This window comes from Aedes aegypti, chromosome 3 (genome assembly GCF_002204515.2).
Source record: "Aedes aegypti strain LVP_AGWG chromosome 3, AaegL5.0 Primary Assembly, whole genome shotgun sequence".
Taxonomy (NCBI): Eukaryota; Metazoa; Arthropoda; class Insecta; order Diptera; family Culicidae; genus Aedes; species Aedes aegypti.
Window position 1 is genome coordinate 56,686,709 of NC_035109.1, and position 1,153,433 is coordinate 57,840,141.

Sequence of the window (1,153,433 nt, forward strand, 5' to 3'; positions counted from 1 at the left end):
GCATTTAGCCGCAGCTCATTTTTCCCTGTCATCCATCCAACATTCTACCGTTCGTTTGTCGATGGTTTTACGAAATGGTCGGAGTTGGAATGAAGCGATGCATTCATGAAAAATTTACTCTAGTTTTTCCTACCCAGAATTGGGCTAAAAAAAGAGAGGACGAAGTATTCATCAGTATTTGGGACGCAAAATGGAAAATCAGCCTCTTTATTAGGAGAGATTTGCCATGCAAATGGATGACTCATTTATGCAAACAAGTTTTTCCGCTTGCAATCTGCAGCTGTGTACCGAACGCACTTACCATGGAAGATGAATTATTAAACGAACGAATTGCACCCAAACAACATCATCAAGCCGGCTAAGCTAACTGAAATTCGTCTAATATTGCGCTCGAATCCAACTTCTTGCCTTATCCTCTTATGCAGATCCTTCCTACATATATAGTGGCCACAAAGTATTAACAAAATTTAATTGAACGATTTTCGAAACAAGCTAAATGAAAGATCCCCGGCAGTCGACCACTCATCCGGAAGCTGATGCTCTCTGGAAACAACTATCGTTTTAATTATAGCCACAAAGGAAGCACATCCACGTCCACGTGCACCTCGCCGTCTGGCTTTGGAGTGCTCGGACTCTCGTTAGAGTGGCTCGAGCTTCAGGCATTTTGTTTTGTCTATTTACGGAAAAATTGTGTATCAAAATGATAAAACATTGATTTTTTCGATTATCATCATTTGAAAACTAAATTTGTTTTTAACAATGTTTTTAATGTCAAATAGTGACATTTATTTTGGTCTTTCATAGTTTTTATTAGGAAATGGCTCACCCTTGTGCACATGGTTGCATCCTTCACCGTCCACAGCATATACCTTAGAAATATATTAAAAACCCAAGAGTGTGAGCGAAAGAGGCAGAAGATTTGCATCCACACTACATGGCAGAGCTATGCATGTGGCCAGCAGGATTCTTCTGAAATTTAACTTTCGATTTATGCTCCCGCACGCCACAGTCCACTCTCGTTCTGTGGAACTTAATTGAAAACTTTTTCCGAAAAGCAGCTGCAATGTAACCATCCAGGGATTGCACTTTCCCAAAGTTTTGGACGATCGTTTGGTGGTTTAGTGCACTGAAGAGGAACTAGACCATATCCTGGAAGAGGGTGGTTTGTAGACAAGACCAAAGTGATCAATTATTGCTAAACTTCTTTTGCAACTTGGGAGATTTCGGGAGAACTTTAGAAGAAAGTGTTTTGCGAATGATTTAATTAGTTTCAACATATTGAGAATAAAATGGGTCTTCCTTAGCCGAGACGTTAGAGCCCGCGGCTACAAAGCAAAGCCATACTGAAGGTGTCTGGGTTCGATTCCCGGTCGGTCCAGGATCTTTTCGTAATCGAAGAGACTGCGTTAGTAGATGACTTCTAAAATTGAGATTACATGAATTGCATCGGATATTTATGTGTTCCCAGATTGTGTAGCTTCTGAATCCTTCCCACTTACAAACACTTCTTCTCGTGACGATCATGACAATAATAATAAATAGCAATTCTCAAAATTATACACTGAAGGTGGTAAGCTTATCCCGAGCTCCATCTGTAGGGTCCATGTGCAATTTTGCAAGAAATACATTCGTTCTGATAAAGGTTGTCATTGTTTTGCATTTAAATTTAATGATTTTTATGGAGTGTTAGTTCATTTCGAGAAACTTGACGTTTTTATAATATACCGGTAAACGATAAATGACGAACTTTGTCAAATTTCGATTTTAATTCCGGGTTGTACACTCTGGTTTTTAATGAATTTTCAACAATTTCGATACCTCGAGCCAAATACATAGAAGCATTCGTTTCTGTAAATGTTCCAATGCACTCGAGATTTGTTTGTGTCTATATTTACTTTCAATATCAAAGAGTTTATCTTCCCCCAATGTAATGTATACCTACATAACTTTTCGAAGCATGCAAAAACACTCACGGCGGTTTCGAGCATAGAAATTACAAAATGAAAACACCGAATTTCAATAAACGTACTTTTATCGATAGCTGTTTTCATTGAGTCGGCTCCCAAAGCTCCACCGACCACACAGTGCGGTATCTGTACCTGCAGTATCATTCGTAGGTCTATCCTGGTCAAAGCAGTATCTAGTGATAAAATTTATCTACTTTTCCTTCCGATCGGCTCCCAGTATAGGGGAACATGTCCCAATACGCATGGGGTATGGCCTGATTAGTTGAATCATTCCTAGAATAGAAGGATACAAGCTTTGAAGGAAAGTAAATAGATTTTCCTTGAACTTCTCAGTGGAACACAACAATCTTTTACAACTTTGCGTAAGCCGTAGTCTTTTACGATGATGGTATTGAAGAATAAGCGTTTCCATGCAACGGAGCAAACTCATGGAGGCGCATGGTTGCTGACGTTAAGTTCCCCATACTGTATGGCTTTCTATGCAATGCATTGGGTCAGTTTTTACCACCACTGTTTTTCTACCAACTTTTTGTTACGATTTAAAACGATGAAAAAGCTCGTGGTGGTAGCTATCAAATATTATAAAGTTATCGTTAGCACTTTGATTGGCCTAAAAATGTGAATCTCTACACGATAAAACTTCACAAATTCTTAAAGTGACGTTTTGGATCACTTTACCCTGCATTGCTAGATAGACTTTGGACCATCCGAAGCAGTTTAAGTTGGTGCTAGAATCCAACTACCACACCATCACCGCAATCACCCCATCATCATCATCATCACTGGCTGTGGTTTCCGGTCGATATTTCAATTGGAATTTTCGACAAGCTTTCGGCTTTTCCTTAATTGATTTCGTTCGATCCGTCCCCCAAAACTGTGAGACGCAAACGGTGTGGTAAGAAGGGGCTGCTGGGTTGACCTTTTCCCCACAACTGCAGACGGAATTTCCGTGTTCGTTATCGAGCATTATCCTACGCAATTACGATGGGCGCTTTGCAGTCGAGTGGGTTTTGCTGGGTCGGCTACGAATGTACGTAGCTAATGTGGTAGATTTTCGATGCGAACCGATAAGTGTAGTGTCCGAAAGGAGAAACTAATTTAGGGGATGAATTTTTTTTTTCTTCATTCTAGGGATTGAGATAGCTTCATGCTATAATAATCAGACATGTATTACAGTACACCCGATTAATTTACATAAGCTTTTTTTATTTTGTGTGGCATTATAATTTCAATGGATATAATGATTGTAACCATTGATTGGACTGAAACACTTTGCTTCTTCATACGACACACGTCCTTTCGGGATAAACCTTAAGGTAACATCATGACAGGATCTGGGAGTATTCACAATAGCACAATTGGTAACATGTAGTCTTTAAAAAAATAAAATAGTGAAAAAAAATTTTCAAAAACAGAACAGAGTTCATTCCGTCCACTCCTAAAACTTGGAACGAAACTTTGCTCCAAAAATCGAAGTTTTCATAACGATTTATCGATTTCTTGAATCGATGTGTGGAAATCAGATCGGGTAAATCGATTTTCTTCATTAGAATTGTTGATTTGATTGAGTTTGTTAAAGTCGTTAAATATTTCTTAGTAAGTTGGTGAAAAAGAAACCAAATATACTAGCCTTGAAGTATAAAATCTGTATTATCGAATTTCAAGACTGATTAAATGGGAAGATGTTCAAATCGAAGGCAAATGCATTTGGTCTCTTTTCAAATCTCATGAATTTTATTTTGAATTCGATTGAAATAGGTTCAAAAACACCGATTGAAAGGATCCGATTAAATCGGTGAATCAATTCGGCAGCTCAAATGTGAATGAATTCAGTAACATCTATGTTATAGAATAAATTAACCAACGCTAATGTGCGCAATGAATCAAATTTGTGCTTGCGATACTGCAAGCCGAATCCTGACTTTTAACTGCTTAAATATATATTCAATTTACAAGAGTTAAGTGGACACCTCTATAGAAGTTAGTTTGAAAATCATTTAAAAATTCTTCGGCATATAATCGCCGTTAGGCAAACGATTTCCAGTTGCTATGCACATTTTGGAATCACAGGTCCTCATCCAACGGCCTTCCATGTAGTTCTCTGTTGATCATAATTTAAGACGGATTTCACGCCAACTCGACACGCGTTGGCAGCACCCCTTCAGAATTCAATGAAACTTTCTGGATGTCAAAAGTATGTGAAAAAAAGATACTTTGCATATTTTGTATTTTCAAAATCAATCTAGACTAAAATTTGAAAAGGGTCAAAGTTTTTTTTACTTTTTTTATAAACCCGTATAACTCGAAAACGGTAAGACTTACAAAAAAGTGTTGTATGGGGGACTGTGGTGAAATTTCCTGAAGTTTTAGAAAAAAATATTGAAAAAATAAAAAACATTTTCTACACCGAAAAAATAATGATTCAAAACTTTAAAGTCGATTTAAAAAAAACGGCCATTTTAGATTTTGATCATCCTTAAGCATATTATCCTTGGGCATATTTTAGGGAAAAAAGTTTTTCTAACAACGAATTTTTTAAGTCCAAAATTTTTTTTTTGATTTTTTTTTATTTCGCTTCAAATAGTCTAGTATGCTCATATATTGAAGTGATAAATGAGTTTTAATCACAAAATAGATTATATTTGTTTTATTGGGAGTAGTTAAAAGAAATGAAACGGAATTATACAGAGTTTTTTTTTTAATTAAATTCAATTGATCTCGCACCAAACCGCTTCTGAGAAAATGAACTCCGTCTAACAATCCGATGGGTTTTTAATGGTTGGAAATATATCACAATAAAATTTAAATTCTTATTTGGTCAAAGCCAATCTTAACAGGTGTCTGGAAAGGGTCAATATTATGCCTATAAAAAAAGTCGTGGTTTTTTTTTATCTTGCATCATTATTTTTATTATTGCTATATATCCTAAAACGTAGAATCTGCACATGAATATTTACATTATTTTTGGGCTTTACTGAATAAATTGAATATTTTTGGTTCCTCCTCTGAATTGGTATACCGTTTGGCTGCAATTTGTGTATCACTAATAGGCATAAAACAATGACATTTTTGGGAACCAGGGACAGTTTTAATCTTATCAAACAATTCCATCAATTCCTCTGACATTTTAACATACTGTTCATTAGGTATATAACAGAAATTTAATTTGGTGATACATGTATCAGTTTGTTTCACTGCCCAGTCGAATAGTTCTCGCGGAGTTGCGATTGTGTTTCCATAGTCTTTTGCAAGACTTGCTCTTTTTGCCATTCGCTTGAGAGTGCCACCAATAGCGTCACAGGGGCCTTTGCCGTGGGATGTGACAAAAAAGTGCCATTCTGCTTCCAATCCATATATTTTCTTGAAATTACATAAGCTGGCAATTTTTTTTTTATTTTTATAATGAGCTGCAGCTCCATCTGACAAAAAAATAACTTTTGAGAAATTTATTTTTTGTTTAACAAAATTTATCAATTTTGAAATAAATAGCTGAACTGCTACTGTATCATGGGTCAACACTTCTGATATTATAATAAAACTAACGTTTTCCAATTTATTATCTTTTTTATGGTAAATCTCGAATGGGTGTATCGTTGCTTGAGAATTATTCCAGTGATATCCTTGAGCAGCGTTTTGTATGATAAAACTATAATTTTCAGAAAAGTCGCTAATTACCAGTATTTCACTTTGTTTTAAGGAGTTTTTTTTTTGTTTCGTAGAAAAGAAGACTGTTCTTTGCAAATAAAATCATGAGTTATTAGCTTATCAACTTTCTCCACGAAATACGTAACAAATTCTTCAACAGGCTTTATTATAGTTTCTAAATTACAGCGATCGGTGGTGAGCCATTGCTGAAAAACTACATCTTCTTTGTCGCTTTCCTCTAAAAGCGAGATCAGTTCTCCTGTAATATTTTCTTTGGAATTACACTTTTTACATTCTCGAAAAAAACAATCAGTCGTTCTTACTAAAACATCGCATAACAGTTTTTCATAAATTTCTGCCTGAGAGACAATTCCTAAACTGTTAAGCATTAATTTAACATTTTCGTGGTATGTGCACACACATACATTGTGAATTCCTGTGCTATCGAGAAGCCTGCAATGTTTAGGCCTTAACATAGTAAACAAAGTAAAACCAATTTCTACATTTTAGCATCTTTCTTCAAAAATCATGTACGCCTCTTTAAGAGACATCATCAATAGACGCTTTTGAACTTGTTCTTTACTACCATTTCGGTACTCAGAAACGAAGTCATTGGCTCCTGGCATAGGCCTACTAATATCATCACTATCAAAGAAATCAATAACAACCTGCTTATCTGTTTCACTAATTCCATGCCCACTTCGAGCCCTTGTGGTACATAGAATGCTCTGTTCATTCACAAATTGTTTCACTTGTCTTACCATGTAAATTGGTGCCTCGAACTCCTCGACAATTTTGTTGATCGACCACGACTTAGGAAGAACCGATAATATTTTCAACTGGTCATTTCTCTCAATACCAATTGAGTTGAATTTTTCTTTCAACTGATTGATGATTTCCTCGAATGCCTCCACCTTGTCGACGTCCATTGCATCCATGCCTGGTATGTCATGACGTACACTTTGGTGATCTCCACTGACTTTTTAATTCGATAGTCCAAGCTCCTCATGTTTCTCGACGAGATTGGGGATAAATTCAAAGTTTCAATAATACTGTTGAATTTTTCCACGTTGTAGGGGCCTAGTAATTCATCCGCTGATGGGACGGATGGCAAAGATGAACAGGACGGGACTGCTTCTGAAATATACAATAATGTCGAATTAAACAATCATTGTCGTTTAATGTGCTGCAAAGTAAATTTATCTTACCTAGCATTTCATTGGAGGCCTGACCGCTTGTTGGTGGTTGTGGATTTTGATTCACTTCGCCTCCACCCGAACGTCGTTTTTTCTTAGGCGGACTTCTGTGGAGCCTGAGCACTAAGCGACATGACTCACAAATATGCATAGTTTCATCAAGCTGACGACTATATCCCATAGCACGTATGTGTTCGATCATTGTTGGTGACAAGTTTCGCAACTGGCTACGCCTGCACTTAGGATTGTTTATACCGGCGCAACATTTCGAAATTTTAATGCGCGATAAATCTTGTTGATCCATCTTTAACTTCTTTTCACAAATGACTTAGATAGAATGAAAAGAGTTTTATTGACATTAAGCTTAAATAGTTATATGCATAGGTAGAACGACAATTATAAGTTAAATACCTATCTTTCTATACACTCACGCGGTGATTGTTGAGTAACTCAGGTCGTTAACGGACATTTAAGGTAGATAACAATACAAACATTATTTCTTATTCATCCGGCTTGTAACGCAGGTACGTTTAATAGTATTTTCAAGAAGAAAATTTGATGGGGTATGGATCAGGTTGTTCCTTTTCAATGTTTGCAATCTTTCGAACCATAAAAATCCGTCGGATTGTTAGACGGAGTTGATTTTCTCATAGGCAGAGGCGAAATCCATAGATTGCCTTCATTTAAAAAACATAATCACTGCATAATTACGTTTTTTAACTATTCTCAATAAAAATACAATTAATTTCTGATTCAAACTCATTTATCACTTGAAAACACGATCATATTTGACGGTTGACAACAAAATCTTTGAAAAAAAAATTCAGTTTTGGACTTGAAAAATTCGTTGTTAGAAAAACTTTTTTTTCTTAGATATGCCCAATTTGCAATGTACGGACGACTTTTAGTAAATTTAATTACGAAACTTTTTGCTTAAGGATGATCAAAATCTGAAATGGCTATTTTTTTTTAATCGCCTCTTAAGTTTTGAATCATCTTATTTTTTCAGTGTAGAAAATGTGTTTTTTATTTTTTCAACATTTTTTTTCTAAAACGTCAGGAAATTTCACGACAGCCCCCCATACAACACTTTTTTGTAGGTCTTACCGTTTTCGAGTTATACGGGTTTATAAAAAAAAGTAGAAAAAAAACTTTGGGACTTAAAAAATTCGATGTTAGAAAAACTTTTTTCCCTAAAATATGCCCAATTTGCAATGTATGGACGACTTTTAGTAAATTTAATTACGAAACTTTTTGCTTAAGGATGATCAAAATCTGAAATGGCCGTTTTTTAAAATCGACTTTAAAGTTTTGAATATTTTTTTTTCAGTGTAGAAAATGTGTTTTTATTTTTTCAATATTTTTCTCTAAAACGTCAGGAAATTTCGCGACAGTCCCGCATACAACACTTTTTTGTAGGTCTTACCGTTTTAGAGTTATACGGGTTTATAAAAAAAGTAAAAAAAAAACTTTGACCCTTTCCAAATGTTAGTCTAGATCGATTTTGGAAAAACAAAGTATGTAAAGTATCTTAGTTTCACATAGTCTTCACACCCTGAAAGTTTCATTGAATTCTGAAGGGGTGCTGCCAATCCCTTTGTCGAGTTGGCGTGAAATCCGTCTTTAGCAAACTTTTCTTCTGATATTCACACTATAATATAGAGTAAGGTGGGGCAAAAGTTCGACCTTAGTGGTATAATCAAAGTTTCCAGGAAAACAATAGCAGTTGAAACAGAACAAATACCATACAGTGAACCTTCAACATATTAGCTATAATTTCGCTGAACAAACTTGTGTCAAAATATTTACCCATTTTTAGTAATAACAGTTTCAAAATTGATTGTCTTATTCGAACTTTTGCCCCACCGGTGGGGCAAGAGTTCGAATCTAGTGTGGGGCAAAAGTTCGTTGGCTGAAACACAAAATATCGATCCTTTTATGACAGGCATACTTTACACCAGCCGTAAACTTGAGTTTGACGAAAAATACACACTAAATTTTCATCAAAAAATTGCCCAAAACCGGGTAAATTGTAATGTATTCAAAAATAGCAGTTTTTCACAAAACTGAGTGGAAATGTAAAGTTTTGGTGACAATTTTCACACGATCAGACAAATTTAGCTTAATTTGAAGATAATATGTGGATTTAAGGCAATTTGCAAATTTTTCCTTGATTTTATACATGGGTCGAACTTTTGCCCCGCTGATTCGAACTTTTGCCCCACTATGGGCCAAAAATTGTTTTCAAGTATTTATGCAACAACTAATACGCCTCAAAGCAACCTTATGATAGGCTTAGAAACGCCCTTACATAAAATATTGAAAAAGATTTTATCTTCAATTGGTTCCATGGAACGAAAGTTTGACCAAAAATTACAATATTCACGTCGAAAAACAACAAATAGCCATAACTTTTCCAAATCTCAATCGATTTTTATGATATTTGGATTAAAAGTCTCTTACAGGAATAGCATTCGAACCTCCATGACATTTATAAGTTTTGTTTTGAATTGAGCTGGAAATCTTAAAAAGAAACTCTGACTCCACTCGAACATTTGCCCCACTTTACTCTACGCTTCTTCATTCACTTGATGTTAGATTTTCATCAAAGTTAGCCCATTTCTTCTAATGGAAACGTACGCAGCCTTGAAATCAATAAACAAATCATGCATCTGTAAGTTAGGCAGCGTCCGTTTATTACGTAACGTAGAAATTAAAAAATTTCGACTCCTCTAAATAATGTTTTTTTGTATGAAAATTTTTAATTTTTTAAAGTTTTAGCTCACCCCTCTCCCCTTTTAACGTTGCGTAATTTGTGGACGGCACCTTATAGCATAAGTCCACATTTATGGACAAGTAAGTGTAAAATGCAACGTATCAAAATCAAACCAAAGTGGCGCTCTTATCAGTAACATATGTTGTGTGAAATATTTACCTAGAAACGAACAAAAATTAAAAATCCTTTCAGTTACTGAAAACACTATTATGAATCATTTTCTACATTACACTGCGGAACACATTTTTGTCTCAAACACCAAAATACCTCTATTCATTCAATTAAGGGTTGCTGAATCCATTGCCGTTTTCAAAAATACCATGGCTCGTCTAGTTTTTGGAAATGCAAAAATTGGCAATATCAGCCAACTTGCATGCAACTTTGGCAGCTTGTAAGGTAATTTATTTGCTTAATATGTCACAGAATTCAAACTTTATGTGTACTTATCAAAAAAGTTTATGAAAGATGCAGAGAATTTATTTTTGGTGGTTTGAAAACGTGTTGTATTTTCCCATATTAGAGAAACGAAGAATTTTGTATGGAGACAACAAGCATGTTAAAGAAATTGGTTTTATTTAAATTTAATAAGGTGATTTCAACCAAATTATATCTAAAATGAAAGTTTAAGTCCAATTATGCACACTTGGTGGATTAGATCGCAAAAAAGTTTGATAATAAACACCTTAAATTTTAGGTAAACATCAATAAAACCAGAGTTTTATATAACTTTGACGAACTGTAGCTAAAAATAGTGACGTGCTGGAACATTTTTGAGAATGGCATCAGATTCAGCAACCCCAAATCTGCTAGAGACACATAATTTGATCCTTGAAACACGCAAAAGTGTCATTTTTGTTACGCTGTGTTATGCAACAAATTGTCACATATTTTGGATCAGTGCGCAACTTCAAGCAAATTCATGTGTACAACAATTAAATGGTGGTTGCGTCACAATTTAAAGCAGTGATTCCCAAAGTGGGCGAATACGCCCCCTGGGGGCGATTTTCAGGCTCAAAGGGGCGAAAATTTGTAAAAAAGAATTTGGGGGGCGAAAAATCCAGAAAGGGGGCGAAAAAGCAAACATGGAAGCATTTGAAAATAATTACTCAAAACCTTTGGAGGACACACATCTGATAGTTAATCAATTCCAAACTTAACTATTTCCAGGACAATTTTACCTTTGATCGTTATATATCTAATCATGGTCATTTCAAAATTATGATAGACAATATTATATGATTGTCAAACACAAAATATTTGTGTCATGCATTGAGGTTTTAAAATATCATGTGAGTTTTAAGAATGGTCAGCATTTGAAATTTTCACAAGATTTTGCAGATGCCCAATATTTTATATAAGGAGTAGTGCCCAATATTTTATAAAAGGAGGATTTTTTGTATGTGAACTTTAAGGTTTGGAAGTTAATATTTCTGGCATCCATCTTTTCAGAAACAAAAATCTACAGTTTCATTTTTGATGTTTGTTTTTATCATTTTATAAACAAATTTTGGAAATTTAGCAGATAATCGGGTTCTAACGATGCCAAAGACAAAAAACACTATTTATTGATATATTTGAAGAAATTTCACATATGCGTTATATATGAACCTCCAAAACGTCCGAAAAAATCGATTTCTTTCTTTGTGTTACAAAAAACACCCTTTTAAAAAATTGAATTGAAAAAACGAGTTGTAAAACATTTTGGATTTTCATGTATTTTTCAGGGTTTTTAGCATAAAGAAAAGCGTTCTCAGAAACGTCAGACATTTTTTACTCACAATTTCGGAAAAGTATTGCAGTAATTTTATTTAGTAATTTTAAATAGCAGATAAATCAATATGAAATCACAATTCACGGGGTGAGATCTTCCAAAAACGAACAATGGCGAACAAAATCAAAGTAGTTCACCTAAAGATGACATATTCATGGAAAAATAAATCGTTTCCTTGGAAAACATTGCATTTGATTCAGTGTTGGAGAACTTCAATTTGAGTTGAAACTGGACCGAACGTTTACCGACTGATTCAATAACCTGTAATGCACGTAAAATATTGTTAAGATTGATATTGTAACATTCCAGGTTATTGATATTTAAGAAAATATTTTTAAATGTACATAATAGTTATTGTATTATGATTCTTATTATTATTATTATTGTCTTTATTAACGAGGCTTTCAGCCCGTGGCTGGTTCACCTCGACTTATTATGATTCTTTGGATATTCCAGTCGAGGACATTTATTGAAATATTTGAATCACATATCAGGGGGGCGATTCCAGATAAATATTGGCCTCAAGGGGGCGAAAGTTGAAAGTTTGGGAAGCACTGATTTAAAGCAATGAATTGTAGAATTGGCACTGAAAATAAGGGTAAACGATCTATTACTAATATGTATGGAAATCAGTCAGAAATGAATCAAGGGGCCGTCCATAAATGACGTAGCATTTTTTCCATTATTTTTTACATCCCCCTCCCCCCTCGTAGGATTTAGTCACAAGTACTGATACTCCCCCTCCCCCTTGGTAAATACGTAGCATATCTAACTACCCCCCATCATTTTTTTTTTGTTTTCCTGTTGAGGTTACATGATTTTGGTTTCTTATTTGAGCAGATTCAAATAAATTTGTAGTATTTTGCTGTTGTAACTATGCAAAGCTGGAAAAGTATAAAAAAAGTTAAGATCTTTGTCCGGATTGATAAAGCCAGCTGTTCCGCTCAAGAAATGTAAAAATTTCTGCCCAAGAAATGGTCAAGAAATTTCCTACAGTGAGCTTCATTTGAATTGACATTTCTTTTCAACTGCGTACTGCGATCAAAGAAAAATACTTTTTTTGAGCATTTCTTGCAAGAAATTTCCCACGCATCGAGATAGGCGATTACTTTTCTGTTTAAGTGCATACTTCGCTTAATGGTGCAAAATATTTAAAAAAACAATTGAGCAGAAGTTTCGTTACATTGTTTTTTTTTATTATCAATGCTTTAGAAGCAGATTCCAGTGAATATTATCAACATAACGACTCTATGACACTACCCCGAACACCACTACCTAGAATGCCATTACCCCGAATGCCATTACCCCGAACGCCACTACTTCGGATTGGTCACTGCTCCGAACGCTATTACTCCGAATGCATAATATTTTGAGACTAATTCTGATTAGAAAGTAGGGAGAAAATGTACGATTCCTTATGAGTATGATTTTAGATTAACAATGTAAAATATTAGGAGATAAAAAAGGAGCAAGCTTTTCGGCAAACCATTTTTCCATACTAAGTTTCGTTTGGGTTTGTCTTCTAATATTGGCAACCCACAGCCACACTGTAATACGTTGAAGAACAGCCTAATTCGAAAAGAAGGGTGAATTAATTATGAAAAGGATAGCTATATATATGCACAAAATTAGGATGTACTAAAGTCTCCTTTTGAACGATGCTACGCATATCCTTCGCTAATATTTTTTAGATGTCGGTCCACTAGCATTAGGATCTTCCAGAAGAATTGTAAATTGAAGATCACCCTGAAATAGTCACTGCAAGAGTTGTTCTATGGAACCCACTATAAGACCAACTTAATAGACAATCTTTCCGCTGTTATATAGAAACGCTAATATACATGTAAATGTTTAAAAACAGCATCCTCTGATCACCGCTACAATTAAATTAAATTTATAGTTGGATTAACTTCATTGAATGTCTTAAGGATATCCTGCTTTCAAAAAACTTAACTGTTCCATATGAAAATATCAGTGGCTAGTTTATCCAACGAAAACTTGAAAGACCAGCCTTTTAAAGAAAGAAGGACAAATTTCTGATAAAATGCTTGCAGCTATAACCAGGATTACCACCTTAAAATCTGTATTTTTGCTTGAATCATCTGTATTTCTGTATCATGGAGCAAAACATCTGTATTTTAATTGTGTTTCACTAAAACTTGGGATAGTCATGATAATTACACAAGAAATTCAAGGAAATACCAATCCTTTGCAAAGCTTTACAACAACAATGCTGAATTTTCACATCTCAGCTTGAATGTTCAGGTTAAGGTTTTCAAAAGTACAGCCAAACTTATTTTTACGCCCCTAACTGGAGGAGTGCAAAAAGAATCGGAGCGCAAAACGAGAAAGCGTAAGTTGGAATTTGGAGCGTAAAAAGAGGGAGCGTAAGTTCGAAATTAGAGCGTAAAAAGAATTAGAGGCGTAATATAGCTTTTCGTTTTATCTCGAGAAGCTTAGCAAAGAGGTGGGGTTTATCCGTGATACTTCTCAAGGGTATTATTAGGGATGACGTAAACCATAGTCTGACGTCATTTTAAAATCCAAGATGTCGACTTCCGGTTTATGAAAATCACTTGAAACCCACTAAATATGGGTATTTTTGGAACGGGACCGATGGGTAGATGACGAAAATCGATGTTTGATGGCATTTTGAATCCAAGATCCCTCTTTTTACGTTCGAAATACCAAATAACGCTCCCCCTTTTTACGCTCCAATAATTCCATTTACGCTCCTGCCTGATAACGACCCACGAGATCCAATTTAGTAGCGTATTTTTGGAAATGGACCGATGAATAGATGACGGAAACCGATGTCTGATACCATATTAAAATCCAAGATGTCCATTTCCGGTTTGGGAAAATCACTTGAAACTCAATAAATTTGGATATTTTGGAACGGGACCGACGAGTAGATGCCAGAAATCGAAATCTCACGCCATTCTAGAATCCAAGATGGTGACTTCCGATTTGGTTTTGGAACGGGGAAAATCGACTTCGATTTCCGTCATCCATCCATCGGTCCGGTTCCAAAAATACCCATATTTCGTGGGTTTCAATTCAATTTAATTTCAATTTCAATTCAATTCAATTTTAAATCGACGGGTTCCCAAACCGGAAGTCGCCATCTTGGATTTTAATATGGTATCAGACATCGGTTTCCGTCATCTTTTCATCGGTCCCGTTCCAAAAATACGCTACTAAATTGGATCTAGTGGGTCGTTATCAGGCAGGAGAGTAAATGGAATTATTGGAGCGTAAAAAGAGGGAGCGTTATTTGGTATTTTGAGCGTAAAAAGAGGGAGCGTAAGTTGGACTTTGGAGCGTAAATGAAGGGGACAAAAAAAAGAAGCGTAAAAAAAAGTGAGCGCAAAAAGAGGTTTGGCTGTATACATTATTATTTCTGTTCAGAAATCTGTGTAATTTTAGGAAACTTTTGAAAACAGAATCTGTACATCTGTATTTTTTTAAATCTGTAATCTATATATTCAGCCATTCCATGAAAAACCGATCTAGTGGGTCACCGAATTCCGTAAAAAAAGATTGGAAATCGGTTGAGCTGATGTGGTAGATTTTCGATGCGAACCGATAAGTGTTGTGTCCGAAAGGAGAAACTAATTTAGGGGATGAATTTTTTTTCTTCATTCTAGAGATTGACATTGCTTCATGCTTTAATAATCAGACATGTATTACAGTACACCCGATTAATTTACATAAGCTTTTTTTATTTTGAGCGGCATTACAATTTCAATGGATATAATGATTGTAACCATTGATTGGACTGAAACACTTAGCTTCTTCATACGACACACGTCCTTTCGGAATAAACCTTAAGGTAACATCATGACAGGATCTGGGTGGTCTGTTCAAAAGTTATGATTTTTTTTTAAACATTACAAATCTAATGCGCTGAGATCTACAGTGCGTGCCGATGAAAAATGATTTTTTATTTTCAAAAAAATATATCTCAAAAACTAAAAAACATACATCGCTGAAAATTTGACAGTATACGTAAAATTTTCTGAACTTTCAAGAAAAAATGAGAACAGCGATAGCCCCTTTGGTCCCAAGGCTTTCAAAACACGAAAAAACGGAAACTATTGAGTTTTTTCATGTAAAAAAACACATTTTTTGTGAAATTTTATATTTTTCCTTAAAAGTCAAAATCTTTAGCCTTCATTTCGTTCAAAAAGATTGAAAATCGGTCGAACGGTTCAAAGTTATAATTTTTTTATAAATAAAAATTTTGCAAAATCGCGATTTTTTTGGTCACCCTATTTCTGAAATGGTCACCCTAATCAAAAAATCCAAAAATACGTGTATCCTTGTTTCGGATAAGGAACAAAATAGCAAATTTTCACGGAATTCGGAGACCCACTCGATCGGTTTTTCATGGGATGGCTGTATTTGTATACAGATTCTTGGTCTTGGTAAAATATTCGAAAAAATCTGCAAATTACAGATAAATCTCTATATGTGGCAAACCTGGATATAACATGAATAATCACTTTGGCAAATTGAAGGAATAACTTATAAAAACAGCCTTTTTTAATATTTAAACAATATTTTTGGCATTAAACTTGATATAATTTGAAAATGGCTACTTCTAGAGAAACTATTGATATTATCATTATGGCTTAGAATCATTTAAAAATGCTTACTTTATCATCAGAACATATTTATTTTGACAAAAAAACAAAATTTTGAAAATCGACCAAAAGTTGTTCTTAGCAAAACTTTTTTATAAAAAATTTCTCCAACATGAAACTTTGTCAAAAACATCTGTTTACTTTTAAGATTAAGATGGTGAAAATTTAAAAAATAATAAAAATGCGGTTTTTGTGTAATTTAAAATTTAAGTTTTATTTTTGATTTTTTTATAAAATTCAATAAAATATTTTTCCAGTGTATATTTTTTTCTTATAGTCCAAACGGTTCACTACAACTTCTTCATAGAACACTTTTCTCTAAAATCAACAGTTTCGGAGTTAGAATTTTTCAAATAAGTTGCATACAAAAATATATAGGCCATTTTCAAAAGTTACACTTGAGTAAAAATGATCATTTTTTCTATGAAAAACACTTATTCCACCAAACCAAAAACATGTGCAAAATTTAATCCAAATCGAAGATGGTCGAGTTCTGTGATTGACCGATTTGACATGGAATCCGTTAGCACGTACAAGATTTGTAGAATTTCCATACAAAAGTGTTTCAATAGGGTGGGTGGGTATCGAAAAATCTCCCATGCCATAGTGAATCATTTAAGTGTCCAAGTACCCTGCATCCTACAAACGTTTATAACAGTATGGTCAACAATTTTTGCCCGCATAACAAGAAACTGCACTGTATTCTGAACTATTGAGGGTAATGACCCATTCGGGGTAGTGGCGTTCGGGGTAATGGCGGTCTCCGTAATGGGATGGAGCCGCTGTAATATCTTAAGGACACCCACCGACCCCCTTTAGCGTTATGAAATTTGTGAATGGGACTTAAGGATAGCTCTGACCATAAATTCTACCAAAACGAAGTGCATGATTGCAGATAGAGTTAGAGTTTAGACTAGTGGGGATAGTTTTGAGCTAGTTTTTGATGGGAATGTGTTTGAAGGTGTTAAACAATTTGATTATTTTGGAATGTGGAATTCTAAAATGTGACGATGACGTTTATAGTGAAGTGGGGAGACGTGTTATGGTTGTAAATAGGACCTTCTACCAACTACGTAATCAGCTTAGGTCCCTCGACTTGCAAACGAAAACAAGATTTGCCCTGCATATGACATTGGTACTCCCTGTAGCACTCTTCGTGGGCGTTGAATGAGGCAGACCAGAAACCATTCGGTGTTTTCAAGCGTAGAAGGCTATATATAGAGTAGCAAATATTTATAAGCGTGTGAAATACGGCTGACTTCAGTAGGCTGGTCAATTTGTTCGAATGTCAGAAAAAAACATTTGAAAAAATAATATTTAGAACATCAGGTAGACCTTGGAGACTTCATGGAAGGCCTCGAATACGCTGCGCTGGCTGCACGCAGAGGAAGACCTTTACAATACGCCCGGCAATGACGTGATTCTACGCTGTAGCGATCATGGTATCAGATACGTTATTTGATTTGGAGTTTCCTGAGCGTTATTTTTCTTGATGTCAAAACATCGTTTCATAAGTGTCTTATAACAAACACCACAAGTAATTTTCAATTGTGTACCCGTTTCGTTTTGCTGAATACGCATCGATTCAGCAAAACTGATCCCATTGTCCGACCAGTGCATCGCCTCAGCAACAACACAGTTGCCAGTACGAAGGGCATTGTGCTCGAGTGTAGATAAGAAAGAAAATGCAAAAATGTAATTCACCTGCTTTTTCCTTCCACCCACAGACTTTCCAGTTCCAGAGTAGGTAGATGGCTTCTACCGCACACGGATTCAGAGTCCGTATGGAGCCAAACACTTTGTAATGCTCTAGCCTGGCCGGATGGGTGTCGCACTGTTCCAGCTGTTGGGACTCGTTGCGTTGTTGGTAGTAGCCTGGTAACAGCCTCGAGAGTGTCGAGCAGAACGAATGGCGTGTCACGTTTTTGCATTATTTAGAATATTTTTTTCTCTTCTCGGGGCTGAAGTGCATCAACTACACAGAGAAGCAGACCCTGTAGAAACTACAAAAGTTCACCGTTGCTCAGCCGTGTTGTAGCACAATCTAAAGCTGACGGGTTTACCTTGGCTTTGTGACACGTGCTGATTACCTTGCTTCGTACTATGGGCCTGAAAATAAAATACCGCGACGAAAGCTCTTTTTTTTTCAAAGTCGTTATAGGAAATGAATTCCTAATTATTTATTTCACGTGTGATTGTGTGATGTGGCTTTACATAACCGTAATAAAACAGGGATACCACCATAGGAAAGCCAAACTGATGTCGGCTATTTGATCGCAAAAGTGTGAAGAGAATTGTTTCGTGAAATTTTGATTTCTAGCCCATAGTGCCTGTCGTCGTCACTGGCTCTGATGGAACTGCTGCGCACACTGTTCTGCAACGACCATCACGCGTCATTCGCTGAGTGGTTTAATGGAATGGGAACCAGTTGTTTTGTTGGGACAGAAATAATAATTTAATGTAATTTAAAATCCTTGTTATGCTCGTTTTTCAAAGTAGGAATAACTTTTCCGGTGCACAAAACAATCAAATGATTCGCATCTACCTTGTCGTCGTCGTCGTCGTCGGGAAAAAATGAATATTTCATTTCGCTGCTTATTATTTCGCACTCCATCGTGCCTAGAAGTGGCAAAACAAAAAGAGTTCTATTTCAGGACAAAACTTTCTCTTTGATAAAAAATTTCAGTGCACGCCAGAGAAGCATCCTCAGGCCGACCACGAACTGCATTCAAGCAGGAGAAGATGATTCAAAGTTGACATAAGCTCAATCGCATTTTACAAAGATAAAAAGGATTCATTGGATGATAATTTTACCTAACACAGAACACCATGATGAAAGAAATAAAAGTTTTTTTAAAATAATAATACTAGTTTTTGATTCATTACTCTTAATATTATAAATTTCATTTAAATGTAAACTGGGCCATTTTTCCATATGGTTGCATTTTGAACCACTTAGCCCTATGATATGCTGACCACCAACCGAGAGATACAGCAAACTGAAGAAACGCTTCCAAAGAATCTACCTTGGAGCGGTCGATCCTTTCAGTCGACCACCCACTTCTGGTTCTGGTTGCTGCAGCCATTCGTTCCGGTCATTTTGGCCTTTGATTGTAATATAAGGCGCATATTTTCCCGCTTGGCTAACGGCAAAATGAGTAGATAATAAACTATTGTTTTAATTTGCTATCCGCACTCCACCGCCCTGTTTCTGTTCTGAAGGTTGAATCCACCAACTCAAAACTCCAGAAGCGACCAATTTTTTGACCGTTGAAACGTTCCGTCTTTTGTGTTTCCTTTGCAGAGCTGCAACTGAACACAGTATTTTATAATATTTATCTTGCTTGTTCTGGGGGCCGGCTCATCTTGCGAGGTGGCCGTTTGGTTGGTTCGGTTGTGGACCGAGGTCTGCCCGATTGCGCCACCTCTTGGCGAAAGTTGTAACAATGGATAGCACCATAAGCCGTTTCAACAGCATGCTTTCGGGATATAAATTTCAATATAAATTTAAATTATTTTGACTTACTGGCGTGCATGGGGATGGTGGTTAAGTTTGTGCTTAATTTTTTCTTACAAGACGTTCAAATGGGAAAGTTCGAAGAAAAATCAATACAGTAACGTAATTAATGAAAGTTCTATTCAAGTTTTAAAAATCTATTGAAATTAATAATGAAAAGGAGATACAGATAGGGAAGGGGATAAAGATAAAGATAAAGATAAGATATAGAGATGCAGAAACAGAGATCTATAGATACTGATGGAGAGATAGAGTTTGGAGATTAGGTCGAAGAGATGTAGATGTAGGAATATAGAAATGTAGAGATAGAGATAAAGAAATAGAGTTTACAAAACAGAGATAAAAAAGACGTGAAGAGAAAAAAAAAAGAAATCGAGATGAAGAGAGCGAGTGATGAAGAATGATAAAATGCGATTATTTTGCGAGATAGAAACAAAAAAAAAAAATGATAACAAGATATATAAAAAGCAATATGAAGACTATTAGATAAAATGATTAGATAGAAATGAACGAGTAGAGATATAGAATGGAAATATAGAAGGAAGAATAGAAAACTTCAAGATAATGAAATAGATGTAAATAACAATAGAGATGAAGGTTAAAAATAAAGCTATGAAGGTATAGAGATGAAAAGAAAGAGATGAAGAGGAACATGTAAACAGTGACAAGTAAAAGAATAGCTATTAAGGAACAAAGTTTGACAGACAAAGATAAAGAGATGCAAATTATTCAGATTAGAGACATCTCTATCTCTAATCTGAATCTGAGAAAGAGAAATAACAAAGTAGCAATGAATAAATAGACATGAAGGATAGAGATTAGGATAGTAAGTTAAAGATAAAACGATAGATATTATCAGTTTCAAGTGAGGAAATTTCAGTTTAAGCAACAGAAATGAAAGAATAAAGATGGATAATGACACACACGAAGAAAAAAAAAAAAAAAACGATGAAAACATGGAAACGAAGAGATGGAGAGAAAGAGATCAATGATAGAAATGTAAACAATGTGAAGGAAAGATAGAGATTAAAATTTGGAAATTAGGAAATTGAATTGAAAGCTGAAGAAATAGATACTGAGAAATACAGTTGGCTAATAAGGGTAGCATTGAAGACATAAATATAAGAAAAAGATTTGAATACTTTGGAAAATTGGCTTCGAGTCATGATTCCAATGATAATTAATGATTTAAATGGCAAATTCGACCATCATTTTAACTTCAAATTGCTATTTCTCTAGATTGGATCAAACCACTGTACCCATGTATTATTTAGATTCTTCTAACGATTTTATTTAAAAAATGAGGTCATCCGAAGATCATTTAAGTTTGGACGTAATCGGTGAATGTCGATTACACGTTTTACCTTTTGCGTGTACAGTGCGTGAAGAGATAGAGACGGAAAAATAGAGATGCAGGGATAAATGATAAGGGATAAAAATGAAAAACTAGAGATCAAGAAGTTTAAATTGCGACATGAACATAAAGCGAAAGAGAATAGAGGTAGATAGAGGTAATTATAGAGAAATGTCCAGAAATGATTGAATAAATAAGAAGAAAAGAAAATGAAGAGGCATACAGGAAAAAACTAGGATAAAGAAATAGTGACGCAGATATAGAAAGGAAAAAATAAAAATATAAAAATAAAAACATTCTATGATATATATAAACGACTAACAATATCAAAAAGCCCCGTTTGTGATAAAATGTAAAACAATTAGATGAAATCAGCATAAGAACATAAGAACATAAGAACATAAGAACATAAGAACATAAGAACATAAGAACATAAGAACATAAGAACATAAGAACATAAGAACATAAGAACATAAGAACATAAGAACATAAGAACATAAGAACATAAGAACATAAGAACATAAGAACATAAGAACATAAGAACATAAGAACATAAGAACATAAGAACATAAGAACATAAGAACATAAGAACATAAGAACATAAGAACATAAGAACATAAGAACATAAGAACATAAGAACATAAGAACATAAGAACATAAGAACATAAGAACATAAGAACATAAGAACATAAGAACATAAGAACATAAGAACATAAGAACATAAGAACATAAGAACATAAGAACATAAGAACATGAGAATTAAGGAACTCTTAATCTGCATCCTAAATTTGAATCCTGAATCTAAATCCTCAATCTGAATCCTGAATCTGAATTCTTAATGTGAATCCTAAATATGAATCCTAAACTTGTGTCTTGATTCTGAGCTTTGAATCTAAATCCTGATTCTGAATCCTAAATCTGATTCTCGAATCTGAATTCTGAACTCTGAATGTGAATCCTGAGTCTGAATCCTGAATCTGAATCCTGAATCCTGAATCTGATTCCTGAATCTGAATGCTGAATCTGAATCCTGAATCTGAATCCTGAATCTGAATCCTGAATCTGAATCCTGAATCTGAATCCTGAATCTGAATCCTGAATCTGAATCCTGAATCTGAATCCTGAATCTGAATCCTGAATCTGAATCCTGAATCTGAATCTGAATCCTGAATCTGAATCCTGAATCTGAATCCTGAATCTGAATCCTGAATCTGAATCCTGAATCTGAATCCTGAATCTGAATCCTGAATCTGAATCCTGAATCTGAATCCTGAATCTGAATCCTGAATCTGAATCCTGAATCTGAATCCTGAATCTGAATCCTGAATCTGAATCCTGAATCTGAATCCTGAATCTGAATCCTGAATCTGAATCCTGAATCTGAATCCTGAATCTGAATCCTGAATCTGAATCCTGAATCTGAATCCTGAATCTGAATCCTGAATCTGAATCCTGAATCTGAATCCTGAATCTGAATCCTGAATCTGAATCCTGAATCTGAATCCTGAATCTGAATCCTGAATCTGAATCCTGAATCTGAATCCTGAATCTGAATCCTGAATCTGAATCCTGAATCTGAATCCTGAATCTGAATCCTGAATCTGAATCCTGAATCCTGAATCTGAATCCTGAATCTGAATCCTGAATCTGAATCCTGAATCTGAATCCTGAATCTGAATCTGAATCCTGAATCTGAATCCTGAATCTGAATCCTGAATCTGAGTCCTGAATCTGAATCCTGAATCTGAATCCTGAATCTGAATCCTGAATCTGAATCCTGAATCTGAATCCTGAATCTGAATCCTGAATCTGAATCCTGAATCTGAATCCTGAATCTGAATCCTGAATCTGAATCCTGAATCTGAATCCTGAATCTGAATCCTGAATCCTGAATCTGAATCCTGAATCTGAATCCTGAATCTGAATCCTGAATCTGAATCCTGAATCTGAATCCTGAATCTGAATCCTGAATCTGAATCCTGAATCTGAATCCTTAATCTGAATCCTGAATCTAAATCCTGAATCTGAATCCTGAATCTGAATCCTGAATCTGTATCCTGAATCTGAATCCTGAATCTGAATCCTGAATCTGAATCCTGAATCTGAATCCTGAATCTGAATCCTGAATCTGAATCCTTAATCTGAATCCTGAATCTAAATCCTGAATCTGAATCCTGAATCTGAATCCGGAATCTGAATCCTGAATCTGAATCCTGAATCTGAATCCTGAATCTGAATCCTGAATCTGAATCCTGAATCTGAATCCTGAATCTGAATCCTGAATCTGAATCCTGAATCTGAATCCTGAATCTGAATCCTGAGTCTGAATCCTGTATCTGAATCCTGAATCTGAATCCTGAATTCTGAATCTGAATTCTGAATCTGAATCCAGCATCGGAATCCTGAATCTTAATTCTTCATATGAATCCTAGATTTGAGGGGCCTTCCTTATTCGAGTGGTTAGAGTCTGCGGCTACAAAGCAAAGCCATGCTGAAGGTATCTGGGTTCAATTCCCGATTGGTCCAGGATCTTTTTGTAATGGAAATTTCCTTGATTTCCCTGGGCATAGAGTATCAACGTACCTGCCACACGATATCTTCTTCTTCTTTCTGGCGTTACGTCCCCACTGGGACAGAGCCTACTTCTCAGCTTAGTGTTCTTATGAGCACTTCCACAGTTATTAACTGAGAGCTTACTTTTCCAATGACCATTTGTGCATGCGTATATCGTGTGGCAGGTACGATGATACTCTATGCCCTGTGAGTCGAGAAAGTTTCCAACCCGAAAACATCCTCGACTGGTGGGATTCGAACCCACGACCCTCAGCTTGGTCTTGCTGAATAGCTGCACGTTTACCGCTACGGCTATCTGGGCCACACGATATACGAATGCGAAAATGGCAACTTAGGCAAAGAAAGCTCTCAGTTAACCCCTCTACCGACAGTTTCATTTTTTACCGCTAAGAAAATATTCAAAACGCGAACTTTTTTGTTTCCAGGTATTTTGCACCATTTCTTCATAAGCTCTCAAAAAAATCTTCAAGTTTAAGAATATGTGTCGATAATTGATCATCTGGATCCGCAGATATTCCAAAATTCTTTGTAGGACCGACGCGTAGTCACAACCCATGTAAATATCTACAGAATGTTTAACATTAAAAATGAAGCAGTTTGGTGCAGCCGTCTTTGAGTAATGAGCATTTATGTTTCTGGTACCACACTGGACAAAAGAAACTTGAAATCTCTAAAAAACCTCATATCATAATTTTCAGATTTCACCAAGAATACTGAACCGTTTTGTAAGATTTTTTCAGAGTAGCTTCTTATTACCTGGCTTTGTATAGCAAACGTTTTACTTTTTTGATAAATTGGCCAAAAAAAAAATGGCCACCAAATGCATATTATATGGAGAATATCGGTCCCCCAAGGAACATTGGAATATTTTCAAAACTAGATAACCAATGATTAATATCAACACGGATTCTTAAACTAGAAGAGTTTTTTGAGACCTTTTGAAAAAATGGTGCAAAAATATCGAGGAACAAAAAAGATATCGCGATTTGAATACTTTTTAGCGGTAAAAAATTAATCTGCCGGTAGTTAAAAACTGTGGAAGTATTCATAAGAACACTACGCCGCGAAGCAGGCTCTGTCCCAATGAGGACGTTAATGCCTTGAAGAAGAAGAAGAAGAAAAAAAGAAGAAGAAGAAGGATTCAGGACTCAGATTCAGATTCAGGACTCAGATTCAGATTCAGGACTCAGATTCAGCAGATTGAGATTGAGATTGACATTGTGGCTTAAGCTTTTTATAGGTTAAGTTGCAAAGATCGTCTTATATGTTTACATTTAAAAGCCTCTGAAATTTGCACAGTGCTTTTAATTTTATCCGACAAAAAACAACTTAATCGCAATCAACGAGCTAAACAATTTGCCAATTTCAACTCTTCGCAATCGACACTGAAAACGGAGGAAACAAACAACCGTCAGACGTTGGTAAAGTCGCAGGCTGCCTCCATAATGTCGCACCAGGAATGTCATAAATTTCCATTATTTCTGAGCAGACTTCTGCTGCTGCATTCTTTCCATAGCGTCTCCAACTTTCCCATGCTCGGTCCTCAGGGATTAACCCAACTGCTTTTAAACAAATGGATTCAATCGAGATGGCATTCCCTGGAATGTTTGGCACTTTCTTGGCGTGGTTTTGCGGTTGCATTCTAGTTAGAGCACAGGTGCTGAAGGAGAATTAATGCACGTATTTGAAATAACGTTAGTCAAGGTAAACTTCTTCGTTCATTAGTGCCTTTGGGTTGGAATGACGGCAATGTAGACGGTTAGAATTCAGCACGAACTGTCATTGTGGCCAAATGTTAATTGAAGGTGAATGACGGAGAATTTTTCGAATTTTAATATATGTTTTATACAATATTCAAATCAACTTTAGGCTTAATATCATTGTTGAGGTACAACTTGGAAAGTTGCTCTGAAAAATCATTCGTATTTGAAAGCAATCAGCAGTGCTAATGTCATTATTTGAAATAAAAACCAAAGATTGATCAAGATAAACCCAACTGCATTTGACACTATCACAGAAATAAGCAAATTGATATGGAGAACTCCTTGTTTGATTTTAATCAATGTTTGTTCAATACTCTGAATGTCAACACTCACTCCCACGATTCGCTCACTTTCCATCAATTAGATGACTCCACAAACAAGCCCACGGTACAAAACCTAGTGTCAATCCATTTCCCCTCTCGGCTCCGTTGTACAATCTATCAGTTAATTACATGTCAATTACCGCGACATACCTCGGGCTACATGACTACCGAAGGGAATGTAAATTATGTTTCCACTGCAGGCGAATATACGAGTGGGGGTCCTATCGTTCTCCAGGTATACGAGTTGTTTATAAACATCGATCTAGAAAATGGCTCTTGCTGAAATGTGTCAATGTCAATTTCACACCACATGGACCATCTAGCCATTTCGAGTGGGGATGTCTCCTGCAAGAATCGCAATTGGACGAAGATCCGCAAACACATTCGGAAGCACCCCTAATATCCTCGGTTTTCATTCGAAACCCTTTGCCCTGGATGCGAGATTCTCGTTGAAGGGGAGGAAGGTTTCTATAATTATTATTTCACGCCTCACCGGTGAAGCGTGGCGAATGGATTGATGAGCCAGCTCGTTTGCAGATTTTATCAAGGAAATCTACAAACACGTGGGACGGGGTGTGGCATGGAGTTGGGAAACTTTGTCACGGTAAAGGTAAGTAGGGGTTGCACTAGGGATGTTCCGATACCACAGAATACGGATATTTGATTTGACATGAATATCATGGCAAATTAATGATGTCTTACGAATTTTTCGAGTTTTAAACAATTATGGTCCTAAGAATATTACCATTGTCATCAACTTGATAATTAAGTCTTTCGAGTAGTGTCGACATTGAATAAAAAATACCGAATATTTGAGAACAAAATTTATACTTGAACCTATCGGAAATATTGAGACGTCCCTATGTAAAACTACTCACAATGCTAATCAATACATTTAATCAACTGTAGATAAGCAACAAACAGGTGGAAAAGGACAGGTGATTCGGTTTTGATGCTGTAAATTTGAAAACTGTTGCCCTGTCCGTCAAGTAATTGGATATTCAAGTATTGATGACCAGAAAACATGGAGAGGACTAATAAAAGGAGACTGTTGCAACGAACTGACTTCGGTTACTACTTATGGAAATTACTGCAAGATTAGTGACTTGCATCACTTATATTTTTCTTTCATATTTCTTGGCATTTTTGGCAAGTTCAAAGTTACCCGAGCGGAAGAAAAATGCTGAAGAACACCAATCCAAGATATTCCATACCCAATAATTTTCGATACTTATCGTCTGAATGAGGTATAATGTCTGCATAATAAGAAAAATACTAAATAATATTTCATGAGTTTTCTACAAACACCACATCGATAGTTGGCTCAGGTATTGCGATCCCTAAATAATACATGATGAATATATATGTGGAGTTTTCCAATAGATGGACAATAGCTCAAGTAGTCTTAAATAGAGTTCGAATACCTCAATGAGGCATTATTAACTTTTTTTTTTCAAAAAATTGTTAATACCATAATACAGGTCGTACTCGATTATTCGGGATCAAATTTTCCGGAGTTTTAGACTTGATTATCCAGAGTATTACTATCTGCGATTTTTTTTTAAGTTTTTTTTTATGCAGAAATTGGTTGCGATTTAGCATTATAATATACCATATGATTGTTCAGGAGTATTGGACGTATTGGACAAGGATGAGAGAAGGGGGTTAGGAGTAGGTTTGTGCCACTCAATAAAACATGATTTTACATAGTGTATGTATTCAAATTGGGGGCCTTCCTTGGCCGAGTAGTAAGATTCCTCGGCTGCAAAGCCATGCTGAAGATGTCTGGTTTCGATTCCCGATCGGTCCAGGATTATTTCGTAAAGGAAATTTCCTTAACTTTCTTGGGCATAGAGTATCTGCCTCAAAATATACGAATGCGAAAGTGGTAATTTTAGCAAAGAAAGCTCTCAGTTAATAACTGTGGAAGTGCTGACACTAGTAGGAAGCAGGCTATGTCCCAGTGAAGACGTAATGCCAAGAAGATGTGGATTCTTACAGAAATTCATCAAGGAATTTATTCAAGAATTCCTCAACGTGTTTCTCTAGGGACTTCAGCAATTTCTCTATCAACTCCATCTTGGAACGTTTCAGAGATTCTTCAGGCATTAATCCTGGAATACCTACACGGATTTCTCATTGCACTCTTTCAAAGTTACCTTCAGATATTACTTCAGAATACCTAATACTGGTCTTGATTACTCTAGGAATACTTACTGAGATTCCTTCAGGTGAAGATGAATCGAAGCCAAACTTCAAATTTTCAAGAGCACGAATCTAGAGAACCAAACATCCGTTTGAGCTGAAAACCTAATCGATTGGTCGCCACCAGCTGGTGACCAATCGATTAAGTTTTCAGCTTAAATGGATGTTTGGTTCTCCAGATCCGTGCTCTTGAAAATTTGAAGTTTGGCTTCGATTAATCTCCACCTTCAGTAAACACTCTATGGGACTCAAAAGCTTCCTCGATAAAAATCAATTGAGATTTTTCCAAGAGTTCCTGCAAGACACTACCAGGGAATCTTCATAGGAGTTCCCTCATATATTTCTCAACAAATTGTTGCAAGAGAATGCCCAGGAGTTATTGCCAAATAAGTTTTTTCAAAGTTTTCTCTTATATGTTTATTTAAGAAATCCTTCAATAATTTCTTTGTGAATAATTTACATAGATTTCGAAGATTGCTCTGGCGTTTTTTAAGGAACTCATTTGAGATTTTTTTTTCCAGGCCCTCCCGAATATTATCAAATTACTTTCCAGGAATATGTAGGAATTCAAAATATTCTCTCATTTATTACATCAGAGTTTTTCCCAGCAGTCGATTTTGAAATCAATCGTGTTATAAAAGAAACTTTCGAGTTCCTTCAACCATTAATCTGACAAATTCTTCAAAAATTCCATTGGTAACTACTGCGAACATTGTTATAGCGATTCATATATTAGAATTATCGCAAGGATTCCTTCAAAAGTTCTGGCAGCGTTTTTTTTTGAATTTTTCAAAGAAATATATGTATATAGGATACCTTTATTTATTCGACGGATTAACGAATAGATAATCCGCTTAGAATATCTCTTGAATTCAGAATATTCTCAATCGAATGTTTTAGAGTTTCTTCGGAAATTTAAACATCGATCTCCTCTATCGACTTCTCCCGGAATTCCATTGAAGATATTTCTTCGACTTTCGTCAATTGTTTGAACATCCAAATTGTTTCCTTAAAGGGTTGTTCAAGAATTTTCTGACAAAATTCTCTATAAATTCATCATGATACCCCAAATTTTACTTTCATAAATTCCTTTGGTGATTTCGACAAGAACTCTTTCAATAAATCTCGCAAGGATTTAAAAAAAAAAAAAAAATATATATATATATATATATATATATATATATATATATATATATATATATATATATATATTGATATATAATTTTTCATGATGGCTATGGAAATTTGTACGAGCGCACCTGTATTTCCAATTGTATTTGTTCCTGCATTGATAAACTAAATAAATAACCATTGCTTAAGGTGAAGATGAATCGAAGCCGAACTTCAAATTTTCAAGAGCACAGATCAAATGAATCAAATACCCGTTTGAGCTGAAACCCTAATAGATTGGTTATCACCAGCTAGTGACCAATCGATTAAGTTTTCAGCTTAAACGGATGTTTGGTTCAGACCCTGCTCATCAGCTTAGTGTTCTTATGAGCACTTTCACAGTTATTAACTTAGAGCTTACTATGCCGATGACCATTTTTGCATGCGTATATCGTGTGGCAGGTACGAAGATACTCTATGCCCTGGGAAGTCGAGAAAATTTTCAACCCGAAAAGATCCTCGACCGGTGGGATTCGAACCCACGACCCTCAGCTTGGTCTTGCTGAATAGCTGCGCGTTTACCGCTACGGCTATCTGGGCTCCCCTACCCTTCGATTCATCTTCACCTTAAGAAAGTCATTCACCAAACACACTGCTTGTTTTTCCATCATAACAAAATGTTACTATTTTTAATGGTTTCGTAAGCAAAAATTATCAAATTTTATACCAAAAAAATACGTTTTGCACATTTTTTATCGTTCTTTCCGAGTGTATGGATGAGAGATTTCTAAACTTGTTATTGACCGAACAACTTTATTTGAATTAGGAATATTACAGAAAGTAATAACAACAATTTGCTTATAAAATAACATGATAACCAAGTGGGGCCCAGATAGCCGTAGCGGAAAACGCGCAGCTATTCAGCAAGACCAAGCTGAGGGTCGTGGGTTCGAATCCCACCGGTCGAGGATCTTTTCGGGTTGGAATTTTTTTCGACCTCCCAGGGCATATAGTATAATCGTACCTGCCACACGATATACATATGTAAAAATGGTCATCGGCATAGTAAGCTCTCAGTTAATAACTGTGGAAGTGCTCATAAGAACACTAAGCTGAGAAGCAGGCTCTGACCCAATGAGGACGTAACGCCAGAAAGAAGAAGAAGGAACCAAGTCAATAACAGGTGCAGATTTTCATTCATTCATTCGAGTTTCGGTTTCGCCTTATGACACATCATGGTGCACTACTTCATGAATTTATCCACATTATTTTTTCCAGAAAAAGTTAAAGCTCGTAGATTTCTCTAAAAGTTTTCTCAAGCATCCTTCAATTTTTTTTTTCAGTAAATTTAATTCAAAATCGTGTTTGTGTTTAATTAGAACTAAAACCAAGATTCGTCAAAGAGCCACTCTAAGAACTCCTCAAAAATTTTTTTCGGTGTACTTCTTTAGGTAATTCTCCAGGAGTTCTTCCAGAAAACGCTCAATGCGTTTCTTAGGGAATGGGTAAAAAAAACTCTCTTGGAATTCCGCAACGATTTCCTCTAAGATATGCTCTTAAGATTTATCCTAGAACTCCTGGACTAACTTACACTTACTATAATGCTCACAAGATTTTTTCTTGTATTTCTGAAGGTGCATACCCAAAGTTTTCTGCAGAACATCTTAAAAGCAAGTCTTTATAAGCACATATATTGCTACTAGAATTTTGAAAAAGTTCTTGATTTTTTTTTTCAGGATAACTTTGAGAATTTATTCAAATATTCTTACATTTATTTTCCGAAGAGTTCTCCTAAAGTCCAGCAAAAAAATCCAAAGATTGTTCTTACACAACAATTAATCATTATAAAATATTATTACCATAATAAAATTTTCATCTCAATATACCTGCGAGTTCCTTTCTGGTTCTTTGATTATTTTTCCTGATTATTATTTATTTTTCCCAAGGGTTCGTCCAGAAACTATTTAGAAATTGAGTCCAGTGACTAAAAATAATGAATATATTTTTCTTTGAAGGTTTGTTGTAAATATTTCTTTAGAGATTTCTCAAGGTTTTCAAGATCCTTCAAAAATTATTCAAGATAAGCAACAATTTAAAACGCTGTTTTATTTGAATTATTGTGATGGTGCATCACTTTTATTGTAATTTATATTCATGCGACCAAATTTCCCAAGCGTTCAAGGCGAAAATATTCAGCATGATCATGGGAATGTGTGTGCGAAATAGAATGAAGTGCACGTAGAGCTCTAGTAGTGACGCGAAATGCTTTTTTAACGCGTAAGATCAATCAGTTAAATCCCTACAAGCTGTGCGATATTCAGAGAATGTTGTAGCCTAATCGTTATCGGTATTGTTGATACAATTGGCAACGTAATTAATCCCTAAAATCAACTTTTGCTGCTGCCAAATTGAGCAGTGACTAGAGGACGCCATTTGTATGAGAAACGCTACAATCAGTGAGATAGCATTACTTACGTGAATCTCGCTCTTCGCTGGACATGGAGATCAATGATCTGGCTGACCTGCTGCACTCTCGGATAAGTGAATATCAACGGTGCACAAGAGGCGATATTGCACACATGGAATCCAGTTTGGGTCTACAAATTAGATCATTTTACTCCGATCTAACTACAGATGTGCACAGGCTTAGAAATGAAAACTCGCGAACCACAGATGTGTTAAAAGCAGCCATCGATGATATTGAGAGAAGCATTCGTAATTCTGTGGAGAGGTTGAATCGTCAAAACAACCTCGTACTCACTGGAGTGCCTTACGTGAGAGGGGAGTGCTTGATGAGTTACTACTATGCCTGGTGCGATACTCTCGGCTATACGAGGTGCTGTGTTCCTTTGACCACGATAAAACGGTTGTCTAGAAGAAATGCTCGGTCATCGGTTATAAGGTTGAGTTTCGCATTGAGATCTCAGAGGAACGATTTTTTCTCCCGTTATCTACGAACGTGTACGCTATCTCTGAAGAGCATCGGGTTTCCATCGGATAAACGGATTTATGTGAATGAGGACCTTGGACCAAACGATAGAAAACTGCGAACGAGAGCGCTCAAGCTGAGGAGAAACGGGAACATTCACAGCGTATTCACTCGCAAAGGTGTCGTCTATGTCAGACCCACATCAACTCACTGCGGAATTGCTGTGACGTCATCTGATACGCTGGATCGATAGTCGAAAAACAGATCACCCTTTCCTTAAAAGCTACTCACTTATCCCTCCATTTCATTCCCAAGCTTTCCCATGTCTCCTTCCTAAAAGTTCTGAAATATCTAATACCTATCCTTGTACAAGCTCTTTTTCCTTCCAATCCTATCATTGACTCCTATGTATCCGCTCCTGAAAGTTACACATCATCACTAGCCTCGCTGGCTGGGACTGTTTGCTGCAAAGTTGTTGCTGTTGGGTTAGGAAGCTTGGGACTGATTTTGTTGCTGTTGCTGTTACGCTGCTGTTGGGCCCGGAAAGCTTTGCTGCTTGCTGCCGCTGTATTAGCTGTACTACGTATGAGGATAAGTCCGCATTGATCTTTAAACTTTTTGCTTTGTCTATATTTCGCGTCATTAGTAAAGTTATGATGAGAGACATTATGTATGTTAGGGATGGGATAGTGCTCTTATGTTTCTTTCGACAAGCTGCCTTCGAAAATGTAGATAATGGCTAGCAATTCCAACCATAACACCTCTGCGAATTGGTGTTTACCGGGAGTGGTTATGAAGTCAGCTCTAATACCTGGAAAAATTTCCTTATCCTGCATTAACAGTCAGAGCATTTGTGCTAGGAAGCTGACAAAACTAGATGAGTTAAGAGATATTTTATCTGTGTCTGATGTGGATGTTATTAGCATTAGCGAAACATGGCTAAGTGATACAATATGTGATAGTGTCTTGTCTGTAGAAGGTTATCAAATAATTAGACATGACCGAATTGGTAGATTGGGTGGCGGAATAGCAATATTCATAAAAAAAGATATGAAGTTCAACATCCTTCGCGTTTCTGAAAACGAGTCAGGAGCTATCAATACTGAATATATAATCCTGGAAATAACAATTCATGGTCGCAAATTACTAGTCTGTGCATTTTACAATCCACCTGATGTCGACTGCTCTGCTCTGTTGGATTCTTTACTTGGGGACTATGGGGTTGCATATAGCCACACATATTTAATGGGAGATTTTAATACGAATCCTTTGAATAATACATCGACAAAAACAAGAAAGTTTGTAAGTGTTCTTGAGGCACATGGTTTTTGCAGTGTAGGTAGTGAACCAACTTTTTTCCATGGAAATGGACAATCACAGTTGGATCTCATTCTGACGAATGACCAATCAAATGTTCTTCGTTTCAATCAGATTGATGCACCCACGTTTTCTAATCATGATGTTTTATTTGCGTCGCTGAATTTTTCAAAATGCCAGTCTACGGATTCTTTCCAATATCGTAACTATAATGAAATAAACGCGTATAATTTAAATGAGGTGTTCCACACGATTGATTGGGATAATTTTTATCGTGTTAATGATCCTGATTTGTTGATTGAGTATTTCAAAACAAAATTATTAGTTTACATGATTATTTGGTACCCTTAAAAACAGTTCGTTATAAACGTAAGTTTAATCCTTGGTTCACCGATACGATAGCTAGAGCTATAGTTAACCGTGATTTGGCTTTTAAACAGTGGAAATCAACTAAAAATACTGAACATTACAACTTATACAAGAGGTTTAGGAACAGAGCTAACGTAATCATTCGCAATGCCAAAGAAAGCTATTATTCCGAATATTTTAATCCACATTTGTCACCGAAGGACCTATGGAAACGACTCAAGTCTACAGGGGTTAATGAATCTGCAGGGTGTCCAAATATCACTGCAACTTCTAATGAAATCAATGAATCCTTCTCTAAAAATTTCACAGATTCCACTGCTAGCTACACCTCTCATATAGATCCACTTTGGAACTCATTCAATTTTCGAGCAGTTGAAGAATTCGAAGTGATAAATGCGTTTTTCGAGATTAAATCAAATGCTGTCGGTGTAGATAAAATTCCTTTGAAATTTTTGAAAATTATTCTGCTTCACATTATCACTCCAATCTGCCATATTTTTAATTGTATAATTGGTTCTGGTACATTTCCACAGTCATGGAAAATGGCAAAAATAATTCCAGTCCAGAAAAAACCTAGAGAAAACTCGCTTGAAAATTTGCGTCCTATAAATATTTTGCCTAGTCTATCCAAAGTGTTCGAGAAAATTTTAAAAAAACAAATTTGTTTTTACGTCAACGAAAATAATCTCCTAACCCCTTTTCAGTCTGGATATAGAACTAATCATAGCACGAAGACTGTCATTTTGAAAGTAGTAGATGATATTGGTTTGGTTCTTGATAAAGGTAACGCAACTGTTTTATTGTTGCTTGATTTTTCGAAAGCCTTCGATAGGATATCACATAGTATTTTATGCAAAAAACTGCAGATAAATTTTGGGTTTTCCAACCATTCTGTTTCACTGATTCAATCATATCTCCGAGGACGTGTTTAAACTGTTTTTTACAACGGCGAATATTCTGATTACCTACCCATATCTTCTGGGGTTCCACAAGGGTCAATATTAGGTCCAATTCTTTTTTCGCTTTATATAAATGACCTGCCAAATGTTGTTAAATATTGTAAAATTCAAATATTCGCAGATGATGTACAGTTGTATATTGAATGTGGTCATATAGATGCTGATAATATTGCCATTAAAATTAATGCTGATTTAAAATATGTGTTTGATTGGGCAAGGAAAAATAATTTAACGCTGAATGTCAGTAAAACTCACGCCATGTTCATTTCCAACAGGAATGACACAAATAAACCAACGATATTGATTAATAATAATGTAGTAAATTATGTTCAATCGGCAACCAGCTTAGGGTTTAAAATTCAATCCAATTTAGACTGGGACAGTTTTGTGTTACAACAATGTGGAAAAATCTATGGGAAACTTCGAACGTTACAACTATCAGCTTCACTACTGCCCGTAGCTACGAAACTTAAACTATTCAAAACTCTCGTTTTGCCTTATTTTATGAATTGTGATTTCTTATTAATGCAAATTTCGGCAGATACTTTAAACCGTTTGAGGGTTGCACTGAACGCTTGTGTGAGGAATGTTTTCAAACTATCGCGTTTTTCTCATGTTTCGCACTTACAACATCTACTGTTAGGCTGTTCTTTTGAAAATTTTTGTAAACTACGATGCTGTCAACTAGTGTTTAAGCTAACTAGCACAAAAAAGCCTGATTATTTATATGCCAAACTAAATAGTTTACGAAGCGCAAGATCAAAAAAATTTGCTATAGCAAGGCATTATACTGCCAAATACGGTAATAGCTTTTTCGTTAGAGGTGTTTCTATTTGGAATTCTTTACCAAACGATTTAACGCTAATAAATTCGGGGTCAGTTTTTAGAAAGAAATGTATAGAGCACTTTAGGTAGTTGAAGATAAATTAAAGGCAAGTTAAAGTACAATGAAACACGAAATAGCGCACTTCTTCTATAGAATTTACACTGTAACACTCGAAAAGACGGTTGTCTTAAATTACTTATTGATAAATAAATGAATGAATGAATGAATGAATGAATGGGTGATGGGTTGTGAGTTCGAATCCCACCGCTCGAGGTTTTTTTTTCGTAATTTTCCCGGCCTTTCAGGGCACAGCAGTCTTCCCATGAACGGAACTGATGTTCAACTTTGGTTTGAGCCTTGCGACTTGTGTTGAGCCGCAAACGTGCTTCGTCTCGGAACCAGTGTACCACGCTAAACTTTGGATTCTACACATTACCTTTTGTTTGTGCTTTTGAAGATATTCATAGATAAATTAAATATTTTTGTTTAGAGAGACTTTACTCAGAAGAAGCATTCGACTCTGATAAATTATAACTATTGATGTAAAACCCAAAAGAAGCATTGAATGAAGTCCTGAAAATAAAAATATATTTTTCCAAGAATTCCTGAATTATTTATTCAGAAATTTCTTTAGATTTCATTACTAGAAATTCTTTCAGGAAGTCCTTGTTTTATGTCAATATTTGGAGGAGTTTTGATAAAAAAATATGTACTAGGGAAATCGCTGGAACAATTATTGGAGAAACCAATTCAATTTGTTACATGTGAATTTTGGCATATTATCTGGAGGAAACCAAAACATTATAATTTAGGTACCTATCTCAAATAATCCCAGTGAGAATTCCTATATAAAATTCTTGGCAAAATCACTGACGGACCCCTAGAGAAATTCATGGGGAAATTCTTGCAAGAATCGGTACAAGATTTTTATAAGTAGTACCTGGAACAATAGCCAGCATAATCCTAGAAATAATGCTTGCAAAAATAGAAATGAAAATTGTTTAACCAATTTCCAATTATCTGAAGAATTTGGCAAACTTCGTTAAAGAATCACAATCAGCATTCCTATAGAAATTGCTAGGATATTTTTAAACTACTAAAGGCAAATTATTGGGAAACAAAATGGATTATTTATTCAACAATTCCAGCTTAAGAGTATGTTGGACGAAGTTCGCTGCGAAATTCTTGTTTCTTTTTTTGTGAAAATTTTGTATTTATTTCAAAAATAGTTGGCATTTCTGGAAGGATTTCGTAAAGAGTTCTCACATATGACTCTGAACAATATTTTTGATTGATCGCAGGATGCATTTCATCAAAGATTTCCAGCGAAAACAGATTTTTTAGGACTTTTTAAGGCCATTGAAGGCAAGGTTCCGAGAGAGTTATAAGAATCAATTTTGAAGGAATATCTTGAGGGATTACTTAGGACATCTGAAGAAGAAAATAAAACAAATAATTGTAAAAAACAAACAAATAAATTTAGAAGTGTTCCTCAAAACACATAATACCTTAAACGTGACTATGGACATCGTTATTAATTAAATTCGAGTAAGAAATAACGATGCAATTTCCTTAAAATATGGAGAAGACTTCCCGTGTACGGGATCTTAGATTGATTCTTGGAGGAATCCCTACAATCTTCACAGTATGTATTTTTGCTAGACTTACTGTAATTCCTTACAATATGAAAAATAAAATTTTGTCAGAATTCCATGGCTGAGTTCTTGGAAATGTCTAAAAAGAAGTTCCATGTGAAAAATTTTTAGAGATTCTATAGTAATTCTTGGATGAAATCATATAAACTTCTAGAAACAAATTCAGTAGCAGAAAAAATCTTAACTTAACCCACTAATACCCAAATTTTTATTTTCGATCAAAATATAATTTTTAGGTATCTAAAATCGTTCTAAACACATTTTGGGCAATGTTTTATTTTTATTCGCAAATCGATGAGTTTTGGTTTTTGATTTTTATAATTTTTATTTTTGAACATCCCTATCCTTTTTCTTTTTTTTGAAGCCTCTTCTAGTTACTAATTTTTGGCAATAATAAAAATTCAAGTTTTTGCAATACTCAAAAACATATTCTGGATTTTTTTTTATTTTCCGTGTAACTAACGGAAAAAACAGGTTTGAAATTATTTGAATATCACTAAGCTCATCTTCTGTGATAGGTTCATCGTAGGAAAAAAGGTACGATTTTTTATATTACACGTTAAATGAACCCCAGATATGTGTAGGTTATATAAGAAAACAATTTTTCAAACAATTTTAAAAAATACAAAAATGTTTTAAAAGCCACAAAAAACTTTTCTTATATGCGTGTTATGAGTCAAGGTTAGAGCCAAAAAATAAAATCAATATAATTTCCTAGCTACGAAAAAATACACAAAATTCCAAAGTGTACCCCGTCTAAAGGCGGGGTTGGCTATTAGAGGGTTAAGATATTGCTGAGGGTTCGATATAGAATATCGAGTTATTCCCAAGAACGATTTCTGGATAAAAATATTGACATGGATAATGAACGAATTTCTTGAACAATCTTAAGAAAAAAAAAGGGGTAAACAAAAAGGAATCTCAGAAATAATTCCAGCCGAATATTTGGAGTAATCTTCTATCGAATTCCTTGACTATTATTTTTAAAGGAATTCCAGAATTATTTCATTGCAAGAAAACTTAACATATGCTTGAAAAAAAAAACATCCGCACAATCCATTGCGGATTTTCCATAATACGTTCAAATGGTGTTGGGTAAGATCTTCGACAGAAGTCTGATTTTTAATCAAATTTCTAGAGTCATTCAAAAAGCAATTTTACGTTAAATATTTCTTTTAAAAATTCGAAAAATATATTCACCTATGTAGCAAGTTTGTTTATTTTGATTTTTTGCCGTAAGGGGGACTTTGGCTACGCCCATGGATAGATTGGTAAAACTGCTTATATGCGGGCTTGAAAAGCTTAATCGAGATCTCGTCCTTTCCAGCAATCTAACAGTTCTTTAGATTGCCCTTTATGCCTCTCCTGTAGTCAGTGACTCCACAGCTCCACGGTTATCATCTATGTTCACTCTGTTTCTCGCTACATTTTAACAACTGCTGAAAGTGCTCCTTCTACCCAGCAGCCATCGCCATTTTATCGGTCAACAAATTTCCTTTTCGATCATTGCACATGGTGGGCACTTATACGGTATTGTGTCGCGTGCCATCGACCGTTGCTTAAAATCTCCTTATATCGTTCCGGTTCATGGTATCTTGAGCCTTCAGTTACCACACCTTTCTTCGTGCTGCCTTTCCATTCTACGGTGGATTCGCTTTTCTTCGGCTCTCGCTGCCCTGTTTTGCTCTCGTTCGGCTGGGCACCAGCCATAAGCATATGGCTTCTGGCAGCATCACGTCTGTCACTCTCTGGCACTATTCGTCGAACCAGACATTTCGTCTTCGTCGGCACTAAGCTAAAATGCGCACTATGGCCCTCCGAACATTTAGGGGGATGGTCCTCCGGAAATCTGGTGGTTGGAGTCAGGCCTTGCAAGCCAACCGTAAGAACACATCAGCATAGGAACGTCAACAAGAGAATACGGACCGGAACAATCGGCAAAGACCACAGTGGCGGAAATGGACTAGCGATTGGAAACTCGGTACGTGGAACTGCAAATTTCTCAACTTCATCAGAAGCACACGCATACTCTCCGATGTACTGAAGAACCGCGGTTTTGGCATCGTAGCGCGTAGGAGGTGTGCTGGAAAGGGTCAACGGTACATACATATAGGGATGGTTATACTATCTACCAGAGCTGCGGCAACAAACATGAGCTGGGAACAGCTTTCATAGTGATGGGTGATATGCAAAGGCGCGTGATTGGGTGGTGGACAATCAACGAAAGAATGAGCAAGCTGAGGCTCAAAGGCCGGTTCTTCGACTTCAGAATAATTAACGTGCGTAGCCTTTACTCGAACGCGAGTACGACCGCTGCCCAAGCCACGACGTCAAGATCATCATAAAAGATTTGAACGCTCAGGTTGGCCAGGAGAAGGAATACAGACCGACAATTGGAAAGTTCAGCGCCCACCTGCTGAAGAACGAAAACGGCCTACGACTAGAGTTACTGTGCACGTGCTGTAGCCTTAGGAGCAGGAGCCTCATTGCTTGCAAGCGCACGGGCTCGCTGTACATTGTGAGACCTTTTTTGGTACGCCTCATTTTTCTTGAGATGTGTCTCATTGCGGTCTCATGCGCTCCGTCACATGTGCTGTTCAAAATTTAGCGCAATAATTGAAGTGATTACAAAAGTTTTCAACGAGGATCAGAATTGTAACTCTTGGATCGCGAGTCTTTGACCATATCATGTAAGCCATCTAGACACCTGCATAATGAGGCGAAAATAGTTGTAGAGGTTCTTCGTTACTAAGCAGTTGTTCCACAACTTGGATACCGATGGCGAGCCGTAGCGCCGAGCTGCGCATGAGACGAGTCTCCCCGAGAGCACATCACTTAACGCTCGCTTATAGAATTTTCGTGAGCCTCCATTCAGCGCAGCACACTAGGATTCCGATGAGCTGAGAGACAGTTTGGTGGGAGGATCGTCAGTACATTTATGTGCTCATGAGAAATATGTAACTCTACCTACGACTGATAGATTTTGCCGCCTCCAAGAATATGGCCACTCATAGCACCTATTTCCAGCACAGCCTCTCGTATCTGGAGATCACCACAGCAGATAGAATCGCAAATCGACCACGTTTTGATCGACGAACGGCACTTCTCCGACATAACCGACGTCAGAACCTGCCGTAGCGATAACATTGACTCCGACCACTACCTGGTGATCGTGAACTGCGCCCAAAACTATCTGTCATCAACGATGTACGGTACCGACGCCCACCTCGGTACAATCTAGGGCGGCTGAAACAACCGGATGTCGCCAATGCGTACGCGCAGCATCTTGAGGCAGCGTTGCCGGATGAGGGCGAGCTCGATAGGGCCCCTCTTGAGGACTGCGGGAGGACAGTCAAAGCAGCCATTGACGATGCTGCCGAAAGCTTTGTCGGATATGTGGAACGGAGCTCAAGAAACGATTGGTTCGACGAGGAGTGCCAGGAGGTTTAGAGGAGATGAATGCAGCGTGGGCTGCAATGCTGCAGCATGGTACGCGGCACAACGTGGGACGATACAGAATGAAGCGCAAACCCGCCTATGAGAGATGAGAAATGGAGTTGCTGTACCGTTCTCAAGCAACGCGGAAGTTCTATCAGAAGCTCAACACATTACCCTGCAAAGGCTTCGTGCCGCGAGCTGAAATATGCCGGGATAAGGACGCGAGGTGATCGAAAGGTGGAAGCAGCTCTATGCTGAACACCTGAATGGCGCAGAGAACACAGGCACAGAAGGTCAGGACAGTGTAAGCGATGGCTACGTCAGCACAGAGAACAGTGGAAACCAACCATCTCCCACGATGGGGGAAGTTAAGGAAGTCATTCAGCAGCTCAAGAACAACAAGGCCGCTGGCAAGGATGGTATCAGAGCCGAACTCATCAAGATGGGCCCGGACAGGTTGGTCACTTGTCTGCATCGGCTGATAGTCAGAATCTGGGAAACGAAACAGCTACCGAAGGAGTGGAAGCAAGGCATTATATACCCTATCTACAAAAAGGGTGACAAACTGGAGTGGGAAAATTATCGTGCAATCACCATCCTAAACGCCGCCTACAAAGTGCTATCCCAGATTCTTTTCCGTCGTCTATCACCTATAGCAAACGAGCTCGTGGGAAGTTATCAAGCAGGTTTCATCGACGGCCACTCGACAACGGACCAGATATATTTCGTGCGGCAAATCTTTCAGAAATGCCGTGAGTACCAGGTTTTTACGCACGATTTGTTCATCGATTTCTAGGCGGCATACGACAGAATTGACCGTTCAGTGCTATGGAAGATCATGGACGAGAACAGCTTTCCCGGGAAGCTCACAAGATTGATTAGAGCAACGATGGACGGCGTACAAAACTGCGTGAAGATCTCGGGCGAACACTCAAGTTTGTTCGAGATTTGGCAGGGACTACGACAGGGTGATGAACTTTCGTGCCTGTTGTTCAATATTGCGCTTCAAGGTGTCATGCGGATGACCGGACTTAACCGTCGAGGCACGATTTTCAGGAGATCTGGACAATTTGTTTGCTTCGCGGACGACATGGATATTATTGGGAGAAAATTTGAAACGGTGGCAGATTTGTTCGCCCCCTTTAAACGCGAAGCAGACGGATTTCACGCCAACTCGACACGCGATTGGAAGCACCCCTTCAGAATTCAATGAAACTTTCTGGGTGTGAAGACTATGTGAAACTAAGATACTTTGCATACTTTGTTTTTTTTCAAAATCGATCTAGACTAACGTTTGGAAAGGGTCAAAGTTTTTTCTTACTTTTTTTATAAACCCGTATAACTCAAAAACGGTAAGACCTACAAAAAAGTGTTGTATGAGGGACTGTCGTGAAATTTCCTGACCTTTTAGAGAAAAATATTAAAAAAATAAAAACACATATTTTACACTGAAAAAAAAATTATTCAAAACTTTAAAGTCGATTTAAAAAAAACGGCCACTTCAGATTTTGATCATCCTTAAGTAAAAAGTTTCGTAATTAAATTTACTAAAAGTCGCCCATACATTGCAAATTGGTCATATTTTAGAGAAAAAAGTTTTTCTAACTTCAAATTTTTTTATGTCCAAAACTGAATTTTTTTTTCAAAGATTTTGTTTTAAACCGTCAAATATGATCGTGTTTTCAAGTGATAAATGAGTTTGAATCAGAAAATAGATTGTATTTTTTATTGAGAATAGTTAAAAAACGGAATTATACAGTGATTATGTTTTTTAAATGAAGGCAATCAATGGACTTCGCCTCTGCCTATGAGGAAATCAACTCCGTCTAACAATCCGACGGATTTTTATGGTTCTAAAGGTATCACAACAGTATTGCAAACATTGAAAAGTTACAACCTTATTCATATCCCATTAAATTCTCTTCTAGAAAAAGTTTTGTGAAAAATAACTTACTAAACGTACCTGCGTTAAACGCCAGATGAATAAGAAAAAATGAATATGTTTGTATTGTTATCTACCTAAAAAAAGTTGATAAGCTCATAACTCATGATTTTATTTGCAAATAACAGTCTTCTTTTTCACGAAACAAAAAAGACTCCTTAAAACAAGGTTAAATACTGGTAATTAGCGACTTTTCTGAAAATTATAACGCTGCTCAAGGATATCACTGGAATAATTCCCAATTCTAAATTTATCATAAAAAAGATAAAAATGTTAGTTTTATTATAATATCAGACCCATGACATAGTAGCAGTTCAGCTATTTATTTCAAAATTGATAAATTTTATTAAACAAATCAAAAGTTATTTTTAAGTCAGATGGAGCTGCAGCTCATTATAAAAATAGAAAAAAAATTGCCAGCTTATGTAATTTCAAGAAAATACATGGATTGGAAGCAGAGTGGCACTTTTTTGCCACATCCCACGGCAAAGGCCCCTGTGACGCTATTGGTGGCACTCTCAAGCGAATGGCAAAAAGAGCAAGTCTTGCAAAATACTATGGAAACACAATCGCAACTCCGCGAGAATTATTCGACTGGGCAGTGAAACAAACTGATACATGTATCACCAAATTAAATTTCTGTTATATATCTAATGAACAATATGTTAAAATGTCAGAGGAATTGGTGGAATTGTTTGATAAGGTTAAAACTGTCCCTGGTACCCAAAAATATCATTGTTTTATGCCTACTAGTGATACACAAATTGCAGCCAAACAATATTCAATTTATTCAGTAAAGCCCAAAAATAATGTAAATATTCATGTACAGATACTACGTTTTAGGATATATAGCAAAAATAAAAATAAAAACAAACCACGACTTTTTTCATAAGCATAATATTAACCCTTTCCAGACACCTGTTAAGATTGGCTTTGACCAAATAAGAAATTAAATATTATTGTGATATCTTTCCAACCATAAACAAACCCATCGGATTGTTAGAAGGAGTTGATTTTCTCATAAGCGGTATGGTGCGAGATCAATTGAATTTAATTAAAAAAAAAACTGTATAATTCCGTTTTATTTCTTTTAACTACTCCCAATGAAACAAATATAATCTTTTTTGTGATTAAAACTCATTTATCACTTGAAAATATGATCATACTAGACGATTTGAAACGAAATAAAAATTAAATAAAAAGTTCATTTTGGACTTAAAAACTTCGATGTTAGAAAAACTTTTTTCTCTAAAATATGCCCAATTTGCATTGTATGGACGACTTTTAGTAAATTTAATTACGAAACTTTTTGCTTAAGGATGATCAAAATCTGAAATGGCCGTTTTTTTTTTAAATCGACTTTAAAGTTTTGAATATTTTTTTTTCAGTGTAGAAAATGTGTTTTTATTTTTTTAATATTTTTTTCTAAAACGTCATGAAATTTCACGACAGTCCCCCATACAACACTTTTTTGTAGGTCTTAACGTTTTCGAGTTATACGGATTTATAAAAAAAAGTAAAAAAAATCTTTGGGACTTTAAAATTTCGATGTTTGAAAAACTTTTTTCTCTAAAATATGCCCAATTTGCAATGTATGGACGACTTTTAGTAAATTTAATTACGAAACTTTTTGCTTAAGGATGATCAAAATCTGAGTTGGCCGTTTTCTTTAAATCGACTTTGAAGTTTTGAATATTTTTTTTTCAGTGTAGAAAATGTGTTTTTATTTTTCTAATATTTTTTACTGAAACGTCACGAAATTTCACGACAGTCCCTCATACAACACTTTTTTGTAGGTCTTAACGTTTTCGAGTTATACGGGCTTATAAAAAAAAGTTAAAAAAAACTTTGACCCTTTCCAAATGTTAGTCTAGATCTATTTTGAAAAAACAAAGTATGCAAAGTATCTTAGTTTCACATAGTCACCCAGAAAGTTTCATTGAATTCTGAAGGGGTGCTGCCAATCCCTTTATCGAGTTGGCGTGAAATCCTTCAGCAAGAAGAGTCGGGCTAATGGTGAATACATCGAAAACAAAGGATCCTGCTAAGAAACATTGTTAAACAATTATTTATAATATATTTTATGTTGAAAATTATTTAGGTCATTTTTACTTTAACTTCAGTGGAACACTTGGAAAATAAATAAATAATCTTTACTGGCAACCTGGAAATAATATCATGCCAGGAATTTATGATTATGAAGTACCTAGGGTGCAGAGCTACTTGGGCACTTCCATGATTCACTTTGGCATGGGGGGTTTTTCTCGGCTGAATAGTCTGAAGCTTGGCAAAAAGAAGCATTTCAATACGATGCATATTGGGACCAAATATGAGCTTAGTAGCCTTTAAAAAAACTCATTGCTGAAGTGAATCAAAAGTGCCAAGAATAGGATCCGACTCCCTACTGTACAACAGCATTCATTCAACTTTTTTTTTACTGTGCAGATTCACCCTATTTCCACCAGCTGACCACCTGTAGTTGCCCAACATTGTCCATATGTTGTCTCCGGTATCCGACTTTCGCTTTGGGAATGGTGGTCTGCTTTGAATGGAATTTTATCGTGTGTATGACCTTCCAGCACTTGAGCTAGGATTTTCTTCCATTCCTTTCCACCCCTAACGGTCGCATCTGCAATCCACCCGCTCACATGCGTTGAGTAGCTAACTACCGAGAGCGGGCCGAGAAGCTCGAAAGGTTGGTAGATAGTAAACTGGGGAACCCTTCTCCAGAGGCAACACTTTAGCTTGGCTTACAAATGCTTTATTGTTTTCGCACTTTCCCTCCGTATATTCTGATTTCTATGGGCGTACGAGTGGCTTCTGTTGGTTGAAGGTGCTGCAGATGAGTACCATTACGGAGTGATGAGGATTATACCCAGTGATATTTCTGTGTGCAGCATTGACCCACACTGACTTTTGCCATTGACTGCACGTAAATGGTTGACTCTGGACGGACATGCAGCAGAAATCAAGGAACAACAACCGTTGGACTCAGCAGCAGACTTGGTTTGGTTCATTATGCGGAAAGTTTACGAGTTCAGCCACCGCATAAATAGTTTTAAATAAATTACGATTAGAGCAGTGAAAGGGAGTAAATTTATTCGAAAAGTTTCTCCCACCTCAAGTGGAAAGTATGCTTACTCAGTAAACAAGTGTGGTGGTTTACTGAACTATCTGCACATTATGGAAGCATCTTGAGACAAGAACACCAAAAACAGCTGTGATGAACGCTCTCTGTGGATACGGTGTAATGGTGCGAGGTGCGAGAGTGTTCTTGGTCAACGGCAAACTCCATGCAAAGTGGCTCAGTTGCATCGTATCCGCATAAAGTTTTACTAAAGGGTGATTATTTTTTTCTTTCTTCAGTCTACACATTCTCCCGCACATCCAAAATAGAAAAGTTCAGACTGCAATTAGTCTTCATTCATTATTCAGAGCGCTCATTTCTCATTTATGTAAAAAATGGGCAAAGGGTGTTGCGTATGTAAGAGAACCAAGTGATTGAAGCGTAAGCGTGACGTGAAAAGTAACCGAACTTCAGACTTCTTTGTTTAGCTTACAAAATGCAGCTTGCGGTCAATATTGATTGTTTGTGGTGTGGTTTATGAGGAGAAAGAATTTCTTTGACGTTACCTGGTCGTTTCATTGAATAAATTTCCAAAGAACTTCTCTAGTTTATGATACAAATTATTTGGTAGTGTAATCCAAATAGTTCCGGTGTAGGTCTTATCCCCAAGAACACATGGGCAAAAACTATGACAAGCTGAATGAATTGCTTGCTTTTCCAATAGTAACTCCCATATAAACTTTAAAGTGCATGTGCAGTCTCAGTTTTCATCCGAGAGAGCTCAAATTTTGGGAGGATACTAAGTCTTACAAGGGAAGGTCACGATGGTGTTACACGGGGTTTTCAACCGGACTATTTTTGTAAGATTCTAAATGTCGAAATATGAAAAACCCCAAAGCCTTTCGGGTAATGGACCAGTGGTGTAGTCAGGAGGGGCTCTGAAAGGGGCAATTTTGTACGTATATTATATTATTGAGCTAATTGGAAATTTGCAAAAATATTTATTTTAGTAATTATTGTGATGATAGTGAACAGAATTGACATTGATGTTTGTTTAAAATGTATTTTTTCCATGACATAGGCGCAATCAGGATGGGTTCCTTGTTGGTATACTATTTCAATAAAACCAAATTTGTTTTGGTATCCATATTCCATGTTAGATACGCCAATGGCATAAAAATACATTACAAACATACAATAATGACAATTGTGTTCTTTACTATCGTAATAAATACTGAGATAAATCTTTTTGACAAATTTTCAATTGACTCAATAATGTTATATTCGTACAAAATCGACCCTTTCTGAGCCCCTCCTGGTTACACCACTGGTCCATCACCCGAAAGGCTTTAGGGTTTTTCATATTTCGACATGTAGAATCTAACAAAAATAGTCCGGTTGAAAACCCCGTGTAACACCATCGTGACCTTCCCTTGTTAGAATTCGAAGACACTCAGAAAATCGAATGAGCGGTGTGGGCAAAACCGATTCCTTGAACCACTCTAATGGGCCATATCATAACTTCAACGGATTATGATGAGATAGAAGGTTGGTGTTTTCGGTTAATTTGTTCAACGGATCAAGGGCTATCTGGGAGTGAAATATCTAATGAGAATTAATCCGCTAAGTGGTAGTTGTAGCAAATTTTCATTAATCTCGTGTGTTTTAAGATCCTGATAATGTTAGTATCTTCGGCAAAGTTTTACAATACATCTTCAGATTGAAAATCAATTCGTTAGATGACGATAACCACCTTGGCATCTGAACCGTTTCGAATCGATGGCGTCAAGGAGATAGTACCTACGGCTGTCGAAGTTGGGTTTTCATATCGAGTAATTTGTTCTGGTTACTCCGCTTAGCCCGATTGCGCGGTTACACAGAACTCGATACTAATTCAAAGTTTCCATCCGTTAGTCTTAAGGTTTAATGTTTTGAATAAGATTCAACCAAAATAAGTTGTAGTGTGTTGTTTAAGTACAATTAAATTGATATATTCAATTATATTTCGTCCGTATAGGCTACGAGCACTGGTTTTGGCCATACGCCAGTAGTTGCCATAGTGGATTATACCCCGCTTTATATAGCCAAACAGCATCAAAAATTGTGTGTTCAATTCCTTACATTCACGTGATAGAGCTATGTTCATTTACTTTTACTTGTCTGAATCGATTAAAAAAAAAAACAAATGAATATAATTCATTTTCCTTATACTTTTATTTCCCATACAACTTATTTTGCCAGGATAATCCTAATTTGTACTCTCTCATAAGAAATCAATGTGATTGGCCAATTTGAGAACTGAAGCTAAATCTTTAGCCGCAACTGGTTATTGTGGCCCATACTGACAAACGAGATTTTCAAAGCGAAAAAATGGTTTTAGATGAGTTTTGATATATTTCATACATGATATGGATTGGAAGCATGGATTTGACGTATTTGCAGTATATATTGAGCTTCCCATTTATTTTTTAAAGACATTTCTTCTTCGGCTGACCGAAGCCGGTGCTTCTACCTTAGTTGATTTCTGGCAGTTGTTTTTTTTTTGCGTATTTCAGGGCTCAAGCAAGCGGTTCTGTTTTAGGCGGAGCCGGGGCGTTTTTTTTTGCTATCGAGTTTTTCAGAAAAGCTGATTGTTAGTCAAGAATGGAATATCAACTGGTGAGGTCGTTTCATGCTCCAGTTTCAAATGAGTTTAAATTGATGGTTTTATTATCAAGAGAGCGAAAGTGATTCTAACAACTTGGACTCACCTTTTCCGGATCTGATTTCCAGGCTATATTTTTCCCGACCTTCCTCTCTCGAGTATTTTACCTGGCTTCACTTTTTCGTCCTTGATGTCTTTGAACCCTCCAGAGATCTGTTTGATCCTTTGACCTTGACACTTGCTCCTGTAGGGCGAGCGACGAACACTAGTTCGGCGTTCAATGCTTTTACCGAGTTATATCACGAATCCGGTTAGGTGCATTAGTTTGAAATTATATATTTATCGTTTGAAAAAACGAATCCTTTACCCAAACCTTTCCCATATCCAAACTCCCAGTGTCTACTTATGGAAGTGCAGAGGACTCCTCGGCTTCCATAAAGCAAGTAGCACGTCAGCATTTCCCTCCCATCCCTAAATTGACCTGCATGTGGACGCGGCTGGCGCCGTGGTTGTTTGTTATAATAATGAGAGCATCAGTACTTACACATTACACATTGCGGGCGGTCAATCATGCTCATGCTCATGCTCAAGACAGTGAAAGAGATTCTACGTATTTGTATCTGGTCAGCAAACACTGAATAGTCGAACTAACCTTACATAAATTTTTGCATAATATTTAAACGAACATGCTATCTTAAGTATTTTTTTTAGAATATGATAAATTTCTTCCCCATCAATCAGCGTACTAATATGTATGAATATTATTGATTGTAGTACTATTAATCCACGCTTGCCAATCTGTGCACCGCGAAAGTCTTTTCTTGGGGGGGGGGGGCGGTGGGAGGTTACGCTTTCGCTTCATAAGCGGAAGGTCATGGGTTCGATTCCCAGCCCCTCCACAAAAAACCCGTCAAGCCACCAGAAGACGCCTCACGGAGGACCGTGCGTGCTTTGGGTAACACATCCATCCTCCGTCAGTACCGTAATTTCGGGTGAAATTGATCATTTTTCACGGTTTTTCTAGTCTGTTTTCTATAATGTTAACAATGCCAAACAACTAAATGCAGGATATCAAGTACGAAGGTGAGCCTCATCGACTTATGTACCGAAATTTTGTAACAAATGTCATTTTAGTGTTAACAAATTCCTCTAAAATAAAAAATCAGAGATCCTCATTTCGGAGTGAAGTTGATCACTTGTCAATGCCATTATTGTTAGTTTCCAAAACAACTCTATGTGATAAATTTGAGCTCCCTAAATCCGAATATGCTTGTAAAATTATTAACAATGCAATATTTATATAAACAACGAATAGTTAAATTTTAAGAATTACGCCGAAAACGCCTAAATGTATGCAATTTCCTAAGGAATTCAATGATATCTAACAGAAATTCAATTATTTCAACCATATGAGCTAATTGGTACGAGTTTTGGTGATGAAATCTGGTTTAGGGATATATCTTAAGCATCTTCACAAACTTTCAGGTTTACACCATGTTCAAATCCTTGCTTATAAATAGAAGTTCATAGGTGTTTGTCAATACTGCATCGTGCATGATTTTGAAATTTTACGTTATTTTCATAGTAATAAACATTCTTTAACGCAAAAAACTTCACAACACACAAATCGACAATAGTTACGACAAGCAACGTTCATTTACTGCAGCTTACATTGATATTTGTGCTCCCTTACGAATAAATAAAATCGTGTGATACGATGATCAATTTCACCCTTCTGATCACCCGATTTTACGGTATTTTACGGTATCAGATGGTGACTGAGACAAACTGACCCTCTTCGCAGCTAGCCTCACTACTAACAGCAGAGCTCTCTCCTACCTGCTTTGTGTGAGAGTATAAATGTAAATATATAGATAAGTGAAAAATAGATCTGTATCGGTTAAGAAGCTACAGATCAACTCACGGTGCTCCAATTACCGTTATTATCAAATAAAATATACCATTCAAACGGTAGTCAGCAGTTGATTCCTGACGTTGTTCTGCACCTCTGGGCCGATTTTTAAAAAAATCCTTAGTTAGAATTTTGAGTTACGCCCTTTTGAAGTTTATATGATAGAAATCACACGAAATATACCACTTCACCTTGTTTAAACAAAAAGATTAAAATAAATTTTTGTAGTTTTAATTTTTTATATAGTTTTAGATATTAAAAAATACATTTTTCTAAAAATTTTCTCGACCGACATTTGAAAAGGGCCAATGCTATGTTTAGTTATTACTAATAAGCCAATACACGAAAAATGATATCTAACAAATTAACGCCTGTTAGTAATTTTAGAAAATTGTCCAAAGCATTCAAATTTGTATGAAAAATTCTTGGACAGGATATGCAGATACGCCCTTTTGAAATGTATGGAAAGAATATGGAATATGGGATGTGGTGGATTCTGCTCCATCTGTAATCAACGGTTAGCTAGGTGCATACATAATCATTACACTTTTGCGGTTGTTCTTTTTTCATTCAATTTAGCAAGTTGCATAAAAGGAATGATTCAAATTGTATTCAAATGTAACGCAGAATTTTCCAATTTGAGACCCCCTTTCCTCCCCCACGTTACAGCTTTTGTATGGAAAATGTATGAACCGTAACATTACCGAACCTCCTCGTTACGTAATATTTGAACGATTCCAAATTTACACGTACACATGTTGTCTATACTGACATTGAAAAAGGACCAAAGTATAATGGAAATATACACATTTCAATATAGCTGAACAATGACTGTATCAAAGTTGATCGAAACACTCGAACATCACTTATCTTTATCTATATTATATATTCATACATACATACTTTTATTCTAATCTGTTCTATTCTATTCAATTATACTCTACTTAAATTTATTCTACTCTGATCAACCCTACTTGTTCTTATACATATTTTTACAAATGGACACTGTAAAAATTAACAACTGCGCGCAAAAGATTTGAACGGTTTTCTTTCGATATTTGTAAGGCTTTTTAGCGCTCCCAGCTCTGTAAAAAATTGCTATGCACAGATTCTGACTCCTGATGCGTGCTTCTCATATGATCCATAAAAATGAAGATTTGAATTATTATTTCTCAGTAAGTCCAAATAAGGGTTTCAACTTATATATGACAGTTTTTATGTATTTTTAGGAACTTAAGCATTTTGTATTAAATGCTTTTCATTTGAGCTGGATCCTCGTTTTAAAGGTAATTGGACAAGTTTGTCGAGAGCTGGGAAGAGCAGAGTCTGACAAATCTTCGAAATATCATATGTTTAATATAAAAGACTTCTGCAATGCAACTGGTCTAGGACTAGGCTGACATAATGAGCTGGCGTCGGAGTCTGTGCATAGCGCTGTTTCACAGACCTGTCAGCGCTATATAGTCGAACAAACATCGAAAGTGTATCGTTCAATTCTTTTGCGCGCAGTTGTTGATTACAACATTGGCATTTGTACACATATGTTTAAGAACAAGTAGGGTGGATCAGAATAGAATAAATTTAAGTAGAGTAGAATTGAATAGAATAGAACAGATTAGAATAGAAAAGAATTAAATAGAATTGAATAGAATATAGAATATAGAATTATGTAGATACAGATATGTTATGTTTGAATGTTGTGATCAACTTTGATGTTCAGCTATATTGATGTGTATATAATTCAATTATACTTTGGCCCTTTTAAAATGTTAATCTAGACAATATGTGTACGTGTATATTTTGTGCAACTTGCTAAATTGAATGAAATAAGAACAACCGCAGAGGTGTAATGATTATGTATTGATTATAGATGAAACGGCATTCACCATGCAATATTCTTTCCATACACTTCAAAAGGGCGTATCTGCATATCCTGTCCAAGAATTTTTCTTTCATATTTGAATGCTTTGGACAATTTCCTAAAATCACTATCAGGCGTTAGATTGTTAGATATAATTGTTCGTGTATTGGTTGATAAGTAATAACTAAACATAGCATGGGCCCTTTTCAAATGTCGGTCTAGAATTATATTTATGAAAATGTTTTTCAATATCAAAAACCAGATAAAAAATCAAAACTACTTTTTTTGTATAATCTCTTTGTTTAAACAAGTAAAAATGGCTTATTTTAAGTGATTCCTATCATATAAACTTCAAAAGGGCGTAACTCAAAATTCTGTCTAAGGATTTTTTTCAAAATCGGCCCAGAGGTGCAGAACAACGTTAGGAATCAACTGCTGACTGCCGTTTGAATGGTATATTTTATTTGATAATAACGGTAATTGGAGCTCCGTGCAACTGATTCCGGCACAGTAGTGGCCACGAGCACAGAGTGCCTAAAAAAGAAAAAAAAAGTTTACGGTGTACAACTTACAGATAATGCAAACGTTCAGTTCCAGTGGTGTTCTTTCTCTTGACTGTTATGTATAAGCGGAACTTAACCACTTAATATCCTCCCTGCAAGGAAGTGTGTTTCTGGTGGATTAGTCCGATTACATTCACAACCCTACATCTGGGCTTTATTACGATGTTCACAAAAGCTGGAAATACCTAACTTTAGTAATTCTGCAGCATCAAAATCCATGCGGTTATAAATATGCAAACACTTTTCTCCAAAAGCAAAAAAAAATGTAAATAAACAAACGTCAAATTGAGCTCCTCTTGAATATATCTTATCACGTTATTTAACAAGATCAATTTGTCTTCATCAAGATAGCCCCGAGTCTAAGAACTCTCAAGTGATGGTATGCTTACTAAATTCGGTATAATACTAAATTCGGTTTTTTCATCTACTTATAGGTATTCTACTAAACAGCTCGAAGGTTTATTATTATTATCTCAAGTGATACTTGTTACACTTGCCCGAGTTCAGCTAAATTTATTATGGGTCTCTAATGGCTTTTGAGTAAAACTACAGCCATGATTGGTGATTGTCGATGCTATGGGATCGAGGCCATGATAGGAAAGCCCATGTATGCTGCAATGTTCAATATTGTCAGACCCTAAATTGATGAAATTGTTTTCATAATACTACAAAATTATCGAAGCGCATCGCGAGTTTCGGGTGTTTCATGCACTATATACTCGATATAAGCGTCTCAATCGAAAACCTGTGTTTTCGAAAAACGCAAAGTTATAATCACAGATACCTATTATGAAACAGTATTGATTACTTCGTTAACCGAACCAACATGATGAACATATTGAGTGATATAAAAAAAAACGTTGAACTCTACTACATGTAGCATCTACTCAAAAACAAAACAAACAAAGTTTACTACACTTTTGGTATGAATAAAAAACTTTTCGAACATTTAGTACTTACTACTTTCGAACATGAGCAGTGACTGAAGCTGCACGTTAAGCAATTTCCATTCAGAGTGCATAGTGATTCTGCACGTAAAGAACAATCTATTCAGAGTGACGCTTAAAATTAATACAATCATGCATATGAAGGAAATGCATGGAATCTAATCGATTACGCGACAATTTGCACAAAATCATGAAAGTACTGTAATTTGACAAGATTTGTAGTGTAATTTTGAGATTAGTCTGGTATTCTCCTTATGTCTATGATTTTATGATGATGGTACATCAAAGAATTTTCTGAGTGGTTTTCGGTCTTCGCCAACGCCAGTGATTGATGATTTTTTTTAAATATTAGTTTAACATCTATGAAGAGATCTTGCGACTACAGCTATCAAATTAGGAACCACATATTTTCTAGCACCAGTACTGAGATTTTGGTGAAATTGCGGTAGAATTTTGATGCTCCTTGTACGTTTTCTTAACAGCATGTTGAATTCCGGAAGTTCCAAGTGTTTCTATGATATTCTCGTTATTTTGGTGGGGTTTCTGATAGTATCCTTGGAATTTCTAAGTTCTGAATGTAGAGATTTTTATGGGAATTGTAGTGATTCCATTAGTAGTCGTTAGAATTCAATGAGGATCTCTCCTAAAATACCAGAGTTCCCATTGAAATTATTAAAATTCTTTCCGATTTCACAAAAAATCCCATTGAAATCAATAAAATATTTTCCGACATTCAAAAGGTTTATATTAAACCTTTGCTTTGAAATTCCACTGGAACTGGAGATCAACGGAATCTTAAAGGTTTTTACAATAATTACAAAGATTGATTTTCAGAATTACAATAATTCGCAGGAATCCCACCGCAATCTCATAGATTCTTACAGAAAAACCGTCTCAAAGATACCCACAGAATTTTAAGAGATTAATATCCGGAATCTCATTCCCACCCCAATTCTAGAGTTTTCACCAAATTTCTAATATTCCTAGAATGATATTTAAACTTCCAGAATTATCATAAAAAAAAATTCGACATTCCAATCGGAATCTTAAAGTTCCTACAGGAATTCAGGAATTCCAAAGGAAATCTGAGAATCTGAGATGTCAGAATTTGCGCGTAAAATTACTTTATAAATATCTGAATTCTTACCAACATCCTTAAATTCCTAGAAAATAAGATAATTATCGTAATGCCAGAATTCACACGGATATTACAAATAGCTACTGCCGGTAATTTAACCGGAATCTCAGAATTTCGGGGCGAATGTTTTCGTAACCTCAGAATTCCTTAGCAAAACTCAAAATACCTTCCGAAATATCAAAACTCATATCGTTTTCCCATGATTTTTACTCAAAAGTAAATTACTCCATTCAGTTCCGCAATCTCAAAGCATGTGTAGCAACCTCTGAAGCTACCTTTATTCATAGCAATGCGTTGTTTGTAGTATGTTCGAAAGGTGTAGAAAGGAAAATGTCACAAACATGTTCCACTCGTGTTCCACATATAGCGTTTACTACCGAGAATGTAGTAAACTCAACTTTACTACATTTTATTCATACGGTCCATTGTTAGTTCACCTTGTCTGGAGAACTACTTGTAGAAGATTTATTGAGTATTGACATAAATGCATGATTTGAAGAATGACTAGTTTTATTCCTGGTTTTCGAGTTAGAGAACACTTCAAGAATAGCATAAAATTAACTTTGCTACTTGGGTATGTTTTGGGGTCTGTGTAACCAGTAAAAATGAAAAGTTATTTCTTGATGACTCCTGAAGCAATTGTACGCGTGTCGTTTGCCAAGAAGAGTTGTGCAATTCAGCCCTTTCCCATTTCACAAACTCCTAGTGTTTTTTGGAGAAGTGCAGAGGACTCAACGGCTTCCTCAAAGTTGGTAACCTTTAATTGTAATTGACCTGCATTCGGATGCAGCTACTATATTTACTACATTCAAAGAATGGTAACTCCAATACTTGCACATTGCGGTTTCCAAATACGTTGGTTCCTTGTGTTACTTGCACAATAAGTCTATTTGAATAAGTTTTCGAGAAATATTGAGTTATTGCAAAAAAAAAATGTAGAGATAATAATGAAAACCTCGATTTATGAAAGGTTTCAACATAACATGCTGCAAGTATCTCAAAAGATGTTTTGAGAATGGACTTTTTATGATTGCACATAAATATAGCTGGTGAAACAGAGATTTTTATCTCTATCGCTAGTTTCAAAGCGAATCCTGACCTTTAACCTCCTCCAATAGGGTAGGGCTTATATTCCAATACCTCTCTAAGTCAAAATTTACAAGGTGGAAAATGAACAACGACATCAGGATAACATCCTGTGGAAAAATGAGCATTTTTGGAAAAGGTTTAGAGGTGGCGCAAAGGGCGTAAGTGCATTTTTTTGATTTTAGCGTGTTTTCAACATATTTGGTATACTTTTTAAGTTGTTTGGATAATTTTAGAACCCTTAAGGGCAAAATAACATCTTCAAATTGCGATATCTTCACATTATAAAAAGAACACTGACAAAAATCCTCCAAGAATCCCATTTTTGGTCCTTTTGTTTGTTTCGTTGAATGACTGCTTTGAACCTGCTTTGATAACGGAATACGGATGAATGGAGAGCATTCCCATAATTACGAAAGAACGGAAGAGAGAAAAGAAGAGAAAGAGTGAGTGTTGATTGTGTCAACATTAGGGCGGTTCCAAATTTAAAAAAAGTTTGATAATCCAATCTCCCATATCTTCCTTACCATCCTTACCATAGTGTTCTGTGAAATTTTCATAGTGAAAACTCATTCTTCAAACCGTAACACATAAATTTTCAGAAGAGAGCTATTCAATTCGACGGATATAAGAAGAGATATTCATGAGTTTGTTTGCTATTATTTTGCTACAAATGAGATTAAAGTCCTGCAAACATCGACAAAAATCGTGAAAAAAATTAGCTCAAAAGGGTTTTGTTTCTTCAGCAACATCCTCCATTGAGATTCGAAGAATGAGTTTGAACTATGGAATTATAATTTTGTACTTATATTCCAGTACTAACGTGTTTGGAACATTTCTCAATATATCTCTATATTAATTTCCATATAAACCTTCATCGTCTTTGGGCCACCTTCTAATCACCACCTAGAAAACTGAAAATTTTACAGAACGCTATTTTTATGGTATGGATGGTAAGGAAGATATGGGAGATTGGGTATACAAACTTTTTTTTTTAATTTTGAATTGCTCTAGTCAACATAAGTACAAGCGTTATAGTTAGTGTTGACGGTTTTACGCGGGCATTTTTTTCCTCTAGAAATGGCAAGGAAGCTCTCTAAAATATTGCGTAAAGATACATCGGTGTAGAAAACTCAGAGTTAGTGGGAGTAAGTTTCCCGAAAGTGCGTGAAGTTTTGGTTTTTCTTCTACCAACACTGTACGCTCAAACATACCGTCAGAAAAAAAAAATTAAAGAATTGCAGTACAGAATGTCAAAACTAAATTCTGGAAGAAACTTGTACTCCGTTGCAGCAGGAAATACGATCCATTGATAATAATTATATTCGCAGTGGAAAAGTCTTCTCAAATCGAATGGGCGAGATAACTCCATCCAAGTCAAGAAGCTTTCTTTTCGATTAGACGGTATATTCGGTTTGGCACCGAAAAATGTTACCTTCAACGAAAAATACTGGTTCGAGCGAAGAAAAACACAAAAAAATATCGAGAGGCTTTGAAGGTGATTGCAGATAGACCAGCAGAACAAGGTGACCTGTTTTATCCATTGATATTTTTCTTAAATAATACATATTTCAATTGATAAATACAAACATTCTCGTACATTCTAAAAGCAAATTCCGTATCTGAAAATTACGTTTTTGTATGATGACAATGACGTAGAAAATGTAGAGGAAGTCAGTGTACCGAAACCGCGGCGTGGAAATACTAATATGATTTCTGACGAATTGGCTTTAGTTGTTTCGAAAGTTAGTAACAAGAATGCAACGATTATTTTGGCTGCTGCTGCATAAGCTTTCGGTGCTTACATTCGAAACTCCAACATCAACGTAATATCGAAAAAAAAACGAAAGTGAAATGCAGCACGCGAGACATTGGCAGCAAATGTGATCGAGACATTTAAACCCGACGATGTCCTTATCGTGCATTGCACAATGGTCGAAAAAAAGTGAAGTTTGGCCAAAACTATTTTTATCGCCTTAATCGATGGAATATATAATCTGAATATGTTATTTGGCGTTTTTGTTGTTTCAGAAAGGGTTATTCACAAATTACGTAACTTTGAAAAACAGATTTTTTTAAATTAAAATTGTTATCAAACTGGGCTGAAAGCACAAATTTTGTTTATATTTGATTGAGTTTGATCAAAATATGTATGAATAGTGGTTAAATAAATTTAAAATAAACTTTGTATGAAAAATATCATCAAAATATATGTAAAATATTGAATTATTCAAATAGCTCTAACTTGCAAATCAGTAAATTTCTGCAAAAATTTTAAAGGTTTTTTGTAAGATCTAAGGATGCTTTTTGATGTGCAATATTCAAAATGGCGGCGACATGACGCGACAAGAGTTGTTTTTCATTTTCAAATTTACCAAAATTACTAAAGTGTAATATTGAATAGTATTAAAACTTAAACCAAATATTTTTTTCCATCCTCATGCTCGATAAAAGTGTTGAACCATAAGCTTTCAGATAGTGGGTAACTTTGGGGAAATATTGTATTACTAAATTATAAATTTTGTGCTTTATTTTTTTGTTACATTTTTTAATTTTTTGACTTCAGCTGGTTTGCCGTCATAAAAATCATAGAAATTAAAATTTAAGTTCAATTTCAGTTAAGGATCATAATAATATAACACATGAGGTATATTTTAAAACTAAAAAAATCATAAAAATCTCAAAAAAGTTTTTGGTAGTTTTGGCCGCCCCTTCATATGGAGCCCGACCATTGTGCATTGGGTTGGGAAATCATGAAAACGCTCATGGGTAATGAAAAAGTAGATCGATAGGCAATAGTTGTTACTGGTGTTACAACAAATCAGCTATTGGGAGCTCCAGCTTTGAATCATGGTGCTGGTAATGCGATCGCAAAATGTGTTTTTCAACACTTGATCACTTGGAATGCTAAAGATAAAGTTATGTTTTTCGATAAAACGTCCGTCAATACTGGTAGTTCATATTTGAAAATTATTAATAAATTTTGTTTTTATTAAATATCTAACTTTATCGGATTGAAAAATGGAGCAGTAACACTGCTGGAAAGTATGGTGCAGAGACATTTGCTATGGCTGCCCTGTCGTCATCATATTTTGGAACTTACCCTCGAGACTGTTTACCATTCAGTCATGGGACTATCGAAGAGCCCTGACACCAAAATTTTCAAGTAGTTCCAACAGCAATGGTCCTATATTAATCAGTTGAAAGTCACCCTCCCAACGTCTTACTCTTATGTGTTGAATCCTGAACGTAGATCAGATATTATTGGTTTTGCTGTAAATGAAATTGTGGTAAATGACTTTATATAATCATTTGATCAGCTTGTTAATAATTATCCCTTTATAGCCTAAGCAGCCTAGTGACGATTACTTAGAGCTACTCGAACTAACGGTGATTTTTCTTAGGGGTGGCAATGATAAAAACTTCCAGTTCAGGAAGCCTGGACCAATGCATGCTGCAAGAAGAATGTCAAAAGCTATCTACAGCATACAAGTTTTCTTGTTCGATTACAGTTTAAACCGAATTACAAAAAAATCGCAGGGCTTTATGATTTATGCACATTTGTTGTTATTGCATACATTGAATCATGGTTTTCAGCTACTCGTCCAGCTGCTGCTCCACAATTGGACCTTCTTACTGCTACCAGGCTACACGAGTTTAAATCTGTTAACTTGGCGACAGATGTGGTACATCAGTGAGGAGTTGGATGGGCTTACTATATTTGATGAGAGTCTTAGCGATATGGAACACTATGAGTTAGCACAATCCATTCAATTGCAGAAGGCTGAAATCAACACAAAAATGACTCGGAAGCGTGAAATATCTATCGATAAAATGGTGAAAACTACAATGTCGCAGTTGGGAACCTCCAACACCTCATCATTTTTCGATACTCTTGGAATCGATAAAAGCTTCCTCAACATTCCTGTTGCTGCGTGGAAAATAAACGCAAATTATATTAACGGAAAACGTATCGTGAACATTTTGAAGGTCGTGAATGATCACGCTGAAAGATTGATTAAACTCACCCAAGACTACAATGGATACGTAACTGAAAACGAAGTTAGCTTTCAACGTCTGCTTATTTATACATCTGCCCATAAGCAAACTTGCCCCAGTTTGAAAAAATCCATAATTGTTGGAAAGTACTCTTTATGATTTGTTTCTCATATAAAATCAGAAGCTCAATAAATAGAAAGCGGTAAATATGAAAACTTTTTTCTAGCAAAATATTTTTTTTTTAATATACTTAATTACAAATAAAACCTCCTCCGTCCCTCTATTTTTTCTCTCTTCATCTTGTTTCTGCTCCTTTTATTATTCTACTAGAATAAAAATCTTATCTATTTACTGATTTTAAGGCTATAATAATAATAGTCATTCAACGAAACAAACACAAGAACAAAAAATAGAATACTCAGAAGATGTTTTGTCAAATATCTTATTATAGAGAGGAGATATCGCAATTTTGAGGTGATCAAAACAAGCTAAAAAGTATATCAAATATGTTCAAAGGCTCGCTAAAATCAAAAAATTGCACTTACGCCTTTTGCGCCACCTCTAAACCTTTTCCAAATATGCTTATTTTTAAGTTACGAGAAATTGTGAGATAATTTGGAGCAAGGATGTAAGTGTCTTAATTTACCAGAAGTGGAAAAAATGAAAAGTGCGTAGATCTACTCCAGTAAATCCATTACCCATAAACAGTAAGAGCAAGAAATAGATCATTCGAAGAATGATGTGTAGTTGAGTAAATATTTTTGATATATTTAGATTATTTGGATTACAGGCAAGAGTGCATATTATAAGATATCATTCTAGCTGTTTTGGATTTGTAAGAAAAGGATATCAATTTTGTTTTTTAACCAATGTTTTTAGCAAAAATTGGATACATAATTGAGATAAATCCTACAAGACAGATGACCTCCCTATCTCTAATGTGAACGAAGCTTTCACGATATAAAGTAATTTTAAATTACGACTCAATTTTATGTCATCTCTGTCAGTCATCTTGCATCGATTTGATCCAAAAACCCCATTCAACGACAAAAGATCTTGTCCCCGAATGTTCTCCCTCGTAAAAGTTTCGGTATGGAACATTACTACAATGGAACGGCATCGATTCAGCTCGCGTATAGAACGTACAGATTCCAAAGAAATTGTAGTTGCATAAAAGAGCAGGCCAATAAAATATGCAACAGCTCGTTTCATATTCATGCACGTCAATATATGGATATTACGAAAAGTTCCAACGTATACATAAATAGATTATTAGTCCCTCCATCCATGGTCGGGCTCCATCCCACTTTCGATGAGAGTTTTATGTGAAGAAAAAAAAAGTCCAATGACTCTCCCTTTCAAACCCTCTGTGAGCACTGTTCCGTGGCGAACAGTCTTTGCGCTCTACGCCTCGCTCCATCAGCTAGCTAGCTGTTGCTGTTTCACATGGGGTAATGGATGCCCGATTTTCAACGCGAGAAAAACCAAAACGAGAAAATCACCACCCTGTTACATGTTTTGCTATGTTGGAAATTGTGTTCAACAATTTCGGCTTAATTCAGAGCATTTTTCGGCGTCGAACAACACATGTTCGGCTTATGTGGGGGTGTTTAGAGTTTTTATTCTTGATGTAGGAAAAAATAGGGATGTAGCAGTTTGCTTTGGTGTATTTTTGAAAAAAAAAAAATGTTGTTTGTTTTGGGTATTGGAAATGTAAAAAAACGTGAAATTCATGTTCCTTTAAAAGAATAAAGAAAAATGTTGCTCTTGGGGTACAAATCAGGATTGCGAAAAACACAGTCTATCAACCAACAGTGGTATTATCCTTCTTAATGTAAAATAATGTCCACTCTGGCATGACGTCTCAGCTGGTACACAGCCTGCCTCTCAGCTAAGTTTTCTCGTGAAAAGTTTCTTAGCCAAGTATTAAGAGCCCGCGGCTACAAAGCAAAGCCATGCTGAAGGAGTCTGGGTTCGATTCAAGGTCGGTCCAGGATCTTTACGTAATGGGAATTTTTCTTGACTTTCCTGGGCAAAGAGTATCATAGTACTTGCCACACGATCAACAATTTTGAAAATGGTAACTTTGGCAAAGAAAACTATCAAGTAAGTTTTGGGCTCTAGTGTCATAGCCCTGTTGAACTTCTACTGGACGCTCATGTGCACTTCGTTGCTCTACAACGACTCGTTTTCCGCTGCTGCTGTTCGAGCACTCCTGGTTGACCAGTTGGATGCCAAGGTCGGTTCAGCAATTTCGGTTGGAAGCGGTTCATTGGTACACTACGTACTACTCAGAGTAGTCTTTGGCGGTGAATCTATCATACTCCGACGAAGATTTCCCCGGCGGCGGAAGATCCTCCCGACCGATGTTATCCGGGCAGATGCCGGGCTCGTCCCTGCGATTCCGACGGTGGGAAGCTTCCGGTTCACAAGCACCCCGACGACCATTTGTCGGTGCTGCTTCGTGAATTTCTCAGCTAGACCCCGGTGGTGGACTCCGACTCGACGTTGGTCGGCCAAGTGCCAGGGTCGGTTCTGCAATTCCGGTTGGAGGATGACTTCCGGTTTGCAGGCGCTCAGACGACTTATTATCGACACTACGCTACACGCGCTCTACTCGATCTAGTCCCCGACGAAGGATCTATCCTACTCCGTTATCAACCTGTTCCCCGCTTTCCAAAGTGCTGTCATGTTGGCACATGTTCTGCACGGTCTTGTCCGAATTCAGGACGCTTGCGGGTTCGTATACCCTTGAATCGAGGGCAGTATAATATAACATGCTCCGAAGCCTCCTCGATATTTGGACAGGCCGGACAATGTGGTTAATGAGAGTATGAACATGAGCATAGGGAAGGAATATAAGTTAGACAACCGTTGTTACTAGAGACCGAGATCACCTCTGCATCTCAACAGTTGTCATGGAAAGGATATTGGGTTGATGGGATAAGGTAGAGATCTGGGAGTCACCAATGTTTGGTGATGTGATCCATGATATAATTACGCCTTATCGATTTCGCGATATTATTCGATACTCGCATGTACGCCAAACAAGTGTTCATCACTCGCCCCCGCAAGAGCAAGCAACGTGATCAATAGATCAAACACTACTAACGATCCGTGGCGCTTTTTCATTTCCCTACGCGAACGACGCGCGACATGTTTGATCATGCCCTCGTTGTTTTCCCCCGCAGGAGCAAGCAACAAGGTCGAAGGATCAAATACTACTCCAGGCCGGATCATGTGGTTAATGACTGAGGAAGTGCTCATTGATCTCTCAGCTAAGAAGCAGCCTCTGTCTTAGTGAGGACGTAATGCCAAGAAGAAGATGGAAATCCAAAGAAATTCCCGGGAGGAATTTTGGAGGAAATGCTGAATAAAATCAAGCAGATTTTCTTAAAAACACCGAACTAATTTCTGGAGGAACTCAGGGAAATTTCTGTAGGAACTGAGGAGAAATTCCCGGAGGAACTCTGAAAGGAATTTTCCGACGATTTCCTGGACGAAGTCTGAATAAAATCCTAGAAAAACTTTAAAGGATTTCTTCGACGAACACTGGACCCATTCCTAGAGAAACTCCAGAGGCGTTTTTGGAGAAACATAAGATGCGTTTCTGAAGGGACTCCAGAGGTGTTTCGAAGAAATTCCCTATGGAGCTCCGGAGGAACTTTTCAGGAATTTCTGGATGAAATGCAGCGGAATTACTAGAAGAACTCTGGACGAATTCCCGGCTATCGGAATGACCATCCTTGTATGAAACTTGAATCGTTATTTTTCGATCAAATATTTTCAATGCAGAAATGGTGCTTCTCATTCTTATAATAGGAAGTTTAAAAAATGTATATTTTGTGAAAATTGAGAAGAAAAATGCTGTTATTACTGAAAATGATATCTCTGAATACGATACCTTTGTCATAGGTGTATTCAATCCAGCAGAATTGATGAATAACTATAAAGAAAGTGAAATTTCTTTAACAAATTGCCTACCTTAACCCGTATAGGCCTGAGTGGAAGCAGAAATTCTAAAACCGTAACCACTCAGCAAATTCTTAAGGGATTCAAATGATATTTTGTCGGTATACTGGTACACATTTCTAGTTTCTAAAAGTGGACAGAGCAACGCGGAAATATTCTTGTGGCCGGAGTTATTCCGGTGGATCACTGGGTCAGGTCGGGTGAGAAGGATACTGTGCCTTTGTGCCCCTGAAAGTAGGCAAATTTCAAGTCACAGATAGTCGGACGGAATTTTAAGAAAATTGCATCAGTGTATACCTTTTGAGCAACGATTGAATTGGATAACTATGAGTTTTGCTTTTGATTTATTCTAAAAATGGCCTTTTTCGGGTCCCGGGACGCCTCAAACTTATGATAAATAGGCCAATTTGTATCTGAACAACTGTGCCAAACTTATGGGAACGCATTCTAGTGCACAATTATGTTTGATTTCTACTTTTCGACATTTGAAACGGTTTAGTATCCAACAAATCTACAGTCGGTTCTTCAGGGCATAACGTCAGAATGGCCACATCCAGTATATTTCCAACGTTGCAAAACTCTTCATTTATAATGTTGAATATCAGATCTTAATGATTTATGCAAATTCAAATGATTGTCATTGAAAATAAATAAAGCTAACTTGGCATGTCCCAAAAAATAGCCCATTTTTACCCGACTTGACCCAGTGACCCACCGGAATAACTCCGGCCACAGGAATATTTTCTAGTTCCTCTGGCCACTTCCAGAAACTATATATGTGGGCCATTGAACTGACAAAAAATCATTTGAATCCGTTAAGAATTCGCTGAGCTGTGAGGGTGTCAGTATTTTTACTTTCACTCAGGCCTATACGGGTTAAAGGGTTTCTTTAACAAATTATCTACCTTAAAGGGTCCAATTTTAGTTGTTTAATGTCAAAAATAACTTGAAGAGTAGATGACTTGTAAAATTTTGAACTGCATTTTTAGCTTCAGGAAGCATGATTATGGTAGGAAACGACATTTTCAATATAACTAACATAGTTGATCAATGTTACCCCGTAACAGCCAATTCAAAATATCGTATGTAATATTTTTTAAACAAGCCTAAAACATTCAGAAAACAAAATATAGTATATAGTCACGGGCGATGGGTGCCAGTACTTATTTTATAAATATTAAACTTGCAACATAAGAATTTTGGAATGAAATTATTAGGATATTTATATAAAAAATATATAAATTCTCCTCCGGATTATGGTAATTGAAAAACATCATAGAGGAGCTCCGGAGGAATTACACGAGGGACCCTGGGGAAAAACCCGGATAAAGTCTGAGAGAATTCCCAGAGAAACTTTTGAGAAATTTCCTAGTGATTTTTTTTTTGAAAAATCTATTAAATTTTTGAGCTAACACCAGAAGAATTCCTGAAGGGTTTCCGGGATATTACTAAAGGAATCTTGAAGAATTCCTAGAGGAAAACCACAAAAAAGGAGGAACTATGGAGGGAATTTGAACGGTAAGGTAGAGCTCTAAAAAATCCAGAACTATCTGAAGGAATTCCCGGAGGAGCTCCAAATAAATTCCATAAAGAACTCCAAAGGAATTTCATGAGAAACTCTGAAAAGTTTTTTGAAGAGCCTCCAAAGAAGGAAAGAATTCCTGAAGGAGGAACTCTGAAGCAAATCCTGAAGGAGCTCCAAGGAATTTCTGAAGGAACTTTGAAAGAATTCCCGGAGAATTCATGGAGGAAATTTGCAAAAATTCCCATCGTAACTTCGACAGAATTCTTGGAGAATTTTAAGGAATTCCCGGTGGAGCTCCCAAATCTACGAATCTAATGCTAGAGGAATTCGGATATGATTCATGGAAGTGTATACCTGGGATACCAGGTCCTAGAGTAAATCTGAAGTATTCGTTGAAAAACTTCTCGGAGAAATTTCTGAAGACAATCCCCGGAGAAATTCGTAATGCAAACCATAAGAAGAGTTCCTGGGACAAATCACCGGAAGAATTCCTGGAGCCAAAACTCGGAAAAATTTCTGGACAGAATAATCCCCGGAGGAATTGCTATTGGAATTCCCTGAGGAATCCCTGAAGAAAATCCCCAGAGAAACTACTTTTTAAAACATTAAGAGGAGTTCTTGGGGGAAATCCCCGGACAAAAACTTGGAAAAAATCTCCGGAGAAATTTTTGAACAAAATACCCGGAAGAATTCCTGAAGAGAGAGGAGTTTCTGGAGAAAATTCTCGGATGAATTTCTGGATGAAATATTCGGAGAAATTGCTATTGAAGATCTCCAGAGGAGTTTCTGCAGGAGATCTTAAAGTGATATCCCCGGAGACTCCGAAACTAATTCTAGAAGAACTCGGATATGATCCATGGAGGAATACCCGAAGTCAATCTGAAGAAATCTCCAGGAACACTGGAAGAAATCTCTGGAGGAAATCTTTTAAAACTTCCCGAAGGAATTCGTTGTGAAAACTTTAGAAGGGTTCCTGGGAGAAATTACCGGAGGAATTCCTGGAACAAATCCCCGGAAAAAGAAATTTTCGGAGCAATTTCTGGAGGAAATCATCGAAGCCTTTCTTGAAGGAAAGCCCGGAGGAATTTCTGGATGAAATCCTCCGAGGAATTTATATTGGAATTCCTTGAGGAATCCCTGAAGGAAATCCCTGGAGGAATTCCTTGTGAGAACATAAAGATTTCCGGAGGAGTTTCTGGAGAAAATACCTGCAGGAATTCCTGAAGGAACTACCAGGATTAATCACGCAACTAGGGTTGTGTGAAGGTGTTGCCGAAGGTGTTTAGAAAAAAAAAAACACCTGAACTAATTGAAATGTAAAATTGTGAAAAATAATGGGATCGTTCAGGTTGGCTTCGATCCCACGACTTCAATGCGCTAGATTGGGTGCGTTAACCAACTACACCACAAAACGGGTAGAAACAATGGCCGTCACGACCCCACATTCTTCTTCACAACTCTACAACTCTTTCGGATCTCTTAAATGCCTAATTTGGATCTCCTAAGTGTGTCTACGATCATCAGTGGACTAATTCTTGGAGCAAATTGCCGGAGGAGTTTCTGGAAGAAATTTTCGGATGAATTTCTGGATGAAATATCTGGAGAAATTGCTAATGAAAATCTTCTGAGGAATTTCCGAAGGAGTTGTTTTGTGATACTCCCGAAACATTCCTTAAAATCCCCGGAGGAATTTCTCAATGAAATGCCGGAGGAATTCCTGGTGGAAATCCCCAAAGAAATTCATGGAGAAAATCTTCGGATGAATTCTCTGAAAAAAAATCCTCGGTTGAGTTTCTCAATGAAATACTATTGGAAATCCCCTGAAAAACTTGGAAGACCTTTGAAATTCCGGAAAAATCCCTGGAAGAAATTCTCGCATGAATCCCTGTAGGAAATCTCCAAAAGAGCCCCTGAAATCCCCGAAGGAGAATCTGGGGAAATTCCTGGCGCAAATTCTCAGAGAAATTCCTGGATCCTCCGGAAAATTCACTGCGATAATCTCCGGAGGAATTCCTGTAGAAAATTCGTGGAGGATTTTTAAATGAATTTCTGGATGAAATCCCAAGAGGAATTCTTGGATGAAATCCCCGGAGGGATTCCAGTAGGAATCCACGAAGGAAATTCTGGTGGAAATCCTGAAAGGGTTTTATGGGGTTTTTTTCGATGGAAATACCCGTAGGGTTTCCTTAAGGACATTTCTGGAGAAAACACTTTAAGACTGCGGAAGAATTCCTGGGAGAACTCCTGGAGATTCCTGTAGGAGGATATTATTGAAGAATATTCAGAAGTATTCCCGTAGAAATTCGTGGTGGAATCCATGGACTGTTTCCTGCAGTAATTTCTAATGGATTTCTCGGTGAAATAACCTCTACGGTACCTCCAAAAATTTTAAAATTGGGGAAATATGCGCAGGTTTTCATGAAAGATGTTGGTCTTTTAAGGGATTTGTTCAGGAATTGATTCGTCCAGTCATTTTTGTGGTGATGTGTTCCTCCATGCATGTCTTTGGGAAATGTTTCAGAAACACCTCCACTGATTCATTCCTAATTTATTGCTGGGATTTATTCAGTGATTTTTGCAAGATGTTTTCCAAGTGAGGATACTAGAATTCTTGCCTTTTAAGAAAAAAACTTATATGGGTTTTGGAAATTCACTAAGAAATTCTTATTGTTTAGAAGTGGAACAAATCCTTCAGTGTTTTTCGCCAACATCTCTAATGTTTTCTCCATGAATTTTGTCAAGATTCTAGCAAGAATATTTCCAAAGTTCATCAAAAAAACTCCTTTAGGGATTCTTTAATGAATTCTTTCTAAGATGCCTGTAGAAATTTCTTCCTGAAATTCTCCATTAATTTATACTTCATTTTACTGTATATAATTTCCCCTAAATCCTCTCTTCCTCTCTAGAGCGTGGCGTTGTTTATGATTGACTCCTAGAGAAATTTTAAAGAAAATATGTAAATAAAATTCTAGGGGGATCCTGAAAGTATTTGAGATATTTTTGGAGGAAGTCAAAGTAGAATGCCTGAGTAAATCTCGAAGAAGCCTTGGGTGGAAATTCTGAAAAGTTCTTGGAGGTACACCGAGTACAATTTCAGGATAAATCCCTGAAAAAAAAAAACTCTATAGGTCAGAGAGGTGCCCTCGGATTAAATTTCTGAAGGATTTTTATGATTTTTTCAAAGTATTTTTTTTTTCTCTGAATGAATTTTTCGACGAATTCATGAGAAAACCCTGAAATTCCTTAAGGAATTCTGAGGTTTTATCAAGGTTATTTATGTAGAACAAAATAATCAAATAAATAATATTCGTCATTAAACTTACCGTGTGAAGATTTAGTATCCTTAAGCTATCAGTTATTGAGCAGTAAAATTCACACTACTTCTGCATTGACTAAAAGAAGACAAAATAAAGTATAAGTCCTTCGACGGGGGAATTTACTCCCCCATTTTTTGTGATAGCATGAGAAAGGCATCCATATTAAAGCGAAAGTCGGCAAGATGGTATTCTAATAAATTCGAAACAGTCTCAATCTCCAGGGGGCGTCGACTTCCCCACCACCATCGATGAAGCGTGACCGGGATCTAGAGGAAAATGAATTTTCAGAAAAGCGATACCGATACTCCATGGCAGCAACGAAAAGTATGATGAATTGAATGCCAAGTTCGACAGAAGCACGTTCCCCGGGAGATAGGTGCTTGGGGACTGAGTTGAACAGTAAGTAAATCGGCTTTGGCTAATCAAAACGAATACGCCGGGGGAAAGACAACGGTCGTTGTGCTCCACGATTGGAGACCATTTCGCTTGAAAATTAATATCATTATTGGAATGTCTGTACCGGGAAAGCCAACGTTCGATAGACTGGTCGGTCTCAGGGGTGGAGTGATGGAATGGTGACAAGAAAAAATCTCTTCGGCGCTTAGAGTTTTCCGATACTTTTAGTAATGGTTATCGATGGGTTCTATTGAAAGCTGAGTAGTAGGCCGTCCCTTATTTTTCAAAAAGGCGAAATGTTAAAAATTCGTCATCGTAAAGTGCTCGTTTTGGTAAGAAAAAAGTCAGGTAAAAATTTGAAGTCCGTACGTGGACGCTAAGTGGTCCCCCAACGACCCTAAAGGTATTGAGTGTAGATGACCCCGTGCGCCAAATTGAGCTCGCTGCTCTAGTGTACGCAACATGAGTACGAAAAGCCACTAGTAACAAATTGATAATCAGCATATAAAATGAGGTAAAATAATATTTTATACTGTGGATATCTTCATAACACTGCACGCTGGTATAAAATTCATAACTTCAAAGGGATCGTTCAAATATTACGTAACGCAACAGGGGGAGGGAGAGAGTCTTCCGTAGTGTTACGGTCCACACAAAAATTTTAATTTTTTCACAAAAAGTTGTTATGTGGGAGAGGGAGAGGGTCTAAAATTGGCAAAGTTTGCGTTACGTAATATTTGAATCACCACAAGAAAACAAACTTTTATGCAGATTATCAACGCGCGCAGAACAATTTGTTATTGGTGGCATTTCATGCTCATGCTGCGTGCACTGGGGCTGCGAGCTCGCTTTTGCGCACGGGGTCTTCTACTCCTAATACCTTCAGGTCCGTTGGGGGGACCACTTAGCGTCTATGTACGGACTTCAAATGTTAACCTAATTTTTTTTTTACCAAAACGAGCACTTTACAATGACGAACTTATAACATTTCGCATTTTTGAAAAATGAGGGACGGCCTACTGGGTAGTTGCGGAGGTATATTTTAAATTAAACTTAAAATGTGTAATTGGGTAAGGACTGTTCATTTTATAAAGTGGACACTTTGGACATGCAATATATTTTTAATTTATCAATGAAATTGAAATCGGTTTTCTGTACATCGTTCAACTAATATTGTACAATGCTGTGGTAATGAAAAAGTTACCAAAATAATATGATTTCACACTAATAAGGCACAACGTTTAGAACGGTCGATTTTTGGAGGTTATCAAAATCAAGGATTATTAAAAATCGGCAGGAAAATTCGACAATTTATATTTTTTATTTTCAAAAAATGGTTGTACTTAGAAAGCATCATCAATTAGAAGCTAAAAAATATCAAGTTATTTTTGGAGAAGCAATTTTGCAGATATCATAAAATCATTTTTTATCATTTTTTTTTAAAGAAAAACATCTTAAATTGAAATGGAACTGATATGAGTAGAATTTTAAGGTTTAAAGTACGTCCGGACGGAAGTAATAATATAGTATTTATAATAAAAATAACTGACGCCTTCATAGAGTTGCTGATTTAGTCCCACGTCATATTTTAAGCACAATAGAAAAACAAATAATTTATTTTCAGAAGACCACTCAAAGCACAATGACAATCATCAAGATTGGGAACACTGCTTGAATTTAATCAAATTTATTTTGCATGTATTATTTTCAGAATGTGTTATTCTGAGACTACCTATCAAAATATTTTTAGAAAAACGCTTACAGTTTGCTCTAGATCGATAAACATGCGTATATAATTTTAAAAGTATGGGATTTTTCAATAAAATGACCATAAAGAGTAAATTTGGTACCCAAGAATGCGGTTAAAACTCAAGATTTTGCTTATTTTTTATACATATATAGTTTCTTTAGTAATCTAAACCAGTTTTGAACACGCTTATTACTTTACTTTTTGCTGGTAGTAAAAAGATGGTGTATCAGCAAATTTGACTATAAGGAATAGATCACTAAAGTGACTCAGCGTCAGAAACTGATGGCATATTATTGATGTTTTTAAAAGCTCTACCTTAAGTTGAATAGTAAAGGATACCAACATACAATTTGTTCATTATATTTAGGATGTTTTTCATGCGAAAAATAATGCTTAAACTTGACGAACAGTTTTTCTTAGGAGTTTTTGCAAAAACTATTTAGTTCTTCTACCGAAAGCATTTTGTAAGTTTCTGTATTTTCATAACATTGTAGAATAATAGTTGAACGATACACAGAAAACCGTTTACGATTTCATCAATAAATAAAAAAGATATAGCATAAACAAGGTGTCCACTTTGTAAAATGAACACTCCTTATTATTTGAAAGCTTTACTTCTATCGATGGACGAAAGGCAGAATTTTGTGAACATATCGGGCAAACACTCCAGATTGTCTAAGTGATTTGACCAAGTGGAACAGAATGTCAGAAGTATAGGACGATCCAGAGTCAGAAGGCAAGCAGCTATGGACCTAGTTCATTGACGTAACATTATGGCGCAGATCATGTTTTAAAGGACGTATTGCCAATAAAAGTAAGTAAGTGCGCGGTTAAATTTCAAGTGGAACAGACTTAAATACTTCAAGTTTTCGAATTTTTAGAATAAATACGTTTTTGCGGGGGCCTTCCTTAGCCGAGTGGCTAGAGTCCGCTGCTACAAAGCAAAGCCAAGCTGAAGGTGTTTGGGTTCGATTCCCGGTCGATCCAGGATCTTTTCGTAATGAAATTTTCCTTGACTTCCCTGAGCATAGAGTATCATCGTACCTGCCACACGATATACAAATACGAAAATGACAACTTTGGCATAGAAAGCTCAGTTAATAACTGTGGAAGTTCTCTTAAGAACACTAAGCTGAGAAGCAGACTCTGTTCCAGTTAGGACGTAATGCCAAGAAGAAGAAGAAGAAGAAGACGTTTTTGCAGAAACTGGGATATGGATTTAATTATTTTGCATATAGTTAGGCTGAAGCTATAGTATTCACTGTTTCCCAAAACAGTTACCATTACAGAGTCTTTATCTCTTTCCCACTCTTACACCCCTTCCATTGCGCTCTAAACATTCCGGGAATCATTAAGCCTGGTGGCATCTGTTTGCAGAAACACTGTTCCACTCCAGTGCGCAATGCTGCGCACAGGATCTGAACGACTCTGCCGGAATCAATTGAGACGTTTTTCGCCACCTGAAAACAATGAACCCAGCCATTGAACGCGCGTTCTTCTTCGGTGGCAGCGAGGTAATAATCACACTCAATAACAGTTCAAATTTAGCACCAAACGACCTAAGCGAGTGCGTCCTCGATTTACTACTGATGGTAGGAAGGGCACGCGCGGTGTTTCTCAGATCGCTATTATCAGAGAAAAACCTCCATCAATTCTGTGCTTACCAGTAATTTTAAATGGCAAGTTTGACAAAATTTAAAATTCAATTCAAACTTCCTTCATGTTCCTTTTCTTTCTACGGTGGATTCGCTTATATTTGGCTCTCGTTGCCATGTACCGCTCTTTGTTCTGTTGGGTACCGGCCACAAGCATACTGACGACTTTCTCCACGTCTGTCACTCTCTGGCACTCTTCATCGAACCAGTCGTTTTGGCTTCGTCGTTGACCAGTGCCAATCACATCTCGTTGTGGTCACAGCTTCATGGATAGGGTTCCATAGTCTGTTGACATCTCCAGAAACTTTGATTCTTTCCAACTGCTCGCCTAGCTACTGTCAACAAGCGTAGAATATTGAAGCGAAGCGATTCTGAATCTCGTGATACTGGATAACCGCGCTCGAATTTTAGATACAAAGAGATAATAATCCGAGTCGATATTAGGGCCTTGGAAGGTCCTGACATCCATGACATCTTGGAAATGTCGCCCATCAACCCGCACGTGGTCTATTTGGGGCAGGCATCGCCACTTGAGTGTCACCGCTGTAGTAGATGTGGTACTTAAATAAAGTGTTGGTGATGGGATCCACTGCTCGGAATTCACGTTCTCCGGTTGTCGGCCAGCGTATTTCCTGGATAGCTACCACATTCACGCCGGTATTCCGCAGTTCTCGAGCCAGGAGCTTAACTCGTTTGAAAGTTCTCACGTTTTAAGATACGACTTTCCTATCGTTGTCCTTTATTCGTTGCCGGGTCTGTTGCCGTAAAATCAATCCGTTTGCTCTACTTTTGTCTTTCTTTGTTGATGAAGATTCTTCGATAGGCCACCTAACCGGGGTCACGCTACCTACATTGTGCTAGAGGGGCTGCCTCCTCGGTGCTGACACGATACAGCATTGTCCGTTTGTTCTTTACATGATGACCATGGTCATAGCCATCACAAACATCTATCTTTATCAGGGCTTTGGACCTGTAGCTCTGATTCTCAATAATTTCAAGTTCTTTTGGACATACTAGTTTGATGAGCCGTCATAGGCTAGCATACATCCCATCATTTTTATTTGGAATAACCAGCTTTTCATTGGCCATAAGCACTACGGAGCTAATTTAATCATGTAATTAAATAAGTTTTTGTAGCAAAATGATCTGAAATGTTTAGTTAGTCACGTACTTTTTTTTACACGGTCCCCCGTGCCGTGCAAAAAAAAAACCGTGCCAATTCTGGAATTTGTGTAAAAATAAACCGTGATAATTCTGGAATCCGTGGAAAAAATACCGTGTTAATTCCGAATTCCGTGCAAAAAAGTACCGTGTTGATTCCGAAAGGCGTGTAAAAAAAGCCGTGTAAAACTGAAGCGTTGCAAAAAAAAAAAAACCGTGTAAAAAAGACTTTAGTATACAAGTATAACACTGGAATACTCAACAAGGGTTGTCATGTCTATCACGGCTTAAACCAGCCGACGGTGTTTTGAAAATACCTGAAGGTCGTAGACACAAAATTCAATTTGGACAAATTGAGATGTAAAATTGTGAAAAATATTAGACTCATTCTGGTGGGCTTCGATCCCACGATTCCCAATACGCTAGACTGGGCGCGTTAACCTACTACGCCACAGAACGGGTAACGATCCTGCAGCGCAATCAGCCAACCTAAAACCAAAATCCGTCACGACCCCATATTCTCCTTCACAACTAGCGTTGGGCGATTTTGAATCGATTTTCCGAAAATCGATGTTTTTGTTTCAATTAATCGATTTTTTGAATCGATGTTTGGGGTATCTGAAATCGGGTGAATCGATTTTCTCCATTCGATTTTTTGATTCGATTTACTTTGTTGAACTTGATGAATGTTTCTCAATGAACTGATGGAAATGAATCCATATTTTGATCTATCTTGCAGTAGTAAAACTGTTCAATTGAAATTCAAGACTGATTTCATTTATGGGTGTTCGAATCAAATAAAAATGCATTTAATATCATTTCAAACTAAAAAAATGAATTCGAGTTCGATTCGAATCGATTCAAAAACATCGATTCAAAGGATTCGATTAAATCGGTGAATCGATTCGACAGTTCAAATGTGAATCGATTCAGTAACATCGATGTTGTAGACGAATTCGCCCAACGCTATTCACAACCCTACACCTCTTTCGGATTTCTGAGATGCCCAATTCGACTCTCCTAAGCGTGCCTACGAACAACAGTGAGAAATTTTATTTTTAGCGTCGCACAGTTGCCTACCCGAGCAAAGGCGGATAACTGGATAATATCAAAATGATAACAACTTTCATTATCACTGTTATCAATTAGATATTCTGTTATCAATGATAACCGATTGATAACAAATTTTTTTATCATTGTATGCGTGTCAGACATTATTGATAACAGGTTGATAACAAAATTTGTTATCATTGTTTGCATGACAGACATTATTGATAACAGGTTGATAACAAAATATGTTATCACACATCTTTCACATAACATTTTTACAAAATGTGTGTTGATAAACAAAGTTGACTTTTTGTCATTCAAACTTTTGTAAAATTTTTTGAAGCGTAGCGTTTAATCCAAAATTCTCAAATCCCAAAATTTTCTCGTGAATTATGACCATAAAATTAAAAAAAATATGATTTTGTAAATTTAGTTATCAACTTGAACTCAGTGATAACATAATTTACTATTACTTTGTTATTCGACAAACAAATTTGAGTTTTCATTCTGTTATGTTGGCTATTAATTCAGCCAAGATTATAGCAATATCAGTTATCAAATGATGATAAGCAGGTAATAAGATTTATTATCAATTTGCTATTCAACTTTGCTCGGGTAACGCGCCCAGTCTAGCGTATTGGGAGTCGTGGGATCGAAGCCCACCAGAACGATTCTATTATGTTTCACAATTTTACATCTCAACTTGTCCAAATTGACTTTTGTGTCTACAACCTCCATGTACTGAAATACTTTCGTGCTCAGTGAAAAGTTTACTTACTTCTATTTTTCGATGGAAGACAGCTTCACAGTGTCAATTATTTCTTTTCATATTTTGATTTTTCGATCGAGTTCTGCTAAGTTTAGCAATGAAACTGTTGCTTTTGTTGAACAAACTTATGTGAGAATATTGACTTTTTCTCATTTTAACAGTTTCAAAATTAATTGTCTTAAACTGAGCAAGAGTTCTAAACTAGTGTTGGGCAGAAGAAAGTATCGATTATTTTATGTCCAGACGTAAAATGATGATTGCAGGAAAATGCACTCTAATTTTTATTAGAAATTTGCCTAAAACAGAGTTAGTTGTAATGCACCCAAAATAACCGGATTTCACTAAATTAGGGGAAAGCTTACAATACATTAATGAATGATTTCCCTTTACTTACGTTTACCAGATTTGCTGGTATGCCCGAGATATTCTATTGAAAATTTATAATCGAAAGCCACAGTGTATGTTTGACAAACTGTGACATGAATTTGCGAAAAAAATCGCGTTCTAGTGAGACTCGAACTCACGACTACGTGTACGCTAGACCGACGCTCCAACCAGCTGAGCTACAGAACATCTTATGATAATGCGGAATAGAAAGCCAAACTGAATTCGAGTATTAACCATTAGAATACGTCTCTTCTCATAAATCCATGTCTTTTTCAACTTAGATGTCAAACCCCCAAGACTCTCGCAATTGTACCTCCCGATTATGTGTATGTGGCTGTAGGAAGTTCTACGTTAGTTAATAATACTTTGAGTGAAAGCGATTCCGAGCGGTGGTAGGTCATTTGGCATAAAGTCGTTTGGCATAACAGTCATTTGGTATAAACTCATTTGGCATAATGGTCCTTTGGCATAATAGTCGTTTGGCATAATGAGTATGAAACCAAGGATTTCGTAAGGTGGAATTAGTTTTTCCGTTTTTTTTTTAATTCCAATGACGACATCAGGTTTATTTTGGAAATAATTGGTACAAAACGAAATGTTGCTTAAGCAACATAAATAGTTAAATAGTTATTTACCCAGACATTGCCCTTCTTTGAAATATAAATTGTTCCTTTGAGTTGCGCTATCGAAATAAATTTTGGCACCGAAGCTTTTGATATAATTATCATAAATATACCCTTCTTTCAAAAATTGGTTGTTCTTTCGAAATATTATGTGTTAACCAGTGTTGATAAACTCACACTTAAATCTCAACCAATACGCTCTCCCGTGAGAACAAACTCATTGGAGATCTGCTTCGCAAATCTCACGCTTGAGATTTTGATGCAAAACCACTCAGTCAACTCAATGAGTTGTGTTTGATTCTTCGACCTTGACGCTTGCTCCTGCGGGGGCCGGCGGTGAGGGCAGGATCAAACATGTCGCGCGTCTATCGAGTAAAGTGAAAAAGTGCCGCTTTCGATTAGTTCTTTTTGATCTTCCGACGTTGACGCTTGCTCCTGGGCAGTGCGTCAAGAAAGCCCGAGCAGTCGTCAGTTGTTTTCCCTCACGGGTCGCGCGCCTATTTTCTTTGAGTGCTTTTATATAGCCGAGCAAACGAGTGAAGCTGAAAGAGGATTGTTGCTGCTCAAGGATGACGGATCAATTGGTGAGCTCGTTTCATGCTACTGTTTCTAATCTATAAAATATGTGTGACTGCACCTTTAATCGTTACAACGGTGAGAGGTAAATATGATTTTTCAAAAAAATATGAATGGTTCGTCACTGTGAGTGTCGACATAAACTCTGATTCATAAATTATTTACGTCTATTTTTTTTATTCAAAACACCTTCTTCTTTTTACCTTTATTTTTGTAATTAAAAAAAAAACTTTGAATGGTTCGACACTTCAAGTGTAGACTTCCGAAAGGTACACTTTATTCAACAAACTTTGAAAGGTTCGTCACCTCAAGTGTCGGCATAATTTTTCTCTACATAGATATTGTTCATATCAAATGAAAATATTATATTTACATATAAGCATGTTTATATCTCACAAATAATTATTTATCATGGTCTAATCGCTTATCAAAGTGAATCCTGTGACCCAACGATCCTCCGCATTAACAAACATCCCTCTCAGTAACCTTTGTGGAGATGCAGAGGCAAACACGGTCTCCAAATAGAAAAGGTTACACACTAACATTCCTTCCCCCAATCCCACCTCACTGCAAGGACGTGGCCGGCGCCGTTATTGACCATGTATAAATAGAAGCACTGAATTAAGCACACTGAAGAAGATTATGGCCAATCCCAGCCGAACTTCTAGTTGATTATTTGTGCATTTTCACTGACTTCGGTCAATCACGGAATAGCAACCATTGATATGTGTAGTCAGTCTATGCTAAGCTAAGCTAAGCAAAATCACTCAGTCAACTCAAACCGTAAAAAATGATTCAATCGCAAAACCCGTCGAAAACTCGTGAAACCCGATTGTTGTTGTTTACGTTAGAAAGGATTACTATTATTTCACTAGACTAACATGAAATTATTGCCGTGTGTGAGAAAACTGTGGGAATGTGAGACAATGAGTCAAAAAGGTGAGCCAAATCATCCATGATTTTTTGACAGCTGAGTTGCGTGATTGACAACTCACGCATGAAAAATCTCAAGCGTGAGTTATGAGAAATTGTGTTTTTCAATTTTATACATTGCAGCTGTCAATTTAGATTTAAATAAATTTCACCTTCTTTTAAACACAGGCTATTCTTTGAAGCTATATTGTTCCGTTTATTCTTGGTTTGAAGCTGATAATGAACTCCTTACTGAAATAAAAGTGACAAACGAATACATATATCTGCCCAATTGATCAGCTTTAAGAAAAATCAATAAAGCGAAATCGATAGCTTCATTTACTCCGATGATCTTAAAGAAATATTTACTATTCTTTTGTTTTTTTTCTGTTGCAATTGTTTTTGGCGTCCAATATTCAATTGTTTTGTTAATTAACGTTGCTTTCTTTCTGTTCCTTAGATCTTTATTGATAAAAGACAATATTTTGTGAAGCCATTTTTTTTAAATTTTGCTGTTTGAATCATATTTTCAAGCATTGCTGTTAGAATTATCATGCTAATATTTCAACACGCATTTATTTATTATATTCATAAGCATATCTTGAAAACTGACTATTTCAGTAACAAATGTCTCTTTTCCAAAAATAGACGGCTCTTTTGAATAACACGTTCAAAATCAAATAAAAATTGAATCGGTCAAAAATGTTGATTGTAATATTTAAGTAGATGAAAAAACCGAATTTAGTACTATACCATTTAATTCCACTAGAGATTGTATCGTTTGACAGATACGCGTATTGCGACCTCAACTGTAAGGCCGTCTTCAGTGCCGTGTACTAGACTTACAGTTGAGGTCGCAATACGCGTATCTGTCAAAGGATACAAACTCTAGTGGAATTAAATGGTATAGTACTAAATTCGGTTTTTTCATCTACTTATAGCTATTCTACTAAACAGCTCGAAGATTTATTATGTAATATTTACTTTTAAAAATTTGTTGTTCGTTCAAATAACTCTAGGTAAAGATTTCTTTGCTTTTAAGCTTCAAAAACAAAATCTGTTTTCACATAAAGGCTGCCACAATTGATCTTTGGATTAAAGCTTTATGCAGATTTTTTTTTCCTTCTTTGACCAAGTTTGTCTTCATCAAATGTTATGTGAATTCGAAGTGAGAAGTGTTTGATCCTTCGACCTTGCCGCTTGATCCTGCGGGGGCGGGCGACGAGGGCAGGATCAAACACGTCGCGCGTCGTTCGCGTCGTAGTGGAAAAGTGCCGCGATTCGTTAGTAGTGGTTGATATATTGATCGCGTCGCTTGCTTTTGCGTGGGCGAGTGATGAGCACTTGTTCGGCGTACAATGCGATTATCGAATTATTTCGTGAATTCGGTTAGACGTGATTATATCAAGGATCGCATAACCAAACGTTGGACTCCCAGATCTATACCTAATCTCACTAACCCAATATCCTTTCCATGACAACTGTGGAGATGCAGAGGTATACTCGGTCCATAGTAACAACGGTTGTCTAACTAATATTCCTTCTCTTCCCCGATGACCGTAAGGACGTGGCCGGCGCCGTTATTGACTTTTAAAATTTGAGCTCTCGATTTGTACACATTGAAGAATGACTTGCTAATCCCAAGCCCCATTCATTAATTCCCTGTGCAAATTCGATTGTTCTGGTCAATCAGGGAGTAACAAATACGAAATACGAATACTACAGTCGTCTATGCTCATGCACATCAAGTGTTATGTGCATTCGAAGCTTGTTATAACGTTATATTTCTCGCATACTCTGAGATAACGCCTTAAAAGCCATAAGTAGCCGCGTGTGTAGCTCGTTATTTCTGAGCAAATGAAAGAATAAGGGTCCATTCACAAATTTCATAACGCTGAAGGGGGTGGGTGGGTGGCCTTAAGATGTTACAGCTCATACAAAATTTAAAACATACTCATACAAAATGCGTTACGAAGGGGTGGGTGGGTGTCAAAAATGACCATTTTTGGAATTATGAAATTTGTGAATAAACCCTAAGCATCCAAACCAACATCACGGGCAGGTAGATAATTATCCTTTCTTCCCCATTGCGTTGTTAAATAACATGAAAATCCAATCAAATGCTCAGAACCAACGAGCTACACACATGGTTATCATCGCTTTTAGGGCGAGATCAGAAGTTATGCGAGATTTGGTATTTGATATTTGATATTTGATATTTGATATTTGATATTTGATATTTGATATTTGATATTTGATATTTGATATTTGATATTTGATATTTGATATTTGATATTTGATATTTGATATTGAATTTGATATTTGATATTTGATATTTGATATGATATTTGATATTTGATATTTGATATTTGATATTTGATATTTGATATTTGATATTTGATATTTGATATTTGATATTTGATATTTGATATTTGATATTTGATATTTGATATTTGATATTTGAATATTTGATATTTGATATTTGATATTTGATATTTGATATTTGATATTTGATATTTGATATTTGATATTTGATATTTGATATTTGATATTTGATATTTGATATTTGATATTTGATATTTGATATTTGATATTTGATATTTGATATTTGATATTTGATATTGATATTTGATATTTGATATTTGATATTTGATATTTGATATTTGATATTTGATATTTGATATTTGATATTTGATATTTGATATTTGATATTTGATATTTGATATTTGATATTTGATATTTGATATTTGATATTTGATATTTGATATTTGATATTTGATATTTGATATTTGATATTTGATATTTGATATTTGATATTTGATATTTGATATTTGATATTTGATATTTGATATTTGATATTTGATATTTGATATTTGATATTTGATATTTGATATTTGATATTTGATATTTGATATTTGATATTTGATATTTGATATTTGATATTTGATATTTGATATTTGATATTTGATATTTGATATTTGATATTTGATATTTGATATTTGATATTTGATATTTGATATTTGATATTTGATATTTGATATTTGATATTTGATATTTGATATTTGATATTTGATATTTGATATTTGATATTGATATTTGATATTTGATATTTGATATTTGATATTTGATATTTGATATTTGATATTTGATATTTGATATTGATATTGATACAGTGCCTTCCCGATTTTGGCAACACCCGATTTTGTCTACCCCCGATTTTAGCAACACCCGTTTTTGGCAACAATTTCTTCCCGATTTTGGCAACACATTTAAAAATATTTTTATTTGCTTATTAGGTACTGGAACCTCGCATTCTAAGATAAAGCAAAACTAAAATAAATCAAAATGAAAATGATGGTGAACATTAAGACCTTGCCTGTGGAACATACTTATGAATAGAACTTATATTTATAAAAGTTATTGCTTAACATAGAGGAGAAGTTATGGGCCCAGATAGTCGTAGCGACGAACGCGCAGCTATTCAGCTAGATCCAGCTAAATGTCGTAGAAGCTAATCACACCCGTCGAAGGTCTTTTCGAGGTGGGAATTTTCCCCACTTCTCAAGGCATAAAGTACCTTGTATCTGCCATACGCTCAATACATGCACAAATGGTCATTCAGCAAAGAAAGCGCTAAGTTAATAACTGTGGGACGTAATGCATTTCAGTAAGAGTTTTAAAAGAAAACATCGAGAAACTTCGTGATAAATCTAGATTGCAATTTTGACAGAATTTTATGATTCTTTTCGAAAAACTCCTTGGAGGATAAATAGAGGAATCATAAGAGTGATTCATAGAAGAATCCTTGTTAAAAATCTATTGACATTATTGAAATCTTTGAGATTTCCGCATTCTCGTCGCAGTACTTAGCTACTTAAGAAATTTGCTGGCACAATTCAGGAATTTCACCGAATAGGTTCATTCCACGCATACATAAACGTTAATTCTTAACATAATTTTGCACCAAGAAGAAAAACATTGCTACAATTGTCTTCACAAATTTCGCAAAAATCTGTTGCATTTTCTTTAGAAGTTCGTTTTTTTATATAAATGTCACAGATGCGAAATACGGTCGAAAATTTTTCAAAGATTTATACGAGAATTTCCATAAACAATTCTTTTGAAAACATTTCTTATGTTGCTTCAACGGTTCCACAGGACATTTCTTAGAAATTCATCAACTAATTTGTAAGTACACCTTCTGAAACAATGCTGAATATTTCACAAGGCAAGATGACATACTTTCATAAGGATGCTTTACAAGAAGTTGCTTCTAAAAATTTATCGAAAATTCATCATAAAATAAAGCTAGAGTTGAGTAGAAGTTTGTGTTGCGGCAAAAAACATACATTTCTTCTAGCTTTACCTCTTAAATCTTCTACCAAAACAAAAAAACACTCAGTAAGTTTTTCAAGGAAATTTTCAAGAAATATACTCATGGAATCTATTGGACATTCTTTCTGAAGTTTTTAGTCTATGAAGCTGTCATATAATGCATCCAGTTATTCTATCTGCCACGTAAAGTCTACAAATTGTGCTTAAAAAATCCAATGATCTTAGGATTGAACGGTACAATTCAATTCTCCGATTAATCCTACACAACAAACATAAACTCTTACTGTAAAACATTTCAATTCCTCTTAGCTAGTTCACTTACATATTAATTGGAGCTCAACAATTGCCGGCAACACCATGTGTTCGGAAGTTTGAACTGAATCCTTGTAAAAAAATACTTTTATTAGCTTTACCCTCAGTAAAACATTTCCTGATGTCATCAACAAACAAAATGTTAGATGAGATCTGGTCATAAAATCTTATGGACATTAATTTTGCATTGATCGAGCTCTCTTCGTATTAGTTCAAAATTGGTTAAATATTTTAGTTTTGTACGAAACAGAATCACCGAATCTGGCTTCGTGAGCAAGAAACATTGCAAATGTATTTGTATTGGCGAAGTGTTTAGCGAAAGAGAGAATCGATGAAGAGTAATCATTAAAGTCAGATAAGCCCTTATGAAGCAATAGTGTCGATATATTCATGATGGTACCAGTCTTGACAAAAATCATTGAAAAGGCAAGGATCCATAACTATAAAAGGTATGTAATTTTTTAAGGAGACTTATGGTATTTATTTGATAGGAATAGTTTTATTTTATTTTATTTTTTGAATCTTATTATTCCTGACATTACATTCCAACTTGGGCAGCACTGAATTCAGTGCAGTAATATATGAGAACTTCCATTATTTTCAATTGAGAACGTGGTTCCCTATTTTTGCATAAGGGTAAAGTGTGGTAGCCACAATTATACTGTATGTTCATAAAAGTCGGGAAAATGTCCACCCAAAAAGACAATAGACCAAACCAGCAACATTCAATGAGGTCTTGCTTTAAAGCAGCACATTTCCACTCTAGAAGAGTTTATACTGTGTATTACAAGTTTACTTTACAGATTGTGGTGACTCAGTATGGTGTCTTTACTCATGAGTTAAAAGGTAAACTAGATATGTCTCCTAGACATTCTCCACACCATTCGTGGTAGTTTTGATTTGATATTTGATATTTGATATTTGATATTTGATATTTGATATTTGATATTTGATATTTGATATTTGATATTTGATATTTGATATTTGATATTTGATATTTGATATTTGATATTTTGATATTTGATATTTGATATTTGATATTTGATATTTGATATTTGATATTTGATATTTGATATTTGATATTTGATATTTGATATTTGATATTTGATATTTGATATTTTGATATTTGATATTTGATATTTGATATTTGATATTTGATATTTGATATTTGATATTTGATATTTGATATTTGATATTTGATATTTGATATTTGATATTTGATATTTGATATTTGATATTGATATTTGATATTTGATATTTGATATTTGATATTTGATATTTGATATTTGATATTTGATATTTGATATTTGATATTTGATATTTGATATTTGATATTTGATATTTGATATTTGATATTTGATATTTGATATTTGATATTTGATATTTGATATTTGATATTTGATATTTGATATTTGATATTTGATATTTGATATTTGATATTTGATATTTGATATTGATATTTGATATTTGATATTTGATATTTGATATTTGATATTTGATATTTGATATTTGATATTTGATATTTGATATTTGATATTTGATATTTGATATTTGATATTTGATATTTGATATTTGATATTTGATATTTGATATTTGATATTTGATATTTGATATTTGATATTTGATATTTGATATTTGATATTTGATATTTGATATTTGATATTTGATATTTGATATTTGATATTTGATATTTGATATTTGATATTTGATATTTGATATTTGATATTTGATATTTGATATTTGATATTTGATATTTGATATTGATATTTGATATTTGATATTTGATATTTGATATTTGATATTTGATATTTGATATTTGATATTTGATATTTTGATATTTGATATTTGATATTTGATATTTGATATTTGATATTTGATATTTGATATTTGATATTTGATATTTGATATTTTGATATTTGATATTTGAATATTTGATATTTGATATTTGATATTTGATATTTGATATTTGATATTTGATATTTGATATTTGATATTTGATATTTGATATTTGATATTTGATATTTGATCACGTCAATATATGTTTCAAGGAACCACAAAATGTAGCCAACAGCCATTCCATGAAAAACCGATCTAATGGGTCACCGAATTCCGTGAAAATTTGCTTTTTGTTCCATTCTATCTTTTTAATGGAATGAAAGCTTAATTTTTCAACTTTTCAGAAAACATTTAAAACTCTGAAAAAAAAATAACATGGAAATATACAAAAACTTCTAGTTTTTTTAGGAAATCTTAAAATAAACGGCCGGATTGGTAGCAGAAACAAAAAAATTGCATTACTCCAAAATTGTTGCACCAATTTGCTTCATTTTTCACAGACTCTCATTGAAGTATTGTTTCGAGAAGCGAATGATCGAACATGAGAAAAAATGTTTAACCTTATTACATTAATGTTAGTTATGGCAAAACGTCGGTCACCCAATGAATTTCAGAATATCTTCGTTTCCAGACCAACGATCAATATCGACACAGATTCCCAAAATAGAAGAGTTTTTTGAGGTCAAAAGCACAAAAATGGTGCAAAAACATCAAAAAACAAAAAAAGATATCGCTGTTTGAATCTGTTTTGTTGTAAAAAAATGAAGCTGCTCTACAAGGTTTAATTAGGTGAACAGCGGTATTTTGGTACTAGAGACAAAAACGTGTTCCACAGTGTAATCATAGCAACATAAAATTTCTTTTTTAATTGTTTTATCTCAATTAAATAACTTCGTGGAAAACAAGTAACGTGAATTGAATTTACGTTTTATTGTAAGAGAATCTATTTCAAACTGATACCTTTGGCAGTAACGCCTCAAAGAGGACGTCCCTAACATTCTGTTTGTATGCATTTTTTTGATTCTTCATTTAGATGTTAAAAACAACCGTAGGAACCTAGTTTTATGGTGTTTTCCTTCTGATATTCGTACACACCAAATTTTCATTTCTCCTTCCAGCAAAATAAATTGCTGAAACGGCTTCAGCAAATAACATTTTACTGTTAATCCAGTAACATCAATATTGTTTGCTGGATTGTCCAGTAAGTGATAGAATTGCTGAAACAATCAGCAAAGGAAATGTTAAACACTTATATTTTCTCTCGATTAATATTTATCGTTAGTGGCGTCCGTGAACATAAAGTTATTTATTCTCTTTAAAAATATGTTATTATTCCCAAATTTAAAAGTTTTCAACGTCAGGTGAGTTGTAAAACACATTTCGTTGAAAATATCGACACGATCGTGACACATTTGCTTTCAGATAGCTGAATCCAGTAGAATTCCTGCGTTATTGTGTGCAACTAGGAGTCAACATTTTATGAACAAATAAATTGTAATCTATGCCGCAAATGAGTACAATTCAAATATAAAGTCTCGTGTAAAGTGTAATAGGTCTGCTGTAGTTTTATTTCAAGATTTTGTTCGAAAAATAGTTTAAACGGAACAGAAAAATCGACCTTATACACTTGCTGATTAATCAGCAATAGCCGAGCATCGCGTGATAAAGAAATTGCTGATTAATCAGCAAACGAACTGTCAAATTACATTGCTGTAAGTTCCAGCAATATTGTGATTGCTGAATAAATTGCTGGGTTTACAGCACAAAAAAATCAGCAAAATTTTGCTGGCTTCCAGCAATAAAAATTTGGTGTGTACGTATCAAAAACCCGCCTAAACACCTTTGATTTCCTTTGAATTTGGGACTTAACACAGAATTCATGGGAATTTTTCTGATAACAACGATCTGTGGAGCCCCGTGCTGCAGTTAAGAGAAAGGTTAAGTTGGGCGCGAGAGGAAAATTTTACGCCGTTTTAATCAATTTATACCTAGTGGCAAGGTTCCCCATAGCTGTGTGCCTGCGGTGATAATTAAATTCCATCAGTGCAGTGACATCATGGTGGTGGATGGTGAGAAAAACTGGGAAATGGGTGGGGAGCCATCTGGTGTCACGGAGGTCGTTGTCGTAATGGTGCAAAGTGTGATATTATCGAAAGACACGATGAATCGTTAAATGTGCTTCCGATGGGACTGTGGGCGGGACGACGGCGGTGACCCAGGTGTGGTGTTTCGTATGAACCCAATAAAGCCATTTCGTGAAACGATCGGCTATTTTCGAAATTTTAAGAGCGTGTCAATTTACAGCCACGGCATTCCCCCGATGCACAGTGGTTCCATTTGCTCTTTGAAGAGGTCATACATCATTTTATTTAATATCTGATTAAAGTTATAGCATTGTAAGTTTAAAAATTAATTTGGTATTGACTATCAAAAGTACTCTCGAAGTTGATATTAAAGGTACCACTTCAAGATTGTTTGAACGTAAGCATGAGCATGAGCATGTTGCTTTGCTACTCCATTATTGCAAGAAGGCTACACTGGATCAGTAACATCTTCAATGTGTAAGTACTGGTGCTCTCATTAACAATATTGTCGCCAGCTGCGTCCGAATGCAGGTTAATTTGGTGATGGAAGGAAAATGTTGACGTGTTACTTGCTTTAAGTAAGTACAATTAAACACCGAGAGTTAGGATATGGGAAAGCATTATGTTTGGTTAACGATAAAGATATAATTTGAAATGAAAACGTAATCATATACACGAATGACCGATACCGATAGTGCAGTTACTACGGAAACCAGACACGATCCTGATTTCGATGCTCGCTCAACAGGAGCATGCAAGAGATTCAACGGATCAAAAACTACTGACGCACTTGGTTTTTTATGTTTTTACATTTTTGAGATCATTTTTTTTTTGTTTTTTGGCCAATCCGCGGTATCACTGTGCAACGCAGGCCAACCGGGGGAATGAAGTGACTGCAGTAAAAAATGACTCTCGCGTTTCGCACAAGTCCACGTGGCATGGGAGGAGGAGGAGGGGGGTAGCAATGTTTACACGGCCAGCTCAAAATGGACGAATTGAATGTGATTTATATCCTGGCATTGGTTGGTTGGTTGCTAGCGCGTGGTGTGGAGCCGTGGGCAGTTTCGACGAGCAATCAGAGCTCACCAATTTTCATGACCGGCGCAATAAATTTCACAATCGATAAAAGCCATACGGAAAATGAGCTGACGATTTTTCTCCCACGCGTTTTCCGTCGCGTCGGTTGTCGGCCCTCGTGATGGTCCATTATTGTGGCGATGATTTATTAGAGTTGGTAGCTTTCTGGCACGTTAAGGGCAAACAATGTCGAATAATGAATGGCGCACACAATTTTCGGGGAATGCGGACAGGACACTTCATTAAGGGCTGAGGAAGTGGTGCGGAGGGCAAGGGCGGAACGATAATAGAAATTCGGGGACATTATTTGCTGGGCAGCTTTCGAACAGTGCCAAAGCTTTCTTTGGTAGTTTAACTTCGTAATAGTATGGAATGCAAATATCACGGGTACTGATTCCATCTTCTACTTACCTCGTCCCTTTAGCCAGCTATGATTTAGAGCTTCATCTTCGTCAGATTGGGCGCAATATAGATTGTTTTGGACTTCCCCTGGACATTAGGGCTTCCCAAATAACTGTACCCCGTTTGGCATAAGATCGTTTGGCATAAGATCGTTTGGCATAATGGCCGTTTTGCATAATGAGTAACTTAGAATGAATATCGGAATTTTTGAAGGTTATATGTCAAGATCAGCACCACCGAGCCCATAGCAAAAATTTTTGGTAGGTTATCAACAAGGGTGGTGTTCGTTCAGAGATTTTCCAAGCTATGAATGTCAAAAATTGTTGTGACATGAGAGAGCATTACTAAATAAAACTTGTAACGGGTCTGGTGGAAGATCTTTTCAGAATAATATTTTTCTCTTATCATAGAGTATCATAAAACATAGAGTATCTTTGAGATTGTTGCGATATACATATTAAAAAATACTGGCCAATTGGCAAAGAAAGTTCGTCGTTATTAATAAAGGGAACGCTCACAGAATATTTCGCTGCAGATCAAGCTCTGTCCCAGTTTGTACGAAATCCTTGATGAAAATTATTGGATAAAGGAGGGAAAATATGTTTGCAAAATATGTAAAGCTCTAATCCGAAGATCTATTACTGCAGCATAATACAAAAATAGCCTATATACGAGAGCAGATTATTTTTCGTTTAAAATGTTAAGGGCTCTAACGCAAAGAAATCTTCTCACAGCATAACTCAAATGAACAACACATTTTCAAATAAAATTATTTGTGGAAAACTTTTCAACTAGTGTACATCCAAAACACCGTCTATAATCAAAAAATTGTGATTGAGATAATATTTTTTCCAGCATATCTCCAAAGAAGATCATGTGTTTTCAAAAAAAAAAAAAAAAAAATATGTTGAATTTTGGCAGGTTTCAAAATAATTATCACTCTAAAAGCACGCCTTGCAAGAATTGATAAAACAGCAATATATAAAAATGGTTAACATTTAGCTTTACTAAATAATAAAATTTAAAACTGTTTAAATATAAAGAACAGCCTAAGAAAGAAACTTAGGCAGAATTTTAAGAAGGCAACATTTATGATTAAATCAATAGAAGATTGGACGCCAAAAAATGTTACGGCATAATAAAATGAAAAGACATCAACAATTGTGTTCAGAATTATCGAAGTGATTGTGCTACTTTTCCCCAAATCTCGGTTTTCCGAATGCCAGTTCCTTGAATTACCCTTTTCCCCGAAGGCCATTTCCCCGAATGACCGGTTTCCCCGAAAACTGGTGCGGTTTAAACAGGTGCCATAATATTCTTCAGTGGCTGGATAGTGAATGAGAAAGAACGATAAGAAGTCGTTCATAAATTACGTAGCATTTTAGGGGGGAGGGGGGTCTTCACGGATTTGTGACGAGGGGGAGGGAGGCGTCCCAACTAGTGGACGAAGCTTTTTGAATAATTTCGGTAAAAAGAGTAGCACTGAAAAAATTGACAAACAGTTTTTTTTATATAAATCTTCTTTGTCTAACTTATCAAACTGCATATTATATTGTATTCGTGTCTAAACTATTTTATTTACAAACAAACAAATTAGAAGCTAGGAAAAAATTAAAAGTCTAGGAAAATATTTTTTCACCATTTACAAGACATAGAATCAAGCGTTTTTGGTTTTATTCATATTTTCTGTTAAAGCTTTGATTCTTCAAAAGAATATAATATATGTACATCTTTAGGCATATACTAACGTTATAATAGTGAAACACGTAAAACAAGAATTTTAATCAGAGCGTTAAATGTTGCAGGAGATCTTCACTCACTCAGTCAAAACATCGATTTGCTTTGATATATCAATGCTCTTGATGGAACAGCCTGGATAATAATGAGGACATCAAATTCGAGTTTTATCAAACTGTCGAAACTGTGCGAAAAAATCGAGCTATTGCACCGCACCCAAGAAACACGAAAGTTCCATCAAAAACTCACAGCATCCAGCAAAAGAATCGTGCCGCGAGCCAAAATGTGCAGGGATAAAGATGAGAACATTTTGTCGGACGGACGCGAGATGATCGAAAGGTGGAAGCAGCACTACGACGAACACTTGAATGGCGCTGAGAGCACAAGCACGGAGATTCAACGCAGCGGAAGAAATGACTACGTCGGGATGTTGGACAATAGTAACAAATCAGCTCCCACTTTGAGGGAAGCTGCCGTTCAACAGCTCAAAAATAACAAGGCAGCTGAGAGGGATGGTATCGGAGCGGAACTCATTAAAATGGGCCCGGAGAAGTTGGTCGCTTGTCTGTATCGGCTGATAGTGATGACAGTAGACAGAACAGCTGCCGAAGAAGTCGAAGCAAGGGGTTATATGTCCTATCTACAAAAAGGGCGACAAGCCAGGAAGTGCGAACTATCGAACGATCTCTATTCTAAAAGCCGCCTTCAAATTATTATCCCTGATCGTCTTCCGTCGTCTACCACCTATAGAAAATGAGTTCGTGGGAAGTTGTCAAGCTGCTTTCGGGAATTCCAGGTCCCTACGCACCTCCTTTTCATTGATTTTAAAGCGGTATACAACAGTATCGACCGTTAGAGCTAGGAAAGATCATGGACGAGAACAGTTTTCCCGGAAAGCTCACAAGACTGATAAGAGCGACGATGGACGGTGTGCAGAACTGCGTAAAGATTTCGGGTCAACTCTCCAGTTCGTTCGCATCCCGCCGGGGGCTAAGACAAGGTGATGGACTTTCATGCCTGTTGTTCAACATTCCGCTAGAAGGGTTCAAGCGGAGAGCCGGGTTTAGCAACCGAGGCACGATTTTCACACGACGCTGTCATTTTTTTGCTTTGCTAAATACATGGATATAATCGGAAGAACATCTGAAAAGGTGGCAGAAATATACCCCCGCCTGAAACGCGAAGCAACAAGAGTTGGACTGGTGGTGAATGCGTCGTAAACAAAGTACATGCTAGTGGGCAGAACCGAACGTGACAGGGCTCGCCTAGGAATCAGCGTTACGATTGACGGGGATACCTTCGAGGTGGTAGATAAATATATTTACCTTGGATCCTTGCTGACGGCGAACAACTATATTTGCCGTAAAATACGGAGACGCATCATCTGTGGAATTCGTGCCTACTACGGGCTCCAGAAGAACCTGCGGTAAAAAAAGATTCACACCCGCACCAAATGTAACTTGTACAAAACGCTGATTAGACCGGTGTCCTTTACGGGCATGCAACGTGGATGATGCTCGAGGAGGACCTGCAAGCTCTCAGAGTCTTCGAACGATCTTTTGCACACCGCATCAAAACGGTTTGTGGCGGCGACGGATGAATAACGAGCTCGCTGTACTTTACGCTACCTTCAGGATGCTAAGGTAGCGAAGCTGGAAAAATGCGTGGGCAGGGCATTTTGTAAGAATGCAGGAAAACAATCCTGCAAAAATGGTGTTCGCTTCCGATTCAGCAGGTACAAGAAGGCGTGGAGCGCAGCGGGCACGGTGAGCTGACCAGGTGTTGCAAGATCTGGCGAGTGTGTGCTGCAGTGTAGCTAAGGATGGAGGGAGACAGCTGCGAACCGAGTTGTATGGCGTGGAATTGTTGACGCGGTTTGATTGTTATTACAATGTGATACCAATAAATATATATATATATATATATATATATATATATATATATATATATATATATATATATATATATATAAAAAAAAAAAATGAACTTTAACTTGTGTATTTTGAATCACACGCTTATGAGCTGTAGGTATTTTACAGATCTAATTAATAAAAATGTTTTGGCATATTGAAGTCAAAAATTTCAAATTTCGAGTTATCTAGTTGTAGCATCAAGGGGACGATATATATATATATATATATATATATATATATATATATATATATATATATATATATATATATATATATATATATATATTCATTAATTGTATTTAATATCGCTTGAGATATTATAGAAACACATGTCTATAGTAGTACTATTTATGATTTCCAATGAATAATAGACCAAAATCTCATCAAAGAATACAATTTAAACAAAACCAAGAAAAAAAATCTTCGATTCTAATGAAAATGAACATTGAGCTACTTTATTTCGAAGTAATTGTTAATTACAAACCGGTTTCATCTCCGTCAAAAACAAAAAAAAAACAAACACGAGAATTTGTTGATCGCTTTTTTCTATAGACATGCCAGCCACTGATATACGTACACTAGAGTAGAGTAAAGTGGGGCATGAGATTTCTTTTTAAGACTTCTATCTCAATTCCAAACAAATGTTATAAATGCCACGGTAGTTCAAATGCTACTCAGGTTATAGATTGCTTCTCCAAATATCATAGCAATGATTGAAATTTGAAAAAGTTATGACTGTTTGCTGTTTTAAGGCGTGAAAATATTAATTTTTGGTTGAACTTCCATTGCAAGGAACAAATTATCAAGACAATTTCATCAGATTTTCAAAAAAGTTCAAAAATCCAAAAGTTTGAATCAGCGGAGCAAAATTCCGATCCATATACAGCCAAACCTCTATCTGCGCCCCTAACTGGGGGAGCGCAAAAAGAATCGGAGCGCAAAACGAGGGAGCTTAATGTGGAATTTGGAGCGTAAAAAGAGGGAGCATAAGTTCGAATTTTTAGCGTAAAAAGAATTAGAGGCGTAATAAAGCTTTTCGTTTTTTCTCGAGAAGTTTTGCGAAGAGGTGGAGTTTATTCGTGGTACTTCTCAAGGGTATCAATAGGAATGACGTAAACCATAGTCTGACGCCATTTTGAAATCCAAGATGACGACTTCCGGTTTGTGAAAATCACTGAAACCCATGCAACATGGGTATTTTTGGAACGGGACAGAAGAGTATATGCCGGAAATCGATGTCTCACGCCATTCTGGAATCCGAGATTGTGACTTCCGGTTTGGTTTGGGAACGGGAAAAGTCCTTTAAAACCCAGGAAGTCGCCATCTTGGATTTCAAAATGGCGTTAGATATCGATTTCCGTCATCTATGCATCGGTCACGTACCAAAAATACCCATATTGCATGGGTTTCAAGTGATTTTCTCAAACCGGAAGTCTCCATCTTGGATTCAAAATGGCGTCAGACATCGATTTCCGTCATCTACCCATCGGTCCCGTTCCAATAATACGTTATCAAGCAGGAGCGTAAATGGAATTTTCGGAGCGTTAAAAGAGGGAGCGTTATATGGAATTTCGAACGTAAAAAGAGGGAGCGTAAGTTGGAATTTGGAGTGTAAATGGAGGGGGCGCAAAAAGAGGGAGCCTAAAAAAAGTGAGCGCAAAAAGAGGTCTGGCTGTACTATCTCGCGGAAAATTATGCAAATTACTTAAGATCCACATCTTTCAATTTAGCGATTTTTTTTAACGTGCGTAGAAAGATTTCACTAAGTTTGACAAAAAACTGATATTTTTTTGCATCGCGATATGTCTTGTTTTTAACATTGGTTTGAGCAGCTTTAAGATAAAAAGTGCATGTTTTCTTGGAAACATAAGTTTATGGCTGGTTTATAGTATGCCTGTCATAAAAGTATTGATATTGTGTGATTCGGTCAGCGAACCTTTGCCCCACACAAGTTTCGAACACTTGCCCTACTGGTAGGGCAAAAACTCGTTTAGGACAATCAATTTTAAAACTGTTATAATTACAAAATGGATAAATAGTTTGACACAATTTTGTTTTGCAAATTGTAGCTAATATTTGGAAGGTTCACTGTGTGGTATTTGTTTCTTTTAGTTTTAGTTTTTTTCTGGAAATATTGAATATTTTACCAAGCTCGAATTATTGCCCCACCTTATCCTATATGAAGATAAATCCGGTAAAAACTTGCACATCGCCCGAAGGACGATCCTCTCAATGATGTTGTTTGCGAACAAGTTGCAAGTTAATTTACAGAGGATTCAATTTGGCGCAGCAAACCACTATCAGTAAACCGGAGCAAGATGGGAGTTATGTTGCACTGAATATGCTTTAGATGGGAACCGTGTTAATAACTTTCGAGCAAATGATAATTAACTTTCACTCTGATGAAAAACTTATCTGGATGCGGTTGGTGGGATGCATCTGATTGCTGGTACAACGGAAGGGGAATGTGTTGTTTTGGTACCTCAGTAAAATAGAACTTTTTCGTTACTTTGCTTCCTAGCGTAGCTGAAAGGCAACTCACTTAAATCATTCGAGAAATTAGGCTTCGAAAAAATGTTGATTCATTCAGAAGATTAACTATTCGAACAGGATAAATCTTCCGGATTAGAATTTACAAGTTTCATGGCCATTGCAGAGTTTACTAAACATAGGGGTACCGGGGGCAGTATGGACGCCCGGGGCAGAATGGACACCCCCTGTATTTTTGCATAGGCGAATACTTTTACACTTTCAATGCAAACAATATTTCAGTTGCCTATCGGAAGAGTAAACTATCCACTAAAATTTCAGAAAAAATGTTCGATACATTGATTTTAAATCGAAAAATTGAGCATGATTTTATTTGGTTCAAAAATTATAACATTCACACCTCACTAAATATGGTTTCAGAAGCAAATTACTGCAAGTTGACCGATAATGTAGCTCTTGATTGAATCTTCAATTAATTATGCTATATTCAAAAATATAGTAGATTTTTTTCTGGTACTTTAAGACATTGAAAAACTTATATGGGAATTTCTTATACTTTTGGGGCAATATGGACACCGGGTGGCAAAGTAGAGCTGGCACTTCAAAGAGGAAGAAATATAACTTCAAACACAAAATTATCCAAAAATATTTAGCATTCAATGCAATAATTATGAAGTGGAACCACAAATCGATTGAAAATCGTCAATTCTTGATTAAAACTAACCTGGAGGCAATATTGAAAGCATCATTACGAAAAATGCCGTAAATTGATTTTAATCATATTTTCAGTGGCACCACTATGGTTTCCTGAATATGTACTTCATTATCCGAGGTTTTGAAAACGATCGCAGCACAATTTTCCTATAAACATTGAGGTGTCCATACTGCCCCATTTGGGTGTCCATTTTGCCCCGCTAGCTTGATGGCGACTACCAAATATAAACTTTTTTTGAACCTTTTTTTGAAAACAAAATATTTTTTTCCTGATTATGTTACCATGTTTAACAAATGCTCAAGAACTTTAAAAAGCAGACTGCACATAAAAAACAGTATAATATTCATGTTTTTACAGTCAAAATAGGCAAATTCCTTAGGGTGTCCATACTGCCCCGTGTCCCCCTAATCACGTTACAGTTCGTTTATCTATATCGAATTGTGTGCAATTTATCAAAATTAAGATTTTTTTCTCAGATGGATCAGGTAAAAAAAAAGATTTTGGTGTTACTTCAGAGTGGAATTTTTTCGCTACGTGTCATGGCAATGAACCATGCGATGCGTTAGGTGGAGTTTTAAAACGGAATGCCAAAAAAGCGAGCCTGCAGGGTCAGCATATTAGAACAGCCAATGAACTTTATTTATGGGCTAGTTCCAAGAAAGATTCAAAAATGTACTATGAGTTTTATTCATAAAAAGCTTACAATGCAGTGGAAAAAACTAATACACTAGATTTTTTTACTTTTTTTCATGTGGAAAAATGTTTTTTTTTTAGATATATATATTTTTTTTGTAAAGTTGAAATCTTAAGCTTTCATTCCATAAAAAAAGGATTGGATAGCTGAGCTGTTCAAAAGTTATGATATTTTAAAAATAAAAAATCCAATGTGCTGAGACCTACAGTATGCGCCGGTAAAAAATTACTGATTTTTTATTTTCAAAAAAGTATATACCATAAACTGAAAAACATACATCGCTGAAAATTTGACAGTAAACGTAATTTTTTGAACTTTCAAAGAAAAATGAGAACAGCAACAGCCCATTTGGTCCCGAGGTCTTCAAAACATGAAAAAATGAGTTTTTTTTATTTATTTTACACGTAAAAAAACAATTTTATGAATTTTTTTCTTTGAAAGTTTAAAATCTTTAGCTTTGATTTTGTCCAGGAAATTTGAAAATGATTTTTTTTTTAATAAAAATTTTGCTTTGCCACGATTTTTATTTATTTATTTATTCATTATCGTCAATCAAAGTAGACTACATGTTAGCACTTAAATCTATATACTGCTATATCTTACAGAGTTAAAGTATATTCTTAGGTTACTACGCGACATTGTTAAGTCTATTGTTTCGCAATGTTGATTATATAAACTCATCATTCGGTTTAGAGGAGAAAATTTTGCATAATTAGTACGACGGTGATTAATAAAAAACAAGTTACGATTCCTCAATTGCCGGGAAGGAGTATAAAAATTTAAACTGTTTAATAGGTTAGGAGAATCAATACGATGCGAAACAATATCGTTCACGAATGAAACCATAGCGAATTCGCGGCGCTTTTTCAATGTCTGAATATCAATGAGCATGCATCTTGATTCATAAGATGGAAGAGGGAAGGATGTCCAGCCCAATTTACGAAGAGCATATAACAGAAATTGCTTTTGAACTGATTCAAGACGTTCTTCATGCGTCTGCATAAAAGGAGACCATACAATACTAAAATACTCTAATATAGACCTCACGTAAGCGACGTACAAAGTTTTAATAGTGTATGGATCATTAAAGTTAGAACCAAAGCGTTTGATAAAACCAAGCATATTTGTTGCTTTATGTATAATGGTGTTGTAATGATCGATAAAAGTGAGTTTTGAGTCTAAAATTACGCCTAAATCTCTGACCCTATCGCATTTTTCAACGATTTGATTTCCTAAAACTACAGTTGTTTCTTCTGTGTTTCGCTTTCTGCTAAAAGTAATTAAATTACATTTTTTAACATTTAACTGAAGTAGGCTTTTACTACACCATTCATCAAAAATAGATATTTCACTCAGATAGATGTCAATGTCGTTAGCATACTTGATTTCCATGAATAACTTCATATCGTCGGCATAGATAAGAATATTTATATGCTTAAGAATGTAGGAAATATCATTATCATATTGATTATCATATTGAGGTCACCCTATTTCGGAAATGGTCTCCCTAATCAATAAATCCAAAAACACGTGTATCTATATTTCGGAATTCGGATCACGAACAAAACAATAAATTTTCAGCGGCAAACACATTTTAGCCAAAGACTGGCGGATTTATGAAATGAGAGAGTTGGAATCATTCCTTCTGTTCTTGCCCGTTTGCCTGTTACAGCCGTTGTCAATTTATTTGGCTCTTTCAAATCATTATTCGCAAATCTATAGTGTATACTCGCTATTTGCATTGAGCTCGGCGTTAGCCATACGTGCGTACGCATGCGCAATCATGATTGCATATACGTTGCATACATAAGGGCGTTTTATCAGATGTTATTGTTCAATTATAGGGGTTCAATCATATATTCCATAACGCTCATAGGAATGGGTGGGTGTCCTGGGGATGTTACAGTTTATAGAAAAAACTGAAAACTATCCATACAAAATGCGTTAGGAGGGGGTGCATGGCACTATGGGCGGATTCAATACAGACTGTTTCTATCTCATGTCGTATTTATGAGTTTTATGATACAAATTTGATGTTTTATTTTCAAAAACAAATTTTCGAAATGGCGAACAAGATTTGAAATTTGGGGCACATCTTTTTTTTGATTATTAGCAACCTGATAAGCCATAATGCATGGGTGTCAAAAATGGTCATTTTTGACGTTATGGAATTTATGAATTAACCGATAGTATACATGCTGATTCGAAAAATGTGCATTTGTAAGGCTCAAATTGGCACGTAACTACAGCGTGGCATTACGTTTGCCGGAATTTGAATCCAAACGACTGTTTTGGTGTCATGAAATCGGAGTGGCCATTGTGCCCCACGACTAGATTAAAGTTTCAGTCCTTCAATACGCTTTTCAAGGATAAGTTCGACACTTTTTTTTCGCATGGAATACAAACTATAGAAGTGCACCAGGCGATTCTCCGAGATAGTTTCAATTGTTTTGTTGTTTATCGATCTGAAAAATGAGCTAGAAAATAACACAAAATTACAACTAAAACAGCAAAAAAACTTTTCGAGTTTTTCACGATTTTCGCCAGGACACACTAAAAAAAATATATAGAGAAGCACTTTATTGCATTTTCTATTATCTCGGGTGAAAAACAGCGTCTCAAAGGACGTCGTTCGTTCAAAACGAGGGTGGCGCGTTTTACCCCAATGGCACATATTACACCCAGTTTCCCTACTCTGTAAAGCATTTATTCCTGTGAATATCAATAATTTGCAACATGTTTGTTCTTGGTCAATCAGATTAGATTATATTCTCAGAAATTCAATAGATACAGATACAAAAGTGCTAGTTTTAGTTGAACCATTAAATATATATGAAAACCAAATTGTCTCTGAAAATAGAGGAACTGTTTGAACACACCGAAAAATACTAAGATTTGTTCTGCACTTTTGGTGACCCTTAATATAAATACTGGGAAAATTTGAGTAACATAAGACCGTCTGAGAATAGTGGGATTTTCTGTGTTGTTTTCCGAATTAAAGGTAAATGCTCAGGAGTACTGAACGAATGATTCTGGCTGTGACGTATATATTTTTGCAAATTTGGAGAAAAACTGGAATAGTTTATTGATGAATGTTTATCACGCAATGAATAATATGTGCAACATGGGAATATTTTAGATTCACTGCGATTTTTTCAATCATTGTCAAACTATTCGTAATTGTCTCGAGCTGCTGGAATAATATTTAGGTAAACGAACTGCTGAAAGATAGTTCTGACATCATTTTTCAAATGGTGTAATGAAGTATAATATTTTCAAATTATTTGTGCACCAATAAACATTTTACAGTATTATTGAGCGAAATGGATATGGAAGTGTTGAGATGCTCTCAAAGTTGTGCGATTAATAGGGGATTATTTTTATTTTTTATGTGATCAAAATTGTAGTTATGGTAGGGTTAGGCTTATGAAAATTGTTTGAATAATTATATGAGTTTGAGTTGTTTGAGAATAAGTCTTAAATTAGCTCAGAAGTATTTTACGAATTTCTCGTTATACATTAACATTCTAAATTCGTCACTCCCCCCTTCGGATAAACTCCCAGGAATCCAAGGCAGCACTGAAAATTCATTAATAATTTAATAATATACCGGAATCTTTCACTAATTCTGAATATCCAGAATACTAGAAATCTTTCAATAAATAATGTAATGTTTGTTTGTAGGGGGAAGTCCTCTATGGCGGGACAGCCTCTATGGCCGGACAGTTTGAATTTTCAAAAAACGAATAATGATATTAAGATTTTAGTATTTCAGGATTATACCAAAGCCCATTTTTGCAGTGTATACAAACTATGACGTTCTAATGTCCAAACGTAAACAAACAGTAGCTGTTAAAAGTTTCACTCTGATACAATCTACCAAAAAATGTGAAACGATAAAATTTCATACAAGTGTAGCTACAAATGTTTCTTATAATTTAAGCTGAATTGTCTCCGTACGTTGACTTCAGTAAGTTTTGCATCAATCACAATGCAAAATTTATTAGAAAATGTAGAATTTCAAAGAAAAGCATAAAAAGTCCTTTATGACCGGACAGTGAAAATGTTAACCTAATAATTTATAATTCGCTTTTTCATAAATGTAGGGTACAAAAAACAAACAGCAACAAAATAAAAACATAAACAACAAAGCTTTCGGTCTTTGAAGTGCTGTAAACATGATGCTTTTAAGGCAAATGAGCGCACGAGAAGCAGCCACAAGATATGATGTACAGTCATCTCTCCATAATTCGTTAATGAAGGTACCATCGAGTTAGGGAGAATTACATAAAACTAAAACAGTACAAATATGCGATTCAAGGGACCTTCGAGGTAGCCATGAACACTAAATTTTATTATGGTTCTCTAACTAGACACATATATAGAGATAAGGAGATCGAGTAGGGGAGCTAAGAGCACACTTCAATCTTCGAGCTGACAAAGAAATTGTGAAATACTATTGTTGAAGAATAGCTGCGAAGGTCGCCAGAATTAAACGAATTTATCAACACTTTATTGATGATGTGTGAGAGAGAGTTATAAATTCCTAGATGTGACATATAAATTAGTTCACGAAGCATACTTTTTATAATTTTACTTACTTCCAGTAATTCGCTACACTTCTACATCAAGTTCTTCTTGAGCATCCCTATCGGTCATACACTTGCAGCTGTTATGTTGTTGCATAATAAAATGCAATTAGCGAATGGTAAATAGAATTTTGAGTGTATGTTTCTTACCAGCTACGTAGGCAAACAATAGGGTAATTGCAAATCGAGAATTTCGACGTTATTTCAACTATTTCCTAAACGTATTTACTATTGCATGAAGAAATCGTAAGGTCACAGGTTATTAACAATTTCTAAACAAATATTGATTTTTTCTCACCTTATGAGCGGTTATAGATTATAAGTTCATTAAAATTCAACCACTTTGGATAATTTAGGTATTAAGTGACAATTTAGTTTCAGTTCACAATAGTTTAAGCACTAATTTTAAGAGATCTAATTCAGTCTATTGTGGTACTAGGCATTGCATGGATGTTTTTGCTGTATCATCTCTTCATGACAGATTACGATCGTAGATCGTTGACTGGTCGTGTCAAGTATTGGTAGCATTTTTAGGTATCATGGTGGAAGGCTACACACAATGGGCTCGCTGGTCGACGGGCGCGCTTACAACTATAAACGCGATGAATTGTCGAATCATGAATCAATCGACATTTCTACTTTAAGAAATATCCAAACTTTTTTTTAAATTTGCTGAAAAACATGTTGCCATGTGACAAGTCCTCCAAAAGGGACTTGAATTTGAACTAATTAAATCGGTTGAACTGGGGAGAGTGCACTGTTGGGTTTCTTTAACAAAGGGAAAATAAAGTCGACTGTTTCCAGCTAGGTGTCAGAATCGAATGACTCTTATGATTTATTTTTGTTCTCAAAAGACCTTCGTCGGCCTCCGATGCTTCTTTGTATTGGTGTATATTTTATGTACAAATGTAATTGTATTTTACACTCTAAATCTAGCTCACGTATAATAAGGTAATAATCAGAATTGTTATAGCAAACACGCTTATAACAAACATCTCGCCATGCTGGAGGTAACTCAGGTTAATCAGATTTGAAAATATTGTTCAAAATTCGACCCAGAATGCTGCCTTACGAAACATCACCTCTTGCAAAAATTGAACTTGAAGTTCTTATAGATAATCTGGAGGGTACGATTTGATAAATATTTATCATGTTAACTTCAATTATATCTCATGTAATCCTGCAGGATCCTGAGAGATTACGTGACATGGAACACATTACTACATGATTTCAGGCTCAAATTTACATGACTTAATATTTACATCGTATAACTGAAGTTTACATGTCCTGTAATCTTAATTATTTTAAACAGTGTATCGTAATCCGGGGTAACATTGATCAGCTTTTAGGATATTTCTTAAATATTTAATTCAAAAATGCAAATGTTCTGAGTTTTATATTTTTAAAACAAGTACTGCCACCCATAGCTCGTGATTTTATACTGTATTTTGTTTTTGGAAAGATTTAAGCATGTTTACAAAAATGTGTTATGCGATTTTTTCATTTAGCTGATATGGGGTAACATTGATCATCCATGTAAACAACGTTCGGTAATATTCAAAATGTCGTTGCTTACATAAATCATGGCCCCTGAAGCCTAATATGATGTCAAAACGCTTACATCTCATTTACTTTTTGAGTTATTTTAAAATAAAAAACACCTCGAACAGCGGAATACGCCTAAAGGTAGGCAATTTCCTAAGGGAATTCTACATTCTTAACAGTAATACGTAAATGTTGCCTAATTAAACATACTTATAAAAGTTTTGACAGCGGAATCGTTTTCGGCGATGCCATTTTTAGTGAGAACCGCATTTTCCTTGCTCATATCACTTGCAGAACTTATGTGAGACATGGATCTTCGGTAGTGTCATCCTTAACCATTGAAATCATTGTTTCGCAAACTTGACAAATTTACGCATAAAGTTAACGCAATTTTTGCAAAAATCTCAATTTTTAATTGCTCATAAGTATTAAAAAGAGAAGCAACATTCATGCTTTGGAAATGTTTCATCGATAAATGATGATACCAACTTATTACGAGATGAGTCATTCCGATCAATGTTACCCCGCTGATCAATGATACCCCGGATTACGGTACCATAAAAACGGCGGGTTAGTATGTTTTTCTATCATCAGAAACTTGCAATCACCCTATTTCTTAATAAAATATGCAATGACAAACAATTTAAACTTATTACAAGCCAATTTTTGGAAGTCAGTTTCTTAACTTTCTATTCAGTTCATTGAAAAGACAGAAAGACAACTGAGGAAATGAATTTGCTGCTAATCGATGTTTCAATTTATATATCCGCCGCTTCAAAAATTTTGGTTTGAATGACGAAAAATTAAATTTAAATGTGAATGACAGATAACAGCAACTCCACAACATGCTCGTGGTCTTTTGTCTACATACGCATTTGAAAATTCGACACCTTCTTTCCCCCTATAGACGTTCTCGTAGTTTATAGATAGCCCTTAAGGTACTTGCCTATTGCCGTAAATATAGCAAATGCTACGTAGTATCCGCTAAGACTGTCGAAATATGTACGTAAATTCCCTCAGTTATTGAAAGACCAAACGCCAATGACCAAATGACGCTCATCACAACCAACGATTCCCGAGAATTTAACTCAATCATTTTAATGCAAAATCATTACGCACGGGTCAATCATACCGAAACCATTCGTCTGCAGGCATCATCATCATCATTTAGCAACTCAACGGCCAGTCTCCGCCAAATGACATGCCAAACTATTAGGCAGAACTGTTTCTCAGAAGCGTACTCTGTACTGATGTGCGTCGTTGTAATAATGTCCTCACATCATTTCATTCACGCGTTCAGCTCATCAACCTCAAACCGGCAGCAAAGAAGCCCTCGCTTTGAACGGTAACTCATTTCGATTAGGCAGCCAAATAAACAAGCATTTAGAAAAGGGGAACACACTTTGTATTATTGAGAAGTAGCCAGTTGACATAAGGAACTATTTGAATATTTTTAGCAATAAAAAATAAAAAGCTTTCAAAATATATTATTATCGGTAGATTAAAAAAAAAAGAAATGATAAATTGAAAACTCATAAGAAAAATCAATAGCGATTCTTTCAAACGATTGCAAAACTAAAAAAAAAATCTATTTAAAAATGTTTAAAAAAAAGGAAACTTATTACCAAAAAACAAACCAAATGAAAAATTGAAACTAATCACATAAACATTTTAAATACACCAATGTAAATTTAAAAAAAAAAAACAACAAAAGATGTCAAATTTGGTTCCAAATTTTGCGGTTTTAAGTGCTAGTTTTGATTTTTCTGTAGAAGCTTCTTAATATTGTCTTCTTCTTCTTCTTCTTTCTGGCGTTACGTCCCCACTGGGACAGAGCCTGCTTCTCAGCTTAGTGTTCTTATGAGCACTTCCACAGTTATTAACTGAGAGCTTACTATGCCAATGACCATTTTTGCATGTGTATATCGTGTGGCAGGTACGAAGATACTCTATGCCCTGGGAAGTCGAGAAAATTTCCAACCCGAAAAGATCCTCGACCGGTGGGATTCGAGCCCACGACCCTCAGCTTGGTCATGCTGAATAGCTGCGCGTTTACCGCTACGGCTATCTGGGCCCCTCTTAATATTGTAATGCTGATAAATAGTTTTCTCTTGAAAAATATTTCTTTATCATATCCTGTTTTTGCAATTCTTTCGGGGAAAAGGATAATCGTATTTTGTTTGTCAATTCACACCAAATAAAAGCTTCTTTTCAATTATTGTACTGATCGTTTTCGTATAACCTAGTGATGGTTACTCTTCTACTAGGGCATAATATCAATTTTCCCAATTTGGTTAGCTCCATGCTCCCTTGAAGGGAGGACGACGGTCGGACACAACACACGAAGCACTGACCGGACAATGTTTTCAGCCCTTTCCCAGCAGCTGTGTGACACTAAACGGTGAACAACTTTCGCTACAAATAGCCATTCGGCATGCAATATCAGCATTATCATTTCAGTTATTTAATCATCCTTATCAGTCATAGAGCACAACCAACGCAATGGCTGCTTCCGTCGGACACTGCTGAATGTTGCCACCTACAAAATGTATCAGTATAGGGTGTCCCGCAATTTCACTTTGTAAGAAAGCTCGGTATAAATGGGAGAAAATGATGTTACGAACAAACTGTTACGAACAAGAGGAATAAAATTCAAAGGATGTCTCGTTGACATATATAAACAAAATACTGTTTTATTTCCCGTAATCCGAGCTCAGATCACTATTTCGCTTTTTTATGTATATCATTCTTAGGAATATATATTTATATATATATATATAAATATATATATATATATATATATATATATATATATATATATATATATATATATATATATATATATATATATAAATATATATATATATATATATATATATATATATATATATATATATATATATATATATATATATATATAAATATATATATATATATATATATATATATATATATTTATATATATATATATATATATATATATATATATATATATATATATATATATATATTGTCAACTTTATTTCGGTAAAACCAGCATTTTGTTGATATCTATCAATGTACGTTATTTATTTCTTTGAAATTACATTAAACGTATCATGAAACTAACTTGAACATTAAAAGTTTATATTAAAATTTATTTGAATATAATGTGCATCTTGTGCTCTTTTCATACTGCATTTGGGGATGGCGTCACGCCAGAGCCATGTTTCTGTGATTGCTACGCGTCGTTGCTCTGCTGAGACGCGTTTGGAGCTGGCATCTCGCCAGAGTCTTGTGCAACTTTTGCGCCTGCTGCTAATCCACTGCTTCTCGTGCTCTCCAGGTTGAACCAGTTGGATGCCGAGGTTGGTCCAGCGATTCCGGTTGGAGGGTAGCTTCCGGCTGACTGGCACCATGACGACCCAAAACTGGTGGTTTGTCACGATCACTACTCGGCATAGTCCCCGACGGTGGAGGTAACCTACTCCAGCGGAGAGTTCCCGAAGTTAGAATAACTCCCGAAACCGTTAACGTAACGCGTTTGTTTCCGATACTTAGCTTTGCCCGTTTATTACCGATTCTAAGCTATGCCCGCTCTGCTCGGTCTAATCCCCGACGGAGGATCTAGCTTACTCCGGTCGCACCCGTGGGTCTCCTTCATATGCTCGCTTCAACAGACTGACTTGTCCTGTGCCGAGGTCGGTCCGTCGATTCCGGATGCCCCAACGGTTCGGAGCCATGTGCGTGAAGTGCCGCTACTTTTCTCGCCACCTTCGTTGTAACAGAGAGATCAGCTAGACGTCCTGTTTACCGCATCCAATTTTTTTTCGTCAGCACACATTCGTTGGCCAACGTTGAGTACATTAACGTTATTACCAACGACGAATCTCATCTCGGCTCGATCATGTAGCTACAAAACGCGAACATTCAAACGCCACGCGCTCAGGGGTTTCATCAGAATCGCCGCACCTGGTGCATAACGGCGACCTTGCGTGTCCAAACCTATTCAGGTATTTCTTGAAGCAGCCATGACCAGACAAAAACTGCGTCAAGTGGAAATTCACTTCTTCGTGTTTTCTGTTCATCCACATCGACAGGCACGGAATTAGTCTGTAGGTAGTTCTCAGCGCTATCCCACTGTTGTTGTCATTTCCTCATGGTATCATCTCTTGCTCTTCTCCAAATTCCTCGCGTGCCTCGGTCCCTGTAGCACTCGCTGTCCTCTTTGAGTTGAAGTCTTATAGGGATCAATCCCATAGACTGCCTTCGATGATATCATACGATACGCACTCGACACACGCATGGCCATCAGTCTGAACGTACTGTTCTGCCGGGAGCGGTTTCTCTTCGTCTGCAGTGCTGTCACTCACACGGGGCCAGCGTATCTGAGTATCGATGTAGACACGTTCGCTAGTAGTCGCTTCTTGCTGCTGCTGAGAGCTGATTGTTGGGCATAATCCAGGATAGAGCTGATATCACCTTCACGGCCCTCTCACATGTATAACCGACATGGCTGTTGAAGCTCAGCCGATCATCGATTATCACTTCCAGGTGTCTGACTTCCCGCTTTGAATCGATGGTACACTGTTTAACCAAGATTCTCGCATGCTGCACAGCCTTTCGGTTGCTTATCACCAGTACTTTGGTTTTTTGATGACACAAGCTTCTTCCCTTGCATCCATTTTTCCACGGAATCTACTGCCTCAGTAGTAAGTATCTCTACCTCCTCTAGTGATTCACCGATGACTACGAGCACCACGTCATGCGCGAAGCCACTCCCCGGGGAATGCTTTGCTTCAACACTCCGTCATACATTGCGTTTCAGAGAGAAGGGCCAAGAACAGAACCCTGTGGGACGCCCGCCGTGATTGTTGTGCACCTTATCCAAGCGTCTGTTTCGTAAATCAGTGTACGATTCTCTCCTCTTCTCTTCTCTATTGCTTCCGCGCTGTCTTCATAGCTTCCACGACCGTATGGATGGGATCAACGGTGAATCTACCTTTCTGAAATTCGAAATGCATGTCGCACAAGCCGTTTTGTACCTCCGTGTGTATAGTAAGCCTTTTCAGGATTCAACTGTATCCAGCAGACATATCGGTTCAGCATATAGGAGGGACTCCAGGAGGCTTGCTTGGTTTCGGCAACAGCATCCGTTTTTGTCGCTTTAAATCACTTGTCCGATCCTGATATACCATCTGGTCCTGGAGTCTTCTTGGTTTTAAGGCTTTTGCCAACGCAATCAACTCATCGTTCTTTTCCTGGACTTCTTCTTCATCATCCTGAGCTCCGTACGGTGTGGATGGCCAGCTCGTAGGTTCGTGCCGCGCTTCAATGATGGTCTTTATCTTCTCCAAACACCTATCGGGTGGTAAGCTGGGCCCCTAACTTTGCCTTTGCAACTCTGTGGGTGTCACACCACGGGTTTAAACATGCGTTGTGACAGAGCTCCTCCACACAGGCTTTCTTACTGAGCCTGATTTCCCTGCTGAAAGCGGGTTTTGCCGCCTTGTACGCAGGTCTTCGATCTGCTCTTTCAGCATCGTTGCGGGCTCTCTGCATCCTTCTCCTAGTTCGAATGCAGTTTGCACGCAGATCGGCAACCGTCGAATTCCGCCAGTAGACTGGGCGGCGACTATGTCGTGGTTTACCCTCCATCGGCTTGGTTGCATCGCACGCTCGTGCTAATGCCGCTGTCAAATCATTCGCAATAAAGTGCTAAGCATTGCGCTCCAACCTCAACGCCTCAACAAACCACCTTCTTGTCAAACTGCGACGTTTTTCACCTCCGTTCCTTTGATACAGTCGCACGCGCTTCCAACTGCCGTCCGCTACCAATATCCTTTGAGATTTGCAGCATTCACATAAGTAACTTAGCTTGCAATACGTACATTCCAAAATCTCTTCTGATATGATGATAAACTGTACAATTTTTATTGATTTCAAGCACCTCTATGTTAATTCAAGGATATGTTAGACAACGCAAATCTTGCTCTCTACAATAGTATCCTTTACTTCAAATAAACCATCTTGAATAGATGATTCCTAAATTTTCCGAAGATGTCCAGTAATGGGTGCAACAAGCTACACCCTTGAGGGGCCCAGATAGCCGTAGCGGTAAACGCGCAGCTATTCAGCATGACCAAGCTGAGGGTCGTGGGTTCGAATCCCACCGGTCGAGGATCTTTTCGGGTTGGAAATTTTCTCGACTTCCCAGGGCATAGAGTATCTTCGTACCCGCCACACGATATACACATGCAAAAATGGTCATTGGCATAGTAAGCTCTCAGTTAATAACTGTGGAAGTGCTCATAAGAACACTAAGCTGAGAAGCAGGCTCTGTCCCAGTGGGGACGTAACGCCAGAAAGAAGAAGAAGAAGAAGCTACACCCTTTCTCTGATATTAGTAACAAAAAAACGGACTTAAAAAAATCTAACCTCACATGAAAATTTGTATGCTACATCATTGGCAAAGTGAAATTTTGGAAAACCCTAACCAGTTGTGTACGCTACGGGGAACCTGAGGCAAGAAGAGCAACGTACGGCATCTATCGCGTGTGTGTGTGTTGTTGATTGCCGGACATACCGCTTCCAAACCGGACATGTTTGCAGCTCGGGATGCATAACTATTATCTGGCGAGCCATGGTTCTGCGAAGGGTGTATTTCATCAACTAAATCCTCCGAGTGATGCTTCACTTGATGGGGGACTGCGACATTGATGTTAAACAAGCGTTTTATTAATTCATCAGATGCAGGGATGCAACATGTGCCAGATGCACCCGAAACTGCTCCGGACATATCCGGTGAATATAAACACTAGCACGCAGGGCATGTTAGAATTTGATGGAGTTCACAGGATGAGTGAAATGCTCTTCACAATTGTAATTAAATGGCCATCAGAATCGTTTGAATTTTGGAAAATGGTAGCCATATTAGGGAATATTTGATCAACTCTCGCATATCATCTCGGCCTAAACTCCATTGGTAAACGTATGTGCTGCTCGTTGTTTTAAGCAAATGAATGAACCAAGATAACAAATATCACCACTGGTAAATACATCTCCATGCAAGTAAATTGTTGTCATCTCTTTTGTTTCAAAAGTTATTGAAGTTTATGTGACAACAAAATTTTAAGGCATTTTATTGAAGTTACAAAAATAACACATCTGTTGTTCTTTTTTAATAATATACATTTTTTTTTTGCCTATTGAATGCCGTCAAAATATGCTTTTTTTATATTTGATGTTTGTAATCAGAGATATTTACAATCAAAGTAGGCTTGTTTTGGTAAGAAAAACAACAATAACTCCCAAACGGAAAGAGATAATAAGTTCTTTCACCCACAAAATAAGGTACCGCGGGGCAAGTGGGAACGAACCCATTGAACCCTTCCAAAACAATTCCTGCAACGCTGCGATGCCGAATCAGTGGCGTAGCTAGAGTTTTTGAGGCCCGGTGCGGAGTTCGATTGAGAGGCCCTCAAAGTTAAGGTGAATACCGTCTAAATGTAAGGCGCTTATATGAAATCGACTGTTGAAACAAAAGATGAACAATTTGCGTTTGAAGAATTATGACCAAAGTGATGAAACTTACCTTGATATGTTGTTTTAGTAGTTGATTGGCGAAAATGTCAATTAGGTCCTAAAATTTTTAATGAAAGAGCATGTTCTTGGAACTACTTTAGCATTTTTTCCAACTACAATCCTATGCTAGATAATTTGGCCGAAAAAAACTCCCCATGCTAAAGTGAATCTTGGAAGTGACCAAGTGGCTCTGCACCCTATTTAAACTTTAATTTTAAAAATGATTCGAAACATGAATCTTGACACATTCGAAGTTCACTTTCTCGACAAAAATGCCACAGGAGTTTTGGTTTTTACACTGGGGTTGTTCATAATTAAAATTTTGGAAGGGACTCGGAAAACAAAATATGCCCAAAATATGAGTTTAACCCGTATAGGTCCGAGTGAAAGAAAAAGAGTTGTGTTTGATCTTCCGACCTTGACGCTTGCTCCTGCGGGGGCCGGCGATGAGGGCAGGATCAAACATGTCGCGCGTCGATCGAGTAAAGCGAAAAAGTGCCGCTTTCGATTAGTTCTTTATGATCTTCCAACATTGACGCTTGATCCTGGGCAGTGCTTCAAGAAAGCCCGAGTAGTCGTCAGTTGTTTTCCATCACGGGTCGCGCGCCTATTTTCTCTGAGTGCTTTTATATAGCCGAGCAAACGACTGAAGCTGAAAGTGGATTGTTGCTGCTCAATGATGACGGATCAATTGGTGAGCTCATTTCATGCTACTGTTCCTATTCTATAAAATATGTATGACTGAACCGTTAATCGTTACAACGGTGAGATGTAAATATGATGTTTCAAAAAAATACGAATGGTTCGTCACTGTGAGTGTTGACATAAACTCTGATTCATAAATTATTTATGTCTAAATTTTTTTTATTCAATACACCTTCTTCTTTTTACCTTTATTTTTGTAATCAAAAATAAAACTTTGAATGGTTCGACACTTCAAGTGTAGACTTCCGAAAGGTTCACTTTATTCAACAAACTTTGAAAGGTTCGTCACCTCAAGTGTCGGCATAATTTTTCTCTACATAGATATTGTTCATATCAAATGAAAATATTATATTTACATATAAGCATGTTTATATCTCACAAAAAAATATTTATTATGGTCAAATCGCTTATCAAAGTGAATCCTGTGACCCAACGATCCTTCCCATTAACAAACATCCCTCCCAGTAACCTTTGTGGAGATGCAGAGGCAAACACGGTCTCCAAATAGCAAAGGTTACATACTAACATTCCTTCCCCTAATCCCACCTGACTGCAAGGACGTGGCCGGCGCCGTTATTGACCCTGTATAAATAGAGGCACTGAATTATGCACACTGAAGAAGATTATGGCCAATCCCAGCCGAACTTCTAGTTGATTCTTTGTGCATTTTCACTGACTTCGGTCAATCACGGAATAGCAACCATTGATATGTGTAGTCAGTCTAAGCTAAGCTAAGCTAAGCTATAGGTCCGAGTGAAAGAAAAACAATTAAAACTCTCACCGCTCAGCGAACACTTAACGGATTTCAATAATTTTTTGTGGTATACTCGTACACATATCTAGTTACGAAAAGTGGCCAGAGATTCTCGGAAATGTTTATGTGGCTGGAGTTATTTCGGTGGGTCACTGGGTCAAGTCAGGTAAAAAGGGTACTGTGCGTTTGTGCTCCTGGTGGTAGACGAATTTCATGTCATAGATATTTTACAGAATCGGCTATAATGTAGCCACTATATCAAGGAATTTTAAGTAAATCTCATCAGTGAATACCTTTTAAGAAACGGTTGAATTGTATAACTATGAGTCCTGCATTTAACTGATCCTACAAATTACCATTTTCGGGTCTCAGGGAGGCCTTAAATTTACGATAAAATGGCTAATTTGTGTCCAAACATCTGTGCAAGGCTTATAGGAACGCACTTTAGTGAACTATTATGTTTGATCTCTACTTCCCGAGAATTGATCGGTCCAATAAATCTATATCCGGTTCTTCCGGGTATAAGGTCAAGTGGTCACATCCGGCACATTCTAAACGGTCTCAAACTCATTATTTATAATGTTGAATGTCAGATCTTAATGATTTAAACCAATTTTAATGGATGTCGTTGCAAATAAATAAAGATAACTTGGCATGTCGCAAAAAATAGCCGTTTTTTACCCGACTTGACCCAGTAACCCACCGGAATAAATCCGGCCACAGGTATATTTCCGAGTTCTTCTAGCCATTTCCAGAAACTAGATATGTATGTGTGCCAGTGCCATTGCAGTGATGCCACATACACAGATTTATCTGTAATTACACAGGTTTTTTCCTTTTCTTTCTTACAGATATCTGTGATCACAGATCACAGATTTTTAAGATAAAAAAGATTTTGAGGATTTTAGAATAATTCACGAGTTAAGGAAACGGCTTTGGAAGATATAAATCAGAAATGCCATTACTCTGTATAGTTTTTTCTCAAAAACTTAAGTATTTTAATATTTTAGAAACTATTATGTACTTTCCACTTACTTTTAGAAGAAAAGTTCAAATAAAAAATTATTGACATGCCAAAAACAGTCATGATAACAGTCATCATGCAAACATTCTTTTTGATCTTGAAATAATAAAAACTATTTTCGCGGTATTTTTGCGACACAGATTTTATCAAGATTTTTGTAGGTTGGATTTAGAATAAAAAATATTTTTTCACCCGAACACAGATGAGAGTCGGAAAAAATGTGGTAACACTGATGTGTGCCAGTATACTGACAACAAATCATTCGAATCCGTTAAGAATTCGCTGAGCGGTGAAGGTTTTAGTATTATCACTTTCACTCATGCCTATACGGGTTAAACCAAGTTAAATTAAGTGGGACAACATCTAAAAAAAACCGTAAAAATTGTTTTTGGGACTTCAATTAATAAAAATTATTAAAAAATTGAGTATATATGTGTTTTTGGCCTAAACTTAAGCGTTTGGTACCAAATTTGGGACAGAGCTTTAGGACCCTATTGATGAGCCTTCATTTCTTCTTTTCTAAATTCTTTGTTCAGAAATATATAAGTTTACTAAGAATTATGGGGAGGACTTCTTAAATTGACATGAAAATTGAAATATTAGCTGGCGAAGTAGCTCTAGAAAGCAATGATATACAGCTTTGATTGAGAGCTTTGATTCTAGGAAAATTTAGACATGGAAAAGCCTTAATTACAAAACGAACATCCAAGATTTCGCCACCTTCAAAAATTAAACGTAGAAATTTTCTAAAGATAATCATAGAAGTTACCCCAAAGATTCCATTATAACTTATTACAGATATTTTTCAAAGTAACTCCAAGAATATTTCGATTTATTTCACTATCGTTTTCTTTAAACTTGTATCAAGTAGAGCTGTGCGCCGCCGCGCCACGCCGCCGCCGCCGTATCATTTTACGTCACGCTGACGCCGAATGAGCTATCGGCGGCGCGCCATACGCCGATCAGCACAACGCCGCTGATATTGTTTTTTCACGCCGATAGATAATTCGGCACATAACAATAAAAATGCTCTACAAAATAATTCAATATAGCTTAAGGAATTCCTATAGGGATTCTTACAATAGTTCATCAAGGAATATATCAAAGAATTCCTCTATGTATTTCTCTAGGGACTTTCTCCATCAACTCCATCTTGATACATTCCAGAGATTTTTTAGTGATTCATCCTGGTACTCCAGGACGGATTTCTCCTTGAACTCTTTCAGTGTTTCCTGTAGAAATTCATTCAGATATTACTTCAGAATGACTATAAGACCAGCATTTACTTTAATAATGCTTAAAGAGATTCCATTAGTAACCGCTCCACAGATCTCAAAATATTCCTCGATAAAAATCAATTGAAATTTCTCCAGGAGTTCCTCCAAAACACTACCAAGGAATCTTTATAGGAGTTCCATCATATATTTTTCGATGAATTTTAGCAAGTTTATGCCCAGGAATTATTATTACCAAAGAAGTTTTTTCATATGTTTGTATTAAGCGAACCTCCAGTGATTTCTTTATTAATTATTTCTCAGATATTTCAAAGATTCCTCTGGTGTTTCTAAAGGAACTTATTTAACTTTCTTCTCTGATATTTTAAGTATTTTCCAGGGAATCTGTAGGATTTATTCAAAATATTCTCTCGTAAATCATTTTAGAGATTCTCCCTGCAGTCTCTTTTGAAAACAATTGAGTTATAAAAGATAATCCAGGGATTTCTTTAAAATGAACCTGAAGGAATTCTTCTATAAACCTAAACCCTTCCGGGTTTGTAATACTAATTCCTCCAATCATTAATCTAAAAAACGCTTAAAAGTATTCTGCATAAATTACTCCGAATGTTGTTATAGGGATTCATCGACAAATTATTGCAAGGATTCCTTGCAGAATTCTGAAACCGGTTTTATTCTGGAATCTCTCAAAGGATTACGTGGTATAGGATACCTATATTTCTTCAACGAGTTTATGAGTAGGTAATCCGCTAAGGATGACTCTTGAAATTAATTCAAAGCAACCTCAATAAAATCTCCAAGAGATTCTCCAGAAATGTTAACATAGATCTCCAACATCGACGTCTCTAGAAATACTACCAAAGATACTTCTTCGACTTCTGTCATTTGTACATCTAAACTTTTACTCAGGATTCTCTAATAAATTCTTTACGATTTCCCATATCCCATATCCAATGTTAATATGCTTCAAGAATTTGTTGCCAAGAATATTTCTATAAGTTTTCTTGCAAGGATTTCACAATAAATTCCTCCATATTTTTCCAGAGTTCGTTGCAAATATTAAGGAGATTTTCAAGGTATTCTAGACCCTTCGAAGATTTTCCCAGATAAACGAAAATGGGACAACAATTTCAAGCGCTGTACGATTTTAATTGTGATGGTGCATTAACTGTTCCATAGTTTTAATTGCAGTAACGCCGAAAAAAAAGACAATTTTCAAACATTTCGATATCCAATTTTCTCCACGCCGATGTACGCCGCCGTCGCCGCCGCCGAAAGTTGTCAACGGCGTGACGCCGATCACGCCGCCGCCGCCGGTACATAAATGCTCTCACGCCGCCGCTGATTCAAAATATTTCGGCGCACAGGTCTAGTATCAAGATCCCGATTACCCGATAAATCACGATCCTGATAAAATATTTTCAAGATTTCACCTAGTATTTTCTCCATGGACTTAGCTTCCTTCAAAATTGTCGTTCAGATTTCATCCTGAAAAATCCTTCAGAAATTATTCCAGAGATGGTTTCAAAGATTCCTTCAGGAATTATTCTAGAAGTTCTTAGAGAGTTTCCCACAGACGTCTTCAAAGAATTTCCTCACACATTCCCCCAGGAATATCTCCAAAAAGAGCAACAACCTTTTTCAGAAATTTTTGGAGAAATTTTTCAAAAATCTGGGAGATACTTCAGAAGGAAACTGCATAGTAACATCTAATGAATCTTGATTAAAGTTTGCAAGTAACTCTTGATGAATTCTCACAATGTTCTCTTAACAAACTCTTGGGCTCTTGAGGAAGTCTTGAAGGATTTCGTAGAGATATTGCTTAGATAATTGGAATTACTAGAACATTTACTGTAGTATTAGCAGGTGTGAAACCTCTGATGAACGTTTGTAGAAGCCATGAAGATTTTACTGGAAAAAATAAACAAGACATTATTTGAATGAACTGCAGGAGTAATTTCGCATGAAATGAAGGATCTGCATGACGAATTTAGATCGAATTTGAAGAGACATTTTTGGAAGATATTAAATTCATTTCCTCGGATAATCTCTGGAGAAATTTTAGGAGGGATTCGTAGGGTAAATGTGGATTAATCCTTGAAGGAATCTACATAAAAAATCCTGGAAGGATAACTGAATAAACTGGCATAGGAATTCTCGTATATCTTCCTGGAAAATCCGCTGTAGAATGAATTTGGTTTTCTTGAAAGAACTCCTGTAGGAAATTTTTAAAGATCTTCTAAAGTTTCAACTGGGGAAATCAAAATAGTCAAGAAAAGCGTTGGACTGCGCATAGATTTTTTGTAGAAAATTACGGCGAAATTCCTTTAACCATTTTTGGGAGACTTGGCGGTGGAATCAATAGAGACATTTCTGAAGGAGATCCCAGAAGTATACCTGAAGAGATTTGTAGAAGTAACTAGAAGAATTTCTGAAGTTTTTCTTGAGGAATCTGAAAAGAAATTCTTGAAGACCCTGTAAAACTCTCTTGATGTCTCTCGGGAACCTCTTGAAGCAGGAATCACTACAAGCAGAATAAAGAAAAAGTGACTTTGAAGACCTTCCGTTAAAAATAGAGACTAAGTCTCTAAAAAGAGATCTGCTACCAAATTTGAATATGTGCAAACCATGAAAATTGATTTTTTTTTTCAATTATAATTGAAATGAAAATGTTTAAGAATATGATCTGTAACATACCTCCAAATCAATTCCAGATACGATTGTGGGCCCCGCATATTTAGATTCCGTCTGATTAACAAAATGAAAACAAGCTATCGAGTACGAATTTTGAATAGGTATTTAAGTTCATGTAATCACTAATATCATTGATTATGGCGCCCCTACACTGTGCCAATCTGATGTGCCAAACTGATTTTTTATGTGCTTGCTAACGTGTTATAACAAGTTAACTAGGGGCCCGGACCGCACCAACCGCACCCCCCTAGCTACGCTACTGTGCCGAATCCACAGTCTTTCAGCACATCGGCAAGTATGCGTGTGCTCCCGATTAAGTTGAGAGATTTACAGTTCCATGTACCGAGCTTCCAATTGCTAGTCCCTTTACGTCGCTGTGTTCGACAATTGTCTCGGTTCACATTCTCTCATTGATTATTTGACGCTTGATTTTTTTAACTGCTGGCTTGCAGCCCCATAGATTTCCGGAAGACCATTCCCCTAAATGTTTGGAGGATCATAGTGCGCAGTTTAGCTTAGCCGCCCCTGACATGGGAAAGAGACGCTGTTTCGAGCCGCTCCTAACATGGAGTACAGATGCTCCAGGTTTGCAGAAGCAAAAGCAAACCCCCTCTTCCCTGTCAGCGTTCGACCAAAGTTCCCGCCGTGGTTGGTTACCCGATCTTTCCTAAGGTTACTCGTACCCCGGCCAGTACCGCGTGTTGGAAGGGATAGGAGTTGCTGGGCAAGAGGCTAAGGACCACACAAAGGGGTCTATTTTATTCCTGTAGGTACGCGAGGTACCAATGGTACGCCATGCCCAGCCACTTACCAACCATCACCAGTTTCGAATATTATTAAAAGTCATTACTGGTCACCAGTGGCGCGGGAAGTGGGTAGGACAGGTAGGACATGTACTACGCACAAAAATGCCTGGGTAGGACAGTCAAAGGATTGTCCTACCCACGATTCTACAAAAAAATCAAGATTAGCACAAGAGCACAACTATTCCATATTGATTTGCGAGCCACCTCTTTTTTATTGAAACATTCATGTTTTGATAAATATTTTACTATGCACATAAAAATTACCACACCTTGTTTGAACATGTTGTGGAAAATATGAAATTAGTGTAGTCCCATATTGAAAAATTGAAGGCATAATAGTCTCTAACTCTCTACAAGTCCTTGGCTAATTCCATAGAAATTTATGGAAGTAGTTCGTAGTAAATTCATGAAAAATGATTTGATTAAATTCCTAAACATGTTTAGAGCAGATATGACGATTTTTTGAAATTTTGTTTTGAGTATTGTTGAAGAAATTCCTGCGTAATGACTCGATGAAACATTTTCCTAGCATCTTTAGTTTCTCCTGAATCTTTTTGCGGTTAGACGAGTTATTTTTGTGCAAAGACGAAAAATAAACTATACAAATTCACAGAATATTTGCTGTTTATCCATGTTAGAAATAGATGAGAAAATTAGAACAACCTCACTGGTTATTAAATAAAAGCAGTTTGATCTGTTTTTGTCAAATTTGTTTAATAAAATTGATTTAAAAGGGATTTGAATATTTTTTAATATGAAGGATAACGAAAGTTGATCCAATGAATCCTAAAGACAGGACTGGTAGTAGGATTCTTTATAGAGACTTGGTCTCTATTTGAATGCAAGTTCCAATTTTTAGTCGAAGGTCTCTAAAGTATATATTGTAATCAAAATGGTATCTAAAGTCTCTTATTTACTTATCCTGCTTGCATTGAATTGTACAGGCTATCAAGAAACCTTGAGAGACTATAACTGGTTCAACAAGCTCTTGAAGAATTTTGTCTCAGATTCTCAGAGGAAAAACTTCATGTATTATCATAGTGATTTAATTTAGAACACTTTCAGGGTCTCCTACAAGGATTTTAATAGAAATTTTTCTAGAGTTTTCTCTACCAATTCTACCAGAAATTCTTCAAGCGATTTGTCAAAAGGATGCTTAGAAGAATTTCTATAGAATTTGCTTAAGGGAATCCTTGAGCACTCTAAAGCTACTACCTCCAGTAACTTCCTCAAGTATTACTTTGATTGTTTTTCCAAATTTATTATAGAACTTCCTCCAGATATTTTTTCGCTAATCCATCTATCGAATTCTCTAGGAGATCGTTTAAAGATTTCTACAGAATTCCTTCCGAGGAAAAGGTTTTTTTTTTAGAATTCCTCTGTCTGTTCATGTGGATTCCTTCAAAATTTCATCTACGTTTCCACCCAGAAATCTGTAATTCCTTGAGGGGTTTGAACATTTTTTTCCAGCATTTATCTAAGGTAGTACTCCTGCAGTTTTAGCAAACATTACTTCAATACGAAACATTCTCATGCACTCTTCAAAATTATTTAAATTTTCACACCAGTTTATACTACAGAAATTTTTCCAATTATTCCTTCGATCATTCCTACACAAATGTCTAAGACTTTCTGTCCATTGGTTTTCGAGAAATTTCTTCACAAAATCCTGCTGAATACTATCCCGAGATTCGATTGATTGTTTTTTTTTAGATTTTCTAGGAAGTTATTTCTAGGGAGTTATTTCATGATCCTTGCTCATTAATGGTGACTTTGAAACTTACCCAAGTTTTATCAGAGATAATCTCACGGATTTATATTTTCGGAAAATTTCCTTGGCATTTTCCTGGAGACATTCCTAGAAGAATTCGACTTACTTGAGAAAAACTCAAAGAATTACTGGAAGAATTTCTGTAGAAATATAACAAGTAATATCTGGAACAATTGCTGAAGGTATCTTAAGGGAAATCCCTACTTGCAGTCTTATATAAATTGTAAGAGACAACTTTAAAGGAAATTGGTAGAAATTTCTGGAGAAGTTATTGATTGAATTTTAGGAGATGTTTTAACTAGGAATCTTGTAGGATGTCCCACAGAAATCTATGGATGGTTCACTAGCTAAAATGTTGGAGCAGTTGGGACTTCCTTGAAAAATTTATCAAATAATTTTTGGAGGAATGATTTCTGAAGCCTTTCAACAACACTCCTCAGATGATATCTGAAATAATCGTTGGGAAAATTCCATTTCTGTGGTTGTCATTGGGAAAATCAGGATTGAATTCTTGTGGGATCTTGAACAATTTTTTTGTACAGTAACAGTAGAATTTCATCAACTCAACTCAAAATCGACCAAAATGTCACCTACACCCTTTTGCGTTTGAGCTCCTCAAACATAGAAACTTTGAATTTACAGTCCAGAGTTGAAATTATTGTTAGTTTCATTGTGCACAAAATATTTGCTAACGTTTGTCCTACCAATGGATTCGAACGTGGACGCGCCTCTGCTGGTCACTGAGAATGTCGGAAGAAAGAACTGCGAAATAATATCTAGCATGGAGACCACGAATACGCTGGATGTATGCATTGGAAGAGAACCTGGTGTCCCTAAACGTTCGGGACAACTGTAGAAGTATCGCTCAAGACCGACGAAGATGAAGCTCTACAATTCGCCAGGCAATGGCGTAACGCTACGCTGTAGGCATCAAGATCAAGATCAGAGCACGCTATGCCTAATTCAGCAGATTATAAAAATTGAATATACCTCGGATTTTTTTTTCCGCTACCCGCATAAATAAGAACCGTATTAGTACTGTTCCCCAAATTGTCTACAACCATTTGCAACCGTATCTGAATAATTTCTCCTACCATGCCAAGTAACAATAAACCAACCCTACGGCGAACGATTTTGACAGTTTGAGAAACAGTAAATTGGAAAATAACAATGTGCGAAATAGGCGGTTAAGTTATGTAACAATATAAAAACGATGATTTTCTCGAACAAAATTTTTGGTTTCCTGTTTATCAAATGGTGAATATACTGTGCATTTCTTGCCAAATTCAGTGTAAGTCAAACAGTTCAAAAACAATTAAACCATACAATTCGAATGCAAACAAATAACGTATGGGTAATTATTGGTTTATGGTATTTTGTGGTATTTTAACCATACACTAGACTGTTATGTTATGTTTATACTATATACATATATGGGGGAAATATTTTAGCGAAAACAATGAAACAAGTAAAATGTGTGGGAAAATCACTCCAAATAAAAGCTGTTACATCTTAATCAAAAGGTTTTGAAAATGATTGAATGATTGAAGGTGAAACCGTCTTTAGTCTGAAGATAATTGGGACCTCACATTATTCTTGTTACATTGCTTGCTATTCAGAATAAGCTTTCAAATTTAACGTAAATTAATGATTATTTAAAATTTGTCCTTTGCACAATATATTTTGTTCATTTGTATGAAATATTCTTCAAGTTACGTTTGTTGTAAACAAAAATTAAATACACAATTCACAACGCAAAATTTGATGAAAAATCCGGCAGCTTCGAGATGACCTGGCACCATGTCAACCCCTTCCTGGGAATCGTCCGGCTGCTAGTCCCAACGAAACATACCAGTAGGGCTAAGCAGAAACGTCAATTCGAATTTCCGTCCTTTTTTTCACCACACTCCAATGCTGGTTTACACGGCAGATCCAGCAGGCACGGCTAATGCTTTCTCATCCATTTTCCTGTGTTGGTTGTAGTTGAAAACCCGGTGGCGAATGTTTGGTTGCGTTTTTGGCTGTTTTTTCAGCGGCAGCATCGCGAATCCTTTAGAAAAAGAGAATTAGTTGCTATCAAAATCGATTTGATCATTATACTCACCAGTTGTTCGTGATCCGGTACTGGATAATGCCGTATAATAACAAGGAACTGGCAAGACAATTCAGATGAAAAACTTCTCTCCAGGTTTTATTTTTGTTTGTTTTTTTTTTTGCAAACACGCTCAGAGAAACACTACTCAGGATTCACTTTAATTCGTCGAAAAATATTCTTTTGTCATCCATGATCGAAACAGTTTAAAACCACAAATATTGTGTTATTTCACATATTATGCAAAAAGAAAAGAGAATTATACACCAGCTTATGAAAATTACACATAGCCACCTTTACCACCTTGTTAACTTTCTAGCGTGTATAATACAAACGTGTAAACTATTCTAGAAATTGTTAGAAAAATGTAATGTATTGTAAATTGCTCTTGTGTATATGTGTTGCTTGGATAGAGGCAAAAACTATTTGTTAGAGGATTTTTATACATTGCCACTATTTCTAACGAGTTTGCATCCCATATAATTGAACAATTTCCCAACACTTTGTAATACTGTTACAGTTTGGTATGGGTTACTGATTTTGTTTTTTATGATTTGAGGCTTTTGGTTTCTTATTGTTCAACAAAAACAAAACTGTTTGTGATACATTAACCTTAATGGTTAGAGGAAACTTACTGTTATAAGAGTAAGACAAAGTGTATTTTTCTATGCGGGTAGAGTTCAGTATTTGGGTTATATTTTCATAATCGGAATGTTTTAAAATATTTCATCGGTGAATTTTTTTTTCCGCTTTGTAGCTATTTTTCATATACAGCCCATGAAAATTACGTTTTCCTACGCATTTCAGCCCATACAAAATGTATGGAAAAAAAAAATCCCGATAGAATATTTTAAAACCTTTATATTATGACATACTGATCCCTAGCCGGGAAAAATCCGAGATACATTCGAACTTGGTTCAGACATAGCGTGCAGAGATATTGAGGTTCAAATAATGTTATAAAGATGTTACGTGGACGGATCTGTTGCTATACTTCAACACAAAACAAAAAAAAACTTAACACTTCTTACCATTCTCCTACAAGCGAATGCAATTTAGTTTGAAACTTAAACAATACCTCTTCATTAAACATCATTAGTACACAGCAACCGCAAAAATTTCAAGCAGCACCATATGAAGTTCTTTCCCTCTCCCCAGGCAGCAGCGGTACAAAACTCTTCCTGCATGTTAAAATTGACATTCTGCGTCTTGCGGTTATAAATAATGCAATTTGAAATTAATTTCCTCCTTCAGTATGTTCACCATCTGAGCCACGTATCGTGTTGCCGTCTTCGTCATGTCGGGAAGGTTCCAATCTGATCCTGGTTAAACCACGTCTCGGTAAGCGATGCTTCCCATATTTCTGACTCCTGGCTCAAAATAACACCCACTATAAAAAAAATGGGAGAGCATACTCTCAACCGCACCACACTTACTCGCTTACTCAATCACCGGTGTACTGATGGTGGGACGGCAATGCATGGAACGCTAAGTACTTTGGCCAAAGACACAACCGTACAGTTAATGCATGCAGTGCACGTGTGGCGCGCGATCCCCGCTTGAACATTGTAGGTTGGCTACCAGGATATCGGATATCGCTTTTACACCGGCGGTGGTGGTGCAGTTTGGATGGCACTTAAGGGTGTGCGATATTTGAAATCAATCCGGCGAATGTCATTTGAAATTAAAAAAAACCGCAAGAATCCGTTTTATCATGAGCAATGTAAAAAACATCCGTGTATCGACATGGAAATATCGCATACCCTTAACGGCACTCTCTCAAACGCCGCGGTGCGGCACTTGAAGGTGGCCGGCTGGAAGCGTTGGATTGCGGCAGCTCGGTTAAGCTTCGGTAATATATTCATGGAATTTAAATTAATTTCTTGCTGATGCCCCGAATCTGGCGGTGCTGCTGCCGCTGCTTGTGTCACCCACTGCCAGGCACTTCCACCACCGCGGAAAGGAGGAGACTGTGGGAAAATAGTTTTACACGGACCATTGGGTTATGAGAGGCTATTTCGGAATTTAGGTTTTGGCTGCAGGCGGTAAGTGGTCGGATTTGTTATCGGGAAAATGAATGCTTAATTATGGAGGCGGGGAGAAGTTTGCGCTTATTGAGATGTTTTAGTGTTAGGAATAGGATCAGAAAGAAGGGATAATCGGTTCAATAAAAATCGGGGAAAAAGGTGATCGATTCTCATAATTTTAAACGTTTGGAAAATAGTTATGTATTACAATATTATTCGATTTTTTTCCAAGAATCTCAGATTTTTGTAACCTTTTTAAGAAATTGACTGTTATTGCAATCTACTACAGATAACACGCAGGCTTCGTCCTTTGGCGGAGAGGTTTACGTCATCCGCAAACATAGATTTTTGACATACGTGAGGTAAGTTAGGTAAGTCAGATTTATTGTACAATATTTGTCCCAAAAATCTGCCTTGAGGAACACCATCTCTTACAGGAAGTCTTTCAGACTTGAAGTTCTCATAATTAACCTGAAGTTTACGGATTTACAGATAACTTTGGATTATTCTAACAATGTTTGTTGGAAAATTAAGTTTTTTTTTAATTTTACGATCATGTCTTCATGCCAAACACTGTCAAAAGCTTTTTCTATGTCTATAAGAGCAAGACTAGTAGAAAAGCCTTAAGATTTGTTGGAACTAATCAAATCCAGCCCTGTCGTCCTGCTTAGTCGCGCTTAGTCGACGACTAAGAAGCTTTTCTTAGATTTTTTTTCTTAACGCCCTTTGGGACATCAGTTGAAAATTCAAGCTGTATCATCGACTTGAATTAATTTAACTTTGTTGCATGTAGATCAGGTGCAACTACACGCCCTGTGTAACATCAATCGAAATTATCAAGCTGTATCAACGCCCTAGAGTATATTGATCTTGTCTCAATTAGATCAGTTGCATTTAACGCCCTGTAGGATATCATTTAGTAATTACAAGCTATATTAACGCCCTGGAGTGGTTTGACTTTATTCTATGTAGATCAGGTGCATCTTAACGGTCTGAAGACATCAATTCCTAGTTGTATCAACGCCCTGGAGTATTTTAACTTTGTTCTATGTAGATCAGGTTCAACTTAACGCCCTGTATGGCATAAATCGATCCATCGGTGTCGACGCCCTGAAGTAGCTTGACTTTATTTCACATAGATCTTTGCGAGATCTAGAGCATCTCAACGCCCGAAATTTTCATGCTGTATCAACGTCCTGGAGTAAGAGTCCACAAAGATTTTGGCGAGATCTGAAGCATCTTTACGCCCTATAGCAAGTGTTGCTTGTATAAAACCCCTGCAGTTATTTGACTTTATCCTATGCAGATCATGCGCACCTCATAGCCCTGTATAACATCAATCGAGATATTCAACGCTCTGGAGTTATTTGATTTTGCCTCAAATAGATGAGCTGTATCTTAACGCCCTGTGGGACACCATTTAATGAATTCGTTGCTGTATCAATGCCCTGGAGTAATTTGTCCTTATCCTTTGTCGATTAGGTGCATCTTAACGTGTATAACGTCAATTGACCCAGGAGAAATTTGACAGTATTCCAAATAGATCAGGTGTATTGAACGTCCTGTTTCAAATTAAAATTGGTCCTACATCAATTAAAATTGGTAAGCTATATCAACGCCCTGGAGTTATTTGACTTTATTTCACCTATATCTTTGCAAGATCTGGAGGATCTAAAAACCGCTTTGGAGAATTAATCGAAATTTACATGCTGCTTCAAAACACTGAAATTATTTGACCTTGCATTATGTGGATTAGCTGCATCTTAACGCCCTGATTAAGATCAATTGCAAACTCTGAGTGGTACCTACGATAAATTTGACCCTATCCTATGTAGATAAAGTGCGCCTTAACGCCCCAAATCAATTCAAAATTCCAAGCTGTATCGACGTTCCTTAGTAATTTGATCTTATTTCAAGAAAATTAGGTGCATCTTAACGCCCTGAAGGATGTCAATTGTAAAATACAAGCTTCTGAAATGCATTAGAGTAATCTGACATTGTCTTATGTAGATCATTTGCATATAAACAGACTGTATCATTTGAAAACTTCAAGCTGTATCATGGCCCTGGAGTAATGTGACCTTATCCTACATAGATCAGCTGCATATTAACGCCCTTTATGGCATCAATCAATGGGGGCCTTCCTTAGCCGAGTGGTTAGCGTCCGCGGCTACAAAGCAAAGCCTTGACTTCCCTGGGCATAGAGTATCATCGTACCTGCCACACGATATACGAATGCAAAAATGGCAATCTAGGCAAAGAAAGCTCTCAGTTAATAACTGTGGAAGTGATCCTAGAACACTACGCTGAGTAGCCGGCTCTGTCCCAGTGGGGACGTCAATGCCAAGAAGAAGAAGATGGCATCAATCAAAATTGTTAAGCTTCATTAACGTCATGGAGTTTGACCATGTCTCATTTAGTTCAGACCTGCTGAAAATTCCAAGCAGTATCAACGTTTTGGAGTAATTTGACTTTATAATACGTAGATCGGCTGCATATCATCGTCCTGTAGGGCATCAATTAAAAATTTCAAACTTGTTCAATGCTCTGAAGTATGTTTACCTAATTCACAAAGATCATATGCATATTAACGCCCTGTATGGTATTAATCAAAACTGCCAAGCTGTATAAATGCCTTGGAGTAAATTTTAGTTCAGCTGCATCTTAACGCCCTCTATGGCATCAATCGAAATTAACCCGAGCTGTATTAACGCACTGGAGTAATTTGATATTGTCTCAGATAGCTCATCTTAATTCCCTGTAGAACAATAATTTTAAATTCAAAGCTTCATCAACGCCCTGCAGAAATTTGACCTTAATTCACATAGATCAGGCACAACTTTACACTCTGTAGGACACTAATCGAAATTGTCAAGCTGTATAAACACTCTGGAGTAATCAGGAGCAAATTAACGCCCTGTAGAAAATCAATTGAAATTTCCGAGCTGTACGACCCCTTGTCACCACTGAATTGTGAAATTCTGATATTCCTTTGGTGTGAAAAGAAAAATGTTTTTCGTGTGAAAAGAAAAATTATGTTGATATATTATATCAATCGAATCATCTCTAGTAACTCTTAAAGTTTGATGAGATACATGGAATTTTGGGCCAATAGTTTTCATGCGATAGTGACGAAAATTTATTATCAAGTACTCATCAAAAACGGTATTTGCTGAAATGAGTTTGAAAACCTGTTGTAATGAATAATTAACAATTCTAAAATCCACTAATAGATCCAACGCCAAACTATTATAATAAACAATAGCGTAATATTTTGAAATCCAGGGCAATTGTCAATATTTTTGCACTTTGGTATCATTTCTATCAGCGATATATTTGGCTGAAGTTCGAACGTTTTGTTCAATCCAAAAATAAGGTCCAAACTTTTAAGATGCTTTAAAACAGCTTGAGCATTTGTTCGTGAACCAAATTTTTCGATTTTTGTTTTTATATAAAGTAATATAAGGGAATTTACGATTCGACAATAAAAAATTAAGGCATGAACGGGTGTGTTTAAAATTGTTCTGTCTCGTTTTTATCATCTCCGCAAATAGTTTCGGCTGGTGTTGTTTTCGAAAAAAGTGTCTTCTCTGAAATATTTGAGCATAGGTAGAGGTGCATCGTGATTTTCTCGTGATCGCGGTAATTCTAATTTTCAAAGGAGAAAAAAAGAAAAAGCTGGTGGTACTGCTCCAAAAAAAGGACGTGAAAATTTCTAACCCGTGTTTTATTTTTGTCTCGTGTTGTTTATTTGCGGTTTGGTGAAATTCGGCTGATGGTTCCTAAACTTTCCAGTCCAGAATTTTAATATTTGAGTAAGTAGTGATCGACACAAATTTGAATGGATAGAGCAAAACGGATCCTAAATTTTGAGACAACCGTGGTGGGCATTGCATTTGTGAATCGCAAAGTTTAAGGAAGAGACCGTGAATCATTCTGTGTAGCTTGAGGAAGTTTTTGTAACATGTGTGGAACGAGGAATTTGAAAAATCTTCTCCAATCTGTTATGAGTTTAATCTCGAAATTCTAAAAAAATGAATATCAGCGTTTAGTGTTAACAAAAGTGATATTCCATGAGCAAAAGGAAATCGTTGCTTTGTTTTCAAATATCAAAGGCCTACTACGATTGAAAATGTGTTCCAAACAACCATGACGCATGGATAAAAGTAATATGCTGCTAAATGTGTGTAATATTCAACCAAAATTAAATTGGACACTTAACACTGGAGCGAGTTATGAATAATTACGGAAACGGGTAGTCTCTTGAGTGAAGAGATCATTTGAGACTAAAGCTGACTGAAATAGGTGAGATTGTTCCGTGTCATTTTATGTTTCCATTGTATTATTATTACATCACGTCATAGATTGCTGTAAAATATGAGGGAGGTCAGAATTAGTTTTCTTATCGTATCAGCGAGCGAGTAAGGGCGCTTAAGCCTAGGCTCTAGAGCCAGTACATTCGGGAGAAATACCTATGTCCCATCTCAGAAAAGGATTACAAACAACAACGGAGTGCGCATTAACTTTCCTAGCAACGCCACTCCCACCGGTTTTGCCTGTCTCCCTAAATGGAACGGTTGGTACGGTTGTCCCCGTTTCTTGCTTTAAAATATTTCAAAATTATCCTTCTATCATGTTATTCATTCGTGAATAATCCGATCGCCATTTATTTTTGAATTACCTTCAAACCACAAGTCTGCACAGTGGGCCTGGCCGTTTTAATATTTGTATCATATTATTGATATGCTGCAAATATTAATGCTGACAAGAGAATACCGGAAGAAATTTTGGTATTTCCAGGATGCTTTTCAATATTGGCTGTGCAGGCGCTTAGAGTAGAATAGAATAGAATAGAACAGAAAGTAATATAAGGGAGTTTACGTATTTTCAGCAGTCTAAGCCGATGCCGCGATTCATTTGTAATTTTTTGACATACGCAGACAAACTAAATGTTTGTTATTTTTATGCGCTGCTCAATCCTGTCTTATATCACACAAGCAGGCTTGTTGAAAACTTTTGAGAAACGTTTTAACAATATTTCAAATATCTCATGTACTTGTGATTATTGCCTGCATCCTCGTTTTCTTCGCCAGCCTTTCCCATAAGAACTGCAGGCAAATCTGTTCGGCAATTTCACATAAGCCACATTTTGAGGCGTATTACTTATATTACGTATACTTATTTATTTCAATCAATGACATCTCTGGCGAAATTGTTTGTTCGGAAATCTCGTCAGGAGGGAAGCAGGCATATAAGTGGACTCTCTCACGCTAGCTAGAAGTTTGAAAAGATGCTCATTTTTGGATATATTTCTGGTATTTCTTCACTTATCTTTCTTTTCGGATATCGTAAAATACAAATCAAAGTGAGAAAGTATGTAGCTTTCATATGCAATAATTTTGGTAACTTTAAATTTGGTCATCTTGTATTTCGTCAGAAAAAAAAAATCACCATTTTTGTGGTCACCACCAAAAAGCTTACTAGGGAGTCACCTAAAAATGACATCCATCATTTGAGGGAAAGGGGTGGTCTACGAAAGTGTGACAGAGCATGTATTAGGTATTGGAAAAAGCGTGACACAGAGGGTGGGGGTCTAGAAATCCTGAAAAATTATGGACGTCATATTTGAAACTTTCCTAAGAAAACACTGAGTTAGAACAGCTGCAAAAACTAGGTTGCTCAACTGTATTAGCCGTTGGAAATGAAAGATTTTCTAAATTTATGAAAACAACATATTTCGTACAACAAAGTAATCAGTAATCTTAATCAATCGCTAGTTCTTTCCTCGAGTAATCTGTAAAATGGGATTAAATTTTGGGTAAAAAATCTGGTGGTTATATTGTATATGACGCCATCTTGAGTTAAAGCAAAAGTATGAGTTATCAATATGACGATACTTATCATGTTGAAATGAAATAAAATCTGATTGAGCAAATACTCTACATTTTGAGAATCTGTGTGAACTTTGATCATTAGTCCCTGGTTTTAAAGATATTCAGATATATCTAGAGGGCTCAACATTATCCATATATTTTTTAAAAATTTATAGTTGTTTCTCCGTCTCACATTTTAAATTAGTTCTCATATGTTTGGAATATATATTAATTTGATACAATTTTCATGTGAGACTCCCTCATTTACGCTTGGAAGTACAACCGCCCTCTGGGCTATAGCAACGCCCCTCTCAAAAGGGGATGACTAAGAAGCTAAAATTTTACGACGACAGGGCTGTTCAAATCAAAAGTTGATGAATGGTCGGATGTCCATGTCAGAATCTCAACTATTTATAGGAAAAAAAATGAGTTTTCGTCTGAAATGGCCTTAACAAAAAGTTTACTGATGGTGGAAAGCAAGCTAACTTGATGATAACCAAAAGCCTCAGTAGGTTTTTTTTCAGTTTTAGAATTTGTCCCATTTGTCAAGAACAACTGAATATTCCCCTTGTTGCCTTCGCGTAGTCAGTGAAATCAGATAAAAACGTTCTACATTTCGACAACTTCTGTCATGATATTTCCGGAAAAGTTCTCATTTAACTAACAGTTCATAAGATCTCTTAAGTAGTTTCACGGAGTCTGACACCATAATTGTTATTCCATGGCTAATGACTAATCCTACCACAACCTTCAAAGTTTGCGGCATTAGACTCACTTCTGCATACGTATGTAGCTCTCTCCGAAACGTAGTTAGCGAAATTGTCCGACCATGACTTTGATGCAATGCAAGGTAAACTAATTTCCATCTCTCAGCTTTCTAGTTACACCTAACGCTGCTGCTTAGAAAACTCAAGACTAACAATTCAAAAGGCCTCATCTCCAAAAAGTAAACAATGAGAAAAATGCAATCTCGTTTTGTCAAACAATAAATCAAATTTTAATTATGAATTTTAGCTTTTTATGTTATTTTATCGTCCAGAAAGTCGATGGATAAACTGATTTATAGCTATGAATATTCATTACTATCATTTTGGCAAAAAATCCTGCTAAAAAAACGAGTCAAAGGAAATGAGGCTTTTATTTCACCACAAGCTGTGCAGCTCTTTTCATTTGTGCCCATAGACGCCGGCCGACGCTGATGAGGCCTGTGAGTTGACGCTTTTGTTTACTCTAAAATGTGATGAGGCCTTCTAGTTGTGGCTTGTTTTTTCATTATCTTCAGATGTGGCCTTTTGAAAATCATTCAAAATTGATGATAAAATACGATAATTGAAGTGTAGAAGAGTTTACGTGGTAAAGCAAGGTACATGGGATCTCTGCAGCAAGAGGAGATTCGTGCGGTCGATTAAATATGTGATTTATTCAATCATCGTCATCGATAAACATGATGTATGTGCTAAGCGAGAGTGTCGTCGAGCAATTATATGGACATATTTGTTCAATTGAAGTAATATTTCAATTGAACGTTATGTTTCATGCAATTGTAACGAAATCGTGTTGTTATTAATAAGTCGTGATGTACAGACATGCTGACACAGGTATTATTAGGTAGTATGATACAAAATACATCACTTCACAGGAACCCGACGGAAAATTTGATTATGTTCGCCGTTGAGACTATCGCTGTGTAAAATAATACAGGGAGCGGAGCGGCTGAAGTATAACTTGTATCTGCTAAGTAAATTTGAAACATTTTTTCGTAATTTTAGTTGCAATTTTGATGTTTGTTTAATAGGCCTCAACTCGGTTTCAAGTAAATATAGAAATGGGGCCTTTTTGGGAAAAGGCCGCATTTACGATTAATATCCTAATTATCGGGAAATGAGATGGGGCCTTTTAGAAAAATGATATTTTTTCAACTTTCATGCATATTTTTGCATGACTATTGTATGTTACAGTAAGAATAGGCTCTTATACACTTAAATCAGCAGAAACCCGATTTGTTTACATTTTGGATTTGAGGCCTTTTCAATTGTTGGTCTTGAACTTTCCTTTTAAGGGCGCTGCTGGTTGTTGTGCACACAACCTTTCAAACACGATGATCATTAGGCAAACTCTCGAAAGCTATCTTCGGTGGTGGGTTGGATACCGCACTAGTTTGGTACAGGACCATGACCAGGTATAGGTGTATGCACAACAGCTAATGCCTTCCTGTGAAGTGGACCGGCGATGCAAAGTTGGGAACGAAATTTAATTTTCTGCATTTATTGCCCTCGCTTAAGAAGATTATCTGCCCTGGTGCCGCTCATGAGCGTGACCAGGAACGATGGGGGATTTGCCTCCCTGTCCAACGAGAAATAAAATCATAATCATGCATTTTTTAAATCATTATTGAATTGTGTTCTTATTTTTCTATAACATTTCGTCATAATCAACTTCCAAAATATCTAACTAAAAACGAGGCTTCTGCTCAAGATCTTCCATAAAATTATTCAGAGATTTTGGTGTTACCCTTCCTATTGACCTGCGGGAACACATTTTGAATGAAAATAATACTTCTAATCTAACTTTCCAAAGATGGTCTCCAGCATTCATATTGTAACGTTGTTACATAGTTGTAACCGTTTTCCTAAATTTTCCTTCCTGTTCGAATTAGACAGAAAACCAACCCTGGGACGCCTCAATTCACTAATGGTCTCCCTTGCAACTTCGGTGGGATTTTCTCTTAAAACCGCCAAAGATGCGGTTCCATCCTCTGCAGAGTTTGGAAGTGGAAATTCAAGTGCTGGATCTCTGGGAATTGCTCCAGTACTTCGCTGTTTAGTTCCTCGTTCGTTCAACGTTGAAGTCATCATTGGTGTTTTATCCTCAGGGTGACCAAATGTATCGAACAGGAATTCAATCTCGTCAAGCAGTTCCTCCTTCAAATTGGTTTGTCTCTCGTTAACTGCGTTCAACCGAATCACTCTCAATCGAATGTGACGTAACCGAGAAATTAACCTTTCCCTTCCCCCATGGGCTTCAAAGTCCTGTCTGATCATGACCAACTTAACCTGGATGACCGAAAGTTCATCTTCGATGGTCTTATTGGTCTTCAATACTTGTGGACTTCGTAGCTCATCCAACTGCAAGCTCCTTAATGTTTCTCTCTGTTCTTCAAGGGGAGCATGAGTCATACTTATGTTTCGTAATTCCAATTCATATAAAACTTCATCGGGAAGCAGATCATTCGGATTAATATACGACCCGCGGCCGATTTGATTCGAGGCATACGCCATTATATGCAAAATTCAAAAATTCAAGAAGAAAAAAAAAACACTCTTCGAGGCACACTATCAAACTCCAACGTCGAGATGTCGGTTCAATGTTTCCTCCGTTGTCGAGAACATAAACACATACACGAACAAGTACTTTCATAGATTGCTCGGAGGTCTAAACCAAAGCAAAACACTACGTGATCCAGCTATGACGGTGTGCCGTGCTTCTACGGTACACATAAACAAACTATTAAGCAAACACTCTATGAGGTATATAACTCCAACGTCGAGATGTCACAAAGTTGTTGTCTCCGTTGTCGAGAAATCAGATTCCAGACTCAGACTAAGGTCAGGAGAGACCTTGAAAAATTGTACATACAGCTGTACATAGAACACTAACACAGTATGGATTCGGTAGAGAGATCATTCGATTATCAATACATGTATATAAATTCACTTTCGGTTTCGTTGAAATTGGTAAATAACGTTGTACATATTATTAAGATAAGGATAGCACTGAATTCATAATTAAATTTCACTACATTTTCTAGTAAATTGTTAGAATTTAGACACTTACTTCATTATATAGCAATAATTTTCCAGCTTCCAGTGCCATTTTTCATCCTTCCAAATTCACTAAAATAAAAACAAATACACACAAAGAAAAACCAATGTAGGCCCAACTTTTTCAAAAAAATACAGCTCTTTCCATGACCTTTTTCGAAGCCATTCCATAATACACTAAAGCCACATAAATTTTCACGATCACTTCTCGTATGCAAGCCCACCCAATTCACATTTCACTAACTATTTCACGCGATTTTCGGAACATTCACGACGGACTTCAACACGCCATATTGGCTCGCGACGTAGAACAGACTGACAGCATAAAGTTAGTTCGGATATTGTAGGAGAGAGGAGATTGTAGTGGTAAAGCTGGCATTAAAGATACTACCGTCGCGGTTAGATTACCGGATCATTACTAAGAATTTGTACATGGGGGAAAGCGTAGGAGTAATTTATGGACGTCACGTAGCAAATTTTTTCGGATGGTTATCTGAAAGTAGAAGCAATAGTCTTCAGTTGCAGTGCGTTCGTCGCGGTATTCAATCGAGTAGATACTTGACATCGAAGTTATAATTCGGTATTCGGTTTAGTGCTTTATGCTCAGATTGATATCTGAGTAGGCCGTTGAAGGCGAAGAAAGGAATTAGTGGGTATAATGAAAAGGAAGAAGGGGTGATGATCCGCAAAAAAAAGGAAAGGGAAGAGTTCCGTGAATAATCGAAGATCAATATGGAGTAGAAGATTTCATAAGTCGAAGATATAAATACAGCAATTCTGAAGAAAAAAGATACTAAAAGTGTTTGAAGTGGAATAGTTGTAGTCATTTAGTGTTTTGCTCAAAAAAAAAAAAATTGTAGTTATCGTTGGAATTGTAATCATCATCACGTTCGGGAATTGCATGCATTGAAGCCGTTGGATTACGCAGATGAGATACTTGAGGAGATAAGGTAAGATGGAAGACATCTTGAATTTGATCGGTTCTATAATTTTGTATATATCCTATATTTTCGCATGAACCATAATTAAAACAATTGAATTTTGCCCAAAAATTGAAGAAAAAAATATATTTTCTGCGTAAATATATTTTTTTGGTCAGAATGGGTGTAGTGTAACGTTGTTACATAGTTGTAACCGTTTTCTTTATTTTCGATTGGTTCACTTTTCGTCTCGAAAAGTTGAGTGAAATCGTTTTATAGCCGTAAGCAATAAGATTGAATTATCCCTTTTGCATCGGTAGCGCCTCAAGTGGTCGGTTTTAGAATCACTCCAAAACCCCTTTCAAGCGCAATTTTAAGTCACTCGCCGTTTTTCTTAAAAAACTGATGAGTAGATGAGAGAAATTTGACCAATCTTTTATTTAAAATAATTGCGTAAGAATTATAAAAGAAAAAGAAACGCCAATCAATAGCTCTTTTCCGAGTTGAACGACTTACAAAGAGGACGTTGTCCCTAAGCAGTGGAAGTTTTGTATAGAATTGTTAGAAAATCGTTCAACCACGTTATAGTTAGTTTTAATAGTCGAATGATTGTTCTTTAAATGTTATATAGAATGTTTTAAAACTACTTACAGTTATCGGAGATATATAGGAGAAATCAGTGGAATAGCTAATAGGCCCATGTGTATGGAAACACGAATTTCCATTGTGAGTTGTTTGTACTAGTTGTTTGTAGAACGTGGTGTAATGTTGCATTTTTTTGTTATAGTCTTTCGTTAGAATCTGTGACTTAGATTATTAACAAATTTAAGAAGTGGCTGCTCGAGGCTCAGGTAAGACTGGAGGAACATCTTCTGTGGTGTGCTGTCAAATGTCGAGGTTTCTGGTGAAGTGATTTTAATGGACATGTCTGTGGTTTTTGTCTTTTTCTTTCGTGAAGGAACTTAAGTCCTTCACGCGAAGGTGTTTCTGCCGGGTCTAGAACCGGACAGTAGGTCGCCAGAGGATTCGAACGCTCCGGATTCTTTTAGCGGATCCAGAAGCTTGGCGGTTTGTAGGCTATAGGCCTCATCGTCCGGCCAGTGATACGCCAGTGCACCTACGGGCCAGGGAGAACCCCCACGACTCCCGGGAATTGTCACCAGCAGCCAATTACTGGACAAATTCCCCCAAACTCAATTGGCCTCGAGTAAGCTGGCGAATCGAGCCAACATCAACTGCTCGAATCGCATCGCAGCGCAGATCGTCATCAGCGCAGCCGAGACTCAATCCAGCTGACAGCATAGGTTGGATTCGTGCGTACCACACCACTACACTGAGAACAGCGTCGCGGTTGAAAATACTATATCAGAGGGTTAAATTAAATACACAACGCCACTTGATTTGTGCAGACTAAATTCGCATTTATTTAGAATATTTTGTGCATTCAATTTTACCATGGCACCATTTGTATAGTAAAAATGACTATATCATGGTTAAAAACTTGCAGCAGATCAGAATCGAACCGAGGATCTGGCGATTGCCAAGCGCGAACGCTAGCCGCTCGACTATCGACGCGGTTGGATCGAGAGGGAACAAAACGCAAATAAAAAGCGTTCATGATAGCTCAATCGTGGTTGGAATAGTAAATTTAAAAACACGTTCATGGTTCTCATTACTGCAACGCTTGTTTCAGTGTACCATCACGACTATCGCCACATCAACCACCACTACTACCGTCACCATTGAGCATCTTACCACCATCATCGCAACCGCCGTTGGATCGCCTGAGCTCGAGCCGGAGCCGCACACACAAGGTTAGATCCACCCTTATTCTTCTATGTATAATTCGGCTAAAAATAGAACGTTTAGAGTAGAGTCAGTTTGGAGATTGTTTATGTACCAGCTGGCAAAGGGACAAAACGAAGCACGGCCGTGCGTTTAAAAAAACGAATAGTAGGAGCATAGGAGATGTTGTTTTGATCAATACATTCGCCACTAAATAGCGGTCTCGGAGTTGTTTTTTGATGAAGAAGGAGAAATTGATTGGTTCGGGATTGGATAAGCTTTCCGAATTGTATCGGACGAAATAAGGTTGTTTGAATTTCAATTATTGCGTTTGAAGTGGGTCGGTTCGGTCAGGAATTTCGAGACTTTGAAGGACTCGCCCTGAGTCTCGCCGGGTAATAGAACTTGCTGCTTCGCATGCAAGCGACTTCGTCGGCTTGCTTGGCGCTTAAGTGAAGCCAGTTAATCGAAATCCAAGATCGGTTCCAACACCAAAATTCGAACTGTTACAATATTTATAAAATAATTACCTCACGGTAAATTTCTAGAAGGATTTATGGGTTACTATAAATCTTGTTAATGTTAATGTTGAGCAGTTCATGCAAATTTCTAGCAGGCAATAATGGAACTTCAAGAGTTTTATTATGATTAAATCATGGTGAAATTCCTAAAACAAATCCTTTGTAATTTCTTGGAAGGGTTTTTGAATATATTTCCCAAGAGTTTTTTATACAATGTTTAAGAGAATTTATGAAATTACTACAAAACTTATGTCTGAAATTTCTGAACGAATACCTGTTGGTTCTTCTTCTTCTTCTTCTTCTTCTGGCATTACGTCCTCACTGGGACAGAGCCTGCTTCTCAGCTTAGTGATCTTATGAGCACTTCAACAGTTATTAATTGAGAGCTTACTGTGCCAATGACCATTTTTGCATGCGTATATCGTGTGGCAGGTACGAAGATACTCTATGCCCTGGGAAGTCGAGAAAATTCCCAACCCGAAAAGATCCTTGACCGGTGGGATTCGAACCCACGACCCTCAGCTTGGTCTTGCTGAATAGCTGCGCGTTTACCGCTACGGCTATCTGGGCCCCAATACCTGTTATTATTATTAGCGATACCCACTACCTGTTGGTATTATTAGCGATTTTCTGGGATCGCGCTACCTGAACTCTTTTTGGAGGAATCTCTGATTAACTTTTTGTTATGGATAAATGCGTAGAAAAATCTCTAGACGAATTTGTGAAGAATTACCAGGAGAACTCACTGAAAAAATTAAGAGAACTTTCTTAAGAAATTTCTGATACAATCAAAGAAGAGATAATTAAATTGCTGGAATATAATATGCATGGACAAAAACACCTGCATAAACTCCGACAAAAATGAAGGTGTCGTAGGCTGACTGTTTTGAAGAATTCATATTAGAATTCACTTTACATTCTGGACAAATTACTTGGTGAATAACTTGATCGAAGGCACAGCAGAATTAAAAGATATATAAAAAAAAAACTATTGCTGAATTTCAAAAGTCCTAGCATTCAAAATTCATTACAAATAGTTCTTGGACATTTGTAATCCCAAATATTTTTATAAATTATTTATCTCATAATTTAGATTTGTCAATAAATTTCTTAAAATATTCGAGTTTAATATTTTTTCTGAATATTCTTCAAAACAATTTCTTTATATATTTCCTCTCGAACTTCAAAGGAATTACGCTTTAAAAACTATATTTACTAGGAATCACTTAAAAAATTTTTTGTTTTGTAAATTTATCCAGTCTTCAGATGTTTTAAGTAATTCCCGAAGATATTCCTTTGAGACATCGTTCCTGATACCTTCCTTGAGATTTACTTTTATGACTTCAAAAACTCCTTCAGAAAATCATTATCCTAAAATTTTCTCTCAGTTCAACCATAGCGATGGTACACAAATCATGTCACGCTAAATTTCAACTTTTCCGACCTCCTTCCCCTTTTATCACACTTTTTGTATGAGTGCTCCAAACATTTTGTAAGAGTTATCACGCTTGGCTCGACCCCCTCCCTCCTTGGAGCGTGACGTAATTTGTGCATGACCCCATAGACTATTCAAGGAAGTTTGCTCAGGGATACCTCTGAAATTTGCTGCCAGAACAGTTTGAGAGATTCTTCCAGAAATCCCACTAATTTCCATGCTAGAATTTCACAGAATTTGAGTTTCTTATTTTACTGATCAATTCCATCCAATTTTTGCAGTTGGTTTTCAAAAATATACTACAGAAGTCATCCCAGCATTGCTCTAGACGAGGATTCCTCAATAAAGTATTCCAGGGACTCTTCAAAGTAATTTTCCAGAAGTAGTATTCAGCAATCTTTCCAAGAATATTTCTTGGGTTCCAAGAAAATTTGAGAAATTTGCAGTTAGATGGAATTTGCTTAGGAATTTTACCCAATTATAAAGTCATGCATTCTGTTCCAGGTTTCATTTATTTTTGTTGACGAACTAGGTATCTGCCCTGAACGAACGCAGCAATGCAAGGGAATCTGTCGGACAAGGCGAGATCCGTATCCCATATGAGTTTTCAGGCTGCTTGGGCACGTCAGGAGTTAATCATCAATATTAACCTCCTTTTCCCGAGCAGCCTAGATAGCCGCGTAGTGTCGGTAGCGGTTGTTTCAACTGGCTAAGAATTAACACTACGGACTGCCTGTTCCGGTGGTAAAAGTCCACCTCACAGGTGACCCCTAATTTATGGTGTGATGCGTACCGTGCCTAAGAATGAATGGTTAGGGGGTCTAAATAAAACCTAACCGCAAACGGAGCCTGTGGGGTACCAGGGCGCCCTCCACAGTATTGAGTCCCTCCTGTGCTACCCGGAGCAATGGTGCAGGTGACCTTGTGTTTCTCCGAGATAATCGGCTGCCCTTCTTCAGTCTCTATCTTGAGGCTTAATAAGGGTGGGATTATGAATATGTTGACATTTAATTTAAATTATCACCTATATGGATTCGCATTATGCGTTTTACACAGTGTATTCTGTGCTCTTTCGCCTTTGGCGACTTTAAATAGATACCGATCTGGTTTTTTCGTTGCTGGTCTTTTTCGTGCTGAGATTGCAAAAAGCTTAATCCTGCCTAGTTTGGGTAGTGGCTACGGTTAGGTTAGCTCAGATCAATCTTCAGCATAAAAGAACAGCAACGATCAATCTTTGCAGACTCATGCAAAATGGTGCAGCCCAAGTGGCGCTAGTTCAAGAACCCTACTTTCGTAGAGGGAACTTCTATCTAGGTAACCTTGTGGACCCAGTTTTTGCTACTTTTAGCAAGCTTGAAATTGCAAACTCGCGCTCCATGCCCCGCGCATGCGTGCTCGTAAATAAAGCAATCGTTGCTACACTCATTTCTGAGTTGACGACCAGAGATGTATGTGCTGTCACAATTGATGTTTCTGTTGGTGACCTCAACAGGAAATACGTCTATTGTTCGGTATACTTACCACATGATGAACCATCCCCAACGGATGACTTCAAACGAGTTGTCGTACACTGCGTAACAAAAGGCCTTCCGCTGATTGTGGGCAGTGATGCCAATGCTCATCACATCATCTGGGGCAGCTCGGATATCAATTTGAGAGGCTCCAGTCTGATGGAATACTTAAGTAGTACAGACCTTGGATTACTTAACATAGGCAATCGCCCAACCTTCATGGTTTCTAATAGAGAAGAAGTGTTAGACATAACGCTCTGCTCGAATAGAATCAGTCACGAGTTGACGAATTGACATGTATCAGATGAGGAATCATTATCTGATCATCGCTACATCTTCTTTGAACATTCAAATGTAACTGCGCAGTCTTTGCGTTTTAGGAATCCCCGATCAACAAACTGGGAACTCTATATTGAATTGGTTGCGACCAAATTTCATGGATATTCTCCGTCCATTGAAAATCCAAGTGATCTGGATGATGCCGTTGATACTACAACATCCTACATTATGGAAGCTTTTGAAGAAGCATGTCCTCTGCGGTCTGTAAAGACTACAAGAGGGACCCCATGGTGGAATTCCGATCTGACTAGACTCAGGAAACAATGTAGAAGGAGTTGGAACAGACGCCGTTCAGCTGGATCAGAGTCGTTCAAGTCAGCTCGCAAGGCTTACAAGAAGGCTCTTCGTTCTGCTGAACGATCCGGCTGGAAAAACCTTTGTACAAATGTTTCCAGTTTGAGTGAAGTCAGTCGGTTGAACAAAATTCTTGCAAAATCTAAGGATTTCCAAGTGAACGAAATTCGCTTACCTAATGGTGACTTTACTTCTTCCGATGAAGAAGTTTTAGAATGTTTATTCAATACACACTTCCCCGGATGTGTGGACATAGCATCTACGGATGAACCAAATGTCTTTTCATGTAGTTACGAGTCTCTGGCCTCGGCTCGCAGTATCGTAACTACTGAATCGATTCAATGGGCACTTAATAGTTTTGCTCCTTTCAAATCTCCAGGAGCGGATGGGATTTATCCTGTTCTGCTCCAAAAGGGATTTGAGTCTATCAAACATGTTTTGAAAAAGCTACTTGTAAGCAGTTTTGCTACCGGGTACATTCCCAAATCCTGGCGTGATATTACTGTAAAGTTAATCCCAAAAGGAAGACGTGCGTCGTATGAGGAAGCGAAGAGTTTTAGACCAATCAGTCTGACCTCTTTTCTTCTGAAATGTCTGGAACGCATTATCGATCATCACATCCGTGATGTTTATTTGGCAAACATGCCTCTTCATGTGAATCAACATGCTTACCAATCTGGAAAGTCCACTGTGACTCTTTTACACAAAGTTGTATACGATATCGAGAAAGCATTCGCTCAGAAGCAATCGTGCTTGGGTGTTTTCTTGGATATTGAGGGTGCCTTTGATAACGTGTCTTTCGATGCCATATTGGAAGCCGCACGAAACCATGGGCTACCTACAATGATTACCAATTGGATTCATCAAATGCTCAAAAACCGACATCTCTTCTCGACATTGCGTCAAGCAGCGATTCGAAAATTGAGTGTTTGCGGATGCCCCCAAGGGGAGTCTTGTCACCACTTTTGTGGAATCTCGTAGCAGATACGCTATTGAGGCAACTCAATAATAGCGGTTTTCCAACATATGGATTTGCCGACGACTATCTAGCTCTGATAGTTGGTATGTGCATAAGCACCCTATTCGACCTGATGCAAAGTGCTCTTCAGGTAGTCGAGAGTTGGTGTCGCCAATATGGCCTTTCGGTTAACCCGAATAAAACATCTATTGTTCTTTTTACGGAAAGACGAAACCGCGATGGAATTCGACCTTTACGTCTTTTTGGCACTGAGATTAATGTGACTGATTAAGTAAAGTATGTCGGAGTCATTCTAGATTCCAAACTTTCATGGACACCTCACATTGATTTCAGAGTCAAAAAAGCTTGCATGGCCTTCGGTCAATGCCGGCGAACCTTTGGTAAAACTTGGGGCCTCAAACCCAAATATATCAAATGGATTTACACAACAGTTGTTCGACCAATATTGGCATATGGATGTCTTGTGTGGTGGCAAAAGGGCGAAGTGAGAACAATCCAATCAAAATTGGGCCATCTCCAAAGGATGTGCTTGATGGCGATGTCTGGTGCGTTCTCTACAACTCCCACAGCAGCGCTCGAGGCCCTTTTCGACGTTGCGCCACTACACATATATCTTAAACAAGAAGCACTTTCTTGCTCTTACCGTTTATGGGTACTGGATCTACTGGAGAAAAATCCAGTAAATCGTAGATCTACACACACTTCGTTGTTTCCACTTTTGGTGAATTGGGACAAAATTGTCCTTGCTCCAAGTGATCTCACAATTGCTTGTAACTTTCCTTACAGGACATTTACCACACAATTCCCTTCACGGGAAGAGTGGACGTCTGGCTATTTGGAAAGAAGTATATCAAACAATATAGTATGTTACACTGATAGCTCCCTTCTTGAAGGTAGAGCTGGTGCAGGAGTATATTCTCGTGAGCTAAGGCTGAATCAGTTTTACTCACTTGGTAGAAACTGCACCGTTTTTCAGGTGGAAATATTTGCTCTTATGTGTGGAGTGCAATCAGCACTTCAACAGCGCGTAATGGGTAAAGTCATATACTTCTGTTCAGATAGTCAGGCTGCTATAAAAGCTCTCGCTTCGGCCAACTCAAGGTCGAAGCTTGTTATCGCATGTCGAACTCAAATTGAGGAACTGAATTCAGTCAACTCTGTAAACCTTGTATGGGTACCTGGCCATTCTTCCATCGCTGGAAATGAATTGGCTGATGAGCTAGCTCGCGATGGAGCATCGCATGACTTCATTGGCCCTGAGCCGGCTATTCCAATTTCGAAGTGCTGGGTGAAGCTTCAGATAAACTCTTGGGCGGCAACTCAGCACAAGCAATATTGGAATAGTTTGGAGTCATGTCGTCAAACAAAATTGTATATTACTGAGCCATCTCCAAAGGTGGCGAAGTATTTAACAAATCTGTCAAAGCAGAATTGCAGTCTCTTGGACAGAGCATTGACAGGCCACTGCCGACTCAACTATCACATGGCAAATATTCAGCGTGCTGACTCATTTGTGTGTGATAGTTGTGACTCCGATTATGGAACTTCGTATCACCTGATATGTAACTGTCCAGTTTTTGCGCAAATGCGATTCCAATTACTTGGTAAACACTTATTAAGTGAAACTGAATACAGAAGCCTGAATCTTCAGGACATCCTGTTATTCTTAACCCGCTGTGGTAATGAGCTATAGGCTCTCTTTACGCTCATGCGTTTTGCAGTGCCCTTTTTAGGGCGCTGTTCGAACCCATTGTGGTATGGAGCTACATGCTCTCATTTCGCTTATGCGATCTTCCCTCTTCAAGGGACCCTACTCCTATTTCCTCCCATCTTTCCCTTCCCTTTCCTCTCCCATCGGGTAGATGATGAAATAGGCTCAAATATGGCGATGGCACAAATCTCCCAACTGGTGGGGAACGTGCCTTTGGAGCCGGCCTTCTGATACCTGGGTTCCAAGAAAATTTGAGAAATTTGCAGTTAGATGGAATTTGCTTAGGAATTTTACCCAATTATAAAGTCATGCATTCTGTTCCAGGTTTCATTTATTTTTGTTGACGAACTAGGTATCTGCCCTGAACGAACGCAGCAATGCAAGGGAATCTGTCGGACAAGGCGAGATCCGTATCCCATATGAGCAATGGCTGGGACATAAACGTAGCGGAGAAATCGAGAGAAGTCAGTTGTCCACTACCACTGCTCGCGATCGGTCATCGGAGGGCGAACCTCCGCACGAATTTCCGTTTAGTGTTTTTATGTTACGAATAAATGTTAATTTAAGTTTAATAAGCTGTAATAAGTAAATGCCAAATAAATATAGTGTAATTTTGTGTAATCTGTGTTGTGTAAACTGCGTTGAAGAAGAAACCCACTTGGAACGTTGTCATCGACGAATTCCTCCCCAAGTAATTTGGCTGACGATTCCTACCAGCAAGACGAAGGTCATTTGAAGGGCAGCCAAGCCAGACGAGAGGACAAATTTTGAAGGTATCCCAACATTTTTTTATTTTATTTTTATTTCTTTATCAGTATAATTTTTAACTTAACATTAATTTGTTATACCTATGTGTTAACTTCATCCTGATTCAGTAAACACTGTATAGATTTGAAAATTCTGCCAATCTGCTTAAACTAAAATAAACTTTTATTAACATTCTGTTAACAACATAGAACATTTCATTTGCGGTAGCAGTTCGGAATGTTTACAGTTGAGTTGATTTCACCAGCTTATAAGCAAAAAAACGCTTTCAATTAATTTAACCTTAATATATAACGAATCAACCGTGGCAATAGAAGATTGCAACGATTTTTGTCTAAAATTATTATAAATTTTCCATGTAGATTTTTTATTCAGCTATGTAGCTCATTAAAGGTAGTACAAGGAGGGAGCTTCAGAATCATTTCCAATTTGATTTTTATTTATCCCCTGCAGAGTATTCTTCCTGGTATTACATACAATAGCTGAAAAATTGTTTGAAGATCAAAAGCTTGTTCTTAGGGCAAAATGTTAAGAAATGGATGCATTTCTTTCTCATTTTTTTTGAGGAATTATTCCAGGTAATTCTTAAGGCTAAGTAGTCCGTCATTCGTTTTGGCAACAATGATGATTTTTCAACTTACATTTCAAGGTGATAAAACTCAGTCTTGATATTTTATATTGACTTGAAAAAGTATCACTGTACGCGCTAATATGCACAGAGTATGCTGATACTTTTTCAGCTATGTCAGTGCAAAACCAACTGATTTTCTTTGATTCGAAATCGTGAGATGAATTAGCAACAATCATCAAATTTAAATGACTTCCTACTTCGCCTTAAATATGGTTATTCGTTGACTTCTCAGTAATTTGACCTCCATCATCTTTGGAACACCATCAAAGATTTTTCCAAGATTTGTTTTCAAGAAATCTTTGTCGATTTCTCTTGTGCACCTCTCAAAACGCTCCTTAAAGATTATCATACATATTTTGTCATTTGATTTTCTCGATGAGTTAAACATAAACATCTCGTTTTCATTTTTCCAGGAATAGATCCTCTGATTTTCATAAGAAGTTTGAAATATTTTTTCCTGGATTCTTCATAGTAATCAATGGGAATTATTTTAGTGATTTTTCCACTTTTCTATTCAATGTTTTCTTCAATTTACTGTCATAAATTTATGAATATCTTTAAGATTGCCAGCATAAATTGATCTATGGAGTCTATAAGGTTGTCCTTGAATAATCCTTGAAAAAAAAAGTATGAATTTTTAAGAAGCTCTTCTTGTGATACCACCAAGCAAAATTTAAAAAAATCCTCTAATTATTACTCTGATTTCATAAATTTCCACAAGGGATATTCTCAAAAAAACTTGATGTGCAAATCCATTGAAAAGTTTGTGTGAGTATATCTGGAATATTTCTAGAGTTCATCCAGGAGAACTTTCAAAACAACCCGTGGATTAAATTGTGAAGGAATTTTTGAAATTTTGCAAAAATTTCTAAGGGAACCTGGTCCAATTCAGACCCTGTTCTAATTCGGACCATCAAGCATTTCTCAATACTGGCGCTACTGTAAAGATCGTATGAACCGTTTTTCTACCCACCTTCCGGCTCGGATCTAACACAAAAAAATTGACGCCTTTCAGTTATTTCGTTTGATTGTCATACAAGTTTGTTGTTTTGAAGTGCTCTAGTGTACCAACTGTTAGCATTATTTCCAAGCTTCTGTAAACGACAATAATTCTCCAATCTTTCTGTGCTATTTTGTATTGGAATCCTCAAAACCGAAGCTTTCATCTGACCATATGGTTTTAATATGTCTATGCACTGATTGTACCCCGTTTGGCATAAAGTCGTTTGGCAGAATGGCCGTTTGGCATAATGATTGAGTTAGAATGAATATCGGCATTTTCGAAGCTTTTACCGAGATCAGCACCACTGAGCCCATAGCAAAAAGAACATAAAGTATCGTTGAGTTGTTGCGATATACATATTTGAAAAAAGTAAATTGTTAAAGAAAGTTCGCAGTAATTAATGAAGGGAACGCACATATTTTGCTGCAGATCAAGCGCTGTCCCAGTTTGTACGTAACACTTGATGAAAATTACTTGGTAGAAGAAGGAAAAATTTATTTGCAAAATATTAAAAGCTCTTATCCAAAGCTCTATTATTGCAGCATAATGCAAAAATAGCCTATATACGAGAGCAGATTATTTTTCGTTTAAAATGTTTAAGGTTCTAACACTGAATATCTTCTCACAACATAACTCAAACGAACAACACATTTTTGGAAGAAAATATATGTGGCAAAACTTTTGAACGATTCAATATAAAGTTTGATTTTAGAAGGTATACATCAAAAACGCTGTCTATTATCGAAAGGAGGAAAAATTTGTGATTGAAATAATATTTTTCCAGCATATGTTGAAAGAAGATCTTGTGTTTGCAAAAATATTTACAGGTTCAAAAGTAATTATTATTTTAACAGCACATCTTGCAAGAATTGCGAAATATATAATTTGACTAATTTAAAACAGTATAAATATAAAGAACAGCCTATTTTTAGAAGACGGCAAAATTTATGATTAAATCAATAGAAGATTGGACGCCAAAAACTATTGCGGCATAGTAAAACGAAAAGACATCAAAAAATTGCGTTCAGAATCATAGTTCTTGTTTTACTTTTTTCCCAAATGGCGTTTCTCTGAATGTTGGTTCCCCGAATGCTAGTTCCTACAATGACTCGTTTCCCCGAAAAGTGATGCAGTTTAAATAGATGCTATAATAGTCTTTAGTGGGTGGAAGGTGAACGAGCTAGAACGATAAGCAATCAAAAGAAACTGGTATTCTGTCATTCTTGGCTATACTTATATTGGCAAAGATATTGAGGACGGTAAAACTCGAAAGAACCGCCAATTAAATAAAGAAGGGTGCATATCAGATGGTCAGTTCGCTCACCACCCTGAAATGTTTAAAGTTACGACAAGTATGAGTACCACAAACTTTTCGGGGAAGTGGACTTTTTGTTGAAGCGGGATATTCGGGACACTGGCGTTCGGGGTAATGACATTTGGGGAACCGACATTACGGGAAAAGTAGCACAACCCATCAAGGTAACTGCAGTAATCGATTTCTCTTTTAGCTGATAACTTGAGCAGATCAATGTTATCAATTGCCGCCATTTTGTCAGTTGGGAACAACAAAATATCTAAAAAATAAAGAAATCTTAAAAGAACAGCTCATGTATTAAAGAAGGTGAAATTTGATTCAATTTCAAATGAACAGTGTTTATGCCTTTAATTGGTTATATCATATTTAAAAAAAATCCAATGTTCGAAAGAAGGGTAAATTTGTGCTAAATATATCAAAATCTTCAGTGCAAAAAAATATTCCAATAGCGGAACTCAAAAGAAGAATTAATATTTGAAGGAAGAGAGATTTCTGCACAAATTATAAAATATTATTGACAATAACTTTCCTAATATGCTTAAATTTATTCAAGAGCAAATGTTTGTAGAATAAAATGACATTTTGTATCAATTATTGTCAATTATTGACGCCAAAACAAGCCCGGATCTCATCTTAAGAAATTCTTGGTTTCAGACTCATTATGCCAAATGACTATTATGCCAAACGACCATTATGCCAAACGACCGTTATGCCAAACGACTTTATGCCAAATGACTATTATGCCAAACGACTTTATGCCAAACGGCTTTATGCCAAATGACTTTATGCCAAACGGCTTTATGCCAAACGACCTTATGCCAAACGACGTTATGCCAAACGGCTAGTCGGGAAAACGGGATATTCGGGCTACTGGCGTTTTGGGAAACGACATTCGGAGAACTGACATTTGGGGAAAAGTAGCACAACCCATCGAAATAACTGCAGTAATCGATTTCTCTTTTCGCTCATAATTTGAGCAGATCAATGTTATTGATTGCCGCCCATTTGCCATTTGGAAACAAACAAAATACTTAAAAAATATAGCTCCAATGAACAGCCTGTGAATAAAAGAAGAAGAAATTTATTGAAATTCAAATCAACAGTTATCATACCTATAATTATGGTTATAACATATATAGAAAAAAAAAAAAACAAATAAAATAAGGGTAAATTTGTGCTAAATATATAAAAATCTTCAGTTCGAAAATTTGTTCCAATAACGAAACTCAAAAGAAGTATTCATATTTGAAAGACGTATAATTTCTTGATAAAAATTTAAATACTATTGGTAATAACTTTCCCTATATGCTTAAATTTATTCAAGAGCGAATGATTGTTGAATAAAGTGTCATTTTGTATCATTTGACTCCAAAACAAGCCTGATGTCATCAGAAAAATTCAATAAAAACGTAAACAATAAAAATTGAGAAATTCTTGGTTTCAGACTCATTATGCCAAACGACCATTATACCAAACGACTTTATGCCAAATGACCATTATGCCAAACGACTTTATGCCAAACGGCTTTATGCCAAACAACATTATGCCAAATGACCTACCACCGTCCTGAACCATCATGTATGTTTCAGTGCCCCACATAAGTTCACCTAAGCTTAACTTTACATTAACCCGATATTTTCATGCACAGTTTCAGAGTGTTGACATTTTACTATATTCAAAGTTAAAATGACCCTTTCTAATGTAATTTTGTCAAAATAACAAAAAGCTCCGAAGTTTAAAAAAGGTGTGTTCTATATCTCGATATCTTCCATACGCTACGGTTCATTCAAAATCGAGTTAGAAAGACTTGACTGTACCTAGTTTCGAAGAAGCTTCATAAGAGGATTGCACTTATGTTTTTTTTTCAAATGAAATTCACATTTTACTTGACCTAGTTCTAAATCGAAATAAATTAACTTATCACGCATTGAGTTTAATTTTTATGTTTGTGCTTACAGAAGAAGTTCAAAAGACTTCGATACCTAACAAATCGGAGTTATATTTTTTATTACTATCATAGCAAAAACGATAATATATAGGGTGGTCAGTCGATTGAAAAAAGTTTCAGAGGGTAGTTTAAAGACAAAAATAGGTAACCGAGAGATTTTTTGATTTAATTAAAAAATGATAAGTTGTAAGTTATTTCTCCATTCTTCATTTTTCGTGGTAGGTAAGAAATTTGATATGCTACCTTACCAGGGTCGCGATACCTACATCACGATGGTGGGGCTGCCACCTACTCAGCTTAGTGTTCTTATGACCACTTCCATAGTTATTAACTGAGAGTTTTCTTTGATTATTTTTTGCATGTAAATGTATATCGTGTGGCTAGTATAAAAAAAAAACTTTATGCAAAATTTCTAACCCTACAAGATCCTCGTCCGGTTCGATTCGAACCATGACTCTCAGTTTGGTTTTGCTGAATAGCTGTGCTTTTACCGGAACGACTATCTGGGTCTCACTCTTCCTTCTGATATTAATCCTGGCTACACCCATGTGCTGGTCGCTGGTAGTGCACACTCGAAACTTTCTCTGCGGTGGATAGAGATGCAGCAATGTCGAAACAAAGGATCCGTTTTTGTCTTTGAGAAAACCGCGACGAAACTTTCGATGCAAAAAATGTGATTTGTTACTATTGCCATGCTTCCGAAAGGATATAACGATTGTTTGAGCATCACAGTGAACCTTAACACCACTATGCTGTTAAAATTGTTAAGAAAAGCAATAACTCACTTGAACCTGAATGATTCATAACTCTGCACGATTCTGAATATTCCAAGTATAAAAGTCGTCATACCCATCCCCGAAAAGGAACTCCGTAACTCGATCGCAGCCCGAAAGTTTTCCCGCTGGTCGGTTGAACTAAAACTAATATTAACTCCCCGAGGTATAATAAATAAAAGTTAATAATAATGAAGTGTGTAAGGTTCGGAACCTCTCAAGCGCTCGTATCATCGTTCATCGTACAACCAAACAGATCTGCTGCTAGTTGGAGCCGGCAGCGCCGTTCCAGCAGATATCAGCTGAGCTACGTTCGGAGGGTCTAAGTGCAGCAACAAGAACACTACCGTGAAAATGTGTGATAGCAAATTTTGAAGAGCATAAGATTATGATTCTAATGCCGTATTTTGCTCGACCCAATGATTAGAAAAAAGCTATGTTGTTTTTTAATGTGACAACTTCAAGTAAGAATGGATATAAATTCAAATATTTTTTGATCCGAATAAGATAGATCAACTCATTGCCTTTCGTATGAATAGATAGTTTAAATTAGACGCGTTATCACAAAGATATTGATAAAACTCCTTTAGTATGTTTTTATGAGGGTGAACCCAAACTTTTGCACGGGAGTGTACCTACAGTACAGAGAACGTGTCGGGTGAAGTTTGCCAAAATAAATGCATTCATGATTCCGAGCGAAGAAGCGTTGTGATACGCCGAGAGCGATAAACTTCACTGTATACAGCTCAGCTTTCGCCGGTTTAGGGTTGATGTGGAAAATAAACGGTTTCTGTTATTGAATTTGATACTAGGTGCAAGGGTTGGTGCAATTGCTAGTTCAAAGTGTAAACCGGTATCTGGATACTAACTGGGATTCATCCAAGAAATATTATAACGATTACTTCAGGGATATCACAAGGAATTCTTCCAGAGATTTTCCTGAAATTTCTCCAGAAATTCCTTAAGGATTTTATTCTTGTTAATCAGGAATTCATCAAGATATTACTCCAAAATTTTCTCCACCAATATCTCCAAGAATTTGTTTCAGAATTTTTTTCCAAGGGATTTCTTTACAAACTCCTGGAGGATTTTTTTTGCAGAAAAACTTCCATTACTTTTTTAGGAGTTCCTCCATGGATTTCTCCAAAAATTGTTCAAGGGATTCCTCCATAAATTCCCGTACGAATTCTGTCACCCATATAATAACGATTCCTCATTGGTTCAACCAGTACATCCTGCAGGGATTCCAACAAGATCTCTTCCAAATATTCCGCCAGAAATTCCACTAAAGCATCCCCCAAAATGTCTCAGGAGTTTGACGAGGGATTTCCTCTGGCGTTTTCTCACGACTATCTCCAGATATTTTGCCAAAAGTTTTCTAAAAAATTCTCAAGCAATTAATCCAAAAAAATATCTTCAAAGAATTCTCCCATGATTTTCACCTGATACTCTTCCAAGGAACTCATCAGAAAGTCTGTCAAGGATTCCTCCTGAGGTTCCTACAAAAAATGCTTTAAGAATTTCTCCATGAAATCGTCCAAAGAAATCTTTAAAATTCTTCAGGTTTTCCTCTAGGAATTGTTCTGGAGAATAATTTTGGAATTCCTCCAAAAATTTGTCATGGCTTTTTTTCAGAAAATTTTAAAGAATTTTTTTTAGAAGTTTTCCTAGAAAAATTTCTAAAAAAAATTCTGGAAAGTTTTTTAGAAAATTCTTTATGAAGTTCTTAAAAATTCTAGATTGAAATTCTTTTATTTCTCCAGGAATTTATCCTGAACTTCCTCTAGAAATTTCTCCAAAGGTCCTTTAAAAAAATAATTTATGAAAATTCCTCCGGAAATTTCTCCTGAAATTCCTCTGCCAATCTCTTCAGGGTTTCTTCCATAAATTACCAAATGTTAAATGTTAAATGCTCCAAAACTTATTCTAGGACAGATTTTTTTTTTGTCGAAAATTCCTCAATATTTTCTTTAGGACTTCATGATTTCTCTCAAGAATTCCTAGAGGGATTCATCTCTACTAGGGATTCACGCAGAGATTCAACCAGGAAATGTTTCACGAATTTCTCAATAGATTCCACCATATATTCTTCCAGGAATTCAACCGGAAGTACCTCCAGGGATTACACCAGTTTTACAACTGCAATAAGTGTAGCTACACAGAATAAAATAAGTAACAGTTTAGAGGCTTAGTGAGGTAAGAAAGCAATTTTCAGTTTTTAAAACAAATAAGAAGAAGATACCTAAGATTTTCCTACAAATTCTCAAATCTAGATTTCTCATATCCAGCTCATTCTGATCCACCCCATAGTGTTAATCCTCGTAGTTGGAGCGAATCCAGTGAAAGCACCATTCATAATTCAAGCTTTCATTACGCTATAAGTAATGCAAATTCCGTTTGGCTGGCTCTCGACGACTATCGTTTCCCTCCATGCACAAACACACGGGCGGCGGAGCGCTGAAACTATCTGAAACAGTATTTTCCCCATATTTTAGCACGTAATAAGTTCGGTAGTGCATTACGGTTACAGAGGTAGGCACATTTCCACACCTTTACCTACTGTGGATGCAGCAACTAAGAGACCGTGGTTTCCCATGACAACCTATGCTATCCGATCCGACGGTGGAGAGCCTGCAAAACGGGAAAAACTTTGTCCTGCGCCTCCACAGAATCCACCGACTGCTGTTGCACATATTGAAGAGGGTAATATTTTTCACACTTCCATGCCTCTTCCCGTCTCCCTCCTCCATCCATGAATGGGACGCGTCGAAGTGTTGAGCCCACTGGAAACATTGAACTTTTCACGTACCAAGAGATACCTACTCATTTATAACTGCACCATTGCCGCACTATGGGCCAGAAATGAAAATTTCCCGATAAAAGTCAAAATATTTTTTTCGTGTTGCTCTTATTGAATGTTCATGTGTAATAAACTTATTTTCTTCCTATCTTAGCATTACAGTTTCTACAGCAAAGTCACTGGAAAAGGGATACATGTAGTGATACTAAAATGAATAAGTTATATCAGAATGGACTCTCAGAGACATAAATGGAAGGTATCTCAATTTCAACATAGTGAATCCTTTCACGGACACCATAATTGCACTAGTTGATGAAGCAATTCATCTCAATGACTCACACTTGCAGATCCACCACCTGTTTATTGATTTTAAGTCGGGGCGTACGATTCAGTAAAAATAAAGAAGCTGTGGAAGATAATGTCTGCACATGGTTTTCTGGCGAAACTAATAAGGCTGATGCGTGCTACGCTGGATGGTTCGAAATCTAATGTTTGGATTGCAGATGTGGTGTCAACCTCGTTTCTGTAGTTAAATGAAAGGGCTTTGCGGACGATATCGACCTTATTGGAATCAATCGCAGGTCACTGGAAGAGGCATTCGTGCCTCTGAAGAGGGAGACAGCGAGGATAGACTTCTCCTTCTTTTTCTTGGCATTACGTACTCACTGGGACAGAACCTGCTTCTCAGCTTAGTGTTCAATGAGTACTTCCACAGTTATTAACTGAGAGCTTTCTTTGCCAAAGTTACCATTTTTGCATTCGTACACCGTGTGGCAAGTACGATGATACTCTATGCCCAGGGAAGTGAAGGAAATTTCCATTATGAAAAGATTGTGATTTCTGGCCCATTGCAAGCGCCACACAGAAAAGTTAAGGCCGGAGACGCGCCAACCAAGGCGTACATTAAAGCCACTTGCTCTGGAGCAGCAGAGCTACAACTTTTGAGATGCACACACTAGGCCGAAGAAGACGCGTTTTAGCTGTAGGTAAAGTTTGTGAGCTGTTTGCAAGTGAAGGTGGTGTTTTTGCTGCAGCGGAAACCATGACATTACACGTCGAAGACAACAGGAAGGAAATGTCACAAATGTAGATGATATGTCACATACATAAGTTTCCGGAGAAAAGTGGATTAGTTTTGAGATTTCGAGCACGAAATGGATGACTCAGTCTACATTTTGGTTGGTATAATTTTTGTTATACATCATTCTATATGAACCAATTTAATCGTATAGAATGCATGAACAGGCTATATACCTACCAAAGTAGAGGCTTTATGCGTACTTGGCACGACTTTTTCAGACTTTCTGCGATCAGAGATACGACGTCAAAAAAAAAAATTGGATAAAAATAAAAAAAGTTTCCACGTGCCTCGAACGCGAGACCTATGCATTAGGAACCGAACACTTTACCTCTATACCACCAAGGGTTACATATCAAAGAGGTGATTATTTGTCAATATGAATGCATGTTTCATGTACAGCGACACTTGCTTAGTTGTTCTTTGAGGCCAATCCTCAGCAGATACCAAGTTTGGGTGGAAATTTTTGCTAAGTTATTGCGATTTCATATGATGCTTTCTGGATCTGCCAGTTCATACAACTCAACGCGATTCTATGTTGCACTATTTATGACATGTTTTGCTGTCAACACAAATTGTCGTTTATGAGTCGAATTGGGGATTTATTTACAACTTGTGTTTACATTAATAAAGTTTAATTTGGCTTCTTGTGCGATTCTGATTTTTGACCCACGAATATGTGAATTTCGATGCATCTGGGGATTAAATTCTGTACCATTTGCCCACAATTAGCAATTTATAGGGGGAGATCCCCCAGTACCGGACACTTAAGCCACTAAATTCATAATTCGAAAAATATTGATTTTATGGGCTCGTGTTACCTATTTATGATAAATATTATCATTTTTATAGTGGACAAAGATAAATTTGAAAATATAAATATGAATTTTGACATTGTGTTTTGATGATGTATTTTAGAACCACATTGATCGATCTTGAAAGGTGCCACCCAATACCGGACACGATCTGGAAATGACTCGAATTCTGTAAATTTGAACATCATTGAATGTGTACACTATAGAAATAGTTTATAATTACCAATTCAATGCAATTGCAACGTTTACAAAAATAATTTGAGTTTTTCTTAGTATGCAAGATGCCTACCAAAAACCTCTTTCATAGATGATGAAAAATAGCACATTTCACGATGTTGGTATGAATGTTCATTCTTCTTAATTTTATTGCATGTTTGATACCATGGTCGACGAACACCATGAAAAATGAAAGTATTTTGAGACACTGATGCAATAATTACAAAGATATCATATAACAAATCAAGCTGTCCGAAACTGAGGGACAGGAGGTGCTTAACCAAAATTGTAATTTGTCCAAATTTACTTCAATTATGGTACAAAATACATTCATACTATCAAATAAGGATTATGTTCGATCATGCTTGCGGGATCCAAAGTATTTTTTTCACATTCAAAACAATTACCATATAGGCTCAAAATTAAGAAGATACGTCAATTTTTTAAAGATTTTCAAACTTTTCTACTTTTTTGAAAAGTGATGCATATTTCAAGGATGTGCTATTCTACGCAAACATTAGTCTACATAATAGCTTTCTTTTCTACTAATACACCATCTTTATTGGACCATGATTTCGACTTAGTCCGGTATTGGGTGCTGTCCGGCACTGGGGGATCTCCCCCTAATCTTTGGCAGATAAGCTTTCAACTGTAAGGTTGTCTACAGTGTCTTAAACAACATCAATCCAGTAGGACAGAACCAGTTTGAAAATATCTCCACGAATCTTCAGAGTAATTTCTACTGCAATTTTTTCAGAGTTTTCTCTCAGAGTTGGTTGAGAATCTTCTATAGGGATTCTATCAAAATAGGATTCGAGGACTTTTCAGGTTATTGCTATAGAGTTATCACTAGGATTAATTCTGCCTTCCGGAACACGGATAAAAATCTGATTCCCTCACCATGATTTACAAGTCATGAAATTCATAAATTGGTTAGGCCATGATATCAAGACGACAAGAATCATGGTTCCTAGAGCCACACGGGTAGAAATCAGAATCCAAAAACAAGATTATGACTCATGATATCATGATTCCAGCGTGTTTTCGTCTTGTGAAAATGATATCATGAGTCAGATTGCCGTAACGCAATACACGCGTTAGGTTTTTGTAGCTGGTTGCTCGGAATCATGATTCAAATGCCAAAAACGCATCCGTTTATGATCGACAAAATAAAAAAAAAAGTTAACAATAGCACACATTGAAATTCGAGCCAAGAACCTTCCGATTGTGAGCCGCGTACTCTACCACTCAACCACTTCGTCATCTTGACTTAAATAGATCGATGCGAATGACATGAAGCAAAGTGCGCCGCTTAGTGTTATGGTTCCTGGAGCCATAATCATGATTCTTCATAAACGTAACAACCAGAGCGACAACGCAAAGCGGTGCACTTTGCTTCAAGTCATTCGCATCGATCATCCAACATTCATCACGATAGATTGGTACTGTGGTTAAGTACGTGGCTCTCAATCAGAAGGTTCTTGGTTCAAATCTTGCTCTAACAAATTTTATTTTTTTTTGTATTCATTTTTTTGGGTTGACTGACAGAAATATAAATAGATCCGAAATGGATGCGCGAATCATGATTTTCGAGCATTCGATGCATGATTTCGAGCACTCAGCTGCAACGTCAAGCTGCGTTACGACGATCTGACTCATGATATCGTGAGTCAAAATCATGGTGTATTTTCATAAGATGAAAACACACTGGAATCATGATATCCGGGTGCATAATCATGATTTTGGATTCTGATTTCTACCCGTGAAGTAAATCATTTTGAACTTTTGAAGACACCTATAGTTTTTTTTTATCGTAGGAGGATGCCCAAATGTTTCTATTTGAAGACTGTCATACATATCTCTGCAGATACCCTTTTTTGGTGCTGAAAAACAGTTTATTCAGCTGTAAAGAGGCTGCATAAACAGCATTTTAGTTGAATAAGCTGTTATTCTGCAACTAATGTTACTTGGGATTTCTTTAATTCACAGTTTACACGTGAACACGATGCTCATGCTAAACCACGGTGCTCATCTTAGCACATTTCAGGCTGGCTGGGATAATTTCTGTATCCTGGAACGAAATATCTGTATTTTAAATCTGAAACCTGAAAATTGAAATAGTAATAAAAATTTTACAACGAATTCAAAGAAACACCAATAAATAGTAACCACAATGCAAAATTGTCACATCTCAGTTTAAATTTAAGGTACCGTGGGGCAAGTGGGAACGAAAAAAACGATAGTTCAAACAAAGTGTTCAATAAAATTTTCAAATGTCAGTATTTTCCAAGTCCAACAACACAATCACATTTTGGCAACATATTTGCTGGTGTGTGCATGAAATTGATCGAATAATTTTGAAATTGTGAAAACCTTGGAAGAAAGTTTTAGAATGAGCCATTTGACGCAGTTACCTCGCTAAACGGGGCAAGTGGGACACATCCAGTTTCATGCGTCAATCCACATCAGTAAGTCAACCATTACAATAATAGGATTGAGAAATCATAGATTTTTTATTTTAAGTACATATATGATGTACATAAGGGATCAACCATAAAATACGTAACGTATTAGGAAGAAAACCTTTTGACATACTACCTCACATTAAATATTTACTGAAAATTCCTCAATAAAAACTTAAAAAGGAATTAAACATGTTCAAAATATATCATTTATAAGTTGTTAATTAAAATGTAGCACATAAACGATCAATATATGACGAAATTATAAATATGTTTTGTAATTATTTATATGCATGGCAGAAAACCACTTAATGGGGTGGAATTGTTTTCCATCACTACTTAATTTGGTAGAAATAACAAATAAAGTTCAAATAAAATAGAAAAGTAATCGTTCTCATGATGCATTTCAAATTTCATCTTTGTGTTTGTTCAATTTTGAAATCGTGTTTCAAAAATAAAAAAAATTATAAAAAAAATAAAGAATAATTACATTTTTCTGCTCCCTCTTATGCAATTATGTAATTTGAGATTGATCTTTTTTGATGGAAATCATTTGTTTGAATGTTTTAGTGTTACTCTCTAGGAAAATGCATGAAACGTATACGAAAAGTTTTGATTCTGGTTTTTGTTTTAATAGGTCCCACTTACCCCGGGTACAAACATATTTTGGGGTAAGATAGACCACCGAAAATTTCATATGAAATGAAAACAAAATACTGGTTTACCGTTAGCAGCTTGTAATAATACTTAAAATTGTAGCTTACAGATGGAAATTCGATTTATAACACATTTATTTTTTATGAGTCAATGCAAGGCGTGAAACGTGTCACAATTTAGTATGCAAGTTGAAAATGGCGCTGAACTGACAACTGTTACATGAACCACATGGTAATAAAAATAACAATATGTTTAGTACTAAATACATTCCTTGTAATTGTATCTTCGACTTTCTAGAAGAATATTGTCGCGCGCCCACCAAATCGGAACGCGCGTGTGGGACACGCGACGTGTGACTCATTCCCGACATAACTGTCATAATGATATGTGTGGCGCTGCATTCTTACGGTTTTTATGAACACAGTGCACTATTCAAATATTAGTCGCGACGCTTGGAGATTGAGAAAAAATATATTTAAAAAAAATGTTTGTCCTTATATCTGTCGGATCTATAATACCCCCATGAAAAACTTTACCTAAGTGAGCTATGACGAAACGCCCCACTTACCCCGGATTCTCACTTGCCCCGGGGTACCTTAATGGTTTTGAAAACATCTACAGTCATCTCTTCCTTACTCGATATTGAAGGAACCATCGAGTTAGGGAGGTATCGAGTTACAGAATACAAAAGCAGTGCAACTGCGTTCCAAGGGACCATCGAGTTAGCCATGAAAACCAACTTTTACTATGGTTCTCTAACTCAATATCGAGATACGGAATATCGAGTAAGGGAAAGTTAGCTGTATTTTCATTTTTGGTTAAAAAAATCTGTATAAATCTGTATAGTTTTGACAAAATTCTGTATACAGACTCTGTAAATCTGTATTTTTCCTAATATACTGTAATCTATATATACAGATTCTTGGTCACAACATATTCAAGAAAATCTGTAAAATACAGATAAATCTGTATATGTGGCAACCCTGTGTTTGACTTTGTTACATACAAGAATATTTGATTCATACAACCAACTTCTTACATAGTTTCCTGTATCAATACAAACAGGCGAAATCGGACATCGAAAATATCGTCGTCAAGACTGATAATGCAGATTAGACTACTTGGTTATATCAAAATTGCGCCAAAAACGTTGTTAACAACGTACAGGATTGACGCTCGCCACGATATGACCACAGACAAACAGACGTCACACTCTCATCATTGTCCATCGACCACCTTTTTGACGGTCGATTCAAACTCCGTGCTCGTGGCCACTACTGTGTCGGAATCAGTTCATCTGTATCTACTATACCGATACAGATCTATTTTTAACTAATCTATATTTACATATGCTTTCACTCTCTTCTACTCTTTTATTCTCACACCGATCAGGTAGGAGAGAGCTCCGCTGTTCAAGTCCAATCGATTTCCATAAGCCATAGTCCTTTGCTCTTGCGGTGGTTCATTTTGCCGTGTTCCTAAGTCATTTGAGGCTAGCTGCCTACGAAGAGGGTCAGTTTGTCTCAGTCACCATCTGATACTGACGGAGGATGGATGTGCTCCCCTAAGCACGGTCCTCCGTGCGGCGTCTTCTGGTGGCTGGACGGTTTTTTTTTTTGTGGAGGGGCTGGGAATTGAATCCATGACCTTCCGCTTATGAAGCGAAAGCGTAACCTCAAGGCTACGGACCCCCCCTAAACACACCGCTTTTAGCATTCACAATTATTGGTTGACCCGACGATTGATTCACTGCCGACGATGACGGTGGTAGAAAACACGGACTTTCGCGTTGTCAAAGCCACGCGAAACAATTTTCTAAAGCACAGATGAAGACTGACAGCGTGTCAGCCGCACGAATCGGAACACAAACTTGAAATTTTCGCGTTATCAAAGTTTGTTGCGCAGTGGGCCACGCAAACGGAACACTAACGAAGTAAATTAGTAGCAGTACTCCTGTCCAGATTCGACTCGAAGGACCAATGTTTGGGCTTGGCCGTGAACCCAACGTTTTTAGGCGGAGCGATGAACTGGTGGAATGGGAAAACCAGGACCAATTCCAGGGCAGGGTAAACATGAACAACTCACTGTACTGCTACAGTAAACCCTCCATGAGTCGATAATGAAGGGACCATCGACTCATGGAAATATCGAGTCATGGAACAGCAATGCTATGGAAAACCGTTTGAGGGGACCATCGTAGGAACCATGAAATTTGATTTTTAATATGGTTCCATGAGTCGATATCGAGTATCGACTCATGGAGGTTTAACTGTAATACTAAGTTTTATTAGTAACGGCTTATTTATAACTTGGGTGTTCACTTCACTATTTCTTGTTAACTTCCGACTGACTCGCTCGAGCTGGTTGCCCTCCTTTTATAGTGCTCCGGCTTCTATCCAGAAACTTCGGGGCCCATCTGTCGCGTGGCTGTTGCTAACGTGGATGTTGATTTTGATCGCGATTTGTTCTAAGTGTTACGTCTGTTTGTCTGTGGTATGACCTTCAGTGGCTGAAACAAGAGTAAATCAAGACTCTAGGAGGCAGAGTGATTCTGGAAGAGAAGAAAGCAGTGCCGACAGTCGCGCTATAGCAAGGTACAGTATTGGACAAAACATTTGCAATTTTTTCGATTTTCCATACAAAACGCCCAACTTTGATAAACCATATCTCAGTTATTTATGGACCGATTTGAATGAAATTTTCACAGAATATCAGACATAACTTGAATTTTAACATATATTTTTGAGTGATTTTTCCAATCACAAGTTGAAAAGCAGTAACGGTTTGACTAAAGTGAATTTTTTGACGATTTTTTATATTTGACATAACTAAACATATTGAAGGAATAGCTTCATGGTATCTTCAGCAAAGTTGTAGATTTTGACGAGATGAATAAGTTTGCTGAAGACAGTTTTTGTGTAGGGTTATCAGATCTTGAGATAAAAAGTTTTGAATTTTTTGTCGAAAATTACACTTTAGTCAAATCGTTATTACTTATAAACTCGTGATTGTAAAAATTATTCCAAAATATATGTTAAAATTCAAGTTATATCTGATGTTCTGTGAAAGTTTCGTTCGAATCGGTCCATAAATAACTGAGATCTAGCTTTCCGAAGTTGGTCATTTTGTATGGAAAATCGAGAAAGTTGCAAATGTTTTGTCCAATACTGTAGGTACTCGGCAAAACGTGAAACGGTATAGACAGAACTGGAAACAGCAGATGCACCTGTTTCAGGAGAAAAATCAACGTCTGAAGGAATCGGAGTGTGATCAAATGGAGCTGCTGAACCGTACAAAACGCGGACGTTTTAAACTAAGAGCTCAACGCATGCCGCAAAGGCGCGAACCACAAGCCGTAGAATGCAGGGATAAAGAAGCAACTTGTTTTTCCCTACTAGTTTTATCACCAGAACCAGAATCTAGAATCGAGTAGCATAAATGTCGGAAGTCGTCGAAAACTGGAATTCGAACCGGTTGTCCTCATCGTCAAATTGTCAAATTTTGCTATGAACAGTCATTGTTCCGTATTTTGAAGCTATTGTAGTTGGTGGCAGAATATTGTATATTGTAGAATAAGTTTTAGACAAGCTAAATCAGCAGAAAGTGCAAATTAATTGGTCCAAATCAAAAATTTACAGCATTTTTGTTTGGTGTGTCAAAACTCCATAAGTACGGAATTTACTCTTGTGACCGATAGCTCCGCGTTGAAACAAATTTTCAATCCCAAATAAAGGCTCCCCCAGATCTAAGCGAATTTTTACGGCGACAGCGACAACAAATCGTCGCGATTTCGTTGTTGTGTCGCTGCAAGCACTCTTCTATGGAACCATCTTGACTGACACGACGCGAATCGCTGCGAAATCGCGCCGCTGTGGCTTAGACGCGCTCATCAAGCAGTGCATGTAACGAAACATCAGCGAAATCGCGGCGATTGTTTGTCGCTGTCGTCGTAAAAAGTCGATTAGATAGGAGGGAGCCTTAAAGGTTCGTCGACGGTTGCGGTGTCTCGACTACACCGTTGGGCAGTAACACTATCGAATTATTCGTATCGCGTTGTACATCTTCCGGTAAAAGTATTTGCAATGCCGATGCGTTGCAAATACTTTTACTTTTCGTCTATTCTTACCCGTTGCACATCGAATTGAGTAGAGTAAGGTGGGGCAAAAGTTCACTAAGGTCGTAATCAAAGTTTCCAAGAAAACAATAGCAGTTGAAACAAAACAAATACCATACATATTGGCTATAATTTTGTGAACAAACTTGTGTCAAAATATTTACCCATTTTTAAATACAACACTCTCAAAATTGATTGTCTTATTCGAACTTTTGCCCCACCGGTGGGGCAAGAGTTCGAATCTAGTGTGGCGCAAAAGTTCGCTGGCTAAAACACAAAATATCGATACTTTTATGACAGGCATACTTTATCCCAGCCGTAAAATTAAGTTTGCCGAAAAATACACACTAAATTTTTATCAAAAAATTGCCCAAAGCAGGGTTAATTGTAATATATTCAAAAATAGCAGTTTTTCGCAAAACAACTGGATATGTAAAACTTTGGGGACATTTTTCGCACAATCGGGCAAATTTAGCTAAATTTGAAGATAATGTGTGGATTTTAGGCAATTTGTTATTTTTCCCGTGAGTTTATACATGGGTCGAACTTTTGCCCCGCTGATTCGAACTTTTGCCCCACTATGGACCAAAAATTGTTTCCAAGCATTTATGCAAAAACTAATACATCTCAAAGCATACTTATGATAGGCCTAGAAACGCCCTTACATAAAATATTGAAAAAGATTTTATCTTCATTTGGTTCCATGCAACGAAAGTTTGACCGAAAATTACAATATTTACGTGGAAAAACAACAAACAGCCATAACTTTTTCAAATCTCAATCAATTTTCATGATATTTGGAAAGAATGTCTCTTACTTGAATAAAATTCGAACCACCATGACATTTATAAGTTTGGGATTGAATTGAGATAGAAATCTTAAAAAGAAACTTTTGCCCCACTCGAACTTTTGCCCCACTTTACTCTACATGTCGGAAGGTGAACATAACCTACAAAACTACGTCGGTATCGATGATATTAGAACATAGCAGCATAGTAATCCTATCCTCGGTAAGGTTAAACGTTTTGTTAAAAATAGATGGCCCCGGTTTATTGAAACCGATTTGAAACCGTACGCGCAGATGAACACAAATTTCAAAATGGTGGACAATTGCCTTCACTTCGAAGACTGCGTATAGTGATTCCAAAGTCCCTCCAGCGGCGCGTGCACGAAAAGCTCCGTGAGAACCATGATGAATGAAAACTATCGGTTGGTCTTATTTCTGGTGGAAGGGATTCGAGGAAAATGTCGCGGATTTTGTAAAGTCGTGTGTCACGTGACAGAAAACTCAAAAGGTGCCCAGAGAAGTAGTTGAGTCTAATTGGCCTCCAGCAAATCATGCTTTTGAACGCCTTCATCTGGATTTGTTCCATTTTGAAGGTCAAACGTTTTCAATTGTTGTCGATGCATATTCGAAATTTATTGATGTTAAACTTCTACAAAGAACGGATGTCATCAGTGTATTGGAGAAGCTGAATGAAATATACACATACTTCGGTCTTCCAACTGAAGTGTGTTCGAACAATGGTCCATCATTTAATTCGTCTTTGTTTGTTGAAGCTTGCAAAGCAAATCATATCAGTGTGTTGAAATCTCCCCCATACCATCCGCAGCCGAATAGGTTACCGGAGAGAGGAGTATAGACTATCATGACTGTATTGAAGTAGTATCTGTCGGACGAGAAATTCAAACCGATGCCAATTCAGCGAAAGCTTAACCACACTCTGTTTAACTACAGAAATACTTCGTCTACCACTACCGGTAGAACGCCCTCGTCAATGATGTTCTCTTACGTGCCTCGCACACTTTCGAATTCAAGTGAGCTGGTCAAGTTGGATATTCAAAATGAACAGAAGAATGTGATTAAACCTTCGTTGCGTCCCGAAAAATGCAGTAATCGTCCCCTTGTATGTTCCAAAACGTATTCTCGTGGTGATAAGGTTATGTATCGAAACCACATGGATGATTATGTCCGATGGGTTCCAGTGATTGTTCTAGATATAATTAGTCCTCACACTTACTTTATAGGGGCCTTCCTTAGCCGAGTGGTACGAGTCCGCGGGCATAAAGTATCATTGTACCTGTCACACGATATACGAATGCAAAAATGGCAATTCAGGCAAAGAAAACTCTCAGTTAATAACTGTGGTAGTGCTCTTAGAACACTGAGCTGAGTAGCCGGCTCTGTCCCAGTGGGGACGTTAATGCCAAGAAGAAGAACTTACTTCATAAACTTCAACGGGAATGTACGTATGGTTTATGCCAATCAGATCCGTGTGAATGATCTGTCGGACAAATTCAACCCTTCCATACCCTATCCCTGAGTACGAGCAGTCAACGACAGAGGTGGAGGTGCCTGGTCCCTCGACCGTGGTCCAACAACCATTGAACAAAAAGAAATCTACGAGAAAAAATAACTAGGAAAAAATAAAACGCAGCAATTCTACATCACCGAAACTCCGTTGTTCCAAACATATTCACGATTAAACTTTTTTGCAAATTTTCATCGTAATAGGCTGTTTTTCATGAAACGGCCTACTTTCCTGCACTGAAGTATGCAGTGCGGGAATAGTAATTACGCAACTGAAACCAGTGCTGCAATGATTCATTACGCAACGCTTTATCATTGCGCAACTGTTTCGAGTTGCGTAATGAATCATAACACAACAATTTTTCAGCATTATAAAATAATGGTGAATGCATTCCGATATAATTTCTGATACTCGACAAGCCTCGTAGGATAAATTTTTTTTTTTTTCGTGCTGTAAAAATCATCATTCTGCAACTTGTTCCGTAAACTACTATTAAACGCTTTGTCCCTTCGTGAATCGAAAGTATTTGAAAGTTAGGAATTACAGTTTTTTTTTTAAATTCGATAATTGTTTCGCGTTTTTGATATCGTTGGATAACAGTTTTTAGTACAGTAGAATTAGCTCTAAAGTCATATTTAAAGCTAGGAGAAGTGTTGTGAATCCTATTAGCATTGCAAAATCCATCAACTATACTCTGTGGTAATTTAGCAATTTAGTGATGACCTTGAACGTAGATTTTTCCCGCACACCTTCTCCGAGCTCAATAGATTGTGAAACAATGCCTTTTTATCTGCACCCTATAAAAGACCATGCGTCCCCATGATCGATCTCTTTCTTTTACCGATCGACCGTGCTGTAAGTATAACAAAGCCATCGGGTTAAAATAAGTCAATAGTGAAGTCCGGTGTTTTTTACGACATTACAGGTACTATACCATTTAATTCCACTACAAAATAAATTTGTCTAATGTTAGAAGTCATAATGCTCAAAACACCGAACCTTCAAAACAGTTTGATAACGATGTTTTTCACGGAAGACTGACAAACGTTACATTTCTCTATGTATAAGTGGATTAGGAACGCCCTCGATTCCCGACGGCAGCACGACTTGATAAATCTCATGGGTAGCCGAGATAATCCACCAATTAATCAAATAAACAGCGACTGGATGCTCATTATTTTTTTCTGCGTTTGATAAAAGATCAGTTATTTAATTGCATCATAGCAAATAAATTCTGCATAATCATCTACAAAGTAAAAAACGCGAGAAACGAACCATCACCGTTAAGGTGAAGAAGAATCGAAGCCAAAGTTCAAATTTTCAAGAGCACGGATATGGAGAACCAAACATCTGTTTTAGCTGAAAACCTAATCGATTGGTCACCACCAGCTAGTGACCAATCGATTGAGTTTTCAGCTTAAACGAATGTTTGGTTCTCCAGATCCATGTTCTTGAAAATTTGAACTTTGGCTTCGATGCATCTTCGCCTTAAACTGAATATATTAAAAGGCGCTTGGAGTCTTGAAACAAATACTTCAGTAATAAGCCATGAGTTTCAACTCCTAAAACTATTTGTTTGAGTTCATATATAAGAAGTCGATGAGTCGTGAAATGAAAAAAAAAAAACAAGTTAAGCTATTTAGTGATTTTTTTTTGTGGAAAAATAGAACGTTACCGTGCTGCATCAATAACCGGACACTCAAGCTGACACAAAAGTTCAATTTACGGTTTGAATAGGTTTCAATCAAAATTATTGAAAGTCTTTTTATATAACGAACACTTTTATGTTAGAATTTAGTGAAAATGACGAGTTTTCCAATAAAATTGAAGATTTCACCATGGAAATAAATAAAACAATGCCACTCATCTTGTTCTTAAATCCGGACACCAGCATTAAATCATGTCTACAAATCCGGACACTTACGAATCAAAATCCGGACAGCTTGCAATACATGTAATTATGAAAAGAAAAAATCAATTTTTTAAATCAACTCGATTTATCGTGCTCTTAGGAACATGTGCGTGTTCTGTAATTAATGAATCGTTCGAATGTAAGCGAAAAAAGGCGTAATATGCTCCCCCTTAAGGAAAAACTGCTCGATCGCAGTAGCAAATGCATCACTTCTACTGTTTTGTCAAGGTGTTGCTTATTTAGTTGGAAATGCTCTGCATTGAACTTTCTCTTTCCAGGTTGCTTCAAAAAAGTCTACAAGATGTTTTTTGTAAACGGTCCCAATGTTCACATTTCAAAACAATCCGGGCAATATGCCCCTCCCATAGAAAAAAAAGGTCCACATTGTCGTAGAAATGTTTCCAAGGAGAATTCTACCATTCGCTAAGCCTAAAAGGGTCTGTTGCAAACGAGAACAAAAACGAACTGTATCTTCCACTGATATTGATAGCCGTTTATTTTATGCTTCAAACTAGAAAAAAGATTAACAAATTAGTTCATGGTAATTTTATCCATAGTAGTATAACCTACAATTCAGTGAGACCATACATGCATGATCTTGCGTTACTGTTGTTCAATAGCCCGTTCGCAACTAAAATTCTGTGTAAAGCGACATTCTAGTTATACATATTTGGCATACATTTAATTTAATACAATTTGGATATATTTCACCTGCCAATAATAATCCCGTATCTACCGCGATCCACAAATTCAATACGCTCAGCGAGTATTTAGTTCCTGCAAATGAAATCAGCTCTAATATACCATAACCCACAGACTTATGCTGCATACCTTTGATAGCACTAACGTAGCCTTACTTCTAGTAATTCGGTAATAAAGGGAAATTGAAATAATAAAAAATTCTTCATAAATCCAATAAATTCAATGGGTTAACTTCTGTCACAAAGTACTTCAAAATTGCAAGTAATCTATTTTGACATCATTCAAATCCTTTAGTCACACACTACTGCATTCGATGGCAGGAATGCCATCTCTCCGACTGATGTGGCAATAGGGTCCTTTAGCATTTGTCTTCCAGTTAACGTATTTGTAATAAGTACAAGTGAGGCATGCTTATTAGAAGCAAAATGTTAAACCAAAATTCTTTTTTAGATATTTTTAGAATTTCTGTTTATTGTTATTGTATCGTGACCCAATCAGGAGATGATGTTCTATTTCCCATATGTTTGAGCTGAAAATCCCATATTTACTTCAATTCAAGTGCGCCAGCTCATGGAACGACCAAATGAGCTAACATTTACAGGAAGTCTTAAAAATAAGAAAAAAAAAAAAGACACGGACACCGTCTTCAGCCATTTAGCTGCACGGACTGTAACTCAACACTAGACAACGGACAAGCATGCTCCAGTGACACAGCCGTGAAACATTCCAGACGAAAAGTTTCGATGGCTGAAGCGGGAATCGAACCCACACCCTATGACACGATGTGCTTATATGCCTGACGACATTAACCGCACGGTCACGAGTCTTCCTGTAACCCTAAGTAATATTCCTGGGAGGTGCCCCGTGGAATTAAACAACTTTATTTTTCTCCCATACTGAGCTGGGCCAGTCTAATCGATTTGATCACGAGCTCAGTCAGTAGTCTTCGGTTGAAAGTATAGTCTGTTTTTTTGTAGTTTTATTTATTAACAGGTTATGGGCCCAGGAACCCCTGGAAGACGCTGAGGCATCTGGAGGAGCACTTGGAACGATGAGACAGGACCTGGACGATTAGGCACAACCTCCATGAGGGTAGTGCCTGGACTGAAGGTGGCTGTAGCGGAGTCAGGAGGAGTTTGAAGAATGGCGCAGTTGACCAAGAGGAGGATGGTACAGCTGAAGAAGCTCGAGACTAGCTAGCAGGAGCGCGATGCCAAAAGGAGCTGATGGCGATGGATGGCGACAGACATGAAGCTTGACAGACATGACGTCATTTTCGGCAACTTTGTGAACTTTCATCTCGCCGAAGTTGGCATTGAACAACTGCTACTTCCGAACTGAATTTATTGCAAATATTAATTTAATGATTCAGCCACACCTCTTCCCACATCTTCTCCCACATCGAGTTTAGAGGACAGAAAGGACATGTGGTTCGGTGGTTGTGTGATGAGGAGAAGTGTTGGAGAACAGGTACATCACACATCCTGCAGTGTAAATGACTATGGATAAGAATTGTAGAGGTAGTTCTGTTAGCTAGTAAGATTGCAAATATAAATACCCAAATACACTCCAACCTATTTTTAAGACCATTTTTTACTGACGGTTCTTTTTACGACCGAAATTCAGATTATCGACAGTTTTTATATATGATCATTATCTTAACCCGTTAACGCCCAAGGTATCTCACAATTGGAATTCAGCTCCGTTTTTGTTATTCATAGTCGTATTCCCATAAATTAAACCTTATTTCACCAAAACAATTCAAGTCTATGGTGGGGATCCAAAAAAATTCTTGAAAGTGTGTCGTCCATATCTAGCTGTTCTATAAGTTTATTTTCGAGATTAATCATATATATTTTCATGCAGTTCGACCCATTACAATGTAAACAAGTTGGAAAAACTGCTGGTGAGGGATAATTCATAAATTACGTCACGTACAGAAGAGGAAGGAGGGGGTTACAATGAAACGTGACAACCCGTATAAAAATTGGAATCCATACAAAAAATGTGAAACAGAGGAAAATTGAGGAGAATGAATATGGCAAAACTTTGCGTGACGTAATTTATGGACGTACCCTGATAAAGAAATTGCAACATAAAGAATAAAAATTGCAGAGGCTAAAGGTTCATGCCAGAACTAAATCATTTAGTGACTTCAATTCAATTTTCTAATATACCACGTAAGAAAGATAGAGACATACATACATTTCCATACATGTACATTTACAATTATGCACACTCAAACCATTTATACAAAAACAAAATAAAATCTTATATCAAATATTTTGATTTAGAAAAAAACCTAAAGATGTTTCAGAATAGTCTTCAAAAAGATTATATAAAACTTGCCAGCTGATAATGGAAACATAACTATCAAAATATTTTTTTCTGGGTCAAGTTATTAGTATATGTGGCTCGGATCTGACAGCGATCGAAATATATATTTGCAATATCAGAATTTCATTAGTGATGATCAAAAGTTAGTTCTTCAGTCCAATGACAGTCAAATATTGGACTCCAACTATTACATGCTTTACAGATGTGAATACTTGAAGCCAACATTATTCGGCTATAACGTTGAAGTTACTGCATCATTGATGCATATAGTCTTATTCACCGATAGAACCGAATCCACGCGGTCCAAGATTTTTGACACTAGAGCTGGCCAGAATACCTGGGGAGCATACTGAAACGTGCCCGCTCAAATGTCACAATTCTTGGTCTTAATGAGTTCAGCAAGGAAGGCTCTTTACTGCTACCTCAACGCGTCGCTGGTTCTAAAAAGTAAACAACCATACAAAATTACGACCAAACAATGGTGAAGGCGTAATAAATTTTCTCGAAAACATTCATTTTGGGAATTAAGCTATTCAATTTTACTCTCATTTGACAGCCGCCCTTCACCCTTGGAGTTCAGTTCATGGATGGATAAATCAATTTGTCGGTTTTTTCGTTCTTTACTCCCTTCAAAAGATCAAAAGATCTAAATGGTGTAATAAAAATAAGCGATTGTTGCTCGGATCGATAGTAAGTATCCATTGTTTTGATCTAGGCTGACCAATTTCTTATTGGTTGTTTCCTTGATGTTTCGCACATAATAACAATTCCCAGCTAATATGCTTTTTTTTGCGAAAATATCTCCTTTACCTAGTTGATCATCGTTTTCGAAGATACCAAATTTTTCATCACTGGACTTCAATCATGAGAATGACTTCCGAACTAAGAAGGGTTTAGGCGAATAGTTTTTTTTTTTGATTTAATCAGTGGACTGATATATAAACGAATAAAATGTGTTCCCAGTAGTGCCATTTAGGTGATTTCCGAAGTAATAAGTTTCCAGGCGAATAGTTCTCATTCAGTTCTCCAATTTTGTCAAAAACACTAACTTCGTATCCAATCTCTAGATTGAGATAAAAGCAAATAATATGTTTGTCTACTAGCACCACCTTGGGAGAATTTTCCAAACTACTATGTTTCTGGACGAATAGTTCCCATTTAGTTGAATACTTTTGTCGAAGATATCAATTTCGAGAGTTCGATTTTTTTTCAGTCTCATCGCTGGACTGATATGAAAAAAATAAAATATTTGACCATGAGCGCCACCTTGTGAGTGTTTTCCGAACTAATATGGTTTTAGGCGAATAGGATTCTCAAGACACCATTTTTTGTATCTCATAACCGGGCTAAGATATAAGCAAATAAAGCTTTGGCTCACTAGCGCCATCTTGGGAGTGTTTTCCGAATTTGTAAGGTTTTAAGCGAATAGGTATTATTTAGTTGTTCAACTTTGTCGAAGACACCATTTTTGTATCTCATAACCGGGCTAAGATATAAGCAAATGAAGCTTTGGCTCACTAGCCATCTTGGAAGTGTTTTCCGAATTTGTAAGGTTCTATACGAATAGGTATTATTTAGTTGTTCAACTTTGTCGAAGACACCATTTTTGTATCTCGTAACTGGGCTAAGATATAAGCAAATAAAGTTTTGGCTCACTAGCGCCATCTTGGAAGTGTTTTCCGAATTTTTAAGGTTCTATGCGAATAGGTATTATTTAGTTGTTCAACTTTGTCGAAGACACCAATTTTGTATCTCATCGCTGGACTGAGATATAAACGAAGCAAATATTTGTACGCTGGAAAGTTGTTTCATATGTTGCTTATAAATGCGACATTTGTTGACGTCTGTGCGCCACCTGGTGAGTTAATTCTGAATTAAAATAGTTACCAAGTGGAAGCCAGCAGTCCTGTGATCAACTTTGCAGAAGACAGTTTTCTCCTAAACCTCTTTATTTTCAAGATATTTGCACTACAAGTACTGTCCTATTTATAGGACGCTGGGCGTTCGGGGCTTCTGTCCTATTTTTAGGACGCTGGGCGAATATGGGTTAAAAAGTATTCAAAATAGAGGATCATGGTGTTCAGCAAAATTGTTCAGCAGTTCAAGGGCTAACATATGGTGGTCATTGAATTGCGGAATTCAGCCACTAGGTGGCGCTAGTGAGCATCTAAATTTTGTTTTGTGAAGATCTCAGGATCCTGACCACTTAGAAAGATGGCGCCTTCGGCAAAGTTGTTCAGTAGCTCAAGCGCTATCATTATAAAAGCTATGAGATTCAAAACTTTGCCACCAGACGGCACTAGTGAGCATGCATTTTTTTGCGAATATCTCAGGATCCCGGCCATTTAGAAAGATGGCGTCTTCAGAAAAGTTGTCCAGTAGTTCAAGTGCTATCATTATAAAAGCCATGAGATTCAAAATCTTGCCACCAGATAGCGCTAGAGAGCATGAAACTGAACTGAGCTGATGAACAACTTTGCCGAAGACGCTACCTTTCTGAATGATCATAATCCAGAGCTATCCGCAAAAAAATCTATGCTCACTAGCGCTGCCTGGTGGCAGAATTTTGAATCTCATAGCTTCTATAATGATAGCCCTTGAGCTACTGAACAACTTTGTCGAAGATGCCATCTTTCTAAGTGGTCAGGGTCCTGAGCTACTCGCAAAACAAAAGTTCTTTGCTCACTAGCGCCGTCTGGTGGCGGAATTTTGAATCTCACAGCTTTTAAAATGATAGTCATTGAGCTACTGAACAACTCTGCCGAAGACGCTATCTTTCTAAGTGGTCAGGATCCCGAGCTATCCGCAAAACAAAAGTTCTATGCTCACTAGCGCCGCCTGGTGGCAAAATCTCGAATCTCTTGGCTAGAATAATGATAGTCCTTGAGCTACTGACCAACTTTGTCGAAGATGCCATCTTTCTAAGCGGTCAGGGTCCTGAGCTATCCGCAAAACAAAAGTTCTATGCTCACTAGCGCCGCGAAATACGCGTATCTGTCAAAGATAAGCATTTAGGAGCGGAATTAAAAGGCACACGGTACTCCATCTACTTTTGAGTTTCTTTATTGAGATTCTGCTCAGAGGATTCGAACATTAATAACAATTCCACTTCAATTAATCCTTTTAATTCAGTTGCAAAGTATATGCCATATGTAAGATTTTGATTCGGTTAAATATGTCCATTCAATAAGCACTATGGGGACTTGATTTCAAACATCTGGTTGATGTGGCTAGATGTACTAAATTATTGGGGCCCAGATAGCCGTAGCGGTAAACGCGCAGCTATTCAGCATGACCATGCTGAGGGTTGTGGGTTCAAATCCCGCTGGTCGAGGATCTTTTCGTAAAGGAAATTTTCTCGATTCCCATGGCATAGAGTATCTTCGTACCTGCCACACGATATACACATGCAAAAATGGTCAATTGACAAAGAAAGCTCTCAGTTAATAACTGTGGAAGTGCTCATAAGAACACTAATCTGAGCAGCAAGCTTTGTTCCAGTTGGGACGTAACGCCAGAAAGAAGAAGATGTACTGAATTTATCCGCAATTTCCCAACTGTCTTTGAGCACATTACAATCAAACAGAGTTATTTCCACGCCCTCCATTTTATACAAATAGTCTCTTAATACCAGCGTGATATGCCCATCTCCAACAGAATTAGAAACATTTTACGATGACATGATTAAATATCTTCCCCGGAAAAGTTCTTTTTCCCCATTGAGCCATTTCACTCGAACCAATCCAGCGCATTAATTTCGGGCTGGCCAATCTTTCCCGGGCCCTTGTTTTCGCAGAGTCCCAAACAAATATGATAAAATCGAACCCAAGGCGACAGTCAAAGTCACCGATTCCGCTTGGCTCTATTTCTCCCACCCATGACGGCGACCTCCACAAAAAGGCAAAAATCATCCAACAGAGCAACTTTATTATTGCCAACCAGCCAGCTATCGGAACAACGAGGCTGCCATTCGATCGACCATTTGCTCCACACTGCGCGCCGCTAGCCGAATTCCATTTTGTGCTCTTCACAGTTTGACATTTTCATTCAAATGGACCATGAAGCCTTCGCCTCCATCGCCCGTCCGTCCATTTGAAGAACTTTTCCTGCCAGGACGGGGAAAACTTTTTTTTTTCTTTTACAGTGAAACTCATCCCCGGGGCAGCCAACGATTGATAAGCGGACCATTTTCGGTCGTTTGCTTATTGCGAGGCGTGCTATCAAGGGCGTACGGAGCTTTCGATTTCGGCAGTGTTTTCTTCGGTCTAAGTTCACTTCTGGGAGGGGATGTTCCCGGGATGGAGTTCTCATCGAGTCGCGATTTAGCCCCGAATGGACCAAAAGGCCCGGGCTAGCGCTCGTCATAATCGTAATAATTTAATGAATGTTTTCATTAACTTAATGGAATTTGTGCGGGGGGAATTGGCACGATTCCGGACATGATTGCTGATTGCGAAACGGTGGTGAGTGGATGGGATGGGGTTGGGGAAGGATTTTGAACTAACTGTACTGTCCACGATGCTGAAGTGAAGTTAATTAGAATGTTTTGAAAATTGGAACGAAATCGTACAGTTAATTAGGCGAGAGAAATAATTGACTTGTATAGAATTTAAAGACATTGTTGAATATGATACGATAATAATCCCATCTTATCCTCTTAGATAGACTAAGAACTATTCAACGGGGTCTACTTTATTTCTTCAGGCACACAAGTACCAAAAGTTTGGAATGACCAGCATTTTCCGACCAAGTCCAACATTCTGATTATGTATAAGCATTGTTTGCGCTTTCAGATATCAGACCAGAACCAAAAATAGTGCATTGCAAAAAAAAAAAGCTTTTACGGGATACCGATTTCACTGGTTCGCCGTTGGTCATCCCTACCAGACCCTTAACAAATAACCTTCCACTTACCATTTAGCACAAGCTACATAATTGCCAAAATCGAATTCATTACTTTTCGGTTGAAATACATCAAAAAACACTTAACCTACTTCCGATGAAACTAATCGGCCAAAAGCGCAAACAAACCCGCTACTCCTCCGGAAAGCTCTCGAGCCACATCAAACAGCCGCAGACTGTCGGGGATGTAAACGGATAGCCAAAGCGAGCATACAACAACCGCCCCATCAGGTTGCAAGCATGAAAGAACATCTAATTAAATTACATATATCGGTGACGATGAACTGGTCTCCACCGACTGACCGATGAGTTCGATAGATACCTACTAACCACTACCGCAGATCGGTTTCGGGGTGCTCCTTTCTGCCTCTCCCAGGATGAACAGTCCGATTCCGAGAATCCCGAGTTCGAAATTCAATTAATAGTAGTGAACGGAATCGAAGTTGGGCAACCGAAACCAGCCAGCGCTTTCACAATCTGGTAATTGATGGGTCCATTTATTGCACATTCTGGACCAGAGCAAGTTTAAATCGTTGGCTGATTGGCAGTGTACGTGGCTTATAGGGCTGGTCTGATATATTATGTTTGTGAAACAGATCTCTGTTCGAAGAATAATATGTGCTCTCTGTCAAATTCTGTGATATTACACACCCATACTAGCAAAATCAGTTCAAAATTAGGAAATACGCCCTTTTTTATTTTTTTAGCTAGATTTAATATACGCTAAATCTCAAACTTTTGGAAATTGCTCAATGCAATCTTCGTACGAAATGTTCTAAACACCAAAAAGCACATCTTTTGTGAACATGTTGTGGCAGTATTCTTTTTTTTCGTAGTGTTTTAGTGCAGTTTCTCAGAATCACAAAATATAAACCTTTTATATATTAGCATGACTGTCGTCCACAAAAATATGCTTCTAATCAGGCTTGATAACACTCAACATCATCAAAGTTCGGGGACATACTCTTGGCAGCGTACTGTCTTTACCTCTTTGCAAGGGAGCGATAAAATGCTAAGCAGAGAGGCAACGAAAAATGAGCGAGAAAGATGCAGCACAAAACACAACACAGTGGAATTCCATCAACAAAAAATGTGCCATGACAACTGCCCGAGGCCTATCTTGATCAGGCGGGACACTAAAGAGTTCTTTTGAAGCAACATAGCAACAAGAGAGAGTACCAGAAAAAAAACCTTGAATTTTTTGCACTCTCACTCGAATTTTTTGAGGATCTTTGTTGAAAATTTTGAGTTAATTTCTTATTTCTCAGTAAAACGTCCAAATCACCTCTTTTTTTCATCGCAGAGGAGCTCAAACCTTCTCCTAACCAACAAAAGCAACTTTGCAGAACAAGTTGATAACCTACAATCGATCTTTTTCTTTGTTGTAGTCATATTACAACTTCATTGTTCGTGTTGTTTTATTTCGTGCACAAACAGATTTCTCATCAACATCATTAGAGTTCGGTGCAATACTCTACAGCAGCGTGCTCTTTGCGAGGGAGCGAAAAAAAGGTAAGCAGAGAGACAACAAAAAAATGAGCGAGGAAGATGCAGCACAAAACACAACAGAGTTAAATTCCATCAAAAAAGGGTGCTTTCACAACTCCCCGAGGACTGCTTTGTTCGGGTGGCAGACTCAAGAGTCCTTTTGTAGTGTGAGTGAAGGTGAGCATCGCAACAAGAAAGACAAAGTACAAAAAAGCATTTTTTTTGCACTCTCACTCGAGTCGCTTGAGGATCTGTGTTGAACATTTTGAGTTCAGTTTTTTCTCTTCAGAAAAACGGCAAAATCACCTCCTTATTGCATCGCAGAGGAGTTTCTATCAAGCCTGCCTATATGCAATATTATAACTTTTTAATGATTCGACAGCGGCAAGCATGAATTTATTGACTTCTGGTACATGCTCCTGTGGGGTAAGTGGCGGAATCAAGATCAATCGTAAACGGTTTGCGTTGTGCAAATGCGAAAAGATAGTCAAGTTCTGTCGAGGATTGATTGCCAACTGGTGAGCTCGTTTTATGCTTATGATAACACATTTTCATGGCGGCTATGTTCCTTTTTTGTTATTTTCAAACAAACTATGGATGATTCGTCACTACAAGTGCCAATATAAACCCTAACTATCGTATTTCATATACATAACTTCTTTCGTCATTTTTTAAATAACCTCTGAATAGTTCGACACGAAGTACTTTTTTAATCTTCTATCAATATCTTTTTATCAGGAGACAAAAATGTAAAACTATGTTTAAGTAAACATTTTTTCGAAACATTTCGAACTTACTAAAATTTAGATCAACAAGAGTTTCTGCAAACATATCTGGGCAGTTCTAGACATGTTATCAATTTTATTGCAAACTTATTCTAAAAAGTAAGTCTATGTTGAATAATTGTTTCTTAAATTTAGAATATCTCAGGTTTTAAAACAACTCAACAGATTTGGGGTACTTTGGTTTTGAACTAGAATCAACTAGAAGTTCGGCTGGGATTGGCCATAATCTTCTTCAATGTGCATAATTCAGTGCCTCTATTTGAACAAGGTCAATAACGGCGCCGGCCACGTCCTTGCAGTCAGGTGGGATTGGGGGAAGGAATGTTAGTGTGTAACCTTTGCTATTTGGAGACCGTGTTTGCCTCTGCATCTCCACAAAGATTACTGGGAGGGATGTTTGTTAATGGGAAGGATCGTTGGGTCACAGGATTCACTTTGATAAGTGATTAGAACATGATAAACAATGATTTGTGAGATATATACATGCTTATTTGTAAATGTAATATTTTCATTTGATATGAACAATTTCTATGTAGAGGAAAATTATGCCGACACTTGAGGTGACGAACCATTCAAAGCTTGCTGAACGAATACCCAAATGTAACATTCCCACAGCTGTCAGGACGAAAGCATGTGTTATTATATTTTACTCATTTGAAAAGAAACAAAAAACTCGATTGGTTGGGACATCATAGAACACTCTTATTCTTATGCCGACACTTACAGTGGCGAACCATCCAAAGTTTGTTGAATAAAGTGAACCTTTCGCAAGTCTACACTTGTAGTGTCGAACCATTCGAAGTTTTTTAATTACAAAAATAAAGGTATATAAGAGGTGTTCTGAAAAAAAAATGTTAAACATAAATAAATCATGAATCAGAGTTTGTGTCGACGCTCACAGTGACGAACCATTCATAGTTTGTTGAAAAATCACATCTACATCCCACCATTGTAACGATTAAATGTGCAGTCACACATATTTTACAGATTAGAAATAGTAGCATAAACGAGCTCACCAATTGATCCGTTATCCTTGACTGAGCAGCCACAATCCACTTTCAGCTTCAAAAATAGGCGCGCCTCCCGAAAAAAACGGGCTTTCTTGACGCACTGCCCAGGAGCAAGCGTCAAGGACGAAGGATCAAAAAGAACGAACCGATCGCGGAACTTTTTCACTTACTAGACCGACGCGCGACATGTTTGATCCTGCCCTCGTCGCTCGCCCCATAAAAAAAAAACTGACACAGAAAAAAACAATGAGAAACTGAAAATACCGCGGCGAATTGTTTACAATAGTTCTGTTTTTGTGTGAAGATTATTTCGTCAAAAGATAGCATTGATAAATTACCAAGAGGTTGTGAGATACAGCCGTATTAAGGTAAAATCAAGCTGAATGATTGATAACGTCGTACCGTAATCCAAAGGAATATTGATGAGTTTTTGTTCAATATTTCAAAAAGTTTCATCCAAAGCACCCAAAAGCTCATTATTATCTCAAAATACATTGAATATGTTTGAGCAGAATATGTTATTTTCAACTTTTTTTTGTGTAGAATCACATAAATTAAAGCACAGTGCAACCTTTTTAATGTCATCGAACGCAAACAAATTCTGTTTCCAGTTTGAAAGTACAGACTTTTACTAGAATAATACATTTAAGTCGTTATTACCGTAAATATTATCTTTTGTTTATATGAGTTATGTAGTTCAATATTGAACTCATGATACACCCTAATCATGTGTTGCCGAAAACTAACAAAGGACAAAGGAGCACTATTGACCGCCTGCAGTTATTAATCTGTTATTGCAAGAACATCTGTACTTACACAGGGAACCAACAGACGCTACTCAGGATCAAATGCATTCTCAAATTGACCTTGCTTTTCGGAAGCCGAGAAGTCCTCTGCACTTCCACAAGAAAACACTGGTAGTTTGGATATGGGAAAGGATTCGTTTTGGTAAACAATAAAAATATAACTTAAACTCTATATGGAAGCATATACAAGGATGCACGGTACCGATAGAGCGGTTACTACGCGAACCGGATCGAGATTCTGTCGCTCGCCCACAAAGGAGCATGCACCAGATTCAACGGATCAACATCAACTCACAAAGGACTAACACGCACAAAGTATAAACGTCATATTTTTTGTTGTTGTGTCTGCAGTGTAATTAGAATCCATTAGTACAGTTTTTGTACCATTGTTTTTTTTTTAATATTTGTTCAACAGGAAAACCTTACACGATGGGTAGTATCCATAAGTCGATGATCGAGATAGCTTAAACGATTAATCGTGAAAGAAACTAACGACGTCTCCGTGTTCCCTGTATACCTGATGATTATTACATCCACATTCCCCAGGGCACCTGGAACCTACTATAAAGTGGTCATGGCAGCCGGTGATGCTGGAAATGCTTCGGAAAGCACACGGTGTCTTTGTGGAGTAACTTTATTACAAAAAAATAGGTAAGTCTGAAATTTCGAACTAAAAACAATTAGACTTTGCTCTTTCATTTGCGACCAAAATCAAAATAATCGGTCGGGGGGTCCAGAACATTTTTTTTTATTTTGTGTGAAGTATTCATGTGTATGTGTTTTTTGTACCGACACACATTGCGTTGAACATAGATACGGGACAAACTGCAAGATCAAACCATTTGAACACCTTGGCTTGGAAGGTAAAGTTGTTCTTGCTCAAAAAAGCTGTAATAAGCATATATGACATATGATATACGCATAATTGCAAAACTGTCTCAAACGTCATTTTAGTTATTGTCCACGAAAAACCTTGAAAATCGTACTTAAATTGGTCATAATGATGTAAGAAGTTATTAGGAAATATTTTTATTAGGTGAAGATGCATCGATATCAAACCTCAAATTTTCAAGAGCTTGTTTATAGATTTGTATCTTGAGAACCTGACAACCTTTTGGGTTGAACATTTTATTGATTAGTCGCCACCAGTGAGTTACCGATTGTCTGCTTCTCTAGACTTGTGCTTTTGAAAATTCGAGGTTTGGCTTGTATGTATATTCACCCTTAAAACCATTGATAACCGAGTGTGTAGCTCGTTGTTATTAAGCAGATAAACGGACCAAAATAAAAACTGTCACCGCTGGGAGACAGAGGAGGATCCTCTCTTCGTCGTAGCATTGTGAAATGAAGTATAAATCCATTCGTTTGCTCAGTAATAACAAGCTATGGCTTTTAGGACGAGATCATATATTATGCGAGATTTCTCTTTTTACTCGTAGGGGATGGTACACAAATTATGTCACGCTTAATTATTTAATTTTTTCGACCCCCTCCCCTCCCCTTTGTCACACTTTCTGTATGAATCCTCCGATAATTTTGTAAGGCTTGTCACGCATGGCTTAACCACCTCCCCCCCCCCTTGGAGCGTGACGTAATTTGTGCATGATCCCTAGATACAAAAGTGACTTATCCGCCTTTCAAACAACACAATTTCAGTTATTCGGATTAACTAGTAGAGGACTTCGCATGTGATAAACCTTGTTATAAGGCATGTAATATACTTGCCCCATGGTGCTGAAAAATACGCTAATTTGGATGGTATTTGAGAAGTTTCAAATCTTATAGTTTTTATGTTATTTTCTTAATGGCACAGTGCTTATGAAAAGATCAGAAACTAACATCATGAGGCTAAAATGGGTTTGGGATTTTTGTACTTGTTTGCAGTACTATAACCCCATATTAACCCCTCTACCGGCAGCTTCATTTTTTTTTAAATATTCAAATCGCAATAACTTTTTTGTTTCTCAATATTTTTGAAAAAAAATTTCACAACTTCTCAAAAAACTCTCTTATTTTCAGAATCTGTATCGGTTTTGAGCATTAGTCATCTATATTCGGAGATATTCCAAAATTCCTTGGGGGACCGACGCATAGCCATAACTCTCGTCATTATCTATGGCTACAGTTTTTTTTCTCATATTCGGTTATTCGCTTTTCAAAACTAAACTTTGATGAAAGTCTATTGTGAAGAAATTAAACAAATCGGTGTACCTGTTTTTGAGCAATGAGCTTTTATGTTTTTTGGTACCACTCTAGCCGTAACGAGATCTTGAAAACTTCTTAAAACATCATATTGAAATTTCATATGGGAAGTGTCGGTCCCGCAAGGAACACCGAAACATTTTTAAAACCAGCTGACCAATGGTCAATACCGACATAGATTCCAAAAGTAGAAGAGTTTTTTGAGAAGTTGTGAAAAAATTGTGGAAAAATATAAAGAAACAAAAAAGTTATCGCGATTCAAATATATGTTTGTGCTGAAAAAATGAAGCTAACGGTAGAGGGGTTAAGCTAAATAATAGCAAACAAACTCATGAATATCTCTTCTGCTATCTGTCGAATTGAATTTCTCTCTTCAGCAAATTTCTTAATTATGGTTTGAAGAATGAGCTTTTACAATGGGATAATAAGTTTGTACTCAAAATTTCTTCATAGTAATTTCCATATAAACTTACATTGTCTTTGGGCCACCTTAAATCACCACCTAGAAAGCTGCGAATTTCACAGAACACTATTTTTATAGTAAGGATAGTAAGGAACATATGTGAGATTGAATTCTCAAACATTTTTTAATTTTGAACCGCGAAAATGTACATAAACACATAGATAGGCAAATTCAAACATATGTGCAAGTCTCTCGAAATCAAACAAAAAAAATTACTCTGGACCCCCCGACCGATTATTTTGGTTTTAGCAGCAAATGAACGCGAGAAACCTAGACTTTATTGTGGAGAAGTTTCAGACTTACCTATTTTTTTGTAATAAACTTGTTCTACGAAACACACCGTGAGCATAACCTTTGAAAATCATGAAGTTTGATGCCCATATTGATATGGTTCCGGATATGTTCCTAATTAACCACTTCCCCCGGGGTACTTGGAACCTTCTATAGAGTGGTCTGTGCATCTAATGGTTCTGAATACGCTGCAGGAAACATCATTTTTAAGGTTGCTGTCCGCTTGGATATAGCTCCGGATAATATTTACATGATTTGAAATACAAACATGACTGACCATGCTTTCCGGAACCAGTTTTACGGAAATGGTCATATTTCTGAAGATTTCCAACCAATCTTAATGCGTCCAGTGGCATTCAACTTCCTATTAGTTCTAGTTTCTAGGAAAATTGCAAACATCTATCTAACTTTACACCGCACAAAAATACAAGCGACAGAAAAAATGACATTTGGACATGACCTCAGAAAATCCGGAACATCTCCGGTGTCCAGTGGCAAATATGCATGGCCCAGAAAGTTCCTAAAACTGGACCAAATTTGCCGTCGACTGCTTCCAGATGTATCCAATTTCATCCATTTTTCATAAAGTTATAAGCATTTGAATTTGGGCAAAATTTTGCCTATCTCAATCATTTTGCCTATCCCCTGTATATCCAAAATCACCAACGTTGACCACCGTTAGAACCACCACGCTGCTGTTGTGATCGATAAGCGAGGTTTTTTCACCAGTGTTGTACAAACTACTACAGCGTGACGACTGAAGTGTTAAGATATAGCTATGGTGCCTTTCATGGCATGGGGAGAGGAAAGACTATCTACACCGTCTTCAGCCAAAGGCTGCACAGACTGAACAATAACTAACATTAGGCAACGGACAACACGAAACACCCAGTAGTCTAGTGATGAATTTTTCGTTTGACGAAAAATTTCCACCGATTGGAGCGGAAATCGAACCCACGCTACGTGGCATTCACAATACACCTAAACGACTGTCGCCGCTAACCGCACGGCCACGAAGCCCACTGTAACTCAAAGAACGATCAGTTTGACAAGGTTTTTTGTGTTTTCAGGATACTTTACACCAGAAGAGTGTATTTGTGTCGGGCAAAAGTGGTTTTAATTTAAAAAATCTTTTTTCATTGCAATTTTTGTAAAGCAGTAGTTTTTTTTTCGTTGCGTCTTCTACATTCGCTAGAATGTCTTTCAAGCTTGTCGTACACACATTGTTCTCTTGCCTTTGTCTTTCATATTTTCTGCATTTCAGAATTAAATGTCGCATCCACCGTTGTTCATTGTTGTTTCATTCGCAGATTGGTGGGGGCACCCTTTCTAACAAAAATGTGTGGGTAAGCCACAGATGGCCGATGCTTGGTCGTGTATTCACACGCTGGCTGGTCGGCTGCGCTTTTGTATTCCGTCCACCGAAGCGTATCTGGCTTCACTTACCGAAGCTTTGAATCACGAGTGTTGAACCACCGGTCATTCCATTCGCACCGTATTAGCTGCTTGACAGCTCTTAGCGCATCCTCTCCTGGTATGGAGGACCCATGTCTCCTATTAGGTCTCATTGGCTAGTTGTTGCCGCTGATCCCTGCATGTCCAGTAGGGCGATTCAAAATTTAAAAATTTTCCGTCTCCCATATAGGGACGTTACGATACTTCCGATATATCGAAGTATCGATATTTTGCTTTCGATATTCGATATTTCTTCCGATATATCGTACACAAATGTAAGGAAAACAATTTTAGGGTTTTCTCAATAGTTCATTTTATGTACCTATTTCAAAAAGCAGTTACCATTCGAATTGTACTACCTATAATATATTTCCACAGAAGATGTTTATGTCCATATCGGCCAAAACACCAATAATCTTGAGCATCCAAAGATTTTTTTTTTTCGAATCACAGGAAACTTAACGGCGATTTATGAATTTCGCTTCATTCAAATATATCATATGATATTCCGATGTATCGATAATTTGATTCAATATAGGGGAACTGGGGGTAAAATGAACACCTTAAGCAATTTTCATGTTTTCTCGCTCATGAAGCTGTCGAATTCTTTCTCAGTTGCTCAGAATTGAAGAAGAATGTTTATGCAATGTAACAAGTTGAAATACTGTGATGGAATTAGAATTTTATCAACTTTATTATAATTTTGAAAATTTCTTTCCATAGAGTCAATGTTTCAAACATGTGGGTAAAATAAACATGTAACGGGGGTAATATGAACATATACTGTGGGTAAAATGAACACATGATGGGGGTAAAATGCACACCATTCAAATTGAACGGGTTGTGGCATGTTTCTCAGCATCTGGTACATGATCAATGCATATCTCACAGACATTCCGGAATCGATGGAGCATTAAGCCGCGACCATTTGGATGGCTGTCTATGTCTGTCTTTGTATTTTCTCCGAAAAACTCTCGGCATCTGGAATAAAATCTGGTAGTATTCGCCCTGTCATGGTGTTCGTATTACCCCCATCTCGAGTGGTTCATTTTACCCCCAAAGAATCAACATCTTCAAATCATTTGTTCTAAGAATTTAGATGAAAGAAATACTTTAAATTTCCGTCTACTTACCATAAATACTTTAAAGATATGATGTGCAACGCAGTTCAATCGATTTTTGACGGTTTTAGTCGTAAAAACCTTAAATTCCAGTAGTGAAAATTTACATCATCTGAGAAAACGGAAAGGCGTACTTTGTTTTTGTTTACTTTTTTAGCTTTTGAAATTTCTAGATCGCGTTAGATTTATAGCATACAGGGTGATTACTAATTCCTGTCAGTAAAGTAAATGATCGTAGAAAAAAGATGTATGCATGAATTTTGACTTCCAGTGTACATCCTGTTTTGTACATCTATAAAGTTCGTTCTGACAATGTAAAGATCAAATCTTTTTTCATTTCTCTGGTTTTTAGTCATATATGTTGTTTTAAAGGCATTGCACCTGTCACGCATGTTTTCCACAGATATTTATTTTTGACTAAACTCCGCTGAAAAGTTTGCCTGATTGAAACAGCATGTTACCACAATCTTTTAGACTTACTAAGGAATAGCACAAGAGTGTTTATTGAAAATTTTAGCGAAAAAAATATATCTTTTTTGGTTAAAATATATGCTTCTGAATAACGTGCGTATTAACTGTAATGCTTCTGAAACAACGCATGTGGCTGGAAATTAAGGTAAATAAATAAATCTGTTATCTATGTATAGTAAAGGCAAATGTTCAAGATGTCCAGAACTGGATATGCACTGGTAATAAAAATTCATACAACCATCTTTTTTCTATGATTACTTATTTTACTGACAGGAAATAGTTATCACCCTGTAATTACCGTAAAACACAAACCTGTTCATTTTAACCACAGTTCCCCTATCGGTGGTATCGATAATTTGATTCGATAATCGTATCGAATCAAATATCGATACTTTGCAATATCGGAACGTCCCACCGCGGGACAAATGTGCATAGAACGGCAATTGATTGATTCTCAAAAGTTTAACAGAGGATTAGTTGCATCTCCAAATGCATTCACACAAATTTGAATAACGGTGGCCAATCCGGATACACGGTCGGAAATGTGGTATACCAACACCACTTATTCCAACAATAATTCTTGGTCTACTTTCAATATAATACGAATGTATTAATGTGAAAGTTCTTGAAACCATCAAGTATCCATCAAGTCCGGCGAGCTTATGTGGATCATGTTTGATCCTCTATTCTCACATAGCTCAGGCTTGATAGAATCTTCTCTGCGATGCAAAAATGAGGCAATTTTGCAGTTTCTGAGGAATAAAAATTGCACTCGAAATTTTCGACACAGATACTCAAACGATTCGAGTGTAAAACAATAAGAGGTTTGTGTCTGGTACTCTTTCTCTCTTGTTGCTATGCTCGGGGGTGATCCATTTCGCATAAAGACGTTTCGCATAAGGACGTTTCGCATACGGACTTTTGGCATAATGGACGTTTCGCATAAAGCAGTTTCATACAAGAACAGGAAGCATTTTAAAGAAGGCATATAATTCTGATTATGCCAAACGTCTGTATGCGAAACGTTCTTATGCGAAACGTCTTTATGCGAAATGTCCCACCCCCGCAATGCTCAGCTTTACTCACACTTTAAAAGAACTTTTGAGTGTCCCGCCCGATAATAAACAGCCCTCGCGGAGTCGTGATGGCAATCTTTTTTTAAGGAATTTTGCTCTGTTGTGTTTGGTGCTGCATCTTCCTCGCACATTTTTCGTTGCCACTCTGCTCAATATTTTTTGCCCTCTCAAAAACGGGCAAAGGCAGCATGCAAACTGTGATGATGTTGAGGAGTATTATCGAGTCTGATATGGCCATTTAACATGTCAGATACATGAAGCCGGAAGTCTTAGTAAGCGATCCCTGACAACCAATCCAAAACATAACCATCGGAAGAGTTTCTGGCCATTTTTAAAAACAGGTGATCATATTAGGTCCAATTTCGGAACCCCGTTTTTGGTTAAAAAAAAAAACAAATTGTATCGTTGGAAAACAGCCATTATACGAAACATCAAATAACAATAGTTTAAAAAACTTAAATTTTATAAGGTAAGGTTGGGACATTTTAAACGTAAACGGGCCATTTCGGGTTTTATTCTGTAGCCACGGTATTTGATACCATAATTCTCCAACTATTTCATGAAAATAAAACTATGGAAAGCTAAAATTAGGCATTTTGGATATACAGTCATCTCTCCCTTACTCGATATTGAAGGGACCATCGAGTTAGGGAGGTATCGAGTTTCAGAACACAAAAGCAGGGACCATCGAGTTAGCCATGAAAACCAACTTTTACTATGGTTCTCTAACTTGATATCGAGATACGGAATATCGAGTAAGGGAGAATTAACTGTACTACGTCATGAGTTTCATCAGCCTTAGTAACAAAATTGGAACGATTTATTTTTGAAATAAAAATTCTACTGATAGTTTTGTAAAAAAAGGTTGATGATACTATAAAATTTCTGATCTCTTAGAATCCCCCCCCATTTTTTTTCAGTATCCTCTCAGGATACCCATTGAAATCGCCGCAGGAGTAAAATAAGTTTCTTCGCAGAAATTTATCTCCAGGGTATTCTTTACAGGATTCTAATCACACGTATTTTGAGCTTCTCTACAGAATGGTGGATTCTCCATAGAATTCTTACAGGCTTCTCTACAGGGTCTTTTAAGAATTATCAACAGAATCATTCCAAAATATTTATCAGAATTTATACAGGATTTTTATCCAAATCCTTACAAGATTTGCATCAAAATCGAGGATTCTAATCTACATCCTTCAAGGATATTAATCGAAAACCTTTTAGGATTTTTACCTAAATCAACCCGATTTTCTTATTAAAATCATTGCTGGATACTCATTAGAAATATTTGAGGATTTTCATCAGCCTTCTTCCAGGATTCACTTTTTTAATATTTTTTTTCTTATCTAAACTTTTAAAGATTTTCATCAGAAGCATTGCAAAGATCTCAACTGGAATCAAGATTTTTATCACGATTCTTCCAAGGTTCTCAAAGAGATTCTGCCAGGATTATCAGTAGAATATTTACAGGATTCTTATCAGAATTCTACCAGGATTTTCCTTCCAGTATTGTCATCAGAAACCTTCTAGGATTTATATTGGAAACCTTTAAGGGAATTTATTATGAACATTCCAAAGAACTCATCAGAAACCTTCCATGTATTTTGTTAGAAGCCTTCTAAGGATCTTATCAGAATACATTCAGGATTTTCATTTCTAAGATTCTCTCAGAATTTTCATTATAATCCCTTCAAGATTTCACGATTGTCATCATTTAAGGCATCCCACAAGGATCCTCCCGCAATAAGAGACATTTCAAAAATAGAGCTTTGATCCTTTGAAATCAAATGAGCCGATATCGAATCGAATGATTGTTTGAAGCTTGTACTTTTGAAAGAACACCTTCAGGAATTTTCCGAAGTGGCTCAATTTGAGGAAAGTCTTAAAAGAAATTCTTGAAAAAGCTGTGAGAAATTCAAAGATGAATGTCTAAAGAAAATCTAAGATAATTATTGGATAAGCTGAGAAGGTATCGACCGTGATTGTTATGTGACTTTTTGTTATGTCTATATCGGTCTTGTCATGTTGATTTCATGAGCTCATGCGTAGAGAAAGAATCTGAACAACTTCCTGAAAGTTTTCTATAAGAACTGGCGTGGAGAAAAATCTCAGCATAAATAAGCATGTAGAAAGTCCTGGATGGGTTCTATGAATTCATAGATGGATTCATTGTAAGACATTTTTAATGTCGAGATCCTTAGCAGAAACAAAGTAGAAATGCCTTGTAGAATGCCAGAGTAGAAAAAAAACTATTAATATAATTATAAATAATTTCAGATCAGGAGCACCTTCCTTGTTTGAAAAGAGCTTTTCCATGTAATAAATACTAATTTAAATCCACTTAGCCGGATTCGCATCATGACCCTGCATTGTGCTATGAATATTTATTTATTTTCAGACCAATAACTTGCTCACAGCCCAAACCACCGATGGGTTCCCCATGGTTACAATCAATGAAGCAATAAAATTCCCCTGAACAAATACCAGATGATACCCTACCCTTACCGGTGCGGTGGTGCCAAGCATTTTCCAAGGATCTCCATGAAGGAATGCAGCAGGTATCCACCGTGGAAGGGAAGCGGCCACGTGAAAAGACCGTAACAAATAAAACTTCAATGCGTGTCTCGGTAATTTGATTATCCATCCCGACTATGGGCCCTCGATTCGAATCCAGTTGATTGGTTGGTCCGGTCGGTCGGTCGGTCGCTCGCTCCAATGGCCGCTCCTTTCTAATGGATAAATTATTAGCGCAAACCCAACATTTGATCGCCCCCGCATCCCAACGTTCGGAAAGAGTTCTGGAAAAAGGTTCTTGCGACTATATGAAAATGGTCCATACAAAATTGATAAAAAAAAACTCCATGATTAATAAAGCTATTCACCGTTACAAATCCTAAATATGAAGTTCCATAAATACACTAAATTGGTTCATTAATTACATTAGTGACACAAGTTTTCTAAATGAAAGTGACAAATTGTACCACCATCAATAGTTAAGTATGCTCCATCAGGGACGGGCCTGGTGTAGTAATTAAAACTCACGCCTCTCACGCCGAGGACCTGAGATCGAATCCGATAACCGAGATAGTCACTTATGACCTAAAAAAGGTTATAGTGACGACTTCCTTCGGAAAGCAAGTAAAGCCTTTGGTCCGAGATGAATTTGATTTGCTGGTATGTTGGAGTAAATTGATTTTACTCCGAAACAACTATTTTTGCCTTATCATAGATTAATCTCGACATAAACAAATTCTTTTCTGTCAATTCTTCTACAAAAGTATCAATTTTTCACCACCCACTTCCATCTCACCGTGAATTGTCATCTGCTTTCGATCGGATGAAGCTAATTTTGTTTGTTAATTAGGCAAAGTATGAACTTATTGCCTACCAAAATTTCCTCGAATCAATTGGATGACAGCTTAGTGATTGTGGTGGGCGTTAAGTGGGTTGCAGCGTGTAGTAGGAGATCTGACTGTATTCTTTTTGCAAATGTTCCTTTGCTTATGATGCTTATGCACCATTCGCATCATTTCAAATTTCATATTGGTGCATCAAATCGGCTGCCTTTCTGAACCCTGATGGTACGCAATATGATGCGAATCGAAATCGTGTGAAAAAAAAGCCGACCAACAAGGGTAGGTATCGTAATTTTCGACGCCTCCAGTAAGCAAGGCAACAGTCGACGCGCGTTCAGGTCATAAAATATCCCCCGATGCCAACTGATGGTTGTTGGGTCTGAGCTTTGTGCAGAGAAGCCAGAAACCAGAAAGGCGCCATTAATTTTTCATTGATTTTAGATTACAACAAATGGCGAATGCCAATATTTGATTTAGGCCCGGTGCACGCTTAAGATGTCTTACTCAAAACTGCTTTTCAACAGAAAAAAAAGATGATTGTTGTGATCATTGATTGGTGGACACTGCAACGGCACACACCTAGATATAAGAAATGTAATGTTTGAAATGATACCAATGAAGAATTAATAAAAAGTGTGCGGTTTAAAATGATACTAACAAAGGAATCAAAGAAAAATAACCCGTGTAGATCTTACTCAGTGCAGTCTAACTTTATGACTGATCCAGCGTCTGAAAAATTTGTAGTTGAAATCAAAATTTAGGTTGTCATAAGTTAACTCTCAGTTTTATCAACGTCAACCAATATCATCAGTTTAACCAGTAGGTATATTTTCTTCATTCTAAAAAAATCTTTCTCTCCTGTCACTTCAAGTTAACCCAATGCATCCAGTTGGAAAACTCAAATCTGCAGTTTTCCATCCTTCATCGAAACCTGAACCGCACTCACTGTCCTTCCCAAATCCCGATCTGCCACATCCGGTCTTCCTCCGGTCGACCCGGGTCATGGCAATCCATAGCTAAATCTCAGATTATAACCAAATCTCTGCTCAAAATCGTTTTCTCGTCTGGTTCTTACCAATTGCTGAGTTCACCTCTCGGGAAACCCGCATCGTTTCCTTTTTATTTTTTTCTTCTCCATTCTACGCCTCTGCTGGAAAACCGCACAGCTTTTAAAGAAATCGAATGATTAATGCCTTCTTTCCATATACTTTGAGCCGTCTGGATTATGTCCCACTCGGATCCAATATGTTCCGGTGAGCCACAACCGATCATAGCCGACGTCGTCACTTTCAGTTACCCGTTGTTGGGTTGCGAAGATATGGCAAGGAAATGGTAAGAAGGGTTCTGCTCCAAACCGTGACAAAGTCGAAAGGAAAATATTTGTCAACTATGATTGCTACCGTTGCGGCGTTGTTGATTGGTGGTTAGGTAAACACACGTGAAAGAAGATTTGACTGCTTTCGAGCAAGCGGAGAACATTTTCAGGCTACGGGTATTTGCGACCCACATAAGAGGTCGGAAAATTTAAGACATGGTGCATTTCGAAAAGGTTCGATCGTTTAACAATAAGTTAAAATTGTGGATTTTATCATAGCTTAACCGTTTTGGGACAATTTTTAACACACATTTTACGAACAGATGTAAAAGTTTTTGTTCAGATGTAACTAATAATCAGATAAAAAAGGAATATAATAGAATAGATTTTTTGGGATGTCCTAGGCTATCCGGAAAATTCCAGAATATCAATTCCAGTATACAAATTAAATTATTAAATTTCTTATTTTAAATTTTAATCTACCCCTCGTCTACCTTCAATTAAACCCCATTGAGTTTCAAAAACATCACATTAATTTCAGAGTCATAAACAGTAATCAAGACATATGAGGTCTTTCAAATTGTTACGGATTTGAATCCTTCAACCTACCAGAACATACAAGACTAAATTGTTTTTTTCTGTTAATAAAGCCTTGCAACAAAATTTTGCCAAACCATGACCTCTGATACTGTATGAAGGGAAAAAAAACTTGTTTCTCCAATCTGACCAAAATTTTAATTGCTTCTATCTACCAGCGCAACTAAGACCTTGAATATTTCCCATTGAATCAACACATATCCAAATCAGTTCATTTCATCTAAAAACAAGTGCTCCAATTTATACTGCATCATGAACGAAATCAGTCAAGTCCTTGCAGTCTGATGAATCTAAATAAAGGAATGTGAATTCGTGACCAATGCTGTTTATAAACCTTGTTTACAATATGCTACACAATATTTTTACAAATCCGGGGCTTTTCTTATCCTAGAAGTTAGCATTTTCCATATTTTTTTTTTCAATTTTACGTAAAATTTACCTGAAGGTACTTTTAGCAACTTCAATCATATCCCCATCAAACACTACCTCAGCACCTACACCACCATGCTTGACTCCACCTCTACCTGCAACCATGTACTTCGTTTTCGTCAGGCCTATCCTCCCTGTCTCCCTCTTCAGAGTCACGAAGGTCTCTGACCTGCGATCAATTCCAATTAGGTCTATATCGTCCGCAAAGCCAAGGAGCATGTGCGACCTTGTGATAATAGTGCCATTTCTCTGCACGCAGATCTCCTAATAGCACCCTCGAGTGCAATGTTGAACAGTCAATTCGAAAGTGCGTCTCCCTGCTTCAACCCGTCACTTCGTCTGCGATCCGAACACTTGATTTCGAACCATCCAGCGTAGCACGTATCAGCCTAATTAGTTTCACTGGAAAACCATGTTCAGACATTATCTGCCAAAGCTCATTTCTTTTCACTGAGTCGTACGCCGCCTTGAAATCAATAAACAGATGTTTAGTCTGCAAGTTATACTCCCAGAATTTATCTAGGATCATTCACAAGCTACACATCTTGTCCATTTTTGAACGGCCCTCACGAAAACCAGCTTGGTATTCGCTGACGAAGGAGTCCTTGAGTGGTCTCAGTCTGTTAAACAGGATGCGCGTCATAATTTTGTACGCCGAATTCAGCAGGGTATTTCCTCTGTAATTGGCACACTCCAGTCTGTGCCCTTTCCTGTAGATTAGGTGTTTGAGGCCATCCAACCAGCCGGTGGAAAATTCTTCGTCCTCCCATACCTTCAGAAGTACTCGGTGGGTCGACGGATAAAGCTGCTCACTTCCGTGCTTGAGAAGCTCGACAAAGATCTCATCCTTCCCAGCAGCCTTACAGTTCTTCAGCTCGCTGCTAGCCTTTTTAACCTTTCCTATGGTCGGTGCTTAGTTCAATTAATGTCACTTTAACCTGATTGCCGTAGCAAGGGAAGGTCATTCGTGACAGATATGGTCGGTGGGTCCACAGCTTGATCGTCATCATTAATGTTCATCCTGTTCCTCACTACATTTCATTTTCACCTTCCAGCTGGCAGCCACCGCCGTTTTATCGGTCAGCAAATTCCCTTCTCGATCATTGCACATGGCGGGCACTGGTGCCGCGCACCATTGACCGTTGCATAGAATCTCTGCATATCATTCCGATTCATGTTTGTATCTGTCAGGTACCGGCCACAAGCATAGAGTAAAGTGGGGCAAAAGTTCGAGTGGGGTAAGAGTTTCTTTTTAAGATTTCTAGCTCAATTCAAAACAAATCTTATAAATGTCATTGTGATTCGAATGCTATTCAAGTAAGAGACTTTTACTCCAAATATCATAAAAATCGATTGAGATTTGGAAAAGTTATGGCTATTTGTTGTTTTTCGACGTGAATATTGTAATTTTTGGTCAAACTTTCGTTGCATGGAACCAATTGAAGATAAAATCTTTTTTAATATTTTATGTAAGGGCGTTTCTAGGCCTATCATAAGGTTGCTTTGAAGTGTATTAGATTTTACATAAATGCTTGAAAACAATTTTTGGCCCATAGTGGGGCAAAAGTTCGAATCAGCGGGACAAAAGTTCGACTCATGTATAAAATCACGGAAAAATTTTCAAATTGCCTTAAATCCACATACAGGGTGTCCGCAAATTATCCGAACAGCAAAATATTAGAAAGATGATCTCACATTGAAAACAATGAAAAATCAATGTCCATGTACCTTTTATAATACATCTATATGTTAACACAAAATACAACTTTAAAAATTTTCAAAATGATGAATGAAAGCCAGGTCTTCAAAGTTTGTACGGATAATTTGCGGACACCCTGTATTATCTTCAAATTTGGTTAAATTTGTCTGATCGTGTGAAAACTGTCACCAAAATTTTACATTTCCACTTAGTTTTGCGAAAAACACCTTTTTTTGAGTACATTACTATTAACCTGTTTTTGGGCAATTTTTCCATGAAAATTTAGTGTGTATTTTTCGGCGAACTTAAGTTTACGGCTGGTGTAAAGTATGCCTGTCATAAAAGGATCGATATTTTGTGTTTTAGCCAGCGAACATTTGCCCCACACTAGATTCGAACTCTTGCCCCACCGGTGGGGCAAAAGTTCGAATAAGACAATAAATTTTAAAACTGTTATTACTAAAAATGGGTAAATATTTGGACACAAGTTTGTTCAGCAAAATATGTTGAAGGTTCACTGTACGGTATTTGTTTTGTTTTAACTGCTATTGTTTTCCTGGAAACTTTGATTATACCACTAAGGTCGAACTTTTGCCCCACCTTACTCTACGGCTTCTGTTAACATTCTTCTTGTCTGTCACTCTCTGGCACTCTTCATCGACCCAGTCGACGAAGACGACGTCGTTGATCAGTGCCTATCACTTCCCGCGCCGTTGTTGTCACAGCTTCGTGGATAGGGTCCCACAGGCTGTCGACATCTCCAGCAACGTTGAAGATTTTGTTTACCTTGGAATACTTTTGACATGTGACAACGACGTTTCCCGCGAAATGAAAAGACGTGTTTCGGCTGCGAATAGGTTCTTTTACGGACTACGTAGCCAGCTTAGGTCCCGCAGCTTGCAAACGGAAACAAAATTCGCCCTGAATAAAAAATAGATTCTTCCTGTGGCTCTCTACGGGCACGAAGCGTGGAAAGAGTCAGACCGAAAAGCTCTCGGTGTTTTCGAGCGATAAGTGCTGCGGATAATACTCGGTGGGAAACTCGAAAATGGCGTGTGGCGCAGGTGCATGAATCACGAGTTGTATCAAGTGTACAAAGATGCGAATATTATCAAGCGTATTAAATACGGCAGACTTCAGTGGGCTGGTAACTTAGTGCGAATTTCGGAAGAAAGAATTGCGAAAATAATATTCAGCAGGGAACCAGATAGAGGTCGGCAGCTTCGGGGAAGATCACGAATACGCTGGCTGCACGTAGTGGAAGAGGACCAGGCGACCCTAAACGTTCGGGGCAACTGGAGAAGTTTCGCCCATGACCGACGAAGTTGGAGCTCTACCATACGCCCGGTAATGGCGTGACGCTACGCTGTAGCCATCAAGATAAGTACTTTAAGCATATTTGAAAATAGAAAAAAAATCAGAATTCGTAATAAAATTCCATTAAATTTTTGAAGTGTACAGTAAATTTTGTTGCGTTTTTTTGTAATTTAAGTGAAAACTATTGTAGCTCGAGGTATATCTTTAGGATAACTGTGGTTACCCCTCCCTTTCAGATTTAGATTAGATGTGATATACAGTCCCTAATATGGCTTGTGACGTCATTCCACAAAAGGATGGTTCAAGACTTTTAAGGTGAGTTAATTACATACCGATGTGTTACGGACACCAGGTTTTCACGGGCGATTTTATAACTATATTGACGGTTCTAGAACGTAGCATGTGACATATCACACTTGCAAACCAAGTCTTAGAAGTTTAGACAAACAGTGGATACCAACAGCATTGTTACATAATTTGTTACTCAGATGAAACGTGTTTTATAACAAAATATGTAATGATAAGTATTAAAATAACAAAAATTATAACATAATTTCCTTCCAAATTAAACAAAGTTAAACAAAAGGTGTAATAATTTGAAGAAAAAAAAACATTTGTTTTAAATTGAATAAAATTATAGCTCGATGCGTTTTTTTTTCATAGCTGCATAATAACAAAAAAAATATCAAACCCAACTTTTTAGGGATTCTTCCAAGAATTGCTTCAGAAACTAATAAGAACTATTTCCGGTATTACTTGAAAGTTTTTTTTGACGTTGGATAACGTCTTACGGCAACATATGGGGGTACAATTCAGAAAAACGAAAAATTGAGCATGTAACGAAAAATGGTCAGGTTTTGACCGCTAATAACTCAGTCATTTATCGATAGATTTTCAATATTTATCCATGAATCGATTGGAAATTTATCTACGCGTCGATTCAAATGGAGGACACTATTGATTATTAGCAACAAACTATTGAAATATCGTAAAACGTTGACCCCTTTCTTATCTAACCAATCACGTTCAAGCACATTTTTCGGTTCCGCTTCCCACTATAAAAGCGCACCGCACCCTGCTTCTTCCCTCATTCTTCTTTTTGCCGTCAGACTGTGAACACGGTCGGCAAGCAAATTTCGAGAGTCATTCGCGTCCTCAGTTCAGTTTTCAATAGGACAATGTTTGTAATATTATCCAGTTGTCCATTATGAACTTGTTTAGAATTTTCTGAAATTATCGAGGATTTCTCCAAGAAATAATATATGAAATTCTAGGATTCTAACCAAAACTGTCTTCAAGATCATCAACTCCTGAGAGTTCACCAAAAGGTTTTACAACTTTGCCATTGAGGTTCTTCCTAAAATTTCTCTTCAGGTTTCTCCAACGAACCAACAAACAGAAAAAATCTCGAATATTCATCAATGATCATCAAAATCATCAAATTCATCAAATCTCAGTGAAAATTATACAGGGCTTTCTGCAGAAGCAGTAAATGATTGTTCCACGTGTTAATCTAAGGATTCCTTCAAAATTTTCATAAGCAGTTCAACAGGATTCAATTAGGAAAATGTGCTTGGCGATTTCTTAGAGAAATTCTTTGCAGATCATGTTTGTTTTTTCACGGGAAGTTATCTAATTGTTCCTCTACATTTCTTCATAACTCAGTTTAATGTATTTCCCCACTACAAAATAAAATAAATAAAAACAGATCAAACCATCATACACAGTTTAAGTGCAATGCGCAATCAACTCTTTCGTGGAAAAACTAAAAAAATTACGAAATTGTTCTGAGATTTCTCCGAAGAATAACATTTTTTTCCTATTGTATGCCGTCGTAGGTTCCTTCCGAAAAAATCACTAGACATTCATCCAAGTATTTTCCAGAGATTTTTTTTATTTTTACAACTCCAGTAATTCCTTTGGGGATTTGAAGAAAAACAAACAGGTTTACTGAACGGTTTTGCAATTCATTCTTGAATTTCTAAAAATAAATCTCCAGATATCTACTACAAAGAATCTTCCTAAGTTTTCTTCGTCTTTTATAGTGGCTTGGCTTTAAACCCGATGACCTTTTAACTGAAGGTATTTATATCTCACATCTCAAGAAACGTTTTGCATGAACTCCAAAGGTTTATGATACTGTGACGAACAGATTGGTTTCTAAACCAATGTTTTCCAACTTCCACGAATTCTGAACAAACATTTTTGGAGAGACTATTTACAATTTTTGTGCTATAACTGTAGAAGTTAAACCAGTTAATGCCCAAGGTATCCCATAATTGTGCTTGAATCCCGAAATTGTTATCGATAGTTACGTCCCCAGAAAATAAACACAGTTTGAACAAAAAAATAAGTCTATGATGAGGATCCAAGCAAATCTCAAAAGTGTGTCGTCGATATTCAATAGTTCACTAGAATTAATTTTGTACTTATTAAGACAAAATTAATGCTATTTGATCCTATAGAAACAATGAGCGTCGTGAAAAAATATTTTCGGATTGAAACGTTCAACTCTTTCACTACCACGAGTGAGAAAACTTACGTTTAAAACAAATGGTTAAGAAAAAAGTTAAAAGTCCAAATTTGACAATGCATATCTTTATCGTTTTCTAAGCGATTTTCATTTTTTTTCAGCAATAAAATTATACACTGTTCGAGATCAACTTCCATTGAAAATTCATTAAAAAATATGTATATCAGAAGTTTTTCAACAAAAGATACTTCTTTGTGTCATTTGATAAGGATTTGTGACACAAATTAAGCAATGTTACAATATTTAAGGTGATTAATTATGGTTTTCTTGGTAACAAAAATCACATGTTTGGGTTGAAATATAAATTTTTGATTATACTCAATTTTTTTTTACTTAGGAAACCTCAAAATACCTATAAATCAAAATTCAACCCGGCGACAAGTTGTTTTTATTTTAATATGCATTTTATTGTAGAAACCCAGCAAACATTTTTGTCAAAAAATCAAAATTTGATGCGAGGACATCTTGTTTCTTATATCAATCAGCCACTCCTTGTCCATTGAAAATTTATGGTTTTAATTAGAAAGTTTAGATTATAATTAAATTTATTTTACTAGAATAACGAAAAAAGTATTTTTGTAACTGTTCGTTTTAAACCAAAATTGAATGCGAAGATTCGACGTCTTATGCGAACATACTTAGGTCGCAAAAGCAGCATGTCACCAATTTGAGTTTTGTTTTAAAGCAAAAAAAATTAAATAATCGGATAATTCTTATTAATAATTAAAAAAAAAATTGAGTGTTATATAAAATTTGATTCCTGTTCAAGCATGTTCACTATACAAAGCACATCATTGTCAAAATTCCATATATCAATGCTTTGCATTTTGATTTACAGACTTAAAAGCAAAAACCATGAGTTTATAGTAGCTCTTTAGGAAAAAACAAAATAAGTGTAAACAAAAAGCTATATTTAGGTTTTAGCGCATTGCCTAGACTTCAAAAATCAATGCATTGTCGAAAAAATACATGTTATAACCATGAATTTTGATTAACAGGCCAACAGTTTTAAATATAAAAGATTTGAAGTAGTTTTTGCGTAAATTTCGATTTTGGCTAATAAGTTCAAAACTTGAACTTCTAGTAGTTATTTAAGCAAAATAAATTTTTGGTGTATTCAACTTTTTTTTTTTCTACAAAAATATAATCAATGCTCTTGTACAATCAAATTTATAACTTAGAACGACATGTCATTGCTCTGCAACTTATGGGCGTACAGTTATACAAGATATGTTTTTTTAGTTATTATTTTTGGTGAAATAAATTTTGAATGTTTTCATAACTTACTATTTCTTCCCAAAGATGGACACAAAATTTCTACAAGTAAATTCAGGCCGAAAAGATATAAGCCATTGCTTAATACCGTTTTGTCTCAAATTCCGAACAGACTCATATTCCGAACACTCGGTTTTTGTATGGCGATGAGGTTGAAATGTTTCGCTGAAACATATCATTAAATTATCAGGGAATGACAGTCGATTACAATTCAATTTAATCATCTTCCAAAATATTTTATACCTCGGAATAGTGGTGATTCTCTAGCTCGAGACAAGTGAAACTAGGTCAGTTGAATTTATTTGCCGAAAATATTCATTTAAATACGATGTATTCGTGCTGTTTGGAATTTAATTCAAGGTGTTCGGAATATCAGACTGAATGAACACAGTGTTCGGCATTTGAATCAAATTTATGTTCCATACACACTTTAAAAAATTCGCAGTATCCTGTGAAACAAATAACCGAAACTGAACTATAAATAACAAAAATACAGATTTTCCTGCGAAATCTACTATTTTACCGACAAAATCCGTGAAATCAACTATTTTACCGGAGAAAATCCGTGAAATCTATTATTTTACCGGAAAAAATCCGCGAAATAAACAATTTTACTGTAATCCTGTGAAATACTAACGAACAGTTCGGTAACAGCATTATTTTCACCGAACTTCTGTGAAATCGTGTGTCAGCCACTCTGGCAGGCATGAGCTTCCTTTTGTTTCAGTTTTTGCACACCACTAACAAGCAGTGAAATTTCACCGTAATCCGTAATTTTTTTAAGTGTGTACTTTTAAAAACAGTACTAAACAAGTTTAAATAAATATTTTTATCAGTACACCCAACAGCTAACATTTAAAAATTGCGTAGAAACAAACATTTTCAGGTGCAATTGAAGTCACTATTGGCCTTAAGTGTTCGGAATATGAGTCAAACGGTATATTGGTCTTAAGACAAAGAGGTTGAAAATCTAGGGTTTCTCGTAAATATTTGGTAAAAGATTGGAAACCTGAAGTATCTCATATTTTTTTGAGTGAAACTAATATGGGTGTAATGAATAATTAATATTTCTACCCAAAAATGTTCACTGGACTACTTTAGTTACATGTCATCGCTTTGAATTTTGTTTTATGAGCAAACAGTTCCAAATAAAGAGCATGAATTATTATTTTTTTAGTAAAGTGATTTTTGAGTGTACCAAAAAAACTAACTTATAAAACGATTTCAGTGCACTACCCCAATAACATTTATGTCGAAAAACCTAGAAGATGACCGTCACAATGACCGACTTGTGACCCTACTCGCGTTTTCGAGGGCACTAATCTGGAGAAGTAGTAGGCGAACGTTTCTGATCTTCTTATTTTAATCTTTCTGATAGCGCACAAATCCGAAATATAAAGTTCTCTCTTGTTGAATGCTTCCTTCGCGAGATTAGTGGCTTTGAAGTTTTAGTGCAATCTTTGAAGTTAGATTCCAAACTGTTCCACCTTAAAATGGACGATGATCAGTGTGTCCATGACGCTAGAAATTAGAAGAAGATTTGCGAAGAAAATCGTTCGAATATTGCCATGTTGCAATTTTAGTCAACTTGTAGGAACGTTTTTATATCAATGTCGCCCAATTTATTCTTCAGCAGTATGTCACATTTTTCAACCCCACTACCATCCTGTGTGACGCTTGAGTGGACGAGCAGGAGCTTTTTTTCGTAGAAAAGACCCACTGTTAACCTGTGAACGCTCACACACGCCCTGTGGATCTTTTGTCTTGTTGGCTGCTCTTCCATGGAATTGTGTCCCCACCACAGAATTAGCGTGCTGTTGACAGTGTTGTTGATTGGAAAAAAAGATTTCGACGGCTTTATCGTTTGACGACTTATCTGTCCGTCTACGTCCCACAGGAGAAAGCTGTCCGCTGGTTAATAATGGAGTTAACCCTTTTTTCGAATAACCTTAGAGCACACTTTGATGCAAGGAAAAGGCTTTGAGGTAACTTGAAAATTAGTTTCTGACGATAAGTTAATTGGGTCAACTTTTCTTGTTTATGTATTATATTCTGTATGTCCGGAAAAGGACAAAACCAAACAGTGCTCTGCTCACCTGTTTTCTAATGGAATTTACAATCCCTTTACAATCTACCATTATAATGTATCAAGCAAGCTCATTATGTATTGAACTTATAATGTTGTAATGTAGGTAAAATTGTAATGTAGTTGAGCGAATCCTCTAAACTTGCAAATTTTTGAAAATAAAAGTGATATTTAATGAGTCCAGCATCTAGTAAAACAATGGAATACAAAGCATTTTCCACTGCAATTTAATGTTCCTACGCCTACCTTTTGTTTGCTAACTTGCGCATTAGTTGATAATCTACCGAATGTTCATCATACGAATGCTCAGGAAAATTCCCAACCCGCTGAATCGTGTCTAATGAAATTTCATCGTAATTGTTTTGCCATCAGCCCGAACCCAGACAGCCGATGACAATGCCCTGGCTCTCTGTCTCTCTCGCTCGTCGGTCGCGTTTCTCAACCGTGTGACAGAAAGTCTTCCCTCATTATTCCGGTGCCGTGGTTATTCATTGTTGGTCCTTCATTTGCTAAAGCTTATTTGGGGCTTCCTCATGGTCCTGGTCCTGGTCCTGGCGACGACGCGGCAGTTGCTTTCGGGAGAAATTCTGTCAAAAGTGATCCCTGTTTTCACACGCGTATAATTGGGTCGGCGAAGTCCCTATTGTATTTTCTGCGCAGTCCAATCATAGTTGTTGGCGTAGGGCTTTTGGAGCCGAGCTGGGACATTGTTGTTGCGGGGAAAATTATGATGAGAACGATATTACTTCGTCGTTGGTGAAATAATGGAAGCCATGCTAATAAAGAGCCAGACTCGAAGCCTTGGTTCGTTTGGCGAATTCTAATTTATGATAAAGTCCAATCATTACGTAATGGCGGCTACTGTTTATTCGCAAATTGAATTTATTCATCATAAAATTTCATTCAGCTGCCATTCCCAAGAGCAGAGCTGGGATTCTAAATTTATGAGTTTGCGGTTTTAGCTTTCACCGGGTGTTTATACGGAAGTAAAAGTTTTATTGCACTAAGTAGTGCGGCGCACGTGCTGAATAGAGAGATCATTTTGCTATTTACACTACCGGTCATAATTACGCATTCGCTTGAATAAGTATCGCAACACTCAGTTAAACATTGAATCACTCCCCCAAAAAGTGTATCGACAATTCAAAACAGATGAATTCACATTGCTACACCTCGAGACAGCATTTCCAACATCTCAAAATCCCATATCTCACGCTTGAGTTGCAGCTCACGCAATTCTACAACCATAAAATAATTTATGAGTTGGCTCATCCGTTCGACACGTTGAATATCATTTACACAGTTTTTTTTTTTATTTTCTCATAACAATCTCACGCATTTCATTACCAGGTTTATGAACTTTAAGAAGTCCTTTAATTCTTGGTAATGAAGGGTTAGATTCTTTCAAAGAGTTTACAACACTACCCAATACCGGTTTTGCTTCTTTTAATGCTTTGTTAGCACGCCTTACCATTCCTGGAAGAGGATTTGTTCGTTGTTGTCCATGTTGGATTTTATTTTGTATTATTTCTTCGTATTTTGATTTACCAAAAATTACTGTAGAATTACCTTGCTCTTGAATAGAATTTACAATGAACAAAATTTCCTAAATACAAAAATATTAAACTCTCACGACATATTTCGAATCCTTGGAAGCTTGATGTAGCGGAAAGCATATAAGTTTTCAAACAAAACAACAATAAATTACTAAACAAAGATCAAGGAAATGGGTACTCTTGGCTGTGAAAACTTCTACCTAACCGTCACACACACAATACACAAACACATCAATTTGTATATTTGACAATTTCATTTGATTTGGTACACAAATAAAAAATGACCCCCTGTATATGATTACAGGCAAAATCTAGCTCTAACATACCCACACATACCTACACATTTTTCTAGTATAAATACTAGATCCAAACAATGTTCTCTTCAAGTCGAGCACTCGACACTGAAGAAGTCTGTAAATCGCAGACGGAATAGGCCTATTTGTCAAGATAAGCAATATATTAGAGTTATGTGGCTATTTGCTCACATTATTAGTGATTTTAATTTTTTTTTCTGCGAAAAGTGAAGTTTAATAAAAAACGGTTGATTTTTTATTGTTGTCAAACTAGAATTCATCTGTTCAAACATTCGGCCATTGAGTTGACTTTTTTTTTAATTTAATGGCACTCTGTGCTCGTGGCCACTACTGTGCCGGAATCAGTTGATCTGTATCTTCTGTACCGATACAGATTAATTTTTAACTAATCTATATTTACATCTACTTTCACTCTCTTCTACTCTTTCTGCTCTCACACCGAGCAGGTAGGAGAGTGCTCTGCTGCTAGTACAATCGATTTCCATAAGCCATAGTCCATTGCTCTTGCGGTGGTTCGTTTTGCCGTGTTCCTGAGTCGTTTTGAGGCTAGCTGCCTGCGAAGTGGCTCAGTTTGTCTCAGTCACCATCTGATACTGACGGAGGATGGATGTGCTCCCTAAAGCATGGTCCTCCGTGCGGCGTTTTCTGGTGGCTGGACGGGTTTTTTTTGTGGAGGGGCTGGGAATTGAATCCATGACCTTCCGCTTATGAAGCGAAAGCGTAACCTCAAGGCTACGGACCCCCCTACTGAGTTGATTTATACCTTTATTCGTAAGAATAATGTACGACGAAATATGTTTCTTCATTCAAGTGAAAAACAAAATGTTAATTGCAAGGTGAAAATGGATAATTCTAAGTTTGATTTGGTAAGAAGTCTCTTGTTTAACCATCACAGCCGTTTGATTTGGTAGGAAGTCTCTTGTGTAACATTTATGGTCTTAACATGCCAAGACACAAGCAAAGAAATTTCACTCAACTGGTAATTGACAAGTACAATTGACGGATTTCACGCCAACTCGACACGCGATTGGCAGCACCCCTTCAGAATTCAATGAAACTTTCTGGGTGTGAAGACTATGTGAAACTAAGATACTTTACATACTTTGTTTTTTCAAAATCGATCTAGACTAACATTTGGAAAGGGTCAAAGTTTTTTTTTACTTTTTTTATAAACCCGTATAACTCGAAAACGGTAAGACCTACAAAAAAGTGTTGTATGGGGGACTGTCGTGAAATTTGTTGACGTTTTAGAGAAAAATATTGAAAAAATAAAAAAACATTTTCTACACTGAAAAATATATGATTCAAAACTTAAGAGTCGATTTAAAAAACGGCCATTTCAGATTTTGATCATCCTTAAGCAAAAAGATTCGTAATTAAATTTACTAAAAGTCGTCCATACATTGCAAATTGGGCATATTTTAGGGAAAAAGTTTTTCTAACAACGAATTTTTTAAGTCCAAATTTTTTTTTTGATTTTTTTTATTTCGCTTTAATTTTATGCTGCTCATATTTTGAAGTGATAAATGAGTTTTAATCACAAAATAGATTATATTTGTTTTATTGGGAGTAGTTAAAAGAAATTAAACGGAATTATACAGTTTTTTGTTTAATTAAATACAATTGATCTCGCACTAAACCGCTTATGAGAAAATGAACTCCGTCTAACAATCCGATGGGTTTTTAATGGTTGGAAAGATATCACAATAATATTTTATTTCTTATTTGGTCAAAGCCAATCTTAACAGGTGTCTGGAAAGGGTCAATATTATGCTTATAAAAAAAAGTCGTGGTTTTTTTTATCATGCATCATTATTTTTATTATTGCTATATATCCTAAAACGTAGTATCTGCACATGAATATTTACATTATTTGTGGGCTTTACTGAATAAATTGAATATTTTTATGTTCATCCTCTGAATTGGTATACCGTTTGGCTGCAATTTGTGTATAACTAATAGGCATAAAACAATTATATTTTTGGGTACCAGGGACAGTTTTAACCTTATCAAACAATTCCATCAATCCCTCTGACATTTTAACATACTGTTCATTAGATATATAACAGAAATTTAATTTGGTGATACATGTATCAGTTTGTTTCACTGCCCAGTCGAATAGTTCTCGCGGAGTTGCGATTGTGTTTCCATAGTCTTTTGCAAGACTTGCTCTTTTTGCCATTTGCTTGAGAGTGCCACCAATATCGTCACAGGGGCCTTTGCCGTCGTTTTTTTTTTTAGGCGGACTTCTGTGGAGCCTGATCACTAAGCGACATGACTCACAAATATACATAGTTTCATCAAGCTGGTGACTATATCCCATAGCACGTATGTGTTCGATCATTGTTGGTGACAAGTTTCGCAACTGGCTACGCCTGCACTTATGATTGTTTATACCGGCACAACATCTCGAAATTTTAATGCGCGATAAATCTTGTTGATCCATCTTTAACTTCTTTTCACAAATGACTTAGATAAAATGAAAAGAGTTTTATTGACATCAAGCTTAAATAGTTATATGCATAGGTAGAACGACAATTATAGGTTAAATACCTATCTTTCTATACACTCACGCGGTGATTGTTGAGTAACTCAGGTCGTTAACGGACATTTTGGGTATTTCTTATTCATCTGACTTGTAACGCAGGTACGTTTAGTAGTATTTTCTAGAAGAAAATTTAATGGGATATGGACCAGGTTGTTCCTTTTCAATGTTTGCAATCTTTCGAACCATAAAAATCCGTCGGATTGTTAGACGGAGTTGATTTTCTCATAGGCAGAGGCGAAATCCACAGATTGCCTTCATTTAAAAAACATAATCACTGCATAATTCCGTTTTTTAACTATTCTCAATAAAAAATACAATTTATTTCTGATTCAAACTCATTTATCACTTGAAAACACGATCATATTTGACGGTTTAGAACAAAATCTTTGAAAAAAAAAATCAGTTTTGGACTTGAAAAATTCGTTGTTAGAAAAAAATTTTTCCCTTAGATATGCCCAATTTGCAATATATGGACGACTTTTAGTAAATTTAATTACGAAACTTTTTGCTTAAGGATGATCAAAATCTGAAATGGCCATTTTTTTAAATCGACTCTTAAGTTTTGAATCATATATTTTTCAGTGTAGAAAATGTGTTTATATTTTTTCAACATTTTTTTCTAAAACGTCAGGAAATTTCACGACAGCCCCCCATACAACACTTTTTTGTAGGTCTTACCGTTTTCGAGTTATACGGGTTTATAAAAAAAGTAAAAAAAAAAACTTTGACCCTTTCCAAATGTTAGTCTAGATCGATTTTGAAAAAACAAAGTATGTAAAGTATCTTAGTTTCACATAGTCTTCACACCCAGAAAGTTTCATTGAATTCTGAAGGGGTTCTGCCAATCGAGTGTCGAGTTGGCGTGAAATCCGTCAATTAGTACTTTAGAAGGGAACCACAAATCAACGAGAATTTTTTTTCCAAATCATCTTTGTGTTTGCTGCCATTCAATACTGCTCCAGAGGGAACATCGGTCAATACTTGCAGTGCCTATGATACGGTCAGCTCCTGATGTGGCTCATATGCATTGTAATTCGTGTCCAATGCCCTCAATGGTGGGTAAAAAATTGTGCCAAAGAAATGAAATTCAATATCCAAAAAGGTCGTCGTGCACTCTTCCATATAATGTCTTACCATCTGATGCTGAGGAAGAGGAAACTTCTTGTCCTGATAACCACGAAGATGACTTACCGCTAATAGACTCGACGCCAACAATAGCAACAAGTTCATCATATCATCCACAATCTACCTCGCCGGGTCATGTAATAATCCCGACTTGGTTGATCAATCAAGCTTTGTTGATTTGACCCGGGATCTAAATTTGCCTTCAAAGGAGTAAGGATCCAGATTAAGGGAGAAAAAACTGTTCAAAACAGGCACAAGAACCGTAAATAGATCGAAGTTCATTGATTTCCACTCAATGAGCATGACTGACCGTCCGCAGTTGCTACTCCGTTATTGCAAGAACAGCTGTACTTACACAGGGAACCAACAAACACTACTCAGGATCAGTAGCATCTTCAATGTGTAAGTACTGGTGCTCTCATTATTATAACAAACAATACCGGCGCCGGTGGCGTCCGAATGCAGGGCAATTTGGGAATGGGAGGGAAATGTTAACGTTTTACTTCCTTTATGGAAGCCGAGGAGTCCTCTGCACTTCCACAAAAAAACACTAGGAGTTTGGATATGGGAAAGGATTCGTTTTGGAAAACGATAAATATATAATTAGATTGCGGATGATCAAATGCAAATCGGATTCCCGTATCTACACACTGTAGAGTGATTTATTTCTCAGTTAGTCTGTATACGTTAAGTGAAGCTGAAAGTGGATTGTCGTTGCTCAGTCAAAGACGAAGGATCAATTGTTGAGCTCGTATCATGCTTTTGTTTCGAGTCTGATAAATATGTATGACTACACATTTTATCTTTACTACGGTGGGGCGTAAATATGATTTTTTAACGAACTACGAATGGTTCATCACTGTGGACATAAGCTCTTATTTAATAATTATTTATGTTTTACATATTTTATTTAGCACTCCTATTCTTTTACTCCTGTTTTGTGATTAAAGAACATTTTGAATAATGCGGAACTATAAGTGTTTGGGAGCTGGTCCTTTCCTTCCGATTGAGTGGACTGTATTTAGGTTACTTCGAGTAGCCGTTCCTTGGTATGGCTGAAGTGGACTGTTCGGCGGTTGAATCTTGGCCGTCGGCGGACCTTCTAGTGCATTTGGGTTTTCTTCGGGTTTGTTCACAAACTCAACTCATTACATTAACACTTCACAATTTATTACAACAGCTCATTACACATTTAAACACTTTATTCAACAACAACTACATTTATTTAACTATACTACATATATTTGGGGTTTAGTGGAAATTGGTTCCTCGGCTCCGTCCGAGCCCTTTGCCGACGTATTCTTGACTACTTGGTAGTTAGATAACGAAGTCACTCGTCACTCACCATCCTTGTAGACGAAAACGCTTATGCTGCATCGAGGGGATCTGCAATGCGGTTCTACTCTCGAACAATAGGTGTTGACATGCAAAAGGTTTAATTTGTTCATCCAACTTTAAATGCTTCGTCATCGTAAGTGTCGGCATAAGAGTGTTAAAAAATCAATGTTTCATACAAACTAGTGCCACCTGGTGGCAATATATCCAATCTCCCGGCTTCAAAAATAGAAGCGACTGGACAACTTTGCAGAAAACACAATATTTTTCAGTGGTCAGGCTCCAGAGCTATCCGCAAAACAAAAGTAGCACGCTCACCAGCACCGCCTAATGGAAAAATCTCTGAACTTTTGTCTCAAATAACTTTAGCCCTAGCTAGCTACTGAATAACTTTGCCAAAGACGCCATCTTTCTAAGTGGTCAGGATACTGAGCTATCCACAAAACAAAAGTTGTTTGCGCTTTATCGCCGCCTGGTAGCGTGATTTCGTATCAGAATGACCACCGCATGACAGCCTTTGAGCTACTGAACAAATCTTCCGAAGACACCAACCTTCCAAAACATCAGGATTCAGAGATATCATATGTTACAGGGTTTGCATTCCTATCCCTCAACGTTCATATAGTGTAAGTCAGAAAAAGCGCCCCTACTGGCCAAGTTCTCAACTAAAATGATGATCCTCAACTCCTAAAGGAAAATCGTACTGAGTGTTGGACTCCACTGAAGACAATACTGTGCTATCTCTAAACCCATACGAGATATTCAACAACACCCCCAAATTGATGAAATCCCATAAGCTCTGAGTTTCCTACAACGCGCTAGTGTGTCTTATAGGAGTGCACGTAATAGGAATGCGCGTTTTTAGAATGCGTGTAATAGGAGACCCGACTGTATCTCAAAATATAGAAATAAATTATATGACGCGTAAGAAATCTCAATAAGCTGACCCCCGCCCCCTTACCATAGCCTTTTGCGTAATTAATGAATGGCCCCCCAACAAACCTTTTGCCCTGATAAATCAAGAGAATTTACTTTACGAAGAGATCTTAGACCGGTGAGATTCAAACCCACGACCCTCAGCTTGATCTTGCTTAAAAACTGCGCGTTTACCGCTACGGCTACCTGGGTCCCAGGTGATGCCCAACTTTTCCAAACAAACGACTCAAGATTCAGCTGAGTGTTGCAATACTTTCTCAAGCGAGTCCGTACCCATGGCGGGTAGTGTAATCCCCTGTCAATCTTGTCAGTCCAAAGCTGCGAACTAATTATAACCTGATTAAAAGTAAATTTGAATTGGCGAATCTCGACTTGTTCATCGCAGTTAGCCCGAGGGTTGTTTCCATCTGCTTGCTTACATTGTCACCATCATTGCCTATTTTACTGAGTGTCCTGCCGCCGAGCCTAGGCTAGTCCTGTCGATCGCTTGGGGCGCTCCGAGCACTCCAGTGGAAAAGTATTCTCTCTAGGTGGATGAAGAGAAACACTAATTACGGAATAAATGAATTTTTAATGAGCTACGGAGCTTTCTTCACGGTCAAGACGACTCCGGCCCCAACGCCTATCGTCGTCCCGTGTGGAATGGCTGAATAGAAAAAAAAGGAAATCTGCGAATCTACGAAAACCCGATACAGTGGGATTCCGTTTTAAGCATCCTGCGCTTTTGGTGTACTCCATTTTTGACAATCTACCACCTGTTTTGCAAATGAATTGGATCCTATTTCGGCAACATTTATAAATACTATAGACAATTGTTTTTTTTTTCTTTCTTTATTAACGAGATTTTTAGCCCTGGGCTAGTTCATCTCGGGACCAACGGCTTTACTTCCCTTCCGAAGGAAGTCGTCACTACAACTTTTTTGTCAGTAACTATCTCGGGGATGGGATTCGATCCCAGGTCCTCGGCGTGAGATAGACATTTGTATTGTATTGTTAATATCATCTAGTTTTTTTTTTGGCTTTCGTCATTTGTAAAACAGCAGCTCTGATTTACGCCAAAAGTATCCACACCTATCTTCTTCTTTTTGGGTTAAAGTGCTCACTGGGACAAAACCTGCTTCTCAGCTTTGTGTTGAATGAGCACATCCACAGTTTTTAACTAAGAGCTTTCTTCGCAAAGTTGCCATTTTCGCATTCGTATATCGTGTGGCAGGTACGATGATACTATGAGCCCAAAGAAATCAAGGAAATTTCAATTACGGAACGATCCAGGCCCGACCGAGAATCGAACCCAGACACCTTCAGCAAGGCTTTGCTTTGTAACCGCGGACTCTAACCACTCGACTAAGGAAGGCCCCATCCCCACCTAGCTATACAAATCATAAATGTTGGTATTATACTAAATAAGGTATTATTTTATAATCCAGGAATTGTTCATACCACCCTTTGGTATTATTATGCTTATTGAAAATATTGTTGAAAACAAGTAAAACTACTTCCTTGCGGTAATCGTATGCTATTTAGGACTGCTTGAGAAATCGATTTACTATTGACATATTTTACGTCTGAATCAAATTCATCATGTGAATATTTTTAAGGGATGGTAATATACGAATACCACTTTGGTACTTGCAGAATTTGCATGCGATATTTCTTGAGGTGTTTCATCTCTCCTGCAGGTCTCTTTCATACATTATCTAAGTGGTAAGTGTGGTTATTTTCTTCTGATCGGGAATTTATCAGTTTTCTCCCCAATCCTTTAGATTATCAGAGTTTTCAACGTATTTTTTACTGCAGGATGGTCTTTACGACATTACGGAATTATGTTTCGAAGAGGCGATTAAAAAGTCTGTTTATCACATGGTTCCATGAATATATCGTAAAGATATCCTATATAGATGCTTAAAACCAACTGTTGCAAAATAATATGAAAAAAAAAATCCAATTTTAGTACAGCTTGTGATTTAAGCAGATAGAAATTTCGACAGTGATGTCAAAAACGGAATTCCACTGTAGCATGAACACAGAAGCTCAAGTTCAAAACAGGCACGTGTGTGGGAGGCAGGCTATAACACTTCAATTTGCTACAAAACACAGCCGGCTCTAGAGAGAAAAAAAGTGTGCAGTAGAACAAACAATTGAGAAAGAGAACAATCGTGGCGCAAAAAAATAGTTACCTAAAAATGGCGTCTGGAAAGATTGTTTAGGCTGCGTTTCCGTGTTAAAAAGGCTATTATTTAAAATAAACTTTGAAAAATATTACTAAAATCATGTCCAAGAATTCGGTTTCAATTAAATCATAACTTTCATATTGATCTGAAGAGTGAAATCCTTACAATGAATTAAGTTGAATGAGAAAACTTTAAGTGATCATTTTGCACCGTCACCCCCTCTGACCTTTATTTGTTGCGCAGCCTTTAATAGGCCAGGGGAAGTGGTTCATCTAGAGTGAATTTCTGTCAAAGAAAAAGTAGATTTTGTATGAGATTTGACAGAAAAATGAATGACAAGTTCATCCACTTCTCCTGGCCTATGTTGTTTCGGCTCCCGTTGGAATAATTGGCTGACGGTTTTGTGTGTCAGAAACAAAAGCTTTTCCAGCGTTTTCACATATAATTTTTCTCTCGTTTTCTCTATTGTTCACTCCTCCGTAGACTGTTACACATTTAAATTCATGTAAATGCAAATCAAACTCGTTGCTGGTTCCGGCAGTGAAAGCTGGAAACGAGCGAAAGTTGGCTGCGTAAATGAGCTGTAAAATCGAAACATAACCGCATCGGGGTATTTTTTCGGGTCGAATGCGGCTTGCTACTTATTTTTGAAAGCTGATGGAGGCAAGGCTGGTGCAAGAGAAAGGCTTAATTTTTGGTGCGGAAAACATGATGACATGGGTGAATCGACGGTTGGGTTGGAGTTGTAAAGGTGTAATTATTAACAGTTAGGTAACGGAATGAATTTTTCTGCGAAATTTGTAGGAAAGTTCAAATCATAAAAATATGTTTAAAGCCCGATACGGATGTACCGTGTTGAGCAACACTCGTTTTTTTGTACCGTTTTGACTTATATTCCGAACACTTAAAATCAACAGTGAATTCAAATGCATCTGATGATAATAAGTAAGCTGATATTTGTGAAAATTTTAATTTCTCCGCAAAGTCTTACTGTTTTATTTTGCTGACTTTCCGAGTGATGTTGGCGTTAATTCTATAAATGTTCAAGACATTTTGTTTGGTCTTAAAAATTTGGACGCCACTAAAGGATCAGGGAAAGATGAAATTCCACCCGGATTCATTAAAAACTTAGCAACTGAACTCACAACTCCATTATTTTGGTTACTCAATATGTCTCTTCAAACTGGTCAACTTCCAAAGGTATGGAAAAAATCATTCCTTATACCTATATATAAGTCAGGTAAGAAATCGGACATTCGAAATTATCGCGGTATTGCTATTATGTCATGTATTCCAAAACTTTTCGAGTCAATTGTAAACAAAAATATGTTTGCCCAAATAAAAAATCGTATAACAAACGCTCAACACGGCTTTTTCAAAGGTCGTTCGAACACTACGAACCTTCTGGAATTTGTAAGTTACTCACTGAGTGCAATGGATAAAGGTTACTTCGTAGAAGCTCTTTACACTGACTTTAGTAAAGCATTTGATAAACTTGACATTCCAATGTTGACTTTCAAGCTTGAAAAAATGGGAATCGAAATGAGTCTCCTAAAGTGGATCAAGTCCTATTTAAACGACCGTCAGCAAATAGTAAAATTCAATGGGAAAAGATCAAATCCAATACATGTTACATCTGGAGTACCTCAAGGCTCACACTTAGGCCCTCTTCTTTTTATTTTATATGTTAATGACGTTTCTTATATTCTAAACAAACTGAGGGTCCTTATATATGCTGACGACATGAAGCTATTTTTAGAAATAAAGAATGATGACGATCATAATGTTTTTAAGAATGAGATACAGATTTTCTACACGTGGTGCTGCAAAAGTTTATTGGAATTGAATATAAAAAAATGTAACCTCATAAGTTATAGCAGAAAACGAACCACACCAAATATGTCTATTGTTTTAGGAAACGAACATGTAAAAAAATGTGATAAAATAAGAGACTTAGGAGTTATCTTAGACTCAAAACTATCATTTGTAGATCACTATAATGCAATAACTCATAGAGCAGAAAATATGCTCAATTTCATAAAACGATTTGGCCAACACTTCCGTGATCCTTACACATTAAAAATGCTTTATGTTGCATATGTAAGATCAATATAAGAATATTGTAGTATTGTTTGGTCACCTTACACAAAAAAACATGAAGAACGTATAGAATCGATACAAAAGCAGTTTTTATTATACGCACTACGTAATTTAGGCTGGTCAGTACTTCCTCTACCATCATATGAATCACGATGCATGCTTATCAATATGAAATCACTGAAAGTGCGTCGTGATTATGCTATGGTTTCTTTTGTTAACGATATTGTTTCACAGCGCATTGATTCTGCTGATATACTTTCAAAACTGAATTTTTATACTCCAACTCGTCACTTGCGCAATCGTTACTTGTTCACAGTAGGTCATCATCGCACGAACTACGCTAAATTTAGTCCGTTGAATCAGATGATGACTATATATAATCAGCATTGTGAAATGATTGATGTTAACATGTCTCGAACAAAACTGAAAAAATACTTTTTTGATATACAAAACAATAGTAACTGAGGAATGTATTATGAATCGAGTATACTCAACAAATTTATAGTATATAAACAAATAGATATGAGGAACACAATGTAATTTACATTGGTCTACAAAATGCTTGACGTCAAATAAATAAATAAATAAATAAAGTTAACTGCTGGGTGTGCCGATACAAATGTTTGATTAAACTTGTTTAGTATTGTTTTTACGTAAAAGTATGGAAAAACATATTGAGCTTTTCGGTAATCCAATCCGCATGGTTTTAAATTAAATAACTCATTACGCGTGGTAAAGATGGATAAATTATGGGTGAAATTATGAAAAAATCCGTGTCTCACATTTTGTTACAGTTTGATCACTTTAACATTATTTTATATTCAAGAACTTGTTCTTTTATACACACTTAATTTTATCTTCATCTTTATAGCTCATGTTTCGTGGCCTTGCGGTTAGCGGCGTCAGTCGTTTAGGCGTATTGTGCCACGGGGTGTGGGTTCGATTCCCGCTCCAGTCGGTGAAAACTTTTCGTCGAACGAAAAATTCATCGCTGGGCTACTGGGTGTTTCGTGTTGTCCGTTGCCTAATGTTAGTGATCGTTCAGTCTGTGCAACCTATGTGCTGAAGACGGTGTAAATTGTCTTTTTTTATGTTTAGTAACAAGTATGTAAAACGTGCTCAAAAATACTACAATAACAGCAATAGTTTGTTTGTTTCAAACTCAGTGAGATACCGTATTCTGCAAAGTCTTTTATTTTAACGATATATAAAAGTTCCAAGAGCTCTAAAACTTTAAAATCAAAAAAGCAAAAGTTATGTCGATAAAACCTCTTATTAGAGGTTTTTCATTAGAAATTAATTATACTTTTCAGAGTAATGAGCCTATGAAGTTGGTATCGTGAACTTTCGTGAAGACACTAACCTTGTATATTGAGGAGATCGAAAAATTTTATTTTATATACAGTGGAATTCCATTTTGGCAACAAATTTGAAACTTTCAGTTGCCAAACACGGAACCCATTCAAGAATATCATAAAGATTTCATTACGTCATTATCTAGGGGGTGCGGAATCAAAGATTTAGGTTGTTCAAATTGAACACAATCTTTTCCATGAGTGCTAACCATTGTGTGCTTGCTTGTCTCGTAGGAAACCACATTCAAAATGCACACTTAAAATACTTCACACAAAGCTCCAATAGTTCATTGCAGGAAATGAACCCAATGAATAGACTTAGTCAGAAAGTGTCTGGCCGCATGTTAGTTAGAAACTTATTTTGAGCAGTTGTACAAGACTTATGCTTAATTTGGACCAAGCACAAAATTTTTTTAACAGTTGGCGGTCTTTGTGTTACATAAATTGTATAACAATTTTAGACGTGTCGAAATCACAACCATACAATTCTAGGCGTACTCTAATAATTTTTATGAAAATTTTAGTTTGACTGGTACACATTGAATACAATGTACTGCATAATTGTAATATTTTACAATGTTGAGGATCATTCAAACATTACGTAACGCAAAATTTGTCAATTTTAGATCCCCTCCCACCCCCATGCAACAGCTTTTGTATGGAAAATTATAAATTTTTTTATGGATCGTAACACTTTGCAAGACCCCCTCCCTCCCCCTGTTGCGTTACGTAATATTTGAACGGCCCCTTGCTGAAAAGCGATCGGAAACACGAAGCACGATGAATTTTCCTAGCCATCAAAACAGAATCTGCGAATGAAACCGAACATTCTTTCGGGTACTTCATTCGTTCGTGTTTCATTTTCGGATCGCTGTTTCTCCCGACGCTGTCATCGGGTTATTATCGCTTGGTAATGTGAACGGTACGATCCACGTTGCCTGCTCTTCGCGAAACTGCTAATGGTAGCCACAATGCTGAAAAGACGTGGAAACGTGTATAAGGAACAGAACAGCCGAAGAGTTGTTGAACGCTATCACGCCAATGCACAACGGTCGGGCTCCATATAAAGGAGCGGCCAAAACTACCAAAAGACTTTTTTGAGATTTTTATAATTTTTATCATTTTAAAATATACCTCATGTATTATATTATTATGATTCTTTATTGAAATTGAACTAAAATTTGAATTTCTTTGACTTTTATGACGTCAAACTGACTGAAGTCAAAATATCGAAAAATGTAACAATAAAATATAGTACAAAATTCATACTTAAAGAATGCAATATTTTCCCAAAGTTACACACTATCTGAAAGCTTATGATTCAACACTTTTATCGAGCATGAGGATGGAAAAAAATATTTGGTTGAAGTTTTTATACCGTTCAATATTACACTTTGGTAATTTTAATGATTTTGAACCTGAAAAACAACTCTTGTCGCGTCATATCGCCGCCATTTCGAATATTGCACTTTAAAATGCATCCTTAGATCTTACAAAAAACGTTTAAATTTCTTGCAGAAATTTGCTGATTTGCAAGTTAGAACTATTTGAATAATGCAATATTTTCATACATTTTGACGATATTTTTCATACAAAAATTATATAAAATATGTTTAACCACTCTTCATACATATTTTGATCAAACTCGTTAAAATACAAACAAAATGTGTGCTGTCAGCCAAATTTGATTGCACTTCTAATAAAAATAAACTTTTAAAATAAGTTACGTTATATGTGAATAACCCCTTCTGAAACAATAAAAATGCCAAATAACATATTCAGATTACATATTTCATCGATTAAAGCGATAAAACTAGTTTTGGCCAAACTTCATTTTTTTCCGACCATTGTGCAATGTAAGTACGTACATCCAAATGTAGCGTGGATAAACTTTCGAACAAACTACGAAAAATATATACTTAAATTGTACCAGAATAGTAGCCAATCATATTCAAAGAGTAGAATCTAAGACAATGTTTGTAGAGAACAATATGTTCTTTGGAACCCGAAATTTTTTTCCATGTCCAGCGAACACATTTCGGAAAACTTCAGGAAAATTTCATCAGATAGAATCTTTTGAGTAGCGTTGTAAACTTATATAAACATGTATGTCCAGGCTGGATGAGAACAGCTTAATTTTGCATATGGATTTACGTTTTTTCTTCAATATCGTGTCGATTAAAAGTGTCCGGATTGTTAGAATACCGGACATCAGCTTTAAATCACTCATAAATTTAATGTTTTTTCGACAGTTTTTATGCATGGAGAATATAGAAGACGTCATAATTATGGGTTATAGGCGAAAAAGCACCGTGAAAAAGACCAGCTTCCAGCTTTCGAAGCGTTCGGCAATTCGATGCAGCACGGTACATTTTCTGTTTGAAACTTTTTAAACAATTCTAAATATCCCAAAAACACATTATCTTCAATTTCACAACCCCCCCTAGAGCCAAATTCTGGTTGCGCTACTGCCAAGGGTACTTAAACAATGTGAACTAAAGGATCGTGAAGAATTTAGCTGCACAAATCTGCACTTTTTAAATTAAGGGTTTTTTTTTTATTTTTTCCAATATTTTTAACCATTTTCTATTAAAAACAGCTAAGAACCAATTCAAAGAATAACTGAATATCGCTAAATGATTCCCCAGTCAACATTTTGGTTGGTATAACTTCTGTAATACATCATTCTATATGAACCAATTCAATCGTATAGAATGCACGAAAAGGCTATATACCTACCAAAGTACTTGGCACGACTTTTTTAGACTTTCTGCGATCAGATATACGCTGAGACGAGACTCGCGAAGTCGGTCTTCTTTTTCTGTGATTGTTGAGTTTTTTTCTTATTCCACTTTGTGTTTGTACCAATCATGCGCAAGCCGTTCAAACTCTCACATGAACCTCCCAGCAAAAAATGATTGCGTTTGCATCAAATAGCCTTTTGAGTGAAATTTCATGTCAGCAAATATAGCAGACATTGAAAATAACTAATCTTGTGTTTAGTTTTATCAGCAATTTTGGTAAAAACGGTTCCACCGACTGAGGTTATTAATAACAGTTTATTTTGAATACAATACTTTTCACTATTTCAGCCATAAAAACGGTGGGCTGCATTTGACGTTTCGTGACAGCGGAATCTTGGCTGCATATGACGTTGATATTTTTCGTCTTCGCGAGTCTCTCTCAGGATATACGATGCCGCTAAATTGGGATGAAAATAAAAATAAAGTTCGCACCACGCCTCGAAAGCGAGACCTTCGGATTAGTAATCGGGCACCTTACCACTGTACCACCAAGGGTTACATGAAAGATAAGTGATTATTTGCCAATATTAATTCGTGTTTTATGTTCAGCGACATTTTCTATGTTATTCTTTGAGCACCGTCGTCAGCAGGTGGCAAGTTTTGCTAAGTTATTGCGATTTCATATGATGCTTTCTGGATTGATATATGATCTGTCAGTTTATACAACTTAACGCGATTTTATGTTGCACTATTAATGACATGTATTACTGTCAACACAGATTGTCGTTTATGAATCGCATTGGGGATTTATATACAACTCGTGTTAACATTGATAACGCTTAATCTGGCATGTTGTGCGATTCGGATTTCGGACATACGAATATGTGATTTTGGATGCACATTCTTATACGATACGTGGTTCACTGGGTCATATCATCATTTCTATGTAAGTTCTAACATTTATAATGTTTTGCACAACGTTAATCGTATAAATGGCTTATATGCATCATTAGTAACAAAACTTATTATTTCGCTATAGGCCCTTTTCAAAAGTTAGTCTCGAAAACTTGTATTTGAAAATAAAACATCAAATTTGTATCACAAAATTCATAAATACGACATGAGATGGAAAAAAAAAAATTTTTTTGGCCGCCAGTCTGTATGGAAACCGCCCATAGTGGAGATGAAATTAATGCAAAAAAAGCCACATTGAATTTAAAAAGAGACCTCCCAGTCAACATTTTGGTTGGTGTAACTTTTGTTATACATCATTCTATATGAATCAATTCAATCGTATAGAATGCATGAAAAGGCTATATACCTACCAAAGTGGAAGCCATGTGCATACTTGGCACGACTTTTTCAGACTTTCTGCGATCAGAAATACGATGCCTCAAAATATGGATGACAATAAAAAAAATGTTTCCAGAAAGCCTCGAAACGCGGGACCTCTAGATTAGCTAATCGGACACCTTACCACTGTACCACCAAGGGTTACCTAACAGGTTTGTGATTATTTGCCAATATTAATGCATGTTTTTGTAGCCACACTTGCTTTGTTGTACTTTGAGGCACATCGTCAGCAGATACCAAGTTTGAGTGGCAATTTTTGCTAAGTTATTGCGATTTCATATGATGCTTTCTGAATTGATATATGATCTATCAGTTTTACAACTTGACGCGATTTACGACATGGTTTTCTGTGAACACTGATTGTCATTCATGAATTGCATTGAAGATTTATATACAACTTGTGTTCACATTGATAACGCTCAATCTGGCATGTTCAGCGATTCTGATTTTTGACGTACGAAAATGTGATTTTGGATGCACATCTTATACGATATGTGGTTCACTGGGCTATGATACAAGCCCCTCGGTTCTTGAATTAATGACGAGGTTGATAAAAAGCGACGTCGATTTGTTAAAGCGAAAAATAAAAACATGAAACTGAATCGATTGCGTTGCACGCGTTTCACCGAAGCCGGTGCTGATCGGACGTGATTTTGTATCTTTTAAAGAGTTTGCCACGCCATATTGTGAGAGCAATTGGATCTTGAGTTCGAAAGATAAATTTTCATAATTCGGGGAAGGATTTACGACACTTGATTGCATCCTTTTTTAGGGTTTATTAAAATATTTAATAAAAGAATAAACTCAGTAACATGCAACGTGGTTTAATGTTTTGTTCTTCTGTTTGATATTCTGAATTAAAGAGCAGTTTTCCTTGCTTATTAAGTGACACATTATTAAAACATATTCCAGCGAATCCCCTGGAAAAATATTTGCAGTGATAAGCATTCTATCCACCATATTTTCAGTAAGAGAGCGAGGTTAAGGGATGGGCTTGATTTTGTATTTTATCGAGAATTTTCTAGGATAGGATTTTTCCCAGACTGTTTTAAGGACCAAATAATCTCATGTCATGTTATTCTGGTGGTCTATATTTTCTATATTTTCATTAAATAATTGCCCTTCTCTTAAACCTCGGCTGTTCTTTCAAGTTATGCAATAAGAACAATGTTTGAACTGATAAACAAATCCATCAATATGAATTGCAGCTATAGCTACTGCAATTTCCATAGAAAATCTCTCTATTTTGAACGGGCACGACGAGGGGATGACAAGATTCGATATTCGACGCCATTTTGAAATTCAAGATCCCTTGCCGTGCCGTTCCGAAAATATCTATGTTTCATGGACTATCAACGATTTCTCCAAACCGGTGGTCGCCATCTTGGTATTCAAAATGGCGTCGGGCATCGATTTTCGTCATCCCCTTGTCGTGCCCGTTCCAAAAATACCCATGTTTCATGGGTGATGAATTTTCCATACTGGAGGTCGCTATCTTGAATTGCTTAGTTTGAAATTTTGTTATTTTTCTATGCCAGTATTTATTTTAAGATGATTCGACTTTTTCTTCTATCGCATCAACTTAAATATCGAAAAATTAAATTTGATAGAAAGTTTGCTGAGAATCTGGGTTGGACTTTGTTGTATTTATGACAATTAGACAATTGGAAAATGATGATCAGAGTAGGATTTTGCATAGAATTGGAGGAGTAAATACTGGGGAAAAGTAACATATATATTAAACTAATTAACTCTCAAACCCCCAACGTCTGACTTTTCATTAAAAATGAACTTTAAAAAATCATAACTTGGCCAATTATTAATCAATTTTGGATCTTTTGGTCTCAAACAAACCGCATAGATTTATTGTGTTCCGGAAGAAATGGGATTGGCCACTTGGTTCCGGAGTTATTCAGGATTCAAATAGGGTATATTCATTCCGGAAGTGATAGTTTCCTTAAATTTTTCAAGATTTGCGGTAAGAAAATTATTCATTTTGTACTTTCTATAAGTAAAAAGCTGCCAGAAGGTCGAATGACATTGGTTCTCATTGATTCTGGCCATTTCGGATACCCGGTCACCTGGCACCGGTTCCTGAATGTACCCAGAGAGGACATTTTCTGAAACTCAAAGAATACTACCGTGCGACGGCTCAAAATTCCTGTTTTATTATCCGGAACAATGAATTTTGAGGAATATGAGGTTCTGGCCACATCCGGATACGCCGGAATCGGTTCCGGGAGAGCCTCACTAGGACACTTTTGTAATCCTACTCACTCATATCGTGCGACGGCTCAAATATCATGATTTTTTATCCGGAACATCATAGATATAATGCCAAAGACCAATATGAGGTTCTGGCCACATCCGGATACCCCGGAATCGGTTCCGGCAAGGCTTCAGTGGGAAACTTTTGTAATCTTACTCACTCATATCGTGCGACGGCTCAAAATTCATGATTTTTTATCCGGAACATCGTAGATATAATGCCAAAGTCCAATATGAGGTTCTGGCCACATCCGGATACCCCGGAATCGGTTCCGGCAAGGCTTCAGTGGGACACTTTTGTAATCTTATTCACTCATATCGTGCGACGGCTCAAAATTCATGATTTTTTATCCGGAACATCATAGATATAATGCCAAAGACGAATATGAGGTTCTGGCCACATCCGGATACGCCGGAATCGGTTCCGGGAGGGTCTCAGTAGGACACTTTCGTAATCCTACTCACTCATATCGTGCGAAGGCTCAAAATTTATGAATTGTCATCATGAACATCATAGCTATTTTACCGTGGACCAATATGAGGTTCTGGTTACATCCGGATACCCCGAATTGTTTATCCAACAGCATCACTCTATAAATCAATATAAAGGTTCTGACTAGATACTTGAAATCTTAGCGAAATGCTGAGGCTGGTTCGAAGGAAACAGAACCTGGACTAAGACACAGAGCCTGGACGCGGATGCAGAACCTCTTCGTGGAGATATAGCCTGGAGGCTAAGCTGTAGTTTGGAGGAAGAGTTAGCATGGACGAAAATCTAATATAGATTTGAAGGTCAATACGCGTTGAACATATTCAGCGTGATGCGAATGCTGACTCATCTAAGGAACTGGTCAACAGTGTTGGAAGGAACTTGGTAGTCTGGAAGACTTTCTTTGGTTGATGATAGGTGAATTTGGTTGGGAGGAGCTCACGGAAGAGCTTGGCAACTAATTTCAATACTGTCGTTAGCAACTATGATAAGGGATACAAGGTGTAAAAAAATGGCTTCATTTTAAGGACGAATACAAATTCATAAAATGATGTAGTTTATGAACCAGCATCAAAGCTTAACAAATGATATAGAATTTCATCATATGACTTTCAAAGACATTTTCAAATTTCTATATTATTTAAATTTGAAGCACTTCTGCCACAAGATTAACTGATATTCTAAAAATAAAATCATACTTTTCTCTAGTCCATTGCATCAAGGTTAACAATAAATTGTATAAGAATGTATTTAGCATTGCGAATTTGTAGCGAACATGTCTTAGAATTTTCTCTAAATATTTATTTTTTTCAACAACATTTATGAAAGGGACTCTATAAATTTTGATAAGGTATAGTGCCGTTTGATTTTGGCAGAAAAAATCATGTTGCCAATATATAACCGTGTCAAAATCAAACAGTTGTTTTTAATCATACTTTTGAATTTATAAACACGGATTAAATTTAACTATTTTGAAAAAAAAAACACACACAAAGAAACATTAAGATATCCAAGATCGGGGACTAACCCATGATGTATTTTTTTTTGTATACAAATTTCAGTACAAGTCGGACTCGATTATCCGGGATTCGATTATCCTGAATTTTAGACTCGATTATCCGGAGTACGATATTTGATATTCTTGATTTTCAGTATTTGTGCATAAATTTGAGATAATTTAGTATTGCACTGTACAATATGAATGGTTTAGCAGTTTTGGACGTAGGTAAGAAAAGGAGGTTTGAAAAAGTTTTTTTTTTGTGTACGTTGGTCAAAAAATGTTTTTTCTTTTCAAGACCCCCAAATGTTCCTAGAAATAATATCTTGCTACGCCACTGCATCATATAAATATTATAATGAATGAAAAATATTTGAGTTATTTATTCGCAGATTTCAACTTCTTTTAGTGTTTCGATTATCCGGAGTGAAAAACAATAGAATATCGAGTCCGATCTGTAGTACCAAAAGATTATTTAGTTGCATTGTGTAATGAAAAACAAACTAATCTAAATATGTTTGTAGATTCAAATACAGGTCGGACTCGATAATCGAATCGCTAAAACAACATTTAAATCCGCAATAAAGGAAATAAAATAAAAACACGGTTCTTATCGTGTTGCTTTTTATGTTGACAAAAACGGTTAGCCAGAAATGTCTCATGGACTTATCGATATGGATCCAAAGCTATCTCAACGGATTCAACGAAGATTACACAGAGTGCATATGAGTCTTATCAGAAGAATTCTGGAGTAATCGCATGTTACCAGAAAATTATATTGATCCATGGCATAATAGCTATGATGTTCCGGATAAAACATCAGGAATTTTGAGCTGTCGCACGATATAAGTGAGTAAGATTACAAAAGTGTCCCACTGAGGTCCCACCGGAACCGATTCTGGGGTATTCGGATGTGGCCAGAACCTCATATTGGTCTTTGGCATTATATCTATGATGTTCCGGATAAAAAAACAGGAATTTTGAGCCGTCGCACGGTAGTATTCTTTGAGTTTCAGAAAATGTCCTCTCTGGGTACATTCAGGAACCGGTGCCAGGTGACCGGGTATCCGAAATGGCCAGAATCAATGAGAACCAATGTCATTCGACCTTCTGGCAGCTTTTTACTTATAGAAAGTACACAATGAATAATTTCCTTACCGCTAATCTTGAAAAATCTAAGGGAACTATCACTTCCGGAACGAATATACCCCATTTGAATCCGGAATAACTCCGGAACCAAGTGGCCAATCCCATTTCTTCCGGAACACAATAAATCTTGAGGAGTATGCGGTTTGTTTGAGACCAAAAGATCCAAAATTGATTAATAATTGGTCAAGTTATGATTTTTTAAAGTTAATTTTTAATGAAAAGTCAGACGTTGGGGGTTTGAGAGTTAACTCATTTCGCGTGGTAAAGATGGGCAAAATCCACGTGCTCGGCTGGGATTTGAACCCAGAACTCTTGTCTGCTAGACGAGCGGTTTACCACTAAGCTACCGAGCCACTTGGTGACCCAATAACTGAGTTGGTTACAAGTTTAGAATTCAAATCCCCACAGATCACGCACACTCTTTTCATAACCCATATCCATCCATCTCATGTTACTACACACGCAGGCAGAGCGAATGCGATTTGTTTAGTGTTGAAACTGGTTGCCTATCAAACCTACGTCGCTTCCACAACAACTGTATTGTGGAAGAGTATGGATTATGAAAGGGGTCTGCGTGGGGATTTGGATTCTAAACTTGTAACCAACTCAGTTATTGAGTCACCAAGTGGCTCGGTAGCTTAGTGGTAGAGCGCTCGTCTAGCATACAAGAGTACTGGGCTCAAATCCCAGCCGAGCACGTGTATTTTTTCATAATTTCACCCATAATTTATCTTTACCACACGTAATGAGTTAATTAGTTTAATAACCATGCGGATCGGATTACCGAACAGCTTAATATAAGCGTCAATTTAACATATTTTATGTTAGCAATGAATATGATCGTGGAACGAATAGTCTTAAATGAAAAAGTTACAGATAATTTTCCATTATTTGAATGGCTACAGTGAGGAATGAAAGATACCATTCGGTGGCAAAATGTCGTGTCTGGGTTTAGGCAATAAATATATAGAGTCTTGATCGCACTGAACACAACGATTGTTATTATTTGCCATCAACATTTGTTCTAGTCAGTAAAGGCATTCTGCATTTGACTAGCTGAGAGTTCGAAACCGCGTTGATTTAGATTCTGGAAAAACACGATTTTCCACTTGGGATCACTTAAATGATTGCGAGTAGTAAGCAAAAAGCAGCCGTAACCATGTTGACGATAATAAGGGGAGTTATTGTAGCATCAGATCAGTTCGTTGACCTTCGGAGACGATCTGAAAAGAATTCTGGAAGGAAACAGTCGAACTGACTTCCACCATGGTGAACCCTTTACTGAAATGAAGCAAATTAAAGATCGTAACTCAAACATGCAAGCGAACTTTTGACATGTCTGGTATTTTTACTTATTGGGTAACTAGGATATAAACTTCTTAATTTTTACCGCTGAAGTCAGGAAAAGAATATTTCATTTCAAATGTTTCATCACAAATAACACATTTTACGCTACTTTAAGTGAATACCCCTAATAATAATAATAATATTTTGATAAGTGTTTTTGCAACAATTTACGAAGTTAATCATTAAAAGTCTTATCCAATTAATCCAATAAATTCCTCGTCCGACCAGATGTTCGCTTTAATATACGGCAAAAGTTTCTTTTTAACTGCAATAAACTAGACTTATTCCCATTAAAGCTACCGTCAGCTAAATGATTTAATTCGCCAGCCCAATTTATGACTCACATTTTCTGGATGTCACAACGTTGTTCGATTCTAAAAGCACCGCCCCGGAGTGGAGGGCACTCGGTTAAGCAGATCTTATTACTCCTTAGTCGACTTCATAAAGCTTCCAAGCTCACAAACGCGACAGAACGCAGTCGGGGATGCTCTGACTAAGGGTCTGCGATGTGGATTTTATCATGTTAATACGAAACGTAGATTTTTTCTGTACGAATAATGACGAAACGAAGCAAAATGTTAAAATATTTCGTAAAACTCGATGCAAAATCCAATGCGGAATGGAATTTTACGATCCCAGTTCTCTAAAAGTAATTGAATTATTTTTTTTTTAATGAGAGCCCATCGCATCTCCCATCTTTGATTGAACTCATGGCTTTTTGATAAAATTTTGTTTTATGTTAGTACCGTTTGTTATCAAAAAATTCCGAAGATTTTTTTTCAATACAGCGATTTTTGAGAAATTTTGATTCGAATAGTATTTGAAGGAATCATTCGGAATACCACGTCCCCTTACTTCTGACTGGGACTCACCTCTCGCCGCTGCCCGCCGCGTGAAAAGTAATTGAATCTAAATCGTCCCTAATGAAGCATGAAATTAAATGGATAAAAATGGCTAAGAACGCACAAATCATGGACCATCTGTTGGCGTGGCTGCGGTGAAAACTTTCACCAGGTGAACGATAATTTTCAATCTCGTTGCTTTCGCCGTTGACCCAACCAGTCAGCAGTAGTGTGAAAACGACGACGACGCATGGCTTCAACTGTTGGAGCGCGATTTATATGGTTGAACGCCGCCATCTCATTGCCAGGCGCTTCTGTTGCTTTCGTGTTGTGTCGTCCGAGGAAAATGCGTGCTTTTCGAGCTTTTAGCGGACTAATTGGCTGTCGTTTGCACTGTGATTAGCCCTCCGGGGAAATAGACGTGGACGCGTTAGGATGCATTCCGTTTACACAGGATGCTTGCTGAGAGCACTGGGCGACAAAATTAAAACTTTGTTCTGCTCTTCTAGACATAGACGAAGCATTCGATAGTGTTTAGTATGAAGGCTTGATTGTAAAATTAAAAAAAAAAACATCAGTTTTCCAACATACATTAATAAAATAATCCAAAGTTATCTGTCGAATCGTACACTTCAGATTTATTAACAGAAATCAAAGCTTGAAAGACTCCCTGTGATAGGGACCAATATTATACAATATTTTACATCTGACTTACCTAAGTTACCTCAGGGATGTCAAAAATCTTTGTTTGCGTATGACACAGGCCTCTCCGGGTTGGTAAATGGCTGGGCACGGCGTACCATTGGTACGTCGCGTACCTGAAGGAATAAAATAGACCCCTCTCTGCGGTCCCTAGCCTCCTGCCCAGCAAATCCTATTGCTACCTCTTCGCGGTACTGGCCAGGGTACAAATAATCTTAGGAAAGATCGGATAACCAACTCAGGTGGGAACTCTGACGTATGCTGACAGGGAAGGGGTAGTTTGCTTTTGATTTTGCTTCTACAAACCTGGAACGTCTGTACTCCAAGTTATGAGCAGCTGATCATCCCGAGTGCCAGAAGAGGACTCTAATCTAAACTGTGCACTACGGCCCTCCGAACATTTAGGGGGAATAGTCCTCAGGAAATCTAGGGGGTTGATGTCAGACCGTGCAAGCCAGCCGTATAAAAAAGCAAGCAGCGAATAATCAACGGGAGAATACGATCCGGGACAATCGGCGAAGTCCACAGCGACGTAAAGGGTCTAGCGATTGGAAGCTTGGTATGTGGAACTGTAATTCTCTCAACTTCATCGGGAGCACACGCATACTCGCCGACGTGCTGAAGGACCGCGCATCGTAGCGTTGCAGGACGAGTGTTGGAAGGGATCAATGGTGCGAACGTTTAGAGGTAACCATACCATCTACCAGAGCTGCGGCATTCATGAGCTGGGAACAGCTTTTATAGTGATGGGTGATATGCAGAGGCGCGTGCGGCGTGACCAATTGCTGATCAATGAGATAATGGGCAACTTGAGGATTAAAAGCAGGTTTTTCATCTTCAGCATAATAAACGTGCACTACGCACTCCGGGAACACTCTTGATGATTAAGACAGTTTTGACGCGCAGCTCCAACACGAGTACAACAGATGCCCAAGCCACGACGTCAAAACCGTCATGGGAGAACTAAAGGCTCAGGCCTTCTAAACCGATGCATCATTACACCAACCGACATAATCACAAATCGACCACGTTCTGATTGATGGACAGCACTTGTCTGACATTATCGACGTTTATTACAGTAGAACCTATCGTGGCACGAACATCGACTCCCACCACTATCTGGTGATGGTAAAACTGCGCCCAAAACTCTCCGTCGTTAACAACGTACGGTACCGACGGCCACCCCAGTATGACCTAGAGCGGCTGAAGTAACCGGATGTCGCAGCGGCATACGCGCAGCACCTCGAGGCTGCATTACCGGAAAAGGGTGAGCTGGATGAAGCCCCTCTTGAATACTGCTGGAGAACAATGAGAGCAACGTTGGATACGTGGAGCGGAGTCGACGGAACGATCGGATTGACGTGGAATGTAGGCAGATTCTGAAGGAGAAGTATGCAGCGCGGGCGGTCATGCTGCAGCAAGGGATCCGGCAGAACGTGGAACGTTAAAGACGAAAACGGCAACAGCTGATCCGCCTCTTTCGGAAGAAAAAACGCTGCCTGGAGGAGACGGAGTGCGAGGAGAAGGAACAGCTGTGCCAGTCTCAAGAATCACGTAAGTTCTATCAGAAGCTCAACGCAACCCGCAACGACTTTGTGCGTCAAGCCGAGATGTGCTGGGATAAGGATGGGAGCATCGTGATGGACGAGCGTGAGGTGATCGAAAGATGGAAGCAGCACTTCGACGAACACCTGAATGGCGCTGAGAGCACAGGCAATGAAGGACGGGACAACGGAGGAATTGCCTTCGTCAGTATTGCGGGCGATGGAAACCAACCAGTCTCCACTTTAAGGGTGAGGGACGAATGACCTTCGGGTTAAAGTCCCTCTCAAACAACAACAACAACAACAACTTTGAGGGTGCCTAAGGATGCCATTTATCAGATCAAGAACAATAAAGCTGCTGGCAAGGATGGTATCGGAGCTGAACTCATAAAGATTGGCCCGGAGAGGCTGGCCATTTGTTTGCATCGAACGATAGGCACAATCTGGGAAACAGAACAGCTACCGAGATCCGCACAGCCAATAAGTCGGCAAACAAACTTCCTGGGATCTCAGTAAATAAAAGCCGAGTATCAGTAAATTGTACTTCGTTGCTAAGCAACCGGACAAAGTGTTAGCTGAGTCTCGGTTAAAATCGGAAAACCGAGATTCGCACAGCCGAGCACATGAAAAAAAATCTGAGTGTGAAGGGGTAATATGACCCATCTACAAGAAAAGCGACAAGTTAGATTGTGAGAACTTTCGAGCGATCATCATTCTAAATGCGGCGTACAAAGTATTATCCCAGATCATCCTCCGTCGTCTGTCACTTGTAGTAAACGAGTTCGTGGGAAGTTATTAACAGCCGGGCTACGAATTTTACGAGATCCAGTCAATTTGTCTGCTTCGCGGATGATAAGGACATTGTCGGCCGAACATTTGAAAAAGTGGCAGACGCGAGGCAGCAAAAGTTGGACTGGTGGTGAATGCGACCAAGACAAAGTACATGCTAGCGGTTCGGGCCGAGCGCGACAGGTTAGCAGTGCACATGGTCTAGGAAGCTAATGTAAGCGGACATGAGGTTGTCGTCAAGATTTATTGATTTTAGAGTTTCTTCTGAGAATATGTTCAGAATTTTCAGTACTACAAAATGTACGGATCAAAAAATTGTTTACGGTGATCGCAAGAGTGACGTATACACCAACTTTTTTATTTCAACGAATCGTAAGTTGGTATGTTCAGCAAAGCTGTAGCAAACGATCATGGAAACAACTTTGCCGAACAAACTTTTTCTCGATTTTGCTTAAGAGCCGAAATTATAAAGTAGTTTTAATAAAAAAATCGTGTTTTGCTCTTAAGTGTTTTATTTTTTAGTTTTATCGGCCTACTATGTTTTACAAAGTTTTTAAACTTATCATGTGCTACAACTTTGCTCAACATACCAAAGTTGTATTTCTTATGGTTTTCATGTTATTTGAGTTTTTCATCTTAAAATTAGCTATTTTGTATGCCTTGTATCTCAATTATGAGCACCTCAATGAAATATATTCCCCCCATGGTTTTGCAGTTTTTAAATTACCGGTAAGCAAAATTTAGAGAAGATGATATATTTTCACCTCGTAAAAAATTGATTTTACTAATAGTCTATATGAGATAAATCCATATTTATAGAATATCAATACATGTTAAACTCACAAAAGTCATGGCTACCTAAGCACATCAAGCCAAAATATCACTTGTATGTATGTGGAAAGATAAAGTACATCGTTTTCAGATGTTTTCGACTAACTTGAAAGCTTCTGCAAGAAATTCATCCCATTTTCCTCTACCAGTATTTAATCTATTCCTTTGCAAGATCACCAGGTTGAAAGTTAACAAAAACTAGAAATTTTTATTATATTTTCAAGCAAAAAAAAATAACAGAGTTTTATAGTTGAAATCTTAATGTTTCATTCCATAAACAAAGATTGAAAACCTGAACACGAGAAAAACGGAAATTTTTGATTTATTTTTCATATTAAAATAAAACTTTTTTTTGTGAAATTTTATATTTTTCTTGAAAATTAAAAATCTTTAGCTTTCGTTTCGACCAAGAAAATTGAAAATCGGTCAAGCGGTTCGAAAGTTATGTTTTTTATAAAATAAAAATTTGGTAACGCCGCGATTTTTCTGGTCACCCTATTTCGGAAATGGTCACCCTAACTAAAAAATAAAAAAAACACGTGTACCCTTATTTCTAATGAGGAACAAAATAGCAAATTTTCACGGAATTCGGTGACCCACTAAATCGGTTTTTCATGGAATGGCTGAATACTTCCCTGAAGCTTTACTCCGACAACTGGTAGTTGAGAGACGATATTCAGGAAGATGAACTTTAGGGCCCCTAGGGCGACAGAACAGCGAATGTTACCTTCTCGTTTCAAAGTCCACACGTATTTGCCACCGAGAGCACGATTGAGTTTCCCTATTGTTACACGTCGTTGCTCACCAGAAGTTCAAGAATTGCTATGTTGTTCAAGAAGCCGTTCATGTTCCACTGTAGGCAGAACTTGACCGATTTTGGCAATGTCGGAATGGAGTAGCTTCTACACGCAAACCAGCAGAAAATGCAAATTGAATGTACCTCGGATTTTTTCCCGCTAGAGTTCAGTATTTGGGTTATGTTTTCATAATCTAATTTTTAATTTTACACGATTTGACGTATAATGCCCTTAATGTGCATGCAAATTGCAGGATGATTTGGGCTGTTATCCGAGAGTTCGGACTGTGCCGAACAGAAGTTCAAACAGCAATCTACCAAGCAGACGGCTGATAATTCAATTCCTCCACCGGCGACCAGCGGCGCTGATTTGGACTGTAATACACACCAAACAGTCCTATTCTGCTACCTTCCAGTAGTTCTATCAAGACCGGAAAAGACAATAGGGTCCTAAAGCCCTGTCCCAATTTTAGTGCCAAACGCTTAAGTTCAAGCCAAAAATACATGTTTACTCAATTTTTTAATGTTTTCCGTTGGTTTAAGTCCAAAAAACATTTTTCATGTTTCTTTAGATTTTGTCACACCCCTTTGCTTAAACTCAAATTTTGGGTATATTTTGTTTTCCGTGTCCCTTCCGAAATGTCAGACAGGAACATCCCCAGTGCTAAAACTAAAACCCCTGTGGTGTTTTTGTCGACTAAGCGATCGTCAAACATGATCAAAAGTGTCAAGGTTGAACCCAATTTTCAAATTGAAGTTTAAACATGATATAGCCGTTATTTGAGTGGGAAAAAAATGCTAAAGTAGTTGCAGTAAGGGATGGTACACAAATTATGTCACGCTAAATTTCAACTTTTTTGACCCCCTCCCCCACCTTTGTCACGTTTTTTCTCAAAAGTTCTCAAAACTTTTTGTAAGGCTTGTCACGCTTGGCTTGACCTGCTCCCCCCCTCGGAGCGTGACGTAATTTGTGCATGACCCCTAACATGCTCTTTCGTGTTATTAAATAAAAACAAGATTTCATTGAAAGTTTTAGGACCCAATTCATACCTTTGCGTTCCTCGATGAAAAATCGCAAGCAACACTATTGGACCAATGTTTGGCTGATGAGCTTGAACTAGGTGGAACTCCCAGTCCAATATGCCTACGCTGGACAGGCGTTACAGAGCGATGCGAGAAGGATTCGTGCATCGTTCGTTTTCAAGTCGCCGGCCAGCATAAAGGTGCAGAGAAGTTTACTCTAGATGATGTTCATACCGTTTCCGAGCTACGGCTATCACGACAGACTCTAGATTTCGATGGAATGAAACAAGCGTACCGCTATTTAGAAGGATTGCCAGTTTCTTCGTACCGTGATGCACGTTCCCGCTTCCTGATTGGAACAATGCATGCGAAGCTGGGTTTAATCCTAAAGAGTCGAGAAGTAGAATTCGGAGAAACAATTGCCACAAAGACGCGTCTAGGCTGGACCATTTGCGGTAATCTGGGATCCGGAGGTGCACCAGGCATGTCAACCGACGACCAGCGAGCTGAAATCCTTAACATGCTTCGCAGGAGACCGGTACGAAACCGGCCTACTCTGACGCTACGACAATGGCGCTGTATCGACACCAATGCCTGGAAAAACGCATGGCGAATAATCCCCATCTCTCAATCAGCAAGCAGCAACCTTGCAACAGAAGATAGCCGATTACATCACTAAGGGTTATATCCATAAAGTCTCTCATGACGAATTTCAACAGCAATCTGCAAATGCCTGGTTTTTGCCCGTCTTTCCGGTGATCAACCCGAACAAACCCGGAAAGATTCTAATAGTGTGGGACGCAGCTGCTAAAGCTCACGGGGTCTCGCTGAATTCGGTTCTCCTGAAAGGCCCAGACCTGCTGTGTTCTCTCTCGACATTTTGCTACGCTTCCGATTGCGGTGACCGGGGACATCCGTGAGTTGTTGCACCAGGTGAACATCCGTCCAGAAGATCAATACCAATTGTTTTAATGGACGGATAAAAATGGCGAACGGTGATGACGTTTGGAGTATGCTGTTATCCTACTAGCGCTCAGTACGTTAAGAACGTCAACGACGATCGGTTTATCAGAAGCCATCCGGAGGCATGCGAGGCAATCACTAAATCGCACTATGTTGACGACATGCTGATTAGTGTCGCCACAGAGGAAGAAGCTATCCAAATATCCCAGGATGTTCGGCACGTTCATGCTCAGGGTGGCTCTGAGATCCGTAACTGGATAAGCAATTCTAAAAAGATTATGGAGGCACTAGTGGAGAAGAACGTGGAAGAGGAAAAAAGTTTGAATCTCTCAACGGATCTGGCTACCGAGAAGGTTCTAAGCATGTAGTGGAATACAGCAGCCGATGCTTTCACCTATAAGATCGGCTGGAATCACTGCGATTTAGATTTACTAAAAAACGGCTGACGTCTCACAAATCGAGAAATGCAACGAGTGCGGATGACCATATTGGATCCGCTCGAACTCATCGCTCATTTCCTTGCTTATTTGAAAGTCCTGCTTCAAGATGTTGGTGATCGGGTGTCACTTGGGACAAAAAAATTGACGATGATGCGTTCGAGAAATGGCAGCATTGGCTAAGCGTGTTACCCCGTTCTTTATGGCCCAACCACCTCATCAATGCAGCCGATGAAATACAGCTTCATACATTTGTAGACGCTGGAGGGATGGAATGGCGACCGCATGCTTTCTGCGGTTACTGAGGAACGGAGAAATCCATTGTTCCTTCGTCACGGCTAAATCCAGAGTCGCTCCTCTCAAACTCTGAGCACGGCTGTCACGGACCGTGCTAGATACGCTAGCCATCAGTATCGCCCAAAGGTTCTACTGGACGGATTATCTAGACGTATTATGCTCCGACCACAGATGAAATAGTCAATTTGTTGGTTTCCGTGTTACCGAAATCCTGAAGACTAGGGTAATCAAAGTAATTAGACAGACTGTTACGCGTATATAATTTGGCCATTTACGGTAAAATCAAATGGAGGTGGCCAAATAATATACGTGCAACGCTCTGTCCAAAATACATAAAACACCCTACTGATCGTCGAGAATGGCGATACGTATCAAGCAAGCTCAACGTTGCTGACGATGCTACTAAGTGGGACGGCCTGCCGGATCTGTCCACCGGGAGTAGATGGTTCTGTGGCCCAGGTTTTCTGTGGGAGCATCCTGAAACCTGGCCGTTCTTTCCAGTCCGTAATAAGTCGACGAACACCAAGCTACTGACAAGTTTACTTGCTGTTATAAGGTTTTAACGTTTTGAAGTTTACATGTACACTACGAAACACGTGTGACATGTACAAATTGAAATTGAAGCTGCGAAAAGAAACCACGTGCTCTGCTGGGGATCAAACCCACGACTCCCTATTCGCTAGATGGGCGCTTCAACCTACAAGCTGCGGAGCCCCTTGAGAGACCCCGACGCTCGAAGGCGAACTGAACTCGATTACCCCAAAGCTCATGGGATCATCATTTCGCAGTCTTAACTTCGTTCGAATATATGAGTTACATAAGTTTAATTGTCCATTATACGCCACCGGAGCCGGTCATTGAAGTACAAAATTTCTCCAACTGGAATCGTTTACAGCGTGTCATGGCACAAGCACTACGCTTTGTCTCAAACTGTCGCCTCCAATTCCAACAAAATCCCACTCACTGTGGCCCTCTCACCAAAGCCGAACTCAGTTCAGCCGAAGCCTTACTCATACGGATTGCTCAGCAAGACGAGTACTTGAAAGTGCTTCACACTTTAAAGAACGCTAAACTGCTTCCTAAAAACAGTGCGCTATACAAACTCCTGTCGTGGATTGACGGTCGCGGCATTATGCGAATGAAAACACGCACGGTGCTCCCCTGATCGTTATAATCAGAAAAAAATCTCCATCTAATCTGTGCTCACCAGTCGATTTCCATAGCCAAGCTGCATGTCTGGGCAAAATTTTAAAAATATCGTAGGGCCCGTTTTGAAGTGATGCCCTTTTGAATGTGTAAGTCCACTAATTTTAAGAAAATCTGAGATATTTAAATGAGTTTTTATTGACCGTGATTATCAGAATTGATATAACATTAAAATTTGAATCAAAGTTGGTTTATATAGTTATTTGTAACTACTGAGAGTAGTTTTGAATGAGAAGATAGACGAAATTTGGAGTTACGTCTTTTTGGAAGTGTAACCATAGAAAGCACTTATTTCCAATAGATTAATTAGGTATTCTTTTAGGCAGGCTTTCCGTTAAGCATGTTCAAATGTTTTCAATGCAACATTGCACTCATATGTCGCCAAAGTATTTCACAATTGATTATTTTTTCAAAGGCTTGAGCACTAATTTTGTACTGCCCAGAACATAAACTTCAATTGCTGAGTAATGCACAATTGTCAAACTATAGAACCAAAGACACATTAAAGACCTCCATGTCCCTTGCAGTTGCCCAACATTTTATGGCTCATGAGGTAATCTAGAATGCCATGAAAAGTGTACTGCGATCTGTCAAACTTGGGTACCTTCTGCACTACCGAGGGACCAAATGCAGTACTAGAAGTTATACCCAATCTGAGGCCGAGTGTAACGGACCTGATAGAACTCTAGACCACTGTCAATAGTTTTGTGATCAGTTGTAGCATACATTACTACATTTATATTTTTCAAAAATCTACAATTTTATCATTGGGTTTCTCGGTCTTCTCGATTTCACAAACACGTAAAGGATCTGTATAAATACAATAGTGAAAGAATTGTATAAATCAAACAGTCCATTCTCATGGTACGTCGTGAAACAAAGTCTCAGTACTTTAAATATGCTTAAGAAAAGTAAGAAACATTCGTTATTATTTGGTTTTATTGAATTTAAAATCATAGCACTTTCAGAGTTTTATGTTATATGTCATCCTTGAAAATCAAACTCTCTTGAGAAGATTCTATACCTTAACTCCGAATTTCATTAACCCAAGTGTCATAACCCTGAACGCACTATTACACTGAATGCTATTGTCCCGGATATATAATTACCTTGTATGACATTGTCCCGTGATAATGGAATTCGAAATAATGCCATTCTAGAAACTGGAACTTGCGAAGATGGTCTTCGGGTATTCCGGGTAATGGAATTCAAAGTCAAGGGGTATAAATTTGAGAAGATATATAGAATATGGTTATAATAGAGTTGATCATGGATTTAACGTAAATTCCAGTTATGATTACCGGAAAATCGTAAATTGTTCTGTGACCCTGTTGATAAACTGCTGGATTATACACCAGAATATGGTTTCAATCCTACACAATCTAAAGATTCCATGTACACTTTTATTTGTTTTCGATCGCAGACTGTGCTTGTGAAGTAAAGAGCTGCTATGACTCATCACAAACGAAAAAAAGCACACTTTGGAAGCCTCACAAAGTTTTCCAAATTGACAAAGACAAACATTTAAGCTCTGTAAATGCTACAATTTTGAACTCCATTAAACAAAATAATAACGGATGCTCTAAACTTTACATTGTTTTCTTCTATTTTGTATCGCTGCTTTCTATGTTGTTAATTTTATTTTATTCCATACACTGCTGTCCATAACCGTAAACTTAACTCGTAAAGTATTCCTTGACGTATACTTCGCTTCGATGTACAACAGGTAACAATAATTCCATGTAAAATAAACTGAATCGTGAGTACATGGGTTCACCAAGCTATCCAGAATATTGTGCTACAAGAACTAATTTGGTTACATGATGAAATTAGCTCCGTAATGCCTTAAAACACTTGAGCCTATAGAAAATCAGTTGATTGTGAAATACTTTGGCGGCATATAAGTGCAATGTGCCATTAAAAACATTTGAACATGCTCAAAGGTATAAGAATACCTAATTGATCTATTGGAAATAAGTGTTTTCAATGGTTACGCTTCCAAAAGGACGTAACTCCAAATTATGTCTATCTTCTCATTCAAAACTCTCTCCAGAATTCAAAAGTAACTATATAATCCAACTTTGATTCAAATTTTAATATTATATCTATCTTGATAATCACGGCCAATGAAAACTCCTTCGATTATCTCGGATTTCTTTAGAATAAGTGGACTTACACATTCAAAAGGGCGTAACTCCAAAACGGGCCCTACGATATTTTCAAAATTTTGCCCAGACATGCAGCTTGGCTTTAGAAATCGACTGGTGAGCACAGATTTGATGGAGATTTTTTTCTGATAATAACGGTCAGGGGAGCACCGTGAAACACGGATTGTGGCTTGCGACTACACCACCGAAGACAACGACATTTTTATATTATGTTGGATAAAGTCCAACACAATATAATTTTGGTTTAGTTCCCTTCTGATGGCTGTCGTATCAATTGGGCAATAATCGAGTGCAACGGGAGATAGGGTATAGTTCACAATTCAGGTTTCCAATTCGTTTGCATATAGTAGCCAGTAGTATATCCTAAAGTTCACTAAATTTCAACTCAAATCTAGCAAATTACTGGTATTACAATTAGTATTTCATTATAAGGTCACATTTGCATGCTATTCTTTTTAACCGTATTTCTAAAATTTTTGCTTTTTCACTCACCCAGTGACAGATCGAGTACCTATCACTCCACTGACATCTGCACTGTCGTAGGGTTTTCAGTCTGCGATAGATGTAGACGTCCAAATGATAGATGCGCGCATTGGCCTAATGGGTGAACACTGAGAATTTTTGCTAAAAATCTGTATCATATGAAGAGACCTAAAGATTACAGCAACATAAAATTATGAAATTACTAGATTATTTTGGATTCCAGTACTGAGATTTTGATGTAAAATCCGAAAATCTCAGAAATACTTTCTCATAGATACCAAAATAATTTCACCAAATCAAATGCCGGATTTTCAATATTGCCACGAGAATCCAATAAAAGCTTACATTATCTAAGAATTATTATAGCAAAGGAGATTGGGCCCGGGATGTACACAGATGACTCATATCCCAAGTAACACAGAAAAAAAACATCTTCTCGGTCAGTTATTTGAAAATGATGCTATATTTAGGTGTTAAAGATGAAATTCAATACATCTTCTGTTTAAATACAGTTCTGGTGATGCTTTAGAAAAACATATCTATTCGGCAAACACAGAAACCGCATTTGTGTTATACTCCTGATTGATAAATGCATATATTACTTAATTAAAGCACTCCCAATAACTAAACTTCAGGCGATGTAAATTAAGTTATAAAGTTGCTTTTGAATACATATTCCGAACATATCTGTTTGATTGTTTTGATAGAGATGTTATGATTATGTTTTCCTCTGTCAATTGAAAAACATATTTAGCATTTGTCTCTTTGAAATCTCAATTTGTCTTCGAAGATGGATGCAGCGTAATCGATGTAGTGAAAGTGAAACAAAATCCGAAGCGAACTATTAAGCAAAATGGTAATTAATGCAAGCGGAGAGAAAATGATCTAAACATACCTACTCGAAAATTGTGCGCAAATGATAATTCACCAGATGTGATTTTTTCATTGTGAACGAGCAATTCATCTTATTGACGATATTGACAGCATTTATATTTGTTGTTTAAAACACGTACTTAATACGCATTTAAAACTTCATTCAAACGCAAAATTGCTTCCAACACCCGTGTTTTCTATCCCTTCCAAAGCAATGTTACAGCTATGTTACAAGTAATGTTACAGCACCGGTCATAAAAATCAATAAATGTTGAACTTTCATTTCAAGCGACTGACATGTAGCTGAATTACGATTTTCAGCACGGCAGGTCAAGAATGTGTGCAGCCCAGTTAACAAGTTTGATTGGTTTTGAATTTTATGATCTCTTGATTCAAAACATACCAACCAATTGAATTATCGAATAACTATTTCAAAGATTTTTTACCTGCCATGTATGCATTTGATTGAATCCACCATGTTTCTCGCTTGTTCCTTCAGATTAAAATTTCTCACAATCTGATAAATTTCATGGAACGCAAGTTACAATTGCGCATCTAATAAATAGCGCATCAATAAACACGGAGTACAACACTCAGTTTCACCGAAAATCTTACGCGGCACCTACAAAACAGTACACCATACATGCACAATCGTTGCATTATATTTTGAAACTCGTAAACTGATAAAAAAATCGTAGCTAAATTTCCTGCAGCAAGATATTCGTTTTTCATTCCGTTTGTTGAACCACTTGAAGTCAATGATTATTTGTTATATATAAATTTTGTTTTTACTTTTCTGAGCTGTCAAACATTTCAAGCAATACACAATTTGCACTTGTATTCAAACACGACAAATTACGTCTTGATAACTTAATTATAACTAATTGGTCATAATGATGTGTGATATAACTTAGATATAACAATCAGAATGCTATGAGAAGTATGAAATAGGTATTGTAGAACATCTGATTGAACTATGTAAGATGTTTTAAAACATTCAATTTCTGCGCTTTTTCGGTTATAAAGATGTATGAAATTTAGTGTTGTACATTCGAACCAAAACAGCGGCGATGTATTAATGGTGCATTTTGACCTTATTTATGACAAATTGTGTTACTTGGGATGTCATTTGAAAGATCTAAGTGAGACAAGAAAAAGTTGGTATGGGGTCAAAAATATCCGTCGTGGGAGAAAAAAGTTATTTCGCGTAGTTTGAGATGGATTTTCTATGTATTTTACTATTATTTTGCTATATTTTTTATTGATTAAAAATGAAAACACAGATTTTTTTCTGCACTTATATGATGACAAGCAGCTCTTTGTTTTGAAGAAGTGAATGAGTACTTTGATTCAGAAATGAAAACATTACATGGTGATGTTAGACTGTAATAACATTAAAAATCGTTATAAAGTAAACATGCATATTCAGTTAAGTATTCTACCAGACCCTGCTGCCCACATTATACTAATCACAATTCCTAACGGTTTTTAACATACTTATGTGATATGTTTTGTTCACAATAAGGTAATATTCTCAGACAACCAAAAGTCGCATAAAAGTTCACGTAATAACTCGTTTATTCATATAAATTACATCAAACTCGCAAAAAACGGTGGATAAAATCATCAGATTGATGAGTTTACTCGCATAAAACGCCTTTTCTCTGAGTTCATTTGTACATTTTGTTTCGTTCTGTATACTCGTACAAAGTTAGTCGAATCAATCCGTAGCAGCTGTCAAATCAACATTTGTTATCATAAGTAAAGTCGCATAAGCTTTCAGATTAGTTCGGTAGAAATTTTGTACACTCACATTGTGTACTATTATTCATATTCGTACATCGCCTCCACTTTTGTACGTAGAAGGCCTTTTCGCGACATCTTATAAGTGAAATGTTGCACGTACAAAGCCTCCACTTGATTTCGTTATACGTACATTTTGGTTGTCTGGGTTACGACATACATTCAAATAAAAAAGTCAGACTTATTCGATTAAAAACAATTGGGAAACAGTGGTTAAAGAAAGGTGTGTGGTATCTTAAAAGAGAACTGTCTGTAATTGTTTTTGCTAAAGTACATATTTATCCAGAACGGATATTGCAAAAATATTAATAAAACCATCAGCTCTACCTCAATGAACGACATCATCAGCATAAAAAAACATGAAATGTGGGTTGAAATGCTCATTTAAACTTATCAGTAACAAATGCGTAGTTTTAGGATTTCATGTGTTTAAATCAATGACGATCTAGCTCGCTAGTATAAACCATCTCGCGCTGTATTTTGCATACCTGGATGTTCAGTTTCACATGTACTCCTACATTATCCAACCAGTCTTAAGTTAGAATGTCAATCATTTTCGTTTTACGAGTTAGTATACGAAAGCTGAGGAGCCTAATGACATTATTTTTTTTTCTAATGAGTATACTATATCATATATCATCTCCAATCTCTCTCTCTCTCTCTCCGTCTATTACTCTCCAGTAACTTGTGTGCAAGCTCCTGATAACCTATGCAAGTATTATAGATAGAGGAAAAGGACGGACAGATAGACTCTTATGTTTTCCGTAGATAGGGTATTTAATGCCTTGGCTATACTCTTCTTGCAGCTGTTATGTCTTCCAGATGCTTTCTGTCAGCCGATCTTTTCCGGGCTCATCTTGAGGAGTTCCATTCATATACCATCCTTAGCTACTGCTGTGTTGTTCTTGAGTTATTGAACGGCATCCTTAAATACTCTCAAAGTGGGATCTGGTTGGCTACTATTATCCAACATTCTGACGAAGAAATGCTCCCCATTGCCTTGAACCTCCTTGCATGTGCCATCAAAGCTTCCCCTTCTGTGTATGGCGTTTCATTCTCCTCTAGAATAATTCTACACCCTTCGTCAAAACAATCGTACCATAGACTACGTTCGACGCACAATGATTCACCTATGAGTTGGTGGCTTCTTTTACTGTAGTACAACAGCCAAGAAGGGTTTTAACAAGCAAAACCTATTCCGGTTACACTTGCTCGAGATGCGGAGCGATGCTGTGGTGACATCCGTCTACTTCAGTCTCTGAAGGTCATGCTGCGGCGGGCGTCAGTACTGTTCGTCGTTAACGACAGGAAGTTTTAAGCGCAATTTAATAATTATCGGATAGTGGGCAGAGTAAATGTTAGCATACGATAGATTCTGCCGTTGATTATGTCGGAGATGTGCAAGCTATCAATCAATACCTGATCGGTTCGAGATTCCGTTTGCGGTGGGGAACGCCAGTTATAATGCTAAGAGAGGTTATCTTGGAAGAAGGTTCTACGAATTAACAAATTCTTGGAGGCGGCAAAACAATCAAGCATAGGACATTCATGTTCGCCAGTCGGAGAGTACTGATCTTCCCAATCGTCCATTTCAATTCCTCATCTTGGCGTTCTAAACCCTATAATGATCTTGACGCGGAAGCTTGGGTAGCGGTCCTACTTGCGTTCCAGCTGCGTCTTTGCCATCATCAGTGCCGTTGATCGACCGTTGATCCTCAACCTGTACATTCTTTTGTTGATCGACCACCATTTGATCTCATGTTTTTGCATGTCGTTCATCACAATGAAAGCTGTTCCCAGTTCAAGTGTGACATGTAACTCTGGAATGATTATTATTACTTCTGAACATTCACATTATTGATATCCTCATGAGTATTTAGCGTTCTTAGCGATGCATTTGTGGAGGCACATGTGCTCAGGCGTCGCCAATGTCTATTGATAGCAAACTGAAATGGTTCTGCTCGGATTATTAGCAGTTTGTTGGCAGCAAACAGTCAACCACTTTAGTTACTTCCAGTTCAAATGATCTCCTTCTCTGAGTAGCAATAGCACGATAGTATGATTTATTGATATCAAAGATAGAAGTGTGGTAACAGTCACGTGGATTTCTTCTTCTAAAATAAGCACGATACAGCTGTGCACGACAAGCGAGGTATTTCTACAAATGTAGTGCAGAATACAACAACGCAACCACTGGAATGTTAAATCGGATATAGTCTGCAAATTCCTTCCTGAGTAAACTGCCGGTTTATACAAACATATTGCTGAAAAAAGGATAACACGATTTGATACTTGTATTCTGTTACCTAAAATGACGTGTTTCTCAAACGCACATTCCTATATCTTTATTTTTTATCTTCGTATGTTTACATTACAGCAACTCAAAACCTCCAGGAGTCTGAGTCAAATCACTACATTTTTGATATATTGCCATTTAAAATGAAAACATACATAAGCACTTACGTACGCACGAACTCGATAACATTTGCGCAAGAAAATATCTCCGATTAATGAAAAACTGTCTAAAACATACCCCTTTGTACATCATTCCAGCACACATAACTTTTTTCTCCCACGACGAATATTTTTGGCCCCATATCAACTTTTTCTTGTCTCATTTAGATCTTTCAAATGATATATGAGTCATTCGTGTACATTCCGGGACCAAACTCCATACATTTTTGCCCAATCTCCTTTAAAATGTTTATCGAAATACCAGAATTTCCTCCAAAATTCCTTGAATTTCAAAGGAAATCCAAGAAGCTTGGATGTCTCAATTCTCACGAAAAGTACTACAGTACAGTATTGCTTTATGAATACCTGAAAAGCCAAAATTCAAGCGAAAATTCATAATTCCTACGGTAATCTTACCGGAATCTCAAAACTCTTTTTGAAATCTCAGATTTTTTACGGAAATCTTAAAATATCTTTCGAATTATCAAAGCTGACATTATTTTTACATGATTTTTACTCACATTTTATTTATTACATTCAATTCAACAATCTCAAAGCATGAGTAGCTTCCTCTGAAGCTAACTACCAGTAGCTTTGTAGTAAATGTTACTTTTATTCATACCAACGCGTTGTTTGTAGCATGTTCGAAAGGTGTTGAGAAGTAAAATGACACAAACATGTTCCACTCGTGTTCCACTACCAAGAATGTAGTAAACTCAACTTTACTACATTTTATTCATACCGCCCAATATTTTCTCCGTGCGAGGCGAGAAAAAAAAGTCCTAGTTTATACTGAGTTCCGCAGGGGGACTGTCGGAATCAATAGCAACAAAAGCGATACCAGCGCCACGAGTGAGTCGTTGGCCAACTTACCAAATATTTCAGTTGTTTTTTATTTGGCGGAATTTGGGGCAAGTGTGCCACCTTAAGCAAATTGTTCTCTAACTTTGTCTAAAGCTCATAGAATCCACCAATTTATCCTCATGATGTTAGTTTTACATCTTTTCATAACCACTGTGCCATTTAAAAAGAAAATAATTTCAAAAAGTATTAGTTTTGGAGCTTCTCAAATATCATCCAAAATAACCTATTTTTCGACACTATGGGGCAAGTGTGCCACCCATATGGGGCAAGACGGCCACCATATGAAAATCCTATATAATTCCACTTGTAATGAAATTTTCTTTATTTCCTATTAATAATACTTACAAAGCAGACGCTAATCGATAATTAAAACAAGAATGCTTTATAACAGGATTCAAAACTCCCTATTACTCAATCCGAATAACTAAAATGGTTATTTTTGTCTCCATTCCATACAATATATGTATTACCCTTATATTGCGGCGAATATGTATAATATTAGTCTAGATCAGCACTAAATAACGGTAAAATATTGATGTAGATATGTAAAACTGTACTTAATAAGCCGAAAAACGTATTGAATATTGCATATTCTGAGAAAAAATCACTTTAGGGGGCAAACATGTCAGTTATTCCCCTACTATACTTCAGAAATTACTACTGGTGCCTCATTTTGGTTTATTATTATGATTCTGTTGAAGATGTTTACATTTTTATAAATTTCACTCCAACAATTTTTGTTTACCAAATAGGTGGCACACTTGCCCCAATAGGTATACATTTCAACCAAACTGGATTTCGTTGGTAAAACTAAATACTTTTTTGATTAAAATGCCACAATAACTTACACATTCGAATAGTTTCACGATGTACAGTACGTTAGAAAAATCTGGTAATAATTGACCTTTCACCATGCTATTTAGAAACAACAAAATCTTATAAAATTCCACTCAAATTTGGTTGTCCTAGCACAAGTCGCTGTAAATACGTGAAAAATAGAGCAATTTTCATCATATTTTGATCATTGTATTGTGAACTATAAGGGAACATATTGTTAAGCTCAAAAAGAAAATATATATTGTAGTTTTTATAAAAAGCAGGGGTGACACACTTGCCCCAAAGTCCGCTATCATATTTCAATCACTAAATAAGATTACATATTGTACGATAGAAACAAAACTAGTATTTGATCTGTTTGTCTGAGGTCTGTGTTACAAAAACTCTGAAAGCAAACCCGATGTCAGTGAGCTAAAATCTATAGAATAGATTCAAAAGGGTCACAGTGCGTAAGTGTTGCCTAGTGTAGTTTACTGCTCAGCTCGGTGCATCATTTTCGACAGGTTGACCACACGCGTATCGATAGAACCAACGTTGCACTGAATCAAAACCCGGCTCACAATGGCGAAGCGTACGGAACGAACGAACGAACGAACGAACGATGGGTGTGTTTATTGGCCACGGGGCAGACTGACCGATACACGCGCAAAACGTTCCATTATGCCTAAACAATTGGGTTTCCAATATGTAGAACAACATCCAAAAAGTCAGCCAGTAGGGATAATTTTCCGCTGACTAACATTCGATGTTCGGATATGCGCTGCAGTTTCATGTTTATTTTGAAATCCATCCGAAGAACTATGAGCTCAGCTGCCTGGTAATGACAGTCCCGAAGGTTGTTAAAGAGTCGACCATTGTACAAACGGTGTTTTATGATTTTAACGTTCATGCAGGAAAGTTGTGGCTTGCAGCAGTTTGAATATGATGATTCCTCTTGCAAAGTGATGAAACTGTGAAACAAAAGATGGATTCATGCTTCGAACACATACTGCCATTGCTTTCCTGGAATTCTAGAGAATTCTCAGTTAAGCTCAACTTTAGACTGATTTTTTTCCTATGTCGACATTCTCCAATTTTGAGAATACATAATTTCATGATTAAATAATAATTTCAACATTTTTGCATATGTCAAAGTTTTGTATGCACATAATATAAGAAAATAAACCATAATAAACTGCAAATGATTGTTATCTGAGGAGCAAATTACTAAGAATCATATTATTCTACTTGAAAATGTAAATACAAGCAATACCTAATCCAAATCTAGCATTACAATTTCCATGAAAAATCACTTTCAGCTTAGAGAGCCCTCGGGAAGCTCATTAATATTCCCATCGCTAGTGCTTAGTGCCAGCAGCTTCCAGCGCGTGGGTCGACAGTTATCTTCCTCTTCTCCATTTTTGCCAGAAGATGGATCGTCTTGCATAACAATCGCCGCTAATCAAATTGCTGTCACTGACAAGCAAAGCATCGACGAAAGTTCCAACCGTAAGCGGGCGGGAACGAACACGGTTGCCGTTTTTCTACCGAACAAGAAAAGTGTAGATAATTTGTTTTCCCCCTGGAGCGAGTTTTATTTTCTACTCGAGTAGATTCCCATCGGAGACAAACCAGATTCTCAATCCGCACCCGATGTGATTGCTCTTCTGCAATTCTTCGGAAAACACATTAGTTGATGACGGTTCTTCGGTAACCCAATCCCGCGCCCCTGACTGTAAGTTAAGCACAAAAAAGACTCACACAAAAACCCCTGCAGTCAATGGCATCGAATGACGGTGCTCCCCGATTGGAATTCTATTTAACATTGGTCCTTTATGCTACTTCACCCATTGCACAACACGTGGCGGTCGGTCCGATCATCGCTTGTGTTTGTGTTTTGCCGCTTTTCCCAGCTGATTTTGCGAGATAAATTCGCCCAAAAGGATAATGGTAATATGATTCAAAATGCACTGCATGGGTAAAATGGTCTAGTTTTCACTTTAATGAAATTTATAGTATATTCACTGCTTGGGGTGGATAAATGGCAAAATGGACACACTAAGCGAATCGAATTTTTCTAAAACCATGAATAGCCATCTTTTCTGCTGCCCTCAGTTTAATTCTAAGTTGTATATGAGAACTATGCATTGTGAAAAAATCATATCAAATGAAAATTAACATTGCATGAGTATGGGCATGAGCATAGATGACCGTACAATTCGTAGTTGCTACTCCGTGATTGACCAGAACAATCGCAGTTGCACAGGGAATTAATGGATGGGGCTTGGGATTAGCTTACCATTCTTCAATGTGCACAAATCGAGAGCTTAATTATTAAAAATCAATAACGATGTCGGCCACGTCCTTACGGTCATCGGGGAAGGGAAGGAATGTTAGTTAGACAACCGTTGTTACTAGAGACCGAGTATACCTATGCATCTCCACATTTGTCATGGATAGGATATTGGGATCCTTTTAAATAAAAATTAACATTGCTGATAAAAACATATTGTGAAAATGGCCACTCAGAAAATTGTGTAAATAAATGATATATACTGAAAGTTTTTTTTCTATTCTTTATTAACAAGATGGCTAAAAATGGGCTAGATCATTTCAGGACCAACGGCTTTACTTCTCGGGGATGGGATTCGATCCCAGGTCCTCGGCGTGAAAAGCATGAATTCAAACCACTACACCAGGCCCATCCCCAGTGGCGTAGCTAGGGTTTTCGGGGCCCGGTGTAGAGTTCAAATTAGGCCCCAAAAATAGATTTGTTTGTTTTAGGTCATTAATTGTGACAACAGAAATTCGCGGTAAAATTCTTGAAATTTCTCGGCTGGATAATGCGTATAAACCAAAATGTCGCGGCTTCATCGTGGTATCATACTTTTGATTGATATGTTATACAAACTATAAGTTTTAAGTACATACAAATATCCCGTAAGGTTTGAAAATTAGTGGTATTGTATTCACGTTAAGTCATTTTTCATAATTTAAGATGATACATTCAGTACTTTATTGGCAATCAAAAATTTTTAACGGAACGAGAGAATCAGCTGAATAAATCATGATTCAACATTGGTAGTTGAATCATGATTTATTCAGCTGAAGTACGCTTAAAAGTGATTTGTTCAACTCTCATTCTGCGAAAATGTTTGTTGGGTGGTTTGAAAAAAAAACATCGGAAAAATTGCTGGCTGAATCTAAAACCCAAAATTAATAACTGGGGCAAATGCTTTCTTAGTGGAGGTAGCCCCAATAGTGGAGATAGTGTGTAAATAAATAAAAGTATGCATAAATAAATTAATGACTGTGTGATATTGTTCTATGATGTACGATGCGTAAATGACACAAAGAATCGAATAATTTTCATAAAATTTAATCGTATAACATTTAAAAACAATTGTTTTGCTCCAAATTGTTGATCCTTTGTACACATAGTGGTGGTCCCAAAAGAAATCAATGGTTTGCGCCTCTAAAGGAACTATTCTTAAAACATACCTCCACTAAAGGAACAGTGTTCCTATTATTGGTGCAAGGCTTTTTGCAGGAAAATTTTAAATAAATCTCAATTTTTATGAAATTGAATGATAGAAGGATTTGAAATCTATTGGCTGAAATCACAAATTTCATGATTTTATCACTATGTTTTAGCCGCTTTCCCTTAGGTGCACCACTAAAGGTACATTAGTCGTATTTTCATATACAAAATACTAAAATTTATATTGATTGCCTTATAAATTCTCATGATTTTGATTTCGCGGTATTTCCTTAATTTCGCGGTAAAGGCCAAATTTCACGGAATTCGTGGCTTCCGCGAAATCATGAATTTCCATTGTCCCTAGTCATTAAGGTTTTCGTTAAAAGAATGTAACTTGTGACCATATATCTATGTTGCCGTGTAATGGTTAAATGACAATCAATGAAGTGATATATCCATCAGGGCCGAAATTCCACCCCCGGAGCAGTTTATGGTTATGTAATGTCAGGTTAAATTATTCATAACTAAATTCGAGATAATTTTGTTTGTCGAGGTGAACCAGTCGAGGGCTAAAAGCCTCGTAATTAAATACAATAATAATTTTGTTCGAAATATGTAGCATTTTTGAGTCCAACAGAAAAAAAATAATCATAAATCATGGAAAATTGACAAGTTTTGTTATTTTCATGAAATTTGTAACTACTGAAAAAACTTTAAATACATTTTTTCTCAAAAGAATGTTGTTAGCACTTACACCCGTTTACTTCCAGACCTCAAATCGTATGTTGATTAAATGATATTAAATTTAATTAATTGAATATACAGTGATATAACACAGTCTAACACAGTCAGTGAATCAATTGTCAACCAATACGCAGCAACAAAGACATTGTCCTTCCTATTCTTGTTGCAATAATTCTATTCCGCAATAAAAGTTTACCTCCACTTGAATTGATCGCTCATCGCATACACGGCGATTTTCTAGGCTTTGCATTGCACATTTCGAAAACTTCCTCCGTGTGGGCAAGCATTGTCAAGTTATCAAACAGCATCCATAAACAAATTTGATTTTATGTTTAAAATAACTGATTTACCGTTTTGTCTCATATTCCGAACACTTAAGGCCAACAGTGACTTCAAATTCATCTGATTGGCATAAATTGGCTGATATTTGTGTAAATTTTAATTTCTTCGCAAAGTCTAACTGTAAGCTGTTGAGAGTACCAATAATAATGTTGATTTAATTAGTTTTAGTATTGTTTTTACTTAAAAGTATGGAACAACATTTTGATTCAAATACCGAACACTGTGTTTATTCTGTCTCATATTCCGAACACCTTGATTCAAATTCCGAACAGCACGAATAAATCGTATTCAAATGAATAATTCTGCAAATACATTTATCTGAACTTGTTCTATAAGTCACAAACTAGAGAATCATAACTACTCCCGCGGTAAAAATTATATTGGAAACGTTGAAATTGAATTGCAATTGACTGCCATTTTCTTGTTATTTGGTGACATATTTCAGCAAAACATTTCAACTAAATCGCCATACAAAAACCGAGTGTTCGGAATATGAGTCTGTTCGGAATTTGAGACAAAACGGTATCACGAGTTGAAAAAGTTGCAACATTATTGCCTCCTATGATTGCCATGACAATTTGTTTTTGATTGTATCCCGTTTTGCACATGTTACGATAAACGGTTGTGAGCTTGCACGCTTTGTTGTTCGTTTTTGACAATTTCTGTGATTCACTGATCACAGTTTATTGCATTTGATAGAACACGAGACGGACAAAAAAAAACATTTCCCTACGCTTCCATTCTTCCATCATTATAGTACGCCTTTCCTTACGCCTGATAGAGAGTAGTGTGGGACAAAATCAAGATTCTCGTTCCAGTCCACTTTTTGGATTTCATTTAGGTCCCATAACAACTGTGCAAAATTTCTGCTCGATCGGAGAAACTATATTTTAGCGCCAGCCGTGCAAAGTTTGTATGGGATTTACTATGGGTAACTTACTTTTTCAAAGAAAAACCGCCAGAAGTCGCCGATTGACCTCTATAAAAATAACAAAATTGGGCAAAACTTCTGAATAGTATAAGTTTAAAACTTTTTTCACAAGCATCGGATTGCTTTGCGGTCTTCGAAAATACATTCATTGTAGATACCTATCGAAATCTGAAAAAAAAAAACGAATTTAGTACTATACCATTTAATACCACTAGAGTTTGTATCCTTTGACAGATACGCGTATTTCGACCTCAAATGTAAGGCCATCTTCAGTGTCGTGTACTAGACTCGACGTGTACTATAAGGCGAGTCTAGTACACGAAACTGAAGACGGACTTACAGTTGAGGTCGAAATACGCGTATCTGTCAAAGGATACAAACTCTAGTGGAATTAAATGGTATAGTACTAAATTCGGTTTTTTCATCTACTTATAGGTATTCTACTAAACAGCTCGAAGATTTATTATTATCGAAATCTGTTTTCAGAATTATCATAGATGACAATGGACGACCTCTGGCGATTTTTCTTTGCAAAAGTGATTTTTCCCATAGTAAATTCCATACAAACTTTGAACGGATGGCGCGTAAATATAGTTTCATCGATAGAGCTGAAATTTTGCACACCAAAAAGTGGACTGGAGCCTTAAAGACTTAAAGTTTTCGTCGTTTTAAGCCATTTTAAGCCGTTGTTTGCCGTTTTAAGCCGTTTTTCGCCATTTCAAATCATTTTTCGCCTTTTCAAGCCGTTTTTCGGCGTTATAAGCATTTTAAAGTTTTGAGCCGTTTTACGCCGTTTTTGGCCGTTTTAAGCCGTTTTTGGACGTTTTAAGCCATTTCAAGCCGTTCTTCGCCGTTTCAAGCCTTTTTTTCGACGTTTAAAGCAACTGTAATACGTTTTAGCCGTTTTAACATGTATTAGTCAGTTTAAGCCGTTTTTCGCCATATTAAGCCGTTTTTGCCGTTTTAAGCCGTTTTTTGCCATATTAAATCGTTTTTCGCTTTTTTAAGCCGTTTTTAGCCGTTTCAAACCGTTTCAAGTCGTCCAAAGCCTTTTCCCCCGTTTTAAGCCGTTTTTCGCCATTTGAATTTATTTCAAGCCATTTTAAGCCGTTTTTCTAAGGGTATGCGAAATACCGAATGATTCCGTCAAATACGCTTCGAAACGAAATTCCGCGGAATTCCACAGGCGAAATTTGTATTTTGCTATTTCGTTTCGCCAAATTGTTAAAATATTTCCACGGAAAATTGAAAACAAACGGAATAAAACGGAATTTCACGAAATTCGAGTTTATTTTCGAACAAAAAAAAAGGCAAATCGTTCGCTTCTACTCCTAGCTATAAGTCAAAATATGGGTCCGTATTATGGATCAAATCGACTCATATCATGGATCAGGACACTATAACAGCAAATTATCTGCGAGGTAAACGAATGGTGTGCTAGTGAAAGCATACGTTTTGGCGTTTCTTTAGGAATCGTCTTATCTTAGATTCATAACTGTGGTATGGCGACGGCGACGAAAAATCGCCGCGATTTCGTTGTTGTGTTAAATAAAACTCTACATGTAACAGCGAAATCGCAGCGATTGTTTGTCGCTGTGGCCGTAAAAAATCGCGTTGATTTAGGTGATCCAAAGCCACACCTCAAATCTTCAAGAGCACAAATCTAAAGAACCAGACGTCCATTCAAGCTGAAAACTCTATCGATTGGTTACTCGATGGCCAATCGATCAAGTGTTCAGCTTGAACCGCTGTCGGGTTCGTTAGATGTGTGCTCTTGAAATTCTGAGGTATGCCTTCGATTTATATTCACCTTAAACAAGGAAGATGCATACATTATTTTCTATCGAAAAATGAATCTAGGTTTTTTCACGCTGTTCCACACCACCAACTCCTCTCTCCTCTAATAACGTGACATAATTTCCTCACAACCCCCAATTAAAAGAAAAAATGCGAATATTGATTATATCAAGCGTGTGCTAGAATAAGGGCGTAATTCGCATGATCGATTTCTCTTCATCGATCCTCTCTTCTGCGAACAAAAGTGACAAGATACAATTTTTTTTTGCAGTTTCTCACTTCAGGGTGCTAGGCAGCAATGCAATCTTGCATCCTGAGAAGAAAAATTGCCAACAAACTGTCTTGTCAGGTTCATTTACATAAGAGAGGATCGATGAAGAGAAATCGATCAGACGACTTACGCCTTTATTCTAGCACACGCTTGATATATCATTACAAGTATTGGAAGCCAAATGACGCAAGGCAAAGGTCTTAGAGTAAAGTGGGGCAAAAGTTCGAGTGGGGTAAAAGTTTCTTTTTAAGATTTCTAGCTCAACTCAAAACAAATCTTATAAATTTCATGGTGGTTCGAATGCTATTCAAGTAAGAGACTTTCTCTCCAAATATCATAAAAATCGATTGAGATTTGGAAAAGTTATGGCTATTTGTTGTTTTTCGACGTGAATATTGTAATTTTTGGTCAAACTTTCGTTGCATGGAACCAATTGAAGATGAAATCTTTTTCAATATTTTATGTAAGGGCGTTTCTAGGCCTATCATAGGGTTGCTTTGAAGTGTATTAGTTTTTGCATAAATGCTTGAAAAAAAATTTTGGCCCATAGTGGGGCAAAAGTTCGAATCAGCGGGGCAAAAGTTCGACCCATGTATAAAATCACGGACAAATTTGCAAATTGTCTAAAATCCACATATTATCTTCAAATTTAGTTGAATTTGTCTGATCAAGTGAAAATTGTCAGCAAAATTTTACATTTTCACTTAGTTTTGCAAAAAAAACTGCTATTTTTGAGTATATTACAATTAACTCGGTTTTGCGCAATTTTTTTGTTGAAAATTTAGTGTGTATTTTTCGTTAAACTTAAGTTTACGGCTGGTGTAAGGTATGTCTGTCATAAAAGGATCGATATTTTGTGTTTTAGCCAGCAAACTTTTGCCCCACACTAGATTCGAACTCTTGCCCCACCGGTGGGGCAAAAGTTCGAATAAGACAATCAATTTTGAAACTGTTATAACTAAAAATGAGTAAATAGTTTGACACAAGTTTGTTCATCAAAATTATAGCCAATATGTTGAAGGTTCACTGTATGGTATTTGTTTTGTTTTAACTGCTATTGTTTTTCTGGAAACTTTGATTATACCACTAAGGTCGAACTTTTGCCCCACCTTACTCTAACCTTTTCAATACCGACATCAAGTTTCAAAATTCTCTAGTTTCGCCATCTTTCGATCGATTTTGATGATTTGTTTTAGGAAAAATCACAAATTAGTTATAAATTTGATTCGTGCATTGCATGCACCATCAAAATTGGTTCCGGATTCAGATTCAAGTTCGATGGGGTACCTAGGGTATTTCACAATGGAAAAGCGCAACCTTTTTTTTTGGATTTTCGTATATTTAAATCTCGAAAAAAAAAACAAGCCAAACATTAAATTTAACTCATTGAAAGACGGATTGGCTGAACGAACATGGGTGAACTTGTCAACCTTATTTGCGGTTCCTCTATGCTATGTAGTCCAGGCTCAAAACTTTTTTTTTTCGAAATTTTCAAATATTTTTTAAAATACTCTCGAGGCTCAAAATTTAGTGTAAATGTGATTTTGTAGAACAAAAAATCTGAAAATGAGATAATATCAACAATCCTTAATTCTTCCAGATATCGTCCAGAATTTCCTTCACAGATTTTGGAATAGGATCATTTCTCCAGTATTTGCTCTACAAAATAATAGAAAAACTTTCAGTATTTTCTACAAGGTTTACTCTAAAAGTTTGTATTCCTCCCGATTTGATCCCTCCAAGAAATAATTCACAGTTTATGCAAGGCTTTTCCAGAAAATTTATTATGAACTTCTAAATTAACCCCAACAGGCAATCCTGGTTAAGTTGCTGCCGCAATATCTCATGGAGCTTATTACTTTTTTAGTCCTTTTAAATTTATCTTGATTGATTAGGTATGTGTTGATGGATTCTTTTAAATTTAATTTAATTCAATACTCCAGCAAATACTAAAGCAAATATTCCAGTGATTCCTCTGTTCTACTTATTTTTCTTCTTCTTTCTGGCGCTATGTTCCAACTGGGACAGAGTCTGCTTCTCAGTTTAGTATTTTCATGATCACTTATCGACTTGTGTCCCTAATCACAGCCACAAAGCCACAAAGCATAAAGTACAGCAAAAAAAAAAATGAATATCATTATTCCATGTTTTATGGTATGTATTAGCATAACATCACATCCACATGATTAAAAAAAACTGTAAGGTATTTCTAAAAATCATATGAATTTTGGGCTTCGCTGAGCAACACTAAGGTTTCCATATGGTAGAGGATTTAAAAAGACATTTTTTATGCCCATTGTCAAATTTCCAGCTTTTGACAAGAAAAAAAAACTTAAACGTGTATTCCGCGAAACAAATTCAAAAATTTCGTTTCGTTTCGAAAAATTCCGTGAAATATTTGATTTTGTATCGAGTTACGCGAAACATTTTTAAATTTTGTTTCGTTTCGTCATTATCAGCGCAAGATATTCCGCGTATCGTTTCGTTTCGTATCGACATGGAAAAAATCCATATCGCATACCCTTACGTTTTTCACCGTTTTAGCCGTTTTGAGTCGTTCGTCGCCATTTTAAGCCGTTTTGAGCCATAAAAAGCCATAATAAACCATAGTAGTTTAAGTCTTTTTAAGGCGTTTCAAGCCATTTAAAGCCGTTTTTAGCCTTCAAAGCCGTTTTTCACCATTTTAAGCTGTTTTTTTTTTTGCCGTTTTCAGCCGTTTGTCGCCATTTTAAGCATGTTAAAGCCGTTTTGAGCCGTTTTAAGCCATTTTGAGCCGTTTCAATCCGTTTTTCCGCCACTTCAGGCCATTTTTCGCCTTTCTAATCCGTTTTAAGCCATTTTAAGCCATTTTAAGCCGTTTTTCGCCAATTTAAGCCGCCTTGAGCTGTTTTTAGCCGTTTTTAGCTGTTTTAAGCCATTTAAAGCCATATTTAACTATTTTAAGCCATAATAGTTTCTAGTCGTTTTAAGCCGTATCAAGACATAGTGGTTTCTGCGCTCGTGTACATAGACGTCACATGTCACCAACACTATTTAAAACAAATATAAACAAAGATCAGCTGTTTCCACCAAAATCAAACGGCAGTATTTTCCACCAGCAAATTTGCGGATGTGCTCGTGACACCGCTCGGAGAAAGCTCAATTTAAAGCCAATTTAAGCCATTTTAAGCCGTTTTGAGCTGTTTTGGCCGTTTTTCCAGATGCGTCCCACTCGGGTTCAGATTTGGTACCACTTCTAGTACAGGTTGGACTCGATTATCTGGAGACTCGATTACCCTGAATTTTAGGCTCGATTATCCAGAAAATGTTTTTTGGTGTTCTTGTTTTTTTATTTTTAAGCATAAATCTTAGATAATTTGGTATTGCAATATACAGTATGAATGGTTTTACAGTTGTGAACGGATTTGGGTTTAAAACATTTGTTTTTTTGTGTTTGCTGATCATTTTTTTAATCTTGTATGAACCTTTACTGTTCCTAGAAATAATTTCTGGCTACGCCACCGCAACATTTAAATAAAACAACGAAAAGAGGTAATAATAAAGTTCTTTTATCGAAGATTTCAATTTTTTCTTAGTGATTCGATTATCCGGAGTGATAAAAAAAATCGATACTCCGGATAATCGAGTCCAACCTGTACTGCATTTGGTCCCATGGTACTGCAAAAGGTACCCAAGTTTGACAGAACGCTGTACACTTTTCACGGCATTCTGGATTTTATTCTATTACCTTATGTGCCATAAAATTTTGGACAACTACAAGGGACTTGGGGGTCTTTATTTTGTCATTGGTTTTTCGTCATTTTAAGCCGTTTTTTCGCCGTTTTAAGCCATTTTTAACCGTTTGAAGCCGTTTTTAGCCAATTTAAACTATTTCAAGCCGATATAAGCTTTTTTTAGCCGTTTTTCGCTCTTATAAGCCATTTCAAGCCATAAAAGTTTTTAGCCGTTTTAAGCCATTTTAAGCCAATACAGTAATGACCCAATTTTGTCGGCCCCGGTTTTGCCTACCCCCGATTTTATCTACCACCGATTTTGGCACCCTTTTTGACCCGATTTTGTCTATCCCTGATTTTAGCATCCTGTTTTGGCCGATTTTGTTTACCTTAAATTGATTTTCATTTTAATCAGAGTAAGCACGTCTATACTGGCAATATTTGGTACATAAAGTCAATTATGACCTTGGCCACGTCTATACAATTATCTAAAAACCGAAATTTTGATAAAAGACATTTGTAATTATCCAAGAAACTTGTTAATGTTACCTTGGATTACGGTACATTGAATCTGGAAGTAAAAAAAAAAAACATTATTTCTATTAACAAAATCATCGGCAACCAGCCGAATTTTTTTCCCCGGTTTTAGCTCTTTCCCAATTTTGTCAACCCTTAATGCTGCGTGGGGCTGACAAAATCGGAACATAACTGTATAGTTTTTAGCCGTTTTTAGCCATGTAAAATCAATGTAAGCCATTTTAAGCCGTTATAATCCGTTTTTCGCCATTTTAAGCCGTTCAATCCGTTTCTTGCCGTTTTAAGCCTTTTAAATTTAAGCCGTTTTAGCCTTTTTAAGCCGTTTTTAAACGTTTTAAGCCGTTTTCAACCCGTTTTTCATCGTTGTTAAGTCATTTTATGCCGATTTTCGCCGTTTTTCACCGTTTCAAGCCTTTTTTCGCCGTTATAAGCAATTTATTGCAGTTTTAAGTCGTTATAGCTGCTTTAAGCCTTATTAGCCGTTCAAGCCGTTTTTAGCCGTTTTTCGCCATTTCAAGCCGTTTTTAGCCGTTTTAAACCGTTTTTAGCCATTTTAAGCCGTTTGTCGCCGTTTTTCGCTGTTCTTAGCCGTTTTTCGCCATTTCAAGCCGTTTTTCGCCTTTTTAAGCCGTTTTTTTGTCGTTTTAAGCCATTTTAAGCCTTTTTTAACCGTTTTAGAGCCGTTTTTCGCCATTGTAAGTTATTTGAAGCCGTGTTTTAGCAAATACTTGACGGATTTCAATTATTTTTCGTCGGTATACACTAGTACACATATCTAGTTTCTAAAAGTGGCCAAGGAGTGACAAGAAAGATGCAGCACAAAACACGATAGAGTAAAATTGCATTAAAAAAGAGTGGCATCCAATGTCACTCTACACAGTGCGCCTTGCACACCTCGGGCGCACATCAGTACGCTTAGCGGCACATGTTTACCATACAAAACTGAACTGAAAATTGAAGGAAATATTCCTAGCTTGCTATGGCTTTCGAATATTTTGTTTGCTGTGACTCTAAGATTTTTCATCACGAGGACCCGGAGAGAACTTAGTACAGGTCGGACTCGATTATCCGGAGTATCGATTTTTTTTCACTCCGGATTATCGAATCCTCCGGATAACCAAATCACTAAGAAAAAAATTGAAATCTCCGATAAAAGAACTTAAATATTATCTTTTTTCGTTGTTTTATTTATATGATGCGGTGGCGTAGCAAGAAATTATTTCAAGGAACAGTAGGGGTCTTAACAAGAAAAAAAAATTTAATCAGCATACACAAAAAAAAAAACACTTTTTCAAACCCCCTTTTTCTTAAATACGTTCAAAACTGCAAAACCATTCGCATTGTATATTGCAATGCCAAATTATCTCAGATTTATGCATACAAATTGAAAAACAAGAAAATCAAAAAACAAATTCCGGATAATCGAGTCTCCGGATGATCGAGTCCGACCTGTATTTAAAATATTATTAATTCAACATTATTTTATTTCAGGTTCATAAAATAAATTGATTTTAGGAAAGGACATGAAAATACACTTTGAATAATAGTAGTTCCGATGTGGATGGGGTCTTTGATTCCATAAGTCATAACGATAATATAGAAAGATGAAGTTTTCTAATGATCCGATATATCCATTACGGTAGGTTAGAAGTGGAAACTGACGGTAATACCCTAAAATCACGATGGCGGTTGCAAAGTTCAACGTCAACAATGAAAACTTTTCGTAGTCGATTCTGGAACTAGGCGTGCAGACGTTTTAGGTTTTTTTCCATTAATTAGTAAATAGTAGTTTACGCAACAAGTTGCAGAATGATTATTTTTACAGCACGAGTCGTAAAATTATCCTACGAGGCTTGTCGAGTAGGATAATTAAGACGAGTGCTGTAAAAATCGAGTTGTGCAACGAGTTACAGGGGATAGGCAAAATGATAGAGATAGGCAAAATTTTGCCCAAATTCAAATGCTTATAACTTTATGAAAAATGGATGAAATTGGATGCATCTGGAAGCAGTCGACGGCAAATTTGGTCCAGTTTTAGGAACTTCCTTGGCCATGCATATTGGCCACTGGACACCGGAGATGTTCCGGATTTTCTGAGGTCATGTCCAAATGTCATTTTTTCTGTCGCTTGTATTTTTGTGCGGTGTAAAGTTAGATAGATGTTTGCAATTTTCCTAGAAAATAGAACTAATAGGAAGTTGAATGCCACCGGACGCATTAAGATTGGTTGAAAATCTTCAGATATATGACCATTTCCGTAAAACTGGTTCCGGAAAGCATGGTCAGTCATGTTTGTATTTCCAATCATGTAAATATTATCCGGAGCTATATCCAAGCGGACACCAACCTTAAAAATGATGTTTCCTGCAGCGTATTCAGAACTATTAGATGCACAGACCACTCTATAGAACGTTCCAGGTGCCCTGGGGGAAGTGGTCAATTAGGAACATATCCGGAACCATATCAATATGGGCATCAAACTTCATTATTTTCAAAGGTTATGCTTTCCGAAGCATTTCCAGCATCACCGGCTGCCATAACCACTTTATAGTAGGTTCCAGGTGCCCCGGGGGATGTGGCCAATTCGGAACATGTCCGTTCATCTGTTTAGAATCACATTCTACCATAAACAGTAAGATCCATGTGACTTGGAAAATGGCGAGCATTTTCAGAACCACAATATATAATAATCACTCTATAGTATATTCCAGGGGCTCCTAGAGATGTGGCCAACTCGAAACGTGACCTGATCCCCCAGGGCCCATGAAACCTACAATACAGTGGTCATATAAATAAGTTATACTTCTATAAGCATCACCTTCAAAAATCTTGATGTTTTTACCCATATTGATGTGTTTTCGGGCATGTTTTGATTTGGCCACATCCTCGGGGCACCTGGAATCTACTATAAAGTGGTCATGGCAGCCGGTGGTGCTGGAAATGATTCGGAAAGCATAACCTTTGAAAATCATGAAGTTTGATGCCCATATTGATATGGTTCCAGATATGTTCCTAATTGACCACTTCCCCCAGGGCACCTGGAACGTTCTATAGAGTGGTCTGTGCATCTTATGGTTCTGAATACGCTGCAGGAAACATCATTTTTAAGGTTGATGTCCACTTGGATATAGCTCCGGATAATATTTACATGATTGGAAATACAAACATGACTGACCATGCTTTCCGGAACCAGTTTTACGGAAATGGTCATATTTCTGAAGATTTTCAACCAATCTTAATGCGTCCGGTGGCATTCAACTTCCTATTAGTTCTAGTTTCTAGGAAAATTGCAAACATCTATCTAACTTTACACCGCACAAAAATACAAGCGACAGAAAAAATGACATTTGGACATGACCTCAGAAAATCCGGAACATCTCCGGTGTCCAGTGGCCAATATGCATGGCCAAGGAAGTTCCTAAAACTGGACCAAATTTGCCGTCGACTGCTTCCAGATGCATCCAATTTCATCCATTTTTCATAAAGTTATAAGCATTTGAATTTGGCCAAAATTTTGCCTATCTCAATCATTTTGCCTATCCCCTGTACATACAACATTTTTTACAATTTCGTAGAATACCACTTGAGAGTATCAGAAATTATATCGGCCTGCATTCATCATTATTTTGAAATTTTGATGACGGACTGGCATGATGAAAAACAGACTATTATGATGAGAAATTGTAAAAATTATTTTGCAATTTCTGATCGTAATAGGCTGATTTTCATCACGACAATCTGTCATAAAACGGCCTACTTTCCTGCACTGAAGTATGCAGTGCAGGAATAGTCATTACGAAACTGAAACCAGTGCTGTAATGATTCATTGCGCAACGTTTTCTCATTGCGCAACTGATTTGAGTTGCGTAATGAATCAGTACACAACCACTTTTCAGAAATTGTAAAATGATGGTGAATGCATTCCGATATTATTTCTGATACCATCAAGTGGTCTTCTACGAAATTGCAAAAAATGTTGTACGTAACTCGTTGCAGAACTCGATTTTTACAGCACTAGTCGTAATTATCCTACTCGGCAAGCCTCGTAGGATAAACTTACAACTCGTGCTGTAAAAATCATCATTCTGTAACTTGTTCCGTAAACTACTATTATATATATATTCCGTTGGGGTAGTATGAAAAGTATGAAAAGTATGAACATATTTCTAGTTACAAAAATGCGATTCTTGGGTGTGATTTCTTTAGCCACCTTAAACTCAGAATGTGCCTTCAAACTTACAAGATTATAAATAATCCTCCGCAATATTTGCAACACTTCTTCAATTTTGCTAGATCTTCACGAACATCTTTGCTGAATGTGCCTCGATGCTCTACAAACTATCTGAAAGAATCGTTTCGACATCGAGCCATAAGATACTGGAATGAATTGCCAAGAAGTTGCAGAAATGAAAGGAACTTTTTTTCTTTTAAAAGTGAAGTTACTATTTTCTTTTCTAATGAACAGAATGTACATTGGTCTTAGGTATAACTTATTTTAAATCATCATGGTAGCATATGCTTTGAAAATCAGTATGTGATTATTTATGCTGTTATTGTATTGATAAATAAATAAAATAAATAAAAATAAAAATAAAAAAATAAATAGTTATACGAAAACATCATTGAACATTTTTGTCTACAATATAATATGAATGTTGGTCCGTGGTTTATAGTTTTATTCCATCAATCAACAATAACTATCTTAATTTACAGTCCTATGCGTATCTCGCAAAGCCGTGTACAAATATTTTATCTGATTAACAGACAAGCCTTAGACGACAGATTTAAAACGTTTTTTCTTGAAAATTATTGAAAAACTGCAAACGAGAAAAAAATCAGTTGTCAATGTTTGCTGAGACCCTTTGCCCATAATTTTAGTTCATTTCGCTTGGCTTTCATAGCATATTGTATTAGAACATTCCTGGCGCACTTGGCGCACATTTGAGAGCGGCCAAAGCGCCAACTGAGGTGTGTAGAGTGACCACCCCATTGGTGGTATAACAACTTCCCGAGCCCTCATTGTCATTTGGCGTAAAGTCCCTCATACTCAATATATAACAATCAGAAGAATCGAAACAAATAACGATATGAAGTATTCTAATCCCTCATTTGTTATTTACAAAAAAAGATGAATTTTCATTATTTACGTTAGCTGCACATAAAAATGTAGTTAGCTATTGATTTTCCTAAATTCTTGTAATATATTGTAACTCCTCTGTAAAATGCGACCCAGAGATGCATTCGGAAGTGATATTCACTAGTTGTCGTATTGACATCCTGGACAAATGCTGAAAAATCACGTTTTATTCACATACAATCAGAATTGCTTGCTGTCACTATCAACGCTTGAAATTTTCTGATTTGTACAGGCCGACTGCGATACAATTCGGATCAATCTTTATCACATCAACATCATGCTGTCTACTCCATCACAAGTGCATTGATGGCGATAGACTTTGGATATCACTGATGGGTTAAGTTTAGCCTTAAAGTAAGCAGATAAAATGGCAATTTATCAGTACGATATTTTGTCAGTGTTGCAGATAGATTGAAACTATTTGTTGGTCACTGAAAAATAGGATTAGCATGGATAATTACCACGTGGTCACTCATTCCGTAGTGATTATGATCTAGAGTGCGATGTCGCATCACTGCTGTTGGTTGTCAAATCAAAGTGATATTGATAGCTCGCAAGTGATAGTGATAGTTTTAGACCATCAGCCATCATCTGATATGATTGATATTTAGCAACTCTGCATACAATGAACTTGTGCCCATCGACGAATGTTGCCAAAAATCGGATGGCAATTTTACGACCAAACCTTACATGGATAATTCGCAATCTATAAGCCTAATTCGGATGGAAGTCAATCGGTAACAGGGCAAATCAACATTCGAATAGTAGTAGTACACCATTTGAAATATCATGAATGTTGACTGTGTTGAAATTTGAATCATATTGAATAGTCATAAAATAATAAATAATAATAATCGACAAAATGAGCATTGTTAAACATTTTTCGCATAGTATTTATTTTAGAAAATATATATTGAAATAATCTGAAGATTGAAAAATGCCACCATATTTTTTGAGAACTTTAAGGAGACAACGAATAATAATCGAAATCATCAGGCGAATATGGGTCTAGGGTTAGCCACATTTGTTGCGGAGGTTTGCAGGAACGTTTATTTTCTATAGACTTAAGATTCTGAATCATAAATATTGTAAGAAAATCCATACATTTATGCATTAAGATACAAACCATAATCAATTGCCAAATTTCTCTGTGACTGTAACACCCATTAGAGAAAACAATGAATGCAACGGTTTCCATGAGATAAATAGTGCACTGTGATCAAACGACGCTAATTGTTTCGTACAAGCTTTGAACAGAACGCGTTCAAATGCATCTCTGAATGTGACTGAGCTTAAGTTGGTGTTTTAGACCATCTTGCCCTATATTTGTTCGATATGATGGTGGTTGCTTTCGTCATTTTCGTCGCCATCGGTCAACCTTATTCGTTTAGTGGAATGTTCGATACACTATGAATCATTTATTAGGTGCATCGATTTTCTTCGTTACTTTGTTTAGCTTTGTTTGCGTCGAGGAAATACAGTTTTCACCATAATTTTAATCTATGTAGAGCAACAGTAGAAAATGGGAAATCAATCCTTCATTCAAATTAAATTCATATAGAACAAGACATGCAAGCTGGAAATTTTCCTAATTATCATCCGGAATAGTAAACTGTTTTTTTCGGTCGAAAACATCTGATCTTCTCAATAAACACGCCTTTCGTTTGTACATCTATTTGCGAATTTTCCACTTGGACACGCGCCCCATTAGAAAGTCAACCTCCATCGCGGGACCTACCCTGGGCCGAAAACTCTTGCTCGAACCAAAAACGCGTATAGAAAATCACTCAAATTAGCATAATTCCAATTTAAAATAAAACTTTCGCCGGCGGCACAACAAATTATTCAAATTGAATTAATCTCGACAAACAGCAAAAATTCGTAAAATTTGTGCACAATATCGGTTCGGATTAAGTTAATTTTCCTGCTTGTTGTACGCCATTGTTCGCCATTGCCTTCTTCCGCATCTTCCACTGGTCTGCAATGATGGAATTTCCTCGGCCTCGAAATGTCCTGAACCACCGCAAATGGACAAACAAATGTGCGCAGGAAAAAAAAATGAAAGGAAAAACTTTCAGGTGCCATCCAACTTTTCTCCGATTTCCGTTACATTAACATACAAATGGGAAGGGCGCCCGCGAGAAGGAGATCCGCCAGTGAATTCAGACAACGTCCCAATAATGCAGTGGATGGAAGTTCTTCGTTTGGCAGGGGAAAGCGCATCGAGTCTTATGGATATGATGGATTTTCTTCGGTATTTCTTTTTCTTGAAAAGAAGAAGGAACAGGGGAAAATGCACCACCCTGCGTTGCTTGGATATTAGATGTCATGGTAATGGCCAGGTGGACTGCACTAGATGTCCAAATGTTTGATGTTTTGTTTTGTGCTACAAATGAAATATGTTCAATCTGGAAACTATGATAACATTTCTGAAGCGATGTTTACCACATATTGAAGAAACGCTCTCCAAATTGAAATAAAAATGAGAAAAAGTATTTTTTTCATGAGAAAAACGAATTTAGATGATAGCAGGGACATATGCATTCCGTTTTTGGGTCATTTCCGACTTACACAGATCGCGCTCTAAATACGATCCTCCTAAGAAATAACAGCTTGTTTCGTGCCTCTATTTTAAATGAGTTAAATGTGATGTTTCACTTTATTGTCGGGATAGCAAATGGGATACTATGTTTTTGTATTTGTTCAACAAACAGTGAAATGTTGCTGACGAAATAAAAGTAGTTTACGCAACAAGGTGCACAATGAATATTTTTACAGCACGAGTCGTACGAGTCGACGAGTGCTGTAAAACTCGATTTCTGCATCGAGTTGCGTACAACATTTTTTGCAATTTCATGAAAGGTTACTTGAGGGATAATTTTTAAACTTTTTTTCATAAATCTGCACATGCCCGTCCGTAGCCATGTTTGAAAAATTCTGATTATAGTAGGTTGTTCTTAGCAATTGTCACAATTTTTCAAACCATCGTTCGGATAGTATTATTCCAAACAATGAGCGCTTCTGATTCTGATGTTCCAAGTCGGCAACGGAAGTGGCCCTGGGTGGTCTCCTACCGGAGAACTCTAATATAAAATTTCTGGAACTACTACCGTCACCAGCAGATTACACAGGACACTGCTCTCGCAGAACGTTTGCATCTCTACTGCCAGATTCTGGGTTAAACATTTCTGTTGTGAAGAGGCATCCTCCATGTACCTCGGCTGCAAGATCGTCTGTTCTAAGTCCAGTGCAAATATCGGAGGGAAAATCATGAAATTTCCATCTGAGCGGAAGAGGTAGGTGTGGAAAATATTCCACAGCTCCAAGTACTAATAATGATAATTACACAATTCCTGAACAAACATCAATAGGCGTCTATATAATTATTTTTGCAATTTCTCATCGTAATAGGCTGTTTTACATCATGCCAATCTGTCATGAAACGGTTTGTTTTCCCGCACTGAAGTATGCAGTGTGGGAATAGTCATTACCTAACTGAAATCAGTGCTGTAATGGTTCATTACGCAACGCTTTCTGTTTGAGTTTTGAGTTGCGTAATGAATCATAACACTACAATTTTTCAGAAATTGTAAAAAAATGGTGAATGCATTCCGATACAATTTCTGATGCCTTCAAGTGGTCTTCTCCGAAATTGCAAAAAATGTTGTACGTAACTCGTTGCAGAACTCGATTTTTACAGCACTCATCGTAGTTATCCTACTCGGCAAGCTTCGTAGAATAAATTTACGACTCGTGCTGTAAAAATCATCATTCTGCAACTTGTTCCGTAAACTACTAATAAATCACATGTGCTTCATTACGTTACTGAAAAGCTTTGCGTATTGAACCATTACGCAACTTAAATGCGTTGCGTAATGTGTCATTACTAAACGCTTTTCAGTTAGGTAAAAGATTCATACGACAATGCGGGAAAGAAGGCCATTCTATGACGGGTCGGCGTAACGAAACACCCTATTACGATGAGAAATTTCAAAAACATTATTTTAAGTTTGTTTTTCATACTGTTTAAACGCAACATGAAAAATGTATGTAACCAGCTTAAATGATGCGGTATTTCTGGATGGCCCCTAGAGTTTTTTTTATAATAAAGCGTGTCGTTCACCAAGACAAATCCTGCAATTCCCCATTTTCCACGCTCTCAGTGACTTCTTGTGAAAATGCAGAGGACCCAACGGCATCCTTAAAGCGAGTAACAAGTCAACATTTTAGGGGCCTTCCTTAGCCGGGTGGTTAAAGCCCGCGGCTACAAAGCAAAACCATGCTGAAGGTATCTGGGTTCGATTCCTGGTCGGTCCAGGATCGTTTCGTAATGGAAATTTCCTTGACTTGCCTGGGCATAGAGTATCATCGTACCTGCCAAACAAAATACAAATGCGAAAACGGCTACTTTGGCAAAGAAAGCTCTCAGTTAATAACTGTGGAAGTGCTCTTAGAACACTACGCTGAGAAGCTGCCTCTGTCCCTGTGAGGACGTTAATGCCAAGAAGACGAAGAACGTCAACTTTTTCTCCCCATTTCAAATTGACCTGCATTCGAACGTAGTCGTCGCCAGTGTTGTTTAGTACAAAGAATGGGAACTCCAATACTTGCACAATGAAGGTTCAACTAATCCCAAGTAGCAACCGTTCCCAGTTAACACAAACTCGTATACGATAGCTCGTAAGGGTACAACTGTGGAGGCGATATACGTACATGCGCCATGAGGCTGCATGCAAAATGTACGTATTAGAGTGGTTCAAAAAATCGTTTTTGCTCCACACCGCTCATTCGATTCTAGATCAAATTCTGAGTGTCATCCCAAAATTTGAGCTCATTCGGATGAAAACTGAGACTGCCCAAGCCGTTTATAGTTTATATGGGAATAACTATGGGAAAACCAAGCAATTCATCAATCGGTCATAGTGTTTGTCCATGTGCTCTTGGAGATTAGAACTACGTTGATACTGTGAGATACATTCATCAGCTACAACTTTGCCGAAGACCGTTTTTAAATTGGACGCCCCAGTAATTAGTTATTGATTTTTGAATGAGTTGTAAAACTTTGGCTATAATTATTGGACTGTTCTGCAGGCATCACTGGATATATGCAGTAAAACATAGTAGCCATGATTTGTGCGTGCTATCTTTCGCGCCAGATGCAGCAATGTTGCCTGTTAAGAAGTTAAACGAGCACTGCTGAAGAATTTGTGACTGGATATAAATCAATAACTAATTACCGAGGCGTCCGATTTGAAAACGGTCTTCGGCAAAGTTGTAGCTGATGAATGTATCTCACAGTATCAACGTAGTTCTAGTCCCCAAGAGCACATGGGCAAATACTATGACCGATTGAATGAATTGCTTGCTTTTCCCATAGTAATTCCCATATAAACTTTGAAAGGCTTGTGCAGTCTCAGTTTTCGTCCAAATGAGCTCAAATTTAGGGAGGACACCCAGAATTTGATCTAGAATCGAATGAGCGGTGTGGAGCAAAAACGATTTTTTGAACCACTCTAGTACGTACATCATATACGATGGTGTGTTTACTGGGTTGGCTCATCGTGCAAGAATAATTGCCGCCCGGTGAGACGTGACCCGTGAGCGACAGATGACAGCGAGAGGTGAGATGGAAAGAGAAGGAGGAATGACAGATGTCGTATAACTGTCATCGGTAAAGATAGATGTAAATAAAAACATAAAAAGAGTTAGAAGTAGTGGCAGCAAAAAAGGTGCGAAAAGTTTTGTGTGTAGGGATTAAAATTTGTGTGAAATTCTTATCAGGAGGACTATTCAATTAGTTTTTTTCGAGAATTCTTACAATTATTTCAACTGAAAGATTCAAGCACATCTGTGAGTAAAATACGTAAAGAAACAGAACATACAAACAAAACCAAATTTGCCTACCCCTGGTTTAATGAGACGTCGTATTTGGGGGTTAGAGTTTCGAACGTTAGGAAAATAGCACAATACGAGACAACCTACAAACCACGGAACAAACAGGTAACATATAGAACCAAAATGAATGAATAAAGTTAGTAAGATTGTAAATTAAGTGAAAGACAACGGACAGAATCAGAATTGGTTAACGCAGTTTGAAATACCAGTGGAAGAATTGTAAATTTAAGACAATTGACTATGATATTCTAAGTATTTTACACAACATAACATTAAAAGGAATCAGTGCAAAGGAGCTTGGAAGAAAAAGAGAGCCAAAAGTAACGAAGCCAAACATAAATTGTAAGTTGAAGCGTATTTGCAAACATGTAACACCCTATATCTTTGCGTACACTCAAACACAAAACTTTTTATTTCAATAACAGTTTGATCAACCCGTAAAAACGTTGATTTACAAAATCGTTTGCATTACAATTTTTTTAATCCGAAAAAAAAAACAAAAAAATTCAATCCGGTTCTTTGAGGTGGCTTCCCCACCTTCCAAGAACGAGCTATGTTTGTTCTGCTCGATGTCCGAGTTAACGTCTGAGGACGTCGACTGGGTCCAATGTGGGAAGTGTACACACTGGGCCCATTTTTCGTGCGCTGATGTTGACCAAGGGGTTGTCAATAGTGATTGGCAGTGTGTCCCGAGTAGTGTTCAACAGCTTAAAGTTCCTGATGCGACCAACAAGAAGAGGAGAAAGAAGTCCGGCAGGAAAAGCAATGGAGGGGCCGATCAGAGAGTTGGTTCTGACACTCCACTCCACACTGATCCAATTGAGACGCAGTTGTAAGGGGAACAACTATGGAGGCATGGAAGGAAAATCAGTTGAAGCGAGAACGGGAGATGCATGAGCTGGAACTCCAGGTTGCACGCGAGATTGAGGAGCAGCAGTTGCAGCACGAGCAAGAAATGTTGGATGCTCAACTGACTGCTGAGAGGGATTTTGTGAAGATGTGGGATGCGATCCGGAAGCAGTTTGCTAGCAGTGTCAGTAGAGTCAACGCTTTGAAGGACCAAGAAGGCGAGTCAAGGAAATTATCAAAATACCCTCGGCTATCGATTTTCTTGGAGCGTTTCCGAAGGGAAGTTCGCTGCGAGCGGAGTCAAAGAGAGCTGATGAAGGTAGTGCAGGAAGTGGTCGCGACCAAGTCGAAATCAAGCGAAGAAGACGAAAGTAGCGATTTGTCGGAGGATCGAGCGAGAAGCAGCTGCCATAGCAAGAAAGCGGACGACGGATTCGGGGCGAAGTGTTGATCGATGTTCGAGGTGTAGCGAAGTTGGCGATAGGTCGGAGTGAACCGTCGGCCGAGTTACAAGACAGCAACTGGCTGCTCGGAAGGCGGTGTCGAAGCACCTTCCAAAGTTTCGCGGAGAAACGGAAGTTTGGCCGCTATTCATTAGCAGCTTTGAACATACCACAGCGGCGTGGGGATTCAAGAATTTGGAGAATCTGAAGTGCAGGGCTGTCTACAAGGAGACGCGCCCGAGGCAGTCAGGAGCCGATTAATTCTTTCTCATTCAGTTCCGGATGTTATTCGGGACCTTTAAGACCTGTTCGGGAAGCCCGAGAAGCTATTGAAGACGCTGCTGTCGAGTGCGATTACTGGGAAGCCGCATGACTGAACGACCACCTCAATATTCCGATGCTGGTACAGGAGTTAGTCGACACGGCAGCTAACTACAAGCTACAAGCTGGACTGGGTCCGGTACAAACAGGGTAGAGTGGACAATCCACTGAGTATATTCACGAACTTCACGACCGACATAGTTTCCGACGTCTCCGAAGTGGCGGAAATCACCAAGCTGTCGATGAACGATCGGGTGTGGCCTGGGAGGGAGAATAATCGGTAGAAGGAGTTCGTGCATGTGCACGAGTCCGCGCCGAAGCGAAGTGAAGTTAATTGTAGCGAGGTGACCAGCCATGCTGAATTTTCAGGCGAACGGATCATCTCACTCGTAACTGCGAGGAATTCATGTTCATACATCGTAGAGCGTCTATGAGAAGTCGAGAGGCAGAAACTCTGCGGAGTCTGCCTGAACAAACACAATAGAAATCAGTGTCTTTCAAAAATTCGCTGTGTGATACCGCTGCACCCGGTAGAAGAATCAGTGCAGCTGCAAAAAGCGAAATCGGATTACACGATTACATCGGATTTTCCGGATGGTGCCGACGGATGGCGACGCTCTTCGTCGGCAAGCGACAGTACGATACCATCGCATTCCTTGACGAAGGATCGTCGGTGACTTTGGTGGTTGTAAAACGGCTGAAGGCAGGGAAGGACACTCGAGCCGTTGATCGTTACGTGGACCGAAAACATCAGCCGGTTTGATAACGAGTCTCGGAGTGTCGAAATGATGATGTTGGCGAAGGGTTCGAAGGAAAAGTTTCCGCTGTTCAACACGCAAACGGTGTCTGAGCTGCAGCTTCCGAAGCAAAATATTCGGTAGGCAGAACTACAAGCATCTCGAAGGGGTGCCAACAAGGGACTTTCCATCTGATGTGCCAACGATTCTCAAGTAACCATGGCGCATTATATCATTGCTTATATAAAGCAGCTGCATTGCCGTATGCCCACCATTAAAGTAGTTTGCAAGTCGAAAAGGGCCTTTATATAGTCGGACTAATGCAAGAATGGTAATAATGCAATCAAGCAATTCATGAAGTAATATTAGTGCATTGATACATTTGTAATGTAGCGTTAAGGCCTTTTGGTGCGTCATCACAAAATGGCTTCTTCCAAAATCATTAACATATTGTTATGATAGTATTGGTATTTGCAACATCGATGAAATATAACTGCTTATCACCTAATTTAATGGATAATTTATGCGAAGAAAAATGCTTCAGGTGGTATTTCAATATTTAATCAACACTTTCAGGTACAGAATTATCAATTTAGCGGCAATATACATGAGATTTATATGCTCAAAAAAAATCTCCGATTTTTTGCCGCATTTTATTGCCTCACACAACTACACTTGTAAATAGAAAGTGCTTACCTTTTCCATTGTAATTCTGCAGCAAACATTTGTGTTTTGGATTTCATATTGCGTTCACTACACTTCCACTAAACAAATCTTTCATTCACTTCCCTTAAAGGAACACATTTCAAACGGGAATCAAATATTTATAAAGTTTTATCAACCGCAACACTCAAAACTATTATGGCGGTGGTTTTCACTTGCTGCGAATCGACACCGCCACCGCACACTGAGACATGCCTGTGTTTATAGTCTAAAATATCCAACTGTTTTTCTGTTGTATTAATTTTCAGTGCGGATAGGTTGGGCAAAGCATAGAAACTTGAAATTCATACGTTGTTTGTTTTTCAATTCTCTCAAATTACAAAAACCATCTCTACGAAGCATAAAATCATAGCAAGAGTTTATCAATTTGGACCACCCAAAATAATAGAAAAGCTCCACAGTGCGATGCGTCGGGACGCGTCTATCGTGTGTGCACAATCATCGCGATCGTTGAGCGCAGTGATATCAGAGTTGCTATCTGTAAAATCATAGCATTTAATGTGAATTGATCACAAAAATCATTAAAATTTTATTAAATCAGTGATCTTGTGATGGAAAACTATTTGCAAAATGATAAGTTTTCATGATATGCAGCAAATGTTCCGAAAACAAGCATATAACAATTGCTAGAAAAATCTGTCACCAATCACCTGGCAACACCGTCATCCCTTGCAAACATAAACCGCACCGATGCATTACAAAAATATGCGATAAATCCAATTAAAAACAGAGAAATTCCGTTGCCCTTCATTAAATTGTAATGTTTTCTTTTGATATGTACGATTGAAGAGTTGATTTTGATTTCCAATACTTGTCAATCTATTAAATTTCCCATGTGTTTACATAAAAATATGCTTAGCACAAATGTTATATTTTTTGTTTGTTTGTTTTGAAAATATACATGGAAAGGTGACACTACTACTATTACATCAATGATGATTCTAATGATTCTTTGACTTACACGCCGCTTCACCTCAATGCTCTAATGCTTGACGGCTCTTGAAATTTGTCGAATAAAAGCAATGTCGCATCAATATTGTAGATATGCAGTAGAATACGTGCAATGTTATAATGCTCATCTGATTCGACAATCTTCATTTGTTCGCGTTGTTGGAGTCACGTGTCGGGGAAACCTAACAAACCAATCGCTGTATGATCGAATATGGGCTGGGCGATCTACAGTTCCGAGAAGCAAAAGCCCACGGTGCAGACGTGTTTAGATCTGTACCCCGTCACACCGGTGAGCTTCCTGGAACTTCACAACAGAATACAGAGTGTTTGTCGTTTGCCGTAGCAGAACCGGCGGAGGAGAACCGGGCTCGAGAAATCCTTGAGATGACAACAAAGCAGATAGGCAGCAGACCAGACGATCGTTTTGAAACGGGATTGCTGTGACGCCAGGACGAGAGAAGATTTCCGACAGCTACCCAATGCCCATTCAACGGATGAAAGCCCTCGACCGTAAACTGGAACGCAGCACTGAAAGAGAACGTGTGTTGGCACATTGAGGAGTACCAGATGAAGGGATACGCACACAAAGCAATCAACGCCAAGTTAACGGAGAAACCACAAGCATCTGTGTGGTATCTGCCGCTGAAGGTTGTGGTTAATCAATGGAAACCGGACAAGTTACGCCTGGTCTGGTACGCTGCAGCGTCGGTGAATGGGATCTCCCTGAATTCGGAGGTGCTTGTTTCACTCCCACGAGTAATCTGCCATTTCAGAGAGCGTCCGGTCACCTTTCATGGGGACATACAGAAGATGTACCACCAAATTCGCATCAGAACGGAGCGTGCGGCGCTGCGATTCGTTTTCCGAGGCAATAGTGACGATGCTCCACAGGTGTACTTTATAGACGTAGCGACTTTTGGTGACCTTGGAGTAATAGTGAACGACAAGCTAAACTTTAACAGCCACGTAGACTATGCCTGCTAAAAAACAACGAAAGCAGCTAACACTGTAGCTCGGATCATGCCCAACATTGGAGGACCCAGAAACAGTACGAGGCGTCTTTTGACGACCAAATCATCGTCCATACCAAGATACGGAGTCTTGGCTTGGACTGCAGCGTTGACAACCAAATGCAATCGAAAGAAGCATAAGCTGTTTCGTTGTCAAAGCACAAGAAGAAATTGGAGGTACCTATGAAGACAAATACTATTGCAGGGATCTAGCCTCATGAGATCAGAACCAGAAGAATTTATTTATTCTTGTCTAAGAAACATGAACCGAGCTGGTTAAGACCATATTATCAAACTGTGAGGATTTTTTTATAATCAAACCATTAAACAGTTAGGGCCCTATTGTATAAGTCGAGTCGATCAAAAACGACTCGACTGGAGTCACTGTCGACCAAAAACTTCGCTAGACTTGGTTCTGTCACTCGAATTTATCGACAGTTGTCACTCTATGTGACTGGATTACTATGGGAGTCGACGGGTGACATCTGAAATATGCATGTGTAGAACGGAATAAGGACTCTATTTCAATGACGGGTACTTCTATCCCGATCTGCGCATTTGATTCACCGATAGCTGTAATGACACTTTGTTTTGGGCACTCTTTGTAGTCCTTATAGAGGTTCTCACATAAAATAATATATTTATTATTATCCATATAAAATACCATAGGTTGAAGACAAAAATAGGTAGCCGAGTGATTTTTCGATTTAATTTCAAACAGCATGGGACCACGGTGAGAGCGGCGGAAAGGGCAGCAAGCGCTTCTGCAAGCATTCCTCACGATAAATCTGCCCGTTTATGGTGCCAGTTGTAACGAACGGAATGCTGTACCGTCAGCACTCGTAGATCGCCTGCCACAACAGGTACTTCTTCACGAATCTTTCTATTCGGAAACTTTTCCGCAACCTCCATGCGGGACGTAACGACAAAAAACTCGAAGCCTGGGATTTGTTTGGTGTCCGCCTTGATGTATGTCTCGTCATCCATGACAAACCAGCCTGGCTTGACCAGCTACTAACGCTACAGATCCCGCGTATGCAATTTGGCCACCGTGCTTTGCTTGTCAATCCGGTTTGGCGCCTTCCAGACCTTAAAAACACGTAGCCCACCCCGATTCTGTTTTCAGCCGCTTCCAGCGCGCCGCTCGATGGTCTTCGTCTCCTGGAATATCTTCACAATGCGGGCCACTGTGGAATGGTAGGTTCTAAGCCTTTTGCCGATCCATTTGTGCGACTGACCAGGATTATCGATCACTGCACCCAAGATTTGCTGGTGTAGCTGTTCTTGTTTCGAATGCAGCTTGAAAACTACTTGACAGATAGAATTTTGCACACATAAACATAACACTCTGAGCTAGTATTACGGAAAATTTCATTAATTTTTACCCACACGATAAAAAGTTACACCTAAAACAATGTGTCGCATTTTTTCGAGTCCAATCTATTCTAGTAGTACAATTCTATTCTTGCTCATTTCTAATGGCATTAGAAATGCCATGACCAATGATGATCAATGAGTGAGTACAAGATTAACTGAATTGATGTATTCAAGCTCGTATACAATCTGGCGGTTTTAGGTGTTAGACACCCGTGGCCAAATTCCCCAAACCATTTATTTTTTATTTTTCTGTGTATGGTTATCCTATCAACCTAAACAAATCTTTTCTGCATCTACAAATAGCGGCAAATATGAACTTTGACATAAAATAACCAGACCGGGCTTGGCTGCAGCAGACAGGACGTTAGTTTGATTATTAATAAATCTGTTCATTTGTTGGGGCGGGGTCAACCACAAGCTGACGAGTCTATAAAAGCAATTCCACATACCTCACTCGCGTGTGTGTGTTCATAGAGAATGCTGGCGGTTAACAAATTACCGCAATTTATTTGCGTACATATGTGTCGTGGTTTTAACTTAGTCACAATTCCGACATATTAGTGCTAATGAATGTGATTCATTGTAGTGGAATGTTTGGATAGTTGATGATCCAGGTCACTGATATTTATTGTGTCAAAGTTGAAGGTATATTCTGAAAGTAGCAGATATAAATTGACTTGCACAGAGCTGGAATGAATATTAAGCATTGCAATATGTACTCTCAAGTGCTCCATACAGCTTCAAGTGTGTCTCCAATTTAGAACATAAAAGACATTACTCACCCATTTTATCTCCACTATCTCCGTCGTTGCCAGATGAGGAAAACGCTCAACCAACGTGACTTCCACCGAGATAGCTCATAACTCACCGAGCCTCTTCTGCACCCACCCAAAGCCACCGTCACTCAATGACAACAAAATGTGGTTAGCAGAAATATTATCATAAAATATATTAAATTTCATTTCACTCGGACGTGTCGAGCTCGCTTGTCTCGTTAATAATTCTTTTCAGTCCGCGTCCGGCCTAGATTGAGGACCCCTCCGCACAGTCACATGGCTTAAACAGCAAACACAAGTCCTGGACCAGTGCACCTCTACCTAGCAACACTCTGCGAAATCTAAGTAACACCACCTTGTTTAATAAATACTATTTAACTTCTTTTTGGTGCGCTTTTGATTTTGGAACCTTCTTTAGCCGATTGGTTGGAATTCGCGGCTACAAAGCAAAACCATGCTGAAGGAGTCTGGGTTCGGTTCCCGGTCGGTCCAGGAACTTTTCGTAAAGGAAATTTCCTTGACTTCCCTGGGCATAGAGTATCCTCGAACCTGCTACACGATATACGAATGCGAAAATGGAAACTTTTGCATAAAAAGCTGTGAAAGTGCTCATAAGAACACTAAGCTGAAAAGCAGGCTCTGTCCCAGTGAGGACGTAATGCCAAACTCTTTGACCGAATCCTCCAGGGATTCTTCCAAATATTACCCAGGGATTGCGGAGTTCTTCCATAAGAAATTCATTAATAAATTGTTCTAAAGCGTTCTCCAATATTTCCTCCCGGGCTTTCGCTCGAAAGTCCAACTGTTCTTCAGCCAAATATTCTTCCAGAATTTCCATCTGGATTCCATCAAAATCTCCTCCAATCATTTCCTCAGAGATTCCTTAAGAAATTCAATTTTACGGATTCCTCCACAATTTTTTCCACAGATTCTTTAAAAAATTCTTCAGGAAAATTCCATCAGAAATTCTCTGAAAATGTCTTGAAAAATTATTCAGAGTTTCATCAAGGATTCCTCCAAAAAGAATCCAGAAGAAATTCCCGCAGGAATCCCGGAGGAATTCCCGGGGAATCTCAGAGATATCTCGGAGGAATCCCTGAGGAATTCCCGGAGGAATCCCGGAGAAATTCCCGGAAGAATCCCGGAAAAATTCCTGCAGAAATTCCTGGAAAAGTTCCGTAGGAATCCTGAGAAGATTCCCTGAGAAATCCCGGTTTAATTCCCGGAAGAATCCCTAAGGAATTTCCGTAGGAATTGCGGAGGAATCCCGGAGGAATCCCGAAGGAATACCGGAGGAATTCCGGGAGTAAATCCTGGAGGAATTCCGGGAGGAATCCCGTAGGAATTCTGAGAGGATTTCTGGGAGGAATCCCGTAGGAATTCTGAGAGGAATCCCGTAGGAATTCCGGGAGGGATCTCGTGGGAATTCCGGGAGGAATCCCGTGGGAATTCCGGGAGGAATCCCGTTGGAATTCCTGGGAGGATCCAGTAGGAATTCCGGGAGAAACCACGTAGGAATTCTGGGAGGAATCCCGGAGGAGTCCCGGAGGAGTCCCGGAGGAATTCCGGGAGGAATCCCTTAGGAATCCCTGAGGAATTCCCGGAGGTATCCCTGAGGAATTCCAAAAGGAATCCCGGAGGAATTCTTGGAAGAATCCCGGAAAAATTCCTGGAGGAATTCCGGTGGAATTTCCGGAGGAATCCCTGAGGAAATCCTTGAGGAATTCCTAGAAGCATCCTGGAGGAATCTCGGAAGAATTCTCGTAGGAATCCTGGGAAGATTTCCTGAGAAATCCCGGAGGAATCCTGGTTTGATTCCCGGAAGAATCCCGAAAGAATTTCCGTAGGAATTGCGGAGGAATCCCGAAGGAATTCCGGCAGTAAATCCCGTAGGAATTCCGGGAGGAACCCCGTAGGAATTCTGAAAGGAATCCCGTAGGAATTCTGAAAGGAATCCCGTAGGAATTCTGAAAGGAATCCCGTAGGAATTCTGAAAGGAATCCCGTAGGAATTCCGGGAGGGATCCCGTGAGAATACCGGGAGGAATCCCGTATGAATTCCGGGGAGAATACAGCAGGAATTCCGGGGAGAATCCCGTAGGAATTCCGCGAGAAACCGCGTAGGAATTCCCGGAGGAATTCCGGGAGGAATCCCGGAGGAATTCCGGGAGGAATCCCGGAGGAATTCCGGGAGGAATCTCGGAGGAATTCCGGAAGGAATCCCGGAGGAATTCCGGAAGGAATCCCGGAGGAATTCCGGGAGGAATCCCGGAGGAATTCCAGGAGGAATCCCGGAGGAATTCCAGGAGGAATCCCGGAGGAATTCCGGAAGGAATCTCGGAGGAATTCCGGGAGGAATCCCGGAGGAATTCCGGGAGGAATTCCGAGAGGAATCCCGGAGGAATTCCAGGAGGAATCCCGAAGGAATCCCGGAGGAATCCCGGAGGAATTGCAGGAGGAATCCCGGAGGAATTCCAGGAGGAATCCCGGGGGAACTCCGGGAGGAATCCCGGAGGAATTCCAGGAGGAATCCCGGAGGAATCCCGAAGGAATCCCGGAGGAATTCCAGGAGGAATCCCGGAGGAATTCCAGGAGGAATCCCGGAGGAATTCCAGGAGGAATCCCGGAGGAATTCCAGGAGGAATCCCGGAGGAATTCCAGGAGGAATCCCGGAGGAATTCCAGGAGGAATCCCGGAGGAATTCCAGGAGGAATCCCGGAGGAATTCCAGGAGGAATCCCGGAGGAATTCCTGGAGGAATCCCGGAGGAATTCCTGGAGGAATCCCGGAGGAATTCCTGGAGGAATCCCGGAGGAATTCCAGGAGGAATCCCGGAGGAATTCCAGGAGGAATCCCGGAGGAATTCCAGGAGGAATCCCGGAGGAATTCCGGGAAGAATCCCGGAGGAATTCCGGGAGGAATCCCGGAGAAATTCCGGAAGGAAACCCAGAGGAATTCTGGGCATAATCCCGGAGGAATTCCGAGAGGAATCCCGGAGGAATTCATGAGGAATTCTGGAGGAAAACTTCAAGGAATTTTTACTGAGATTTATCCAGGTTTATCAGGAAATGCTCCAAGAATGTAGTTGGATATTTCCCTAAAAAGACAACTACAAATTTCTTTAGGAAAACCATAAATATTTCCGTAGGGGTCGACCAAGTATTCTTCGAAGAATTAAGACCAAAAATTCTTTGTGGAACCCCTGATAGAGCCCCGTAAGGAATTCCTTTTATAATCTGTGCATAAATTTCTGACGAGATCTCTGTAGAAATTTTGGGTGCTGGAATTTTTGATGAAATCTCTAGAGAAACTCCTGATGTAATTTTTGAAGGCAATATTGGATAAATTACTGAAAGAATTTCTGGAAGAATCTGCGAAGAAATTGCTGTAGAAATCCTTGGAGCAATAACTAGAGAAATCATTAGGTTTTTTAGAATCTCAACAGGGAGTTCGGTGTATTTTTCCAGAAATCACTGGAGAAACTTATGGAGCAATCTTCGTAGGAATTTTTAAGACAGATTAATTGAGGAGCATCTTCAGGAATTTCCAGAGAAATTATTTTTTTCGAAAAAAAAGATCTTTTGTATTTTTTAAATTTTTACTGGTGAAGTTCTTGGTGGAATTCTTGAAGGAAATATTTGAAGATTTTTCAAAGAAGTTCCTTGAGAAAATTTTTTATCAATCCCTGGAAAAAGTTATGAAGGAATCTCTGGAAATATTCCAAAAGGAATCACTGGAAAAATTTCTAGAGAAATATCTGAGAGAATCTCTTGAGAAATTTTTGGAAGAATCCATGAAATAATTCCTGTAGGTATGCGTGGAGTAGTTTTTAAACCAATTCTTAGGTTGATCCTTCAAGAAATCTGTAGGGACGTTACTAGAAGGAATTCTAGGAGGAATTCTTGTTTCAACTCTTGGAAAAAGATCTGGATAAATACAAAAAAGAATTTCTTCTGATATTCCTGGAGTAATTTCTTGAGGAATACCTGGAGAAGTTTTTGGAGGAATCCTTGGTGAAATCTTTGGAAAAAGTCCTGGAGGTCTTCCTGAAGGCATTCTCGCAGCAATTTGCGGAGGAATTCCTGGAACAGTCCCTGAAAAAAACTTGAAGGGATTTCTTTAGGAATACTTGCAAAAATCCGTGAAGGAAATCCTGTAAAATTTCTAGAGGATTTTTTGCAGAGTTCCTGAAGAGATCTGCGAAGAAATGTCAGCAGGAATTCCTGAAAGTATACGAAGTGGGATTTATGTATTATTACTGAATGAAATTTTGGAGCAATATTCGAACCAATTTCTAGAGGCCCCTAAAAAAATTCCTGGTGAAATTTCTGCTGGAACACCTGGAGAAATCCTTGGAGAATGTCCTGGCTTAATTCCAGGTGAAATCACTAAAAGGCGTTGATTGAGAAGAATTCCTGGGGCAATCTCTGAAGAAAATTCTAGAGGGATTTCTGTTGTAATTCCAATGGAAATAATATCTCAGATGAATTTCTGAAAGAATTTTTTTGAGGAATTGCCTAAACAATCTCTCAATAAATTCTTGTAGGAATCTATGTACAAATTTTTAAAGAAAGTCTTGGAGGAAGCCATTGAAGAGCTACTGAAGAAATTTAACGACGATTTTTTCATTGGCTTTTGGATGGATGGAAATCCACATTTCTAAAGGAAATATTTGGACGAATGTCTGTAATAATCCCTTAAAAAAAGAAATATTTGGAAGAATGCCTGGTTGAATTCCTGAAAGTATCCCTAGAGGAAAATTAGGTTTAATTCTTATTAGCAGGCTTCCAGATTCTCACTCACTCTCACGATAATGGATTTATCCCTCACAGCAATTTTAAGCGATAAGCTGCCTTGCGATATTATCCGTCCACAAAACAAAGCAAAAATAAATAATTGCACATTTCCGCAGCTGTGAGAAGTTTGTTTTCTCTTTCTCCGATCCACGGAGAACTTTTCCTGTATCCATGGCCACGAACAGCAGTTGCTTTTATGCACAAAATTCACTATCACTTTCGTCAAGTTGATGCGGTAGCATGGTTAGCGTGCACGCATCGCGGTAGTTTTTAGCAATGTTCTAGGTTCGAATCCCGTCGCCTGCACCATTTTTCGTTTATCCACATAGTGATAATCTTCGGGAGCAGTTGGTGAGCAAAAATATGATGGACTGAAAAATAAATTATCCCCAGAGCGGGAGTGATTTTCGCTTATCCTCCATCGTAGCTCCAGGGAAAATTATGTCGTTTTCGTTTTTAGGAACTGGGTCGGTGATCAACATAAAAACAAACCAACGTCAAGCAAATTGTAGTTCGGTCGAACCTGAACCGGGTTGGGGTTGAAACTGTGATTCAGAACGGGTCGCGCCAGTTCCAACCTAGGTTCAAAAACGAATTCGCCATTAGTGTGAGCGATAAAAGACGTTAACGTGAGTAAGCGAAAAAAGCATTCTCCTTACGTGCGAAAAATCGTAGATTTCGCATCATTGATATGAAAATTCAGAACCCTGCTTATTAGGCATTCCAAGAACAATTTGTGAATGAATTTCTGGAGCAATATTTTGCTGTTTTCCATGAATCTGAATAGTTCATATTCTTCTCAATACAATTTAATATTGCTCTAAAATATGTGAACATTATTTGTACTCCCTTAATGGAGGACATTAAAATGATATGCAAAGGGGCGGTCCATTAATTACGTAAGGGTTTATAGGGGAGGGGGGTCTGAGATTTCTTACGCGCCATACAATTTATTTTTAATTTTCTAACAAAAAATCTTATCATGGGGGGAGGGGGGGTGGTCTTTGAAAAACTCCGAAAAATTTCTTACGTAATGAATGGATAGCCCCCAAATAGTTATTACTCTGCAGTGAAAACAACAGCTAGTTCTATTTTGATTTCCCTGGGTATATCTACTTAGCGGTTCGAAGGTATGATAAAAATGAAAATTCTTCGAAACGAACGAACCGTTGTCGTCGTCGTCGTCGCTTCGTCAGGCACGGAAAGGTTGTTTGTTGGCTTGAAGTTGTTTTCTTTTTTGTTCTGCTGTCTTCGTCATTGTCGTGGACTCATCGCCCGAGATGATGATGATGAGACGCTGGAGATGCTGTGGAAAGCAAAACGAGCTGGGACGACCGGTCGACATAATGAAAAAGGATAATAACGACCAAGATATGACAGGATGGCAAAACAAAGACCCCCATTAGACGACAGAATGTTCCGATTCACCTGCCAAGTCCGTCATCTTGTATCCATTTCGGCACTGACTTTTCATGGGGACCGAACGGTTGAAATTCAAAATCTGAACTAAATCTGAACTTATTCATTATTGAATTAGGTTAAATTCTTCTTTTAGGTGAAATTATTTAAGTTTTTCATAAATCGCGATTTACGAAATAGTCAAAATACTTCTAGGCGTTTTATGTTAGGCAAAACTTTGATCCTAATTTGGAAGAAGTAATTTGAGCTTTGCTTGACATTTCAATAACAACTTATTGAATTTCAATTGCTTCAGTTCAGAATTTTTACAGATGAGTTGATATCACCTGCCAATGAGAAAAATGCTTTGAAATAACTTAACCTAACTGTAACGCATTTATCGCATTTCTAAGATTTGAATATAAATAGAATTATTTTTATAATTTTAGTCGACATTTGTTCCAAAGTTTCAACTTTGAATATTCTATGTAACACAAAATTTCAGTACATGATTTTCTTAATGGGAAATTTTTCCTCCACCGAAATTTGTTTTCGACCTTTTGTGTTTTTTTCTTTCAACTTTTTGTCTTTTGACGTATGGCAAGTTAAAATATCAAAAAAATCGTTACGCCATTTCGGAATCTTCCCGCTGAATTATTGTTTCGTCTCACTGCGTTTGTCGTGTTATTCTTCATGTTTTTCTTCACTTTAGTAGAGGCATCTTTGATTAAGGAACGCGCGGATCACGCGGGGGTGGAACGATTCCGTTTGAGGTTGGCATCGTAGAAGCAATAATGTCACTTCCGAGGGATGGGATCTCCCACTAGGTGAAGGCACTGTGTGCAATTTCTGAGAACAATAGCAGCTGGCAACGATTGGGGCGATGATCGTGCTGATGATTAGAGATGTTGCGTTTCTCTGAGGAGGATTTCTGATGTCAGATAGCTTAAATTTAATTTTCAAGAAAGTCAGTGAAATGGAATGGAAAGCGGAAACGTGGATGTTGTTGTTTCATTATCGGGCGGATGACGCAGAATGAGTGATTCAAAGCTGTGGATAATTTAATTTCGTTTAATTTATTTCTGTTAATTAACTGAATGCGTCGTTTCAGCATAACACCAATCCCTCCATTAGTAATGAATATAAAACGTACTATGAAATACATTATGTAACGTGCTAGAACAAAATCCAGAAACAAATATTATTGAGTGAACTGAACATATTAGAAAAGCGTAATAAAGAAATTAATGTCACTTGCAGTAGCTCAAAATTTTTAGGCGGGTGAAGTAATAATGCAAAATCTGGAATGCTGGGCAAATTGTACAGATCGATGTCAAATCGAGTGTAGTTCCGAGGACCCGAATATAGTTCAAGAACTGGTACTCATGCCGAGCTTGCTTGAGTTTTTAACAAAAACAGATTATCAAAAATAACAAATTTCAAAAACAGTTTCCACTTATCTCCTATCTGCCATTAGATGGCCGCTGAATGTTGTAAACAAGATTAGATATTTCATTGCTGATGTTTCAACTTAAAACAGCTTGATTTAGTAGAGCATAGAGCGGCTCTTCAAATGGGACGACACACTTTCGCACACTTGGGGGCCCAAATAGCCGTAGCGGTAAACGCGCAGCTATTCAGCATGACCAAGCTGAGGGTCGTGGGTTCGAATCCCACCGGTCGAGGATCTTTTCGGGTTGGAAATTTTCTCGACTTCCCAGGGCATAGAGTATCTTCGTACCTGCCACACGATATACACATGCAAAAATGGTCATTGGCATAGTAAGCTCTCAGTGAATAACTGTGGAAGTGCTCATAAGAACACTAAGCTGAGAAGCAGGCTCTGTCCCAGTGGGGACGTAACGCCAGAAAGAAGAAGACACTTTCGCAGCAGAAGAAACACCTTGAGAGGGAAGCCAGGAAAATGCAGATTTCAGTAAGTAGTATCATCCACAAATCTCATCGATGGAGACGGGGTGCACAGAAGCAAAGAGGAAGTTGCTTCGGAGGCAGTATCATCTTCAAAGCTGGAGGCTGTCAATCCCTGTCCATAGGCAGATGGGGAAGTAATGGCAGTCCGGGTTAGTCCCAATTGAGTAGCTCTGTTTGATTTAATTCTAATTCTTCTTTATTTTAGAATTTAAAAGAATGATAACACCCAGGTAACCGATAAGCACTTAAATAAGCCGCGTAACAGACAGCTTTCAGCATTTGAATTACTTGCAGCTATATTAAAGCAGTATGATTGCTTAGCAGCCTTGAATCAGCAGAATCATTGCAGTTTAAAATCAATATGCAGTTAAAAAGCATTTCCACTGCATTGATTGTTCTCGGTTCGTGGCAATTGAAATGCTTTTCAGTTACTGTACGAATGCAACAAAGGAAGAGTGCAGATAATATGTTACGCTTGGACTGCCCCACGCTCGCCAAATCGATACGCATATGATCCGCCTCGCTGCGCTCCACGCCTTCTTGTACCAACCGGATCCAAAGCGAACACCATCTTTGCAGGGTTGCTGTCCGGCATTCTTGCAACATGCCCTGCCCATCGTATCCTTCCAGCTTTGGCCACCTTCTGGGTAATGGGTTCGCCTTAGAGTTGGGCGAGCTCGTGGTTCATACTTCGCCGCCACACACCGTTCTCCTGCACACCGCCGAAGATCGTCCTAAGCACCCAACGTTCGAAGACTCCAAGTGCTTGCAGGTCCTCCTCGAGCATCGTCCACGTTTCATGCCCGTAGAGAACTACCGGCCTTATGAGCGTTTTGTACATGGTACATTTGGTGCGGGAGTGAATCTTTTTTGACCGCAGCTTCCTCTGGAGGCCATAGTAGGCCAGACTTCCACTGATGATGCGCCTCCGTATTTCACGGCTAACGCTATTTTCAGCCATCAGCAAGGATCCAAAGCAGACGAACTCGCCGACCACCTCGAACGTATACCCGTCTATGGTAACACTGCTACCTAGGCGAGCCCTGTCGCGCTCGGCCCCACCAACTAGCATGACAAAGTACTTGGCCGCATTCACCACCAGTCCAACTTTTGCTACCTCGCGTTTCAGGCGAGTGTACAGGTCTGCCACCTTTTCAAATGTTCGGCCGACGATGTCCATATCATCCGCAAAGCAAACAAATTGACTGGATCTCGTAAAAATCGTACCCCGGCTGTTAAGCCCGGCTCTCCGCATAACACCTTCTAGCGCAATATTGAACAACAGGCACGAGAGTCCATCACCTTGTCGTAGTCCCCGGTGGGAACCGAACGAACTGGAGTGTTCGCCTGAAACCTTCACACAATTTTGCACACCTTCCATCGTCGCTCTTATCAGTCTCGTGAGCTTCCCGGGAAAGCTGTTCTCGTCCATGATTTTCCATAGCTCTACGCGGTCGATACTGTCGTATGCCACCTTGAAATCGATGAAAAGGTGATGCGTTGGGACCTGGTATTCACGACATTTTTGGAGGATTTGTCGTACAGTAAAGATCTGGTCAGTTGTCGATCGGCTGTCAACGAAGCCGGCTTAATTACTTCCCACGAACTCGTTTACTACAGGTGACAGACGACGGAAGATGATATTAGTTATGTATACACAGTTTATTTTTCTGCTTATTTTGGTTTTTGATTGTGTTGCGGCGTGCAACGGGGTTTGCTCTGTTGAGCTTGAACGGAACGATCTGTTGATCGTCCGCTAACCTGTTGCTTGGTGCAACAGGGCACAGGACCGATAGCTCAACTGGAAATGGATAACAAACGACTCAAGCCTTCACGGAAGGCTGGTTTGGCTTCCACTGATGGAGAAGGAAAAGATGATTTGCTTCATTTGACTACTGAACTACTGTATATTCTCTCTACTTGATAACGCTACAATGATTGAACTGATTTGGAAACTGATGATGTTCTTGCGCATGCAAGCTGCTTATATAGGCTACAGGTAAACGAAGTCTTGCATGCGCAGCGGTGTGGGGAATGATGGAAATTTCCACTGCCTGGAAGATGCTGTAGTGGGTTCGATGATGATGATGATGGTTGTGCTGGTGGTGGTGCAATCTGTTTGGTTGATGCGTTCACGCTATACATAGCTGGCTAGATGGATGGCAATTGAATGAACAGAAAAGGGACGCAAATTGTCCTTTAGGGTATTTTCCGCTCCCTATTTTGATGCTGCAAACCGGGTAGCACAATGCAAGGATGTTGATGATGGAATATTCCGCTGCTGCCTGCTGCCAGCGTTTCTCGAACTGAATTTTGTGACGTCGGGACGGAACATTCTCCCCCCGGTTGAGACCTCGTATCAACAATTTCTTGCAGCGAAAGGTTGATGTTGTCCTCGATGGGAAGGATGGAATCTTGTTGATTGAATGATGAAGTGTTGAACTGCTGGCTGATTCTTGGATGAATTTCTGCTGATGACTTGATGGTGGCGGAATGCTTGGAGGATTGACTCGCATCTGATGGCTGGTGTTGCTTGACTTGATGACTGTTTCTGTAGGTTGATGTAGCTTGTGGGTGGTGAGGTTGGTTTCACGCCCACAATCGGTTGATCGTGGTTTGCGGCAATGTTGGATGAAACGTAGCTCATGACGCGTGGGTTGAACTGAGGTGATGGACGAATCGTTGAGTGATACTTGCTGCTCACGATCCTCGGTTGTTATGCTGTGGATGAACTGTTGCTTGGGTGGATGCGTACGGAATACGCACTCCGGGATGGCTTTGCTGACTCGACATTGAATGATGGCTTCATCTGATGATTTCTCCTGCCTTGAGTTGGTATGAAGCTGCTTGGAACCACCAGTCGGATTGACAGGTGGCATCATCTCGATCGATCTCTGGTACGGAGCTTCTCTCAATACCGGACTGTATTCGTTGGGCATCAGGATTGTTTCCCTCACCGGACGGATTCCGGCTGTCGTCGGGATTGACATCGAGATCGGTGGAATTGTGGTTGAACGCTGAAACCACTTGGATACCGGATGGCTTCCGGTTGCCTCTGAACACGACTTCTTCGCTGGATGCATCTCGTTCTTCTTCGGGGTTGGCTTGATCATCTGAGGGATGCCTGCTGACATCCGATTTGGCTTGAGACTCGCAGGAGCTAGCTTGGGTACCGGAGGAATTCTGGTCAAATCTGGAGGCTTCTCTGGAAATCGCTGGACCACTAGCTGGTGTCTGGTCTCACTGGATGGCTGCTTCAGTACCGGAATGAATCCTGCTACATTCAGGTGCTGGTCCAAGTTCACACCGAACTCGGTTACAAAGCTGGGATGCTTCGACACTGGTTGGAATCTTTCCACACGCTGGAAAGGTTGCACTACCGAATTGGATCCGGTCAGGCTGGATGAAAACTTCAGTGCCGGAATGGATCCGGCCACACATGGGAATCGCTGTGGTGTTCGACGAGATCCGGTCAAACGGGATGATTGCTTCGACGCTGGACGGAATCTGGTCCTACGTGGGAATCGCTTCGTGCCCAGACGCAATCCGATCGCTCTCGGGAACTCTTTGTTGATTGAGCGGAATCCAGTCACACAAGGAATTCGCTGGAGCACCGGATGAGAACCGGTAGCACACTGGTACGTACTTACTGTTGGATGCTGGAGTGGCTTGGGCACTGGAAGTACTTCTGTTGGCATCGGTGCCAACCTGGGCGTTGGATGGAAACCGGGTGGCACGAGGAATGTCTTCGGCAACGCACCAAATCCGGTAACCCTCTCGAATGTTGTCGGCCTCGGATGGATTCCAACCTGGCTGATTGGAATTGGAAACGTGTTCGTCGCTTGATGATCTGCTGCTGAATCATCATCGTATGGTTGATTGATTTCACATGATGGAATGTTGCGCTCGCTGTCGACAAACTTGGTTGTCTCATTGCCGACGTTGAAATCCGCTGCTAGTGTCGGATTTGCTGGATTAGCTTGATGCTCACTCTGCTTGCTTGGAGGGTTGGACTTGTGTTGGTAGGCAACTGTTGTCACCTCTACACATCTCCTTGGCACTTTTCCACGGTGGGTGAAATCTTCATGGGTTGGTAGCTTTGGTAGCTCACATTGGGTTAGCACCTCTCCTTGTTGGACTGGCACACCTGCTCGTTGGGTTGATGCTTTATCTCGTTGTGTTGCTTCTTCTTCTCGATGGCACTTCTGAACTATTGAAGCAACAGAAGGCGGGACAATCGGCGTTGGTGCCGACTTGCACTTGATGACCTCGGCGAGATCACCCTCGGAACGGACCAGGGCTGCTCCACACACAGGATTTAACTTCATGGATGAAGTTTCAGTGCTTGATGGCTGCATGGAATGGATTGGGTTGATGGCAAACTGGCTCACCTTCAACTCGTTGGCTTGGGCTGGAAACAGCTGCTCTGGGAACATCTCTCTCGGTGGCGACGTGTTTGGCTTCTCCATCACGTCTGGAATCGGAACGGACTGTTCCGTCGGTGGACTCGGTGATCGGCTTTGAATCAGTGGGGTGCGCCAAGGTGGCGCAGTGGTTGCAGCGAAATAATTGGATGATGGTGAATGATACATCTGATACCTGTCACTGGTGCTCGGGAATGAATGCAACAAGGTTTCCACCAGTAAGCAGGCATCGTCGTGGAGGTCATCGAAGCGCTCATAATCCTCGTCCACATCCGAGTACCTGTCGACTGGGACTGCGGACAAGATCTCACCGTTCACTCGTTGGTATTGCTTGTAGAGGAACTGCAGCTCTCTTTGATACAGCTTTACACGTGCCAAACTCGGTTGAGCGGTACTGTCTCTCACCAACTGCTGCTGGAGCTTGTTCACTTTGGCCTCAATGAGGCTGCGTTCGGCGAAAAGCCTTTTCACGTTGGCCATTTTGGAACCACTTCACACGCGCGCGACTTACTTTCGGGGTGGAAATGATTCGGACTTTTTCACTTGCACTCACTACCACTTTGCTTTCGTTTCCTCTCCGCCAATGGAAACCTGGAATGTGTTCTCTATGCTCTTGTGTCGAGCTACCGGGCAGGAACAACAGCAATCCTCTTGGTAGGAAAGCTGATTGCTATCGGCGATAGCAATTGGATGAAATTGTCTCAATCTGTTGATTGACGACACACTCTGCTGCTGTTGCAGCCTTCAAGGAACTGGCTCCTCTATCCGGCTCGATTGGACCATATGTTGCGGCGTGCAACGGGGTTTGCTCTGTTGAGCTTGAACGGAACGATCTGTTGATCGTCCGCTAACCTGTTGCTTGGTGCAACAGGGCACAGGACCGATAGCTCAACTGGAAATGGATAACAAACGACTCAAGCCTTCACGGAAGGCTGGTTTGGCTTCCACTGATGGAGAAGGAAAAGATGATTTGCTTCATTTGACTACTGAACTACTGTATATTCTCTCTACTTGATAACGCTACAATGATTGAACTGATTTGGAAACTGATGATGTTCTTGCGCATGCAAGCTGCTTATATAGGCTACAGGTAAACGAAGTCTTGCATGCGCAGCGGTGTGGGGAATGATGGAAATTTCCACTGCCTGGAAGATGCTGTAGTGGGTTCGATGATGATGATGATGGTTGTGCTGGTGGTGGTGCAATCTGTTTGGTTGATGCGTTCACGCTATACATAGCTGGCTAGATGGATGGCAATTGAATGAACAGAAAAGGGACGCAAATTGTCCTTTAGGGTATTTTCCGCTCCCTATTTTGATGCTGCAAACCGGGTAGCACAATGCAAGGATGTTGATGATGGAATATTCCGCTGCTGCCTGCTGCCAGCGTTTCTCGAACTGAATTTTGTGACGTCGGGACGGAACAGATTGTTTTATTGAATGAGACACTAATTTTGACGTAGGACTACGTCTTTGTTTTCTATATTGGGATGCACTTTAAAAGTACGGAAAATGAGGCATGTAACGAAATTAGGGGAGATATTGAACGTTAATAACTCAGTTGTTTATGAACCAATTATTACGATTTTAGTATCATTCGATCAGAATTGTATCTACGCATCGTAAGTAATATATCCGATAAGTGAATTTTGTTGTTAAACTATTGAAAATTTGATAAATGTTGACCCCTTTCTTATCCAACCAATCACGTTCGAGCATTTTTCGACGGTATCGCTTCCCACTATAAGAGCAAACAGGTCCCTGCTTCGTCCCTCAGTCTTCTTTTTGCGGTCGGACTGTGAACACGATCGGGCGAGTCATTCTCGCTTTGCGTTTGCACCCGCGTCACAGTCCAATTTGTGTCGTCGGAAGAGGAAGACACGGTGCCCCGACAGACCGTTATTATGCAAAAAAATTGTCCATCAAATCTGAGCACAGGGCTCGATTCCTAGGGTCATTCTGCACCCCTGGACCAATTTTTAAAAAAATCCCTAGGAGGAATCTCGAGAAATCTAGATTTGAAGTTTTTGACTAAAATTTTCAATATAATCCATAGCACTGAAAAAACCTACAAAAACGCTAAAAAAGTTGGCCAAACTGTTCTCAACTAGTATAACATTGTTACCGTTGCAATAATTAGAAATATTTACGACTTTTCCGGCATTCGCACTAAATGACCAGCTCACTGAAGTTTGCCTATTTTATTCGCTCAATAGTTTTCGTTCCTATTCTTAAATAAATGTGCTTAGAGAGCCAATAATAAGCGTTTTATACAGGGCAAATTGACAATGATGTGTCATTTAGGTAAGCTTGTATTAATCGTTGCTCTTTTTGCATTATTATTAAAAAACTGCTTAAGCTTTCGAAACACTTTTCAGTGCTGCACGATAAAGGATCGCGAGGTGTTTTGGCGAAGTTGTTAACGAAATAATGGATCTTTGAAGTCAGATAAGCCTTTATCAAGTGTAGAAATGTCATCTCCATTTGCAAGTTGCGGGTCCCTAAGCTGATTACGTAATCCATAAAAGGAGATATTCGCAGCTAGAACACGTGTTTTTACTACAAGGGAAACATTATTATCATACATCACACGTATATGGCTCTTCAACAACTTTAATTAGATCTCCATCAAGAACTGCCTCAGCATCAACACATCTGAACCTGTTTTTTTCTCTATATGCGATCTTATACGTTTGGGTAGAGTAAATGGCATCACAAGCTTATCTTAGTTGTCTATCTTCAAAATGGTATAACCCTGCTTTACTGCACTGTGATCGATTCCAATAAAGTCATCGTCTGCAAAATCAAGAAGTATAAGCAGGGCAGACAATCGTCAGATTCGTCACCGACGAAATAAAAAAACAACGTCATCCAGTATAATAACTCTGGCGTCGTCTCGTCATCGACGAAAGAATGCATGACTAACTTCAACCCAAAATCGTCAACGAGCAAATATTTCTTCATTCCGCTTGCTACCCTTACATACATAAAGAAAGCGTTTACTGTATTTTCGGTTCATATTTTCAGTCGGTTTGGTGCTCCCGAACGGAGATTCGCCCATAACGAAGGAATCGTATTTGATCGTCATCATGACGCCGAGCCTATGTGAATGGATCTCTGCGGCAAATCGTCATCCGACGCTGGTTGAGTGACGATGACAACGCTTCTTTTAGTTTCGTCGCCGACTTTTTCCAGTTGACGGCGACGATTGTCTACCTTGAGTGTAAGCAACAAAACGCAATATTGAACAGTACATTCGGAAACACATCTCTTTTCATTCCATGTAATTTTACAAAAAAAGGCTCCTCGTCTACAATCCTTGCACTTGATTAAATTTGTCTGCATAATCAACTTTTAGTCTCATTTTTAAGTCTTTGACATTACCTGCAACAGCTAGATTTTTGTTACTGAGCCGAACTACTAGAAATCAATAAACAGATTGACGATGAATCCCGAAAAAAAATAAAACGAAGTAAATGATTGAAGGTATATAGAGTGGAAGTCCTAGTAAAGTTGATACTTAAGTAGTACTTAATGGGGATTTGTTTAAAATTGTTAATGACTTTGTTAATCTTCGAACACTTGTGACATATGACAGACATGTTTCCCATGTAGTTATAATCCTGTTGAGGCTGAGAATGTTGAACAGGATATTTTTAACGTAAAGTGCTGAGGGCAATACTCGGTGGAAAACTAGACGTAAACATCAAGAGTAGTACCAGATGAACAAAGAAGAAAATTTGATTAAGCAAATAAATACGGCAGACTTTGGTGGGCTGGTCACATAGTGTGGAAGTCAAAAAATAATCTGTTAATTAATAATATTCAGCAGTTGTAAATATTTATAATTGTAATAACGGTAACAGTTATATAGTAGTTGAGAACAGTTTGGCTAACTTTTTGTGCGTTTTTGTAGGTTTTTTCTATGCTATTGAAAAATTTTAATATGGATTATATTGAATTTTTAAGTCAAAAGCTTCAAATCGAGATTTCTCGAGATTGCTCCTAAGGATTTTTTTAAAAATTGGCTCAGAGGTGCAAAATGATCCCAGGAATCGAGCCCTGTGCTCAGATTTGATGGACAATTTTTTTGCATAATAACGGTCTGTCGGGGCACCGTGGAAGACGCAAGATTGATTTGCGGCGGCGATGACGATGGCTTGGGCGCAGTAGTTCGCCGCTCGGAGAAGCGTCCAAGCCATCGTCATCGCCGCCGCAAATTTATCCGCGCTCCCAGATTTCGACTCGTGATCGGTGGTCAAGAAGCAAGCCCGTTAGGAACCAGAAGCCCTCAGAGTTGCTGATCCGAGGAGATGCTGCTAATCGAGCGTCGGACTGGTGAAATCGCTCAAGATTTCAAGAGTGAGCATCGTTTCCGGATTTCGACTTGTTCCAAGGAATCCACAACCTGTTGCTGTTGTGCGCCATCCACGTCACGAACCATTCAGCTGGTTCGTCGTATAAGCAAATTCCCCGTTTGACCATGGCAATCAACTGATAACATCCCGTAGTGCTATTTATCTGTGACCGTATCGAGGCTAAGAAAGCCATCGGCCCTTGTCAGGGCCATCAAATTTGTGGAAAACAGTTGAAGGAATAATATTTCCGACTTATTATATCTTATACTAGTGGTCCCGGCAAACTTCGTCTTGCCATCAAGTAGGCTATTGAAAACGCTATGCAAGTTTGTTTTCTCCCGTTTTCCACACTATTCCGAAGACTTCCTTAATTTTATTCTACGTACAAACACGTTGGAGCTCTGGACGAATTCAACAGTGAAAGAATCGTGTAAGTCCAAACACTTGTTCTCAAGCCATTTCGTGACATACAAACATCATTCCATTTTTATTTATATAGATTCCTCAATTAATCTCGCAGCTTCGTACAAAATTTAATTTGTTATGAATAATTAGTGGCACGACTATTTGAGACTATTCGTGGACGCTGCTGCAGTGCCGTCGGGGTGAGTGCTCAACATTTCACAACGATTGTAAACTAGAGTGGAATTTCCGACAGTGTCTTTGATTTGCCATATTTTATGAGAATACTTCGATTACGTAAATGATCACATGTAACAAAATTGCGACATGTTTAGAATGCTTTTGAAAAGAAATTCCTATTGAACAATTTTCATTATTTTGGCACCCATGGATAAGAAATTTACCTTCATATTAAAGAAAACTACTGATTATCAATAGCGAACTATTGAATATTTAGTAAATGCCAACCCTTTCATTCATGTTCGACCAATTCCTCACGCATTATCATTTTCCGCAATTATCAAGTAATTCTAAGTCCAACTCATTATTGGCACATATGCATTTCCCAGATTGGTCGATTAGAAAGAGAAGAGCACGAATGGGAGGAGCATTATCTGCTAATCTAAGGTTATATAGCATGCTTTCTTCGTTGGATTCGGTTTCATTCCGTTTCGACTTCCGAGCTGGCAAGAGCTCCTCCGATCCTGTGCAGCGACGTCCGCACCTGCTGACCTCCAAGCTAGCGATCCAGCGTCTGGTGATCGGTGGTCATAAGCAAGCCCGTTAGGAGCAAAATACCAGAAGCCCTCAGAGCTGCTGATCCGAAGAGAAAAGAGCAGCGAATCGAGCGTCGGACTTATGAAATCGCTCAAGATTTCAAGAGTGAGCATCGTTTCCAGATTTTGCCTTGTGCCCGGTGGTCCACTACCCGTTGCTGTTGTGCGCCATCCACGGACCATGGCAATCAACTGATCAATCCCGCAGTGCTATTTATATGTGACCGCATCGAGGCTAAGAAAGCCATCGGCCCTTGTCAGGGCCATAAAATTTGTGGAAAAGAGTTGAAAGAATAATATGTCCGATCTTATTACATCTTATATTTCTCAATCAATCTCACAGTTTCGTACAAAATTTAATTTGTCATGAATAATTGATGGCACGACAATTTGAGACTATTCTTGGACGCTGCTGCTGTGCCTTCGGGGTGAGTGCTCAACATTTCACAACGATTATAAACTAGAGTGGCATTTCCAACAGTGTCTTTGATTTGCCATATTTTATGGGAGCACTTCGATTATGAAAATAATCACATGTAACAAAACCGCGACATATTTAAAATGGTTTTGTAGAGAAATTCTGATAGAACAATTTTCATCATTTTGGCACCCATTAATCAGAAATTCACCTTCATACTAAGGAAAACTATTGATTATCAATAGCTAACTAGAGAATATTTAGTAAATGTCAAGCATTCCAACTTTCATGTTTGATCAATTTCTCACGCATAATCATTTTTCGCAATTTTCAAGTAATTTTAAGCCCAACACATTATTGGCACATACCCATTTTCCAGATTGGTCGACTAGAAAAAAAGAGCACGAATGGGAGGATCATCATCTGCTAATCTAAGGGTTTAAAGCATGCTTCCTTCGCCGGATTCGGTTTCATTCCATTTTCGCTTTCGAGATGGTAAGAGCTCCTCCGAACCTGCTTAGCGAAGAGCACCTCGTAGCCAGAAACCTGCTGAGCTGTTGATCAGCATCTGGTTTATGAGATTTCGGCTCGTGATAAACTCATCTGTGGTGCAGTCAAGAATCAAGCCCGTTAGGCATCATAACTACTATTATTAGACAAATCGAGCGTCCGGCTTGTGGTATCGCTCAAGATTTCAATCTTAAGCTACGTTTTCAGATTTCGACTTCAGCCGTTTGATCTAATACCTGTTGCTGATGTGTGCCATCCACACCACGAAACATATAACTGGTTCGTCTTATAAGCAGAGAACTTATACAAATTTATACACTTGCGTTGGGGATTCTTCGTTTAACCATGGCAATCAACTGATATCATCCTGTAGTGCGATTCATTTATGACAGCATCCGAGCTAACAAAGCCTTTGGCTCTTTTCAGGGCCACCAAATGTGTGTAAGAGAGTTAACAGAGTAATATTTCCGACTTATTTTATCACATTGCCAAGCAATGAATAATATTTCTCTCAAACCATAAGATCTACAAAGCGATGACAAGCTTTCATTATAATCCTCGAATAACTTCCTATAGATACATTGTTGTTAAATATTCTTTAATTAGAATTACTTAGATTATGCTACAGCATGCTGAACAAGCCACAGTCACTACTGTTCTTTCAAATGCTACCATATATTTCATATGAGGTGGCTATTATAATTTCAAAATGATCATACAACCTGAAGTGAAATCTCACATTTTCATAGATAAATATGACGAATTCATCGGATAAACATAATGTATATTTGGGACATGATTGAACGTAGACTTGGCTGCAAATCGTTATATGCATAAATATTTACGAAAGTTTCGAGCACTGAAAACAATATGAAGTCAAAACGAGCAACAAGAACGACATCAAATTCAGGTAAATTAACCATCGTGGTGCTACGTCACCAGTTCGTACAACCCCATAGGGATGTACCCTTATAGTTTTTTACAAACTGTGTATTAGTTATGTATGGGCCTTCCTTAGCCGAGTGGTTAGAGTCCACGGCTACAAAGAAAAGCCATGCTGAAGATGTCTGGGTTCGATTCCCGGTCGGTCCAGGATCTTTTCGTAATAGAAATTTTCTTGACTTCCCTGGGCATAGAGTATAATCGTACCTGCCACACGGTATACGAATGCGAAAATGGCAACTTTGGCAAAGAAAGCTCTCAGTTAATAACTGTGGAAGTGCTCATAAGAACACTAAGCTGATAAGCAGGCTCAGTGGGGATGTTAATGGCAAGAAGAATCAGTTGACAATCAGACTTCATGGTGCGAGGACGTGTTAATACTCTCTGTGATCGCATTGTCTATAATCTCAATTATCGTTGCCCGATCACGTGGCTGTCGGTTTGTGCTTTCTATCCGTTCTAATCATGGAAGACGGGCTTGTGAAAAACACGCTGGCTTTTCGGTTCCCGCCGGATGCGCCGGCGCCGACGCTGGTGGAAGTAGCAAGATTTGTGAAAAATCTGGATCAGATCTTGATTCAATGGAAACCGGTTACAAGTTGTCGGAAGAAAAATGTGTTTGTGTGAAATTCAAATCGCTCGAAGCGATGAAAGAGGCGCAGGCTCAAATCCCTGAAATCTGTGTTTTCCGTTATTCGAATGGAGACAAAGTGGAGGTCAAAACGACCATTGCGGGATGCTGTACAAGATACGTGCGAATCTTCGATTTGCCCCCGGAGGTTCCGGATTCCGAAATCGCAGCGGTACTTGGTAGGTACGGAGTTGTAAAACGAATGGTCAGAGAAAAATTCCCATCAGATCTCGGTTTGAATATGTTTACCGGCGTACGAGGAGCGTACGTGGATGTCAAGAAGGTTATTCCAGCGTCCTTGTACTTCCTCAACCGTAAGGGGCGGATCTTTTACGAAGGCTTGAAACAGAAGTGTTATTTCTGCAAAGAGGAAGGGCATTTGAAGGCCGATTGCCGTCAGCGAATTTGTATCAAAAAGGCTACGAGCGAGAAAGTGTTCCGGGCGATCGACATGGTGGATGTTGCGAAGAGTTCTGAGGCGGCCACGCTGGCGGAGAAGATTGGCAAAGAGGATATACAACAATCGGGTCAACCCTGTGTTGCAAACCAACCAAGCTATTCGGGAGTGTTGAACGGCAAAAAGCAGAACAAATCGAAAGAAATCATTGTGCCCAAAATGGTGACTCTTGTTTCAGATCGAAACAAAAGCCCATTGTCAAGGTCACCGAAAGAACAAGGCCATTTGGAGGAAATAATGGAAACGGAGGATGGTGCGGGGAAAGCCGCGGTAAAACGACAACATTCAGCTGGAGGATCATCCGGGGATACTGACGAAGAAGTTCATTCGGGTTTCACAAAGGTAGAGGGGAACCGAAGATCTACTCGTTCGGCGAAAAAAGTGATGACGCCACTTGAAACCATTTCGAATGGGTCGTTGGAAACAGCTAACAAGCGTAGCGCAAGCAAATAGTTGATGTGTTGAAGTGAGGTTAGGTTCGAATCACGTGTTGATCCATTGGCTAACGGTACATTTTCTAGTGTTGGTGCTATTAATAAAGAGAGTGAGTGATGAATTACGTGAGAAAAATTGTGACGATTAATATCAACGCGATTGCGGTTCAAGCGAAAAAAATGCTTCTAAAAGAGTTTTTAGTGAAGAATGACGTGGATATAGCGTTTTTACAAGAAGTCCAGTTTGAAGACTTTTCGTTTATTCAAAGCCATGTAGCGTTCGTGAATATTGGTGTTACTAATAAAGGAACGGCCATTCTGATTCGTAAAACGTTGGAACATTCCTACTTACTCATGGATCCGGAAGGAAGACTTATGTCGATTTCGGTAGACGGTTTAAACCTCGTGAATGTATATGGGCATTCCGGTGCACATTACAAGACTGAAAGAGATGTGTTGTTTTCGGATACGATAGCTGTGCATTTCAATAAGCCGGGAATCAAAGTCAATATCCTGGCGGGGGACTTCAATTGTGTCCTTGATGCTAAGGATTGCAAAGGAAAAATGTACAATTTTTCAAGTGGGTCGAAGTCTGCCGTAGATCTGCTTGAGCTTTAAGATGTTGCGGTTGTGCTTAAAAGTGCAATAAGAGATTTTACGTTCTTCCGGGGAGAATCTGCCTCAAGGCTTGATCGTGTTTATGTGTCCAAAAGCTTTATTTCGGAAGTGAGAAACTGTGTTACAGTGCCAGTCGTGTTCTCAGATCACCATGCGGTTATGGTAGATTACAAAATCTCACCCGATCAGCAATCCGACGTGAACGGTAAAAGTGGTTACTGGAAGATTAATGACTATTTGTTGAGTGATGCTTGTGTTCAAGAAGAGTTTCGAAACAACAGTTCCGGATTTACAATGCCAATCACTGTTTATTAGGAATTTACTGTATAAAAATGAAAAGAAAAGAAATCATCCTCTAGTGAAAAGTAGTTTCAAAAACGTTACGAATAATACAAAAAAAATGTTCAATCTTGCTCAGTCCATACTTCCATTAGACTATTTGGTAACGAATAAGCAAATTTACAACTACTTTCTAGCAAAAAAGAAATTTGAAGTTAAGGTTGTGCAGAAACATCCAAGTCTCCCTTGGGAAATAATATGGGATAATATAGCGAAATCGTATGTTTCTAGCTTTGCACAATCAATTTTTCCCACGTTGATAATAATCTCTGTGAAATCTGTAAAAAGCCAGATACTAATATACATAGAATAAAACAATAGGGGTATTCACTTAAAAGCGTAAATTTCTGCATATATCATGCTAAACTGTGTATTTGAAATATTTCATGACTTTCCTTAAACGTATGAATGGAACATTTCAAATGATTGGAATGAGAAAATTTCCAATCAAAGAATGCGAAGCTTATTCTAGTAACTGTCATGGTAAAGAACCCAAACAAACGAATTTCAACGTTTGATTTTTTATTTTCAGAAAATTGTTTCCTCAACGTGATAATTGCGGAAGGAACATGAAGAAAAGCAATTGTTTGTGCAAAAGATTCAGCAGAAAATGTGTCTTGAACATTGTACATAATAGTGTGGCATTATTTGGACTAAAGAGAAGTTTCATTCTAGGATTCGTAGATGAAGAAAGCAGCCGGAGAAAAGATGAATGTGCGTTGCATAGAATGGTCTTCCACGGTTTTCACAGGCTAGCTTAACGTTGTTCCTCAGTAACGTTATGAATTCCCGAAAAAAATAAATAACGTCTTATCTTATTGAACCTCAAATTGTCTGTTTTATTTTATAATAATGAAATGCATATAAAAAGTGTTTATAAATATCAAGTTATGCGCTGAACAATACTGAAAGGTTGACTTGTAGCATAAATTTACCTAAATAAATTATGATTCCGGGAATAGTATTGGATTTCTAGTCTGGAATAAGTGCAAGATCGAAAATAAACAACCATATGCTCAAACGAAAACACATTTTTCGGGCCCTGAGAACTAGGGTAACTAGATTTGTTTTTCATTTCTCATCGCGCCAGAAGAGGAATATTTCATTTGAAACAATTCATTGCTTGCTTTACGCAGGCTCTCATTTACGCAGCTTTTAGTGAATACCCCTATTGTGATTGTATTAAACAATAATACAAAAATGTATGCAACCCTAGGTTAAGTTTGTAAAAATGTAGTAAAATAAATGAAAAAAAAAAGATGAGAAGCAGGCTCTGTCCCAGTGAGGACGTTAATGCCAAGAAGAAGAAGATTAGTTATGTATTTATCGGCTCCTATAAATGTTTTTCATTTTTGAAAGAAAAGTTTCAAAGGATTATTTGGCCGAAAGAGTCAGAAGACCGAATGAGTTAAACGACGATGGTAGATATCTGCTTTAGATATTGATGGTGCATTGTTTCATTATTATCTTGAAATAAAAAAAGGGTGTTAGATTGAGCTTTACTGCATAATGCAAAAAAAAATCCAATTTTATAACTTGAGAAGTGTCAAAAATGAATGTAATGATATAATTTGAAAACACATTATATATTTTAAAGGAAGAAAATTTTCCGATAAAGGTACAATATCTCTGACGCCAAAAACTATTCATTGAAGCAACATTTCTTGACAGAACAGTCAATTTTTATAAGAAGACAAAATCTCTTACTCTTACTCCAAAAGTAACTATGAGCATAAAGCTCAAGAGTTTATGTACATAAGAATGAAAAATACTAATGAATGTAGAAGTAATATCTTTTTGATAAAGCGCTCTGATAGGAAAACTAGATATAATAGACTTGTTAACAAAAGAGACAAAGAGAGAACAAAGAGAGGTGCATCTACCCAATGGGGTTACTTTGTCCCAATCAGTCAAATTTGGGTACATGCATGTTTTCTTTAGGTTAGATTGAAAGAACTTAATTTTGCGTTAAATCAACCAAAAATTTAGTACAGTCGGATCTTCTATTAAACGCATTTCTATAACGCGCACTCCTATAAGACACAGTGACTAGAGTATTACATGAGACCCAGGGCTTATGGGATATCATCAATTTGGGAGTGTTGTTTAGTATCTCGTATGTCATAAGAGATAGCACAGTACTGTCCTCGGCGAAGTTTCAGTGCAAAGTACGATCTACCTTTAGGAGTTGAGGATAATCATTTTAGTTGAGAACTTAGCCAGAAGGGACGCTTTTTCTGATTTGTACTTTATGAACTATGAGGGATAATATGTAACATGTGATGTCTCTAGAACCTGATGTTTTGGAAGGTTGGTGTCTTCGGAAGAGTTGTTTAGAAGCTCAAAGGCTGACATGCGGTAGTCATTCAAATACGGAACCGGGCCACCAGGCTATTGAGCATCGAATTTTTGTTTTGGAATAGCTCAATAGCCTGACCACTTAGATAGATGGCGTCTTCGCAAAGTTATTCAGTAGCACAAAGGCTAACATTATTTGAGCCAAACTTTTCGAGATTGTGCCACCTGGCGGCGCTAGTGAGCATTGAACTTTTGTATTGCGAATAGCACTATTGAACAACTTTGTCGAAGACGCCAACTTTCTAAGTGATCAGTCTGGTGAGACCTTGGTAATTTAGTCAAAATTAAGTAATTGACGTCACCGTGTAGTGTAAACAGAAAACCTTCTCAATTTAAGGTGTAGATGAATCGAAGCCAAACCTCAAATTTTCAAGAGCACGAATCTGATGAACCAAATATCCGTTTAAGCTGAAAACTTAATCGATTGGTCACTAGCTGGGTATGACCAATCGATTAAGTTTTCAGCTCAAATGGGTGTTCGGTTCTCCAGATTCGTGCTATTGAAAAAATGAGGATTGGCTTCGATTCATCTTCACCTTAAATAGAAAAAAACGGAGAGTTTGTGACGAAAAAAAGCAACGCTGATCTATCATGATGAGCAAACACGGCTGTCCAATTTTTGGCAATAAGCCACCGCTTTGGCAACAAGCTTGAATGAAGTTGCACCGCACCAGTGAACACAGCATTCTTCAGCATGCTGCCGGCCACAAAAACGCAAAATCCGTCTTACTAGCAACACTGGATACTTACCTGATCATCATTCCAATAATTTGTCATTCTTGCATACCCAACAATAACAATAATTAGTAACAAAACGTTAAATACTTTCATATTATCTTACCTATCGGTCTCTTCAGAACGTCAACCCCGTTCGTTTATTTAAATATAAATCTTTTAATTGTCTGACAGTTCCAGAATATTCAATCCATCCATTGCATGACAGTTACTACTCAACACAATATTGTATACAACAATACACTTCTAGAAAATTCCTTGCAAGAGTATAGGGAAGTATGCAATATAAATGTCAGTAGTACGAAATCAGTCTGAAATAAACTTTTTTCGTGTAGTATTTAGTGTTTCAAGCTCGGTATTTTTTAATTTCAAATTCCAAAATATTAAATATTGTAATTATAATGATAGACTCGATTGTCAAAGAGTATATGTATTATTGAATACTTTTTCGGCGTTTAAATTGCTAATTTATACCAAATTATTGTTTATTAAAAAAAATCGTTATCATTTTGCTAGAACGATTCTACCCCATTACCCCGAAAGCCATTTCCCAGAATGACATCACCCCGAATTCCATTACCCCGAGTGTACCATTACCCCGAATTCCATCACCCCGAATGCTATTTCCCGGAATTAACAATGTTGGTACTGACAACATTTCCCCATGATATTGGAATTCGGGGTAATGTCATTCGGGGTGATGGGTCGTTCGGGGTTTTGGAATTCGGGGTAATGGCGTTCGGGTTAATGGCATTCGGGGTAATGGGATTCGGGGTAATGGGGTAGAACCGCTAGAACATGGTAATATCCTATTTGAAGGTATGTTGCTCTTTGTTCATTTTGGCGCCCTAAATGCTAATAAAGTATCTTCTTTTAATTGCCAGACGCTAAAACAGTTCATTCTGCAAACGGTCAAATTTCGATTTTATCAAACAATAATAATTATAATCAATATTTAAATCCAGAATGAAAAAGTCATCGGTAGAGTTAATTATTAACTTCTAGCACTTTTTAGTTTCATTCTGGTATTTCATCTAGATACCGTTTTGATTCATATTACGGAAACTTAAGGCCTCAGTGAAGTAAAACTGATTGAAAAGCATATCAAATAAACCAGTTTGTATGATTCCTCTTCGTTATCGAATCATCAGGGCTGGTAGCAAAAAGTAGCGCCGAAAAAAGTTATATTAGTGACCAGATTTGAGAAATAAGTGACTAAATAGTGACTTCCGATTCTCAAAAAAGTGACTAAAAGTGACTTGAAAATTAAAACGTAATTAGTTTTATTTCAGTTCTACTACACTGTTTTACGATGAAGAAGAGAATATCAATTATGATCTACTTACAGGTAGCAGGGGCTAGTTAAGTACCAACTGTGGAAATTTTTATCGTACTTCCAAAATTTTAAGTTTTTCAACAGAAAAGTTAGCATTTACGCAAATAGAAGATTTTAGAAAGATGCTTGACACCGTTTTTGTCTTTTATATCAACAAAGTATTTAATTTTGTAATGTCAATTTAAAAAATAGCATATGAATTTTTTTGTCATTTCACATTTCCATCCAAACTCACAAAAAATGACTTCTGAAATTGAATTCATTGTAAACTGTGTAGATCCCAATTTTTTCATAAGAATTCAAGATATAGTCTAGAAAAATTATTAGCGTATAGATAAAGATGAAAAAAATATAATATTCACAGGAGGCTACTTTCTATTATTTTTATTTTGTGTAACTAGATCAAGATTACGGAAAATGTACCATTAATCCATCAATCAATATTACAAATTAATAATTATGTAAGATGATAGAAGATCGAATATGATTCTTAAGACCAATGTATCATGTATGTCGTTCTTTGAATGCCGACTGAGGAAGAACAAATAGTTGAATCAAGCCTGAGTGAAATTAAAATTTTCCATCAGCATGTTAATTGGGAGGTACGTTTGGCCGAATGGACATTTAGCATAAAGACGATTGGCTTAAGGATACAGGATCCGTCATCAATTTCGGAATTTTTAAAAACAGGTTTTTCGTTCAAAATCAAGAAAATTTATAGGAAAATGTGTTCACTGTATTCTGTTCTCCAACCGAAACACAGTGAAAACATTTTCATCGAATAATTTTTAGTTTTGAACAAAAAACTGCTTTTCAAGTTTCGATAATGATGATGATTACGTTGACGGAGTGTTGATCGTAAATGGGCCGTTCATCTGAGTTATGCTTTTAAAGTAGTTATTAGCACTTAGCTTTTAATATTTAAATCAAAATTACTAGTACATCTGGCGGGAGTTCAACTATTACTCTTAATCGTTTTGATTTGATTTAACGGCTACGCAGTCTTTGAGGGAATAACACGAGGTTTATTACTTGCCCAACGTTTCGACACGGGGTTGGTGTCTTCTTCAGGGGGAAACAAATTTTGTCGTAACTGTCTTGTAAATTGGTTATCGGTACATGATTTGGATGGTTTCTATTAACTTCTAACGGACTATCGGCAAATAATATTCCCTCAAAGACGGCGTAGCCGTTAAATCGGAACGATTACTAGGACACATTCATGATTCACTTGGTATTGGAGGTTATAGTCGGTTGAATTGTCATCTTCTTCTTTCTGGCATTACGTCCCCACTGGGACAGAGCCTGCGTTCAGCTTAGTGTTCTTATGAGCACTTCCACAGTTATTAACTGAGAGCTTACTATGCCAAATGACCATTTTTGCATGTGTATATCGTGTGGCAGGTACGAAGATACTCTATGCCCTGGGAAGTCGAGAAAATGTCCAACCCGAAAAGATCCTCGACCGGTGGGATTCGAACCCACGACCCTCAGCTTGGTCTTGCTGAATAGCTGCGCGTTTACTGCTACGGTCGAATTGTCATAAAGTATGTGATTGAAAATATTTTAATACCGCGCATATTTTTGCCAAATATAAACTGCGGGGTTTTCCAAAAACCTCCTGCCGAAGTGAATCAAAAGTTCCAAGAAGATGATCCCACTCCCCACATTTTTATGAAGAAAGCATGCATGATATCATGAGCGAAAACGTCAAATTGTCTGAAGCATCTTCTTCTTCTCTCTGGCGTTACGTCCCAGCTGGGACAAAGCCTGCTTCTCAGATTAGTGTTCTCATGAGCACTTCCACAGTTATTAACTGAGAGCTTTCTTTGCCGATAGACCATTTTTACATGTGTATATAGTGTGGCAGGTACGAAGATACTCTACACACTCAGCTCAAATCACCGAAGTCGGTAATTCGTTTACCGAAATCTCAACAGCTGAACGTTCGGTAATGCGTTCGGTAAACGAATAGATTAACGATTAGTCGGTAATTCAAATATTCCTGCTCAGCTGTCAAAACAACCGAATCATCGGTAATCGTTTACCGAAGAACGGTAGTTTGGTGTTTTCGTTTTTTTACGGGAATCTCACATTTTCAAGGAAAAAAAACAAAGTTTGCAAATCATACCGTACACAAATCTTTATTTCATCAAACCTGCTTCTTATAAACATAAAAATCAGAATCCAAAAAGAGGAGAGGGACACAGCCGATGAACTTCACTTGATGACCGATACGGCAGCGCAATCGGAATAAATGGAATCAATCGCACACAAAAACTGCCGTCGATGATATCTGGAATGTGAATAATATTGATGATTGATACTTAAAACATACAAAGACTAGATTGACTTACCTCTATCGTTACAATATGCGCACTAGTATCCAATTTAGTTAATTTATGTTGAATTAACATGAACATGTACACCAGAAATAATCCCACGGCAATAGAAAAAAAATCTATGATGGTTCCACGCTGTCAACATGCCAACTACCGAAGTCGGTAATCTAAGAGTACGATTACCGAAAATTCTGTTAAATATTTTACAGTTTTCGGTAACACTGAAGATTCACAGACCTGTCGGTAAAAAAAATGACAGATTCGCTATGTTTCACCGAAACTCAGTAATTTCAACGATAGCGATCTGTCAAAAAGTGGTCGTTTACCGAAACATCGGCATTTTTAGAAATTACCGATCAGTTTCAGTAATTTTATTTACCGAACACTCACAGTCTGATTAAGTGTGTATGCCCTGGGAATCGAGAAAATTTCCTTTAAGAAAAGATCCTCGACCAACGGGATTCGAACCCACGACCCTCAGCATGGTCATGCTGAATAGCTGCGCGTTTACCGCTACGGCTATCTGAAGCATCTGTATTATGGATTAATGCATAAATATATGCATTCTCAGAAAGCTTTGAAAAAGATTCTTTCAAAATTTATTCTCAGAAACAATTGATAATATACATTCTTAGAAGTTGCTTAAATACATGCATAAGAAAAAAGGAAGTATACTCAAGGTCTATTTGGTCATTTTTAAAGGTTTGGTTTGTAAATAGAGACTGTCCTAAGAAGTATGATAATTATTAATTCTCAAATAGAACATTAAATAATCATTCTTTGTTTTGCGTTTTGGTGTTAAATACTTATATGACAGATTTTGTACAATTTTAAAGAGCTAATGTGCTTCATACTAGTATGGTTTGGATAATAAAACGAAATTCGAAGACAAAGAGAATGATAAGGATGCATATTTTAAAACGTAGTGTTCGAGCATAGAAGACAAACATCTAATAACACACCACAAGATATAAAAATCCTATTAAATTAGAATGCACGAGATTTTCAAAAGAATACTAAACATTTGAACCTTTAGTTTAGCAACAATGAACTTACACCATACTAATAATAACTTACATACTATCACAAATAGAATGACACTCTATGAAAGATTAACTTTCTTTCCAAAAAAAAACACGAACCACAGTTTTGATACTGACATGAAGTTAAATTAAAATTCAGCCTCAATTAAAAGAAGGCCAATTCGTTATTTTATCTAGAAAATTTAGCTCAAAATAGTTGAAAAAGTGACTTTTTGACGAAAAAAGTGACTTTAGTTGAAATGGCTTCAAAAAAGAGACTTTAAAGTGACTGGCTTAAAATAAGTGACCAAGTCACTAAAAAGTGACTCGCTACCAGCCTTGCGAATCATGAAAATAGCTAGCTTTCGAATTGTGGGTTGAGATTTTGATTACGCAACGTGAATAATTTAAAAAAATACAAATGAGTGGACTTCCCATGATTCTTATTCCGGACGCTTCCTTACTTTTGCCTTGAATTCCGGGCACTTTTATTCAAACTCCGGACAGCTCATCAAAATCAAAAATCGAGAAGTCAAATCATCAATTGAAATCGCTTAATCACAAAACTGACGTCTTATGCAGTTGGGCATTGTTAATTTTCATAGATGTCGATGAATACTGCTTATTAAAATAAGCCACTAAACGGCGAAATTTTGAAGGGCAAAAACTAAGTGGAAATGTAAAAATTTGGTGACATTTTTTGCACGATCAGGCATATTTTGCTAAATTTGAAGATAATATGTGGATTTTTGAGAATTTGTAAATTTTTCTATGAGTTTATACACGCGTCGAACTTTTGCCCCGCTGATTCTAACTCTTGCCCCACTATGGGCCAAAAATTGTTAACAAGCATTTATGCAAAAAGCTAATACACCATTCTTATGATAGGCCTAGAAATGCCATTACAAAAAATATAGATTTGGTTCCATGCATTGAAAGTTTGATCAAAAACTACAATATTCAAGTTGAAGAACAACAAATCGTCATAACTTTTCCAAATCTCAATCGATTTTTATGATATTTGGAGTGAAAGTCTTCTACTTGAATAGCATTCGAACCACCATGACATTTATAAGTTTTGTTTTGAATTGATCTAGAAATTATTAAAATAAACTTTTACCCCACTCGAACTTTTGCCCCACTTTACTCTATGCCCTGGGAAGTTTGGCGGCGGAATTCAAATCCATGTCCCTCAGCTTGGTCTTATTGAATAGCTACACGTTCAACTATTAGGGCTCCCCGTTTATCAATATTGTCAGAAAACAATCTCTTAAAATTATAAATGGTGGAAACAAAAATTATCAACAGTTACAGTTAATCCAATAACCAAAAAGTTGATAAGACATCGAATGAATTTATCCTCTAATAAATGTGAACATTCTTGAAGGTAAATTAAGCCTTGAATATTCCAGATTTTAAAGTATCTCTGCACCATGAGCAGTTCTCATACTGGGCTTAAAGTCATGCTTTTACTTGCTACCGAGCTCGAGTTGAGTATGTGTGGGAATTCTTTTGTACTAATATTCCTTGAAGCATACTCCTATCCAGTATCATTAAATTCACATACATACTCCGTTTTCTTCTTACGGCAAACATGGTGATGCAAAGCAAAGAGGGTGCCAACAGGCAAACAGCACCGAGAAAAATCCAGATCAACTCTGCTTGCATTCGTCGAGAGTTTTCTTTCCCATCCAAACATTTTGATCGTTAATCGCAAGGAGTTTGCTCTCACCATATTCTGAATCTTTTCTATCTTCGTTTTTCTTTGAGAATACAATTAGAGTTTTTTCCCGGTATTTACATATTTTTCACGAATAAGGAAATTGTGCTATTTTATTCCCAAAAGATATCTGAATATATGCAAGTTATTCGAATTACTCTTTTCTCCAAATACAATTTCTGTAAATGGTTGGGTGACAAACAGTGGAATACCAAAACATCAAAACGAAAAAAACGTCGAAAAACGAAATGTCGAAAAGAGACAACTGGAAAGTAATGGAAATTGCTTGGAAAAATAATTCTCTTTTGAAAGAATAAACAATTCACTACGTGCAAAACGTTATTGATAGTACATTAAATCGAGCAGGATGTAGAAAAATAAATCCTAAAATCGATGTTAAAAATTGATTGCTTCCAACGTTTTGTCCTTTCGTCGTTTTGTCACTTGACGTTTTATTTTTCAACATTTTGTCCCTAAACCTTTAACTATCGAGTTTCTAAATGTTTGGTCGAGATTCATTCCTACGTTGTGATTTCACAGTAAAACAGTAGAGCTTTTGGACTTACATCCTGCCATGGCAGTTATAGAGTTGCAACTGATTTATTTCTATTCAAGTGGTCAGAATACATACAAAAGGACATACGTATATGGTGATACAAGTAATATTCATGAATACAACACGCGAACAGATTAAACACATTTCAAGCAGAATGCACTCTTGTAAGTTTTCTACACCCTCAGTGCAATATAAGAAAAGTATAATCACATCCTTGGTTGTACCCTGCAGGGTTAAATGAACCAATTGTTATAATATTCCTGAGAAGTGTCGTTTTTCTGCTCCTGCAAGCAACCAGCACAGGTGGAGATTTCATGTTTTTTTTTCTCGCCATTCACCATCATTACCACCACCGGAATGGTCTCTGAAAACACGTGTGAGCGTTAGAAACCGACAATTTGCTTGGAAAAGTGTGAACCGCTCCGAAGGTGTGAAAGGTGAGCTCCCAAGTGTCAGACAGTGCACCGCCGAAAGACAATGGCCCCCTGCCACCCATTTTCCGCATCTTCGTCCAAAACCTAATGGCAAATGGTTCGTAGTGGGTTGGAAATGTTCGCAAAAAGTGGTGTAAAACGGCACTAAATTATGTGATGATCGGATACATTGCTGGTTGGGGTTTTCTTACATTTCTAAGCTAAGGTGAAATGTTTTGGAAGATTTTGCACGTTTGTATATACATAAGGGTGCGGCTAATTTCTCGAATGTTTTCAAACAAAAAGATTTGTTTTCTCTGTATTAACTGCAGCCACTACCCAAACTAGGCAGGATTAGGCTTTTTGCAATCTCAGCATGAAAAAGACCAGCAGCGAAAAAAAAACAAAACGGTATCTATTGAAAGTCGCTAAAGGCGAAAAAGCACACACAGTGTAAAACGCTTAACCATAGAGGTGACAATTTTAATTAAATAACAACATATTCATAATGCGATGTTTAATTAGCCTCAGGCTAGATATTGGAGAAGAGCAGCCGATGATAGGCTCCCCCAAATCGCCGCGATTTTGCTGATGTTTTATTGATCACACCATGAAATAGGGGTCACCTGTGAGGTGGACTTTTACCACTGGAACAGTCAGTTTGTAGTAATAATTATTAGCCAATTGAAAGAACCGCTACCGACACTACGCGGCTATCTGAGTTGCTCTGGAAGGAAGGATATAATTTATGATTAAATCCTGACGTGCCCAAGCAGCTGGCAAAAATGTCTCAACCGACCGAGTTTTGCATTTGTGCAGTTGATCTAATAATTTTGAAATTCATCTTCAAATCAAGGTTTTTCTTTTTATGTGCATTGAATTCAGAAGATCTTTTAGTTTCGAGAACATTCGATTAGTAAGCTACACCCTAGTATGCATTTATGGTGAGGATGTGCTTTTAGTGTTCGAATTGAACTTCATAGCGAGGGCAAAGTCGTTGGGTAATTTTTGGCAGCTCCGAACTCTTTCTCTGTCCAAGTTTTACGATTTATTTTTAGTTCTCTGACCTGGAACGACTTCTGCATAACAAAATCACGTACAAACTCCACCTATCATCACAACGAAAACCGTACGCAACGAACTCCGGTCTCCCAAGTTAACTCAAGCTCATGTAAAGGAAAATAAGCCCATTAGCCAAACGCACCTCACCCACAAACCTTGGGGCTTTCATCGCTTTCATCCGACTCACCTCCGCCATCAGTCCCATCAACCGTCAGACAGCAACAAACGAATGGTTCGGGGTGACTGATGTTCATTATGATAGGGGTGCCTTTGCCATTCTGACCCCAGTTTGCTGCTGCTAGTCAGGAACTACAAAGTCGAAGCAGCAATGATCTTGTTTGCCTCTTTTGTATTGTTCCTTTCCTCATGACATGACCCAACTAGACCAGATGAATATCGTCGTAACCCACGGGCCGCTTCCTGATGGCGCAGAGTAGTTCAGATTTAGAAAATTGTGGCAAAAATTACACATCCTTAATATTTAATAAGTTCTGATCATAACAAGCGGCGTCGAACCCATGTACGTAGCCAGAGGGAACAGAAAGGGTCCTATCTCTGCCCGATGGGAAAAATAAAAATCAAATTCAACTTGTTAGCTACGAAAGTTAATAGACTGGTAACACTATCATGGTTCATCTACTATTTATGCGTTAATTCCATTTGAATTGCATGTTAAATAGTGTAACTAATAATCGTGATAAGATGGCCCATCACTGTGTAGGCAGCGTATATTGTTTGAATTTCCCACAGATTTTCAGCATTCATATCGTCATTTTTTGAACAATTATCCTAATTATGGAATAGTATCGCGGATCGCGCTAATAGTGTTTGATCCTTTGATCTTGTCGCTTGCTCCTGTGGGGTGTACGACAAACACTTGTTCGGCGTTCAATGCTTTTATCGAGTAATATCGCGAATCGGGTACGGCGCATTCGTTTCGAATTATATATTTATCGTTTACTAAAACGAATCCTTTACCCAAACCTTTCCCATATCTAAACTCCCAGTGGCTACTTGTGGAAGTGCAGAGGACTCCTCGGCTTCCATAAAGCAAGTAACACATCAATATTTCCCTCCCATCCCCAAATTGACCTGCCTTCGGACGCAGCCGGCGCCGTTATTGTCTGTTGGTTCCATGTGTAAGTACAGCTGTTCTTGCAATAACGGAGTAGCATCTGCGGGCGGTCAATCATGCTCATGCTCATGCTCAACACAAAAAATGGCTGCTTGAATTGTTTCAAGAGTTCTAACATATAACCTACAGGGAAGTTTGTAGGAATTCTTCCAAGTATTCATCTAAGAAGGCACTATCGGGAATTCTACTGCATATTTGTTAAAGCAATTTTCTTATGTATTCATCCAAACTCGGTTAAGATGTCGATTAGTTTCTTTTAATTTATTCATAGTAAAACTCGTCAAGTTTGTTTTTTCATTCACATACTTTTGTTAATTCCTCGCAAAATGTTTTTAAAAACTGCTCCTGATAACACTCTTGGGATTCATGAATAACATCATAGGGGAAGACGGGGTAAGACCGCCCGCCTAAGCAATTAAATTCATATGTCAAAATCAAGAATCAATAAATACTTTTTCGACGCAGCATGTCGTTTTTTGAAGCCTTGGGCATGATCAAAAAATATCACAGGTGTTGTATTCGTTAAAATTTATTTATTTTATAAAGCTTAAGAAAGTGATTTCTTATCACGATTTTTTCTAGCGACGGGGTAAAACCGCCCACCCACGGGGTAAAAGCGACCACCTCGATTTTCGTTCAAAATTTTGCGAAAAAATATATCAGTTCCCTGTTTTTCTAAAAAGTATATTGTATATGATTTCTATATTGATTAACGTGGATATTGAATAATTTTTAAGGTTAATTCGATCAAAAAACTGAGATATATACTTATCATTACCTTAAGATACCCATATTTTGGAAAAATATGCTGATTTGGTTTGTATTTTTTACAAAATTGGTTTTATTTTACTTAAATAGTAATGTACAACGTAGTTACAACTTTTAAAATGGTTCCGACATTTTATTTAGTATAAATTAGGGGTGGCGGTCTTACCCCATCAACAGTGGTCGGTTTTACCCCGCTTGCGCAATTTTCACAAGTAGGGCCTTATTTCAAAGCTAAATATTTAAAATTCATATTTCACTTCACTGAAGCATATTACACATTTATGTTAAAGCGTGGAAGGGTAATTTGATATGTTTTGACAAAAAATCCCTTCCGAAATCCTTAAGTCAGCATCTGTTAAAATAAGATCAAATTCAGTATCTACGAGCAACAATTTTGATTTTGATATTTGTCATTGAAAAAATAATGTTGGTATCACCCTAAATGCTTTGAAATGTCAATAATCATGTGTTTATGCAAAGTGCTTGGTGAACTTTCCATAAAACCACCATTTCCATGCCAAACTGGAGGTGGTCCGTCTTACCCCGGCGGGCGCTCTTACCCCGTCTTCCCCTACACAATTTTAGGGCTCCGTCCAATAATCCTTTTTCCAGTTTATATCTCTTAAAAATATTTATAAAATTCAACATTAAGTATACGAAGATTTTTTTTGGTATATCTGCAAACTCCTCCTGAGACACTTCCAGAGATTCTTTTAAAAAATGTAGTAAGTTTCTTTCTGTTTTTTTTTTTACATAATATACACCAATTTCAATTCTTTATGATCAAGCTAAGCGATCCACACTATGATCGATCAGGTGGCCAATAAATGACTTGTTCTGATAAGTTTTTCTTGTACCGTAATCCGGGGTATCATTGATCAGCGGGGTAACATTGATCGGAATGACTCACCTCATCAAAAGTTCGTATCATCATTTATTGATGAAACATTTTCAAATCATGAATGGTGCTTCTCTTTCTTATATTCCTAAGCTAATAAAAGTTAATATTCTTGTGAAAATTGTGTTTACCTTATGCGCGAATTTGTCAACTTTTCGAAATAATAATTTTAACTGTTAAGGATGACACTACCAAAGATTCATGTCTCACATAAGTTCTGCAAACGATATAAGCAAGCAAAATGTGGTTCTTACTAAAAATGACATCGCCGAAAACGATTCCGTTATCAAAACTCTTATAAGTATGCTCAATTAGGCAACATTACTGAACTACTGTTAGGAATGTAAAATTCACTTAGGAAATTGCCTACCTTTAGGCGTATTCCGTGGTTCGAGGTGTTTTTAATTTTAAAATAACTCAAAAAGTAATTGACTTGTAAGCGTTTGGTCTTCATATTCGGCTTCAGGGGCCATGGTTTAAGTAAGTAACAACATTTTCAATATCACCGATTGTTGTTTATATAGGTGATCAATGTTACCCCATATCAACTAAATCAAAAAATCGCCTAAAACATTTTTTTCAACATGTTTAAATCTTTCAATAAACAAAATACAGTATATAGTCTCGAGCTATGGGTGGCAGTACTTGTTTTAAAAATATAAAACCTGCAACAATTGCATTTTCAAACGAAATATTGAAGAAACATTCAGAAAAATGATCAATGTTACCCCGGATTACGGTACATAATTCCTCGTAAACACTTCTATTAAGATACTCCTCTAATATCAAAGCAAGATCTTTGTTTAGTATATCAAAGTTATAGTTTTCAGAAAAATTAGGAATTCAACGCAACGTATTTGTTAAATGGAATATATCACATAATTGTAATATTTTAACGTTAAACGCAAAGTCATCGTAATCATCGTCATCATCACAACTTCAAAAGCAGTTTTTCTGTTCAAAACTAAAAATTATTCGATGAAAATGCGTTCACTCTGTTTCGGTTGGAGAATAGAATACAGTGAACACATTTTCCTGTAAATGTTCTTAATTTTGAACAATAACCGATCCTTTCCACTTAAACAGATCTTTTCACATTATTCAAAAGCTTACTCAAAAATATTTCTAAGAAAAAAAATAAAAACAAAGTTTTTTATCAAATATTTACATATCTTTTCCTTTTTTGTCCCAAGTTTTCCTAGGTTAAAATGTACTTCCAAGGGTAGCTTAAGATTAAAATAAATGGATCGTAAGTATTTGGCTGCACAAAAGCATCCGCACTTTTGTTCATTTAGTTTAGAGTTTTTTTAATTTCCTTTAACTCTCTTTTAATAACAGCTTAAGATTGCGTCATGGGATAATTTAATATCGTAAACTGATTTCTATCATCATTGCAATGTAAGTTTCAAAATTCGTAATGGTTTTCGCAACGTTAATTGCATAACTGGCCTATATGCATCATTATTTATAAAGCTAATTATTTCGCCATAGGGCCTATATATTTGCAAAAAAAAAACATCAAACTTCTATCGAAAAACTCTTAAATATCACATGAGATGACAACAATATTTTTGCTGTCTATATGGAAACTGCTCATAGTGAATTCCACTAGAAGAATCCACAGGAATAACGCCAGAAATTCGTCAAGGATTCGAAATGAAATTTCATTAGGAACATCTCCTAGCACTGCATAGTTTTAGGTAGGAATACACAAGATATTGACCCATTTTGTGCCAAGTCACATTCCGAGCTGGAAGCACCCTCTTAGATTTGATTGAAACTTTCTGGATGTGAACATGACTAACTAAGCCACTATGCAAAATTGATTTGAACTACCATTTGAAAAGAGCTTTTTTACTCGATAATTTTCTCAAAATTACGTGATCGAAAAATTGCATTCCTACAAAAAAAGTGTTGTATGGATAGTGGTTAACTGTTTTAATTTTTCCATCAACAAAATTACGGAAAAAATATTATTTGTGGTCAACACTGAAAAAAATTGTATTTTTTTGTTTTCAATTCGATTTAAAAAAGTGATCACTTTTATTTTAATGAAATATGCCTCAAGATAAATTACCTTGTTTACTACCAATCATCCATACACCGCGAGATGGGCACTTTTAAGAAAAAAAAATAATTCTGAAAAAAATCTTTTTTTGTCTTAAATAAAAAAATTTAGCGTGTCATTTTCATACAAAACTAAACAAGTGATGGTCACAATTATCTAAAAATTAAATGAAGGTCGAAAAGCGAGACAATTTGGTCTTAAGCGCCGCCTACAAATTAAGTAACGCCCTGGGGGAGGGGGTGGAGTAGGCCCAAGCGTTACGACTCAAACAACATTAAAATTTTCATACAAAATGCGTTACGATGGGAGGCGAAGGCGGTCAAAAATTGTCAACTTTAGCGTTACGTAATAAATGGACGCTGCTTTAACAGTTAACTCAGAATAATCATGAATTTCATAAGACAGACTGTCTCATTCGTGGTCTACACTGAAAAAGAAAATATTTTCGCCATTACGTTGCATATAAGCCTACTTTATATCAAGGAAATGAACCACATAACGGCCTACTTTTCATGACAACAAAAACAGAACTGAAAAGTGCTACTTTTCAGCACTCTTTTCGGTGCTGAAAAATAGCACTTTTCAGTTCTGTTTTGGGAGTCACCAACTAAGTGACTCTTCAAACGCCATTTATTGAACTGCCCTGTGAATCTCAATGACTAGTTAGACAATGCTTCAGCTTCCGCAAACGTTTGGCGATTCGTATCCGCCTAAAGGGAGTCTAGGGAACCATTCTGATTCAGAATCAGGTCACCCAGTGTTTACGAAGTTTGCTGTAGAGTAAATTCCAAAATGTCCGAAGCCTAACTCCATATCTCTTCACAGTTCGTGCAGGCAGGTTGACACACGAGGAATAATTTAAATAATTCAAAAATTGCATCCGGCGTCTTACCTGGTCCGTCGTCGAAATCAGATCAATAGAATATGGATTGAAGCGTGAAAATTTCTGATTGTCATACGCAAGATCAGGTTGCTGTGTCACAGCCTACCTGATTGAAAACTACTGAGACTATGCATCGCATGGAAGGCCATGTGGATACTCTTGAAATATGTTTGGGCTGTAAGAAATAATTCAATTAAACGGCATTTTCGTAATAGAAAAAAATGTTGTATGCAACTCGTTGCAGAACTCGATTTTTTCTGCACTCGTTGTATTTATACAACTCGGCAAGCCTCGTTCGATAAATGTACAACTCGTGCTGAAAAAATCATCATTTTGCAAGTTGTTGCTTAAATAAATATTTCAAAATTATAGTCGATTTGAAATAAAAATGGCCGTTTTTTTTATTGGAATGATTTTATTCTGCAAGATAGGTAATAATAATTACTACTAATCATCCATACATTACGAGATACAAAGGGTTTTCTAACGACATTTTAAGCGTGTTAGTTTCAAGCAACACTAAACAACTGAGGGTCACAATCATATCCGAATTCATTGAAGCTTAATAAGTAAACCAATCATGACGAATTAGTTTACTTTAAAATCATGTTTTTTCCTCTCACATGTTATCGGTACAAAGGAGTAATATTTTCGATAAGCTTCCATATCATTTTTTTTGTATTCTAAGAGAGTGCTGTCAACTCCGGATAAAATGTAGCGTGTTTCTCTCGTTATGAACCCTTCTTATATGGTTTTCTCGATTATTAAAACTAACAAGACAAAATTGACTCACTTATTGAACTTCGTTAAATTCTGAGATAATTGTGACTTTCTCTCGTTTAGCTTTGTTTGAAAAAGACAGGCAACAAAAATGTTTAAGACAAGAAAAAGTTTTGGTTAGGTAAAAGTGCCCATCTCGTAATACATAGACGTTTGGTAGTTTACGCAATTACACGTCTTGAGAAACTTTACATCACAAATGGACATTTTTTTAAAACGACTTTTAATTTTTAATATCAATATTTCCATTGTAGGTCACAAATGAGACAAATCATATATGAAATTCTTGATAACTAAAGTAAACTGATTATACCAAAATGACTCGTTTATTGTTTCTGAAGTCTGAGAAAATTGTGACCTTGACTTCTTAAGTTTTGTTTGAAAATGACACTCTAAAAAATTAATTATTCACGACAAGAAAATGTTTTTGTTAGATAAGTGTTTTCCTTAACCTTCTGTCCTTGCGATGGGGTCAAATTGGCCCCAAATTTAAATCAAAATAATTTTCCGGTTTTTCAATCAATATTAGATTTTCCTGCTGTCTTGAAAAGAAAAATTGATTCAACTTAACTTGAAAATATAAGCAGGGGGTGGTTCTCGTCGGTGTGGGGTTACTGTTTATTTCCACAATAAACTTGAAATTTTGGAAACTTCTAGGTCCCAACGGAGATTTTTTCCAGTATTTTTATTCAAAAATTTAGATGCATAGTTATTTTTCGATTAATACGACATTTTCTCATAAAAACGACTTGAGAAGTTTAAAAAATACATCGATAATGATAATTTGTGTATGAATTTCAAGTGTAAATGGTTAAGAGCTTACCTTTTCGGGTTGTTCTATGAATAAATCCAAATGTTGCATATCAATATTCTATATCGATTCCTTCTAAATTTACTTCAGCCTTTCCATTCTTTCAAATGCGAAAAAAATCAGGAATTCTACCTACAGTTCTTCTTGAAGTTTCCATGAAATTCTCATGGAAATTTTTGAAAATCTCAATAGTTCCTTTGAAAAAAATAATTCGATAATTGAACCGGAAGTTACTCAAATGGTATAATTTGATTTTATATCTCAATTTGATTTGAAACGTAGCACGTAGCAACGTAGATGGGGTTGGTGGTCTAATGGCTACCGCTTCTGCTTCATAAGCAGAAGGTCATGGGTTCAATCTTAGGCCTTTCCTCGTACTTTGTAGTTGTATCTTTCACTTGCTTCTATCTACCACTCTTAATATATCACAGTTGATGTATCTATCACAGTTCATAGCATTTGCTAGAACCCGAGACGGACATAAATAAACTCGTTTCCCTACGCTTCTATTCGTTCGTCAATATAGCATAACTAAACCAGCAAGCCTCTCTGCCATAAAAATTACCTCACCCTTTCACCTTTCACGCATGAACTGGCGTTGACGCAGTGGTATATACGGTCAACCGTGGGAGCCAGTTGAATGCATCATCAATACCTTCCCCTTGTCCTCATTGGTCAGCATGCTGACGTGGCAGGCACCATTGTTGCCTAAAAATAGAAAATCACCAGCACTTATACACTTAGGGTGCCTGTTAATCCCAAGCAGTTATCTGGTTGGTTCCTTGTGTAAGTGCAGCTGATCTGGCGATGCTGGAGTAGCAACTACGGGTGGCCGATCAAGCTCAAGCTCAAGCTCAATTTGATTTAGAACGTAGCAAAATTATATATTGAAAAATCAATCCTGTTTTTTCCCTTTAAAAGTATAATGACTATTCTTAGGATTCCTTCAAATTTTCAAAAAGTGGCTCTTACAAACCTGCATTAGGATTTATTTAGAGATTTCAGGAGTTCATCGAGTGCCTCCTTCTAATTTTACTATTATTTCTCTATGAATACTTTTAAAACAAAAATTCATCTAGAGAAACAGAAAGAAATTTCTCAGAATATTGATCTTTGAATTCAAAAGAAAGATTCTTAGAGAAAATATCGGATAAATCCTTGGAGGTGTTCCTGAAACAATTTCTGGAGTATTTCTAAACAGAAGCCCATAAAAAATTCTGGTTGAGATTTCATTACTAGCAAAATGTATGTAGAAATCTCTCAATGAATTTGTAAAAAAATATATCAATTTATACGTAAAAACATTTCAATAAAGAATTGCCGAGTCATTTATTTCTACTATTTTTTTGATTTTTTAAATAAATATTTTGTTTAATTAGGGATGTAATTTTATGCGTTTATTATAGAAGTATTCTAGAATGCAAGTCATTAAGAGTTTCCATATGATATACTTAAACAAATTTCGAGAATATTTTTCGAAGATGTTCCTGGAAGAACGAACGATTTATTCCTTGTTTGAATGTAGCTGAAAATCTTTAGATAAATTCCTTACAAATAAATTCAATTAAATGTTCTTTAATGGAAAACATGAAATTTATGAAGGACTGCGAGAAAAATACTACGATTAATGTCTATTTTGAGATTTTCTTAAAAAATATAGAGAAATACTGAAGAAAATCCTTAAAAAAATCTCGATTAAATTCCAAGAAGAATTATCCATGTAATCCATGGATTTTAGTCAGATTCCATGGAAGAATAGCTGCGAGATGCCTGGAATAAATGTGGGGGAATTGATGGAGAAATTGTATGATATCATTATATCTCATTTCAATAAATAGCCAGGGTGCCGTTCAATTCGAAAGTGCGTCTCCCTGCTTCAACTCGTCTAACGTCTGCGATCCGAACACTTGATTTTGAACCATCCAGCGTAGCATGTACCAGCCTAATTAGTTTTGCCGGAAAACCATGTTCAGACATTATCTGCCAAAGCTCATTTCTTTTCACTGAGTCGTACGCCACCTTGAAATCAATAAACAGATGGTGAGTCTGCAAGATTTACTCCCGGTATTTATCTAGAATCATACGCAAGGTAAAAAACATCTGGTTCATTGTCAAGCGGCCCTCATGAAAACCAGCTTGGTATTCGCCGAAGAAGCACTCCCCCAATGGTCTCAGTCTGTTAACAGGATGCGTGACAGTATTTTGTACGCAAGCTTTAACAGGTTATATCCTTTGTAATTGACACACTCCAGTCTTTGCCTTTTCTTGAATATTGGTCGTATAATGCTATCAAACCAGCCGGTTGGTATTTCTTCATCCTCCCATACCTTCAGAAGTACTCAGTGGATCGACTGGTAAAGCTTCTTACTTCCGTGCTTGAGAAGCTCGACCAATATCTCGTCCTTCTCAGCAGCCTTACAGTTCTTCAGCTCGATAGGGTGTGTCCACAGCTAGATTGTCGTCATCAATGTCCATCCTGTTCTTCGCTCCATTTCCATTTTCACCGTTCCAAACTGTTGTGCTATGAAAATCAAAATGTTCCATCATGAACGTAACCAAGATTTTCATCAGTGGAGGATGGAACGAGCGAGTTTAAAAATGTACCTATGATTCTCACGCGAACGATCAATTTATACAACCTTTGCACCCCTTTTGCATGGCACGTAATACTCTGAAGGCCATAAAAAGTGAGCAAAGTGGAAAATAAAACGCATCTTTATTCAATTTTTGGAACGAGTAATGGGTGCATCAACACCTTGGAAAATTTCGGATTGTATTAAGTCTGAAGATTCGATTGGTAACGATTCCATTGAACGGCACCCTGGCTATTTATTGAAATGAGATATAATGATATCATACAATTTCTCCATCAATTCCCCCACATTTATTCCAGGCATCTTGCAGCTATTCTTCCATTGACCTAATTTCAATCGATCGCAGGTCAGTGGAAGAGCTCTCGGTGTTTTCGAGCGTAAAGTGCTGCGGACAATACTCGGTGGGAAACTCGAAAATGGTATGTGGCGCAGACGCATGAATCACGAGTTGTATCAAGTGTACAAAGATGCGAATATTATCAAGCGTGTAAAATACGGCAGACTTCAGTGGGCTGGTCACTTGGTGCGAATGTCGGAAGAAAGAATTCCGAAAATCATATTAAGCAGGGAACCAGGTAGAGGTCGGCGGCTTCAGGGAAGACCACGAGTACGCTGGTTGCATGAAGAGGACGTTCGGGGCAACTGGAGAAGTTTCGCCCAAGACCGACGAAAATGGAGCTCTACAATACGCCCGGCAATGGCGTTATGCTACGCTGTAGCCATCAAGGTTAGGTAGGTAGCACAAAAGTTTGAACAAAAATGCGGTTTTCCATACATTTTAAGGCAAACTTAGACAGAAATATTCTTCTCTAATCGATTTCTTATGTATAAAAATATTTGCATTTGAGCTAGATATTTCCACGTGGAGAGATATGATGTTTATTTAGCAGTGCTAATGACAGATGTAATTAAATTCGTATCAGGGAAAGTTGAATTTATGTGAAAATGAGCTACCGATCAGAAAAACATATACTATGAACTAAATTGGCAAGAGTTATGGTGAAGATGGAAAAGTAGGGTTTTAAAACATGAACAAAACACGAAGAAAAACAAATTTATTTTGTATATGTCGTTTGTGTTCTTAATTATCTAATATTGAGGATAAACGTTAGACTTCGTTTTTCAATTGAAACTATATTCAAAAATTGAGTTTTGGTTAACTTTTTTGATAACCGGACCTCTGTGTACCACTAAGGTTGAACTCATTAGGCCTATACGGTTACGGTGTAGGAACACCCACAATATCCACACACGTTTTCCATTCTTCCAGCATGATCCGACCATCTCCAAAGCAGCATGGAGGATGTTTCAAGCAAATTATGATTAGTAACCTACCCAACCTTGCCCATGAAGATGGTCGGTGGTCGAAGGTGGTACTGCAACTACGGTGGGGGTTAATTGTGGTTTCTTTATGTCAGTGCGTGCCTCCTGGTCGTCATGCAGGTCGTCATATGGCTTGACACGTGAGCTGAACGGTAACCAGAACAGTTCTGAAACGAGACACATTTATGTGCGAAACGTGCGTGCTAGTGAGAACGAAAACAAAAATGCTTGGTGAGTGAGAAAATATGGAATCAGAATGGTGTCCCCCGTGCGTCGTTGAGTTCACTGGATTATTTCTGAGTTTACTTTGAAAACGCTGTAATCATTTGAATAAGACAAGCATCCAAAGATGATGATGATGGTGATGGTTGTATAGAGGGTTATTACGGTTTAGAGGTTTTTGAGTTATTAACTATAAGAAGGTGTTTTGAGTTCCCTACGATCTGCCCGCGTTTTGAAGAAAAAAAAACGGAATGAATTCTTCTTATTGGGGCGGAAATGAACCGAGTATTGTGGCGTGAAATTGTTGATTCAGTGTTATCTGTTGAGTTGTTTACTCAATAAATAAAATGAAAAATGATGTACAACACTCGCTACGAAATAATCTATGAATATATCGTAGAATTAATCCCCATTTTGTTACATAACATGCATAACATGTAAGAAAAGACGCGTTTAACGCAATAATCATGAAGCGAGTGATGATCATGGAAAACAAATTGATATTTTTTTTTCTTGTGTACACTGCTGCAACAACAATAATCCATGTTTTCAACCACATCAACTCGCACTCAAGAGAAAGACTAATCTCTCCGGCTATCAACGAGACGTAATTTGACTGTAATAAATTATCTACCATTCTGCTAGAGACTGACCCACAGACCTTGAATTCCTAGTTGCGTACCCAGGCAGAAACGGTCGTCAGATCTGCGGTGCGTAAGTAAAATGTGAATAATTGCCAAATTTACAACCTTTGTCACTTTTTGGAGTGTGTCTACATCCGACGCATCTCGGACTAAATAGGATGGTAATGTCGGGTAGTAGTAAAAATTTCATTTGCTGCTCGCAGCAACAAATCATCCACGCACCGAGTAAACGAGCGGTCCAATCTGCGCAATTAACAAAATTAACGAGCCCAGCAAAAAGGATTCGATGTGGGATGGTTTTTCATCAACGCGGCTTTTACTGGGAATGATTCGGGTCTATTTCGGTTTGACGGTGCTGGGAAGATATTTCAAAATTACTGAGCGAGAGTACTTGGAAGCGCCTGAAGGTAGGGCTGGCTGACTATCTGTCTGGGTTGAAGGTAAATTCTGATGTAGAAAGGTTCATTAATCGGAGTGGTAATGAAGTTGGATTTATTAGGAGATTCGTTTCTCTTCTAAGTTTGTTAGGGCACCCATGTTTCAGAGAACGCCTTGTTATTAACAGCTTACTTTATCGAACTTCACACAATTCACTTCCTTAAAATTAATTCCGATTAACCCTTCTTCTTTTATTTTTCTCTTTGACATTTCATCTTCTCTGGAGCCGAGTGGTTAGAGTCCGCGGCTACAAAGCAAAGCCATGCTGAAGGTGTCTGGGTTCAATTCCCGGTCGGTCCAGGATCTTTTCGTAATGGAAATTTCATTGACTTTCCTGAGAATAAGGGTCATCGTACCTGCCACACGATATACGAATGCGAAAATTGCAAATTTGGCAAAGCAAGCTCTCAGTTAATAACTGCGGAAAAGCTCATAAGAACACTAAGCTGAGAAGCAGGCTCTGTCCCAGTGAGGACGTTAATGCCAAGAAGAAGAAGACTACATCTTCTCTGAAACAGAGGCTGCTCCTCAGTTTTGTTTCAATGAAAACTTCTACAGATACCAACTGAAAGCATTGTTTTCCTAAGTTGTCATTTTTGCATTCGTATATCGTGTGGGACGTTTCTTGGCCTAGTTATAACTTCCATTCCCGCTCGGTCCAGAATCTTTTCGAAATAAAATTACCTGAACTGCACTATTATTGTATACATTAACACACGATATACGAGTGCGTTAATGGTAAATTAATTGAGAGATTAGCTAAAACAGTTTCTTAGGCCAATAGAATATTTGACGAGAAATAAGGCCAAACCTAGGGCCTAACTCATAACAGAACTTTTCATTGAATTTCAACCTGGCTAAGTCTTCAAATGGATGGAAAAAATTCAATCTGGGTTGACAAAGCTCAACGAAATCGACCATTGATTGGTGTTCCACGCAGAAAAAAATCCGTTCTCGTATACGTGAACAGCAGACGCGAACTCGTCAATAAGCAAAAATACACCGTGAGCTAGATCATGTTTATGTGACCATTAGTGGAAGTTCATAGTGTATTTTTGACAGTTCACGTTTTCCAGAAATTTTCTTTGAGCGTGCAGGAAAAAAAAAAATCTTTCTTCGATTTTGCTTCATTTTTTTTAGTAATTTCGCATGAATAAACTTTTTGCTTAAACTCTAAACTATATTTTTCCATGAAAAAATTATGTTCTATATTTATAAAAAATCCTAAAACTATTTCACTAATTTCCAACAGATATGAAGTAAAGTTTTTGATACCACCCTTCGATATTCCTTGAAGCGTTCTAGTATAATTGAAGTCCTCAATGAATATTGAAGGGTGGTTTCAAAACATTTGCCACAAATTTTCTAGAATTAGTTAAATGATGTTGCTAATGTTGTTAATGAAATTTGCTTCATATTTCAATGTGAATTCTTTCTGGAGGACAACCATTCCTTTCTGTCTACTTTATATCCTCAAAGCATTGATTCCGGAATATGTTCCCGTATTTTACTAAAAATAGTGTTTGAAATTTTCGAAAGTTCAAAATATTCCCTTGAGTTCCCTTTGAGTTGAGATCTCGCCGAAAGATGTACTAGAAATTCCTCTGAATTCACAAAGGATATCGTTTTCTCAAAAACTTTATAACAAACACTTAAATGCTTAAAAAGTGCACAAATCGCGTCAGAAATTCTTCTATAGTTTTTGTTTCAGAAATTCTGCTTCAAATCGCCCGATTATACAAGAATTATCTAAGAAAAGTTTTTGAAACGTCTCTTGCCTTTGAATCTTCTGGAGAAATTTGTTGAAAAGCTCAATTTTTTTTTGAAATCCTCCTTTTGCTTTCGAAATTAGCATATCGGTAGAGGAATCAGTGGAGAAACATTTAGCAAAATATCCGGGAAAGAGAAGGGATTTATCAAGGCATTCATAGAGAAATTAGTGAGAATCTTCCTTATAATTATTGGCAGAAACCATATACTAAGATTGAATTCCTGTGCAATTCCAGAGCGGAACTCCTAGACACTTTCTGGCAGAATTCTGGGAAATCCAGAAGTCTAGAAAGGAATTCTGCTAGATTTCAAGGATAATTTCTAAGGAATATCCTGATTTAACTTGAGATTCTGATCTACTTGAGATTATTATAATTTATTGCATAGGTTATAATTGTACTATAACCTTTTACCTCTATGAATAAGATTATGATTAATCATTTTATTTGATGTTCCGTTGACCATCTGTTATTTCTAGCTGCTTTAATAGTTTGTTAATGCTCCTTCCATTACTTTTTATTGAGAAACTTCGTACAAAAATCTGTCCATACTCCAAAAAGCAATCAAAAAATTTGATTTCTATAGAAAAATAATATCTATATAATATATCTAAATATAATCTTTTATAAAAGTCCAACAGGAATTCTTTAACATGTTTTCTAAGTAAATTTCATCTAGATTTAAATTCAGTAAAATCTTACGTTAGCAATTTACCATAAGACATATTTCTTTCTGGCGTTACGTCCCCACTGGGACAGAGCCTGCTTCTCAGCTTAGTGTTCTTATGAGCACTTCCACAGTTATTATCTGAGAGCTTTATTATGCCAATGACCATTTTTGCATGCGTATTTCGTGTGGCAGGTACGAAGATACTCTATGCCCTGGGGAGTCGAGAAAATTTCCAACCCGAAAAGATCCTCGACTGGTGGGATTCGAACCCACGACCCTCAGCTTGGTCTTGCTGAATAGCTGCGCGTTTATAAGACTATTTATCAATGTTCAATACCGTAATATTTTTATGTGTTAAACATATATAATTCAACCATAATAACCAAAAATATTTCGTCCAAAAAATTGTTTATATCAATCTGTTCGTCATAGCATAATGAAGCTAAGGAACTAATTCAAAACATCTTCCAAGATGGTATGCACACATACATTCAGTAAAAAATTCATCCGTTTTGTTGAAAATCATTTTACATTATAAGAGACAAAGAAAAGAAACAATAACTTTTAGAGTAAACACTACAAAAAAACACTTAGGCTTTTTTATGAGGTATAACGTCAAGAATTTCGTAAAAATATAAGGAATTCCACGGTTTATCTTTAAATTTTGGAAACTAGGTAAAATTTTCAAATTTGATAAAAGCTGAATTTTCCAACAATTTTTTTAGAAGTTCTTCCTTAACATTTTATGTTTGTGTAACTCTAGAAATCTGATATAATTTGGATATGTATCAGCCATTTCATGAAAAAATCGTCACCGGGTCACCTAATTCCGTGAAAATTTGCTATTTTGTTCCATATCCAAAATAATCTGAAATAAACACATGTTTCTAGATTTTTTGATTAGGGTGACCATTTCCGAAATAGGGTGACCAAAAAAATCACGACGTTGCAAAATTTTTATTTTTCTAAAAATTATAACTTTTGAACCGCCTGACCGATATTCAAATTTTTTTTTTTGGATGAAACGAAAGCTAAAGATTTAGACTTTTCAAGAAAAATATAAAATTTCACAAAACATAGAAACACAGAAATAATAAAATATTTCCGTTTTTCATGTTTTGAAGGCCCCGCGACCAAAAGGGCTATTGCCATTCTCATTTTTTCTTGAAAGTTCAGAAATTTTACGTTTACTGTCAAATTTTCAGCGCTGTATGTTTTTTAGTTTTTAAAATATATTATTTGAAAATCAGTCACTTTAAATTTCAAAAAAATGTATCTCAAAAACTAAAAAATTGGAGGGATTGTGTGCAAGACACGACCGCAGTGTTGACGTTGGATAACCTCAGGCTGGTTGAAAATGGTCTGGTTATGGACCTGCTCTTGAAAATGATTTCGGTAAACGGCCAATTGTTTCGGAGCAGTTGTACACATAGTTTAGTTTCACGTACCATACTTCGATTATGCCCAAATTGATTAGAGTAAAATAGTGATATTTATTATAAGATATATTATTCAAAACAACTTTTAAGAAAACTCTTAGTACCCCTGAAAAGGGCCAATTATTTCATATGCTAAATTTCACTTGTACTGATTTCACAAATCACTGCACGTGCAGAAACTTTTAAAATGTTCAAAAGCAATCTTTTGACTTGGAATAAACAGAGAGAAATTTTTGTGTGATCAGTTCGTAATATGAACATGATGTATGTAATAATGAACGCATTACAATACATGCAATAATTTACCATATATGTTTTGAATCAAAATTTTTAGGGACTCTTTCAAACTAAGGCTGTTCTCTATTATCAAATCCAATGATTATTTATTTTCATGCAAAAATCAGAGAGGGCTGTGTACAAGACACGATTGCATGACGTTAACTACTCTGCGTTCTCGAAAACATTCTCAAATTGCCGTATTGTCAATTATTCGTAATAAATCAGTTATTGTGTGATGCTATGAATTAAGAGATTATAGCAAGTATGTGGTGAACACATTAGGAAATATTACCCAAATAACTCTTTAGTACACATTTGTTTGCCCTGAAAAGGACCGATTGAATTGTTGATTTAACGTAACCCGGCACACTGGTTGGAATCCTCCTCGCCCGATAAGGTTTCCGGTGGCGATGACGAAGAGCGCTTCAACAAGCAGCTTTGGTCAATTTTCTTTAGCCATCTCGTACAAATTAGGAAAACGTTGACAAACGGGCAATCTGTACATCATCGGTGGATCAGGTTGCAGGAAGTTCGAAAACAACAACAACTGAGGAATTACTAGATGCACCGACAACAACTGAGGAGTTACCAGAAGTACCAAGTGCAGATAGTCTTGCCACGGTACCATCAGCGACATCTGTTTCAACAAATCAATCAGAAGATGAGTGCATCCAGAAGGTCAACATCGAACGCTTCAACGAAGGGATAGCTGGAATAAAAGTGACTCCGATTAAATGGACGAAGATGGGTTACGTCAATTATCCCAAGAAAAAATACCGTGAAATCAACGAAGCTGTACGTGAAGCTGTATGTGAAAATTGTGAAATATTTGAAATGTCATAACTTTTTTGTTTATTGGCTTACCATCACCATCAATTTTTATGGTAGATAGCTAATATAATGGACCGTTTTCCCTCAAAAAATTACGTTGGTATTCCGATAGGGTTTTGAGATATTTGAGTTTTTGTGACAAAAATAATGTTTTTTAATGCAAAAAAAATTTTTTTTACTGTGTGTATTTTTTTTGGAAACTTTATTTAGTTGTCTAACTTTGTTTCTTTAGTTGTCTAACAATCGAACGAACCGTTTTTGCTGTGCAGCTTTTTGAATATTTTTGAACCATTTTCACATACACCCTTTTGAAAAGTTAGTCGTGACTCAACTTGAAGATTTGATATCGGAAAATGACGATTTAGATGGAACTGAAAAACTGTGCAAAGTTTCAGATATTTTTGAAATGGTCGATCAGAATCGACTTGCATGCCTCCGTGGAATCCCTCAGGTGCATATTAACGCCCTGTAGGACATTAATTGAAAATTCCATGCTGTATCAATTTGGACTCGTGTCATGTAAATCAACTTTATATTAACGCCCTGTTCGATATCTATATTACTTGTCTTACGTAGATCAGGTGCAACTTATTACCCTGTATCCATTGAAAGTTCCAAGCCGTATCAACGCCCTGGAGTAATTTGACCTCATTCCTTGTAGATCAGGTACATCTCAACGCCCTATAGGACATCAATTAAAAATTCCAAGCTTTAGCGACGCCCTGGCCTTATGTCACGTAGTTCAGAAACAACTCTACGCTTATACAACCGATCAAGCTAGATTAACGCTCTGAAGTAATTTGAGTTTATTCCATATTGATCTTTGCGAGATCAGGAGCATATTTACGCCTTGTTGAAAATCAATAGAAATTTCTTAGCAGAATCAACACCCGGGAGTAACTTGAATTTATCTTTTGAAGATCAGGTGCATCTTAACGCTCTGATTGATGTCATCAAAATTGTCAAAATATATCAACGCCCTGGATTATGTTGTTCCTTTCTCACGTATATTAGGTAAATCTTAACGTCCTCTAGGACATCAATAGAAAATTCTAGCCTTTTCAACGCCCTGAAATAATTTAAGCTTATCTTATGTAGGTCAGGTGCATTTTACGCCCTTCAGGGAATATTCCAAACTGTGTTACCTCTCTGGAGTAATTTGACCCAATTCTATGTAGATTAGGTACAATTTTACGATAGTAGGGCATGAATCGAAAATTCCGAGATGTATCAATGCCCTGGAGTAATTTGACCGTATTTCACATTGAGCAAGTGCATCTTAATGCCCTGTATGGCATCAATCGAAATTGTCAAGCTATATAGTAATTGATATTGTCTCATGTAGATCATATTAACGCTTTGTTAAACATCAATTGCATGCTAAAATGTGCATGCATTCTGAACAATATCAACACCCTGGATTAATTTGACCTTATCGTATGAATATTTTTTAATCTGTATCAACGCCCTGAAGTGATTATACTTTGTTTCATGTAGATCAGCTGCATCTTAACGCCCAATTTAATTAATTTGCTTTATGTTCTTAACTAACGCATATCAAGTGAAAAGTAGTAGTAGTTTGGCCCTTTAGTTGCGTCGTCTGCTCTTGTGGGAACGAGCGATGCAATAAGGATCAATGTTGATTAGCGTATTGTGTATGTCAACAATTCATTTATTATTTTGGTGAGTTCTTTCCGTTCTATATGTTGTTTATAATATCTATATTTTGTCTCATGTTATTTTTTCATACCATTTATCAAAATATTGTGCTAATTTTCCTCGAATGTCGTTTCCGCGAATGAAAGTTCCCCGAATAGCCCTTTTCCTCGAATCTCATTTTTCCGAATGAAGTGTCACTTCGAGAAGTGATGCAGTCCATGAAGGTGCAAAAATAGTTCTCAGAAACAGGATGCGTACCAGATGACTGATCCATTCACTACTCTGAAATGTAGAAAGTCGTGAAACGGGATATTCGGAGAATAGACATTCAAGGGACTGACGTTCGAGGAAACGACGAGGAAACAATGTTTAGGGCAAACTAGCACAATCCCTTGATTAAATGGATACTACGATATAAAAGCATTTGCCTACAGGGCTGTATGCACTTGTTCCCTAATTTTAGGTATTATTAAAGAAATTATTGGTTAAATTATCTCGAGAGATCCTTCGATAAAAGCACGTGATCATTAGTGGGCCCAAGACCACTCTCGAAGTTTGATAAAATATCTAAAAGTTTAAAGCTGAAAAATTATATATACTTATATAATATATGTTCTATAGACAGTCAGTTCATACCCTTTTTTATTTTAAACAAATAATTTTCATGTGATAGCGATAAACTTTCGTATTCAAGTATACACCAAGAACAGTATATTGGTGTTTTAAATTTGATGCAATTAGTTTGAAACCCTTCTGTAACTGCTACTTGGCAATTACAAGAATCGCTAATATATCTAACGTAAAACTACAACATATAAAACCATAGCGAAATACATTGAAATCCCGAGAAATTGTTGACTTTTTTCATTTTTATATCACCTCGAGAGCGATATTTCATTTTTACTTTAAGCCTTAATTTGGCTGAAAATCGAACACCTCTTCTTTAAGAAAAAAAAAACAGTTCAAACGTTCTAGATGTCCTGCCTTTTTTTCTATCTTTATTAACGAGATTTTTAGCCCTAGGCTAGTTCATCTCGGGACCAACGGCTTTACTTCCCTTCCGAAGGAAATCGTCACTGAATTTTTTAGTGACTATCTCGGGGATGGGTTTCGATCCCAGGTCCTCGGCGTGAGAGGCGTTGTCCTGCTTTTAGAAAACTCAAAAAAAAAATCTTTGTAAACTTAATTATTTGATTATTTTCTTTTAATGAAAAATATCATATATTTCTATATGTATGCTTCATATATTACTAAACGTTCAAACATAATCAAACATTCGAAACATCAAGTCTTAAGTATTAATTTATTTACGTCTTACTTTAAAACTTTTCTTTGCATTCTAGTCAAGTCTACAAATTTTCCTAGTCTTACATGACTGAGCCTACGCATAATATTTCTTTAAAACAATGTTTCGAGCTATGGTTGAGTAATTATCGCTGAAACGCGGTTACCATAGGCATATATTATTATAATTAAGGTTTGCATCGTAGTTTGCTTGAACTCTATAAAACTACAGGAGAAGCGTTTTGGTAAACTCAAATTGCTGGACACTAGCTTGACAGTTTACAAAAAGTTTTTTTAATAAATTCTATGTATTTCTTCACGTATCTTTCTTCTTATATATTCGTTGAAACACAAATCAATCTTAGGGGCATCGCATGGAGGAAAGATATGGTCTAAATTAAAATAATGTTGGCAACCATTTTGAATTTGGCACTATCTTGATTTTTTTTTTTCAGAAAAACGTGTTTCACCGTTTGCGCTTCATTTTGAATTCTGAGATCAGCATCAAAAAGCTGCCCTGGGTTCAAGCAGCTGCAAAACTGTTTTATAATATTTATCGAATGAACGGATTCCTAATTAAATGCGAACATCATATTCTGTACAATGCCATTTTGTTCTTAGTCAATTTATCAAACAAAAATAAATAAAATATCAAGTAATAAAAAAATCAGAAAATTCAGTTGAATTGTCAAAATTATGCTTTTGACTTTGAGCTTACGGACAGAATGGTTCCAGAAACATATATGGTCGTTACTCGTAAAATGTTGCATCAATTTACTTAAATTTTTAACAATTTTGTTTGAAAAGCGAAATGCAATGACCATATATTGTTTTAAAAGCGAAATGCCGAACATTAGAAAAATTTTGAAATATGAGGCAGACACAAAAATGTTTACAATTAAACGGTGAATTGGATTAGCATTAGATGATCCGTTTTACACTGAGTGATAGGTTCTACAAGACTGAGTTTATTTCATGGATTAAGATTTATTTTTAAAGGGCACATCGTGATAGTCTTAGTTGTTAGACTCTAGGAAATAGTCACATAGCATATACAGTAGTATAAAAGGTATTGTTATAGTAGATTCAATTGATACAAGGACAAAATAACTATCACTTTTTTTATTAGCAAATTATTCAACTAAATAATGTTTAAGCCCTTGTACTTGATCTCTTGATTCCAAATTTTAATATAAATGGCACACAAACTAAATACGTGCAAATGAATATTGGTTTTCATTTGTTAGGAATGTATATTGAAGTATTGTGATATTTGTAATTTTTGTATTATGTATGTATGTATCTATGTATTGAAATAGTTGTGACATTTCTTATGCGAAGGCATCATTAACGCCTGGGAGTACGCCCCCCTTAAAAAGGGACGACTAAGAAGCTCAAATTTTACGACGACAGGGCTGGCTATTATAGAGGGAAACGAAATCCAAAAATGTGCTTGGACGTGAATGGTTAGATAAGAAAGGGGTTAACGACTAACGATTTTTCAATAGTTTGTTGCTAATAATCAATAGTGTCCTCCATTTGAATCGACGCGTAGATAAATTTCCAATTGATTCATGGATAAATATTGAAAATCTATCGATAAATGACTGAATTAGTTAGCAGTCAAAACCTGACCATTTTTTGTTACATGCTCAATTTTTCGTTTTTCTGAATTGTACCCCCATATGTTGCCGAAAGACGTTATCCAACGTCAAAAACATACATCGCTGAACATTCGAGGGTATATGTAAAATTTTCTGAACTTTCTAGAAAAAATGAGAACAGTAATACCCTCTTTGGTCTCAGAATAAAAAAACCCAAAAACTAAAAAAAACCTAACAAATTAGACATTTTTATACTTTTTCATAAGATTTTTTTTTAGGGTTTTATATTTTTTCTGAAAAGTTGAAATCTTAAGCTTTCCTTTCATAATAAAATATTGGAAATCCCGTGAGCTGATCAAAAGTTATGGTTTTTTAATAATACACAATCTAATGCGCTGAAACCTACAGTGTGTGACGATAAAAAATGACTGATTTTTGTTTAAAAAAAATATCTCAAAAACTTAAAAACATACATCGCTGCAAATTTGACAGTGAACGTAAAATTTTCTGAGTTTTCAAGAAAAAATGAGTATAGCAATAGCCCCTTTGGTCCCGAGAACACGAAAAAATAGGTAATTTTTATTTGCTTTGAAATTTTCTTAAAAATCGGTCAAGCGGTTCAAAAGTTATAATCTTTTTTTAAATAAAAATTTTGCAACGTCGCGGAAACCCTAATCACAAAATCCAAAAACACGTGTATTTTTATTTCAGATATGGAACAAAATAGCAAATTTCCACAAAATACGGTTACCAACTATATCGTTTTTTCATGGAATGGCTGTATGTTAGTGTGGGACAAAATTTAGAATATCGCTCCACCCCACTTTTTGGATTTCATTTAGGTCCAATAACAACTGTGTAAAATTTCAGCTTGATCGGAAAACTATATTTTAGCGCCAGCCGTTAAAAGTTTGTATGGGATTTACTATGGGAAAACTTACTTTTGCACATTGACCTCTATGAAAATTCTGAATACAGACCTTGAAAGGTATTTTTACGAAGAAGAATATTGCCGAAGATCGCGCATCAATCAGACACTTGTGAAAAAAGTTATTCAGTGAAAAACTATTGGCAAGGCGACGTTGATTGACACGTAAAGGAATAGCAACAATAACAAAATCGGGAAAATTTACCGAATAGTCTATGGTTAATATTTTTTTCACAAGCATCGGATTGCTTTGCGGTTTTCGGCAATTTTGTTCATCGTAGAAATATCTATCGAGATCTGCGTTCAGAATTTTTATAGAGGTCAATGGGTGACGTTAGTGGCGATTTTTCTTCCCATAGTAAATCCCATTCAAACTTTGTACGGCTGGCGCTAAAATATAGTTTCTCCGATCGAGCTAAAATTTTGCACAGTTGTTATAGGACCGAAATGCAATCCAAAAAAATAAAGGCCCAAACGCAATGATAGCCGTACGGCAACGGAAAGCGGAACCGGTTCGCCAGCATGAACTACAACATGCTTGTGGATTTGGTGTTGGTTCACTTTCATTCGTTGATGGGTCAGTCGAGATGGTTTGATTCATGCTGGCGAACCGGTTCCGCTTTCCGTTGCCGTTCCGCTATCATTGCATTTGGGCCTTAACTGCAGAGAGTATCTATTTTTTTTTTCTAATAACCGTGTCCTAGGCTAATGTATATAGAGTGATTCGTAAAATAATTTTTAAAGAAAATCCTAAAACCTAATGAAATTTTTTGGGAAGTTCAAGAATAATTGAAGAAACTTTTTAGAAAATCCGTTGAAAATTTAATTAAATTACCCCCAGAAGAATCGGTAGAGCTATTAAAAAAGTTAGAGCTCTAGAAAATACTTGGAAGAATCCTAGGACGACATTCTAGGGTGAAAATTAATGTAATTCTCTAAAGACATTAAGGAACAAATCGCTCTGGAAATTTTTGAGTATTCGACCAACAGTTTTTGGAAGAACAGTTGAGCGTTTTCCTCTAGATATTTTCTAGAAATGCTAGATTTTTTAAATATGTTGTGATAGACATGTTTTAAGAAATTCTCAAATATTGTTTTCAAGACATTTTTGAAGAAATACGGTGAGCAACATCAAATTGATTTTTATATCTAAAGAAGTATCTAGAAAATTTTCTGTAAAAATGCAGATAGATCTGAGAAGAAGATCTCTGTGAAATCATTAAGTGCATTCTTCCAATTGAATGCAGTTTAATTGCTTATGAATATCTTGTAATATATTGAAAGGAATCTTTAGAATAATACCTGGCGTATCATTAAATGCAAAAAAGTCGGAAAACAAAAAGTTTTGTTTGACTTAATTTATTTTTGTGGTGAATGGTGGTGTGGAGATACTGCTTGTAAAGAGGTCAAACAAAAATAATTGTTTTGCGAAAAACAAACTGTAAAAATAGTTATATAAACGGATTAGCCAACTCATACATGATAATTTAACTGTGATTTTCAACTCAAGTGTAAACATTTCAACCATAAAGTATTGAGATTTTTGTATCGCTGGAAATGTTTCAACCCGTATAAAGCCATTCTTTGAAAAACCGATCTAGTAGGTCACCGAATTCCGCGAAAATTTGCTGGTTTGTTCCATATCCGAAATAAGGATACACGTGTTTTTGGATTTTTTGATTAGGGTGACCATTTCCGAAATAGAGTGACCAGAAAAATCACGATATCGCTAAAAAAAATTTTTAATCGATTTTCAATTTTCTTGGATGAAATGAAAGTTAAAAATTTTGACTTTTCAAGAAAAATATAAAATTTCACAAAAATATTTTTTACATGATAAAACAATCAATAATTTCCGTTTTTTCGTATTTTGAAGGCCTCGGGACAAAAAGGGTTATTGCTGTTATCATTTTTTCTTGAAAGTTCAGAACATTTTACGTTTACTGTCAAATTTTTAGCGATGCATGTTTTTTAGTTTTCAAGATATATTTTTTTGAAAAAAAAATTAGTCATTTTTTATCGGCACAAACTGTAGGTCTCAGCGCATTAAATTTTTTTTATCTTTAAAATATCATAACTTTTGAACAGCTCATCCGATTTCCAATCTAGAAACTAGAATTTTTTATATTTTTTCATGTCAAAAAGCTGTTAAAAAGTTATGATAATTTAAAAATAACTGATTTTTTATTTTCGAAAAAAAATATCTCAAAAGCTGAAAGACATACATCGCTGAAAATTTGACAGTTAATGTAAAGCCCCTTTTGTCTCGAGGCCTTCAAAATACGAAAAAATGGAAATTATTGATTTTTTTGCATGTAAAAAACATTTTTTGTGAAATTGGTCAAGCGGTTCAAAATAAAATGTTTGCAAAGTCGCGATTTTTTTGGTTACCCTTTTGCGGAAATGGTCATCCTTATAAGAAAAAGAACAAAAGCATGTGTATACTTATTTCGGATAAGGAACAAAATAGAAAATTTTCACGGAATTCGGTGACCCACTAGATTGGTTTTTCATGGAATGGCTGTATAAATCTCCGGCAGGTGGGATTCAAACCCTCGACCCTCAACTGGATGGTGCTGAATAGTTGCACGTTTCCCGCTACGGCTATCTGGAACACCTTTGCAGTCACAAAGTAATATATTTGCAAAAAGGATGTCATCATCTACGAACATAGAACTCACGACCTTTTTCCTTTTTAATTTCTCTTTATTCGAGTGCACTGAAAATCCGTGTTTTCCATCCTGATGCTTCATAGATTCATTTCATACGATAAGGTTTTTGCGATTGAAATATTTTTTTCTTTTAATGAAGTAGATTTTTGCAGTTTTTTTTTCTTTCTTTCTTTTTGAGTGGGTGTGGTTTCTTCTATGTACAAAAGTGCGTCTATTTATCTTTGTTTCTCCTGGTATGCTCATTACGTTTAGTCTTTGTTTGCTTCTTCTTTTGTTTTTTTTTGTCAATATCATAATAATATCATAAAAAGTATATCATTTTTTCATATAAAGGATTTTTCTGCTTTTTATGTAAATTCCCGCTTTTTCGGTTTTGTTCACCACTATTCGCTTCTTATATCTTTTTCTTTGTTCTAGTTTTGCTATTTTTCTTCAATCCGATAATTTTACACATTTGTCACTTACCTAGTACGATTTTAGCTTCGGTATCTTACACTGACTTATGAATACATTGAGGACTCTTAAAAGTACTGCTTGTGATTTTACCCATTTTTTCTCAGTTTAAATCGCCAACGTGTGCAGAGTCTGTTCTGTATGGGTGCAAGTGTGAAAGTATGAAAAGTGAGCTGATTGTTTGGTTTGGTTCAGTGTTATCTTGCTACGCTGCTGGAAACTGTCATCTGAGATTGAGTTTTGATGGTATAGAAAAAATTCTCTTTGCTCTACGAATGTGGCAATCGGAAATAATCGGTAACATTCTGATTTCGCTAAATTTATCTAATAGAGTGTTCTGATTTCTTACATTTGCTAGATTTGTTCTCTTCAATATACACTATGATCTGCGTAAACAGTGATTTAAACTACACAATCAGCTTTCTTCGGCTTTTTATCTGCTTCTACTGCTCGAGTCAATTTTAATAAAACAAAAAGTCTGCGATGGTGACAATCAATAACGAAGAAAAAGCAACGAGCCAACAACTTTGCACGCACGTTAACAGTTGTTCAAACAAAGCGATCCCTCTAATTTCCCCTTTGCTTTGCGATGCGGAGAATTTCCCAATTTATAAGAATTACCGAAACAAGGCTGCGCTGCCTTTCCTGGAAGCACGGTGAGCTACAGCAACGTTATTCGTTAGGAGATTGTGGTGAGAATTTTACGGATCCCGTTTCTTACTGGCCAAAGTTTGGCTTCCGAAAGGCGATGCGCCTTCTACGAAATGAGGTCAACCCGGAAGTTGGGAAACAACCAAGCGGAAGCGGAGGCCAAAATGTGAAAACCGACCGGCTGGTCTACCGGTAGACGGTTGAACAGTTTCGGGTGCTGCATCTGTTGCTTGGGCGAAACTCAAAGGCTAACCTAGAGAGTGGTCGTTTGGAGAAAACTCATCTCAAGTCTGGTTCTCAGCTCAGTGCAGTGGCAGCTGGTCCCTCTTAAGGGTTATCTTCGGATTTGTTTGGGCGGTGGTGTGATTAGGACGAGAAGACATGAGGGATTGATCGATTTTTGGATACACTGAAATGGGTCGTGGACATGAATATGAAATTTTCATAAATGGAATAATGATTCGCAAATATAATTGTTGTTACGTTAATGGAATTCTCACACTTTGAATGAAGTTGACTAAATTTCGTAGATTTTTATCAAATGATAAATAATAAGACTTGTTTGACAATGCTTGTTTAAATCATTATCAGCTTTATGCTTGTTTGCCTAACTCTGTGGGAAACAAGTCTTCAGGTCTACATACAAAACCAGAGATCTCTGAAAAGTTTATGAACAACATACAGGCCCACGCAAACATATTCTGTAATGTTTGGAATTCAAGGACTGAATTAGGTTATTGAAAAACTTCTGAGAGTATAGGGCCTTCAGATCCACTAGCGCAGCCAATGATTTTTGAAGGATTACAAAAAGGTTTATACTCATTGAGGCTAATTCAATCATTTTATACAAAGTTCTGTTGTATCTACACTATTTATGGTAATCCAAGAACTACTTAGAGTGTAGGTCATCATATCCACGAGCCTAACGGGTGATGTTTCAGAGCCAAAGAATCGAAGCCATTTGAAAGATCCAGATTATTCAAAAGAACGAGTGATCCTTGGCCTTTTCTGGCGAGAGACGGTTTATTTGATCAGCACGGATCAGACAAAAAGTGACCCAGAAAAAAAACGAACCTATTCTTTTTTCTATTCTGCTTCGTTCGTTTCTCGGCTATGTGTTATAACGCTTGACACGTGCTCTGCTTTGCACGCCACGGCACACATGTAAACTTAGTTTGTTGCAGCTCCGCCTTCTCAGCATACTCAGCCACGTTCAATTCCATACACACTGAAATGAATTTTATTGGAGAAACTACTGAATCCATGTTAAAATTGAGAACTGCACCAACGAATTTCAACCGACTACATTAATCTGTTAACTCTAGCAAAATATAGTCAACATAACTACACAAGAAAATTTCTTCCAGAGTTGTAGTATTTTTGACTAGGAACATTCTAGATTTGAGAAGTTTAGCATTATACTTTTGACCACACTGTGTTGTACGGTGGGTGTCACGGATTGAAATTCAATGCTTTAAAGTGGATGCTACTATGGACAAAGTCAAATTTACTGCACTGCTCAGTGATTTTCACCAGATTATAGTAAACTTAACAGATTTTTATTGGTCGGTTGGTGCAGTTCTTAATTCTACCATGGATTCGGTAGATTATACAACACAATGTGTTTGCGTGCATGAAGATGAAAAATAGAGTAGAGTGAAAGCCTCTGTGGTCACCAAGAGATTTTTACTTCTTTCTCTCGGTCGGCTTGCAGAAATTGCCCGAGTAATCGTGAGTTGGAGAAATAATGTACGCAGAATGAGAGAGCGAAAGATATGAAAGGTACGACGCATGTCGCGCAATAGGGAGCGAACCGCTCTTTTTTCCGTTCGCTCTTCCTTTGCAAGCCGCTGAACCGTTCTAAAGATCTGGTTCACTAAAATGAGTGTCAGTCAAGAATCTCATGAATTATCTCGCTAGGAATCTGCTTAAAATCTCAAAAAAGCCCATATCAAATGTTTCCAAAAATTCATGAGATGTCGTGAAATTTAGCTTTCAATAGTATATCAAGAATCTAACAACGTGAACATCTGATTCACAAGTAACCACTAGCCAAAATGTCACTTAAACTCCTTTGATACATTATCACAACTGAAACACAAGTGCAAAAAGAATTAGAAGTATGACAACAAACTATTTAGTTCAGATCTCCGTTTTTCGTTTCCGCCATTATTTTGTTTCCACCATAATTAACACCACAAACCTATGACGGCTCACCGTAGTAGCATATTTGAAAGAACTTGAAACTATTTATAACCAGAGCTACAGGTCCAAAGCCCAGATAAAGGTGGATGGTTGTGATAACTATGAACGTAGTCATTATGTACAGGACAAAAGGACAATGTTGTACTGTGTCAGCATCCCCGAGGAGGAAGCCCCTCTAGCACGATGTAGATAGCACAACCCTGGTTTGGTGACCTGTTGTAGACTTTTCCCCAACCAAAAAAGGCAAAAGTAGAACAAGCGAATTGATTTAACGGTAACATACCGTATAGGAATGGAGGACATCGTTTGGAAAATTGGGTCTTGGATCCATTCCGTTACCAATGATGATGGCCTGCGGCTAGTAACCTTCGCTGCTGCTAGAGGGATGGCAATCAGTAGCCCCTACTTCGCACGAAAGAATATCCGCAAACACACCTGGCGACACTTGAGTGGCGATGCCTGCTTTTAAATAGACCACGTGCTAGTTGATGAGCGACATTTCTCAGAAGTCATGGATGTCAGGACCTTCCGAGGCCCTTATATCGACTCGGATCATTATCTCATTGCAGTTAAAATAAGGGCGTCACGAGTTCTAGAACTAACAGGACGCTGCGCTTCAATATTCAACGCTTGTCGACTGCAGCTAGACGAGCAGTTGGAAAGAATCAACGTTTCTGGAGACGTCGACAGCCTGTAGGACCAAGCCACGAAGCTGTGACAACAACGGCGTGCGAAGGTCAATGCCGAAGTCGAATCAAATGGTTCGATGAAGATAGCCAGAGCCGAAGAAAAGCGGATCTACCGCAGAAAAAAGCAGCAAGAAGAAAGTGTGGTAGCTGAAGTTCAAGACGGTGATATCGAGGATATCAACGCCATCGAGCTAACACGAAGAAGGTAACGGCTTGTGATGCAACGAACAAACGAAGAACATACGTCGACCAGTTTACTGGTGGAATGAGCAGGAATCCGCACGCTTCGTGCTGTTTGTCTCAGAGCCAGAAAGCGGGCTCAGAAAGAAGGACGGAAATGGAGAGAAGGGAGCGACTTTTCGAGAAGCTAGGGCTGCACTCAAACAGGAGATCAAGCTTATTGAATCTAATTGCTACAAGGAGCTGTGCCGAGATGCACCACACCAATCCGTTGGGTGATGCGCGTCGAGTCGTAATGGCAAAAATCAAGGGCCCTTCGACACTTGCTGAGATGTGCCCCGACAAGCTGAAGTTCATCGTGGAGGATCTCTCACCGAAGCATGATAAAACGTCCTGGCCATCAACGCCGTAAATTCAATTGTGCTGGAAGATGAAGATTGTTGGGACTGCGTGGAAAATGGAAGTTGGCTCACCGGCTCATTCCAAACCTGTCGATTTGGATGAATGGGAAACATGATGAACTTCTACCTGACATAGTTCGTATCAGGTCAAGGGTGTTTCAGAAAGCATCTCCATATATTCGGGCACACAGAGTCACCACACTGCTCGGACTGCCCAAATATCGAGAAGACACCGCAACTTCTAGTTTTTGATTGCCTAAGATACGTGGAGTCGCGGAACGAAATGCTCGGGAGCAGCTACGAAGATTTAAACCCCGACAACATCGTGCAGAAAATGTGTCAACACGTAAGTATGTAGCACGCGGTGGACAGAGCGATAACGCATACCATGTCGTCGCTGTAACATAAATGGCGAGAAGCCCAAACGGTGTCGGACCGCGATCGGAGTAGTCTAGATTCTCCGTTGGGGACAAGGCCGAGATGTTCGAGCGTCACAAAGTATCGTCGATGGGGGTAGTTGGGGCACCTGCATACCGGAAAAACTCGGCACCAATCCGACCACCTTCGATTCGGAGTAGGGTAGATCATCCGCTGGGGGAGTAGGCTAGCTGAGTAGATCGCGAAACAGTAACGGGAAATGGTCGTGTGAACTGGAAGTTTCTGCCGGAATCATAGGACCTCCACCAGAATCGCATGACCGACCTCGGCATTTGCCCGGATAGCATCGGTCCGGGAAATCTACCGCCGTCGGGAAAATCTTCGTCGGGCTAGGTAAGATCCACCGTCGGGGACTATTCTGAGTAATCCGTAGCGAGTCACTGGCTTGAGTCGTCGAAGCACCTACTGGAATCGATGGGCAGACTTCGGCATTCAACCGGTTAACATCAGAAAGAGAACAACGCATAACGATACCGGTTTCGGGAGACTTTCCTCCGTCGAGAAACTCTCCATCGGAGTAAGCTAGCTTCACCGTCGGGAACTACGCTGAGCCGAATCGCGGGATTTGGTTCGTCGGGGCGCTTGCGTACTGGAAGTCACACCTCAACCAGAATCGCAAGACCATTTTCGGCATCCAACCGGTCCACCCGAAGAGCATGACGAGCAGCGTTAAATTGCTGAGAACCAACAAGCACAGGACCATAGAAAATCTCACATGGCCCAGGCGTGTGGCACGGTAAATGGCTAGGCATGGCGTACCATTGGTATCTCGCGTACCTGCAGGAATATGTGGTCCTTAGACTCTTGCCCAGCAACTCTTATCCCTACCTCCTCGTGGTACTGGCCGAGGTATGAGTAACCCCCGGTGGGAACTTTGGTCGTATGCTGACAGGGAAGGAGTGGTTTGCTTCTGCTGTTCCTCATGTCAGGGGGCCACACTCCAGGAAGCACTGATAATGACAAGGACGCATTTTGCACGCAGCTCGAACGCGAGTAGGACCGCTGCCCAAGCCTCGACGTCAGGATCATCATAGGAGATTTGAACGCTCAGGTTGGCCAGGAGGAGGAGATCAGACCGATGATTGGAAAGTTCAGCACCCACCAGCTGACGAACGAGAACGGTCTACGACTGATAGGTTTTGCCGCCTCCCAGAATATGGCCATTCGTAGCACCTATTTCCAGTACAGCCTCCCGTATCGGTACACCTGGAGATCATCTCAGCAGACAGAAACGCAAATCGATTAAGTTTTGATCGATGGAGGGCACTTCTCCGACATAACCGACGTCAGAACCTATCGTGGCGCTAACATTGATTCCGACCACTATCTGGTGATGGTGAAGTTGCGCCCAAAACTCTCCGTCATCAACGATGTACGGTACCGACGCTCGCCTCGGTACAATCTAGCGCTACTGAAACAACCGCATCTTGAGCCAGCGTTGATGATTGAGGGCGAGCTCGATAAGGCCCCTCTTGAGGACTGATAGTCTGGAGAACAGTCAAAGTAGTCATTAACGACGCTGCCGAAAGCATTGTCGGATATGTAGAACGGAGTTCAAGAAACGATTGGTTCGACGAGGAGTACGTGGCAAAACGTGGAACGATACAGGCTAAAGCGGAAACAGCAAACCCGCCAATTCCGGGACGACTGTACGAGGTGGTATGCTAAAAGATTGAGTTGCTGTACCGATATTTCAAGAAACGCGGAAGTTCTATCAGTAGCTCAACACGTCCCGCAAAGGCTTCGTGCCGCGATCTGGAATGTGCCGGTATAACGATGGGAGCATCTTAACGGGCGGATGCGAGGTGATCGAAAGGTGGAAGCAGCACTAAGATGAAACCCTTGAATGGCACAGAGAACACAGGCACAAATGGTTAGGACAGCGAAGGCGACGGCTACGTCAGCACAGCGGACAGTGGAAACCAACCAGCTCCCACGAAGGGGGAAGTTAAGGATGCCATTCAACAGCTCAAGAACAACAAGGCCGCTGGCAAGGATGGTATCGGAGCCGAACTCATCAAGATGGGGCCGGACAGGTTGGCCGCTTGTCTGCATCGGCTGATAGTCAGAATCTGGGAAACGGAACAACTACCGGAGAAGTGGAAGCAAGGCGTTATATGCCCTATCTACAAAAAGGGTGACAAACTGGAGTGTGAAATTTATCGTGCAATCACTATCCTAAACGTCGCCTACAAAGTGACGTGGAAGAATATCTGGTAACCTTAAACTTTCGGGGCAACTAGAGAAGTATCGTAGTAAACCTATCTCATTAACGTCAGAAAGGGCACTGATTACGCGTGTAGATCTGATTCGCTCATAGAAATTAGTACCCGGTAGCTTTAGATAGGCCTTGAACTCAAAACATAGTAGATTACCGCTGTTTGCTCCTGCAAGAACATGAATTGCAGTGACAAAATGTTGTATGAGTTTTCAATTTTCCCGGGATTTGACTTCCCGGGAAACGGGAAATAAAATTGTAATTTCTCGGGAATTCCCTCGGGAAATTTTTAAGAACGTGAAAATCATGCTAATTTGATGAAGTTTTTTGAAATTATCCATATTTTTGTGCATATTATATACAAGACCAGTAAGATTGTGCGGTAATTTCTCTTCTTTGTGAGTAATTTATTTTTATTTTTCTGAAAGCATCTGTTGGTTTCGTTTTTGCTAGGCTTTAAAACATAAAAAAAATGTAAAATTAGGTCATTATAGATGAATCGTATGGAGTTCAAATAATATTTGCCAACATATAATCAACCCTTACAAACACTAGAAGTAAACAAACTAGCCTTTCGTTGAAAATTGTCACTTGAACAGAAATTGTGAAAATTGTATAACCCCCCCCCCTATTCAAAAGATATTCGAAAATTTTATAAAGCTCATCGCTTTAGCTCAACATCTGAAAATATGTAAACAAGATCAAAATTAGTTCTTTGACAGAAAACAAAACACATTCAACAGCAAAACGGTGAGACTGTACTGATGCTCTTATTTCCTTAATTTGACATCTGTAAGGCATAGCCGAATGGTTAGGATCTCTGTGTATAAATCTGAAGGTCAAGGGTTCTGGCCTCTTTGATTTTTTTATTCTACGCCATCTGTCAGATCATATTTTGATATTTATTTGTTGGTCAATCAATTAACTTACCAGATAGTGTTTTGAATTTATAATATCTTAACAAGATATTGTTCAATACTTCTCCATATTAATTTTTGATACTATTTTTGACCTTTATCTCTTATCTCCAACAAACCAATAGCTGATTATGATCGCCAGTAATTACTTTAGGACAGCAAGTTATGTTCTTGGTCAGCTTTTTCCTCCTGCTCGGGTACTCACATCATGGAATGGATACCTCGAAAATTACTTTATATTGTATTGCATACAAATTTTATTGAAAAAACATATCGTCAAAGAGATATGCATTTATCAATAACTATTTGATTACAAAAAAATATCAATAAACATCAAAATATAATTAGTGGTCTAGTGAGAACATTGGTTGGTATGATATGAATAGTAAAATGATGGTTTTATTTGAATTTAGGTGGTCAATTCTTTAATGAAATAGAGCGTCCCGGGAAAAATGGGAATCCCGGGAAACAGAAAATCATTTCCCGGAAAATATTCCCGGGATTGCAAACTCTAATGATCACTGATTTAAAATCCTATGCTTCAAGAAGCTCGTGAGTTCAAGAAGACATGTATCTTCGATCACCACGGAAGACACAGTTACCTACCTCTAATAAAGGGCGAACACGAAATTATTGCGACACCGAAAATGTCATGCCAATTTTCTTATAATGTTTAGAATCAAACCAAAATTTTAGGGTAGTTTTATACATATATTTACTTCAAAAATCAAAAGAAAAGTTATAGATGGTCGATGGAGCCTTGAGTGTTAAATTGAAGGCATTTTCGCTTGATGCCCTCCATCAAAGTCTTTCTAGTGTCATCCGGTACCAGTTTCTCAGTTTTTTTTTTTTTTCATTTTCTTAACATGTCCTTCTCGTCTTTGACTGTCTCCTTGCTCTTCCGAAGCTCCCGCTTCATTATTGCCCAGTACTGCTCCACCGGGCGCAGCTCCGGACAGTTTGGCGGATTCATGTCTTTTGGAACAAAATGGACAGAATTGGCCTCATATCACTCCAGGACACTTTCAGAATAGTGGCATGATGCCAAATCTGGCCAAAATGGCGAAACTTCGTTGTGCTGCTGCAAGAACGGCAAAATGCGCTTCTCAAGGCACTCAGATTTGTAGTTCTCACCATTTACTGTGCCCTTTGTCACGAAAGGCTCACTCCTCAGTCCGCAAGGGCAGATGGCCTGCCAAATGAGATATTTGGAGGCGAAATTCGACATTTTCTCCTTTTTAAATTTGTCGTCCACATCGAACTTGCTCTTGCCGGTGAAAAACTCCAACTCCGGAATTTGCTTGAAATCGGCTTTTATATACGTTTCGTCGTCCATCACACAGCAGCCATATTTTGTCAGCATCTTCTCGTAGAGCTTCCGTGCCCGAGTTTGGCCGTCGATTGTTGCCGCTCATCGTGGTTTGGGAAGTTCTGTACCTTGTATGTATGTAGTCCAGCTCTCTTCTTTGCATTCTAGACGTAGCTCTGCGACATGCCGATCTTTTTAGCCAAATCACGGCTTGAGACGTTGGGATTTGCTTTTATCATCCGCTTCACCTTTCCCTCCGTCTTTTTGTTCTCCGGTCCCGGTTTTCTTCCAGCTCCTTTGCCGTGGTCTAACGTCAACCGCTCCTGGAACCGCTTCAACACTCTGGAGACGGTTGAATGGTTCACCTCCATTTTCGTTGAATCGAAAAATGAAAAATACGATTTTGAGTTTTACAGCATGTAAACAATACACATCAATGAGAAAGTGTGCAAAATTTGGTTGATTTTTACCCAATGGTAGAAAAGTTATGCCCTGTTGAATGTGTCGCAATAATTTCGTGTTCGCCCTTTATGTTCCCTTGGTTTAGCACAAGCATCAATGGCCCAAGTTTACAAAATGTTCATAGGTTTGTGCTAAATTAATTATTTTTACGTAATAATACGTTGATTGAGGTTCTAGTGTATCATAATTTTCGAGGTCTCATTTCGTATTTCTTCAAAACGCCAAACAGTTCTAACGATCTCTATCTATTCCATTCCTCCATCTCATTGCATCCCTCAGCACATCACTGGCACACCCTCTCAGGAGTCTTCGTCCAATACCAGGAAAACTTTTTGCCGGTATCTAAATTTCTGACCTAACCATTTCAAGTTTCCCACCTGCTCCCCATCCGGTGCCCGCAGAATAATACAACCGGACCGCATCTAAATCGATGAACCGTACGTTCCAACTCGACCTGTTCCCCAAACTTTAAGAGAGAGAGAGTGAGGCGCAAGGCATCAGACATGTGGTAAACCTGAAAACGAACTTTTCCTTATTGCTGCCACTGCAGTAGAGCGAAAACTTTCGTCGACTGTTGCTCAAAACCGTAAAGAATTTCCACTCGAAACAACGCGGTTAGCCTAAGGGCCCGAAAGAAATAATTAAGATGTTTGCCGGAATTTCGTATTGTGTTTCGTCGGAGACGAGGCTGGTCGGTCGGTTGGTCGGTGTTGATATTGGTCTGGTTGTGTTTAGCTATCATTCCGGGCCAGAGAGAAAACACCTGGAATGGGAAAAAGTTTCCACATTCCGGCCAACCGACCATCGCATAACTAACGAACCAACAAAGACCGGGGACCGGAGACGATGAAGAAGAAGCAGCCGACGACGACGTGAGGTGAGAGAATGATTGACCTGGTAAGCTCTCGGGTCAACAACGGGTAATTTTCCAGAGGTGAAACTTGATTGGACAGCATCGAAAGGATTTGGAAAGTTCTGCTCCGGACAACAGGATAATGAGTTGGCTTCGGACGAAATGTGGAAAATAGTAATGAGTTTTCTTTTGTTTTTCGGGATGGCTCTGCAGTTTACGACGGAGGTTTAATGACCTAACAGGTAACGAGGTGGTCATTTTATGTTGGTGATAATTGTTATTAGGTAAGTTTCGTAGATTGACATGTTCATTTTGGAGAAGGTTTTTCGTTGGGAAGAAGAATTTCTGTGACATAATAAATTTATGTCAAAATGGAAGCACCCTTTGAAATAACTAATAATAACTAGGAATAAGCTTATTTCTTAGGGTTCCACTTTTTGAAAATGAAATTACCACTTGAATCCAAGAGTAGTGGTCTCTAGATTGATAGTTTCATTGTTGATTGTATCATTACGCAAATTAGATTTGAAAAACTGATTCAAAGATATACTTACTTGATACTTGATACTTGATGGGCTACATTTCGCTAAGATGAATCTGCGCCGAATGGATGAGTCTTCTCCACTGGGCTCGGTCGTGGGCCAATCGCTTCCAGTCGCCCTGAACGTTAAGTGCCCTTAAGTCCTCCTCAACCGCAAAAAGCCATCGTGTGCGTGGCCTGCCACGAAGTCGGCGGCCTCGTCCGGGTTCACTGTTGAATATTATCTTTGCTTGTCGTTCTTCCGGCATACGGGCAACGTGACCAGCCCAACGCAGCCTGCCGTGTTTTATGCGCTTGACAATATCCACCTCTTTATACACTTGGTACAACTCGTTATTCATGCGACGCCGCCAGATGCCGTTTTCTAGTTTACCGCCGAGTATTGTTCGCAGCTTTTTACGTTCAAACACCCCGAAAGCTCTCCGGTCGACTTCCTTCAATGTCCATGATTCATGGCCATATAGGACAACCGGAAGGATCAGTGTCTTGTATAACGCGAGTTTTGTTTTCGTTTGCAGGCTACGGGACTTCAGCTGGTTACGGAGCCCGTAGAAAGCCCGACTCGCAGCTGCAATACGTCTTTTCACCTCGCGGGTAACATCATTATCGCATGTCACTAGTGTTCCAAGATACTCAAATTCTTCCACCACTTCAAACTTTTCACCACCTAGCACCATTTCGTTACCACTAACACGTCCGGACCCACGTTGACCACCAGCTATCATGTACTTCGTTTTTGTGGTGTTGATCGTGAGCCCAATCCTCGCTGTCTCCCTCTTGAAAGGCACGAACGCCTCTTCCACTGCCCGACGGTCAATCCCGATGATGTCGATATCGTCCGCAAAGCCAAGGAGCATATGAGAACGTGTGATAATGGTACCGCTTCTCTGCACACCGGCTCTCCTGATAGCACCTTCGAGCGCTATGTTAAACAGCAAGTTAGAAAGAGCGTCACCCTGTTTCAATCCATCTAAGGTTACGAACGATGACGAAATCTCGTCCACCACCCCCACACTTGATTTCGATCCATCAAGCGTTGCATGAATCAGTCTAATCAGCTTCGCCGGAAAGCCATGTTCGGACATAATTTGCCACAACTCGTTTCTCTTCACTGAATCGTACGCTGCTTTGAAATTTACAAACAGATGATGAGTCTGCAAGTTGTACTCCCGGAATTTATCTAGGATTTGACGCAGAGTAAACATTTGATCCGTCGTTGATCGGCCCTCTCGAAAACCAGCTTGGTATTCGCCGACAAAGGACTCCTCACACGGTCTCAATCTGTTGAACAGAATTCCAGACATGATTTTGTACGCCGAATTAAGGAGTGTTATTCCTCGGTAATTGGCGCACTCCAGTCGATGCCCTTTCTTGTACAGAGGGGAAATGAGATCTTCCAACCAACTAGTAGGCATTTGTTCTTCCTCCCATATCCTCAATATGATACGGTGGAGGAGTTCGTGCAGCTGCTCACTTCCGTGTTTGAGAAGTTCGGCCGGGAGCTCGTCCTTCCCAGCAGCCTTGTTGTTCTTCAGCCCATTGATAGCTTTTTTACCTCATCTAGCGTGGGAGGTTCCACAGCCTGTCCATCGTCATCGATTTGAATTCTGCTACCAGATCCACTTCCATTATCTCTGTTTAACAATGACTCGAAGTACTCTTTCCACCTGGCGGCCACCATTGTTTTATCCGTCAGCAAGTTTCCTTCGTGGTCGTTGCACATGGCGGGAGACGGCGCTGTTTTTCTCCGCACACCATTTACGGACTCGTAGAACCGTCGCATGTTGTTCTGTTCCATAGCTTCTTGCGCCTGAGCAATTACTGCCTCTTCATGCTCCTTTTTCTTTCTGCTATGGATCCGTTTTTCGGCTGCTCTTGCTTCCTTGTACCGCTCTCTGCTCTGACGGGTACCAGACACCAGCATCCGGCTTCTAGCCAAGTTCTTCTCGTTCGTCATTCTCTGGCACTCCTCGTCGAACCAACCGTTCTTTGGTCTCCGTTGAGCAGTACCTACCACTTCTCGTGCTATTGTGCTCACCGCTCCGTGGACTGACTCCCACAGATCGCTGAGGTTGACGCCTTCGTCGATTTCGCTAATCCACTCGTCGAGCTTTTGATGGTAGTCCGCTGCTACGCCATCTGCTGACAGGCGTTGGATATTGAAACGCAACGATTGTCGATTTCTAGAGCTCGAAACGGTTGATAATCGCCCTCGAATTTTGCTTACAACGAGATAGTGATCTGAGTCGATATTAGGACCCCTGAAAGTTCTAACATCGATGACATCGGAAAAATGTCGGCCGTCTACCAGAACAATGTCGATTTGGTTGCAAAGTTCACCATTTTGGTGTTGCCAGGTGTGCTTGCGGATATCCTTGCGTGCAAAGTAAGTGCTACTGATGGCCATCCCCCTGGTGGTACGGACAACGTAGGCCATTGTCGTTGGTAACAGAGTGAAGGCTCTCTTTACCAATGATAGGGCGGAAGAAGTCCTCTTTTCCGACCTGCGCATTAGCGTCGCCGATGACAATTTTCACGTCGTGTTTTGGGCATTCTCCATAGGTCTTGTCGAGACATTCGTAAAACGCGTCCTTCACGTCATCGGGTTTGTCGTTAGTCGGTGCATATACGTTGATCAGACTGTAGTTGAAGAACTTGCCCCGAATCCTCAATACGCAGATCCGCTCGTTGATCGGCTTCCACCTAATAACGCGCTTCATCTGCTTCCCGATCACTATGAAACCGACTCCGTGTTCAGCTTTATCGCCACCGCTGTGGTAGATGTTGTATTTGAAAGCGGTGTTAGCGATGGGGTCTACCGCTCTGAATTCACGTTCTCCAGATCTTATCCAACGCACTTCCTGAATTGCAGCCACGCACACGCCAACTTTTCGCAATTCACAAGCCAAAAGGTTCACTCGTCCAGGTTCATTTAAGGTCCTGACGTTCCAGGTACCGAGTTTCCAATCATAGTCCTTATTTCGTTGCCAGGTCGGTTGCCGAAAATAACGTTCGTTTCTTCTTCTTTCTCCATTTTTCGTGGTGGACAATGAATTCGGTATGCTACTTTACCGGGGTCGCGCTACCTACATCTCGTTGATGGGACTGCCATCTTAGGTGTAGCTGACGTGATACAGCGTTTCATACTCAGCCGCTGGATGCCAGAACAGACGCTGTTTGAGCCGCACCTCCTGGTGTACAGACGCTCAAAACGCACCTCCTCACTCTAGCTGATGTCAGAAGGACAACAGTGCCCAGGCTGCACTACCAGCTAAGTACGCAACCCTTAGCTGGCGGTCTTTGTCATCATTTGACCCGTGGAAGCGCGAGGTAGGAACTTGTGAGGACCAGAGCTGTGTTGGTGGCTCCTTCCTGATTGTCGACTCACCATTTTGCAGCCCTAAGATATATTCGACTCAAATGTCTTCCTATAAAACACCAAAGAGCAACCCAAGATAACCCAAGGATCTACAAAGAATATTGATAGTAGCCTTCGAATCTTTAAGCGTGGAATCATTCCCTCTAGAGATGACTTCAACATAATTTACAAACAAATGCACAACCAAGTGACAATCTAATGTTCTGTTTAATAACTACATATTTTAAACAATCCGTGTTAGCGCCGAATAATTGATTGTTCATTTGAAAAAAAAGCAGCAACCATTAATCAGTTGTTCCGAACAATGAGCAATAACACATTTCCCGAACAAATTCCAGTAAATTCCACTCAAGGGCTATAATGAGGATGTATTAAAAAAAAGGAGTCGCCCTTCGCCGAGGCTTCGATAATCCCGCACTCGATAGAGGCTCATCGGATACAACAAACCGCAAAATCCTCTTCGGAAAAATGCTACCGCCCAATAATCCCGACACGTCCGTGATCTTTTGGGAATTGACCGACCAGCAGCAGCAGCAGCGGTGAATGGTAGGAAAATTGAAACCATTTTCATTTTTCCCAAGCCTCTTTGACCAACGCACAGTGGTGATTTTTTAAACATAAGCTGGACAAAATGTTGGAAGTGTCCAAAATTGATTGAACACGATAATTTACATTTGAAGCAAACAATAAATCAATTTATTCGTTTCAAAATCGTAAAAAAAAAACAAACATTTGATATGAATTTTTTTACTTTTTCTACTTCTTGCCATTAACGTCCCCACTGAGACAGAGCCTGCTTATCAGCTTAGTGTTCTTATGAGCACTTCCACAGTTATTAACTGAGAGCTTTCTTTGTCTAAGCTGCCATTTTCGCATTCGTTTATCGTGTGGCAGGTATGATGATACTCTATGCCCTGGGAAGTCAAGGAAATTTCCATTACGGAAAGATCCTGGACCGACCGGGAATCGAACCCAGACACCTTCAGCATGGCTTTGTTTGTAGCCGCGGACTCTAACTACTCGGCTAGTGAAGGGAAATTTTATCCTCTTGGAATTAAAAGGGGAAAAATCGAAAAGCGCTAAGAATCGAAAAAACTTTTATAAAACTTGGTGAGCAGTTTGGGAAGACGTTCATCAATATCTGTAGAAAAAAAATAGCAAAAACTAGCACTTTTAGGAACTTTGCAATATTTTGATACCTTTGAGTTCTTGCATTCCCAAGCACCACTGTTCAACAATGCAATGCAAATGGCTCTTCACGCTCATCAGAGGAATCGAAAGAGTGAGAGAGACCCATCACCAATCGGACAATGAAGTCCAAATTGAATTAAAATAAAATTATCGGCCACATTCCGTGAGTGTTTCTCTGCATTTATTTCCCCGGGCCTTTCAGGTGTGGCTCCGAGGTCGGTAGTGGGTACAACGGCCACGAGGGATGTTTTTTTCTGCTCAACACACCAATCGCATTTAATTTCATCAAGGGTTCACGTCCCACAGCGATGCCACAAGTGACCTTTCCGGATTATTCTGTTCTCTGGAAAAAAAAGTGTTTCACCGCCAATGCAAACCATCATCCCCTCTGAGCCTGTAGGTGGAAATTTTCACGCGCTTTTCATGTGGTATTTTCTATTAACTCTTCAATGAGGCGATTCTGTACACAAGCACTCCGAGCGGATGGCACAGTGGGATCGATGATTTGAAATTATCATTCCGCCCAGGACGCAGCGCTCACTATGAGCTCCAGGAGAAACTACGGTCAAGTCACAAAATAAGCCATGTACAAAACGCTCGTTAGACTGGTAGTCCTCTACGGGGGCGCATCGCTAGGTGGATTGTACAGGTACACCCAGAAGTCGAGGATGGGAAGAGGCGGCCATGAACCGCGTGAATTCGCGATATATTGTAGGCGAGGTTTTACCAAGTTAACCATTCTTTCACGATTTTTTGCCTCCAATTCTGCATTCGGAACAAGTGTGCCGATCGCGATTATTATCCTTCACTTGAGAGCACTCTCCCGACACATTCCAAGTGGCCCCTCTCGCAGCTTTCGCGCACTCGTTTCGGCAATTTAAATTTAATTAAAAATAAATTAACTTTATCGCTCCGCTTATCGCTTCACCGTTCCATTATTTATTTATATCTCTCTGTCATTTTGCTTCTCTTGTTTTTCTTTAAATTAATATTTTTGTTTGCGTTCATATCAAAAATAGTCTTCTTGGATGCTTCTTTTTTCTGTGTGTGTTGCTTTTTTCATTGAATTGGTTTGGGAGAATAATTGTAGGAAAACGAAATAAACGTTCTTGCCGGCGAGCTCTTAAACGGGGGTTTCCATTTAATGAAGATTAAAGTACATGTTTAAAACATATTAAAATAATCGGCTTGACTCTATTTTGGCGGTGTAAATATGTTTGCATGCTTCACTAGACAATTTCCGGTTATTTTTTCAATTTCCTTTTTCGTTTTTTTGCAAAAATAAATAACTCCTCTTGGTGAATCAAATTAAAACTTAATCACCCCTCATTTCGACAACGAAAGGGGTGCCACGCAACACGTTGAACCGGAAACAGATGTCCCACCAATCGGAATCGGAACACGAATATACACTAATTGAATTAACCGCGCACAATCCAACCTGGGTAACGTAATTATGTCAAACAAAAACATTTTCATTCACGTCGCGCTTCTTCGTCTACCTCTCTTGCAACACCGATTGATATCATTCCGTTTTCATCATATAGCCCCCCCCTCATTAAAGGTTTTCCGCCTGTGTGTGATTGAGTGAGTTTGTGTGCATATTTTTTCCTCGTGTTCTGGGAATGCTGGATGTGATCTGATTGTAGCTAATCTAAAAGTGTGTTTAGTTTTTGGTTTTTCTGAATTTTCTTACGATGCTAACAATCACCTTCAAAAGCTGCTGCGGCTTCTGCTGATAAGGGTTCTACTTATTCGTAGGTTGCTGACTACGGACATCACCAAAGCGAGCGGGATAATCCAGCTCAGGATGGCGTTGGGCTGAAGACGTGCACCACCGTTGGAGCCTCCTCGGTGCGTTACGCTCAGGTCGCGGATTTCGGTATCTGTGTGGAGAATCAAAAAAGAAAATTAGCAGTCATTTCGGACAGATTTAATGTTTTATTTTACTTAACAATGTAGTTTTACTGTTGCTGAAATGCTAGAACATCGGGTATTTCGAAACATCAAAAATGAACATTTTTTTATTTCCTTCATTATCGTCATTCCATACATTACATTTATTTCTTATACAGGGGATAGGCAAAATGATTGAGATAGGCCTAAATTCAAGTGGCCAATTTCACACATTTACGGAATCATATCAATACGGATATCAAACTTCAATGGTCTCAGTTATAAGTTGCCCTGTAAATGCTTCCAGAAGCATCACCTTCAAAAATCTTGATGTTCTATACACATGTTGACGTGTTTCCGGACATGTTTTGAATTGATCACATCCTCCGGGGCCCCTGGAACCTACTATAAAGTGGTCAGATCGTCTGATGGTTCTAAATGTGCTACTGGAAGCATCATATTGAAGGTTGATACCAACTTGGATATAGCTCCGATATTTATATGATTGGTAATACGAACACGACTGATCATATTTTCCGGAATCAGTTTTAATGAAATGGTCATATTTCTAAAGATTTTCAACGAATCTTAATGGTGAACGCATTCAACTTCGTATTAACTTTTGGGAAAATTGTAAACACCTATAAATCTTCACACCGCACAAAAAAAAGCAAGAAAAAAAAATGACATTTGGACATGACCTTGAAGAATCTGAAACATCTCCGGTGTCCGGAGAGCAATATGCAATATATATATCAGCCATTCCATGAAAAACCGTTCTAGTGGGTCTCCGAATTCCGTGCAAATTTGCTATTTTGTTCTTTATCCGAAATAAGGATACACGTATTTTTGGATTTTTTTATTAGGGTGTCGCAATCGCAATTTTGCAAAATTTTTATTTAAAAAAAAATATAACTTGACCTATTTTAAATTATAACTTTGACCGATTTTCAATCTTTTTGGACAAAATGAAGGCTAAAGATTTTGACTTTTCAGGAAAAATATAAAATTTCACAAAAATTGTGTTTTTTACATGAAAAAACTCAATAGTTTCCGTTTTTTCGTGTTTTGAAGGCCTCGGGACCAAAGGGGCTATTGCTGCTCTAATTTTTTCTTAAAAGTTCAGAAAATTTTACGTTAACTGTCAAATTTTCAGCAATGTATGTTTATTAGTTTTTGAGATATATTTTTTTGAAAATAAAAAATCAGTTAGTTTTTATCGGCACACACTGTAGATCTCAGCGCATTAGATTTGTAATGTTTAAAAAAATCATAACTTTTGAACAGCTCAACCGATTTCCAATCTTTTTTTATGGAATGAAAGCTTAAGATCACATTAAAAATATGAAAATTTCTAAAAAAAACTAGAATTTTTTATATTTTTTCACGTTTAAACATATTTTTATCAAATTTTCAATATTGTCTGAAAAGTTGAAATTTTAAGCTTTCATTCCATACAAAAAGATTGGAAATCGGTTAAGCTGTTCAAACGTTATACTTTTTTTAAAACATTACAAATCTAATGCGCTGAGACCTACAGTGTGTGCCGATAAAAACTAACTGATTTTTTATTTTCAAAAAAATATATCTCAAAAACTAAAAAACATACATCGCTGAAAATTTGACAGTATACGTAAAATTTTCTGAACTTTCAAGAAAAAATGAGAACAACGATAGCTCCTTTGGCAGGCTTCAAGTGCGTGAGATTTTTTTTGTGAGACTCACCAAAAAGAAGCACACGATCATCGGTTTGACGTGCGCTTGAAATTAGACCTCTCTCTTCTCTCTCTTTTCCTGTTTGTCGCATCGCACGTACAGCGCTGTGCGACTGCATCGTTTGTCGCCTTTAGCAATGTGCGAACCGCATGCCACCGTAGCGCATGTATCGTCTCATGAACTTAGCTCATGAGGCTTCCACATGTACACGAGGCAGTTCCGTAAATGTGTATCGCGTCTCCAGTTGAAAGCCGGAATCATCTAAACGCGAACCCCGATTTTTCACTTAATCTATGCGATGAACCTAACGTCGGGCATAGTGCGCTGGACAGCGAATCTGGTGTGCTACACAGCGTACCTTTTCCGACGTAGCACAGTGCGTTGAATGTATGGAGATGCGGGACAAAAATCAAAACAGGAAGATTAAGCCATTTGAGCACCTTGGTATGGAAGGAAAGTTGTTTCTGGTCAAAAGAACTACAATTTGCGTAAATGACATATAATATACGAATATTCGCAAAACTGTCCCAAGCGCCATTTTTTTGTCCAAGAAAAACTTTTTAATTTGTACTTGCTCATAATGACGTGAGAAGTTATTTGCAAATATGTCTCTTCTCACTTGTAGCTGCAAAAGTGACTAATACGCCTTTATGCAACAAAACCACTTATTTTTTATTTTTCAGTTTTAAATATCAACTTTAAATAAAATGTTTGAAACTACATTTAAAATAAAATTTGAGCATGAACTTGCTATGGAGTAATGTCAGGTTGCCTAGCGTTGCAAGATTTTCGGATTTTTTATCACAAACAACTTATTTTCATACTTGTGCTTAACCAGCACCTGACCAGTATACCTGAAAATAGTCAAAAATCTCGAAGAGTTGCAGCTGTATCTTTCAGAACTCTGAGACGACACTCTAAGAAACATGTATGTGCGTGATTTAGGGTGGAACTCGGTGGAACTTTTTTGAATCGATTATCAAAGTTACATAATAGTATTTCACAAGTTTGATTTCATAGCAAACTCAACGTGCCGATTTCTCATATTCAAAGCTATAATTGGTATCTTATTACATCAAATATATTTAACCAACCTTCAACAATGTTCTCTTTTAGATTTTGATTGAATAGATTGGGTTGAACACTCTCCTTATTAGTTGACAGGGATGCTGAAACCATGCGACAAACTTTAGTTATTCTGCTACTCCGACAACTGTCTCTTTTGACGCTTATTGTAATAGTGTTTGTGCTTTGTATAGCTTTTAATACTTGTTTCAATTACGGATGATATCTATCAACACTTGTGGATACTTATTATCGCTGGATAAATTAAATTGAAATTTGATTTTTGTCTATGGAGCAGCGCACTGTGCGTAGCTCTGACACATGGTTTTGGAGAATATCCGTTTTTCGCGTGTCGAAAATTTCGATTTTCAACAGTGTGAATGATAGTATACAGAGAGGACGGCCGATCGGTATTCTAGGAGCATTTTCGAAACGGGAATGTTGTGGGAATCTCCGAAAACACTATCAATAAGAGTACACTCAGGTTTACTATAAAATGCATTTTAAAGACTCGTATTCCTACTACTCGCACTTCTATAAGACACGGATGAGCATAGCCTGGGACACGGTTATATGAAAAAAAAAAACAAAAAAACATCTCAATCAGTGAAACTTAAAATTTGGCGCCAGTCGTTCAAAATTTGTACTTTTGCAAAGAAAAATTGCCAGAGATTGCCCAGAGACCTCCGTTAAAATCTCGATAGGTGGCAGGACATTTCTTCGTGAAATTAAGTGAAAAATTTCCGATAAAATACTTCAAGGAATTCTCAAGACAGGAAAACGTCGATACTGATCAAATGTTCAAAAGTGGTCGAATCCCTGGCATCTTTTCTGAAGAAAATCTCAGAAGTTTTTAAAAATTAATATAAGAAGGGTTAACAAGTGGGATTTTTTGGAGATGCCTGTCGGATTTATTTTAGGAATATGATTTAAGTTTTATACATGAATAGCAGGAGATAACAATTTTATTATCTGTTCTTGATCCTTCAACAACTATTTTAAATTTATCTTTAAACGTTTAAGATGAGTTCATCGAGAAATTATTGGTGGAATTTCTGGAGGCATTCTCAGATTGATTATAGTTGAAATAGTAGCAGGTGTGTGTGAGTAGCATGCTTGGTTCCAGTGGGAGATTCAATGCAACAAAAATTGATGTTTGAATCTTGAAGAATGGTTTTTGTTGTTCATAAATCATGCTTTCAATAAAACAATAAAACAAAATAACAAAGTTACGTTATATCGAGGTTACGTTATGTTGAGGTATGACTGTATTAAAATTCATGCGAACATTTGTGCACTTAAAAAAGTGGCCCGCTACACAAAATTGTTTCTGCGATTTGGCCCGCAGTTTGAAAAGGCCTGTCTTACGGGATTTGATCAATAGATTGCATTTCTCTTCCATGTCCTCAGTTGATCAGCAAAAGTAAATTAATTTTATTTTGTATGGAGAAAGGCATCTTACATCGAATTTCTCTAGTAATGAAATTTTGACTAGGCTGGCCATAAGCTAATCAGATAAAAACTAAACAATCTTTAAAGACGAAACGAACTTCAATTGTTATTGTCCCAATCTATTCAATTAAAATCTTAAGTAAATATAGCTGAAGGTTAGTAAATATATGTAATAAGACAAGAACACCATAATTTGTCTTTGAATCTGAGGAATCAGAACGTTGATTTTGTTATGAAAAACTAACGTGTAATTGAATTATCGATTCAAAAAATTGTTCATACTAAATCATGCATAGACTTGTTTCTCAGTGTGTTCTTTAAGAGGTCTGAATGATACAGTTGCCACTATCTGCAACTTTCAAAGATTTTTGAATATTTGCAGTACAGTCCTTAACCAGCAAAAGTGTAAACATGGGTTGCATGAGATAAAAAATCAGAAAATCTTCTAACGCTATGTTGTCTCAGCTGCCAGACTCTACACCAGAGCAAACTTATGTCAAAAATAATACTAAAAAATATGTGTAGTTCCCTAGATTTTATTCAATTTTTTTAATTGCAAACCGGAAAATATACAATTTTTGAGCATAAAGGCGTAAAAGTAAAAGTGACATGTTCCCAAATAATTGCTTAGGGGAGGTCCATTAATTACGTAAGGGTTTATGGGGGGAGGGGGGGTTTAAGATTTCTTACGCGCCATACAAATTATTTTTTGTTTTCATACAAAAAATCTTACTATGGGAGGAGGGGGGGGGGTCTAAAAACCTCCAAAATTGTCTTACATAATTAATGGACAGCCCCTTACGTCTTTATGAGCAGTTGACGGGGTTGGTGGTCTGATGGCTACCGCTTCTGCTTCATATGCAGAAGGTCATGGGTTCAATCCCAGGCCCGTCCCCTTCCTCGTACTTTGTAGTTGTATATCTCTCACTTTCTTCTATCTTCCATTCTAAATATATCACACTCAAACTATATTCGTTCATAGCAAACGCTAGAACCAGAGACGGACAAGAAACCGTTTCCCTAACGCTTCCTACTTTCACGCGCACGCCTTTCTTACGCCTGATACGTAGGCAGTCTGCTAACCACAAAAGCAAACCTCTCTGCCATGCCTTTCCCCCCATCCATACACTCCCGCATGAACTGGCGTGGATGCAGTGGAATATACGGTCTACGTGGGAGCCAGTTCAATGCATCATCAATTCCTCCCCCATCCCCTCATTGGTCTGCATTCTGACGTGGCAGGTGCCATTGTTGCCTAAAAATAGAAGATCACCAGCACTTATACACTGAGGATGCCTGTTAGTCCCAAGCAGTCATTCGGTTGGTTCCTTGTATAAGTGCAGCTGATCTGGCGATACTGGAGTGCATCCACGGGCGGCCTATCAAGCTCAAGCTCAAGCTCAAGCTCAAGCCCCTTACGTCTTTATGAGCAATTTAAGTACATTTTACAGGATTGTTCATGGAAAATAATGAAATTGGTGGTTGAGACAGTTTTGCGATTATGTTTATATATATGTCATTTTACAGCTCTTTTAAATAAGAACAACTTTCCCTTGCATGCCGAGGTGCTAAAATTGCTTGATCTTACAGTTTTGATTTTTGTTCAGCATCTTCTTACATTCAATGCACTGTGGAACGTCTCGCGCCATACAGTTCGAACCGTTGTAAAAAAACTAACGCTCTAAGTTATTTTGAACTTTGAATCCAGTATCACAGAAACAGCGCATGAGACATCTCACATATCGGATAGCGCATGAAACAGCACATGTGCAGTCAAGCTCGTGTGTACATTGCGACAATGTTGCGATGAGATTTTACTTCGCGAGACACATCTGAATTTTGAGAGCATACGACTTGTCGCACTCATAACAGTTTAGTTGTGTATGCTCTGTTTGCGTCGCTCTCCATAATGCAAAGAGAAATGCGACAGCCGATCGCATTGCTCACGGTCTCATTGGTGCGGTCGTGAGATTTTGGGAAGCCTGTCTTTTGGTCCCGAGGCCTTCAAAACACGAAAAACGGAAACTATTGAGTTTTTTCATGTAAAAAACACAATTTTTGTGAAATTTTATATTTTTCCTGAAAAGTCAAAATCCCGCAATGTGTGAGTACATCAGGAACTTGTTCGAAAGGCTGCGCGCCTGCCGTTTCAACATCCTGAACTTGGATCTCATGCAATTGAGTCACCAGTTCTATCAACATCTGGCACTGATATTCAATCCCCTCGCCGTGAAAGTCAGCTAATCATTTAAACAGCTGGAAGATCTGTATCAACGCGGCGAAGGTCCCAGGTCATCCATTCTCCCTATTGGGTAGTTTGGATTGGATGCTCTACCGTTTTCCTTCTGTTCCTCTGCTGCTATAAGGTATTCTATACCAGATAATTTTCAATACTTACAACTTAAATGAGGCATGATTGAGCCCTGCATTTTCTACGAACACCAAACTAATAATTAGATCAGGTATTGTAATACGTCAATAATACTCGATGGATTTTCATATAGAAGTGACTATTTTTAATAGTAGATCAATACCTCCAGCAGACCTCAATAGCTGTCTAATACCTCAATGAAGTATATTTAATCATTTTAAAGATTTTTTTACAATATCATTACAATACCAAATTGAGACATTGACAACTGACTCGCGAGCATTCATCGATCGACTAGGCCCAGCGTGTAGTGAGCTGTGCATCAATCTGAGCGATTGGTCATAGACTTCGTGTGGAGCGGCTATGCGGTCAACGAGTTTCTGTTGGCACTTTTGTCTCGTTTGGATTTCACTCAGCGGATTCTGCCAGGAATTTCTGATTGAGCTTGAGCTTGAGCTTGATTGGCCGCCCGTGGTTGCTACTCCAGTATCGCCAGATCAGCTGCACTTATACAAGGAACCAACCAGATGACTGCTTGGGATTAACAGACACCCTCAGTGTATAAGTGCTGGTGATCTTCTATTTTTAGGCGATAATGGCGCCTGCCACGTCGGCATGCAGATCAATGGGGGGTACGAGGAAAGGGACGGGCCTGGGATTGAACCCATGACCTTCTGCTTATGAAGCAGTAGCGGTAGCCATTAGACCACCAACCCCGTTCTGATGTCCAACATCTAATAGGTGGAAATGCTGAGTTACGACAATCACTGTTCGGTCCAATAATTAAATTGAGAATCACTGTTGATCTCTTTAGATCACTTTCGATCTAGCTCCCGCTCGCGATAAGAGCTATCGGGTCTCGCTTCCCGAGATCCACCCGAAAGCGGGTCTAATGTTTATGTATATTAGCAATAAAATCAGTTTTGCACCAACTTTCAAACAGACAAGTTGTGTCTCCCTGTCGGTCCGCGAAATAAAGTTGTTGAGTCCCAGTACGCCGCGTTGTGATTACTTGTGAGAAAGGTCAGTGATCGGAGGTCGAGGTCAAGGACCTCGGGAACACCCGTGTTTTGGGCGGACCCATCTATACAGTCCACTCCCAAGGTTCGCGCCAAAACATATGGTCCTTCGAACCGGATTCGACCGGTGGGACTTAGTATCGTAGTCAGTGCAAGTGGCGGTTAATCTGAGCCCGCCGTGAAAGCCGTTGATTGGCAATAAAAAGTGCAACAATCACGCTCCTATCGCGAAGAGAAAAACCATTCCGCAGAGCCGGGATAGGGTTTGAACAAAAGTGCTACTGTTGTGTTGTGTACGAATTCAAACTCGCGCCATCGAAACGGCTACGCGTTCCCTGTGTTGGGATAGAACGTAGAAAGAAAGTGAATTGTGTGCAAACCCCGCCGTCTAAACGGCCAGCCTATCCAGCAGAGATAGAGAAAAAAGATTACCGCGTGTGTGATATCGTCGGCATTGTATCGCCGTTGTTCGATCTCCCCGACGGTGGAGTACAGTAATCCCCCGGTAGTGCGTTCAAGTGGGGCTGCTGTTCGGCGAATTATTTCGCGAAATTCGGCCGACGGCGATTATTTGAAGAGGCCGTTGGTGAAGTGATTGTAAAAAATCGATTGCTGCGGAGTGTCCGACGGCACACATCGACGGGGGCCACCTACGGACGGGTGGAGCGAGTTGACGGCGATCATTGGCGAGTCGTCGGTGCAGGCCAGCGGCGAGGAGAAAGCTACGTAATCATCCTGATTGCCGTCAGGGAAGTACTTGCATGGTTTTTGGGGTGGTTGGGTTGCATGAGGGTTCGAGTAAATGAGTGGAAAATTCAATAAAAATTGAAATTCGCTTGAGCGTTTTCATTTCTGGGTTTGTGGCTTGGTTGGGTTTGATCGCCCTTGGAACTAGTGCTTGGCCCTTTCTCTGGTTCAAAAATTGCTGTCTTTGTCATCGATTCATTCTGTCGCTTGTCAATTCGCTGGCTTTCGGTCGGTCGCGCGCGTCCGTTGAGTGATTAATCCCAGTAGCAGTGTCTGCGGTCGTGCGGCGCATGGCGAATACAGTGAAGAATAGTGAAGTGCAGTGATCAAAAACTCTTTTCACAGTACTGCTGGCCAGTGATAAGTGACACTCTCGGTGTGCGAAATTGCACCTGGACTTGTGCTGTGAACTGTGAATTGCCAACCGGCAAAAGTGACTATTTCCCAGCAGTATTGTGAAGTTGTGGGTTACAGAAGCATTCTGTGAAGATGGTGAAGCCTGAAGAGTTCAAGGAGCTGAAGAAGCAAGAGAAGCAGCTGATGGGGATCATCGCTGGGATCGCCCGGTTCGTCGAAAAATTCCAGAAGGGAAGGCACGAACCCCAAATCGACGTTCGCTTAGAGACCCTAGAGGAGGCCATCAAGCGGTTCTACAGCGTTCGGCGGAAGATCGAGCTGGCGTACGAGGACGAGGACGGCGCTGGGGAGAAGATCGCCGAGAATACCCGGGCAGAGCGAGAGAAGCGGGAACGGCAGTTCGAGGAGACCTTCGAAGCCGTGCAGGAGCAGTATTTTGAAGTGAAAACTGCCCTCATTCAGCTGCGTCCCAAGGTGGAGAACTCACGGCCAGCCGGAGGTAACAATGCGGCCGAAACGCAACCAGCGTCCCGCGTAAAGCTTCCGGAAATCAAGCTGCCGAGTTTTAGCGGAAGGATCCAGGATTGGACCAGCTTCCGAGACACATTCCGTAGTCTGATTCACAACAACCAGCAACTCGCAGATGTCGACAAGTTCACTTACCTGCGGTCCTCCACCTCGGGAGAAGCACTCCAGGAGTTAAACTCGGTGGAGTTGACCGGGGACAACTACGAGGTGGCTTGGAAGCTTCTGGAGAAGAAATACGAGAACAAGAAGCTCATTGTCAAGGCCCTCCTGGACGCACTGTTCGCCGTTGAGCCGATGCGGAAAGAAAGCTGCGAGGCGCTGAACCACGTTATTAGCGAGTTCGACAAGAACCTTCTCATGTTGAACAAGATCGGCGAGCAGACGAAGGGCTGGTCGACGATTCTCGCTTACATGGTGTGCTCTTGCCTTGACTCGACCACTCTCCGTCACTGGGAGACGCACCACAATAGCAAAGACGTCCCCAAGTTTGAAGATCTGATGAAGTTCCTGAGGGATCAGTGCGCAGTGCTGCAGTCAATCGCCCCTGCGAAGGCCCCCGCTGGCGACAACAGCCGACATCGAATGTCTACGACGCACACGTCATCCCAGTTGCAGCGGCGGTGTGAGTTCTGCGGGGATTCCTACCATATCCCGTTCAAATGCGGCAGACTGTCGAATATGACGGTGGCCCAGCGAGCGGTAGAAATCAACAAGAAGCGCCTCTGCCGGAACTGCCTGACCGCTGGTCACTTCGCTGAAGGATGCTCCAGAGGTTCGTGTACCCGCTGTGGACGAAAACACCACACCCTCCTCCATTTCGAAGGTTCTTCAAGCGGCGGTCGTCAACCGAAGCAGTCTGGTCCTGCCAATTCTCCCCCCTCCGGTACGCAAGCGCCGAACCGATCGAACCCAGCTCCAGCGGCAAGCCAGCAACAGTCACAACAGCAAAACCGTTCGAAACCTCAGGGTCAGACACAGACATCCACTCAACCAGCCACACAAACACAACCCACACAAGCATACCCCGTGATTCGCTCACAAGACACTCACCCACAGCCCACCACCAACTCCCAACCTGCAATTTCCCTTAAATCCACCGGATCGTCCCACAGCGGAGGCACAACGCGACAAGTGTTGATGTCAACCGCGATTGTGAAGGTGGTGGACCGTTTTGGCAACACTGCGTTGGCCAGAACCCTCCTCGACTCGTGCTCGGAGTTCTGCTACATGACCTGTAGCTTCTCCAGAAAGTTGAAGTTCCACGAACAGCGGGATTTCCTGCAGGTGCAGGGCATCGGCAACAGCAGCGTGACGTCGACGAAAGCGGTCGAAGCCATCATCGAAGCCCGAAGCCCATCGATTTCCTCGTTCGGGGAGCGCATGCAGTTCCACCTGTTGCCGAAAATTACTCAAACTCTTCCTCTCAAACCGGTACGCGTGGAGCTGTGCGAGATTCCCACTGAAGTGCTGCTAGCGGATCCCACCTTTGGCGAGCCCGGTCCTGTAGATATGATCATCGGTGCGGAGTTCTACTTTGACGTGCTGCGGGCCGGAAGAAGAAAGTTGTCGGAGAGCGGTCCCACGCTGCAGGAGACCGTCTTCGGCTGGGTCGTGTCCGGCAGAGTTCCGGAGACCACAAGCGTCATGCCCACGACAGCAAGCTACGTCAGCACGACCGTCGATCTGCAAGACCTGATCGCCAGATTCTGGGAGCTGGAGACGTGCCACGTGAACCGAACGCATTCGGTGGAAGAAACGGCCTGCGAGGAGATGTTCAACAAGTCAACGGTCCGTGATCAAGAAGGCAGGTTCGTAGTGACGCTGCCGAAGAAGGAGCACATGCTGGAACGCCTGGGAGAGTCCAGAAACATAGCTATGAAGCGGTTCATCGGCTTGGAGAGAAGGTTCACCATGAACGCCGAGTTGAAGGAGGCCTACAAGGAGTTCATCCATGAATATCTGCTGATGGGCCACATGAAGGAAGTCGACGGAGAGCAACCCACTGCCGATCCAGTGTATTACCTGCCGCATCACGCCGTGTTGCGGCCCGATAGCACGACAACCAAGCTGAGGGTCGTGTTCGACGCGTCGTGCAAAACCTCTACAGGGATTTCCCTCAACGACGCTCTGATGGTGGGACCGGTCGTCCAGAATGACCTGATCTCCACCATTCTCCGTTTCCGTCATCACCGTATCGCCGTCACTGCCGACGTCGCCAAAATGTACCGGATGGTCCGTGTTCCCGAGCAAGATCAACATCTGCAGCGAATCCTTTGGAGAGACACACCGGAGGAACCTGTGAAGACGTTCGAGCTGCTCACAGTCACGTACGGCACTGCGAGTGCACCGTACCTGGCCACAAGATGCCTGAAGAAGTTGGGAGAAGATAGTGTCTCGACGCATCCGATCGCTAGTCGGGTGGTCCAAGAGGACTTCTACGTCGACGACATGTTGTCAGGCGCGGACACGGTCAACCAAACACGGAAGCTGATGAACGAGGTTATTGAGCTGACAAACACGGTAGGTTTCACTCTGAGAAAGTGGAACTCGAATTCGGCAGGGCTGCTTTCCAAGCTGCCCAAGCATCTGCGGGATGAACGAACGGTACTCGACCTGGATTCTTCGAACGCGACGGTGAAAACCCTGCTGACCTCGGCGGTCCGTGGAAAATTCTGGCCCGTTCACATCAACAGCCTGGTGAGAAAGGTGATCCACGACTGCATCCCGTGCTTTCGGAACAAGCCGAAGGTTCTGGAGCAGATAATGGCCGACCTGCCGTCGGTAAGAGTCAACCCCGCGCCACCATTCATGAACGTCGGCGTGGACTACTGCGGTCCATTCTTCGTGAACTACCCCAACCGGCGAGCAAGTCCTGTGAAGTGCTACGTGGCAATCTTCGTCTGCCTGGTCGTCAAAGCCGTCCATCTGGAGCTGGTAATGGACCTAACGTCGCAAGCCTTCCTAGCGGCATTGAAACGCTTCACTGCCCGCCGCGGCAGGCCAAAGCTAATAAAGTGCGACAACGCAACTACGTTCGTCGGTGCGAAACGCGAGCTGACCGAGCTCCACCGCCTCTTCCACGCCCAGAAGTTCCAGGACCGGCTGATCAAGGACACTAGTTCCGACGGCATCGAGTTCCGTTTCATCCCTCCCCGGACGCCCAACTTCGGCGGCCTTTGGGAGGCGCAGGTGAAGTCCTTCAAGGGACACTTCAAGAAGGCGATTGGCACCAAGGTGCTGAAGGTGGACGAGATGCTGACTGCCCTGGCCCAGATCGAGGCAGTTCTCAACTCCCGTCCACTGACTCCGATAAGCAACGACCCCAACGACTACGAAGCCCTCACTCCAGGGCACTTTCTGGGCCAGCGGCCCCTGACCGCTATCCCGGAACGAGATCTCCAAGATGTTTCCACCAACCGGTTGGACAAGTGGGAAGACGCGCAACAAGTGGCGCAGCAAGTCTGGAGCCGGTGGTCCACGCAGTACCTCTCGGATCTGCACAACCGCACCAAGTGGACCAAGCAACGCGACAACATTCGCGTCGGCATGATGGTCCTGCTGAAGGACGAAAACGCTCCACCACTGAAGTGGCACTTGGGTAGGGTCACTAAGATCTTCAAAGGGTCGGACGGCAACATCCGCGTCGTCACGGTCCGCACCAAAGACGGATGCTTCGATCGCGGAATCTCGAAGGTCTGTCCTCTTCCCATCCGCGACAACGAAGATACCCAACAACTCTCTAGCGCATGAGGCTTACGCCGATTGCCGCTCCGGTGCTTCGGCACCATCCATTTCTCGAAGTCGTCAAGTCACCCCAAGGGCAATCGTCGTAAAGGTCAAGTTGTATCGTCCATGCATGTTGTATATGTCGTCAGTCCGTAGTCAATGTGGTGAAGGGTTCGGCGCCCACGGCGTCGGCGTTGACCAAAGGGTCATCGCGAGAATCAGAAAACTCTAATCACTTCGTCTATCGCCGGTAGCACCACCGCTACCAACTTTTCCCGGAGGAAGCCATGGTAACCCCTCCACCCCGTCGTCGTCAACTGGTTGGCTCTGGGCTTGGCCAGCTCATCCTGTCGGCCAGCATCCCGATGGCTCGAAGCGACGAAGTGATGGTCACCCGACCACAGAAGCCCTCCGCCCGATCCGGACACTACCACCCAGGCGCACACTCCACGGAGAATCGTCAGGCACCATTCTTGCCTGGGTCGGTAAGTTGTTCCGGTTTTACAGAAATCTATGTCAGCCCACTACATCATATCTTTCCCGAGGAAACCATCACCACACGAACCACTCCACGCACCACGAAAGACGAAGGAAGCCAGGCATCAGCCGATGCGCTGGTGTACACGGTCGAGACCCGACGAGACTCTACCGATGAAGCCACCCGAAGAAGAAGCCGCCGTGCGTCCGGCACGGCAATCCCGAAAAAGGTCATCCCTAACCCCAAGGCAGCGCACGTGAGCCGTAGCTCGACGTGTGTCGGCGCTGAAGGCGCCTCGAAGCAACCGCAGCAACTTAGCAGTTCCCACCCCCTCGCGCGAGTGTGGCGAGGTCCTAGTCGACAAGGGTCGACGAAGTTTTGTTCTAGTAGGGAACCTTGATTCCAATTTGTATTGTTAGGGGTAGTTGTAAAATAGTATGTGTAGCAATGTATGTTAGTCTTGTTTGAAACTCGTCTGGTTTCAAGGCGGCCGGCATGTTCGGTCCAATAATTAAATTGAGAATCACTGTTGATCTCTTTAGATCACTTTCGATCTAGCTCCCGCTCGCGATAAGAGCTATCGGGTCTCGCTTCCCGAGATCCACCCGAAAGCGGGTCTAATGTTTATGTATATTAGCAATAAAATCAGTTTTGCACCAACTTTCAAACAGACAAGTTGTGTCTCCCTGTCGGTCCGCGAAATAAAGTTGTTGAGTCCCAGTACGCCGCGTTGTGATTACTTGTGAGAAAGGTCAGTGATCGGAGGTCGAGGTCAAGGACCTCGGGAACACCCGTGTTTTGGGCGGACCCATCTATACAGTCCACTCCCAAGGTTCGCGCCAAAACAATCACAAAGGTATCTTTTTGACAATTGCAGCAGAATAGAGCATGATCCAACTTTCTCGTGAGTACTTGAACAGTTATAGCACCACTGTTGATTTGTGCACCTTTTTCGCGTGTGGCCGTACTCGAAACATTGGCAACACAATAGTGGATTCGGGTAGAAAGGCCAACCCGGCCTCCAACCCGGAAGACTTAGAAAACCAACTTTCACTTTTTTACTGGATAGGTAGCCCGATTGAAAGTCAAAATGATGTCAGATGTATTTTCCTTGTTCTTCAGGGTCGTCCAGCTAGTTTTTCAACGATGCGCTCTTCTGACATCCGTATTAAGCTGAACGTAGAAATCACTTAACGGCTGATATTGAACATTTGATGCAACGCAACAGGGGATTTTTTTTCCACAAAATTTTCCACCGTTGGGAAAATTTGTAAAGAAAAGCCTGAAAAACTATGCCCGAACTCGTGGAAAATTTTCAAAAAAATATTATTTATCGTTTTTGAGTTATGGCCAATTTTGTGAAAAATGTCCAGACTTTTCTTTGAAAAATCATAACTCAAGAACGAAACATTGTAGAAACAAAGTTTTTATATGAAAATTTAAGCAAATTTTCTCAAAAATCCAAAAAAAAAATATGAACTGGAAAACAATTTTCCACAAAACTTTCCACCGTTGGGGAAATTCATAAAGAAAAGCTGGAAAATCTTTGCCCGAACTCGCGAAATTTTTTAATAAAATATTTTTAAGAAAGAAACTTTATAAACTTCAATTCTGGTAACTTTTAGGATGTATTTTTCTTTAGTTCCTGATCTATGGTCAATTTTGTAAAAAATGCAAAGATTTGCCATACATGTCTTTTCGTTTAAAAATCATGACTCAAGACTCATCATGACTTGTCGAACCGGATTTAAATTATCTCAAAACTATGAAATTTTTGAAATGGAATCAGTTTCCCAGGACGTTTTTCACTGTTTATGAAAACAAATAATGAAAACCAGATTAGCTATTCCAGTATATTTGAAAAGAGCGATCAATAAGATCCAATCCTACAATATTTTTCAATACGCTCATTTTTCGTTCCTAAAACATGATCAGATATTGCTAGGATGAGCTGTTTGAACCATATATTTACAAATTTATAAGTTCATACACAAAATTTCTTAAGAACGAAACTACATAGAAACAAAGTTTTCTTCAATCAAAATGTAGGCAATTTTTTCCTGTTAGGTAACTACAAAATTGACAGTTAAATAAATGGGTAGACAATATGACAAATAGGTATTTACCAATTCAAGTTAAAAGCGTTGAAATGGTTTGAGAATCATAAGTTTACCAAAAACTAACAAAGAGCAGTGAGAAAGTGCAAGTGTTGTCTATCAGCTGTATATTCCTCGTTATTATATTTTGTAAAGTGAAAAAAGTTTTCCCGAAGCTGTTGAAATGGACAAAATTCAATATTACGAATACAATTCTTTATGCTGTAGCCCCTTCGGACTGGACGACCACAAATCAGTAAGGACAAATCTACGATCGATCAGCCAAGGCCTCATCAAAAATTTGAAAAATCTCACAGAGAAGTTTCTTGTGCATCAATTCAAAGTAGATAAACAAAATAAATTTATAAGAGCTAAAAAGGAATCACTAGTTGAAAACAAAGAAATAATGTACCAGATGGATTTCGCGGAAAATTATTCGTGCGTGATACAAGATTCCATTCAAAGCCATTACTTTGTACGACCTCAAGTAACAATATATCCATTTGTAATTTATTACAAAGACAAATTTTCGATCAAAGTCTTAAATTTTGTTGTAATTGCTGACATAAAAAAGCATAACACGACATCAGTTTATGCTTTTCAAACAAAACTTATTTCAAGATTGAAAAATAAATTTCCTGAGCTTGAAAAAATCATTTATCTTTCTGATGATTGCGGAGAGCAGTACAAAAATAAATCAAATTTCAAAAATGTATGCAACCATGAAAATGATTTTAAAATTAGAGCACAATGGCACTTTTTCCCAACCTCACATGGAAAAGGTCCATGTGATGGTATCGGTGGCAATATTAAGCGAATGACTAGAGATGCTAGTATTAGAAAGTCAGCGGAAATTAATAACGCCAAACAATTTTTTGACTGGGCTGTGTCGCAAAAGGTGAAAGACCAATTTAAAAAGATTGGGAATTCATCTATGCAACTGAAAATGACTATTCAGAGGCTGAAAAATTACTTCAGGAGAGATTTTCTAACCTTGTTCCAATTCCTGGAACAAAAAATGTCATTCATTTATTCCAAAAGACGAACGAAGCATTTTTGCGAGTGAATTCTCAGATGCACATGAAAACCAAGAAAATACAGCATGCTTTGTTCTTAATACTACAAAGAAACGAAAATCTTCTGCTGGTAGCAACCAAAGGCAATCTTCCCGGTTGAAAAAATAGATACTTTTAAGATAAAATGTAAGTTATGTACTGAATAATTGAATAAATAAAATTAAAGAAAAATATAAAAAGAATCTTATTTGTTCCATAGAAAAGAAAGAATCCCTTGGAATGGAAAAAAAACAGTTTTTTCAGCTCTGCTTAACGGTGTAATGTTTCATGAAAAATATAATCCAATCCGACTCATACTTCATTAAAATCAATCCCATACCGTTTCTTTCAGATCTTTTACAAAATTTGCAATTGCTTTGATAAAAAAACCTTGTTTTTCTGATGCTTCGACTGAAATATGGGTTTTCAAAGAAAAGGCTAATATGGTCATTTTTCACAAAATTGACCATAACTCAGGAACAAAAAAAAGTACATCCTAAAAGTTACTAGAATTGAAGTTTATAAAGTTTCCTTCTCAAAAATATTTTAATAAAAAATTTCCGCGAGTTCGGGCATAGATTTTCCAGCTTTTCTTTATGAATTTCCCTAACGGTGGAAAATTTTGTGGAAAACTTTTTCCAGTTCATATTTTTTTTGGATTTCTGAGAAAATTTGCTTAAATTTTCATATAAAAACTTTGTTTCTACAATGTTTCGTTCTTGATTTATGATTTTTCAAAGAAATGTCTTATATGGCACATCTGGACATTTTTCACAAAATTGGCCATAACTCAAAAATGAAAAAAAAAAATGCATTCCAAAAATTTCAGTGATTAAAGCTTATAAAATAACCTTCTCGAAAATATTTTTTTGAAAATTTTCCACGAGTTCGGGCATAGTTTTTCCGGCTTTTCTTTACGAATTTTCCCAACGGTGGAAAATTTTGTGGAGAACTTTTTCCAGTTCATATTTTTTTTTTGGATTTTTGAGAAAATTTGCTTAAATTTTCATATAAAAACTTTGTTTCTACGATGCTTCGTTCTTGAGTTATGATTTTTCAAAGTAAGTAGTGTCAAGGGAAAACAAAAAATTTCCACCTGAGTTTTCCGGAAAAATAGGCGACCCTGAATTTTTCTCAACTTTTTTTATTCATATATCCATGAGCCCTGCCTGTGGAAAAAGTTTCATGAAAATCTGAGACCCTTCGGCCCAATTTGTACGATAATAAAAAAAAATCCCCAACAGTAACTTTGGTTCCATCGGATAGCTCTGATAGCTGCAGTAGTTTTTCAATCTGAGCTCGGTTTCTTGTTTGCAAAACGTATTTTGAGTCTGGAAAATTGAATTTTGTACATCCTCATCATGAAACTTTTAGCAAGTAGCTTATCATTCTTAATTGATATCGGATATAGAAGCTTCCAGCTGTCGTCTAATCAGCTTGCTTTCCTTTATCAGTAAACTTTTTGAAAAGGTCATTTTGAACAGAATAATGGTCCGCCTTAACGAAAGTATAATTTTTGCCAATGAACAGTTCTGATTCTGACATGGACATTCAACCACGCCTCAACTTTTACGTGTAATAAATTTGATACGCTCCAACAAATCTGAAGGCAATTCTACTGGTCGTGTTTTTCTAGACATTGAAAAAAAAAAAGAGTTCAACAGTGTTTGGCATGAAGGCTTGGTTTGTAAAATTAAAAAACTTTTTCATCATACATTTTTTAAATAATCCAAGGTTATCTGTCAAATTGTACACATGTTAATTACCAAAACTTTGTGTCTGAAACACTTCCGTCAAGAGCTGTTGTTCATCATGGCAGCATTTTGGGACATTTTTTTTACAACATTTGCGCATTTGACTTACCTGAGTTATCTCAAGAATGTCAAAAATCTTTTTTTGCGGTGTCATCTGTATTATATTGCAAAAAAAAGTTTGCATATTTATTCTCCATACTTGCAAAAATGGAAAATTTTTATTAACTAGATAATAAAAGCTAAACAGCTAATAACAAATTAGAATGATGTGACCTAACACAGAACACCCACATATAAGGAATGAATGTAATGTTTTAAACGATACTAATAAAGGAAATAAAAAAATGTTTTCTACAACCAGTCCTAAAACCTCGTCTTTGTAGCTCCCAAGAACGAAACGCAAATGTCACTCAAGCGTAGCTGTTCTTTTTCCGCAGTACAAAGTTGGACAAAATACGGGAAAAAGTTCACCCTTCCCTTCGGACAATATCCACTTACCTGTGTTTGACGTTGTGAACAGAAAGCTGTCAGAGAAATCACTCCATCCGTAGCGATTCCTGCCGTAGGAAGGAGTCAAGTTGAGCGAGGTAACGTTTTTGTTTTTTTGTTTTGTGTAGGTGCGTGATTCGTTTGTTTTGTCGTTGTTCCAATTTCATTCATGCATTTGCACGAGAAGCGAGCAGCAGCGGGATGCCATTTCCAGGATTTTTATTGCAGAAGATTCGTGTCCCCCAGGTGAGTGAAGTTCGCCATTTAATTACGTTCAAGTGGTGCGCGTCGGTGAAACGAGATCCACGTTCCGGTAAATGCGAGGGAGCGCGTGGACGGTTAGAAAGAGTGAGAGGAAATGAGAAAACGGAGAAATTAATTTCAATTTAAATAGGTAGTTTAAGTAGAATAACGCGAAGACGGTGTTTGGGCTATTCGATCATACTGGTGTAGGAATATAATCATTTGAACAATCGATGTTATGAAAATGTCTGAACAACAAGCGTTTCACGAGGTCTTTTAATCTACGTATATAATGACAAACAGCTCATAGTCCGATCTTCCGGAGGTCATCATAGTGGCCACTTTTGCCGATAAACTATTCCAATCATAAATTACAAAAATGTGTAACCATCTCTCACTGAACGGCGCCTCTCTGATAAGATTCATGTTACCGGACAACGAATCTATTAAAAAAACAGAGCGTGAAAAACGAGAAAAAAAAACAAACAAACATATTGCATCTCCAAAAGTGAAGAGGGTTTCAGCGGGGTGGCACTAACGCTTAAAGTTAGTACAACTATCTCCTTTACTGAAAGCCAAAAAGTCTAAAATTGGTTGGAGCATTGCTGAGAACGAGTATTTTGAAATTATAGATGCGTCCCAGGACTTTGCGGGTTAAAGATTAATTTCTTACAAACATATTTCAAAAGGCAAAACCTCGTTTCGAGTGCTAAACTATCTTGTTTTAGGAACAAATTTAATTTAAAAATCCCCGATCTAGTTCGTAAATTGAGATTCCATTATATGTCGTTACTGTATTCTTACGATTTATCTTCAATAACTCACTTCAAGTGTGTCATCGAACCAACGAAACGTCTACGGTTCATTTTCTTAGAATCGGCTTCCCCATTAGATCGATTAGTTCCACTCTAAGAAAATCATATTAAAAGGCGTCCCATTTTGTGACCTTTTTCCGGCCATCGAACATCGTTCGGCCTGGACAGAGCAAGAAGATACGTCTAGCAATGATTTACGGTTATTAATATTCCATTTTCCCATTTTCTTGTGCCCGGTCAATTCACCGGCTTCGTACGTAGGACCAACCAGCACGCAGATGTCCAGTTTACTAAAGAGCTGACAAAACCCCAAACAACTAAACATGTTTTTGATTGCAAAACAAAGTTAAGCCTTCATCTACAATAACAGATAATTAAGTGCACGTACGAAAATTTCAAAATAAAATTGTTGTAATTTTGTTAAAATTGTATTTCATGGCAACACAAATAAAGTATAAAACATGTTTCCCAACACTTCCCATAATAAAAACTTGTCAAACATTTAGAATGCATAACTTTTGCCACGATTTTTGAAATCTGAACCCCTGTGCAGCAGACCAACCCACGAACCAACCCCAAATGCCATATGTTGAATACAGATCATCCCACATCGAGACAGAGAAAATGGGCTATTAAACGGAATCGACGTGCAGCCGCCTTGCCGGTTGCCATCGATCGATTTCCAATCGAGGGAATGTGCTTAGTCAGGAGAATCGCCCGAAAGAGCCACCCGTAGATCCCGGAGATGGCCATAATAATTTGTCATTCGTAATAGCTGTCACACACTGCCGTGCCACAAAACGTCACAGAGGGACAGAAAAAAAAGTGGAACTCACATCGTATGAAAATCTCACTTTTATTCAATCAAGCACGTTTCTGGGAACTTTCTTTGCCGAGGCCGAAATGAATGCATCGATAATAATGCGCCAGACTCGACTGTGACGTTCGATTCTTCCATTGAGGAAGATGATTCAAAATGATAACTGGATCCCAATCGTATTTCACAGAGAAATAAAAAATATTAGAAACTTCGAGAGAATTCTCAATCAAAAGAACGTTTTCTTAAATCCTGGGAGATTGACTTGAAGTTAATATTTAAAAACTCAAAAATATGAAAGCTCCTGACGTTGATGGAATTTTTTACATCCTCCTCAAGAAACTTCCAGAAAGTAGCTTATCATTTTGAAATAGCATTTTGGAGAAAATAATATACAATATTTTTACATCTGACTTAACTGAGTTACCAAACTTAAAGTTAATTTCATATAAATACTAAAATGTTTACTGTGTCATTTTATCCCATTGGTGCGTATTGAGCCATGTTCCCCTACTCTTTTTGTCTAGCGCTCCGTGGGCGAGAAACGAGTTCAGCCAGGATTCCACTGTATCTAAGCCGGGTAGGCCAACCATCCAACCAACCGGTTGCTAGCAAATGCAAAGCCACACACTCGACCATTATTGTCCTATGTGCTTACCGGGAGTGGGTGATATATGCGTACCGTGACTTTGGGTGAAATCGATCATGTTTTATATTAGCGTGCTCATGAAAAATGTGATTCGGGATCAATTTTCATGAGTGAATTAATGGTGCATAAATTTTTGTTTTAAAGAAATCTACTTCACCTAAATTTACGGTAGACTTCACATTGAATATCGATGAACGTATAGGCTTAACAGTGATGCCTAGCTACGGAGCGGCATCCAATGTTCATGTATAGGCAAGGCACCACGACATGAGGAGAGCATCTAACCACTCGACGTACAATCCCGATGGATGATTACGGATTGTGGTTGTCATCCCTTTGCATGGACTCTTTTTTTTCTTCTTCTCGAAACATGAGGGATTGGATTCCACTGAACGTGTAGGACAAAAAGATTAGAGAGCCTCTTACCAAGGGAACATGACACTCGGGCCGTACCGAGTTGCCATGCAAGTTAAAAGAAAGCGGAAAGGCACGTTCTTCCTCTGGGACTGCGGAAGAAGAAAACTGTTGGAAGACGATGAGAAACTTTTAAATACTTAGGTTATCTACGACATGACCTTATGAGACTCATATGTTATTGTGGTATGAAATATCTATTTTCCTGTCCAACTCGGTAGCAATTCGCAAGACCAATTACCGAAAGAGCTTAAGCTTAAGCTTGATTGGCCCCCATGGTTGCTACTTCAGTATCGTCAGATAAGCTGAACTTTAACAAAGAACCTATCAGATGACTGCTTAGGACTAACATACACCCTTAGTGTATACACGCAGGTGGTCTTCTATTTTTAGGCAACAATGGTATCTGTCACGTCAGAATGAAAACCAATGAAGGGGGGATTGATGTTGCATTGGCCCATAGAAGACCGGATATACCACTGCATCTACGTCAGTTCATGCGGGAAGGTATAGGGGTAAGGTAATTTTATGGAAGATAGGAGTGATTTTCGTTAGCAGACTGCCGATGTATCTGGCGTAAGTAAAGGCCCGCTTCAATTATGATGGAAGGATAGAAGCGTAGATAAAAGGTATCTTATCCGTCTCTGGTTCTAGCGATTGCTATGAACGAATACAGTTTAAGTGTGACATAATTAAGATTGGAAGAAGCAAGTGATAGATACCACCACAAAGTACGAGGAAATTGACGAGCCTGGGATTAATTCAATGACTATCTGCTTATGAAGCAAAAGCGGAATGCATAAGACCACTAACCCCGTTATTCAAAAGAACAGAATGTGGAAATAATGTCGGTACGTAAAAAAAGTCGATTAATTATAGAAATTGCATCACACCCTCATTACATAGAGAATGAAATCGTTTGATTGACGAGATTCCTTATATATTTCGTCCCATATATTGCCGTTTGCATTTGAGGTGCAAATCTTGACTAACAATGCTACAATTGTGGTAAGGCAAAACAATCAAAGGACACCTAGCAACGATCATCGATATCACCACCAACCTAGCGAAGAAAATCTGTCTATGACACCGCATTTCTTGTGGAAAATCTTACCGTGTTTGGTGTTCCCGCATTTGATATTTGCATTTCAAACGCACACAGCAATACATGCACATAGTAAATCGAACCAATCCGTAGGAGGCGTCAAATAAAAGTAAAGGGCTGTTTATTGACTAAGTAATTCCATTTTTACAACTTTTTGGCTCCGCCTACTCCTATTGAAAGAAGTTATACAAATTACAGTTGTCTTCCAGGACTGTTCGCCACATTAAATTACAACTGATAAAGCTAAGTATGCTGTTATGCTCAAGAAAAGTAAAGAAATTTATTGACTGAAAGGGAGAAGAAAATTCCGTCGCAGCCTAATTTAAAACGACTTTTCATTTCAACTGCGTACTGCGATCAAAGAAATGTGATTTTCTTGGCCATTTCTTGGGAGAAATTTTCCACGCATCGAGATAGGCGATTACTTTTCTCGTCAGCAGAAAACCAGCCTTAAAACTAAAAATGGTTTCACAGCATCCGGTTTGTATTGTGGAATAGTAACACAAACGATTATTCTAAGTTTTTGACCATGGTAGCTGAACCGGAAAGATTTGCCTTTGCATGCTTGGCATTAAATTCTGATGCATCAGAATCTTCTTATAAATAATAAAACAGCAATAACTGAATAAGTTTAATGCTTCGGTAATTGACGCATTGATTCACGTCCACTTAACAGTACTGAGTTAAATCAATTAAAATTTGTGACGACTCCACCAGCAATGCTGCTGGCGTACAATTTAGCTATTTTTTGATGAGTATTTTTTAAGCATATTATAGTAACGTATGTAGCTACAACTTGATTTGACTTCTCCGGATATCCAATGTCGCTGAGTGAAAAACATTTTCGATTGAGCAAATGGTTTTTCGAGTAGAAAACTGTGTACAGTATAGCAAAAAATACATGGAAAAATGTTTGTACGTGAATTTAGCATCCAAAAACGTTATTTTGATTGTTTTTAATAAAACAAAAAAGTTTAAAAGTGTTGTCCGCTCAAAGCTAGAAACAGCGTCTGATTGTCGTATACTCTGATGATTAACTATCCACCTTTGAAAAACACAATTTATTGGTGAAAATAGTTGTGAAAATAGTTTGTTTGGTATCAGATGATGAAAGAGTTCTAAAAGAACTTATTTTTCATAATCACAATAAAATATTTTACAAGGGTCATAGTTTTGGAGCTTTTTGCGTCTTATGGGTTTGATATGCCTTTTTTCTTTATGTTAATGTTCAATAAAAAATTATATAGAGGTCTATATCTGTTTTTTTCAGGAAGAAATTTGTTCCTTTGGTTAGAGACAACTTATATCAATACTAGCTCATAGGTTTTGAGCAAAACAGAGCCACTTATCACACTTATATGAAGGTTCAACCACGACTCTCCAGAATGAGTAGTTTTTTTTTCTAAAATATGTTTGAGACTTAAATATGCTCCAGGTATGAATCCATCATATCGTTTGATATGGGCAAATGGTGGAGACATGGCTTGTGAAATATCTCACCCCATCGTTGATGTTTCAGAAGTTTTCATCACCATGATAATGAACTCGATGACTACGTGATTAAATTTGAAGGTATGCTTCCACTTCCACTAAGGTGAAAGTATCAGCTAAAAATTATGTCCAAAGCAGAAAACAGATTCTAAACAGATTGGACAATACAAAAATAATTAATAATTTTTATATTTTGATTACATGTTCCATATAACAACTGGCATAAAAAAGGGGCCCAGATAGCTGTAGCGGTAAACGTGCAGCTATTCAGCAAGACCAGGCTGAGGGTCGTGGGTTCGAATCTTACCGGTCGAGGATCTTTTCAGGTTGTAAATTTTCTCGACTTCCCTGGGCATTAAGTATCATCGTACCTGACACACGATATAGGGTAACCTATATATTTTGGACCCCCTGGGCCATTTTCCTGCAAATTTCCCAGATTAAATCGAAAGACCAACTTAATTTGCTTGCCATTTGGATAGATAGGACTAGTCCGCACTTGCATCAACCGTTTGTACATAGAAAATGTGTTTATTTTATCTGAAATTAATTCAATTTAATCGGTTCATCCATGCAACCGTTACAACACGTTACACAAAGAAATTGAAACCGGCAGAAATTTTCCACATGTAAACAAAAACTTGTTTCATATTTCTGAACTAAAAGCGCAGAATTTCTTCGGTTTTCCATTGTCAATCGATTGATTAGACTATGGGCAAGCATATTATACAACCAGTGTCGTGGACTTTGTCGCCAAACGATAAAAAATGCCGGGGGTCCAAAATATATTCTTTGGGGGTCCAAAATGTATTGGTGTGTCCAAAATAATGAAAAACAGTATCACAATTCAATTATAATCGACGTTTTTTGGATCCTACATGACCGTATGGGCATCTTTATCTCGTATAGCAAGTTTTTCTCTGCATTTTGGCATGTTTTTGGTCTTGGTAACGCGGTGCAATTAATTAATTGGGACAAAAAACTAAAATCACTCCCTTAGGGGGTCCAAAATATGACCGTGTTACCCTACGCATGCAAAAATAGTCATTGGCATAGTAAGCTCTCAGTTAATAACTGTGGAAGTGCTCACAAGAACACTAAGCTGAGAAGCAGGATCTGTCCCAGTGGGGTCGGAACGCCAGAAAGAAGAAGATGAAACACGATATGACGATTTTCGCATTTTGACCATACTGTAGAACAAATGCTGAAAAGCAGGCTCTTATCCAGGGATGTAAATATCACTTAGAAGAATACAATTGTTGATTATTGTCATGATGAACCTAACAAAATGTTAAATAAACTGAATTTGAGAAGAGAGTTAAAGCGGGTTCTTATAGTGAAAAAACAAATGGTATTTTGAGAACTGAAATCTGGTTCTCCATAACGCTTACAAAATATATCATTTTTTGCTGTTTTTCAGTATTATCTGAAGATTTTTATATAAACATAGGTATGAAATATATATCAAAAAAATACCTTAAGTGAAATTTTTATGTATTTCTTACTACAAGTACAATTCACAGCCAATCAACTAGATATTGATATACAAACTGGACGATAACTGGGTTTACCACCCTAGTTAGCCATAAAACCTTCATTGTGGATAAGGCATATATGTCTTCCTATCTTCAACTTATCGGATAGTTATTCCAGTTCCTTGATACTAGCTATCGGTTGGAGCATACAATGGCTTGCTCGGATACTATGGTCGAGTAACGACTATGTTTTCTTTAACCTATTGAATTATGAGACGATGAGGATTATGAGATACATTTCCGCTGTCTAAACCCTAACTGCCTATTAGACTGAAGCAAATTTTGAAGTTTTTGCTCCCCTATGCTTAAACGATGTTACTTATGATGAAAATGATCCTCCCGAAATTTGAAGTGATTCGGAAGAAATTTGGTTGTGCACACGCTATTTGAAGTTTATTTGGAAATTACTATGGAAAAGGCAAACCTTTTGTGTTCAGTCCTCTAACTGCTCGTCATAATAATCTATGGAAAAGTGAACACACTCATTTCATGTGATAACTTCCCAGCTACAACTTTGCCGAAGACCACATTTCGATGAGACGTAAGGATAATTTGTTATTATTGATAACAAAGTCTAAATCATGCTGAGATGAACATTCAATTACTCTCAGAGCAACTTCGGGAAGCGCAAGCAAGCGGTTTCGTTTTTTCACCTCCGGAGTTATTTATTTTCGGTTTTCGCGTTTTGCTGGGCAGCTGCTTGTTGTGCAGTCGAAGATAGAATACCAACTGGTGAGCTTGTTTCATGCTTCTGTTTTGAATAAGTTAAATATGATAATGTCATTATCGACACAGTGAAAGGTATACATATCCATTACAAAACGTAGCATAGAGGGAAGGGGCTTCCAATGACAAAAGTTTGCAGGACAAAATTTATGGACGTACCCTTATACAAAAACTTTTTAATTGGGACGAAATTTTTGAACGCCCCTAATACGAAGCTTTTCGTTTGACCTTGCGATGAATATTTTTCGATTGTGCCAAGTCCTGAATTCTTTTTAATCTCTTGCAGATTTCTTCTTCTAGTCAAATCCATCCATATTGAGGGAATTTTGATGAACTGCTGGGTAAATCGTTTGTATTGCTATAGAAATTATTATAGATCTTACCAAGACAATTTTAATGAACACAGTGAAAGTCTTAAAAAAATAACGCCTTTTAACGCAGAAAATCTAAGATCTTTTTTATCCTCAGATGCCTTTTCAAGGAATGTGCCTTTAAAGGAAGGGATTTTATTTTATGTTTTTAAAATAATTTACAATAGAAAACAAAAACAAAATTCAAAAACCTTCTAAAGTCATAACGGAAAAATTCTTGGCAACTATTACTGAAATAGTCTCAGAAGGATTTCTAGAGGTATTAATCTGGTTCTTAGCATTACGTCCTCACTTGGACAGCGTCAACTTCACAGTTTAGTGTTTAACGAGCACTTCCACAGTTATTAACTGGACGCTTTCCTTGCCTGAGTTGTCATTTTCGCTTGTGCATATTGTATGGCTTTCACTATGTCACTTTATGCAAAGAAAAGGTACGCTTGTCATTGTTGCCGCAGACTCTAACCACTAGGCTTAGGAAGGCTCCATGTGAAAATATTATTTCTGGTAAAATAAAAAGAATGAATTCGTAGTAATTTGTTGATAAATCTATTCCTGATAAATTTCTTGAGGCGTCATTATGAGAATTTTTGATTGATTACTGAATTATCTCGGAGCAATCCGTACAGAAATCACGAGATTAACTCCATAGTGAATTCCTGTCGGTCTCCTTGATAAAGGAACTCTTCGAAAGAAATGCCTGGAGAAATTCTCCTTACTAAATTGGTCTTATGGATTGCAAATCTCGAAAATCCTGGTAAGTGATGCTTCTTATGCAATTATGTAGGATAATCATTCATAGACAGTGAAAACGAATGTTTTCAGAATGAACAGAAAAAAAAAACATTTTTTTTTGCGATTTCTCGTCGTAATAGACTGTTTTTCATCACGCCAACCTAACGGCCTTCTTTTGTGCAGTGAATTATGACGTGTGGTAGAAGTCATAACGTGACTGAAATCAGTTGCGTAATGACTATTACGCAACGATTTTCCATCACGCAACTATTTTGAGTTCCGTAATGAATCATAACATGATAATTTTCAGAAATTAAAAACATTATGGTAAAAGCATTCCAATATGATATGTCATAATCTCAAGTGGTCGTTTACGAAATTGCAAAAAATGTTGTAGCGTCGTGCGGGGCTACTTTTGATTCGAGGGGCTACTTTGGACACTTCCTTTCTTGAAGTATTTTTGTGAAACTAATGCATAATTCTTAACATTTAATTGTGCTAGATGAATGCTTACGCTCATAAGCTATTGGTTTTATACGCCATTTTCTAGAGTACATCTTGATTATCTGTCAAAACATAACAAATATCTGATGTCTCGTGTACAGTAGGGTGGGGCTTATTTCCAAAAATCTTCCGTAGTCAGGATTTACAAAGTGGAAAATGATCATCGGTCCCAAAATAACATCCTGTGAAAAAATGAGAATTTTTGGTGAAGGTTTAGAGGTGGTGCAAAGGGCGTAAGTGCAGTTTTCCCATTTTAGTGAACTCTGAAAAATTTTGGTGTGCTTTTCAGCTTATTTTGGTGATTTTAAGACCCCAAAGGGCAAAAAATTACCTCAAAATTGCGATATCTCTACTCCTTTAGATGATATTTGACGAAATATATTTTATGCATGCGATTTTTGGCCTTTGAATAGGTTACGCTGACTGATTAATATGAACACGAATAAGCATATGAATAGCTAGGGAGAATTCCTATGCTAGTAGAATGAAACAAAGAGCAAAGAAGAATGAGAGAAAGAACAAAGAACACAGAAAAATGTAAGGTGGGGTGGGTTAAACAGGTGGGAGGGTGAAACTAGTGATGTCTTGAGCGTAACTGAGGAATCTAGAAAACGATGATTATATATATTGACTTCATTTTTTTTTTTCAATCTTTATTAACGAGATTTTCAGCTCTTAAGCTATGGGCTAGTTCATCTCGGGACCAACGGGTTTACTTCTCTTCCGAAGGATGTCGCCACTGAAATTTTTAGTGACTATCTCGGGGATGGGATTCGATCCCAGATCCTCAGCGTGAAAGGTGTGTGTTCTGACCACTACACCAGGTCCGACCCCTTGACTTCTAATTAATATTACCTACTTCAGAAATATTTCGAGCAATTTTTCTTCAAGTAGGAGAAGAGCACCAATTTTTCAACCATCTCAACTTATTGCAACTTTATTGGACTTAATGGAAAAATTTCAATAACGGCTAAAACGTCCTTAGTTCCATGCGAAGTTTTATCATTATTCTCCTGGTAGATACAGATTATAGATAAATGCACGTCACTTTACTGCTTTAGTTCAATAATCATTTGATTGTTTTTTTTTTCTGAATGATGATAGCAATTTATCGAAAAGAACCGTTGCAAAATTTACATCCTGGAAATTCAGCCTCACGCAGTATCTATTAAATTCATAACTAATTTATATAATTATTTATATATACATAGAACATCCTGTGAAAATTCCTTCATGTAGTTCTGTCCTAAAAAATATGTTTCAGAACTGTGACGACCTAATTATGGTTTTATTTGAGAGGTTTTCAACCTGAAGTGCTTTATCTCTTGCACCCTATAGAAGCTCGTGCACTAATTTGAATTTTGACTACCGATTTTTTTTCCTTCTGCTGTTGTTTATACACATCGATTTCAAATACAGATGTAGAACGATGTATTGAACTTCATCTGCATTTTCGTTTGTCCGAAGTTTTGTTGAAGGTGTTTTGGCGCGAGTGAAGTATTGGAACCCCAAACGCAATTAATTGCTGAAATGGCATCATAATCCGGAAATTCCTGTGGAAATTCTAACAAGAAGTGTTATTGCTGGAAAGCAAAAATCGTTTATAGATTTACCTAATAAGGATATATCGTGTGGGATCAAAATCCGAACACCTAAGAAATGAATCTAAACCCTTCCACTTCATATAAAACTTCTTCTATATGTATGAAGTGTACGGATTTTGAGCCTGTATGGATTTGGGCCCCTCTGTAATTTCTTTCAGATTATAAAAGCATTTGCTGGAGTTATATCAAACGGACATTCTAAAATACTAAATGAGTGTTTAACTTGCATATAATCACATCTCATACATACAACCGGGATATTTTCACGGCTCCAGAGTTGATTCTAATATAATATCATCAGTTACACCCTCCCCCCTGTTTAACCCACCCCACCTTACATTCTTCTGTGTTCTTTGTTCTTTCTTTCTTTGCTTTTTTTTCATTCTACATTCTAGCATAGGAATCCTCCCTAGCTATTCTTATTCGGGTTCATAGTAATATGTCATTGTAACCTATTCAAGGGCCAAAAATCACATGCATAAAATATATTTCGTCAAATATCATCTAAAGGAGTTGAGATATTGCAATTTTGAGGTGATTTTTTGCCCTTAAGGGTCTTAAAATCACCAATACAAGCCGAAAAGCATACCAACATTTTTCAGAGTTCACCAAAATGGGAAAACTGCACATACGCCCTGTTCAAAACACTGCAAATTAAAAATGGAATTTCTTGATACACAACACATTGTATATACACTCCTACACTTAATGCTGAACACCACTTTATAATATAAGAAACTGAATTAAATAGACTTGACCCGCACACCGCACCCAGTGTGCAACAAAATGCGCAAAGCTGCAACACGCCTAGCTGTCAAAGCGAAGCATAACAGCATAACCAAAATGTAAACAATAGCATAAGAAATAAAGTTAGTTGAATTCCGCTTTCCACCGTGTTTGAACGCAACGTTCCCGTTTTCGGTTTTTGTGGTGTCCGAAAGTACCAAGCGCGAGTTCAATTTACCTTCCTCATAGTGCCGTGTGATTTGTGCGATTTCCAATGCCAAATTGAGCTGGAAAGTGAAAGAAACGGGGTTTCTGCGCTGGGAAGTATCCCACAATCTATTAGGAAGAAGAGTGGTTAAGTGCTAAACACGCCCTTTGCGCCACCGCTAAACCATCACCAAAAATTCTCAGTTTTTCACAGGATGTAATGTTATTATTATGGACCGATGATCATTTTCCACTTTGTAAATCCTGACTACGAAAGATTTTTGGAAATAAGCCCCACCCTATGTACAGTGGTTTTGCAAAATTAGAAGAAAGTACTCTCAGAATACGTGTTTTATCTGTAAACATTCACAGTAAACTCAATACGATTATTAAAATTAAATAAGTGGATTTCATGCAAGAAATATCATGTTTGAACTTCAAATACGGCTGATAACTTCTTTTCTGAAAACTTTCGTAGTATGATACTTGAACATGGTACGCTCATTCCGGAAATTGGATAGTTTAAAAGCGTATTCTTGCCTGTCCTCAGAATCACCTAAAAAGTTCATTGATGACTTTACAAAAGGGCGGAAGACAATAGTGCAGGCACCGAAAGTGTATCGCGTAACCGCCAGGAAATATACAATAAACTATTCTACGTTTTATTGACGAATAGATTTTCGTGCAAATTCTCAACTTGAAAAGATAAACATTCACACGTCTGTTTATATGGCAATCCAGCAGAAGCACACACCTTGTATTCAATGCAAAATCCAACAGTGTGCGTTAGAAATGCGTTACATGTTGCTTTTGTTAGCTACGACGCCATCCAATACATGACAAACATGGTGGGACGCGAATGCACGCGAGGGTACAAACAGGTCAACAATACCCAAGCAAAAGCTTGCTTGTTTCTTGAAAGAACTTCTGCTGGCTATGTCATATCGTCAAAAACAAACTCTTAGGTCTGGCTTCCGTAAATGTGGAGTTAATTCGTTGGAACAGGAGCAGCTTCTTTGCCGTCTCCCCTGGACAGAGGTTGACACAGAACGATTCATTCAAGGACAACAACGAGAGAATTCAACTAAACAAGGGAACGAAAGAGAACACAAGAAGAAACTGATGGTTGACCCTGGCAAAGGTATCACTCCGGACTTAGTTTAAAAAACTGTCCAAAGTAACCCCAGCGGTTATACGAAGGTAATCGTGCTACTCCTTGTTTCTAGAGCCAACATTTTAGATTAATATCTTGAGTTCACCAGCTAGTATTAAGATCTTGAATATACGAAAAAAAATCATAGAAATGAAAATTATAAAATGCAAACTTGAAAAAATGTCAAAAGAAGCCCGGTCCGACGGCACGGAACTTGTTACAGAACAAGATTTTTACAGCACTCGTCATAATTGTCCTACTTGACAAGCCTCGTTGGATAAATGTACGGCTTGTGCTGAAAAAATCGTCATTTACTATTATAAATTACTATTAATCACTCACCTCACCCTATGTAAAACCATTTCACACAAAACCTTTACCTACCCACAAATCAAAATTAAGATTAACTCTTCAGGACAGTATTGTTGTGATTCTCATCACTCTCCGGAAAGTTTTAATCTCTCCTCTGGCAACTCTTCCCATGGCGATCCAATTCAACTGACTATTGGAACTAAACCCCCGAGCCCAACACCAGTGCGCTGGATTGACCCCCGTATGAACACCCATATTCCAAACCTCCCCCACAAACACAGCTCAAGTCATCAATAATTACCTCGATTGCACTCGGGCTTCGTACTGCTGGTCCGGATCCAGTCCTCGCAGCAGATAGCTCATGCCCTGGGTGTAGTGATGTGAGTAGGGAAACGCCGGTAGCACCACGTCCCGCCAATCCGTCTTGGACCACCTGGTTCCCCGGTGCATTCCGTGCCCGTTGTACGCGTTGTTGTACGAATACGGCTCGAACGAGGTTATCTTCCGGTCGTAGTCCAGCATCTGCTCCCGTCGTCGTCGTTGTCACAGAGAAGGTGCGTGATTCGAAGAGACACAGGACACCGGCCACAGGAACGTGTAATGTGTTCATGTCGAGGAAGCAGCCGATTGTGGTTATGGAAGTGGTGCACAAAAAAGCAGTGTGCAGTTGCATACGGCGAGCCCGAGAATAGATGCGAAGGTGGTTCAAGAGTGTCGTACCGGTCCATCCCGACGAGATAGCGTTGGTGGGCAAAAAATGTATGGAAGAGAAGAGTAGACAAGAGATTGAATTAATTTTGCGTTATTATGATAGACCAGGTTTTTCTGGATTAAGGAAATTACGTTTCATACGTCGGGGGATCGAACGGTGCGATATCGGGTTTCTTGAAAAAATCGGGTTCGAAGGGTTGTTGTAACCAGGGCCGTACATTTTTATTTCATTAATGCTTTTTTAGTCCCCAACTGACAGACTCCAGCTTGCCTTTCATGTGAAACTCTACTGTTTCGTTTCAGTCCGACGTACTTTTCCTTTCATCGCAGCAAGCATAGTCTGTCATTTATTTCGTGCTGCTTGTGCATCGCGCGTCATAAATCAGAGCCTCACCGCAGCGAGTTGGCCTTTCAATCGGTAGTCTCTAACTTTAGATATGAGAAGATATGACTACCGTTTTGATTCATATAAAGGACCTTAAGACTTCAGTGAAGTCCAACAAATCAAAACACATATGAATTGAATTGTATGAAACTTTAGGTTAATCAGGCCTTGCAAACACTTAAATTTCGAATGGTGATTGAAGATTCGGATTCCACATCATGAATTCACTTTAATAAATAGAAATGTTTGGCCTCTTCGTGATTTTTATTCTGGACACAACCACACTTTTGCTTCATATTCCGGACACTTTGATTCGAACTCCGGATGAGCAATAACGTAACAAAACGTAATTAGTGGAGACAATTGAAAATCGCGTGTGGTCAAGGCGATAAATTTCAAATTTCGCGGTTCCATAGTTTTGGCCATATTTTATACACAATACACATTCTCAGTGAAAATAGCCTTATTATGTGTAAATCTCAAGTCATTTCATTAAATATAGTTTTTATTTTTCAAGTTAAGCTGATAAGCTTAATACTTATAATAGAGTTAATGCAAAATTTGAAACAAAAACAGCAAGCCAGAATGACGCCCTGATTAGAGGTCATAATATTTATAATGGATCTTCAACTTCAAAATTAATGAACCATTTTCATAAGCAAGATTGGAATTCACTGTAATTTTCACATAAATTCTCCAAATTTAACAAATTTCGCGGCTTATCGCAATATTTCCAAAATTTCGCGGATATCGCGACTTCCGCGGTAATAAGAATAGTTAAATTATCAATCAAACGCTCTTAGCCGTTAGAAAGGCATCAAAACTAGTTGAACATAGCAAATTTTCATGCATTGCTATATAAAATGTTTGTTATAATCATTTTTCAAATTGTGTACTTTGTAATGGAAAATTTTGAAACATTTTGAGTGAAATCTTTCCCATAGAAAGTAGACTGTCCGGAATTTGAAGCAGTTCGGGATTTGAATCAAAACGGTATTATGAAACGTTATACTGGAGCAGGGTAAGTGTACCAGTTATGGATATAATGTTTCCCTATTTCGACATGCAGGATAGTTTGATTATCTTGAAATTTTCAATAGGTTTGTTTATGTAAATAGTTTGATACCAAATATATCTTGAGGTTGAAACATTCAAAAAAAAAATCAAAATGTTAAAGTTTTCGAGAAATCACATATGACCAAATAGGGCACCACTGAATATTTCATAACAAGGCAACAATGATCTCAGAAATAATAACATGTTCAAACAAGAGACAAAACCTAGCAAGACATATGATCAAAAACCTACTTTTGCAGCGCTCAGCAACCCCTGGTTTTGTATGGTAGTTTTCTGGTTCTCCGGAAGATCCGGAACATCCGGAAAAGTGAATATATTTTTGAAAATTGGCTTGGAGCGCTGCGATTTTTTCAATCGAATATTTTCTTTTACATTTTTTTTTTGGTAGGCTCAGGCGCCGTCAGGCATAACAGAGCCGAATTCATTAGATTTGATTTAGAAATTCAAATAGCCTCGTAATGTACAAATTTTGTTTCAAGGAACTGTAAAACTCGCGGTTTGGTCGAGTATTTTAATTATTATTTTCCATCATATCTCGAAAGGCCATATTTCGGTTTTCCGGAAGATTCGGAACATCTGTAATAATGGACATATGCTGACAATTGACCTACAGGGCTGCAATTTTTTCAAATGATTTGCATACGTGATACCAGAATCGGATTATGCCATTGCTTTCTTTTGGTAATGAACGGCCATTTTGTGGTTTTTCGGAAGATCCGAAGCATCCGCAAAATTTGACATTTCCTGGAAGAGAGCTGTAATTTGTTCCACATCCGTAAAATGGACATATCTTGACAATCAACCAAGAGACTGGCAATTTCTTCTAAAAAATGCATCCGTGGTTTCAGCATCCTATCAATATCGTCACCGTCGTCTGGTTTTGAGTACCACCTTGTGGTCCTCCTAAAGAAAAATCCACTTGAAAGAAATCGTAGCTCTATGGGTCGATTGCCAGCATTTGTCCAATTTTACGGACTTTCTGGATCTTCCGGTGGCACAAGCTATGGTCATTCAAAATCATACCGAGAAAACGATGGTATGCTCATTTGAAGCTTATAATCAAAGGAGTTTGAAAAAAAAACTCCAGCTCTCTAGCTCACATTTTTGGATATGTGCACTTCTGCGGATGATCCGAATCTTCCGGAGGGCGAAAAAATGGCTATTCAATATTATACCGATTCAACGATGTTATACTAATTTGAACCTCATTACTAGACGTCTTTTGAAAAAGAAAAATCTCAGCTCTCTAGCTTAATTTTCAGGATATGCCCACTCTTACGGATGGTCCGGATCTTTCGGAGGATCATGAAAAGGATATTCGAGATCACACCGAGGCATCGATGGTATGCTAATATAAAGTTTATCACTGCAAGTCGTTGGAAAAAAAATCCCAGCTCTCTAGGTCATCTTTCAGGATACGTCCCCTATTAGTGATGTTTCGGATCTTCCAGAGGATCAAGAAATGACCATTCGAGATCATACCGAGGAAACGAGGTAAATTAATTTAAAGCTCATTACTGCAAGTCATTGAAAAAAAAAAACAATCCCAGCTCTCTCGGTCAACTTTCAGGATATGTCCACTTTTATGGATGTTCCGGATCTTTCGGAGGGCCTTAAAGTGAACTTTACCGCAATCGTTTGTCCCCCGATATCACAATATTACCCGAGGATACATAATTTACGTTTCCTGGTCAATATGAAGTGTTCACACACAACACAATTTACTATGATTGAACTGTTCAGTAAAGGACTTGATCGAATTGTCACCCGACCTGACCAAGGATGCCACCGGAATAACTCCTGCTATTGGGAATAACTTGGTCCACATGTGCCAGCATATGAAACTAGAAACCTTAGGATTGTATGTTGAAGACCGCATCTAAATTAGTTAAAATAAACGTTCACAATATCAATTTGAAAACAAAAAATCGGAACCCGGTTGGATACGAGTTAATATTGATTGATTCCAATTTATGAACGTGCTTGCATTTTTCATCCAAAATAAGTGTTTTCTTTCATATGACTTGAAATAATACTATTTTGAATCATCAACAAGAACCTTTTCAATAACAGAAGTTTTACCAATATCTTTGATTTGTATTTTTTTAGTACTTAAACTAATTTCTGTAGCAAATTAGCCACGTAGATCAGCATACAAGCTGGTAAACTTGCATGCAAGTTGAATGAAATCGATATATAATGTATTTTGAACAATCAGGCACTCTTCCTTAGATGTGTCTAATTAAATGACAAAGATAATTTCAAAAACTTTTGAAATTTTTGAACGATTTGCTAAATTACTTAGACATATATTGAAAAGCAATGCAATCTAACGATATATCTTAGCATGATTTTACGAGGAAATATTTTGAACATCATCAAAAAACTTCTGGTAGCAATTTGTGTATTTGTGATCAGAGATTTAACTGGAATATTTTTTGTATTTTTTACTGTGGTGAACCCTTTTATGAACTGATAACATAAGAAATTACTCGGGAACATTATTGAAAGAATCGCAGTGGTGAGCTCTGAATGAAACGATGGAAAAAAATTCTGAAAAATTTCTTGTGGATGTAGGAAGCATGATTAGATGTAAATATATAACTAATACCCATGTAAATAAATTTAGCAAATAATGTAAAAAAAGCGATGATGATTCGATTCCATGATGTAAATATAAATAAAAAAAAAATATATATATAAAATCAATTGTTGATAAATTAAAAGAGAAAATTTATTTACATGGGTATTAGTTATATAATTACATCTAATCATGCTTCCTACAGTGGAGTTCGAAACAAAATTGATTGAAGAACTTCTGGAAGAAATCTAAATAGATTTTCTGCACACAAGAGCAATATTCTGGAGAAATTACTGGGAGAAACCGCAGATAATTGAAGGAACCTGTAGTTAAAAGCCTTGAAAAATAATTGAAAATATACTCCAGAATTCTTGAAGGGTTTTCTAAAGAAGAATTCATAGCTGAATATTATTAAAACACTGGAATTAACCTTTGTGAATTTTCTTGCAAGATGTCCTATAGTAACAACTGGGAGAAATGATAGAAAAAATAGTGGGCAACTATTTTAAGGAAATTTTGGGATCGTCGCTGGGATTTTTTAACAGCGTAATTTACTACCGTGCTGCAGCCATAACCGGACGCTCAAGCAAGGTTAATTTTTTAAACTTTAATTATCATATATTTTCCCTAGATTTAAATGAAACCACATAATGTTACCAATAGTATGAAACCATATGGTTGTAATAACAATTAATTTGATGATGAAAGTAACATTTTTTTTTTATTATTAGGCACTCCGTGCACTTGGCCACTACTATGCCGATTATCATATCTATGTATATCCTTATTGTTATTTCTCTCATACCAAGCAGGTAGAGGAGAGAGCTGCCGTTGGTCCAATCCATATCCATATACGTAGTCCATTGGTGTGCGGTGGTTCATTTTGTCATATTTCCGTGTCGTGTGAGGCAACAGCCTACAAAGAGGGTCAGTTTGTCTTAGCCACCAACTGATACTGACGGAGGATGGATGTGTTTCCCCAATACACGGTCCTTCGTGCGGCGTCTTCTGGTGACTGGTTTTTTTGTGAGGGAGGATTGGGAATCGAACCCATGACCTTCCGCATACGAAGCGAAAGCGTAACCTCAAGGCTACGGGACCCCCCAGTAATGATTTTATCATGAAAATTGTTGAAATAAAAAGGCACGCCTTGTCCTTAAATTCGGACATCTGAAAAAAGCTTAGTTTTTAAATCCGGACAATATCCATGAATTGATAATTAAATTTATGAAATTCTAATACTCACTCACGATGTATGCTGCTTGAAAGAATAGAAAATTTGTGCATAAACGCAAAGTTCACCTCAACTACAGCACAGACATAGCCAATCAACTGCTCGTGGTTTAAACTGAAGCAATAATTTGAAGGTTTTCTTGCATAAGAGGCATTCCGAACACTTAAAAACTGCTTTTGATGATATTATCAAGTTTATTCAGTACTAAATTCCAAATATTCACTGACATAAAAAATACCGCGGCTTCAGTATGATGTCCAGATTTAGATTTCCTAGAAAGCCTCTGTTTGCGTTGTAAAATGCTTATTTACACCAATTACCACTACTCTCGTGTTTTCGAGTTGTTTAACTGCAGTTCGATTCACTTTTTTTTATTGAAAACGCTAGTCAAATATTATACTTTTAACACATTATCACAAACTAAAACTTGTGGTAGATTCGGCGACACTTTCACCAAAATCACTTGCACTGTAAGAAAATGACGTGTAACTGAAGCAGTTATGGTTTATAATAAATCTTCGAGCTGTTTAGTGGAATACCTATAAGTAGATGAACAACCGAATTTAGTACTATACAATTTAATTCCACTATAGTTTATTTGACAAATACGCGTACTTCGACCTCTACTGTAAGGCCCTACGGCCTTACAGTTGAGGTCGAACTACGCGTGCCTTTAAAAAAATACAAACTATAGTTGAATTAAATGGTATAGTATTAAATTCGGTTTTTCATCTACTCATATGGTATATATTTTCCAATAAGTACCAGGCCATGATTACTAGATTACAAATGCTGATACCACGTTTGGAACTTTTGGAAGTAGAAGTTATGAAAAAAAATTATAGCATATTTCATTTATTAAATGAATTTTATCAAAGTGTCCGGATATTGGTACTGTCCGGATTTTGATCCAAAACGGTACAGGTAGTAGCGGTTAACTGCTCAAAAAATTTCCAAAGCAAACTGTCCATAAACGCATAACTGTGCCATATGTATTTTCGAACCAACATCTTTTTTCATCGCAACCTAGGACAGGACGTGACAGCTCAACTAAGACTGCCCTGTTGTTTTTCAGTCGATAACCTTGACGATACAGAAGCCAGTGCAACCAGAATCCTTTTAAAGCAAACCTTGTGAACAAATTCAAACATCAAGGTTCATGATTTTGTTGTTTCTTATACGTTTCATACATTCAGTGCAACAGAGGATGCTAGCTTTTTAAAAAAATCAGGTTTATATTAAAAAACGGCGATATATTTTGAGAAAATTGAAACAATTTCCATTGCATTGCTTTGAAGTAAGTATTTTTAATTCATTTTAGCATTGTAGAAGCACATGCGGTAAACCTAAAATCGAATATAAATGAATTTGAAGCAAAATGATTTCATAAAAAATTTGAAACTTTTTATTAAAACTCTAATTTATGAACTAGCAACACGGCCAGGCTAGCAACAAAGTGCCCTGTTGCAATCCAACTCAACGATGTGAAAGTAGGCGTTTGCCAAAACGACCAATGAGAAGTGGTCTTTTTTGACAGGCAATTGGTTTCGTTTTTGCACTCTGACCTGACCTGACTTGTCTTGTCTTAGATCGCAACATTTATGTTTTAACATATACATTACGACGCATATGAAATTTCATGCACTTTGTTTGATAATTTTGTTAAAAAATATGAAACTATGTAGCAAAATGAAAATGAATTATCTGTGCGGCGATGCCAAATCAATTTGACATATAAAATTGTACTAAAAAATATAAAAATTTGTATGAGCAGACAAATTTCAAATTTTGAGCGCTATTTTCTAAATTCCATATGGGATAATTATGCTTTTATGGACAGCAAACTTTTTAAACATTCCTCTAACCATCCTAATAAAAAACAGTGGATTCTCTGAGAGTAGGTACTTCAAATGAAATTCAAAAAAAAAATACTAGAAAAATCCTTTCCTCGAACAATCTAAGAAGAAATTCCTGAAGTATCTGTGAAGGTTAAGGATCTCTAAAAGATTCTATGGAACCTCTAGAATTTTGTACTAGAATTTACTGCTAGCATAATAAGAGAAAAAATACATTTGATTTCATTTGAATTAAAATAAAGAATTTCGAGACCTTCCATTAGTCTTTGAAGAATTGCTTTAAAATAACAACTGACGAATTCCATGCAAAATCGGAATGTCACAGAACTCGACCTTCTCCGATTTGCATTGAAGTTTGCATATCTTTTTAGGATGGTAAAATAAAAGTTTTCCATAGAAAAATCGATCATTTTTACTCTGGAATAATTTAAGAAAATGACCCCAGATCAACTTTTGGACAATAATAAATCTTCGAGCTGTTTAGTAGAATACCTATAAGTAGATGAAACAACCGAATGTAGTACTATACCATTCAATTCCACTAGAGTTTGTATCCTTTGACAGATACGCGTATTTCGACCTCAACTGTAAGGCCGTCTTCAGTGTCGTGTACTAGACTCGACTCTAGTACACGACACTGAAGACGACCTTACAGTTGAGGTCGAAATACGCGTATCTGTCAAAGGATACAAACTCTAGTGGAATTAAATGGTATAGTACTGCATTCGGTTTTTTCATCTACTTAACTTTTGGACGATTTTAAAAATTTCGTTTTTTATATCGAAATAAATACATTCTGATCATACAATAAGAGTCTAAAAATTATTCTCAACCATAATGATTATCATGGTACCTTCTCTTAGAGTAGTCATTTTTGAATTAGACAAATTCAATGCAAAAAAATATTATTTTAATAATAAAATAGGCCACTAATGAATCATTCGCTATTCACCATCAAGAACAACACGTTTTCAAAAGCAAAGGCCATATTTATCTCCACTTATTTTTTTTTCTTGATGAAGAATCGCGAATAACTAATGAAAATGGCCTATTTCATTGTTTAGTTAATTTTTCATTTCATTGTCTGAGGTAGTTTTTTTGCATTTAACTTGATATAATTTGAAAATGGCTACTTTTTGAGAAGTTATAATGAAATTCCTTATGGTTAAGTCTAATTTCAGGATTCATATTGTACCGTAATTTCGGGTGAAATTGTTCATTTTTCACTGTTTTCTTGGTATGCTTTCTAAAATTTTATCAATACCATACAATTAAATGCAGGAAAACAAGTACGATGGTGAACCTCATTGGCTCATTCACGGAAATTTTCTAACAAATGTGATATTAGTGCTAAAAATCAGCTCTAAAGTTTAAAACCGTTTAATCCAATTTCGGGGTGAAATTGATCATTTGTTAATGTGATTATTGTTAGTTTTGGAATTAACATTACATACTTAATTTGAGCCTCCTGAATTTAAATATGCTTGCCAAATTCTTAACGAGACAATATTTATGGAAATAATCAATAATTAAATTTCAAGAATACTGCAAGAAACGCCTAAATGTAGGCAATTTCCAAAGTATTTCTCTACTTTGTAGCAGAAAATCAAATTTTTCAACAAAACGAGCAAATTGGTAAGAGTTTTGATAGTAAAATCTGTTTTGGAGATATATTTTTAGCATCCTCACAAACTTTCAGGTTTACACCAGGTCCAACTCCTTGTTTATAACTTGATGTTTATGGATGGCTATCAATTTCACACCAAACTTGATTCTGGAATTTTACATTATTTTCATAATAATGAACATTTTGTAGCACAAAAAACTTCCCTATACACAAATATACATAATTTATGACGAACACCGTTCATTTACTATAGGTTCCAATGAATTTGGTGCACTATTAGTAAGAAACAAAATCACGTGACACGGTGATCAATTTCACCCTACTGATCAATTACACCCGAATTTACGGTATTATCAGAACTTATTTTTTTTACAAACAAACGAAATTTAGAAAATCGTCCAAAAGCTGTTCTTTGAAAAACTTTTTTATTAAAAACTTCTCCATCATAAAATTTTGCTCAAAATTTCAGTTTTCTTGCAAGATCCTATGGTGAATAAAAAAAAAAAATTGAAGCATTATTTAAAAAACAATCAAGTGTAAATTTTTTGTAGTCTCAACGATTTACTACAACTTCTTCAAAGAAAATTTTGCTCTAAAATCGGCCGTTTCTGTTTTACAATTTTTCAAGCAAATTGTTTGCACAGACTCATAGGCCATTATCGAAAGTTTTTTTTATTTCAATCATCGATTTGTCTATGGAAAACATATATTCTACCATACCAAAAACTTGTTAAAAATTTCATCCAAATTGAAGATTATCGAGCACTATATTTTTTTGACACATGTAATTCGTCTACGATATCTCTAAAAAGAAACATCCAACCAGCCCTGCCCATTGGACGTTGGTTGCACCGTTTGGTTCGACAAGTGGCTTAGGATGACATTCGAAACGAGAACAACCTACTCCACTACGATGTCACCGGGTATGGTTTTTAATGCCAAATCAACATTGGTAATTTGTAGGGCTGTATTGCTTTGAACATCTGTATCGAATGCTAATTGAGGCTTTTTTACAGGTGCAGTCAATAATTTGACATTGACATTTGAACAGAAAAGAATATTGCATTTGCGCGCGATACTCACATTTCCGGGTACGTACGGATGATGGGACTTCCGTTCGTCCACGTAGATGCCATCGTGCGTTTGGAGGATGTCTCCGTCGACCAGTCGGTAGTACAGTTTGAACTCCTCAATCGGTGAATGGGAATCTACGACCCACGAGATATTGTACCGATCCTTCCACTGACTGTTGGGCATTGACCGGAACACAGCCGCTTTCGGTTTCCCTGTCAGAGTGACGGTTTTCCGAGTTTTACCTAGTTGATTGTCTGCGATACAGCTGTAGTTGCCGAAATCTTGTGGATGAACCTTCCGGATGATGAGTGTATGACGGGCACCGCGGCTTTCTATCACGTGCCGTTCGGTTTGGTCGATCTGCATGGTGTCCTTGTGCCACACAACCTGGAAGGTCAGGAAGTTGGAAAAAAGAACGGTGGGTTAATACTTCGAAAGAGTTTGAGATTGTTTGTGCTGGAGTTGTCAATCACGCTACTCAACCGTCAACAAATAATAAATAAGTTGCCTCATCTATTTGACTTATTGCCTTGTATTACCATAGTTTTTCCGCACAAAGCAATGATTTTATTGATAGTTCGATAGAAATATAGTAATCCTTTCTAATGTTAACAACTAAATTCGGTTTTCACGAGTTTTTAACGGGTTTTTGACTTCATCATTTTTCACGGCTTGAATGTGATAGGATGATTGAGTGCATAAAAGTTTTAGAAAGAATTAGGAAGCAGATCTTATGAGTTTGCTCTCATTGGATATCCCATTGATTGAGATTTGAAAGTGAGACTTTCTGATGGTCTATCTTACAGCAGAGCTTGGGCACGTCAGGAGTTAATCATCAATATTAACCTCCTTTTCCCGAGCAGCCTAGATAGCCGCGTAGTGTCGGTAGTGGTTGTTTAAACTGGCTAAGAATTAACACTACGGACTGCCTGTTCCGGTGGTAAAAGTCCACCTCACAGGTGACCCCTAATTTATGGTGTGATGCGTACCGTGCCTAAGAATGAATGGTTAGGGGGGTCTAAATAAAACCTAACCGCAAACGGAGCCTGTGGGGTACCAGGGCGCCCTCCACAGTATTGAGTCCTTCCTGTGCTACCCGGAGCAATGGTGCAGGTGACCTTGTGTTTCTCCGAGATAATCGGCTGTCCTTCTTCAGTCTCTATCGTGAGGCTTAATAAGGGTGGGATTATGAATATGTTGACATTTAATTTAAATTATCACCTATATGGATTCGCATTATGCGTTTTACACAGTGTATTCTGTGTTCTTTCGCCTTTGGCGACTTTAAATAGATACCGTTCTGGTTTTTTCGTTGCTGGTCTTTTTCGTGCTGAGATTGCAAAAAGCTTAATCCTGCCTAGTTTGGGTAGTGGCTACGGTTAGGTTAGCTCAGATCAATCTTCAGCATAAAAGAACAGCAATGATCAATCTTTGCAGACTCATGCAAAATGGTGCAGCCCAAGTGGCGCTAGCTCAAGAACCCTACTTTCGCAGAGGGAACTTCTATCTAGGTAACCTTGTGGACCCAGTTTTTGCTACTTTTAGCAAACTTGAAATGGCAAACTCGCGCTCCATGCCCGCGCATGCGTGCTCGTTAATAAAGCAATCGTTGCTACACTCATTTCTGAGTTAACTACCAGGGATGTATGTGCTGTCACAATCGATGTTTCTGTTGGTGACCTCAACAGGAAATACGTCTATTGTTCGGTATATTTACCACATGATGAACCATCCCCAACGGATGACTTCAAACGAGTTGTCGTACACTGCGTAACAAAAGGCCTTCCGCTGATTGTGGGCAGTGATGCCAATGCTCATCACATCATCTGGGGCAGCTCAGATATCAATTTGAGAGGCTCCAGTCTGATGGAATACTTAAGTAGTACAGACCTTGGATTACTTAACATAGGCAATCGCCCAACCTTCATGGTTTCTAATAGAGAAGAAGTATTAGACAAAACGCTCTGCTCGAATAGTAGAAGCATTAACCTAAGAATGCTAATGTCGCTACTGTTCGTGTTACCAACATCTAGTTTGCCACGCGCTGACAGCTTGAGTACCGGTCCTCAAAGTGTCAAATAAATGTTTAAACCATCCACTACAACATGGCATCGAACAAACAATGAAAATATACAGTTAAAGGTGATGATAAACTATTTTAGTTTTTTGAGAACAGCGCTATTAGCGTTCTACTACTAATATTTCTATTGCTCGAATAGAATCAGTCACGAATTGACGAATTGGCATGTATCCGATGAGGAATCATTATCTGATCATCGCTACATCTTCTTTGAACATTCAAATGTAACTGCGCAGACTTTGCGTTTTAGGAATCCCCGGTCAACAAACTGGGAACTCTATATTGAATTGGTTGCGACCAAATTTCATGGATATTCTCCGTCCATTGAAAATCCAAGTGATCTAGATGATGCCGTTGATACTACAACATCCTACATTATGGAAGCTTTTGAAGAAGCATGTCCTCTGCGGTCTGTAAAGACTACAAGAGGGACCCCATGGTGGAATTCCGATCTGACTAGACTCAGGAAACAATGTAGAAGGAGTTGGAACAGACGGCGTTCAGCTGGATCAGAGTCGTTCAAGTCGGCTCGCAAGGCTTACAAGAAGGCTCTTCGTTCTGCTGAACGATTCGGCTGGAAAAACCTTTGTACAAATGTTTCCAGTTTGAGTGAAGTCAGTCGGCTGAACAAAATCCTTGCAAAATCTAAGGATTTCCAAGTGAACGAAATTCGCTTACCTAATGGTGACTTTACTTCTTCCGATGAAAAAGTTATAGAATGTTTATTCAATACACACTTCCCCGGATGTGTGGACATAGCATCTACGGATTAACCAAATGTCTTTTCATGTAGTTACGAGTCTCTGGCCTCGGCTCGCAGTATCGTAACTACTGAATCGATTCAATGGGCACTTAATAGTTTTGCTCCTTTCAAATCTCCAGGAGCGCATGGGATTTATCCTGTTCTGCTCCAAAAGGGATTTGAGTTTATCAAAAGCTTCTTGTAAGCAGTTTTGCTACCGGGTACATTCCCAAATCCTGGCGTGATATTACTGTAAAGTTTATCCCAAAAGGAGGACGTGCTCTGTATGAGGAAGCGAAGAGTTTTAGACCAATCAGTCTGACCTCTTTTCTTCTGAAATGTCTGGAACGCATTATCGATCATCACATCCGTGATGTTTATTTGGCAAACATGCCTCTTCATGTGAATCAACATGCTTACCAATCTGGAAAGTCCACTGTGACTCTTTTACACAAAGTTGTATACGATATCGAGAAAGCATTCGCTCAGAAGCAATCCTGCTTGGGTGTTTTCTTGGATATTGAGGGTGCCTTTGATAACGTGTCTTTCGATGCCATATTGGAAGCCGCACGAAATCATGGGCTACCTACAATGATTACCAATTGGATTCATCAAATGCTCAAAAACCGACATCTCTTCTCGACATTGCGTCAAGCAGCGATTCGGAAATTGAGTGTTTGCGGATGCCCCCTAGGGGGAGTCTTGTCACCACTTTTGTGGAATCTCGTAGCAGATACGCTATTGAGGCAACTCAATAATTGCGGTTTTCCAACTTATGGATTTGCCGACGACTATCTAGCTCTGATAGTTGGTATGTGCATAAGCACCCTATTCGACCTGATGCAAAGTGCTCTTCAGGTAGTCGAGAGTTGGTGTCGCCAATATGGCCTTTCGGTTAACCCGAATAAAACATCTATTGTTCTTTTTACGGAAAGACGAAACCGCGATGGAATTCGACCTTTACGTCTTTTTGGCACTGAGATTAATGTGACTGATCAAGTAAAGTATGTCGGAGTAATTCTAGATTCCACACTTTCATGGACAGCTCACATTGATTTCAGAGTCAAAAAAGCTTGCATGGCCTTCGGTCAATGCCGGCGAACCTTTGGTAAAACTTGGGACCTAAAACCCAAATATATCAAATGGATTTACACAACAGTTGTTCGACCAATATTGGCATCACTTGATTTGATGATGGATACTCATTTTCCGGGAGCGGCTTCAGGAGAGGATATACAGTATACTGGAGTGCAAGGAGGCTCTATGCAGACCATACCGGAGGTCTGCAGTATAGAAAATCCAACACCAGATAAAGCTGATAAAATCTTCACGTTTGCAAGAGTGGAAAATGCAGTGAGATCTTTCCAGCCTTATAAATCTGCAGGTGTGGACGGAATATTTCCAGCACTACTTCAAAACGGAGAAGCGGTTCTGATTCCGTCTCTTATGAAGATTTTCAAGGCAAGTTTAAGATTGAACTATATTCCATCAGAATGGAGGTTGGTAAGAGTCATATTCATACCTAAGCCTGGGAAACGAGATAAAACGAACCCAAAATCTTATAGACCCATTAGTTTGTCATCAGTTCTGTTGAAAACTATGGAAAAAGTATTGAAGGATTACGTAAACTCAACTTACATGCAGACATATCCATTGTCTAAATATCAGTATGCGTATCAAGCTGGAAAGTCGACAGTCACAGCGCTTCATACGCTGGTAGATAAAGTCGAAAGATCTCTTTCAGTGAAGGAAATCGCACTCTGTTCTTTCTTGGACATTGAAGGTGCTTTTGACAACACTTCATATTCTTCAATAGCAAATGCTATGAAAAAAACGAAATTTCAACACATGCATTATCGACTGGATTCATACTATGCTAGCAAAAAGAGAAATCACTTCAGAACTGGGTGGTTCGTCTGTAACCATAAGGGCGACGAAAGGATGTCCGCAAGGTGGAGTACTTTCGCCACTTTTATGGTCTTTGGTTGTAGACGACCTTCTCAGAAGCTTAGAAGCTAAAGGTTTCGAGGTTGTAGGCTTTGCGGATGATATAGTCATCGTAGTAAGAGGAAAGTTTGACAACATAATATCGGAAAGAATGCAGCAGGCCCTAAAGTATACCCAATCATGGTGTATAAAGGAGGGTCTAAGCATTAACCCGTCAAAAATCGTGATTGTCCCATTCACTAAAAAGAGGAAAGTCAACTTAAAATCTTTTAAGATTGGAGAAGTTGAAATTCAAGTTAGCAGTCAGGTAAAATACTTGGGAGTAATCTTAGATGCCAAGCTTAGCTGGAATGCGCATCTTGACTCTACGATTAATAAAGCGATCAACGCATTATGGTTATGCTCCAAAACTGTCGGGAGGAAGTGGGGCTTGAGGCCAAAAATGATTATGTGGATTTACACATCTATTATACGACCAAAAATTACCTACGCTTCATTAGTGTGGTGGCCTAAAACCAGGGAGGCTACTGCAGGAATGAAACTAGCTAAACTTCAAAGACTTGCGTGCATTGCTATAACGGGAGAAATGCGCAGCACTCCATCGAAAGCGTTAGATGCTATTCTCAATCTGCTGCCTTTGCACGAATATGTGCAATTAGAAGCGGAAAGAAGTGCTCTAAGGCTTAAGAGGTCTAAAAATGTTTTGCCAGGTGATCTTATTGGCCACTTGAGCATTTTGCAACACTTTAAAAGAGGACCGGTGATGAGTATGAACGGAGACTGGATGAGACCTGAGGACAACTATGATTTTCTCTACAAGGTAAGCGAAATGACGCGTACAAGTTGGGATGTCGGAGGTCCCACGGTTCGTGAAGGCTCAATCATATTCTTTACTGACGGCTCAAAAATTGGAACAAATACAGGGGCTGGGATCTTTGGACCCGGAGTAAATATTTCAGTTGCAATGGGACATTGGCCAACAGTGTTTCAAGCTGAGATTTTTGCAATACTTGAATGTGTGAATGTCTGTCTGAAAAGAAAATACAGATATGCAAATATATGTATTTTCTCTGATAGTCAAGCAGCTCTAAACGCATTAAGTGCATATAAATGTACATCAAAACTCGTCTGGGAATGTATTCTCTCGTTGCGACAGTTGTGTGAATCAAACTCGGTAAATTTGTACTGGGTTCCAGGACACTGTGGCATTGAAGGGAATGAAAAGGCAGATGATCTTGCAAAACGGGGCTCAAATTCACAGTTTGTTGGCCCGGAACCATTCTGTGGTATACCAAACTGTGCAGTAAAAATGGAACTTAAGTGCTGGGAAGAACAAAAGGTGATGACCAACTGGATGGATGTCAAAAAGTGTACCCACACAGTTAAAAAAAATGAAGATTACACGTCATGTAAACTTCATTTAGGCGATGTAAACATGACGTCATGTAAATTTAAGTTTGAAATCATGTAAACATGTGTTATATGTCATGTAATCACTCAGAATCCTGCTAGATTACATGACATATAATTGAAGTTTACATGACATATCATGTAAATATCCATGATATTCCACGCTCCAATTATGTGCATTATATGTCTCAGAAATTTACACGTTTCGTTCGAACTGTGCAGTCTAAAAGATTTATAACTCCTAACGCAAATATAACTAAAAAGATTTTAGAGCTCAACAAGAGGGCTCTTTGTACATACACTGGCCTAGTAACTGGGCACTGTCCGAGCAAATATCATATGAAGAAAATTGGCCAGGTTCAGAATGATATTTGTCGCTTTTGTAATATTGAAAGTGAAACCTCGGAACATCTGCTTTGCAGTTGTGGTGCATTATACAGGCGCAGATCAAAGTTTCTCGATAGCGGCTGTTTACAGCCCAGTGAGATCTGGTCTGCTGATCCGAGAAAGGTGATTGGTTTCATAAACCATATCATACCTGATTGGGAACGTGTCATGGTAAGCAGCTGATCGTCTAATCAATGGTGTTCGGCTAGCGTGACATGTACAGTAAACTGGGACATACTACAATAGTTCTAAATATTGGACGCAGTAGTTTCAACCCCCAACAAAAAAAAAATATTGGCATATGGATGTCTTGTGTGGTGGCAAAAGGGCGAAGTGAGAACAATCCAATCAAAATTGGGCCATCTCCAAAGGATGTGCTTGATGGCGATGTCTGGTGCGTTCTCTACAACTCCTACAGCAGCGCTTGAGGCCATTTTCGACGTTGCGCCATTACACATATATCTTAAACAAGAAGCACTTTCTTGCTCTTACCGTTTATGGGTCCTGGATCTACTGGAGAAAAATCCAGTGAATCGTAAATCTACACACACTTCGTTGTTTCCACTTTTGGTGAATTGGGACAAAATTGTCCTTGCTCCAAGTGATCTCACAATTGCTTGTAACTTTCCTTACAGGACATTTACCACACAATTCCCTTCACGGGAAGAGTGGACGTCTGGCTATTTGGAAAGAAGTATATCAAACAATATAGTATGTTACACTGATGGCTCCCTTCTTGAAGGTAGAGCTGGTGCAGGAGTATATTCTCGTGAGCTAAGGCTGAATCAGTTTTACTCACTTGGTAGAAACTGCACCGTTTTTCAGGCGGAAATATTTGCTCTTATGTGTGGAGTGCAATCAGCGCGTAATGGGTAAAGTCATATACTTCTGTTCAGATAGTCAGGCTGCTATAAAAGCTCTCGCTTCGGCCAACTCAAGGTCGAAGCTTGTTATCGTATGTCGAACTCAAATTGAGGAACTGAATTCAGTCAACTCTGTAAACCTTGTTTGGGTATCTGGCCATTCTTCCATCGCTGGAAATGAATTGGCTAATGAGCTAGCTCGCGATGGAGCATCGCATGACTTCATTGGCCCTGAGCCGGCTATTCCAATTTCGAAGTGCTGGGTGAAGCTTCAGATAAACTCTTGGGCGGCAACCCAGCACAAGCAATATTGGAATAGTTTGGAGTCATGTCGTCAAACAAAATTGTACATTACTGAGCCATCTCTAAGGGTGGCGAAGTATTTAACAAATCTGTCAAAGCAGAATTGCAGTCTCTTGGTCAGAGCGTTGACAGGCCACTGCCGACTCAACTATCACATGGCAAATATTCAGCGTGCTGACTTATTTGTATGTGATAGTTGTGACTCCGATTATGGAACTTCGTATCACCTGATATGTAACTGTCCAGTTTTTTTCGCAAATGCGATTCCAATTACTAGGTAAACACTTATGAAGTGAAACTGAATTCAGAAGCCTGAATCTTCAGGACATTCTGTTATTCTTAACCCGCTGTGGTAATGAGCTATAGGCTCTCTACGCTCATGCGTTTTGCAGTGCCCTTTTTAGGGCGCTGTTCGAACCCATTGTGGTATGGAGCTAGATGCTCTCATTTCGCTTATGCGATCTTCCCTCTTCAAGGGACCCAACTCCTATTTCCTCCCATCTTTCCCTTCCCTTTCCTCTCCCATCGGGTAGATGATGAAATAGGCACAAATATGGCGATGGAACAAATCTCCCAACTGGTGGGGAACGTGCCTTTGGAGCCGGCCTTCTGATACCTGATACCTGAGACTTTCTGATGGTCTATCTTACAGCAGAGAATGACAAAAAATGGGATGAAACAAAAAATGGCCATTCATATTAACTCAATTTTTTTTCTCATCAAAGCAAGTTCCTATCTTCCTAATTTGAGATGTTAAATTATTCATCGATTTTGTTTGTGTCGTATTGCTAGACATATAAAAAGATTGATATCACTATTTGGGCAAGTGTCCACTGAAATTGAAGAAAACCCAAATGAAAATTTCAAAACCTCTAGAAGCTAACTAATTCTTATCCCATTGATACAATCACCTTCGAAATTTTCCCCTAACCAAGAACTTTACATTTATTATGCTTTTATGACGTATTAAAGAGTTTATAAACTGTTAATTATGCAAAATAAATTACGCGCTCACAGTCACATAAATCCAACAATTATAAGCTAAATATACTTACTTCCGGTTGGGACTCCCCGTGCACGATGCACACCAGCATGGCTTCCTGGCCTTCTCCAGAGTACACAATTGGATTTTCCACGGCTATCTCGGGGGGATCTGTAATTTAAATTTCAAAGAGAGAGAAAAAAAGACGGAAATTCGCAATCAGTTTACAATACTTCCCGAGGGAGGGTAAAACTTCAGTAAGTGGTACGCTAAACATCTGGACAGCTTAGACCTCCAGGTAGTCGCAACCATTATGGGAAGTGAGCAACTGGACCGGAAACTCGTGCAATTAAAGGTTATGACTTGCGAGTGGTGAAATGCAAATTGTCACGTTTGCGACTTAACTACAGTACATAAGTAGGGTGGTGCTGTTGCAATACTTCAGAGTCATTTATAGTTCTAGTACCTTTCTAGTTTCGAATGAATACCCGTCTGGCTACAATTGCAATAGAATGCAGCTGGTCGTGTGATTAAATTAATTTTAAACTTTGTTCCTACTCGCTACCGTTGACCGTTGAAATAGCTTCTAGCGTAGAACATTGCTCGCGATGGAACGGTTTCAGAGTTGCTGCGGTTGATTCAATGCAAGAGGAAGTTTCCCAGAGCTTAATAATAGAGTATGGCAATGTCCGAGAAGGTACTTTTGCGGTCCACGTCGAGTAAAACTGGCAAACGAGTTGCGGGGTATGCATTTCATATTAGGTTCCTTCCTTAGCCTAGTGGTAACGTCCGCTGCTACAAAACACAGCCATGCTGAAAGTATCTGGGTTCGATTCCACATCGGTCCAGGATCGTTTCGTAATGGAAATTTCCCTGACATTACTGGGCATAGAGTATCATCGTGCCTGCCACACGATATACGAATGCGAAAATGGCAACATTGGCAAAGCTCTTAGTTAATAACTGTGGAAGTGTTCATTGAACACATAAGCTGGAATGCATGCACTGTTCCAGTGTTGTGAGAACGACACTTATGAGAAGACGTTATGAGAAGAACAAAAAGCATATCACCTTGTTAGCGCCTATGCTTACGAATAACTACAGCCATCAGTCTTATAACGAAGAAAATTTTCCACCACAACCAAGGAAAAAGCATTGAATTTCTGAAAAGATCCGACCAACCAGAATGGGCGAATAATTCATTCCAATTTCAGAAGTCAAACGTCATTCAAAATCCTCGACCACGCAAGTCACGTTTCGGACCGATGACAATATTTCATGTTTGTGCCCACTTCCCCGAAGGTGTCCAGAGTCTAGACAGATGAATGGGCGGGCGCTGCACAGTGCCGTGTACTAGACTCAAAGTCGAGTCTAGTACACGGCACTGAAGACGGCCTTACAGTTGAGGTCGAAATACGCGTATCTGTCAAAGGATACAAACTCTAGTGGAATTAAATGGTATAGTACTAAATTCGGTTTTTTCATCTACTTATAGGTATTCAAATTAACAGCTCAAAGATTTATTATAGGGAAAGTGTACCAGTTATGGTCATAGTGGTTCCCTATTTGGCCATACGTGAAATTTCGATAAATTTTACATTTCAAATCTTTTTGAATGTTTAAACATCAAGATATAGCTTATATCGTACTACTAAAACAAACAAAACCTTTCAAAATGTGAAGACATTTAAGTAATCCCGTATGGCGAAATAGGGAACCACTATGTCCATAACTGGTACACCTACCCTAACTATTTTTATGGTAGAGTAAAGTGGGGCAAAAGTTCGAGTGGGAAAAGAGTTTCTTTTTAAGATTTCTAGCTCAATTAAAAACAAATCTTATAAATGTCATTGTGGTTCGAATGCTATTCAAGTAAGAGACTCTTACTCCAAATATCATAGAAATCGATTGAAATTTGGAAAAGTTATGGCTATTTGTTGTGTTTTGACGTGAATGTTGTAATTTTTGGTCAAACTTTCGTTGCATGGAACCAATTGTAGATAAAAAAAATTTCAATATTTTATGTAAGGGCGTTTCTAGGCCAATCATAAGGTTGCTTTGAGGTGTATTAGTTTTTGCATAAATGCTTGAAAACAATTTTTGGCCCATAGTGGGGCAAAAGTTCGAATCAGCGGGGCAAAAGTTCGACCCATGTATAAAAATGTGCAAATTACCTAAAATCCACATATTATCTTCAAATTTATTTAAATTTGTCTGATCGTGTGCAAACTGTCATCAATATTTTACATTTCCACTTAGTTTTGCGAAAAACTGCTATTTTTGAGTATATTACAATAAACCCGGTTTTGGTCAATTTTTTTATGAAAATTTAGTGTGTATTTTTCGGCAAACTTAAGTTTACGGCTGTTGTAAAGTATGTCTGTCATAAAAAGATCGATATTTTGTGTTTTAGCCAGCGAACTTTTGCCCCAGACTAGATTCGAACTCTTGCCCCACCGGTGGGGCAAAAGTTCGAATAAGACAATCAATTTTGAAACTGTTATAACTTAAAATGAGTAAATATTTTGACACAAGTTTGTTCAGCAAAATTGTAGCCAATATGTTGAAGGTTCACTGTATGGTATTTGTTTTGTTTTAACTGCTATTGTTTTCCTGGAAACTTTGATTATACCACTAAGGTCGAACTTTTGCCCCACCTTACTCTAAGGATGATAAGGAAAAAGATATGGAAGATTTGATTTTCAAAACTTTTCAAAAATTTGAACCGTCCTAGTGTCGCATTTTCCGCACTCAATTTTCGGTGCTTCTCTGTTTAGAATTTTTTCGCTCCTTTACAAAGAGGCAAAGACAGCACGCTTCTTAGGAGAAGCGAGAATTATCGAGCCTGCTTTAAGCTTGATTTTTGTTCATTATGAAAAAGCTTGTAATTCTGTCGCGAAATTTTGTTGTATAACCCATAGTGCGCTGGAACGACGATTTTCATAAATCAACCCCCCACCGATCCGAATCACACCAGGTCGGGAACACAGCTAGAGATGCAACACCCCCACACCGACATTTCCCCCCACTCACACGGTTTGAATACATTTCCACACAAGTTTAATTCAATTTCAGCCCTGGTGTATGCTCCCCAAGAGCGCCCAAAACCCCAACAAAGAAAAGCGAAAAGCCAACCCGAGTGTTTCGCACCCGTTGTGCTGTTTGTGCTCGGTTTTCGTTTTCTTTCTGTGTGTGTTGATGTGTTCTTTTTATGCTGCCCTATAAATCATGATAACAGAAGAGTGAGGTGTCAGCGAGATTTCCACACTTATCCCCACCTCTGCTCAAATTCTTCAATTTTCGGACCAAACTTGACTGGGACACGGTCACAATCGTCCTTTCTGAAACTGCATCGTCGAACAATACAACTGGGCAATGGGCGGAAAAGGGGCAACGGTAGCTTTTTAGTTCGAAAGAATAAACGGCGACTTGGCACGAACAGGTCATAAAAATTACAATTATTTGTTGTTTCGTCGTGAGGTGCCTATTGACGTTGGGTGGACGAGGACGTTGCGACATGGTGGAAAGTGCATGTGGGGAAAGCCGGAAAATGAAAAATTACACTTTTGGAGTTTTATGGGAATTTGTGCTTGTTGGTGATTCGAATGGTCAGTCAGCACCCTGCTGAGCGATATACGAATCTTAAGTGTTTTGAACCAGTTTTTGCATGGATTGCAAGCTGGGGAAAGTTTTATTTAAAAATTCAAAAGAAGTTCAAGCTTCTAAGGGACAACCTTTTCAAGACTTAAAGACAAGCTTTCCAAGCACCTGTAGAGAAGCTTTCCAAGCATCTGAAGAGAATTTTTCCAAGCTTCTGAAGAGAAACCTTTCCAAGCTTCTGAAGAAAAGCCTTTCCAAGCTTCTGAAGAGAAGCTTTCCAAATTTTTGAACAGAAGCTTTACAAGCTTATGAACAGAAGTTTCGCAAGCTTTTGAAGAGAAGCTTCGCAAGCTTTTGAAGAGAAGCTTCCCAAGCTTCTGAAAAGAAGTTTCCCAAGCTCCTGAAGAGAGGCTTTCCAAGCTTCTGAAAAGAAGCTTTCCATGCTTTTGAAGAGAAGCTTCCCAAGCATTTTAAGAGAAGCTTCCCAATCTTCTGAAGAGAAGCTTCCCAAGCTACTGAACAGAGGCTTCCCAAGCTACTGAAAAGAAGCTTCCCAAGCTACTGAAGAGAAGCTTTCCAAGCTTCTAAAAAGAAAGTTTCCTAGCTTCTGAAGAGAAGCTCTCAAAGCTTCTGAAGAGAAGCTTTCCAAGCTTCTGAAGAGAAGCTTTCCAAGCTTCTGAAGAGAAACTTTCCAAGCTTCTAAAAAGAAGTTTTCCTAGCTTCTGAAGAGAAGCTCTCAAAGCTTCTGAAGTGAAGCTCTCAAAGCTTCTGAAGAGAAGCTTTCCAAACTTCTGAAGAGAAGCTTTCCATGCTCCTGAAGAGAGGCTTTCTAAGCTCCTGAAAAGAAGCTTTCCATGCTTTTGAAGAGAAGCTTCCCAAGTGTTTGAAGAGAAGCTTCCCAAGCTTCTGAAGAGAAGCTTCCTAAACTTCTGAAGAGAAGCTTCCCAAGCTACTGAACAGAGGCTTCCCAAGCTACTGAAAAGAAGCTTCCCAAGCTACTGAAGAGAAACTTTCCAAGCTTCTAAAAAGAAGTTTTCCTAGCTTCTGAAGAGAAGCTCTCAAAGCCAAACTTCTGAAGAGAAGCTTTCCAAGCTTCTGAAGAGAAGCTTTCCAAACTTCTGAAGAGAAGCTTTACAAGCTTATGAAGAGAAGTTTCGCAAGCTTCTGAAGAGAAGCTTCCCAAGCTTCTGAAAAGAAGCTTCCCAAGCTCCTGAAGAGAGGCTTTCCAAGCTTCTGAAAAGAAGCTTTCCATGCTTTTGAAGAGAAGCTTTCCAAGCATTTGAAGAGAAGCTGAAAAGAAGCTTCCCAAGCTTCTGAAAAGAAGCTTTCCATGCTTTTGAAGAGAAGCTTCCCAAGCATTTGAAAAGAAGCTTCCCAAGCTGCTGAAGAGAAGCTTCCCAAGCTGCTGAACAGAGGCTTCCCTAAGCTACTGAAAAGAAGCTTCCCAAGCTACTGAAGAGAAACTTTCCAAGCTTCTAAAAAGAAGTTTTTCTAGCTTCTGGAGAGAAGCTTTCAAAGCTTCTGAAGAGAAGCTCTCAAAGCTTCTGAAGAGAAGCTTTCCAAGCTTTTGAAGAGGAGCTTCCCAAGCTTCTGAAAAGAAGCTTCCCAAGCTCCTGAAGAGAGGCTTTCCAAGCTTCTGAAAAGAAGCTTTCCATGCTTTTGAAGAGAAGCTTTCCAAGCATTTGAAGAGAAGCTGAAAAGAAGCTTCCCAAGCTTCTGAAAAGAAGCTTTCCATGCTTTTGAAGAGAAGCTTCCCAAGCATTTGAAAAGAAGCTTCCCAAGCTGCTGAAGAGAAGCTTCCCAAGCTGCTGAACAGAGGCTTCCTAAGCTACTGAAAAGAAGCTTCCCAAGCTACTGAAGAGAAACTTTCCAAGCTTCTAAAAAGAAGTTTTTCTAGCTTCTGGAGAGAAGCTTTCAAAGCTTCTGAAGAGAAGCTCTCAAAGCTTCTGAAGAGAAGCTTTCCAAGCTTTTGAAGAGGAGCTTCCCAAGCTTCTGAAAAGAAGCTTTCCATGCTTTTGAAGAGAAGCTTCCCAAGCATTTGAAGAGAAGCTTTCCAAGCTTCTGAAAAGAAGCTTACCATGCTTTTGAAGAGAAGCTTCCCAAGCATTTGGAGAGAAGCTTCCCAAGCTTCTGAAGAGAAGCTTCCCAAGCTGCTGAACAGAGGCTTCCCAAGCTACTGAAAAGAAGCTTCCCAAGCTACTGAAGAGAAGCTTTCCAAGCTTCTAAAAAGAAGGTTTCCTAGCTTCTGTAAAGAAGCTCTCAAAGCTTCTGAAGAGAAACTTTCCAAGCTTCTGAAGAGAAGCTTTCCAAGCTTCTGAAGAGAAGCTTTCCAAGCTTCTGAAGAGAAGCTTTCCATGCTTCTGAAGAGAAGCTTTTCAAGCTTCTGAAGAGAAGTTTCAAGCTTGTGAACAAATATGAAGAGAAGATTCTCAATTTTCTGAAGAGAGGTTTTCCAAGCTACAGAAGAGAAGCTTTACAAGCTTCAGAAAAGAAGCCACTTTACCCCTTCTAGCGATTACTGTTAATGTACATGCAATTAAAAATGATAGATGAACAAATTATTGAAAAGAACAAATCAGAGAGCAAGGATGGCTACTAGGATTGAACCCATAATCTTCTGTCTACAAAGCAGAAACTACAGCAAACCACGCCACATCCGACCACTCCTTACCATTTATTACAGACAAAAAAATAAGTTCCATGTTTCCGTAACCGCCAAATGAATTGCAGCTGAGTGACCGGTATTAAATTTCAATTAAGTTGCGTGTAACTAATTCTCTGTTTACCAACCAACTGAGCCTGAAGCGATAGCGTCCTCATGATATACAAAACCCGTTAGAAAAAAAAAGAATTACCAAACGTAAAAGTCATCCGTTAAGTACGATAAATTGCGCCTAGTTTGTCCTTTACGTGTTGCCTTCCGACTGCTCACTTTCGCCCAACAAGCATTTTTTCCAATTCCATAACACGCAAAGAAAACCGCCCCTCGGTGCGCATTGCACCTTTTTCGCCTCATGCCCCAGGAGAACAACTAATGGTATGCGATACTTAAAAAAAGAATACATAAAAATATTAGATTACCACAAAAACTCCTCAAGGAATTTTCGAAAACATTCTCTTGATTGAGAATGCTTTCGAAATCCTGAATTACTTGATTTGCAGTTAGACTAGTGTGTCCTAAATTTAAATTCTGCATGCTTTTAAACTGAATAGCAAGTTTTTGAGCTTTATCGTAATTAGTTAGTAATTATTTATTTTCCTCTTTCGATGCCGGAATTGACTTTTGAGTTTATTTTTTGTTTTTAATGGCATAGAGTCAGGGTAAAATGAAGACATTTTATTTTCAAATTTGTTGTTTCTTATTTGAGAAACCCATTTTACAATTTCATTTTGCAGACCTTTTCATATAATTTTAAAAGCATAATCGCAAGCCGCAAACCTTTAACAACAACCACTTTTCCCACTATCGCTCTGCATCAATCTCTTCTGCGAAGAGGCAGTCAAGTGTACACACGTGAGCCCATGTAAATACGAAAGAGAGAAGGCCTTTTGTTGGTTCAGTCAGTCAGAAGTCGAAAGCGAAAAGCGATGTACTCATGCAAGGCGCCGCTTGGTTGGCTGCATAAATTACTCAACCAGGAGAGTTTTCCGTGCGAGCTTTTCCGCCGTCTAATGGGGAGGGGAAAAGTAAAAGGGGTGACGGATTTGCAGTTTTCGCATTAGCTGTTCTTGTGTCGCGTGCATTAGCTACCGATAAAACCCTGCACTTATCACTTAATCAGTGGCCGGCAGCTGGTCAAGTTTCAACATGGGAAAATCAAAGCGCTGAAGGGGGGGGGGGGTGGCGTTGGATTATGTGGTGATTGTGAAATTCTTCGGAAAACAAATCCATGACCACGCGGCATAGGGTAAATTGGACATGTTTAAGTGATTTCCGCGGAAAAGTTCGTTAGAGGAAGTGGATATGTTTGATGCCAATCAAATAGAGTAATTTGGTTGGGTAAAGAAAAACTATACACATTTATGATGCACGTTTGTGTATCTGGCATTTTCTGTGATCATATTTTGTGTCAATATTCATGGAGGAGTTCATGAAAAAAAATTCTTAAGGAATTCTTTTCGGTTTCCTCTATTCAGATTTTGTAAGAGCTTACTGTAAATATTCATAGAATGATTACTGTACTGTAAAGTTATTTCTGAGTAGAGCCATCAATGGATTACTGCAGTCATCCTCGGAGTGCTGGATGAGATTAGGGAAATATGTAATTTATTATGGATTCCCAGAATTATAATATCCGAGAAGTGTCTTCCATCAATCAAAACGTGGTCGATTTGCGATTCAGTCTGTTGGGGTGATCTCCAGGTGTACCGATACGAGAGGCTGTGCTGGAAGTAGGTACTACGTATGGCCATGTTTTTGGAGGCGGCGAAATCAATCAGTTATTGGGTCACCAAGTGGCTCGGTAGCTTAGTTGGTAAAGCGCTCGTCTAGCGTACAAGAGTCCTGGGTTCAAATCCCAGCCGAGCACGTGGATTTTTTTCATAATTTCACCCATAATTTGTCCATCTTTATCACGCGTAATGAATTAATTAATTTAGTCTATGGCCGTTTTCTAAGACTAAGAAGCTTTTCTCAGACGTTTTTTAAAAAAAAATAACCGAAGTCAAAAAAATAATGTGATTGAGCTTTGCGAAATCAACAATAATCTAACGCCCTATAAGACATTAATCAAAATTTCTAACCTGTATCAACGCCCTAGAGTAATTTTACCTTATCCATTGCCCTGTAGAACATCGATTGAAAATTCCAGGTTCAATCAACGCCCTGGAGTAATTTTGCCTTACTCCACATAGATCAAAATTGAAGATTCCAAGCTGTTTCAACGCCCTGGAGTAATTTTACTTTGTCTTATGTAGATCCGTTGTATCGCCCTGTGGGACATTTATTGATAATTCGCCCTGGAGTAAATTGACCTTGTCGCATGTGGATCAGTTACATCTTAACGCCCTCTGGGACAAATGTCAAGAGGTATAAACGCTCTTGACTAATTTGAACTTGTCTTTTGTAGATCATGTGCATCTTAATGCCCTGTATCAATTGGAAATTCCAAGCTGTATCGACGCCTTAGTATATTTTGACCTTGTTTCATATAGATCAGCTTTAGAATATCATTCAAAACCTTCAAGCTGTATAAACGCCCTGGATTAATTTGACCTCATCCCATATAAATCAAATGCATTTTAACGCCCTGTATGACATCAATAGAAACTCCAAGCTCTATCGCCCTGGAGTAATTTAACCTAATCCTACCTTGACCGAGTACATCTCAACGCCCTATAGGACTCAATGGAAAATTCAAACTTTATCACCGCCCTGCAGTTATTTGACCTTAGTACATCTTTACGCCCTGTGGAACATCAATTGAATATTCAAAGCTTTTTCAACGCCCTCGAGTGTTTCGACCTTGTTCCATGTAAATTAGCTACATCTCAACTGCCTGTGGAACAAATGTCAAGATGTATGAACGCCCTTCACTAACTTGACCTTGTTTGACGTAGATCAGGTGCATTTTAACGCCCTGCAGGACATCAATTGAAAATTCCATGCTGGATCAACGTCCTGGAGTAATGAGCCTCATGCCAGGTAAATCTGCGTCATATGAACGCCCTGTTCGATATTAATTCAAAATTCCAAGCTGTTTTTACGCCCAGAACCTCATTCCACGTAGATCAGGTACATATCGACGCCCTGTAGGACATCAATGTAAAATTCCTAGCGTTAGTAACGCCATGGTGTAATTTGGCCTCATTTTACATAGTTCAGAAATACCTTAACGCTTTGTATGGCATCAATCGGCCAAGCTACATCAACGCCCTGGAGTAATTTTACTTTACTCCATGTTGATCTTTCCAATTGCCATTTCTTAGCAGTGCCAACGCTCTGGAGAGTAATTCGACTTTATCCTATGAACATCAAGTGCATCTTGACTGCATGACATCAAACCAAATTGTAAAGATGTTCTACTTCTTTCTGGCGTTACGTCCCAACTGGGACAAAGCCTGCTTCTCAGATTAGTGTTCTTATGAGCACTTCCACAGTTATTAACTGAGAGCTTTCTTTGCCGATTGACCATTTTTGCTTGTGTATATCGTGTGGCTGGTACGATGATACTCTATGCCCTGGGAATCGAGAAAATTTCCTTTACGAAAAGATCCTCGACCAGTGGGATTCAAACCCACGACCCTCAGCATGGTCATGCTGAATAGCTGCGCGTTTACCGGTATGGCTATCTGGGCCCCTAATTGAAAGATGTATCAACGCCCTAAAATAATTTGACCTTATCGTACGTAGAGCAAGTGCATTTTAACGCCCTGAAGAATATCAATTGGAAATTCCTAGCTTTAAAAACGCCCTGGATTAATTTGACTTTTCTTCATGTATATAAAGTACACCATAACGTCATCTAGGACATCAATTGGAAAAATTCCATCTTTTTGAACGTTCATTTCCAACTATATTAACGCCCTGGAATAATTTGACCTAATTCTATGTAAATCGGGTGCAACTTCCACATTGATCAAGTGCATCTTAATGCCCAGTAAGAAGTCAATCATTTTTTATCTATATCAACGCCCTGGATTAATTAAACTTTGTTTAACGTTGATCAACTGCATCTTAAGGCCCTTAAGGAAACCAATGAAATTTTGTTTGCTTTATGACCTTAATTAATGTTTATCAAGTGAAGAGTAGTGTTTGATCCTTTACTTGCGTCGTTTGGTCTTGCGAGAACGAGTTATGCAATAAAGATCAATGGTGGTTAACGTATTGTATATGCCGATCAATTTATTTATTATATTGACTAGTTTTTTTTCGGTTGAAATGTGTGTTATATGTTGTTTTATATATTTTATTCCATAGTTTTTACAGTTCCCCGAATGCCATTTTCCCAAGTGAGCTCATAAAGGCGCGAGATTAGTCCTCAGTTACAGGAAGGTTGAACTAGAAAGAACGATTAGCAATCATTGTTGGTCATTTTTGACCTTTTCCAAATATTATGGGGGCGGTGAAACTCGATAGAATCCAACCAAATAAAGAAGGGTGCACTACCCAGACAACCAGAATGTACGTATAATCAAATCACCTTTTGCGTTATGCGATGCTTGTATGTTCAAAGTTTCACGTAGAAGATGTCGCAAAAAGGCCTTAAACGTACAAAATTGGAGGCGATATACGGGCATATTTTACATGATGAAACATAACATGCAATGCGAGTGTGTAGATTTTATAGCGAATTAGTCTGTACTCTTATGCGACTTAATTTATGATAACAAAGTTTATTTGACAGCTGCTACGGATTGATCCAACTTACTTCGTACAAGTATACGGGACGAAATGGAACATACAGATGAACTCATAAAATAGCGTTTTGTGCGAGGAAGCTCATCGATCAAACGATTTCACCCACCATGTAGTGCGGGAGTGATGCAGTTTGTACAAATAAACGACTTTGCTCGTATACTGTTATGCGACTTCTGGTTGTCTGGGTAATGTATGAATTTGGGATTATTCTGAATACCAAAAACTTTTTGGGGAAACGGACTGTTCCGGGAAACGGAGTATTCGGAGAATAGACATTTGGCGGACTGGCGTTCGAGGAAACGACATTTTGGGAATCAATATTCAGGGCAAAGTAGCACAATCCTTTAAGTAAATGATGATTACAATATAAAAGTATTTGCAGCAGTATAAACTTGATTCAGTATGATTCAGTATTTTTGAAGAAATTTCTGATTAAATTATCTCAAGGGATCCCTCGATAAAAGCATGTGATTTTTTATGGGCCCAGTACCACGGTACAACAAATATATTTAAAAAATGTATGAACAAAAAACACGATGATTGTGATGAGAATGGGTTCTTAAAACTCTAAAATTAAATCACGTGGTTTATGCATAGCCCTTCATTGTTTTGTAGAAACTCAGGGGTCCTTTAGATTGAAAGTCAATGAACGAATTGTTGAAAGAAAAAAAAGTGTTTATCCAATTATTTCCGGACTATCACCCCATCGTCACCAATAAATTCTTAAATCGCCCCCTGGTATATAAATCACATTTTTCGTGTGAAAAGCAAAATAATGTTGAAATATTGACGTACACTTTAGCATGCGTGAAACGAGTTATCTCAAGCAACTCTAGAAGTTTGATGGAATATGTGATTCTATACCATTACCCGGAATACCATTACCCGGAATGCAATTTACCGGAAGACCATTTACCGGAATGTACCATTACCCGGAATAACCATTTACCCGGATGTACCATTTACCGGAATGCACCATTACCCGGAAAGCCAAATCTTCCATTTTCGACGACCTTTCATTGATGCGCAGTACAAATTATGTCACGCTAACCATGGACATTCTCGACTCCCTAGGTTTCATAAACACTATTTCAATATACATCTCCAAACAGCTATGGACCAAATATGTTTTTCTTCTTGCCGGCGTTACGACGCAACTGGGACAAAACCTGCTTCTCAGCTATTCTAGGAGCATTTCTACAGTTATTAGCTGAGCGCCTATGTCAACCGACCATTTTTGCATTCGTTCATAGTTTGACAAGTATGTTAGCTCTAGCTCTGAAACGTTGTCAAATATGTCAATCAGAAATAATTTTGAACCGGCGGTATTCAATTCTACCAACCTCAGCTTGATCTTTCTGAATAACTTCACTTTGCCGCAACGTAAGCCTTAAACTATTAACAAATATCACGATACCAAAATTTGATTGACCATGTAATTTTGTTGGCGACCTAATTAGAAAAGAATCACCTGATATAGATCGGAAAACTATGTCTTCAAATTTAGGCTATAAAACTAAACATTACAGGCAAAGACAGAAAGAATGAAAAACAAATTTATTTCTTTTATATCTGAGACCACTTGGAAGGTACCATAATTATATATCGAAATAAAAAAAAAAAAAAAAAAAAAATAGGGGGGTCCGTAGCCTTGAGGTTACGCTTTCGCTTCATAAGCGGAAGGTCATGGATTCAATTCCCAGCCCCTCCACAAAAAAACCCGTCCAGCCACCAGAAGACACCGCACGGAGGAGCGTGCTTTGGGGAGCACATTCATCCTCCGTCAGTATCAGATGGTGACTGAGACAAACTGACCCTCTTCGCAGGCAGCTAGCCTCACTAATAGCAGAGCTCTCTTCTACCTGCTCGGTGTGAGAGTGAAAGAGTAGGAGAGAGTGAAAGTTGATGTAAATATAAATAGGTTAAAAATAGATCTGTATCGATAAAGAAGCTACCGATTCCGGCACAGTAGTGGCCACGAGCACGGAATGCCTTAATAAAAAAAAAAAAAAAAAAAAAAAAAAAGCCTAACATATAAGGTAGGTTGCATTAAAGTAAATGGAACATCCCAGCATTTAAAAATGTTTGGCGTTTTGATGGTTTTCTTTTTTCCTTACGTTAAAACAAATCAAAATTCAATTTCAATATTGTTTAAAAATTTAAAAAAAAAAGTAAAATATGTAAAATTTTGAAGCTGAAAAAATCTTCATTTAATATTTTCTTCAGACAGTTAGTTCAAATACCCTTCTTCATTTTGGACCTATAATTTCCATGACATAGTGATAAATACTCATAATCAAATATGAGCCATGAGCAGCATTTTCGTGTTTTTTTTTTTTGTTTGATAACTCTGGTATGTTAAGTCAGTTAATAACAACGGTAACATTTTACATACTAGTTGAGAACAGTTTGCTCAACTTTTTAAGCGTTTTAGTAGTTTTTTTTCAGTGCTATTGCAAAATTTTAATCAGGATTATATTGAATTTTTAAGTCAAAAACCTCAAATAAAGATTTCTTGAGATAACTACTAAGGATTTTTTTTTAAATTGGCCCAGAAGTGCAGAATGAACTCAGAAATCGAGCCCTGTGCTCAGATTTGATGGATAATTTTTTTGCATAATAACGGTCTGTCGGGGCACCGTGTTGTTACTCTGTTGTACAAAGAAATAGGTTTTCATTGATTGCACCTATCATGTACTTCAGAATTGTAGAACATGCTTAAGAAAATAATTTATTTCATAGGGTTAAAACTATTGATCACCTACTTTTTTGAGCTGCTCTTATCAGCTTTTTGTTAGCTTTCAGAATCTTAAGCGAATTGTGCATTGATGGTGAAATACTTATTTTTGTTTAGAATTATGATTGAGATTTATCACGCTTGTGTTAGCTCACGCAACTCAACAGTCATAAACATCATGCATGCGAGTTGTCCTAACCGTTCGACTCATTCTTGTATTTTGCTTGTATTTCCCCAGGTTTTGCTAGAAAAAAAAAAAACGATCAACGATCATGGAACATACACTTCGTAGTTGCACTACGAGTTGTAGTTACACTCATCAGATGAAGCTTGGGTTCTAGCTCTTTTTCCATCTTCAATGTACAATCACACTACGCCGGCCACGTCCTTATGTCCACCGGGGAGAGGAAGGAAGTTACTTAGTTAGCCGTTGTTACTAGAAAACCGGAGAATCTCCTGCATTTACCACAGCTACCTTGGAAGTAGGAGTGTTTTGTTACTGATTGATGAGGTATTCGACCGTATGGATACCACTGTGGTAAGTCGATATATTTAATTCTAGCGATAGATACATCAAGTTTTATCTATCGCTGTTTGCGCCATAATGACGCACAGAGATAGAGAAAGACAGCTATTAGGAAGAGTGTTATAAATATATGAAAGGGACGGGCCTGGGATTGAACCCACGACCTTCTGCTTACAAAGCAGAAGCGATAGCCATTAGACCACCAACCCCGTCTCATTTCCCCAGGTTTCGCTAGAAACATATCAAAACTTTCTAACGTAAACAATAACATTGAATTTTGACAGATTTCGAATGAGTTTATGATTGAATTATGTTTGACTGCATAAACATGAGCAAGAGTTTTCCGAATCAGATCTCAACTGAATTATTGAGATTTGAGCGTGAGTGGTTTCTGTTTCCATTCACAAGGCTATATTCCCGCTGCTATTGGCGCATCGATACACTCTGACTATATTGAAACGCCCATTTATGTCAGAAGAATTTAACCCAAAGCCTTCAGCTACAAACAAATTCGAAAGCTAACCAGCAAACGAACCAAATTTCACCGAAGTTCCTTCCTTTAACAACTTTCAAAATTCCATTCAAAACTGAGCAAAACGGCGATGACAAAGTAAACAGAGGAAAAAAGAGCTACGAAGTACTTTAACACCTTTTGCCACCAGTTTCCCACATGAAGTCAGCCGAAAACGAGAACCGAAAGACACCCCTTTTTATTCCGATATGGAAAACTTTTCCCCATTACGATACACAATTTGTTGCCGTGCGAGCGACCTTTCGGCAGAGGGCTGAACGTCGAAACCCAAATGCGCGCCTGGTACCGTAATTTTGGGTGAAATTCATCATTTATTACAGTTTTTTGTCTTATGTTGTTCTATAAGGATACCAATTTTGCAACAAAAAGTTGATATACACAAGCATCCTTTCCAGATATAGAGGACCCAAATTTGATAGATAAGGGTTTTATTTAAAAACCTTCTGTTCTATAATGATATGGCTCATTATATTTCTCCCCAGAGTGTAGTTTTCAACATTTTAATATTTAGCTAAATTGTATGAATACCGCAAATCAGGGGCAATTTGATCCCTATTTTACAGCTTACTATTACATATTACAATGAATCATAAAAAATTGTGAAATTAATTTGATAAAATCAGTATATTTCATTGATCTTAATCAATTTACTCAACAAATTTTTAATGAAATAAACACTTCAATTATTATTATTTTTATTTAATTAAAGATTTGTTGAGTAAATTGATTAGGATCAATGAAATATTCTGATTTTATCAAAAATAATTTCACAATTTTTATGTTTCATTGTAATATGTAATAATAAGCTGTAAAAAAGTGATCAAATTGCCCCCGATTTACGGTACCGAAGTTGCATTTCCTTTTCTCCCAGGCTTGTGGTGAGATGATGGCCAACTTGCTAGAAGAAAACTCAGGGCCCAACCGACCGACAAAGGAGCTCCGGACTCAAATGATGTGGTAAGGTGATGATGATGATGATGATATTAAAACTTTCACCGCAAACAAACCGAGCTTCTCTTCCGGGCAAGTTTCTGGCGCGCGGGACTCGACATTATTGTTTCGGGTGGAACCCGAGAAATAAGCTTATTCAACACGCGAAAGTTATACACTTTTCTTATTTTTTCGGCACGCTAGGTTGCTGATTGTTGCCGGGTGGCAAATTTGTAATAAATTTCGCCTAGGGCGACGATGCGAAATGAAACAAGGGAACGGTACGTAATGTTGCTCTGTGAAGAAATGGGCAGCCAAACAGCCAACCTTACAACTGGGAAGCAAATAATTCAAGTGAAAAAAGTTTTGAAAAATGACGAAAATTATAATGGCATGGTTGGTTCTGCTGGTCGTTGGCGTGGACGACGAAATGAAGCTATTTATGAAGGTACACTGCGATGGAAATGGCTTGGCAATAACAATTTGCACCGATGGTGAAGGAAATCGGTAAGGTAATTGCATGCTTTAACGAGAAGGTGGATTTCTTATAATTTTAATTGTTTCTTTTCACTTGAATCGTGCCGAAAAGTACCTTGTGGGGTTTGCGTAGATCTACTCCTTCCTTGAAAGTCGATTTCAATGAGATTGATATATCAACTTTGATATTGTCAATTTACTAAACATTATAGTTCGATTGCACATTAAATAAGCACATTTATTTGCCAATTTTAACCTTTAATTCAAAAATTGATTACAGATTTTCTGCAACATTTCCGTTGATCATCGAGAAGTACCTGCAAAAGATATTTTTAATTCATGTATTTTTAGGATAGAGGATAAACTCCGCTAGCGCATGACGGCTCACCATAGTAGCATGTCCGAAAGAACTTGAAACTATTGAGAACCAGAGCTACATGTCCAAAGCACTGATCAAGGTGGATGGTTGTGATGGCTATGACCGTGGTCATCATGTAAAGAACAAGCGGACGATGCTGTATCGTGTCAGCACCGAGAAGGCAGCCCCTCTAGTACGATGTAGGTAGCGCAACCCTGGTTAGGTGGCCTATCGAAGACTCTTCCCAACCAAGAAAGGCAAAAGTAGAGCAAACGGATTGATTTTACGGCAACAGACCCGGCAACGAATAGAGGACAACGATTGGAAAGTTGGATCTTAGAACGTGAGAACTTTGAATGAACCCGCGCGTGTTGGGCTGCTGGTTCGTGAACTGCGGAATGTCGGCGCGAACGTGGCAGCGATCCAGGAAATACGCTGGCTGAGAACCGGAGAACGCGGATTCCGAGCGGTGGATCCCATCGTCAACACTTCATTCAAGCACCACATCTACTACAGCGGTGGCGACAGAGTAGAACGTGGAGTTGGCTTCATAGTGATTGGGAAGCAGATGAAGCGATTTATTCGGTGGAAATTTGGTAAGTGACCGAATCTGTGTGTTGAGAATGAAGGGCAAGTTCTTCAACTACAGCCTGATCAGCATATATGCGCCAACGAACGATAAGCCCGATGACATGAAGGATGAGTTCTATGAGAGCCTGGATAAGACCTACAGAGTACCCAAAACAATACGTCAAGATAGTCATCGGCAACGCAAATGCGCAGATCGGGAAAGAAGATTTCTTCCGACCCGTCATTGGAACGGAAAGCCTTCATTCTGTTACCAATGATAATGGCCTGCGGCTAGTAACCTTCGCTGCTGCTAGAGGGATAGCAATCAGCAGTACCTACTTCGCACGAAAGAATATCCGCAAACACACCTGGCGATAACTGCTCCCAAATAGACCCACGTGCTGATTGATGGGCGACATTTCTCAGATGCCATTGGTGTCAGGACCTTCCGAGGCCCTAATATCGACTCGGATCACTATCTCGTTGTAGCTAAAATTCGGGCGTGGTTATCCAGCGTCACGAGTCCCACAACAAACAGAACGCTGCGTTTCAATATGCAACGCTTGTCGACTGATGGGGTAGCTGCGCAGTACCGTCAGCAACTAGACGAGCAGTTGGGAAGAATCAACGTTGCTGGAGACGTCGACAGCCTGTGGGACCCTATCCACGAAGCTGTGACAACAACGGCGTGGAAAGTGATCGGCACTGGTCAACGACGAAGACGAAACGACTGGTTCGATGAAGAATGCCAGAGAGTGACAGACATGAAGAATGTCGCCGTATGCTTGTGGCCGGTACCCGACAGAACAGAGAGCGGTACAGGGCAGCGAAAGCCGAAGAAAAGCGAATCCACCGCATAAAGAAAAGGCAGCACGAAGAAAGTGTGGTAGCTGACGCTCAAGAAAGCATGAACCGGAATGATATGCGGAGATTCTATGCAACGGTCAATGGTGCGCGGCACAATACCGTACCAGTGCCCGCCATGTGCAATAATCGAGAAGGAAATTCGCTGACCAATAAAACGGCGGTGGCTGCCAGGTGGAAGGAGCACTTTCAGCAATTGTTGAACGGGGAGAACGAAAATGTAGCGAGGAACAGGATGAACATAAATGATCACGATCAAGTTGTGGACCCACCGACCATAGGAGAGGTTAGAAATACTATCAGCGAGCTGAAGAACTGTAAGGCTGCTGGGAAGGAAATCCCGGTCGAGCTTCTCAAGCACGGAAGCGAGCAGCTTTACCAGTCGATCAACCGAGTACTTCTGAAGGTATGGGAGGACGAAGAATTGCCCACCAGCTGGTTGGATGGCCTCATCTGCCCAATCTATAAGAAAGGGCACAGACTGGAGTGTGCCAATTACAGAGGAATTACCCTGCTGAATTCGGCGTACAAAATTCTGTCACGCATCCTGTTTAACAGACTGAGACCGCTCGAGGAGTCCTTCGTCGGCGAATACCAAGCTGGTTTTCGTGAGGGCCGTTGAACAACGGACCAGATGTTTAGCTTGCGAATGATCCTAGACAAATTTCGGGAGTATAACTTGCAGACTCACCATCTGTTTATTGATTTCAAGGCGGCGTACGACTCAGTGAAAAGAAATGAGCTTTGGCAGATAATGCCTGAAAATGGTTTTCCGGCGAAACTAATAAGGCTGATTCGTGCTACGCTGGATGGTTCGAAATCAAGTGTTCGGATCACAGACGAGGTGTCAACGTTCGAGACTTTAGACGGATTGAAGCAGGAAGGCGCACTTTCGAATTTACTGTTCAACATTGCACTCGAGGGATCTTGCGTGCAGAGAAATGGCACTATTATCACAAGGTCGCACATGCTCCTTGGCTTTGCGGACGATATAGACCTAATTGGAATCGATCGCAGGTCAGTGGAAGAGGCCTTCGTGCCTCTGAAGAGGGAGACAGCGAGGATAGGCCTGACCATTAATTCTACCAAAACGAAGTACATGGTTGCAGGCAGTGATAGAGTCAGGCATGGTGGTGTAGGTGCAGAGGTAGTGTTTGATGGGGATGTGTTTGAAGTTTCTTGACGAATTAGTATACCTTGCAACACTTGTGACATGTGACAACGACGTTTCCCGCGAAGTGAAAAGACGTGTTGTGGCTGCGAATAGGGCCTTTTACGGACTCGCCCTGTATAAAACATTGATTCTTCCGGTGGCTCTCTGCGGGCACGAAGCGTGGACGTTGAACGGTATGACTCTTTCAACGCTCTCGGTGTTTTCGAGCGTAAAGTGTTGTTGGGTTCTTCTATCCCAAAAGTTGAAATGGATTCGACGGGCCCTTCTTATAACAAACCATCCCGTGGAAAACTTGACAGGTATTGCACATTTCATTATGCTTTCATATTATTGGAAGGAGATTCTCTATTTCCCGTGGGTTTCGCGTAAATGTCTCTGCTTACGGGTCCGCCACACCCCATTTTGGCCCTTCATACAATGGTATGTTGAATTCAGATTGATAATGAAAGATTTACTGTACTGTTAAGTGGAACCGCATACAGAGCAAGACTCAAGCTAGGATGGTGGTTTCCTAAATACATACACGTACATTAATGTGATCGGTTGCGACTTTTCACGATTGTTTGTCAAATCTGTTTGAAACATAATAAAACTTTGATCCAAAGTCAAGCAATACTTACACAGCACATGCAGTATGATCTGACTGGTTGCCACCTGGCCGACTCCGTTGTTAGCCGTGCAGATGTAGGTTCCACCCTTGTGCCGGTCCATGTTCTCGATCGTGTACACCGACGATGTGTACTGCGCTTCTCCTGCACAGAAGAAACCAAAAACAAATTTGAAACCATCAATCACCCCTTACTGCAGTCGGAAAACTCTCCCCAAAAGTCATTCAAACTTACCATTCTCCAGCACGTTGTTCTTCCGGGTCCAGGTAATGTTCGGCATCGGATTTCCGGTAGCCGAGCACTCCAACCGAACCGGGGATCCTTTCCGCACCTGCAGATGCCCGCCGGACGTCACGTGCGTAATCTTGGGTGGCACTGCAAGCGAAAGAAAATCGAAAGACGGCAAAAATCAATTCCTTGCGTTCAAGATGAATCTCTTCTCATTTAATGCGCTACCGCATTGCTGCTGCTGCCTGCCACCCGGATAAAACTTTCTCCTGTTTTCAGAATGTTCCCATTAGGGAAGCGACGGAAAACTTTTCTCGAAAACCATCAATTAAAGGAAATAATTAAATTAAGTATTGTGCAATTTATATTCCACCTCTTTGCTGCTGCTTACAGGTCTTAGGGTATGTGATATACACTTTTTTCATGTCGATTTTATGCTATTTTTCATCATATGGTATATGTACTTATATCAATTTAACTATTGCACGTATAAGAACTTTTGGCGGCATCATTTGCGTGAAACTTAGCACATGTAAGCATCGTACAACGCAAAAAGTGATTTTGTAAAGAGGACATTTTAATTTCCTGAGTTTATTTCTTTCGAAACCGAAAAAATAAGCGTTTATTTTTCAATGTTATGAAACGAAAAAATAAATCGGGAAAAAATCGCTTTGTATTCCATGGAATTCCAATGCATTTCGTTTCAAACGCCAAATATCGAATACCCTTATCCAGTACTGCTGGTACCAGCCTTTGCTAGATTCAATCTTCCCTCTGAGTCAACACAAAGCTACAGTGAAGAGTTTTCCCAGCTCTGCTGCAATCCCAACGATCTGTTCAAATCCCCCCCCCCCCTTTCCGACCGTACCCGCACAAAACTCCAGTTGACTTTTGAGAAGTAATTAATTTCAAATTAAAGCCGAAAATTTTTCCGTCAACTCATTTGCGTTTCCGCCGACCAAGCTGAAATGGAATGGCACTGGTGAGGAGGGTTCTGACTGTGGCGTGGAGGGACCAGATCCAAAATGGGGCAGCCATGGGTTCAAGTTCAAACTTCAAGCTCATTTCGTTTGCGTTGAATTGAATTGGGGATGCTTGAATTAAGGGATTCATTGCCACGCCGCAATAAAGACAGAAGGGTTAACTGGTGAATCAAAAATCCAAATTCCTATCTTAAGGACTTATAATTTTGGACCACTAGAAGTAACTGTGAAAATTTAGTCGTTGGAGGGTGCAGGCTTCTTAGTCTTTTCGTTTGAATTTCGTAATTCCTTCTGGAAGTATAAAATATTTCGTCTTGTTGCTAAAGCTTTGAATTTGCTGAGCTTTTTTTTCATAAGAGTAGGCCACCCTAGCAGACAACGATTGGTTGGAATCTGCCGGAATCGTTTCTGAGGAGAAAAAGATAGCCCAGTGAAAATCGAGTGAAAATCCGCCGGGGATATTTCTGGAGTAACTAATTAGCACTTCTGGGGAACGCAAACTACGTGGAATAAATAAGGGTTTTCAAAATGAAGGATGTGTTTTGTAGCACGCTTCCCAGGAATTGGAGCCATAATCCAATACTGTGAACGCAATTTTAAAGTAAAAAATATACACCGAATTGGATACTCGAACCATTCAGACCACGTCAGGGAACCACAGGGCTGGTTTGTTCTATACATTTTTGAGATTTAAGCCATTCATAAATAATGATGATGTTCTGAGTTTTTTTTTTCATGCTCGAAGAGTTTCACATCATCTTTAACAACTAAACCAGTTTATAGAGAAAACACTTTAAATCTATTCAAACTAAATTGAAACTCTATCGTGAATGTATGGTGATATTGCAGCTATTCCATAGAAAAACGACGTTGCATGTCTCAGAATATTTTGTTATTTGATTGGTTTATGGTTTTCCAAATATCGTTGAAATCGTAGGCAAGATTTTTAATTTACAAATTTTCATATCTATTGATTTATAAGTACTTGTTAAGTTCAACTTAATTTTTTAACGAGATTTTTGACTAGGCTTGTTTATCTCAATCCAACGGCTTTACTTCTCTTCCAAAGGTAGTCATTACTAGGTATTGCTTTAAGAGCATAGATGACTTTCTTGGGGACGGGATTCAATGTCAGGTCCTCGGCGTAATCTAACCAGGTCCGTCATAGCCGAGATGAGCCAGCCTCGGGCTGCAAATCTCGTTAATAAAGATAATAATAATAATAATAATAATAATAATAATAATAATAATAATAATAATAATAATAATAATAATAATAATAATAATAATAATAATAATAATAATAATAATAATAATAATAATAATAATAATAATAATAATAATAATAATAATAATAATAATAATAATAATAATAATAATAATAATAATAATAATAATAATAATAATAATAATAATAATAATAATAATAATAATAATAATAATAATAATAATAATAATAATAATAATAATAATAATAATAATAATAATAATAATAATAATAATAATAATAATAATAATAATAATAATAATAATAATAATAATAATAATAATAATAATAATAATAATAATAATAATAATAATAATAATAATAATAATAATAATAATAATAATAATAATAATAATAATAATAATAATAATAATAATAATAATAATAATAATAATAATAATAATAATAATAATAATAATAATAATAATAATAATAATAATAATAATAATAATAATAAAAGGTCCGTCATTTGAGTAAAACTATAAAAAATCTATAAAACCAATAAATACCTTCAGCATACTAGTATCATAATGAAGAAAACTGTACGGAAAGCGTAAAAAATACTACACTTTTTTTTTAAATTAATGGAGGGACTATTAAAATATGTTTAAGAAAATCACTAATCGATTGGTCACCACCAGCTAATGACCAATCGATTAAGTTTTCAGCTCAAACGGAAGTTTGGTTCTCCAGATCCGTGCTCTTGAAAATTTGAACTTTGGCTTCGATTCATCTTCACCTTAATAGTTCAGTTAATTTTACGTTTACTGTCAAATTTTCAGCGATGTATGTTTTTTCGTTTTTGAGATATATTTTTTTGAATACTGTAGGTCTAAGCGTATTTAATTTTTTTATTTAAAAAAAATCACGTCTCGCACAGTGTTGAACAAACCCGAAGTTAACACATGCATGTTATCGCAAATGAACTCGATCGACAAACGAGAGAAGATGAGTGTGAACAATACGACAAGAACTTAAGCATAAAGCAGAAGCATAGATGACCGTACAATTCGTAGTTGCTACTTCGTGATTGACCAGAACAATCGAAGTTGCACAGGGAATTAATGAATGGGATTGGGATTAGCTTACCATTCTTCAATGTGCACAAATCGAGAGCTCAAATTTAAAAGTCAATAACGGCGCCGGCCACATCCTTACGGTCATCGGGGAAGGGAAGGAATGTTAGTGTGACTACCGTTGTTACTAGAGACCGAGATCACCTCTGCATCTCCACGGTTGTCATGGAAAGGATATTGGGTTAGTGGGATAAGGTAGAGATCTGCGAGTCACCAAAGTTTGGTGATGCGATCCATGATATAATCACGCCTAAACGGATTCGCGAAATAATTCGGTAATCGCATTGTACGCAGAAAGTGTTTGTCACTCGCCCACGCAAAAGCAAGCGACACGATCAATAGATCAAACACTATTACCGAGCCGCGGCGCTTTTACATTTCTCTGAGCGAACGACGCGCGACAAGTTTGATCCTGCCCTCATTGCCCGCCCCCGTAGGAGCAAGCGTAAAGGTCGAAGGATCAAACACTACTCAGTGTGAACAATACGACAAGAACAACGCAAAAACGAGTGACACCAGTAGTGTGAGATCGACTGCGATGAAAGACAGACTTGCTTTTTGAACGTCAACGAGTGCGCGAGTGTATAGAAAACCGAATAAATTGAATCATCCGCCGAAATAAAAAAAATGGACATGGAAAGTGTACCACTAGTGAGTGATTTGGAGCAAATCAGTTATCCGCCGCAATTTCCAGCTTGTTCGATTACTGGAAGCGGAAACCGTTCTACGAAAGAACTGCTCCAGATTGGACACTGCACCACTAGTTCAGAGATGTGAAAAAATTTAGCGTGCTTTTCTCGACGCCATCGTTACTCACCAACCCACCACAAAGTGAGGCTTATTAAGATTGAGTTTTTGCGGCTTTGGTCACAAGTAGCAACCATCTCATCAGAGCTGCCGAAGTCATCATAACACGTGCACCAACCATCACGAAAATTGCTGGTGTGAAGAAGAGTGATCCCAAAACGGCGACAAAAGGTGACGTGAAGTGTCTCTTGTGCTCAGAATATCACGATCTGATCCAGTGCGCAAAATTTGCGAACATGAGGAGCCATGAGAAGCGGCTTTTTAAGAAGAACAACTATTTGTGCTTTTTGTGCCTCCAGTCCGGATACAGCAAAAGCGACTGCAGAAGCAAGCCATCCTGTGAATTGTATGGCAACCTTCATGTCACCATTGTTCACAACATCATGAAGGTCATCGGAAAGGCGGCAGAAGTTACTCGAAAATGTCCGTGAACAATTTGCGGTAACGGACGTATGCTGTATCAGTGCGACAAGTTTGGAGAATTGAAATCAGCAGAGCGGATGGACCTAGTGAACAGTCATCAGCTTTGCTTGAACTGTCTGTTGGTGGACTCATACTCAAATGCAAAATCATAACCCATCGGAAATCTGTCAAAACCAATTGGAGATTTTCGCAACGCTGTTTAGAAGATATTCATTAATGATTAGTCCTTTCTTTTCGAGGTTGATTTAATTTAAATATTCTTGATGAGCATTTGTTGTATAGAATCAAAAAAAAATACAATCAATCTATGCGACATTGTATTTCCATTATCATTATTTGAGTTTTTATTATGTCAATTGAATTGAATGTTTTATGATAAATTTTATAGGGTTCTATTTAAAAAAAGCCAGTTTTAATTGTAAGTACTACAACCACAATTGAAAAATTCACAGATCTGACACCATAACAATCAAAAACGTTAAAAATGCATAACGATGCAAAAAATTAACTTGATTGTCTAGTGATTTTCAATTAATCAAACGAAAGATTGAGATAATGACGTAAAGTAGAGGTTGAACCAGTAGAAATTTCTGAAGTTTCTTTGTTTTTTTTCACGTTACTCAGAAAAACATTTTACTGGAATCTACTGATCTTTATTTTGTTAATGCGATTGGATACCATTTGGTTAAAAAATTGATGTTCATTTCAAAAAGTTTGATTTTATTGGCACGAGGAGAAATCGAACTGAACCAGTGCTGCCACATTTATATCTGTATCGAAGGCTCAAAAATCTTTTTTATCTGTACCGGTGATTTTGAAAATCTGTACCCAAGATCTGTACCACATACAACATAAATCGTTGAAAGAAACTCTTGAAATACTTATAAATTTGTAAATTTTACAAAGTTTTAATTAAAATAATATCACCTTTCATATAATACATATTAAATTCTATGATATTAGAATCTTTCAATAATAGTTTTATGTAAACTATTTTCGAATTTCAAGCATCTTTTGGATTTTGTTTTACAAAACTCGCCAATTCAAAAAAATCTGTACCAATCTGTACTTTTCGGTGGAAATCTGTAATCTGTACTGTACAGAATCTGTACCAAAAACTATCAGAAAATCTGTACCTTTCCAGATAAATCTGTACTTGTGGCAACACTGAACTGAACTTTACTACACTACTACTATGTAACATTTAGAGATTAACTCCTCTCTGACTCTCTTTCGATTATCAGAGTGCAATACCAAAGCTTCTAGGAAATATTCCACTATGGATCTAAAGCTAGCGACAATAGTCGTGGCTAACGTTTCATACAAAAAACGTAGCAGAAGAGGTTAATGTGATCAGTTTTTGATTTAAGAGAAAGTATAGATTGGACTCAGAAAAAATGCGACACTTTGTTTTGGATGTAACTTTTTATCGCGTGGGTAAAAAAATAATGAAATTTTGGGTAATACTAGTTTAGAGTGTTATGTTTATGTGTGCAAAGCTTTATCACAATATGTCTAGTAGTTTTCAATATGCATTCCAAACAAGAAGAGCTACGCCAGCAAATCTTGGGTTCGGTGATCGATAATCCTGGTCAGTCGTATAGATGGATCGGCAAAAGGCTTGGAATCCACCATTCCACTGTGTCCTGCATTGTGAAGATGTTTCAGGAGATGAAGGCTATTGAGCGGAAGTGGCCGAAAACTGAAAACGAAATATCCAAAGAAGGCGCGGAAGATTAGGCAGTACTTTAAGAATAACCCGAACCTTTCCACCCGAGACGTGACTGAAAAGGTCAATTCGTCGAAGTAGTTCTTCCAGCAGACCCTAAATCGGGCTGAGCTACGTGTTTTTGACGTCAGGGAACCGCCAAACCGGACTGACAAGCAAAACACGGTGGCCAAATTGCGTGCGTGGAAGCTGTACCGTGAGTGGCTGGTCAAGCCGGGCTGTCTCGTCATGGACGGCGAGACATACATCAAGGCGGACACCAACCAAATCCCCGGCCTCGAGTTTTTTGTCGGTACGTCCTGCAACGAGGTACCGGAAAAGTTTCGGAAGAGAAAGTTGAACAAATTCGCGAAGAAGTTGTGGCAGGCGATCTGCGAGTGCGGACGGTACAGCAAGCCGTTCGTTACAACTGGCACCATAAACGGGCAGATTTATCGAGAGGAATGCTTGCAGAAGCGCCAATCTCACCGTGTTCCCACACTGTTCAGGCTGGATCTCGCTTTGTGCCATTATGCCAAGCCTGTAATGGATCGGTACGAAGCGAAGGGCGATAATGTGGTCCCGAAGGAGGCATACCCACCAATTACACCAGAACTTCATTCGATCGAAAAGTTTTTCGCGATAATGAAGAAGTTTAACTTCATTCAAAATCATTCAAAACCGATGAAGCTTTGAGGAAAAATGGGAGAAATCGTGTAAGAAAGGTGGGCAAAGCCTCGTCCAAGATCTCATGAGCAGTTTTAAGAGTGTGCGAGTTTACGAGTATACAGTGTACGAGCATTGAGCTTGGGGCAGGAAATCCAATAAATTGAATAAATGCCAAACTTAGCCAATTGAGAGCCAGATCCTATTCTTGGCACTTTTGATTCACTTCGGCAGTGGGTATTATTGAAAGCTGCGAGGTTAATATTTGGCCAAAATAAGCGTCGTACTTATACGCTTCTTATTGCAAAGATTCAGACAATTCGGCCGAGAAAAACCCCCCATCCCAAAGTGAATCGTGGAAGTGCCCAAGTGGTTGTGCACCAGACCTGTTCATATTTAAAAAAATGTCTGGAAATCTACCGGTCTACCCATGTTAAGAACAATGTCTGGTCAAATTCTCAGCTCATTTGATAGAGATTTCACTATGCTTCAAGTTGAAAATATTTTTCAGGCTTATTTTAAGGTTTGCAAAATCATAACTCAATACTCATAAATCAAAATCTCTTGCTATTACCACCCATTGAAAGCTAATTCTATTTTGTTGAAGTTTGTCGAACACGCCAATAAGATTAAATTAAGTTTAAACATCATTTGATCGAGATTTGTTCTCCACAGTACCCAGAAATCACGGTTTTCTGAACATGTATGCTCTAAAAAACACACATTGGCATTATTTTTCCAGGCCCTAGCCGATGGGAAACAAACATAATAAATCTATGAAATCATTAACCATTATCAGCTTACATGTTCCTTTGGGAAATCAATTGCAAGAAATGACCAAAGATCGAACAATCCATCCCAACCTGATGATAGTTCAATGAACTAATCTACGATGACGTCACGCTGCAACTTCCATGGACCGATGCACGAGTTCATTATCTGTTGTTTGAGCGGTGCCGTGTTATTTACGTGACCATGGCAACGAGTGAATTTGGCACCGCTCAAACGTCAAATAAGTGAACTCGTACATTGATCCATTGGAAAGAAAACCTTTACTACGGGCCGTGTTTACAGAAAATGAACGATTTCGCTACACATTCATCCACTTCATGTTCATTCGGTGAACATTCCTTCACTGGATGTTGGTCCGGATGTCATTTTATGTAAACATGGCCCGCATTTAGAGCGGAAAAGAAAATGAAAATCGACAATGGACCAGTGCACGAGTTCACTATCTGACGTTTGAGCGGTGCCGTGTCATTTACGTGACCATGGTAACGAGTGAATTCGGCACCGCTCAAACGTCAAATTAGTGAACTCGTGCATCGGTCCATTAAAGAAGACCGTGGATAAGTCCATCGTGCATGACACATGTACCGTCGAATGAATGAATTGAACAAGTTAGCATTGCTTTCCCGATCTTGCATATCACAGTTCTCGCGTTCAGTATCATAAGTACGTAACTGCAATGATCGATTTCTCTTCATCGATTTTCTCTTTAGTTAATTGCTCGGCCGAGCGACTGCTTTTGATCGCTTTTTTCAAGTCAGTAGAAAGTACTCATCGCCCTTCGTCATGTTACATCAAAAAATGTTAACAAAATCGATTGAATTTTCTGTACTAGTCCAAAGAGAAAATCGACGAAGAGAAATCGATCAATGCAGATACGCCTGTATGATACTAAACGCGAGAATTATTATCGCACTTTCTCCCCGTCTGGTTCAATACACGCCGTTGCAGTGACGAAGCGAAGTTCTCTTTTCTCCCGACCGAAAACCCCACAGTGCAGTGCTCCCCCCCCCCAGTGATCTAGAGACCGAACCCGGATTGTTCCGCTCCGCCGTTGTAGGCGTAGAGACCATCGAAGAGGATTCCCTTGCGTGGACACACTCCCTAAAAATAGTGAAGCTTAAAAATTGTCCAAAAACACATAATTGATTTGAAGCGCATCTAAATTTCCAAATTGACTGAAATTTTGACCAGAAGTTCATTTTGACATGGAAAATCAAAATATGGACAAATGCATGAGTTCACTAATTTGACGTTTGAGCGGTGCCTAATTCACTAGTTTCCTTGGTCACATAAATAACACGGCACCGCTAAAACGTCAAATAGTGAACCCGTGCATAGGTCCATTGGTTGACTGAGGAACTTCCAGAATAGGTCTATTGTGCGATACTTGCACTAACTATAAAGTAATAAATAATGGTCAAAGTAATAGTTTGTGAATACTACCAACAACTCGGCATAAGTTTGTTCAAAAAGGGAGCGAAATAAATTACTCAAAGTAGAAAACTCAGTTCCGTCTATTATTTGGACCACATTTTATTACATTATGGTAAGAGAAAGTATCGTTCCTGATCTAGTGCTCATTTTACAGAGGAAATGAAAATGATTTACCTAATAGTTTCAAAGTACCAGTGGAAAAACAGGGTAGTGTTATTTTGATCTTTCTGGGTGTATCCGTTAGTACACTAGAATTCTGACAAAAAAACCGACACCGAAAAAAGCTTGGAACTTCTCTTCACTTTTTCCAAATGCTAACGTGGTAAATGAACTACAAGCTTTATTCGAAACTATATGAATTATAGTTTCAAGAGAAGATGAATCGAAGCCAAACCACACATTCTCATGAACATAAATTTGGAGAACCGAACATACTTTTTGACTGAAAAGTTGATCAATTGATAAATCGCTTGATTGGTCACTAATCAGGTTACATCGATGTTCGGTTCTTTTATTTGTACTCTTGATAGTTAGAGGTTCGGCTTGGATTTATCGTCACCTTCAGGAAGAGATTTTTAAACAGGTCGGACTCGATTATCCGAAGTATAATTTTTTTTCACTCCGGATAATCGAATCCTCCGGATAATCGAATCACTAAGAAAAAAATGAAATATTTGATACAAGAACTTAAATATTATCCTTTTTCGTTGTTTTATTCGTATGATGCGGTAGCGTAGCCAGAAATTATGTCTAGGAACAGTAGGGGTCTTTACAAGAAAACAAAATTTTTGACCACATACACAAAAAACATTGTTACAAACCCCCCTTTTCTTAAATACGTTCAAAACTACAATATCATTCATATTGTACATTGCATTACCAAATTATCTCACATTTATGCATAAAATTTGAAACACAAGAACATCAAAAAACAATTTCCAGATAGTCGAGTCCAAAATTCCGGAGAATCGAATCCCGGATAATCGACGCCGACCTGTATTGTTTGCATAAACTGATATCCATCCTACCCATGAGCTAGCCAAATGATTCCACTCATTACAAATTTTTCGACTCATCCGAAACAATCCTCTTCTGTCTGACTCCACTATCTCTCCGGCTAATTCGTGCATAATCTGTTGACTAACGAGATACGATTTTCATCCGACCGACTAAACTGTTTCTTCCGTACATTCGCTTCCCCTTCACCCGAAACTACCAACCAAGAAGCGCTGAAAGCATCCCCGAAAAAAAAAACGCCAAAGTCATTTCTCTGAACGACAGTTATCTCTCCAATTAGTTTATAAAAATGTAAATTTTGTCCCCTTTGTACAGTATGCCACTGTCCATTTGTATAGCGTTTCCATCCAAACTCGCACAACCAAAACACAAACACACACACACCCACTTTCCGCAACCGATGGTTGTTGTCGACATATAGCCGTTTTTTTATTGGACAGCTATTGTGTACACATTTATTTCGCTTTTGAACTCACCACTCTTAGGCCAGCAGCTGTTATGCTATCATTTTTCGTTTCATGTATTCGTTGGTTCGTTCATTTTTTTCTCTTTGTCCTCGGTGAACAATGTCGGCTTTTATTTGTTTTTTACAGTCGTTGGAGGGTCCTGGAGTCGACAAATCTATTCTACACTTCCTAGCCAGAGACCAGTTCGCCTCCACCTCCCCATCGTACGCGAACGCTTGAAGTGACAATTGAACTAGGATGTTAACGTTTTGTGATTTTATTCTTTCACCGGGCCAAACGCTTTCGTGGATTGGATTGGAGCACGAGGATCGCCGAAGTGAGTGGTGTCAGTCACGGTGAACTGACCACATGGTATCCATACTGTTCGTTATTCTGAATGCCATAAAACGAAACTGAAACATTGCCTCCGTCTGGTTCGCGTTATTTTCGTTCTGGAGTATGCTCCTATTCTGGAGTATGCTCCGCTTAGTTGAATGGACTTCCGGTGACAGTTTTGCATCGGACTCTGTCCCATTTCTTCTATCAACTTGGTCTGTGTTTTTATATGCTACGATGGAGGTGCTGTTGTGTATTTTGCTAGTGCATTGTCAGCGATGCACAACAGCTGTCATTCCAGCAAAGCGTAAACCAAAATGGCAAATATGAATTGTCGAAAGAGTAGCCGGGATAAACGGCCATCTGGTGCAATTGAGGACTTTGAATTTATTAAGAGATCTTTCGAAGTAAACGTGTGATTTGTAAATTGGACACTATACCAATTCAAAGATAGTGTATTATACTGGTTCTTTTGAACCAGTGAATTTGATTACTGAGATTCTTTTGGAATCTTGACTTTAAAAATGCTGAAATCTAGTTGTTTTTACTCAATCCTACTCGTAAATTCCAGTAGACAACAACCAATATCCTCACTCCTTATTATTGAAATATCAAAATATCCATAATATTTGTTGCAGAATATGCAAAGACATATGTTGGTCATTACTGTGAGTAACACAGCGTAACAAAAATAACATTTTTGAGTGGCTCATGGGTCAAATCATGTTACTATAGGTAATTTTGGGTCACTTAATTTGATTCCACTCCCAGAAATGTTCCAGCACATCGCAATTTTGAGCAAAAGATTGCAACGTTGTATATAATGTTTATTAAACTTTTTATTGATCAAATCCTTCAAGCATGCAGAAGAGGCCTCCAATTTTCATATAGGATATACTTTGCTTCAAATTGCACTATTGAATATCAGTAAAGAATGATATTTGAATTTTCTCGAATTCTCAATACTTTATTCTTTGTTTCTTTTATATTGCTAGATAAAATATTTTCATAAACCAACAAAAAATAACTTTTGAGCTCGATCGGTTTTCAAGAGTTTGGGTTACATCGTATATCAACACGTGCCAGTAGCTCGTATGCTTTTTTGTACGATTTTCTCCAAATTTCGCGCAAAAAACGCTCATCTGTCACCGACAACGTGATGTCCTGGTGAAATCTCAAAGGATTCACAGTGTAAATCATATAAAACTGTCTCAGGGTGATTCAGTTATTATTCCTACCAACACAAAATATGGTATAATAGACTAAATCGAATAGAAGTTGGTGTCAAAAACTGATCAAAATCGGCACTTCGTTATTCGTCGCGATTAATCGAAAATCGACCCATCTGAATCTCAGCGCAGCATAAGCAAAATGGATTCTTAATAAGGTTGAATTGGGTCAACCCATGACCTTAGTTCTGCGATGCAAAGTGCCCGACGGTGTAACGGACGGTCCTCAAAATCCTGAACCATTCGTCATCGGCCTATCTGTCCAATTGGCAATCGGTGTAAAAGAAGCCTTAAACGTAAAAGCTACCCACGAAGGTTTTGGTTCACGATACCTACTTCGCACTACCTCCAGAAGTATCGTTAATAAGCTACCAAAGTTGACCCAACCCTAAACATGGTACAGGGCATCGTATATAAGCCGGACTCAATCATCCCACATGCATCTGATCTCCCAAGACGTACAAGCAGTTCGTAGCATCAAAAAGCGAGTAAATGGCAAGCTCCAGAACACTCCACTGTTGATCCTATCTCTTCACAGTACAGCTCTTGTGAATTTCAGTGCGGAATTACTACCCCCTCTTCGCTACTGTGTTTCAATTGAGGATTATACGGGCACCCCCGAAAAGCTTGTCAACAGCCCAGTATTTGCCTACGATTGACCAAAATATCTCGTTTGGGGAAGCAAGGCGCCATTTCAACGATTAAAATAGGAGATAAACTATTGCCCGCACTATCCAAAACCATATCAAACAAGAATTAGATGAAGGACAAATTAATAGAGACACTAAAAAAACAAGTAGACGACTTGACTTAAAAGCTTGCTTTCTTTACTCTAACTCTTCGAGAATCACTGCTGACATGTTCAGAACTCATGCCCATTCATGGATAACCAGACAACTTCATCTAACCAAGTCTCCAATATCCCTCACAAGACAACACATCAATCAAGAAAAAAAGACGATAAGATAAGACACCAACATATAAAAGGAAAGACAACCGCGACATTGGGACCGATGTGGGCACCCGCACTCGGAGCCGGAGTGGCAAACGTAGGTATATTTGAGATTTCTCCAATCAGTTCCAGTGGAAAGCGTGTACCGAATATTCCAGATAAGTTACAATACGCAGTACAATCACAGTGGATACATAATGGCCCGTAAAACCATTCAAAACATCTCCTCGAATCTCAATATTGATCTGGCATCGAAGACGGACACAAAAATGCTAGAACGACGATTATTCACCGACGCAAGATTAGACGCCGGCAGATATACCTCTGGATCCGATCTTGGACAACAATTGGTCGATATTCAGACAGACTGGACCAAGTGTTTTTCAATGCTTTCAGGAAAACTTATCCCAAACATTTGAAATATCAAAATATTTGTATTATTTGCTGAAATATTGTACTTATCTATTTGATGATACATCTGTATCAAACTAGCAGAGGAAAAATAAGAATTGATGTAGTTCTTAATCTATCTTTAGAACACAAAAATATCATCTAGTCCGGTCTGTCTGAACACCGACCAATTCCATATCACGCTAGGCTACACCAGCCAAGATGATAAGCTTTCTGCTGCTGAGGAAAGTCCTTAGCAACCCCTATATCGAAAGAGTAGCAGAAAAGTTAGACGATTCAGGTACCCAACTCTCAATCCGTCGACCTTTAAGCTGCAATTTTCATCAATTGGGAACTGCTGGCGCTACCAGGCGCTGTTGTATCTGATTCCGTTGCCTATGACCTCTACAACAACTTGAAGCCTGCGGTATCATCAAGTTATTCAAACTCTGATTCGCCAAGTGTGAGGTACGCCACATCGACCCCAACCAGGGGGACATAAATGAAACCTATCACGAGCGCCTTGCATTCTCGCCTTCCTGCTAGAATCCAGTCCAGTCGATCACATTCAACACCACATTCGGTCCTGCTAGCAACAGAAATCAACCCATTCCAATTCAAGATCCTCCAACCCTTCATCGGATTTGGACGCCGATGAATAATTCCCTCCTTAACCCGTTAACGCCCAAGGTATCTCACAATTGGAATATAGCTCCGTTTTTGTTATTCATAGTCGTATTCCCATACATTAAACCTTATTTCACCAAAAAAATTCAAGTCTTTGGTGGGGATCTAAAAAAGTTCTTGAAAGTGTGTCCTCCATATCTAGTTGTTCTATAAGTTTATTTTCAAGATTAATCAAAAATATTTTCATGCTCTTCGATCCATTACAATGTAAACAAGTTGAAAAAACTGCAGGTGAGGAGTAATTCATAAATTACGTCCCGTACAGAAGAGGAAGGAGAGGGTTACAAGGAAACGTGATACAGAGTGTGATACAGAGAACAATTGAGAAGGATGAATTCGGCAAAATTTTGCGTGACGTAATTTATGGACGTACCCTGATAAAGAAATTGCAACATAAAGAATATAAATTTCAGAGGCTCTACCTGCTCTACCACGTAAGATACAGACATACATACACTTCCATACATGTACATGTACAATTATGCACACTTACACCCTTTATACCAAAAACAAAATAAAATCTTACGTCAAATGTTTTGATTATAAAAAAACCTACAGATGTTTCACAATAGTCTTCAAAAAGATTCTATAAAACTTGCCAGCTGATAATGAAGACATAACTATCAAAATATTTTGCTGGGTCAAGTTATTAGTATACAATGTGGTTTGGATCTGACAGCTATCGAAATATATATATATGGCAATATCAGAATTTCGTTAGTGCTAAGTCAGATCTTCAGTCCATTGACAGTCAAATATTGTACTCCAAATATTACATGCTTAACAGACGTGAATATTTGAAGTCAACATTATTCGTCCATAACGTTCAAGTTACTGCATCACTGGTGCATATTAAGCTCTCGCCGAGCGGTGTCACGGACACATGCGCAAATTTGCTGGTTGAAAATACTGCCATTTGATTTTGCTGGGAACAGCTGATCTTTGTTTATATTTTCCACCAGCAATTTTTAGGTAGTGTTGGTGACATGTACCATGTATGTACACGAGCGCAGAAACCACTATGGTCTTATCCACTGATAGAACCGAATCCACGCGGTCCAAGATTTTTGACACTAGAGTGGGCCAGAATACCTGGGGAGCATACGGAAGCGTGCCCGCTCCAATGTCACAATTCTTGGACCGAGTAAGTTCAGCTTTGTATCTAATAACTTGACTGAGATTTTAGCAAAATAAAACCTTTGCACACTAGCGCCATCTAGTGAATGTTTTCCAAACTAATAAGTTTTCGGGTGAATAGATCTCATTCAGTTGAACACATTTGTCAAAGACACCAATTTTGTATCTCATCACTGAACTGAGATATGAACAATCAAAATGTTCGACCACTAGTGCAATCTTTTGAGTGTTTTCCGAACTAATAAGATTTTAGGCGAATAGGTCTCATTTAGTTGATCAACTATATCGAAGACACCAATTTTGTTTCTCATAACTGGACTAAGATATAAGCAAATAAAGTTTTGGCTCACTAGCGCCATTTTGGGAGTGTTTTCAGAATTCATAAGCTTCTATGCAAATAGGTAATATATAGTTGTTCAACTTTGTCGAAGACACCATTTTTGTATCTCATAACTGGACTAAAATATAAGCAAATAATTTTTTGGCTCACTAGCGCCATCTTGGGAGTGTTTTCCGGATTTATGAGGTTCTATGCAAACAGGTATCATATATTTGTTCAACTTTGTCGAAGACACCATTTTTGTATCTCATAACTGGACTAAGATATAAGCAAATAAAGTTTTGGCTCACTAGTGCCATCTTGAGAGCGATTTCCGAATTTATAAGGTTCTATGCGAATACGTATTATTTAGTTGTTCAACTTTGTCGAAGACACCAATTTTGTATCTCATCGCTGGACTAAGATATAAGCAAATATAGTTTTGGCTCACTAGCGCCATCTTGGGAGCGTTTTCCGAATTTATAAGGTTCTATGCAAATAGGTATTATTTAGTTGTTCATCTTTGTCAAAGACACCAATTTCGTATCTCATCGCTGGATTTAGATATAAGCAAATAAAGTTTTGGCTCACTAGCGCCGAGTTTTTCAACTTTGTCGAAGACACTATTTTTGTATCTCATAATTGGACTAAGATATAAGCAAATAAAGTTTTTGCTCACTAGCGCCATCTTGGGAGTGTTTTCCGAATTTATAAGGTTCTATGCAAACAGGTATTATTTAGCTGTTCAACTTTGTCGAAGACACCAATTTTGTATCTCATCGCTGGACTGAGATATAAACGAAGCAAATATTTATACGTCGGAAAGTTGTTTCATATGTTGCTTATATATGCAACATTTGTTGGCATCTGTGCGCCACCTGGTGAGTTAATTCTGAATTGAAATAGTTACCAAGTGGAAGTCAGCAGTCCTGTGATCAACTTTGCAGAAGACAGTTTTCTCGTAAACCTCTTTATTTTCAAGATATTTGCACTACAAGTACTGTCGTATTTATAAGACGCTGGCCGTTCGGGGCTTCTGTCCTATTTTTAGGACGCTGGGCGGATATGGGTTAATTTGCTATGCAGTGGAACATATGCGGTCTACGGTCACAACGCACAGTGGTACCGCCCATAGGTCATATATATAAAAACAAAATGTCTTGGTTGTCATTCCTTTACCTTTTCATGGATCAATTATGATCTCAAGAATGTAAAAACAGAAACATTATAAACGTTCCTGTATGATATGCATAGTAAGGCTCTGAATGATTGAGTGTATTTTTCATATGTGAAGAACACGTTAAAAATTAAGCGATTTCAGCACTTTGTTTATTGTCTTCGCAAATCAGAATCAAATGATTTTTCAATCAGTTAAGATTACAGAACATTAGTCCATATCACTTTAGTGTTTCACTTCCGATACGTTTTAGAGTGTTATTTGCAATCTAAGAGTCAGTAATGATTGCAAAATGAACCTGTGAAGGTTCTAGCTGCAAATATTTGCAAATAAGTTAGCAGCGTGCCTTCAAAGTTGTGAGTTTTTACCAATAAAGGCAATTGATGGTAAAAATATTCATGGAGTTGATTACATACCAGCATATTTGTAGCTAACTGGCATGAATATCAAAAATAATGAAATTTTCCTTACTCATACTTCAATTCGATATGTATGCACTTGCAACATTGTATATTGATTGAGTGAGGGCGCTGAGACAATAAAATCCTATTAAATTAGTATTGGTACAACAGCCATTCTAATATGTATGACATGACTTCCCAAAAGTGTGAGAGGAATGACATGAAATTGTTCTTGTATTTATTTTGAGCATCAAAACAAGATATTCAACGACATTCCAGCATCTATACATACAGTGCTAAAGAAAATAAAATTGTGGAAATAAAAATATTAAGAAGCAACAAGTATTGAAAAAAATCATTAATTATTTCTCAGTTGTAATTATATGAAACTTAGGGTTATTAACATTAAGTGACATGTTCTTTACCTGGTTTTGGTAGGGATTTGATGTGAAATTAGCACTTAGAAAAGTGTTCATTAGCTTTTTACATCCACATACCAAAAAGTAGGCTTCTGAGCATGTGAAGCAACTCTGTAAGGGGAATCTTCTCAAGTTCGACAATTATAATCCTTATATATTGCTTTCAATATATACATTTTTTGGTCTTATCAATAAATACTATTGTGAATCTTGGACATGGAAAGAGAGATAATTGCAAGTTAGTTTATTGCTCATATAATAATTCATATAACAGAGCATACGCAATATGATCTCTGCATCCTAATTAGAACTTTTGAAGTGATATAAATAACGGCATCAACCTCGATGTAGTTTAAATAGTAAAAAAAAAAAATTTAGCAATTTCTGATGGTATTTATCATCGGATATTGAGTAAAATGATTAATGACCGCTTCGTAGAACAAATGAAACCACTGTGCACCGTAGCGAATTTCAGATATTAGTCACAAAACACCAACATGTCATGATTTGTCTGCAAGGAACAAACGTTGCTTAACACATACTTCCGAATAAATTTCTTGGAAACAGATACGAGTTTTTGCTCAGCAAATGCTCAACGCATGGGAGATGCTGGTATGGCAATTAAGACCGGAACGTCTTTCCAACGGATCTCGCTTAAAACCAATACTCAAGCCGTCGCCGTCGAACTCTTAGCGCTCATGACAATTACCGTCGTTTCGATTTACTTGCCACCGAAGGACAAGGATGCAGTATTTCGGCTTTTTCCCAAATTTATTTTTTTATATTTTTTGATTTGGATGAAATTGTGCACATGCTTTTTTAATGCCCAAAAATGCCTTTTTGCATCATCGGTTCGCCATTTTGACTCTAGCCTTACTTTTGAGAAGGGCCTAAGAAAAAAAAATCCTTAATAATTTTCAAAAAATTATATCTTAGAAATGGTTTGTCCGATCAGTTTGGTGTCTTCCGCAAAGGTTTAGGTTATTGTTGGGACTATCTGGAAAAAAATATACACTGTAAAAAAAATGTTTTAAATTTTTATATTTCGAAAACAAAGCTTAAAAATCAATTTTCTCAAAAATCGTATTTTTGTTTTTTTTATATGTTAAAGTAGACAAAAAATGAAGTCTTTTGCACAGTGGGTCAAGATGGAGAAATCATGGACAAAAAAGTTATGATTTAAAAAAAAAGTGAATTTTTAAATATGGTCATAATAAACTTTTTAAATGTTTTTCAACTCGATTTTATGATAGTACGCAAAATTTACAACAAAAAAGGTATACTGAAAAATCAGGCTAACTTTAACCGTTTTAAAGATACAGCGATTGTAATACAAAATTATGATATAATTTTCAATTTTCGGTCATTTTCGAATGTTTTTCGAGGCTCTAAGCCTAGAAATTTGTTCATTGTCGGAAAGAGCAGATAATTTTTGACACTTGTTGTTTGAAAAAATATTGATTTGGTAATTTTTCATGGTATGAGGCAAAATAAAAAATGTGCCCTGTAAAAATATTTTTTTTTTTTTTTAACGAATCACAACTTCAACATTAAACATTGTGATATTTTGATATGTAATTATCAAGAAAATATGGAACAAAATGTTAAAAGTTGAAAAATAACAAAATAACGAAAATTAAGCAATTAATACGTGAAATACATTTATATCGATTTAAGATAATGAAATATTTCCATTCGAAAACAAAAGCTTTATGAGTAGAGTTGCCCAGTTGTCTCACACAAATATACCTGATGTTTTCTTAAAGTACAGCACGTTGGTTTATTTTTGTGGTCGGACAGAAACGTACCTAATAGTTGATTCAAGTACCCATGTTGGTATAAAAAAGAGCTGATGCAGCAAAGGCACAAGCAAGTGAAAAGTAAAAGATAGCTTAGAACAATGAAATATAAAATGAATACCATCAACAAAGGTTGTGTAAATGTGTTTTCAAAAAAGTGTTCAAAAAGTTACCGAAATCTCACGGAAGGTAATATTGCCAAATTAGTTGAACTAGGATTTGCAGATGAAAATTAACTTAATAATCAATTTAAAATTTGCGATTCGTGTCGTTTACAATTGGCCAAAAGAACAGCATTATCAAGCAGTGATTACTTATTATGCATCAGCATCAGCAACTTCAATACAGTAAACGGATTCCAATATGAATATTCCTAGTCAGGAGTCATTGGAAGCAACGTCAGAAACTTCAACTTCAAGAATCAACGAACTCCAACTTGAACGTTTCTAGTAAGGAGACATTAGAAGCAACGTCAGCAACATCGATTGAGACAACGGATTCCAACGTCCCTGAATACATCCAAAAAGTGAATATCGATATTTTCAATGAGTCAATATCAAGTATACTCGTAGCACCGATCGATAAAACAAAAATTAGTTCTACTAAATAGGTCACGAGATAAGGGGCCCAGATAGCCGTAGCGGTAAACGCGCAGCTATTCAGCATGACCTTGCTGAGGGTCGTGGGTTCGAATCCCGCTGGTCTAGGATCTTTTCGTAGAGGAAATTTTCTCGATTCCAAGGGCATAGAGTATCTTCGTACCTACCACACGATATACACATGCAAAAATGGTCAATCGACAAAGAAAGCTCTCTGTTAATAACTGTGGAAGTGCTCATAAGAACAATAATCTGAGATGCAGGCTTTGTCCCAGTTGGGACGTAACGCCAGGAAGAAGAAGAAGAAGTCACGAGATAGTCAACAGCATTAGACAAAACATCTTTGCGCTAAATAAGGAAGCTAAATTGGATGAAAATAGAACCGGCAAATTCTATGAAATAATTGAGCAGCTCAAAAAAAAGTTTACAAGTGAAGGGGCGACAAGGGCAGAGCAATTTCAACTTTTAACTGTAAATGATTAATTTTATACGCCAAGAAAAGCATTCAAAAAGTTTATTTAGACCATTTTGAAAAATCAAAAATTTAAAAATCATAACCTTTTTGTCAATGGTTTCTCCATCTTGACCCACTGTGCAAAAGACTCCATTTTTTGTCTACTCTAAAATATATAAAAATAAAAAAAACAAAAAAACGATTTTTGAGCAATTGGATTTCTAATCTTTATTTCCGATATAAAATAAATACAACATTTTTTTACAGTGTATATTTTTCCCAGATAGTTCCACCAATAACCTAAAACTTTGCGGAAGACACCAAACCGATCAGACAAATAGCTTCTGAGTTTTATTTTTTTGAAAATTGTTAAGGCTTTTTTTCTTAGGCCTCAAAAGTAAAGCTAGGGTAAAAATGGCGAACCTATGATGCAAATAGGCATTTTTGGATATAAAGAAAGCATATGCCAAATTTCAGCCAAATCAAAAAATACAAAGGTAAACCGACATTCGAATTCAAATGGAACCGCTCAGGCGAAAAAATACTCGATGGTCGAAAATTTCGCCGTTTCTCAACCGATTCTTTTTATTTTTTCTGTGACGAACTACATATCACCTTAATTTTCGAATTTTTTTGTTAAAGATGTGTAAAAACTATTGATTCAAAAGTTACAGATAGGTTGAATTTTGACATAAAAAATGTACCAAGACACAAAGTGATGTAGCAGAAAAACTATACTAAAAACTATGCATCATTTTTCGTCTAGACTCTAGGTGCATTTTTATGTCAAAATTCTACCTCTCTGTAACTTTTGAACCAATAATTTTCACACAACTTTTTCAATAGTTATTAAAAATTGAGGTAATTTGTAATTCATCACAGAAAAAAATTAGAAGAATGGGTTGAGAAACGGCGAAGATATAGCTCTCTAAACTTGACCATTTTGTATGGAAAAAGGGCTTTGGTGCATTTTATATGTCCGATACTGTAGAAGCAAAACAGATCCCCAAAAACTCGATGCACTTCGAAAATTACAAGCTGCACGTGCTAAATCTCAAAACATCATCAAAAATTAATAATAAAAATGCTAAAAGGTTTAGTCGAAAGCATCAATCCTAATAGTCCTGCCAGCGAAGTGTGGAGTAAGATTAACAGACTCCAAGGCAAAAAAAATCACACCACAGTAACACTTGGGAGGTATCAGAAGCTTTAGCAGATGACTATGAAAGTAAATCCTCCAATGCTACGTACCCTGATAAGTTTAGACGGCAACAAATTGCTGTTTGCATTTGAGAAGCAAATCTTAACTAAACGTCCTCAAAATGCGGTAACACAAAGCAATCAAAGGACACCAGCAACTCTCAGCTAGCAACGATTGTAGAAATCACCGCCGCCCTAGCATAAAAAATCTATCTTTGACATCGCATTTCTTGTGAAAAATCTTACCGCGTTTGGTGTTCTCGCATTTGGTATTTGCACTTCAAATGCACACAGCAATATATCAAACTAGAATGCGTTCAAGCAAACTCAGCGACCACATACCTCTAAAATATACAAGCTAGACTACACCTAGGAGAAACTCTTATGGGCCATAGAGCGCAAAGCAAGTCCATAAATAGGCGCAGACAATATTGGGTACCCAATGCTGCAACGACTACCAATTTCATTGAAAGTTGCCATGCTGGAGCTTTTTAATCATATCTGGGACAACGAAACATTCCCCGATCAGCTGAAGCTAGGATCAATTATGCCAAAACCGTTAAGGACCGTAGCAGAGCGGATGGCTATAGACCAATAGCTCTATTAAGCTGCTTGGGAAAAGTTTTCGAGAGAATGGTCAACCGTAGGCTCATCACTGAGCTCGAAGCAAACCAGACACTGGACCCACGTAAACACGCCTTCCGGTCGGGAAAGGGTGTTGACTCGCACTAGTGTGAACTCGAATCCCTGCTCAGCTTTGGAAATGACGAGCATGTTGAGATTGTAACTCTCGATATATCCAAGGTTTACGGCACTATCTGGAAACCTGGCATCCTCCACACATTGCAAGAATGGACAATCTCTGGTCCAATGTTGAACATTCTATACAGTTTCCTTGCAAGCAGACGTTTCCAAGTGTTCGCCCATGCCAGAGTGCCAACTCGAGTCCATGAGGTAATGGTTAAGATTAAAGGTGCCACAGCGCCCAGAGGAGAAGTCGCCCGAGTTGCTGCGAACGATAACACAGCGTAGGGGGACTGGGGGTAGTTTGCCCACGTTAAGGAAAACAGCGATTTTAGATGTGAAAAACATTATTTTATGCTATTTTTTATTTATGGTTGGATAAACAAACATGTTTTCTTTCAAATAGTAGAGACAGCTATCCATTTTAGCTTTTCTAGGGTTTATAAATTAATTTTTAAAAAATGCTTGCTTAACTGCATATGTATTGTTTTGCGGGGTAAAATGCCTCGCTTCAATCCGGCGTTAGCCGTTCTGTAAACGTACGCACACAATCATGCTTGTTTATAGGTTGCATACATCCGGGCGTTTGTTCAGATGTTATTGTTCAATAATAGTATACATGCTGATGCGAAAAATGTACATTTGTAAGGTTCCAATTTGTGCGTAACTTCAACGTGGCATTACGTTTGGTAGAATTTGAATTCAAACGGCTGTTTTGGTGTTATGAAATAGGGGTGGGCGTTTTGCCCCCAGAGTTGATTAAAGTTTAGGTCCTTCGCAAAGCTTTTTTAGGACAAATTTAACATATTTTTTGCATGTAATACAAACTATGACAGTGCACAAGTTGGCTCTCGGCGATAGTTTCAAAAATTTGGTTATTTTTCGACCTGAAAAATGAGCTTGAAAATCACACAAAATTGCAACGAAAACAGCGAAAAACGTTTTTATACGTTATTAACGATATTTTTGAGAATAACACATAAAAATATATTAATAGAAGCATTTTTAACCATTTTCTATGATCTAGGATAGAAAAAAACATTCTAAAACACATCGTTCGTCCAAATCGAGGGTGGCGCGTTTTGCCCCCTATGGGCATGTTACCCCCAGTTCCCCTAAATAACAAAAATAACATTTTTCAGAGTCTCAAGGATCAAATTATGTGTCTCAAGTAGATTTTAGGTTGCTGTATCTGATGCCGTTCTCAGAAATGTCCCAGCACGTCACAATTTTTAGTCACAAATTTTTCATTGATGTTGAGGACATATATTGATTGTTGAAACAACGTTCGATGTATGTTAGTGCAAAGCAATGCCATTGTAATGTGACCGGTTAGCTTGGTATCTTATGGCGACTCACGAGATAACACGCTCACTACAACATTTGTTTGAACCACCTTTATGAATAATTTATGTATGGTCATTGCATAAGTTGTTTATAAACAAATTCAAAATGCTCTCCGCGCTTCTTTAGTATAATCATATTCTCTAGTGTAAGCTTCTAGAAAGCTAGTTTGATGGTAGGATTTTACTGTATGACACAAGGAGGTGCAAAAGAGTGTTCGAATTACCGCGGGAGTACCTCTAGGTTCATTCCTGGGGCCGATGTTATGGAATGCGATGTACGGTGACGTACCGAGGCTGCTTCTCCGACGGGTTTACACCCGTTGTTGACTTCGCAGAAGTTACCCTAGTGGTCTATGGCGAATCGATGGGGGAAGAAGAGTTGACAGCAGCGCACTCCATCTTCATAGTTGAGGAATGGATGAGGTCTAGGAAACTATGACTGGCCCGTCACAAAACCGGGGTGGGGGTGGTCAACAACCGCAAGTCCGAGCAACGAGCGCATACCGAATGGCTTGACGTGTGTATCATAGCTGGGATGACGCCCATCAGGCTCATCATCAAGGAAGATGTTCAATGCTTCAACCAAAGAGGTACCAAAGGAGTCTGCAATGCTTGTAAAGAGACGACGCTCAGAGGTTGGCCGCAGGAATGGAATAACTCCACTAAAGGTTGCTGGACCCATCGGCTAATACCAAATGTGTCAGATTGGTATAAAAGAAACCATGGGGAAGTGAACTTCTAAAAAGAAACCATGGGGTAGTGAACACCTGACGCGGTTTCTGTCCGGGCATGGTTGTTATAGGTAGTACCTGCATATGTTCAGGCACTCAGAATCTCCTGCGTGCCCCAATTGTGCTTGTGTGGAAAAAAAAGCGGAGCATATCGTGTTCGATTGCTCACGTTTTATTGTTGTGAGCGAATGCATGCTCGCTACATGCGGAATGAAAACCTAGATCTAAGAAATAAAAATGGTAAAAATGATATTAATAAGGGAATAAAAAGGCAATAACGTGGGGACTGTACGTTCATCAGTAGAAATGATTGAAAAAAAAAAATTATGCATTTATTTCTGATTAGGGATTATACACAAATTATGTCACGCAAAATTTCAACTTTTTAACCCCCCCCCCCCCCTATGTCACGTTTTTTGTATGAGTCCTCCAAAACTTTTGTAAGGCTTGTCACGCTTGGCTTGATCCCCTCCCCCTCTCGGAGCGTGACGTAATTTGTGCATGACCCCTTAAAGACCATAGAAACAAAACATTCTGAAGCCTCAAAAAAGTTTACTTTTTCAAACGTTTGCTTAAATGTCACAAAACAAGAGTCACCACCATCACCAATTGAGTTGAATCCACCGAACCGGACAAAATGGAATGAAAAATTCTCACCTCATTCAGCTTCTGAGCACGTTTCCGGTGCCGTCAAATTCTTGCTCTTCGCAGTCTGCCAGGGGCAGCCCAGTTCAGAATTGTCGTCGTCTCATCCCCGTCCAACATCGTTATAACTCACCAAAATGATTCGGTCTCTAAACGTCACAATCGCTTCTGCCTCGTCCGAAATTCACAATGATGAGCTGTAGTAGTCACAAAAAAATGCGCCGAATTGTGTGGCTCTACTATTGCTACACTCTTAACAAATATCACTCAAGAGTAAGTTTTATTTCAAAATTTAAGCTTTTTATTTTGGGTTTGATTATTTCAAACAGTAATCATCCGACACGTTGAAGTTTGTTGTCTAACTGCAAATTATTCAAATATTAGCTAATGTGAGTTTGCGCTCAATTTTGAGTTACACTTCTTGAGAGTGTGCTGCTGGGAAGGCAGTCATTGTTGTTGTCCATACCCCAAAGGGAAAATGGTGCAACGTAAAAAAAAAGTCGTTATCTCTATGCTCTCTATCGCTATGTGTAGGGCAATGCTGCTAGCTCTTCCATTCCAATTGCATTCACCAACTGGTAACCAGCCCTGCGAAAGCATCGTTAGTTTTCGACACCGGATGAAACCCTTTTGCTTTTGACTGACAATGACTTTCGGAGGATTTGGGGACTGCGATTGCCGCCCGGAGGACGTTCGCTCCAATTCACTTTGAAAATACGGTTATCCGAATGGAATGTAGGGCAGATTTTTATGGAAGGTGTTTAAATTTTAAAAGCAATTCAAATTTCCCATGAAGCGATTCTCAATCCTATCAGCTTTACTTTCAATTATTTTCGAGCCGGCTGAAAAACATATCTAACGTACATCGATAGTAATTTTGAAGTTAAAATTTATTTGCAAACAAAACTTGATATTGACAATGCTGTCGGAACTTTATCAAAATCAATTGTTGGATCAAGGCTCATTGAAATACCAAAATGTGAAGTAAAGTTCGAATCCGTGATTATAGGCAATAATCATAAATCATCATCGGGAAAGACAAACTGAAAGACTTCTTCTTAGAACTGATATCCCTCAAGACAGCATTTTGAGACCACTACCATACAATATTTTCACATTTGACTTACCTGAGTTACCTTAGGTTACGACCGGCGGGATTCGAATCAACGACCCGCAGCTTGGTCTTGTTCAATAGCTGTGAGTTTACCGCTACAGCTGTCTGAGTTTACGTGATGTCTTAGTGAATCAAGTTAAATTTTACATTAATTTTTCAAAACATTTGCATCATTTTAGACTTCTTAAATTAGTCATGATGATACACAAAATTTTTCAAATGATTCAATACGTTGTGCAACATGACATTTTGACAACAAAAGTAAAATAATTTATACAATACCAACCATAATTCCCTGTCTTTTTCAGAACTCTAAGCAATCAAACTATTGTGAACCGCCAGAAAGAGAGGTCCTTCGTATGTTGCACCCATACAATGTCTACGTGCCCACAGGTCCATGTCAAGTGTCTACCGTAGAGGTACAGGCAAGCATTCAACCACTGAACGAACGAACCGGATTGGCGGTTGTCGCTGCACCGGACAGTCCGACATTCGGATGGAAAGAAACGTGCCTCGGGCAAGACAAACGTGACCCATCCAGCAGTGGCCAGCAACGACAAACCATCAGAGTAATACCGGTGGGCATGCAAAGCTTCCGTGCCCGACCACCGAGAACACAACACCGACAACAGAACACATTGCACAATGGACGGGGATTATTCATATAAATGGCCAAAACCATAAAAACTGTTTATGACATTTTTATATTTGTTTTAATTTCCAAACATATCGAAAAACTGATCAAATTAAAAAAAAAGCCAAAAAAAAACTCTTAAATGTAAATGGCACGTTAATTTTTACGGTTGTCATGAAATATGAGTTATTAGGGGAAGTGGTGGCAAAATGAACAGAGCTAGTAAAATGAACACCTTGCTTTTCACGGTGAAAAAAGAAACAAATTTGATTAAATTTCTATCACGCACGGACGATTCAGAGCATAAATCGGTGTGTTTGGGTTGATACGGAAGTCAATTGAAGTGAACATATGAACGAAAACTAAGATTTTAGAAAACCACGTTTGAAAATTAGAACTGACGTAACTTTCAGCTCGGGAGTCTAGAGGTTTTTCAGTGAGGTAAATATCGTTATGATTTGATGTCAAATCTGATACCTTTAGATTTCTTTTTGGGTTACAATCATTATCGGATATATTTTCGGTAATATAATGAATATTTTTAAAAATATTTGTTTTGCTCAGGTTTTTTGCATGATGTTCATTTTACCACCAACATCTGTTCATTTTACCACCAACATCTGTTCATTTTACCCACAGTTTTCTAGCAAATCTAAAATCATATCTTTGTAATGTGGACTTCTGGTGTTCGCCAAAAAGTTGCTTACTACATTCTGAAAAGATTCCCACGCTATTGACATATTCCACGTCAGAATTGTATTGAACGGAGGATCGTTCATCAGCTTCTTAATTTGAAGACCCACGAAACAGCTCCTTTTATTTTCGCATCCGACAGTTGGAAACACTGATTTCAAGCAGTGTTGCGATGGATCTTCTTCGCGAATGCTAATCTACGCATCTTCGCGATCCAACATTCGTCAAAACTCATTTTTCATTCTTGCCACACGAAGAGCTTCGCAAAAACGAACGGATGCAACGCCGAAGAAGCAAAATGAACACGCCGATAAGTTGCTCGCGAAGCCTTTCTACTCGTAGGATTCATTTATCCACGCGCTGTTTATTCCCACGATTCATTGAATGGTTGCTTCTTCTCGCAAAGTCAAGCAAACACGCTGCTGGTCGTATCGTGTACTGAGTACCCGCAGCCCAACAAAAGCACGCTTAAAGTACACAGCACGAGCGTGGCTGGGTGCTGCTGGCTATGGCTTGGAGTTCGACCACTCTTTAGCTAATTGCGCAAAAATATTCTGGCAATTCCTAGATACAGTTGCAACATGATATCGATGGCATGTATACGAATCGTGAAATGTACCGATTTCAACACTTATTTTTAGTTATATTTAAAATATAGCATCACACTATAAAAACAAAAATTGCTTTTGTTTTATGTGTTTGAATTAAGTTTAATTTACCTTAATGTTGTTAAAGCAAAAATATGAGAGGTCTGGAAGAGTACAGGTTTTCTGCCATTTAAATCAACTACAGTAGGTACATGCAAATAAATTTTCTTGACAACCACGTCTTTCATGGTGCACCGGCTTGTTGCGAGCCCGCATGAAGATGATAGAAGTGAATATTTCACGAAGAACAGGCAGCGTCGATCGTACGCTCAAATTATCAAGCGATGGAAAATCAACCGATGATAGCGTCGGGAGAAACAGCGATCCGAACATTAAACACGAACGAATGAAGCACCCGAACGGTTATTCGGGTTTATTCGCAGATTTTGTTTTGATGCTTAGGAAAATTCATCGTGCCTCGTGTTTCCGATCGCTGTTCAGCAACATTGGTTTCAAGTTTTAGAAAGTCGGACCTTCTTTTTGCAACGCCTTCACAAAGCTATTGAAGATTCCCAGTTTAATGTACAGCGGAGGAAATATAATTTTGTCCATATCTACAAAAAGACTGCTCATTACGTTTCCTCGGCCAACCATAAAGCTATCTCGTTTTAACCAATCTTTCTGAAAGTAGAGCTTTTTGCGGGCTCAACTATCCTATATACACTACCGTGCATAAGTTTGGGTTCACTCTCTTAAAAACATGCACAAGTATTCAGACCATATCTCTGTGATTACACGTCCAATTAAAACTCTTTAAGCCGCATTCGGGGCCCAGATAGCCGTAGCGGTAAACGCGCAGCTAATCAGCATGACCAAGCTGAGGGTCGTGGGTTCGAATCCCACCGGTCGAGGATCTTTTCGGGTTGGAAATTTTCTCGACTTCCCAGGGCATAGAGTATCTTCGTACTTGCCACACGATATACACATGCAAAAATGGTCATTGGCATAGTAAGCTCTCAGTTAATAACTGTGGAAGTGCTCATAAGAACACTAAGCTGAGAAGCAGGCTCTGTCCCAGTGGGGACGTAACGCCAGAAAGAAGAAGAAGAAGCCGCATTCGAAAGGCAAAGAGTTATTCTTACTTCATATGTATTTTTCCAAAAATATTCTTTTAACTTTGTATACTAAATTTTTACCTAAATTTGTGACATTTTTCAAAAAAACACACTGTAAAATCATGTATAATTTCCTCAGCATTGGATCGACCAACATTTTAAATGAAAGTGTCATTAGAATCGTAATCTTATATTCTTTAAAGAGACCCCACGACATTTTGGCGGAAAAATCTGGAAAGTATTCAAAATCAATGGAACAGTCAGTCAAGTCATCGTGCAAAAGTTTGGGTTCGCCTTTCGAATGCGACTTAAAGAGTTTCAATTGGACGTGTAATCACAGAGATATGGACAGAACACTTTTGTATGTTTTTCAGGGGGTGAACCCAAACTTTTGCACGGGAGTGTATATAGTTTTTTGGGTGAGTACATTTTGATGAAACACGATCAAATATGAATAAAAAAAAAGGTATTTTCTATAAAATTTTACTTTTTTTCTAAAAAAAACATGCATGATTAACATAGTTACGTTGAAGGTAAAGGGACTATTGAAACAATAAAACATCGTATTGGGCATATTGGGTATAGATACTTCTTTGATTAACGCGATAAAACTGGCCAGTTTTGGACGGACATTTTCAATCCGACCATTGTGCACCGTGTTGCGAAGGAAATCAACTCTTGTACCCTGGAGGAACGGGTCCGTTGTTGCTGCGCGATGTTCTCTTAAACATATACGTCACATACAATGATTTACAGGCATCACTCAATAAAACGTACAGTACTGTCTAGAATAAAGTTCACAGAGGACTTTTTCAAGTCAAGTTTAAAGGCCTGTCTCACAGTTTCTAGCGAATTCATAGACCTGAGTAATACGTAACTTTGACCGCTTTTAATCTGAACACTTTTAATTGGACCACCGCTAATTTGCACATCGTTCACATTATAATTGGTTCAAACGTCATTGACCTCATGGAACGCAAATAGGAGAAAATGAACGCTGTGAAACGGTATGCAGAATCAGAACAAAACAGTCAATTGGGATAGCTGGTTGGTGTTCAGACAGACCGGACTACTAAATATTTTGGCCTTGTGAAGATTAGTCCAGAACTCAAATTGAAAACGGCAAATAATGAAAACATATTTTTATTACGAGTACCTGGTGTACGATTTCCTGAAATTATCTAAAGGCTCTTGGTCCACTCTGACTAAACATCGACCAACTGAAAGTTCAAATTGAAAATAAATCCCGATGGTTTGCATGAGACATGGTTCAAATTAGCGGGAGTACACGGTATCAGCTATCAGAAGGCTGGCTCAAAGGCACGTTCCCCACCAGTGGGAGATTTGTGCCATCGCCATATTTGAGCCTATTTCATCATCTACCCGATGGGAGAGGAAATGGGAGGAAATAGGAGTGGGGTACCTTGAAGAGGGAAAATCGCATTAACGAAATGAGAGCATGTAGCTCCATATCACAGTGGGTTCAAACCAGGGTTGTTAACGTTAATCAACGATTAACGCCGTTAACGTTAATTTTTCTCGAGATCAACGTTAACGGCGTTTCGTTGATTTTTATGTTTTTTAACGTTAGCGTCAACGGATTGCGTTGAATTAACGTCAACGAACATCGTTAATCTTATCGTTGATTACTGGGTGACCTGTGTAGATGCAATGAAAATTTTCGCTACGTTGATAAACAAGGAGAAACAAGGAAATTGAAAAAAAATGTTTACGGATATAAAAGGATGCAAGCAGCAAGGGCTAAGAACAATTGTGTTCGAGTGGAAGAGAAATCCGAACGCGTTGCAAATGAAGAACTACCGACCAATGTCGCCAAGTGGCCCTTTCGTCGAGGAAATTTTCAAATACTGTACACTGGTTTCCGGAAAGTGAAGGCGTTTCGACATCACAAATTTCAAGGCTGAAAGACTGCATGGATTGAAAATTGTTGCCGCTCACATCGCAGACCTCAGCATTGAAAATTGTGTTGCAGTTGCTTGATCTCCTGAACATACACATCTGGAAAAAACATCTAGTGGCCACGAAGCTATTTCCTGCAAAATTAGTTCATCTAGTCAGTGACAAAAGTGAGTAACCAAATGCTATTTTTCTAGGCCAAATACCTGTGTTTCAACTTCTGGTAGTTCGAATTGACTGAAATTTGAATGACGAACTTCAAATGACCTGCAGTTATATCTATAGCGAATTCCTTATATTGTATTGCACTCATTTACCAAAAAGTTCCAGAGGGTTGATCAAAGACAAAAGCAACCGAGAGATTTTATTATCTAATTCAAAAACGGTATGTTTTGGGTGGAGAAATTTGTTCAACCAATTTGTTCACATTCAGAAGTTACGTAAATTTGCAGAACATACCACTTGAGCACTTTCATGAACCACTTTGGCATGGGGCGACGCAAATATGAGCTTTAATTGTGGCCAAATATGAGCTCAGTAGCTTTCAAAAGAAATTACTGTCGAAGCGAATCTAATGTGCCAAGAATAGGATCCAGATCCTCACCGTTTGTAATCAAATTAAACAAATCTCTCTGTTCCCTATCTTCTATCTTCAAGCAAACCTCTGAAAATCTTCAAAAATGATTGCAATGTGATAAATTCACTAAAAATTGAACCGGTTATTTGTAGTTCGTCATACTTATTTCATGGCAATTCCAACTAAACTGTGATACAGTGCCTAGTTGCTAATTTTGTATGGAAAAACAGGATACAAGCTTTTGTCTTTGATTGGAGTTAAAAATAAAGTTCACTCATTATGAAAAAGTAGATGCAATAAACTACATGTTTTTTTTTGTTAAAGTCTGAACACAATAGATAAATAAACCGAAAATTTATTTTTAACTTATTTGCTGTTTTATTTCCTGCCTCTCGCTACATTACATATCCCACTTGAAACAAACTCTGGGATTGGCTAAAAATATGGCAAAGGCCATAATTAACGTAAAAAATTAACTTTGACCGTTGACGTTAAATCAACGCCAATCGTTAACGTTAACGTTGATCAACGGCTCCGAAAAATCAACGCAAAATTCGTTGATCGTTACAATTAAAGTTGACGAATCAACGAAACGGCGTTAATCGTTGATTAACGTTAACAACCCTGGTTCAAACAGCGCCCTAAAAAAGGACACTGCAAAACGCATGAGCGTGAAGAGAGCCTATAGCTCATTACCACAGCGGGTTAAGAACAACAGAACGGCCTGAAGATTCAGGCTTCTGAATTCAATTTCATATATTAGGTATTAATCAAAAAATTGGAATCGCATTTGCGCAAAAACGTGCCAGGTCCATAATCGGAATCACAACTATCACACACAAATGAGTCAGCACGCTGAATACTTGTCATGTGATAGATGAGTCGGCAGTGGCCTGTCAACGCTCTGACCAAGAGACTGCAATTCTGCTTTGACTGATTTGTAAAATACTTCGCCACCTCTGGAGATGGCTCAGTAATGTACAATTTTATAAGAGCAAATATTTCCGTCTGAAAAACGGTGAAGTGTCTACCAAGTGAGTAAAACTGATTCAGCCTTAACTCACGAAAATATACACCAGCACCAGCTCTACTTTGAAGAAGGGAGCCATCAGTGTAACATACTATATTGTTTGGTATACTTCTTTCTAAATAACCAGACGTCGACTCATCCCGTGAAGGGAATCGAGTGGTAAATGTCCTGTAAGGAAAGTAACAAGCAACTGTGAGATCACTTGGAGCAAGGACAATTTTGTCCCAGTTCACCAAAAGTGGAAACACCGAAGTGTGTGAAGATCTACGATTCACTAGATTTCTCCAGTAAATCCAGTACCCATAAATGGTAAGAGCAAGAAAGTGCTTCTTGTTTAAGGTGCATGTGAAGTGGTTCAACGACGAAAAAAGCTTCGAGCGAGGTTTTTTGTGTACAGTATTCTTGCCAGTATAACTTCGCCATATTATTGATTTATTATTTCCGTTAAAATAATTTAAATGTCAACAATTTTCTTCTCAGGGTAATTTCATTTCGGGAACCAACTTACTATCGAGGTTAACCTGTAATTTAGAATCACTTCTAGTCGTGTTCCTCTCCAATATACGACTATCCCACCCTCAGAAGAAGCTCGCTTGCTTTGGCAACAATTTATGTACGGCCGTCGTAAATCCGGCTCTTGTCACTTCTAGCTTGCCACCGGAAAACACCCCCCACACAGACCCATTGTAAATTGGAGTTAAACTCAACAAAAACTCGTTCACCGCCCATACACGAAAGCAAGGAACCACCTGTGAAATGTTCCTTCCGACAGAGGACTAACCTGACAAAATAGCATCCGGAAGCAATGTAAACAAAAATTTGCCGGAAATGTACAATTCGAATCCGATGTCGACACTGAAACCGTCCCATTGGTGTGGTGTCACTTCTAACTCTGGAGCCGAGAACGATGGAACACGCAAACAAATCTTGCTCGTTTCCTGTCCCGGCAACAACGAGGACGACGATGATTCCTGCGATACCTACTGGGGTTGTTCGACTGACACACTGTTGTAAAACTTTTGCTGCCGTCCTGAAATGGGGTTAGCGGAGAAATTTGCTCGGCGATGGATTTATGTGTGAACTGATAGGGTTACCTGATTATCTGCTTGGTGTGAAGTAGGCCGATATACCATTTTGTATCAAATTCAGAACAGTGACGATTTAAAAAAAAAATGATATTTGCGCAAATTTTAAATGAAGCACTTGATTCATAGAAGGATTAATCATCCTATGTAAACATTTGAATTTCTTGAAAAATAACTTTGAAAAGCCTAGTGTTCGGAATTTGAGATAAAGCGGTATTCGATTGCGTATTTTTGTTTAATGCAAGGATTGTTTTCCAAACGTTTCAATACACATTCAGTAAATTTTTCATCCAAGAACTCTTCAAAAAGAAATTCGATATTTTTTTCGGAAATCGTTTTAAAAATTTCTCCAAGGACTTGTCTTGACCAAGGGATGACAAACATTACTCAAATGGAACCTCCAGAATTACATCTGATAGGGTGCCGGTACCAATGGTTGTAATGTACCAGTAGATTGGACTATGGAATAAATCGAACGTTTTTCGATAAAAACAACATGTGATATGGCGCGGTAAATGGCTGGGCATGGCGTACATTGGTACCTCGCGTACCTGCAGGAATAAAATAGACCCCTTTGTGCGGTCCTTAGCCTCTTGCCCAGCAACTCCTATCCCTACCTCCTCGTGATACTGGCCGGGGTACGAGTAACCTTGGGGAAGATCGGGTAACCAACCCCGGTGGGAACTTTGGTCGTATGCTGACAGGGAAGGGGGTTTGCTTTTGCTTTTGCAAACCTGGAGCGTCTGTACTCCATGTTAGGAGCGGCTCACAACAGCGTCTGTTCCCCATGTCAGGGGCGGCTGATCATCGTCCGAGTGCCAGAGAAGGACTCTAAGCTAAACTGCGCACTATGGCCCTCCGAACATTTAGGGGGAATGGTCCTCCGGAAATCTAGGGGGTTGGTGTCAGGCCCTGCAAGCCAACCGTAAAAACACATCAGCACAGGAACGTCAACGAGAGAATACGGACCGGAACAATCGCAAAGTACCAATGTTTGGAAACACTGATTTCAAGCAGTGTTGCGATGGATCTTCTTCGCGAATGCTAATCTACGCATCTTCGCGATCCAACATTCGTCAAAACTCATTTTTCATTCTTGCCACACGAAGAGCTTCGCAAAAACGAACGGATGCAACGCCGAAGAAGCAAAATGAACACGCCGATAAGTTGCTCGCGAAGCCTTTCTACTCGTAGGATTCATTTATCCACGCGCTGTTTATTCCCACGATTCATTGAATGGTTGCTTCTTCTCGCAAAGTCAAGCAAACACGCTGCTGGTCGTATCGTGTACTGAGTACCCGCAGCCCAACAAAAGCACGCTTAAAGTACACAGCACGAGCGTGGCTGGGTGCTGCTGGCTATGGCTTGGAGTTCGACCACTCTTTAGCTAATTGCGCAAAAATATTCTGGCAATTCCTAGATACAGTTGCAACATGATATCGATGGCATGTATACGAATCGTGAAATGTACCGATTTCAACACTTATTTTTAGTTATATTTAAAATATAGCATCACACTATAAAAACAAAAATTGCTTTTGTTTTATGTGTTTGAATTAAGTTTAATTTACCTTAATGTTGTTAAAGCAAAAATATGAGAGGTCTGGAAGAGTACAGGTTTTCTGCCATTTAAATCAACTACAGTAGGTACATGCAAATAAATTTTCTTGACAACCACGTCTTTCATGGTGCACCGGCTTGTTGCGAGCCCGCATGAAGATGATAGAAGTGAATATTTCACGAAGAACAGGCAGCGTCGATCGTACGCTCAAATTATCAAGCGATGGAAAATCAACCGATGATAGCGTCGGGAGAAACAGCGATCCGAACATTAAACACGAACGAATGAAGCACCCGAACGGTTATTCGGGTTTATTCGCAGATTTTGTTTTGATGCTTAGGAAAATTCATCGTGCCTCGTGTTTCCGATCGCTGTTCAGCAACATTGGTTTCAAGTTTTAGAAAGTCGGACCTTCTTTTTGCAACGCCTTCACAAAGCTATTGAAGATTCCCAGTTTAATGTACAGCGGAGGAAATATAATTTTGTCCATATCTACAAAAGACTGCTCATTACGTTTCCTCGGCCAACCATAAAGCTATCTCGTTTTAACCAATCTTTCTGAAAGTAGAGCTTTTTGCGGGCTCAACTATCCTATATACACTACCGTGCATAAGTTTGGGTTCACTCTCTTAAAACATGCACAAGTATTCAGACCATATCTCTGTGATTACACGTCCAATTAAAACTCTTTAAGCCGCATTCGGGGCCCAGATAGCCGTAGCGGTAAACGCGCAGCTAATCAGCATGACCAAGCTGAGGGTCGTGGGTTCGAATCCCACCGGTCGAGGATCTTTTCGGGTTGGAAAATTTTCTCGACTTCCCAGGGCATAGAGTATCTTCGTACTTGCCACACGATATACACATGCAAAAATGGTCATTGGCATAGTAAGCTCTCAGTTAATAACTGTGGAAGTGCTCATAAGAACACTAAGCTGAGAAGCAGGCTCTGTCCCAGTGGGGACGTAACGCCAGAAAGAAGAAGAAGAAGCCGCATTCGAAAGGCAAAGAGTTATTCTTACTTCATATGTATTTTTCCAAAAATATTCTTTTAACTTTGTATACTAAATTTTTACCTAAATTTGTGACATTTTTCAAAAAAACACACTGTAAAATCATGTATAATTTCCTCAGCATTGGATCGACCAACATTTTAAATGAAAGTGTCATTAGAATCGTAATCTTATATTCTTTAAAGAGACCCCACGACATTTTGGCGGAAAAATCTGGAAAGTATTCAAAATCAATGGAACAGTCAGTCAAGTCATCGTGCAAAAGTTTGGGTTCGCCTTTCGAATGCGACTTAAAGAGTTTCAATTGGACGTGTAATCACAGAGATATGGACAGAACACTTTTGTATGTTTTTCAGGGGGTGAACCCAAACTTTTGCACGGGAGTGTATATAGTTTTTTTGGGTGAGTACATTTTGATGAAACACGATCAAATATGAATAAAAAAAAAGGTATTTTCTATAAAATTTTACTTTTTTTCTAAAAAAAACATGCATGATTAACATAGTTACGTTGAAGGTAAAGGGACTATTGAAACAATAAAACATCGTATTGGGCATATTGGGTATAGATACTTCTTTGATTAACGCGATAAAACTGGCCAGTTTTGGACGGACATTTTCAATCCGACCATTGTGCACCGTGTTGCGAAGGAAATCAACTCTTGTACCCTGGAGGAACGGGTCCGTTGTTGCTGCGCGATGTTCTCTTAACATATACATACAATGATTTACAGGCATCACTCAATAAAACGTACAGTACTGTCTAGAATAAAGTTCACAGAGGACTTTTTCAAGTCAAGTTTAAAGGCCTGTCTCACAGTTTCTAGCGAATTCATAGACCTGAGTAATACGTAACTTTGACCGCTTTTAATCTGAACACTTTTAATTGGACCACCGCTAATTTGCACATCGTTCACATTATAATTGGTTCAAACGTCATTGACCTCATGGAACGCAAATAGGAGAAAATGAACGCTGTGAAACGGTATGCAGAATCAGAACAAAACAGTCAATTGGGATAGCTGGTTGGTGTTCAGACAGACCGGACTACTAAATATTTTGGCCTTGTGAAGATTAGTCCAGAACTCAAATTGAAAACGGCAAATAATGAAAACATATTTTTATTACGAGTACCTGGTGTACGATTTCCTGAAATTATCTAAAGGCTCTTGGTCCACTCTGACTAAACATCGACCAACTGAAAGTTCAAATTGAAAATAAATCCCGATGGTTTGCATGAGACATGGTTCAAATTAGCGGGAGTACACGGTATCAGCTATCAGAAGGCTGGCTCAAAGGCACGTTCCCCACCAGTGGGAGATTTGTGCCATCGCCATATTTGAGCCTATTTCATCATCTACCCGATGGGAGAGGAAATGGGAGGAAATAGGAGTGGGGTACCTTGAAGAGGGAAAATCGCATTAACGAAATGAGAGCATGTAGCTCCATATCACAGTGGGTTCAAACCAGGGTTGTTAACGTTAATCAACGATTAACGCCGTTAACGTTAATTTTTCTCGAGATCAACGTTAACGGCGTTTCATTGATTTTTATGTTTTTTAACGTTAGCGTCAACGGATTGCGTTGAATTAACGTCAACGAACATCGTTAATCTTATCGTTGATTACTGGGTGACCTGTGTAGATGCAATGAAAATTTTCGCTACGTTGATAAACAAGGAGAAACAAGGAAATTGAAAAAAATGTTTACGGATATAAAAGGATGCAAGCAGCAAGGGCTAAGAACAATTGTGTTCGAGTGGAAGAGAAATCCGAACGCGTTGCAAATGAAGAACTACCGACCAATGTCGCCAAGTGGCCCTTTCGTCGAGGAAATTTTCAAATACTGTACACTGGTTTCCGGAAAGTGAAGGCGTTTCGACATCACAAATTTCAAGGCTGAAAGACTGCATGGATTGAAAATTGTTGCCGCTCACATCGCAGACCTCAGCATTGAAAATTGTGTTGCAGTTGCTTGATCTCCTGAACATACACATCTGGAAAAAACATCTAGTGGCCACGAAGCTATTTCCTGCAAAATTAGTTCATCTAGTGACAAAAGTGAGTAACCAAATGCTATTTTTCTAGGCCAAATACCTGTGTTTCAACTTCTGGTAGTTCGAATTGACTGAAATTTGAATGACGAACTTCAAATGACCTGCAGTTATATCTATAGCGAATTCCTTATATTGTATTGCACTCATTTACCAAAAAGTTCCAGAGGGTTGATCAAAGACAAAAGCAACCGAGAGATTTTATTATCTAATTCAAAAACGGTATGTTTTGGGTGGAGAAATTTGTTCAACCAATTTGTTCACATTCAGAAGTTACGTAAATTTGCAGAACATACCACTTGAGCACTTTCATGAACCACTTTGGCATGGGGCGACGCAAATATGAGCTTTAATTGTGGCCAAATATGAGCTCAGTAGCTTTCAAAAGAAATTACTGTCGAAGCGAATCTAATGTGCCAAGAATAGGATCCAGATCCTCACCGTTTGTAATCAAATTAAACAAATCTCTCTGTTCCCTATCTTCTATCTTCAAGCAAACCTCTGAAAATCTTCAAAAATGATTGCAATGTGATAAATTCACTAAAAATTGAACCGGTTATTTGTAGTTCGTCATACTTATTTCATGGCAATTCCAACTAAACTGTGATACAGTGCCTAGTTGCTAATTTTGTATGGAAAAACAGGATACAAGCTTTTGTCTTTGATTGGAGTTAAAAATAAAGTTCACTCATTATGAAAAAGTAGATGCAATAAACTACATGTTTTTTTTTTGTTAAAGTCTGAACACAATAGATAAATAAACCGAAAATTTATTTTTAACTTATTTGCTGTTTTATTTCCTGCCTCTCGCTACATTACATATCCCACTTGAAACAAACTCTGGGATTGGCTAAAAATATGGCAAAGGCCATAATTAACGTAAAAAATTAACTTTGACCGTTGACGTTAAATCAACGCCAATCGTTAACGTTAACGTTGATCAACGGCTCCGAAAAATCAACGCAAAATTCGTTGATCGTTACAATTAAAGTTGACGAATCAACGAAACGGCGTTAATCGTTGATTAACGTTAACAACCCTGGTTCAAACAGCGCCCTAAAAAGGACACTGCAAAACGCATGAGCGTGAAGAGAGCCTATAGCTCATTACCACAGCGGGTTAAGAACAACAGAACGGCCTGAAGATTCAGGCTTCTGAATTCAATTTCATATATTAGGTATTAATCAAAAAATTGGAATCGCATTTGCGCAAAAACGTGCCAGGTCCATAATCGGAATCACAACTATCACACACAAATGAGTCAGCACGCTGAATACTTGTCATGTGATAGATGAGTCGGCAGTGGCCTGTCAACGCTCTGACCAAGAGACTGCAATTCTGCTTTGACTGATTTGTAAAATACTTCGCCACCTCTGGAGATGGCTCAGTAATGTACAATTTTATAAGAGCAAATATTTCCGTCTGAAAAACGGTGAAGTGTCTACCAAGTGAGTAAAACTGATTCAGCCTTAACTCACGAAAATATACACCAGCACCAGCTCTACTTTGAAGAAGGGAGCCATCAGTGTAACATACTATATTGTTTGGTATACTTCTTTCTAAATAACCAGACGTCGACTCATCCCGTGAAGGGAATCGAGTGGTAAATGTCCTGTAAGGAAAGTAACAAGCAACTGTGAGATCACTTGGAGCAAGGACAATTTTGTCCCAGTTCACCAAAAGTGGAAACACCGAAGTGTGTGAAGATCTACGATTCACTAGATTTCTCCAGTAAATCCAGTACCCATAAATGGTAAGAGCAAGAAAGTGCTTCTTGTTTAAGGTGCATGTGAAGTGGTTCAACGACGAAAAAAGCTTCGAGCGAGGTTTTTTGTGTACAGTATTCTTGCCAGTATAACTTCGCCATATTATTGATTTATTATTTCCGTTAAAATAATTTAAATGTCAACAATTTTCTTCTCAGGGTAATTTCATTTCGGGAACCAACTTACTATCGAGGTTAACCTGTAATTTAGAATCACTTCTAGTCGTGTTCCTCTCCAATATACGACTATCCCACCCTCAGAAGAAGCTCGCTTGCTTTGGCAACAATTTATGTACGGCCGTCGTAAATCCGGCTCTTGTCACTTCTAGCTTGCCACCGGAAAACACCCCCCCACACAGACCCATTGTAAATTGGAGTTAAACTCAACAAAAACTCGTTCACCGCCCATACACGAAAGCAAGGAACCACCTGTGAAATGTTCCTTCCGACAGAGGACTAACCTGACAAAATAGCATCCGGAAGCAATGTAAACAAAAATTTGCCGGAAATGTACAATTCGAATCCGATGTCGACACTGAAACCGTCCCATTGGTGTGGTGTCACTTCTAACTCTGGAGCCGAGAACGATGGAACACGCAAACAAATCTTGCTCGTTTCCTGTCCCGGCAACAACGAGGACGACGATGATTCCTGCGATACCTACTGGGGTTGTTCGACTGACACACTGTTGTAAAACTTTTGCTGCCGTCCTGAAATGGGGTTAGCGGAGAAATTTGCTCGGCGATGGATTTATGTGTGAACTGATAGGGTTACCTGATTATCTGCTTGGTGTGAAGTAGGCCGATATACCATTTTGTATCAAATTCAGAACAGTGACGATTTAAAAAAAAATGATATTTTCGCAAATTTTAAATGAAGCACTTGATTCATAGAAGGATTAATCATCCTATGTAAACATTTGAATTTCTTGAAAATAACTTTGAAAAGCCTAGTGTTCGGAATTTGAGATAAAGCGGTATTCGATTGCGTATTTTTGTTTAATGCAAGGATTGTTTTCCAAACGTTTCAATACACATTCAGTAAATTTTTCATCCAAGAACTCTTCAAAAAGAAATTCGATATATTTTTCGGAAATCGTTTTAAAATTTCTCCAAGGACTTGTCTTGACCAAGGGATGACAAACATTACTCAAATGGAACCTCCAGAATTACATCTGATAGGGTGCCGGTACCAATGGTTGTACTGGTACATTAGATTGGACTATGGAATAAATCGAACGTTTTTCAATAAAAACAACATGTGATATGGCGCGGTAAATGGCTGGGCATGGCGTACCATTGGTACCTCGCGTACCTGCAGGAATAAAATAGACCCCTTTGTGCAGTCCTTAGCCTCTTGCCCAGCAACTCCTATCCCTACCTCCTCGTGATACTGGCCGGGGTACGAGTAACCTTGGGGAAGATCGGGTAACCAACCCCCGGTGGGAACTTTGGTCGTATGCTGACAGGGAAGGGGGTTTGCTTTTGCTTTTGCAAACCTGGAGCGTCTGTACTCCATGTTAGGAGCGGCTCACAACAGCGTCTGTTCCCCATGTCAGGGGCGGCTGATCATCGTCCGAGTGCCAGAGAAGGACTCTAAGCTAAACTGCGCACAATAGCCCTCCGAACATTTAGGGGGAATGGTCCTCCGGAAATCTAGGGGGTTGGTGTCAGGCCCTGCAAGCCAACCGTAAAAACACATCAGCACAGGAACGTCAACGAGAGAATACGGACCGGAACAATCGGCAAAGACCACAGCGACGAAAAAGGACTAGCGATTGGAAACTCGGTACGTGGGACTGCAAATCTCTCAACTTCATTGGAAGTACTCGCATACTCTCCGATGTACTGAAGACCCGTGGTTTCGACATCGTAGCGCTGCAGGAGGTGTGCTGGACAGGAGCATTGGTGCGAACGTTTAGAGGTAATCATACCATCTACCAGAGCTGCGGCAACACACGCGAGCTGGGAACAGCTTTCATAGTGATGGGTGATATGCAAAAACGCGTGATCGGGTGGTGGCCGATCAATGAACGAATGTGCAAGTTAAGAATCAAAGGCCGATTCTTTAACTTCAGCATAATCAACGTGCATAGCCCACACTCCGGAAGCACTGATGATGACAAGGACGCATTTTACGCGCAGCTCGAACGCGAGTACGACCGCTGCCCAAGCCACGACGTCAAGATCATCATAGGAGATTTGAACGCTCAGGTTGGCCAGGAGGAGGAGTTCAGACCGACGAATGGAAAGTTCAGCGCCCACCGGCTGACGAACGAGAACGGCCTACGACTGATAGATTTTGCCGCCTCCAAGAATATGGCCATTCGTAGCACCTATTTCCAGTACAGCCTCCCATATCGGTATACCTGGAGATCACCTCAGCAGACAGAATCGCAAATCGACCACGTTTTGATCGATGGACGGAACTTCTCCGACATAACCGACGCCAGAACCTATCGTGGCGCTAACATTGACTCCGACCACTATCTGGTGATGGTGAAACTGCGCCCAAAACTATCCGTCATCAATGATGTACGGTACCGACGCCCGCCCCGGTACAATCTCGAGCGACTGAAACAACCGGATGTCGCCAATGCGTACGCGCAGCATCTTGAGGCAGCGTTGTCGGATGAGGGCGAGCTCGATAGGGCCCCTCTTGAGGACTGCTGGAGGACAGTCAAAGCAGCCATTAACGACGCTGCCGAAAGCATTGTCGGATATGTGGAACGGAGCTCAAGAAACGATTGGTTCGACGGGAAGTGCCAGGAGGTTTTAGAGGAGAAGAATGCTGCGCGGGCTGCAATGCTGCAGCATGGGACGCGGCAAAACGTGGAACGATACAGACTGAAGCGCACAGCAAACCCGCCTATTCCGGGACAAAAAGCGCCGCCTGGAAGAGGTGGAATGCCAAGAGATGGAGTTGCTGTACCGTTCTCAAGAAACGCGTAAGTTCTATCAGAAGCTCAAGCGCAAAGGCTTCGTGCCGCGAGCCGAGATGTGTAGGGATAAGGATGGGAGCATCTTGACGGACGGACGCGAGGTGATCGAAAGGTGGAAGCAGCACTACGATGAACACCTGAATGGCGCAGAGAACACAGGCACATAAGGTCAGGACAACGAAGGCGATGGCTACGTCAGCACAGCGGACAGCGGAAACCAACCAGCTCCCACGATGGGGGAAGTTAAGGATGCCATTCAACAGCTCAAGAACAACAAGGCCGCTGGCAAGGATGGTATCTGAGCCGAACTCATCAAGATGGGCCCGGACAGGTTGGCCGCTTGTCTGCATCGGCTGATAGTCAGAATCTGGGAAACGGAACAACTACCGGAGGAGTGGAAGCCAGGCGTTATATGCCCTATCTACAAAAAGGGCGACAAACTGGAGTGTGAAAATTATCGTGCAATCACCATCCTAAACGCCGCCTACAAAGTGCTATCCCAGATTCTCTTCCATCGTCTATCACCTATGGCAAACGAGTTCGTGGGAAGTTATCAAGCAGGTTTTATCGACGGCCGCTCGACAACGGACCAGATCTTTTCCGTGCGGCAAATCCTCTAGAAATGCCGCGAGTACCAGGTCCCTACGCACCATTTGTTCATCGATTTCAAGGCGGCATACGATAGTATCGACCGCGTAGAGCTATGGAAAATCATGGACGAGAACATCTTTCCCGGGAAGCTCACAAGATTGATCAGAGCAACAATGGACGGTGTGCAAAACTGCGTGAAGATCTCGGGCGAACACTCCAGTTCGTTCGAGTCTCGGCGGGGACTACGACAGGGCGATGGACTTTCGTGCCTGTTGTTCAATATTGCGCTTGAAGGTGTTATGCGGAGAGCCGGACTTGACAGTCGAGGCATGATTTTCACGAGATCCGGACAATTTGTTTGCTTCGCGGACGACATGGATATTATTGGGAGAAAATTTGAAACGGTGGCAGATTTGTTCACCCGCCTAAAACGCGAAGCAACAAGAGTCGGGCTAATGGTGAATGCGTCGAAAACAAAGTACATGCTGGTTGGCGGAACTGAGCGCGACAGGACCCGCCTAGGAAGCAGTGTTACGATAAACTGAGATACCTTCAAGGTGGTGGACGAGTTCGTCTACCTCGGATGTTAGTCGGGAAATACGAAGGCGCATCATCAGCGGAAGTCGTGCCTACTAACGCCGAGTGCTAAGGACGATCTTCGGCGGCGTACTGGAGAACGGCGTGTGGCGGCGAAGGATGAACCACGAGCTCGCTCAACTCTACGGCGAACCCATTATCGTGAAGGTAGCTAAAGCTGGAAGGATACGCTGGGCAGGGCATGTTGCAACAATGCCGGACAACAACCCTGTAAAGATGGTGTTCGCTACGAATCCGGTCGGAACAAGAAGGCGTGGAGCGCAGCGAGCTAGGTGGATTGACCAGGTGCATCAGGACCTGGAGAGCGTGGGTCACAGTAGGGTGGGGCTTATTTCCAAAAATCTTCCGTAGTTACGATTTACAAAATGGAAAATGATCATCGGTCCCAAAATAACATCCTGTGAAAAAATGAGAATTTTTGGTGAAGGTTTAGAGGTGGCGCAAAGGGCGTAAGTGCAGTTTTCCCATTTTAGTGAACTCTGAAAAATTTTGGTATGCTTTTCAGCTTGTTTTGGTGATTTTAAGACCCTTAAGGCAAAAAATCACCTCAAAATTGCGATATTTCCACTCCTTCAGATGATATTTGACGAAATATATATTATGCATGCGATTTTTGGCCCTCGAATAGGTTACGCTGATTGATTAATATGAACCCGAATATGCATATGAATAGCTGGGGAGAATTCCTTTGCTAGTAGAATGGAACAAAAAGCAAAGAAGAATGAGAGAAAGAACAAAGAACACATAAGAATGTAAGGTGGGGTGGGTTAAACAGGTGGGAGGGTGAAACTAGTGATGTCTTGAGCGTAACTGAGGAATCTAGAAAACGATGATTATATTTATTGACTTCATTTTTTTTCAATCTTTATTAACGAGATTTTTAGCTCTTTAGCTATGGGCTAGTTCATCTCGGGACCAACGGGTTTACTTCTCTTCCAAAGGATGTCGCCACTGAAATTTTTAGTGACTATCTCGGATATGGGATTCAATCCCAGATCCTCAGCGTGGAAGGTGTGTGTTCTAACCACTACACCAGGTCCGACCCCTTGACTTCTATTTAATATTACCTACTTCAGAAATATTTCGAGCAATTTTTCTTCGAGTAGGGGGAGAGCACCAATTTTTTAACCATCTCTAGTTTTCGACCCATGTATACGATTTTATTGGAACTTTTTGCAACTTTATTGGACTTTATGGAAAAATTTCAATAACGGCTAAAATGTCCTTAATTCCATGCGAAGTGTCATCATTATTCTCCTGGTAGATATAGATAAATGCACGTCACTTTACTGCTTTAGTTCAATAATTGTTTGGTTGTTTTTTTTCTGAATGGTGATAGCAATTTATCGAAAGGGACCGTTGCAAAATTTACATCCTGGAAATTCAGCCTCACGCAGTATCTATTAAATTCATTACTAATGTATATAATTATTTATATATACATAGGACATCCTGTGAAAATTCCTTCATGTAGCTCTGTCCTAAAAATATGTTTCAGAACTGTGATGACTTAATTTTGGTTTTATTTGAGAGGTTTTCAACCTGAAGTGCTTTATCTCTTGTACCCTATAGAAGCTCGTGCACTAATTTGAATTCTGACTACCGATTTTTTTCCTTCTGCTGTTGTTTATACACATCGATTTCAAAAACAGATGTAGAACGATGTATTGAACTTCATCTGCATTTTCGTTTGTCCGAAGTTATGTTGAAGGTGTTGTGGCAAAAGTGAAGTATTGGAACCCCAAATGGCATCATAATCCAGAAATACCTGTGGAAATTCTAACAAAAAGTGTTATTGCTGGAAAGCAAAAATCGTTTATGGATTTACCTAATAAGGATATATCGTGTGGGATCAAAATCCGAACACCTAAGAAATGAGTCTAAACCCTTCCACTTCATATAAAACTCCTTCTATTTGTATGAAGTGTACGGATTATGAGCCTGTATGGATTTGGGCCCCTCTGTAATTTCTTTCAGATTATAAAAACAATAGCTGGAGTTATATCAAACGGACATTCTAAAATACTAAATGAGTGTTAAACTTGCATATAATCACATCTCATACATCCAACCGAGATATTTTCACGGCTCTATAGTTGATTCTAATATAATATCATCAGTTACACCCTCCCCCTGTTTAACCCACCCCACCTTACATTCTTCTGTGTTCTTTGTTCTTTCTATCATTCTTCTTTGCTCATTGTTCCATTCTACAAGCATAGGAATCCTCCCCAGCTATTCTTATTCGGGTTCATAGTAATCAGTCATTGTAGCCTATTCAAGGGCCAAAAATCGCATGCATAATATATATTTCGTCAAATATCATCTAAAGGAGTGGAGATATCGCAATTTTGAGGTGATTTTTTGCCTTAAGGGTCTTAAAATCACCAAAACAAGCTGAAAAGCATACCAAAATTCTTTAGAGTTCACTAAAATGGGAAAACTGCAATACGCCCTTTGCGCCACCTCTAAACATTCACCAAAAATTCTCATTTTTTCACAGGATGTTATTTTGGGACCGATGATCATTTTACACTTTGTAAATCCTGACTACGAAAGATTTTTGGAAATAAGCCCCACCCTAGGGTCACAGACGAGGATGGAGAGAAGCGGCCATGAACCGAGTGAATTGGCGAATTATTGTTGGCGAGGCTTTATCAAGATAATTGATGTAAAACCAAATAAGTAAGTAACATGTGATATTTTTGGTGGATAAATCGTCTCTAGTTTAGTCGATTTGCTAAATTTCAGCTTTTTATTTTATCAAAAAGTCATATAAATAATTAAATTTGTGCAAAAAATTTGCTCCCTTGCACCAGTAGTTGCCGTCGTGTTCCAGTAGTGAATCAACTGATGGAAGCAGTTTGTAAAATAAATGTATAAAAATGAAGAAAAGCCCTAGATATGATCTTTATCATTCATTCGAAAGATATTAATTGCTGTTCCGAGGGAAAAATGTTAAGCTTATGTAAAAATTTACTATTTCGTTTAAAATTCCTTGTATCATTTCCGACCGTCTACTACTGGAGCACTAGCGCAACTACTGGAACGAGTCTACCAATAGTGGCTCAAGCGATTTTATGTTAAAAAAATAGTTTTATCACTCTTTTTATATTTTTCCCATATAGTAGAGGTTGAAATCTTTCTGTTGACGCCAAAAGATCTCGGTTAAGGCTTTTCGTTATTTTGTTATGATTTTTTATAGCTTAGGTAGTCCACTAATGGCACCGACACCCTACTGTTTCATTTCATTTAATCTGTCAACATCTAAACAGAAAACACTGAATCAATAATTTTACGCCGTAATATTCGGTTCGTTTCCGCATTTCTCCATCTTCGATTCTGTCGCACGCTCGTCAAATCACTGTGCACTTGTACCAGCCAGATTTGAAACGAACACCATCTGTCCGGCATTCTTGCAACATGCCCTGCCCAAAGTTGCTCTCAGCTGCATCGTTGATGGCGGCTTGCATTATGCTCCAGCAGCCCACAGGAGGAGCTTCATCTAGCTCACCCTCTTCCGGTAATGCAGCCTCATGATGGTGCGCGTGTGCACACATCCGGTTGCTTAAGCCGCTCTAGGTTAAACCTGGGCGGCCGTTGGTACCGAACGTTGTTAAAGATGGAGATAGTGATCAGAGTCTATGCTAGCGCCACGATAGATCCTGACGTCGATAATGTCGGAGAAGTGCGTCCATCAATCAGAAACAGGGCTGTAAAGCGTCAATATAAATAAAGAGTCTTGTGCGGCTTTTACAAAAGCTTCTCTCATTATCATTGGACGGTGAGACAATGACAGAGATTTTTTTTAAATTTAACAGCAGAAGCTTAAATGTTTCAAATTTCACGAAACTTACTTGAAACCCTATTTTGGCGTGATATTTCCAAATCGATATCAAAAATTCCCACTGACAAACAACGACGACTGACAGCCCGTCACGGCAATAAATCCTTTAGCGTCATTATTTGTTACACCCACTTCCACCGACACAAGCCTTCGGAACAATGTTCACCTTGGAGCGAACGAACAGTTTCAAAGTGCTTTTTCTCTCGCTTCCGAACACCTGTTCCGTTGGGGTGGAAACAATCAAGTGATTTTCCGCTGGCTCCTTCGACCAAAAGCGAGCCTTTTAGTGTTCGCGCTTCCACGTGGAAACTTCTCGCACTAGAACCCAACCCTTGGGCAGGGCCCATCCGCAAAACTAGCTCTGCGCTCGGTAAGCCGATTATGACCATACTCTATTAAGTTGTGCCCAAGTATTGAATATCCATCAGTCTGCGGAGGAAGCCTTCGTTCGGTTTGATTTCGCCAAAAGCCTTCATGCCCGATGGATGGACGTTTCGCGTGTGTTCAATATACAGGTAAAATGAATCTCACCACCACTAGGTACTGCTTTTGGTTTTGGAACGCTGAGCTCGCCGCTATACGCGGAGAATGGTTGACTCGTGGCTAGATGCTTCCGAATGCAATGATGACGTGCCGGTCTCTCTTTGTTGGCTGTCTGTCAAACAAACAACCAGTCAAAATCAGATTAGGCGCTCCAGATCAAACAAAATTGTAACGAATGATGCAGCTTCCGGGTTAGGCCATGGACAGTGAAGGAGTATCATTGATGGTAGTAGCTGAGGTTTGGTGAGTTTCAATCGATTGAAATATATAGTCTGCTTTCAACGGCTGTCAACTGTTTGAGAATAGTTTTGCTTGCGGGTATACGATTCCTGTGATACAGACCTCGTAGGGTGGGATGGTTCAAATCGCTTGCTTAAGCTCAAGCAAGCTTTACAGAGGAATGAAACATTTTAACAAGCAGCTTTTAACGTATCACAGAAGTTTGCAATATTTTTAATTACAACGTCAAACATGTTTTTTTTTGTCATTTTAGACCTACGTTTTTCCTCATTTATGCGCTTTATTGTTGAATATTGATATATACAGTGCCTTCCCGATTTTGGCAACACCCGCTTTTGTCTACCCCCGATTTTAGCAACACTCGTTTTGGCAACATATTCTTCCCGATTTTGGCAACACATTGAAAAATATTTTCAATTGCTTATCAAGTACTGAAATCCACTGTTTTGAGTTAAAACAAAGTGAAATTTAGTAAAAATGAATACAGTGGTGACCATTGTGAGCTTGGAAACGTAATGTGAAACATACGCAATACAGTTATTGTTTAACGTAAAGCCTTATAAATTATTGCTACTGTCATGTATTGTTATGTATTCTACCGTTTTCGCAATTATTCCGGAGACTTCAAAAACTTTTTCCTCGCACGATCACGTCGCATCCCTTGGCGAGTGCAACATTTGAAAACTCACGTCAATCCGTGCATCAGTTATCATGCCATTTTGTGACATTACAAACATCACTCCGTTTTTATTTATATAGATGTGTCAAAATCGACACTACAAGCAATAGTAGACCATTCTTGTTGTTTATGGTCGGACATTTATGAATTCTATGCAAAATTTGTGATTCATGAAAATGTCATCGTGTGAGACGACATTCATTCCACAGTTTTCGCGTTTTTTGATATTCATTCTACCGTTCGTGCTGTGTGCAAGAGGTGACGCATGAGTGTATTTGTAAGCGTTTCTACAAATAAAAAAATCATTATATTTGTTTTACTGTTATCAAAAATAAACGTTGAATTTCACACATTATTCTGCAAGAAGACAAAAGAAGTAATGATTATTATTGCGGGGAAATTTAACAATTTGGATTCCTTCGCGGATATAACGCGCAGCGAGCAATCTCCGCATAAAACAAATGAACCTCAGTAAGCAGTGCAGTTTTTTTTATCAGCAGGTAAACATCATGATGGATGAACCACGGCAGATTTTCCTTGCAAACTACTGATTGCTATTTCAGTAATGATTTCAAGGCCTTCGAAACCTGCTCCCAAATTCTCTACCATTACAACGTTAATCAAAGTGTGAATGTGTCGGAAATATGTTTTGGATAGTGCCACTCAAGGAAAGAGTATGCAAGAACAAGCAGCATTCATAAATATTCTATTTTGTTTCAATCTGTTGTTGATTCACTTGTCAAGCCAGCCATTGATTCAATGATCCGGTTTACTAAAATCATCAATTTGGATTGGATTGTTTTCCTAATATCTTATCAGAGGTATTTGTGGCATTAAAATCGATGCACACTGTAGCCGTCGCTGAAAAAACGTGATCGAAATTGTTTTGACCTTGAAAACATGATTTTAGCACTATAGTGTCTTCGGGAAAGTTTTTCCATAAAATAATCGCTATTTTATGAAAGTGTCAATTTGGTGATTAATCCACCTATAAGTGAGAACGAAATTTTATTTTTCGTATTTATGAATTTAAAAATAAACTTTATTTGGGAAAGTTGTAGGTAATATTGGAAGAAACAACTTTGCTGAAGACACTATATGCATATTTTTTGATTTTCATGTACATTTGTGGATTTTTTTGTGGAACGCCCCTAAAAATCACTTATTTCATCATAACTTGGTTAGATGATTTTGTACAATTTTCAATTGTTCTAGTGTTATTTGTTACTTGCAAAAACGCATAACTTTCTCCAAAAGAGCATACTTTTATTTCTCATACTTTTCGAGTTATTGAACGTTTTATATAAAATTTTGCACCTTTTTGACACTAAAAATCATTTGGTCGCGCACATTTGCGCAGTCTGAAACATGTTCATCCAATGGTTTGAAACTAATATTATGAAATGCAGAGAAAGCCGCTTTTAGCCTGCTTTAGCCTGACGGTCAAAAGAAAGTCTGAAAAAATGTTTACTTACATGCAGATATAATTTACACTTATTCACTACACCCTATATTGGCTTAACTTGAATATCTGGCATCACTGTATCGAATTTTATGCAATAAAGTCAACAATATAATCAATCAACAAAAGGTCGGAATAATCTGTTCAGACAAGTTTATCACAGATAAACAGACAACATATCCAACAAACTTTTCGTCGTTCACCTTTCCAACGTTAGCTGTTTATTTTTTGCAGAAAAACACTTATTGCTATTTTTTCTGCAGGAAGTCTCAGTTCTTTCTTGAGAATTTTTTGAAGCTCGCAGCAAAAACTAAAATGTATAATATAACTATGAAACATTTATTTTTTTCTTTAAAATTCATATGCAATCCATAAATAAGTAAATATTAATGTTTAAGATCATCATTATTTTTTAGCTTCGCTATCACTGGTTTGTTCGTTATCTTTTTTAACCAAAAGATTTTCCCATCCTGATCAGGAAACACTTTTTTCTCGGGAATGCTCTAATAGATGTAATCACAGGATTTGATGTCGCCAACAAACAGTGTAATAATTCTTAGTCAGTATCAATTCTGGAAATCCTCCCTGCAATTCTTAATATCCTTGTTACATCCTCTTGAGGCTCTTCGGTCAACTGTCCAATAGAGACCAAGAAAGAAATTACCTCACTTCCTCGTATAAGGATTCAGTGTACAAAGCGTTGAGCAAATTTCTCCATAGCATCGATGTTACTGAATCGATTCACATTTGAACTGTCGAATCTATTTATCGATTTAATCGAATCCTTTGCATCTATATATTTGAATTGAAATTTATGAAGTTTGGGATGGGATCAATGAATTAGCAGTCGACACCAACATCTTTCAATAAAATCAGTTTTCATATTCGATACAACAAATTCACTAATTAAAAATTTGGTTTCTCTCCCATCAATTCATTAAGAAACATTTATCGATTTCTACAAAATAAATCGAATCAAAAACTCGAATTAAGAAAATCAATTCATTCGATTCTAGATGCTCCAAACATCGATTCAAAATATCGATTAATCGTAATGACAACTTAAATATTCGAAATATCAATTTAAACTCAGCCAAAGCTAGTACGGATGCTGATATTGGGTGCCACTCATATGATGATGATGATGATGATATAGGCTGCCATCTATTGTAGCAAGGTATCCACCGGTAGCAATGGCCTATTCTAACAAAACAATTTGTTCAAGATTGTATGACTATTCGTATTCAATCATACTCCTGTCTGAAGGGTCAAAAACGAATGGCGGACCCGTAAGCAGAGACACTTGCGCGAAACCCGCAAGGAAAAAGAATCTCCTTCCAAAATTAGCGATAGGAAGTTGACAGTTTCACTCTTCCTATCCATCTCGCTTCAATCGGGTGCCCTGATGGTCCCATCCAACCCAAAATGCATATAACATTGGAAATATAATCAAATAACACAAGTCATCATGGAAAGATCTCACCGGTTTTTTTTTATCCTTGTTGTATTTTGAAGCTGGTCGTCGCAACGATGTCGTCGAACTATTTCACCGTTAGCTATAAAGTATCATTTATGCGAAACTGTTCAAAAACCGAGAAAAAAAAAACAAACTTCCACTCTTCCGATAAAGCGATACGAAAATCAAATCCACTTGTTGGGCTTCTCAAACTGCACTGCCCGAAAACCGAAAAAAAACTTCCATTCCGACGAACCGAAAGCCAAAAAAAAACACTTCTGCTATGCGAAAACTGTACCCGCTTGCTGGGCTTCTCCAAATGAAGATCAAACGGTAGAGTTGCCAAAAATCGAACGGGCACTGTATTAAATTTGCAACAATCCAATTGAACACCACTGTACATGCCCAGTTTTCTAATCGTATCGTCATCTTGCTCATACCCGCTTCTCCTTCCCGCTTCCGAAAGATCACTTTAATCAGTTGGTGTGGGTAAGACTCGCAAGCAAAAATTCTCCACACGTTCACCTCTCTCACCACACCACATCCACCCGTCCTACCTTTCACTACCACTACTACTGAGACCGCGTTCACTCATACACTAATCGCTTCCCCCGCGCATGCTGTCGCCAATCATTTTTTTTTTCACAGCAATTCCACTTTTTTGAATTCTAAATTATTAACTTTTAACCCATTTTCCAGCTGAAATCTAACTTGCACTCGCGACTTTGCTCTTTTCTGCTTTCGGATATGTATTTTTCGTCGATTTTACTTTGATATTTCCACATTTTTTTCACAATTTGAGTACCACGTTAAAAATGCACAACCTTCCCTCCAATGACAATTCCACATCCATCCCTGATATTGGGTGCCACTCATATAAACCAAAAAGCAATTAAATAGTTTGAAATGCATACTTACCGATTTTCTCGCATTAAAACATATTTACACAATTATGAAGAAACAATCCACAATCGCCTTCGTGTACTGCCGTTCTTCGCATATTTGGCTCGCAGCTCATAAGGTTTACATAGAAAATGGGACAAGTAGGTGTAGATAACTATTACTAATATTCTAAAATATTTCAACAAATGTATTATTTTTCATTCTCCACAAATTATCAACTATTTATTGTAAAATGCATATATGTTATAATTGTGAATAAAACTAAAATATAGGGATTTCTTATGAACAAACGAAAACTATAACATTTTTTATTGGTTAAGTGGGAAAAAATTTCATTATCGGTTTTTTACTAGTACTACCGATGAATCTATGAGGTCGAAAGACAAAAGGTCGAAAGGATAAAAGGTCCAAGAACAAAAACGAAGGGACAAAAGGTCGAATATCTTTTTTCAAAGAAATATAAATTTCTCACCAAGCAAATCATTTTCGACCTTTTGTCCTTTCGACTTTTTGTCTTTCGACCTTTTGTCCTTTCGACGTTTTGCCTTTCGATCCTTTGTCCATGAACCCCACCGATTCTGATCGATGTAGTACCGTTGAGTCGGTATTCAGCAAAAGTAGTCGGAGCCGGAATCCCTAATTGACCACCTACTTCATATATGAAACTAACGTTAGAAAAGTGAAATATGAAAAGAGTGTATGATATTTAGTCTGTTTGTCTGCGGTAAACCTGTCTGAACAGATTATTCCGATCTGTTGTTGATTGATGTCATTGTTGATTTGATTGCATAAAATTCGATACAGTGATGCCAGATATTCAAGTTAAGCCAATATAGGGGGTAGTGAATAAGTGTAAATTATATCTGCATGTAAGTAAACATTTTTTCAGACTTTCTTTTGACCGTCAGGCTAAAGCAGGCTAAAAGCGGCTATCTCTGCATTTCATAGTATTAGTTTCAAACCATTGGATGAACATGTTTCAGACTGCGGAAATGTGCGCGACCAAATGATTTTTAGTGTCAAAAAGGTGCTAAATTTTATATAAAACCTTCAATAACTCGAAAAGTATGAGAGATAAAAATATGCTTATTTGGAAAAAGTTATGCGTTTTTGCAAGTAACAAATAACACTAGAACAATTGAAAATTGTACACAATCATCCAATCAAGTTATGATGAAAAAAGTGATTTTTAGGGGTGTTCCACAAAAAACTCCACAAATGTACATGAAAATCAAAAAATATGCATACGGTGTCTTCAGCAAAGTTTTTTCTTTTAATATTACCTACAACTTTCCCGAATAAAGTTTATTTTTAAATTCATAAATGCGAAAAATAAAATTTCGTTCTCACTAATAGGTGGATTAATCACCAAACTGACACTTTCATAAAATAGCGATTATTTTATGGAAAAACTTTCCCGAAGACACTATAGTACTAAAATCATGTTTTCAAGGTCAATAAAATTTCGATCACGTTTTTTCAGCGACGGCTACAGTGTGCGATGCATGTGACAGGAACTGTTCAAAGCCCAAAATGGCAGCAAATAAATAATGCAAAATCAGGGGTCACTACGATGATTTTGGTGGAAAATTTTCAGACCATTCTCTCTGGATTTTCCAGGAATCCAAATTTTTCTTGCAAAGCGTAATACCATTTTTTCCACTGATTCCGCAAAATCTAAGCTACAATCCCGCAAAAATGAAATCGAAAATTGTATCCCTATTGTATCGAACGTATTTTCATCAGAAGCATAAATTGGTGGAATACTTGGAAAAATGCATGTGTGCCAAAGAGATTTCGCATGCAGTGAGAAAAGTAACTCAAGAAATTTGAAATTTCAGCTGCATAACTTTCAACAATTATTACCAACATGAAAATTACTCCTCATGTTGCTTTAACAATTCCAGCACAAAATCCTTCTCTAACATATTTTTTTCAGGAAATGCCTTCCATTTTTCTGATCATGCATTTGCTACTCTCAACAAAGTATTTCCCGAATTTCAGTAAACGACCATAATGTTTGATGAGATCTCGCCATTGACTTTATTTATGGGTGCATGGTGGTCTCGATAAAAAGCATTGAAAAAGTTACATGATCCAAAAAGGCTTGTAGTTTTTAACGGGCCTTACTGTACATATTTGAATCGATATCTTTCATCTACTCTTTTTCTATTTAGTCCTGATCTTACATTAAAACTGTGATAACATTGATTATAGCATAGTAATGTATAAGAACTTCCACTTTTTTAAATTTAGAACCTTGTTCACTACATAAGACGTGTAGTAACCAAAATTAAACTCTATTTCTCGAAAACTTATTCAAACAGACTCAAGTCAAAAAAGTATACAAACTTACTTTATCGATTCTACGTGTTTCGCAGACGAAATTCTACACATTTTGCTCTAAACCAACTCGATTTTTCACTTTTAGAACGTTTACTTTCCGGAATTACAAAACGACGAAAGTAAGATTTTCAACTTTCGCTACCTAACCACTACTTTCGCCTCTCCGCTGTATGGAAAGACAAAGTGACTTAACCACGAATCAAAACAAAACACTACTTGAGCCGTTTTTACACTGGTACAAAAACGTCGAAAGTAACTGAATAAATCGGCTTATCATTTTGTAATAATTTTTGTGTGGGAAATAACAGGAACTCCCTAGTTTTTGAATGCGAGCTTATTGTATGCAAAATTTAAGCAATGTACACGGCGAAAAAATGTGAAAAAGGTGATTCATTTTAAAACAGTTTTAGAAGACAGGTTGTGATTCTTCTGAATTAATTTTCTCAAAACTGTATGGAAGTTACTTACGTCGATTTGAAAAAGTAATCGAGATTTTCAGGAAATCTCACTTGAAAGATATTAGAAATCTGATATTTTCAATGTGGTTTTGCTATAAAGTTGCACATTTGCACTCTTTAACACTCACAAATGGCCACTGAAAGTAATACCACGCTTATACTGTGTACAGCAAGTATGCTTTTCAGATGGTACATATGATCATGATGTCTATACTATTAGGTCAAAAGCTGAGCTGAAAAAGGCTTCCATGCATTTTTTTACATCATTCGTTAAAGTTGCCATGCATTTTCTGATATTTTTAGAGATAAACATGATAAAAACATAAGCATTCAAAAATTCCCGAATTTGGCAACATCCCCAATTTGGCAACATAAAAATCACGACTTGTTACCAAAATCGGTAAGGCACTGTACCACTAAAAGTGAGATAGCAAATTATTTATTTAACATTAAAACATACAAAGTTGGTTCAACATTGCGCTAGAAGGTGCTATCCGGAGAGCCGATTTTAACAACAGGGGTAGGATTTTCAACTGATCCAGTCAATTTGTTAGCTTCGCGGATGATATGGGCAATGTCGCCCGAATATTTGAAAAGACAGATTGTAGATTGTAAGGTACACCCGCTTGAAACACGGAGCAGCAACGACGACGGTCATGACGATAGGCAAGAATACGTTTGAGGTGGCGGCGAAGGATAAACCACGAGCTCGCCCAACTCTACGTCGCACCCAATATCCAGTAGGTGACTAAAGCTAGAGAGATACAATGGGCATGGCATCTTGCAAGTATGCTGTAAGGAAACCCTGCAAAGATAGTTTTCGTTTCGGATTCGATTGGTACAAGAAGGCTTGGAGCGTAGAACCACGAACCGAGCGATTTGGCGTGAAATTGTTGATTCAGTGTTACCTGTTCTGATTTTAACTAAATGAATTATTGAATACAAGGTTAGTGCATTCACAAACATGGTAGAAAATACAGTTTTGAACTGTTTCGTCGAAGATTCATAACTTCATGGACAATTCAATGGAGTGAGTTTAAGTATTTCCTTTTCAGTAAGTAATAAATATCTTATTAGTTTCATTAAAATGGTAACAACGCCATTTTGAACCTCTCTGCTCTAAAAGCGATATTATAATTCATGCTATGCACATTCCAATTAGGCAAAGTTTTCCAAATGCAACGCGAAAATTGGTTAATTACAAGGGCTCAAACACGTCCTTCATCTGGGAGTGACAACTTCGAAAGTGGGATTCCATCGTCCTCGCTCTGCTGCATAACGTAATGCAACCAGCATCAGCCATTTTCGGACTGACCACCATCCGAGAAAAGGCCAGTCCGTTCCGTAGGGAAGAGGTGGGGATCCCAAATGACACACCAACAACGGCCTACAACATGCCGGAACCGGATCCATTTTTGCACCACATCAGAGCATTGTTCGCTCACCGGAGGTTACAGGGTCCGCCTAGTTGTGTGGACTACTGTTATGCACTATGGGCAATTAGGTGACCTGAAATCGATGAAATGACTTGTTTTGACAGATTTTAATAGAACAAAAGACCAATATGCAATGGCGCTATCAAAAACTTGTTTTTTGAAAATAAACATCATATTTATACCAAAAAACTCAAAAATAGGATATGGAACGAAAAAAATTCTTTGGCCATTAGACCATAAGTAAACTGCCCATAGTGTCGTCGGTGGTGTAGGAACAGCTCACGTTCGTCCGCTTCGACAAAGGCTGTGGAAAGTTCAGCCGGGAAACGGGTTCGGTTGGACATAGACATCGGAGGGGTGCGAAATTTATTTGCTCACAAAAGTAATGCAAAAACGTGACATGTCACTGGGATCCCAAGGAGGATTGTTGTTTCTGTCCCGCTTTTTGGAAAGTGATGGTGGATGTTGAAAGTTGTGGATGTGGAGAGGTTGGAATGAGGGTGGAAAACCAGGAACGCGATGGAAGTGGTCGTACGTAATCTACTTGCCTTTTTAGCTAAAAAGTTGCTCGTTCTGTCGTCGTCGGATGCCGGGACAGGAAGTTCCAAAGTGGTTGAGAGTGAACCCCGGGGTTGAGTAATGTGTGCGGCAAGATTTGAAGAGGATTTGATGTGATGGTTTTAGCCCGTTTGTTTGGATTGTGATTTTGGTGAAATGTAAGGAGGCTTAAAATGAGACATTTGACGAAGAAAGGGAGCAATAATTTGTTTGATCTTCAATTTATATAACAAGGATAAAGACGAAATGAGTTTGTAAAATCCAAATCATGATAATTTCAAAACGAAAAAAATCCTGATTGATTTTTATGTTTACTAAGCTACGTTTCCAAAAACAATTCAATAAATCAATCTTTAGAATAAAGTACATGATGAGAGAGAGGTTCTTTTTATTTATCTATTTATTACTAGTGGTCCCGACAAACTTCGTTTTGCCGTCGAGTAGGCTGTTGTAAAACGCCATGTAAGCCGCCATAGAAAATTACCCCATTTTCTTCTCCCGTTTTCCCGATTATTCCGTAGACTTTCCCAAACTTTTTCCTTGCACGAACACGTCGCATCCCTTTTCGAGTGCAACAGTGAAAAATTTACCTCAATCCGATGATCCGTTCTCAAGTTATTTCGTGACATACAAACACCACTCCATTTTTATTTATATAGATATTTTTTTACGTTACGTCAAGTGGACTACATTCAATAATAACAATATTTTCTTACATTCTATGGATTACTTCTCTTGCCCTTAAGTCGTTTTTTAAGCTGCTCTTTGAACATAGTAATGCCAATGAATTCGCAATGTTTATATACTGACCTACCATACGGATAATTGATCCGTTTTGAGCATAATTCATTCTGTATGATTTTTCTACAACAAATTATTTGTTCTTAAATGCTGAGAAGGTGTGTAGAAGTTGATTGTAAAGGGAGTTTAGTTGAGACTACACGGTTCGAAACAATGTTGTTGATAAAAAGAATCATTGCGAATTCCCGGAGTTTCTTAAGTTTTTCCAAGATAATGTGCATGCAGCGTGCCTTATATGACGGATGTGTCAATACAGTCCAATTCAATTTCCGAAGGGCGTATAAAAGGAATTGCTTCTGTACTGGTTCTATGCGTTCATCGTATATTACATGGTACGGGTTCCATACTAGATGACAGAATTGACAGAATTGATCTTACATATGTAATATACAAGACCTTAATAGTATATGGGTCTTGAAAATTGTTACTTAATCTCTAAATGAAGCCAAACATGCTATTTGATTTGTTTATTATAGAATTATAATGTTCTACAAAAGGGAGTTTTCAGTCTAGGATAACGCCCAAATCCCTAACAATTTTATAATTCTGCACTACTTAATTTCCTAAGAATACTTCAATTACGTTTTTGAAATTGAGTTAGAGTATTTATTTTTGCACTAAGGGAAGAATAAATCAATTTCATTCTGGACTTTTTCTGCTTCGCTAGAATTGCTTTCTTCCACGAAGAGCTTTATGTCGTCAGCACATATAGAAAAGAAAGTTGTGTGGGCCTAAATGAGAACCTTGTGGTAATCCAGATTACAGAAAAGAGTGCTGATAATATATTTTGAAAGCGCACTATTTGTTTCCGATGTGATAGATATGACTGGATTCAAATAATTCTAGGGCAGGGATTGAATCCTCACGCTAAGCCTGCTCAACGCAGCGCATGTGTAAAAACTACACAGAATGAGGCAACCAATGCAGGACTCTCTGGCTGAGTGAAAATTCTGTGTAGGTTGCACTCATGCTGTGTCTACCCGACGTGTTGGCCTTCGGCAGTGTGCGGATCGATGGAAATGGAATTGTCAATCTCTCCCGCACGGCAGCAAACAGTTGGCCGTTGGTTATATGGGGAGTTTTCTGTGATTTTTTCAGGCGAAAAGCCGGAAGATGGTCGCAAATGTGAAAGTTTTTTCCCCATTTGCTTCCGCTTCGGCTATTCAAATGAAAAAATCTCTGAAAACTTGAAAATTTGAATGTTTTTTTTTTAATGTTTTCAGAAGCAAAACAAAAAAAAAAATGGAAGCGAATTCCGCATTCCAAGCATTCCTCCTCTGTGCGCATTTCACTCATTCGGTTTGTCTACCACCGTTTGCTCAAAACTGTGTGCTGCATGAAGAGAGGCTGATTTTGTGTACTCGGCACTCATTTCTGAGCGTGACAAGTTTAGCGTGATAACTATCAAGAGTGCTTCGTGAAGCCCAAGCAGGATGGTTCGGTTTTGCGTCGTCGAATAGATTGTGCTCACGGTTTCGCGCGTGTTTTCGTCTCCGAAGAATTTTTTTTTATTTATATATTTATTAATTTTTTTTTCTGTTTTGGAGCGTCTTGCTGGGTAGGTATTTGGGAAGGCACAAGCAAGACGGTCTATTTTCGGGACGCCAAGAAGTTTTGCTGTCAGTGTCAGTTTTGTGTTCAGTCGAGGATGGATTATCAACTGGTGAGTTCGTTTCATGCTTGTGATAACACATATTTTCTTGAAAGCGTAACTTTTAAGTAATATTAAAACAAACTTTGTATGGTTCGTCACTATAAGTGTCGGCATTATGCTTTTTTCTTATACAATTTCAATATACATATATTTTTCTATTTATGACATTAATTAAAATTATCTTTTGAATTGTTCGACATTGTGAATGTTGACGTATTTTTTAAAACTTCTACCATATCGAGACAAAATGCACAGTAATAATGTAATCATATGTAATTTTCAAACAAACTATGTACGGTTCGTCACTATAAGTGTCGGCATTATTCCTGTTTCATATAATTTAAAATATATACATGTAATTTTCAGTTTTCGTCATTAATAAAAACATCTTTTGAATTGTTCGACATTATAATGTTGACGTATTTTTTCCAAAAACTTCTCGAGACAAAAATACAAAACTAGCTTTAAATATAAGTCGTATATTTCCCCCTTGTCCATGGATCGCATCACCGACCAGAGGTGACTCCTAGATCTTTTCCTCCCTCACTAATAAACACCCTTCCCGTGGTGATTGTGGAGATGCAGAGGTATTCTCGGTCTCTAGAAGCAACAATCATTACACCCTAACATTCCTTCCCCATCCCAACTGACTGTAAGGACTTGGCCGGCGCCGTTATTGAGCAATAATATTAGATCTGCTTGCACTTCGAGAGTAAGCGGAAACTCCCATCCCTTATTCATTTGGATCGTAGTGCAATTCTTACCAGTTCCGATCAATCACGGAGTAGCAACCATTGACATGTACAGTCAGTCTATGCTATACTATGCTATGCTATTCATACTTATCGCTCTCTATAACTATCATAATATGCAGCACATTATGAGAGACTGTTTATCAGTTGTAGCAGTAACTTTGATCAGAACGGGGGGATAGCAGTGCCAGTAAAGTAAAACACCTACCCCCGAACGGTAAACAAGCGAGAAAAGTTGATTTTATCATCGCGCTCTCTTTGGGGCTCTCGTTCGCTGCTTATATTTATCAGACATGTTACAAATTGTGAATCATTGCCGATCGTGGACCACAACAGATGGGATGGGTTTCTTCGCTTGTTTTGATCGTGCTTCAAAATTAAATGAGAGCAAATCCTGCAAAGCCTGCTCTAGTGCATGGATTATTATGGAATATTGGGTTCTGGTTATTTTTTTTACGTAGAATCAGAATATGTAAAATAACGAATACCTCTAAACAAGCCAACTGGCAAAGCCATAGCCGGGTTTCTTGGACTATAATCGAGTGCCATGCAAAATCCATAGTGAAATAAAAAAGTCTATCCAAAAAATCCCGAATAGAAGAATTGGTTGACCTATGCTATGGTATCGATATACGAGGACAGGCCTGGTGTTGTGGTAAGGACTCACGCCTCTCACCCGAGGACCTGGGATCGAATCCCATCCCGAGATAATCAGCTCAAGTAATTGAATCCTGAGAAAATTGAGAATCTCTCACTTATCGCTCTCTGTAACAATCAAGATATGCAGCGCATTATGAGAACCTGTACATTAGACAGTTTCACAAAAATCAAAATTTCTGGGATTCAAACAGTCACCCCTAGTCCTAGTTGCAATAATAAAACAAACTACCAGACAAATTTTCATCCAATTTGGAGAAGATTAGAAGGTACCTAAAGTCGTATTTGTGTTTTTTTTACATTAAAAAAAAAATCTAATGAGAATTTGGAAAAACAAAAATCAAAATAAATACCACTAGTTGAACGTATTATTAGTACTTTACAACTTCTGACAACACTGTATGCCGATTAGAGATGATTTTGACCTCATAAAATTGATTTCTGTTCATTAAAGTACCTGTAAAACATACATTTCTCTACAGTTTTTGTTCTACAAGATTAACCTCATGCCTAATCATAAAAGTTCAATCGTAATATCATTCCTTTGTAATTTCTGAACATTATTGTAGTACATCATTTTTGTATCCGAATTACAGATAAATTGTAAAAAATCGTCGGAAATACGACATTCCTCATTCCCCTGCATTTAGAGCTGCTGCCAAATGTCGCAATTGCTGACATGCTACAAAATTGAACATAGTAGTTTTGCTTTTTCAATGATGGATGATGATTGAAGAAAACAGCTATCAAATGTCATCAACGCAGTCAAAACAAACAAATGAGAAAAACCAGTTTCAGCTCTTGTGATAATATTTAACAGGCAAAAGTTTGAAAAAAAAACTGGCATTTTTCGTTGAAAAATCATGTTTCTGTGCAGTTTTTGCTGAATAACATGATCAAGACATTTTTTAAGTGAAATGTGATGTATAAAAGGTTTGAAAACAATTGAATTAGCTTCAAAAGCATGAAAAAAGATTTGGAATCGGTAGAGTAAACATGAAGTTATGGTCAAACAAAGTTGATTTTTTTAGTAAAATGAGGAAAAAATTGAAATAAACTACTTTTAACATAAACTTGTTTTGATTTTAGACAAAATTGATGTTCTACAAAGTTTTTATGAATTTAATTTTTAAGGTATTGATGCTAAAAGTTTGAAAATCGGTTGAAAAATAACAAAGTTATGTTTACTTCACTGAAAGTATTTTTTTATAACTTGAAAATTCACCTTCAAGACGCTTGCGCCACCTCTTAATGTTAATATTTGTGTCTAGGATTTTGAGGTTTCTCTTTTAATGGGATTTAATTTCAGTAGAGTACACGAATTTTTGGTTTTGGAGAACTTTTGAAAAATAAGCCGCACCCTAATGTACATCTTTGTTGATGGATGGTTGGTAGGAGTAATATTCATAAGTACACTGAAAGAGTTTCTATTGAAACGTATTCAGTGTACAGAAAACTCAAGCAGTAATATCAATCTCTTTTCATGGTGTAATAACAAACCAATAGCAAAAGTATCGATTAGCGGAAATAACAAAATAAGTAATTATTGTGGTACTGTTTTTTAACGATAACTTAATCAGCTCGTTGCTCATTACTTTTAACTTTATAACTGATAATACTCGGTTATTACAATAGCGTAATGAAGTGTTTTTTTAGTTTTTGTGTAATGTGTATATTTTCTTTTTGTAATTTTAACTTTTATTTCAAACACATATAGGGAAGGTGTACCAGTTTTGGCCACCCTAAGGAAAAATATTGTTCATACATATATCAAATGACCTTTGGTTACTGTCAATACATTAAACGAAAGCTTTCAATCCATGCTGAGCAGGGAAAATATAAAAACTAATCAGAAACTTTATTTTTGTATTTAAAATGGGGGTGGCGAATACTGGACCACTTGCACCAGTGTTCACCACGATTTTAATTTCGGTTCCTGAATTAGCCACCTTCATTGAATTCTTATGGAGGGTGGCAAATCAGGAACACCATGACGAAAAATAGGTGCAAAGGAGCAAAAATTTTAAAGAAAATGATTTTTTTCTAATATTTTCTGAGAAAATTTTGCGGTTTCCAAGAATGTTTCCGTATCATCTTGAAGAAATTTAGCGAACACCAAACAATTGGAAATCATATATGTTGTATGATGGTATATAATCCGGTGTGGCGAATAACTGGTACATGACGAATACCGGTACACCTTCCCTATGCCAAATTTAGACAATCAACCATTTTTGTTCAGTGGTAACATGTTCAATAACAATTTTTCTTGGTAACGATCTTTTGATTTTCAGCTTTTAGTTAAAGGTGTATTATATTTTAATTTTGATAGGTGATTATTTCATGGATGGAAGTAAATGAAAATGGTTAATGATTATCTAACAATAGAAGATACTTATGACGTTTATTATTGTTAAAGTAATCTGAATTCGATTTATCATATCATAGTTTTTTTTTACAAACTTGATGTTAAATCAGTACCCTGCTCTGATATGAATTTGAGTCACTGTATGAGCTTGAGCTTCATTATCCGTGCATCTTATTATGCAACTGTACCTAGGCTAGTTTATGGAGGGTTGGGAGTAAGGCAATTTTACGGAGTTGTGTTTGATCCTTTGAACTTGACACTTGCTCCTGAGGGCAGGATCAAACATGTCGCACTAGACTGATGAAGTTTTTACGCCCCTATGCTTAAACGATGTCAATTATGATGAAAATGATCCTCCCAAAATTCGAAGTGATTCGGAAGAAATTTGGTTGTGCACACGCTATTTGAAGTTTATATGGAAATTACTATGGAAAAGGCAAACCTTTTGTGTTTAGTCCTCTAACTGCTTGTCATGATAATCTATGGAAAAGTGAACACACCCATCTCATGTGAAAACTTCCCAGCTACAACTTTGCCGAAGACCACATTTCGATGGGATTTTTGTTAGTAGTGGGCGAGTGATGAACACTTGTTCGACGTACAATGCGATAATCGAATTATTTCGCGATACCGATTAGGCGTGATTATATCATGGATCGCATCATCAATCATTGCTGACTCCCAGATCTTTATCTTATCCCACTAGCTTAATATCCTTTCCATGACAACTGTGGAGACGCAGAGGTATACTCGGTCTCTAGTAACAACGGTTGTCTAACTAATATATAATCCTTCCCTTCCCCGATGACCACAAAGATGTGGCCGGCACCGTTATTGACTTTTAAAATTTGAGCTCTCGATTTGTGCACATTGAAGAATGGTAAGCTAATCCCAAGCCTCATTCATTAATTCCCTGTACAACTTCGATTGTTCTGGTCAATCACGGAGTAGCAACTACGAAATGTACGGTCATCTATGCTCATGCTCATGGTTGGGAGTAAGGCAATTTTACGGCAGAGAGGCTTGCTGTTGGTTAGCAAACTGCTTATTTATCAGGCATAAGAAAAGACGTGTTATACTGATGGAAGCATGGAAGCATAAGTAAACAGTTTCTGGTATGTCTCTGGTTCTAGCTATTGCTATGAATGAACAGTGGGATATATTAAGGGGGCAGCATCCGTCATTGATTTCGGAATTATCAAAATCAGTTTTTTCGTTCTAAATCTAGAAAATTAGTAGATAAATGTGTTCAATGTATTCTATTCTTTAACCGAAACACAGTGAACATATTTACATCGAATAATTTTCAGCTTGGAACAAAAAAACTGCTTTCGAAGTTTCGATGATGACGATGATCACAATGACGGAGCGTTGAACGTTAAGAGTGGAAGATAGATGCTAGTGAAAGATGCAACTACACAGTACGAGGAAAGGGACGGGCCTGGGATTGAACGTATGACCTTCTGCTTATGAAGCAGAAGCGGGAGCAATTAGACCGTCGAACCCGTCGTTTTGGAGATCAGTTATATATGGTCGGGGTTCTGCTAAACCGCACCAAGTGCCAAAATCTTTATTCCGAGATATTTTACTTTAAAGTTTTTTCCTGTACTAGTTTATAGCGGACGATAATTTTAATTTTTTTATCGCTCACATGCGATTAACAGTGTCCAATAAGTACGCCGAGATTAAATATACTAGTAAATCTTCAAAAATTTACGATGTAATTGGGTTTCATTAAACAATATGAAGCACTCAGTTCACTCTGGCTGAACAAAAATTGAAAAATATGGTTCTTGGTTCGGTATGGTTGGGTGTATTTCACAGTTTTCAACAACACAAGTGAAATTGGAGACAAATGATGTTTAACATCACCGTGCATGTTGGAATCCATATCACAAGTGTTTATGGGAAGGATTCGTATGGATTGACTCAAGGTTCTCACGTGTTCTTTCATAGATCCTAATGATCGAAGAAAACCATGAATTCGCTCTGCCAAAGCGCACCAAGTTGCTCCCATTTGGTGCCTCTTGCTGATCAAGTTCACAGTTCAATGCGTGAAGTGTTCACCAGGAATGACCATTATTTCAGATGTACATTGACCTGCTGATGTTTAACTGCAATATAAAAATAACCACAGAATCTAAAAGTTGTTTGATTTCCATCACCATCGAATAGAACATCAGAAAAAAAAGTTTCTTCGAGATTTGAACTCGTGCCTTCTGAGTGGTAATCTAGTGAGCTACCACTAGGTCATCTTCACTTCTTGAAGGAATGGTGATAAGCTTGAATCAAGTAATGTGCACTTTGTCTGACGGGGTTCGATGGCGATAATGCCATTTTCTGAACAACTAAAGCGCACCAAGTCCAACTGAGTTGTTCACACAGTATCAGATTAAATAAATTCGTTTTTCATTACGGCTTCTGTGTGGATTGATAAACATATTATATAACAAGCAAATGTAAGTATTCATTGCATGTAAATGCCTTTACTTCATGTCTAAATGTGATTGACAGATAAACAGTACTTAGTGTGGTGTGGCTGGATAAAATTTCAAAGAAAATAGATCAACGCCACCGAAGCAATATTTAATTTTAAATAATCAATTGCTATCCAACTTTACTGTCCTCTGTTTCTATGAGTTGCTTGGAATGGATAAATTGTAAGAATATAGAAGGAAATTGGAAAAAGATAGCTTTATATCTGAAAAATGAATTCCCTCTGATGACGTGCGTTGGTTTATGGTTCACTCTGGCTGAACAAAATTACAGTTTTACGAGTCCTTCCAAACAAAATTTTTGATCTAAGATTACAAGGGATTGTTCAAATCACTCGATATTTTTATGGTAGAGAGGTTATGATTATTTAAGTCCTTTGGTGTAAAAAACTCAATTTGGGAAAAAATGGCACTTGGTGCGGTTTAGCAGAACCCCGACCATATGTGCAACGAAGCTTTGAAAGTCGTGAAAACATAAATTGTTTTAAATATATCTATCGATTCGACCGCACTAAACTAGACTCTCCAAGTTTAGCTCATGAAAAGAATCGCTATTTTTACAGCTGCTTGGCATCGAAAGCAAAAATGTATCAAATCCCGTCCAGTAAATCATTGGCAGAAGCGTAACATCCAGCCTGCCGAGTAGCACATATAACCTACTCTAAGCATCGACACCAGTTGGGGGGGTCCATAAAGTGAAATTATTCCACTCGATATAAACTTTTGATCTAGTTTTCAGGCGCAAAACTCAGTCAGCATGCAAGGCAGCTGAATCCACCGAACCAAACTCTCGAATAGATCCATTCCATCCGGTGCAGTGAGCACAGCATCCAATTCCACCAGCTGGAAAATCAACAGCACGAAGCATTCATGCTCAAAAGCTCTGATGCCTCGCTGCCGTATATCCTGTGTCGAAAAGAGTGGCAAGCAATAACCCGATGGTTATTGGCGGGTGGCGGGTGCTTCCATGTTCCCATGTTCCCGAGGTTCCTGTCCGCATCAGTTAAATGATTTCCGCCTCAGGGAAAATCCAAGCATCGTATTACCGACCGAGACCAGAGCCAGCCGCTCTCTTGACATCAGTCTCGGCAGGCACGCGAACAGGAACGATTCAAGGTAACATCGCGTGCTAGCGGAGCACAGAGGGCCTACACTGGGGTTCTGTACCTGGGATTAATTATGTTACCGACGACTTTCGGATGGAAAAAGTATCGCATGTCCGAAAAGCTTATCAACAAGTTCCCACAAGCCAAACCAATCTTCCAACCAGTTCACAGTGTAGATTTTCGCAGATTTCGTGGTCGAAATGGAATAGCTCCAAACCATCGATTTTATTATCAACAAAGTTTGTTCAGAAAGTACATTAATTTTTAAAAACGCTTGGCTCGGTGATCAATATTCAGTTAAAAGTGAGATGAAAAATATATGTTCTACCTAAAAGAGGTAGTCGATTGATGGCTTAACACTTCAGTAGTCGCGTTGTTGTATTTTGCACAAGCAGCGAACTGGACTATCGAAATTCATACAGTTTTCCTTGTTAAATACAAACGCTTTATGTAGAGTAGAGAGGTGGGACAAAAGTTCGACCAAGTGGCGAACTCGGCTAAGGCGAAAAGCTACCATAATAATAAAAAAAAAGTTTGTCCTTAGTGGTATAATCAATATTTCCAGAAAAAAACAATAGCAGTTGGATAAAAATAACAACTACACCGTGAAACATCAACATGTTGGCTACAATTTTCCTGAACATATTTGCGTCAAAATATATATTTTTATATTTATATCTTTGGCTCAGAAGCTTATCCATTTCGACCAGAAAATCAATGAAAACAACACTGTGCTGCCGTATTCTTTTGTGAAACCTGATAAACAACTCAATTCAATTTATTCTACCCAAAAACGTGCCGCACGCCGTCAAACCAAGCCCGGAAAAATGCTTAGCAATGGAATTTGCACTCCACCAACCGACCTTACCAGACCGACCAAACCGCATCTCATCTCATCGCATTGCACGCCGGCTGGAACCTCTCAGCACAGTTTAGAGAGCGCTAAGCATCGTCGTCGTCGTCCTTGCGATGCGTCCGTCAACGACATCTCGACAAGCTTGTTTACTTCCCAAGTGACACTCTGTACCGGAAGACCGGCGTTGGTAAATATTTTCCCCGTCTAATATATATGCTAATACGGGAAACGGGATCCTAACATACTTTCCCGTTGCCGCCCTCACAAGAACATCCCATCCCGTTTGGACATCTATGAGGTCCTGCTTTTATCACGCACTGGCAAACACTCCCGTGCAAAAGTTTAGGGTCAAATATGGACAAACCACTTCAGTATGCTATTCAGGGGGTATCCCCAAACTTTCGCACGGGAGTGTAGGTCCCGCTGATGGGAAGAGCGCTAGTTCATCTTCGGGGCTCTCGCATACTCGAGAATCCATCAGATCAAGGCTCTTCCACTGTGTATGACAGCGGTCCGTGTGGGTTGTTGGTTCCTGCTGATGCTGCTGCCGCCCGAGTAAAGTGGATCATAATCCTTGGCAATCATCTCCACGTCGTCGACGTTGAGGTCGTCAGTCGAGAACGTCAGCGCCCGTGAGATGCTATTCCGATTAGGAAGCTTAGAATTCCTTTTGGAGAAGTGGTTATCAGTGAAACGGACATGTTGTGAGAAGGTGACGTACTCGTTCCGGGTATAACAGGACGTGATAGTTTCACACATTATCTGCTGCATTTAACCAATTCATTATTACTAGCTTTCATATAATCAGTCTTCCTAACCCTTTTGGAACTGCTAGATAAACTCTCAGAAGAGTTGATGAACTAATCTATGCATGAATTACTCGAGGAGTCGAACATAATTTGATGGAATTCCTGACATTTCTCGGGTAACTTATGTTCTCGTTCTAAAAGCCATTGCTAACACTGAGTAACAAAAATGACATGTTTACGTGTTTCAAGAATCAAAATATGTGTCTCTAGTAGATTTGGGGTCGCTGGATCTGATTCCGTTCTCAGAAAGGTTCCAGCACGTAACATTTTAAAGTTACAGGTCGTCGAAGTTGTACAAAACACTTATTTCATTGATATTTACATGAAATTTCAACAATGATTTATCAAACTTTTTTAAGAATAAATCCACTAAGCATGCAGAATGGGATTTGAACTTTCAATTTAGATATGCATATGCATTTAGTTGAAATTGCAAGATAAAATTTACATTAAAACGTTTTTTCAACATGCTTGCAGTTTCCATACAAAACTCTTCGTTTCTCTTGTATGGCAAAATACAATACTTTTCTGAACCACGAAAAAATAACTTTTGACCATCGAAAGTGCAATGAACTTTGTTGATAAATATTGTTATACATATGAAGTTTAAATTATGTGACAAATAAAGCAAATAAAGTGCCATACAAGCTGACAAGCTTGCATGCAAGTTGAATGAAATAGTCAAATTTTACATTTTCAACAAGCCATATCACAAACATTAGACGTGCTATGATATTTTTGAAAAAGGCAATGAATGCAGCAATTCTTAAATAATTAAAAAGCGGTATTTTGGTAATAAATCTTCGAGCTGTTTAGTAGAATACCTATAAGTAGATGAAAAAAACGAATTTAGTACTATACCATTTAATTCCACTAGAGTTTGTATCCTTTGACAGATACGCGTATTTCGACCTCAACTGTAAGGCCGTCTTCAGTTGAGATTCGAAATACGCGTATCTGTCAAAGGATTCAAACTCTAGTGGAATTAAATGGTATAGTACTAAATTCGATATTTTGGTGCTTAAGACACAAAGGTGTTCTGTAGTGTAATCAAGCTTCTTGTTACTGAGCGAACGATTAGATTCAAACGTTATTTTATATTGCTATGATGAACAGAAGTTCCAATGGAGGGAAGTTCCTTCTCTATCCACCAGTGGTGAAAGATGTTATCTTATTCCATTCATTGCTTAAAAACAACGAGTGACACACTCGGTTACTAATGTCCTTTAGGGCGAGATCAAAAGCTGTTCGAGATTTGAAAGCGCTAGAGGAGTGCTGGTGGAAATTTTTACAAGAGTTCAAGGAGAATGATTTGTGGATACGTGTAGAAGAACCTTATGAGAAAATTCTAAGGGAATCCTTGAAGAATCTAGGAATATTTGATTAAATATATTCAGGAATCTTTGGAGGAATTTCTGAGAAAACTGTGAAGCCTTGAATGAATTACATAAATTCAAAATCACCGAAAGAATGCCTGTCCAAAGATTCCTGGAGTCTCTAAAAGAATACTGAATTAACTTTTGAAAATATCTCCAAGCAAATTTTCGTTGGAAACCCTGTTGGAAAATTAGGAATAATTTTAGAAATCTGTAAAACAACTCGCAAAACCAATGAATGGATTCCTGAAGAATGGCTTTTCAAACTTCAGACAATTACTCATACACTATCAAAAAAAATATTACAATAGTTTGTTAAAATGTCCCTTAAGGTTCACTTAAACGGATTTTTTATCGGTTTTATTGCTCAATATTCGACTTATGGCAAAATTTACTCAAAAACAATATGAAAAGTTTTCTTCCTGATACATCTAAGTCCATGTTGGCAAATGATGCAAAAAATTACGTCTGAGTTCAAAAAATTGAGGACTTCCATCACTTACCAGCACCCTTGCTGAGCTCGATTCTTCAATAAAACTACGTGTTTTTAGATGCACATGAAAGAAGTGAACCATTGGACATAATATTACATCTTTTCTTAATATTACATGACAAGAAAAACAAACCAAAAATGCTTTCTGGGATAGAGACTACTTCTCAGCAGAACATCTTATGAGCATTTCTTCAGTTATTTGCAGAGAAGTCGATAGAGAAATAACTGGAAAAATTTCTGGAAAACTAAGGTAAGATGGATTATCATATGGATCCTCACAAAAAATAGGGGAAAACTCAAGGGTTAACCTACGATGTTTTTTTTCTAAAATAGTAGTTGAAAAAGTTCTTGGGACAACATCGGAAGTTTTTTTTTTATGGGAATGTAGAGAATAGAGAAACTTGATAACAGTAAACTATCTTGGAGTGTAATAGAACATTGAATAATCAGTAGATGAGTGTGAAGGGAGTGCGCTTTTGTTGTCCGGAAAGCCAAATTCACTACAGGACCTATAGAGAATTTTTTTCAGAAATCCTGCAAAAAAGCCCAGAATATCAGAGAAATTCATTTCGTCTTGGATAGAAATACTTGGTGTAGTATTGAAATGAGTCTTCGAGAAAACATAGGAGAAATAACTGTAAAAGCATGAAAAATCTGTACATTGAAACATACTCTGAGACACTCTCAGAAAAATAAAAATTGAGGCAATCCATGGAGAAATGGTTTTAGAAGCTCAAAGAAGGAACTTCGATGAACCGAGGGGCAGTCAAGAATATCCAGCATAGGCAGATAGAATAGAAGGAATGCACAGTGGTTTAAAACACAAAAAACATGATCATCAGCTATTTCAGTGTCAAAGAGTGGAAATATTGCCATACTGTGCTCGGCAAAGTTACTGCATATGTAAAGCGGCAACTTTTGACATTGACAAATTTTTGAATAATTTACTCATAAGTGATATAACGTTTTTATCTCCTCTGTTTATCGTTAAAAGCAATTAGTGTCTTCGACAAAGTTGTTGGAATTGTTAAATGAAAAAAAGTTGTCGAAGACACTTTAACTCTACCTATTAAAATAAAGGATTTATTGCGATTTTCATATAAAAACCAAAAATACAAATACTCACTCAACTTTTTTTGCAGCAATTTTCATGGCTTACAATGGTCTATGTATATATTTTGCTGAACACACCAAGACAATATCTTCATTTTTTCTATGAATTATGAGCATTTTATTGCGGAAAATTCACCTTTTTTACACTAAAATATCTCGAAAAGTTGCAAACAAAATTATATAAATTAGAAAGACCAACATCTGTACTATTAGACTGGCCCTAAAACAACAATGTTGTAAAACTCAATGGGACATCCCATAGATATGTGCCTTAGGGTAAGAAAAAAGCGCTCATAAAATTTCAACTCGATTGGTTGCTCCACCAGCTGGCGCATTCAATTCGAAGCTTGTATGGAATATTCATTCCAAATATATTGAGAATTGACCCCATGTCACTGTTTCGTTCCATATACTAGTTGATCGCGTTCAATTGAGCCCAGAATGACAAATATACTAGTTGATACTCTAATGAACATAATTGCAGAAGGTTGTATCTAGATTTAAGCTCGTTTTCATTAACATTTCAGTTATTGCAAGTTAGGCTTAGACAAGCCTCCCGTACAGTCACATATAGGCATGAGCCTTGTGCAGCAGTTTGCCCAGCGTCATAGGTGGCTATGATGCGCTTAGTGGCTATGTTGAGGAAATACAAAGCAGCTTAGCAAATCTACTTATTTATTTTTTATTATCGTCAATCAAAGTAGACTACATGTTAACACTTAAATCTATATGGACCAATGCACGAGTTCACAAATTTGACGTTTGAGCGGTGCCGAATTCACTTGTTGCCATGGTCACGTAAATAACACGGCACCGCTCAAACGTCAAATAATGAACTCGTGCATCGGTCCATACTGCTATATCTTACAGAGATAAAGTATATTCTTAGGTTACTACGCGACATTGTTAAGTCTATTGTTTCGCAATGTTGATTATATAAACTCATCATTCGGTTTAGAGGAGAACATTTTGCATAATTAGTACGACGGTGAATCATAAAAAACAAGTTACGATTCCTCAATTGCCGGGAAGGAGTATAAAAATTTAAACTGTTTAATGGGTTAGGAGAATCAATACGATGCGAAACAATATCGTTCACGAATGAAACCATAGCGAATTCGCGGCGCTTTTTCAATGTCTGAATAACAATGAGCATGCATCTTGATTCATAAGATGGAAGAGGGAAGGATGTCCAGCCCAATTTACGAAGAGCATATAACAGAAATTGCTTTTGAACTGATTCAAGACGTTCTTCATGCGTCTTCATAAAAGGAGACCATACCCAAGAAACAATTGTAGGCGATTAATAAACTTGTCTGCTTAACTAAAGCTTTACAATAGCCGTGGTAGTTGAACAAAAGTATGAGTTGTATAAAGTGATGATCAAATGTTGCATATATTCTTAGCAGCGCTTTAGTTCCAAGTGCATGGAATTCTAATAGTAAGTAGAACTAAAGTTGAAGCAACGTTGGTTGATAATTTAGTTTGGTTGTGTAAAAGCCTCTCTGTTATAATTGAAGATGAGTTGATTCTATAGATCCGGACTCTGTTGTTCCATATGCGACATACAATTGAATAACAAGCTTTTACAATTTTGAGAAACACTTGTTTTGTCACTTTTTCAACAATATTTAAATGGGTCGAAACGGCAGTGATGATATATTTGCTTTGAGAAGCTTTGAATTCAACTTTTCAATTACCAGAAATGGAGAATTTATTCAATAATAAACCATTTAAATAACGTAATATAGTAGATCTCTATTCAATGACCTTACATCGGCTGTTGAACAGTAATAACATTTTGAATAGACTCTACAATGTGTATTCATCAATAACACAACCAGTTATCCATCGAACATTCAGAAATGGTTGTTCAGCGTTTGTCTAACAGGGATTTATAACGAGTAATAACTAAATCGTGGAAGAAAAGTTGAAGAAGTACTTATTACTTATTACCTTTGTACAGTGTTAATTCAACAACATATTTTCATAAGGAGATTATTCATCTTCTATTAAACTGTAATAAAGCTTGCATTTAAGACTTTTTCACAAACAATGTTCAACAACGATGTTTACATACACCGATGGCAAGCAAAATACTTAGACAATGTTTAAACAACATATGTACGATAATCTGTTCGATTATCTTATTATCTTTAAGTACAGCTCTTAACCTGCTGATCTATATAACCTTGGTTGGAGCAGTGGAGATGCATGCGCCTGTAAATCGGAAGGTCCTGAGTTCGAGCCCTGACATCGCAACAATGTTTGATTATTTGAAATTTAATAATGCAACGTCAAATTCCTAGGCATCCAGATACGAGTATTAAACAAAGTGCTATTAATGTTTTTGCTGTTCCATTATAAAGTAAATGTTGAAGAAACATCTAACAAACCTCGTTTTGTACGTTTATACAATTAATTCTATAAATAAATATGATGTCTAATTCAGTTGAACAAAACACTCAAACAAACCGTGCTCAGCATGTGTTGTTGTTGAACGAATGCTGAACAAAGTCTACTATTTTGTACACTCGTTATCATGAGTAATAATGGTATCTAGAACTTTTCTTCGACAATTTATAAATAACACGTCATGAAATCTTGTCAAACAAACGTTTAATAAGCATCTCTGGATGTTCGCTGTATACCTGGTGGATTAAATGTTGAATAAACATTATAAAGAATATTTATAATGTTACTACTGTTCAACAGCCGAGGTAAGGTCATTGAATAAACATGTACTAGATTACGTTAATAAAATGGTTGTTGTTGAATAGATTCTCCATTTCTGGGCGAATAAGGCTTGAATAATAGTTTTTTTTAAACGAAGTCAATAATTAGACAACTAACAGCTTAATAAAACAGCTCTGAGAAACTTTTCTCAAAGCAAAAATTGTTTCTTGGGTACAATACTACAATACTCTCTCACGTAAGCGACGTACAAAGTTTTGATAGTATATGGATCATTAAAGTTAAAACCAAAGCGTTTGATAAAACCGAGCATATTTGTTGCTTTATGTATAATGGTGTTGTAATGATCGATAAAAGTGAGTTTTGAGTCTAAAATTACGCCTTAATCTCTGACCCTATCGCATTTTTCAACGATTTGCTTTCCTAAAACTACAGTTGTTTCTTCTGTGTTTCGCTTTCTGCTAAAAGTAATCAAATTACATTTTTTAACATTTAACTGAAGTAGGCTTTTACCACACCATTCATCAGAAATAGATATTTCACTCAGATAGATGTCAATGTCGTTGGCATACTTGATTTCCATGAATCTCTTCATATCATCGGCATAGATAAGAATATTTATATGCTTAATAATGTAGGATATATCATTTACATATAATATGGATTCGAAGACATCGACTGCTATCAGCGAAGAGAAACCAGGCAGGCGAGGAAGTTGGCAAGAATTAGTTCGCTGGCTAAGTAGCAGCAAAAATAGGTTACCTCCGAGAAAGGCAGGTGGACCCACAGACTCATCCCGAATCTATCCGCCTGGGTGAACAGGGAGCACGGAGAAGTGAACTTCCACCTGACACGGTTCTTGTCAGGTCACGGCTGCTTCAAGCAGTATCTGCATAGATTCGGCCATGCGCCTTCACTATTCTGTCCTGAGTGTATGGAGATTGAAGAAACACAAGAACATGTTGTCTTCGACTGCCCGAGGTTCAACAAAGAACGAAACACGGTGGCGACTGCTTTTGGGTGAGTACTTCAGCGTAGAAGGTGTGGTCCACGGAATGATAAGCGATCCCGATCTTTGGAATATGATGACCAACATGGTGGTGCAAATAAGGTCTGGCCTACAGCGCAACTGGCGAGAAGAGCAACGAAACGCGGCGCAGAGAGCAGCGCTTGATGTCAGGACGTCGGGGCGCTGATGAACCGTAAGCCAAGTTCCCACTGGGATTGTCGGACTAACCTCTGCACTCGATAAGTCAGTCTGTTGATGAGAGGAGACCATCGGGCGCGATCGGAATAGGCTAGATCCTCCGTGAGTAGGCTAGATCCTCCGTCGGGGACTAGCTGAGTAGATCGCGAAACAGCACCGGCAAATGGTCGTAGGGGCGCCTGTGAACCGGAAGCTTCCTTCCACCGGAATCGCAGGATCAACCTCGGCATCTGCCCGGATAGCATCGGTTCGGAAGATCTTCCACCGTCGGGGGCTATTCTGAGTAGAGCGAGCGTTTCACCGGCTTGAGTCGTCGGAGCGCCAGTGAACCGAAAGCCATCCTCCAACCGGAATCTCTGGGCTGAATCCGGCACTCTACCGGCCAACAACGGAGTATAAAAAACGCGTAACGTTACCGGTTTCGGGAGATATTCCTCCGTCGAGGTACTCTTCATCGGAGTAGGCTAGCTTCACCGTCGGGAACTAAGCCGAGTAGTATCGATCACGACGAATCACCGGCTTTGGGTCGTCGGGGCGCTTGCAAACCGGAAGTCACCCCTCAACCGGAATCGCAAGACCGACCTCGGCATCCAACCGGTCCGCCCGTAGAGCATGATGAGCAGAAAAATGGATTCAAGCGCACCAACAAAACACAGCAGCATCCATCGAAAAAATCCTACATGGCCCAGGCGTGTGGTCGGCCTCAAAATGTGTATGACGTTGATCATATTCATTTGATATCGACATCGGCCGCATAATTTATAAACAAAGCACCGGATTTGAACCGGCACATCTGTTCGCCACAAAAATCTTCACAAAACTGACTCTTTGGTATCACGCGACAGGCATCATCCCGTTCGGCTGTCAGTCATACACTCTGAATTGAATAAATTAAACATAAGGTTATCGCTGACATTACACAGACACTCTCAAAAATAGGCACGCCCACTTATCGATGTATAATATTTGTTCATCATTCTAAATAGCATTTATTGAAAACAAATCAGAACTTAAAACTTCCAACTCTAGCTACCACAGAATGTAAGTGAACAATCATAATATGTAACAGAACAAATAACAATCCCCTCCAATTACAGTATCCCCAGGAGAAGACTCGATTTTGAGTCCAAACGTCGGGAAAAATGTACCTAAAAACATTGTTTTGATTCCTCCCAAGACTGTAGTGCCGAATCCAGTAGCTCTAAAGTTCACATCAGTCGAACCTCTTTCTTCCTCTCTAATTATACAGTTCTCTGATTATAAAATATGTTTATGAATTATTAGGAGTTCTTTGCATTTGTTATGTTCACGCGAATGACACTCGGGCGAATGGTTTTCGGGAAAATGCGATAGAATTGGATCATGAATCTTTGTTTTCGTAGCTATCCATTCTGATTATCTGAAAATGGCTGTCAAAATAAAGCTCCCTGACAAAGCGCATAGTTTGAGCACTATTAAGCCATTCTTCCCATACGTCGCCGAAATGCATTCTTCAATCCAAACAATCCAGCCCTCTTCAGCTGCACAACTGTTTGCCAACTCCCGAAGCGAAATGTTTTCCTTTCTAATTTGTAACCACTTAGCAGGCGCTAAGACGGATGCTAAAACAACATCCACCAGCAGCAGCAGCAGCTCCCGACAGGCTGAAGGATAGATTCACTGCCACACCCCCCCCACCCCAGCACACGAGTTTCCTCCTTTGATCGAGTTAAGCAACAGTTTTCCTTCCTAAATAAGAAATGTTTTGTGCTCTAAGTTTTGTTCGCTGTTCGCTGGTCGGTGTTTGAGTTCCGTTCCGTTCGTTGCCCGCATCCAACTTGCCGAGAACCGAAGCGCGGAAGGCGAGCAGGAACCTGTTTTCCGAACTGGGCAAGAACAACTCTTCGGACTCATTCCAGATTAAATTGGAAGATTAAATGTATTTGGAAAATTTTCTACCGTCGAAGTCGTTCTCGTCGTCGTCCTCATTGGACGGGTGCAGCTATAAAGCTGTGCACGAGGCCAAAACGAGGGGGCACTTTTCTCCGGAGGGCTGATGAGGCTTAACTTCTTCGCTTGGTTGTTTGGCTGGCTCGCTCCCGGACTTGGGCCAATTGCTCCGCTCCGCTCGCCGAAGGGAATATTTTCGACAATGGCCTTGGGAGAAGTTGGCAGCAGTGGAAGGCTTTTTATTTGTTTCGGATTGGAGGGATTAAATTTCAAAATAAGATTTATTGCCATGTCTTAAAATCAGACCCGGGTCCAAAGAGCTCGCAGCCAGTCTGTGGAGATGGTGGGAAACTAGTTTTTTTTTTCGTTTGCTGCTTTCGGAGCAACAAGAAGAGTGCTGCTGATATCGCGAGTTCTGTTCTTGACGAAAGGGATCGGGTTGGTCATTAAACTTTTGCTTTCCAGTCTTAAGGGAAAGCAGCGGAAAATGAAAACGACTGTCATTAATCTTTGCAGCGTCATAAAAAGTGATTTCGGTAATTAGTTTTGCTTTTTAATGCTTGGCTGGAAAGGATAAGTCCAAATGGCAACAGAGTTGAAAAGTTTGATTAACAGCGTTTTACAATTTCGGTAGATTTACAGTGCGATAATGTTGAATTGATTTGTGATCTTTAAGGCGGTAAATGTTGTTAAATAAAATTTAGGCTAATACAGGAACTGTGGTTTGCTTTGTTTGACTTCTTCTTTTCTTCTTGGCATAACCACCTCACTGGGACAAAGCCTGCTTAGTGTTCTTATGAGCACCTCCACAGTTATTAATTGGAAGCTTTCTTTTTTTTCTATCTTTATTAACGAGAGTTTTAGCCCTGGGCTAGTTCATCACGGGACCAACGGCTTTACTTCCCTTCCGAAGGAAGTCGTTACTGAAATTTTAGTGACTATCTGGAGGATGGGATTCGATCCCAGGTCTTCGGCGTGAGAGGCGTGTGTTCTAACCACTACACCAGGTCCGTCCCAAAGTTGCCATTTTTGCATTCGTTTATCGTGTGGCAGGTACGATTATATTTTATGTCCAGCGAAGTCAAGGATATTGGGGTAAAACGCGCCACCCTCGATTTGAACGAACGACGAGCTTTGGGATGCTGTTTTTTCACCCGAGATATGTATTTAAACGCTTCTCTACATAATTTTTTTGAGTGTTTTCCTGGCAAAAATCGTGTTTTTTTTGCAATTTTGTGTTATTTTTAAGGTCATTTTTCAGGTCGATAAACAACAAAATATTTAAAACTATCACGGAGAATCGCCTTATGCACTCCCATAATTTGTATTTCATGCGAAAAAAGTGTCAAATTTATCCGTATTGGCGTATTGGAGGACTTAAACTTTAATCAACTCGTGGGGAAAAACGGCCACTCCTATTTCATAACACCATAACAGCCGTTTGAATTCAAATTCCAGCAATAGCGTAATGCCACGCTGTAGTTACGTGCTAATGTGAACCTTACAAATGCATATTTTTCGAATCAGCATGAATACTATTATTGAACAATAACATCTGATCAAACGCCCTTATGTATGCAACGTAGGTATATGCAAGCATGATTGCGCATGCGTAAGCGCGTGCGGCTAACGCCGAGATCAGGTGGCTCGTTTAACCCCGCAAAAAAATAAAAATTCAGATAAGCAAGCATTTTTAAATATTGATTTTTCAATTCCAGAAAATGAAAATGGATGAGTGTTTCTACTATTTCATAGAAAACATTAGACAAACAGATAATGATTAAAAAAGAGCTTTTAATAATGTACTTCATAGCTGAAAACGCTTCCTTCCTTAGAAGGCACGTTTTACCCCCAGTTACCCTACAAAAAGATCCTGGACCGACCGGAAATCGGACCCAGACACCTTTACCATGGCTTTTCTTTGTAGCCGTGGACTCTAACCGCTCGGCTAATGAAGGCCCCTTTTACTTTAATTGACTACTGAAGCGTAAATCGCATGACTTTTCCAAAGTTAGATTTTGTTTTTGGAAATTGAAAGCTTGTTCTTGAGACAAAATTTCGGTTTTCTGCTGAAGAAATGACAAAGATATTTTATTTATTTATTACATTAAGCTTGCTGACCTCAATATGGTTTTTGAAATTAAGATGTTTATATAGTATGAGCCCTTCATGTGATCAATTTATTGGAACTCCTCTCATCGTGGCAACATGTTTACTCTAAGGTTTCAAATAAAGAGCTTTTGGTTAATCATTGGTGGGAATATTATAAGCGCATTTTTTGAAGCATTAGGAGGAATTTGGGCCTTCCTTAGCCGATTGGTAAGAGTCCGCGGCTACAAAGTAAAGCCATGCTGAAGGTGTCTGGGTTCGATTCCCGGTCGGTCCAGGATCTTTTTGTTATGATATACGAATGCGAAAATGGCAACTTTGTGAAAGTGCTCATTGAACACTAAGCTCAGAAGCAGGCTTTGTCCCAGTGAAGGACGTTAATGCCAAGAAGAAGAAGAAGGAGGAGGAATTTTCAATTTTTTCATGTACGAAGGAGAATTCACAAACTTTTTTTTTTCAATTAACTGCAGATGACACGCAAGTTTCATCTCTTGGCGAAGAGGTCTGTGTCATACGCAAACAAAGATTTATGGCATCTCTGAGGTAACTCAGGTGAGTCAGATGTGAAAATATTGTATAATGTTGGTCTCAAAATGTCGTCCTGAGAATCATCAGATCTTACATGAAGTTATTTATGGAGTTCTGATAATTAACCTAAAAAGTACGATTTGACTACCCTTGTTTTATCAATCGTTTAGTCTCTAATGAAATCTCAACTTTAACGCTTAATTCTATAATATCATCTGGAAATAATATGATAATAGTAGCTTCTTCGAAGCGGTTTAATTTTGTAGCTCAAACATTGATGGTGGAACCAATCGTCCTTATTCGGGAAACTTGGACTGTTTATTGTTTGGATGTGAATAGTTCCTTGCAAGCATTGGCGTAGCTAGGATTTTTTTTTCTGGATGGGGGCTAGGAGGACATAGCAAATACTTGTTTTACAGAAGTTATGTTGGTCGCAATAATCACGATTTTCATAAACTTTATAGTTTTAACAGATTTGTAATGTTTTTTATTTGTTATTTTTCTCATTTCGCAGCAAATCAGTGATATTTGTAAATTTCCATTTTGGCTACGGAAAAGATTATATTTTTGTGTAATCTGATCAAAAATTATTTTATCATTTTGGAATCCAAGATGGCAGCCGCGAAAACAATATGACGACTTCCGATACATGAAAATCATTGTATCTCAAGATCCTGATCATTAAGAATCATGATTTTTTGTACAAAATTGTCCGGATTGAAAATTGCTTCAAATTGAACATTTTGGAATCCAAGATGGTGGTCTGGAAGACAATATGACGACTTCCTGTCCATGAAAATTATTGTATCTCAAAATGCTGATCATTTAGAAGGAAGATATTTTCGACAAATTTATTCAAGTTGACAATAGCTTTCATTTGAACATTTTGGAAAAATAAGATGGCGACTTTCGGTTCATGAAAATTATTGTAGAAAACAAGATGGCGACTTCCGGTCCATAAAAATCGTTCGAAATTTGTGCATAATAGGTATTTCCAGAACGGGTTCCTTAAGTAGGTGTTTGAAGTCAATGTGTTACGTTCCTGTAACGCTTTCAACTAGGGTAGGGGTACCAGTTATGAACATAATAGTTCCCTATTTCGCCATACGTTATAATTTGATTATCTTCAAATTTTTAATCATTTTGTGTGTTTATTTTGTCATCTAATATATATTGATGCTGAAACATTTAAAAATGTTCAAAATATGGAAGTTTTCGAGAAGACACGTATGGCCAAATAGGAAACCACTATGGCCATAACTGGTACACTTTCCCTATATGTTATATAAATAAGGCTGTTCATTTTATAAAGTGACACCTTGTTTGTGCTATATCTTTTTTATTATTGATAAAATCGTAATCGGTTTCTGTGCATCGCTCAACTATTATTCTACAATGTTATGGAAATATAAGATCTTACAAAATGCTTTTGATTGAAGAACTAAACAGTTTTTTGAAAATCCTAAGAAAAGCCGTATGTTAAAATAAAACATATATTTTCGAAAAACAAAAAATCTAATTTTTATGAACAAACTGTATGTTGGCATCCTTTACTATTCTACTTAAGGTAGTACTTTAAAAAATCAATGAATAATATTCCATCATTCTCTGGCATTAGGTCACTCCAGTGATTTTCCATTTTTGGCCAAATTCGCTGATACACCATAATTTTACTTCCCGCAAAAAAGTAAAGTAAAAAGCGCGTTGAAAATTCAATAAGATTACTTAACCAACTATATTTGTATAAACGAGAGCTTAGTCGTGAGTTATAACCAAGTATAAATTTTACTCTTCATGGTCGTTTTGCCAAAAAGTCTCACACTTTTAAAATCACATACGCATGTTTTTTTTAAATAGACACCGACACGTCAATGCTTCCAGTGGGCATTTGCCCTTTGAAGGAAGCACCACACTAGACAACGGATTACCATGCAACGTCCAATGGCACAGTCGGAAAACATTTCTCACGAAAAGTTTTCCGGTCTGAAGTGGGAATCGAAGCCACACTCCTTAGCACGAAACGGCTAAATGCCTGATAACACTAACCGCACGGCTATGAAGCCCATAATCGATCTGCAGCAAATTGTAAACGTTTTTCTCCAAATATTTTGATAGGTAATCTTAGAATAACATATTATGAAAATAATATGTGAAAAATAAAATCAATTTTGTTACAGCAGTGCTGGAATTTACACCGTTATGAAATAATCTTTACTCTTGTGCGACGTAATTTATGATAACAAAGTTGATTTGATTATAGATTGATCCTATTTACTTTGTACGAGTGTGAAACGAATATATATGAACTCATAGAATAGAGTTTTATGCGAGGAAACTAATCGATCAAACGATTTCATCCGATATGTAGTGCGGGTGTAATGCAATTTCTGTAAATATAAACGACTTTGTTCGTAAACAGTAATGCGACTTTTGGTTGTCCGGGCTGCAACAAATTGTTGGGAGCGTTACAGGAACGTAATAAATCCATATTCAACATCTCATTAATTAACGACCCCGGTCTGGAAATACCCATTATGCATATATTTCCAACGATGTTCATGGACTGGAAGTCGCCATCTTGTTTTCTAGGCCGCCATCTTGGATTCCGAAATGTTCAATTGACAGCAATTTTCATCCTGAATAAACTTGTCTAAAAAATCGTCCTTCTATATGATCAGGATCATGAGATACAACGATTTTCATGGACCGGAAGTTGCCATCTTGTTTTCTAGGCAACCATCTTGGATTATAAAATGTTCAATTAAAAGCAATTTTCCACCTGGAAAACTTGTAGGAAAAATCATGTTTCTAAATAATGAGGTACAATGATTTTAATGGACTGGAAGTTGCCATCATGTTTCTAGGCCGCTGGATTCCAAAATGTTTATTTGACAGCAATTTTCAACCTGAACAAAGTTGTCGAAGAAATAATCTTTCTCAATGATCAGGATCATGAGATAGCAGCATTGATCTGTAGAGTTTGTGCATAGTTTGTATGGGCTTTAGGACATTTCGTCGAATGACATTTGGATGAAAATAAATTTGGTCGAAAGGACATTTGGTCGAATGATGTTTAGTTGAACGGAATCATTTGGTACAAGTGATTAGGGGGAGATCCCCCAGTGCCGGACAGCACCCAATACCGGACAAAGTCGAAACATTGAGAAATCATGGTCCAATCAAGATGGTGTATTAGTAGAAAAGAAAGTAGACTAATGTTTGCGTAGAATAACACTTCCTTGAAATATGCATGCCTTTTTAAAAAATTAGAAAAGTTTGAAAATCTTAAAAAAATTGACGTATCCTCTTAATTTTGAGTCTTTTTAATAAATATTTTGAACTCGAAAAAATACTTTGGATCCCACAAGCATGATCGATTCAATGATGTTCAAATTTACAGAATAAGAGGCATTTCCAGATCGTGTCCGGTATTGGGTGCCTCCTTTCATGATCAATCAATTTGATACTAAAATTCATTATCAAAATGCAATGTCAAAATTCATATTTATATTTTCAAATTTATTTTTGCACACTATAAAAATGATAATATTTATCGTAAATGAGTAACACGAGCCCATAAAATCAATATTTTTCGAATTATGAATTTAGTGGCTTAAGTGTCCGGTACTGGGGGATCTTCCCCTATAGTTTACTAAGTTTTGCAAAGTTGCTAAGATAACGTATTCTTTTGAATAACCTGAATCATTAACTGTTGTTGAATAAATAATGGGACATTTTATATTTTCTCTTATAAGCAGGTGAAATCAACTCACCTGTCTAAAATCTGAACTGCTACGGCAAATGAAATGCAATATGTTGTGAACAAAATGTTAATAAAATCTTAAATTTGTTTTACCCAATTAGGATGATAGTGTTGTCTAATAACACAGAACACCTAAATATAAGATATGAATGTAATGTTTAAAATGATATAAAAAATGGAACATTTTATGTAATCTTTTTTTAAATTCAATACACCTTTTTATCTGTAATTTGAAGTTATGCTAAAATCTAGGATTTCAATGATTGTTCATATGTACTTTTTAGTAGTTTTTTTGTACATTGACTGAAATATTTAGCTCTAGGAATTTATTATTCCTTTAAAACATTATCATTCTTTGAAAAACTGTTCAATAAGTTATGTTATTACTCAATGATCATGTTTTCTTCATTTATTATTTTCTTTTTGAAACATCATCGTTCTTCGTAATGAAGATCAGCTTATCTGATGGAAGCATTCGGAAAGAGTGATCGGGATATTTCTTTGAATTCCGGGTCTTGCAGCTCACGGACGCGGGTAAGAATTTTTAAATGCGGAAATCAGAACTCTACTTATGACCAATTGGTTTATTATGACTTCCAGCTTAATAACATTCCTCAAGCAAATATACACACTAAGCTTTTACGGTGAATTTACCGTACTCCGTTAATTTATTTTACCGAACTGTTCAGCTGTTGAGATTTCACAGGAATCCGTAAAATAATTTAAGTGTGTATGGCTTCGTTGACAGTGTTGATGACTTCGGGTGAATAACATATTTTGCTGAAGATGCTTTGGATTATCAAAAATTAAAACTGTGCTAATTCCATGTATCGGATAAAAGAAGACGAGCTGACTGAGGTGAAAAAAGTTGGTTTGTTTCCATTTAAGATCAGCTTATCTCGAATCTCAAAACATGCAGAACGAAAAAGCAGCTTAAAAAACGCAAGAGGTAGGTCAATACCTTCGAAGATCGTCCATCAAATTGCATATCAAAGTTTTGCTAATCGGCTTTAGGACGTTTCATCGAAGGACATTTGGTCGAATGACGTTTGGTCGAATGACATTTGGTCGAAATTACATTTGATCGAAGGGACATTTGGTTGAATGGTTTAGAACATTTTTCAAAAAAAAATTCTAGTTATGGTTCATCGAAAAAATTGTGTGGGTCAACAGATATAAAACTGAACTAGAATTTTGCACAATGGCCGATCTTAAGAAAGCTTTGTGCAAACATACTTTTCATCAGAATTCAATTACGAATCTAACTACTTGATAATTCGTACCTAGGCTTTACAACATGGTTAGTATATCTGCTAGTGTATATACGAGTTAAATTATTCTTGAAAATGTTCATGTTCTTTTGCCATTTTTGGATTAGAAAATGGTAGAGTAAGGTGGGGCAAAAGTTCGACCTTAGTGGTATAATCAAAGTTTCCAGGAAAACAATAGCAGTTAAAACAAAACAAATACCATACAGCGAACCTTCAACATATTGGCTATAATTTTGCTGAACAAACTTGGGTCAAAATATTTACCCATTTTTAGTTATAACGGTTTCAAAATTGATTGTCTTATTCGAACTTTTGCCCCACCGGTGGGGCAAGAGTTCGAATCTAGTGTGGGGCAAAAGTTCACTGGCTAAAACACAAAATATCGATCCTTTTATGACAGGCACACTTTACACCAGCCGTAAACTTAAGTTTGACGAAAAATACACACTAAATTTTCATCAAAAATTGCCCAAAACCGGGTTGATTGTAATATACTCAAAAATAGCAGTTTTTCGCAAAACAAAGTGAAAATGTAAAATTTTGGTGACAGTTTTCACACGATCAGACAAATTTAACTAAATTTGAAGATAATATGTGAATTTTAGGCAATTTGCAAATTTTTCCGTGATTTTATACATGGGTCGAACTTTTGCCCCGCTGATTCGAACTTTTGCCCCACTATGGGCCAAAAACTGTTTTCAAGCATTTATGCAAAAACTAATACACCTCAAAGCAACCTTATGATAGGCCTAGAAACGCCCTTACATAAAATATTGAAAAAGATTTTATCTTCAATTGATTCCATGCAACGAAAGTTTGATCAAAAATTACAATATTAACGTTGAAAAACAACAAATAGCCATAACTTTTCCAAACCTCAATCGATTTTTATGATATTTGGATTGAAAGTCTCTTACTTGAATAGCATTCGAACCACCATGACATTTATAAGATTTGTTTTGAATTGAGCTAGAAATCTTCAAAAGAAACTCTTACCCCACTCGAACGTTTGTCCCACTTTACTCTACGTTTTATTTTACCTACATATCAATTTTTTGTAAAAGAGTCGTGGGCTTGTATCGTGTCCGATTATTTATTAAATTTAACGTGTTTTCGCCATAGTTTAATCACGATTTTCAGTGTTTGTGTTTTCCATGAGTGTTTATTTACGGGAATAAGTTGAAAATGAAGCACACGAAGTGATAAAACCACAAAAAAAGTGATTAAAAAAGTGATTTGTTTTTCATTCCATCGTGGATATTTTTTTCTTTTCATGTTGCGTGCGTCGGGTGGTGAAGAATGTTACATGCATCATTGTGGTAGTGCAGCTATACTAATTGACAGTGAACGTATCCATTACAAACACATGATGCAAAGCTGAATTTTTCCAAGCGTTTGTTCAAGTGATAGTGTGTCCCGTAAGACAAGACAGACATGCCAACACAATGCGAAGGTGTCGCCGAAATCGAAGCAAAGTATCGTTTTCTTCATTTTGCGAGGTTGTAGGTAGCTAGATTATTTTGTGGATTTCGATTTAAGGCCGTAATGCAACTGTATTTATTACACACGTACACGGTTAACTTCGGTTACGCGTTGGATGTGTTGGTTTCTTGCGGCGCCCGGGGATTTCTTTGTCTTTTTGCGCGGTTCTGTGTAGTGTATCATTAATGTGTAGATGTACCATTGCGTAGCTGCGTGGAGGGACGGGGGCATTTTCGGGCGTCGTGGCAGGCTTGCGTATTTGATGCGTGGCCGGGGTTGACAATGTGGGTGTAAAATTTCACTCGCTTGAATGTAGAGCGATATCGTGAGAGTGTAGTAGATGAGTTCATTTTTAGTAGGCGCGTTTTGTTTAGATTTCTACGCATTTTCGGTGCGCGATGAATTGCTTCTATGTGAACGTTTTGACAGATTATTCACTAGAGAAACGCGTAAATTTGTTGCTCTCTGCACACTTAGTGTGTGAGCGGTAAATGATTACACATTTTATCGTCAAAACGATGGGACGTAAATTGAGTAGTGTTTGATCCTTCGACATTGACGCTTGTTTCTGCGGGGGCGAGCGATGGGGGCAGGATCGAACATATCGCGCGTAGGTAGTACAGTAGTGAAAAAGTGCGCGGTCCGTTAGTAGTGTTTGATCTAATGATCGTGTCGCTTGCTCCTGCGTGGCGAGTGACGAACACTTGTTCGGCGTACAATTCGATTATTGAATTATTTCGCGAATCCGGTTAGGCGTGATTACATCATGGATCGCATCACCAAACATTGATGAATCCCAGATCTCTACCTTATCCCACTAACCCAACATCCTTTCCATGACAACTGTGGAGATGCAGAGGTGATCTCGGTCTCTAGTAACAACGGTTGTCGAACTAACATTCCTTCCCTTCCCCGATGACCGTAAGGACGTGGCCGGCGCCGTTATTGACTTATAAAATTTGAGCTCTCGATTTGTGCACATTGAGAATGGTAAGCTAATCCCAAGACCCATTCAATAAATCTCTGTGCAACTTCGATTGTTCTAGTCAATCACGGAGTAGCAACTACGAATTGTACGGTCATCTATGCTTATGCTTATGCTTATGCTTATATCAATTTTTTGTAAAATGGCTGATACTTTTCCATTATTCAATCACTCTTGCATGCTACATACTATTTAGACACGAAGTGTCAGTTCGACCAAATATCATTTGCTTTCTGTTTTAAATAAACCTTTTCGACCAAATGTTCATTCAACGAAATGTCCGTTCGACCAAATGTACTTTCGACCAAATGTCTTTCGACCAAATGTGGTAGATTCGTTTGTTTGCTCACTAGCGCCACCTAGCGGTTGAATTCTTAAAACATAGGCTCACCAAGGGGTAGTCCTTGAACTAGGTAACAACTTTGCTGAAGACACCGTTCTTCTATCTAGTGAAAATCACAAGGATATTTAACATTGAAGTAAAACTAGTTTCAACAACTACTTGGCACCTCCATCCAGAGGCGGTGATGCGGAAGGCGGCTTTGCCATCCACCTTCCTAAAATGCACCGTGATGCCAGATTAAAAAACGGCAAATCATGCGTCAAAAATTTTCGGTGCTTTCAAATTTAACAACTCCTTTATTGGAAGAGCTACTAGAAAGTTGTGTTCTAACAAAATGTTCACTGTTTCATGCCCTAAATTTTTAGCTAGGGAGATGATTTTGAATACGTCCTTATAGTATTTTTTCTATTAATTTTTAACAGGTTCCGTTTCCCCTTACTGAATAAATTATTTTCTCAAACTAAACTTCAAGTCGCTTTCCGAGTAGCTAATCGATTTTCAAGAATTTTTAAATTTTGCAGGGTTTCGTTTGGGAACATTTACTATCATCCATGACTATGCGGTTTTTTGATTTCAAAAATTTATCAAAATCGATTCAGTCTAATATCTCAGTATTAAATTTAACAGAAACAATGAGCTTTTGGAGGAATTGCAAGGGAAAACTGAACTTTTGAAAGATTAAGTAACAAATTTTAGATAAATCCGGGAATTTGTTCCAGAATCAAATTGCTAATAAAAAGTAGACGTGAAAGTAATTCGCTTTGAAAGTGTGAACAAGTCCCACAATATTATTTGACAAATTTCAAAGAGATTTTCAAAAAATCTGAAGGCACTCTTCAATATTCCCCTGGAACATCGACGGAAAATCCAGCAATCGCTGCTTGTGGCCAAAGTGTTGACCGGTGAAATTGATAGCCCAGAACTGTTGTCGCTGATCAACTTTCGAGTACCGAACCGATCCCTCCGAAACACGACGTTGCTGCAGCCAATATTTCATAGGACCGCGTTCGGGTATAATGAGCCTATAACTACTTGTATTCGTGAGTTTACGGCTGTTGAAGATCTGTTCAATTTTGACGAACCAACTGAACGATTTGCAAATCGAATTAGGTCTGTAGTTACTTAGTATAGTTTTTATTTATTAAGACGAAATATTGTCAGATGAATTATTTTAAATACAAATACAAATACAAATGCCTTGGAACTTAATTATACTAAAAGCTATAAAAAATATCGCAAAGTTCTTTGAAAAAAAAATCGCTATAATTTGTTTTGGAAAATAATCAAATAATTTATGAAATTCTAAGTTTACCAGGGTAAATTTCTGCCATTCATGTATAGAAAAATTGACCATGCCGAGAAAAAATCCCGCTATATATTGTCTGAGTAATTCTGTCTAGTATATTCTATTATTATTTTTTTTAAGAAATGAAGTCAATGTATCGATTTCTTAGATGAATTCTCATAAGGGAAATCATCATCACTGGAAACCTCGAGCAGGGTATCCTAAAAAACATGAGAAATTAAAATGCAGTCAATATGCTGGTTTATGGTGAAGCTACATGATTTGGATTATTTCGAAAAAAAAATCGGATTACCAGGGTGTTGGGAATTTTTCTTGTTAGTTGAAGTCTGACTGTATTTTCTGAAATAGTTTAAAATAATTTCGGTAAAGGCCATACTGCATTACTCGTCACTTTGTCTAATGAATGTTATCTTCTAAAATATTAACTGGAAATTTTCCAGTAAATCCAATGAATTAAACACGTCGCCTATTAGCATACCAATAGCATCTGTACCCTCAAACCATATAATTCATTCCCATAGCCATAAATTGCCAGCAGTGCATCCATTTCTCCCAATTACTCCAACAGGGAATCGGAAAAGTTTTTGCTTCCGTTCCGCTCCAACGAACCGTAATGGCATCAATAATGAATAAAAATTATTGCCTATAAAAAGCAAAACTCTTAATTTCCAACGAAAAGTGCCCGTCCGTTTCCGCACGTGTCCCTAGACGTGAGTGGCCTTCGAATTGACCTGAAATTCCCCCGTGAAGTTGTTCCTCCGCCCAAACTGACTGGCGCAACCAAATTGCCTTGACCACTCACGGGCCACATTGGGCGATCAGGTGACCAAAAAGTAAAAAAATGACTTATTCTGTTAGGTTTCCTTGTGTTTTATCCCATATTTAATACTTGTATTAGGACAGTTATGGAATACTAGAGCAAGATCTTTTGTAGTTTTTTTTTGATACAGTATATCAAAGTTAGTTTTTGAGAAAAATTAAGAACCAAAAAAAAAATGACGAGGTACCCATGGACAAGTAAGATTAATAATGGTTTTCATAAAGTTCATCACACAAGTGGTCTATATGCATCACATTTGTATCACAAAACTATTAAACATGACGTACGATGCCAAACGATACGTTGGTCACCAGGCTATATGGAAACTGCCCATAGTGATGCCCGGCCAGCTTACGGCAGGAAAAAAAACTTTCCCGCTCTCTCTGTCTCCGTATAACTAAATGACGTCCCCGGCTCGGCTTCGGGGAATGCTCTCATGCGGGAGGATACCTGCCACATTTGGTACACAGCCACTTTTCTCCGGCAATAAACGGGAACGAATCGAAAGATTTATACCACCGGCAACTAATCCCAAACTGTTCGGCAATAAATCACGGTATGGAGAGCTAATAAATAAAACATTTTGCACCATTTAGAGGCAGCTCGGTGCCCGCCCACCCATAACTCGATGTGGATCGGGACTGGCCATCGTCGGATGCGCGCACCTCCTGTGTGACGGTGGCGAGCTGCGACGATTTGCCACTATTTTCCGGTAAACTTACCTTTCTAACAGTGTTCCAAAAATTACTCCGCTAAAACCCATTGGAGCACGAGCCCGAAGTGAATGACGACGGTAGGTGCTGAAAATAAGATTTGGTGCTTCAATTTTGTCCTACTTCTCCCAGCATTATAGGTATGGGAGTAGCCAGAAGGGGCTCGTTGCCCCTTGGTCAATTGAACAAAAAAAATAATCTCCAGGCTTCTGCCGATAATTTTCTCATAGATTTGGTTAGAAATTCACCACAGATCTCCCAAAAATTCTGCCTAAAATTCAAAATTAATCTCTCCCAGGTTTTTTGTCAGGGATTTTGCAAAAATTCCTAGATTTTCGTTCTTGAAAATTTTAGGAATCCACGAAATATCAATGAAAGCATCATAAGAATTTAGTTTTTTTTTAACTTTACTTTAGTTCTAAGACAAGAGCTACGCATTCTTCAGTAATAGAGAGCTCCTTTAAGGCTCAAGAATTCATCATACAATCATCAGCAATCATCAAAAAATAAAAACCTGTATTTTCGTTCAAATTTCAATAAATCCGCATGAAAATCTATCATTGCATTAGGTATAGCTACGCCCATGACTGCAGATCTTTATTTCCCCGAACAAACTGTACGGGTACAATGGCCCCCGTTCGCCAACAAGAAAGAAAATCGGTTACGGAATGCTTCTCAGTGAACAATTCCTGCGCCACTTCGTACCACCCATGTCAACCCATGTCCATTTCTGTGTTTTCCGTAAGCTGGTTGTGCAGTTTGCCTGGTTCGCATCCATTTTTATGTCCGCCCACCCAACTTTTATCGAATGTCGATTTGGGACCGATATTGAACCTTGATTATCTTGTTATTTCCGCACTCGGATTCAGCCGGGCCAATCTTAAGGCGAACTTTTGCGCTGCAAGGCGGAGGCAGCCACGATGGAGCAACTTTTCATCGTTTTCGGTTGTAGTTCTTTATTGTTGTAAGCACGGAAAGGTGTGCGAGTGGATACACACATGACGATAAGAGTACTGTTCGTACGTACTTATTGAGCAGTCATTTGGAGCTTTTGGTTACGTGAGAATTGCACAATATCATGCGATTTCCAATTTTATGGGATGAAAGTTGAAGATTTGTTTTTCTATTGTGATAAATATACGTCAACCTATTTATAACGTGATGCTGATGAATTATTTGTTCAGTGCATTGAGAATATAACAAATCATTCTGAAGTTGCTCGCTTAACCGTTTTTAAATTGGTAGGTGTTTTGAATACCAATTCTACGACTTAAGCTTTAAATTATTATTTCAAGGTTTGGTTTCAATTGCATCTCAAATATGATTCACTAAGATAACGGTTTAAAACTAGTTTTCATCTTTCGACTATCAGATGTATCTTCTTCTTGGCATTTTGTATCAACTGATTGACTGATTGAGCACATTGATAAATTGAGACTTTTCTTTGTCTAAGTTGTCATTTTTGTACGGCACGAGTAGTTGCCACGATATACTCTTTGCTTAGAGAACTCTGAGCAATTTGAAAAAAAAAAGAACCCATTCTCGACCATACCGTGTTTCTAAAACGGATGCTATCACAACGTTAAAAAAGGCCCAAGGTGGCTGTCAAATTACGATCGTTAGTTGTATGCTGAGATATCACTTTCCTGTAGTCTTTTTTTCGTGATCATTGTATTAATATTTGATTAATTTGCACACTCTCAAAAATCATGTGATTTGCTTATTTTTGGAGACACTTAGAAGAAAGTAGCCGAATGACGTAAATTTGTGTCGAATTTTAAGTACGTTAGCGTCTGATTATGGAATCAGACGCTAACGTACTTAACGATCACAGTTCCAAGATTTTCGTGTCCTTTAACCCTTTGGGGCCTGATTTTTTCCAAGAACTATTGTACAGTTTTTTGAACGCCTTTCAATAGTTTTGGTGCTCAAAATGCTAAACATAACAAGAAATGATGACAAATATTTTTTTTGGGAGGTGCTAGGTCTTCCAAACTGCTCTTGAGTTCATAACTTGAAGTCTATGCTTGTAATAACAACCTTGTTCATCATACAAGGTGATGAACTGTAATCTACCGTATATTCTGAACCTTCCGAGTGTTCAGCAAATATTATCAGATCATTTCGAATGTTCTAGATTATATAATTTGTCGGGATGTTCAGTACACAAGATCTACAACGCGATGAGAGTCAGGATTTAGTGGTAATAAATTAATAACCACGAAACGAAGCACTTCCGAAACATGGTGTATTCGACAAAGTTTCCAGTCATAATTAGCGACATCTATTGGGAAGCATCCATAAATTATGTCACGTAAAAATATACTATTTTCAACCCCCCTGCTTTTCACCTTTTGTTTGAGAACAATTTGTGAAAACGTCAGTAGAGTCTAAATGCGTAAACAAGTAGAAACACGTTTTGAATATATGTGTTTGTCGACGAATATCCTTCTTTTTTCTTGGCATATCGTTCCCACTGGGAGGAAGCTGGCTTCTCAGCTTAGTGTTAGTTTAGCACTTCCACATTTATTACCTGAGATCTTTCTCAGCTAATGACATTTATGCATGGATATATCGTGTGGCAGGCATGCGCCCATACTCTGTGTCCAAGGAAGTCAAGACTCTTTCCTTTACGAAAAGATCCGGTAATCGTCATACAAATCTCGAGCTCTACTTCTTTTTTGCAATCGTGCAACACGACTATACGTGTAGAGGCGTCACTACTGTACTGTCATAGACAAACAGACGTAACACTCTTGAGAAGCTCATGGTACATGCGTTTAACGATGAATTTGAATCCTTATAAACGAATCATTCTATTGATATTTACTCTGTTTTATTGATGTTAATCAAACCCTAGCAGCAAACCATGCGACCAGAGGCGACCCCCAGGTTCACAGATTTCGATTGTTTTATAAGTGAAAACAACTGCTGTTACGGACTAGGCTACGACTGTAGATTTCAGGGACTGCTGCAGGGCATCGCGGATGACCCTGAGTATCTCAAAAGTATTTAGCAATACCATTTAATCACACGGAAAATTCAGTGAACCTGGTAGATTCTTCTTCTTCTTCTTCTTGGCGTAACGTCTCCACTGGGAAAAAGCCTGCTCCTCAGCTTAGTGTTCTTTGAGTACTTCCACAGTGTGGCAGGCACGAAGATAAAGGGGGTCCACGATGACATTGCCACACACGAAATTGATTCGCAAAATTCGAGTTTTCATCCGATTGCCATCAAATTTTAAGGGATTGAGAAATAACTATTAAACTTCATTTTACCATTTTACTCGTATTTTATTAACAGTCCATACGGAAATGCCCGCACCTTGGCCTTAACCCCGGCCATGAGGTTCTGCACAACCTGTGAATCAACCGTTTTTTGCATGTGAACCCATACTTTCTTCAGTTCCTCGACTGTCTTCACTACCTTAGGTCGTTTACACACTTAATTTCCGAAATCGACTTCGGTAAAACGGATTGCCGAGAATCCAACAGCCGAATCTCGGTAAAATATTTGCTGAATCTTGGCAAAACTTTTACCGAGATTTCGGTAAACCATTACCGAATCTCGGTAACGTTTGTCGAAATCTCGGTAAAAAAATTGGTTTGCCGAGATTCGGTAAAATTTTAACGATATTTCGGTAAAAAGTTTACCGAGATTCGGCAATTTTTTTTACCGAAATCTCAGCTGTTGGATTCTCGGTAATCCGTTTGCTGAGGTCGGCAAAATAATTAAAGTGTGTAAGAAGGTGATGCTTCATAATCGCCCATTACTTCTCGATGGAGCGGAGCTCCGGAGTGTTGGAAGGGTTGAACATTTTCGGCACGAAATTGACCTTATTATCCGCATACCACTTCAGCACGTCCTTGGAGTAGTGGCATGAGGCCAAATCCGGCCAGAAGATTGTTGGGACGTTGTGGGCCTTCTGGAGAGGGAGCAGCCGCTTCTGAAGGCACTCTTTCATGTACACTTGTCCGTTCATCGTGTCCTAGGTCACGAAAGGTGCACTCCGCTTCCTGCACGTGCAGATGGCTTGACAAAACCAGGAATTTCTTCGCAAATTTGGACCTCTTCTGAGTGCGGACATGCTCCGGAACGCTGAACTTATCCTTGGCCGTGAAAAACAGGTTGCCGGGGATCTGTTTGAAGTCGGCCTTCACATATGTTTCGTTGTCCATGAAAGTATGGGTTTACATGCAAAAACCGGTTTATTCACAGGTTGTGCAGAATCTCATAGCCGGGGTTGACACCAAGGTGCGGGCATTTACGTATGGACTGTAAATAAAATACGAGTAAAATGGTAAAATGAAGTTTAATAGTTATTTCTCAATCCCTGAAGTTTTGATGGCATTCGGATGAAAACTCGAATTTTGCGAATCAATTTTGTGTGTGGCAATTTCATCGTGGACACCCTTTACTCTATGCCCAAGGCAGTCAAGAATATTTTCATTACGAAAAGATCCTGGACCGATCGGGAATCGAACCCGGAACCCTCAGCATGGTCATGATGAATACCCGCGTCTTTACAGCTTCGGCTATGGGGGCCCTATATAACCTGGTAGATTATATAACTGAACTCTATTTAGCGAAAAAAAAAACACTGCCACAAGGGCAGATTTGAAGTTCTGAGCTCCAGGATAGTTTGGAAAAGCTTTTGAGATTCTCAGAGGTCAATAGATTCCGTTTGAGTTGAAAATATTATTATTTGCAGCGTTGCCAGATCTACGGAAATTTCCGTAGATCTACGGAATTGAGCACTTTCTACGGATCCGTAAGATAATTCTACGGAAAATGTATATATTCTACAGAAAGCTACGGAAATTCTCATTATTCTACGGTAATTTACGGATTTTTCCAACGGAAATCTACGGAATTGCAATGCCGGGGATCTCTCCCCCAGCTTATCACTTTTCGTCAACGGAATGATTTCCAAAGAAATCTGGCATCGCTGATTATTTCTAGCGCAAGCAACGACTGCTGTAAATTTCGAGAATTGAGCTTCGGGATAGTCTGTACGTTGTAGAATATCCCAGGACAAGAAAAGGCATGTGAAGCAGCGTTTTTCTTGACATAATAGGTAATAGGTAAGTACGAACATCAATTGTATTTACAAAAAGCATTTTAAGCTATTTTTATATTAATTATTCTATATATCAGACTTCTGCATGTTCAGGATGTTCTAGGTTTCCAAGTAGCACATTAAGGCATACACCTAAAATTTGTCCCTGACAGGGAAGTATATTTGCAAGGACTTTTCCGAAGACAGTAAACTTTATTCATTGGTTCTTTTTATACAGCCATTTTCCGACTGCGGTCATAAATGACCGTGCCGGCCCCAAAGGGAAAACTTTGATCATTTTAGCGAGAAAAGTTACTGGAACAAGGGTAGACCTGAAGTTCTGAACTCCAGGGTAAATTGGAGGGCCTGGAATATCACCAACGTTCCTTGAAATAGGTCTGTGAGAAGGTTCAGTGAACATGGTTGATTATATAACTTCATTCAGTTTAGAAGGAAATATTACTGGAAAAATAGTAGGCCTGAAGTTCTGAAGTCCTGGGGAAATTTTGAAAGATCTGCAATACCTCAATCGTTCCTTGAAACAGCATATTGATCCATGAGAAGGTTCAGTCAACATAGTAGCTTATATAACTTCACTCAGTTTAGAAAGAAAAATTACTGGAACAAGGGAAGACCTGTAGTTCTGAACTCCAGGGTAATTTGGAGGGCCTGGAATGCTCCAAACGTTCCTTGAAATATCTTTTTGATTCGTGAGAAAGCTCAGTGAACATTAAATAACTTCATCGTTTAGTAAGAAAAATTACTAGAACAATTGTAGATCTGAATTTCTGAACTCCGGGGTAATCTGGGTGGCTCGGAATACCCCAAACGTTCCTTGAAACAGCTAATTAATCCGTGAGAAAATTTAGTGAACATGTTAGATTTTACAACTTCAATCAGTTTAGCGAGATATATTACTTGAACAAGTTCAGACCTGAATTTCTGAACTCCAGGGTAATTTGGAGGGCCTGGAATATCCCAAACGTTCCTTGAAAGAGCTTATTGATCCATGAGATGGTTTAGTGAGCATGTTAGATTATATAACTTCACTCAGTTTAGTGAGATAAATTACTGAAACAAATTTAAAGCTGAAGTTACGAACACTAAGGTAATTTGGAGGGCCTAGAATACCCCAAACGTTCCTTGAATTAGCATATTGATCCGTGACAAGGTTCAGTAAACTTGGTAAGTTATATATCTTTACTCAGTTTAGCGAGATAAATTTCTGGAATAAGTGTAGCCCTGAAGTTCTGAACTCCAGGGTAATTTGGAGGGCCCGGAATATTCCAAACGTTCTTTAAAACATCCTATTGATACGTGCGAAAGTTCAGTGAACATGGTAGATTATATAACTTCACCCAGTTTAGAAAGAAATACTGCTGGAATAAATATAGACATGAAATTCAGATTTCCAGGGTAATTTGGAGGGCCTGGAATACCTCAAACGTTTCTTGAAGTAGCCTTTTGATCCGTGACAAGGTTCAGTAAACATTGTAGATTATATAATTTCACTCAGTTTTGCGAGAATAATTACTGGAACAAGTGTAGACCTGAAGTTCTGAACTCCAGGGTAATTTGGAGGCCCTGGAATATCCCAAACGTTCCTTGAAATAGCTCTTGAGATTCTAAGAGGTTGGTAGATTCTATTTGAATTTGTAATGTTATTGTTTTTAACCCAAACAATTACTGTTACGGTTGTAGATTTCAAAGAGTGTGCTTCAGGACAGTTTGGACGTCCTAGAACATCCCAGGACATAGCAAAAGCAAGTGAAATAGTGTTTTCGTTAAAAGAGTAATTCTGTATTATCTAGCCTGAACATCATTTAGGTTCACAAACAGCATTTCACGCTTCGTATGTACTTATAGTTCAATTTTCCAAACTTCAGGATGTTCAGGATGTTCTAGGTTGTCAATTAGGTCATAAAGGCATATACTTCATATTTTTCTCTGATGGAGTGGACAATGGTGCTCGGAAGGCGAAGACGTGCGCGGAAGCGGCTCCTGTTTTTAAATGCAATGTTCTCGATAATATGGAAGAAATTTCTCAAAAAAAAAGTAGCGGATAGTGCGTGTCAGTGGATATAGAGCTTAGTGACATTTGAACACACGTAGACTAGCATACGCTCGTCATACACAGTTTGTTTTTGTTTTCCTCAAAGAAACTTGCACACGCTTTCCAGACTCATCAAAATGCATATGGAAATATTACCCAATTTGAGAAATTTATACCCGAATTCTGGGTGTTTTTCGAGACAGAGTGCATATTGTTTTCCTCTAAGGTTCACAACTACATTTACACTAGGGCACCCATACCATCAGGCGTGATAACCACTATAGGAATGAATTTTCATGGTGTATAGTGAAAAATTGTGAAATTATGGTATTTACGAGATGTTTGATAGATTTTGTAATGGCTTGGCCGATGTGAAGTGAAAAAAAACCTGGCGTAGTCATTGTAGTGTTGTTGTCGTGTGGGTGGAGTGAAGTGAGGGGTTTTTTCATCTGAAGCTTGAATGACGTTGTTCTAATGGGGTTCAATGGTGTTGAATGAATTGTTGTCAGTTGGCATGTAAAGCATTTTATAAATATTTCCTAATAAAGTTGTTCAATTCAAGAATTTATATAAAATCATGTGGTTGAAGTACGCATAGAATTTACAGGAAGCCATGGGTACCTCAGATCAGTAAGCGTGTGTGCGTAAACCTAAGCGCATCGAGCATTATGTTGTCATGACAACGACGAAATGTGGTGTTAGAAGTGGAACAACCGAAAGCTGTAGGCCGACGACATAGTAACGCGGCGCGTCAAGCGAAGCGTGACGCGTTTATCGTGTGATTTGCATATAATCGACGAGTGACGCTATATGTGACATTGTAACGCCTTGTTTAATTGCGTGGGTCGTAGTTACATTACAGGATACCCGGAATAAAAAAAATTGCAAAATAAGTATTTTGTAGTTTTAGATCAACATTTCCTACCATCAAGGGACTGACCATTTATTACGTAACACATTTTTTTAGGGTTTGTGAACCCCTTTTTTGTATGAAAATAAACTAAAATAATTATATGGCGCGTGAGAAATCTCAATCTTATTAAATTTTGCGTGAAGTAAACACAATTAATAATGAAATGTTTCGCGAGTGCAGTGTAGCATATAGTGTAAATAGGAAACCATAAGAAAAATGAAACCATCATTGGTCATTGGAGAGTTCATCCAGTTCATTAAGTGTTACAAATCTGCATGGGGTTCCAACAAACTTGGTGAGATTGTTCTAATTTATATTGTATTTATTTATCTTTTTATATCATGTATAACTGGGTTGGGAGGGACCACCAGGGCACCAGAATGAAGCGATTTGGACAGGGAGCTTGGGACTGCCTCCTCCCTGTTGTTAACATTTCGTGGATTGAGGGCGGGCTCTTCGACCCCATCTATTGGGAGTATTCTGTCAATCGAGGGTTTGATTGTACAATTGTTCGTGAAAACTTTCTTCTGGAAGAAGATTCTTTTCCCCTACCGCGGGTTTCGTGCAAGTGTCTCTGCTTGCGGGTCCGCACATCCGTTTTTGGCCCTTCATACAGGAGACTGACTGCTCACGAACAACAGCACAATCTTGATCAAATCGCTTTTCAGATTATTCCAGTGCTATAGGCTGCCTTGCTACAATAGATGGTAGAACCAAATCATCATACTTCATATTTTTCTCTGATAAAAGTGTATATTTGGGACAACTTTTCCGAAGACAGTACATACATTTGTTCATTGGTTCTTTTTTTACAGCCTTGTGATTGCTCGAAAATCACAGAGTTCCAAATTATTCGTTCTTCTATTTTATAGGTCTGGTTCAATAAACCACAGTTATGTCGAAAAATCCTTTTAATTGTTGTTGAATCTAGTCCATTGTCTAGCATCATTGTTAAGAAATTTTCTAGACAGGCCCACTGTTTATGTAATTTTTTTCCCAAAAGTTCCTCTTAAAGTTTTATCATGAGTTTTTCCGCAGATTCTTCCAAAGGTACAGATTTTTCCCTATGATTCGTGCATGTTTTTCTCAACGATACAAGCAATAAGTTGTATCTATAAGATTTACCAAGAACTACAATAAAAGAAACAGAACCAGTTTTTTATGATAAACCATCTATCCTACATCTATTTGTTCATATCTCTATCAACTTACCGAGAATCTCCACATGGTGCGTTATCTCCCGGGGATTCATGGTCGCCATCTGGCAGATATAATCGCCGGCATCCTGCTGGGAGGCATCCAGTATTTGCAGCGTGTAACCATTCACCAGTCGCACCCTCGGATCCGGCGTCACTTTGGTCGATCCGGCCGTCAGAATTGCAATGCCCCGCTTCCATGCCAACATGTACGAACCTGTGGGGAAAAATGAAGGGGAAAAAATGGAAAACACAAATTTTAGTATTTCAATGCAAGCGGCATGGCTCGTAAATCACACAATCGATTGAATACAAAATCACGCTTAGTTTTATGGCCGTCCACATTTTCTGCATTTCAGACGGGAGGGAAACTGGGTCATGGCAACCCGACTAGTTTCCAAATGGCAGACGGACTAACAAGCATTTAAAGAAGGGAAAACAGTTTTATCAAAAATGGCATATACAATTATTAGACATAATATCAGCACCAAAAAGTCAAAATATTAAAAAAAAAAAAAAATAATAATTAGCATCAAATTACCAACAAGTTTGTAATGAAAAATTGGAAAAATCAATTACAATTAAAAAAACTGATAAAAATGAAATAAGCACTAAAACAGATCAGAAAAATGTGAAAATTATTACTGTTTACTTTGAGGAGATTTCTTTGGAAAGTATATAATATTGTAAGTGCTTTAAACGGTATGTGTTTTCAAATGCCTATTACTACTCAATTATTGCTCTTTTGAATTATTGTAATAGCTGTTTTGGATGAACTAGTGACGGTAATCATATTCCTTGAGTATAATAATACTGTTCTCGTTTCCAAACCGAGTGGGAGTAATGCCAAAGTACTTTTTTTCCCTTTCTAGTTGGCATGCAATGTTGTCAAGCAAACCGACCAACCAACCGACCGCCACATCCCGAACAAAAACTTATAACGCTAATGGAAACAAGCAATTCATTTGTAAAATTTATATCCTGTTGGTCGTCTTCTTCGGTTGTTTCCGGTAGGTGGTTGGCACAAACGTCATTGGCTTATCCGACTACTTTGCATGGTCCTCCTATAGGTAATGGTGTCCGTTGGAATCGTCATCATCAAGATAGAGTTATCTATAGTCATAAAGTGAACAGTGCAGGTTGTGTTTGACGGGCAAATGGAGTTTACAGGGAAAATAGTCGTCTATTTGTCCATCATTACAAATTTATGTTTTTCCATTTGTCTAACTGTAAAATATGAAAGCAAATTGTAGTATTTGTGTAATATATTGCTGACGACAGCGAGTCACCATATTTCAAATTAGTCAGTACATCAGTTGTGATGGTTTTTCAATCGATTGCAATGAAAGTAGGGGGACTGGGGGTAGTTTGCCCACGTTAAGGAGAACAGCGATTTTAGATGTGAAAAACATTATTTTATGCTCTTTTTTTATTATGGTCGGATAGACAAACATGTTTTCTACCAAATAGTAGAAACAGCTATCCATTCTAACTTTTCTCGGGTTTATAAATTAATTTTTAAGAAATGCTTGCTTAAGTGCACATGTATTGTTTTGCGGGGTAAAACGCCCCGCTTGAATTCGGCGTTAGCCATGCTGTAAAAAAAAAAACACATAAAAACATATTAGGAAAAGCATTTTCATCCATTTTCTATGATCTAGGGTGAAAAAAAGCATTGTAAAACTCATCGTTCGCCCAAATCGATGGTGGCGCGTTTTGCCCCCTATGGGCATATTACCCCCAGTTCCCCTATACCAGCGAGGAAATGGTTCAGTGAACCGCTTGGCAATAATAGGGGAACTGGGGGTAATATGCCCATAGGGGGCAAAACGCGCCCCCATCGATTTGGGCGAACGGTGAGTTTTACAATGCTTTTTTTCATTCTAAATCATAGACAATGGATGAAAATGCTTTTCCTAATATGTTTTTATGCGTTTTTCTCAACCAAATCGATAAAATCGTATAAAAACGTTTTTCGCTGTTTTCGTTACAATTTTGTGCGATTTTCAATGTCATTTTTTAGGTCGATATATAACCAAATTACTGAAACTATTGCAAAGAGCCAACTTTTGCACTGTCATAGTTTGTATTATGTGCAAAATATATGTTAAATTTGCCCTCAAAAAGCTTATTGAAGGACCTAAACTTTAATCAACTCTGGGGGCAAAACGCCCACCCCTATTTCATAACACCAAAACATCCGTTTGAATTCAAATTCTACCAAACGTAATGCCACGTTGAAGTTACACAAAAATTGGAACCTTACAAATGTACATTTTTCGCATCAGCATGTATACTACTATTGAACAATAACATCAGAACAAACGCCTGGATGTATGCAACACATATACAAGCATGAATGTGTGCGTTCGTTTACAGCATGGCTAACGCCGAATTCAAGCGGGGCGTTTTACCCCGCAAAACAATACATGTGCCAAGCAAGCAAGCATTTCTTAAAAATTAATTTATAAACCCGAGAAAAGTTAGAATGGATAGCTGTTTCTACTATTTGGTAGAAAACATGTTTGTCTATCCGACCATAATAAAAAAAGAGCATAAAATAATGTTTTTCACATCTAAAATCGCTGTTCTCCTTAACGTGGGCAAACTACCCCCAGTCCCCCTATATGAGAAATCGATTTCGAATCAAATTAATAATTTTCATGTCGGTTGAAAGCTTTCAGCTAATGAACAGAACGATAATTATTAACCCCACTACCAGCAACTTATGTTTTTACCGCAAAAGAAGAATTCAAATCACGTAACTTTTTTGTTTCTCGATATTTTTGCATTATTTTTACACATGTTTTCAAAAAAAAAACTCTTCTAGTATAAGTAGCCGTGTCTATATTAATCATTGGTGATCTGGTTTCGAAGATATTCCGATGTTCCTTGGGGGACCGACATTTGCTATGTGAAATGTCTTTGGCGGCCATTTTGTTTTACGTCAATTTATCAAAAAAAAAAAAAAATGTAGACTGTACAAAAGCTGGTAAAAAGAAGCTTTTCTGAAAAAAAATCATACAAAGGGACCGTTCATAAATGACGTAGCATTTTAGGGGGGAGGGGGAGTCTACGATTTAGCTACGAACCATGTATTAGGTATGAGAAAATAGGCTACGATGGGGGAGGGGGGTGTCAAAAATTGGCCTAAAAATGCTACGTCATTTATGGACGCTGCCAAATCAGTTAAGTATTCTTCGAGATATCTGAAAATTACGATATGATGTTTTTTGAAATATTCAAGATCTTCATTTGGCCAGCTTAAATGCATATTACTCAAAATCGGCTGCATCAAATTGCTTCATTTTTTCACTACATACTCTTTTTAATTTATTGTTCCGAAAAATGCATATCACAATACGATGAAAATTCTGTAGCCTGAGATATTTACTTGTGCTATGGCTACGCGTCGGCCCCCAACGAATTTTGAACTTGAAAGAACTTGAAACTTGAAGAGTTTTTTAAGAATTTGTGAAACAATGATAAAAAATATCGAGAAACGAAAAGGTTACCACGATTTGAACATTTTCTTTGCGGTAAAAATGAAGCTGCTAGTAGCGGGATTAATTACTCAATATTGCAATCTTCACATTGAACAATCAATAAAAATATCGGTTTATTTCAACTAATTCTTAACATTGATTTTGACTTATTTTGAGTTTAGATTGAAATACTTTATCTAGTTCAGCAGAATAAGAAAATTTTCCCCACTTGACACAGCAGAAAAACCAGCACCAACATAAACAATTCCCCAACTACCAATCAAACAGTAAAACAACAATCAAATCCAATTCCCACTTCGCACAGTAGCGTATTTCTGAAACTCCCAGAATCGCCTTGGAATCCGAGCGCCACACTTTGGAAACTCAATCCGATACCAATTAAACTAAACATTGCTTTTATTAAATGAAACTTATTAGGTGAATACTGTTCGCGTACGCGCGCGCCCTAGTATATGCTTCTATTAGCGGCAGCCAACTGTAATGGTTCCAAACAGCAGACCGACGAAAGCGTAAAACTTTTATCCAATCCAATTTAACAACTTTCGCACTTGAAACTCGAGAGCGAAACTGCCGCTATCGGAAGCGAAACGTCCGCTGCTTCCTGGACAGAATGTGCGGAAATGTAGATATTGCTGCGGGGCATTTTTCCGACGGATGGAGATTTCGACTGCGGGGAACTACGGTTTAAGTGGGCCTAAAATAAGGCCTTGCGTTTTACAGACTCTGATTGTGGCAGATATTAGCTTCTCGATTGCTGACTTTAGGATATGCTAAACTCCGAAGCTCGGGTTTGAAAGGCAGTAAAGTTGACACAACTGAATAAACAATTTTTCCGATTAGATCTGTCTTACCACCGAGGGTAAACAGCATGGATCGTAAGGCAGTAAAAATTCAAAAAAGTTTGGAAACTCAATCTTCCATATCTTTCTTACCGTCCTTATCATAGAAAAAGTGTTCTGTGAAATTTTCAGCTTTCTCGGTGGTAATTTAAAGGTGGCTCAAAGACAATGTAGGTTTATAAGGAAATTACTATGGAGAAATTTTGCAAAATGTGCCAAACACGTTAGTAATTTTTACCAATCCTCAACAGAACTATTCAGTTAAATATAAAAAAGGTAAAAAAAAAACGAATCTTCCAGGGTTTTCTCAAGAATCACTTTTAGAATAACCTTTAAGAGATACGTTTGGAATTTTTTGCACTGCAAATTTTTTCAGCGATTTACCAGGAATTGTTCTATGAATACCGTAATTTCGGGTGAAATCGATCATTTTTCACGGTTTTTCTAGTCTGTTTTCTATAATGCAGGAAAACAAGTACAAAGGTGAGCTTAATCGACTCATGTACCGAAATTTTCTATCGAATGTCATTTTAGTGTAAACAAATATCTCTAAAATAAAAAATCAGGGAATCTCATTTCGGGGTGAAATTGATCACTTGTCAATGCCATTATTGTTAGTTTTAAAAACAACTCTGCATGATAAATTTGAGCTCTCTGAATCCGAATATGCTTGTAAAATTCTTAGCAATGTAATATTTATATAAATAACGAATAGTTAAATTTCATGAATTACGCGGAAAACGCCTAAATGTATGCAATTTCCTAAGGAAATCAATGATATCTAACAGACATTCAATTATTTCAACCATTTGAGCTAATTGGAACGAGTTTTGGTGATGAAATCTGTTTAGGGATATATCTCAAGCATCCTCACAATCCTTCAGGTTTATACTATGTTCAAATCCTTGCTTAGAAATAGAAGTTTGTAGGTGTTTGTCAATACTGTACCGTGCATGGTTTCGAAATTTTACATGATTTTCATTGTAATTAACATTCTTCAACGCAAAAAACTTCATAACACACAATTCGACAATAGTTACGACAAACAACGTTCATTTACTGCAGCTTACATTGATATTTGTGCTCCATTACGAATAAATAAAATCGTGTGATACGATGATCAATTTCATCCGATTTTACGGTACCTCCAAGTATTTTCGAAATACCTTACAAAACATCCGACATTATCTACTCTAGTGGTTTTTTATATATTCTATAGGAATTTGCTGCAGACATTTTCTAAGATTGTTTATTTTTCCTTGAGTATTGAGTTTAGCTTTTTTTTTAAACACGGTATAGCTTAGGAGACATTTGGGGATTTTTTTTTATTTCCGTACGGGTTTGGGCCGAAAGGTCTCAGATTTTCATGAAACTTTTTCCACAGGCAAGGCTCATCAATATATGAATACAAAAAATTGAGAAAAATTCAGGGTCGCCTAATTTCCCGGAAAGCTCAGTTGGAAATTTTTTGTTTTCCCCTGACACTACTTACTTTGAAAAATCATAACTCATGAACGAAGCATCGTAGAAACAAAGTTTTTTTTTAATAAAAATGAAAGCAAATTTTCTCAGAAATCAAAAAAAATATTAAATGGAAAAAGTTTTCCACAAAATTTTCCTCCGTTGAGAAAATTCGTAAATAAAAGCCGGAAAAACTATGCTCTAACTCGTGGCAAATTTTCAAAAATATATTTTTGAGAAGGTAATTTCATAAGCTTTAATCGCTGAAATTTTTGAAATGTGCTTTTTTTTTCGTTTTTGAGTTATGGCCAATTTTGTGGAAAATGACCATATAAGCCTTTTCTTTGAAAACCCGTATTTCAATCGCAGCACATGAAAACCAAGAAAATACAGCATGCTTTGTTCTTAATAATACAAAGAAACGAAATTCTTCTGGTGTTAGCAACCAAATACAATCTTCCCGGTTGAAAAAATAAATAGTATTAAGATGAAAATGTAAGTTATATACTGAATAATTGAATAAATAAAATTAAAAAATAATAATAATAATCTTCTTTGTCCCATAGAAAAGATAGAATCCCTTTTCAGTGTAATGAAAAATTGAGACAGAAACAGTATTTTTCAGTTTTTCTTAGCGGTGTAATTTTTCATGAAAAATATCATCCATTCCGACTTATACTTCATATCTTTTTTTCAGATGTTTTAGAAAATTTTCAATTGCTTTGATAAAAAATCTTTATTTTTCCGATGCTTCGATTGAAATATGGGTTTTCAAAGAAAAGGCTTATATGGTCATTTTCCACAAAATTGGCCATAACTCAAAAACGAAAAAAAAGTACATTTCAAAAATTTCAGCGATTAAAGCTTATGAAATTACCTTCTCAAAAACATATTTTTGAAAATTTGCCACGAGTTAGAGCATAGTTTTTCCGGCTTTTCCTTACGAATTTTCTCAACGGTGGAAAATTTTGTGGAAAACTTTTTTCAGTGAATATTTTTTTTTATTCATGAGAAAATTTGCTTTCATTTTCATAATAAAAAACTTTGTTTCTACGATGCTTCTTTCTAGAGTTATGATTTTTCAAAGAAATGGCACATTTGCACATTTTTTACAAAATTGGCCATAACTCAAAAACAAAAAAAAAGTACATATCAAAACTTTCAGCGATTAAAGCTTATGAAATTAACTTCTCAAAAATATATTTTTGAAAATTTTCCACGAGTTAGAGCATAGTTTTTCCGGCTTTTCTTTACGAATTTTCTTAACAGTGGAAAATTTTGTGGAAAACTTTTTACAGCTATTTTTTTTTTTAATTTCTGAGAAAATATTATTTCATTTTCATAGAAAAAACTTTGTTTATACTATGCTTCGTTCTTAAGTTATGATTTTTCAAAGTAGTGTCAGGGGAAAACAAAGAAAATCCAACAGAGTTTTCCGGAAAAATAGGCGACCATGAATTTTTCTCAATTTTTTTATTCATATATTTATGAGCCCTGCCTGTGGAAAAAGTTTCATGAAAATCTGAGACCTTTCGGCCCAAACCCGTATGGAAATTAAAAAAATTCCCTGCTGCTAGTTGAAGAGCAAAGAATAAAGCAAATAGAAGGACGGCAACTGTAGTTGTTCCTTAAATGTAAAATTATGGTGTCTATAATCATCAAAGTTTGATAATCCAAATAACAGCGTTTGCTTTAAATCCATAAGAAATCACACCTCTAAGGAAATCCCGTTAATCATAAAACGCATATGCTCCATACACCACAGAATCATAATTGCAACGTCATCCAAAGACGATCCCTGCCATCATTCACCACGAGTCTTACGCAACACTCGATAGCAACGTTGCTTGCATCCATTCTTACACAAAGTTGCACTTGTCTATCGGTGGCCCACATTTCATTTCACTGTTCAACGACGACGACGCAAAACCCGGAGCGGAGAACAAAGCAAACGATTCCCGTTCAACGTCAATTGATCGTTTTAAAACTTCCAACCTGACAATGCCATTGATGAGCTCAGCTCAAAATCAGTGCCCTGCTTGTCAGGCATCGGGTTGGTTGGGGTGATGCCATCATCCATATTGAAAGGATACCGACCGTACGAATCGATTTGCGAGTCTGACACGCATGCAAGGATAGATAGGGGATGGTTGTTAGCAGTGAGACAGTGTTATATAAATAAAAGTGTGCAATATCCAGTTTTTTATAGTTTTCTGCTAAGTTTCGTTTCAAAAATAACATCATTTTTTTTTTTGGAATTACGTCCTCACTGGACAGAGCCTGCTTCTCAGCTTAATGTTCAATAAGCACTTCCACAGTTATTAACTGAGTACTTTCTTTGCCAAAGTTGCCATTTTCGTATTCGTATATCGTGTAGCAAGTACGATGGTACTTTATGCCCAGGGAAGTCAAGGAAAGACCTGGACAGACCGGGAATCGAAGCCAGTCACCTTCAGCATGGCTTTGCTTTGTAGCCGCGGACTCTAACCACTCGGCTTAGTAAGGCCCGACAACCATGTATCATATCTCACTGTTGCTTACCATCCCCTAATCAGACAACCCACATCGCCACTATTGCTTTCCCAAATCCGAGATAGAACTAATCCACCTAATGGAACGCAAAAACTTCATCCGTTCGCATTCGTTCGAAACCCCGAACTCCATCGGAGTGGACACAATCGCACCCGCGTCCGAGTTACGCAATCAGAACGACGCTGCATGAAAGCCGGGCTAGCTCTAGCATAAAAACAAGATCATCAACTAACGACAATGATGATGAGGACTGTGATGGCAACGACGCACAGAGGAGTGACTAGAAAACACCGTGGCCATAACCATGCTAGATAATACTCCTCACCATCATGAGAGTTCGATGACATACTCTAGAGCAGCGTTCTGTCTTTGCCTCTTTGTGAAAGAGCGAAAAAATGCTGAGCAGAGAGGCAACGAAAAATGAGCGAGGAAGATGCAGCACAAAACACAACAGAGTAAAATTCCATCAAAAAAGAGTGCCATCAAACTCCCCGAGGCCTGTCTTCTTTTGAAGCGTGAGTAAAGGTGAGCATAGCAACAAGAGAGAGAGAGAGAGTACCAGCAAAAATCCTTGCATTTTTGTGGACTTTCACTCTAATCGCTTGAGAATCTGTGTTGAAAATTTTGAGTTCAGTTTTTACTCCTCAGAAAAAACGTCAAAATCGCCTCATCTATGCATCGCAGAGGAGTTTCTATCAAGCCTGGCCATAACTGCAAATTGTAAAAATTGAGCTAATGTATTTTTTTAAAGGAAGTGTCCGTCCCACAAGAAACATCGGAGTATTTTAAAAACCAGATGAAAAATAGTCAATATTGACACAGATTCTAAAAATAGAAGCTTTTTGAGAGCTTGTGAATAAATTGTGAAAAATATCGAGAAACAAACAAATATTGCGATTTAAATAATTTTGTTCAGTGAAAATATGAAGTTATCAGTAGAGGGGTTAAGAAGATCATTGAGGGCAGAAACAATTTTTGGCCATTATTAACCTAAATGGCCCCTGTGTGCGATGACGACATCATCAAGACTGGACTGTGATGGAGCTTTACGACGCGATTTCGCTGCAGAACAAAGCGAAATGTGGAAGTTCCTCCTAGGGCCTCGAACCTACCTAGAATTTTTTACTCCGTCCGTGATGATAACCTTCTGCCGATGACAAACACGGGAATCGAATTTGCCCTGGCGCTTGTTCTGAGAGAGATCAGTAGGTCTCGTGTTTTTTTTTCTCTTCTGCCTGCACGGAATATTGAAAAAAAGGGGTTTCACTGAAATTGGCTCATTTACGATTTTTGACGTTAGTTGCCGGATTGATTGATTGTGGCCATTGTTTCTGAAAACGTCTGTTCTCGGTAGGACTGATGAATTGATGAATATGGATAAATGTCTCCGAAGAAGTGTGGGGTGAGTTTTTGGTTGGTGGCCGCTTGTTAGCGCTGGTGTGTTTGGGAATGCCGCCAGAAAAAGGCTTTATGACTGATTACATTAGTTTGGTGCGAGATCGAATTTCTGAATCCTTCGGAGAAGTTGTGCATAATTGTGAGTATATTGATTTTTTAGTGTTTATTTTTAGAGGAGAAGCTAGATCAAAAACACTACATATCCTGAAAGCTTGTTGTAGAGCAGATTTTCAGACATTTATTTTTATTCAGTGTGATTTGAAAATAGTTTTGTTTTCCATGATTCAAAATACAAGATAAACTGAATAGAAAAATATAAAACACAGCTAAAAATAATGTTATTTGAGGTTTATTCTCATGCCAATATCGATGAAAGCGCCAATTTAAAATACTTATCCTATATTTTCAATCAAATTTGATTTAAATTAACACGATCATTCGAGCAATTTCAATTGAAATTTAATTGAATATTAATTTAAACTTACACGACCGAGTAAAAACCAACGAAATTTCATTATTTCTAAACAAGCCTTTATATAATACTTTGTTGAAATGAAAACATTTCTTGTATATGGTAAAATCGCGGACAACTTCGCTTCTCTGAATGCTATAGAACATTCTTATCAGGGTTCTGCTGAGAATCCTCACAAGATCCTACTGAGCAATCAATCAGAATTCTAGTGAGACTTCTGCGGAAAACACTCTCAGGAATCTGCTGAGAATCCTATCAGTATTCTACTCAGAATGCTCTCCTGTCTGCTGTATATCTCTCAGGCTTCTGCAGAGTATCCTCTCAGGATTGTGCTAAAAATCCTCCCAGGATTCTGTTGAGAATCCTTTAAGGATTCAGCAGAGCAAACTATCAGAATTCTACAGAAAATCCTTTCAGGATTCTGCAAAGAATCCTCTCAAACTTCTGCAGAAAATCCTCTAAGGATCCTAAACCGAAATCTCTATGGATTCTGCTGAGCATTCTATCAGAATTCTGAAGTAAACCCTTCTGAAGCAAATTTCGCTGAGAATCATTTCAGGAATCTGTTGAGAAGCCTCTCAGGATTCTGCTGAGAATCCGCTCAAGATTTTGCAGAGAATCCTCTCAGGACTCTGCTGAGAATCCTCTCAGGATTCGGCTCAGAAACCTATCAGTGTTCTGCTGAGAATCTTCTCAGGATTCTGCTGAGAATCCTCTCAGGATTCTGTTTAGAATCCTCTCAGGAATGTTCTGGGAATCCTCTCATGATTCTCCTGAGAATTATCTCAAGATAATGCTGAGTATTCTCTCAGGATTCTGCTGAAAAGTGTCTCAGGATTCTGCTGAGAATCATCTCGGGATTCTACTGGGAATCCTCTCAGGATTCTGCGGAAAATTCTGCGAAGATTCTATTGAGAATCCTCTCAGGATTCTGCAGAGAATCCTCTCAGGATCCTGCAGAGAATCTGCTCATGATTCTGCTGAGAATACTCACAGGATTCTGTGAAGAATCCTCTCAGGATTCTGATGACAATACTCTAAGTATTATGCTAATAATCTTTTAAGGATTCTGCTGTGATTCCTCTCGGGATTCTGCTGTGATTCCTCTCGGGATTCTGCAGAAAATCCTCTTAGTTTTCTACAGAGGATTTCTCAGAATTTTGCAGAGAATTCTTTCAGGCTTCTGCTAGTAAACTTCTCAGGATTTTTAAGATAATTCTCTCGAGATAATGCAGAGAATCTTCTCTGAATTTTACTGAGAATCCGCTCTGGATTTTACAGAATATCCTTTTCAGATTCTGCAGAGAGTCTTCTCCGAGTTCTGCGAAAATTCATCTCTGGACTCTGCAGAGATTCATTCCAGGTTTCTGCAGGGAAACCGTTAAGGATTTCGCAGAAAATTCTCTCAAGATTCTAAAGAGAAACCTAAAAGTATTCAGAAGAGAATCCTATCAGAATCCTACAGAGAATCATCTCAGGATACTGCAGAGAATCCACTCTGGATTCTGCAGTGAATCCTTCCAGGATTCTGAAGAGAATACTCTCTGGATTCTGAAGAGATTGCTCTCAGGATTCTGAAAAGAATCTTTTTAGGATTCTGAAGAGAGTCCACTCAGAATTTTGCAGAAAATCCTCTCAGGATTTTGCAGAGAATCTTCTCAGGATTTTGCAGAGAATCTTCTCAGGATTCTGAAGAGAATCCGCTCAGGATTCTGAAGAGAATCCTCTCAGGATTCTGAAGAGAATCCTCTCAGAATTCTGAAGAGAATCCTCTCAGAATTCTGAGGAGAATCCTCTCAGAATTCTGAGGAGAATCCTCTCCGGATTCTGAAGAGACTCCTCTCAGAATTCTGAACAGAATCCTCTCAGGATTCTGAAGAGAATTTTCTCAGGATTCTGAAGAGAATCCTCTCTGGATCCTGAAGAGAATCCTCTCAGGATTCTAAAGAGAATCATCTCAGGATTCTGAGGAGAATGCTCTCAGGATTCTGAGGAGAATCTTCTCAGGATTCTGAAGAAAATCCTTTCCGGATTGTGGAGAGAATCCTCTCAGGATTCTGAAGAGAATCCTCTCAGGATTCTGAGGAGAATTCTCTCAGGATTCTGAGGAGAATCCTCTCAGGATTCTGAGGAGAATCCTCTCAGGATTCTGAGGAGAATCCTCTCAGGATTCTGAGGAGAATCCTCTCAGGATTCTGAGGAGAATCCTCTCAGGATTCTGAGGAGAATCCTCTCAGGATTCTGAGGAGAATCCTCTCAGGATTCTGAGGAGAATCCTCTCAGGATTCTGAGGAGAATCCTCTCAGGATTCTGAGGAGAATCCTCTCAGGATTCTGAGGAGAATCCTCTCAGGATTCTGAGGAGAATCCTCTCAGGATTCTGAGGAGAATCCTCTCAGGATTCTGAGGAGAATCCTCTCAGGATTCTGAGGAGAATCCTCTCAGGAATTCTGAGGAGAATCCTCTCAGGATTCTGAGGAGAATCCTCTCAGGATTCTGAGGAGAATCCTCTCACGATTCTGAGGAGAATCCTCTCAGGATTCTGAGGAGAATCCTCTCAGGATTCTGAGGAGAATCCTCTCAGGATTCTGAGGAGAATCCTCTCAGGATTCTGAGGAGAATCCTCTCAGGATTCTGAGGAGAATCCTCTCAAGAGTCTGAGGAGAATCCTCTCAGGATTCTGAGGAGAATCCTCTCAGGATTAATAGGAGAATCCTCTCAGGATTCTGAGGAGAATCCTCTCAGGATTATGAGGAGAATCCTCTCAGGATTCTGAGGAGAATCCTCTCAGGATTCTGAGCAGAATCCTCTAAGGATTCTGAGGAGAATCCTCTCAGGATTCTGAGGAGAATCCTCTCAGGATTCTGAGGAGAATCCTCTCAGGATTCTGAGGAGAATCCTCTCAGGATTCTGAGGAGAATCCTCTCAGGATTCTGAGGAGAATCCTCTCAGGATTCTGAGGAGAATCCTCTCAGGATTCTGAGGAGAATCCTCTCAGGATTCTGAGGAGAATCCTCTCAGGATTCTGAGGAGAATCCTCTCAGGATTCTGAGGAGAATCCTCTCAGGATTCTGAGGAGAATCCTCTCAGGATTCTGAGGAGAATCCTCTCAGGATTCTGAGGAGAATCCTCTCAGGATTCTGAGGAGAATCCTCTCAGGATTCTGAGGAGAATCCTCTCAGGATTCTGAGGAGAATCCTCTCAGGATTCTGAGGAGAATCCTCTCAGGATTCTGAGGAGAATCCTCTCAGGATTCTGAGGAGAATCCTCTCAGGATTCTGAGGAGAATCCTCTCAGGATTCTGAGGAGAATCCTCTCAGGATTCTGAGAAGAATCCTCTCAGGATTCTGAGGAGAATCCTCTCAGGATTCTGAGGAGAATCCTCTCAGGATTCTGAGGAGAATCCTCTCAGGATTCTGAGGAGAATCCTTTCAGGGTTCTGAGGAGAATCCTCTCAGGATTCTGAGAAGAATTTTTTTCAGGATTCTGAGGAGAATTTTTTTCAGGATTCTGAGGAGAATTTTTTTCAGGATTCTGAGGAGAATTCTTTCAGGATTCTGAAAAGAATCCTCTCAGGGTTCTGAGGAGAATCGTCCCAGGATTCTGAGGAGAATCTTCTCAAATAATTCGATTCTGGCTTGCAGTCTTATAAAGGGCTCACGAATTTATTTTCTTGGCTCCAACGTTTCGATCCCAATTTGGATCTTATTCAGGGATTAAGAATCATTCGCGACTGTCCAAAAACATTTAGCCTGTGCTGTTGTGGTAATATAAAAGATGGGATGTCAGTTTGGTATTTTAGTACTATCATCTATACGCCTCCACTTGTCTAAGCTTTCGCCCACAATTCACTGTCTAATAGTCACCATTTAATTTTCACTCTTCAGTCGTCTTTAAACTTTGTTCATTCGTCTAGGTCATTATGCGTCGCGAATAAATGTTTTTGAACAGTCGCGAATAATTCTTTATCCCTGAAAAAGATCCAAATTGGGATCGAAACGTAGGAGCCAAGAAAATAAATTCGTGAGCCCTTTATAAGACTGCAAGCCAAAATCGAATTCTTTAAAAGCAAAAACCCAATCGAATATCATTAGAGAATCCTCTCAGGATTCTGAGGAGAATCCTCTCAGGATTCTGAGGAGAATTCTCTCAGGATTCTGAGGAGAATCTCTCAGGATTCTGAGGAGAATCCTCTCAGGATTCTGAGGAGAATCCTCTCAGGATTCTGAGGAGAATCCTCTCAGGATTCTGAGGAGAATCCTCTCAGGATTCTGAGGAGAATCCTCTCAGGATTCTGAGGAGAATCCTCTCAGGATTCTGAGGAGAATCCTCTCAGGATGCTGAGGAGAATCCTCTCAGGATTCTGAGGAGAATCCTCTCAGGATTCTGAGCAGAATCCTCTCAGGGTTCTGAGGAGAATCTTCTCAGGGTTGTGAGGAGAATCTTCTCAGGATTCTGAGGAGAATCCTCTCAGGATTCTGAGGAGAATCCTCTCAGGATTCTGAGGAGAATCCTCTCAGGATTCTGAGGAGAATCCTCTCAGGATTCTGAGGAGAATCCTCTCAGGATGCTGAGGAGAATCCTCTCAGGATTCTGAGGAGAATCCTCTCAGGATTCTGAGGAGAATCCTGTCAGGATTCTGAAGAGAATCCTCTCAGGATTCTTAGGAGAATCCTCTAAGGATTCATAGGAGAATCCTCTCAGGATTCATAGGAGAATCCTCTCAGGATTAATAGGAAAATCCTCTCAGGAAACCGAGGGGAATCCTCTCAGGATTATGAGGAGAATCTCAGGATTCTGAATAGAATTCTCTTAGGATCCTGGATAGAATCGTCTTAGGATTCTGTATAGAATCCTCTCAGGACTCTGAATAGAATCCTCTTAGGATTCTGAATAGAATTTTCTTAGGATTCTGAATAGAATCCTGTCAGGATTCTGAAGAGAAATCTCTTAGAATTATAGAGAAAATCCTCTCAGGATTCTGAAGAGAATCCTCTTAATTCTAAAGAGTCCTCTCAGGATTCTGAATACAATCCTCTCAGGACTCTGAAGAGTCCACTTAATTAGAAAGAGCCCTTTCAGGAGCCTGAAAAGAATCCTCTCAGAATTCTGAATAGTCCTTCGAAGAAAAATAAAAACATAAAACAATAAAACAATTTATCAATTTATTATACTATACAATGAGTATTATAAGCTTCTGTAATCGACATCATGCTGGCAACTCAATGTTGCTTTTCCACATGTATTATTCCAATTTGTATCGATGAAAGACATTCAATCATTTCGTTGCCATATTTTCAAACCGCAATATCCTAGAAGTCCTGCTTACATTGACGCATTGCAGATGCGGCATCAAGGTTGAAGAGCTCCGAATCACAATAGTGGTGCTCCAACTTGCTTGACTAACAAGATGAACAATCGTCCCATGTGCTTCTATGGTACCAATCATTCTTCAATTTTAGAAGGACAAATGACCCCAAGAGACGAAACAGAATCAATCAATATTGAGTTCCCTTGAGAAAAGGTAAATAGTAGTATAAGTCATTAGTCGAAATCGATGAAAGGTCACACAGTCGAACGTATTCGTGGCATTTAGCTTCGAGTTTCCGATTCTATCCCCGATCCCCATCCCTCAGCCTTCTTCTAGAAAGTGTGGGTCATTAAAAATCCAAGTCCAAGTACTTACCAGGGGAGGACACTTCGCAGGGCAGGGCAATGGTATCGCCGACGGCAAACTTGAACGCTTCCGACCGGGTGATGAAGAGGGGTTCCGCTTTGTTCAGTATCTGGCTGGCTGCTTCACCTGGCGAGGGGAAAATCGGGTGGAGAAAAACGGAAAAACAATCAATATCGTCCAAATTGAACCAGGCGATGACACTGTGTCGGGAGTAGTGCCAGCGCGGTTGCTTTGAAGTAGGTACCGTAGAATGCGGTAGCTCTGATAGTTTTTTTTAGGAAATCTGATTATTTTTGCTAAATGTTTCAAAGAATATCATGTTTATTTTTAAAACAAGAACTGGTTGCCCAGTTACCAATTGCAGTTGAAAGACTGCATGACGATTTATTGATTTAATTAGTTTCGTGTATAATTGAAAGTTGACTTTCTGTTTTGCGGTAACTTTGACAACACTGCGGAACATATTTTGTCTCAAGTACGTTATGTTATGATTCATTACGCAACTCAAAACAGTTACGTAATAAGAAAGCGTTGCGTTATGAGTCATTACAGCACTGATTTCAGTGGCATAATGACTATTCTCGCACTGCATACTTCAGTGCAGGAAAGTAGGACGTTTCATGATAGATTGGCGTGATGAAATACAGCCTATTACAAATAATATAAATGTTAATAGTATTATTAATAATATAAAAATAATATATATGTTAAAAGTATTATTAACATTTAAATTATTCTTGTAATAGGCGGTTTTTCATCACGTCAATCTATCATGAAACGTCCTACTTTCCTGCACTGAAGTATGCAGTGCAGAAAAAGTCATTACGCAACTGAAACCAGTGCTGCAATGATTCATTACGCAACGCTTTCTTATTACGTAACTGTATTGAGTTGCGTAATGAATCACAATCAGAAATTGTAAAACAAATGTGAATGCATTCCAATATAATTACTGATACTTTCAAGCGGTCTTCTATGAAATTGAAAAAAAAAAAATTTGTATGAAACTCGTTGCAGAACTCGGTTTTTACAGCACTCGGAGTAATTTTTCAACTCGGCAAGCCTCGTAGGGTAAATTTACGACTCGTACTGTAAAAATCATCATTCTGCAACTTGTTCCGTAAACTACTATTACATAACTGATCAACAGAAACTCTGTATGATTACGTAGGTTTTGTTACTTTCAAAGATATCCCGTTGCACGGTACACCCAGATAGGATCGATGTAGCAAGAAGATGGATTCTCGAAATCAACCGAGCGCGAGATAGCTCTCTGCCCTGGTGTTCGTCGTTTGTGACGGAACTGGGTTAATCGGAAGCAGACAACAAATCAAAGCGAAGGCAAATGAAGTGTATACACTTCAGCATTGTCGGTGCTTTATACACGAGCAGGGGTGAAGCAGGAAAGGATGGTGGGTGAGGCATGCCGGAATTGTGTGACCAACATCCATAATGAATGGGAAACGACGATGAGATGCACTCGACGAAAACGGATGTAATTTGACGAGCACAGCAATTCACGGGGAAATTGTGTGCGATAGGCAAGTGGAAAACGCGAGGAGAGGAGGACAAGGTGTGGGAGTTTTTCCGTGCAATTTCGCTTTTCACAACTCTTGTCCGGACTTTTAATTGGCATTCTAGCTACTTGCCGTGAATATTTTTCCGGCAGAGAAGGGATGGACTTTCAGTTCGGTTGCTCGTTGATGGAAGTGGATATCAAGAGCAGCTGGACGGGCTTCTCCATTGAAAAGGTCAGCATGTTAATGAGCGCCTCTTTTACAAAGAGAAGCATCTTTTATTCATACTAAGATACTCAATGGAAAGCTTGGGCCAAGAAAGGATCTTCGTGCAAACTGTTTGTTTCACCAAATGATGTTATTTGAGAAAAATGCGACAAAGCGTTTCTCAAAAACAAATGATTGTTGAACAATTCTTCAATATTATATTTGTTCAAAATCATGATATAGTACGATAATCTGATTTGTTTTCCTTTTTTTCCGGCATAACAACTTCTGGCCTTACTCCATCGCATTTTTGTAGATTTTCAAATTTACCTCTCGTTCATTGCATATGTCGGGTACCGTAATTTCGGGTGAAATTGATCATTTTTCACTATTTTCTAGGTATGCTTTCTCAAATGTTATCAATACCATACAACTTAATGCAGGAAAACAAGTACAACGGTAAACCTCATTGGCTCATGTACCGAAATTTTCTAACAAAGGCGATGTTAGTGCCAAAAATCAGTTCCGGGGTGAAATTGATCACTTGTCAATGTGATTATTCATGGAAATAATCAATAATTAAATTTCAAGAATACCGTGAAAAACGCCTAAATGTAGGCAATTTCCGAAGGATTCCCATACTTTGTAGCAGAAAATCAAATTTTTCAACAAAACGAGCAAATTGGTAAGAGTGTTGGTAGCAAATTTTGTTTTGAAGATATATTTTTGTGTGAGGATGCTACAAACTTTCAGGTTAATACTATGTCTAAATTCTTATTTAAAACTAGAAGTTTATGGATGTTTGTCAATTTCACACCAAACCTGATTCTAGAATATTACATTATTTTCATAGAAATAAACATTCTGTGGCACAAAAACTTTACTATACACAATTAGACATTACTTAAGACAAACAACGTTCATTTACTATATGTTGTAATGAATTTGGTGCATTAATAAGAAATAAAATCGCGTGAAAAGGTGATCAATTTCACCCTACTGATCAATTACACCCGAATTTACGGTACGATTGTACGACATTTCCCAGAATTACGTTCCCCAGAATGACATTCCCCAGAACGCCATTCCCCAGAATGGGACATTCCCCAGAAATCCATTCCCTAGAATGAGACATTCCCCAGAAAGGGACATTCCCCAGAAAAAAAAATATAAAGAGAGTTTTGAGCTGTTCAAATCCAGGTGAATGATAAATATTAAATAGAGAACACATTTAGCTGAAAAATTCGAGGAAAACCAAATTATAGTTTTCACAGGTTAAACATTTTAGTTTTGTTTTTTTTTTCAACGACAGCACTTCCAGTTGTTATAGTCTTTCATTTATTGATTATAGAATCTTTCTATCGAAATTTCAAGAAATTAATCAAACACAGCGCCACCTATGGTCGGAAATGTAATTAGAACCGATGGACGATTTTTATTTATTTTGACGATTAACTCCTTACAAACTTCAAGCTCGTTTAGCTCCTCCTTAGAGTTGATGGATTTTGTTCAAATTTTTACAGTAGATTATTGTAGTCTGACTAAAATGGGCCACCCTATGATATTTTGTAGTTATTAAGTTTTGCTCTAAAAGGAAATAATCAAAGACAAGAGAAATTTTCTAGTGTAATTGTGTTTCATTAATCTACATAATTTCGAAGACAATAAACCTAGGAAGAACAGCATATGTTCAAAAGAAGGGAAACTATGCTTTGAATGCAAAAAAAACAAATTCCATCATTTTATTTTGTACATTTAAAGAATATTATACCGATAATAATTCTTTGAAAATACAATTAGAAAGAATAGCCAATTTAAAAAGAAGGAAGAATAATTATGAAAACAAAACAAAAAATTCCAATAGCGTGGTTTAAGTTCAATCATAAAACATAGTATGACATATGTAAGAGCAGCTTATCCTCAACGGTTGTGCTACTTTTCTCCGAATGCCGTTTCCCCGAACGCCAGTGCCCCGAACACCCCGTTTCCCCGAATGGCCTAGATGTATTTAGTCGTGGATAACCATATAATCTATATTATCTTATTCTTCTAATTTCTAGTTCATCACCCAGTCTCTAAAGACTATTCTTGCATCTGTTTGAACTGCATCACTTTTCGGGGAAATGTCTTTTGGAGAAATCGGTCATTGGGAGAGCTGGCATTCGTGGAAATGATATTCAGAGAAACGACAGTAGTACAATCACACTCTTAAAAATAATGAAAATTACTCTGGACGTAATTCTGATTATGACTGAATGATACATGATGTAAGTGATGGAACGACACAAAAACGTGTCCTTGAAGATGTATTGAACAAAAAATGTAATTTTACATGTTAAAGGACACGAAAACGATGGAACTGTGATCGTCATTTCCCGAATCAGACACTAACGTATTTGAAATTGGACACCAATTTACGTCATTCGGCTCGCTTCTTTTATGTGCATCCCAAAAGACGTAAATCACATTATTTTTTGGTACTGTGCATGTTAAGCAGATGTAAAATTGTTAAACAGTATTTTCTCCTTAAGATTTTTGTTGGGTCTGGACATGAACCACGGACTCATTTATTTTAAAACCCTCTTCTTTCCCCATGTTTTGTCTTTTGTCTGTACACACGTTTAGAAATTTGTATGGGCCGTGGTTTTTAGCCAAACCATGACCCCCCATAAATGACCAACTGATCTATGGACAGCCTCTTAGATATTTTACCTGAGAAAAGGGAAGCAAACACCTTTCAAAATGTTTTATTTTTGTAGTCCATTCCAATTTTATTTGCTTGAGATCAATAATGAATGATTTTGACGAAATAATATTTTGGGTGAATTGACGCCTGTGTCCGGAATTCGAAGCTTCTGGAAATTCGAATCAATTCAATAGGTACATTTTTTACCGACAAATAAACTGAATAACCAAATTTATTTTTTCCACTCTTTTAAAACATATAAAAATTATTCTGGGGAATGGTTATCGGGGGAATGTCCCATTCTGGGGAATGGATTTCTGGGAAATGTCCTATTCTGGGGAATGGAATTCTGGGGAACGTCATTCTGGGGAATGTCGTTCTGGGGTTTGACTTTCTGGGAAATGTCCTACAACCGTCGGGTACTTGTATATGCGTTATGGATTTTTCTCAAGTTGATACGAAACGAAACGATACGCAGAATTTCTAGCACTTTTTATGACGAAATGAAAATAAATAATAAAAGGTTTCGTGGAACGTGATCCAAAATCCAATACGACATGGATTTTTTCGAGACGAACCGAAATTTTGATTTTTTTTTCTCACGGAATACCGTGTGGGACCGAAATCCGTCCACCTAAGCACTAATTATAATCTCTGTTAAAATAATTTGAATTTGTAAAAGGCAATTGATCACTCTTTTTCTATGACTTTCACATCTTTTAGGATATAATTAATCCCTAAATGAGCCTAAAGTTAAGTAGAACGGGGTTGGTGGTCTGATGGCTACCGCTTCTGCTTCATAAGCAGAAGGTCATGGGTTCAATCCCAGGCACGTCCCTTTCCTCGTACTTTGTAGTTGTTATTTCTCTCACTTGCTTCTATCTTTCACTCTAAATCTATCACACTCAAACTATTCGTTCATAGCAAACGCTAGAACCAGAGACGGACAAGAAACCGTTTCCCTAACGCTTCCATTCTTCCACGCGCATGCCTTTCCTTACGCCTGATACATAGGCAGTCTGCTAACCACAAAAGCAAACCTCTCTGCCATGCCTTTCCCCCAATCCATACACTTCCGCATGAACTGGCGTAGATGCAGTCGGACTCCACGTTCTACAGTGGGCTAGTATAAGTGCAACATCATTTCCTCCCCCTTCCCCACGTTGGTCTGCATTCTGACGTGGCAGGCGCCATTGTTGCCTAAAAATAGAAGATCACCAGCACTTAAACACAAATTCCGGAACAAATCAAAAGGTCATCGTAATGCAAAAGCAACATTTATCAAACTATTCTGGGTGGGTATGAGTACGAAGATTGTCACTCAATGCAGTGAGAAAGCATGCTTTCTCACATGCTCACAACAACTGCTTTTACCACGCTCACGCACACAGACACAATACATGGAAAGATACTCCCTTGATTTCGGCGATCCGATAGCCCTATTTCTCGTCACTGTTTCACAATTTTCCATCCACAATTTCTTCTATTAGGATAAAAGCACCGATTTTGGCCAGCCTTAGAGAAAATGTCAATAAAAACTGAATGGGAAGCCGTATTTATACAACAAATATGTCAAATGCAAGCTTTCAATCCATACTATATGTATAAAATGTCAAAACTGAGCCAAAACCATTTTTTCGCTTTGAAAATCCCGTTGGTCAATACAGTAATACCTCGATATAACGTAACTCGATTTTTATTTTCGTTACGTTATATCGAGGTTACGTTATATCGAAGAAAATTTTTTTTTCTGAATTTCGTTCATCATGTATTGTTTGGTGAGAAAATGGGTCTTACATTGATATTATTGAACTAGCAGGCATTTTCAGTTTTTTTAAAATATTTTTCCGTATGAAATTTTATTATATTTTTCTTTTTGTTTTATTTTTTACTTTTTCCTTTTTATTTCAGTATTTCCTAATGAAATGTATTCAGGAAAAAACTTTGGAGAAATCCTTGAACACTCGGAGAAACTATACAATAAATTCATAAATGAGATCTTTCAGAAATCTTCAAAAATGTTAATGTTGAGCAATCCATGAACATTTCCAGCAAGCAGTTATGGAATTTCAAGAATTTTGTTATGAGGAACTCGTGGTAAAACTCTTAGAGCAAATCTTTTTGTAATTTCTGGACAGAATTTTAGAATGAATGTCCCAAGAATTCTTTGAAAAATGTTTTTTTTTTAGAATTCATGAAGAAATCACTAGAAAACTGTCAAAAACAAGAACTATCTTCGAGTAATTTTTCATGCGAAATTTTCTGAACGAATACGTTGTGAATTTTCGGTCGTATTTTAGGAGAGATTTCTGGAGGATCTCTGGAGGAGAATGCTCAGTTTTTGGAATCCCTGAATATATTTTTGTAATAAATTTTGTAATAAAAAAAATCCATAGAAAAATTTCTAGACTAATCGTCCTCAAGAATTACTTGAAGAACCCAATGAAATCATTGGAATCTTTCTTTAGAAATTCGTGTTGGAATCAGTGCTGGGAATGGTAATAGTAGTAGGCTTGACTTTTCGCGAAAATCACGTGGCTCTCCCAGTACAGTAGTTCAAAAACGTGAATCTCATCAAGTAGCCTCTGTTGGGTTCACGAATTTTCTAAATCATGAGTGTCATTGAAGGCTCTAAATGCGGGAAATGCAGCGGGAAATAGAACATTTTTCTACAGTAATTTCGGGTTGCCCTTAGCAACGGGTGTTTTGCAATTTTCAAGGCATTTGCCTACAGCAGCGATGGGCGTGAGTTTCACTGGCTTCGCTGACTGTGATTGGCTTTGTTTGACTACTGTAGAGTGAGTTTCAGATTTTTTCCCAACCCTGGTTGGAATCAATGAAAGATTTCATTTCACATAGAATCCTTGAAGAACCTAAAGTAGTATATAGAATGGTTTCTGCATAAATATTTGTAAAAAGTTCTGCAGAAAATCATCATTAAATTGGTGGAGAAATGCCAAGAAAATTGTTCTTCAGGTTTTTGGACGAATACCTGTACGGTTTTTTAAATAATTTGTAGAGCATTCCAATAATTATAACTGTATTGTTCTTTAAAAAGGCCGCTGGAAGAATTCATGAAAAAATGCTGAAATAATTTATAAATTTCGTGACTCCGGAAAAGTATAAAGTATCATATGTGGAATTGTTTGTAGAATGCATAGTTGAATCCACTTTGTGTCCTGGAGAAATAACACATGAATGTCTGGAGGGTCAACTTGTAGAATTTCTGGAATATCCCTGTCGGAATTATTTTAAGAATAGGTTTTAAGTTTATACATGAATACCAGGACAGTTTAAGATAAGTCCATGGAGCAATTATTGTCGGAATATCTGGAGGCATCCTCAGAATCCGTCGAGAAATTTCGATATCGATTTATGACTGTATTCAGTAATAGTAAACGCGTAAATGCTTGAATTGCTTTGATTTAGTATTGGTTGATGTTTGAATCTTGAAAAATGTTTATAGCAGTTCATAAACCATGGTTTTGATAAAAATTGTAAAAATAAATGGGGTCAAAAAAAAAGTTACGTTATATCGAGGTAAAAAAAGAAGTTACGTTATATCGAGGTTACGTTATATCGAGGTATTACTGTATAAGCCAACGGAACCAGTATCAGCCAGAGATTTAACTTCGGTTCCTAAATTGGCCAATTGCATTGATTTCTCATGAGAGTGGCCAAATTAGGAGTGCCCTGGCCAAATTTGGTGTATGGGAGTTAAAATTATAAGGAAAATTAATTGTTTTTCTTATGTTTTGAATCCATTTGGACAAGTAGATGAATGTAGCTCTATCATATGAATGTGATCTACTGCACACAAAAGGTTTCATGCTGATTGGCTAGGTAAAACGGTGTATAATCCACTATGGCTACAACTGGCGTATGGCCAAAACCGGTGCTGCTGCCCTATCTATCATAATTTCACTTCAAACTTTCACACTTTTCAAAAAACTTCGATTACTAAGACCAGGAACATAAAGAAATATTTTTTCAAGGCAAAGTCATCAAGAAATTTACTAGAAACAACAGACACTTATATTCAACGTTATCACATCAGCGTGGGTCCAACGCTCTCCTCTTTCCTTTTAAATCACTGGTGCTCATAAACAAATAGGTTTCATGAAATGCGGTTTTCACAGGCAAGAAGCATGTTCTACACATTTACACATTTACATATTTAACGAGTCGACCATCTATCGATTTTGAGCTGTTTCACCTTAATCTATAGTGTGGAAATAAAAGCAGGTCAAAAGATTTCTGCAAATATATTTTTTTAAGATATTTATTATCTTTATAATCTACCGATATTTGTGAATTTTCGGGTTGTGAATTGTTTCAAGGAAGGTTTTGAAAAGTTGGACTGTATTTAACCTTGAACACGATCAAATTAAAGTTCGATTCAGTTCAGTTCAATTTCAAGCTTATTCAATCACCTGCTTATTAAACAATTCTCGAATCGAAAGTAGGCAACAGCTTTCCGGAAAGCCAATCAGCGATAGCAACACCGGGAATAGCAGAATACATACTTCCCGCACAATTAACCCTTCCATTACCAACCCCCCTAAACGAGAGTTGGAAACAACACGTTTTGGGCTGTAACTTTTTTGTTTTTTGATATTTTTAAACCAAATTTTGACACAAGAAGCGCATACGGGATGGATTCGACTGGCTACGTTTTCTACTATAACTAGTTTTTCGGCTTCACAGTCATTAAAACGATTGCGTTGATTACTTTGTTATCTTCGCCTACGTTTCGGTCCGGGAGTGGACCTTCTTCAGGGCCTAAAATTATTCAACTCCCATATAGCGATGCCCGTTGTGGAGAAGAAGCAACCCTTTCAATACCGACTTTTTCACTTTTTTCAAAATTATGCTGATTTGTTCATTTAATATCGAGTAAGTTTTTTTAAAGTTTTAAGTTTGTCTGAAAATATGTCCTTAAGAGAAAATTTAATAAAACAAATAATTTTAGGCCCTGAAGAAGGTCCACTCCCGGACCAAAACGTAGGCGAAGATAACAAAGTAATCAACGCAATCGTTTTAATGACTGTGAAGCCGAAAAACTAGTTATAGTAGAAGCGCATATATTTCTAGTTTGAGGGCTTGGACAGAATTTTAGGATTGGTCACCTGGTTCCGGAGTTATTTTGGAATCAAAATAGGTGTTTCGAAATGGCCACTTTCGAAAAAGTGAATTTTCAATATGAAATCAGCTGATTTTTTACAATGATTAGCTCTATAACGATGAGGACGGATGCCTACAAGGCCATCATGTTCACTGCATGCCGCGGATCACCACTTCCGGATGATCCGGGGAACCGGTTCCGGGGCCATTTTTGGAAGCGAGTAAATACTATCATGCGACACATCAAACTCTATGATTTTTCCTATAATTGCATTCTATGACTGAGCTGCACAGTTCAGAACCCATTAGGCCACTTTGGAACCGGTATCCGGGTTTCCGATGAACCGGTTCCGGGGTCAATTATTAAAAATCAGTGAACACTGTCATGCGACATATCAAACTTCATGATTTTTCAAATGATTGCATTCTATGACTGAGTTGCACAGCTCAGAATCCATTTGACCACTTTGGAATCGGTATCCGGGTTTCCGAGGAACCGGTTCCGGGGTCAATTATTAAAAATCAGTGAAGACTGTCATGCGACACATCAAACTTCATGATTTTTCAAATGATTTCATTCTATGACTGAGTTGCACAGCTCAGAATCCATTTGGCCACTTTGGAATCGGTATCCGGGTTTCCGAGGAACCGGTTCCGGGGTCAATTATTAAAAATCAGTGAACACTGTCATGCGACACATCAAACTTCATGATTTTTCAAATGATTTCATTCTATGACTGAGTTGCACAGCTCAGAATCCATTTGGCCACTTTGGAATCGGTATCCGGGTTTCCGAGGAACCGGTTCCGGGGTCAATTATTAAAAATCAGTGAACACTGTCATGCGACACATCAAACTTCATGATTTTTCAAATGATTTCATTCTATGACTGAGTTGCACAGCTCAGAATCCATTTGACCACTTTGGAATCGGTATCCGGGTTTCCGAGGAACCGGTTCCGGGGTCAATTATTAAAAATCAGTGAAGACTGTCATGCGACACATCAAACTTCATGATTTTTCAAATGATTTCATTCTATGACTGAGTTGCACAGCTCAGAATCCATTTGGCCACTTTGGAATCGGTATCCGGGTTTCCGAGGAACCGGTTCCGGGGTCAATTATTAAAAATCAGTGAACACTGTCATGCGACACATCAAACTTCATGATTTTTCAAATGATTTCATTCTATGACTGAGTTGCACAGCTCAGAATCCATTTGGCCACTTTGGAATCGGTATCCGGGTTTCCGAGGAACCGGTTCCGGGGTCAATTATTAAAAATCAGTGAAGACTGTCATGCGACACATCAAACTTCATGATTTTTCAAATGATTTCATTCTATGACTGAGTTGCACAGCTCAGAATCCATTTGGCCACTTTGGAATCGGTATCCGGGTTTCCGAGGAACCGGTTCCGGGGTCAATTATTAAAAATCAGTGAACACTGTCATGCGACACATCAAACTTCATGATTTTTCAAATGATTTCATTCTATGACTGAGTTGCACAGCTCAGAATCCATTTGACCACTTTGGAATCGGTATCCGGGTTTCCGAGGAACCGGTTCCGGGGTCAATTATTAAAAATCAGTGAAGACTGTCATGCGACACATCAAACTTCATGATTTTTCAAATGATTTCATTCTATGACTGAGTTGCACAGCTCAGAATCCATTTGGCCACTTTGGAATCGGTATCCGGGTTTCCGAGGAACCGGTTCCGGGGTCAATTATTAAAAATCAGTGAACACTGTCATGCGACACATCAAACTTCATGATTTTTCAAATGATTTCATTCTATGACTGAGTTGCACAGCTCAGAATCCATTTGACCACTTTGGAATCGGTATCCGGGTTTCCGAGGAACCGGTTCCGGGGTCAATTATTAAAAATCAGTGAAGACTGTCATGCGACACATCAAACTTCATGATTTTTCAAATGATTTCATTCTATGACTGAGTTGCACAGCTCAGAATCCATTTGGCCACTTTGGAATCGGTATCCGGGTTTCCGAGGAACCGGTTCCGGGGTCAATTATTAAAAATCAGTGAACACTGTCATGCGACACATCAAACTTCATGATTTTTCAAATGATTTCATTCTATGACTGAGTTGCACAGCTCAGAATCCATTTGGCCACTTTGGAATCGGTATCCGGGTTTCCGAGGAACCGGTTCCGGGGTCAATTATTAAAAATCAGTGAAGACTGTCATGCGACACATCAAACTTCATGATTTTTCAAATGATTTCATTCTATGACTGAGTTGCACAGCTCAGAATCCATTTGGCCACTTTGGAATCGGTATCCGGGTTTCCGAGGAACCGGTTCCGGGGTCAATTATTAAAAATCAGTGAAGACTGTCATGCGACACATCAAACTTCATGATTTTTCAAATGATTTCATTCTATGACTGAGTTGCACAGCTCAGAATCCATTTGGCCACTTTGGAATCGGTATCCGGGTTTCCGAGGAACCGGTTCCGGGGTCAATTATTAAAAATCAGTGAACACTGTCATGCGACACATCAAACTTCATGATTTTTCAAATGATTTCATTCTATGACTGAGTTGCACAGCTCAGAATCCATTTGGCCACTTTGGAATCGGTATCCGGGTTTCCGAGGAACCGGTTCCGGGGTCAATTATTAAAAATCAGTGAACACTGTCATGCGACACATCAAACTTCATGATTTTTCAAATGATTTCATTCTATGACTGAGTTGCACAGCTCAGAATCCATTTGGCCACTTTGGAATCGGTATCCGGGTTTCCGAGGAACCGGTTCCGGGGTCAATTATTAAAAATCAGTGAACACTGTCATGCGACACATCAAACTTCATGATTTTTCAAATGATTTCATTCTATGACTGAGTTGCACAGCTCAGAATCCATTTGGCCACTTTGGAATCGGTATCCGGGTTTCCGAGGAACCGGTTCCGGGGTCAATTATTAAAAATCAGTGAAGACTGTCATGCGACACATCAAACTTCATGATTTTTCAAATGATTTCATTCTATGACTGAGTTGCACAGCTCAGAATCCATTTGGCCACTTTGGAATCGGTATCCGGGTTTCCGAGGAACCGGTTCCGGGGTCAATTATTAAAAATCAGTGAACACTGTCATGCGACACATCAAACTTCATGATTTTTCAAATGATTTCATTCTATGACTGAGTTGCACAGCTCAGAATCCATTTGGCCACTTTGGAATCGGTATCCGGGTTTCCGAGGAACCGGTTCCGGGGTCAATTATTAAAAATCAGTGAAGACTGTCATGCGACACATCAAACTTCATGATTTTTCAAATGATTTCATTCTATGACTGAGTTGCACAGCTCAGAATCCATTTGGCCACTTTGGAATCGGTATCCGGGTTTCCGAGGAACCGGTTCCGGGGTCAATTATTAAAAATCAGTGAACACTGTCATGCGACACATCAAACTTCATGATTTTTCAAATGATTTCATTCTATGACTGAGTTGCACAGCTCAGAATCCATTTGGCCACTTTGGAATCGGTATCCGGGTTTCCGAGGAACCGGTTCCGGGGTCAATTATTAAAAATCAGTGAACACTGTCATGCGACACATCAAACTTCATGATTTTTCAAATGATTTCATTCTATGACTGAGTTGCACAGTTCAGAATCCATTTGGCCACTTTGGAATCGGTATCCGGGTTTCCGAGGAACCGGTTCCGGGGTCAATTATTAAAAATCAGTGAACACTGTCATGCGACACATCAAACTTCATGATTTTTCAAATGATTTCATTCTATGACTGAGTTGCACAGCTCAGAATCCATTTGGCCACTTTGGAATCGGTATCCGGGTTTCCGAGGAACCGGTTCCGGGGTCAATTTTTCAAATGATTTCATTCTATGACTGAGCTGAATAGTTCAGAACCCATTAGGCCACTTTGGAACCGGTATCCGGGTTTCCGAGGAACCGGTTCCGGGGTCAATTATTAAAAATCAGTGAAGACTGTCATGCGACACATCAAACTTCATGATTTTTCAAATGATTTCATTCTATGACTGAGTTGCACAGCTCAGAATCCATCTGGCCACTTTGGAATCGGTATCCGGGTTTCCAAGGAACCGGTTCCGGGGTCAATTATTAAAAATCAGTGAACACTGTCATGCGACACATCAAACTTCACGATCTTTCAAATGATTTCATTCTATGACTGAGTTGCACAGCTCAGAATCCATTTGGCCACTTTGGAATCGGTATCCGGGTTTCCGAGGAACCGGTTCCGGGGTCAATTATTAAAAATCAGTGAACACTGTCATGCGACACATCAAACTTCATGATTTTTCAAATGATTTCATTCTATGACTGAGTTGCACAGCTCAGAATCCATTTGGCCACTTTGGAATCGGTATCCGGGTTTCCGAGGAACCGGTTCCGGGGTCAATTATTAAAAATCAGTGAACACTGTCATGCGACACATCAAACTTCATGATTTTTCAAATGATTTCATTCTATGACTGAGTTGCACAGCTCAGAATCCATTTGACCACTTTGGAATCGGTATCCGGGTTTCCGAGGAACCGGTTCCGGGGTCAATTATTAAAAATCAGTGAAGACTGTCATGCGACACATCAAACTTCATGATTTTTCAAATGATTTCATTCTATGACTGAGTTGCACAGCTCAGAATCCATTTGGCCACTTTGGAATCGGTATCCGGGTTTCCGAGGAACCGGTTCCGGGGTCAATTATTAAAAATCAGTGAACACTGTCATGCGACACATCAAACTTCATGATTTTTCAAATGATTTCATTCTATGACTGAGTTGCACAGCTCAGAATCCATTTGGCCACTTTGGAATCGGTATCCGGGTTTCCGAGGAACCGGTTCCGGGGTCAATTATTAAAAATCAGTGAAGACTGTCATGCGACACATCAAACTTCATGATTTTTCAAATGATTTCATTCTATGACTGAGTTGCACAGCTCAGAATCCATTTGGCCACTTTGGAATCGGTATCCGGGTTTCCGAGGAACCGGTTCCGGGGTCAATTATTAAAAATCAGTGAAGACTGTCATGCGACACATCAAACTTCATGATTTTTCAAATGATTTCATTCTATGACTGAGTTGCACAGCTCAGAATCCATTTGGCCACTTTGGAATCGGTATCCGGGTTTCCGAGGAACCGGTTCCGGGGTCAATTATTAAAAATCAGTGAACACTGTCATGCGACACATCAAACTTCATGATTTTTCAAATGATTTCATTCTATGACTGAGTTGCACAGCTCAGAATCCATTTGGCCACTTTGGAATCGGTATCCGGGTTTCCGAGGAACCGGTTCCGGGGTCAATTATTAAAAATCAGTGAACACTGTCATGCGACACATCAAACTTCATGATTTTTCAAATGATTTCATTCTATGACTGAGTTGCACAGCTCAGAATCCATTTGGCCACTTTGGAATCGGTATCCGGGTTTCCGAGGAACCGGTTCCGGGGTCAATTATTAAAAATCAGTGAACACTGTCATGCGACACATCAAACTTCATGATTTTTCAAATGATTTCATTCTATGACTGAGTTGCACAGCTCAGAATCCATTTGGCCACTTTGGAATCGGTATCCGGGTTTCCGAGGAACCGGTTCCGGGGTCAATTATTAAAAATCAGTGAAGACTGTCATGCGACACATCAAACTTCATGATTTTTCAAATGATTTCATTCTATGACTGAGTTGCACAGCTCAGAATCCATTTGGCCACTTTGGAATCGGTATCCGGGTTTCCGAGGAACCGGTTCCGGGGTCAATTATTAAAAATCAGTGAACACTGTCATGCGACACATCAAACTTCATGATTTTTCAAATGATTTCATTCTATGACTGAGTTGCACAGCTCAGAATCCATTTGGCCACTTTGGAATCGGTATCCGGGTTTCCGAGGAACCGGTTCCGGGGTCAATTTTTCAAATGATTTCATTCTATGACTGAGCTGAATAGTTCAGAACCCATTAGGCCACTTTGGAACCGGTATCCGGGTTTCCGAGGAACCGGTTCCGGGGTCAATTATTAAAAATCAGTGAAGACTGTCATGCGACACATCAAACTTCATGATTTTTCAAATGATTTCATTCTATGACTGAGTTGCACAGCTCAGAATCCATTTGGCCACTTTGGAATCGGTATCCGGGTTTCCGAGGAACCGGTTCCGGGGTCAATTTTTCAAATGATTTCATTCTATGACTGAGTTGCACAGCTCAGAATCCATTTGGCCACTTTGGAATCGGTATCCGGGTTTCCGAGGAACCGGTTCCGGGGTCAATTATTAAAAATCAGTGAAAACTGTCATGCGACACATCAAACTTCATGATTTTTCCAATAATTGCATTCTATGACTGAGCTGCACAGTTCAGAACCCATTAGGCCACTTTGGAACCGGTATCCGGGTTTCCGAGGAACCGGTTCCGGGGTCAATTATTGAAAATCAGTGAACACTGTCATGCGACACATCAAACTTCATGATTTTTCAAATGATTACATTCTATGACTGAGTTGCACAGCTCAGAACCCATTTGGCCACTTTGGAACCGGTATCCGGGTTTCCGAGGAACCTGTTTCGGGGTCAATAATTGAAAATCAGTAAACAGTGTCATGCGAAATATTGTTATGATTAATATATTGGAGTTCTGTGGAACCGGTTCCGGAGTAATATTTTTTTAGATGAGTCTTCGAAAGTAAGTAAATACTGCCATACATCAAACTTCATGATTCTGCAAATGATTTCATTTCATGGCTAAACTGCACCCATTTGATTTTCAAGGATGCGATTAAATCTTTGTTAAATTTTGAAGATGAGCACATGCTGTTATGTGATACATTTTTTTTTAAATATCGTATTCTGGGGGAAGAACTGCATATTCTTTTATTCTTTGGCTTATTTGGGCGCTTTGAACCTGATACCCGTGTATCCGAGGAACCGATTTAGCGATCAATTTTTGAATGTGACTATATGCTATCAAACGACACATCAAACGAAATTATATACCGTAATCCGGGGTATCATTGATCAGCGGGGTAACATTGATTGGAATGACCCATCTCGTAAAAAGTTCGTATCGCCATTTATTGATGGGACCTTTTCAAAAGATGAATTGTTCTTCTCTTTCTTATATTCATAAGCTAATGAAAGTGAAGGTTTTTGCGTAAATTGCGTATACCTTATGCGTAGATTTGTCAACTTTTCGAAACAATTATTTCAATGGGTAACCGAACATTCATGTCTCACATTAGTTCTGCAAACGATATGGGCAAGGAGAATGCGGTTCTTACTAAAAATGGCATCGCCGAAAACGATTCCGTTGTCAAAACTTTCATAAGTATGCTCAATTAGGCAACATTAACGAATTAACTGTTAAGAATATAGAATTCCCTTAGATAATTGCCTACCTTTAGGCGTATTCCGTGGTTCGAGGTGTTTTTAATTTTGAAATAACTTAAAATGAAATGACTTGTAAGCGTTTGGCCTTCATATTAGGCTTCGGGGGCCATGATTTATGTAAGTAACGACATTTTCAATATTACCGAACATTGTTTACATAGGTGATCAATGTTACCCTATATCAGCTAAACCAAAAAATCGCATTAAACATGTATTTAAACATGCTTAAATCTTTCAAAAAACAAAATACAGTATGAAGTCACAAGCTATGGGTGGCAGTACTTGATTTAAAAATATAAAATTTGCAACATTTGCATTTTCAAACGAAATATTTGAGAAATATTCAAAAAAAAATGATCAATGTTACCCTGGATTACGGTACCAACAACTTTTGCGTCATATGGGTGAGTTGCACAATGTAGAACTCATTTGGTCACTTAGGAATCATAATGTGATTTCCAATGAACCAGTTTTAGAAGCTGCGTTATGACAGATCAAATCACTGCAACGATTTTGAAGCTGTCGAAGTACATATAAGTTTAACTGGGTGCTAGTTTTACATCCTTTGATTGCTCATAATTATTTAAAACTAATGGTCCCGGCAAACTTTTTCTTGCCATCAAGTGGGCTGTTCATTTAAAGTTTTTTCTATGAAAAAAAAAAAAATTTTTTTTTGAAGTTCTTTCCGTTGAAATTGTATCCAAGATCACTTAAATCACCTAAAATGACTAAAATTACAGGAGAAATACTGGAAAAATACGAAAGAATACTTTGAGCTAACTCTTGAGATTGCAAAACAAATTGGTTCAAAAATTCATCAGGGAATAGCTTCAGGAATCTTTTCAGGAATTACAAAAAATAATCTCTAATTCTTTATGTATTTTTCCAAATCTGACATCTTGCAATCTAATGAAATTTGTCCACAGATTTTTTGCAGAAATTCTATAGGAACACCTTAAATAAATCATGGAAATTTCTAAAACATTCTATAGAATTCTGAATTATCACGTATAGAGCTCTAAAGAATTTCTCAAGAAATTGCTTCACAAGAGAAGATTTCTCTATAAGTATTTCTAGAGGAATTTTTGAAAGACATCTTTGTAAAACCGCGATACAGTCTACTATCCACATCTCGATATCGAAGGGATATCATCGATATAGGGAGAGATCGAAACAAAGAACATTTGTGTAAATGAACACTAGATTGAAAATCACTCCGTTACCAGGAAAATAATAAACAAACAGACGTCATTTCGTATTTGAAATTTGTTTTGGATCACTGAAACCTAGTCTAGTAATCTTTGATAATGGGCATATCGGCATATGGACAGAAAATCTGGAATGATCGACATATGGAGAGATATCGAGATGTAGAACATCGAGATGTGGGGAGTCGGCTGTAGTTATTTCGAACAATGTCATGATCAGCTGAACTCTCTTAATTAATCTCCCAAAATTAATTCAATTGAGGGTATTACATGTTTTCGACTAAAAACTGTTGAATAGCATATATTACGAGTTTTAAATTTTGCACTATTGCTACAGTATGCAGTATCTTTCGTAATACTAAAGTGAAACAATTTGTGGGTTTCGTGGACGTGCGGTTAGTGTTACCAAGCATTTAGTGGCATCGAGTCAAGGGGTCCACACCCCTCCGCTGACCCCTTTAATTCCTGCTTAAGTCCGGAAAACTTTTCGTAAGAAATGTATTTCAACTGTGCTACTGGGCGTTGTATGCTAGTCTGTTGTCTAGTGTGGTGCTTCCTTCAAAGGGCAAATCATGCACTGGAAGCATTACTGTGTTGGCGTTTAAAAAAACAGCTATATGATACTTGAACCAGACACTTTCCTATGGAACCTGCGTTTTGAATTCTCAAGAGTAAGTTATGGAAGATTAAAAAATATACATGACATCCATTAAGTCGCCAGACAATATTTACTAACCTTCGAGACGATTCCTCGGAAACCTGGATATCGATTCCAAAGCCGCATAGGTCCCAAACATTACAACTTATTCATGAAATATACTATCTTTAAAAAAAAAAATGTTCGATGTATCGTATGACAGTTTAAACTTTTGATCTCGCAAACGATTCCCCAGAAACCCAGATAACGATTCTAAAATGACCATATGAGTTCTATACTATTCAATCCAGCCACGGTATGTGATGTTTGAAAAATCATGAAGTTTGATGTATCGCATGACAGTGTTCACTGATTTTTTAATAATTGACCCGGAACCGGTTCCTCGGAAACCCGGATACCGGTTCCAAAGTGGCCAAATGGGTTCTGAATTATGCAGCTCAGTCATAGAATGCAATTATTTGCAAAATCATGAAGTTTGATGATGCGATGCATGATAGTATTTACTCGCTTCCAAAAATGGCCCCGGAATTGGTTCCCCGGAACATCCGGAAATTGTGATCCGCGACATGCAGTGACCATGATGGCCTTGTAGACATCCGTCTTCATCGTTATAGAGCTAATCATTGTAAAAAATCAGCTGATTTCATATTGCAAATTCATTTTTCGAAAGTGGCCATTTCGAAACACCCATTTTGATTCCGGAATAACTCCAGAACCAGGTGACCGATCCTAAAATTCTTGTGTCAAAATATGGTTTAAAAATATCAAAAAACTAAAAAGTTACACCCCAAAACGAGTTTTTTCCAACACTCGTTTAGGGGGTTTGGTAATGGAAGGGTTAAAAGTCCCATGCCGTAGAAAATCTTTCGAAGCTCGTCATGGTGGTCGGTCAACAGTATGTATGTGGGCGTGTGAACGAGTGTGTTTGGAGCGTGCGTAAATAAAACACCCATTAATTATAATAATTATCACAATCGTGTGAGACGAGCATTTTTCATAAATTAATTACGATCCATGAATATTAATGATCAACACTGCGAGCCGGCAATAATAATGGATTCCGAGTTGATGCTCATTTCCCGGGAGCGACACTTCCCGGTAGACGTGTTCTTCGTAGCTTTTCCAATCGTGCATAATACGGCTTATTTAAATTTACTTTGTTTGTGGTACGAATTTCACTTTTAGTTCGGTTCAGAACTCGTTTGATGTGTTCAGCGTTAATGGTTTCAACAGTTTCATGTTTCGGGATGTCCTTTTACATTTCAAATAAAAACATATGATGTGATATTAATGTAACCTGAAAGAGCATCTATTTGCCCATACGCTGGGGGTTTGAAATTCATCCAAACTAATTACCCAAACTCCAACCCATTAGGTAAAGTACTCTCCCGCTCCACAGGAAGTGGTTATAGATAATCTTCTCTGTCAGTTTCCCGTTAAAGTCCCCGTACGAACGGATTGCTTCTCTTTATGCAAATTCTCACAACAATCATCATTTTTTTTCCAAGGATTTTTTCTCCCCCTAGACTTCGGTCGGTATATATGTACTGTTGTCGTTGTTGTGCGGCTTGGACGGGGAATACCCCATTAGTGAGCTAGACGTTGATAAATTATTCCTCCAGAACTTGGCAGTGAGCTTCTGCTTGGGAAAAGACCTGCTCTCCCCGTTCATTACTAGAAAGATTATTTTTCATTTCGCTCGCTTTCCCTTCGAAACTAGCGTGCCACGATGCGAAACTTGGCGACCACTACCCGAGCTAGAAAAACATGGCCAACAAATACTTCTAATTCTTGATATTTGAATTATATATCAGCATACAAAAATATATTCTTCATATTTTTTTAAAAAGTCAAATATCAAAAATTGAATGCTATAAATTTCTATGGATAACAATTACACAATGACAAACTGAACTGCTTGCATAACAGAAAGTTGTGAATCGTTATCAAAAGCTCAGTTTGTTATTTAGTAGATATTGAATAACAAATTAATGGCAAATCATGTTATTGACATAGTATTGAATAACGAACAAAGCTTTGCAAATTTTTAATTAAATCTGAGCTTCTAATTATATTTCATCGCAAAAATAAATTGTCAGCTGCTAATTCTGTGAACAAAAAAAAAGTCGTGATCTTCTTCTTATTATTGGCATTAACGTCCTCACTAAGACAGAGCCTGCTTCTAAGCTTAGTGTTCTTATGAGCACTTCCACAGTTATTAACTGAGAGCCTTCTTTGCCAAGGTTGCCATTTTCGTATTCGTATATCGTGTGGCAGGTACGATGATACTCTATGCCCAGGGAAGTCAAGGAAATTTCCATTACGAAAAGATCCTGGACCGACCAGGAATCGAACCCGGACACTTTCAGCATGGCTTTGCTTGGTAGCCGCGGAATCAAACCGCACGGCTGAGGAAGGTCCCAAAGTCGTGATATAATAGCTTATTCCGGATTATGATTGTTCTATGCTTGCTATTTTCTTCTGATCGGGAAGCGAAAGATCCAATGATTGAACTTTTTCCATCGTTCTTGCCGCACACTGTCTCATGAATCGAAAACAGCCCGGACAGGCACCTCCCGTCCATCACTGATTTATAATTAACATGAAGCAAAACTTGCTTTATATAGCATAATTAATCTCAGGCTGACGGCGGAGGTTTCGAGTTCTCGAAGGATTTGAGTTCTCGGGATGGGTATTGAAAAGTTTTTGTCACATAGGAGTGATTTAAAAGTTATGAGCGCATTCGAGCATAAAGTTTAAGATGCAATGCAGTTTCTTTTGTGAGTTTAGGATCACTAAAAAGAAGTACATGAAGGCAAAAACAGGGAAAGCCCTCCCAGGGTCCTCCAAAACAACCCCTCATAGATTTTGACAATGTAATCGAATACGTCATATGCAGATTGCAGAATACTCGTAAAGGAGAACCTGTGTAATTTCAGTAGTTGTGTTCTTTTCGTAATGGACATTTTATATCGCTCAAAACTTCTGAAATCATTACGGGAATTTTTATGTTTGAGCTGGAAGATTGCTTCCGGCACTTATATTTATCAAATAAATGCGTCATGATAAATGTCTTGAAGAGGTTTGGAATTCACCAAAATAATCAGGTTTAGGAAAAACCTTACCAGAAATCATTCGGAGGAGTCATCAAGAATCCCCAATGGATCTTAGAAAAAGTCTGTCACAAAACTGCAATGTAGATCAACTGTCCAGGAATTCTTCGAAAAATTCTTAAGAAATCAGCTAGGAAGATGTTCTTGAAATTACTCCAGAAATTTCATTATACATGTTTTCCCTGAAACTCTACTTAAAATTTTATAAAAGTGTTTCCAAAAACTTCTCCCAGGACTCTTGAGTAATACCTTGCACCCGGTGTACCTTCAAGGCTACAGCTAAGCGTCACTGTATTGCCGGGCGTATTGAAGGGCTCCATCTTCGTCGGTCTAGGGCGATACTTCTCCACTTGCCCCGGACGCTTAGGGTCGCCAGGTCCTCTTTCACTGCCTACTGTCAACGTTTTCGTGGTCTTCCATGAAGTTGCATACCTCTACCTCATTCCCTACTGAATATTGTTTCCGCAATTCTTTTTTCGATGTTCGCATTTAGTGACTAGCCTACTGAAGTCTACCGTATTGCACACGATTAATAATATTTTCATCTTTATACACTTGATACAACTCGTGATTGATGCGTCTGCGCCACGCATCATTTCCGAGATTTTCGAGTACACCGAAGGCTTTCCGGTCTGCTTCTTTCAACGTTCTCGCTTCGTGTTTGTCGAAAGTCAGCGAAGAAATGAATGTTTTATTCATGGCGAATTTAGTTTCCGTTTGCAAGTTGTGGGACCTGAGCTGATTACGTAGTCCGTCTTTTTACTTCGCGGGACACGTCTTTGTAACATGTCACAAGTGTTCCAAGATAAACAAGTTCTGCAACAACTTCAAACTTATCCCCATCAACGGGGACGGACCTGGTGTAGTGGTTAGAACATACGCCTCTCACGCCGAGTACCTGGGATCGAATCCCATCCCCGAGATAGTCACTAAAAATTTCAGTGACGACTTCCTTCGGAAGGGAAGTAAAGCCGTTGGTCCCGAGATGAACTAGCCCAGGGCTAAAAATCTCGTTAATAAAGAGAGAAAAAAAAAAGATTATCCCCATCAAACGCTACCTCAGCATCAACATCATAAAGCGTACCTCTTAATACATTGGTGGAGCTATGGTTAAGCCTATGTTTGCTGTCTCCATATTCAGAGGCATGAATGCCTCCTCAATTGACCTGCACGTATCAGCCTTATTTGTTTCGCTGGAAAACCATGTTCGGACATACACTGAAACGTACGCCGTCTTGAAATCACTAAATAGATTATGAGTCTGCAAGTTATACTCCCGGAATTTATCTAGGATCTTTCGTTAAGTAAATATCTGGTCCGTTGTCGTTCGGCCCTCACGAAAACCAGCTTGGTATTCACCGACGAAGGACTCCTCGAATGATATCAGTCTGTTAAACAGGACGCGCAACAGTATTTTGTACGCTGAATTCAAAAGGGTAATTCCTCTGTAATACGCACACTCCAGTCTGTCCTTTTCGTGTACCTCCAGAAGTACTTGGTGGATCGACTGGTGAAGCTACTCACTTCCGTCCTGAATAATACATTAAAATATTCTTGTTTTGGAAGCCCTTTATTAATTTATCGAGAATTTCTATCAAAAATAAAGCAAAAATAAGCTATGGAATTCTTAAGGAACAGTTTTCAAAAAAACACAAGAAAGAGGTTTTACAATCGTTTCAGGAACATTTTCAAAGAATAAACTTGAACGTTATAGGGATTCCTCCAAGCATTTGTCTGAGATGATCTTTAAGCAACCTTGTTCGTTTTCCTGAAGAAAACCATTCATCCGTTCCCCCTTGCACTTGTCGAAGAATAATACCTGGAATGATTGTTTAACAATATCATATTTTTCCGATGAATTGCCACAATATCTTAATATCTTCTTTTATACCTTGTAAAGTTATATTGCTCATAGTTTTCGGCTATCAGTCTATACAAATTACAAACGGATTTCCGTTCTAAAATCCGTTTATGATCTGTATAGACTGAAAGCCGATGACCCATAGCAACATAAACTCCATCACAGTTGATCTCTGTACATTCCTTGTTTTGTTTATCCAGAGTTTTCTACAGTATTTTCTTAGGATATTCTTTCCGAAATTATACCTGGATAGTTGTCTTCGGTTTTTCTCATGATTATTTCGATTCGATATTTAAATGGAAGGATCACCGACCTACCTTGTATTCAAATTTTCTTATAGAATAAAAAGCAATTTGGGATTTATAAGAAACCTAACCAACTGCGCCCAAAACTCTCCGTCGTTAACAACGTACGGTACCGACGGCCACCCCGGTAAGACCTAGAGCGGCTCAAGCAACCGGATGTCGCAGCGGCATACGCGCAGCACCTCGAGGCTGCATTACCGGAAGAGGGTGAGCTGGATGAAGCCCCTCTTGAGAACTGCTGGAGAACAGTGAAGGCAGCCATCAACAATGCAGCTGAGAGCAATGTCGGGTACGTGGGACGGAGTCGACGGAACGATTGGTCCGACGTGGAATGTAGGCAGATTCTGGAGGAGAAGAAAGCAGCGCGGGCGGTCATGCTGCAGCAAGGGACCCGGCAGAACGTGGAGCGTTGTAGACGGAAACGGCAACCGTAGACCCGCCTCTTTCGGAAGAAAAAACGTCGTCTGGAGGAGACGGAGTGCGAGGAGATGGAACAGCTGTGCCGGTCTCAAGAAACACGCAAGTTCTATCAGAAGCTTAACGCATCTCGCAACGAGCGTGAGGTGATCGAAAGATGAAAGCAGCACTTCGACGAGCACCTGAATGGCGCTGAAAGCACAGGCAATGAAGGTCGAGACAACGCAGGAAATGCCTTCGTCAGTACTGCGGAGGATGGAAACGAACAAGGCCCCACTTTGAGGGAGGTTAAGGATGCCATTCACCAGCTCAAGAACAACAAAGCTGCTGAGGGGACGGACCTGGTGTAGTGGTTAGAACACTCGCCTCTCACGCCGAGGACCTGGGATCGAATCCCATCCCCGACATAGTCACTTATGACGTAAAAAGTTATAGTGACGACTTCCTTCGGAAGGGAAGTAAAGCCGTTGGTCCCGAGATGAACTAGCCAAGGGCTAAACATTTCGTTAATAAAGTCAAACCAACCAACCAACAAAGCTGCTGGTAAGGATGGTATCGGAGCTGAACTCATGAAGATGGGCCCGTAGAGGCTGGCCATTTGTCTGCACCGGCTGATAGGCACAATATGGGAAACAGAACACCTACCGGAGGAGTGGAAGGAAGGGGTAATATGCCCCATCTACAAGAAAGGCGACTAGTTAGATTGTGAGAACTTTCGAGCGATCACCATACTAAATGCGGCCTACAAAGTATTATCCCAGATCATCCGTCGTCTGTCACCTGTAGTAAACGAGTTCGTGGGAAATTATCAAGCCGGCTTCGTTGACGGCCGATCGACAACGGAACAGATCTTTACTGTACGGCAAATCCTCCGACAGTGTCGTGAATACCAGGTCCCAACGCATCACCTTTTCATCGATTTCACATTCCAGTTCGTTTGGATCCCACCGAGGACTACGACTATTGCGCTAGAAGGTGTTATTCGGAAAGCCGGGCTCAACAGCCGAGGTACGATTTTTACGAGATGCAGTCAATTTGTTTGCTTCGCGGAAGATATGGACATTGCCAGCTGAACATTTGAACAGGTGTCAGACCTGTACACCCGCCTGAAACTCGAAGCAGCCAGCGAAAGTAGTTCTGGTGGTGAATGTGTCCAAGACAAAATACATGCTAGCTGGTGGAGCCGAGCGCGACAGGGCTCGCTTAGGTAGGAGTGTTACGATAGACGGGGATAAGTTCGAGGTGGTCGACGAGTTCGTCTACCTTGGATCCTTGCTGACGGCTGACAATAACGTTAGCCGTGAAATACGGAGGCGCATCATCAGTGGAAGTCGGGCTTACTATGGCCCCCAGAAGAAGCTACGATCAAAAAAAATTTACGTCCGCACCAAATGTACCATGTACAAAACTCTCATAAGGCCGGTAGTCCTCTATGGGCATGAAACTTGGACGATGCTCGAGGAGGACCTGCAAGCACTTGGAGTCTTCGAACGTCGGGTGCTTAGGATGATTTTTGGCGGTATACAGGAAAACGGTGTGTGACGGCGAAGGATGAACCACGGACTCGCCCAACTCTAAGGCGAACCCAGTATCCAGAAGGTGGCCAAAGCTGGAAGGATACGATGGGCAGGGCATGGTGCAGCAGGCTTTTTTTGCTCATCTTGATATGATAGACGAGGCAAACTCGTACGCTCACAACTATTGTGAGTCCGCATTCGATGTTCATTCAATAATCCTTGGCTGAGAGAGTGGAGAGAAACGTTGACTCATATTCCATTTGGCAGCTCTTACTGCGAAGATCTGCAAACCTATGTGGGGTACTAAAAAGTGCAGTCAATGCATCAAATTAGTAATTGTGATAACTTATGTTTTGAAGCCGAAAGTTCACGAAGTTGCCGAAGATGACGTCATGTTCGGCAAACCGCTAACAAAATTTTTAGCTGGCTTGTCGTCACCATCAGCAGTTAGTCTTGTTTACATCTTTGACGTGACTAGTATAAGCAAACACATACTAATACCCGGACCTGTACTATAGAACATTGTCTGCAAACACCTCATTATTGCTTTGGGCTCTTGCCCGAGCTGAGAAAGGCGAACAAAAATAGCTTTCTCTGCGAAGCACTGAGGTTGTCAAAACAAACTCTTTACCACTGTAGGAATGAAAATAAGCAAACACAAACGAGTAAACTCTTCATCCCGCAGATTACGTCCGCTAAGTTTATGTGTTGCTAAAACCGCTTGCCTTTTGTAGTTTATTAAGGCTCAAATAAAAATGGTGCAAAAGTCAAAAATAAAAAAAATAGTTTTCTCTTTTAAATAGACAAATTGAAGAAAAAAAACACCGCTTTTTTATTAGTAAAATGAAACAGCAGTGTTTTTGTTTTCTTCGATTTGTTGGTTTAGAAAGAGAAGACTGGTTTTTCAGTTTGACTTTTGCACCATTTTTACTTGGGTCATAAAATGTGGGGAAAGAGGCTAAGTGAAGAGTAAGAGAGAAGCCTATCAGAATATCATGAATATCACGTGACTTTGACAATTGAATATTGCTAATATCAACCTTCCCCATGGAAAAAATCATTGGACATTTTTTTTCCCCGGTGACTGAATTACTTTTGGTTAGCATAACTTGCTGATGCGATATTTCGCATGAGAGAATACTAGAAACATTTTAAATTTTCCAATATTTCGACATTCAACAGCACTGCTGCACAGTGGCTCCAAGCTATTCAGGAGGGCGGTCATATATACGAAAGTCGGAGAATTAGTCATAAATTCATGCAATTTTATATGTATTCGTGTTCTACATGCAAAGCACATCTACTAATAAGAGGGGGATGTGCTAAGGTTTTCCCCCCTTTCCCCTCCACGTATTGACTTAAGTGATTTTAACATGATATCAGCTTTATCACTTTATCTGGTACATGTAACCAGAGAGTGAACAATGCCGGGGTTGGTGGTTTAATGGCTACCGCTTCTGCTTCATAAGCAGAAGGTCATGGGTTCAATCCCAGCCCGTCCCTTTCCTCGTACTTCACTTGCTTCTATCTACCACTCTTAATATATCACAGTTGATGTTTATCTATCACAGTTCATAGTATTTGCTAGAACCCGAGACGGACATAAATAATCCGTTTCCCTACGCTTCCATTCGTTCAACATTATAGCATGCTAACCAAACCAGCAAGCCTCTCTGCCATAAAAATCACCCCACCCTTTTACCCTTCCCGCATGAACTGGCGTTGACGCAGTGGTATATACAGTCAACCTTGGGAGCCAGTTGAATGCATCATCAATTCCTTCCCCTTCCCCTCATTGGTCTGCATTCTGACGTGGCAGGCACCATTGTTGCCTTAAAAAAGAAGATCACCAGCACTTATACACTGAGGGTGCCTGTTAATCCCAAGCAGTCATCGGTTGGTTCCTTATGTAAGTGCAGCTGATCTGGCGATACTGGAGTAGCAACCAAGGGCGTCCAATCAAGCTCAAGCTCAAGCTGCATGTACCAGAGAGTGAACAAAGTCGTAGAAGCTGTACAATAAAGGCTTTCTACGTGTATTGTTGAACAGCCTATGATTGTACATTTAAAACTCAAAATTAGGATACTTGACAGCTACCATTTGTTGTTAATTAAGTTATGTTTTGGTAAACTGTACATACGACACATAAACGTTTTCCACCAATCTGGTCGCAAACGGTCGCAGCTGCATTTATGTGCAACATATAATATAACTACATAGATAAGTTTCACAGAAGAACGCATGGAGGGATTTGGAGGGGAAACATTCTTTTCGGCTAAGTGAATGTTTCTAAAATTTTGGGTTTTTCGAATTTGTATATTAGCGATGTTTCCAAACAAAATATGAATATTTTAATTTTATTTTTCATAGAGATCGATTAGAACCTTATTGAAAACCAGTTTTATTGATGGCGTACCTGCAAAGTATCGTTAACATTTCTGACAGCTTCATTACGTGTGTTAAATATGTTCAGATTTATATGATTTATATCGCCACATAACTCACCTCACTTAAGCGAGCCATATCGAAACGCAAAAGTAAGAGTTCAGTAGGTATCTTAATATCTCTATTCTATGGTGCTGCCTCCAGAAATACACAGAATACATCTGTTATATGTGAAGAAAAGGGTTTTCCCTGAACATTTTTCCAAGCATTACTTTTTCCAGGCACTATATACAGCGAATTCATTCTGGCAATACCTTGGAATTTTACTGTAGATTTTTTTATGAGTGTAGTCTAGAAAGTTTTCTCAAATATTATTTTTCTTCTTCTTTGGCATGACGTCCCACCAGGACAGAGCCTGCTTCTTAGCTTAGTGTTCTTCAATACTTCCACAGTTGTTAACTGAGAGCTTGTTTTGCCAAAGTTGTCGTCTCTTGCATTCGTATATCGTGTGACTGGTACAATTGTACTTTATACAATTAAAAATTCTTTTGGAAGCCAATGAAATTTTCATAACGAACAGATCCTGCACCTGCCGGGAATTGAACCCAGACACTTTCTGCATCTCTTTGCTTGGTTGTCATGGACATTGTCACTAAGCTAAAAAAGGCAGTAGAATTCTAAAACTCCCATGTTATACTTTGATGTTCGCCAAGAATTATGACAGAGTATTGGAATTATGATTTAGAACATGGTGTATATTTTTTTTCCGGAAATCAATCCTGCATTTTCCTTAAGTATTTACACAGGAATTCTTTTAGGTATAATCTAAGAATGCTCCACAAATTCAATGCGTTCTTCTGGTTAAACATTGATTTATTCATAACTATCCTGATAAACACTCCACGAAATTAATGTTCGACATTAATTGACAAAAAGTCTACAGGACAAGAGTTTGAAGAGTAAAAAATATGTTGGTCTATCGACTTTCTAAGAAAAATCTGAAGTAATTCTCAAAGAAATTAATTTAAAAAACTTGTTTATAATGTTCATAGGATATATTGGGATTATGTATGAAGTACTCTCTGATTGAGTTCCTAGACAAATTCTTTTATATATGTAAAACGGATCTTGTGAGAAAATATTGCTGGCATTTTGAAAAAACTTTTGAGGGATTCTCAGGGAAATTTGAGTATGAATGATAATTTCGATAATTTGAGTGAAATTTTAAGGTTTTTGTGTAGTTGACTCCAAAGGATCTCAACAGGTATAGTCGAAGGTTTTTCAGCAGGAATTGCAAAAAGTTGTGCCTAAAACCACTCTTAAAAACGATTGGAGAACTTCAGTGCGTTTCGTAATCTCCCTAGAAAATCAACAGAAAGGAGATCTATTGAGGCATTCCTGATGGTAATGGAATATTAATGGTAAATTTCTAGTTAAGTTGCCTGGAGTGAAAAAGTCCTATTTCAATCATCAGGAGAATAAATGTCTTCAAGCCAACACTAGAAAATGGGTCGATGACGATTGAAGAATCTCACGTTCTAAGAAAAAAAAATGTAGTATCCCTCAAACTGAAGGAATTCTAAATGAATGTTATTATTAAGGTTTCAAAAGAAGTTGATGGAATCTGTTCAGAACTCTAGATGAGTAGGCCTCTAAGGTAGCTTTTCAGTAGAATATCTGTATTTTTGTAATTCAACAAGGGGAATATTTGCAAAATATAACAATATTAAACTCATGAAATCATGCCTTATATAATTGAAGCAATACATTTGATTAAAATTTGAAATTGCCGATCATTTGATTGGAATTTAAAATCGAATCTTCAGAATATTTCCAATCTGTAACTGTTCAAGCCATTTATAACTGAAGTTTTAATACAAGACGTTTTTTGGCTTCCACTTTGCTCACTAGGAAAAAAATAATGAGATGGACATAATAGTTCAACGTTTCGTAGAAAAAGTTTGCTGAAACTGTGTATAATATTCGTTTTCGCGTTGGATTCGGAATGAACTTTTGAGATCGATCGTACCACTTGCTGATGACAATTCTTACTTTGCTCATATTGACGTAGGATCACAAGTGAAAATAAACATTCGAACATATATTTAGTGTCACAATACTACTTCCTCTTAAATAAAGTGAGAATAAGCTGTCAGAGATGAGAACTCATACGCTAAGAGTGAAATTGGGTTTACTGCAGTTCACAATCGTCAGATTTCAATTAATCGAATATGCAGCGACCACTAATATGTGCTTACACTAAATGAAGTATTCAATCCAACCGCCGAGCAGTGAACTTATTTGTTCATCAACTCACCCGTATTGAATTCGACCCATCAGCAAACATCGAACGGCAGGCCGTGGTAGATAAAATTGCGAACAAAATTCTTCCGTTACTGTGTGTCCAGCAAACACTAGCGTAGGTGTCGAAATGGTTTTTGCACTGAGAGAAAAGGATTTTTGTTTCTTTATTTGCTTTGTGTTGAATTAAATGGCTCCAATTGTGTATATGATTCGGATATTCATGGCAGATTAGACAATAAATTAAAAGAACTAGTTATTATAAAACTCTCAAATGTCGTCAACTATGTTAAGTAAGCTACTTCACTAAAGTAGAAAAGCAATAAATTATAAAATAAATACAGAGTGATGATTCTTAAAAGTTTAAAATTTAGCTTATTTGAAGCTTTTTTGTGTGTAACTGAACCAATTTTTGCGAACATGAAAGTAATTAATAAAGCTCAATTTTTCTGCTCCTTTAGTTACGCAAAACTCGATTGCGGATCCCAAATTTCGCAGCAAATGAGGGCAGTCCAATATTGACCGGTCTTTACCGCGATGCACTTCAATTGGACGGCTATTGACATTGGCTGTGGAAAAGCACATTTGAATGATACCCATTTTATTAGCTTTCTGACAATTCCAATTTGGTGTGTGGGGCCGTGAAATTGAAATTTGTAAACTCTTGTGTCAATCCCATCTGGCTCAAATCTTTTTTTAAGATACAAATGTTATCGGCTTTCTGAGCTCAGTATGCTCTAACTCAAATAAGCCTAGCGACACTCCTTTAAAATTGTCAATTACCCTCTCCGAAATAATTCCATCATTCCAACCCCAATGCCACGGTACATCGACACCTATAAAATGTCTACCTGGCTGAAAACCTCTTACCATTTGTTGCGCATTTTTCCCTTTCACACTCAGCCAAGCACCAACTGCCAACTCGAGTTGGAGTGGCTGCCAACGGGCAGACAAAGAGTTTGCTTGTTTCGACTTTCGCTGAAATGGAGAGAGCGAGTTTCCGATTGTTCTGTAGTGTTACCGTCGTTTGTTCCAGCGAAAAACGAAACATGGTTCAACAAACAATGGCCACGAGGTGGAAAAATTTGCCCGACTTAATTAAGATGGTTTCCAATTAGAGACATTGAATTAGTGGGAAGTATTGAGCTGACTGACACTCGATCTCGAGACTGGAATCGAATATTCTTTGTGCTGTCGATTGTTCGGTGAAAATCGCATTACAAGTTTCCTTCGAAATGTACGATAACGGCGAGTTATTGTTGTGCTTATCCAACAATGTTCACGAAAGTATCTCTGTTCACGATTTCAGCAAAACTATTCAATAGCACAAATCCAGAGCAAACTGTAGGCACTCGTTTATGTGTGGTAAGCTTTCTTCGAACAAGAACCCACGCTGAGGTATTGCAAACGGCTCAACTAATAGAACATGACAAGTGTTTTCACGGTTCAGTTGCCTTCGGGTTTCGAAGAACATGGTTGCTAAATTTGCAATTCCTATCCTGCTAGGTAGAGTAGTTCCACACCACTTCCCGATAGACCGCAACCACCGCACATCACAAGAAGCGGTGGATCGAAATGGAAGGCATGCAAACACGGGTTTCTTATCCTGGCGTATACATATGTACACACTCTCTCGAATCTCGGAACGTACACGCTTTGATGTAGACACGTTGGTGGTTGTGGCAAACGGATGTGGACGGGGGAAATCGAATCGATCCGTACTGTGTAGAACAGGAAGGCGTGTCAAATTATGAATGTTTCAAAAGTGATTACCGGTATCACGAGTGAACACTCAACCCAACAACTCCCCCATCTTGCTCTTCTGAACCGCCCTGCTCATATATTCAAGTACATTTGCGTTCGTTTACCTAGACATTTGACGGGAATCAAAATGTGTTTCCTAGAATCAATACACAGTTTTAAAACATTGAACCTATATTCCCTCTTTGGTTAAGCCGTAATCAAACCGAACAGAGGAGCATTTGTTGAAACTCAATAATTCGCCATTAGCAAATTTACTCTCATTGAGCTAGATAAGTACTTACATTTGACGAATTGATTTATTACATAGATAGTTGAATTTCTTTATGGTTTTATCGTACAGATGTTATACTTACACGTAACTGTAATTGCGGAAGTACCTCAAGGTTCAATCATGGGCCTAATGTAATGGAATGCTATGCACGATGATGTACTGAGTCTATCTTTCGACGGGTGTTAAGATTGTTGGCTTCACACGACATAACCCTAGTGCTTTTTATTTAATTGGGTCGACATCAATTTAGTTTATAAAAATCCAACGATATTTTACGAATTCACTCGATACTTTCCATAATCAATAATTCGTCGTAGAGTTACGCGACTTCGTTGTTCATCCTACGCCGACATATACCGTTCTCTTGCACACCACGGAAGATCGTCCTAAGCATCCGGGGTTGATAAACCCCAAGAGCTTGTAGATCTTCCTCGAGTATAGACCACGTTTCGAAAGTATCCCCGTCTATTGTGTTACCGTAATTTCGGGTGAAATTGATCACTTTTCACGGTTTTTCTTGTATGATTTCTTTAATGTTGACAATGCCAAACAACTGAATGCAGAAAAACAAGTATGAAGGTGAGCCTCATTGACTCAAGTACCGACATTTTCTAACAAATGTAATTTTAGTGCTAAAAATATATGTCTAAAATAAAAAAATCGGAAGATCTCATTTCGGGGTGAAATTGATCACTTATCAATGACATAATTGTTAGTTTTCAAAACAACGTTACATAATAAATTTGAGCTCCCTGAATCCGAATATGCTTGCCGAATTCTTAACAATACAATAGGGGTATTCACTTAACAGCGTAAACCGCTGCGTAAGTCATGCTAAACTGATTATCTTAAATATTTCATAGCATTGTGTAAACTGGCAATGAAACGTTTCGGAACATTCAATCTCAATGGTCAATCAATCTAAGAATGCTTTGATAACTTGGCAATTTGAAACAAATATTTTTAATCCTAAAACAAATACGCTGAGATCGAAAGGAACTACTAAACTACCCTCAGAAACAGACAAATAAGGTTGAAAATACTCTTCTTCGTCTTCGAAAATGCTGGAAATTTTGCCACCTATAGGTACATGTTAACCGTGAATACTTAAGTGGATTTGAACGTATGAAACCTCATGGTGTATGAATTGGTGTAGGAAAACAAATTTGAAGCATATTGTAGGATTCGAGTCATGCAAAAATTATGTCACGCTCCATAGAAGGAAAGGGGGTTAAGCCAAGCGTGACAAGCATTACACACATTTCAGAAGACTTATACAAAAATCATCGCAAATATTATTAGAAATCCCTCACATATACCATCCAGGGATTCCACTTAAATATGTTCCGGTGATTTTATCAAGAATTCAAAAATTCAACCTTAGGTTCTTCAAAAAAAATCTTGAGGTCTTGAGTCTGGGGATTCCACCACGGTGTTTTCTTAGTATCCTACATGGAATTTATCAAAAGATTCGTCCACAATTTTACATAAATATTTCATCAGCAATTACTTCAGAGACTAGTATTTTCTTGATTTTTTTCACCAGTAATTTTTCGAGAGATGAAATTTTTATGGAATTTCACCAGGAGTTATTCCGGGGTTCTTCTTCTGCTTGGCATGATGACTGGGACAGAGCCTGCTTCTCAGCTTAGTGTTCTTACAAGCACAAAATTCCAAGGAGCCCACAAGATTTTTTTTTCAGAAAATCCACCAATATATCCGCGACAGAATCTACCGTTTTGATTCATATTACGGACACTTAAAGACTCAGGGAAATATAACCCAGCATAGAGCGTCGGAAGCCCTTTACTTTCGAACGGTGGGTGAAGAATACGCTACCGCAACTTCAATAATTTTAAATAAATAAAAATGTGTGGCCTTTTCATGATTCTTATTCCGGACGCTTCCTCACTTTTACCTCATATTCCGGACACTTTGAATCGAATTCCAAACAGCTCATGATAATCATTAATGGAGCAATCAAATCATCAATCGAAATCGTTAAACCACCAAAGAGACATCTAAGGTAGTTGGGCATTATAAATTTTCAAAGATATTTATGGAAAAAGTTTACTAAAACGAGCCTTGGATTGAGAACTTTTGAACAGCAAAAATTGAAACATTTTGCGTAAAATGTTTCCCATAATCAAAACGGTAACAAGAATCTCGTGAAAGATTCAAAAAGAAAATTTTCATTTCTCTACTTCAGATATTTCATCAGACGGATTCTTCAAAATTCTCAAAAGATATCCCACACTGATCGTAGTGATATTTCCTCAAAGGATGAATCAAAGCATTTCACTAGATGCCTCCAGAAAGTTTCATTAAAAATCCATGGAGCAGCTTCTTCAGAAATTGTTGGAGGAATCACCATAGACATCTCTGGAGAAATTCACAGAAAATTCCTTAATATATACCTTAGAGGGCTTTCAAATCAATCCCTGAAAGAGTTCCAATAGGATTCTCTAAGTTAATTATTGATTGATTTCCTACCGAAATTCCTGCATAATATATTGGAAGGAATTCCTGGAAGGAATCCTTTGGAAGAATTAGTGATAGATTCTTGAAATAATTTCTGTATGATCCATTCAGAAATATTAGGAGGAATCTTTGGAAGAAACACTGAAGAAATTTTTAAAAGAATTTATTGAAGATACCCCAGTTAAATCCCCGGAAGAACATCTGAAGAAATATTTTAAATCAAATGCAAACGGTATATCTAAACGAATTTTGGGTGTGTGAATAAAGTTTTAATGAATTATGTTGTAATATTCCTTGTGGAATCCCTGAAGCAATTCCTTGATGAATCCTTGGAAAAATTATGACTAGAATCACTGTGAGTATTCCTGGAATAAATCTCTTATAATAATTTCTGAAGGAACTTCTAGAGAAAATTATGTGGGAATTCCAGAAACAATTCCCGGAAAAATGCTTGGTTTAATCGCTGAAAGATTGTGCGGAAGAATCTATCAAGGAATTCCTATGGTTATTAATGGAAGAATTTTTGAAAGATAATTGATAGACAGAGATCCTTGTGGAATTTGTGGAAATTTTCGATGGAATCAATGTGTTGGGTTTCCACGAGTTTTCACTTTCTGGAGGAACTCCTGGTGGAAACATAGGAAATAATTCTGAAATAATTTGTTCGAGAAACCTGAAGGTATTGCTGGAGGAAATCTTAAATAAATATCTGGAGAATTATTAGGTGGAATTGTTCAAGGAAACATTGGAAGAATCTGTAAAAAAAAAGATAGTAGAAATAATTGCTGAAGAACTGAAGAACTCCTGGTAAAATTTAAGGAGGAATCCTAGGAGGAAGCCCTGGCAAAGCCCATGCAAATAGTACTGGTGAAATCTCTGGGGAAATTTCTGGAGATGATTTTCTGGAGGAATCACTGGATTAGTTCCGGGATATGATTCCTGGATTAATTCTCGGTGGAATCCTTGGAACTAACTCCAAGAGGAATTCTTGAAGATATTGTTGGAAAATGTTTCGAAGAATTCTTGAAGGTAATCTTGATAAAAGCCCTTAAGAATTACTACTGGTTTCATCCAGAATTTTAAAGAATTTAAGAATTTTTTGGATTGATGTTTAAAGCAACCTGTAAAGAATGCCTAGATGAATTCCTGAAAGATTTTCCCCGGACGAGTTTCTGGATAAAACTGTGGATAAATTTCTAGAAATATTATTCATAAAATTCCTAGTAGAATCCCTGGAAAATTTACTGGGCAAGTCCCAATGAATCCCTTGAACATTTTTCAAGACCCCTAACGTTCCTAGAAATAATTTCTGGCTACGCCACTGCATCATATAAATAAAACAAAAAAAAAATGTATTTAAGATTATCGCAGATTTTAATTTTTTTTTAGTGGTTCAATTATCCGGAGTGAAAAAAAATCGATACTCTGGATAATCGAGTCCGACCTGTATATGCCGACACTCACAGCGATGAACCATTCATAGTTTATTAAGAAATCATATTAACGTCTCACCGTTGTAACGATCAAATGTGCAGTTATAAATATTTTACAGATTCAAAAAAAAAACATGAAACGAGCTCACCAATTTATTTTTCATCCTTGACTGAGCCGCCACAATCCACTTTCAGCATCACTTAACGCATACAGACTAACTGAGAAAGAAATCACTCTGGAGACGCGAGAGCAATCGCACTGCCCAGTGAAACACTAATGCCATAAAAAACAAACAGACATTCACTCCGGTGATGAAAAACTTAACCGCTTGCTTGGACTTCCGAAGCGCATTAGTTTCGAACTATGCGTCTGAGAAGTGTGTTCTGTGCTTGTTCACATTTCGCCCGATTAAGTTTTCCGCTGTTGCCATTTTTCGTGCCAGGTTAGCGTTAAGGTTGAAACTTTATGGAATTCCACCTGAACGTATCAGAAACCATATGGAGATGAGTTCACCATTGTTTAGTAATTTCCGCAAATTGTTGTGTAATGATTCATTACGAAATTTCAAAGAGTTGCGTAATGAAGCTGGTCATTAGGTGGATGAAACCAGTTGTGTAATGACTTTGACAACACTTCTTAATTCAGTGCAGGAGAGTTGGCCGTTTCATGACAGATTTTCTTGAAAAAAAAAACATTGTATGGCGATTAAGACATGCAAAAATAATATTTGAGTGCATCCACCGAAATACTTTGGATTTCTCAATGACCTAATCAGCTAGCTTCTGATTCTTTATCCGTTGATCCAAATTTAACTAAGAAATTTAACTAAGGTGAGAGATTCTGAGTGAAAATAGGATCGATGTTCCTAGAAATAATCCAACTATAACGACAATTTGTAATTGAAAAAAATTTGTGTTTTACTTGCTGCCAAACTCGATTCAACACACGTCGTATTTATCCTACAAGGCTTACTGACTCGTGTTGTAACTTGTTATACAACTAAATATTTTGCAATTTATCATCGCGATAGGCTTTCTTCACGTCAGTATGTCAAGAGACGGCCTACATTTCTACACTAAATTAAATATTAGGATAAAAGTCATTACGCAACTGATTTAAGTCGTTTAACGACTTATTACACAACGATTTAACATAACGTAACACTTTTGAATTAATTACACAATTTGAATCATAACTTAACAATTTCCAGTAATTTCAAACTAATAGTGAACGCACCTCGATAAGATTTCTGATACCGATTTGTCTTAAATTTCGAACGTGACACATATTCCGTACATTTGACTTTTCATAATGATTTTTCAAGAACACCACTCAAATTTCTTCACAAAATGTTCAATTGAATAATAGATCAATTTTTAATAAAAATTTCGAGGGATAAGATTTTTAGGGATTTTCAAGTAAGCGTTGACAAACTGAATTTATTGAAAACAGATAGTTGGAATCTTGGGACACTCGAACATATTAATTTTGTTACCCTGTGTAATAATTTTCAGAAATTTCTGAAGAATATGAATTTTAAAAGCCACGAGTCGTAAATTTATCCAACGAGCTTTGCCGAGGCTACTACCCAAGTTATCACTAAAATTTGAAATTTTCACAACTTTGAAATGGAGAAGTCTTGAATAATAGAAGTCTTGAATAATAGATCTATTATTCTATTATTCTATTATTCAAGACTTCTCCATTTCAAAGTTGTGAAAATTTCAAATTTTAGTGATAACTTGGGTAGTAGCCTCGGCAAAGCTCGTTGGATAAATTTACGACTCGTGGCTTTTAAAATTCCTATTCTTCAGAAATTTCTGGAAATTATTACACAGGGTAACAAAATTAATATGTTCGAGTGTCCCAAGATTCCAACTATCTGTTTTCAATAAATTCAGTTTGTCAACGCTTACTTGAAAATCCCTAAAAATCTTATCCCTCGAAATTTTTATTAAAAATTGATGTGAATCTATGACAAAAGATCGACAAGACAGATTTCGAAAGACTTAATATCGAAATAGAAAGAGGAGATGCAGAAGTTCGAAAGAAAAATCCGAGGTGGAAAAAATGTCCGCTACGCAAAGATTGCTCGTCCTTTCGTCATTCAGACGCCTTGATTTTTCACCTTTCGTCTTTAAATCATCCACATTTATAATATTCCGCATATCAACTCATTAAGTAAATAGTTTGAGAGGCTTTAACTGGAACTTTCTAAACATTTTGTCATAATTTATAGTATTAATCATTATGGAAGAGCACTTTTGGCTAGGAATTGTCAACAAGTTGATGGACTTTTTTGTTATATTTATAAATTCAATAAATACTAGGTACATGTTAAGACTTTAGAGTTAATCTTCCCAAAATCAATTGGTAGAATGGATTATCGTACCTCCACCGAAACTCACCTTATTCTTCCCTAAATCAATCGCCCATTCATGGAAGCGACCACGATTAGACCGAAAACTTTCCAATCAAAGAAACTACTTGACAAGGATTTCTCTTTTTGCTCTACCTTGGAGACAAGGACCATTCCTCATTCCACGTGGTGACTCAGAGGAAAAACCTTGATCGCATCTTGATGGCAGCACTAGCCTCGCTCCTTTGGGAATGCTCCACTTGCGCCTCTGCTGAGGGAAAAGCCACGAACAGATTGAACTGACTTGAGCGAGCCCCTACCCCTCCACAGCGCCCGGCAGCGTGGTGCTGAGGGACCACACGGTTCGATCGGTTGGAAGAAAATTGAATTGTAGCCTTTGACGATGACGATGAGGACGACGAAGACGACAACGACGTCTCGGTCTTCTCCAGGGAGCGTGGAAAAAGAAGTTAAATAGATTTTGCGGCAAAGGCGATGCACAGTGACGAGTCTTCAAAAATAAGTCAGACAAAACCTCATAAAATTTACCAAAACGGTTGAAAATTTCACTAAGAAAAATTTTAAATTCAAAATGACAACTCACTTTTCGTTCAGTTGAAACGAAAATATAGCTTTTTCTTAGTTATATATGAAATCTTGAAATCATTTTTTTAGGTAATGTCCAACTTTCCCGCCACTGTGCGATGGGAGAGCAGCAGCAGCGCGTTTCTGGAAGAGCTTACGACATTGTTCCGACGACCAAATGCCTCAGCCAGCCGAAGCAATCGAAAATTGAAACTTTGTGATTGAGTTTGACTGGGGATGGGGAATGCGAAACACATGTGCATAACGTGTGAGTGTTTGAGATTTAGCTATCGTTTCAATGCGAACGACGGCGGCGGCGGCGATTTGAACCAGGTGGAAAATTCTATTTTCTTCAAGCTCAATGTCACGAGCTAGTCAACCATTCAAGCAAGAGCTCGCTCTTTCATAGATTCTATGTGCCTTTGTGGAAAAATCGATAGCGTTTGGAGAGGGGAGGGGAGGAGTTGGGTGCAGCCGGTAAAAGGGTTTAGTTGAGAGACAGGTTGTCGGTTTTCTGTCGTGATTGGATTGAGGTCTGAGAAAGTTGATGGCTTTTCTGCTTCGAAAGTAAATATTTGAGTGAGTTTCAAAGAATCGAGACGGGTGGATGGAGTTGACTTTAAAAATCAAGGTGTCTTGTTCAATATTATTTTTTGATCGGTTCTCTAGATGAGAAAGGTGCGATAGAAGAATATGACACTTGGATTGTATTATCATTGAATCAGTCTCAGAGTGAGTGAAGAAAATAAGTTCCGTTGACTTCGTAAAATATTCAAATTTAAGTTGGGTGGTTACGGGAAGGGGTTTGAAATAGTTTTTTTTCAAAGCATCTATCCAAGAAATCACAAAAAATTTCTACCAGGAATTTGAATTTCAGGTATAATGCCGACTCCAAATGCACGTTCCCCGCCAATTGAGAGATTTGTGCCATCGCCATATTTGAGCCTATTGAATCATCTACCCGACGGGAAAGGAAAGGGGAGGGAAAGATATGTGGAAATAGGAAAATGATGTCTTGGACAGTGAAAATCTGATAAGCGAAATAAGAACTTGTTTCTTCATACCACAATGGGTTTGAACAGCGTTCTGAAAGCAGAGTAAATATTTCCGCCTGAAAAACGGTGCAATGTCTACCAAGTGAGTAATGTAATACTGATTCAGCCTCAGCTTACGAGAAAATACATCAGCTCTACCTTCAAGAAGCGAGACATTGTTATAACATACTATTTTGTTTGATGTATTTCTTTCGCCAGACTTCCACTCTTCCGACGTGAGAGACTTTAGGGTTCATTCACAAATTTCATAACGCCGAAAATGGTTAGTTTGACACCCACCCATCTCCTCATAATGCATTTTAAATGGATGTTTTGAGAATTTTGTATAAGCTGTAACATCTTAAGGGCACCCAAGGTTCTTCCATGCAATTTATCGGGCCTCAGCAATTAACGAGCTGGATGAAAGCAAAAATTAAACTCAACTGGAAGAACGCAATGGACTCTCGCCAGTCCAAACGATTCATTGAACCAGATGCCTATCAAACACAGAGGTTATTAAACCTCAATAAACACGATCTAAGTACTTATACTGGCTTATTAACAGGCCACTGCCCCAGCAAACGTTACCTCAAAATTATAGGTAAATTGCAAGAAGATATGTGTCGTTTCTGTAAATTAGAAAGCGAGAGCACTGAACATTTGTTGTGCAAGTGTATTGCACTATACCACAAGCGTTGCAAACATTTAGATAAAGGCCTGCTAGAGCCTAATGAAATTCGAACCTACCATCCAAAACAGGTACTAAATTTTATCCGAAATGTAGTACCTGATTGGGATGCACGCCAATAGCTGTGGAGATAGTTACTTCATATAGTAATATATTTCTACAGTACGGCAAAAACAAAAAGGATAACACCACAATAGATCAAATTAATGGTCGCAGTGATATCATGTCCCCACAAAGGAAAAAAAAAGGGCACCCATTCGCCCCCTTCAGCATTATGAAATTTGTGAATGGGCCCTTAGGATATTTCGTCGACAGCCATTTCGTCGAATGACGTTTGGTCGAATGACAGTTAGTCGAAAGTACATTTGAATGAATTAGGTCGAAACAGGATACATTTGGTCGAAAAGCATACATGATACGTGCTATTACTGAAGGTTGCATATGCTAGTACACCATAATACAGAGCGAGAAACCTACATTGGTGTACTGGTACTTCTTAAACAAAACTTCAAGCCTTCAATATGCGACGAGCGATATTTTGGGATTCCAGTTGATCACTAAAATGTTTGACTCCTTGCGTTGTAGAAGTTACTGGATGTTATTTTTCTCATTTAGGCTTCTTCTGCAATTCGGATGAATCGTGACGAGCTGATCTTAAATGGATGCGAGTTACTCCTAAGAGTATCGTCTAAGTCGACTCGATTCATCTCAAGCAGTACATAAACTAGGCAGGATTAAGCTATTTCTAAGCAGTAAAAAAACATATCGGTATCCATTGAAAGTCGCCAAAGGTGAATAAGCACACTGTTTAAAATGCATAATGCGAAACCAGATAGAAGATAATTTATACTAAATAACAACATATTCATTAATCCGATAATATAGCCTAATTATTAGAAGCTAATGGATATAAGAAAAGCTCTGTAAGTGGATGGCACGAGTGGTTAAGCAAGTGGTGAGAACCCCCCACCGTGTCTCGTTTTACAACGGAGAATAGTATTGGACCGAAGTAGTCTACTACCATGTGAGTAAAGGGACGCGTGAAGGCAGCTAGTCTTGCTTTAGGAAGATCAGCCATTGCAGGCGGTTTAGGTTCGGCAAGGATGATTTTACATTGTTGAGAGTTTTTTCGAACTTAACAGTATGCTGCTTTCAAGCGAGGAATACGGTAGCGTTGTAATAGGGGAAGGGGTGGTAAAATGAACACCTTAAGGAAATCATCTTGTTTCTTAGAGAAAAACGAGGAATTTGTACAGTTCTATCCCACAACATCAAAAACAGAGCTGTTATCTATAGCAGCAACACGAATTCAGACTAAAATTGCTGAATTTTCACATATATTTGTCGCTAGCAAAACCTCAAGTCTTCCGAGCTAAAAGTTACGTCAGTCCTAATTTTCAAACGTGGTTTTCTTAAATCTTAGTTTTCGTTGATATTTTCACTTCAATTGACCTACGTATTTACTCGAACACTCTTATTTATGCTATAAATCGCCCGTACGTGATAAAAAATTATCGAAATTTGTTTTTTCTCGATAAAAGGCAAGGTGTTCATTTTACCACCCCTGTTCATTTTACCACCACTTCCCCTATTTTATTCACCATCGTTTCGTGGTTCTGGTGATTGAACCGCTCGTGCACTTCAGCGATGATAAGGCGAGTAACAGAATGATCTCGAGGAAGTATAAGTGGTTCGGCAGTATCTCGATCAATAATGCACATGTCTCCGTCCAGCCCTCGATACGCAACACGTTGTTCTCATCTAGAAAGGCGGACCATTGGCACAATGATTTGGTTAGCAGTTTCACTGAAATTGGAGACGCACGGTTTTTTGTGAGAACGGCTGTTTTTTCGGCGAAAGCAGTGGACTGAGCATAACGAAACAGATAGTTTCATCTACGAAGCAGAGATGCACATGAATGCGTTCTGTTCATGTTCTGTTCCACGGTGTACTAAAATTAAGAAGGTGATATATTCCGAAAACTGACAGCTACTTGACGACGTCATTCCTATCCACCTTGAACAAATTTTCGAAAAAAATGATCTTGTGGTCCGGAAGGTATATAGTACGATAGGAGTGACGTCACATGTTTACAATGAAACTTGATATTTACATCAGTAAAGAGACTGCCTTGTTAATTTTTATGCCGTGGTTCTGTTCAAAGCTTGAGCTCACGAGAGCCGTGTTCAAGGTCAAACAATTAGCGTTGTTTGATCACAGTGACCTGTTCATCGTGTGGCAACCATTTCTATCATTCATTGCAAGGTATCCAAAAGGGAGTTAATACGATATGTCAAATTGTCATGCACGATCCATTGGCAATAAGGTGAATGATAATATGAAGAATTTCTGCAGTTATTGATCATCCGTACCGTAAGGCGGGGTGACATTGGTCCATAAGGGTGACTTTGGGCCAATATTTTTACAGCAACCTAATGCCAGAACAATGAAAACATTGTGTCAAACTTAAAGAATACTTTATAAATAGCCAATAGATGGTCGTAGATTAGTTTTTTGGCGTTCTCACTAACCATGAGATGCATCGAAAGAGGCTGTCAATGTTACCCCCTAGGCCCAATGTCACCCCGCACGACGGTATTCGGAATCTTTCAGGGCATTGGTTGTGTTAAACTAATGCTTGAGATTACTTAAATCGTAGAAGAAGCTACATGTGACGGAAATAACCAGATACATTAGAATGTTGGCAAGTTTTGCTGAAAAGCGTATAAGTCATGTCCAGGCAAATTTATATTTTCATGTTGCTTGCTTGTTCTGTGAAGACCGACCATCGTATTGGTCACAGATCGATAACTACAATTGGTTTCGCTATCATCTCTTCGGGAATCGATCAAAAACCACATTACGGTTTTTGGTGTTGCCAAATATATTCTCGCAATTTTCGCGTATTTTATCTGCAAAAAATGATGTCGTCTAGAATAAAATAATGTGACTTCATCTGAGAGACATTGAAACTTTATCCTGCTTGCCTTCGCTATGGCACACGCTGCAACGATCTTGAATGTTATAAACATCTCTATGGATACGAAAGCAGCTTATGAAGGGTGGCCAAATGGGAAAGTAATTATTGTTTGTATCTAATATGTAAATAAATTTCTATTTATCAATAACATTTCTGTTTCAGGATCATACATATAACACACCAAAAATGCTCTAGAAAACCGACGAAACGAAAGAGGGTAAAAAATAGCGTCTGGTGGACGATATTGGTTGTCAGTCCCAGACAGGGATCGCACGATGAGCTCTGTTAAATATTCGTTAACACCATTTTCTTGAAGATTCACAAAAAAAGTGGGCTCAATTACATGTTCAGACAATTTTAATAAATTTTCTTGAATAAATTGTATGAAATTCATGTATAAGAATGCACTTTTCTCAGTTACAAATGTTTGCAAAACAATCGACAAGTATGATATTATACTTCAACTATTTGAATGATGATTTGCCCTGCTACCGATTAACTTACATCTATAGTTATTTATAATGTCTGCTACGTTTGCTGGAATGAAAGTTCACTTAAAATGCCGTTTATGCTGCAGTGTGATGCAAACACAACAGTTTTTTTTTTCTGAGATGGTCATGCGAGCGCTTGAACGGCTTGCGCAAGATTGATGGATTAAGAAAAAAAAACTTAGCAATCGCAGAAAAAGAAGGCTGCCTTCGCGAGCCTCGTCTCAGGTGAGCATATGCTGTCCTTCTACGCCTACTTGTCCCATGTCTATGCAAACCTTATGGACCGCGGGACAAATATGCGTAGAACGTCAATATGGCAGGTGTCGTAGATTGGATGTGCATAAGCAGATGCGGTCGAATTTCTTCCTGGTTTGTCTTTTCAGAGGACGGATTAAGAGGCCAATCTTCTTGACTTCCGGTCCACGGAACCACTGGCTGTCGCTGACCAAGTTAGGAGCTCGTTTCCATTTGGATCCCTCGTCAGCAACATTATGCTTTGTAAGAACCCAACGTCACTCATTGACGTCCGTTGTCTCCAAGATCTCACACACGAAACGCAACAAACTAGCTATCAGTGTCTGCATCAGGGTTGTTGTTAGTCGCCGGATTCGACAGACTATCAGTGACGGTGACGAAAAATAAAAAATTTTCGTCACTATACCTCAGCTCAGCACAAAATTAGACGCCCAACTACCAGCAACCAAGCACCTCGTCACGACGAAAAATCTTTGCCTTTTCTCTCTGTACGTGTTTGCGTTGAACATGTTCAGCTTGAATGGAAAGGCAGACAACTAATCGGTGCCAATGAACCGATGCACGAGTTCACTATCTGACGTTTGAGCGGTGCCGTGTTATTTACGTGACCATGGCAACAAGTGAATTCGGCACCGCTCAAACGTCAAATTAGTGAACTCGTGCATCGGTCCATGGACTTTTGCACGGGTTCACTTATTTGACGTTTGAGCGGTGCCGAATTCACTCGTTGCCGTGGTCACATAAATAACACGGCACCGCTTAAACGTCAGATAGTGAACTCGTGCACTGATCCATTGAAAGGCCGACCAAAAAAAGGAACTCGTAAAATAAAAAATCTGCGCGCTTCCGGAGTTGAACAAAAAACCTCTAGATTATCGTTAGCACGCGCCCACCAGCAGGGTTAACACAACTTCTTGAAAATGTGCTTTCCCAATTGCTAACACAAGACACCTTGTTGACTAGTAGTTTGGAGCTCAGACTCTCTTTGTCTGCAATGGATCAATGCACGAGTTCACTAGTTTGACGTTTGAGCGGTGCCGAATTCACTCGTTGCCATGGTCACGTAAATAACACGGCACCGCTCAAACGTCAGATAGTGAACGTGTGCATCGGTCCATTGTGCGCTCGGTGACGATTAGAAGCTGTGGCCTAAGGCTGGCCAAAAGTCAAAAAACTGATGTTTCAAATATGCATTTTTTATATTTTTCCTTGTTTTCTTATACCTTGAATAATCTTAATTCATCAACACTTGGGCTTCAGAGTGTATTTATCACTTTAATGTGTTGATGTGACGTAGTGGGTATAGAGCATTTTGTAAAAATTTGAGTTAAAAATTTACAAAAAATCCCAATTTTGAAAAAAATATATCTCCGCCAAATCAAAACCGTTTTACCCCAAACAAATTTTGTTAACTAGAGGGATAATAAAACTTCAAAATAGCTGTATTTTCACGTCCTAAATGCTTATTATATTCCATGTAGAATTCATTATGCGGGATTTTTAGCATTTAAGCGTATTTTCGTGTTTTTTGAACCTTAATTCAACTATGAGGGAAACGCTTGGAAACGATCATTTAACACTTGGTGAATAGTAAATAGTCATAAGTTTTTGGGACACATTGTTTTCACTTGCGCATTTTTGCGCCAAGGGGTGAAATATTTTTTTTTCTTCAGTATCTTTTTTATTTTTTTTATTTTTCTGTAGTTTTAATAAAAAAACAATTATTTTACATTTCAATTTTCAGTTCACTATAACATCATTCATTTTCATCTTTTTCGTCTTCTTTATCCTCAATCAGTAACAAATCTATTACCTCGTCCGGTAGATCACTGGAATGTTTTTGTTTATTGCTTTTAAAACTAGAGACAATTGGGTCGGATGCCACTAATAATCCATAAAACACGTCACGAATAGTTCTTTCTCGAGATCCTTTGAAAGCGTGATTTTGCCTTAATCTTCGTATTTCTTTGTTCATGCTTTCTTGCGCTTCCTCGGAGAGTTTTCCAATTGGAATGGAAGCCTTGTCAATAATTTCGTGACCATGAATTAGTAATTTATGCACTGTAGTGGGCATATGATACCAACCATATAATTCTACATAACGGTGTGCAGTTTCTAAAGCATACATCTTGAACTTGTTACTATCTATAGTTTTTCCACTTGATATTGCTATCAATAAAAACTTGAACCTTTTGATAAGGTTTCTATCGATACCTGTGATCTCTGACGAAACTTCAACTTCCGCAAAAAAACGTCTCGCTGTATTTCCATTGTTACTCGATCCACTTCCAGCGCGGGGCTTATCAACGTGTAGACCCAGTCTTTTAAAAAACTCACTTTGAATTCGTTTTTTAGTGCTATTGTACACATCAATATGCGCCGTTTTTATCCACTTACGAAATTCTAGCCTATAAGCTATATGCAATAAACATTCGAAACATCGAATCCAACAATGTCAATTGCACACACCAAATTCGAGAAAATTGTCATTGACAATGTCTAATTGTGAAACTCTGGTAATATCGTTAAATTGTGACAATGTTGCTCTGCATGAATAACATCTTTGCCCGGATGATTCTGTTACATTGTTAATTGTTTTACCATCAACCATTGTCATGATCATATCAAATTTGATGGGGGTTTCAAATTTTTCGTTTTTAAAAACATATGGTAGTAGATCACTTATTTCGTGAATCACTCGTTGGTACTCTGCAATAGTTGAATCCTTTGTTTCTTTACCCAACTTTATGAATATCGGACGCCAAAAACGCGTAGAGGACGACTGATAGTTTTCCCATATAATATGATCTCCATTAACTTAAGCGGCACAAACGATGTCAGCACTACGTTAGAATCAGATGAATCCGAATCTTCAAATTTCTGATTGTATTCAGTTAATGTAGTTCCATCCATGCCCCATTTTAAAATCAGTCGCCAATCCTGATGAATTGAAGGATCGAAATCAAATTTACATGAATCTAACAATCTAGAAATAGTGTGATTCAAAATCGACTGCAGTTTTACTTTCGCGAACACTTCAGAAAATTCGAATTGGTCTTCTGGAGGGTAATATTTTACTTTAGCTTCAGTGATTCTACTGTATGGAGGAAAAACGTCCATTGCTGGCTCTCTTATTATTGAATAGCCACGTTTAGTCAGCTTCGCATCAATCAAAATTGCCAAAGCTTTTTCATCGGATAACATCCCAGGTATAATACCTTTTTTGAGTACATCAGCCAACGTTTTATTGCCATCTGCTCTTAACGCCATACCAGCAGCATATTGCAGTTCACCTGAACGAAAGGTTATGTTAAATAATATAAAGAAAACATTTATTCAGTTTACCTGAGCCACAAGTTCGACGTAACTCCTCAGTTTTACGCCGTTTACTACGTTCGCTACTCTCGTCAAATGTTTTATTAGGTCGACCAAACACATTTTTTGTTATAGTTGATGAAGAAGTAGTGGGCCCAGAAAAAAACTAAATAATCATCTAGCCACTCGGAATTGTGTTTTAAAAATCTATCTTTTTTACGTGATGCATTATTCCACCGACGTTTAAAGTCATGGAAAAACACGTTTATTGTTTTATCGGCATTTGCGTCTATATCAACGTACTTTGATATAAACTTTATGACTGCATCACGTTTTCCACCTACTGAAGAATGCTCATAAACAGCATCCAGAACATCTTTTCGTTTTAAGAAAATTTCTATTTAAGAAAAAGGTATAAGACGTATGTATAATAATATATATTCTATAAAAAATTACCATTCGCTGAAGCCATTGCTGAAGACAAATATCAAACTTTTTCCACAAACTTTTTTTTTTCACAATTTTCTAGCAAACAAAAAAGAACTGTTGATTTCAATTCGACCAACACGTGCTCCGAAGTGACATTTGTATAAGCTTTAAGGATCCACCACACACCTCGACGAGGGCAGCACAGTACTTGGTTCAATTTTATGTTGTCAAATAGCTTAGTATTGTTTAAAGCTAACGTGTTGATTCACTACTCAATACATGTAAATGAAAGCTTGCAGCATGGGGTTTTCAAAGTTTGTGTGTGATTCAATACTTTTTAGGCTTAGACTATGATTTGGATACATTTCCAACCATTTTTGAGCACTTTTTTTTACTTTTGGCCAGCTTTTGTTCTAGGTGCGGCCACTGTGTGTTGGTTCAGTGCGGAGGGGTGACGGGAAGAATGACGAAAAATATTACTCGTGGTCTTTCTGCGGCTTTATTTCGTCGTGATCTCCTTGCCAGTCATTGAAGACAAAGAAAATGACGATCTTTTACGCACTGAATATTTTTTTCAATTTTTTGTCATCGGTCAGTGACGAAACCGATGGTTACTAACCGTGGTCTGCATATTTCAATATACAGTCAACAACGCCGACATTCAGTAGAATCCGTCATCGTTGAAATCTTGTTTGCGTGAATGTTTTTTTTTTTTTTTTGACAATACATACACGAGTCTGATAGAACGTGCATTCATTTTTTCAATTCTTTTTCTACACTGATTCTCATTCACCTACTGACATTCAATGACAGCAAATTCAATTTCGCTGGTGGAAAAATTAATTTCCATCAGAATAAACCACAAAAACATCCGCAAATTGCAAACGTTGCATATTGTATTTTTTATTAATAGACAATCATGATTCATCAACTGGAGACATCACATTGCCGTTTTCTTACACCAGTAATATTAAATTCATTTGTAATTTTTCATGTTCAACTTTCAATTTCAGTGCCTCTAGGTGAAATTGAATTTTGAAATGACACCAACAGTGGGTGTAACTGAATGTGTGCGTATGTTACACCCACCCTCCTTTACGTCGCATTCGCTCTCATTGCCAGATTGGCATCGTGCTAGCGGCGTTTGTTTTTTTTTAGTTCGTTTTCGCACTGTTCGGGTATCATTCAGTTGAACTTTTACGACACTGGTGTGAAGTTGTGGAACAGTTTATTTATCTTGGAACACTTATGACATGTGACAACAACGTTTCCCGAAAAGTGAAAAGACGAATTGCGGCAGCGAATAGGCCTTTTACGGACTACATACACGGACTACGGAAACAAAGTTCGCACTGTATGGAACATTTATTCTTCCGTTGGCTCTCTACGGATTAGAAGCGAGGACGTTAAAAAAGGCAAACCGGAAAGCCTTGGGTGTTTTCGAGCGTAAAATGCTGCGAACAATACTCAGAGCACTAAAGAATAGTGCTTGTCACAATGCATGAATCACGAGTTGCGAATATTATTAAGACTGGCATACTGCAGTGGACTGGTCACTTAGTGTGAATTTCGGAAGAAAGAATTGCTAGAACAATGTTCATCAGGGAACCAGATAGAGGTAAACGACTTCATGGAAGACCACCAATACGCTACAGAGTGTGTTAAAACGTGCATTTATCGGTATAGTAGGATGAAAATTTTCAAATAATATGCACATCGGGTGACCTGAACATTAAGTTCGGTATTCCACCACAGGTGGCTCTGAAAATTTCATCTTTTTTTACAATTTTAAAAAATGGTGTCTTTTACAAAGTTAAATAACCCAATGAAATTGAAACAATTTTACTTGAGCTTGATTGGCCGCCCGTGGATGCTACTCTAGTATAGCCAGATCAGCTGCACTTACACAAGGAACCAACCGAATGACTGTTTGGGACTAACAGACACCCTCAGTGTATAAGTGCTGGTGATCTTCTTTTTTTTAGGCTATAATGGCGCCTGCCACGTCAGAATGCAGACCAATGTGGGGAAGGGGGAGGAAATGATGTTGCACTTATACTAGCCCACTGTAGACCGTGGAGTCCGACTGCATCTACACCAGTTCATGCGGAGTGTATGGATTGGGGGAAAAGGCATGGCAGAGAGGTTTGCTTTTGTGGTTAGCAGACTGCCTATGTATCAGGCGTAAGGGAAGAATGGAAGCGTTAGGGAAACGGTTTTTTGTCCGTCTCTGGTTCTAGCGTTTGCTATGAACGAATAGTTTGAGTGTGATAGATTTAGAATGGAAGATAGAAGCAAGTGAGAGATATACAACTACAAAGTACGAGGAAAGGGACGGGCCTGGGATTGAACCCATGATCTTCTGCTTGTGAAGCAGAAGCGGTAGCCATCGGACCACCAACCCCGTCGAAATTGAAACAACTTTACTTAATACACAAACTCTGTATATGGTAACCCTATAAGAATACAAATATATATCATGGAAGAGCCCCAAAATATCGTTTAAATTGAATATATTTAAAATTCGATGGTAACAATGTTCTACAAAATGATGTAAATGGTAAACATACACAACTTTGTAGACGTAAATAGAATTCTTAAACATAAAGAAAACAAGTTATCGTTAGATTTTGGTAAAGGAAATGCCATTTTTATGGTTCTGTTGTTCTTAGTAAGGCAAATAATCAAAATCTAAAATTTCTCAAAATAAACAACTTGTTTTTCAGGTGGAGATAACTTGTTCATACTCAATGGGTTATTCTCACTCCCCAAAATATTGAACAGCAATGCGTTCCTTGAGCTTTGTAGTAATTTTTCAAATTTGAACTTTTCCGTAAATAATTGCACTGATTGGCATGATTGTGTGCTCAAATTTATTAAGAGATATTCCATGATTTTTAAACTTTCTCCAAAAGTGTCAGAGTCCAGTGATAATTTTTAATTGAGTGATATTTTTCAGCCATTACTGAATATTGCAGGGTTGCGGTTCTTTTTATGTTACAAACATGCTTAGTGAGTGAATAAGAACACCTGAATACAGAAATAACCGGACTTGTAAAAACATTATTTTGATGTATTAAATTTTCGATTTAAGCATGTATAGCATTGCGCGAAATAATTTGAATAATTGGAAAACATCATTTTATTTGAACATTATGGGGTTCTACGTTGCATAGAAAAGCAGATTAGGTCTTTTTTGAGCATTAAATATTATATGCCTGCAATATTCAAGTTTCCTCGTTTGGATAATCATAAGTTAAGTTAAGCCGTTAGAATATGCAACAGTCTCCCTAAAAACAACACATTTATGAAAAAAATGTAGTTTTTGTTACTAAATTTTATCAACATTATTTTCTTTTTGCGTATGAGAATCCTATTCACTTCCATAAAATTGTATGTTTTGACTATTAACATCATTTTGTAAAACATAGTTTCTACCAAAAGTTTCGTTTCTGAATTTTTGAAATATTAAAATTCAACGATTTTTTGAGGACTATTTATGAAATTAAATTCTGCTAGTGACCAGATGGACAGTTGGTGTATTCAGCAAAGTTGTGGCAATTTCATTTATTCAAAACTTCATCAAAAACACCAAATTTGAAAGCCACCTGTGACGGGATTCTGAACTAATTGTTCTGGTCACCCGAGGCACCATATTTTTTTTTTAAATTTGCATCCCAAGACACTATACCAATTTAAGCACGTTTTAACACGCTACAGAAAAAAGTTCACGATTTTGGCCTTCGTCCCACTGTGCGCTGGCTGTATGCTGTGGAAGAGGACCTGGCGACCTTAAACGGGTATCTGTAGAAGTATCGTTCAAGACCTATTCTACAATACGCCCGCATGACGCTACATTGAGGTACAGAGTAGGTGTATATTTGGCAGGAAAGAAGATACTTTATGTCCTGGGAAGTCAAGAAAATTTCCATTCCAACCCGGAAAGATCCTTGACCGGTGGGAATCGAACCCACGCTCCTCATATTGATCTTGATGCATAGCTGCGGGTTTACCACTAAGGCTATCTGTGTTAGCTTTGCGGAACTCTTAAAAACTGCGATCTAAAGATGAATTGTCAAATGATAAAAATGATGGTTGAATCTAAATGAAAACATTGGTTGAAGTGATGAAAAAAAATTAAACAATTCCTAATGGGGTGCAGAGCTACTTGGGCATTTACATGATTCACTTTGACATGGGGGGTTTTTTATCGTTCGAATCGTCTGAAGTTTTGCAATATGAAACACTTCAATTCAACGCATGTTGTAGCCAAATATGAGCACAGCAGCTTTCAAAAAACCCCACTGCCAACGTGAATCAAAAGTGCCAAGAATAGGATCTGGCTCCCTGTATCATTGGCAAAATTCTTGTTTAAATGTATGGAGAAATCTGGAGAAATAAATACTATATTACCTCCAAGCAAAATCATAGGGCTCATTCGCATAGAAGTCGATGCGAGATGTTAAAGACAACAATCCTTAGAGGATATCATACGTATTATTTGTATTTTACATTTCTTTTTTTGAAAAATCTTCATAAAAAAAAACTTTAAACTTCTAAACTTTTGGAAAAATTTCCAATGGAACCTCAGTAAATTGCCAGGAAAAAATGCTGCAAAAATCGCTTAAGGATCATTTTGAGTGTTAATGGAAGGCTTGGAAAATATATAGAAAGAAGTCTTCAACAAATCCCAATTCTTTGAGGTAATCTTTAAACTTCCTAGAAAAAGCGCAAACATCATTCCCGGTGAAGTATTCAATACTGTTTTCTCTCAAATTCCGAACAGACCAATATTCCCAACACTCGGTTTTTGTATGCTAATTTGGTTGAAATGTAACGCTGATTTATGTCACCGAATTACACGATAATAACAATCGTTTGCAATTCAATTTTAACGTCTTCAAATCTATTTATTATCTCGAAAATAGTGATGAATTCAGTCTACAATGAAAGGGCCGACTTCAAGTCTTATAGTAATTCTCACATTGCACTGCGAATTCAATTACAAGCCGGTCAAGCACGAGCTGGTGATAATATCCTTCGATTGAATCGTTGCCGCAACTTAAATTAATTACAGATTTCAGCGAGCAATCTCAGCCTGCAGGAAGCTCGAACCTAGTGTAGAATCTCATTAGAACAGATAATCAGCCCCTTCGGATAGACAGGACACCGGAACTCCCGGTCTTGATTACATGCGATGTGATACCTTATTTGTCAACATGTGTGCCAGACCAGTTTGCGAAATCCATTACTAGCCGCTTGCTCCAGGTTATGGTCACAGACGAAAGCCATCGGAAGCAGTGAAGCCCCAAAGCCTCCCCGAGTGCTTTCGGTGCACATACACGTAATGAACGGGACGTGCTTCAAATGCACAAGTGCTTCATTAGGTACTCGTTAAAGGGTTAATAACCAGTTGAAATCTAATGGCACCGTTTGTAGGGCATATCAGCTGCAGTCCTAATTAGAGCTGCAGAATCACGAAAGCTTTCAACATTGCCAATTAGGCAAATTTGCAAAAACGAAAATCAAATACCGTCGAAATGCATCGACTTGTAATTGAAACTCGCGGATCTATCAAAATCGAAACCAATGAAGTACCTACTCAGACTAGTTCAGTTTTTATGTTTGTTTCCATGAACAAGGTTACCGGAATAGAAAAAAAACTGCACCTAGGATGAGTTTCGCCAACCAATCTCCATTTGACCAGCTGCAAAACTCACCACTCCGGTGAGAATTGTGCTCATTTTTTTCAGGTATGATCTAATAGCAAACCATTCAAGGAGAAATGCTAAAACGGAGATATTGATATTTCGGATTCCGTTTCCAATGAATGTGCAGGATGTAAATGTTTACCATTCAGCAAAAAATAACCCTACGGTTGGAGGTATTACCATTCCATGACCCGGATGTGGCAGGACTGTTTGGAATAGTTTCAAAACCAAACAGCCCCGTGGAAAGTGGAAACCGAGAAATCGAGCAAACTGACAAACAGAGGAGGATCGATTCTTAGTTTTCGTAACTGAAATTGTGAAAAGGGTCCCGGTCCCGGTTGAACGGATTATGGAAATGGGCTGGCATGAATGATTGGGCCGGAGAGAAATGGATTTGAATTTGTCTGCGGTTCGAGAATGGCGGTTGGATTAAACAGATGGACTCTCAATTCAAATTTGGGATTAGGGAACGGGGATGGCTGGGCTGTTAGGTTATATGTACTATCAATTAGTGTACCGACGTTAATGTAACATGCTGCTTGTTTTCGTGGCGGTTATAAATCCTATTTTATACATCCACATAAACCCATAGAACTAAAATGCATGCATTATGAAGTCACTTACTGGGCTGTGGGATATGTATTCGTGTATGCAGATTATTACTGGGACCGAGCCTGCTTCTCAGATTAGTGATCAATGAGCACTTCCACACTTATTAACTGAGAGCTTTCTTTGCCAAAGTTGCCATTTTCGCATTCGTATATCGTGTGGCAGGTACGATTATATTCTTTGCCCAAGGAAGTCAAGGAAATTTCTATCACGAAAAGTTCCTGGACCGACCGGGAATCGAACCCAGACGCCTTCAGCATGGCTTTGTTTTGTAACCGCGGACTCTAACCACTCGGCTAAGGTATGTTGTTATTTAATTTAAGGTGAAGATGAATCGAAGCTTCACTTCAAATTTTTAAGAGCACAAATCAGGAGAACCAAACACCCATATGAGCTGAAAATTTAATCGATTGGTCTCCACCTGACTAATTGATTAAGTTTTCAGCTTGAATCGATGTTTGGTTCTCCAGATTTGTGCTCTTCAAAATTTGAGGCTTGGCTTCGATTCATTTTCACTTTAACTTATCACCTATTTGATTTCGCATTATCCGTTTTACACACTGTATTCTGTCCTTTTTCGCCTCTGACGATTTTCAAAAGATAACGATCTGTTGTGTTCGCTGCTGATCTTTTTCGTGCTGAGATTGAAAAAAAACTTAATCTTGCCTAGTTTGGGTAGTGGCTACAGTGAGGATAGATCCGATCAATTTTCAACATGAAAGAACAGTAACGATCAATATGTGCAGACTCATGCCAAACGCTACAGATCGAGTGACACTAGTACAAGTTACCTTACCTTATGCTGGAATTCCGATCTGACTACACTCAAGAAAAAATATATAAATAATTGGCATAAGTTGAAAAGCGTAACTAGATCAGAGTCATCCTTATCAGTTTCTAAGGCTTACAAAGAGACTCTCCGATCTTCGCCGAATGAACCCGCTGAGGAAACTTCTGTACAAATGCTTCTAGTTAGAATGAAATCAGTTGGTTAAACAAAACTATTTCAAAATAGAAGCATTGCTAAGTGAACGTTTGCTGCCTACTAGAAATCTAACTTTTTCCGTACAGAGGTTTCAGAAAATTCATTCAAAACTCACCTAAGGCGTCCGAGCTCACAAAATAAACCAGATAAGTGAAAAGAGCGATGCCAACTTTTTGAATCTCCCATTATGTATTTCCGACCTATTCCACTCTTGTTCTATCATTGCTTCGAACCCCGAGCATTTCACCGCACATCGAGTCATCTGCTCCCGCAACTCCAGAAACGGAACATTTATGCAAATGATTTGCCCAGAAGTTGGAAAATGGTTCTTCCTTCCCGAGCAATCAACAGCACCGGTAGCGCAGTAGGTACTTTGAAACGCCGGAACTTGAAACAAAAACCAAAATCAACTTAATTAAAACCGAAAATCTTCGCACCCTAACACTGCCGGGGCCGCGCGCTAACTCGAGTGGAAGCTTTCACATTTCGACTCCCTCTACATCTGCGGCCACGGTGTTTGTAAAATCGTTATTAACGAAACAAATGACTCTCAATTTTGGACCCAAGAAAGATAAGATCTCTTAGCATTCTTTATGTGTATTTGAAAATGTTTCATTGAGTCAATATTGATTTGGATATATGGGGTAATTTTGAAGGGATTTTTTAAAAAAAATTCCATGCACTACATAATTTACCATTCCAAAACCAATCAAATATTCAAAAGGCTCACATTCAGCTTTTAAAAAATGTGATATCTTAGCTTCTTCTCTACGAATTTAACCATTCAGTCGTCGCGTGGTTTGTCAGCGTCAGAGCCACCGGGCTGCTATTGAGAATGAAGAGCGAGCTTTTTTCACAAGTGTTGTACACAATTCAACAGAGCGACGACTGAAATGTTAAATATTTCACTACCGAAAACAAAACAAATCCTAAGCCATCTTGTTTCAAAAATCAATTCGATATGATATTTTATCTAAACAATTGATAAAATTTTGTGAAGTAGTTGCTAGTTTTATTTCTTATATATATGATCAACATTGTTTTTGTGCCGTTTCAACGAATTTTCAGCAAACTTCAATATATTACTTAATTTTTGGTGTTTTAAAAATGAGTTTCTCAGAATTATTAGAGTTATGCAAAAATAAAAAGTTATATGAAAGGTTTAGTTGAACTTTTCCTTTTTGGTTGCAAGATTGAGAAACTAAATACGAACAAACGAATGGACAATAGCTTAAAGCCTGCGGAAATAAATTTGATGCTACGTACTCTGTCCTTAAAAGCATAACCGTCTCATATTAAAAAAGTAGGTAGCAGCTGGATCCTATTCTTGGCATTTTTGATTCACTTCGGAAGTGGGTTTTTTTTGGAAGCTACTGATCTCATATTTGGCCACAACATGCGTCGTACTGAAGTGCTTCTTATTGCAAAGTTTCAGTGATTCGGTCGAGAAAAACCCCCCATGCCCCCCAAAGTGAATCATTGAAGTGCCCAAGTAGCTCTGCACTCTATTGAGAAATTTTTTTCAAAGTTTGAAGTATGTTTCCTCAAACAAATGTTCGTTATCATCACTTACATTTCATATAATTAACCGCAATGAAGGAACAGTGTACCAATAGTGGAGGTAATTTTTTTCACTGATATGCCTTAGGTTACTGCTATGAAATTATTTTTCTTGATAAGTAAGGAGTCGTTACTTCCCGTTACAAGAATAATAAGTACATTCATAACACTTTTTGAAATTTTATTGGCTAAATGAATTGTGCTGAATATCTCCACTATTGGAACACTAATCGTATAAGTTAAAACAAGAGATTCGTGAGGACAAAACGAGTAAAGAAATCCATATGGGACAGATATATTTTTATGGGCAGTGCTGCTGTTATCCACATCTTCTTATTAAAATGCTGCAAAAATTCCCAAATAAAATTTTTCAACGATAAACTCTACCTTATTTAAAAAAATATAATTTTGACATTTTATGATTAAATCATCTGTCATGTGTTTCCATGAATCTAGGACTAAAGGTCGAAATACAAAAGCTTAAAACAACAGAAGGTCGAAAAAGAAGGAAAAAATCCCTACCGAGCAAATAATGGTCGACATATTGTTCATAAACTGATAAAATGAACTAATAATCAAATGTATAAAAGAATTTAAATCTTCAGCTGCAAATCACTGTACTTTCATTGTCTCTCATTAACATGTTTTTAAATTATCAAAGAAGATACTCGAAGGGCATACTATTTTCATTAAGAGTAGCTTAAAGCTCAGATATTGGCCTACGTGTCAGTCCTCAAATTACCGAATACTAAAAAACAATATAGGGTAGAACCACCGGCTGTGACCATAGGGCAGTTGTAGCCATATTAGATTATATACCGTTTTACATAAGGAGTGTATCGAAAAGTAGTCGCAAACATTCAAAACGGTATATCTCAAAGAATATTTAATCTTTTCAAAAGCTTTTTTCGCGCAAATCTTCATCATGTCATCAAATATTGAAGCAGCTAAAAAAATATTGAATAATATGCAGTCTTAATATAAATACAACAAGGTTTATAAAGCATGGAAAATAAAATCTTGCACAAAATTACATTTTCGAAGTGTCTTCTGAAGATTCGATGATTTGTATTGAACAAAATGTATATCAAACAAAATAGGATGAAAAGCTTATTCTATCGGAAAATGTGTTTACTTCACACAGCACGTTAAAAGAAATTCAAAAAAAAAAAAATAAATTATTGCTCTAAAACAGCTCAATTATTGGAACTAGGTCGGTTTTAGAAAGTCACTTTTGTTTAATCAACTTTTGAAGCTCTGTCATATACAGCGGCAATTATATAGAATAACATTTTTCGCTTAAGAAACTTTTCCATCCAAAAAACATTTTTTTATTCATTACAATCGTTCGATATTACCATTAACGTGTAGAAATAAAAAAATAAAAAAACGAGGTCCTTAAAAATCGACTTATTTCGATTTTTGTATTTGCTCTCAAATGTTTGTTAATGAATTTTTCAAAATATTTTTTACACTATGTCATGAGAGTACTGTTCCACGTATATATTAGCATAAACAAAACTCATTTTTTTTTTAATTTAACACATTTATTAACATATCAATTTTTTCAGAGGTGTACAAGATTTTCATCGACATCTGTTAGTAATTTGCAAAATTATCATGCAAAATGCCACTTTATTGAAACAATATCACCACATCATCATTTTTAAATACATTGTAAAGCATTTCTGATCAAAAAATTGTTTGTAGATTCAACCCATTATTTTTTAGACTATTTTGAAAGTTTGCGACTACTTTTCGATACACTCCTTAGATAACCAGCATGAATTATTTTGTGTTCTGTGATGTGGTCCACATGAAAGAGCCTACATCCATGTACTCGTCCGAATTGATTCAAAAAATAAGAAAAACAACTCATTTTCCTTATAATTTCAACTCCATACACCTTATTTGTCCAGGGGTACTCCTAATTTAGCCACACTCATAAGAAATCAATGTGATTGCCCAATTTAAGGATCGAAGCTAAATTTCTGACCGAAATTGTTTCTAGTGGCCTATATTGAACAACGAGCTTTCAAAGCCAAAAAAAAAAGGTTTCAGCTCAGTTCTGAAATTTGTCATACATACTATGGATGGAAAGCTTGCGTTTAACGTATTTGCAATATATATTGGGCTTCCAATATATAAATTTTTAACACATTTTTCCTTAGGCTGGCCAAAACTGGTGCTTCTACCGTATCTTCAAGTAAACTACACAACCGAAAGAAGGAGTTAAGGTATCCTGGAGCAAATGGCATATTAACAAAAGTGGTAGTTCAGGTAAATTGTTCGATATAATTTGTTACGTTACAGGGTAAGTGTTCCTATAGTTGCGGTAGTGCCGTTTTAATTGATTTTATTACATTAGCCACCAAACCGAAACTGCCAATCGACGTATTGACTTGTTAATACAAGGAAAAGAAACGTTCAAATTGCTTTAAAACTGATGAAATATCATTAAAATTGCTAATACGTTTCTTACTTGTACCAATAGTTGCGGTAAAGTGTTCCTATAGTGGAGGATCCCATAAGAAAACAACGGATACCGCAACTATAGGAACACAAATAAAAAATAAACCGCAACTAAAGGAACAGTGTACCAATAGTGGAGGTATTATTTTTCACTGACATACCGTGAATCACTGCGATGAAATGATTTTTCTTATTAAATCAATGGTCGTTATTTCCCGTTACAACATTAACATGTACATTAATTGCGCTTCTTGAATTTAGGCAGTTAAATGAAGTTCAATCGTGCTTAGTGGCTCCACTATTGGTACATCTACCCTAATTTGATGTGCTACAGTTATAAAAGAAGATAGGATAAAGGTCATCGAACTTGCCCTGTACCTTATGCCACAGTTTGAAAACCTTTGATGCTCCTTTTTGAAACGTCAGCGTTTCACATGCAGAGATGCAGCAACACCGAGATATGAGTACGTCTCTAGAGTGTCCATTTCCCGGCCATTTTGCTCGTCCCGGGATTCGGGACAAAAATCTATGCTTGTCCCGGGAAATCCCGGGATCCCGCGATTTATCAATTTCTCAATAAAACTAGCATTTTGGTTGTATGGTTTGGTTTAATTGGTTGAAAATGTAAGTTCAAATTTAAAAAAAAAAAAACAATGTTTTTTCAATGAAATAAACAGATAATGTAAAATAATATGTTAATTATAGAAAATCACATTTCAGATATTCTGGCGAAGAAACCTGATAAAAATCAAAACCTAATTTGACTAATTACGGGTTTGTTATGGATTTTTTTTTCAAATTCTCTATAACACTTATGAATGGAAGTATGATAAAAACTTAAGTCCTAATATTAAAGCAATTTGCTTAAAACATTTGAGAAGCCACAAAAAACTTAAGAACAAAAGAAACGATCAAAGATCATGCTAAAAGTTAATTACTAAAAATTAATGGCTGAAATTTACAGCAGTGAATCGCAAGTCAGTGGTATCTACATTTTGGTCAAAATTGAGTTGATATCAGTTTTCATTTTATCTTGTAATGATCTTTCAGCTAGACTAACGAGAAATCACTTTTTGTTCAGTAAAATTAGGAAAGAACACCAAGTCGAATTGTCCCATAATGAAAAGTTAACGCATATCAGTTCCACAGCAGATTTTCGCATCGTGTAACACAAAAATGAATCGTTATTTGGTCATCTTTATATTTTTCTTGGAAAGTTAATGGGGTGAAAAGCAAATTATGAAAGTTTCATTGAAATCGAAACATGTTTCAATCTCCTGGAATTTTTTGAATATTTGCATGGAAAACGGGATTGAAAACTTCTCAGTCCATTTTCTCCATGCCTACTTTTTACAGATGGTACCGATTTGCGATTTGCGGCAGTTTAGGTGTACTTTCAAATTTGTTATCTCAGCATAGGCTTATAAAAGTGGCTAATGTTGAAAAGAAAAGCATTAAAACTTTATAACTAGACAACATAAATATAAAAATATGTGTTTCTTACTTGGTAAATGGATCTTTTCATGAAACAAATTACTCGTTTAGTCTCTTTTTCACTATGCTTTTCAACTTTATCAAATAAGGTTGATAGTGAGGAAAAATGACATTGTTTTTCATTGAAATTTAGTGGTTTTCATCAAATTCTACGCACATTTTGGAAATCCCAGGATTCCCGGGATATCAGAAATAAAATCCCGGGAAACGGGAAATCCCGAAATTTGTCAAATCCCGGGATTTTTTGTCCCGGGATGTCCCGGGATGGACACTCTATACGTCTCTAATCAACCACTGTTCGTGAGAGGAGAGCACATCTAGATAGTGTACTTCTACGATGACAGATTTGTTAAATATCCTTGGAGATGGTACAGTAATGTACAATTTTGCTGGACGACACGACTCCAAACTATAACAGTATTACTTGTGCTGAGTTACCGCCCATGAATTGATCTAACGTTTTACCCTGCGAATCTACTCCATAACAATGAATACCAGCATTCCAAATTGGGGACGGACCTGGTGTAGGGGTTAGAACACACGCCTCTCACGCCGAGGACCTGGGATCGAATCCCATCCCCGAGATAGTCACTAAAAATTTCAGTAGTGACGACTTCCTTTGGAAGGGAAGTTAAGCCGTTGGTCCTTAGATGAACTGGTCGGGGTTCTGCTAAACCGCACCAAGTGCCAAAATATTTATTCCGAGATATTTTACTTTAAAGTCTTTTCCTGTACTAGTTTATCGCAGACGATAATTTTATTTTTTTTATCGCTCACATGTGATTAACAGTGTTCAATAAGTACACCAAGATTAAATACACTGATAAATCATCAAAAATTAACGATGTAATTGGATTTCATTAAACAATATGAAGCACTCAGTGCACTCTGGCTGAACAAAAATTGAAAAATATGGTTCTTAGTTCGGTATGGTTGGATGAAATTCGTGAGGAATATGTGAGTTGTGGAAAACCTGAATCTCTGAAGAAATACCAGAAGAAATCGCTTGAAAAATCTTTGCAGACTTTCCTGGACCTTTCCTGAAAGTATTGCTGAAACAGATCTTGGAGGATTTTTGGGAGAAATTCCTGGAAAAAAATCACAGTAAAAATTTCACTGGAGCAATCTATAAAGGAATCCTTGTAAATACTTTTTTTTGCAGTAATACATGGATGATCCTCTTATCGAATCGCTGGAGAAACTCCTGGAGGAATTACCAAGATATTTCTTGAGCCCTATCTGAACCGGTCTAAAATATATCATGGCGAACAAAAGTTTTTTCCTGGTGGAATCACTGGCAAAAGCCCTAGTGAAGAAATTGTGTTTCAAATCTTGAACATTATAAATAATTTTATTATAAAAACATCAAAACATATGAAATGGAATGAAAAATGGCCAAATTAACCCTCCATTTCCAATTCATACGTAATCGGTAAAGTTTTACTTGTGCCAATATTGTTTGTTTTTATGTTTCAAACTAGTTGTTATTTCCACCAAGTTACACCTAGCCCAGATATAAAGAAATTCGAGGATAATTTGAACCAAAATGATGTTAAATACACAAATAGAGTGTCCATCCCGGGACATCCCGGGACAAAAAATCCCGGGATTTGACAAATTTCGGGATTTCCCGTTTCCCGGGATTTTATTTCTGATATCCCGGGAATCCTGGGATTTCCAAAATGTGCGTAGAATTTGATGAAAACCACTAAATTTCAATGAAAAACAATGTCATTTTTCCTCACTATCAACCTTATTTGATAAAGTTGAAAAGCATAGTGAAAAAGAGACTAAACGAGTAATTTGTTTCATGAAAAGATCCATTTACCAAGTAAGAAACACATATTTTTATATTTATGTTGTCTAGTTATAAAGTTTTAATGCTTTTCTTTTCAACATTAGCCACTTTTATAAGCCTATGCTGAGATAACAAATTTGAAAGTACACCTAAACTGCCGCAAATCGCAAATCGGTACCATCTGTAAAAAGTAGGCATGGAGAAAATGGACTGAGAAGTTTTCAATCCCGTTTTCCATGCAAATATTCAAAAAATTCCAGGAGATTGAAACATGTTTCGATTTCAATGAAACTTTCATAATTTGCTTTTCACCCCATTAACTTTCCAAGAAAAATATAAAGATGACCAAATAACGATTCATTTTTGTGTTACACGATGCGAAAATCTGCTGTGGAACTGATATGCGTTAACTTTTCATTATGGGACAATTCGACTTGGTGTTCTTTCCTAATTTTACTGAACAAAAAGTGATTTCTCGTTAGTCTAGCTGAAAGATCATTACAAGATAAAATGAAAACTGATATCAACTCAATTTTGACCAAAATGTAGATACCACTGACTTGCGATTCACTGCTGTAAATTTCAGCCATTAATTTTTAGTAATTAACTTTTAGCATGATCTTTGATCGTTTCTTTTGTTCTTAAGTTTTTTGTGGCTTCTCAAATGTTTTAAGCAAATTGCTTTAATATTAGGACTTAAGTTTTTATCATACTTCCATTCATAAGTGTTATAGAGAATTTGAAAAAAAAATCCATAACAAACCCGTAATTAGTCAAATTAGGTTTTGATTTTTATCAGGTTTCTTCGCCAGAATATCTGAAATGTGATTTTCTATAATTAACATATTATTTTACATTATCTGTTTATTTCATTGAAAAAACATTGTTTTTTTTTTTTAAATTTGAACTTACATTTTCAACCAATTAAACCAAACCATACAACCAAAATGCTAGTTTTATTGAGAAATTGATAAATCGCGGGATCCCGGGATTTCCCGGGACAAGCATAGATTTTTGTCCCGAATCCCGGGACGAGCAAAATGGCCGGGAAATGGACACTCTATACACAAACTACCGTAACTTGAAATTCCTCCAACTTTGAATTAAATTCACAGGGAAGATGCTTAGATATCACTTATTTTGAATGTCTGAATATGACCCTCATGTTTATTTGATTAGTTTTGGAATGGTAAACGACTCAGTGCACGGTAATTGTTGCTTATATAAAATTCCATTGGAAAAAGTCCTGAATCTTTAAATCACTAGGGAAAAAGCACTAATTTTCGACCTACAAGAATTCTGTACTAGTTTTAGGATTTCCATATAAAGTTGGCCGAAATCGTATGAATGGGTCGAAAATAGGTGATGGGTCGAATATTGGTGTTCTTCGCTTATAAATTTAATTCCCTCGATGAAGCTTCTTTTAATTTACCGAGAGGATGCTAGGATACCATATCTTTCGAATGGTGACTGCCAAACAGATGGTCATTTGTTTTTGATAATAACGATTTTAGACGCACTGTGGTGGCTGCCTCGCTGGGGAAACACGTGTTCAGCGGAGAAATTGCCCGCTTTGAGGTTCAATTTTCAAAATTAAATCCATTTTTATTGTTCGCTTCTGCTCTCGGGGTGTGTTTGTGTGCTAAATCATCGATTTTTACGACACTCGTCGCTCCTCGTTTTGGGTGGGGTCCGAGGGTGGCATCAGAAGACCGGGGCAGCGGGAGGATGCCTAATGGAAGCATAGGAGGAAACGCTGATAAAAAATTCAATGTAATGTGCCCCAGGGTGATCGTTTACCACTGAATAACGATAACGAGCTTTCCTGTGGCAGTTGTTTGGAAGCTCGGGCTCGTCGCCGCCTGTTGTTGGCGGTATGTAACTTTGGTGGGAGTTTTCCAAAGTGTGCGTCTGTGTATTTGTACTTTGGGGTGTGAGTCTATTTTGTTTACGGTTGTTCAGGCTAGGAACTTTTCATGACAAACAATGGAACATCGGCACTGCGGTGGCAGTGGCAGTAAATAAACGTAGATACAACAGGGCCAAAATTAGCCCTCGGGGAACAAAAGAACGGGCGACACATCACCAACAAGGACCCCTCGAATGGGAATTTAAGTGACGGGAGGAAGAGCGTTAATTCAACAAAGTGATATTTCAATTTTTTTTCATCAGTATTTTAATCTGAATCATCCTATTGTGCCAAACTATTGAGGGCATGCGATATTTTTTTTTTCCTAACGATACAGAAATTTGGGTGTAATATTAAAAGAACAGAAACGAAACGAAATAAGAAAACATTAATTTCTTCTAACTGGATTACATTGAACATTGCTAAGTTTCGTTTTGTGCACTGTTTGATGGAATCATTCGAAATATCGCGGCGTACCCCTAGGCGAATCTTTGAAAATTGTATCATTCATAAAAGCTTTTATCAAGATAGAACACTCCATTCAAGTTCACCAATCCGGAAACCGATTGGCAAACAAACGTCGCTCTTTAGAAGGTTCAGTCCAGTCCTATAGTGCAAAACTCTTGAACCGCCAGCCATACCAACATAGAAATTAATGGCCGATAAGCTTCCCGCTCGATTGCGCCCGTTTTGTTATACTAAACAGCCCTTCGTTGGTTGGGCGAGACTCATCGAAGTACGTCCAAATTGAATCTAAAGTTGAAATTATGAAAATTGTGTAAACCGATTAGCAGGCAATGAGCACAATTACGATAATGTCCAAATTTTGCAGGTGCCGGCGCTTCCGGGTTCATTTCACAGCAAGTGGTGGCGAGAGGTTATTTGATCCAACGAAGCGAACAATCTAATTAGGGACGATCTCTGGAGGGGGGATTTATGGCAAGCAGCAAGTGCAACTTGTTTCGTTTTATGGTATGATGTCTGGGATTAGTTTTTCTTTTCAATCGGGATTATAATTATCGTTTAACTGTGCATTGAATCGAGTTAATGAGGCAATAGTATTTGAGTTAATATCATTTGACTAGATGGCTCGGGAAAAATGAACAAAACAAATTGTTTCGTTGATTCAACTATGAACAAAGAAGTGATATCAATAGAAGGGTGACTTCGGGCCAAGCTTTGCTATTTGTGGGAAAAATGAACAAAACAAATTGTTTCGTTGATTCAACTATGAACAAAGAAGTGATATCAATAGAAGGGTGACTTTGGGCCAAGCTTTGCTATGTCTTTCATTATACCTGAAAATCATATTCAGAGTAAGTTAACATGATGATTTTAATGTTAGTTACAAAAACTTCAGGATGTTTGTGATAGCATTTTATTTAATCGAAACAAAGTTGTTCTAACAACTATCTCCAATGACCCAATGTGGGTCCTCGAACACTTACTTACCTTGAACAGCTAGCATCAATTCAATTATCAAGATATCCCGCAACAAGGTCGTAAAGCAACCAGCAGACGTTTCTATTCGACCGAATATCCATTTCACATGCATGCGCGAATTACCAGCAACAGACATACAGACAGATCACATGTGCGGAAACCTAATCGCGTCTTAACGAGCAAATCCTCCCTCGGTAACCGCCGGGACTCGCCGCAACGATAATCAAGCGCGTGGGGACGATGGGACTTCGGAAGCAGCTCTCGACGTTGCGTTGTTGCTGTGCTGCTGAGAAATTGATCACAATGATATACCCACCCACATACTGCCTTTGTGTGGTGCCGTCGTCCCACACTTCCCCCGGGATAGCATTCGGAATACCTACAAGAAGCATTCGCCTTTGGAGCACGACATCGGGAGGATGTTGTAACAAATACCCGAAAGTCATTTTGCCGAATGACAAATATCCGAACCGTTCGGGCCGAACGTCATTTTTTTTCTTCTGTTCGGATGAGCCTCTGCGACCGTTATTTAGATACATTATAGCAATACACGTATCCTTAGTGTTTAGTGCGTGTCGCATCCCTCAATTTACATTCAGAGGAAATGAAGTATCAATTAATTTACAATTCTTGTTTTGATGCATGAAAAATCAAATTTATATTAAACTCTTTTCTAACGATGCAAGTAAAGGCAAAAATCAGTCCGGCCCACGGGCCGAACACATTTTTTTACTTAACTGCATCTGTAGCAAAGAGCTTGATATAAAGTAGATTTTTTATAAATGTATAAGTCAGATATAATATCAAGCTTTCATTTGAGGTACAATTTGTTTTAGATCAGACAATAATTGCGAACGCGGCAATTATTTAAGTCAAAAAAGAACCAAAAAGGTTGGGCAGGCCTGATCTAATGCAAGCAAATGTAGAACATAATAATCTTGACCTCGTGTACTCCTCGCATAATAAAGATGTCAAGGTAACAAGTGCGGTTTCTCCTTTGTTGCCCATTGATGCACATTATCCTCCACTGGAAGTTGCGGTTACTGTTCCCTGTTTGAGACAGTCGTTCATCTCTCATTGTGAGATTCGACGTTTAAACTATCGTCGAATTGAATTTGAAGCTTTATCGGAGTGTTTATCAAGCGTTGATAGAACTGATATGTTCCGTAATATTGATGATGTGGATGACTTCTCCATGCATTTTTGTGATGTATTGTGCATATGGCTTAATAAAAACCTCTCTACAGCTTAAGATCTCCAGCAAAACCACCTTGGGGTAACTCAGAACTACGCAGATTTAAACGCAAACGGAACACAAAACAAAGATTATTGCGAAAGCATCGAACTCACGCTAATCAATTGGCGTTCAAACAAGCTAGTGATGCATACCGTCAAATGAACGCTGTTCCCTATAAGTCTTATGTCACACGCACACAGTTTGGCTTGCGCAAGTATCCGAAAAGCTTTTGGTGTTGCACAGTTATTTAATAATCTAGTTGTAGGCAATTCCCGCCTAAGGAATCTTGCTGTTATGGACCGATGCGCAAGTTCACTATCTGATAAGGGTATGCGATATGAGTATTTTCCATGGCGATACAACACGAAACGATATGCGAAATTTTCAAACACGGTATTTAGCAAAAAAACGAAACGAACAATTGAAATATTTCGTATGAACCGATACGAAATTAAAATCTTTACGAAATGTATCGAAACGAAACAATTTTTTTCCGAATATTCCGCGAAATTTTTTCTTTAATTTTTTTCTCCTATTTTTGACAGGTTTATTTTATGACTCATAGGGTTTGACTTATTATTATTGTATTGTCTACATCTTACTGTCAAACTTCACTCGATTTGACTGACTACACATATCAATGGTTGCTATTCCGTGATTGACCAAAGTCAGTGAAAAAAAACACTAAGAATCAATTAGAAGTTCGGCTGGGATTGGCCATAATCTTCTTCAGTGTGCATAATTCAGTGCCTCTATTTATACATGGTCAATAACGGTGCCGGCCACGTCCTTGCAGTCAGGTGGGATTGGGGGAAGGAATGTTAGTGTGTAACCTTTGCTATTTGGAGACCGTGTTTGCCTCTGCATCTCCACAAAGGTTACTGGGAGGAATGTTTGTTAATGGGGAGGATCGTTGGGTCACAGGATTTACTTTGATAAACGATTAGACCATGATAAATAATTATTTGTGAGATATCAACATGCTTATATGTAAATATAATATTTTCATTTGATATGAACAATATGTATGTATAGAAAAATTATGCCGACACTTGACGTGACGAACCTTTCAAAGTTTGTTGAATAAAGTGAACCTTTCGCAAGTCTACACTCGTAGTGTAGAACCATTCAAAGTTTTTTTTAATTACAAATATATAGGTAAAATGAAAAAGGTGTCTTGAAAAACAAAATTTTGACATAAATAATTTATGAATCAGAGTTTATGTCGACACTCACAGTGACGAACCTCTCATAGTTTGTTGTAAAATCATATTTACGTCTCTCCGTTGTAACGATTAAAGGTGCAGTCATACATATTTTATAGATTAGAAATAGTAGCATGAAACGAGCTCACCAAATGATCCGTCATCCTTGAGCAGCAACAATCCACTTTCAGCTTCACTCGTTTGCTCGGCTATATAAAAGCATTCAGAGAAAATAGACGCGCGACCCGAGAGGGAAAACAACTGACGACTGCTCTGGCTTTCTTGACGCATTGCCCAGGAGCAAGGTCAACGCAGAAAGATCAAAAAGAACTAATCGAACGCGACACTTTTTCACTTTACATGACCGATGCGCGACATGTTTGATCTTGCCCTCCTCGCCAGCCCCCGCAGGAGCAAGCATCAAGGTCGAAGGATCAAACACAATTCTACTGTCAAACTTCACTCGATTTTGGTGACAAATATGCTCCATTACGAATTTGTCGAAAATACACAAGTTCCCCTATCTGCAATAAACATCCCGTTCGCTTTTCTTTCAATTACCGTGTGTGTACCACACATTGTGTACCTAGGGCATAACATTGCGCATTTTTTTTTTTTAAACCTTGTAATAAATACCGTAAAACGGGGTAACTTTGATAATGCGGGTAACTTTGATAGTGCGTAACCCACCACATACTAAACGAAATATCATAATTTCTGTTAATCAGTTAAGCAAAACGAATGCAAAACTAAAGAATATTAGTATGACACTTCATGTAAGAGCGGTTTTCATTTGAATCAAGAACATTTTAGGCTTTTTATACGAATTTAAAAAATTTACACAATTTTAGCATTTTTGAAACGTTTACAAACAATCTGTTCTACGATCACTATTTGATGTAGTTTTGAATAGTTGGCCACTTATCCTTGACAGCCTAGTTATCATAGAACTTGAATGCGGTCTCAAATCTCTTAGCGAAAAGCATTTTCACAAACTGGGACCATTTTTGTAATCTAAGTCAGAAATTTCCATATAACGTTAAACGCCTAGAGGTATGCAATGCCCTACAAATGTTCGTTATTCATTCAATTTTGTTCGATTCATACTCCATTATCAAAGTTACCCCAGAACAGAAAACCGACTTTCGATTATATGAAAAATTATATATCCATTCAAAATAAATCTTTTGCCAATTTATCGACTGTAATCGATAGCTAGAATGCCAGTACTTGTTTTAAAAATATAAATTGTAAATCTTTGAAACATCATGTAAAAATATTCAAGTTTTCTTCAAAAAAACTATCAAAGTTACCCCGTTTTACGGTACTTGTTTTTAATTATGAAACGTGGTTTACGGCTAACCATGTAATAACCCAAGTAACACAACATGTCTCATATAAATCACAATTACTTCAATATGACTAATGAGAATGTTCTGTTTCATAGCGAAAAAACTGGAATTCATACTTATATATGACTGGAAAAGTGCAGAAGGTGGAGCTTGTGCAACATATTTTTGTTGTCAAAATTATGTATCATATGGGTTTAGGTATACATAATTATGTATTATACTTTGTTCAACAAACCATTAACGCAACAAATTACTGAAAACATTTGGTAGTGGATATGCATTGGATGGTCGACAATGAAAAATGTAAAAGTGCAAACATTGACAAGCCTTCATTTTTGATTGCATAACTGTTATTTAACACTAAATTAATATGCGAATCAAAAATTATGGTGAAATATGCACTTTTACTTCGAAAAAATCAATTCGCCCTTATAAATCGTTCAATATACATTTTTCGACATCAAGCCAAGTAAATATTTCCAAAAAGGAATCATCACATTTTGCAAATTAGTTCATTATTTTGTTTTCTAATACTACACTGAACTTTTACTGAACTATTATTACTTTTTCCAAAGCTTCAGAACAAAAAACTCATCGTTATGGTAAATATTCAAAATTAAATTCAAAAATTAAAGATGGTCCCCTTAGACACACTGCATGACGAGTGTTTTGGGAAAAGACACAAATTTCATTGCCAATCATTTGCCATTGTTTCATTCAAGGCAGTGAAAAGTTTTCAGGGACAACTAGTGTGATCATAAATTTACAGTGTGATATAAGTTTGATAAATCACTTGACTAAAACACGTAAGCCTTGCATGAACACAACTGTAAGCGAGATAAGTAATTCCATTGAACCTTTTTCGTACTAAACAGTGGCAAACAACCTCACTCTATTCATTCATATAAATTGATAAATCTGCATTTAGAGCATACCTTAAAAATAATAATTTACTCAAAACATTTGCTTAAAAGTATTCAGTGGACACCATATGGCGAATTTCTTAGCCGGCAGTGTATCATCCATGCTATCAAAAGTATTAAATGTCACTTTTGTTGCATTTGTTTTATAGACAACTAGAAAAACTTATATTTGACTGAAAATAAACATAATTTGTTTATTCAGAACATGTTTGAAAAGAGTATATATTATGACATACATGTAACATGAATATGACATATTGAGATTGTTTATTTGTCGTACATGTCTAAACCAACCGAAATAAGACATATAACCAAACACATGTTTTGATAAACATAAGAAGACAAATATAAAACATAATGTGGTTGAAACATAGTAAACATAATTAGAACATTTTCAGCAAAATGGTAGATTTGTATTGCAAAACAAATTATATGCCTTAGTAGAACATCTCCATTCAAGTTCAATATTGAAAGGTTTAACAAAACAAAATAACGACTAACGTGAGACATGACATGTTTCAAAAACTTTCTAGCAATCTTTGTAGGACAAACTGTGTATTTTTAAATTTGGATTTATGTTTTCAGTGTTACTTGGGAAATGTTTTTTTTAATTTCATAGAAAAGCTAATAAGGGTTATAAGTTACAATGGAAAATTGAAATGAAGAACATATTGCAACATGATATTTATTGCTTCAGCCAAACGCTGCGCCAAGTCAGTTGCATAAACGGTAATTAGCTAAACCATGCTGAGGATCTTTTCGTGTTGGAGACTTCTCTGACGTCCAAGAACAAACCTACTTGTCTTATATCTTGTTTGATAAAAAACCATTCAAACATTTCATAACGTTCAAGGGGATGGGTGGATGTTCTTAAAACGTTGTTAAACCACATCCAAAATTGGGTTGAGCCCACAAGCAATTTGATTATTGATTAAATACTTTACAATGTATTTAAACATCATGTAGTGGTGATGTTATGCCAATAACTGCCATAAGACACGAAATAATGGTTTTCTATTATTTTATTGGCCATTCTGTATGCTTTGTGGCTTGAAAGAATGTGATTAGGGGCACACATCGATAAGTGCCCATGAGAACAGTAAGCTGAGAAGCATGCTCTGTCCTAGTTGGAACATAGCGCCAGTAAGAAGGGTAAGAAGAAGAATTACCGGAATAATTGCTGTAATATTTGCTTGGGTATTGAATTAAATAAAATTCTGAAGTATACATGAGAAATCAATGGAAATAAATATGGAACAACTATAAGAGTAATTTCAAGAGATATTGTTGGAGAAACTTAACAAGGATTCCCTGGTCGAGTTTTCTATATTTGATAAGGTTTTGAAGACAATAAATTTGAGAAAGAACTACCGATTAGAAGAGTCACATCAGCTAAGGCTGTGCCGTGTAGTTCCGGCTTATAGAATAGAACTACGGATGACCGGTTCCGGTGGTAAGAGTCCACCAAACAGGGTAACCCAAATTCAAGGTGTCAAGCGAAAAACCGTGCTGAGGAATGAATGGTCGAAGGGTTGAAAAAGATGTTCGGCCATTAACGGAGCCTGTGGGGCACCTGGGCACCCCTCACAGTATCTTGTCCCTTACCGCGTTAATGCAGGGCTCTGGCGTGGTGGACCTCTTTTCCCGTGCTACTCGTGGGATCCAAAAATGAGTACAATTTCAAACATAAATCAGAATAGTAGTGGTAGTGCAGGTAGTAGCAGTAGTAGAGAAGCGAACCCTTTGGCAAGAAGTGGGCTAGCTAGATCTCCGTTGAGGAGAGCAGAAGCAGGAGGAGGCAGCAGTGCACGTAGTGCCAGTGCTGGAAACCATATTTCATCCCCAGCTAACGCATCGGGTGAACGTGGTTGATGAGGGCCATCAATAAAAGTAGAGATGGGCTCTCTGCGATGGAAGTGGCTGCACAGCAGCTCGACTCCATAATTGACTTTGCGTCCTCGAAGTCTAACATCAGCAAGGACCTCAAGCAGGCCTTGTTCAGACTTCGTAAGTCAATGTTGGCGGCCAAGCAGAACCATGCTGAACCCATGGTGACTGTGGCTGCGGCAGAACCCGTGGAATTGAAGGTGCCGAAGTCTACCCAGACGGAACCCTTCGTTTTCGCGGGCTACCCGGAAGCGAATGCTTACAACAAGCATTCGCAGCAGCGCGCGAGGCAGCCGTCAGGAGAGGAGCTACCCGGCGGCGCTCGTAAGCCCAGGCGGATACTAACCCCGAAAACCGGCAGAAGTGCCGGAAAATCGGACCCCAGCCAGGCGTCCCAGAAAGCCGAGAAAGGTGGGCCCGAAAAGGCTGGCCCCTCACGGAGTGATGGGAATAGGGGGTTGCGACCTTTGAGAGGTCCTCCATCACCACAGGTCAGGGCGGAGCAGGGAGGGGGGACGCCCCCTGGACAACCGTAGTGAGGAAGAAGAAGAAGAAGAAACAGGAGAATCAGGAGCGCAGGAATACCAGGCCTAAAAAAGGTAGGAGGGTAGGTGCCAAGCGCGAAAAGGTTGATGCGATCATCATCAAGACGGAAGAGTCCAAGTACTCGGAAGTCCTGAAGGCGATGCGCAGTGACGCGAAGCTTGCGGATCTAGGAGCCGACGTACGCAGTGTCAGACGCACTCGTACAGGTGAAATGATCCTAGAGCTTAAGCGCGACAAGGAGCGCAAGGGCGCCGCCTACAAAAGTTTGGCGGAAGAGGTCCTTGACGCTGGTGTTGAAGTGAGGGCTCTGACGCAGTCAGTGACTCTGAAGGTGATGAACCTTGATGAGATCACCAACGCAGAAGAGCTCGTCACGGCACTGCGGCAACAGTGCGAAGTTCAGGTGCCCACCACCGCCGTTCAGCAACGGAAAGGTCCGGCAGGTACTCAGGTGGCCTTAGTACACCTACCTGTGGCGGACGCAAATAAGTCCGCTAAGGTAGGTAAGATCAAGGTTGGTTGGTCAGTATGTTCACTGAACATACATGAGCAACCGGTGATCTGCTTTAGGTGTAGGGAACCTGAACACAAGTCCTGGGGCTGTAAAGGCCCTGATAGGACCAAGTTGTGCAGGCGTTGTGGTGAGGAAGGTCATAAGGCACTAGACTGCAAGAACCCTCCCAAGTGCTTGATTTGTTCCGGCAAGTCCGTGAACAACAATCACCCAACGGGAGGCTCAAGGTGCCCGACCTTCAAACGAGCCATTAACCTGAACCACTGTGACGCAGCTCAGCAACTGCTGTATCAGTCTAAGTGGGGGACGGACATCGCCATCATATCGGACCCATACCGAGTACCCGCCGGCAACGGCAACTGGGTCGTGGATGGATCCGGAAAAATGGCGGCGATATGGACAACGGGTAAATACCCTGTCCAGCAGTTGGTGTCTACTACCTACGAGGGCTTCGTGATCGCCAAGGTAAACGGGATCCTCTTCTGTAGCTGCTATGCGCCTCCGAGTTGGTCGACCGTGCGGTTCACGCAGATGCTGGACTGTATGACGACCGCGCTGACAGGGCGAAGGCCAGTTGTAATAGCGGGTGACTTCAATGCCTGGGCCGTGGAATGGGGAAGCCGTAACACGAACCAGCGAACCAGTCAAATCCTGCTAGAGGCACTGGCCGTGCTAGATGTCGATCTGGCTAATGTTGGTACCAAAAGTACCTTCAGCCGTAACGGAGCGGAGTCGATTATCGACGTTACTTTTTGTAGTCCTGGCCTAACGAGTAGTTCGAACTGGAGGGTAGACAATGCCTACACTCACAGCGACCACCTGGCGGTTCGCTACAGTATCGACTACAACAACAGCAGGCAGCGTGTTGAGGAAGCGGCTAGGTCAAGGCCAAGCCCTCGTAGGTGGAAGACATCGTACTTCAATGATGAAGTACTTAGGGAGGCGCTCCGCCGTGAGCGTAACCTACTCGGCCTAAGCGAGAACGAACTGGTAGCGGTGCTTACGCGTGCATGCGATGCGACCATGCCTAGAAAAGTCCACCCTAGGAATGGGAGACCACCGACGTACTGGTGGACTCAAGCTATTGCGAACCTGCGCCGTGCCTGCCTACGGGCCTGGAGACGGATGCAGCGAGCACGTACCGAGCAGGAGCGTGAAGAACGACGGGCGGTGTTCACCGCTGCCAAAGTCGCGCTGAAGTCCGAGATAAGGGTAAGCAAAAAGGCTTGCTTGGAGGGACTCTGTCAGTGTGCCAACGCGAATCCGTGGGGTGATGCCTACAGGATCGTAATGGCGAAGACAGGTGCAATTTCTCCTACGGAGCAATCTCCACAGATGCTGGAGGGTATCATCGAGGGGCTCTTTCCGCGCCACAACCCTAGCCCATGGCCTCCTTTTGTAGGACAGCCGGGGATTGGGGCTGGCGATGAGGATAGAGTAACCGATGAGGAACTTGTAGAGATTGCAAAATCCCTAAGCATGGGGAAGGCACCAGGTCCGGACGGAGTTCCAAACCTGGCCCTCAAAGTCGCAATCTTGGAGGCTCCCGGTATGTTCAGATCTGCTATGCAGATATGCCTGGACGAGGGAGTATTTCCAGATGCGTGGAAGAGGCAGAGCCTGGTACTATTGCCAAAGGCGGGGAAACCACCCGGTGACCCGTCGGCGTATAGACCAATATGCTTGATTGACACGGTGGGGAAGGTGCTCGAGAAGATCATCCTCAACAGACTGTCGAGGTACACCGAGGGTGTAAATGGTCTCTCAAGTAACCAGTTCGGCTTCCGGAAAGGAAGGTCCACCGTAGACGCTATTCTGACGGTTAAGAAAACCGCTGAGATGCACTCCAGCGTAAGAGGAGGGGTATTCGCTACTGCGCAGTAGTGACTCTGGATGTAAGGAACGCATTTAATAGTGCCAGTTGGGCGGCTATTGCTGATGCGCTCCTGCGTCTGGGGATACCCGAGTACCTGTACAAGATTCTCGGAAGTTACTTTCAGAATCGGGTATTAGTCTATGACACAGAGGTAGGTCGGAAGTGCTTTCACATAACCTCAGGAGTCCCGCAAGGTTCCATCCTGGGTCCGGTGTTATGGAATGTCATGTACGACGAGGTGTTGAGATTAAAATTCCGGGCGGGTGTGGTCATCGTTGGCTTTGCCGACGATATTACGCTGGAGGTCTACGGCGAATCGATCGAAGAAGTGGAATTGACTGCAGCCCACTCGATCGCAATTGTGGAGGAGTGGATGAGCTCCAGGAAACTGGAATTGGCTCACCACAAAACTGAGGCTGTTGTTGTCAACAACCGAAAGTCGGTGCAGCAAGCGGTGATCAGTGTAGGCGACTGCACAATCACTTAGAAGCGCTCCGTCAAACACTTGGGGGAGATGATCGACGACAAGCTTACCTTCGGTAGCCATGTCGATTATGCCTGCAAGAGAGCCTCCACAGCTATTGTGGCACTGTCCCGGATGATGTCCAATAGCTCTGCGGTGTACGCCAGTAAGCGTAAGATTCTGGCCAGTGTCGCCTCGTCCATACTGAGGTATGGTGGCCCGGCTTGGGGAACGGCTTTGAGTACCAATAGCTACCGTAGCAAGCTGTTGGCCACATGCGGTCGGGACACGACTCCGGACAATTTGGTCCAGAGGATGTGTGCAGACGAGTTTGGCTGGAATGCCGTTTCATCGGCTATCACCCACATCGTCTCGGAACTGCAAAGGAGGTGACGAGTGGACTCGAGGAGTGGCTAGTGCAGACGCTAAACAACAGGTGGTCCAAGGGTTCGCAGTCGGCTACGTAGGTCATACCGGTGCCCTACGGTCGAAATCGACCCTTACAGCGATTAAGTGGCCGCGGGGAAAACATCTTGGTAGCGCTGCTGTCGTGGCGCCGGCCTACTGGGTGGATACGAGCCTCTGGTTGTTCGGGGCAGGTGGAGGCCCCTTCGTCAGCAATCCCAGCTGGTGCTAGCTGATAGGGCCTGAGCCTTCAGTAGGTCAAATTGCGAAGCCCGCAGTATCAGTTCTTGATACCTGCGGTGCAGCTGGGCGCGGGCTTAGTGGTCGACCCTGCCCGCTTTCAGCGGACAACGGGAGGTGAGGACCACCCGGGAAGCTGGCAATGCGCCAGCATGCTACCTTGGTGGACCCCCCAAAGCGTGTCATCGATGTTCGTTGCTGCATGGCTACGCAGCTAACCTGGAGGATGCGATGTGCAATAGCCCCTCTCCGAAGCAATGCCTTCTTGGTGGTCCCGGATAGACGAAGGGTTTGGCGGCAATGGAAATGGTTTAGTGGGTCGGGGGTGTAGTCCTGTTTACTGCTTGTATGCAGTAAATGGTCCCCAACCCCACACTCCCGTACCTCGGTCCGGAGTCTGTTGAGCAGATTATCCCCCCATTGCTTAGAAAAAAAAAAAAAAAAAAAAAACACATCAGCTAAGGCTATACATATACAAATGCTGGTCATAGGGTCATGGCGAGTATTCGGTAGGTATGTCTATAACTGATTCTTATCTAATAGGGGCACTAGAAATCTACACGGACAATTTCGAAACAAATTATTTTTTTTACATCGGTCATACGATCCGAAAGGCTCAGCTTTGCTATAAAAATGCTATTTATTAGTACTGTTTATTAATTAACTCATTACTAATCACGGTGCCTATATTCTCTCTTTCTCACCTTCATATCTGTTGCATGATTACGATCATTACTTATATAATGCATGAGCATGCACAATAAGAATAATTTCAGGATTGTCAGCAGTAAATGGATAACAGAATAGAATAGCTTCGAAAAGGGTGCTCAAAATAGAATAATTCCGATCAGGGAAGTATTATCATCAAGAGTAAGTAAATCATTTCAACATTAGCTCCTAGATCACACAAGCAAATGAACTAACAATATCAACTGAAATAAAATTCAATATCTGTACATGATAAAAACAGATAAAGCTGATAAAATTGTCACCATTGATTGAATTGCGTTATTTATAGTAATGATTATCAAAAGCTTCTAAAGCGTCGCATCGTGCCATCAACAGCCCTTAGCATCAATCTAATATTGTTATTATTTTGTTGTTTATAAAATTTCTAGAAAGCGATCAGCTCATTCTTTCTTGTCCAATGGACGGTCTATTTGGTATTGTATTAAGTCAAATCAAACTTCAAAACTCAAATTAAATTGCTATCAGCACATTTACATTTTGCAGCATCGTATTAGTGTGTCAAGTCTTCTCCAATTCCCTATACCCTACCCTAACCCTACCTATCCTTTCCGATGGTGTTCAAGCGGTCCGCATGGACTATTATAGCCATTACCTATCCCTGCCCTCGGCTTTGGACTGACTTACGCTCTCATTGTCCCACCAAACGCTGCAAAATGAAAACCAATGGATCTTTCACATGACAAAAAAAAATTAAAATAATAAAAGTTATTATAATAATCACATCTTGAACATCTCCAACAACATGAATGAATCGTCTGACGACGCAGCGCTGTAACAATCACATTGTTCGTAAGTTAAGCCTTCATCTAAAAAACTCGTCGCCAAATGATTTATAGCGGAATTCTGACTGGAGAGGTTTCTAATAAAGCAGAAGGCAACTCAAAAGTACATTCGTTAGATATCGAGTTTTGATCGTAGCAGAAAATACTTATAAGATTTGCACGTAATATAAAAATAACATATTTGAAAGTAAATTGCAAGAACTTCACTTCTAGGAAATGTGACCTTATTCATAGCGTTAGCGTAGTTACGGTATACTTCGTAGATTGGATACTAGCAACATTCATGTTTCTTTTTAATAATCTCATCCTGACTACTTTCAAGAACAAGGCAGGGGAGTATACCTTGTTCAAATCATAAACAAGAATACTAAAAGCATGAATATCGCTATTCCCGGCCACGCCCATCTTTACCGTAACTTGGGATAGGGGAAGGAAATGTTGATGTAGCACTTACTTAATGAGAGGCCACCGACTCAGCGACACCCTCATAAGTGCTACGGAGTTGGAGGTTGGGGAAGGTATATTGTCAGGATTCGCCTAGAAAGCTGGCGATAGACCATAAATATTTGTTGTTTAAGCGTTTTCAAATTAATCTTTTGAATGCCGGCAATCAAAAGAGAAAACAATAGCTTATTTATAGTATAAATAGTATTTCGCGAAATGCTTGTCGATTGTGCAGTAATATTTTTGCTCAACAACCAGTAAAAAGCAAAACCGATCCCTCCAGGGTCATCGGATTGTGTAACGATACGCGTAAAAAAAAAAAAAAAAAATCACGCCTATTGAAAAACTGTACTGTGCTCATTGAAAAACTGTACTGGGTGGTACTGTATTTTTAGATAATCGAAAAACGAAAGGAAGCGCGTTCGAACTAAACACCCTAGGACACAGTCGGTTTTTCTGCTCAAAATTATACGAAAAGCAGGATCGATCCCTCCAGGGTCATCGAACAGTTAAAAAGCATCCACAACCGATTGTTAGTTGCGTTACACCCGCCCGGACAGAATGCGCAATCTGAACATAATTATCAAACTCCGAAAATAACATTTTCCGTTCAAGAAACGATCAGAAGTTCCACGACGCGAACAAAAACGATCCGGAAGGCTCACAAAAGAAAAAGTATCATACTGGAACAAACTCACCGGATTGATTCTCTAAATTTATGTGCTGCATGTCACTTCCGGATGGTTCGGTGAACTTCGGGCGGCCAAAAACCAACAGTACTGAGGACACAAATCAAACAAATCACTTTTTCATTTTTCACTTTTCACTATTCCATTTCTGAATGTAAAAACGGTCCTGCTTGGGCTTCACGAAGCACTACCCAGCAAGACGCTCCAAAACAGAAGAAAAAAAAAAATCTCCGGCGACGAAAACATGCGCGAAACTGTGAGCTAAATCTATTGGACGACGCAAAACCGAACTGTCCTGCTTGGGCTTCACGAAGCACTACCCAGCAAGACGCTCCAAAACAGGAAAAAACAAAATCTCCGGCGACTAAAACATGCGCGAAACTGTGAGCTAAATCTATCGGACGACGCAAAACCGAACTGTCCTGCTTGGGCTTCACGAAGCACTACCCAGCAAGACGCTCCAAAACAGGAAAAAACAAAATCTCCGGCGACGAAAACATGCGCGAAACTGTGAGCTAAATCTATCGGACGACGCAAAACCGAACTGTCCTGCTTGGGCTTCACGAAGCACTACCCAGCAAGACGCTCCAAAACAGGAAAAAACAAAATCACCGGCGACGAAAACATGCGCGAAACTGTGAGCTAAATCTATCGGACGACGCAAAACCGAACTGTCCTGCTTGGACTTCACGAAGCACTACCCAGCAAGACGCTCCAAAACAGGAAAAAACAAAAAAAAAAAAACAAAAAATATCCGGCGACGAAAACATGCGCGAAACTGTGAGCTAAATCTATCGGACGACGCAAAACCGAACTGTCCTGCTTGGGCTTCACGAAGCACTACCCAGCAAGACGCTCCAAAACAGGAAAAAACAAAATCACCGGCGACGAAAACATGCGCGAAACTGTCTAGGAAATGTGACCTTATTCATAGAACAAAAACATATTTTTCTTTCTATCGTTTCGACCCAACTGTGCGCTTCGTAGCCATTCAGTTAGTATACCAGGCATTTAGACGTATCTTGCAAACGAATGTGGGTTCGATATCTGTATCAGGCCGGAAAACTTTTCGTGAGCAATGTTTTCCGAATATGTTACTTGGCGGTGAATGCTAGTCCGTTGCCTAATGTGGTGCTTTCTTCGAAGGGGATACTGCTCACTTTAAGCATTAAGGACATAGGGGAACTTACGTATTGTCGGCAGCCTAAGCAGCTGAACTTTTAAGAAGGCAATTTTACGCAACAATAGAGCACAACAATTAGCAGGAGACACATGAACTACACTTGAGCACTCTTCGTTTATTGATTGTTATACATAAAACACTATTTTGTTCTCTAAATCTTCTATTTTTCCTCACCAAAGTCACGAGGCACTTGTTCTTTTATCGGCAATGCAATTACTATTGTCGGCAACAAAAATGTTCACTTCGGCAATCCAAAACTGCGCAAAAACTAGTTTATGTATTGGTAACATTTCGTATTTGTTGACAATTCCTGAAATTAAACGTCACTCATTATGTTCTACTCGTTGAAAGGGCCAATGCAGAAAAATACAGACTACACAGAGAAAAGAATTGCAGTTATAAATAAAATAGCGGAGATTCAAATTGAATACACAACGCCACTAAATTTATGCAGACTAAGGCCACGTATTACGTAACGCTCCAGGGGGAGGGGGAGTAGGCTCAAACGTTGCGCCTCAAACACATTTTTTTTTCATGCAAAGATCGTTGCGGAGGGGGAATGGTCGAAAATTGTACATTTTAGCGTTATGTCATAAATGGACACTGCCTAATTTCATTTTCATTTATTTTATCGAATAAATTTTGTATTCAATCTCACTATGGCAGCATTTCGGCTTTAAAAATTGCCATGTCATGGTAATAAATTTGCAGCAGGTGCGAATCCAACCTAGAAGTTGCAGCGTGACGTCATGGTTAATTGATTCATAATATTGTGCTCTGCAAGAAAAATCCACGGAACGCGATTATCGGATTACTTGAATTTCAGAGTTGCGTTTGAATGAGTTACATGCATGCTCCTATTTGCTACTCGCACATGCGCTACAGTCTATTAGGGTGCGGCTTATTTTTCAAAAGTTCTCAAAACCAAAAATTCGTGTACTCTTCTGAATTCGAATCATATTAGTAGAGAAACCTTGAAGTTTGAGCCAAAAATATTAAAATTTAGAGGTGCAAGCGTCTTGGAGGTGAATTTTCAAGTTATAAAAAATGGCCTTCAGTGAAGTCACCAGAACTTCGGTAATTTCAGCACCATTACCTTAAAAATTATTTTTTTTTTGAAAACTTTGTAGAACATCAAATTTGTGTAAAATCAAAACTAGTTTCAATAAAAAGTAGTTTACTCAATTTTTTTTTATTTTACTGAAAAAATATCTTTGTTTGACTACTCAACCGATTCCAAATCTTTTTGCATGGTTTTGAAGCTTATTTAATTGTGCTCAAACTTTTCATACACCGCATTTTACTGTTTTGACCAAGTTATTCAACATTTTAATTTTTATCAATTAAAAAATATTCTTAAAGCTGAAACTGGTTTTCCTTATTTGTTAAACCTTTGAAAAGGACTTGGCAACATTTTTTAAATAATTTTGAAACAATAATATATTTGCACATGTTAAAAAATACAGTATTCAACTTGTAATTCAAACAAAATGCTTTAGAAACATAAGTTTTATATGAAACATGTAATATTCGGCAAAAAAAACTTAAATAATCCAAAGAAATTCGATTTTTTCTTCAAAAAATCATGTTTTTGGGTAGTTTTTGTTACAAAACTAAGCGAGGTCCTTGGTTTGATTCCAGGTTGCCGCGAAAACTATTTTTGTTTTCAAATTTCTGTTCCATGACGTAAATTTATGAATTTCAATCCAAATTTTTGTGGCGAATTTTCATATGGGGTTCCAATGTTTATCGATAGTTCGTTTTCCTGAGTGTAGTTTGTTTGGCCCAATGTCACCTTCTCGAAGGGTGAGTTTGGGCCAGTTTTCAAATGATTCCTATTTAAAGGAAAATAATCAGATTTCAATTATTTGTTCAGCATTTGCAACGTATTCTCATATTTAACCGAACATATCAAGTCAAATTGCGAAAGTTATTTAAAAATAAATGAGAACTTACGCATTTTTGGCCAAATCTCACCCCCAACGATGGTACTTGCATAGTTGTTGTCATTTTTTTAATGTCAAGAATTTCACCGTGAATTGAACTATTCACTGACAAGCTGAATGGCTCGATATGGTTTTGGTCTGTAAAGGTTGCTGCTCTTGAACGCTCTATCACCAAGTTATTACCGAGAGAATGAATGGTATTAGGCGGCATCCACAAATTACGTAACGCTCTAGGGGGAGGGGGGGAGTAGGCTCAAGCGTTACGGCTCATACAAAAATTTAAAAAAAATCATACAAAAAGCGTTACGGAGGGGGGGGGGAGGTGGTCAAAAATGTCCAATTTTAGCGTTACGTAATAAATGGACGCTGCATTACAGTCCAACCCCTTTTTACGACGTTTTTTTTACCGACGGTTCGTTTTACGACCACTTTTTAACGACCGAAATTCAGATTAACAACCGTTTTTATAAATGACCAATATCTTACAAAGTATTCAAAATAGAGGATCATGATGTTCAGCAAAATTGTTCAGTAGTTCAAGGGCAAGCACCACCATCACTGAATTGCGGAATTCTACCACTAGGTGATGCTAGTGAGCATGAAACATTTGTTTTGCGGTTATGTTAGGATCCTGGCCACTTAGGAATATGGCGCCTTCTGCAAAGTTGTTCAGTAGCTCAAGGACTATCATTATAAAAGCTATGAGATTCAAAATTTTGCCACCAGGCGGCGCTAGTGAGCATCAAACTTTTGTTTTGCGGATATATCAGGATCCTGGCCACTCAGAAAGATGGCGTCTTCGATAAACTTGCTGAGAAGCTCAACTTTGCATAAGACGCCATGTCTATGTAGTCAGGATCCCGCAAAACAAAAGTTTCATGCTCACTAGCGCCGCCAGGAGGCAAAATTTTGAATCGCATAGCTTTTATAATGATAGCGCTTGAGCTTCTGAATAACTTTGTCGAGGGCGCCATCTTTCTAAGTGGCCAGGATCCTGAGACATCCGCAAAACAAAAAATATCGTGCTTACTAGCGCTGCCTGGTGGGAAAAACCTTATATCTTTTGACAAAAATAATGATAGCCCTTGGCAAAATTTTGAATCGCATAGCTTTTATAATGATAGCGCTTGAGCTTCAGAACAACTTCGCCGACGGCGTTATTTTTCTAAGTGATCAGGATCCTGAGATATCCACAAAACAAAAATTCTACGCTCACTAGCGCCGCCTGGTGGCCAAATCTCGAATCTCTTGCCCAGAATAATGATAGTCCTTGAGCTACTGAATCACTTTGCCGAAGACGCCATCTTTCTAAGTGGTCAGGATCCTGAAATATCCGCAAAACAAAAATTCTACGCTCACTAGCGCTGCCTGGTGGCCAAATCTCGAATCTCTTGGCCAGAATGATAGTCTTTGAGCCATTGAATAACTTTGCCAAAGACGCCATCTTTCTAAGTGGTCAGGATCCTGAGATATCCGCAAAACAAAAATTCTACGCTCACTAGCGCCTCCTAGTGGCCAAATCTCGAATCTCTTGGCCAGAATAATGATAGTCCTTGAGCTACTGAATAACTTTGCCGAAGACGCCATCTTTCTAAGTGGTCAGGATCCAGATATCCGCAAAACAAAAATTCTACGCTCACTACCCAAGTAACCATGGAGCATTATATAATTGCATATATAATGCAGCTGCATTGCCGTAAGCCTACCATTAAAGTAGTTTAAAAGTGGAAAAGGGCACTTTTACAGTTAAATTAATGCAAAAAGGACGATAAAGCAATGAAGCAACTTATAAAGTAATATTAATGCAGCAGTACAATTTATAAAGTGATGTTAGTGCATTGATACATTTGTAATGTAGGGTTAAGTTTTATTGCTTGACAGCTCTTGAAATTTGTTGAATAAAAGCAATGTTGCATCAATGGTGTTGATATGCAGTAGAATACGTGCAATGTTATAATGCTTGTGGTTACTTGGGTAGTGCCGCCTAGTGGCCAAATCTCGAATCTCTTGACCAGAATAATGATAGTCCTTGAGCTACTGAATAACTTTGCCGAAGACGCCATCTTTCTAAGTGGTCAGGATCCTGAGATATCCGCAAAACAGAAATTCTACGCTCACTAGCGCTGCCTAGTGGCCAAATCTCGAATCTCTTGGCCAGAATAATGATAGTCCTTGAGCTACTGAATAACTTTGCCGAAGACGCCATCTTTCTAAGTGGTGAGGATCCTAAAATATATTCGCAAAACAAACATTCTACGCTCACTAGCGCCGCCTGGTGGCCAAATCTCGAATCTCTTGGCCAAAATAATGATAGTCCTTGATCTCTTGAACAACTTTGCCAAAGACGCCATATTTCTAAGTGGTCAGGATCCTGAGATATCCGCAAAACAAAAGTTGCATGCACACTTGTACTGCCGGTGACGCAATTTCACTTAAGCAGTGTTGCCAGCTACGACAAAATTTTGATCCCTTCATGAAAAACTGGATTACAGTTGAAGAGTATTGCTATGTTGCTAAGCATTCTATTTTTCTGTTCCGCTCAAGTTTTATGGTTTTGAGCTTTTCTTTATTCTTCTTGAACAGTGCTGCCAGCCACATAAACATTTGTGACTCGGCCGACTGTATAGCACGCAACACTTCCTTCAACTTTGGTGAACATTCGGTAACGTCATCTTTGAAATTTTTTGGTATTTGCATGTCACACCCCCATAAAATTGGCTCTTTTGATAACAATCGAGCAGTGTTGCCATCTATTACCAAAATATGAAAACTTGAACGGCCATTTTGGAAAGTTCTCAACCCATGCTTCAACTTTGCCGAATATCTCGAATCAGTATTTCCGCATATAGACGTTGCATTTTTCAAAAACATAATTAGTACCCAGATTTTTTTTACGACCTCCCGATAACGGTCGTAAAAAGAGGTTGGGATGTATTAAAAAAAATCCGATTGCGATGTCCCAGGATTTAATTTTTTTTTTTGTTTTTGAATATCACTCTCCGAATATGGTTCGATCAGCTAATTCGGATCAAAATCCAAACCTTGCCAGTAATGTTTAAGGTTCATATTCTTCTCAGTGTATGAGAAAATCAGAATAGACCCTTTTCAAATCTAGTCACTTTTGATTTGACACAATTACATCATCCACTGATTGCATGTAGAACAACAGGAGTGCTGCCAAAATAGTTAACCTATTAAAAGACGTATATTTTATATGTTTCTCAGTATTTTGAACTTTATGCGCTACAATCTTCAAATAAGGAAGGCATTGAAAGACTCAATTATTACCCATGCATGCTTTGTTGCATAATTCCAATAAATTAATAAGTTGTGTTCGATCTTTTCTGTGAATTTAAATCGTGAATAATAATTACACCGCAATTGAATATGGTTTTCTGGCAACCTGGTGCAGTAATAAAAAGTGATTGCCGAGGAAAACAAAGTTCATTAATTTTTACTTGTGATTTGAAGCATAAAAATTAAGTATTTTCGAGTGCTTTATAGACCAATCAAAAGTTTAATTGTGCATAAGTGATCGGTGCGTAGATTTTGTGAAAAAAATGACATTGGAGCGGAGAATTGGACCTTTCGAAGTGGTGAGTTTTTCCTAAGCTGTTCTTGTGTTGTTCTGTTCGGCAGCTCACGAATGACGATGATTTCGTAAGCATTTATTTCATTTAATAATAAAACCCATGTTATTTAATATTTTTGTCAAGAATGTGATTAATATGGAAGATTATAGTTCAAGGAACATGTTGAGTACATTGAAGGTAACCCTTGTTCCGTAGATAAATTCTAACAAGGACGATAAGTTAGTGTTGCCGAAAATACCCTCAGGGTGCCGAAGCCATCATTTACCCTATTTGATTATGTACTAAAATGGCAAATGAGCGGTTCCACAGAAAATGACGACTTTTTTCCCAAATTTTATTTTTATATTTTTCGATTTGGATGAAATTTTGCACATGTTTTCTTTATGCCCAAAAATACCTTTTTGCATCATCGGTTCGCCATTTTGACTCTAGCCTTACTTTTGAGAAGGACCTAAGAAAAAAATCCTTAATAATTTACAAAAAAAAATATGGCTTAGAAACGGTTTGTCCAATCAGTTTGGTGTCTTCCGCAAAATTTTAGGTTATTGTTGGGACTATCTGGGAAAAAATAAACACTGTAAAATTTTTTTGTAATTTTTTATATTTTTAAGATGAAGCTTAAAAATCAATTTTCTCAAAAATCGTATTTATGATTTTTTTTATGTTTTAGAGCAGACAAAAAATTGGAGTCTTTTGCACAGTGGGTCAAGATGGAGAAATCATGGTCAAAAAAGCTATGATTTAAAAAAAAGTGAATGTTTGAAAATGGTCATAATAAACTTTTTAAATGTTTTTCAACTCGATTTTATACGCAAAATTCACAACAAAAAAGATGTACGGGAAAATCAGGCTAACTTTTACCGTTTTAAAGATACAGGGATTTTAATACCAAATTAAGATATAATTTTCAATTTTCGGTCATTTTTTAATGTTTTTCGAGGCTCATAAGCCTGAAAGAGCAGATAATTTTTGACTAAAATATTTGAAAAAATATTGATTTAGTAATTTTTCATTATATGAGGCGAAATAAAAAATGTGCCCTGTAAAAATGATTTATTTATTATTTTAAGGAAACAAAACTTCAACTTTCAACATTGTGATATTTTGATATGTAATTATCAAAAAATATGGAACAAAATGTTAAAAGTTAATAAATAACATAATAACGAATACAATGCAATCTATATGTGAAATGCATTTATATCGATTTAAGATAATGAAATATTTCCATTCGAAAACAAAAGCTGTATGAGTAGAGGAGTAACGGGCCCAGTTGTCTCACACAAATATACCTGATGTTATCTTAAAGTACAGCACGTTGGTATATTTTTGTAGTCGGACAGAAACGTACCTAATAGTTGATTCAAGTACCCATGTTGGTATAAAAAAGAGCTGATGCAGCAAAGACACAAGCAAGTGATAATCAAGTGAAAAGTAAAAGATAGCTTAAAACAATGAAGTATAAAATGAACACCATCAACAAAGGTTGTGTAAATGTGTTTTCAAAAGAGTGTTCTAAAAGTTACCGAAATCTCACGGAAAGTAATATTGCCAAATTAGTTGAACTAGGATTTGCAGATGAAAATCAGCTTAAAAAACAATTTAAAATTTGCGATTCGTGTCGTTTACAATTGGCCAAAAGAACAGCGTTATCAAGCAGTGATGACTTATCAAGTAGTGAAGAGGAAGATATTTGCATGGAGGAGGAATCAATAAAAAAGAAAAGCACTTAAATTTGAACAAAATTTATTTCATGTCCGATGGAGCTGCATCACAATATAAAAATAGAAAGAACTTTTCTAGTCTTTGCCAATTTAAGAAAAACTATGATATAGATGTTGAATGGCATTTTTTCGCAACATCGCATGACAAAGGGCCCTGCGATGCAGGCTTCCAGAAAAAAAAAAAATCTTTATTTTATCAACTCGAAAAACATCCGAAAACAACCAAAAGTTGTGAATTTTCAGTAAATTTAATTTTAAAACCGCTGTATCTCGGAAACGGTAGCAATTAGCAAAATTTTTTCATATACCTTTTTTGTTGCAAATTTTGCGTACTTTCATAAAATCGGGTCGAAAAGCATTCAAAAAGTATACTCAGACCATATTGAAAAACCTTTTTTTTAAAAAATCATAACTTTTTTGTCCATGATATCTCCATCTTAACCCACTGTGCAAAAGACTCCATTTTTTGTCTACTTTTTTTGAGAAAATGGATTTCTAAGCTTAATTTTCGAAATAAAAAAAATCACAACATTTTTTTTTACAGTGTTTATTTTTTCCAGATAGTTCCAACAATAACCTAAAACTTTGCGGAAGACACCAAACCGATCATACAAATAGTTTCTGAGTTTTAATTTTTTGAAAATTGTTAAGGCCTTTTTTTCTTAGGCCCTTCTCAAAAGTAACGCTAGGGTAAAAATGGCGAACCGATGATGCAAATAGGCATTTTTGGGTATAAAGAAAGCATATGCCAAATTTCAGCCAAATCAAAAAATACAAAAGTAAACCGACATTCGAATTCATTTGGAACCGCTCAAATGCGATATGGCACCTCACTGCCCCCATCACTTTCCGCTCCTCCAACTAAAAGCATTCCATAATGTGTTTCTCACACAATGGTCTTGTTTTGAATGCAACACCAACTCTTCCTCCTTCCCTCATTGGTGTGCATACTGCCCTAAAAATAGAAGATCACCAGCACTCATACACTGAGGGTGTCTGTTAGTCCCAATCAGTCATCGGGTGGATTCCTTGTGTAAGTGTAGCTGATCTGGCGATACTGGAGTAACAATCACGGGCGATCAATCAGGCTCAAGCTCTCATTCGGGTAAGTGCGTAGAAAATGTTTCTGGGTAGATACCATTCGGGAAAATGGTTGTCGGGTTTTTGTCATAAAACAATCGGAAGTGCTCATAGCCAACAATAACAGTGCAGCTGCGCTCATAATCCCACAATTCTGTTCAGCTGTGTGAAACAGAGATGAAACTCCACACACTACTCGGATATGGAATCGGGCTACAGAAATACAGCTGACTGAGTATTTGTGCAATGCATACCACGCAACAAGAGCACCATGCACCAGAAAGCAATAAGAGATAAGCGATAAAGCCGCATTATCTGGTATTGTCACTTGTTTCGGTGGATTGGTCCGGATTTGGGATTCGGTGCAGGAAGTTTTCCACTACAATGGAAATGCGGAGACGAGCAAACGAGATTCATATCTACCTGTGCGGTGCGGTGAGCAAAGCTTGACTCTGGCTTTTCCAAGAAAATGGGAAAAATATTAATGGAACGCAATGGCTGTGAAAGCTGGAGTCGAATTTCCCCCGGGGAAATCATGAAATGCCAGCCAGACTGAGCAGTATTCGGATGAAAACCGATCGTTTGCTAAAAGATGAAACCATTTATCGGAATAGGGAGTGGTTTTTGTCTGATTGGAAAGTATCAGTAATGACATAAGCTTGAATAAAATGTTGTTTCAACTTCTCTTTGTATTGTGGCTAAATATATATGTATACATTCTAAATACCATAAGGAGATTGGAATGTCAAATAATAAAAAATAAAACATTTTCACCATCTGCTTCAATACTCAAATCAAATTTCATTACACCAGTGTATCAATCCTGTTGAAAATCCATCAAAATATAATCGATAACAAAGTTAATAGTTTGCCTTGTTCCAAGACTTTCAATCGGGCATCGTCGTCCCACGATGGAGCGATGCAATCATGAGTCGCAAAAAGTCATGGAATTATGATCTTCATTAAACGATAAAGAAATATCGAATGCACCACTTCTCCCAACTTCGCTTGATTGCTTTTTCAGTCTCTTTCCATTCAATCTTGTTTGAGATTTCAATGCTCTGAAATTGAAAGAATATATAGCCATTCTCAGTCATGGTTTACGAGAATCGAAGAACGACACTGAATACTAGACCTTGAAATAACAAGAATGGAATAATTTTCTTTAACTTGCCATTGAGATTACTATCGATGCCAAAAGTGGGGTTATGGTATCAGACATTGCCGCATGGATGCTGAATGCATGATTTGCGGAAGTTCTCCTCACGCTAAGGACATCTGTCCTGTGAAGGTAGATACCAAAAAAGTGTGCTTGCACAAATTACGGGGCTACGTTTTTTGTAGCCCGAATTTCCCAAGCAGAATCTCCAATAATATTCATTTTTCAGTTAACGAACGTTTGCCTAACAATCATATCCATCAGGTTGTTTACAATCATGCTCATTCTCTTCTCAAATCTTTTATTTTGCAATGTATAAAATCACCACTATGGCTGAAGCTGTCCTAGGTGGTGTAAAATTTACTATTAATATTGTTAATGGATCACGTTTCAAATGATTTTTCAAATATTTTAATTTGGAATGCTCGTTTTTTGAATGAAGAGGACGAGTTGTTTAATTTTCTAACAGCTAATGACATTCATATTGCAGTTTCTACTGGTTCTTGTTTAAAACCTGGATCAGAACTCAAAAGATATCAATTTTTTTTCTGATATCATGATTCTTAGGCATCAAAAACATGAACTTTGAAACCAACGTTTTTGAAACTTTGGGTGTTTCTGTTGAAACAGAGCTTGTTAAATATACTTTAATAGCTGTCCATTCGTCGTTTTCAATCCATTGGGTGGCAACTTAATCTACATCAAACTGACTTGCGGAAATTGACTCGCAATGAATCATTTTTTTTTTTCATGGGATGACAGATATCGCTCATGAAACAATTCTCAAATCGGCAGAATTTTATTGGCAGTTTTTTATAACCAATAAACTCGACAATAAGTTAATCATGAACTTTAACAATAACTTATTGAAAACTATGAAGAACTTAAACAATAGTCTGGTGTCAGAACTCGTCAAGGATGATGATTTTCTTTTTAAAATGTTGTTTTTGAATTAGAAAAAATTGTCTATCAAGTAGCAACGCCAATGCAGATCGCCCTGCTGACCGAACTCGGTAATGCTTCAATTCAATGGGCGATGACGATGGGAACGACACGACGACGTACTACAGACGAGATAATGCTGCTGCCATTGTAGATATTAGAGAGATGATGATATGACGATGATGATGGCACACTGCGGAACGGAAGCCAAACAAGCAGTCTCATGGCAATTCCAACGCCAGACCCAGACCAGCCAGCAGTCAGCCAATAATGCAATGGGAGACAAACACTCTAGTTCCGAACGAGCAGAGCTGCTGGTCGTCATCGGTGGCCATAAAGAGCTTAAAGCGAAGAAATGTCTCGGTCCATTCCATTCGTTGGAAAACATCCACTGCGCACAGCACAGTGGTCCAGATTTGGGAAATCATTGTTAGTAATATTTTGGTTTTCTCTTTCGATGGTGGAATTGTCTTTTCAAAATTTTAGGTGATTTCCGTAAGAGCTTAGACAGGATCGACCTGGAAAACTAAATTTTCAAAATTGTTGTTTCTTGACTTTTTTTATTTGTTTTTGCAAATCCTGCCATATAAATTCATAGCATGATCGTGAATGCGTTGAAATTGCCTTCTACTCAAATTTCTAAGAAGAATCAAGAATTTAAGATCGTTGTCTATAATCACGGATTCGAATCAAGCTTTTTTGCAGTGAAATGTTAACATCATGATTGCAATCGATTTATGTACACTATGTAATCCAGTTGATTCTTAAATATTTGAAAGTGGAGATCATAGCATTGAGAATTGCTTCATGGGGTATTTAAAATGTGACAGGAACAAGTTCAGAATCAAAATCAGCATGAGTAACCAGTTGGCTACAAAAGTGACTAGAGTCGGTTAAGGCCGCACGGGACGTCATTATATTCATCCTATCTATTTGAAGAAGCAGATCTCAAGTACTATTCCATATATCGATGTGAAACATTTATCACTATATTCTGTATATTTAGTGTATAACCTATTAAATTTTCAGCTTCATCGGTTCACTAAAACTCGAGATTTGTTTTTGCAAAGTTTTGATGATAAATGTTAGAGCGAGACAAAAGATAGGGAAAAAAACACGGTCTCCCGTGTCACGTTAAGACCAAATCAATCGTAGAAAGGTTTCTAGGAGAGGAAAAACTAATACGACTATCAGGGTATGGAATTGAGAATTATTCTAAGGAGCACTGCCCATAACTGCATATTTGTAACATTCGACAAAAGTAGGCATTGAGTAAATGGAATACTAAGTGTGCATTTTATAGCAGTATGGGAGGAAACTAAAATTTCTAAAAATTACCAAGAACTCAAAAATGCTTATTCGAGGCTGATATTTTGTACAACTCATATCGCATACTAGGTGAATTGTCAGAAAATAATTCTGATAGAAATTTCATTGCTTTCACATTACGAGGCTCATTTTTGATTTCAATGTGACTGTTATGCGGTTATAATTACCAATGTGACAAAACAACTTGGTATTTTTTTCGAATTTTCTAGAACAATCTCACAGATTACAGTAAGTTGATCGAAAGTATTTATCATTTGATGACTCTACATGGTATTAACTCCATTTTGTCAAAAATGTCGAATGTGACTGTTTTGCAGTTATGGGCAGAGCACTAATCAAATAAAATTCTGCTGTTGGAAAAAAATTGACAATGTTTTTTACCTGAAAGCTATATTTTAAACTTGAGTATCTCCACATTTTGGAAAAACTAGACCTCTATGTGCTAGTGTCGTCGTCGTTGTCGTGGTTGGACGTTGCCATCGCTTGGAGGAAATAAAAAGCTATGGCTTTATGATGGCTCATGGCTTGGTTGGTGGTCTGCTGATGCTTCTGAAATGGGGTAGGGTAGGGCACTACATGTAGAGTAGAGGGCGCCATCAGTCGCACAGACACTCACCGCTCGCAGAGACCACAGCAGTATAGATCCTGCTGCCGATAATGTGCAGAATGAAAGGAATTTCTTTATTGTTACGAGATTCGTCGGAAGTTGTTGGGCGATGACTGCGGGAAAAAAGGTCACCGATAAATAGAGCCGTTATCATCGATTTGGACAAGAGTGACTTGGGCGGGAATTCCCAGGATGAAAATCCTACGATTTCCCGGGATTTGAAAAATCTCGGATCCCGGGATATTTGTCGAGATTCCCTGGAATTTCATAAATTTCAATGTATTTTTTTAAAGTATTATCATGGTATTAAACAATTTTTAACCTAATTATCTCATATAATTCTCCTCCGTTTCCCAAAGTCATTAATTTTAAACTGGAGTCTGACCAGTTAGAAAGATGGCGTCTTCAGCAAAGTTGTTCAATCAATGTTCGAGCTATTTGTTTTAAAATGTTTCCATCAGGTGGCGCTAGTGAGCATGAAACTTTTGTTATTCAGATATCTCAGAATCCACTTATAAAAATGGCGTCTTCAGCAAAGTTGATCAACAGACCTTGGGCAATCATTTATCGATTGTTGATTTTAAATTTTGCCACCAAGTGACGCCAATGAACATGAAACATTTGTTTTGCAAACATCCCAGCAGCTGGATCATTTACAAAAATGGCGTCTTCGGCAGAGTTGTTCAGTAGCTCAAAGGCTCTCTTTATTTAGGCCTTGAGACTTTGAAATTGGCTAAAATAATGATAGTCCTTGAGCTACTAAACAACTTTGGCGTCTTCATCTTTCCAACCGGTCGGGATCTTGAAATATCCGCAAACAAAAATTTCATTTTTCTTATTAGCACTGCCTGTTGGCACAATCTTGAAATTCTTGTTTAGAATAATGATGGTCTTTGTGCTACCGAGCAACTTTGCCGAAGACGCCATCTTTCTGAATGGACAGGCTCCTGAGATCTGAAAAAAAACAAAAGTTAAAGTTTCATGCACATTAGTGCCACCTAGTGGCCAACAATAGAAAAAAAAAATTGAGGTACCATCAGAAAGCGATCAGAAAAACTTTTGTGAAGACCCAATGTTTCGAAATCATTTGGATTTTGAGATACATCAATTTCAAATTGCATTCTACTCAAACCGTAAACAATGCGTTCATTATTATGCGACTTCTATGCACTTTTGTTGATTTTACCGCTTTATAAAAGGCAATACTGTAAACAAAAACTGTTATTGATATTGTATTAATGTTCAGAAATATATTTTAGTTTGGTGTCGATAGATATCGGGAAAAAAGGTCACCGATAAATAGAGCCGTTGTCATCGATTTGGACAAGAGGGACTTGGCCGGGAATTCCCAGGAGGAAAATCCTGCGATTTCCCGGGATTTGATAAATCTCGGATCCCGAGATATTTGTCGAGATTTCCTGGAATTTCATAAATTCCAATGTATTTTTTTTTAAGTATTATCAAGGTATTAAACAATTTTTAACCAAATTATCTCATACAATTCTCCTCCGTTTCCCAAAGTCATCAATTTTAAACTGCATACACTCTAACTCTCAGACAGAACGTATGCATCCTTGCATAGTCTTTAGTTAAATTCACCACGTTCTAGCAATAGCTGTTGTTGCATTTGGCACAGTCCTGTGTAACAGTTCAGGTTTTGTCATGGGTTATGACCGACTCAAAGCTAAAAATGTGTCATAACACTAAAAACGTTACTAGGGTAATAATCTAGCTTCATCAAGAAAACTTTTCGTAAGGAATATCGGACAGCAAGAAAACAGGTGCGGTGATCAGTTTCGGAATTCCGCCACCAGGCAGAGCTAGTGTGAATGAATGTTTTGTTTTGCAAAAATCTCAGGAGTCTGACCAGTTAGAAAGATGGCGTCTTCAGCAAAGTTGTTCAGTAGCTCAAAGACTATCAATGTTCGAGCCATTTGTTTTAAAATGTTTCCATCAGGTGGCGCTAGTGAGCATGAAACTTTTGTTATTCAGATATCTCAGAATCCACTTATAAAAATGGTGTCTTCAGCAAAGTTGATCAATAGCCTGGGACACGGTTATATGAAAAAATTTAGATTCTCGCTCCAGTCCACTATTTGGATTGCATTTAGGTCCCATAACAACTGTGCAAAATTTCAGCTCGATCGGAGAAACTATATTTTAGCGCCAGCCGTTCAAAGTTTGTATGGGATTTACTATGGGAAAACATACTTTTGCAAAGAAAAATCGCCAGAGGTCACCAATTGGCCTATATAAAAATTCTGAACACATATTTTGATAGTTATTTTCACGATGAACAACATTGCCGAAGACCGCAAAGCAATCCGATGCTTGTGAAAAAAGTTATTAAGCATAGAATATTCGGAAATTTTGCCGATTATGTTATTATTGTTATTCCTTTACGTGTTAATCAACGTCGCCTTGCCAATAGGTTTTCATTGAATAACTTTTTTCACAAGGGTCGGATTATTTCGCTGTCTTCAGCAATATTCTTCATCGTAAAAATACCTATCGAGGTCTGTGTTCAGAATTTTTATAGAGGTCAATGGGCGACCTCTGGCGATTTTTCTTTGCAAAAGTAAGTTTTCTCATAGTAAATCCCATACAAACTTTGAACGGCTGGCGCTAAAATATAATTTCTCCGATCGAGCTGAAATTTTGCACAGTTGTTATGGGACCTAAATGAAATCCAAAAAGTAGACTGGAGCGAGAATCTAAATTTTGTCCCACACTATTGATCAACAGACCATGGGCAATCATTCATCGATTGTTGATTTTAAATTTTGCCACCAGGTGACGCCAATGAACATAAAACATTTGTTATGCAAACTTCCCAGCAGCTGGATCATTTAAAAAGATGGCGTTTTCGGCAGAGTTGTTCAGTAGCTCAAAGGCTCTCTTTATTCAGGCCTTGAGGCTTTGAAATTGGCTAAAATAATGATAGTCCTTGAGCTACTGAACAACTTGGACATCTTCATCTTTCCAACTGGTCGGGATCTTGAAATATCCGCAAACAAAAGATTCATTTTTCTAATTAGCACTGCCTGTTGGCACAATCTCGAAACTCTTGCTTAGAATAATGATGGTCTTTGCGCTACCGAGCAACTTTGCCGAAGACGCCATCTTTCTAAATGGGCAGGCTCCTGAGATCTGCAAAAACAAAAGTTACAGTTTCATGCACATTAGTGCCGCCTAGTGGCCAAAAATAGAAAAAATGAGGTATTGCTGTGTGCGTTTGAAACGCAAATATCAAATGCGGGAACACCAAACGCGGTAAGATTTTCCACAAGAAATGCGATGTCAAAGTTTGGTTTTTCTATCTAGGTCAGCGGTGATTTAGATAATCGTTGCTAGGAGTCCTTTGATTGGTTTGTGTTACCGCATTTGGAGGATATTTAGTCAAGATTTGCACCTCAAATGCAAACAGCAATACCATCAAAAAGCGATAAGAAAAACTTTAGTGAAGACCCAATGTTTCGAAATCATTTGGATTTTGAGATACATCAATTTCAAATTGCATTCTACTCAAACCGTAAACAATGCGTTCATTATTATGCGACTTCTATGCACTTTTGTTGATTTTACCGCTTTATAAAAGGCAATACTGTAAACAAAAACTGTTGTTGATATTGTATTAATGTTCAGAAATACATTTTAGTTTGGTGTCGATAGATATCTTTGTTATAAAATGATGATAAGCGTATAAGTCACAGCTGTTGTACAACGGTCCATGCTTGTAAAACCAATTTAGTTGTTCTCAAACTGTGTATACAACGCCTTTAACTAAAAAATGGTGGTGACTTAATTATACAACAAAAACTACCCAAGAACATGATTTTTAATGAAAAAAAAACAAATTTCCTAGGATTATTTAGGTTGTTCTACAGGAAATTACATTTTTTCTATAAAATTAAAATTTTAAAGGCATTTTGTTTCAAATACGAGTTGAATAGTGCATATATTTTTCAACACATGCAAACCAAATTTTAGATTTTATTTTTAATTATTGCAATAACCTTTCCAAAAACAAATGAGAAGACCCAATTTTGTTGCATTACTTGGTCAAAACCATGTTTTAGTGAAATGACTAGATTTGCTTCAAAGGCATGTGAAAAAAATCGGAATGAGGAAAAATTTGGAGTGAACTACTTTTAACTGAAACTAGTTATTAATCTGGTGTTCCATAATGTTTTCATGTATTTCTCAGATAATGATGTTAAAAGTTTTAAAATATGTTTAAAAATAACAAAGTCAATACTTCACTGAAGGTCACTATTTATAACTCGCCAATTTACTTTCATTTCGCTTGCGTCACTTCTAAATATTAATATATTTGGCTCAAATTTCACGGTTTCTCTTTTATGTGATTTGAATACAGAAGTGCATACAAATTTTTGGTTTTGAGAACTTTTGACAAGGGGCCTTCCTTAGTCGAGTGGTTAGAGTCCGCGGCTACAAAGCAAAGCCATGCTGAAGGTGTTTGGGTTCGATTCCCGATCGGTCCAGGATCTTTTCGTAATGGAAATTTCCTTGACTTCCCTGGGCATAGAATATAATCGTATCTGCCACACGATATACGAACGCGAAAATGACAGCTTTGGCAAAGAAAGCTCTCAGTTAATAACTGTGGAAGCTATCATAGGAACACTAAGCTGAGAAGCAAGCTCTGTCCCAGTGATGACGTTAATGCCATGAAGAACAAGAAGAACTTTTGACAAATAAGCCGCACCCTAATCCGTATGTCTCTGAGCAGACATTGAAGTTTTGAATTTCATATATAATATGGGAATCTTTCGAACAAGACCGATGAGTAGATGACGGAAACCAATGTCCTTCGCCAGGTCTGCCCAACGTACAGCCCACAGGCCGCATCCGGCCCGCCGCTTCATTAATTAATTCATTAATTAATAGCTTTTGAAATTTAATACAGAATCAGTAGCGTAGCTAGAGCGGTGCAGTGGGTATGGTCCGCACCAGGCCCCGAATCTTTTGGGCCCCCAAATTGTGGTAAGAGTTACCTTTAATATTTTGATTTATGATTAACACGTAAACAAGCAGATAAAAATTCAGTTTTAAGGTGACCTTGATCATGTGACGGTAGGTCTTTAAAGTCTCTATATCAGGAAAAAAGTCACTTTTTTTTCTTTATTCCAGAGATACTTTCAGAGACTATTATGCGATTTTTTTTACAGTTTCTTCAGGAATTTCTTTTCAGATCAATCAAGGAAATACTTAAGAAATTCTTCTAGTGATTAATACAATGATCTTTTCAGGTATTCTTCTCGGATCTCCTTCATAAATATCTTCATTGATTCTACCACCAAGTCTCCAAAAAAATCTTCCAGCGTTGTTTCAGGAGATGGTTAAAGGATATTTTTCGTAATTTTCTCCAGGAAATTCATGAGCACTAAAACACTTTTCTTGCCTACTTTGATTTTCCCAGTAGTAACTATCGAAGATCTTACAAAGCTTTTTACAGTATTTATCTTAAGAAAAAAAAAATCATTCAACAGTTCTTAAAGAAATTCATTTGGGGATTTTTCCAGGAAGATCTACGAGAATTCATCCCTTCAGGAATTTTATGGATTCCTTCAAGTATTCATCAACATTTTCTTTATGAGTTGCTCCAAAAATTCCTCCTGAGATTATCTGAAGATGTATAATTAATACTCTTCCAGGAATTCCTCTTCAAATTTGACCTGGGATTCGTCATGGAGCTCCTTCAGAAATTTTTCTAAAGATTTCTCACACATTTCATGCGAAATTGCGTCTGCACTTCTGAAAAATACATAAACAAGCATTTGAGAGCAAATACAAAAATCAAAAAAAGTCGATTTTTCAGGACCTCGTTTTTTTTTATTTTTTCTTTCTATACGTTAATGGTAATATCGAACGATTGGAACGAATAAAAAATTTGTTTTTGATTGGAAAAGTTTATTTGCATATTTATGAAGTAATGTAAGCAAAAAATGGTACTCTATATAATTACCGCTGTATATGACAGAGCTTCAAAAGTTGATTATACAAAAGTGACTTTCATAAGCCGACCTTATTCCAATAATTGAGCTTTCTTAGAGCATTTTTCAATTTTTTTGAAATCCATTTCACATGCTGTATGAAGTAAACATATTTTCCAACAGAATAAGCTTTTCATCCTATTTTGTTTCATATAAATTTTGGTCAATACAAATCATCGAATCTTCAGAAGACACTTCAAAAATGTAATTTTGTGCAAGATTTTAATTTCTATGCTTTATAAATCTTGATGTATTTATATTAGGACTACATATTATTCAATATTTTTTTAGTTGATCCAAAACTTGATGACATGATGCTGATTTGCGTGAAAAAAGTTTTTGAAAAGATAAATTATGCTCTGAGATATACCGTTTTGAATGTTTGCGACTATTTTTCGATACACTCCTTACGCCAATTGGAAATCAAATATGGTGACTTCCGGTTTGTGAAAATAGCTTTAAACGCATGCAATATTTTTTGAACGGGATCGATGAGTAGAAGGTGAAAGTCTATACCGGACGCCTTGAAATCCAAGATGGCCACTTCCAGTTTGTAAAAATTGTTTGAAATTCATGTAACATGGGTATTTTTGGAACGGGACTGATTAGTAGATGCAGGAAATCGATGTCCAAGTTGTGGCGATTTCCAGTTGTATGGGTTTCAAGTGATTTCTACGAACTGAAAATCTTGGATTCCGAAATGGCGTCAGACATCAATTTCCGTCATCTACTCTCATCGATCCCGTTCCAGAAATACCCATATTTTGGGGTTTAAAGTGATTTTTACAAACCAGAAATCGCCATCTTGGGTTCCAAAATGGCGTCAGACATCGATTTCCAGTATCCATCTTGTTCCAGAAATACCCATATTTCATCGATTCTCGTGGGTCGTCATCAGGCAGGAGCGTAAGATGGAATTTCGAACGTAAAAAGAAGGAGCGTGAAAAAAGGAACTTGATTTGGAACTTGGAACAAATTGAATGTTATACAACGGAAAAAAACGGTATGATTATAAAACGAAGCCAAACTTTCAATTTTCAAGTGCACAAGCCTGGAGAATCTGACAGCCGTTCGCGTTAAAAAACAATAAATTTGCTTGATTGCTTGTGGTGATGCAAAGATGTTTGGTTCTCACGACTTGTGCTCTTAAAAATTCCAATTGTGGCTTCGTTCTACAATCATCTTATATGTATCAAGTAAATTTTAAGTTGCAGTGTTGTCAAGTATACCACAAATATCTTGAAAATCGAAATTTGAATAGTTGAATAAAAAAATTTCCAATTGACCAAAAAGATAGAATCCCTGTTTGTTATTTAAATATTAACAAATCTGGCAACACTGGCATCGTATACTTAATTAGAGTAGATCAGTTTTTTTATTAAATCAACGAATAGATTGAACACAATCTAAAATATTGAATCATTTGGTTAAAACTCAATTTATTGAGTATGTCTCAAAACACCTTGAGGAGTTAAGGTTTTTGGAATGTCTGAAATGTCTGGAAAACACGTTGGACCCACCAGTTTTAAGATCAAATTAACTTAATATTCGAAAAAAAAAATTATTGTTCTAAAAATAAAAACAAGTATGTTTGGAAACACTGTATCCAACAAAAAATCTTTATTCTAGATTTCTAAGGGACCATCCATAAACCACGTCCATGAAATTTGTTTTTTTTTTGTATAGACAAAAGACTAGGGGGACGAGGTTAAAGATAAAAAAACAGTCCATTAGGATGACTCCCAAAAATTTTCCCTCCGAGCAGTCGAAAGTCATTTTTCGCTGTCTTATAGTATCGAAGATATAAAATGAAGAATGTTGGCAAAACCATGAGTTTTTTGGTTAAATTTAGCATAAGAATTTTGTGTATAACTTTTATCAAGTAAACGAACTTCTATCAAAGTTTGGTTAAAATCGTTCATGGTCGATCACAAGTCTGTACATTTTGTGGACACTTTGTATAGAATTATAAATACAATTATGAAATTATTCGTAATGCTATAAATTATTGGGCAATGCAAATAAAATTGTTATTTTGTTTTTAAACTTATTCATAGGAGGATGTTTGAAAAAACTGTAAGAATAAATTTAAACATACAAATTGACAAAGTCGAGTTAATTTTCAAAATATTTATTTGTATTTCGTGATCATCGTAGGTCCAGGGAGCAGTTTTACGTGGAAAGATGTATTTTGCGCTGTAAGCCAAACTTCCTGCTGAAAAGGAATCAATCAAGAAATTTCGCGCCGATTCTATGCAGAAGTATTCTACAGTGACTCTCATTTGAACTGACATTTCTTTTCAGCTGCGTACTGCAGAGAAAAGTACTCTTTTAAGCGATTCCTTACCAAAATTCCCCACGTATCCAAATAGGCCATGAAATTACTTTTCAGCAGGCTTCAGAATGAAATATCAGACGAAAATGGTCTTCTACAATGTTTTTTGTATTAGTTAGGCCTTTTATTTGGTGTTGTTCAATATGAGAGTGGTTTACATTTCTATAGAAATGATACAATCAACTTTTTTATTTGTAGAAATTAAAGTATACATGCTTCAGCAAAGTTGAAAACCATTGAATTTCAAGCTAATTTACCAAAAAATGTAGCACTCACGTTGAACTTTTCTCGTATGGTGAAATAGGGTGGTCCATACAAAACTTTTTTTTGGCTCCAGCGTTTTCAATTTGGATCAAAGTACTCTATGAAACACTTTTAGAGCTTTGAAAGTTTCGTAATTCGGTGAGGGAAGGATTTTGATATGTCTTTCCGTTTGGAAGTATTGTTCTTTTTCTTGCAAATATACGCCTACTATGATTGTGAACATCTCTGATTTAGCAAGTGAAATCTGGAATTAAAACGATATGGTAATAAAAACTGTTTTGAAAATAATAATCGTGTGTATTTTCTATTATTTTGCTTTTAGAGTATGATAATTGAATTCAATATAGAAACAGTTTTTTATAAAATTATTTCTAAAAATGTTGTTTTTAGTTCAATGATATCTAAACCAGGGTGATCAACAATATCGCATATATAATAAAATTAACTTTCTTATATGCAGACAAAATGGTATATACATGGTAGAGCATTTTTTCCCAGAAACATTGAGGGGTAGTCCAAGTAAGATATATTTTATCTCTTGTTTTTCTAATATTAACGTCTAATCGATGTAGTCTTTAGAACCTTTGAAAACGCTAATTTCAATGCAAAATTATTGTCGGAAATTGCGCTTTTCACACCGAATCGATCAGCACACTTTGAAAGTGTTTATCTGTTACTTTCACCAGAGGAATGTGACACATACCTTTAAATTTTATCATGCGATCGTCGAGTTCGATATCTTTGTGATGAATACTTCTGAAGCATCGACGTGAGATTCTTTACAGGCCTTGTCTCCAGTATTCGCCCATATCAAATGATAGAATTGGTTTATATCTGGGTCATTGAAGACTTAAACATACATTCGCTCATTTTGGAGAGCCGTGGTTGAAGCTTCATTTAAGTGTGATAGGCGGCTCTGTTTTGCTCAAAATCTATGAGCTAGTATTGATATAAGTTGTCTTTAACCGAAGGAACAAAATTCATTTTCAAAAAACTGTTATAGACCTCAATATTTATTTTTTATTGATCTCTCACAAAAAATAAAGCCATATCAAACTTATAAGACACAAATGCCCTCAAAACTATGACCCTGGCAAAATATTTTATTGTGACCAAAAAGAACAGGTTCTCTAAGAACGTGTTCCATCGTCTGATACGAAACAAACCAAAATTTTCAACAAATAAGTGTGATTTTGGAAGGTGGAAAGTTTATCACCAGAGTATACGACAATCAGACACTATTTCTAACTTTGAGCGGACAAAACCTTTAAACTTCTTTGCTTTATTACATTATTTAAGACCGTAAGAAAAATCTGACAAAAAATGTCCTATATAGCGAAGTTATATCAGAACATACTACAGTAATCAGGAATTACATTCACTCACAAAAACAATGACCATAACGCTTGCGGATGCTATATTCACGTTCAAACAATTTTCGCATTTGGCATTGATGCATAAACCTTGCACAAAAGGGTCCTAAAACTTTCGATATTTTTTTCAATTTACTCAATAACACGATAGAGCGTGTTCTGGTCACTCATTTGAAAAATTTTCTCGCTCAAATAATGGCGACATCATATTTAAACCTTATTTCAAAAAATGGGTCCAAATTTGAACTTTTCCACTTTTGATCATATTTAATGTTCACGTAGTCGACAAAAACGCCACAGGGGTTCAACTTTTCAACACTGGGGTTGTTCCTATCTGACGATTCAGAAGGGACATGGAAAACAAAATACACTCAAAATTTGAGCTTAAACCAAAGTTTAAAAAAACGAAAAAACAAAGAAACGAAAAATATTTAAAAATTGAGTAAATATTAGTTTCTGGCTTTGATTTTAGCGTTTGGTACAAAAATTGAGGAAAGGTGGCAATAAACGTTTCAACCATTTCACACAAGTTTTTTTATTATTATTTTTAGATCAATCCCGATACTCCCGGAATTTGAAAAACAAAAATCCCGAGTCGGGAAACAAGACCCTCTTCTTCAGACACACGTCTCCGACTCGTAGCTCATGACCCTGGATGATTGAGAGATCCCTTTAGCAACTGAATTTATTCAGTCTAGAATTGCAAACTCTCAATCGGATTTCGTGCCACTGAACCGCAAACTGCTAAGCTTGTTTATCGGTGCATCGAGATGCAAAACCGCACAAATTCCCCTTCAGTTCGAATGTATCGCCATCGGATCAGCCCAGTCAACCGAGCGAATGCAAACGAAGATTCCCAAGCAACCCTTGAGGATAAACTGCTTTGAAAAAGGAGGCCAATCCGTACATAGTCACTTAGTCAGTGCTCCTCCGATGCCGGAGCTCTCCTATCGAGCAGAAAGAAATTGGATTACATGTGACTGGAACGCAAACAAAAACATATTTACATACTAAATTTGATATTTTATGCAAATGCTTGAACTATTCTTGAATCGCCTGGCATCGTCTTTTCTCCTGCCGCCGACTGCCGATGCATCCATCGCCAGCATATGCATCGAGCATCCAGCATAGAAGAAAAACTTTCCTGCTGTGAGGTGCCCTAGAAAGGAAATTGCCATGCAGCCCCGATCCGACATCTCGAAAGCTTTAAGCGCTCACCAACCACAATGGAACAATTCTGACCTGCTGCTCCTGCAGTGCTCCGGTCAACGTCATTTCTCTGTGGGTTTTTGTGCGGTAAGCTCCCCCTCATACGGGTACCGATCGACCAAGCCACAGATTTCGAGAGAAAACAATTCTATTTGCATATTATTGAAAAGTGAAATACCTGCTGAGCGCAACGGCAGCACAATGCACTGTCTGCCAGAGGGGAAGTCAGGGGTCTATCATTTTTTTTATAAGCTAAGAATTAAATATTTCAAAGTTTTCTTTGACTTAATGGCTATGATAGAATTATGAACATACTGCAAATTCAATGTAATATGTCATATGAAGACGTCCTTAGAGTTGAAGTCGAAATACGCGTATCAGTCAAAGGATACAAACTCTAGTGGAATTAAATGACAAAGTACTATATTCGGTTTTTCATGTATCTTAAAGGTTGAAGTTAGGCGTTTCTTTACATAGACGGGTAGAGTCTGCCACTTATCTATCAAAGGGCAGTCACATATGAACCTGGTCAGTCCCTTTAGTGATTACGCCAATGTGCTTTGCTGACTGATAGAAACAATTGGTGCTATTCTAAGGAGAGCTCACACTGTCCATCTCATCGTCGTCGTCGTCTTATTCCATTCACATCCCTCTGTGGGTGCAAGTGCTGGTCCAGAGGTAGGAGGTCTTTGTTTCGGAGTCTGCCTGCTATCTGGCTGGATTAGCAGAGCTTTTGGTCTTCACACTTGAATGGTCCTACCTAGTGAGCTAAGTACACCTTTGGCTACGGGGATGAACGAACAATAAACGTTACTTATGGGGGAAGTTTTTAGACTGTATATTGTTCAAATCAGCTTATTCCCGGAAGCCTGGGAAGTTTGACAGAAGGATTATGGGTTGGTCACCTTAGGTAACGGTAATCGAGATATGGTTTAGTATTAAAGTTTATGTAAGCATTTGCATGAAGCTCAATATCTAAGTGCACTATCGCTTAGAAAAATATGACTTTCCTTTTTTCTGATAAATGGCAAAAAATTTACTTGAAACAAATCGTTCTTACTTTTGACCTCCTGATTAGAAAAATAGTTAAAGAAACATATGTGAAAATTATTTCTGACGTGCTGTAAAAACAGATATCAAGTCTACCAAAGATGATCATTTTGTATGGAGAATGGAAAAAGTTATAAATGTTTTGTCCAATATTGTAGTTTATAGACTAATTCTGCTAGCTGGTTACACAATATTTTATTTTTCAGAAAAAATAGGTTCATCCTAACGAAGCATTCCAATATTTTCTTTCCCTGATACCTTTTGCTTCTTAGATTGAATAAAAATGGAACTGGTTAGAGGGTGGGTATTCTAATTCCAATCTATACAGACCTTTTTCGTAGTTTAAGACAAGAAATGGCACCGAAAAACGATCGATCTTCCCCTTATTGACATCGTCGACACACATTTGATAGGTATTTTCGGCTTACCTATTTTCCCGGAAATCCCAAAGCGCCTTACCTGTGGACAGAAATAGAAGAGAAAAAACATGTTAGTTACCGAATAACAACCAGAATTCTTGCGCCAGCTTCAATTCCCAAAAACTGTGACCCGGCATCTAACGGTTTCAACCACCGAATTCATACATCGCTCGCTTCGCTTTTAGAACCATCCACGGGATGGTAAACGCTTTTGGTCGGTCACTCCAACCTCTCGTGTCATCCCTTGTCATCGTTTGTTTGTTCGGCTCGTTTGGTTTTAGTGTTCCCTCTGTGCATTTCCAGCTCAAAATGATAATAAAAATGTCATTTTCAGACCGATTAACTTCGATTTTAAAGAAATTTTGCGCATTTATTAGTTGATATTCGATATGACATTTCTCATCAAAACTTGGCTAATTTTCCTAGACTATAGTCTATACCTACGTTTTGCAACAGGTCTACCAAACGAGAGGATTTTCATGATTTAAAAATTCATAATCAGCAATCACAATTGGTCATATCAAAACATTATCACTGGCGTAGAGTATTTACAGAGAGAAATAATTATAAACAATATTTTTCATATATTGAAGCTTAATGTCCCATATGGAGCATAACGCCAGAAAGAAGAAGCAAAAATATCTCGGAAACAGTTCATTATTTTTCATGTTAAACATTTAATTGAATTAATTAGCAACAGCGCGGCCTGCATCATCAGTCCATCGATCCCACGATTTCATCAGACGATGGATGACATATCCCAGACCACTTTCTTCGATAATCCAAACAATCGCCGTTATTGAAATCACGCCGATCACCGATGTCGCCAATGCCATGATGCTACGGACCACCCGCACGCAGAGTCATCAGAATCCATTAGCGAAAACCAGAATGAACTGCAACATAAGCAATCCCAAACTGTTCCCACGTTCCAGGACTAACCCAGAACTACAGTGAGAGGCAAAATAAAGTGCCCACCTTACCAGTTTTCGAATTTCTCTCATTGATATGGTTCAAATTAAAGTTAACACACCTAAATCTTTTGTGATATTTTATTTTTGATGTTCTTTTAAAGTTGCACTTACGAAATTTTGATAAAAAAAAGAATTTTACTTAAAGAAAAAGAAAATCAATTTGTATTGAAAAAAAAGTAGTGACAAAAATAAGTGCCCACTTCCTTCTTGGCCCCAGAAAAGATGATTTAAGAAAAATAAAAAGCAATTTAATAGTTAATGTGTCCTCCTTTGGCCTTAAGGACTTGCTGGAGGCTCTTCGGCATGCTTTTCACCAGGTTTTGTAGGTGTTGTGGATCTAGTTCTTCCCAGGCGCGCTCCAAGGCTTCAAAATAATTATTTTTGTTGGTAACACCAGTTTTTTCAACCCTGGCATCGAGAATCGCCCACAAATTCTCGATGGGGTTGAGGTCTGGGCTTTGTGGAGGCCATTCCAGCGGTTTAATCCGACAAGACCGGAAAAAATACTTGGTCTTCTTTCCAGTATGCTTCGGGTCGTTGTTCTAGAGAAATATGAATTTCTCTTCAAGGCCCGTCTGGATCAGCGAAACCTCCAGATTTTCCAGCAAGATGTTAATGTAGGAATCTGCCATCATTATTCCGTCGATTTTCACGAGGTTTTCTACTCCACTCCATGAAAAACACCCCCAGACCATCACATTTCCTCCTCCATGCTTCACCGTTCCTTGGATGTGGTGCTCTGCATCACACACGAGCCCGCCGCTCTCGGTTAGACAGCTCGAGCTTCAGGAGCGCCACATCCAAGGAACGGTGACGCATGGAAGTGTGATGTGATGAAATGTGATGGTCTGGGGGTGTTTTTCATGGAGTGGAGTAGGAAGCGTCGTGAAAATCGACGGAATAATGACGGCAGATTCCTACATTAACATCTTGCTGGAAAATCTGGAGGTTTCGCTGATCCAGACGGGCCTTGAAGAGAAATTCATATTTCTCTAGAACAACGACCCGAAGCATACTGGAAAGAAGACCAAGTCTTTCTTCCGGTCTTGTCGGATTAAACCGCTGGAATGGCCTCCACAAAGCCCAGACCTCAACCCCATCGAGAATTTGTGGGCGATTCTCGATGCTAGGGTTGAAAAAACTGGTGTTACCAACAAAAATAATTATTTTGAAGCCTTGGAGCGCGCCTGGGAAGAACTAGATCCACAACACCTACAAAACCTGGTGAAAAGCATGCCGAAGAGCCTCCAGCAAGTCCTTAAGGCCAAAGGAGGACACATTAACTATTAAATTGCTTTTTATTTTTCTTAAATCATCTTTTCTGGGGCCAAGAAGGAAGTGGGCACTTATTTTTGTCACTACTTTTTTTTCAATACAAATTGATTTTCTTTTTCTTTAAGTAAAATTCTTTTTTTAATCAAAATTTCGTAAGTGCAACTTTAAAAGAACATCAAAAATAAAATATCACAAAAGATTTAGGTGTGTTAACTTTAATTTGAACCAAATCAATGAGAGAAATTCGAAAACTGGTAAGGTGGGCACTTTATTTTGCCTCTCACTGTAACTTCGTAGGTTAAGAACAAAATGTAAATCAGTCTTTAGTAAACCGTGAATAAACGAAGAGCTAAGGCTCAAAATATATTTTTTTTTCCAGTTTCCGGACTTGGAAGAATTAACTGGCGCCCGAATAGGGACCAGAAGTGAGTGCAATTAACAAGTAGTGTGAAGTGCTAGAGACAACTTAGATCTGCAGCGTAAGAGCTTCGCAGGCACTAAGCGACACCAGCCGCACCAGGAAAGCTGATCTGATAGAGGATATCACCTTCCTGATACTACTTGGAAACCCATCCGGATCACACAGCGTAGCCGCACGGAACGCGCCACCAGTAAGCCAGGATAGCTAATCACTCAACCTGGGTGAAAAGGATCCCGCGATCGTGCTGAGAAGGAGGGAAGACACCTTTCTGGCCCGACCCAACTAGTCTCTACCGAACTCGGCGGAGTTGAGTATACCAAAGGAAGTAATAGGATTTCGACTACCAGACACGCGTTCCACAATTGCTTGACGTCCCCCACGTTAGAGTTACGGGGAGCAACCAATAAAATCCCGCAATTTCTTGGAATCCCCAGAAGATGTTTGGAATTATTATGTAAGTAAAGTTAATACGACAATTTTATTTCAGATTAAGAAAGAAAAAAAGTGAACAACAAATAAGTGAAAAAATTATTGTTTTAAATAAGTGTATAAATCGACTAACTAGAAAAACCACTACGTACATCACGTTTAAATTAGTATCAATCGTAATCTTGAGTGAGTGAAATCAAGTGAGTGATTCAAGTGTAAGTGAGAAATATAAGTGTGATTAATTGAGTGCTTTAATTTTATCAATACTAAATACAAAAATGGATCAGTTGCTCGATCAGATTAGAGCATTAACCGCAAGAATTACAACATTAGAGGCAACGGCGATTCCGAATCAAGAAGATTTCTCGGATCCACCGTTATATCTTGTAAGAGCCGATGGGTCTCCGATAAGCTCAGACTCTATTGAAGATACACCTGACCTCGTGAAAGGTTTGCCTTCTTTCAATGGTGACCCGAACGAGTTCAGCTTTTTTATTCAAGACGCTGAAACTCTCGTCAATTTGTACACTCCCCATTCAAGGAGTTCAATTGAGGAGAAAAACAAGTTCCATGTAATTTGTAAATCTATTAGACGTAAGATAAAGGGAGAGGCAAATGACGCCCTCGTTGCGTCTAACGTTAACATTAATTGGAAAATGATTAAAAAAAACCCTTACCACCTACTACGGTGAGAAGAGGGATCTCGAAACATTGGACTACCAATTAATGTGTAGTCAACAAAGGGGAGACACTTTCGATAAATATTACGATAGGGTAAATAGAATCCTATCATTAATAGCCAATTCTATATGTACCGATTCTAGATTTTCACACCCAGAGGCGAAGAAAGCTATGATCGATACCTATAATCGGAAAGCAATCGATGCTTTCATACGAGGATTGGATGGAGACATAGGTCGGTTTTTGAAAAACTATGAGCCTGACTCACTGGCTCATGCCTATTCATACTGTATATCGTTTCAGAATATCGAATATAGAAAAAATGTTACAAGTCATGAAGTGCCTGAGATGCACGCAAAACCAAGGAACTTAATTCCTGCCCTTCCACCAAGACTATCTAATATACCTAGAATCCCGATGAGACCAGCCGCTCATCCACACCCGAATTATTACCCCCCAAGGCAAGCACCTTTTATTCCACCACAGATGCCACCTAAACATTATCCTTCTTTTCCTCCGGCACCTCCTAGACAATCTTACAATCCACCACCTCAAGTTCCTCAGAGGAATCCCTTCAGAGGCGCGGACCACTTAAATACTGATGTATCTATGTGAACCGCTAATATAAATTATTCCAATAGGCCCCAAAATTCAAATCAACAAAGACCCCCATTGAAACGTCCTAGACTATTCCATGCCACTACCGAAATGTACCAAAACCCCAATGTTGAAGACCCAGTCAGCGAACGGTCAGATTTTGTCCCATATGACGATGAAGAATACTATCCTGAGTCAACACAGACCTTCGAACGGTATATGCAAACTATGGAAGCTCAAGGTAGAGACCCTGTTCCTGAAGAAATTGAAGAACAGGCAGAATTAAATTTTTTAGAATAAATTCGGCTTTACCATATTTTCTGTACTATGGCAAGGCCAAACAACCATTCATCCTAAATTTGCAATCATTTCTCACGACGTAAAAACCCCATTTTCAGTTTCTTCCGTTGGTGGAGAGATAAAAATAAATAAATTTTCGAAGGCTAAATTTTTCAAGCCTTATTCTGATTTGGAAGTTAATTTTTTTCACATGGATAAATTAAAATCTTTCGACGCTATAATAGGCCATGACACCCTTAAAGAACTCAAAGCAGTCATTGACACTTCCAATGAAAAATTAATTTTAAATAATGAATTTATGATTCCCTTGCTTCAATACAAATTACAAGAAGTTAACAAAATTCAAATACGAAATGAAGATTTAGAAAAGCATGAAAAAACCGAACTTGATAAACTTCTGAAAGAATTTCAAGATTTATTTCAACCCCCTGACGAGAAATTACCATTCACTACCAGAGTAAAAGCTGAAATTAGGACTACAGATGAATCTGCTATCTACAGCAAATCCTACCCGTACCCACAAGCTTTGAAAAGTGAAGTTAACAATCAAGTTCAAAAGCTATTGAATGATGGAATCATTAGAGCATCAAGATCTCCATATAATTCACCCGTTTGGATCGTTCCTAAAAAATTGGACGCTTCAAATGAGAAAAAGTATCGAATGGTTATTGATTATAGGAAGTTAAATGCAAAAACCATTAGTGACAGGTACCCTATACCAGATACTTCTGCAGTTTTAGCCAATTTAGGCAACAATAAATATTTTACGACTTTGGATTTGGCTTCAGGATTTCACCAAATTCCAATGGCCGAAAATGATATAGAAAAAACAGCTTTTTCTATTAACAATGGTAAATATGAATTTGTACGTTTACCATTTGGCTTGAAGAATGCTCCAGCAATCTTTCAAAGAGTAATGGATGATATCCTAAGAGACCATTTAGGGAAAATTTGCCATGTCTATATTGATGACATCATTATTTTCGGAAAAACTTTAGAAGAACATTTGGAAAACTTGAGAATTATACTTGAAACACTAAGGAAAGCGAATTTTAAAATTCAACCGGACAAATCTGAATTTTTACGCACTGAAGTTGAATTTCTTGGCTTCATTGTGTCTGAAAATTGATTAAAACCAAATATGAAAAAAGTTGAATGCATTCGCAACTATCCAGAACCTAAGAACTTAAAAGACTTACGAGCATTTTTAGGTCTTTCAGGTTATTATAGGCGATTTGTCAAGGATTATGCAAAAATTGCAAAACCCTTAACAAAACTTTTAAGAGGGGAAGATGGCCATCCCCAGATTCCTAAGAACCAATCCAAAAATTTTCCCATTACTTTCGATGACGAAGCAAAACATGCTTTCAAAATCCTGAGAGAAATATTTTCTTCAAACGATGTTCTTGCTTATCCAGATTTTACCCTACCCTTCATACTGACCACCGATGCTTCAGACAAAGCACTAGGTGCAGTTCTTTCACAAAAATTTCACGATGGTGAAATACCCATCACTTTTATTTCCAGGACACTCTCTCAAACAGAAGAGAATTATGCGACCAATGAGAAAGAAATGCTCGCGGTCGTATGGGCTCTTCATACACTTCGAAACTTTATTTACGGAGCAAAACTAAAGATCTTTACTGATCACCTTCCCCTAACCTTTACTTTATCCCCAAAGAATAACAATGCAAAGTTAAAACGTTGGAAATCATTTTTAGAAGAGCATGACTACGAAATGCAGTACAAACCTGGAAAATCCAACGTTGTAGCTGATGCACTTTCCCGTATCCAAATTAACTCACTAACCCCAACACAACACTCAGCAAACGATGATGACACATCCTTTATACCTTCTACAATAGCACCAATCAATGTATTTCGAAATCAATTAATTTTCAAAATTGATCGAATCTCCAGTTATGAGCAAAATAGACCATTTGAAAGATATCAAAGACATATATTTTCCGAACCAGAATTCACGAATGACTTTTTGAAATCCAAACTAAGAGAGTATTTAATTCCCGGTATACTAAATGGCATAATGACTGATGAACCAACAATGGGCAAAATTCAGGAGATCTATAAGGATAATTTCAATCCTAGAATAGTTAGAGCTAGGTACTCGCAGAGAATTGTTCATGATATAGAAGAAGAAGAAGATCAACTAGAAGAAATTAAAAATATTCATAATTTTGCGCATCGTAACGCTAGAGAAAATTCTCTACAGCTTATAAGAAAGTTTTACTTCCCTGGCATGAACAAAATTATTCAAAATTATGTAAACAAATGTGAAATTTGTAAAATGGAGAAATATGACCGAAAACCTCAAAAATTTATTCCAGTTAAAACTCCTATACCTAAGTACCCAGAAGAAATAATACATATTGATATTTTCCTTTACAATGCAAATTTTATGTTCATAACATCCCTAGACAAGTTCTCCAAATTTTTGAAGATCAAGCCAATCAAATCCAAATCTATAGCAGATGTCAAAAATGTACTTATTGAACTTCTGTATGATTGGGATCTTCCAGCGCAAATAGTAATCGACAATGAGAGTTCATTTGTATCAAATGTCATTGAACAGCAAATCAAAAATCTAGGCATTCAAATATTCAAAACTCCTGTTCATAGGTTAGAAACTAATGGCCAAGTAGAAAGATGCCATTCGACCGTTTGAGAAATAGCCAGATGTACTAAAGCTCTTAACCCTGATATGTCAGTTCACGAATTAATCCAACAGGCAGCTCATAAATACAATAACACAATTCATTCCTTTATGAAACAAACACCAAAACAAATTTATACTGGAGATAATCCCGATAACTTACCTTTTAACGAATTCGCCATCCAAAGAGATAAAAATAATGAAAAAATTACAAAATTGTTTAAAGCCAAAGAAGAAAACATTGTACCAAATAAATATGAAACATATACACCAAATACTTATGCTTACGATAAAACATTTACAAGTAATAAAAGAAAAAATAGATATAATATGGTTGTAATCAAAGAAGATCATGATACTTATGTAATTGATTCAAACAATAGGAAAATTCACAAAACAAATCTCAGAAAATCAAATAAGAAATAAAATTTAATATGTATTTTTCCATTTCTTTCAGACTCGCCATCTGCGTGTCCCCAATAATAGCCAGAATTCAAATCCACGACCTAACAAACAATCCCTTGGCAAAAGTACCACTAGGAGAAGCTAAAGTAAAGACGAGCTATATCCGAATCGTTCACCCAATAGACCTCATTCAAATAGGCAACACCATCAATAATGTCAATAATGATATCCAGAATAATCTTTTTACTAACCCACTTTATGAACTAATCCAAATCAAAAATTATAAATTGTACGAAACATTTCTCAAAATCAAACCATTCAACAATAGACCGAAACGTTGGGACACAATCGGAACAGTATGGAAATGGATCGCAGGAAGCCCCGACGCCGAGGACCTTCGACTCATCAACTCATCGATGAACTCGCTAATACTTCAAAACAACAAACAAATCTTCATCAATCAGGAAATCGACAAACGGATTCAAGAAATAACGGACATCACCAACCAAGTTCTAAAAATTGAGAATGAGCGCACCAAAAATCATTCCATTGAAATCAACCAATTAATAGTTCTTTCTAATCTTTATTCCTTACAGAATCAAGTAGAGACACTCGAGGAAGCTATACTCATGGCTAAACATGGAATACCCAGCAGCAAACTCCTATCAATGAGAGATTTCAACAAAATTGCTACATTTCTACAAACTCATGATGTACAAATTACGTCCTTCGAAGAATTACTATCGCAGTCAATAGCACAAGTAATTTTGAACAATACTCATATTGTCTACATGCTGAAAGTCCCACAGGTATCACTTGTATCATATGAATACGATTACATAGACTCAATAATCAAATCTGAGAAACGTATTTCACTCAATAAGAATTACATTCTTAGAAACGCTACACATGTCTATGACATTGATCAACCTTGCGAAGAACAGAACAACTACTTCCTATGTGAAAATACACAAATCGAACATGCTAATGAGTGTATTCACAGGTTAACAACTGGACAACATTCTAACTGTACATTTGAGAAGGTATACTCTAAAGGACTCGTAAAGAGGATCAACGACGGAACCATCCTTATTAATGACGCAGTCGTAGAAGTTACATCGAATTGCACTAATTCCAGCCAACCATTAAGCGGATTATTCCTGATACAATTTACCCAATGTAACCTTCATATTAACGGAGAACTCTACTCCAACTATGAAATCACCATACCTGGTAGACCATACTATCCAACAACCGGACTACGAGTAGACGAAATTCATATCATCGATGAACCACCTATGGAATACTTACAAAAACTTACATTGGATCATCGAGAAGAATTGGAAACCTTGAAGCTGCAAAATCATTCCCTTTCATGGAAACTCAATGTATTTGGAAGCGTTGGACTTTCGACGGTAATTATTGTCTCGAGTTCAATAGCAGTTTTCTGTTATTTTTTCAGAAGGAAACAGCAATCAGACATCAAAGTCACATTCAACAAAGATGCTGAGACTATCATAATTCATGACTTGGAGCCATCACCATCTTCAACATTATCAGAAAGCAAATCTCTCACATCAAATCCAGAGGAACCATCAGAGGAAAGAAAGAAAGAACTTCAAACATTTTTCGATACTCCAACAGCACTCCGCACCATCCACATGTAACTTTGAGGACAAAGTCACTTAAGAGGGGAGGAGTTAGCAACAGCGCGGCCTGCATCATCAGTCCATCGATCCCACGATTTCATCAGACGATGGATGACATATCCCAGACCACTTTCTTCGATAATCCAAACAATCGCCGTTATTGAAATCACGCCGATCACCGATGTCGCCAATGCCATGATGCTACGGACCACCCGCACGCAGAGTCATCAGAATCCATTAGCGAAAACCAGAATGAACTGCAACATAAACAATCCCAAACTGTTCCCACGTTCCAGGACTAACCCAGAACTAACTTCGTAGGTTAAGAACAAAATGTTAATCAGTCTTTAGTAAACCGTGAATAAACGAAGAGCTAAGGCTCAAAATATATTTTTTTTCCAGTTTCCGGACTTGGAAGAATTAACTAATTTGTTGTTTATTTTGATAGTCGAGCAACGTTTCTAAATACCAGCAATCAATGGTTCCTTTTTGATTCATATTACGGCCTCTTTGAAGTGTGAGCAACCTAATAGCATTTGAATCAATATTTACGATTCCTCAGCGTTATCATGCTATCAGGACACTTACCTTACGAGTGGTAAGTTAAGATTTGAATTCCACAACTTCACTAAATTTAAATAAATAGAAATGTGAGCCCTCTTCATAATTCGTAATTATTCCCGACACCACCTCACTTTTGCTTCCTATTCCGGACGCTTTGATTCAAAATCCGGACAGCATGAGCATGAGCATAAGCATGATTGACCGCCCGCAGATGCTACTCCGTTATTGCAAGAACAGCTGTACTTACACAGACCAACAGCCGCTACTCGGGATCAGTAGCATCCTCAATGTGTAAGTACAGGTGCTCTCATCATTATAATAAACAATAACGACGCCGGCTGCGTCCGAATGCAGGTCAATTTAGGAATGGGAGGGAAATGTTGACGTGTTACTTGCTTTATGGAAGCCGAGGAGTTCTCTGCACTTCCACAAGTAGACACTGGGAGTTTGGATATGGGGGAGGGATTCGTTTTGGTAAACGATTATTTAATATTGCAATTTAAGGGATAACTTTCCGTTCTACGGTTGAAGAGAAAGCTACCGCAGCAGTCATATCACTGATTTGCACAAAGCATCATCGATCGGCCGCGATGATACCTTGGAAACCACGCTAATGAATGTTGTTTTCTGTTGATTTTCAAAGCTTTGCACTCTACTAGCACACTTCGATTAGATAGCTCCGTTCAATGATACAATGATTTTCAAGCCTGCGGTAGAACTTCGACAGCTGCGGTAGAACTTGGCAGCTACCGTAGAACGGAAAATTTTCGAAAGAACCGTAATGTATAATTTGAAATGAATGCGCCTAACCGGATTTACGATATTACTCGATAAACTCATTAAACGCCGAACAAGTGTTCGTCACTCGCCACCATAGAAGCAAACGACAAGATCAAAGGATCAAACACCACTAACGCGTTCCGCGATACTATTCCACCGTGCTACGCGAGCGGCGCGCAACACGATTGATTCTGCTCTCATCGCCCGCCCCCACAGGAGCAAGCGTCAAGGTCGAAAGATCAAACACAACTCGATCATTCACCAAACATGGTTGCAACCACAAACAAAAGGAAGGGTGAATATCTGAATTTACAACTTCCTTCCAAAAAAGCGAGATGAAAAACTGTCTCAAAAAAAAAAAAAAAAAAAAAAATAATTAAAAACGTGCCAAAATTGGAAGAAAGGACGTTTGTCCGGAACGCGCACTTTTTTTCCATAGTCTCATTGATTCAAATTCTGGACAGCTCGTGAAAAGCAAAGTTAGAAAAAGTTAAATCGTTAAATGAACACTACCATCCATTAGAGAAACGTCAAAACTAGTTGAGCATTGTAAATTTTCATGGATTGCTATGGAAAAACGAGTCTTCAAATTGGGAACTTTCGAAAGACAAATTTTGAAACATTTCTATTGAAACCTTAACCATACAAAATTGAGTGTCCGGAATTTGAATCAGAACGGTATCGATTGTGTTGTCTGTCGCGGTTATTATGGTTCTTTCTTTCACACGAACGCGTGTTCGAACGTAACAAGTGCACTACAATCGTACTTCGCAACGAACAGAAAGAATCTCTTCTGGATGTGCGACAAGGGTGTTGATCTATTCGAAAACTCCCACTTTCGCTTTTTCGACTTTTCCGAATCGAAAATCACCGTTGAACACGCTTACCACTGCGATCACAGAGCTACATACTGCACTCTTACAAAAAATCGGGTAAATTTACGTGCTTTTAGATGCACATAAAAGAAGCGAATCATTAAACATATCTTTACATCCGATTTTAAAATTACATGACAACAAAAAACCAAAAAAAAAATTACACGCCGGGACGTAAAAGTCGTTATGACCGACTTTTACATCACGACGTGTATTTATGTTCTAATCTTGTTGTCATGTGTCTAAGATTGCATTGATGGGACGCTATGTGCATACTAGGATATTCTAGTTTTAAAACCAAAACTCTTATCTCTTACCAAAACTGCTGCTTGCTGATTCTGACGGTAAGGCAACAACTTGAAGGAACCACCGTTCTTTGGTGCAAGTTGCCGCACATTTCCGTGGACTTATTCATTCCTCACGGGGGACAAATTCACAAATAATGGTCAGCTGTGGCCTGCTTACTTTTCGTTTCACTGAATTCATCACTTCACAAAACATGGCAGTAGCAATCTTAAATTCAATCATGGAACACATAATATTTCATAATTCCACATAAACAAGCTTCTGCATTTCAGGTGCCAATCAGCCGACGAGAGCGGATTATAGTTGTTATTTTTTATCCATGGAGTTTCACGCTAAATAATTCACAAGCTGCTACCACAAACACACTTTATAGACACGAACGACTAGTTATTTCACAAATACTTTCCCTGATTTCTATTGATTTCTCGCCCAAATACGGGAGAGAAAAATCGCAGCGAACAGTACCGGCCATCTTTGAAAACAAACTCAATGATTTGCATGACAGCGGCACCAAAATCAAACAACATGTAAATTTAAGTGTGTTTAAAAGGAAATATCAGTCCAACTTTTATATTTTATGGAATGCTGCATGTGTGATTGAAAATATGACACAACCAGTATGTGCTTCTGTAAAGATATGTTGTTGGACGTAATTCTCAATCTAGTTTTATTTGAAATCATATTTCATACCGTTATTTTGAACTTCGAGTCAAAAGACGCCTATAATTTCGTCCTGAAAGCGTTTGCGTCACAAAATGTTTAAGTTCAGATTGGATTACATCACATGTAAATTTCATTATTTTTAAGAGTGTGTGATAAGAAAGATAAATTTGAAACCTAACGTTCAATTTTCTCCTACCAAAAATATTTTTGCATATGTTCAAAAATATATGCACTATTCAACTCGTAATAAAAACAAGATGTTTTATAGGAAAAATTTAATTTTCGATAGAAAAAACTTATATAATCCAACGAAATTCGATTTTTTCATTAAAAAAAATCATGTTTTTGGGTAGTTTTTGTAACAAAACTAAGTCAAAACCATTTTTTTTTAGAAAAATGTGTTGTATGAACAGTTTGGAAACAACATGTGGGCTTCGTGGCCGTGCGGTTAGTGTTACCAAGCATTTAGCCGCATCGTTCCAAAGAGTGTGGGTTCGATTCCCGCTTCAGTCCGGAAAACTTTTCGTCAGGAACGTATTTCGACTGTGCCACTGGACGTTGCATGCTAGTCCGTTGTCTAGTGTGGTGCTTCCGTTAAAGGGCTAATCGTCTACTGGAAGCATTAATGTGTCGGTGTCTTTTCAACTAAATTTGCGTTAATAACATGTTCAAAGATTTGAAGTCGGTTGAGTATTTATGAAGTTATGGTCGAACAAATATGAATTTTTAAGTTAAATGAAGAAAAAATGGTGAAAACTACGTTTAACTTCTTTCGATTTTAGAGAAATTTGATATGCTACAAAGTTTTCATAAATTTAATTTTAAAGATAATGATGATTAAAATTTCAATATTGGTTAGAAAATACCAAAGTTATGGTGACTTCACTGAAGGCTATTTTTTATAACTTGAAAATTTACCTTCAAGACGCGTGCGCCACCTCTAAATCTCAATATTTTTTGTCCAATCTTCGAGGTTTCCCTTCTTATGTGATTTGAATTCATAAGAGCACACGAATTTTTGGTTTTGAGAACTTTTGATAAATAAGCCGCACCCTACTGTGCAGTCTTAGCAAGGGGCTCAAAAATCTGGTTCACGAAGTTTTGTATGGTAGAGATGGACAAAACGGCTCTTTTAAGTGAACTGATCCAATCAAACGCTTTGGTGAATCGGACAGTGTTGTAAGCAATCACGGTACTCAACACGTTTTCGTTGATATTCGGCAGTGCTTCCCTTAAACTTTAAAAACACGAGCGATCAAACGAATGTCGGAAAGAAATTGAATTACTCTGACCACGATAGCTTCGCTGGGAAATATTACGGGTTTGTTTATTTCTGTCATTTTTCGTGTAAGGCACCGCTTGTTATGCGTCACAATCGACATTACAAAAAAAAACAAACTATTAATGATGTTTATGATCCGATATGTCTGAATACTATGCACATCCTTTGATTTATGCAGATGTCCGACTGTCAGACGACCTTCAGTTGACAGTTTTTCGCGTTTCTCGATGTTCATTCTACTTCTCGTGCTGTGTGTTAAAGGTGACGGTGTAGAAAAAGAAAATGACCGCTGACCATGGCAACGAAACGAACGTCGCAAGAAGTGTCGACTGTTTACTACACTGGATCGGATCTTTCGAACGGTTCAATGGCTCAGCGGCTCGTAAAGGAAGAGCTAAATGGACCAAGTGAACGGATCCAACGGTTCATTCCGTGTCAAGCGCCTACTATCTTTGGCTTCATCATTCTTCTCAAGAAACTTACGATTCAACCGGACACGAACACTACATTCGGTGCTGATTTCTCCTACTTGAACCAATCAAAAGATGCAAAACTATGCGTGTTGCCGTTCAGGTGGTAAGCATTTCCTCTATTTATCTTTCATTTGTCTGTAATGCAAGTGGGCGGGACAAATTTGTCTGTCTATGCTGAGAGTACGGAGCAACATCAAAATGTGCTTACATGTGAAGCGTGGCGCGCAAAGCAAGGCACGTGTCAAGAGTTTAATAAAGCCGAGATACGAACGAAAGAGAAAAAGAGAAAACTCGCGTAACAATTCTAAAATAATCAAATTGTAAACAAATCGTGTTTTGATACCATTCGAAAGCGTCTTCCAACACCCACAAACTATGCAAGAAATTGGTGCCAACGCCATGACACGATAATAGAGCTACACGCTATACCTCCCGGATGAGCTGTACAAAACCCTAAACCCAATCGTTACCATGTCCTTCCCTTTCAAAATTGTGACCATTAACCTCGAGTTGCCACGAGTACCCTGGCTCCATCCCATACTAACTTTGGTAATGAAAAAGTAAATAAATTGTAAATAGTACAAAAATGAACTTCGGCTCCGTAAAGCGTTACACGCATTTGAGCCCCAAATAAACGAACTTGTGAAAAAAAAACTATCCAAACATTATCAACATAATCATTAAACATACCGTTACAAACTCGATCTTAAAAACGTCCAATAACCGTTTTTTTTTCCAAATCATTCCCTGCTCGAAACGGCCAATGATCGGTTCTCGCTCCATCAAGAGGGCCTACAATCGGAAAAATTGGTGAGAGGCCAATGACTCTCTCTTGCTCATTCATTGAAACCCGAAAAGGCCTAGCCTTGGGCCAAGCACGCTAATAAAAATCAATTTGGCCAATAAAAAAAATGAAAAACAAAAATGGGCCAAACTCATCATTTTTTCTACATTTTTGTCAGTTTTCAGAACAAAATCTATTGATAGCGTATAATCGTCACTCAACGAGCAAGAAATCACATTGATTGATTTGAATACTGAGAAATAGGAACTGAAAATGTGGTGAATAATATTCAAATCGATTTTTTCTCAGAATCAACGATCTGAGGATTGGCCCTTTTCAATTTTTACGCGAGAAAACAATCGGTTCGTTTTTTCTACGGGTCACTTTTTATCTGATCTGACTGGTGATCAAATGAACCGACTCTCGCAAAAAAAAACATGGATCACTCGTTCAATTAAGTGATTTGGTTCTTTTGATCGGCTCCAAACTATCCTTTGCCTACGACCTAAAGTTTTTCCGAATAATAGCTTCTTCAGCTGACTGATGGTCAAGCTCAAGATTAATAAATCTATTGCTAGTTTGGTATGGTGACAATGGCATTCGTGTCGTGAGAAGAAATGTAAGGTTATATCTTACACTCGCCGTAGTAACACCATGAATATTGTATGGGTCCAAATCCACTAGAACGAGTAAATTCTATAGGTGATTTGGAGTGTAGTGACCACTGAAAATATATATTGTTTCATATAACGAAATCGTTCGTTTGAACTACGAAGTTATTCGTTGTTTTCTGCAACGAAAGAGTTTCGTAGCATGCACGAAACCAACTTCGTAATAAAATTCAAGCTCCAAATCGAAACAAACAAATATTGTTATAATGTATCAATGTATGATTCGTAATAGTACTTTTTTGCAATTTCTCATCGTAATAGGCTGATTTTCATCACGCCAATCTGTCATGAAACGGCCTACTTTCCTGCACTCAAGTATGCAGTGCGGGAATAGTCATTACGGAACTAAAACCAGTGCTGTAATGATTCATTACGCAACGCTTTCTCATTACGCAACTGTTTTGAGTTGCGTAATGAATCATTACACAACAATTTTTCAGAAATTGTAAAATGATGGTGAATGCATCTCGATATAATTTCTGGTACCCTCAAGTGGTCTTCTACGAAATTGCAAAAAAAGTTGTACGTAACTCGTTGTAGAACTCGATTTTTACAGCACTCGTCGTAAATTTACGACTCGTGCTGTAAAAATCATCATTCTGCAACTTGTTCCGTAAACTACTATTATAGCTTTAGTACATTTGACGAAATGATTTCGTACATCTCACGAAACATAGGATTTGCTGGGATAAATACAGTGACTCAAATTAGTTTTCGTACAGGGCAGTTTTTTAACATCAAGTTGATAAATATTGACCAAATGGTATATCGAATTTCAAATACTTTGTCAATAATGGAGGTTTATTATTTATTAAGTCGTAGTCGATATATCTTTCGATAGCTTTCTACCAACTTGATGTGCAAACAGTTCCCTGTACGACTATGAATTTCTGGCACTGTAAAATGCTTCTAGTTTTTTGTTCACTTGCACTTGGTCTACTTAGAAACCTGAAACATAAGAATAATTTGAAACAACAGCAGCCCACTCTACTTTAGAGGAATGAAACGGGAGCAGTGGGTGTCACCGATACCGGGCTTTCCGAGCTTACCTGGGCCTTGCGAGAACTCCTTCAGGTAGCTGTTGATCATTCCCGGCTGGAAATTGCAGCGTGACGTAATCGTTAGTTCATTCTACGAAATGTGTCTACGAAACCATTTCGTTGCAGAAAACAACGAATGATTTCGTAGGGCAAACGATCAGTTTCTTAATATTAAACAATTCACGATTACTGTTTCAATTTTTCAATATATTGACTCGAAGCTCTGGTTCAATGAAAACGTCGACATCATAGCTGCCAAAGTATTCACGGTGCTGGGCTTTATACGTCGGTATGCATCTGGATTTAATGATGTATACTGCCTAAAAACGCTGTTCTGTTAGCTAGCTCGCAGAATTTTAGAGTGTGCCTCACCAGTTTGGTTGCCTTATTATGCAACGCATACTTTGAGCGTGTCCAGAAGCATTTTTTGAGATTTGCTCTGCGGCAATTACCATGGAATGATACTCAAAATCTTCCCTGCTACCCTGATCGTTGCAATCTGATCAACCTATTAACTCTTTCAGTCCGCCGTACCAAGTTGCAAGGACTATTTATCTCTGACCTTATAACAGGTAACGTAGATAGTCCGAAACTTCTCCAGCTAATTCCGTGGAACACACTCCCTCGACGCTTCCAAAATACATCAATGGACCGTATGAATAAAATTTAGTTAAGTTGAGTTTACTTCTCGGTAGTAAACGCCACATGTGGAACACGAGTGGATCATGTTTGTGTTATTTTCCTTTCTACACCTTTCGGACATACTACAAACAACGCGTTGCTATGAATAAAGGTAGCATTTACTACAAAGCTACTGGTAGTTAGCTTCAGAGGTTGCTACTCATGCTTTGAGATTGCGAAATTGAATGGAATAATTTACTTTTGCGCAAAAACCATGGGAAAACTATATGAGTTTTGATATTTCGGAAGGTATTTTGAGTTTTGCTTAGAAATTCTGAGGTTACGCCTTGTCAATTCTGAGATTCCGGTAAGATTATCGGCTGTAGCAATTTGTAATATCCGTGTGAATTCTGGCAATACGATAATTATGTTATTTCCTAGGAATTTTAAGATGTCAGAATTCAGATATTTATAAAGTAATGTTATAAGTAAATTCTGATATCTCAGATTTAGTTGGAATTTAGGAATTCCTTAAGAAACTTTGGGATTCCGATAGGTATATCGGGTTTTTAATGATAATTCTGTAATTTTAAAAGCCATTCTAGGAATATTGCGTAAATATTAGAAATCTGGTAAACACTCTAGAATTCTGGTGGGAATGGAATTCCGGTTATTATTCTCTTGGAATTATGTTGGTATCTTTGAGACAATATTTCTGTAAGAATCTATAAGATTTCGATGGGATTCCTGCGAATTATTGAGTAAACATTTGGAATTCTGAAAACCAATCTTTGGAATTATTGTAAAAACCTATAAAATTCCGTTGATCTCCACTTCCATTGGAATTTCAAAGCAAACCTTTTGAATGTCGGTAAATATTTTCTAGATTCCAATGGGTTTTTGTTTTGTGAAATCGATAAGAATTTTAATAATTTCAAAGAGAACCCTGGGGTTTTAGGGGAGATCTTCATTGAAATCTACCGACTACCATCAGAGTCACTACAATTCCCAAAAAATACTCTACACTCTACGTGACTCTTAACCCCACCGAAATAACATGCATATCATAGAAACACTTAGAATTTCCGGAATTAAACATGCTGTTAAGAAAACACACGGGGAGCATCAAATTTTTACCGCAATTTCACCAGAATCTTCCTAGTGATTCCTAGTTTGATCGCTGTAATCTAAAGATCTCTTCATAGATTTTAAGCTAAAATTCAAAACTATATACCGTCGGACGGGACTACTTTTGATTCCGGGGGCTACTTTGGACACTCACCTTTCGTATTTATTTGCAACGTAAATATTAATCTGAGCAATTTTGTGTCTTCAGAACTTTTATTAACCAATGTATGCTCTACTATAAGGCATGATTTTTTTTTTGGAACAACATCAACAATAACAGGATAAACAAGAAAACATTCCAAAAACAGTCCAAATAAATATTCACAAGGTATAAAATATTGGCTATGCAAACATTGTTTGTATTGGGAGCATCACAAAACTATCAAATCGTTATAATTCATGAAAATTTTATGATTTGTTTTGCTTAAAGTTGTTGTTCTATTGAGATAATTGATCAAAGGTCTTATTTTTACGACTTTTATTTTATTATAATGTTTTGGTTTGTATATTTTAAAACATAAAAAAATTAAAATAAATGTTTGTTAAAGTGAATAGACATAAAACACACATATTTTAATACGTACCAATGACAACATAATCACAACATAATCTCTAAAAAAATATTCTCCGTCATATTTAACATGAATTTGTAGTACAAAACAACTGCATGCTTGAAATGCTTAAAATAAACTACTATCAAGCCAGCTCTTAACGCTCTTAAAGCTAAAAGCATATTACAAAAGCAAACTTACTTCTTTACGATCTTGCAAAATTTTATTTCATAGATTGCGTTTTCAATGAAAATTACTCACTGGTATTAAATTAGTTACTGGTATTCATGTGATCCTCCTACATATCATTCATATAACAGTAAGAATAGAAAAAAAAAGTTGTTTACATAACTCACTAATTATCCCTGTACCTAGTAGTTACATCGTTCGTTTATGTCAACTTACAAATCAAGCATTCGTAACTGATAGTTCCATTTAAGAGGAAGTAGAAAGTTTATGTTTCGTACTGCAAACTGAGAATAGTGAATGGCATGTTTCGTTGAAATTTGTTATATATGTGTAACTGTTTCTAGCTTTGCAGTTTTCTTAATTATGTTTATTAATTAAAAACGTTCAATAACATCACAGTGGACGATAATCTATAGAATCATTTTGACAGCTATAAGAAAAAATCATTTCATTATCAAATTGTGAAAATGTCCAAAGTAGCCCCTTTTTTGTCTTGAAGGACAAACTTTTTTCGCTATTCAAGCATTTTTGTTATTTCTTGATGGATTTGCCTCATGTTTTGGACATTTGTTACGTACATACACAACTTAAATATAGGCAAGAATTATCAATGTCTATCCATAATTCCATTAGTTACTAATCCTCAAAGTTAAAGAATGTGGAAATAATGTCAAAAGAAGCCCCGTTTGACGGTACTGTTTTTGCTTCAATCACTGGCGTTGGCGAAGACCGAAAACCACCCAGAAAGGGTTCATTCACATATTACATAACACTGAAAATGGCTATTTTTGACACCCAACCACCCCCTCGTAACGCATTTTGTATGAAGAATCTACAAATTTTATATGAGCCGTAACACCAGCAGGACACCCACCCACCCCCTTCAGCGTTATGAAATTTGTGAATATGCCCAAAATTCTTTGATGTGCCATCATCATAAAAAATCATACACGTAAAGAAAATACAAGACTAATCGCAAAATTACACTACAAATCTTGTCAAATTACAGCTCCTTCATGATTTTGTGCAAAATGTCGCGTAATCGATTAGATTCCATGCATTTGAATTAATTTTAAGCGTCACTCTAAATAGATTTATTTTACGTGCAGACTCTGCACTCTGAATGGAAATTGCTTAACGTGCAGCATCAGTCACTTCTACCCGTATGTAGTAAAAGCTCATGTTCGAAAGCAGTACGTACTACATGTTCGAAAGGATTTTTATTCATACCAAAAGTGTAGTAAACTTTGTGGATTTTGTTGTTGAGTAGATGCTACATGTAATAAAGTTCGACACTTTTTATTCATACCACCCAATGGGTGATATGAATAAAAAACTTTGAACTTTACTACATGTAGCATCTACTCAAAAACAAAATCCACAAAGTTTACTACACTTTTGGTATGAATAAAAAACTTTTCGAACATGTAGTACTTACTACTTTCGAACATGAGCAGTGACTGAAGCTGCACGTTAAGAAATTTACATTCAGAGTGCAGAGTGATTCTGCACGTAAAGAACAATCTATTCAGAGTGACGCTTAAAATTATTACAATCATGCATATGAAGAAAATGCATGGAATCTAATCGATTACACGACAACTTGCACAAATCACGAAGGTGCTGTTATTTGACAAGATATGTAGTGTAATTTTGCGATTAGTCTGGTATTCTCTTTATGTCTATGATTTTATGATGATGGTACATCAAATAATTTTCTGGGTGGTTTTCGGCCTTCGCCAACGCCAGTGATTGATGATTTTTTAAATTCTAGCTTAACATCTATGAAGAGATCTTGAGATTACAGCTATCAAATTTAGAACCACATATTTTCTAGCACCAGTACTGATATTCTGTTGAAATTGCGTTAGAATTTTGATGCTCCCCGTGTGTTTTCTTAACAGCATGTTGAATTCCGGAAGTTCTAAGTGTTTCTGTGATATTCTCGTTATTTTGGTGGGGCTTCTGATCCTTGGAATTTCTAGAACTTAGAATGTCGAAATTTTTATGGGAATTGTAGTGATTCCATTGGTAGTCGTTAGAATTCAATGAAAATCTCCCCTAAAACACCATGGTTCCCTTTGAAATTATTAAAATTCTTATCGATTTCACAAAAAATCCCATTGAAATCTATAAAATATTTATCGACATTCAAAACGTTTATATTGAAGCTATGCTTCCAACGGAACTGGAGATCAATGGAATCTTTTTACAATAATTACAAAGATTGATTTTCAGAATTACAAATATTCACACAATAATTTGCAGGAATCCCACCGCAATATCATAGATTCTTACAGAAATACCGTCTCAAAGATACCCAAAGAATTCCAAGAGATTAATATTATGAATCCCATTCCCACCCCAATTCTAAAGTTTTTACCAGATTCCTAATATTTCCGCAATATTCCTAGAATGGTATTTATACTTCCAGAATTATTGATCGTCCAGTTCCTAACTGTTCACGACCGTTTGAAACAGTCGTCGTTCTAAACGGTCGATGAAACAGTCGCTGTCAGATTTGGCAGCATCAACGAGCGAGAAGATTTTCGCGCGCAAACGAGCACCCCTACTCTATCAAGTAGAGCAACAAGGACAACAAGTGGGTGTCGAGTCAGAATTCCAAAACAGCTGTTGTTGGCACTCGTCTGCCTGCTGCACGGCTCGGAAAATGAGGGGTGGTTGGATGGAATGTTTATCAAAATATGTTTCACTAAACAAAATTCAAATTGTAATAAATGTTTCTAATGCTCAAAATACAGGTGCAATGAAACAATTCAATAAGTGGCAATAGTTTATTGCGCGTAAGATATGTATGATTATTCTAATTATGTGTTTTAACAACATTAGCAACATTGTTTCATCATGATGGAATACATTGAGATTCCCCTCGATTTCCGACGACTGTTTCGAACAGTCTTCTAAATAGCCGGGAAAATCCAATATTGAAGTGGATATACAATATCATAAAAAATCCGACATCCCTACCGGTATCTCAAAGTTCCTACAGGAATTCCGGTATTCAAAAGGAAATCTGAGATGTTAGAATTTACACGTTAAATTCAGAATTACATTATAAATATCTGAATTTCTACCGACATTTTAAAATTCCTAGAAAATAACATGATTATCGTAATGCCAGAATTCACACGGATATGACAAATTGCTACTGCCGCTAATCTTAACGGAATCTCAGCATTGGCGGGGCGAATATTTTCGTAACCTCAGAATTCCTAAGCAAAACTCAAAATACCTTCGGAAATATCAAAACTCATATCGTTTTCCCATGATTTATACTCAAAAGTTAATTATTCCATTCAATTCCGCAATCTCAAAGCATGTGTAGCAACCTCTGAAGCTAACTACCAGTAGCTTTGTAGTAAATGCTACCTTTATTCATAGCAATGCGTTGTTTGTAGTATGTTCGAAAGGTGTAGAAAGGAAAATGACACAAACATGTTCCACTTGTGTTCCACATATAGCGTTTACTACCGAGATTGTAGTAAACTCAACTTTACTACATTTTATTCATACGGCCCAATGTTTGCTGTTCCTTTCCACAGATCGAATTATGGTTCAAACAATAGAGCGCTGCATATGACGAGCCTAACCTCACTTATTTGACAGCTGCTGGTCCTGTTGTTTACGTTTCGGACTTAGTCGTTTTTTCCATCATTTTTTTTATCTTCGCATTTCTATCACCAGCATGCCGATGGTGACGATTTTCCACGGTAGAAAGATAGAATAATACGATCCGTGGGTATCTGCAGTGGATTTGACCTCTCCTCGCAGCAAACTTTCACGAAATTATTGTGCTCTGCAAGATAAATCCACGTAATGCGATTATCTGAAAATGTCGATATACCGTCGCAGTGATAATGAAAATCACCAAATGTTTCAGATTTGGCAAATATGAAACATTTGCGTCCTTGAAGAACGAAAAAATCCAAACACACTTGAATTTTGACGTTGCGTTTGAATTGCGCGCATTATCTTCTGCGCGTTACCGCCGCCGCTGGATGTGGATTTAAAATGAGCGCCGCAATAAGAATGATTCGAAAAAAGTACGAAGTCCAAACTGTAAGCAACAGGACCAGTACCTGTCAAAATTGATGCGTGACGTCACAGTGCAGTGGAGGATTGTTTTAAGGGAGAATCCAAAAATGACGTAGAATTTTAGAGGGGATGGGGTGGGGTGTTTAGTCTACACTTTTGTGACGAGCAATGTTTTAGGTTTGGGAAAATAGGCTACGATGGGGGAGGAGGGTGTGAAAAATTGGCCAAAAAATGCTACTCCATTTGTGGACGCTGCCTAACTCGTGTTTAGGATCATTTAACGATCCTAAACGCATTTGATTTTAACCGCTCGAAAGATATGTTTAAACTTTGAAATCAATCTGTACTACAATGTAGAAGATGGTGAATAATAAATAAATAAATATATAAATAACGTTAATTTTCTCAAAATACAATCCTAAAATTTTTATTTTAGAAAGCTCTTGCCTTTTATTCAAAATTTAATTCAACTGTTTTTGTTTTTTTATTAACAGTTAGTTATCAAATTTTGTTTCCACAAAACTACTAGAGCACAACAGTTTTTCAGATTTTTCGCACTTCAAGACCAACATTTATTTATAAATTATTGTTTTCTCGGGCCCGTGCGTCGCAGCTGATATGTGAATAGTGCGCCGTGTTCATATAAATTGTAAGAATGCAGCGCCACACTAAAAAACTGATTTCAAAATGCAGCTAGTTGAGGCACGTAGCGAGTCTCACTGGCGCGATCCGGTTTGGTGGCGGTGCGACAATATTATTCGAAAAATTAAGGTTTCGCTCATTGAAGGACGGATAACATAATGACAGCTCACTTTTCACCATAATTTGAGTAATTTCGGTTCGGACTCTTCTCCCTCCCCCTTAAATTACCACGTAGTTTATGGACGACCTCTTTTCGCGCACAGTTTGTTTATTATTTGCAGCGGAGGACATGGTTCGATGATGAATACCAGGTTGTCTGGATGAAAATGGTGCAGGTTGTCAATGTCAAGTTGTCTAAATACAAAAAAAAATCCCAAATTAAAAATAAATAAATTCCAGGGTTTAAAATTTATTGAAAATTTGGTGTTGCAAGCAAAACGCGATTTGCGTTTCAAGATGGAAATGCTCCTCTGTCGAGCAAAGAGTCCGTTTCATTATCTCTAGCCTCGTGTCGTGCCATTGCACGGTGCTCCCGGCAGCGATAACCGCGGGCCGCTCATCCGAGCATAATCAAATGGGAAGGACCTTTCAACAGTCCTTCTCGGAACAGCAAACCCCCAAGCGGTGCCCTACTCTCTCCGAGGGAAATCGATTACCACCACGTGGCCACTTTTCTTTCAGTCAACATAAATTTGCATAGCTTTTCGTGAACCGTGTAATGGCAAGCCAGCCAAGCATCCGATGGGTATAATGTTGGCAAAACGGAGAACCGTGTTATGTCTTCAGTGTCCTGTTACGGTGTTGGCTTCTTGGGGGAAGAGGAATACAGGAATTACTGTCCGGGATAGTCTATTTTGCACATCTGATGCTCCCGGTAGCGTATTTCGCCAGGAGACCAAACTGACAGGTGAATGAAGATTTATGGGCTGGTAATTATTCAATCCTGCCCGTCAATGGTCAGCTGTTGTTGCGCGCTGTTCAAGAAGAGTGCTTTTTGCAGTATTTTTACTTGGGGTATACCGGGTAAGTGGTACTCAATCAGGTGGTTTGCTGTCCTAGATTAATAATGCTTTCTCTCTACCTTCAGGATAAATATCCAATGTACACGAAGAAGTATGGTAATAACATGCTCACGGTTGACTGACTAATATACAGTTAAAAGATACATGGAGCGGTTATAGTAGTTCTTCCACTTTACACATATTATTCAAAGTGTCGTTTCGACCATTGAATGCATATGGAAGGAATACTGTTTCGGAAGGTTTTAAAACTACCTAAAGCAACAGAATAGTACTTTTCATAAACGCATGTTAGTTCTCAATGTTAGTACCAACTAACTATCTAAGTTTGAAACATTGGAACAAATGTTAAATAATATTATAGTTTTACCAAATTAGTACCTAACACAGAACACATAGATATAAGAAAAGGTTATGTTTGAAATGATACTAATTGGTATCATTTATTAAGTTTTTATTAGTATTATTAATAAAGGAATTGAATACACATCTCGTTGAAAAACGCAATGAAGAGCCAACTATGTGACAATTGTTTAAATGAATTTCCTTGTAGATCACTAAGCTCCGGGAAAGCTTGCTGTTGGGTAGTAATTCCTGAGAGAAAAGTCATAAGTTATCCCAAGCTTCCATTAATCATCCTTCCAAACAATCCGCTAATGTTCTTTGAATAAATATGAGTTCCCTGAAACAATCGGAAACTTTCACCACCAGGAAAACTCATTACAACAGGGCTAGTCCACTTATCTTTAATGATATGCAACTTCAATCTGATTTTAGCAGTTTCCCGAAGGGCCGCGCGAACAACGAGGTGGTTAATAAATTTACATGCTTAGCGAACTAGTGATAGCAAGGTACGTGTTTTCCTCGAATCGAGCCTGTCCCATCATCTCGCAAGCATACACACGGTGAACATCAATTGGTAAGCCGATCCGAAAACTACTAGCATCGCCGTTACCTCTCTCTGTGACATCACAGAAGCAAATTAATATTTATAATAATCGGATTACGACTGCCATCAACATACAATAATGATTATTACCACACTCGTCGCGTACATGACGATTGTCAGGCAACTTGTAACAAGCCGGGCGATGTTTAGAGTTCAGTCAGCACCTAGAACAATGGGGAGTTGTTCGTTTTAATCCTACTCGGAACACGGCAGCAGCACATCATCGACCGAGAGCGACCTACCGTTTTGTCTCAAATTCCGGACATAACACATATTTTGAACAGTGGCTATGTCAAAGGTAAGAATTGATATTTTAAAATATTTCAAATGCAGAGGACCTGAATCATAAGAAAATAGATCATCATGTGAAGAAATTTGAGTGATTTTATTCAAAAACCGCTATAAAAAGTGTTCGGAGTATGAGTCGTTCGAAATATGAGACAAAACCTTCAGGTAGTTCGCGCCATCAAGAGCTGGTATCGTTTGCTCGTCCAAACCTGGAGATGATGGCGGCTGCTACCTCAAACACGCACACTGGGATAAATCGCAGTCTTCGACGGCCAAAACATTTAGTACTCTGGATAAGCTTCCTAGAGAATTGGTGGCATCGACAAAGTTTTTTGAAATGAGCTATTTTCGCTGGAACCAGGCCGCCAATTGCACATATCGTTAGAATTTCAATTTTATGTCACTGATCGCTAGTATATGCTAAAACTAGAGGGTGGTTGTTTCAGTTTTCTCAAATTGGTGGACCCCTCGTACGCCAGCTAGCTAAACAATTTGCGAAAAAGATTATTTTTTGATAAGTGATATGTCTCATATTTTCTTTGAAACAAAGAGCTAACTTAATGACATCGTACAGAGGAAGGATTTAGCTTTCATTTGAAGCTAAATACATTTTGGCGGCCATTTTAAATTTGGTCACCATCTTGAGTTTTGTGAGAAAACCCATTTTTTCACCGCTAGTGCACCAGTCGTTTAATCCAGAGATTACCGTCAGAAAGATGAGAAAATACTGAGTATGGAAGGCTATTAAAACTAGATGCGCAATGATAATTACCCTATGAAATGAACTCTTTTCTAAATCATGTTCTACGATTTTGACGTATATGACGAGTGAAATCAATGCAAACATCATTTTTTTGTAAAACAAAGAAACAAGTTTTCAATCGTTGGTGGTTTCTTTGAGCCAAGTGAAAAATAAGAGTATAGATAAAAGTGAAAAAATCTGGCGGCATCTTGGATTTTTACGCCATTTTGATTTTAAGTAGTAGAGTAACATTTATACCTTTTTAACTCAACATGTTGAATTTCGAGGCTACCGTGGTGCTTACGGTGAATTGTAAAAAAAATAGTTCCTTGGTAAATCTGTGGGAAAATATGGTACTGTTCAATTACACATTATGTATTTCATATTTTTTAATAGGGTTATCCAGAATACTAGAGGTTTTGACTGCCGAAAACAGCTATCCGCCCCAGCGTGCAACGATGACGACTAACGGCAGCATGGAGCCAACACCGGTTCCCTTGGGTATCGTTTGGTTTGAAATTATGATGACCTTGGCAAGCGAGATGCTGCCTTTCTCGACGGAAGGAGTCCAAGACTTCCAAGAGGTGAACGCTTGGCGGAAGGAAGCAGATTTCAGTTGATTGCTTGCTATAAGCGTAATTAGTTGGATGCTTTCATAATGATGTGGGATTGCTGATGTTGACGTGGGTTGCTGTGGGAGAGAGTTTCGGCATCGGATGGTGTTGTGTTCAATGGAATTCTTGATGACACTTTTGTTTGATCAGGTTGCAGCGGAATAAGTGGTATGTAAGGAATCAGTTAAAGTGAATTGTAGATTGTGTATTCCCCAAAAAATATCTAGCAATTATTTTGCAATGAAAAGTTGTGATGGTGAATAACCATAGACGTAGGGTAAGCATTCTCAAATGCCTTACGATTATTAAGGCTCAAAAATCTACCATTAAATCATTAGCAATAATAAAAAATGAATAACCAGTTTTATTGTAAAAATTCAAAGAAATCCTCTTGAAATGCTATCAGCGCATTAAAGATATCAAATGCTAATCAATGATAGATTTTCCTGAAAATTACTTCTATTTTGAACAAAAAACAGGGTTTAAAATATTTTTAAACGATGAAGGCTACCGTGAAAATTTACACACGCTTTCAAGTTGTAGGTCCATGTAATTTACTGACAGGAATTGTCTATCACCCAGTAAATACGAAATGAATCTATTGGCACATGTGACTCCTTATGGAACTTTAAAAATTGATGTCCAACAGGGAGGGGGGGGTTGTATTGTTGTTAGTGAATGTAGTAAGTAACAAAAAAAGCGTGACAAAAGGGGAAGGGGGTCTCCAAATTCCGAAAACGGAGGCCGTTATTTTCTAATCTTCTCTCAGAAAACTATAGTTTTACAACGGTAATACAAATAGCGCTACGGCATATTCCTTTTTTTTATGGAATTTTCACACTTTTAGCAAAGCTGAAAACTATCACCTAACCCGGCTATCTGAGGAGCACGTGGGGTTTAGGCTCTTCTCACTCAACGGACTATTACAGTCTATTACTTAACGGTTTACTGCGGATGTACGTCGCAAATGAGGTAACAGAGAAAAAATGGGGAAAACAACTTTGTACCACGTCACCTTTCTTTGGCTTGGGTTACAAGTCCGACGACCCCCCAGGAACTACAACATGGTATTAATTCAGGGGGCGGAGAGCTAGTTGATTTCGTCACCTCTTGCTCTATTCGAACTGGCTGTAATTTGTCTCTCACATTTTAGGGCCGGACACACGCCTGGGCCATGTGAGACTTTATTCGATAGATGTTACTGCGTTTGTTGGTGCGCTTGACTCCATTAGTCTGCTCGTCATGCTCTACGGGCGAACCGGTTGAATGCGAGGTAGATCTAGCGAATCCGGTTGAGGGGTGAATTCCGATTCGCAAATGCCCCGACGACCCAAAGGCGGCGTGATTGATACTACTCGGCGTAGTTCCCCACGGTGAAGCTAGCTCCGATGGACAGTACCTCGACGGAGAAATATCTCCCGAAACCGGTAACGTTTCGCGTTGTTCATTCTCCGTTGTTAGATACTAGAGTGCCGAAGTCGGCCCAGCAATTTCGGTTGGAAGGTGGCTTCCGGTTCACTGGTGTTCCGACGACTCAACTACTACGCTCGTACTACTCAGAATAGCCCCCGACGGTGGAGCTATCCTTCTCCGACGAAGATTTTCCCAGAGACAGAACATCTTTCGAACCGAGGTCGATCCTTAGATGCCGGTGGAAGGAAGCTTCTGCTTTACAGGTGCCCCGACGATCATTTGCCTGTGCTGTTTCGCGATCTACTGAGCTAGTCCCCGACGAAGGATCTAGCCTACTCTGACTCGATAGTGGTCGGCCAAGTGTCAAAGTCGGTTCTGCAATTCCGATTGGAGGGTGACTTCCGGTTTGCAGGCGCTTTGACGACTTATTACCGTTACTACGTTTCGCTTCGGTCTAGTCTCCGACGGAGGATCTAGCCTACTCCATTCGCGCTCGCTGGTCTTCTCTCATCAACAGACTGACTTGTCGAGTGCCGAGGTCGGTCCTACAATTCCGGTGGGAGGTTGGCTTCCGGATCTTCAGTGCCCCAACGACTCGACGTATAGCGCTGCTCTCTGCGTCTCGTTTTGTTGTTCTGCTCGCCAGTTGCGCTGTCATATTCCAAAGATCGGGATCGCTTATCATTCCGTATACCACACCTTCTACGCTGAAGTACTCACCAAAAGCAGCCGCCACCGTGTTTCGTAATATGTTGAACCTCGAGCAGTCGACGACAACATGTTCTGACGTTTTTTTAATCTCCATATACTCAGGACAGAATACTGAAGACGCATAGCCGAATCGATGGACCTGGACCTGTGTCAGGTGGAAGTTCACTTCTCCGTGTTCCCTGTTCACCCAGGCCGATAGATTTGGGATGAGCGCCTGTGGGTCTACCTTCCTTTCTCGGAGGCATCCCATTTTTGCTGCCAATTAGTCAGCAAACGAATTCTTGCCAACATCTTCGCCTGCCTGGTTTCTCTTCGCTCAGGCTCAGCTTAAATCGCAACGTGGCATCTTGCTTCCGTTGTTGACTACAGTTGCTGTGCAGTGTCGCAATGATTCAAGTTGAGCTGCGTTACTTCCACTACTGTCGTGATGAGATCGCCTTCTTACTGGCAGGGCACTTTAAGCCACCCGTTACATAGGCGTTTCCTTCCTCCGGTTTACAGAGTAAACACTTTGGTCGCTTCGTGCAGTCATTCCTAAAGTGCCCCCGCATTTCCTGCTCAACTTGGATCTGTCCGGACCATTACGGATTGCCGCCTGATGTCCGATCATCCAATTTTACTTTTTCTTCTCCACTAGTTTGTTGACTGTTATCAAAGTCGGATTGTCATGGCCTCACCTCCAATATCGCACTGTGGTCGCAACTCCTGTTGCAGATCATCATTGGATGTTATCTAGTCCAGATATCTGCACTCAACCACTGCCTCCTGAGTTACAACTTTTACGCTTGCCTCGTTTGCCAACGGCTCAGCAATCGACTCCTGGTAGGCAGAGCTCGTGATCACCGAATCGTTCTGCAGCTCGAAGAGCATTTCCCCACTCTGAGTACGCCTCGTTCTGACCACGTTCTCTCCGCGGTCTTTTGACTTTGGATCATCTCTGACCTTACGATGCATCGTTCCGTACGTGGCTTGGTCGTTTGCCTTAACGAGTATAGCGTCCCCCTTCGCCAATCACTTTCTGCGTAACCTCCTTTTTCGTTTCGTCTCCTTCGCCGCGTTTCTTCTTTCTGTTCTTTTGGCTCCTGACGCTTTGCCATTCTTCATCGTTTCCTGCACCGTTCAGCAGAAAGTTACCCTGCTCGTTTATCTGTTTTTTCGAGCCCGCTTCTTCTCTTGGCGAGTTCCTTAGCATTTGGTAGTGCCTTTCCAGCTGCCTCGGGTCTCATTTTAAGCGCTTTCTGTTCGTTTTTGGCTGCATTATTGGCGGATTTTATGCTCATTACTGTAGTAGGCTGATATTGGTAAAATCATGTAAAGTAAGCTAGTCTTAGATTGTGAGAATAAATGTCATTCTTGTTTGTGTACCCAGTATATAAAGACCTATTTTCATAGAATACTACATTTGCGACGAGTTTTGCAGCGTTCCCACTGATTAAGTTGTAATTATCGTCCTATTGACTGTGGGTGTTATTTTTGAAAAGAAAATTGTGAGAAAGCTACCAGTTACTGAGAAGTGAAAGCAGCTGTATATAAGAATAGCGTGTAGATTGACCGCAAAAGAAAGTATCAGCGTGGTCGTTGCTGTTTTTGAAGAGTGTACAGTATTGGACAAAACATTTGCAACTTTTTCGATTTTCCATACAAAATGACCAACTTTGATAAACTATATTTCAGTTATTTATGGACCGATTTGAATGAAATTTTCACAGAACATCAGACACAACTTGAACTTTAACATATATTTTTGAGTAATTTTTCCAATCACGAGTTGAAAAGCAGTAACGGTTTGACTGAAGTGATTTTTTTGACGATTTTTTATAATTGACATAACTAAACATATTGAAGGAATAGCTTCATGGTATCTTCAGCAAAGTTGTAGATTTTGACGTTGTAGATGAATAAGTTTGCTGAAGACAGTTTTTGTGTAAGGCTATCAGATTTTGAGATAAAAAGTTTTGAATTTTTCGTCGAAAATTACACTTTAGTCAAACCGTTATTACTTATAAACTTGTGATTGGAAAAATTATTCAAAAATATATGTTAAAATTCAAGTTATATCTGATGTACTGTGAAAGTTTCATTCGAATCGGTCCATAAATAACTGAGATCTAGCTAACCAAAGTTGGTCATTTTGTATGGAAAACGAAAAAGTTGCAAATGTTTTGTCCAATACTGTAGATTCGACCGAAAAATTTTAATCATTGAGAAAAAGAAGTTGTTGTGATTATCGTTCTCTAGAGATGAAATATGTTTTCGGTTTAGGTTGTAAAAAAGAAATGTTCGTCAATCCTAATAATGTCCATATCGTTTTTAGTAATGCTTATTTGTCTAGCGGTAAGTTAAATGTGTATTATTTGTTTTCGAATGGAAGAGATGTTCGTTGATATTATGAGAATCCTTGAGTGTCAACATGTATCCATGGCAACGAAGTTTTGAACTTGTAACAAATGCTGCTAAAGAAACTTGTTTGCTTCGATTGTGATGTTTAATGAATGATTAAAATGAGAGACTTGGATATCCTGGAGCCAAACTCAGAAAACTGTGGCATTATGAGAACAACGCCGACTATTATATATTGTACCAAGATTTAAAACGGAACAAACTGATGTGACAATTTTTATTTGAATTAAAATTAAATAGTTCAACTAACAGCTTCATATAATATTATAATCATAGACAAATGGTATAAAAGTTATCCACGAAGGAATGATGGAATGTGAAATTATATGACATGTGATTTATGAATTTGTTCGTATAAGGAAGGCAAAGTGTGAATTCAATTGAATTAATTGCACAATGAATGAAAATCTGACGTCTTTCCCAAAATATATTAGAGTCTTAAAATGTTGATGCTTCGTTTATGTTTTCGAAAAACTTACAGTTTTTCTTATTTTAAAATAAATTAGATTACATAGAAAATCGTTTCATGTAATATAATAAACAATCCGATAACAGATTCAAGGAAATTACAATTTCAAATGAATGTTGAAAATATGCAACAACACTAAGATGAGTAAATCATATTATATGAAATAGAAAAATACTTATTTTGTTGAAATGGTTGAAAAATACATACAACATAAGGCTTTTTGTTTTAATTTAGTATTTCGCATTTTGTTGAACCTTACAAGGCATTTAACCTTATAGATAAAAGGGAGGTTTATTCGCTAGAGACATTTAATGTGCAGCTGTAAAAAATATTTCTCGAATATTATGTTTAGTTACTATTTTACTTTGTTGCCGTCGTAACTTTCAGCAACAATTATCAAATTATTACTATAAACTCCTAAACTGGTAAGTGTAAATAATTTGCTGCTTGGAATCAGTTGATACAACGAAGAATTCGGTTTATTAGATTTCTTTTAGGTTCTCACTCTAAATATTTTTGAGTTTTCCTTAATAGCTGAATTACACACGGAGTCTTCCAGTTGAACTGGAACTCAGAAAAGTAAAGCCATTAAAAAAGAGTAAAAACATAATTAAGTACTTCAACAAGGAATTGTTAAATTATTATGGAATAACAACAGATTTAGATTTAAACTTCAAATGAAGGATGTTTAGAAGTCTACTACCATCATAACTGTTTTATGTTTATGCTGCTACTATTTTTCATCGCAATTAAAACTATTTCCCATAAACAAATTAAGTATTACATAAAAAATGCTCTCTCCGTTAAAAAAGCGAATGTGGTAGATGTTACGCATATATTTAGGCGCGTTTTCAAACTTCAAATTCGTTTTGTCTCATTAAGTATGAAATGTATGACAGTGGTGAGCAAATATTGAACAGAAATAATAGAATGTCGTGAGTGACTAATAAACAACTTATCATATATTCAAATTTTCCTTCAACAATGAAGGATGAAAGAAAGAGAATAAAGAATGATTTTTTATGTAATTTTGTGTAGTCATCTGACCACAAGGCCTAAAATAATATTTATTACATTAATAACAAGCTGTTGAGCATAAAAGTGTGAGTCAATGTGTTCACAACAATCAAACAGAAGATTCAACTTAAACTGGATATTAAGATATGTAGTAAGTGAGATATAATCTCAATAAATAACAAGTATGGTTCTAATGAAAATCACCGAACGGATTGAAAAGATAGCAGGAAATAAATCAAAAATAGTCGTTGTGGTACGAGCATTTTATAAAGAGCGTAAAGTCTACTTACAAAAGAAATTGCTTCAAGGAATTATAGGAAATTCAAAGAATTTCAGTCTAATTCCTAATAAGAAACGTAGGGAACATTTCAAATGTTCTAGTCCGTTTCTGTATCCAAATATAGGGGATAAAGTTATCCTAGTCTATTTGGAGTAGAAATGAAAAAAGAATGAAGGGGATTACGTATCCTAGTCCATTCCAGAAGGCCAACGAAATCCAAAATGAAGGAGTACGTCTCAGTTCAGAGATATGCAAAGCGAGCAGAAATGTTTTGAATCTGCTATAGAAAAGACCAGATGTAGGAGATCCATCTCAGTCCTTCTGGCAATACAGTCTACTACGAGATGTAGGAAGAAAGTCTTCAGTCCATCTATGGTAAAGGGATACGCAAAGGAAATGAAATATTTCAGTCTGCAATAAAGAAGACCAGATGTAGGAGATCTCAGTCCTTCTGGTAGTCCAGTCTATCATGAGATGTAGGAAGTTTATCTTCAGTTCATCTATGGTAAAGGGATACGCAAAGGAAACATGATGTTTCAGTCTGCAATATGATAGACCAAATGTAGGAGATTTGTCTCAGCCCATTTGGCAGTCCAGTCTACCACGAGATGAAAGTGAAATATTTTCAAAGTTTAATGCCCAACGATCTTTTTCATCTAGTGGTAAAGGGACGCAATAATTTACAATATTTCATATTATGTCTTTAAATTGCATTTATATTTTTTATAGATATTTTTCATGGTTTCTGAAGTTGAATATCCAAGATACAATTTATTGGACCTAACGGCAAGTAACAATCAAGAAAGAAAATAGACAACGATTATTACGACTGAAAAAATCGACCGGTAATTAAATGTATGGAAGCTAAGAGTAAGTTACTAATTTTACATAAAAGAAAAGAGAAAATGAAATAGGACAAAGATAAGTATACAGTCAATAATAATTACCAGGGTTCTGAATTATCGTATCAATGATGCGAAATCTACAATTTTTCGCACGTAAGGAGAATGCTTTTTCGCTTCTTCACGTGAAAATCTTTTTTCACTCACACTTATTTTCCCTAGAGTTACGATGGAGGATAACCGAAAATCATTCCACTCCGGGGATAATTTCTTTTTCACCCCATAATATTTTCGCTCACCAACTTCTCCCGAGAATTATCACTATGTGGATAAATAAAAACTGGTGCCACCGACGGGATTCGAACCTACAATATTGCTAAAAACAGCCGCGATGCGTGCACGCTATCCATGCTACCACATCAACTTAACTTGACGAAAGCAGCAGTTAATTTGATGCATAAAAGCAACTGCTGCTTGTGGCGATGGACACATGAAAAGTTCTCCATAGAGAGGAGAATGATAAAATAAAATTCTCACAGCTGTGGAGTTGTGCCATTATCTATTTTCGCTTTGTTTTGTAGACGGATAATTTCGCAAGGCAGCTTTTCGCTGAAAATTGTGGTGATGGAGAAATCCATTATCGTGAGAGTGAGTGAGAATTCGGAAGCTTGATAATTACTTATATTTTTTAATAAACAATTTCTAATAAATGATTCCAATTACATCTAGAGATCAACATAACACCGCGAATCATTACACTTCAAGGTGCAAGAAAAGGGTGCTATTGCGGAAGACTGATAAGTTTGAAATGTGGCTACAAAAAGATTAGATTCAATATAAGAATATCTGGACAGCGCATGTTACCCCATCGATCACCTGGAACCTCCACAAACTTAAAATAAGCGGATGATATCGACCACCACGCAAATAACATTATAGCTTGTATACTATTATTTCGATACAATTTATAAAACTTAGTAGAATGTTATTTGTGATTGATTGTGCAAAAATATTAATTTATGTTTTTAGGTTCACACAACAAGTACAATTTAATTAATTTGGAGAAAAGAAGAGATGTAGTAGGCTGATATTGGTAAAATCATGTAAAGTAGGCTAGTCGAAGATTGGGAGAATAAATGTCATTCTTGTTTGTGTACCCAGTATATAAAGACCTATTTTCATAGAATACTACTTACTTACTTACTTATTTGGCTTTACATCAATTACCTTGATAAAGCCTCGCCAACAATATTTCGCCAATTCCCTCGGTTCATGGCCGCTTCTCTCCATCCTCGACTGTGACCCACGCTCTCCAGGTCCTGGTGTACCTGGTCAATCCACCTAGCTCGCTGCGCCCCACGCCTTCTTGTTCCGACCGGATTCGTGGCGAACACCATCTTTACAGGGTTGTTGTCCGGCATTCTTGCAACATGCCCTGCCCAGCGTATCCTTCCAGCTTTAGCTACCTTCACGATACTGGGTTCGCCGTAGAGTTGAGCGAGCTCGTGGTTCATCCTTCGCCGCCACACGCCGTTCTCCTGCACGCCGCCGAAGATCGTCCTTAGCACTCGGCGTTCGAAAACCCCAAGAGCTTGCAAGTTCTCCTCGAGCATAGTCCACGCCTCATGCCCATAGAGGACTACCGGTCTTATGAGCGTTTTGTACATCGTGCATTTGGTGCGGGGGTGAATCTTTCTTGACCGCAGTTTCTTCTGGAGCCCATAGTAGGCACGACTTCCGCTGATGATGCGCCTTCGTATTTCCCGACTAACATTGTTGTCAGCCGTCAACAAGGATCCGAGGTAGACGAACTCGTCCACCACCTCGAAGGTATCCCCGTCTATCGTAACACTGCTTCCTAGGCGGGTCCTGTCGCGCTCAGTTCCGCCAACCAGCATGTACTTTGTTTTCGACGCATTCACCATTAGCCCGACTTTTGTTGCTTCGCGTTTCAGGCGGGTGAACAAATCTGCCACCGTTTCAAATTTTCTCCCAATTATATCCATGTCGTCCGCGAAGCAAACAAATTGTCCGGATCTCGTGAAAATCGTTCCTCGACTGTTAAGTCCGGCTCTCCGCATGACACCTTCAAGCGCAATATTGAACAACAGGCACGAAAGTCCGTCGCCCTGTCGTAGTCCCGCCGAGACTCGAACGAACTGGAGTGTTCGCCCGAGATCTTCACGCAGTTTTGCACACCGTCCATCGTTGCTCTGATCAATCTTGTGAGCTTCCCGGGAAAGCTGTTCTCGTCCATGATTTTCCATAGCTCTATGCGGTCGATACTATCGTATGCCGCCTTAAAATCGATGAACAAATGGTGCGTAGGGACCTGGTACTCACGGCATTTCTGGAGGATTTGCCGCACGGAAAAGATCTGGTCCGTTGTCGAGCGGCCGTCGATGAAACCTGCTTGATAACTTCCCACGAACTCGTTTGCTATAGGTGATAGACGACGGAAAAGAATCTGGGATAGCACTTTATAGGCGGCGTTTAGGATGGTGATTGCACGATAATTTTCACACTCCAGTTTGTCGCCCTTTTTGTAGATAGGGCATATAACGCCTTGCTTCCACTCCTCCGGTAGCTGTTCCGTTTCCCAGATTCTGACTATCAGCCGATGCAGACAAGCGGCCAACCTGTCCGGGCCCATCTTGATGAGTTCGGCTCCGATACCATCCTTGCCAGCGGCTTTGTTGTTCTTGAGCTGTTGAATGGCATCCTTAACTTCCCCCATCGTGGGAGCTGGTTGATTTCCGCTGTCCGCTGTGCTGACGTAGCCATCGCCTTCGTTGTCCTGACCTTCTGTGCCTGTGTTCTCTGCGCCATTCAGGTGTTCATCGTAGTGCTGCTTCCACCTTTCGATCACCTCGCGTCCGTCCGTCAAGATGCTCCCATCCTTATCCCGGCACATCTCAGCTCGCGGCACGAAGCCTTTGCGGGATGTGTTGAGCTTCTGATAGAACTTCCGCGTTTCTCGAGAACGGTACAGCAACTCCATCTCTTGGCATTCCACCTCTTCCAGGCGGCACTTTTTGTCCTGGAATAGGCGGGTTTGCTGTTTCCGCTTCAGTCTGTATCGTTCCACGTTTTGCCGCGTACCATGCTGCAGCATTGCAGCCCGCGCTGCATTCTTCTCCTCTAAAACCTCTTGGCACTCCTCGTCGAACCAATCGTTTCTTGAGCTCCGTTCCACATATCCGACAACGCTTTCGGCAGCGTCGTTAATGGCTGCTTTGACTGTCCTCCAGCAGTCCTCAAGAGGGGCCCTATCGAGCTCGCCCTCATCCGGCAACGCTACCTCAAGATGCTGCGCGTACTCATTGGCGACATCCGGTTGTTTCAGCCGTTTGAGATTGTACCGCGGCGGGCGTCGGTACCGTACATTGTTGATGACGGATAGTTTTGGGCGCAGTTTCACCATCACCAGGTAGTGGTCGGAGTCAATGTTGGCGCCACGATAGGTTCTAACGTCGGTTATGTCGGAGAAGTGCCGTCCATCGATCAAAACGTGGTCGATTTGCGATTCTGTCTGCTGAGGTGATCTCCAGGTGTACCGATACGGGAGGCTGTGCTGGAAATAGGTGCTACGAATGGCCATGTTCTTGGAGGCGGCAAAATCTATCAGTCGTAGGCCGTTCTCGTTCGTCAGCCGGTGGGCGCTGAACTTTCCAATCGTCGGTCTGAACTCCTCCTCCTGGCCAACCTGAGCGTTCAAATCTCCTATGATGATCTTGACGTCGTGGCTTGGGCAGCGGTCGTACTCGCGTTCGAGCTGCGCGTAAAATGCGTCCTTGTCATCATCAGTGCTTCCGGAGTGTGGGCTATGCACGTTAATTATGCTGAAGTTAAAGAATCGGCCTTTGATTCTTAACTTGCACATTCGTTCATTGATCGGCCACCACCCGATCACGCGCCTTTTCATATCACCCATCACTATAAAAGCTGTTCCCAGCTCGCGTGTGTTGAATACTACAATTATCAGATTCCCAATCTTGTGATGCACATTAGTCCTGTCCTGCATGTACTCGTAGAGTTCATTGACCTTCTTTTCAACTTCCATCAATTTATAACACCCCGTACGGCCTTCCTGGAAAATGCTGTTGCTTGATTTCGGTGTGAACGACGGGCTTTTAAACCCTAGTCCTGCTTGGAGTCTAGAATTCTCACCTTGTAACGTCTTGCTGTTACTTGCTGGTGTCTCCTGCTGTGCTACTGGCGAACGTTGTAGCTTTCCGCTTCTCGAGAACGCATTTGCGTTCTCACTCTCTGCTACTTCAACCTTCATTACGGTATTGTCTAAGATGTTCTTCATTTTGTTGAGTACCCTCTCTAAGCCGCTATCTTGCTCCGTCGAAAGTAGTCGCCTTCGTGATCCCATGGTAATCTTTGCAAGCAGTGAGAGCCATGCTAGGGTTGACACGGTCCTTCATGGGGTACCGTGTTCAGAGCCAGACCGGCGCAAGATAGGAAATGTTCAACTGTGCTTACTTCCACTGACTAAGGTGACGGATTAGGAACGTACTCGGAGGCTTGCCAAAGTTTTCACGGGAAGGGGGCAATCCCACTATTAAGCCACTTGCCGTTTCGGGGAGGTGTCCTCCATCCTTTTTGAGGAAGTGGAATGGCACGGCTGGCAGCTCTGCCTCATCGGTGTCTATAAGTATTCCGTAATCGTGTCCATGTTGGTTGCGGCCAGTATACCATAACCAGGATTTTACTGGCATCCATCCTGATGTGCCGGTTGGCACGCCACGGCACTAAGGCACTTTGAAAGCGGTACCAGGTCGCTTGTTCAGAGCTACTTGCAGATATGTGTTTTTTTTTTGTAGAGAAGCAGCAGAGCCCACTGATGAACCCCTGCCACATCCTAGGTAGACCATATTTCAAAAGGGCTATAGACTGGACTGCTGAAAATAAATAATTGCTGTTTTTGTTCCAAGACGAGCCAATACAAAACTTTTAAATGTGTTCACAAAATCTATGTACAACAAATGAATTTTTATTATCCGTCCAAACATCACACAACTGAAACAATATCCCCTTCAAAATGAAGTGCTTATGACTTGAATCCCTCGGTAAATACCGATGAAGGACACAAAATCGCCCCACTTAGACACAAACACGGTCACCCCGCACAGCATGACGGAGTGAAATATGATCCCGCATACTGTGTGGACTATCTCCCTTACCATCAGCAACTCGCTCCGCACTCAAGCTTCGGTCAGTTAGCTAGCCTATTAGTCGTTCTGTCTTATTTGGAAAAGGATCTGGTCTGCTTGATGCCACACTGGACTGGGCGAACCTCCACTCGGGTCCGCTAATTAAGGTGATAATTATAACGCTTGAGGAAAGTCGATCTCGTCGAGCCCAATGACCGGTGGCCAAACGCTCGGGCGAGCGTGAAAAGAACCTCTCACAACTCAATTACCGACCAATTAGGGGGCTCGGGCAACCGAATACACCACCGCCCCATGTACGCACATACCTACCCTTCAAGACCGGCGTCGTATTTGCACACGATTCGTACCGTGGCGACGTGGCTTCGATGAGTTTTTTTCCTTCTCACCGAAACAGAAGACCATGCGCACCCATCGAGGTCAAACGTGCCTGAGGAAGAATCATTAGTCGTAGAGAGAGATAGACTGGGGCTATTTTATGTGCGAATCGGTGTCCTGCTGAGAAAGGGACGAGCCGTCGTCGTCGGCTTTTGGGGGCCAGTAGTTGTGAGTCAGCAACCGAACCGTGCAAGATTGAGTTAATAAATGAAACATTATGACACTTTGTGTGGTGGGCCATTTTCCACGCTATTATTGCCACCTTTTTTTTTGTTCCTCGGTGACACGCTTTGTGATGTTAATGGATTGTGAATGGGGGGCAGACAGCGGAGAGGGTAATGTAACGAATTTGTTCGCAGTCAAGACAATGATGATGATGATGATTATGATGTTCGTTGTTTGTACAAATGTTTTCTATAATTATGATAGACTTTTGCTTTTTTTGCTGTTGGAGGGTTTTGAGCAATGTTTAAATGGTGAACTATTTGTGAGATCAATTTTTTGATGAATTATCTACCTTTATCTACGATTTTTCTGAATGATATGACAAAATGGTAAAAACTTTAATACGGAGACATGATCTTTCTTTTACTATTGGCATTAGCATTAGCATTAAGCTATTCGCAAAAAATCTTACCACCTACGACCTTGACCATCGTATGAGTTTGTTAAGAGCAATAGCAATATCATTAAACACTTGAAAACATATCTGATGAAATTGCGATAATCACTCCTAGCTGCAGATCAGGACTTTAAGTACCTAGGCCAAGGCACACCAAGGCAAAAAAAAATACGCTAAGTCGTGACAGACTGAAGTGTTATCCTTCACACACAACACAAATATGTCTGATGATATTCGATACGCGATGCGAAAGAGGGAACCTTCCGAGGATGAATACGTGGCGAAAAGACGCATGGTCTCTAAGGGAAACGTGACCCACGTGGCTCCGCGATCAAGAAGACATGGCAACAGGGGAGAGGCCAACACCAAGCTTAAGGCCAAGAATGCCAAGAAAAAAAAGCCACGGGATAACCCGAACCAGCCAGTGCATCCACAGGAACCACGGGCGCAAGGCAACAGCAACCCGTGGATACGAGTTGGAAATAACAAACATCTGAGAAACCCGAGAACGGAGCCCAAGGAGAATGCTAAACCGAAAACAGCGAAACGTAGGAATTTAGGTGAAGCCCTCGTTATCAAAACGGAGGAAGCGAAATACGCCGAGGTTCTGAAGACGATGCGAAGCACGGAAAAGTTATCGCCATTGGGCGCAGATGTGCAGAGCATAAGACGGACTAGGATTGGGAAACGATCCTAGATCTAAAGAAGAACGCCAAGCAACAGGGTGCAGTCTATAAGCAACTGGCACAAGAAGAATTTGGCGACGAAGTTGATGTAAGATCCCTGACCGCAGAAGCGACAATCCAGTGTAAAAATCTGGATGAGGTCACCGATGCAGTCTCGGAAACGAAGACCGACGTGGTGTTACTATCGGACCCATATCGCATACCAGCCAACAACGGGAACTGAGTGGCGGATAGGTCTCAACAGCTAGCAACTATCGGGACGACAGGATGATACCCAACCCAAGAAGTCGACAGGATGATAACCGAACTAGCTAATCGGCAGGCAGGAGCAATAGCAGGTGACTTTAAGGTGAAGATAAATCGAAGCCAAACCTCAAATACAAGAGTGCACATCTGGATCAAGATGAAAACTCACTGGTGGTGACCAATTGATCAAGTTTTGTTAAGTTGTTGTGATATCACGAGATACTGAGAAAAGCCCCTCCTAGGGAGAACACGCCGCCGGTGTACTGATGTTGACCCTCAACAGGCTAGTACCGTATATGGAAGGTGCGGACGGCCTGTCCAACAACCAGTTTGAATTCAGGAGGGGTAAATCTACTCTGGACGCTAACCAGCCGGGCTGATGTGGTAATCGACCATAAAAGGAGCGGCATCCGTTACTGCGCGGTTGTCACTCTGGATGTGAAGAATGCGTTTAACAGCGCGAGCTGGGAAGCGATAACCCACGCACTTCATCGCCTCAAGATACCGGTACAGTTGTGTAAGCTTTCAGAAAGCTATTTTGGTTGTATGATTGTACACCTCAACCTCTTTTTACGACCGTTATCGGGGGGTCGTAAAAAAAAAATCGGTCGTAAAATAAATCAGGGTTAGAATTATGTTTTTGAAAAAGCCAACGTCTATATGCGGAAATACTGATTCGACATATTCGGCAAAGTTGAAGCATGGATTGAGAATTTTCCAAAATGGCCGTTCAAGTTTTCATATTTTGGTAACAGATGGCAACACTGCTCGATTGTTATCAAAAGAGCCAATTTTATGGGGGTGTGATATGCAAATACCAAAAAATTTTAAAGATAACGATACCGAATGTTCATCAAAGTTGAAGGAAGTGTTGCGTGCCATACATTCGGCCGAATCACAAATGTTCATGTGGCTGGCAACACTGTTTAAGAAGAATAAAGTAAAGATCAAAACCATCAAACTTGAGCGGAACAGAAAAATATAATGCTTAGCAACATAGCAATAGTCTTCAACTGTAATCCAGTTTTTCATGAAGGGTTCAAAATTTTTTTCGTAGCTGGAAACACTGCTTCAGTCAAACTGCGGCACCAGGCAGTACAAGTGTGCATGCAACTATTGTTTTGCGGATATCTCAGGATCCTAACCACTTAGAAAGATGGCGTCTTCGGCAAAGTTGTTCAGTAGCTAAAGAACTATCATTATAAAAGCTATGAGATTCAAAATTTTGCAACCAGGCGGCGCTAGTGAGCATGAAACTTTTGTTTTGCGGATATCTCAGGATCCTGGCCACTTAGAGAGATGGCGCCTTCGACAAAGTTGTTCAGTAGCTCAAGGACTATCATTATAAAAGCTATGAGATTCAAAATTTTGCCACCAGGCGGCGCTAGTGAGCATGAAACTTCTGTTTTGCGGATATCTCAATATCCTGGCCAATTAGAGAGATGGCGCCTTCGGCAAAGTTGTTCAGTAGCTCAAGGACTATCATAATAAACACTATGAGATTCAAAATTTTGCCACCAGGCGGCGCTACTCAAGTAACATTGGTAGATGAATAACAGCTTATTCGGCTCCAAAACTGTTTATACAGCCTCTTTTCAGCTGAACAAACTGTTGTTCAACTACCAATGTTACCTGGGTAAAGAGCACGAAACTTTAGTTTCGCGATTATCTTAGGATCCTAGCCACTTAGAAAGATGGCGCATTCGGCAAAGTTGTTCAGTAGCTCAAGCGCTATCATTATAAAAGTTATGCGATTCAAAATTTTGCCACCAGGCGGCGCTAATGAGCATAGAATTTTTGTTTTGTGGATAGCTCAGGATCCTGGCCACTTAGAAAGATGGCGTCTTTGGCAAAGTTGTTCAGTAGCTCAAGGACTATCATTATAAAAGCTATGAGATTCAAAATTTTGCCACCAGGCGGCGCTAATGAGCATAGAATTTTTGTTTTGTAGATAGCTCAAGATCCTGGCCATTTAGAAAGATGGCGCCTTCGGCAAAGTTGTTCAGTAGCCCAAGCGCTATCATTATAAAACATATGAGATTGCCACCAGGCGGCGCTAGTGAGCATAGAATATTTGTTTTGCGGATAGCTCAGGATCCTGGCCACTTAGAGAGATGGCGTCTTCGGAAAATTTGTTCAGTAACTCAAGGACTACCATTATAAAAGCTATAAGATTCTAAATTTTGCCACCAGGCGGCATTAGTGAGCATGGAATTTTTGTTTTCTCAGGATCCTGACCACTACGAAAGATGGAGTCTTCGGTAAACTTGTTGAGTAGCTCAACTTTGCCTATGTAGTCGGGATTCTGATATATCCGCAAAATAAAAGTTTCATGCTCACTAGCGACGCCTGTTGGCAAAATTTTGAATCTCATAGCTTTTATAATGATAATCCTTGAGCTGATGAACAACTTTGCCCAAGACGCCACCTTTTTGAATAGTCATAATCAAGAGCTATCCGCAAAACAAAAGTTCTATGCTCACTAGTGCGGCCTGGTGGCGGAATTTTGAATCTCATAACCAAGGATGGAAATCTAGTGATCATGATAAAACAAATTATGCATCGTGGTTGTTCTTTTTCATGCGATCATAGCAACAACGATAAACCCTTATTCGTCAAGCCATCATAACAAACTTCGCTCCGCGAAAAATTAATCGCTCGGCCTGTGTGCTAACGATCAATTGTTCGCAAACCGAATTCATAAATTTTGGAAGATTTTCACGCTTTCACTCTACGATATGACTTCTACCATACCATTTATGATCCTAAAGTCAATCGTGCATGGAATGTGAGAAAGTTTATCCGTGAATTTTAAATTGATTCGCATTAATCGCAACTTGTTTCAATATCCGACAAACCCTTTGTCTTACGACAAACAGTTTATTGGATGCTCGATATATCTAGGGGAACCTGGTCCAATTCGGACCCTGTTCTAAATCGGACCATCAAGCATTTCTCAATACTGGCGCTACTGTAAAGACCGTGGGTACAGTTTTCCTGCTCACCGTTTGGCTTAGATCTAACACAATAAATTTGACGCCTTTCAGTTATCACGTTTGCTTTTTATATTAGTTTATTGTTTTGAAGTGCTCATGTGTAATGTCGGTTGGCGTTATTTCCAAGCTTCTATAAGCGACAATAATTCTCCAATCTCTCTGTGTTATTTTATAATCGAATCACCCTAGCCTAAGCTTTCATCTGACCATATGGTTTTGATATGTCTATGCACCGTTTGTGCTCAACGAGTTTGAAAATCTCAAAATGTGTGTTGGTCCAATCCGGACCTTTTGATATGGTTCAATGCGGACCTCTTGATTTTCAACGTGTACTCAGTCTATTCTAAGAGCTCCACCCCGTGAAAATCTTCCCGACTCGATCCAAAATCACAGAAGTTGTAATATTGATTAGTAGGGTGCCGGTACCAATGGTTGTAATGTACCAGTAGATTGGACTATGGAATCAAACGTACATTTTTCGATAAAAACGACATGTGCTATTTTTGGTGGATAGATCGCCTCTAGTTAAGTCGATTTGTCAAATTTCAGCTTTTTATCTTATCAAAAAGTCATATAAATAATTAAGTTTACATAAAAAATTGGCTCCCTTGCACCAATAGTAGCCGTCGTGTTCCAGTAGTGGATCAACGGTTGGAAGCAGTTTTTAAATTGGATGTATAAAAATGAAGAAAAGCCCTAGAGATGATCTTTATGCTTCATTCGAAAGATACTAATTGCTGTTCCGAGGGGAAAATGTTAAACCTATGTAAAAATTTACCATTTTGTTTAAAATTCCTTGTATCATTCCCGAACGTCTACTACTGGAGCACTAGCGCAACTACTGGAACACGTGTACCAATAGTGGCTCAAGCGATTTTATGTTAAAAAATCAGTTTTATCACTCTTTTTATATTTTTCCCATACAGTAGAGGTTGAAATCTTTCTGTTAACGCCAAAAGATCTCTGTTTGGGCTTTTCGTTATTTTGTTATGATTTTTTATAGCTTAGGTAGTCCACTAATGGCACCGGCACCCTAGTGCCTTTGTTTCTGTTGCGGTCAAGAAAATAGCTTCGCAAAAAATCTAAGAAATGAGGTAGATTACCAAAAACTAAAGGAATCAATAAATCAGCTACTTGAAAAGCATCCCCATCAATATCACAGCCAAGCTTTATCCAAAATAATTTGGCAATACGCTATAAAAAACGTTTACGAGTACTATATAAGAACAATACAGTCAACTATCCCTTATCCGATTTACTGTGTTTTTGTTCACAAGCTCGTAGGAAAGCGCAGTCCCTTCAATATAGTGTACATTAATCCATAAATATAAGTAGGTACTTCTCAAAATTGAATTTCCGAGACTTCGAGTCTGTTTGTTGTCTGTTTCAGTTTCCCATACAGTTCACCTTTTCAACCCGATATTTCATAGCAAAGTTTTAATGTGTGGAAAATTTTACAATATTCAACTTCAAAATTACTTTTTCGAATGTATTTTGTAAAAATAAATAAAAAAAGCTCTAAAATTTGAAAATATGTGTACTTCATCTCGATAGCTCCCATACTCGATAGTCTGTTCAAAATCGAGTCAGGAAGAGTTGACCGTACCCAATTTTGAACAAATTTTCGATATATTTTTTAATGAAATTCATATTTCACTTGAGCTTCTTCTGACTCGAATTAGTTTGAAATTTCTAACACATTGAGTTTATTTTTAATGCTTGCACTTGCAGAAACAGTTCAATAAGCTTTAATACCAAACAAATCTGAGTTATATTTTGTTACTAACATTGCAAATAACGATGAAATATAGGGTGGTCCGAATTAGAACATGGAGGGTCCGAATTGGAACAGGGTTGGTCCAATTCGGACCTTTTGGAGAAGTTGGTTCAAACATGTCTAGTCATGTCCTGGTAAGAGCTATCACAAAACTCTCTGAAGAAAAATGTGCGCGCTGAATTGCGCTTTCACGAAAACATAAAACTTTTCATTCCGTTCATCGTGCTGAAAAGATATGGCCAAAAATCTGTTACTAGGTCCGAATTGGACCATGTTCCCCTATGACTAGCGCGTGGTGAGGTGTTGAAATCATGTTGCTGCAAGAGCGATGGCCCTCTTGGGCCCGTTCAAATACCGTGTTGTTTGTCGTTAGAGCTGATTTTTTTCCATCCTTGCTCATAACTTCTATAATGATAGCACTTGAGCTACTGAACAACTTTGCCCAAGGCGCCATCTTTCTAAGTGGCTAGGATCCTGAGATAACCGCAAAACAAAAGTTTCATGCTCAGTAGCGCCACCTGGTGGCAAAATTTAGAATCTCATAGCTTTTATAATGAAAGTCCTTGAGCTACTGAACAACTCTGCCAAAGGCGCCATCTCTCTAAGTGGCTAGGATCCTAAGATAATCCAAAACAAAAGTTCTATGCTCACTAGCGCCACCTGGTGGCAGAATTTTGAATCTCATAGCTTTTACAATGAAAGTCCTTGAGCTACTGAACAACTTTGCCGATGGCGCCATCTTTCTAAGTGGCCAGGATCCTGAGCTATCCGGAAAACATACATTCTATGCTCACTAGCGCCGCCTGGTGGCAAAATCTCGAATATCTTGGCTAGAATAATGATAGTCCTTGAGCTACTGAATAACTTTGCCAAAGACGCCATCTCTCTAAGTGGTCAGGATCGTGAGCTATCCGCAAAACAAAAGTTCTATGCTCACTAGCGCCGCCTAGTGGCAGAATTCCGCAATTGAATGACCACCATATGTTAGCCCTTGAACCACTGAACAATTTTGCTGAACATAATGATCCTCTATTTTGAATACTTTTTAAGATAATGATCATTTATAAAAACGGTCGTTAATCTGAATTTCGGTCGTTAAAAAGTGTCAGGAAAAAGAACCGTCGGTAAAAAAAACGATCGTAAAAAGAGGTTGGAGTGTACTGTATGACGCAGAGAAGGAGCAGAAAAGCGTTCGAAATACCGCGGGAGTTCAATCCTGAGCCCGCTGTTATGGAATGCGATATAGGATGGCATACTTAGGCTACCCCTTCCGACGGGTGTTAAGATGGTTGGCTCTCACCCTAGTGGTCTATGGCGAACCTATGGAGAAAGCAGAGTTGACAGCAGCGCACTCTATATCCATAGTTGAGGAATTGATGAAGTCTAGGAAACTAGGATTGGCCCGTCACAACAATCGTAAGTCCGAGCGACGGGCGCTTATCTCGGTAGTGATTGCACCATACAGTTAAATATGCCTGTAAAAGGGCATCTACGGCTATAGCGGCGCTTTCGAGGATCATGTCTAACAGCTCAGCTTTAATTGCCAACAAACGCATGCATGGCGATATCCATACTAAGGTACCTTTTTTTTTTTTAGCAAAATTACCATTACGTTTGAGTTTTCTTCATATTTTCTTATCTTTTTCACTGGTTATGTTTGGTAGATCCATTTTCACATTCGTATTTTGGAAAACTTTATATCAAAACAAGTTTATTACATTCAAGTTCACCAGTGACCACGTTATAACAACATTGTGCATAGATGTTTTTGGATAGTAGCCTTATAAATGCATTGCAACTTAAAATGTTTGATTTCAGTTATTTTTCAACAATCAATTTGCGTTCACTACTGTGTAACATATTTGTAATTTATTCTTATAAAAAGTCGGAATGTTTTTAACTTGTTACATTTGGCTAGTATATGCAACTTGACGTGTTTCAGAGTTTTCGCTATATAATTATCCTGCAACATTTTTTTTATACTCTAAAAAGTAGCTATGTTACAAGTGCTACTTGGGATGTATGAGTGTTCCAAAAATTGTGTATGGCTTGTCATGCTTGGCTTGACCCCCTCCCCCCATTGGTGCGTGACATAATTTGTGCTGAACCCTAAGAACACTAGTAAAGGTTTGAATAATTGTCTCTAACTTGTTGAAAAAATATAGCAAACATTACAGAAGAGTTCAGATTAAATTTCCAAAAATTTCAATACTGACAAATACTATAACAAGACAACAAAAAAACATCCCAAAAAAAAAATCTGTTGCTTCATCATGGATCCAGTTCAATCAATAATAATTACAAGTCAGCAAAAAACTGTCAGATCAAAGATGAAACCACTTATTCGACAATCAATCATATATCAACGGCTGACGAAGCTCATATGTTGCCCACAAACATACAGTTTTTCCCCCAAAAACACACCGCAAACATCATCCCGAGCCTGTCACAAACCCAGCCCAAATGAGTTGTCGTTCCGCTTCGTTCTCGGCCGCTCACGTGTGAAAGTGAGCCACAGTTCATTAAGTTTGCTCACCTTCCTCCCATTTGCTGCTGTTCGTTGTCCTCTCGTACGTTTGCCGGAAGGTTAATGGTCATTCCAGCAGCATGAGGGTTTTTTTTCCTTCTTCATCATCAGAAACCTATTTCCGAAGGCAGCGAAAATAGAATTCTACTGCTCCTTAAGCAACAAAATCCCCAATCGTACATTCAACGACACGTTTCCCCCTGTCCAGGTTGATCCCGGTCGATAATACCCGTGGGGTTTCACCCACTGGCAATCAACACTCACATTCCGTTCGTACAGTCTTGAGGCAGTAAAGTTCTGCTCTATATGATGACGAACCACAGTGTGTCTGGAAACCGTTATAAGCGGAAAAATTACCGTGAACTCTGCATCTACCTTATCGGAAATTTTCTACAACATTAAAATATTTCTTGAAAATGGTCCTTAAATTCCAAATCATAATTTACAATTTACATACCTCGATGAAACATTTTCAAATTAACTAAAAGGATGTTAGGATACAGATGCAGAATTAATGGCGATTTTTTTTCGTTATTAACGGTTTCAGCCCCACCATGCGACCAACTTCCGGACGATGTTCGTCTTCCTGCTGCTTGTTTTCGTTCGCATTAAATCCTGCGGGACCAAAGGCGACTACGTACCTATCAAGATTTCCTGTTGGCTATATCCCACAAAACCGAATCAAATCCCCAAACTAAATCCGACGACAGACATGGGAAGGGACGCCGGGTACGAAAACATAAAATAGGAAAAACCTTTGCAATTGTTCTGTTTGTTTGCCTCCACTCATAAATAAATTATCCAGATAAACACATGACTTGGGAGGGAGTTTTAGTTCGGTGGGTGAGGAGCTCGTCAGAAGGTACGACCAAAGGGTCGAAAAGTTGGCTTATTATTATGGAAATGAATGCCGACCGAAGTTTTGTTGGGACATTGAGTATAATAGGTGTCTCGGGGAGTGGGTTGATAACTTGGTTCGAGTAGTACAAGTGGACTTTGTCAGGATGGTTGTTCTTATGGTGTACCTATACCTACGGCTTTAGGACATTTGGTCGAAAGACATTTGGTCGAATGACGTTTGGTCGAATGACATTTGGTCGAAAGTACATTTGGTCGAAGGGGCATTTGGTCGAATGGACGTTTGGTCGAATGACTTTAGAAAATTTCGTAGGAATATTTTTTAGTATTAGTTGATCGCAATATCGATTGGTTCAATATATATAAAATCAAACTAATTTTTTGTTCAATGGATGATCTAAAGTTTATTTTAGATGAACATATTTTTCATCTGAGGTCAGTAACGAATCCATATTCATGATAATTATTACCTACGCTTAACAACGTGATTAGTATATGTACTAGCGTTTATATATGATTAATTATTCTTGAAAGTGTTCACACTTAGATTTTATTACCGAAGTCAGTAAAATTTGACTGGGTTTTGGAACAGCAGAGTTAAGTCGGTAAAAAATATAATTACCGAAAACTCAGCAAGGCAGCAAATATCGAAATGTCAAAAAAGTACGGATTAAATCAGTAAAAATTGTTGCGAAACTTTACTGTCTTTTTCAGTAAAGTGCTTTTTATTTACATTTTTTTGCTGATTTTTTCAGTTAAACGATTTTAGTACTACTGGTTGTTCGCGATATTAATATAATGCTAATCATTCCCACCCCTTTAGGCATTCCCATTTTTATGCTCCTATCAACTTCTCATGGTTGGAATATGATGTCCTCATTTCCTCGCGACTTCCCAAACTGGGTTTATATTACACCATGGTTTGCCAGAGATCCACTTGTTTTTTTTTTTGCAGCCCGAGCATGTCTCCGACATGGTGGATCTCCGAGAATGATTGGGTATGCTTTGCATACAAGGAAAGAAGGAAATACATGACGAATATTATATTTATCCACCAGAATTGAAACGGCCTAGAGTAAGTTCAGAATGCAAGACATGTTGCTGCACAATCTTAGCACCAGCCAAATTGTCCAGCATTGTGCGAGTTCCGTTGCACAAACATTGGCGGAAGATCGTTTCGATTTTTATTCGTCTGATTTTTGCATACTTACCATGAGTAGTGATGCAGATGGACGAGTTTAAATACCTATCAAATGTATATTTCCATCACAAAATTGAAATTTTCGTCAGTAGGCATTCTTTTTCTGTTTTTTTTTTTTTAGCTATAAGTACATCCTCTTGACAGATAGCACACGTGGTCAATTGTTTTCGTTGCATATTAACGAAAACTCGGTTAAAAGGAATCGATACTGATAAGTCAGTAATAACATTTTACTGGCTTTTTGCTTCTTTCGGTGAATTTGAAACTTTACGGTACTATCAGCATAAATGATTACCGAGTTCAGTAAACTAGGAAAAAAATAACTGAAAATTAGTAATATTATCCAAAAGAGCTGAAATCTCAGTATTTTTTGTGGTTTACTGATTGAAAACCGTAAAATAAATTACCGAACAGAGATATCGTTTTTAAGTGTGATTCATATTCTTCACCCTTTTTGAATTGAGATTTTATCCAATTTTGTAAAATTTTAGAAATTATTTTATCTTTTTATTGCTCAATGTTGAATTTATTATTCTTTAAAAATATCATCATTCTTTGTGAAAAATCCTCCTGAATACTCTCGTTGTTCAAATATTGGAATATCATACATTGTTGAATTTATTACTCTTCCACAATTTCATCGTTCTTTATATATTAACCTCAGTGTGAGTGCTCGGAACCATTATTACCAATCACGTTTGATAAAAAGGTAAAATTTGCGGGGACCAGATCTGATACAGCTGGATATAGAACAATTTGATCATTTTGAATGGTCTGCATATAATGCAGTTTTGTGAAAAGAATAAACAGGCTGATTTTAATGGCCATGGCTTTTACGCAACGATTTTGACGAAGTGTATTTGAAAGTATTAGCTGTATGATATGTTTTCCTACTCATGGTGATTTAGTGTAATGGTTGTTACTCTCAGTTCAATTACATTCTTTGACTCTGACTCAATCACTGTGATTGAGTCAGAGTCAAACCCTGTACAATTATCTGAAAAATCCCTATTCGACAAAATTTTCGACTAAAAATCCTTTTAACAAAATATCATATGCTTCTTAAAGCAATAAATTTTTTTTCGACCAAATGTCCATTCGACGAAATGTCCATTCGACCAAATGTACTTTCGACTAAATGTCATTCGACCAAATGTCATAGATTCATACCTACATATATGGTACATACATTGCCATTAGTAAAACGACAAGAGAATTTCGAGGGATAATAAGATGGGTTTATTGGTAGATGGTTTGTACCGGTTGGTGAATGTATGAAAGCTTAACTTAATATTCTGTTTTTTGCTACATACAGTGGGATTCCGTTTTTGGCAACAAATTTGAAATTTTCAGTTGCCAAAAACGGAACCGTGCCAAAATCGGAACCCATATTTGTATTTTTTTTTTTTCAACTATTGGCTTTGAACGTATCATTACAATGTTAATACATCATTTTTATGGAATCATAAGGCGTTGAGACTTCAAAAAGATTCACTTCGAAGCATTTTCCCGAAGGGTTATACTATGCTATGAATCTATAGCTCCGTAATATTAAATCTGGCAAACGATTTTCTGGTCGCGTTTTTACGCCTCAACGTCAACAATTTTTTTTTAGAAGTTTTATGCATAATTTTTGCATAAAAGGGCCTTGTAAAACCAATAATCGCATAAGTGACTTTTATTGGAGAATTGGACATTTTCTTAAAATTATGAGAGAAAACGAAAAAAAAAAAATGTTTTCTTTTAAAGACGTATTTGGGTATTGCAAAACGGCATGACTTTTTTCTCTAATTAAATGAACATTTAAAATCAGTTTAACTTTTGGACTTTAGCGTAAAATTTGAAAAATTCGATAAGTTTGGAATTGCTCCATCAATTTATGTTTCTGATAAAGTAAAGCATTTTATAATGATTGGTAAACTGTATCAAAAGAGCAAACATGAGCATGAGAAGATGCATAGATGTCTTGTAATTATGTAGAATTTAATTTTTACTTGAAATAATTTTTAATTCAGCTTGATATATGTTTTACACCTGCCTTATGAAATCAACTGAAATTTACAGGATCCTGTTATGAAACCTCAAGAACCTTATAGGAATCTTCAGGTTGTCATAATAAATCTACAGAAAAAACGCTTGAGCTCTGAAGCATCTTGCCAAGCATCTTGCCAAGCATCATGCCAAGCATCCGTAGGATCTCACATAGAGTTCTCAGGATCTAAGGATTTTGCTATGAGTGATGAGTGCTATGAGCTATCTTGGAATTCCGCTGCGATGTTGCCGAAAATTCTCAAGTCTGAAAAAAATTAAAAGTTTATTATTATTAGGCTACCACTAGCACACCTCAAATTCCGCTGAGAACTTCTAGAAATTCACATTATCCCGCTTAAAATTTACAGGACGCCCTGGAGTTTATTAGGAATCACCAGCTTTTGGACATAATACTCCATAACCAGTTATACACTCTGAAGATCCCTCAAAAAGCTCTCAGTGTCCACTTGGAATCTGCAGATATCCTCATGAATTCGTTAAAATTTCTGAAAAGTCCCACAAGAATGAAGAATCCCTTAAGGGTTCTCCAGGTTACAGTTAGGAAACTCATAGACTCAGCTCGTAAGGAACATTTTGATGATGTTGATTAACTATCTTGTACAGAATTCTGGATCGTCTCTTAACAAATCTAACGCCTAATAGAGTCTATAAAAAAGAGAGAACGTAGCTTCAAATAGTTGACGTAGGAAGTGTATATTGATCACTAATACCACAGAAAAAAAAGTAAAAACACTCTCAGTTGTATTTATCGCAGCTTCAATGGTATTATTGAAAATAAATTGTAATTTTGACTGTATTCGCATTTGTCATGTTATTAAATGAAATTTAAAAAAAAAAGTTATGATACACGACATTTTGCTGTACATATTTGTATCTATTATTGCGATGTGTTTTTACATACCGTGTACGCACCAAACTTTGCGCAGTTAAGAAATTATCATCGTATTTTTGCTTCAAATAAGGCTAAACTATGTATGTTTTTATTCAAACTTCTGCCAACGATAGTTTAACCCTTCAGTAGAACGCGTGATTAAAAAAAAATAAAAATGATTCACAAAAAATTAAAAAAATGCAAAAGGTGATGCAACACCTTCTGCCTAACATTGCGCACAAAATCTGAATTGTTCCCAACTTTGCGCATGATGTGCCTAACTTTGCGCATGTCTTAAATTGCTCGTTTACTCTAAATAATTTTACTTTTTTACTGGTTTTGTATTAAATAAAAAGGTTACAACTAATATGAGTTTCATCAAGAGTTTTTTCCGTGAATTTCAATTTAATTTTTCCAATCACCTCAAACATAGAGTGCCCACGAATAGTAATTTACTCTGTTCTTATTTTTTCATAATACATATATTCACAAGATTACAATCTGAGCAATATAGTTTACAGCCGCAGCTTATGCCTATTTGTTATCGTACGTTGCTTTATATAACTTATTCTCTTTTTTTTTTAATTCTCAAACTGAGAGATGTATCGTTGATCTAATTATCTAATTGTTAATTATTTTTTATCTATTTGCCGCCAGTACGGATATTCCATAATTGATCGCTTTTTGCTAGACAACTGGAGCTTGAATCATTGTCCTTCAACTGGGAAGCCAACCTTTGCGCTATCAATTATCCAAGTTTACAGTAATAGTCTCCTGTGTTAATACAGTGGATTTTCCGAGATTTTTCAATGCACACCTTGCCTTCAGCTTTATACAAAAGGTACTTTCAAGAATATTACATGTAGCCGCTGCCTTATGTATTGAGTGACCATTCCTGGTAAGATCGACAGATTTTGTCATTTGCAAGGACGTCATGTATTTACATGCCATTCCGAATTGCTAGAAGTGCGCAAAAATTAAGACCCTCGTGTAAAAAATGGGTCCTAACATTGCGCATCGCTTTTTTCAAATAAAAATTCAACATATTATATGGAAAATAAACGGAATTACTAGAATATTACCTTTCTTGCAAATACACCGCAAATATACATTTCACAACACAGTTTTGTTCATAAAAATGTTGATTTTTTGCAGAGCCACTCCTTAGCGCTTGGGGTAACGAGGGTTTCTTAGTAAACAAATGTATGTCAAATACTTGTTTCACATAAACGAACATGTTGCTGAAACTGAATTGTTAAAAAAATCAATGAATAATTATCATTTTTTCGTGCTTCTTTAAAATGCGCAAAGTTTGGAGCTGCGCAAAGCTAGGTGCGTACACGGTACGCAATGTATATAAATCCACAATAATAAAGACAGCGAGACAAAATTTATGATTGTAACTCTGTGTAAGTCATAGATTTTTCGATGCTCTTATGTCGGTTCCTGGTGCTTTGTTCGAACAAGCTGTTCCAAATTTGAAGATCAGAGTTTTTTTATTGTATCACCTACCGGCAGACTCAAGTGGGCTGGTCACTCAATATGAATGCCTATGGAAAGAGATTGGTCTTAAGTTGAGATACTGGTGGAGATTATTGGTGTCATGAAACGTTGCCTATGTATGACCAATGACCATTCTGAAGTAAATAAGCGCGTACGCGAGTCCTTAATAGTTGGTGAGATTTGGGGAAACATCGACGAAAAAGGAGATCTGGAATGTAATCGGTGTGGAGTTGACATGCTATTCAAGTGACTAAAGCAACAGACACGATAATATTTACAAAAATTTACAAATTTTAATGGAATTGAAAAATGTTGCCAAAAACGGATCCATTTTGTTGCCAAAATCGGGGGGTGCCAAAATCGGAGTATGCCAAAAACGGAGCATGCCAAAAACGGAATCCCACTGTACTACATTCATTAACTCTAAACAAGGGAGGCAGCTTCAGAATCATCTTTAAGATTTAGATTTGCTTCCACTGTACGAACTTATTCCTGATATTACAACAGCTAACCCATGGCCGGACTGAAAGTTTGTTTGGAGTTCAAAAGCTTTTTAGATTTAAGTTTTGATTTTCTGAATATAAGTGGATACATAAATGTCATATATTTGTTTCATTAGGCATTGATCTCCTCAATGTGATTTTTAAAAGTTAAGTTTTTTATCTAGCATTAGCCCTAGATACTTAATTTCATCTAACCAATGCATTAGAGCCTCTCTCATCGCGACAATATGTCTACTTGAAGGTTTCAAATAGTGAGCTTTTGGTTTATGTGGTAATATCATAATATGAGTTTTTAAGCATTATGAGATTAAATATCCAAACTGTTTTGAAATCTACTACAAATGACACTGTTCATTGACAAAAAAAATAAATTTTCGTTGATGTGGACCATCATTTTGTTCAAAACGACCTTCTCAAAAAGTTTGCAGATGGCGAAAAGCAAGCTGCCTGGACAATAGCTGGAAGCATCTGCAGGATCTTTATTCAGTTTTAAAATTGTATTTGTCCATTACATAATTTCCCACATAATTGTCTAAACTCAATTTTCGCACTGTGTAAAAAAGTGAAGTAAATTGAATTTATTTCGCAAAAAAAAAGACTTAAATTGAGTTTGCGTAAAAAAAGACTGTAAATTGAAATTTAAGTGTATTATGTTTCTAGCTCTTATAAAATGCCTTGATAAACAAGGAATTTTTATCATCCTGATTTATCAATAAGTTTCGTACTAGAATAGATATCAACAATCTCTTGGTATGAAAATTTGTGTTTTCTAAAGTTGTTAAAGTTCGTTCAGAATTTAAAACGCTGGAGTCAGAAAATCAGGTTTTTTTTCGGACCACTCTATGTTATCAGAAGCAAACAGTTCTCAAGCGGTCAATTTATGAGCCACAAAAGACAAATTGGTTGCGGCAAAGTTGCCTGAAATTGAGGTTCACAACCTTGGTGAAGCATGTATGCTATAATTTCAGCAAATTAGTAAATTAGTTATACCTTTTCAATGAAAATGTAGACCATCCTAATTTCCAATGAAAATGTTTTAGACGGTTTTCGTTTAATGTCTCATTCTATAGCTCAAAATGCATATTTCCGTGTAAAACTGCTTTCTTGACCATAGTGCATTGGTATTTAAATAACAGTGATTCATCCAAAGTTCTGCCTATACAACTCATTTTCACTGGAAAACCTTCATCTACCAATGTAATGTGGGAGGTTTATTTCATAGTTTATGAAATAATTCATTCAGATCTTTTTGCAAGAAGCCCGTCGAGTTTTACTCCTTAAAAAACATCGTTCTCGTCTACTCCCCAAATTTGGTCCAAACAATTTTTGGGATTATTCGAGAAATAGATCAAAAAGTCTACCAGGAATTTCTCAATTCAATCTGGAATTTCTCATGAAGTTTCTCCAGAAATTCCACTTCAAAGGTATTTTAGTGCACTTCATCCAAAGACCACTCCTGCAGTTTTCACACACAACTCATTAGTAATTAATAAAGTGAGATCTTAATGGGTTTTTTTAAAGTTCATTTCAGGGTACACTTCAATTAATACTACAACACTTTTCCAGTAACTGCTACGATTATTCATGTACAAATTACTTCAGGGATTCCACCCAATGGTTTTCGAGAAATTTCTACAAAAAAATCCTCAATCCAGATAATTCGGTTGATTTTATTTTCAACTAGTGATCCTAGCAAACTTCGTATTGCCATCAAGTAGACTGTTGTTAAACGCACGGTGTACTAAAATTAAGAAGGTGATATATTCCGAAAACTGACAGCTACTTGACGACGTCATTCCTATCCACCTCGAACAAATTTTCGAAAAAAATGATCTAGTGGTCCGGAAGGTATATGGTACGATAGGAGTGACGTCACATGTTTACAATGAAACTTGATATTTACATCAGTAAAGAGACTGCCTTGTTAATTTTTATGCCGTGGTTAAACGTCATGTAATCCCTCATAAAAAATGACACAATAATATTTTCCCGTCTACCCGATTACCCCGAAGATTTCCTAAACCTTTTCCTTTTTCCTTTTTCCTTCTTTCACTATATGAAATCCAAACTCTTCTAGTTTCCTATGCTGGAGAAAGTGGTCAAAAATGTTGCCTGTGGCCGGAGTTATTCTGGTGTCCTCCTGGGTCAAGTCGGGTAAAAAATTGATCAACTTCCTTTCCCGAACAGTTTTATAATAACAACTCAAGTTTTGTAGAAACAGTCAATCTTGCAACATGAGACATATTCAAGTGATTTAAGGAGTCACTTTCATGGAAGTTTCCTTGAAAAACTGAAATATGCCTTCCGGAAAATCCGGAACATCCGTAAAAGTGGTCAAATCGTTAAAAATGACTTGTAAAGCCGCGATTTTTTTCATTCTCACTAGTTTTCCACATACATGGACATAATCAATGCTTTGAGTGCATAAGACCCTATATGGCCATTGGGGGGCTCACCGGAAGATCCGGAACATCCGTAAAAGTGGTCAAATAGTTAAAAATGACTTGGAAAGCAGCAGTTTTCAACATACATAGACATAACCAATGCTTTGAATGCATAAAACCATGTATGGCTATTATGGGCTCACCGGAAGATCCGGAATATCCGGAAAAGTGGACAATCTTATCATGGAAGATGTCTTGAAAATTCTCGTTGTATTTTTATTTCACTAGTTTTCTACATTCAAAGACGAAACTAATATTGCAAACTCCTTACGATCAGCTACTTAGGGGTTTACCGGAAGATCCGGAACATCCGGAAAAGAAGACAATTCGCGTAACTCATTCTAAAAACTTTCAATTTTGTTAATTTTGCGCACTATAAACAGCATCAGTATCGAGTCTACCATGTGGCCTTAGTTTGTTACTGAGTGGTCCCCCGAACAATCCAGAACATCCGTATAAAAGGGGGGAAAAATAAAAGACGTCCTATCACTCACGCTTCCTCAAATTTTGCTTGTTTTTTTATCCCAGGACGAAACCAACATTGCCAACATTGTATGACCAGATATGGGTACTTGAGAGCTCATCGGAAGATGCGGAACATCCAGAAACGTAAACAATTCAAGTGACTCATTCTAGAATTTTTTTTTTTTTTTTTGAAAGGTAGGTGCAACTGAATTTTCAAAATGGGAACTTTTTTTCTGTAAAAAAGCTGGGAGTTAATGAAAGAAATATTAGCTTCCTAACCTCGAAGTTCTCTCATAAATTAATCTTTATATAAAATATAGGATAGGGTAAGTGTACCAGTTATGGACATAATGGTTCGATATTTCGCCATACGTGATAATTTGATTATTTTCAAATTTTTAATCATTCTGTATGTTTTAGTAGTTTGATATCAAATGTAACTTGGTGTTAAAATATTCAAATATATTCAAAATGTGAAAGTTTTCGAGATAACACATATGACCAAATAGGGAACCACTATAGCCATTACTGGTTCACTTTCCCTAGTTGCAAAAAGTTTCAAACATTCTCAGATACATGTTTTGTACATCCAAAATATGTGTGTTTTAAATGTTATCTGCGACTAATTATCCGACCTTGTGAAATCTCAAATACCGACCAATCTTAAAACTCACATGATATTAAAAACCCTGAATGCATAACATGTGTTTGACCATTATCAAGTGTAGTCTATAATAATTTTAAAATGACCCTGTTTGGAGATATAACGTAAAAGTTGCATCAGAAGTTGCTTGAGGGATTTTTTAAGAAATCCTTTCTAAAAAATTTCGATTGAAAACATTTGCTAAGATGAATATCTGTCTTTGAAGATTTTCTTGAGATTTTCCTCATAGAATCCCTGAAAGGACCTTAAAACGAATCGATGGAGATGTTCATGAAGGTGTTCTTAGGGAAATTTATGATTAAAATTTAAGAAATTGGAAAGAATAATTTTCCCCAATCCCTAAATTGTAATTATTTTGATGGAATTACTGTGTTAGTTTTGCTGGCTACTCTTTGAATCGAATTCTTGGTAATCCCGTAAAGAATCTCCAAATAAACTTCTGATGAAACCTAAGCAGTACCGTCTGCAGGAAATTTGTGGGCAAATATCTGGCAAGATTTCGAATGAAAATCCTGAAGAAAATCGCCAATATATGCGAATCGTCATAGGAGTAGTAACAGCTTTTGAAAAATTTTTATAGTAATTTCTGCTCACCTAGAAATTAAACTATTCGTTCCTAGATTTGGTTCCACTTTGTCGTTTATATTTGACAGGAAGTCTCCTTAGCTCCTTCAACCGAAATTTTCAGTCGCTGCCAGCCATGTCAATTAGTGAAACATAATTTGATTTCTTTTTTGAGCACCAGAATTGGCATTTGAGGCTGCTTCAATATTGTAGATAATTGCGTTCTGTTTGATCCTTCGACCTGGTTGCTTGCTCTTGTAGGGGCGGGCGATGAGGGCAGGATCAAACATGTCGCACGTCGTTCGCGTAGCACAGTGGAATAGTATCTGATCGCGTTAGTAGTGTTTGATACTTTGATCTTGTCGCTTGCTCCTGTAGGGTGAGCGACGAGCACTTTTTCGGCGCTTATACTTTTATCGAGTAATATCGCGAATCCGGTTTAGTGCATTCATTTGAAATTATATATTTATCGTTGTGTCTACATGTGGAAGCGCAGAGGACTCCTCGGCTTCCATAAAGCAAGTAACATTTCTCTCCCATCCCTAAATTGACCTGCATTCGGACGCAGCCGGTGCCATTATTGTTTGTTATAATAATGAGAGCACCAGTACTTACACATTGATGATGCTACTGATCCCGACTAGTGTCTTTTGGTTCCCTGTGTAAGTACAGCTGATTTTGCAATAATGGAGTAGCATCTACGGGCGATCAATCATGCTCATGCTTTAATATTGAAGGTAATTTTCAAAAACGCGCAGATTTAATTTGATTTTTTTTTCTCAATACAGTATTTGCAGATCTTGCATATTAATTTTTAAAGCATGTTCACGAATACGGTGGAACGGCCTTCGCCTTGCGTTTTTTAGATGGATCAACAAGATCATTTTATTCAAAAACAGAGCAAAATTTTACTTCACATTTTGGTATTACAATGACTATTGTCTAACAACAGAATTTAATGATGTTTCGATAGCATATCTAAAATTATTTTTTTTTAGCAAAGAAATTTTTACCTCAAGATTGCTATCAATGTGTGTATTATATGTACCCCAGTCCACTTTTTTATAATTCTAAGTAGAACAGATATGATTGAAGATCGCTTCATGAGAAATTTAAAAAGAAGCAGAGACATTATCAAAAGCAAAGTAAATATTGATTGATCAAATTGGATACAAATCCAACTAGAGTCGGTAAAGACCAAATTAATCGTTGAAAAGATCTAGAATATAAAAAAAAAGTAGGGCACAAAAGTCTCCATTCAATAGGAGACATATTTTGAAGACCACTCGTCAAATGAAATCCTGCTATTGGAATTGCTTTAGAGGATTGCTCTATGTCATTGCTTTTTGTCAACAATGCCTCCAATGACAAAAAATGGGACATATTGCAGGGCAATTTCTGTAAGGCAATTTGAAGCGAAAGAACATCCTGTTCAGTGCGCAAATAGAAGGTTTATCAGTTGAGCTCTGTTTTATCAGAAACAATTTAAAAGATTTTCATTCCAAATGTCTAATAATGTTGATATTCCATACGCCTTTTAATGATAATAGCAACTCCACCACATGCTCCATCTAGGCGATCATCTCGATACATGAAATAGTTTGATTTTATTTTAAGTTTAGATCTAGATTGCAAATACATTTCAGGAAAAGTCGATACATGTGTATTATATGCTATTAGGAAATTAAACATCAAGTTTTTTTTTTATCGAAAACGAGCATTTCTAATTAACTCTTTTAGTGTGGTAAAGATGGATAAATTATTAGTGAAATTATGAAAAACATCCACGATCTGTGGGTATTCAAATTCAAAACTTGTAATCTTCTGAGTTAACTAGCCACCAAGTGACTCGATAGCTTAGTTGGTTAAACTCTCGTCTAGCTTACATGAGTCGAGGGTTCTTGATTTTTTTATTGTCATAATTTATCCCATAATGTATGCATCTTTACCACGTGCAATGAGAAAATAATTAAAAAACCATGCGGATTAAATTACCGAACAGCTCAATATATAAGTCAATATGTGCAATTTTGGATGATGGTATGACACCAAACTATTTTAATATTGCTTATGGTGAGTTGCCGCCCAAGAATTAATCTGAAGCTTCACCCAGTACTTCGAAAACAAAATAGCTGGCTCAGGGCCAATAAAGTCATGCGATGCTCCATTGCGAGCTAGCTCATCAGCCAATTCATTTACAGCGATGTAAGAATGGCCACATACTCATACAAGGATTACGGGGTTGACTGAATTCTCGCTCGACCTGAAATTGGCCGAGGCAAAAACTTTCATAGAAGCCTGATTATCTGAACAGAAGTATATGACTTCACCCATTACGCACTGTTGAAGTGCTGATTGCACTCCACATTTCCGCCTGAAAAATGGTGCAGTGTCTACCAAGTGAGTAAAATTGATTCAGCCTTAACTCACGAGAATATACAGCAGCACCAGCTATACCTTCAGGAAGTGAGCCATCAGTGTAACATACTATATTGTTTGTATACTTCTTACCAAATAGCTATACATCCACTCTTTCCGTGGAGTGAATTGTGTGGTAAATGTCATGTAAAGAAAGTGACAAGCAATTGGGGTGTAGTGGCTCAACGTCTATAAAAGCCCATCTTTTCAAGATGGCCCACGTTTGATTGGATTGTTCTCACTTCGCCCTTTTGGTACCACACATGACATCCATATGCCAATATTGATCAAACAATTGCTGTGTAAATCCATTTGATATACTTGAGTTTGAGGCCCCAAGTTTTACCAAAAGCTCACCGGCGTTGAGCGAAGGCAATGTAGCTTTTTTGACTCTGAAATCAATGTGAGGTGCCCAAGAAAGTATGCATTGTAGAATAACTCCAACAGACTTGACCTGATCAGTCACATTAATCTCAATGCCAAAAAGACGTTAAGGTCGAATTCCATCGCGGTTTCATCTTTCCGTGAAGAGAACAATAGATGTTTTGTTTGGGTTAACCGAAAGGCCATATTGACGACACCAACTCTCGCCTATCTGAAGAGCACTTTGCATCAGGTCGAACAGGGTTCTAATGCATGTATCATCTATCAAAGCTACATAGTCGTCGGCAAATCCATATGTTGGAAAACCGCTATTACTCAGTTGCATCAATAGCGTATTTGCTACGAGATTCCACAAAACAAATGAAAAGTCTGAACCTCCTAAAATAATAATTTCAATTTTCCATCTGATTGTTCGCTATTAAATAACGTTCTTATTTTTTGGTCCACTTTCCCGATCACAAAGTACTCTTACCCCCACAGATGCGTACTCTTAAGGTTTCAAATGAAAGAAACTGAACCAATTTAAATTTATTATTTAGGCCGGACAATTATACGAGCGGTGAGCTACGGTTGGCTGACTTCCTCCATGCTTTCGGTAAATATAAATGAAACAAGAGTTTCACGAAATCATAAGTCCAAATCTAACAACGAACTTCGAAATAAATGAAACAGCTTGAAGCTCACTGGAAGCATTTTGACCGCAAAGGAGTGGGCTGATTTCTTTTTTTTCCCGACTTGGCACTCGTTTCCCATTCATAGGCGCTTGAGGCGATTGAAGCGAGATATCTGTTCCGAAAAGACCGCGCAAATGATATTATCCTTTTAAGCATTTTTTGACCACATTCAAGGACCGCTGAAGAGTGGAAAAATTTCTCTCATCTCCTTTCAGTTAGCGCTCAACTTCCGAGCCGATCAGTCGATTTTCTCGAAGGAGCGAATTTCGGAAGTCGTTCACAGACTACTTAAAAACGTTTTTTGTCGATCGTCTTCAACGACACTTCAAGTATCGAGTTTGCAACAACCGCGTCGTAGTTTTCCGCGATGCCGCGCCGCGAAAATACGTTTCGCGTTGATTATTCGCAGTTCCCGAAGCATCTTACCCACGATGAAATCCATAAATTCATCGAGAAAGAGCTTGGGCTCACTCGCGAAAACGTGCTTCTACTCCAGCCGAGCAGACGACTAGGTTGCACCTTCGTGGAGGTCAGCAACCTCGATCTCGCTGAGAGGATCGTTCAAGAGCACGATAACAAGCACGAATTCGTGTTTGATGGAAAAGCGTACAAGCTGCGAATTTCGATGGAGGATGGAGCTGTCGAGGTGCGCCTGTTTGATCTTTCCAACGCGATCACCAACAGCCAAATCTCCGAGTTTCTCACCGAATACGGTGACGTTCTCAACATTCGGGACCTTCTGTGGGACGAACGTTCCGCTTTCGGCGGCGTCAAGACCGGTGTACGCATTGCTCGGATGGTGGTGAAGAAAAACATCCCTTCTCTCGTCACGATTCGTGGGGAGGACACGGCAATTGGTTACAGGGGGCAGCGGCAGACGTGCCTCCACTGCCATGAGTTTGTACATGTTGGAATCCCATGTGTGCAAAACAAAAAACTGCTCGTACAGAAGCTCGCAGCAGATCAATCATATGCCAACGTCGCGAAGCAGCCAGCACTGGCAAAAAAACCGGCGAAGCCGAACATAACAAAGCCCAAACTAACAGAACCACAAATTCAACCCAACGTGTCCGGCCAACTGAGTGCCAAACCGAAAGAAACCCGACTCCTAGCAACACAGCGAACAAATGTGATGGCGCCCCCCGCTTCGAAGCCCACCGGAGCGCCTTTCGTTAACCAAGCCGCGCCGAGTGCAATCACGCTCAGCGATTTCGTTACAACTCGTAAACCCGATGGTAACGAAACGGATAGCTCGCAAACATCACATCGATCAGACAGCAGCCGACGTCTGCGTAGCAGAAGATCGCCTCCGGGCAAGAAAATGCGACACAGTGAAGAAACTACCAACAATCACGGCCGAGTATCCGGAGATGAAATGCATCAGTAATGGAATACACCAGCGTAAATATCGGCACCATTAACATCAACACCATCACCAACCCAACCAAAATCAACGCTCTCCGCACATTCATTCGCACGGTCGATCTCGACATCGTTTTTCTTCAGGAGGTGGAGAATGAACAGCTGAGCCTGCCTGGATTTAACGTAGTCTGCAATGTAGATCACGCTAGGAGAGGGACAGCAATTGCCCTAAAAGAGCACATCAAATTCTCGCATATCGAAAAGAGCCTGGATGGAAGACTGCTTGCTCTGCGTGTACACAATACAACCCTATGTAATGTGTATGCCCCGTCGGGTTCTGTTCTCCGCGCCGAGCGGGAGCGCTTCTTCAACAACACCATAAGCTACTACCTACGACATAGCACCGACTATATCATCGTAGGAGGCGACTTCAACTGCGTGATTCGGCAATGTGACGCTACGGGATCCAACTCGAGTCCCGCACTTCAAGCAACTGTACAACAGCTTCGATTGAAGGATGTGTGGCAGCAATTACGATCGCGAGAGACTGGCTATACATATATTACACACAACTCTTCGTCTAGGCTCGACCGAATATATGTCAGCGAGAGCCTCCGAGAGCATCTGAGAACAGCACATATCCATGTCTGCTGCTTTTCGGACCACAAAGCGCTCGTCACAAGAATATGCATTCCCCTCCCCGACAGAGCTCATGGTCGTGGCTTTTGGTCTCTGCGTCCCCACCTCCTATCCACCGAAAACATCAACGAACTGCAAACCCGATGGCAATATTGGACCCGCCAACGCCGCTATTACCCATCATGGATGGAATGGTGGCTATTATGCGCGAAGCCCAAAATCAAATCGTTCTTCCGATGGAAATCGAAGCTCTCTTTTGATATTTTTCATCAGCAACAGCAGCGTCTCTACGAGCAGCTACGGCAAGCGTACGATGGATACTATAACAACCGAACCATGCTAATTACCATCAACCGAGTGAAAGCGGAGTTACTCTCCCATCAGCGACGTTTCTCTGAGAGGTTTGTCCGAATAAATGAAACATTCGTTGCGGGCGAACCCTTATCCACATACCAACTGGGAGAACGAACGAGACGGAAAACTACAATCGAGCAGCTGCGAAACGAACGGAACGAGGTAATCGACAATTCGGATCAAATCCGAGATCACATGGTTCAATATTTCACCGAGCTCTATGCACGCAAAACGGTAGAGGTGGAACCAGAAGGGGGTACTTTTCAATGTGCGAGAGTTATTCCCGAGCACGACGCTGCAAACGAAGCATGTATGGATGACATCACGACAAGCGAAATTCTTTCTGCAATACGAACCAGCGCATCGAAGAAATCTCCGGGTCCGGACGGGCTCCCAAAAGAGCTCTACCTAGCCACCTTCGATGTGATCCACAGCGAGCTGAATTTGGTTTTAAACGAAGCCATCAGATCCAACTTTCCAACACAGTTTGTAGACGGGGTAATAGTGTTAGTGAAAAAACGAAATGCGGGCGACACGGCTCGTTCTTTCCGCCCGATTAGCCTAGTCAACTTTGACTATAAAATTATGTCTCGAATCTTGAAACGGCGGCTTGAAAATGTGTTGCGTATCCACAGCGTATTAACAAGCTCGCCAAAATGCTCAAATGCCGGCAGAAATATCTTTCAAGCCACACTTGCTTTGAAAGATAGAATCGCCCAATTGAAAGCCAATAGAAGAACTGCTAAGCTAATTGGGTTCGATTTAGATCATGCTTTCGATCGCGTTGACCATGGCTTTTTGTTCAAAACAATGCGATCATTGGGCATCAATACAGCGCTGGTCGATCTTTTATCCAACATATCAACAGCTTCCTCGTCTCGCCTATTAATCAACGGGCATCTATCGGCACCTTTTCCTATCAATGGATCGGTGCGCCAAGGAGACCCGCTCTCTATGCACCTGTTCGTTTTGTACCTACATCCCCTTCTACAAAAACTACAACAAGTGTGTGGTCGAGATTTGGTAGTCGCATACGCAGATGATATTAGTGCTATTGTTACCAGCGTGGAACAGTTGGATGAAATGCGAAACTTGTTCAGAAGCTTCGGACGATTTTCTGGAGCCCGTCTGAATGAAGACAAAACAACTTCAATTGATGTAGGTATACCAAATAATCCGTTGACTGTTCCGTGGCTACACACTGGAGCAACGATAAAAATTCTTGGTGTAATGTTTTCCAACTCCGTGCGCGAAATGAATGCGCTCAACTGGGACAATCTTGTGAGCAATTTTTGTCGCCAAGTATGGTTGCATTCGCTGCGCAGCTTAACGTTGCAGCAAAAAGTAACCTTATTGAACACCTTTCTCACCTCTAAAATATGGTACATTAGTGCAAATTTGGTCCCATCAGCAGCACACCTGGCGAAAATAACGTCGACAATGCGAAGGTTCCTATTCCGGGGAATTGTAGCCACTGTTCCCGTGCAACAACTGGCGCGCTGCAGAGACCATGGCGGTTTGAAATTGCAGCTTCCAGCCTTCAAGTGCAAAGCCTTATTGATAAACCGTCATATCCATGAGATCGACTCCCTTCCTTACTTTCGTTCCCTTATCAATCAAATCAACCCTTCCCAAACAAACTCTTTTACCGACCTTCCTTGCCTAAAACAAATCCTTAGTAACTTCCAAAACCTCCCCTTCCAAATCCGCCAACATCCTTCCGCCGATCTTATCCACCGCTTTTTTATCGAGAGAACGGAGCGACCAAAAGTAGAGCTGGAAAACGAAAACGTAAACTGGACACGAGTATGGAAAAATATTTCAGCTCGTCATCTCTCATCAGCTGAAAGAAGTACTCTCTACCTATGGGTCAACCAAAAAGTGGCACACCGACGTATTTTGTTCCGGATGAGGCGGTCCGACGGCGAACAGTGTCTATACTGTACGACGGTAGTAGAAACCATTAGACACAAATTTTTCGATTGCCCCAGAGTGCGACCGGCATGCGGACTGTTACAACAGAAACTGTCGGAAATCCAAATAGGACGACGTTTAGATTGCAACGAATTGTTAATAGCAACACTTGATCGCATGACGGAAAGAACTAGAACGTTAATATTGAAGCATCTGGTAATTTATATCACCTTCATTGAAAGTAGCAATGGTAGGATTGATGTAGAAGAATTGAAATTTGCTTTTGAAGTCGCTGTTTAAATCATTATAATTATAATTTTTACTAAACAAATTCGACAAATAAACGTTATTTTACAAAAAAAATATACTTCGGTTTGAGGCCCCAAGTTTTACCAAAAGCTCACCGGCGTTGAGCGAAGGCAATGTAGCTTTTTTGACTCTGAAATCAATGTGAGGTGCCCAAGAAAGTATGCATTGTAGAATAACTCCAACAGACTTGACCTGATCAGTCACATTAATCTCAATGCCAAAAAGACGTTAAGGTCGAATTCCATCGCGGTTTCATCTTTCCGTGAAGAGAACAATAGATGTTTTGTTTGGGTTAACCGAAAGGCCATATTGACGACACCAACTCTCGCCTATCTGAAGAGCACTTTGCATCAGGTCGAACAGGGTGCTAATGCATGTATCATCTATCAAAGCTACATAGTCGTCGGCAAATCCATATGTTGGAAAACCGCTATTACTCAGTTGCATCAATAGCGTATTTGCTACGAGATTCCACAAAACAAATGAAAAGTCTGAACCTCCTAAAATAATAATTTCAATTTTCCATCTGATTGTTCGCTATTAAATAACGTTCTTATTTTTTGGTCCACTTTCCCGATCACAAAGTACTCTTACCCCCACAGATGCGTACTCTTAAGGTTTCAACAGAAAGAAACTGAACCAATTTCATTTCATATTTAGGCCGGACAATTATACGAGCGGTGAGCTACGGTTGGCTGACTTCCTCCATGCTTTCGGTAAATATAAATGAAACAAGAGTTTCACGAAATCATAAGTCCAAATCTAACAACGAACTTCGAAATAAATGAAACAGCTTGAAGCTCACTGGAAGCATTTTGACCGCAAAGGAGTGGGCTGATTTCTTTTTTTTTTCCCCGACTTGGCACTCGTTTCCCATTCATAGGCGCTTGAGGCGATTGAAGCGAGATATCTGTTCCGAAAAGACCGCGCAAATGATATTATCCTTTTAAGCATTTTTTGACCACATTCAAGGACCGCTGAAGAGTGGAAAAATTTCTCTCATCTCCTTTCATCCGAAAAAAACGTTTTTTTTTTCGTCGTTTCGAACGCCATCCTTTAGGCGCAGAGGTTTCTGACAGGACAAAAAAAAAGTTCTCGGTGCCCAAGTTCCAAGAATAAAAAATATTTCATTTTAATTTCGCTCTTCGATGCACGCTGCTACGTGTCGGAGCTTTTTCCCGGTCGTCTTCCGGGTTTCACCAGCCGCTTAGATATCGGTGCTATTTTATTTGAAGATTTCTTTTTGGCGAAAGGAGTTTGGGAAAGAAGATGACAATCTACTGACCCTGGATTTTTTTCTATTCGCTTCAATATGACTTCCGGAATGTTCTTTATCTTGAAATTTCTTTAAACCTGAAAAATTTCTTTAACCTTATAGTGATTGGGTCCTTGAAATAAAACTTGTCATAAATTCTGGTAATGTTAAATTTAAGCATTGCGTTCATTTTTCAACTTTTTTTATTAAGCACTAGTGGTCCCGGCAAACTTCGTCTTGCCATCAAGTAGGCTGTTGCAAAACGTCATGTAATCCCTCATACAAAATGACACCTGAGTCTTCTCCCGTTTTCCCGATTATTCCGAAGACTTTCCCAAACTTTTTCCTTGCACGAACACGTCGCATCCCTTGTTGAATGCAACCGTGAAAAACTTACCTCAATCCGTTGATCCGTTCTCAAGTTATTTCGTGACATACAAACACCTCTCCATTTTTATTTATATAGATTTAAAAAAAAGGACAAAAACCAAGTACATTTATTTATATATGTGGTTGATAAGAGACGATTATACTTTATGCCCAGGGAAGTCAAGGAAATTTTCATTACCGTCAAACGGGGTAACTTGCAACAATTTTCAACTTCAAAGCTTTATGGATGAAAAATTTGAGGATTCCGATGAGACAAAAACCATCTAGTATCCTAATCGCCACGTGAAAAATACCACGTAATATAAATTTTATCAGAATTTGGATTCCTGGGATCAGGAGAGACGAAAAATATACATTTTTCATGCTACCCCTGATGTGGGGTAACATGCAACACACATTGCACCTAAAGTACACTATTGTAAACTTAACCTATATCGTGTTATTATGATCATTTAATAATTTTCTGCAATAAAAGTATGACGATAATTAGAAACAGCTACTGTACTCTTAGAAAACTAATTATTATTGATTGAATTATGAGTATTAAACCAAATCGATTGAAAACTTCATGAGTATTGCATAGGGTGTTCGCACGGGAAAATTCTAGCATATTATAAGTCTTAACAGTAATTAGAAAGCCATTACAACGATTTAATGCAACTTTTCTACAAATACAATTGTAATTTAGGTTATGCGTCACATACCTTATTGCTTATACAAATTCAAATCAAAGCGACGTACCTCATATTGATATGTATGTTTTAAAATGGTCTCTGTTGGTGTTCTAAAACAACTTTTATCAAACTTCATGCAGATAGTTCCCAATGGCAGATTTGCAAGTTAGTTTTTATACAGATTTTTATTTTTTTTTTCATTATTTTCATGAATAAAATAAATCTAATTATAATAATAATGCGATTCATGTAAATTTTCAATATTTAGTACCAAACGTGTATTGAATTAATTGCGGTACAAAAACTTTAATGTTACTGAACAAATTTATGTTCAATTTTGCCTTGTCATGTGTTTTCGATAATACACGGCAAGAAATATCAAACAATTGAGATCAAAATAGCTGTTGCAAGTTACCCCACAAGGGTAGTCTAAAACTTTTTTGAATTTTCATAGTGTTTAAGCATCAAATTATCAAAACTTTTATATTGTCAATTAGTACACTACTAAGTACTGTAACTGTTTGTGAATGCCTTGAATTACATATTTCTACCGTTTTTGTGGTACGAGGAACGTTTTTCAGTATAAATTTCATGCAATCCAACGTTTAATATGATTTTCACCTCCAGCAAAACCAAGCAAAAAACAAACAATACCCAAACCCTTGCCAAAATCTTCTGTTGTATACCTGACGTCAATAAATGGCGGAATAAATCATAAAAATTTAACTCAATGCTGAACGAAACGACAATTTGGTTACATGTCGAGGTGTTGCAAGTTTCACCCCTGTTGCAAGTTACCCCGTTTGACGGTACTATAGAATCCTGAACCGACCGAGAATCGAACCCAGACACCTTCAGCATAGCTTTGCTTTGTAGCCGCGGACTCTAACCATTCGGCGAAGAAAGGCCCCATGATTAAACCTTAAGGGGACACGGGAGATCGTGTTATTTTCCCTATCTTTCGTCTCACTCTAACAATTATCATCAAAACTTTGTGGAAGCAAATCTCGAGTTTTAATGAACCAATGAAGCTGAAAATTTATCGGGTTGTGCACTACATATATAGAATCATAGTGATACATTTTCGCATCGATATATGGAGTGGTTCTTGGGATTTGCTTCTTGAAATGGATAGGGTGATTATGATGACGTCCCGTGCGGCCTTAAAGAATTTAAATTAGACATTTCTGAAAATGTTCGCTTGCTGCGTGATATTTAAGAGCAAGTCTAAAAAAAAATATAGAGAATTCCTGAAATCTCTAGGGTAGTTTTGAACAAAAATTTGTGATAATTTTTCAGAGTATCACATGTACAAGAATTTCTTCACGTGGAAATGTTCCGGTATTATTTTCGGAGACTCTTTGATGGAGGGATCTGAACATTGTTTACTGGTATTTCAATATTTTTTTTTCCAGAAACTGTCACGTGATCGAGAATTGTTCACCTGTTCCAGTAGTAGATGGTTGTTCTGACAACGAGGTCCCTTCCTGCGTCTATCCGAAGATTGTGCCAGCTAGTGGGCCATTGTGGGTGGAAAATAATCGATGCTCAGAATCAAGCTTTTCACCGATTCGATAAGCTCAGACGTGAGCTTGTGCCCAAGTGTTTGCCCGACTTGTCGATCCGAAATCGAGCAGTGTAATCGGTGAGTGGACGATTCGTTTCGTCAAAGCGTGAGGCGTAGGGCAATGGCAACCCGCTTTTAGTCTACTAACCAACCAGGGCCGCCTCTATCCTGATGATCGTGCCCACGCGCGAATCAACCGACGAGCACACGTCGAGGGTCGATCACGCCATCGTCGTTGGAGCACCACGACGATGCAGTTGTAATGTCAGATCTACTCTAGTTTTGTATTTCAATTGAATGCAAGAATCCAAAAATTTTAATCAAGGATAAAGAAAGCCAGTTAACTGCGTGACGTCACCAGACTAGAAGATTTTATGACTAAAAGATTTTATGAATGTTTACAACAAATAGAAAGCTTGCTTTTTTCCAATTTCCTATGCCAATAACTTTCTAAACTCGTTTTTCTATAATAAATTTGTTGAAATTTACTTTGTTTTACATATTTATTTCGGGTTTGGATTATAAACGACTCTTCTTTTCTTTTACGTTTTTTTAGTAATAAGTAAGTTTTGTTGGTTCCTTCAGTTAAGACTTTTTCCAGTCAATCAAAATGTACGTACATTCCGCCAAAATTTCGTGAGCGCTCGTGAAAGAATATAAGATTAGGAGTCTAATGACACGTTGATTTGAAATTTTAGTCGATCCAATGCTGAGGAAATTGGAAATGTTTTTTCAGAGTTTTTTTTTTGGAAAATGTCACAACTTAAGTAAAAACTTAGAATAAAAATTCGAAAAACGATTTTGGAAAAATACATACGAAGTAAGAATAACTCATTGCCGTTCACATTCTCCAATAGAGAGTTTTAACCGGATGTATAATCACAGAGATATGGTCAAAATACTTTTCATTGTTTTTAGGGGATGAACCCAAACTTTTGCACGGGAGTGTATAACGAAATCACCTGAAGTCTTTGCATGTGCAAAATTTCACTTATAAGATGTCGCGAAAAGGCCTTCTACATACAAAAGTGGAGGCGGTATAAGTGCATATATTATGTATTGAAAATAGTATACAATGCGAGTGTATAAATTTTCTACCGAACTAACCTATGATCTTACGCGACTTAACTTATCTAATCTAATCTAATCTAAGCGCTTGCACAGCCAATGTTGAAAAGCATCCTGGAAATACCTTAATTTATTCAGGTATTTTCTGGTCAGTATGTCAACGATATGTTGCAAATATTAAAATGACCAGACCCACTATGCAGACTTTGGGGTTGAAGATGATTGAAAATATCATGACGATTAGGTTATTCACGCATGAATAAACTGATAGACATAAAAATTTCAATTTTAAGAAAGAAGAAACGGGGACAATCGTACCAACCGTTTGGATTCAGGGTTATGGGTAAAATCGTTGGGAATGGCGTTGCTAAGATAGTTAATGCACACTCCATTGTTATCTAATTCTAATTGTTTATAATTTCAGTGAAATTTGAAAAAAGAAACAAGACACTTTGTACCGATTCCTGTAATAATCTTCAAGTATTTTAATTTTTTTTTTTCCTGGAATCTAATGAAAGGGTTTTTTTTTAAGAATGTCGTTAGTAAAACTTATCATTAAATAAGTGGTATAATCGTAAAAAATTCATGAAAATTTTTTTAGGGAATCTTTTACGTAAGAACGATCGCACAATGAATCATCAACAGTGGCGTAGCTAGAGTTTTCGGGCCCTTTGCGGAACAGAACTAGTGGGCCCTCAAATTAGGGGTGTGAACCACCGTGGCATTGCAAAAAACACTATAGTGAATCACGCACCTCTTCTGAAATTGTTAATAGAATGACTTGAAGGAGAACACCAGGAATAATTGATAGAATACACTTAGAGTAATTCCAAGATGATCATTTGGAAGATTTGTCAAATGAAACTTGGAACAGTTCATTGAAAAATATCAGGTGAAATCTCTGAACATGTTCCTGAAATTCTAGTAGATAATTTTTCGGAAATCACTCAAACCAATCTTGGTTGTGATTTATGACGAAATTGTAAAACGAAATTAAGATAAAATACATTGGTGGATGTTATCTTATGAAGAATCCTTAGCGAAACTCATAAAAGTATACTTGAATGATTTTCTGGTTGAATTTTCTAAGAATTTGTCAAATATGATTTTCAAGATACCTTAAAAACAAAAGCATGTTGGAAAGTAAAAATAAAGTAAAGAAACTCTATCTAAATTCTTTAAATTCTTTGAAGATTTCCTCGAGAACTCTTTGTAATGCTTTTAGCAGAACTCTTTCAAGAAAATTAAGAAGAAGTCGTGATAAAAAAATAACAGAATGGCTGAAGAGTTCGTGGAGAAATAACTGTATGTATCACTTAAAGAACTTCTTGCATCAAATCGCAAATCTTCTCAATCAAACCTTTCAGGAATTGATAGAAAAAATCCTGGATTGCTCAGAATATTATATATTCTTGTTTCAACATGGAAAAAGCTTCCTGGATCAATTGCTTATTTGGCTCCATCCCATTACCCCGAACGCCACTACCCCGAACGCCACTACCCCGAACGCCACTACCCCGAATGGGTCACTACCCCGAAAGCCATTACCCCGAATGGGTCATTACCCCGAACGCCACTACCCCGAATGAGCCATTACCCCGAATAGTATGAGATATAGTGCAGTATCTTATTTTGCGGGCGAAAATGCATCTCTAATGAAAGCTGGTAATTAATGGCGCGTAAAATTCGTCGTTAAAATATTCATCATATATTTTCCCTTCTTTTATATGTCAGTTATTCTTTCAAAATATCTTGTTGGTAACTATCTTCCTCTCATTCTTTGTGAGACAGTGCCTGTTTATCAGCTCAGTGGGCACTTTCGTAGTTCAAGGGTTCATTCACAAATTTCATAACGCCAAAAATTGCCATTTTTGACACCTACCCACCTCCTCATACCATTTTTTGTATGGAAATTCTACATATTGTGTATGGGCTGTAACATTTTGAAGACAACCACCCACAACATTTTTTGCCTCCTTCAGGGTTATGAAATTTGTGAATGGGCTTTTTATAAAATAAGCCTTTTATTGACTGAGAGCATTCCTAGTCAGTTTACCATTCTTGTACATGTGCATCTATGCCCAGGGACGCCAAGGAAATGTTCAATTGATATGATTCGCCACCGGAGGAATTCGAACCCGTAACCCTCAATATAGTCTTGCTGAACAGCTGCGTGATCACCGGTATTTGGACTTCTTGGTGGTGTTCATAATTCAATTTTGTTTTTAAACAAATATCTTCCTTTCTTATGAATATAGGTTGTGCCATATCATCACGTTGTTACGGTGATCATTCACGTCATAGTTGCAAACATTTCACCAGATGTTTGCCCTTCTTTCTTGAATAGGCTGTTCTTTCAAGTATTTGTTTGATAAGCTAGTAACTAATATTTCCACATAGAACAGCTTTTTTAAAGGAATATATCCTGAAGGCATTCACTAAAGTGAATCCTGCTATAATTCTAATCAGAAATTTTCCCTTCGTTCTCTTTTTCTTTTTGAATCAAAAAAATATATATATGTGTGGTTATCTCATCGAAATTCAAAACTCAAATCCCACAAATCAAAGAAAGTTTTTACTGTAGCGGCAATCAGAGGCCGCCGTTTTTTTTTCTAACATGTACAAGTGTATTAACTATCAGGTTGTCTTTAAGCATGTTCCATAGAACAACACTTGCAGTGACTATCTCTGGGTAATCATCCATCGCGATCGTTTACGAAACAAAATCTTTACGGAGATATTAATGCTAGTAGCCTGACACCTACAAAAATGAGTAAATGAAGTGGGTACCGATTTCCAATAAAAGACTTTACTACATCTTATTTTTGTGCATATTATAGCTATGCTTTTCATAATAAATTCACCCTTCTTTTTTGAAAAGGCTGTTCTTCAGAGCTTTGCAATGTGGCTGTGCGAATCTCACCAAAATTAGAGGACAAATCCAAAGAAAACTTAGTATGGAAAAAATATTTGTTAAAAAACTAGCTGCTTTTTTATATTCTGATATTAGAAAAATACATAGTTGAGCTAAACTCGTTAAATACTCATAAAGAATCGTACAATTATCTCCCCACTCTCTAACTAGCATAAGCCTCAAAATGTTATGCATTCGGGGTAATGGCGTTCGGGGTAGTGACCCATTCGGGGTAGTGGCGTTCGGGGTAATGACCCATTCGGGGTAATGGCTTTCGGGGTAATGGCGTTCGGGGTAGTGGCATTCGGGGTAGTGGCGTTCGGGGTAGTGTCATAGAGTCGCTTATTTAGATTCTAAAAAAATCTAGCAAGAATTTTTAAAATAATTGCTGAAAGAATTCCATACGAAGTTTTCTGTGATTTTTGAAGGAATTTTGGATGAATTTCTGGAAACCATGACATAATCTCAAATTAATTACAAGGATAAATTTCCAAACTAGGTGTTTTTGGTGAGTTACTGAAGGTCATCAGAGATTAATTTGTATGCATATTGATTGGAATTATTTGATGATTCAAAAAGGAATACCTGGAGGAATCTCCATATACCGATTCCAGATTTTTGCAGGCATACAAGAATGGGTAGATTTGGTTGGACTTCAAAATCAATAACGAATGTTTTTATGAATCCGAAGCCGTGATTCAGACTCAACCTATAGTATCTAGAGCCTACTCAAGTACTTCAAAGCCATACTAATAAGGAAGCTCGAGACCATATAATGTGCGGGCCAATGAATCAACTTAAATTTTAGGTATGTAATCAATGTATCAATAATAAGAGCTAATCAAGGGGCTCCTGTACATCGCAAATCTTGGTCTCCTCAAAAACTTGCCATGCTCATTTTCCTTTTTGTAAGAAATTGTCAGTTATGTCGAAATTTTAGTGCGATGAGCAATCCTTACCGTGCTTTTGAGACCCCTATGAGCTTGGGCTTTGTTAAGATCCGAAACTAATAAAGATCCATGAAGGAACTTTGCTGGATTCTTTGTAAGATCTCAGGAAGATCTCTTACAAAACTTAGCAAAGATTTTTGTTAAAATAATCTCCCTATCTTTCCCACGCCTTTGATAGACTTAAAACATTTCATAAGTAGTGCTCTTGTCTTTTATTTTGCTCATTATTAAGTAACTTAAGCCAAAGCGTATACAATAAGTGATACAATCTAAAACTCATAGAAGAAATACCGTTTTTCCGTATGATTTTTTTCTTTAATTGATTGTTATTTAATTACATAACGGAAAAAAAACAGCCTATTTGCGTGTCTCAAAGATCAAACTATGTGTCACCTCTAAATTTTGATTTGCTGAATCCGTTACCGCTATCAGAAACGCTCCAGCACGTCACAAATTTTTGCTACAGGTCGTCAAAGTTGTGGAAAATACTGATTTTTCAGATGTTTAAAATACATTTCAACTATATTTTATATTTTTTTGTGGATAAATTTATTGAGCATGCAGAATAAGACTTAAACTATTGTATAGGGCATAGTTTGATTTAGAATTACCGATTTAACATCGATTTAATTAAATTTTGAAACATGGTTGTAGCCTCTATACAAAATTCGTCATTTCTCCAAATACAAAACTTTTCCAAATAATTAAAAAGTTCCGTTTTAATAGCGAAAGTATTTACAAACTTCGTTGATTCGTATTCTTCATTAGGAAAAAACTTATTTCTGTAGTAAATTAGGCACAAACAAATCTGCTATCAAACAGTTAAACTAGCATGAAATTTGACTGAAATCGATAAATAATGCATTTAGAACAATCAATATCTCGAAACTGGACGTGCTATGACAATTTCGAAAACGTCAATAGCTTCAGCAAAGTTAAATAAACAGCGATATTTTGGAGATTGAGACAAAAACTTGTTCCGCAGTATTGTCTTTTGTGCTCTATACTTTTTTTTTCTACAGATTCCAAATTGATTACACTGCGGAACACGTTTTTGTCTCAAGCAACAATATACTGCTATTTACTAAATTAAGGAATACTTAGTACATTGCCGTCTTCAGAAATGTCATGGTACGTTTAATTTTCGAGATATTGACTGTTGAAAATACAAAATTTGGCTCTATCAGCAAACTTGCATGCAAGTTTGCCAGCTTGTACGGCAATTTATTTGCTTAATTTGCCACAGTATTCAAACTTCACGTATAAAACAAAAATTATCGACAAAGTACAAAGTATTTTCGATGGTCAAATGGTAGTTTTAGGTGGTTCAGAAAAGAATTGTATTTTTCCATATAAGAGAAACAAAGAATTTCATATGAAGACTGCACTGCTCATAACTGCATATTTGTAACATTCGACAAAAGTAGGCATTGAGTTAATGGAATACCAAGTGTGCAATTCATGGCAGTATTGTAGGAAACAAAAAATTTCTAAAAATTACCAGGAACTCGAAAATGCTTATTTGAGGCTGATATTTTGTACAACTCATATCGCATACTAGGAATAGACTGAATAGTCAGAACATAATTCTGATTGGAATTTCATTGCTATCACATTCCGAGGCTCATTTATAATCTCAATGTGACTGTTATGTGGTTATAATTACCAATATGGCAAAACAGCTTGGTATTTTTTTTTTCGGATTTTCTAGCACAACCTCGCAGATTTCTAGAAGTTGATCGAAAGTATTTATCATTTAATGACTCTCCATGGTATTAACTCCTTTTTGTCAAAAATGTCGAATGTGACTGTTTTGCAGTTGTGGGCAGGCTGCAAGCATGTTAAAAAAAATCGATGTAAACTAAATTTGATCGTGAAATTTCAACTAAATTGTATCTAAATTGAAGGAACAAGTCCTATTCAGCATATTTGATAGATTATATCACAAGAAAGATCGATAAATCATACTTTAAATTTCATGTAAACATCAATAAAACCAGCTTTTTTATACAATTTTGGCGACCTGTAGCTAAAAATTGTGATGTGCTGGAACATTTCTGAGAACGGCATCAGATTCAGCTACTAAAAATCTACTAGAGACACATAATTTGATCCTTGAGACACGCAAAAATGTCATTTTTGTTACACTGTGTTAGTGTTAGTTTGGTAAAGAATTCCAAATAGAAACACCTGTAACGAAATGGTTATTACTGTAATTAGCGGTAGATAACGTGATATAGCATATTATTTGTTTGATCTTGCACTTCGTAATCAATTGTGTAATCTGTGAAGACAGAAACCCTATATTTTGTGTAAATTAATAACTACCCTAAGGGTATTTTGTTATAGTGCGAAAAGATTTGAAATTACTCTTTGTTTTAGTTTTCAATTCTTGTTTAAATAGTTTATTTATCATTACAATATAAAAAGTAATAAAAAAAACTCTTTGTTTCTGAAAATAAAGTCTAGTGCTCCGGCCATACAGAACTCTCCCCTAAAACGTGATATTGTTTTTACATGTCTACATTGTAATGATGGTAAAAACCATTGCTGACTCAAAACGAATCAAGATCCACTTGAGACTAACATGCTGAATCCATCAGTACATCCATAAGCCACTTCCAATAAAAAATACACGCCTAATAAATTCCAATATGTCACTTACCTATACTAATATTTACAGTCAATTGTGTCAGCAGCACCAGAGCGATAAATGTCAGCAAACGCAGATGGGATCCTATTTTTCTACTGCAACTGTGTCTACTCCTACTGTTGATGGTGGTATTGGTGGTGGTTCTGGTGGTAGGGGAGGAGTCACTACTGGGCAGCAAATAGGACCGAGCTGCTGCTGCTGTGACCAATGGACTCCGGCTACTTCCGTCATCATAAAGGTCGCCACCACCACCATAATGGTCATCGCCATCATCAGCATCACCACCCACTACATTACGAACGGCGGTGCAGTGGTAGTTACTATTGTGGTTGACCCCATTCGAGCTCTGTGGGTTTGTTCTACATCCGGGCCAACACTGATCCTGAGCATGGCCGGATGGTACAGCTTCTCCCTCCCTCCCACTTCCGCCGCCGTAAATTTCCATATTTCCTAGCCGATCTAGTCTCATTCTAACGCGGTTATGATTTGTTTATCGAAATCGATAATTCACAATTTTGCTTCTTGAAAGTTGCTTCTCGTTCCACGCTGCTGCTGCTGCTGCTTTTTGCCACCGAACTTTCCAGTTTTTGTGTCGAAATTTATGACCTCGTATTTATTTTGATACTTCACTCGAAACACTCTCGCCAAACCGCGCTTAAACTAGGGGTATGCGATATGGATTTTTGTTCATGTCGATACAAACGGAGAAACGAATCACGGAAATGTTTGCGCTGTTGATGAAGAAACGAAACAAACAGTATTAAAACTCAATCCGACGAAATTTCGATTTTGTTTCGCTGAATACTCTTTCTATTACCGTAATGACTTTACACGAATCATGTGACTTGTAACAGAAAACAAATCCTCCCTTTCGGTGTAACAACATAAGCCGTGTCGAGAATTAACAGGCAATCTACTATCGTTAATTATGTTAAAATGCTGTTAATGACAAATTGCAAATACATGTTGTGAATGTTTTCAAAATTTACTTGTTTTTCATAGGCTCAAACGCCTTCCGGCATAACGGAGCCAGTTTGAACATGTAAGTAAATAATTTTTGTTCACTAATCATGGTCCCTGAGACAATTTTTCCTGAGCACCAAACGAATGTAGAAAGTCTTGCTTCTTAGCTTAGACTTATTAATGTTATACTATGGGTGTTTTGAAAACTCTTTTTGTTACAAAATCCAGCTAAATATTTTGTTAAATTTCGTTTGCAACCAAAAAATTTTGAAACTTATTTTTAATCTGGCGAAACGAAATTGAAACACTTGTTTTTAATTATGAATCGTGGTTTACGGCTAACCAGCCGAGTGAAAGTTTAACAACTACTGAAAAGCTAAACATTACATATATTTTGCAATTGGATTAAATGGACTAATTGATGTGAAGTTTTGATTATTGATTATTGAGCTGAAATCGAATTCAGGTTAACTTCTGCGTCCATGAGTCCTCTCATGGCGTAGGGGTAACGCACCCTAACTAGAGATCAGGGAGTCGTGCGTTCGATTCTCACTGAGAAGACGTGTACGTGTTTTTTGCAAAACTTCACAACAATTTGTCCATTTAATCCAATTGCAAAATATATGTAATGTTTAGGTTTTCGGTAGTTGTTGAAATTAAAACAGTTAATTTAAATGAGGGGCCCAAACGCAAAGGGGTGTAAGTTACTTAGCTTTTTTTTTGGCATCACTGCTTGGTGTATGTTATGCAAACAAAATCCGCTCGTGATTATTATTTTATTTTTGTTGTGATATCGTAACCATTAAATCGTTATATTGTTCCCCCGTGCTAATATTGCGTCTTGTGAAACAATACCGTGTATGTTTATGCATTTGTGCTGTGCCGTGGTGATAAATATCAATATTTGAGTGAAGGTTGTTGCTGTTCGTGGTGCACACCAAACGAAAAGCCTTCACAATTCCTGTGCACTTTTTTCAACCGGAGCGACATATACTGGCAAATAACGGAAACATCGACCAGAAGCTCAACGTCTAGCTTTATCCGTTCAGCATTATCGTTGGAAGTCTACGCGCAGGCGATTTACGATGGCGAAACAGTGTGGAAAGTGTTTGGAACCCATAACTGGCATCGATGTGGTAGTCTGCCGTGGCTATTGTGGAGCTTTTTTCCATATGACATCATGTACAAACGTAACCCGCGCATTGACATCATATTTCACTACCCATAAAAATAATCTTTTTTGGATGTGCGATAGATGCGCGGAGTTGTTCGAAAATTCTCATTTTCGTGCGCTCACCAATCATGTCGATGAAAGATCACCTCTCAACTCGCTTACATCAGCCATCACGGATCTACGCAGCGAAATTAAGCAACTGAATTCGAAGCCCTCAACTTCAATTTCTCCAGCAACCAACATTCGCTGGCCAACAATCGACCAGCAAAGGAGTGCTAAACGACGACGCGAAAATGATTCAAACGTACGCGTGACTGATCAGTGTCGCACGGGTAGCAAAAAAGCAAATGAAAACGTAGTATCCGTTCCCATTTGCCAAACGGATGTGAATCAAAAGTTTTGGCTTTATCTGTCCAGAATTCGCCCTGACGTTTCCGTTGATTCTGTCTCCTCTATGATTAAAGCTAATCTAGAGTTAACTTCTGATCCAACAGTAGTAAAACTCGTTCCAAAAGACAAAGATATCAGCACGCTTACTTTCGTGTCTTTTAAAATTGGGCTGGATCCGTCGCTTAAAAGTAAAGCACTTGACCCTGAAACTTGGCCAGAAGGACTTCTGTTTCGAGAATTTGAGGATTTTGGGATTCCAAAATTTCGGAAACCACTCCCGCTGAAATTGTCGATACCGCCGTTACAACAGCAACCATTGCAATCACCGATGACTCCAACAATGGAGTGCTAACTTTAGTCAACCCTGGCTACAATCGATGCACCAGCTTCGGCGAAACCCAGTTGTTTAGCTGCTCACCAGCATCAAGCAGTTCACCACCGGGATGCACGCCTGCCAGCCTTTGGGAAGCCCCTGATCCCCTCGGCACAGTCGAGTCTCTCCTGCCAGCGACCTGCAGTCATCCCGGTCCTGTGTCCGAGTGTGGTGACGGGGTCTTCCATCATGAAAATGCAGGCAAGTATAATTGTATTAAGGACGACTCTCTGCCGTTAACGCTCATTGCTTCCAGTAACCTTGTGGAGACGCATTCACGCTTGTATAATCGTCGCTTTATGGATGTAGACGATTTCCGATCGAGCCGTTCGATTTCCAGTTCTTCTCAGGGATGCATGCCTGCTAGCTTTTTGGGAGCCCCTTATCCCCTCGGCACAGTCGAGCCCCTCCTGCCAGCGACCCGCAGCCATCCCGGTCCTATGTCCGAGTGTGGCGACGGGGTTTTCCAACACGTAGATGCAGGCAAGTACAAATGCATTAAGAACAATATTCTTCCCTCAACATCGATTGTTTCCAGTCGTGACGATAATGATGATGCTATTTGGATTTATTACCAAAACGTGCGTGGCCTGAGGACGAAAATAGATGACCTGCTTTTGGCGACAACCGACTGCAATTTCGACGTGATCATCATGACCGAGACCGGATTGGACAACTGCATCAACGGGCGACAGCTTTTTGGTTCAGGCTTCAATGTGTATCGCTGTGATCGGAGCCCCGTCAACAGTAGTAAATCTCGATTTGGGGGTGTTCTAATTGCTATTGCTCAGCGTTATGTAAGCAGCGTTGAGCGAACCGAAAGTGCGCAGAGTTTGGAGCAGATCTGTGTTTCGTCGACAATCAAAGGTAGGAAGGTTTTCATGTGCGCGATCTATATTCCACCGGATAGAAGTCAAGATGTTAATGTGATCAATGACCACCTTTCGGCATTGAATGAACTTTGCGAGAAATGTTCACTTGGCGACGCTGTTTTGGTGTGTGGCGATTATAATCAACCTCGTATGAACTGGTGCTTGGTTGATAACACTGTTCAATGCAACAGTCGTCAACTACCGTTAGCCAGCAGCACTCTGCTGGACGGAATGGATTATTTGTGCCTCGCCCAAAGGAATCTTGTTCGCAACCAGCTGGATCGCACTCTTGACTTGGTTTTTTGCCTTTCTGAATGTGTGGCCGATGTTGACTGTTCGTTAGCTCCGATGTTACCCGTTGATTCTCATCATCCCTCGCTCGAAATCTCTTTACCTGCGTGTTTGGTACGCGACGAAAGGATTGCCCAACCTCAAGAAAACCGACCACTGAATTTTCGTCAAATCGACTTTGACGCTCTTCTGGACTATTTGCTAATCATAGACTGGAACGAAATATGTCTTAGCAACGACATTGATCAAGTGGCCGAAAATTTTTGCTCCATTTTGAACAATTGGCTTGCTTTGAATGTCCCACGAATACGACCGTCAGTTTCGCCCGCCTGGAGTACGCCTCGCTTGCGGGAACTAAAACGCGCGCGTAATGCTTGCCAACGTAAACTACGTCGTCAACGCACGCCAAGCAATAAACGAAAATTTCAACGAGCCAGCAATGCATACCGTTTTAAAAATGCCTCTCTTTACAAGTTGTACATATTGCGTGTACAAAGGGATTTGAGAAGGAATCCTCGTGGTTTTTGGCGCTTCGTCAACTCCAAACGAAAAAGTTCTGCAATTCCAACGAACGTCTTTTTGAACGAGCAATGTGCTAGGACTGCCGTAGAATCAAGCCAATTATTCGCCAGGCACTTTGAAGCTATATTTGCTGCAAACACCGCATCAATACAGGAAGTAGCTGACGCAACTCGAGATGTCCCTGCAGATGTTGTTGATCTTAGTGCATTTACCATAAATCCCGATATGGTCTTATTGGCCGCGAAAAAGCTAAAACGGTCGTATGTTCCTGGTCCTGATGGATTACCGGCAATTATTATTTGTCGTTGTATTTCTGCATTGGTACAACCATTGTGCGATATTTTCAATCAGTCACTCCAGCAAGCAAAATTTCCACGCATCTGGAAACAATCGTTCATGACACCCGTTTTCAAACGCGGTGATCGCCATGATGTTACAAACTATCGGGGTATTACAAGCCTGTCAGCTGTTTCGAAACTGTTCGAAATAATAATGTGTGGAATTATCTTCGAAACAACAAAATGCTACATCTCCGTTGAGCAACACGGATTCATGCCTAGCCGATCGGTTACTACAAACTTGTTGACTTTTACGTCAAAATGCATGAAGAGCATGGAAGAAAAGGCACAAGTTGACGTAATTTATACCGACTTAAAAGCTGCGTTCGACAAGATTGACCATCGAATACTTTTGCACAAACTGTCCCGCCTCGGAGTATCTACGCATTTGGTTTCTTGGATGGAGTCGTACCTTACGGGACGAGAGCTGCGAGTAAAAATCGATGGATGTGTATCATTACCCTTTTCGAACAAGTCTGGTGTCCCACAAGGAAGCAACCTTGGACCGTTGCTATTTATTATTTTCTTTAACGATGCTGGCTTGGTTCTCGGTGAAGGATTTAAGCTGATTTATGCCGATGATCTCAAACTGTACATTGTAGTACGGACTGAAAATGATTGTATGCGTCTTCAGAACTCGTTAACACTGTTTGCCGATTGGTGCCGCAGAAACAAGCTAATTATTAGCGTAGAGAAATGTCAGGTGATCACTTTTCACCGCAAGATGCATCCAATTGTTTTTCACTACGAAATTGATGGGATCATTCTCAACAGAGTTGATCATGTGACTGACTTAGGGGTTCAGCTTGATGAGAAAATGTCGTTTGAGCTGCATCGTTCTGCAATCATCTCAAAAGCAACGCGTCAGCTAGGCTTTATTTCCAAGGTTGCCAAGGATTTTTCAGACCCGCACTGCTGGAAATCATTGTATTGTTCCCTGGTACGCCCTATCTTGGAAAATGCATCCGTCGTTTGGCATCCGCACCAACTCACGTGGAGTCTAAGAATTGAACGGATTCAAAAGAGGTTCATTCGTTTGGCACTAAGAAACTTGCCATGGAGGGACCCCGATAATCTGCCACCGTATCCGGATAGATGCCGACTCCTGGGACTAGAAACATTGGATCGACGAAGAAAGGTACAGCAATCGTTGCTTATAGCAAAGTTGCTAAATGGCGAAGTCGATGCTCCAGAACTGCTTAGTTTGCTAGAATTTCGTGTTCCTAACCGAGTTCTCCGGAGTACATCACTGCTCCAATCAAGTTTCCATCGCACCGTATTTGGATACAACGAACCCATCTCAGCGTGCATCCGAGCATTCTCAGCTGTCGAAGAGTTTTTCGAGTTCGATGAACCGACGAGGCATTTTGCTAATAGAATACGATCTGTAGTTCAGTAATCTGTGTTAAGTGTATGTTATGTTCAAGTTTTTATTCATTAAGACTAATTTGTCAGATGGATTATTTTAAATACAAATACAAATACAAATACATTTTTGTCTGTTTTGAGTTGAACATACTAAAAACTTTTACTGTGTCCAAGCTTTTCAAGCTTAGCATGTCTATATGATTTTTTTCATCTAGCTGAAATATTGAAATAATTCCTAGAAGATTGTTGAAAAATCTTCAAAGTGAAAACTATGTTTTTGTCCCCCCTGTGCATCCAATCCCTAAATTTAAACTGGATACCGTGGAATTACGCGGTGTTCAGTTTCGAACGGTATTTAACAGAAACATTCCAATTATCGCATACCCTTAGCTCGGACGATACTCGGGTCGGCAGTTGATGCTTTTTTGCAATTTGCCGCTTCGCTAGCTTTTTTTACAGCCCTCTTCCTCGGCCACCCTCTGCAAAACCACGGACGGGAAAACTCTGACAAATGGCCGTGATTTGTTTCTATCTGTGCTTTTTGTTCACAGGAAGCTTTCAACACACTCTCCCGACTCCTTGCCCCGACCGACCGACCCCTCAGTGCCGGAAAAAAGTAAATCCGTTGTTTTATGCGGCAAAGCACACTCTCTCTCGCTATATTGGAAATCGATTTGTTCACTTTTTACCCCACCACAGCGGAATGCTTCTGTTGCTGATGTTAGGAGGCAAAATGAAGCCAAATTGCACTCTTGTTTCAAATCTTCATTACTCTCGGTGCACAGCAGATCAATTCGCGGCAGACGGGGGTGTTGCAGTTCTGTTGCGGCTTGCCAATCTGAAAAAGTTAGAGAGGAAAAAAGTCAATGAATATTGAGAGTGGTAATGGAATTGGTTATATAATCTTAGATTTTAGTACGTTTGCTTTATTGTAGCAGTAAAGGTGATCATACGTTGTGTCGAGTCTGCTGGATCAAACAGGCATTTGAATTAATTAATGATGCGAAATGTAACTGCATCGTAAAAAATGATATAAAATATCCCAACTTTAAAAAAATTGGTCATGCATTATGCTACCGTGAAAATCAGTCCCATCTGCATTTTCGTCAAATTTTGTTCGGAAAAAACAGTAAGTCAAATTGTCCCATAATGAAAAGTAACCGCATATCAGTCCCACTACAAATTTTTGCACCGTGTAACACAAAAAGGGCTTTAGGACATTTCGTCGAATGACATTTGGTCGAATGACGTTTAGTCGAATGACATTTGGTCGAAAGTACATTTGGTCGAAAGGACATTTGGTCGAATTACGTTGGAACACTTATTCAGGTCGAATGACGTTTAGTTGAACGGAAATTTGGTTGCAAGATTATTTTCACATGGTTTATTGAAAGATCATTTGGTAAAATTGATTATTGTTTTCTAAGTTTTGCAAAATTGGTGTTCTTTAGAATAATCTGAATCATTAACAGTTGTTGAATAAAAATGCACAACTTTTTATTTATAGTTTGAAGCTATGTCAGGATTTCGATGATTATTCAAATGAACTCTGTAGAAGTAGTTTTTTGTACATTGGCTGAAATATTTAGCTTTACTGAATTTATTATTCTTTGAAAATATCATCATTCCTTGAAAAAATGATTGAAAAGTAATTTAATTACTTATAGATGAGAACGTAATGTATTTATTGTTTATTATTCTATTGAAATGTTATCGTTCTTCATTATGAACTTCTAATTTTCATCTGATGGAAGCATTCAGAGAGAGTGCTCGGGATCGTTCTTTGAATTCCGAGTCTTGCAGCTTACGGACGTGGGTAAGATTTTTGAATGCGGAAATCAGAATTTGCTTTAAAGATAACGCCTTGGGTAAAGTTGTTCAGTAGCTCAAGCGCTATCATTATAAAAGCTATGCGATTCAAAATTATGCCTCCAGGCGGCGCTAGTGAGCATGAAACTTTTGTTTTGTGGATATCTCAGGATCCTGACTACACAGACATGGCGCTTTGAGCTTCTCAATAAATTTACCGAAGACGCCATCTTTCTTAGTGGTCAAGATCCTGAGATAACCGCAAAACAAAAGTTTCATGCTCACTAGCGCCACCTGGTGGCAAAATTTTAAAATCTCATGGCTTTTATAATGATAGGACAACTTTCCCCAAGACGCCATCTTTCTAAGTGGTCAGGATTCTAAAATATCCGCAAAACAAATGTTTCATGCCCACTAACGCCGCCTGGTGGCAAAATTTTCAATCTAATAGCTTTTATAATGATAGTCCTTGAGCTAATGAGCAACTTTGCCGAAGACGCCATATCTCTATGTGGCCAGGATCCTGTGATAACCGCTAAACAAAATTTCTATGCTCACTAGCGCCGCCTGGTGGCAAAATCTCGAATCTCTTGGCTAGAATAATTATAGTCCTTGAGCTACTGAACAACTTTGCCATCTTTCTAAGTGGTCAGGATTCTGAGCTATCCGCAAAACAAAAGTTCTATGCTCACTTGAATCTTATTGCTTTTATATTGATAGCGCTCGAACTACTGAACAACTTTGACGAAGACGCCATATTTCTAAGTGATCAGGATCCTGAGATATCCGCAAAACAAAAGTTCTTTGCTCACTAGCGCCGCCTAGTGGCAAAACTTTGAATCTCATAGCTTTTATATTGATAGCGCTTGAGCTACTGAACAACTTTGCCGAAGACTCCATCTTTCTAAATGGTCAGGATCCTGAGATATTCGCAAAACAAAATTTCGATGCTCACTAGCTCCACTTAGTGGCAGATTCCCGCAATCAATGACCACCATATGTTAGCCCTTGAACTATTGAACAATTTTGCTGAACATCATGAGAATTTTTTGAATACTTTTTAAGATATTAATCATTTATAAAAACGGTCGTTAATCTGAATTTCAGTCGTAAAAAAGTGATCGTAAACGAACCGTCGGTAAAAAAAAACGGTCGTGAAAAGAGGTTGGAGTGTACTAGTAGAGGGGTTAATTCATCACAGTTGATCTATTCGTTCATAACATTTGCTAGAACCAGAGACGGCAAAAAAAAAGTTATCCTATGCTTCCATTCTTTCATAATTCCATTCTTTCATAATTAAAGCACGCCTCTCCTTACACCTGATACATAGGCAGTCTTATAACCAAACAGCAAGTCAAGTAAAATTACCACCACTACACCTTCCCGCATGAATTGATGTAGATGCAGTGGTATGGTATATCCGGTGGGCCAGTTTCAAATGCAGCATAAATTCCCCCTTCTCCTCATTAGTCAGCAGCCTGCGGTGGCAGGCGCCATTGTTACCTAAAACTAGATAATCACCAGCACTTATACACTAAGACTGTCTGTTAGTCCCAGGAATTCATCTGGTTGGTTCCTTGTGTAAGTGCAGCTGATCTGGTGATACTGCAGTAACAACCACGAGCGGCCAAGCAAGCTCTTAATATAGAAGGTATAAACAGCTTAGACACATTGAGCTTCCTGAAATCTTTCCATCGAAGTTCTGTATACATATCTGTCTAGTGAAAAATCTAAAATCGAAATTCCAAAGCTAGTGTAGAACTAGCCCTCGTGCGTTAAAATACACTCAAATAAAGATTTAAAAAAAAAAAAAAAAAAAAAATTCCAAAGCTTACCAGCTTTGAAATACAAAATATTCAAACAGTGTACGACTATACCAAAGAGATTATCAAATCAAGTGAACAAAATATGACGTCACACTAATTGAATCATACCTGTTCGATCACGATGAAATCCGCTTCACAAAAATCCACAAATCAATCACGCAGGAAATACTACTAAGCTGATGAAATCATAACGTCGGTTTGTCCAGCAACCTTACCGGAGCATATATCGGATCTCTTCCCCACACAAAAACACAGTTATGCACATGCGGATAAAATTGAACTTTTTTCCACGCTTACCCGCACCGTTCAAATTATTTTCCCGACTTTTGGGGCCGTCGTTGTGTTTCCCGTCGTCAAAAGTCGAAAAACCACGCATCGACCGAACAACCGAACGACCGAACGAACAAACGAAGGAACGAGTTCTCGACCGCGCTAACAACGAAATTATTCATAAAGACTGCTCGACACTTTCCGCTTGAAACAGTTTTTCCATAAATTTTTCATCATTATTTTCGCCACTGCTGCGCCTTCCACTGCGGACGTCAAAGATGAGCATTATTAGGATGGTCCATAAAAATAAGAAAAAAAAGTTCTATTCTACCAATTAGTTCATTTGGACCTAGAAGCTATAGAGAAAATTTGAGTAGAATCCGTCAACCCTAAACATGGGTTAAACAATCTTAAATTTAAATTTAGTTTCGAAGGATCCAAATGAACATATTTTGGGGTGTATTTTAAAATTTACAAGTTGATATTTTATATAAATTTGAGCCACCTCAATGAGCATAGTCCTGGGGAGTGGTAGCAAGAAGCCACCGGCTGACGCGACGCATGCTACCACTTCCAAAGGGGAGTCTAGGAGGAGGTTGTCAGATTGATGGAGGTGTGGCTGCGGTTAGGCGTGATGCAACTTTCACATGTAGCAAACGAAGTCTTGGCAGTGCACTTCAGCACAGGAGCAGTGACGATGAACCAGAAGGGTCACGCTTCCGGCCGATGACCTAGAAAGGGCAAGATCGAGAGACAGAGATAGGAGGGAAAAATTAATGAGTGCACTTTTTGGTTTGGCTATCGTCTGTGCGCGGGAATTGAACGTCAGACTATGAATAATTCATGAGAGAATGTACGAAATTATGGAAAGTGTTTGTTATTGATGGGTAGCATTTTTAGGTTCGAGGTGAAGGAATCAATTGCTCGGAATTGGTATGCGTTGGGACGGTTTGCGAAGAAGCCGTGCGGTCAACAAACCCGTGACAATCTTTGAGAAGATTTGGTCCTATTACCACTTCAAACACCACGCTGATGCTGTGTACGGAGAGCAAGGACTGTGTACCTCTTTGTTTGTACCTGAAGGGTTACCATCCGTCCTGATTTTGCAGAACGTTTCCTGATTTTGAGATTCTTCTGAGGTGTCCTAATTCACTGTTCATATTGAAAGCAGCTTTTTTTTTTTTTTTAATTTACGCTTATATTGAGCTATCCGGTAATCCAATCCGCATGGTTATTAAATTAATTAACTCAATATGCGTGGTGAAGATGGATAAATTATGGGTTAGTTCATGAAAAAACCCACGTGCTCGGCTGGGATTCAAACTCAGGACTCTTGTATGCTAGACGAGCGCTTTACCAACTAAGCTACCGAGCCACTAGGCGACCCAATAACTCAGTTAGTTAGAATTCAAATCCCCACACTTGTAACCAACTAAGTTATTGGGTCACCAAGTGGATTCTCCCAAAAACTTTGATTGATTTTAGTAGGCATCTAATGGTTTTCTGACGAATTATCACGATTTTCAAGATTTTTGGCAGATGATGATGCCATGATTTGAAGAAGTCCTAGCGGCATTTCCTTGCATCTATTCCTTCAAATATTCTTCGAGAACATTTTTAGTGAATTTTAATAAGTTTTCTTGATTCTGTGAAACATAATTGATCGTTTTTTATACTTAAATTATTTCATAGCGAGATAGTTTCAGACAATAACCTTGTAAAATTGCTTGTCTTTTGCTAGCTAAACCATTGGTTAACTTCTGGCGTATGTATACAAAAAAATGATAGATTATTTTCTAGGATATTCTATTAGGCTAGTTATATTCAAGAATTTACACTTATTCTCGCTAAAAATAAGTAACTCAAGATCTTCGAAGAAATACAACAAATAACATAAAGAGTCAGAATTGCATTTAATAAAACTAATATATTTCTTATTTGAATTAAAGGAAAACTTATTTTTATTTTTTATAAGCCACAGAACACTATCTTAGGAAAATATTTAATGAAAATGTCCTAAATTACGTACATTCCAAACATTCATGTTTTAACAATTGAAAACAATAAATTTGGAACATCTGATGTTCGGAATGTGAGACAAAATGGAAATCAGGAGAATAGATTTCTTCCATTCTTTTGTGTATATTCTCTATCAGCCATTCCATGAAAAAACGATCTAGTGGGTCACCGAATTCCGTGAAAATTTGCTATTTTGAATGTGCGCGACGCAGCCTATTGCGTTCAGTACCGCCCCATCAACATCTGCTCCAACGGCATACTAGATGTTGCTGTCATCTCTTTGACACTGTATTTGAAGCCTATCTCTAATAAAACAACACAAAATTTCAACACGAGAACGTGAACTATCCGATTATTGTTAAAATCTTATTTTCCCCCCAAACACGTTAAAATAGTAAGTATAATGAATTAAAATTGAAATCCTTAAAACTAAAATGTACTATCTACAGAAAGACACAAACACAGAAGAATAAACAGTTAAAACAGACGGAAAACGAACGAAGAAAACTGAAAACTGTAAGTTAACCTAAAATAATTAAAACAATGAAATTAATAAACTTTTTGTTGTAGCTTGAAGCTTACTCCGCCAAAAACGATTTAGTCTAAAGATGTTTTCGAAACTCCATCCGTCCGTTCCGTAACAAACTTCAAGAGTTTTTATTACTCTATGAACGATTGGACGAAAACATCCAGCACGGGAAAATCGATAGATGTCGAACATCGATCACACTTGCTCTCTCTGCAAAGAGCTAGACAGCCCGGGCTCAATGATAGAACTAGCCTAGGGCTAAAAATCTCGTTAATAAAGTCAAACCAACCAACCATCAATGATAGAATGTGCTAAATGCCACAAACGGTACCACCACTCATGCGCCGGTGGGGAAGATGGAATTTCGGGCACTTCTAGTCCATTTTACTGCGTATTGTGCGTCCTCCGCGGTCCAGTCCCCTCCGTTTCCATGTCATCGATGGCTTCAACCACAGCCAGCGCGCGAGAGCCAAGACTACAGTTGGAAATGCTGCGGTTGGAGGAGGAGAAACGTGTGGAAGAAATGCTCATGGCACAACGAGCAGAAGCGGAAAAGCAGCTACAGGAACGAGAGCTGCGGTTCGAAAGGGAAAGGAGCGAAAAAGCGATCGCCGACAAGATCGAATTGGAGAAGGTGTTCATCACGAGGAAGTACGATTTGCTGCTTGCACAGGTAGACGGGAGTAACGACGGCAGGAGTGTACGGAGTCGACGGAGCAGCGCCAGAAGCATCGAAAAGGTGCAGAGTTGGATGGAGAACCACCCAGTGACCCTGAGTTCCAATTCTGGGGAACGCATCCCCACTGGAATCACGTCACAGGAGGGTGGCTCATCAAATCTGCGGCTGATTCCAAGGTCATCCACCAGCACATCTGGGCTGCCAAATCGCCCATCAGTAGCAGAAAGTAGTTTCGATGCGTCCAGTGGTGCAGCAGGTCTACCTTCAAGTAGTTTGGGAGTGATAAGTGAGATCCTGCCGTTATCTACTACCCAATCAGGTCCGACAACGAGAGCTAAAACGTTGCTTCCATCGTGCCAGTCTACCCCCTTCGCCCCTCCAACAACTACAAGCCAGCCCGCGGTGAACGACGTCGCCTATGATGATCAGCTCAACAGAACGTATTCGGTGCAGATGGACAAAACCGTGGACACAGGCAAGGGACTGGAGGCCGAACAGAGTATGTATATACGTTCGGCTCCGGTAAGTACACCCAGTAGACCACCTAGGCTAGTAGAAACCAATTCAAATGCAGGCAGTAGTTCACAGAATATAATTCCTCACAGTACAATACCAAACGTAAATCCCAAAGAGCAATGTTTTGATATAAGCTCTTTCTGCGTAGCTAGGGCCTTACCAATAGTAGACGATCATGTGTCGAACCAGCTTAAGGCAAAGAAACACACTATTACAGTCCCATCTGGTACAATCACACACCAAACGCTCCTTAAACCATCACACACTGATAATGCTCCATTGCTGAGTGTCTCGAGCCATTCGCGTCCAATATTCTCGCTACAATCGGGTTACTCTGCTCCCCTTTTCCCTCCCGCGTCAAACATACCATCGTTCGCGAGTGATACGATCTATGCGATCTCTACAAGCGCAGTGCCCATTCATGCGGCTGGTGTTCCAGTGACAGTGAATTCGAGAGTGAGTGATCCTGCAGTGGTTCCCAATCGTTTCAATTGCGGAACGATCGCATCTGAACCAGTGATGAATTCGGGAGTGGATAACCTATGTCAGCCGTCTAATATGCCTCCAGCGAGTTCGGAATTGTTTCACGTCCCTCCAGCGGCCGGTTTGGCGTCAATACACGTTCCAGCTATGCACAACGCGGCGTCAGTCAACATCCCGGCGGCGATCAATGCGATGCCAGGAAATCCATCACAATTTTTCTACAATCCTGCGTTCCAGCAGGAGGTGGGAGGCGTTTCAATCAACCCAGTGCCGTCTTCAGGGTCTGGCACTCAAACGATCACCTTTAACTCTCCAACCGCGCAGCAACTGGCAGCCCGTCACGTTGTCCCGAAGGAACTTCCTCAATTTTCGGGAAACCCCGCAGACTGACCGCTTTTTTGGAGTAGCTACGATACGTCTACGAGAATGTGCGGATACAGTGATGCGGAAAACCTCATGCGCCTTCAACGATGTCTGAAAGGGGATGCTAGGAAATCTGTCAACAGCTTCCTGCTTCATCCGTTGAACGTTCCGGAAATTATTCGCACGCTGAATACTCTCTATGGTCGGCCTGAAGCCATCATTGGAACTCTGCTGGCGGAAGTACGAGCTGCGCCAGCTCCACGGTCAGAGAAGTTGGAGAGCATCATCAATTTTGGATTGGTTGTTCGCAATCTCTGTGCTAGCTTGGTCGCTACCGGTCAAGAGATGCACTTAGCCAACCCGATGTTAATCAGCGAGTTGGTGGACAGACTTCCAGCCAACATCAAATTGGATTGGGCGCTGTACACGCAACGAGTGACACGAGCGGATCTGAGAACATTCTCGGATTACATGAACGTCATCGTCGACGCAGCGAGTCGTGTAACGCCGCTAGTTGACAAACCGGATAGAACGAAAGGGAAAGCGGTCGTAAACGCCCATGCATCCAGTGTTGTGGCAACCAGAGCCAAGCAAACCACAGGTCGACGGAGACAACAGCGAATTTCAACAAAGTTTCCACTGGTGGCGGTGAACGGCTTTGCATGGTCTGCAAGATCAACAAGCCGAAGGACTGTTCAACGTTCAAATCCAAATCACTGGAGAACCAATGGAAGGCTGCGCAAGAGTTACACCTTTGCAAAAGGTGTCTCTATCCGCACGGAAAGTGGCCTTGCAAGGCGTCATTATGTGGAACGGACGGCTGTGAACAACGGCATCATAAACTGCTTCATCCTGGCAATCCAACAGAAGAACGACAGCCTGTGGCGTCTTCTAATGCCGTATCAGGAGTAGTCAACGTGCACCAAAACTCCCACAGCAAGGTTCTGTTCCGAATAATCCCGGTGGAACTACACGCAAACAGGAGATCTGTCCAAACGTTTGCCTTCCTCGATGGAGGGTCCGACTCAACGTTGGTAGAGAAGTCGCTGGTCGAACAGCTAGGCGTACAGGGGCCTGTATCCCCACTGTGTATGCAGTGGACCAATGGGATCAAAAGATTGGAAGAAGATTCGAGGAAGGTGTACATCAAGATTTCCGGTGTGGGCCAACGTAAGCAGTTCCAGTTGAGAGGTGTGCAGACCGTGGACAGTTTGGACCTTCCGCGGCAGTCAGTTCGCTTCAAGGAACTAGAGGATCGTTTCGCTTACCTACGAGGGCTACCTGTTATGAGCTACGATGACGTCATTCCTGGTATTTTGATCGGGCTTGATAATACCAGTGTGAAAAACTCCTTCAAACAACGCGAAGGCAAGCCCGATGAACCAGTAGCCGCCAAAACCAGGCTAGGATGGGTTGTGTATGGCCGCACTGGATGCAAGGATCAAGCACTGTCGCATCGAATATTCCACGTTCGCACCCGTGCCCACGACGACGATCTGGATGAATCGATCAAGCAGTTCTTTTCGACGGAAAGTGTTGGCGTGTCTGTTGCGAAAACCGTGGAATCGGCAGATGATCAACGGGCACGAGAAATACTCCAAGCGACGACTGTACGAACTCCTGCCGGTAGATACCAAACAGGTCTGCTTTGGAAGTACGACGAATTCGAATTTCCGAACAGTCTTCCGATGGCTGAACGGCGCCTCAAATGTCTCGAACGCCGTCTGTCTAAATCCCCGGAGCTTTACGCCAAGATGAGACAGCAGGTAGCAGAGTACCAGACAAAAGGATACGCCCATGTAGCTACACTACGAGAACTAGAGGAATCGAACCCTAAACGCGTCTGGTATCTGCCGTTGGGTATTGTCGTAAACCCCCGGAAACCAAATAAATTGCGAATGGTCTGGGATGCTGCAGCCGTCGTACAAGGATTGTCGTTCAACTCGGTCCTACTGACAGGTCCAGACCTATTGGTGCCCCTTCAAGCGGTGCTAAGTCGCTACAGACAAAAGAAAATTGCCATTAGCGCCGATATCATGGAAATGTTTCACCAGGTGGAGATCAGGCCAGAGGACCGACAAGCTCAGAGGTTTCTATGGCGGAATAATCCAGTCAATCAAGTTTTCGTTATGGATGTGGCCATATTCGGTTCGACTTGCTCACCGTGCTCTACGCAGTTCGCTAAGAACCTCAATGCAGATGAACATTCGGCGGAATTTCCAGAGGCATCTGTGGCGATAAAAGAGAACCACTACGTCGACGATTATCTGGATATCGTCGACAGCATCGACGAAGCAGTTCGACTAGCGACAGACGTGAAAACGGTACACAGTCGAGGAGGCTTCCAGATAAGACATTGGATGTCGAACTCTCCCGAAGTATTGAGGCGCATCGGAGAACAAAATTCGCTAACAGTGAAGAGCTTCGTGATGGACAAGGACAGCCAGCAAGAACGCATTCTAGGTATGGTCTGGTTACCCAACGAGGACATGTTCTCCTACAAAACAAGCTTCCGCCGTGACTTGAAGCGCTTTTCCGAAGCTTCCGTCGTTCCGACAAAACGTGAGGTGTTGAGACTGGTGATGAGCCTGTTCGACCCATTAGGGCTCATCGCATCCTATATCATCGAAGGAAAGGTCATCATCCAGGAGATATGGAGGTCTAAAGTCGGCTGGGATGAGCAAATTCCTGTCAAACTACTTAAACGCTGGGAACAATGGTTGGAGATACTCCGGGCGCTGGACAAAGTGAAGATCCCGCGGTGTTACTTCCCAGAATACAGCAAGGAAGCCTATGAATCACTGGAGTTGCATGTCTTCGTAGACGCGAGCGAAAGCGCGTCTGCTGCCGCCGCTTATTTCAGAGTTGTGGACAACGGGAGGATTCGGTGCTGCTTGGTTAGTGCAAAGACCAAAGTAGCTCCATTACAATCAATCGGGATTCCGCGTCTGGAACTACAGGCAGCTATGATTGGAACGCGACTAATGAAGACCAGCACAGACAACCACACCATTCCTATCAAACGGAGGGTAATGTGGAGCGATTCACGAACCGTTCTCACCTGGCTCCGATCCGACCATAGGAGATATCGGCAGTTCGTTGCATTCCGGATTACGAAGATCCTCGAGGAGACGAACGTTGTTGATTGGAGATGGGTGCCGACTAGGTTGAACGTGGCGGACGAAGCCACAAAATGGGGAAAGGGTCCCAACTATCACGAGAATTGCAGGTGGTTTAACGGTCCAGCATTCCTTTACGAGGACGAATCGAAGTGGCCAGAGGAAGACACTACACAAGAGGAATTTGCGGACGAAGAGTTGCGAAATGTCCGTATTCATGTGCAACGAACGGCTGAACTTATCTTGGATTTCCAACGGTTCTCTAAATGGGAAAGGCTCGTAAGAACAGTTGCGTATGTACGCCGTTTCTATAGGAATTGCCAACACAAAAGGACTGGCTCAGTGACCATTACGGGAGTCCTTTCATGTGAAGAACTGAAGACAGCGCAGAATTCGATCTGGAAGCTAGTGCAAGAGGAAGCCTTCCCAGCAGAGTTTGCAGTATTACGATGCAACCAGCAAGTGCCTTCGGAGCAACGTAAAGCGGTGGAAAAGAGCAGCTGTGTCTACAAGCTGGCGCCTTTCCTGGACGAGGAAGGAGTAATGCGGAAGGACGGTCGAATCAAAGCTTCGCCTTACGTTCCATTCGAGACGAAATTCCCGATCATCGTACCTAAACAGCATCACGTTTCACATCTCCTGGTCGACTGGTATCACCGGCAATACGGCCACGCAAACGGAGAAACCGTGGTGAACGAAATCCAGCAAAAGTACGTCATACCGGAGCTTCGGGTTGCTGTAAGGAAGATTGCGAAACGCTGTACTTGGTGTTCGGTGTATCGAGCTGTACCCCAGGTCCCGAAAATGGGTCCTCTTCCGTTGGCGCGACTTACACCGTACGTACGAGCTTTCACGTTTGTTGGCATAGATTATTTCGGACCACTTACTGTTCGCGTCGGACGGGCTAGTGTAAAGCGGTGGGTAGCCCTATTCACTTGCCTGACTACTAGGGCAATACACTTGGAAGTTGCGGCGTCGCTATCTACCGACTCCTGTAAACAGGCGATCCGCAGATTCATCACCCGCAGAGGGGCCCCTCAGGAGATGTACTCCGATCAGGGAACGAATTTTCAAGGTGTAAGCAGTGAACTGGCCAGGCAAATACGGGCCATCAACGGAGCGCTGGCAGATACTATCACCAACCACAGAACACAATGGAAGTTCAATCCACCGCACGCCCCTCATATGGGAGGCGTTTGGGAGAGACTTGTACGCTCCGTGAAGCGCGGTCTCAGCTGTCTACTAACTGATAGGAATCCAAACGACGAGACCTTGGCAACAGCAGTTACGAAGGTGGAATCTATGGTCAATTCGCGTCCGCTGACCTATCTTCCTCTGGAGAGTGAGGAGACTGAAGCCTTGACGCCCAATCATTTTCTTCTCCTGAGCTCTAGCGGCGTAGTTCAACCACCTACGAAGATGACGGATGAAGCTGAAGCCCTGCATACCAACTGGGGAATGATCAAGGTAATGCTCGACAACTTCTGGAAGCGTTGGCTGAGAGATTATCTTCCGGTTATGTTGCCACAATCAAAATGGTTCGGAGAGGTACGGAATGTCCAGGTCGGCGATCTGGTGATGTTGGCGAATAAAAAGGACAGGAATAGCTGGACACGTGGACGAGTTCTCCAGGTCTATCCAGGCAGGGACGGACGAGTTCGCCGAGTAGACGTGCAGACTACGATGGGAGTTCATCAACGACCGGTTTCTAAGTTGGCTATACTGAACGTCGCTGGAGTTCCAGGTATAGCTTCCAGGAAGGTTCCGGCAGCAATACGGGTGGGGGTATGTGCGTGACGCAGCCTATTGCGTTTAGTACCGCCCCATCAACATCTGCTCCAACGGCATACTAGATGTTGCTGTCATCTCTTTGACACTGTATTTGAAGCCTATCTCTAACAAAACAACACAAAATTTCAACACGAGAACGTGAACTATCCGATTATTGTTAAAATCTTATTTTCCCCCTAAACACGTTAAAATAGTAAGTATAATGAATTAAAATTGAAATCCTTAAAACTAAAATGTACTATCTACAGAAAGACACAAACACAGAAGAATAAACAGTTAAAACAGACGGAAAACGAACGAAGAAAACTAAAAACTGTAAGTTAACCTAAAATAATTAAAACAATGAAATTAATAAACTTTTTGTTTAAGCTTGAAGCTTACTCCGCCAAAAACGAGTTAGTCTAAAGATGTTTTCGAAACTCCATCCGTCCGTTCCGTAACATTGAACGTTATCCGAAATAAGGATACACGTGTATTTTAATTTTTTGATAAGGGTGATTTTCCATTTCCAAAAAAAGGATGACTAAAAAAATCGCGACTCTTCAAAATTTTTATTTTTTTTTAACTTTTGAACCGCTGAACGATTTTCAATTTCTTAGGACGAAATGAAACTAAAGATTTTGAGTTTTCAAGAAACATATAAAATTTAACAAACAAATGTTTTTTTTTACATGGAAAAAATATAAAATAATTTCCGTTTTTTCGTGTTTTGAAGGCCTTGGGATCAAAGGGACCTGTTCTCATTTTGTCTTGAAAGTTCAGTTCAGTTTACGTTTGCTGTCAAATTTTCAGCGATGTGTGTTTTTTTAGATTTAGAGATATATTTTTTGTCTTAATAACAAATCAGTCATTTTTTATCGGCACACACTGCAGGTCTCAGCACATTAGAAAAAAATACTTTTGAACAGCTCAACCGATTTCAAATCGTTTTTTTATGGAATAAAAGCTAAAGATTTCAACTCTTTATAATAAAATATAAAACACTAAAAAAAAGATTTTTTAGGGTATTTTTAAATTTCTGAACTTTCAAGAAAAAATGAGAACAGCAATAGCCCCTTCGGTCCCGAGGCCTTCAAGTTACGAAACTGATATTTTGGATTTTGTTTTTCATGTAAAAAAACACGTTTTTTGTGAAATTTTATATTTTTCTTGAAAAATCAATATCAAGAGCTTTCATTTCGTCCAAGAATAATGAAAATCGGTCAAGCGGTTCAAAAGCTATGTTTTTTTTTTAATAAAAAGTTTGCAAAGACGAGATTTTTTTGGTCACCCTATTTCGGAAACGGTCACCCTAATCAAAACATCCAAAAACACGTGTATCCTTATGTCGGATAAGAAACAAAATAGCAATTTTTTACGAAATTCGGTGACCCACTAGATCGTTTTTTCATGGAATGGCTGCTATATCAATCTAATACATTATATGGCAAATATGTTTTTATTTGGTCAATTATAGCCCAAAGAGTGATTTTTTATCACAAACTTGTTGAAATAACGACTGTTAAAGTCGATCTATTGTGGACCAACACATCATGTGGGTTATTTCATATTATGCTCTTATGTTGATTTCCTTTGAATTTTCGTTAAGTAAACGACACATAAAGATGCTTTGCAAAATGAAGCACATGAAATGATTTTTTGTTTAAGTGAAGCTAATTTAACACAAAATCGATTTTTTCTCATGGGTGAAACTTACACACAGATGGTTAAGAAGAGCCCGATTTTGTGTAACTTTTTTTTTTAAGTGCAACTCAAAGATAAATTAAAATCATCCTTAATGTATTACTAATAGTGTCACCTATCATGTACCAAAAAGTCTTACCTACTGCTTATCTTTTTTATATGCAAACACAAAAAAAATAAGGATGAGGAAAATGAGTAGACTGACGAGTGCTGCAAATTTGATTAAGAACATTTTTTGCATAAAATAAAAACATATTTATTAGCAAAAACTTTTTCATCATAAGAAAACTGATTTATTTCAATTTTAATGGATTATTTCGATCTTTAGTATTCACGGTGGATGCGTCGCACTGTGAAGCTTGACAATGTTTTGGGTGGTCAGAATCACTAACACTCTTGATAGGATTCTATAGTTATGCATAAAAATCCTGGAGAAATTGCTAAAAAAATCTTCGGAAGAATCCTTGTAGAGATTTTCCCAAGTGCAGTATTTAAATAAGTTTCTATGGGAATCTCTGAAGCATTACCTGCGTAGATTGCTAAAGGAATCTCTGAAGGGTTACCTGGGTACATTGCTGACGGAATCTCTAAAAGATTTCTTGGTTAACTGCTGAAGGTATTCCTGTAGGTATCTTTGACGGTATTTTTGGATAAATCCTTGAAAACAACTCTGAAGAAATCCCTGGGGCAATTTCTGGAGTAATCCTTTGAGAAATTCCTGGAAGAATCACTGTGAAGATTTTTTGGAGGAATCACTCGAGAAATTCAGTGAAACACCTGCAGATTTTTGCTGGGTAAATCCCTGAAAAAAAATACTTGGAGGAATTTAAGGAAGGATTTCTGAAGAAAATCCTGGAGAAATCCCTGAAGAAATTTTTCGCGATAAATCTATGTTGAAATTTTCTTGGAGGAACCCATTAAAAGATTCTCCTAATCTTATCTCCGGAGAAATACCGTTAATGAGTATTTTATAAATTCCTCTAAGAATTTCTTTTGGAACTTCTCTAAGAAGAACTTTTGACCTCAACCGTATATTTTAGATCGGTTCCGATAAGACTCCATACCATTCCTCCAGATATTCATCAAAGGATCACCAGCAATTCTTAAAACAATTCTTCCAGATACTTCTCTGGTGATTCATCTAGTAAAATCTCTACAGGGTTTCTTTCATTTATTGTTCCAAGTATTTCTTCGGAATTCCCTCAGGAATTTCTCCAGGGGTAACATTAGAAAAATCGCCACATTGATTCGTCCAGGAAAATCTCTTCATGAATTTCTTTAGAAATTTCTCAATGGATTAACCTAAGGATTATTTCCGGGAATTCTCCAGAAAAATCTGTTCAGGGATTCCCCACGAGAATTCTCTAGGGATACCCCTCTTGAGTTATTCTTCCAAAAATTAATCCAAGAATATCTCAAAGGATTCCTCTTGAATTTTTTTTAGGGATTCCTCCAACGAACCCTCCAGGGATTCATTCAGAGATCCATCCACAGATTCCTCCAAAAATTCCTTTTACTGGAGTAATCTTCAAGAAAACTCTTTAGAAATTTATACAGATAACGCTTCAGCAATTTGCCCAGATAATCCTTCAGAGATTCCTTTAGTAATTTTTACCAGAGACTCCTTCAGGGATTCCTCCAGGAAAATGTCTACAGGGATTCTTCCAAAGATTTCTTCAGCAATTTCTTCAGAAAAGGTAGCAAATCCAACAAGGGCGAATTCCACCCAAATAGAGATATCTAACTAACTTTAAAAAAAAAATCTTCATGGGATCCTCTAAACACGGTTCCAGGGACTTCTTCAGAGATTTTCTTGGGAGACTTCTGCAAGAATTTCTGCAGGTATTCTTCCAAAGATTTACCCAGAAATTCCCCGAGGAAATCTCCCAGGTGTCCATCTAGGAAGTACTCTAAAAATGTATACAGGATTTAATGCCCTATAGGAATTTCTCCATATTTTTTTAGAGGCTGGTCTTGGGATTGTTCAAGGAATACCACCAGGTATTGCATCAAAAATATCATTAGGAAAAAAAAGTGCTACAAAATATCTTTTTAAATTATACCTGGGGGTAATTTCTGATGAAATCACTGGGAGAACGTGAATCCTCAATGAAATTTTTGTCGGATCTCCAGAGCAACTTCTGGGGAAATCTCTGAAGGAGTATACCAAAACCATTAGAGTTATTTATAAAGCGATTTTCCTGGAGCCATCCCTGGGATAATCCCCGTAGAATTTCTTGAGGAATCCCTTGTCGAGTTCCTGAAGTAATTTCAGGTAGAGTCCCTGGAAGAATCCTTGGTAGAATTTCTGGAAGAGCACGAAGAAATTCCTGGAAGTATTTGAACTTGAGCTTGAGCTTGGTTGGCCGCCCGTGATTGCTACTCCAGTATCGCCAGATCAGCTGCACTTACACAATGAACCAACCAGATGACTGCTTGGGATTAACAGACACCCTCAATGTATCAGTGCTGGTGATCTTCAATTATTAGGCAACAATGGCGCTTGCCACGTCACAATGCAGACCAATGAGGGGACGGAGACGGAGTTGATGATGCATTCAACTGGCTCCCACGGTAGACTGCGTCTACGCCAGTTCATGCGGGAACTACAAAGTACAAGGAAAGGGGCGGGCCTGGAATTGAACTCATGACCTTCTGCTTATGAAGCAGAAGCGGTAGCCATTGGACCACCAGCCCCGTCCAGGAAGAAATTCCTGGAAGTATTTCTAGGTTAATTTGAGGATTTCATGAGGAAATTGTTGGAGGATTTTCTGGTGCCTTATATGAGCTGGTCCCATAATTGCGATTACGCTCAAAAGCTTTAACTCGGTAGCAATAAAACGCCTTTCACTTATAGACCCATTTCTCGTCAAAGTGTATTCCGAGCTGGCAACTTCAGTTAAACTTTCTGGATGTGTAGATCTTGACTTAATAATGTAATCGAAAAATGGCAACTCCTACAAAAAAGTGTTGTATGGATGACTTGTAGATAATTGTCCACATTTTTGAATTTAAAATACGGAAAAAATCTCATTTGTTCCGTACACTGAAAAAAAATCAAAATCTGAAGTCGATTTTAACCTTAGCTTGATACTGGGGTCATAATGACCCAAAATCGGATTTCAATCTGCAATATCTCTGTTGTTATCAAACGGATCTTTCTAAAATTTCCTGACATTTAATATTTTGTGGAAACAAAACGCAAGACCAAAAATGTTTTTCTTAAGGTGATTCTAAGATGGAACCTTAAAAAAAAAACAATAATAAGATACAAGGGTCATTATGACCCAGAAATGTAAACACCTATAAATCAGCGAAATATCAACCGAATGATGAAATTTATGCCACATTCGAAAGATATACTTCTCAAAATTCTGATCACTACCTGGAATACCGGTTCCGATTCCAGTGAATCGGCTACGAAGTGGACCATGTTGGACTCGTGGAATTTCAGTACACTCAGTCCAGAAAGCTGCAGTCATCACCAAATTGTATGATATGCAGGCCATATAGGAACGTACTGTCTTCAGTAAACTTTAGCAAAATGGTCATAATTCATTTTAATGAAAGTTTATCCTATTATGATAATTATGGTCAACATCAACCATCCAGTGATTTTCGCGAGATGGGAATCGCAAGATGGGCACTTTAAACGATTTTTTTTAACAAAAATAAAAACCTTATTTTTAAGCATGTCATTTATGAACAAAATTAAACAATTGAAAGTCACAATCATCTCAAAATTAAATTAAGCTTAATAACGGAGTAAATTTTGTCTAATCAATTCACTATTAATAATCAACAATTTCATATAAAAAATACTCATAACGCATTTATGCTACATTATTTTCGTAGTTTTTTTTTCCTAAAAAAATAACATGATTTTTCATCGTATATATTATTCCTTCATTGTATTGACTAGTATCGAGGTAAATGTAATAACATATCAGAGAAAAAAACATGATTTAATTGCCTGTCTGGAGAAAAAAATCATCCAAATTAAAAATGGACATTATTTTTACATCGACTTTCAGTTTTGAATTTTTATTTCTTAATGTTAGCCACAAATGAGACAGTTTCTTATATAAAATCCTTGATAAATCAAAGTAAACTGGTAAAACAAAATTGGCGAGTTTATTGCGCTCCATTGAATTTTGAGACTATCAATTAGTCGGTGTTCAGACAGACCGGACTAGATGATATTTTGGCGTTCTAAAGATTCATTAAGGACTTCATCCTTTCTGTTTTTTTAGATTTTGTTTTGATACAGAAGTATTATCTAATAGATAAGTTCCACTATTACAATAACTAATGCAAATATTTTCAAGTTTCGAATTCTGGGGGTGTTTTTTCCTGAGACTATCAAAAAACACTTGGTCCAATCTGTCTGAACACCGACCAATTGTTAAACTTTGTTTAAAAATGACACACCAATAATTTTATTTAAAATAAAAATAAGTTTTTGTTAGAAAAACTTTTTTGCTAAAAAGTGACCATTTTGCGATACATAAACGGTTGGTTGTAAACATAATTACTTATTTTGAGGCAAAATGTTATCGATATGAAAAATGTCCATTTATTTAGTCCGATTTCAAATTTTGAAATATGTATTTTTTTCAGTGTAGGGGGATTTTTTCAGTGTTCAAGGTATATTTGTTAGTTTTTTTATTCCAAAATATAGGCAATTGTCTACAAGTTATCCAAACAACACATTTTGGTATATGTTGCCATTTTCTGAATAGCGTTTTGATTTATATTGATGCCTGAAGAGTAAAATATAATCGATCGAGAAACATATAAATCGAAACATTCTGTATGATTTCTCAGCGTGTTAAGGCTTCGAAAACGTTAGACATTCAAATGGTTGGTAAAGAATAGGATTCCACAGCTTGAGTCATTTTAAAATTAGTGGCCCTTCCATGGTTATAAATCCGGGCGCAACCTCAGTTTTGTTTCGTAGTATGAACACTTTGATTCAAATTCCAAACAGCTAACAAAAAACATAAATTATAAAATCATTAAATAAACTTCTCCAGCCGTTAGAGGCACGTCAAAACTAGTTGTACATTATAAACTTTCATGAACTGCTATACTGCCCATAAACGCATTTTTGTCCCATGTGAATAGGAAATCCAGCAAACATGGGACTGACATGCGGTTATGGGCAGTATAGAAAATGCCTGAAAGTTGGGAACATTTGAATGGAAAATTATGAAACAAAGTAGAGTGTCCGGAATTCGTAATTTGAATCAGAACAGTACATTATTTTGAAAATAAATCGTATAAAAAAGTTTGGTGCTTTCCAAATGATAGGCCAGATAATTTTTGGAATTATAATCCAAGAGGTAGCTGCCAACATCTGTTCGAGTTGACGCGAAATGCGTTGACCAGTTACACGTCGAAAAATGTTGATTCGTTACATTATTATTTTTTCCTAATTTTACCGTGTCTGAAATGGTTACGGGTGATTGGATATAATATAACTTTTTGGTTTGGAGGCCCAGATAGCCGCAGCAGTAAACGTCCTTATAAGCAAGACCGATCTGAAGGGGATGGTTTCGTATTCTACTGGTCGAGGATCTTTTCGGATAGAAAATTTTCCTCGACTTCCCAGAGTGTCTTCGAATCTGCCACACAATATACACATGTCAAAAATGCTGAGCTCTCAGTAAATAACTATAGAAGTGGTCATAGAAACACTAAGCGAAGATGCTGTATCGGTTGGGACGTAACGCCAGAAACAAAAAAGAGAATTTTATGTTTGATATTTAGGATAGTGTTGATTTAGATCTGGATGAAAAATCAAGAGTACCAGCGTCAATTGCGTCCGAATGCAGGTCAATTTGAGTTGAGGAGGAAATGTTGACGTGTTACTCGGTTTAAATAAGCCCATGAGACCTCTGCAATTTCACAAAAAAACACGGGATATTTGGAAAATGAGAAAGGGTAGAATCAAAGGTTTCGTCTTGATAAACGACACACCTAATTAAAAAGATCCTAGGGATCACCTAAAAAGAAATGCATTATTCTCAAGGGTTACACAGACCCGAAACATACTCAAGTCAATAACGATGCTTAAGAGCCAGTTCGCGAGAACCGCAACCGCCTTTCCAAGGGAAGTTGTATTGATGTTCTCCGATCAGGCTGAAAATTTTCAGGGATTGTTCTACTATATAAAAGAAGATGTTTTGCAAAATTTTAGATTTTTATATTAGGGGAAAGTGGGACAAAATGACCCCCAATGATTTCATGTCACTAAACATGCAAAATCACAAACTGATATAACTATAGTAAAACTGCACGGATTATGTTGAAATTTGGCATGATTACTCTACGTTATATAAACTTTAAGATCAGCATGGTATATGAATTTTGAAAGTACTTCAAATCGAGAAAAACAAGTTTTTCATAAAAAAAATTAGTGATTTTCAAATCGATTTTTTTCTTACCAACCGAACTAGGTCAAAAAACTTTTTGTAGGGCAACTCATAGACTTTCATTTGAGGTATAATCCAGATATGCCGTTTCAAAAATTTTCGAAAAAATTTTTTTTTTCGGGGTAGTGTTTGAACTTGAGCCATTTTGCGAGTACCGCAACCGCCTTGTCTAGAGAGGTTGTATTGATGTTCTCCGATAGAGCTGAAATTTAGAGGAGTTGTTTTCCTATATGAAAGAAGATATTTTGCAAAATTTCAGATATTTGTATTAGGGGGAAATGGTACAAAATAACCTCTTAAGATTTAATAAATAAAAAATATACAAAATCAATTAAACTGCTATAGCTATAGTAAAAATGCACGAATTTGTATGAAATTTGGCATGTTTACTTTACGTTACATAAAATTCAAAATGAACATGGTATTTGGATTAAAAAAAAATGTTTCAAATCGGGAGGTATCGAGTTACAGAACACAAAACCAGAGCAACTGCGATTCAAGGGACCATCGAGTTAGCCATGAAAACCATCTCTCAGTATGGTTCTCTAACTCGATATCGAGATACGGAATATCGAGATAGGGAGAGTTAACTCTATTTGGATAAAAAAATGTTTCAAATCGAGAAAAACCTGTTTTTTATGTAATTAGTTTTTTTTTTTTTTCAAATCGACTAATTTGTTGTCAACCGAACTAGGTGAAAAAATTAAATATAAAGTTTTGTAGGGCAACTTAGTTCGCGGTGTACCGTAGTGAATCAAAATTTGGACGGTACCAATATTCGGACACTCTGGTAATATTAACCAATAAAATGCTAAATTGAAGGTTAATATGTTTATTTTAATTCTTTTTTTTTGTTTTAAACATAATTGATCGCTTTACACGCATTTATAATTCAGTTATCTTTGATAAATAATTAACAAACAAAAAAAGTTACTCCAGACAAACATCTTTTCTCAGTGGTGAACTTATATTTGTGATAGTGCCGACGAATACACCCACAACATAAGTACAACTATATTGAATGAAAAATATGCTGTTTTTGTAGTTGTTTCAACGTATTAGCCTTTCTGAGTCTTTTCAGAGAACCTATCAATGTCCCCGATAAGATCAGCTCAAAGCTATAAATTGAATGGTTAGAGATACATCATATTTTTATTACTTACATTAAGTCTCTTACTAGGTAAACAAATTCAATTTTTTTAATTTATTATAGGGTAATTCAGGGCGCAATCTGTAATTATTTAGTTTTAATAAGGATAAGGATATATTCTATGAAAAACCGATCTAGTGAGTCACCGAATTCCGTGAAAATTTGCTATTTTGTTCCTTATCCGAAATAAGGATACACGTGTTTTTGCAATTTTTTAATAAGGGTGACCATTTCCGAAATAGGGTGACCAGAAAAATCGCGATTTTGCATTTTTCTTATTAAAAAAATATAACTTTTGAACCACTCAACCGATTGCTCATACCGTCCGGATTTTGATTCACCACGGTACACAAATGAAAGCCCTTGAGTTGCCCAACAAAACTTCATATTTAGTTTCTTGACCTAGTTCGGTTGACCAAAAATAAGTCAATTTAAAAAAAAAAAATTTACAAAAAAAAACAGATTTTTCTCGATTTGAAACATTTTTTTAATCCAAATACAGTTAACTCTCCCTAACTCGATATCGAGTTAGAGAACCATACTGAAAGATGGTTTTCATGGCTAACTCGATGGTCCCTTGAATCGCAGTTGTACTGATTTTGTGTTCTGTAACTCGATACCACCCTAACTCGATGGTCCCTTGAATATCGAGTTATGGAGAGTTGACTGTACCATGTTCATTTTGAATTTCATGTAACGTAAAGTAAACATGCCAAATTTCATGCATTTTTACTATAGCTATAGCAGTTTAATTGATTTTGTATATTTTTTATTTATTAAATCTTTAGAGGTTGTTTTGTACCACTTCCCCCTAATACAAATATCTGAAATTTTGCGAAATATCTTCTTTTATATAGGAAAACAACTCCTCTTATTTTCAGCTCTATCGGAGAACATCAATACAACCTCTATAGACAAGGCGGTTGCGGTACTCGCAAAATGGCTCAAGTTCAAGGATGGAAATCTAGTGATCATGACAAAATAAATGATGCATCGCGGTTGTTCTTTATCGTGCGATCATAGCAACAACGATTAACCATTAGTCGTCAAGTCCAAACAACAAACTCCGCTCCGCGAAAAATGAATCGCTCGGCATGTGTGCTAACGATCAATTGTTCGCAAACCAAAGTCATAACTTTTGGGAGATTTTTACGTTTTTATTCCGCGATCTGCCTTGTGGTATGTCATTTAAGATTCGAATGTCAATCGGGTATGGTTTGAGTGAAAAATTATGCCGTGAACGCGTTCTGATTCATGTTAATCGTGACTTGTTACAACATCCGACAAACATTGCATCGGATGCTCCATTTATCCTTACTAAGCGCGCGTGATGAGCTGTTCAAATCATGCTTCTGCAAGAGCAACGGCCTTCTTAGACCATTCAAATACTATGTTGTTAGAGTAGAAGCATTAACCTAAGAATGCTAATGTCGCTACTGTTCGTGTTACCAACATCTAGTTTGCCACGCGCTGACAGCTTGAGTACCGGTCCTCAAAGTGTCAAATAAACTTTAAAACCACACACTACAACATGGCATCGATCAAGCAATAAAAAGATAAAGTTTAAGGTGATAATAAACTTATTCAGTTTTGTGAGAACAGCGCCATTAGCGTTCTACTACTAATATTTCTATTGTTGTTAGTCGCTAGAGGCGATTTTTTTCCATCCTTGCTCAAGTTCAAACACTACCCGGAAAAAAAAAATTTCGAAAATTTTTGAAATGGCATATCTGGATTATACCTCAAATGAAAGTCCATGAGTTGCCCTACAAAACGTCATATTTAGTTTTTTGACCTAGTTCGGTTGGTAAGAAAAAAATCGATTTGAAAATCACTAATTTTTTTTATGAAAAACTTGTTTTTCTCGATTTGAAGTACTTTCAAAATTCATATACCATGCTGATCTTAAATTTTATATAACGTAGAGTAATCATGCCAAATTTCAACATAATCCGTGCAGTTTTACTATAGTTATATCAGTTTGAGTGATTTTGCATGTTTAGTGACATGAAATCATTGGGGGTCATTTTGTTCCACTTCCCCCTAATATAAAAATCTAAAATTTTGCAAAACATCTTCTTCTATATAGTAGAACAATCCCTGAAAATTTCAGCCTGATCGGAGAACATCGATATAAGAAGGGGTTGCGGCTCTCGCGAACTGGCTCTTAAAATGTGAGACTAACTTATTCATCTGTACAAAATTTGAAAGAGCGTTCGATATGTTGATACTTCAAACCGTTTAAAGAATTGGAATCCTCAAATCGTCACAAATTGAACAAAAGTCTGAGCTGATAAGCAGACTCATTACCAGTGGGGACGTAACGTCAAGAAGAAGATATATGATTAAATATCTCAGATTTTGAACGTTCGTTATTAGCCTGCGTACTGCAGCGTTCAGTATTTTGTATTCCATTCAAACAGGAAAGTATTTCTTAAAATTGGCTCAAAATCATCCTTTATTGTTCCCATTTTTCTCACCCCCTCATCCAATTGCAAAATCACAAACTTCAGCAAAATCCGACACCCCCTCCGTGTAACGCATTTCGCCACATCACTTTCGTGTCGTTTGTTCACTTTCACGGCAGCAGTCAGCAGCCGGTATCATCAGCCAACAACCAATCTGCTCCATCGAACATCGCGTAATGATTCCCCAGCATCGTATAACACTGATCGTCGTCCTGCTTGCCGTTTTACGAAATAAAGTACAAACCTTTGCTGCGGAACACACTACGGCCACAACCACACACAGCCACACATTCACACGTGGGAACATTCACACCCACAGGAAATAAGTACATGTTTGCTCATTTTCTCCACCTTCACTTTGCTTTAGTGGAGTTTGTTTTACCTCGGCACTTTTCATAGGGTGCGCACTGTGGGCCAGAAATTGAAATTTTGCGACAAAAGTTCAGATAATTTTTTTCATTAAATAAATTATTTGAGATGCATTTTTCATAATAGCAAACATGTGCGATTGAATACTGACCAATTTATTCAATTTATTATAAAATTCTATTGCTGAATTTTGGGTAACGTGGAAAAACTTCATTTCCATCATGTTTAACAAAAATATAGTGAGATGGAAGCCTGGAATTTCTCTTTTATGCGCCACCGGTATTTTTCGCGTGTAAAATTCCAGATGGTCGAGATAAATCGGTTCAAATATAAGCGATACAATGAGAAAGTGGATTACCTTGCCCAGGCAAACACTATGTACTTTTCAATACCAACACTGTGTTTCTGGCCCTGAGCCCATAGTGGAGCGGTGCCTTTGCCTTTGGTGGAAAAGTATTATCCAACAACGTGTGCGATTCCAAAAGTACACATTTGCTGCTGTGCTGATTCTTTGTGCTGCTTCCGTACGTATGGAGAAGGTGGTCTGGGCTTCTGCAGATGATGTTGCTTCAGTAGGGTTCAGCAGCTTCTTCTCCTAGTTGGTTGGTGTAAAATAGCTTTAGCTCTGGCTGCTGTTGCTGAGTTGGCTATTTTTATTTTATGCTTCACTTCGCGCTGTAATGTAATTAGATCTCTGGGGAAATCAGGCTAATATTGGGAACACTCTCTGGAAGGTCGTGGGTTCCGGTTCGTGTCGAGTCGAGGGTGTTGTCGGAAGGTATACGAGTAAAACGACCAAAGGTTTTGGAGTGCAGCACTACTGGGGTTCTCTCTTTTGTTTGAGTCGGTGACAATGTCAAAGGGGTGATGAGAAGAAAGAGAAGGGCGAGTGTTGGCATCTCCGGTGAAGCTAAAAGAGTAAACATTAACCGAGCATACTTCAGAGCTAGAGGCTCCTCTTCAGTAGCGCTTGTTTTAGCGCTGAACAAAAATGGAATGAAATAGGCTTATTTATTATAATGGGGCTTTTCCATCAGCTGCGGCCACCCATGAGCATTTAGTGTGAACGATACGGGAGAATCCATCATGTTCTGTTTAGCGACGAAAGTGATCCACGCATTCGGTATTACAGACAACTTTTAATGAAGCCTGAGCCGACGCTGAGCTATCATCAATATACACTTCCCAGAAGTGCTCGTATAGAGATACATAATAGCAAAGGCAAACAAACCGGATCCAGTTGTGCCGTTTACGCTTCGGAACGCATCGCACCTTTACACGGAAAGCAACCTGCACAGGCTAGGCTCGTTGTTTGTTTACCAGATGGGGGCGAGGCACATACACCCACTACTAGAGCTAGCACAGATTGATGATACGGCAAAGTTGCGCTGCCGTGAAATGAGAGAAAGCGTCAAACTTCTACCTCACTCCGGTTCGTTCAATGACCGGAAGCCAATTGAAGAGGACTTGTGCTAATTAACCTCCGGAGGGGCATTGTTGCCCTGCTTGCGAAACTGTACTACTGCTACGATGTTATTTCCCAGCTTCTGTAATAACCGGTCGGAAGCTAATTAATGCTATTCCACCATCGGAAACGACGATAATTGCTCCAAGCATTGAAGTGTGCTGCTATTCCACTGAACTCTCGATGAATGATACCGTAGACAACAGAACTGAGATAGATGATGACAAAAATCAACAGGACATGCAGTTGACAACCCACTCGTGTCATTAAAAGTCTCATATTTCACTAATCATTCGTCAAACCGACACAAGCTGTCACCGTTTGACCGATATGACCTGTCGTGTCTCCCTTTGTCGGCATGGTCGTCGAGACATCATAGGGATCATTCAAATATGGCGTCCATCATCTGGGGGAGGGAGGGGAGTCTACGCAAGTGTGACAGAACGTGAATAAGGTATTGGAAAAAAAACGTGACAGGGGGGGGGGGTTCTAGAAATAAAAAAAACGATGGACGTCATATTTGAATTGTCCCATACATGGAATTGAGTTAACGTTATCCAGTGTCGATTTGAAACGAATGTATGAACCTGATTGGATGAACGTAGAGTCCAGTTTATTCCGTTAATTAACTGGACTGTCTTGAATCTTAGAATACCACTCAATCTCAATCTCAATCCTGAATCTGAATCCTGAATCTGAATCCTGAATCTGAACCCTGAATCTGAATCCTGAATCTGAATCCTGAATCTGAATCCTGAATCTGAATCCTGTATCTGAATCCTGAATCTGAATCCTGAATCTGAATCCTGAATCTGAATCCTGTATCTGAATCCTGAATCTGAATCCTGAATCTGAATCCTGAATCTGAATCCTGAATCTGAATCCTGAATCTGAATCCTGAATCTGAATCCTGAATCTGAATCCTGAATCTGAATCCTGAATCTGAATCCTGAATCTGAATCCTGAATCTGAATCCTGAATCTGAATCCTGAATCTGAATCCTGAATCCTGAATCTGAATCCTGAATCTGAATCCTGAATCTGAATCCTGAATCTGAATCCTGAATCTGAATCCTGAATCTGAATCCTGAATCCTGAATCTGAATCCTGAATCTGAATCCTGAATCTGAATCTGAATCCTGGAAATCCTGAATCTGAATCCTGAATCCTGAATCCTGATCTGAAATCCTGAATCTGAATCCTGAATCTGAATCCTGAATCTGATCCTGAATCTGAATCCTGAATCTGAATCCTGAATCTGAATCCTGAATCTGAATCCTGAATCTGAATCCTGAATCTGAATCCTGAATCTGAATCCTGAATCTGAATCCTGAATCTGAATCCTGAATCTGAATCCTGAATCTGAATCCTGAATCTGAATCCTGAATCTGAATCCTGAATCTGAATCCTGAATCTGAATCCTGAATCTGAATCCTGAATCTGAATCCTGAATCTGAATCCTGAATCTGAATCCTGAATCTGAATCCTGAATCTGAATCCTGAATCTGAATCCTGAATCTGAATCCTGAATCTGAATCCTGAATCTGATCCTGAATCTGAATCTGAATCCTGAATCTGAATCCTGAATCTGAATCCTGAATCTGAATCCTGAATCTGAATCCTGAATCTGAATCCTGAATCTGAATCCTGAATCTGAATCCTGAATCTGAATCCTGAATCTGAATCCTGAATCTGAATCCTGAATCTGAATCCTGAATCTGAATCCTGAATCTGAATCCTGAATCTGAATCCTGAATCTGAATCTGAATCCTGAATCTGAATCCTGAATCTGAATCCTGAATCTGAATCCTGAATCTGAATCCTGAATCTGAATCCTGAATCTGAATCCTGAATCTGAATCCTGAATCTGAATCCTGAATCTGAATCCTGAATCTGAATCCTGAATCTGAATCCTGAATCTGAATCCTGAATCTGAATCCTGAATCTGAATCCTGATCTGAATCCTGAATCTGAATCCTGAATCTGAATCCTGAATCTGAATCCTGAATCTGAATCCTGAATCTGAATCCTGAATCTGAATCCTGAATCTGAATCCTGAATCTGAATCCTGAATCTGAATCCTGAATCTGAATCCTGAATCTGAATCCTGAATCTGAATCCTGAATCTGAATCCTGAATCTGAATCCTGAATCTGAATCCTGAATCTGAATCCTGAATCTGAATCCTGGAATCTGATCCTGAATCTGAATCCTGAATCTGAATCCTGAATCTGAATCCTGAATCTGAATCCTGAATCTGAATCCTGAATCTGAATCCTGAATCTGAATCCTGAATCTGAATCCTGAATCTGAATCCTGAATCTGAATCCTGAATCTGAATCCTGAATCTGAATCCTGAATCTGAATCCTGAATCTGAATCCTGAATCTGAATCCTGAATCTGAATCCTGAATCTGAATCCTGAATCTGAATCCTGAATCTGAATCCTGAATCTGAATCCTGAATCTGAATCCTGAATCTGAATCCTGAATCTGAATCCTGAATCTGAATCCTGAAATCTGAATCCTGAATCTGAATCCTGAATCTGAATCCTGAATCTGAATCCTGAATCTGAATCCCTGAATCTGAATCTGAATCCTGAATCTGAATCCTGAATCTGAATCCTGAATCTGAATCCTGAATCTGAATCCTGAATCTGAATCCTGAATCTGAATCCTGAATCTGAATCCTGAATCTGAATCCTGAATCTGAATCCTGAATCTGAATCCTGAATCTGAATCCTGAATCTGAATCCTGAATCTGAATCCTGAATCTGAATCCTGAATCTGAATCCTGAATCTGAATCCTGAATCTGAATCCTGAATCTGAATCCTGAATCTGAATCCTGAATCTGAATCCTGAATCTGAATCCTGAATCTGAATCCTGAATCTGAATCCTGAATCTGAATCCTGAATCTGAATCCTGAATCTGAATCCTGAATCTGAATCCTGAATCTGAATCCTGAATCTGAATCCTGAATCTGAATCCTGAATCTGAATCCTGAATCTGAATCCTGAATCTGAATCCTGAATCTGAATCCTGAATCTGAATCCTGAATCTGAATCCCTGAATCTGAATCCTGATCTGAATCCTGAATCTGGAATCCTGAATCTGATCCTGAATCTGAATCCTGAATCTGAATCCTGAATCTGAATCCTGAATCTGAATCCTGAATCTGAATCCTGAATCTGAATCCTGAATCTGAATCCTGAATCTGAATCCTGAATCTGAATCCTGAATCTGAATCCTGAATCTGAATCCTGAATCTGAATCCTGAATCTGAATCCTGAATCTGAATCCTGAATCTGAATCCTGAATCTGAATCCTGAATCTGAATCCTGAATCTGAATCCTGAATCTGAATCCTGAATCTGAATCCTGAATCTGAATCCTGAATCTGAATCTGAATCCTGAATCTGAATCCTGAATCTGAATCCTGAATCTGAATCCTGAATCTGAATCCTGAATCTGAATCCTGAATCTGAATCCTGAATCTGAATCCTGAATCTGAATCCTGAATCTGAATCCTGAATCTGAATCCTGAATCTGAATCCTGAATCTGAATCCTGAATCTGAATCCTGAATCTGAATCCTGAATCTGAATCCTGAATCTGAATCCTGAATCTGAATCCTGAATCTGAATCTGATCTGAATCTGAATCCTGAATCTGAATCCTGAATCTGAATCCTGAATCTGAATCCTGAATCTGAATCCTGAATCTGAATCCTGAATCTGAATCCTGAATCTGAATCCTGAATCTGAATCCTGAATCTGAATCCTGAATCTGAATCCTGAATCTGAATCCTGAATCTGAATCCTGAATCTGAATCCTGAATCTGAATCCTGAATCCTGAATCTGAATCCTGAATCTGAATCCTGAATCTGAATCCTGAATCTGAATCCTGAATCTGAATCCTGAATCTGAATCCTGAATCTGAATCCTGAATCTGAATCCTGAATCTGAATCCTGAATCTGAATCCTGAATCTGAATCCTGAATCTGAATCCTGAATCTGAATCCTGAATCTGAATCCTGAATCTGAATCCTGAATCTGAATCCTGAATCTGAATCCTGAATCTGAATCCTGAATCTGAATCCTGAATCTGAATCTGAATCCTGAATCTGAATCCTGAATCTGAATCCTGAATCTGAATCCTGAATCTGAATCCTGAATTCTGAATCCTGAATCTGAATCCTGAATCTGAATCCTGAATCTGAATCCTGAATCTGAATCCTGAATCTGAATCCTGAATCTGAATCCTGAATCTGAATCCTGAATCTGAATCCTGAATCTGAATCCTGAATCTGAATCCTGAATCTGAATCCTGAATCTGAATCCTGAATCTGAATCCTGAATCTGAATCCTGAATCTGAATCCTGAATCTGAATCCTGAATCTGAATCCTGATCTGAATCCTGAATCTGAATCCTGAATCTGAATCCTGAATCTGAATCCTGAATCTGAATCCTGAATCTGAATCCTGAATCTGAATCCTGAATCTGAATCCTGAATCTGAATCCTGAATCTGAATCCTGAATCTGAATCCTGAATCTGAATCCTGAATCTGAATCCTGAATCTGAATCCTGAATCTGAATCCTGAATCTGAATTGAATCCTGAATCCTGAATCTGAATCCTGAATCTGAATCCTGAATCTGAATCCTGAATCTGGAATCCTGAATCTGAATCCTGAATCTGAATCCTGAATATGAATCCTGAATCTGAATCCTGAATCTGAATCCTGAATCTGAATCCTGAATCTGAATCCTGAATCTGAATCTGAATCTGAATCCTGAATCTGAAATCCTGAATCTGAATCCTGAATCTGAATCCTGAATCTGAATCCTGAATGAATCTGATTGAATCCTGAATCTGAATCCTGAATCTGAATCCTGAATCTGAATCCTGAATCTTGAATCCCTGAATCTGAATCCTGAATCTGAATCCTGAATCTGAATCCTGAATCTGAATCCTGAATCTGAATCCTGAATCTGAATCCTGAATCTGAATCCTGAATCTGAATCCTGAATCTGAATCCTGAATCTGAATCCCTGAATCTGAATCCTGAATCTGAATCCTGAATCTGAATTCCTGAATCTGAATCCTGAATCTGAATCCTGAATCTGAATCCTGAATCTGAATCCTGAATCTGAATCCTGAATCTGAATCCTGAATCTGAATCCTGAATCTGAATCCTGAATCTGAATCCTGAATCTGAATCCTGAATCTGAATCTGAATCTGAATCCTGAATCTGAATCCTGAATCTGAATCCTGAATCTGAATCCTGAATCTGAATCCTGAATCTGAATCCTGAATCTGAATCCGAATCTGATCCTGAATCTGAATCCTGAATCTGAATCCTGAATCTGAATCCTGAATCTGAATCCTGAATCTGAATCCTGAATCTGAATCCTGAATCTGAATCCTGAATCTGAATCCTGAATCTGAATCCTGAATCTGAATCCTGAATCTGAATCCTGAATCTGAATCCTGAATCTGAATCCTGAATCTGAATCCTGAATCTGAATCCTGAATCTGAATCCTGAATCTGAATCCTGAATCTGAATCCTGAATCTGAATCCTGAATCCTATCCTATCCTATCCTGAATCTTTTATCTTACCTTACTATAAGTACAAAAAAGCTTCAAATGCTGGCATGTTGTGTGTAGGCACGGTGTGAGACTCACGTTAGGCGTGCTTAACCACTAAAAAACTTTCCCTACTGTTCCTGTGCCTCGATCCCTCCCCGAAACTACATCAGGCAACTTCATCGGCGGGGGCTGTGCTCATGCACTTCGTCAATCTCAGCCTGTAGCTGTTCTGCTAGTTCGCTGTTGGAGCTTAATGTCGTCAAAAATGCTGCTCACTACGACATTTCTACGGTGTCTCTGCGACTACTCATTTTGCCCAATCGGCGGTTGAAGATCTCACCGGGGCTTCTGACAGCTCGTGTCAAAGTCCTGTTGAACTTCTTCTGGACGCTCATGTGTACTTCGTTGCTCTACGACGACTTGTTCACTGCTGCTGTTCGAGCTGATTGACCAGTTGGATGTCGAGGTCGGTCCAGCGATTCCGGTTGGAGGGTGACTTCCGGTTCACTAGCGCCACGACGAACCAAAACTGGTCCCCGACGGTAGAGCTAGCCTACTCCGGCTATGCGCTTCTTCATGCTTCGATACTGGCCGGTGGAGTGCCGAATTCGGTTCAGCGATTCTGGTTGGGGGATGGCTTCCGGTTCACTGGCGCTCCGAGGACTCAAGCCGGTGATACGCTACGTACTACTAAGAGTAGTCCCCGTCGGTGGACCTTTCCTACTCCGACGAAGATTTCCCCGGCGGTGGAAGATCTCCCGAACCGATTCTATCCGGGCAGATGCCGAGGACGGTACTACGATTACGGTGGAGGGAAACTTCCGGGTCACAGTCGTCCCGACGACCTTTTGCCGGTGCTACTACGCGGTCTACTCAACTAGTCCCCGACGGTGGTAGTGCGGTAGGCACTCGCCACCCGTATAGCCATGAGCCGGAACGTACCTGCCAGCTTATTTCGGTAACGTTTGGTTCCTAACGCTGCAGCCCAAGCCGGGACTCCATACCTCAGTATAGACGATGATACGGTCGCCAGAAGGCGCCTCGTGCTGCTTCTTGGTCCTCCAATGTTGGGCATGATCCTAGCTACGGTGTTAGCAGCTTTCGCTGCCTTTTCGCAGGCATAGTCTACGAGACTATTGAAGTTTAGCCTGTCGTCGACCATTATTGCAAGATGCTTTAGAGAGTGCTTCGATGGGATTGCGTGCCCTCCAACGTTGATCTCGAGCTGCTATTGCAGTTGCTGACCAGCGCCACCTCCGTTTTGTGATGAGCCAACTGCAGCTTGACTCCAGTCATCCACGATTCAATGGTGTCTAGCGATTCCGCGGTCAGCATCTCCACCTCTTTCGTAGTTTCGCCAGTTATCGCAAGAACGACGTCATCTGCGAATCCGACGATCTCGACTCCATTCGGCAGTGACAAGGTTAGCACTCCATTGTACATCATGTTCCACAATGTTGGACCAAGTATGGATCCTTGTGGAACTCCCGCCGTGACTTCGATTGACATTCGTCCCTGGTTTGTGCCGTAAACGAGTACCCGGTTCTGAAGGTAACTTTGCAGAACTTTACACAGATATTCTGGGACCCGCATTCTGTGTAGGGCTGCGGCGATAGCTTCTCAACTGGCACTGTTGAACGCGTTCTTGACGTCTATTGTAACAACTGCGCAATATCGATTGCCTCTCCTATTTTGCTTGGACGCTTTCTCCGCGCACGTGATGACTGCCCGAATAGCATCCACCGACCAAGCCTTTTTACGGAATCCGAACTGCCTTTTTGACAATCCGTTCTCGTCTTCCGTGTACATCGTCAGTCTGCCGTGGATGACCTTCTCAAGAAGTTTGCCAAAGGTATCCAGCAAGCATATTGGTCTATATAAAGCAGGATATCCTGGCGATTTTCCCGGTTTTGGCAGCAACAGCTGCTTCTGCACCTCCCATATGTCTGGGAAGCAGCCTTCCACTAGACCCTTTTGGAACGCTATCCTGATGTTTGGGAACGCCAAGATTGCTGCCCTTAGCGCTACGTTAGGGATACCATCTGGTCCGGGAGCTTTGTTCAGCTTGAGTGCTTTCGCAATTGTCATCAGCTCGGCGTTAGAAACTTGGATACCGGCATTTTCTTCGTCTACGTCAGCGAACGGTGTAGGCGGCCACGCGGTGGGAGCATGCGTAGGAAAGAGACCCTCCACTGTTAACTTCAGTTTGTCGGGGCACATTTCAGCTGGTGTTACTGAGCCCTTAATCTTCGCCATCACTACTCGATAAGCGTTGCCCTAGGAATTGCTTCCCGGCACAACTCCTTGTAGCAGTTCGTTTTACTCGTCGCTATCTCCCGTTTGAACGCAGATCTGGCCAGTCGGTAGGTCACTTTACGTTCTTCCATGCTGGCTTCGGATCTAGCTCTCTGCACGCGTCTTCTGGCTCTTAAGCAGGTTGCGCGAAGGATGCTGAGTCTATCTTTCCACCAGTATGCAAGACGCCGGTGATTCTTTGGCTCCAATTTTCTCAGCATAGTTGCGTCACACGCTCTCGCCACCGCTTCTGTCAGCTCTCCTGCATCCATGTTTGGAGCGTCGTTTACTGCGCGGAGTGCTTCGACGAAAAGATCCTTATCGAAATGCTTCGTTTTTCACCTTCGTTCTCCATTCCTCCTCTGCCATACTACACAACTTCTCTGGCCAAGCGACGGGCTGCGAAAGGTAACGTTGATGATGGATTCCCTACCGTCTTTGCGAAATGTGCTAGCGAGACCGTCGTTGCACAGGCATTTGAAACCACCCGTCATATGGGCGTTATCATCCTCCGATTTATATAGCAGTAGTGTTCGGATCTGTCTGGGCCTTCGCAGTTTATTGCCCGGTGGCCAAAATCCATGCATCTGACGCATCTCTCCAAACAATTTGCTCCCGAAGGATCAGTTTTAGCGGACAGACCGACCATCCCACCTTGACCTTACCAGCCTCGATGAGTTTTTTGACTGCTGCGACTAGTAATCAGATCGTCGCTCTTTACCAGGCATTGCAGAATTCGCTCTCATTTGAGTATGAAGCACGATCAAAGCAAGCAAAGAAAAACATCCCATCTGTTGCGGTCCACGATCGTCATTGTATCGCAAGGTGTAACAAGTCTGATAAATGGAAGCAGCGAGCGAGAGCCCCAAAGAGAGAACGATGATAAAATCAATTTTTCTCGCTTGTTTACCGTTGGGGGTAGGTGTTTTTCTTTACTGGCACGATAAACAATCCACGAACTTCCAATAGCAATAGTGTCCCCCAGGCTTGGAGCATGTTTAGAGGGGTTTTGTCATGCATTACTATCCCCCTAATCTGATCAAAGTTATATCAGTGTACGATAAACAGTCTCTAATTATGTGCAGCATGTTATGATAGTTATAGAGAGCGATACGTGAGAGATTCTCTCAATTTTCTCAGGATTCAATCCCTGCTCTTTACATATTCCCGTACGCTCTCCTCAGCCGAATGGACTGCGGTGCTTCTTTCAGGTTGCATTGAGACAACAGTACACCTCTCACTTCGTCTTCTGTTGTGATTTCGTCCAGTTCTCCACATTCGATCACTACCTCTTGGGATATGGCGCTCACACTTGTCTCATTGCCCAGCAACTTAGCGATGAGCTGCCGGCAGGCCGAACTCTTGATCGACGGATCTTTTTTGAGCTCAAAGAGCACATCACCTTTCTGGGTGCACCTGGTTCTCACCAGGATTTCACTCAGCTCCTTCAGCTCTGGATCCTCCCTCACTCTACTGAGAATTGCCGCGTAGGTTGTCTTGTCACTTGCCTTAATGACAAGAGCATCGCCCTTGAACATCTCACGAGGTGACCGTCGCTTTTCTTTGTTCTTTGGTTCTTGTCTCTTTTTATTCTTCTTCTTAAATGCTGCGTTCTTCTCCATCTGGCTTTTTACGGTGCGCCATTCACTGCCGTTATTCTTCTTGCTGACGCACTCATTGTCGCTTCGCAGCTTTTTGGGATCTTCCTTTCGGGTGGTCGGATTGCTTTTAGGTGTATCCTGTGAAACGGCTGTTGCATTCACCGACAATGCCTTTTCGGCTTTTTCCGCTATTCCTTCTGTCTGCGGCTGTAACGGCGGACTTGATGCTCGTCACCAGCTGCTTGATCCTGAGGTGGACATTGTTTTTGGTCTTGATGAACTCATAGAGTTTGTTGACCTTACTTCCGACAACTCCGACTTCTCATGCTACCGGTGTCGTCTTGAACGGTGCTACTCCCCGACTTTGGTGTGAACACTTGCCTCAGGAAGCTTGCATCCCGTTGGTTTCTCGGTGGCTCACTCAGTGTGCTGCATCTGCTAGTGCAGGCTGCTACCGTCTGTGGTATCACTGGCGATCTCTGCATCTTTCCGCTCCTTGCGAATGCTATCGCGTCTTTGTTTCCTCCACTAGATTCTACATCCAAATCGATTATTTGCTCCATTTGATTAGGTCCTTCTTTCGGGCCGCTATCTCTACTCGTTGTATAAAGTCGCCTCTCGTGATCCCATAGTTGTCTATGCAAGCAGGAAGGTTATGTTAGGATTGAATCAATCCTTCATAAGGGTTGTGTTCAGAGCCGAAGCGGCGTAAGTCAGAAATGTTACATCTGAGCCTACTACTGGTGACGAGTTTCGAACGTACACGAAGGCCTACCAAGGTTATATCAGGACGGAGGCAGTCTCATCATAGTCCTATTTTCCGTTTCAAGTTGGTATCACCCTTCCTTACTCAGGGAACAGTAGAGTACGCTGCCAGCCTACGACTGCTAGTCGACGTATCGTAATCGTGTCCTGTCCGTTGTTCTGCGCTGTGACCAGTATACCATAATCAGGATTTACTGGCATCCATCCTGATGTTCCGGTTGGCAATCCAGAGGGCTAAGGCACTTCGGAAGTGGAACCAGGTCGCTTGTTCAGGGCTACTCGCAGATATGTGGTTTTTTGTAGAGATTCTCCAGAGCCCACTGACGAGTTTCGCTTGGAAAAGGTAAGAATCCCAAGCTCCTACCTGGCACCCCTCACTCAAGCTGATGTCAGAAGGTCAACAGTTCTCGGGTTGCACTACCAGCTAAGTACTCAACCCTTAGCTGGCGGTCTTTGTCATCGTTAGCCCCGTGGAAGCGTGATCTTCATATCTATCTCTATCTCTTTCTCTATCTCTATTTCTAATATTGTCTATGTTGTATTGATTACAAGCCCCCATTTTGATGCCATGAAACTGATGCGTAGTAATTTTATTTTTGTTTTGCTGTCTGATATTGCAACAATGTGTTCTAATATTTGACACATGAAACATTAAACCTATAAGTAAAAACACAAAGGCGATCAGTGTCAACTGGTGTATTCCGTCAAAACATCATAATGCATGTTGTCCATGACCTAAATTAATTAACCTTAACATATAATCGGCTTTGCTCGTCTGCCTGGTAACATAATATCTCTGTTAGCACCTACGCTAAAAGCCCAATCAATTACCAAGAAGGCTCTCGCATTACGTGTCAAAAACCAAAACGAAACTAACAATATACCATGAAACAATGGACTCAGCACTTATTTTGTCCGAGTGGAAAGTTTTTCTCGTTGAAGAGCCATAAAGATAAATCGACGCTAACTTTAAGCCATCTCGAAACAACGACAAAATTATTTGCGGACAAAAAAAACCGTTTCGAACGATAAAATAGAATAACCATAAATAAAAATAAAACTGCAATATGCGCACCATGCCGACACCCCGATACCCGGATAGCCGGAGAGGAAAACTTTGGATTCTCCTAGTCCCCATGGTAGTCGTACGGTTCGGTTTTGTTCTTTTTACCACCCCTTGCTGCGTGAACCGAAAAGTGCCACCCACTATCGAGCGGTTTAAAATCACTTTTGCTGCAAGTTTAACAATTTTACGGCATCAAAGCTGCTCTCATTGCTATCCAAGGCTGTTTCAAATCGGATGTATGGCATAAGCGTCATTTGTGAGACTGCGACCAATATATGAAATTTTACTCTTCAAGCATCAAGTTAAAAAATATTTTGTTAAGCTGGATATAAGTGTTTTCTGAAATGATCAGTTACCTTTACGTAAGTCAACTATGCAGCTATGGACAAATTATCCTCAAATCTATTAAGTGGGAGTTATTTCATTTCAAGCGAATCTTTAGTAAAGCTTATCCAAGATCAGTCGCATCGTGCAGTGAGAAGACACAGCTCGAAAAAAGCTCACTTGTTGTATCAAACGAAAGCGTGGTACCTACTACTGGAGCTTGAGGGTGCGACTGTTCTTGCTTTGAAGATAGGAAAATACAGGAGCGCTTTCTGGCCCGTTGGGAATTGATAATAAAACTAGGTAAAGGTAGGATACATTCATCGGTTGTGCCAATATCTGCCAAAAATCAGGTTTCTGAATTTCCAGACAACCAGAATGTGCGTTTATCGAAACCATCATTTTCGTAATGCAATGTTTATAAGTGCAATGTTTCCATATAAGATTTCGTCAAAAGGCCTTATATGCAAAGAAGTGGGGACGATATATGCGCATGCTGCAATTTACTTTTACGGAACGAAACAAAAAAGCATTTTATGCAAGAAAGCGCGTCAATCCAATGATTCAATGAACTGTGTTGTGCGAGTGTGATTTATTTTGTGCATATAAACAGCTTTTCACGTATATTCTTATGCAACTTCAGGTTTTCTGAGCAGCTGTTATATTTTTCATATTCATAAATTGCTTCAAGATGATACGAAAACATTCTTGGAAACCGCAAAATTTTCTTAGAAAATAATAGAAAAAAATCATTTTGAATCTTGGAATTCTCGAAAAACCATTCCCAAAACATAAGTATTAGACTTTATATTGTAGAATAATATCATCCAATTGTATTATACGCTTAATGCCTTCATCTCCGACACATAAAACTACGCTCCATTCCCATTGGGTTAATCGAAATCAATTCAATCACTTTTGAACGCTCCATAATGGTCTATTGTTTCGCGCAAACAGCGCACGCTGCCTTAATTTCCTCCGGCAGAGCTAACATCGATCATATGAACATTATGGTCGTACATGGCAATGCAAATGGGGGCCACAACATGACCAACCGGCCGGACGTGGGTAAAACAAAATTCATAATTGATTCCCCCCACAAGCAGCAGCACCACAGCATGACGACGACGACGAGGACGACAAAAACAGTGCCGAACAACTTTTGGAGCACTTTTCGAAATGAACTGCTTTTGTTCCATCATTGATTGGTAATACAATTCCCAAATTCAACAACAGCAGGTGGTGGGAAAAAAGTACTCTGACCGTGCGACAACAATACCGTAATGAATACACAAACTGGCGGACCCCACCACCCAACCCAATCCAACCATTTTCCCGGTTCCTGATGACCACCACCCACATTGAGAAAGGCATCGAGGGTATGCGGTATTTCGAATAATTTTGTTGAATTGCACGAAATTCGAGGTGAATTTTTGGTTTCTGATTTCGTTTCGTTAAATTAAAATAAAAATCAATTGTGGAATTTACGGCTACGCAGTCTTTAAATGATTAAAACGAGTTTATTATTGTTTTATGGCTATATCGGTCATGCGACTTAAAGGTAAAGGGAGTCTTTAGAAGCAAATGATGGAAACGAATAGGTGCATAGGCGTCGCAAGGGAGCGACAAGATTGAAATTTAATTAGGTGGTGAAAATTGAGCAAGCCATTTTAAAGTCAGTAAGCATCGAAGCGTCCTGTATTTTGCCTAGCTTCTCTACTGGAAAAGGATTGGCTCAAAGCTTTGAGCTTTGCTACCAACACAAAACAAGTTTATTTCAACCCAACGTTTCGACACGGGGATTGTGTCTTCCTCAGGGAAGATTAACATTAGACAAAAAATGACAAATTAATCTCCCCTGAGGAAGACACAATCCCCTTGTCGAAACGTTGAGTTGGCGGCTGGCTTGGGCATGTCAGGAGTTAATCATCAATATTAACCTCCTTTTCCCGAGCAGCCTAGATAGCCGCGTAGTGTCGGTAGCGGTTGTTTCAACTGGCTAAGAATTAACACTACGGACTGCCTGTTCCGGTGGTAAAAGTCCACCTCACAGGTGACCCCTAATTTATGGTGTGATGCGTACCGTGCCTAGGAATGAATGGTTAGGGGGGTCTAAATAAAACCTAACCGCTAACGGAGCCTGTGGGGTACCAGGGCGCCCTCCACAGTATTGAGTCCTTCCTGTGCTACCCGGAGCAATGGTGCAGGTGACCTTGTGTTTCTCCGAGATAATCGGCTGCCCTTCTTAAGTCTCTATCCTGAGGCTTAATAAGGGTGGGATTATGAATATGTTGACATTTAATTTAAATTATCACCTATATGGATTCGCATTATGCGTTTTGCACAGTGTATTCTGTGCTCTTTCGCCTTTGGCGACTTCAAATAGATACCGATCTGGTTTTTACGTTGCTGGTCTTTTTCGTGCTGAGATTGCAAAAAGCTTAATCCTGCCTAGTTTGGGTAGTGGCTACGGTTAGGTTAGCTCAGATCAATCTTCAGCATAAAAGAACAGCAACGATCAATCTTTGCAGACTCATGCAAAATGGTGCAGCCCAAGTGGCGCTAGTTCAAGAACCCTACTTTCGTAGAGGGAACTTCTATCTAGGTAACCTTGTGGACCCAGTTTTTGCTACTTTTAGCAAGCTTGAAATGGCAAACTCGCGCTCCATGCCCCGCGCATGCGTGCTCGTTAATAAAGCAATCGTTGCTACACTCATTTCTGAGTTAACTACCAGAGATGTATGTGCTGTCACAATCGATGTTTCTGTTGGTGACCTCAACAGGAAATACGTCTATTGTTCGGTATATTTACCACATGATGAACCGGTGTCCGGCCATTTGGCCGAACGCCGTTTGGCCGAATGCCGTTTGGCCGAACGCCATTTGGCCGAATGCCATTTGGCCGAAAGGGTCATTTGGCCGAATGCTGTTTGGCCGAATCATTAACAAAAAAAAATGGCTACAACGCTGATGTGTAGGATTCATAAGTGTGACCCAATAACTGATAAGCTAGTTAATTTGTTGATTTTTATGATGTGATGGGACGTCATGTTTGCCACTATATGAACTCCAAGAGAGTGATAACATCGACCCTTTAATTCAAGACGAAGCTGTGAACTCCACATTTCGCGTCAAGACTCTGAGGTGATGATTGATTCGCCACTGGATTACCAACGGTGTAATAATTTCATCAGATTGTTTTCCTTCCTTTAAACATAGACTTTTCTAAGTTATACTGGTTCCATTACTATCGGCAATAGTTTAGCTTATATTTTTATTGGGAATTTTTCCTTCTTTAAATCATCGGCAGTTCTTTGTAGTTGTACTGATAAAATGATTATATGCATTAAACTTGCTTAAATTTTCATCAGAGATTTTTCCTTCTTTTGATCATAGGCTGTTCTTTCAAGATAGAAATATTTTTCATAGATATTGGAATTAATGCTTGTAATACGTTTTATTCAAAACACATTTTTTTAGCTCAAGGGTAAACTTAGGTGAGATGTCATTCTCCTTCAAGATTAAGATTACAACTTGAAAACTGAACACTGCACCATTGCTTGCGTATAGCAATAAACGACTCGATACTTACGTCAAACAAGCACACTGTTTCTCCGTTGTGAAAAGAAAAAGCCAAGACTTATTGATGTCAGAACGTCAGAACTATGACATATATTACTTAGTACGGTTCGGGGGATCGAAGCAAGCCCATCCAGCAGAAGAACGAATAAGTTTTAAACCGTTTTAGTTACTGTCAAAAGCTAACTACAAACGCAATGCCAAAACATCTGCTGGTGGCTATTACCGCTAGCTTCGAAGTGAACAACTGCTTACATTTAGGATGTTCTTCTTTCAGCACTGACTGTTTCTTCAACTAACACTAAAAAGCTTATGTATATCAATGATGATTTATCCTTTTTTTATGAATAAGGTGAATAATTTCTTTGGAATTCATCATAAATCCATCCTAACTGTAGTTCACTTTCGTTTTCAATTTCGGCCAAACGGCATTCGGCCAAATGGCGTTCGGCCAAATGACCCTTTCGGCCAAATGGCGTTCGGCCAAATGGCATTCGGCCAAATGACCCGGAACCTGATGAACCATCCCCAACGGATGACTTCAAACGAGTTGTCGTAGACTGCGTAACAAAAGGCCTTCCGCTGATTGTGGGCAGTGATGCCAATGCTCATCACATCATCTGGGGCAGCTCGGATATCAATTTGAGAGGCTCCAGTCTTTTTTTTTTTTTTTTTTTTTTTTTTTTTTTTTTCTAAGCAATGGGGGGATAATCTGCTCAACAGACGCCGTGTGGGGTTAGGGACCATGTACTACATGCAAGCAGTAAACAGGACTGCACCCCCGACCCACTAAACCATTTCCATTGCCGCCAAACCCTTCGTCTCTCCGGGACCACCAAGAAGGCATTGCTTCGAAGAGGGGCTATTGCACATCGCATCCTCCAGGTTAGCTGCGTAGCCATGCAGCAACGAACATCGATGACACGCTTAGGGGGGTCCACCAAGGTAGCATGCTGGCGCTTTGCCAGCTTCCCAAGTGGTCCTCACCTCCCGTTGTCCGCTGAAAGCGGGCAGGGTCGACCACTACGGCCGCGCCCAGCTGCACCGCAGGTATCAAGAACTGATACTGCGGGCTTCGCAATTTGACCTACTGAAGGCTCAGGCCCTATCAGCTAGCACCAGCTGGGATTGCTGACGAAGGGGCCTCCACCTGCCCCGAACAACCAGAGGCTCGTATCCACCCAGTAGGCCGGCGCCACGACAGCAGCGCTACCAGGATGTTCTCCCCGCGGCCACTTAATCGCTGTAAGGGTCGATTTCGACCGTAGGGCACCGGTATGACCTACGTGGCCGACTGCGAACCCTTGGACCACCTGTTGTTTAGCGTCTGCACTAGCCACTCCTCGAGTCCACTCGCCACCTCCTTTGCAGTTCCGAGACGATGTGGGTGATAGCCGATGAAACGGCATTCCAGCCAAACTCGTCTTCACACATCCTCTGGACCAAATTGTCCGGAGTCGTGTCCCGACCGCATGTGGCTAACATGCGGTCACGCATTGTGCGGAAACGCGGGCACACGAACAAAACGTGTTCCGCCGTTTCCTCTAAACCTGCACAAACTGGACATTCGGGAGAACCCGCATGACCGAAACGGTGTAGATACTGTCTAAAGCAACCATGGCCCGAAAGGACCTGTGTCAGGTGGAATGTTAGTTCCCCATGGCGCCTATTGACCCAGATATCTAACCTCGGAATCAACCTGTGAGTCCACACTCCCTTGGTGGAACTGTCCCACGCACGCTGCCATTTGACCATGGAGGCCAGTCTGGCAGTCCTGCGTATGCCTCTTGTGCCGCGCATTTCGAAGCACTCTATGTCTTCCATGATAAGGATACCAATAGGCACCATACCGGTGATGACGCAGAGTGCATCGTGTGACACGGTACGGTACGCGCTCGCAACCCTCAGGCACATTAGCCTATAAGTACTCTCTAGCTTGCTACGGTAGCTCTTGGTACTTAAGGCCGTGCCCCAAGCCGGGCCACCATACCTCAGTATGGACGAGGCGACACTGGCCAGAAGCTTTCGCTTGCTGGCGTACACCGCAGAGCTATTGGACATCATCCGGGACAGTGCCACAATAGCTGTGGAGGCTCTCTTGCAGGCATAATCGACGTGGCTACCGAAGGTAAGCTTATCGTCGATCATCACCCCCAAGTGTTTGACGGAGCGCTTCGAAGTGATCGTGCAGTCGCCTACACTGATCACCGCTTGCTGCACCGACTTTCGGTTGTTGACAACAACCGCCTCCGTTTTGTGGTGAGCCAATTCCAGTTTCCTGGAGCTCATCCACTCCTCCACAATTGCGATCGAGTGGGCTGCAGTCAATTCCACTTCTTCGATCGATTCACCGTAGACCTCCAGCGTAATATCGTCGGCAAAGCCAACGATGACCACACCCGCCGGGAATTTTAATCTCAACACCTCGTCGTACATGACATTCCATAACACCGGACCCAGGATGGAACCTTGAGGGACTCCTGAGGTTATGTGAAAGCACTTCCGACCCACCTCTGTGTCACAGACTAATACCCGATTCTGGAAGTAACTTCCGAGAATCTTGTACAGGTACTCGGGTATCCCCAGACGCAGGAGCGCATCGGCAATAGCCGCCCAACTGGCACTATTAAATGCATTCCTTACATCCAGAGTCACTACTGCGCAGTAGCGAATACCCCTCCTCTTACGCTGGAGTGCTATCTCAGCGGTTTTCTTAACCGTCAGAATAGCGTCTACAGTGGACCTCCCTTTCCGGAAGCCGAACTGGTTGCCTGAGAGACCATTTACACCCTCGGTGTACCTCGACAGTCTGTTGAGGATGATCTTCTCGAGCACTTTCCCCACCGTGTCAATCAAGCATATTGGTCTATACGCCGACGGGTCACCAGGTGGTTTCCCCGCCTTTGGCAATAGTACCAGGCTCTGCCTCTTCCACGCATCTGGAAATACTCCCTCGTCCAGGCATATCTGCATAGCAGATCTGAACATACCGGGAGCCTCCAAGATTGCGACTTTGAGGGCCAGGTTTGGAACTCCGTCCGGACCTGGTGCCTTCCCCATGCTTAGGGATTTTGCAATCCCTACAAGTTCCTCATCAGTTACTCTATCCTCATCGCCAGCCCCAATCCCCGGCTGTCCTACAAAAGGAGGCCATGGGCTAGGGTTGTGGCGCGGGAAGAGCCCCTCGATGATCCCCTCCAGCATCTGTGGAGACTGCTCCGTAGGAGCAATTGCACCTCTTGTCTTCGCCATTACGATCCTGTAGGCATCACCCCACGGGTTCGCGTTGGCACTCTGACAGAGTCCCTCGAAGCAGGCCTTTTTGCTTGCCCTTATCTCGGACTTCAGCGCGACTTTGGCAGCGGTGAACACCGCCCGTCGTTCTTCACGCTCCTGCTCGGTACGTGCTCGCTGCATCCGCCTCCTGGCCCGTAGGCAGGCACGGCGCAGGTTCGCAATTGCTTGAGTCCACCAGTACGTCGGTGGTCTCCCATTTCTAGGGTGGACTTTCCTAGGCATGGTCGCATCGCATGCACGCGTAAGCACCGCTACCAGTTCGTCCCCGCTTAGGCCGAGTAGGTTACGCTCACGACGGAGCGCCTCCCTAAGTACTTCATCATTGAAGTACGATGTCTTCCACCTACGAGGGCTTGGCCTTGATCTAGCCGCTTCCTCAACCCGCTGCCTGCTGTTGTTGTAGTCGATACTGTAGCGAACCGCCAGGTGGTCGCTGTGAGTGTAGGCATCGTCTACCCTCCAGTTCGAACTACTCGTTAGGCCAGGACTACAAAAAGTAACGTCGATAATCGACTCCGCTCCGTTACGGCTGAAGGTACTTTTGGCACCAACATTAGCCAGATCGACATCTAGCACGGCCAGTGCCTCTAGCAGGATTTGACCTCGCTGGTTCGTGTTACGGCTTCCCCATTCCACGGCCCAGGCATTGAAGTCACCCGCTATTACAACTGGCCTTCGCCCTGTCAGCGCGGTCGTCATGCAGTCCAGCATCTGCGTGAACCGCTCGGTCGACCAACTCGGAGGCGCATAGCAGCTACAGAAGAGGACCCCGTTTACTTTGGCGATCACGAAGCCCTCGTAGGTAGTAGACACCAACTGCTGGACAGGGTATTTACCCGTTGTCCATATCGCCGCCATTTTTCCGGATCCATCCACGACCCAGTTGCCGTTGCCGGCGGGTACTCGGTATGGATCCGATATGATGGCGATGTCCGTGCCCCACTCAGCAACTGACTGGTACAGCAGTTGCTGAGCTGCGTCACAGTGGTTCAGGTTCAGCTGCGTTACCTGCACTGTGATTTTTCGTTGATGGCTCCAGTCTGATGGAATACTTAAGTAGTACAGACCTTGGATTACTTAACATAGGCAATAGCCCAACCTTCATGGTTTCTAATAGAGAAGAAGTGTTAGACATAACGCTCTGCTCGAATAGAATCAGTCACGAGTTGACGAATTGGCATGTATCAGATGAGGAATCATTATCTGATCATCGCTACATCTTCTTTGAACATTCAAATGTAACTGTGCAGACTTTGCGTTTTAGGAATCCCCGGTCAACAAACTGGGAACTCTATATTGAATTGGTTGCGACCAAATTTCATGGATATTCTCCGTCCATTGAAAATCCAAGTGATCTGGATGATGCCGTTGATACTACAACATCCTACATTATGGAAGCTTTTGAAGAAGCATGTCCTCTGCGGTCTGTAAAGACTACAAGAGGGAACCCATGGTGGAATTCCGATCTGACTAGACTCAGGAAACAATGTAGAAGGAGTTGGAACAGACGCCGTTCAGCTGGATCAGAGTCGTTCAAGTCGGCTCGCAAGGCTTACAAGAAGGCTCTTCGTTCTGCTGAACGATCCGGCTGGAAAAACCTTTGTACAAATGTTTCCAGTTTGAGTGAAGTCAGTCGGCTGAACAAAATTCTTGCAAAATCTAAGGATTTCCAAGTGAACGAAATTCGCTTACCTAATGGTGACTTTACTTCTTCCGATGAAGAAGTTTTAGAATGTTTATTCAATACACACTTCCCCGGATGTGTGGACATAGCATCTACGGATGAACCAAATGTCTTTTCATGTAGTTACGAGTCTCTGGCCTCGGCTCGCAGTACCGTAACTACTGAATCGATTCAATGGGCACTTTCCCAGACCCTGGCGTGATATTACTGTAAAGTTCATCCCGAAAGGAGGACGTGCGTCGTATGAAGAAGCGAAGAGTTTTAGACCAATCAGTATGACCTCTTTTCTTCTGAAATGTCTGGAACGCATTATCGATCATCACATCCGTGGATTCTACCCCATTACCCCGAATGCCATTTCCCAGAATGCCACCACCCCGAATTCCATTACTCCCAATGTACCATTACCCCGAATTCCATCACCCCGAATGCTTTTTCCCCGAATTTACAATTATCTTCACATGATGATATTAATGACATTTCCCCATGATATTGGAATTCGGGGTAATGTCATTCGGGGTGATGGATCATTCGGGGTTTTGGAATTCGGGGTAATGGCGTTCGGGTTAATGGCATTCGGGGTAATGGGATTCGGGGTAATGGGGTAGAATCACATCCGTGATGTTTATTTGGCAAACATGCCTCTTCATGTGAATCAACATGCTTACCAATCTGGAAAGTCCACTGTGACTCTTTTACACAAAGTTGTATACGATATCGAGAAAACATTCGCTCAGAAGCAATCCTGCTTGGGTGTTTTCTTGGATATTGAGGGTGCCTTTGATAACGTGTCTTTCGATGCCATATTGGAAGCTGCACGAAACCATGGGCTACCTACAATGATTACCAATTGGATTCATCAAATGCTCAAAAACCGACATCTCTTCTCGACATTGCGTCAAGCAGCGATTCGAAAATTGAGTGTTTGCGGATGCCCCCAAGGGGGAGTCTTGTCACCACTTTTGTGGAATCTCGTAGCAGATACGCTATTGAGGCAACTCAATAATTGCGGTTTTCCAACTTATGGATTTGCCGACGACTATCTAGCGCTGATAGTTGGTATGTGCATAAGCACCCTATTCGACCTGATGCAAAGTGCTCTTCAGGTAGTCGAGAGTTGGTGTCGCCAATATGGCCTTTCGGTTAACCCGAATAAAACATCTATTGTTCTTTTTACGGAAAGACGAAACCGCGATGGAATTCGACCTTTACGTCTTTTTGGCACTGAGATTAATGTGACTGATCAAGTAAAGTATGTCGGAGTCATTCTAGATTCCAAACTTTTATGGACAGCTCACATTGATTTCAGAGTCAAAAAAGCTTGTATGGCCTTCGGTCAATGCCGGCGAACCTTTGGTAAAACTTGGGGCCTCAAACCCAAATATATCAAATGGATTTACACAACAGTTGTTCGACCAATATTGGCATATGGATGTCTTGTGTGGTGGCAAAAGGGCGAAGTGAAAACAATCCAATCAAAATTGGGCCATCTCCAAAGGATGTGCTTGATGGCGATGTCTGGCGCGTTCTCTACAACTCCCACAGCAGCGCTCGAGGCCCTTTTCGACGTTGCGCCACTACACATATATCTTAAACAAGAAGCATTTTCTTGCTCTTACCGTTTATGGGTACTGGATCTACTGGAAAAAAAATCCAGTGAATCGTAGATCTACACACACTTCGTTGTTTCCACTTTTGGTGAATTGGGACAAAATTGTCCTTGCTCCAAGTGATCTCACAATTGCTTGTCACTTTCCTTACAGTACATTTATCACACAATTCCCTTCACGGGAAGAGTGGACGTCTGGCTATTTGGAAAGAAGTATATCAAACAATATAGTATGTTACACTGATGGCTCCCTTCTTGAAGGTAGAGCTGGTGCAGGTGTATATTCTCGGGAGCTAAGGCTGAATCAGTTTTACTCACTTGGTAGAAACTGCACCGTTTTTCAGGCGGAAATATTTGCCCTTATGTGTGGAGTGCAATCAGCACTTCAACAGCGCGTAATGGGTAAAGTCATATACTTCTGTTCAGATAGTCAAGCTGCTATAAAAGCTCTCGCTTCGGCCAACTCAAGGTCGAAGCTTGTTATCGCATGTCGAACTCAATTTGAGGAACTGAATTCAGTCAACTCTGTAAACCTTGTATGGGTACCTGGCCATTCTTCCATCGTTGGAAATGAATTGGCTGATGAGCTAGCTCGCGATGGAGCATCGCATGACTTCATTGGCCCTGAGCCGGCTATTCCAATTTCGAAGTGCTGGGTGAAGCTTCAGATAAACTCTTGGGCGGCAACTCAGCACAAGCAATATTGGAATAGTTTGGAGTCATGTCGTCAAACAAAATTGTACATTACTGAGCCACCTCGAAGGGTGGCGAAGTATTTAACAAATCTGTCAAAGCAGAATTGCAGTCTCTTGGTCAGAGCGTTGACAGGCCACTGCCGACTCAACTATCACTTGGCAAATATTCAGCGTGCTGACTCATTTGTGTGTGATAGATGTGACTCCGATTATGGAACTTCGTATCACCTGATATGTAATTGTCCAGTTTTTGCGCAAATGCGATTCCAATTACTTGGTAAACACTTATTAAGTGAAACTGAATTCAGAAGCCTGAATCTTCAGGACATTCTGTTATTCTTAACCCGCTGTGGTAATGAGCTATAAGCTCTCTTTACGCTCATGCGTTTTGCAGTGCCCTTTTTAGGGCGCTGTTCGAACCCATTGTGGTATGGAGCTACATGCTCTCATTTCGCTTATGCGATCTTCCCTCTTCAAGGGACCCCACTCCTATTTCCTCCCATCTTTCCCTTTGCTTTCCTCTCCCATCGGGTAGATGATGAAATAGGCTTAAATATGGCGATGGCACAAATCTCTTAACTGGTGGGGAACGTGCCTTTGGAGCCGGCCTTCTGATACCTGATACCAACCCTTAGCTGGCGGTCTTTGTCATCGTTAGCCCCGTGGAAGCGTGATCTTCATATCTATCTCTATCTCTTTCTCTATCTCTATTTCTATTACTGTCTCTTTTGTATTGATAACAAGCCCCCATTTTGATGCCATGAAACTGATGCGTAGTAATTTTGTTTTTGTTTTGCTGTCTGATATTGCAACAATGTGTTCTAATATTTGACACATGAAACATTAAACCTATAAGTAAAAACGCAAAGGCGATCAGTGTCAACTGGTGTATTCCGTCAAAACATCATAATGCATGTTGTCTATGACCTAAATTAATTAACCTTAACATATAATCGGCTTTGCTCGTCTGCCTGGTAACATAATATCTCTGTTAGCACCTACGCTAAAAGCCCAATCAATTACCAAGAAGGCTCTCGCATTACGTGTCAAAAACCAAAACGAAACTAACAATACACCATGAAACAATGGACTCAGCACTTATTTTTTCCGAATGGAAAGTTTTTCTCGTTGAAGAGCCATAAAGATAAATCGACGCTAACTTTAAGCCGTCTCGAAACAACGACAACATTATTTGCGGAGAAAAAAACCGTTTCGAACGATAAAATAGAATAACCATAAATAAAAATAAAACTGCAATATGCGCACCATGCCGACACCCCGATACCCTGATAGCCGGAGAGGAAAACTTTGGATTCTCCTAGTCCCCATGGTACTCGCTCTGTTCGGTTTTGTTCTTTTTACCACCCCTTGCTGCGTGAACCAAAAAGTGCCACCCACTATCGAGCGGTTTAAAATCACTTTTGCCGCAAGTTTAACAATTTTACGGCAGCCAAAGCACTCTCATTGCTATCCAAGGCTTTTCATAATCGGATGTATGGCTTAAATGACACTGTGATTTTGCGACTAATATATCAATTGAAATTTAATCCTTCAAACTTTAAATTTGAGAAAATATGTCGTTATGATGGATATAAGTGTCTTCTGAGATGATCAGTGTCCTTTACGTAAGTCAAATTTGCAGTTATAGACCAATTATCCTTAAATCTGGTGAGTGGGAGTGCAAGCAACGTGATTTCGCTATTTCATGTTTAGCGAATCTGTGATAAAGCCAACCCAAGATCAGTCACTTCATGCAATGAGAAGACATAGCTCGAAAAAAGCTCGTTTGATGTATGAAACGAAAATGTGGAACTATCGAGCGGTGGGTCATTTCACATAAGGACGATAGGGGCCTTCCTTAGACGAGTGGTTAGAGTCCGCGGCTACAAAGCAATGCCATGCTGAAGGTATCTGGGTTCGATTTCCGGTTGGTCCAGGATCTTTTCGTGAAGAAAATTTCCTTGACTTACCTGAACAAAGAGTATCATCGTACTTGTCACACGATATAGGAAAGCAAAAATGGCAACTTTGGCAAAGAAAGCTCTCAGTTAAAAACTGTGGAAGTGCTCATTAGAACACTAAGCTGAGAAGCAAGCTCTGTTCCAGTGAGGACACAATGCCAAAAAGAAGAAGAAAAGATTGTAACATAATATCATCTAGTAGAATTATTCGCTTAATGCCTTTATATACGAAACATAAAACTACGCTCCATTCCCATTGGGTTAATCGAAATCAATTCAATCACTTTTGAACGCTCCATAATGGTCTATTGTTTCGCGCAAACAGCGCACGCTGCCTTAATTTCCTCCGGCAGAGCTAACATCGATCATATGGACATTATGGTCGTACATGGCAATGCAAATGGGGGCCACAACATGACCAACCGGCCGGACGTGGGTAAAACAAAATTCATAATTGATTCCCCCCACAAGCAGCAGTACCACAGCATGACGACGACGACGACAAAAACAGTGCCGAACAACTTTTGAAGCACTTTTCGAAATGAACTGCTTTTGTTCCATCATTGATTGGTAATACAATTCCCAAATTCAACAACAGCAGGTGGTGGGAAAAAAAGTACTCTGACCGCGCGACAACAATACCGAAATGATTACACAAACTGGCGGACCCCACCACCCAACCCAATCCAACCATTTTCCCGGTTCCTGATGACCACCACCCACTTTGAGGAAGGCATCGAGGGTATGCGGTATTTCGAATAATTTTGTCGAATTGCAAGAAATCCGAGGCGAATTTTTGTTTTCTGATTTCGTTTCGTTAAATTAAAATATAAATCAATTGTGGAATTTACGGCTACGCAGTCTTTAAATGATTAAAACGAGTTTATTATTGTTTTATGGCTATATCGGTCATGCGACTCAAAGGTAAAGGGAGTCTATAGAAGCAAATGATGGAAACGAATAGATGCATAGGCGTCGCAAGGGAGCGACAAGATTGAAATTTAATCAGGTGGTAAAAATTGAGCAAGCCATTTTAAAGTCAGTAAGCATCGAAGCGTCCTGTATTTTGCCTAGCTTCTCTACTGGAAAAGGATTGGCTCAAAGCTTTGAGCTTTGCTACCAACACAAAGCAAGTTTATTTCAACCCAACGTTTCGACACGGGGATTGTGTCTTCTTCAGGGGAGATTAACATTAGACAAAAAATGACAAATTAATCTCCCCTGAGGAAGACACAATCCCCTTGTCGAAACGTTGAGTTGGCGGCTGGCTTGGGCATGTCAGGAGTTAATCATCAATATTAACCTCCTTTTCCCGAGCAGCCTAGATAGCCGCGTAGTGTCGGTAGCGGTTGTTTCAACTGGCTAAGAATTAACACTACGGACTGCCTGTTCCGGTGGTAAAAGTCCACCTCACAGGTGACCCCTAATTTATGGTGTGATGCGTACCGTGCCTAGGAATGAATGGTTAGGGGGGTCTAAATAAAACCTAACCGCTAACGGAGCCTGTGGGGTACCAGGGCGCCCTCCACAGTATTGAGTCCTTCCTGTGCTACCCGGAGCAATGGTGCAGGTTACCTTGTGTTTCTCCGAGATAATCGGCTGCCCTTCTTCAGTCTCTATCCTGAGGCTTAATAAGGGTGGGATTATGAATATGTTGACATTTAATTTAAATTATCACCTATATGGATTCGCATTATGCGTTTTGCACAGTGTATTCTGTGCTCTTTCGCCTTTGGCGACTTCAAATAGATACCGATCTGGTTTTTTCGTTGCTGGTCTTTTTCGTGCTGAGATTGCAAAAAGCTTAATCCTGCCTAGTTTGGGTAGTGGCTACGGTTAGGTTAGCTCAGATCAATCTTCAGCATAAAAGAACAGCAACGATCAATCTTTGCAGACTCATGCAAAATGGTGCAGCCCAAGTGGCGCTAGTTCAAGAACCCTACTTTCGTAGAGGGAACTTCTATCTAGGTAACCTTGTGGACCCAGTTTTTGCTACTTTTAGCAAGCTTGAAATGGCAAACTCGCGCTCCATGCCCCGCGCATGCGTGCTCGTTAATAAAGCAATCTTTGCTACACTCATTTCTGAGTTAACTACCAGAGATGTATGTGCTGTCACAATCGATGTTTCTGTTGGTGACCTCAACAGGAAATACGTCTATTGTTCGGTATATTTACCACATGATGAACCATCCCCAGCGGATGACTTCAAACGAGTTGTCGTAGACTGCGTAACAAAAGGCCTTCCGCTGATTGTGGGCAGTGATGCCAATGCTCATCACATCATCTGGGGCAGCTCAGATATTAATTTGAGAGGCTCCAGTCTGATGGAATACTTAAGTAGTACAGACCTTGGATTACTTAACATAGGCAATCGCCCAACCTTCATGGTTTCTAATAGAGAAGAAGTGTAGACATAACGCTCTGCTCGAATAGAATCAGTCACGAGTTGACGAATTGGCATGTATCAGATGAGGAATCATTATCTGATCATCGCTACATCTTCTTTGAACATTCAAATGTAACTGTGCAGACTTTGCGTTTTAGGAATCCCCGGTCAACAAACTGGGAACTCTATATTGAATTGGTTGCGACCAAATTTCATGGATATTCTCCGTCCATTGAAAATCCAAGTGATCTGGATGATGCCGTTGATACTACAACATCCTACATTATGGAAGCTTTTGAAGAAGCATGTCCTCTGCGGTCTGTAAAGACTACAAGAGGGAACCCATGGTGGAATTCCGATCTCACTAGACTCAGGAAACAATGTAGAAGGAGTTGGAACAGACGCCGTTCAGCTGGATCAGAGTCGTTCAAGTCGGCTCGCAAGGCTTACAAGAAGGCTCTTCGTTCTGCTGAACGATCCGGCTGGAAAAACCTTTGTACAAATGTTTCCAGTTTGAGTGAAGTCAGTCGGTTGAACAAAATTCTTGCAAAATCTAAGGATTTCCAAGTGAACGAAATTCGCTTACCTAATGGTGACTTTACTTCTTCCGATGAAGAAGTTTTAGAATGTTTATTCAATACACACTTCCCCGGATGTGTGGACATAGCATCTACGAATGAACCAAATGTCTTTTCATGTAGTTACGAGTCTCTGGCCTCGGCTCGCAGTATCGTAACTACTGAATCGATTCAATGGGCACTTAATAGTTTTGCTCCTTTCAAATCTCCAGGAGCGGATGGGATTTATCCTGTTCTGCTCCAAAAGGGATTTGAGTCTATCAAACATGTTTTGAAAAAGCTACTTGTAAGCAGTTTTGCTACCGGGTACATTCCCAAATCCTGGCGTGATATTACTGTAAAGTTTATCCCAAAAGGAGGACGTGCGTCGTATGAGGAAGCGAAGAGTTTTAGACCAATCAGTCTGACCTCTTTTCTTCTGAAATGTCTGGAACGCATTATCGATCATCACATCCGTGATGTTTATTTGGCAAACATGCCTCTTCATGTGAATCAACATGCTTACCAATCTGGAAAGTCCACTGTGACTCTTTTACACAAAGTTGTATACGATATCGAGAAAGCATTCGCTCAGAAGCAATCGTGCTTGGGTGTTTTCTTGGATATTGAGGGTGCCTTTGATAACGTGTCTTTCGATGCCATATTGGAAGCCGCACGAAACCATGGGCTACCTACAATGATTACCAATTGGATTCATCAAATGCTCAAAAACCGACATCTCTTCTCGACATTGCGTCAAGCAGCGATTCGAAAATTGAGTGTTTGCGGATGCCCCCAAGGGGGAGTCTTGTCACCACTTTTGTGGAATCTCGTAGCAGATACGCTATTGAGGCAACTCAATAATTGCGGTTTTCCAACTTATGGATTTGCTGACGATTATCTAGCTCTGATAGTTGGTATGTGCATAAGCACCCTATTCGACCTGATGCAAAGTGCTCTTCAGGTAGTCGAGAGTTGGTGTCGCCAATATGGCCTTTCGGTTAACCCGAATAAAACATCTATTGTTCTTTTTACGGAAAGACGAAACCGCGATGGAATTCGACCTTTACGTCTTTTTGGCACTGAGATTAATGTGACTGATCAAGTAAAGTATGTCGGAGTCATTCTAGATTCCAAACTTTTATGGACAGCTCACATTGATTTCAGAGTCAAAAAAGCTTGTATGGCCTTCGGTCAATGCCGGCGAACCTTTGGTAAAACTTGGGGCCTCAAACCCAAATATATCAAATGGATTTACACAACAGTTGTTCGACCAATATTGGCATATAGATGTCTTGTGTGGTGGCAAAAGGGCGAAGTGAGAACAATCCAATCAAAATTGGGCCATCTCCAAAGGATGTGCTTGATGGCGATGTCTGGTGCGTTCTCTACAACTCCCACAGCAGCGCTCGAGGCCCTTTTCGACGTTGCGCCACTACACATATATCTTAAACAAGAAGCACTTTCTTGCTCATACCGTTTCTTCTTCTTCTGTCTGGCGTTACGTCCCAACAGGGACAAAGCCTGCTCATACCGTTTATGGGTACTGGATCTACTGGAAAAAAATCCAGTGAATCGTAGATCTACACACACTTCGTTGTTTCCACTTTTGGTAAATTGGGACAAAATTGTCCTTGCTCCAAGTGATCTCACAATTGCTTGTAACTTCCCTTACAGGACATTTACCACACAATTCCCTTCACGGGAAGAGTGGACGTCTGGCTATTTGGAAAGAAGTATATCAAACAATATAGTATGTTACACTGATGGCTCCCTTCTTGAAGGTAGAGCTGGTGCAGGAGTATATTCTCGTGAGCTAAGGCTGAATCAGTTTTACCCACTTGGTAGAAACTGCACCGTTTTTCAGGCGGAAATATTTGCTCTTATGTGTGGAGTGCAATCAGCACTTCAACAGCGCGTAATGGGTAAAGTCATATACTTCTGTTCAGATAGTCAGGCTGCTATAAAAGCTCTCGCTTCGGCCAACTCAAGGTCGAAGCTTGTTATCGCATGTCGAACTCAAATTGAGGAACTTAATTCAGTCAACTCTGTAAACCTTGTATGGGTACCTGGCCATTCTTCCATCGCTGGAAATGAATTGGCTGATGAGCTAGCTCGCGATGGAGCATCGCATGACTTCATTGGCCCTGAGCCGGCTATTCCAATTTCGAAGTGCTGGGTGAAGCTTCAGATAAACTCTTGGGCGGCAACTAAGCACAAGCAATATTGGAATAGTTTGGAGTCGTGTCGTCAAACAAAATTGTATATTACTGAGCCATCTCCAAAGGTGGCGAAGTACTTAACAAATCTGTCAAAGCAGAATTGCAGTCTCTTGGTCAGAGCGTTGACAGGCCACTGCCGACTCAACTATCACATGGCAAATATTCAGCGTGCTGACTCATTTGTGTGTGATAGTTGTAACTCCGATTATGGAACTTCGTATCACCTGATATGTAACTGTCCAGTTTTTGCGCAAATGCGATTCCAATTACTTGGTAAACACTTATTAAGTGAAACTGAATACAGAAGCCTGAATCTTCAGGACATCCTGTTATTCTTAACCCGCTGTGGTAATGAGCTATAGGCTCTCTTTACGCTCATGCGTTTTGCAGTGCCCTTTTTAGGGCGCTGTTCGAACCCATTGTGGTATGGAGCTACATGCTCTCATTTCGCTTATGCGATCTTCCCTCTTCAAGGGACCCCACTCCTATTTCCTCCCATCTTTCCCTTCCCTTTCCTCTCCCATCGGGTAGATGATGAAATAGGCTCAAATATGGCGATGGCACAAATCTCCCAACTGGTGGGGAACGTGCCTTTGGAGCCGGCCTTCTGATACCTGATACCCCTGAGGAAGACACAATCCCCTTGTCGAAACGTTGAGTTGATATAAACTCGTTTTAATCATTTAAAGACTGCGTAGCCGTAAATTCCACAATTAAAATATACAGTCGATTGCTCCACAAAATTAAATTCAATGCAATTTATCGCTCATAAAATTTTGCGAAATATCGATTTGAATTGTCTACAAAAAATCTCTCAATCCGTATTAAAAAACTTGTATATTTTTAAACTTATTCTATCTTATGAGTTACGTGTTTGATTCGTTCTGCGAGCCAAGATGTTAAGAGATAAGGAAGGGAACGTGAGGGGATCGAAAGGTGAAAGCAACACTTCGACGAACTTCTGAATGACGCTAAGAGCGCAGACAATAAACGTCAAGACAACGGAGGAAATGCCTTTGTCAGTACTGCGGACGATGGAAACCAACCACCCCCACTTTGAGGATGGTTAAGGATGCTATTTACCAGCTCAAGAACAATAAACTGCTGGTAAGGGTGGAATCGGAGCTGAACTGGCTGGCCATTTGTCTGCACCGGCTGAGAGGCACAATCTGGGAAACAGAATAGCGGAGGAGTGGAAGGAAGGTGTAATATTCCGCATCTATAAGAAGGGCGATAAGTTAGATTGTGAGAACTTTCGAGCGATCACAATCCTAAATGCGACCTAGAAAGTGTTGTCCCATATCAGATTCTGTCTTCTATCACCTGTAGTAAACGAATTCGTGGGAAGTTACCAATTACGCGCTTCGTTAACGGCAGAACGACAACGCACCAAATCGTCACTGTATCATATCGCATACCTTTAGCCGGCAAATGGTCCACTTTGAAGCAGCGTGTTGTTTTTCGTCGGCACGCAATTATTGGAACAGCGAGTAACAGAGCGGTTCATAAAATTTAATGCCACATTATTCAATATTCATCGAATGCAAACTCGAAAATACACGTAATTAATATTCAAAGGGAAAACCCATTATGGCGGGGAATGCGAAAAGATGGCGGGGGTTCGAGGGGTGATTGGGTCTTTCTGGGTGCTTCTTGTTTGCCGATGGATGCTGGCGAGTGACAAGGCTAAACAAATTTATAAATGTGTCAGCACGCACAACGGCACTCGACAGCAGCTGCAGCCAACCGAAGACCGGCTCCAAGGGGGGTTGATAAAGTGCGCTGGAGTTTGAATGGCTGGCTGACAACCGGCCACAGGGACCGGCATATGGTGAGTGGGGCCTGGGGGTAACGAATGTTTATGACCATCTATCCGGTTTTAAGGTCCTTCATTGCTGATATGGTGGACATAGGCGGATCTAGGAATTATGACTGCTTTGGGATTGTTTTTCATGATTACATATTGATGAGCTATAATAATGTATCCTAAACATTTGAATTTTATAAACTGAAACCACCATTTACGTTATGAGTCGGTTGTACGTAAAACGTGATAAGGATTTTACCTAAATGAGATCATTATGAAAAAACAAATTCCATGACGTAAATGGAATTCTCCCCAGCCTAATTCAGTATGTTTTGATTACCGTGGATAGATATCAAGAAGAAGAAAAAGAAGAAAGAAGGATATATCAAAGATCAGTTATAGATCCTTTCTTCGGGACGCTTGCTCTTGCGGGAGCGTGCATTGAACACTTAATCGGCGTTCAATGCGTTGATCTAAAAATATCGCGAAACCGATTAGGCGTGAATATATTATGGATCGCATCACCACTAAGGTGGCCTTATTCCACTAACCAAATATTTTTTCCATGACAACTACAGAGGTATATTCGGTCTCTAGTAACAACGGTTGTCTAACTAACATTCCTTCCCTTCCCTCGATAACGTGTCTGGCATTTGAGCTCTCGATTTGTGCACATTGAGAATAGTAAGGTTCATAAGGTCTCTGTGCAATTTATATTATTCTGTTCAATTACGGAGTAACAACTACGGATTGTACGGTCATCTATACTCATGTTCATGCAATATCTTCGATAGATATCGAATATTATTATGTCAGCTGTATGCTAATTTACCTTGGTTGACCACGAACTCCATAAGAAATAGGTCTTCCGATGTGCAAACATGACCAGTGATCCCTTGAAGGAAAACGACCGTTTGAGGTTATACGACTTTTCTTTACGAATTTTCTTAACGGTGGAAAATTTTGCGGACAACTGTTTCCAGTTTATATTTTTTTTATTCCTGAGAAAATTTGCTTTCATTTTCATAAAAAAAAACTTTGTTTCTACGATGGTTCTTTCTTGAGTTATGATTTTTCAAAGAAAAGGCTCAAAATGGCACATTTGCACATTTTTTACAAAATTGGCCATAACTCAAAAACGAAAAAAAAGTACATTTCAAAAATTTCAGCGATTAAAGCTTATAAAATTATCTTCTCAAAAATATTTTTTTGAAAATTTTCCACGAGTTGGAGCATAGTTTTTCCGGCTTTTCTTTACGAATTTTCTCAACGGTGGATAATTTTGTGGAAAACTTTTTCCAGTTGATATTTTTTTTTTATTCCTGAGAAAATTTGCTTTCATTTTCATAAAAAAAAACTTTGTTTCTATGATGCTTCTTTCTTGAGTTATAATTTTTCAAAGTAAGTATTGTCAGGGGAAAACAAAAAATTTCCAACTGAGTTTTCCGGGAAAAAGTTTCATAAAAATCTGAGACCTTTCGGCCCAAAATCCCCTTTTAAGAGACGTTTTCTCACGTACTCCTCCTTGCAACGACCGGTATTGGCTGCGTACTTCACGGAATGACCCTTCCACATCGTGTGCAAAGCAGCGGGTCAATATTTTAAGTATCCTTGCGATCGGCGCTATGCTTTCGATCTGGAGATACACTTTAGAGTTGGTTGCCCACCAAGAGAGCCCATCGTCAGATATAACGAGAGATGAAACAAAACTTAGTAAATCGTTCGGATCGTTCGACTTGATAGTAGGTACCATTCCATGCGAGAGGCATATAACTTTTCCGGGACCTGCTTCGGGGCATGTGGTCGGCCTTGCGTTACTCTACATGGTTCAGTAATACACTTTGCAACGCAATTCAGCAGAAACTCCTTGGGGTTGCGAATGAGTATTCAGTAGTATGCATACAGTGTTGCAACTATTTTCTGTTGCACGCTGGATGACTGCCAGACGATAAAGTTCGTAGTAAATTTAAATCTCCGCTCGAGTGAAGCCGTCCAGTGATGGCAGGCGTACGCAGTGGTGCGAAAATACATAGCAAGATGGTGAAAAAGATTTGTCGACGTCGCCTGTAATGCGTAATAATGAGAGGATAAATTCATATCCCAGAGAACTTTATGCAATGGATCCAAGCTTTTTTAGATTTTGAATTGAAATGCTCGTTCCTTGAATGGTGAAAAGGGCGAGCTGTTTAATTTTCCAACAGTTAATAACATACATATAGCAGTTATTACTGAAATTCACTTGAAACCTGAATCCAAAATCAAAATAGATCCTAACTTTTTTGTTTATCGTGATGATCGACTAGATAGAGCATGTGCTGGAGTTGCTATCATTCTCATCAAGACGTATAAAACATCAACTCTTTTCGTTGTTAGAAACTAAAGTTTTTGGTAACTTTGGGTGTTCCTTTCAACAGAATCTTGGTAAATATACTTTCATAGCTGCCTATTTGCCATTTCAATGCACTGGGCAGCAATCTAATTCGTTTAAAACTGACATGCAGAAGCTGACTCGCAATAAACCAAAATTTTTGTCATTGGTGACTCTAATGCAAAACATCGCTCATGAAATAATTCGCAAAGCCATTCCTAAGCTAGAATTTTATTTTATGAGTGCTTTTCGAGATATTTCTCAATTCAATACCCTGATATCCCTACTTGGTTTTTCTCTTCTAGAAAGCCTCTACGATTTGGTTTTAACTGATTCTAGGAATAGAATATGTTTCCCCATCTGCGTTCATTTCATTTCAAACTGAATTTCGGGCTTTTCGATCAAAATCAATATGCCCAATGAATCCTCACAATTATTGTAAACCAATCCTTGGTGAGAATTTTTCGATCGTAACCACTGCGCAACAGGAAGCCCGTGGTGATCCACATTGGGTGTGAATTCGATCACCAACATTCACTCCTGGCCCTGATTCGATTGAAGCGGGAAAAAGTTGCGGCTGCGTTTGAGGTATTGATGCTTTTCCGGAGAACTGAAATATCATGGAATCACATCGAAAGTAAACTTCTCAACGGAGCTTTGCTAAAATTTGATTAATTCCTCACGCGTGTAAGACTAATTAATCTGGATTATAGTGAAAAGAATCGATTTTTTCTTTCCCCCCTCTTAGGTGTATTAATCAGGATAACTCGACGCTCGTATCAACGCAATCGTACATATGCGAATAGCAGCGAAGGTGGAAACCAAAATGATGGGGTGTGTATTTACGAGCTTGTACGTAAGTCCGTTGCTCAAAAATTGGATAAACGTGCAGTGAGTGGCTAACTGACTGACTGAATTCAGGAGCAGGGACCAAACATAATCACACTCCCGTGCAAAAGTTTGTAGTTATCACTCTACAATGCAAGTAAAAACAGTTTTTTTTATATCTCTGTTATTATACGTCTAATTGAAACTCTCATTAGGCTCATTCACAATTCACAACAAATATTTGAACGCGTCTCAGGTGACCTCAAATTCAAACTTTTGCACAATACATACATCATATTTAGGGGAAACCATTAACTTTACTGCGTTAATCGATTGACTGTCTTATTAATTTTATATTGTTTTCATATCTTTCCATCATAAATTTAGAAAACAAAATTCAAAAAATGTTTTTGAAAATTTGATTTTGTATCTTTTTGTCTTTCGAATGAGTCATAGAGAGTTTTATTAAGATGTAAAAACACGTTTTATATTTTCTAGAGGGGCCATCCTAAGTCGAGTGGTAAGAGCCCGCGGCTTCAAAACAAAGCCATGCTGGAGGTGTCTGTGTTCGACTTCCGGTCGGTCTTTGTCGTAATGGAAATTTCCTTGACTTCCCTGGGCATAGAGTATCATCGTACCTGCCACGCGATATTCGAATGCGGAAATGGCACCTTTGGCAGAGAAAGCTCTCAATTAATAACTGTGAAAGTGCTCATTGAACATTAAGCTGAGAAGCAGGTTCTGTCACAGTGAGGACGTTATGCCAAGAAGAAGAAGAATGTGGGGTCCCCATACTTTTGTACGATAATGTACCTTACTCGACCAAACGTAGCCTGCTCGAAATATGATAGTGTGGTTTGTCGATTGTTTTACCGCATCACTGTTGTTGGACTGTTTGCAGCGGCGGAAGCACTGCCAATGATCAGAAGTGGTCGTCATTTAATCGATAGTGGCCAGTTTGATATCAATTATGTGTTGCGATGTGAACGTGCAATATCCAGTGTGGTGTTTTAAGTACTGGGTTTTGTCATGGTGAATATTTTGAATTGTTGAGGTTTCCTGTTCAAGCAAAAATTTGTTTAATCATAAGTGTTGAATGTTGAATGAACAGTTATTGCTCTATTTTCACCGTTCATTTAGGTTGAACATAACTTGAGAAAATTGACATATATTTGAAAAGTTTATAGCCTTAGCGGAAAACAAGCTGTAATTCAGCGTTGGAAATAAAGTATCTTCGTACCTGACGGAATTCACGCCAACTCGACAAAGGGATTGGCAGCACCCCTTCAGAATTCAATGAAACTTTCTGGGTGTGAAGACTATGAGAAACTAAGGTACTTTGCATATTTTGGTTTTTCAAAATCGATCTAGACTAACATTTGGAAATGGTCAATTTTTTTTTTTTTTACTTTTTTTATAAACCCGTGTAACTCTAAAACGGTAACACCTAGAAAAAAGTGTTGTATGGGGGACTGTCGTAAAATTTCCTGAAGTTTAAGAAAAAAATATTGAAAAAATAAGAAAACATTTTTTACACTGAAAAAACATGATACAAAACTTTAAGGCAATTTTAAAATACGGATTTTGATCATCCTTGAGCAAAACAGTTTCGTAAGTAAATTTACTAAAAGTCGTCCACACATTGCAAATTGGGCATATTTTAGGGAAAAAAGTTTTTCGAACATCGAATTTTTTAAGTCCAAAATCATTTTTTTATTTCGCTTTGAATAGTCTAGTATAATCATATTTTCAAGTGATAAATTAGTTTTAATCACAAAATAGATTATATTTGTTTTATAAGGAATAGTTAAAAGAAATAAAACGAAGTTATACAGAGTTTTTTTTTAATTAAAACCAATTGATCTCGCACCAAACCGCTTATGAGAAAATCAACTCCGTCTAACAGTCCGATGGGTTTTTTATGGTTGGAAAGATATCACAATAATATTTCATTTCTTATTTGGTCAAAGCCAATCTTAACAGGTGTCTGGAAAGGGTCAATATTATGCTTATGAAAAAAAGTCATGGTTTGTTTTTATTATGCATTATTATTTTTATTATTGCTATATATCTTAAAACGTAGTATCTGCACATGAATATTTACATTATTTTTTAGCTTTACTGAATAAATTGAATATGTTTGACAACTACCGAAAAGCTAAACATTACATATAATTTGCAATTGGATTAGATGGACAAATTGATGTGAAGATTTGCGAAAAAGTTACACGTCTTCTCAGTGAGAATCGAACTCACGACTCCCCGATCTCTAGTTGGGGCGCGTTAACCACTACGCCATGAGAGGACTCATGAACGCAGAAGTTAACCTGAATTCGATTTCAGCTCAATAATCACGTGGTTCTTTTTCGCAAAGTGCACCTCTTTCGGAAGAATTAGATGCCCATCCAAACACAACGCTTCTATATATATCCAATGCCTAGCCCGAGAGCGCATTGTTTTTAGGTATAGGAATAGCACACTACACTAGCCAGCAACTGCGCTGGCTGAGGTATCTATTGTGTGGGCTTCCAATGGGTCGCGACGTTCTCAAACGACCGGTTACGGAACATGAGTCCGTTGCTCGATAAATATTTGTTTTTAATTATGAAACGTGGTTTTACGGCTAACCAGCCGAGTGGAAGTTTAACAACTACCGAAAAGCTAAACATTACATATAATTTGCAATTGGATTAGATGGACAAATTGATGTGAAGATTTGCGAAAAAGTTACACGTCTTCTCAGTGAGAATCGAACTCACGACTCCCCGATCTCTAGTTGGGGCGCGTTAACCACTACGCCATGAGAGAACCACGTGATTATTGAGCTGAAATCGAATTCAGGTTAACTTCTGCGTTCATGAGTCCTCTCATGGCGTAGTGGTTAACGCGCCCCAACTAGAGATCGGGGAGTCGTGAGTTCGATTCTCACTGAGAAGACGTGTAACTTTTTCGCAAATCTTCACATCAATTTGTCCATCTAATCCAATTGCAAATTATATGTAATGTTTAGCTTTTCGGTAGTTGTTAAACTTCCACTCGGCTGGTTAGCCGTAAAACCACGTTTCATAATTAAAAACAAATATTTATCGAGCAACGGACTCATGTTCCGTAACCGGTCGTTTGAGAACGTCGCGACCCATTGGAAGCCCACACAATAGATACCTCAGCCAGCGCAGTTGCTGGCTAGTGTAGTGTGCTATTCCTATACCTAAAAACAATGCGCTCTCGGGCTAGGCATTGGATATATATAGAAGCGTTGTGTTTGGATGGGCATCTAATTCTTCCGAAAGAGGTGCACTTTGCGAAAAAGAACCACGTGATTATTGAGCTGAAATCGAATTCAGGTTAACTTCTGCGTTCATGAGTCCTCTCATGGCGTAGTGGTTAACGCGCCCCAACTAGAGATCGGGGAGTCGTGAGTTCGATTCTCACTGAGAAGACGTGTAACTTTTTCGCAAATCTTCACATCAATTTGTCCATCTAATCCAATTGCAAATTATATGTAATGTTTAGCTTTTCGGTAGTTGTTAAACTTCCACTCGGCTGGTTAGCCGTAAAACCACGTTTCATAATTAAAAACAAATATTTATCGAGCAACGGACTCATGTTCCGTAACCGGTCGTTTGAGAACGTCGCGACCCATTGGAAGCCCACACAATAGATACCTCAGCCAGCGCAGTTGCTGGCTAGTGTAGTGTGCTATTCCTATACCTAAAAACAATGCGCTCTCGGGCTAGGCATTGGATATATATAGAAGCGTTGTGTTTGGATGGGCATCTAATTCTTCCGAAAGAGGTGCACTTTGCGAAAAAGAACCACGTGATTATTGAGCTGAAATCGAATTCAGGTTAACTTCTGCGTTCATGAGTCCTCTCATGGCGTAGTGGTTAACGCGCCCCAACTAGAGATCGGGGAGTCGTGAGTTCGATTCTCACTGAGAAGACGTGTAACTTTTTCGCAAATCTTCACATCAATTTGTCCATCTAATCCAATTGCAAATTATATGTAATGTTTAGCTTTTCGGTAGTTGTTAAACTTCCACTCGGCTGGTTAGCCGTAAAACCACGTTTCATAATTAAAAACAAATATTTATCGAGCAACGGACTCATGTTCCGTAACCGGTCGTTTGAGAACGTCGCGACCCATTGGAAGCCCACACAATAGATACCTCAGCCAGCGCAGTTGCTGGCTAGTGTAGTGTGCTATTCCTATACCTAAAAACAATGCGCTCTCGGGCTAGGCATTGGATATATATAGAAGCGTTGTGTTTGGATGGGCATCTAATTCTTCCGAAAGAGGTGCACTTTGCGAAAAAGAACCACGTGATTATTGAGCTGAAATCGAATTCAGGTTAACTTCTGCGTTCATGAGTCCTCTCATGGCGTAGTGGTTAACGCGCCCCAACTAGAGATCGGGGAGTCGTGAGTTCGATTCTCACTGAGAAGACGTGTAACTTTTTCGCAAATCTTCACATCAATTTGTCCATCTAATCCAATTGCAAATTATATGTAATGTTTAGCTTTTCGGTAGTTGTTAAACTTCCACTCGGCTGGTTAGCCGTAAAACCACGTTTCATAATTAAAAACAAATATTTATCGAGCAACGGACTCATGTTCCGTAACCGGTCGTTTGAGAACGTCGCGACCCATTGGAAGCCCACACAATAGATACCTCAGCCAGCGCAGTTGCTGGCTAGTGTAGTGTGCTATTCCTATACCTAAAAACAATGCGCTCTCGGGCTAGGCATTGGATATATATAGAAGCGTTGTGTTTGGATGGGCATCTAATTCTTCCGAAAGAGGTGCACTTTGCGAAAAAGAACCACGTGATTATTGAGCTGAAATCGAATTCAGGTTAACTTCTGCGTTCATGAGTCCTCTCATGGCGTAGTGGTTAACGCGCCCCAACTAGAGATCGGGGAGTCGTGAGTTCGATTCTCACTGAGAAGACGTGTAACTTTTTCGCAAATCTTCACATCAATTTGTCCATCTAATCCAATTGCAAATTATATGTAATGTTTAGCTTTTCGGTAGTTGTTAAACTTCCACTCGGCTGGTTAGCCGTAAAACCACGTTTCATAATTAAAAACAAATATTTATCGAGCAACGGACTCATGTTCCGTAACCGGTCGTTTGAGAACGTCGCGACCCATTGGAAGCCCACACAATAGATACCTCAGCCAGCGCAGTTGCTGGCTAGTGTAGTGTGCTATTCCTATACCTAAAAACAATGCGCTCTCGGGCTAGGCATTGGATATATATAGAAGCGTTGTGTTTGGATGGGCATCTAATTCTTCCGAAAGAGGTGCACTTTGCGAAAAAGAACCACGTGATTATTGAGCTGAAATCGAATTCAGGTTAACTTCTGCGTTCATGAGTCCTCTCATGGCGTAGTGGTTAACGCGCCCCAACTAGAGATCGGGGAGTCGTGAGTTCGATTCTCACTGAGAAGACGTGTAACTTTTTCGCAAATCTTCACATCAATTTGTCCATCTAATCCAATTGCAAATTATATGTAATGTTTAGCTTTTCGGTAGTTGTTAAACTTCCACTCGGCTGGTTAGCCGTAAAACCACGTTTCATAATTAAAAACGAATATGTTTGGTTCATCGTCTGAATCGGTATACCATTTGGCTGCAATTTGTGTATCATTAATAGGCATAAAACAATAATATTTTTGGGTATCAGGGATAGTTTTAGCCTTATCAAACCATTCCACCAATTTTTCTGACATTTTTAAATATTGTTCATTGGATATATAACAGAAATTTAATTTGGTGATACATGTAACAGTTTGTTTCACTGCCCAGTCGAATAGTTCTCGCGGAGTTGCGATTGTGTTTCCAAAGTATTTTGCAAGACTTGCTCTTTTTGCCATTTGCTTGAGAGTGCCACCAATAGCGACACAGGGGCCTTTGCCGTGGGATGTGGCAAAAAAGTGCCACTCTGCTTCCAATCCATGTATTTTCTTGAAATTACATAAGCTGGCAATTTTTTTTTTCAATCATGTTTTTTTCAATGTAGAAAATGTTTTTTTTTATTTTTCAATATTTTTTTCTAAAACTTCAGGAAATTTCACGATAGTCCCCCATACAACACTTTTTTGTAGGTTTTACCGTTTTCGAGCTACACGGGTTTATATAAAACAAGTAAAAAAAACTTTGACCCTTTCCATATGTTAGTCTAGATCAATTTGGAAAAAACAAAATATGCAAAGTATATAAGTTTCACATACTTTTGACATCCAGAAAGTTTCATTGAATTCTGAAGGGGTGCTGCCAATCGCGTGTCGAGTTGGCGTGAAATCCGTCACCTGCCACACGATATACACTTGCAAAGATGATCAATTGACGAAGAATATTCTGGATGTAACACCAAAAAGAAGAATATAACAAAGCCATCTTTTGATGAAAATCGCACCCCCCCTAGGCTTATGGGACACCCCTCCGTAATTTTAACCCGAAGGTTTGCGAGAAACGACTTGCTCAGATTTTGGATATTCTAACTCAGGGTCGCCTCAACTTGCTCTGAGGGCACAACAGAAGAACGAAGAGATGTAGACTTGACAAAGAAGAGATGACGCAATTACATGCACACTTTCTGTTCATGGAGAATTAAAAGGACGTAGGATACATTTTACGAATATATATATATTTTTTTTTTATTTTTGAAGTTAGGGTTAATATCCCTTACGGGACGGACCATATTTGAGTGATTATTTCAAAATTTACCTTATAAACTCATCATCTCGTAGAACAAAACATTCTTTATTTTGGCTATTCTATCACTCCATGAACTTTTTAGGGTCAAATTCAGACCAGCACAATTGTGCTGGTCCGTCCCCAAGGCGGTCGATGTTCAAAAAAAAAAAAATATTTTTTCGGAAAATTGTTCAAGCCAATCCTTTTAATAAACTTTTGGACCCGTATTTTTTTATTTCGTCATTAGGGTTCTCTTTCGTGAGATAGGGTGACCCAAAAATTCAGAAATAATTATGTTTTTTTAATGCACATTGAAATTAAAAAAAATAATATACTCTAATTTATATGATTTTTTTTATAAATGGAACGAAAACAATGTACGAGAGATAAAAATACTTCATACTCTCTCTAAGATTCAAAGCATCACGTGATGATGACGTTTATCGAGATTATTCAAGAACTAGTCTACGTCATATTAAATGGGTAAACATACATGTGTGAATAACTTGAAAACTAATTGTATCTATCAAAACGTCTTGGTTTTGCTATGTTTGTTTATATCCTCCTAAATTATGTGGGATTTTTCCTCAAAAATAATTATGCAACAAAAATTAAAATTGAAAATAATAATAAACCTTCGAATTGTTTAGTGGAATGCTTCTAAATAAATGAAAACCGAATTGAGAACTATATCATTTTATTCCACTACAGTTTCTATCCTTTGACAGTTACGCATAATTCGACCTCCACTATAATGCCGTTGTCAGAGTCGTGTACTAGACTCAAAAATTAAATTATTTTTTTAGAGACTCCCTCCAAGCTCTTTCACTCACTTTACCTAACACATGTGATTACAAAAGTGTATACCTGATAGTGTATACACTTTTGTAATCACATAGCCCTCCTTCAAATGATGCTTGAACGATGTTTTTTGTTAAGGTTGGTAACATGGAACTAATTTATTTTAAATAACTGGAATCATTCATTTTATTCCTAGAGTTAAAATGGAAACGTCAAAATATTCAGTCTGCGTAAGCAGCTTTCTTAAAAATTCATGTAAATTTACGTCATATGTGCCCGACAGCTTGGACGATAATTAACAAGAATGGCGCATTTTTAAGTGCAAATAATTACATTAAAATTTCTTCTACTTCTTTCTGACGCTAAAGAAGCCTGCTTCTCAACTTCTCATGAGCACTTCCACAGATATTAACTAACAGCTCTCTTTGTCAATCGACCAATGTTGCATGTGTATATCGTGTGACAGGTACGATCATACTCTACGCTCAGGGAAGTCGAGAAAATTCCTTTTTCGAAAAGATGCTCGACCGGCTGGACTCTAACCTACGACCCTCAGCATGATCTTGCTTAGTATCTGCGCGTTTACCATTATGGCTATCTGGCTCCCAATATCAAATTTACTTTATTTTATTTTTTAAATCGAGTCTATTTGCTTAAAATGGAATTCAAGTGATTGTAATACAGTAGAGACCCGATTTTGTCAGCCCCCCGATGAATTTTAGGCTGACAAAATGGGGAACCTGGCAAAATCGGGACATATTTTTTGTTTCTGTTTTTCAAATTTTAACGTGTTAATATTTGCTTATGAACTACGTTTACGACTTACATAGCCTTTAAAGGGGGCGAGGGACATAAGCGTAGTCAGTTTTTTTGTTTATCATGGGGAGAAAAGCGGCCCTCAGAATTTCATTCTCAAATTTCGCGCCAAAGGATCCCTTTGATCGTTAATTTTTCTCTGGCCTCTAAGACAACCGGCATCAATCTGAATCTTAGTTCTACCTAACCGTTGAATTATCTAAAACAATTTCTTAGGACAACGAAATTCCTAAGAAAAATCAAACAAACGAAAATTTCTTTTAAATGGCATCAGTAATTGCTTCGAAGCTCTTCTTGCAATTCCTTTGAGTATAATTCATAGAATATTTCAACTGGAGATTTCTATGTACAGTGCTGTTCTGAATAATAGCAGCGCATGTCGATTTTCATACAAAATGCTCAACTTTGACATGCTGTAGTTTTGTTCCCTTTCAAGCAATCGAGTTGAAATTTTCTCCACAGAACTACAAATATGCCCAATTTTGTAAACACAAAATTTCAAAATTTTCTAAGCCCCTGCCGGAAAGTGAGATACTAGGTGAAATTGTTCGAAAAAATAGCAGTTTTAAAAAATTGAATTTCGGCTTGACATTATAGTTTTAAATTGTATATCCCTTACCATTGGAACAATCTCCTCCTACTTATCAAACCTACACCTAAACCGAAAATGTTTAAAATATTTGTAGAAGAAAAATTTTAAAATGAAAAACTGCTATTTTTTCGAAAAATTTCACCTAGTGTCTCACTTTTCGGCAGGGACTCAGAAAAAACTGAAATTTTTTAGTTACAAAATTGATCATATTTGTAGTTCTATGGAGAAAATTTCAGCTCGATTGCTTGAAAGGGAACAAAACTACAGCATGTCAAAGTTGAGCATTTTGTATGAAAATCGACATGCGCTGCTATTATTCAGAACAGCACTGTATATTATAAAATATTTTTAAATTCATCCAGAACTGTTTTTAAGATTTTTATAGAATTGTTTTAAAAGTTTTGCAGGAATTTCAAGAATTTGACCTTGAATTGTTGTAAACAAATTGTTTCCAGTATAATATTTTAAAAAACTTTCTTTAGTTTGCGATTTTTTTGTGTTCTTAGAGGTATTCATAAATGACATTCGATAAAATCGTGAATAAATATCTGAAATTATTTCTATACCTATGGGATGATTAAATGCTTGAAAAAGATCTCCGTGAAATTCCTCGTCGAATTATTGAAAAATCTCGTGAGATGATTCTAGTAAGAATCCTTCATAATTTTAGCAATTTTGCAAAAAAAAAATAGAAGTGAAATTAGAGGAATTTCTGAATAAATCTCTAAGACAGTTTTAAGAGGAGTTTTTGAAACTATTTACGAGTCCTGGGCCAAACTACATTAAGAATACTGTGAGAAAATTTCATCAAAATGTAGTTTTGAAGGGATGCTTTCAAGAGCTTATAGAGTTATTCAAGGCAGAAAACCAATAAAACATTAGGAGCAAATTTAAAAGGAAATCTTCGAGATATTACATTGAAAAAAATCTTGAAAGAATGTTACAAAATTTGACCAATGAGTTAAATTTCCAGTACAAACGGTTGCCTGGTTTTCTAGATTTGTGCTCTTGAAAGTTCGAGGTTTGGCTTCGATGCATCTTAACCTTTAGAGAAATTCTTAGAGGAATTCATGAATGAACCTACATACCAAATTTCTTTTTCGTGAACTCGGCTGTGTTTTTCGGTTTTTCATTTTTACCAAATAATTGCCAGGTTGCCAAGTAACGAATCACGATTTACTGATACTCGAGAATGTATGTAATTCGTTTGTCGACTACTAAGCTGTGCATATTTCCATTGGGGACTGTTGATAAAACCTTCGAAGATGTTTTCAAACAGTCTGATGTTTGGAAGACTTTTTAATTTTAAAGAATTCGTTTCTGGCTTGAAGTCTTATAATGGGCTCACGAATTTATTTCCTTGGCTCCAACGTTTCGATCCCAATTTGGGATCGAAACGTTGGAGCCAAGAAAATAAATTCGTGAGCCCATTATAAGACTGCAAGCCAGAAACAAATTCTTTAAAAGCAAAAACCCAGTCGAATATCATCAGAAGACTTTTTAAGTTTAATAATCTACCATGACGTAACTACTGTATAAATACGAGTGCTGGAGACAATATTCGAAGAATTCAAACACAAGATTAATTCTCATAGTAAAATTGTTCTGTTGTACAGAGGGAAGGAGGATTGCCATTGCCCCCTCTGGCTACGCCCATGCGTGCATGACATCGAACATCATCATCAGTATTAATGTAAACGGGTACTACATGACGAAGACAATTTTTGGATATATTCAAGATAAGCTGACAAAATCGGGTCAAAAAGCTGACAAAATCGGGGGCAGACAAAATCGGGGGCTGACAAAATCGGGTCAGTACTGTATTAGTTTTTAGTAGTGTGTAGGATTGGAAGAACTATGACGGATAGCTTACATATAACAGGGAATTCAAAAACCCATTTAAAAAGGATTGACAAAATCAGGTCAATAGCCATATTAAAGAATAAATTTGATTTTTGAAATTGTTACATACATATATTCCAGCTAATTTCAAAATTACATAGAACAATCAATTTTTTTTAATGAATTTAAATATTTGGAAACTACCAGATTTGAAAATAAAGACACTGACAATGCTTCTAATAAGACAATACAGAAGACAGCTGCAAACAGTAGACTTTTTGGTTTGCCGTTAGATTTGGACCGTTAGATTACTAAGGAAAATGTAAAGCTCGACCATACTCGTAAGTTTTCTTTTCCCTTTCGTTTCGGTTGCATGTACATTTTTAGCTGTCAATCTTACCGTAGAAAGGTTCCTGGAAAGCATTATGTACGATTATGGCCTTTTAAGGGAGAATCACACGAATCAACGGACTAGCATGCAACGCCAAATGGCACAATCGTAATACGTATCTTACAAAAAAAAATACTGCAGCGGGAATTGAACCTAAACTTCTTTGATAGATACTGCTAGTTACTTTGCAACACCATATGCACGGCAATAAAGTACAGATTTTTATTTTTAATACATCAGCTTATCTAAGTCTCAAAATTCAAGATTTGGACAATATAATTTTAAGCGTAAAAGGAATGAAACGATATTTTTTAAATGAGTGGATAATCTAAACTCCATAACTTCATACATTGTTTAAGAGATAAGTAGAGTATTTCAAACTCATTTCATACATCTCAAACATCATATTTGCGAGTAATACCAGCAGGGGCCTTCCTTAGCCAAGTGGTTAGAGTCCACGACTAAAATTCAAAGCCATGCTGAAGGTGTCTGGGTTCAATTCCCGGTCAGTCCAGGATCTTTTCGTAATGGAAATTTCTTTGTCTTCCCTGGGCATAGAGTTTCATCGTACTTGCCACATAATATACGAATGTGAAGCTTCAGTTGTCAAATTTCATAAATATTATGGCAGATATTGAACCAGCATACATTGTAGAACACCAATATGGATTATCGCGTCAACATGGTAATGATCAATATTTCAAAGCAAGGGGAAATTCAAAAATGACGTCCGTTGTTTTTAAGTCCATCTTAATCCTCTCCATGTCCACTATCACGCTTTTTTCCACATGCACTGTCGCACTTTCATACACCTCCACTCCCCTAAATGGTTGACGTAATTTTTGAACGTTCCCCTACACTTTTACTTTTGTCTTAAACTTTGCTAAAGGAGATTTAAAACATTAAATGTGATTCCCAATCTTTTTCAAATATGGACGTATAAAAAATTAAAGTTTTTAAACCAAAGCTATGAGTTTCTGTTACATAGTTTTCGAACGGTACATCATCCTTATGATTCGTATGAAATCACTCATTCATGTTTTAATGCAATATTATGCACTATTGTGGACATTAGAACCAGATTCAGCCACTTAATTCGATCAAAATACTGAAAATGAAAATTGGTAGTCTACAACGAACATCGACCGGGTAAGTGCCGGCACCAGCACAATTGTGCTGGTCCCACTTTGTCCCTCCAGAAATCTTTGCTGTTTGAATCAATTTTCATTTGGTCTTCACCATTTCAAAGAATGACTCTTTCACTCTCGATTCGTATCTGTGCATACCTAGAAAAAACGAATAGTTCAAAAGTTGCGACAGATAAAACTTTTTCAATTCTTACGGTGTTTGTTTACATTTTGTTTACCCTGAGCTGGTGTTTTCTTAACACGATGTAAACAAAAGCTGTTGTGCTTGATTACAAGTATCAATGATAATTCAATAATCGAAATCGAAAAAGTTTAGTAAAACAATGATTTATTGGCTGAAATAATCATTCAATGTCAAGGGTGCCGAACAGCACAATTGTGCTGGTTCGTCCCGAAAGGGATTTGAGGGTTAGTAAACGTTGCGGCCGTTTGGTGATGGTGGGGCCCATCGTTGACATGCGACGTACAGAACATACCTGCATCCCATTTTGGAACAAGTGGTTGGTGCTGGCGGGATCTGCTTGAAAGCCACTAGCTCCGGTGGCCTGGCGATGTTCTGGATGGGTTCTGACGACTTGCCGAAGTTGCGCGGCTTTTAGCTGGCCCGACCAGGTTTGGCGGGGTTCATGGTGGGTTCCAACGGGGCTATCAGCTGGCCCGGCCTGGTACTCCATTGGGAAATAACAGACCGATGCTTCCGGTCGTATTCAGCGCCCGACCCGGTGCTATTGTCTTAACCTTCGAACTTATTACACCAACAGGATCGGTTGTTGCGGCGTGGACAACGGTGGGGTGGACCACTTCTCGCCAGTTTTTTTCAACCCTTCGAACCACGTGTCGTCCACAATTTGTCCACGTGTCGTCCACAAATCACTGAATCTCATGACAGCGCCAAGCAAATGATCAAGTCTGCTTTCAAATGTGGTCAGTGCAAGTCGTCGCGTGAAAAATTTATTTGGAAAACTTGGCAAAATGTTGTGAGAAATCAAAAAAAATATGTAAATTTGAGGTTTTCTTCATCGATACGTTACCCAAGAAGTCGTAGGTTGCACGGAACCAATGGTCTTGATTCGGACGACAATTTATTAGGGAAGTGCGTGATACCTATTAAGCAATGGCCGTTTTAATCCATGTATCTAAATGGGAGGATTCTGAACGAAGCCAAGATGATGAAAAGAGTTTGGAAAAAATTGTCTAATCGCAAGTCCACAAATTCAAAGGAAATCATTGATATTCAAATGGTTTATCGTTGTCAGAATGAGTCAAAATTTGATTTACAGTTGATTTGTCTGTAAGTTTTAACCGCTGGGTAATATTTTGAATCATAAGGTCGACTGAACTTAGAGTTACACTCTTTTTGAGACATAAACACCAAAAGTACTAATTTTGAACAGATTATTCTAGTATCGTTTATCATGTTGAAAGGCTGCTGAAGATAAACTGTTATTACATTTCACAGAAGGTTTTTTTCACAATTAACTTATTTGCCACAGCTACATGGTAGACTAAATTGCTAACTATAAACTGTAAAAACCAAAAAATAAAATCTGACTACTTCATAGAGTGTAAGCTTACGTTAAATTTGAAAATGTTTTTGGGGTTGTTGGTAACTATTCTATGTGTCTCTAATTTTTAGGACAAACATTTCCTATAAAGACCTGCATGTGAATTTGCAACGATGTTGAACGCCAAGGACCAAAATGAAAAACGAAAGCCCATCTTCTTCTTCTTCTTCTTTCTGGCGTTACGTCCCTACTGGGACAGAGCCTGCTTCTCAGCTTAGTGTTCTTATGAGCACTTCCACAGTTATTAACTGAGAGCTAACTATGCCAATGACCATTTTTGCATGCGTATATCGTGTGGCAGGTACGAAGATACTCTATGCCCTGGGAAGTCGAAAAAATTTCCAACCCGAAAGGATCCTCGACCGGTGGGATTCGAACCCACGATCCTCGAAGGCCCATACCTTTCATTATTAGGGTAGTAGGGTTCAAAATACTAAGTTTAAGGACAAAATGTCGAATGCCAAAACATCAAAATCCAAACGGTGAAAACCAAAACGACGAATACCAGAGCGTAGAATTCGGAAGAGAATCATTCTTCCATGAAATTTTAATCAACCCAAAATAAGTACTTCTAGCATACCTTTGTCCCTTAAGTACTCATTTGATACCAAAATTGGACGGTTACGGGACAAAATGTCGAAATACAAAACATCGAAGGAAAGGAAATAAAAATTGTCGAATAATTTATTATTTCGATAAACAATCAATCTTCTTTTCCTTCCAATTCTATTTTCGCCTTTTTGTCCTGTCGAAGTTTTTGTATTCGACGTTTCGGCATCCGACGGTTTGAAACCTAACCGGTATGAAATTGTTTTCCAGATATATATTTTCATATTGTGCTCGATTCAATATGCTTTCAATAACGTTTGGCCCATAGTGAATTATCTATTAATGCGGAAGAGAATCATTCTTCCAAGTCTGTCGCTCTCTTTGTCTTCCCTTCATTCGACGTTTTGTCCTGTCGACGTTTTGTCTTTGATATTTGAAGTTTTGTCTTTCGGTGTTTTTTAACTCAAACCAACTTGACAGATTGAATAACGTTTTTCAAAGCATTTTTAATGTTGATCTCTTCTCCCATGCGCCATAAAATAACACTGCGGAACACGTTTTTGTCTCATGCACCAAAATACCACTATTCACTCAATTAAGGGTTGCTGAATCCATTCCCGTTTTCAAAAATATCATATCACGTATAGTTTTTGAGATATTGGTTGTTGAAAATGTTAAAATTGACTATTTTAGCTAACTTGCATGCAAGTTTGCCAGCTTGTAAGGCAATTTATTTGATTAAATTGCCACATAATTCAAACTTTATGCGTAAAACAATACTTATCAACAAAGTTTATAATACTTTCGATGTGGAAAAGTTGTTTTTTGATGTTTTAAAAAAGTTTTGTATTTTCCCATATAAGAGAAACGAAGAATTTTGTATGGAGACAGCAAGCATGTTGAAAATATCAGTTTAATCTAAATTTAGTCGTGCGATTTCAACCAAATTATGTCTAAAATGAAAGGTTAAGTGCAAAATCGCATTCTTGTTGAATTAGATCACAAAAAAGTTTGATAAATTATATTTTAAATTTTATGTAAACATCGATAAAATCAATGTTTTATACAACTTTGGCGACCTGTAGCTAAAAATTGTGACGTGCTGGAACATTTCTGAAAATGGCAACAGATTCAGCAACCCCAAATCTACTCGAGACACATAATTTGGTCCTTGAGACACGCAAAAAAGTCATTTTTGTTACGCTGTGTAATGGGCAACTGCAAGGAACATAAAGGTTTTTATGAGCCTTTTTACGTCCCATAAATTCTTTTATTCTTTTACTGTGAGTCGTGTTTTGGGGCTCAGGGACAAAATGTCGAAAAACAAAACGTCGAAAGACAAAATGTCGAATGCCAAAATGTCGAAAAGACAAAACTTCGATGGGACAGAACGTTTAAGGGATAAAACAAAGAACACAGAAATAATTTCATGAGTAAACTTAAGAAAACAGTTGGAAAAAAAATGAAAAAGTCGACTCTAGTACACGACATTGAAGACGGCCTTGCACTTGAGGTCGAAATACACGTATCTGTCAAAGGATACAAACTCTAGTGAAATTAAATGGTATAGTACTAAATTCGTTTTTTTTTCATCTACTTATGAAAATGTTCGTTAGTGCTTTTTTTTTACAATCTCTTTATTTGGAAGGCCCAAACGCCCGAAGGCTTAACGGGGCCGAATATGCCAATAACATTCAATTAATAAGCTTATCAGAACCACAGCTACTCTGCGATCCCTGTTTTGCACACAACTTTTTTTAACTTTCCTTCGCTTCGTTGACAGCCGTCGCTTGTTGGTGCCATTGTTCTCGTTTGGAGAAGTTGAACTATCGTTCCCGTCGCTCTCGTCATCGTCGTCGCCGTCCTCACTCGTGCTCTGTTCTGTTTGGTTCGAAGTCATAATAGATGATCTGTTTTCTTGTTCAGCGAGTGCACGTTTGCCTCTTGCCACTATTTTGAAGAACGGATCACTCGCATCAGGGGAAGATTGGTTGGATTGGTCACTGGCTATCGGAGCGAAATCAGCTTGGGTGAATATTGGTTGGTTGGGTGATGTGGTTGCTGCTGTTATCGGGGCTGTTTCGCGTTCGGTTACGGATACCTCCAAACATCTCTGGTTTGGATGTGTTGGTTTTGCGCACCGTTTACAAGTTCTGACCTGGTTTGGGTGTTCCACGAAGCACATCTCATTTGCTATCGTGAGATATGATGGAATCGGGTGTTTGACTCGCATCTGAAGCACCCTAACCCCGTTGGGTACGCCGGCAAAGTAATGCTTCCATCGTTCGGTTTGTATAGAAATTACATCTCCGTACTTCATCATAAAGTCACCAACAATTTTATGAGGTACGGAAGGAGGTAGATCGTGTACTTTGACGGTCACTGCCTTGCTATCCACATATACAGGGATTTTGAAGTATTTGTCTTTCCACACAAAAGCTCGCTTGATGTTATGCGCTTTTTCGTAGCGCAGCGCTGTTTCATGGTCCAGCATCTCAACGAATACACAGTTACGCGTATTGTGTAACTGGATACTTTTCACTTCCGCGAGGTTCAGTTTAATTTCGTGTTCCATGAAATGTTCAACTTTCCGAACATCGGGTCGCACAGGAACAACGCTAAAATCAACTACCAGAGTGTTTTTGCGAACGCCACTCATTTTACCGATATGAAGCACGAGAGATTTTCTACACACGTCCGAAGTCTTCGAGTACAGGCTGTTACCTCTGATTCGTTAGTGCTGTTCAGTACATAGTAGAGGATTGATACTAATAGATTGAAAATTGTTGAATTTACAATAAGCATCACTCTTAATTTGACTAATATGTATATTGAAATAAATTGTATTCGAAGCCCCAACTAATACAGAGTCAGTATCGAAATAGTTCATATGACATTACGCAAATAGTTTTTAAATTTCGTAAATACTAAAAAAAATACTAAAATTGTCGAAGTATTATAAATCGGCATACGAGGTTACCATGTGTTCACCAGATTCCCTTGAATGTTAGAGTTGTAAATTTTATGTTGCAATTTCTCATCGTAGTAGGCTGTTTTTCATCAAGCCAACCCGTCATGGAATGGCCTTCTTCTCGCATTGTCGTATGAGTTTATTACCTTACTGAAAAGCGTTTGATAATGACTTATTACGAAATGCATTCAAGTTGCGTAATGGTTCATAACGCAACGCTTTTCAGTAACGTTATGAAGTACATAAGATTTATATAACTATCATTCTTGAAAAAATGGAAAGGTCTATTAATTTTTGTCTTCAAGATTTATGTAGTTATCATCATTAAATGAACTTTTCCGCTTCCACTGTGGTTCTGGAATCTGCAGCTGTAAGTGTCGTGACTTCTCCTGCCGTTATTTGTACTGAACTAGAACAGACGTTCTTGTAGCTAGGTATTGGGTGCAAAACTTGAAGCAGACAGTAGTGAGGAACTGTCGGTGTTGATGGAAAAACGTTTTCTATTGCAGTATTTTCATCTGGGATATCCGTAATTTCTAATAATCATACCGATCTTGTAATTGATACACAACCCATTGGAATGCTTGAAAGCTATTTCGTATCTTGCCTTAGATTTCTCCGGTAGGAGATCAGCCAGGGTCACTTCCGCTGCCGACTTATTATCAATGAGAACATCAGAATCGGAATCACTTATTGTTTCGATTAAAGAGGCTATCCGGAAGATGGTTTGAAAAATTGTGACACATGTTCAGTACAACCTACTATGATCAGAATTTTTGAAATATGGCCACGTGAAAATTGATGAGAAATAGTTTTGAAATTATTACGGTTCTTTCGAAAATTTTCCGTTCTGCGGTAGCCGCCAAGTTCTACCGCACCTGTCAAAGTTCTACCGCAGGCTTGAAAATCATTGTATCATTGAACGGAGCCATCTAATCGAAGTGTGCTAGTAGAGTGCAAAGCTTTGAAAACAGCAGAAAACAACAGTCATTAGCGTGGTTTCCAAGGTATCATCGCAGCCGATCGATGATGCTTTGTGCAAATCAGTAATATGATTGCTGCGGCAGCTTTCTGTTCAACCGTAGAATGGAAAGTTATCCCTAAAATTGCAATACAATTTTAAAATTGCAAAAAAAAAAGTTGTACTGTTTTGACTCATATTCCGAACCACTTAAGGCCAACAGTGACTTCAAATGCATCTGATAGGCATAAATTAGCTGATATTTGTGCAAACTTTTATTTCTCCGCAAAGCCTAGTTGTTGGGTGTGCCGACAAAATTGTTAATTTAAACTTGTTCAGTATTGCTTTTACGTAAAAGTATGAAACAACATTTTGATTCAAATGCCGAACACTGTGTTCATTTCGTCTCATATTCTGAACACCTTGATTCAAATTCCGAATAAAGTGTATTTAAATAAATAATTTCGCAAATAAATTTATCTAAGCTAGTTTTACTGGTCTCGAACTAGAGAATCATCACCACTCCCGAAGTATAAAATAAATCCGAAGACGTTAAATTTGAATTGTAGTAGACTGCCATTTCCTTGTAATATGATGACATATTTCAGCGAAACATTTCAACTAAATCACCATACAAAAACGGAGTGTTCGGAATATGAGACAAAACGGTACGCAACTTGGTGCAGAACTCAATTTTAACAGCACTCGTCGTAATTATCCAGCTCGGCAAGCCCCGTTGGATAAACGTATGACTCGTACTGTGAAAATCTTCATTCTGCACCTTGTTGCGTATACTACTATTGCACACGCGGGTACTATTTTTTTCAATATTTTTGATGTTTAAGCATTAAGCAAACATTCGCACCCAATTCAAAACAGCAATGAAAATCATTAAGGTGACACATCTCGGAATCCAAACATGGCTGGCACGATGGCCGGCTTGTGTACCTACTCGCGATTTGAAATGCACAAATCTGCTGTAACAATGAATGTACAAAGTAAATCTTCTTATTTTAAGCTTTCTGCTAGTGCACAAAGCTGAAATAGAAATTGCACTGTAGTATGATGCTTTTTTCGCGAGATTTGTGTCTTTTAAAGTTTTGGTACATCATTGAATTTTGATTCCAAGCTGTTTCACCTTAAGCCTCTCGCATAATTTACTGGTGGTATAAGTCTTTAGACATTTAGTTGTCCGTATACCAGCATGCAAATATCAAAATGGGTACCAATTTTTGATCTCGAGTTCCACTTATGTTAGGTGCCACAAGCCCAGGGTAGGTACAATTCCTAAGTCTAATTTTCTTGGAAATTGTGCTTCACAAAAATTTGAAAGAATGTTTAACCTCCATAAACGATTCTCAACATCCTAAACCATGACTAAAAATAACGTTTTTTCTTTCACGAACCAACCATCATCGTTCCTCAAAGCTGACTGACGCAGTTACCGCGCCTCCGACGCGAACGAACATCGAAACGTTTGTTTGTGCGTCTACCTCATCGTTTTATGGCTCCCATAAGATTATTATTCATCCCATTTGGGCACTAACTGAGCGCACCGGACCGTTAGCTGTTTGCTCGTTTCGTCGATTACGGAATGTTGTTTACGTGGTGATGAGGATTTTGCAGCGAATAATGATTGCTCAAAGGAATGAAACTTTCTCAACAACCAGCCCGACAACACCGTATTCATCGACTACGGAGCACGCTTGATAACGATAGTCTCGCCAAATCAAAAACAGTTTGAAATCAGTCCAAGATAAACGGAACTCGTCTGCTGCTGATGATGCTCGTACGAAACAAAACTTCATGAAAGAGACGAGACTATCTTCTTCTTCTTGACATTACATCCTCATTGGGACAGGGCCTGCTTCTCAGCTTAGTGATCAATGAGCACTTCCACAGTTATTAACTGAGAGCTTTCTTTGCCAAAGTTGCCATTTTCGCATTCGTTTATCGTGTGGCAAGTACGATGATACTCTATGCCCAGGGAAATCGAGGAAATTTCCATTACGAAAAGATCCTGGACCAACCGGGAAACGAACCCAGACGCCTTCAGCAAGGCTTTGCTTTGTAGCCGCGGTCTCTAACCACTCGGCTAAGGAAGGCCCCAAAAAACGACAAAATTATCTGCGACCTAAATCCTGCTCTTCCGGCGGTCTCTGTAGACGATCAAAGACATTCAAATCCCTAAGCGCCTTTTTTCTTTCATTCATTGCAATTAAAATCCTGTGTTTATCTTATCATGTTGCGACGACAATTTTTGTCTTCCGCTTCGGCTCCAATCTGCAGCACCTTGGGCAATGTTGAAAGCGAGAAATTTTAATGGGGAGAAAGGTGCGAAATAATCTTGAAAGTCTGGAAGAAGAATCATCTTTTTGCGGAAAGAAGACTATCAATCAATAATTGTGGATGTGCTCGTGAATCATACATTTAGCAACCTACTTGGTTCCAATGTAACTTGTTCAAATTACATTATATCTACTATTCAAATTCCAACGCAAGTGCGTTCTCCACCAGTTTTCCCCAACCATTGCCCATCGAAGCAGAAATCCCTATCATCATCAAGGTCATCATAATTTTTGTCTGTATTGTTTGGCTCCATTTTGGGTCTTCTGCTCCGGTTTTTTGTTCTGTCAGTTGATGAACATCTCATCTCATATTTGTACACTCGCAAGCCTATACCATCCATGTACTGGGTTTCCGAGAGACAGGGTTCATCAAACTTATGCATTGCAACTCTTTAACAATTATTCAGCATAATTCTGTTTAAATTACTATAGAAGTACTGTTAAATTACTATACTAGTATAAATTACTATAATAGAACTCGAAACAAAGAGCAGTATAAGCTGTTGAGCAATTTAGGGAATAAAGTGATTAATTCAAAGACTTGAGCTTTAATATATACAGAAGTCCATAAAACAAGTAGAAGTTAGATTTGGCAGTAGTATACGGCGAGAGTAAATTCATCAGCTTGACCCGTGAGGTAATTTGATGAGAATAATGTTCCAAATTTGTGAATGAGATGACTCACTTTTTATCTCAGCGTTCAAATATCACCCGTCAAACGTAAATACTTGGGGTTTTTCCAGTCGGACTGTGTCCAGGTGAATCAGCTGTTTTTTGTAGCTAGACACAATCCACAAAACCATCTGCATAACTGAGAGGTCCGATATTTACCTGTAAAGAAAAACAACAGAGAGCAATGTGTGAGGTGAGATTAATAAAAAAAAAAAACCATTGTAGCTATACTGGGAAAGATCAGATGCGGCATGACAACATTCGGAGAACTAGAGATGCCGGCAGAAGAGATGAATGTCGTATCTTATCTTGAGATTGCGGTACAACTAGCACTAAGCTTACGGTGGGATTAACAAGATATCTTGCTGTTATCGTACTTAGAAACTGAGGAAACACCAACAGAAACGTTTTTCAATTATAAATTGGTCAGGTTCAACAGACGAACAAGTCACTTAGATATCAAATTCGAACGAATCCACTTCTAGCGAATTGGAGAAAGTAGTATTGAAATTAAGTTATAGTCAAAGTTCTAGCCAAAGATCTCTCTACCATGGACAACCTCATGAAGCTCCTCATTGTGCAGTTTATCGTGCTGGTGAGTTAGAATATTTCAGTGCCAGGATATTTGTTAAGAATGGTGTCAATAATCAAAAGTTTACTTGCTCTCTTGTTTTTCTTGTGCCTCAGATTATTACGCTGCGTACGGCACGATCTCAGGCCATAGGTACGGATTGCAATGGCAGAGACTACCTCTGCTTAGACGACAGACTGTTTCAAATTTGCATCGACTTCGGTGATGGGAAGACCCAAACCGTAGACGAAGAGGCGCAGAGTTGTCCCCGAGGAACGTTCTGTAGCAATGCGGGTCGTTTCGAGTGTGACTCCTTTGTGCCACCATCTACTGCTGCTCCCCAAGTGGTGACGCCAGAGGATTCTCCCGTGGAAGGTAATATTGCTCAAAATTTCAAACAGTTTGTTCATTTACAATATTTTTTCTTTTGAAGCTGAGGAACTTCCAGAGGCGGAAGTAGTTGAAGAGACCGTAGTCGTTACAACTCCACCAGCAGCTGATCAACCAACGGAAAGTGATAACGAGGTAGCCCCAGAAACAAATGCGCCCACTACAAATTCTCCAAGCTCAAGTGACGAACCACAAACAGAAAATGCAGCTGAGCCGGAATCAACTGATGCTCCCGAAGTCTCTCAACCTGAAACTACGGTGAGCTCAGATGAGCCGCAATCCACAGCTGCTCCTGAAATCTCAGAACCCACACCCGAAGAAGTACAACCTACTGATCCTTCTGATGATGTCAATACTACAGAAAACAGTTTGCCAGCTGTAACCACACCAGCTGATCAAGAAGAAGAATCTCAACCACAAGGTACTGATGGAAACGAAACAGAACCAGAAGCCACGACTGTGCCAAGCGCAGTGCAACCAGAAGCAGAGGAAAATACATCGGAAGCGCCTAATGCCACCGAGAATGAACCGGAAACCGATGGGCCTGTTGAAGTTGGACCCACTTCAGCTCCAGAGGCGTCCGAGACGACAGTCGGACAGGAAACTACAGAAAATGAAGTCGAACCTTCGGTTTCAACTGCTGTTCCAGAAGTATCTTCCGCTCCAGAAACTACTGCAGTTCCAGAAACATCAGAAGCTCCGGAGACCACTGCTGCTCCAGATACTACCGGTGTCTCGGAGACTTCAGCTGCTCCGGAGACTACCGTTGCCTCCGATAGCTCTGCTGCCCCGGAGACCACTGTTGCAGTAGAGACGTCTGCCGCTCCAGAAACCACTGTTGCAGCAGAGACTTCTGTCGTTCCAGAGACCACAAATGCACCTGAGACTCCTGCCGCTCCAGAGACTACGGGCGAACCAGAGACTTCTGTCGTTCCAGAGACCTCTGCCGCTCCAGAGACATCTGAAACTTCAGCGAACCCAACTGACCCCGAAACTACGGTTGCTTCTGAAGCTACCACCGCTTCAGAGTCTTCTACCGATTCAGAAACCACCGCTGTTCCTGAATCATCCAATGCTCCAGATACCACTGTTGCTTCCGAAACAACGTCTGACGATGCACCACCGGCACAAGAAACTACGGTTCCATCGGAGACTGAAGTTACAGAAGATGATTCGAATTCCACTGCTGATCATGAGGCTTCCCAGCCTTCAGAAACTACTACTGCTCACAATACCGTAGAGCCACAGGCCACTGACAGTCCAGCAGAACAATCCACCTCCGTATCTGAAACCACCGAAGATGCTTCCAACCAAGAAACAACCCCATCTGCTACTTCACCAGAACAACAGCCTTCGGAAGAAAATACTGCTGCTCCCACGGAAGAATCTCCAGAACCAGAATCAACCTCTGCCGGTGCCGAAACTGAATCCACCGCAAGCCCAAGTCCCACCACCGAGGAACCTTTCACATCCACCCTTGAACCATCAACTTCCGAACCGTCAACTACTCCTTCACCGTTCGTCTGCCAACAGGCTGGACGCTTCCCCGATCCCCAAGATTGCCGCAAATATCACGTATGCCTGTGGCTTCCGTTCGGTCTCTATCAGCTGGAACAAAACTGCCTGCTCGGCATGGCTTACAATCCACTTCTACAACGATGCACCGCCGATCAGAGTCCATGCTTCCCTGGTCAGTTCACCTGCACAGCTCCCGGACGTTTCCCAGATGTCGCGGATAATACCAAGTACTTCTGGTGCGTTTGGAACGTTTTCGGCGGCTACCTTCAATACCACCAGGACTGCCCACTAGGGCAAGTCTTCGACGCTTACCGTAGACGTTGCATCACACCGCCTCGGCCCCAACTGGTTTCCAACGAAGACAATGATTCCTCATCAGATTCCGATTCGGACTCTAGCTCCAGCTCCGATTCTGGCGCGGTAAGCCCACCAGTAGGCTCAGAGGAATCAGTTGCCGTCGAGGAAGAGAAACCCAAGGAAAAGGTCAAGTTTGAATGCACCGAAGAAGGAACGTTCCCGGACCCGAACAACTGCTCCCGGTATTTCATCTGTACGCTCAAGAAGAAGGACAAGTTCAAGCAGAGCAAGCTGAAGTGCCCGAAAGGACAACAGTTCGATGTCGCGCTGCAATTGTGCACGGACGATGTAGATGTCCTGTGTGGTTGAAGATTCAAGAATTTAGGCAACAACATTATTAAAGTTTCAGAATTGTAGCACAAATAAAGCAAATTTATTTATTATTGTCAACTTGATGCAAAACTAAACAGAACGAATATATTTTTTTACAATCTGATGAACCCCAACAATCCCGAACACCTTCCACGATTCGCGTCGAAAGGAAAACCGAATGAGCAGGTCATTTTCATGAGCTCGTACCTTGAACTGGACGCATTCCAACGGCACCAAAAGTATCTGGTCGAATCCGAAGGGTCCGGGAAACGTCCAACCGATGTGCAGGTAAACGATTGAGGTTGAAGTTGACACTTGGATTGATCAGCGGTACATCTCTGTGAAACGGGGTCGAACACCCATCCAAATAAGCAAGTTTCAGCCGTTTCATAGTTGCCAAATGGCAACACTATGCAAAGGTAGTATTTGTGACAATCGGAATCATGCGGGAACCGTCCTGTTTTGTGGCAGTAGAATGAGCTTTCGGTGGTCGATGACGTTGTTGAAGTGGAATCAGTTGTGGGATCTGTAGAGGTAGGATCGGTGGTTGTTGATTGCGTAGAAGTAACTGTGGAGCTCTCCTCAGTGGTTGTTGTTGAAAATGTAGTTGTGCTCGCCTGCGTGGTAGTCGTTGTTGTTGAACTGCATGCGCTTTGATCTTCATTAGAGCAGTATTGATTGGAATCACATTCAAAAACTCCTAAGTCCGTCGTTGCAGTTTGACCGCTGGAGCTTTCCCAACAGACTTGATAACGAAGGTCGTCCAAGCAAATGAAGGTTTTTCCATTGCAGTCTGTTCCAACGGCTTGCGGGTGTACAACTCGAAGTGCTGCAAGCTGGGTATATTGTAGTTTATATTATGTGGTTACATCTTTAACAAGTATTATTTGATTACCATTAAAATAAAAACTGTGAGCGAATTCCTTCTCTCCATTTTGATGAGTGACAAAAACGCCTAAAATAATTTAATTTATATCATTTTTTTTATCTTTTCAATGTCGCCTGATACGCTTATCAAATGTATAAGATAGTTTATGATTCAGCAAAACAAAACAGCTTCCTCATTCACAAAGGAACATATATTTATCTGTGAAATTGTTGAGCAATCTTGTTTCCTTCAATTTATCTCGCTGAGTGGACTTACATTACATTACGACCAACTTCTCTGAGCCCATCTTTGTAAGTTGAGCTGCTTCGAAGTCATTTACTACAATGTCGTGATGTTCTTTCTACATCTGTCTTCTCAGCATCATTAAGGTGATCATAGTAATGTGGCCTACATCTTTTAAAACTACACAATTAGCACTAGAAGCATCTTTGAAAAGATGCTCTAGAAACATGGTTTAACAAAAATATCAATTAATGCAGTAATAACATATATACAGGGTGATTACTAATTCCTGTCAGTAAAGTAAATGACCGTAGATAAAAGATGTATGTATGAATTTGAATTTCCGGTATACATCCTGTTTTGCATATCTATAAAGTTTGTTTTGACAAAGTAAAGATTAAATCTTTTTACATTTACCTTAGTTTTTAGTCATATGTGTTGTTTTAAAGGCATTGCACCTGGCACGCACGTTTTCCACAGATATGTATTTTAGACTAAACTCCGCTGAAAAAATTGCCTGATTGAAACAGCATGTTATCACAATTTTCTAGACTTACTAGGGAATAGCATAAGACTGATTATGTAAAATTATAGCGAAAAAAATATGTCTTTTTTGGTTAAAATATATGCTTCTGAATAACGTGCGTGTTAACTGTAATGCTTCTGAAACAACGCTCGTGGCTGGAAATTGAGGCAAAAAAATTAATATGTTATCTATGTACAGCGAAGACAAATGTTATAGATGCCCAAAACTGGATATGTACTGGTAATTAAAATTCATACAACCTTCTTTTTTGTATGATTACCTATTTTACTGACAGTATATGGTCGGTGTTGTCACCGAAACTCTTTTAGCAATCCCAAGCCAATCCAAACAAGTGTGGTTGTGGGATATACTTTAGCTGTAAGTTTATTTAGTTAGATAATATTTGCATGTGCATGAATTAATTAGGACTCACAAATTTTCGGTAATCTTCACTACAAATTCTTCCCTCATTGTGTCTTCCAAGTTAGGTTATCCAATTACTAGAATAATAAATTTGCATGATTCTTAGTTATAATTAACAAATTCGAATAGTACTCACTCGTAATTCAATTTAGATAGAGTTAAGTAGGCTTCAGCAAATTATTTAGAAATAATTCAATTATTTAACTATAATAACTTTAGGCAGATCAAATTTTACCACGTTGGTGTATGACTTGCAAAGTTTGTTTTATGCTGTTTTACTTTAGTTCGATCGTGCATTCATTCCTACTCGCAACACTTGTCAGCAGTGGACCCGGTAGAAATAATACGGCCCCGTCTGCATTAGGCCATCTCCATCGCGGGGAGGGTTTGGTCGTCACACCCCCCACCCGTGAATCGCTATCCTCTTGGTTGGGTTCACTATCCGTCACGACGTCAAGCAGCGCTAATTTGGCGACCGACCTGCGATCAATTCCAGCACTCGTACGGACCCATGCTTGTCGAACACGTCCGTCTGCTCCTGGTACAACTCGCTCTACTTGTCCTCTGGTCCATTGGCTTCGTACTGCGCCGTCTACCACCAACACCAAATCACCCTCTTTTAGATCTCTCACGTTGTCGAACCACTTGCAGCGTCTCGATATCACTGGTAGGTACTCTGTGATCCATCGTCTCCAAATTTCATCAGCTAGATGTTTCGCCAAGTTCCAACTGCTCCTCAAAGTTGCCCGAAAGTCTGTTGGTAGAACTGGTAATTGTTTAACACCCGATGAAGTCCCCAGCAGAAAATGGTTCGGCGTTAAAGCTTCTTGGTCTGCGGATTCTAAAGGGATGTATGTCAACGGTCGTGTATTGATCATTCCTTCCGCTTCGATGATTACCGTTTCCAGTGTTTCATCATCCGGATTCCGGGATTCGTCCAACGTCGATCTGATAGTATCCTTTACCGATCTTACCAGCCTCTCCCAGACTCCGCCCATGTGGGGCGTTCCAGGTGGATTAAACGACCAGCGGGTATTGGAATTGGTGAACACCGATGCTAATTTCTGGTTACGCTCCTCTATCTCTCTCTTCAACTGATTATTGGCTCCATGGAAGTTCGTCCCGTTATCAGTAAAGAATTCAACGGGTGAACCACGACGGGAGACAAAACGACGTATTGCTTGGATGCACGATTCCGTAGACATGCTGTGGACAATCTCCATATGAACTGCCCGAATGCTCAGGCACGTAAAGAGTGCAATCCAGCGCTTGGCATTGCTACGTCCAACTTTAACTAACACAGGCCCAAAATAGTCTAGGCCAACGAAAGTAAATGGCCGCACGAACGGCGTAAGTCGAGTTTTCGGCAGACGGGCCATTGGGGGTAGCTGAGGTACAGCTTTGCGTAATCGGCAGAACATGCAATTTCGTGCAACTTTCGCCACCAACGCTCGCATCTTCGGGATGTAAAACTCCTGCCTCATCTCGTTTATAATAGTTTCCCTATTAGCGTGACGAAAACGACGGTGGAATTTATCCACCAGGAGGGACGTGATAAGAGACTGTTTAGGTAAAATCGTGGGAAACTTTGCAGCAAACGGAACGTGCGGTGCTGCACCAATCCTGCCTCGCATGCGCAGCACCCCTAACTGATCCTGGAATGGCCACAGCTTGAAGATACTACTGGATCTTGGCACCGCAGAATGCCGAAGTTGCATTGATTTCTCCATTCCGTTCAGCTGTTTTATTTCAGCGGAAAAAGATTCTTGTTGCGCTTGCTTATATAATGTGATTTCAGCATCAGCTAATTCTTGCTGCTTCAACACTGCCAACTCCAATTGTTCACCGTGTTTCTTCCGCTTGAGATTGTTGATGAAGCGATGAACATACGCTGTGGTACGGTGAATTTTTTCCCACTTGCTGAATCTGCTAACTTCGATCAAAGGTGAGGTAGGTTCCACATGCAATCCTAGATGCCGAATTTCTTCATTCGTGGTACATGGCACTGCTTCTTGCTTCGGCCAGAGATATTCTGGCTCTAATAAAAATTTTGGTCCACGGAACCAGCGATTATCTGCTTCAAATTTCGGTCCTTTGCCCCATTTTGTTGCAAGATCTGCAACATTGAACTCGGTGTCTATCTTCCTCCACTCCTGTACATCCGTCGTAGACAGTATCTCTGCCACCCGAAAACCTACGAATTGTTGATATCTTCGCTGGTCAGATTGCAACCAAGCGAGAACCGTTTGCGAATCCGTCCACAACACACGTCGACTAATGGAAAGATTATGCATTGCAATGACACTATTGAGCAGTCTTGTGCCCAACACTGCAGCTTGAAGCTCCAATCGTGGGATGGACATGATTTTCAGTGGAGCAACTTTCGCTTTCCCGGCTACTAATGATACCGCCGGTCCTTCTTCAGACTCTACTCGGAAGTACACAACACACGCGTACGCTGATTTACTGGCATCGACGAAAACGTGGATTTGAAGTGAAGCATACGAAGAGTAGTCAGCTGCCACGAAATAGCAACGAGGAATTCGAATAGAATTAAGTTCCGGTAGAAGCGCTGTCCACCGACGCCATAGTTCGCACAATTCGGTACTAATAGGTTCGTCCCAGTTCACTCCGGACGCCCAAATATCCTGCATAAGAGTTTTACCGTGGATTACGTAGAAACTGATCAACCCTAGCGGATCGAATAAACTCATAACCACTCGTAACACCTCTCGTTTGGACGGCGTGTGGGAAGGATCCAATACATGTCCAAGATCGGCACGTGCTAGAAAGGTGTAGGTGAGAACATCTTCAGCTGGTATCCACTTCATGCCAAGAACAGATTCCACGTTATCGTTTTTCTCCGGTTTGATTGCCTTCCCCGCTTCGTTGGATATTGCTCCTACTCTCTCTGCAACCGATGCATCATTGGATAGAAAATTCCTGATCTCGAATCCGCCGGCAGCGTGTATTCGTCGTACTTCACTTCCAACCTCAACTGCCTCAGCTGCTGTCGGAAAACTGTCGAGGTAGTCGTCGACATAATGAAATCTGATGATTGCTGCCGCGGCCCTAGGAGATTCGTTCTCGAACTCCTTCGCGTTCATGTTTTTAACGTGTTGCGCCGAGCTTGGGGAGCATGTTGCACCGAAAATGGCGACGTCCATGACGAAGATTTCTACATTTGATGATCCACTATCCCTCCATAGAAATCTCTGGAATTGGCGGTCTTCTCGCTTGATGAAAAGGCGATGAAACATCTCCTTGATGTCCCCAGTCAGAGCTATGGCATAAAGCCGGAAGTGGTAGAAGACTTCGATCAACGATGTGAGATAATCGGGACCCTTTAGGAGTACCGAATTAAGTGACACTCCGTTCGCTTTGGCAGCGGCATCCCAGATAATCCGCACCTTGTTTGGTTTTCTAGGGTTGAGCACCACTCCCAGCGGGAGGTACCAACTTTTCTCCGGGCGAGTGTTGGCGAGTTCTTCTTCGGTAGCCTGATGAGCATAGCCTTTTTCTTGGTACTCCTTAATTTGCTGCCGGACACTATCGTAGAGTATTGGTTGTTTGCTCAGCCGTTTCTCTAAACAGTGAAGCCGACGAAGCGCCATCCCGTAGCTATCAGAAAGCTGGATATCATCCCACTTCCACAATAATCCGGTCTCGAATCGGTTCCCAACCCTACGGGTTGTGGACTGAAGCAGCTGTTGAGCTCGTTTACTCTCCTCCGACACTAGAGGTATTAGCGGAGGTTGCACACCAGTATTATCCAGCGTTATGTAATCACGGACGAGCTGGTTCAACTCACCTTCCAAATTGGTCCATCCTCCAACGTGAAACCCACAAGTGTATGATTCCTTGGCTGAACGTGAGCAGCCGTAGATGCTCCAACCTAGACGGCATTTGGCTGCCATCGGTTGGCCCCAACCTCCTTCTCGAACTTTCAATGGAATCGTGAGTTTCAGGTTGTCAAGACCAATAAGAAGTTTCGGTGTAACATTTTCGTAGTCGGCGATCGGCAAGCCTCGCAGGTATGGATACTTTCTAGCCAAGTTCTGGTACCACAGCGATTGAGACGGCAATTGAAGACCTTTTACCGTTCGTGCATCAACAATTTTGAAGCGGTCATTCGACGTCTCACCAGAGATCTCCATCTGGATGATACGAGAGTTTGTCTCTTCCCGCGTAACATTTCCTGTCCACTGTAGGCTCAACGTGCTAGACGGTCCAGTGATTCCTAACTGCTCAGCTACTGCAACATCGAGGAGCGAAATTTCCGAACCTTCATCTACAAATGCGAACACCTTCATTTGGCGTTCTTTCACATGCAGTGTTACAGGTATAATTCGGAAAATCGGACTTCCAGCACTTTGTGGCTCCGAATGACTGGTAGATACTACCAATGGAACAGCTGGCGTGGCAGTATGAAGCATCGTATGGTGACGAAGACGGCAGCCTTCTATCCCACACCCTTTCCATGTCTTGCAAGGCCATTTGCCGTGTTGGTTCAAACAGGTTCTACAAAGCATATGCTGTCCAACGACCTTAAGACGATCATCGATGTTCATCGCCTGAAATGTGTAACATTCTGCCACCTTGTGTCCTTCCTTCTTGCAGACAACGCAGACTTTCTTCGCCGAATTGGCTGGCGTATTTGAATTGCTCTGAAACGAAGCAAAATCACCCGAAGTATTCTCATCCACGTGTGTGTAAACAAAGCTTCGGTCTTTAGGCTTCTGCTGAACTGTTTTTGTAGCTGTAACAATCGGTTGGTCGTCCATGACTTCGAAAGCTAATTCCACAAGCGAAGACATAAAGCTTCCGAACGTGCCAAGATTGACTATTGGAACGTCGCTTTTGTACGATGACCACTTCAAACGGTATTCCACAGGAAGCTTCGCAACTAGGTCATGCAGCAATGAAGGATTGGACAAGTGCGCCTGTTGCTTCGCGGTCTTCAAGTGTTCAACAAGACTGTCCACTGCCAAACCGAAGTCGACGATGCTATTCAAATTATCCATTTTTGGAGCGGGAAGCTGACGAATCTTTTCGGTGAGTACTCTTATCAACGTTTCAGGACGACCGTATCGCATCTGTAGTGTCTTGATGACGTGGGGAACGCTCGCTGGAGCCGAATCAGGTTCTCATCCAAGGAAAATCCACACGTGACTGTGGAGCGTTCGAAGTTGCTTATCCAGATAGGCCACTCCTCTGGATTTCCGGAAAAGGTTGGTAGATCCTTTCCCATTACTTGGCGGGCTGCTAACTGCCGAGAAGTTGGGCTATTTTCGGCCAAATCATACACGTCGCCTTCGCGTTGGACTGCATTCCTACCTGTCATTCCTGGATGTGGGCTGCACGCTACATCCTTGATGTTTCCATCCACGTGTGCTTCATTCGGAATTTCGAACAAGCAATTGGATTTTCTAGTCAGCCTTGGTGTTGGTAGACGAACTTCGTCGAAAACTGTGTCTCTGGGATTTTTCGAAATGTTGCCGGTGTCCTTTGCTGCTGACGTGGATGGTATGTTTCCCTCTGTCTGCTCGCTGGATTTCTGCAGCCAACTTCGCACTTTGTCCTCGGAATTCGTCACCTCACTTCCACTAACACTGGAAACTTCACTACCGCGTTGAGAAAATTGCCTTACGATGCTTTTCTTCGTCTCGAACGACAGCCGTTTCATTTCTAAAAGCGCTTTACGGGTTTTCTCCTCTTCTTCTAACTGTTTTTCTTGAAAGGTCTTCTCTTCAGCTAACCTCCTGGCTTCTAAAGCCAACTCGTTGTCCCTGCTTTGTTTCTCTAATAATAACTTTTTATTTTTTAGCTCAAGCTCCGCCTGAAGTTCCTGCTCTCTAATCTGGTCCTGTTCGTCTACCATCTTCAGCTCGAGTGCGAGCCTTGCCCTAGCACTAGAAGTGGAACTTACGTTATCATCTGCTACGGTTTTCTTACTCTTTCGCGAAGTTCCTTTGCTAACAATGGACGCTTTCGATGACTCCTCCGTACCGCCAGGAACTGTTAGCCGCCTACTCCCTTTCTTTCCGTCAAGCTTCCGGATACCCTTCGATGGATTTGGTGTTTGGTTCAAAATCCCGCACGATCCACACTTCCACGGAAGGTTAGCGACGCTTCCATCAACATCCGCGCAGCTGTAGTGGTACCAGGACCCGCAACCGTCACACGCCACCATGTCCTCGGTGCTGTCCGGACGATCACAAGCCACGCAATTCGACGGTGATGCACCCTTTTCTCCAGGAAGACTCATGTCGCCGATGGGGATTTTGCGACGAAAATTTCTAAAGAAGTTGTTGTCACCGAAACTCTTTTAGCAATCCCAAGCCAATCCAAACAAGTGTGGTTGTGGGATATACTTTAGCTGTAAGTTTATTTAGTTAGATAATATTTGCATGTGCATGAATTAATTAGGACTCACAAATTTTCGGTAATCTTCACTACAAATTCTTCCCTCATTGTGTCTTCCAAGTTAGGTTATCCAATTACTAGAATAATAAATTTGCATGATTCTTAGTTATAATTAACAAATTCGAATAGTACTCACTCGTAATTCAATTTAGATAGAGTTAAGTAGGCTTCAGCAAATTATTTAGAAATAATTCAATTATTTAACTATAATAACTTTAGGCAGATCAAATTTTACCACGTTGGTGTATGACTTGCAAAGTTTGTTTTATGCTGTTTTACTTTAGTTCGATCGTGCATTCATTCCTACTCGCAACACTTGTCAGCAGTGGACCCGGTAGAAATAATACGGCCCCGTCTGCATTAGGCCATCTCCATCGCGGGGAGGGTTTGGTCGTCACAGTCGGTGTTCAGACAGACTGGACCAAGTGTTTTTTTAATGACTTCAGGAAAACGTACCACCCGGGGATGGAGGGACGAGCAGAGAGCCGCGCCCGTAATCCCGCACAACTCAGTACCCCAAGCGTTCGGAATAACAAAATATTGGCATTATTTGCTGTAATAATGGAACTTATCTGTTTAATGAAACATCTGTATCAAAATTCCATCGAAAAAAACAGAATTGACAGTGTCCTTGATTTATTTTTACAAGGTCAAAATATCATCTAGTCCGGTCTGTCTGAACACCGACCATATAGTAATCACCCTGTACTTCTAGTTCCGTTGAAGTATTTATATTAAGTGCTAATAAGGCCTCATTTCCGATCCAATGAACTCGCTATTCATACCGTGTTTGGTGTCTAACATTATTGTGAAAAAGTTTTTTATTTTAACTTAAGTTCATTTGAGGTTTGTCTTCATTTTGCAATTAATGAACTTGTTTTCATGAGGGTGAGTATAATAATCAGCAACAAACTACCAATAAATTTAAAGTGTGTTAATAATTAAGGACTTATCCTATAGTCCGTTACGATTTTAGAAACATGTTATAAGCCAATACTTGAAGGATTTCAAACATAAATACAATATTTAGTTTCTCTCTTTAAAAGTTCAAAGTCGAACGGAAGGTCATGGTAATCATCAACTAATACCCTACAAATACGAGGAAAACAAAACTCGTGCTTCAATTTACATACCGATTTGAAAAATTATCATTATATTTTGATAAAGGCCTTCCTTAGCCGAGTGGTTAGAGTCCGCGGCTACAAAGCAAAGCCATGCTGAAGGAGTCTGGGTGCGATACCCTGTCGATCCAAGATCTTTTCGTAATGGAAATTTCCTTGACTTCCCTGGACATAGAGTATAATCGTACCTGCCACACGATATACGAAAGCGAAAATGGCAACTTTGGCTAAGAAAGCTCTCAGTTAACCCCCCAACGCCCAGTGTCACCTCTAGCTGACACCTGTTTTGTTTTGCTTGTCAAAAATCTAATTCTTCTTTGATTTTCGTTAAACCAGTTGTAAATGAAAGCTATACTAATCTAGTTTGATTTTTGCTTAAAGTGGTCCACATCAATCCGGAGTGGCCACCGGGAATCGACTCCAAGCAGAAAAAGTCCATTTTCTGTTTTCTATTATAACAGGAAATCAAAACTACATTTTATTTCAAAACAAACGTGGTTTGCATTGTTTTCAACCGTTCTTCAAATATATTTAAGATATTAAATTTTTGGACACAGTATATTCTTTTTATTCCGATTTTTTCATCTCTGACAAATTTTCGTCTATGCATTTAACATGGCAATGGATTGCAATAATATTCAGAAAGTAACTGTAAGAATCGATGAATAATAGTCGTAAGATGTCGAGAAAAATCAGAAATGGCCACCGCGGTCTTCATTATGGTACCCAGAATCTGTTTTGGGAAGCATCTCAGAGTCCCAAAAGACGACTTCCATTCAGAATGAGTCGAAAAATAAATAAAAATCGTACTCGATAGCCTTCGATTTGGATTAGATTTTGCAATTCAATAGCATAAGTTTTCTTATATGCCAGTTTTTAAGTGAATCGGTACAATGAATCGGTTCAAAAACAACACATTTCAGTTATACGAATAATCTGCTATCAAGTAATAACAGTAAACTTTACGGGTTGTTTTCTGGAATGAAAATAAATGATTTAACCGGTTCACAAGTGCATTTGTGAATTGAATCGGTTCAAAAAGTTTTTAATTAAATTAAAAAATGATATAATTAAATAAACATTATTGATCAAGAGTGAACCGATAAACCAAAGCGGTTTATAAAAAATAAACAAAATTTATTATTTCACAAAACATCGAAATTAAATTTTAATTAAATCAATATGTATAATGAACCGGCTCATCAAATAACAAGATATAGCATTACACGTTGATTCTCATTATTTTAAAAATACGTCCAACTGAAGAAGAATCACTAACTGCATAAGTTTCCTTATATGCTGGCTCAAAAGTGAATCGGTAAAATGAACCGGTTCAAAATATGACACATTTCAGTCGAACGACTTTTCTTCCATCAAAATAAAACAGCATTTTTTCTAATTATCTTGTATAAAATATTTTACCGGTTCAAAAATGAATCGGTAAAATGAACCGGTGCAATTAGTTACACATTACATTAGTAGGATTATTCTGCTATCAAATGTTAACAGTTAATTTCACGGAATATTTTCTGAAATAAAAATATTTTTTTTCAACCGGTTCAAAAGTGAATCGGTAGAATGAAACGGTTCAAAAAGTTACATATTTGAGTTTACGATTAAACTGCTACCAAATTATAGCAGCAAACTTCAGCAGTTATCTCCTGAAATTAAAAAAAAAATGATTTTACCGGTTCGAAAGTGAACCGGTTAATTGAACCGGTTCATCAAAAAACAAGATTAAGCATAACGTTTCAACTCCCGTTGGAATTAAATTTTTATCTATAATAGTTCACTTTTGGGCGCTGGAGGGTTAATAACTGTGAAAGTGCTCATAAGAACAATAAGCTGAGAAGCAGGATCTGTCCCGGTGAGGACGTTAATGCGAAGAAGAAGAAAATTATATTTTGATAAATGTAGTGTACAGTCCTATCAACGTTCAGCTTTATCGGTCCAACAAATCTCAAAAATTTGAATCTTCAAAGTGTTGATGATAATTATTCGAGTGAGAGTTAGATAAGATAAGATAAGTAGAATAACATAGGTTACGGTATGTGAACAGTAAGTAGTGAACTCGCCAAGGGCAAAAAGCCACTCAAGAAAGGATGAATAAGGATACTAATATATGTGAACAGCGTTAAAAGTAATAGAAATGTTCTCGAGCTTTAAAAATAATAAAAATTAATAAATAATAAAATGAACCACGAGCTCGCTAGGCTCTACGGCAAACCCAGTATGCAGAAGGTGGCGAAAGCCGGAAGGGTGCATTGGGCAGGGCATGTTGCAAGACTACCGAACAACAACCCTGAAAAGATGGTGTTCGCGTCGAATACGGTTGGTAAAAGGAAGCGGGGGGCACAGCGAGCGAGGTGGCTTGATCAGGTACAACAAGGTGTGGAAAACGTGGGCCAATATCGAAGTTGGAGGGACACAGCCATGGACCGAGTAAATTGGCGTAACATCGTTAACGAGGTTTTATCAAACTAATTGATGTAACAGAATCTATGACAAAAGGTCGAAAGGACAGATAGTTAAAAGACAAAAGATCGAAAGGACAAAAGGTCGAAGAACAAAAATAAAAGGACAAAAGTTTGAATACTTTTTTTTTTCAAAGAAGGAAAAAATTCCCACCATCAAATCATTTTCGACCTTTTGTCCATAAGCCGATGTAACACCAACTAAATAAACAAAGAATAAATTTCGTTTATGTGTTAATTTTTCAAATTCATCAATGATTTCATGACAATGGATGATACTATCCAACATTCATGTATCATATGAGTTCTGCAAATGATTTAAGCGGGGAAAATGTTGTTTTTTATAATAATTGCATCGCCAAAAACGATTTCGTTGTCCAAATATTCATGAGATTCTTCAATTCAGCAACATTGACGAATTACTATGAAAAAGGCTGAATTTTCTTATACCTTCATCACATACCGCGGTTCAAGGTGTTTTTATTTTTTAAATAGCTTAAAAAGTAAATGTCTTGCAAAAGTTTGGCCTTCATCCATTTCCTGTGATTACATCTCTGTAAGAGGTTGTAGAGTTTTTGCTTTCGCTAAGTTTATTGTTTTTTTTCGATTCCCATTCCAATTGCTATTGGTTGGACATATTTCTTTTGATTATTGTTTTTGTCTCTTTGTGTTCTACTATTTTCTAAAAGATAGTATTAAATTCGAGAGCTCGCTTGGCTTCGATGTCAGCCTTCTAGGTTCCTAAGATAGAGATGTGACTCGGAATCCAGCAGAAGTTGATATATGTTCCCTTTTCGGTTAATTCATTGTACAACTTGACTATCACGTCTTTTATAATGTATTTAGTATTTTTCTTTTCGAGAGTACTAATCACGCTCCGGGAGTCCCTGCATATAATGAAAGCACCTACTCTCCCTTGGTTATTTATCAAGATCAGGGCTTCGATAACCACTGTGCTTTCGACGCTATAAATGCTAAGTACGTTATGGGTTCTTTTTCGTATTATGGTTCCATCAGCTATTACACTGAATCCCGTCCTGGAGTCTGTTTTGGATCCGTCGGTATAGATTACTATGTGAAGTCTGTATTTCGTGCGAATACGTTGCGCAAATAGTTTTCTCAGCCCTGCCTGGTTCTTTCCGCTACTGCTGGCTTGTAAAATGGTACTGTCTACTAATATGTTTTTCCTCTTCCATGATTCAGTAGAATTTACGTGTAGGGGTCTGCTTATAGGCATATTTGCTTCTAGATCTTCTAGAATTCTGCCACTTCTGGTTCTTATGCTGTTAGGTTTGGTATTCGGGGCTTGGTTCCATAGTTCTCCTGAGCTGTGACTACTATCTCATTCTGATTCACTATTTGGGCTGTGCTCGGTGTTAATGTCTTTTGCTGCAAATATCGCTAGTCTTTGGTTCATGAGCAACCTAACATTAGGTATGCCTGCTTCTGCTTAAATGCTTATTATTGGGATGGTCTGGAACGCACCTTTAATTGTTCGTAGGGCCTTGTTGTGCAAACTTTCTAGACTTTTGATTGCCGTGTCACTGATGAAAGATATGATCGGGGCAGCGAATAGCATTATTTCTAGTACTGTTGCTTTGTAAATTGTTATACGGGTTTGGCGATCCCCACCCCAGGATCTACACAGTACAAACAAACCTGTAAAATTATAGCGAATCGAATGTAACAAGAGGCCTCCATCCTATATGATATGTATATATGTCCGATCTTAAAATTACATTGTTGCTGGTTTGAAAATGAGTTATAATCAGGCTCCGAACAAGAAGAAATAAATAAAAAAACATTCTAACCTAATTCTAAGCGATACACGCTGGAGCTCTCTCGGCTATCATGCCAAAATAACAAACGAGTGAAAAGAGATGAACAGGTTCTACCTGAGATAAAGGTTTCATAAAATAGCATCGATGGTTGACAATTTCATCGAGCAGTGCTTGAAAGATCAGTCAATAATGCTTGGAAGGGCCCTGATTGGTTGACGGATGGTCAGATTGGCTTCAGTTGTTGGTTAACGCTTGTAATTTTCAAATGCCTGCCACAATTTTCCGTCGATGTCTAAATTGCGTGCTGTTTAATATTCAGAATTTTTTGCTGAGTAGAGGCTATGAATCTTGGAAACTGGACTCTCTGTGAGCATGCAGCTCTTATTGCTTCTATGTGTGCCTTATAAGTGAGGTGATGATCCAAGGTCACTCCTAGGCATTTCTGAACAGTTTTTTTTTCTGGTACAGGATCATTGTTCAGTTTAAGTCATGGGCCTGACTGTTTTCTAAATCTTGGGTAATTTAACTCTACAGTCACACATTTTCGGTTGATATTCTGAAGCCGGTGCATTATTCTCATAATTCAACAGACTTGAGAGCTGATTGGAGTTTTTATTATTAGATTTTCCCGGTTACAATCAGTACCGATGAGGACTACATTATCAACAAAAAGCAGCACTTTAACATCAGCTGGAAGATCTAGGCACAAGGTGTCTCATGGCGTAGTGGGTTCCGTCCGGTCCAGGAGAGGATCTCTTGAGTCCTTCAATAGCTACTTCGAGCTCATTTTTGGAAAATGCTGAGTTACATCCTGCTTTTTCATCTTGACTAAATGCGAGCGGATATTGTTCTATATTGGTTTTGTACGCCGGAAATGATTGTGAGTATCCGTTCGTACTGGATATTCGTCTAAAATGTTCGGCTAGGCTTCTTCCCAGAATTTCTTTTTTGCCTATTTATGATGTCCTGTGCTTGGGTGTTTGCGTCTCGGAATTCTTGTGTGTGTTGGGGATTTAGGCTTCGTCTTCTACTTTGTTGCAGGATTCGGAGAGTCTTCCTTCTGGCTTTTATGGTCGATGCTACTTCAGTATTCCATCATGGCACCTATTTTCCGGAAGCAAATCCTTTTGTTTTTTGGGATTGATTGTTCAGCTGTTTCATTTATTAGTCGTGTTATTTCTTCTACTTGCTGTCTTCGTAGGCTATTTCGATAATAGTTTGGTATTTGTCCCAACCAACTTCATTCAGTTTTCCACTTAGGTAAACATTATTTTCCTTCAAGTATTTGTGGCATCGATATGATTAGTGGCATGTGATCACTTCCGTAGGAGTCTACTGATACCGCGAGCTCAAGGGTTCCGGGTAGATTTCGTCTGAAACCCATAACGGATGGTGAGCATTGAAGTCTCCCAAAAAAAGCAATGGTTTTGGAACTTGAGAGAGTAAGTCCGTGATTTAGTCCTTTTTAATATGATTTCCGGGAAGAGAATAGACTTTCAGTATATTGACGTTTATTAGTGTACCTACGTTTATAGCTACTGCTTCTAAACTGATATTCAAAGCAATTATTTGGCTGTCTTAATCCTCTTTTACTGCCGTTATTACTCCGCCAGCTGATCTTTGGCGGTGGTATGTTTGAATCTATGACATTTGGTCGAATGACATTTAGTCGAATGACGTTTGGTCGAATGACATTTAGTCGAAAGTACATTTGGTCGAATGGACATTTCGTCGAATGGACATTTGGTCGAAAAGAATTTAATTCCTGTAAGAAGAATATGACATTTGGTCGAACGGACATTTAGTCGAATATTTCGTCAAATAGGATTTTTTCAGATTAATTTACAGAGTGATATTTTGATTTGAAACACAGCGTGTGTTAAATTGAAAGCGTGTATGGTAGGTGCTATTACTGGGAGTTGTATATGCTAGAACAACATGATAAAGTGCAAGGAATCTACATTGGTATACTGGTATTTCTTGAAGAAACTTCAAGCCTTCAGTAAGTGACGAGCTATATTTCGGGATTCAGTTGATCACCCAGACTCATCCACAAAAACGATTGACCCCTTGCGTTGTAGACGTTACATGATGTTATTTATTTTATTCCAGCTGATTCTGCGAATTGGATGAATCGCAATAAACAGATCTGAAATGGAAGCAAGTCAACTTTTGTCACCTAAGACTTAAATATTATATAATTATAAGCGTCTTTGATTAATTTCGATTGAAATAATTATCAACTTATTATCCCTTGGAATCATCGATTATGCCATCAAAGCTACATACTTTCTCAAAGAATTTCATTTGGATTTAGATCATAATCACTACAAAATTCATCATGAGTAGGAAAACGTTTCCTACATACAAAGCTTTTGATGCATTTCGTCAAAATCTTTATTTAAAGCTATTCAAATTTGCCTCTTAATTCTACGTGTTAAAGTGAATTATATGCAGACAATTCTAGGTGACCAATTCATTCTATGCCTATCAGGTTTGTTCTTACGAATGGTCGTAGGCAGCAAAACTTTATATTTAATAATGAGTCCGAGCACTTACATTGGAAGATGTTATTGGATAAAGATCAGTAGTTATATATGAAGAACGATGGCATTTTGAAAGAATAATAAACTCAACAATGTTTAAAATTCCAATAACTGAGCGGCAAAAATATTTGAAAGGATATTTTCAAAAGAATGATGGTATTCTGAAAGAATAATAAATTCAACAGTCTTTAATTACCTTTACCTTCTACCCGCTTCAAAATAAAAAATATTGATGAATAAGAAAATTTACAAGAATAATGTATCCTATATAGACACTAGAACATATATTAATCACGTTGTAGAGCGTAGGTACTAAAAATCATGTAAATAGATTCGTTATTGTCTTATGAAAAATGTATGTTTGCCTAAAATAACCGTAAAATAAAACATTGCGCAACAAATCTAGTTCGGTTCAATATCAGTTGAACCAAACGATGTTTCGATCAATCATTTCAAAATAATCTTTCGACGAAAAAGTTTCAAAGCCATTCGACCAAATGTCCATTCGACCAAATGTCCTTTCGACCAAATGTACTTTCGACCAAATGTCATTCGACCAAACGTCATTCGACCAAATGTCTTTCGACCAAATGTCCTAAAGCCGGTATGTTTTGGTACTTGTTGATCAACGTTTCGTGTTCATGTTGGCACATTGTTTCTTGTAGACATATTACTAGGCTTTAGGACATTTGGTCGAAAGACATTTGGTCGAATGACGTTTGGTCGAATGACATTTGGTCGAAAGTACATTTGGTCGAAAGGACATTTGGTCGAATGGACATTTGGTCGAATGGCTTTGAAACTTTTTCGTCGAAAGATTATTTTGAAATGATTGATCGAAACATCGTTTGGTTCAACTGATATTGAACCGAACTAGATTTGTTGCGCAATGTTTTATTTTACGGTTATTTTAGGCAAACATACATTTTTCATAAGACAATAACGAATCTATTTACATGATTTTTAGTACCTACGCTCTACAACGTGATTAATATATGTTCTAGTGTCTATATAGGATACATTATTCTTGTAAATTTTCTTATTCATCAATATTTTTTATTTTGAAGCGGGTAGAAGGTAAAGGTAATTAAAGACTGTTGAATTTATTATTCTTTCAGAATACCATCATTCTTTTGAAAATATCCTTTCAAATATTTTTGCCGCTCAGTTATTGGAATTTTAAACATTGTTGAGTTTATTATTCTTTCAAAATGCCATCGTTCTTCATATATAACTACTGATCTTTATCCAATAACATCTTCCAATGTAAGTGCTCGGACTCATTATTAAATATAAAGTTTTGCTGCCTACGACCATTCGTAAGAACAAACCTGATAGGCATAGAATGAATTGGTCACCTAGAATTGTCTGCATATAATTCACTTTAACACGTAGAATTAAGAGGCAAATTTGAATAGCTTTAAATAAAGATTTTGACGAAATGCATCAAAAGCTTTGTATGTAGGAAACGTTTTCCTACTCATGATGAATTTTGTAGTGATTATGATCTAAATCCAAATGAAATTCTTTGAGAAAGTATGTAGCTTTGATGGCATAATCGATGATTCCAAGGGATAATAAGTTGATAATTATTTCAATCGAAATTAATCAAAGACGCTTATAATTATATAATATTTAAGTCTTAGGTGACAAAAGTTGACTTGCTTCCATTTCAGATCTGTTTATTGCGATTCATCCAATTCGCAGAATCAGCTGGAATAAAATAAATAACATCATGTAACGTCTACAACGCAAGGGGTCAATCGTTTTTGTGGATGAGTCTGGGTGATCAACTGAATCCCGAAATATAGCTCGTCACTTACTGAAGGCTTGAAGTTTCTTCAAGAAATACCAGTATACCAATGTAGATTCCTTGCACTTTATCATGTTGTTCTAGCATATACAACTCCCAGTAATAGCACCTACCATACACGCTTTCAATTTAACACACGCTGTGTTTCAAATCAAAATATCACTCTGTAAATTAATCTGAAAAAATCCTATTTGACGAAATATTCGACTAAATGTCCGTTCGACCAAATGTCATATTCTTCTTACAGGAATTAAATTCTTTTCGACCAAATGTCCATTCGACGAAATGTCCATTCGACCAAATGTACTTACGACTAAATGTCATTCGACCAAACGTCATTCGACTAAATGTCATTCGACCAAATGTCATAGATTCTACTAGGCTTTAGGACATTTGGTCGAAAGACATTTGGTCGAATGACGTTTGGTCGAATGACATTTGGTCGAAAGTACATTTGGTCGAAAGGACATTTGGTCGAATGGACATTTGGTCGAATGGCTTTGAAACTTTTTCGTCGAAAGATTATTTTGAAATGATTGATCGAAACATCGTTTGGTTCAACTGATATTGAACCGAACTAGATTTGTTGCGCAATGTTTTATTTTACGGTTATTTTAGGCAAACATACATTTTTCATAAGACAATAACGAATCTATTTACATGATTTTTAGTACCTACGCTCTACAACGTGATTAATATATGTTCTAGTGTCTATATAGGATACATTATTCTTGTAAATTTTCTTATTCATCAATATTTTTTATTTTGAAGCGGGTAGAAGGTAAAGGTAATTAAAGACTGTTGAATTTATTATTCTTTCAGAATACCATCATTCTTTTGAAAATATCCTTTCAAATATTTTTGCCGCTCAGTTATTGGAATTTTAAACATTGTTGAGTTTATTATTCTTTCAAAATGCCATCGTTCTTCATATATAACTACTGATCTTTATCCAATAACATCTTCCAATGTAAGTGCTCGGACTCATTATTAAATATAAAGTTTTGCTGCCTACGACCATTCGTAAGAACAAACCTGATAGGCATAGAATGAATTGGTCACCTAGAATTGTCTGCATATAATTCACTTTAACACGTAGAATTAAGAGGCAAATTTGAATAGCTTTAAATAAAGATTTTGACGAAATGCATCAAAAGCTTTGTATGTAGGAAACGTTTTCCTACTCATGATGAATTTTGTAGTGATTATGATCTAAATCCAAATGAAATTCTTTGAGAAAGTATGTAGCTTTGATGGCATAATCGATGATTCCAAGGGATAATAAGTTGATAATTATTTCAATCGAAATTAATCAAAGACGCTTATAATTATATAATATTTAAGTCTTAGGTGACAAAAGTTGACTTGCTTCCATTTCAGATCTGTTTATTGCGATTCATCCAATTCGCAGAATCAGCTGGAATAAAATAAATAACATCATGTAACGTCTACAACGCAAGGGGTCAATCGTTTTTGTGGATGAGTCTGGGTGATCAACTGAATCCCGAAATATAGCTCGTCACTTACTGAAGGCTTGAAGTTTCTTCAAGAAATACCAGTATACCAATGTAGATTCCTTGCACTTTATCATGTTGTTCTAGCATATACAACTCCCAGTAATAGCACCTACCATACACGCTTTCAATTTAACACACGCTGTGTTTCAAATCAAAATATCACTCTGTAAATTAATCTGAAAAAATCCTATTTGACGAAATATTCGACTAAATGTCCGTTCGACCAAATGTCATATTCTTCTTACAGGAATTAAATTCTTTTCGACCAAATGTCCATTCGACGAAATGTCCATTCGACCAAATGTACTTTCGACTAAATGTCATTCGACCAAACGTCATTCGACTAAATGTCATTCGACCAAATGTCATAGATTCATATTACTAGTGGGTTTATAGTTGTCATTAATGGATTTAAATAATTTCTTCTGTTTCTTAATCCTCTGACGTACCATGAGACCGCACAATTTTCAACATTTATTGGATTATTTAGTATGTGTGTGTTATTTTAAGTGTGATTGGATATTATGTGGTCTGTTGTTTATGTAATCATGGTGTAGTGGTCTCATTGGTGGTATTACAGTTAACTCTCCCTTACTCGATATTTCGTATCTCGATATCGAGTTAGAGAACCATAGTAAAAGTTGGTTTTCATGGCTAACTCGATGGTCCCTTGGAACGTAGTTACACTGCTTTTGTGTTCCCTAACTCGATACCTCCCTTACTCGATAGTCCCTTCAATATCGAGCAAGGGAGAGATGACTGTATAAACTTTTTATTCCATGCTCTCATCATGGTTGATTGATCCTTCAGATTCTTCTTGATCTGACTGGATATTTTCCACATCACAAGGTTGCACTGTAGTAGTTCCTTTCTTCTTCCTAGGGGTGAAAGTAAGGTATTTTTTTGGCTTCTTGTATGTTAGGGGACTGCCTTATGTCCATATAGCTTCAGCAGATTTTCTAACTCGTTGCATTTTTCCTTGAGTTTTTCGACTTCCTTTTCAGCCTGTTTTCTTCGATGTTTTTCTTGCTTAAGCTAAGTATGCTGTTTCCCTCAAGAAAAGTAAAGAAATTCCTTGACTGAATGGGACAAGAAATTTCCTACAGATAACCCCCTTTAAAATGACATCTCTTCTCAACTGCGTACTGCTATCAGAAAAATGTGATTTTCTGGACCATATCTCGGAAGAAATTTTCCACGCATCAAGATAGGCGATTTCTTTTCTTGTCAGTAGCAAACCAGCCTTTATACGCAGATAGTAGCTGATTGCATCTTCTTCTTCTTCTTCTTCTTGGCATTAACGTCCTCACTGGGACAGAGCCTGCTTCTCAGCTTAGTGTTCCTATGAGCACTTCCACAGTTATTAACTGAGAGCTTTCTTTGCCAGAGTTGCCATTTCGCATTCGTATATCGTGTGGCAGGTACGATTATACTCTATGCCCAGGGAAGTCAAGGAAATTTCCATTACGAAAAGATCCTGGACCGACCGGGATTCGAACCCAGACGCCTTCAGCATGGCTTTGCTTAGTAGCCGCGGACTTTAACCACTCGGCTAAGGAAGGTCCCATCTGCTGATCGCATCTTTTCTGCATATTGGAGATGTTTTCATTTGCTCAACTTTTTTGGATGAAGTTTGCTGATTGCTGATGGAGTTTTGACGAATGATGGAGTTTTGAGCCATAATCACAGCCACTAATAGTTTAAGGCCGCACGGGACATCATCATAATCACCCTATCCATTTAAAGACGCAAATCCCAAGAACCACCCCATATATCGATGCGAAAAGTGTATCACTATGATTCTATATATGCAAATAAATTTTCAGCTTCATCGGTTCACTAAAACTCGAGATTTCCTTCCACAAATTTTTGATGACAATTTTTAGAGTGAGACAAAAGATAGGGAAAATAACACGGTCTCCCGTGTCACCTTAAGGACGTCTTTTGATATTATAACCCACTAGCGTACTACTCTCAAAACTTTCATTCCGTATACCGTTCTGAGCCCTGAACGTCAAAATGTCTCAAGCAGAATCTTCCGATATTTATAAACTAGGCAGAACTCACAAAAAAAGCAACAATTCGGCAACTTATATGGAATTGGCCAAGAAATTTGTTAAGTAGGATGACGGGAAGTTTCGCCGTGGCATCGATCCACACGGTAACTGCTATTACTCACAGGTAAAATATGAAGCAGCAAACATGATTCGACACTTTCGTCTAAAACATACCATACAGGCTAAATCCCTGGGAATAACCTGGAATAACCAAAAGTGAACCTACGGTTAATAAACAGCGAATCATTTTTAAAAGGCTTGATGTGGTGTACAAAGAATTGGTTCTCGAAGCTTCTATGAAGTTAGTTACGAATCATAATTAGCCGATGTTTTGAATGAGAGGGCTTCAAAATGCTCCTGGAACCCTCATGCAGTCGGAATCAACATCTCAAGAGCGAAAATAAAACTTCATCTTCAGAATGCTGCAGAGAAGCTTAGAGCAGTAATCAGTAAGAAAGCTACGGATATGCTTATGCTCGACAGCGCATCTCGCCATGGAAGGCATATTTTGGGCATTAGAGTTCAGTAGCTCGGTGAACGACAAAGTGGTCATCAGAAATCTAGGTATGTTATGAGAATATTCTATTTTGCGTTACAATCATTGTTTGTTCAATTTTGGCAATGATTTAGATTCATGAACGAGAACCGCGTCGTTTCTTTTTTTTTTTTTTTTTGAAAAAAAAGAGTCTTGGAAGTTTTACAATCATATGGCATACGAATTTGTCAGGTGTTTTCCGTTACCACTGACAACGGTAGCAATATGTTAGCCATCGTGAAGAAACTACAAACTGCTTTGGAACAATCAATCTGTGACACATTGTTCATGGAGGATTTTGAAGACGACACTGCTGCTAAAAATTTCGTTGAAAGAGTTTCTGTAGAGATGGATATTTGCTTATTCGGTTAGATGCAGTGTCCATACATTGCAGTTGGCTATCAATGACATTTTTTCGAAGGTTGATCAGAACATAAAGGTAATAGCCTTTATACATTATTAAAACTATGAGGCGAACCTTAATATTATCACCTACACGATGGGGTGGAAAGCATAAAATGCTTCTTGTGTTCTGAAACAAGAATCCTAATTCAATGCTCTAGGAGCTAAATTTCCTGATTTGGGTAAGTTATATAAAATGTTCAAAACCAATCCGTAGAATGTGTTGCATGTCCCAGAGAAGCAAGCCACGAAATCAGGACCGTGACCGGTTTGCGTAGTAACCGCACTATTGGTATCGGTCATCATCGTCGATCATCGATCATCGTATTAATTTCAAATTATATCTTAATCGTTTACCAAAACGAATCCTTTTCCATATTAAAACTTTTCGTGTTTTCTCGGGGAAGTACAGAGGACTCCTCGGCTGCTATAAAGCAAGTAACACAGACGTCAACATTTCCCTTCCATCCCCAAATTGACCTGCATTCGGACGCAGCTGGCGCCAGTATTGTTTGTTACAATAATGAGAGCACCAGTACTTACATATTAAAGATGCTACTGATCCTGAATACCGTCTGTTGGTTCTCAGTGTAAGCACAGCTGTTCATACAATAACGGAGTAGTAACTGCGGGCGGCCACATTTTTTTCCGCCAAAACCTTATTTTTGCATGAAACGTCGAGAAATGATGTTACTTTTTTTGCACGGTTTTTGAAATTTTGAACTGAAAACTTTTTTTACACGGTACGCATCCCCCGTGCAAAAACATAATCGGGTGTATACTCTAAATTGCTTGTTTATATAATATTCAAAGCTGGAAACATTATCAATTCATTCCAATACAACTTGATTTTCAATTAATGCTGAGTCCAATCCATCTTGAATTCTTGAATGAACCCCTCTACCATCAGCTTCATTTTTTACCCAAAAAAAATATTCAAATCGTGATAGCTCGTTTGTTTCTTGGTATTTTTGCACCAGTTTTTCACATGCTTAAAGAAAACTCTTCTAGTTTTAGAATATGTGTCGATATTGATTATTGGTCATCTGGAACCGGAGATATACCAAAATTCCTTGGGATACCAACGCTTAGCCATACCACAAGTGAATATCTAAGGCTACAGAATTTTTATTGCATTCGGATATTCAAATCTTGGAACAATACATTAATGAGAGTATGTTGTGAAAAAGTTAGAGGTTGTTTCCGAGATACGACCGCCAAATTGACGTTGGATAACGTTAGCTTCTTCTATTTCCTGATTTAGGACCGTCACGAGCTTATGAAAGATTTACCTAGAGATCTAAAAATCTAATCAATTTTCGAACTATTTGTTGCATGTCAATTCTGATCTATTATGGATATTAAGTGTTATTATTTGGTTGGTTCGGTTAACACTTCAACACCGATATAACCGATCGATGGAAGAAGAAGCATGAGCGGTAACTTTTGCTCTTTAAAAAATATACCGGTTGAACATTAGGTCCATTCATGATTGAGGTTGAGGTTCTTGTCCATGAAGTCCGCTAACTCTGTGTACTCCTCTTTGCTCAAATCGATGTTGGAGTTACCTGTCACGATGATTTGCATGGTCTCCTTTTGATTCTCGAAGAAGTTCCGCGCCATGAAGAACTTCTTCTGCTTCATTGTGGTATCCAGAGAAATCTAGAGGCATCTGCGATTCCAGAGCATGAAGCGAGCGTGGCCTAACTAGTCAGTTTGTTTGAGGATACCAACCTGTACGCGATCCACGCCAAGCGTGTCTCCATCATGCCGAAGTACATCCAGCTGGCTCGTCGTATCCGTGGCAAACGCGCTTAAATTGCATTGAAGCACAATTTTAAACAACAACCCTTTGCAGGGCCACAATTGATTAATTTATTTATTTAGTTATCAATTGTAATTTCGAATGATAAGTTCAACGGAGATAAATGGCAAACAAAGTTCTATCTAGGTTCCCAACAAATCTGATTCAATCACATCCAATCACCAGTAATGTCGCTTTTCACGGTGGAAAATTCTCACAACTCTTTCAAAATGAAATGGTCGTCCTGAAAAGGATGGTTGGGGCTAGTCACCGTCGATCGAACTGGGTTGTCAATCTATTGTTAGACAGAAACACACCAAAAGATTACCGAAGACGATTAAATCGAAATGCGGTCGGTAATTTTGTGCTTCCTTGTTTTCGTTGGTTTTCTCACTCCTTCGACGGCAATTTTCAAGGTTTCTAGACGCGTGCTCCACGAATTTGATGGTCTAGCTGGATGCCCATGGCCATGATGAGCGATTTCACGGAACCCGCAGCATTTAGCTTGGGTTGGGAATAAACAAAGGCAGAAGCAGCGGCATTGACGAATGTGTAAAATTTATTCCGATAGGAGTTCTTCTCCAATTGCTGGTCGACAATTGACTGATTTGCGCGGGGCTCATTGAAGCTTGGTTGGCTTCGACTGAACACGATAGAATAAAAAGGAGTAAGAAGAAGACCGAAAGGGGCGTGTCCCTTTGCATGACGAAAGTGGCTAAGATATCGAGCAATGATGTCTGTGCTAGGAATACACAAGAAAAATGTGCTTTTCTATGGAAAATAAGACATGCCTTGATATGTATCAATTTTTCAATAGTTTATTCATGAAAATCAATAGTTTTAATTATTGGAGTCGATTCGTAGAAAGATTTCTAATATTCAATGGTTAGCTATTGATAATCAATAGTTATCTTTAGTATAAAGGAAAATTTGTGATTCATGGATGCCAAAATGATGAAAATTGTTCAATGAGAATTTCTTTTCAGAAGCATTCTAAATATGTCGCAATTTTGTTACATATGTTATCATAATATATGGCAAGTCTAAGAAGCTGTTGGAAATGCCACTCTATTTTACAACCGTTGTGAAATATTGAACATGAAGCTGTGAGATTGATTGAGAAATATAAGATGTAATAAGGTCGGAAATATTTTTCTTTTAACTCTTTTCAACACTTTTGATGGCCCTGAAAAGCGCCGATTTGCTTATACGTCGAACCAGCTAAATGTTTCGTGACGTGGATGGCGCACAAGACCAGCGGGTTGTGGATCACCGGGCATAAGTCGGAATCTGGAAACGAAGCTCGTTCTTGACATCTTGTGCGATTTCACCAATCCGACGCTCGATTAGCAGCAGCTCCTCGGATCAGCAACTCAGAGGGCCTGCGGTATTTCGTTCCTAGCGGGCTTGCTTCTTGACCACCGAAACTGAATTTATTACGAGTCGAAATCTGCAAGCGCGGATAAATTTTCGGCGGCGATGACGATGGCTTGGGCGCTTCTCTAAGCGGCAGTAGTTTGCCGCTCGGAGCAGCGCCCAAGCCATCGGCATCACCGCCGCAAATCTATCTTGCGTCTTCCTCTTCCGACGACACAAATTGAACTGTGAAGCGGGTGAAAACGCAAAGCGAAAATGACTCGCCGACCGTGTTCACAGTCCGACCGCAAAAAGAATACTGAAAGAAGAAGCAGGGTGCGGTGCGCTTTTATAGAGGGAAGCGGAATCCAAAAATGTGCTTGGACGTGATTGGTTAGATAAGAAAGGGGTCAAAGTTTTTCGATTTTTCAATAGTTTGTTGCGAATAATCATTAATGTCCTCAATTTGAATCGACGCGTAGATAAATTTCCAATCGATTCATGGATAAATATTGAAAATCTATCGATAAATGACTGAGTTATTAGTGGTCAAAACCTGACCATTTTTCGTTACATGTTCAATTTTTCGTTTTTCTGAATTGTACCCCCATATGTTGCCGAAAGACGTTATCCAACGTCAAAAATGAAGCAATTTGGAGAAACCGTCTTTGAGTGATGAGAATTTATGGTACCACGCTGGCCAAATAAAGATCTTGAAAACTTCAAAAAACCTCTTATCTGAAAATTACCAGATTTCATCAAGAATACTGAACCGATTTGCATGATTTTTCCAGAGTAGCTCCCTATTATTTGGCAATGTATAGCCCACATTTTATTTTTTAGAAAAAATGACCAAAAACAAAATGGCCGCAAAAGTTATTTTGTATGGAGGGACCTTGAATATCTTCAAAAACAGATCACCTATGATTAATATCGACACGATTCCTGAGATTTCTGAACAAGAAGAGTTTTTTTAAAACTTGTGAAAAAATGGTGCTAAAATACCAAGAAACAAAAAAGTAATCGCGATTTGAATATTTTTCTTGCGGTAAGCTGCCGGTAGAGGGGTTAAATGAGTTCTGTGGAAACCGTGAAAACCTGGGGGACAGTCCACAAAGCGAATGAGTAGTAGGAAGTGGGAAAAGATACGACGGAAAGAAACTCCGCCGATTTCGAAAATTAAAAGTCGTTTTTGGATTATTCTAGAATATTGAGGAAATAAAATAACTATTTATGCAACAAGTAGCATAATCATATTTTTTTTTAGCTCGAGTGGTATATTTTCAATCCAATGAGGATTGCCGGATTGGATAAATACGACGTGTCTTTTGTTTGATAACATCCGTAGGGTATGGTTTATCGTGTGGTAAATAAACTAATAAAAAGACGTATCAACAGAAGCATCTTTTGGGAGTCGCCCAAAGCGAAAAGCACAGTATGCACTGTGTGAAATGCAACATGCGATAATAATGTGTAAATGCATAATAGCATAATAAAGTCGAATAACAAGTTACAATTAAACCCTTATTTAGCCCCAAGCTTAAGACTGAATAGTTTTAGCTGTTTATCTCTGAGATACACAAGATCAGCTGCACCATTGATCCGAGTAGCGCATGAGGAGCACAATACTATCAGATGGCACTCTGATACACTACAAGCTTCGTTTTTGTTAGTTTCATAGAGATCCCTCGAATCATTCATATCTAAGCAAGGTACGCATGAAGCCACATCACACTACGCATTAGGATGTCGCTTCTGAAGTGGGCAATAACCACCGGATCAGGCGGTTCCTAGTGATATTCTTGAACAATTGAAACAACCATTACTAATATTGTACATATAGCTTGCCTAATTGGGGAAATAGTCATCATTAATGGTAAATTCCTAACGTGTCAAATAATCTTTTGTTCTTCGCATTGACGGAGTATCTGTGCTCAAGCCAAGCCAATTCAAGCAGTTTATATAGGAGAAAAATGAAGGCGTTTATATTGAGGAACAGCAATTGAACACTTTGAGTAAACTTTCCAGACCGTCTAGTTGTATCCTCCTCTACCGGGCACCCGCATGAAGTCTCGCATGGGAGATTCACTTTGCTCAGCGCCACCCGCACGTAGCCCGAACAAGGTGCACCTCCCCTGCGCTTCGTTGAATCTCTGCCCTAAACCACATTTCATGTGGTACTTCTCATAGCCGGAGCCGTTCCAAGTGCACCGGAAGTAGCCACTGCGGTCGGACAGATCAGGAAACACTCCCTCGTCGGTACAGAACGAATCCGTTTGACACGAGCTCTGATCGCTGCTGCAGCGTAGCGTTATCGGATCGAATGCCATTCCAAAGAGGCAGTTGGTGTGAATTTGGCTAAGACCAAGGGGCAGCTGTAGACAGATGTAGTAGTTGTGGCAACTGGTACTGTCCGGAAAGCGACCTGCTTCCTTGCAAGAGAACAAAGGCGTTGTGGTTGTCGAGGAGGGTTCTTCTGGTGCTTGATCGGCTTCTGCAGAAGTTTCAGAAGGTGTTTCGGATTGGGAAGGGTTAGGTAAGGTTTCATCAACAGGCTCCATGTTTGTTGCAGGTCTGGTTGAAGAATCACATTCAGCTCGTCCTGAATTGTCACAGAATAAATCTGGAGGGCACGGATAGGTTGTTGTGTCGGTGGTTTCCGTTCTTCCTTCGGGAAGGTCACTGCAAATTTGGTAGTTGTCGGAATCAACGCAGAAGTAGGTGTTTCCATTGCAGTCCATTCCAGCGAGTTGTGCTTGGATGATGTTGAATGAGAAGGTCTGCACGTATAGATGTAATTTATAATTATTCAAGCCTATGAATGAATTCAGAGAGGAAACTCACCATCAAAATGAAAAACTGTAAAATGGGATTCTTTGAAGTACCCATCTTGATCTTGATGTCAACAGTACAATGTAGTTACTGAGATATGTATAGAATAACCTGAATTGAGATACTGGATTTCAACATCTACCCAAGGTGTATTTATATACTTGATCATCTTAAAAGATACATACCGAAACCAGAGTTATCTTATCATAAAGTTAAATTTAGTCAAAAGTTTCCTATTTGCCAACAAATTAATAAATCAAGTAGTTTTTCACTATTTTCAGCCATCCTTGATTGTATTTGTGAAAAAAAAGAAGGCTGAAGAGGCAACAGGAAGATTACCTGGAAGCCTGGAATAAGATTTTATAGAGGCATGGGAATGAATCTCCAAGAAGATTTTGAAAAAATCTAGAAACCTGAAAAATATTAGGCAGTCCATTCAGCCTTAGATTATGCAAAATGTTGTACCTTCTGGGTAGAAAGAATAAGTGCAATCTACAACAGGAAACTTATTTCATCAACAAGACACTAACTCTGTAGCGAAACGAAGACCGTTTAATAAATTCGTGTTACACCCCATAGAAAAGTGAGTAGCCGTTCAAATTGTTTTAATAATGACACAAATGTTTTAATAATGATAACTTGACATTGCTCTGAACAAAACATACAGATAACATTAGTTTCATATGTAAATATTCTAATATAATACTTACGGTCAAGGCTACATAATCAAGATAAGTCTAATTATAGATAACGTTTTCCCTGATGATCCCAAACTATTCATTCATTCAATGTATCTCGGCAGGGAAACACCTTCACATCATGCAACGCGTGTTGTTACTCTTCCTTTTGCGTTTTATCATAACGGTAAACGTTTGAAGTATTGCTTGTATATGACAAATAGTTGAACTTCACTCCATCTCTTCAGATTATCAGTATTCCTCATGCTGATCTGCAAACCATCGGCACGGATTGTAATGGTAAAAGTTTTATCTGCATCGACAGCAATCAGTATCAAATCTGTATAGACCAGCCCGGCGGCAGGTCTGAAACTGTAGATGATGTTGGACATCTATGTCCACCGGACACGTATTGCAATAACGACGAGGTGGTCGAATGTGGTTCAACGAAACCTTCCGGTGCTGATGGGAGCCCAGTTTCAATCAGCGGTATGGACAGTTTCTCTGTATCTTCATCTACTACGATGGAGATTTTGACTGCAGTAATGGATTCAGAAATTGCAAATTTTGGTACGCTCGATACAATTCCAGCAATACCATCAGAAACTCCTGAAGCAATTAGTGTAGTGGGGGATACTGCAGTATTAACGCCTAATACGCTCACAATACCACCAATATCATCTACAGTCGAAACAGAAGAAGATATGGAAGAAAACACCACGATAGATCTAGGTTCAACGGAAACAGATGCTACAACAGATGGTTCATCAACGGACTCCACTGAATCGTGGAGTTCTTCAACGGAACCCGCAACCTCTACGTTCGCTACTATTTCCATCGAATCTCAACCGGAAGATACAGCTCCAGAAACTTCCATGAGCATCCCGTTGTCCACTCCACCAGAATCTCCAGCCACTACGTCAACCGAAGGAAAATCCTTCGTCTGCGAATCCCCCGGCCGTTATCCTCACGAGTCTGATTGTCGCAAATACTACGTTTGTGTCCCGCTTCAAAACGGCCTCTCTAAACTCGAAGTAAGCTGTTCGTTCAACATGGCGTACGATCCAATCCTGCAGCGATGCGTTGCAAATCGACAGAACTTGTGTCAACCGCTCAAGGACACGTTTGCATGCATCTCGGTTGGAAGGTTTCCGGATTCTTCCAATCCAGCCCATTACGTTCTTTGTTCCAAGAACGGCGATGCCTTTCAGATGTACCAATTGGCTTGCCCGTTAGGCCAGCGGTTTAATGCTGTGCTTGGACAGTGCCAGAACTGGTTTGGACCCGCTGTGGTTATCACGAGTGACGGTATGCAAACAGTGGCTGTCGATGAATCCGAGGAATCAGACTCCCAAGAATCGGACTCTGAATCTGAAGAATCAGATGATTCGAGTGAATAGAGTAGACCGGTACATCACAGTACCAAGCCGCCACCGTTAATTTGTTCAACGTCAGGCCGATGCTAAATTATGAATGCGTTGCGGATTTTGTATTTTTTTTTTCTGATTAATAATTTAAATTAACTTAAGGATCAAAATAATAATAAGAATAATAACAATTCAATATTATTAGTAAAAAATTTCAGTTCAAACCACATGACAAAATTTAAAATAATACTGAAGAAGATATTTGGACGTTGCTAGAATAAGGCTTATAGGTCAATTTTTCCAGAAGTTTTCTTCCAGGATTTTTACTGCGGATTCCAACGACAACCCTTTCTGAATTTTCTCCGAGAATACCTCCTGGAATTTTTCAAGGGATCTTCTTCTTTTTCTTCTTGACATAACCTCCTCCCTGGGACAAAGCCTCTTTCTCAGCTTCGATGACCACTTCCACAGTTATTAACTGAGAGCTTTCTTCGCCTTAGTTGTCATTTTCACATTCGTATATCGTGTGGCAGGTACGATGATACTATATGCCCAGGGAAGTGAAGGAAATTTCCATTACGGAAAGATCCTGGACCGACCGGGAATCGAGCCCCGTATTTCTTATGCAATTGCAACAAAATTCACTTGAATTCAGCTCATTGAACAACAAATTCCCTTTTCTAAAATAGATGCTAAGTTGTGATGTATTTCCATTCTTTCATCAGGCATTCATTACAAATTTCACCCAATCTATCCTAATTCAGATAACTCCTCTCTAATCTGCACCACCCGGAACTTGTTCCGCATTCGCTTATCTATGTTTCCATTCCTCTCAATTGCCGAGCGTCATCTATCTCTTCTTTTATTCGGTAAATGGCACTACCTTTCCAACTCATTCACCCATCTTAATCCATCAGCCATGGAAACGATACACACTTGTCGGAGTTAATTTCGGTCATTAATCCTCATCAGATTCTGGTTCCGGAGGTAGGATCTTCTCTCCCTGGTACACACATACACACACACTTAACCAATGAACGAACACGAAATACAATGAACGACCGAATGCCGGAAAACTAGAGCTCCCACAAATCCCTCTCATCCATTCGAGTATTCGCCACATTCATTGGCGTAGGAACAGAGGGGTCAGGGCAAGCTCACCCCACATATACGTTATGTTGAACATGAAAAGCATCTTACTGCCGAATTTCTAAAGTTTTGACCGGCTTAAGTTCCTTTATTAAGAAGAGAGCCGAACGGCCGAGAATACCCTCCACTCCATTCTCAGAAAAATGGCAAAAAGAATGCATTTTGTGTTTTGACAGTGGTTTAAATCATCCAAATCTGGTATGGTGTCCTCACGAAGAGAAAATCTGGAATTAAAATCAACAAGAACACGTCGAGATATGGACATATCAAGAGTATCGATATATGGAGAGAAAATTTGTATGCAATTTGAGGGTAGATACCAAAGAAATAATCCACGTAGGATGAGACATCGAGATATAGTACATCGATGTGGGGAGAGCTGACTGTACATAATAATTGGGACCTTTAAAAAGTTACGATTCCTAAACCAATTCCTTTCACTTCCGGTTTTTCAAACTGATTCCTTATGATTCTACCAGATATTTCATCAGGACAGAAGTTTTCTTACCAATATTTTTTACAAGTTATAGCTGGCATTTATTTTATGAATTTCATAGAAAAAAAAATAAGTTCCACTTTATGCTTGTACTTTAAAAATTCGACAAGAGCACCAGACGCCGTGCGGCCTCCATCCACCGTACATATGTTAGGCCGTTAGGCTAAAAGGGTCGTTAGGCCGAAAGGGTAATTAGGCCGAAAGAACATTTGACAGTACTATTTCAAATGGCTATCACATTCATCAGTGTTTTCCCTATTTCACAGCGAATATTGTAGGCTTCCAGGTCATTTGCTTTTCGTGATTCCCCGGCCAGTAGTGCCTTGCTTTGTCTGAACTATCAAAAGCGAGCTGACAAGACGTAAGGGGGTCGCGAAACCAATGTTCGGGAAACGGTTCCGACTACTAATGAATTCGGCGGCTTCTAGGTAATGCAAATTATCTTGTACGTGTAAGTTAACCTTTTGACCTTACGATTTATTAGAACTATCGGCCATTTTCGGCCTAATGACCCTTTCAGCTTAATGACCCTTTCGGCCTAACGGCATGCAGCCTGATGGCATTCGGTCTAGCGACATTTGTCTGAAAGGCATTCGGCCTAACGGGATAGAACCCATATGCAAATGCCTACATAATATACAAAGAATTTTTACAAATTATTATTCTATTGCTAACATAAGATAAAAGTGTTAAATTTAAATAGTTCTTGTAACAATGCATTTTGAAAAACTTAATTCATGTAGTCAAAATCCTGTGAATTCTGTTTGATTAAAAGGATTTTCAACACTCTCAGTAGAACCGTAAAAGTCAACATGGTTTGGTGACAAAACGTTGAATCCCAAAACGTCGAATGCCAAACTGTCGAAAGGACCTAAAGAGAATTCGAACACGATGTGAAATAATCGACATTTTGTCGTCATTTTGAGCTTGAGCATGAGCTTGATTGGCCGCCCGTGGTTGCTACTCCAGTATTGCCAGATCAGCTGCACTTTCACAAGGAATCAACCAGATGACTGCTTGGGATTAACAGACACCATCAGTGTATAAGTGCAGGTGATACACCACTGCGTCTACGCCAGTTCATGCGGGAAGGGTGAATGGATGGGGTAATGTTTATGGCAGAGAGGCTGGCTGGTTTGGTTAGCAGACTGCCTATGTATCAGACGTAAGGAAAGGCGTGCTATAATAATGGAATAATGGAAGCGCAAGGAAACGGTTTATTTTTGTCCGTCTCGGGTTCTAGCAAATGCTTTGAACTGTGATAGATCAAGTGTGATATATTAAGTATGGTAGATAGAAGGAAGTGGAAGATGCAACTGCAAAGTACGAGGAAAGGGACGGGCCTGGAATTGAACCCATGACCTTCTGTTTATGAAGCAGAAGCGGTAGCTATTAGACCACCAACCCCGTCAATCGACATTTTGTGGTCATTTTGTCCCTAAACCTTTCTTCCTAATATCAGCCAATTTATAACTGAAATCGGTATTGAAAGAAAAAAAAACTGCATTATTGCTGTTATAGATGCTGCAATTGCTGTATCAGATTGCAGAAATAGTTTTACGTAAATAGATCCGCTCAAAATTATCTTCAAATGTTCACATATTCTGCATCCCCTTTGATCTATGATATTTGAAAACCCTGAAGGAACTCTTCAAAAAGTGGTCTGTCTGTTAGCAAATTCCTGGTCGGTATCATAGAAGAACTCTTTCAGAAATCTCAGCAAAGCTCTTTACAAAACTAGAATGATTCCTATGGTAATTGATGAAAATGAATGAATTTCTTAATGAATCCCTGAAAAGCTAGGTCAACTTTTGGATAATTTGATGAAAAATAGAATATCTTATGAACATCCAGAGTGAATCAGTGAAGAATTTTGTTATTGAGTTTTGCATTTACTAGAATGCTTATGATCTGGATCTTATGATTCAAATCCACATTAAAAAAATCTTGCTTGAATTCTTAATACAATTTAGCTTAGCTTAGACTGACTACACATATCAATGGTTGCTATTGCGTGATTGACCGAAGTCAGTGAAAATGCACAAAGAATCAACTAGAAGTTCGGCTGGGATTGGCCATAATCTTCTTCAGTGTGCATAATTCAGTGCCTCTATTTATACAGGGTCAATAACGGCGCCGGCCACGTCCTTGCAGTCAGGTGGGATTGGGGTAAGGAATGTTAGTGTGTAACCTTTGCTATTTGGAGACCGTGTTTGCCTCTGCATCTTCACAAAGGTTACTGGGAAGGATGTTTGTTAATGGGGAGGATCGTTGGGTCAAAGGATTCACTTTGATAAGTGATTAGACCATGATAAATAGCTTTTTGTCAAATATAAATATGCTTTTATGAAAATATAATATTTTCATTTGATATGAACAATTTCTATGTAAAGGAAAATTATGCCGACACTTGAGGTGACGAACCATTCAAAGTTTGTTGAACAAATATCTAAATGTAACATTCCTACAGCTGTCAGGACGAAAGTATGTGTTATTATATTTTACTTATTTGAAAAGAAACAAAAACTCGATTGGCTGGAACATCATAGAACACTCTTATTCTTATGCCGACACTAACAGTGGCGAACCATCCAAAGTTTGTTGAATAAAGTGAACCTTTCGCAAGTCTACACTTGTAGTGTCGAACCATTCAAAGTTTTTTTTTATAATTACAAAAATAAAGATAAAAAGAAAGGGGTGTTTTGAAAACAAAAAAATGTTAAACATAAATAATTCATGAAATAGAGTTTATGTCGACACTCACAGTGACGAACCATTCATAGTTTGTTGAAAAATCATATTTACGTCCTACCGTTGTATCGATTAAATTTGCAGTCATACATATTTTATAGATTAGAAATAGTAGCATGGAACGAGCTCACCAATTGATCCGTCATCCTTGACTGAGCAGCAACAATCCACATTCAGCTTAACTCGTTTGCTCGGCTATATAAAAGCACTCAGAGAAAATAGGCGCACGACCCGAGAGGGAAAACAACTGACGACTGCTCGGGCTTTCTTGACGCACTGCCAAGGAGCAATCGTCAAGGTCGAAGATCAAACAGAACTAACCGATCGCGGCACTTTTTCACTTTACTCGACCGACGCGCGACATGTTTGATCCTGCCCTCGTCACCCGCTCCCGCAGAAGCAGGCGTCAAGGTCGGAAGATCAAACAGAACTAACCGATCGCGGAACTTTTTTACTTCACTCGACCGACGCGCGATATATTTGATCCTCCTTGCTTGAATTCTTAATACAATTTATAAAAAAAGTGCCAAGATAAGCCAATCTCAGGCTGCAAATCTCGCGAAGAAAGATAATAATGATAATAGAAAATGCCTAGGACAAAATCATAGAGAAAACTCAGGAGAAAATTTTGGAGGACTGTGAGCTAGATGTATTTCTTCAACATTATCAACAGTCAAGAAATTTATGGAAAACACAGCGGAAAAGTGTTTTTGCCTTAGGAACTAAAAGACTACTACTACCTAAATAAGAGTTACTGAATCCATTGCCGTTTTAACCTTCCTTAGTTCCTAACAAAAAGTTACAAATTGTGACTTAGGGTCGTTTTCGACCCGAAAATTCAAACAGCTCGCAAAAATCAGTGTGTTGACCGAATTTAGTTCTGTTGGGCTTAAATGAAGGGTACACATGTCTAGTTTCAGAAACTTTCCCGGAGATCCGGATTTGGTGACTGTGGCCACCGGGAACCTGCTACATATGAAAAAAGTCCCTTAAGAGACCCTTACTTTGACGACCTGTAGTTTCGTAACTAAACAAGTAATCTGAATCGTCCTCATATTGTTGAACAGGTATTCACGTTGACTGTGAATAGAGATTCTCAAATCACTTAGTTATTCATACCCGGTTCCGGAAACCCGGAACATCCGAAAAGTAAGTTTCCATCGCAGTTCTGTATATGTAATTCACATCGGCACTATTCGGTTGATGGATATTTTGGCATATTTTTTTTCTTTAATAAGAAACCAATTACCGGCGCACATTTCCTGAAAAATTCGGTCCTGTATGGTCCATGCGGAACCGGTTCCTGGAGTTCCGGGAGGTGGCCAATCTGGACAATTCGATGATATTACTCAGATTTGAACCCCAAAACCAAATGAACTGTGTCCAAATCTTTACGATTTTTTATGTTTGGATGTATTTTGCCAAAAGAATGAATGGATTGTTATTCTGCTCCTTTTGGAGCACCGGAATGGCCACCGGGAAACCCGTAATATGGGACCACAAAGTTTTAGCACCAAAAGTAGGCATGCGACGGCTCAATCTTCATGATTTTGCATCCCTGTTACTCTGCTAGTTCAATTATTGATGAATGACCACTTTGGTTCTTCTGGCATACCCAAATAACCCAGGAATGGCCACCGGAGATACCCGTATTGTGGGACATTTCGGATTTTGTACCTAAACTAGGCATGCGACGGCTCAATGTTCATGGTTTTGAATACCTGTGACTATGCTAGTTCAATTATTGATGAATACGTTCTCCACCTCCAGCCACGCAACAGGTCGGTATAGGGGAAACTGATCCCTGGTGAAAATCCCCTTCCATGCACACCGTGTCCCATAGAACCAGTCCCAAGTTACACGCATTGACTTACACATGAAGGCATATGACGACTGTCTTCAGAACCGTTCCCCGGGCAGATATGACCTCCCCTTCCTCATTGTTCCCATCACGTATTTATATTTATACAATTTTACAGTAATTTTAACATTATTTCTTCACACCTTTTTCTGGCTGCAGTAAATGGAATCCTCTTCGACATGTTGACTTCCACCTGAAGGTGTAATAAGTGCTTAACCTGCTCCTGAAGCTACTACAAGAAGAAAGCATGCATCTTTAAGCACAGGTTTTTTTTTTACTATTATGCTGCCGTGAATCGCAAGTTTCATTAAGATTGGAACATGTTCCAATCCTCTGGAATTTTTTGAATATTTGTATGGAAAACGAGTTTGAAAATTTCACAGCCCATTTTCTCAATGCCTACTTTTTACAGATGGGACAGACTTGCGATTCACGGCAGTATGGTCCTCTCAAACAGTTTTCCAAAATACGTTTGTTGCATGAATACATGATTGGGTATTCCCATGAGTCTCGTGAAGGATTGACTGTATCAAAATTACCCCGTGTGGTAAATTTTCTAATCCTAGTATGTATTTTATGCTTACATAGCTTTACAGCTAATAGAATGTATTCCTGTTGCAAATATATTCGAGATTTTGCATTTCAGTCTACGAATATTTGTCTCCAAACTAGTTTCAAGCTCTTGTCGCACCAGTTGAACAACAGTTCGTTTAAGCCAATCAATTGAGATTGTTATAACTAAAAATGTATAAATATTTTGGCAGAAGATAATTCTGCGAAATTGTAGTCAATGCGTTAAAGATCCACTGTGTGTTTTGTTTTGTTGTTACAGTTTCTCTTGAAAAAATTAAGACCCAACCTAAGTGGTTGAACTTTTGACTGAATTTACTCTATATATACGAAACTCACACAAAAATAATAACTTGAAATTCCCGAAAACGGCAAGATTCGTGAAAACAACGTTCACAACTATGTGACCCACTGCTAGCCTCCTCCAATCCCACCTACGCCAATGATCACAATTCAAACGACTAACTGATGTGAATGGCACCGAATTCTGCACATATCTACCAAGCAGACTCCTTCTAGCTGTGGCGGACGCACCGTTATCTGAACTGTCTCTATCTGTCGGCTAACGGTCGTACAACTGTCTTATGCTCCCTCCTGGCAGTCGGTCGGTCGTCATCGTACATGCTTGGGTACGTGAGACACGAATAAAAATCGCTTCTTAATTGACTCCCATTACTCACCGAAAGTGGGTAGGGTGGCATTTGTATTGGTCCCGATAAGGACGAGGTGACTTTTTTTCTGCTCCATCCGGAAAGTTTTCGCTTTGTTTCTTCGAATTCGGTAGACCAACTTTCGATCGCCTGGGTACTTAAGCCTACTGGCGGAAGAGATTATATCGATTCCGGGGTGAATTAATTCCGCCGAAAGTTTGACCAAAGGCAATTTTCCGGAAATTTCGTTATCGAAGCAATAGTGAACGGCAATCGTTAGGTCAGTAATTGAACATCTCGAACAAATCGGGGAATGAATCCCGCTTCTTCGCCCCTCTTAACAAACACGAATGGCTGCGCACGATTTGCATAAACTAGCCATCCACATGTGATTGGATGAGAGACAATTTACCGGAAGACACGAAACTTTTTGGTTCTGTCATAGTGTAGGTACGATGCTTCCCGGGCCAATGTCCAATGTCAGTATAGTAACCACCAGATAATCCAATCAATTCAAACAACTTTCTGGAATCGACGGCAAACCGGCAGGATCCAATTTGGACAAAAAGTATCCTTTCATGTTCTTTCTCGGTGCATGACAGGGTCGGCGCTATCTTTGGATGCACGATCTAAAATTATTGGTTAGGTTAGTACTGTCTAAATGTTATAACGAATATTGTTATTTATCGGAAAATCATTATTCAAGAATTCTTTACAGATATTCAGCCTGATGTGCATCAAAACGTGGAACAACACAGACTGCAACAGAAACACCATACCTGCCAATTTCAAGACAAAAACCGACGCCCACAGACGCTCAGACGGTTTTGACCAACATTGACTCCGCCCGCAGGATGATGCTATGCTTGACGAATCAATTTGACAATTTTTGAAACCGATTTGACGGTTGGCGAATCAGTCGGCAAAAATCAGACATTCCCTTTTGAATTCAAACAGGATTCTCCCAAAGGTTCCTCGAACATATTTTTCAGAGATTCCACAAATAATTTCTGAAGGAAGTGCACCAGGTTTTTTTTCAGGCGTTCAACCAGAAATACATTCAGAGATTCCAATAGGAATTCATCCTGAGATTCCACTTCAAGTATTTCATTAGGAATTCTTCCAGAGATCCCATCATAATTTTCATTAAGAATTCTCCCATGGATTCAACCAGTTCAACCTGATTTTTTTTCGGAGATTCATCAGCGTTTCATCCGAAAATCTCCCAGGGTTTTTTTTTAAGAGACCTTAGCAGAGATTCTAACAGGTATTTCACTAGACATTACTCCATAGATTTCATCAGAATTACTCCGAGGATTCCAAGGGGGATTTCTCAATCGATTCCACCAAGAACTTCCAAAGCATCAATATTTTTTGAGAATTACACCAGTAATATGTGCACTGTCCAGGGATTTCACTAGGGATTTATCCACCAGTGCTTTGCTTGGAATTCTTTATTCCAACAGAATTTCTTCTTCAAAAATTTGTTCAAGGATTTTTTAGGTATCCTACCAGAAATACTTTCAGGGATTCTACTTGAGTTATAACAAGGAGTTCCTTCAAGAATACTTATAAGAACTCATTGTGGGATTTCAACAGAATTCTTCCAGGGACTCCCTAGTAATGTTAACAGTAAATCCTCCACGAACTTTTTGATAAATTCCACAAAGAATTCTTCAAGAGATTCCAGCAAATCAAATCAATTTAGTACGGAGAAACCTCAGCTCTTCATCTTGCTCTGGGATCTAAAATTTATGAAAAGAATTTTCCCGTAGTGTGGCAGTGGGGGTAATATTTCTTTAGAAAACTTTTTGAGGAGCAGAATGAAATTCAAAAAACAAAAAATTTTATTTTTTTTTTCTTCATTAGGATTTTACAAGAATTTTCTATGTAAAGACATTAACATTTTGAACATCACCAGGACTTCATGTACAAAAATTTAAGTATATTCTGAACTCTACAGGTTCTTACCCTTTGAATCCGTCGATTATTCCTGAAGCGATTTTCCAAAAATTCTTCTAGGGATGTCTCAAGAAAATTCTCTAGAAATTGCTTTAGGAATTCCGTCATCAATTTAACTGGGCGTTTGCTCAGGAATTCTTGCATATTTTTTGCAAGAAATTACTGCAATACCAACATAAATTCCTCTTGAAAATAACAGGATTTTTTTACATTAATTCCTTCAGAAAATTCTTTATGGAACTTCAACAGCAGAAATTATTTCATGGACTTCACCAAGAATTCTTTAACCATTTCCTATAAAATTACTCTACAAGTATTTCTTCCATTAATTTCACGAAGAATTTCTCCAGGGTTACATCATGGAATTCCTTCAGGACTTTTTCCATTGATATTTCTACAGGAGTTTTAACAGGAATACTTCCAGAATGTTTTACAGGTATTTTTCTAGGAAATTCAACTCGAGAGTTCTCTGATAGTTCTCCAGATGGTTTATCCAGGATTTTTTTTCATTAATTACTCCAGTAATTGCTTCAAAGATTACTAAGGGCATTTCCCAAGGGATATCTTTTTTTCCAAAATTAATTCAGAGATTTCACTAGGAATGCTCGAGGAATGTCCAGAAATTCCTCTTGGAATTCAATCAGAAAATTCATCAGGCGATTATTTCATATGATTAATTCATCGAACTTTCAAGGATTTCTTCCAATAATTTCTCCAAAAGTAAAAACTGCAATTTTTCAAATATTTCACTATGAATTGCTCCACTATCTCCTTTAAAGTTTCTCCAGGGATTATGATGAAAATTGCTTGAACAGAATCTTAAATATTTTTTCAATAATTTGTTCAAGGATTTCACATGAAATTCCTTACGCAATTTTACCAGTCGTGTCTTCAATTTCTCAAGTAATTCCGTCAAGATTTTTTAACTGATTCTTCCAAAAATTTCTTCTCGATTTTTACCAGAGTTGCTTTAGGAGTTTCTCCGATGATTTCTCCAAGAATTTCACCAGGAATTGCTTAGCTAGGGATTTTTTTTAGAGATTTCTCCTTGGTTTTCATCCAGTGATCATTCCAGAAATCCTACCAGGGATTTTTTCTACAATTTCTCCAAGTATGTCTTCATGAATTTCCATCGGGATCTCTCCAGGAATTGTTCCAGTTATTCTGCTGGAATTTCACCGGATGAATCTTCTGGGAGAGTATCTCTAGGGTCATTAGACATATCTCCAGGAAGTCCTAAAGAATTTGATAAACGGAAATGATTCAACTGGAATTTCTCCATTATTTCTTTCAAAATCCATTCAGAGATTCCTCTCAGAATTCCTTCAAAAGTCAAATTTTCCTAAAGATTTTTTCAGAGATACATCTTGGTATTTCTTCAAAAAAATTTCCAAGGATGCTACTATAGGAATGTCTGCAAGGATTTCTTTAGGAATAACACCAAGCAGAGGAGATCTTCAAGCAAACCGTCAAAACATTTCTCAGAAAATTCCTCACAAGAGTTCTAATATAGTTTCTTGAGAGATTCCTTCAAATCTTTTTTCGGGGAATTTTGTCAGAGATAGCTCCAGTAATTCATCAAAAGATGCCTCAAAAAATTCCTCAAGCAATTTCACCAGGATTTTCAATAGAATTTCTGCAACGAATTCATCCGAGAATTCTATTAGGAATATTAGGAAACCAGAAATTCTTTTAAGAATTCCACCAGTGGTTTTACCAAACTTACCACAGATAATTCTTTCTGGGACTATACCAGGAACCATTCCAGGGTATCCAGCAGTAATTCCTCCAGGGATTCTCCAAAAGTTCGTCGTGGGATGTCAATTGGAATTTCGTCGGGTTAATTTTATTTAATCTCAGGGTAATGACCATAAAGTCAAACATTATACAATAATTCTTCCAGTAAATCCCCCACCTTTGCCAAGAGTTTTGCTATTTATTACACAAGGCATTAGAGATGGGCAAAATGAATCGGAGCCGTTCAGAAGATCCAGATCTCTCAAAATAACGAGTGATCCGTGGCACTTTTTTGGCGAGAATCGATTCATTTTATCAGCATGGGTCACATAAAAAGTGATCCGAAAACAAACGAACCGATTATTTTTCTCTATTCTCCCTCGTTCGTTTCTCGGCTTTATTATAACGCTTGATACGTCCTTGCTTTGCGCGCCACGGCACACATGCAAAAACAGTTTACTGCAGCTCCGCACTCTCAGCATACACAGTTAATCATCTAATTTCCGCCCACTTGCATACAGGCAGATGAACGTTAGAGAGAAAAAGTGATCTCTCGTGAGTTCCTGGGGAGAAATGTACAAAGATTGAGAGCGAAAGATACGAAACGTATAATGCATGTGTCGCGTTACAGGGAAAGAACCGCTCTTTTTCTTCGTTCCCTCGGTTTGGTTCACTCTTCCTTTGCAAGCCGCTGAGTTATTGTACCGTTCAAACGATCCGGTTCACTAAAATCAGTGATTCAGATCGGACCCGTTCACCACAATGAGCCGTTTTGCCCATCTGTACAAGGCATTATCCCATAGATTCCGAAAGGAAATTCTCAAAAGATTCCGTGAAGAATCAATGCCAGTAATCTGTATTAATGTTTTTTTATACCTGAGATTACACCAGGAATATGTCAAGGGATTCCACCTATAAATCATATCATTTCTTCAGACATTACCCCTGGAATTCCCTCAGAGATGCCACCAGAAATTTCTCTAAATCATATTAAATTTTTTAAGAAAATTTGACGTTGAATTCGTTTAGAGATTCTTCAAGAAGTTTAATCAGATTTTCTTTCTTAAATAATTCTTTCAGGAGTTATTAATGAATTTATCAAGTGATTTAAATGAAAAAAATCAGCAATTGAATCAATTCTTTCCCTTTAGATAATTGTATTTTTTTTCTTCAGAGATTCCTTTAGAGATTCCAATAAAAATCTTTCCATGGATTCATAGGGAACTCTTCTAGGTATTCTGTAATATTTTTTTTCAAAAATCGCTCCATAATATTTTGCAGAAATCGTCACAATAGTTTTTACAGAAACTTTTGCAGTATTTACTGAAGATATTTCACTACGAATTCCTACGCTTTTTCTTTAAAAGTTGACAGTAATTTCTTGAATAATTGCTTCAAGGATTTTTTTAGAAATTATACCAGAGGTTTCTTGATTCCTACATGATTTTTCCAAAAAATTCTTTCACGGAATCTTGTAGAGATTTCACCAAGAATTTATCCAGATATTCTTGAGGAGATTTTTCAGACATTTGACAGAAATTCCTTTAAGGATTTACTGGGATTTATTAGAGGGTTCCTTGACGGTTTTAGAAATATGAACAATGACATTATTAATAAATATTATTTTTTCATTTTCTCATAGAATTCCTCTAGGCATTCCAGGTGTTCCGACCGGAAATTCTCTAATATATCAACAGGAATTTCTTCAGATGTTTTTCTAGGAGAATTAACATGAATTTTACTAGCGGTTGCGATGATTGTACCCCGTTTGGCATAAACTCGTTCGGCATAATGTCGTTCGGCATAATGTCGTTTGGCATGAAGTCGTTTGGCATAAATTCATTTGGGAAAATGGTCGTTTGGCATAATAATTGACTTAGAATGAATTTTTGAAGCTTTTACCGAGATTAACACCATTTGGTAGGTTCTCAGCAAGCGTGGTGTTCATTCAGAGATTTTCCAAGCTATTAATGTCAAAAATGTTTGCGACATTAGAGAGCATCACTAAAAAAAATTCGTGACGGGTCTGGTGGAAGATCATTTCGGAACAATTATTTTCTCTACATACATGGTAAAAGAAGGGAAAATTTATTAGCAAAATATTAGAAGCTCTAATCCAAAGATCTATTATTGCAGCGTAATGTAAAAATAGCGTATGTACGAGAGCAGATTATTTTTCATTTAAAATGTTTAAGGCTCTAACACAAAAAAAAATCTTCTCTCAGCATGACTCAAATAAACAACACATTTAATAAAATATGTGTGGCAAAACTTTTGAACGATTCAATATTAATTTTATTTTGGAAGTGTACATAGAAAACACCGTCTAGCATCTGAAAAAGGGAAAATTTGTAAATGACATCATATTTTTTCCAGCATAGGTATTTCGAAAAGAGATCATGTGTTTGCAAAAAACAAGTATGTTGAATACTTGTTTTAATTATGAATCGTGGTTTACGGCCAACCAGCCGAGTGGAAGTTTAACAACTACCGAAAAGCTAAACATTACATATAATTTGCAATTGGATTAGATGGACAAATTGATGTGAAGATTTGCGAAAAAGTTACACGTCTTCTCAGTGAGAATCGAACTCACGACTCCCCGATCTCTAGTTGGGGCGCGTTAACCACTACGCCATGAGAGGACTCATGAACGCAGAAGTTAACCTGAATTCGATTTCAGCTCAATAACCACGTGGTCCTCTTTCGCAAAGTGCACCTCTTTCGGAAGAATTAGATGCCCATCCAATGTTTAGCTTTTCGGTAGTTGTTAAACTTCCACTCGGCTGGTTGGCCGTAAACCACGATTCATAATTAAAACAAGTATTTATCGAGCAACGGACTCATGTTCCGTAACCGGTCGTTTGAGAACGTCGCGACCCATTGGAAGCCCACACAATAGAAACCTCAGCCAGCGCCGTTGCTGGCTAGTGTAGTGTGCTATTCCTATATCTAAAAAAACAATGCGCTCTCGGGCTAGGCATTGGATATATATAGAAAGCGTTGTGTTTGGATGGGCATCTAATTCTTCCGAAAGAGGTGCACTTTGCGAAAGAGGACCACGTGATTATTGAGCTGAAATCGAATTCAGGTTAACTTCTGCGTTCATGAGTCCTCTCATGGCGTAGTGGTTAACGCGCCCCAACTAGAGATCGGGGAGTCGTGAGTTCGATTCTCACTGAGAAGACGTGTAACTTTTTCGCAAATCTTCACATCAATTTGTCCATCTAATCCAATTGCAAATTATATGTAATGTTTAGCTTTTCGGTAGTTGTTAAGTATGTTGAATATTGGCAGGTTCTAAAGCAGGCCTGCCCAACCTTTTTACCTACTTTTCGACATAAATGGTTGGTGCGTTCGCAAGAACAAACCAATATGAACAAAATTAGTCTCAAATGAAAGATTTTTAGTATATCTGTCTAATTCATGCTGAAAATTTTAAATAAATATCAATTCTTTGTTACTGATGCAATTAAGTCCAAAAAATGATCCGGCCCGCGAGCCGGACTGATTTTTCCCTATGATTGCATCGCTAGCGAAGAGTTTGATATAATTTTAAAATTTTCAGCATAGATCAGACAGATATACTACAAAGCTCTCATTTGATACTAATTTTGTTCATATCGATTGAGTTTTGCGAACGCACCAACCATTTATGTCGAAGAAGAGCCAAAAAGGTTGGGCAGGCCTGTTTTAAAGTATTTATCATTCTAACAGTACGTTTTGCAAGGGTTGATAAAACAGCAGAATGTAAGAATGGTTAACATTTAGCTTTATTAAATAATAAAATTTAGAACAGCCTATTTTCAAAAGATGGCAAAATTAATTATTAAACCAATAGACGATTGAACGCCAACAATTATTGCGGCATAATAATTGGTGGGAAATTTTTCCTTCTTTGGAAAAAGATTTTCGACCTTTTGTCCCTTCTTTTTTGTTCTTCGACCTTTTGTCCTTTCGACGTTTTGTCTTTCGAGCTTTTGTCCTTTCGGCCTTTTGTCATAGATTCGTTAGATGGCCAGTTCGTGCACCACCCTGAAATGTATGAAGTTACGAGAATTATGAGTGCCAAATTTTTCTCGAGGAAGTGGGCTATTCGGAGAAATGGGATTTTCGGGGAACTGGCGTTTGGGGAAACGACATTCGAAAAACCGATATTCGGGTAAAAGTAGCACAACTCATTGAAGTAATTGCAGTAATCAATTTATCGTTTCGCTGATAATTTGAGCAGATCAATGTTATCGATTGCCGCCCTTTTATCAGTTGGAAACAGAAAATATCTCAAATATATAGCTCCAAAGAGCAGTCTATGTGTAACAGAATTCAACAGTTTTTATATCTATTATTATGGTTACATCATACTTAGAAAAACAAACATAATGATTGAATGTAGGGTAAATTTGTGCCAAATATATCAAAATCTTCAGAGCAAAACATTATTCCAATAGCATAACTCAAAAGAAGTAGCGTTTATTCCAATAGCAAAACTCAAATAATATTCGAAAGAAGGGTAATTTCTGGAAAAATAATAAAAACTATTGGCAATAATTTTCCAAATATTCAAGACCACATGATTGTTGAATAAAGTGTCATTTTATATTAATCGACTCCAAGACAAGCCTGATGTCATCAGAAAGATTCAATAGAAACGTAAAATCGAATGTCACCTTCTAAAAAATTCTTGGTTTCAGACTTATTATGCCAAACGACTTTATGCCAAACGGCCTTATGCCAAATAACTTTATGTCAACTGACCTACCACCGTTGCGATGGGCATCGCACCAAGGATTCCGCAAGAAACTCCTTCAAAAAATCCCCCAAGGGTTCTCGTAGAAGAGGCCTTCCTTAGCCGAGTGGTTAGAGTCCACGGCTACGAAGCAAAGCAATGCTGAAGGTGTCTGGGTTCAATTCCCGGTCGGTCCATGATCTTTTCGTAATGGAAATTCCCTTGACTTCCCTGGGCATAGAGTATAATCGTACCTGCCACACGATATACGAATGCAAAAATGACAATTTTGGCAAAGAAAGCTCTCAGTTAATAACTGTGGAAGTGCTCATAAGCACACTAAGCTGAGATACAGGCTCTGTCCCAGTGAGGACGTTAATACCAAGAAGAATAAGAAGAAGAAGGTTCTCGTAGAATTTTTTTCACGTATTCAGCGATAAATTCGTTGTGGATATTCACTAGAAATTCCTCCATGGATTCTCTTCAGGGATGCCACCAGGAATCAATACAGTGATTCCACCATGAATTCCTACAGGGATTTCACCAGGAATTCATACAACAATTCCACCAAGAATTATTACAGGAAGTCTACCAGTGTTTCCTTCAGGAGATTGCTCCAGTGTTGATCGAATCACACACAAATCTCAATCAATACGCTCTTCCGTGAGAGCAAACTCATTGGAGATCTACTTCGCAAATTTCACGCTTGCAAAATCGTTCAATCAACTCAAACTGTAAAAAATGATTCAGGCGCAAAACCCGTCAAAAACTCGTGAAACCCGAATGTTGTTGTTTACGTTAGAAAGGATTACTATAATTTTACCAGAATAACAAGAAATGATTGCCGTGTGTGAGTAAACTGTGCAAATACGAGACAATGAGACAAAAAGGTGAGCCAACTCATCCATGATTTTATGACTGCTGAGTTGCGTGATTGACAACTCACGTATGAAAAATCTCAAGCGTGAGTTATGAGAAATTGAGTTTTTTACAACACTACGACTCTCCACATCTCGGTGTTCTACTTCTAACCCTATGTGGATGATTTGTTCTGTCCCTTCAATCTGCATACATTTCACTTTCCAGGTATAGATATCCTCCTTATCTCGATATCTCCCTATCTTGATGTGATTTTCATTACCGATTTTCTCTCTGTATTTCGATACGCCCATTATCAATTGTAACAATAGACTAGATTTCAGGGATTAAAAACGATTTACTATCTGGAAATGGCGTCTGTTTATTTTCAATTTTCCTTGTAACGGAGTGATTTTCAATCTAGTATTTCATAAAGTCCATTTGTTCTTTGTCTCGATCTCTCCCTATCTCGATGGTCCCTTCGATATCGAGATGTGGAGAGTCGACTGTATTTCTAAGATTCAGGAATTCCACCAGGAATTGCGCTTCACATTTCACCAGGTGTTCCGAATTACAACAGGGGCCTATCAGGGGTTTCTCTAGGTATGATTATGAAATTACCAGTGAGATGAAAAGACGTATTGCAGCTGCGAGTCGGGCTTTCCACGGGCTTCGTAACTAGCTGAAGTCCCATAGCCTGCAGATGAAAACAAAACTCGCGTTATACTGTGCTGTGAACAATACTCGGCGATAAGCTAGAAAACGGCTTAAGGCGGCGTCTCATGAATCGCGAGTTGTACCAAGTGTATACAGAAGTGGATATTGTCAAGCGTGCCCGTATGCCGGAAGGCTGGCTACGTTGGGCTGATAACGTTGCCCGTATGCCAAAAGAGAATTCGCACAAGGTCTCCAACTTCGATTTTTTTTGTAGTTGAGAAGGGCTTAAACGACTGGAAACGATTGGCCCAGGACCGAGCCCAATGAAGAAGACTCATCCATTCGGTATAGATTCATCGTAGCGAATTGTAGCCTATCAAGTAACAGTTAAGGACGGAAAGGAATTGTGGATGAAAAGTTATTGAAAGATGGAAGTAGTATACCAATGAGCACCTGAATAACAAGAGAAATAAATCTTTCAGAAATGTCGTGAGTGTCATATTCAAAGAACCGCATTTTCATCTATATTTAGGTGACATAAGACAGTGTGAACCGTGTAGAGCAATGAGAGATAATGTGCGAGAACAACTTTCCCGGGAAGCTCACAAGATTGGTAGAGCAAAGATGGACGAGGTTTACGTGAAGATTTCGGGTGAATACTTCAGGTTGTTTGAATGTCGCTAGAGACTACAATAAGGTGATGACCTTTCGTGCCTACTGGTCAACAACCCTGTAAAAGCGATATTCACTTAAAATCCAGTAGCAATTCTGCCTCAATTTTATTCATTGTGTGAGCATGAGCATGAGAGAAGACTTGGAGGTTGTTACGTATCATATGAAGGACAACTTGGCAGTCTATCATTCGATCATTTGATTTTTGGTCAACCTATTAATTAGAACACAGAAACTTTCACATTTGTTCAACAAAATTGGCAAGTGAACCTGAAACCAATTTCTGGAGGAGCACTTTGTCCAGAAATGATCAGCTTCGTCCGATACTTTGTCGCAGTATATTTTAAAATTTCAGTTCTCAGTTCGGACCTGACCAGCAACCACGTGCTTAGCCGTCCCATTTATCCTTTCATCGGAAGATTCACAGGTGATGGCTTACATGCAATTGTTACAAGTGCTTGTGGATAGCAAAAAGGAACCCCTTTCCGGGTTTCTTTCCATTTTCCCGTGATGCACAATTTCCAGTGCAGTTGAAAACGATTGGTTTTCCACTTTGGCAGACAGAGAACGGAGGATCAATCGCACCGTTGCAGGCTGACAGACTGCAGAGAGTCTAAGGTGGACTCACTAGTGGATCAAGACGGGTTCTATACGGTGTCTGCGGGAACATGGTAACATTTGCAGAAGGCATCGTTTTACCGCACACGAGTGATGAAACTTCCGCATTCTTATCCGGAGGAGTAGCAAGGTGGGAAGGTGGCGGGATAACGAGAGCAATTCACGTTGCTTGTAAGTCAATCGGTAGGAAGTGGATGCAGGGTTGAAGAAGTGGATGGCACAGACACTGAGGATAATTGCGTTCTCGGTGAATTCTCCTTCGGGTATGGCAACCACTTCAACACTGGCATCTTTCGATTCCACTCATGCAGCCTTCCCTCCCAGATGGACCAAATCCCCTTTCGCCACCTTTCACGCAAGATAAATTGAAGGAATAAATTCCATATTAGGAAGCATGACATTCCATTTCCTTTCACCCGAACGGCAAGGATAAGTTTTCCTGCAAGAAAGTAGAGAATCGTTCGCATATACGTATCAAAGTGCGGTCGTCCTTCTTTTCTGCACGGAAGCAACAGAGAACCGGAGTCGATTCAGTTGCCCCAACAACGGATCCCGATGACGGAGGATGACGTGAGCAAGCATATCTCATCGCATATATAACCCGATTGCACTTCATCTATTAGCAGAGTGCTCGTCTATGCCGGCAGAATATTAATTTCACTCAATTTATCAAAACACCGTAAAACTATTCCATTCGGAAGGTCGCCGCCTTTTTTGCTGAACTGCCGCTCCTCTTGGGAAATTCGTTCCTGACGAAATAAGCTTTTATCCCATTCGAGAATTGCGAAAAGGCGGAGGTAGGGATTCGAGCTTCTCATGCGGTCGGAGGTAATATACAAAGAGACCAAACGGATTAGGGATAATGGCATTTTCACCTGAGGATTGCAGATTCGAAATGGAAAAGTGGAATGGAATCCATGTGATATTAACTTGGGCATTTTCGGTTGGAATTAGAGGGAATGTGCTGAATCATCCGAGGCCTTCGTGGAGCGATTTCGGAAGAATGGTTTTGATGCTTTGAATATTTGGGTAAAATGGTGGACTTGATGGAAAACTGTTGAACACTGACAATGATTAGATTGGATTTTTTGGTTACAAATGCGTTATTTGTTGTTGGATTCTTTAGGCACACAAAATGTTCATTTGTACGCTTTTAGAACGGCAAGATTTTGATCCTGATCATTCAGAAATGCTTAGTCGGTTTTAAGTTGCAATTCAGACATTTTTAAACAACTAAACTCGTATGAAGCTAGCTGGACGTCCATGTACCAGGGCTGAATTTCGATATCTTATCCCTTACAGGAAAAAATTGTCATACTGACATAATTTGTATATTATTTGTTTGTATCATTTGAAACATTACATTCAATTCTTATAGCTAGGTGTTCTGTGTTAGGCACTACAACCTCAAATTAAGATTTTTTAAGCCATTCAAACTACGTTCCCTCTTTAAAGTGTTCTTCAACCAGCGGTGTACCATTCTACTCAAAGAAAACCAACCACCTGCTGAAAAAACCTGAAACAAGCTCCCATCGCGTTTCATAAGAAAGTGAAGATCCGTCAGCCTTCCGCCCCATTTCCACGAAACTTTGGTTCGGGAGGGAAAAACGACAACATTAATAAACTGCTCGCCATCCATTTGTGTCATAATTTCATTCGATGATAAATGTGACGCCGCCCGCACACATACACAATCGACTCTCAGTGGGATTGTGGCTTCGATTGTGCCCAACCAGACAGCAGCGCGACGGGTTTCTCGACTTTGTCTGTCATCTTCGTCAGGGTGCAAGCAAAATCATCAGATGTGCGCCACAATTGAGCTACTCCGCGCCCGGGGTGAGCTTGCAAGGTTGAATGGAGACGAGGTTTAGAGCAATACACAATAATGATGATGATCATTTGATTGGATTGCATTATTGGAACTCGTTGAGTGTTTTTTTTTTTTGGAAGGTAACATATGTGAGTTTGACATCGAGGCAGGATAACGACATTGAAGGGAATGGGATGTCTTTTTTATAGGAGTCAACTGCATAGAACAAGATATAAAAAATAGCAAAACTCTTTTGACAAGCTGTTATAAAACTTAGCTGGTGAGACATGTTCTTATTATCAAATTATTTGAAATCAAAAATACAACTGAGTTACCAATAAGTCTAATACCTCAGACAAACAGACGTAACAGCAAGAACAATTATCAATTCAAAACATAGTTACGCGAATATTGACACCCATTGCTATAATATTGTTTGTGGAAAACCGTAAACTAGATGGTGGTAGTACGCAAACTACGAACTTGAGCAAAACCGCCACGGGTGAGCCGTCGGCCGATTATTAAAGATTAGAATTGAGCGCTATTTTCCTTTAAGATAAAAAAACGATTGTTGTGTCTATTTGCATGTACTAATAGATTGATGGTGACATAAACATCACAAGACTATCTACAAGACACACTATCAAAAATGATTCCAGTCGGAGACGCTCTTTATCCAAGACCATGCCACGCTTTTCCTCATTGACACTTTAGGATTCATCTGGTTGATTCATTGTTTATGTTGACCTGGCTATTACGAATGACTTATCAAGCTCCAACTCAATCGCTATGTAAATTGTTCTTATGTATTGTTCAAGGGTTCAACCGTAACTGACGTACCATTCAAGGAGGAGGAGGTACTCACCCATTTGTTATGATGTTTGGCGAGGGGCAGGAGGGATTCTAAACTCTCTTTCTACCAATGGGTTGAATACTTACGCCAACTACCAAGGATCCAAAAAAGTCGGAAGTACAACTTTGACCACTCAAGTCTCAGTCATTTTCAAAGCGATATTTATTTCAGTAATGGAACCGGACGCTATTCAATATTGATGTTCATTTTTTGGTTTGAACGCGTCTACTCAGGTTATCAAGCAAAAGGCACTTCCTAGTTTTTGGACAACGCATCTTTATTCGCAAACTGTCCCGGCAAACTTTGTCCTGCTATCATGTTGTCCCAGGCCAAATGGCACACTTATTGATATAAGTTATTATTGCATGTGAGTTATTTAATTCAGAAATAGAAATTTTAAAATACACTCAGAATTTGTTTTACCTTAAATACTAGGAAAAGCCAATTGTTTGTCTCCGTTTGCATGTAAATTCCAATACAAAGCAAGTACATGTAGTTTTCTCAATACAAATTGCTTGTAGAAGTCAATTAAACATGTTTGAGTGGAAAAATACATGTTTGGCTCCACTCAAAATTTATTTTACCTGGAAGCTACAGATACGCCAATTAAGAAATACAAGAAGTAAAGTGAATATGATGGGACGATAATATAAATTTTTGACCACGCTCATTTTTTTTTGCCTTGAATCCCACAGAAAACCTTATATTTTGGATCCGTTTGCATGTCTGAAGAATGAATGTTTTCTGTCAGCCTGTCCAACATGTTTCATAACCTCAGATTGTGATCGTTTCAAAATCTCAACATAATAGATATTTTTTCATTAAGTGAAAAGGCTTTTGTTTTCCAAAAATCCCTCCGTTCACCCAAGAAATACTTCATGCTAGCAACAACATAGATACCTTGATTATTGACTCATTTATCTCGGATATGAGAGGCGTAAATCCAATTTTGAAGTTGCAGCAAAAATAGTTGTTTCAATTTTTTTTTTCAATACAATGTCAATCAATGGTTGGTGATTCTTTTGACATTTCGATGTCTTTATACCAACATGCTTTAATATTCAAGTGCCCAAGTAATATTTCACACAGCAATTTAGCATTCGTGTGAATTAATCAATGTTTTATAACAGTTACGTGAATTCTATGATAGCTAGAGGCGACATTTAACGTTGCTAGCAGATGACATTTTGTAAGGCATTTCTTAGTTGTTTTCAGAACCTATACAAACCTAGACAAACTATAAAGGTAAAATTTTATGGCTACAAAACCAGCTTTATGACAGCATATAATACCTCATTTAAACTGCTATTGGTGGCTGAATGACACTTATTTGTGACGGCTATGATAAAAGACTGATTCAATACAAACAACTGCAAACTCTCTAGAATGCTGCTTGGTTACCATAAGAAGCGAAAAAAGCTGAATTATTATAAATCAGCATTTTATAAGGCAATTTTACATTCACAAATGCCGAATCATAACGAGAAGACTCATCCCAGTTGCGTGAAAGTTGGACTAAACTACGTGTGCCCTTATTTGGGTATTTATGATGACAAAACAGCATTTGTCGATGACAATCTATCAATTATGGTTCCGCCATATTAATGTCACTCCGGTTACCACAATTTCACTTCTTCAAATAATGTTATCTTCATTAACTTGCTCATAAGATGCTATGGTGTGATGATTAAACTGACTGAATATAATTCAAAGCACAATTACTTCCCAATCAAACCAATAAATGTTGATTTTTTCACCTGGCGATTTATTTTGGCAAATGCTACATAACTACAAATATGCTACTTCCACAGGCAAATTTACTTTTTTCTCATCACATATCACAGTAAATCTCACTCGGCACTAAAGATTTGAGCTCTTTATCCAATTAAATCACTTCAAGTATAAAGCACTACACACTTAAATTATTTTACGGATTCCTGTGAAATCTCAACAGCTGAACGGTTCGGTAATAGTAGTTTACGGAACAAGTTGCAGAATGATGATTTTTACAGCACGAGTTGTAAATTTATCCTACGAGGCTTGCCGAGTAGGATAATTACGACGAGTGCAGTAAAAATCGAGTTCTGCAACGAGTTACGTACAACATTTTTTACAATTTCGTAGAAGACCACTTAAGGATATCAGAAATAATATCGGAATGCATTCACTATCATTTTACAATTTCTGAAAAATTGTTGTGTAATGATCCATTACGCAACTCAAAACAGTTGCGTAATGAAGAAGCGTTGCGTAATGAATCATTACAGCACTGGTTTCAGTTGCGTAATGACTATTCCCGCACTGCATACTTCAGTGCAGGAAAGTAGGCCGTTTCATGACAGATTGGCGTGATGAAAATCAGCCTATTACGATGAGAAATTGCAAAAAATGAATTAACGGAGTACGGTAAATTTTCACAGTATTCGGTAAAAATTCACCGGAATCTGTACAATTCCGACGAAATTACGGTATTTTATTTCACCGAACTGTTTAGGTGTTGAGATTACGGTGAAATTCTCCGAGGGAGCTAAGTGTGCATGAAATAAATTATCACAGACGTGTTTTCAATCTTATTTAGAAGATAAATAGAAATATCAGTTTTTGACTACTCTCAAAAATATCATAAATGAAAAAAAAACAGAAATGAAAAAGATAAAATAAATTAACAAATACCCTCAAAATTTATACCAAAACTTCTACAGAAAACTCTACTTTTTGCATATAAATTGCACTACAAGGCTAGGATACGTAGCTTTCTCGACATTGATTTCCTTGCAGAAATAAAATAGACATGTTTGAGAACAAAAATAAATTTTCGACTACACGGCGAATCAATTCTGCTTAAAAACTACGGAAAACCGTATTTCTTGAACTGTAAATCCAAATCTATTATTATGACATGTAGTTTTTTCAGCTTGAACTTGCTTGTAAAATATGTTCACTTGACTTCTACAAGCATTTTTTATTGAGAAAGCTACCAATACTAGCTTTGAATTGCAATTTACATGCAAACGAATAAACAAATTGAGAGTGTAATCAAAAATTTCTATTTCTGCCGATATATATTTCCATTATTTCTACTTGAACTTGCTCATGCCGAAAAAACTATATGTCATAATCTTCGATATTGATTTACAGCAAAACAAGTTCAGGAAATAGGTTTTTCATGTAGTTTTGTGGGAAAATAAATTTTAAGTGTAGTCAGAATTTCGTCTTCGACTCAAATATGTTGACTTCACGTTCATAAGCAAATCCATGCCGAAAAAACTACATTTTAAAGCTTTCAATTTTGACCCACAGATTTTTTTTGTAGTTTTCTAGGTAAAAACAAATTAAAGTGCAATCGGATTTTTTTTTTAACTCGAACATGTTTGCTTGACTATAAGTCATCATTTTGAATTATGATTTTATAAGACGTCATGTATGTCAATGTAATGGGCTCCAAGAGGAAGGTAAAACTATTGACAATAAACGCATGTATTTTAATTAACTAAGGCAGATCTGTCATTCTCCTAGAAGACTCATAGTTGCACTTTGCTTCATATCATGTGTTTCACATGTTTTTCATTGTTTTCCATCTGAGACGAGACTCGCGGAAACGGTCTTCTTTTTCTGTGATTGCTGAGTTTTTCCTTATTCCACTCTGTATTAACAACAATCATGCGCAAACCGTTCAAACCCTCACATGGACATCTCAGCAAAAAATTATTGCGTTTGCATCACACCGAAGGATAAATAGGCTTTTAAGTGAAATGTCATGCCAGCAATCGTAGCAGACATTAAAAATAACTAGCCTTGTAGTTAGATTTATCAGCATCTTTGGAAAAACTGCTCTATTGACTCTATTTTTTTAAACAGTTCATTTTGAATACAATACTTTTCATTTTTCAGCCATAAAAACGACGGGCTGCATTTGACTATTCGTGACAGCGAAATCTGGGCTGCAAATGACGTTGATATTTTTCTACTTCGCGAGTCTCTCTCAGTTTTCCATTAGGCAGCGTCCATAAATGACGTAGCATTTTTTATCCAATTTTTGACACCCCCCTCCCCATCGTAGCCTATTTTCCCATACCTATTACATCGCTCGTGGCAAAATCGTAGACTTTCCCCTCCCCCCTAAAATGCTACGTCATTTATGGACGGTTCCTTAGTAATTTTTCGCTCAAACGGGATTCGAACAAATGGCATTAGGCCAAATGACCCTTTCGGCCAAATGGAGTTCAGTCAAACGGCATTCGTCCAAATGACCCGGAACCGTCCAAAACATAGGGTTTTCGTAATATTTAAGGTAAAAGAAATTTTGAGTGAAGAAGAAATTTTGGCCCATAGCGGGGCAAAAGTTCGACCCATGTATAAACTTTCAGAAAAAATTGCAAATTACCTGAAATCCACATATTATCTTCAAATTAAGCAACGTTTGCCTGATCGTTCAAAAAATGTCACAAAAATTTTACATGTCCACTTAATTTTGCGAAAAACTGCTATTTTTGGGTGTATTACAATTAACCCTGCTTTGGGCATTTTTTGATGAAAATTTAGTGTGTATTTTTCGGCAAACATAAGTTTACGACTGTTATAAAGTATGCCTGTCATAAAAGTTTTTAAATTTTGAGTTTTGGCCAACAAACTTTTGCCCCACACTAGATTTGAACTCTTGCCCCACCGGTGGGGCAAAAGTTCGTTATTGATAGCCAAATTTGAAACTTTCATAACTAAAAATAGCTAAATATTTTGATACAAATTTGTGCAGCAAAATTATGGTCAATTTGTTGAAGGTTCGCTGCATGGTACATATATGTTTTGTTTCATCTGCTATTGTTTTCCTGGAAAATTTGATTATACCTCTAAGGTCGAACTTTTGCCCCACCTTACCCTACTCAATCAATTTCAAATATTTTACATGTTTTTGAAGAAAATTTAGTTGATTTCAAACTGTTTTTCTAAAAAATGGTTTTGACTTAACTATTCAACAAAAACTACCAAAAACCAAAAAAACTGGCATTTTCGTTAAAAAATATGTTTTTTTTTGCGGATTTTGTTGTATAACTTTGTCAAAACATTTTTTTACTTTAATGTGTCGTATGTAACAGTTTAAAAACAACTAAATTTGCTTCAAAACTATGCAAAAAGATTTGAAATCTTTTGAGTATTCATGAAGTTATTGTCAAACAGTGATATTATTTTTAAGTGAAATGAGGAAAAATTTTGAATAAACTAGGTAAAACTTAAACTAATTTTAATCCTAGACAAATTTGGTATTCCACAAAGTTTTCACAAATTTAATTTTGAAGATGGTTGAAAAATAACTAAGTTATGTTAACTTCACAGAAGATCCTTTAATATAACTTTAAAATTCACCTTCAAGTCGCTTGCGCTACCTCTAAATGTTAATATTATTTGCTCCAATTTTGATGATTCTCTTTTTATGTGATTTGGATTCAAAAGAGCACATGAATTTTCGGTTTTGCGAACTTTTAGAAAAAAAAGCCTAATAACCCTGATGAACATCAATCTTAAAACTGTCCGATTTTATTGCTGAGAAAACAATTAAAATCGCTTCCAAAATGATAGAGATATGCATGATCAAATTTGCACTTCCAACGTTTTTGATTTCGATTTTACGTTGATGATTATATCCAAAAACTACATCAGCTGAGTCAATAATATTTGGAATGAATGCAACAAAACTGATTTCATGCAGCTCAACAGTGACTGCACAGAATACAAAATTTTGTCAATTGATATTAGCACTGTTTCTCGTACAATCTACTTTTAATCAATTAAAATTCAATAAAATCAACTTCTAAAATGAGAGCTTTTTGACATTTTGTTTAGTTTGAATTACGATATATAACTGTTCAACTGCGGTGATGAAAACAACGGGTATGATTCAATATGTAAGGACCCAAACCACATGGTAATGAATTGATCAATCCTGGTTTGCGGTGATTACTCCGAATAGGCTTCGTTATTGACATCAATCGATTTACCTGGAACGAGAGTGAGAAAAGGATCTGACTTTAAACTGCAGTTGAAAAATAAACATCACATAATAACTAGTTTTTAACTCATAACGTCTTGATTCATATTTAGTGAAGTAAGCATTAACCATACACATAAATTAAATAATTTTGTAAAAAACCACAAGATCATGCTTTGAGAACACTCAGCTTTTCAAAAGTTGTTGGAAAACTCGTATTTCAACCACTTAACAACTATTCCTTTCCCGGACGTTTTATTCAAATTCTTAACAACAAGAGAAAGACATCATTGAAGACGTTATATTCTGCGCTTCATTTGCAATAATCTTGGTTGTACGAGGACAAGTTACTTGTTTATCGATTTACATTTGTACGCTAACTAACCCTCTATCAATTCACTTCGATAAGAGGAACAAAAGATCGAATAACGTTCCCGGAGTTTCGGCCAATGGGTTTTGGCCTTTTTCTTGGGGCGTAAGGGAGACGCCCCTTACGCCCCTTGAAAAAGGCAAAAACCCATCGGCCGAGACGTGAGGAATGCAAAAAACACCTTTTTTCAACTTCCAGACTGAGAATGCCATCCGAAAGTAAAACTTGTTGAGTTTTAAGTAGAATCTAAACCTGAAATTCATAGAGTTTTATGTATGAGTCCTCCTTTGAATTCTGTTATAAGAATATCTCAGGATCTTCCTCAAGACCTTTCATGAACTATGTTAGAGATTATTATCTAATTGAAACTTGAGTTATGAATTGAAAATAGCGGTATCTGTTTTAGGTAATCACAAGAAGAAACACGTGAATAAAATGAGATAATAAATCTTTGAGCTTGCTTGTTTAGAGCTATACTGCAAGGTGCACTGTGAATGTGTAGCTTCACAGAAATCATTGATGTTCCTAACCAATTGCAAACACTTTTGTTTTGTAACTTTGGTTGTATATTTTGTAATTAAGCATAAATTTTCCATTGTATGATGTGTGCCAACATCATCGAAATTTTACACCATTTTGTCCATTTGCAATGTTTAGTTTTTCGATAGTTGTTAAAATTTCCACGGAAACTTGGCTCGCTTTTTCGACATTGCGTTTAATTGGCCATTTACGCAGATGTAAATTGAAAGAATAACATAAATCCCGAGATGGACATTTTCGGATTAGAACTTAACACGTTGGATTGTCGTTTACGAATAATTCAATATTGTATTCTCGCTTACCATCTAACTTACATTTTCCTTGTTATTCTTTGACCCAAGCCCAAGCCACTAACGATGTTTGTAAAATAAGTTAATGTCAACCAGATTTGCACCATATGACAATGGGCAATGCTGCGTAATGAAAGCTATACCCAAGTGGAAGGTAGAGAACAGTTCATACGCAAAACGCGCATGCTGTTCGGTAAAATAATCTAAATAGGGAAAGAGTGTCAAAGCGACCTCGTTGCTACATTTTATGACCCAGTAAGTAGTGATTGTTTAAATATTAATATTGGGTGTGCATGTTTTCAAATGAATGGTTGGAAGGACAAAAAAATAAGTAATGCATAAGGATGCTACAAAATGATTATTCGCCCTTGAATTGAGCGCTTTTCCGAAGATTTACGGTTGATCTACTTCCAGAACAAACTTTACTCCTGTTGAGCTCATGCGGTATAATGGACAAAATAAAATTAAAATCGCGTCCTAGAAAGAAACGCGTCAATTCAAACTCATCGCAAAAAAATCGTTAATTACTAAATTTCCGGCGTCATCCTAAGTCGATTATATCTACTGATAACCGGCAAACTTGTGAAAAAAACTCAATTCTTCAAACCATCCCAATCCAGGCAGCCATCTTCCCGTTCTAAAAATTACCATTCCCACGCCACAGAAGCCCAAAATCACAGCAATCATCAATCAAAATTTCACAAACAAATTTACTTCTCCGAACAGCTCGTTGCTTGCAGCTCATTAATCATGGCATTTTTGCGAACAGCTTCCTTCATTTCGAATTTTTAGCTCGCTTTCGGAAAATTTGCTTCTTTGGACCAGCGCACCACCAGCAGAAGAGCGTTTTGCTTCATTAAGCTTCAACAAGACGGAATCGGACAGAAAAACATGGGTTTCGGATCTGGGCAGGACAAACACTTTCACTCGGAGGACACAGTCATTAATAATGTGCTTCTTTAACCCTTTTTATCAATGAGATGGGTAATAGGGCATCATACCACCAATCTACATTGACGAATAAATTCGTTCATGACCAGTGAAAATTCGATTAACGCTGCATATCGAGCCAGAAAAAATGGCATAATCCGTTGATTACCTGCCACGGTACGGTACATTTAATTCTCTCATCATTCGGAGTGTGGCCACCCGAAGAAAATAACCTACCACAAATCTGCCCCCCGTAATCAACAGTTACGCGTAGGTTGCTATTGCCGATGGCCGCACCAATCTAGTGCTAAACGAAGCGAGCAAATATGTTTGCGCTTCCAATATACAAGCTCGTAAATATTTCCCCATGTGATTTTGACCGAATGGACCATCCGCCAAAAAAACTGACTAACTGACCAACCAGCCCTTTCCAAGCGGGGGACCGACCACTGCCGCACAATGGAAAAGAACTAAAACTAGACCGTCATAGCCTTTTGGAGAGACATTGAGACCCAACGACGTCTCGGAAAAAAGAGCATTCCGAATAACAATAAATATTAGTTTGCGCAACAAGTTTCAGAATGATAATTTTTACAGCATGAGTGTACATTTATCCCACGAGGCTTGCCGAATTGCATAATCACGACCAGCACAACATTTTTTGCAATTTCGTCAGTGGTTTCAGTTGCGTAATGACTGTTGTTGTTGTAAATACTGCATGATTAAGTTACTCGTAGTGATTCGTAGAATATTCGTAGATAATTTTAAGCCAAACTCCACTAAAAGAACTAAACTAAACTAAAAGATATCAAAGAACTGCACATTCCATCGAGTTAGGGGATGTATTGAGTTACGGAATACTGATTGAAGGAGAGTTAACTATTTAAGAAATTGCAGATTATTACTAGTTCATTAAGTGTTTTGTTCGGATCAGGCATTGAAGAACTCGTTCTCATTTGATTGCAAAGCACGATGAAAGCAAGCGACGAAAAACATCATGATCAGTAGTGTTTCGCAAGTTGTAACAAGCTTGATAAATAATAGCAGCGAACTAAAGCCCCAAAAAGAGAGCGATGTTGAATCCTATTTTTCTCGTTTATTTGCCATTGGGGTGTAGGTGTTTTATACCACTGGCTTGATTAACAATCCCAGCACATTCAAATGCAATACTATCCCCCAGGTTTGGAGTTTGTTTATATGGACTTAATCATGCACTGTTAACCCCCTGATTCAATCAGACCTGTAGCAGAAGATGATAATCAGGTTCCCACGATGTGTTGCGGATCATGATTGTTGCAGAGAGCAATAAGTGAACGATTCTTTCCATTTTCTTTCAGAATTTAAACACTCGGAACACTATTTTCAAACTAGCCCAAGACACATATGGGCTAAAATGCCTCCAAGAGGTTTGGACTGTCCATCAATAGTTTCGTCCCACTGTGTGCCGTACTGACCAACTTTGAGCCTTGGACCCAGCGAAGAAGTAAATGCTTGAATTCCGTCGTCCCGTGCATGCCATATCATCCACCCGCCCAGAGAGTAAATATGTGGATAAAGATAACACTTTTCTGGCCCGAGGAGCGACCGGCCGAAAAGGCATTATCATAAATATGCGCTCCACACATTGCACTATGGTCCAGGAATCAGTTTTATGCGGAAAGATGCATTCTGAGCTTTAGAATGAAACATTAGACAAAAACGGTCTTCTACAAAGTTGTTTGTATTAGTTGAGCCCTTTGTTTGGTTTTATTGAAAATTAGGGTGGACCACATTTTCATAGAAATGATTAAACTAACTTTCTTATTTGTAGAAATTATTATATACATGCTTCAGCAAAGTTGTAGACCATTCAATTTCAAGCAACTTTGCCAAAGAAAGTTTTTTTGTATCTTTTAAATTGACCGATTTAGAGCTTTTTACCTACGGTGACATAGGGTGGTCCGAACAAAACTGGTTTTCTGGCTCTAGAGTTTTCAATTCAAGTTTCTCATCAAAGTAGTCTATGAAACACTTTTAGAGCTTTGAAAAATGCGTAATTTGGTGAGTGAAGAAACTCGCTATCTCCTTCCGTTTAGGAGTTATTATTGTTTTTCTTCCAAAAACATGCCTACTTTGATTGTGAATTTCTCTGATTGGGGCAAACATAAAAAATATCTTTTCACGGCGTTCAAAAGACAAAATAAAATTGTATATTATATCAAAAAATTACAGATGTGTTATTTTTGTAACTCTAATAAAACGTCTTGAAAGTCAAACATTTTTTATCACAAAAACTTCAATAACTTTTGAACTAAAATAGATATTAACAATCTTTTTTCATGAAAATTTGCGTTTTGTTAAGTTCTAAAAGTCGTTCATAGACGACTTTGACGAGAAAATAATATTAAAAAAACTAGAGTTAAAAAACTTATTTTTGTTGGACCACCCTGCGATGATTAGGAAAAAAATGCTCTAGATTGGTCAAATTTTGAGCTACAGAAAAACTTTTTTTGGCAAAGTTGATCAAAATTTCAAGTTCTACCGCTTTGTCTAAGAGCATATACCAGTATTTTTGCAAATAAAAAAGTTGATTATATGATATGTGTGATATTGTGGACCACCCTAGTTTCAAACGACACAGTATGAAAGCTTACGTTTTTAGAAACAATTTTGTAGAAGATCATTTTTGTCTAAAATTTCATTTTCATGCTCAAAATGTAAAATAATAAAGAAATACATACCATGAAAATTTTCAAAATAGTTTTAGAGCCCTATCTTTCTTATTTCAGATTTCTCGTCAAAACGGTCTATGAACGACTTCAAAAACTCAACAAAACGCAAATTTTCATGCAAAAATTTTGATGATATCTACTTTAGTTCAAAAGTTATTAAAGTTTTTCTGCTTTAAAACCTTTGTTTTTAAAGGCATTTTATTAGAGTTACAAAAATAACACATCTGTAATTTTTTGATATAATATACAATTTTATTTTGTCTTTTGAATGCTGTCAAAAGATATTTTTTATGTTTGCCCCAATCAGAGATATTCACAATCAAAGTAGGCATATTTTTGGAAGAAAAACAATAATATCTCCTGAACGAAAGGAGATAGCGAGTTTCTTCCTTCACCAAATTACGCATTTTTCAAAGCTCTAAAAGTGTTTCATAGACTACTTTGATGAGAAACTTGAATTGAAAACTCTAGAGCCAGAAAACCAGTTTTGTTCGGACCACCCTATGTCACCGTAGGAAAAAAGCTCTAAATCGGTCAATTTAAGAGATACAAAAAAACTTTCTTTGGCAAAGTTGCTTGAAATTGAATGGTCTACAACTTTGCTGAAGCATGTATATAATAATTTCTACAAATAAGAAAGTTAGTTTAATCATTTCTATGAAAATGTGGTCCACCCTAATTTTCAATAACACCAAACAAAGGGCTTAACTAATACAAACAACTTTGTAGAAGACCGTTTTTGTCTAATGTCTCATTCTAAAGCTCAAAATGCATCTTTCCGCGTAAAACTGATTCCTGGACCACTGTGCATTGCTATTTGCTTGCTCCGTCGTTGGTCGGTTTGTTGCCACAGGGTATGGAAGTAACCGTTGCTTGGATCGCGGTCACGGTTGCCACGGCTACTTTATTAGGATCTTATGTTTCCTTCAGATTCTTGCCCAAGTTACAAATGTGGCGGACATGGACGAGAAGAATATTGCTTTGGTTTAGATATGACGACCATCCCTAAACGTAGGCGAAACGGGCTTGAGGAAAAGGGAGGTAAATTGTTTTGATTCTTGAATGATTAAAATTTCTAAACACTTGACTCGTGTTAAGTTAGGAGTAACAGTGAAAAACATCAGCCATTGACGACCTGTTCGATGCAGAAATAAGTTTAATTGTCATTTAATTTTCTAACAGCTACTAAACAGATTACTAAAACTTATTAAAAACCTGGATCCAAGCTCAAAAGAGATCCAAACTTTTTTAAGTGTCGTGATGATTACCTGGATGGACCGTGTGGTGGAGTTGCTATCATCATTTATAGGCGTATTTTTGCGCCATTTAAACCAAAATTTTTAAAACTTTGGGTGTTTATGTTGAAACACAGCTTGGTAGATATACTTTCACAGCTGCATATGTGGCTTATCAATGCATAGTTAGTACTCAACTTCAGTGGAACTGAGTGGATGTGTTCGGTATCTACGGAAGTCTTTTACGGGCTATTTATCAAGTTTCTTTTGCCTCAGAGTTTTATTGTTCCTTCTGGTATCGCCGGGCCAGTAATTCCGCGAAAAACCCGAAGACGAGGCGTTGCGAAAATATGTTTCGCATTGAATATGCAAGCGAACGAAAAAAAAAACACATTCGAAGGATTGCACGAATTCATCGGAACAGTACTTGGGATGTCTCATGAAGAGGTTAAACAAATTCAATGCAGCAGGACGCAAGGCTGCGCATTCATCACGGCCAGGGACTTCTCAGTGGCTCAATAGAATAGATAGAGCAGCACGACGAAAACACGACAGCGAATCCAATAGCAAGCTATACAGCTTGAGCCTGGTGGAAGACGGAGCGGTGAAGGTGAAGCTTTATAATCTTTCCAAAGACATCACCGATGCCCAAATAGCAGAGTTTCTACGTGACTTAGCCATACACTCTGAAACACGGATAGTCACAGAATGACTAAATTTTAGTAATTTATGACTATTTTCTATCTGCCTCTCTTTCATCCTGCAGGGAATTTTATTCCTATTTGTCGATTCGCCTGGGTTGAAGCATCGCTAAGCTTCAACCCAGTCGAAATGACAGTTAGGCTAAAAAATCACAGCAGAATGAAAGAGAGGCAGATAGAAAATAGTCATTAATGCATAAACTTTAGTAATTCTGTGACTATTTTTATTTCTGAGTGTAGTACTCTCAATCTAGGAACAGATGTGGGGAGAGAACTACCGTTTCGGTGGCTACCCGACCGGGGTGTGAATCGTCAAAATGGTTGTGTCGTCGCATGTCTTGATGGCGAAACTATCAATGTTTCGTTTATTGGCCAGCAGCTCACGTGTCACCATTCTATCGAGTCTGCTCACTCTAGGATATCGTGCATACAAAACTCGCGTTGGTCGTGTTGGTCCAAAACTCGCAGCTGACCAAAATGCGAAAAATGTGTTGGTCCAAAAACTCGTAACTGATCAAAATGCGAAATCGTACGCAAATGTGGTGCGACAATCGGCCGGTCCGAAGCTGCTACCAAGACAGACAGCTAACTCGAAACAATTGAGCGATGCAAAACAGGTAGGGGGCACACTCCTTCAACATCTTCTGCATTGCAATCCGATGGAAAAACAGTTGCCAAATACCAAAACCAAAGCTCACGGCTCCAAAACATGCTGGTTTCGTGGATACTGCAAGCGAGAAGACCAATGAAACACTTCAAATAACTTCAAAATATGGGACTTCAATCCTCGATGAGCGATGACAGTTCGTTGCTACACTGAACGAAATCTCCCGCCACGAATTGAATGATTTTTGTCTCATCCGAGCCCAGACACATTCAGGATGATTTTCATCCTCGTTGGAATCTTCTGTTTACATATCGCACTGAATGAAAATCATCCAAACTTGAAAGGATTCCAATCCTTCTGAAATCGGGATAAAATTGAATGATTATCGTTCATACATATAAACACCCCATGCTATATTGTTATTAATAATTCCAAACTAATCTCAACTGTTGATAACTTCAGGCAATATGAGTTTTATTAGGGATAAATATCGAGCATAATAATTATTATTGCCAGCAACAGATGCCTCTCTAGAGCGCACGAGTTTAACTCCAGAAACTCCATGATGATTCCGTCTAACCGCCGCACATTTATCAGGATTCCGTAGATATCAGTGATTTTTCCGGCCTTTAGAATAAAAGAGACATGGTTAAAGTGAAGATAACCATTGATAATATCACAACACGCAATTACCTGTTATATTCAATCGGGAGTTTCGGATCCGCCACGCTTCTGCCGCCATATTTACACTACGATTCACAACAATAATTTGACAGCTATGATCGTAAGCTTTCCATACGTTGTTTCGGACGGTAATTGAATGATTTTCGATTTGGAACAAAACTCGTCATAAGTTAGATGTTTTTCATTTGCGTTAGCATAGTTCAAATATCTACTTAATGTGTTACCGTACATGTACGGTAACATCTTTTCTTTATATTTAGATGTGGGATGGTAGGGAATCTTCCATGTTAAGTTCGCTAACGTCCAATTCAAATCGAGAGATGGTGTGGGTACAATGAGGCACTCATTGGTTAGTGGGCAGCGAGCTTCATTTGTGTGGAGAGCCGGATATCGAAAATGAGCACCGCATTCGGGAATTCTGAGTGACCAATGAGACGAGGATGAGCGAGGAGTCGCTGAAGGAAATGGGGCAGTTAGTGTGAGGCAATAGACGGGACTACAGCCCAAGAACGTTATCTGTCGTATTGCGGCCCACGTGCCGTGGGCTGGCTCGAACGCCGTTCGGAAGAGTTTTTTTACGGGAGTTCGCCACCGCAGTTTACCTATCGGTTCTCCAGTTACTGCCGCCCATAAATTGATCACCGGAACACCGTCAATTCCGGGCGCCAATCGGAGATTACAGATTTCAAGTCATCCCACCGGGAAAGACTGCTGCTGTGGCCACGACGGCCGAAGGCAACCGGACCAACCCTGTGTGAAGGTGACCATCAACGAAACCGCTATTGGGTCACCAAAAGCTGGAGTATCCAATCAGCCCCCCCCCCCCCCTTTGGGGTAGATACTTAGGCTCATCAAGGAAAATCACCAACCACATCCCCCCCCCCTTAAACTATGCCGCCGTCGGATGTATGTGAGTGTATTCCCACACAGCTTTAGCAGTCACTTCAATAACCTCAAAGACTGTACCGTCATCTCGGAGATTTTCATTAAAATAATACCAATGTAAGTTGCTTTCTTTTTGTTAGGCATCCCGCTTTCGAAACCCCCACTAAACGCCCTGGGACCCGGGAGTAAACGAGGTCTTTTGCGCCCACCCCGGAAGCTGCCGTGGCTTTCGACCAGCCGCTTGGGGCTTAGGCGGTCTACTGGGCCCGAATATCACTCCCGGGATCATAAGACGTTTCAAATGTCATACGGATGTACAACGAAAGTCATCTCAGAATTGGATGATTTTCGTTCATTTGTAGATGGATTCATCACATAGTTGGATTTTCTTTCAAAAGGAGGAATGTGACGTTTTACAGACAAGTGAATTATAAATCATTCAATTCGTGGCGGGAGATTTTGTTCAGTGTAATATCAGGCCGTAAACACGATGGTACAGAAACAGATGACTCTACCACTTCTACAACCAAAAAAATGAAATCAGACGACCTCGAAAGAATGGAAGATTACGATAAACTTCTATAATGGATCTCACCAGCTACGATCAATGCCTACATAATCACGAAAAGAGCATCGATAGCCATCTTACATCTTTACGCATAAACAACACCACCCTAGCCTGCAGGCGTATACACATGTGTATACGCTCCTTCGAGGTCTGCTGCTCGAGGCGAGAGAACGCTGTGGACTAGACTTTCGAAATTCATACATTTTACCTTATGAAAGGTGGAACTATTATTGCAATACGAACGCTTTAGAGTAAACAGGTTTAATACGCCCCCTAAGGAAAAACCGCTCTATCGCAGTGGCAAATACATTACTTCTTTAGTTTTTGGTGTCAAAGTATTATTTACTTAGTTGGTCATGCTCTGCTTGCAACTTTCTCTTGCTAGGTAGCTATTAAAAAGAGTATAAGACGTTTTCTGTGAACGGTCCAAATGTTGACGTTTCAAAACAAACCGGGTAATATGCCCCTCCCGTAGATAAAAATCCACAGCGTTGTAGAAACGTTTCTTAGGAGAGTTCCACCACTTACTAAGCTTAAAAGGGTCCATTAGCAGTCATCTTTCGGTAAAAGTTTTTGTTATAAGTACAATAGTAAAGGATAGGCTTCATTTAAAACGAGGCTTGCCTATCGGACCCAAAATTTTATGCCAAAGAGCTGATTTTCGATGTTTTTGATATTTCTGTAAGTTGTTTATACTTCCCAAAGATCTTATATGTGCAACATAATTTTTTCACGGATATTTAAGGTATGTAATCATATTTACGTGTTACAGAAGCCTCAATCCCTTGAAAATGAAGTGGGGCGTTTAACCCGGTAGGGGCGCATTATACCAATTTACCCTATGTATCGTTTTATCATCACCTCACATCAAGGTGTCGATAGGTGTGTGGTGTACGCACGGCCCTAATGATCCCAAAGTCTTCGATTCCAGGAAGCCGTGACATTTTTTGTCTTCAAATTTTGGTTTCATAAGGCTAAACTATGAAGTGGTTCCTATGTATTTCGATTGGTGATCTAACGCAAAGCTAAAATGCGAAGATGGCGCTGTTCTAGAATAGTTATTAGCGCATCCTAGATGAAGTGACTTATGATAACTTTAGAAGAAAAATCACCACAATAATTTAACTGACAAAAAATAGCTTTGTTTTGTGGACGGATAAAATCGCATGGCAGCTTATCGCTGAAAATTGCTGTGAGAGATAAATCCATTATCGTGAGAGTGAGTGAGAATTCGGAAGCCTGTGCGTTAGAATACACTTGTACACACACTTGTATGCTGAAACTGCCAACGATGATGTCGTCGACGAAACATTTAGATGTGATAGAGTGGTCCCAGCGCAAGATAAAACGAACGAAATCTAGTGCGGCAAAAAAATATCCGGGCCCAGATGGTATCCCGAAAGAGTTCTAAGCTTGCGCTCCTTCGATGTCATATACTGAGAACTAAATCTGGTGCTCAACGAGGCGATACAGTCAAATTATCCTCCAAATTACGTAGATGGAGTGATCGTATTAGTAAAGAGAGAGGCTTTGGACGATACCATCCGAGCATACAGACCCATATCTTTACTGAACTACGACTACAAACTGCTTGCTAGAATACTCAATGCAAGACTCGAAACCGTAATGAGACAGCATCATATATTAAGCGATGCTCAAAAGTGTGCTAACCCCGACGATAACTATATGCCACGATTTCCCTCAAAGATCGCAATGCACATTTGATCAAAAATAAACAGAGAACAAAGTTTGTCTCGTTTGATCTTGATCATGCCTTCGATAGAGTTCGTCGCACGTTTCTTCATCGGACCATATGCTCGCTCGGGATAAATCCCGACATTGTGCAACTACTAACACACATTTCCATGGTTCACGGGGATCTGTCTGCGTCGTCCCCGATTTGATCAGTGGGAACGACCTCGCAGCCTACGCCAACGACCAGTGAATCAAATTGTCATCAAAACAAACGAAAAACAAACAACAAAGTAAGCTTGCTCACAACCGTTTGTCCCAACTGTTGCGGATAAGGATACAATCAAAAGCAAAATTGTCATGACAATACCAGAGCGCAACATTGTTGCAAACTTTTCAACTCGCGATTAATCAATAATTTTAAACACAAAACCAAATTTGTTTTATTGATACTGTTCGATAATGTGTCAATGTTTACCAACACGGAAAAAGTTCTCGAAAATTGCTATGCGAAGCCCAGAAAATCGCTGCGCACGTTATGATCGATCATTGTCATATTCTGTTCAAGTGATGATAAACTGATGTTGCCGAATAAAATTGTTGCAGCAAGAATAGGAGATGACAATGTCTTTGTTGTTGTGTGTTGGGTGACAATTGATTCACTGCCAACGACATAACCGTCATTGTCTCTTCGCTTCAGCAAATCGTAGATGTGAGAGAACTTTTCAAGAGATTCGAAATAATCTTTGGAGCAAAAATCAACTGATGATCAACATATGGACATTCCGTTGCGTTGATTACACCAACTCAATCAGTTTGATGATCAAATTAAATTGGGATTCTTTCGTCAGCTGCTTCGCCCGATTCTACCCCATTACCCCGAATGCCACTAACCCGAGCGACCAATATCATAGGGAAATGTCATCAATATCATCATGTTGAGATAATTTTTAATACGTAATTTTTAATGCATTCGTGGTTATGGAATTCAGGATGATGGCATTAGGGGTAATGGGGAAGAATCGAATCGTTTCTGTGGGCACGAATAGCGATACAACAATTTGCTAGCAAACTTGGAGAATGTGATCTTAAACTGCAATTTCCAGCACTAAAATGCAAGGCCTTACTCATCAGCAATAGTGTAGGGCGATTTTGAATCGATGTTCCGTAAATCGATGTTTCAAAACGGTTAATCGATTTTTTGAATCGATTTTTGCAGCTTTATAAATTGGGTGAATCGATTTTCTTTGTTCGATTTAGTTTCTTAAAACAAAATTTGAACAAGGCTTGAAGTTTTAAATTTGTTTTATTGAATTTCAATATTGATTTAATTGAAAGATGTTTAAAACGGGTGCAAATGCGTTTGGTCTCATTTCAAAATTCATAAATTTCAATTCAAATTCGATTCGAAAACTTCGATTCAAATGATTGGATTAAATCGGTGAATCGATTTGGCTGCTAAAATTCGAATCGATTCAGTAACATCGAAGTTATAAACAAATTTGCCCAACGCTAATCAAAAGACACATTTAAGAGATAAAGCAACATTTAAGACACATTTAAGAGTATTGCCTTTCTACAAATATCTAATTTTCATGCAATTCCAACTCCTAGTATTCCTGCTGATTTTCCAGATGTAAGACTTATTTACCAACACTTTTTCGAGCTGCCTCCGGTACTACAACAGCACCCTTTCGCCTATGCGATACATCAATACTTTATTTGACACCTTCAAGTAGACATGTTGAGGCCATCAGCAAGCTGCCGGGGTGTTTTCATTACATTGCGCCGGCAGACGAACATGCCTCATGCTGAGGCCCCAAACCGCACATATTGAATTCGCACTTTTTGATAATATACTGTACTTACCTTTTCTCCATTTATCATACCAATGTAGCTACTGTAAAATAATCACAAAATAGCTGAAAAGTGGATCAGTATATCCAATCCGATCTTTGTAAACATCAACACACAATCATTTGTTATGACATTTCAATACATATTATTCAGCTGCATTAACACACAACACAATATTGCATAAAAGAAGAAGTAAACATAATATTATGTGAGAGTTGAATAGGGTAAAGGAGTATAAATAGGGCACGGTAAACTCTACCAAATCAGTTGTAAATAAATCGTTAACTAGAACGTATCTCTGTCTCGTGTAATTATTCCGTACCGGATCGTATCCACGGGAACAAGACATATTTTCACGAACAATAGATTGGTCAGATGAAGTTAAGTATCCAGGACTAATGCTAATTAAAAAAAAAACAGCAACAAACAGTAATAACTGCGGTATAACCTTGTACAACATTAGTTACGGTTTTGATCATTTGTTCAATCATTCATTGCATTTGCAATTGTTTTGATAAGAAATCAAATTTTGTTATTCAAAAGAAAATGAAAGAAAAATGAAATTATTTGTACTCGCAGCGAGATTGTCATAGGCTGAATTGGTTAAATAATAATATTTGGTGTTAAGAAATTCTAAAACATATATGTTTGCAAATTTTGTAATATAATTAATATTTACTTTATAAATTTGTTGGTTTCCTTTTCAAGGATTCTAGAAACATCATTTAATTGAAACTGTTCAAGTCTTCGTTTCGTTATCCATCTAAATCGTAAAAATATCTGAAGAACCATTCTTCAATATCTGTTCCAAGGACAACTATCAACATTTTCTAAAATTTTCCCCATCCCGTACCTACACACGCTCATACCAACTTGGTCCACAAACTTTTCCGCGAAATCGGATCCCATCCAATTTTCTTGGACGGCAAACCAGCTCCCGCTTGCTCACCGTTATCCACCCGTTTAGGATCTACAATGCCACACCGAACTTTTCCACTCATTCACGAGGGTTTCTTTTTATTTAACACACATTTTCACTTTATGAATCTGGGATCTGGCCCACTTTGTTGACCGTCTAAGAAAATTTCCGGCATCCTTCCCTTTCTTTTCTTCTATCTTCATGGGTGGTTGCGGCTCTTTTGCCCCGAAGCTTCTCTACCGTGTGTGGAGGTCGTAAAATAAAATGAAACTACACCGAACCGGTGTGGCAGTCCGCCGTGAACATGTGAATAATAAAGTGACTTCTACGGAAGGTTACGATCCAATAATCCAGCCGAACCCTGCGGATATTAGTCGTGCTTCAGTTTGGGATTTGTTAGAATTTGTCACTCGGCCTAGCCGGGCAAACTGTCGGGATACCTTGGGATGTGTCGTTAATGGAGCTTTTATGGCTCTGGTAAGGTCCGCAGACTCTGCAGTAGTCGGAGCGGTTACGGACTGTTTGAGATGTTGTGTTTTCGCCTGGTTAGTGGGAACTAGGCGATGCAGGAGAACCCCAATAAATAGAGAGGGGAGCTGTCTGCAATTACGAGCACGGTAATTGGCAGTCAAGTGGTTAATTTAGGGCTGTGAAGATGGCTATCACATTTCGTCAGATGGATCAGGTTTGCAGAATAAATTGGCTTGAGAAGTGATGGTTTTTGTTAGGATGCTTGGAAGGGTTTACCGTACGAAGACTTAAAAAATTCGAAGTATACAACGAAATGTCGAACAAGTAAAAGCAGAGGTTTTTTAAGCTGCTTTAAAACAGATTAAGTCGATAAAATTTAAGAAAAATAACTCTTCCTCTAGGTCATTACAGAAAGCAATCATCAAATTTTTATGCAAGTTATGGGATACTTTCAATTTGAGACCATCAATAATTGCTCCTTGTATATTTGTCATTCATTAATTAAATTTAACTTAAAGTTCGTTTTCAGGTTTTCATCATTTAACATGTTTTCCGTGACAAATCACTCTCTCAAACGCTCTCTTGATGGCCGATAAGACAAACCTGGTACTCTATTGGAACTCTGGCATTCGTTCTGCAGATTCTTTGTACAATATCGTGGATGCTGGTAGTGATAAAAATTTCAAATATTATGCTCATGTTTGATACTAATAGAAAGCGTGGTGGGAACCCCTGTTATGGGAAAACCTATAGGACAGGGGTTAACAACACACCTTTTCAGGGTCGTTTCAGATGGTGCTCCCGGACAATCTTACCGTGAATATTTGGTGGCAAGGCGGACAAATACAAAACAAAATGGCGGAAACAAGATTTTCTTTACGCAATAAATTAACGAATACACAGTCAGAGTTTAGCAGGCCTTACATAATTATTTATTAATTTAACTAATCAATGCAAAAGACTTTGGTTAACCATTTATTTCACAAACTTTTGAGCGCTCACCGTTGCGGCCGATCGTTGGGTTGGTCGACATGCTGGTTCTCTGGATCTCCTTGTGGGCATTCCTTCTGGGCTTCTTCCTTTTCTTCTTCTCAATCTTCTTTTAGTGTTCTTCTTCTCTTCTTCGGGCTTAACAATTCGATTCACATCGCGAATCCCACACTTAACAAGGGATCGTACGAACCGAGACGACCAGGCCAGTGTAACGTAAGGCCACTGTTCCACAGTCCGGGGAGCGGTACCGAAAAGTGCACTAATGTCTTCTAGTGGTCTTCGTCAAGCGAGCATGCACCTGTTTGAACGGACAGAATCACTTCTCATTGTTCGTCACTCATATTGTCCGTTCGACCACTATAATGTTCACACTGCAGCGTTCAAAGTCCACCACGGCTCGCTTGACCACAGCGTACGGTTTTGTTAACCAAGGACTAGCGCGACTAGAACTAACTTTTAAATTTGGTGCTTTCGTCTAATCGTTCGTGGTGTGTCCTTTAATTAACCCGCACAAACTTTTTAACGTGTTTAGGTGTTTAGTTATATAAGTTTTAACTTGTTGATTTTACACCGTTTAAATTATAGTAATTAGGTTTTTAACTTCGCGCAATAATACGCACTTGGAACTTATCGCGGTTAAATTAGCGTTCTAACTCGCGGGTCGTCACTAACGTCGCTCCTCCGGACTTCGATAATAAAAAAGAGACTTGACCCTAGTTGGTGGAGTCTATTTATAGCCCATGACGAATTCGCATATTTCACGGTCAAAGTCCAGACGATGATCATGATGATGACGGAGACACGAAGAACGACGAATGATGACCGACGGAGACTTACACTCTAAAGGGGCTTGGTTGATATCTTATACTAAATTACACTCTCACTCCGACAAAACTGGCTGCATGCTTAGCCTTAACAGAATTCAAAATCCCTAACACTTGTTTCCGCATATTTTAATATTTTGTGAATAAATATGTTAATATGAAAAATAAAATAAAATAAACAATCTAAATAAGTAAATGTATATGAAAATTAAATATGTTAAATAAATAAATAAATGTGTGTATATAGGAAAAATAACGAAAAGTGAATAATTAAATAAATAGATAAATAATTACTTTATAAACAAATAAATAGCTAAATGAATAAATAAATAAATAAATAAATAAATAAATAAATAAATAAATAAATAAATAAATAAATTACTATCGGAGTGAGCAAAATAAACAAATTAAAATTATTCTAAGAAGACATCAACCAAGGAGCTACTAAATATGAAATAAACGTCACTCAAACATCAATAAATGATGGAGACAGACATTTATTTCAAATTTAGACATTTACTTTTTAATACGGCACATTACATAAATAACAAAATCTTTGAGCTAAACTTCTAACTGGCCTTTCCAACAAATATTTTATTGTGACCTAAAAGTGAGCGGTCACATGTTTGATAATACTTTTCAATTATGTCGACTATACAGCAGATCAAACCACATTGTTATACCAAATTTTCTCATAACAAAAACATTTCACCAAATTCGACGGTGATTGACAAGCTTATTTGAATGTGGTTAAACATGGGCGAATTTCAATTTACCCTTCCCCAGCGGAAAAAAAACATCAGTATCAGCAAAAGGAACGTGAACCGCACGCCATTGGCAGATATTTTCAATTCGCCAACAAGTGAGGGAGATCCCACAGAAAACACAACTCCCAGTCCCACGTCAAATAAGCAACGCCTTTCCCTCCGTATGTGATGACGATAGTGGCACACAGTTCCTATTTCGGAATCTCGAAAACATGTTTACACGTTGGGATCTCCGGAGAGGCTGTCCCAACTGAAGTGGTTTTACATTTTCTTACATCAGACGATCGCGAGGGGTATTCAACGATGTACAGAATTGCTCTAAAGTTTAGATACCTTGCTATTTCCTTGTAATAAAAAGCCATCCACATCGCTGCCAAGTTCAACTTAATCGCATTTGTTTGAATGCATTGCAGCTGTTATCATCGGGCTAGGTAAATATCTTCCACCGAGAGATTACAATCTGTAATGCCTCTCTGTGTGACAATGGGTGTTGATCTGTTTTTGCCCTAACAATTGTTTTGCCATGCAAGTTGCTTTATTTGACCATAGGCCTTCAGACCACAAAGTATGTTTTTTGTTTTCAAATTTGTACTTCTGTAAAACTGGTTATTGACCTGAAACAAACGGAAGATCAAACTAGGAGCGACAACCCTAAATCCAACCTTACTATCTGTGCATCCATAAACGATTTTACTGCACACCAGCTGCACAAATGGTAAACTTAAAGCGTGTTGGAATCCACTGCAATGTCAGGTGAGCAAAATGTAAATTTCCGGATGCAATTCCCACGAACCCCCATAGGTGTAGTTCACGTGCAGTTGAATTCTTTTACTGCCAGCAAGTAAATGCATATTGATTAGATAAGGGAGTGCAAAAGGTTTGTTGCTCGGTGATCCCGTTTCAGGTAAAATAGGGCAAAAGTTCATGTTGATGGTTGCAATCTGTTACTTGAGAATATTCAGAACTGATAGACTTCCTGTGAGAGCTGGTTTTCCTCAAGGCCTCTACTTCTTCTTCTCCTTCTTCTTAGCATCACGTCCTCACTGGGACTGAGCCTGCTTCTCAGCTTAGTGTTCCTATGATCACTTTCACAGCTGTAAACTGAGAACTTCCTTTGCCAAAGTGGCCATTTTCGCATTCGTATATCGTACGATTATACTCTATGCCCTGGTAAGTCAAGACAATTTCCATTACGAAAAGATCCTGGACCGACCAGGAAACGACCCCAAGCACCTTCAGCATGGCTTTGCTTTGTAGCCGCGGACTCTTACCACTTGGCTAAGGAAGGCCCCTAGGGCTCATGCTAGATAAAAATTTAACTTTCAAAAAACCCATTGAGGGCATTCAAGCCAAATGTAATGAATATATAAAATGTCTGTATCCACTCATTAACGGAAATCAAAACTTTATCTTAAGAACAAGTTTTTGATCTTCAAACAAATATTCCGCAACTCAGTACAAGAAATATTGGAATAGTTTGGAATCGTATCGTCAAACAAAATTGTACATTTTTGAGCCATTTCCAAGAGTGGTGAAGTATTCCACCAATCTGTCAAAGCAGAATTGCAGTCTCTTGGTCAGAGCGTTGACAGGTCACTGCCGACTCAACTATCACATGGCAAATATTCAGCGTGCTGACTCATTTGTGTGTGATAGTTGTAACTCCGATTATGCAACTTCATATCACCTGATATGTAACTGTGCAGTTCTTGCGCAAATGCGCTTACAATTATTTGGTAAACACTTATTAAGTGAAACTGAATTCAGAAACCTGAGCCTTCAGGACATTCTGTTATTCTTAACCCGCTGTGGTAATGAGCTGTAGGCTCTCTTTACGTTTATGTGTTTTGGAGTGCCCATTTTAGGGCGCTGTTTGAACCCATTGTAGAATGGAGCTACATGCTCTCATTTCGCTTATGCGATCTTCCCTCTTCAAGGGACCTCCTCCCCTATTTCCTCCCAACTTTCCCTTCCCTTTCCTCTCCAATCGGGTAGATGATGAAATAGGCTCAAATATGGCGATGGCACAAATCTCTCAACTGGTGGGGAACGTGCCTTTGGAGCCGGCTTTCTGATACCTGATGCCTGCAAACACCTGAGAGGATTCTCGGTAGAACTCGGAGAGAGTTCTCTGCATAATCAAGAAAGGATTCTCAGCAGGATACTAATAAAATTCTCAGTTAACCCATTAACGCCCAGTGATCTATTTTGAGATCAGTAACATTTTTGAATACAAGTAATTTTTTAGACAAAGTGGATGGTTGGTATCTTTGGCAAAGTTGTGAAAGACCTTAAGGGCAGTCCAATGACAAGTTTTTTAATTCAGATTTTTTCCACTAGGTTGCGCTGTCAGGATAAAACATATCTGTTTTGTTAAGAGCTCTTATCGGCATCACCACGCTCGTCGTATACTGTAATAAGCGTGGTTTGCAAATCAGACATTCCTGAACAATTATAGAATGGATCCTGTGCCGGAAGTCAGTGTGGACTCCGGGATTCCAGAGTGAAATCTGAGATTTAAGAATATGTTTTGGGATTTCAAGTGCAAATCCTGGGAATCCCGGAAGGATTCTGGGAAACCCGGAAGGATTCTGGGAAACCCGGAAGGATTCTGGGAATCCCGGAAGGATTCTGGGAATCCCGGAAGGATTCTGGGAATCCCGTAAGGATCATAGGGTTTCAGTGTGAATTCTGGGAATTCCGTGTGGATCCTGGAATAACATTGTGGATCCTGATGTTCCAGTCTAGTTCCAAGTGTTCCAGTGTGAATCTTAGGATTATACTGTAGATTGTGTTGCTGCATTGTGGATCTCTGGCTTCTAACGTAGATATTGGGATTACACTAGGTTTGTTGTATTTTTATGTATATCCTGGGACTGTTGTTCAGATCATAGTGTGTCAGTGTGAATCATGTATTCCATTGTGTACATTGAAATTCCATTTTGAATCCTGGGATTTTAACATGGTTCGTGTAATTCTAATGTGAAACCTGAAATTTCAGTGGGTACCTTGAGGTTTCAGTATCTTGATACTCCAGTATGGATCTTGCGATTTTAGTGTGAACCGCAGGATTAGAACATGGGTCCTTGTTTGCTAATGAGAATGCCTGGATTTCAGTGCCAATTTTAGGATCTCAGTGTAGATATTTAAGCACCAGTGAGTATTTTGCATTTCCAGTGTAGCTCCATGGAATTCACTGAGGATCCTGGAATATTCCAGTATGGATTTCAGATACGGATCCTAGGATTTCAGTGCGATATGGGGATACCAGTGGAGTGTTTGAGTTTCCAGTGTGGATCCTTCAATTCCAGTGTGGATCCTGGATTCAAGCATAGATCATGGATTTTCAGTGCTGATTTTGAGATTCTGGTGTAGATGCTTGTATTCCAGTAAGGATTCTGGCATTCCAGTGGGAATTGTTAGATGGTAACCCAAGGAAATACTGTTGGAATTTTGTTGGAGTTATGTTGAAAGACAGTGCTAATGTTGTAAAAATTCTACGGAAATAGTGAGCAAAAAGTTTTAAAATACATTGGGAATCTTACGCGAATGCTGGGATTCTTGTGAAGGTTCTGTGGAAATCTAATCTTATAGTTATATAGCAAACTGTTAGTATACCTGAGAGTATCTCGTAGAAATAGTTGGGGAATTTGGATTGGTCTTATTATAAAGACTCATGTGAGAATTCTCTGTCAATTTTGTGTGAAACCTGTAAGAATTCTTTGGGAATTGTGTTGAAATACTGAGGGAATTGTGAACCTTATGGGAATTCCGTGGGTATTTTTTTTTCATGAGCATCCTGGAAAAATTCCAATTAGGATTCTGTGATATTCTTTGAGAATACTGAGGGAATCCTGTAGGATACCTTCAAGAACCCTGTAGAAACAATATGTCAATATCTTGGAAATCCTACTAAATCCTAAGTGGTTTTTATTACGACAAAAATTATCATATTCGTGGAAAGTTTTATAAGCATGTACCCCGTAACCATTTAATACTAACGAGGCTGGCGTAAAATAAAGGTAGAGAATGTATGTGTTGCCGCTGGGAGCACTGCTTATATCCTACTATTGACAGCAATCGACACTACTCAAAGATTGACATGAGATGAAGAGAGAGTTGAAACAATAGAAACCATATTTCTGTAGACGATACAATACTTATATCAAATGTGAATTAGTTCCTACTATTCAACCTATTCAATTTGTTATTCTATCTTAAACTAAAGGATAAATAGTGAGTCACAATATTAAATAGCTACTTAATCGTAAATTTATATAAACTCATTACTTACAGTGTCTAAAATCTGTTAAAATCATGCTACACAAAATTGTAATTGTGAACTAAAATTGATTGTTGCGACGGAAGGTACGAAAGACGCTGAAATTGTAAGGATGCACCGAAAGTGTAAGAAGCACAAATAGTCAATGAATTGGTCATAAATTAATAAAATCTGCTTTCAGTTTAAAGCTTCGCTAAACAGCAAAATACCTGTTGAATCTGTTGCTCAGAACCCGGTGTCCGAATCCTGCTTACCTCATTCCTCCGCCAAGAGTATGCATGTTTGTATGTGCAAACGAGTATGTGAGGTGCATGTACGTGTATGTTCTTGTGTGTACTTTGTTTACATGTCACATTCAGCATCATTTTGTGGTGTAGTTTTCAAATAAACCTCTTTTTGTTATTTATATTTATGGTAACATGTTATTACCGTTTACATTATGTTTGTCATAATATCTTGTCACTTTTGAATGCACCATACCACCTTCAAACATTTGCGAAAATAATCAAAGATTTTTAATTTTTCAATATTTTGCGTACATGAAATTTCCGAAATCGAATTTTTTTTTTGATGCCAGATGTCTTAGAAATGTATGAAACGTCGAGATCTGGTGTTCTTTGAAAAATTTTTTTTTTTTTTTGAAAAAATCGATCTTTTGGGACTTGAGTTGGGGGAGTGAATTGAATTTGAAATGAACGATTTGAATTCAATTGCTGAAAAATTCAAGGCAATAGTATTGAAACATATCCTATATGTTTTTGTGGTCCTTTTTGTTAAAAAATAAAAAAAATAAAAAATAGAATTTTAATTTGATATTGAAGACAATAGTATTGGAACATCTCTCACATTATCGAAAGCCATTTTCTACATTTAATATGTGGTATTTTATTAGGGTGGTTTACTTATTTTCCATTACGGTGGGCCTTTCTGTCGAAAAATCATAATTTGAATGGGATATTAAAAACAATAGTATTTTATCACCTCTTTCATCATCGTAGGCCATTTCCTTCATTAGATTCGTGATATTTCATTGAGAAGGCTCACTTATATTCCATTACGGTGGTCCTTTAAAAAAAAAATTGAGAATTTAAATGGAATAATAAATACAAGAGTTAAACATCTCCTATGTCATCGTAGGCCACTGTTAATGTATAATATATGATATTTCATTGGGGCTATTGTCCTCAGTTTTGCATAAGGGTGATCATTTAATTTGTAAATTAACAAAAAAATATTCTCAACAGATCTAACAAATCAACTTTGTTTGTATAGTTTTGAATCATGATTCTTCATTGGCATGCAACTCTTCGTTAAGATATTTTCATTAAGGTTTTCTTTTGAATAGCTAAAATAAAACGTTCCAATAACAATAATCAGTGGATTCAGTGAAGCACAACTCTAACTGCCATAATCAAAATACAGATAAAAAAGGAATGAAATAATTTTTGACGTATTCAAGTTATGACAATAGCTTGATGGGCGACGATGAAGGGCAACAAAAGTGTTTAGTTTATATTTTCAAAAGAGATTCTCAGCCTTGGGCTCCTTCATTCTCGAACCAAAAGTACGTTGCCTTCTGCTTGCTATACTGCCGTGAAACGCAAATCAGTCCCATCTGCATTTTCGTCAAAATTGAGTTGAGTTCAGTTTTCAACATCTCTTCCAATGCTCTTTCAGCTGCACTGATAAAATAATATGATTTGTTCGGAAAAATTAGGAAAAAACAGCAAGTCAAATTGTCCCATAATGAAAAGTAATCGCATATCAGTCCCACTACAGACTTTCGCACCGTGGAATACAAAAATGTAACTCATTTTGATCATCTTTATATTTTTCTCGGAAAGATATCATAGTGAAAAGCAAGTTGTGAAAGTTTCATTAAGATTGGAACATGTTCCAATCCCCTGGAATTTTTTGAATATTCGTATGGAAAACGAGATTGAAAACTTCACAGCCCATTTTCTCAATGCCTACTTTTTACAAATGGGACTGACTTGCGATTCACGGCAGTATAGTACACGCGATTCGGTTTTAACAATCAGTTCTCCTTTATCCTTCAAAGATGTAACAAAGTTCCTTATAGAAATTTCGTCGGAATTTCATATGGATTTTTTCGTTGGAGTTTTCAACGGAATTTTCTTTGTAGTTTCCTTTGGAATTTTAATCGGAATTTCCTTCGAAATTCCTTTTAAAAATTTTTATTGGACTTTTTTACGAAATTTCCTTTGAAATTTTCTACGGAATTTTCATCAAAATTGGACATTTATCCTGAATTTGTTCGGAATATCCTGTGTAATTTTCTTCGGTATCATTAAAAGTGCCCTTTTGAATTTTCTGTGGTATTTCCTTCGAAATGAAGTGTCCTTCGGAATTTCATTCTGAACTTTTCATTGGAATTTTCATCGGAGTTTCTTTTTGAGTTTCCTTCGAAATTTGCTTTGGAATTTTTTTTTGGAGTTTCCTTCCGAATTTCTTCTAGAGTTTGTTTCGGAATTTTCTGTGTAATTATCTTTGGAGCTTCCTTCAGAATTGTATTCGAAATATTATTTGGAATTTTTTCGAAGCATTGGAATTTACTTTGGAATTTCCTTCGAAATTTTCCTTGGAGCTTTCTTCGGAATTTCATTTGGGATTTCTTTTGGACCTTTGAAATTTAGTGCGGAATATTCTTAGAAATTTCCTTCACAATTTTCTTTGGAATTTCTACAGAGTTTTCTTGAGAATTTCTTTACAAATTTGCTTTGGATATTCCATAGAAAATTCCTTAGAAATTTTCTACGAAACTTCCTTTTAACTTCCTTTTTTCATTGCAATTTGCTTCGGGATTTGCTTTGGAATTTTCTTTGGAATTTCCTTAGAAATTCCCTTTTGAATATGCTTTGGATATTTTTCAGAATTGTCGTCGGAATGTCTTTTGGAATGTGCTTCAGAATTTCTTTTAGAATTTTATTCAGTTTTTTTTTTAATTTTTTTTTTTCGGGTTTTCCCTTATATTCTGAAAGTTTCCATCGAAGTTTTCTTTGTAATTTCTTTTGGAGCTGTGATTTTTTCTTCGAAATTCACTTTTTGAATTTCATTCGGAATTTGCTTTGATTTTTTTTATGGAATTTCCTATGGAGTTTTTGGAATTTCCTTTGGAATTTTCCACGGAATTTTCTTCGGAATTTCCTTCGGATTTTTTTCGGAATTTCTTTTGGAATTTTCTACGCAATTTTCGTCAGAATTTCCTTTGAAATTTGCTTCGGAAATTCCGTTGGATTTTTTTTTTCAGTTTCCTTCGGAATTAACTTTGGAATTTCCGTCGAAATTTCCTTAGGAGTATCCTTTAAAATTCCTTTGCAGTTTTCTTTGAGGCTACTTATCAAATTTTCTTCAGAATTTTCTTTGAAATTCCTTCATTACTTCCTTCATAATTCTCTTTGAAATTTCTTCCGGAATTTCGTTTGAAGTTTTCTTCCAAATTTGTTATAGAGTTTCCTTGGAATTTCCTTTGGAATAACCTATGGAAATTCCTATGGAGATTTCGGAATTTTATTTAGAAATTTTGATTGGAATTTTTTACGGAATATCCTTTGGACTGTTTAACGTAATTTTCACAAGAATTTCCGTTAAATTTTCTCGGAATTTACTTTGGAATTTCCTTCGAATTGTTTTTTCGGAATTTTCTTAGGAGTATCCTTTAAAATTCCTTTGTATTCTCCGGAACTTCATATCTCATTTACTTCAGAATTTCCTTAGGAATTTCTTCATGAATTTCTTTCAGTAAGTTGCTTCAGGAAGTTATTTTGGATTTCTTTGGAATTACTTTCGTAATTTCCTTCTTCAGTTCTTCATAATTTTCTTCGGCGTTTCCTTTGGAATTTCTTTCGAAATTTCTTATGGAATTGCCTTCGGAATTTCCTTTGGAATTCGCTTCAGAAGTTCCTTTGAAATTTCTTATGGAATTTCCTTTGCAAATTCTTTTAGAGCTGGCTTCGGAATTTCATTTGGAATTTTCTGCGCAATTTTCGTCCGAGCTTTCTTTGGAATTTGCTTCGGAACATCCTTCAACAATCCATTCGGATTTATTTTTATGGAATTTCTTTTTGAATTTGCTTTGGAATTTCCTTCGGAATTTGCTTTGGAATTTCGTTTGGAATTTCTTTTCGTCGAAATTTACTTTGCAATTTGCTTCGGAATTTCTTCTGGAGTTTCCTTCGGAGCTTCATTCCAAATTTGATTCGGAATTTCATTTGAAATTTCTTCTGAAGCTTTGAAATTATTTCGGAATTTTCTCGGAAGTACCTCTATAATTTTCGTTTCCTCTGGAATTTCCTTCGGTATTTCCTTCGGAATTTTCTCTGGAATTTCCTTTGGAATTTTCTCTGGAATTTCCTTCGGAATATCCTCTGGAATTTCCTTCGGAATTTCCTCTGGAATTTCCTTTGGAATTTCCTCTGGATTTTCATTCGGAATTTCTTTCCGTATTTCCCCTAGAATTTTCTTCGAAATCATCTTTAGAATTTCCTTTGGAATTTACTCTGGAATTTCTTTTGGGATTTTCTCTGGAATTTCCATCCGAATTTTCTCTGGAATTTTCTTCAGAATTTTCTCTAGAATTTCCTTCGAAATTTCCTCTGGAATTTCGTTCGGAATTTCCTCTAGAATTTCCTGCAAAATTTCCTCTGGAATTTCCGGAGAAATTTCGTCTGGAATTTCCTTCGGAATTTTCTCTGGAATTTCTTTCGGAATTTCCACTGGAATTTCCTTCAGAATTTCCACTGGAATTTCCTTCATAATTCCCTCTGGAATTTCCGTTGGAATTTCCTTTGGAATTTCCTTCGGTATTTCCTTCAGAATTTTCTCTGGAATTTCCTTCGGAATTTGCAAAAACTAAATTGGAAAGGTCCAAAAGTCTAACAATGAGAGGCTTTCTAGAAAACTCTGTTGTTGTTAACTAAGTTAACTTTACATTTTTCGTCGAACATTATGCAAATATTAGGTAGTAGTCCACACAATAATCTTTCGGTCTGTATTTTATTTTATTTTATATTAAGGTTGAAATTTTTACAATGACACCATAATTAAGGAAAGTGGACGAGACTTTTGCGAGAAATCATGGTTTCAAACTATACGAAAAATGATGCACCCTAATGGAAAATGAGAGAAACTCCCTAATGAAATAAGTTAATAGTGTCCAAATGGAACTAGAGGCGCATGAATTCAGAGGAATTGAAAGCCTCTCAAAACAAAAATGAAGACAATGGCCTACGATTATAAAAGAGGTGTTAAAATACTATTGTGCTAAAATATGGATCAAATTCAAAATTTCTTGATTTTTTTTTTAATTTTCGGCAAACACCAATGGAAAATAAGTGAGCCACCCTAATAAAATATCACGAATCTAATAAAGGAAATGCCCTACGATGATGAAAGAGGTGATAAAATACTATTGTTTTTAATATCCCATTCAAATTATGATTTTTCGACAGAAAGGCCCACCCTAATGGAAAATAAGTGAACCACCCTAATAAAATACCACATATTAAATGTAGAAAATGGCTTACGATAATGTGAGAGATGTTCCAATACTATTGTCTTCAATGTTCAATTAAAATTCAATTTTTTATTTTTTTTATTTTTTAACAAAAAGGACCACCCTAATGGAAAGTAAATGAACCACCCTAATGAAATATCACATATAATATGCTTTCAGTGGCCAACAATGATAAAGGATATGTTTCAATACTATTGCCTTGAATTTCTCAGCAATTGAATTCAAATCGTTCATTTCAAATTCAAGTCCCAAAAGGTCAATTTAAAAAAAAAATGTTTCCAAATAACACCAGAACGTTTCATGCATTTCTAAGACATCTGGCTTCAAAAAAAAATTTCGATTTCGGAAATTTCATGTACCAACCCACGAAACCCCCCCCCCTGGGAAATTTTACATGGGTCAAAAAAGCCAAACTTTGACCGCTTTGGGGGTCCACTTAATGAAGTCCGATTGAGCTCAAATTTTGCATGGGAACTTTTTTCGAGGAGACAAAACTTTTGAGCACTACCATTTTTTGAAATTCGAAAAATCGATTTTCATTGGCACCCTACTGCCCAATCCTAGGAAGATTATCTGTAGAATCCAGAGAAAATTCTCTACAGAACCCAAAGAGGAATACCTGCGGAATCTAGAGAGGAATCTTTGCAATATTCTGATATTCTCTGCCGAATCGAGTTGTGTTTGATCCTTCGACCTTGACGCTTGCTCCTGCGGGGGCCGGTGATGAGGGCAGGATCAAACATGTCACTCGTCGGTCGAGTGAAAGTTGAAAAGTGCCGCGTTCGATTAGTTCTTTTTGATCTTTTGACGTTGACGCATGCTGCTGGGCAGTGCGTCAAGAAAGCCCGAGCAGTCGTCAGTTGTTTTCCCTCTCGGGTCGCGCGCCTATTTTCTCTGAGTGCTTTTATATAGCCGAGCAAACGAGTAAAGCTGAAAGTGGATTGTTGCTACTCAAGGATGATGGATCAATTGGTGAGCTCGTTTCATGCTACTATTTCTAATCTTTAAAATATGTATGACTGCACCTTTAATCGTTACAACGGTGAAACGTAAATATGATTTTTCAACAAACTTTGAAAGGTTCGTCACTGTGAGTGTTGACATTCAATACATGCTCCGAAACGATTCTAGGAGAGTAAATTGAGTATCTACACTCTTAAATTATTTGTGGTTGTCAAAATTAATAATGATCAGATTATTATATTAAAAAACGGGCTCTGTCCCAGTCGAGTCGTGATGTCATAAAGAAAACGAATCTCATTTTTTATCATAATTTCATTCATTTTTTATCATAATTTCAATACGAACCACTGTGTCAAGCTCACAGTTTATATAAATAATCAATTTGATTGTGTCCTAAGTTCAGATTTTCACTCTTATTTCTGAAAATTCATCAAACAATCCTTCCAAAGTTTGCCTTGCAGAACAAACCCTCGGTAGCAACAAATCGCACAATTCTCAGAAGGAAGCTGTAACCAACGTTGCCAGCCGAACATAAAAGCAACCACACTCATCAGAGTTTCCAAACACATTCTTGTTGTACTTTCAAAAGAGGTTATTGACGTTTCATTGCTTTTCATGTAAACGGAAGGTAAGAGTGCAAAAGTCAGACGGTTACCTTTTACATTTTCCCGGAATCTCACCTCTGCCCCCATTGCGGAGTGGAAATCCTTTCCTGTATAGCATCACCATGTCGACGTTTGGAATTCGAACAAAGCTTCAAGATTGTGTTGCGCCGTCGGATTATGCCACCGAGATGCCAAACAAGCATTATTGGCGAAGAATGTTGCCGCTCTCCGGGGAATGTTTGACGAATTTTCCCATCGAGCTAAGCAGCTAACACGTTTATGAAGGTACATACTGTAGCTGGGTGCCGTGAATAATTCATCTTTATTTGTTTTCAAGTTGAAATTCAATCTCCATCGTCTGTACGAAAAAAACACAATGCTGCCCGGAATAAACGAGTTCCGCGGAAAACTTGTGTGCATAATTCAGCAAAGTTGCTGCTCGTAAAGTAAACTTCCCACACACACGCTCAGCCGGTTTTCTGGCACCGAAAACAAAGGAAGAAATAAAAATTAAATTATCATCCGACTTTTTCTCCGTGTTGTATTTTTTACTCCTATGCTCGCCAATGATCCAACAACCGAAGCAACAAAATAACTTTCCAGTAATCCAATCATATTCAACATTTTTTCTCCACCTCCCTTCTTGTTGTTGGTCGAGGAGCAAAATAAAGAAACTCATGAAAAGCCGAACAACAAACAAGTTGCGAAAAATTCTCCACTCGCATGAGCTAGAGCTAGGCGCCGTAATATTTTGGAAAAGTTGCGAAGTACATCGGCGTGGTACGGTCATCTAAGAACACTTTCTTTCAATTTTTCAATCTGAATGAAGTATTTTTCGGCGTCAAAGAACAAAATCGACGGCGCATAGGTCTAGCACGAACACCACCAACAAAAGCACGGGACCAGAAAAGCCACCGTCGAAGCTCTTCCGGTTTCCTGCTGCAGTATCATCGCTTCCGTCACCTCCCGGGGTCGGTAGCATTTCCAGCATGCGTTGCTTTTCAATTGTTTGGCCAATAGCTCCCCAACCGCAGTCCCGAATTGTGAGGTGAAACAGTGCTGCGTGGTTTCCTCGAAGTGAACTCGGAGCACCACATGGCTAACATATTGAGCACACCTGACTGTAACTCGATTTTCCCTGCAAGGTGGATCAATCAAATGGCGGCGCGGATGTCTTGATACGATACATTCACCACTTCGCTCCAAGACCCTTCCACAATTTAGCTTATGACGATGACGATGATGGAGATGGAAACCGATATGATTCGTTCGAGTTCACACCGAACGCGGTCATGGTCCAGTGAGTTCAGATTATGGGATTCCAATCCGATTTGGGGCGCATTCGATTCGGAGAAAGCTCTTGGTTTGTGAGCCGGGGTGGATGATTTGGGGATGTGTAATTTTGAGGAAGTAAATGACGTGGAATTTATTGCCGGAAACAATGGGGTACATGGATTTTTGTTTTTTTGCCCATTACCATCAGAATCTCGTGGAGTAAAGAAAGTAAGAGACAGCACTTTTGTATTAAACATATCAAATTAGAGTGAGTTGGTAGAGACAATTGAAAATTGTACGAAATCATCCAACCAAGTTATGACAAAAAATTGTTTTAGGGGCGTTTGACGACAAACTCCACAAATGTACATGAAAATTTAAAGATATGAAGCAGCAAAGCTTTCAATACTACCTACAACAATCCTGAATAAAGTTTATTTTTTAATTCAGATACAGGAACAAGAAATTTTCGTTCTCACTTTTTCTCAGCAAGTGTTACAAATTCTTAGAAAAATCACAGATAAATATGCTATGATGAATCTTTAGAAGTATTCCTAAAGTCAATTCTGGGACAACTTATGGAATTATCTCTGAAGAAATTTCTGAATTAAACCTTCAAAGAATTGCTAGATTGAATAATTGTGATATAATTGGTAATTTTGCAAATGAAGAACTACCGATAATGCAAATGTGCTAAAATTCATCTAAATAAAGATTTGTTATGTTGCTATTTGAAACCTTTTTCACTGTTCATTATGTTTAAACGATCGAAAAAACTTTGTTCCAGGGCACCTTTACTAAACAATAATGGCACAAATTGGGCTTGTGATTTGCCATTCAACACTGTATAAAAAAAGAATCGTTAGCTAGCCGTTGGCGAAGCAAAAACTAACTGACTGCGAAACTCCGAAAAGCTATCATATTTCAGCCATTCAGCAGCCACCATTGCTCGCAGTCATAAAGTACCGGGAAATTGCCATTCTAAAGTATTCATTTTTTTTTTACACAACTTGGCCATCGGCGGCGGCACACATACGTAAAGCACGCAATGTATGCGAGCTTCCATCGAGCTCGATGTCCAGCATACGGCCAGCAGCGCAGCGATTTAGCACCGGCAGCCTAATAGGAACGAAACACATGGACTGGAGTCCGAAATTCCATAATTTTATGGGTTTTTGTGTGTCCGCCGCATCCTTTCATATTTGCAGCAACCGCCGGGCCACCAGGCTACGCACTGCCACCGATTCTGTCTATTGCTGCCTAACCCAGTTCGGTTTGTTTGTTCTGTGATATTTATTTTGGCATTTTTTTTTTCTGCTTGCTATGCACGTACCTATACGTTAGAGTGGGACATTCTTATATTTGGAAACATGTGATATTGACTGAATTAAATGAAATCGATTTTATTTTATTTGAAATTTATGGTTTCTATGTTTGAATATAGAGATCGTTAGAATTTAGTCCAGAAATCTATATTGCAAAGATATTATTTAGTGAATGGTAAAAAATAGACCATATTTGACAGTTCATTTGCTGCGTTTCGAAAAGTTACGTTTTGAATATTGGTTTCTATACTTATGGATTTTCTTCAAGGGTATGACGCGGAAACCTTGAAGAACATCTATGTTAAAACATATTCAGCAAAATTTTACAAAGAACAGTATAGAACATAATCAAATGAAAAATCAAATTTAGCACTATACCATTTAATTCCACTAGAGTTTGTATCCTTTGACAGATACGCGTATTTCGACCTCAACAGTAAGGCCGTCATGAGTGTCGTGTATTAGAAGTCGAATCTAGTGCACGACACTGAAAACAGCCTTATAGTTGAGATCAAAGTACGCGTATCTGTCAAAGGATACAAACTCTAGTGGAATGAAATGGTATAGTACTAAGTTCGGTTTTTTATTTACTTATAGGTATTCCACTAAACAGCTCGAAGATTTATTTCAATATAGAAGTTATTCCTAACTTTTGTTAAAAAAAGTTGGGGAGAATCAAAGTTTCTGGAGGGATCCCATCCACAAAGCTGTGACAACAACGGCGCGAGAAGTGATTGGTACTGGTTTAAGAAAAAAAAAAACACTACACGTTAAATGCTTCCAGTGGGCTGTTTGCCCTTTGAAGGAAGCACCACACTAGACAACGGACTAGCATGCAACGCCCAGTGGCACAGTCGGAAAACATTCCTCTCGAAAAGTTTTCGGCCTGAGGCGGGAATCGAACCCACACTCCTTAGCACGATGCGGCTAAATGCCTCGGTGACACTAACCGCACGGCTACGAAGCCCACGTTGGTTAACAACGAAGACGAAACAACTGGTTCAATGAAGAAGGCCAGAGAGTGACAGACGGGAAGAATGTCTTTAGAAGCCGTATGCTTGTGTGTCGAGAGCCGAAAAACTACTAATCCACCGCAAAAAGAACAAAAAATCACGCATCAACGCTCTACGAAGAATTCTTGATAGTGGGTATTGCTTTCATACAACAGCTTAGAAAGAAGACAGCAATGATGGATAATAACATGTCTCATCAGCACTGGTTCGATGTAAACAATTCGAAGATCGTCGATTTTACATACAATACGCAACCCCTCCTAGCACTAGAGATGTGCCAGATCCGAGAGAGAAATATCTCTTGAATTCGAGTAGATTATCCACCCATAACCTACATATACACCCATACTAACTCATAATTGAAATAGTGTGCCATACCCAAACCCGGTGTAACTAAAGCGAACACTCAAGATTAGTATTTCGAATTATCCCAATCGAAATTCTACCAGACTGTTGGAACAGCCCAACACAATAAGATGTAAGTCCAGAAAGCTATGTTACACACACAATGTGAACTGATGTGACTATTTTCTACTCCCGTATAGCGATGCCCGTTGTGAAGGAGAAGCAACCAGTTCAATTCCGACCATTTCACTTTTTTCAAAATTATGTTATTTGTTTATTTAATATCAAGTAAGTTTATATTTGTCTAAAAATGTCCTTTTGAAATATAATACAATGAATAATTTTAAGCCCTGAAGAAGATCAACTCCCGGACCGAAACGTAGTCGAAAATAATAAAGTAGACAACGCAATCGTTTTGATGACTGTGAAGCCAAAAAACAAGTTACAGTAGAGTCAACTCTCCCTTACTCGATATTCCGTATCTCAATATTGAGTAAGACAACCATAGTAAAAGTTGGTTCTCATGCCAAACTTGATGGTCCCTTGGATCCCAGTTTCACTAATTTTGTGTTCTGTAAGTTGATACCTCCCTAACTCGATGATCTCTTCAATATCGAGTTATGGAGTGTTTACTGTAGAAAACGCAGTCATCCGAGTCGAGTTCATCCCGTTAAATCACAAATAAATAGCTGAAGCTCAAGATAGCATGAACCGGAATGATATGCGCAGATTTTATCGGTCATGAAAGAGAAGGGAATTTACTGACCGATAAAACGGCGGTGGCTGTCAGGTGGAAGGAAAACTTTCAGCAGTTTCTGTGTGGTGGAAATGAAAATAGGGAAAGTGTACCAGTTATGGCCATAGTGGTTCCCTATTTGGCCATATGTGAAATTTTAATAACAATCACATTTTAAATCTTTTTGAATGTTTTAAGATCAAGATTCATCTTAAATCTTACTATTACAACACACACAAAAATTCAAAATGTGAAGATAGTCAAGTAATCACGTATGGCGAAATAGGTAACCATTATGTCCATAACTGGTACACCTACCCTATAGCTTGAAACAGGATGAATATTAATGATGACGATTCAGATGTGGACCCTACGACAATACTTGATACTTACTTGATAGGCTACAATCCGCTACGGTGAATCTACGCCCAATAGATAATTCTTCTCCACTGGTCCACACTACAGGAGGTTATTAGGACTATACCTTAAAACCGTTTCTAAACTTCTTAGTTTTGTACCGTATGAATACATCTACCCTTGTAGTATACTATAAAACATTTATAAGAGCTATTGTATAGCCTTATTGAGCTCAACTAGCGGTATTTAATATTTAAGGATATCCTAATACACGGAATAAAACCAATATTGAGAGCTAATAATTGAACTAACATCAACCAATAAGTTGTTTATAAATCATAACCATTTTTAATATTGAACCCATCATAATAATCAATTTAAATAATCATTTTTTGCGTGTCAGAAAATGTTCTAACGATCGCGTGAATCTCCTGCCAATAAAAATTTACTAGTGGAATGATATAAAATTTTTCGATTTACAGCAATGCGCCACAATTACGACATCATAATTGGCTATCTAATATTTTACTCCATTCCATTTTCAGAATGATTTCATGGTCATCTCAATCATAAATTGAAATTTCCCACGCATATTGTAATTATCAATCCGAAACGGCTACAATAAAAATGGATTCTATCCAGTTAAATCTTGCAGGTCTTGTCAGGGATGGTTCAAGATCAATTGGTGATTATTCCGAACAATATAATAATTCATAAATGCTTTTGATCTTAAGAACCCGTGCGCCAAATCCTTCACTGGCTAAAATATTCCTAAATCAGAATATTTGTTCTGCACTAAGACAAAAAGGTTTTTTGGGAAACTTGATCTAAACTTAATGCACTCAGGAAAGCTAGTGCTGTCAAAAAGATAAACAAATCGGAAGATTCAATTTTGTGATGCAATTCATTATACAAAATTCGTGCCGTTTTGTAGCTAATCATAAATTTATTGGAATGAATTGTTATAATAAAGCCCGTCGTGGTTGATCGGTTGTACTGATGTAGAAAACGGTAAGTGATAAGTTTGTGTGCAGCATAGTTTTCCCACTTGAACGGGAAGTTCAAGCAAGCATGGGAAAATATGCTTTATACGGTAGTATGATAATTCTACGAGAGGAATGTTTGTCATTTCTATGTTTGCGTTATGATTAACTCATAGTTCACTACATGATTATCATTATCAACATAATGATATTGATAACCACACGTAGACTGCATTCCAATAACATGTATCAGACAGTTGAGATTTAAGAAGGCTTTAACATGACTTAGTGCAATCTTAGAAGTTTTACCTATGCCTTGATAAGACAAGCAAGATGAGGTTTTAAGTATAGGTTTTAATAGACACTACACAACTCCTTCAAAATATAATTTATTATAAATAAATGCGGACAGCAAATAAGTTTTAATGGGAGCTCTTTGTGCGCATCGTACCTTCGTGCTGTGCGTACACGAATTCTCTATGCTCTTGGAAGTTTTCTTAAAAACTACCTAAAGCAATAAAACAGTACTTTTCAGTGCTACAAAAACAGTACTTTTCAGTGCTAAAATTAAAAACGGTACTTTTCAGTGCTACTAAAACAGTACTTTTCAGTACTATTCTTCTACTATTGATCCCTTTACGATCCTTGTTTGGACCCGTGCCTTCGATTTTTCGTTGGACCCGTTGGCGAAAGCTAGCGGTGGTAATCCTTCTTGGACACCGTCTTGGGAAAAAACCTTTCGAAGGTCACGTCTTCTTTCGTTTATTAATTAAACATGGTATCAACAACAAACAAAAGGAAGGGTGAATCTCTGAATTCACTACTTCCTTCCAAAAAAGTGGGTTTTAAAACTGTCACTACACGTGGCAAGAATGGAAGAAAGGACGTTTCTCCGGAATGCGAACTTTCTTCCAAGGGTGAAATGAATAATTGTATCGAAATGAGCAATCAGTTCGATGCTCTAGACAAATTTTCCGAACACCAAATCGAAGCAGCCTCTAGCTCAGGCCCTTTGATTCAAGTGAGGAAGCAAAGAGTGCCGCCTATCGTGGTCAGTTGTTCCGAATTTGGGGGATTTAGGCAGGAGATCTTGAACTCCATTAGGGGAATCAAGGTTTCCTTCCAAATCGCAAAGAAAGGAGACTGTCGCGTTTTGCCGGAAACTCTTAAAGATCGTGAGCTTCTTCTCAAACATCTTGAAGAGAAGAAGCACAAATTTTTTACTTATGACGACAAAACTGAACGTTTGTTCAAAGTTGTCTTGAAAGGTCTCTCAAGTGACTATAAATCACCTGAAGAGATCAAAAATGGAATAAATGATTTACTTGGATTTTCCCCAGTCCAAGTAATCATTATGAAAAAGAGAACCCAATCTGGCATTGTTCGGAAAGGGCTTTCTCAAGAATTTTATTTAGTTCACTTTAACAAAAAAGAACTAAATAATATTAAAGCTTTAGAAAAAGCAAAACTTTTGTTTGATGTCCGTGTGACATGGGAACATTTCCAGAAACCTGGAGGAAATTACCAGAACCCCACTCAGTGCCGTCGGTGCCAAAAGTGGGGTCATGGTACAAAAAATTGTCGCATGGATGCTAAATGCATGATTTGCGGAGGTTCTTCTCACGCCAAAGACGTCTGTCCAGTGAAGGAAGAAACCACCAAATTCATATGTTGTAATTGCGGGGCTAACCATAAGTCCAATTTTTGGAATTGTCCTTCACGCAAAAAGGTCATTGAGGCTCGTGCCAGGCAGATGAAAGATAATATCCGTTACGATAACGGTCGTTTCCGGAATTTGCCTGGTAGAGTATCGAACAATGCTCATTTTTCAGTTAACGATCGCTTGATCATGAATCATACCCATCAGGAAGATCATAATCATGCTCATTCACAAACTAATTTTAATCCGTCGGGTAGCCGTTCGAATCTTTCTATTTCGAATGTATCTACCCACGGTAAATCCTTTGCCGATATCGTAGCAGGAAATTCGAACTCCTCCCCTGCTCGATCCATGGGTACCCATTCTACTTGTTTCAAATCAAATGGAAAAAACCCTACCGCCACAGGTAATTCCGCTTCTTCGTCTACCGAAAATTCTAATGGGAAATCACAAGACATGTCTGCCTCTGATTTTAATTTTCTAACTGAACAATTGAATCTAATGATTGATGCAATGTTCAAAGCCACCACTATGACTGAAGCAGTCCAAGTAGGTGTAAAATTTACAAATCAAATTGTTATTGGATTACGTTTTTCTAATGGATCCAAATAATAATTTAAATATTTTAAATTGGAATGCTCGTTCTCTGAATGGTAAAGAGGACGAGCTGTTTAATTTTCTTACGGTTAATAACGTGCATATAGCAGTTATTACCGAAACGTATTTAAAACCTGGATCTAAACTCAAAAGAGATCCTAACTTTTTTGTTTACCGTAACGATCGACTTGATGGGGCATGTGGGGGAGTTGCAATCATCATTCATAGGCGTATAAAACATCAACTGTTTTCATCATTTGAAACTAAAGTTTTTGAAACTTTAGGTGTTTCTGTTGAAACACAGTTTGGTAAATATACTTTCATAGCTGCCTATTTGCCTTTTCAATGCTCTGGGCAGCAAGTTAATTTGCTCCAAACTGACTTGCGTAAATTGACCCGCAATAAGTCAAAATTTTTTGTCATTGGTGACTTTAATGCCAAACATCGGTCATGGAATAATTCTCAAAGTAATTCCAACGGCAGAATTTTATTTGATGAGTGCTCTTCAGGATATTTCTCAATTCAATACCCTGATAGCCCCACATGTTTTTCCTCTTCTAGAAATCCATCTACGATTGATTTGGTCTTAACCGACTGTAGTCATCTTTGTAGCCAACTGATTACTCATGCTGATTTTGATTCTGATCATGTCCCTGTTACATTTCAAATATCCCAAGAAGCGATTCTCAATCCTATCAGCTCCACTTTCAATTATTTACGAGCCGACTGGAATATATATAAAACGTATGTTGACTCCAATCTTGATGTTAACATTTCTTTAGAAACTAAACTTGATATTGACAATGCTCTTGAAACTTTAACAAATTCCATTGTTGAAGCCCGGAGCATTGCAATTCCAAAATGTGAAGTAAAATTTGAATCCGTGATTATAGACGATGATCTTAAACTCTTGATCCGTCTTAAAAACGTGAGGAGAAGGCAATTTCAACGCACTCGCGATCCTGCTATGAAAATTATATGGCAGGATTTGCAGAAAGAAATCAAGAAACGTTTTGCTCAATTAAGAAACAAAAATTTTGAAAATAAAATTTCTCAATTGGACCCTGGCTCTAAGCCCTTTTGGAAATTATCTAAAATCTTGAAAAAACCTCAGAAGCCAATACCGGCATTGAAAGAGGAAAACAAATTATTACTAACTAATTGCGAAAAAGCTCAAAAACTTGCTATGCAGTTTGAAAGTGCGCACAATTTTAATTTAGGACTTACTAGTCCAATTGAAAATGAAGTTACCTAGGAGTTCGAAAATATTCTCAATCAAGAGAACGTTTTCGAAAATGCCTGGGAGACTGATTTGGAAGAAGTGAGAACTATTATTAAAAAATTCAAAAACATGAAAGCTCCTGGCGATGATGGAATTTTCTACATCCTCATCAGGAGACTTCCAGAGAGTAGCTTATCATTTTTAGTTGATATATTTAACAAATGTTTTCAATTAGCATATTTTCCTGACAAATGGAAAAATGCTAAGGTTGTTCCAATTTTGAAACCGGACAGGAATCCTGCAGAAGCTTCTAGCTATCGTCCAATCAGTTTGCTTTCCTCCATCAGTAAACTTTTTGAAAAGGTTATTTTGAACAGAATGATGGCCCACATCAACGAAAATTCAATTTTTGCCAATGAACAGTTCGGTTTCCGCCATGGACATTCGACCACTCATCAACTTTTACGTGTAACAAATTTGATCCGTTCCAACAAATCTGAAGGCTATTCTACTGGTCTTGCTCTTCTAGACATAGAAAAAGCATTCGACAGTGTTTGGCATGAAGGTTTGATTGTAAAATTAAAAAACTTTAATTTTCCAACATACATTGTTAGAATAATTCAAAGTTATCTGTCAAATCGTACACTTCAGGTTAATTATCAGAACTCCAGATCTGAAAGACTTCCTGTAAGAGCTGGTGTTCCTCAAGGCAGCATTTTGGGACCAATATTATACAATATTTTCACATCTGACTTACCTGAGCTACCTCAGGGATGTCAAAAATCTTTGTTTGCGGATGACACAGGCCTCTCCGCCAAAGGACGAAGCCTGCGTGTCATCTGTAGTCGATTGCAAAAAAGTTTGGATATTTTTTCTTCATACTTGCAAAAATGGAAGATTTCTCCTAATGCTTCCAAAACTCAACTAATAATATTCCCACATAAACCAAAAGCTCTTTATTTGAAACCTTCAAGTAGACATGTTGTCACGATGAGAGGGGTTCCAATAAATTGGTCAGATGAAGTTAAGTATCTAGGACTCATGCTAGATAAGAATTTAACTTTCAAAAATCACATTGAGGGCATTCAAGCCAAATGTAATAAATATGTAAAATGTCTCTATCCCCTTATTAATAGAAAATCAAAACTTTGTCTTAAGAACAAGCTGTTGATATTCAAACAAATTTTCAGGCCAGCCATGTTGTATGCTGTACCAATATGGACTAGCTGTTGTAATACCAGGAAGAAAGCTCTGCAGAGAATTCAAAATAAAATTTTGAAAATGATTCTGAGGCTTCCTCCCTGGTATAGTACCAATGAGTTACATAGAATATCCAATGTTGAAACATTGGAACAAATGTCAAATACAATCATTAATAATTTCAGGCAAAAATCGTTACAATCTTCTATTGCCACGATTAATGCGTTATATGTTTAGGTTAAGTTAGGTTAAGTATATTAAAAACATTTTTTTTTCTCTTATAAGCAGGTGAAATCAACTCACCTGTCAAAAATCTGAACTGCTACGGCAAATGAAATGTAATATGTTGTTAACAAAATGTTAATTAAATCTTAAATTTGTTTTACCAAATTAGGATGATAGTGTTGTCAAATAACACAGAACACCTAGATATAAGAAATGAATGTAATGTTTGGAATGATACTAATAAGGAAATTAAAAAAAAAAAAAAAAAAAAAAAAAAAAAAAAAAAAAAAAAAAAAAAAAAAAAAAAAAAAAAAAAATGGGAGCTCTTATAGATATCTACAAAGCATTTTCAAGTGGGTTTTACCGAAAAGAACGTTTAGCACTTTGCAATACTTTATTAAATCTGTTAGGAATCTGTTAGGGCCCAGATAGCCGTAGCGGTAAACGCGCAGCTATTCAGCATGACCAAGCTGAGGGTCGTGGGTTCGAATCCCGCTGGTCGAGGATCTTTTCGTAAAGAAAATTTTCTCGATTCCCAGGGCATAGAGTATCTTCGTACCTGCTACACGATATACACATGCAAAAATGGTCATTGGCATAGTAAGCTCTCAGTTAATAACTGTGGAAGTGCTCAAAAGAACACTAATCTGAGAAGCAGGCTTTGTCCCAGTTGGGACGTAACGCCAGAAAGAAGAAGAAGAAGAAGAAGAAGGAATGAATACATCTCTAATAAAACCTCCATAAATAACGTCTTAGATCAAGAAGCACTGAAATTGTTACTTGGGTCTTCAACTGCAGAAAGCCAACGTGTGCGCGGCCTACCACGAAGCCGACGGCCTCGTCCGGGTTCTCTATTGAATATTATTTTAGCTTGTCGTACTTCCGGCATATGTACCACGTGACCAGCCAAACGCAGCCTGCCGTTTTTTATGAGCTTGATAATATCCACTTCTTTATATACTTGGTACAACTCATGATTCATGCGACGCCGCCAGATGCCATTTTCTTATTTACCGCCGAGTATTGTTCGCAGCACATTACGCTGAAAAACTCCAAAAGCTTTCCGGTCGACCTCTTTTAACGTCCAGGATTCATGGCCGTATAGAGCAACCGGAAGGATTAGTGTCCTATATTGCGCGAATTTTGATTTTGTCTGCAGGCAATGGGACTTAAGGTGAAGATGAATCGAAGCCAAAGTTCAAATTTTCAAGAGCACGGATCTTCAGAACCAAACATCCGTTTAATCTGAAAACCAAATCGATTGGTCACCACCAGCTAGTGACCAATCGATTAAGTTTTCAGTTTGAACGGATGTTCGGTTCTCCAGACCCGTGCTCTTGAAAATTTGAACTTTGGCTTCGATTCATCTTCACCTTGAGCTGGTTACGGAGCCCGTAAAAAGCCCTATTCGCAGCTGCGAGACGCCTTTTCACCTCGCGGGTAACATCATTATCGCACGTCACTAAAGTACCAAGATACACAAATTCTGTTGACGGTAAGTCCAATCCTCGCTGTCTCCCTTTTAAAAGGCACGAATGCCTCTTCTATGGCTCGACGATCAACTCCGATTATATCGATATCGTCCGCAAAACCCAGGAGCATATGCGACCGAGTGACGACCGGGTACCGCTTCTTTGCACGCCCGCTCTCCTAATAGCTCCTTCGAGAGCAATGTTGAACAAGAGGTTCGAAAGCGCATCTCCTTGCTTCAATCCATCTAAGGTTACGAAGGAGATTGAAGTCTCATTCGCAACCCGTACACTTGATTTCAATCCATCCAACGTTGCACGAATCAGACTAATCAGTTTCGCCGGAAAACCGTGTTCTACCATTATTTGCCATAACTCATTTCTCTTTACTGAATCGTACGCCGCCTTGAAATCAATGAACAGATGGTGATTCTGCAAGTTGTATTCCCGGAACTTATCAAGGATTTGTCGCAAGGTAAACATTTGATCCGTCGTTGTTCGGCCCTCACGAAAACCAGCTTGGTATTCGCCAACGAAGGACTCCTCCAGCGGTCTCAATCGGTTGAACAGAACACGCGACATTATTTTGTACGCCGAATTGAGAAGCGTTATTCCTCGGTAATTGGCGCACTCCAATCTGTGTCCCTTCTTATACAGAGGGCAGATGAGCCCCTCCAACCAGCTAGCAGGAAATTCTTCTTCCTCCCATATCCTTCACAGAGTACGGTGCAGTATTTCGTACAGCTGCTCACTATCGTGCTTGAAAAGTTCGGCAGGGAGCTCGTCTTTTCAAGCAGCCTTACAGTTCTTCAATTCCTTGATCGATCTTCTAATCTCATCTAGCTTCGGGGGCTCAACAGCTTGTCCATCGTTGCTGATGATTAATCTGTTCTCAGACGCGCTCGTGTTCTCCTCATTCAACAATTGCTCGAAGTGCCCTTTCCACCTGGCAGCCACCAAGATTTTGTTTGTCAGCAAGTTACCTTCACGGTCATTGCACATGACGGGAGACGGCGCAGTTTTTCTCCGTACGCCATTGACAGTTTCGTAAAATCTCCGCATATCATTTTGTTCCATGTTGTTTTGCGCCTCAGTAATGATGTCTTCTTCATGCTGCCTTTTCCTTCTGCGGTGAATTCGTTTCTCGGCTGCTCTAGCTTCCTTGTACCACTCTCTATTCGGCCGGATACCAGACACTAACATCCGGCTTCTGGCAACATTCTTCTCATCCGTCACATTCTGGCACTCCTCATCAAACCAACCGTTTCTGGGTCGTCTCTGAGCAGTACCTATCACCTCTCGCGCTGAAGTACTCATCGCGCCGTGGATAGACTCCCACAGATTGTTGAGGTACTCGTCTGCTACACCTTCTGCTGGATATTGAAATGCAACGGTCACTGTGTTCTTGTGTTCGCCACGGTGGACAACCGTGCACGAATTTTGCTAACAACGAGATAGTGATCAGAGTCGATGTTTGGGCCTCTGAAGGTCCTCACATCGATGACATCCGAGAAATGCCGGCCGTCCACCAAAACGTGGTCTATTTGATTGCAGAGCTCACCATTTGGGTGCATCCAGGTGTGCCTTTGGATGTCTTTGCGTGCAAAGTAGGTGTTGCTGATGGCCATCCCTCTAGCTGCAGCGAAAGTTTTTAGTCTTATGCAGTGCTGTAAACATTCGACACTTTGAGCGACGTTCGTTTCGTTGCCATGGTCAGCACTCACAGCAAGAGCGGTAGAATGAACGTCGACAAACACAAAAAAGTGTCAATTGAATGTCGTCTGATACGAGAAAATTTGCATGAATCATAAGTTTTGCATAGAATTCCGACATCGGATCATAAACAACATGGATAATTTGATCTTGTCTGTTATGTTGAATGTGACACACATACAGTGAAAGCAGAACAGAAACAAACAACATCATAACGCTTCCTAACATTGCTATCGTCGTCAGTGGCATTCAATTGACATTTTTCTTTTCGACATTCGTTTGATCGCTCGTGTTGTGAATTTTTAAGCGAAGCGCTGCCGAATATCAGCAAAAACGTGTCGACTACCGTGATTGCTTACAACACTGGTCTTAGGCCGTTGTCATTGGTGGCGGAGTGAAGGCTCTCCATACAAATTATTGGGCGGAAAAAAATCCTCTCTTCTGACTTGAGCGTTGGCATCCACGATAACAACTTTTATGTCGTGTTAGGAAAGGCTAGAAGCGAGCTTTAGAACTGTAAGGCTGCTGGGAAGAACGAGATCCTAATCGAGATTTCAAGCATGGAAGTGAGCAGCTTCATCAGTCGATCCACCGAGTAGTGCTGAAGACAAAGAACTGCCCACCGGTTGGTTGGATGACTTCATACGCCCAATCGACCAGAAAGTGCACAAACTGGAGTATGCTAATTGCAGAGTATGCGTTTCCCGCATTGTAGAGGGAATCAATTGCTCCCAAATTGTGAAAAGTTGTGTGGGTTCTCAAATGCATCCGTTAAAACCTCGATTTGGAATAATGTTTACGATTTTCCATTTTAAATTTTCTAGTCAAGCTAAACAACTAAATTAAAGCTTAACAACTCTCTAAGAATGAAAGATGCGTACTCAATTAGACTTTCACGAAAATACAATTTCTCCCAGCAGTTGGTTGTGCCGCAATGATATTGGCCAACACCTGTTGATAGATTCAAATTGAATCATGCCCCCTTACAAATTTTGTTCATATGCTCGATGTTTCGAATGAGAAATAAAAATCTTGTATCAGAAAATCAATCAAATTGGTCTACCCTTATATTTACGCTCTTTTTTAGAAGGAAAACGAAAAAAAAGTGCATCCATGGCGAAAGCCATCCAATCTCCCAACGCAACGAGATGAAAATTAATAACGTACCGCAAGCCGCACCGAAAATGACGACCTGGTTTGCAGCAGGAGGATGTAGCAGAGCGTTTGAAATTATAATTACGATCGTTTTCCACCCCACCCCACTTCCCTTCGTTCTATTTCGAGCGAGTACTTCCCGGAAGCAAACCAACCGGGCGACATTGTTCTCTTCTTGTTTGGAAAACATTCGACGTCATAAATCGAATAATAAAATTCAACGCAATTCAATTCACGGTTGGAAAATCAATCAATATTTCGAAACACATCGAGATCGCCCGGTAAACAGAGCCATTTCCAATCGTTGCTACTGTGTATATACATCCCAGGTGCCTCTTCTGTCAGTCAGTAAACACTCTCCGGTAAAAGTGCCGTTGAAAAGGTAATAAAATTATGACTTAACCCCAGCCACCCCTCCAATTCCAACATCCCATCAATCATACCTCGCGCCTTCAATGCAAACAGTGGAAAGTGAAGAGTGAAGCCGGTCTTTCAGCTCCCGTCACTTTCTGCACTAGAGTCAAGGACCCACTCTCGAGAGATCAATAATATTTTCTGTATTAAACCGCTTTTGCTCGCCTGCCTTGGAGCCGTTGGTAACGCGGTATGCACAGCAAAAAAGAAATCAAAATCTGCCGATACAGCAAAACTCAAAACATGTAACGAATTGGGACCAGATGGCAGTAACGGAAACGCTCAGTTATACAGCAAGACCAAGATTAGGGTAGTGGGTCCAAATATCACTGATCGAAGATCTTTTCGAGTTGGAAATTTTCTGTACTTCTAAGGGCACACAGTTTCTTCACAGAAAGAAAAATCTATTGAAATTTCAGCGTAAAATCATGCACATGAAGGAAATGCCAGATATGTCGCAAATTTACAAGTCTCATCGTGTAAAATTACAATAACATCATGTAAGTTTCCGCTATACATCGTGTAATCTATCATGGGCTCTTACCAGTTACACGATAATTCGCTTAAATTTTCATGATGTTCATGTAATTTAACACGATGTGTCATGTAAATTTGCGACAAATCTGACATTCCTTTTATGTGCATGATTTTACGCTAAAATTCACATGGTTTTTTTTTCTGTGTTCGTACCTGTTACACGATAATAGACTTGCAAGTGCTCATTAGAATATTAAGCTCAGAAACAGGCCCTGTCCTAGTTGGGATGTAACGCCAGAAAGAAGAAGAAGAAATAGCTAATTGAACTCACTTCCCTCAGCATAGTGATATGAGTCATATGACCGAGAAGCATCGGACGCGATTCTCACTCGCTGGACCAGGGTTTGCATCCCCCGCACAAGCTTTCACATATTCTTGGTAAATTTGTCAAACCGATCCCGATTTTGATCTGTTACCGTTTGCTGCTATAAGTTCAAAAGATTATAATTAGATAACACACCATATTTGCGACTGGACTGATGTGAAGCTAATAAGACATATTACATATTACATTTTACTTTTTGCTGTGCACGTTAGGTGGCCACGTGGTAAAGTTTCCAGCTACCCCGAATGAATTTCTGATTGCTCTCGGGAAATGAAAGAAATTGGAAGCAATAGGCAAAGAAACACTTCAAGTGGTCCTCGTCAGACCCCGTTTCCGAGCAGGCCCATATTCACAACGCGAAGACGACGACGAAGGTGGATGGTGATGCCGTACGGCCTGGGATGTTTGTTTTCCGGAACTACTCGATGGAGATGAAACGGTAGAGTCAGGAGTTGCTTCTACTAGGCAGGCTTGGTTGGATAAGTATAGTGCCGAAGGATTGGCTGTGAAGGATACGTTTCGAAAATCGTGAAAACGGTCATCGAGGTTTGTTACGTCAAACAAAAGGTTCATTATAGAAATCTTGCTATCTTGATGTGAATTTCAGATAATAAGTTGGCCATAATTCTGTTCCAGCTGTATAACATCTAGCTGCTATATAGCTCTTACATAGTACACATTTAATTCAAATTCAGCTTATTTTTAGTGTGATAGGTACAAGTATTTATACTACGACTTGCAGTTTGAAGTGTTTATTGAACATTCATCCCCAAGTAACTGAGCAAATACCTCTACTAAACATCTTATCTTCTGGTAAAAACGTATAAATTTAACGAGAAGATTTACAATACTTATAGACTTACTTGAGAAGCTCTGCAAAAAAGTTAAAATTTGTCAAAAAAAAAATCACAAATGGATAAGCGTCACCTTTTTCGCACGTGTCGGCGATTCATTTACCAAGGACTTGCAGTCATAGGACACCACCCAGTTGGTAAGTCACTTCAGATCAGTTTGATTGATGACGGTGCAACAAAGGTATGAGAGTGATAGAGGAAAACCTACTACACCCCGAGCCTGTACCATCTGGTATTAGATCTTCACCATAAAAGCATTTATCATCCTTCAAAGTCGGAATGCGAGACGAAGCAAAAAAAAAAAAAAATGCTCGAAAATCCCACAAACAAATTTAATAAGACCAACCCAAGGTGAATCAACACGAGCTAGGTTACTGCTCGCCGTCTCCACTGTATCTTATCTTGCCGCCTCCACTCGAAGTGAGAAAATTTCCCCCGCCAACAAAAAAAAAAGATTTGCTTACCCAGCGCAGATTTAACATGATCCGATACAATCCCACGCGACGAGCAACGTGAGATATCTCTAGCGCTGGTTACCCATGCACTATGGGACAGAAATCAAAATTTTGAGACGAAAGTCCAAAATTTTGTTTTAAATAAAATTAAATATGTATGCATGTCCCAATACGTAATGCAACTGAATTTTTATTGAAATAACTCAAATTTCATTTTTTTTTTCTAATAGCCAAATGTACACAATTAATTCTAATTATAGTCAACTCTCCCTAACTTTATAATCGAGGGAGGTGCCCATATCGAGTTAGGGAGGTATCGGATTACAGAACACAAAACAAGTGCAGTTACGGTTATAGGGACCATCAGGGTAGCCATGAACACCAAATTGTACTATGGTTCTCTAACTCGATATCAAAATACAAAATATCGAGTAAGGGAGAGATGACTGTGTATTCAATTTTTTGTCTTATTAAGAACTTCAATCACGGCTTTCTGATGTTATATTTTTATATTGTGCTATTTTAAGGATGATTTTTGTTCATTTAAAAAAAAATACTTGGAGTTTTGTAGCGATTTTTTGATATCTGGCCCATAGTGCTATGGTTGGCCTTGCTCGGAAAAGGTTACAGGTATTCCCGAATCAAATCGAATCGTTCGTCCGTTTCTTGGTGCGTCTATTTATTTTTCCTTCATCTTAGAGACAGCAGGGAGACAAGCATCTGGGACGGGATCATCGATCGTTTGATAACAAGATTGACTTTCGATTGAAAAAGGACGACGTTGGGCAATCTCGAATATAAAAAAAAATAAATAAAATGAACAGAAATGGTTTGTAATTTTATTCCGACCGGTGAAATTTATGAGGGTTGGCATAGCCATGGGAGAGTGCGTTTGCTCCAGGATGGTTATTTGTGATGGATGGATGGTTTATTTATTGGGGAAGAGTGGTTAGAAATCCTCTAGTAGGTTGAAATTGTCCATTACATTGAATGATTTCTAAAAGTACTCTGTTCTACGATACAAATGAATAACTTTACAACTGAAATAGTAAAAGTAATCAAAACAAGTGTTTCAAACTTCTGTCAGGAAGCTTTCCAGCTTCTGTAGAGAAGCATTCCAGTTTCTGTCAGGAAGCTTTCCAGCTTCTGTAAGGAAGCTTTCCAGCTTCTGTAAGGAAGCTTTCCAGCTTCTGTCAGGAAGCTTTCCAGCTTCTGTCAGGAAGCTTTCCAGCTTCTGTCAGGAAGCTTTCCAGCTTCTGTCAGGAAGCTTTCCAGCTTCTGTCAGGAAGCTTTCCAGCTTCTGTCGAGAAGCATTCCACCTTCTATAGAAAAGCATTCCAGCTTCTATAGAGAATCTTTCCAGCTTCTATAGATGAAGATAGAGCTGAGTAGAGCTTCTGTAGAGAAGCTTTCCAGCTTCTGTAGAGAAGCTTTCCAGCTTCTGTAAAGAAGCTTTCCAGCTTCTGTAGAGAAGCTTTCCAGCTTCTGTAGAGAAGCTTTCCAGCTTCTGTAGAGAAGCTTTCCTGCTTCTGTAGAGAAGCTTTCCAGCTTCTGTAGAGAAGCTTTCCAGCTTCTGTAGAGAAGCTTTCCAGCTTCTGTAGAGAAGCTTTCCAGCTTCTGTAGAGAAGCTTTCCAGCTTCTGTAGAGAAGCTTTCCAGCTTCTGTAGAGAAGCTTTCCAGCTTCTGTAGAGAAGCTTTCCAGCTTCTGTAGAGAAGCTTTCCAGCTTCTGTAGAGAAGCTTTCCAGCTTCTGTAGAGAAGCTTTCCAGCTTCTGTAGAGAAGCTTTCCAGCTGTTATGAATTATGTGTAATAATATGTTCCCTAACATATGAATTATTAATTTTAGTAATATCAGCGTTATTAGCTGAAATATTTCACAAAACATATTTTTCCGTTTTGACCCAATCTCACCCCCTAGACCCATTGTTACCCCCATCGACGGTATTTATCGAACAACGGACTCATGTTCCATAACCGGTCGTTTGAGAACGTCGCGACCCATTGGAAGCCCACACAATAGAAACCTCAGCCAGTACAGTTGCTGGCTAGTGTTGTGTGCTATTTCATTACCTAAAAAATAATGCGCTCTCGGGCTAGGCATTGGATATATATAGAAAGCGTTGTGTTTGGATGGGCATCTAATTCTTCCAAAAGAGGTGCACTTTGCGAAAAAGGACCACGTGATTATTGAGCTGAAATCGAATTCAGGTTAACTTCTGCGTCCATGAGTCCTCTCATGGCGTAGTGGTAACGCGCCCTAACTAGAGATCAGGGAATCGTGAGTTCTATTCTCACTGAGAAGACGTGTGACTTTTTCGCAAAACTTCACATCAATTTGTCCATTTAATCCAATTGCAAAGTATATGTAATGTTTAGCTTTTCGGTAGTTGTTAAAATTGTGAGAATAAAAAAATATTGGAAGCAACAAAATATTAACAAATAATTCATCAGCTATTTCTTAGTTGTAAGTATTTCAAACGAAAGGTTAATTACATTAAGTGACATGTTCGTTATTTGGTTTTGGTAGAGATTTGATGTGATTGGCAATGTCAATTAAAAAGTATTTCAAGTGTTTATTTGGTATGTACATCTTCGGTACTTAGAAAAGTGTTCATTAGCTTCTTAGATCCACATACTAAACGTAGGCTACTGAGCATGTGAAGCAACTCTGTGCGGGGAATCATCCCAAATTGTACAATAATAATCCTGATATATTGTTTTCAATGTATAGATTTCATGGTACTTATCAATAAAATATGAAATAGTATTGTTAATCTTGGACATGGAAAGAGAGATAATTGCAAAGTCGGTTTTATGCGCATATAACAATTCATATAACAGAGCATTCGCAATATGATCTTCGCATCCTAAACAGAATTTTTAAATGATATCAATAACGACATCAACCGCTATGGAGTTTTAGAAGTCAATATTAACGAATTGGGCAATTTCTGACGGTATTTACCATCGCATATTGAGTAAAATGATTTATGACCGCTTTGTAGAACAATTGGAACCAATGTGCGTCGGAATGTTGGATAATAGCAACCAACCAGCTCCTACTTTGAGGGATGTTTAGGATCTCGTTCTAGAGTAACAAGGCAGTTGTAAACGATGGTATATGAGTGGAACTCATCAAAATGAGCCTGAAAGGGTTGGTCACTTGGCTGTATCGGCTGATAGTCTCAGAATCTAGGAGACGACTGGAACCAAGAAGTTACAAAAAGGTCGAGTGTCTATCTATCTATCTATCTATCTATCTATCTATCTATCTATCTATCTATCTATCTGTAATTCTAGCATAAAGCATTTATGGGCTTAAAGATAAGCGGTTGAGGTGATGGTTTAATTGAACTCTTTGTGAAATCTCTTCTGGCAGTTCCGTTTTAGCTATCGTTCAGAGAGGACGTCTTTCTATTGTGCGGAGTGTGAAACAAAAGTGATTTTTTCTCCAGTTTCGGCTGGTACGACAAACAATAAACCACGGAACAAACACGCCGTATCATCTAACGTCGAACGGACCACGTGTTAACACGTTGGTTATCGATCTTGCAAATTTGCCAGCCAAGAAGATCAACATGGAAATGATTGCAAAGTTCACCCACGACAAGTTGAGAATTCAATTTTCGAGCATTCAATCGCTACAGCATAACACAGGAAAGTCATTGGTTTTCATCGAGTGTCAGACGGAAGAGCTAGCCATAGCCGTTACCGAGCGTAATGACGGAAAGTATGAGATCAGCGTGGACAATGTAAAATACAAGGTCAACGTATTCATGGAAGATGGCGCAACTACAGTTCGAGTACACGATATTTCACCGCAAACCGAAAATTCATCGATTGAAAAGGAATTGGAAAGATATGGGGACATTGTTTGGTTGAAGGAGGAGATGTGGACAGAGCCAGCCGTTCTGAAGGGTATTCCGAATGGTGTAAGATCGGTTCGTATACGACTGCATACAGCGATTCCATCATACATCAACATCAATGGAGAAGTCACTCTCGTCACATACAAACACCAACAACAAACGTGCAGGCACTGCGGAAAACCAGTTCATTGGGGGCGGAAATGCATCGAAGCTGGCTACATGGAAATGCAATTGAATGGAGATAATATCAGTGATAGGCTTAGAGCATCAGGTGTCGATTATGCAGGAGTATTGAAAACTTCTAATCAGACAGGGACTAGTCAGGAAATTCGTAATTCTGTTAGCAGTGAAGCAGAGAAGAATCGGGTAGACCCGAACTACACCAACCTAACACAATTATTCAACAAGAGTTCAAGTCAAGGTCAAGATAGAAAGAAAATAACTACTAACACCGTAGAATCAAACGAAAAACTAGCGATCAAGTCTACTAACACTAACACTAACTCAAAGTTTCAAGCGCCCAGCGAAAACACAGAAAGCTCGGATGCCAAAACTGCCACATCGAAACTAGCACGTGGTTCAATGGCTGTGAACCCAATCGCCTCTGGTATTGAGGTTTCGAACAATTTTGATGGTCTCGATATCTCGGATGATGATATGGATGGTACTCATGCAAGTGGTTGCAAGTCACCTTCTAGAAAGAAGATTGGTCTATCGGTGGATTCTTCTGAATAATCATAAAATGGATATGCTCTCGTATAATATTGGTACTCTAAACATCAACGGAATTGCAAATGAAAACAAAATGAATGCTCTGAGATCGTTTATCTATTTGATGGATTTGGATATTTTGATGTTGCAGGAAGTACACGAGCACATTACGATCAGCGGTTTTGACACTTTTTCGAATATTGATTTAAATAAACGCGGCACAGCAATACTAGTTAAATCTCATATCAACACCTCACATGTACAGAAAAGTATTGACTCCAGAGTAATAAGCTTAAAGACCGAGAATCACACAACCATATGTAATATTTATGCACCTTCCGGAACGGCTCAAAAATCTCTCAGAGAGCGGTTTTTTACAGACACTATTCACTACTACGTTAATAATGGAGACGGAAGGTTAATTGTTGGAGGTGATTTCAATTCGGTAATAGATAAAAAAGATGCTAACCACGGTTCGAATTTTATTCAGTCGTTGAAGTTTGTTGTGCAATCATTAAAATTAAATGATGTTTGGCAAATAGTACACAAAAATGCAGTTGATTTCACTTTTATCAGAAGCGGGTCAGGAGCGAGGCTTGATAGGATTTATGTAAACGATGATTTGAAAGGGTACGTGAGCACCGTGCGGACAAATGTTTGTGCATCCTCCAATCGTAAAATTGTAATTTTGAAGCTTAAGTTGCCAAATTTGGGTAGACCATTTGGCCGAGGGTTGTGGCGTTTGAACGATTTGGCTTTGACGGATGAAAATCTAGCTGAGTTTAGAGAAAAGTGGATATATTGGGTAAGGCAGAAGCGATATTACGATTCATGGTTTTCCTGGTGGAATGAGTATGCGAAAATTAAAACAGTGTCATTTTTCAAATGGAAATATAGTATATTGAAACGACGTTATAGCGATACCATGGAGTTTTTTTATTCGGCGTTGAACATTTTATACAACGATTATTTGACTAATCCAGATGTTTTGAGTGAAATCAACAAAGTTAAAGCGAAGATGCTGGCGCTGCAAAAAGAAATGTCAAATAACTTTTACGGTCGTTCTGAAACCTTCATCAGTGGGGAAAATTCTTCGATTTTTCAGTTAGGAGAACAATAACAACGTAGAGAAAAAACTCATATTAAAACTCTTCGTATCAATGGTCAAGATGAAGCGGATATTGGGATTGTCACTGAAGAAATCACCACATTTTTCAAAAATTTGTATACTAAAAGTAATGTAGTTATCGAAAATTCGTTCGAGCCGCAAAAGACTATACAAGATAATTTTCCAGCAAATAGTAGGTTAATGGATCCCATTTCAGAAGAAGAGTTGTTTCAAGCTATTAAAACGAGCCAGTCAAGAAAATGTCCTGGAAAAGATGGATCAACAAAAAACTTTTATATTTAATGTTGGGAAATCATCAAGACAGAGCTTCTGTTAGTGGTAAATGAAGTGATTAACGGAAAAACATCAACCAAATTTTTAGAAGGAGTAATAGTATTGATCAGAAAGAAAAAAACAAACAATGACATTAGCGGATTTAGACCAATAACATTGTTGAACTTTGACTACAAGTTAGTTTCAAGAATCCTCAAAAACAGATTAGTTAAACTGAATGAAGCTTTACTATCAAATACACAGAAGTGTTCCAATGGTTCCAGCACTATCTTTGAAGCCACTTGTGGCATAAGAAATAAAATTGTGGAGATAAATTTGAAAAGAAAAAAGGGGTTGCTCATTTCTTTCGATCTTGAAAAGGCGTTTGATAGGGTAAATCACGAGTATCTTTTAGCGACTTTATCAAAAATGGGAATAAATAACAGATTTGTTGATTTTATGAGGTTATGCCAGAATAACACGTATTCAAGGATTCATATTAACGGTAATATGTCTGAAACGATTAGAATTGAAAAATCAGTACGACAGGGAGATCCATTGGCAATGATTCTGTTTTGCTTTTATCTTGAGCCTCTTTTGCAAAAGATCCAGAATATTTGTGAAGATGAAATGGACTTACTGGTAGGTTATGCAGATGACATAAGTCTGATCATTTTTGATGTGAGGAAACTGAGTGTAGTGAAACAAATTTTCGATAATTTTGAATTAGTTGCTGGGGCGAAGGTTAATTACAATAAAACGAAAGCAATGAGGATAGGATCAAATAATAATTTCATTTTACCTGATTGGCTGGAGCACGAAGAGTATTTGAAGATTTTGGGAATTTGGTTCAATAATAATAGCAATGCGATGATTCAAAAGAACTGGGACGAAATTTTACAAAATTTGAGGTATATGCTTTGGAATAGTCAATTCAGAAATTTAAATTTAATTCAAAAAATCATTTTCCTGAACACTTATGCGTCATCGCGTATGTGGTATACGGCATCAACGGTTTCGGTCCATAAGAAAACTCTAACAAAAATAAAATCGCTCATTGGAAATTTTTTGTGGTATCGTTGTTCTTTAAGAATTTCTTTCAATCAACTGTGTTTGCCAAGGAAAAGAGGAGGTTTAGGTCTCATTTCACCAGAACATAAATGTAAATCGTTGCTAATCAACAGATTTCTTCGACTGCGTCAATCTTCACCTTTCTTACACAATTATACTGATCGAATTGAAAATCCTCCAAACATGAAAGGTTTACCGTGCAATGCACATTTTCTCAAAACTGTTTATTTAGAACTAGCGTATATTTCCGAAAACATAAAAAATAATCCAACATCTCAAAGCATTTATAATCATTTCTGTTCTTACTTACCTAAGCCACATATAACGGAGAAATATCCACAATTTAGATGGGACATTATTTCATGGGGCCCAGATAACCGTAGCGGTAAACGCGCAGCTATTCAGCATGACCATGCTGAGGGTCGTGGGTTCGAATCCCGCTGGTCGAGGATCTTTTCGGGTTAGAAATTTTCTCTACTTCCCAGGGCATAAAGTATCTTCGTACCTGCCACACGATATACACATGCAAACATGGTCAATCGGCAAAGAAAGCTCTCAGTTAATAACTGTGGAAGTGCTCATAAGAACACTAATCTGAGAAGCAGGCTTTGTCCCAGATGGGACGTAACGCCAGAAAGAAGAAGAAGATTATTTGGAAGAATGTATTCAGTAGACCATCAAGTAACATGGTTTCTCTTAATCAATGAGAAAATCATTTGTGCTGAAAAACAGTTTCGGTTTGGCAGTCGAGTATCACCAAACTGTGTTTATTGTCCTCAAGAAATTGAGGATTTGAAGCATAGGTTTTCTACATGCCCCAAAATTAGAAACTGTTGGTGGTTTACTGTAACACAAATTAAATTGTTAAACAGGCGTAAATTTAGAAATATTAGTTTTGATGATTTTAAATTTCCAGTTTTGAGAACATACAATCAGTTAGAAAGAAAGATCGCATCGAAAATGTTATTAGAATTTTTAAGGTATGCTATTGCAAATGATAGAGAAGATGTATCTGTAGAAGAATTGAAATTCATTATGAATTACAATATATAGGTTAATATATAAATAGAAGAATACACGATCACGTGCTTGTTTTGTAAAACAGAAAATTGTAATCATGTAACAAATCACAAAATAATGGAAATAAACACGTTTTAAGTAAGGAAAAAAAAATCTATCTATCTATCTATCTATCTATCTGTAATTCTAGCATAAAGCATTTATGGGCTTAAAGATAAGCAGTTGAGGTGATGGCTTAATTGAACTCTTTGTGGAATCTCTTCTGGAGTAATATGTGTTTTAGAAAAATAATATGTGTTATAGAAAAAAAACAGTCAGTTCTCTTACTAAACACAATTTCTTTTGCTCCCACCACTGTTTCTCAACTATTTTTCGTTGAATGAAGCTATTTTTTTTTTTTTTTGAAGTGTAGTTATAATATAAGCTTAATGTCCACAAAAAATATCATATAAAACAGCAAAAAAAATAGTTGAGAAATTGTGTTTGATGTAATGTGGGTGGCAGTTTATGGTAGGAAGTTTATCTGAATGACCATATGTATTTTTAAAGATTTTTCAACGTATTGCCGTCTAGCATCACCTTGTAATGTTTTATATCTGAATCAAAGTCTTAGTTCACTTCTATATAACAAATAGCTTTTTATCATTATAAAAGTGCAGATTATAGCATACTTTTTTCATTGTTAATTAATTAAAAAATATAGTAAAAAATAACGAAGTCATCGAAAATCCGTCTCAAATCATGTTAAATAACTTTTTTCACCCACGACGGATATTTTTGGCCCCATACCAACATCATACGATTCAAAGGGTATGTGTAATAAATAAAATTAATTTATCAAATAATGTAATTTTAGGAGCAAAATCAACTAGAAAAGATAAAATAACAAGATTTTTTTTCTAGATCATTGGTTTCACATTTTGGTTTAACGGTTGTCTAAGGCCTGAATAGTCTAATTTTATGCAAATCTCTTTTAATCAAGTTCAAGTTCCTATGAATATGTATAAGATAAAAAAATAGAAACACCTTTTAAGAATTAAAAAAAAAAATCTAGTTAAAATACGATATGATAAATGATCTGACAGAACCAGGTCAGCTCTGAAGTTTAGCACCTCTGTCGCAGTTTCAACTCAAGACGTTGCTCTGAAACCTAAGCACTGCATTTATCGATCATGTAGATGGCTTACAGCAGGGTTATAGATGGCTTGCTTCATGTATATAGAGTCCAGAAATAAGTTTCTCTCAAGCGAAAGATTCTATTATTAATAGGCTACCAGACGAGTGCAGCTCACCGGGGATTCTTCCATGCATTCTTTCCTCTTCTGCCCATACGCCTTAAATTCGATAAACTAACCTATTCTAAAATGAAACCATGTTCCGGTGCCATTGTAGCGCAAAACTGGGTCGGAACCTAAAGTTGAAGTGTATTTAAAACATTTTCGAGTGAAATGATGACGAAGAAAAGTTTCGCACTGATTTTATGGCCGAGATTCCTCCCCGGCTGCACAAAAAGCTATTCAGCAGTACGACGAGGCAATTCAAGTTCACCTCTGTTCCACGGTGGGCCGCAGTTCACCAGTCAGTACTGATAGATTTACTTTTAATGAGTTTTGAAGATGAATTTTAAAGTGGTTCACTAGACAGGTTGGGGAAAGTTCGAGCCGACGCTCATTGCTAGCGGATGCCAGAGTTGTCAGCGTTTGCCAGAATGATAAAGTTATTTTGGGCAATACTTGATCCACGAATGGAAGGTATCTGGTAGCGTAGTGAACAAACCAAGCGAAATCCAGTACTAGATAATTTGAGAAAGTTCGTTTACCTCAAATACTGGGCTGAGTCAAGGGGGTATATTTTCATCTAAATTCATTAAAACGGCGAAAGTTGAACGATAGCTACTCATTGCCTAAAACTCACTCGTTCACAAATCTACACATTATTACATTAAAGCTTAACCGATACCGGTAGGTTGAACATCGCTGTGTATCTTTCCTCATCACCTGCTGAGTCAATGCGCCTGTCGGGTACACCTGCCTGCCAGCCACTTAGCCAACCCCAAGTTGAATAACCGGCGGAAACGACGCACTTCCTGGGATCCACCACGCTGCTATGAAGCCTTCCGTTGTTCGTTTGGTTCGTTGGTTGCGTTATCACCACAGAGAGAGAGGTGGGAATGTATGTAAATTTGATGTGTGTTGTATTCCGCCACGTAGGCACCACATCACCGTATAGTCAGTCCCGGGCAGAAGCGGTTTGGACCTGATGGGCGATGATAACTTTGCCTTGTATTCAACCTCATCTACCACCCCAACTATTCGCACGTTGGATCGGTGTGCAGAAGTTGTTCATATGTGTGAAAAACATGGTTTTGATTTTACAAATTTTGAGTCCTGTTTCCTGTGGAAAACCACGCCGGGTGGCTCCCCAACGCAAGCACTGGTGACGATGACACCGGCGACTTATTGTAGCATGATGTTGAACACATGATAACCAAAAGGGCACATTGCCGCAGTGACGGAATTTTGTGTCTGTAATTTTTGAGAACGGGTTCGATTGATCCTACGCAAACTCATCACTTCATGTGGTTGAGCAGAAAGGATTTGGGTTTCATCATAAGTGTGATGTGATGGGTGATATGGATAAAAAGTAGTTAAATTAGTGCGCATCGTACCTTCGTGCTGTGCGTACACAAATTATCTCTGCTCTTGGAAGTTGGAAACTACCTAAAGCAATAAAACAGTATTTTTTTCAGTGCCACAAAACAGTACTTTTCAGTACTATTTTACTGGGTACAATTGATCCCTTTACGATCCTTGTTTGGACCCGTGCCTTCGATTTTTTTTTTGACCCGTTAGCGAAAGCTAGCGGTGGGTGGTAATCCTTCTTGGAAGCATCGTGGAAAAAAACCTCTTAGAAGGACACTTCTTCTATCGTTTATTCACTGAACATGGATGCAACCACGAACAAAAAGAAGAGTGTGTCTCTGAATTCACAACTTCCTTAAAAAAAAGTGGGATTTAAACCTAAACGTGTCAAAAATGAAAGAGAGGAATTTTCTCCGGAATGCGCGCTTTCTTCTAAGAGTAAAATTGTTAATGTTGCTAATTTCATCGAAATGAGCAATCAGATCGATGCTTTAGACAAATTTTCCAAACACCAAATCGAAGCAGCATCTAGCCCAGGTTCTTTGATTCAAGTGAGGAAGCAAAAAGTGTCACCTATCGTGTTATTCAGAATTTTGGGGGACTTGGACAGAAGATCTTGAACTCCATTAGAGGAATCAATGTATCCTTCCAAATGGCAAAGAAAGGAGAGTGTCGCGTTTTGCATGAAACTATTAAAGATTGCGAGCTTCTTCTCAAACATCTAGAAGAAAAGATGCACATTTTTTTACTTATAGCGACAAAATTAACGTTTGTTTGATATCGTCTTGGAAGGTCTCTCAAGTGACTATAAGTCACCCGAAGAGCTCAAAAATGGAATAAATGATTCACTTGGATTTTCTCCAGTCCAAGTAATCATTATGAAAACGACAACCCAATCTGGCATTCTTCGTAGAGGGCTTTCTCAAATTATTCAGATCACTTTAACAAAAGTGATCTAAATTAGATTGAAGCTTTGGAATAAGCAAGACTTATGTTCGATTTTTGGGTGACATGGAAACAATTCCAGAAACCGCTAGTGAAATGCCAAACATTTGAGAGCATGTCCCTTGCCGAGCGCTTACGAACGGTGAATTCCAAACGATTGTTCTTGAATTGTTTCCGTTAAGACCATTTTGCACTTGATTTCACCTCGAATTTCTCGTGCTGAGTCTGAAGGAAGAACCACCTCCACCCTGGTCAGCTTCCAAGTTCCTCCAAATCCAACAGTGAAAGTTCCTAAGCAGTGCTGATTTCGAACCAAAGGTCATACCAGCAAAACTCTTTTTCGAAAACCCAATTGAGACTAGCTGTGCAGTCATCGTCGAATGTAGATGAACCTACCGTCGTTCAGTGTAGCAGCTTACTTAAAAACCAACAGCCAACCATTTTTATGTTATCGGTTGTTTTTTGTATTGTCGACGTGTATGGAAAGAAGCATTTTGCTAGAGCCCTTCTGGATAGACATAGTTCGCTTAGCTCAGCTCCTTAAACTGAAGCGAAAAAAGGTGAACGTGCTCGTTCATGGAGTCGATGAGAAACCAGATCATGCTATGGAGTCGGTTACAACTGATATTCTTTCGCGTAAAGGGAACTTCTCTAGAAATGTAGACTTCCTAGTTCTCAAGCGAATGATATCCAACCTCCCTACCGAAGACATTTCTGTAGACGATTGGAAAATTCCTAGTGACATTTCATCGGCAGATCCGAGTTTAAATCGTTGGGCAAAATCGATTTGGTAATTGAAACTCAACATTTCTTTGACTGTTTCCCAACTGCTGCCCGTATCAAGCTAACAGAAAGACTTCCGGACTTGATTGATAGCGTGTTCGGTTGGATAATCACTGGCGGTATTCACATATCTTCTTTTAATCAGGAATCCATTTGCAGTAAAACTGTCACCACTCCTCTTTCCACTTTGGATGAATCCATAGAGCGCTTCTGAGTGATTCCAAGCAACAGCACCAAAATTTGGTAAATTTTTTAATTCATTTTTTTCTATTGAGCTGAAACTTTGCACAGTTTTCCAGTTCCATCTAAATCGTCATTTTCCGATATCAAATCTTCAAGTTGAGTCACGACTAACTTTTCAAAAGGGTGTATGTGAAAATGGTTCAAAAATATTCAAAAAGCTGCACAGCAAAAACGGTTCGTTTGATTGTTAGACAACTAAAGAAACAAAGTAAGACAACAAAATAAAGATTCCAAAAAAAAATACACACAGTAAAAAAACAATTTTTTTTTGCGTTAAAAACATAATTTTTGACACAAGAACTCAAATATCTCAAAACCCTATCGGAATACCAACGTAATTTTTTGAGGGAAAACGGTCCATTATATTAGCTATCTACCATAAAAATTTGGTGATGGTGAACCAATAAACAAAAAAGTTATGACATTTCAAACATGTCACAATTTTCACATTTAGAAGAAAAAAAAATTTTTTTCTGTGTAAATTATTACGGGAACCGCAGTTTGTTGCTGATTTTATTGTTAAGGGCCTTGCGTGAATTAAACAAGTCGTTTTCATGTATTCATTAGTATTATGTATATTATATGTATAAAGATTATGTATGTGTATAAATATTATATGTATATGTATATATGTATAAATTAAATGAATTAACAGATTACACGAAAATATTTTTTTTTACCAGGATATATTTTTTTAGAGTATGATCGATGAGTTTCTAAATGTTATATATAAACTTTAAAAGTTTTGGATTTGGGTATGCGTTATGAGATCATGAAAACATTTTATTAATACTTATTTATATATTTTATTTATTGATTTGTTGAAACAGATGTCGCTGATGGTACCGTGGCAAGACTATCTGCACTTGGTACTTCTGGTAACTCCTCAGTTGTTGTCGGTGCATCTAGTAATTCCTCAGTTGTTGTTGTTTTCGAACTTCCTGCAACCTGATCCACCGATGATGTACAGATTGCCCGTTTGTCAACGTTTAAACGGCAGGACGTACAAATGCGTAAATTTGTATTCAATGTAGACATTGGAGCATAACCAGCCGCTTTCAGTTTATCTATGGTGCTTTCGGTGAGATTTCGTAGCTCTTTCGAACACTTTTTTTCTGCAAACAGGCAGGCCCTGTTGCTCGTTAGATTTTAATAAACAAAATCACTTTTAAGTTTTTACTGACTAGTTTGGTGTCGTTTGCTTGACTGAAGAAAAATTTTACAATTAAATCTTTTATAACCATAGTGGTAGTATATTTTTAGCTTTTTCGTGAGTATGTTCATGGTATGTACCTATCATGTTTTTGATGTTGTTGAAGTTACTCGCTTCCTCCCAAATATGATTAACAAAGACTATTCTCTACCAAGGCGGGTCTATACCCAGGTGTAATCAGATTTTAACTTTGTGGAGAAAACCAGCGCCGAGAAAACCGACCTGCTTTACGTATACTAGATCACCTGGGTATAGACCCGCCTTGTTCTCTACGAGGTAAACTTTTTGCAGGTAAACTAGTCGTATACCTGTATAGAAAACTTTTTTTGTAGCATTTGTATTCAATATTAGATTTCTTATAGGTTTCTTTTATCAAAAGGTTTCAACACTATTGAGAGAATTTTTCTTCAGTTACGTACAATAAAAAATATGACACTATCGAGACTTTAGATCACAACACTGGATCGCGTCTAACTTTCTAATAGATGCTATAATAGTTATGAATAATTAAATAAAATATCATGAAAACAACTTGTTAACCTCATGTGGTACCCTTAACAAAAAATTCAGCAACAAACTGCGGTCCTAAAAAAAATTAAGAATGAAAAAAAAATATTTCACTAAGTGTCAAATTTGTGAAATATTTGAAATGTCATAACTTTTTTGTTTATTGGCTTACCATCACCAAATTTTTATGGTAGATAGCTAATATAATGGACCGTTTTCCCTCAAAAAATTACGTTGGTATTCCGATAGGGTTTTGAGATATTTGAGTTTTTGTGTCAAAAATGATGTTTTTTAATGCAAGAAAAAAATTTTTTACTGTGTTCATTTATTAGGAATCTTTATTTAGTTGTCTAACTTTGTTTCTTTAGTTGTCTAACAATCGAACGAACCGTTTTTGCTGTGCAGCTTTTTGAATATTTTTGAACCATTTTCACATACACCCTTTTGAAAAGTTAGTCGTGACTCAACTTGAAGATTTGATATCGGAAAATGACGATTTAGATGGAACTGAAAAACTGTGCAAAGTTTCAGATATTTTTGAAATGGTCGATCAGAATCGACTTGCATGCCTCCGTGGAATCCCTCAACTGACAATGTTCTGGCCACAAGCATCTAATCTGATTTGTTTTTGTTGATTATCTCTGAAGCGTATTGTATTACATAGCTTCAAGGACAGATTAGGTTTATCTATCCTAGAAATGTTTCACTTATAGGTATGACTTTGGAAATTCAGACGTCTGTTATTCATAATCATTACGATGAAGAGCCTTGTTGGACTTCTTCTTATGCTGGTAAGACAAAATCAATTCGAAAGCCTTTCTCGTAACCACATTGAACTTCCCTCAGCTGCCAGCAATATCCTATTCTCAATTTTCCGGAACAGACTGCAATGGAAGATCGTTTCGATGCGTAGATCAGCACAGCTTTCAAGTATGCAGCGACCAGACGACGACGGGTGAAGGGCGATCGGAAACCATCGACGATCTCGTCTATCCGTGTCCTCCGGGTGCGTTCTGCAGTGGAACTGACGGGTGGAATGTGTGCGATTTTCCCACCCAACGGGGACAAAACGATTTCATCTGTTCGACCGAAGGACGATTCCCACATCCTTGGGACGCAAACCGATACTTCTGGTGCGTTTTGAACGAGAGGGGAGATTTCAACGGGTATTCGATGCACTGCTCCTTCGGATGGCTATTTGATGCGGCAAGAGGTCAATGTTTGGGTTACGTTTTCGACAAGATGGACTAAGAAAGGTTCCAAGAAAATGGTAAATCCGAAACATGAAAATCGTTTTAAGCTCTACGCTACTCTTGCCAATTTTTACTATTTTTCTTCACCTTTTTGTATTACCATAATGTGTGTATTAGATTTAATGTAGTGGATAACATATGTTAAATCTTTTCTTTCTGAAATTACTCATGATAATCAGCTTTTCAGCAAATTAGGGACTATCAATTTATCACGTAAGATAATTTTGACGGTTTTTAGACCCCATCCCCCATAGTATGTTTTTTGTAAGAAAGTTTAAAATATTTTGTATGGCGCGTGATAAACAAAAAGTTTACCGTTTTATATGAAAAATCGGAGCAGTTGTTACATTATTGTCCAACACTGTATATTTATCTCTTCAACCTAAAGAGTGAGCGATAAAACTCACCGCAACACATCAACGTCATAACCTTTTAAAGCACATAAACACCAAGACCACATCACGCCCTCGTACCGGTCGATCAAAAAACCATATCTAGCCATCGAAATCGCTTGTCTTCTAGGAGGATAACGCCGTCGTTCAACGACCCGACAACCTCCTGCGCTTATCATTTTGGTGTTTGCTTTGACAGTAAGCCATCCAAAGGACAAATCCAGCCCCAAAATCCCCCATCAAATTTTGCTCCTCCGAGTAGCACCCAGCATAAGACCCGGATCGGCCGTCAGCGAAAACAAATTGAATCAATGTCAAGCGTTTCCCAGAGTTTTGGCATCCAACAGTAGCAATAACAGCGTACGATGCTCCCTTCGCTTCGATTACTGCTGTTGCCGTTGTTGAGCGTGGCAGGTCGAGAAAATCAGCAAAATAAACCGTGTTACCCTGCCCCCTGTCTGTAAAAGAAGCATGCTCTTGTCCAAAAAAAAGCTTCCAGCTCGGCGGCAGTTGACCTTGTTAACGGCGACGACAAGACCGTGCTAAGCGTGATGACGCACTCAAGGTTGGGCTGGAGAAGCAAGAGATAACTCATGGGAAATGTGGGAGGACGTAAAATATCAACAGATTAGAGGACTCAATACAAAGCTCCCGCCTCTCCCTGGAGAGCACAAGGTTCCTAAAATTAATGTACGTACATACGATAAACGAAGGGTCTCATGGGCGTAGCTGGGATTTCTGTGAAATGAAGTAATCGACCTCAAAACATCGAATTTCACGCAATATACAGACTACAAAGAATATTCACCCTTGAGGATGGACCTGGTGTAGTGGTTAGGACACACGTCTCTCACGCCGAGAACCTGGGATCGAATTCCATCTACGAGATATTCACTTATGACAAAAAAGTTATAGTGACGACTCCTTCAGAAGGGAAATAAAGCCGTTGATCCCGAGATGAACTAGCCCAGGGTTAAAAATCTCGTTGACAGAGATTGAAAAAAAAGAATATTTACCATTTTTTCTTCACAGGCCGCAAAGAGTCACTTCGTAGTGGTTTGGTTAATAGGGTTAAGCGGGATAATTCGCCCCAACGGGATAAGTCGCCTCACTTCATATTCAAGGTATTGATGCTTCTGTTATACGTAAATATGATAACATATCTTAAATATCCGCGAACAAACGATGTTGTGCATATATGTTCTTTGAGAAGTATAAACAACCAAAAGAAATTTAAAAATATCAAAGATCAGGTTTTCAGCATAAAATTTTGTGTCCGATAAGCAAACCTAATTGTAAATGAAGCCCATTCTTTATTATTGTACTTTAAACAAAAAAAAAAATTACCGGAAGACGTCTGCTGATTGATTCTTTTAAGCTTAGCAGGTGGTGGAATTATATTTTGAACCATTTCTACGACGGGAGGGGACAAATTGCCCGGGTTGTTTTGAAACGTCAAGATGAAGACCGTTCACAAAAAAAAATGTACCCTTTTTTGAAGCTACATGACAAGAAAAAGTTGCAAGCAGAGCATGACCAAATAAATATAATAACACCTTGACATCAAAAGCTATAGAAATAATATATTTGCTACTGCGATAGAGCAGTTTTCCCTAAAGGGGAGGGGTCGTATTGAACCTTCTACTTTATTTTCGTGCAGGTCACTGGAAAGTCATTAATCGGAACAAAAAGTTTCCAAGGCCATTTTTTCACAAAACTGGTCACTATTTTCGACATTTTCGGTATTGATATATTCTACTGTTTAAGCATTATTTATCTCAAAATCGAAATATCATAAAACGGGAAAAATTCTAGCATCTGGATACATGAGTTGTAATTTCTTTGACCAAATTTCTGTAAATGTTAACGCCCTTCGCTTCGTACCATTACAGGCTTGACGTACTGGCACGAAGCGCGATCCGATCTCAACAGCTTGGGACTACGGTGAGAGCGGAGGAAGGGCAGCATGCGTTTCTGCAGGCATTCCTCTCAATAAATCTGCTCGTTTATGGAGCCGGTTGTTACGAACGGCTTTCTGAACCGTCCGCACTCGCAGATCGCCTGCCACAACAGCTACTTCTTTGTGAATTTGTCCATCTTTCTCTTCCGGAAATTTTCCGGAACCTCCATGCGGGACGTACCGACAAAAAACTCGGCCGAGGATTTGTTTGGTGTCCGCCTTGATGTATGTCTCGTCGTCCATAACGAGACAGCCTGGCTTGACGAACCACTCACGGTACTGCTTCCGCGCACGCAATTTGGTCGCCGTGTTTTGCTTGTCAGGTTGGTTTGGCGCTTTCCTGACCTTGAAAACACGTAGCCCAGCCCGCTTCATGATCTGCTGGACGAATCACTTCGTCGATTTGACCTTTAAAGCCACGTCTCGGGTGGAAAGGTTCGGGTTATTCTTAAAGTACTGCCTTATTTTCCACGCCTTCTCTGAGTATTCCATTTTCAGTTTTCAGCCGCTTTTAGAGCGCCGCTCGATGGTCTTCGTTTCTTAGAACATTTTCACAACGCTGGACACGGTGGAATGATGGATTCCAAGCCTTTTGCCGATCCATCTGAGCGACTGACCAAGATTAGCTATCACCGTGCCCAGGGTTTGCTGGCGTATGTTTTTTTTTTTGTTTTTTTGTATGCATCTTGAAAACTACTTGACAGATCGCGATTTTGCACACATAAATATTACACTCTGAACTAGTATTACCCCAAATTTCATTAATTTTTACCCACGCGATTAAAAGTTACACCCAAAACAAAGTGTTGCATATTTTTCAAGTTCAATATTCATTTAAGAAAACTGTTCACGGCTACAAAATAAACCTAATTCTAACCATATTTAAAATATGCCTGAGATTCTGTAAGAATCCCATATAGGGATATATTGAAACCTTGTCCAGGATTTTAAAGGAAATACGTCGTAAAAACTAAATCCTTGATAAACCGCATAGAATCTGATGAAATGCTTTAAACTATGCAAATTTCTTTTAGAGATACGAAACATAGATAATTGCTACAAAGCATCCTGCTTGATATTGTGAGAGAAGCTTTCGAAATTATGCAATAATCCAGTCCATGATATTTTGAAAAATCTACCCTAGGAAAAATGTTGCCATGTACTCTGTGACAATAATTTCCAGGATTTTGTAAGAATGATTTCCAGGATCTGATCATCAGGAACTGAATTTCAACAGTATAGAGTTTTGTGTAATTCATGAACCGAATTAAGTGAACATTCTGCTTAAGCTTTAAAGCAAATAAATGAGTGTTATGCCCTGATAATCATTTAAAAAATCAACTTTGAAATCTATAAGAAAACTGTCTTCAGAATAAACCTGTTCATAATCCTATTCCAATTAAGCTTAAGATTCCGTCGAAATCCCAACTTAATGTTATACTGCAACTTTCCCCTGGATTTTTGGATATTACGTCGTGATACTGATGAGTACTAGATAGAAGTGTATAGAATTCTGTCAATTATGTGAGTATCCTGTACAGGAAATCTATGCAAGTCGTGTTAAAAATTATTTGAGAAACTTGTCTAGGATTTAGTGGAAAGTCTGCCTTAATTAATAATACTGCCAAGTATTCTACGCTAATTAATTCCAGGATTAGGTTGAATTTATTGTAATAATGTCAGCATTTGTTCAAAGGAATTATTTTTAAAAATTATGCTACGGCAGTTAAATTGTTGGTATAATCTTAATAAAATTTATCTTATAAGCTAAAATCTTTATTCAAATAATAAACATATCAGATGCGGCATCCAAATTCATCATTTTTTATAAACTTTTAAGCATTTGCATTTAGACAAAACTTTGCCTATCTCAATCATTTTACCTATCACCTGTACAAGACGCTGATAAGTCTTCCGGTAGTCTTCTACGGGCATGAGACGTGCAAAATAAGGCGGTTCAAAATTTAAAAGTGATTTAAAATTCAATCTCCCGTATCGTCTTTATTATCCTTATCATAAAAATAGTGTTCTGTGAAATTTTCAGCTTTCTAGGTGGTGATTTAAAGGTGACCCAAAGACGATGTAGTTTTATATGAAAAAAACAGAAAAAATTACAGAACACTATTTTTATGGTGAGAAAGACACACAGCAAAAAAATAACGACCGACGTAATTTTTGGCGTAGTGAAATGGCCGATTTTAAGCACTATTTTGCGGGTTTTATTCATTGAAAATACGTAATTGTACTCCTTGTTTGGGACGGGACTGATGTGCAGCTAAAATGACGTGATATTAAAATTATTATTTTTCTGTATGAGGAAGATATTGGAGGTTGAATTTTGAATTGCCTTATTGTACACTCTTTAAAATAATGAAAATAACTCTGGATGGAATTCACGTTTTGACTGAATGACACATGATGTAAGTGATGGAACGACACAAAAACGTGTCCTTGAAGATGTATTGAACAAAACCATTTTATTTTACATGTTAACCCCCTAATACCCAAATTTTTATTTTCGATTTAAGTATTATTTTTCGTTATCTAAAATCGTTCTTCACACGTTTTGGGCATTTATTTATTTTTATTTGCAAATTTTTAAATTTTGGTTTTTGATTTTTATAATTTTTATTTTTGAACACCCCTAGCTTCTTTCATTTTTTCTTGAAGCCTTTTCTAGTTGTGGATTTTTGGCAATAATAAAAATTTAAATTGTTACGGTATTTTTAAAAATATTAAATTTTTATTTTTTTTTTTCGGAGCGTGTTTTGTTTTCCGTGTAACTAACGGAAAAACAGGTTTTAAATGATTTTAATACCATCAGGCTCTTCTTTTGTGATAGGTTAATCGTAGAAAAATATAAAAGGTACGATTTTTTATATTACACGTTAAATGAAGCCCAGGCATTTGTAGGTTATATAAGAATGCAATTTTTCAAACAATTTCTAAAAATACAAAAAATTTCAAAAGTCATAAAAAACTTTTCTTATATGCTTGTTATGAGTTAAGGTATAAGCCGAAAATAAAATCATTTTGATTTCCGAGCTACGAAAAAATACACAAAATTCCAAAGTGTACCCCGTCTAAAGGCGGGGTTGGGTATTAGAGGGTTAAAGGTCACGAAAACGTTGAAATTGTGATCGAAAATTACAGAATCAGACACTAAAGTATTCAAAATCTGACACAAATTTACGTCATTCTTTTAAATTGTGGTGCGGTTCTTGTAAAATTAAATCTATCTCGAATAATTTTATTTCAAAAATAAGCAATCTTCCATTTCTTTCAACATTTTTATTATTTTCACATTTTTTTCTTTTAATAGACACCGACACGTTAATGCTTCCAGTGGACGATTTGCCCCTTTGAAGGTAGCATCACACTAGACAACGGACTAGCATGCAACGCCCAGTCACACAGTCGAGAAACCTTCCTGGTGAAAAGTTGTTCGGACTGAAGCGGGAATCGAACCCACAACCCTTGACTCGATGCGGTTAAATGATTGGTAACACTCCTTTATAAATTGTAATCCAAAATCATTCTATTCTATGAAAGTTGATATGAAAGGTTTCTGCTAAAGCGCTCAAATACTTGATCCAAGTGCTTGTGAGTTGCGTTTGATTCCGACCGAAATTACTTCCTTTGACTGATACCTAACAGATAATTTACAATTATGTTAGAACAGATCAAACCCGTACGTGACAGCCGGGCTGATTGCAACATTTCTATTCAGGCTTACTAATGCATGGATTGCTCAGATGAAAAGATTTCATCTTGAACCAATAAAGTCAAAGATGCAGTTTAACAATCGATCAAAGATCTCTAAGATCTAAGATCTTAGATAATACCTTATTGTTCGATCCGTATCTTGCTCAAATGATCGAATGATGAGATAAAATGCAATGCCTGGTGAACAATGCTCGAAAAGGAACTGCGAACGTTTCAGAACGACGTGTGCTTAAAACAATCTTTGGTGGAGTATGTAGAAACGGCGTATAGAGGAGAACCTTGTGCAACTTTGGTGAACCCAGTGTTCAGAAAATCGCTAAAACTGGAAGCGTTAGATGGGCAGAGCATTTTGTGAGAACGCCGGATAACAAAGTCTTAAAAGTGCGTTTGAGTAAGATTTCTCCACGAAGAGTAGGGGAGCGATTTGTACGGTATACAGAAGCTCTACTTTTTTTTTTTTTAATATCTTTATTGGTATCATTCCAAACATTACATTCATTATTTCTTATATCTAGGTGTTCTGTGTTATTAGACAACACTATCATCCTAATTTGGTAAAACAAATCTAAGATTTTATTAACATTTTGTTAATAAAATATTACATTTCATTTGCCGTAGCAGTTCAGTTTTTTTACAGGTGAGTTGATTTCACCTGCTTATAAGAGAAAAAAAAACGCTTTGAATATACTTAACCTAACTTAACCTAAACATATAACGCATCAATCGTGGCAATAGAAGATTGTAACGATTTTTCCCTGAAATTATTTATTATTTTATTTGACATTTGTTCCAATGTTTCAACATTGGATATTCTATGCAACTCATTGGTACTATACCAGGGAGGAAGCCTCAGAATCATTTTCAAAATTTTATTTTGAATTCTCTACAGAGCTTTCTTCCTGGTATTACAACAGCTAGTCCATATTGATACAGCATACAACATGGCTGGCCTGAAAATTTGTTTGAATATCAAAAGCTTGTTCTTAAGACAAAGTTTTGATTTTCTATTAATAAGGGGATAGAGGCATTTTACATATTTGTTACGTTTGGCTTGAATGCCCTCAATGTGATTTTTGAAAGTTAAATTCTTATCTAGCATGAGCCCTAGATACTTAACTTCATCTGACCAATTTATTGGAATCCCTCTCATCGTGACGACATGTCTACTCGAAGGTTTCAAATAAAGAGCTTTTGGTTTATGTGGGAATATTATTAGTTGAGTTTTGGAAGCATTAGGAGAAATCTTCCATTTTTGCAAGTATGAATAGAAAATATCCAAACTTTTTTGCAATCGACTACAGATGACACGCAGGCTTCGTCCTTTGGCGGAGAGGCCTGTGTCATCCGCAAACAAAGATTTTTGACATCCCTGAGGTAACTCAGGTAAGTCAGATGTGAAAATATTGTATAATATTGGTCCCAAAAGAAGCTCTACTTTAATTATTTAAAGTATCTGCAATAATAAGTGTGAATTAAATAAGATTAACAACACTTGAATATAAATTTTCATTCAAGGATGCTGAATTTATATGAGAACGAGTTGGCGTCCAGAGAAATATTTTTGAAATTCAAATTTGCACGGGTTTTTGTAAAAATTAGTTAGCTGAGTTTTGAAGCAAAATTTAATGTTTATTTAACGTCTGAACATGTAGAAAAAAATAAATTCTCGTATGTATTCTTAACTATCTGATATAGAAGATGTATGTTTGAGTTTGTCTTTCAACTAGAAACTAAGTTGGTAAATTGAGGTTTAGACAGCTATTTGGAAATCTGGACCACTGTAGGGCGTAAAATGCCAGGTATTTTGATAAAGTGGAGTAAGATCTAAAAAGTGTGGGACGGTTAAGAAACTGGCGGCATGCAGCCATAGACCGAGTTTATTACCTTAACGTTATGGTGCGGGTCATGTGTTAAAGGAAGTGTCTGTAGGAAATATATCTAGAGGAATATGAAGGGGAATCCCAGAAGGATCTTTCCGTAATCAAAATTTCCTTGATTTTCTTGGGCGTATTGTATCAAAATACATGCCACACGAAATACGAATGCAAAAATGGGAACTTTGGCAAAGAAAGCTCTCAGTTAATAACTGTGGAAATGCTCTTAGAACACCATGCTGAGTAGGTTCGAAGGTTTTATCAACAGTCCGAAATGAATCTTGTGATTCTTGTGAGAAATCCTTCAAAAATATGTTCTTCTTCTTCTCCTACTTGACATTACGTACCCGCTGGACTACGTCCCAGTGGGTACGTAATAACAAGAAGAAGAGAAACAGATTTTCGAAAGAGTTATCACAAGATCTATTTTGGACATTCGAATTAATTCGGGTACACCCTTGATGTTGAACCTCTCCAAGAAATCTATCATGACACAATTAAACATGAGTATGTCCTCCTCCGGCTACACCCATGAACTATCATATTAGAGGAGACCGCACACGTGGTACGCGCAGGAATGGATAGACGTGGGCTGGCGAGACCCAACGAGGAAAATGTATTCTTCATTAATTATTCAAGTTATTTCCAGGATATCACGCCGTCTGGTTGACGGGCGGGTAGGTTAAATAGAAACGCGACTTTTGGGACGATAAGTCGGGCAATGAAACGATATCACGCTTTTAGCAGGGCCATGGCAAAGTGTTTGGGTAGGTACCGAAATGACGACTGACTGTGACGACCGGCACGCGTGCCATCCTGTGCCCGCCTTGTGGTGGCTATAGCCTCACCTTCCCATGGAATTTCCGTTTCCTGTCGGCGGTAAAGTCTTTGTCTCCATCGTCGTCTTCGTTGCTCAGTCGTTGTCGAAAATTGTTCCGGCAAGTTTAATAAGCCTCGGATTTGGCGGGTGGGTGGCGTCGAACGATGGTTTACTTTTACTTTTTATCTGCTTTCGTCCACAAGCTGGCTGAATTATTAATAATACAGTCTCGGGCGCTCTAATCTTTTTGCTGTTTGTTGGTGCTTCTGATTGTGGTTTCAGCTTTGGGCGATGGTGATGAATGCTAGCCAGGAGGTTCGGTCTGGTTTAATGAAGTAGGGAGGAAATGGTTGTTGGCGGAAAATGCTCTGAGTCGGTCAATTTGGTCGGAAAATTTATGGGTTTTCTCTGGTAGCGTACAGATATCGAAGGGTCGCGGGTCTGTTTTTGTTTCGTTGGATTAGACGTTGAAATGAAGTGTGCAGAAGAGATTGGCGAGTAGTTTTTTTGTTCAGAAACTGGCCAAAAAAAGCATACACAATTGGAATTACAGTGGGGATTCGCTCGTTGGGGGTCTGCTACATGGAATGACACGATGGTTGGATCAGTGCGCATCGTACCTTCGTGCTGTGCGTACACGAATTCTCTCTGCTTCTGTAAGTTTTTCTTTAAAACCTACCTAAAGCAATAAAACAGTACTTTTTAGTGCTAAATAATCAGCGCTTTTCAGTGCTAAAATTAAAAACGGTACTTTTCAGTGCTACTAAAACTATTTTTTCTACTATTGATCCCTTTACGATCCTTGTTTGGACCCGTGCCTTCGATTTTTCGTTAGATCCGTTGGCGAGAGCTAGCGGTGGTAATCCTTCTTGGACACCGTCTTAGGATAAAAAAAACCCTTAGGGGGTCTCGTTTTCTTTCGTTTATTCACTAAACATGGTTGCAACTACAAACAAAAGGAAGTGTGAATCTCTGAATTCACAACTTTCTTCCAAAAAGGTGGGATTTAAAACAGTCACCAAAAGCAACAAGAATGGAAGAATGGACGTTTCTCCGGAATGGAAACTTTCTTCCAAGGATGAAATGGATAATGTTTATAATTGCATCGAAATGAGCAATCAGTTCGATGCTTTTCCGAATACCAAATCGAAGCAGTCTCTAGCCCAGGCTCTTTGATTCAAGTGAGGAAGCAAAGAGTGCCGCCTATCGTGGTCAGTTGTTCCAAATTTGAGGGATTTAGGCAGGAGATCTTGAACTCCATTAGGGGAATCAAGGTTTCCTTCCAAATCGCAAAGAAAAGAGTCTGTCGCGTTTTGCCGGAAATTCTAAAAGATCGCGAACTTCTTCTCAAACATCTTGAAGAGAAAAAGCACAAATGTTTTAATTATGACGACAAAACTGAACGTTTATCCAAAGTCGCCTTGAAAGGTCTCTCAAGTGACAAGTGACGAAGAGATCAAAAATGGAAAAAAATATTTCCTTGGATTTTCCCCAGTCCAAGTAATCATTATAAAAAAGGTACAAAAAATTGTCACATGGATACTAAACGCATGATTTGCGGAGGTTCTTCTCACGGTAAGGACGTCTGTCCAGTGAAAGGAGATACGACCAAGTTTATATGCTCGAATTGTGGGGACAATCATAAGTCAAATTTTTGGGCTTGCCCTTCGCGTAAGAGAGTCGTCGAGGCTCGTGCCGGGCAGATGAACAGAAATATCCGTTACGATAACGATTGTTTCCGGAATTTCCCTGGTAGAGTATCGAACAATGCTCATGTTTCAGTTAACGATCGCTTGGTTAGGAATCATACCCATCAGGTAGATCGTAATCATGCTCATTCACAAACTAATTTTTATCCGTCGTGTATCCGTTCGAATCTTTTAATTTCGAATGTATCTACACACGGAAAATCCTTTGCCGATGTCGTAGCAGGTAATTTGAACTCCTCTTCTATTCATACTATGAGTACCCATTCTAAATGTTTCAAATCAAATGAAACAAACCTTACCGGCACAGGAAACATCTACTCCGCTTATTCGTCTACCGAAAATTCTAACGGAAAATCATCAAATGTACCCACTTTAAGTGATATGTCTGCCTCTGATTTCAATTTTCTAACTGAAAATTTCAATCTAATGATTAATACAATGTTCAAAGCCACCACTATGATTGAAGCAGTCCAAGTTGGTGTAAAATTTACAAATCAAATTGTTATTGGATTACGTTTTTTTCTGATGGATCCAAAAAATAATAATTTAAATATTTTAAATTGGAATGCTCGTTCCTTGAACGGTAAAGAGGACGAGCTGTTAAATTTTCTTACAGCTAATAACGTGCATATATATAGCAGTTATAACCGAAACATATTTGAAACCTGGATCCAAACTTGAAAAAGATCCTAACTTTTTTGTTCGTAATGATCAATTTGATGGAGCATGTGGGGGAGTTGCAAATTTCATTTTAAGGCGTATAAAACATCAACTGTTTTCGTCATTTGAAACTAAAGATTTTGAAACTTTAGGTGTTTCTGCTGAAACACAGCTTGATAACTATATTTTCATAGCTGCCTATTTGCCTTTTCAATGCTCCGGGCAGCAAGTCAATTTGCTCCAAACCGACATGTTTAAATTGACTCGCAATAAGTCGAAAATGTTTGCCATTGATGACTTTAATGCCAAACATCGGTCATGGAATAATTCTCAAAGTATTCCAACGGCAGAATTTTATTTGATGAGTGCTCTTCAGGATTTTTGTCAGTTCAATACCCTGATAGCCCTAAATGTTTTTCCCCTTCTAGGAACCCAACTACGTTTGATTTGGTCTTCACCGACTCTAGTCATCTTTGTAGCCAATTAGTTACTCATGCTGATTTGATTCTGATCATGTCCCTGTTACGTTTCATATATCCCATGAAGCGATTTCTATTTTAATCAAAATTGTCTCTAAAGTGTTATTTTGCTTGTTGTGATTTCAGTGATTCCTGATGCAAAGTACTACTGGCTCAAGAGACAAATTCAAGGATAGCACAGCTATTCAGCGGCTTCGTCTAACCTGTCTCGAGGAAAAACTTTTTCCTAGATAGATTCTATGATGGAGAATCAAATTCTTATCTTCTGGTTCCTATTGATTTAAGTTTTGTTTTTCTGTTTCCTGTTTGGGATATTTTCAATCTTTTCTTGATTCCCTTCTGGTTTTTTTCGGTCTGTTTTTTTTTTCAAACTATAAGTCTCTAAAGTTCTTATATTCAAGACACTAAAACAAAATTAGCCCTTCAGTGTGATCGATAGAGTCATGTTCAAAATAAATATTTAAATAATTAAGTTCTATTACTTGGTCTGCAAATATAAATTACATTCGAACCTAGTATTAAACTTCATTGAGGAAGCTTTCGTTACAGTTGGATAGTCCCGTAAGAAAATCGTTAGGAATTATAGCAAAATGATGGCACTCTTCTTGTTTATCCAAATCGTTTTTGTATCTTTCTTTATCTTCTTGTTTCTCGTGAAGTGAACAAAATCCTATTCAGAATGTTCCTAATTTTGTTTTCATTATTTTATTTCAGTTTATTTACACAATTTTCGCCTATATGTAATAGGCGAATCCTTCAAATTATCACGCGATGCATATACTATTACATTGATTCTAATTATTCGTAAAAGTTCAACTACAAATATGTTTGTCGCGATTTATGGGGCCCCTAAAATGTGGGGGCTCAGGGCCGCAATTGATTTAAAATACACTCCTAGAAGAATCTAAATTTACACAGGACTTAATCATAATTCAAATAATCGAGGACTTGAACATAAACATCACTGATATTTACGTTTTATTTGATGTACACAGAAATCAACATCTTTTTCCAAAAATGGATCATCTTATTAGTTTTGGGCACTTTGCTTAGTTCTTAATGTTAAAAGGCGTAAATTTCATGCTGTTTGTGTTATCGTTTGTGCATAAAAAACCGTAAGTGTTGCATAATGGACAGGGTAAAATTCGTGTAAAGTTTGCCTCCCAGTACAAAAGCAGCCGTCTCAATATCAGCCTGTGTGAGGGAGGCTGTTTGGTGTTTTCGCATGTAGGGTAAATCGGTGTAAAGCGCCCCAACCGGGCAATACGCCCCACTTAATTTTCAAGGGATTGAGGCTTCTTTAACACGTGAATACGATTACATATCTTAAATATACGCGAAAAATGATGTTGCGCATATTAAATTTTTGAGAAGTATAAACAACCAATAGAAATACCAATTCTATCGAAAATCAGCTCTTTGGCGAACAATTTTGGGTCCGATAGACAAGTCTCATTGTAAATGAAGCCCATACTTTACTATTGTACTTATTACAAAAACTTTTGCCGGAAGACAACAGTCGTCTTGGATCCTCTTAATATTAGCAAGTGGAAGAATTCTCCTCGGAACCATTTCTACGACGCTGCAAAACTTTTTCTACGGAAGGGGTTTATTGCCCGGTTTATTTTGAAACGTCAAGATTTGGACAGTTTACAGAAAACATCTTGTACTCTTTTTAGAAGCTACCTGCCAAGAGAAAGTTGCATGCAGAGCATGACCAACTAAGTTAATAACACTTTGACACCAAAAACTATGGAAGTAATGCACTTGCCTCTGCGATACAGCAATTTTTCCTTAGAGGGGGCGTATTATACCTGTTTACCCTAATAATATGCATTCTGAACAAAGAAGAATTCATCAAAGCTCTATCATAATGGAATTAGTGAATTGAAAATTGTAATCCTCTATTTTGCTCAGTGGTAAAAAGTGTAATCAACGTTAAAAGTTTTGATGTGAATATTGTGAAACAGTGTTATCCGCTTTCGGAAATTCAGCGATTTTGCTAGATAAATTTCCGAATTCATTGAATTGAGTATGTGTTGTGATGAAATATAGGTTAACTTCAAATTTCACCGATTGGATTATAGTGAAAGTTATGACACTGATCCCTCCCGTTTCTTCCAAATCTTTTATCAGCGACTTCTCTAGGATCGCGAAAAAAGTCACTAATTATAGTATACATACATACATACATTGTTTACTTATAAACTTTATATCTACTTATAAATACTCTCCGTTTTTCGCCGCATAAAAATGCAAAAAGTTGTCAATACTCAGCAACAAACATTTCACAAAGTAGCTTCCACAACTTGCAAATATCTTTGTCACCTTCAACAAGGCGGCGTCCACAAATTACGTAACGCTCGAAGGGCGGGTATGCTCAAACGTTACGACTCATACAAAAATTTTTAAATTTCCATACAAAAAGCGTTACGGAGGGGAGGAGGGCGTCGAAAATTTTCAATTTTAGCGTTACTGTAGTGAAACAACGTCTTCAGCTTTCAGTGGTTTATTACAGAATGAACATCCCTAACTGTCAATCTTCTATTTTACCCTAAGTCTGCCTACTATGATCTTACTATATCTCGGGCATCCTGACACTATCGATGTCCTCATCGATATCACTGTTGTCAGATATGTAATCACTCATCCATTTCCTCATATTTTGAGGAGAGCAAACCGAATTGAATGGGATATTTGCAATTTGAAATCCATCTAAATCAGTTACAACGTACCTATCGTTCGGCAAAACTTTATGAATTTTATACGGACCTTTATATTTAGGAGCTAATTTATGTGTTTCGCCAGTTTTCAGAACTATGAAATCACCCTCTGCATATACTGTGCTCTTTTTTCGTTTCTTATCTGCATTTCTTTTGTTACAAAGTTGACTTCTAATATTATGTCTTTGAGCATTTTCTCGGATATCTGTCAAACTCGTTAAACTAGTTGACATCTGCCTATTTGCAATAAAATTCGAAATATTATGACTTTCACAGTCCAAATTATTCTGTTGCACACCAAATAATAACACGCTAGGATAATTACCTATTGACCTATTAAAAGTATTATTAAATATAAATTCCAATTTTGATAACAATTCATTCCACGGTTTAGCTGTTTCATTGCACATTTTTGCAAGCATAGGAGTTAAAGTTTTATTTACACGCTCAACTTGACCGTTAGCTTCAGGAGTATACGCAGCAGTTTTAATGTGTTCGATTTGATTGATGGTAGTAAAATCTTTGAATTTTTGTGAAGTAAAACAAGTACCTCTATCTGTGATAATTCTGTTAGGTTTACTGTAAAAGTTCATGTAATTTGTCAAATGGCGAATAGTTTCATCTGAGCTTGTTGATTTTGATGGAAAAAATTTCGTAAACTTTGTGAACCCATCTATAATTACCAAAATATATTTTGCTCTATTTGAAGAAGATAATTGTATTGGTCCATAATAGTCTAAATGAACAGTTTTGAACGGTTTATTTCCTTTATCAATAATATTGACAAACCCTTCTTTTCTCCCAGCAGGGCTGTAAAAAATACATGTCAGACAATTGTTTATATAATTTTTCACCATTTTTTTCATTCTACTAAACCAAAATTGCTGTCTTATTTCATATAAAGTTTTCTCTATTCCAATGTGTCCACAATTGTCGTGACATAGTTTAATGACAGTATCAATCATTAATTTTGGAACAACTAATAAACGTTTCTGACCTTCTTTTCTAAAAAGAACTCCATTGATTAGCTCAAAATCTGGAAATGTAGATCGCTCAAGTAATTCTTTAATATTCAACAGTTTAACATCTTGTTCTTGCGCCACAATAATATTTTGTTCAATATCACAATCATTTAAAATATTTACAGTTTTATTTACATAGTTTTCTTTGCATAATTTGCATAATATTTCGAGTTCAAAGCTGTGCAATTTTGACTCAAATTCGTCTGTTTTTCTACTAAAATAACTAACAGGATGAAAGTTGTTGTCCTTTTGTTTTTGAAGCAAAATAGCTCCAAACCCAAAAGAGCTTGCATCACAATGAAGTTGTGTTTCAGCCTGTGGATCGAAAGTAGCAAGTATCGGTGACGAAATCAATTTATTTTTCAATGAGTTAAAAGCATCTAATTGTTCTTTACCAAAATCGAATGTTGCATCTTTTTTCAAAAGAATATACAAAGGTCTCGCGATGGTTGCAAAATTTTGTACAAACTTCCTGAAATAGCTTGTAAGACCTAAAAACCTTTGAACGTCTTTATTATTTTTTGGAACTGGGAAATTAGATATACTATCAACATGGGACTTATTCAATTCCTTTCCAAATTTATTAATTGTGTATCCCAAATAATCAATTTCTTCGAAAAGAAATTGACATTTACTCAAATTTATTTCTAATAAATTATCATTTAATATTTGAAAAACTTTTCGTAAAGTATCTATGTGTTCATCAAAACTTGTACTTGCAATAAGAATATCGTCAATATAAACTATAATTTTACCATCATCAATCAATTCTTTGAATATTTTGTTTATAAATCTTTGGAAAACTGCAGGGGCGTTACACAATCCGAAAGGAACACGCAAATATTCATATTGTCCATTTGGCGTTACAAAAGAAGTGTACTTAGTTGACTCTGTTGCTATTCTAATCTGATGAAAACCAGATTTTCGATCAATAATCGAAAATATTTCCTTATTTTTCAGTGTATCAATTAAATCGTCAATAACAGGTAAAGGGTAGTTATCTCTAACGGTGTTTTCATTTAGTTTCCTATAATCTACACATAATCTAAAATCATTACCTTTTTTAGGAATTATTACTATTGGACTAGCATAGGGTGAATTACTTTCTTTAATGATTCCATCTTTCAAAAGCTCTTTTATTTTTACCTCAACTTTGTTTTTCTGGTCAAAAGATAATCTTCTTGGTTTAAAATGAAAATATTCCTCCTTTTTCAATGCAATAGTCATTTCATATTCTGTTACTGGTTTGGATGGTTTGTTGTTAAAATAATATTTAGTTTTAAAACATTCTAAAAATTTTGCCTTTCTATCATCTGATATTTCTCCAATATTCGACGATAGTGTTTGGTACGTATCAGAATCAATATTAAATATTTTTTGTTGTTTTACCTTTGTGTTAGATGGATCTTCAATCTGTAAATATCCTTTCCCGACTTCAAAAATCTGAATACCATTATCGATGACCGTTCGAATATCTGGACGCATGATTACATCTCTTCCAATTATGGCATCGTAGAGTCCCATGTGCTTGTCAGCAATAACGTGAAATTCAATCCTGAAATTAATACTTTGAATAATAACTTCGCTTTGAAAAACTCCTAAAATCTTAAGTCTGTTTCCACTAATACTCCGATACATTTGTTTTTCATTAAATTTAGATATTTCTGATTTCTTAACTAAACCTCGTCGTATTAGTGAAATCGGACTTCCTGTATCGTATAAAGCTCTAAAAATGTTATTTATATTAATAAGCTGAAATTCTATCTGTCCGTTACGTCCATCTCCTGAAGTTACTAAGTCGTTCTTTACTGCAGCCGCAATGTTTCTTGATATTGATTGACAGCAAGCGTTCGTCTCACACCGATATGGTCCAACAACATTTCGTTTCTTCCAGCAATAGGCAGCAATATGTCCGAATTGGTTACAGCAATAGCATTTCACAGGCCTCCTTGAAACCGTCTCCAATCTTGAGTCATTTCCTATCATACGAAAAGCTTGAACAATCTCTTCAACCGTTTTGAAATTCATCATTCGTGCTTGATTTTTCAGTACTGGATTCAATATTCCTTCAACAATGTATTCGACTATTTCAGATTCTTGCATCTTCAATTTTTGGGCGATAACTTTTTTGTCTTGACAGTATTCCATAAACGTTTCAAATTTTCCGCTCCATGTCTTCTTTTCCAACAGTCTTCGAATCTCAATTGTGTTCACAGGATTATCGTAAAACTCCCTCAAGCTTCGTATGATTTCGTAGTAATTTTTCAGCATAAAATCCGCCTGCGAGTGCAACCAGAGTTTAGCCTTCCCTTTCAAATTTTGAATAACGACAAGCTTCATGATGAACTCATTCACACCCAACGCACGTTTCGTATTTTCTACAACGGATATGAAATGGCTTACATCTTCTCCAGTGTCTCCAGAAAACGATGGCAACATTGAGGAGATTTCTTCTGGTTTGAAATGGCCAAAAACTTTCACTGGAACAACTCGATCAACTTCACAGACGTAGTTACAACCTCCGTTATCCGCGCAATTCGACGCTAATCCGGTTGATGGTTGAACAGCGGCAGCAGCAGCATTCATTGCGCTTGAAACGACGATACCTGCAGCAAGTGATCCACCTACGTGAAGTGAATTTCCCGACATCTTATTTCTCTCAGCTACAGTTGAGACTCCAGTTTCCGCAGTGTTTTCTCCAATCGAAGCAAAACTTCCTGATTCCATGAAATTTTTTCGACTCCGTTCCTGCATGGCTTATCCCACTTCTGAATTGTAGTGAAACAACGTCTTCAGCTTTCAGTGGTTTATTACAGAATGAACATCCCTAACTGTCAATCTTCTATTTTACCCTAAGTCTGCCTACTATGATCTTACTACAGTTACGTAATAAATGGATGCCGCCCAATCATAATTAGATTCTATCACATCATTTGTGGAATGATTATGAACTATGCCTCAGAATACAGTCATCAATATGGGATTGGCAAATCCTGAGCTAATACGATCCTTGGTCAATTCAACGACGAAATGACGCTAAGCCTTTTTAATTCTATTCCATCTGTTGCGATTGCGGGAGGTGCATCTGACATCGACTCTTTCAGCAGAAATTAAGACCAGAATATTTGTCTTCAGTCAGCTACAAAGCTATATAAAACATTTATTATAAAATATATCTATTTACATTAAGTTTTACTCACAAATTCGGTGACAAACTGCAGCAAAGCAATTGATTCCTTTTAGCAAGCACCTCCATCTTCGCACAGCAATTTACTTCTAATTATTATCTATGTTGTGTATTTGTTCCTGATGGATGCTAACTGTCAATATGCGTATTGCGATAAATGCTATAATTTAAAATGCGCTATTGTGCGCAACACCAATCTATCCTCCAACAGATATTTTTTATCAGCAGTAATTCGTATTTGCAGTCAAGCTAGGCTACAGAAACAGTACATCAAGTGCTAAGGTGTTATTGTAAAATTGAACCGCCAAATCATTCCTTTTCTCTATGTTATGGTCACTGGATTCATTTGTTTAGTTTTTGTTATCAATAGTGAGGTTACACAGCGTAACAAAAATGGCATTTTTGCGTGTCTCAAGAACCAAATTATGTGTCTCTAGTAGATTTGGGGTTGGTGAATCTGATGCCGTTCTCAGAAATCTTCCGGCTCGTCACAATTTTTAGCTACAGGTCACCAAAGTTGTATAAAACACTGGTTTTGTTGATGTTTACATAAAAATTATAGTATGTATTATCCAACTTTTTTGTAATCTCATCCACCAAACATGCATAATAGGACTTGAACTTTTATTTTAGATATAATTTGGTGGGAATTGAACGATTAAATTTAGAATAAATCGATTTTTTCAACATGCTAGCTGTCTCCATACAAAATTCCTCGTTTTTCTTACATGGCAAAATACAATACTTTTCTAAACCATCAAAAAATAACTTTGAGATGCCGAAAATATTGAGAACTCTTATGATAAGTGTTGTTTAATGCATGAAGTTTCAATTCTGTGGCAAATTAAGCAAATAAATTGCCATACAAGCTGGCAAACTTGCATGCAAGTTGGCTGATATAGTAAAATTTTGCATTTTCAACAGGCAATATCTCAAAAACTAGACGTGTTATGATATTTTTGAAAACGGCAATGGATTCAGCAATGCATTATTAAGTAAATAGCGGTATTTTCATGCTTGAGACAAAAACGTGTTCCGCAGTGTTATTGATTGAAAAAAGCAAATTTTAATGCGTAAACAAAATAAAATCAAATAATTTACGCCGAAACAATGCAAAAATAACCATCCATACTTGACGGCTTTATTTGTGGCGCATCATTCCACCTGAAGTCAAATTCCACGTGCCAGGTTTCGCCCATTCGTCGTCATGCCCCCTAATCCATTGAAAGAAAACGCCCTCGATTTTTTCCCAAGAACTCCTCCAATCTTCCGAGGTCAGGCTTCGCACTCGAAGACGGTTCACTGAAAATAAGTGTGTTTGTTGCCAATCTCTTCTTACCTTTCCACTTGAACTGGCAAAGCTGATTCCCGGAAAATCTGCTACTCCACACGGCCGTTAGACTGTCTTTCCGTTCTGTCGTTGTTTTCTCTCGGTTTGGTTGGTTTGCCCCGAGAAAAAACTAAAAATCCTCACGGAAATTCTTCTTTCACTTTGAATCACCGAGGAGATGATAGAAGCCGTTTGAAACTTGGTTTTCTTTTTTCTTTTCGATTACGATTTGAGTCGGCTTTTTTCGGTAAGTTTATTTCCTGCTTTAAATAAATATTGCACAATTCAGGGCTGAGGGTTGTCAAAGCACAAGCTTATGGCTCTTGAAACTATTAAAAGAGGATTGAGTAAACTGTAAACATTAATAAATTCTGATAGCAGCACACTCGAAACGGTCAAAAGCTCCTTTTTCTCGGCTCAGAGGATTACCACACAAGATTTTCCTGTAGGGGATAGAAATTGAGCCTTCTTTTCTCCGGAGGTGGTTGATTTCAATGGACCACCGACACCGACGTATAACATACCCCGAACAACAGGGTAAGTGAAAGCACTTTTCCTAATCACTTAATCCTTATTGTAATATTATTTTCCGTTTCTCTCTCGCTCTTTTCCAAGGTGGGGTTGGTTGGACCGGAGGTTTTCCACAATTTTCGCCTCCTGATAAGACTTCCGTTTGGTTGAATGTAAATTGGTTTGATTATGTATTTACGTAACCTATTTGTGTTTCACTGGCTTTCGGCAAATTCATAAGTCTTTTGTTTCAAGCTTCGCCTGCTCTTTGCTTCTCGAATAAACACTCATCGCTTACACTTTCTCGTTGTTGGCGCTTTCCACAACAAGCCACAACCACGAAAGACCGAAGCTTTTCCACTTGAGCTCACCTTCTATCAAAATAAATTTTCATTCGCGAGAGAACGACCCCCCTTTCCGTAGGCCTTTCCCATAGCCGCAGGTCGGAAAAAACGTAAGATTCACACACTTCAGTTCGCCCGAGCGAACACAACCTTCTTTTCGTTCCGCAACTCTTCGGGCAGTCAAGGAGGCCCTCTTTAATTTTCAATTACTTTTTTACACCTCGCATAGAAGAAACTCTCTCGGGACAGGTTCACAAGCCGCAGCCCCCTTTTCGCTTTACACTTGTGTCGTCCACCTCGCGGAACAGGTCGCGGATTGAACCATAAGAAAAATCCACCACTCACAGTTTCATCCAGATCTTATTAATCCTCACGGTGGAAAGCAAACGCGATTTCACATCCGCCCAAAATTCGCATCCACGCTGACGGGAGTTCGAACACAAACTGACAGCTGTGGCAGCCACCAGGATTGGGGACCGTGACCGATAGACTACGACCACGACGACGAGCAAGAAACCCTTTCGGGCTTGGTTCGGAAGAATTTTCCGATGGCTTCGCAGATCCTCGCAGCTCTCACGGGTGACCGAATTTTCCGGAGAATGAGCGACGTTGGAGAGAGCGGTCTCGAGAGATGGGAGGGAGAGAAAGACAGAAAAAGACTCGCTCTGTTGTTGTTGTGGTTTTCTTAGATGGGTGGTGGTCAAGAAACGTGGAATTTTCAGTTGACGGTGTTTTGAAATTGGGAAGTGTTGCAAGATAAGATCAATATAATCATTATTCCTGTTTCAGCACGATTTTTTGATACGGTCTCGAATGAACTGAGGAATCCTCGCTCAGACCGACCCACTATTTATACTAAGTTTTGATGTTTCAAAATAGGGTGTACCAGTTATGGACATAATGGTTCCCTATTTCGCCATACGTGATAATTTGATTGTTTTCAAATTTTTAATCATTCTTTGTGTCTTAGTAGTTCGATATCACATGAATCTTGATGTTAAAACATTAAAAAATATAAAAAATGCGAATGTTTTTGAGAAAGCACATATGGCCAAATAGGGAACCACTATAGCCATAACTGGTACACTTTCCCTAATCAAAATTATGCTCGTTAGAAAGCTTTTGTCGTGTAAATGAAAAAACTGCACTCGATTGGTAAAATTGATGGACCCTTCGATAAACATCATTAAAACCGTTTTTGAGGACCCCTCGATTTTCGACGATAAAGCGGCAACCAAAACTAAAATTGCAACAGATGGGTGTTTTCCAGTGGTAGTTATATCAAAAATTTGAAGCGAAGAAAGCCCTGCGGACGGTAAATCAAACACATAAAACTATTTACACCAAACTTAACCTTCGAGCTGTCGCGCTGTTATTACTTTGTACAACAGCTGTGATTAATATGCTATCATGTTGAAACAGAGATACATATCGACACCAAACCAAAATGTATTCCTTAAAAATCTCCTTGAGAACAATAATCAACAGTTTGTTTTTACAGTGTGGCCCTTTATTGTGCGGTAAAATCAACAAATGTCTCATAATAATGAACGCACTTTGAATGGTTTGAATAGACTAAAGCCTGTCCACTAGACTGGCCCTTAAACAAAAAAGTGGTAAAATTCAACGGGGCACCCCCTAGATATGTGCCTTAGGGTAAGAAAAAAGCTCTCTCAAAATTCCAACTCATTTGGTTGCTCCCCCAGCTGGCGCATTCAATTCAAAGTTTGTATGGAATATTCGTCTCAGATATATTGAAAATTGACCCTATGTCACTGTTTCGTCTCGTACACTAGTTAATCGCGTTCAATTGAGCCCAGAATGATAAATTCACTAGTTGATACGCTAATGAACATAGTTACCGAAGGTTGTATCTGGATTTAAGCTCATTTTCATTAAGCTTTCAGTTGTTGAAAGTTAGGCTTAGATCAGCACTCCCGTACAATCACACATGTGCGTGCACCTTGTGCCGCAGCTCGCCCAGCGTCATAGGTGGCTATGATGCGCTTAGTGGCTACCACCCAGCTAAGTTGAAGAAATACTAAGCAATATTGCAAATCTACTTCAGATAGTCAAAACACCAGCTTTATCAATTTTAATCATCATACAACCTTCTACAATATTGTTTGCTTTAGTATCGCGTAGTGTTTTTGACATTCTAGGTTCAATTGAACGCGATCAACAATTTTCCTGACTCAAACAGGAGATGATGTGCTGTTTCCTATATGTTGGAGCTGAAAATCCCATATTAACTTCAATTCAATTGCGCCAGTTCATGGAACGACCAAATGAGCTGAAACTTTCAAGAAGTCTTCCTCTTATCCTAAAGAATAACCCTGGCGGGTGCCCCGTGGAATTATACAACTTTATTTTTCTCCCATACTAAGGTGGGCCAGTCTACTGTCCACGTTAAATTTCGGACACCCAAATAATGGCAGCAAAAAAAAGTTACTCATAATTCAACAAAAACAATTGTTTATTTCAGAATAAAAGAGTTATATCTACAAAATAAACAGTTGACAAGGATGTTAATCCTTCTTTCTGTAAAATTCTCGAACTTTCTGTGGTACACCCGCCATCCGTGTCCGAAATTTATCGTGGACAGGCTTTATAATTTAAAATTGATTTATTTCAAAATCCAAATCATTTCGAAATACCTCAGCTTTCAGTAAAGTTATTCTGGATGTTGAAGGCTATATAATGGTACCAAACTTTTACTTTTGTTTTGTAAATACCTCAGGAGCCTGTTCTTTTATAAAAATGGCGTTCAGGACAAAGTTGTTCAGAAGGCTATCATTGCATGAGCAAATTTATTCAAAATTTCGCCATCAGGTGGCACTAGAGAGCATTGAAGGTTTGTTTTTCAGATATTTCCAGAAACCAGACCACTTAGAAAGATGGCATTTTTGGCATCTCAAGGACTATCCTAAGTAAGTGCTTCGAAATTTTTCCACCAGTTGGCGCCAGTGGGCATAAAAATTTTGTTTTGCGGATATTTCAGGATCCCGACCACTCCGAAAGAAAGCGTCTTCGGCAAAGTTGTTCAGTAGCCCATGGCAGTGATTATTCAAGCCAAGGAATTTGAGATTTCAAGATAATGATAGCCTTTGAACTAGTAAACAACTTTGCCGAAGACTCCATTTTTCTAAGTGGTCAGGATTCTGAGATATCTGCAAAACAACAGTTTAATGCACACTAACGCTGCCTTATGGAAATATCTCGAATCTTTTGGCTTGAATAATGATAGCCCTTGGCTTATTAAGCAACTTTAGCAAAGACGCCATCTTACTAAATGTTCAGGCACCTGAGGTAACTGAATAAAAAAAGTTTCATGCTCACTAGTGCCGCATATAAACAAAATTTTAAATCAACTGTCTCCAACAATGATAGTCCTCGGGCTATTGAACGACTTTTCCAAAAACGCCTGCTCTCCTGAGATATCCGCAAAATAGTTTCGTGTGCACTAGCACCGCCTGGAGGCAACATTTCGAATAAATTAACTCAAATAATGGTAGCCTTTGAGAAACTGAACAACTTTGCCATAGGTAGTATCTCTCTAAGTTGTCATGATCCTAAGATGTCCGCAAAACAAAAATTTCATGCTCATTAGCGCTGCCTGGAGACAAAATCTCGAATTTATTTTCTTAAATAATAAGATCCTTTGAGCTACTCAACAACATTTCCGAAGACGCCATCTTTCTAAATGATCAGGCTCCTGAGATATTTACGAAACAAAACTTCCATGTACACTAGTGCCACCTGTTGGTGGAATCCTGTAACTGAATAATCACCGCATGCCAGTCCTTGATCTCCTGAACAACTTTGTCGAAGATGGTTTTTGTATATTTTATCGAGATCGCGATGTATTTCATGTTTAACGTGGAAAAGGGTGTTGTACAAATACCTACTTTCGCGTGAATACTAGAGTTACAAAAATTCGCACGACAACCGAAAGGTTAATTTCTATTCTGTTACCCCTTCGTGGTACTGGCCGGGGTATGAGCAACCTTAGGTAAAATCGGTGAAAACTCTACGTACGCTGACAGGGAAGGCAGGATTTGTTTCTGCAGACCTAGAGCGTCTGTACTCCATCTTAGGAACGACTCACAACAGCGTATGTTCCCCATGTCAGGGGCGGCTGATCATCGTCCGAGTACCAGATAAGGACTCTAAGCTAAATTGTGCACTATGGCTCTACGAACATTTATGAGGGAATGGTCCTCCAGATATGTGGGGAGTTGGTATCAAGCCCTGCAAGCCAGCCGTAAAAAATCCATACAACAAATAATCAACGAGAGAATACGAACCGGGACAATCGGCAAAGACCACAGCGAAGGAAGCTCGGTACGTGGACCTGTAAATCTCTCAACTTCTTCAGGAGCACACGCATACTCGCCAATGTGCTGAGGGACCGTGGATTCTGCATCGTAGCGTTGCAGTTTATTGGAAGGGATCAACGTTTGCGTTGTTAACCATATGTTTATAGGTAATTATGGCATCTACCAGAGCTGCGGCCACATATATGAACGAAAACGGCATACGACTAATTGGTTTAGCTGCCTCCAAGAATATGGTCAATCGTAGCACTTACTTTCAGCACAGCCTTCTATACCAATACACCTGGAGATCACCACAGCAGACAGAATAACAAATCGACCACGTACTGATCGAGGAACGGCACTTATCCGACGTTATCGACGTCAGGACCTATCGTGGCACTAACATTGACTCTGACTACTATCTGGTGATGGTAAAACTGCGCCCAAAACTCTCCGTCGTTAACAACGTACGGTATCGACGGCCGCCCCGGTGTGATCTAGAATAGCTTAAGCAACCGGATGTCGCAACTGCGTATGCGCAGCACCTCGAGGCTGCATTGCCAGATGAATGAAGCCCTTCTTGAAACAGTAATCAACAATGCAACTGAGAGCAACTTCGAGTACATCGAACGGAGTCTACGGAACGATTGGTTCGACAAGGAATGTAGGCAGATTCTGGAGGAGAAGAATACAGAAAAAGGCAAGTTCTATCAGAAGCCCAACGCATCCTGTAACGGATTCGTGCCGCGAGCCGAGATGTGCAGGGATAAGGATGAGAGCATTTTGACGGACGAACGTGAAGTGATCGAAAGGTGGAAGCAGCACTTCGATGAACATCTGAATGGCGCTGAGAGCTCTCGCAATGAAGGTCAAGATAATAGAGGAAATTCCTTCGTCAGTACCGCGGACAATGGAAACCAACCAGCCCCCAATTTGAGGGAGCTTAAGGATGCCATTGACCAGCTGAAGGACAATGAAGCTGATGGTAAGGATAGTATCGGAGCAGAACTCATAAAGAAGGCCCGGAGAGGCTGACCATTTATCCGCACCAGCTGATTGGTACAATCTGGGAACAGAACAGTTACCGTAGGAGTGGAAGCAAAGGGTAATATGCTCCATCTACAAGAAGGGCGACAAGTTAGATTGTAAGAATTTTCGAGCGATCACCATTCTAAAACAAAGTATTATGCCAGATCATCTTACGTCGTCTGTCACCTATAGTGGGCGAGTTCGTGGGAAGTTATCAAGCCGGCTTCGTTGACGGCCGATCGACAACGGACCAGATCTTTACTGTATGGAAAATCCTCCAAATATGTTGTGAATACCAGATCCCAACGCATCACCTTTTCTTCAAAGTGGCACACGATAATATCGACCGCGTAGAGTTATGGAAAATCATGGACGAGGGCAGCTTTCCCGGAAAGCTCACGAGACTGATAAGAGCGACGATGGAAGATGTGCAAAATTGTGTGAAGGTTTCAGGCGAACACTCCAGTTCGTTTGGATCCCACCGGGGACTACGACAAGGAGATAGACTTTCGTGCCTGTTGTTCAATATTGCGCAAGAAGGTGTTATGCGGAGAGCCGGGCTTAACAGCCGGGGTACGATTTTTACGAGATCCAGTCAATGTGTTTGCTTCGCTGATGATATGGACATCCTCGGCCGAACATTTGAAAAGGTGGCAGACCTGTGCACCCGCCTGAAAGGCGAGGCAGCCAAGGTTGGACCGTTGGTGAATGCGGCCAAGACCAAGTACATGTCAGCTGGTAGGGCCGAGCGCGACAGGGCTCGTCTAGGTAGCAGTGTTACGATAGACGGGGATACATTAGAGGTGGTCGACGAGTTCGTCTACCTTGGATCCTGGATGACGGCTGACAATAACGTTAGTCGTGAAATACGGAAGCGCATCATCAGTGAAAGTCGGGGCCTATCATGGCCTCCACAAGAAGTTGCGATCAAAAAAGCTTCACATCCGCATCTAATGTACCATGTACAAAACGCTAATGAGACGGTCACCAAAAACGTTTTCTCAAACTTTCATTAACGTAAGGTTGAAAATCATGCCGCCAAGTAAAAACATAAAAGCATACCATTCTACCACTCAACCACTAATCAGTATCAACAATTGAATCGTTAAGGAATGCATGTATGCGGTTATTATTATCAGTGTGCACACTTTTTGCTTCTGTTCTCATGACCCTAACTCCTAACCCAAACTAATATTGACCCAGTGAACAACATTGATATGAGCGCTAGCTCATCGGGTGCACCAAAAACAGTTTCACAACAGTATCTCAGCTCTCTTAAGAGAAAATAACATTCGATTCAAACCATAATCTTCGAGAATATTTTTGCCTGATTGCTCTCGCTCTCCTCGCCGGAGAGCAACCCGACACGACCGACCAACAACAGCAAAACGACCTGATGCACGTGAGGTCGACGAATGCAACAGGATCCAGTGCGCATGGATGTTACGGGTGCCACAGGATAATCAACCAAGTTGTGCCAAAAGGGAACCAATGTGGACAAACGAGCATGAACAATTTTGAGACGTGGTTTTGGTTCAGTGTGTTAAATGAACACTGAGTGAGAGTGAGTTTCGAACGTTCAGTTGAGTTAGATGCTCACAGGAGAATGCAATTTTCTCTGTTGTCATATTTCACGTGTTGTTTAGGGTAAGAGGGGTAAGTAGTCAGCAGGGCTGGAATTGAACCATGGCTTTTATTATAAGTTATTATGCAAAAGTATGTCCCCATGTGAAAATTCGTACAGAATTTCGTCCGAGCATTCCTTTCAGAATTATCCGAAAACAAAAACAATAAACGCATAATTATTGAAATAAATCTGATTTTTGTCTGTATCGTAAACGTAAAACGTAACACTGTTGTAATTAAAAGAGTCATGTTTCTTATTCTGAAATTAAGTTTAAGTTTAAAGTGATGATCAAGGACCATTAAAAATCCGCAAATATAAAACAAAAATGCAATCTGCAAATATAAAAAGGAACCAAAGGAATCTGTTTAACATTTCTTGCGGGGTTTTCTGCTGGAAATACTCTAGATAATAAATCAGGATAAGTTTATGAATTCTCTGGAAATTGAAGGTTTTTTCTGTATTCAACAAATAATTTCTGAAGTTATTTTTTGAAGATAGAATATTTTCAGTGAAATTATGATAGGAATCTTCCATAATAAACCTAGAACTTCCATACAATTTTTATTGTACATTCTTATACAAACTGTTAGTAGGAATCAACGATAATGTATTAAAGATAGCTTGTAGCTAAGTACGAAGTTGTGATCATAACGGTACGCAGGAGTCTTATGTAACGATCAATAACAGTAGTATAATATCGTATCAGGACCGCCAGAAACTTTCATCAGTTGTTGTACAGTGAAATGAAGTGAGTTAGAAGGGCAGGATCCGCCAATTTTCAAAAACAGTTTTTTCGATCAAAAACAAATTTACCATAAAATGTGTTCACTGTATTCTATTCTCCAAACAAAACACAGCGAACACATTTTCATCGAATAATTTTTAGATTTGAACAGAAAAACTGCTTTTAAAGTTTCGATGATGACGATAACGGAGCGTTGAACGTTGTAGGATAAACATTGATGATGATGGTTATGCTATAAAAAATGGCTAGAAGCGAGCTTGTATTGTGTTGTTATCAAAATGTTAATAAATGCTTAATTTAGTTTTACCAAGTTAGGATGCTGGTGTTGCCTAACACAGAACCATAGGTATAATAAATAAATGTAATATTTGGAATTATACTAATAAAGAATAAAACAATAAAGTACACTTAGGTCGATTATCATACAAAATGGTCAAGTTTTGTTTCTCTGCTTCTAGCAAACCGATTAATCTCTAATTTAAACTACATGATGCAAATAATTTCAAGTTAGCTCTGTGAAGAAATAATATAAATATTAGAAGGAGATACCCCAGTACCGGACACTCAATCCACTAAATTCATAATTCAAAATATATTGAATATTTGATGTTCATCCTTGAACACATGTTCGGCAACTTTTGATTTAAAGTCATACGCAAATCCTTTTTCTAATCCTGACTGTTGAACCTTTCCTCGGTAGATTAATCTTACTTAATCTTAGCTAAGTTCCCAGCTGGTTAAAATGTTTATGGTAGTGGCATGAGACTAGTTCTTCAGTGGATACGAGTAATTTGCACTAAAGAAGGCTAGAATTATTGTACCCCGTTTGGCATAAAGTCGTTTGGCATAAAGTCGTTTGGCATAACGGTCGTTTGGCATAATGGTCGTTTGGCATAATGGTCGTTTGGCTAATGATTGTTTGGCATAATGATTGACTTAAAATAAATATCAGCATTTTTTGAGCTTTAACCGAGATCAACACCACCGAGCCCATAGCAGAAAAAAATGGGTTCGTTCAAAAATTTTCCAAGCTAAGAATTTCAATTTTTTTGTGAAATTAGAAAGCAATACTAAATAAAACTCGTGACGGGTCTCAACATCTCAGAACATAGATTATCTTTGAGCTTGTTGCAATATACATATTTGAAAACAGTAAATTGGCAAAAAAAGTTCACAGTTATTCATCAAGGGAACGCTCATAGAATACTTCGCTGCAGACCATGCTCTGTCCCAGTTTGGACGTAACACTCGATGAAAATTACTTGATAAAAGAATGGAATTTTTTTTGCAAAATATAAAAAGCTCTAATCCAAAGATCTATTAACGCGATTTAATGCAAGAATAGCCTATATACGAGAGCAGAGGATTTTTCGTTTAAAATGTTTAAGGAAAAAAAATCTTTTCCCAGCATAGCGCAAATGAACAACACCTCTTTAAAAGGAAATATTTGTGGCAAAACTTTTCAACGGTTCAATATAAATTCTTATTTTGAAAGTGTACATCAAAAACACCGTCTATTATCGAGAGAAGGGAAAATTTGTGATTGAAATAATATTTTTTCCAGAATATCTCGGAAGGAGATCACGTGTTTTCCCCAAAAAAGTATATGTTGAATATTGGCAGGTTCTAAAGTAATTCTCGTTCTAACAACACATCTGGCAAGAATTGATAAAACAGCAAAATATAAAAATGGTTAACATTTAGCTTTACCATATAATAAAATTAAAAACAGTATAAATATAAAGAACAGCCTATTTTTGAAAAAAGGCAAAATTTATAATTAAACCAATAGAAGAATGGACGCCGAAAAATATTGGGGCATAATGAAACGAAAAGACATAAAAAAGTGCGTTCAGAATCATAGAAGTGATTGGGCTACTTTTCCCGAATGCCATTTGCCTGAATGACTGGTGTCCCCGAAAAGTGGTAACGAGAAAGGACGATAAACAGTCAAAAGAAGGAAGTATTCTGACATTCTCGGCTATACACATGTTGGCAAAAATGCTGCGCCAATTAAATAAAGAAGGGTAAATATTAGATGGTCAGTTTGTTCACCACCCTAAAATGTTTAAAGTTACAACAATTATGAGTGCTCAAAACTTTTCGCTGAAACGGGATATTCGGGAACTGGCATTCGGGGAACTGGCATTCGGGGAACTGGCGTTCAGGAAACGGCATTCGGAGAAAAGTAGCACAACCCATCGAAGTAACTGCAGTAATCGATTTCTTTTTTCACTGATAATTTGAGCAGATCAATGTTATCGATTGTCGCCCTTTTGTCAGTTAGAAACAAACAAAATACTTGAAACATATAGCTCCAAAGATCAGCCTATTCATAAATGAAGAAAAAATTGATCGAAATTTTATACCAACAGTTTTCATACCTATAAGTATGGTAACATCATATTTAGAAAAAAAAAACAATTAAAAGAAGCGTCTTTGGGAAATTTGTGCTAAATATATAGAAATCTTCAGTGCAAAAATGTGTTCCAATAGCGAAACTCAAATACTATTGGCAATAACTTTCCTAATATGCTTAAATTCATTCAAGAGCGATTGATTGTTGAATAAAGTGTCATTTTGTATCAATTGACTCCAAAACAAGCCTGATGCCATCAGAAAGATTCAAAAGAAACCTAGAAAAATTGAGAAATTCTTGGTTTCAGACTCATTATGCCAAACGACCATTATGCCAAACGACTTTATGCCAAATGACCATTATGCCAAACGACTTTATGCTAAACGGTTTAATGCCAAACGACTTTATGACAAACGGCTTTATGCCAAATGACTTACCACCGCTACAAGTTATACTCGAAATACGCGTATATGTGAAAGATAAGCAATTAGGGCGGAATAAGATGGAACAAGGTACTCAAATTCACTTTTCCGATTCTTTTTATTGAGATTCTGCCCAGAGGGTTCGAATACGTAATAAATAGTATGAAACACAGCTCGAATTTAAGATCAATTGGTTTGCTATAATCAGAGATACGCTCAACGCTTCGTCATCGTAATAATCATCATCATCATCATCGAAACTTCAAAAGTAGTTTATCTGTTCAAAACTAAAAATCATTCGATGAAATTGTGTTCACTGTGTTTCGGTTGGAGAATAGAATACAGTGAACACATTTTAAAAAGACAATTTAAAAGATTTTCCTGCATATTTCGTTGATTTTGAACGAACAAACTGCTTTTGAAAATTCCGAAATCATTGACGGATCCTGCCCCCTTAAACATTGCACTCAATGGTGGTATTAAGAGAGTTCACGTACAGAGAAACAGAGAGTAATAATTTCAATGTTTTTTTTATCAGTGTATATTATTTATAAAGGTCTTATAATATGCATTAAATCATAACAGATTTTATGAAGCATTGAAAAGTGCTGAAAGGTCTTTGCAGTAAAACTTGTTTCACTTCAATGTTAAATATTGTTGTGACTTTCACTAGATAGAAGAAAGGTGTCTTCAGCAAAGTGGTACTTAGTTCGAAGATTACCCCTTGGTTAGCCTTTTTTAGGAATTCAACCGCTAGGCGGCGCTAGTAAGCATGCAAACTATGCACAAACTCTACAGATATAAGCTTGTATCTCAAGATCCTGATCATTGAGAAGGACGATTTCTTCGACAAGTTTGTTCGGGTTGAAAATTGCTGTCAATTAAACATTTTGCAATTCAGCGGCCTTGAAAACAAGATAACGACGTCCGGTCCATGAAAATCATTGCATCTCAAGATCCTGATCATTTGAAAGGACTGAACTGAAAATTCAACCCTGAGGCATTTGAAAAGGCTCCCATCCATTTCCACGAACGCCATCACCCCGAATGCCACTACCCCGAAGGCCACTACCCCAAATGAGTCATTACCCCTAATAGTATGAAATATCGCGCAGTATCTTGTTTTGCGGCCAAGAATTATTGACGACACAGTAATAATTCAAACTAGTAATTCAACCACTTCCCTACGATCATCATTTCATAATAAATTCACCCTTGTTTTTTAAATAGGCTGTTCTTCAGAGCGTTGCATTTTATCTGTGTGAATCTTACAAAAATTAAAGGACAATGCCAAAAAAAAAAACTCAGTGTGTAAGAATTACTTGCTAAACCCCTAGCACCTGAAAAATAAAATAATATGCATTCGGGGTAATGGCGTTCGGGGTAGCCATAGAGTCATTGAGTTTTCATCATATTCGGATATTCACTCTTCGAAACAATACATTAATTGTGCAAAAATGAAGCAATTTGGTGCAGCCGTCTTTCAGTAATGAGCCAAATAAAGATCTTATAACTTCAAAAAACGTCATATCATTATTTTCAGATAACTCCTACAAAACTTAACCTATTTTTATGATTTTATCAGAGTAGCTCCTTCCCGAGCAGAAAAAAATAACTACTGAATACCAAATTGAGGTATTCCATACCAGATAGTTTCCAATACTACATACCTCAAGCATATTCTAAGAACATCCAAACTGATAACTAGATCAGGTATTGTAATACCTCAATAATACTTGATGGATTTTCATATAAAAATGACATTTTTCAATTGTAGTTCAATACCTCCAGCAGACCTCAATAGCTGTTTAATACCTCAATGAAGTATTTTCAATTGTTTTAAAGATTTTTTTCAATACCATTATAATACCAAATTGAGGTATTGACAACTCAACAAAACCTAATTTTGGTATGATACCAAAAATGGTATGCATAAGTTATTGGAGAGTTATTTGTTCCTCCTCGGGTTATTACCTAGCTTTGTGTAGCCTACATTTTATTTTATTGGTAAATTTACGTAAAACAAAATGGCCACCAAAGACATTTCATATAAAGTATGTCGGTCCCCCAAGAAACATCGGAATATCCTTAAAACCAGATCATCAATGACAGGTATCGACATAGATTCTTTAATTAGAAGAGAATTTTGAGAATTGTGAAAAATGGTTCAAAGACATCGAGAAACAAAAAAATGATCAAGGTTCAAAAATTTGTATTGTGGTAAAAAATGAAGCTGGCGATAGAGGGATTAAAAATAGCAAAACAATACACACCGGTGATCCAAGTCGAGATAGTTGAATGTATCGAATCCATTGACTTAACGCAGTGTAAGAAGATCTGGTAACCTTGAATAGCGGGTTTCTAGACCTATTCGTGTAGTAATGATTAAGTAACTCCTGAATGAACTTCTTGAATTATAGAGAAAAGTTTATTTAGAAACCTGTGGAATAATTACTGGAGAGATGCATTTAAGTATTGTTGAGTTTCATTGCATTGCGAGGTAACAGAGTGTTTTGTAGGTTGCATACTGAAAACTGTCGTTTCACTAACTTTACCACTCTTATTCCAATAACTTATGGACAACAATTTGGGAAGTAAAAGTTGTCCAATAGAAAATCAGAGATGACATGACAATTTCTATGCTGGCTACTCCCATTTTCTCCGTTACGAGAAAAGCGAAGGCTAATGATGATATGACACCCACTTGAAGAGGCCAGCGATTCACCGACGTCCTCATAGATGTCAAGGATTTGGATGATTGGAATGGTCAAGGATTAGATTTAAGCGAGCTATGTGACCGGATTTAAATTTAGTGTATGTGAAATCTGATATTATTTTTTTGTAATTGAAGTGTGAATGAAATGCTTTTATCAAGTCACAGCTAAGAAAGTCAATGTCACTCCAGTTTTCATAAAAAGAAATTTGCCTTCCTGACAACACAAATTCATTGAAATTCTTGCTAAATTGATATGAGGTACACTAGCCATCAAAAGTATGGAATCGTTGCAATACAGAGTATTGCAGCACATCAGAATCACGAGATAATATTAATTTTAGGTGATGCTAAGCTTTTCAAGGTGCTGCAATATTCAGTATGAGTGATGCGATTCCATACTTATGATGGGTAGTGTATATTTGACAAAGCCTTTGAAACATAGCTGTACGAATATTGCGGTTCATTTTACAAAGAATTTGGAAATCTAATCTCCTATGTCTTCATTACAATCCTAAACATGAAATAACACCTTTCAAGTTGGCCCTAGGACAATGTAGGTTTATATGAAAATTACAATGAAGTAACTTTGATAAATGTTTAAATCCCATTAGTATTTAAGGCTAGTGAAAAATAATCTATTATGAAAAATATATTGTAATTATTAATAACAAAATACATCTTCAATCCAGAAAAAGCAATTCAGTTCTACGAATGTGAGATGTATCTCAACTCACAGCTTCCATCGATGTGTGTGCTATTGCTTAGTTTCATGTGGGGTTATAGCCTAGTAAACTTCTGCAAAAATCCCAAACAAATAAAAGCTTAAAGTGGATTTGTTTCTTCATTGACGCTTGAGTAAAAAGGCTAATAACAAAGAAGCACCAGCAAGATCTTCCGGTGTAAGAATCATTATTTTAGATTTCTCGTATAACCTTTCATACACATTATCATCGTTATTGAACCAATTTTAAGTCATTACTGAAAAAGGCTGTAAGTCTAAAAAAAAACCTTTTTCCACATTAAAGTTGTCAAAAAGATATAGGACAGTACGCTATTGGGACCCAAATAAGAAAGATCGATTTTTCACGTCGTCCGAGTGAATAGTCGGGGATGGTGCGTCGTTGAGGCTCAAGCGAGAAAGTTCGTTAGTTTTTTACGGCGTCAGCGAAGTGGATTTTGTTTCGTTTCGCTCGTGTTTTTTCTGAGAAGAGCGTTGTTTAGGACCAAGTGGAGTGCTTCGTAGATGCCCAGGCATTCGTGTTTTGTTTTGTGTCATCAGACCGATTTTTTGCATGAGAAGAAAAAGTATTATTTTTCTCGCGTTTCCAGACTGATTTCTTTCTCAGTTAACCAGTATGCTTAAAGTGAAGCTGAAATAGGATTGTGGCTACTCAGTCAATGATGAAAGATCAATTGGTGAGCTCGTTTTATGATGTATTTCAATGAGTAGAATATGATAACACATGCTTTCATCATAACAGCTTTATGAACGTTTCGTTTGGCTTCTAGTCCAACAAACTTTGAATGGTTCGTCTCTTCAAGTGACGAGATATCCATTAACAATATTATATTAACAAGCATTTTTATATCTCGCCAAGAATTGTTTTTCATGGTCTAATCACTTATCGAAGTGAATCCTAATCCAACATTCCTTCTCATTGCATATATCTCTCCCAACAACCTTTGTGGCGATGCAGAGGTAAACACGGTCTCCAAATAGCAAAGGTTAAAAACTAATATTCCTTCCCTCAATACCACTTAGCTGCAAGGACGTGGCCAGTGCCGTTATTGACCCTTTCTAAATAGAGGCACTGAATTATGCACACTGAAGAGATTATGCCCAGCTGATCATCTAGTTTAATCTTTGTGCATCTTCACTGACTTCGGTCAATCACGGAATAGGGGATTTTTTTTTATTTCCGTACGGGTTTGAGTCGAAAGGTCTCAGATTTTCATGAAACTTTTTCCACATGCAGGGCTCATCAATATATGAATAAAAACAAATTGAGAAACATTCAGGGTCGCCTATTTTCCCGGAAAACTCAGTTGGAAATTTTTTGTTTTCCCCTGACATTACTTACTTTAAAAAATCATAACTCAAGAACGAAGCATCATAGAAACAAAGTTTTCTTATGAAAATGAAAGCAACTTTTCTCAGGAATAAAAACAATATTAACTGAAAAAAGTTTTTCACTAAATTTTCCTTCGTTGAGAAAATTCGTAAAGAAAAGCCGGAAAACTATGTTCCAATTAGTGGGAAACTTTCAAAAATATATTTTTGAGAAGGTAATTTCATAAGCTTTAATCGCTGAAATTTTTGAAATGGTATTTTTTTTCGTTTTTTGGTTATGGCCAATTTTGTGGAAAATGACCATATAAGCCTTTTTATTTTTGAAAACCCATATTTCAATCGAAGCATCGGAAAAACAAAGATTTTTTATAAAAGCAATTGCAAATTTTCTGAAACATCTGAAAAAAAGATATGGGATTGGTTTTAATGAAGTATAAGTCGGAATTGATGATATTTTTCATGAAAAATTACACCACTAAGAATAACTAAAAAAAACTGTTTCTGCCTCAATTTTTCATTACACTGAAAAGGGATTTTTTTCTTTTCTATGGAACAAATAAGATTATTATTATTTTTTTAATTTATTTATTCAATTATTCAGTATATAACTTACATTTTCATCTTAATACTATCTATTTTTTCAACCGGGAAGATTGTTTTGGTTGCTAACACCAGAAGATTTTCGTTTCTTTGTATAGATAAAAACAAAGCATGCTGTATTTTCTTGGTTTAGATAGTATTGTGTGTGTGTAATCCAACTAACACCCACTGTCCGGCAGTGATATTATGGAAGAAATCTTTCTGCAATGCTTATAGATGCTCTTGCAGAAAGCTTAAGTCCAGGAGTTAGAAGGTGATAGCTCTATTGCAGATCCAGTGACCCATTTCAGAATGGCTGGAGAGACACGACCATTCAGAAGTCACTTTCACCAACAATAAGCCCCGCATGTGTGCATTACCGTTATCAAATGGATAATGATAATACAAACACACTTCCAAATCCAAAGATATGCTCTTTGGAACTGGCACGTATTTAGTTTATAAAGGTAACAATAAAGATAGGAACAATCTCACCAAAGTTATCCAAGATGACTACGACGCTGTCTACTCTCCAATTTGAGGCACTTTTTGCACCTTTTCACGTAGTATACAGCCACTCGGTCATCACTAAACCACACGCCCAAACGGTATTACTGTGTAACTATTTCTCGGAAAACAACAAGACAAACATCAATCGTCATAAACAAATTGGCCCAAAGCATTAAACGCTGTGAAGCGTGCTTCGGAACCGGGTGGCATGGTACCATCCAAACCACCTGCCGCAATCGCATTATTATAGCTTGAAAATCATTCTTATACCAACACAAGACACTACCGATCACTAAAAACCTAACTGATTGACTATTTTCACACTGATCACGCTGTTATCACTTCTCAAAGCAGCACTTTTCTTCTAAATGTGTGTCGTGAGGCTATGGTGCTATGCCATCAGCCATTTTGGTCTTCCATCAGCCAAATGGAAAACAATGCGAAACCGAGATAAACGTGACAGCGAAATCAAAATCGCAGCCGCTCGCGCGCACAGCCTGCTGCGATCCCCTTTTCTTGGTTTAGATAGTATTAAGATGAAAATGTAAGTTATATACTTTGAATAAATAAAATATAAAAAAAAATAAAAATAATCTTATTTGTTCCATAGAAAAGAAAGAATCCCTTTTCAGTGTAATGAAAAATTGAGACAGAAACAGTTTTTTTTCAGTTTTTCTTAGCGGTGTAGTTTTTTATGAAAATATCATCGATTTCGACTTATACTTCATTAAAAAAAATCCCATTTTTTTCAGATGTTTTAGAAAATTTGCAATTGCTTTGATAAAAAATCTTTGTTTTTCCGATGCTTCGATTGGAATATGGGTTTTCAAAGAAAAGGCTTATATGGTCATTTTCCACAAAATTGGCCATAACTCAAAAACGAAAAAAAAAACCATTTCAAAAATTTCAGCGATTAAAGCTTATAAAATTACCTTCTCAAAAATATATTTTTGAAAGTTTTTCACTAAATTTGCTTTCATTTGCGTAAAAAAACTTTGTTTCTACAATGCTTCTTTCGTGAGTTATGATTTTTCAAAGAAAAGGCTCAAAAATGCACATTTGCACATTTTATTGAAAATTTTCCACGAGTTGGAGCAAAGTTTTTCCGGCTTTTCTTTACGAATTTTCTCAACGGTGGAAAATTTTGTGGAAAACTTTTTCCAGTATTTTTTTTTTTATTCCTGAGAAAATTTGCTTTCATTTTCATAAAAAACTTTGTTTCTACGATGCTTCGTTCTTGAGTTATGATTTTTCAAAATAAGTAGTGTCAGAGGAAAACAAAAAATTCCAACTGAGTTTTCCGGGAAAATATGCGACCCTGGATTTTTCTCAATTTGTTTTTATTCATATATTGATAAGCCCTGCCTGTGAAAAAAGTTTCATGAAAGTCTGAAATAAAAAAAAAACCCCAATAGCAACCATTGATATGTGTAGTCAGTCTAAGCTAAGCTACATTAGAATTGTAAAAATAATGTAGGAGATAGAACTATCGTACTCAATTGCAATTTGAACTGCCGCATTGTGTGACTTCAGGATAGCAATCCACATAAGGATTATTGAAATAAAGTGGGATTTTAACCATAATCCCAACAGTTGGTGGTATTTGATTTGAGTTATCCGATTTGTATTCAACCAAATAATGAGAACGTAAGGGGAAGATTGCCGTAGCTGTTAACACGAAGTTGTTCAGCAAGACCAATCGGAGAATCGTAATGGAAATTTTATCTACTTCCCATTACATAGAATACCTTCGTGCTTCTCTCATGACACATACATGCAAAAATGGTCAATCGGCAAAGAAAGCTCTTAGTTAAAAACTGTGGAAGTGATCATAAAGACACTAAGCTGAGACGCAGGCTCTGTCCCAGTAGGAAGCTAATGCCTAAGAAGAAGAACAAAGAGTGAAAAGGATTTATACATCAACAGTATTAAAATATACGCATCAGTAACTAAAATTTTCTTTAATTTGCTCTCAATCTTTGTCATTCGCCGAAAGCATATGTTCGAAGCTTGCTTCAACAAATTGCAGCTTTTTGCTTTCTCCAATCCTCTTGTCGATTTATTTGTGTTAAAAAGAAACCATAACGCATGTTTTAGAGCTGGCGTATTACAAAAAAAATCGACAATTCATGTTCATCGCTTTTACGACAGACTATTTGTAGGTCGTCAACAACGGATCCGAACAGAAGAAAAAACCTTCACCGAAAAAGTCTCACGACCACCCAGCGCCCTTTCCCCATTTCCCATCTATTTCAACCGCATCCATCGACATTGTTGGATTTTAAGATGGAATGTGTTTAAAAGCACCATCGTCTCGGGTCTCGTGTTTGGCCAGGGTCGCCGAAAATGTGGGGAAAATTGGGAAACGAAAAAAGCGCTCCATCATGATGCTGGCGGTACTTTTCACAGGGATGGAAAGACCTAAAAAAAATCTCACGTGCGTTGTCGTCGTCGCACAGAGGTTCAGTTTTCATAGAGCTGGCATAAATCCATTTTCCAAATACAGATTGAAAAACAAAGTCAAACATTCATATACAGTATCAGTTTTTCTTCTTCTTGGCATTACGTTTTCACTGGAACAGAGCCTGCTTCTCAGATCCTGTACTGACCGGGAATCGTACCCAGATACCTTCAGCATGGCTGTGCTTTGTAGCCGCGGACTCTAACCACTCGGCTAAGGAAGGCCCCTGACCAATACACTTATTTTGTTTGCAAGGCGTAGTAGTGCAAAAGACGGCGCACAGTAGTCCAGATTTAGAAAATAATGGTAAACAATTCACATTCTCAAGTTATAAATATTTATACATATATATAAATTGAGAATGCAAATTTTTTACCATTATTTTTCTAAATCTGAACCACTGTGCGTCGTCGTCTTTTGCACTCCTCCTCCTTGCAAGCAAAATAAGTGATATTGGTCATGTCGTAATTGCGGTTGTTCATAAAACGTTCCCGTCCTCTTTCTGGGGGTCTATGGTGAGACAACGAGAGCAGCAACGATATTAAAATGATACATTGCTGGTACCATGATGGATCAGCACATGGAGCAAGCTAGTATTCATCGCAGCACCGTCCAATATCAAGATCAGTCCGGAACCAAGGGGAAGACGGTCGGTCTTCTTGCTTGTCTCTTCGTGGGAAAACTCACTTTCGTACGTATTCATGTATCATGGAATTTTACGACGCCATCGATCGTTGGAAAACTGTTTTTACTTTAAATGGGAGCTTTGACGACAGCAGCGACATCTTACACAATGTAAGGTCGTCGTTGAGAAGGTGGTTGTATTTTTGAGGAAAAGTATCTCCGTCATTCGTATCATTTCTCATTCTAGATCTGGAGTAAGTGCTAATAGCTGCTAGCATCTAAAGTGAAGCAAAGTTGGATGAACTCAACTCTAGAGAAGCTACGGGACGAATGGTCGCTTTAAAGCATTAACTTTGTAAAGAACGATGACTAAGAGCAAACGAAATTGTTTCAAAAAGAAGCATCAAGTGGAGCCAAGAGAAGGCGACGCTTTGTTCAATGCGTATCATATTCTCATGATGTGCGTATAAAGATTCTTTACACTGGGTCTGGAAATCCGAAAAATGACCACGTGGTTAATGGAAACTTGAAATGGATAATGTTGAAAATTGCATCAAAATGAGTAATCAATTTGATTTTTAGGCAAATCTTCCGAGCATCAAATCGACGCAGTCTATATCCCAGGCTCTTCGTTTCAAGTGGGGAAGCAAAGAGTTACGCCAATCGTGGAAAGTATTTTTGAATTTGAAGGATTTAGGAAGAAGACTCCTATATAGAAATCAAGGTAACCTTCCAAATTGAAAATAGAGTAAACTGCCACGTTTTGCCGAAAATTCTTATGTTTCACAATGAAAAGCATAGCCAAACAAAGAATGAAAAATTAAATGATCAACTCCAGCTTTCAGGAAGTGCCAATTACTTTTAATAAACAATCGAAATGAGGTTGGAATCTGCCATCTGCTAATTAAAAAGAAGACACCGTATCATCCATCTACAGCTGTTAAAAACCTCAAAAGCTTCCCAGATGAGAACAAGTGCCAGCAAGTGGCCCGATTCGATTCGGGTCCATTTCCTATTTGTCTCCACCTTCAACCTTCAACGGGTGGTTCCACCACCCAAAATGTAGCTGTTCCGTAAAAAGCATCGTGAATGGAAAATAAATATAGCCTCAAGTGTCCACACAGGAGAGCATCGAGATCGAACTGCAGTTGGCAAACATAACGAGATAACACCATTTCGTCGCCCGCTCCCGTCTTCGCCACCATTGTGTCCCCCACAAACATTTCACAATCATCGAAGCGATTTCCTAGGTTCAGATATCCCAAATCTCCAGTAAGGGCCACGACAGGACCCAAGAAGGAAAATAAAATAATGGATTTTATAGCTGACCAGTTCCCAAAAGCAGTGTCAGTTTTTCAATTTCACGTTTCGATTTTCAATACCTCTCCGCCTGTGTCTCTCCGGCTCTATCTCGAAGGGTGAGTGTGTAATAATAACCCTGGATACGAATAGTATAGAGCATTTCCAGCTCAAAATGCAAATAAAAATGGCATTTTTAAACTGACTTTTTTAAATGTAATGCAAATATTAGTGCACGTAAGGGAAGACTGAGTAATATGCGCTCCCTAAAGGAAAACTTAATTTCAACTGTGATTTTTTTTTTGGTTTACAGGAGAGTCGCATAAATAAACTCACAGTTATTGAAAACAGTCATTGAATTGATGCAATCATATATAAGAAAATAAGCTTTTCAACGGTTTTCAACGCAGCGGGATATAACATGTTACCCAGTTTCAAACAGTTGTTTTGTAACAAAATCTAGATATATGACATATTCTAATGTATGCAGACGATATTACTAAGTAGTGTATATGCTGTTGCTTGTAATTATTTTTTTATTAGCTACAAGATTCAAAAACTTCTGTTTTTTTTTTTAAGTTTTGGGTATAATCTTAAAGTTATCTTTCTGCCCATATATATATGCTCAATCAAATTTATGTGGAGAAACCATGGCTTTGAAACTCGATTTGAAGGCAAATAGTAATGATAAGATGTGTATTTCCGTAGTTTTTTAGCAAAATAAATTGAGAGGGTATCCAAAAATACTATTTATGCCTAAACATACCAAATGAATTTCTAAAAGCGATTTCATACCACAAAAATTACATGTCAAATGTAAAAAAAATATATTTGGGTTTTTCATAGGTTTTCGTAAAAAAAATGTTTGAGTATAATCCAAAATTTATTTTTCTTTTCAAACATGTTGATTGGACACGTACCATCCAGTTTATGCTGTAAAAACTACATGTCATCGCTTTGAAATTAGATTTATAGGTAAACAGGTTAAAGAAAAGGATATCTTGAAGGTTTTTAATCAAAATAAGTTTTGATTGTAATATAAAATATCAATTCCTACTTAAAATGTTCTCCAGACTTCTTCTTCTTTATGGCATAACGTCCCCACTGGGACAGAGCCTGCTTCTGAGCTTAGTGTTCTTATGAGCACTTCCACAGTTATTAACTGAGAGCCTACTGTGCCTATAACCATTTTTGCATGCGTATATCGTGTGGCAGGTACGAAGATACTCTATGCCCTGGGAAGTCGAGAAAATTTCCAACCCGAAAATATCCTCGACCGGTGGGATTTGAACCCACGACCCTCAGCTTGGTCTTGCTGAATAGCTGTTCTCTAGACTACCGCAATCAAATTGATGTCCAAAAACCTGCATGTCAGCGATTTAATTTTGTTTTATAAGCAAACATAATAAGCAAGTTTAATAAGTTTATAAGCAAAAATGTATTTCTTAGTTCTTTTCAATAATTAATATTTTGAGTGCAACCGAAAATTAAAAATTTGGTCAAACATGTTCCTGCAGTTCCTCAATCAAAAATGTCAAAAATATCTCATTGAACAAAATGACAGAAAGAAGTTTTCAATTACGATGTTCCTGTCAAGAGAAAACTGATGTACATCAGTAAAAAGTTATCTAGATCATATCCAAAAGGATCATTATGTAGTGTAACTTACTCCAAAATACATTATCGAAGATATCAAACCTGTAGCATGTATATCCTGAGCATTAAAAGTTTTAGCATGAGAAAAGCGCGATCTACTCAAATCTACCTTAAAAGGGATGCTCGAAATATTTTTTGTTGTACTGCCTTATCTGTCTAGTTATCAATAATTATTCGGGTTTGAAAAATCTTAGATTTTAAAAATTGCAATAAAATTCAACACGATTCTCATATTGCTTCGATGCGCGAAAAAAATGTATATCGTTTTAATGGCTCTAGGGTAAATTTGAACACCCCTAGGAACATTTTTTTTTTCTACAGTACTAATTTAAACAATTGAATATGGACATTGTAATGTTCCGTGTAACAGGTTTATTATGAATCAGTAAACAATTGAGAATGACATCTATTTTTCCTAACATGCTAGATTGGCCTACTAGATAAATATTAAGTACATCAGCCTACTACATCTCTCCTTTTCTCTAAATAGATAATAATGTCCTTTGTGTGGAACGCGACAAATCTAATCGTTTTTGTTTCTGGAAATTTATCAATTAACTTAACTACTATTTTGGTACATTGTATGGTTTGCATACTGTAATCGACCTCCTATATTATTTGCTGATTAAAAGCGTCATCCGTTTATTGAGTGATTAGCGGTTCCAGGTAATCGATGGCCATGAAGAACAGTTTATAACATTAGCATCCTTTTCTTTCACTTCCAGGAGTAATGGCACACAGTTCATGTTGGATTTTTGATATCTAAATATGGAGGAAATGATTTATTAAAAAATGTTACATGCATAGTTCATGAAATTTTAACTAGAGAGTATACTTAGCATCATTCAGTTATCTTTTTCTTTTGTTTCCATTGTTGACTTGTTCAATTTCTAAAATCAATCATCGAATTGTAAGGGCAATATCCAAGCAGTTCAATCCTACAGAAAACTATGAAACTATTAATTTAATATTGAGATGAAATAAAACCAAATAAGTATTTCAATTTGTTAACTATTTTGTCTTTTTACCACTAGATGAACATATCAAATAAGCAGTTACTGAAATTTTGAATATGCTTGAGCTTCATTCGTCTTGTGGTTGACTGGACTGGACTGGAAATGAACATGTTCCTTTACCATAGATGGACTGAAGACATACTTCCTGCATCTCATGGTAGACTAAACTGCCAGAAGGACTGAGATTTATTACTTTTAAATCACGAGCTTCAATATCAACATTGCTGCCAAAACGAATGGCGGGCTACTTAGCCTTAATCACTCTCATCAAACACACATATCATATCTCATTTGCTTCGTATCGTACTGTAGACTGTTCACGTTGAACCTTAATTTTAGTCTATGGCAACAAACCTGTTTAACTGTTTGTCATTATTGTAACACTTTGAGATTTAAACTATCATATTGTGTATCATATATAATGTCTATGTTTAATCTCTATCTTGAGTTTCAATATATGTATAAACTTCTTGGCATTACTTCCTCACTGGGACAAAGCCTACTTCTCAGCTTAGTGTTCAATGAGCTATTCCACAGTTATTAACTGAGAGCTTACTTTGCCAAAGTTTACATTTTCGCATTCGTATATCGTGTGGTAGGTACGATGATACCCTATGCCCAGGGAAGTCAGGAAAATTTCCATTACGAAAAAGAACCTGGACCGACCGGGAATCGAACCCAGACTCCTTCAGCATGGCTTTGCTTTGTATCCGCGGACTCTAACCACTCGGCTAATGAAAGAATAAACATGTACATTTATTTATCTTGATATCTCAATACAAATAAATAGACGTTTCTTTTTACACACTTTTCATCGTATATTTTTTTCTTTTAACAATTTATCGGTGTAAAGTCAGAATGGATTTATGTTTGTTGATTTAAGGACAACGCGCTCAAAACATTTGTAATAATAAAATATTTTCATTATTTGTCCTTAATTTACAATCTATACAACAATTGGATCGGAAATATCAGAATTTTCGAGGTCCCTGACTTATCTTTACAATACCAAAATATCATCTAGTCTGGTCTGTCTGAACACCGACCATTTCAATCGAAAATTGGTAGATTTGCTAGATTGTCGATTGGCCACTCGCGGTGCGAACATAGTTTTCTTCATAATTTTCTTCAGTTTCTGTTTCATTGACCCTAAGTGTTGAATACACTAACAATTTTTATTTTCAATTAGCAATTTGTCTAAGAAGTTAAAATCATATTTTCAATCATTAATTTGAAACTCAAATTTTATACTGTCCAAATATTTTTTTTTAATTTGTATTGAGTATTCGTTTACTGTATTATATTATTGGTGTATTTAGTTTGTCAAACTGTTATGTAACAATTACGTTTCCAATTGAAAACTGTTTGAGGAAATAACATAATAATAGTTATTTATAATATTATATTGAGGTGACAAATTCTTAAATTTCGATGAGATTATTTCATAATATTGAGTTATATGATATGAAACATTATGGATTGTAATAGAGGCATAACTTCTTAAAAGGTTATTTTCTTAGCTAATGAACCGAGTTTCATCTGTCGTTAAAATTACTACATTTTACTTCAGATGTATACATCAATCCAGCTTCGTTGAAATACCTGATTGTTGAACTCATGAACAACAGTATTGTTATAGTTCATTTCCTAATACTGGGTCAATGTGATAAGCATTCAAATTTTTCATTTGAAATTAAGCATTAAAACAACGTAGAATAGCAAATCAATTTGTGTTGGTCACATTTGTTGTAAACCGAACCGTTTATTGTCGTTGACGTTTTGACATTCCATATTTTCAAGCCTCAAGAAACATTTCCTCCGTTCGTACACGAGCTAAGCTTACCGTTGGAGGAATTGGAATTAGCGTTCGTGCATAGGAACATTAACGTAATTAGCATTTTTTTCAACATAAACTATACACTACACTAATTCTAACGAATAGTAGTAGTTACCACAACTTTTTTTTTCTTTGAATTAAGTAACATTTCTCCACCGAGTTTATACACTTTAGAAACAAATCAACCTCACCGATATTATCCTTTGTCAGTTTTCCAATAGATCCACTGCATGTTTTCTTATATATTCCCATTTACAGTCACTGCTTGATTACTTTTGTTATTTGCGTTCTAATTATTCTTTGCTTAGCCACACACACGAAGTTTTATGCAATTATAATACTGAATCTTTGGGTACGTTGCAAACTCGTCGCCAATGTAATGTTCCGTGTAACAGGTTTATTATGAATCAGTAAACAATTGAGAATGACATCTATTTTTCCTAACATGCTAGATTGGCCTACTAGATAAATATTAAGTACATCAGCCTACTACAGACATGAGATACGTAAAAGAAGGTCCTCATGTATGAGCTCTTGACTGCCCATCAGACAATTGGATTTTTCTGGGACTTTCTCGAAGATGTTTTCTTGAAATTTGTCCTGAAATTCTTTAAGCTTTTCTTTCAGAGCATTTTCAAAATTTTATTCTAGATGTATCTTCGGTTTTTAGTTAAGCCAATCACATTGAGAGCTGCCAATTAGGAATACCCCGGCCAGATAAGGTGTATGGGAGATGAAATCATAAGGAAAATTGAATATTTCTTTTAGGGACGATTCAATTATTACGAGACATAAATTTATCTTTTTTTTTGACCTTCTCCCTCTCCAACGTAACAGGTTTTGTATGGAGATTTTAAAATTCTGGAATGGACTGTAAAACTCCTGAGAACCCTTTTCCTCCCCCTAGTGTTTTACGAAATATTTGAACGATCCCTTTTTTGTGAAGCAATTTTGGCAAATGAATGAATGAAACTCTATCATGTGAATGTGTCCTACTAAACTGAATATAATCCACAATAACTACGACTGGAGCAATGGCCAAAACCGGTGCTTCAACTCTATAAAAAATATCATAGAATTCCTCCGCAATTCCATGCACAATTATTGAAGATTTTTCTATAAATATCTGTCAATTTCCTTATAGAGATTTTGCAATGATAGACTATCATGAGCTTCACTTCAATTTTGAGTAATAAAACTGGTTTCGAAAATTTGTAAAACGATGATGGTTATTTTCCTCTCAATTAAAAAAGTAGCGTCTACACGACTTGCGTTTTGAGCTGGAAATGCTCTATAGCAAAGGTTGTGTCAGGCGTTCAGGAGGAAGCAAGGTGCGCGGCAAGTTCCGCCTTCGGATGTCTTTCGGACTGTGCTGAACTGTGTAGTTGTAGTGCACTCCACATCTGCCGTAGTCGAGGAAGAGATATTGTCGGTCGGTATATCTACCCAGAATGAAACGAAACGGACGGGTCAATTCTCGAGGCGAGTGAAATGTCATTCTGCGGGATTTCGGGCTATCGAAGTTCGTATTTTATTGGGTGTCTATTCTCTGTCTCCCCGGTTTCTTCCAACCAAGCTAATGGCCACTCGTCGACGACGTCGAGGTCGATGAAAGGCAGGCAAATCTTCCAGGATTTTCAGTTCATGAGGTTTGCCAAATTGGAACAATGAGATCGAAACATCATTAATTTTATGTTTCAATGAGCTGATGCATATTGGAGGATTCAGCCGAGAATTCGAAGAATGTACCGTCTTTCGGTTGAAGAGATCGGTTTACTGCAGCACGTATTTCTGTGACCTGGAAATCAATATGGTTCGTTTTATTTGATTTTCGGCATCGATTGATACAATTTTTCTCGGGAGCGATAACGCACTTATCTCGTCAATGACTTTTACTGTCAAATTCGATTTGCAGCTCCAATTTCGCACCTCTTCTTTCCACCCCCTTGTCACCGGTTCAGGGATCCAACAAGTGAAAAGTGCTTTCTTTTTATTTTTATATCTGAGCATTCGAGAGGAGTCATATGTTAAATCGGATAAGTGAAAGAAGGCACTGTCACTTAGTTCTGCTTCTGAGCAGTACCTACCTGTTTATTAGGCGATTTTTTTGATATTCAATCATTTTGCATCACTCTGTGGCATAATGGATTATGGACACTTGAACCCAATATGAACCGGATGTGAATTCCGTAGAATCCTGTTTCTTTGAATATCTTTTTCTTTTTGGTAATACATTTCTACATGAGCATATCCTATACCTTTAGCTGAAGCCAGCACACGCTTCAATAACTATAATGAGGGCACCTTCGTAAGAGATGAGATTGAGCCAAAAGGCGTATGTCTAGATGGATCTTGAAACAATTTTTGTAATTTGACATGAAATCTCATTTGTATTCTACGTTCACGAATAGGCTGCGTTAAAAATAGTTTTCGCGCAATAGTTCTCACATTTTAACTTGTCGCCCTTTTTGTATATTGGGCACCGTTTTGTCTCAAATTCCGAACAGACTCATATTCCGAACACTCGGTTTCTGTATGGCGATTGGGTTGAAATATTTCGCTGAAATATGTCACCAAATAACAAGGAAATGGCAGTCAATTGCAATTCAATTTTAACGTCTCCAATATATTTTTTACCACGGGAGTAGTGGTGATTCTCTAGTTTGAGACCAGTAGAACAAGCTCAGATAAATTTATTTGCGAAATTATTTATTTGAATACGTTTTTATCGTGCTGTTCGGAATTTGAATCAAGGTGTTCGGAATATGAGACAGAATAAACGCAGTGTTCGGCATTTGAGTCAAAATGTTGTTCCATACTTTTACGTTAAAACAATACAAAAAATAATTAAATCAACATTATTATTAGTACACCCAACTGCTAACAGTTAGACTTTACGAATAAATTAAAATTTACACAAATATCAGCCAATTTATGCCAAACAGATGCATTTGAAGTCACTGTTGTCCTTAAGTGTTCGGAATATGAGTCAAAACGGTATATTACTCCCTCCATCCACACCTCCAGTAGCGTTCTGTATCCCAGATAATCTTCAGAACTCTCCCACTCACTTTGTACTCAAAGGATTCGATTCTACATAATCATCTGCATTCCACGTGGGCTGAGTTGGTTACAACTTCGGCACTACGGCCTTGCTGTACTTTCTCAATCACTCAACTGTTCCCAATCGAATTAAGTTGCCGCTGCCTGTGCTTGAAACGTCACGCACCAAAGTTTTGATTCTCTTCCCGGTCTAAAAATGGAAGACGGATGTCACAAAGTGCCCCGAGCTGTCTGTCTCTCCCCTGTGACTGAGTCCCACCCAAAGGGAATCGACAAATCCACAAATTCAAAGAGATATACAGATATACCGTTTTGACTCATATTCCGAACACTTAAGGACAACGGTGACTTCAAATGCATCTGATTGGCATAAATTGGCTGATATTTGTGTAAATTTTAATTTCTTCGCAAAGTCTAACAGTTAGCTGTTGGGTGTACCAATAATAATGTTGATTTGATTATTTTTTGTATTGTTTTAACGTAAAAGTATGGAACAACATTTTGACTCAAATGCCGAACACTGTGTTTATTTTGTCTCATATTCCGAACACCTTGATTCAAATTCCGAACAGCACGATTAAATCATATTCAAATAAATAATTTCGCAAATAAATTTATATGAGCTTGTTTTACTGGTCTCAAACTAGAGAATCACCACTACTCCCGTGGTAAAAATTATATTGGAGACGTTAAAATTGAATTGCAATTGACTGCTATTTCCTTGTTATTCGGTGACATATTTCAGCGAAACATTTCAACCAAATCGCCATACAAAAACCAAGTGTTCGGAATATGAGTCTGTTCGGAATTTGAGACAAAACGGTACATTTCACTGTCACGTCACAAAACGGAAACGAACGATGACGACGGTGCCTACAATGACGATGACGACTGCGACGGTAAAACTCGTTTCGCGATTGGATTAGAGCGTGGAAATCTTATTTTGATACTGTCATTTAGGATCGTTGTTGGCGTTTTATTTTTCTTTGTTTTTTTTCCTGTCGGATTACATGGAATGGGCACCAAAACAGTGACTTTAAATTCAAACGACGGTAGATTCGGAATCTAAACATTCATCACCGGGTTTTGGTAGATGGAAACGGGGACAGGTGAGCTACAGGTTTATGATATCGTTCCAATTTAGGATGTTATTTATTCCGTTATGGCTTCAGGATGTAGAAGTATTAAAACGGTGTTGGTATGATTACATGGTAAATTCTGGGTTTTGAAGACGGTTAAAACCAGTTGATTTAATTCTGTTTGGAAATCAAAATTTTCCCTCTAAGTAAAACCGGTGGTAGATCATTTGGCATAAAGTCGTTTGGCATAAAGCCGTTTGGCATAAAGTCGTTTGGCATAATGGTCATTTGGCATAAAGTCGTTTGACATAACGGTCGTTTGGCATAAAGGTCGTTTGGCATAAGAGCCGTTTGGCATAATAAACTAAGAGTTTCTCAATTTTTCGTTTTTACCTTTCTAATGAATTTTTCTGATGACATCAGGCTTGTTTGGAGTCAATTGATACAAAATGACACTTTATTTATCAATCATTCGCTCTTGAATAAATTTTAGCACACATATAAAAATATTTAAATTTCAATGTAGCGTAAACAGAAGAGTATAGTAAAAGTAAATCAAATTCATCTATTGTTATAGCATCACGTTTAATTTTCAACTTAAGATGCTTGAATGTAACATGATCGTGTAAATCTAAAATGCATCCAATTGAAAAATAAGCGATTTGTCGTTGACATTTCAGTTTATTTTGATGCTCCAAAAATGTGCATGAAAATAAACTGAAATTTACTACATATTTTTAGCTGTGTATATTAGGAAAGTTATTGACAGTAGTATTTTATTATTTATCCAGAAATTACCCTTCTTTCAAATATTAATTCTTCTTTTGAGTTTCGCTATTGGAACAATTTTTTGCACTGAAGATTTTTATATATATATAGCACAAATTTACCCTTCTTTTAATTGTTCTTTTTTTTCTAAATATGATGTTACCATGATTATAAGTATGGAAACTGTTAATTTAAAATTTCAATAAATTTCTCCTTCTTTTATGCATAGGCTGTTCTTGGGAGCTATATTTTTAAAGTATTTTTTTGTTTCCGACTGACATGTTTTTAGCACTCATAATTGTCGTAACATTATACATTTCAGGGTGGTGAACGAACGAACCATCTGATATGCACCCTTTTTTATTTAATTGGCGGTTCTTCCGAGTTTTACCGTCCTCAGTATGTTTGCCAACATGTGTATAGCCGAGAATGACAGAATACTTTTTTCTTTTGACTGTTTATCGTTCTTTCTCGTCACCACTTTTTGGGGAAACCAGACATTTGGAGAAATGGCATTCGGGGAAAAGTAACACAATCACTTCAATGATTCTGAACGCACTTTATATGTCTTTTTGTTTTATTATGTCGCAATAGTTTTTTGGGGTCCATTCTTCTATTGGTTTAATTATAATTTTTGCCTTCTTTTGGAAATAGGCTGTTCCTTATATATATACTGTTTTAATTTTTTTATTTAGTAAAGCCAAATGTTAATCATTTTTATATTTGGCTGTTTTATCAATGCCAGATGTGTTGTTAGAATGATAATTACTTCAGAACCTGCCAATATTCAACATATACTTTTTTTGGGGCAAACGCGTGATCTTCTTAATCCCGGTCGGTCCAGGATCTTTTCGTAATGGAAATTTCCTTGACTTCCCTGGGCATAGAGTATCATCGTACCTGCCACACGAGATACGAATGCGAAAATGACAACTTTGGCAAAGAAAGCTCTCAGTTAACAACTGTGGAAGTGCTCATAAGAACACTACGCTGAGAAGCAGGCTCTGTCCCAATGAGGACGTAATACCAAGAAGAAGAAGAAGCGTGATCTTCTTCTGAGATATGCTGGAAAAAATATGATATCAATCACAAATTTTCCCTTCTCACGATATATTTTTTTTCCCTCATCTGTAGAGCCTTTTAACCACTGCTTCCATTATTTTGGAATATTGTGGTATGACCCATATTTTATTTGGTGCTCATCAAGTATCCTTTCACATTTGAGATGTGATAGACATTGGTTGATGTGTCACACTGTCCCAACTGGGCACAACTCGTTTTATAAAGTCTATTACCCTATTGGGACTACCTTGCCAAATTTCCAAGGGCTCTAATAACCCTTTTCCAAATGTTAACGTTCTTTGATTAAGCAATGCTCCGCAGTTGCAGAGTAAATGCTCAGCAGTTTCGTTTTCAGCTTGACAAAAACGACACTCAGAGGATTGTATTTTTCCTATCTCTTTAGATGATACCTACTTGGGCAGTGACTGGTCATCAGGCCAGTTATTACCCTAAGATTTTCTTTATTAAGATTCAGTATAGCCCGAGTTTTAGCTAGACTGGGTTTTATAAATCTTTTCGCTTGTTTGGATTTATCCGTGGTGTTCCAATTCCATTCTACCATGGACATTTCCCAATTTTTCAGTTTCATCCTGAGAGTGCACTCAGGAATACCACAGAACGGTTCAGGGCCGACAAAGCTCGAAGCTGCACCCTGTCTTGCTAGATTGTCGGCGATTTCATTCCCCTCAATTCCACAATGGCCGGGCACCCAGTACAATGTAACTTCGTTCCTACTGGCCAATTGCTTCAAAGAAAGAATGCATTCCCACACTAACTTTGATCTACATGTGAATGCCTTTAGAGCATTCAAAGCTGCTTGACTGTCTGAGAAAATACAGATCTTTGCAAACCTATAGTTTCTTTTGAGACAAACATTTGTACAGTCAATGATGGCTTGTATTTCAGCTTGGAACACAGTGGGACTGCGCCCCATAGCGATTACCTTGCTGATACCAGGGCCGAAAACTCCAGCTCCGGTATTGTCGCCCATCTTTGACCCGTCGGTATAAAACACAATAGAACCTGCACGTAAACTTGGCCCACCAGAATCCCAAGTATAGCGGCTTGGTTTAACCACTTTAAAGGGAACATCATAGTTGGTCTTCGTTGTCATCCAATCTTCTATTGTTTTGTTTTCTGAATTCAAATTGAATTCCTTGATGATTTTCATGTGACCAATCAAATCACCATCTAGTATTTTATTATAACGAATAAACTGTAAGGCATTTTTTGCAGCTTGCAGTTTAATGAATTGATGCAAAGGCAGTATATTAAGAAGGGCATCCAAGGCAACCGATGGTGTACTTTTCATTGCCCCTGTCATTGATATACAAGCAAGTCTCTGCAACTTAGCCAGCTTCTTCTGAGCGGTTACCTCATTTGTCTTGGGCCACCATACCAGTGAAGCATCACTAATTTTTGGTCGGACTATTGCTGAATAAATCCAGTTTACCATATTAGGTCGCAGTCCCCAAGTTTTTCCTAGGGCTTTATTGCAGACCCATAGGGCATTAGTACCCTTACTTATGACCTTGCTCAGATGAGAGTTCCAGTTCAATTTCTTATCCAAAGTAACACCAAGGTGTTTAACTTCTTCCGAAAATTGAATTTGAACTCCATTCAAAGAAGGCTGTATAAGCTTTACCTTTTTCCTTCTGGTAAAAGGCACGATAGTAGTTTTTGAAGGGTTTACGTTTAACCCCTCTTTCCTACACCATTTGAGAGTAATGTTTAACGCAGTTTGCAACCGATCGGAAATCGTGTTATCAAACTTTCCACGAACCAAGATGGCCACATCGTCGGCATATCCAATTACCTCAAAACCTTGATCTATTAAATTTCTAAGGAGTTCGTCTACTACAAGAGACAATAGTAAGGGCGATAACACTCCTCCTTGAGGACATCCCTTCGTAGATCTTATAGATATTTGCGCACCTCCTAGATCAGCAGAAATTGTGCGACCCTTGAGCATGGTTATCCAAGCCCCTTGCTTCCATGGCTGAACTCATAGAGCTATAGGATGCATTATCGAATGCTCCTTCAATATCGAGAAAAGCAACCACGGCTATTTCTTTGGCTTCAAGAGATTTATCGATTTTATTTACCAGCGACTGCAGCGCCGTAATGGTAGATTTACCTGATTGATACGCAAATTGGTATTTACAAAGAGGCATTTCTATTAAACTTGTTGACTTGATGAAGTCATCAATTATTTTTTCCATTGTCTTTAAAAGAACAGAGGAAAGGCTTATAGGTCTAAAGGCTTTGGGAGTTGTTTTATCCTTTCTTCCAGCTTTTGGAATGAAGACAACTCGGACCTTTTGCCACGCCTTTGGAATATATGAAAGCGCAACACTTGCTTTGAATATTTCGGTTAAGAGCGGACAAAGCGTCTCTTTTCCTTGTTGCAGTAAGGCTGGGAAAATATCATCTTTCCCGGCAGATTTGAAAGGCTGAAAAGAACTCAATGCCCATTCGACCCTCGAAGGCGTGAAGATTTCACAAGCTTTCTGATAGGCATTTATCGACCATACATGTCTTGCCTCATCTGAGACCTGTTCTTCATCCGAATATGGGATCGATTCAGGGAAATGAGTTCTCATCATTACTTCCAGTGTTTCAGAAGAGTCAACAGTATAACTGCCGTCTTCTTTTTTAAGGCAACCTAGACCATTTGAATGGTCTTTTGAAAGGACTTGCAGCTGCAGGAGCGTTGTTGATGGTTTCACATACCCGTCTCCAGTCCTTACGTTTGGCGTGCCTTAGTTCTCTGTTGTATTCTGTTAGAGCTTTTTTGTATTCAACCCAATCTAAAGTGATCTTTGCTCTATTGAACAACCGCCTGGATTTCTTCCTCAATCCTGCCAGCTTGTCATTCCACCAAGGCACATCCCTGTTAGATGACCTTTGTTGAATAGGACAGCTAGCATGGTAAGATGAGACCATTTGGTCAATGATCCCATCAGAGGCATTTTCCAGTCGTGAAACAGTCGTGAACTGTTCACCGTTATACGAATTCTTATTCGTTAAATGAAAACGATAGAGATCCCAATTGGTTTTCTTCGGGTTTCTATAGCTTTCTGTTATTTCTGATCCAGCTTCAAAATCGAACCGGATTTGTTTATGATCTGACAATGATTCTTCATCAGAAACATACCAGTTCACAATCTTCTCCGATAACAAGTCGCTACAGATCGTGAGATCAAGAACCTCTTGTCGGATAGAGTTTACAAAAGTAGGAGAATCACCTCTATTACATATGTCTATGTTGTTAGACGACATGTAGTTTAAAAGATCTTCTCCTCTTTTATTAATATCGGTGCTGCTCCAAATTGTATGATGGGCATTTGCATCGCACCCTATTATAAATTGGGCATTAATTTTCTTACAGTAGTTGACAAAATGAACGACAGAGCATGGAGGCACATCTTCAACATCTCCAGGAAAGTAAGCAGAAGCAATACATACCTCCGTTTTCCCACGGATAGTTGGCACCTCTACTTTGATCGCAACAATGTCTCTACGGATAAATTCTGTAATTGGGACAAATTTTGTGTCCCTATTTACAAGAAAAGCCGTCCGTGGTTTGGACTGAGTTTCGTCGTACAAAACTCTACAACTGCTCGAAGGGCAACCAAGTACCCTTCCATTATTAACCCAGGGCTCTTGAATTAGTCCCACATTGATATTTTCCTTGGTGAACCTTCTGCTGAGCACTGCTGATGCGCCCTTTGCATGATGAAGGTTCACCTGGATAATTTTGATTCGATTCATATTACATTAACATGCTCCCACTCGTATCAAGCCTCTGATTTGAGGCTAAATATGAGTAGCCGATTATTTCGGAGAAGTACAAGGTCAACTGCGCCATTGCTCCGGGTAGCACAGTAAGGGCATAATACTGTGGAGGGTGCCCTGGTACTCCACAGGCACCGTTCACGGTTAGGTTTCTTTTGACCCCCTAACCATTCATTCCTAGGCACGGTATGCTTTTAGCCGCATGACACCATGAATTAGGGGCCACCTGTATGATGGACTTATACCACCGGAACAGGCAATCCGTAGTGTTATTTCTAGCCTTGTTGCAATCGGCTACCGACACTACACGGCTATCTAGGCTATTCGAATATAGAAGCTGATATTGAGGATCAACTTCCATTGAGGCCGAATAGCCGGCACGATATAATAGACGGTGTTATAAATTAGAATTTATATTGAACCGTTAAAAAGTTTTGCTACAAATATTTTCTTTTAAAGATGTGTTGTTCATTTGAGCTATGCTGTGAGAAGATTTTTTTGCGTTAGAGTCTTAAACATTTTAAACGAAACATAATCTGCTCTCGTATATAGGCTATTTTTGCAATAAGTCGCATTGATAGATCTTTGGATTAGAGCTTTTGATATTTTGCAAAAAAAAATCCATTCTCAAGAAATTTTCATCGAGTGTTACGTTCAAACTGGAACAGAGCTTGATCTGCAGCGAAATATTCTATGAGCGTTCCCTTGATTAATAACTGGGAATTTTTTTTGCCAATTTACTGTTTTCAAATATGTCGCAACAAGCTCAAAGATACTCTATGTTCTGAGATGTAGAGACACGAGTTTCATTTAGTAATGCTCTCTAATGTCACAACATTTTTTGAAATTCTTAGCTTAGAAAATCTCTGAACGAACACCACGCTTGTTTAGAACCTACCATATTTTTTTTTGCTATGGGCTCGGTGGTGTTGATCTCAATAAAAGCTTAAAAATGCCTATATTTATTTTAAGTCAATCATTATGCCAAACGGCCATTATGCCAAATGACCATTATGCCAAACGGCCATTATGCCAAACGACCATTATGCCAAACAACTTTATGCCAAACGGGGTACAATCGCATCGGTGGTAGGTCATTTGGCATAAAGTCGTTTGGCATAAAGCCGATTGGCATAAAGCCGATTGGCATAAAGTCGTTTGGCATAATGGCCGTTTGGCATAATGGTAATTTGGCATAATAGTCGTTTGACATAATGAGTCTGAAACCAAGAATTTCTTAAGATTACATTCATTTTTACGTTTCTATTGAATCTTTCTGATGACATCAGGCTGGTTTTAGCAGTCAATTGATACAAAAAGACACTTTTAAAAATCATATGCTCTTGAATAAACTAAAGCTTATTAAGAAAGTTATTGCCAGTAGTATTATATTATTTATCCAGACATTACCCTTCTTTCAAATATTATATCTTCTTTTTAGTTTCGCTATTGGAATAAATTTTTGCACTGAAGATTTTGATATATTTAGCACAAATTTACCCTTCTTTCAAACGTTCTATGTTTTTTTCTAAATATGATGTAACCATAATTATAGATATAAAAATTGTTGATATAAAATTTCACCTTCTTTTATACAGAGGCTGTTTTTTGGAGCTCTATTTATAAAATATTTTTTTTTGTTTCCAATTGACAAAAGGGCGTCAATCGATAACATTGATCTGATCAGCGAAAAGAGAAATCTATTACTGCAGTTACTTCAATGGGTTGTGCTAGTTTTCCCCAAATGTCGTTTCCCCGAATGCCAGTTCCTCGAATATTCCGTTTCCCCGATTAACCCAATTTCAGGGTGGTGAGCGAACCCATCTAATATGCACCCAACTTTATTGAATTGGCGGTTCTTTCAAGCTTTACCGTCCTCAGCATTTTGCCAACATGTGTATAGCCGAGAATTACAGAATACCATCTTCTCTTATAGTACCTATTTAAACTGCACCACTTTTCGGGGAAACCGGTCAATCGGGGAACTGACATTCGGAGAAACGACATTCGGGGAAAAGTAGCAAAAGTGATTCTGAACGCAATTTATGATGTCTTATCGTTTTATTATGCCACCATAATTGTTGCTTTAATCATAAATTTTGCCTTCTTTTGAAAATAGGCTGTTCTTTATATTTATACTGTTTTAAATTTTATTATTTAGTTTTAGCTTTACTGTAAACCATTTTTATATTTTGCTGTTTTATCAATTCTTGCAAGACGTGCTGTTATAATGATAATTTCTTTAGAATCTGCCAATATTCAACATATTATTTTTTTGCAAATGCATGATCTCCTTTCGAGTTATGCTGGGAAAATATTATTTCAATCATAAATTTTCCCTTCTTTCGATAACAGACGGTGTTTTGAATGTACACTTCCAAAATTTAAATTTATATTGAACCGTTGTAAAGTTTTGACACAAATATTTTCTTTTAAAAATGTGTTGTTCGTTTGAGTTATGCTGTGAGAAGATTTTTGTTTTGCTCTAGAGCCTTAAACATTTTTAACGAGAAATAATCTGATCTCGTTTAAAGGATATGTTTGCATTGTGTAATGCAGCATAATGCAAAAATATCCTTTAATATTTTAGATCTTTGGATTAGAGCGTTTAGTATTTTTCAAATAAATTTTCCCTTCTTTTATCAAGCATTTTTTATCAAGTGTTACGTCCAAACTGGGACAGAGCATCATCTGCAGCAAAATATTCTATAAGCGTTCCCTTTATTAATAATTGTGATCTTTCTTTGACAATTTACTATTTTCAAATATGTATATCGCAACAATCTCAAAGATACTCTGTTTCCTGGGGTGTAGAGAAAATTATTATTCCGAAAAGATTTATTTAGTAATGCTATCTTATGTCAAAACAATTTTTGACATTCATAGCTTGAAAAAGCTCTGAACGAACACCACGCTTGCTGAGAACCTACCAAAATGTTTGTTATGAGCTCGGTGGTGTTGATCTCGTTAGAAGCTTCAAAAATGCCGATATTCATTCTAAGTCAATCATTATGCCAAACGTTTATTATGCCAAACGACTTTATGCCAAACGACTTTATGCCAAACGGCTTTATGCCAAACGACCTTATGCCAAACGGGGTACAATCCTCGGCATCTGCTCGGAAAGCATCGGCTCGGGAGATCTTCCGCCGTCGGGAAAATCTTCGTCGGAGTAGGATAGATCCATCGTTGGGGACTTTTCTGAGTTGCCCCGTAGCGAGTCACCGGCTCAAGTCGTCGGGACACCAGTGAACTGGAAGCCATCATCCAACCGGAATCACTGGATCGACCTCGGCACTTCAGCGGTCAGCAGCAGTGAACTGGGAACGAACGCGTTACGTTAACGGTTTCGGGGGATATTCCTACGTCGGCTAGCTCCATCGTCGGGACTATGCCGAGTAGCGATCGTGACAAATTACCAGTTTTGGGTCGTCGGGGCGCCAGTGAACCGGAAGCTACTCTCCAACCGAAATCGCTGGACCGACCTCGGCATCCTACTGGTCCAACTTGGAGAGCGGATTAGTAGCAGGCGCAAAAGTTGCGCAGGGCTTTGACGAGTCGCCAGCCCCACACACGTCGCAGCAGAGCAACGAAGCGTTGCAATCTCAGAAACGGCAACAGAAACATGGCCCTGGCGTGATGCCAGCCCCAAATGCAGTAAAAGAGAGCATGGGAAGTCCAGGAGCACAAGAGTATGCAAGTGAGTCACACGCAGGAAGCGAAGTAAGAAGTATTGGTAAGCACAATAGCCTCGCCCATGAAGTAATGCCAAGAGGCAGCTCCGAGGGCAATGGCTCGTGGGCGAAGGTGGATTTAGTCGGTAGTGGATTCGAGTTCGACTTCCGTTATGACTAGCCTCCATATCGAACGTGACCCAAGCAATCAAAAGTTCGGATAAAAGAGCATAATTAAGCTTAATCAGCCAATTGAATGATCATGAATAGCATGCTATGCAGCTCACTTTTTAAGTTATTATTCGAACTTCAGTTCACAAAAAGTATTTTTACGCTGCTGTAGAGAATGCTATTCAGCTACAATGGAAACTCCAATTTAAACAATGAAAATAGCGTTATCAAAAACATGCTACATTTTTCAATAATTATATTGGAGAACTACTTGCCTTAAATTTTTCAGAATTTAAAAGTTCTTATAAACTCAGCTGCCTGCAATACTCCAACTCAAGTGCTTCTCGTTACGTAAATCCTTAGTTTGAAGTTTAGATTTTCTTCGAAGTAACCTTGCAACTTGAAAGTTCTAAAAAGTTCCTTTGGAACTTTATCTAAACTTGCCCCTTTTGACATTTCTAAGTTTGTTTTGTTTTGGAGTACATTCTTTTTCTCAATAATAGTTATATACTAGTGATTATCTTGAAAGTGTTGAATTAATAATAAAAAAAACCATTGTTCTGAATGATTAAGTTCTCAACAAACTATTAAAAAATGAAATAAACACTTTTGAAAGAGTGAAACCTGGGGAAAAATGATAGCAAAGGACTAATTTTCGCGGCGAATAACGGAGATAGAGTTGACTCTTTTGGGGACGGTGTTGCAAGTCTCTCAGATTAAATACACATCCACCGATCAGCATTTTACCGACCAGGTGGGTTCAATAAAATATTGTAAGAAATCATTAGTGTTGGATTTAAATTTCAGAGAACTCCGGGAAACACAGTGTCCGTTTTTATGCTCCTGAGGGATTCCACGGAGGCATGCAAGTCGATTCTGATCGACCATTTCAAAAATATCTGAAACTTTGCACAGTTTTTCAGTTCCATCTAAATCGTCATTTTCCGATATCAAATCTTCAAGTTGAGTCACGACTAACTTTTCAAAAGGGTGTATGTGAAAATGGTTCAAAAATATTCAAAAAGTTGCACAGCAAAAACGGTTCGTTCGATTGTTAGACAACTAAAGAAACAAAGTTAGACAACTAAATAAAGATTCCAAAAAAAAATACACACAGTAAAAAAACATTTTTTTGCATTAAAAAACATCATTTTTGTCACAAAAACTCAAATATCTCAAAACCACTTTGACACTTAGTGAAATTTTTTTTTATTTTTTCATTGTTAATTTTTTTTAGGACCGCAGTTTGTTGCTGAATTTTTTGTTAAGGGTACCACATGAGGTTAACAAGTTGTTTTCATGATATTTTATTTAATTATTCATAACTATTATAGCATCTATTAGAAAGTTAGACGCGATCCAGTGTTGTGATCTAAAGTCTTGATAGTGTCATATTTTTTATTGTACGTAACTGAAGAAAAATTCTCTCAATAGTGTTGAAACCTTTTGATAAAAGAAACCTATAAGAAAACTAATATTGAAGACAAAAGCTACAAAAAAAGTTTTCTATACAGGTATACGACTAGTATACCTGCAAAAAGTTTACCTCGTAGAGAACAAGGCGGGTCTATACCCAGGTGATCTAGTATACGTAAAGCAAGTCGGTTTTCTCGGCGCTGGTTTTCTCCACAAAGTTAAAATCTGATTACACCTGGGTATAGACCCGCCTTGGTAGAGAATATACTTTGTTAATCATATTTGGGAGAAAGCGAGTAACTTCAACAACATCAAAAACATGATAGGTACATACCATGAACATACTCACGAAAAAGCTAAAAAAAAACTACCACTATGGTTATAAAAGATTTAATTGTAAAATTTTTCTTCAGTCAAGCAAACGACACCAAACTAGTCAGTAAAAACTTAAAAGTGATTTTGTTTAACAACTACCGAAAAGCTAAACATTACATATAATTTGCAATTGGATTAGATGGACAAATTGATGTGAAGATTTGCGAAAAAGTTACACGTCTTCTCAGTGAGAATCGAACTCACGACTCCCCGATCTCTAGTTGGGGCGCGTTAACCACTACGCCATGAGAGGACTCATGAACGCAGAAGTTAACCTGAATTCGATTTCAGCTCAATAATCACGTGGTCCTCTTTCGCAAAGTGCACCTCTTTCGGAAGAATTAGATGCCCATCCAAACACAACGCTTTTCTATATATATCCAATGCCTAGCCCGAGAGCGCATTATTTTTAGGTAGTGAAATGCCACACAACACTCTCCACCGACGTGGTGGCTGAGATTTCTATTGTGTAGGCTTCCAATGGGTCGCGACGTTCTCAAACGACCGGTTACGGAACATGAGTCCGTTGCTCGATAAATACTTGTTTTTAATTATGAATCGTGGCAACGGACTCATGTTCCGTAACCGGTCGTTTGAGAACGTCGCGACCCATTGGAAGCCCACACAATAGAAACCTCAGCCAGCGCAGTTGCTGGCTAGTGTAGTGTGCTATTCCTATATCTAAAAAACAATGCGCTCTCGGGCTAGGCATTGGATATATATAGAAAGCGTTGTGTTTGGATGGGCATCTAATTCTTCCGAAAGAGGTGCACTTTGCGAAAGAGGACCACGTGATTATTGAGCTGAAATCGAATTCAGGTTAACTTCTGCGTTCATGAGTCCTCTCATGGCGTAGTGGTTAACGCGCCCCAACTAGAGATCGGGGAGTCGTGAGTTCGATTCTCACTGAGAAGACGTGTAACTTTTTCGCAAATCTTCACATCAATTTGTCCATCTGATCCAATTGCAAATTATATGTAATGTTTAGCTTTTCGGTAGTTGTTAAACTTCCACTCGGCTGGTTGGCCGTAAACCACGATTCATAATTAAAACAAGTATTTATCGAGCAACGGACTCATGTTCCGTAACCGGTCGTTTGAGAACGTCGCGACCCATTGGAAGCCCACACAATAGAAACCTCAGCCAGCGCAGTTGCTGGCTAGTGTAGTGTGCTATTCCTATATCTAAAAAACAATGCGCTCTCGGGCTAGGCATTGGATATATATAGAAAGCGTTGTGTTTGGATGGGCATCTAATTCTTCCGAAAGAGGTGCACTTTGCGAAAGAGGACCACGTGATTATTGAGCTGAAATCGAATTCAGGTTAACTTCTGCGTTCATGAGTCCTCTCATGGCGTAGTGGTTAACGCGCCCCAACTAGAGATCGGGGAGTCGTGAGTTCGATTCTCACTGAGAAGACGTGTAACTTTTTCGCAAATCTTCACATCAATTTGTCCATCTAATCCAATTGCAAATTATATGTAATGTTTAGCTTTTCGGTAGTTGTTAAACTTCCACTCGGCTGGTTGGCCGTAAACCACGATTCATAATTAAAACAAGTGATTTTGTTTATTAAAATCTAACGAGCAACATGAGTAGTCGCTTTCTCAACTGTTGCAGGTCGTTTGCAGAAAAAAAGTGTTCGAAAGAGCTACGAAATCTCACCGAAAGCACCATAGATAAACTGAAAGCGGCTGGTTATGCTCCAATGTCTACGTTGAATATAAATTTACGCATTTGTACGTCCTGCCGTTTAAACGTTGACAAACGGGCAATCTGTACATCATCGGTGGATCAGGTTGCAGGAAGTTCGAAAACAACAACAACTGAGGAATTACTAGATGCACCGACAACAACTGAGGAGTTACCAGAAGTACCAAGTGCAGATAGTCTTGCCACGGTACGATCAGCGACATCTGTTTCAACAAATCAATCAGAAGATGAGTGCATCCAGAAGGTCAACATCGAACGCTTCAACGAAGAGATAGCTGGAATAAAAGTGACTCCGATTAAATGGACGAAGATGGGTTACGTCAATCATCCCGAGAAAAAATACCGTGAAATCAACGAAGCTGTACGAAGAAACCTCTTCAAATTAGGACCTGACGATGTGGAAAATACAGACTACGATGATGTAATTATGAATATGAAGGAAAGGTTCTCGAATCTAGCCACGACAAGGAAAGAAAAATTATTGATTTTGTCGATGCTGCCAAGCTCGTGGTCTATTCAAGACGCCATTGATGAGTTCAAAACCAATAGAAATACAGCAAAAGAGGCAAAACAATTCAAAAATAACTGTCTTGCAACCAAAAATGCTAGGTCGAGTACTTCATTAACAGATGAGACAAAAGAAAAAATAATTCAATATTTTGAAGACGATGAAGTAGAGTAGAGCTATGCCTGGCCAAAAAGATTATGTATCTGTAAAAAAAGATGGAAAGCGTCAAGCAATCCAAAAACGATTAATGATGACTACTTTGAAAGAAGCGTATACACGCTTCAAGGAAATTAACGAAAATATTAAGGTAGGTTTTTCCTCATTTGCAAGCCTTCGTCCAAGGCAATGCAAGCTTCTATCCAATTCAGGAACACACAATGTTTGTGTGTGCACAACACACGAAAATATTAACCTAATTTTACATAGTTTGAAAAGAATCAATTTATCAAAGGATATTAAAATATTAACTGGTAGTCTTTTGTGTGAAAATACAACATCAAATTGCTATCTACGATCTTGTTCGGATTGTCCAGATTCTTCATCATTGGAAAATACTTTATTCGCTGAGTTTGAAGAAAATTATATTGATCAGTTATCATTTGAGCAATGGGTGACCACTGATAGGTGTGACCTAGAAACTATTGTAAAACCTGTAGATGAGTTTGTGTCATTTTTTTGCTTGAAATTAGAAAGTTTAATTCCTCACGACTTTATTAAAACAGAGCAATCCCGCTTTTTAAAATATACGAAAAATACATTACAAGATGGTAAATTTTTAGTCATTTGTGATTTTTCTGAAAACTATTGCTTTGTATTGCAAGATGAAGTGCAGTCCCATCACTGGAACGTACAACAAGCTACAATTCATCCATTCGTTATTTATTTCAATGGAAGTACGCAAATTGAACATTTTAGTTTTATTGTAATTTCCGAAGATTAAAGCACGACTCAGTATCTGTAAATTTGTTCATTGCCAAAATGATTAACTTTTTACGCGTTGATAAGGATAAAGAAATCAGAAAGATATATTTCATGTCTGATGGAGCAGCATCGCAGAACAAAAACCGTAAGAATTTTTCGAGCCTATGTCAATTTAAATCAAAGTACGGAATTGATGCAGAATGGCATTTCTTTGCTACGTCACATGGCAAAGGTCCTTGTGATGCTATTGGAGGAATTATAAAGCGCATGGCCACAAGAGCAAGTTTAGCCAAAGAACGTGAGCATCCAATTAAAACTGCAAAAGAACTATTTGATTGGGTGAATCGCAGAAAAGAAGAAGATTTAACAAAATTATCATTTTGTTTTACTACTACTGAAGAGTACGAATTAACGGCATCAGAACTCAGCGAGCAATATAATAACGCGAAAACGATCCAAGGAACCCAAAAATTTCACTGTTTCATTCCATTGTCAGAAAATAAAATTAAAGCAAAACTATACTCGAACTGTACTGATAATGATGCAAAAGTGTTCGATATTGTAAAAAATTGAATAACAATAAATAAATAAATAAGTATTAATAAAATGTTTTCATGATCTCATAACGCATACCCAAATCCAAAACTTTTAAAGTTTATATATGACATTTAGAAACTCATCGATTATACTCTGAAAAAAAAAATATCCTGGTAAAAAATAATGTTATTTTCGTGTAATCTGTTAATTCATTTTAATTTATACATATATACAAATACATATAATATTTATACATATACATAATATTTATACATATAATATACATAATACTAATGAATACATGCAAACGACTTGTTTAATTCACGCAAGGCCCTTAACAATAAAATCAGCAACAAACTGCGGTTCCCGTAATAATTTACACCGAAAAAAAAAATTTTTTTCTACTAAATGAGAAAATTGTGACATGTTTGGAATGTCAGAACTTTTTTGTTTATTGGCTTACCATCACCAAATTTTTATGGTAGATAGCTAATATAATGGACCGTTTTCCCTCAAAAAAATACGTTGGTATTCCGATAGGGTTTTGAGATATTTGAGTTTTTGTGTCAAAAATTATGTTTTTAATGCAAAAAAAAAATTTTTTTTACTGTGTGTATTTTTTTGGAATCATTATTTAGTTGTCTAACTTTGTTTCTTTAGTTGTCTAACAATCGAACGAACCGTTTTTGCTGTGCAGCTTTTTGAATATTTTTGAACCATTTTCACATACACCCTTTTGAAAAGTTAGTCGTGACTCAACAAATATTGTGTGACATAAAAAGAAAATATTCAAAAGAACGCATTTACAGTGATATTTCTATCAATTATATTCAATAATGGAAGTTTTATATAGCTACTGGATTCGGCACTGCAGTCTTGGGAGGAATCAAAACGATGTTTTTAGATTTTTCCCGACGTTTCGACTCAGAATCGAGTCTTCTTCTGGGGATAATTCTACTTAATCGTTCTTCGTGTATGTTAACATATAACTGTTGGTGTCAAGGTTTTGGAATTTGTACATGGGATATAGTATTAAGTGAAACGTAGCAACTTTTCTTTGAATTTCACTTAATATAGCCACTTTAACTGCACTACACATCTGAAGGCGGTAACGGTTGGTTCGAAGAACCGTTACCGCCTTCAGATGTGTAGTGCAGTTAAAGTGGCTATATTAAGTGAAATTCAAAGAAAAGTTGCTACGTTTCACTTAATACTATATCCCATGTACAAATTCCAAAACCTTGACACCAACAGTTATATGTTAACATACACGAAGAACGATTAAGTAGAATTATCCCCAGAAGAAGACTCGATTCTGAGTCGAAACGTCGGGAAAAATCTAAAAACATCGTTTTGATTCCTCCCAAGACTGCAGTGCCGAATCCAGTAGCTATAAAATTCACATCAGTCGAACCTCTTTCTTCTTCTTTCAATACATTATCATGGCCTCCGTACAATATGGAAGTTTTATAGTCGGTACGGTTAGCAATTTAAGTAGCCGTCGTATTTGAAGTTCGGAACAAGTTTTTTTTTCGAACCCTGTCAAATCACTATTTAAACTTTATTTTTTTTTTCAAATCGGAGAAAATTTTCACATGAGTACGTTTAATGACTTAACTAAACTTTACACTGAAGTGCTAAGTTAGTTAGAGTAAAGTGGGGTAAAAGTTCGAGTGGGGCAAGAGTTTCTTTTTAAGATATCTAGCTCAATTCAAAACAAAACTCATAAATGTCATGGCGGTTCGAATGATATTCAGGTAAGAGACTTTCACTCCAAATATCATTAAAATTGATTGAGATTTGGAAAAGTTATGGCTGTTTGTTGTTTTTCGACGTGAATATTGTAATTTTCGGTCAAACTTTCGTTGCATGGAATCAAATGCAGATAAAATCTTTTTCAATATTTTATGTGAGGGCGTTTCTCGGCCTATCATAAGGATGCTTTGAGATGAATTAGTTTTTGAATAAATGTTTGGAAACAATTTTTGGCCCATAGTGGGGCAAAAGTTTGAATCAGCGGGGCAAAGTTCGACCCATGTATAAACTCAAGGAAAAATTTGCAAATTGCCTAAAACCCATACATTATCTAAATTTGCCTGATCGTGCGAAAAATGTCACCAAAATTTTACATTTCCACTTAGTTTGCACAAAGTTCCTACTGGATAAATATAGTACCACCTCGAAAATCAAGTTCTGATTGCAAATTACGCGTCCTTTCAATCAGCATTACAGTTCCATGAAACTAAATATGAACTAAATTGAAACTTCTGAGCTCGCCAATCAAGTCAAATCCGAACTATTGTTTGCTTGGGGAACGCTGGGGTAGTTCATAAATAGTAATTAACCACCTTCTAAAACACCCAATACAACAAAACTAAATCTCCCAAATGGCGAGGAACGTGCCTCTGGAGCCGGCCTTCTGATACCTGATTTCATTAAAAAAAAAAGAGGTCTTTGCTGTTAAAGCACTGATGAAAATAAAGACGGTTTTAACGCGAGTACGACACCTACCCAAGCCACGACGTCAAAATCATCATCGAAGATATAAACGCTCAGGTTGGCCAGGGGCAGGAGTTCAGACCGACTATTGGAAAGTTCAACGCCCATCGGCTGACGAACGGGAACGGCTTACGACTAATTGATGTTGCCGCCTCCAAGAATATGGCCATACTTCCAGCACAGCCTTCCATACCGATACACCTGGAAATCGCCACAGCAGCCAGAATCACAAATCGACCACGTTCTGATTGATGGACGGCACTTCTCGGACATTATCGACGTCAGGACCTTTCGTGGCGCTAACATCGACTTTGACCACTACCTGGTGATAGTTAAACTGCGCCCAAAACTCTCCGGCGTTAACAGCGTACGGTACCGACGGCCGCCCCGGTATGACCTAGAGCGGCTTAAGCAACCGGATGTCACAACTGCATACGCGCAGCACCTCGAGGCGGCATTACCGTAGGAGGGTGAGCTGGATGAAGCCCGTCTAGAGGACTTCTGGAGAACAGTAAAAGCAACAATCAACAGCGCAGCTGAGAGCAATGTCGGGTACGTGGGAGGGAGTTGACGGAACGATTGGTTTGTCGAGGAATGTGGACAGATTCTGCAGAAGAAGAATGCAACGTGGGCGGTCATGCAAGGGACCTGGCACACCCGCCTCTTTCGGGAAAAAAACGCCGCCTGAAGGAGACGGAGTGCCAAGAGATGGAACAGCTGTTCCGGTCTCAAGAAACACGTAACTTCTATCAGAAGCTGAATGCATCCCGCAACGGCTTCATGCAGCGAGCCGAGATGTGCAGGGATTAGCATGGGAGAATTTTGACGGACGAGCGTGAGGTGATCGAAAGGTGGAAGCAGCACTTCGACGAACATTTGAATAGCGCTGAGAGCACAGGCAATGAAGGACGAGACACCGGAGGAAATGCCTTCGTCAGTACTGCGGTTAATGGAAAACAGCTCCCACTTTAAGGGAGGTTAAGGATGCCATCCACCAGCTTAAGAACAATCGGAGTTTACCTCATAAATATGTGCCCAGAGAGGCTGTCCATTTGTCTGCACCGGCTGATAGGCATAATCTGGCAAACAGAACAGCTACCGGAGGAGTGGAAGGAAGGGGTAATATACCCCATCTACAAAAAAGGGGACAAATTAGATTGTGACAACTTTCAAGCGATCACTATTCTAAATGCGGCCTACAAAGTATTATTCCAGATCATCTTCCGTCATCTGTCACCTGTAGTAAACGAGGTAATGGGAAGTTATCAAATCGGCTTCATTGACGGATGATCGACAACGAACCAAATCATCACTGTACGAAAAATCCTCCAAAAATGTCGTGAATACCAGGTCCCAACGCATCACCTTTTCATCGATTTCAAGGCGGCATACGATAGTATCGACCGCGTAGAGCTATGGAAAATCATGGACGAGAACAGTTTTCCCGGAAAGCCCACGAGACTGGTAAGAGCAACGATGAAAGGTGTACGAAATTGTGTGAAGGTTTCAGGCAAACATTCCAGTTCGTTTGGATCCCGCCGGGGACTACGACAAGGTGATGGACTTTCGTGCCTGTTGTTCAATATTGCGCTAGAAGGTGTTATGCGGAGAGCCGGGGTACGATTTTTACCAGATCCAGTCAATTTGTTTGCTTTGAGGAAAATTTGAAAAGGCGGAAGACCTGTACACCCGCCTCAAACACGAGGCAGCTAAAGTTGGACTGGTGGTGAATGTGACCAAGGCAAAATACATGCTAGTTGGTGGGGCCGACCGCGACAGAGCTCGCCGAGTTCGTCTACCTTGGATCCTTGCAGACGGCTGACAATAACGTTAGCCGTGAAATAAGGAGGTGCATCAGCCTACTTATCAGAAATAAGTGGTTGTAGGGCCTACTGAGCTGCGGTCATAAAAGATTCATACCCGCACCAAATGTTCCATGTACGAAACGCTTATAAGGCCGGCAGACGGGCATGAAACGCGGACGATGCTCGAGAAGGACTTGCAAGCACTTGGAGTCTTCGAACGTTGGGTGCTTAGGACGATCTTTGACGTTGTGCAGGAAAACAGTATGTGTCCTCTAAGTATTTATGAAAAAAAACACAGACACCGTCTTCAGCTATTCAGCAGCAAACACAGAAAAAATGTTCAAATTTCAATGAAGTGTAACTGAAGGCTTCTGAAAAAATAAACTAATATTGGACTGTGCATTTTATAAAGCGGACACCTTGTGCACGTAATATATTTTTAATTTATCTATGAATTCACTATGGTCCAATGCACGAGTTCACAATTTTGACATTTGAGCGGTGCCGTATTCTCTTGTTACCATTGTCACATAAATAATACGTCACCGCTTGAACGTCAGATAACGAACTCGTGCATTGGTCCATTGGTTTTCTGCCCATCGGATTTTATCCTGGTAGGCCGAATGCCGTTAGGCCGATTCAAATATTCACTCACGACAATTTTAAACTACATGTTCTTACCTTCGTCTTTCACATCTTACTCGTTGCATAAACTTTCAACTCCCAAAGCTATTGCCTTTTGTGTACCAATTCAAATTCGATCTTTCTCACCACTGCTCGGTCCAGGGCCCACATCTTGCTCGTGGTCTTTTCCCAAAGGATCCACGAATTGATTTGCAAATCGAATCATTCGCTCTCCGTATCTTTAACCGGCACTGTTTGCATTAGTGGAGAACACGGGGAAAGTCAAAGGAATGGATCGGGCATTCACATCGTTTACGAAGGTATTCTCCAGCGTTTTTTTTTTTGTTTTCTTTTTCCCGCTAACGCTCCCCTGTCAGAACGGGAAGATTTGTGGTTCTCTGGCACACCGGTGGTGATTGGATTTATTGCTCGAAAGCGAAGTTTATTTGCCTAATGGTTACTCCCGCGGCCTCGCACATACAGCTGTGTATTTGAAAGCTGCCAATTGGATTTGCATTTTACATTCGACGGGGAATTAGCTTGGGAGTAAGTTCGTAAGTTGGGATGGGGGCGGGCTGGATTAGGATATCTCCGATGGCTTGTGCGATTGGAAGTGCTGTTCTTTTTTGCTGTTGGAAAAATAGCCAGTCTTACAAATCTTCCATGCCTGTTGAAAGTGAGAAAGTCAACGAAGCGATCAAGCGTGAATATCCAATTGCTTTAGGAAAACTTGTTTTACGCATCTTTATTACGAAGCAATTGAAAGTTTTAATGTGTTTGTAAATCAAAAGAAAATTAAAGTTGAATATTTTGTGATTCGCTTCCTTAGTGGAAACAGCTCCAATAGTGAATGTTTAATACTAAACTGTGTTAAAAAACGTATCATTCATCGTCATCCATCTGTTCGTGATATCAAGTGCAAGTGAGCAGCTAATACCATTCTTTTTGAACGCATAGTGCAATAACCATAATTGAACTGATTGAATTTTCGCAACAACGTGGCATAGAAGCTGTAGGAAAAAAAAAACCGTAACGACTCAACTCTTTGGCTCCACCAGTTCATGGTAGTGCAGTTTGAAGGATTGTAGAAACTTTTTCGTTCCATTTTTTTCTCTCCTGTAGCTGTGCAACAGAGTTAGCCAGGCAACTCCTCTTTTTCACATTGCACTGGATACATTGAACTTCAATTTTGGCAATGAAATTTGATAACTTTGCTATGGGATTGCGTTTTTGCATATTTAAAATGTGTCACATTTTTGTATTGAGTTATGATGTTTTGTCGAAAGAGGTGAACCCGCCGAAGGCTGAAAGCCTCTATAAAAAAGAAAATCAAAATCAAATGTTTTGTCGAATTATTCATCTTGCAATTTTTCAAACTCAGTTGACTGTGTTTTTGAATTTCTAACACTATCAATGAAACAACTGAAAACAAGCGCATATGAAGATACATTTCCAAATCGAGGCCTGTTTTGAAAACAGTGTTTTACCATCTGTAAAATTGCCATCAACCATCTCAATAAGACCACCGAACCCCCTATGTGGCCTATGTTGCTTCAAGTCAAATCTCCCGTACTGGCGCAATGTCATTCGGTATTCGAAACAGAGTTCAATCAAATATCTCGCTTTCAATCTGCTTGCACCAAATGGATTGACGGATGGCCGCACGAAAGAAAGGTGACTTTCATCATTTCAAGTCCATTCGATTGACTGCGAAAAAAGGGAATCTGTGTATCGCTTTTTCAATTTTCCTATCGTCGACGTTCTATTTTCCCACTTCTGGGCTATGCTGCCTGCGGACAGTATGCGTTCAAAATTCACTCCGGAAAATGTTGTCAAAAACAATAAAGTGGTTCTAGGAAAGATTTTTTTAACGGCTCTATTAGTATAATTTCAAACATTAATTTCTGATTAGGCAACATTATCATCATAATTTGGTAGAGCTCCTTCTTTTTCTTCTTCTTCTTCTTCTTCTTCTTCTTCTTCTTCTTCTTCTTGGCATTACGTCTTCACTGGGACAGAGCCTGCTTCTCAGCTTAGTGTTCTAATGAGCACTTCCACAGTTATTAACTGAGAGCTTTCTTTGCCAAAGTTCAAATCTCTAAAAGTATAGAACGAACATAATAGTTCACTAAAATGCGTTACCATAAGCTTGACACAGATGTTTAGATACAAATTGTGCACTTAGTCATAAATTTGAAGCATCCCTGGGGGCCCAAAAATGGTCATTTGTAGAATCAATCAAATGCAGTTGACATAATTATTCAATTTTATCGATTGTCAGAAGGTTTACGCTGATGCGTTTTTCTTAAAACTCCTTGATGTAGCGGCCACATTATAGCCGATTCTGGAAATTATCTGTGACTTGAAATTTGCCTACCTCCAGGGGCACAGAAGCACAGAACCCTTGTAACCCGACCTGACCCAGTGATCCACAGCAATAACTCCGGCCACATGAACAATCCCGAGATCCTCTGACCACTTTTAGAAACTAGATATGTGTACGAGTATACTGACAAAAAATAATTGAAATCCGTTAAGTATTCGCTGAGCGGTGAGAATTTTAGTTATTTTTGTTTCACTCAGGCCTATACGGGTTAATAAACAAAAAAAAAAATCACGAAAAGATCCTGGACCGACCGGGAATTGATCCCAGACACCTTCAGCATACTTAAATAAGTTATAATAAACATTTGATAACAACAAGGACAATCAATAAATGATCAATGTTTATTTAGCATGAGCCCTCAATACTTTAATTCATCCGAGCAATTTATTGGAACCCCTCAAATTTACAATATTTACGTGTCTACATGAAGGTTTCAAATGATGAGCTTTCGGTTTATGTAGGATGCTAGTGTTAGTGTTCGTTTAGTTCTGAACTGACGTCTCGAATAAATCACCTTACATTTTCACGTATTCGGAGTGTTTCGTTTAGTGCGTTGTTTAGTTTTTGTTAAAAAGACTACCTCTACGTCGATTTTTTCTTCGGAAGCGACATCTGGCGGATTTGTGTTCAAACTAGTGAATGAACTTTCAAGCTCCCAACTTCTCGAATACGTTTCCATCTACGAGAATCTACGTGTAGGCGCATTACCATGGCAAAACACTGCGCAAAATGTACCGCAGCAATCAATGGCATTAACTATGTAACCTGTCCCGGCTATTGCGGTGCAATTTTTTACATGAACACATGTTATGGTGTTACATGAATCGAAGGTCTGGTATTCCGTGAATTCGAGGGCTACGGATCCCAAAATTGTCGGATTCCTTCAACGACCATAAGACCTGCAACACCGTCTCTGACACCACGAACTTCATCACTACCAGCAACCCCCGTCGAATATTTAACCGGGATGCATACCTGTCAGCCTCGTGGAAACCTCCTATCCTCTCGTCACAGTCGAGCCTATCCTGCCAGCGACCAGCAGCCATCCCGGTCCTGTGTACGAGTATGGAGGTCTTCCAAACTCTCTTTGCAGGCAAGTACAGTTGTGATTCGAGCAATTTCTGTCCGGTAACGTCTGTTGCTTCTAGCGATAAACCTACATGTAAATCGGATACTAGTCCACGGCGCTTGACGATTTTGCTTCCGACAACCCTGCCAACCCCCTTCCTAGCGTTATTGCTGATTTGGGCAACAACCAATCGTGTCAAGTTTTGCGGTTTTATTACCAAAATGATCGTGGACTTCGTACCAAGGTGGATCTTCTTGGCTGTCAGCGAATGTGACTACGACGTTATTGTTTTGACCGAGACATGGCTGAACGAAAGATTTCAAAATGCGCAATTCCTCCAGACCGTCGTGACAATATGGACTACATACTCGATCATTTGAATTCCATGCATTCTGTTTCATCCAGTTTGTCCTCAACGATTGCGTATTGTTGCAGTTTGGTGATTACAACCAGCCGAATTTGTTCTGGGAAGCATCAGACAGCGGATTTCTTCGATAATAAATCTTCAAGCTTCTTTGAGTAAATTCTCTTTAAGTAAATGCCCAATCTCTACTCTCAACCACCGGGTCTACACTTGTTGATGGTTTTTATTTCATTCATTGATTCATTCATTCATTAATTTATTTCCAGTAGTAAGGTTTAACCTTTTAAATTACTACATTCGGCGACACATTGCAGATTTAATATAAATAATAATTTCACAGTTTACAATTAGTTACATAGTGTACTAAAAGTCTTATATAATACTATCTACTCCAAAAATTCAAACATTTTTCCTTGAAAGCTACTTCTGATGTTTCCCGTTTAATAGAATGGGGCAAACTGTTCCAATTTACTATTCCTCTAACAAACATTGAGCTAGCATATGTTAACGTGCGATTTGCTGGGATTATTATATTTTGCGAGCGCTGCCCACGAAAAGACACAAGTTTTTGAAACAGGGCTGGTGGGTTTTTAATCTTTATCAGTTTTCTCAGAAACACACAGGATCGATATGCGTAAAAGTTCTGAAATGGACAGCCAAGGAGGTTCCTTTGGAGATGGCTCACATGTGCAAAACGACTCAGGCCGTACACAAAGCGCACACAACAATTAAGTGCTACGCGGAGCCGATTCATGGTTTCTGTACCAGGATTTACTAGAAACGAATCACCAAAAATAAAGTGGGGCAAAATTAGCAACTTAAATAATTTTAATCTTGTTGTAACCGGTGTTTGATCGGCACAGTACCGTAACAATCTACCGTTTTGATTCATATTACGGACAGCTTCAAATTCCGGACACTCTCGTTTGTATGGGAAACGTTTCACACGAAATGTTTCAATTTTCGCCATCTAAAAGTTCTCATTTTCGAGGCTTGTTTTATTAGGTTTTTTCCATAAATATCATTGCAAATTTATAATGCCCAACTACCTTAGACGTCTCTTAAGTGGTTGAACGATTTCAATTCATGATTTGACTGTTCCATTAATGATTATCATGAGCTGTCCGTAATTCGAATCAAAGCGTCCGGAATATGAGGCAAAAGTGAGGGAGCGTCCGGAATAAGAATCATGAAAAGGCCGCACGTTTTGATTTATTTAAAATTATTCAAGTTGCGGACGCGTATTCTTTACCCACCATCCGAAAGTTAAGGGCTTCCGACGCTCGATAACGCTAAAAAATCATACAGAATGATTTATTTTGTATGGTCCATGCTGGGTTATACTTCACTGAGGCCTTAAGTGTCCGTAATATGAATCAAAACGGTAAGTCCAGCGTAGATTTTTCCACACTGTTGCAAAGCCAAACCGTCCCACTGTAGATCATTCTGGAAAACATAGCCAAGGTTGTTCACAGAGTTTGCCCATTTTATCGGTAGTCCATCCATCATCATTTCTGGTAAAGGCTCAGCTGATTCCACGCGTCTTCTTCGGTTTCGGATCAACAAAGCTACGCTTTTCGATTGGTTTACTCTCAATCCGTTCATCATTGCAGTCAGTTCACGAGCACAAGGTCCTATTCGACCAATGTACAGCTGCATATCATCTGCGTATAATTGCATGGAACAGTGTTTCAGCACAGTGGGAAGGTCATTGATGTAACAACTGAATAACAATGGTCCTAGTACCGAACCCTGTGGAACTCCTGACATTACAGTTTTGCTTTCAGAGTATCGGCCTTTACAGCAAACTCTCTGGCTTCTATTCGTGAGATACGACTCAATTAGCCTAACTGCAGGAGTTGAAAAATTGAATTGTCTCACCAGCTTGGAACATAGCTTTTTATGTGACACAGTATCGAATGCTTTCGAAAAATCCAAAAGAAACAATATAATTGTCCCTCGTTTGTCCATCAAAGCGCTAAGGTCATCGTGAACGCGCAAAACAGCAGTTTTTACACCTTGCATTTTGTTGAATCCAGCTTGACTGTCCGATAAATAACCGTTGCTCTCAATATAAGATGTCATTTGTTCTTTCAACAGTTTTTCAAAAGCTTTTGAAAAAGCACACAAAATACTAATCGGTCTTAAATTGGAGATTGCATTCAAATGTGGCTTTTTACGTAACGGTAATATTTTCGCATGTTTCCACGAAGACGGAAAAAAGGAGAATTCAATAAACTTGTTGTACATATATGCAATGTGATGAGCTATTAACGGTAAAATTAATTTCAAGAACTTTATCGGCAATTCGTCGAGCCCTGTAGCATTTGATTTTATGTCCCATATTGCATTTACAATCTCCCAAACCTGAACTCGTTTAAATAAAAAGTTATATGGTGAAGCTGGAACATGTATTGATGATGTACGATTGCCAATACCATTGATATAGTTTGTCATAAAAACGCTGTTGACTTCATCTGGATCGAACTCACATGGTTTTGTTTCATTATCTTTTCCAATTCCTAGATCTTTCACTCGCTTCCATAAAGTTTTAGAAGGTAAACGACAGTCCAAAAACCTTTCCATGTGATGCTCTTTAGCTTTAGTGATCATTATGTTTACCCTATTACGCAAAGTTTTATACTGTAGTCGTTTTTGTGCTTTGAGTTGTGACGGCGCTTTCAACCAGTCTTTATACGACAAATCTCTCTCCAACATTGCTCGACGAATAGCTGGAGTAAACCAAGGGTTTAATTTCTTACGGTGGCTTATTGTCCGACATGGAATACAAGTATCATGTATTATTTTCATATGATCATTGAAAAACTGGAGTAATTCGTCTGGATCATTAATTGAATAGAAATCGGCCCACGGGGTAGACAAAACAGCATCTTGTAATCGCTGAGCATCAAAATGTACATAATCGTGATAGGTGCTGAATGTTGGAGCGTCAACCGTATCATAATCCATGGAGCCATAAATCAAATCATGGTGCGACAGTGCTGGAAAACTGACTTGTCCAAAACGCAAAATTTTTTCACTGTCGCTAGTGAGCAATAAATCCAGCTGAGAACAACTCTCGTCACAAAAATACGTTGGTTCATCACCAACGGATTTCATTGAGAAACCGTTTAGAACGGACAACAAACGAGATGTTCTACCACAGGGCCGCTAAAGGTTAGTATTAAAATCGCCGACCATGAAAATACCATTGTAACGAGAAGTAAATTCTACCATCATATCAGATATGAAACAGGAACAGTCGTTCTCAGGAGGATTATAAACAGTTACTACGACAAACTTTTCACCACATAAACAAAACTCCAGTGCCAGACATTCTGTCTTATCATTCGATTCTGTGGAAATTTCCGTACTCATTACTTTGAGACAAGAAAGGTGTTCTTAATAATAAACTATGATTCCTCCTCCACGCTTATAGACTCTATCATTACGCACACTTCGATAGCCTGGGATTGCTACACTGCGATCAGTGATCCTCGACGTCAGCCAAGACTCTGTAAAGCACGCTACATCCACCTTAGACTTTGATAAAACGTGCCGAAACTCATCTAACTTGCTAGTCTTTCTTGCACACAGGCTTTGTGCATTACCGTGACATATATTAAACTTCCCAGAAAGCAAAACCGCATTTAACACTGCTCCTGGAATGTTTGTTGAAGTTTGATCTACTGTACGTGACATTATTAATAAAACTTGAAATTAGTTGTCAATCTATAAAACTTTTCTGCTTCCAACAGTAAAAACAATCTTCACGAAAATACAATAACACTAACATAAATAACAAATTTTAAACATGACTAAAATGCAGATCGACAAAAAGAGATAAAAACAAATAACTACGAAAATAAAACTAAATCTTTTTCGGAATTAACTACAACGGGATGACTCTCTGCTGTTAATTTAACATGAACAACGCCCTGCTTAGTATAAACTGAAGACAGTTTGCCTGCTTCTTTAAGTCGTAGTGCCGCTACCTTAACTTTTCGCGCAGTAACAGTCAAATTCTCATTAACGTAAATACGACGATCCGATTCCAATCCTAGATGACTCAACTTCAAATCAAGGGTTCGCAAATAAGCATTGTAAAAGTCATCCCGAGAATTTCTGAGAGCAAACTGTATTGCAATCAAGCATTCATCACCATCCTTCAGAGTAGCTCTTGCCTTCATACGCCTAACGTCGACTGCAGGATACGCATCACCGTCAAAACCGAGCTGTCTACACATTGCAACGAAAAACTCAGATAACTTCTCCTCGCTCGAAAAAGGAATACCACTGATAATTAGTTCACTTCGGTTTTGCAGGTTTCCAATAGTGTGAGATAATTGATCTACCCTTTCGTGCATCGTACTTAAAGCGACGTCGTTGCTGCCGAACTTTGCCGCACATTCTATTTTAAATGAGCCGATTTCCTGCGTCACTAGGTTCAATTTTCCCTCGAGTTCTGTCTTCACAGCATCAATTTTGTTGTTTATGTCCTTGCGAAAATCGTCGATCATCTCTCTGGTTTCACGGAATTGACTCATGAGCATGTTCACCGCACTATTCAGGATGATGTCTGTATCTCCTTCTTCATCTCTCTTCAAGCGTTTGTTCGGCGCATTGTTTACTGTTCGCAGCGGAGTTCTCTGCAAATTCGACATTGTTGCAAACACCTTTAGACCAGTTTTAGTTGTCTGCGTAGTGACAACAGAGGCGAGCAACAGTTGGTGGTAGATGGATACTTCCACAGTGAATCAATGGCCTTTCAATGTTGAACTGAGTCGAAACTTTCGATTGCAAAAAGACACCTTAGATTATCCAGATTTAGTTCGATAACACGCACGAAAAAACCACGGGTTCTCTGGATTGCGCTGGCGAGATTTCCAGGGAATTTACTAACAGCTGCACTTCACATTTAAAATTTGCCGCAGCACCTTCTATTCGTGGCACATTGTATCTTGTACACACACACGGACAGATTCCACGGTTTAACGCATCTTAATGGAATACCGAACAGAAATTCACGATTTTTGGACCTAGTCCTAGGCAACGATGAAGCTAGTCATCGATCTTGACGTTGACCATCCAGCCTTGGACGTAATTTTGAATCTTCCTGATTCGATAACATTTGAAGATTTAAGTGACAATTCTCAGATGTATGTTAGAAATGAGAATTGGACCACCCAAGATATGTGAGCAATATGGAATTGTGTGAACGATACGAATGCTTTGTATTTTAGTTATGCAGTTTATATTGTGCTCCACCAGTGATCGATGTAGGCTGGGAGCAATAAAGAAGTTGAATTGAAGTATTACGTTTCGATGTCGTAATCCGAAAGATCTGGGGGCTTATCGGTTCAGATTTCCGGAGACCAATATGTACGACTTTCGCCGAGCTGATTACGCTGGAATTCATGCTGCTATTTCTCGTATTGATTGGCAGCCCATCGATAACGCTACTGCTGCAATCGTGCGCAGTTTACGAAGCAGGAATTTAACCGTGCCAACAATAAACTGACACTTATATTGAGCTGTTCGGTAATCCAATCCGCATGGTTATTAAATTAATTAACTCATTACGCGTGGTAAAGATGGACAAATTATGGGTGAAATTATGAAAAAAAAACGTAACGTGCCAACAATGCCTATCGCACTTATATTCGTCTGCTGTATCGTCGATATGTAGTTCGTACGCATTCTCACTTCGGAGAAATCCAAAACGATTCTGGTCGATTATCAATTCCAAGCGAAAGGAAATTGGTTTACCTCGATCAGTACACCTCGATGGGCAAACTGCTACTTCAGAACAGGAGAAATGTTCTCTATTCGCGCAATATGTTCAAAAAATCTTTTCTCGACTCCCCCGCCACACCTGATCAAATAGCTACTGCTAATCAATATGCTCCCAGAGATGTTGTCGACTTCCGATCTTTTACTATCGATGAACAAACTGTTCAAACAGCCTTCAGAAACTGAAAATATCACATGCGCCTGGACCGGACGGAATTCCGTCTTGCATTCTAAAGAATTGATTCCACTCGCTGGCCACTCCTTTGGCCAAGTTATTTTCCCGATCACTGCAGGAAGGCAAGTTTCCTGATGAATGGAAAGTTTTCAGCATGTTTACAGTATATGAAAAGGCGATAAGAAAGATGTGCATAAATACAGAGGCATCACATCTTTATGCTCCTGCTCCAAATTATTCCAGATTCTCATAAACGATGCTTTGTTCAATTGTTGTAATTTTTTAATTCTTCATTAGTATCATTCCAAACATTACATTCATTTCTTATATCTAGGTGTTCTGTGTTATTAGAAAACAATATCATCCTAATTTGGTAAAACAAGATTTTAAGATTTTATTAACATTTTGTTAACAACATATTACATTTCATTTGCCGTAGCAGTTCTGATTTTTTACAGGTGAGTTGATTTCACCTGCTTATAAGAAAAAAATACGTTTGCAATTTACTTATCCAAACTTAACCTAAACATGTAACGCATAAATCGTGGCAATAGAAGATTGTAACGATTTTTGCCTGAAATTATTGATTATTTTATTTGAAATTTGTTCCAATGTTTCAACATTGGATATTCTATGTAACTCAATGGTGTTATACCAGGAAGGAAGCTTCAGAATCATTTTCAAAATTTTATTTTGAATTTTCTGCAGAGCTTTCTTCCTGGTATTGCAACAGCTAGTCCATATTGGTACAGCATACAACATGGCTGGCCTGAAAATTTGTTTGAATATCAAAAGCTTGTTCTTAAGACAAAGTTTTGATTTTCTATTAATAAGAGGATAGAGGCATTTTACATATTTATTACATTTGGGTTGAAAGTAAATTTGTCTAATTGTTGAATTTCCACGCATGACTGTCCCACTATATAATTCACTGCGCTGATCTCGAACAAAAAAGTCAGTAGGCAGTTTTGAATTAGCTGGTGTTTGGGAAAATCGTTTTGAACACCTTTTTACATTGGCTTCACATCCCATGTGAAACACAACCTGTTTTATGTGTTTGTATTATCGGGATGCATTCATCATTCATGCGAGCCTGACGTCAGATTTGATTGGAATTTACAATTTCAAAATTTTATTTCCCATTCGTTTTTTAATGAATTTCAGGTAAATATTCAGGGTCGATCACAAAATTCTTCTAGTTTTTGGATTCATCACGGGGAGTTACTGAAATAATCCCACTTGAAGAATCAGTAACCACTTTAATTTCGAGTCCATGGCTTGCGACAAATCAACTTCATGATTTAGCAAACCAAGTCTGAGTTAAAATAGTTCGAACGTTTTTGAATGACTTGACCACATGTCGGATTGTTCTGAATTCCCGGTTCCCTGGGGGAAATGGCCTCTAAACCATCGGTTCTGAAACCTAGCTGGCAACATCAAACTACATAAATTTCCAAATCAAGGCTAAAGAAGGGTAATTCAAAGGTTCTTGGATAACTTGATAACATTCCAGGTTGTTTTGGATACCCTGTTCTCCAGAGGAGGTTCTGAGACCTATCTTGCGACATCTTCTTCTTTTCTGGCGTTACGTCCCCACTGGGACAGAGCCTGCTTCTCAGCTTAGTGTTCTTATGAGCACTTCCACAGTTATTAACTGAGAGCTTAATATGCCAATGACCATTTTTGCATGCGTATATCGTATGGTAGGTACGAAGATACTCTATGCCCTGGGAAGTCGAGAAAATTTCCAACTCGAAAAGATCCTCGACCGGTGGGATTCGAACCCACGACCCTCAGCTTGGTCTTGCTGAATAGCTGCACGTTTACCGCTACGGCTATTTGGGCCCCTCTTGCGACATATCAAACTTGATGAAGTCAAGAAGAAGTCAAAGTCAGGTCAAAAGAAGAATAGTTTAAGAGGTTTTGGGTGACCTGGCCATATACTTATTTATTCCGGACAATTGGTGCATCGGTGCAAGTGGCAAATATTTTGGTGGTTCTAAAGCTTAATTTACGATGTATCAAATATCATGATTTTGCAAACCAAGTCCAAGGAAATGTCAAATCTTGTGAAGATTTGTGTCGTGAATTTTGAATTAAATATTTACTTCGTAGAATAACCTGGAATTCGCAGATGAGTATTTTTAGGGGCATCGGAGAATGTCCCGAAGCGTATTTTATTCAAGCGCAAAATTCGCTCAGGCGAAAGTTCCAATGAAACTAACCTCACATATCCTGGTTTTCCAACCTCAAACTAGTGCTCCTACCAGCCGGATCTCAATTTTTATGAAAGTAGTGCAACAATACAAAAAACAAACGTATGTAGAACATAGAAAATGGATATTCCTATCTTTTCCGCCTAACTGTTTCACTGTGAACCGTCTTATATCAGGAAAATAAAACATTTTTCCCCACAGCGGCATGTGATGGATGCGTGAAAAATCAAATCTCACATCATCTGACTAGTTGCGCTACCAAAGTATAGATGGCTAACAGTATGTTGCGTTTTGCGATTGGAAGCGTATTAGCTGTTAAGCAGCTCATCCTCTCCAACACTCAAAGAACGAGCATTCCAACTCAAAATATTTAAAAAAAAATATTTGGATACATTAGAGAAATGTATTCCGATAACATTTGTATTAGTAAGTTTTACACTTAGACTGCTTCTGCTATTGTGGTGATTCTGGTGATTGAGGAGTTGAAACCGCCGGCTACAATATAGACATTGGAGTTTCCTTCGATAAATTTATTTGAAATTTCAAGATTCGAACGGCTTGAGGATGGGCATTATTATAAATGACCAGAAGGATACGATTCTCAAGCAAGCGATCGTTAACTGAAAAATAAGCATTGTTGGATATTCTGCTTGCGGGAATAAAGGGAACGAAAAACGTAACCGTTCACATACCTGGCACGAGTCTCAACGATTCGTGTACGCGAAGGGAAATCCCAAAAGTTAGACTTATGATTGCCTCCACTATTTGCGCAAACAAACTTTTTAATATCTTCCTTCACAGGACAGACGTATTTAGCGTGAGAAGAACTTTCGCAAAACATACACTTAGCATCTATGCGGCAATGTTTTTTTAAAATGACCCCACTTTTTGCACCGACGGCACTGAGTGGGATTCTGAAAATTTCCTCAAATTTTCAGTAAATGTTCCCATGTCTCACGGACATCGAACATAAGTCTTGCTTTTCCTAAAGCTTTAATATTATTTAGATCTGTTTTTTTTAAGGGAACTAAATATTATTCTTGAGAAAGCCCTCTCCGAAGAATGCCAGATTGGGTTCTCATTTCAATAATGGTTACTTGGACGGGGGTGAATCGAAGTAAATCATTTATTTCAGTTTTGATCTCTTCAGGTGACTTACAGACACTTGATAGATCTTTCGAGACGACCTTGAACAAACGTTCAGTTTTGTCGTAAAAAAGTGTGCTTCTTCTCTTCAAGATGTGTGAGAAGAAGTTCGCGATCTTTAAGAGTTTCCGGCAATACGCGACAGTCTCCTTTCTTTGCGATTTGGAAGGAAACCTTGATTCTCCTAATGGAGTTTAAGGTCTCCTGTCAAAATCCCCAAAATGCGGGACAACTGACCACGATATGGGGCACTCTTTGCTTCCTCACTTGAATCAAAGAGCCTGGGCTAGAGGCTACTTCGATTTGGTGTTCTGAAAATTTGTCTAGAGCATCGAACTGATTACTCATTTCGATGCAATTATCAACATTATCCATTTCACCCTTGGAAGAAAGTTCGCATTCTGGATTTTTTTTTTGGAAGGAAGTTGTGAATTCAGAGATTCACCCTTCCTTTTGTTTGTAGTTGCAACCATGTTTAGTGAATAAATGAAGGAAGACGAGACCTCCTAAGAGGTTATTTCCCAAGGCGGTGTCCAAGAAGGATTACCACCGTTAGCTTTCGCTAACGGGTCCAACGAAAAATCGAAGGCACGGGTCCAAACAAGGATCGTAAAGGGATCAGTAGTAGTACAAATAGTACTACAAAGTACTGTTTTAGTAGCACTGAAAAATATCGTTTTTAATTTTAGCACTGAAAAGTACTGTTTTATTGCTTTAGATAGTTTGAAAAAAAAACTTCCAAGAGCAGAGAGAATGTGTGTACGTACAGTACGAAGGTACGATGCGCACTGTGAACTTGACCCAAAAATGCAACAACTAAAGCTCTCTGCCAATCGCAGTATTCGACCCTTGACGGTTGTTTTTTCCCCATTTGCTACTTTTGCATCCCACTCGATGGCACAAATTTAAACAAGTTACAAAACTTTTTCAATTCACTCTTCCATTCAGCGTATACTCAATTTCTGCCGGCGGCAAAAAGAATCAGCTCTTTTCTAAGGCGGCTTTGCGATAGTGTACGATGGAAATGAAGGATAACTCAGCGAACAGGCAGAGTTCGAGCGTGGGATGAAACGCAAATGTGAGAAGGGTGCAGGGGGTGGTGGATTGCGCTACATTGCAAACAATATTCATTCGAAGAGTCCAACCAAAACTTTTAATCCCGTCACTACCTACTTTGCGTGTAGAGGCATTAGGTGCAAATTGCGCGGACAGGGTTAAATGCTATAACTCCAAAACAAAAGATATTTTAGTGAAATCGATCATTCTATATGATATCTATATCAATTTGAACGCCACTCAGGGAAAAACATTTTCCAACTGAACAATTAATCAATTTAGAAATATCAAAAACAATTTTTTGCAAATATTGGGTGTAAATGACGTGCGCCATACTTAATGGGTGATCAGAAATCATCTGTAAAATTTCATTAATATCGCAATATTCAAAACTCAAACGAGATATGCACACAAATGTTATTTTAACTGGATTTTGCTACAAAAATTTTGTTTAGAACTGAGTGGAGTGTTATACCCTCCCTGTTTTGAAAATCGTTGTCTATGGTTTTATTTCTTCCTATTAAATTTCTTAGATATGATTGCTCAATTCAATGGCTCTTTTGAGTTATTGTTTTAAGCAAATCCATGTATGTTTTCGAAGAAATTCACTGTAAAGGCAGAGTTTTCCCTTTATGGGGCGCATATAACCCCCGTCTTCCCTTACATCGAGGGCACAAATCTCCCAAATGGCGGGGAACGTGCCTCTGGAGCCGGCCTTCTGATATCTTCTTAAATGGGAGGAAGCCCGATTCGCAATTTGTGTGCATGGCAAAGTATTTTCAATTTTTGTTTTCTTCTGCTGAGTTGTAACAAACAATACCAATGGCTGTTTGCGTCCAATGCTTCGAGTCGGCATATTGAAAATGTGTTTGCTGAACTGTGTTCAATTTCATGTTATTCTATAAAGTTTTAGCTATTGTTTAGAGAAATCATATATCACTAGCAAAGAACTATCAAAAATTATCGAACGTTGTCGTTTAGCGTATTGTTTTCATACCACTAATAGCTCTAACTTCAATCACAATCATTTTGTCGCCTGACAACGCCTTAACACTTGTCCGCCTAAGACATTCGTCACTTACACGGACGACGAAGCCTCAAAATCAGTTGGAACGCTAAATTCAACCCGCTATATCTCGGCTGTCCTAAGCCCGATTTACAAAATTTTAGCACCAATGCAAATGTATGGGCTTCTAGATTCATGTCAGATTTTTGAAATATTTTTGGGATCTACTGTTTGATTTGTAGTACTTAAAACACCGGAGCAAGTCCTAAAAAAATTTCTAACCGGCGGTAATTGGTAGATAACTTAGAATTTATCGCGATAACCTATAGATTTTTTTTATTGTATGATGATCATATTAGTGTAATCTAACAATTGGCATTGAATTTTTGATTGTTAGCCGTTCAAAGAACTACAATATATTCACAAAACTGCGTAGAATACAGAAAAAATACATTTTCAATTATAACTTGAAATTCATCGCGATTACCCAAACATTTTATGAACTTAAAATATACTCATATTTAAGGCCATTAAATTTGCAGAACACTGATAATATATTTCTGTTGTGAAAACTACAATATTTTCACAAAATATTGAAAAATACAGGAAAATACAGGTTTTCTACAGTAATTTCATGTTTATCGCAATGACTCATCAGTTTTATAATTTTAAACTCTTTGTGTGTTCATGAGAAACAAATTTCCTGAAAATCGTTGATCGCTGTTTGTTCAAAGAACTCCAATATATTCACAAATCTGCGTAGAATACAGAAAAAAATACATTTTCAATTATAACTTGAAATTTATCGTGATGACCCAAACGTTTTATGATCTTCAAATATTCTCATATTTAAGGCCATCAAATTTGCAGAACACTGATAATAAATTTCTGTTGGAAAAACTACAATATTTTCACAAAATAGTGAAAAATACATGAAAATACAGGTTTTCTACAGTAATTTCATATGTATCGCAATGAGTCATCAGTTTTATAATTTTAATCTCATTGTTTGTTCATGAGAAACAAATTTTCTGAACATTTTTGATCGCTGTTTGTTCAAAGAACTACAATATATTCACAAAACTGCGTAGAATACAGAAAAATATACATTTTCAACTATAACTTGAAATTTATCGCGATGACCCAAACATTTTATGATCTTAAAATATACTGATATTTAAGGCCATCACATTCGCAGAACACTGATAATGAATTTCTGTTGGGTAAGCTACAATATTTTCACAAAATAGTGAAAAATACAGGAAAATACAGGTTTTCTGCAGTAATATCATATGTATCGCAATGAATCATCAGTTTTATAATTTTAAACTCTTTGTTTGTTCATGAGAAACAAGTTTCCTGAGCATCGTTGATCGCTGTTTGTTCAAAGAACTACAATATATTCCCAAAACTGAGTAGAATACAGGAAAAAAAATACGTTTTCAACTATAACTTGAAATTAATCGCTATGACCCAAACGTTTTATGATCTTAAAATATAATCATATTTAAGGCCATCAAATTTGCAGAACACTGATAATGAATTTCTGTTGGAAAATGCAGAAAAATGCAGGTTTTCTACAATAATTTCATATTTATCGCAATGACTCATCAGTTTTATAATTTTGATCTCTTTGTATGTTCATGAGAAACAAATTTTCTGAACATCGTTGATAGCTGTTTGTTCGAAGAACTACAATGCTTTCACAAAATCTTGTATTGTAATTTTCTGTATTAAATTCTGAAATTTCTTCTACAATTTATTGGTTGTCTCTAGACCTTATCAATTTAAAGACACTGCTTCAATTGTGAGATATAAAAATAAACATATTTTAAAACATTTTTGATGTTTTTCAAAGAACGACAACTTTTTCGCAAAACTGTGAATAATGCAGGAAAAATACGATCTTAACAACAGATTGATTTTTTTGCAATGATCCATGGGTTTTTTTATTTTAAAATATTCTCATATTTAGGGTTGTCAAGTTTGCACAACATAATCGATGATATTTAATTGAAAGAACTACAATATTTTCACAAATTACCGTATAATACAAAAATATTCTGTTGCTACCGAAGTTTGAACATTTTATCATCTGTATAATTTTCTAAATTGTTGTAAAATTTCAAGAAAAATAAATGTGCTCGAAAATCATGTATAATACAGAAACATTTAAAATTTCTCCTGTAATTTCAAAATTGCTGCATTATCTTATAATCTCCACGGTTTAGAATTTTTCAGATTCATATATAAATTGATAGAACACAACAACAAACGTTGAATGTCAAAACGTCGAAAGGAATAACACATCGAAAAGAAAAAAAATATCGAATTATTTATTCTTTCGGAAGAAAATAATTCTTCCAAGATCATTTCGTTCTCTTCCAATTCCCACCTTTCGACGTTTTTTCAGGCAAATGCAAATAACTGATTGCCTCCAGACCATATAATTTAAGAGTTTGGAGCATAATTATATATAAAAGTAAATATATCTACAGAACATTTTTAGTGATTTCTGAAGAACTAAAACATTTACACAAAACTGTGGAAAATACCAGAAAAGTTAGATCGTAATAAAAACCTGAAATTGACCACAATGTTCCATGGATTTTATGATTTGTTAATGTTAAATAAAATGTTTTCGTTTAGAGTTGGTAAGCTTGTATAAATTAACCGATGAAATTTCGTTAGAAAATATTTTATATTTTCGTTAGAAAATATTTTAATATTTTCACAAAATACCATGTAATACAAGAATATACTATTGTTTTTCTTGTTTCATATTATTCAAGATGACTAATTGATTTTATTATTCGAAACCGTTATTAAGTTTTGAAAAAAAAACAAACTTTCTCAACAATTATAATGGCTATTTGCTCTAAGAACTATCAATATTTTCACAAAATCACGAATAATACAGAACAGTTTCTTACTATGGTTGCGTTTTCATAATAGTTGTGTTTACGATTTGAAATATTCTCAACGTTATAAACATAAAAAATAGATCAGTTATTATTTCTGTTTTCAAAGCACGACAAACAGTTTACAAAATTGGTAATATAACAATTTCTATTTATTGATAATATTTGCACAATATTGTATTATTATTTATTATAACAGAAATGGGGCCCAAATAGCCGTAGCGGTAAACGCGCAGCTATTCGGCAAGATCAAGCTGAGGGTCGTGGGTTCGAATCCCACCGGTCGAGGATCTTTTCGGGTTGGAAATTTTCTCGACATCCCAGGGCATAGAGTATCTTCGTACCTGCCACACGATATACACATGCAAAAATGGTCAATTGGCATTAGTTAATAACTTTGGAAGTGCTCATAAGAACACTAAGCTGAGAAGCAGGCTTTGTCCCAGTTGGGATGTGACGCGAGAAAGAAGAAGAAAAAGAACAGCAGTATATCAGATTTCCGTTGCAATATAATAATTGTGGCAAGGAGTTATCATTTTAATGATACGGAGATGAACCAGCCATAGGGCTGAAAATCTCCTTAATAAAGGTAATAATAATAATAATTTTAATGATTTTATTATATTTTTTCATATTATACACCATAAATTAACAGAGCAAATTTTATAGTTTCTCCAAAGCATTAAACCTTTCTCAAAAAATTGTAAATAATACAGAAAAATACCTTCAACAATCTTACTTCATATTCACCGCAACGACCCATAGATTTTGTGGTTTTAAACTACCGTCAAACGGGGCTTCTTTTGACATTATTTCCACATTCTTCAACTTTGAGGATTTGTAGCTCTAGGAATTATGGATGGATTTCGATAATTCTTGCATATATTTTAGTTGTATATGTACGTAACAAATGTGCAAAATATGAAGCAAATCCATTAAGAAATAAAAAAATGCTTGAATAGCGAAAAATATGTGTCCTTCAAGAAAAAAATGGGGCTACTTTGGACACATTTAGAAAGCAATACGATTTGATAATAAAATGATTATTTTCGCATAAATTTTGAACTGATTCTATAGATTAACGTCTATTTTGACGTTGTTGAACGTTTTTCGTTGATAAACATAATTAAGAAAATTGTAAAGCGCGAAAAAATGCACATACCTCTATAACACTTTCCAGCAAAATATGGTTTTGTAGTGTAAAATTTCTAGTATGAAATTTCAGTTTTACTGTCTTTTGAATAAAACTGTCAGCTACGAGTGCTTGATTGTTAAAGTTGACACAATCGAATGATGCAATTACCAAGCACTGCGACGATTAATAAGGTCTGATTAATAATGATTAACATTTGTTAAAATTCTTAATGTTATATTAAAGATATGTAGAAGGATCTTATCAATTCCTGTAACTAAAAAAAAATTTTATTTGAAGCCTAATGTATAAAGTACAAGAATAATTTTTCGCAAGATCATAGGCAATTCAAATTTACATTTGTAGTTATTTTGGTTCTCAATAGTTTTGATATGGCTTAATGGTAGACTATTTATAGCAGATGAAGAATGGAGTTGTTTTGTACTACGGATTCATGTAAAAATGACCGAGAAATATTTTTTCAAGGAATATGGTTTGAGTTTACTACCAATACGTAATAAAATATATATATTTGATGACTATTAACTTTCCTGAATGCTTGGGTAATTTTTTTGTTGTTGTAAAATAAAGAAACCAACGCTTTAACATAAAATAAAGTCGTAAAATTAAGACCTTTGATCAATTATTTTTGTAACACAACAATTTTTAACATAAAATTATCACAAATTTTTATGAAACATGACGATTCGATAGTTTTGTGACGCTCCCAATAACTTTCCACGATATGTGAAAAATTCGATCAATGTTTACATAGCAAATGTTTTGTGCCTTGTGAATATGTGTTCGGAATTTTTCAATATATTTTCCTGTTTATCCTGTTATTGTTGATGTTGTTCCGAAAAATGTTCATGTCTAGTTGTAGAGCATGTTTTGGTCAATAAAAGTGCTGAAGACACAAAATAGCTCTGATTAATATTTATGCTGCAAATAAATCAAAAACACGAATGTCCAAAGTAGCCCCCGGAATCAAAAGTAGCCCCGTTTGACGGTATTCTCATATTTGAGACTTACAACTACAAATTGTAGCTAATCCATTGTTGTCGCAATGACATCATTTTTTAATTTACTTATAATAACGCAATTAATGATATTTTACTAACATGGATGACGGTGTTAAAAAAAGTTGATCGCTTCAACCCTAGTTTGTCCTTATTTGTAGATTCATGTGCAAATATAGAAATGTGCTTGGAATCTATTGTTGGATTTGTAGTACAGTGGGATTCCGTTTTTGGCAACAAATTCGAAATTTTCAGTTGCCAAAAACGGAACCGTGCCAAAATCGGAACCCTTTTTTTTAATTTCAAAAATATAATTTTGACGTTGTTCCATCATAATTATGGAACCAAATGATGGCCAGGCTTCCGAACGGTCCATATCGAAGTAGATTTCCTTAGGAAATGAATATGTTATAAATCTGAAGACCCGTCATATTTATTTTGACAGGCATTCTACACACTTTTTATTGCTGAAATATCTTCAATAATGTTTTATATGCTTTATGTATACTATTTGCATATGTACCATGGTCATGTAAAAACAATAATCAAAGTAGTTTAAGAATACAAAAATTTCATTGGAAGCGTATTTACAAGAAAAGTTCTATGTGCTACAAAACTGAATGATTCTAGTTGAATAAACTTAAAAAAAATCTGATTGATTGATTGATCTGATGTCAAAGTCAAAGTCAAAGAGCACACAACAACAGCTGAAATCAATTGCTGTACAAAAAAACTATCATATTTTTGGAACATAATATTGGCTAAGCCTTCAATAGGATTTCCCATAGAAATTTGGGCTTCGTAACCCTGCGGTTAGCGCCGTCAATCGTTTAGGCGTATTGTATTACAGAATATAAGTTCAATTTTGTGGAGGTTCGTCCCTGTCGGAGGAAACTTTTCATCAAACAAAAATTCTTCATCTTCAATGAATGGTTGTTCCGTGTGTCTGTTGTATAATATAAGTGCAGCCTTTGGTTTAAGACGGTGTATATTGTCTTTCAAATATGGATGGAAAATTCCTCTAAAAATTATTGGTTAAATGGTATAGAACCCGTTTGTGTTCTAAACTAGCTTGCTAGGAATCCAATGAATCTTGCTCAGAATTCTAAGGATCTTACTTAGAAGTCAGATAGGAATTCACATCTAGCTTGCTTATAATTTTGAGGATAGCGCTTAAACTTTTAAGATTCCGCTGCGATATTGCTGAAAATTTTCAAGTTTCCGATCGAAATTTTCAAAAGTTTATAGGAATTTCCAGAGTGCCACTAGCAATCCCCACATTCCGCTAGGAACCTATTCAGAATCCTCAAGATTCCAAACATATTTAAAATACAATTAAGAATCCACAGTATTCCTCTAAAAAATCACAGGCTGCCTTAGAAATCTTAGGAGTTTACTAGGAATCGACAGATTTTGCACAGCATCCGCAATATACATTCTCAGGTTCCCACAAGAAACCCCTAAGTTATATCCGTTAGGAATTCCCAAATTTCGCTCAGTATTTCCAAGCATTCGCTGAAAATTCTCAGAACCTCATATTAAAAACATAGGAGTCAAAAATCGTAATGATTCTCCAGAATCCAGTCAGACAACATCTAGACCCAGCCAGGGGTCACCAGGATATCGTAAGGAACATTTTGATAATTTCATGCGGCAGGCATACTTGAATAAAAACTTGATGTGGCACGTAGTATACTCTAGCTAGAGCAACACTAAAATATAATGTTGGATCGGTTCTTAAAAAGTGATTTGCTTCTTTTGGTAGGGTATGTTCTACATTAGCAATGCATGTAATTCTACAATAAAAAGAACAGTGAGCTGAAGAGGCGAAACGAAATTGTAGATGAAAACTCTGTGTGATTTTTTGACTTTTTGTTCCTCTTATGTCAATGTTGCTTTGCTAAAAAAGCTGTTCCAAATCAGAAGAAAACCGACTTGTACTAATTACAATTATCTACCGGCATACTCAAGTGGGCTGGTCATAAAGCGTGAATGCCTGATAAAAGATGTTGGAACTCTAGTTGATACTAGTAGATACTCATAGAGATTAATGACTTCGTGACTATACGGCCATCTAGAACTAAATAAGCGCTAAGGTGCTCCTATAAGTTGGTGAGATTTTGATGAATATCGGCGTTAAATGAACTCTGAAATGCGGTGAGCGTGAAGCTGGATTGCTTTTCAAATGACTAATACAAACGACACAATAATATTTACAGAAAAATACAAATTTTTATGATATTGAAAAATGTTGCCAAAAACGGATCCATTTTGTTGCCAAAATCGGGGGGTGCCAAAAACGGAGCATGCCAAAAACGGAGCGTGCCAAAAACGGAATCCCACTGTACTACAAACACTGGAGCTAGTCTATAAAAATTTAGCGTTTGTTTGTACACAACTTGGAACTTATCTAACAATGAAGTTCGAATTTATATTACCAAACATTTTTCATTGTAATTTGTACATTTAACGAATTACAACATATATATTAAACTGCGAAGCATATGGCAGAAAAAAAAAGTTTCAGCAATAGTTTAAAATAATTGCTATTATCCATGAATTTTACAATTTATATATTTTCTCATATCTAGTGTAGTTTGATATTCATTGCGATGACGCATTGATTTTATTAATTCAAACCATTTTCATGTTCACGAGAAAAGAATATAAATGAAAATTGATACGTGTTAGTTCAAAGAACTAACATATTTTCATTAAATAATTTATTCAAAACTAGGAACTCTTTTGTAATTTAATAATTTCACGCAATGACCTGTATTTTATGGTTCAAAACTTTCTCATAAAAAAAAACAAGAACATGTTTGATGCCATTTATCTAATAACTTATAATAAGAATTAAGAATAAAAATATAAAGGTAAGTATTTCAAATATGCAGTTACCCTAATCACTGTCTCAGCTAGGGCTTAATTGAAAACCCATTTTCATGTCACTTTTTCAGATCCATTTTTATTTTGTACTAATAGCATATACTTTTAACTACCATGTAGTAAGTTAAATAGTAAGAATCGATTCAACCAGCTTTACTTTAATAATATTTGAACATGACACATCTTAAAAAATCTGCTTCAAAATACTATCATTTTATTCTTAAAAGAACTACAATCACAATAGAATGTTGAACGCAATAAAAAACTTTCGTTTACCTATTGCTATGGAAAACTTACAGATATTTAAATGTTTAACAACATCGTACTGTTTACTATCACCGTAGTTTTCCTATTTCGCAGGGAAAAGAAATAGAGTACCATCTGTGCACCATATTCCCCTCATTTAAGGGAAGTAAGGTGTTCAAAGGTTAATTTTAAAATAACTATTGAGTCGGTCAATACTTTTTTTATGTTACAATGTAGCTCCAAGTATAGATGATCAGCGTTAATATAGAAATTATTTTAAAAACATTCATAAAACATATTTAATTGAAACTGTTACTGCATCTAAGTGTTCCTATTCCGCTCACGGTAAACAGATTTCGTGACGAACATACTGGATAAAAAGCATTACATGATTAGAATTTCGTTAATTATCCTGCTATTTTTTATGGTCAAATTATACCTACTTCAGCAAAAAGAATTATTATACATAATAATTTTTGAATGAGCGATTATTGAAACATAAAAAATACCTACTGATCCAATAGCCGCTCAAGGCGTCTTGTGTTTTTAATATAAATAATAATTTTACCACATAAAAATAAAGTCAGACGACTTCATTTGAAAGTTGTCAATATTGCTAGAATATATCACGCTATGTCTAAATCAGCAGATTATGCAAATCGAATGTACCTCGGATTTATTTCCGCTACAATTCAGTAATTGGGTAATGTTTTCATAATTAGAAAGTTTTACAATATTCCAAAGGAACAAACAAACAAACAGCTTCTAATAATTTTGAGCACATTTATTTTTATTGAAAATACACAACGATTTAGAAAAATATATAGATGATCAAATTTCCAAACTTCGGTAGCAACAGAATATTTTTGTATTATATGGTAATTTGTGAAAATATTGTAGTTCTTTTAATAAATTTCATCGATTATATTGTGAAAACTTGATAACCCTATATATGACAATATTTTAAAATCACAAAATACATGTATCATTGCAATAAATTTCAAACTGTTGTTAGGATCGTAATTTCCCTATATTATTCATAGTTTTGTGAAATTGTTGTAGTTCTTTAAAAAACATCAAAAATGTTCTGAAAATATATTTATTTTCATAACTAAAAAAACTTCAAATCTTTTAATTGATCTAGAGGCAATCAATATATTGCAGCAGAAATTTAAGATTTTTCTGTATTATACGTGAAAATATTGTAGCTTTTCCAACAGAAATTCATAATCAGTGTTCTGCAAATTTTATGGCCTTAAATATGAGTATATTTAAAGATCATAAAATGTTTGGGTCATAGCAATAAATTTCAAGTTATAGTTGAAAATGTATTTTTTTCTGTATTTTACCCAGTTTTGTGAATATATTGTAGTTCTTTGAACAAACAGCGATCAACGATGTTTAGGAAAATTGTTTCTCATGAACACACAAAGAGTTTAAAATTATAAAACTGGTGAGTCATTGCGATATATATGAAATTACTGTAGAAAACCTGTATTTTCCTGTATTTTTCACTATTTTGTGAAAATATTGTAGTTTTTCCAACAGAACTTTATTATCAGTGTTCTGCAAATTTGATGGCCTTAAATATGAGGATATTCTAAGATCATAAAACGTTTGGGTCATCGCGATAAATTTCAAGTTCTAGTTGAAAATGTATATTTTTCTGTATTTTACGCAGATTTGTGAATATATTGTAGTTCTTTGAACAAACAGCGATCAACGATTTTCAGGAAATTTGTTTCTCATGAATAAACAAAGAGATTAAAATTATAAAACTGATGATTCATTGCGATAAATATGAAATTACTGCAGAAAACCTGTATTTTCCTGTATTTTTCACTATTTTGTGAAAATATTGTAGTTTTCACAACAGAAATTTATTATCAGTGTTCTGCAAATTTGATGGCCTTACATATGAGTATATTTTAAGATCATAAAATGTTTGGGTCATCGCGATGAATTTCAAGTTATAATTGAAAATGTATTTTTTCTGTATTCTACGCAGTTTTGTGAATATATTGTAGTTCTTTGAACGGCTAACAATCAAAAATTCAATACCAATTGTTAGATTACACTAAAACGATCATCATACTATAAAAAAATCTATAGGTTATCGCGATAAATTCTAAGTTATCTACAAATTTCCGCCGGTTAGAAATTTTTTTAGGACTTGCTCCGGTGTTTTAAGTACTACAAATCAAACAGTAGTTCCCAAAAATATTTCAAAAATCTGACATGAATCTAGAAGCCCATACATTTCTGTAGGTGCCAAAATTTTGTAAATCGGGCTTAGGACAGCCGAGATATAGTGGGTTGAATTTAACGTTCCAACTGATTTTGAGGCTTCGTCCTCGGTGTGTTAATGAAAAATCCTTCCCCAATCAGGTCCCGGTGCGTTCAGAGCTGTGTCGTTTTCAGCATTCAAGCCACCTCCAGAGTGAAAATTTACAGCTTACCAAGTATCTCGTTAGGTAAATTGAATCAATTCGATAGCATAAGACTCACATCAAACGGCAGCCAGCTCACGCTGGATATTGTTTGTGTTTAATTAATGTGAAGCACAGAAAATTCAATCAAGTTTATTTTGATAAGAATAAATATCTCCGATAGAAAGGGTGCGCTCATTTCATTTGAAGGTGGACATTTGATTCTTTTGATTTACATTTGAGGTATTATTTATCAGGTTTATATCAAACTTAGGTTTACAAATAGTTTTGGAATTGTAATCAAACTAAGTGATTGTTGAAGTGACCTAAGTTGTTATTCTTATGATTTCTATGGATAAACCGCCGCGAGCTTGATTGTCCATTGGTTCATCAATTGGCTTTTGGCGAGAAATACGGAGAAATAAGAAGGAAAAAGAGAATATTTATTATTCTATAGATTCCATAGACATGCTGAAACATGGTTGACAGGTTTTAATGTAGGGTGTCTTTGAACGTACAAAACAAATATAACGTTTGCATATTTGCATCAATATATTGATGTTCAACTCAGACAAAATCAATATACACTGTAACCTCAATTTACGAACTAGATCGGGGGCGCGCAAATTGAGTTAGTGCGTAAATTGAATCAGTGCGTAAAACGAGGGAGCTCAGTTCGTAAAACGAGGTTTTGCCAATTTATCATTTCTATGTAGAAGAATGTCTCACAATACTGGACCCTAGAAAATTTTTATATTTTTAAGAAGCGTTAGTTTTGTCAGATCCAAGTTTTGGTAATTAAGTGAGTACAACATGTGTTCTAGTTAATCCAAAAACTTCCTGGAATATATACCTGAAGTGTACTGGCATATTTAGCGATCCTTTGATGTTTTTTTGATATGACACAGGCCCTTATCTATTCATAGTAGTAAAATGAGTATTTTTATAATTTGTGCCTATGTCCTAGGTCCTCCAAGGACTCCATTGAATATACGTCCTAGGTTCTCCTAGGACTCCATTGAATATAGGCCTTGGGATCTACGACCGTAATAAGAGATTAGTGATTACTTTTCAATTACTCCACAGGCCCCTAAACATTCATGTGAGTAAACGGTGTATTGTAATAATTTGTGCGGATGTCTTAGGTCCTCCAAGAACTCCATTGAATATAGGCCTTGGGATCAACGACCGTAATAAGATATTAGAGGTTTCTTTTCAATTACTCCTCAGGCCCTAACCATTCATGTGAGTAAACGGTGTATTGTAATAATTTGTGTGGATGTCCTAGGTCCTCCAAGGACTCCATTGAATATAGGCCTTGGGATCTACGACCGTAATAAGATATTAGAGGTTACTTTTCAATTACTCCACAAGCCCCTAACCATTCATGTGAGTAAACTGTGTATTGTAATAATTTGTGCGGATGTCCTAGGTCCTCCAAGGACTCCATTGAATATAGGCCTTGGGATCTACGACCGTAATAAGAGATTAGAGGGTACTTTTCAATTACTCCACAAGCCCCTAACCATTCATGTGAGAAAACGTGAGGTCGCCATCTTGGATTCAAAAAAGTCGTCGGACATCGATTTTCGTCATCCACTCGTCGTGCCCGTTCCAAAAATACCCATATTGTATGGGTTTCCACCGATTTTCCGAAACCAGAGGTCGCCATCTTGGATTCCAAAATGGCGTCGGCCATCGATTTTCGTCATCCCCTAGTCGTGCCCGTTCCAAAAATACCCATATTGTATGGGTTTCCAACGATTTTCCCAAACCAGAGGTCGCCATCTTGGATTCCAAAATGGCGTCGGACATCGATTTTTGTCATCCCCTCGTCGTGCCCTTTCCAAAAATACCCATATTGTATGGGTTTCCAACGATTTTCCCAAACCGGAGGTCAATGATTTCCCACAGAATTGTCAAAACTCAATTTACGCACTGCGTAAAAAAAGTGACTTAAATTGAGTTTACTTCGTAAAAAAAGTGACTTAAATTGAGGTAGCGTAAAAAAAGACTTCGTAAATTGAGGTTTTAGTGTATTGAGAAGTAACACCAATCTATCAAAAGATTGATGTCTTAAAAACAATAGGCTTCGTGGCCGTGCGGTTAGCGGCGTCAGTCGTTAAGGCGTATTGTGCCATGAAGTGTGGGTTAGATTCCCGCTCCAGTCGGTGGAAAATGATCGTCAAGCGTAAATTTCATCATTGGGCTACTGGGTGTTGCCTAATGTTTGTGATCGTTCAGTCCGTGCAGCCTTGAGCTGAAGACGGTGTAAATTGTCTTTTTCAATAAAAAAAATAAATAAATTAGGGGACGCTATAAACCCCAAAAATCCCAAAGTTCATGGAACCGCATTTAGTTTTAACTCACAATCTTTTTTTTGCATTTCTCGCAAGAGCAATTTTGTCACAAAAAAAAGAGCCGACTCAGCGATCAATGTCCGCGAAACAATTACGCTGTTGTCAAACGATATCTACCTACTGAGAGCTATATGCCAGTTGTATGTATATATGCAGAAACCATTCGTTCAGCAACGTTTCGTGGCAGCCGCCACAGCCCCGTGCCAACAACCCCACCTGGCTGGTCTAACCAGGGACGTTCCCCAACCGTAGACGATGGATCTCTCTATCCCCCCGGAGGTAGCCACCGAGTTCACCATAAGCTTATTCGAGCACCTGGGAGCATGGCGCAAATAAACGAGAATTACTGAGCGCCGTGCAAACCTTCCTCGCAAGATATGGACCGTGAGGGACCAACCAGAGTTCTCAATTGGAACGCTTGCTCCCTACGGAGTAGGCTGACCATAAGCCAACCAGATAAAAACGGGACAAATAAAAAACAAAAACGGGACAATTTTAAAAGACATAGATTATACGATTGTGCTACTTTTCCCCGAATTCTAGTTCCCCGAATGGCCCGTTTCTCCGAAGCCATTTCCCCGAATGACCCGTTCCCTTGTAAAGCAATGCAGCTCAAAAAAGTGCAATAATCTGGACAAACATTTCAAAAGGGCACATCGACATTGGTAAACATTGGCTTTGCAAGGCGCTGTTGAGCCCAATTCAACTCGATCACACTCACCAATACCACTATCAGGAAGAGCTAACATCAATCTCTCTGATAGTGGTGTTAGTTTGCGTGGGCGGGCTCAGAAGGGCTCAACAGCAACGTTTCTAAAAAAAGGCTCAAGACCTCTTGGGCCCTTTTCAAATGTTTGTCCAGTAATAGTCTTTACCAAAGCAGGCGAAAAAAGCTAAGTAATAGCAAATTTTGATATGGACATACAAAAGTGATATAACCTTGAAAGATATGAGAAATAAAAGATCCGAAAATAATATCTAAAATTTACTCCTGGAACATTGTGAGTTGCTTTGATAGATGGATTATTGGGAAAGTTGTGTACCGCACTTCGTAACTCGTCAAACAGTCAGTGGCTCCAAATATTTTTCATGCAAATGAATCCATACCCAAAGTCGTTCACGTGTAGATTTACGCGACAAATTACGGAGCTTTTCTATCTAAGCGTTAGCGTTAGCGTTAGCTTAGTTACGGTATACTTCGTAGATTGGATACTAGCAACATTCATGTTTCTTTTTAATAATCTCATCCTGACTACTTTCAAGAACAAGGCAGGGGAGTATACCTTGTTCAAATAATTAACAAGAAAACTAAAAGCATGAATATCGCTATTCCCGGCCACGCCCATCTTTACCGTAACTTGGGATAGGGGAAGGAAATGTTGATGTAGCACTTACTTAATGAGAGGCCACCGACTCAGCGACACCCTCATAAGTGCTACACAGATAAAAATATTTAAATTTCAATGTAGTGTAAACAGAAGAACATAGTAAAAGTAAACCAAATTTATCTATTGTTACAGCATCTCGTTTAATTTTTCACCAAAGATGCTTGAATGTTACATGATCGTGTTAATGTAAAGTGCATTCGATTGAAAAATAAGCGATTTGTCGTTGGCATTTCAGTTTATTTCGATGCTCCAAATATGTGCATGAAAATAAATTGAAATTTACAACATATTTTTAGCTATGTACGAAGTTGGAGGTTGGGGAAGGTATATTTTCAGGATTCGCCTAGAAAGCTGGCGATAGACCATAAATATTTGTTGTTTAAGCGTTTTCTAATTAATCTTTTGAATGCCGGCATTCAAAAGAGAAAACAATAGCTTATTTATAGTATAAATAGTATTTCGCGAAATGCTTGTCGATTGTGCAGTAATATTTTTGCTCAATAACCAGTAAAAAGCAAAACCGATCCCTCCAGGGTCATCGGATTGTATAAAATAACGATACGCGTAAAAAAAAAACAAAATCTCCGGCGACAAAAACACGCGCGAAACCGTGAGCAAAATCTATCTGACGACGCAAAACCGAACTGTCCTGCTTGGGCTTCACGAAGCACTACCAATTACGGAGCTTTTCTATCCAAATGCAATTAGCTGACTGCATAATTGCAACAATTAATCATAGTCAAATAAGCTTGTTATAAGTGGCAGACATATTTTCACAAATCATTACAAACATGTTTTTTTGTAAAACAAGTGAAACAAACAGACTTGCAACCCTGCTGAAAGCATATGGTTTTGTTAAAACGTAAACAATTACGTTTGACGTTTCCGCACTTATGAACCCGCTCGCACTTATGAAGTGGGTGGTCCAGTAAGGTGGGAACTGCGCAATACTATTAGCATATCATATTAAGCTTTAATGGGGGCCTTCCTTAGCCGAGTGATTAGAGTCCACGGCTACAAAGCAAAGCCAAGTCTGGGTTCCTTGACTTCCCTGAGTATAAAGTATCATCGTAGCTGCCACACGATATACGAATGCGAAAATGGCAACTTTGGTAAAGAAAATTCTCAGTTAAGAACTGTGGAAGTGCTCATAAGAACACTAAGCTGAGAAGCAGGCTCTGTCCCAGTGAGGACGTTAATGCCAATAAGAAGAAGAATTTAGCTTTTATAAGATCTCACCAATATCAGCGAGCTATTCCTTAGATCTTCCAACATCAAATTTATCTATGGCTCAGAAGTTCCAGGAATAAAATTTTGATATTATCTTCAGATCTTTTATCTCTTATGTCAATCAAATCAATATTTCGATTTAATGGTCAGAACTTTGCTTCTGCTTAGGTAGTGTGATATTGTTGAATTAGAAAGATCGATAAGCTACCAAAGAAGGAGATATTTGATCATTCTCGACTAAATACATATTGCCAAAAATACATATTGTTCACCACCTTGAAATGCAAGAGGTTATGACAATTATGAATGTTAGAACTTTTCGAAGAACTGAGCTATTCGAAGAAACGGGGTTTTCGGGGAACTAGCATTCTGAGAATAGGCGTTGGGAGATCGACATTCGGGAAACCGCCATTCGAGGGAAAGTAGCAGAACCATATTATGCAATCCCATGCTACATGCCTGTATGATTCAATAAAAATCACTTAAGAACCTTGAAGCTCATTCTTTGATTTCCGAGAAGCAGCGTTTTTCTAAGAATTTCCTAAATAAAAATCGTTACACTTTTCAATTTTCCAAATTCAAACGAAAATTTTTCTAATATTTCATTACTTAATTCAAATATCCACTTTTTAAACAGTTAATCTAATCAATTGCGTATCAGAAGTAAACACATAGTTGTTCTTTTTCATTTTAGGTGTTATATAATAATTATCCAATGATGATCCGTATTGTGGAAATCTACCAAAATTTGGCGTAAATATGAGTAAAGAAACGCAAAAAGTTAAGCAGAAGCATGTACGGATCAAGTTTAACTCTGTTTGATAAACTTTATAATTGCTTGGAAAATACATGAGTAAGACAGTAAACTCTGAAATATTTCTAAAAGCTGTTTGTTATGTTGTTATTGTTATTTTTTATGTACTGGTGCTGAAAATTATGTGCCAATTCTCCATTTCCTTAAAAACGGGACAATTCGAGCATTTTCCATAAAACGACGGGACAGTCCGTCGAGGTGATAAAAACGGTACTGTCCCGTTAAATACGGTACGTATGGTCAGCCTACTACGGAGAAAAACCCGGGAACTGCTTTACAGCTCAGGAAGGCATCAATGTAGCCGTAATTACGGAGACGAATCTCAAGCCGGAAATTAACGTCTTCATCCACGACTTCCGGCTTGTAAGGCTTGACCGGTGCGGCACTGAAGGAGGAGACGTTGCGATTGCTTTGCGAAGCAACACAAATTGCACCCTGCTGCCGAACTTCCAGCTGCAAGTCAGCGAGGCCGTTGGTGTTCTAGTGGAAACCTCCATCGGCCAACTATCTTGGTTTAACCTTAGACAGCAAGCTTCGCTTAAGACAGCAGGTTGACAAAACGGTCACCACATGTAACATCTTGCGTAAAGCACTATACCCACTAGAGTGGTTGCTTGCAGGCTGCTTGGGCACGTCAGGAGTTAATCATCAATATTAACCTCCTTTTCCCGAGTAGCCTAGTTGGCCGCGTAGTGTCGGTAGCGGTTGTTTCAACTGGCTAAGAATTAACACTACGGACTGCCTGTTCCGGTGGTAAAAGTCCACCAAACAGGTGACCCCTAATTCATGGTGTGATGCGTACCGTGCCTATCAATGAATGGTTAGGGGGGTCTAAATAAAACTAAACCGCTAACAGAGCCTGTGAGGTACCAAGGCGCCCTCCACAGTATTAAGCCCTTCCTGTGCTACGCGTTTACACAGTGTATTCTGTGCTCTTTCGCCTTTGGCGACTTTGAATAGATACCGATCTGGTTTTTTCGTTGCTGGTCTTTTTCGTGCTGAGATTGCAAAAAAGCTTAATCCTGCCTAGTTTGGGTAGTGGCAACGGTAAGGTTAGCTCAGATTAATATTCAGCATAAAAGAACAGCAACGATCAATCGTTGCAGACTCATGCAAAATAGTACAGCCCAAGTGGCGCTTGTTCAAGAACTTTGCTTTCGCAGAGGAAACTTTTATCTAGGTAACCTTGTGGACCCAGTTTTTGCTACTTTCAGCAAACCTGAAATGGCAAACTCGCGCTCCATGACCCGCGCATGCGTGCTCGTTAGTAAAGCAATCGTTGCTACAATCATTTCTGAGTTAAGGTGAAGATGAATCGAAGCCAAACCTCAAATTTTCAAGAGCACAAATCTGAAGAACCGAACACCCGTTTGAGCTGAAAACTTAATCGATTGGTCACTAGCTGGTGGTGACCAATCGATTAAGTTTTCAGCTCAAACGGGTGTTCGGTTCTTCAGAGTTGTGCTCTTGAAAATTTGAGGTTTGGCTTCGATTCATCTTCACCTTAACTACCAGAGATGTATGTGCTGTCACAATCGATGTTTCTGTTGGTGACCTCAACAGAAAATGCGTCTATTGTTCGGTATATTGACCACATGATGAACCATCCCCGAAGGATGAATTCAAACGAGTTGTCGTACACTGCGTAACAAAAGGCCTTTCGCTGATTGTGTGCAGTGATGCCAACGCTCATCACATCATCTGGGGCAGCTCAGATATCAATTTGAGAGGCTCCAGTCTGATGGAATACTTAAGTAGTACAGATCATGGATTACTTAACATAGGCAATCGCCAAACCTTCATGGTATGTAATAGAGAAGAAGTGTTAGACATAACGCTCTGCTCGAATAGAATTAGTTACGAGTTGACGAATTGGCATGTATCAGATGAGGAATCATTATTTGATCATCGCTACATCTTCTTTGAACATTCAAATGTAACTGTGCAGACTTTGCGTTTTAGGAATCCCCGGTCAACAAACTGGGAACTCTATATTGAATTGGTTGCGACCAAATTTCATGGATATTCTCCGTCTATTGAAAATCCAAGCAATTTGGATAATGCCGTTGATACTAAAACATCCTACATTATGGGAGCTTTTGAAGAAGCATGTTCTCTGCGGTCTGTGAAGACTACAAGAGGGACCCCATTATGGAACTCCAATCTGACTAGACTCAGGAAACAATGTAGAAGGAGTTGAAACAGACGCCGTTCAGCTGGATCAGAGTCGTTCAAGTCCGCTCGCAAGGCTTACAAGAAGGCTCTTCGTTCTGCTGAACGATTCGGCTAAAAAACCTTTATACAAATGTTTCCAGTTTGAGTGAAGTCAGTCGGCTGAACAAAATCCTTGCAAAATCTAAGGATTTCCAAGTGAACGAAATTCGCTTGCCTAATGGTGACTTTACTTCTTCTGATGAAGAAGTTTTAGAATGTTTATTTGTGTATCGGATGTGTGGACATAGCATCTACGGATGGACCAAATGTCTTTTCATGTAGTTATGAGTCTCTGGCCTCGGCTCGCAGTATCGTAACTACTGAATCGATTCAATGGGCACTAAATAGTTTTGCGCCTTTCAAATCTCCAGGAGCGGATGGGATTTATCCTGTTCTGCTCCAAAAGGGATTTGAGTTTATCAAACATGTTTTGAAAAAGCTACTTGTAAGCAGTTTTGCTACCGGGTACATTCCCAGATCCTGGCGTGATATTACTGTGAAATTTATCCCGAAAGGAGGACGTGCGTCGTATAAAGAAGCGAAGAGTTTTAGACCAATCAGTCTGACATCTTTTCTTCTGAAATGTCTGGAACGCATTATCGATCATCACATCCGTGATGCTTATTTGGCAAACATGCCTCTTCATGTGGATCAACATGCTTACCAATCTGGAAAGTCCACTGTGACTCTTTTACACAAAGTTGTATACGATATCGAGAAAGCATTCGCTCAGAACCAATCCTGCTTGGGTATTTTCTTGGATATTGAGGGTGCCTTTGATAACGTGTCTTTCGATGCCATATGGTAAGCCGCACGAAACCATGAGCTACCTGAAATGATTACCAATTGGATTCATCAAATGCTCAAAAACCGACATCTCTTCTCGACATTGCGTCAAGCAGCGATTCGAAAATTGAGTATTTGCGGATGCCTCCAAGGGGGAGCCTTATCACCACTTTTGTGGAATCTCGTAGCAGATACGCTATTGAAGCAACTCAATAATAGCGGTTTTCCAACTTATGGATTTGCCTACGACTATCTAGCTCTGATAGTTGGTATGTGCATAAGCACCCTATTCGACTTGATGCAAAGTGCTCTTCAGGAAGTCGAGATTTGGTGTCGCCAATATGGCCTTTCGGTTAACCCGAATAAAACATCTATTGTTCTTTTTACGGAAAGACGAAACCGCGATGGAATTCGACCTTTACATCTTTTAGGCACTGAGATTAATGTAACCGATCAGGTAAAGTATGTCGAAGTCATTCTTGATTCCAAACTTTCTTGGACACCTCACATTGGTTTTAGAGTCAAAAAAGCTTGCATGGCCTTCGGTCAATGCCAGCGAACCTTTGGTAAAACTTAGGGCCTCAAACCCAAGTATATCAAATGGATTTACACAACAGTCGTTTCACCAATATTGGCATATGGATGTCTTGTGTGGTGGCAAAAGGGCGAAGTGAGAACAATCCAATCAAAATTGGGCCATCTTCAAAGAATGTGCTTGATGGCGATGCCTGGTGCGTTGTCTACAACTCCCACAGCAGCGCTCGAAGCCCTTTTCAACGTTGCGGCACTACACATACATCTTAAACAAGAAGCACTTTCTTGTTCTTACCGTTTATGGGTACTGGATCTACTGGAGAAAAATCCAGTGAATCGTAGATCTACACACACTTCGTTGTTTCCACTTTTGGTGGATTGGGACAAAATTGTCCTTGCTCCAAGTGATCTCACAATTGCTTGTCACTTTCCTTATAGGACATTTACCACACAATTCCCTTCACGTCTGGCTATTTGGAAAGAAGTATATCAAACAATATAGTATGTTACACTGATGGCTCCCTTCTTGAAGGTAGAGCTGGTGCAGGTGTATATACTCGTGAGCTAAGGCTGAATCAGTTTTAATCACTTGGTAGAAACTGCACCATTTTTCAGGCGGAAATATTTGCCCTTATGTGTGGAGTGCAATCAGCACTTCAACAGCGCGTATTGGGTAAAGTCATATACTTCTGTTCAGATGGTCAGGCTGCTATAAAAGCTCTCGCTTCGGCCAACTCAAGGTCGAAGCTTGTTATCGCATGTCGAACTCAAATTGAGGAACTGAATTCAGTCAACTCTGTAAACCTTGTATGGGTACCTGGCCATTCTTCGCTGGAAATGAATTGGCTGATGAGCTAGCTCGCGATGGAGCATCACATGACTTCATCGGCCCTGAGCCGGCTATTCCAATTTCGAAGTGCTGGGTGAAGCTTCAAATTAATTAATTAATGCAACTCAGCACAAGCAGTATTGGAATAGTTTGGAGTCGTGTCGTCAAACAAAATTGTACATTACTGAGCCTTCTTCAAGGGTGGCGAAGTATTTAACAAATCTGTCAAACCAGAATTGCAGTCTCTTGGTCAGAGCGTTCACAGGCCACTGCCGACTCAACTATCACATGGCAAATATTAAGCGTGCTGACTCATTTGTGTGTGATAGTTGTGACTCCGATTATGGAACTTCGTATCACCTGATATGTAACTGTCCAGTTTTTGCGCAAATGCGATTCCAATTACTGAGTAAACACTTATTAAAAGAAACTGAATTCAGAAACCTGAAGCTTAAGGACATTCTGTTATTCTCAACCCGCTGTGGTAATGAGCTATAGGCTCTCTTTACGCTCATGCGTTTTGCAGTGCCCTTTTTAGGGCGCTGTTCGAACCCATTGTGGTATGGAGCTACATGCTCTTATTTCGCATATGCGATCTTCCCTCTTCAAGGGACCCCACTCCTATTTCCTCCCATCTTTCCCTTCCCTTTCCTCTCCCATCGGGTAGATGATGAAATAGGCTCAAATATGGCGATGGCACAAATCTCCCAACTGGTGGGGAACGTGCCTTTTGGAGCCGGCCTTCTGATACCTGATACTATACCCACTAGAGTGATTCAAAACATCGTTTTTGCTCCACACCGCTCATTCGGTTCTAGATAAAATTCTGAGTGTCCTCCCAAAATTTGAGCTCATTTAGATGAAAACTGAGACAGCACAAGCCCTTTTAAGTTTATATGGGAACTACTATGAGAAAAGCAACCAATTCATGCAATCGGTCATTGGGTTATGGTTTACAACATTTGTTTTATTCAATTTTTGCTCCCATCCCAACTGCCCGCACATTCCTTTTCACTCCATTTATCAAATTTCGTACAACAAATTTTCCCAGTGTTTTTGTTGTGTTTACCCAAACTTTCTTCAATTCCAGCTCTGTTTTAATGAGTTTAGGGTGTTTGCGAAGTTTCGTCTTCATAATTGCCCAGAATTTCTCAATTGGGCGAAGTTCCGGTTCGCATTCGTAGAAGTTGTTCAATCAATTATCACCTAAGTCACTAAAATCGAGAAAACTGGACTTACGCCCTTTTGCACAGAATGTCATTTTTAGACCGATGATCATTTTCCACTTTGTAAATCTAGACTACGAAAGATTTTGAGTAATAAGCCCAACCCTAATGTACCAATCAATCGGAAAGTTCTTTGTTCAAATCCCGTTTTGGCATTCTCTTGTTTATTTTTTTTTCTTTATTTTGTAAATAAAATACGCATTTGATTCATTATTCTGTGCAATCAGCAACACAAAATCATAACACACGTATTGGCAATATGAATCCAGGTATCATGAAACCAGATCATGGTATATTTTCATTTGATGAAACACACAGCAATCATGTAAATCATGAGTCATACTCATGATATTAGTATTGACGCATTTCGCGCCAACACGAACAGATGATGGCAGCACCCTTCTTATTCTTCTTGGCATTAAAGTCCCCACTGAAACAGAGCCAGCTACTCAGCTTAGTGTTCTTATAAGCACTTCCCCAGTTATTAACTGAGAGCTTTCTTTGCCTAAGCTGCCATTTACGCATTCGTATATCATGTGGCAGGTACGATGATACTCTATCCCAGGGAATTCAAGGTAATTTCCATTACGAAAAGATTCTGGACCGACCGGGAATCGAACCCAGACACCTTCAGCATGGCTTTGCTTTGTAGCCGCGGACTCTAACCACTCGGCTAAGGAAGGATCTTCTCAGATTTCAATGAAATTTTCTGAATGTAAAGACATTGACAAAATAAGATACTAGGTTTCCCAAAATTTATCTTGACTATCATTTGAAAAGGGCAAAACCCGATTTTTCACAAAATTTCTAACAAAAGCCTTTTCTTGTTTTTAATGAAATTTTTTAGCGCGTCATTTTTAAACAAAACTTAACAAATGGAGGTCACAACCATCTCAGAATTCAATGAAGCTCAATAAGCGAGTCAGTTTTCTCTCATCAGTTTCCTATAAATTATCTAAAATTCCATATAAATATTATATCATTTGTAGCACATATTTCAAACGTCAAATACACAGTATTTTTCTATCAAAACACATCAATGAAAACATTCAGATGATTCTGTGTTGTGTCAGGTTCCCACTGACGAGATTTCCGAGACTGAACAAACAATTTTGCCAAAGATGTGATCATTTCAAAAAAATTGGTCTCAAAATGCGGCTGATTCGGAACTGCCGTAGATATTTGCTTTCAGTTCTTATGGGATAGCTGCCGAAGAAAACGAGGCTGCTGACAATAGTCACACTGCCAAGACGTCTTAAGACCTGGTCGAAGCGTTGTAAAAAAAAAGGAAATTCCCATATTTGTTTAACCAGTTTTCCTTTTCGATCTCTAAATCGATGGAGAGTTCTTGAGGTTTTCTGCTCCTTTTTGGGAAAAAAAATGTTCGTTCTTTATAATCTGATGTCACAGATAAGCAAAGCTTAAAAAGCGTTATATACACGTTCGACTCATTTTGAGTTTATTGCTTATTAAATAGAACAAACCAAAAGTGGATTGATGTATTGATTTTCAAGTTATCGTCGTTTAAATTTTACAAATTAACTACCTTAGTTTTCGAGATAAAGAGAGTTTTTCTTGCCAGGGTTAATAAACTAACGTCCAAATCATTCGAACCAATGATCCGGGTCATTCACATTAGGAAACTTGATAATTCAATAACACTCTTTTTTTTCTGGTCCAATCAAAACAACTTTGCATCAGCTCAGACCTTCCAGCAGCTACCGGGGTGATGGTGGAAAACAAATCCTCGTGGAATTTCCACTATCAACTTTCTCTTATCCTGTGCCAGCTAGCCTAGCTACTGCGGCGGGTACTGTCTTGCTATGAAATGCGTAGCTATAGCAGCTGGAGCTCCCGAAGCTTGTCTGCAGTGCACATTTCATATGGTGTTCCGGATAGAATTGCACACTCCCACCAAGCTTATCCCCTTTCAACGCTTCCAACGCGGAGCAATACCCGAATCCCATTACGAGGAACGGCAGCTGAGTGAATGCACGGCACCTGCACAGACTGATGTTTCTGATTTCAAAGTGAAATAAGATAGGTAAACTTTGGGGGATCTTTCGGATTCCGGCTGAGAGTGGGAGGGATAAATTATTCAAAATATTTTCTTTTCATCCATTTTATTCCACTGCACTTTTAAACGGATTTAAATAGTGAGCGAGAGCGGAAAGGATGGAATTTGTGGAACAGGGCTGTTGGATCACATCGGTACCATCATCCATTACGATCCACCCAAAAACGTCCAAAGAGGTAAATTTCTGACTTAATGATGAAGTCGAATCTCGCAGTTTTTTCTTCCATTTACGCGAATCGAAATAAAGATAAGAATAACGACTCAAAAGTCGTCCCATTTGATGGTCCTTCTCGATTTCTTTATACCCTGGAGACCGACAGAAGAGAAGCAACAATCTACTTCAAGTAATCAAAGCGTGATTCGCTCTCACCCTCTGCCAATCAAAATCATCTCCCCAACCAAAAAAGACGACAACGAAGGCGACAATCTTAAAAAGCATCCATAGATTAATCTAATTTCTCGTTTCGCTTCGTCTGCCCGCTCCCTTGCCCAGATCCCTTCAATCCGGGTGTGAAATTTTATTACGAGAAAATAAGTCGATACACAGTTCAAACTGAAAAACGAGAAACTGCTGGAGAGTGGGGCCCATTCATCTTCGTTTCCTCATCGTGCCCCCCCCCTTGTTCAAATGTGCCAAATGAATGCGGATGAGTGGAAACGGGCAATTCAAATTCAACGATTTACCTCGCCCTGTTTAAGTTTTGCGTAGGGAAACCGGTCACGTGCCAAAGATCCGGAAGGAATGGGGGAAGGCAACAGATGAGATTTATCACGCATCACATCTGGAGGGGATGCAGTTGTTTCCAGTTTCCTGTTGAAGTGTCTAGGGTAACGAACGCTTGTCGCCATGTGATCGAATAGAAAGGTGAGTCAATCTATGTAGGTAAGAAGTTCTCTCCCTAGCTAGGGGAAATGGTGCGGTTGATACGGAAATAAGATCAAAGTTTTCAAAGTTTCTTTGAAAATTTAACTTTAAAGCGGTCCGTACCTAAATAATTGAACCCATCACAGAAGGGCACCGTTAATAGGTGATATACGAAATATCTTCCCCATCTTTATTGTTGCCATAACTTAAGATGTAGATTGAGATTTAAAATATGATTTTTTTTCTATATGGTTTAAACTAATGTACAGGGAATAAGCAAAATCATTGAGATTGGCAAAATTTTGCCAAATTTCAAATGCTTATAACTTTGTATGAAATTGGATGCATCTGGAAGCATTCGATGGAAAATTTGGTCTAGTTGCAGCATAAAAAAGGCAGCGAAGGAAAAAATGACCTTTGCACATGACCTCGGAAAATCCGGATTGTCTCCGGTGTCCGGTGGCAAGTTACTGAAACTTAACCAAATTTTCCGCTGACAACTTCCGGATGCATCTAATTAAATCCATTTTGCATAAAGTTATAAGCATTTGATATTAGGCTAATTATTGCCTATCCCAATCATTTTATCTAGCCCCTGTATTTCAACTGTTAACACCTCTATATTATCACAGCGTTGCTGAAAGTTTATATGGCTAAGCACACAAGAAGTCTATTGATTAAATTGATCTCACTCATAGTTTGAAATGGCCGCATTAGGCATAAATACGTTAGCCATGTGGAAGTTTGCAATACAGACGATTGCCATAAAATACAATTGCCTTAATGTTAGCCATGAAGTACGTTTGCCATAATGGACGTCTTCCATAATCCATACTGCAATTGATCAGGTATCAGAAGGCCGGCTCCAGAGGCAACGTTCCCCACCATCTGGGAGATTTGTGCCATCGCCATATTTGAGCCTATTTCATCATCTATCCGATGGGAGAGGACAGAGAAGGGAAAGATGAGAGGAAAAAGGAATGGGGTCTCTTGAAGAGGGAAAGTCGCATAAGCGAAATAAGAGCATGTAGCTCCATACCACAATGGTTTCAATAAGAGCCCTAAAAAGGGTACGCAAAACGCATGAGCACAAAAAGAGCCTATAGCTCATTACCACAGCGGGTTAAGAAGAATATAATGTCCTGAAGATTCTGGTTTCTGAAATCAGTTTCACTTAATAAGTGTTTACCAAGTAATTGGAATTGCAACTAGGCGAAAACTGGACAGTTGCATATCAGGTGATACAAAGTTCCATAATCGAAATCACAACTATCACACACAAATGTATCAGCACGCTGAATACTTGTCATGTGATAGCTGAGTCGGCAGTGGGCAGTTAAGGTTGTAACCAAGAGACTGCAATTCTGATTTGATAGATTTGTTAAATACTTCGCCACCCTTAGAGATGGCTCAGTAATGTACAATTTTGTTTGACGACACGACTCCAAACTATTCCAATATTGCTTGTGCTGAGTTGCCGCTGGGCTAATGAAGTCATGCGATGCTCCTTTGTGAGCTAATTCATTAGTCAATTCATTCCCAGCAGTGGAAGAATAGCCAGAACTCATACAAGGTTTACAGAGTTCACTGAATTCAGTTCCTCAAATTGAGTTCGACATGCGATAACAAGCTCAGGCCCTGAGTTGGCTCAAGCATGAGCTTTTAAAGCAGCCATACTATCTGGCACATTTCTTTACAAATAGCCAGATGTCCACTCTTCCCGTGAAGGGAGTAGTGTAGAAAATTTGCGATAAGGAAAGTGACAAGCAATTGTGAGATCACTTGGAGCAAGGACAATTGTGTCCCAATTTACCAGAAGTGGAAACATTCAAATCACTAGGGTTTCATGCCATCAACTCGTAACTGATTCTGTTCGAACAAAGCATTATGTCTAACACTTCTTCTCTAGCAGATACCATGAAGGTTGGCGATTAGTAATCCAAAATGTGTACTACTTAAGCATTTCATCAGACTGGAGCTTCTCAAACTGATATCTGAGCTGCTCCAGATGATTAGATGAGTATTATTTAGCATCACTGCTCACAATCAGTGGAAGGCCTTTTCATAGGCAGTGTACGACAACTCGTTTAAAATCATCCGTTGGCGAGGGTGAATCATTTGTTAAATATACCACAAAACGAAAAACGTTTTTCCTATGGAGGTCACCAACAGAAATATCAATTGTGACAGCACAGCAACGGTAGCTCTGGGGCCTTCCTTAGCCGAGTGGTTAGAGTCCGCGGCTACAAAGCAAAGTCATGCTGAAGGTGTCTGGGTTCGATTCCCGGTCGGTCCAAGATCTGTTCGTAATGGAAATTTCCTTCCCTGGGCATAGAGCATCATCGTACCTGCCACACGATATACGAATGCGAAACTGGCAACTAAGGCAAAGAAAGCTTTCAGTTAATAACTGTGGAAGTTCTCATTGAACACTAAGCTGAACTCTTTCCCAGGACGTTAATGCCATGGAGAAGAAGAAGAACGATAGCACTAATTACAAGCATCCATGCACGAGGCCTGGCACGCGAGTTTGCCATTTCATGTTTATGAAAGTAGCAAAAACTGGGTCCACAAGGATACCTGGATAAAAGTTCCCCTTACGAAAGTAAGGTTTTTGAGCTAGCGCCATTTGAGCAGTACCATTTTGCATGAGTTTACAAAGATTGATCGGTGCTGATATGTTATGCTGAAGATTGATCTAAACTAACCTAACCTATTTTAGTAGTCATCTCGAATGTATGTCCCATCGATAATGCTGAATTTAGGAACATGTTGAAAAAGCTTAATGCTTTGTCCAGCTCCAGCCAAAAGTATGAACTATCATGTGAACTCCTGTCCTTACTCATCTGTCATAGAGCTTCATAGAAGATAACAGTACATGTTTTGGTTGTTTGTTGTCTGAAATTCATCTTTGTGTTGTTGTTAATACAAGGAATATTGATAAAAAATTTGAAGCCAGATATGTAGCTTGATTTGTTGTATTTTTCACAGTTTTGTTCTCTTCGTCTTGGGTGGTTTACAAAAACGTATTGACCATAAATTTTGCGTTAATACTTTCGGCATATAGGCGCATAAGATAAGTCGACAGAATCCACACATGATGAAGGAAACAAATCAGCCAAAAATACGTAAGCTCCCCTATCTGAAAGTTTCTCATGTCGATGAAAAATTGCCGCTGAAATCAGCATTGGTATATAGTAATAAAAAAAAAGTTAAACTGGCCAGGTTGACACGAATGGCGCAAGATTCCGAATGTGAGTTCAACAATTTTCAGTTAAATCTTTTTAGTTAGTTTTTATCACTTCTACATTTAATCTTCATAATCTGCTGGTTTAGACATAGTGTGTGTCAAACATAATTATAAGTATCAAGGTCTAAATTTTTTATCCACTTTTCAAATTAAAATTTCAATTTGATATAGTCATTATATGAAATGGAAAATTTGCACGCTTCATCGGGTTACTAATCAAAATATAAGATTCCATCATAAGTTTTTGAACCCTATTGTCAAAAACATTGAAAAAATAAATTTGTGAATAGATACACGCTTTTATTCACAATCTTGAATTGTGAGCTTTACCCCTCCGATATGTTTATAAATTTGGCGCCTCTGATTAGAAGTAAGCTCAATGTAGATTATTACAACAGTATTAATTCAATGGAATGCCTCCTGCTATACCAATGCCTCATTATTTATTGTACTGAGTTTTCAGTAAATCAATTTGCAGATATAATGTCAACCATAACTTCTAGCACCATTACTCCAAAGAACAGCATATGATTTCAAGAAGGCATAACTACTAAAAAGAATATCGGGAACCCCTGTTGGTTCGATCACTTTTAATCTGTACCCCGCTAATCTGCACATCGGTCAAATTAAAAATGGTTCAAACGTCACACACTGGGGCAGAATCGAAAAAACGCGGTAAAAACCTGCTGATGAAAACAGTCTATGTGCAAAATAGAAACAGAAGAACTAGATGCGAGGGTTGAGAAGAAATAGGAATCAAAACAAACCGAATAGTATGTAATGTATGGGGTCATCCAAAAATGACGTCCATCATTTAGGGGAGGGGGGGGGTCTATGAAAGTGTGACAGTGCGTGTATTAGGTATTGGAAAAAGCGTGACACAGGGGGGAGGGGGGGGTCTAGGAATCCCGAAAAACGATGGACGTCATATTTGAACCGTCCCTATATAGAAGCAAATGATTGGTCCAATGACAGTTTGTGTTCGAATAGGAGATGTGAACCGGCACCTACAGTCAAGCTTACATTTTCTGTCTCTTTTCAATTTATGTTCAATGTTCATGTATAGATGTATGATATAAGAAGTTTGTGAAATATTGTTCAGTATAAGTTCAGCTTTCGGATCAAACAGATCGATGGCATATTAAAGTTCAAATGGAATAATAAAGAACAAAGTGTAGTATTTTGGAGCACAATAAAGTGTACAGTGTTGTGAGTAGAAAATCGTTTTACTTACCTGTGCCACGGCTTCCTCGTATAAGGGTTGGACTGTAGAGTGGACATACTTACCTGCATCATTCTCGTTACTCCGTCGTCATCGTCGTCGTCGTCGCATACCTGTGAAAAGAAAGGTGGAAAGGAAAACAGCTGATCGACCAGCTGTGGACAATCCGTGTAGCACTGAAGGAAAATCTGGGTCGGAACACACCAGGTAAGGTCACAACATTGGTGCCGTGACCAGGATTGTGTTCCGAGGATCAACGCATCGTTGCTTCATTACAAAGACGGGAACGGAGTGGACAACGCCATAGTGAAACTCTACAGAACACAATCAAGTACGCCATCACGACGAAATTATTCTTAGACGTTGCGAGTACCCTGAAAGGAAAACAATTGTTTAGTGGACGGACGCCATCATTGGGCATTTTCAGAAAAACTAGTAGAAATTGAATAATCAAGGCCTGTTGGACAGGCTCACAAGGTGAGTACCTGTCCACAATTCTACAATCATCTTTTAATTCTACCTGGTTGTTTTTCTGTCCAATTTCTCATTTCTATACTACACACTACGAGTTTTGAACTGGATGGCCGATCGAATGCGGGAAAGGCAAGGCTAAGACGTAACCAAAGGAGCTGGGAACCCCGGAAACAGAATTTATACCTGAATTGCATTATCATATCAATGTGGAACTAATAAACGATTTATTCGCACGTCGACGTTTGATTTACCGATCGCTGAGCCCTGATTCCATTCTGCACATACCTATTGCGTACCTGGGATCTTACTCATCATCTAACGAGGAGTTTTCGATTGCACTCATTGTTTAAGGCCTGTCGAACAGGCTCACCAGGTGAGTACCTGTCCGATAAACCCACCCAACAGTGCAAAGGTGCTTCTCTTGGTGTTTTGATTGCAGATCAACGATTATTGGTATTTCTTTTTGGTCGTTACGTCGGTGGAAAGTTATTGGTTTAACTGCTATACAAAGCCTGCCGTACAGGCTCATCAGGTGAGTCCCTGTCCGACTTAATCACCCGGTAGTGTGAAGGTGCTTCTCTTGGCGTTTCTTGATTACAGAATCATTACGATCGATGGTCTCTGTGAGTTGACTAGATTAATCGAACGTCGATAATAATAATTTATACAAGGCCTGTCGAATAGGCTCACCAGGTGAGTCTCTGTCCGAAAGTTCACTCTAAGGCGTAAAAGGTGCTTCTCTTGGCGACTCGATTACAGAGACGCAGCATTGATACTACCGAACGATCTGTAACGGCTCATTTCTTCATCGTGGAGACAGTTGGGTATAGCGTTGGAAGTTTTGGACAGAGTTACACCCTTTGGAGATATTTGGCTACGAATTTCGATATCGCTTCCTCTAAAATAATACCAACCTCTGGAAGTTGTTAAAAATACAAGGCCTGTTTGACAGGCTCACCAGGTGAGTACCTGTCCAACCTAATACACAATCTCGCGAAAGGTGCTTTGCTTGCTACCCTTTACAGTGAATTGGTAACATTCCAAACGTTCATTAAATACAATCTACCGGCAAATACCACGACGATCATGGGAGGCAAAAAGATGAAATCTATGATTCATGTGCGAGATGGCATAGTCGACTTTCTTCACCGTACAGAGAGGTTTTTGCAAGGCACCGATAACCCGGACAGCTTACAGATTCGATTTCGCTTAGAGAAACTGGAACAGAAGTGGAATGAATTCGAAGAGGTTCAAACGGAGATCGAGGGAGCAGAAGACCATGAAGACAATATGGAGTACCATCGGCAGGTCAGAGAGGTTTTCGAAGAAAAGTACTTCCAGGTAAGGGCGGGACTGGCTGGCAAATTACCACAAGAAATACCCCAAATTGCACAACAAACTGCTGATTTCGTAACTCCGGCAGCTCATACGAATAATGTGTTCACTAATGTGCGTTTGCCACAAATTAATCTGCCAGAGTTTGATGGACAATTTGAGAAATGGCTTGCGTTTCACGATACGTTTACAGCCTTGATCGATTCGTCTCCTGAATTAAGCAATATTCAGAAATACCATTACCTTCGAGCTTCTTTGCGTGGTGATGCTCTGAAACTAGTTGATGCGTTTCCAATGAGTGATGCTAACTATAGGGTGGCTTGGGACAGTTTAGTTGCTCGATTCTCCAATAACTATTTATTGAAAAAGAGGCATTTGAATGCGTTGTTCGAGTATTCAAAAATACGTAGAGAGTCTGCATCCAGTATTCATGAGCTGATCGACTGTTTTGAGCGGAATACCAAAATATTAGATCAGTTAGGAGAAAATACGAACGGTTGGGGCGCCATGCTTACTCACCTAATGGTTTCCAAACTTGATGATGTCACATTGAAACAATGGGAGGAGCATGTTTCCAGTACTGATGAGCCTTCGTTCTACGATTTAATCGATTTTCTAAAACGACATACTCGAGTACTCGATGCTGTGCTGGTGGATCAACATCTTTCTTCTTCAAATGCAACTTCCACATCGAGTGGGTCCAGATTCAGATCTACAAGGGTTTCGGTCAACGCGGCAACTGAAAATTTCTTACCGAGTTGTGTTGTTTGCAACGAACAACATTTCATTACACGCTGCCCAGCATTTAGTAATCTATCGGTAGATGAACGACTGCAACTTTCTAACTCTAAACGGCTTTGCAGCAATTGCTTAGGGCGGAATCACTTGGCGAGGGATTGTCCTTCCAAATTCAAATGCAGAACATGTTCGAAAAAACACCACACGCTATTACACCCCGGTTTTCCTGGTTCTGGTTCCTCTTCCATACACTCTACGGATTCGGTCGTGGTGTCTGTTGACGCTTCTTCTCCTTGCGATGATACCTCCAGTTCGGATGATCCCAATTCAATTTCGGTGGCATCTATATCGTCAAACGTGGCTATGGGAGCGGCAAAATCACACGTATTTCTACTCACTGTTCTGCTGAAGGTAAAGGACGCATGGGGAAGGACACATTCTGCTAGAGCTCTTCTGGATTCCGGTTCGCAAGCCAATCTCATGTCGGAACGTCTTTGCCAACTACTCAAACTTCCACGAAAAGATACGAAGGTTGAGATAAGTGGTATCGGACAGTCACGTCGTCAAATTGCTCACGAAGTTTCAACGATCATCAGCTCTCGCATTCAAGACTTTTCATTGCCAATGGATTTTTTGGTTTTGAATCAGGTTACGGACAATCAGCTATCTTCGTCGCTGCCCTTTGCAGCATGGAAACCTCCTGCAGATATGCAGTTGGCAGATCCGGATTTCTTCCTTTCTGGTCCAATCGATATCATATTAGGCTCTCAGTTTTTCTACGAATTCCACCTTCTCGATGGTGGCCGGCTACAAATAAGAAAATTTGACGGCGCGCTCCCAGTATTCGTCAACACGGTATTTTGATGGATTGCTACAGGAGAATCCGACTGGAAGAGTGGTTCCCAACGTGTCGGTTGTCATTTGGCGTTGACGGATACACTGGACAGGAGCATCGAAAGATTTTGGTCGATTGAAGAACTACCAAAGAAAACACCAAGAACGCAAGAGGAAGAAGATTGTGAACTACATTTTCAGCACACCGTCAGCAGGGATGGTAATGGCCGGTTTATAGTACGATATCCGAAACGAGTTGGATTTCACGACCTCATTGGTGTTTCAAAGACTACAACCATACGACGTTTTCAACAGTTGGAGAGACGCCTAGATCGAGATGCTGATGTTAAGCGGCGCTATCATGAATTTATGAAGGAATACTTAAATTTACAACACATGAAGCTCATTGGTACAGTCGAGGACGTAAAAGAAGAAACTCGTACAGTCTGCTATCTCCCGCATCATCCAGTATTCAAGGAATCCAGCTCAACTACCAAACTACGCGTAGTATTCGATGGTTCTGCGAAAACATCTACGAATACCTCCCTTAACGAAGCATTACTCACTGGACCTGTCATTCAAGACGATCTCTATGATCTAATAATTCGATTTCGCAAACATGCTGTCGCACTGGTTGCGGATGTGGAGAAAATGTATCGCCAAATCCTCGTTCACCCTGAAGACACCCCTCTACAACGAATTCTTTGGCGCTTTGATTTGTCCGAACCAATTCAGGTATACGAACTACAAACGGTCACATACGGACTTTCTCCATCATCTTTCCTCGCAACTCGTGTTTTTAAAAAGGCTCGCCGAAGATGTTAAAGACAGGTATGGATTGGTGGCGTCAGTAATATCGGAGGATTTCTACATGGACGATTTCCTTTCGGGAGCAGATTCTGTTGAAAATGCGAAGAAGCTGAAGAACGATGTGCAAGATGTAATGGCAGAAGGTGGGTTGCAGCTGAGAAAATGGAGTTCGAATCGACCCGAAATATTCAACGATGAACGGTTCAAGGATACGCTTAATGATCAAACAGTTCTTCGTTTCGAATCGGAACAAACGATAAAGACACTGGGAATACTCTGGAAGACGGAACCAGACCAGTTGAGTATCGAAGTTCAGGACATCAAAACTGAAGAACAATGGACGAAAAGGAAGGTTTTTTCGGCAATTGCCCAACTTTATGATCCGCTCGGCCTTGTATCCCCAGTTGTAGCATGGGCAAAAATACGGATGCAACACCTATGGTTGACTACAGTTGATTGGGACGATCCGATTCCAGAAGATGTTTGCGTCAAATGGAGGGAGTTTTATGAACAACTGCCTGCATTGAAAACTTTCAAAATAGCCCGGTATATATTCGTCAAAAATCCAGTGGAAATCCAATTCCATGTATTTAGTGATGCTTCTGAACTTGGATACGGAGCTTGTATGTATGCTCGATCGACCGATGCCAATGGAAACGTCCATACCGAACTGATCTCTTCGAAATCTCGTGTTGCTCCGCTCAAAAGGATAAGTTTACCACGATTAGAACTTTGCGCCGCTTTGCTAGCAGCAAAACTATACGCTAGAGTTTCAGCGGCACTTCGAATGGAAGGCACCTCATGTTGGTTTTGGTCGGACTCTACTGTTACCTTACACTGGATACAAGCCCCACCAAATACCTGGCAAACATTTATTGGAAACAGAACATCCGAAATCCAGCATCTCACCCACGGACACAACTGGAACCATGTCAAGGGAAGTGATAATCCAGCAGATTACATATCGCGTGGAATGCTACCAACTGAGTTTCTTTCAAACTCTTCCTGGCACTGTGGCCCAACATGGTTGAAAAAGGATAAAGAAGAATGGCCCCAACAACTCTTGCAGACTCCTTCAAGCGAAATCCTTGAAAAAAGAAAAACGGTCGTGATAGCTCAGGCCGTCTCTGCTCACCATTTCCTCTTCGACAAGTTTTCGTCATTCTGGAAACTGGTACGTGTAACCGCATATGTCTTGCGTTTCATGAATCGTTGTCGTGCTAAAGGCAACGATCAGTTAGGAGTCTATTTAACCGTAACTGAACTAGAGACCGCTAAACAGACTTTGGTGAAAATCGCACAACATGAAACGTTTTTAGAAGAAATTAAAGCCATCAAGAAAAAGAACTCTGTTGCTCCACAATCGCCATTGAAAACCCTCCACATCATAATGGACTCAAAGGGTATCCTACGCACCGGTAGTCGATTGCAACTGTCCGACGAAGATCCTCAAGTCAAACACCCTATGGTTTTACCCAGCAAGCATCAACTCACTCGATTAATTGCAAAGCATTTTCACATTCAAACACATCACTCTGGCCCTCGCATGACCCTAGCATCGATGCGCCAAGAATTTTGGCCACTACGTGGCAAAAATGTGGCTAACTTTGTTTGTCGTAAATGCACTACCTGTTTTCGTCACCGCCCAGTCCAAATATGCCAACCAATCGGTCAACTTCCAAAAACGCGAACTGTTCCCAGCCGTCCATTCACCATTACCGGTGTCGACTATTGTGGCCCTGTGTATATGAAACCAGTACACCGCCGCGCAGCGCCCCAAAAAGCCTTTATCGCTGTTTTCATCTGCTTTGCCACTAAGGCTGTTCACCTGGAACTTGTTAGTAATCTGTCCACCGAAGCCTTTATTGGTGCACTACGTCGTTTTATTGCTCGTCGTGGCCTCCCAACAGAGATTCATTCCGATAATGGTACCAATTTTCAAGGAGCAAAAAACGAATTAGCACAAGTTCATTTCTTGTTGAACGACCGCCAAGAGCAAGCAAAAATCTACAATGAATGCAGCCGTAGAGGAATCAAATGGGTTTTCATTCCACCAAGAGCCCCAAACTTTGGCGGACTTTGGGAAGCCGTCGTAAAGACCGCTAAAACGTCGCTGTTAAAAACCCTCGGAAATGCCAAATTGTCCTTCGAGGAGTACGCCACTGTTCTCACGCAAGTTGAAGCCAATATGAATTCACGCCCACTAACGCCACTTTCTGAAGACCCTTCGGAGCTCAACGTTTTGACGCCAGGCCACTTTCTAACCGGGACATCCATTGCTACGATTCCTGATCCAGACTATACGGACATTCCAACTAATCGTCTGAAGCATTTTCAACAACTTCAACAGCTTGTCCAGCAGCATTGGTCGATATCATCGTTGGCCAGATGGTTTTGTTGCAGGAGGATAATAAACCTTCTATCTCGTGGCCACTTGCAAGGATTGTTGCTACGTTTCCGGGAGCAGATGGAATCGTCCGAGTTGTGACGGTCAAAACAGCAGCTGGAACCTACAATCGGCCAACATCCAGAGTATATCCACTTCCATTTGATGAAAACCTAAACCAGCAGAAGAAAAATTTGTCAATAATGAATTTGAATACTGAAAAGGAACGAGAGACGCTCGGTTGAGGCAGATTGAATGTTTGTTTTGATAGCAATGCTTATGTAAATTTCGATAAAAATTTAGGTGGCCGGCTATGATGAAAACAGTCTATGTACAAAATAGAAACAGAAGAACTAGATGCGAGGGTTGAGAAGAAATAGGAATCAAAACAAACCGAATAGTATGTAATGTATATAGAAGCAAATGATTGGTCCAATGACAGTTTGTGTTCGAATAGGAGATGTGAACCGGCACCTACAGTCAAGCTTACATTTTCTGTCTCTTTTCAATTTATGTTCAATGTTCATGTATAGATGTATGATATAAGAAGTTTGTGAAATATTGTTCAGTATAAGTTCAGCTTTCGGATCAAACAGATCGATGGCATATTAAAGTTCAAATGGAATAATAAAGAACAAAGTGTAGTATTTTGGAGCACAATAAAGTGTACAGTGTTGTGAGTAGAAAATCGTTTTACTTACCTGTGCCACGGCTTCCTCGTATAAGGGTTGGACTGTAGAGTGGACATACTTACCTGCATCATTCTCGTTACTCCGTCGTCATCGTCGTCGTCGTCGCATACCTGTGAAAAGAAAGGTGGAAAGGAAAACAGCTGATCGACCAGCTGTGGACAATCCGTGTAGCACTGAAGGAAAATCTGGGTCGGAACACACCAGGTAAGGTCACAACACCTGCAATTCTTCGGAATGAAGAGATAGATGTTTGGTGTCTTCAGCAAAAATGATCCTTTCAATGAGACCAATGACTATTTGTAAAATATAGGTGAAGGTGTCTGGGTTCGATTCTCGGTCGGTCCAAGATCTGTTCGTAATGGAAATTTCCTTGACTTCCCTGGGCATAGAGTATCATCGTACCTGCCACACGATATACGAATGCGAAACTGGCAACTAAGGCAAAGAAAGCTTTCAATTAATAACTGTGGAAGTGCTCATTGAACACTAAGCTGAGAAGCAGGCTCTGTCCCAGTGAGGACGTTAATGCCAAGAAGAAGAAGAAGAACGATAACGCTAATTACAAGCATGCATGCACGAGGCCTGGCACGCGAGTTTGCCATTTCATGTTTATGAAAGTAGCATAAACTGGGTCCACAGGGTTACCTGGATAAAAGTTCCCCTACGAAAGTAAGGTTTTTGAGCAAGCACCACTTGAGCAGTACCATTTTGCATGAGTTTACAAAGATTGATCGTTGCTGATATGTTATGCTGAAGATTGATCTAAGCTAACCTAACCTATGTTAGTAGTCATCTCGAATGTATGTCCCATCAGGAACATGTTGAAATAGCTTAATACTTTGTCCAGCTCCAGCCAAAAGTATGAACTATCATGTGAACTCCTGTCCTTACTCATCTGTAATAGAGCTTCTTAGAAGATAACAGTACATGGTTTGGTTGTTTGTTGTCTGAAATTCATCTTTGTGTTGTTGTTAATACAAAGAATATTGATAAAAACAGTTATGTAGCTTGATTTGTTGTATTTTTCACAGTTTTGTTCTCTTTGTCTTGGGTGGTTTACAAAAACGTATTGACCATAAATTTTGCTTTAATACTTTCGGCATATAGGCGCATAAGATAAGTCAACAGAATCCCCACAAGATGAAGAAAACAAATCAGCCAAAAATACGTAAGCTCCCCTATCTGAAATGGCGCAAGATATCAAATGTGAGTTCAACAATTTTCAGTTAAATCTTCCTAGTTAGTTTTTATCACTTCATATTTCAACATGACTCGGTATCTTTAAAGCTTTAGAATATTTAAGGCTCTTACATGACTCTATGAACTATTAATGAAAACTAGAGGGGATTATTATTGCTTTATTTATTATAAGTTTTTGAGCTTAGTTTCATTACTGAAAATTACTGCTACGTTAGTTGGAATACTGAAATTACATCACACACCAGAGATAAGAAAAAAAAATCAAATTTACAATAAGGTTCTATAGCCCAGTTCCTTTTTTAGTACCAAACGCTTGGGTTTAGGCCAGAAACACTTACTTTTCTCAATTTTTGAATGTTTTTCGTTTAAACAACCCTCGGCTTAAACTAAATTTTTGAGAGTATTCTGTTTTCCGTGTCCCTTTTGAAATGTCAGATAGGAGCAACCCCAGTGTTAAAAAGTCAGATAGGTGCAAGTTATTTTTGGATATTATAAACACATTTCTCCCCGATATTTTTGGAGAGAAATATTTTAGATTTGAAGGGAACTAATATGAGAAGATTTTTTTTTGGTTTAAAGTACGTCCTGACGGAAGTGCTAATATAGTATTCATATTAAAAATAACTTACGCCTTCATAGAGTTACTAAGATAGTCCCCACGCCACATTTAAAGCACAATGAAAAAACAATTGCTTTATTTTTAAAAGACCTTTCAAAGCACAATCACAATCATCAAAATTGGCAACATTTTTGTAATAAAATCGATTTTATTTTCCACATATTATTTTCATAATGTGTTATTCTGCGATTAGCAATTGAAATATTCAGAGAAAAACGTTTACAATTTGCTGTAGATCGATAAATATTTATACATGATTTTAAATGTAAAAGACTTTTTAGTAAAACGACCATAAGGAGTAAAAATTATACCTAAGACTGCGGTTTAAACTCACGATTTAGCTCTCGTTAATACAGATATGGTTTCTTTAGAAATCTAAACTAGTTTTGAACATGCCTTTTACTTTTCTCTTTTGCTGAGAGTGTAAGGATGGTATATCATCAAATTTGGGCATAAATGGGTAAATCACTAATGTTACCTAATGTCGGTGAATGGTTGAATATAATTCATTTTTATAAAGCTACACCTTTAGTGGAATAGTAAAGAATACAAACATACAATTTGTTCATAAAAATAAGGATTTCTGTTTTGCGAAAAATAATGTTAAACTTTGACAATAAGCTTTTCTTAAGAGTTTTTGGAAAAACTATTTAGCTCTTCAACCAAAACCATTTTCTAAGATCTTATATTTTTATAGCATTGTAGAATAATAGTTGAACGATGCACATAAAACCGATTACGATTTTATCAATAAATAAAAAAGATATAGCATAAACAAAGTGTCCACTTTATAAAATGAACAGTCCTTATTTGGGTTATATAATCAAAAGTTTTAAAATATTCCATTGGTGAAATTGTTTTCACTTTTTAACTATTTAATTTATTTATTAGGTACATTTAATCTTCATAATCTGCTGATTTAGACATAGCGTGTGTCAAACATAATTATAAGTATCAAGGTCTAAATTTGGATTCACTTTTTAAATTAAAGTTTCAATTTGATATAGTCGTTATATGAAATGAAAAATGTGCATGCTTCATCGGGTTACTAATCAAAATATAAGATTCCATTATAAGTTTTTGAACCCTATTGTCACAAACATAAAAAATGTGAATAGATACACGCTTTTATTCGCAATCTTGAATTGTTAGCTTTACTCCTCCGATATGTTTATAAATTTAGCGCCTCTGATTAGAAGTAAGCTCAATGTAGTTTATTACAACAGTACAGTAGCGCAACCAGGATTTGGCTCTAGCGGGGGTTTTGCAAATTTTGAAATACTTATTGAGAAGAAATTTGTTTAAGGAAAAAAATTGTTGAAGAGTTCAAGTATGTTTTATTTTCTGCATGGTTAAAATTAATTAAAAAAGATTACAATAAATAAGTGTGATGCCATTAAACAGCTCTTCATCTGTGTTGTTATTTAAATATGTTTTCAAGTTTTTCAACAATGAGAATGACTTGGAGAATAATCTTTATGCGCAGCAATTTACAATATAAATCATTACCACTACTGTTGCAGTAGGTCGAAAGCAGATCAGCATTGCAAAGCTCAACTACAGGTAATTGGTAATTGAAACATTTTTAAGAACTGGCATTCTAGAAAATCGAGCCCAAAGGTCAAAAATGAGTTCTGCTTTCATGTTATGACTAAATATATGATAACATTTCAAAATGTTCAATATGATCATTAGAATTTTTTTCTCGATGACTTAGTAAAAAGATTGATTTACTTTTTTCATGTTTTACTCAAAAACTAGATTGTGTAGGGGACGGACCTGGTGTAGGGGTCAGAACACACGCCTCTCACGCCGAGGACCTGGGATCGAATCCCATCCCCGAGATAGTCACTAAAAGTTTCAGTAGTGATGACTTCCTTCGGAAGGGAAGTAAAGCCGTTGGTCCCGAGATGAACTAGCCCAGGGCTAAAAATCTCGTTAATAAAGATAGAAAAAAAAAACTAGATTGTAACTCATGATCTACAACTACAAAATCTCAAAATTGTTTAAATTCCTGATGGGGCCGAAATGCTTTTACCGGTAGCTAAATATTTCATCAGCATTCGAAGACTTTTTTCTCCGTGATCTTTGATAGTCATGGAATTTCAGTAGAATGTTGAGGCAACTATAAGAATTTTGATATTTCAGATGATGCTCCAACCAATGAAATGTTTCCAATATATATATATATATATATATATATATATATATATATATATATATATATATATATATATATATATATATATATATATATATATATATATATATATATATATATATATATATATATATATATATATATATATATGTATATATGTATATATGTATATATATATGAAAATTGCCAAAATTGTTGTCAAAATTTTTACTAAATAAGCAAATTTAATCTAGAGTATAGCTATTTGAAGGACGTCAGATGACTTCGAACGACTTATTTTGAAACAATTCTAGTGCATATGGCATGATGTCACATAGGGTGCAGAGCTACTTGGGTACTTCCGTGATTCACTTTGGCATGGGGGGTTTTCTCCACCGAATTGTGTGAAACTTTGCAACAAGAAGCCCTTTTATACGACGCATATTGCGGCAAAATATGAGATCAGTAGCTTTCAAAAAACCTCACTGCCGAAGTGAATCAAAAGTGCCAAGAATAGGATCCAGCTCCCTATACCTATTTTTAAACCAGCAATAATGATGGAAATAGCAAACCAAACTATTGGCTGAACTATCTTTGTCGAAAATGTTGATATTTCAGTTGTATTAAAATATTCAAAAGAAAAATCACATTGCCTATTCGAGAAAAGCATTCTGAGCAGTTCTTAGCTTGAGTGTAAGCAATTTTAACTTTTAATGGTTGAATGCAGAACAGTTTGCGGTAAAGCTACTGCAATTTCATAAACAACCAATTGGGCCGATATAAAACATTATTACTTTTTTATTTAAATCGATTTATTATGGCAAACAAACTGGCCAAGGGTTACCGCCACAGGCATAATTTCCGCCTCACTTCAAACTAACACCCCCAGCAGCATCCGAAATTTCCGTCAGCCTTTATATCACTGCAGCAGTAGAATGGTTGTTGTTTTTCCACTTGTTTACGATGATTTTATTACCTTTTCACCATCCCTCTTTTCACTAGCCAACAAAGCAATGAAACTTTTGATGAATGCTGGTGGAAAATCATTTAGTTGCCAGTTTCAGCTGAATGTGAGTTCACAAAGGGCGCAAAAACAAAAACACGATGTTTGCTCAATGGACGTATTGTGTGAAGGGTGGGTGGATAGATTGGGAGAGAGCACTTTCACCACCAACCACACTCTTCATCCGTGCCACGTTGTCACTTCTTATTTTAGTTGGGCACTTCGACCCCCGATTGCGATGCGATTGAAGTGATTTGCTGTTAGTTTTATTGGGCGATAAAAGGATGGTTTTGGAAAATTTATGACACTTGTCTGCGATTTATACTTGTTGTGCTTCTTTCGGGCTTCAACACCCAGCATTATTGCGACGAAACAATAGTTATTGCTGGTTGGTCTATTTTACAGAATTTGAGGGGATGGAAAGGCAGAAAGCTAACTGCCTTGATGATTGTTTATTCTATAGGTTTGAAGTGCTTATATTTTATTGATGGTTAGTTGTTGTTTTCGAAATTACGATTTAATCCAATTTATGCAATATCGTCTATGCTAGTTGATACATATATATCAAACTTGTTTGATGTAGTGAGTAAAAAGCTTTTTTTTTTTTATCTAGTTCATTTATTTGTGGCTCAATCGCGTTTATCGCTTTACGGAGCCGAAATTCATCTTTTGTATTTTTTACAATGTATTGACTTTTTGAGTGCCAAAATTAGTACGGGATGGAGCCAGGGTACTCGTGGCAACTCGAGGTTAGTGGTCACAATTGTTGAAGGAAGGACATGGTAAGGATTGGGTTTAGGGTTCTCTGCAGCTCATCCGGGAGGTATATCGTAACTTTCGTCTCATTGCGTTGGTACCAATTTCTTGTCGGTATTCGTCTGCCGGATGGCCAGGATCCTCAATCCAACACAAAGGGGACAACACAGAGAAAAAAAAAACTGGGGAAGAAAATACAAGAGAATTAAACTTTTATACCACACAAGCGAAGGAAATCGTAAATTGCGACCATATACATGTAATCACGGGTTCCCAACACATCTCTAACTGAAACATAGGGTTGTCTACCTCGGGCCGCGAGGGTATCCAAAAGTTGCGCTCTGGAGGCGTCCATATCCGGGCACTGCCAAACTACGTGATCGATGTCATCATAACCGGAACCACACCTATTACAAATATTGCTCACCGCGAGGTTAATCCTGTGCAAATGTGCATCTAGCGAGTAATGGTTGGACATAAGTCTTGACATCACGCGAATGAAATCTCGACTTACCTCCAAACCTTTCCACCACGCTCGCAAGGAAACTCTAGGAATTATGGAATGTAACCACCGTCCCAGTTGGCCATTTAGCCAATCGCTTTGCCAACCGCGAAGAGAACTTTGACGTACTAAATGAAAAAATTCATCGTGTGAAATTCGTCTATCATAAATCTCACCTTCCTCAGCGCCCACCTTTGCGAGAGAGTCCGCCTTCTCATTGCCATAAATTAGGCAATGTGAGGGGACCCATACAAAGGTAATCTTATGTGATCTTTCGACCAGTGCACACATCTGCTCTCTTATTTTTGTAAGAAAGTAAGATGCATGCTTAACAGGTTTCATCGATCGGAGTGCCTCAATAGAACTGAGACTATCCGAGAAGATGAAGAAGTGGTCTGCGGGCATGTTTGAGATCATCCCCAAAGCGAAGTTGATTGCTGCCAGCTCAGCAACATAAACCGTGCAAGGTTCCTGAAGTTTTCGGAAGGCGGAATAGTTTTCATTGAAGACACCGAAGCCAGTGGATCCATTTATACGGGACCCGTCAGTGAAATATCTCCTGTAGGAATCGACATTCTGGTACTTTGCGTTAAAAACACGTGGGATAGTTATACATCGAAGTTGATCTGGAATTCCATGAATAGCTTGTTTCATGGACAGATCATATTCAACAGAGGAACTGTCATTGGTGAAGCGTACACGTGGAGGGTTATAACATGGAAGGCTAATGTCAGATGACATGTAGTAGAGATAAACTCTCATGAATTTCGACTGAGTATTCAGTTTGAGCATTTCTTCGAAGTTTTCGATAACGAGTGTGTTGCTCACTCCACACTTAATAAGTATTCTTAGCGAGAGCTCCCAGAATCGGTTCTGTAGCGGTAAAACCCCTGCCAGAACCTCTAGGCTCGCATTATGTGTTGAGTGCATACACCCTAAGGCGATACGCAAACAACGATATTGAATTCGTTCCAATTTAATCAGGTGGCAGTTTGCTGCTGAGAGAAAACAGAAAGAGCCATACTCTAGAACAGATAGAATGGTTGTTTTATAGAGTTTTATGAGGTCTTCCGGGTGAGCACCCCACCATGTTCCGGTAATTGTTCGTAGAAAATTGATCCTTTGTTGGCATTTTTCCGTTAAATATCTAATATGGGTTCGCCAAGTGCCTTTTGAATCAAACCAGACCCCAAGGTATTTTGAAGTCAAAGACTGATCGATGTCTGTTCCCAATAGCTTAAGCTTTAGTTGGGCTGGATTCCGCTTCCTTGAAAATACGACCAGTTGAGTTTTTTGCGGAGCAAACTCGATCCCTAAATTTCTAGCCCATGTGGATAGATTATCAAGGGAATTTTGCAATGGTCTTTGCAAGATTTCCGCTCGTGGGCCCTTCATAGAGACCACAGCATCATCTGCAAGTTGTCTAAGCGTGCATGGTTCTTCCAAACAGTTGTCAATATCTTTAACATAAAAATTATAAAGCAAGGGACTTAGACATGAGCCTTGGGGCAGACCCATATAGCTAATTCTGGAAGTTGTCAGTTGACCGAGAGTGAAGCTCATGTGTTTTTCTGACAACAGATTGTACAAAAAATTATTCAATATTCCAGGTAGTCCACTATTGTGCAAGTTTTCTGACAATATTTCTATGGAAACTGAATCAAAAGCGCCCTTGATATCCAAGAAAACTGAAGCCAATTGCTCCTTGTCCGCAAAGGCTAGTTGAATATCTGATGAAAGCAACGCTAGACAATCGTTTGTTCCTTTACCCTTGCGAAAGCCAAATTGAGTACTGGAAAGCATATTGTTTGATTCGACCCAGTGGTCAAGTCGCAAAAGGATCATTTTTTCTAACAATTTCCTTAAACATGATAACATAGCAATCGGGCGGTATGAATTGTGATCGGACGCTGGTTTCCCAGGCTTTTGAATAGCTATTACTTTGACCTGTCTCCATTCAAGTGGAACAATGTTATGCTCTATGAATGAGTTGAACAGGTCAAGCAACCGTCTTTTAGCGATATCAGGGAGATTTTTAAGAAGATTAAACTTAATCATATCGCGTCCCGGAGAGGAATTGTTTGATGAAAGAAGAGCCATAGAAAAATCCAGCATAGTGAATGGTCTGTCCAACGCATCGTCACTCTGGGTTTCCCAGAATGGCGGTTGAGCTGGAACTGAGTCTGGACAGACCTTTTTTGCGAAATTGAATATCCAACGATTGGAGTATTCGTCACTCTCATTTGAGGATGAGCGGTTTCGCATGTTGCGAGCCACTCTCCAAAGCGTCGTCATTGAAGTTTCTCGTGAGAGACCATCGATGAAACGTCGCCAATAGCTACGCTTCTTCGCTTTTACAAGATTCTTCAGTCTTTTTTCGAGCTTCGAGTACTCTAAATAAAGTTCTGAGGTACCATATCTGCGAAAAGCTTTAAAGGCATTAGATTTTTCTCGATGCAACAGAGTGCATTCATCATCCCAACCAGGTGTGGCTGGTCGTCTTTTGAAGGATGCACTTGGAACTCGTTGCTTTTGGGATTCTAATGCACTTTTATAAATCAATTCTGTTAGGAATCGATACTCGTCCAACGGAGGGAGAGTGTTGAATGATTCGATACCAAAAGTTACCGCTGATGCAAATTTTTGCCAATCGATATTCCTAGTGAGGTCAAAAGGAACCTGAATTGACTGTTCTGACCTTTCACAATTATTTCTGATAGAGGTTATTATGGGCAAGTGATCACTACCATGGGGATCATCGATCACCTTCCACATGCAATCGAATGATAGTGAACTTGATCCCAAAGACAGGTCAAGACGGCTTTCTTTGCCGTCGGATGAAATACGTGTCACTTCACCTGTGTTTAAAATATTCAAGTTGAAATCGTCGCATAAGTCATAGAAAATAGCCGCTCTATAATCGTCATAAGATTCGCCCCATCCAGTACCATGGGAGTTCATATCACCCAGTATTAAAACCGGGAATGAGAGCATAGAGACTGCATTCCAAAGATGACGGCGGTTTATTGAAACTCTTGGAGGAATATAAACAGAAGCTACGCAAAGATCTTTACCCTTTACGTTTATTTGGCAAGCAACGATTTCTATGCCTGGATGAGTCGGGATGGGGATTCTGTAGAATGAATGGCACTTTTTGATCCCTAAAAGCACACCTGTAACCCGCCAGCCCGTCGCGCTCCCCGTTCGTAAGTGGATGGCTTTAGCGCCACTCCTAAAAGGAGACCACCCAGCAGTTTGCAGGTTTGCCCGGCCTGAGACCCTTCAAGGGAGGGGTTAATTTTAAAGAACTTGGGAAGAAAGCTGACTGGCTGCGTTAAATTAGCCGTTGTACTTCTCGGTAGAGGCTAAAGGCCATCAATACCACTGAAGTTCCAAATACAAATTCCTAGAATTCTACGAAACCTTAATCACTGGAGCGGGGTGTTCTCATCACTGGCCCAGTATGAACGTCACTCCATTCCAAACTGTTTCCAATTTGAAAATGGTTAAAGGTCGATTTCGGGCCGACTTACCCAGTAAAACAAACTACAAGAAAAGCGAAACGAAACCGAACTACATGAAAATCCCTCACAAGACACTAATTTCTTCAACTGACTACATCAAACAATTTAGATTGGGAACCACTGACAACATTTATTGCACACAAAACTTAGCTATAAAAGCTCAGCGCAAAGCTGTAACGAATAACGCATATGGTTTACTATAAATATATTTACAAAACGCTCTCCCTCTACATGTTTGCCTAGGCCTTCTGTTCCCTTTCCTCTACTCTAACGTGCATTTACTCTCTCCTACTTCATTCCTTCTCTTCGACGGCGCTTGCCGTGCACGGACTCTTCTCCTGCGTGTGTGTTTGGTGGCTACGGGTGTGGGTTTCGGTGTATTGGGTCGATAATGTGCTCAATGAATCATTAACAATTGAGACGGCTACGGGCTATCGAATGTGCCGTACTGTCTCATGCGCATGGACGACACAACGAACAAACATGCATGCTTGGTACTTACTCTACCATGGATTTACGAGTGGGTGGTCTTACGGATGGTGGGGGTGGACTAGCGGTGGACACGGAGCTGTGCTGGCATCTGCTCCGGCCTGTACACGATCGCGGATGCGATCAACGGTCCATTCCGTTGGTCCTTACTGGATCCGCGGACTTACGCGCAAACGCGGCACGTGCGTTCGTTCGTCTCCCTCCTTCTTGGCGATTGGGTTGATGTCACGGATGAACTTGCTGACGCTGACGATACTGGTACGGTAATGGCGGCCTGCCTATCTAGGGCGCGCAGAATGGCGCGGCGCAACCCTCTTCCGGTCACGTGTGTCCCGGGAATCCTCCGAAATCGAACGGTGGGGTCAAGAGCGGGCTTCTGGTGGATGGTGGTGTGCCGGCAATGGCCTCTGCTGCCACGAATCCTACACCCAAAAGAGCCACAACGCACATGTTCACTACATGCCCAAATTTAGCACCAAATCATCTTCTTACCCTTATTTTTGATAACTACACACGCACTATTCCCAAACGAGAAACTCCTACTAGTCTTGAGCAATCGAACTAGCACTACTGGAAAGGGAACTAATATTAGTAATCCTACTAAGAACTCTCATGTAGTTAAACTTCACCTAATTAAGCACACCACGACGCGGAACAAGTACTTTAACCACTCTTGCCTCTTCCACAGTTCGAAACGAAGTGGACGATCAAGGCTGGGAATTGTCCTCAGATACCCGCTAAATTGTGACCTTCGGCTTCGAGGTCGCGAAATGGGACGAAGTCCAATTTCGCGAGTGCAAAAATTCTCAAAATTTGGACCCGAAACTTCAATGGCATTGCGACCTCTCTTTCCAACGGCCGCATTAGCACGTTAAGGCAAATTCTCTCCCCAAGTTCGGTAGGAGTGTGCCAAGCCGAACGGGAAAGGTCATTGGATCCTGAAAGGATTTTTGGCAGGTCGATGTCCGCCGAGAGACATCGCCAATATGCGCGCGTTGACAATTTGGGCTGGCTTGGGTTCTTTTCTTAGGCGCGTGTAACTGCTGTAGGGAACTCATTTATGCAAGCGTATGCCAATGGTAACTCTACAGAAGGGACGATCTAATGCGGTGAATTTATTTCTATTTATTGAGAAAAAACGAACGGACATGCAGAGCTATTAAATTTGGAAACATTTAATCAATATATTACAGGGATAAATCTTAAATTAGACAGCGTACTTGTTACATCATTCCCCACTAAAATTACGAAAATTTGATTGGCATTGAGAATGGAGATGGAAATAGCCAATCAAATTTTCGTAGGCCAAACAAGTCGTCTCAGAAACACTACTATCGATTTTCGGGGTCATATATGATCATCGTCGACCGAAGTCAACTCCATCTCTATTTACAGATCAGGATCCATCACAGAACCTGTCTGCCACTGACCATCAGCGACGTAAGTCTCCGGTCTCCAGCGAAAATCTAAACATAATGTAACCAAAAAGCTTGTTTATTGAAGAATAAAACTAACAGGGGTGGCCAGAAATACTCGATGTCCCAGAAAACCTTGACTTTATTGAGAGAAAGGAAACTGTTCAACTGACCGGAAGTTTGTTGATGGCCTCATTCATTCACATTAAATTCGAAAACACAAACATATAAACGGCTTAAACTCGAGAGTTGTCGACAATACTCTGAGCAAGCACACACAAATAACGAAACATTGTCTTCATACACCAGGACATTGCCGATAATCGAAGACGACATTCACGAAAATTTCCACCTAAGTGGACGAAACCGATAAGTCCATTGACAATCTCTACCCCAGCACGTAGCGAGAAACGCGAGACGCCAACTTTCTTATCTTAAAATAAACTGTTTCGTTTTCAGTTTGCAGCCACGGAAATGCATCCGCGATATGCGCTTACTGAAACACGAAACGAAAAAGCTCCTTAAAAGAGATTTCAAACGCCAGGTCAAACCGACTGCGAAAGCTCTTCAAGAATAACACATACTCACTATAAAACCATCCAACCATTCATACCTTGCATACAATAATGTGTACCAGAATCCGACTCCTGTCGAACTCCGACACACTCACACTCGAATCATACACGCGATGTCAACAACAAAGAACTGTCAAAATCAACAAGACGGAAAGTGAAAGTAGATCGCGCACGCGTGGCACGGCGATACAGTGCAAAATCGGGAAAATGGTTATAAAAATCGTGAAGATTAGTGCTGAAATGGCGTGGAGTGCATCGGTGGACGTCCTGCGGGACGTTCCAATAAGTATAAGGAGAGTGGAACACAATATTGTTCCAAATTATCGGGTGTAAGTTGGTTTGTTTGTTTATTTTTTTCCCCAGGTGCATTTGCGATTGCCCCCGGCTGCTACGGAGAACTACGGAACTGCCCGAATCGGAACATGGAAAAGCTGGGAACTGACCTGTGGAGGATTTTAAGGTTTGCAACGGGAGTATCGTGACTGGAACGGATTGGACTGGACAACGGGAAGAGGAACATCGAAACTAGGAAAAAATGGTGGACAAAGGTGAACGTAAACGAGGAGCAATTCTAATTGGAATGATGGACGTGGGAAAAGGAAACGAATGAGAAAGTGACCAAATCTACAATGAACGGAAATGACTACAACGAACTTTAATAAGGTAATTATTCATCTAAGCTAATTAAATTTTACTACTGTATGAACACAAACTAAACAAATATTTCGACTTTTAGGTATTTACATTATTTACATCGCCGGTTAGACGAAAACGAATGCAATGGAACAATTTGAGATAACGAATGCATTTAAAATGGAAAAATTAAGCTAATTAATGGAATAAGGAATATAATCGTGAGTTTTTAAGTTAATTACTAATCTAAGCTAAGTACTAACACTACATTAAGGGCTAGGGAACTAGGAAAACTAAACTACTAATATTTACATATATACAGTTCGCATAGGCGAATGTATTCCAATTGGAATCTTGTCCCAATCGGTTTTCGCGTCTTAATTGGAATTTAACGACTTGATTGCTTTGCCCTTCATGGTGTTTTGATAGATTTGTCCGTTGTGGTCACTTTCGATTCATAGCTTGCAAACTCGTTGGAATGTGTTAGGCCCAATGTCGGTACCCTCAGCCCTGGTCAGTTCGAAACGTTCCGTAGGCGAGTCCGTCGAGCATTGTCCGTATGATAATTGAACCCGAAGGTGTTTTTACATCCGAATAGATTTGTAGTCACTCGCAAGGAGTTTCATAGCTCTACAAAGTAAGGTTTAGAATTTTTAGGCTTAATGTCGGTACCCTCAGCACTGGTCGGTTCGAAAACGTTCCAAGAGCGAGTCCATCGAGCATCATCCGTACGATGTTTGAACCCGAAGGTGTTTTTTCATCTAACGATTTATGGTCACTCGAAAAGAGTTTCATAGCTCTACAAGCGTGCGCCTACGATTGGCTTAGATGAGGAAGCATCTTCTTCAAACTGGTCGCGAAATAGACCCCTAATCGCTTCCCCGTCAAATCTTCCAACTCGTAGGTATTAGTTCCCAACCTTTTCCGTACTACCGCCAGTTCGTATTTGGGTGCAAGTTTCTTGCAAAAACCCTTCCCCTTATCAGACAGGTCAAAGGTCTGCTTTAATACTTTTTCCCCTACCGCATAGGTGGGACAATTTGCATTGGATCGAAGATTGTAGGTCTTTGCATGTCGCTGGTAGGCTGTAGTCAGGTTGGTCTTAATGTCCTCGAACAGTTTCTTCCGTCGTTCGACTGTCAAATCTTCATTATCGCCGGTAGACTCATAGTTGTCCCTTATCCGACCGTACTCTCTCCCATCAGATACCATGTTCCGACCAAATACGATAAAATAGGGACTGTACTTTGTGGATTCATGAATCGCGTTTCGGATAGCGTTTGCGATCTCCTGAATGTCATCCGCCCAGTGCTTGTGCTCTTTCTTCAGCGTGGCGCGAATGGCTGTCGTGATTACGCGGTTCACTCGCTCGGTGTTGTTCACCTGAGGGTGGTACGCCGGTGTTAGCCAATGCGAAACATGGTACGCTTCCAACAGCTCTCTAAACTGTTTCGAAATAAACTGAGACCCATTATCCGTCAGAACAACCTCCGGAACTCCAAACAGGCGAAATATCATGTTTTCGACAAATTCGACCAATGAGCTAGCTTTTGCTTCTCGGAATGGCTGCACTAGTACGAATTTGCTGAACACGTCGGTGGCTACGAGTAGGCACGTATGTCTATTTCTGCCGGACGGTGGCAATGGTCCGACATAATCTAACGTCACAAACTGCCATGGGTATTCGACAGGCTTCTTTGATCCCATCGGCGGTGTCACATTCGTGTTACCCGACTTACTGACCTGACATTTCAAACATTCACGGCAATGTTTTCGGACGTCGCTATTCATTTCCGGCCAATAGTATCTCTGTTTTACCTCGTTCAACGTCTTGTCATACCCGAAGTGAGCTTTCTCGTGGGTTCTTTTCAAGATCTGCTCTCGTTCCGCTAACGGAGGATATTGCTTCCACGCGAATCGAGGGTCGCTTAATCGGTTGGTTGATTTCACGTAACGGAAAATTCTTTCATCTACCACTCGGTAGTCCTGAAACTTCGAAGGGTTTTGTCGAATGTCTTCCCGCAAGTCTTCGTAATTTTGGTCCGCTTGAGTAACTGTCAGCACATCTACTTCAATTGACCTCGACAAGCAATCGGCGGTGATATTACTCTTGCCTTTTCGATACTCGAGGTCGAAGTCGTAGGCCTGTATTCTCAATGCCCAGCGCATCAGTTTGGCATTCCCCGACTCCGTACCGATGTTGAACAGCCATAGAAGACTTCTCGCGTCTGTAACGACTCGGAATTTTGTGCCTTCGATGTAATGCCTGAAGTGTTGAATCGCTGAGAGAACCCCTAGACATTCTTTCTCCACAGCGGAGTACCGCCTTTGAGTACGATTTAGTTTCTTGCTGAAGTAACTGATCACCCTAGTAACTCCGTTCTGCTCCTGCACCAAAGCGGCACCTACTGCTCTATCCGAAGCATCGGATTCAATCGTAAAAACCTTGCTGAAGTCCGGGTTTCCTAGAATTGGCGCTGAGGTCAAAATTGATTTGAGCTCTCGAAACGCCTCTTCTGCTTCTTTGCTCCAAGTGAATTTCTTATTTTCTTTCGTGAGAAGATCGGTTATTGGAGCAGTCACCCTACTATAGTCCTTGATAAAGCGCTGGTAGAACCCCGCCAAGCCCATCAAGCGTCGGATGTCCTCCTGCGTCTTCGGTCTCGCATAATCTAAAATTGGTTGGATTCGACTACTGTCAATCGCAATCCCATGCTCGTTCAGCAGATAGCCCAAGTACATCACTTGCTTCCGACAGAAGCGTGATTTCTCTAACGAAATCGTGAGTCCCGCTTTGCGTAGCCGCTCCCCTACTAATTTTAGCAGTCGAAGGTGCTCCTCTAAGGTTTCGGTAGCGATGACTATGTCATCGAGGTAGACGAACACCTGCGGTTCGAGGTCGAATCCAAGTGCTCTGTCCATCAACCGTGACATAGTGAACGGCGCGTTGATGACCCCGAATGGCAACACTTTGAAGCGGAAGACGCCTTCCGATGTTCTGAATGCCGTGTAGTTACGGCTCTCTTCCTTCAACGGAATCTGGAAGTAGGCATCCTTCAGGTCTATGACCGAGAAGTACTTTGCTCTACCCAGACGACGAAAAATGTCCTGCATGTTTCTCATAGGGTAGGAGTCTTTTACCGTCAATTTGTTGATCTTCCTGGAATCCAGGCAGACCCGAACCTTCCCGTTCTTCTTCGGTACTGGCACTAGTGGGTTGGTCCACTCACTGTAGCATTCTTCGATTGCATCCAGTGTCTTGAACCTCTCCACCTCTTTCTTTATCGCCTCTTGCATGTACGGTGAGCATTTGTACATCACCGGGTTCCGTGGCTTTGCACCTTCCTTCAGCACGATTTCGTGCTCGATTAGATCGGTTCTACCTAACTTCCCCGTGGAAGTCAACTCAAAACCTCTGATTACTTCCATCAGTTGTTGCCTCTCCTCCGTACTCAATTCGTGTTCGGTTTCTATAGATTCTGGATCCGGGATTGCTTCTGTTGGCCCCTCATACACTGGAATGTCCAACGTGTCATCCTCATCTTCCTTGGCCGCCTCCGGTAATTGGTCTACTGGTTCAACGGTGAAGCAAATAGCGTCGTTTTGCTGACTTGCTACCGTTTCTAAGGACTCTGGACCTCTACCCAGGTCGATCATTGGCTTGATTCCAAACGCGTCCCAAAAATCCGCTCCCAAAATAATTTCCCGCGAAATTTCTGGAACTACGATTGTTGGAATCACCTTAGTGACTGCTTTGTAAGTAAACGGAATGTTTACGGAGCCCCGACAGGCGTAATTTGCACCATCAGCAGTGGCCACCCGAATGGCTGCCGGCTGCAACTTCAACCCAAATCTCTCAATCAATTCCATTGAATTTAAAATACTTATCCCTGCCCCGGAGTCCAACAAAGCTTCTGTCTCAAAATCGAAAATTCTCACTCTAATGTGAGGACACTTGCTTATCCTAATTCGTATATGGTGAATATGCAAAAACGGGTCAAATGTTTGGGGAAGAACGTGTGATGCAGGGATGCTCAATTCCCCTGACTCGCACCCCTTCTCAGGTTTCCCTGTATCCCACTCTCTGGTACGACTTCTTGTCTGACGCACCGTTCACAAGAGCGAATCGTCCTTCCAAGATTGCCACATCCGTAACAGAAGATGTTCCGCGGTTTTGTGCATTGTCTCCAACCGTGTCCTTCCTCTTGGCAGTTCCAACAGCTTAATCTCGCCAAACCAGGTTCACCATTCTCTGCTTGACGATTCCCTTGCACCTGTTGCGTTGGACCACTAAACGGCCGGGACGCCGGTGGCCTGTTTCTCTGGTATTGTCCCTTAACGTGGTTCACTGTTGCTTCCTGCTCCTCCTCGTCTTCGCTGACATATTCTGCGGCTTCAATCTGATTGATTGGTCTACGAACGAAATGATCTACCCCCGGTTGGTGTAGTTGATGATCGGCCGCATCGATGCGGTAGTTCAAGTCAATAAGATGCTGCAAGTCTCTTACGCGAACGATCGAGATCTTGGACCTATAATGTTGCCGCATGTTGTCCCATATGACCTCAAATTTCCGTCTTCGAGACAATGGCTTGGACAACATCCGGTTTAGCTTTTCAATCTCCGACACAAAAGCTATAAACGACTCTCCTCGCTGTTGTTTCCGCTCCTGAATCTTCGACCGTATCCCTTGGTCCTTGTTAGGGTTACCGAAGCGATAGGTGATTCCATTCTTGAAGTCTTCCCACGTGATCAAGTCATCCACGTAGGTGAAGAACCAGTCTGACGCGGCTCCTTCTAACAGCATGTGGATGTCCCTTAGCAATGTATGCTCGGACACGCCTTCGCGCTCAGCTAGTTTTGATGCTTTATAAAGGAAGTTTTCGACGGATATTCCCCGAGAGTCTCCCGAGAACCGCAGCTTCCACTTCTCTACTCGCCCATAGCCTTGCTCACGTCTATGTCGGCCGTCTCTGATTCCTCGTCGATGCCGATACCGTCTCGTACTTCCACTATCATATTCGTACAGCGAATCCTCGTAGCTATCACGCTCGAACTGGTTGCGATCGACCCTCCGATCCAATCTGTTTTGCTGCACTGTGGCAAATTCCTCCTCATCTGAATCCGTATCGACGAACTCATCAGCATAGCACGTTGACCGAAGTCCTGTCTGGCGCTGTTGTGTCCTTGGGTTGTTCTGTGGAAAGGTCTGTCTATTTTCAGGAATTCGCGGTCTACTCACCATATTTGCCGCATTATCCGCGTTAGCCTTATTTGACAAATCGGCTAAAATTCGCTTCAGCTCCTCCCATTCCGTACGAGATACTTCGATGGTATCTTTGATTCCGTTTTGGTCTGTCCGTTCCTGCAGTCTGAAATCTGACCGATTGACTTTTGGAATTGTCCCTTGGGAGTTGCTCATTTCACACCTGCCTTTAGGACCAGTTTCTAACATACTGTCGGACGCCGGTTCCCCCATTGTTCGACTTGAACTGACCGGACCTGATAGACCTACTGCCCCCTCTGTTTCTTGAATAATAGGAATGGATGGTTCTTTGAATGGAGACAAGGATGGCCCGAACTGGTAGTACTCCATAAGTTTTTCGATTCTACGGCTAAGTTCTCTTTGCAGTTCTTTACCCTCTCCCGTGTCTGCAATGCATCTCTTCACCCGATAATAATAATGTATCACCCTAGACTCATATTTGGCCTCTACCTTTTTAGACAGGGCCTTCTCCAAATTGTCAATTCTAGCACTAATATGACCCGCTTCGTCTTGAATGTTGGTATTTGCCCTATAGTTCCTCCCTTCCTTTTGGTCAGATTTGAACAGAAGTCTCAAATGTCTTTGTTTTCCCTGGACATCGAGTTTGAAAACTTCTTCTGGTTGGTTGCGAATCGACAACTCGTAGTCGATCTCTTCAAGGTTGAGATCTTCAGCTCTTGGTAAGGAACGATTCATATTAATCGATCTATGTATGTTTCCTTAAACCAGAAGAAAAAAAAGGTCACCTATTCAACCGCAAAATCGTGATTCAGAATATTTGAGTTTTGATGTAATGTTCCCAGAGAAGCTATTCTTGTTTGAACAGCTATAAAATCATAAATAACATTTAGCAAACAAATATTGAAGAAAACAATTTTAATAACACTAGAAAATAATTAAATCACATATAAGATAAGCTTAATGATAAGAACGAGATTTTTTTTGTATGATACGTAATTGTGCAAATCAAACGTTTTATGAAAAAAACGAAACGAAACAGAAATAAATACTCAATATTATTTATATGTACAATATAAGAGAAAGTTCCTCGAAGAAAAATAAATTAAACAAGTCTTGTTCCCTTCGACAACTAAACACACAAATACTATATTAATACGAAAAGATAATTATCATATACAGTTACACCAAAATCAGAAAATGCCTGGTATTGTTGGGCGCCAAATGTAACCCGCCAGCCCGTCGCGCTCCCCGTTCGTAAGTGGATGGCTTTAGCGCCACTCCTAAAAGGAGACCACCCAGCAGTTTGCAGGTTTGCCCGGCCTGAGACCCTTCAAGGGAGGGGTTAATTTTAAAGAACTTGGGAAGAAAGCTGACTGGCTGCGTTAAATTAGCCGTTGTACTTCTCGGTAGAGGCTAAAGGCCATCAATACCACTGAAGTTCCAAATACAAATTCCTAGAATTCTACGAAACCTTAATCACTGGAGCGGGGTGTTCTCATCACTGGCCCAGTATGAACGTCACTCCATTCCAAACTGTTTCCAATTTGAAAATGGTTAAAGGTCGATTTCGGGCCGACTTACCCAGTAAAACAAACTACAAGAAAAGCGAAACGAAACCGAACTACATGAAAATCCCTCACAAGACACTAATTTCTTCAACTGACTACATCAAACAATTTAGATTGGGAACCACTGACAACATTTATTGCACACAAAACTTAGCTATAAAAGCTCAGCGCAAAGCTGTAACGAATAACGCATATGGTTTACTATAAATATATTTACAAAACGCTCTCCCTCTACATGTTTGCCTAGGCCTTCTGTTCCCTTTCCTCTACTCTAACGTGCATTTACTCTCTCCTACTTCATTCCTTCTCTTCGACGGCGCTTGCCGTGCACGGACTCTTCTCCTGCGTGTGTGTTTGGTGGCTACGGGTGTGGGTTTCGGTGTATTGGGTCGATAATGTGCTCAATGAATCATTAACAATTGAGACGGCTACGGGCTATCGAATGTGCCGTACTGTCTCATGCGCATGGACGACACAACGAACAAACATGCATGCTTGGTACTTACTCTACCATGGATTTACGAGTGGGTGGTCTTACGGATGGTGGGGGTGGACTAGCGGTGGACACGGAGCTGTGCTGGCATCTGCTCCGGCCTGTACACGATCGCGGATGCGATCAACGGTCCATTCCGTTGGTCCTTACTGGATCCGCGGACTTACGCGCAAACGCGGCACGTGCGTTCGTTCGTCTCCCTCCTTCTTGGCGATTGGGTTGATGTCACGGATGAACTTGCTGACGCTGACGATACTGGTACGGTAATGGCAGCCTGCCTATCTAGGGCGCGCAGAATGGCGCGGCGCAACCCTCTTCCGGTCACGTGTGTCCCGGGAATCCTCCGAAATCGAACGGTGGGGTCAAGAGCGGGCTTCTGGTGGATGGTGGTGTGCCGGCAATGGCCTCTGCTGCCACGAATCCTACACCCAAAAGAGCCACAACGCACATGTTCACTACATGCCCAAATTTAGCACCAAATCATCTTCTTACCCTTATTTTTGATAACTACACACGCACTATTCCCAAACGAGAAACTCCTACTAGTCTTGAGCAATCGAACTAGCACTACTGGAAAGGGAACTAATATTAGTAATCCTACTAAGAACTCTCATGTAGTTAAACTTCACCTAATTAAGCACACCACGACGCGGAACAAGTACTTTAACCACTCTTGCCTCTTCCACAGTTCGAAACGAAGTGGACGATCAAGGCTGGGAATTGTCCTCAGATACCCGCTAAATTGTGACCTTCGGCTTCGAGGTCGCGAAATGGGACGAAGTCCAATTTCGCGAGTGCAAAAATTCTCAAAATTTGGACCCGAAACTTCAATGGCATTGCGACCTCTCTTTCCAACGGCCGCATTAGCACGTTAAGGCAAATTCTCTCCCCAAGTTCGGTAGGAGTGTGCCAAGCCGAACGGGAAAGGTCATTGGATCCTGAAAGGATTTTTGGCAGGTCGATGTCCGCCGAGAGACATCGCCAATATGCGCGCGTTGACAATTTGGGCTGGCTTGGGTTCTTTTCTTAGGCGCGTGTAACTGCTGTAGGGAACTCATTTATGCAAGCGTATGCCAATGGTAACTCTACAGAAGGGACGATCTAATGCGGTGAATTTATTTCTATTTATTGAGAAAAAACGAACGGACATGCAGAGCTATTAAATTTGGAAACATTTAATCAATATATTACAGGGATAAATCTTAAATTAGACAGCGTACTTGTTACACACCCCCGTAATTATCATCTCGATCCTGGCGTATAATGTTAAAATCGTAGAAGTTAAGATCATCTTCAGAAGAAAGCCATGTTTCACAGAGTGCAAATATATCACAATCGGAATTGTGAAGTAAAAACTTAAATGTGTCTAATTTAGGTTTTAGACTATGACAGTTCCACTGTAGCACAGTGATCATATCTTGTACCTCACTTGATGAATTAGCCATCGAAAGATATGATCGAAGCTAGGAGGGGCCATGAAATAGTCAATTCCTTGAGATACTCTTCTATTGCGGGGAGAAAAAGGTCGAGTATGCCTCTGAATGAGTCTGAAACTCCGAGAGCATTACATATGCGATCCACAAGGGCCGTAAAAGTTATCAGACCTCGCTTGGCCCTGGGGGTTTTTGAGGAAGAGCGAGGAGCTTCAGTAGCATTTCTTTTGCTTTCTTGTCTAGAGCTTCTTTTCGAAGTGTATTTTATCTGTGGAGGCGGGGGCGGCAGATCTTTGCTGCAGCACGGAACGGAAGCATCAAAGACCTGTTTCTTCGGGATTTTCAAATTTGCCCCACCACCTTTGGAATTAGGCAAACTTCTGAGGGAAGATTTTAATACCTTACGGCGCAATCCCGGAGTGTAGAATTTGAGTCTTTCGGACTAGAACAGAGAACGCGTCTGTCTCAGGTGCTGGTATGAAGAAAACTCCTTTAATCCCATAACGTAACGGTCGCATAGAAGGTAGTCTTTGACAGTGTTGCTAGAATACTCAATGCCATTTCAAGGTATTTATATATGAAGGTGTTCTACAATACTACATCCCTCTCTTACTTTAAAACAAAGAAAATTCGTTAATCTTATAGTCATTTAAATGTGCCGGTCGTTTCACTTCTCGTCGTGGCCGTAGGTTAATGCTCTCGCTCGTATCATCTGAAACCTTAGGACAACCTTGGCTAACATCGCCATCCATCGGATTTGGTTCTATATTGGTCGTGTATCCATTACCTGAAAATAATTATTATTTCAAATTTTTATATTTCTAAGTATCCTCTATTTACTTATACTTCACCTGTATGTAACTTTTTTAAGTGGGAAATGTTTCTATGAAAAACACGTCTGGAGTCCTGTGATTTTAAAGTCACATCTGATCCTGTCTTACCAATCACTATCAATTCCTCTGGATGGAAATTTGTTGACAGTTTATTATCCTTCTGGATGCGTTTGGCCACTACAGAATCTCCAACTTCTAGGCTGCGGTAACCTGCTGATCGTTTTGCATCTGCATATTCTGCTCCTTTGTGTTTCTTCTCGGTGTCGCGATCTCGGATTTCTTCCACAATTTTGTCTCCTTTAATTATCATTCCCGGAATTTTATCTTTTAGGACTCGTCCGAACATAAGAATCGAGGGTGCCACTCCGGTGGTTGAATGTGGGGTCGAATTTTGCATGAGCGCGAACATTCTCAAATCCCATTGCCAATCAGACCCATCCATCTCCTGGCTGATTTTCAAACGCTTCACAATTGTGCGGTTCATACGTTCAACTTCCCCGTTTGCTTGAGGCCAATACGGAGTGGTCTTTCTGTGATCGATTCCAAATTGACTACAAAACCGCTGGAACTCTGAGCTGATGAATTGCGGTCCATTATCTGTTTTCAGTGATTCTGGAAACCCGAAACGGCAAAATGTTTCGTGCAATGCTCGAACGGTTAGAGTTGCGGTTGTCTGCTTCATGACAATAATCTCGGTGAATCGGCTGAAATAATCAATGATTACCAGAAGGCTGTGACCGGATGGTAGAGGGCCTAGAAAATCCGCTGCTAAGTCTACCCAAGCTCGATCTGGCATCTTAGTGCAATGAATAGGCATAGGTGGATCGAGCGCTGAAACTAATGTGCAGGCTTTGCACTGTCTCACGTATTTTTCTACATCCTTATCTAAATGTGGCCACCAGACCTTTAATCTTAACCGCCTTTTCATAATCTCGATTCCGGGGTGTGACTCGTGGGCAACTTTCAAAGTTCTTGCCCTGAGATTATTAGGTATAACCAATCTATCGCCACGTAGTAGTAGGTGTCCAACTTTACATAGTTCCGTATTGAATGGTTTGAATTGTCGTGAGCTGCCTTCCCAAATCCCTGTATCCAAACTCCGAAAAACACTTTGAATTTCGTCGTCCTTTGAAGATTCAGTTTCTACTTCTTGCACAGTAACTGCATCCGGTATATCTGTCATAGCTATTTGGTATATGCACGCTTCACTTGCTACGTCAAATTCCGTGGGAGTTGACTTGGCCAGCCTAGAGATAGCGTCAGCTAAGTTTTCTGATCCGGGTTTATATTCTACTTCATAACGATAGCATTGTAGTCGCAACACCCACCTCTCAATTCTTGCACATGGCTTAGCTCGTTCTTTGAACAAATATAACAGAGGCTTACAGTCGGTTACTAGTTTGAACCGAGTTCCTAAAAGATATAACTGGAACTTATCCACAGCCCAAACGAGTCCTAAAGCTTCTCGTTCTGTTTGGCAATACTTTCTCTCCAAATCCGTCAATGTCTTACTAGCGAACGCAATGACCCGTATGCGTTTGTACTCATCTTGCTGCAAAAGCACTGCTCCAAGACCAGTTGGACTTGCATCTGCGATTACAATACAGAGATCTTTAGGATTGTAATAGCCTAGACAACTCGAATTACAAACTGCCTGTTTGATTTCTTCAAAACATCGTTGATGGTATTCATTCCAGACGAAACGCTCTCCCGAACGCAGTAAACTTCTGATCGTGTCAGTTTTTTCGGCGAGATTTGGTATAAACCGACCCACATAGGTCACTAGTCCCAAAAAGCTGCGGAGCTCTGATGTATTTTTAGGTTCTCGAAAAGATTGTATGGCTGCAATCCGACTTTCTTTTGGACGTACGCCTTCGGGTGATAATTCATATCCTAAGAATTCTAAGCGAGTTGCGTTGTAGATGCACTTGTCGTTATTTAGCAAAATCCCGAAAGAAGCTAGACGATCGAGCAAGCGTTTCAGTCTCTCATCGTGTTCTTCTTGACTGTTTCCTGTGACTAACAAATCATCCAAATATACAACAACTCCTGGCAAACCTGTTACAATAGACTCCATAACTTTTTGGAAAAGTTCAGGAGCACATGATATTCCGAACATTAATCTTTTGTATCTGGTGAGAGAAAATAGATTTTTTTTTGTTTTTGTTTTTCTTTATTCGTTATTCATTTTTTCATCGAAAATATCTTATAAAGAATCTTTACCGGAATAATCCCTGCTTCGTAATAAACGTAGTAATTTCCCTGGATCGCTCCGATATCTCCACTTGATGGTAGGCCTCTTTAATATCTAGCTTAGAAAATCGCTGTGCCCCTTTCATTCCTGCGAAAAGCTCCTCTACGATTGGGAATGGGTGTGTCTCCCGAAGTACTGCTTGGTTCGCTCGTCTCATATCAACGCAGAGTCTAATCTCTCCCGAATCCTTCAAGATTGGTACTACCGGAGAAACCCAAGCAGACGGCTGTTGTACCCGTTCGATAATGTCTAGATCGAGTAGATTTCCAAGCTTTTGTGCGATCTTGTCCTCCAAAGTGAATGGAACACGCCGGTAAGGTTGCTGAACTGGTGGTATGTTGCTGTTTATTGGAATTTCAACCACTACTCCTTTTATTTTGGGAAAGGCCTTCACGTGTTCTCTGACTGCACCGATGTTGTATCCAATTTTCAATACCTTTAGCTTCTTCGCTGTGTCGTCTCCAAGTAGACATTGTCGACCGTCCTTTGCGATGTAAAACGTTGCTTCGGTACTATTTCCCCCCGCTTCGATTTTGGCTGTAAACATTCCTGTCAATTGGAGTGCTTTTTCTGTTCCATAAGCCTTGAATGTCCGATCTACATTCGGTTGGAAGCTAACTCTTGCGTTTGATTGTTCCAATTGTGTCCAGGTAGCCAGATCGATGAGATTCGCTGCTGCTCCGGAATCTATGGCCATAGGAATTTCAACACCACCGACTTTGAACCGAAAGACGTTCTGTCCCATGACGTAACAAATTTCGTCCATGTTTTCTTCTGGCTTATTGGTCTTATCGCTTTCATGTACCATCTTTATTCTTTTTGCTGGTGGCGTAGACAAGCCACCATTCGATCCAAAATTCGCTTCTTGGTATGGTCTTTTAGTGCACCATTTGGCAAAATGACCAATGCGTTTGCATTGCAGACACTCAGCATTTTTGGCCACACACTTTGGACTATCTTTTACGTGTCCTCGACGGCCACAGGCGAAGCAAAGTCTGTTGTCGTTATCGTTTTGATGAGCTGAAAAATGTTGTTGGCGGAAACGGCCGTTTGGTGGTCCAGACCAGTTACCCTTAGCATTGAATCGCTGGTCACGTCGGAAAGCATACTGCTGAGTTCGAGGAAACTGGTGCCCACGCTCCTTAGATGGGTAGAAGGACCAATCAGGTTGCATCGAATATGAATTTTGCTGGCGAGGTCTGTATTGTTGCACCTTATTCACAGAAATTGTGGGATGTTCACGTTCGCTGGGTTGTGCCAGTTCCTTACATTGCATTTCGACTTCTTCAATGGTTTTACCAATAGCCACAACCTCGCTGAGTGGGCGATCTTTTTCTAAGATTTTTTTCCGCAAAGCCGAGGAAGTACATTTCTCCGCTATTTGATCAATGATCATACTCTCCAACACCGAGGTTCCTTCCTGGTCGAAATCACATCGATTGGCCTGTACCCGCAGTTTCATGACAAAATCGTTGAATCTTTCACCTTGCTGTTGTGAAATTTGGCGAAAGATATGGCGTTCATACGTACGCCTACGAGACGGTTGGAAATGCGCATCCAGTTGCTCAATGGCTACGTCATAGAACGGAGGGTCAGGTGAGACATGGGGCACGCTATTCACCTCCGGAAGGCTGTCAAAAATATCCTGAAGATCCGGTCCTCCCAAATGAAGGAGCTGATTTCGCTTTTCTCGCTGAGTGATCACTCCCTGAGCTTCCAAACAGTACTCCAAGCTACGCTTCCACCTTCTCCATTCTGAAGCGAGCTGAGACTGGTCCACTTTTGCATCGAACGGTTTAACCGGTCGCACTAAATCCATTCCTATGAATCAATTATCATGAATTAAGTTAATTTATTTTTTTTTCTTGTCAATTTCTGTGGTGTTTTGTTTTTGTGCATTGGTTAAATTATTCTAGCATTCTATTCAATTAATCTTCTGGAACCCAAATTACTCTTTTTAAAATACTGTGAATCCAGCTTACAGCTCATTTCACCTAGATCAACTTCTTAATGCATCCTGTTCAAACAATAATGTTACAACATCCAGCTTACAGCTCGTTTCACACTTTCACATTTATTTTTTTTTCGCTAATGTTATTCTATGCCTTGCAAATTGAACTCAGTTAGTACCATGTCCAAACATCCGTTTCACTTTCATTCATCATTTTTTTAACGGTATTTACACGACGCATCTGGCATTCACCCTTTTCAATCAGATAATCCTTCATAAACAATACAAATCTGGCTCACAGCTCATTTTACATATATAACCAGCTCTCTTGAAAGAATCCAGCTTACAGCTCATTTCAATCTTTACATACTTTGTTCTGTTTAACACCTCAATTTCTCACGTTTGTATAACTTTAAATTCGAATCCGGCTCTCAGCCCGTTTCATTCTTGATTAACACAAAATACCGATGTCAAAAATCGTCTTTTCTTTTTATTGAACCATTTTATTCTTTTCATGGATTATGACTTCATCCTCCATTTATAACTCACTAAACGTAAATCAACGAATCAAAAGGCTGTGCTCTGCTGAAAAGACAACACCCCTTTTCTAAGAATATAAAAAAAATGCTATAGTCTTCCATGTATAAACTTGTATATCATCAAAACAAATCATGAGATAATTAATAAATTAAGTCGAACAGTACTGTCTTTTCACATTAACTGTTCCCAATAAATGGATGCGAATGAGTTCAAAAAATTTATCTCTTATCGTAAATAAAAAAAAGATATATGGCACATTTATTTATTCTCTTCATTTTTTTTTTTTGTCCATGATTTTGTGTACTTACGGTACTTCGACGCATCATGCTCATTGCTCAGCTTGCTTCCCGGCTGTGGAAAACTTTTCAAATGTTGCGCATTCCTGACTTACCAAGATGAAGACATCAATCCACTTCCACTGTCTGGTGAAGATCGTTCTTCAATCAACTCATTGACATACGCACACACTACCAACTTATCATTCACTAGATTCACGGTTTTCTCACTCATACAGCTTATCCACCTATATATTCATCTGACACATACTTTGACCTTCAGCATTCGGCAACATAACACTATCTGGTCTTCTTTCAATTCGCGATCATCAACACTACTTCACAGCTCCGCTCCTTCCATATCGCATGTACTGTCCACTTGAATACCTATATTCTTCACACGCCGCAATACTTTTAACACTAACCAACCCTTTTACCAGAACTATACAAATAACTTTTATTTTCCGTTCAATACACATCAACGCCAACCTTCAGTATCCGATGATATTTGTTTATGCTTTGCATGGATTTTTTTTTTTTTTCAAGGTAAACATCTCTTTCTCAACATTTTTTTTCTCTCCATTACCACCCGTTCACGCATACACATCACAAAAGCTTGACACAACTATCGCTATGATATCGCTCCACTTTTACATACACACTTTGAACCCGTGGCGTTGGTTGTTAGTAACGCCGATATGGTTATCTTCCCTCTCACTCTTTTTTTTCGCTTCACATCCAGAAAACGACGCCATATTGGAAATATATTAAATCTTGTGATTTTTTTCGTTTATATTTTTGTTTTCTGGCACTTGCACGACCAACACTTTTTTTTTTTAATACATGAAAAATATATTTGAACACTTTTTAATGGTTTGCTTTTAAATTAATCCTTCTTATCAACGTAAAGACACTTTGCTATGCGTTCCGCTTCTCAACAATCACTCACAGTTCTTCTTTTGGAAAAAGCAAAACTATCACCGCAGAAACGACCGTCGCAAATACTTTTCCGTTTTAATTTTTTTCTAACTTACTTCTTGTTACAAGGGTTCGCTCGTAATCGAAATAAAACTTTGTTTCAACTCGACGCCAATGTAGAATTTGAGTCTTTCGGACTAGAACAGAGAACGCGTCTGTCTCAGGTGCTGGTATGAAGAAAACTCCTTTAATCCCATAACGTAACGGTCGCATAGAAGGTAGTCTTTGACAGTGTTGCTAGAATACTCAATGCCATTTCAAGGTATTTATATATGAAGGTGTTCTACAATACTACACGGAGAAGATGGAGACTTTCTTTTACCGGGTGCGTGTACCTCCGAAGAATCTCCCCCATCGGTTTCGTCGTCGTTCGCTTCATCGGAAGACAACTCTTGAAAAGAGTTACCAACTGGGATGGCTGATGAAGACTCTTTTGCAGGCGGATTTAGAGCTTTCACCATCTCCGCATACGTCTTCTTGGAGCGCTTCACAATTGAGCGACTCTCATTTCGAATGCGTCTTTTGTATGCCGGGCATTTCTGCAAGTCATGCAGATCCTTGCTACAGTAGCTGCATTTTTCAGCTTCCTGTGTGCAGGCATCTTCTAAATGAGCTTGGTTGCATTTGCCACAACGGGGCTTGTTGTCGCAAAAGCTAGCACTGTGGCCAAGCTGCTTGCAGTTGGTACAATTGAATACCTTCGGCACGTAAAGACGCACTGGGTAAAAAACACTATCAATGCAAACAAATTTCGGGAGGACGGAACCAGGAAAAGTCACTCGAAACGAGGCGGACGGCGAAAAAACTTTCTTATTTCCTTCCATGGAAACTGATTGCAACTGTTTGCAATCCAGTATAGCCACATCAGGAATTGACCGGTTCTCAAAAACGCCTTTGCCAGTCTTTATGTCTTCACATGTCAGACTCGCGTCGATGATTTTCCCTTCCACCTCGACTTCTCGTGCAGGAATGTAGATAAAGTATTCCACAGTAAAAGCCTCATGCTGAGCAATTTCGTTCGCTGCTTTGTAACTAGGTGCAGTTACACGCAGCTTGGATTGCTTCACTTGGTGAATAACGGTCCCAGGATATTTACGCGTCAGCTCTCTGGAAATCGAGAGCACATTCAAAATCTTATTTTTGCGCCGGAAATAGACAACCCAAGGCCCAGCCGAAGACGGTTGATAAAACCGCGTTCGAGCAACGAGATCTTTAGGAGGCGTATCGCCTCCATCCGATTCGTCCATGCGGGAAAAATCCAACCGCAACCGAATCAACAAAAATTAAAAAAAAATGCGGAGAAAAAAAAATGAGCAGAAAAACTAATCAATTAGTGAGCTATTTTGTACACACCTCCCCTATAAGGGCAAAAAAAAATAAAAATAATTAAAAAAAAAAAAAAACTTTCGAAGAGAAAAAAAAAGTCAGTGGACTATTTTGTACACACTTCCCCTAACAGAGCCAGCAAAATAGCTCCGGGAGAGAGACAGAGGCGAAGCGAAAAACAACTTTGAACTCAACACTGTTTGTTCTGGGAGATGCGAAAGCAGTTCAATAGAGTATGGATAGGTATAGAAATTTGCTACTTATCCGTTCCCGTTCGATGACCGCAAAGCAGCTAGCCTTCCACGTCGTAGGTAGGCAAAAAATCGTATCGCCGTCTTCGCTGTTGATTTGCACGGGGGGAACCAATCACCGGGGGATGAAGGTGACAATGTTTTATTGTGGCACGATACCAGTTGACCCTTGTCAATCTGGTTCGCTTCCTTCACGATGCGCGGTTTAAAGCACTACGGTACAATACTGCACTGGTAAAAACCACACGGGCGGTGGAAGAAAAAACCAAAACACTACCGACTGCCAAAAACTGAACTGGCTTGTTCAAGCGCACAGCAAGGAATCAAGTAAAAAGCTTAATCAGCACCAAATCTATTTTGACGAACCAGAGAAGTCCAGTTAATCTGTTCGCTTTATGGATGGTATGGACAATTATGGCAGAATATTTGAAATGGTCAACCTGATCGAGAGTCATGAAAGTAGTGTAGGTGTGTTACAAAATTGCAATAAACACAAATTGAAAAAAAAAAAAACGACATAATATATTTTCTTTTAGAATTTCCTTACAAATTTGAACACAAAGGAGCTGTCATTTGTGCTCTCAAAGTGTTTTTTTCTCCAAATACTCAATAATATCATGTTTTTTTGACGTGTTAAGCACTTTTTCTACTTATACCTAATCACTACGCTGAATCCATCTTTTCCCGTTTCTATTTGCTGATTTTTTTAGTTATGTATATGAGTAGTGCATTTTTATCATTACGATATTCCGCAGGGTGTGCGACTCCTCGAAACAAGTGACAGCTTATATGGAAAACCATCCTCCACTCGGCAGCTGTTCGTCAATGATCTCCCAACGCAAAATCCACCACACCTGACTCCACTATAACCTACGCGACGACAAGAGCCAAACGACAGTAGTGCTCTATGTAAACACGTGCAATATCAATTTGCTGCTTCTTATTTCACCTTTCAGCAGCGCATAGATGTGATTGGATACGACGCCACCATCAACCGCACCACCAAACGGTTCCAATGTCAAAAAAAAATACCAGAACGACGATTCCGACCTACCCGAGAGACCCAGAGAAGCGATGCGTTTTCTTCGAAATCGTTCCGAAGAAAATTGAGGTAAACATGTTTGTGTGTGCTTTCTACCTTCCAAGGAGAGCATGGACTGCTGGATGCTTGGGCTGAAGATGGAGGTGTTCGGGGAACTTTTAGCTGGTCGTACAGCAGTGACTTACCGGTGGGCCGATAAGACTAAGTGTACATAAAAATCATTTAGGGATACATCAACTTTGAACTCGGAGCAGGAGTGCATTTCTCTTTCATCTATATGGAGAACGTTGCTGACTAGTGCAGTGGGCTGATGCTGGTGTTTCGCAATAAAAATTTGACATTTTTTTTTAAATAAAACTCCATCAGCAAGAATACAAGGTAGACGAACTCATCGACCACCTCAATCGTATCCCAGTCTATTGTAACACTGTTCCATCTACTAGATTGTACTTTATCTTGGACGCATGCCTCGCGTTTCAGGTGGGTGTACAGGTTTGCCACCTTTTCAAATTTTCGGCCGACAATGTCCAAATTATCCGCGTAGCAAACAAATGTACTGGATCCCGCGAAAACCATACCCCGACTGTTAGACCTGGCTTTCCGCATACAACCTTTTAGCGCGGCACCAACAGGCACGAAAGTCCATCACCTTGTTGTACTCCCCGGCGGAATTCAAACGAACTGGTATGTTCGCCTGAAACCTTCACACAATTTTACACACCTTCCATCGTCGCTCTTATCAGTCTCGTGAGCTTCCCGGGAAAACTGTACTTGTCCTTGATTTTTCATAGCTCTATGCGGTCGATACTATCCTAGGCTTCGATACTACCGAGGCCTCTCCAGGCGCATCTCTATAAGTTCAGCTCCGATTTTTGTTCTTAAGCTGGCGAATGGCATCCTTAACCTCCCTCAAAGTGTGGCTGGTTGGTTTCCATCGTCCGCAGTACTGACGAAGGCATTTCTTCCCTTTGCTTCGACCTTCATTGCCTGTGTTCTCAGCGCCATTCAGGTGTTCGTCGTAGTACTGCTTCCACCTTTCAATCGGGTACACGACGTTAGGCATAAGGACGTTAGGCATAAGTACGATAGGCATAATGGACGTTTGGCATAATGGATGTTTGGCATAATGTACATTAGGCATAATAGACGATAGGCATAATTTCCAAAATAAAAATTGAAATCGTTTGTGTGAAGAGTAAGCTGACTTTTTTGGTAATTGTGATGGGCTTCAAAGATCAAAAGTGTGTCTTTTTAAATGCGATTGCTTTGCAGTCGTCCCATAGTTGTGAATACATTACGCATAATGGTGGAAGTGCTCCTAGAACAAGAACACTAGGCCAAGAACTTGAGTTGGGGCGTAATGCCAATAATAAGAACAACGCTTTAACTGCTGCTCATCTTTGAGTTTGGCTGTACACATATAATGTATTGGCATCATCAGAGATTATCCCTTCTTTAAACTGAAGGCTGTTCTTTATAGTTATACTGTCGACAAAATAATTGGAGTTAGTGCTGTTAATGTTTTAATCAGCAAATTTTTCTTCTTATATAACTAAACTGTTCTTTTGAGACATACATATTTAATAATTTATGTCATTATTGCTCTGAATATTTTCATCATACATTGTCCCTTCTTTAAATCATAGGCTATTCTTATAGTTATACGGTCAATTTTATGACTAGAAAAAAGGGCTGTTTCAAAATCGCATTCTCCCAATAATATGCTGTTTTGTGGATTCTTGCTGTTCTAATAGTTATTGGGATTGTAGATGCATATATTTTCAATAAAAAAATCGTTTTAACTTGCTCTTGAATGACTTTATGGAACACTAAGGAATAAGATAAGTTGTAGGAGCTCTATGCAATAAAGTCTGGAATATTATTTTGAACCTTAATGCACACCATGCTGAATACTTTGCTATATTAAATTTGAACTTGACTGTTAAATTGACTTTGAAATAAAATTTAACTTTTCAAGCTCGACGAATTTTAAATATTTTCAAGGTGCTTTCAGCAATGTTTATATATGTGGCTGGTCAGAATTGTCTGAAAATCATCCACAGTTTTTGGCAGAATAGGCAAAGAAACTGTTCTCACTAAATTAAATTCACGAGAAGACTCAGAGTGGGAATGTAGCGCTCTTCTTGGCGTCACACTACCAGAATATTATTGTTGAGGGTAATGTCACCTATCACAACATGATTTTTTGGCTTGACTCTAGATTGATGTCTTCAAGTTAATCATTTCCATTATAAGTACTAATAATTATATGGAAGATTTCCCTTCTCTATAATTAAGGCAATTAAGTAAGAGAACCATAAAAAATGTCTGGAAACAAATAACACTTGCACATCGCAAATATAAATGGAAACTTACAATAATGGATTGAGATGAATTTCGCACTATTTTTTATGAGCTGTTACATCTTAAGGACAACAGCCACCCCCTCAACGTAATGGAATTTGTAAATGGACTCAAGCTATTTTCGATATAAGACGAGTTTTGAATGGCACATAAGCAAGTAATTTTATGCCAAACGTCCATTATGCCTAACATATTTTATGCCTAACATCCATTATGCCTAATGTCTTTATGCCTAACGTCCATTATGCCGAACATACTTATGCCTAACGTCCTTATGCCTAACGTCTTTATGCCTAATGGGGTATACTCCTTTCAATCACCTCACAGTCGTCTGTCAAGATGCTCCCATTCTTATCCCTGTACATATAGGCTCGCAGCGCAAAGCCGTTGCGGGATGCGTTGAGCTTCTGATAGAACTTGCGTGTTTCTTGAGACCGGCACAACTAATCCATCTCCTCGCACTCCGTCTCCTCCAGGCGGCGTTTTTTTCTGTCGTTTCCGTCTATAACGTTCCACTTTCTGTCGGGTCCTTTGCTGTAGCATGACTGCCAACGTTGTATTCTTCGACTTCAGAATCTGACTACATTCCTCGTCGAACCAATCGTTCCGTCGACTCCGTCCCACGTACCCGACGTTGCTCTCAACCGCATTGTTCAGGGCTGCTTTCCCTGTTCTTCAGCAGTCCTGAAGAGGGGCTTCATCCAGCTCACCCTCCTCCGGTAATGCAGCCTCGACGTGCTGCGCGTATGCAGTTGCAACATCCGGTTGCTAAAGCCGATCTAGGTCATACCGGGATGGCCATCGGTACCGTACGTAGTAAACGATGAAAAATTTTGGGCGCAGTTTAATCTTCATAAGATAGTGGTCACAGTCGACGTTAGCACCACGATAGGTCCTGACATCGATAATGTCGGAGAAGTGCCGTCCATCAATCAGAACGTGGTCGATTTGTGATTCTGTCTGCTGTGGTTATCTCCAGGTGTATCGGTATGAAAGGCTATGCTGGAAATAGGTGCTACGAATGGCCATATTCTTGGAGGCGGTGAAATCAATTAGTCGTAAACAGTTTTCGTTCGTCAGCTGGTGAGCGCTGAAATTTCCAAAAGTAGGTCTGAACTCCTCCTCCTGGCCAACCTGAGCGTTTAGATCTCCTCTGATGATTTTGACGTTGGGTCTTGGAAAGCTGTCGTACTCGCGTTCGAGCTGCGCGTAAAAAGCGTCTTTATCGTTTTTTATTATGCTTGTTAAATAAGCTACCACTGTGGCTTTAACTACAACATTACATTTTTATTGATGTGACGTCACTTTCAATGGGGTTTATACTTGCGGTTTTCGATGGTAGGTGGTAGCTAATATGGTGGGAACCTCTGGTTCCATCATGATAAGTTTTCTCTGATAGTGATGGCCAAACATTGCCGGAACTAGCAACCATTGGCGATTACCTCAGTGAGCCGGACAGAAAGATGGCGGGCACTGTAGAATCTTGACGGATGATTCGAGTGCGGCAGCGATTGTCGAATTCTGAAGACAAAGCAGGCCATGCATGTGACGTTGATGGCGGCTTCGACTGTTGATGACAGGGCAGGCACAAGCTGATGGTGGCGACTGGAAGCTGGCAATGATTAGGTACCGTAAAACGGGGTAACTTTGATAGTTTTTTCGAAGAAAACTTGAATATTTATGCATGCTGTTTCAAAGAATTATAATTTATATTTTTAAAACAGGTACTGGCATCCTAGCTATCGATTGCAGTTGATAGATTGCCAAAAGATTTATTTTGAAGGGATATATAATTTTTCATATAATCGAAAGTCGATTTTCTGTTTTGGGGTAACTTTGATAATGGAGCATAAATCAAACCACATCGAACATTTTTAGGGCATTGCATACCTCTAGGCGTTTATCGTTATATGGAAATTTCTGACTTAGATTACAAAAATGGTCACAGTTTGTAAAAATGGTTCTCGCTAAGAGATTTGAGACCATATTTAAGTTCTATTATAACTAGGCTGTCAAATATAAGTGACGAACTATTCAAAGCCACATCAAATAGTGATTGCAGAACAGGTTGTTCGTAAGCGTTTTGAAGCTGCTAAAGTTGCATCAATTTTTAATATTCGTATATTAAGTTTCAAATGTTCTCGAATAAAATGAAAATAGCTCTGATATGAAGTGTTATACAAATATTCTTTACGTTTGCATTCGTTTTGCTTAACTGATTAAGAGATATTATCTTATTTCTGTGTGGTGCTGAATGAACATTGTCATAGATCTTGTCTTTCAACCCTGTCGGCCATCATGACAATCAAAAGCGTGTTGTAAGAAGTCCGACAATGTAGCGTCGGATCGGACATCAAACGATCTAGTAGGCATGGCACAACTTCGACGCCTCACTCCTATAGTAACGTCAGAATGTAATGAAAGGTACTTCGTGGGGCTCCCGCTTGCCAACAAGGATTCTGAGCTCCACATTTGGCGAACCTGCCAGAATTTTGAATACATTTTCGTGTTCCTGGAGAGCCTGGATTCGTTAGCAAGCGGGAGTGTCCACTAGAAAATGTGTATGTAATATGTTGTTAACAAAATGTTAATAAAATCTTAGATTTGTTTTACCAAATTAGGATGATAGTGTTGTCTAATAACACAGAACACCTAGATATAAGAAATAATGAATGTAATGTTTGGAATGATACTAATAAAGAAATTAAAAAAAAGAAAATGTGTTTGTGTCGATACTTTTTAAACCGCGTGTGAAAATAAGTGTTCAGAGTGATTGTGGAGTGAATTTTTAATCTGATAAAAAAGGCATATATCTGTAAGTAAACAGCAATGTTTTATTTTCTATGAATAAGAGAAAACTGGTTGACTGTTTGAAGAGGAAAAATTACATGAATATATGTTGCTGTGTGCGTTTGAAATGCAAATATCAAATGCGGGAGCCATGGCGGTGACGATTGTCTACCCTGATTTTATCAAGAACTTACATTCCGTACTAATAGGTAACCAACGGACCAACATTTCTAATTTACCCTATTAAAGAGACAATACACAAGATTAAAACAAATAATACACGATGTTTTCACAATAGGGTCCTAAAGCCCTGTCCCAATTTTTGTACCAAACGCTTAATTTTAGGCCAGAAACACATGTTCACTAAATTTTCAAATGATTTTCGTTGGTTTAAGCCCAAAAAAAATATTTTTTTACGGTTTTTGAGAATCTGTCACACCCCTTGGTTTAAACTCAAATGCTGGGTATATTTTGTTTTCCGTGTCCCTCCCGAAACGTCAGATTGGAACAACCCCAGTGTTAAAATTAGCAGCCCTGTGACATTTTTGTCGATAAAGTGAACGTCAAACATTATCAGAAGTGTCAAGGTTATTTGAGCTGGAAAAAATGCTGAAGTAGTTGCTCTTTCGTATTATAAAATAAAAACAAGAATTCATTAAACATTTTGGGACCCAATTTAACCTCAATTATTATCGACCAGTCTCCACGCGAACTCACTATCGAGCAATCGATACGCGCGCACTCCTATACCGTTCGAGAATCACCAGCTAAATGAGATCTATTTTGGGAGCATGCTCTTTGCATGCTTAAAACAAGACATGCCTGTACTGTCCATAACTGCATATTTGTAACATTCGACAAAAGTAGGCATTGAGTAAATGGGATACCAAGTGTGCATTTTATTGCAGTATGGGAGGTAACTAAAATTTCAAAAAATTACCAGGAACTCAAAAGTGCTTATTTAAGGCTGATATTTTGTACAACTCATATCGCATACTAGGTGATTATTCAGAAAATAATTCTGATAGAAATTTCATTGCTATTATATTACGAGGAACATTTATAATCTCAATGTGACTGTTATGCGGTTGTAATTACCAATGTGACAAAGCAACTTTTTTTCGAATTTTCTAGAACAATCTCAGAGATTTCAGTAAGGGATGGTTCAAATATGACGTCCATCGTTTTTCAGGATTTCTAGACACCCCTCCCTCCTCTGTCACGCTTTTTTCCATTACCTAATACACGCACTCTCACACTTTCGTAGACTCCACACTTCTTTATATAAACAAATTCTCTGGATCGAACTCGTCTATGTACCGATTCTAAGAGCCAGTTCACACTACGCTAAAATGCGCTGTCATAAGCCTTTTCATGTGACAGATCCTTCTATGCATTTGTTTACATCGGTGGAGGACCGGTGCTAACACGGGCCTGTCATTTTCATAGAAGAACTGTCAAAGTGCTTCCCGATCAGCTGATTTGAGACGTCATGTGAATAGGCCTATATAAGGCAATCCATGAGACAGCTGCGATCAGCTGGTTTTTTGTTTACCATGAGCTTTTTACGTTTCGTAATCGGAGTGACTGTTCGATCACAAAGGAAAATGTAAAGCTCCGATAACTGCATGTTTTGTTTACCCTTCCATTTCGGTTGCATGCACACTTTTTGCTGGAATTTTCGTGGAAAGTGCTCATGGATAGCTTTATTGACTCACCCATAAAGTCACTGAATGAGTGCTGCTAGTTTCCCCGGAATGCGAACTTTCTTCCAAGGGTGAAATGAATAATTGTATCGAAATGAGCAATCAGTTCGATGCTCTAGACAAATTTTCCGAACACCAAATCGAAGCAGCCTCTAGCCCAGGCTCTTTGATTCAAGTGAGGAAGCAAAGAGTGCCGCCTATCGTGGTCAGTTGTTCCGAATTTGGGGGATTTAGGCAAAAGATCTTGAACTCCATTAGGGGAATCAAGGTTTCCTTCCAAATCGCAAAGAAAGGAGACTGTCGCGTTTTGCCGGAAACTCTTAAAGATCGTGAACTTCTTCTCAAACATCTTGAAGAGAAGAAGCACAAATTTTATACTTATGACGACAAAACTGAACGTTTGTTCAAAGTCGTCTTGAAAGGTCTCTCAAGTGACTATAAATCACCTGAAGAGATCAAAAATGGAATAAATGATATACTTGGATTTTCCCCAGTCCAAGTAATCATTATGAAAAAGAGAACCCAATCTGGCATTGTTCGGAAAGGGCTTTCTCAAGAATTTTATTTAGTTCACTTTAACAAAAAAGAACTAAATAATATTAAAGCTTTAGAAAAAGCAAAACTTTTGTTTGATGTCCGTGTGACATGGGAACATTTCCAGAAACCTGGAGGAAATTACCAGAACCCCACTCATTGCCGTCGGTGCCAAAAGTGGGGTCATGGTACAAAAAATTGTCGCATGGATGCTAAATGCATGATTTGCGGAGGTTCTTCTCACGCCAAAGACGTCTGTCCAGTGAAGGAAGATACCACCAAATTCATATGCTGTAATTGCGGGGCTAACCATAAGTCCAATTTTTGGAATTGTCCTTCACGCAAAAGGGTCACTGAGGCTCGTGCCAGGCAGATGAAAGATAATATCCGTTACGATAACGGTTGTTTCCGGAATTTGCCTGGTAGAGATTCGAACAATGCTCATTTTTCAGTTAACGATCGCTTGATCATGAATCATACCCATCAGGAAGATCATAATCATGCTCATTCACAAACTAATTTTAATCCGTCGGGTAGCCGTTCGAATCTTTCAATTTCGAATGTATCTACCCACGGTAAATCCTTTGCCGATATCGTAGCAGGAAATTCAAACTCCTCCCCTGTTCGATCCATGGGTACCGATTCTACTTGTTTCAAATCAAATGGAAAAAACCCTACCGCCACAAGTAACTCCGCTTCTTCGTCTACCGGAAATTCCAATGGGAAATCACATGACATGTCTGCCTCTGATTTTAATTTTCTAACTGAACAATTGAATCTAATGATTGATGCAATGTTCAAAGCCACCACTATGACTGAAGCAGTCCAAGTTGGTGTAAAATTTACAAATCAAATTGTTATTGGATTACGTTTTTCTAATGGATCCAAATAATAATTTAAATATTTTAAATTGGAATGCTCGTTCTCTGAATGGTAAAGAGGACGAGCTGTTTAATTTTCTTACGGTTAATAACGTGCATATAGCAGTTATTACCGAAACGTTTTTAAAACCTGGATCTAAACTCAAAAGAGATCCTAACTTTTTTGTTTATCGTAATGATCGACTTGATGGGGCATGTGGGGGAGTTGCAATCATCATTCATAGGCGTATAAAACATCAACTGTTTTCGTCATTTGAAACTAAAGTTTTTGAAACTTTAGGTGTTTCTGTTGAAACACAGTTTGGTAAATATACTTTCATAGCTGCCTATTTGCCTTTTCAATGCTCTGGACAGCAAGTTAGTTTGCTCCAAACTGACTTGCGTAAATTGACTCGCAATAAGTCAAAATTTTTTGTCATTGGTGACTTTAATGCCAAACATCGGTCATGGAATATTTCTCAAAGTAATTCCAACGGCAGAATTTTATTTGATGAGTGCTCTTCAGGATATTTCTCAATTCAATACCCTGATAGCCCCACATGTTTTTCCTCTTCTAGAAATCCATCTACGATTGAGTTGGTCTTAACCGACTCTAGTCATCTTTGTAGCCAACTGATTACTCATGCTGATTTTGATTCTGATCATGTCCCTGTTACATTTCAAATATCCCAAGAAGCGATTCTCAATCCTATCAGCTCCACTTTCAATTATTTACGAGCCGACTGGAATATATATAAAACGTATGTTGACTCTAATCTTGATGTTAACATTTATTTAGAAACTAAACTTGATATTGACAATGCTCTTGAAACTTTAACAAATTCCATTGTTGAAGCCCGGAGCATTGCAATTCCAAAATTTGAATCCGTGATTATAGACGATGATCTTAAACTCTTGATCCGTCTTGAAAACGTGAGGAGAAGGCAATTTCAACGCACTCGCGATCCTGCTATGAAAATTATATGGCAGGATTTGCAGAAAGAAATCAAGAAACGTTTTGCAGATTTAAGAAACAAACATTTTGCAAATAAAATTTCTCAATTGGACCCCGGCTCTAAGCCTTTTTGGAAATTATCTAAAATCTTGAAAAAACCTCAGAAGCCAATACCGGCATTGAAAGAGGAAAACAAATTGTTACTAACTAATTGCGAAAAAGCTCAAAAACTTGTTATGCAGTTTGAAAGTGCGCACAATTTTAATTTAGGACTTACTAGTCCAATTGAAAATGAAGTTACTCAGGAGTTCGAAAATATTCTCAATCAAGAGAACGTTTTCGAAAATGCCTGGGAGACTGATTTGGAAGAAGTGAGAACTATTATTAAAAACTTCAAAAACATGAAAGCTCCTGGCGACGATGGAATTTTCTACATCCTCATCAAGAAACTTCCAGAAAGTACCTTATCATTTTTAGTTGATATATTTACCAAATGTTTTCAATTAGCATATTTTCCTGACAAATGGAAAAATTCTAAGGTTGTTCCAATTTTAAAACCAGACAAAAATCCTGCAGAAGCTTCTAGCTATCGTCCAATCAGTTTGCTTTCCTCCATTAGTAAACTTTTTGAAAAAAATATTTTGAACAGAATGATGGCCCACATCAACGAAAATTCAATTTTTGCCAATGAACAGTTCGGATTCCGCCATGGACATTCGACCACTCATCAACTTTTACGTGTAACAAATTTGATCCGTTCCAACAAATCTGAAGGCTATTCTACTGGTCTTGCTCTTCTAGACATAGAAAAAGCATTCGACAGTGTTTGGCATGAAGGTTTGATTGTAAAATTAAAAAACTTTAATTTTCCAACATACATTGTTAGAATAATTCAAAGTTATCTGTCAAATCGTACACTTCAGGTTAATTATTAGAACTCCAGATCTGAAAGACTTCCTGTAAGAGCTGGTGTTCCTCAAGGCAGCATTTTGGGACCAATATTATACAATATTTTCACATCTGACTTACCTGAGCTACCTCAGGGATGTCAAAAATCTCTGTTTGCGGATGACACAGGCCTCTCCGCCAAAGGACGAAGCCTGCATGTCATCTGTAGTCGATTGCAAAAAAGTTTGGATATTTTTTCTTCATACTTGCAAAAATGGAAGATTTCTCCTAATGCTTCCAAAACTCAACTAATAATATTCCCACATAAACCAAAAGCTCTTTATTTGAAACCTTCAAGTAGACATGTTGTCACGATGAGAGGGGTTCCAATAAATTGGTCAGATAAAGTTAGGTATCTAGGGCTCATGCTAGATAAGAATTTAACTTTCAAAAATCACATTGAGGGCATTCAAGCCAAATGTAACAAAAATTTAAAATGTCTCTATCCCCTTATTAATAGAAAATCAAAACTTTGTCTTAAGAACAAGCTTTTGATATTCAAACAAATTTTCAGGCCTGCCATGTTGTATGCTGTACCAATATGGACTAGCTGTTGTAATACCAGTAAGAAAACTCTGATAGGGGGGTCCGTAGCCTTGAGGTTACGCTTTCGCTTCATAAGCGGAAGGTCATGGATTCAATTCCCAGCCCCTCCAAAAAATAACCCGTCCAGCCACCAGAAGACGCCGCACGGCGGACCGTGCTTAGGAGGGGAGCACATCCATCCTCCGTCAGTTTCAGATGGTGACTGAGACAAACTGAGACCCACTTCGCAGGCAGCTAGCCTCAAACGACTCAGGAACACTGCAAAACGAACCACCGCGAGAGCAATGGACTATGGCTTATGGAAATCGATTGGACCAACAGCAGAGCACTCTCCTACCTGCTCGGTGTGAGAGCAAAAGAGCAGAAGAGAGTGAAAAGCAGATGTAAATATAGATTAGTTAAAAATAGAACTGTATCGGTAAGGAAGATACAGATAAACTGATTCCGGCACAGTAGTGGCCACAAGCACGAAGTGCCTTAAAAAAAAAAAAAAAAAAAAAAAAAAAAAAAAAAAAAAAAAAAAACTCTACAGAGAATTCAAAATAAAATTTTGAAAATGATTCTGAGGCTTCCTCCCTGGTATAGTACCAATGAGTTACATAGAATATCCAATGTAGAAACATTGGAACAAATGTCAAATACAATCATTAATAATTTCAGGCAAAAATCGTTACAATCTTCTATTGCCACGATTAATGCGTTATATGTTTAGGTTAAGTTAGGTTAAGTATATTAAAAACGTTTTTTTTTCTCTTATAAGCAGGTGAAATCAACTCACCTGTAAAAAAACTGAACTGCTACGGCAAATGAAATGTTATATGTTATTAATAAAATGTTAATTAAATCTTAAATTTGTTTTACCAAATTAGGATGATAGTGTTGTCTAATAACACAGAACACCTAGATATAAGAAATGAATGTAATGTTTGGAATGATACTAATAAAGAAATTAAAAAAAAAAAGTTTATGTTAAGTTGTTTGCGGAATCATACGGTAAAAAATGCTATTTTTCAGAATATACTGTGAGTGCGATACTAATTTGGAGGATAAATTGAAGCTTACTTAGCCTAGTGGTAACCAGGGTTGTCACCTATACACTGCCCTTCTTCGCCTACTATTGTCCCATGGTTCTATGTCAACCTTAAGGACCGTGGGACAAATATGCGTAGAACGGTAGTACAGCTTTATCTTGAATATTTTTTAGATATTCTTGAATATTATGTGACCAATAATCACAGATTAAAGAGTTTCTGGAAAAGAACATATATATAGCTCCATGCTACAGGAATAGATGATCCAAGGCAAATGTATAGATTTTAATATGGCAACCCTGATAATAATGTCTACGATTACAAAGCAAAGCCATGTTTAAGAAGTCTAGGTTCGATACTTGGCCTGTTCAAAATCTTTTCTTAGTGGACGTTTGCTAGACTGCGCAGGGCATAAATAATTATTATACCAAATAATATACGAATGCGAAAAAAGCAACTTTTACAAAGAATGCTTTCAGTCAATAACTTAGTTGATTTAGAGCACTTAGCTGAGAAGCAGGCTCTGTTCCAGTGGGGTATTACGTGAAGAAAAGAATAAAAAGGACTTTTAATACAGAGATAAAGCTTCCTTGAACATATGGAATTGTAGGTATAATGTTGCAAAAAATTTGAAAACAGTACATTTCTTTATTTTTAATAAGGAATTATTAGAGTATGTTTAAGAATAACACTAATTGAATTTTAACACTTCGCTTCACATTTCAAAAGAAAATATTAAAATCACTAGTAAGGCGAGCAAATACTTTTAACTCTGCTTATTTTGCTAGAAAGGCCTGTTTCGTCTGCGACTTACAGACTTCTTCAGTGTCCATTCGTAACTAATGTTTTTGTTGAGAATTCAAATATTGGAATACGAGACTGAGGTACGCTCAGTAAAACAAAACCATAATTCTAGCGTAACATTTGAAAAGGGCCTAACTGCAAAATGTAAACAAACTTGATTATTCATTATTCGTATCATTTTTTACGTAAATTATTCCTACATACTCTTACGGGCATGCAAAATGCATTATTAATGGTAATTTTATTCAAACTTAAAAGGGCCTATCTGAAAATGATAAAACTAAGAGGGCCTAACTGGTCATAAAAGGGCCTAACTGAAAATTTCCATCAAAATCAGATTGGCCCTTCCGTGCATTTTTAATTTTGCTCCATATTTTTCAATATTTAGCCCTTGTATAGTGATCAGCATAACGTAAAAATTGAGAAATGCTCGATTGAAGATTCTGTAACATATTGATTGTTACTATTTTAAACTCATTGCTATCTAATAGTTTAAAACTTTTGTTCGGCACTCATAGTCTATTACTAGGCCACGTAACGTTTTAAATCTAACATAACATAAAAACTAGTAAAAAATGTTGAATTCAAACATCATCGGCAGATAGGCCCTTTTACGAGTCTTCAAACCAGTTAGGCCCTTTCAATTAGGCCCTTTAATTGACCATGGTTTCAGTTAGGCCCCTCCAGTTAGGCCCTTTTATTTAACATAGTTCCAGTTAGGCCCTTTTGGAATTTGTTAATTTTATTGATTATTGAATAGATTTTCAAAGTTTTAGAACAAAATCAATCGATTATGTGAGAAAATCAACATTGAATATTGAAAATTCTTTATTGAAGATTCTGTACTATATTGATTATTCATATTTCAAACCCTTTCTCCTATTTACTAGTTTTATACTTGTGTTCGACACTCAAAATAGTCTACTAGGTATCGCATAACGTTTTAAATCTTAAATAACAAAACAACTCGTGAATATGGTTGAATTCAAACATCATCGGCAGATAGGCCCTTTTACGAGTCTACAAACCAGTTAGGCCCTTTCAGTTAGGCCCTTTGATTGAACATGGTTTCAGTTAGGCCCCTCCAGTTAGGCCTTTTTATTAAACTTAGTTCCAGTTAGGCCCTTTTGTAATTTGTTAATTTTATTGATTATTGAAGTGATTTTCAAAGTTTTAGATCAAAATCAATCGATTAGGTATGTGAGAAAATCAACATTGATTAATAAAAATTCTTTATTGAAGATTCAGTACTTTTTTGATTCCTATTTCAAGCCCATTCTCTTTTTTACTAGTTTTATCATAATCTTAATGCGAAGTTATTTGAAAAACTGATTTTTTATCCCGAAAAAAAAAATCAGTTACATTAAAAATTTTGAATAATTTTTATTTGTTAATTTTTATTTGTTGCCTCTAGTTGTGGATCGAGTTCTAAAAGTCGCGATTTTCACAAAAACAATTTCTTTTGTTTTTGTAACAGCCCTGCAAGAATTCTTCTTATACTTCTTCTTGGCATTACGTCCTCACTGGGACAGAGCCTGCTTCTAAGCTTTGTGTTCAATGAGTACTTCCACAGTTATAAACTGAGAGCTTTCTTTGACAAGTTGCCATTTTCGCATTCATATATCGTGTGACAAGTACGAAGGTACTCTATATTCAGGAAAGTAAAGGAAATTTCCATTACGAAAAAAAAAACCTGGACCTACCGGGAATGGAACTCAGATACCTTCAGAATAGCTTTGCTTTGTAGCCGCGGACCTTGCCGCGGACTTAAACTGCTCGGCTAAGAAAGGCCCTCAAATATAAAACAAGTAAAAAAGTGAATTTGTTTGAAATAGATATAATCAATAAGGTACTGAACCTTCAACCGAGAATATCCAACATTTAGCTATTACATTGTTTTTCTCTCGCTTTATTTTAGCTTAGCTTAGCTTAGCTTAGACTGACTACACATATCAATGGTTGCTATTCCGTGATTGACCGAAGTCAGTGAAAATGCACAAAGAATCAACTAGAAGTTCAGCTGGGATAGGCCATAATCTTCTTCAGTGTGCATAATTCAGTGCCTCTATTTATACAAGGTCAATAACGGCGCCGGCCACGTCCTTGCAGTCAGGTGGGATTGAGGGAAGGAATGTTAGTGTGTAACCTTTGCTATTTGGAGACCGTGTTTGCCTCTGCATCTCCACAAAGGTTACTGGGAGGGATGTTTGTTAATGGGGAGGATCGTTGGGTCAAAGGATTCACTTTGATAAGCGATTAGACCATGATAAACAATGATTTGTGAGATATATACATGCTTATACGTAAATATAATTGTTCATATAATTTCTATGTAGAGGAAAATTATGCCGACACTTGAGGTGACGAACCATTCAAAGTTTGTTGAACAAATACCTAAATGTAACATTCCTACAGCTGTCAGTACGAAAGCATGTGTTATTATATTTTACTCATTTGAAAAGAAACAAAAGACTCAATTGGTTGGGACATCATAGAACACTCTTATTCTTATGCCGACACTTACAGTGGCGAACCATCCAAAGTTTGTTGAATAAAGTGGACCTTTCGCAAGTCTACACTTGTAGTGTCGAACCATTCAAAGTTTTTTTAATTACAAAAATAAAGGTATATAAGGGGTGTTCTGAAAAAAAAAAAATGTTAAACATAAATAAATCATGAATCAGAGTTTGTGTCGACACTCACAGTGACGAACCATCCATAGTTTGTTGAAACATCATATTTACATCCCACCATTGTAACGATTAAATGTGCAGTCATACATATTTTATAGATTAGAAATAGTAGCATGAAACGAGCTCACCAATTGATCCGTTATCCTTGACTGAGCGGCCACAATCCATTTTCAGCTTCACTCGTTTGCTCGGCTAGCACCCAGAAAAAAAAAAAAAAAAAAAAAAAAAAAAAAAGGCGCGCGACTCGAAAAAAAAACACGGACGACAGCTCGGGCTTTCTTGACGCACTGCCCAGGAGCAAGCGTCAAGGTCGTCGAAAGATCAAAAAGAACGAACCGATCGCGGCACTTTTTAACTTACTCCAACCGAACTCCCCGATCACGCCACTTTTTCACTTACGAGACCGACGCGCGACATGTTTGATCCTGCCCTCGTCGCTCGCTCCGGCAAAAGCAAGCGTCAAGGTCGAAAGATCAAACAGAACTACCTATTACATTGTTTTTCTCTCGCTTTATTTTATTTAAAAACTATGAAAATCACTTCAATAAGCAATAAAATCAACAAATTCCAAAAGGGCCTAACTGGAGGGGCCTAACTGAAACCATGTCCAATCGAAGGGCCTAACTGAAAGGGCCTAACTGGTTTGAAGATTCATTGAAGGGCCTAACTGCTGATGATATTTGAATGCAACCATTTTCACGAGTCGTTATGCTATTTGAGATTACTAACGTTCTGGGCCACGTAATAAACCATAATGAGTGTCTAACACAAGTATAAAACTAGTAAAAATAAGTGAATGGGTTTGAAATATCAATAATCAATATGTTGCTGATTTTGTATAGAATAGTTTCCAATATTTAGCTTGTATGATATAGTGTTGTTTTCTCACATAATCATTAAATGTTGTCTAAGAATTATGCAAATCACTTCAATAATCAATAAAATTAGCAAATTCAAAAAGGGCCTAACTGGTTTAAAAATTCGTTAAAGGGCCTATCTGCGGATGATGTTTTAATTGAACTATTTTTACAAGTTGTTGTGCTATTTCAAATTCAAATCGTTGTGAGCCACGTAATAGACCATTATAAGTGTCGAACACAAGGGGTTATCCGAAAATGACGTCCATCAATTGGGGCCTTCTCCAATGGGGGGATGTACGAAAATGTGACAGTGCATGGATTGGGTATTAGAAAAAGCGTGACAGAGGTGGTAGAAGGGTTCTAGAAATCCCGAAAAACGATGGACGTCATTTTTGGATCTTCCCCAAGTATGAAACTAGTAAAAATCGAATGGGTTTGAAATATGAATAATCAATATGGTACTGAATCTTCAACCGAAAATTTCCAATATTTAGCTATTATATCGTGTTCACATAATCGCTAAATGTTGTTCAAGATTTATGCAAACCAATTCAAAAATCAATAAAATTAGCAAATTATAAAAGGGCCTAACTGAAACCATGTTCAATCAAAGGGCCTAACTGAAAGGGCCTAACTGGTTTGAAGATTCATAATAGGGCCTATCTGCCGATGATGTTTGAATTCAACAATTTTGACGAGTTGTTGTGTTATTTGAGATTAGAAACATAATGGGCCACGCAACAGACTTTAATGGGTGTCGAACACAGGTATGAAACTAGTAAAAATTCGAATGGGTTTAAAATAGGAGTTATAAATATGGTACGGAATCTTCAATTGAGAATTCCTCAATGTTTACGTTTTGCAGATAGGCCCTTTTCAAATGTTACGCTAGAATTACAAAGAACTCAGTTGAGGTAGCTACTGAGTGACTCGCATCCTCCATACTTAAATTGCATGTGTTTGATATATTGTTTATATAAATTTAGACATTTTTAGTACATAGGTATTGAGCGCATTTTACCAGCCCACAGTGTACAACCGATGTTGTTCCAAAACAAAATTAACATTCTCTCGCCGAACAGACTCGGGACCTGCTCCGGAAAGCTGCTGTCCGTTCATGCTTCATCACAGCTCCAGCCAGCGGCACTATCATTTGCCGAAGAAACGTGCTTGAAAGCAATTTATCCGAAACCCTCTTTCACCTCTCAGTAGACAAAACTTACAACAGATGAGGAATGAAGATTAAATTTGAACTACACACCTTAAACCTGTCTTCACTCTGCCTCCAGAATTACCAACATACTTAAGTAAACAACCTTCGCTTCTGTTCGCATTATCGTCAGCCCGGCCCGATCCAGATTCTGAAAGGATGTGATTATGTAGACATAGCCCCTTTTTCTTTCCCGGGAAAAACTCGTCCCCCTTACGGCACAACCCGCACCCGCATTTCGTCGTCTCCTTAGGGGCGATCCATTAATTACGTAAGGGTTTATGGGGAGGAGGGGTTTGAGATTTCTTACGCGCCATACAATTTATTTTTAGTTTTCATACAAAAAATCTTACCATGGGGGAGAGGGGGGGTTGAAAAATCCCGAAAATTGTCTTACGTAATTAATGGACCGCCCCTTACTATGGCGCCAGTTTCGTCCGGGCGGAAAGAATGTACCTAGTAGGTGCATCGCATCGTCTTGAGACGAACAAGCAATGTGACACATCTCGTCTCGTTTGTTCCGGATTTAAAGGATACCTTTCCTGTTTTCTGTGAACCCTCGTAACCTCAGCGATGCTTTCAAACGGTTTTTCCCCGGCTGTTGCAGTGATTCCAGAATGTCTCAACTCGTACTACAAGGTGCGGCACTAGACCGGCTCGAAATAGTACTTTTCAAAGATAGATAAAGTTATACTTAATGCCTCAGTATGTTAAGAAAGTTTTTAACAAGAAAAATACAGGTTTCTACCATGAACTGATGCACTTTTAGCAATGCTCAAAACCACAAATAATACCACAAGTCATACTAATGATTCAACACGTAATCTATTTTTGTCATTGACAAAAAATATTTTTTGTTAATGTAAACCATCATTTCGTTCAAAATAACTTTCATAATAATAATAATAAATTAGTAATACATTTTATTTATAAATAAATTAATAAAAACTAAATAAAAAAATTGCTTACAACCCCACGGATCAGTCTAACGCGCCAACACACTCCCACCCTCTCAGGCGGAAATGAGGGTCTAGGAACATTTTTGTCTGCCGTTGCGCCGCCCACCAGTTCACCCTCATCATCTGTGTTTATCGTGGATGATGCAGACTAACGATGAGAAAGGGTTGGAAGGCGTAGGTACATACTACCTTCGAGGGAGTGGAGATAAAACTCTCGAAAATAAGGTTCATGTCAAGCGAATGTGATGATGTTTTGAAAGCGACAAGCACTGCTTGGCGAAGAAGGTGCCAACAGAGGAAACACACTGCTAAATGGACTTGAAATGCGGAGCAAGGGAATAATCATATCCCGGCAGATGTTATTCATTTGAGTCTTGGATTTGGTGTTTTCTCTATTAGTGACTGTCCTTTTCATGTTTTCATTGAAACTAGTATTCGCAACACGATTTCCTTGGAAGGAAAAAAATGTGAAGCTTGGGTGATATCTAGATTCGTCAGATTATTGGTCTGAAATAATCGATGCCTTTTTAGAGCCTTTATAAGTTCTTTTTGATGATACAGAGAGTAATTTCCAGAATAATTAGAGAAGAAGTGCTCGAAAAAAATACACAGGAGAAAGTCCTTATCAATTTTCAATTATCTGAAAAATTACAGATATAATTAAAGAATTAAAATTTGTTAACGAATTTTTGAACAATCAGCATTCCAGTAGAAATTGTTCGGATAATATCTTGGATACTCAAGACACAATTCAGAAAAATAAAGGAGACATTTTTGGGAGGATTTTCAAAATAGAAAATTGATTTTTGAAGGACAGTATAGAATCATTCAATCCCGAGGAGTTATCAGGTTCTATATCTAAAATAATATCTTGAGAGATTATTGAAGACATCTGAAGAAAAAAAAAACGAACGGATTGTTTAAAAAAAGAAAAAAAAAAAGTGAATTTTTTAAACACACAATATCTAAACCGCAATTATGGGTGTGATATCCGATAAGGTTTGAGAAGGAATGCATGAACAAAATTCCTTAAAATATGGTGAAGAATTCCTGGTGGTAGGATCTGAGATTAATAATTAGACGGATCTTTACAAACTTTCCAGTATGTTCTGAAAACTAAAAGGAATCCCAGACATAATTCCTGGTGAATCCTGGCCCTTATCGAAGAATTCCTGGATTTCATTCCAAGATAACAAACTAGCAATAACCGTCGCATGAGTCTGATTTTAATTAAATTCCTAGAGTAATTAAAAAAGTTTAGGAGATGCAAAACTCAATTACAAACAACTTCTCCAAAGACATCATACGTCCAACATCGACGATAACAGAAAAAATACATTTTCCTGCTAAAATGACGATTCGGACTATTGAGCAATGCGTTTTCAGACTATTTGAGAGTTGTTTCCGCAGTATTTTCATAGCATTTGCACAGTATTTCAAAATATCTCTCACAGGATTCTCACCGTATTGCCACTAAAGCCCAGGATTCTTACAGGAATCGTTCGATTTCACTGCGGAACACGATTTTGTCTCAACCACCAAAATACCGCTGTTTATCTAATTAAGGGTTGCTGAATCCAATGTCATTGATAGAAATATCATATCACGTCTAGTTTTTGAGATATTGACTATTGAAAACGCAAAATTTGACTATTTCAGCCAATTTGCATGCAAGTTTGTCAGCTTGTATGGCAATTTTTTTGCTTAATTTGCCTCAGAACTCAAACTTCATGTGTATAACAATACTTATCAACAAAGTACATAGTACTTCCGATGCTCAAAAGTTATGTTTTGTTGGTTTAGAAAAGTATTGTATATTGTCATATAAGAGAAACGAAGAATATTGTATGGAGACTGCAAGCATGCTGAAAAAATCGATTAAACCTCAATTTGATCGTGCAATTTCAATCAAATTACATCTGAAATGAAAGTTAAAGTTCTATTTTGCATGCTAGATAGATTAGATCGAAATACTTTTTGATAAATCATTGTTTAAATTTTATGTGAACATCAATGAAACCTGTATTTTATACAACTTTAGCGACCTGTAGCTAAAAATTGTGACGTGCTGGAACATTTCTGAGAACGGCATAAGATTTAGCAATCCCAAATTTACTATAGCCACATAATTTGATTCTTGAGACACGCGAAAATGTCATTTTTGTAAGGCTGTGTTTCCTTTCAACTATTCCTACTTGAATGCCACAATCCTCACTCAGCATCCACACTGAAATACCAGAATCCTAACTGAAATTTCAGGATTCGTATTGTAATACCTAAATCCACAATGGGAATTGAAGATCCACACTAGAAACTCAAAATCCCCACTGATATCTCAATAGAAACCCTGAAATCCTAGGATCCATACCGGAAATTCTAGAATCCACACTAAAATCGCAAGATCACATTTTAACTCCAAGATCTTCAGTGAAATCATAAGATCCACACTGGAATTCTACAACCCACGTTATAATCCCAGAATCCAAACTGGAATACCAGAATTCACACTGGAATCCCAATATCCACACTGGAATTTCTCTTGTGGGCCTTCCTTAGCCGAGTGGTTAGAGTCCGCGGCTACAAAGCAAAGCTATGCTGAAGGTGTCTGGGTTCGATTCCCGGTCGGTCCAGGATCTTTTCGTAATGGAAATTTCCTTGACTTCCCTGGGCATAGAGTATCATCGTACCTGCCACACGATATACGAATGCGAAAATGGCAACTTAGGCAAAGAAAGCTCTCAGTTGATAACTGTGGAAGTGCTCATAAGAACATTAAGCTGAGAAGCCGGCTCTGTCACAGTAGGGACGTTAATCCAAAAAAAAAAAAAAAGAGATGAATTTCTCAGACGCTTACACTGCCGCTCTACGAACCGCACAACAGTCCCTGGATTCAAACTGAAATATTGTGTATTTCCTTCACTACTGGACTGCGAAGTGCGGCTTCATAAGTGCGAAAATGCGAATAAAAGTGCGAGATTGCATCGAATCATGTTAGTGTCTTCAGAGCACTTATTCTTTGGACTGCGATGAATAACCCCGCTGAAGACACCGATTTGATGCACTCGCGCACTTTTTTTAGCGTTCCCGCACTTGTAAAAACTTCTGCGATAGTCCGGAAATACAACAAACAACACTAGAATTCAAATATTCACTTTAGAAGGCTAGGATCCACACAAGTAACACAATCTACACTAGAATCCCAGAATCCACACTGAAATCCGAGTGTCCAGAGTGAAACACCAGGACTTACATTGTAATCCCAGGATCCACATTGGAATACCGGGATGCATACTGGATTCCCAGAATCAATACCGGATTCCAAGGATCCACACTGGAATACCAGGATCTACTCTGGGATCACAGTACTACACTAAATCGCAGGATCCGCAATGAAATATCAGAATTCACACTGGAAACCCAGGATCCACACTGGAATCCCAGGAATAATAGTGGAATCCCAGGATTCACAGTGGAAACCCAATGTCTACACTGTAAACTCAGGATCTACACCAAAATACCAAAATCCACACTAGAATCCCAGGATTCACTCTGAAATCAAATAGTCCACATGACACCCAGTATCCACACTGGAATCCCAGGATCCATACTAGAGTGTCAGGACCCACAATAAATCCCTGGATCTGCACTGTAGTTCCAAGATCTACAATGGATTTCCAGGATTCACACTGGAATCCCAGTATCCACACTGCACTCCTAGTACCCACACTAAAAATCCAAGGATCTACACTGAAAACTCAAAATCCCTACTGGTATCCCAATATCTACACTGAAATCCTAGAATCCTTGAGGGGATTCTGTGATCCACACTGGAATTCCAAAACCCCCAAACAGGAATTCCAAAATCCACACAGGAATGAATCTTGAAAACCAAGGACCCATGTTCCACTCCCAGGATCCCTTACTGGAGTCTCAGGATCCACACTGGAATTATAGAATACAAACTGGAGTTCCAAGATCCATACTGGAGTCCCATGGTCCACACTGGATTTCCAGGATCCCCACTGGAATCCTGGTATCCACACTAGAAAGCCAGGATCCATACTGGAATTGTAGGATCCACGATGAAATCCCAGGATTTACACAACAATTCAATGATCTACGATACAATCTTAAAATTCACACTGGAATACCATGACAACAGACCCAGAAATCACAATGGCTTCCTAGGATCTATATTGAAATTCTAGGATCCACACTTAAATACCAAAATCCACATATGACTTCCAGGCTCCGCACTGGAATCTCATGATTCATACTGAAACACGAGGATCCGCACTGGAATCCAAGAACCCACACTGGATTTTCAGGATCTACACTCTTAAAAACAATGAAAATCACTCCGGACGTAATTCACATTATGACTGAATGACACATGATGTAAGTGATGAAATGACGTAAAAATGGGTTCTGAAAGATGTATTGGAAGAAAAATGTAATTTTACATGATAAAGGGCATGAAAACGATGCCGCAGTGATTGACATTTCCCGAATCAGACACCATTGTATTTAAAATGTGACACAAATTCACGTCACTTGTCTCGCTTCTTTAATGTGCATCCAAAAGACGTAAAATCACATGATTTTTTCGGAGTGTGTACATTGGAAACTCAGCACTCATACTGCAATCCCAGGGTTCATATTGAAATCCTAGAATCCGCAATGGAATACCTGGTTTTACACTGGTTAACTCGAGTGTACATATTGAAATCCATTAATCCTCACTGGAATACCAGGATCCACACAGGAATATAAGGATTCACACTGAAAATCTACGATTCACATTATAATCCCTGGATTGAAATCCGACGATCCACGCTACATTCCCTGGATCTATACAGAAATCCCAGAATCCACACTGAAATCCCAAGATCCATACTGTAATCCCAAGTTCTACTCTGTTATCATCTGAGGATTCACACTGAAATCCCGTAATCCAAAGGCTGGAATCTCAGGATCCAAATTTAATCCGTTAATCCACACTAGCAATCCAGGATCTACAGGTTATCCCAAGATTTATGCTAAAATACAAGGATCCACACGTGAACCTCAATATTCGTACTGGAACCCAAGGATCCACACTGGACTGCCAGGGTCCACACTGACACCTTACGATCCACATATTAGTCCTTGGATCCACTCTCAAATCTATGATTTGGAACCACGCTTATTATACAATAAGACGAGCTTGGTGATGCCGACAAGAGTTGCTGACAAAACAGCTTAAAAAATTGACATCTTTTGCAGTTACAGCGCAATCTAGTGGAAGTAATCTGAATTTGAAAAAACAGTCATTACATACCCTTCTAGCAGATCATATCAATATTATTTGACAAATATATCATACTGAGTTATAAATATCTCCCGTTGATTTAATTTAGATATGATGTAATATTTTTCCAATGTTTCATAACAAGATTATATCAGAAGGTGTTACAATTCATTTTATAACACATCACGTTACAAAAAGTTATAACGGAGCTTATAACAATCTTGTTATAACTGGAATAGAGTTTAAGCTACATTCATCATTATAACAAAATTATACCATAGGTTGTTATGATAACAGAACATGATATAATTGTGTTTTATTGTATGAAGAACATTCACCAAGAACGAGTAAGTTTGTCGTTTTTATACGTCATTAACTGTGATGTCATGTCTTTCAGCTCAGACGCAGGAGAAATTTGAAAAACACCAAGTCTATTCATATGAGCTGAGAAGACGTAGAACAAGTTGAGCTTCCATCACCCTGTCCTTCAAGTGTACTAATAGCCTCAACGGTAGGGGCGTCAGGTCCATTCCGGTGATTTCGTACATGTCTTGGATCGATTCCCGTTCTTAACTTGGTTTTTAAAAACCACTAAAACATTTTAAATCCATTTATTTCATATTCTAAAAATGGACTTGCACACTTAACAATATTTACCTAAACAATGGAAACAAATTGTATAGTTTCTATTCTAAATAATTTTTACCCAAAGCGGTATTTATAACAAAATATGTTACAATTTTGATATGCTGTAGTGCAAAATTTTAGTTATTTTAACAACTCCTGCATCTAATTTCTAACAACTGGTGTTACAAAAAAGATCGTAACTAAATAACTTATCAAGTTATAATTTTGATAGCTTCAGCTAGTCGGGTAGCCTCTGAGCTCCTTCACATCTTTGTCAAAGATTTCGATCTTCCATGTTGTCTCAAAAATTAACTGTATTTATAAAATTAACTGACCTCATAGATTACTGGCCATTAATGGGTTAAACACATTAAAATTGAGCTGTAATTGACTACTATTTCCTGGAAATTCGATGGTACATTTCAAGCAACTTGCCATACAAAATTTGAGTGTTCAGAACTAGCGTTGGGCAAATTTGTCCAGAACATCGATGTTACTGAATCGATTCTCATTTGAACTGTCGAATCGATTCACCGATTTAATCGAATCCTTTGCATCGATGTTTTTGAATCGATTCGAATCGGATGAAAATTGAAATTTTTGAAGTTTGAAATGGGACCAAATGCATTTGTATTCGATTTCAACATCTTTCAATCAAATCAGTTTTGAAAATCAATCGAAGCGATTAACTATTTCAAGACTAGTTCAACATATGGTTTCTTCTCCACAAACTTTTTAAAAAAATATTTAACGATTTCAACAAAATGAATCGAATCAAAAAATCGAATGAAGAGAATCGATTCACCCGATTTTAGGTGCTCCAACCATCGATTCAAAATATCGATTAATCGGAATGCAAACATCGATTTTCGGAACATCGATTCAAAATCGCCCAACGCTATTCAGAACATGAGACAGAACGGTATGCCTGAAAACTACAAAATCATTTGTTAAATAAATGAAATGCCAAAGCCAACAAGCATTTCAAAATAATTCCTTTTTAAATTAACCTAATAAGTCTCCAGTCGCGATTTTAACGCACCGTTTGCCCAACATCACAACCATACAAAATATGCAAAAGTTTTCCACTCGCTGTTGCTAGAATGACAACTCAGTGCCGTCGACGGGTGAATGTTTTATCGTTCAAATTCCTTACCTAGTATCATCGTCATCCCTGTTCTCACACGTGTCAGTATCACTCACGGCCGCTTCAGTCACTTCGACATGCGACTTCTCGTCGGCAGCGAATTTATAAAAAATATTAAATTGAAAACTTTTCCGAACTCGTACACTTATGAATGTGACTTCGAACGAGCATATTTCCTCCCGGGTGGAGGCGGAGGTGGTTGAAGACAGGAAGGTCGTTTAACTTAGCGTAAAATTCCCCACTTTGCATTAAACATAAGAAGCGTGATTTTGAAAAGATCCTTCCCGCCCCCTCCCGTTTCCATCAACTTTCTGTCGGGACGGAGGCAGGCAGGTGCTTTCCATCGAGCTGCCGGTGAATTTCTCTAGAGAGCATATCCTCGTGATAGGACGATATGTGGTGACTGCAGATGAAAAATGTATGAAATGAGTGCATGTTTCTCACATTCACACTTTGTACAGTGAAAAGCTGCCGACAGAGTATAGGCAGTATGGGTTTATGTATCGTAGGTATACTTCTTGGTGCTTTCAATATTCTTATAAAGTAGAGTCTACGGTAGGTATGAGCCTATCAACTATCGAACTGAGGCTTCCTCAACCCAGTTTATTTTCCCCTCTTATAATAAAAACGATGTACCCGTACATGTTGAATGTCGAATAAATTATGATACGTACGCTCTTCTTATGTCACTTTTAGTCGATCATGTTACAAGTCAGTTTGCACAAAAGCATGAACAAAGCTTTAATGTACAAATATGATCATAATTTGAGAAACAAGCATATTTCATGGTACAAGATTTTGAGCACTGTTAGGTTTAAAAAAACTTTTACTATTCTTTGGCTTAATAACTTTTAATATTGTTATTCTAGATTTGCACTTGAAAATAGAATGTACTTGAAGATGGGACCACCCGCCGTCATAGCCAATTTGACGAAAGCTTTATATTTTGACGATTTTGATAACATTCTAGAAATTATATCTTCGATGCTATTTGATTTAGAGAAAAATGCCCTTCGACACTTTTGAATAAAATCGTTAGAGAATTCAAGAAACACATATATTTGTTGAATACGGTTTTACCTAATATACAAATTTCCAATTTTAAAACGTTAAATCGATTTTTGTAGATTGAATATTTTTTGACTTGACAAATTTTGATTCCGTCGTATTTATTAGACATTTTACAGTCGAAAACACTTAACACACTGAGATGTTTTGAAAATTCGTGATTATTGATCAACACATTTTGATTTGACGAATATATGTGGTAAAAACATGGTTTTGCAGCATTTGTGATTAAAAAATGAAGGTGGCAAAAGAAGATTTTAAGGTTTGTTCCGGCCTAATTTCCTTAGAATTTTGCACCAAAGAATGTAAGCTGAGATAGGGCAAGTGTACCATTAGTGGTGCACCTAAGGGAAAACTGCTAAAACATGGTGTTAAAATCATAAAATATATAATTTTAACAAATCATTCGATAGATCTTAGATCCTTTTATCATTCAAATGTATAAAAATCACGATTAATTTGAAATTTCCCTGCAAAAAGCCTTGTACCAATAATAGGACCACTGTTCCTTTAGTAGAGGTACACTACCCACCATAAGTATGGAATCGCGTATTGCAACACTCATACTGTATATTGCAGCATCTTGAAAAGTTTAGCATCACCTAAAATGAATACTATCTCGTAATTCTGAAGTGCTAGATCGATGTATTTTTGGGGTCATCTTAAAAAATACGTCTTTGAGCCCCCACCATTTTTAATTTTTGTTGAAAAAACTTTCATCACTGGATATTGGGTGATGCTAGCGCAATCCATTGATTTCTTATGCGACCCTCAACTATGGGTACTGATGCACCACTATAGGTGCAGAAGAGCAAAAAAATTAAGCAAAATAATTGTTTTAAATGGTTTTGCGGTTCAATTTCATGAATATTTTTCGATTACTTGTATCATTTTTGCATCGTACACAATAGAAAAATATTACATAATCATTTATTAGCGCGAAACATGCTAAATCACACTACCTCCGCTATTGGAGCTACCTCCACTAAGGGAGCGTTTGCCCTATAATGACTTTGCAAAAAAATTCGGCCCTCCCAATGTAAAACACAAACAAAGGGCCCATTCAAAAATTTCATAACGCTGAAGGGGGTGGGTGGGTGTCTTGAAGATGTTACGGCTCATACGAAATTCCAAAAATATTCATGCAAAATGTGTTATGAGGGGGGGTGTGTGGGTATCAAAAATGCCCATTTTTAGCGTTATGAAATTTGTGAATAAACCCAAAAATAAGATTGCTGCATATTTTATTAAAAATATAAAGGTATCTAAAGCTACAAACAGATGAAGGCTCGCGGAACATTACTAAAGGACCTATGTACAAATGAGAGATTCTCTCCTCTCTCGTTCTCTTTCGATTATAACAGTGGAATACTAATAATTTTGGGAAGTTTTTCACTATAGATCGAAACTCAATTCCCTTGACTAGCGTTTCATACAAAAAACGCAACAGAAGAGGTTAATGTGACTCAGTTATTAATGAAAGAGAAAGTAAACAAAGAGAGCCTCTCAATGTTAGATAGGTCCTTTAGTAATGTTCCGCGAGAAGGGATCTATTTTAATATTTTTCAATGTGTTTCTAAAGCTCATATGCACTTGCATGCAAGTTTTTTTGTATCAACTAAGTTGCACTCTAAACAATTTCCACTCAAAGTCTGGATGGATTTAATGAAAAATTGATATAGTTTTATTTTATCGTCATATTTTTTTAATGGAATTACTCATTTGCCATAAGTTGTCCTGAGTTGTATCATTTTTCTAAGGAAAATAACAAAAGCCTCATCGTTATGAATTTTTACTAATGTAGGGTTACCTCATACGTCCTGATCTAGCAGGACATGTCCTGATTTTCAGCTGTTTCAGGCTAAATTTTTTTAACAAATCCGGTGCGTTTTGCAGATTTTTCCACAAATACATGAAATGTCCTGATTTCTTTAATTGATCAGATGGTATCCCTATAGGGAATTAAACTAATGATGTCTATCTCAGACTCTGAGTGGAAACCTTTTAAGCGAAAATGGAATGCATGCTGAGGTTGAAAGTTGTGTACAAGAACTCGAGATACACTATAATTAACTTTTACTCGGATCATGGGATAATTTTGCAGTTGGATAGGAATAGGGGAGAATGGGACTTGATCTCAGAATCTCATCGTTATTTTTCCAATATCAGAATCCATACAAAATACAAAAGATAGAACCCATACGTCTTCTTCTTCTTCTTTCTGGCATTACTTCCCCACTGAGACAGAGCCTGCTTCGCAGCTTAGTGTTCTTATGAGCACTTCCACAGTTATTAACTGAGAACTTACTGTGACAATGACCATTTTTGCATGCGTATATTGTGTGTTAGGTATTGCGGGGAAATTTAAAAATTTGGATCCTTTCGCGGAAATAACGCGCATTGAGCAATCCCCGCATAGAACAAATGAACCACAGTAAGCATTGCATTGAAATTGCAGACCGTTTCTAAACAAGTAAACATTGCAGGCTGAAGTGCCATCTCGTGAACTGATAAATGCAAATTCAACTCTATATTCTGGTATCGAGCTTTGTTTCATTTGCAATAATTGAATTTGGCAATGGTGGTTAGTTGGGCAAGCTTTATGAATTCAGAATATCAAAATCCATTGAAAATTGATCACAAGTATTTCTTCAGTTATGCGGAAATTTGAATGTTATCAAATGTGTGAGAGCGTTGAGTAATTGCTCGGAATTGTTTCTGGGGAAGGATTGGGAAGAGTGTATGACTTAGTCCTACTTAGTCAGTTTGTTCGTTGAGTAATTTGTAACATAGATATTGTCGAGGCATTTAATACAGTTGACAGGAACCGCTCAGAGACCAAACGTAAATTCAAATAGCACAAGGTCAGAGGTGACTACGATGATTTTGATGGGAAATTTTCTGATAAATCGACCTGGATTTTCCAGGAATCAAAATTTTTCTTGCAACGCGTAATACGAAGATACTCTATGCCCTGGGGAGTCGAGAAAATTTCCAACCCGAAAAAATCCTCGAACGGTGGGATTCGAACCCACGACCCTCAGCTTGGTCTTGCTGAAAAGCTGCGCGTTTACCGCTACGACTATCTGGGCTCCAGATTGATCTCGAAAATGAACCCATTCGTGTTCGAGGTCAATTACAACAATTTCATGTACATAGTTTCAGCTTAAGCAGTTGTCCCTTAATTTTTAGAAATACTCACGGAAAGCAGCATATTTTCAAAAACACATATAAGGGACTGAGTTGCGATTCGCGGCAGTTAGGACCGTATTAGGATTGTAGGAGAGCAGTGTAGGAATAATGAGTTAATAATATTTACAAATATTAAACTCATTATTCCTACAAGCAGGATTATGTGCTCAAAGTTTCAGGTTTTACTAATACCTGAAATACCTTCAAGGATTTCTTCAATAATTAATTTATTCATTTATTAACGGGCTTCACGAATTTTGTTCAAGTTTTGGATTTTGTTTAAGTTTAAATGCAGAAATTACTTCGAATTAGGAAGAGTCAATGAAGTGGTTTTTCTATAAATTTCGTCAGTATTTGGCCCAAGATTTCCGTTCAGGACATCTTTATAAATTCAACTAGTAATTTCTACAGTAATTAGACTGATTTCTTTTATTCAGCATTGTTTTAATTTCAACAAGATATTTTTCTAAGAAAAAGAAAGAGTTAGGGTACAGCAAAACAGATGCAGACATGCTATCACTAAAAGAGAAAACAGCACTTATCGAACATTGTATTGACCACGACCACCGTTTCGATATGGATCGCGTTACAGTATTAGACAGTAGCAACCACATAAATACACTCACCTTTTTGGAAATGTGTCATATCACTAATACATCACATACAGTAAACCATCTCACAGATATTAGTGGCTTAAATTCAACATACGCACCCGGATAAAAACGTATCATTCAGTGAATGGAATAAACCATTAATGTACAATTTAACGTATTAGATACAATACAGTGTATTGTAATTGAATGTCGAAGCAATATTATTCATGTTTGGATATACAATTGAAAAACAATATAATATATTGTAACAGAACATTGTGTTGTTTTTAATTGGTTTTATACCTTACGATTTTGGTCAAATTCCTATTTTAGCGTTAAACAACTGTTGCTTTTTTCTATGTAGCTTTGCTGAAAGAAATAAACAAAACAAGTTCAAAAAGCAAGAAATGTTGGGTGGAAAATATTCAAAAAGTAAAAATAAGTAGTTTTTAGAAGTCACTTGACATTAGCTATAACGACGAATGCAACCATGATACAGTTTGTTGAATTGTTTTTGTATTGTACAACAATACACGAATTGCTTATCAAGACAATACATGAACAATATATCGTATTGTATTTTCAAAATGTTTGTATGAGAAAATATCTATATTTGTATTGTTACGATACTTAACCACCCATACATTATATTGCAAAAATCTCATATACCATACAGTGAACTGTTCAAAACAATATATTGTACTGTAATTGTATTGTCATTTTACAATATACTGTATTGTATTTCCAATATATTGAATGGTACTGTTTCAATACGTTATATTGTTTTTGTATTGTATTTTTTATCCGGGCAGCCATCCTACAAACCATATATGAAACATTTCAAGATCGTCAAATTTCAAATCAACTACCATCTTTGAACCAACCGTTACCGCCTTCAGATGTGTAGTGCATTTAAAGAGGCTATATTAAGTAAAATTCAAAGAAAAGTTGCTACGTTTCACTTAATACTATATGTAGGTTCTATCGCAGTAACATGCTTAATTATAAAGCTTAAATTTACGTCTGTTCACAGCCCATGTACAAATTCCAAAACCTTGACACCAACAGTTATATGTTAACATACACGAAGAACGATTAAGTAGAATGTAAGTGAACGAACATAACATGTAACAAAACAAATAACATTCCCCTAATTACAGTATCCCCAGAAGAAGACTCGATTCTGAGTCGAAACGTCGGTAAAAATCTAAAAACATCGTTTTGATTCCTCCCAAGACTGCAGTGCCGAATCCAGTAGCTATATTTTTCTAAGGATACCTAAAAAAATCGCTCTAAATACTACTCACAAGAATCCTTCAGAAAGTCTTCCAGAAAATCAATGGGAAAGGAAATATCTTCTTCTTCTTCCTGGCATTACGTCCCACTGAGACAGAGCCTGCTTCTCAGCTTAGTATTCTTATGAGCACTTCCACAGTTATTAACTGAGAGCTTACTGTGCTAATGACCATTTTTGCATGCGTATATCGGTGTGGCAGGTACGAAGATACTCAATGCCCTGGGAAGTCGAGAAAATTTCCAACCCGAAAAGATCCTCGACCGGTGTGATTCGAACCCACGACCCTCAGCTTGATCTTGCTGAATAGCTGCGCGTTTATCGCTACGGCTATTTGGGAAAGGAAATATACAAAGAACTTATAGAGCAATGTTTCCATGGAATTTTCAAGGACTGTTTTGAGAAATTGTTGAATTCCTTAAAAAAGGGAGACATTTATAAAACAAATCCAATAGCATTCTATAGTAATGTCTAACAAATCTTCTGTAGAATTTCCTGATTTCCTGAACTCTTGGAAGGATCTCCGAAAAACTCCCTAATTACTGAGGATGCCATAATAGATTTTCTTGATACATTGCTATTTAGTGAAAAAAAAATCGATTGAATCCCTTAACAACATTTTGTAGGGCTTTCTGATTAGGCTGACCATAAGCCAAAATGATAAAAACGGGACAAATGAACAACAAAAACGGGACAATTTTAAAAGACATTGATTATGCGATTGTGCTACTTTCCCCCGTTTCTCCGAAGCCATTTCCCCAAATGACCCGTTCCCTCGAAAAGTGATGCAGTTCAAAAAAGTGCAAGAATAGTCTATAGTGCGATGGTGCTAAATTAAAAAGATCGATAAGCAACCAAAGAAAAAGATATTTGATCATTCTCGACTAAATACATATTGTTCACCACCTTGAAATGCAAAAGATTTTGTGGTATACCCGTGTCCTTTGTTTAGTGCATGTCGGTCTACTCCATTACTATTGAGAAATAATGAAGTAGTCGTTTTTTATACAAATATCATTCTTTACCATTTTGCATAGAGTCTCTTTAGAAAAAGATACCGCTATTTATACCTTTTGGAGAAAACAGTTTGTCACCACTAAACTCTCAAAAGCGCGCCCCTTAATCAGGTTCGGCCACTAAGCTGGTTGAATGATACTGATTTTGACCATGCATCGGTACTATAGCGTATCAAATTATTGCTTCTACTTATAAGGTCAAAGTCGTTTTTTGAAACTGTGACCAGGTTTCATCGCATGAGACATTTAGATTCCTTGAAACAAAAAGCTTATTTAAGAAGTTAAGAGGTCTGCTAGTCCACTGATTCGGAATCGTTTCCCTCCTAGATATCGAAAGATAAACTCTTAAACTTGGAAAGAAATTATCTCATGCGTTGAAACTAACCTCAGTTGCTGATTGAGCCATTTTTCCACTTCGACCTCCTCATCATCTAGGACAAATAGGTGGGTCTTAGTGGCTCGTTACTCTCATACTCTTCCGACCGTAACTTATAAGTATTCACAAGAACAGATACAGCAAGAGTACAATCTGGTAGATCTTACGCACCTCGAAAAGGTGATCTACCCGCGTTACGGGTAAAATAGTGACTTTGGTGACCATTCTCTAAAAAAGTGACTTTAGTGACTTTTCGTTGTAAATAGTGGCTTTTTAAGGACCAGGTCAAAAAAGTGACCAAGTCACTTACAAGTGACTGGCTACCAGCTCTGCATGTGAAATTGACTGAAAAAAATGTTTTAGGAATTCCTTGAGGAATTCTTGTAGGGTTTCCTGGAAAAATCTCTTTACACATTTCTTCACAAACTCTAGGATGAACCTTTGAGAAATCGGGGAAAATCTCTGGAGGAAATCCTGCAACAGTATCTGTAAAAATTTCCAGAATAAATTCAGTGGATTCTACTGGAGGTAGTTGCTTTAGATGTCCTGGAGCAAATTCCTTCAATTATTTCTTTTAAAAAAATCAAATTTCTAGCAGTTTGTAGGAAATCTCTAAAAGAATTTCTGGAGGGATGTCTGTAGAAGCTCCTGAAAGTATTTCTATAAGAAAACTCTGAAGAAATCACAAACAGAACTCTTAAGGCTTTGCCACGAGGGATCAGCAACTAAATTTCTGGAGAATAATTGATAAGAGTCTCTAAATGTTTCTCTGAAGCTTCTTGAATTGTGCACCACTCCCCTCCTTTCTGGCGTTACGTCCCAACTGGGACAAAGCCTGCTTCTCAGCTTAGTGTTCTTATGAGCACTTCCACAGTTATTAACTGAGAGCTTTCTATGCCAATTGACCATTTTTGCATGTGTATATCGTGTGGCAGGTACGATGATACTTTATGCCCTGGGAAGTCGAGAAAATTTCCAACCCGAAAAGATCCTCGACCGGTGGGATTCGAACCCACGACCCTCACAGCTTGGTCTTGCTAAATAGCTGCGCGTTTACCGCTACGGCTATCTGGGCCCCATTTACCAGGATTTACTTTAAGGATAAATAGGACAATAGTGACTTTAGCGACCATTTTGGTTAAAAAGAGACCTACCATTTGTAACAGATTTTTAGAGGCTAGTATTAAAATAAAGACCAAGTCTCTAAAAAAACAGACCTTCTACCAGCCCTGCAACCGAGGCACGATTTTGTGGAAAACGTCTCTATTTTGGTAAAATACAGCTGCTCTTGATATTACTGAGAATTAAAATAGCCTTACAATCAAGAGATATATTTTTTTGTCAATCGAAGTCATGTAACAAAGATCAGTTGGCACAGAACTCATTTTTTACCATTGTAAATCTGCAAACAGACCCTCAGAGAGTGTGAGGATGCAGCACCAACAACGACCCAATAAAGCCAACCCACAGACAACCAGACGTCACACTCTCATTATTGGTCGTCGATGGACCTTTTTAACGGTCGATTCGAAAATATGGTAGGTGGCCAATCCGCCACCCGAAGCGCTCGCATCGTTTTTGTTCGTGTTTGAAGTTTACACACTATCGCCATCTGTTGGCCTGTCGGCCAAACACATTGATTTTAGCATAAGCCATTTTACGAGACGTTCAAATGACGTTTTCTGGCGGGCCGCTCATTGTTGTTGTTCAAAAAACTAGCATGATATCTGAATGGCGCTGATCACATTTTTGTTGGCGATGACGTCTCGTCTCTTTCAGCGCAAATTACTTCCCGGTTTACATGTATTATGTTACCATTAGATGAAAAATATCTTCCCTGCCTGCTGATTTCAATTTTACAGGCAAAAATTAAAAACTTTGTTGCATTGCCACCAGCGCCATTATTGAATAAGCTCCTTCCAAATGTAGCGCTAGAAGAAACGTAAATAAATCGGCCCGCCAGAAACTTTCAAAGCTGGTAAACAAACGGAAACCATATGATTCGAAACGTCTCATAAAATGGCTTATTGGGCGTACATGTTCTTGTGACTTGAACACTAATCTGTAGAGAAGACAGTCTCTGAGACCCAATTGAGTCAGTTGAGACGCAATGCCAGAAAGAAGAACATAAACTTTTCATTTTGGTGAACATCAAAAGCAAACATCTAACTAAAGTAACGTTGCACTAACATTTTTAATCACGCAAAATATAAGCGCTTTCTAAGTAATTTTTGGCAACAGAATGCATAATGCCAGGAACAAATTGAATTTACTTGACCAAATTTTCCATTTAATTTATTTATTTACAATATAAACGGCTCCACTTAGTTGGCTGGTAGGTATTTCGAACCCACATCCAGATTCGCCAGCTTCAAAATTCGCGGCTAAAACAAGAAGTTTCCTAAGCAAAATCGTGCGTCAACAACCTATTCATTGTCGGATGGAATGCCCAACTCTGCATTGGTCCACTGGGAAGGGTCTGGATAGTCGAATTCACCCTAAAATATTGGACTTGTTATTTTAGTTTAATAAAAATAAGAATTTCTACATACCGTAATGTGCTCGTATTCATGGAACAGATGCCACAGAACCCACCACCACATCAGTCCACCGGCAACTTGAGCGCCGACACGGGCCAGCATCTCCGGTTTTGGTCCATTCATACGGTACGAAACGCTGGAAACAGTAATGGAATTAGTTGTTCTGTTCCCGAGAGTTTACCCAGGCAGGGTCTCAAACAGCATCAGCAAATTACATAAGCATTGCCTACAGTAGGTCTGGAACATCACCCCAAAATCCATACTTACTCATGCCCATGGCGGACGAGCTGGTTGCGGATAGCCGCTGTGGTTGCCGGGGAACTGGCCGCACGCTGCAGCAATCGCCCCAACAGGAGAGCACGGGAGGAAATCATTTTATTTCCGACGAGTAGATCGCAGCCCGAGACGAAATTTATCGACGACACCGCACTTTTTTACTTTTTTCGCAAAGTGGCTGACAGATTGCCGTTTTGTTTTGTTTCGTTCTTCTTCGGTACTGACGTTTCTGATGACAGCGATGCGTACGCTCCGTCGGCGGTGGATGAGGCAACTGAGCCTAAAAAGGTTTGTGTCTAGGCTGAAGCACGATAAATTGCAAATAGCAAAGAAAAAGTATTTTTTAATGTATAGATGAAAATACTTGGTCTAAATTTATATGGTCTTATCCACTGGTATACTAAACTGACTCGGTCGAAGAATTTTGACACTAGTGTTGGAGTATGCAATGATTGTGCCTCGTATGCAAAGCGGCAGCACTGGACATGTAGCTGTATGAGTGAGGCTGCGACGCATGCGCCAGTAGGGCAGGCGGCGAGCGCGCCAAATAGCAAGGAAGAAAGGGAGAATGGAAAGTTTGCCATTCATCCGTAATGTGATGTTCAATCCGTACAGACGTGTTTATATTAAAGTTCTCTTGCGTACAGTAGTTGAGTTATTAGTTGTGTTTCTTTCCTACCGAAATCCTGGTTCCGCGTTCCGCTTCGGTGACCCTGTTCTGCGTTGTGGTGTGTCCACCTCTGCCCAACAGGTTATGGGCCCAGCAGTGCCGAAGGGAAGGTTCCGGTTTGCGTAGGGAAAAGGTTGCGCGAGAGTGAAAGTGATCACGCCGTGTGTGAGTGTGTGTGCGTTGTTTTCTCCGCGGTGGTGATTTTGCGTGGACAAAATGGCGGATGTGAACAAGTTTGCGTTTGCTAGACTGAACAATCAGAACTGGCAAATATGGAAGTTCCGGATGGAGATGCTCCTGACCAGGGAGGAGCTGTGGTATGTGGTCGGTGATGCGAGGCCGGCTGTAGTGACCGATAAGTGGACGAAGGACGACCGGAAAGCTCGTGCCACTATCGGATTGTGTATTGATGATAACCAGTTTGCACTGGTGAAGGAAGCAAACAGTGCAAAAGCGTTTTGGGATCAGTTGCGTGGTTATCACGAGAAGAACACGGTAACGTCGCGTGTGTCTATGTTGAAGAGATTGTGTTCGTTAAATCTCGCGGAGGGAAGTGATCTTGAGAGTCATCTGGTTGTGCTTGACGATTTGTTCGATCGTTTGACGAATGCAGGCCAACAGCTGGAAGAGTCGCTGCGGATTGCGATGATCCTGCGTAGCTTGCCTGATTCGTACGGTGGTTTGGTCACGGCGTTGGAGAGTCGTGCCGATGCGGACATCACGATGCAGCTTGTGAAATCGAAGCTGATCGATGAGTTTGAATGTCGGAGAGAGCGTTCCGGCGAAACATGTGAATCGAAAGCGATGAAAAGTGTGATAATGCGAAACGAAGTGCAAAGCGTGGGTGGACTCGGCAATAGAGCGCCAGTAAGGAGATGCTTCTTTTGCGACAAGCTCGGTCATTTGCGTCGCAACTGTCGTTCGTACTTGCTAGCGAGGCAGGAGCTAGAACGAGAGTGCGAAGATAAGAAGAAGCCGGACAACAGAGTGCGTGTGCGGCAAAACGCGAGACAAGTAAATGACGAAAATTGTGGTGCCAGTGTGTGTTTTATGGCTGGAATGGATCAGGAAAAGTGCTGGTACATTGACAGTGGAGCAAGTCGGCACATGACGAGCGATAGAAACTTTTTCAAATCGCTGAAAGAAAGAAAAGGCCCGAGTGTAGTGTTAGCGAACGGTAAAGTGGTTACCGCCGCTGGTTGTGGCGAAGGTGTTGTGTACGGTTTGGACGGAAATGGAAACAGAGTTGAGGTGAAGCTTACCAACGTCTTGTATGTTCCGTCGTTAAAGAGTGGACTTGTGTCAGTGGACAGACTGACGGCAAAATATTTTTCGGTTAAATTAAAGAAGGATGGTTGCGATATTTGTGATGCATCCGGGAAGAAAGTTGTGATTGGTGAAAAGTCAGGGTCGTTGTATCGGCTGAAGTTGGCGAAAGTTGAGAAGAAAGTGGAGGGCCAGCGGCCGATAATTGGCGAGAAGAAGACAACGAAGGGAAGAAGTTCACCAGTCAGTGTGGTAAGTTGGTATTCGGAGATGAAGCCGAATAGAGCCGTCGATGATGAAGAAGAATACTTCGATGCGGACACTTCAAGCGAAGAAGTGGAGCCGCTGCAAGTGGCGGAGTCCAACAGTGGAAGCCCAGATTCGGATGTTGATAACTGGAGGGAAGTTCGGCGATCCAGGAGGAGCAATCGAGTAGTCCGACCCAGCCGGTTGGTAGATTACGTTGTCGATGCTTGAAGCAGGAGGAGTTTTACCCAGCAAGAAAGGCTGAGAGGATGCGGATGAGTACGAGGACAACATTGAGGAGGAGTGTTGGAGTATGCAATGATTGTGCCTCGTATGCAAAGCGGCAGCACTGGACATGTAGCTGTATGAGTGAGGCTGCGACGCATGCGCCAGTAGGGCAGGCGGCGAGCGCGCCAAATAGCAAGGAAGAAAGGGAGAATGGAAAGTTTGCCATTCATCCGTAATGTGATGTTCAATCCGTACAGACGTGTTTATATTAAAGTTCTCTTGCGTACAGTAGTTGAGTTATTAGTTGTGTTTCTTTCCTACCGAAATCCTGGTTCCGCGTTCCGCTTCGGTGACCCTGTTCTGCGTTGTGGTGTGTCCACCTCTGCCCAACAACTAGAGCGGGTCCAGATCACGTGGGGATCATACGGGAGCGTGCCCCGCTCAAGTGTCACAATTCTCAGACCGAGTGAATTTAGTACACCGGTGGATTAGACCATTATCGCAAACAGGCGTTTTAGTACCAGTAAACAGACATGTCTTTCATCTTTGTCAACGAGAATTTGAACCTTGGTACACGCAAACAAATTTTGTTGTATAATCTACCGAATCCATGGTAGAATTAAGAACTGCACCAACGATTTTCAACCGACTACATTAATCTGTTAACTCTACCAAAACATAGTCAACATCACTACACAAGAAAATTTATTCTGTTGATTTAACAAGAGTTGTAGTATTTTTGACTTAAAACATTCTAGATTTGAGAAGTGTAGCATCATACTTTTGACCACACTGTGTTGTTCGGCGGGTGTCACGGATTGAAATACAAAGCTTTGTAGTGGATGCTACTATGGACATTGTCAAATTTACTGCACTGCTCAGTGATTTTCACCAGATTATAGTAAACTTAACAGATTTTTGTAGTCGGTTGAAAATCGTTGGTGCAGTTCTTAATTCTACCACACTGAAATGAATTTTATTGTTGAAACTACTGAATCCATGGTAAAATTGAGAACTACACCAACAATTTTCAACCGATTCCATTATTCTTTTAATTCTACCAAAACACAGTCAAGATCACTACACAAGAAAATTTATTCTGTTAATTTAACCAGAGTTGTAGTATTTATGACTAGAAACATTCTAGATTTGACAAGTTTAGTATTATACTTTTAACCACACTGTGTTGTTCGGTGGGTGTCACGGATTGAAATACAATGCTTTGTAGTCGAGGCTACTATGGACATAGTCACATTTATTGCGCTGCTCAGTGATTTTTACTAGATTATAGTATATTTAATAGATTTTTGTAGTCGGTTGAAAATCGTTGGTGCAGTTCTTAATTCTACCATGGATTCGGTAGATTATACAACAAAATTTGTTTGCATGTAAGTTCATCTCGAGACTAACGGCTTGGTCACAGACAAACATACGTCACAATCACGTCGCTGTCAAATTATGTCACGCTAAATTTCAACTTTTTTTACATGTTTCTATACTAAAGCCATAACTTCTTCTATATACATTTTTTCCGGGACTTCACCGAATCGATAAGCTCAGTTTTGTTAATATGAGTGATCTCTCCAAGAACAAGGTCGAATTCAAATCGGTTAAATGAGTAATCAAACACCGAATTATGCTGATAACATAAATATAAAAGCAACCAACTGCCAAAGGATCACATTCATTTATTTAGCGATTGTCTCTTTGAAAACACATGCATATTTAACTTCATAATCGTAAGTCGTTTTTTGAATTAGTGTTAGAAACTATAATTATTTCTATAATTATTTAATGTCCTGTCTCGTCAGCTTCAAGATGAAATTCCTGTGGCTGCTAACGTTCCTTCTGGCCATCCTGGGCACCGCTCTGGCCCATACCCCAGCCTGCCCGAAAGGATTCTCCCGTCAGGCCAACCAGTGCGTCTCGAAGCGCCCTGTTCACGGTGAATGCCCCAAGGGATCCAAGTATAATGTGGGATCGAATCTGTGCGTTCACAACTGAGGCTCTGACAGGTGAAAACTTTGTGAAAATGAGGTAAATTTTAGTGAAAGGTTACCGAAATTTGAAAATATATTAGTTGTATATTGAATAAAGATGTTTATAATCCGAATAATATATTATCTGTATTTTGAGAAAATGTCTGCGAATCTACTTTCTGAAACGTCTTTAAGCATAGTGTCTACCGATAAAACATCAAAAATACTTCTCCTCAAACTGTTTCCACCTTTTAGCGCAAATGCATATGTCATCAACGTTTTACCATAAAAATAAGTCTCCAGTGATAATTAGTGTCGGTGTACTTACCAATAGCCGATCAGTTAAAAAAATATATTAGTATATAAAATCCAATAATGAAGTCAGTGGTAGTAATCTAAAAGCTTTTTATTGTAATATTGTATGGTCCCCGGGACGCCTTAAATTTACTACAAAGTGGACAATTTCTAGCTTAGCATCTGTGTCAAGCTTATGGGAACGCATCTTAGTGAAATCTTATTTTCGATCATATACTTTTCGATACTTTTACCACGGAGAAAACATATTGGTAAAGCCAAACAAACGTTAGTTTATTTCAACTAAAATTTTACATTAAATTATGAACAAACAAAATGTTAGATTGCTTTTACTTCCCGTGTGTGTTGAAACAAACTAAATACTTTGGTAAATGGTTTAGAGGCCTTCTAGTTAAATTCAACCAATATCTGTTTGCAACAACCATCCCATTTGTTGTTTCATTTTGACAGCTCCTGAAACAAATCAGAATGTTTGTTGTTTCAATCAAATCGATTATTTTGGATTAACCAATATTTGGATTGAATCAACTAACAATTTTGTTTGAATCAAAAAATGCACATGTTCGTTAGTAAGTGTTCCCTGCATTTTCTGTTTTTTTTTTGTAAATTATTAACTAAAACTTGAAATCTACGATAAATTATGGATTTTTTTTGCTATCAAATTAAGTTAGCAAATTCAAAACTACTTACATGAAAATTTCTGACTTGGTTTTTCCTTGAACTTGATTTGTTTCTTATTGAGGAACAGAACACGCTGTTTTTAATATGCTTGAACAAATCGGATAAAGTATGGTGAGACCAGGGATTGGATCCTGAGAAAATTGAGAGAATCTCTCACGTATCGCTCTCTGTAACTATCATAACATGCTGCACATTATGAGAGACTGTTTATCGTATACTGCTACAAGTTTGATCAGATTGGGGGGATAGTAGTGCATGATAAAACCCCTCTAAACATGCTCTAAGCCTGGGGGACACTATTGCTATTGGAAGTTCGTGGATAAACTATCGTGCCAGTAAAGAAAAACACCTACCCCCAACGGTAAACAAGCGAGAAAAATGGATTTTATCATCGCTCTCTCTTTGGGGCTTTCGCTCGCTGCTTCCATTTATCAAACTTGTTACACCTTGCGATACAATGACGATCGTGTACCGCAACAGATGGGATGTTTTTCTTTGCTTGCTTTGATCGTGCTTCATACTCAAATGAGAGCGAATTCTGCAATGCCTGGGTGAGACAAAGTTAATGAGAGCGGGCTCTGTTCAAACCTTGGTTCAAACTATAAATAAGAATAGAATTAATCATTGTTTTGATTTGTGTTTTCTTCAAACAAGTTATCGATTTACTTCAACACAGTGTTTTTTGTTGAAGTAAACTAGAATTGTGGAATATCACAGCTCTGAACAAATTAAAATTTGGTTAAAAGAAACTGTATTTTAGATGGAAATAACGAAAAATCTTATGGCGTAGTTTGGGGCAAGCTTAGTTTTTGTTGACTTGATAAATATTTCGAGTTAGAATCACCCAAAAATTTAGTTTGTTCCAAACTAATGACATAGTTTTAAAACAACAAAACAAAAGTTTGAAACAAGTAAAATACAAGTTTGAAAAACAAAAACCATTTCGGTTGTTTCAAACTGTGCTGATTTTTGTCCGTGACGGTATTGGAACGGTTTAGTATCCTATAGATCTATGGCCGGTTCTTCGGGGTAATAAGTCCGGATGGCCACATCCGGTAAAATAAATACGGTGCAAAACTATTAATTTAAAATGTTAAATATCAGAACTTAATGATTTATGCAAATTCAAATGATTTCCATAGAAATTAAATAAAGAAGCAACACCCGCTTCGCATAATCACCCATTTGGTGGTCATGTTGCACGAAATACGATTGGAATTTAAAATTAGTCGTTCAGTGCTAGAAATGTTTAAATGGTTCTAAATAACACAGCTTCTTATTTCAAAACATCCATCCTTTTCTTGATAGGAGTCAAACAGATGCTTAAGCTGGTGTGCAGTAGAATCATGTCTGGCATTATGATTTTTTATGTAGAAAATGAAACTAGTGCAATGCGGTGGGGCGACTCCAAGTCAAGAGCATTGCTACTGATAAGATAAGAAGGTATAACCTATTCGCGATTATTCTTGTGTAAATAAATATATTCTGTTATGAAATCTTTTGCTTCCGATGTTGTTATTATTTTTGATCAGTTGTTTTGATTTTGGTTAATCAGTTTAATGTTTTTGTCTGAACATTCATGGTCCTCCACAGTTCAGTTGCACATGTGTGTTACACATTATCGAAGTCGCCTCAGATTCAATGTCCTCACTATCAATGTCAAGGTATTGAAAAATTATTGATAAGGATACCCGAAAACGACAGTGCTTGTGGAAATTTGTCTAATCGATTTTTTTTTTCAATATTATTTAACTAGACCCCAACCATCGGTGGTAATACATTAATACATTCCTTGTTATTATAGCTTCAACTTTTAAAAAACCCCCTTAAAAATCTCACCACAAATGAGCTATGCCTGAAGGTCCCACTCCCCCCGGATTCTCACTTGCCACGAGGTACCTCACTTAACGACTCTAGTTAACTAGCATGCAAGATTATCAGCTTGCACGGTGATTTATTTGCTCAATTTACAATATTTTCACATCTGACTTAGGGGTCATGCATAAATTACGTCATGCTCCAAGGGAGGGAGGGGGTCGAGCCAAGCCTTACAAAATTTTCGGAGGATTCATACAAAAAGTGTGACCAAGGGGGGGGGGGGAGTCTGAAAAGTTAAAATTTGGCGTGACATAATTTGTGTAGGGGGTGACCCATTTCGCATAAATACGTTTCGCATAAGGACGTTTCGCATACGGACGTTTGGCATAATGGACATTTCGCATACAGCGGATTCATACAAGAACAGGTAGCATTTTAAAGAAGGCATATAATTCTCATTATGCCAAATGTCCATTATGCCAAACGTCCATATGCGAAAAGTCCTTATGCGAAACGTCTTTATGCGAAATGGCCCACCCCCATTTGTGTACCATCCCTTACCTGAGTTTCCATGTAAACAATTATTAAATCAAACAAATCTATCACAGATGCTAGTTGAAATAGCCTGTAGAAAAATACAAAAACATAAAAAAATATGATTGATTGGAAAAGTTCTATGACTTTCATTATCAAAATCGTGCCCATACTTTCTGGGACACCCTATATCAGTGAAAAAATGTTTTTTTGTCATATAAGCGCTTACGTCAACTATACAAATATGGGCAGTGCAGGCATGTTGAAAAAAGAACGAGTTAATGAAATTTGGGCAAACTGTGGTTCAAAATTGTAACGTGCTGGGATGTATATGAGAACATCAAATTAAGCAACCTCAATATTACTAGAGACACATGATCTTTGAAACACGCAATATGTTATTTTTGTTACTGGGGAGGACTTGATCACATTTTCTTATAGCAGTTCTCTGCATGTGAATCAAGTTTTGATGAGATTTGTGCACAGGTTTTCTGGTGAACATGTATTACATGATTATTAGGTAACCCTTTTTCTGTGCGATGGGATAAATTTTATAATTTCAATTGCTTTTAAATTTGTCTGTTGTTTTGGAAAGAACATTTAATTACGTTTTACAGTCGAATCTTTTTATAACGACATCGCAAGGGACTGTCGTAATAGAGAAAAGTCGTTATAGGGGATAACTATATGAAAATATGTTTCCATGGACCGAAATATGTCGCTATAGAGAGCTTTTTCACCATAAAAGTAGTCGTTATAACGAGCTTCGACTGTTTTTCAAAATATGAGAAAATTCAATAAGGGGGGTCTTGGCGGGGAGGAGTTATTGTGGACGTGACATTTGGAAACTTTGGAAGCTTATGCCTCAGTAGCAGTTTTAAAATTATACTGCCTTGGTCAAGATTCGCAACTATAGCTGTGATGTTAAAGTCACCAAAATAGCTTTGGTGAGCGAATTTGACGGATAGCGCCGACAATTTTTGTCGCATAGGATTCATCGAATGTAGCGCGGTTGTTGCACCATGGCCAGATTCATTTCCCGAGCGCGTGCACGGAAAGAATTAACAATTGTGATTTAAAAAAAAACAGTAGCGGAAAATCAACTGATGATCATTGTCGTTCTACTATTATCAAACATTTTAATAAAAATAAAATGCTTTTAGAAGTGCGCAGCAATGCTAAATTGGTCTGATGTATTCTGCGCAGTTCATATGTATTTTCCACACGTTCTCCTATAATTGTTTTTAATCCACTTCGATACCGTCAATCCGCCCCCAACTGGATGGCGTACACTCAGCTTAAGGTGATTATAAAACGAAGCCAAACAAGGGCACAAGACTGGAGAATCTGACAACAGTTTGCGTTGAAAACCAATCAATCTGCTTGCTTGCTGGTGGTGACTAATGGGATAAATTTTCAACGGTGAGAGCTGTTTGGTTCTCAAGTCTTGTGCTTTTGAAAATTTGAGGTGTGGCTTTGTTCTATACTCACCTTAACACAATTTATAATTAAGTATTGAGTTGTAAATATTAGTATATATTAGTTGTGTTGCTAGAGGACATCTTGAAAATACACTGAGATTCTTTCAGAAACCCTTCTGAAATTATTATATGTAGTTATTTCTTTGATCGCTCTGATTTTTCCAATAACCTCCTTGGGACTTCCTATTGGACTATCCCAGAAACCCATCTTGGGTTATTATGGAAATCCTTTCAGGATTCTGCTGTAAAATTCTGGAATTCTGCCGTAAAATTCTGGAATTCTGCCGAAAATGATTTAATGATTGCTTTCCAGTGTAATGGAATCTATTTTAAAAATCTGGGTTCGGGGATTCTCACAAAATTTCTCGGGATTTCTTCTGGAAATCCAATTGAAATTATTATTTAAATTCTGATATTTTCCTCGTAATTCTTCAGTATTTCTTCCGTGAAACTCTTTGAAAGTTCTTCAAAATCCCTTTGAGATTCTTTCCGAAAAATGTCTTAGATTATACCTATTATTCTAGAATACTCTCAGAAAGACGCCTGAGACTATAATCAAAAAAATCTATTATTTCACTTCACTTTCTTCCGTGCAAATTCCTGGGATTCTTTCGAAAATTCCTCTGGAATTCTTTTGTAAATCCCAATGGAATTCTCCCAGAAATCCCTGTGGAATACTTCCGAAAATCCTGCTAAGAATCTTCCAGATGACGGGGATTTTTTTAAATCTTTATTTATGGAAATCATCCGAAAATTCCTCTGTAATTGTTTGGAAATCCTCCTTATATTCTTACAGAAATCCTTCTTATATTCTTACAGATTTATTGCTATTGATTTTATTGTTTCTGCCTGAGATAATTTTGTATATCCAGAATTATTCCGAAAATTCCTTCGTGATTCTTTAGAATTTTTTTCTAAGATTTTTTGAGAAAAAAAAACTCTGTGATTCTTTTGGAAATTCATAAGGAAGTGTTTTCGATTTTTTTCGTGATTTATCATTGATTTTCCTTGAAAATTTTCTTAAATCCTTGGCAGAATTTTCTGAAAATCCCTTGACTTCAAATGGAAATCCTCCAAGAAAACTACCGGACAGTCACTGGGACTTTAAAAAAATACCTATGAGATTCTTTGATTACTGATTTCTTTTTCTGAGCATCTTTTGAAAGTGACTTTTAAATGGTTCTGGAAATTCCATTTGAAATTATTCCGTAAATCTTTCTGGAGCTCTTCTGGACATCGTAATTATTCAGGAAAATATTCATGAAATCGTCTGGATGTCTGTGACTTTTCATTGAATCTTCAGGGGTTCTTGCGAAATAACTTCTGGGATTCTTTTGGATATCACTGTAAAAAAACATTCGAATCTCCTGAGATTGTTTCAGGAATTTACGAGAATCCTTAAAATAATTCCTTTAGAAATCTCCCTGATAATATTTTAGTGATTTCTCTGTGATTCTTCTGTAAATCGACCTGGGATTCTTCCGGAAATCCTCCTTTAATTCCAAAGCAATTTCCAGAAGAATTTTCAGAAGGATATTTTTAAGAATCCTGTATATTTTTCCCTAAGAATCTCAATGTATTTAAACCAAATACCAGGACAATTTACGGTTCAATCCCACAAAAACTTCCGGTGGAATTCTTGAATGCTTATCATTCAAGCAGAATTCCAGTCGTATTTCCGGATAAATTTCGGCAGGTTTTACGGAAGAATCCCAGCAGAATTTCTTGTAAAATTCCAGTAAAATTTCTGGAAGAATCTTTGAAAGATGTTTTGAAGTCCTCCAGCAGGATAACAGAAAGAAATCTGGGGGTATTGTAGAAGAATTTCCGAAAGAATCCTAGAGAGATAGTCGAAATAATAACAGTTTTCTTGAAAAATTCAGGATACTCCCAGAGTCTAGAGGTAATTCGGGAAGAATTTCTGCAAGAATCCTTAACAGAAGGATTTGAAGGATCCTCAGAAAGATTTTTCGAAAGTATCCCAGAAGGCTTCCCGAAAGAATGCTAGAAAGATATCTGGAAGATTTCCTACAGGATTTTTGGAAGAGTCCCAGACAAATTTCAAGAATATGGACGTAAAAATCTCAGTGGCATTTCTAGAATAATTTCAGAAAGATTTTCGGAAGCATCCTCGAAAGTATTCTAAAGGGATTCCGAAAGCATCTCAGGTGATTTCCGGAAGAATACCAGAGGTATTCTCATAATAATCCCAGAAGTATTTCCGGAAAAAGGCCAGAGTTATTTTATTTATTTATTCACCGTCTTTGACTACACGTCACACAGACTGAAAACTCAATATTATGTACTTTACTTAAATTCTATCTCTTATCCTATTAACAAAAACATTTTTTGACACATTGAAATCGAACGAATCGCTGAATCTGTTGAACTCTCGTAGGCAAAAGTCAAGTGCATTAAAATGGCCATAATTCGTCCGATGGTGTGGTATTGCTAGCATTGAGGAGTAACGAAGCTGACGGGGTGGCACGTACAAAGGGATTTGTTCGAGGAGTACAGGGCTGTCGATGTTGCCCTGAATGATGTCGAAAATGAACACACACTGCATCGAAACACGTCGTTGTGATAGAGTCTCCAAACCAATCAAGCGGCATCGGTCTGGACAAGGCGGAAGATGGACGGGATCATTCCACGGAAGATTGCGTAGTGCAAACCTGATGAATCTCCTTTGTACACGTTCAATTTTGAGAACCAGCGTAGAATAATAAGGACACCATACGGGAGCAGCGTATTCGAGTATACTACGTACTAGTGAGCAGTAGAGAATTTTCAGTGCATAAATGTCTGTGAAATCTGCAGCATGCCGACGAATAAATCCAAGAGCGGAAAAGGCTTTGGCCGCGGTAACCCCTATGTGTTCGTTGAATTTTAGCTTTTCGTCGATGATAACGCCCAAGTCGCAGATAGATGTCACCCTTTGCAGAAGAACCGAATCGATTGAGTATTCAAAAACGGTTTTGTCACTGCATCTACTGAAGGAAATAACCTTACACTTGGAACCGTTGACGCGCATTCCGTTATCACCGCACCATATCAGCAGCGTATTAACATCCTCTTGAAGTGCTACACAGTCCAGCTGCGAAAATATTGTACGGTACATCTTCATATCGTCAGCAAATGATAGAACGAACGACGACAGTAGAAGACTTAAGTCGTTTACAAATATGTTGAATAGCAACGGTCCAAGAACGCTACCCTGAGGTACGCCCGATGTGATGGCAAACGATCGAGATCTCGCAGAGTTGATCACCACGTATGCGGATCGGTCTGATAAATACGAACGTAGCCAATCTATGATCCAATCCGGAAATCCGATATGCTTCATTTTATTGACGATTGTAACATGTGGAACGGTGTCGAAAGCCTTTGCAAAATCGATATAAACGGAATCAACTTGACGTCTATGCTCCAATTCACGAGATAGTGTGGCAACGTAGGACATGAGATTTGATGTTGTGGACCTGCGCCTCATGAAGCCATGTTGAGTGTTGGAGATGATCGGAACTGCTACATTGTACAGTATGTTATGCACCATTTTTTCAAATATTTTGCTCATGCAGCACAGAATAGAAACGCCACGATAGTTAGAGACAGAACTGCAATTCCCAGATTTGTGAATAGGAACAATGCAAGCCTGTTTCCACAATGCTGGAAATGTCTTCTCACTGAGAGAACGATTGAAGATTTTGGTGATAGGGTCAGCTAACGTAGTAGAGCAATTCCTTAACAGGAGAGGGGGAACGGCGTCTGTGCCCTGGCCTTTCGAAACATCGAGTTCATTGATAGCTTCTAATATTTCGTTGCAGGAAAACTGGATAACAGGAAGCGAGATGTCGATGGTTGGGATGTGAGCGAAACAATCACGACGGGGAACAGGTCTGCTCTGCTGAATACACTTTCAAAGAATGACGCAAACAAATCAGCGGCTTCTTTGTTTGTACTAGCGTGGGAACCATTAAGATGGACATTGCTGGTGATGCGAGTAGTGCCTTTTTGTTTTTTCACAAAGTCCCAGAATAACGAAGGGTTTTGTTTCACGTTAGTCTGGATCGTGCTGACATAGTTTTCGTGAGACGATAGTAAGAGTTCTTTGTATGCAATCTCCACATCATGCAGGTTTTCGCGTTCACCTTCGGATTTCGTCAAGAAAAACCGTTTACGTGCCTTTCTTAAAATGTTTCGCAGATTCCTCAGTTCTGCACTCCACCAGGGATACATTTTCGGAGGAATTCTCGACGAATTTGTAGTAGAGTCGTAGTACATTTTTTGGCAAAATCCTCTAAAAATATCTAGAATAATTGCATCAGGATTTTTGTTAGAATCTTCCATTGAATTTCCGAAAGAATCTTCGAGAATTTCGATTCGAATTTGATTTCCAGGATTTCAAAAGTAATCCTTAAGGAGATAAACGCAAACTCACATACAGATTTATGCAAATATTCCAATACATAAGATGTCCAGAAGAATCACAAAGGATATCCGAAAGAATCTCAGATATAGTACCGGAATGCTAACGATGTTTTTTAGATGAGTTCAAAAGCGATATCTGTAAGTATTCTGTGATTTCCAGAAGAACTTAGAGAAAAATCAGAAATAATCTCAAGATTTCCAGAACAATCCCAGAGAGGTTTTGAAGGATTCATAAGTGATTTAAGGAAGAATCCCAGGAGGGAAATTCCATAGAATTCTGGAGTAATTTCTGGACCAATGTCTTTTTATATGCTGTATCAATATTTACAAGTAATTATAATAAACAAGTATTGATGGAACAATAACAATTTTAATTTATCGCCATAATTGAACGACAATTTAAATTAGAATGAGCCTCCCCCACATCATCCCTCTCAGGAGAATTTTGATTCCCAATATTTTTTTTTTTGCGGTGGTTCAGAATTGAAAATATCAAAAGTCTATTGTAATCACATCCTTTTTGTTCAATTGCATGTGGTGTTATTCGATATTTAAAATAAGATTCGTTAAGCCGAACATGTTGATCCTTCCACAAGAACCAACAACAAGCATTGCTTATGTTAAGAGATTTTATCGTAATGCACAACCAGCCTAAACGTTCTTCCCCTTTTGTATATGTACTAATTATAATTTCAAATTATTTTAATTAAATTAGTTGTGTTGTCTACTATTGTACACGGCAATATGTTTCAAAATAAGTGGAGCTGCTTTTAAAACAAACTTTAACATCGATCAACCAAACCATAGAACATCCAATAGCGAAAAAATAATAATAATAACCGATCATTGCAAATCGAGCCGAACTGGCGCTCTTTCCGTGCGCACGCGCTCTTTCCGTGCGCACGCGCTTTCTGCAGAGCTGTCAAACAGACTTGTGTGCCTTCCTTCTTTCGGTCTCCTTCAACTCAACAACTCAGCACGATCCACCTCGCGGTGGATTGGTGAGCTGTCTGGTTGTTGCAGATGAACACTTATCGTGTAGCGTGACATCATCATTGACAGTAAGCGTGCAACTCACCAGACAATCGATAGGTGTAATTAACAACTGGACTTATGTCTATGATGCGCATTGTGTTGTGAGTGCAACCTGGGAGGGAGAAACCAATACAAAATTTCTGTACGTCATAGTGAGCCGAGATTCCGCTGTCATGAACTGTCACTGTGAGCCCAGATCTCAAACATTGGACTAACATGAAAAAAGCGCGTAACTGATTGAAACACATTTTCGTATTTCTTCAAAAGTGATAAAAATCGAATGAAAATCAATTCATGCACATAACGCAAGTAATTTCACGTGAGCACCATTTAATCTGATTGAACATAAAGCATTGAAAAACGCATCGTTCTACTTTTTCCAATGAAAATGAATATTTAGTGCATAGAAAACTGTGGCCCTTTTTTCATGTTTGTCGGGAAAGGTCGAAGGTGCACAACAAAAGGAAACTACTGATTTTCTCTAAGCCTGCCTTGATTGTTGTTGGCAAGCTGGAGTTATCTTGCAGTTCAAAATAACGTTGTCTTATATTTCGTGTGTAGTATCGGTGCCTCCGTCCCAGAGTGCAACTACTGTGCGCCACTCTATGATGTTTATGTTCTCTTTATTATTCTGTTCTTTAATATTGGCAACAGTGCGCTGAGCGGAAGCATTTCGCGCCTTCGGTGCACGTTTTTTTCATAAGTTGTTGAGACGTTGAAGTGAATACATCGATTCGTGAATAAATAATCTTTTCTCGTTAATGAACTAAACTTGGCCTTTCAATTCTGCTGAATACTCTGTCCAAGAGGTTATTGGCCCAGCAGTCGCGGAAAGTATCGAGTTTTGCGGTTAGCGGTACGGAAAAGTGAATTTTGCGAAATTTGCGTATCGGTAGTGAACGTGATCGTGCTTGTTGAAAACAAGATGGCGGAATCACACGTCTCGATCGAAAAGTTGAATGATCAGAACTTCACAATATAGAAGTTCAAAATGCAACTTCTGTTATCACGTGAAAAGGTGCTGAAAGTTGTGATGGAACCGGCGCCGACGGCCCCTGATGCTTCATGGTCCGCCAACGACGAGAAGGCGAGGGCATTGATCGGGCTGGCATTGGACGACAGCCAGCTTATTCACGTGATGCAGACCAACACTTCGAAGGAGATGTGGGACGCTCTGAAAGGATATCACGAGCGATCATCCCTTTCGAGTAAAATCCATGTCATGCGCCAGATGTTTGCCACCAAGATGCCGGAGGGTGGAAACATGGGAGAGCACCTCAAACAGCTGACGTCATTGAGGCTCCGGTTAATTGCTCTTGGAGAAGAAGTGAAGGATCCGTCGTTTGTTGCCTTGATGCTGTCGAGTCTACCAAAATCGTATGACGGTCTGATCGTGGCATTAGAGAGCCGACCGGATGCGGATCTCACGGTAGACTTCGTCAAGGGTAAGTTGCTGGACGAAGGCCGACGTCGTGTGCAAGAAGGCGTGGAAGATGAGAAGGCATTGGTGTCTAGTGGATTCAGTGAGAAAAGTCGAAACAGGAGTGAGAAGAAAAGTGACAAGAAGAAGGAAAAACTGTCACTATTGCAAAAAGGAAGGACATTTCCGAAGAGACTGCCGGAAGTGGGCCGCGGACAAGAAAGACAAAGAGAATAGTGAAAAAGCAAACATTGCCGCGGAAGTTGAGGATAGTGTGGATCTGTGTTTGTTCATCGGGAAGGCGGATGACGCGGGGCTGTGGTATTTCGATTCTGGGGCCACTTCCCATATGACAAACTATGCGTCTGTCCTGAGGCAACTGGATAAATCGAAACAGTCGAAAATTTCGTTGGCTGACGGTCAATGCGTTCAATCGGCTGGTGTGGGAAGCAGCAAACTTGTTACCGTGAATGGGAAAGTAGGCCGCATGAATGTTTCGATGGACAGTGTGTATCATGTACCATCGCTTACAACAAATCTGCTATCGGTGAGCAAGATTACCGATTTGGGTTTTGAAGTTGTGTTCGATAAGAATGGATGCCGTGTCCTGAAAGGTGAAAAAGTGCTATTAGTGGGGGAACGCAAAGGTGGCCTTTATCACCTGAAGCGATTTCCAGAGCAAGCCATGTTAGCGGACTCGAATCACGGAGTTTCTTGCCTACATCTGTGGCATCGTCGTTTTGGTCACCGTGACACGGAAGCGGTACTGAAGATCATGCGAAACGATTTGGGGAGCGGCTTGAAAGTGAATCAGTGTAACGTGAGGTCCGTTTGTGGTTCATGCTGCGAAGGGAAATTGAGCCGTGAATCATTCCCAAAAGTGTCATCTTCGTCATCATCGGCTGTTGGTGACTTGGTGCATACGGACTTGGCTGGTCCCATGGAGGAGCCAACAGCGCGCGGCAGTCGATTTTTCATGACAATGGTGGATGACTACAGCCGTTATACAGTAATCTTCCTGTTGCGTAACAAGTCTGAAGCCGAGGATCGGATTCGGGAGTACTGCGCTTTGGTCAGGAATCAGTTCGGCCACTACCCGAAGGTCATTCGATCCGATGGCGGCGGAGAATATGCGGGTAAGTCGTTGCAGAAATATTTTTCAGATCACGGAATAGTCCATCAGTGTACGGCCCCGTACTCCCCGCAACAGAATGGGGTTGCCGAACGTAAAAATCGGTACCTCGTTGAAATGATGCGGTGCATGTTGGCGGATTCGAAAATGGAGAAGGTGTTCTGGGGCGAGGCGGTTTCGACTGCAAATTATCTGCAGAATCGCTTGCCATCGTCATCGATAAAGTGCACGCCTCATGAGTTGTGGTACCGGAAGAAGCCGGCGTTCGCACATCTTCGCGTTTTCGGATCGGAAGCTTACGTCCACATCCCTAAGGAAAAGCGACGAAAACTTGATAAGAAGGCTGAGAAGTTGGTGTTCGTCGGTTATGCGGATGGACAGAAGGCTTATCGGTTTGTGGACCTGGAAACGAAAAGAATCGTGATTAGCCGTGATGCAAAATTTAATGAAAACAGCGATGTTAGAGAAGCAAAGAAACAGGAGCCATCCAAGTCAGGAGGAGTAGTGATAGTGTCACTTGGACCAACTCCCCCGCTCGAGGAAGTGAATGTCGATCTTGATGCCGATGCTGGTTGTGAGGAGCTTGATGCAACACAATACGACAATGCTACGGATGATGATCTAGCGAATGAACCATCGTTCCATGGTTTTCCTCTGGATGAGGTGGCACGAAGGTCCAAACGTGTGAACAAGGGTATCCCTCCGGTTCGGTTGATTGAAGAAGCTTATTCAGTGGGAACTATGCCGGAAGCAGTTGAACCCAGGAACTTGAAGGAAGCCTTATCCTGTGAAGAACGCGCTGAGTGGAGAGCAGCAATGGTGAGTGAATTGAAATCGCACGCCGAAAATGGAACTTGGGAGCTTGTCGATTTGCCTGCAGGACGGAAGGTGGTTGGTTGCCGCTGGGTTTTCAAGTTGAAGCGGAACGCAGCTGGTAAGGTGATCAAACACAAAGCTCGTCTGGTGGCTCAGGGCTATTCGCAGCGGTTCGGCGAGGATTATGATGAGGTCTTCGCTCCAGTAACGAGTCACACAACTCTTCGTATGTTGCTTGCTCTTGCTTCGAAGAAGAAAATGACACTTAAGCATTTCGACGTATAGACGGCCTACTTATACGGCGAGCTCGACCAGGATTTGTTTATGCGGCAACCACCTGGATACGAGGAAAAAGGCAAGGAGCACTTGGTTTGTCGTCTTAAAAGGAGCATATACGGACTCAAACAGTCCGCATGTTGCTGGAACCAAAAGCTGCATGGTGTTCTTTTGAAGATGGGTTTCAAGCAAAGTAATGCTGATCAGTGCTTGTATACCAAAGTCGAAAATGGGAAGAAAGTGTATTTGTTAGTGAATGTGGACGATATAATGGTTGGATGCGAAAATGAACAGTATATTGACTGTGTGTACCAATCGTTGAAAAAGTGTTTTGAGATTACCGATCTCGGAGACTTGAGTTATTTTCTGGGATTGGAGATAAAGCGAGAGAGCGGTGATTACAGTGTGAGCCTTGAAGGCTATATTGATAAACTAATAGACAAATTTAGTTTGAGTGACGCAAAAGTTGCTAAAACGCCAATGGACGAAGGTTTTTTGAAAGTGGACGATACAAGCGCAGCTTTGGCTGACGAAACAAAATACAGAAGTCTTGTTGGCGGTCTTCTGTATATTTCAGTGTGTGCACGACCAGATATTTCGGTTAGTACGGCTATACTTGGTCGCAAAGTGAGCGCTCCTACTGAGGCATGCTGGGTGGCAGCAAAGCGAGTCGTTCGCTATTTGAAGGCGACCAAACATTGGCGGCTGTTGTACAACGGATCTGGAGGCGGTTTGATCGGATATGCGGACGCTGATTGGGCCGGTGATGCAAGTTCGAGGAAGTCAACAACTGGGTATGTATTTTGCTACGCAAACGGAGCTGTTTCATGGGCCAGTCGTAAACAGGCTTGTGTAACCCTATCCTCTATGGAGTCAGAGTACGTCGCACTGAGCGAGGCTACCCAGGAATTAGTCTGGCTTCGTAGGTTGATGCAAGATATGGGCGAGCGTGAAGAAGGACCTACAAAGGTGATGGAAGACAACCAAAGCTGCATTAGTTTTGTGAACTCCGAAAGGATCAACCGTTGATCCAAACATATCGAGACAAAGGAGTGTTTCGTCAAGCAGCAATGTGAGCAAGGACTTCTGAAGCTTGAATACTGTCCGACGGAACACATGGTGGCAGACGTTCTCACCAAGCCCCTGGGGACTACGAAGCAACGAAAGTTTTCTGGAATGCTTGGATTGTCGGCCAATCGTGGCACCATTCGTTGAGGAGGAGTGTTGTGAGTGCAACTACTGTGCGCCACTCTATGATGTTTATGTTCTCTTTATTATTCTGTTCTTTAATATTGGCAACAGTGCGCTGAGCGGAAGCATTTCGCGCCTTCGGTGCACGTTTTTTTCATAAGTTGTTGAGACGTTGAAGTGAATACATCGATTCGTGAATAAATAATCTTTTCTCGTTAACACACCGAGGACGAAGCCTCAAAATCAGTTGGAACGCTAAATTCAACCCACTATATCTCAGCTGTCCTAAGTCCGATTTGCAAAATTTTGGCACCTACAGAAATGTATGGGCTTCTAGATTCATGTCAGATTTTTTAAATATTTTTGGGAACTACTGTTTGATTTGTAGTACTTAAAACACCGGAGCAAGTCCTAAAAAAATTTCTAACCGGCAGTAATTTGTAGATAACTTAGAATTTATCGCGATAACCTATAGATTTTTTTAATGTATGATGATCGTATTAATGTAACCAAACAATTGGCATTGAATTTTTGATTGTTAGCTGTTCAAAGAACTACAATATATTCACAAAACTACGTAGAATACAGAAAAAATGCATTTTTAACTATAACTTGAAATTTATCGCGATGACCCAAATATTTTGTGATCTTAAAATATACTCATATTTAGGGCATCAAATTTGCAGAATATCGATAATGAATTTCTGTTGGAAAAACTACAATATTTTCACAAAATAGTGAAAAATCCAGGAAAATACAGGTTTTCTACAGTAATTTCTTATTTATCGCAATAACTCATCAGTTTTGTAATTTTAAACTCATTGTATGTTCATGAGAAACAAATTTCCTGAACATCGTTGATCGCTGTTTGTTCAAAGAACTACAATATATTCACAAAACTGCGTAGAATTCAGAAAAAATACATTTTCAATTATAACTTGAAATTTATTGCGATGACCCAAACATTTTATGATCTTAAAATAGACTCATATTTAAGACCATCAAATTTTCAGAACACTGATAATGAATTTCTGTCGGAAAAACTACAATATTTTCACAAAATAGTGAAAAATTCAGGAAAATACAGATTATCTACAGTAATTTCTTATTTATCGCAATAAATCATCAGTTTTGTAATTTCAAACTCTTTGTATGTTCATGAGAAACAAATTTCCTGAATATCGTTGATCGCTGTTTGTTCAAAGAACTACAGTATATTCACAAAACTGCGTAGAATACAGAAAAAATACATTTTCAATTATAACTTGAAATTTATCGCGATTACCCAAACATTTTATGATCTTAAAATAGACTCATATTTAAGACCATCAAATTTTCAGAACACTGATAATGAATTTCTGCTGGAAAAGCTACAATATTTTCACAAAACAGTGAAAATTCAGGAAAATACAGATTTTCTACAGTAATTTCATATTTATCGCAATGACTCATCAGTTTTATAATTTTAAACTCTTCTTTATATGTTCATGAGAAACAAATTTCCTGAACATCGTTGATCGCTGTTTGTTCAAAGAACTACAATACTTTCACAAAATCTTGTATAATACAGAAAATTCTGAAATTTCTTCTGAAATTTATTGATTGTCTCTAGACCTTATCAATTTAAAGACAATGCTTCAATTGTTAGATATAAAAATTAACATATTTTAAAACATTTTTTATGTTTTTCAAAGAACTACAACATTTTCACAAAACTGTGAATAACACAGGAGAAATACGATCCTAACAACAGTTTGATTTTTTTTTTTGCAATTATTCATGGGTTTTGTGATTTTAAAATATTCTCATATTTAGGGTTGTCAAGTTTGCACTACATGATCGATGAAATTTTATTGAAAGAACTACAATTATTTCACAAATTACCGTCTAATACAAAAATATTCTATTGCTACCGAAGTTTGAACATTTTATCATCTGTACAATTTTCTAAATTGTTGTACATTTTCAAGAAAAATAAGTGTGCTCAAAAATCATGTATAATACAGAAACATTTAAAATTTCTTCTGTAATTTTGAAATTGCCGCATTGGCTTATAATCTCCACAGTTTAATTTTTTTCAGATTCACATATAAATTGACAGAACGTATCAAACGTTGAATGACAAAACGTCGAAAAGAAAAAAATATCGAATTATTTATTCTTTCGGAAGAGAATAATTCTTCCAAGATCATTTCGTTCTTTTCCAATTCCCACCTTTCGACGTTTTGTCAGCCAACTGCAAATCACTTATTGCCTCCAGACCATATCATTTTAAGGGTTTGGAGCATACTCATATATAAAAGTAAATATATTTACAGAACATTTTTGGAGATTTCTAAAGAACTAAAACATCTACACAAAACTGTGGATAATACCAGAAAAGTTAGATCGTAATAACAGCCTGCAATTGATCACAATGTTCCATGGATTTTATTATTTGAAAATGTTAAATAAAATGTTATCATTTAGAGTTGGCAAGCTTGTGTAAATTAACCGATGAAGTTTCGTTAGAAAACTTCAATATTTTCACAAAATACCATGTTATACAAGAATATACTATTTCTGCTCTTGTTTCATATTTATCAAGATGACTAATTGATTTTATTTTTCAAAACCGTTATTAAGTTTTGAAAAAATAAAACAAACTTTCTCAACAATGGCTATTTGCTCTAAGAACTACAATATTTTCACAAAATCACGAATAATACAGAACAGTCTCTGACTATGGTTGCGTTTTCATAGTAGTTGTGTTTACGATTTGAAATTTTCTCAACGTAATATATATATATATAAAAAAAAGCAGTTATAAATTCTGTTTCAAAGCACGACAAGCAGTTTACAAAATTGGTAATATAACAATTTCTATTTATTGATAATATTTGCACAAATCATATCTAATTATTATTATTTATTATAATAGAAATATATCAGATTTCCGTTGCAGTATAATAATTGTAACAAAGAGTTATCATTTTCATGATTTTATTATATTTTTTCATATCATAAACCATAAATTAACTGAGCAAATTTTATAGTTTCTCCAAAGCATTAAACCATTCTCAAAAAATTGTAAATAATACAGAAAAAATACCTTCAACAATCTAAAAACATATTTACCGCAACGACCCATAGATATTGTGGTTTTAAACTATTCTTATATTTGAGACTTACAACTACAAGTTGTAGCTAATCCATTATTGTTGCAATGACATCATTTTTCAATTTACTAATAATAACGCAATTAATTATATTTTACTTACACGGTGTTAAAAAAAGTGGATCGCTTCAACCCTAGTTTGTCCTTATTTGTAGATTCATGTGCGGTTATAGAAATGTGCTTGGAAGCTATGGTTTGATTTGTAGTACTACAAACACTGGAGCTAGTCTAAAAAAAATAAGCGTTTGTTTGTACATAACTTGAAACTTATCTAACAATGAAGTTAGAATTTAAATAACCAAACATTTTTCATTGTAATTTGTACATTTAACGAATCACAACATATATAATAAACTGCGTAGCATATGGCAGAAAAAAATAGTTTGAGCTATAGTTTAAAATAATCGCTATTACCCATGAATTTTACAATTTATAAATTTTCTCATTTCTAGTGTAGTTTGATATTCATTGCGATGACGAATTAAGACAAAATTTGAAAAATCACAAAATCCATGTGTCATTGCAATAAATTTCAAACTGTTGTTAGGATCGTAATTTCCCTGAATTATTCATAGTTTTGTGAAACTGTTGTAGTTCTTTAAAAAACATCAAAAATGCTCTGTAAATATATTTGTTTTTATAACTTAAAATACTTCAAATCTTTCAATTGATCTAGAAGCAATCAATAAATTGCTAAAGAAATTCAAGAATTTTCTGTATTATACAAGATTTTGTGAATATATTGTAGTTCTTTGAACAAGCAGCTATCAACGGTGTTTAGCAAATTGGATTCTCATGAACATACGAAGTCATTGTCATTGCGAGTCATTGCGATAAATATAAAATTACTGTAGAAAACCAGTATTTTCCTGAATTTTTCACTATTTTGTGAAAATATTGTAGTTTTTCCAACAGAAATTCATAATTAGTGTTCTGCAAATTTGATGGCTTTAAATATGAGTCTATTTTAAGATCATAAAATGTTTGGGTCATCGCGATAAATTTCAAATTATAATTGAAAATGTATTTTTTCTGTATTCTACGCAGTTTTGTGAATATATTGTAGTTCTTTGAACAAACAGCGATCAACGATGTTCAGGAAATTTGTTTCTCATGAACATACAAAGAGTTTAAAATTATAAAACTGATGAGTCATTGCGATAAATAAGAAATTGCTGTAGAAAACCTGTATTTTCCTGTATTTTTCAATATTTAGTGAAAATATTGTAGTTTTTCCAACAGAAATTTAGTATCAGTGTTCTGCAAATTTGATGGCCTTAAATATGAGTATATTTTAAGATCATAAAATGTTTGGGTCATCGCGATAAATTTCAAGTTATAGTTGAAAATGCATTTTTTCTGTATTCTACGTAGTTTTGTGAATATATTGTAGTTTTTTGAACAGCTAACAATCGAAAATTCAATGCCAATTGTTTGGTTACACTAATACGATCATCATACAATAAAAAAATCTATTGGTTATCGCGATAAATTCTAAGTTATCTTCAAATTACTGGCGGTGTTCCCGAAGGGAAACCAAAAAATTCGAAGCAGCTGATTGGTTTTCAGCAACGCTCAACTGCAATATATTTTTAATTATTTTCCATAACTTTCTTACAACTAATTCATTTACTTACAAAAAAAGTGGTTTCCTTCTCACAACTTCCTAGTTTAGTAGAATCAAATTTTTGGCCGGATGAATACTGGTGCCGTTACCCTACTTATGTTGCAGGTGCTGTTCATGATTTGGGTGTTTATAATTACTAATCAGAAATCACTATTTCTCATCCTACTTCTACTTACTATTTTTCGCAGTCAACGGGAACGTTAATTTGGGACCTAATTGATTTTCAGGAAACCAGGTAACCGATATTATACTGCCGCTAGGGAAATGGTAAGTAACACAAATTAAATTCAACCTTCATTTCACTTATCGCACATATTCCACTTCCAGGACTACTTACAGATAATTATACACTGAACCAACAAATTTTCGGGCTTTCCGCAACTATTCTCACCACAAATTATACTTATTTCCGTATTAAACTTTCCGAACACAATAAAATTTACGTTGGAATCAATCAAATTATTAATTTGCGATGGAGAAAGATCCCTTATTTACCAATCTCATATGTTTTTTATTTACTTTGCCTATTCTCTTCGCTCTCTCATCGACCGGTTTGTTCGCCTTCTCTCCTTCTCCTACCACTACTACTATGCGAACTGTCATGTTGCGGTTATGCTCGCGACTAGACCGGTTCATTTCTTAGGCTGGTCCAAAACGCGTCGCAACAGGCGGTTAGAAATTTTTTTAGGACTTGCTCCGGTGTTTTAAGTACTACAAATCAAACAGTAGTTTCCAAAAATATTTCAAAAATCTGACATGAATCTAGAAGCCCATACATTTCTGTAGGTGCCAAAATTTTGTAAATCGGACTTAGGACAGCCGAGATATAGTGGGTTGAATTTAGCGTTCCAACTGATTTTGAGGCTTCGTCGTCCGTGTAAGTGACGAATATCTTAGGCGGACAAGTGTTAATGAACTAAACTTGACCTTTCAATTCTGCTGAATACTCTGTCCAAGACATTGGTTAGTTGGGAATTCCAGAGCATGATGAAGCTATAACAGCAAACTTTTTTTCTAGTCCACCAAATTTAAAAATTCTTAAAAGCTATTTTTTAAAACACAGTAATAATCCGATTTTATCTACCCCACATTTTAGCACCCTTTTGACCCGATTTTGTCTAACCCCGATTTTAGCATCCTTTTTTCACGATTTTGTCAGCCTAAAATTTATATTTATTTTAATAAGACTAAACACGTATATACTGGCAATATTGGGTGCATAAAGTCATTTATGACCTTGGCCACGTCTATACAATCATCTTAAGATCGAATTTTTGAAATTTGAAATTCCTTATAATTATCCATGAAACTTATCAATGTTAGCTTGGATTACGTTACATAGAAAGTGGAAGTAAAAAAAAAACAATGTTTCAGTTTTGCTTTCATCTGCTGTCGCGAACGGGTGCAGCAGAACGTATCTCTTGGTTACTGTTGAAAATCCATAAGTGTGCTTGAAGATGGTTGAAATTAAGAACACGGTGAGGTTTGCTTTTCCTCCGGAATCTGCACGGCCCTCTTATGAAGAAATCGCCAAATTTGTCAAAGCACTGGATATCAGTACCATCGAAATGGATACTCTGTACAGACGAGCGGAAACCCACAGTGTTTACTTGAAATGCAAGACCCAAAAAGCTTTCAAGCAAGCAATGGAGAACAATGCACATCCACTTCGTTTTGAATATGCGAATGGGACGACAGTGGTGGTGCAAGCATCAGATGCGGAAGACAATTTTCAATACGTACGAGTGTGTGAACTACCACCGGAGCTGCCCGATAAAAAAATATCGTAGGTCCTAGGCAAGTACGGAGAAGTTAAACGAGTAATACGGGAAAAGTTTCCTACTGTTCTTGGATTGGACATATACAACGGCGTTCGTGGGGTGTATATGAACGTCAAATCAGAAATTCCGCCAGTGCTTTATTTCCTTAACTGGAGAGGTAACATTTTTTACTTCGGAAACAAGGAAAAGTGTTTTATTTGTGCTGAAAAGGGACACCAGATGAGCGCCTGTCCCAAGAAAAAGGTTCAACGTCCAAATGCTGACAAGGAAATGGGAGAACCATGCACCTATGCTAGTGTAGTGAAGGAAAATACATCAATGGAAATTGGAAAAGTAACGGAACTTTTGGAGATAGAGGTTTTAGAGGAGGAAAACATTGCGTCGGAAGAAATATGCGAGGAAACTCAGGAAAAAGAGGATATACCGAAATCCAAGGCCAAACCAGTGCCAATAAGATTTTGGAGGGCCAACGGAAAGACATATACGCAGTATGCAGGGGTTGCACAGATTAGTGTGGAAGACGAAACGGAGCCGCAGAAAAAACGTGACTTGAAGGCCAAGACGTCTAGGAGTATTTTGCCACCTAAGGAGAAAAAGCAGCGAAGCTCATCCCGACTGTCGTCTATCGGTTCGAAGTCCGATATATCGGATTAGTCCGTATGTTAGTTTTTATTATAGTTTGAATGAAATTGCACAACAACAATACAATTTAAATGACCATTGGCTCCGTGTTAAACACGCTTGAGCCCAATAAATAAACAATTAGAAAAAAAAAACAATGTTTATATTAACAAAATCATAAAACTAAGTCCTTAAGTTAAAATAAAATTTAAAACCAGTAGAAAAAAATTATCCCGATTTTAGCTCTTTTCCGATTTTGTCAACCCTTAAATCAGCATGGGGCTGACAAAATCGGAACATTACTGTATTTGAAAAAAAAAAAAATATGCGCGTAACAAACAACTCGCGCAACAACATCTGGTGTGAAAAAAAATCATAAATCGATTAGCTAACAAAAACGTTACAGCCCTTCAAACTTCTCTGGAACCATATTGACCCCAGAGAACATAAAAAAGGAGTTAATCACAAACTTATTTTAAAATGTTTTTAAGGTATTCATAACCTCGTTTTAGTTATAACATGTCTTAAGAAGCATTCGAAAAAGATTGGTGGCACTCGATTCCCGTTTCAAACAGGTACTAATTAGCTAAAGGTAGGATACGGTGTCAATTCGTTCATTGCAATTTCCTTCATTTAAGTCCGCTTATTGCAAATCTTTCAATGAAAAGCCTATTAACTGTCAATTACGATGAACTTTAGTGTCATTTTTGTTACGTTGGAGCACACAATCTTTATTATTTTGCCGAGCATAAACGTATTGTAACCAGAGATGGTAACCATTAACCTTACCGATAACGAAAAATAAGAGAAAATAATCAGTGCGTGAAATATTGTCATTTTTTTGTTTTCTATGACTGACAAAGACACCACGACGAAACAAAGCCGTAAGCAATATTTTTCGCCACTCTACGCGTCACCCCATTGTCACCGCATAAGCGTCTAATAAGGGCCCATTCACAAATTTCATAATGCTAGAGGGGGTGGGTGGGTGTCCTAAGGATGTTACGGTCCATACAAAAATTGAATAATGTTCATAAAAAAAGCGTTACAAGGGGGTAAGTGGGTGTCTAAAATGGTCAATTTTAGCGTTATGAAATAAATGAATGAGCCCTAATCGCCGAGCACACTATTGCAGACAAAAAGAGTCTGGACTACGAACTGCTTGCCGACAAGAAGCCCTGTATTAGAATTTGGGCAGCACACCCTCATAGTGTTGAGCTAGCTCTGTTGATAGGCGCGTGCTTCTAATAATCTTAAGGTTTTTCGTTTAACTCAGAAACAGTGCTGATGCTGATGCGGCCATTCAATTCACACCGATTTGTTGCCTGTCATTATAGTCAAGCTCACAACATGTTCAACGAAAACAATGCACTATGGTCCAGGAATCAGTTTTACGCGGAAAGATGTATTTTGAGCTTTAGAATGAAACATTACACGAAAATGGTCTTCTACAAAGTTGTTTGTATTAGTAAGGTTCTTTGTTTGGCGATATTGAAAATAAGGGTGGACCATATTTTCATAGAAATTGTGTAACTAACTTTCTTATTTGTAGAAATTATATTATACATGCTTCAGCAAAGTTGTAGACCATTCAATTTCAAGCAACTTTGCCATAAAAAGTTTTTTTGTATCTTCTCAATTGACCGATTTAGAGCTATTTTCAATTTAAATTTCTCATCAAAGACTACTGAAACACTTTTAGAGCTTTGAAAAATGCGTGATTTGGCGAGTAAAGAAACTCGCTATCTCCTTCCGTTTGGGAGTTATTGTTGTTGTTCCCTCAAAAACATGCCTACTTTGATTGAGAATATCTCTGATTCCACTCATTTTGTTTGCTTTGCGGATGATATAGAATGATCAACTCATCCCATCTTCTTGACATTACGTCCTCACTGAGAAAAAGCCTACTTCTTGGTTTAGTGTTCCTGTGAGTACTTCAACAGTTATTAATTGAGAGCTTTTTTGCCAAAGTTGCCATTTTCGCATTCATATATCGTGTGACATGCACGATGAGACTTTATTCCTAGGGAAGTCAAGAAAATTTCCATTACGAAAAAATCCTGAACATACCGGGAATCGAACCCAGGCACCTTCAGCATGGCTTTGCTTTGAAGCCGTGGAATCTAAACACTTGGCTAAGGAAAGCCACATTTAGAATATTGGTAGTCAAAGTTTTGTAATGGTGGTAGATCAGTCAATATGTACAGGACACAAAATGCTCTAATGAGTCATGATAAACTATGTAGACTGAGACTACAGCTGTAAAAATATCACTTTGTTTTATCCTTTACTACTGTGCTCCATTTACCCAGTAGCAGCTGTGAATACCCCAAGCAGTACCAAAATCAAATATTTCAAATAATCTGCTCTCACATGTTCGTAATCTCTTTTGGATAGGTATCTGATGGGAATCACCATCATCATATCGTTGAATTCGAACGGTATTAACAGACTGCAGCCGAAAAAACCCAAACCCCAAATCGAACAGGCACATAGAAGCACAAAATGAACAAGGATTCATAAGAGGAACCACCATTTCATCCCTCCCCGAGGCAGCAGTTGACGAATGCAATCAAGTGTGTTTGCTAAAGTTTTGTCTGACTTTTTGTGTGCCAAACCGATCTGATTTTCGCTTGGGAGCTTGCGAAAGCTGACGCCATACATTATGAGGGAACATGTGCATCATTATAGAAACTAAAATGGGACGAAAATGAAAGTAATGGATGGGGGATCGGATGGGGTTCTGTGAGAATATTGAGGTGGTGGATTGAGTATAGAAGCTAGTTTTTAGGATAACGGTCACAAAAATCAATTCTTTATTAGTCGATAATTCGACTACTCGTCAACTAGTATATGTGTAATGAGCTTGATTGGATTAATTGAATCTGAAGGTTATTCAATTAGCCATGCATTTCTAGACAAAGAAAAGGCATTCGGAAGTGTTTGGCATGAAGGTTTGATTGAAAGCTTACATATTTTAATATACATTGTAAGATATTTCGAAGACCACTCCTCAACTT

The 1,153,433-nt window shown here is 38.4% G+C and overlaps 4 protein-coding genes and 3 long non-coding RNA genes across 10 annotated transcripts; 4 read left to right on the forward strand and 3 right to left on the reverse strand.

Moving 5' to 3' along the window:
- Positions 1-119,535: 119,535 nt before the first annotated feature.
- LOC110679008 lies at positions 119,536-120,095 on the reverse strand. The gene is made up of 2 exons (XR_002502133.1): positions 119,981-120,095; positions 119,536-119,926 (listed from the first exon to the last, which is right to left on the reverse strand). It is a non-coding gene; the product is annotated as an uncharacterized LOC110679008 (long non-coding RNA).
- Positions 120,096-346,878: 226,783 nt separating this feature from the next.
- LOC5579882 (hemicentin-1) lies at positions 346,879-956,278 on the reverse strand. 4 transcript variants are annotated; one of them, XM_021855615.1, is made up of 14 exons: positions 954,970-956,278; positions 733,328-733,553; positions 732,661-733,085; positions 729,690-729,755; positions 722,639-723,357; positions 536,482-536,598; positions 520,605-520,805; positions 419,363-419,503; positions 419,141-419,272; positions 399,466-399,563; positions 390,688-391,065; positions 380,435-380,655; positions 366,739-366,797; positions 346,879-347,866 (listed from the first exon to the last, which is right to left on the reverse strand). In XM_021855615.1, the coding sequence occupies exons 5-14, from the start codon at positions 723,093-723,095 to the stop codon at positions 347,694-347,696; spliced, it is 1,977 nt and encodes a 658-aa protein (XP_021711307.1). In that variant the 5' UTR covers positions 723,096-723,357; positions 729,690-729,755; positions 732,661-733,085; positions 733,328-733,553; positions 954,970-956,278; the 3' UTR covers positions 346,879-347,693. The 4 variants fall into 4 exon arrangements, with proteins under 4 accessions (XP_021711307.1, XP_021711308.1, XP_021711305.1 ...); XM_021855616.1 differs by having other exon boundaries at positions 722,639-723,286; positions 729,302-729,755; XM_021855613.1 differs by having other exon boundaries at positions 729,302-729,755.
- On the forward strand, positions 812,310-815,124 carry LOC23687754 (flocculation protein FLO11). The gene is made up of 3 exons (XM_011494827.2): positions 812,310-812,476; positions 812,569-812,827; positions 812,886-815,124. The coding sequence occupies exons 1-3, from the start codon at positions 812,432-812,434 to the stop codon at positions 815,024-815,026; spliced, it is 2,445 nt and encodes an 814-aa protein (XP_011493129.2). The 5' UTR covers positions 812,310-812,431; the 3' UTR covers positions 815,027-815,124.
- Positions 956,279-1,119,132: 162,854 nt separating the features above from the next.
- Positions 1,119,133-1,119,409, forward strand: LOC110677795. Its single transcript, XR_002501204.1, has 2 exons — positions 1,119,133-1,119,183; positions 1,119,243-1,119,409. It is a non-coding gene; the product is annotated as an uncharacterized LOC110677795 (long non-coding RNA).
- Positions 1,119,410-1,123,142: 3,733 nt separating this feature from the next.
- LOC5579021 (NADH dehydrogenase [ubiquinone] 1 beta subcomplex subunit 2, mitochondrial) lies at positions 1,123,143-1,123,920 on the reverse strand. Its single transcript, XM_001664151.2, has 3 exons — positions 1,123,703-1,123,920; positions 1,123,448-1,123,571; positions 1,123,143-1,123,393 (listed from the first exon to the last, which is right to left on the reverse strand). The coding sequence occupies exons 1-3, from the start codon at positions 1,123,807-1,123,809 to the stop codon at positions 1,123,322-1,123,324; spliced, it is 303 nt and encodes a 100-aa protein (XP_001664201.1). The 5' UTR covers positions 1,123,810-1,123,920; the 3' UTR covers positions 1,123,143-1,123,321.
- Positions 1,123,921-1,127,710: 3,790 nt separating this feature from the next.
- Positions 1,127,711-1,128,234, forward strand: LOC5579022. The gene is made up of 2 exons (XM_001664152.2): positions 1,127,711-1,127,860; positions 1,127,933-1,128,234. The coding sequence occupies exon 2, from the start codon at positions 1,127,940-1,127,942 to the stop codon at positions 1,128,123-1,128,125; it is 186 nt and encodes a 61-aa protein (XP_001664202.1). The 5' UTR covers positions 1,127,711-1,127,860; positions 1,127,933-1,127,939; the 3' UTR covers positions 1,128,126-1,128,234.
- Positions 1,128,235-1,148,185: 19,951 nt separating this feature from the next.
- LOC110678509 lies at positions 1,148,186-1,148,461 on the forward strand. The gene is made up of 2 exons (XR_002501667.1): positions 1,148,186-1,148,278; positions 1,148,339-1,148,461. It is a non-coding gene; the product is annotated as an uncharacterized LOC110678509 (long non-coding RNA).
- Positions 1,148,462-1,153,433: the final 4,972 nt, after the last annotated feature.

What these genes read in the sequence shown, in the direction of transcription:
- LOC5579021 (XM_001664151.2), bottom strand. Translation starts at nt 1,123,809, where the DNA reads ATGATTTCCTCCCGTGCTCTCCTGTTGGGGCGATTGCTGCAGCGTGCG. An exon ending in CTCGTCCGCCATGGGCATGA is followed by an intron (nt 1,123,572 to 1,123,702) that starts GTAAGTATGGAT and finishes TACTGTTTCCAG; the next exon opens with CGTTTCGTACCGTATGAATG. An exon ending in ATGAATACGAGCACATTACG is followed by an intron (nt 1,123,394 to 1,123,447) that starts GTATGTAGAAAT and finishes CCAATATTTTAG; the next exon opens with GGTGAATTCGACTATCCAGA.
- LOC5579882 (XM_021855614.1), bottom strand. Translation starts at nt 723,095, where the DNA reads ATGAGACTAGATCGGCTAGGAAATATGGAAATTTACGGCGGCGGAAGT. An exon ending in GCACCATGTGGAGATTCTCG is followed by an intron (nt 419,504 to 520,604) that starts GTAAGTTGATAG and finishes TTTCGCTTGCAG; the next exon opens with TGCCACCCAAGATTACGCAC. An exon ending in GTTCACAACGTCAAACACAG is followed by an intron (nt 347,867 to 366,738) that starts GTAAGTGGATAT and finishes TTCTCCACACAG; the next exon opens with ATACCGAAATCCGCGACCTG.
- LOC23687754 (XM_011494827.2), top strand. Translation starts at nt 812,432, where the DNA reads ATGGACAACCTCATGAAGCTCCTCATTGTGCAGTTTATCGTGCTG. An exon ending in TTGTGCAGTTTATCGTGCTG is followed by an intron (nt 812,477 to 812,568) that starts GTGAGTTAGAAT and finishes CTTGTGCCTCAG; the next exon opens with ATTATTACGCTGCGTACGGC. An exon ending in AGAGGATTCTCCCGTGGAAG is followed by an intron (nt 812,828 to 812,885) that starts GTAATATTGCTC and finishes TTTCTTTTGAAG; the next exon opens with CTGAGGAACTTCCAGAGGCG.
- LOC5579022 (XM_001664152.2), top strand. Translation starts at nt 1,127,940, where the DNA reads ATGAAATTCCTGTGGCTGCTAACGTTCCTTCTGGCCATCCTGGGCACC.